At 39.1% G+C, this 1,153,433-nt stretch overlaps 4 protein-coding genes, 1 long non-coding RNA gene and 2 pseudogenes across 12 annotated transcripts; 3 read left to right on the forward strand and 4 right to left on the reverse strand.

Annotated features, from left to right (window-relative positions):
• Positions 1-46,293: 46,293 nt before the first annotated feature.
• IFNB1 (interferon beta 1) lies at positions 46,294-46,868 on the forward strand. The gene has a single exon (XM_062207031.1). The coding sequence runs from the start codon at positions 46,294-46,296 to the stop codon at positions 46,834-46,836; it is 543 nt and encodes a 180-aa protein (XP_062063015.1). The 3' UTR covers positions 46,837-46,868.
• A 34,335-nt stretch (positions 46,869-81,203) lies between these two features.
• Positions 81,204-106,760, reverse strand: LOC133771817 (uncharacterized). Of its 3 annotated transcripts, none has more exons than XR_009867636.1 (5): positions 106,155-106,760; positions 87,030-87,100; positions 86,524-86,623; positions 84,321-84,561; positions 81,204-81,740 (listed from the first exon to the last, which is right to left on the reverse strand). It is a non-coding gene; the product is annotated as an uncharacterized LOC133771817 (long non-coding RNA). The 3 variants fall into 3 exon arrangements; XR_009867634.1 differs by having other exon boundaries at positions 84,305-84,561; XR_009867635.1 differs by lacking the exon at positions 84,321-84,561 and having other exon boundaries at positions 106,155-106,754.
• Positions 106,761-106,855: 95 nt separating this feature from the next.
• HACD4 (3-hydroxyacyl-CoA dehydratase 4) lies at positions 106,856-137,855 on the forward strand. 3 transcript variants are annotated; one of them, XM_062208135.1, is made up of 7 exons: positions 106,856-106,962; positions 109,670-109,773; positions 111,917-112,044; positions 123,773-123,885; positions 131,521-131,627; positions 135,371-135,496; positions 137,680-137,855. In XM_062208135.1, the coding sequence occupies exons 1-7, from the start codon at positions 106,934-106,936 to the stop codon at positions 137,760-137,762; spliced, it is 690 nt and encodes a 229-aa protein (XP_062064119.1). In that variant the 5' UTR covers positions 106,856-106,933; the 3' UTR covers positions 137,763-137,855. The 3 variants fall into 3 exon arrangements, with proteins under 3 accessions (XP_062064119.1, XP_062064120.1, XP_062064122.1); XM_062208136.1 differs by having other exon boundaries at positions 123,773-123,834; XM_062208138.1 differs by lacking the exon at positions 109,670-109,773 and having other exon boundaries at positions 106,879-106,962.
• A 22,096-nt stretch (positions 137,856-159,951) lies between these two features.
• Positions 159,952-520,241, reverse strand: FOCAD (focadhesin). Of its 2 annotated transcripts, XM_062208139.1 has the most exons (44): positions 520,171-520,241; positions 479,247-479,333; positions 476,561-476,635; positions 473,967-474,121; positions 457,369-457,473; positions 440,867-440,968; positions 429,813-430,017; positions 424,164-424,370; positions 412,399-412,486; positions 406,858-407,060; positions 397,398-397,655; positions 345,398-345,502; positions 344,864-344,965; positions 344,231-344,361; positions 340,816-340,942; positions 286,571-286,705; positions 282,470-282,520; positions 281,101-281,184; positions 271,788-271,911; positions 264,354-264,539; positions 261,790-261,911; positions 241,729-241,821; positions 235,036-235,124; positions 231,442-231,486; positions 224,143-224,251; positions 220,598-220,714; positions 217,900-218,138; positions 214,708-214,797; positions 206,660-206,807; positions 204,666-204,785; positions 203,112-203,234; positions 202,579-202,656; positions 201,779-201,850; positions 200,120-200,222; positions 198,231-198,311; positions 182,964-183,092; positions 181,072-181,187; positions 179,130-179,390; positions 177,793-177,882; positions 173,437-173,614; positions 172,159-172,256; positions 164,392-164,643; positions 162,343-162,418; positions 159,952-160,347 (listed from the first exon to the last, which is right to left on the reverse strand). In XM_062208139.1, exons 2-44 carry the CDS (start codon positions 479,301-479,303, stop codon positions 160,274-160,276), a joined length of 5,403 nt encoding a protein of 1,800 aa, XP_062064123.1. In that variant the 5' UTR covers positions 479,304-479,333; positions 520,171-520,241; the 3' UTR covers positions 159,952-160,273. The 2 variants fall into 2 exon arrangements, with proteins under 2 accessions (XP_062064123.1, XP_062064124.1); XM_062208140.1 differs by lacking the exon at positions 282,470-282,520.
• Positions 519,777-918,722, forward strand: MLLT3 (MLLT3 super elongation complex subunit). 3 transcript variants are annotated; one of them, XM_062208143.1, is made up of 12 exons: positions 519,777-519,792; positions 521,247-521,337; positions 588,313-588,493; positions 779,935-780,017; positions 800,753-800,896; positions 848,555-849,274; positions 894,276-894,351; positions 896,154-896,283; positions 898,576-898,675; positions 905,925-905,996; positions 907,487-907,558; positions 914,374-918,722. In XM_062208143.1, the coding sequence occupies exons 3-12, from the start codon at positions 588,397-588,399 to the stop codon at positions 914,503-914,505; spliced, it is 1,626 nt and encodes a 541-aa protein (XP_062064127.1). In that variant the 5' UTR covers positions 519,777-519,792; positions 521,247-521,337; positions 588,313-588,396; the 3' UTR covers positions 914,506-918,722. The 3 variants fall into 3 exon arrangements, with proteins under 3 accessions (XP_062064127.1, XP_062064126.1, XP_062064125.1); XM_062208142.1 differs by lacking the exon at positions 519,777-519,792 and adding an exon at positions 520,401-520,860; XM_062208141.1 differs by lacking the exons at positions 519,777-519,792; positions 521,247-521,337 and adding an exon at positions 586,617-586,891.
• LOC133771005 (large ribosomal subunit protein eL21-like) lies at positions 567,352-584,353 on the reverse strand (annotated as a pseudogene).
• Positions 687,990-688,565, reverse strand: LOC133771862 (double homeobox protein A-like; annotated as a pseudogene).
• Positions 918,723-1,153,433: the final 234,711 nt, after the last annotated feature.

Here is a 1,153,433-nt window from a genome sequence, read left to right on the forward strand (position 1 = left end):
TAATTCTCATTTTAATTTTTTGCTCTCTAATTTTAATGTAATCCATCATCATGAATGTAAATGTCTAAGTATTTGGTTTAAGAATTAAAATATTGATTTTGGACATTGTGATCATGCAACTTATTTTTGCTTGGAGGAATAGTGATTTTAGTAAATAATTTATAAACATTTGAAAAAAGTTATATTTTCTTTCTTTAAAAAGATTTGTTTATTTGAAAGGCAGTTACAGAGATGCAGACAGAGGGGGAGAGAGAGAGAGAGAGAGAGAGAGAGAGAGAGAGAGAGAGAGGTCTTCCATCTGTTGGTTCATGCCGCAGATGAATGGCCGCAACAGCCAGAGCTGGGCTGATCTGAAGCCAGGAGCCAGGAGTTTCTTCCTGGTCTCTCATACAGGTGCAGGGAGCCAAGGACTTGGTTTATCTTTTACTGCTTTCTCAGACCATAGCAGAAAGTTGGATCAGAAGTGGAGTAGCTGAGACTCAAACTCTGGCATCCTGTTTCCTTGCCCACAACAAAATAAACATAGCTATGAAATCCTATCATAATTTAAGGTGTTATTTTTTTGGCTATGTTATTTGGTCTTCTGTGTGGTCAAGCATTATTACAGAAAAAGATTAAGCATCCCTTTTATAAGATCTGGGGATTCAAAATGTACATCTTCTTTGAGAGTCCCTCAGAATAGTCAGTTTTCCATCATGAAATGAGGGAACAAGTCAGGCCAGCCAGATTGCTTTGTCTCAGTAACTTAGCATCATTTTTAGTATTTTTTCTAACATCAAATTTAAAACAACTTATCTAACAGAGATTTATTTAAGATAAGTTATGTCAGCCAAAAAGATATTTTGGGCTAATTTAGCAGTTTAAATTCATATTAGCAATCTTTTAACTATAAGCCAATTAAAATAGAGCTCTTAATAAATTTTTCCATGTAGAAAGATAGTATGTACACATGTATGACAAATAACACACTTAACAGGCTGGAACAATAAAGCAGTTTCAGTCATAGCTTCTTAAATTCTTTAACTGTGTTTTAAAAATTACCATCAATTGATTAGAATTACTTCCTGCTCTTGGTGACTCAAATTAAACGTATTTTTTCTCAGTTGCAAAATGTAGTCCATTGTAAAAATCTAGCTTTATCTGTTTACAAATACTGAATACAATAAAAGTCAGAGAAAAAGCCCTTCAGAACTTGGAAGAAGACACCTTTAACACAGACTGTTTTAATTTCTTTCGTTTTTTTTTTTTCTTTTTTTTTTTTCTTTTTTTTTTTCTTTTTTTTTTTTTTTGACAGGCAGAGTGGATAGTGAGAGAGAGAGAGACAGAGAGAAAGGTCTTCCTTTTTGCTGTTGGTTCACCCTCCAATGGCCCCTGCGGCTGGCGCATCTCGCTGATCCGAAGGCAGGAGCCAGGTGCTTCTCCTGGTCTCCCATGGGGTGCAGGGCCCAAGCACTTGGGCCATCCTCCACTGCACTCCCGGGCCACAGCAGAGAGCTGGCCTGGAAGAGGGGCAACCGGGACAGAATCCGGCACCCTGACCTGGACTAGAACCGGGTGTGCCGGCGCTGCAAGGCAGAGGATTAGCCTGTTAAGCCACAGCACTGGCCAGAATGTTTTAATTTCTATGAGCAGAAAATCTGATTTTAAGTGTTTGGTGGAGAATACAAAATTGTGGATGACAAAAGACTTTAAGTACCACGGTTAGGGTTGGCGCTGAGGCATAGAGGGCTATGCCTCCACCTGTGGCACCACCATCCCATATGTAAATTGGCTCATATCCTAGCTGCTCCTCTTCCAATGTAGCTTTCTGCTATGGCCTGTGAAAGCAGTAGAAGGTGGCCCAAGTACTTGAGCTCCTGCACCCATGTGGGAGTCCTGGAAGAAGCTCCTGGCTCCTGGCTTTGGAATGGCCCAGCTCTGACAGTTGTGACCATTTGAGGAGTGAACCAGCAGATGGAAGCTTTCTCTCTCTCTCTCTCTCTCTCTCTCTCTCTCTCTCTCTGTTGGTAAAGCTCTCAAATAAATAATAAAAATCTTTCTAAAAAATCTTTAAAAAATAATAAAAAGTAGCCATGATTAAAATTATAAAACTCATTAACCAACAAGAATAAGCACTTGCTTACTCTATACAGTATATTTGTAAGCACCTGTCAGATTTTATAAAACATTTATCCCTCTTAGGACTCTGGGACTTTTTCATTACGATAACCATCATGACTGGTAACAACATGACAAGATCATTATACTTTTGTAACTTCTGAACAGTTGTATTTGTAGCATTTTATATTACCATAGCTAAAATTTTAGCATCACTTCACATCTTGACAATACCTTTAATATGGTGTCTCTAAAACATGAGAGATATATCCTTTGACATTTCCAGGGCCCCAGCGGGAAATATCAAAGTCCAGAAAGCTTAGAACTTTAATTTTTCAAAAGCTTGTCAAGGATTCCAAGAATGCTTAAAATACCTAGTTGAAAGAGATTTCTTTAACATCATGGCATAATATAGACCAGATTTTATCATTGTTATAGAGTGATCACTCAAATACTTTAGAATAGGTGTTACTGGTGAATGGCAGGGTTCTTGTCTTCGCACAAGAAAGAATTCAGGCATGAGACAGAGAGTAGTGGAAAATAAGATAGCAAAGTTTATTAGGGAAATCCATAAGAATGGATGGGCACCTCTCCAGACAGAACCTGAGAGAGAGTACCCAGTCGCTCGGACTTGTGGGGGAAGAGTGAGGACATAGATGTCTTCTCTTTAGGCCTTTGTCACACACACATAAGCTCAATCTGACTTCCTACCTAACATAAGTACATATTTAAACAAACCATAACTCTTAAAATTCATCGGCTTTTTTTTGAAAGATTTATTTTACTTATTTGAAAGAGTTACAGAGAAAGGTAGAGACAGAGATAGAGGTCTTCCATCCACCGGTACCCTCCCTAGATAGCTGCAATGGCTGGAGCTGTACCGATCAAGAGCCAGGAGCTTCTTCCAGGTCTCCCATATGGGTCCAAGGGTCCAAGGACTTGGGCCATCTTCTACTGCTTTTCCAGGCCATGTAGAGATCTGGATCTGAAGAGGAGCAGCTGGGACTAGAACTGGTGCCCATATGAGATGTCAGTGCTTCAGGCCAGGGCTTTAACCTGCTGCGCCACAGCGCCAGCCCCAAAAAACTCATCTGCTTTTAAATAATTAGAGCTTTGCAAAGACAATGGAGAATACAACAGAACACAAAATCTGTGTGTCTCTTTGATCACCAAAAAGATCAGAAATAAAACCTTAAATATAAGGCTTAGCACATGGAATCATCTCATAACCTGGAACAGTTTCAACAGAGTCAAAAGTAGGGAAAAGAAGAGAATTTACAGAAGTTAGCTAGAAAACCAACAGAGTCACCAATTAAATAGAAACTATTAAAAAGAGATGCTGAGCCTCAGGTGATCACTGATGTCATACATAAGAGTGTTAATTGTTAAATTAACAACAGGAATCACTGTGCACCAAGGTCCCATGCAGGACTTTTGTCCTCAAATAGTTGGATTATAAGAGTTAACAGTAAACTAGTTCTTAAAGATTTACTTTGCTTTAGTGTATTAAGTGGAGGATATTCTTATATATCATAAACTATATCTATGTCTAAGTGCTCCCAAAAGATGTATCATTCTTGGGTTCTTCTTCAAAGTTAATTAAGTTTCTCAAAAAATGGGATGCTTAAAAGTTAAAAAAAAATAATAAATTAAACATCAGAAAGGTTTACTTTTATTGAATTAAAAAGTATTTTTTCCTTATTGTAAAAATAATCCTTTGGAGGCTGGTGCTGTGACTTAGTGGGTAAAGCTGCCGCCTAGAGTGTCAGCATCCTATATGGGCACTGATTCGAGTCCCAGCTACTCCACTTCCAATCCAGCTATCTGTTATGGCCTGGGAAAGCAGTGGAAGATGGTCCAAGACCCTGGGCCCCGGCACCCATGTGGGAGACCCGGAAGAATCTCCTGGCTCCTGGCTTCGGATCGGCGCAGCTCCAACCATTTTGGTCAACTGGGGAGTGAACCAGCAGATGGAAGACCTCTCTCTCTCTCTGCCTCTCCTCTCTCTGTGTAACTCTTTCAAATAAATAAATCTTTTAAAAAAAATCCTTCTGGGCCTGCTCCGTGGCTCACTTGGCTACTCCTCCACCTGCGGCGCTGGCACCCCAGGTTCTAGTCCCAGTTGGGGTGCCGGGTACTAGTCCTGGCTACTCCTCTTCCAGTCCAGCTCTGCTGTGGCCCAGGAGGGCAGTGGAGGATGGCCCAAGCTTGGGTCTCTGCACCCGCATGGGAGACCAGGAGGAGGCGGCTCCTGGCTTCAGATTGGCACAGTGCCAGTGCCAGCCGTAGTGGCCATTGGGGGAGTGAACCAACGGAGGGAAGACCTTTCTCTCTGTCTCTCTCTCTCTCTCACTGTCTATAGCTCTACCTTTCAAATAAAAAAAAATCTTTCTGGTGTTCTATTGCAAGTAGAGTAACAATAGTTAGCAATAACATATTGCATATTTCTAAATAGCTAGAAGAAAGACTTTTGACTGTTCACACTACAAAGAAATTTTGAATAAATGAAGTTTGGATGATAATTATCCTAATTTGATCATTACAATGTATGTGTGTATCAAATGTATTACATTGTACCCCATAAATAAGCACAATTATTATGTGTCAATAAAAACAAAAACTCTTTAAAAAAAGAAGATACAGCAGTTTTTAAACAGATTTCAAAATTAGAGAGTAAGGCCCTTTCCAAATATTTACTTCTATATATGCATTTCAAAAACCTTGTTGCTTTAATAGATGAACAGATTCAGATTCTATGTAAGTCAAAGAAAAATAAATTGAAAGTTTTTGTATCCAAAAAGTTCTCCCTCTTTCATATCTTTCCTCACCAAGAACAATTTTAATGCTTAAGACCTTTTACCCCATCTGCTGATTTCCTTGATTTACATTTTGAAATAATGCTTTAGGGGCCGGCGCCATGGCTCACTTGGCTAACCCTCTGCCTGCGGCTCCGGCATCCCATATGGGCGCCAGATTCTAGTCCCAGCTGCTCCTCTTCCAGTCCAGCTCTCTGCTGTGGCCTGGGAAGGCAGTGGAGGATGGCCCGAGTGCTTGGGCGCCTGCACCCGCATGGGAGACCAGGAAGAAGCACCTGGCTCCTGGCTTCGGATCAACACAGCGCCGGCCGTGGCAGCCATTTGGGGGGTGAACCAACGGAAAAAGGAAGACCTTTCTGTCTCTCTCACTGGCTAACTCTATCTGTCAAATAAAAAAAAAAGAAAAATAATAATGCTTTAAAAATCTCCAAATTAAGATATTTTCTAAATAAAAGAACATAACCAATCTCAACTTTAGTTACTCTCAAGCAGTTTTTAATCATTTTTTCATATACGGATAATTTATTAAAATTTATTTTTTAACAAACCCAAATAGTTTGTCTCACAGAAGTTAAGACATTAAGAGTACTTAAGTTTGCATTTAGACATTTTTATCTCATTTACCTTTATATAATTTACATTTAGCAGTTAGACCCAGATGACTTAAGATGGTGGTATGATATAATACCTTTATCTGAATTAAGGTCAAACTTACATTTATATGGAATTCTACTCCTTTTTATAAAACTCTAGTTGGAAATCAGTGACATAAGCCAGAATTTGAGAAATCCACCTATGGGGGCTATAACATTGCTATTTCCACCAGATCTCAACCAAGTTACTCTCTAGATGTCCACAATGGCCAGGGCTGGACCAATTTGAAACCAGGAGCAAGGAACTTCGTGCAGGTCTCCCACGTGGGTAGAAGGGGCCTAAATGCTTGGGTGATATCCCACTGCCCTTCCTAGATTTTACTGGATATGTACAACGTGGACCCTAGGTTGTAACTTTTTCAGTCCACCACTAAGGCTGAGAATGGGTGCTAGAATTAATGCAAATTAACCACAATTTTTGCTGTGCTTAATAATATTCAGCTGTTTTTACTAAATAAATGCTTCCAGGTTGCTGCAGTTTTTGGTAATTTCTAACATTCTTAAAAATTCATTGTAATGAGTTTTGATGAGTTTTTTCTTTAACTTTATAGAAGAAAACTTTTTGAAGATTTTTTTACTCTGCCTTTGTTGCTCATGACACCCACCCACATTTTCACTTTTATAGCAACAGTCTGAGGAAACTGACCATCAGAGACAAATTCGGGTATTCCTGGACAATTAATTTTGATATGATGACTGCATTTGACAACTCTGAGGAGCAATTTTTGTTTTAATAAAAACTACGGAACCAGTGCTGTGGCGTAGCAGGTAAAGGCACTGCCTCCAGTGCTGGCATCCCATATGGGCATTGGTCTGAGTCCCAGCTGCTCCACTTCTGATCCAGCTCTCAGCTATGGCCTGGGAAAGCAGTAGAAGATGGCCCAAGTCCTTGGGCACCTGCACGCTTGTGGGAGACCTGGAAGAAGCTCCTGGCTCCTGGCTTCGGATTAGCATAGCTCTGGCAGTTACAGCGAATTTGGAGTGAACCAGCTGATGGAAGAACTCTCTCTCTCTGCCTCTCCTCTCTCTGTGTTAACTCTGACTTTCAAATAAATAAATAAATCTTAAAAAAATAACACAACTTAAATGTGTGTTATTCTGATTAGCTTTTTATGATTAAGAAGTTTCTTCTTTTGAATCATTTAATGAAAATAAGAAATATGATTATCTTTACAGTAAAAAGAAAGATGAAATAAGACTAAAAACAAACTTCAGATTTCTAGGATCACTGTTTTATGAGTTGGTTTTGGGTAGCTTATTTATGCACTTGTTTTTTTTTTTTTTTTAAATGGGGGGGCATCAAAAAGTCCCTTTATTTCTAATGTCCTGCATCTCAGGTGGTCTAATTTTCTGCAGTCTCAGTTAGAGGTCTTAAAAGGGAGATCAAATGACTTGTCTCAACGTGAAGTAGGCAGGCATACAGGTTAAACTTGATCAGATTTGTGAACTGGAAGACCACGCCTTCACCACGCCCCTATGTGACCTCATGCCCCTACCTGATGCCTTTGCCAACCCCTGTGTGGCCTCATGCCCCTACCTGGCCACACCTGGGTGCCCACCAGCCAATCAGGTTAATTAACCACTCCCCTTTGGAAGTGGGTTAAAAGCCGGCCACGGTGTGGCCCGGCCTGCTCTTTTTCCCTGGCCTCTTGTCAGGAGGGGGCTGGCTGTAGCCCCGCGCCTCCAGGGCGCATGTCCTTTGAGCTATGTGCTCTAGGTTTCCTGGCCTAGGTGCTCTTCCATGTGGCTGGCTCCTGGTGCTCGGTATGAACCCCCATTCACTTCTCTCACTTAAATAAAGCTCTCACTCTCCTATATATCTTTCTCACTAAATAAAAGCTTAAAACGTACCATGCTGCCTCATTTATCTGTACCAGTATTTAGAATTCTTCTCTAAATATTAGGCAAGAACCCTCTCAGGCTTATTAATATCAGGGATTTAGTAATAAGCCCGTGGTGAAATCGTAAGGCACCCCAAATTCCGGTAGCGCATGTGGCGCCCTGGACAGCATTTCTAGGGAACTTTAAGGGGCTACATTTCAGTGTGAATTTTAGGGGGTCTTCTCCGATTTCAAATGCAGTATTTGGCTCATCTACAATAGATGGCAGTGTAGCACCAGGTTTACGTATCTTGCTTAAAGGCTGTAACACGAGTCAAATCAGACTCCAAATCTGAAAGCCTATAGAGAAGGAATGTTGCCTGAGCTCTCTATTCTGTCATTGTTTCAGCTTCAGCCCAACAAAGTTTTCATCTGGATCACTGTGGCATGATGAGGTAACCTCTGGTGCTTACGTTCTAAGCCCAAGCCTAATAAGATTCATCTGCCTTCTTGGGTAAGGCTTGGGGTGAAGCCATCATAGATTAGTCTACATAGTGCTCAACTAAAGCTTTCAGCTGTTTCATAACTGTAAATGTAATTTGCTACAGTGTCAAATATGTCTTGAAAAACATGTCAGAAGCTCTAATGACTACTGATGGTAACAGTATTAAATCCATTCAAAAAGGTTTTGAATTTCACAATGAAAACTATCTTCAGAATCAGTTTACAAGCTAGACAGACAACAATATCGAACTCATAGTTCTATAATCATATAGTTAATCTTAAAATTGTTTAATTAAAGTTGAGTTTATCACTGTTCTATGAACCACATGATTCCTGAAAATTTACAGGAATCATGTGGTTCATAGAACAGTGAATTGTATATGTAATAAGTTGAATTGTATATGTAATAAGTTGTACTAATGCAGCACAGGGCATCCAAATTATGCTCCTAAGATTTTCTAAAATCAGAAATCAATCACTATTCACTAACTTCTTGGATCTTGTATATTTATATATGAACCTAAATTAACATGCCTATCAAATCATATATTTCTTATACACATATGTTAGCTAAAAATCAACAATCCTAGTGAGAACTGATAGTGAATAGTAAAGTCAGTTAAGATTAGTAACATACAGTCAAACTAAATCAAAAAGTAAAATAAAATTTAAATTTCTCTTTAAAATATTGCTTTGCATTAACAATAATAAAAGAATAAAAGAGGGTATGAGAAATGTTTAAACAATGTATAAAATCTTTTGTAAGGGGGAGGGTGTGTGGCCTCATAGTTAAGCTACACAGTGCCTGAATTTGAGTCTGGATTCTGCTCCAGTTACAGCTTCCTGATGACCCTGGCAGATAGCAGGTGATGAATCAAGTAGTTGTGTCCCTGCCACCCACATTGGAGACCTGGGTTGGATTCCCAGCTTCACCCTGGTCCAGCACCAGCTGTTGTAGGCATTTGGCAAGTGAACCAGGGGATGGGAGCTCTGTGTGTGTGTGTCTCCATCTCTCTCTCTCTGCCTCTTGAATCAAACAAATAAATAACTTTCTATAACTAATATAAAAAGGAAAGCATAAATGAATAAAGTTCAAGACCAAACACATCATGATTGAGATAATAAATATGAACTGCTTAAACTTCACCATTAAAAGGAAAGATCTTAATTTGCTTAAAACACAAAACACTATTTATTTGCATAATGGAAAAGCCTAAAATTAAGTAAAAATTAAAGCAATAAAAAGATTGACAAAGATAGAGGAAGAAAATATAATGAAGAAAAGTAAGTAAAGGGGCCAGTATTGTGGCATAGTGGGTTAAGCCACCTCATGTGACACTGGCATCCCATATCAGAGCACTATCCAAGTCCAAGTTGCTCTGCTTTAGATCCAGCTCCCTAGTTTTGTACTCAATTATTCAAAATCATACTGTTAAATTATAGTTACATATATGCAGTAGGGATACGTTTTGAGAAATTTTTGACTAGACAGTTTCATCATTGTATGAACATAAGTATACTTACACAAGCTAACATAACTATCTCTAGGGAATAAACTCATATGTTATTATTGTCATACTTGCAATCTCTCACTGACTGGAACATTGTTACATGGCACATGGCTATACAGTCAAGTCAGGGAGAAAAAAACTCAATGAGAAATGTAGTTAACCATCAAAATGAAAGCATTATTCTCAATTTTAACAAAAACAATCGAAGTGACACACTGAAGTAAACTCATAGCTTTATCAAACATATTAAATGAAAATGAACTAGCTTCACTCTTATGTCAATATAAAGGATTCCAAATAGCAGAGATGCAAATAACAAATGTTAATGCTCATTGAATGTTCACTCTGTAACAGAGACTGTGCTGAGCACATTACAAGGAGTATTTTTATCTTCTCAACAATCCTACCAAGCTTCTAAACAATACATTGTTCCCTACACCTGCCAATAATTGAAAACTGTCATTTACTGAGTACCTAGTTTGTACAAGAATAACAAACAGTAGAAAATATTAAGCAGCGGAACTATGATTCAAATCCAAATTATCCATCTCCAAATGTATGTGTTTTTTACTGTGGTAGTATTAAAATCACATTAATGGATTAATTTATCATAATTAAGAAGACTACCCTAGAGCTTCTTAAATGAAACATGTTTAAAAAAATTCAAATGCATCACAGTGAAAAAACATGATGTTTAGTAGCAGCACATTTTGGTGCCACTACTTTGGCTGATAATTAACACACCAGTGGCTTTAAACTCCAGTACAAGTGGTTAATGTGTTAAAAGGGTAAAAAATATATTGGGGCTGTTACAGAAGTAGAATTGACCTCAGGGAATCTCAAAGTGTCTGGGGGACTCCACAGACCATGGATCACATTTTGAGAATGGCCATTCTAACAAAGTTTCCCAGCCCCTGCTCAGATAAGCCACTCTCTAGGCTTCAGACCATAAAGTAACTTTCATTGACTTTTAGGTCCAACTTCTTTAATGTAGTCTGACATTTGGCTCTTTCATTTTTCCAACTTCATTGCATGCCCACTCCCCATGCACTGTTACAATCCACTCTGGCTTTTTTTGCTTTTTTAATTGGACCAGGCCCTTTCATGTAGTAGGATTACACCCTATGTAGTTTTGTTCACCCAAGCAAGTTTTCCCCTCCACACAATATTTAACAAACTTCCACTCATCCTCTCACTCTCATACTTTCCTGGGAAAAGAAAAGGTAACCTAAATGAGCTGTCCACAATTCTCGCAGCTCATCCTATCTTTTATTTCTCCTGTGTAGTCCATGTGCTTAATGTAAACACCTAATTAGATTATAACCACCACCTTAAAAATTTCAGCTTTGCTCTTAAGTTCACTAATGACAGGAATATGGATCTCATTATCAAGGATGTAACCCAAGGCCCAGTGAATGAACATGGAGGAGACAGCTTGAGGGAAAGGTCTCCCAAAGACAGGAATGCACATGTGGAGAAGTTTTAAGGAAGAAAAAGCCTTAAATAAAGTTAAGAAATGTAAAAAGTAGAATGCTTATTAATGAAGAAATAAGAATATATTCTTATATAAACAATGGATGCATAAATGCAAACATCATGAAGAATAAATTAATGCTAATAAACAAATATTTTATAATTGAGGTTCAGTCACAGAGCACCAGTTACATTTCTTCTGATTCTGAAAAAAGAAAGATATGCTCAGTATTACTTATCTAAACATGCCAAATGGAATTCAAGTTATTTTATCATTGATGTAAAAAATAATACTTTTGGAAATGACTGGACAATGAGAGATTGAGCTAGGACACAAGTCACTGAGTTTTTTTTCCCATTTGCTTCCTGATGATCTTGTTTATTAAAGCACTTCCTGGTTTGCACTCTACCAACATTCCAAGTAGGAATTCTCAGTCTATTTCTTCTCTTTCAGGTAGAAACCAAATCCCTGAAAGTTCCTCTGCAAGTCAGTCTTGGGCCCTCAATTGTCAGGACAAACTCTTACTCTTCCATGGCCTTTACAAGGCAGGTCTCCATGTCTTGCAGCTGCTGATTAAGTCCGGGGTGCAGGTTGTTCAGGAGTGCCTTTATCTGAAGCAGCTCCCAAGCAGGAGTTCCTTGTACTAGACATTGAAGATCTGCCAGGGCACATTGTGGAGGACAAAGACAGCCTGAAGTGTTGGAACTGGCTGCCATCTAGCTACTCCTGGGGGTATCTGAGGTAAATTTTTTCCTTCAATCAGTAAAAAAGGGAGATAGATAATTCCTGTTCAACCCAGAGCCATGAAGATCAAGGCTCTGAGGCAGATCAGAGCTGAGTAGCAGATGAAGCTGGAGATCATCACCAATGTCATCAGTGAAGACACACACACACAAAAAAAACCTGAGAATTCCAAGATGAAATTGTTCCAATTGAAGTGGGACATTTCACGCTTGGCTCTACTTTCCCTGGAGACCTTTTCACGTGCTTCGTTAACTACCAAGGACAGGACTTCATTTTCTGAATTTTCTGCCCACCTTTTTATATCAGCATGTTGGGTGTTCCTTTCTCTTCAAAGATTTGAAAGACAACACTCTATTCTTTTTTTTAAAGATTTATTTATTTATTTGAAAGGCAAAGTTACACAGAGAGAGGAGAGGCAGAGAGAAAGAGAGAGGTCTTCCATCTGCTAGTTCACTCCCCAGATGGCCACAATGGCCGGAGCTGCACCCATCCAAAGCCAGGATCCAGGAGCTTCCTTCACATGGGTGCAGGGGCCCAAGGACTTGGGCCATCTTGTACTGCCTTCCCAGGCCATAGCAGAGAGCTGGATCGGAAATGGAGCAGCCAGGTCTTGTACCAGCACCCGTATGGGATGCCAGCCCTTCAGGAGAGGGCTTTAACTAGCCGCGCTATAGCGCCATCCCCAACAACATTCTATTCTTACAGTTGAGTTAAAATGATTCTTGAAATATTAAAAGTCCCCATTCACTAAGATGCTTACCATCTTAACACTGACTTAGAATTAATGCAAGAGTTGTCTTCATCTTTGTTCTTGACACTTGAAACAACTTTTAAGGAAGCTTTACTATGTGTCTTAAAATCTTTCTACTACTCTAGATTTTCCTCTTAGAAATGTCGAGATAGCAGAACAAGGGTTAAGACACATTCTTTATATGCATATAGCTCATCTTACTCTTTGCTGCATCCTCATATTTCAGGCACTTTGAACCTTCCTTACTTAATTCATGTTTCTTAAATGAATGGTTCTTGTGATGCCCTTTAAAACCTGGGAGTTTTAACATGGCTCTGGTTGGTATTAGCTCATCAAAGTTGACAGGGCTCTATCCTGGAATAGAAATTATCCATGTTTATGCCTTTGTAGCCATTATCTTTACCTACACTTTAAACTGACAGTTAAACTACTTAAAGACATACTGAGGGTGTATGTCTATCACATTATGAGTTGATTGGAAGGATAAGTGGTATCAGTTGCTTGAATGACGGCTTCTGGTTTCTAATTCTATAGTGATAATTAAAACCCTATTTATTGATGCTGGCGCCGTGGCTCAAGAGGCTAATCCTCCACCTAGCAGCGCTGGCACACCGGGTTCTAGTCCCAGTCGGGGCGCCGGATTCTGTCCCGGTTGCCCCTCTTCCAGGCCAGCTCTCTGCTGTGGCCCGGGAGTGCAGTGGAGGATGGCCCAAGTGCTTGGGCCCTGCACCCCATGGGAGACCAGGAGAAGCACCTGGCTCCTGCCTTTGGATCAGCGCGGTGCGCCGGCCGTGGCGGCCATTGGAGGGTGAACCAACGGCAAAAGAAAGAACTTTCTCTCTGTCTCTCTCTCTCACTATCCACTCTGCCTGTCAAAAATAAAAAAATAAAGTTAAAAAAAAAAACCTATTTATTCTCTACTGGTCCTAAAACATCTTTTCACCTTACAGGTATTTCTCCTTATATAGCATACCATCTTCACAGAGGCTAGAGCAGAAGTGTTGATTGTCCGTATTTCCACAATTCTAAACCTTTCTGAACTACTCCCTGAAAGTAAGGGATATGGCAATACAGTTTCACCAGAACTTGTTAGGTAACCACGTATACATATAGTGCATAATTGAAAGATATCCAGAGATTGTTGTTTTTATAAGCTTTAATTATTTAATCTTCCAAATGCCCTCAAGTCAAACATCATCTAAACACAGAATGTGTGTGAATGGTCCACCCAGATAGTCAGTAGTGACTTCTCTGTTTATTGGTGGTCAATATTTCTGCTAGCCTCCTCAATTCGTAAGGGGAAAAAAAAAAATTCTCCATCATTGTCAAATTCATACACCTTTAAACAGCTTACTGGTATTTAGTTTGGATTTATTTAGTCTACGTAATTGAGAAAAATCACTAAACATTTGCTACGATGCTGAGCTCAGGCTACACAAAGATGATTAAAATATGGTTTTGCCCTTCAGAAAGAGTGAAGTATGAGCACATCAACCATCCACGACTTCAGGCGACTACATGGCATGCTTGTCCTAGCTCAAGCATCATCAACAGTTGTCGAAGTCATGGCTAAGCCACTCACTGTTTTCTTCAGTTTCTTTACATAATTATTTGCTCTTAATTTGTGTTTTTTTCCACTTTGTTAAAAGTGCTCTAATGCTCTTGCAATCTATTCTATTTCCACTTTGAGTATTTTTATAAACAGCTGAAGAAAAAATGTAAGACAAAATGTAACATATTTCTCTATGATTGATAAGACATCAGATTTTCACCTTTAATTTTCCTAGAAAGTAAAAGTAAGTAGTTTGAAAAGTAATGACCAAAAGCAAATGAAAATAGAAAATAAGGAAATGATATCTTCTTTATTGAAATGAAACACATCATGTAAAAAATGGTAAGAACCAGGGAGTAAGAGCTCTGCTGAGTGACAGGCTCCAATCCAGACAATTGTTGAGAAGTACCTGTAGCTGCAGACTGGTCCACTAGGACAAGAACAAACTATTTAAAGCAGCTTTTGACCTAATGAGACAGTTCAGATTTGCAAAATCAGAGAAGTTGCTTAGCTAGCTAATTAGTTAGAAAGTTGATACTCTTCTGTTCACTTTTTTCTCTATCCTGTGATTATCAGACTCTGGGGATTTAACCACAACTCACATTTAAGGTTATATATTGGGTGGTGGCTTATTAATGTATGAAAAGTCAACTACCTGGGGAGCTAATAAATACTTTGCACTTTAACTGGATACTCCGTCCATGCACATGTTCACATAAAAGGCAAAATTAGAAATTCGGTAACCTGAGAGTTAAAGGAAAGGAAACATCGTTTCAGGGAAGCTTGTATCCAGCTTCCATAGCAAGATGGGTAAATTTTCCTCCTTGTGAGAATGATTAGCGAATTCAGAACGGGGCACACAGACATCTGTGTCAGAGGGCCAATTTGTAGTGTGTATCAGCAGGAGTACTGACAGCACATGGTGGAGATTGGGTGTGTGCAGCACAGCAGGTCCCTGGGCCATCCACTCATTGACCACAGCATTCCAGCTGTGGTGGGTATACTGCAGGACCTTCCAGCTTCATAGGAAGCAAGAGATTGAAAACACATAGGCTTTGGAGTTTCTTAACAGAACTCAAAGAGTACAGTGGTATTTTTGAGCATAGGAAAGGAAAGCAACCTTTGCTTGTTAAGTGTACTTAATTGTAAAATTAAAATGAGCATGGAAGTACTTCATAAAAGCTTACAGAAAAATTAGCATGGTAATTTGTAAGCACACTCAGAATAGTACCTAGCACTTAGTCAGTGCTCTTTACATGTTAGTGAGAGGAGTTAGAATAAGGAAGCTCAGATACACAGAAAGAGCAAAGGGCCCCCACCATTAATGACCTTGGAATGTGAAGAAATGTAAGGATTTGGGTAATTATTCAGGAGAAAAACCAGTCCGGCAACAAAATGACCAGGTAGGCCATTTCTGTCACATGATTATTGGCTAAAACCAGTTTAAGGACTCTGATAAAGATAAGTAACTCCCCAGACAGACCCTAAGATAAGGTGCTCTCTCTGCTCATAGCGTGTCATTTTATCCCTACTACTAAGTTAAAGTGGAACTCTTCCCTCCTGGCTACAGGAGTTCTTCTCTTTGCCCCTTCCAATAAAATTCTTTGATAATCTCCTTATCTGCTCTTTCAATGGCCACGTTATTCATCCTTCATAGAACAAGTTTCCAGGGTTCGGATCAGCAGTAACATCTGAGCTCCTATTTGAAACTAGTTAGGAGATTATTCTCAACGTGCTAGCCTTGTGAACAAAAAGTGGGGCAATTCCAGGAGAAGCACCCAGGGAATTTTTAGCGCCAGCTCAGCTACTCGCAAGGGAAAGGCAGGAATAGCCACTCTGGAAGGCTGAGCCAAGCGTGACACACAAAATACACCAGAGTCGTGGATAGAACCATTGCTTCTTGGCACACACACCAGCTGTCTGCAAGGGCTTATCTCACTTCACAGCTTTCCTCTTTCCCTGGTGCTCCAGGAGCTAACAGCTTTCATCAGAACATAGCCATCTTCCAGCAGCCGGGAAAATCCGCTGCTCTGTGAAGAGAAAGTGCGCTGGCCTCAGGCAAGCTGCCAAGCCAGAGGGGAAGACTCACGTGTTTCAAATCCAGCTGGACAACTTTGCATTTGGTTTCCTTTTCAGTTGTTACATCATCCTCATTGTTGCTCTAGTAGCTCCCCTTCCCACTCAGGATACAGTCCTGATGACGAAATAAAACTAGATGTAGTTGTGAGTTTTAACTCTGTCTGGGGATTTTGCTTTGGGCTGTTTCACTTTAACGGAGAGCTTGAAACCGCTTCAGAGACAGGAAGCTGGCACAGATGACAGGCGGTGTACAGCCCACGTGCTCTTAGAGGGAACAGAGCAGATTCTTACTCAGCAGCTACTTTCTTTTTTATGATTTATTTATTTATTTATTTGAAAGAATTGCAAAGAAAGGGGGAGGGCAAACAGAAAACCTTATCTTCTATATACTTGTTCACTCCCCAAATGGCCACAGCTCCTGGACTGGGCCAGGCTGAAGCCAGGAGCCAGGAACTTCTTTCCAGGTCTCTCATGTGGTTAGCAGGGACGCAATCACTCAGACATCCTACACTGATTTCCCCAGGCCATCAGCAGGGAGCTGGGCCAGAAATGGAGCAGCCAGCACACAAACTGGCACTCATATGCGATGCTGGCATTGCATACCTGTAGCTTTACCTGATGCCACAACACCGGCCTGTAACAGCTGCTTTCAATGTGCTGCTTACATATTCTGTTCTCAGTCCTGGATGATCCACTCTTGTATTTGTCATGGTTTTCCAGAGAGACAAAAATCTCTCTCTCTCTCTCTCTCTCTCTGTGTGTGTGTGTGTGTGTTTATGTGTGTATGTATGTATGTAAGAGAGAGACAGAGTGAGGGAGAGAAGGGAGAAGGAATTTATTAGAGAAATTGCTCATACAATTGTGGAGGCTGAAAAGTCACTGGAAAGGCCTTCTGAAAGCCAGAGATGCCAGGAGTGAGGCTCTGTCCAAGCCTGGAAGCTGCAGAACCAGGGAAGCTGATGTCGTAACGCAGTTAAGGGCCAAGGCCTGAAAGCCCAAGGGGACAGCTGGTGTTCATCTTGCAGTTCTGGTTTCCAAAAGTAAAGAAGACTGTCCCAGCTCCAGGACACAGAGGAAATTTCCGTTTCCCCTGCCAATTTCAGTCTATCAAGCCTCCAACTGAGAAAATGATGCCTGCCTTAGCAGATCTTCCTCACTCAGTCGACCATCTGACATGCCAATTTTCCCTGGAAACACTTTCCTAGACATACCAGAAATAAGGCATTCCTTAATCCACAGAAGCTGACACCCAAAATGTACCATCATAACCCCTAAGAACTGTAGTAACAATGAGATTAAAATGGTTCATAGAACAGCTTGGTACTCAAAAGGAATAGCGAATTCAGAACAGGGCACACAGACATCTGTGTCAGAGGGCCAATTTGTAGTGTGTATCAGCAGGAGTACTGACAGCACATGGTGGAGATTGGGAGTGTGCAGTACAGCAGGTCCCTGGGCCATCAACTCATTGACCAACTGTGGTGGGTATATACTGTAGGACTCTGCAACTGTCTTTGTGTGTAGGAAGAGTTGTCATATACGGGGGAAAATATTGTTTCCTCATTTGTCACAGGTTCAATGCTGAGACCTCTAAGGCAAACGATTAAGAAGAGATAATTAAGGGCCAGTGCTGTGACTCAGTAGGCTAAGCCTATGCCTACATGCCATATGGGCGTGTCCTGGCTGCTCCTTCTCCAATCCAGCTCTCTGCTATGGCCTGGGAAAGCAGTAGAAGATGGCTGAAGTGCTTGGGCCCCTGCACTCATATGGGAGACCTAGAAGAAATCCTAGCTCCTGCGTTCGGAATTGCCCAACTCCAGCCATAGTGGCCATTTGGGGAGTGAACCAGTGGATGGAAGATGTTTCTCTCTGTCTCTCCATCTATCTGTCTATAACTCTACCTTGCAAATAAATAAATAAACATCTTTTATTTAAAAAAAATAGATAAACATAATTTTTTTTATGTTTTGAATCAGGAGTCTCCAGAAATGTAAGTAATTCCTAGGGAAAACTGTATGTATGCTTCAGACATGAATATTATGATGGGGAAAAAAATGGGCTATGACCTGCTAGTCATAAACTGAGAGGCCATCAAAAAGTCTTGTTTGTTCTGATTTTTCATTGTGTCTCTGTCTTCATTCCTTTTCTTGGGGTTTGGAGAATGATCACTTTAATGACTAAGTGTCATTACTTTTAGGGAAGGAAAGTCAGGAATTCTTTAATGATCAGTTCTCATACATAAAGGAGAATGACTTTTTTCCTTCTATGCTTCTATCAAGTTTCAAGTTATCAAATTTTTGAGTAGCTTGTCCTGAAACCCAATATTACTATAATCTAGCAGAGCCCCCAGTTTAGTGGCCACTTACCAGATGGATCCTGCCATGACCACAGGAAAATTGAGAAACAAATCTGGTCAAAGGCATGTGATAAAACATCCACGATGCGGAAAAGAGAACAGAATGGAGAAGTGTCTAAAACCAGTGGCAAACAGATCTTGGATGAATACTCTGACTCTTCATACCAGCTTGGAGGTCTGAGGGTAGATTCTCTACCCCACCAACCTTTGGTTGTGGTTGCAGAGAAACCTTAGCATGGGCACAAGGCGGAGTGATAGTGAGGGTGAGGCAGCAGGTAAAGGGCAGGCAGGCAGACTCTTCTTTCCCTTTACCCTGAACATGGACTTTCCCACCGTTATTCCTAAGTTTTTAACTCTCTAGGTTGCTAAGAAACATTTTTCCAGTGTGATTAGAACGTTTACTGATTTTACCACTCATTTTATTATTCTGAAGGGGGTAGTTTTTGAATCAAGCTTTTATTCCTGCTCCATGTCCTCACTGTCTCCCTGCCTCATTTTTCTCCACGGACTTTACTGCAACTATAAGCTGGGGCTGCACCACACTCATTACCCACGGTCAAGAAAAATATCACATTTTTCCCATGATTTGAGTGGAGCAACTGATAAAGAAAGAGATTATATTATTACAAATCCATGATACTCATTTCAACTATGTACTTGAAAATATCACCAACATCAAGACTTTCTAAATGTTTGGTTTCAAGACACATTGATACATCTCAAAAATTGTACAGATCCCAAAGAGATGGATTTATTTGTTCCTTTCTATTTATTGACATTTGGCATGTTAGAATTAAAATTTAGGTCAATAAATATTAATTTATTCACTTAAAATAACAGAATGCATACATATATGTGAAATATAATGAATACTTAGTATTGTTCAGAATTAGATAATGTAATGAAAGATAATTTCATTCATAATCCCAACAATAAAGAACAGATTTTGTTGCGATAAATCTCAGAAGGAATGCACAAAATGTATTAGGAAGCCAAAAGTAAATGTTTTTTTTGTTGTTGTTTTTTTTTAATTTTTGACAGGCAGAGTGGACAGTGAGAGAGAGACAGAGAGAAAGGTCTTCCTTTTGCCGTTGGTTCACCCTCCAATGGCCGCCGCGGTAGCGCTCTGCGGCCGGCGCACCGCACTGATCTGATGGCAGGAGCCAGGTGCTTATCCTGGTCTCCCATGGGGTACAAGACCCAAGAACTTGGGCCATCCTCCACTGCACTCCCGGGCCACAGCAGAGAGCTGGCCTGGAAGAGGGGCAACCGGGACAGGATCGGTGCCCCGACCGGGACTAGAACCCGGTGTGCCAGCGCCGCAAGGCGGAGGATTAGCCTAGTGAGCTGCGGCGCCGGCCTACCAAAAGTAAATGTTGAATGATATTGGTAGGCCAGCCGAATAAAGTGACAAAATTCACCATTTATCTGTATGAAATGTTTAACATATATTATTAAATATCCAATAAATAAAAATAACTATTTTTCTTTGTAGCCCACATAATAGTTAATTTATTAGTAAGTATTGAATATTTGTTCAGTAAATGAATATATATTTCTTTTTTTTAACTTTAATTTAAGGAATATAAATTTCCAATGTACAGCTTATGGATTACAATGGCTTCCCCCTCCCATAACTTCCCTCCCACCCGCAACCCTCCCCTCTCCCGCTCCCTCTCCCCTTCCATTCACATCAAGATTCATTTTCAATTCTCTTTATATACAGAAGATCAATTTAGTATATATTAAGTAAAGATTTCAACAGTTTGCACCCACATAGAAACACAAAGTGCAACATACTGTTTGAGTACTAGTTATAGCATTAAATCACAATGTACAGCACATTAAGGACAGAGATCCCACATGAGGAGCAAGTGCACAGTGGCTCCTGTTGTTGACCCAACAAATTGACACTCTAGTTTATGGCGCCAGTAACCACCCTAGGCTCTCGTCATGAGTTGCCAAGGCTATGGAAGCCTTCCAAGTTCGCCGACTCTGATCATATTTAGACAAGGTCATAAAAGACAGGGTGAGGATAGTAACCAATGATCTTAAGAGTGGCGTTAACCAGGTCTGAACAATTATACAGCATTAAGTGGGGAAGAGGACCATCAGTACACACAGGGTGGGAGTAGAGCCATTGGTGGTAGAGTAGAGGTTATGATTACAAAGGAATGAGGCCCAAGTGTGCTAGACAGGGTCTAGAACAAAGGACAGAGTCATTATTAGAGGAGCTAAGAAAGGTGCTGTCTAAGCTACAATTAAGTTTTCTGATTGAGAGGTAAATAGAACCTGACAGAGGGGCCTGGTAATAATCTGGTGGGCTTTAGGCCTTGTAAGTTAAGAGGCCCAGACCTACCTATCTCTTCACATGGGGTACATCCTAAGGGAGGTGTGAACCTCCTAGGGGAAGGCACTCTGTTGACTTTCATGACTTGGCTGGCCTGGGAGGAGAGCTGGCCAGGTAAAGGCAGGGGGCATCTCTAACAAGAAATTTACAGTTCTGCCTGCAATGTTGCTGACCCTACTTGGCCATCCCCTTAGCTGCAGTGGTCACTTTGGAAGTTGGGCTGAGTGAAGGGCTTTTCAGCTTAAAGCCAATAAGATCTGTGGCTCTGACCTGGGCATCCTTCGACTCCAGGGCAGGTCCATTTCCAGTGATCCAACTCCTGGCTGGCAGAACTGCCAGGGCTCTTCACAAGCTGACTTCTGCTGAAGCCCAGGCTTACCACATTGAAAGCCACTGCAGTGGACTGGCCTGTTGGGTCTCCTTGAGGGCAGATCACTGTACAGATCAGCCATTAATAGGCCTGCCACCCATTGCTTCTGATGCCTAGCTTTCTTTTCCTCCTGGTTTTTGTTAAAGCAGACCAAAGGATGCAAGTCAAGGGAGTGCCCGTTTCCCATCTCTAATCTTTGGTGGCCTGAACTACAAGTCTATAGTCACAGGCATGTTCTGTAGTAGTTTTTCTAAGGTAGACAATGCCCATGAGGAAAATTATACTCTCACTTTAAAACTTTCTTTGCCTTTGGTCTGAAAGGGAGGTTTTTTCTACTTACTGTTTACTTCACTGATGGCGAAGTAAATCTAGCTATGAGATTATAATTTAAGCTCTTATTTTGGCTATGCTATTACAGAAAAATGTTAGCCATCTCTTTTATAAGGTCTGAAGATTAAATTGTGCATCCTACAGATTCCTTCATAATAGAATTAGTTTCCTACCTTGAAGAGAATAGAGAAATGAAAGAACAAGTTGGGCTTAGAATAAAGAAATGAGGGAGCAAGTCCTAGATCGCTTGCTGACAATAGCAATATCACATGAATACTTAGCAAACCGTTTCAACCATTAGATAACAACTTAAGAAAACATTTACCAGAAGGTCCAATGCCTTCTAGAAATTTTAAGAATCATGTATTTGGAAACACCTCTTAAATATCTAACATGGTGTAGTTTGTTTAACCAGTAAACTTAAGCACAACCATATAAAATGTTTTTAGTTTCTTTCTACCAACAAGTTTAAAACATATGATACACAAATTCAGGTCACACGAATTAAAATGTATCTTTGATTAAATTTAGCAGCTTAAATTTATGGACAATCTTATCTATAAGCCATTTAAAATAAAACTCTTAATAAAATTTCCCTAGGTGGACATACAATATGTACACACATATAACATAGCATAGTAGACCAATATAGCAATTTTAATAATAGCTTTCAAAATCTTTACCTCTTTTTGTAAATTGCCAATTGATTTGAATTGCTTTTTGTTTTTAGTAACCTCAGTTAACCATACTTTCTCTCAGTGGGTACTGTTAATACATTATTGGCTTCATCTGTTTACAGAGCCATCCCAAAGTACTGAATACAATAGAAGTGGCTGGAAAAAGTCCATAGGAACCTATAGGAGGACAGCTAAACAGAAAACCAACAATGCTTTACTTTTATGAGCAGCAAATCATATATAACTGTGGATGACAAAAGACTTTAAGTTGCCATGTTTAAAATTATAAACTCATCAACCAACAAGAGGTACTTGCTTACTTCACAGTATTTTTGAAAGCACCTGTAGGATTTTACAAGTATTTAACCCTTTAGGCCTCTGGGGCTTTCTCATTAAGATAACTATCATGTCTAGTAACACAAGATCATTAGACTTTTTAATTCTCAAACATTTGTATTAATAGCATTTCCCATTATAGAAACTTAAAATTTAGTACCACGTCACATCTTGACAGTACTTCTAATATAATCCAAATACCCTGATTAGTTGGTGTCTCTATAAGATGAGAGACATAGGTCCTTCGATTTTTTATATATATTTCTTAATGGGAAGGAACAACTGCTCTGTCCTGTTCTTGGCAGCCTACTACTGCATTATCTGATTTCCTTTCTTAATGATGTTTCCACCCATGCAGTGCTTGAAGCTCCCTTGCTCAATGAACAAAATAACAAGTGGGAGAAGTTGTTTAAAGCTCAATAGTGATAAAGGTGAAAAATTGTCTCAATTTAATGGAAAATCTATTTATAATGTATATATGGAAAATTATTACCACACTCAAGCTAATTAATATACTGATCACCTCAAGTAGTTAGGACACTTAGAAAATTTTAGTATACAATATATTTTTATTAACTAAAATAACTGTGCTATAGATCTCCAGAGTTAATGTACATCAATATGTGCATTCATACTATAACTGAAAGTGTATACATTTTGCCTATCATTTCTCCCTTTCTGCCACCATCTAGTCCCTCATAACCACCATTTTGTCTGTTACTAGATTTTGACTTTTTAAAAAATATTTCATATGTAAGTGAAAATATGCAATATTTGGCCTTTTGTAACTGGCTTATTTCATTTAATATAATGTCATCCACTTTCATTTATGTTGTCATGAGAATCAGAATTTCCTTATTTAAAAGCCAAATAAGTTAGTGTTTCTCTTAACTCTGTTTCCATTGTTTCACTAAAAGGCATATTAAAATATCAGGAAACCAAATATCATAGATTTATCCAGGGCCCCATACTTCTAAACCTCCTTTAAAGGCAAAATAGGTATCTTACACTGACTGACTGCTTGCAGAAGGTTTTGTCTCCCTTGCTGATAGTATGCAATGCAATTGATTAAGATATTTTCTCCCACAGGTAAAAAAAAAAGAAAGGATATTCTGGAAATACATTATCATTAGGCTTTCAACAACAGTACGAGTTTTGGAATACATCTTAAAACCACCCATCTCTCTCTCTCTCTCTTTTTTTAAAGATTTATTTTATTTATTTGAAAGACAAAGTTACAGAGAGAGGTATATACAGAGAGAGAGGTCTTCCATCCACTGGTTCACTCCCCAGGTGGCCACAATGGCTGGAGCTGCACAGGTCCAAAGCCAGGAGCCAGGAGCTTCTTCCTGGTCTTCCACGTGGGTGCAGGGGCCCAAGGACTTGGAGCATCTTCTACTGCTTTCCCACACCATAGCAGAGAGCTGGATCAGAAGAGGAGCTGCCAGGACTCAAACCAGCACCCATAAGGGATGCCGGCGCTTCAGGCCAGGGCTTTAACCCACTATACCACAGCACCAGCCCCCAAACCACCCATCTCTTGTGATTAAAAAGATTAAGAACATTAGAGCACCTCTCACGATATAGTTAACATACTGTCCTCCAAGCACAGGAGTTGCTCACTATGTTTACTTGTTCTGCATATTCTCTATTGCCCCACTGAGTATATTTGAAGGATTACAAAGGCAGCTTACTTTTTAATCTATGCATCTTTGGGATTTCTGCAGAAGAAATTTTATTCTTTGAAGTAAAAAGGAACTGTTGTAAGAGAAACAGTGTACCTTTGTGAGTATATATATTTATTTTTAGCAACAGAGCTGAGAATGCACTGAAAACACATACATAAAATAAAAGCTGAATAGTATTCCATTGTGTGATACATAAAATGTGTGATATATACACATATATATTAAATGAGTGTATTTATCTGAGAGTACTTCCAAAATTCTGGAAAATAGATTTTTTAAAAGATTTTTATTTATTTATCTGAGAGGTAGAGTTACAGTGAAAGGGAGAGACAAAGAGAAAAGTCTTCCATCTGCTGGTTTACTCTCCAAATGGCCACAGCAGCCAGAGCTGGGATGATCCAAAGCCAGGAGCCAGGGACTTCTTCTAGATCTCCCACATAGGTGCAGGGGCCCAAGTTCTTGGGTCATCTTCCACTGCTTTCCCAGGCCATAAGCAGAGAGCTGGATCAGAAGAGAAGCCAGGACTAGAACCGGTGCTCATATAGGGTTCCAGCACCAGAGGTGGGAGATTAACCTACTGCACCATAGTGCCAGCCCCTGGAAAAAAGAGATTTAAAAGATGTTTATTGTGTTGTAAAAAATGAGGTTATGAAAATAAGCGTATACACATATATATACATTTATGCTGTGTCTGAATCCATGTTCTGTTGCTAATGATGCCATACTACAGATTGGAGCAGTTGTAAAAGTAAAACATTTATTTCTGCTCACAACTCTGTACCAAGGTCAAGGGCTGTATCTATTCTAAATTTAAAACATGGTTTCTATGGAATCTATATTACATCTGAATCATTGTAAAGTTGAAAATCATTAAACTATAGTAAGTAGGCTGATATGTACATAATTTTCCTACAAAATAGTATTTTTAAAAAGAGGAAGATCATTTCCTGTCTCTGAAGTTTATACCAAAGCAGATCCAAATTTAAATGATGATTTCAAGTGACTAGAAATGCTGTTCATGTTTTGCTTTCCAAATGTTACTTTGTTTCTGTGAAACAAAACCTCATTAACCACAAGAAACTGGTTCAGGAACTGGAAGTAGTGTTTATACTACAGAAAGTTGGTAGGACAGCATGCATGCAAAATCAATCTCTACAAGAGGATGAAGTGAAAACCAGTTTGAAGAGTTATAGTATGGTTCAGCAGATGAAGTCACCACTTGTCAGCATTCCACACAGAGCACGTGTTTAAGTGTCAGCTGTTCCGCTTCTGTTCCAGTTCCCTGGGCAGGCAGCAGAAGATGGCCCAAGTATTTGGGCCTCACCACTATTACCCATATGAGAGACCCAGATGGAGTTCATGGTTCCTTGCTTCTGCCTGGCTCAATCTCATCCATTGCAGCTATTTGGAGAGTGAACCAGTGGATGGAAGATATTCTCTCTTTCTCTCTCTCTCTCTCTTTCTCTCTCTCTCTTTCTCTCTCTCTCCCTCTGTGTGTCTGTGTGTGCATGTGTTTGTGTGTTTGTGCCTGACTCTCTTTCTGTCTCTATCACTCACCCTTTCAAATAAATAAAATCTTTTAAAAAACTATCCAAACCATTCCTTTGTAATCATAACCTCTACTCTACCACCAATGGCTCTACTCCCAACCTGTGTGTACTGATGGTCCTCTTCCCCACTTAATGCTGTATAATTGTTCAAACCTGGTAAATGCCACTCTTAGGATCATTGGTTACTATCCTCACCCTGTCTTTTATGACCTTGTCTAAATAGGATCAGAGTCGGTAAACTTGGAAGGCTTCCATAGCCTTGGCAACTCATGACGACAGCCTAGGATGGTTACTGGCGCCATAAACTAGAGTGTCAATTTGTTGGGTCAACAACAGGAGCCACTGTGCACTTGCTCCTCATGTGGGATCTCTGTCCTTAATGTGCTGTACATTGTGATTTAATGCTATAACTAGTACTCAAACAGTATGTTTCACTTTGTGTTTCTATGTGGGTGCAAACTGTTGAAATCTTTATACTAAATTGATCTTCTGTATATAAAGAGAATTGAAAATGAATCTTGATGCAAATGGAGGGGGAGAGGGAGTGGGAGAAGGGAGGGTTGCGGGTGGGAGGGAAGTTATGGGAGGGGGAAGCCATTGTAGTCCATAAGCTGTACACTGGAAATTTATATTCATTAAATAAAAGTTTAAAAAAAAACTATCCAAAAACACAAAACTATTTCTTAAAAAAAGAAAAAAAGGAAAATGGCTTCAGATACAAAGGGGAAGGTCTAGGACATTAGTACCTGCAAAGAAGATATGTATTTAGCTATTCCAAGAAACAGATGTCCCTGGGATCTTTTGGACCATTGTGATACAACTGCAAAACAAAACAAAAACAAGGAAAATAAAGCTAAAGTAAAAAATTGTGTCTTATAAGAAAAATAATTTTTTTAAAAGATTTTATTTATTTGACAGGTAGAGTTACAGACAGTGAGACAGAGAGACAGAGAGAAAAGTCTTCCTTTTGTTGGTTCACTCCCTAAATGGCCACAATGGCCATAGCTGCGCCGATCCAAAGCCAGGAGCCAGGTGCTACTTCCCAGTTTCCCATGCGGGTGCAGGGGTCCAAGCACTTGGGACATCTACTGCTTTCCCAGGCCACAGCAGAGAGCAGGACTGGAAGAGGAGCAGCCAGGACTAGAAATGGTGCCCATATGGGATGCCGATGCTGCAGGCAGAGGATTAACCTGGTGCGCCACAGCATTGTCCCCAAAATAATTTAACCCATTTGTACTATATTCTAAGGGAAAGGGCTAGAGTAGAAACTTCATAAAGGCAACTAAAAGATGGGATATACAATATTGGAAATCACCTCATGACACAAGAACAGGAAGCAGGAAGAAGAGAAGAAATCAGAAGAAAATGAATTCCCTTGCTGATGTTGTTCTTGTTCTCCATCCATCCCCTTCCTTCTATTTCCACAGACAGCTTTTTTTTCTACTCTCCACTTCCATGAAAGCTGCTGGGTGAGGCTCCTCCTTGCCTCCCCAATAAAGTCACCTCCAACATTTCTGCTTCTTGCTCCACACAAACCCTTTCCAATCCCTTCTCTACCTGAGGACATGTTAAATTAAGTGCAAACAGAGCACCATGGCAATCAAGACTCTCCACAACACAGCTCAAACTGATTTTTTCATCCTCAGTTTCTTTGATTCCTAACACAAATTGTGTCCGTAATTTGAAGCTGCTTGAATTTGCTCTTTTCCAACTTGTCCATCCTCCTGATTGTTCATGCTGTAATTGTCCATTACAGTAGCAAATAACTACATGTGGCTGGTGAGCACTTGACATATAACTAGTCGGAATTGAGCTATAGTGTGAATGTAAAAATATGCATCATATTTTGAAGACTTAGTGTAACAAATGTAATTATTACATTAACTATTTTATATGGATTACATGTTGAAATTACGTTTTGTATATGTTATACTAAATTAAATACATAAAATTAACTTCATCTGGGGGTTCTAAGATGGCGAAATAGCAACAGGGCAGTCTGATTAAGGCTGGGAGAAATTAATATAATAAAAGTGGAGAAAGTGCACTTTCAGGATAAAGCTGCAGGGAAAACTGCTGTGGGAAGTCCTGCAAAAGCAATAGAAACAACCCAGACCTGTGCAGAAAGTGTAGACATGCAGCAAGCAACATGCAATGAGGCAACAAAACACCCAGCAGCTTGGATCCAGGGACGAAGGCACCTGCCTTGGAAAACCAGGTGAGACTGGAATGCAAAGGTCCACACCACTGTTGAGACTAGTGAACTGCACCTGTTTGAGTCTGGCCCAGAGCCCCCAGGACAGGGAAGCAACTTCTTACCCAGAGGTGGGGGGAAAAGCAGCACATCTCGCTTTCTACCCTTCTCGCTGCTACAACAGTGACCTTCAGCCTGTGGTGGAAGTGCTGGTGCCATTTTTGGACACAGGCAGGTAGCAGCTGCCCCAGCTCATGTGCACACACCCAGCAATTAATAGGGTCATCCTCTACCCAGTCAGCAGGGGCAACCACTGCCATTCAAGAACAACCAGTGGAGATGGTCTGCACCATGCCAGCTGCACACACCTGGAAATGGGAGATTAGGGGGAGTCATTCCTACAGAAAGGAAGCAATACCTGGGAGACTCTCCTATAAGTCCTGCAAACAGGACTGCAGTAGGTGGGTATTTTGCATGCCTGTGAACCAGAGGTCTTACCAGAGGGAAAAACCTGCATTTCCCCACTGACTGGAACACACACAGAGAGCAGCTCTGGGAACACCCTAGTTTACTTGTGGAGAGGAAGGGCTAGCTGGGCAGAGTGGTCTCACTGACACTCTTTGAAACTGAGAGCCCTGGGAGCTGATACTGTGATAACAATGGGACTGAATGGGAGGAAGAGGGGTATAACTGGGTTCTGGTCAATCGCAGAGTGCTTCTGCACATTCTCAGAGGTTGTTGTTTGCCTAGAGCAGCTCAAAGCAGTGGGAACCATGCTCACAGGAAGGACTATGCAGATTGTATGTGCAGTCCATACAGAGGTAAGGGTGAGTGTGAACACACTGGGGCTAACAAATGGGTATTCCTCAGCTTGGAGGAGAAGGGGTGGTCAACCCAACAGAGGTACCATTCCTGTTTATCCAGTTAACCAGAGGAGAGCTACCATGTCCAACTTGTGTATTACCCTGGATACTCACCACATCTTGGAACACCGAACAAAACTCCCTGGCCACACCCATCACATACATCTTGTTATTCACTGCAGGTATAAAGATACCACTATGCCACAGAGGCATAGCTAAAAGAAAACCATATATGATATGAATGAAAAATTTTCTCATAATTTTGAGATCTTAAAGAGAAATCAATATGAAATACCAGATATGAAGAATTCAATAGATCAAATAAGAAATGCAGTGGAAAGCCATAAAACAGAGTTGGTGAGGCAGAAGAAAGAATATCCAAGTTTTCTAGACAAATCTCTGGAAATTTTATAGTCAGAGTAAAAGCAAGAAGGAATTAGAAAACTTAAAAATAGTGTTGGAGATATATGAGATACTATCATACTACCCAACATATTGGTCTTAGGAATATCTGGTGGCATGGAAAGAGAGAAGGGACTAGAAGGCCTACATTGTGAAATAATTACAGAAAACTTCCCTAATTTGGAGAAAGAAAGAAATATCCAAGTACAGGAAGCACATAGAACTCCTAAAACATATGGCCAGAAAACATCTTCACCATGACATATTGTAGTCAAAGCTTCCACAGTAAAGCATAAAGAAAAGATTCTAAAATGTTCATGAGAGAAACACCAGATTACTTTCAGAGGATCTCCAATTAGACTCATAGCTGACTTTTTATTAGAAACCTTACAGGATAGAAGACAATGGCAAGATATAGTCTAAGACTTAAGAGAAAACAACTGTCAACCCAGAATACTATACCTTGCAAAGCTTTCATTTATATATGAAGATGAAATAAAGACCTTCCATAATAAACAGAAATTGAAATAATTTGTCACTATGTGTCCACCCTTACAAAAGATGCTTAAGGGTATGCTACACACAGAAACACAGAAAGAAAGCCATCCCATGAATGAATGTGAAGACAGAAAATCCCCCAGTAAAAGTAAAGTACAAAAGAAATCCAAAGGAGATAATAAGAATATTTGCAGAAAAATGGCAGGGCCAAGTAGTTACTTATCAATAGTTAACTGGAATATAAATGGCCTCAACTCTCCAGTTAAAAGATACAGACTGGTAGGATGGATTAAAAAACAGAACCATCTATTTGCTGCCTACAGGAAGCAGATCTCACCAACAAATACATACATAGACTGAAAGTGAAAGGATAGAAAAAGATATTCCATACTAACAAAGAAAAAAGAAGGTGTAGCCATCCTAACATCAGAAAAAAATAGGAAAAAATGTTTGTTTTAACACAAAAATTGTTAAAAGAGCCAAAGAAGGACACTATGTAGTGATTAAGGGATCAATACAATAAGAAGATGTAACTATTATAAATATATATGCACTCAATCACAGGGTGTCTGGCTATTTAAGAGAACTATCAATGGATCTAAAGGGAGACACAGACTCAAATACAATAGTAACATAGAACATCAACACCCCACTTGCATTAATGGATAAATCAACCAGAAAGAACAAAGAAACAACAGAGCTATAATACATTATGAACCAAGTGGACCTAACAGATTATCTACAGATCTTTTCATCCCACAGTTTCAGAATACACGTTCTTTTCAGCAGTGCATAAAATTTTATCTAAGATAAACCATATACTGGGCCATAAAGCAAGTCTCAACAAATTAAAAAAAAAGTCATACCATAAACTTTCTCTGATCACAATGGATTGAAGCTTGACAACCAACAACTCAAGAATATTGAGAACATACACAAACACATGGAGACTGAACATGTGGTCATAAAATGAACAGTTGGCCATAAAAGAAATAGAGAAATCAAAAAATTTCTGGAAATTAGGATGGCAATACCTCATATTAAAACTTATGAGATACAGGAAAAACAGTGTTAAGAGGGAACGTTACAGCAATTGATGCCTACATCAAGAAACTGAAAAGTCACCAAATAAATGAGCTGTCAATGCATCTCCAGGATCTAGAAATACAACAACCAACCAAACCACAAATTAGTAGGAGGAAAGAATAATTAAAATGAAGGGAGAAATAAATAAAATTAAAACCTAAAAACCAATACAAAAGAGCAATGAAATGAAGAGCTGGTTTTTTGAGAAAATAAACAAAATAGATACACCATTGTTCCAACTAACCAAAAAAAAGAAGGAAAAGACAAAGCAACAAATTTGGAAATAGAAAAGGAAATGTAACAGATACAGAAATAAAAAGAATCATCAGGAATTACTACAAAGTACTGTATGCCAATAAATTGGGAAACGCAGAAGAAATGAATAGATTCCTGGACACACACAACCTACCTAAATTGAGTCATGAGGACATAGAAAACCTAAACATACCAATAACCAAGATGGAAATTGAATTAGTAATAAAGATGTTCACAACAAAGAAAAGCCCAGGACCAGATGACTTCACTGCTGAACTCTACCAGACATTTAAAGAACTAATTCCAATTCTTCTCAAGCTATTCAAAACAATTGAAAGGGAGGGAATCCTCCCAACCTTCCTCTATAAAGCCAGCATCACCCTAATTCCTAAGCCAGAAAAAGATACAACAGAGAAAGAGAACTTCAGACCAATATCTTTGATTTTCAAAGATACAAAAATCCTCAACAAAATACTATCCAATTGTATCTAACAGCACATTAGAAAGATCATTCACCCAGACCAAGTGAGGTTTATCCCTAGTATTCAGGATGGTTCAACATCTGAAAATCAATAAACGTGATAAAAAAACATAAATAAAGTGAAGACAAAAACCACATGATTATCTCAATACAAGCAGAGAAAGCATTTGACAAAATTCAACACCCTTTTATGATGAAAACATTAAGTAAATTGGGTATAGAATGAGCATTCTTCAACATGATCAAAGCAATTTATAACAAAACCATAGCCAGCATCCTACTGAATGGGGAAGAATTGAAGGCATTCCCATTAAGATCTGGAACCAGACCAGGATTCCCACTCTCAACATGGCTATTCAACATTGTCCTGGAAGTTTTAGCCAGAGCCATTGAGCAAGAAAAATAAATCAAAGGAATACAAATAGGGGAAGAAAAAAATCAAACTCTTCCTATTTGTTGATGACATTGATTCTATGTATAGGGCACCCAAAAGACTCCACAAAGAGACTATTGGAACTCATAAATGAGTTTGGTAAAGTAACAGGATATAAAATCAACATACAAATATCAACAGCCTTTATATACACAGACAATGCCATAGTTCAGAAAGACCTTCTATGATGAATCCATTAACAATAGCTACAAAAAAAGTTTGAATGCCTTGGAATAAATTTAACCAAGGACATCAAATATTCCTGTGATTAAAATTACAAAACATTACAGTAAGAAATAGAAGAAGACATAAAAAGTGGAAAAACCTTCCATGTTTACTAATTGGAAGAATCAATATATTCAAGCCAGCGCCGCAGCTCACTAGGCTAATCCTCTGCCTTGCGGTGCCAGCACACCGGGTTCTAGTCCCGGTCAGGGCACCGATCCTGTCCCGGTTGCCCCTCTTCCAGGCCAGCTCTCTGCTGTGGCCAGGGAGTGAAGTGGAGGATGGCCCAAGTGCTTGGGCCCTGCACCCCATGGGAGACCAGGAGAAGCACCTGGCTCCTGCCATTGGATCAGCGCGGTACGCCAGCCACAGCACGCCTACCGCGGCGGCCATTGGAGGGTGAACCAATGGCAAAGGAAGACCTTTCTCTCTATCTCTCTCTCTCACTGTCCACTCTGCCTGTCAAAAAAAAAAAAAAAGAATCAATATATTCAATATGTCTGTGCTACCAAAAGAAATTTATAGATTAAATAAGATCTCAATCAAAATATCAACAACATTCTTCTCAGACATAGAAAAAATGATGCTAAAATTCATATTTAAAAAAGGGCCCCCTGAATAGCTAAAACAACCTTAAATAGCAAAAACAATGCTGGTGGCATCACAATACCAGCCCTCAAGACATATTACAGAACACTTATAATCAAAACATCCTGGTATTGACAAAAGCCAGATGTGTAGATGAATGGAATAGAATAGAAAGTCCAGAAATTAATATGCATGTCTACAACCAACTTATCTTTGATAAAGGACTCAAAATCAATCCTTGGAGCCAAGACAGTTCCTTCAACAAATGATGCTGGTAAAACTGAATCTCTGCATGCAGAAGTAAAAAACTGGACCCTTACCTCACACTTTACACAAAAATCCACTCAAAATATATCAGAGACCTAATTCTATGATGTGATACCATCAAATTACTAGAGAACATTTAGGAAACCCTACAAGACTTTGGCATTGGGAAAGACTTCTTGGAAAAGATCCCAGAAGCACAGGCAATCAAAACAAAAATTAACAAGTTGAATTACATCAAGCTGAGAAGCATCTGCACTGCAAAAGAAACACTCAGCAAAGTGAAGAGACAAAAGGCAGAATGGGAGAAAATATTTGCATACTATGAAATTGACAAAGGATTAACTTCCAGAATCTATAAACAGTCCAGGAAGCTAAACAACCACAAAATAAACATCCTAGTCAAGAAGGGCAAAAGACCTGAGGTATCTCAGAAAGCTGAATATAGACCTATCATATGACTCAGCCATCCCACTCCTGGGAATTTGTCTCAATAAAATGAAATCAGCATATGAAAGAGTGATGTGTACCCCATGTTCATCTAAGCTCATTTTACAATAGATAAGATACGGAATCAACCCACATGTCCATAGACTGAAGACTAGATAAAGAAATTATGGTATACATACACTATATAATACTACAAAGCAATAAAAAAATGCTGTCAGTTGCAAAAAAATGTATGCAACTGGAAATCATTATATTAGTGAAATAAGCCAGTCACAAAAAGACAAATACAATACGGTCTCTCTGATCTGTGGTAACTAATAGAATGCCTTAAATATAATCTATGGGAGTGGAACTGACACTTTGAGATGTGATGATTTTGAACAGCCCTTGCTTTGACTATAGGAATAATGTTTTTCTTGTTTGGTTTTGTATTTTTCTTCTTTTTTTCTTCATTCTAATTGGTGAACTCTCTTTAGTGTAGGATTAACCTTATGAGTATAAAAATTAACTGAAAATTGATCTCTGTAAAAAATAAGAATAGGAAAGAAAAGAGAGGAGGAAGAAAAGTGGGCATATGGGTGAGATGGAGGTGCAGGGGAAGGACAACCATGTTCCTAAACCTGTACATATTAAATAGATAAAGTTGTTTTCTTAAAAAAATTAAAAATACTTAACTTCATGTGTTTTTCTGTACTCTGTGTGGTATTCAAACATCTCAAATTTTGTATATGGCTCACATTATATTTTTGTTGGACAGCAGTGATCTTGAAAGCCCTCCACAGTGTCTCCTTCACCACAGCCACCTTTACCTATTATAACACACTACTTCTTTTGGCAAATTGTTTTCATTAAGGACAGGGTTGCTGTCTTACTCTCCCCACTTGTTGTAATATCTTTTCTCTTTGAGTTTAATGATCACCACCATGGTGCTAACCATAATGTGCTTTATATCCTAACTGGTTTCTGGTGAAGAGCACAGATTTGAAAATTATGCAACCATATTAGTGTGTGTATATTGGGCACATTACTTACCCTCTTTGGACCTCAATCTTCTTCTCTGTAAAATGGGGATGATAATAACCCATCTCAAATGTCCACTGTGACAACTATTCAATGAATAGCACATAGTAATTGGTCAATAATTGATCAGTAATACTACAGCTACTACTGCTACCACTTTTTTTATTCTGTTAGATTAACTCGGAGGCCACTTCTGCAAGGAGAATGAGATGCCTTTAGATGTTGGCAGGGTAAGGAGGTTCTCTGTTGCTCACACACAGGAAGTAAACCTTATGAGCTTGTAAGTCACCCTGCATGGGTAAGCCCCAATGTTTAGACTCCTTAGACATCCCCCCCCAAGTAAAATGGACAATCTTGAAGTTGACTAACCACAGCATCTCTTTACATTTGCCTTTATAAGCCAGAGATGTTTCCAGGCAAGTCCTAGGATTATTTTCTATTTTTTTTAAAGATTTATTTTATTTATTTGCAAGACAAAGTTACAGAGAGAGGTAGAGACAGAGAGAGGCCTTCCATCTGCTGGTTCACTCCCCAGTTGGCCGCAATGGCTAGAACTGCACCTATCCATAGCCAGGAGTTTCTTCAAGGTCTCCCATGTTGGTGCAAGGGTCCAAGAATGGGCCATCTTCTACTGCTTTCCCAGGCCATAGCAGAGAGCTGGATCAGAAGAGGAGCAGCTGGGACTAGAACCAGAGCCCATATGGGATGCCAGTGCTTCAGGCCAGGGTTTTAACCCATTGCGCCACAGCTCCAGTCCCAAGGATTATTTTCAAAAGGAGGAAACCTGAAAGAATTTGTCAACCCCTGACATAACCAGAAAAGTTCAAGTGGAAGAGGTGAGAAAAAATTTTGCAATTCTTAGTAACTTGTTGTTTCTAAAACCCACGACTGGTCCAAGGTTCTACCAAGAGCTAGCATGCAAAACCCAAAAGATCAGAGAGAATGAAACCCACAGAAGGAAATGTTGAAGCTTGTTGATTTCTATTTTATTGTAGTTTAATATGAAAGAGCACTTGTTCTCTGGTGGAAATTGGAAAACCACACAATGAAAAAAGGAAAATAGCTCATTCTTCAGTTTCAAAAGCCAAACCAACCTGCCTTTAAAATGTTGGTATAATTTCTTTTGTTTTTTTCTCTACAAATTTTTACATAGCTATGTTGCATTCAAAATTTTATGTCTTGCTTTCCAATATAACTGAATGCATTTTAAATTTTCTAATTAAACATCCATACATGTTCATTAGTGGTGATATTTAAATGTAAAAAAAGAATATAGTAACATTTATTTAATTCTGTCAAACAAATAGATTACACTAAATTATAAAGTTGCCTAAAACACTTTTACTCAAAAATCTTTCAATCTTGAGATAAACTCTATATATAAATAGCTGTCAAGGATACAAAGTGAAAAGGTGATGTTTTTTCATGTTGCATCCTTAACCTTGTTCACATTATCCATTAAAGTAATTACTATTAATAGGTGAGTGAGTGTGCTCTGAGAAAAAGATCATAAATGTAATAAAATGTATACCTTTTTACTAATCTATGCAACAAATGAAAATACTACAGCCATTATTATATGTATCACTCTTTTCGGTAAATATGTCATTTACATCAATTTGTTAGTCATATGAATTTCTGCTTTTGAGAGAGTTCTATTTATTTGCCCATTTCTAAATTGGATCCTTTGGGTTTTTTGGGGGGAGTAAGTTTTTTTAGTTATTTATTAAAATTTTATTTAAGTTATACAAGTTTCATGTATTTCATATGTACAGATTTAGGAACATAGTTATACTTCCCAACCTAGCCTTCCTCTGGCTCATGCTTCAACCCTTCTTCCTCCTCCCTCCCCTATTCCTCTCTTAATTTTTAAAAAGATCTAATTTACTTAATGATCATAAAGTAAACCCTACACTAAGTAAAAGAGTTCAATAAATAGTATGAAGAAATCCAATAACAACAACAACAAAACACTGTTCAACTGTCAAGACAAGGGCTGCAAACAATCATGGAATCTCAAAATGTCCATTTCACTCCAATACACTATGTTTTAGGTACTGTATTAATTACCTCAGATCAGGGAAAACATATGATATCTGTCTTTTGGGGACTGGCTTATTTCACTAAGTATAAGGGCTTTAGTTGCATACATTTTGTTGCAAAGGACCGGATTTCATTTTTTTTACAGCTCAGTAGTACTCCATAGTGCATATATGCCATAATTTCTTTATCCAGTCAACAGTTGATGGATATCTTGGTTGATTCCATATCTTAGCTACCATGAATTGTGTTGCAATGAACATGAGGATACAGATAACTATTTCAGATGCTGATTTCTCTTGGTTTGGATAAATTTCCAGGAGTGGGATGGCTGGATCATATGGTTTATATTCAGATTTCTGAGGTATCTCCATACTGTTTCCCACAATGGTTGCCCTAGTTTACATTGCCACCAGTGTGGATTAGGGCATCTTTTCCCCACATTCTTGCCAGCATTTGCTGTTTGTTGATTTCTGCATGAGAGCCATTCTAAAGAGGGTGAGGTGAAACCTCATTCTGGTTGATTTGCATTTCCCTGATGGCTTAGTGATCCTGAGCATTATTTCAAGTGTCTGTTGGCCATTTGAATTTTCTCTCTTGAAAAATGCCTTTTCAAGTCCTTTGCCCATTTCTTAACTGGATTGTTTTGTTGTATTTCTTGAGGTATTTATAGATTCTGGATCTTAACCCTTTATCAGTTGTGTAGTTTGCGAATATTTTCTTCCATTCTGCCATTTGTCTCTTCACTTTGCTGAGTGCTTCTTTTGCAGTGCAGAACCTTCTCAGCATGATGTAATCCCATGTTAATTTTGGCTTTGATTGCCTATGTTTCTGTGGTCTTTTCTAATAACTCTTTGCCTATGCCAATGTCTTGCAGAGTTTCCCCAATGTTCTCTTGTAATTTGTTGGTATTGGGTCATAGACTTAGGTCTTTGATCTATTTTGCATAGATTTTTGTGTAATGTTAAAGTAGTGGTCTAGCTTCATACTTCTGCATGTGGAGATCCAGTTTTCCCAGAACTGTTTGTTGAAGAGACTGTTCTTGTTCCAGGGATTGATTTGGGATCCTTTGTTCAAAGATAAGTGGGATGTGTATGTGTGGATTGATGGAGTTTCTGTTCTGTTCCATTTGTCTCTATGTCTGTTTGTGTGTCAGTACCAGTCTGTTTTGATTATGACTGCCCTGTTGTATGTCTTGAAATCAGGTATTGTGATGCCTCTGGCTTTGTTTTTGTTTTATAAAATTGCTTTAGATACTCAGAGTGTCTTGTGTTTCCACATGAATCTTAGCATCATTTTCTCTAGATCTGTGAAGAATTTCATGGGTATTTTGGTTGGGATCACAATGAATCTGTAGATTGTATTTGGTAGTATGGACATTTTGATGATGTGGATTCTTCCAAACCATGAATTTCAAAGATTTTTCCATTTGTTAATGTCTTTTGCTATTTCTTTCTTTAGTGTTTTGTAATTTTCATTGTAGAGATCTTTCACATCCTTGGTTAAATTTATTCCAAGTTATTTAGTTCTTTTTGGATCTTTTGTGAATGGGAATGATCTTAAAAGTTCCTTCTCAACCATGTCATTGCCTTTGTATACAAAGACTATTGATTTTTCTATGTTGATTTTACCTCCTGCCACTTTACCAAATTTTTTAATAGTTCCAACAGTCTCTCAGTGGAGTCTTTTGGCTGCCCTGTGTATAAGATCATGTCATCTGCAAATAGGGATAGGTTGATTTCCTTCTTTCCAATTTGTATCCCTTTGATTTCTTTTTATTGCCTAATGGCTCTGGCTAGTATTTCATTTTGATTTCTCTTTAAAATCTCAATTTTATGGGAAAATTTTTCATTATTTTCATGTATAGTTTTCTTTAGCTCATGGATTTGCTTCTGAGTAATCCTATGATTAATCTTTTGAATTAAATTTTGGGCATTTAGTGAATCTCTTCATCTTTATGTTATTGAAATGTTGTTATGCTCCTTTGGGTGGGGTCGTGATATCTTCTTTATTCTTATTTCTCAAATTTCCTTGTTTATTTTTAGGCATTTTTAGTTTATTGTTGGTTTTTTCCTCTGATGCCTTTTATCTCTGAGCTTTCCTATGTGGCTTAGTGGAATGTCTTCACTTTCAGTGAATACCAAAAGGTATGTTCTGGGGATGGCCAGGGAGCTCTAGTCATTGCCTCAGGGTGGGGTGAGTATCCAAAGTAACACCCTGTTTGGGGTATATTGCAAGCAGAAAAAGAGACAGGACACAGGAACTTTCCCTCTGAAGCGTGTTGCTGGAATGCTTGTGCCGGCCCAGCATGCTTCTTTTATTGACAAGGATTGAATCAGCCATTTGTGCAGTGCATGCATGTGCTCTCCCATTACTTATAACACTACTTGATAATCTTCAGAACATGATTGTCAAGACATTGGTGGGGCATCTTGTGACTTGGTTTACTAGATAAGTATGTCTGGGAAGGTAGCTGCATGTCATCATGGGAGCTAATATGAGAACTCAATGCTCCTCTTAATAATAGGTCTTTTATTAATTTCTGATCAGTTCCTATGGCCACATCCTATATTCAGTGGTTTGTGTCCTCAACTGAGAATGTTTTGGCAAGAGCTATTCCCATGTTCTGCAGCCACACTATGTGTTAAGAAGTGTGTTCTCAACTGAGAGTGCTTTGGCTGATGCTATGTTCCCTATATTCCCCTTTTCTTATTTTTAGATGACCATTAGTAATATGATTTTTTCAAGCAGGGATTAAAATCTTTGCAAGTATTGATCAAAGATGGAATGCACTGAAAGAAGCAGCAGATTAAGATCAATGAAGCCATGACAATGCAACCATAGAAGAACAACTGTTTTAACCAAGTGAAATTTGGCAGCCATTCTGTGTGCCAGTTGTTGGGGTGTTGATCGTAATACCCTTGAATAGGGATGGGAAAAAGCAACATAAGACAACATAATAACATCAATGAATTCTTTGTCAATTTTGACATTATGGCTATCAAGAGAGTCTCTTGGGTTTCTTTTTGATGTTCTTGTGGAAACAATCACTGAGCTGAAGCAATTCGTGGCTTGAGGTCTGCCCAAGTAACCGGTGGTCTGTTAGGGAGAGGAAATCTCCAATGTCAAGATGTCATCTCTCCTTCCTACAACCTGTGTCAGAACTGAGGGACTGGGTCCTGAAGCCCTTGACACCAACTCATGATGTCATGTAGGGTGAACATAACGAGCAGGAATTCACACAGGTTCTGTGGGAGAGAGAACAGAGGCATACCCTCACCCCCATGTTAGTAGTGGTTCTGGTCCTCCCCAGGTTAGGTCAGGGCTTTTTTATGATACACTAATGGATACAGTGCATCCTCTTAGAGTGGAAATGTTTTCTCACTGGGGCTTCAGCTGCCTCAAACCTGCTCGAAGAGTAAGATAAGTGATTAAGTATAAATAAAAGACAAGACAGGAATTAACCTGTCTCAGGGTGTTTCCCCTTTTCTTTAATTGTTTATGTTAATGTGGGGCTCAAACCCACGACCCTGAGATTGAGTCTCATACTTGGGGCCAGTGCTGTGGCACAGTAGGTTAATCCTCCGCCTGCGGCGTCGGCATCCCACATGGCACGGATTCTAGTCTCCCGGCTGCTCCTTTTCCAATCCAGCTCTCTGTTGTGGCCTGGGAAAGCAGTAGAAGATGGCCTGAGTGCTTGGGCCCCTGCACCCACATTGGAGACCAGGAAGAAGCACCTGGCTCCTGGCTTCAGATCAGCGCAGCTCCAGCTGTTGCGGCCATTTGGGGAGTGAACCAACAGAAGGAAGACCTTTCTCTCTGTCTCTCCCTCTAACTGCCTGTAACTCTACCTCTGAAATAATAATAAAAAAAGAGTCTCACACTCTACTGACTGAGCTAGCTGGGCAGCCAGGTCAAGGGGAGAGCGGTATGTTGCAAGGGTCTACAAGTGGAGGTACTTGTTATAAATATGTATGAATTGTGGCATGAAGTTCTTGTAGAAGATCTTGTCCCCAGATAGGGAAAGGAATAGAAGAGTATAAGCATGATATGAGCAACAAGATGATTATCAGTTGGATTGTAACAAGCTAGCCATTTATGATTCTGTCGGGTTTGGAATTACCACCTATTCCCCACACAGGGTCAGCAGAAAATGAAGGCCAAAAGGCAGGCCACTGTGTTAAAAGAATGACAGAGACATCAGTGCTAGTATCAATTAACCCTGACAACTCCTGACAGTCAATCTGTATAGTTACATAAGGACGATTATTAGAAATTTGAGCAATGGCAGCCACTAGCATAGATCTAAAGTACTCGTTTTCCTGCAAAACTTCTTTACTAGAGGGAGAAGTATATGGAAGGACAAATCGCTGAGAAACATAAGTTTGAGAGGGAAGTTCTTGGGGTAAGTTTGGCCACAACTGAACATAAATAATCCCTGTTAATGAGCATCTATTACTTCAGGAATGATAAAAATGCCTTCTCCTAACTACTGCTCTAAATTAATAGAGACATTGTTATTTAAATTAACTATGGCTTGTATAAAAGCAAAATCCCAATATTCTTGAGCCCAAACAGTGTACTAGGCTGGGAGAACCAAAATTTTTACTAGAGTTTTCCAATTCCATGGCACTATCTCATCTCCTCCCCCAATTCCCTCCAATATGTCCACTGTATAAGAACTCTGCATCTTGTACTCTGTTAACATCATTTTTTAACACTTTATAAACATTATAGGGAAGATGTCCATGACGGGGAGCTACATTTTGAGGTTGAACACAGGACAGTTAACATTGGTAATTCTCCTTGCTCCTTGACTTCCTGAAGCATACCTTGTACCACTGACACAACTGAAGGAGGCTCAGACACCACTGCCCCAACAGCAGCCTCAGAAGGCGCAGAGGTCTCATAGTGAGGTGGTGGGAGATGAGCTCTTGTGCAGTCACAGAGTCGCCCCAGTTTCAGCACACAAGGCTTCCACAGTTGCTGGGTGCAGAGGCTCTGCCCTGCCCTGCCAGCCTGTCCAGTCCACAGAGAGGCAGATGTTCTCAGAGCCAACTCTGCCTAGGCAGCTTGATCCCCAGAACCTGCAGTATACTGGGAGGCTGGGGATGCCTGACAGTCTTGCAGAGAGTCCAGAAATTAATCCTTGTATGTACAGCCAACTGATTTATTACAAAAATGCCCAGATCATGCATAGGAGAAAGGATAGTCTCTTCAATAAATTGTGCTGGTAAAATTGGATGTATATATGAAGAAATTAGATCCCTATCTTTCACTATGTATAGTAATTAACACATGTTTACTTGAAAGTCATAGTTACAGAAAAGGAGTGGCAGAGATTGAGAGAGAGAGAGAGGGAGAAAGAGATTGATTTTCCATCTGTTGGTTCACTCCCCAAATGGCTGCAACAGCCAGAGCTGGGACAGGCTAAGGCCATGAGCCAGGTGATACATCCAGGTCTCTCATGTGAGTATAGCATGCACCTCCTGCCTTCCCAGGTGCATTAGTAGGAGCTGGATCAGAAGTAGAGCAGCCGGCGCCGCAGCTCACTAGGCTAACCCTCCGCCTTGCGGTGCCAGCACACCGGGTTGTAGTCCTGGTCGGGGCACCAGATTCTATCCCAGTTGCCCCTCTTCCAGGCCAGCTCTCTGCTGTGGCCAGGGAGTGCAGTGGAGGATGGCCCAAGTGCTTGGGCCCTGCACCCCATGGGAGACCAGGAGAAGCACCTGGCTCCTGCCATCAGATCAGCGCAGTGCGCCAGCCGCAGTGGCCATTGGAGGGTGAACCAACGGCAAAGGAAGACCTTTCTCTCTGTCTCTCTCTCTCACTGTCCACTCTGCCTGTCAAAAAAAAAAAAAAAAGTAGAGCAGCCAGGACTTGAACCAGAACCAGCACGCATATGAGATGGCAGAACTGTAGATAGTGGCTTAACCCACTACACCACAGCACTAGCTCCCGTGTTGTACTTTTGAGAGTTTGACTATAACATGTAGTGGTGAGGATCTTTTCTGGTCCTGTTTATTTAGAGTCATTAGTCTTGTGCTTGGAGGTCCATTTGTTTCTTCAACTTGGAAAAGCTTTGAGCTGAATCAGCTTCTTATGCCCATACTCCTCTATTCTTAAATTATCTAGCAAAATTTAAGTATTTGTTTAATTAATAATGTCTCAGCAGTCTCAGTGACTGTCTTAATTCTTTATTTTTCTTTCTTTTTTTTTTTTTTTTTTTTGAGTTGTATAGGTCATAGGACCTGTCTTCAAGTTCAGATACTGCTTTTTCTGGTTATCTGTGTTGTTAATGCTTTCAGCTGTACTTTCTGTTTGATTTGTTAGATTTTTTTTTTATATCCAAGATTCCTTTTTAGTTCTTTTTCAAGATCTCCACCTCTATGCCTAATTTCTCATTCATATCACACGTGGTTCTGATTTCATTTGGCTAGCTTCTGAATTATCAAATATCTCTTTGAGTATTCTTATAATCAGTTTTTAAATTCTTTAACAGGTATTTTATCAATCCCTTTTTTATTTAGTCTGTTACTAAAGTGTTATTGTATTCCTTTGTAGGCATATTTTTACCTTACTTTTTCATACTTCTTGTGTCCCTATGTTGATATTTACATTATTTATGCATCAGTTGTCTCTGGCACTTTTACAGGATAGCTTTCATGGTAAGAGCCCCTTTCCTGAAGTTGTGTCTGAATTTTGGTTCAGCTACTAAGTTCCATTTTATTTCTAATTGACTATGTAATGAAGACTCTTTGTAGCTTCTGTTTTAATCAGTGGTGGTGGTGGGATATGATCATTCCTCATTCCCTGTGGAGTTATGTGAGTCCAGAAATGGAATGCCATGATAGTGGTGATGGAGCATGAGATCCAATACTAGGCCGTCTTAGTTCCCAGCAGCCACCTAAAGCAATGGGGATGGATTCAAACCCTTTAATCAGCCCACAAGGGTGAGGTCAGGGTCATGGAAGTGGTACTGGCAATAGTCTAAGATATACAGCCATGGTTGCAATCCACTGGGCTGAGGTGGTGAAAACACCAGCCCATCGTCCTGTGAGGGTGAAGTAGGTCACAGCTGCAACTGATGGTAGTGTGGTTGAGGGCTAGGGTTACAGGAACACCAGCCTGAAGTTCTGAAGGGGGAAGCAGTCTGGCAGTAACCCATGGCAATGATGGTTTACCAACTTGAAGTATCAGTGGGGTGCCATACCAGCAGCCCAAGGAGGTGGGGATGGGACCCCAGATACAGTGGCACTTGTGGGAATGTGATGTGTTTTCAGGAGTTCTACTGACAAGAAACCCAAATGGGGCACACAATTCTAGAAGGTACCTGAGGGTCTGGGGTTGCATACAGTCTTAACCATGACCCCACAGATTGGACAGAAGCCTTTGGGAATAGGGCTGAGGTCATGGGAATCCTGATCAGCTGTCCTAGTAAATGCAAGTCAAGCAGGAGCAAGCAGTGTTCCACGTGGTGGGAGACGGAGAGAAAGTAGGGGAGAACAGTTCCCATGTTTGTGGAGGCAAGTGCCCCTACTTCTAGAGCCCTGAAGGCAGGATAACCGTGCAGTTCTGGACCTCATCCCTTGTAGTTCAGAGGGCTGCATGGGCTGGGGTGCTGGGTCACAGTTGCTCTGAGGGATCTAGCTGGATATGGAAGCTGCAGTATTTCTGCTAAAGTGGTAGAGTGTCTGTGGCTTCCCAAGGATAGGGATATCCAGAGATTTCTGTTCCCTAGGGAAATATGGGTCTCAACAGTGACACTTTTTCCAAGATAGCATAACACTGTCACAGCCTGTGCTGTCAGATATATGGGGTAGATGATGTGAGATCCTTCTCCAAAACAAAGCTACCACATGTACTCCAATTATCTCCCCTAAGTCCCAAGCTTGTGATGATTGTGGATTTCTTCTGTAGCTGGGCTCACCAGCATAATGCACCCATGGAGCTGGGCTCTGCTGAAGTTCTCCTGTTTACCCTTCCCCCTGAAATGGGGATCCCTCCCACCATGGGACCAGAATTACAGTTGCTAGTTAACATTGTTCCTCTTTGTATGCTGTCATCCCAGATCTCCATGTCTGACAGGGTTTCCTTTATTCTCTTGCTAAGTTGTAGTGTTTTCTCTCTGGTACTCACCTCGAAGTGCAGTGGTGTTTATTGGATGTTTCGGTTCTTTGTGGAGGCAGAAGTGAATGTTGGTCACCACTCTTCAGTGATTTTGAACAATTCTGATTTGCATTTCTTAATCAATAATATGAGCAGAATTCATAACTATTGCTCTGTGACATTTATTTTCCTGTATTTAGCCATATATAACCTTCTCTATTAGATTTTTATTAATGTTAGAAGTTTTTCTTAAGTGAAGAAAATTATCTCTCTTTGTGCATTATAATGTTTTTAATATAGCTCTTCATCTTTGCATGATTCTTTCATATTAAAATTTATAATTTTTCTATAGTAACATTTACAAATATTTTCTATTATAGCCTCTGGTTTTATATCTTTCTTAGAAATATATTCCTTACTCCAATATTATTTTTAATATTCTCCAATTTTATTCTAGATTTGTGTCATTTGACTTTGTAATCTGCACCCTATAGTTTTCTATGGACTATATAATATTGAACCATATTCACTTTGCTGGAAATGACTCCTCTTAATCAATATACACTATTTCTTATATACTGTTGGATATGAGTTGCTTATTTCCCAGATTGAAGCTTTTCTCCATCACCAGCTTCCCCTCAAACTTCTCATTTCTTGTGATGATACTTATATCTTAGTAAAATATAGACTTTTTCTTTATTTAGAATTATTTCCTATATATCTTATTTCATTTCTGAGTTTTTCCACTTCCTATTTATGTTGTTTTATATTATTAAAATTTTAAACCCCTTTGTTAATGGTAGGTTACAATTTTGATCTGTTTATATGTATTACTCCTAGAATGTTTGTTATTTTTATAGATATCAATCCACTTCTTTTTCTAATAAAAAGTTTGTATGAGAGTCCCACTGAGTACTTTTCTGTTGTTTTATTTAATAGGAGTTAATTTCTCCCGAGCATCTAGATTCAGAGTGTTTTTTCCTAATTTGACAGAGCTCCCTCTTCTGTTGCTTTTATGAAGTGCTCAAAAACATGGCAGCTCGCTTTCCTAGTTGTGCACTCCCACACTGGCCTGGTGGTCACTTTCCCCCTCTCTTTTGTTTGTCCTCAGCTCAAATGTGATTCCACTTGTAGCAATTTCTCCACAGTGTAGGCCCATATCCCAAAGGGAGCTATGGCTGATTGGCTTTGAAAATTTCTCCTACCTTCCACTATGCCATTGCCTGCAACAATTTACTGCACTTTTCTCATGTACTCACACAATTGCCTGCAGATATGATTCCATTATGAGCTGCTATCTTCTGATTGGCTTTTCAGCTAATTCCTCTCAGCTGTTTTTGAGTTCTTACGTTATCAGATACTTTGCTTTCCTTTTCTTTATTCCAGGTCCTCTTATTTATTTTTCTCTTTGCTTTAGTAATTCATTGAAACTTTATAAAACATTTGAAGTACTCATAGTTTGCACTACCTTTTTCCCTAATATATATATATATATATATATATATAAAATAAAATAGGAGTTTAAATAAAAAGAATTTCAAAGATTCAAGTGACATAGGAAAACTGAAAGGGAGAACTGAAAGTGGGAAATTCCTGTGAAATAGAAAAGACCATCCCATATAAGAGCCCATACTCATGGATAGAGGCCACTCACGCTGCAGACTGTGGACCTTGGCAGTCTTTGCTCCAGCACACGGGTAGTAAGCGACACTGCTCCTGTTTTCATCATGATCAACAGGTGTATCCTTCAAATCGCTCTCCTGTTGTGCTTCTCCACCACAGCTCTATCCATGAGCTACAACTCGCTTCAAAACAAACTACGCAACGGAAGTCTGGAGTGTGCAAAGCTCCTGCTCCAGTTGAATGGAACGACTGACAACTGCATCAATGAGAGGATGAACTTCAAAGTCCCCAAGGAGATTAAGGAACCAGAACAGCTCCAGAAAGAAGACACCACCTTGGTTATCTTTGAAATGCTCCACAACATCCATGACATTTTCAGAAAAAATTTCTCTAGCACTGGCTGGAATGAGACCCTTGTTGAGAACCTTCTTGGTGAAACCCATTTGCAGATTCATCATCTGAAGAGCAAAATAAACAAAAAGGTCACCTTGAAGAGCGTCACAATAAATCTACGCCTGAAGAGCTATTACTGGAGGATCGTGGATTATCTGGAGACCAAGCAGTATAGCAACTGTGCCTGGAAAATAGTCCAGTTGGAAATCTTCAGGAACTTTTCCTTTATCATCATTCTCATAGATTACCTCTAAAACGGATGTCTCTGCCTCTGGAACTGGGCAATGATCAGGAATTTGTCAACCAGCAGAGGTACCTGGAGTGACTGCCAGCTCATAAACTGCATGTGAAAGGACAATACAAGACTTTAAATTTTTTATTAACTTAAGAAGCATGTTTATTCTTTTATTAATTTATGAAGTATTTTATTCCTTATTTAACATTTTATTTTGTAAAATAAACTATTTATAACACAAAAGTCAACATGTTGGTTTTTAATTTCAATTTGTTTTATGTAACCATCCATATTTTAAAAAGCTGAGCATTTATTACATATTGTTTGTAAAATGTGCTGTCTAATAGCATTGTTTCTGGACCATGCCTTGGAGGAGTTCAAAAATCCAAGGGAGCCACATGGACTACACAAGGTAAGACACAATAGGGGGACCTGAACCTTATAGAAGAAAAAATGTGGCATTAACCTTTATGGGACTGAAAAGAAAGAGGCAAGCAGGTGTTCAGGGATTAGAACTTAGAGTACCCACTGTTTGTACTTTGCTCCAGGTTCTCTCTGGCTATAAAGTTAGAATTTGGTTGGCCCTCAGGGCAGCCAGAAGAATACGTCAGCTAAGATGTTTAGTCCAATCTTTCACTGTTATCTGAGAGATGCTCTGGCCCTCTGGCAGGATATTTCAATATTTGTGTGTGCCCAAGGCTAAGGGCAAGATCCTGGACACTTCCATGACCATTAAGTGCATTATATCATTCTTCATGGGACAGCTAAAATATGTGGGTCTCCCAGGATAACTGACAGTCTCTGTTATCAGGGTATAAGCACCAGAATGACAATAATCCTCTTTATATCTAGCCAACTGGATAGTATCCCCACCACCACTAGAGTTTTGTTTTGTTGTAATGAGGTTTTTGGTTTCTTGTTTGATTGTTTATGTCAACAAACTACATCTATTCTGGTCCCCATTGTCTTTGGATAGAATTGTGGAAATATCCTATCTGGTTTTCCTTGTGCACTGCATCTCTGTGGCCACACAGTCACTAATACCAAATCCAAGACAGGGTAACATATTAAGTCCAGTTTTAGGCAAAGTGAATAGCCAGGAGCAAAGGGAAAGAAGGCAAGGCCTAGGAAAAAGGGATTTTCGGATGTGGTAAGGAGGGCACTAGTTTTTTCCATGGGAAAACAAAGCTTTTCTAGGAGCTCTTTGGTCTCCTGGACAATATATGCAACTGGCCAGATTCTTGTCTTAGTATTGAGCCCCTTAGTCACTTGGGGCACTTATTATTTATTCTTTAAAACAGCTGCCATTTGCTGAGGGATTCATTTTTTAGTATTTTATTAATTTATTTGAGAGGTAGAATTTACAGACAATTAGAGGGAGAGACAGATAGAAAGGTCTTCTATCTGCTGGTTCACTTCCCAAATGGCCACAATGGCTGGAACTGTGCTGATCCAAAGCCAGGAGCCAGGAGCTTCTTCCAGGTCTCCCATGCGGATACAGGGGCCCAACTGCTTGGGCCATCTCCTAGTACTTTCTCAGGCCATAGCAGAGAGCTGCATCAGAAGAGGAGCATCCAGGGCTAGAACCAGAGCCCATATCGGATGCTGACACTGCAGACAGAGTATTAACCTACTGTGCCACAGCACTGGCCCCGTTGAGGGATTCTAATGAAACATTTACTGTGCTAAGTACCTTTGTACATAATTTTATTTGATATTCTTAGTAAGCACCTTATAGGTGGGCACATTTACATTATTGCTATTCTACAAGAGAAAAAACTAAGTCTAAAAGAATTATAGGAACTATCCCCAAATCACTCAGCTGGTGAATGCTTTAAAAGTATAAAGGGAACAATCATGAAAGTTTTTATTTCTATCTAGGGATTTTCTCCCAGAAGAGTACAGAAAACTGAATTCATGTTAAACGAGTCAGGCTTCAAGAGAAAAAAAATCTGGCAGAAAGTCCCAATCTTTGCTATTGTGCCGATAATAAACTCAGAGCTCCCCCTGGTGGCACAAGACATTTAACACAATGGCTGTACAACCAAAAAGAGCCATATCTTGGGGGCCAGCACCGGGGCTCACTAGGCTTATCCTCTGCCTGCGGCGCTGGCACCCCATATGGGTGCTGGTTCTAGTCCCAGCTGCTCCTCTTCCAGGCCAGCTCTCTGCTGTGGCCTGGGAAAGCCATGGAGGATGGCCCAGGTGCTTGGGCCCCTGCACCCTCATGGGAGACCAGGAAGAAGCTCCTGGCTCCCATCTGTCCCAGCCATTTGGGGAGTGAACCAACCGAAGGAAGACCTCTCTCACTGCCTGTAATTCTACACTTGTCAAATTAAAAAAAAGAGCCAAACTGGTGTACCTACTGACATTGCTGACCCCCATGGATCCAGTGTCCCATAAAACAGACAACCTCCCCCTTCACTCCTTCCAGCTCTAAAAAAATCTCTTCTGCAGGCAGGATCTTTTTTGTTTGGGAGTCAAAGATAAGATCATTACATAGAAATGCAAAGTCCAAGCTATGTCTAGGGCACCCAAGAGAACACTAACAAAGTCCCTCTGCAAACTTCCTTCTCTGTGTTGAATGGTTAAAGCAACCAAGAAACTAGTTCCTGTAAAGGCCTGCCCTGCTTGTGCTAGATGGGGCCAGAATGACCGGAGAGAGGCTTTTTATGCATAATTACAGAACTGTCACCTGAGCATGCCAGTCTATACAGAATACCAAAAGTATGTCCATTACTTGTAAAGGAAAAATGACAATTGAAATTCAGCCAAAATGGAAGGTAGACTTTCCCCAGAATAGGTAGTGATTATGACAGGCCCTCATGCTTAAGTGAGTTGGCTCTAATCCAAAACAACACACATGCATCATCTGCCTGGAGCTACCAAAAATCCCTAAGGAATGCTGTACTATTTTTATATATAAAAATACTTCAAAAAGTTCATGGAAAATGAGATTTAAATTTGGGGTAAAATTTTTTTTTGAAATCTATGTATAGTCTTTTCATAATACACATTTTTCCATGGAGATTTTTTTTAAGTTTGTTTATTTGTTATTTTCATCTACTTGAAAGGTGGTTTGTCTGCACCTGTCAGAGGACAGAAAGGAAGGAGGAAAGGAGGGAGGGATGGAGGGAGGGGGAGAGAGAGAGAGAGAGAGAGAGAGAGAGAGAGAGAGAGATCTTCTATCTATTGGCTCACTTCCCAATGCCTATAACAGCCAGGACTGGGCCAGGCCAAACTCAGAAGGCTGATAACTAATTCAAGTCTCTCATGTGAATGGCTAGAACCTAATTCAGGGTTCCCAGGCACTTGACATTTCATCTGCTAACTGAAGAAAAACTGTCAATGCAGAGTAATGTACCCTGCAAAGCTTTCATTTATAAATGAAGGTGAAATAAAGACCTTCCATAACAAACAGAAATTGAAAGAATTTGTCACCACTTACCCAGCCTTACAAAAGATGCTTAAGGATGTGCTACCTACAGGAAAACAGAAAGATAGCCATCATTGTGAAAGCAGAAAATCCCCCAGTAAAAGTACAAAAGAAACCCAAAGTAAACAGTATGAATATTTATGGAAAAAATGGCAGGTCCAAGTTGTTATGTATCAATAGTTACCTAAAATGGCCTCAACTCTCCAGCTAAAAGATACAGCCTGGCTGAATGGATTGAAAAAAAAGACTCACCTATTTGCTGCCTATAAGAAACACATCTCACCAGCAAAGATGCATGCAAACTGAAAGCAAAAGGATGAAAAAGATATTCCATGCTAATGGAAAGCAAAAATCGGCAGGTGTACCCACCTTAATATCAGACAAAATAGACTTTAACGCAAAAACTTTTAAAAGAGACAAAGAAGGGCACTATGTAATGATTAAGAGATCAATTCAACAGGAAGAGATGACTAAAACAAATGTATATGCACCCAATTACAGGGTGTTGGCTATTTAGAAGAAACATTAATATGAGTGTAAAGGGAGACATAGACTCTGATACAATAGTAATGGTGGAATCAACAACCCATTTTCATCAATGGACAGATCATTTGACAGCAAATCAACAAAGAAACAACAGAGCTAATTGACACTACGAATCAAATGGACCTAACTGACATCTACAGAACATTTCATCCCACAGTGCAGAATATACATTCTTCTCATGAGTACATGGAATCTCCCTAAGATAGACAATATGCTAGGCCAAAAAGCAAATCAGCAAATTCAAAAAAATTGAAATCATACATTGTGTCTACTCTAACCAATGGAATGAAGTTGGAAATCATCAACTCAAGAATCTCTAGCTAATATGCAAACACATGGAAATGGAACAACATATTCCTGGATGAACAGTGGGTCAAGAAATCAAGAGAAATAAAAAATTCTTGAAGTGAATGAAGGTATCAATACAGCATATCAAAATTTATGGGATACAGCAAAGGCAGTGTGAAGAGTGAAGTTTATAGGGAAGTTTATTGGTGTCTTCTTGAAAAATAATAATAAATGAGCTATCAGTGCATCTCAAGGACATAGGAAACAACAAACCAAACCCCAAATTTATAGGAGGAAAAAATAATTAAAATTAAAGAAGAGATAAACAAAATTGAAACAAAATAATAAGAATAAATGAAATTAAGAACTGGTTTTTTGAAAAAAAAATTAACAAAATTGATACACCATTGGCCCAATTAACCAAAGCAAAAGAGGAAAATACCCAAATCAACAAAATCAGAGATGAAAAAGGAAGTGTAGCAACAGATACCACAAAAATAAAAAAGAATAATAAGGAATTGCTACAAAGAGCTGTATGCCAAAAAAATTAGGAAACCTAGAAGAAATGGAGATTCCTGAACTCATAAAATCTAGCAAAATTGAATCATGAAGACATACAAAACCTAAACAGACCCATAACAAAGATAGAAATTAAATCAGTATTAAAGACCCTCTCCACAAAGAAAAGCCAAGGACTGGATAATTTCACTGCTGAATTCTGTCAGATATTTAAAGAAGAACTAATTCAAAATTTTCTGAAACTACTCAAAACAATTGAAAGGGAGAGAATCCCCCCATACTCCTTCTATGAGGCATGCACCACTTTAATTCTTAAACTACAAAAAGATACAATAGAGAAACAAAACTATAGACTAAAATCCCTGATTTTCATAGAGGCAAAAATCCTCAACAAAATATTAGTTAATTGAATCCAATAACACGTCAGGAAGATCATTCACGTGGACCAAGTGGGATTTATCCCTGGTATGCAGGGATGTTTCAACATTCACAAATATAAGGCAAACTTCCATGATAGATGGAAAGACATATTCCCCCCCACCTAAAGAAACCTATTCATTTCATGAGTACAAATTTCATAAGTACAGCTTTAGGAATACAGTGATTCTTCCCACCATACCCATTCCCAGTCCCATTCTACATTAAGGAAAAAAAAAACTGTTCTTGGATAGTTAAGACAAAGGCTATTCAAGTCATTGCTTCTCAAAGTGTCAATTTCATTTCTGCAGATTTACTTTTAAGAGCTCTATTAGTTCTCACAGATCAGGGAGAACATATGGTATTTGTCTCTTTGGGACTGTCTTATTTCACAAAGTATGATGTGTTCCAGATTCATCCATCTTGTTGCAAATGACTGGATTTAATTTCTTTTACTGCTGTGAATTATCCCATAAAGTACAGATCCCATAATTTCTTTACCCAGTCTTCAGTTGAGAGGCATTTAGGTTGATTCCGTTGTCTTAGCTATCATGAATTGAGCTGCAATAAACATGGAGGTGCAGATAACTCTTTTATTTGCTGATTTTATTTCCCTTGTATAAATTCCCAGAAGTAGGATGGCTGGGTCATATGTTATGTCTAAATTCATATTTCTGATGTATGTCCAACATGATTTCCATAGTGGTTTTACCAGTTCACATTCCCACCAACAGTGGATTAGGGTATTTTTCCCCCACATCCTCACCAGCATTTGTTGTTTGTTGATTTCTGTATGAAAGGCATTCTAACTGGGATGGGGTGAAAACACGTTGTGCATTTAATTTGCATTTCCCTGATGGCTAGTGATCCTGAACATTTTTTCATGTGTCTGCTGGCCATTTGGATTTCCTCTTTTGAAAAATGTCTAAGTCCTTGACCCATTTCTTAACTGGATTGTTTGTGTCATTGCTGTGGAGTTTCTTGATCTGTTTATATATTCTATTTATTAATGCTATCAGTTGCATAGTTTGCAAATAATTTCTCCCATTCTGTCATTTGCCTCTTCACTATCCTGAGTGCTTCTTTTGTATTACAGAAACTTCTCAATGATGTAATCCCATTTTGTTAATTTTGGTTTTAATGGCCTGTGCCTCTAGGGTCTTTTCTAAGAACTTTTTGCTTGTGCCAATGTTTAGCACGGTTTCCCCAATGTTTTCTAATAATTTGATGGTGTTGGGTCATAGATTACGATGTTTAATCCATGTTGAGTGGATTTTTGTGTAAGATGTAAGGTAGGGGTCTTGATTCATAATTTTGCATATGGAAATCCAGTTTTCCCAACACCATTTGTTGAAGAGACTGTCCTTGCTCCAGCAATTGGTTTTAGCTCCTTGGTTGAATATAAGTTGATTGTAGATGCTCAGATTGATTTCTGGCATTTCTATTCTGTTCCATTTGTCTATCCATCTGTTTCTGTATCTACCCATCTGTTTCTGTACCAGTACCAGGCTGTTTTGATTGTAACTGCCTTGTAGCATGTCTTGAAATCTGGTATTGTGATGCCTCTGGCATTGCTTTTGTTATTTAAGATTGCTTTAGGTATTCAGGGACTCCTGTGTTTCCATATGAATTTCAGCATCATTTTATCTATTATCTGAGAAGAATTTCTTAGGTATTTTGACTGGATTCACATTGAATCTGTAATTGCTTTTGGAAGAATGGATATTTTGATGATATTGATTCTACCTATCCATGAACATGGAAGATTTTTCCTTTTTTTGTATCTTCTATTTCTTTCTTTAATATTTTGTAATTCTTATCATAGAGATCTTTGACATCCTTGGTTAAATTTATTCTAAGGTATTTGATTTTTTTATACCTATTGTGAATGGGATTGATCTTAGAAGCTCAATCTAAGCCTTGGCATTGTCTTTGTTTACAAAAGTTGTTGTTTTTTGTGTACTGATTTTATATCCTGCTACATTAGCAAACTCTTCTATGAGTTCCAATAGTCTTTTGGTGGAGTCTTTTGGATCCCCTATATATAGAATCATGTCATCTGCAAATAGGGATAGTTTGACTTCCTCCTTACCAATTGGTATCCCTTCAATTGCTTTTTCTTGCCTAATGGCTCTGGCTAAAACTTCCAGGACTATATTAAATAGAAATGGTGAGAGTAGACATCCTTATTTGGTATCAGATATCTGTGGGAATGCTTCCAGCTTTTCCCCATTCAATAGGTTGCTGGCTGTGGGTTTTTCATATATTGCCTTGATTATATTGAGGAATGTTCCTTCTATACCCAGTTTTGTTAGAGTTTTCATCATGAAAGGGTGTTGCATTTTATCAAATGCTTTCTCTGCATCTATTGAAATAATCATATGGTTGTCGTTTTTCAGTTTGTTAATGTGATGCATCACACTAATTGATTTACGAATGTTGAACCATCCCTGCATACTAGGGATAAATCTCACTTGGTCAGGGTGGATGATCTTTCTGATGTGTTCTTGGATTCAATTGGCTAGAATTTTGTTGAGGATTTTTGTGTCTATGTTCAGGGAAATTGTTCTATAACTCTCTTTCTCTTTTGTATCTTTTTCAGGCTTAGGAATTAAGGTGATGCTGGCTTCATAGAGTTTAGGAAGATTTTCTCTCTTTTAATTGCTTTGAATAGTTTGAGAAGAATTAGAATTACTTCTTCTTTAAGTGTTGTAGAATTCAGCAGTGAAACTCTCTGGTCCTGGGGTTTTTCTTTTTTGGGAAGGTCTTTATTAATGATTCAATTTCTGTCTTGGTTATAGGTTTGTATAGGTTCTCAATGTCTTCATGGCTCAATTTTACTATTGTATTTGCATCTATGTCTCCCTTTAGATCCTTTAACATTTCTTTTAAATAGCCAGGTGCCTTGTAATTAGGTGTATATATGTTTATAACAGTTACATCTTCTTGTTGAATTGATACCTTAGTCATTACATACGGCCCTTATATGTGTCTTTTAATAGTTTTTGTATTAAAATCTATTTTGTCTAATATTAGGATGGCTATACCAGCTCTTTTTTGGCTCTGTTAGCATGGTAGCATGGAATATCTTTTTCCATCCTATCACTTTCAGTCTATGTGCATCTTCATTGGTGAGATGTATAAATTCTAGGCAGCAAATAGATGGGTTTTGTTTTTTTAATCATTCAGCCATTCTGTGTCTTTTAACTGGAAAGTTGAGACCATTTACTTTCAAGGTAACTATTGATAAGTAATGAATTGCCCAACCATTTTTCCACAAATATTCCTATTTTTCTAACTTTTATTTAATGAATATAAATTTCCAAAGTACAGCATAAGAATTACAATGGCTTTTCCCCCCAATAACTTCCCTCCCACCCGCAACCCTCCCCTTTCCTGCTCCCTCTCCTTTCCAGTCACATCAAGATTCATTTTCAATTATCTTTATATACAGAAGATCGAATCAGTATATACTAAGTGAAGATTTCAACAGTTTGTACCCACACAGAAGCACAAAATGAAAAATACTGTTTGAGTACTAGTTATAGCATTAAATCACAATGTACAGCACATTACAGACAGAGATCCTACATGAGGAGTAAGTGCACAGTGACTCCTGTTGTTGACTTAACAATTTGACACTCTTGTTTATGGCATCAGTAATCACCCTAAGCTCTTGTCATGAGCTACCAAGGCTATGGAAGCCTTTTGAGTTCGCTGACTCTGATCATATTTAGACAAGGTCATAGTCAAAGTGGAAGTTCTCTCCTCCCTTCAGAGAAAGGCACCTCCTTCTTTGATGACCTGTTCTCTCCACTGGGATCTCACTTGCAGAGATCTTTCATTTAGGTCACTTTTTTTTTGCCACAGTGTCATGGCTTTCCATGCCTGAAATACTCTCATGGGCTTTTCAGCCAGATCCAAATGCCTTAAGGGCTGATTCTAGGGCAAAGTGCTGTTTAGGACATCTGCCATTCTATGAGTCTGCTGTGTATCCCGCTTCCCATGTTAGGTCGTTCTCTCCCTTTTTTTTATTCTATCAGTTAGTATTTTCAGACACTAGTCTTGTTTTTTTGATCCCTTTGACTCTTAGATCTATCATTATGATCAGTTATGAACTGAAACTGATCACTTGGACTAGTGAGATGGCATTGGTATGTGCCACCTTGATGGGGTTGAATTGGAATCCCCTGGTATGTTTCTAACTCTACCATTTGGGGCAAGTCTGATTGAGCATGCCCCAAATTGTACATCTCTTCCCTCTCTTATTTGCACTCTTATATTTAACAGGGATCACTTTTCAGTTAAGTTTCAACACTTAAGAGTAACTGTGTATTAATTACAGAATTCAACAAATAGCATTAAGTAGAACAAACAAAAAATACTAAAAGGGATAAAGTATTAAGTTGTTCATCAACAGTCAGGATACGGGCTGATCAAGTCACCATTTCTCATAGTGTTCATTTCACTTTAACAGGTTTCCTTTTTGGTGCTCGGTTAGTTGTCACCGATCAGGGAGAACATATGATATTTGTCCCTTTGGGACTGGCTTATTTCACTCAGCATGATATTTTCCAGATTTCTCCATTTTGTTGCAAATGACCAGATTTCATTGTTTTTGTACTGCTCTATAGTATTGTATAGAGTACATGTCCCATAATTTCTTTATCCAGTCTTCTGTTGATGGACATTTAGGTTGATTCCAGGTCTTAGCTATTGTGAATTGAGCTGCAATAAACATTGAGGTGCAGACAACTTTTTTGTTTGCCAATTTAATTTCCTTTGGGTAAATTCCAAGGAGTGGGATGGCTGGTTTGTATGGTAGGGTTATATTCAGGTTTCTGAGGAATCTCCAGACTGACTTCCATAGTTGCATAAATATTCCTATTTTTTACTTTGGATTTCCTTTGCACTTATTGGGAGAGTTTCTGCCTTCACCTTCTTCCATAGTGATGACCTTATTTCTGTGTTTCTTTGTGCAGCACATCCTTAAGCATCTTCTGCAGGTCTGGACGGTGGTGACAAATTCAATTTCTGTTTGTTATGAAAGGTCTTGATTTCACCTTCATTCATAAATGAGAGCTTTTCAGGGTATAGTATATTTATCTGGCCATTTTCTCCTGGCCTGTGGGGTTTCTGATGAGAAGTCTGATGTAGGTCTAATTGGAGATCCTCTGAAAATAATCCGGCATTTCTCTTATGCACATTTTAGAATCTTTTCTTTATGCTTTACTGTAGAAACTTTGACTACAATGTGTCATGGTGAAGCTCTTTTCTGGCCATGTCTGTTAGAAGTTCTATGTGTTTCCTGTATTTGGATGTCTATTTCTGTCTCCTAATTAGGGAAGTTTTCTGTTATTATTTTACTGAAAAGACCTTTTCATCCTTTCTCTCTTTCCACACCTTTGGGAACTCCTAAAACCCATATTTTGGGTCCTTTAATAGTATCCTCTTGCAGTGGAATGAGAAGGCCATGCCAAGATGGCCACTGGCAAGCAAGAGTCAGTTACTCAGGAATGGCTTCGAAACCCACCTGGCAACAGAGCCTGCCTGGCAACAGGCTGTGATTGGATGGCTGCAGATACTGCCTGGCAACAGGCTGTGATTGGTTAGGGCATAAACTGCTCCTTGACCAGATTGGCTGCCTTGGCTATTTAAGCTGCTGTACCAACTGAAATAAGCAAGTCTGCGGGCTGCTCGCCTCTGGCCTGCTTTCACCCGACTCCCAGGGTCTGTGTGGTGACTCTGCACCTCTTGCCCCCACCACGCTCCTCCTCTCAGAACGAATCCACAGCAACATTCTGTAAATTACCAATAGTGTTTTTTAGTTTTCTAATTTCTTCTTGTGTTTGGTCTGACTGTATAATTCCTTGTGCTTTGTCTTCTAGGTTGAATATTCTTTCTCCTGCTTCACTGATTCTGTTCATATGGCTTTACATTGCATTTTTCATTTGTTCTATTTAATTCTTCATTTCCAAGATCTTTAAGTTCTCAATTCCACAGGAGAAATTTTCTTTCATGTCATGTTCAGATTTCAGTAGTTATTGCATTTGTTTCAGGCTACTCCTGTGTAATCTTATGATCAATTTTTTGAATTTCATTTCTAACATTTCTTTAATCTCATCTTCTTCACAATCTAGTATTGAAGTGTTGTGTTCTTTTGGGGGCATCATATTGTCTTCCTTATTCTTGTTTCTTGAATTGGTGCATTTGTAATTCGGCATTTGTGGAGATACTCCTTGGTTTCTTTGCTTTTTCACTGTGGCAGCTTTCATCTTTGTGCTATGCCTCTGTAGATTAGTGGACTTTATGCTTTCTGTGACTCTAGAGTTGTGTAGTGGGTGTGGCCAGAAAGCTCTGTTCAGTTCTCCAGGATGAAGGGTGTGTCTAAGGTGACACACCCTGTTTTGGCATCATAAATCTCCTTTTTTAAATTTTTTAATCAGATGTGAGGTTTATTCTACTCAGCTGAACTCCTCTTCGCAAAGAAGACCAGTGCCTGAGCACTAGCCCTAGTGACTATAATATTTGTATGCATTGCTATAAGGACCACACAGCTGTTACGTACGTCCAAAATTGTTCCTGATCGATGGGCTTATTACAGAACAGTTTCAGGGTGATTAGGGACACAGAAATATGCCCTTCCTTTCTTTTTTTTCTCCTCAGTTTGGCAGGTGCACTATCCCCCAGGGGACTCCAAGTCGGGTTTCCTCTAGGCTCTTTATGTAGCTTTATTGTCAGTGGCTTGGTCTGCTGCAGTCTGGCCTCACCTCATTCTCCAATGCTGCTGGTATGGAAGCTCTCAGCTGCTGGGGTCCAGAGTTGTGGGTGTCCACACCCTCCGTGTAGGTCCACTGTGTCCCTCTAATTTGTGTAGAGTTTCCTCTGCCATTTTCTCCTTAACTCTTCCCTGAGGCTACACTCTCTCCACTTTTTTTTTTAAACTATCTTCTAGACTAGAGTTGTAAGTTCCCTCCCTACTCTAAGATCTCAGAAGCCCATCATGACCATACTTCTAACTACCTGTAAACATTTGTCAGCATCACCCAAAATGTTATTTTAATCCAATTACATAGCACTTATGTTGTTATTTGAAGAAGGAACAAGGGGCTCTATTGCCCAGTGCTCACACAGCAGCACTATAGCTCCTGGCTTTGTTCCCAGCACTGCACTATGGCAGCCTGTGGAGACCTTTGCAGAAGGTATTGCCATTCAATAATTTGTCTCCCCTCCACCCTCATTCAGGATGGAACAGTCTCTCTCTCTCTCTCCCTTTCTCTAGGGAAACTAGCAGGAAATTCCCATCTGTTCCCTCCTAGACTGTACAGAGAAAATTTTCTCTAAAGGTTTGTGGAGGCAGCTATCTGGATCGTGAGTCATTGTTTCCCCTGGAAGCTGCATTTCCTTCTCTCTACCACTATGTTTTCATCCTGACATTGGAGAAGGCCCTGTGTGTAGTTTCCCTTTCAAGTCTGACACAAGCTGCTTTCATTAAATCATAGGAATGTCTAAGAACTAAAATGGGTATGAGATATAATGGAAATACACAGAAAATTTCCCTTTCCTTCACTTTTTAATTTCTTGACTCATTTTCATTTTATAAAAACCCAGAGGTAAAACAATTTTCAAAGCATAAAATGACTTACTAATCAAGAAACACATGAATTGGAAATCTGCAAATTTAAAACCATATATTACAAAGAAAAAGAATGTTTTCTATATTCTCTAGTGGAAAATAATACATGGCATGAAGTTACACAAAAATGATAGTCAATGTGGGTTCTGCTGGTTTAGAACTGTATAAGCTTAGAAGCATGTAGTTTTGTCCTTCGATGCAATTCAACAAACATTACCTAAATGCACACTGAATACCAGACACTGTGCTAAGCACTGGGCTCACATAGACAAACAAGATACGGACTGTCTCTCCAAAAGCTCATTTTCAGGAGAAAAGAAAACAGATAGGTATATGACTAGAAATGATATCATGGTGATAAATGTCATTATAACACAATGAGCAATTTCCTATAGGCACCTAAAGGGGAGAATTATCAGGTCTATCAGACAGGATTTGAGCAGCCCTCACAGAACAGGCACTATTTGAACTTGGGCTTGAAGAGACAATAGCATTTTTAAATGAAAAGAATGGGAGAAAAAGCAGTGTTAGTGGTAGAGTGGTGAGCACAGCTGCCTTCCAAGAATGAGAGAAAAGGCATTTCACAGAGAGGAAAAGCATGAACAGAGTTGTGGAATGACACCGCCTGGTGTGACAGAGGCTGTCACAAAGTACCAAACAAATGGCAGCTGTTGGGTAAAAGTAGGAAGGAAACAAAATTGGAATTAAAGTTGGTATAGTTGCTGAGGGTCTCAAGAACTGGTGTTTAAGCTGAGAAGTGGCATGCTTTCAGATCTCTCTTTTAGATTGGAGCCTCTGATCCCAGCTGCCAGGGGTGAATTGGGGCAGGGTGAAACTGGAGGTAAGAAGGCTGCTGAGGGGCTAAACATGAAGGGACAGTGGCCTGCACTAGGACCGAGGAGGAGTTTATAGACACATAACATCAGCACTCACTTCTTGGTAAATCTATCAGCCTTAATTTGACTTTTTCTCTTCATAGTCACAACCTAATTGAAATGCCATTGCCACAAAGATGAATTTTTGAGGGAACTGAATTACAGTTAACAGTCAGACTGAGAAGCAACAGTGGGTGTTGTTGATAAACCACCCCCATAGGCCTTCCAAATCTGGCTCTCTACATTGACTGACAAATAGGAGTTCACTCTCAAATTGTTTCATTTGAAACCTCTGGCTTTACTTCAGGTTCCTAAAGTGTTAAAAAGTATATGGGGTGGTAGACAATCTTACAAAACATGTACTACCTGTGTAGGACTTTACAGAACAATGCCTGGCATTTAGTAAGGACTAAATCAATAGTAACTTTTTCTATATTTGCAGGCAATCATGATGATAAATATAGTGACCTCTATTACAAAGCATCCCTTCCCTATGCCAAAATATAATTTCACAAAATCTACACAAAATTACAGATAGATCAGACAATTGTTCTTTTCTATGTAGATAAAAACAACAACATGTTGATGTAATTTTCTGATCAACATGATGGAATCCAGAACAGCATCCATAGATAAGTATATAAAATATATTCATAGAAAAAGAAAATGATTTAGACTCCTATCTTGGCATTCTATGTCCATTAAACTTTCTGTCATGTGGTACAATTTCACATTGTTTTCCTAACTCAGCCTCCCACTGGAAATCTCAGCAGGTTTAGTGTCTGACACTCAACATCTAAGCTGATCTCAATAGCTATCCTCTGGTAACCCAGCCAAATAGACAACAAAATGAACAAGGATAACATGGACAATATTCTATCTTTGACACTTTATTATAAGGAGCTGTTACTAGTCCCTAACAAACCCCTACCATCTATTTAATCTTGTTTCTGTATTCAATCTTCATTTGGGTATGAGGAAACATAAGCAATCCATAAATCGACTAATTGAGGACATTCAGATAGGGCCAAAAAGCCTTCTAAAAGTTCTGAGCAAAGATGATGGATCATCAACTCATGATAACTTCCAAGGACTTCATCTCACTGATTGGTAAAAAATTATTCCTCAAGTCTAAAAACTCTCCTGATTCATTCTGTCTCTGAATTGCTAGAAGTTATAAATATCAATACCCCCAAAGAGAAAACAGTGGTGGAGGGAAGAAAAGGGAGATCACTTTATAGTTCTGAATTGTTGACCTTCATGAATTGCTCTCATTGATGAATGGGAGGAAGACCACCCTCTGTAACCTTGCCTGTTACTGTGGTGCTCAGTGGCTGCCTCCAGGAAAGAATGGTCTCATGGAGATCTTGCTCATCATCAACCAAACTGAAAGAGAAGAAAATATATTTTATGTACTTCCTCCTGGCCTTATCAAGCAGCAATAAGATTTGCAGATGCTCCAAAACAATGACTTTTATCTGATTGTAATATTTTTTCCTTCCTGGCCAAACAGCTAACCCAAGATCAAAACATCTTGTCACAAGTTCCAACTACATCAAAATACATTTTCTTATCAAATCACTTGAATTTCAAAAAAAAAATAGATTTGTCAAAATGCAGATTAAAATCCAAGCACTAGGAGCTGGTGTTGGGGCATAGTAGGCAAAACCTCCACCTGAACTGTTGGCATCCCATATAGGAGACGGTTCATGTCCCAGCTGCTCCACTTCTAATCCAGCTTCCTGCTCATGGTCTTGGAAAAGCAGCACAAGATGACCCAAGTGCTTGGATACCTACTACCCACATGGCAGTCCTGGAAGAAGCTCCTGGTTTCTGGCTTCAGCCTGGCCCTGCCCCAGCCGTTGCAGCTGTCTTGGGAGTGGACCAGCCAGTGGAAGGAAGATTCTCTCTCTCCCTCTCTCTCTCTCTCTCTCTAACTCTGACTTTCAGATAAATAAATAAATCATTTCAAAAAATAAAGACATCCAAACACTAAAACGTTAAGTAATTTAACTCAGGTGGTGAGTGAATAGCAGAGGCAATATTAAAAGCTATGAAAAACTAAACTGGGGCCGGCATTGTGGAACAGTAAGTAGAGCTGCCACCTGTGAGGCTGGCATCCCATATAGTTGCCAGTTTGTGTCCCAGCTGCTCTACTTCCAATTCAATTCCTTGCTAATGGTCTGGGAGGTCTGAGAAAAGCAACAGAAGACAGCCTAAGTGTTTGGGCCCCTGTCACCCATATGAGAGACTGGAATGAAACTTCTGGCCCTGTCTTCAGTCTGGGCCAACCCTGGCTGTTGCCACCACCTGGGGAGTGAGCCAGCAGAAGTAATTCTCTCTCTCTCTCTCTCTCTCTCTCTCTCTCTCTCTCTCTCTCTCCCCCCTCCCACCCAATCCTCCTCTCTCCCTCCCTTCCTTCCTCCCTCTCTGTAACTCTAACTTACAATTAAATAAATAAAAGTCTAAAAGAAAAACAATGTTATAATCGGCTTAAACAAGGTAACTATTTAGATACATTCAATAGTGACAGTTGAGAAATCTTTATTCTAAATATGTGAATTGGACAGTCTATCACATGTGAGATATTAGAGATATGGATTCTGCCCTCAGGGAGCTCAATCTTGGGAAGGAAGCTGAGCAATGAGAGGCAAGATCAGTGCAGTCACAAAGTTTAGGAATGGCTGAAGTACAGAGAATGAAGGCACGTCCTTGACACCGTGACTCTGCAGTGCTTGGCTGGTGAGACAGTCATGAAGACCAGTCTGGTCTGACCAGAGTGATTATACTTCCTTCTATTCCCCAGCCTGATCAGGGCTTTGTTATTCCCCTCCCACAATCCACATGTCCACAGATGAAAATTTCAGCAGCCACCCTGAGAATGCTTTCTTTTGAAAGGGACAGAAATTAAATTCCAATCCTAGTGAGCAAAAATGGGATTTATTGGAAGGATGGAATTGTTCATAGCACGAAAACAATTATTTCAGGAAAGGCAGCTTAGGGATCTTGGGGACAGGAACTTGAGACTCAGTTCTATCAGAAATCAGAATTCTTTCTCTCATTATGCTTTTCTCTGAGTGGAGACACCAGTGCTGGGCAACTTGGGAATCATACCCTTCCTGTTCCATGATCAGAGGAAAAGAGATGAATTTACAGGTATTTTTACTAACCCTTGAGTATAGTATAAGAGAGTATAAGTATAGTATTTATACTATATAGTATAAGATAGTATTTTCATTATTTTTGAGAAGATGAAATAAAATAGTAGAGCAGTAAGTAATTTACTTTAAGTGATTGGTAAAGAGCAGAGGAGAATTCAAGAACAAGTTGGTTGTAATTCCAAAGCTACTTCAATGCATCGAACAGCTTATCAACATTTGCTGAACAAATAAATCAGTGAATATATGCCTCATGGATCTGAGTTTATGGTAAGCCTTTTCCAAATGCCGCTTTGTTCCACTGAAGACCATCCTCATCCAACCTACAGACCATCAGCAATTCTATTTTACAACACAAAAATCCATCAGACTTGAGGCAGCTCCAGCCAAGAAGAAAAAATACTCCAAAGATTCTGATTGTTCTGGTTTTGAAGAGTTCTGGATGCTGCTAGACAGAGCACCAAGGGCTGCCCAAGAGGTCTACATGAGATGAAGGAGTCTGGGCTGGAGACTGAATACCACACAAGTGAGTCACAGGCATCTTCAGGGCACTTTGTGTGGCTGATAGTACATCCCTCTCAACCCAGTCACTCTGGCTTTGGGGATATGTTTTGAAGAAAATGAGTAAAAGTTAATAAACATTTAAAAACTTCTGCATTGTGCAGGCAGTCATTTGGTGCAGCAGATTAACTCAGCCATGAAAAACAATGCCATGCTGATATTTGCAGCAAAATGGATGAAACTGAAGATCACTATGCTAAATAAAATAAGACAAACACAGACAAATATCACGTGATTTCTCTTACATAGGGAAGTAAAACTATGTAGAGTCATAAATATTGTCTTCACTGAATTACACAATCTACATGGAAACATAATCTCTCTTTATCTATGGTCATTGTCATGAATCTCACATCTTGTGATATTAATATTCATACTTTAAAGAAAAACATGCATGTGTATGTACATAATGCCTACATATGACACAAATTTGGCAAAATGCCAATGCTGTTAGATCTTAAAATTTGAAAATATATTTAAAAATGGGGCAAAACAGTTGCCATTTGGGACACTTGCATTCAATATCAAAGTGCCTTGCTCAAGACCCAACTCTTCGGCCTCAGATACAGTTTTTTGTTAATGCACATCTGGGAGGTAACAGATAATGGTTCAAGTACTTGGGTCCCTTTCACTCATATTGGAAGACTTTGGCCCAGCACTGGAAGATTTTCTCTCTCTCTCTCTCTCTCTCTCTCTCTTCCTTTCAAATAAAAATAAATTTTTAATTTTTTAGATTTTAATTAAATTTTAATTAAAAATAAAAAATTCCTCCAACATTGGGAATCCAGGTCCATAGTAGCACAAGGTTATGAGATCCAACAAACATATTTATGGTAAAGAGCTATCCTCTTATCCTTATTCCTGACAATCTGTGGTCTAAATTCTGATAAATTTGTGTTAGTCATAGAGTGGTTACTGGCCCAGCCATTTCAGCAGGAATTGTGGTAAACCTAACTTGGCTGTGCTGTTAACTATAATAGTAAAAAGAGAAGCAAGAAATGGGCCCAAGAGAGTGATCATATCCTCCAATTTTCTATATTTATGTACTTGTAAGAAAAACTGACTTTTTGTAGCTTCTGAGCTTTATGACAGCAAGGGAGTACCCCAGCAAAGGAGAGAGATTTCTAGGTTGTGCGAAACTGGTTCCTGGTTCCAGACTGCAGATAATCTCCTTTTTTGCTCCATCTTCTTTCCAGTAAATCTTTGAAATACCAGTAAACAAAGTACTAAAGAGTGGAGTCATAAGATATTGCCTAATAGTAATGAAAGATTGAAGAGTATCTCTTATACTCACATTTATGCTCATAAGTATATGGTATGTTACACTTATAAAGTTGCCAATGTAGAATGAAATAATACAACAATTTGTTAGGAATACACTCGGCTACAAGTAATGAATAGCTTGAATAGCAGTAAAGAGCTTATGCCCTCCACTTACTAAAGACCCAGATCCAGCTGGAGGCAGTCAGGGAAGGCCAGTTTTTCAACAGTACACCTGGGACTTCTGCACTCTCTACTACTATTGTATCTCTGTAACACTTGTTAATACACAGCCTTAATATGGCTGTGGCACCTGCAGGCATAGCTTTCACATTTCAGCAAGAATTAGGAGGCATATCACTTGAATTCTGTTCTCTCAGAATTCCTCATCTTCCAAACGAAGTCTAGACACATTAGTGTTTATAGATGCACAAATAACCTCTATTACTAAGGAAGAATAAGGAATGGTAAATGGGGTAAGAATAAAAAAATTGCAACAATCTCAGAAGAAGCCTGGAAAAAAGAACAGGGTGGACAGTGATATAAACTACAATTTAATACATACAGTACATGAAGGCAAAAATTATAATCTAAGTGGACAGATCAACAGCTAAAGATGGTGGTATAATATTTAGAATTATAAGACATAACAAATGATGAAAAGAAAAGAAAGAAGATAGCAAAGGTTGCCTTTGTAGATTGGAAATGGGGAGGGTGAAGTGGGAGAGTATTTTTTTATTTAATTGCAACGTTTTAACCTCTTTGTACATATGTGCATGTGATACAGTTATGATAATTGGAAAGAGGGAGACAAAAATGTGAGCATATTTTATTCTCCAAGTGAGCGAAACAGGATAGATTTATTGTAAATATATCCTGCATATAGCACAATTTCTAGTACATAGTATATACTCAACAAACATGAGTAAAAAATAAATGTATTTGCAAAATTATTTTTAAACAAAAAGTAAAAAGAAATCACATTTACACACTCAAAAAAGAGAATCATGAAAGATTTCAAAAGTTATAAAATGTACTGCACTTCAATTTTTGGAAAGTTTGGTAGGGCTTTTGTTTGGAGACTAATATATGTTGGTAAGAGCAAAATATTTGACTGTCTACATTTTTGTGAATTGCCAAAAACACTTCCCCATCTACTACCTTGTGCTTAAAATTCTGTAAAATTTTCATTGCTTTGTCTCAAAGGTTTGCAGACCAGTTTAAATGTCCTAGATGACCCAATATTTTAAGGGTGTATATCTCCATGTGAATGCCTTGACTTTGACACCTAACAACAGATTTTGATGAGCCTTATGGAGAGTTACTATGAAGGTATGTAAAGGAGAACATAAAGTATCAAAACCAAAGTGGAGAAAGAGAAGAGTTCAAAACCACTTTCTATGTTTCATCATTTTGCCAGCATCAAAGAAAAGAATCAGGAAATGACATCTCTGGAGCCAGAGAAGCTAGTTCCTTTAACATCTTTTCTTCTCAATGTTCCCATTTGAAAAATGAAAATAGAGAGCGGCAAGATGGCGGAATATGCAGGGAGCACACTATTAGTCCGGGGGGAGAGAAAGTTTAATATAAGTGGAGATACTGCAGGGTCAAGGAAGAGTAGGGGATGAAACAGCAGAGGAAACTCTTCTGGAACTAGTGATTCACAGTGGACCTGCGTGGAGAGCGTGGGAGCCCAAGTTCGGGACACCAGCGGCAGACTCAACACACCAGCGCTGGAACGCGAGGTGAGCCGAACCTCAATAGCCTGGGACACCAGCGGGCAAGCGGAAAGAGGAGGCTAGAGGGAACGAGGCTTGAAACTCCGTGGGGAAAAGTTCACCAGGCTAACTAGAAGAGAGATAGGAATGAAGGACCCTTATGGGGGAGAGGGACAAGAAACTAGGCCTGGGCAGATATCAGGGGCTTCTTAAGAGGTTAGATGTTCCCCAGGGTCCAGCGGGCACGTTCTCTGGGAAGGAAAAGTCTATCCCCTTTAGAGAACCTCTAGGCATGCCCAGAGCAGAGCTGCCACTCCCCTTCGGAGAGTCTCAGTACTCTCCTCAGCATTCTCCTCAGCTGGTTCCCTCAGCACTCTCCTCAGCATTCTCTTCAGCTGGTTCCCTCAGCACTCTCCTCAGCATTCTCCTCAGCTGGTTCCCTCAGCACTCTCCTCAGCACTCTCCGGTATGCTAATTGTCCCTCCGAACCGGCCAATCCCATATGCTAATTTGTTGACTATATAACCTGTGTGAAACTGCCGCTCAGGGCTCCTCACCGCCTTAGGTGGGGGCCCGTTTGCGCAAACGTACAATAAATACCTCATGCTTTTTGCATCAACTGGTCTGGAGTCTGGATTTTTGGGCGTCCTCTCGAGCAAGTGGGCATCTCTACAACTGAGAGGTCCAACATTTTGGCGCCCAACGTGGGGCTCGAGGTCGCCCTCAGACCCATTCTCTGCAGGACCAGTTGGAGGTATAATTAAGTGTTTTCTGTTTGTTGTTCTTCGTCTTGAGTGTTCTGACTGGCCAGTACCCAGTACCTGACTCTGTGAGACCAGTGGGGGAGGCAGGCGTGCCCAGCAACCCCTGGTCCGTTCCCCGGAGGACGCTCCGTTCTGTGAGACCAGTGGGGGAGGCAGGCGTGCCCAGCAACCCCTGGTCCGGACCAGTAGGGGAAACCCTCGGTCCGTTCCCCCGGAAGACGCTCCCGGGGTGGTCTGGAGGTGGGTCGGAGACCAAGTCTCCCTCCTTCCCGGGGAGGGCTGGTCAGGCAGCCGCTCCCAAAACTAGCGCAATAGCGTTCGATTTGTCCTATCTGGTGCCATGTGGCTTGTCTTGTTTGTTTTATGTGTCTGTGCATTGGCTGTTCTTTTTGTTTGGGCTGAAATCCTTGCACACATGGGTCAACAAATAACCACCCCTTTAAGTCTCACTCTAGATCACTGGAAGGACGTTCGAGAACGCGCGCGCCACCTCTCAGTGGAGATTAAAAGGAAACAATGGGCAAAATTCTGTTCCTCAGAGTGGCCGGCCTTCGAGGTCGGCTGGCCAAGGAACGGCACTTTTAACCTCGATATTATTTTACAGATTAAGGCGCGGGTCTTTCAGCCAGGATCCAATGGACACCCTGATCAGGTGCCCTACATTACTACGTGGGAGGATCTTTCACGTAATCCCCCTCCCTGGATAGAACCCTTCTCCTTCCCGACGGAGCCCATACGGACCCCGTTACCCCCTCCTCCTATCCCGGTTGTGCCAACCTCCTCCCTATACCCTCTGAAGGAGATTCGAGATCCAAAACCTGACAAGCCACCGGTTCTTCCGGCTGATCAGGACTTTCTGCTCTTTGACTCTCCCCCACCCTATCTTCCCGGCCAGCCTGCTCCCCCGCAGGAACTCCCACAACAATCAGAGCGGGATGTGCAACCTTCTGCACCATCCCCTGATTCCACGAGGGCAGGGGAAGAAGTCTCAGCGCCTTCCCCGCCCTCCAGCCGCCTGCGCCTCCGTCGGGGGCAGGCGGGGGGCTCGGGAAGTGTCTGGACTTCGCAGGCTTTTCCTCTTCGCTCGGTGGCTGGCCAGATGCAGTACTGGCCATTTTCTGCTTCCGATCTTTACAATTGGAAAACCCATAACCCCTCTTTTTCTCAGGACCCCCAGGCTCTGACTGGGCTGATTGAGTCAATTTTATTGACTCATCAGCCCACCTGGGATGATTGTCAGCAGCTTCTGCAGACCCTCCTCACTACTGAGGAAAAGCAGCGTGTCTACCTTGAGGCACGGAAAAACGTCCCTGGAGCAGATGGCCGACCGACCCTACTGCTAAACGAAATCGAGGAGGCGTTTCCCTCAACCCGTCCTGATTGGGACTACACCACCGTTGCTGGTAGGGAGCGACTTTGTCTTTACCACCAGATTCTCCTTGCGGGTCTCAGAGGGGCTGGAAAGCGCCCCACCAATTTGGCCAAGGTACGTGTAGTAGTGCAGGGGGCTGAGGAAACGCCGGCAGGCTTCCTAGAAAGATTAATGGAAGCCTACCGTATTATACAAGATTTAATGAAGGAGGCAGAAAAGATTTACAACAAAAGGGAGATCCGAGAGGAGAAGGAGGAAAGAATCCGCAAGGAGCAGGAGGAAAGGGAAGACAAAAGAGACAAAAGACGTAATCAAGAGCTTAGTAGAATTTTGGCCACCGTAGTGCAGGATACAGAAAGGAGTAGACCAGGACAGAATAGGGACTTGGGAGACAAACGAAAGCCTCGGGTGGAAAGAGATCAATGTGCCTATTGTAAAGAAAGAGGACACTGGGTCAAAGACTGCCCGAAGAAAACACAGGGACCAAAGAGGAGACCAGTTCCAATCCTGTCCCTGGAAGAAGACGACTAGGTGAGTCAGGGCCAGGAGCCCCCCCCCGAGCCCAGGATAACCCTTGAAGTGGGGGGCAGACCGGTAACCTTCCTGATTGACACGGGAGCCCAGCACTCGGTACTGACTTCAGAAAAAGGGCCTTTAAGCTCCAAGATTTTCCTCAGGCCTGGGCAGAGACTGCGGGAATAGGGCTGGCCGTCAACCGGCCTCCCTTGATCTGAAGCCCACGGCCATTCCCGTGTTAGTTCGTCAATATCCGATGGGCAAGGAAGCTAAGGAAGGTATCCGGCCATATATCCAGAGATTGTTACACCTAGGCATTTTAAAACCTTGTCGTTCACCTTGGAACACCCCCCTACTACCAGTAAAGAAGCCTGGTACGGGTGACTACCGCCCGGTACAGGACTTGCGGGAGGTTAACAGGAGAACGGAGGATATGCATCCCACAGTGCCCAACCCCTACAATCTGCTAAGTACCTTGCCTCCGACCCACGTATGGTACACTGTGTTAGATCTAAAAGATGCATTCTTTTGTTTAAGACTGAGCCCTCAGAGCCAATCCATCTTTGCTTTTGAGTGGAAAGACCCAGAGACCGGGTTTTCAGGACAACTCACCTGGACAAGGTTGCCTCAAGGATTTAAAAACTCGCCTACCTTGTTTGATGAAGCTCTGCACCTAGATTTGGCCGACTTCCGAGTCAACCATCCGGACCTGGTCCTCCTGCAATATGTGGACGACCTCCTCCTTGCCGCTGAAACTGAGCAGAGCTGCCACTCTCCTCAGCATTCTCCTCAGCAATTCATTGCCCCGGGCACCAACGAGGAGACGACCCCGTAGCAAGGGGAAACAGGATGGCAGACGAGGCCGCTAGGGCGGCAGCCCTGAGCCAACAGGTGCTCCCGTTAAAGACAATTGAGCCCACCCAAGTATCGAGGGAACCACCTTTCCTCTATTCGGACCAAGACTTAGATACGATTCAGCGGCTCGGTGCAGAGTATGATGAACAAATAAGGGTTTGGAGGCTCGGAGAGAAAATAGTCTTGCCACACCAATTGGCTAAAGAAATAATTACCAGCCTCCATCAATGGACTCATTTGGGACACAAAAAGCTAAAAGCAGCCTTACAGGAAGATAGGCAGTCTTACTACATCCCCGGACTTGACTCTTTAGCCCAGCAGGTGACTGAATCCTGTGTTCCGTGTGCCAAGGTAAATGCCAGACACCTCAAGCTCCCGGAGGGAGCTAGGGTAAGAGGAGACTGACCAGGAATCAACTGGGAGGTCGATTTCACTGAGATAAGGCCGGGCAGTTATGGGAATAAGTATCTTCTAGTTTTTGTAGACACCTTCTCCGGATGGACTGAGGCATTCCCCACAAAACGGGAAACCGCCCAGGTGGTCGTCAAGAAGATCATAGAGGAGATCTTCCCCCGGTTCGGCTTGCCTAAGGTAATCGGGTCCGACAATGGCCCAGCGTTTGTCTCCCAGGTAAGTCAGTTGGTGGCCAAAGCATTAGGCATAAATTGGAAATTGCACTGTGCCTATAGACCCCAAAGTTCAGGACAGGTAGAAAGAATGAACAGAATAATTAAAGAGACTTTGACCAAATTAGCGTTGGAGACTGGTGTTAAAGACTGGGTCCAACTCCTCCCTATGGTGTTGTTCCAGGTCCGAAACACGCCCTCTCATTGCGGGCTGACACCATACGAAATCCTTTATGGAGGGCCCCCACCAGTAGCAGGCTTGCTTGACCTTGCCAGTGACTCCGTTGCCGATGCCCCTAAGTTACAGGCCCGGTTGAGAGCGCTCCAGATCATCCAGAACCAGGTCTGGAAACCTCTTGCAGCAGCCTACCAACCCAAGACGACAACCATCCCACATCCTTTCCAAATCGGTGATGCTGTGTATGTCCGAAGGCACCAATCTAAGACTCTAGAGCCCCGGTGGAAAGGCCCCTTCACTGTGCTGTTGACAACTCCCACCGCTCTCAAGGTCGACGGAATCGCTGCTTGGGTCCACGCCTCACACGTGAAGCGAGCACCACCTCCCCAGGGCCCCGAGGATCCGGATAGACCAGCCAAATGGAAGCTCCAGCGCACTCAGAACCCACTCAAGCTAAGACTTTCAAAAACTGTTTAATATTTATGATGTTCCTGGCCTTTCCCCATTGTTTTTCCAATCCCCATGCTCCACAATTGTTAACGTGGAACCCAACCCAGTCCAGCAAGAACAGAGTTTCCTCCCTCCAGTGAGGCAGGTTCTCCCCAGGCCGGTCCAATAGATTTTAGGATTAAAATCTTTGCAAAAAGAAAAGGAGGGAATGAAGGACCCTTATGGGGGAGAGGGACAAGAAACTAGGCCTGGGCAGATATCAGGGGCTTCTTAAGAGGTTAGATGTTCCCCAGGGTCCAGCGGGCACGTTCTCTGGGAAGGAAAAGTCTATCCCCTTTAGAGAACCTCTAGGCATGCCCAGAGCAGAGCTGCCACTCCCCTTCGGAGAGTCTCAGTACTCTCCTCAGCATTCTCCTCAGCTGGTTCCCTCAGCACTCTCCTCAGCATTCTCTTCAGCTGGTTCCCTCAGCACTCTCCTCAGCATTCTCCTCAGCTGGTTCCCTCAGCACTCTCCTCAGCACTCTCCGGTATGCTAATTGTCCCTCCGAACCGGCCAATCCCATATGCTAATTTGTTGACTATATAACCTGTGTGAAACTGCCGCTCAGGGCTCCTCACCGCCTTAGGTGGGGGCCCGTTTGCGCAAACGTACAATAAATACCTCATGCTTTTTGCATCAACTGGTCTGGAGTCTGGATTTTTGGGCGTCCTCTCGAGCAAGTGGGCATCTCTACAACTGAGAGGTCCAACAGGAAAAAAATTAAAAAAGGCCCAAGTGCGCTAGACAGGGTCTAGAAACAAGGACAGAGTCATTATTAGAGGAGCTAAGAAAGGTGCTGTCTAAGCTACAATTAAGTTTTCTGATTGAGAGGCAAATAGAACCTGACAGAAGGGGCTTGATAATAATCTGTTGGGCTTTAGGCCTTGTAAGTTAAGAGGCCCAGACCTATCTATCTCTTCACGTGGGGTACTAGATCTCTATATGTTGACTTAGAAATTATTGCATAGGCCGGCGCCGCAGCTCACTAGGCTAATCCTCCACCTTGCGGCGCTGGCACACCGGGTTCTAGTCCCGGTCGGGGCACCGATCCTGTCCTGGTTGCCCCTCTTCCAGGCCAGCTCTCTGCTGTGGCCAGGGAGTGCAGTGGAGGATGGCCCAAGCGCTTGGGCCCTGCACCCCATGGGAGACCAGGAGAAGCTCCTGGCTCCTGCCATCGGATCAGCGCGGTGTGCCGGCCGCAGCGCGACTACCGCAGGCGCCATTGGAGGGTGAACCAACGGCAAAAGGAAGACCTTTCTCTCTGTCTCTCTCTCTCACTGTCCACTCTGCCTGTCAAAAATTTAAAAAAAAAATTAAAAAAAAAAGAAATTATTGCATAGCCAGCATACAGTTAAGTGATGAAGATATAGTTTTAAATGATATGCATACTAAAATAACATTGTTAGTTTTTAAATATTTATAGAGAGGCAGAGAGAGAAGTGGAGGTCTCCCATCGTTGCTTCACTACCCAAATGGTCATAACAGCTGGAGCTGCACCAATCCAAAGCCTGTAGCCAGGAGCTTCCTCCAGGTCTCTTACACGGATGCAGGAGCCCAATGACTTGGGCCATCTTCCACTGCTTCCCCAGGCCATAGCAGGGCGCTGGATCAGAAGTGGAGCAGTCAGGACTCAAACCGGTGCTCATCTAGGATGTCAATGCCACAGGCGGCGGCTTTACCTGCTACACCACAGTGCCAGCCCCACTAAAATATTATTAAAAATATTTTAATTAACTAATTTAACAGATATGGTGAGAGAGAGAAAGAAAAAGAGAGAGAGAGAAAGAGACAATGAGATAGAGAGCTTCCATTCATTGGTTTCTATCCCAAATACCCTCAAGGGGTAGGATTGGGCCAGACCAAAGCCAAGAACTGAGAACTCAATCCAGGTTTCCCAGATTGGCAGAAACCCAGTCACTTGAGCCATCAGTGTTGTCACTAATCCCATTTTTGTGAGAAAATACAGATATGCATATAATAAAGCCTAGAATGAGTATCCTAAAACATTGAAGTATTTCTGTGTGATTTATGAATAAATTTTTTGAAATTTTTCTGTATGGTTAACACACTCAGCAGTATGCAATGACTTTTATAATAATTTAATAAAAGTAGAGCTGTCTCACTTTTGAAGACTAAAATACATTGTCTACAATCTTATCACAGCCCTATAGAGTCCTTTGTCCTGGTTGAATCCTGATGTTCTATTTCCTACATAATGCCCTGCCAACCAAATGAATGAGAACTTAAAACTAAGCACTATATGATAAAGTTATAAGCCCCATGCTAATTTCTAAGAAATATATAGTGGTAGTACTTTATACCATGGTATAATTTAAAAGCATAATTACCCACATATAAGCCTTAATCATTGGTAGAAAATGAAAAATGCATTACATTGGGATTTAGGAAGCTTCAGTTGTTTCCTTCTCAGCCTCTATCTCGTTTGGGTGAATAGCTCTCCAGGACTTCTTAGGGGCCCACTGGAGATTTCACAATCTTGAGCCTACCCGAATTTTATTTTTATCACTCAAAAATTTAATATTTTTTCTTGTTTTTATCATTTTCTGTAAGACTACAATTGAATGGAAATGACTTTCCCTGCTGATTTTTATAGATTTAAAATGGAAGATTTAGATTAAAACATATCTATATCTATATCTATATCAATATCTATATCTATATCTATATCTATATCTATATCTATATCGAATCCTCACTCCAACACTTATAAATTGCATAGTCTTGGACAAATGTATTAACCTTTCTGAGGTTCAACTCCATCATCTTAGAAATGAGCTAATAAAATGATCTACCTCTTAAGATTTAAGGAATAAGAGGCCAATACTGTGGTGTAGTGGGTTAAAGCCCCAGCCTGTAGTGCCAGCATCCCATATGGGTGTGGTTCAAGTCCTGGATGCTCAACTTCAGATCCAAATCCCTGCTAATGCTCCTGGGAAAGCAACAGAGGATGGACCAAGAGCTTGGGCCCCCCCACTCCTGTGGGAAACCCGAAAGAAGCTCTCAGCTCCTGGCTTCAGCCTCATCTAGCCCAGGTCATTGAGGTACTTTTGGGCAGTGAACCAGCAGGTAGAAGCCCCCTCCCTCTGTCTCTCTACCTCTCTCTGTAACTCTGCCTTTCAAATAAATAAAATAAATCTTTAAAAAAGTTTAAGGAATAAAATATTACATCTAAATCCCTAGAAACAATTCCTAATACATGGAAGATCTTGACAAATACTAACTGTTTTGTGTTTGGCTATATTAGTTACCTCTATTCAAAAATTAAGCCCCAGTAATAAAATAATATATAAAATTAGGAAGAGGAAAACCAAAGTTTTGTTAAATACAGCAGACTTTTATGTTGATGATAAGTAGGAATTTACTGAATTGATAGGAAAAAGATGAAATGACTCTTTACCCAGAATTTCCTGGATATTATAAAACAGAGTCCTTAATGCATAAGAACTGGAGTCAACTTTTTTATTAGTAGTAAAACCAATTCTTTTGAAAATACTTAACAGCAACCATATATTAGAATAATTTAATAGAATCAGCTCTTCATAATAGTGGTTATGGTTAAACAATGACTTCATTAAAGTATTTATTTTGGTAAACTCTTGATCAATTTCCACTCAAAAGTCTTCCTCAATAAGTTACATTTCAACATGTTTAATATCCAGGCTTGTACAAAGATTGCCTGTGATCTTAAATAAGCAGTCTTTAAAATGAAAAAAAAAAAAAAAACCACTTGAAAGTGCTCTTGCAATTCAACCCCCAATTTCTGACTTCCACATGGAGAGTAGGGGATTTATCAAATATGTGATGAGGAACCATGTTTTCATGTTTCTTCATTTTGGCAGGTACTCTTGTTTCAATTGAAAACATTTCCTCACCATTACAAAAACCTAGAGGGCATTCATGAGTTAAGATCAGGAAAATAAAACTGAGAAAGAAGACTGGAACAACATGTGGTTGTCATTTTCAGGGCCACAGAGAAGGGAAGTGGTTTTCCACTGCTAGCAAAGCAAAGGCAAGTGCAGGGACCACATTAGCGTAGAGGACAGACAGTGAAAATGTGGAGATGGTGGTTCACCTTTTCATTCATGGTGAAGCAAGCGCTGACTTGCCCTGCAGCCAGGACTGCTTAGTTTAAAATCTTGAGGCCATTTCATATTTGAGATCATCATTTTCTATTTATATTTGTGACCTTTCAAAACTATTCTGAATGATGTGGTCATCTTAGTTCCTCCTCTTCCAAAAAGAAGGGCCTTAGTGGTCTAGGACTTTCCCAAGTCTGCAAGTAGAAGTTTGCTTGAAAATCACTATGCCTGATTTTTCTTTCTTAGCAAACAATTGTCTTATTATGCCTACAAAAAGAATAAGAAACAAGAAAGGAAAAAGTTGCCTTTGTTTTACAACACCACATTATAAAATGAGTGTTAAGCTATGCAGACCATTATGTCATTCTTCCAGCCTCCTTTATAGCTGTGGTCACCTTTGCTTTCTTTCCTATTTAATTTCCCTCTTCCACTCCACACTTAACTCCTGCTTCTCAAGCAGACATGTACCTAAGATAGCTTAGTATTTCCTTGGGGATGGGAGCTCCCCTTCTTCCCATCCCCTGATGGGCATTGCTACCTGATTACAGCACACTTTCCACCCAGCCCAGATAAAATCTCAGAATAATTCTCACTCCAGAAGACTTTGTTTGGGATGAAACTTACCATCTCCAATTTAGAGCACAGACCCTTTAACCTTGTACCTCCTTTACCCAAAAACATCGCCCCTGTCTGTTGTGGGTCCTGAGTGCATTTGTTAACCTTGCTGAAGTTCACCTTCCTCACCTGTAAAATGGAAATGATATCACTAACCCCACATTGAGTCTGGGATAAGGTAATGCATATAGAACACTATAGAATGAGCATTACTGTTTTTAACATTATCTAATGATTTCTTATTCCACTAATTTTAATTGTCCCCATCCTAACTAGCTTTCTCCTTCAGAAAATTCTGGCCCATCTTTGACACAACACAGTGCCAGCACACAATCTGCCTCAAATATAATTACCCATTCCTTACTTGCTCCTGTTGATGTCACTCATTCATCAATAGTTGGTGTTTATAGTATATTCACACTATCACATGCCCCAGTTAGATAAACTGCAAAGCATACATTTCAAAAAAAAAAGTGATTTTAAAGCAATATCTTGACTAGTTTCACTCCTCAGTCACTCACAGGTTTCTGCAACATTATTTCCTTTACAGAGGGAAAACCCTGGTTAGAAGTGTGTCAGCAGCAGCCAGGCCTTCCACTCCCTAACAAGATAATGATGGAGAAGCTGCTGCTGCTGCCTCCGAGAGTGATGGGGGAAGCAGTGGTTACAAACGCTGACCACGAGCTTCCTCTTACCAGTCATTGATAACTAATCTTTATAACAGTAATAGGTGATAATCGTGTTGTCTTCACATTAGAGATCAAGAAATTGATGAATAAATTTTAAACTACTTGCCAAGGTCATGTAACTGCAAAGTAAGGATGTGAACCTACCCAACTCTTGAAACTATACCTTCATCTAAACACATTCCTGCTTCCTCTTTCGCTGCCCCTCTTTAGGAAAGTGTGGGGTTTATGTCAAACACAACTGGGGACCCCTAGAAGGGTGTGCTGATGGAAGCATGGAGGCACAGTCTGCATTTCTTTCTTGAGCCTCTTACCTTCATCTGTAGAACCACACATACACTGACTCAGCACCACTCAATTTCCCTGGCCCACAAAATGTATGCCTTAAAGTATGAGTTGGGTTTTCCAGTTCTGCATAGAAAATTTTTTGGTATCTTGGGTAATATAAAAGTATGTATAAAAATGTGAATATGAATGCAGTGGCCCTAACTTCTTTGTTGCTGTTTTTGTGTCTGTACACTTAACATAGCATCCTATACATGATAAATCTTCAACAAAATTAGAAGGAGCAGGTCCTGTTAACAACGTTTGTTAATTATTAGCATGTGAGAGATCATGGCAGCCAGCTGAGACAAGGCTCTATGATGGTGCTTAATTACCATAAGAGCAACTAACATTTATTGCATAGTGTCAGGGTTCTTGATACTATCTGGAATGAACACTTTACATGATTTGTCAGCTGAACCCCAGAGAATTCAAATAATCTACATCCATTTTGATTTTTGACAGGAAAAAAGAACTAGCAAAAATATCGGTGAAAATTTGACAGAGTGGTTAAAATGCTACTTGGGAGACCCAGATCTCTTATTGGAGTACCTGGGAATGAGTTCCAGCTCTGCTTCTGATTCTAACTTCCTAGGAATGTGCACTCTGAAGGTAGCAGGTGATGGCTTAAGTAGTTATGTTCCTGTCCCCCCTTACCACCTAGGAGACCCAGATGGTAAATTGGGCTCTTGGCTTTGTCCTGGCCCAGCCCTGGCTGTTGTAGGCATTTAGGGAGTGAACAGATGAAAACTCTTCCTCTCCCTTGAATTCTCATTCTGATTCTCTGCTTTTCAAATAAATAAAAACTAAATTTAAAAAAGCTCAATGCATGTAATTGTGTTAGAAGGACATTGAAATACAATTAGCTAAAACAAGTCCTGAAAACCACACCAAATATCTAAGCAAGCATTTCACCCCATCGTCCTTGATTGAGACAAATTCAAGCAGCAGACCAAATAAAGAAAAGCCATTAGAGTTATACATTTTAAACTTCAAATTCAGGCAAGGATGTTCACAGTTTGTTTGTGACTGAAAAGTAAATGAAGGGCTAGTGCCGTGGCATAGTAGATAAAGCCGCTGCCTGCAATGCCGGCATCTCATATGGGTGCTGGTTCCAGTCCCAGTTGCTCCACTTCTGATGCAGCTCTCTGCTGTGGCCTAGGAAAGCAATGAAAGATGGTCCAAGTCCTTGGTCCTCTGCACCCTTTGCAGGAGACGTTGGAAGAAGCTCCTAGCTCCTGGCTTTGGGTCGGCCCAGCTCTGGCCATTGTAGCCATTTGGGGAGTGAACCAGCAGATGGCAGACCTCTCTCTCTCTCTTTATCTCTCTCTCTCTCTTTCTCTTTTCCTTTGCCCCTCTGTTACTCTTTCAAATAAATAAATAAATCTTTAAAAAGAAAAAGTAAATGCAAAACAGAAAAGACTTCAAGAAAGTAAAATGACCCTGAATGTTACGGAAGGACAAAGCTCCTGCAGATACATGACTATGGAGATACGGAATCTGCTATTAGAGGTGATCCACATCCAAGCTCTCTCTTACAGGGTGCAGCAGCAGTGTGAGGGGCTCACCAAGACCAGGCAGAACACGTTGGTTTGGATCTTGGTGCTACTGTTGCCACTCTGACTTTCTCTCTGGACTATATCTTTCTTTCTTTTTTATGATTTATTTATTTATTTTCAAAGTCAGAGTTATTAGAAAGAGAGACCCATCTTCCATCCTCAGGTTCACTCCTCAGATGGCCACAATGGCCAGTGCTGGTTCAGATCGAAGCCAGGAACCAGGAGCTTCATCCAGATCTCCCACATGGGTAGCAGGGTCCCAAACTCTTGGGCCATCCTCTCCTGTTTTTCCCAGGCAGTTAGCAGGGAGATGGATCAGAGGTGGAGCAGCCAGGACTCAAAGCAGCTCCTCTATGGGATGCTAGTGTCACAGGCAGTGGCTTTACCCACTACGCCACAACACCGACCTCTGGACTGTCACTTTCAAAAGAGCAAGGGAAACCGGGAGACTTTATATTTAGAAAACTGAGGAGGAAAATTTCCTCTGTAAGGTCTAAAGAACAGAAGCAACTTGAGATTTCTGCAGGTTTCAAAAACTGACCAGTTTCAAAGGAAAAGTACTCCCCTTGCCAACCAAGAAGGGCTACCACAGATCTCCAATACTCTGAGCCCGAATGTCTCCCAGTGCTGTTTGAATCAAAGCAGCTTAGACTCCTCAGTGGACATGATCGGTCAGTAAATAGAGAAGACAGGGCTGTGCTCGAAGCAGGAAACCAAGGAGGGAGACGTTCACCTTCACAAAAGACTTGAACCCAAAACTATTTCTAAGAGATCCATGACTATTTGTGAGAACACATGCTGCCCTGACCCCCCTCATGGCCAGTGGTGGCCTCATATTAATCATGACATTCTCCCACAGCACTGGGGGCTCCCATACTCCCATAGCAGCCTTTTTGTTTGCTGATTTCTTTCACTACACTGAGAGAGAAGATTCAGCTTCCTGGTATTGTCTTCACGGAGAGAGAAACAAAGTTTCTGAGAAAAAGCCTACTGTGTACCTCTGGGAGTACTCAAATGCTTTTTTGTGATTTCTTCATGCTTCTACCTTCCAGATGCTTTCTTTGCTAAATCAAGAGTCAAAGCTTATCCTGGTACACATCAAAGGCCAATTGCGGCTTCAGAAACATTTCACAAATTTTCCAAAATCTCTGAAAACTTTCGTTTATGTTAGTGAATTTAGCAGAGTGATTATACTGCATGTAGTCTGTAAGGCAGTAGAATTGGACTATACTAAAATGCACTAAAAATGAGTTAGAATAATTTGGTCTTTTAAAAATATTATTTCAGAAGACATTTTCATATCCTACCTACATTGACTTGGGATCTACCCCTCAGAAATTACTTTCCACTGAAATACAAATATATCCATAGCAACAATCAGGAATCCATCCTTGACTATTGGCTAACAAAGAATGTACAGTATTTTTTTAAGTACTGTTTTCTCATAACTAAGAGAGGTAACTAAAAATATAGGAGCAAGTGCCTAAATACACTTAAGTTTCCAAGTTATGAATCCACTAACAGAACTGAAACAAAGTGAGACTGAGTAAAAAGGAATGAGTATACTACTTGGGTCAGAAAAACTGGCTCAGAATAAGGACCAGGTCTTGGCAGCCCTTATACCATGTGGCTCAGCAGTCAATCTCTCTAAGACTCAGTTTTCTTCAGTCAAAAACTATACCAATAACATTTACTCTTCATGTTAATTGGGAAGATTAAATGAGACATGGTATATAAAATCACAAAACAAAATGTTAAATACAACATAACCTTAACTCTCCTACCAAAAAATATGCTTAACTTTCTTTACACTTCAGGATAATATTAGTATGTTATTTGCAACTTAGGTTTTAAAAAAAAAAAACAAAACATAATCAATGACCACATATTTATTTAAGAAACAATTACAGATTTGAGAAAGACAATATCCATCCACCATAACCACTAACAGGATGAAGTGATACTAGTTACATGAATAAAATTAATCCATTTCTATTGCTTAGGAACAAAAATATTAGCACCAAAGTAAATTGCCATACCTATAAATTATGTAGCTTAATAAGCAATTTTTTGAATTTCAACTAAAATAGTGTGCCAGGCACTATCTCTACAGATACATACACATAATGTGATGGTTGGTTTTATAGATCAACTTGACTGAGTTAAGGGTTACTCAGATGGCTGATAAACTATTATTTTTTCTCAATTATTACATTAATTTTTTCAATGTCCCAGTAAATACTCAGCCCATCCCTCTTCTGCTGAAAGGGTAATCCAGGCGGATTTGCACTTGATTCGAATGATTGGGCTGTCCCAGGTGTGTCTGCAAGTGTGTTTCCAAAGAAACTGCCACACGGGTTAGTAGGTGGAATAGTGAAGATCTGTCCTCATTGTGGTTGGTCTCCATCTAGTAGGCTACGGGACCTGGAAACAAAGAGAAAAGGCAAATTCTTTCTCTGCCTTCTGAAACATGAATGTCCTTCTGCTTCTGTCCTGGAACATCTGAACTCCAGATTCTCCAACTCTTGGACACCAAGACCTGCAGTAGTCCCTGTACCTACCTCCTAGCTCTTGGGCGTTTGGTCTCCAATTGAGAGTTACACTAATAGTTTCCTTGGTTCTGAGGCCTTTGGACTTGAACTGGTCCACTCCACTGGCTTCCCTGGATCTCTAGCTTGCAAATGGCCTATCTTCCCAGCCATCTTCCTGGCCTCCATGACCCAGAGAGCCAATGTCCTTAAGAAATCTCTTCTCATGTATCTGTATATCCTATCAGGAATATCTCCCTGGAGGACCCTGATTAGAACATTCACCAAAGTATAATTTATTCTTCACCATAATGGTATGAAGTTGGAACCATTCCTTTACAAATGAAGAAAGAAGCCTTGAAAGGGATGATTAACTAACCAAAATTCCTTAGGTACTAACTCCAACTTGCTCATCACACTCATTATTTTTGAAAAGATATTTAACTACGTTTAACAATACAACATTATGGCTTAATTACCACTTTAAAATGTTTTCAGTTCACCACCCATCAGTGTTATCTTCTTTCCTCATACTCTAACACTTGTGATGATTGCAATTCCCAAACACTGGTGTTGTCTGTATTTTTCCATTCACACATAAAGGGTAGATCCATTTAGCACTACCAAGTCCATTCAGAGCTAAGCATACAAAGCCTGAACCCAGCCTCCCAGAATATATTTATAGCTCATGTTTTCACCTTGGCATCCTCACACAGTGTGAAGACATCTCTCAAATCACCAAAGCCAAAGAGATTAAATACTTAAGCACCAAAGATCTTCAATACAGTGTATCTGGGGGATAACTAACAATTTTTCCATATATCTGATACTGAAGGAAACTGTTGACTGAATGTGTTCTCTTTGAGAGAAGAAATCCTTCAGAAGAGCCAAGGTGAGAATGTGAGGCCAGCTTCCTCCCTACTATACCACTGGAAATAGTTTCCTTCTCCCTTTATTACATAAATCTAATCACCCACTCTCACAGCACTCTTCCCTTGGGTCTTCAAACATTCACAGTCTCCCAAGTGTGCAAAAAAGCCTGTCTTGGTAACAATACCCATGATTTTTCTGGGATGGTATTATTTGCCATCTCCAGGGAGTTGTTATGGGATTATCTGTTGACATTCTCAATGGTAGCTGTTTCAAATGCATTAAACAGTATTTCAGGAGTAGCTGCTCCTCATCTGGCATCATGCCAGATAGGGTGGACATGGAGATGCAAAGATTCCTGCTCTCTGAAAGCCTGAAATGGAATGAAGAGGCAGACATATAAGAAGTATCTACAGGTTATAGTAAGTGGAAAACCTGAACAGGGATGAGAATCCTAGGAGAAGGAGCTAGGATAGAGGCAGAGGACAGCAGTGGGGCACCGAACTGTTAAAGAAGGAGGAAATGGCTTACAACTGGCAGAAAAGCCAAAATATAAAGTCTGCAAAGCATGCCCGGCTTGGCTGTGAGTGGAAGGAGAGATAAGGCAACAGCTGGAGCAAAAGACACAGTCCAGGAGGAGGGCTATTAGTTGCATTTTAACATGCCTTGAGGGTGAGAGATTCAATTGCCTTAATATGATGATTGTCCCCTATGGCTGACAGCTGCCGAGGAAAATGTAATGGTGATGGATGGGTATCTGAACAGCTTCATATGTAATTAAATTACATCTGGAAATTGGAGAGGAAAGCATATCCTCTGAACACCGACTGGAATTTTAGTGTAAAAACTACCTGAAGTTCTGTTTGCTTGATGAATACCATATTCTAGAGTTCTGAAGCAATTTATTTCGGCATTTGTGAAATAATTATGTGTGCAAAGGCACTGTTAAATTTTCAGCGTCACCATGAGTTCAAATCCTAACTTCACTGTTTGCTGGAGGTATTCACCCTGGATAACTTAAACTATCTCTATTCCAGTTTCCTCATCTGTAAAAACAAGATGATAATAAATAGTAATCCCTTTGCAGTTTTGCCGGAGAGCAAATGAATTAATTCACATGAAGTGTTTGGAATAGTGACTAGCAATAGTCAAACCTCAATATAGTTAGCTACCATCAGCAATTGTTCTAATTATTAATACCATTATCTGGTCTTGCCTCTATCATTTTTCACAAACATCAGGTCATCTATTTACCCAATTTTACAAAAGAATCAAATTGTCTACCCATGGTAAATGATTTGCTTTGAACACTAGATCAAGCCAGAATGGCAAGACTTCCAAATTTTCATTCATACAAAACCTCTGTTGAACATGAACAAACCTTTACTCCAAAGGTACCACAATTGCAAAACAGTCTGGAATTATTTTTACAGAAGAACTGAAGCAGTAAAAAAAAAAAAAAATTAGGCTCAGGTTTTTCTGTTTATTACAGTTATACTTAATCACAAGGCTTGCAAAAGTTAAAGAAAATCTCATTGGGGAACAAAAAATAACAATAAAAACAATTAAAATGCCAGTGCTGCGGCTCACTAGGTTAATCCTCCACCTGCTGCGCCGGTACCATGGGTTCTAGTCCCAGTTGCTCCTCTTCCAGTCCAACTCTCTGCTGTGCCCGGGAAGGCAGTGGAGGATGGCCCACATCCTTGGGCCCCTGCACCCGCATGGGAGACCCGGAGGAAGCACCTGGCTCCTGGCTTCGGATTGACGCAATGCTGGCCGTAGCGGCCATTTGAGGAGTGAACCAACAGAAGGAAGACCTTTCTCTCTACCTCTCTCTCTGTCTAACTCTGTCAAATAAAAAAAAAGAAAAAGAAAAATTCATAATCTGTAATTAATGGATATTATTCTAAAGAAATAAAGCTAAATATATTTATATATTTATATATGTTATATATAATATATATTATTTATTAAACATCAGAGTGCACCAAATAATTGCAAATTTAAAGAATAAATTTATTTTCCATGCTGTGCATAAATGAAAGTAAGATACAAACAAATAAACTTTCCACAGGTCATATTGAAAAACAAAATAAAGAGATGGAATGAAGAGAGACAGGGAAGACATTCACTTAGAAAGAAGTCCTAAGCAAAATACAGTCAATAACAGTAATTCATATTAATAAATACTAAGTTCTTCCAACTTCAGAAACTTAAGGTCATCAGTATAAATAGCATAATATAGCAAGTTTTATTTACAACTACGACTAGTTCTTTTTTTTTCTTCTTTTTAAGTCTTATTTATTCATTTGAAAGGCAGAGTTAGAGAGAGACAAAAGCAGAGAGAAAGAGAGAGGGAGGCCTTTCATCCACTGGTTCATTCCCCCAAATGGCCGCAAGGGCCAGACCTGGGCCAATCCAAAGCTGGTAGCCAAAAGCTTCTTCTGGATCTCCCAAACAGGTGCAGAGGCCCAAACATTTGGGCCATCTTCTTCTGCTTTCCCAGGCCATAGAAGAGAGCTGGATCAGAAGTGGAGCAGCCGGGACTTGAATCGGCATCCACATGGGATGCTGGCACTGCAGGCGGCAGCTTTTTCTGCTACACCAGAGCGCCAGACCCAACTGTGACTAGTTCTTGATAGAGGATTTAACTGCATTTGATATTATATTTTATAACAATTTCTAGATATTTGCTTTAAGATTCCTATGATTGCATTTTAACAGTCAATTATGTAGAAAATAAAATTCACCTGTAAAACTAATTTTGATTGCAGACATGATGGGAATAATTAACAACCCACCATAAATAATTCTAAAATTTAATAAAATAGGTGAGTCATCTGTTTTCAGGCACTGGGCAAGAGGTTGATGTTGCTATGATTCCTGAGGAGACTATGTAAGGTAAGCTACACATTTGCACTAGATGAGGGCATTCTCCAAATTGTTGGTCAGGAAAGCAAATCCTAAGCAGAGGGCAACAGTCTTGCCAAAGCAGATTTTTACTTAAAAAATAATAGGAACCTAATCCATAAATATATTTTAAAAAAGAGGGGAGGTTCCAAGGTGGCAAAATAGCATCAGGGAGGTCTGATTTAGGGTTGGCGAAATTAATATTTAAAAAGTGGAGGAAGTTCACTCTCAGGGTAAAGCTGCAGGGGAAACTGCAGTGGGAAATCCTGCAAAAGCAATAGAAACAACCCCGACCTGTGCAGAAAGTGCAAACACGCAGCAAGTTGCAACGAGACAATGAAAGACCCAGTAGCTTGGATCCAGGGAAGAAAGCACCTGCCCTGGCAAACCAGGTGAGGTAGGACTGCACGGGCCCACGACACTGTTGATTCAACAGGACTGAGATCTTAGTGAACTGCACCTTTTTGAGTCTAGCCCAGATCCCTCAAGTCAGCGGGTGACTGCTCACCCAAAGATGGGGGGGGGGGGAGGGAGAAGCGGAGCATCTCTCTCTCTCCCTTTCTCTCTGCTGCAACAGTGACCTGCAACTGATGGTGAGAGGACTGGCACCATTTTTGGACACAAGAAGTAGCAACTGTTCCAGCTCCTGTGTGGGCATCCAGCAATTATTGGGGTCATCCTCCACCCAGTCTGAGAGGGGCAGCCACAACAGTTCAAGAGCAACTGACAGTCTCTACCACACCAGCTACCCCCACCTGGCAAAGGGAGAAGAGGGGGAGCCATCCCTAAAGAAGGAAAGTGCTATCCACGGGACTCTCCTACACACACATGGCACAAATGTGAAGCGAGCCGGCTGCAACTGGCAGATATTCTGCACACCTGTGATCCAGATAGCTTACCAGAGAGAAAAACCCACATTGAAGCTGGTTGGAAGGACTGGACTCGATCCAGCGGGCTGGAGCACACACGGACAGCAACTCTGGGAACACCTCAGTCTCCCTGCAGACAGGATGGGTTAGTGGAGTGGAGTGGCCCCAGCGGTATTCTTTGACCCTGAGAGCGCTGGAAGCTGAGGCTGAGAAAACACTATGACTGTGTGAGAGGATACAGGGTGTAGCTGGATTCTGGGCAATTCCAGAGTGCTGCTGCACACTTTCAGAGCTCTTCAGTTGCCAAGAGCAGCTCATAGCAGCGGGAATTGTGCTCACAGGAAGGACTGGTCATATCATTTGTGTGGTGCATACAATGGTGTGGATGAGTGTTGAATGCACTGAGGGCTAACACCTAGGTATTCCCCAGCTTGGAGGAGAAGGGGTGGTCGACAACAGAGTTGATCATTCTTCTCCATCCAGTTAACCAGAAGATAGCTACCACGCCCAAACTGGATGTTAACCTGAATACTCACCCCATCCTGGAGCACTGACCAGAGCTCAAGACCTTTTGGTATTCACTGAGAGTGTAGACATTCCACTAAGCCTAAGAGGCATAGATCAAAATAAAAGCCATCAGAGGAAAAATGAAACAAAACAAAACAAGGAAACATTTTACAAATACCTAAAACTAAATGCAGAAATTCAAGAAACAAAAATAAGGAAGACACTATGACTCACCAAAAGAACAAAACACATTTCAAAATTAGAATGTGAGGGGCCGGCGCTGTGTCACAGTGGTTTGAAGCCCTGGCCTGAAGTGCCGGCATCCTATATGGGCGCCGGCTCTAGTCCCAGCTGCTCCACTTCCAATCCAGCTCTCTGCTATGGCCTGGGAAAGCAGTAGAAGATGGCCCAAATCCTTGGGCCCCTGCACCCGCATGGGAGACATGGAAGAAGCTCCTAGCTCCTGGCTTTGGATCAGCACAGCTCTGGCTGCTGCTGCCAATTGGGGGATGAACCATCGGATGGAAGATCTCTCTCTCTCTCTCTCTCTCTCTCTCTCTCTGCCTTTCCTCTCTCTGTGTAACTCTGACTTTCAAATAAATAAATAAATCTTTAAAAAAAAGCAAAATTAGAATGTGAGATGAGGAAATTAGGATGATAGATTGAGGAAATGCCAGAAACAGAATTCAAAAAATTAATCATAAGATTACTCAAAAGCAATCAGAATCAAATCCACAAAATAAGAAAACCTCCATATGATATGAATAAAAATTTTTCCCATGAAATTGAGATGTTAAAGAGAAATAAAAAATAAATATTAAAAATGAAAGATTCAATAGATCAAATAAAAATGCAATGGAAAGCCTTAGCAACAGATTTGGGGAGGCAGAAGAAAGAATATCCGAGATAGAAGACAAACCTCCGGAAATTATACAGTCAGACCAAAAACAAGAAGAAATTAGAAAACTTAAAAACAATGTTGGAGATATATTGTATACTATCAAACAACCCAACATATGGGTCTTAGGAGTTCCTGAAGGTGTGGAAAGAAAGAAGAGACTGGAAGGCCTACTTAGTGAAATAATTACAGAAAATATTCCTAGCTTGAAGAAAGGAACATCAAAGTACAGGAAGCACATAGAACTCCTAACAGATATGACCAGAAAAGATCTTTACCACAACACATTGTAGTCAAACTTTCCACAGTAAATCATAAAAAAAAAGATTCTAAAATGTTTAGGAGGAAAATGTCAAATTACTTTCAGAGGATCTCCAATTAAACTCACAGGTGACTTCTCATTAGAAAGCCTACAGGTTAGAAGACAATGGCAAGATATATTCCAAATCTTAAGAGAAAAAAAAGTCAATGAAGAATAATGTACTTGCTGCAAAGCTCTCATTTATGAATAAAGGTGAAATAAAGACCTTCCATAACAAACAAAAATTCAAAGAATTTGTCACCACTCATCCAGCCTTATAGAAGAAGCTAAAGGATATGCTACACAGAGAAACACAGAAAGAAAGTCATCATCATGGAATAATGTGAAGGCAGAAAATCCCCCAGTAAAAATACAAAAGAAATCCAAAATAAATGATAGGAATACTTACAGAAAAATGACAGGGCCAACGAGTTACTTATCAACAGTCATCTTGAGTGTAAATGGCCTCAACTTTCCAGTTAAAAGATAGACTGGTGGGATGGATTAAAAAATAAGACTCATCTATTTGCTACCTACAAGAAACATACCTCACCAACATGGATTGGAAGAATCAACAGCTTCAAAATGTCCATACTACTGAAAGCAATTTATAAATTCAATGTGATCCCAATCAAAATGCCAAAAACATTCTTCTCAGATATAAAAAAAAAAGATGCTAAAATCTATATGGAAAAAAAGAGACTCTGAATAGCTAAAGTAATCTTAAACAATAAAAACAAAGCTGGAGGCATCACAATACCAGATCTCAAGACATACTACAGGGCAGTTATAATCAGAACAGCCTGGTACTGGCACAAAAACAGACATGTAGACCAATGGAACAAAATAGAAACTCTAGAAATTGATCCACACATCCACAGCCAACTTATATTTGACAAAGGAGCAAAAATCAACCCCTGGAGCCAAGGCAGTCTCTTCAACAAATGGTGCTGAGAGAACTAGAACTGAACTCCACATGCAGAAGTGTGAAACAAGACCCCTATCTTACATCTTACATAAAAAACCACTCAAATTGGTCCAGAGATCTAAGTTTATGATATGATACCATCAAATTATTAGACAACATTTGGGAAGTCTACAAGACACTGGCATAGGGAAAGACTTCTTGGAAAAGACCCCAGAAGCACAGGCAATCAAAGCTAAAATTAATAAGTGGAATTACATCAAACTGAAAAGCTTCTGCACTGCAAAAGAAACAATCAGCAAAGTGAAGAGACAACCAACAGAATGGGAGAAAATATTTGCAAACCATGAAACTGACAAAGGATTAACTTCCAGAATGTATAAAAAGCTCAAGAAACTAAACAAGAACAAAACAAAAACCTAGTCAAGAAATGGGCAAAGGATCTGAACAGACATTTTTGAAGAGAGGAAATTGAAATGGCCAATAAACACATGAAAAAATGCTCAGGATTGCTAACCACTGAGGAAATGCAAATCAAAACCACAATGAAGTTTCATCTCACCCCCAGTAGAATGGGTCTTATACAGAAATCAACAAATAGCAAATGCTGGTGAGGATGTAGGGAGAAGGGTACCTTAATCCATTGTTGGGAATGTAAACTGGTACAGCCACTGTGGAAGATATATAGAGATATCTCAGAAAGCTGAATGTAGACCTACCATATTTTTTTACCATTTATGATATATTTATTATTTTTCTGATCAAAGTGCAATGATTTTTAAATTTTCTTAAATAACTATGAAAAAAGTATTCAAGAAAATAAAATACAAATGGGAACTTTAACCATTAAATTACTTCTTCTAATTTACCTATCCCTACATTTAGTATAGATAACAAACAAAAACTTTGAAGTGTTAACTAAAATGAGAACTGAATTGTTTTAGCATAAATCTAACACATGTGTGTCAAGGTTCCACCACTGGGAATTTTATCATGCTCCATACAATCATGAACATCACATCACAGAGCACAAGGAACACAAGCCATTAGAAGCCGTCCTTGCCCCATATCCTCAGATTATATCAGAATAAAGCTGATAGTTCTGCCAGGCTCTGAACCCTCAGGACCCCCAACCCAACTCTTGGAAGCAAAGAGTGTACTCTGTCATACAACTTTGTACAAATTATAATAAAACAAAGCCTAAACTTTATTACCCTTCTATAGCAAATGGTCAGTTATTTGCTAAATACTAAAACATTGGTAGTAATCCATTTTATGAGTTTGTTTACCAAGCACATTGTACAAGGACTGACTACACAAAGAGTTCCTTTGAAATTTGGTCCACAAATTCACTTAACAGATTGGAACTTTAAAACCTGCAAGAAAACAGGAAGTGGGAGTCCCTAACCCTAACATGTTGTAATTACTAAACATGCATATTTTAAAAGTCTTGCTAATAGAAGGCACAGACTATAAAAGGTATTTTTTTAAATTAAAACAAAGGACTAGCTGATACCCTTCTTTGTTTTGTGAGCACCATAACTAAGATTAAGTTAAACCTGAATTCACTGTCTAGTCCTGTGACCAAAATAAATAACCTTTAAAGAATTTAATATGTCTTTAACTAAATACTTTCCAGCCACTATCTGAGATGTAATTTTAAAAGATTAAAATTGCCTTCAAAAGGGTTTGTGATAGCAGCTATCAAAGCAATATTCAAGCATGATGTCAAGGAGGACTTTAAGTTTAGAGTTAGCTTTCTTTGTCAAAAATTTTCACAACTTCATCAAAAACTTCATCAACAGATTTAGAAGTATGTATCTAAAGCCATCCAACTCCTGGGAATTTATCCAAAGAAAATGAAATCAGCAAATGAAAGAGTGTTTTGTACCACAATGTTCATTTCAGCTCAATTTACAACAGCTAAGATACAGAATAAACCCAGCCATCCATCAACTGAAGACTGGAAAAAGAAATTATGGTATATATACATTATGGAATACTACATAGCAGTAAAAAGAAATGAAATCATGTCATTTGCAATGTCATGGATGCAACTGGAAACCATTATACTTAGTGAAATAAGACAGTCACAAAAAGACAAATACCATATGGTCTCTCTTATCTGTGGTTACCTATAGAGTACTTAAAATGTAATCTATAGGAGCAAAACTGACATTTTGGGATGTGATTTTGAACAGCTCTTGCCTTGACTATCGAAGAATCATGCTTTTCTTGTTTATTTATTTGGTTTTGTTCTTTTTTTTCATACTAATTGGTGAACTCTACTTAGTGTAGGGGTAAAAAAAATCTTATGAGTATAAAAATTAACTGAAAATTGATCTCTATAAAAATAAGAAGGGGAAAGGAAGAGGGAGGAGGAAGAAAGGCTGGAATATAGGTGGGAGGGAGGTAGGGAGGAAAGAATCATCATTTTCCCAAATTTGTATGTATTAAATGCATGAAGTTGTATTCCTTAAACAAAATAAAAATTTAAATAAATAAATAAAAAGAAATATAACATGACTTAGCATGGAGTTCATCCCAGTAATGCCAGGTGGGGTCACCACATTAACAAATATGATCTCAACTGATGCAGAAAAGTCTTCTACAAAATTCCACAGATGTTCATGACCAAAAACAAAAAACTACCAGGAAATTTAAGAATAAAAGAATATTTCCTGAATCTGACAGAGTATATGCAAATACCTACTTCTAACTTCATATTCAATGAAAAAAAAAAACTACATGATTTCCTCCCTAAGAACAAAAATAAGGTAAGAATGTCTATTCTTATCATGTCCATTCAACATATGAGAGTATTTTTTAAGGCTATGGATAATGGAATTAAAAGATGTTTATACTAGTGCAAAAATATTTAGAAAGCTCTGCATAATTTTTTCACAAAATATACTTCTGTGAGCTTTTTCAATATCACTCAAATTACCTTGAGGAGGCAAGCATTTCCTTTGCCATTTTTTTAAAAAAGATTTATTTATTTATTTATTTATTTGAAGGGGACAGTGACAGAAAGATATCTTCTATCCACTGGTTTACTCCCCAAATGGCAACAATGGCTGGAGCTTGGTCAAGCCAAAGGCAGGAGGCATCAAGGTCTCCCACATGGATGGCATGGGCCCAAGCAATTGGGCCATCTTCCACTGCTTCCCCAGGTGCATTAACAGGGACCTGGATTGGAAGTAGAGCAGCCTTAATTGAATCTTCCCTGTGATATGGGATGCCGGCATTGGAGGAGCAGTTTAGCTTGCTGCACTGCAATGCCAGCCTCAAGGTAATGAGTTCTTAGAAATTAACACAGAAAATGCTAACCATAAGGAAAAATAATCATAAATTTGACTTTATAAAATTAAAATTTCCTGTAATCAAAGCACACCATTAAGAAAATGAATATTTACAGATTAAAAGAAGATACAAAATTCATATTTGATAATGTCCTTGTATCTACAACATACAGATTTTTACAGTTCAATAATAAAAAGGCAAACAATTCTATAAAAATGGATAAAACACTATACATTACAAAGGAGATGTATAAATGGTTAATAAATATGTGCTTAACCTCCTAAGTCATCCCGCAGAAAATGAAAATTAAAACCAAAATGATATGCCGTTATGCAACCTTGGTATGGCTGAAATTAAAAATGCTGAATACACCAAATATTGACAAATGAACTCTCATTATTTATTGGGTATGTAAAATTATATAATTGTTTGGGAAAACTATCAGGCAGCTTCTTATAATCTGAATACATATTTATTCGATGACCCAACAATTCCATCCCTAGGCATTTACTTTTAAAAAATTGAAAACAAATGTCCACATGTAGAACATATGAAAGTAGATGTATAGTAATGTTAGTTTTCTTCATAACATTCCAAAATTTGAAATAATCCAAAAGCTTATCAACAAGAGAATGGATAAACAAATTGGATTACAGTGATAAAATGAAGTACTATTCAACAATAAAATAAATGAACCATTAATATAAGAAGTAGCTTGGGTGAATCTTCTGAGGAGAAGAAGCCAGATATAAATGAGTGCATGCTTATTTAATGATTCCAACTATAAATTCTGGAACAGACAAAGCAAATCTGTGGCGATAAAAATGAGAAGTTGATGTAACAAAACAAACACTTAAGAGATGGGCCAAGGACCTAAATAGACATTTTTCAAAAGAGGAAATCCAAATAGCTAACAGACACACGAAAAAATGTTCAGGATCACTAGCAATCAGGGAAATGCAAATCAAAACCACAGTGAGGTTTCACCTCACCCCGGTTAGAATGGCTCACATACAGAAATCTACCAACAACAGATACTGGAGAGGATGTGGGGGAAAAGGGACACTAACCCACTGTTGGTGGGAATGCAAACTGGTAAAGCTACTATGGAAGACAGTTTGGAGATTCCTCAGGAACCTGAATATAATCCTACCATACAACCCAGCCATCCCACTCCTTGGAATTTACCCAAAGGAAATTAAATTGGCAAGCAAAAGAGCTGTCTGCACCTCAATGTTTGTTGCAGCTCAATTCACAATAGCTAAGACCTGGAATCAACCTAAATGCCCATAAACAGTAGACTGGATAAAGAAATTATGGGATATGTACTCTATAGAATACTATACAGCAGTAAAAAAAATGAAATCCGGTCATTTGCAACAAAATGGAGGAATCTAGAAAACATCATGCTGAGTGAAATAAGCCAGTCCCAAAGGGACAAATATCATATGTTCTCCATGATCGATGACAAATAACTGAGCACCTAAAAGGAAACTTGTTGAAGTGAAATGGATCATGAGAAACAATGACTTGATCAGCCCGTATCCTGACTGTTGATGAACAACTTACTACTTTATTCCTTTTAGTATTTTTTTATTCTACTTAATACCATTGGTTGAACTCTTTAACAGACAATTATTCTTAGGTGTTTAAATTTAACTGAAAAGTGATCCCCGTTAAATATAAGAGTGGGAGTTTAGATTTTTTTTTTCTCATGTGGGATCTATCCTTAATGTGTTGTCCAATGTGAAGTAATGCTATAACTAGTACTGAAACAGTATTTTACACTTTGTGTTTCTGTGCAGGTGCAAACTGATGAAATCTTTACTTAGTATATACTGAATCGATCTTCTGTATATAAAGATAATTGAAAATGAAATGAAAAAAAAACCTTGGTTTTAAATTGGAAATTGCATAGAAAATTAATCAATTTTTTAAAAATATCATGTAGGATCTCTGTCCTTAATGTGCTGTACATTGTGATTTAATGCTATAACTAGTACTCCAACAGTATTTTTCACTTTGTGTTACTATGTGAGGGCAAACTGTTGAAATCTTTACTTAATATATACTGAACTGATCTTCTGTATATAAGGAGAATTGAAAATGAATCTTGATGTGAATGGAAGGGGAGTGGGAGCAGGAAAGGGGAGGGTGGCGGGTGGGAGGGAAGTTATGCGGGGGGGGGGAGCCATTGTAATCCATAAACTGTACTTTGGAAATTTATATTCATTAAATAAAAGTTTAAAAAATAAATAAATAAAAATAAGAGTGGGAATAAGAGAGGGAAGAGATGTACAGTTTGGGACATGCTCAATGACTTACCCCTAATGGTAATGTTAGAAATGTGCCAGGGAATTGCAATTCAATCCCATCAAGGTGGCAGGTACCAGTGCCACCTCACTAGTCAAAGTGATCAGTTTCAGTTCATAACTGATCATAATGATAGGATTAAGAGTCAAAGGGATCACATAAACAAGACTAGTGTCTGCTAATACTAACTGATAGAATTAAAAAGGAGAGACCATCCAACATGGGAAGCGAAATACATAGCAGACTCATAGAATGGCAGATGTCCTAAACAGCACTCTGGCCTCAGAATCAGCCCTTGAGGCATTCAGATCTGGCTAAAAAGCCCATGTGAGTATTTCAGGCATGGAAAGCCAAGACATTGTGGCAAAAAAAAAAAATGACCTAAATGAAAGAACTCTATGAGTGAGATCCCAGTGGAAAGAACGGGCCATCAAAGAAGGAGGTATCTTTCTCTGAAGGGAGGAGAGAACTTCTCTTTGACTATGGCTTGTCAAAATAAGATAGGAGTTGGCGAACTCAAGAGACTTCCATAGCCTTGGCAGCTCATGACAAGAGCCTCGGGTGATTACTGCTGTCATAAATAAGAGTGTCAATTGTTAAGTCAACAACAGGATCACTGTGCCCTTACTCCCCCTTAATGTGTTGTACTATGTGAAGTAACAGTATAACTAGTACTCAAACAGTACTTTATACTTTGTGTTTCTGTGTGGGTGCAAACTGTTGAAATCTTTACTTAGTATATTCTAAATTGATCTTCTGTATATAAAGATAATTGAAAATGAATCTTGATGTGAATGGGATGGGAGAGGGAGTGGGAGATGGGATGGTTGTGGGTGGGAGGGAGGTTATGGGGGGAAAAGCCACTGTAATCCAAAAGTTGTAGTTTGGAAATTTATATTTGTTAAATAAAAGTTAAAAAAAAAGAGTTGATGTAGTAAGAGAACAAATAAAGGCAGGAATAGATTAACAGGAAAGACATGAGAAAATTTTCTGAGGTCATAGAAATATTCTATATATTCATGACGTGTGGGTTATCTTCACATATAATCTCCAAAATTCATTGAATTTTATACTTAATATTTGTGCATTTTGCTGAATGGAAATGATGCTCAGTTTTAAAAGGAGGAACATATTAACCCATATAGGACATCTTATTCCCTGAAGATGCCCTATGTCTACAGTAAATGAAGTCATAATATTCATTTTGTTACTATTGACCAAGTTACAACTGTTTGTATATATTTCTTGTAGTGTCTGAACCATTGTTTTACAATCATGATATCATACATATACTACTTCATGTATTGCTTTTCTCTTATAAGAACACCTTACAAAAGTTAAATCAAAATAATTTACTTGCCTTTAATTCATTTTATGCTTAGTAGCAGAAAGAGCTAGAGCTTTTTAAATTTTTTCCAACCTAATGGATGTAAAATATATCAGTTAGTATATATTTACCTGACTACTAAATAGCTGAGCATCTTTTCTTATAGGAATATTGAATGCCCATTTAGATCATCTCTTCTGTGAGTTGCCTACTCATCTACTTTGTTCATTTTTCTCTGAAGTTTTTGCTTTTTTGTCATTAATTTGTATTGCAAATAATATTTTATGTATACATTACACACTTTTTCCAATCTATTATTTGTCTACTGGATTTGTTATTATCACTTTTTTTTTTTTTTGACAGGCAGAGTGGACAGTAAGAGAGAGAGAGACAGAGAGAAAGGTGTTCCTTTGCCATTGGTTCACCCTCCAACGGCCGCCGCAGCTGGCGTACTGCGGCCGGCGCACCGCGCTGTTCCGATGGCAGGAGCCAGGTGCTTCTCCTGGTCTCCCATGCAGGTGCAGGGCCCAAGCACTTGGGCCATCCTCCACTGCACTCCCGGGTCATAGCAATGAGCTGGCCTGGAAGAGGGGCAACTGGGACAGAATCCGGCTCCCAGACTGGGACTAGAACCCGGTGTGCCGGTGCCGCTAGGCAGAGGATTAGCCTGTTGAGCCACGGCGCCGGCCTGTTATTATCACTTTTAACATAAGTAAATTTTTGTTATCTTATCGTACTTCAGTAGCCCTGCTGACATTTGGGTTGTCCAAATATTCACCTAAATTTTATAAGTTCTTTAATTGCCTTTTTCATTAACACTTCATTCTTTAAATCACTAGAAATTTACTTTTAATGCAACATGCAATGAGATTCTAACTTTACTTTCCTCTAGATAAATGGTGTATGAGCCAATTCTTAAATGGTCCTTTTCTCATTAAATTGAAATTTCACTTCTGTCAAACATGAATTTCCTATAAATACTAATAAAACTCACTTTCACTACTATCTTTATTGTTTTTCCTATTTAATTTGTTAGTGCTTATTGACTCCATGAGGCTGTAATGCATTGTCTTAAGATACTTTTTAAAGATTTATTTTATTTATGTGAAAGGCAGAGTGACAGGGAGAGACAGAGAGAGAAAGAGACTAAGATACTTTTAACCTAAAACTTTTCTTATATTTAATTAACTGGTAAGTAAAATAATTCCCACTATTCTTCTTTTTATTAATTTCTTTACTGTTCTTTGAAATTTATTTCTCTGATAAACTTTAAGATTATTTTATTAAATTTTTAAAACCTTTTTATGATTCTAATTGGAATTACCTTTCATTTATAAGTCTTTTTGGGAAAAAATTGAGTGACATTAAGGATTCATACAAGAATATGGTATATTTTTCATTTGTTTCAATTTTTATATCCTACAATAAAATTCTTAAACCTCATTTTTAAAGAACCTATATCTTTCTTCTTTATTTCTAGATATCTTACAGTTTTGTTATTGTTGGTGAATGGAACTTGTGTTTTCCTGTTAGCTAGCTACAGGATTTATAAAGAAAGCATTTACCATAAGAATGTTTAATTAAGATCATATCAGGAGTTCTTTCTTGACTTAATTCTATTTGTCTTCCATTCAGCACCACACTTGTCCCTCACACTGAAAGGATGCCTGCTGCCTCTTAGGGACTGTGCCAGCACACCTCTGGTTCAGTCCCATCGCTCAGTGCAACAGAACCCACTAGAGAAATCTTCAGCTATATGAAATAAGACTTTTATACCAGCCATATAACACAACTAACCTTCTCCACAATGGTCTTAAAAGTTATGTGTATGGGGCCAGCGCCATGGCTCACTTGGTTAATCCTCCACCTGCAGCACCAGCATCCCATATGGGCACCAGGTTCTAGTCCCGGCTGCTCCTCTTCCAGTTCAGCTCTCTGCTGTGGCTGGGGAGGGCAGTGGAGGATGGCCCAGGTGCTTGGACCCCTGCACCCGCATGGGAGACCAGGAGGAAGCACTTGGCTCCTGACTTCGGATCGGCACAGCCAATTTGGGGAGTGAATCAACGGAAGGAAGACCTTTCTCTTTGCCTCTCTCTCACTGTCTATAACTCTACTTGTAAAATAAATAAATTAATTAAATAAAATATAGGGGCACTGGCCCCTATATTTATAAAAAAAAAAAAAAAACTTATGTGTATGGAGGCCAGTGTAGTGTTGTAATGGATAAAGCCTATGATTGCCTATGATGTTGGCATTCCATTTGGGCATGGGTTTAAGTCCCAGTTGCTCCATTTCTGATCCAGTTTCTTGCTAATGTGCTTGAGAAAGCAGCAGATGACCCAAGTCCTTGGGCCCCTGCACCTATGTGGGAGACCCAGATGAATCTTCAGGCTCCTGGCTTTGGTCTGGCCTAGCCCCAGCCATTGTGGCCATTTGAGGAGTGAACCAGTAGATGAAAGATTTCTCTCTCTCTCTCTCTTTCTCTCTCTCTCTCTCTCTCTCTCTCTCTCTCTCTCCTCCCTCTCTCTGTAACTGTGCCTTTCAAATCAATAAAAATCAATCTTAAAAAAAAATTCCTTTAAAAAAAATTACATCTATGCAGTAAAGATTACTCCTAATGAGCAAATAAGAAACCGCTAGTGTCAAATGATTTTTAAAAAAACCTTAAACAGACTAAATCTCATTGCGTGGATATCCTATACTGAGCAAGCTAAGTAGCCTACTACTGATGTTAAGCAAGGGGAAACTTTCTGTTCCCTTGACACTGATACCTTATGTGTAAAGATGCAATTTAGCTATCTTATCTTCCATTACTGCTACACCTTTCAGAGATTCAATATCTTCCTATCCCCAATACCTTCAGCTGGAGACAAAGGAATCATACTTTTCTGTTGGCACAACAGGCAAATACAAGCACACTTTGCCCATAACATCTCTGCTCCTGCTTTTGTGTAGCCAAAGCCTGTCTAGAAAACCAACCCAATGTCAAAGTTTAGCCTTGACTTTCTGATCCATTGTAGACCTCTCCATTTTTGAATCCATGTCTCTTCCTTGTTTCATCCTCTCAGCCTGAATTCACTCACTTCCTCTTTGATGACTCCTTCTCAATACAGAAAAAGCATTGGATATTTTCTGACTAGAGGTCTAAGATCTTGAATTTCATTTATGATGATGCTTTCTTTGTATACCATGGCTTAACCTTTCTCTAACCTCACCCTTGAAACCCAGTTCTATCTTAAATGGGCTTCTATACAACTTGACTGGCAGCCTTTAGAGCTCCATTTCAAACTGCTGGAGCATGTTTATTGCTGGGCTTACCAGAAGCTTAGCCCCATTATCATTGGGACCATGACAGTTATCTCAGCTCATCCTCACATGGGAGGTAGATTGGGGGCTGTGACAGCATTACAAATTGAACGTTCCTACTCTGAAAATCTCAAATCCAAAATATTACAAACTCTAAAATTTTGTGACACAGTGCCATGAGTGGAAAATTTCACACTTGACTTCATGTCTAAATACAGGCACACTAAAAAATATTATATTATTACCTTAGGTTATGTGTATAAGGGAGCCTGAAAAAGTTTGTGGAAAGTAGCTACTTTTAATAATATTTTCCACAAGCATTAGAAGCTCCTTCATGTGAGGTATATAAGAAACAAATGAATTTTATGTGTAGACTTGGGTCTTATTTTTAAGATATATCTTTATATGTATATATATATGAAAATATTCTAAAATTTGAAAAAAATGAAATCCAAAACACTTATAGGCCCAAGTATTTCAGATAAGGAATACTCAAACTGTACATTCACTTTAAAACTAATGGAGGCTCAGGGAGGCTTTCATATTTGTCCAAAATCACACACAAGTGAAACCTAGACTTGAACCCGGGACTTCTGACTAAAAATCCTTTTTTTTCTTATAACTGTCTCTGAAAACAAGTAAGATACCAATGTTTGGCCTTTTATGAAACTGTAAACTTCTTGAGGATGGAGACTGTCTTTTTGTCTGTAAATTGATTCTTTCCCAAATATCCAATAAAGAGCCCACCTAGCAAAGGCTTTACACAAAATGAGTATTTTTGATAAACAAGAACTCTGTGGAAAGCAAACATAAACAGCAGAGTGAAAATACAAAACCACAGCTGTGAATGAAGAAGTACAAACAATAACAACACTTACAGTTGATAGACTTTCTAAGAACAGCTTTTCAAGAAAGTATGCATTGAAGTGATTGAAACTGGCCATACCGCAAAGTCTAATGTTTGCTTTCTCACCCAGGAAGTCCAAAGCAGCTATGCCTACAAGTGAGTGCCTGAGGAAGAGCACGGAACGCAATAAGAAAAAAAGTGGGAAAACAGTGAGACACTGATAACAGGCACAGCATCTCAGAGAGAGGAGAAAGAGGAACAAAGCCGAACTGATGGTTTCTGAAGCCCCAGCTCCATGGCCAGGGTTTCCCCTGTTGCAAGGGAAATGATGAGCAGGAGCCCATCTGTTTAACCTCTCACCTGGGCCTTCCTCTCTAGAGAGGAATCCAACTACCATGGATGAGCAGCTCAGTGAGGAGTGCTCCCTGAAACACTTGGGGGCCCTCGACTTCAGAAAGGGAACTTGCCCCATTCCTTCCCCCACTCCTCAAAGCAGGGGTTGTTGCAGGGAGACCCATCTTGAGGGAGAAGTCACTCACAAGAAGTCCTTGCCTAGCCTCTTCCCACAGACATTCCTGCTTCCAGGAATGGGTCTAGCAAGACCATGGTGGCCCCAGAGCCCAAGCCCACACAGCACTGCACTGCGGCAGATGGCAGGGGCAGGGCAGATGTGCTAGAGATGCTCTTAGACTCTAGAAATAAGGAGGTCCCCCCATAAGAATTGGGTACCATCCTATTCCTCACTGCCACCTCTCCCTTGACTACTTGAAAAATTGTGGGTCACAGCTGTTTTCCTGTATACCCACCGAACCTGCCCACTGACCCTAGACAGATCTCACAGTGTGGTTGGAGGACACATTATGGAGTGAATCAGTATGCTCAACAGTGAGTGGGTGAAGTGTGCTGACACTCTTAGCTCACTCCAAGCAGTGAATCAGTTGGTTGACTTTGGCACAGTGAAAGCCTGGGACTCTGAACACACTAATCAGCTCCAACATCCCCTCCCACCATTGACAGCAGCCAGAGGCACTCCACAATGCCATCTTGGATGTCACTCCGGACTCTAGCCTGACAGAGGCTGGCGTATGTGACCTTCTCCCCAGCCAGGTACAGCCATCCTTTAGTCTCGAGAGATTTGGGCTTCTTGTGGTGACAGAGTAAAGGAGTGGGAGTGGGATGAGTTCATTCTCAGTCTTTACCTTTCAAGGTATGTCTTTTCATTCCCTAGTGAAGCAATGATTTTAAGACTTTCTCAGGGGTAAAAGGAATTTCTAGCTTCCCCATGACTCTTTTTATGATAGAAAAACTTGGAGAACTATGCATTGTTTTGCTATAAGCCAGAAGGAAGAAAATTTCAGATATGACAATAAGGTAAGACATACCGGATGGCGCCGCCGTAGCTCAATAGGCTAATCCTCCGCCTGCAGCACCGGCACACAGGGTTCTAGTCCTGGTTGGGGTGCCGGATTCAGTCCCGGTTGCCCCTCTTTCAGTCCAGCTCTGCTGTGACCAGGGAGTGCAGTGGAGGATGGCCCAAGTGAGCTGGCCATAGCACGCCGGCCGCAGCGGCCATTGGGGGGTGAACCAATGGAAAAGGAAGACCTTTCTCTCTGTCTCTCTCTCTCTCTCTCGCTGTCCACACTGCCTGTCAAAAAAGAAAAATTAAAAAAAAAAAGACATACCCACATACAGAATTAGTAGAAAAGATTCTGGGTTGGGAGGAAAAAGATTCTTAAAAAGGAAACACAGAAAGGTATAATGTAGAATGGAAGTGGAAAGGGAGCATATAGAAATGAAAGATTTATAACATAAGCCTCTGTTCTCTCTCTCCCAAACCTCTACACCAAAAGCAAGCCACCAAGCAGAGCTGGTTTCTATAAGGAAAGGTGATACCTGGGTTGCAAATATAAGCAAACATTCCCTCCTAGTACTGTAAGCCTGAAAGGGAGAGCATCTATAGCTTCATGTAGTCTTAGCCCTGCTATAAAAAAATCAGGATTTTGTCACAGAAACTTCCTGAGTGACAAATGAGGATTCATGGGTGTAGTATCCTACTCTCTCTGAAAGATGCAGGAAAACCTGCAGGCTCTTAAAGTAGCACCACATTCAGAACAGTACCACATCCAACACAACATGGAAAAGACTGCATAAATAGCTTGGAATAATGTGACTGATTCCCAAAAGCTTGCTCCAGAAGTTTGCAAAAGATCTTCCAAGAAGATGAAGAGATGCAGAGAGGAAGGGAGAGGCAGTAGAGGCTCAGGGATAGAAAAGAAACTTTCAATTCAAGGAGAAAAGGCAGGAGGTGAGGGGATCTACAATCAGTAGCATGTGGCACCAGTTCCCTATCAACAGATTCAGTGGGGACATATCTGGTGTACACATGGCAAAGCCCCTCAACAAGAAGCTATCATGGTCCTTTGGACTTATGTGTACAGATCTGAGACCCAGTTTTCATCTCCTGCAGGTTATGTAAACTTCCCCATACACCAAGGTGCTCAAAGAAACTGGAGAACTCAAAGAAATTGAAGTAGAAAACACTTAATTCCTCTAAATTGGAAAATTTTGTTTTGTATTGTTTTCTTTTGCTAATCAGTGGGATTAATTAGTGGTTTCTTGGATAAGAATAAATCAATTATTCAAAACAAATAATCAAAAACCTCCTGTCTCTGGCTCTCAACTCTAACTGCTGCCAATGTAGACCCTTGGAGGCAGCAGGATGGCTCAAGTAATTGGGTTTCTACCATCCACATGGAAGACCTGAATTGTGTTCCCAGCTCCCAATTTGGGCCCAGCTTAGTGTCTACTGTTGCCAGCATGTGTTAGAAACATCTACTTGCAGTGAATGGAAGTCTGTTTTAACACTTTTTATGTATGAACATTCAGAGTTTTTTGAACCACATTGGCCCCTGACTTCTTTTGTACAAGCGGATAATTGAAAGTCTATTATACATAGTTTAGCAATCCAAACATCATCGATCACTTTGTTTTATTTGGACTAAAAATTGAGTAGAGGAGGTAGGTATTGGGGTGCAGCCTGGTCCCATTTGGTCCCCCAGCATCTCATATTGGAGTGCCTGGGATTGGTTCCCAGCTTTGCTTTTGATCTTGCCTCCTACTAATGTACACCATGGGTGACGTTAGATGATAGTCCCTGCTACCAACATGGAAGACCTGGATGGGGTTCCTAGCTCTTGGCTTCAGCCTGTCCCATCCCCAGCTGTTGATAGCATTTGGGGAGTGAACCAACAAATGGAAGATCTCTCTCTCTTTCTGTCTCTCTCTCTCTCCCCCCTTTCAAATAAATACAAATAATTAAATAAACAAACAAAAAAAAAAAGGAGAGAGGAAAACCCACACCAGGTTTCACCTATTATTTCAGCACACTTAGCTCCCATGCCAGGTGTGTTCTCAACTATATGTTTTCTTTCTTCCCAACAACTGTGTAATTTTGGCAAGAGAAACTTAATTTGAACAAGCTAAAACTTGTCAACTCTCATTGTTAGTAAGAGGCAGAACTCTCTGGGGATCCACAATTGAGTTGAGTAGGCAAGTATCTTAATAGTGATATCCCAAGGTAAATGTCACCAAAGACATCCATTAACCCAGTGTGGCTTCCAGAGGCATGCTCTGGGAAGGCCTTTAAAGAATGAATAGAATTTTAAAAAAAAAAAGATTTATTTACTTATTTGAAAGAATTACTCAGAGAGAGAATGAGAGGCAGTCAGAGAGCGAGAGTAAGAGCGAGAGAGAGGGAGATATCGATGGCTGCAATGGTCGGAGCTGTGCCAATCTGAAGCCAGAAGCCAGGAGCCAGGAGCTTCTTCCAGATCTCCCACACGAATGCAGGGGCCCAAGGACTTTGGACATCTTCTACTGCTTTCCCAGGCCATAGCAGAGAGCTGGATCAGAAGTGGAGCAGCCAGGACTCGAACTAGCACCCAAAGGGGATGCCGGCACTGCAGGAGGCAGCTTTATCCACCACACCACAGTGCCAGCTCCGAATGAATAGGATTTTAACAGGTAAACATTGGACTGTGAAATGGAAGATGGTAGAAAAGAAATTTAAAGTAGGTGGGGAAAGTTTCACAGAGATATGATGTCAGGAGAATGCCTAGGATGACAATGCAATGATAAATTGTGGAATTTCGGTGGGGGGATGAGGGCAGCAGAGGTTATCATGTGACAGGCTTGAAAGCAAGATGAAATATAATTTTAGCAGGCATCTGGGACCCAAAAAAAGGATTTTAACCAGGGAAAATGGCTGGGACAGGACTGATTCTTTAAAAATTACTTCCTCCGGTCCTTAATCTATGGTAGTCTGCATAGGAGGAGACACTGGAAGCAGGTGGGGTGGTGAAGGGTATGTTGGTAATGCAGATAGAACCTGGGGTCTTCCTACACTAGGGCCCTGCCAAAGGAAAGCGGAGACTTTTACTCCCCATCCAAAGTGTTCTGTTGCAGATTCTTTTTATTTGTTCTTTGGATGATAATGTAGAATTGCTTGCTTGATTGAAAGGGTTTTTTTTTTTTTTTTGTTATTGCTGCTGCTGTTGGTTGATTGATTGGCTTGTTCTTTATCTGACAATTAATTGGAAGTTATTTTTGTGCAGCAGAAAGGGTATAACTCAAGTGATGCTCCAGGAAAATCAGTCTAGTGATGTTGTAAACAATGGATCTGAGAAAGACCAGCTATTCTTCAGCCAGGCCTGACTGGTAAGAAATGGGAGCAGAATTCTAGTGATCAGGAGACTTTGAAAGGATGAAATCAATAGAATTTGATTGGACAGGACACTTAATCATGACCTCCTAAACTTTAAAAGTAGATAGCTAGGAAAATGGGGTGTCTCCCTATGGAAAATAAGACAAGACAATGATTTGGAAAGAAAGATCGCTGCTTTATTTTAAATTGGTTGAATTGGAAGTAACGATAGTACTTTCATGAAGAAATAACAAGAAACTGTTCAAAGGCCAGAGCTGGTGCTCATAAAGGAAGTAAGGGTTGGAGATAATATTGTCAAAAATCGACCACGTGGAAATAGAAGCATGTGTGGTGGATGTCTGTGCTGAGGGATAGCATGGTGACAAATGGAAAAAAATGACCAAGGGTAGACTTTTAAGAGTAGGAGAAGGTGATCCATCCAGAGAAGTAGGAAGAACACGAGGCCAAAGTAGGATGTGCAAAATCGCTAACATAATGGAAGGAGAGAAACTGGTAAAATGCAGCAGAGCTGTTGTGGGGGAGCAGGAGGACACAGACAGGGGCTGTGTATAGTGGTAAGGATCCTTTCCTCTGGGCAGTCTTCCTGCACTCTCCCTCCCTCCCTCCCTACTCCAGGTGTCCAGTACTATCACTCTTGCTGCTTGGCCAAAGCAGAGATGGCCTTGATCATGGGTCAGCCACCGCTGTTTGTGTATGGACTTGCTGTTTACATCAAAGGCTCCCTCATCACAAGGACTGTGGAGGGTCTCGTAGCAGAGTGCTCCAGCATGGGGACTGGCCTTGGGAGGGAATAAAACCCTGCCTGGGAAAGCCGTTTCAATCCTGTTGGGGAAGAGAAGGTGCAATGGAATAGGACTATGCTAAGAAATGAAGCACGAGGTATGGGAGAGGGAAACGGCATGGGGAGTTGTGAGCATATTACATGAAGAACAAACAGAAAGAATAAAATGGCTAACTCTAGGGTAAGAGAGGTTTGAATATGTTGTGAAACTGGAGAAAGCCAGCAGGGAGAAAACAAGGAAGATGCAGGAAGAGGCAGAGGTAACAGCAGGTGGAGCAACTTTGAGAGGGGGCTGTGGTAACAGGAAGGGTCCACTTCTGGCAGAGGGCTGGAGGGGGTGAAGGGCGGGGATAAAGAATGCACAGAGAGAAAAGAAGTTAGGGACAAGGAGGAAAAACCGCCAACCTTGAATTCTAATACAGCCACTTACCTGTCCTGTAAACTGCCGAAAGTGCTTCACCAAAAGCCTGGGTGAAATGGGGACCCTCCAGCTCTGTTAACTGGGTGTTATTGTCTCGCTCACTTGTAAGCCCTTCTTGGCTTTCTCTATTTCACTTCTGGCATTACTCTCGCAGGCCAGAGCCTCCTGCAGATGGTCTCTGTCTTGATAGCAAAGTAGGGAGCGGACTGAGTGTGGAGACAGTGATGTCTCGCCCAAGAGATGGCGAAACGGTGTCCGGGAGTGCTGGGGCTAACGGAGTTGACCACAGCGTGAACAACAGCATCTGCTAGAGTCGGCTACAGGGCAGGGATGCCTGACCCTGCAGGAACCTGAAAAGGCTTGGGGGAGGTCTGTGGATGACCCTCGCTCAGGACCATGCTTCCCGGGGGTCTTTGGGGTCGGCGTCCGCGAGGCCTCTGAAGCCGCCCGGACGCGTTCATTTCTACCGGGTTCGCAACTTCTCAGAGCAGGCTTCCGTAACCAGAGTTTGGTAAATCACCCCGCCCCGCGAGCCCGCCGCGCCTCGGCGAGTCTGTCTCCGTGCCGCAGGAATGAACGGCACTTCTCCTACGTCGCTTGCCCAGCGCTCGACCCCGGCTTTTTATTTCTTTTTTTTTTTTTTTTTTTTTTCCTGTTTGAAAACTGCTGTGTGGAGAGGTCCCGCCCTTCCGCGCCCAGGGCGCCCCGCCCGCCCACCGGCCCAGCCCCTGCTACTTTCCGGACGGCGGTGGAGGCCCTGGCGGCGGCGGCGGCGGCCCACCGTGCCCATGGCGCTGCCAGCCTGGCTGCAGCCCAGGTAGGGCGCTCGACCGAGGCTGGAGGGCCAGGGGCCGGGAGGGAGGGGCCGCGGGGGCGGGGGCTCCCCGCGATCAACAGCTCGGCCTCACCCAGACCTGCGCCCCGCACCCCTGGGAGCTCGCCAACGGGTATTGGCAAGCTGAACTCTCTGGACAGCCCTAGGAAGAAGGTTCTGTTATTTCCCTGTTTGACAGATGAGGAAATGGGAAGGGATGCGGGGCCACCCCCGTGTCCCCCTGCGCTTCCTCCTTCCCCTCACCGAGAGCCCGTCCATGTTTCAGACGCCGTGCTGCAGGCTGATTTATGGATCGGCCTGCTTTAGGAATGCGTGTCACACGTGTAGTGGCCGGGGAAGCAGATTCAGAGGTGTAGGAATCTGGGGATGGGCTTGTTTCAAGGGCGGGCCACGGAATTCCCGTGCGGAATCTCCTCTTCCCCGTGCGTTCAGCAGTTCGCGTCATCTGTGGGATGCCCCCATAAAATTTTCCAGCTGCTTGGCATCGCCTTCCCAGCTTATTTGCTTCTTTTCTCAGAGGCGTCAGAGCTAGAAGAAAACCCTGTCTGCCCTGACGGGGCCACTCCCACCATCCTGCTGAACCTGCAGGGAATACACCCCAAACAATACTCCTCCTAACTCCCTCCAGCTCTGTATCTGCGATCTTCTCTTAGTCATCTTCCCAGCAACCCACAACACGTTTTTAGCCCAGCTTGACTTCCTTTTTCTGGCCTGAGCAACTCAACTGCTTTTTATGTGTGTCTGATAGGAAAGATGGCCCTTGCAGAACGCAAAGACAGGCAAGGGTGGGAAAATCAAGCATGCATTCAAAAGCCAGGTGTGCCCAACTGGGATTTATCCATTTGGTGTTGCCACCCTTCCCTGGCTACTCTTCTCTCCCCTCTTCTAACATAAACTACCTACCTCTGCGTTTCTGACTGAACTACTGGAACACACATTAACATCATCAACCCTACTGAACCGTTTTTTCTTTACAAAGAAATATTCGGAGCTATCCTCTCTGTGATCGGTTTTCTCTCCTGGTGAGAAACAAGTCTAGCACTTTATCAAAGGTGAAAGATTTTGATAAAGAACTGTATTTGGTTCTAAGCAAATTCCATAAATAAGGGTACTTACTTCAAAAAGTTAGTGGGGCCGGCGCCGCGGCTCACTAGGCTATTCCTCCGCCTGCGCCGCCAGCACACGGGGTTCTAGTCCCGGTCGGGGCGCCAGATTCTGTCCCGGTTGCCCCTCTTGCAGGCCAGCTCTCTGCTGTGGCCCGGGAGTGCAGTGGAGGATGGCCCAGGTTCTTGGGCCCTGCACCCCATGGGAGACCAGGAGAAGCACCTGGCTCTTGGCTTTAGATCAGCGCGGTGCGCTGGCCACAGCGGCCATTGGGGGGTGAACCAATGGAAAAAGGAAGACCTTTCTCTCTGTCTCTCTCACTGTCCACTCTGCCTGTCAAAAAAAAAAAAAAAGAAAGAAAGAAAAAAAAAAGAAAAAAGAAAGAAACGAAATATGTAGCCTTGCCTAATATCTACCTGGCTCCTGCCATCGGATCAGCGCGGTGCGCTGGCCGCAGCGGCCATTGTGGGGTGAACCAATGGAAAAGGAAGACCTTTCTCTCTGTCTCTCTCTCTCTCACTGTCCACTTTGCCTGTCCAAAAAAAAAAAAAAAGTTAGTGGACAAGTGGAATTCAGTTTGTTTTGGTGCCATTTTTAAATTTATTTTTTAATTTTAATTTTTAATTCGTTTTTGGCAGATTCAATATGATTTGTGCTTTCAATACAATTCTGAGAACATAATACTATTCTCTCCTGCCCTCTCCCTCTCTCCATTCCACCCTCCTTCTTTCTCCCCTTTTTGTTTTTAGTTTTTGAGATAACATTTTAAATGTGCATTATAGTAGAAAGGCTTAATACTTCACTGAATAAGAAGTTTAACAAGTAAAAAGCAAAAAAGACCTAGTTTAGTGGGAATATAAACAATGGCTATAAACAATAATTGAATGGAAAAATGACCAATTCACTCATACACAGCAAACTTTAAAGTAATCACAGTTCTTTATAGTAGCATAACATTTTTATCCATTGGTTTGACAAAGGTATAAAACAAAGTTTCACAAAACTATATTTGCAGCAATACTGAAACACACAGGCATTTCTTTTCTCTTTGTTTTTTAAATCTTTGCATAATTTTTTCATAGTCCATGAACCTGAAGATCCTGCATCCTCACTCATGGGTATCTTCAAAATATGATGTATTGGAGCTGGATCCGGTGCCATAGTTGACATGCTGCTTGGGATGTCCGGACCCCATATTCCAGTGCCTGGGTTCAAGTCTCAGCTCTGCCCTCCATTTTAGCTTCCTGCTGATGCACCCTGGGAGGCAGAATGTGATGGCTCAAGCAGTTAAATCTCTGCTCCCTTTATGGAAGACTTGGGTTGAGTTCTGGACTCTTCATTTATCCTGGCCCAGCTCTTACTGTTGCAATGTTTGGGGCAAGAACCAGGGGGGTTGAAGATCTTTCTTTCTTTTAAGTAGTAATTTAAAAGAAATCGGATGTATATTTGAGAATCACCAAATAAGACTCTGATATGGAACCATTTTCTTTTGCTTGTTTAGGCTGGCCAGTGCATTAAAGAACATGTTTGGAATAATGAGATGATCATAAAAGAAGTGTTTAATGATATTTTCCTGTAATTATAGGTATAGGAAGGATGCCTATCTTTTCATCTATTACTTAATCCAGTTCTGTGGCCACTCATGGATATTTACAAATATGACAGTCAGATTCTTTTCATTTGGAAAAGGTAAAACATCAGAAGTTTTTGATTTTTAAATTTTAATTCCCGTCTCGCCCAGTCTTATTATATTAATCTTAAAATTCTACAAAGCCTACCTAATATCCTTTACTTCTCTGAAATTTATGCTTTTCAGTAACCATCCTTCTTGCTCATTGCCAAAACTGAAAACCTTTTGGAGAAGGGGGAAAGTGGAATAACTGAGAGGGACTTAGCTTCCACCCAAGTAGGCAGATTACCCTGAAAACAGACATGGGTGGTGGGGTGGTGCCATTTCACCAAACCTTAGAAGATTTGGTATATTTTGAGGAAAATTCCCATATAATATCTCATGCAGAGAAATCAGAGATTAATGAAATTCATCCAATTTGTTTCTTATTCCCTAAGTTTATGGTAACTGGAGACTACCAGTAACTCAGTTGTATTTCCAAGGCCTCTGTTTGGTCTTCTTAAGAAGCAATGTGTAAATGACTCATTTTATAGATGACTAATCATCTGCTTGGGAGTTGGCATCTATGGCTAAGTCATAAGCTTCCTTCAAATTCCCAAAAAGTAGACACTTTTAAAATAGCATTTTAATATGTTAAAAATGAATCACAAAATGATTGGCAAAATAGCATACTCTTCATGTCACGTACCCACATGGGTACACGTCATCACAGTTTACAACTGTTGGGTGACTTGACAATTTAAACAACTGCTGTCTTCAGCTAAAAACAAGCATGTAGAGTATATCTGGGAAAAGCCGTGCTGTGCTCACCAACTGAGACTTGTATCACGAGGAAAGTAATCTACCCATGAGGTACCAAAAACTATTTTATGGTGTTTTTTTCTTATCGAAAGTCTTGTCCAATAAATTCTTTTCCTTATTAAGAACTTCCAAAGATACAACCTGATGCTTGAATTTTGAATTTCAACTAAGCATTGAGGGTCTTTCGGCAGAGGAAAACAGGAGATTAGAAAATTCTTTATATTTTTAGGAAAAAAGTGTAACATTTCCAGGCTAGGAAGGTAGCAGTGGCTGCGTGTGTATATTGCAGGTCATTCATAACATGAGTCCCAAGCATGGACTCTGTTAGACTGCATCACTTTTCCAGTGGGAAAAAAGGTACTTTACTCAGCAGTGTCTTTATTTGTTATAAAAGTTATTATTGAAGAAACACAGTCAATTCCTATGGAAGACAGACTGAAAATGGGAGTTCAATACAATTCCTGAATCATAACTTGAGTAGCTGCTACACAGCAATCTAAAACCCTCCTTCCTTCTCCAGTTGTGTAATTGGTAACATGTTGTTACGACAGGTGTGGGGCAGTGGTGAGAGTGTGTGGACTAGCTGTGCTTCAAGGAGCCGTCTCAGAAGTGGACATGATGCCAATAGTGCCCACTTCATGGAGCTCCCAGGGAGCCTTTACTAAGTCCGTGCTTGATAAATTATCATCATGTGAATGATCAGTAGGCAGTAAAGAGAACAAACCTGTCCTTACACATTTCTAAATGCAGCACGATTTCATCTTCAAACTTACAGCAACAACTTTATCCTATTTAGAGGAACATTAACTTCCTTACACATCTAAGTCTGGTATTTCCTTTGGGGCCTCTGCAGTGAAGACTCCAAAAGTCCTAATCAGAAGCCCAAGTCCAGTGTTTTAATGAAAAATCGAGAAAGCACTAGCCAATATGTGTAGCAAACAAATTCTAGATCCATAGTATTTGATACATGGCATAATGAATGCCTTTTTATAAAACTCTGAAATCTCATTTCTTTTCCTCATTTTCATTTTCTTGTAAAGCTATGAGCACAGCAACTTCTTTAACAAACTTATCTCCATTTTATTTATCCTTGAGGTAGACTAGATTCTATGTGGTCACTTTTAGGTGGGAATTGTTTTATAATCTCAAATATAGGCTATAAATATTGCCTCTTTGGCTATGAAGCTTTCTTGCTCAAGTTTTCTTTTTGGAACTTTATTGCAGTTGTGAAGTGCTTCATTTGATTGGATCATATACTTAGTAATTTTATGGTTTATTAGATATTTTTCACATGTGTAATGAAAAGAAAATAATCTCAATTTTATTTCAAAGTGTTGTATTATTTGAGTCATGATCTCATTTTTACTTGCTATATTTGTATTTTTAATCTTCTGGATACAGATTCAATGGTTGACACTTTTTATGCTATTGGACTTGTGATGCAACTTTGCCAATCCATTTCTGTCCTGGAGTTACTGCACATATATGTTGGCATTGAATCAAGCCATCTTTTCCCAAGGTTTTTGCAGGTAGGTTTTAGTCACATCATCAACATTATCATAGAATCTGTCTCATATTTATGTTTGTCCTGTTTATAGCCTCTCTTGAAAAGCCAGTGATAAGGAGAATTAATCCCATGGGAGGATTACGGTATTCTGAAACACTGCACGGTTAAAATACCCAATTGGAAACATTCAGGGCAGTATGCTTATTGATCTGTGCAGCACTGTATTGATCTTATCCTGAGAGGAGATTTTGTGGCCACATCCACCCTCACTATGTCACTGCCTGGGAGAGTGTAAGGGAAGGGAAAAACACAACTGGAGCCCTTTGTATCTGATGCTTGGTTCTTCTACTTACTATGGGATCGTAGCAACCATAACCTCCGGGCTGTTTTAGGGGAAAGGACCCACAATCCTTGAGAAAGATGTTTTTAAAACAATAAAGAAAAAGGTTCAATTCATCCCTATCTAAAGACTGTAATTTCTTATTCATTCCACTACTCTTACTAAGTACAAGTGGAAAAGGGAGATCATCTATGTTTATTTAGCATTATGTCAAAGTGTTGACTTTGAGATCACACCCACCTGGATTCAAATCCCAGTTCCACCTCTTACTCATTGTGTGATTTTAAGCAAGTCATTTAATCATTCTGAATTTCATTTTCTCATGTGATGTGAAAATAACATGTGACTTACAGAGTAACAGAATTTGAATGGGGTAAATTCTTGGCATTTATCTAGGAATATGACAGTTAGTAGCCATAGCTATCATTTTCGATGTACCATGCGTATAGACCTAGATAGCCAGGTTCTTTTCAATACCAGGTTGAAAGAAGATTGGAAATTTACTGGTAGAGACTCACTGTAGAAAATCAATGCTGGATTAAGGTATGAAAATTCAAAATGTGGTATTTTCCACAAGGAAGGAGAAATAAAGCAAGGTGACAACATGGCATGTGTTTGAAATCTGTAGGAACAGGAATAGTGTCTATATGAGTATAATTTTCAAAATAAATTGAAAAATTGGTGACTAACCTTAACAAATTTGCATTGTAAAAATTATTAAAATGTCATAACCTTACTGCATTGCCAGAACCTAACAAAGATCTTTGAATGTAAATGTATACCTTACATTTTATTGAATAAAGTAATAGCATACATTCCTGAGTTAAAAGTTATTTAAAGTACCATGAAAGTATAAAACTATAGAGAATTATATAATCCTAAAGAGTCTATTAAAAACTCACTACTACAGGTTTATGGGATATTTTTAAATTGTACTTACTAAATGAAAATAAGGAAACAGTATGCATTAAGATAAGGACATTTTATGTGTTGAAATATCAAATGTAAAATAAAAACAAGAACAATAGTATATAATACAGTAATATTATAATATAGTAGTCTGTTGACCAGCTAAAACCTAGATGGAATTCCCTTAAGCAAATTTCCTTACAGGGTAAGAAAGGATACACATCTGACCAAAAGCAGCATAGAATTTGGAAACAAGATTTATTGGTATTTATGATTTGACAGGTCTGCTGAACTTTGAAACAACCAAAATGTATATAGTACAAGCATCCCTTAATGCTAATTTTGGAGAACTGAATTAACAACTCAGGGTAAATAAAGGTGTATTGTATCATATGGAATTATTTTGCTTAGAGTAAGGTCAATTTCATATAAAGTCAAAGTCAATTTTATTTTGTTATACATTTTTAAAAGTTTTTTTTTTTTACTACTAACAGTAAAACACCAGTATTTTCAAAATAAAGAGTAGTATTGTTTTAGTTATTGTCATTGTAGGGAATGTTCCCAGTGAAAATAGGTTACATTGTAAGAAAGGACAGTGAATGAGCACTTGGATATGCCAGGGAAATATGCACACACCTTATGCTTTACAAAATTATCTGGACTTCCTCAATAACAGAAACAATTATATACATTAGAAATCTGGTTTCTTGGAGTTCTGTAAATTCCAAAACTTTTAAGTATTAGTTTCATCACTGCTAATTGAAACTCTACTGGCTATAGAGATATATGTATATGACCTCTGCAATCAAAGAACCAAATCCTGGGTTGGTAATTTAAAAATAATTGTAAATATACATGGCCTTTCTTTATTCAACATTGAGTTTGCAAAGTCTACTATCCAGAGTGCTCAAATAATTTTGAAGTTTTAGTCCTTGGAGGGATAACACATCAGTGATCATTACATTAAGAAAGACAATTACAATTCTCATCCAGGGCTGATTATTAATAATTTTTATTGTGTTTTCTCCTCTTATTTCTTCTTTTCTAAAGATTATTTATTTATTTATTTATTTGAAATTCAGAGTTACAGAGAAAGAGGGAGAGACCGAGAGAGAGCTCTTCCATCTGCAGGTTCATTCCCCAGATGGCCATAAAAGGCCAGGCCGAAGCCAGAAGCCAGGAGCTTCAGCTGAGTCTCTCACATGGATGCAAGGCCCCAAGCATTTCAGCCATTTCCCCCAGCTTTTCTCAGTCTGTTGGCAGGGAGTTGGATTGGAAGTGGAGCAGCTGGGACACTAACCTGTGCCCATGATATATGGGAGTAGCAAGCAACAGATTTACTCGCTATGCCACAATGCCTGCCCATCTTTTAATCTCTTTGAGACTTTGTCTGCTATCTAATTTTTTATTCACTTATCCTTTCCGTGCTTCTCAGAATGGAAATGAAGTTAAAGCTTCAAAGTCATTCCTTATTATCATTCTGCAGACAATTAGAATTCCCTCATTATGAGATGATTCTGAGACTGCTGCTTTAAAATAATGAACTAAAAGTGTCAGATTGTGTAATCATTCATGGATTTACTGTTTCCCCATTTTTTAAATGAAGAAACTATATTTGAGAGCGTGGTTGAGTTACTTCTATGCTAACCACAGCTGAAGGCATACAGAAAAAATGGTGTCTAGCTGCATTCAAAGAGGCCTAAACCATGTGTACGCAATTGTGTGCTATTTTGGTACTGCCTTTGAGAGATTGCTAAGCCACAACTAAATTCTGATTATGGGACTAGTCTTCCAATGTGACAAGAAAAATAATTCTGGGGCTGATGTTCTGGCACAGCAGGTAAAACTGCCGCTTGGGATGTAGTATCCCATATCTGAGCACTGGTTTAAGTCTTGGATCCTGCGCTTCCAAGCCAACTGCCTGCTAATGCACCTGCAAAAGCAGTGGAAGATGGTCCAAGTACTTGAGCCTCTGCCACCCACTTTGGGGATCCAGAGTTCTGGGCTCCTGGTATCAGCCTGGGCCAGCCCCAGCCATTGTGGCTTCTTGGAACATGAACCAGCAGATGGAACATCTCTTTCTGTCTCTGTTTCTCCCTCTCACTCTCTCTGTCACTCTGCCTTTCACATAAATAAATATTTTTTCAAAAACAATAAACAGTTCCAACCAGCAGTCAGCACTAACTCAGCAGTTAACATCAGATATTTCAAGTAGTGTTTGTATGTATAAAGAGGGTATGTCATTTTCCTGTGCTTTGTTCTGAGTGTTTTTTAGATGTGTTCCAAGCATATCTTTGACACTTAGGGAAAAGCTATTATGAATTTCTAAAATTATGCACAACCGCTAAAGGAAAAAAAATCTCATTAACTATGAGGCTGCTTAGAAAACTTCATTGTAAAATAAAATTAAAAGGTAAGTTTACTTTGCCACAAAAATGTTTAAAATCCATGTGTAGTTAATTCATAATATGCATTTTCTGTAAACTTTTTGAAGATCCCCTCATGGAAGACAGTAATCAATTGACATATGTTTGTATGGGAATACATATACTTGTATGGTAAGAGGGCAAAACAATAATATAAATAGCTATTTATAGATTTCTACTTTTGGAAATAATTACATGCCAATTAAAATTATATAGGGAAATATAGTGAACTTTGTTATCTTTAAAATAGGAAAGTAAAAAAAAATACTGCTAACACTGAAGTAGTGATTTTTTTTAAAGATTTTTTAAAATTTACTTGAGAGGCAGAGTTACAGAGAGAGAGGGAGAGACAGAGAAAAAGATCTTCCACCCTCTGGTTCACTCCCCAGATGGCTGTAATGGCCGGAGCTGAGGCAATCTGAAGCCAGGAGCAGGAGCTTCTTTCACGAATGCAGGGGCCCAAGCACTTGGCCATCTTCTACTGCTTTCCCAGGCCATAGCAGAGAGCTGGATCAGAAGAGGAGAAGTTGGGACAAAATGGGATGTTGGTGCTGCAGGCAGAAGCTTAGCCCAATATCCCACAGCACCAGCCCCTGATGTAGTGATTTTGAAGGTTTGTTCAGACTGCTTGCTCAGAAGCCTGAGAGATTGCTATTGATAGAGATGGAGGGTTGGGAGGGAAAATAGCCAATAACTAACATTTGTATAATGATGTAAGAATGATATCCCTGCTAGAAAACTCTCAGAGCACTAACTTTACCACATGTTGGGAAATGCTTTAAATGCAAATACTTCATTCATAACTGAATGAAAATTATTCATTTTCATATCCTCTCCTTTGTATCATAATTAATACTGCCGCATATTTATAAATTTTATCCATTTTTAAATAGTTTTTTAAAATCTGTAAGTCAAAATCCTAATTTTTTTATTGTTGAGATTTTAAAATATTTATTCATTTGGAAGGCAGAGTTACAGAGAGAGGGAGAGAGAAGACAGACACAGAGATCTTCCATCCACTGGTTCACTCCTCAGATGGCCACAATGGCTGGGTCTGGGCCAGGCTGCAGAGATGCTGGGTGGAAGTGAAGTAGACAGAACTCAAAGCAGCACTCATATGGGATGCTGGTCTCACAGGCAGTGGCATAACCTGCTGCATCACAATGCCAGCCCTTATAATCTCCAGATATTTATGTTTACAAAAATTCCATCTATGAGCCAAATTTTCATGAGTCATTTGTACACATATCAAAATCACCAATTTCTGATAAGGGCAAGCAGAGATCTGCTTAACAAAAGTCACTCCAAAGGTGTCACTGTCATAAACTCTCAGAAGAAATATGAAGGAATTCTCAAAGGTAGTGTCTTTTATCCTTTTCAGAAAACAGCCAGGTTTCATTGTAATTTCTTTTTAGCTCTAAAACTGGTTTTGTCTTCATTGCTAGATTACTTTCTGGCTTCCCATTTATCACATAGGTTTTTCTCTCCAGTTTTGAGAATAGGCTTATATTGTCAGAGAAACACTGTACCAAAGATAGTGTTGATCTTCTATTCTCCAAATTTTAAAGCCTTTTCTGAATGTATTACACACACAATTCATTTTGTCAGTAATTTTTAGATTTTTCTTCTGTATTTTGTATTTGATGCATGGAGTTCTTCAATGTATTCAGCACTAAGCCACAGTTCTAGTGTAATTTTATAGTTGCTGAGATTGACTTGTTTTATTCCTTGATTTTATTAACTACATAGGAAAAAAATTTCCTGTCAATATACTAACCACTACATTAATTGCATTTATATATTTCATAAAATGATAGGTTATATTTATTTAGGGCTTTTCATGTGCCACTTTTCTAAATTCTTAACATGCATCAATTTAATCTTTATAACCTAATGTGTATATAATTAGGATGTAATAGTAGATACTAGTTATCTCCAGTGTAATTACTTACATAAAAGTTAATTACTCCAGGTCACAAATTTTTTTAATGCAATAGCAAAAACTTAGGCTATTTGACTCCTGAACTCCACAAACATGACATATGTTTAGTGTCTGTTTCACCAACAAGAATATGAGTACTATGAGGGCAGGGACTTGGTTGTTCATAGCTTATGACCTTTGGAACCCAGAGTAGTGTACTCAATAAAATTTATTGAATGATAAATAAATCTACAAAGGTCTAAGTAGGACTATTAAGTGTTTGTCTCTTACAGAAGAAAGCAATTGATCTTTTTCTTTTAAAAAATTGTTTATTTTGAAAGGCAGAGTTAAGAGACAGAGAGAGGTCTTCCATCCACTGGTTCAGTCCCCAGATGGCAGCAATGGACAGTCCTGGGCCAGGCCAAAACCAGGGGCCAGGAGCTTCTTCTGGGTCTCCCATATGGGTACAGGGACCCAAGGACTCCACTGCTTTTCCCAGGCCATTAGTAGGGAGCTGGACCAGAAGTGGAGCAACTGGGACTCAAACTGGCACCCATATGGCAGGCCAGTGTGGCAGGAGGGGGCTTTATCTGCTATGCCACAATGCCAGCCCCCAGTGGATGGTTTTTGAAAAACGAAGACATGTTTCTGAATGTCTCAAAGAAGTTCACAGTATTGAAATCATTTAGCTTTTCATTTTGGTAAAATAATAGTCCTTGAGGCTAAAACTAATCTATTTTAAGATTCTAGAGATTGGAGCTAGTGTTATGGCGTAGCAAGTAAAGCCAATGCCTGGGATGCTGGCAGCCCATGTGGGGACCAATTCAATTCTGGCTGCTCCATTTCTGACCCAGCTCCCTGCTAAAGGCCTGGGAAAAGTGGTGGAAAATGCACAAGTACTTTGGTCCCTGCCACTCACATGAAAGATCCCGATCAAGCTCTTGGCCCTTGGCTTCCGCCTGACCTAGCAATGGCTGTTGGAGCCATCTGGGGAGTGAACCAGAAAATGTAAGATCTCTCTCACTATGTCTTTCTCTATAACTCTGACTTCCAAATAAATAAATATTTAAAAAATAAAAAAGGCTCTAGAGATTCTACCTACAGTTAAAGTATCATTTCCCCTTTCAATAGTTTATTTAAAAGGTACTACCTGCCATTTATAAAGTGATAACTTACTTTTAGTGGTTGGTTAGTCTGGAGTTTAGGATTCCCAATAGACCATTTAAAAAAAATACAAATAATTGTTATGGTAAGCATGCTTTGAAAGGACCACATTATTGCCATGTTTAATTTGGCCTAAACTCTAGAATTTTTACTGTACTTTTTATTTAATTTCTTTGAGTTATACTAAACATTATAAAATTATTCATTAGTAATTATCATATCGTCACAGAATTTTAAAAAAATGACCAAGTGCTAAGTCTCTCAAGTATATAAAGTTCTAAATAATCTGTCAGATTATCCTATTAAAGACAATTAAACATTTAAAAAGTTTTTTTTCTCTAAATTATTTTGGTATTGATTTAGAAAACCAAGGAAGTTCTTGTTTCAAGGTTTAATATTTAAGAATCTGGTTTTTTTTTTTTAATTTTATTTAATGAACATAAATTTCCAAAGTACAGCTTATGGAGTACAATAGCCCCCCCCCCATAACTTCCCTCCCACCCACAACACTCCCCTCTCCTACCCCCTCTCCTCTTCCATTCACATCAAGATTCATTTTCAATCATCTTTATATACAGAAGATCAATTTAGCATATTTTAAGTAAAGATTTCAACAGTTTGCACCCACACAGAAACAGAAAGTGTAAAATACTATTTGAGTACTAGTTATAGCATTAATTAAACACCTAAGAATAATTGTGTATTAATTACAGAGTTCAACCAATAGTTTTAAGTAGAACATAGAAAATACTAAAAGGGTAAAGTATTAAGTTCTCTTTTTTCTTGTTTTTTTGTTTGTTATATAGTTATTATTTTTTTATTTAATAAATGTGAATTTACAAAGTACAACTTTTGTATTGTTGTGGCTCCCCCCCCCAACCTCCTTCCCTCCCACGGCCCTCCCCTCTCCCACTCCATCTCCCATCCCACCCTTCATCAAGTTTCATTTTCAATTACCTTCATATACTGAATATCAACTTAGTATATACTAAGCAAGGATTTCAACAGGCTGCACTCACACAACCAAACAAGGTATAGGGTATTGTTCGGCTAGTAGTGTTGTCTTTCAGTTTCATAGTAAAACACATTAAGGACAGAGATCCTACGCGGGGAGCATGTGCCTAGTGACTCCCATTGTTGATTTAACAATTGGCACTCTTATTTATGATGTCAGCAATCACCCGAGACTCTTGCAATGAGCTGTCTAGGCTATGGAAGTCCTTTGAGTTCACTGACTCTGAACTTGTTTAGTCAAGGCCGTGTCACAGTGGAGGTTCCTTCCTCCCTTCAGAGAAAGGTGCCTCTCCTTGATGGCCTGTTCCTTCTGCTGGAGTCTTGTTCACCAGGATCTTTCATTTAGATTGTTTTTTGCCACCGTGTCATGGCTTTCCATGCCTGTGAGACTCTCATGGACCTTTTAGCCAGATCCGAATGTCCCAAGGGTTGATTCTGAGGCAGGAGTGCTGTTTTGGGCGTTTGCCATTCTATGAGTCTGCTGTGTGTCCTGCTTCCCCGTCAGGATCATTCTCTCCCTTTTAATTCTATCATTCATTATTTGCTTATACTGGTCTTATTTGTGAAATCTCTTCGACACATACCCTATAAGAATCTGTTTTAAAGAATAAACCATAATCTGGATATTAGGTGCTAGAGGAACCCATAAAGTAACAAAGGTGAGAAGGTCTAAGTGGTTCAGAAGGGATTTGAAATTACATTGTCCAGATCTTGATTTTACACCTGTAGGCAAGTCACTTTCATTTAGTAAAATGCATGTCTTTTGTGAAAAACAGATAAGAATAGCACCGACTTCTTAGAATCATTATAGAGATTAAATGAAATTGTATGTAACCATAAAGTAACCAAAGTAAAGGATACTGGTTTTTATCAACTTAAGAACATCTTCACCTAAATTCCTCCACTGTGTTGCCGTTAGTCAAGCTAGAATTAAATAAGCATCAGATAACTTGTCAGCTAGATTGACATTGTATGTATATGGGGCAGTTTTCACATTCCCACAGTATGTGCAGATGCACTTTGATTTACAATGATGTTGCCCCCAATAAGCCCATTGTAATTGAAAATATCTTAAATATAAGTGCATTTAACACATCTAACCTACAAAACACCAAAAGTTAATGACACAGTGCATGGAGAAGTAGTGATTGTTAACCCTCATGAGCATATGGCTAACTGGGACCTGCAGCTCCTTGCTGCTGCCCAGCATCTCAAGAAGGCACTGTATTGCATGCACCAGTCCAGTGAGGAACAAAAATCAAAATTCAAGGCACACTTTACTGAATGTGTATTGCTTTTACACCACTTTAATATATCACTATCACCCATCAGGGACCATCTGCATGCATATTATGCTCTTTTTTTGACACGTTGATTGCTGATTTCAATGCAACTGGGATTTCACCACTAGCATGCCATAGATCCTCATGTGATGATTTTCAACAGGATGAATTTCATCAAGCAGCTCCTCTGTCTTTCTCTTTTAGGAGATTCCCTGCTCTGTACTCATCAGGTAAGGAGCAGCCTAACATTCATAGCTTGTAACTCTGGAAACCAAGAGGAGACTAAGGATATATGTTTCCAGCTCTGTCATTGGCTTGGGGAAGTCACTTAAATTTTTGAGTTCTCAAATTCTTTAATTCAAATTAAAAAAAAAAATAGTGAGGTTGGACTAGTTTTAGAATGTCTTATCTGGAGGGAACCCTATAGATCATTTTATCAAGAAGTATCTCATTTTTTTCAATAATTAGTCATGTAATCAGAAATCTATGCTGTCTGCATGCTTTGTGTGCATGCAGCCCCTGAGATTTTTTTTCTTTTAGCAAAAACTGGAAGGTTTTCCTAATTACCAGGCATTGATCAGATTTAAGATGCCTAAGTACTTGTTTGCTGCTAAGATCTTGGATCCAAAGGCCATTAGTGTCATGACAACAAGGTTGTATCATTTGGTAGTTATATTGCAGTTCAATATAATTCATCATATATAGGGTGACTATTGTGCATAGCAAGTTAAGCCACTGCTTGGGATGCCATAGTCTTGAGTGCCTGGTTTTAATCCCACCTCTGCTTTCCATCCAGCTTCTTGCTACTTAACCTAGGATCCAGCAGATGATAGCTCACATACTTGAGTCCCTATTCTCTATATGGGAGACTCAGATGGAGTATCTGGTTCCTAGTTTTGGCCTGGCCCAACCCTGGCAGTAGTGGGAACTTGGAGAGTAAACCACTAAATGGAAGCTCACTTTCTTTCTTTGTGTCTGTCTCTGCCTTTAAAATAAAAATAAACATTTAAAAATATATAGGTAATTATATAATTAAATAAAGAACATAGGACATTATATTATAAATTCTGACTACAGAAAAACAGCCCTGTAGGTAAATCTCATAAATTGAGATTTGAATCATATTGAGTCATATGATTTGAATCAAATCATAAGGTTTGAATCGTATCTAATTTCCCTCGGCTACACAGAGACCCTTGTGACTCAGAAACATACTGAAAAGTATATCCATGTGGATTTCTGATCACGGGGCCCACTCTTGCCAAATAATGGATTTCTCTATACTAGATGATTTCTAGGACTAATAGACTATGATTCTAAGTTATAGGTTATCCCAGTCTTTTCTCCTTGATCTACTTTAAAAGTAAAGAGGGCTATTTAAAAATAGCTCTATTCCCCACTAATATGCTCCTTCAATGCCAAGTATATTTTTCTTTGCCTGCTGAGAGCAAAGTAGCCTGTTCTATTAAACACACACAAAAATGCATGATATTTTAATGTAAGAAAACAACATATTGAGGTTGGAAAAAAGGAATATACTTTTTTTTAGACTAATAAGTGAAGCTAAGCCAAAAATGTGTGACTTCTCAATGATTTGTAAATGCCTCCTGACTTAGAATATATGAAGAGTCTGCAAGAATTTCATCGAAAAGCTATATTATGAAAAAACTATGCATGGATTTCAAATGTTTTTGTGCCAAAGTAAACCTATCTTTCAATTCCATTTGTCCCAACTATTTGAAGTACTCTTGTGTATGTGTGTGTTGTGTGTGTATGTGTGCATGCATGTGTGTATATATATTCCAAAAATATATTGAATTCTTTTCATTTTCTTCCAGTGTATGAGGGTTAGGATTATATCCCTCTACGTCCCCACTTCTTCCCTTCAAAAAAAGCTGCAATGACTTCTCTATTGGATGAAATTGAAATTTCTTTGCCTGTCATTCAAAACCCTGCATAACCCAGCCCCAAATATGTCTTCAGTTTCATCTACTGTTACTGCCTTCTCTGCACCCTCCATTCTAGCCCTTCATTTGGTTCTCATCACTCCCTAAGGTACCCTGCATTTTCAAACATCTAACTTCTATTCTGCTGCCTTTGCCTACAATGCCTCTTCTTATATCGAGTCTACTTGACAAACACCTAATTTTCAAGATCCAAGTGAAATGTTGCTTGTCCTCAAAGATCCAAGTGAAATGTTCTTGCCCTCATAGATCTCTCTTCCTTATTTCTCTAGGGAGAAGGTATCTCTCTCTGTCAACTGTGCTCCCATACCTAGTACACACTGTGCTAAAGTAAATTGCTCCATATTCTCCCACTACTGCTGCCTATTCTGCAACAAGAACCATATTTTCATTACAGTATCAGATATATAGTAAATACTCAGTAAAAGATTGCCAAAGAGAATAGAAACATGTGTGCATGTGGCAAGATGAATGGAAATATCCTGATTTAGATAAAATACTTGTTATCTTTTCACTCATTATATATCATTTGGAGAGTAGAAAAAAAATAGAGGAAATGAAATTCATCTATAACCCTAATCTCTCAGAAAAAGTCATGGTTAACACTTTAGTATACATATTTTCAGGTAAGTCATATTTTTACAAAGAGATCTGGTTTTTAAAATTAGAAAATTACCCACATGGCCTAACAGGTTATCCTAATTCTTGACTTTTCTGTTTCTTTCTTAGCTCACAGAGAGAATCATCATTCTTTTTGTTGTGATCACCAGTCAAGAAGAAGTTCAAGAGAAGTATGTGGTGTGTGTTTTGTTCATCTTTTGGAATCTATTGGATATGGTTAGGTAAGAAGGCAAAATAATCTTTTAAAACAAGGCCACATTGCTGTCTGTAGTGAAGCCAGCAATAGCCACTTACATTTGCATACTCTAAATAAGAGAAAAAACATATAACTCCTTTTCAAACAATTTTATCTTGATGCAGAAATGTGTTTTTAGTGCTTTCCATAATGGGCATATCAAAGATAATGAAAACCAATGGTGGTATTACAAGAGCAAATCAGTGCATTCAGGTTTCCACCAGAAGGGTTGGCTTAACATCAACTTGGAATAAACCTCACAGCTGTTTGCTAATGAAAGGCATTCCTTATGCTTGCTCTAGTACATGTGAATTTGATAAGCACAGCAGAACTTCTATTATATGCCAGAATTTACAAAGTTGGTTTCTGTATATTCAAGAACATCACAAATTTAGGGCTTCATCTCTCTGGGAAAACATGCAATTCCACATACATTTTTGTATACAGTTTGTAAGTCCTTAAGCAGTGCCCCTGGAACCCTTGCTCTAGATAGCCTTTAGTTTCCTTCTAATTTTAAAGAATTCAGTGGGATGTGCTTAGTCTTCTATCAGCAGTGATGTAAAACAGCACCCTTTGCTCTGGAAGTCCTTCTCACTCTTTGGGGAAGTGGCCTATCTGCAACTTCAGCATTCACAAGTGAGAACTTCCCCTTCCACTTGAAGGATATGTATATGAATAGAAAACTAGAGTCCTAGTTTTCTGCTTGCAGTTATATACATTCCATATGAATTATATTGTCAATAGCTTAGCTAGATTAAAAATGTCTACATAATATATTGAGTCCCACATCAGAAAGATCATTCACCTGGGCCAAGTGGGATTTATCCACAATATGCAGGGATGGTTTAAAAATTATAAATCAATAAATGTGATACATCATATTAACAAACTGAAGAACAAAAACCATATGGTTATTGCAATAGATGCAGAGAAAGCATTTGACAAAACACAATATCCTTTCATGATAAAAACCTTAAGAAAATTGGGTACAGAACAAACATTCCTCAACACAATCAAGGCAATTTATGACAAACCCATGGCCAGCAACCTATTGAATGGGGAAAAAGCTGGAAGCATTACCCCTAAGATCTGGAACCAGACAAGGATGCCTGCTCTCACCATTGCTATTTAATATAGTCCTGGAACTTTTAGCCAGGGCCATTAGGCAAGAAAAAGAAATCAAAGGAATACAAATTGGAAAGGAGGAAGTCAAACTATCCCTATTTGCAGATGATATGAATCTGTGTATAGGGGATCCCAAATACTCCACTGAGAGACTATTGGCAGGATATAAAATGAACACACAAAAATCAATAGCCTTTGTATACGCAGACAATGCCATGGCATAGAAGGAACTTTTAAGATCAATCCCATTCATAGTAGCTACAAAAGAATTAAATACCTTGAAATAAATTTATCCAAGGATGTCAAAGAGCTCTACAAAGAAAATTACAAAACACTAGGAAAGAAATAGAATAACTAATTAAAAAATGAAAAATCTTCATTGATTGGAAGAATCAATATCATCAAAATGTCCATACTACCAAAAGCACTTTACAGATTCAATGTGATCCAATCAAAATACCAATGACATTTTTTGCAGATCTAGAAAAAATGCTAACATTCATGTGGAACACAAGAGACCCCAAATAGCTAAAGCAATCTTATATAACAAAAACAAGGCTGAAGGCATCACAATACCTGATTTCAAGACAAACTACAGGGCAGTTATAATCAAAATAGCCTGGTACTGGCACAGAAACAGACATATAGACCAACAGAATAGAACAGAAACTGCAGAAATCAATCTATGCATCTACAACCAACTTTCTTTGACATAGGAGTTAAAATCAATCCTTGGAGCAAGGACAGTCTATTCAACAAATGGTGCTGCAAAAACTGAATCTCCACATGCAGAAGTATGAAACTAGACTCCTACCTCACACCTTACACAAAAAATCCACTCAAAATCAGTCAAAGACCTAAATCTATGACCTGCTACCACCAAATTATTAAAGAACATTAGGGAAACCCTGAAAGATACTGGCATAGGCAAAGATTTCATGGAAAAGACCTCAGAAGCACAGGCAATCAAAGACAGAATTGACAAATGGTATTACATCAAGCTGAAGAGCTTCTGCACTGCAGAAGAAATATTCAGCAAAGTGAAAGACAATGGACAGAATGGCAGAAAATATTTGCAAACTACACAACTGATAAATGGTTAACATCTAGAATCTATAAAGAGTTCAAGAAATTCAACAACAGGGGCCTGTGCTGTGGTGCAGTAGGTTAAAGCCCCTGCCTGCAGTGCTGGCATCCCATATGGACACTGGTTCAAGTCCTGCCTGCTCTACTTCTGATCCAGCTCCCTGCTAATATGCCTGGGAAAGCAGCAGAGGATGGCCAAAATCTTTAGGCCCCTGTACCCACATGAGAGACCCAAAAGCAGTTCCTGGTTCCTAGCTTTGGATCAGCTCAGCTCTGGCCATTGTAGCCAACTGGGGAGTGAACTAGGGGATGGGAGACCTCTCTCTCTTTTTTTTTTTTTTTTTTCATTTTTTTTTTTGGACAGGCAGAGTTAGACAGTGAGAGAGAGAGACAGAGAGAGTTATAGACAGTGAGAGACAGAGAGAAAGGTCTTCCTTCCATTGGTTCACTCCCCAAATGGCCGCCACGAAGCCAGGAGCCAGGTGCTTCCTCCCAGTCTCCCATCGGGTGCAGGGACCCAAGCACTTGGGCCTTCCTCCACTGCCTTCCCGGGCCACAGCAGAGAGCTGGACTGGAAGAGGAGCAACTGGGACTAGTACCTGGTGCCCCAACCAAGACTAGAACCCAGGGTGCCAGCACCACAGGCGGAGGATTAGCCAAGTGAGCCATGGCACCGGCCGACCTCTCTCTCTCTAACTCTGTCTTTCAGATAAATAAAGATAAATCTTTTAAAAAAAAACATGAAATTCAACAACAACAAAATAATCCAGTTAAGAAATGGGCAAAAGACTTGAACAGTCATTTTTCATGAGAGGAAATTCAAATGGCCAACAGACAAATGAAAAAATTCTCAGGATCACTAGCCATCAGGGAAATGCAAATCAATATCACAATGAGGTTTCACCTCACTCCAGTTAGAATGGCTCTCATACAGAAATCAACAAACAACAAATGCTGGCAAGGATGTGGGGGAAAAGGTATCCTAATCCACTGTTGGTGGGAATGTAAACTGGTGCAGCCACTGTGGAAGATAGTATGGAGATACCTCAGAAATCTGAATATAGACCTACCATATGATCCAGCATTCCCACTCCTGGGAATTTACCCAAACTAAAAGAAATCAGCATCTGAAATAGTTTTCTGTACCCCCATGTTCATTGCAGCACAATTCACAATATCTAAGATGTGGAATCAACCCAGATGTCCATCAACTGTTGACTGGATAAAGAAATTACGGTATGTATGTATGTGTATATATGTATATACATATACATACTATGGAGTACTACTCAGCCATTAAAAAAAAAGACATGAAATCCTGCCTTTTGCAACAAGATGGACACAACTGGAAACCATTATACCTAATAAAATAAGCCAGTCTCAAAAACACAGATATCATATGTTTTCCCTGATCCGAGGCAACTAATAAAGTACCTAAAGTGTATTGTATTATAGTGAAAAGGACAATTTGAGATTTGATGATTGTTTACAGCCCTTGTCTTTTCCATTGAGGAATGCTATTTTCTTCTTCATACTCTTTGTTGAACTCTTCTACTTAGTATAGGGTTAACTATATGATCATGAAGTAAACTGAAATTTTAAAAAATTGAAAAAAAAATCCTACCAAAAAATTCTTAAGCCCCTCCCAGGAATGGTAAAAAAAAAAAAGATTCTAAATCTTCATATTTTCTGGATTGACTATAATTATAGAATTAAACAAATGAACACAAAAAATATTCTGATTTTGAGAAATATTAAGCAAAAGCAAAAAAATACATTGATTCCAAAGTTAAATAGAATGAAACATTTTGATGAATTAAAATGATTTTTCATATACCTACCTCAGTAGTCATAAGTTATTTCTCATTTTTAAAATAACTATAGCCTTGGGGCAAATTTTGTGAACTTTTCTAGCTCATGACTTGCTATTTATGAGACTTTGGAGCCTCATATGGGACTGTAGCTGTCCATATATTGTTGTTAGGTAGTCCTCATTCTTTTAGTATTGATTCAGTCACAGATACGCTTAATAGAGCCACTAGAAAACAACTTCATCAGTGAACTTGTAGTGTGCTGTCATGGGAAGACTTTTGGACACAGTGGCAGGAGATCACAAGATGAAACCCATGTCCGCTACCTACTTACTAACTGATCTTGGGCAATTACTTAACCTTTTAAAAAAACATGTTTATTGAGATATTACTTATGTGCCATAAAATTCACCCCATTAAAACATAAAATTCATGGTTTTTAGTATAATCAAAGAGATGTGCAAATGCTTTACATAATTTAAGAACATTTTCATCTCCCTCCCCCACAAAGAAACAACATACAATCCTCTCTCCCTCCTTACCCCACCCTTGGAAACCAATCAAAATATCTCTATGGATTTGTCAATCTTGACATTTTCATATCAATTGTATCATCCAGTATGCTGCCCTTTTTTGATTGCTTCTTTACTTAGCATAATGTTTTTACGATCTATCCAATGTAGTATATATGAGAACTATACTGTGTTTTGTGGCTGAAGAACAGGCCATTGTATTGATATACCACTTTCCATGTATCCATTTATCAGTGGATGGACATTTGGGTTGTTTCCACCATTTGGCCATGAACATTCATGTACAAGTTCTTATGTGTGCATGTTTTTGTTTTCTATTCTTAGGAGTGAAATTCCTAGGCACCTACACTTTTGTAACTCTAGTTTTTCTCTCTTGTAAACTGAGGAAGAGTTACCCTCCCAACACACCCTAGAATGACTGTAAAAAGTAAGAATCAAGAGACCTTCCTTTCTGATAAAGGCATTTATGAAAAATCCCTAGCTAACATGATGGTTACTAATGAAAGAATAATGATTTCCCCCTACGTTCAGAAACAAGACAAGGATATCTCTCTTACCAACATGGTTCTATTCAACATAGAACTGAAAAGCCTATGCATGGCAATTAAGAAAAAAATGATATACAAGGCATCCAGATTGGGAAAAAGTAAAACTATCTTCATTGGCAGATGACATGATCTTATATGTTAAAAGTAATAAGGAATCCACTAAAAATGTTGGAATTAATAAAGAAGTTTATTACAGCTGTGGAATATAATACAATATAAATATATCAATATACCAATGTTATTTTAATAAAATGAACTATGCTAAAAAAGAAGAAAATACAATTTGAAATAACATAAAAACAAAAAAAAAACGTATTTAAGAATAAATTCAACAGAAGATGTACAGAACTTGTGGCCAGTGCTGTGATACAGTAGATTAAGCCACTGCCAGCAGCATCAGCATCCCATGTGGATGCCAGTTTGGATTCCAGCTGCTGCACTTCCCACCCAGTTCCCTGCTAGTGTGTCTGCGAGGGCAGCAGAAGATGGCCCAAGTGCTTGAGCCCCGGCACCCATGTGGGAGACCTGGATGAAGCCTCTGGCTTATGACTTAGACCCCTTCCAGCCCTGGCCTTTGTGGCCATTTGGGGAATGAACCAGCAGATGGAAGATTTCTCTCTCATTCTGCCTCTGCCTCTCCCTCTCTTTAACTCTGCCTTTCAAATAAATAAATCTCTTAAAACAATTTGTATTTTTATACTGAAAACTACAAAACATTAAGATCTAAATAAATGTAAATGATATCCCACACTGAAGACATAATTTTTGTGTTTCTTTTAAAGATTTGTTTATTTTGAAAATACACAGACACACACACATGGTGTGGGGAGGTGGGTATTTCCATCCATTGGTTTATTTCCCAGATGGCTACAACAGTCCCAGCAGTGAGCCAGGCCAACACCAGGAGCCAGGAGCTTCATCCAGGCCTCCCATGTGGGTGGCAGTGGCCCAAGCAGTTGGGCCATTTTCTGCTGTTTTCTTCAGGTCATTAGCAGGGAGCTGGATTGGAAGTGGAGCAGCCAGGACTTGAACCTGCACCCATATGGGATGCCAGCATTGCAGGTGGTGACTTTACTTACTATGCCACAATGTCAGCCCCCATAATACTGTTAAGATGCCAGTATTCCTCAAACTGACCTGGAGATTCAGTGAAATTCCTACTGGAACTCAGATGGCTTCTTTGTAAATATTGAGAAATTTATCTTAAAACTCATATAGAGGGGCTGGTGCTGTGGTGCAGCAGGTTAAAGCCCTGGCTTGCAGTGCCAACATCCCATATGGGTGCTGGTTTGAGTCCTGGCTGCTCCACTTCTGATCTAGCTCTGTGCTATGGCCTGGGAAAGCAGTGGAAGATGGCCCAAGTGCTTGGGCCCTTACACCTGCACGGGAGACCTGGCAGAAGTTCCTGGCTCCTGGGCTTCGGATCAGCTCAGCTCCTGCCACTGCAGCCATTTGGGGAGTGAACCAGCAGATGGAAGCGTGCTCGCTCTCTCTCGCTCTCTCTCTCTCTCTCTCTCTCTAGCTTTCTCTGTAATTCTTTCAAATAAATAAATAAATCTTTAAAAAAATCTCACATAGAAAGTCAAGAAACTCAGAATAGTCAAAACAATCTTAAAAATGAACATAGTTGGAGGAATAACACTTCCCAATTTCAAAACTTATAAAGCAAAAACAGTCATTATAGTACTGGCATAAGGATCAATCATGAAATAGAACTGATATTCCAGAAATAAACTCTCACATTTTCAGTCAATTAATTTTCAACAAGGGTGCCTCAATGGGGGAAAAGATAGTCTTTTTGACAAATGCTGTTGGCACACTGGATATCCACATGCAAAAGAATGAAGTTGGACCTCCACCTCATTTTTAAGAACTAAAAGTATAAAACCCTTAGTAGAAAATATGGGAGGTAATTTCTTATGACTTTAAATGTAGCAATGGATTCATAGATATTACATGAAAGCAAAAACCACCTGACCTATACAAAGAAATAGAAAGGTGTAGACTACTTCATCTGTTTTTTCTCAGTGGTAGGTTTAAAGGTATCTACTATTCCCAAAGCCAGCTCTCAGTTATTTTTTTAACAACACATAAGATGGCACAAAAGTAGGAGGAATATAAATAAGGAATTGGAAGTCACATTTTGGTTATTAAATTCATTCCTCAGATATTTACAATTAAGTCTGTCTTAAAACACCTGTTTGCTACATAAAATGGGCTTGGCTTTTAAGTGAAATTGAAGTTACTAATCAAGGACTCTTGTAACTAATTTCTTGAGGGTTAACAGTTATATTTTTGCTGTTCAGCTCTACATTCCTGATTCTCCAGACAAGACTGACATGGTGCCTCCATTTTTTTAACCTATTACCTTGCCTAAATTTAACGAAATAAAGTATGTAATTAGCACATCTTCCAGTTTTGTTCCTGTGTTTATTAGTTAGTAAGGTATTTTCCTTTCCTGTTATTTCTCAGACATCAGCAGCACATGAGACTTATGACTCTCCTTGTCTCCTTTTAGGTACACTTACAGCATGCTATCAGTCATCGGAATGTCATATGCTTTCTTTACATGGCTCAGCCAAACACTATGGATGCCAATTTATCCTCTGTGTGTTCTTGCTGAAGGTAAGACAAGAGTGATTCTGCATTACTTACTGGCAAAAGCTGCCTAGTTTTGATGATAAAGTTTTTGTAATTTCTTTTTGATGGTGAGTTTGTTGGTGATAAAAATGCCATTTTTGCTAGTGCTTAGCTCACTCAGTGTATCTTCCCTAGCATATTACCCTTGAAGCAAAGATATAAAACATTAAGAAGCAAAGTTGGGTAAGGAAGCAGCTCTTCACATAGACAACATAATGGATGAGAACCAAGGCCAACTGGGTTCACGTCCTTAGCCTTAGTGGCTCCCTAGATGAGTTTTGGGTAACTCTTGAATCTCCTTGAGTCTTCTTCCTCATCAAAAAGAGGTTTAACAATTAGAGATCCTCCGAGGTTTTACTTTTAAGGCATGGAAGCAGTTCTCTCTGGCTAGATTACCCTCCTTACTTTCCACCTCCATTCAACCCACCCTCTGCCAACAACTAGTTAAATTGTATCTTGGGGTTAGTCATCTCTTTCTTTTTTTTTTTCATTTAATGAATGCATTTTTACATAGATACAACTTTAGGAATACAGTGGTTCTTTCCCTCATGCCCCTCACCCTGCTCCCTCCCTACCTCCCATTTCCTCTCCCATCTCCTTCTTCATTATGGATCATTTTTAGTATGACTTTATATAGAGAGGACCATCTCTATGTTAATCATAGAGTTCAACAATTTGCCCCCATGCCCACACACAATCTGTAGAGTACAGTTTGAGGAGAGAATTTGCAGTCACTTCTCATATTGCAATTCAATAGGGACAAAGGTCCTACCTGGGGAGCAAGTGCACATTGACTACTGTTGTCCTTTAACAATTAACACTTTTTTATGACGTCAGGGATTAATCAAGGCTCTTGTTGTGAGCTGCCAGGGCTACGGAGGCCTTTTGAGTCATCACTTTCTGAGGGAAGTTGTTCCTGAATTCAGCTAGGTTAATTTAGTCTAGTACAGCATCATGGATATTTTTTGTACTGGTCCTTTCACAGTTGTAATTAGACATGTGTATGATTCTTTGCTTAAATCAATTTCTCTGGTTAGACTCTAAATGCTGTGAGAGTACTGGGTGTCTATCTGGTTTTGCTTCCTCCCTTCCTCTCATGCACCAGTATACATAATAATAAATAAATACTGAATGAACTACTGAATACATATGGACTAGGCTAATTATATAGTCTAAATATAAATCTAAAATTTTAAATCAAATAATTTAAGGAGCTTGAGGATATCTGAGGATCATACGCTTTCTTCTATAATGGATTTGGTGGTTTGGTAGTGAACTCTTGAAAGATAAAAATGTTTGAAAACTAAAGACATAAAATAATTAAGAAAGCATTTTATAGCAACTAAAGGAAAACATAAGGAAACAGATATAACATGAGACGGTGACACTGGCAATACTTGTAAAGTATTTAAAGCCCAGCACTAACAAAAACCACATGTTTTCTGTCTACTGATGGCTAAAGAAAAGGATTTTAACTTATAGTAAATTATATTATATTTTTAAAAGCTTCTTTTCAAAAGGAAGGATTTTTAAAGTTTGAAATAGACTATGTTAAGAGAATATGAAGAACAACCTTGAAAAACACACACACACGAGAGAGAGAGAGAGAGAGAGATTGCCCATTCTTTAAGAATGAAATCCTTTACACATTGGAGTATGTATTAAATGTACTCCTTTGTTATTTAATATGAAAATATTATAAAAATAAATGAAATGGGTGGTATTGAGGAGACATCATACAAAGTATAAGTTAGATAAGGGCAATATATTTTTCCCCAAAGACTTATTTATTTATTTGAAAGTCAGAGTTACACACAGAGAGGAGAGGCAGAGAGAGAGAGAGGGAGAGAAAGAGAGAGAGAGAGGTCTTCCATCCGCTTGTTCACTCCCCAATTGGCCACAACTGCAGGAGCTACACCAATTTGAAGCCAGGAGCCAAGGGCTTTTAAATGAAATTGGTCGGCTGGCGCCACGGCTCACTAGACTAATCCTCCGCCTTGCGGCGCCGTCATCCAGGGTTCTAGTCCTGGTCGGGGCACCGGATTCTGTCCCAGTTGCTGCTCTTCCAGGCCAGCTCTCTGCTGTGGCCCAGGAGTGCAATGGAGGATGGCCCAAGTGCTTGGGCCCTGCACCCCATGGGAGACCAGGAAAAGCACCTGGCTCCTCCTGCCTTCGGATCAGCGCGGTGCGCCGGCTGCAGCACGCCAGCCGTGGCGGCCATTGGAGGGTGAACCAACAGCAAAGGAAGACCTTTCTCTCTGTCTCTCTCTCTCTCTCACTATCCACTCTGCCTGTCCAAAAAAAAAAAAAAAAAAAAAAAATTGGTCCAGGTCTCCCACGTGGGTGCAGGGGCCCAAGGGCTTGGACCATCTTCTACTGCTTTTCCTGGCCATAGCAGTGAGCTGGATTAGAAGTGTTGCAGCTGGGACTTGAACCAGCGCCCATATGGGATGTTGGCACTGCAGGTGGCGGCTTTACCCGCTATGCCACAGCGCTGGTTCCAAGTCTTCTCTTTTCTAGGAAAACCATGTCCTTACATTATTGCCATACAACTTATATTCTTTTACTAGATACATGAAATTATTCTTGTAATTATAAAGTACTTACAGAAAAAAGTCTAGAAACATATGTGACAAAGTGTTAATTAATTCTGAGTGATGGGATATGGATGATTAAGGCTTCATAGGTTTCTATATAATTCCAAAGCCCAAAGTATAAAAAAGTTAAGAAACATACTTAACTTTTGATAACTCTAGTTTTATATGCTTTAGTAAGTATAATTTTCCATCTAAAGGTAAGGTAAGTAATTACACATAAATAGCAAAATTAACTAATTATATTGATCAGGTACATTCTAGAGTCTTAGGCGCAGTTCATGTTAATCTTAGATGGCACATCGGGTATCAATTTTAGGCCCTGTACTGATGCTGCTCATACCCCGGTCCTGTCTGACTCTAACACCTGTGATATAATGACTTTTCTTCATTTCTCTCTTTTTAAAAACTTTGAATAATTTTAGATTCACAGAAACTACAAAAGTTATACTTCATCTAACTTACCCAATTGATAAATCTTATATAACACTAGCATCATATCAATTAATTCCATGAAATGTTATCAAAAATCTATACCTAGGTTACAATTTCATAGAACCTCTTTCTCTTCTATCTGATATCAGCCTTCTCCCTCATAATAAGTAGACCAGCATTTCTCACAGAATTTCTCAGAATTTTTAAATACTGTTGGGGACTGGGGAGGAAGAAGATATTTCTAGGCCAGCTAAGTTGAGGAAATGTTGTAAGAAACTAGTTTTGTTATTGCAGAACTCAGAATCCCTACTAGGCTAATGTATATTGTGAAACTCTAAGAGGAAAGTATATGTAGCATTTTCCAAATTTCTCTGTCACCCCTATTTGTAGCTAAGGGAACAGATATATGTTGAGTTCTATTTCAAGAAACAACTGTGAATTCTTTTTATGTAGGCATGAAAAAGTATACTGTGGACAAAAATTCAACAAGTCATACAGCTGTGACAGCCCTGCCAACTTAATCACTCAGTAAATTTCTATATCAAATTGTAGCTTTAGCAAAAGACTTCAGCCATCACCACAACCTGTCATTATCAAGTTCAAAGCATCTTTCAACTATGGAGACATAGGGTCACAACCCTGTAACAAGTTAAGGAAGGAAACCTTGTGATGTGGTTTTTGTTGTTTTGTTTTAAACAGCATTTGCCATATATCAGTCGCTGCCTTACTTTGAATCACTTGGCACTTATTCCACCAAGCTGCCCTTTGACTTATCCATCTACTTCCCATATGTGCTAAAAATATATCTCATGATGCTCTTTATAGGTAAGTAGCTTTTCTGTTTTATTTTTGCATTCTTCTGGGGCTTTGTGATTTGTGCTACCATCCACCAATAATAGGCAATTTGATAAACATAGAAGAGACCAAGGAGGAAGCCTGACACAATGAACTTGGTCTTGGTAATAAAGTAACTGAAAGTTACAGTGCTTTATACAGGACATCATGAGATCAAATATATCACTGTTTCACTGTATGAATAAGATATAACTGCATTGTATATAAAATACAAAACTTTTGATCATGGCACAGTATCTACTAACAAAACCAGATGTAAAACTAAATAGCATTGTCTGTTTCTGATTTTTACATTTATATCTATTTTGTTTTCTGTTTTTTACTTGCTAATACTTTCTAGCAGGTGAAAGAGACTCAAGAAAAATTTATGGAATAAACCTTAATTTTTAAAAATTTGGCTGGCGCCACGGCTCACTAGGCTGATCCTCCGCCTTGCGGCGCTGGCATCCAGGGTTCTAGTCCTGGTCGGGGCGCTGGATTCTGTCCCGGTTGCGCCTCTTCCAGGCCAGCTCTCTGCTGTGGCCAGGGAGTGCAGTGGAGGATGGCCCAGGTTCTTGGGCCCTGCACCCCATGGGAGACCAGGAGAGGCACCTGGCTCCTGCCTTCGGATCAGCGCGGTGCGCCGGCCGCAGCGCGCCAGCTGCGGCAGCCATTGGAGGGTGAACCAATGGCAAAAAGGAAGACCTTTCTCTCTGTCTCTCTCTCTCACTGACCATTCTGCCTGTCAAAGAAAAAAAAATTTGATAAGTTAGCTCAATTGTTTTCCAGGATGTTGAGAAAAATATTTCCATTTTAAAATTTTACTTTCCCGGCCGGCGCCGTGGCTCAACAGGCTAATCCTCCGCCTTGCAGCGCCGGCACACCGGGTTCTAGTCCCGGTCAGGGCACCGATCCTGTCCGGTTGCCCCTCTTCCAGGCCAGCTCTCTGCTGTGGCCAGGGAGTGCAGTGGAGGATGGCCCAAGTGTTTGGGCTCTGCACCCCATGGGAGACCAGGAGAAGCACCTGGCTCCTGCCATCGGAACAGCGTGGTGCGCCGGCCGCAGCGCGCTACTGCGGCGGCCATTGGAGGGTGAACCAACGGCAAAAGGAAGACCTTTCTCTCTGTCTCTCTTTCACTGTCCACTCTGCCTGTCAAAAATTAAAAAAAAAAAAATTAAAATTTTACTTTCCTTGTCTCTAACTTTTTTAGATTTTAAAAAATTTATTATTTTTTCTAATATTTTTTCATGTTAATAATATATTAATACAAAGAGAACATTTTCAATGTAGTTCATAGATAGAATTCTAAGAATATAATGATATTCCTTTCCTCTCTCCCATTGTTTCCCTTCCTCTCTCTCTCTCTCCCTCCTTCCTTATTCTTCCTTCCTCTCTTATTTTTTTGAGATAACATTTTTTTAAAAAATTGATTTATTTACTTGAAAGGCAGAGTTAGAGAGAGGCAGAAACAGAGAAAAAGATCTTCATCCACTGGTTCACTCCCCAAATGGCTGCAATGGCTGGGACTGGGCTGATCTGAAGCCAGGAGCCAGGAGCTTCTTCTGGATCCCCCTTACTGGTGCAGGGGCCCAAGCACTTCCATCCTCTGCTGCTTTCCCAGGCTATAGCAGAGATCGGGATTGGAAGTGGAGCAGCCAGGATATGAACCGGTGCCCTTAGGAGATGCCGGCACTGCAGGAGGTGGCTTTACCCGCTATGCCACAGTACAGACCCCGAAATAACATATTTTTAATTAACATTACACTCAAGGACTTAATCTTTCACTAAATAAAGGATCAACATGTAAAAGGACCATAGTTTAACAGTAATATAGGCAAGGGATATAAACAATATTCAAATGGAAAGATGATCATTTTACCTAATCTTCACAAATCAACAAAACAAAGATTATATGGCAACATGTATCACAAAAGCAATATGTATAGAAGAAAGACAAATATGAAACTGTAGAAGAGGAAGCGAGAACTACCCAAAATAAAAGGGAAACAAATTCCTTGCAATATAAGCACAAGGAGTTTGTTTTATTTCTCTTGCTGCATAAAATCTGGGCACTTCTTTCAGTATTTCTCCAATTGTATTTGAAAATCAGAGTTATTTCCAGAAAAATGGTTAATTAACCTTACTTACTTTCACATTTCTTTCTCCATATTAGGTATGTATTTTACCTACAGTCATCTTTACTCAGAAAGAAGAGAAGTCCTCAGCGTCTTTCCCATGAAAAAGAAGAAAATGTGAAGAAGAGAATTCTAGTGTGCATGAGAAAAGACAAGCTTGTGGATTCAGCTGCAAGAAATACAACACAGGAAGTATTCTGGTGGAAAAATACCTACTATTGGACAAAAATTCATGACCTGAAATAATTGCATGTATCCCTTAAACTATCTAGACATATCACAGTAATCAATGTTTCTTGCACATTGTATTTTCAAATATACCTTGCATTCCCTATATCACCAAAGCTGTGGATTTGATACAAGTTGCATTTATGTTATATGAAGTATGTTTTCCTGTAAGATTAATGAGAAAAAGGAGATTGACTGAAGTAAATTCAATTACATTGAGAAACGATACCTGATAATCTGAATTATTTCTTTTCAGTTCTGAGTTCCCAAACAGCAGCCAATCTATTGGAAAGCTGTGCAAAATATACTCTAAAGTTTTCTAGAATAACATTTTATATACAGATGTCCTTGTCTGTCCCCAGAGCTACCCACCTTAAACATTACACATACTTAAAATATTAAGCAAACATGCTCTTAGTTCATGCTTATATAAGAAAACACCAAAAATTGGGTGACTTAAATGATAGCAAACCGATTTCTCACAGTTTGGAAGCCCGAGAAGTCCAAGAACAAGATGCCTATCACTTTCGTATCTGGTGAAATCCCTCTTTCTGATGTGAAGATGAATGCTTTTCTTGTTGTAGCCTCACATGAGGGAGGCAGAGAAAGCGAGAGGAGAGAGATCTACTCATAACCTAATTACTTCCCGAAAACAGCTACCTTCAGATACCACATTGAGGATTAGGGATTAGCACAGAAACTTTAGGGAAACACGAATATTGAGTCCATAACACTTTGATAGAATACTTTAGTATCAGTTAAGTTATTCAGTTTTCATACTAGAAGAGAGGACCCTGATGAAAACAAGAGAGATCTGGCAAAGATACAAAAAATGTTTTTTACTGTACCTCATTTTTCTTTTTAACATTAGAACACATACATACCTTACAGGGAAATAAATGTACCCAAATGTGGGTAATTCTTTAAAGGCAGGGAAAAATTAAGAACTAATAGTATTTTCTATTATATATTACTGATTTATTATTATTAACTACTAGAATGTATTTCATCACTTGGATTTGAAAAATGTTCCTTTCTCTGAAGATCTAAAAAAATACTTGGTTAACTAAGAATAATTTCTTTACCATCAGTAAGTTACTTAATTTTTAAAAGGAATTTGAGACCTGTGCTGTGGCATAGTGGGTAAAGCCACTGTCTGCAGTACGAGCACCCCATTTGGGCTAAGTTTCGAGTCCTGGCTGCTCCACTTCCCATCCTCTGCTATGGCCTGGGAAAGCAGGAGAAGACGGCCCAAGTGCTTGGGCCACTACACACGCATGGGAGACCTGAAAAAGCTCCTGGCTCCTGGCTCCTGGCTCCTGGCTCCTGGATCCTGGCTCCTGGCTTTGGACTGGTGCAGCTCCAGCCATTGTGGCCATCCCAGGGAGTGAACCAGCAGATGGAAGATCTCTCTCTCTCTCTCTCTCTCTGCCTCTCTGTAACTCTGCCTTTCTAGCAAATAAATAAATCTTTAAAAAAAGGAGTTGTAGAGATCTTATTATCAAGTAATGATATGATATTAAATGTGTTGAGACATAAGAATGTAATTTGTGAAAAATATGTAATCATTTCTACTAAATAAAATATTTGAAATATTGATTATTTATAATACTTGATATCTTCATAAGTACAATAATTTAGAATTTTTAAATAAAAATTTTAAAGCTACATTTTTATTTTGCTTTTAAAATTGCTTATCTTCTAAAGCAAGAAACATTACCAAAAGTCAACCTTAGTGTGCAGAGAACAGAATCCCTTTGTAGACTTTGGGTGACTTGGTCTACATTGCACCCAGTAGACATGGCTACTTATATTGTTGAATTATACATCTAGATTCACTAAAATGAAGAACAGAATTAGAGAAACTTCATTTTACTGGGATATTAAAGAACTTTAAATTTAATTATTAACTATTACTTGGGGTTTTTTTAAACTAGATTACCTTAGGAAACTGTCTACTTCTTTAAAAAGAAAACCAAAAGAAACATAAGTGAATTTACAGTTATTGTAATTTCAAAGAAGCGATGAGGATGGGCAGTAATATAAGATATCTGCATCGATTATTACAAAATAAGATGTATGATCTCCTTTGATGACAGAGTCACAGTTGTTAATAACCATTGTGGTTGGTTGCCAATGTTCTTGTTGAAGAAATACTAAAATTTCATTAGAGGGTAGTGAAAATAAAAATATGCAGCCAATTTGTCTTCCAACTCAAATTCATGTCTCCCAGGTTAAGAGATCCAGACAAAGAGAAGTTGAAACAGTAAAGAGCAATTGGATTACAAAGTTGAGTTCCTGGATGTCTTAACTATGTGTTCTTCAAATCTCTTTCATTTTGTACAGTGTAGACAAAGGCTAACTTCTCAAATATAAGTAATATAGGAGAAATAGGAGTCATTAGATATTTTAAAAACTTAAGAACACTTTTTTACTCAATTGCTATTCATCATCCCCCCCCCCTTGGGAAAACAGCCTCTCTCTTTCATGTCCTTTCTTTCTTTTTTTTTAACTTTTATTTAATGAATATAAATTTCCAAAGTACAGCTTATGGATTACAATGGCTTTCCCCCCCCATAATATCCCTCCCACCCGCAACCCTCCCCTTTCCCACTCCCTCTCCCTTCCATTCACATCAAGATTCATTTTCAATTCTCTTTATATACAGAAGATCAATTTAGTATATACTAAGTAAAGATTTCAACATTTGCACCCAAATAGAAACACAAAGTGAAAAATACTGTTTCAGTACTAGTTATAGCATTAAATCACAATGTACAGCACATTAAAGACAGAGATCCTACAAGAGGAGTAAGTACACAGTGACTCCTGTTGTTGATTTAACAATTTGACACACTTGTTTATGGCAACAGTAATCTCCCTAGGCTCTTGTCATGAGTTGCCAAGGCTATGGAAGCCTTTTGAGTTCACTGACTCTGATCTTATTTAGACAAGGTCATAGTCAAAGTGGAAGTTCTCTCCTCCCTTCAGAGAAAGGTACCTCCTTCTTTGATGACCTGTTCTCTCCACTGGGATCTCACTTGCAGAGCTCTTTCATTTAGGTCATTTTTTTTTTTTTTTTTTTTTTTTGCCACAGTGTCTTGGCTTTCCATGCCTGAAATACTCACATGGGCTTTTTAGCCAGATCCAAATGCCTTAAGGGCTGATTCTAGGGCAAAGTGCTGTTTAGGACATCTGCCAGTCTATGAGTCTGCTGTGTATCCTGCTTCCCATGTTGGATCGTCTTCTCCTTTTTAATTCTATCAGTTAGTATTAGCAGACACTAGTCTTGTTTGTGTGATCCCTTTGACTCTTACTCCTATCATTATGATCAATTGTGAACAAAAATTGCTCACTTGGACTAGTGAGATGGCGTTGGTACATGTCATCTTGATGGGAATGAATTGGAATCCACTGGTATGTTTCTAACTCTACCGTTTGGGGCAAGTCAGCTTGAACATGTCCCAAATTGTACATCTCTTCCCTCTCTTATTCCCACTCTTATATTTAACAGGGATCACTTTTCAGTTAAGTTTAAACACCTAAGAATAACTGTGTATTAATTACAGAATTCAACCAATAGTATTAAGTAGAACAAACAAAAAAAATACTAAGAGGGATAATGTATTAAGTTCATCAACAGTCAGGGCAAGGGCTGATCAAGTCATTGTTTCTCATAGTATCCATTTCACTTTAACAGGTTTCCTTTTTGGTGCTTGGTTAGTTGTCACCGATCAGGGAGAACATATGATATTTGTCCCTTTGGGACTGGCTTATTTCACTCAGCATGATGTTTTCCAGATTCCTCCATTTTGTTGCAAATGACTGGATTTCATTGTTTTTTTTACTGTTGTATGGTATTCTTAGAGTACATATCCCATAATTTCTTTATCCAGTCTTCTGTTGATGGGCATTTAGGTTGATTCCAGGTCTTAGCTATTGTGAATTGAGCTACAACAAACATTGAGGTGCAGATAGCTCTTTTGCTTGCCAATTTAATTTCCTTTGGGTAAATTCCAAGGAGTGGGATGGCTGGGTTGTATGGTAGGGTTATAGTCAGGTTTCTGAGGACTCTCCAGACTGACTTCCATATGGCTTTACCAGTTTGCATTCCCACCAACAGTGGGTTAGTGTCCCTTTTTCCCCACATCCTCTCCAGCATCTGTTGTTGGTAGATTTCTGAATGTAACCCATTCTCACCGGGGTGAGGTGGCACCTCATTGTGGTTTTGATTTGCATTTCCCTGATTGCTAGTGATCTTGAACATTTTTTCATGTGCCTGTTGGCCATTTGGATTTCCTCTTTTGAAAAATGTCTATTGAGGTCCGTGGCCCATCTCTTAAGTGGGTTGTTTGTTTTGTTGTTGTCTAGTTTCTTGATCTCTTTGTAGATTCTGGATGTTAATCCTTTTTTTGTAGCATAGTTTGCGGCCATTCATCATCTTAATCACTTCTAGGTGTGCAATTCAGTGGCATTAATTATATTCATATTATAGTGCAACCATCACCATCTTCATCTCCATAATTCCTTTCATCTTGTAAAATGGAAACGCTGCCAAAAGGCCGAGAAGTGATGCATCCGTTAACTATCAACTCTTCTCACCTGCCTTGCCCCAGCCCCTGGCAACTACGATTCTACTTTGTGCCGCTATGATTTGTGACTACTCTACCTCATATAAATGGAATTATATAGTATTTGTCTTTTATGAGTGGCTTATTTCACTTAACATACCTTCAGGGTTCATCCATGTTTTAGTGGATGTAGAAATTTCCTTCCTTTCCAAGGCTGCCTACTAACAAAGGAATTACTTCTGTCAGTTTGCTGTTTGTTTTCTATTGGTCTTACAGGTTTTCTGATCCTCTTTGCCTGCATGACAGTTTTCTTTTGTGTTGACTTTTTTTTCTGCAGTGAAATGTTTAAATAACTTTCTCATTTCTTTTGTTATCACAGCTATTTTCTTTGTGGTTACCGTGGGGATTATCTTTAATATCCTAAAGCTAAGTCATTCTAATTTGGATTTATACCAGCTGAACTTCAGTAACTTACAAAATCTCTGCTCCTTTACATCTCCATCAGCTACTCTTTTCAGTTCATGTCAGAAAACCACATTGGATATTGTGTATCCAAAGCCATAAATTAATAATTTTTAAAAATTCATTAGTCTCTTAAATTATGTAGGAAACAGAAAGTGGAGTTACAAACTACTGTAATAATAACACTAGACTTTATTATAACTGCTGGTGTATTTCTTCTACAGCAATTTCATTTCTTCATATGCCTTGTGAGTTACTGTCTCAGGTCTATTTCAAACTGCAGGAATCTTATTAGCATTTCCTGCAGGAGCAAATCTAATGGTATCATATCTAGTGTGTTTTAATTTCTCCCTCACTTTTGAGGACAGTTTCACAAAATGTAAGATTCTTACTTAATAACCTTTGTTTTTTTAATACTTTGAATAAATCAGCCTGCTGCCTTTTGGATGAGAAATCTGTTGATAACCTTATTAAGGATCACTTGAATACAACAAATTACTTTTGTTTTTCCTTGCTTCTAGGATTCTCCTTGCTTTTTTTTTTTTTTTAAAGATTTTATCTGTTTATTTAAGAGGTAGAGTTACAGAGAGAGGGAGAGACAGAAAGAAAGGTCCTCCATCCACTGGTTCACTCCCAAATGGCTGCAATGGCATGGGCTGAGCCGATCTGAAGCCAGGAGCCAGGAGCCTCTTTGGGGTCTCCAAACCGGGTGCAGGGCCCAAGCACTTGGGCTATCCTCCACTGCTTTCCCAGGCCCCAGCAGAAAGCTGGATCAGAAAAGCAGCATGGACCGGTGCCCATATGGGATTTCAGTGCTGTAGGCAAAGGCTTAGCCCACTACACCACACTTGTTGAGTATCATGGATGTTTATATTCATCTGTCTCATCAAATTTGGGAGGTTTCTGGTCGTTTTCTTTCTTTTCCTAGAACCTCCATAATGTGTTTGTGGAATCTTCAAAAAGTATATGCAAAATACGCATTATCTTTTTTTTGACAGGCAGAGTGGACAGTGAGAGAGAGAGACAGAGAAAAAGGTCTTCCTTTTGCCGTTGGTTCACCCTCCAATGGCCGCCGCGGCCGGTGCGCTGCGGCCTGCGCATCGCGCTGATCCAAAGCCAGGAGCCAGGTGCTTCTCCTGGTCTCCCATGGGGTGCAGGGCCCAAGCACTTGGGCCATCCTCCACTGCACTCCCTGGCCTTAGCAGAGAGCTGGCCTGGAAGAGGGGCAACCAGGACAGAAACTGGCGCCCCACTGGGACTAGAACCCAGTGTGCCGGTGCCACAGGTGGAGGATTAGCCTATTGAGCCGTGGCGCTGGCCATGCATTATCTTTTAGTTCTATTTTCCGCTAAGATTTAGAAGCTGCCTGTATGTCGGTCTGCTTTATGTTTCCCTCAGATCCCTTATACTCTGTTTCTATTTTTGCAATCTTTTTTCTTTCTGCTGCTCAGACTTTTTAATGGTTTCCATTGCTCTATCCTCATGTATGCTGATTCTTCTGTATGCTCAAATATGCCTTTGAAGAACTAACGTAGATTTTTTTCATTCTGATTATTTTGTATTTTTTCAGCTCCAGAATATATTTAAGGATTTTTTTTCTTATTTATTTTTATTTATTTGAAAGGCAGACTGAGAGAGAGACGGGGAGACCAAGAAAGATCTTCCATCCACTGGTTCACTTCCCAAAGGCTGAAGCTAAGAACCTGGAACCCTACTTGGGCCTCCCATGTGGGTGGGAGGGACCCAAGTACTTCAGTTATCACCAACTGCCTACCAGGCACATTAGCAGGAAGTTGGATTGTAAGTGGAGGTACGTCTCAAACCTGGGCACTTCAATAGAGGGTGCAATTGTCCCCAGTGGTGGTTTAACCCACTATGCCACAATGCCCACCCCTTATATTTTAACCCAGTTTGCCACAATACTCCTTATATTTTTATTTCTAAAACCATTTTAATAACATGCAATATTTACATATTTTTATGGTGTATACTATTTTAACACAGATATACTGAGTGTAAATCAATCAAACTAAACAACTAACCTTTTTTTTGTTTATTTATTTTTTGACAGGCAGAGTGGACAGTGAGAGAGAGAGAGAGAGACAGAGAGAAAGGTCTTCCTTTTGCCGTTGGTTCACCCTCCAATGGCTGCTGCGGCTGGCGCACTGCAGCTGGCTCACCGTGCTGATCCAAAGCCAGGAGCCAGGTGCTTCTCCTGGTCTCCCATGGGGTGCAGGGCCCAAGCGCTTAGGCCATCCTCCACTGCACTCCCGGTCCACAGCAGAGAGCTGGCCTGGAAGAGGGGCAACCGGGACAGAATCCAGCACCCCGACCAGGACTAGAACCCGGTGTGCCAGCGCCGCAGGCGGAAGATTAGCCTATTGAGCTGCGGCGCCGGCCACAACTAGCCTTTTGATTTTCTTATCTTTTCTTGTGTTTGAAGCCTACACGCTTCTCTCTTCCAGTTCCTAATACAGATTATAATACATGGTTGTAAATAATAGTCATCTCTTTCTAATATGGAATACTAGAACTTGTTAACTCTTTCTGACTTTGTCTGGTACCTATTATCCAACTTCTTTACATCCCCTCTCCACTCACCCTTCCCAACCTCTACCAATCATTATTATTAGTTCAGATAAACTGTTTTTTTCAGCTTCCATATATGAGAAAGAACCTGTGGTATTTGTCTGTATGTGTCTGGTTTACTTAAAATAATGATCTTGGGCTTCATCCATTTTGCTGCAAATGTAAAGATTTTTTTTTTTTTTTTTTGACAGGCAGAGTTAGACAGAGAGACAGACAGACAGAAAGGTCTTCCCTCTGTTGGTTCACACCCTAAATGGCCACTACAGCCAGCGCGCTGTGGCGATCGGAAGCCAGGAGCCAGGTGCTTTCTCCTGGTCTCCCATGTGAGTGCAGGGCCCAAGCACTTGGGCCATCCTCCACTGCACTCCCGGGCCACAGCAGAGAACTGGACTGGAAGAGGAGCAACTGGGACAGAATCTGGCGCCCTGACCGGAACTAGAACCTGAGGTGCTGGCGCCGCAGGTGGAGGATTAGCCTAGTGAGCCACGGCACTGGCCAAGATTTCTTTTTTTTTTTTTTTTTTTTTTTGCTAATAATATTCCACCATGTATAAATACCAAAAAGCTTTTTTTTTTTTTTTAATTTGAGAGACAGTTGTTTTAAATTATTTTTCTAATAGATCCACCATCAAGTCTTTTTCTGGAATAGCTTGTTGATTTATTCTTTTCCTTGGAAAGGACCATACTTTCCTGTTTCTTTTTTTTTTTTTTCTTTTTTTTTTTTTGGACATTTGAATCTAATAAGGTAGTAACTCTGGAAATCAGATTCTCCTCTTTCCCTGGGCATGTAGTTTTTTGATTTTGTTTTTTGACTGTTGTAGGCTGTATCTATGTCAAGGTTCACCCTGAGGCATAAACTTAAGGCTTCTCAGCTCTTTTTTGAGCCTGCACTTTTCCCTGACCTCGAAAGTGACTTTCTGATTTTCCCCAAATATGCAACAGTTTCTGAATGTCCCAGTCTTCAAGGTCAGACTCTCATAAGGTGAAAAGAGAAAATTGCAGATGGGGAAAAGGATGGTGGCCCTTCACAGCCCTCAGGAGTTACTTACTTGGGGGTAAAGTGAGTACAACAATGGGGGAGGGTACGATGAAAATGGGTGCCCACCTCCTTGTCTGAACATCTGTGACAGCAGCAGTAACCAGCAGTCAGAGCGCAGACTCCCAATATTTGAAGGACAATGTTCTTATTGCACACCTCAGCTCCATACATTGTGTGCATGCTGGTCCTAAAATGTATGCACAATTGCCTGCCAAGAATTTGAGATCGCAGGATCAGTAGCTGCTATAGTGTTAAGAGCTGATATTGGTCAAACTCAAACACAATGTATACTTAGTCTTCCTCTGAAAGTTGCAAGCCTCCAATACATTCTAGAATTACAAAACAGTTGTATCATATTCTGCCAGTTCAACTGTTTTCTAGGTATATAGACAGATTCCTGGTATTTCCTACTCTACCATCCCAGAATCCTCCTCTCCAAGATATAACTGTTAGAATGTTTTTTCTCTGGAATTTCAAACGCTAAGTTGAATTGCCTGAACTTAAGTTAATCCCAGCTAATAAATAAACAACATCAGTTCTTCTGGTATTCAGAGGAAAAAAAAACTACTGAATCAAAACTGCTTTGGATTGCATCACTCAATACATCTACCTAAAAATACAAGTGAAACACACACATGAAAGTAGTACCATGAGACCTGGGTTTATTCCTTATCAAAATAGCTGAATGAAAAATAGTAACTAATTTCATCCAAAAATATCCATTGAGTGTTGATGTGTTTTATTTGTACTTTAGTACAAATTTTCTTTTCAAGAAAATACTCTTATCCTGGTCTTGAGTTTCCATTTAATAGGCCAGTGTTAACAGATGAAGCTGATCTCTAGTCTGCTGTATGCACACATCTACATTCATTCCAGAAACACTTGTTTGGTACCTACAATATGCCAGGCATTGCAGAACGTGGTAAAATCTTCACTAGGCTTCTTGCAAACAAATTTGTTACTAATGAAGGTACTGCATCTCACTGAAACCATTCAGATAAGTGAACTATTGTTTAACTATTCCTTATTTTGCCTACTTTGAGCAGTTGACACATGATAGAATTTCTATTTCTTTTAGAAGTGGAAGTAGATATAATGTTCACATCAAAAACATTTCTCTAGGCCAGTGCTGTGGCTCACTAGGCTAATCCTCCGCTTGCGGCACCAGCATCACATATGGGCGCCGGGTTCTAGTCCCAGTTGCTCCTCTTCCAGTCTAGCTCTCTGTTGTGGCCCGGGAGTGCAGTGGAGGATGGCCCAAGTGCTTGGGCCCTGCACCCGCATGGGAGACCAGGAGGAAGCACCTGGCTCCTGGCTTCCGATCGGTGCAGCGCGCCAGCCACAATGCGCCGGCTGTAGCGGCCAACTGGGGGAGTGAACCAATGGAAAAAGGAAGACCTTCCTCTCTGTCACTCTCTCACTGTCTAACACTGCCTGTCAAAACAATACAAAACAAAACAAAACAAAAAAAAAAAACAAAAAAATTTCTCTAAAACAAGAAACTTATACATGTGTTAAAGTTTATTAAAATGTACAATTTGGGACATGCTCAATCGGACTTGCCCCAAATAGTGGAGTTAGAAATGTGCCAGGGGATTCCAATACAATCCCATCAAGGTGGCATGTACCAATGCCATCTCACTAGTCCAAGTGATCAATTTTAGTTCACAATTGATGACTCTGATAGGTCTAAGAGTCAAAGGGATCACACAAACAAGACTAGTGTCTGCTAATACTAACTGATAGAATCAAAAAGGGAGAGAAGGATCCAACATGGGAAGCGGGATACACAGCAGACTCATAGAATGGCAGATGTCCTAAACAACACTCTGGCCTCAGAATCAGCCCTTAAGGCATTTGGATCTGGCTGAAGAGCCCATAAGAGTATTTTAGGCACGGAAAAAAAGTTTTTAGGCATGGAAAGCCAAAACAAAACAAAAAAAAGCCTAAATGAAAGATCTCTGCGAGAGAGATCCTAGTAGAAAGAACAGGCCATCAAAGAAGGAGGTACCTTTCTCTGAAGGGAGGAGAGAACTTCCACTTTGACTATGACCTTGTCTAAATAGAAATCAGCAAACTCAAAAGGCTTCCATAGCCTTGGCAACTCATGACTAGAGCCTAGGGAGATTACTGACACCATAAACAAGAGTGTCAATTGTTAAGTCAACAACAGGAGTCACTGTGCCCTTACTCCTCATGTAGGATCTCTGTCCTTAATGTGTTGTTCAATGTGAATTAATGCTATAACTAGTACTGAAACAGTATTTTACACTTTATGTTCTGTGTGGGTGCAAACTGATGAAATCTTTACTTAATATATACTAAATCGATCTTCTGTATATAAAGATAATTGAAAATGAATCTTGATGTGAATGGAATGGGAGAGGGAGCAGGAGATGGGAGGGGTGTGAGTGGGAGGGAAGTTATGGGGGGAAAAGCCATTGTAATACATAAACTGTACTTTGGAAATTTACATTTACTAAATAAAAGTTTTTTTAAAAAGTTTATTAAAATGTGTCAAAAATTATCTCCCCACTCCCATTATTTTCTACTCCTTTCTTTATTTTGCTTGGTCATTATTATCATGTATCCCTTTATTCAGATAAATTTTTACTTTATTATGGATCTAAATGATATGCTAATTTTAATATGGCCTTGACCCCAGGGTAGTTTTTCAGATTATATTCCAGGGAGAAACACTGATATACAGAAATAAAGACATATGTTTAGAATGCAGATTCCTGGACTCCACTAAAATATATTGAATTATAGGGGCAAGCATTTGGTGCAGCAGTTAAGCTACCATGTGGGACACCTGCATCCTGTATCAGATGGATACTGGATTCAAGTCATGGCTCCACATGGGTGGGAGGGGACCAAACACCAGTGGGCCATCTTCCACTGCTGTCCCAGGCATGTTAGCAGGAGCTGGATTGGAGGTTAGTAGGAGGTGGAGCCGCCAGAACTTGGTGCTCCTATGGGATTGCAGATTTGCAGGCTGTTACTTAACTCACTGCATCACAATGCTGGCCTCTCCAGCTTCCTTCTAACACACAGCAGGTGATGGCTAAAGTAGTTGAATCCCTGCCACCTAGGCTGGGTTTTAGGTTCCTGACTTTAGCCTGGGCAGCTCTGGTTATTGTGGGTATTTGAGGAGTGAACCAGCAGAAGGAAGATCTGTGTCTCTCTACCTTTCAAAAAAATTTTTTTTTCTCCCAATTTCTATTGAATCAAAAACTCTGGGAATGAGCTCAGGAAACTTCATGTTGACAGGCTGCTCAAACAAACCTCATGCACACTAAAGTTTCAGAACCATGCTTTTTACTTGAACACATTCCAGCTTTGGACAGAAAACTGCTAATAGAAATTACTTACATAAAAGCTATATACAATGTTTTCAGAACTGAGATGATGGCGTTTATGCTGATACAGTAATTTAACATGTTTTTAGCATGCTAAATAAAAATAACTAATTTATCTTTGCTAAGTGTAGATGACATTTTAAATTTTATGTAAAAAACTATCATTTCCATGTGAAACCAATCAGCAAAAATATGCCATAATTTATAACATAAATGTAGAGGTCTATTGTGTACTTCCTGGTACAGTTTATGTACTTGATAGTAAATTTGTAACACTTTACTTAGATGCTTTTCTTTATTTCAGGACGGTTTATTGATCTTTTACTGAATGTTAGCTCCATGAGAGCAGGAATACCATGTCTTGTTCACTTTGTGCCAAAATTCTGTGGTCTTTGGATTCCAAGCTTTTGTGTACAGCTTTAAAGACGCCCTGATACAGACCCCATACTGAAAAGGGTAGCTGCAGAAGTTGTTCCAGAGAACTAAGGAGATTCTAAATAAAAGCTCCAGTATTGGGAATTGCTGATGACAGCATTCTATGGAATTTGGTTTCCAAGATTTGGATTCCAAACTTTTGTATATAGCTTTAAAGAGGCCCTGACGCAGACTCCATACTGAAAAAGGTAGCTACAAAAGTTGTTACGGATTCCATGATTTGGATTCTAAGCCTTGTGTTTGCTTAAAAGCCTCTGAAACAGACACTGTGCTGGACAGGGGAGCTACAAAAGGTGTTCCAAGGAATCAAGGAGTTTTTAACAAAAAAAAAAAATCCAACGTTAGAAATTCCTGAGCAAGGATCACTAGCAATCAGGGAAATGCAAATCAAAACCACAGTGAGGTGCCACCTCACCCCAGTGAGAATGGCTCACATACAGAAATCTACCAACAGATGCTGGAGAGGATGTGGGGAAAAAGGGACACTAACCCACTGTTGGTGGGAATGCAAACTGGTAAAGCCATTATGGACATCAGTTTGGAGATTTCTCAGAAACCTGAATATCACCCTACCATACAACCCAGCCATCCCACTCCTTGGAATTTACCCAAAGGAAATTAAATTGGCAAGCAAAAGAGCTGTCCGCACCTCAATGTTTGTTGCAGCTCAATTCACAATAGCTAAGACCTGGAGTCAACCTAAATACCCATCAACAGAAGACTGGATAAAGAAATTATGGGATATGTACTCTATAGAATACTATACAGCAGTAAAAAAAAAACAATGAAATCCAGTCATTTGCAACAAAATGGAGGAATCTGGAAAACATCATGCTGAGTGAAATAAGCCAGTCCCAAAGGGACAAATATCATATGTTCTCCATGATCGGTGACAACTATCTGAGCACCTAAAAGGAAACCTGTTGAAGTGAAATGGATACTATGAGAAACAATGACTTGATCAGCCCTTGTCCTGACTGTCTAGGAACATCTTACTTCTTTATTCCTTTTAGTATTTTGTTGTTGTTGTTGTTCTACTTAATACCATTGGTTGAACTCTTTAATTAACACACAATTATTCTTAGGTGTTTAAATTTAACTGAAAAGTGATCTCTGTTAAATATAAGAGTGGGAATAAGAGAGAGAGAAGATGTACAGTTCAGCACATGCTCAATCGGACTTACCCCTAATGGTAGAGTTAGAAACGTTCCAGGGTATTCCAATTCAATCCTATCAAGGTAGCATGTACCAATGCCATCTCACTAGTCATAAGTGATCAGTTTCAGTTCATAACTGATCTTAATGATAATATTAAGAGTCAAAGAGATCACATAAACAAGACTAGTGTCTGCTAATACTAACTGATAGAATTAAAAAGGAGAAGACGATCCAACATGGGAAGCAGGATACACAGCAGACTCATAGACTGGCAGATGTCCTAAACAGCACTCTGGCCTCAGAATCAGCCCTTGAAGCATTTGGATCTGGCTAAAAAGCCCATGTGAGTATTTCAGGCATGGAAAGCCAAGACACTGTGGCACAAAAAACAAAACAAAACAAAACAAAACAAACAAACAAAAACCCTAAATGAAAGATCTCTGTGAGTGAGATCCCAGCAGAAAGAAAGGGCCATCAAAGAAGGAGGTATCTTTCTCTGAAGGGAGGAGAGAACTGAACTTCCACTTTGATTATGGCCTTGTCTAAATAAGATCGGAGTTGGCAAACTCAAGAGGCTTCCATAGCCTTGGCAGCTCATCACAAGAGCCTCGGGTGATTACTGATATCATAAACAAGAGTATCAATTGTTAAATCAACAACAGGAGTCACTGTGCACTTACTCCCCATGTAGGATCTCTGTCCTTAATGTGTTGTACTACGTGAATTAACGGTATAACTAGTACTCAAACAGTACTCTAAACGTTGTGTTTCTGTGTGGGTGCCGTCTGTTGAAATCTTTACTTAATATATACTAAATTGATCTTCTGTATATAAAGAGAATTGAAAATGAATCTTGATGTGAATGGGATGAGAGAGGGAGTGGGAGATGGGATGGTTGTGGGTGGGAGGGAGGTTATGGGGTGAAAAGCTGCTATAATTCAAAAGTTGTATTTTGGAAATTTATATTTATTAAATAAAAGTTAAAAAAAATTCCTGAACAAGCCATTCATGAGAAGATCCTCTTCAGATCAGTTTCAGTGTAAATGAAAGGGACCTTACCAGGTGCTATTGAGCACGACTTCCTCCGTGAAATTAGGATTAAACTTCTACCTCTTAAGTCTTACAGGTGAATACAAAAGACATGCCTGACTGTTCCTATAAGCCAATCAAAAACCTTAAGTACTTCAAAGCAAAAACGATAAGTAAAGCTTTTGCCTTTGTCTCCTTAAGGCAAACATGCATTCCTTGATCATCTCTGGGAACTGTTATTGATGATAAAGCTACCTAATGATTTCTTCTATTATAATTCTCTATACTCAAGCTAAATGGGTTTATAATCTACATAAAGGCAGACTATCACTACTCACTATCTGGAAATCTGTAAGATACATTGTTTTCATCTAACGGGGCACCCCACCTACAATTGGTTTTGTTCCAGTTTTGCCTATACTGATTAACAATTTATATGTTTCAGAACTGGACTTCTGGGAGCAACTAACCATGCAGGGGACACAGACGTTGGCAATGACCGAGACTGCTCCAGCTTACAAAGCAAATTTGTTAGATAGGATAGGCAGAGACCTCCAGACCCTGGATAGGCAGGGCCTGCCCTACGCCCCTCATAAGCAGGAAGCAGTTACAGAAGAGAAGATTTGATGCCCATCTACTCCCCTTAGGATTAAGGGATGGAGTCTCTGAGGGGGGAATGAAGTAGGCAGGCATACAGGTTAAAATCCATTAGGTTTATGAGCTGGAAGACCACACCTTCACCATGCTCCTGTGTGACCTCACGCCCTACCTGATACCTTCACCATGCCCCTGTGTGCCCTAATGCCCCTACCTGGCCACACCTTGGTGCCTACCAGCCAATCAGGTTAATTAACCACTCCCCTTTGGAAGTGGGTTAAAAGCCTGGGACATGGTGTGTCCCGCCCTTCTCTTCTTCCCTAGCCTTTTGCCAGGAGGGGGCTGGCTGTAGCCCTGTGCCTCCAGAGTGCATGGCCTTCGGGTATGAACCCAGATTTACCTCTCTCTCTCACTCTCCTATGCATCTTTTGCACTAAATAAAAGCTTAAAATGTACCATGCTGCCTTGTTTATGGATGCTGGTATTTAGAATTCTCTAAATATTAGGCAAGAACCCTGTTGGGCTTATTAATATTGGGGATTTATTAATAAGCATATGGTGACATTGTATGGCACCCCCAATTCCAGTAGCATATATGGCACCCCAAATGGCACTTCTGAGGAACTATAAGGGGCCACATTTTTGTATAAATTTTAGAGGGTCATTCCCGATTTCAGTGGCACAAATTAGACTTTCAAAATTTTCTTTGAGACTGATTTTACAGAAAACTATCACTGAATCTAGAAAAAATATTTTATGACTTGTATGATTGATAATGGATTTCAGTTATATTTGATTCATCTCAAAGTGTACTTTATATTAAGAAATTGTGGAAATTTGGGGGTTTATTCTTTTAACTCCTATTAATACCTTTTTTTAAAAAAGATTTATTTATTTATTTGAAAGAGTTATACAGAGAGAAGAGAAGAGACAGAGAGAAAGAGAGAGAGGTCTTCCACCCACTCATTCACTCCCCACTTTGCCGCAACAAACAGAGCTAAGTCGATCTGAAGCCAGGAGCCAGGAACTTCTTCCCAGTCTCCCACACAGGTGCAGGGGCCCAAGGACTTAGGCCATCTTCTACTGTTTTCCCAGGCCATAGCAGAGAGCTGGATTGGAAGTGGAGCAGCCGAGACTTGAACCGGTGCCCATATGGGATGCCAGCACTGCAGGTGGCCGCTTTCCCCATTATGCCACAGCGCCAGACCCTATTAATAGATTTTCTTAACATACTACTTGATTTTAGAATGTCTTAGTTGTTAAAGGAAACAATTTTTTAAACTAGAAACTTTCATTATCTTCTGAAGCCCTCACAAACATGTGGTCATGTGTGTTCAAGTTTTATAGACACTGTTTATTTGCAGTGAAACATACAAAAGAAATAGCATTTCTAAAACATTTTGGAATTTATAAAGCATTTATATGTATTCTTTTTTTTTAATCCTCTCAGCTTTAACCTTTAGTGAGTCAGGTTATTTCATTTATTCTGAAAATAAAAACAAAGCTCAGGAAAACACTATTTTCATTTTTAGTGTTTCATATTTAACAATTTAGGTGCAAATTATTTCACAAGTTCCCACCGATGTCAGTCAGGAATCCAATAATTTTTAATGCTTATGAAGATTCACAAGATCACATGCATACTCACAAGTTCATATACCAAATATTTTAATATATGAGATTTTAGGGTTTTTAGGATCAGAATAAAATATTTCCTGCCATCAAATATAAAAGTATAAGCAGGTACTTGAGGAGCCGGCATTGTTGGGTAGTAAGCTAAGCCTCCACCTGTGGCACTGGCATCCCATATGGATGCCAGTTTGTGTCCAGGCTGCCCCTCTTCTGATCCAGCTCTATGCTTATTGCCTGGGAAAGCAGTGGAAGATGGCTCATGTGTTTGAGCCCCTGCACATGCTTGGGAAACCTGGAAGAAGCTTCTGGCTCCTGGCTTTGGATTGGCTCAGTTCTGGCTATTGCAGCCATTTGGGGAGTGAACCAGCAGATGGAAGACCATTCACTGTCTCTTCCTCTGTGTGTAACTCTTCCTCTCAGATAAACAAACAAAATATTAAAAAACAAAGAGGTTCACAGAAAAATTGAAATAAAAGATTCCTTTTGGTACAAACCATTTTTGAAATTCCTACAGTTTTTTCAAATTCTGCATTTTCTTGAACATTTTGAGGACCCTTCATATGCATGGATTCCAAATTCTTTTGCACAGAACTAAGCTTATCATTTAGATCCACTTTTGAAGTGCCTTTGCATACCCCATCCAGAACCAGAAGAATGATGACACTCATTTATACATGAAGATGATACTGTGGGGTATTGTTCCACAAGAGTAATGAAGGATGTGACCCCTTCCATTTGAAACTGTTCCTATGAATGGGCTGGTGGGAGTGAGAGATACAAATTGGCCAAACAGGGATCCAAAGGACAACTCCAGCTTTAATGAAAGCATGGCCCACTTTACCAAATGATCCGAATTTTTTCTAAGGCAGCAATTTACTAAAAACACTCACACAAACTCTAAAATGGCTGCTTACTTTCAAAATGATGAAGTTATTTCAAGAGTGTAGTTGAATCCATAACTAAGTCTGACTCCTTATATAATTATGGTGTCATTATATTTGGTTAAAATCATTTTGGAGAAATTAATTTCTGGCAATTAACTTTTTAAAAAGGTTATTCCATCTAAAGAATACACTTTTTAAAAAGATGTATTTACTTGAAATTCAGAGTGACAGAGACACAGAGAGACCTTCCATCTACCCATTCATTCCCCAAGTAGCTGCAAAGGCCAAGTCTGGACCGGGTGAAGTCAGAGCCAGGAGCTCCATCCAGGTTTACTACATGGGTGGCAGGGACCCAAACACTTGGACTATGTTCCATTACCTTCCCAGGCACATGAGCAGGGAGCTGGATAGGAAGCAGAGTAGCTGGGATGCAAACTGGCATTCCAATATGGGCTGCTGGCTTTGCAAACAGTGGTTTAATGTGCTGTGCCATAACACTAGCCCCTAAAGAACAGCTTTTGAATTTGAACACTTTACTTAGTATAGGGCTAATCTTATGTGTATAAAGTTAACTGAAAATAGATCTTGGTAAAAAATAAGAATGAGAATATAAAAGGGAAGTGGGAGAAGGGTGGAAGTGTAGGTGGGAGTGTGGGTAGAGTGGGAAGAATCACTGTTTCTAAAGTTGTATTTTTTAAAATTTATTTTTGAAAGACAGAGTTACAGAGAGAGGTAGAGACAGAGAGGTCCTCCATCCACTGGATCCATCCTCCATCCCCAGATGGCCACAACGGCCAGAGCTGTGCCAATCTGAAGCCAGGATCCAGGGGCTTCCTCAGGGTCTCCCACACAGGTGCAGGGGCCCAAGGACTTGGGCCATCCTCCACTGCTTTCCTAGGCCATAGCAGAGAGCTGGGTCGAAAAAGGAGCATCCAGGACTAGAACTGGCACCCATATGGGAGGCCGGCACTTCAGGCCAGGGCTTTAACCTGCTTCGCCACAGCGCTGGCCCCTCTAAAGTTGCATTTATGAAATGCCTGAAGTTTGTATACATTAAATAAAAGGTTTCTGGGGAAAAAAAGAAAAAACATAAAATAAAAAGGTTATTAACAACCAGCTAGTTACCATGGAGCCATTACATTACAAATAAAACACAAAGAAGACTTTAGGTATTTGCATGGGCTCCAACATCTGTTCCAAACATAGACTTTTCAAATCAAGAGTCAGCGTGTTTGGATATTTCTGAGAGACATAACATGACTTTAACCCCACACATTAATTTGTTAGTGTATTGCAGCATGCTATTTGTCTTGGCAGCTTCTGTTTTCAGAAACTAACAGAAGATGAGTTGTAAGGGAACTTTTTCTTTTGTATATAGTTAGGAACATCTGGTCTAAAAAATTAAAGACTTCTGGTTTTGGGAGAACAAATTGAAGGAAATTCAGAAAGAAATAAATTAATTCTTATCTGAGGCAAACATGTGACCAAGTGAGGGGTCTTATTCCAGTGAACTGTTTCTTAGAATGTTTTAGAACCTTTACATTTTAAATTTTGAATCTTGAGATTCCTAGGAATAGGAAAATCCTATCAATCTTAGAGTCAAGGCTGCTCAAAATATAAAGAGGGAGCTTAGAAAGAGAAGATAAAGATATTTCTTATTTCCTCCCTTTTGTACTCCTCTGTTTTCATATAAAATACAGAAGGGACAAGGTTTGAATGAGAAGAAAGTCGTCCCTGAGGCTCTTGTTATGAGCTGCCAAGGCTATGGGAGCCTCTTGAGTTCACAAACTCCAACCTTATTTAGACAAGGCCATAATCAAAGTGGAAATTCTCTCTTCCCTTCAGAGAAAGGTACCTCCTTTTTTGATGGCCCATTCTTTCCACTGGGATCTCACTCACAGAGATCTTTCATTTAGGTCATTTTTTGCCACAGCTTTCCATGCCTGTGAAACTCTCATGGGCTTTTTAGCCGGATCCGAATGCCTTAAGGGCTGATTCTGAGGCCAGAGTTCTGTTTAGGGCATTTGCCATTCTATGAGCCTGCTGTGTATCCTGCTTTCTATGTTGGGTCATTCTCTCCTTTATAATTCTGGTCTTATTTATGTGATCACTTTGACACTTAATCCTATCTTTATGATCAATTATGAACTTAAACTGACCACTTTAATTAGTAAGATGGCATTGGTACGTGCCAACTTAATGGGATTTGGAGTCCCATGGCATGTTTCTAGCTTTACCATTTTGTCACAGTGGGTTAAGCAACCACCTGAGATGCCAGCATCCTATATGAGTACTGGTTTGAGTCCCAGCTGCTCCACTTTCAATCCAGCTCCCTGCTAATGTGCCAGGGAAAGCAGGAGAAATGGCCCAAGTACTTGGGCCTCTACACCCACATGTGAGACCTGGATAGAGTTCCAGGTTCCTGTCTTCAGCCTGGCTCAGCCCTGGCTGTTGCAGCCATTTGGGGAATGAACCTGTAGATGGAAAACCATCTATCCATCTACCTACCTACCTACCTACCCACCCACTATATTTCAAATAAATAAATAAGAAAAAAATGAGAAGAAAGTGAACTGAATTGAAAACAGAAGTCTGAGTTTAGAAGCCTATATTGATTTTTCATCCCTTTACTTGGATGTCAGCCATCTCTGGTTGCTGATTCAGGAGAAAAAAAATGCAGAGTAGTTCTTCAGTGCTCACTTCTTCCTCATATCTCTTTCTCACCATCTCTACTTGTAAGGTAGACCAAGAATCCAAAGTCCTTCAACCAATGAAGATCTAATTGTTTACATGACAACTCCCAATTCTGGAGGCCAATTACTATGAGGCAGAGTTGCTTCTTTCATTAATGTTTCTATCATACATTAGGAGATGATGAGCCTGTTGCAGTAGAAATAGCACTGGATCTGATGTTCTAGGTCCTTGGCTCTAGATGAAGCTCTGCTACCTACTGGTTGTATTTATGCTATTTAACAATAATAATAGTATCACTATTATTGTTAAATAATACAAGTAAGAATCCTAGAATATTTACAGTCTGATACTTTGCAGTAAATATTAAATGAATTTCAAGCTCCAACTGGTCATAAATACAAGAAAATGGATGTGAATGGGAAGGAGAGGGGAGCTGGATTCCAGTGTAAATTTTCTACATTCCTGCTTCTTTTAAATTCATTCTAGTTGTACCTCTAAGAAGTAATATGTTTAGACAACAGAAATAGTATAACTACTTTAACTTAAGTGGCAGGAACATTTGGTGACAACATAAAGGTACAAGACATATCAGAATCCTAAAGTTCCATGGTGCTCGTGAAGCTCCAGGTACCGGGCTATGGCATGGTAGATACAATGGAACCTTATTTCAGTGGTAACATTTTTCTTCCTGATGATCTCATATATGTATGCACCAGTATATTTATATGATTGGCTAATGAAACAGCCCTAATGGCAGGGTGAAGGAGGGATTATTAGTAAACAGATCCAGATTAAATGGCAGTCTCAAGCCATTGGGTCATATATAATCCTTGAAGATACTATCACAAATCTTCAATTATTTTAGGCCACTTGTCACTTTGATTAAAAAAGAGATTTGTGCTTATAAAAAAGATTGATTCTTAGAGGAGATATTTGTCTTTTTAATTATTTTTATTATTTCGCATGCCCAACATTCTATCATATGTCTTCTGAGGGATGAGGAACCTAATTGAGATGATTTGAGAGGGTTTGCCTAACACCCCTCTCTGTCCAGGGACATAGCATGACCCAGGCTTGGTCCAGGGCCCAGATGCTACATGTTCAGAGACTCACATATGTTCAAAACTGACCCAGAGTTCTTCCCATGTTGCTTTTGCCATACCTGTAAGAAAAGACATTTTTTTTCCTTTGAGGTTGCTGGCAGCCAATCTGTCAACTATATGGCATGATTCCAAGATGAATAAAGTCTGATGGCATCCTTTGATTCATTTGGTGCTGCTGTGCCTCATCACATTCACACTTAAACTTGTCTGCTTATGAATGAATATTATTCATTTGAGGTGAAGCCATTTTGAATTGTGTAAATTTCACTTGCTCTCAAGAAAAGAAAGTATAAGGGAATTATAGCCATCATTAATGAATCTGATTTTGCTAATATTCATTGTCATGTTTATTATTTAAATGTGACAGCATATCTAAAATAATGTTTTCTCAACAAGAGAAAACTTGTCTAACTCCTCTGAGTTAGCCAATAAATATCCTCATAGAGAGTTCACAGAAAATAGATCATAATGCTACTATCACCACTATAGTTTTGGTGAGTGTCTTAAAACAAATAAAAGCCACATGCACAAGATTTATCAGATAATTTTACTAGAATTTAGGAAGGAAGAGATGATAACAGTGAAGTTTTCACAAAGAAAACCTGTACACTGAAGTCTACCCAAATGAAATCATGTTTCTATTTCAGTCTCAAATGGCCTGTGTATCAAAGCAAGGCACTCCTCTTCCAACAAGCATCTGTCAAGTTGTCAGTGAAATATCCACCCTTCTATGACCTTTAACTCTTTGCAACACATCTGAGCAATCCCAGACACCAATTCTGAAAAACTTCTTCCGTTTCTATGGTTTTCCTCATCCAGCTGAGAATGCTGCAGGCTACCACAATACTGTTCACCAACCATATGCTCTGGTCCATACAGCTTTCTTCTTAAATTCTGGGAGAACTCTCAAAGACAGCAGGGTGGCTATGGGGATAAAAAAAAAAAAAAATAAGTACACTGTTGCATTTGGTAGGGCTGCATTTGAAAAGATTATTTTGATCAAAGAATATCCAAATAGATCTTGGCTTTTTGTTATTTGGCTAACTGATTTCAATCAAACCTTTGGCAACATTTTAATGGTAGAAAAGCATTTAGGGGAAAGGAATTTTTTTTAATAAGTTACCCAGAAACAGTTAACGGGAAATTTTGCAGAGTTAAAATGAAAACTGACTTCTAGGATGCCAATGATGTTCATTTTCTTGGTGTGAGTGCTGATGACAAGGGTGAGCTCCTTTTGTATAAATGTACTTAGATTTGTACCCTTTTATAAGTGAATAAGGTATTGCCATTAAATGTTTAATTAAAGGTCAAAAAGAAAATTAAATTATCTGACCCTATCATAAAAACCATACTTGAACATGCATCCACAAGTCCACATTTTCTCTAATCTGTCACAGACCCCTTAGGGATCAATTTAAAGTAGGAGACTTGTGTGTAATCCCTGTAGGTAATTTATTATATATTTATTTTAAAAATATAAATATATTGAAATGTTTTATAATATAACAATGTAAACCAGAGTTACACAATCATTGTTCATGACTCTAACAAGTCCATGACTATATAATCAAGTGAAGATGTGCTCCTAGACCCCAAAAGATTCTTTTCCTCATCAGTAGCAGTTGTTTGGGACATAGGGCACTTGGAGCATCCATGGTATTAGGGACTCACAGCCATTAAGAAATGAGTTAAAACCTCCTGGGGCAAATGAACAGAGGAAACCCCAGTAACAAGTCTCTAGGGATGAATTAAATGAAAATACAAGGGAATTTCAAAAAGTTCAGGGAAATGGAATTAGATCCCTTGCATGTAAGGATTTAAAATACTTTTTTGCACCAGAATAAACATCTTTTTATTCAATTTTTCCATAAACTTTTTTAAGTTTTCTCAAAATTCCGACCACAGACTTGATTTTCAATGAGGTTCTATGGTTTATCAGAATCATGTTGGGGCACTGTTCCACCATACACATGCCTCCACTCAATTTGGGGGGAGGGAGAAGGATTAGAATCAGTGAATTTCTCTCATTTGGCAAACAATAAGTTATACCATACTTAATGCAAAATATGGATCATATTATGACTCTAGGCTGGACAAATACTAATCCCAGAGTAGGCCAACAGGTAACTTTCTGGAGCTGAGATTTTTTGGTGTTGTATCTTCAGTCAGCAAATCTGAAGACATAGATGACAAGTAAAAGTTGCATAAGGCCACAAAGCCAATGTCCCAATGACTTCTCAGACTTGAGCAAAGGAATCTACATAATTTTTAAAGAAATATTTCCATGCTTGTGGATCTTATAGTCATTAGTTTAACAAAGTCAGTAGAGAAGTACAAGGGACATGAAAGGCAGCTAAATATCTGAAGCATGGGAAATATCTGCTTTCCTTGGCAAAACACAATGCAGCCATTAAAAATACTTATAAAGCCAGCATAAGAACAACATTTAATGCTTTAAAAATAACATAAAAACTAAAAAGGCAATTTCAAATTTTCTGTGCAAAATATTTCAAGTGGTTATTATTATAAATGAATATGTTAAAGTAATGTTCACCTACAAAAGGAGGCAAAAATTTCTCATGGAAAATATCAAAATTACCTTTGGCCAATTGGACTCTGACTGATTCTTTGCTGCTTTTTTCTTGTCTGAATTCTCCAAATTTTAATTAAAATAATATTTTATGATCGTAATAAAACATTTTAAAACTATTTAAACAAAAATAAATTTAAAGGCCATAGAACTGCTTCTAAATCCATTTTCTTGATAAAATGTCATGCTGATGACAGTTCCTGATTACTTTTTTCACCTAAACCAAGAGAAGCCCTTTCAGAAACCAACATGTACTATAATGCCAAATTGCATCACAGACAACAATGGATGGTTTTTCCCTAATTGGGTACAAAGCATGGAAGAAATACCTTTCAAAAGATTGCTGGAGTTTGCTGAGAGAGCTTCTTTGGGGCTTTCCATGATGCTGAATATCCAGTCGATGAACTAGGATGACAATGAAGAACAGTGTCAGTGAAGAGAACCCCACTATTCCCCTGGTCTATGTTCATGAATATCCGTGCAACAGTCCCTAGGCAATACCTGCCTGGGCTGGGGGAGACAAGATGAAACAAGGATCAAGCACAAGAAATGGTGGAGCTGGGCACAAGTCACATTTAGTCAAATGATCTGGAAAAGTCAAACTTTCTTCCTTTGCTGAAGATCCTGACCTGGCACAAGTTTTAAGAGTGAGGTCACATGAGCCCAGAGATCCCAGGGTTAAGAACCTTGACGAAGACTCTTAATGAATTGTAGAGTCAAGATTTGAACCTATGTACGCCCAGCTTTGAAGTCACAGATGTTTTCTTCCTATTCTGCTGCTTCCTACCTGGCTCCATATGCATTTTGGCCCAGTCTCCTAGGCTAGGCAGTAAATAGGGAACACATTCATATATAAGCTTTTGTTTCTAAAACAAAACATATTTCTTTAGATGAGAGTAGTTTGTGCCCAAGTGGATATGAAACAGAAATTTTAGATGCAAGAAAAAAATGAATAAAATATTTACTATGTAGAGCCAACTATATTAACTGTGAATAATTCTTGCAAATGAGGTAGTATTTATGAGTTTGATGGATCTCCCTGGATGCAACCAAATTGTTTTTGAATTAGATACAGGGTAATTTCATAGAAGACCGAATGTTACTAATCTTGATTCAATAAACACATATACACATTAGTGACAGGTACTAGGCATTTTAACTTCAGACTTGAGAAGCTAGGTTGAAGAAAGGATAAATGAAGAGAAAAAGAAAATATTCATAGTTCTCTGCATTAATTAATGTTTTTCCAAATTTTGTTTTATAGTAATCTGCTGGTAACTAAATAAATCAAGCATTACAAATACATAATTGATGCAAGATGTCTGTACTATAGTCCAAAGTGAACATAGTATTCCATTCCGGAAATAACATGAGAGGAGATGACATTTAAATTTATTTAAATTTAAAATGGAACATAAAACACAAAATTTGGGGCAACAATACTGATGCTTATCAGGCTTAAAGAAAAAAAAAGACATTTTAACTGAGACAGTCTGTACAATTATAAGTACACAGTTCAGAAATGTTTTAAAGATTAATGTTCAGATTTCAATAGTAAGAAAGAGAACATTAGTTTTAAGCTTTCAACTTCATAAAAATCAGTTTGATTAAATGGTATTCAAAAAAGAGTCTCCCCACCAAATATACTAAAGACAGGCCAGAGCCAAATATAGAAAACACAGTATCCACACATGCTCTGCACAACAGCTAGTAGCTAGGGAACTTCAATATTAAAAAACAAAAGGTGTTTGCTCAGTTTGGTTTTCCCTAAGGGCAAGGGTGATATTAGACCTTTTTAAAACTCCTTGTGGCATCTAGCTTAGCTCAGGGACACGGTAGGTGCCTAGAGCATGTCTGTGAATGGAATGAGCTATGGGGAACCTTAAATGTGCCTACAAGAAGGTAGATGCTTCCCACCCATATTTCTCCTCAGATGAGTTCCCTAACCCACCCATGCACTATTGATCATTGTCCTCCCCTACTCATGACCACTCTGTCCAACTTATCACACCATCTTGCCATCTTGAATTTGCCCCTGTCTTCACTGAGATTCAGAACTCTCTGAGATTTACTCATCCTTTCTTCTCCAGGATCAAAAACATATGGGCTTTCATGAAATGAATGACCGTGTGGGTTCTTCTCTCCACCTCACTCCCGACCACAAGCAGGTCGTTGCTGTTGCTACTGTTTTTCATCAGCAGGTGCCCCGAGCCTAGGCCAGTCTCAGTCTCAGACTCTGCAGTGGGCTGAAGTGTGGAGCTGAGTATGCAAGCTTGTGGTGTAATTCACGTTTCACTTAACTCTAATTGAATTCTACAACAGAAGCTGCTGAAGAAAAGAGTAGTCTGTCCCGTCCAGCAGCTGGGTGCCAACCTCACCTTCTGAGTCTGTTCCTTCCATGGCTCTTTCTGCAGCAGAAGAGGCATGCTACTTGGAAGCAGAGTGAGAACCTCCTGCAGAGTAACCTTGTGCATTGGACTCCTGCCAAGGAAGCTTGATGATCGCTCAGACTGGTCACTCTCCTGATGCCATGGCAGCCAACTGGCACTGAGGCCCAGGAGGAGAGGGGCAGCATGGTCTGCCCATGCAACCACTGCGGTTGCAAATATCAGCAACAAGAAGTCCAGAGCCTACAAAGGAAATTGGAATAACATTAGGTCATATGTTTTAACAATGCAAACTAATGTCCTCAAACACTCAGCTCCCATCTTGAGGTGATGTCATCTTTGCATTCACTAAAATGGCTTTTCCTGCCCTATTGCTACCCCAGAGAAACTGCGCTGAATAGCAAACTCAATGTTCAAGATTAATGAAGAGACATTTTAGGACTTTGGAAGGTTTTTGAGGTTCTCTTAAACGCAGATAGAAGATCTAATAGTTATCACCACCAGCTTCACATGGTCCTGATGTACACCCATGTGCAGAGCCAAGTGATTGTGAGACCTAAGTGTGATCCAGTTTCATACAAGTCTGAGCAGAAAAGCAGCTGCCTTCATCACCCCTCTCCTATCCTAAGGCAGACAACAAGGATGCACAGAACTATGTATTGGGACTCAGTATAGGGCTGGTTAAAAAACAAAAACAGAAAACACCTGGGCATATCCCAACAGTCCCTGTCCCTAGGTCTGTGTTTGCAGGCAGAGCCTTCAGATTCTCTCTGCATTGCCACAGATCTGTGCCTTAATGTGTGGATTTGTTTCAGCATGTATCACTGCTGGGCCCTGAAAGTACCCAGGGCCTGGTGACTGTGAGACCCAGGTGTGATCTAGCTTGGTACCAGTCTGGGTAGTAAATGGGCTTCCTTTATCCCTGTTATTTTCCTATTCTTAGAAAAATAGCAGGTCTGTGTCTTGGGACTCAGTGACAGGCTGGGGAAACCAAGCACTGGGCAAATCCTAACAGTCCCCATTCCAAGGTCAGTACCTAATGATGGAGCCCCTGGACCTGCCACAGTGCCAAGTGAATCCTGTAGCCATAGTTGATCAGATCTATATCCCAGCTACCATGATGTTTGGCTGGTTGCAGTGGTCTCAAGTTATGAGTCCACCTCCATAGCAGAGAGACCATAACAGTATAGGCTTTGGTCCTACCTTCATCCTGCATTGACCTCAGCAGGCTCTAGACTCTAGGTATGATCTAGCATTACAGCATTGGTGGCCATAGGACCATGCATCTAGGCCTACCCCAACCCTAAGAAAAGACTTGTGGAGATGGATAACTTCTTTTCTAAACAGTTTACCAGTTTAACAAACACATCTACTGCAGATTTTGGGAAAATTGGAGTTTGGGTCATCCTCTAGCTCTGAAACAGTGACAAGACTCCACTAACACAACTGTGGCAAACCTCACCTCAGGCTGCTCCCTTATGTTAAAATAGCATAAGTGCCCATGGGCTCACAGAAAATAGGCAGACTGCTTAGAATTTCTGGAAAGACAGTCATAAATGAAGCAGGAATATGGAAACTGTATAAATAAACAATCCTTCAATGTGAAGATGACACCAAATGCTAATAAGCATCAAGAACTCTTAGTAGGGGCCTGTGTTGTGGTGCAGAGGTTAAGCTGCCACTCTGACACTGGCATCTCATATGGGCACTAGTTCATATCCTGGCTGCTCCACTTTTGATACAGCTCGCTCCCTGTTAATGTGCCTGGAAAAGCAGCATAAGACAGCCCAAGTGTTTGGGCCCCTGCCACCCACATGGGAGACCTGGATGGAGTGCCAGACTCCTGGCTTTGACTCAACCCAGTCTCAGCTGCTGTGGATATTTGGAGAGTGAACCAGCAGATAAAAGGTCTCCCACTATCCCTCTCTAACTCTGCTTTTCAAATAAATAAAATAAATATTAAAAAAAAACCTCTTAGCAAACTAAGATATAACCAAATAAAAAAAATTAAAATAAATAAAGTGCCAGAAATGTAGAAATCAACATTTCTAAATGCTTGGGTGAAGAATTTAAAATAAATGTTTTTAAAAAACTCAATGAACTTAAAGAGAATACAGAGAAAAGTTTGATGCTGTATCAGAGAGAACTTGACAGAGATGGAAGTAATTAAAAAAAACAACAGAAATCCTTCAAATGAAAAGCATACTTACTGAAATTAAAAATGTGATAGAAGGCATCAACAGCAGAGCTGATCAAATAGATAAAAGAATCAGCAAGCTTCATGACAGGCTACTTAATAATACACAGGTTGAGGAGAAAAATAAAATTAAGAGGCATGAAAAAAACTTACAGGAAATTTGGGACAGCATGAAAACAGTAAATATCTAGGTAAATGGAGCTCAAGAGTAGTGTTAGAATGCCAAAAGGGTAGACAGTGTTTTCAAAGAGATAATTACAGAACACTTCCCAAACTTATAGAAAGATATAACTATCCAGGCATAGGAAGGTCAGAGGTCACCAATTAGATTCAATCCAAGTTTGTCCCAACATATATTATGATCAGGCTCTTCAAGGTTAATGATAAAGTGAGGATTCTCAATGCTTTAAGAGAAAAAATAAAAACGGATAAAAGGGGTCCAAATTTAACTGACTGCAGACTTCTCAGCATCAATCTAATAGGCCAGGAGGGAGTGGCGTAAGATTTTTGCAGTACCAACAGAAAAAAATTGCCAGCCCAGAATACAGTACCAAGCAAAGCTAACCTTCAGAATTGAAGGAGAGATAAAAACATTCCAAGACAAACAAAGGCTGAGAGGATTTATCATCACTAGACCTGTATTATAAGAAATGCTAAGGAGATACCTAAAGAAAGAGATATTAATGACTAAGAATAAAACATTAGAAGGTAAAAAACTAACAAGTAACAGTATTATACAAATTAAAAATATTCTAATATAGTGCACATGGTATATAAACCATTACATCTTTATTAGGACACTAAAAAGCAATAAATAATAATAAATACATTGATGTGTTAACAGACAATAAGAAAGAAAATGGAACATCGAAACTTCAAATTATGGGGAGAAAAAGAATGCAAGTGTAAAGTTCTTTATTTGTACTTCTTATCTCTTGTTTCTAATCCAATTTTTACAGTCATGTCAAGTTAAAATCAATTTCAAAATAGCTTGTTATAACTAAAATACAGTTTTTAAGTCTCATGGTAATCATAAAGCAAAAAATTGATAACAGACAACAAAAATAATAACCAAGCTATCAAAACACCCTACTAGTGAAAATTACTTAGAGAGAAAATCACTAAGATAGAAAAGAACTATAACAAAACAAGATCTTTAGATCTTATCTACCAATAATTACCTTAAATGTAAATGGATGAAACTCATCAATTAAAAGACAAAGAGTAACCAAATGGCTAAAAAAAACCAAAATGAGATCCAACTATATGGTGCTTACAAAAAACTCATCTTACCTCTACAGATACAGGTGAACTGAAAGTAAAAGGATGGAATAGTGCATTCCTTGAAAATGAAAAAAAAACAACAACAACAAAAAACAAAAACAGGTATAGCCATTATTATATCAGATAAAACTTTAAAATCAAAATCAGTAAGAAGAAACAGATATCATTATATAATGATAAAGAGTTCAATTCAGGAGAAGAAAATAATAATTATAAATATATGTGCATGCAAGATTGAAACATCCAAATACATAAGGCAAAATGTTAATAGACCTAAATGGGATGATAGGCTCCAATATAATAATAGTAAACTTTAACAAGATAAAGACAGAGTTTAAAAAAAAAAAGATACAGGCCAACATCCTTGATGAGCACAGATGCAAAAATCCTCAACAAAACAATAGCCAACTGAATCTGATAGTACATTAAAAAGATTATTGATGCTGATCAACTGGGATTCATGCCAGGGAGGTAAGAATAAAAATAACTAAGAAGATTCCACACTGCAAAGGAATAACAGAAATGAAGAGATAAACAACAGAATGGGAGAAAAAATTTGAAAGATACATATTTGATGCGAAATTAATAATCAGACTAACGAACTCAAACATCTCAGAAGCAAAGAACAAATAATTAAATTTTTAAAATGGGCAGTAGATTTAGATAGATATTTCTCAAAAGGAGACACACAATGGTCAATAGTTACTTGAAGAAAAATGTTCAACATCACTAATCAGAGAAATTAGAATCAAAACCACATTGAGAAATCATCTTATTCCAGATAGACTTGCTATTAAAAAGACAAAAGGTAGTAAGCGCTGGCCAGGATGTGGAGAAGAGGCCACCATTGGTGATAATGTCAATTAGCACAACCATTGTGGAAAACAGTATAGAGAGTTCTCAAAACACTAAAAATAGAACTACCATGTGACCCAGCAATCTCACTGTTGAGTAAGCATCCAGAGGAAACCAAATGATTCTGCTGAAGGGACATTTGCACTCCGTGTTTACGGAAGCACTATTCACCATAGCTGAGAAGCTGAAACAGTCAAGTGTCCATCTGCTGATGAATGGATAAAGAAAAGGTGATATATATATACAATGAAATACTATTTGGCCATATAAATGATGAAATTTTGTCATTTGCTGCAACATGGATGTAAGTGGGGTCATTATAGTAAAGGAAATAAACCAAGTACAGAAAGACAAGTACCACATGATCTCTCACTTGTAAGTACAGTCTAAAAAATTGATCTCATAGAAGTTGAGAATAAAATGATAATTAGTGGAGTCTGGTGAGAGTAGGGTGGAGGGAGGGTTAATTCATGGGTACTCAGTTACACTTAGTTGTAATTAAAAAGTCCTGGTGTCCTGTTGCACAGAGTGGTGACATATAAACATAATGTACTATATACTTCTCTAACTAGAAGAAAGGATTTTTGAATGTTTTCACCATAAGGAAATACTAAATATTCGAGAAGAAAGATATATTTACTTTGCTTAGACATTAAACTATACCCATATTGAAAAATCACATGATAACCCATAAATACGTACAATCTTTATGTCAGGTAAAATTAAAAAAAAAATTTTATTTATTTATTTATTTATTTTTTTTGACAGGCAGAGTGGACAGCGAGAGAGACAGAGAGAAAGGTCTTCCTTTTGCCGTTGGTTCACCCTCCAGTGGCTGCCGCGGTTAGCGCCGCTGCAGCCGGCGCACTGAGCTGATTCGATGGCAGGAGCCAGGTGCTTCTCCTGGTCTCCCATGGGGTGCAGGGCCCAAGGACTTGGGCCATCCTCCACTGCACTCCCTGGCCACAGCAGAGAGCTGGCCTGGAAGAGGGGCAACCGGGACAGGATCGGTGCCCCAACCGGGACTAGAACCCGGTGTGCCGGCGCCGCAAGGCGGAGGATTAGCCTAGTGAGCCGCGGTGCCGGCCTAAATTTAAAAAATTTTAAATACTCCTTTATCTTTATGTGTAGTCTGTGTTTTAAGATTTTTGTAAAAAACAGAGAACATTAACAAAAAGTTAGGAAATCAGAAGAAAAAGAGGACAGATCATAAAAACTTTCAAAAGTATCCATTCCTCTGTCTAAAGAATGGACATTGAGTTTTAACTGCTCATTTCCATGCAAGGTGCTCTCTATTTGGGGTAAGAAGGCCTAAAATTTGTCAAGGAGCATTAAAGTTGAATTTTAAATTGGGACACTATCTGTTAAAATTCCTAATTTCACAAATTAAAACCTCAAAAAGCAACTCTTCAGAAAAACTGGGCATAATTTTAAAGAACATCTCATCACATATAAATTTTACTCCCATAGTAAACAAGATAATCATGAAGCATGCCCACAGGAAAAATTCTACTACTAAAAATTGCACAGTAGCCAGCCACATCGAGTAAATGAGGGAAGAAGCAAGGGAATAGCTGTCTTCATCTTATTTATTAATCTTTGTATTTTTAAACTCGCCCGTTATCAGTGGTTCCTACTTTTGGGGAATCCTAGGTCAGACTGCAGGTTTAATGAAATCTCTCTACTGATATGTGCAAACATGTACCTAAGAACTGGTACACACACATTATTCACAAACACTTCAGGAACCTCTACAATCCAGATTTTTTTTTCAACTTTTATTTAATAAATATAAATTTCCAAAATACAACTTTTGAATTATAGCAGCTTTTCCCCCCATAAGCTCCCTCCTACCCACAACCATCCTATCTCCCACTCTCTCTCCCACCCCATTCTTCATCTCTTCATCACGATTCATTTTCTTTTTTTTTTTTTTATATTCTTTTTTTTTTATTTGACAGAGTTAGACAGTGAGAGAGAGAGACAGAGAGAAAGATCTTCCTTCCGTTGGTTCACCCCCATAAATGGCTGCCATGGCTGCAGCTACTCCTATCTGAAGCCAGGAACCAGGTACTTCTTCCTGGTCTCCTACGCGGGTGCAGGCACCCAAGCACTTGGGCCATCCTCCATTGCATTCCTGGGCCATAGCAGAGAGCTGGCCTGGAAGAGGAGCAACTGGGACTAGAACCCGGAGCCCATATGGGATGCTGGCGTCGCAGGTGGAGGATTAACCAAGGGAGCCACGGCGCTGGTCCCACAATTCATTTTCAATTATCTTTATATACAGAATATTAATTTAGAATATACTAAGTAAAGATTTCAACAGACTGCACCCACACAGACACACAAAGTATAGAGTACTGTTTGAGTAGTAGTTTTACCATTAATTCACATAGTACAATACATTAAGGACAGAGGTCCTACATGGCGAGCAGGTGCACAGTGACTCCAGTTGTCGATTTAACAATTGACACTCTTATTTATGAACTCAGTAATCACCTGTGGCTCTTGTGATGAGCTGCCAAGGCTATGGGAGCCTCTTGAGTTCGCCAACTCCGATCTTATTTAGACAAGGCCATAATCAAAGTGGAAATTCTCTCCTCCCTTCAGAGAAAGGTACTGCCTTCTTTGATGGCCTGTTCTTTCTGCTGGGATCTCACTCACAGAGATCTTTCATTTAGGTCATATTTTTTGACACAGTGCCTTGGCTTTCCATGCCTGCAAAACTCTCATGGGCTGATGCCTTAAGGGCTGATTCTGAAGCCAGAGTGCTATTTAGGGCATTTGCCATTCTATGAGTCTGCTGTGTATCCTGCCTCCCATGTAGGATCACTCTCCTTTTTAATTCTATCAATTATTATTTGTAGACACTATTCTTATTTATGTAATCCCTTTGACACATAATCCTATATTTTTGATCAGTTATGAACTTAACTGATCACTTTAACAAGTAAGATGGCATTGGTACATGCCACCTTGATAGGATTGAATTGGAATCCCCTGGCATGTTTCTAGCTCTACCATTAGGGCTAAGTCCGAGTGAGCATGTGTACATCTCTTCCCTTTCTTATTCCCACTCTTATATTTAACAGGGATCACACACTCCAGATTTTTTTTAGACACATGCGGGTCAGAGTAGATGCCAGAGTCCTGGATTCCCACATTAGGGACCAAACATAGGACCTTGATGTCCCTCTCTATCTACCATCGTTTGTGTTCTAATTTCTCAAAGAGCAGTCCCTCCTGGAGCAGTAAGAACAGTTGATTCTTTATGGCATCAAAAGAATCCTTACCAGTGCTTCTCAAAAACAAAAGGAAAAAGAAAAAGAAAAGCTGGGAAAAGCAACATGTTCCTCTATGGAAAAGTAAATACAAGTTCTACATTTTAAGGAATTACTTTTATACTGTCTTTTAGACTGTACCTCATCAAGAGCCACATTCTGAACAGATGTTGACTGGTAAGCAACATTTCTGATATAACCCATCAGTTCCAAAAGCCACTCCATTCTCTTCAACACACCTGAAAAGAAAGATATTTTTCTTAGTAGACCATAGTTTTCCTTTGAAATGTAAAACAGAGAAGTAGTCACCAGAACAATTAACCTGATGAGGATACCATTAAATAATTTTTAAGTCCTCTTGCAATACCTGAGGCCCCAACACTGTTCATATCAGATAACTGGATTTTTAATCTTTAATGTCAAAAGCTAATTTATTCTTCAAACCTCCCTGCCTACAAGTGACAAAATGCTTTTACTGGAATTTTTCTGAACATTAAACACACCAGGAGAAATCTGGCATGCCAAGTAGCCAGGAATGTTAAATCTTGGATAATTAGTTGTTTTTACAGTCCTCCTTTGCTTAAGTATTCCCAATTTATGCCAGAATCACAGAGGAAACCTAATACAAAAATATAAAAAGAGAAATAAAAACCAGCCATTGTAGGGTAACTGGAGAACAAGCATCAGCATAAATATTGATTTCTTCCTTTTTTTAATTGTTTAAAAATGAGAATTCCCATCACTGTAACTACTACTTAGGAATGTTTATCCAAAATTTAGTGAATAAGAGGAAAATGGAAATTACACTTGAGAGCTGGTTAGCTAGAACGAAAGGTAATATCAAACTTATTTTAGTTTATTACATGTATCTTCATGCTTAATTGGAAATGCCTTATAGATTTCTTCCTGGTATACTTTTGGTTTAAAGTAAAAAATTCAGTTTGTCATCACAGGTTATTTTCAATGTAAGTGCAGCTAGAGTTCGGTAATATCACCCCTGAGAAGTTCTTCTATAGTGTAACTATTTAATTTTATTTTTTCTATTTTTGTTCAGTGACTATTCAAAAGCCATTTTCACAAAGTCATCTAACAGAATCTATAGATCTCTTGGGGATTTGGGAAATTGAAGTTCAACAGGCAGAAGCAACCTGGTACACTAGTTTGTATCCCTAAAGGTCCAGTGGGTCAAATTAAAAATAAAATAAATCCTCAAAAAAAAAAAATCCATTCCCTTCTCTAAAATATAGACATTGTGAGCTACAACTACTCATTTCCATTCAAGACACTTAGGGTAAAAAGGCTTATCTTGTGTATTAAGAAGCATGAAGTGAGTTTTTGTTTGAGAAAACAAATACAGCCTAAAAGGGACAGCACGCAGATTGATTTCTATTCTGGGAGTTCACCCCAGCCTGGCCTCACCTGTGTTAGCGTGGCTCACTATCCGTGCCTGGTATAAGCCCTGCAGAATCATCCAGGCCAGCGTTTCTTTCTCACGGTGCTGCACAGCAACACTGATGATATCAGTCAAGCTCATCAAGGGGAATCGTCCTTGAGAGACTAAGTACAGTTTGACAAAGGCACTCTTTTCTATGTTGCTCTGGAAAAAAGTAAATTATTCAGTTGCTATTAAATTAGCTGAAGTAGCTACGGAACCTTAGGGCAGAGGCAAAGCAGAAAGGCTGAGCTTGATGCTATTATTCCAAATGCTAAGCTGTCCAGTTCCAGCAGCATCTGACCTACCTGCCAGTGTGCTATATTAAAATGTACATACAACAGCAGGTTATAATGTCACCTCTTGTTTCTTCATAAAAACTGTAACTGTGTTCAGAGATTAGCAGGTAATGGTATTTAGTAAGTACACACAAATAATAGTGAAATAACTAGTAAGTATGGTACTTATCATGTGCCAGCAATCATTTTAAGCCCTTAACATGTATTAATTCAGTTGCTTTCAAAATACGGTACTTACACATCTTGGGGATCCCCAGGCCTTTCAAGAGGTTCTGTGAGGTCAAAACTCTTCTTATAATGGCACCAAACTATTCTAGTATAAAAACTATTCTAATATAAAAAATTTGTATCTTTCACTGTCATATGTAATTTTTTTTTTTTTACTTTTTTTTTTTTTTTTTGACAGGCAGAGTGGACAGAGAGAGAGACAGAGAGAAAGGTCTTCCTTTTGCCGTTGGTTCACCCTCCAATGGCCGCCGCGGCCAGCGCACCGCGCTGATCCAAAGGCAGGAGCCAGGTGCTTCTCCTGGTCTCCCATGTGGGTGCAGGGCCCAAGGGCTTGGGCCATCCTCCACTGCACACCCGGGCCATAGCAGAGAGCTGGCCTGGAAGAGGGGCAACCGGGACAGAATCTGGCGCCCCGACTGGGACTAGAACCTGGTGTGCCGGCGCTGCTAGGCAGAGGATTAGCCTGTTGAGCCACGGCGCCAGCCAAATTTTTTTAAAGGCTATTCCACTTAAAGTATCTTTGTAAACAATAAAAATTACTAATTTCTTTTTTTTTTTTTAATTTTTGACAGGCAGAGTGGACAGTGAGAGAGAGAGACAGAGAGAAAGGTCTTCCTTTTTGCCGTTGGTTCACCCTCCGATGGCCGCCGCGCTGTTCCTATGGCAGGAGCCAGGTGCTTCTCCTGGTCTCCCATGGGGTGCAGGGCCCAAGGACTTGGGCCATCCTCCACTGCACTCCCTGGCCACAGCAGAGAGCTGGCCTGGAAGAGGGGCAACCGGGACAGGATCGGTGCCCCGACCGGGACTAGAACCCGGTGTGCCGGCGCCGCAAGGCGGAGGATTAGCCTAGTGAGCCGCGGCGCCAGCAAAAATTACTAATTTCATTAGCCCTTGGCCCTTGAGTATACATCTTTTTAATAGGATGTGTGACATACCAGGAAATACGTAAAAGGGACTTGCATCACACACCCAGGTATAATGGTTGTTTTGTCTCAAGGAAAAATACTGTAAGACTGAAATAGCAACTCTTTTCATGAAACACAATTTACTTGAAAGAATATCTGATGTGCAAACTATGGTTATTCAAACTGGACATTTGAAAGATTATTTTCTTAAAATTGAAGGATGCAATCCTGCTACTTTGGGGAAAATACAATACAGTATTTTTGGCCAATGATAAAATCTGAGCCTCAAGGTAAAAATCTGATTTTTGGAAAATGTATTATCTGCTCCTATGAGCTTGGTAGCTTCCTAATATGTAGAAGGCTTTTCTAATCAGATTGATGGTTATATTGATAAATATGATGGTTTGATATTATATAATGAAATGTATCAACATTTGGAGGAGCTCCAAAATTCAGTGATCTAATACTTTCCGAATGACCAACATATGACATTACAAAATTATGCCTGGGTAAAAGACCCAAAGTGCATGACAGATCAATGTTTCTGACATAACAGAGTATGTGAATTTCACTGACACAGTGGAACTAACAGTTTTTGAGGTTTGGTGTAATATCAAAGAAGAATATACATAATTATCTGAGGAGACAACATGCCCTCACCCTTTCCAACTACATGTCTGCGTTAAGGCAAGAATCTCTGCACTTAGTTTATAAAAACATCACAACAGATTGAAAGGAGGAGTAGCCATGAGAATCCAGCTGTTATCAATTAAGGCAGACATTGAAGAGATTTCCAAACATGCTAAACAATGCCACTTTCACTGCTAATTTGTTTGTGTTTTGGAAATTTTTTTTACAATTTATATTAAGATGCAATGCGTTTTTATTATTACTTTAAAGCAAATATTTAAAAATTTTCCTGGCTTGAATTTCTAACAAGGTAAATATCAAAAATATATCATCCGTATTAATAAAAGCACCCTCTCAATAATTTTTAAGAAATTAAAAGAGATCAAAACATTTGAGAACTGCTATACTAACCATTTAATTTGCACACCAACCCTCTGAAGTAGATTACTATTATTATCATCCCTTATTTACAGATGAAGAAACTGAAGCATAGAAGTAAGATAACTTTAAATAATTTTCAACAACTAAATTACATGCTTTATTTCCAACTATACTACATGAATATTAAATAAGATATAACTAGTTATAGGATTGTAATAATTATGGTAATAAATAATTACTAAGTCCTCACCTAGGGCCAGGCACAATGTCCAGTATTTAGCATGAATCAAATCATTTAATTCTTGAAACAACCTCAAGAGTAGGTGCTACTATCTCTCTTATACAAATGGAGAAACTGAGGCAGAGACCGGCCATGAAACTTAACCAGAGTCACATGGATAGTAAATTATAAAGTGAGATTTCAAATAAGAGCAATGAGGCTCCAGAGTTCACCCTCTTAAACTGTTCCTTATACAGCTTCTCCTTCATCAAAATGCTGACATTCCACATATTCTATACAGTAATTCACAAATCATAAGATGTACTAGAATCAAGGGCAATGTTGTGATACAGTGGGTTAAGCTGCCACTGTGACGGTGGCATCCCACGTCAGAATGCTGGTTTGAGTCCTGACTGCAGTACTTCTAACTCAGTTCCTTGCTAATGTGCCTAGGAAAACAGTGGGAGATGGTGCAAGTACTTGGGCCCCTGACACCCACATAGGAGCCCCAGATGGAGTTGCTGCCTCCTGGCTACAACTTGGCCCAGCCCTGACTGTTACAACAATTTGGAGAGTGAACAAGTGGATGGAAGATCTCTTTATCTCTGTCTCTCCCTCTCTGTCACTCTGCCCTTCAAATAAATAAAATAAATCTTTAAAAAAAAAAATTTAAGAGATCCACCAGAATCGCCTGGAGAGACTGCCAAAACACAAGATTCCCAAGCTGCTGATTCAGTAGGCCTCAAGTGGAGAATTCACATCTCTCTCTTTTTTTCCTTTTTTAAAGATTTACTTATTTATTTGAAAGGCAGTGTTAGAGAGAGAGAGAGATCTCCCATCCGCTGGTTCACTCCCCAATGACTGCAATGGCTGGGTCCAAAGTCAGGAACCAGGACCTTTTCCTGGGGGTACCACATGGGTGTAGGGTCCCAAATACTTAGGGGCCATCTTCTGTTGCTTTTCCCAGGCACATTAGCAGGGAGCTGGATCAAAAGTAGTGCAGCTGGGACATGGACTGGAGGCCATATGCGATGCCGGTGCTGCAGGTGGCAGTTTTACCCACTAAGCCACGGCTCTGGTCCTGAGGATTCACATTTCTAACCAGTTCCCAGATGATGCTGATGTTGCTGGTCCAGAAACCACACTCTTGAGACACACAGTTACAGTGATTCAGAAACTGAAGTATCCAGCTGAATAGACAAACCTGCCATAAAGTGAAATAAATGACCAGATGTCCACCAGATATAGGGGAGCTCACAGCTCTCTAGACCTGTGGTATTGGCTGACATGCAAGGTTGCCATTCAAATAAGAACATCAATTAAACACCAAAACATTATTCATTCTTTATCTGCAACTCAAACTTAACAAACCATCTCGTATTTTATTTGTTAAATCTGGCAACTTCACTGATATGCTACATTTTTCTCATTCATCATTTGGGTGGAAGAACAGAAGTTACTTATAAATTATCCCATACCAATCTCCTTTATACATTCCAAAAAGATAGTATCAGGTGAAGGAAAACAAATGATAGAAAGAACTAGTTGTTTATGGCTTCCATGCACCAGAAAGTTCTTTGGTCTTAATATTCCCATTCTTATGGCCACTATATTGCAGAAGCTGCTCTTTAATTGTAATTTCTGCCTCAATAATGAAAAAATGTAGTGATAAGTTATTACCTTAGTGATCTTGGAAACCCGACTGGCTTCATCATCTGTCATTTCTGAGAGGCATTTTGCTATGCTGATATACAGTTCTAGATCAACTCGCTGATAAAGAAAAATCCCAAATATGTCAAATATACTGTATTAACAAGTCTATTATTAATGTTCTGATAAATTAATAGATTTGATTATCCCCAAGAAAGCAGTTAATGACATTTTAATTTTAATCAAACCAAAACATATGGGTAATTTTAATTATTTTAAAGCCATTAAGCCTTTGACTATAATGTATATTAACAACAATTACCTCAAAGCAATTTTAAATTAAAAAAAAAGGAATAAAACAAACAAAAAAGAACAAGAGTTTTGGAGTTCTATTCTCATCTAATTGTTTTAATTTCAATTTTTTGGCAAATTTTAATATAAATCATACTGCTTTTGTGAAAATTTCTATTTAGTGACAAAAAAACGTTCTGGATGTTAAATAATCAAAAAACACATTAAATGTTTAAAAATAAAAATTTCTGGGGCTGGCATTGTGGCACAGCACGTTAAGCTGCCACCTATGACCCCAGCATCCCATATGAGTACTGGTTTGAGTTCCAGCTGCTCCACTATCAATCCAGCTGCCTGCTAACGCACCTGGGAAAGTAGCAGAGGATGGCCCAAGCAGTTGAGCCTCTGCCACCCATGTGGGAGACCCAGATGGAGTTCCAGGCTCCTGGCTTCAGCCTAGCCCAGCCTCAGCTGTTGTGGCTGTGTAGGGAGTGAACCAGCAGATCTTTCTCTGTTTTTCCCTCTCTCTATAATTCTTTCAAACAAATAAGTCTCTAAAATTAAATAAATAAAAAATTCTGAAATAAAAAAAACCTTCCCTGATAATTTATATATTTGTTTGGCTATACATACATTTTTATCCTTATCAGAATTCCACCATTTCAAATGGATTTTTAATTTCCTACATTTCAGAGGTCCATTGGAGAGAAAGGGCAATAATAAGTCATTTTATACAAATAGTATATTAAACAATATGCCAAGGATTCTTTAAGTATAACAATGTAAGGATTTTTGAGCTTGCTCATCTTCTACAGGCATTTGGTAAAAAGTCCTAATAGGAAATTTCTTGGCACAGCACTGGTTACCCTGCTTTAGAGTTTGCTCAAAACTTTAGATCTAAATATTCAACCTCAATTTAGATCTTGGAAGCAAACACGCCTCGTGAAGAATGTGGTTATTTCTTGAGAGCCTTCCCACCCACATTCTTAAAACATACACCTTCCTACTTTGCCAAAAATGCTTTAAAAAAATCCCAAACATAAATTGTCAGGAATGTAAATATTTTTGTTCTTTACCCGAATCTTATTTGGCAGAAGGTCAAAAATTTTCCCAGCAGCTTCGCAGAGCACAGTCCAGAGGTGGTGGGCAGGGCTGGGTATTTTCATGGCCTGGCTGAGACCCTGTAAGGCACTGAAGCATAACTCAGGATTGCAAGGTGGGGAAACAGCTTTAAAAGCTGCCACCATTAAATTTTCAACAAAACCCAGGATCTGCTCGTCGGAGACATGCTTTATCCAGAGAGGGCTAGAGAGCAGGAGGTATTTCTTGATATTCAGCTGGAAAGTAAAACAGAAGAGGTCAGATGTAAACAGAAGGAAAGCCCGGGTTTGCAAGTCTCAAAGCCTCTAGGTCATGTCTATGTTTGAGGGTACACTGAGTAATAAAAAGTCCAGGTGTCTTCTTTCCCCCTCATCTTCTCACAGCTTCGCGGTTCAGTGGACCACCAGTGCACACAATTTTGAGTACTGCAGATCCCGTACTTGTGGTATCTGCCAATCTATCTGTGAACTTCTCAGCCTTAACCTTAGATCTGTGATGGGAATAAAACACTACTTCTGAAAGCAAATGACAGTTGCTCCTCAGTTTTGAAAGGCTGCATTCTCTAGAAAGAAAACTGCTAAAGACTCATTTGTTGCAAATCAGTTAAATAGTATCTGATATTAATTTCTTCTTTTAGGGAAAAATAAGGAAGTCATAAGGAGAACTGGTACGTGGGGACCAATTCTTACCAAAGCAGAACCACCAGCTGAGCATGTGCCACTGACCAAAGGATCTTACAGTTCACAGGAGACAAGAAAGGGCACAGTCAGCATTAGCTTTGCTGTGTAACATAAATGTTAAGAAAGAAGTGTAGTGCTAAAGGAACAGCAAGCCTAAACGATGTTGTTTAAGAAGTAAAGTCTGACAAATCTGAGTGTTAACAGGTCCCAAGTACATAGCAAGAGCCCAGTAAGTGGCAGCTGAATGAGCGCCACTTGGAGTAGATAGGTGGGGATAATGGTGAAGGCTGGCAGAAAGGATACTGACCTCATTAACAAGTAACTCCAACTGAAGAGAACTGGGAGAAGTAGGAAAGTGTCAAAAAAAAAACAGACAAACAAACAAAAACAGAGCAGAGTAGGACCTAAAGTCAAGACACTGAGGAAATAAGAGGACTGCACCATCCTCAAAGCCTTAAGGCCTCCAAGAGCAGAAAACAAATAGGCCAAATCATGGAACTAATTCAGATGAAGATCGTTTAACTTATAATCAACTGATAAACCTCTAAGGAATCATGGAATGTGTTCTCCTGTCTTAGCTTGAAATGTACTCAAAAAAACAAAAACAAAAACCTTTACTAGCTTCATATCTTTAAACACTCTTGTTTTCTTTAACCTTGGTCTTACATGGAAGGTGCTGGCCCCTCCTTCAATGGATCTCTTCTTCAGCACGGAGCTCAAGCTGAACACCTAGGGAAATGTTCCACTCTCTTCCCCTATATCCTCTTGTGCCTGTGACTTGATACCTAGCCAAATCCTGCTGCGCATTCAAGGCTCATCTATTACTGCCTCCTCTGGGAAAGGGAGGAGTAATATGTGGATGACTCCAGTACATGTGGACTGGCGTTTCTCTTAACACCTACTGCAATGATGTTCTGTACCATATAATCAAATAAACCTAGGTTTGAACAACTCCACAACTTTCTAGTTGTATCATCTTGAGAAAGGCACTTTAATACCTCTGATCATCATTTTCCCCTTTTTGTAATAAATGGTAGCTGCATCATGAATGGTAATGGCTATGCTGAGATTCTGTACACATAATTTTCCAATCTGCTGCCCAACTAGTATCAAGCCCTCAATTTTCATAAACTTCTACTTCAGCATTCTTTGCTTTTAGTACACATGCTGAAATGAGAGTAAATATCCCCCAGAGGAAACAAATCTTTGTTGCCCAACACCCTTAATTGCCACATACACTCAGGCCATGTATCAGTGGTGGCATCACCCACAGGCCCAACAGTGCAGCTGCATTCTGGGATGACTGTGCCTGGGTTACCATGATTTCAAGGCACAGTTGCTGTATTTCTTCACCTGAAAAAGAAGAAAGAAAAAAGTTCCTCTGTAATGTTTCTGTTTCTCTGATTCATTTTCAAGCTTTAAAGTCTCAAATCAAAGCATGTGCTTGTGGAACTTTTGCAGGAAGTAGAACTTCAGTAAACTGAAAGATATTTCAAGAGACTTGTTAGCTATTATACTGAGTGCAAAAGTGTCACAGTCCCAAGTCTTGCCACTAGCAAGGGCCTCGATGAGATTAAAATATTCTCTTATGATATCCAGAGAAACCTAAACACTCAAACACTATTTAAAATTTCAGAAAATTCTAGCTAAAAAACCTCTTAGTCTCTGTTTTTCATTGCTTTCCACATAATATTTAGCACACAGGGAAATCTATCTAAATCTGGAGTAGTTTAGAGATGAAGCCACCTTCTCTAGTGACTGAATCTCTTTAGTAGTGTAATTCCAACCAGTCAACTTATTTTCCCAACCAGACCATTTCTTCTTTTTCTAAGGATTTAAGTAAAACATAAACATGTTCAATATATCACGCAAAAGCAGAGGAGAGGTATAGGAACATATTTTTCAAATAAAATCTCTAGATGCCCATATGGTTATATCTAAGCTTTGCACAGGGAATAAGTTCTAATGAAAGCATTTCAGCAAAAAATTGTGTATAGTCAAATAATTTTTAATTGTCTCTTAAACTAAACATAAATGGCAGTACCCAGGCCATTTTGTACATATGTAAATAAGCACTCTATTGTAAGAGCCAAAGCACTGATGATTTTACAGAAACAATTTTACAACACTGTTCAAATTGTGTGCTCTCCCTCTCCACCCCTCTCCCTCCTCTGCCTTCTTTTTTTGGATTTGGAGTGGGGAGCAAGTACATAAAATTCCATTTGCATGTGATAACTCCATTCTGTATATGAGAAGCTGCTGTGGTTGAACTAGATAAAGGTACTGAGATATAAATTTTCTCTGCCTATATGTAAGAGACAGAATAATGGCTTCCAATGATGTTCACATCCCAAAACCTGGAACCTGTGGATGTATTACCCTTCTTTGCAGATGTGATTAAGGTTAAGGACTTTGAGATGAGGAAAGTATATTGGATTATTTAAGCAGGCTCATTAATTACATGAGTCCTTAAATGTAGAAAACCTTTCATGGATGCAGAGAACCAGAAAGTTCATAGTATAAGAAGGTGTCACACCTTCCTTGTTTACTTTGAAGATGGAAGAAGTGGGCCCAGTAGTCAAAAAGTAGGTATGGCCTCTCAAAGGTGGATAAGAGAAGGGAATGAATTCTCTCCTAGAGCCTTTAGAAAGTAATTCTGCTCTGCTGATACCTTGACCTTAGTCTGTTAAGAAGCATGTTGGACTTTGACCTATACAAGTATAAAATTTGTGTTGCTTCAAGCCACTACGTCTGTCATAATCTGTTAGAGCAGCAATAGAAATGTATTACAGTATCCCATAAGGCGCTTCGTTGAAATTTAGGGTTCTGGAAGTACAGTTTGAGAACCACCAAACCAGGCTTTATGAGACCTGTACCACACACACAACAATATGCACACTTCAGTCAGGTACAGCTCTTGAAGAGTATATCTTGGCCTGTGTTTGTAGACCTCTTCCACAACCTTGGTCATGGGGGACACACTCAATGGAAGCAATCCAGCCACTCCACCCAGATGACAAACTTCAAGATCCCCAAAATCTCTCCAGTTGTGACACAAAATCTTTTTTTTTTTCATTTCAGATCAAATTCTAAAAGCAAAGTGTAAAGACCTGAAAACCTGATATTTACCAAAGTTTAGCCTCATAAGTGGAGAGAGGAGTGCAGCCCAGTTCACAGGAGGATATTGGTAGCTTTCTCCAACAACTGCTATGGGTTTCATCACCACTTTGAGAAAGGGAGGAGGCACAGATTCTGGACCTGCCAGAGAAAAGAAAAAATAATAAAAATCTTCATAGTATCATAAAAGTAGAAAATGTCAAATTTCATTCTTTTTTTCTAGTTTCAAAGGATTTGTTATCACATCTTGAACTGTGGTAAACCCTTCAATTTTGTGCTGTTAAATCTCAGCCTCATTTGCTGCAAAACCTTGTTCCCTCTATTCTCTATCTTATTTATCTCTAATCTTTTCCTGTTACCTGGATACACATATTCCACTTTGCTCCACAGTTGTCTTTCACATTTTCTTGCCTTTTTACCCCGTTTTCAAAAGTGAGTAACTGACTGTACATTATGGCCTCATTACTCACTTACTCCTCAATCCACTTCCAGCAGACATAACAAGTGCGGCTCACATAAGGTGCTTTCAAAGTTGGGGTAGCCACTAAGGGCCAGGTATAAGGGAAAGTGAAATTGCAAGGATATTAGAAATACTATATTAGATGTAGATGACCAAGAAGGAGAAGCAAAGGCAGCAGATCAACATCAGCAACATAAGGGGAATGAGTATGAGCAGAAACAAAAGCAAAATCAATATAAGGAAACACATCAGTCAGGAAAGGAGAGCCAGAGGTGACAGCAGAGAATACAGCAATAGAATCACAGCAACTGGGGAAAGAGAGGTGAAACTGTGGGAGGACAGCAGAAGGAAACACCGGGGCAGAAAGCAGAGCACAGACAGAATGAGAAACAGAACAAGAAGGTCAAAGAGAAACAGACTTACCACTTAATGGAAAGAGGGAATCAGAAGTAGAGGCAGAGTCAGCAGAAAAGGCAAAAACCAGCAGAGCAGGGAGGGAACCCACAGATGTTACAGAAGGAAAATCAGCAGCCGAAAGGAGAAGCACAGGAAAAAGGAGAAGCAAAACCAGCAGAGCAGGGAGGGAACCCACAGATGCTAACAAAGGGGAAGCAGACACGGGGCCAAAGTCAGCAGAGGGAAAATCAGCAGCCGAAAGGAGAAGCACAGGAAAAAGGAGAAGCAAAACCAGCAGAGCAGGGAGGGAACCCACAGATGCTAACAAAGGGGAAGCAGACACGGGGCCAAAGTCAGCAGAGGGAAAATCAGCAGCCGAAAGGAGAAGCACAGGAAAAAGGAGAAGCAAAACCAGCAGAGCAGGGAGGGAACCCACAGATGCTAACAAAGGGGAAGCAGACACGGGGCCAAAGTCAGCAGAGGGAAAATCAGCAGCCGAAAGGAGAAGCACAGGAAAAAGGAGAAGCAAAACCAGCAGAGCAGGGAGGGAACCCACAGATGCTAGCAAAGGGGAAGCAGACACGGGGCCAAAGTCAGCAGAGGGAAAAGTAGCAGCTGAAAGGAGAAGCACAAGGAAAAGGAGAAGCAGAGGCAAAACCAGTAGAAAAGGGACGGAAGCTATAAAAAGTGCTATAAAGGGGGAAGAAGAAGTGGGGCAGAGTAGGCAGAAGGAAAACCAGCAGCAGAGAGAATCATAAGAGACAGAAGTAGAAGAAAACCAGAAAAAAAGGGAAGAAAAGGAGAAGCATAGGAAAATGGAGAAGCAAAAGCAAAACCAGCAGAAAAGGGATGGAACACACAGACGCTAAAAAGCAGAAATGGGGGCAGAGCCTGCAGAAGGAAAAGCAGCAGCAGGAAGTAAATGCATAGCAAGAAGGAGAAATAGCGGGAAAAGGTGAAGCAGAGGCAAAGTCAGCAGAAAAAGGAGCAGGATCAGCAGATGCTAAAAATAGGAATCAGGGGTGGAGACAGCAAAAGTCAGAGCAGAAGGAAGCTTCCTCTACACACACAGGGAAAGCAGTGAGTAGAACCTGAAAGAAAGGAAGAGAGAAAGCGAGCAAGCAAGCAAGCAGAAGCAGAGGCAAAATCAAGGGAACTCACAGGGAAAGCAGAGTGTATTTTTCCTTTTTTTTTTTTTTTTTTTTTTTTTTTGTGGCATTCAAGGAAATCACTGTGAAACATGAGCTGATTACAAGTCAAAGGAGAGAGCCATCAGGGACCACACATAACAAAGCACACAGGCTTTACAAATACAGATTTTAAAAGTCACTAGACATATAAACAACTACAGCCCACAGCCAGAAACAGAAACAATTGCTCAAGAGGGAAGAACTGATATTCTAAGTTAATATTCAAAATGTTGTTTTCAAAGTTCTGGAGATGGTTCATGGTGAAAGTTGCACAGCCATGTTAATATACTTATGTCAAAATGTGGCACACTAAAAATGGTTAAATTGATACATTTCCATGGATATTTTACATTAATTTTTTTTGAAAATTCTTGGAATAAAGTTGGATTTTTACACCTTGAAAAAAGTCCAGTTTCAACAGCAAAAATATGGAATATGAAAAGAAACAAGAGGGGCCAGTGCTGTGGTGCAGCAGGTTAAAGCCCTGGCCTGAAGCACTGGCATTTCATATGGGCTCCTCTTCTGATCCAGCTCTCTGCTATAGCCTGGGATAGCAGTAGAAGATGGCCCAAGTCCTTGGGCCTCTGCACTGATGTGCGAGACCCTGAAGAAGCTCCTGGCTCCTGGCTTTGGATCGGAGCAGCTCCAGCAGTTGTGGCCATCTAGGGAGTGAACCAGTGGATGGAAGACCCCTCTCTCTGTCTCTACCTTTCTCTGTAATTCTTTCAAATTGGAAAAAAGAAGAAAAGAAACATGAATGTTTGGTCTATTTACAGAAGAAAGAAATAAATAGAAATTATCCTTTAGGAATCACAGACACGGACTTACTAGCCAAAAACTTGAAAGCAATTGTCTTAAATATGCTCAAATAGGTAGAGGAAACCTTAGAAAAATAACTAAATAAAGGGAATGGCACATGAATGAATAGAAAATATCACTAAAAAGATTTTTCAAAGGAATCAAATTTTGAAGCTAACAAAATACGGTAATTTTAAGGAAAAACTCAGCAGAGGATTTCACTAGCAGAACTGAGAAGGCCAAAAAAAAAAAAAAAAAGAAAAAAAAGAAAGAGAGAATTGGCTCACATAAAAATAGGGCAATTGACTCAGGCCTCAGAATCAACCCTTGGGGCATTCGGATCTGGCTAAAAGGCCCAGGAGAGTCTCACAGGCATGGAAAGCCAAGACACAGTGGCAAAAACAACCTAAATGAAAGATCTTGGTGAACAAGACCCCAGCGGAAGGAAAGGACCATCAAGGAGGGAGGTGCCTTTCTCTGAAGGGAGGATGGAACCTCCACTGTGATATGGCCTTGACTAAACAAGTTCAGAGTTGGTGAACTCAAAGGACTTCCATAGCCTAGACAGCTCATGGCAAGAGCCTCGGGTGATTGCTGACGTCATAAATAAGAGTGTCAATTGTTAAATCAACAACAGGAGTCACTGGGCACATGCTCCCCACGTAGGATCTCTGTCCTTAATGTGTTTTACTATGAAACTGAAAGTCAACACTACTAGTCGAACAATACCCTATACCTTGTGCAATTGTATGAGTGCAGTCTGTTGAAATCTTTGCTTAGTATATACTAAGTTGATCTTTTGTATATAAAGATAATTGAAAATGAAACTCGATGAAGGGTGGGATGGGAGAGGGAGTGGGAGAGGGGAGGGCTGCAGGAGGGAAGGGGGTTGGGGGGGGGAAGCCACAACAATACAAAAGTTGCACTTTGTAAATTCACATTTATTAAATAAAAAACAAAATAAAATAAAAAAAATAGGGCAATTGAAATTATTTCACCTAAGGAGTAGAAATTTAAAAAAGGGAAAATACTGAATGGCACCTAAGGTTACCATCAAGTGTATCAACATTTGGATGATGTGAATTTCAGGAGAGGACAGAGAGAAAAGCAGAAGGAATATCTGAAAAAATAAAAGCAAAAAATATTTTCCAAATTTGATGATAAGACACAGATCTGCTCATTCAAGACACTCAGCAAAATAAAAGAAAAAAATAATGAACAGAGATTCACAAAACACACTGGAGTCAAATTTTCAAAAGACACATAGAATTTTGAAAGCAACAAAGATAATCTTTTTTTTTAATTATTCAGGAATGTTTGACATTGTTTTTAACCTTTTTAAGAAATGATTTCTTATTACCCCTTTTATTTACTTATTTTTGCTGTTTCACTGCTTAAAAACATTTTATTTAAGGTATACAAGTTTCATCTATTTTATATATACAGGTTTAGAAACATAGTGATACTTCCACTCTACCCTCTCGCCCACCCATGATCCTACCCTTTTTCCTCTTCCCTTTCCTATTCCCATGGTTAATTTTTACAAAGATTTATTTTCAATTTACTTTATATTGATAAGATTACCCCTACACTAAGTAAAGAGTTCAGCAAATAGTATGAAGAAAAACAAAACACTTTTTCTCAATATAGAGACAAGGGCTATAATAATCATTGAATCTCAAAATGTCAATTTCACTCCAATACAGTATATTTTAGGTACTCAGTTACCACAGATCAGGGAAAACATATGATATCTGTATTTTTGAGACTGGCTTATTTCACTAAGTATAATGGTTTCCAGTTGCACCCATTTTGTTGAAACAGACAGAATTTCATTTTTAAACAGCTGAGTAATACTCCATAGTGTATATATACCATAATTTCTTTATCCAGTCAACAGTTGATAGACATATGGACTGGTTTCATATCTTAGCTATTGTGAATTGTGCTGCAATGAACATAACTCTTCCATATGCTGATTTCATTTTGTTTGGATAAATTCTCAGGAGTGGGATTGCTTGCTCAAATGGTAGGTCTATTTTCAGATTTCTGAGGTATCTCCACACTCTGTCTTCCACAGTGGCTGCACCAGTTTAGCAGCAAGGGAACCTTAATAAGATTAACAGCCAATTTGTAATAAGAAACTATAGAGTTTATCAAGAAATAGGATAGCATTTTTAAAGTGCTGGGGAAAAAAAAAAACACAAAAAACTCCTGTCATCTAAAAGTAATATATCAAGTAAAACTATCACTCAAAAATCAAGAAGAAATTAATACATCCCCAGATTCACAAAATAGAGGGAATCCACCACTCATAGACATGGTTAGAGGAACTGCTAATTGGATGGCTGGAACTGTGGGTGCGTGGGTTAAGCCACTGCTTGAATAGCATCCCACATCAGAGTGCTGGTTTGAGTCCTGGCTGCTCTGCTTCCCATCCATTTCCTTGCTAATGCACCTGGGAAAGCAGTGGAAGACGGCACAAGTATTTTGGCCCTTGCCACTCACATGGGAGTCCCAGATGGATTTCCTGGTTCCTGGCTCCCACCTAGCTGTTGTGGTCATTTGAGAAGTGAAACAATGAATAATAAAAGCACTCTTTCCCTCTCTCTTTCTCATTCTGTAGGTCTGTGTTTCAAATAAATGAGTCTTCATTATATATATATATATATATATATATATATATATATATATATACACACATACATATGCATATAAATACCTTACATTTCAAATAAGTCTTTAAACATGTATGTGTATATCTATAGGTATACACACATATACAAATGCATATATACATACACAAGTATACATTTTTTAAAAAGAAAAGCAATTATATTTGGAATTCTTCAGGCAAAAATAATCCAGATAGTAATTAGAAGCCATATAATGAAATAAAGAACTCTATATATGTAAATATAAAAACCATATTATTACATTTATTTTGTAACTCACATTTTCATTTACTACATAATTCTTTTTTAAAGTGGCATCTCTTTAAAAAAATATATATTTACTTATTTGAAAGCAGAGTTACAGAGAGAAAGAGGGAGGGACAGTTTGTCCATTCACTGGTTCTCTCTCCAAATGGCCACAGCAGCCACAGCTAGGCCAGGCTGAAGCCAGGGACCTGGAACTCCAACAAGATCTTGCACAAAGGTAGCAGGGACTCCAGTACTCAAGGCATCTCTTGCTGCTTTCCCAGGCTCATTAACAGGGACCCAGATAGGAAGTGGAGCAGCCGGGACTCAAAAACTAGCGTTCAAATGGGATGCTGGCATCACAGGCATCCTCTGTGCCACCACAATGGCCCCATTTACCACATAATTTAAAAGACCAATGCATAGAAAAACAATCATTAATCTATGTTAATAGGCACACAACATATTAAATGTGTAATTCTTGAAAATAATGACATAAAGGGCAAAGGAGGCTATATAAGCAGAGATTTGGGTTTTTTTTTTTTCTCTTTTTTAAAGATTTGTTGTATTTATTTGAAAGGCAGTTATAGAGGGGATTGGGGGAGATCTTCCATCTGCTGCTGGTTCACTCCCCAAAATGGCCACAATGGCTGGTGCTGGGCCAGGCCAACGTCAGAATTTAGGGATCCAGGAAGGGCACTCAATTTGTCCTCTAGTATCAAGACCTACGTGAAATATACCATTTTCCAGAAGGTTTATTGCTCAGATAATAAGCTTCCCTTTGACAGGACAATGGAACTTTCACTAATGACTACACTTTACTATATACTTTTCACGTTGTTTCTCTATTCACTAGAGTTGACCTGATACATAAGCAAGTGTTAGGAACAAGGAGAACTTGTAAAATGGAGAAAATGGGTTGAAAATTATGGCTGTGCTATAACACAATACATTTTCTACAATTCAAAGGGCAGAGAATCAGTACTGAGTAGAATAACTAGAATTACAAAAATTTCCACTATGGTTGCATGGAACTTAATTCTGACAGTAATTGAAATGAAAGGAACTACAGTAACTGTTAAGAATGCAGAAAATATTTGGCAATTCCACCCATGTTGGGGTGGGGTGTGGAAACAGAAGGAGTCCTAAAGCCCAGGGAGAGCAGTCATTGGTTCCTTCCCTCAGAGAACACTTTGGGAAAGAATCCAAATCTAAGCACCAGGAATAACGAGTTTCTTTATTACAGCACTTTGTTTTTCTAGCAACTGTCTTAGATAAGAACTACTAAAATGCTCCATGAACAATGAATTTGGAACACAGAAAGCCTAATGATACTGTTAAAAAGATCCAGATGTTTTAAAATCAGATACAAAGTTGCTTTTAATCTCTCATCCATTTGACAGACTCTAAGAATCCTGATATAAATGCCAAATCCGGACACAATGCTTTATAATGGAGCCCATTTTCATATATTACATGCCTACACAGAGGATCAGATCACAATGCATATGTGTAACCTCTACAGTAATGGTCCATCAACAAGCAGGGTAATGGCCAGTATGTCTGTATTTTCCATCATCAGCACATCGCCTTTTTGGTATGGACATGTCTTTACTTTCTCCATCTTTGGTGTTGCCTGGAGGGCAAGTTAACTTAGAATTATTCAGAATGTGTATATGTGCGTGTATTACATATAATTAAAGATGTAGGCCGGCGCCATGGCTCAATAGGCTAATCCTCCACCTTGCGGCACCAGCACACCGGGTTCTAGTCCTGGTCAGGGCACCGGATTCTGTCCCGGTTGCCCCTCTTCCAGGCCAGCTCTCTGCTGTGGCCCGGGAGTGCAGTGGAGGATGGCCCAAGTGCTTGGGCCCTGTACCCCATGGGAGACCAGGAGAAGCACCTGGCTCCTGGCTTTGGATCAGCACGATGCGCCGGCCGCAGCACGCTGGCTGCGGCGGCCATTGGAGGGTGAACCAACGGCAAAAGGAAGACCTATCTCTCTGTCTCTCTCTCTCACTGTCCACTCTGCCTGACAAAAAATTAAAAAAAATAATAATAATTAAAGATGTAGATCAACAAATGTTTGAAAACTATTACTTGTCAGGTAGTCTATTCTAATCATTTAGAATAAAATACAGATATTCTTCCAGCCATGTTGAGGAAATTAGAATTTAATGAGAAAGATAGAATAAACAAAGAATTATAAATTCTCTATAAATGATAACAAATATGACAAATATGTAAAGTACTTTGAAAGATACATAGGAAAGTATTACATTAGAAATCTAAAGTGATTTGGGAATATAAAGAAAGCTCCTGTCTTCTCTCACTAAGGAAAAGATGAAGATGGAAAGGATGAGTAGGACTTTTCTAGATAAAGTCCATAGAAATCTTAGCCAGAGATAAATATAACACAGCATATTTGTGGGAACTAGGAAAAGCTTTGATCCTTTCAGAAACTACTCTACAGTCAAGATGGTAATTGAAAGCAACCAAGGATTCCGATACATAAATCAGTTACTAAAAGTTAGTAAGATGTTCTATCTTAAAATCACATACTCCGGGGCCAGCACTGTGGCTCACTTGGTTAATCCTCTGCCTGCGGTGCCGGCATCGCATATGGGCACCAGGTTCTAGTCCCGGTTGCTCCTCTTCCAGTCCAGCTCTCTGCTGTGGCCCGGGAAGGCAGTGGAGGATGGCCCAAGTGCTTGGGCTCTACACTGGCATGGGAGACCACGAGGAAGCACCTGGCTCCTGGCTTCGGATCGGCACAGTGTCAGCCATAGCGGCCATTTGAGGAGTGAACCAATGGAGGGAAGACCTTTCTCTCTGTCTCTCTCTCTGTCTATAACTCTACCTGTCAAATAAATAAATTTTTAAAAAATCACATATTACAACATATTCAGAGATATCAGAAACAAAAACATCCTATGCCCCTTGACACCAGGAAGACTGTCAAACAAGGTGGCAGCCAATGGAGACCAGGACCGGAAGGAGGAAGGGTTACCAAGGCTGTGGCCCAGTGGAGACAGAAGATTGGCTACATACAGGAAGATTTGGCAAATGAGCAAATATACTGAGAATAATGACAGCTGCATTTCTTACTGTCTGGGAAGGGAGTTACGAGTATGAAAAAGGGAGAGATAGAACAAACTCTGGTGTTGAATTAGAACTGCAGATACCAGTTTAGATTTGCCTGTATCTGACTTTCACTCTCTGTCTCTGTCTCCTTCTTTTCTATCTATAATCTACCTGATAGAGAGAAAGAGATAGAACATGGATTTCCTAGCTCTCTGTCCACTGTACAAAACTGGAAGCAGTGACTGTCCCAGCAGCAATGGAACACACTGCACCTAGACCTTGCTTTGAAGCACCATCCTCCAGTAAAAGGAGTCTGGGCTAGCTGGCTATTACAAGCCTAACATGGCACAGGATAAGCCTAGAACATCATCTCGTGTCACAAAATAACAAAGTATTCAAGGAGTCATGGAGTTATGTCAAAAGGATGTAAGAGCCAATTTGAAGATCTTTTACTGATAAAATCTAGGAAATCATGAGAATCAAAATAACAACTAACTGGATGATAAATAAAGTATGAAATTAAGAGTACACACTGAAGGAGAAGGGAAGGGAGGGGAGAGGGAGGAAGGAGACCTCCTCCTTAAAGCAGAAAGCCTACCAAAAACGTAGATAGCATAATGAAATTTTTAAAATCACCTTCAGGTCATGTCATAGTAAAAATTAATTCAGGCAAGAAAAATTATGTATCCTAAAACTAATAGGTGAAAACATAATGAGAATAAAACATTCATAAAATTTCAAAAATATCTTTACATAAAATATTTATTTGTGATAAAGGTAAAAGAATAACTTCATAATAGAGAAACCTGGAATATATCTTTCTAGCCAAATGATCACAGTTAACTTCACCAGAGGAAGCAGATGGAAATCAGGCCCTGCCTGACAAGGTGTAGTGAAAAGAACATAATTGCACTTGTGAAATATTCCCGTGGAAAAAGCTATTGACGTGACCCTTATATGAGGAACATCAGGTAAACTCAATTTAAAGAATATTCCATAAAATAACTGACTTCCCAAGTTAAAACACACGAAAGTCATGAAAGCCACAGCAAGGCTGAGGAGCGAGTGCAGATTGAAGGAGGCTGAGGAGACTGGGAAAGAAAGTGCAGAGTAACAGCCACTGCAAGCTCCTTTTTCTGTTAACGATATCATTGGGATTGCTAAGGAAATCTGGGAATTGTTTCCTGCTGTCAGAGAAAGGAGACACACTTTTTCAACTGTTTTTTTGCAACATTTTGTACATTTTTGCAACTTTTCTGTAAGTTTGAAATTGTTTCAAAACAAAAGGTAAAAAAGGGACACATTTTAGGAAGAAACTTGATGACTTAATGTGAAAAATTAATCCCAGGCCAGCCAAGTAACGAAAGTCAACAGAGTGCCTTCCCCTAGGAGGTTCACACCTCCCTTAGGATGTACCCCATGTGAAGAGATAGGTAGGTCTGGGCCTCTTAACTTACAAGGCCTAAAGCCCACCAGATTATTATCAAGCCCCTTCTGTCAGGTTCTACTTGCCTCTCAATCAGAAAACTTAATTGTAGCTTAGACAGCACCTTTCTTAGCACATCTAATAATGACTCTGTCCTTTGTTCTAGACCCTGTCTAGCTCACTTGGGCCTCATTCCTTTGTAATCATAACCTCTACTCTACCACCAATGGCTCTACTCCCAACCTGTGTATACTGATGGTCCTCTTCCCCACTTAATGCTGTATAATTGTTCAAACCTGGTAAATGCCACTCTTAGGATCATTGGTTACTATCCTCACTCTGTCTTTTATGACCTTGTCTAAATATGATCAGAGTCGGCAAACTTGGAAGGCTTCCATAGCCTTGGCAACTCATGACGACAGCCTAGGGTGGTTACTGGCGCCATAAACTAGAGTGTCAATTTGTTGGGTCAACAACAGGAGCCACTGTGCACTTGCTCCTCATGTGGGATCTCTGTCCTTAATGTACTGTACAATTTGATTTAATGCTATAACTAGTACTCAAACAGTATGTTCCACTTTGTGTTCCTAAGAGGGTGCAAACTGTTAAAATCTTTATACTAAATTGATCTTCTATATATAAAGAGAATTGAAAATGAATCTTGATGTGAATGGAAGGGGAGAGGGAGCGGGAGAGGGGAGGGTTGCGGGTGGGAGGGAAGCTATGGGAGGGAGAAGCCATTGTAATCCATAAGCTGTACACTGGAAATTTATATTCATTAAATAAAAGTTAAAAAAAAAAGAAAAAAAGAAAAATAAGCAACACTTTGAACAGTAAATACATACAAAAACATTCATTCCTTCTGGCAATGAAATGCAAATCAAGGTAGTATTAAGGTATCACTTTATACCTGATTAGTTTTTATTGTGGCATTTATTGGTTTGCTTTATAATATGATATTATAACTAGAAGGGGCTTATTCTTTGTTTTACTTCCTAAGTACTGTTACATAAAGTGACTCATAGTTTTTATAAAAACTATGTTTAAAAGATTAAGCCATTTTCTCAATTTCATAGAATCAACTGAAGCCTCAAGACTTAACACAGCTTGCTGAAAGTTACCTAGCAGGAAGAAGTGAAAGTGGGTGACAAAGCCAGGCAATCTCAACTCTAAGCTGCCCATCTCTGTGATACACTGCTTTGTATATCCTCTCAAGATTGACATATTGGAAACTAGTGTAATCCTTTGGAAGAGCAACAAGGGCATGTCAACACTATAAATACCAAATTCACAGATTCTTAAATACTAATGAATAGCTGAGAATATATCCTAAGGAAAGCTTAAGCAGAAAAGAGAGCTAGGGGATTAATGTTGTTCACTATAATGGAAATTTTTTAAATGGCCAATCATGGAATGATTAGATCAATTGATTCAATGACTTGTCAAGATAATCCAGTCAAAATAATACATGGTGGAAATACAACCAAAATAGGAAATGTTTATAACATTAATTAAAAAAATACAAAGTATATGTATATTTGGAAATGTGTAAAAATTGTATGTACATAAAAGTAATATCCAAAAATGGTAATAGTTATAGAAAATCATGGGGTAACTGGTAGCTTTTTTCTAAGCAAATATTTACACTATGCTTACACAAAAAAATAGAAATCAAACCCACCAAAAATATATCCTATTAAGAAATGCTCAGAAAGCAATGCATTAGAATTCTTTTTAAAAGTGTTGAATGGTGATTGTATCCACTTACATGGAGGGTAACTGAATTATTAAGAATCAGAAAAAATATGTTTTTTAATATAATATAACACATAAACACATACATATACATACCCTCCAGAAGGGTATATATTAGAATATCTGTAGTAGCTATCTCTAAGTGGTAATATTATACAGGTTTATTTAACATAGGACAATTTCTCATATCAGTTATTCTATGCTCAGATTTCAGTAATTCTGTTCCTTTGAGTAGCCTCCTTTTCCCCTGTTCTATCTCATGCTACACCCATCTATACCATGTACACAATCCCAGTGCTTATACAAACAGATCACTGACCAAGGAACAAGGAAACCAAGAAGGAAATGTCATTCCTAATCACTCTATTATATGGATTTAAATGTACTTTCCTGTATAATATTGTTTACTATGAGAAATACAACCTTAGAAAATATCAATCACATTCTTCAGCAACAGTATGGTAGCAAAAATAATCTTATTATGTACAAATTATCACTTGTATTAAGCATGTGAAATGCTTTAAATGTTCTATAAAAGAATTAAATATTTTGATGAAATCTGAACATGACATGAGCTTGATAAACCACAAAGAACAGAAACCAGGAAAAAAGAAATGGGCAGAACAGAAACAAGAATAGTTAAGAGACAAAAATAAGAGAAACTTTAAGAGAAAAAATAATTCCATGATGTTAGGAATTAGATTATTAGTATGTATTTTAAGTCTAACATGGTCAAGAAATGTCCATAGAAATACATAACGATGATGACAAAGGCTTAAACAACAATGCATTTGATAGAAGAAGACATCCCTAACAGGAAAAAAGAGAGTGCAGCATATTATAGCAAAGAAACCAAGTTATGTTTAAAACTATGAACTGACTTCTTTAAAAACTAATGTAGGCCTATATAAAGTCAATGGTTGCTACAGACATCTTCTATGTTCTGTCACATGAGTACTAACGTGAGTTTCCAAAGTTTTTAAATCCCTAAGTATCAGAAAGCAAATAGAGTCATCATCCCTAATCTGATTGGGTAAAATTGAGATCACCATGCCCAATCTCTTCCTGGCATAAGTGTGGATCAGAAATACCTATCATATTTTTTCCTCCAGAGAGTTGTTAACATTAAAAGTAACACATAAGGGAGTGAGATCATGCCATCCCTAAAGTTTTCTGTCTTCTGCCTATCACAAGCATGATTTTCATTCTCAAAACCACAAAAGTTCACCAAGGTTGTCATCCTTCCTATCAGCAGCCCCACTGGGCTCTTGTGAGTGACATCCAGACATTTAAACTCAAAAGCTGCTTCAGAAGAGAGTTATTAAAATTCAAATGAGCTGAGCATATTGAAGAAGAAAACACTTGTTTGCATGCACACCTCCGCATTTGGCCATCCCATTTAGCCCCACAGAGCAGGGTCTGGTTTTGTTTTTGTAAATGGGCTTCGGAGGCGGAGGTCAGCCTCCCACGGCCCCCACTCCTCTGGGGTCATCATTAGTAATGGGTAAGGCTGAATAGATTTTCCTCTGCATCTAGTCAGCAAACCTGACAAGAAGGCAGCCCTCTCCCACAACCTGAAAATGCCAAAAATCTGATTGGTGATATGGCATTTTTAATACTTCATCTATTTTACAATAGTTTTCATCAAGAAGCATGTAATTCTGCTTCTGGTTCCACCTGAGTTTTTCAGTCTTCAGGAAAACATTTCCTGTTGTGCCATGACTGTGTAATTATTAAAATGTTACAATTAAGCAAGAATTCTCAAAAGACTCACAGGAAATTAATTTCTGCTGAGAAATATGGATCTGGAAAGACATAATGACATTTTATTTACTAGACAAAGAAAAAAAGTTTATGCTACATTTAACCTTAAGTGTTTTTATTTTTTCATGAAAAATCCCACATTATCATTTAAAATTTTTATAATAATGATGAGCAACCTAGTGAAAAACAGAACAAAATATATATTTCTAGCATTATTATTATAGCCCTGGAAATTTTAAATGCTCATTTAGTAAGAATTCAATTTCTTAAAAATTAAAAAAAAAACCTTGATTATGACACCTAGGTCAAGTAGACGTATTTTTGCCAATATAGACAAACTTTTTAACTGCTTACTACATGTGAAATATGTCTATAAATAAAGCTACAACATTGACATAACTATATATCAGCTTTTACTGAGGATAAGTGATAAGTGAAAGCAAATAATGCTAACTCACAATCCTAGAGTAATGGCACATATTCTAGAAGTCAGCTACAAAAGAAATTTATTTCCAGGTATAAAAGGAGTTCATAATCTGAGAGCTCTAGGGATTACTGTACCCAGTGGGAGAACAGATGACACAACCTTTAACTTCCCTTCCAATGGTAACATTCTTTTCTTCGAGGATCTTCATTAATCAAGTTGCTTCCTTCAGATTTCCTCTAGCTTTTCATTATAATTTGTTTAAATTTTTTTTTCCTAAAATTAGCTAAGTCTTGTTACAACGGAGGCCCCGGTATTGTCCCGACTGACTTCACCAACCAAGGAAAAATAAAATCAGCAAATATCAAGGAAAGAATATTACATGAATGAATCTGGTTCCTGAGTCATGATATGTTCAGTTGTAATCCTTTTTTCCCTCACAACTCTGAAAAGTGTATGTGTATCATGAAAGGGCATTTATTCAATAACTTGCACTGCACTGTTCTGGCTCCAGTTAAAAGCAACAGGCACTCAATCTCTGTCTTCAAATTGCTTGTGTTCTAATGTGGGTAGCAGAAACACAAAGGGACAAATGTGTGCAAAGAAAAGGAACACAAACCAAAAACAGAAACTTGAGACACAGTGATTCCAACAATGCAGAGCGATCATACCACGTGCAGGGAGAGGATCCACTTCCAAGATGGATCCTCGATTACAAACTGCACTCAGGTGTGTTTTCATTTAGATCACACTCCCTTGAAATTGACAGGGAAAGTAATGCGCACTCACACAGCTAAAATGGTCAAACAGAAGAGTAAGGCTTTCATACAGCCATCCAAGATCGAGAGAGTACTTCTAAGAGACTACACAGCGAGTGTTTATGAACCTATAGTTAGCTTCCTGCTCATCTCTATGGAAAGACAGTTGAGCAGAATAAAATGCTCACCTCTTCCAATTTGCTGTTTGTTTGTTTGTTTAATTCTACAGAGTAATGTCTGGGACACAGGAAATTATTTAACATGCAGAAAGAATAAAGAAATTCAAGAAAGGTGTTCACTTGCCTTTTTTTCCTCCTGTAACGAAGAAGCCAATTGCTGCTCTAATAAAACTGCTTTCGGGCAAATAGCTATAGTCCGTAGGAACTGTGGAGATAGAAAACAATCAAATTAACCAGTGAACTTGGCAGGACTAATGAAGGGAAGATAATGATCTCATTCTGCCATATCAACCTAGAGACAAAGCGGAGATGTTTACGCCATTAATCTCAGCACAACACTCGGTGGCTGCAACTAATTCTATTAGATTAAGTGACTGGCCTTGAAGTAATCACTTAAGTAATGCAAGCAAATCTAAAATGGTGGCAAACCTAGTAGAAGCTGAAAAAATCAGAGGATGAATACTTGAGAGAGTAGTTAAGAAAATCCTTTCCACATTGTCACATCAGTGAGTCCCGATCCAGTGACCTCCTCAGGGTCAGTAAGGAGTCTGCTGGGTTTCTAGGCTGAGACCACTGTTCCAGCGGGCACCTCAGGACAAAATGAATCAGATATTTGAACCATGGAAATTCGACAACCAATTTTAATAGCATCAGTCTCTTACCTAAGGCAGAGACCTCTAAGTGACCAACATGTGCTAACAGCCAGATGTGGTTGCTGACCTGGAACGGTGAAGCAGTGACACTTATGCCAGCTGAGTCCTGAGAGTCTCCTAAATCCTTTTTCTCCCAGGCCTCCATAATTGTTTCATGAGATTTTTTTTTAACTGCAATAAATGGCTCAATTGGAAAATTCCATCAGGAACAAATTGTACTTTTCCAGACAAACAGTCATTTTGTTCAGAAGAATCTGGGTGTAAGATGAGTCAGTACTAGCTGATTTAAGTACATGTGGACCAGAGCAAGTACCTCATAATATAAGAATTAAAACCTATTTAGAAGAGAAAAAGCCTGACAGAAATATGATATTTTACCAGGACATCATGAAAGTCTTGCCCTTCAAAGCTAGCATTACCAAGAATTTCCAATGAGTAAGGTTTTTTTTTCTTCTTCGTCACATTTTAAGATGACAACGAGCTGCAGTCTTAAAGTTCACTATGCTGAGAAGGCTATGGGTCAATGCTGTATTTCTATAACTACAGAGTGACGGAAAGCAAGAGGAACACTGATCACAGTGTCCACATTGGTGGTAATGCTGTCAATAGATCTCTGTCAGCAGATATGTGAGGCCAGGCTTTAGAGGAATCTTTGGTACTTGAATCTGTCTGACTTGCACCCAGGATGGCCTGTGGGTCAAAATTCTATAAAGAGCAAGGAGCAGATGCATCATCTACAAGTGATGCTTTCCTCAGAAAATCTGTAAGTACAAATATAAATGAAGTATGTGAGAACTGCAATTTTTAAATTGCTTTTATCAAAAATCTAGAAATAGAAAATGCTTTGCTATATTAAAACCTGGCATTTCAGGTTTAAGGTCAAGGAAGTACATACCTCTAAATTTCTTATCCCATAATTTTTTCAAAATCAGGGACCAGAAAGACTCTAGCCATAAATAAACATTCTGTCATTACATCTAATAAAAAAAAATTCTTTAAAGTCTGTACCAAGCTTTAAGGGCCTCATTCCTAGTTTCTGGATTTGTCATTAAACTAACTCTGTACATAAGTCATGAAATTTTTCTGAGCCTCAGGTTCTTCGTTGTAAAATATGGGGGCTAACCTGAACGTCTAAACTGTTTTCTCAGAGATGCAGAGAAGAGGACTGAATGAACATAGATTTTGGAGGCCAACAGATCTGTGTTTAAGCCACATGTCCACCACCCCATTTCCTTCAGATGTAAAATAGAGATGGTAATATCCAACTCTTGGGGTTATTGTTAATGATCTTAACAAAGTATGGAGCCCTGTGATGGCAATTCCTCCTTCCAGCTCCAGTGTTCAGGGACTTTAATCTTACCAGAGGTTCTACTTTGATTTGATGACAGTGTAGACAGATGAAGGTGTCCTAGAAGCCAAACTGCATTTGACTGAAGACCAATCACCCCAGAGACACTAATGACCTATAGAAGAAAATATAACAGTTCAATGAGGGGCTGTGATCCAAGTTCCATTCAATGAACAAGAAAGTCTCTGGTATTTTATAAAGTAATAAGAAGTTCTATGACAAACTAGTATCATGTGCCTAGTGCATTATACTTGGGTCATATAGGAACTCAACTAGTGTTTTCCAAATGAGTCCACAATCAATCAATCATGGCAGAAATTACTCAGAGTTTTCTCAGGTTTAATGGAATCAGATTTGTCTCCAAGTAATTCTCAAAAAATTGTAAAAGACAGGTATTCGACACAGTGGTTATAAGTGCCTAGGCTGGAGTCCTGCCTCCTGATAATGTGCACCTTGGGAGGGAGCAGGTGATGGTGCAAGTGTTTTAGTCCCTGACACCCACGTGGGAGACCCAGACTGAGTTCCTGGTTCCTGTCTTCAGCTTGGCACAGTTTTGGCTGTTGCAGTGTGGCAGTCATTTGAGGGAGTTAACCAGAGAATGAACTCTTCTCTCTCCATTTGTTTATCTTCCCCCACTTCTACCTCATTCTGTGTGTGTGTGTATGTGTGTGTCTGCCTTTCAAATAAAATAAAAACAAATTTTAAAAAGTGGTAAAAGAAAATTCAAAAATTAAGACTAAGTAACTATCAATATACCTCTTTTCTACTTAAGACTAAGATGTTTCAAAAACAGAAGATTTTTTTTCTCTTTCAATAATGTTCTGTTAATGCTTCATGATTAATAATAAGCACTTTTATTTATTTAGTTGAGAGGCAGAGAGTCTGAGAGAACATGTACCAATCTGCTGGTTCACTTTTCAGATACTCACAAAGGTCAGGGCTGAAGCCAGGAGCTGAAAATTCTATCCAGGTCTCCCACTTGGGTTACAAGAACCCAATTAGTTGAGCCCTCAAGATTGCTTCAGGGTATGCACTAGGAGAATGCTGGGGTAGGGAGCTAGAGCCAGGAATTTAATTCAGGCACTCAGATGTGGAATGCAGATGTCTTGGCCAAAGACTTAAAAGTCAGGCTAAAGATCTACCCCAGGAAAAAATTTTATAAACAATGATTTTTATTTATAGATTTTTTTCCCTCCAAGTTATATCAACTTAAGTTTTAGTAGAATTATTATTTGGAGAATATTCATATGTGTACATGCAAAATAGTTTCTCCTATCCAGTAACTTGTATGCTTTAAAAAGCATAAATTACTAAAATTGTTTCATATTGTATTATAATCTGCTACATTTTATAAGAATGAGAAAAGCATCCTGAGGATTCTACCTGGATATCTGTCTTTCCCCTTGACAGCTTCCACTTCTCCTTGTCCTGAGGGCCTGACATTCCTGGCACAGTCAGGCTTTAATATTTAAGGGAAAAAAACACCACCTCACGTTAATTCAAAAACTCTTTCCTTGTTGCAAGGCAGTGCAGTTTGTCTATGAATACATGAATAGCCAGCGACTTCTGCATTTTCCAGGTAACACACCTTTGTATCATGTAACAGAATGAAATACAACACAGGGGGAATATCTGTGTCCTCACTCAAGGATTTTAAATTCTTCTTCTCACCTGAGTTAAGGTTCTAATGACTTCATTAAGTTTGCCTTGAAAATGAGAGGTCTGTATGGCTTCTGATTTCAGCTGAAACAAGAAGAAAAAATATCATATCACCCACACCACCAAAAGAGTAAACGATTATAATTCCAGTACATGAGATATTCATCTTCTGAGCTTTGGAATTATTCATCATTGGTCCTTACATTTCAAATACAAAGGTTGTGAGCTCCTCAGTGGCAAGGTTCATGCTTTATCTGTTATAGATTCCCTAGCATCTGCTCTGTGTGGTGTGTTATGTAGTAGCCACTCAATAAACTTTTACTGTAGGAACAAAGAAGTTTCTTCAGAATTACTCAAAAACTTACACATTTATTTCCACTGGGAAAGTATTTCGAAGTGCAAAAAATTAAATAGCTATGAGCTTAAACACTACAGATGCAAAATAGAGTTTCTTGGGACTGACTTTTGAAATCTCTTATCATTCAATCACTGTTCTAAGACAGGAAAACTTGTGGAAAGTACTTAGGTCAAAAAGGTTTAATCACTACAAACAAAATAAAATAATGAGTAAATTTCTATATAAAAAATATTGGCTAAGAGCAATTTTTTATTCACCAAAGCATTGAAAAGTACTTTATTACTATGTAACATGTAATATTAATACTCTGTGGTGGTAATTGTGAGTCCATATTTTTCTGTCCTCAGCATATTGACATATTGATTATTCTTCTGCAACAGTGATGAACAGTGATGGGCACGTTTAGATTTCTTCCCCTCAAAGGATAGATACTCCCTCCCCTTTTTTTTTTTACCTGCATCACTTCCCCTTCAGAGCCCACCAAGGCAACCATGCCATGAAGAGCTGCCAGACAAAGCATTGTGGGAGTGCCCTGAAAACAAAGCCAGAAAATGTCAAGAGAGAAACAGCTTTGGGTTTGGATTCTGTAAAACCTATGCCAGCGTAGATAGTTAAATGATCAAAATTGTACTAAATGTATAGGGTCAACATAACCTACACAATTAAACCAAAAGTGGGAGCAGACTGAAATAAAGTAACAAAATAAGGTTGTTAGATCATTAGTGGTTTCTTGTTTTTACTTTTCAAAAAATGAAATGCTATTTTAATGATGCTATATTTAATGATGAAACGACCAGTTTTTAAAAAACTATCATGTTTGACAAATGCCTTATGTGTAAGGGATTAAAATTATGCATCCCTTACATTTGAAATTGCCTGTTCTTTTACTATTAAGCTATATACTTTAGTAGACCCTAGAAATGGTTCACTAAGGTAGTTCTTATCTTACATAAGGATATAAAACATCATATAGGAGGTGACTTTTACCTCTGATAGAACAGTTCTGATCCAGGTAGGGAGCAGTTTGCTGCCCAAGTCTTCAGCTTTTCCATGTCCACAAACGGACAGACCATGAACTATGTTTCCTAACGCCAGGGCAAAACCTGAAGTCTGGTATAAACGAATAAAAACAAGGGGATGAAAAGAAGAAAAAAAGACACAGATTAGGAAATTTTTTTATTTAACAACATAAGCAAATCTAAGGGCTCTTTTTCCTACTGACAATTTCTATTTGTCATCTGAAAATCAGATTTCCAGATTTTTTTTTTTTTAATCTAGACACTGGTTTGCAACAGACTCTGCAGAGGCTAACTTCAAGGAACTCAGCTGCAGTGAGTAGTTTATTTTCAGAAAATCATAATGTACTATACTGAATCTTACTTCAAACGACACAAATTCTCAACACGGTCAGGGTGAAAACACCACAGTTGACCTCAAAAGGTCAATCAACTGCTAAACAAGAAGAGAAAATATCAAAAGGAGCAAAGCATATGAAAACTTGTGTGTTTTGGCTTTGTAAAATTTATTTGGAATATAAGTGAGCAAGCAAATACGTATAAAACAACAATACAATTCTAAGCTTAAAAGTAATGAATCCTGCAATAATCCACTATGACCAATATTAACACTTCGGAGAAACATTTAAAAATATCCCAAAGGAAAAAATTCTATAGCAAATGTAATTAAAGGGCATTTTTTATTCAATTTTTGTTGTAGCAAAAGATACATAAAATTTATCATCTTCATCATGAATACTACTTCAGCAGCATTAAGCACATTCATTTTATCATGTAACTATCACCACTATTCATCTCCAGAACTGTTTTCATTCCTCCAAATTGAAACTTCATACTCACTAAACAGTACCTCCCCATTCTTCCCTCCCCACCAGGTCCTGAAGATCACCCTTCAACTTTCTGTCTCTATGAACCTGACTCCTGTAAGTAATTCATACATGTGGAAATTTTCATATCATTTTTTGGGATTGGCTTATTTCACTTAGCATAGTGCTTTCAATATTCATCTATGTTGTAGCACATTTCAGAACTTCCTTCCTTTTTAAAGCTCAATAATAATCCTGTGGGAGTATTTTAATGGGATTTAATTATAGATATTTAAATTTTTCTATATATATTCAGTTCTGAGCAGAGATATTCAGACTTGAATTTCCTGAAGTTTGAGTTTGATTCTACTATGTGTTCAGATCTTTACAAATTTTTTTGCCAAGTCTTACTTCAACTCTTTCATTTCTTAGCCATATATTTTAAGATTTTATAAACATAGAGCAATATCTGAAAAAACAGGCAAGTCTATCTATGCTCTCAGACAAAGAAAAAGAAATGGTCACAGAAGGAGACAAGGGATAAGGAGAGAATACATCACTGACTTTTGGCTATGGTTGTGAGAGAAGTGAATAGTTAGAAGTTCCACAGCTATAGTAATGAAACATAGCTCAATACAGTCTAATTCAATGAAATGAAAAGCAGGTGTTAGCACCATCATGAGACCCACGAGAGGAATAATCAGGGAATGCATCCCAACCTGCTGGCTGTTCTGTACCAACAGTTGCAGCTTGTTCATAATCTCTTCAGCCTCTTCAGCTTCAATAATTCCTGCACTGAACGCTGATGTGCACACACAGCTAAGGGTGTAGGCAAGGACCTGAGAAAAAAAATATGGCAGAAAAATGCTTCTTCATGGGTCAAAATAAAAGAATGAGGCTTATGTCCCACAAATATTCTGCCTAACTTTTCCCCAGAAAGTGAACTGGACCTGGATAGCTTTCTCACAGTCTGAGTGCTGTTGTGCTGCCTAACTCACATGGTTATATTTCATGACAATGTCATGATGGGAATCACTATCTGTACTTTACAGATAAGGACTCTGAGGCTCAACATCTCACAGCTAGCGAGAGACAGAGTGGCATTCAAACTCTGCTCTGCAGACTCTATTGACCACCTCATGACAGAACACAGCACCTATCAAGCACAGATAGAAGCAGATTTTCATCTCCAGGGCATGCTACTAATTGCCTGACACTCCCATCCAAGGCCAAACAGAAGAGGAAATTCAAAAAGAAGTAGAAGAACATAACTGGAAAAGGCATGTAGCTTTTGGAGTCACATAAATTGTGTAAATTAGGGATACTATTCTTATTTTATGGCACTGGTCTGAGAACTTAATAGATTAATAGAACTTAATGAATAGATTACTGAACAAATTAATCAATCAATAAAATATAAATTAAAAAGAACGTTGGGAGCAGAGACCACTCTCAGGCCTGTGCCCCACGTTGACTTTTTACTGGCTAAGTAACTTTGGACCAATCAATCTACTTGAGTCTCAATTTTTGCAGATCAAGGTCAATCACTCCCTCCCTGCCAATCTCACATTTTCATGCTAAGATCTCTCCTCAAGGATGTTTTTCAGACAAGGTGGAGAATTAAACTCCTAGTGCTGTTGACACAGCATGAAAAATCTAAGTGATTTTTAAGGTTGAAGCTGGATAATAAAACACTGGAGGGAAGAAACTAAACTTCTTGCTTAGGGCCTTATCTGTCAAAACATCAAGGCAGAAGGATGTATCAGTTTAAAAAAAAAAAGTTTGTTTCATTTATTAATCAAATTGCTCCTTGGCTGCAAGATTTTCTCCTATGGCTTCAAAAATATGTTCTTTTACATCATGCTCTATACCACTTTAAAAATGGAAATTTAGTGCATGTCTTAGAACAAAACTTCAACCCTCTGTGCCCTAAAGAAATTCGCCAATTCAATAAGTGCTATTGCTGAAAGCAGAGGAGCAGAGCAGGGAAACACAGTGGCCATTATGTACTCATCAATAGCTCATGGGCAGGCTGGGATAAAACAGAATCTGCTCTAATGAGAAGGAGAATCTGGCCAGGCCAGAAGGTCATGCCCTGCTCTTCCCAAAGAAAATCACAGCACAGAGCAGCTTCACCTGGGTACAGAGACAGGCATGGCACAGCTAACATGGTCTATCCAAACATGGTTGACACACATGGACTGTGTCAGGCAAACTCCAGTTCTGCATATTTTTCTGCTAAAATGGAAAAATCTCTTCACTGAGTATGATAAAGGGAGTTTCCTCAATAATTTTTCATGCTAGCTGACATTTCATAAAATCAAATGCCTTTTGATCTCACAGTTTCTTAAACTTATTCCTGGCCATTTTTAAATGTTACATTTGGTGTGAGCACAATTCTAAAAATCTCCATTTAACCTTCTTCCCACAATCACAGCTCTTCCTAGAAATTGCCTTCTAGGACTTAGGACTTTTTAGTCACTAAAGGCTATTATCTTATACTCCACATTTAAGTCTAAGTTGACTCATATAGCCAAACAATTTGAAAATCTCATGATGTGATAGAGGATGTTTGCCACTCAGATTTTCTCCTTATCGCAGTTGAAACTGAGAAAATTTAATTTACAGGGTTACCAAAATAGGAGAGGCAGAAAATAAGCAGCATTAAGAAATGGCAGCAAGGGGGAAAAAAAATGGAACCTCAATGTCCTACCTCTTGAAATGTTCTACTCTGGCTCCCACTGTCATCCAGGTGTGCAGACAGCTTCCGAAGCGAGGCTGCCACATGCACTCGGGACTCCGTTTGATTGCTGTGGCTCATGAGGGACAGAACCAGTCCAACTCCTAGTATGCAGCCCGTGCTTCGACATCAAAGAAGATGAGGTGTTAGGACCACAAGAAATCCACCTAACTGCTCTTCATTTACAGAGGAAGTTTTCGGGGCTCTGAAACCCGAGATTGAAAGGGCAGGATCTGCCTCAGCACTCATGACAGGTTTACCCAGCTCTCCCCTCCAAAGGAAATCTCTGTATCACACAGGTATCGATAGCCCACACCAGTGCTGTGCACTCAGTGGACAAATGTGAAAATGTGAGATAGTTTGCCTTAAACTTTGTGGTGACAACAGGAGAACACGGAGACCAGCCCTATTTCTGCCCTTACTGAGGGCTCTGTGGAATACACTATGACTAAGGAGAAAAAAGACTAAATTTCAGAATATGAGCTGAGACATCTGACTAATAATGCAAGGCATGACTAGGAAGTACTGCGTTTGCTTCATGTTTCCTGGTCAACTTCACCAAGTGGAATTTCTGTCTTAAAGAAACTGTGTATTCGTCTGTGCACAATGACATTAATCCCCCTCTCCCCTCTGATCCCTCAGAGTAACACTGGGTCAGAAGAGAAAATGGACAAATGACAGGCTTGTCAAAAGTTACCCCATGTGACAATTCAATTGGAATCTGAGGCTTTGTGCCCCAATTCTCCCACAAGAATTTTTTTTAAAAAAGCAATTGTTCCCTTAGAAAACTTTAAGTTAGTATGATTAGATAATGCAGCTTATGGTAATTTTTTTAACTTTTTAAAAACAGTGTTTGTCATCATGGTTGCTCTCAAACTGCAGAAACTCTCGAGGTTTTCACAAATCATCCTCGTTCCAGTTTGGCTCGCCTCTCACCATGATATCTGCTGCTTAAGAACATATTCCAGGGCATATCTCTCACAGCTTATTTCAATGCTTGCATGTTATGTCATTTAGCTCTTAAATAGTATCCACTGCTTGGCTGACATCAAGAACCCTCCCAGCATTTTAAGAACATGTTAGGTGCTTCTGTCAACACCTCTCTGTGAACGAAGCATCCATATCTGCTAAGGGACTTCCAGCAGCGCATGGCCCGGACAAGGAGATTCTGATGCTCAGCCTTCTGTTCCATCTGCCAATCCCAAGGTCCTTCTCAGTACTCTGCATAATGTCATGATGGGAGGCCTCCAAGAAAGCATCATATCAGTTTGGCATTGTGGCACAGCAGGTAAAGCAGCCACCTGTGACACTGGCATCCCATACAGGCACCAATTAACATCCCGCTGCTCCACTTCTGATCCAACTCCCTGTTAATGTGCCTAGGAAAGCAGTGGAAGACAGCCAAGTCCTGTGTACCTGCACCCTTGTGGGAGACCTGGAGGAAGCTCCTGACTCTTGGCTTTGGGCCAGATAGCAGTCCAGTCCTGGCCGTTAAGGCCATTTGGGGAGTCAACCAGCATATGTAAGATCTCTTTCTCTGTAAACTCTGCCTTTCAAATAAATAATTAAAAGAAAGCAAAGTATCTTAGGTTAGGTGTATTTTTATAGTTTTTGTTGCATAAGAATCTGGAACTGGAAAAATATTTTGTAAAGAAACTACTTGCAATAATAATCCATCATTAATTAGGCAAAACTGCTGTTACAACGTAAGCTCAGCTAACATGCAATTCCAACTAGTTAAGTCACCATCTATCACCTGAAAACTGCTTGCTTTTAAGACAAATCACTGATTTGAAAGAGAGAAAGGCCACTCTTGATAAGGATACATTTTTCATTTAGAATATACAGGAATGTTTTCTTAGCTATCTTTCTATATTGCTGCATACAAAAATTTGACAGAATTAGACCAAAGATATAACTAGACAACAGCTGATGACTACTTTGACAAATCTGAGTATTCCCTCTGACTGTTGAACTGCTATATATCCTTTATATATATATATATAAATATAATATATATATATATATATTTGAAAGTCAGAGTTAGAGAGAGAAGGAGAGGCAGAAAGAGAGAGGAGAGAGAGAGAGAGAGAGAGAGAGAAAGGTTTTCCATTCACTGGTTCACTCCCCAGTTGGCTGCTACAGCCAGAGCTGTGCCAATCCGAAGCCAGGAGCCAGGAGCTTCTTCTAGGTCTCCCACATGGGTGCAGAGGCCCAAGGACTTGGGCCATCTTCTACTGCTTTCCCAGGCCATAGCTGAGAGCTGGATTGGAAGTGGAGCAGCTGAGACTTGAACCGGCGCCCATATGGAATACTGGCACTGCAGGCAGTGGCTTAACCTGCTACGCCACAGCGCCGGCCCCGCTATATATCCTTAGGATTCCAAATGTTATTTCCTCAATGACACCTTCCCTGGCCTAGCAGAAAACCTCTCTAATATTCAACTACACTAACTTACTTCATACTATTTTAAAATTCAGATAAGGATTAGCTGAATATTATACTATTTATAAATAGTATAATTATAATAATAGTATTACTATTTATAAATAGTATACTACTTATAAATTCAGATAAGGATTATTTGGGGGTTCATTTCTTTCCTAGCCACAGGCTCCACAAGGGTGGACAGCTTTCTATTTCTTACTCACCATAACATTGTGCCACCTAGCACACTGCTTAATACATAGATAGGCATTCAATCAATATTTATTTATTTCTTAAAGGTTTTTTTATTTATTTGAAAGAGAGAGACAGAGACCGAGAGAGAGAGAGAGAGAGAGAGAGAGAGATCTTCCATCCGCTGGTTCACTCCCCGAATGGCCACAACAGCCGGAGTTGAACCAATCTGAAGCCAGGAGCCAGGAGCTTCTCCCAGGTCTCCCACAGGGTGCAGGGGCCCATGGACTTGGGCCATCCTCTACTGCTTCCCCAGGCCATAGTAGAGAGCTCGATAGGAAGTGAAGCAGCCAGGGCTGGAACTGGTGCCTATATGGGATACAAGGGTTGCAGGTGGGGCTTTAACTCACTGCACCACAGGGCTGGCCCCAATCAATATTTATTGAATGCTGAAAAACTGATCAAATTAATATTTTAAAATTTATTTGAAAGGCAGGGAGAGAGAACACTCCCATCTACTGGTTCACTCCCCATATGCCCACAATGGCACAATGGGCTGGACCAAAGATGAGAGCCAAATGGGAACTCAATCCAGTTCTCCAATATGAGTGACAGGGATCCAAGTATCCAAGCTATCATCTACTGCCTGCCAGTGTATTAGCAGGAAGCTGGAGTTAAGAGCCAGAAATGGAACGTGAACCCAGGCACTCTGACATGGGACTCGGGCATCTTAATTTGTATCTTAATTGCTAAGCTAAAGTACACCCTTACATGACAAGTTTTAAGAAAGTCTAAAGTGGAGAGAAAAATCTGCAGGAGAAGAAAGAAGATTTAACTCGTAGGCTTAGTTAGAGGCAAAATTTATAAGCAGTAAAACTCACTGAATGTATCACTCAAGGATCAATCAAGAAAACTCAATTTCTGGTTTTTGCCAGACTAATTTAAGAATGAGAGATGCTAATAATTAAATGGAAAATGTCATTCACTCATACACAGTAAATTTTACAATAATCACATATCATTAAAACTAAAAGTGACACACATACACACATAAGGGGAGAAAGATAGAGGGAGAGGGAGAGGGAGAGAGAGAGGGAGAGGGAGAGAGAAATGCTGAGTTCACATGGGAAAGGATTCCTTTCAAAGCTCACTCAAGTAAATATTAAGGTTCATCTCTCTCCAGTAGAAAGAGTCCAAGTCTTGGTTTCTAGGCTCTCCTGGGAACAACAACAACAACAAAAGAGCCTATCACCTAGACTGAAGCTCTTCCTTTATCATCACAAGCTATATAAAAAGAGGCTAAAAAAAATATATCTCAGTTTCTAGTTCACACATGTCTAAAAACTATCACTGTTACTATTATTATTATTACTAGGCATGGCTATGATTCACTAATGATTCTATACATCATTATGATGGTAATACTTTGCTTTTGTAATGTTAAGAATACAAAACTGAACTATTTATATACACATACCAATATAAATATGTTAGAATGTATGCATCTACTGTCTTTCTAAGTTTCCTTCTGTTTTGTCTTGATTGTCCAGTATACACCAAGAAGGTATTAAAGCTTTATTCCCGATGACCAATTCTTCTACTGGTCATCAATTCTTTTATCAAATTTATTTTTGTCCAGAGTCTTAAAGATCCCCCAGGTGCTTTGTTCAGCATTGCCACACAGTTCCTTCACTCTAGCGTCTCTTAAGTCTTCCAGCTCTACACCAAGGATAGCTCAGGCAGAGGTAATTTTCAGATCTTTCTATCCATTGAAAACAAAAAGGAATTAAGTGTTGGTGTTTCAGACAGATGGCATAAAAACAATTGATAATATCAGATATACAATTATGCTTTTGAAATTTCATCATAAATTTTCTACTAGAATGCTAACTGAAAATAAAATTTGAATTTTGGAATTTTGTAACTGATCATCAGAGTTCTTATATTAAAACATCACCAGCAAAAAGAAATCCTGAGACTTAAAAACTATGTAATTCTGATGTGTGTTGCTATATCAACTGAGATAGCATGATAATTTTTCCTAAAATTAACCAGAGATGAATCTGAATTCCCTGGCTTATTGTAGGCAATCCTTCAGATTAAGAGCAAGGCCATCTAATAATTAGTTCTAATAACAGTTAACATTTGTATAGCGCATTGCCCTTTACAAAGCACTATACAAATGTTATCATGTTTGGAAAAGCTCAATAGTAATTAAGCAAAGCTCAAATCTGAGATGGATAGCATGACTACAGTTAGGGCTGTGAGGATTGCAATGGCACAATAAAATACCACTAGATGGCAGCAAAACATTAGTTATGTGCCCACAAACACCAGCCCAGCCAGGTGCTCAGTTCTCTCAGTAGGGACAAGTCCATTAAATCAGGGAAATGTGAGGCATCTGCTCTGGTTGAATTCTATCACTTGAGGTAACATACCCCCAGATCTATTAGCCACCTCCTTGTAACACTTCCAGTACTTAAGTGAGGACTTCCCTAGACTCCTGCAGTATCATTAGACTGGGGTATACTTTACACCATGAGCCAGGCATTCTGGCCTCAGCCAAGTTAAAAAAGCAGAAAATAAGGGCCAAAGCTGTGGCATAGTGGGTGATGCCACCATCTGCAGTGCCAGCATGCTATATGGGCACTGGTTTGTGTTCCAGCTGCTCCACTTTCAATCCAGCTCCCTGTTAATGTGCCTCTCTCTGTGTCCTCTCTGTAACTCTGCCTTTCAAATAAATACAGAATCTTTTTAAAATCCTTTTTTTAAAATAGAGGATAATACATGCCAGAAAAAAATGAACAACAAACATCATAGGGCAGGCATTAAATTGCTTCCTTTTTCCTATTGAAATGTGTTCATTATACTGTACCGGACAAAAAAGAAAAGTGGCCTTGCATTGAGATGACCTAGCACTGACACTTATTAAGCCTTTGACCATGAACAAGTCTCCTGAAATTCCCTTTCTTTATCTGTAAACCAAAGTGATGATGATTCCTGTTTTAGTATCATATTTAGGTTATGATTAGAATTTAATTACAAGAGAAACAGATGCAGAAATGTTTAGCTGGGTATGTGGCTACTGGATAATTACTAGTTGAATCTAAAACCACAGACAGAACTACAGTAGTCACCCCTTATAAACACAGGATACATTTTAAATAATTTCGCATCCCCTGCAATGGATGCCTGAACCCAAAGACAATATTCATAAATACTCTGCTTTATCCTGTATATACATATCTGTGATAGTTTAATCGGTATATAAGACTCAGAGGACAATAACTCAAAAACAGATCAATTATAAGATTATACTGTAATAAAATAGCCACTACTGTCATATTTGGGGCCATTATTAAATAAAATAAGAATTATTTGAACACAAGCACTGCAATACCACAACAGTTGATCTGATTATTAGGATGGCTACTAAGTGACAAATGAGGAGATAGAATATATAGTGTGGATACACCGGACAAAGGGATGATTCCTGTCCCAGGTGGGATAGTTCAAGATTGCTTCACACTACTTAGAAAGCTATGCAATTTATACTTTGAGTTATTTCTGGAATTCTCCATTTAATATTTTTTGGACCATGATAAACTATAGGCAACTAAAACTAAGGAAAGTGAAACCACAGGTAAGGGGGGATTACTGTACATAAGGACTGATAACCACAAAACATTAGGAATGACAAAATACTGAATCTCAGTAAACTGTAGAAATAATAGCAGTTGGATGAGGGCAGAGGAAAAGCTTCTTGAAGGACCTAAGCTTTTAACAGGGATCTAATAGACAAGCAAGTTTTCACTAAATGGACAGGAAAGTTCTGAGTGCCCTATTCTACTTTGCTCTGCAGAACTGGTTCCCTTTCCGGGTCTACTCTACCTTTTTCCAAATATAGATATTCATTAAGAGAGACTCAAAAAAGAAGGTAAAATGAATAGAATCTTATTAACAAAGAAAAATGGATTTTAGAATTAATATTCTTAGACATTCAAAGCTTTTGTGTACATAAACTCTCATATGGTGGACAATGCAGTCCTCCCTACATTCAAACACGTTCCTGCAAACTAATGGAGATGATACATGAAAGTCATTCTTGATTATTCAAACTGGCTGAAAGGCTGCAGCATCTTACACTTTTTTTAATCTTTATAACATGCTTAGAAACAGAAGGCAGGAGGAAGAAAAGACAGACAAACATACAGCAGGGGAGAGAAATTTCTTATTTCTTGGTTATAAAAGGCAACAACGTTAAACTCTTTCTTTTGCCGAATTCAAATCAAATTATAATGTCAGTTGTTTAAATTGTTTCTTGATAAAGTAGGCAAGTGTCAATGGCCCTGTCAAATCTTAGCTTGCATCTGAAAGAAGATTCTGTAATTATCACTTACTACATGGACATTTCACTTTGCTTATGATGAAATCCTTTATCCCTGCAGCTACCTCTGCCTTTTAATTTACTCTTTTCTTGGTCTAACAGGCTAGATGATATGGATGTAGCTTTAGATCTTAAGTTCCTAATTGTCATTGATTTAACTCATATTTGAACAGTGACCAAAATAGCAAAAGGTAAATGAGTTAATAAACTAGAGATTAGTGCTTATAATCTGTTGTGTTTCCTGGTAACAATGAACTGCAGAGAATTCAAAGTTGAGGTTCCAAAATATTTGGAAGTCCAAAAAGTTACAATGTAGGTCCTCACTGGTGTCAATATTTCTGAAAGCTTAACAAAAACATAAACATTGACCCACACAGGTCACATAGACTGAAACGTTAAAAGTCTCTTTCAACAAGTATGTTTAACACTCTTTTTTGATATATTATTTCCTATTAGTTCTTTTTCTTTTTGATACCTTTCAATACTAGAGTGAGAAAATAAATTTTGAGATATCTAATTTAATATACAAAATCTTTAAGAAACATCAGTTGTGTAAGGGGACAAAAGATATATTAAGGCTGAGAACCCCTGATATAACAATGTTTGTTTCTATTTTGCTTCCCTAGTTAATGAATTTTACAAGGAAACATAAAACATCATTCAAAAGCTCTCTTAGCCCAATCAAATTCAAATAGTTTCAACAGACCATTAAAAAGGTTAAGTCATGCATCCAGGTCCCCAGATACTTGCCTTAGATGGTAAGTACGAAACAAAACTAAAGTCTTATATAAAAGAAGAAGCCACAATGGGATACTTGTTGCTTTGTATTTAAACAAACTCTTACTGAAACACAGTTTTCAGAACAATGAAGTTTTGGTTTCTTGATTATTATGAAAATCTGGCAAAGGTATTCAAGATCAAGCATTACCAATATCTCACCACAGCATTCAAATTTTCTGGCACAGCAGGAACCAATCTCTAAGTATCTGTTAGAATGGAAATGGAAACAACATACTTGTATTCAAGACTACTGTCAAAGCAGCAATTTTCCAGGGCATCTAAAGACTTCATCAGAAGAAGATTCATCTGTTGGCCAGATACATCACTGGATAAAAATCAAGGTAGAAAATGAATTATTTAAATTCATTTAACTATATGAAATACTTAAAAACAAAATTTTGCTCTCAATATTTTACTTGAAATGCCAGCATCTCTTTTATTTTAAAAAGGAATAATATTGATGATTTCCATATGCTTATTTCACAGAGAGAAAAACTGGGTCAGAGAAATTATTCAATAATTTGGTTTCTGCACAACAACCCTATAGTAACAATAAACTGTACAACTCCTACTTTTGACTTTTCTCAACGTATTTTAATTTTAAATCACTAAAAAATAAAAGCCAAAGTAACAATTCCAAATAAATATTTCTAAGAATGCTAATGATTTTATTCCAAATATTTAATAACTAATTAAGCTGACATCAGCTTAATTATTTATTGATTAATCAGTAATCATCCCAAACCTCTTTCTTGCACTGTCACTTCTGATTTCACATCTCAGTTCAAAGGTCATAAGCCCTTTTCTTTTTTTACATTTTTTTAAAAGCTGTATATTCTACTTTTATGCAGTACTTGATGAGGGTTTTGTAACTGGCTTGGTGAGAAACAGGATGGCAGAGTTGTGAACTTCACTGCTGGCACTTGATTACTAAGGTGCCCTCACATCTCAGCTCCCAGGCTGCTGCATCGGATGGGACCCATTTGGTGGAATGTAGTCCCAAGAATGCCAACCAGGAAGCCAGCTCTTTAAATAATGTCTTCCAAACCATGACTACAGTGACTTCCCCCACGGTGAAGGATTATATTTTGCAATGAGAAAAACACACACGCACATGCACAGGAACACACACACACACAGATTTAATTAAGTCCTAATAAAGTTGTTCTGTGGAAGAAAATACACTCAAATATCTTAAACAAATACTAAAAAGAGCATACTTGCATCCTCTGGAGGTTATGGCATACATGAGAAGCTTTGGAATAATGTACTTTTCAGAAGAGATTTTATTTGGCACTTAAATTCAGGAGACATTTTCATAAATTTTAGCAAAAAAAAAAAAATACATGATTGACTGTCCTAATTCTCCACTACAAGGGAATTTTTTTACTTTCTTAGAATGAATGTCTTGTACCTAAGTGGTCTTTTGGGGCCACTTATTTGATGTCACTATTCATCAAACACCTTAAAATACTTATCTATATCTTAGAAAAAAAAAGAAACTTTTCCTAAAATGCCATTATCTGGTGACATTGTCATTATTTAGTCAAACATTTACGTTTCAGATACCTCTGTTCCAAGAATCTGGGGAGGTAGGAGCCATGACTAAATATACTAGTGACTACAGTACTAATATATGGGTTCTAAGAAGGCAGAAGATGCTATCAAATACAGGAACATTAGGGCAAAGTTAACATTTGCAGTTACTCTAGGGATGCTCAGCTATGGGAAGAGCTCCTTGGTGTTTTTGCCCAGGGATTTCCACGAGTACAAAGTCAAGTATATAAACAGGGGTGAAAGGCAATCTAGAAACCAGTAACAAGTGTTCTGGGGGAATGATCACAAGTTTCTTCAGGTAAAATGATTAAATTAACTGCAAATGCATTCTTGTCAGCCTTAAAACCAGCATCCCATCCTAAGTTAATGAAGAAAGGAGCCAGAGACAGGATAGGGGGAAATGAGTTGCCTAGAATTAAATTGCCACAGCTCATTTTTAGTTGCAAAATATGTTGCTTGAAAAGATACTGACGAAAGAGCATGAACACAGATGGTGAAGAGACTGCCATTTGTGGTATAGTAGCAAAGGGGAAAAATCAATTTCAAGTTGTAAGTCTTTAAAAATATTTTAAGCTCGGTTATATACATACATAAGATATGTAACAGTCAGGTGATATGCAAAGGGCAAGTTTTTGTTCATGTCCAGAATCAGGCTTGTAGGTATTGGTGCTGGAGAATACAGCAAAAAATTAGTATTCTACACATAGTTCAGTGGTGATGGCAGTGACTAAGCCAATCATCCCAACCATCTGACAGATGTGTTCAAGAGCTAAGAATGATCATCTGAAATACAGTATTTCCCCAGATCAATAGCAATTCTCACAAAAGTTTCACATAGTGGTATTTGTGCCAAACTATGCAAGTTACAAATATAAACTTAACCACTGGCTGCAAAATGAAATCTAAATATAGCACATCAGCCAGTTTATCCATACCAATATGAGTTCTTGCCCTTGCACAGCTAATTTCTGAAAACCATGGAAGTTTAAGGACATCTAACATCACAGCAAGATGCCTCTCTCTCCTATCCTATTTCCAGTGCTGGAACACGAGGCTAAGTTCCAAGTCACTGGCATCAAAATATTCATGACAACCAAATATTCATGTTGAATCACTCTGTAATCAATCTGGATATATAAAATTCTAAGATTTCTTATAACATAAAGAATAAATAGTATGAACAACAAAACTAAAATAGATTAATGCTAAGCAAACGTTTTGAATAAGTGGAATTTTCCACCTGGATCTTTGCTATTCCATTACCTCCATTCAAAGGTAAAGCTAGAAGCTCAAAAATAAACAAACAAAAAGAACACAGTATAATATGCAAAGATTAAGACTCTTTAAAGATTATAAAAAATGTAGCTAGGGCACAGGATAAAAACATTATTTAAAACTGAGTACACATAGTTCTCATGTAATTCAGGGTTTCCTAACATTCCTTAGGCACAAGGGATACCCAAATTGTTTCATACGATTTTACATTGATATCGATAAAGATCATCAATTAACTGCATCCCGTATGAGCCATAAAAAAGGTTTTCTTGACTTATAGCACGTAAGATTAGGCTTCTGCTGATGCATACTACACAGACAAACCTGGGGCTTTCATCAGAGCATGAGATGATTTTCAAGTGACTAATAATCACTTTAATACTAACAGACTTTAAAATACATTAATATCTATAAAATGGCATTCAAGAAAGATAAATTCAACCATAAAGGCAAGTAAAGGATCAAACTTCCCACCCCAAAAAGTTTAGCAACCACATACTGTTTAGGTACAGCATTTATGTATGTGTGTATATGAGTTCAAAACCTTTGCTTAAATCACAAAGAAGAAAAGCAGGTATGTTGTAATAAATTGTACCTGAGTTTCTCCTCACACAGGCGAGAGAGAAACATCCCCAAAGCAAGGCCCATATGGATTTGCACGGCTTGAGACTCATCAGCACTTGGTTTCCCAGGTAACCTGGCAGTCAGCATGTTCAGGATTTCCTCAACCTTCTCTTTGCAAGAGATAATGAAAACTGGCACAAGGAGAGACAAAGCCGTGGCGGCAGCAGAACGGGCAATGGCACTAGCTGTGTTTTCACCAGAATAGGATTTCTAGAACAAGCCAAAGAAAGAAAACAGGGGTTAGCTTTTTGTTTAAAACATGAAGGAAGCCTAACTACCAGAAAAGCGTATCATATAATATAAGTTTGTCTTTTATTCACCCATGCCAACCAAAAAATAAAAATAAGCTTTTCAAAATCTAAGTGTGTTTGTCTATAGCTTATTTTCACTCAACAACTTTCTACTAAATAACTAATAATGTCCTTTTAAATTTGGTAGAAAAACAAAATGTTGTTTCCTCTGCTTCAAGGTCATTAATTCTTTCACTATAAATATGGCCTGAAACAATTTCAGTGTTTTTAAAAGCCATATGGATATGTGTGTGTGTGTGTGTGTATGGAAGAACTCAAAAGCAAAGCTATCTGAGCTTAGATAAACCATGAAGCCACATTTTAAATGTTCAGAAAGCTAAGTATTTTCCCCAGGATAAAAAAAAAAATGAGGAGGACAGAGTTTTAAGTTTTCATGTGGAGAAGTAAGTGTAAGTTTAGCATAGGGATCCATTGGCATGTCTCCCAAAGATTTTGGTGGGAACACTTCCCAGTAGTTGGATTATTTCCTACAGAGAGTTAATTCCTTTTAATTAAAAAGGAAGTTGAAATCCTAAAAGCCTCTGGTTACAAAGCAATAACCAGCTATTCAAAATGAAATGGAGAGCGCTATATGCTCCTTCCTATATGTAATTATGTGAAAAGAAATAAGTAACAGCCCTAACAAAGTGACAGAGCAACTGAATACGAAAAGCTTCAACAAGAATCCCATGTTAGAGAGCGCAACTGATATCACATACATTTATAAATATATTTCAAATGTGGAAGATAGCCCATTTATCATTTCTATTCTCTATTTTTGATTTTCAGAGACACCATAGTCAGTACTGCCTCCTTCATCAGAAAACATTAAAATGTATTTTTAATTCTATGCCCATTTACTAAGCTTTAGTACTCTAAGGATAAAAAGCAACCATGTACTAAGTTATACTTTATGTTAATATAGCACTGTTGAACTGAAAATGTTATTGAAATGAGCCAGGTGCTAGGACACAGGAAATAAGGGAAGTGACTTTTGAAACAATTTGAAAAGTATAATAATCACAAAGGTAATGTGCAACACTGAGCTGTCTAGAAGAGAGATTTTTTATTGGTTTGCAAGAACTAAGCAGCATTGTTAAGGATTGCACACAATGTGCTGTTCTGGTGAATAACTAGACTAGATAATTACTGCAAAGACTTTTACATAAGCTTTGAAAGAAGTGTTCATCCATCATTATACAAATAAGAACACTGTTGACAGAAAACAAACCATCATAAACAAATTTCTTCTTTAAGCAAAACTTCCCTTCTAATTTAATTCTACATTATCTAGTAAGTCATTTTTGTCCTCAAGTTAGTTAAAAATCTAGCTCCAGAGCCTAAGCCCCAGGTGAATACATACCAAGTATTCCTAGGGCCAGGAGGATGGAACCACACAAAACATACAGAGAGGACCATAGGCAATGCGTTTCAGGCAAAAGTTGTATTCTTAGCAACAGTTCAGGATCGGGACTATATTTTCATCCAAATCAGCTATAATCCTCTGTGACTCAGCTGATTATCCCATGATCACTATAATTCCCTAAGCAATGGACAGTGAGAGGGCAAAACAAAAATAATTCTACACAAACACAGAAGCAGTCATGCTCTCCAACCAATAAAAGGAAAATTTAACACGAAAGTGTTTTCATTTTGATTCAAATCTTAGGATACAAGCATGAAGATGGAAAATGTGTTCCCAGGATATTTCATCACTTTCAAGACATTTTTAAATAATTTATATAATTTGATTCCAATAATGTTTTACAAGTTGGCAAAGTATAAACTGTTGCTTTTATTTTACAGATTAGAAAAATAAAATGATAAAGATTAAGTGTCAAGTCAAAAGTAATAAAACCTATTAGGGGGACAGTTATATCGACAATCACTACATATGCTACTGTTCAGTCTTCTCATTCTATAAACAAGGAAAAAAAAAAGTCCAAATAAATCAAGGCAACTTCCTAGGCTCACATAACTGGAAATGAAAAAAACATGACTACAAACTTAGGGTCCCCACATTTTAATCAGTATTTGTTTGCCTATAATTGCAGTCCTTATCCCTGACTACACATTAGGATCACCTTGAGAGTCTTCAAAATGCTGATGGCCAGGGCCTATCTCTGAATAATTAAATTAGAAGTGGAGCCTATTCATAAGTATTTCTGTAGGACACACACACACACACAGAGAGAGAGAGAGAGAGAGAGAGAGAGAAAGAGAAAGGGAGAGAGAGAGAGAGAGAGAGACTGACTGATGACTATATTTTACTACCAGGGCTGAGGATCATTATATTGTATTGCAGATTTCATGTGAACAATTGATGTCAGAAGAGTCAATCCTTGAGTTTTCTGATCATTTTTTATTCCCAACACTTACATAATAAAACCATGATAAAAGTTGCCCTCTAGGTTGGTAATGGCTATCCACAATGACCAGAAGAGTATCAAGCACCATGGTAATCCACTCTTTCATTGAAATGAAATGAGGTTGAACCTGTGGAAGAAGAACAACAATGAAATGATAATTGAAAAAAAAGAAAACAAATCTAAACAGTAAATCTAGATGCAGGATACAATCCCCCTTCTGTATTAAATAATGAAGTTTTACTATCAAAAAGTAAGCTTCACCTGCCTTGGCTTCATGAGATAAATAGGTACTTGACAAACATATATCCTTACCTGGTCCTTAACAGGAAAACTATTTTACCTTTTATTCAAGACTTAGCAGAAGTGAGAGAATGGGGGCTGCAAAAGAAAACATATCCAAGAGCCCTTCAGAGCTCACCTATGTTCAGTGAATTATAATGAGATTAAAATGAATAATGTACCAGGAAAAAAAGCAATTTAAGACCTCTCAGTCCTGTGACTTATCATATCATGAAGGAGGCAATAAGCCCACAACACTTTGAGCAATGTATCTAGCACTTTTCTCACCACTATATTATCATTTAGTTATTATTCAAGAATCATAATATTCACCTAGCTAATTGATAAATTAGGTAGGAAAACATAAATGATCTTGAGAGTAGAAAAGAGAATATAAAAAACAAAATAAAGCAAATGCCAACTCATTAAAGGAAAACTCGGCTATGAAAATCATTCATAGCATTTCCACTAAGATCTGGAACCAGACAAGGATGCCCACTTTCACCACTGCTATTCGATACAGTTCTGGAAGTTTTAGTCAGAGCCATTAGGCAAGAAAAAGAAATCAAAAGGATACAAATTGGAAAGAGGGAACTCAAATTACCCTGTTTGCAGATGACATGATTCTATATATAGGGGACCCAAAAAGACTCCACTAAGAGACTACTGAAACTCATGAGACTTTGGTAAAGTTGCAGGATATAAAATCAGCACATAAAAATAGATAGCCTTTGTATACACAAACAATGCCACAGCTAAGAAAGAACTTGCAATACCAATCCCATTCACAATAGCTACAAAAAAAAAAAATTAAATACCCTGGAATAAATTTAACCAAGGATGTAAAAGATCTCTACAATGAAAATTACAAAACATTAAAGAAAGAAATAGAACACATAAAAAATGGAAAAACATTCCATAATCATGGACTGGAGGAGTTAATATCATTAAAATGTCTATAATACTGGAAACAATTTACAGATTCAATGCAATCCCAATCAAAATATCATTGACATTCTCAGATCTAGAAAAAAATGATGCTAAAATATGAAAACACAAGAGACCCCCAAATAGCTAAAGAAATCTTAAACAACGAAAACAAAGCCTGAGGCATAACAATGCAATATTTTAAGACATACTACAGGGCAGTTAAAAGCAAAGGTCTTGGTACTGGCACAAAAAGACATACATATCAATGAAATAGAATAGAAAACCCAGAAACTCAAATAAGCAACTACAACCAACTAATGTTTGATAAACAAACTAAAATCAATCCTTGAAGAAAGGATAGTCTCTTCAGGGGCTGGCATTATGGTGTAGTAGGTAGAGCTGCCACCTGAAATGCTGGCACCCATATGAGCACTGATGAAAGTCCCATTTGCTCCATTTCCCATTCAGCTTCCTGCTAAATGACCTGGAAAAAGTAGCAGAAGCTGGTCCAAGTGCTTGGGCCCTTACCACCCATGTGAGAGACTTGGAAAAAGCTCTGTCTCCTGGCTTTTTGCTTTGGCCTGGCCCAGCCCTGGCCCATTATAGACATCTAGGGAGTGAACCAGCAGATAGAAGATTCTCTCTCTCTCTCTCTCTCTCTCTCTCCCTCTGTGTGTGTGTGTGTGTGTGTGTCTATGTAACTCTGACTTTCAAATAAATAATCTTAAAAAAAAAAGAGAGTCTTTTCAACATATGGTTCTGGGAAAATTGGATCTCTGTGTGCATAAGTATGAAACAAGAATGAAACAAACTCTGAGCTAGATTTCAAGTTATAACTAGGGCAAATTAACTGTAAAAATAATAGTTCAGCACAATTAATAGTTCAGCACAATTAACACCAAAGTGATGGGATCACAGAAAAGGACATTAAAATTTTAGATTGTAGATTTACTTAGAATGCTGCCCTGCTAAAATATTCCATGGGTATTTTAAGAAAATGTAACATTTACCTCTAAATCATTTTCATCTTTCTTTTCATTAAGTTAACCATATGTGTGTCATTAATGCACTAATCCAATGACTGTCTTTTCTACATGTAATAGACACATATAGTATTTGTCACATAGTACCTATCCTTAGATAATAGCAACAGCACCCTTTGGGAATTACCTCTTTCTTCACTATTCAAAGGTTGGCTAAATGCTCAATCAAGCTACCTGTCCCACCTTACCCATTTAAAATTATAAATTTTAAGTGATTGATGCAAGGACAGTAAACAGCTGAAGTGATTACTCTGTTGGGGGTAGCCTGCTGGGATGCTTCCTTTAGTACTTGTTGCCTAAACTTCCCAAGTCACCTCAGTTCCTGTTCTTCCCAAACCCCAGTTTTTAAGCTTTGCCTTCAATTCCATGAGACTCCAGATAACACATTCTCCAGTTCCAAAAATCACCATGAATAAAAGGTACAGATGGGCTATGAGACACTCTTCAAGGACAGACCCAGGTTGAATACCATGGAATAAAGTTTCTACTGCTGTAGCAAAAAATGAAGCAATAGATGCTGATGCCAACTATAATGGTTTATTAAAATTGAGAGCTTAGTGTTTTACAGCAGTCTTGCTTTTAGATAGAGTAATTCACTTAATCTTCACAAGACTGCTATCTGGTAAGCATTGGTGTCCCTATATTATACAGCTAAGAAAACAGTTTCTGAAAGGGAAAATGGACCACAGATCTACTAAGTGGAAGTAATAAAATATAAATATAGGTTTCTCCTATTCCAAAGCCTGTTTTTTAACCCTTGGCTATACTGTCTTCTGATAATGATAGTTGCCAGATAATAGAGCTTAAGACAATAATAAATCCATGGCTTTTTATTTTGACAGATATAAATTATCTGAAAAAGTACACTGAAAATTAGCAGTGGCCAGCTTGCCACATGTTTAATCAAGAAATAAATGCCTTGCAAAAATGAATAGGCACTTTGTCACTGACATCTACAATTAAAATGCAAAATACAATTTTTCTCAATCTGTAAACACTTCTTACTTATCATTTTTTGACAGCATTGTTCACTTTCGGTAAGTCTAGTTAACCTCCTAAGATTTGTTACCACGGATGTAATCACAGAAAGACAACCTCTATTGCATAAAATTGGCACCTTCAAATGGAAATGACCACTTAACTGTGATGGAGAAAGCAAAACAGAAAAGCAGCAGAGACAAGTCAGGGAAGAAACAACTAGTGTTACTTGGTATGGCAAAACCACAGAATCTAAACTTGTGAATCTGGGGCCACGCTTAAAGACATATTCAAACACCAACTGGTTTACATCACCCTCACTCACCTCCAGGACCCCATCAGAATCTGAGGAAAGGCTGGCTTCATGTTTGGAGACGACGACAGCAAGGCTGCTTAAAGCCAACAGCGCATTGCCTTTGACCACTGGACTCTCTCTGTTCCAAAAGAAAAATTTCAAGAGAATTCCATGCTGAATTAACTAAAAGAAGAAAAGGATCTATTATAGGAAGAAAGATGTTAACAAGCACTTCCATTCAATCACAGCCTCATCAACACAAGTCTATTGGTTCCCTGATACCAGCAGTTTATATCCTTCTTAGGCTAGTGCTGATTTTTAACTCTTCTTATCAATGTACAGTCATCATGACTTTTTATAACTTAAAATCCAAGTTCATATCTAAGTTGTTTTCCCTAAAAATTTCTATTTCATCATATCGCATCATGCTTCCTAAACTATATTTTCCCATGTCATTTTTGGCCTATTTAAGTTTATCGATTTGTTCTAAAAACACAACCAAGGACAGCTACGTGAATAATTCCAGCATACAGAATGGCCTCTGATTTTTGCAAAGCAGTAGTGTGTGGAATCAGCTTCTCATGAACTCCTTTTAGCACAGTTTACCTGCAATTTGATACAAGGCAGCTTTCCTCAGTCATTATCATCCTCCCCTTCCTTCTTTTAATATGCCTAAATCATGAACCTGGCATAAAGTTTCTAAAAATAATTTGGAGATCTCAGATAAGACGCAAAATTTAAAAAGACGTATTTTAGAACATTTGGACTGAGAGTTGCCCTTTTACATTATCCAAAGTGTAGTTTTCTAATAGTAACAATTAAAATCTTATCCTTTGATTTCAGAATTCAGCAGGAAGAAAATCAAACCTTTTAAACAAACTAATCACCTGAAAATGTACCTTTACTATTATTGCACAAATCCAAGCTGATACTGTAGAAGAAAATTCCCAATAGAACACGGATAAAAAACTGATGGTTTGTCAACTTTGTCAAAACAGAACTTGGGCAACAGAGCACCCACACCCTCAGAGAGTTCAGTTCTGTCATACAACTGTGGCTTCCAGCAACTATAGTGTTCCCCAAAACCTAATCCTGAGAACAGAATCTGAATTCAGTATATACTTCCAAGAACCACTTCCTGCTTATCCCGTGGAAGGACCAGAACAGATACAAGGAATAAGGAAGTCTTGCTCCCCATGTAGACACAGTAGCTTCAGATCCAATCCATGGTCACAACTGAACAGGTAATCTGGTGGGTGTTACAAAGTTACTGTTCACATGTGGACTTGCATTTTTGCTTTGATTTACTTAGAATGGTATTCAGGGCTTCTCATTATCAAGTCCTTTCATGTGTCTATTTACCCAACCTACCCTTCCCTCCCAACTTCATGTGGTTTACTTAGATCAGTGAAGGCCCACTCTGCACACTGGTCATTTCTTTCACCTCTCCTCATTTCATACTTTTATGAAGCCTGCCAATATTTAGTCAAATATCAACATTTATATTGGCATATGAGAGAGAAGAGTGAAAAGGAAGCCTTGAGATACAAGCAGATGACTCCAACCTAGGCTCTGCAATGATGACTACTGAGCTCACATACAACTACTAATAAAACACTAGGAAACAAGACAGGATTTAGGCATTCCTAGATATGCTAGTAATAAAACCATCTAACAAAAGCAAAATCAGGGGCCAGAGTGTGGTGAAGCAGGTTAAGCCACGACATATGGTACCATATGGGTGCTTGTTCAAGTTCCAGCTACCCCATTTCCAATCCACCTCCCTACTAATGTGCCTGGGAAAGCTGCAGAAGATAGCCCAAGTACTTGGGTCCCTGCCACCCATCTGAGAGACCAGGATAAATTTCCTGGTTCCTGGCTACAGAAGGCCCAGTCCTAGCAGCTGTAGCCATATGTGGAGTGAACTGGTAGATGGAAGATCTCTCTCTCTCACTGTCTTTCTCCTTCTCTCTCTATAACTCAAACATTCAAATAAATAAACCTTAAAAAAAAACTTTATTTTTTTATTTTTTTTTTTTTAGGATAACTTCTCGGGAGACATTTATTGAATAAAGCACAATATGTCTAATGCTCTTATTTTTCTTTTCTTTTCTTTTTTTTTATTTAATGAATATAAATTTCCAAAGTACAGCTTATGGATTACAATGGCTCCCCCCCCCCCATAACTTCCCTCCCCCCCGCAACCCTCCCCTTTCCCACTCGCTCTCCCCTTCCATTCACATCAAGATTCATTTTCAATTCTCTTTATATACTGAAAATCAGTTTAGTATATATAAAGATTTCAACAGTTTGCCCTCACATAGCAACACAAAGTGAAAAAATACTGTTGGAGTACTAGTTATGGCATTAAATAACAGTGTACAGCACATTAATGACAGAGATCCTGCATGATATTTTTTTAAAAAGATTGATTAGTTTTCTATGTAATTTCCAATTTAGCACCAAGGTTTTTTTTTTTTTCACTTTCAATTATCTTTATATACAGAAGATCGATTCAGTATATACTAAGTAAAGATTTCATCAGTTTGCACCCATACATAAACACAAAGTGTAAAAATACTGTTTCAGTACTAGCTATATCATTACTTCACACTGGACAACCCATTAAGGACAGATCCCACATGGGACGTAAGTACACAGTGACTCTTGATGTTGATTTAACAATTTAACACTCTTGTTTATTAAATCAGTAATCTCCCTAGGCTCTAGTCATGAGTTGCCGAGGCTATGGAAGCCTTTAGGGTTCGCCGACTTCGATCTTATTCCAACAAGGTCATAGTCAAAGTGGAAGTTCTCTCCTCCCTTCAGAGAAAGGTACCTCCTACCTTGATGGCCTCGTTCTTTCCACTGGGATCACACTCGCTGAGATCCTTCATTTAGGTCTTCTTCTTCTTCTTCTTCTTCTTTTTTTTTTTTTCCAGAGTGTCTTGGCTTTCCATGCCTAAAATACTCTCATAGGCTCTTCAGCCAGATCCGAATGCCTTAAGGGCTGATTCTGAGGCCAGAGTGCTATTTAGGACATCTGCCATTCTATGAGTCTGCTGTGTCTCCCCCTTCCCATGTTGGATCCTTCTCTCCCTTTTTTGGTTTTATCAGTTAGTATTAGCAGACATTAGTCTTGTTTGTGTGATCCCTTTGACTCTTAGATCTATCAGTGTGATCAATTGTGAACTGAAATTGATCACCTGAACTAGAAACACTTTATTCTTAAAGATTTATTTGAAAGTCAGATTTATAGAAAGAGAGGAAGAGACAGAGAAATTTTCCACCCACTGGTTTATTCCCCAGATGGTGACAACAGAAGGGCTGAGCCAGGCCAAAGCCAGGAGCCAGGAGTTTCATCCTGGTCTCATGCACAGGTAGCAGGGGCCCAAGGAATTGGGCCATCCTCCATTGCTTTTCCCAGGCCATTAGTAGGGAGCTAGGTGGGAAGTGGAGCAGCCAGGACTGGAACTGGTGTTCATATGGGAAGCCAACGTCTCAGGCAGCAGCTTAACCTGCTAAATCACAACACTGGCCCCTAAACATTTTATTTCTAATATTATCTCCTTTGTTTAGAATATCCTGAAGCCTATCCTGCTACAAATGTTCATGAATCCTGAAGTGTGTGTGTGTGTGTGTGTAGTTTTAAATCCTCAGTGATCTGAAAATTAGATCCCTAGCTTTTATCCCCCTACAGAAAACACTTATATGGTCACCAGAAATTGCTCATGAAGTCTTCTAAATCAAGGATATTAGACAAGATAACATCGAAAGTATCTTTTCTGCCCTAGAATCCTGAAAGATAATTCAGCCTCAATTGCAAAATAGAGGCCTAAATTACTTTATTTTAAAAGTTTCACATACTTGAGCATCCACTCTTACTGAAACGTAAAGAGAAATGGATTTAAAACCTCTGGTTATTAGACCTTTGGCTGATGACTAAATGTTTATTTGCACATAAGTCTTCAGAGGAAATTGGTGCAGAATCTACACAAAGCATCCCTAAGTCAAGCTACATATTTCACAAAGTACAATGATTAGCTCTTGATTGTCTTCATATTCTCTAAATGTCCAGCACAATTTCTTACAACTGGAAAGCACTCACTAGATATTTAGTAAAAGAAATTCAAGGAGGAGCTGGCCAGGTGAAAATCTATAAGCTAGTTCAGCAAAAACTCATCACTATGTTACTCAAATGCCTATCCCCTACCAGTAAACAGCAGTGACTAATTTGCATAATAACATGTCAGCATCAGTATAGTATTTATCCTGGCAATACCACTGACATTTTAATTAAATTGTCCTTTACAACAAACTGATGTCATTAACCTAATTAAAAAGTACAAGGAAGGATGAACTACAATGAAGCTTTCTTGGAGACAAAGTACTATATATTAGTAAAGTGACCTAATCCTTTGGGAATTTTTATCTTCTAACTCAAATCTATTTAATTAATAACAATGAAAATAAGTTTCCTTCAATCCTCAGGTTTTATCTATGTCTGATTTGCCCTGAGCCCGGTCCTCAATGCTTGAAAAATGCTTTCAAATGAGCAAATCAGTTTAATCCTGTGACTGGTATTTTACTTCCTGCACTTATGGCTCTGGACAAACAAGATTTACCCTGCCCAAACCAGTCAGTGGCAGCCATGGTTAAAGGAACAGAAAGCTAGCTGGCTGACTCACGTCTCAGCCTCTGGACTTTAAATATCTCCTACCCACTTGCTGCCTACTACTGTCAGGATTGCTTTAAGAAATAAGGTCTACAAAATATTTTAAAATTTTTGATGAAAAGGTCATATCATAAGAACATGCATTATTTTTACTCCATACCATACAGCATGTGAGTATACTCTCTTTGCAAAGTGATCCTTTGCAAATATAAACATGAAAAATATGTAGACATAAAATTTTTGAATAGAAAATGCAAAAGCAACTAAAAAGGAAAATTTATAGTTTTTTTTTTCTCAGTAGAAAGCAGACAGTTTCTTCAGCAGTCAAGCTTTTTGCTGCACATGTCAGAGCACAGTGTTTAATGGGATATAAGTAGATTACATAATAGAACAAATTATGAAAGGTAAAGGTCAAAGGTAAACCTCCACCCTTTCCACCTCTCCCTCCCCTTCAATATACAGCTGAGCCCTCTTCCACTATGTCTGCAATTCACCAAGCTGGAAAAGTAAATAGGAATGAATCCCTATCAAAGCCTCTCTGTACTTTAGTTTTCATTTTATCAGAAGATAGATGTGTGTGTATATATATATATATATATATACACACATACATACACTCACACACACACATACCAGTGCCTCTCACTGAAGAGAATTTCTCTTTCTATTCATGAGATTGTGCACTCAGATTAACTTCACCTGTTTAAGAAATTACTGGTAAAAGTGTGCATTTGGCCTAGCATCAGTCAACACTTGGGACACTCGCATCCCATACTGAAGTGCCTGAGTTCAAGTCCCAGATCTATGTGCTCTTTCATCTTCTGCTAATATGCACCCTGGGAGGCAGCAGGTGCTGGCTCAAGTACTTGGGTCTCTGCCATTCACATGAGAGAACTAGACTGAGCTTCCAATTCCTGGTTTCAGCCTGGCTCATCCCAGCAGCTATGGGCATTTAGAGAATAAACTAGAGGATAGAAAATATCTGTCTCTCATTCAAATAAATGAGAATGAATAATTTTTTAAATAATTAATTCTGGTAGAAGCTAACACTAAGGTAGATTTGCTTTTGGTTTTGAGGCAAAACTTATTTAGCTATAGAATATTCTAGATAAGCTATTCTGTACTAAAATATTTCCAGATGATACAGACTTTCAATATCAATACACCTGAAATCTTCTATGTTAAAGGTTTATCTATAGGGCTAGTATTATGGTCCAGTGGGTTACGCTGCTACTTATGATGCCCACATTCCATATCAGAGTGCCAGTCTGAATCCTGGTTGCTCCATTTCTAATCCAGTTTCCTGATAATGCATCTGGGAAGGCAGTAAAATATGGCTCAAGCACTTGGATCCCTGCCACCAATGTGGGAATCCAGGATGAAGTGCCTGGTTCCTGGCTTCAGTCTGGCCCAGACCTGGCTGTCGTGGCCATTTGGGGCAGTGAACCAGCAAAGGGAAGATCTCTCTCTCTCTTTCTCTTTCTTTCTATGTTTGTGTGTAAGAGAGATGGGGGGGGGGGAATAATGCCTTTCAAATAAAAAAATAAATAAATCTTTTTGAAAAAATAAAATAAAGGTGTATCTGCATTACTTGGAGGCTAAGAAGAAACCAAGTCAATCACAAATGGTAGCAGCAAAATGTAATGGTGTAAGGGAGAAGTGAATATAGCTGACAGGTAACTCACTGATAGGAACAATCAGTCAGCTTGTTAACAAAAGAACCTGAAGAAAGTGTTCAAGCCATTTTGTTAGGGTATAATTTTCTTAATGAGAGTTGGCTTAAGGTAAATAAAAAGCCTCAAGGCAGTAACACTGAAGTAATTTTTTGCTAAAATAGCCTTAAGGATATGACTGATATTGCCTTTCTACTTGGTCTTTGCACTAGCTTTTAGTATTTAAAAGGTCAAGTTTTATTTATTTTTTAAAGATTTGTTGAAAGAGTTACACAGAGAGAGAGCGGTATAGACAGAGAGAGAGAGAGAGATTCCATCCACTGTTAACTCCCAGATTTGCAACAGCCAGAACTGGGCCTGGCCAAACCCAAGAGCCAGGAGTTTCATCTGGGTCTCTCAATTGGCTCTTCTGCTGCTTTTTCCAGGTCATTAGAAGAGAGATGGATAAGAACTGGAGCAGATGGGACTTGAACCAGTGTCCATATGAGATGCTGGCGCAGGCAGAGGCTTTACCCGCTTTGCCACAAATCCAGCCCCTAAAAGTTCGAGTTTTAAATACACTGGAACCATAATACAAAGGACATGAAAAAAAAATACTACTTTGATATACTTGCCACTTTGCAGTTGAGATTTAATAATTTGTAGAACCCACATAACTCACTTTAGCAAGGATTTCTTTCTCTTTTGTTTTCCCTTGAACTAAGTTACAATCTTAAGCAAAGCACAAGAATTCGACCTCAGTGACTATTAATGTGGAAGTCATGTGTGTTTGTCCACTGCTTTTGTCACTTTCACAAAAACTCATGTAGCAAAAAATGAGCATAATGTAAGAAAGGATATAGCGTCATTTTTAAAAAATAATTGAAAAGTACTTGATAATCCTTAACATTATAAAGTTCCCTAAAGGAAGAAACTATACATCTGTCAAGGGGAGAAAAACATTTATGAAAAAATTTTGGTAGAAAAATAAATGGGTCTTACTTTGCAGCCGTCTTGGTGATTTCATCAGTCAGCATGTCTCTAACCCTGCAATAAAGGTAGAAAAAAGATGAGTTTAAAATGAGAACTCAACTTTTTTTCTTATTTGTCAATTAATAAGAACCTCCAGCAATGACTTCACACCTTAATATTATATATATAGCACTTTAATGTAAGGCAAAATGTAAGGGTTTTACTTTTAAGATAATTTCATCTTCCTATTCCATAGGTCACTTAGCAGAAGCTGGAAAGGATGTGAGTTTAACTGAGGAGGAAGGTGCAGGCAGTACATAATGGTATCACCTCAAATAACTGATATATTCAAATTCTAATCCCCTTTGTGATGGTAATGGGAGGTTGGGCCTTTCAGAGGTAAATAGATCATGATGATAGAGCCCTCATAAATGAGGTCATTGCCCTTATAAAGAAGAAATAGAAGAGAGCTTGCTTCCTCTCTCTTTGCTGTCTGCCAACTTGAGAATATAAGATGACCACTTGCAAATCAGGAAGTGGGTCTTCATCAGACACTAGAAATACCAGCTACTTGATCTTGGATCCGCAGGCCCCAGACTGTGGGAAATAAATTTCTGTTATGTGAAGCATTCTGTTTACAGTATTTCTGCTGTAGCAACCCAAACTGAATAAGACATACTCCAGTTTTCTTTTTAACATAGTGCTCACCAAAACATCAGTTTGCGATCTCCAAATCTCATATATGGACTAGTCACTGTGTGTGTATATAAAACAAAATTTCAAACTTTGAATATATAATCACACCAGAGGCAAAAGAAAAATACATCACCAATTTTTTCCTACTCTACTCATATTATGTCCCTTAACAAGTGAAAATACCATTAGCTATCCTCTTGAAAAAAGAAAAAGCTCTCCTGTTGCCACGTGACTCTGCCTGTTATGCAACACAGCTTTAAAAGATTATTACCTATGCTTGATGACTCTAGTTCATGCTCTACTTTCTCTAGCCCCTCCTATAATCTGGTTTTTGTCCCCACACTTATTCCAAAACAGCTTTTATCATGAATACCAATGACTTTAAAGGAACTAAACTTAATTCATTCCTATTCCCTATCCTTTGCAGCCTCGCAGCAGATCCCTCATTTCTTAGCACATTTTCTTTCCTTGGCTTTTTTTTTTTTTTTTTTTGACAGGCAGAGTGGATAGTGAGAGAGAGACAGAGAGAAAGGTCTTCCTTTTTGCTGTTGGTTCCCCCTCCAATGGCCGCTGCAGCCGGCGCATCTCGCTGATCCGAAGCCAGGAGCCAGGTGCTTCTCCTGGTCTCCCATGCAGGTTCTTTCCTTGGCTTTTAAGATCCCAGTCTCGGTTCTCTTCCTACATCACTGATCACTAATTTTCAGCTTTATATGTTTCCTGTTCACCTTCCCCTCTTCTACATGTTGAGGTGCTCCACTGCGCAATACTCTGAAATTTTCTCCATCCTTTCTACATGCTTTCATGCAGCATGATGATTTTAAATGCCAGCGATATACTGATGATTCAGAAATTTTCGCTCTAGCCCTGAGTTGTCCCAATAACTGCAGACTCATATAGTCAACAATCTACTTGCCATCTCCAGCTGGAGGTCTATTTAGGCATGTCAGGCCTAGCAAGTACTAAAATCTGATTCCTACCTTACACAGCTGTGCTTTCCTACAATCTTCCCCATATTAGCAAATGGGAATCCCATACATTTAGTTATTAAGAGTTAAAAATCTTGGAATTATCCTTGACTTCCATCTTTCTCTCATATCCTTCATTTAAATTATTATCCTTTAAAACCTATAGAATCCACCTTCAGAATAGATTAAAAATCTATTTATTTTTAAATATTTCCATTGTTAACCCTGTAATCCAAAACACTATCATCTCTTGTCTGCATTACTGCCAGTGGAATCCTAATTATGTTCCCCAGGGAATATTTTTTAACACCAAAGCTGGAATGATCCTTATAAATTATGAGTCAGAGCCTCTGTTTCAAATCCTCCAATGTTTCTCCATCTCCCTCACAAAGTCCTCTACATGCCTACAAAGTTTCTCCACAATCCAATCTCGACTTCTTTGATCTCTCCATAGCATACCAGTTCCCCTTTCAGCTATTCTCCCAGGGCCTTTCAATTTGCTGTTCCTTCTTCCTGAAATGCTCTTCCCCAGGTATCAACTTCACTCCATTCTTTCAGGTCTCTTTCCAATGCTATGTTATAAAAAGAAGCTCTTCCTGATCATCCTCCCTGCATCAACTACTCTCAATTCCTTAATCCTACTTTATTTTTTATCTACTAATCAAAATCCATTCCATTTATTTGATTATCTATTCCTATTCAGTCAAGTATAAGCTTATGGAGGACAAAACTAGAACTTTACTTACTGCTGCACCTGACACATAACAGAAAATAAATACTTTCTAAAGTAATCAATAAAGGGATATCTTTATTTGGATCTGAAACAGCTGCAATTAAGTGATGATGTTCAAACATTTCCTTGGATATAGTTTATCAGTAGTGCAAGTTAAACTGAATTTTCCAGTTCTGTATTATTCTTAAGTGAATTAGGGACCTAGTTCCTGCACACTCTTATACATGTACATTCCAGAAGTTTCACCCAAGCAAACATCCATAGGTCTCTCTATATATTTTGGAGAGTGTAGAAAATATATCACTTTCATCAAATTATCACTTTCAAAGTATAAAACTGAAATAAGGGGCAAAGATAATGACAAATAGGAAGTAAGACCCAAATTCTTAATCTCTAGTCTTAAATCCAATAATTATAAAATTTTAAACTGTAATGCTATTTTTTAAAGCTTAGAATGTAGTTTGGGGTAGAATTAATTAAACACACATATAAATACAGTTCAGCTTTTCTACATGTGTCCACTGTCAGTAAATAAAAATCTAAAATCAAGTAACCTTTGGACAGATTTTAGGATTAAAGTAACCTAGAGCTGTAGACAAAGTTGTTTAGATTTTGGGTACTTTTACTTACATTTCAGCTGCTGTGACAATAATGTGACTAGATATTCTTCCCAACTCATGTAATCATTTAAGTTGCTTTTAATGTGCCAGCACTAACACGTTTCTAGATAATACAGTGGAAACTCCCTAGAGAGAGGCTGCCATAGAAATTAAAGCCCTGACATGGTAAAGTTGCTCCTAATAATGAAGATGTCTTGGGGAAAGGGAAAGCAAAGGAGGGAGAGAATAATCCTTGACTAAATGTGAGGTCAGAAGGCAGTGAATTGAATGGGAAAACAGAAGTTTTCATTCAAAAAGCACACAAATAATCAGTTACAGGGGTTGGGGCAGGGGGAAGGCAGAGGAAAAACAAACCATTTCCACACTGCTTTGGAAAACCTTCACAACACACAAACACTGAGCTACGTTTGTATATGTGATTGAGAAATAAAACTCTGCTAGTCTACCTAGGGAGTGGGTGGAAAATACACCTTTCACATCTTCCATTGTTTCTTTTCCAGGTTCACACAGAAGTTAAAACAACCCATATAGAATACTATAAAGTGTTTGTCTTTCCCTCCTAGCTCACTTTCCATGACAAATAATGAGCACCAGAATGCCATGCCCATACCAGAGCCAGGCTGTGCTTATCTTGTACTGCACCTCCTCAGCTCCTTCTTTTCCATGTTTCAACTGCAACTCCAGCTCTGCAATTCTCCCCTGCAAAGAACAGAGTACAAATCAGCATGCAAGTCCAATGGCTTATAATTTCTTGGGAAATACACGTGTATTCTTTCTCAATTGGTCTTACATATCCTTGATAGGATTTTATATTCTGATAGTGGATGTATGATGAGAAACAATCACAACAATGCTCAGGTATTTGTATGTTCACCAAAGAGATACAAGTTGGAGAAGCTATATGTTTGGCAAATTTAGTTCAAGAGCTTCTTTTCTGGATTTCAAAGGTACTCCACCTCTGTAAGTTTCAGTTTCCTAATTTGTAAAATATAGCTAATAACTATTTTATGGTATTAGCACTTAACAGCAGGTTAAGGCCACTGCCTGCAACACTGGCCAGCATCCCATATGGAAGCTCAAGTTCAAGTCTTGGCTGCTCTGCTTATGATCCAACTCCTGCTAATGTGGCTAGGAAGGCAGCAGAAAATGGTGCAAGTACTCAGCCCCCTGCTACCCAAACGGGACACCTAGATGGTATAATGGGCTCCTGGCTTTGGCTGGGCCCAGGGCAACTATCGTAGCAATTTGGAGAGTGAACTAATGGATGAAAGATCTATTTCTCACTCTATGTCACTCTGCATTTCAAATAAATAAAATAAATCTTACTGTCTTCTTGTAAAATCATATTTCATGAATATACATAAATCTCTAGTTTTGATATGCATAAACGTATGGAATAAAAGTTTCCCAAAAATGTAATATCCAGACTGTAAAGTTAGATGTCCTTATATTTCTTTTTTTTTTTTAATTTTTTATTTGACAGATAGAGTTAGTGAGAGAGAGTGACAGAGAAAGGTCTTCCTTCCATTGGTTCACCCCCAAATGGCTGCTACGGTCGGAACTGCGCCGATCCTAAGCCAGGAGCCAAGAGCTTCTTTCTGGTCTCATGCGGGTACAGGGGCCCAAGCACTTGGGCCATCCTCCACTGCCTTCCTGGGCCACAGCAGAGAGCTGGACTGGAAGAGGAACAACCGGGACTAGAACCCGGCACCCATATGGGATGCCGGTGCCACAGGCAGAGGATTAACCAAGTGAACCATGGCACCAGCCCTTATATTTCTCTCATATACTTTCAGTCATAAGCCTGTGGGCTCACTGAGGGAAACAACTGTTTTTTTCTGTCTATCTACAAAACCTTCATATGCAATACAACTTCTGGCATGCAGTGAGTGCCCTGGGGCTCATGCATTCAGGTACTTTGAGGTGGGATGGATGCTTTACTTCGATCCTCCATAGTCAGTTTACTTTGCTCAGATCCATTCCCCATCTCCATAGTCGCTAAGAAAGAATCCTGGTCCTGTCATTCTCCCCTTTGTCTTTTACAGCAAGGTATCAGAGATGATTAAATAAGATATCATTATTTAATATTCATGTTGGTATCCTAGGAGGGCAGGCAAAGTAAAATAGAAAACGTTATCTTATTACCTGACTCTGCTAGTTATGCCTTTCACTTATTTGTTTAAAAATAAACCAAAATATAAGAAAGCTAGAATATGTGCTGCTTCTGAAGACTGGCTTTTCTGATCTCCTCTGTAGTCATAAACCAGTATAGTCACTTCTACTGTGACCAAGTAAATTTCGACTTTTTCTTTCTCAAAGTCTCTGTTCCTTTCCACCCCCCTCTTCTATAACATATGCTTAACCCCATGCCAGGCTGTTTGTTCAGATCACTTTGCCTTCTAATTCTTTACCTATTGTTAACAGATCCAGTGGCATTCAACTCAGGAATTTTTCTGGTTAAGGGAAAAAAATACTTTTGGGGTTAGAAAAGGCTAAAATGATCACCAGAAATGATTTTTGGATTGTCTGTATATTCCAATTATTTGTTTCTAAGATTTATTGATTTATTTGAAAGTCAGAGTTACAGAGAGAGAAGGAGAGACAGAGAAAGAATCTTTTATCTACTAGTTCCCTCTCTAGATGGTCACAATGGCCAGTGTTGTACCAGGCCAAAGCTAGGAGTCAGGAGCTTCTTCAAGGTCTCCCATGTTTTCCCAGACCATTAGCAGAATGTTGAATCAGAAATAGAACAGCCAGGATTCCAACTGGTGCCCATATGAGATGCAGGAGTCACAGGCAGTAGCTCTACCTGCTATACCACAGCGCTGGCCATTATGAATCCAATTCTTAATCTGACTGTCCCTCTTAATTTTTATTACTAGCCCACATTACCAAAAACCTGCTGATCATACTGAGTAGTATTAACTACTCAATATATGTTATAAACAAAACGACAAAAACTTTAGAAAAGTTCAGAGTAATTTATCAGAGGCATTGTTTCTAACCCTGGTTTTGATTTCAAATTGTTTTGCAGTTTGCTGAACAAGTCAGGAAACAAGTACTTACAGTCAACCTACTTTCATATCTCTCTCCTGTTTGAGGTCATATTCTTAACACCAAAGAGCCCTTGTCACAAATAATGGAGAACCTAAACTCCTTGTCGTCTCAGGACAGCAGCAAGGGAAAGCAGACTACAAAGGGCTTGTTACCAAATGGTCTCTGTACAAGCAATCAGCTGCTATCTGCATTTTTCCTATCAACGGGAAGAAATCCAACTACCTTCCCATGTCAACCACTTTTTATGCTTATAATTCAAAACTGTAAGTTTTTGTGCAAAAATTAGATAAGGCTGGAAGCAGACTCCTAAGCAGAAGCCACTATACTAGTGTTCAGATTTCACATTTACTCACATACTAATCAGCCTCCAGGAAGTATTGTAGAATATACCTTTTAGCATATCTCCTAGTAAGCTTAACTGAATAAAACATGGCTCTTCCTTATGATCCTCTAGCTTAATGCTACAAAATACGTCTTGCACCAGATGGAAGCAGCTACAATTTCCATACAGAAGAAGTATCTTCCAGGACAGAAATTCTTGACATAGACAAGGAATCTGGCTATTGCTTCGTACTTTCAAGATGCCATAAATTCTATTTAAGTGTGTGTACTCATATTCAAAACTTGTTAACAGTTAAAACACATCAGTGTAGTTTCAAATAACAATTGATAGAGTAGATGGCATTGTTGTAGTTTATACTAAAAATTGCCTTACTACAGTCTAAGATCTCAGTTTCATTTCTTTTGTTACCAACTCTCAATGATACTGAACTTACTAGAAATCCAAAGCAAAAGGCTTTAAACAATAAACAAAGGTACACATCATTACTGAAATAGTAAAGGCAGAATAATCAACCTACATTACTAAAAATAGCAGGCTTTCTATAAATAGATTTGTCTTTTAAAATATTAAACCAATTTATATTATTTAATGATGGTGTTAGGCAAAGCACACTATGCAGTGGAAAAAGCTGCGGCTCTGGAACCAAATAATGGGTTAAGTTCCGGTTCTTCCATTTGCTGGTTGTTAGGTTTTGAGTCATTTGTCTTTTCCTACCTAACTTTGTTTCCAGTCTATAATCCCATTACACACAGGGTTAATAACACCCACTTCAAAGGATTTCTGTACAGATCAATTGAAATAATATATATAAAGTGTTGAATACACACTAGTTATTCAATAAATGGTTGCTCTTATTATGTAAAACAATCACAAGGCTTTTTGTAAAAATCAATTGCAAGTCATCTGCAAGAATTACACCATAATCCTATTCAATTTAGCTTTTCTTAAACTAACAGCTAAATAAAATTATCAGTTCATTCTGCAGAAAGAGGAACTTTCCTTCTCCAGATACACATAGCATTTTGTGCATTCTTTATTAAAGCATCACAGATTTTACATTGAAATCGCTAGTGGACATGTTAGCTTTCCTCCTCCAACTGGTAATTGACTAGGAGGCAGGAATGCTTTACTCCCCTTTATGTCTTACACATTGAGCCCCTGGTCATTAAAAATTTCTCTGGTCAGGCCGGTGCCGCGGCTCACTAGGCTAATCCTCCGCCTTGTGGCACTAGCACACTGGGTTCTAGTCCCGGTCGGGGCGCCGGATTCTGTCCCGGTTGCCCCTCTTCCAGGCCAGCTCTCTGCTGTGGCCAGGGAGTGCAGTGGAGGATGGCCCAAGTGCTTGGGCCCTGCACTCCATGGGAGACCAGGATAAGCACCTGGCTCCTGCCATCGGAACAGCGCGGTGCGCCGGCCGCAGCGCGCTACCGCGGCGGCCATTGGAGGGTGAACCAACGGCAAAAGGAAGACCTTTCTCTCTGTCTCTCTCTCACTGTCCACTCTGCCTGTCAAAAATTAAAAAAAAAAAAAATAATTTCTCTGGTCAGGGAAAAATTGATGTGAGTGCAATATCACTCCTCTTGAACAAAAACAAATTGGCTAAGGATGGCAAAGAAGCATGTAGAGACGTGAGTCATTCATTCGTTCACTGACGCCCCTACTCAAAACATACTGGGTGCCCAGCAGTTGCTGAAGATAAAAAAAAGTGAGTAAGAAACAGTGAGGAAAAGGAAACAAAGGTTCCAAAGGCACATCTTTCAAATCCAGATTCCAGTGCAGTTTGCAAAACCATCTAAAATCGTGTTGCTTTTGTCATATTGGTTAAGATGCTCTTTAGGACAGAGCCTCATCATACATGGGAATTTCGGGATTGACTCCCGACTTGGGCTCCTGATTCAGGCAGGCTTCCTGCGAATGGTTTAAAAGTTAGGTTCCTGCCATCTACTTGGAAGATCTGAATTGACTTCATGACTCTCAGCTTCAGCCTGAAGTAGCCCAGCCACTCATGCTTGAAGAAGAAATCAGTAGATGGGACCTCTCTCTCTCTACCTCTTAAATAAATAAATTTTTTAAGACATAAGAAAAGTTGCTTTTAAAAATAAATTAATAAATAAACTAAATGGTGTTTTTCAAAGTGTGGCCTGTATCAAATTTACTTGGAAGCTTGTTACACAAGATTTCTGTTCGCCCTCTCAGGTCTAATTAATCAGAAGTTCTAAAGATCTATCAGTGCTTTATAAATTGTAGGCTGAATCTTGATGTGAACGGAAGGGGAGAGGGAGCGGGAAACGGGAGGGTTGCGGGTGGGAGGGAAATTATGGGGGGGGGGAAGCCATTGTAATCCATGAGCTGTACTTTGGAAATTTATATTCATTAAATAAAAGTTTAAAATAATAATAATAATAAAAAAGACACAGTGCAGCGAGATTTGAACTTGAGAAGAAAACACCAATGTCCAAATGCTCAGTCATTCCTCCCACCTCATCTTAATCTCAATGTTACTCCTCATCTCATTTTATAACACAGCCTTCTCTTTAACCATAATACTACATTTTCTGAGACAAAATGAATATCTTATTCTGGGCCATGAATTACTTCAATAACATGTGGTTTTTTTGTTTTTTTTTTGGCATCCTTAACAATGAATTTTAAGCTAGGGAAGAGGACTGAGCTAGTCATTTTCTTGTATTGTTAACTATTCATATATTATCTGATTAATTTTTTTTCAATTTTTAAAGTTCAAATTTTCTAACTTAAAAAATTTTAAATCATAAATTATATAATATTATTGGGTTAAATTACATCAAGTTGAGCATATGTCACTTATTTAGTGAGCACCCATCATGTTTTAGACACTCAAGCCACTGGCAGAGAAACAACACAGACAGAAACACAGCTCCTGCCCTTAAGGACCAGAGACTACTGGAGATCCCAAATAACCAACATGATAAGGGCTTTGTAAAGGGAAGTAGATATGAAGGGCATATAATCCAGTGGGGAAAGGAGGAAGGCATATGATGCCTTTCCAGATAAACTGATCTCAACAACATGCTGAAATTAGGTGGGCAAACAGGGATTGGCATGATTGGAAGCAAAAAGAACAGTGTGCACTAAAGCCAAGAAGCAAGGGAAGGTATGTGAAATTTGGGAAATTGAAGAAATTCAGTAATACTGAAACATAAGCACCTGGGAGAAGTGTTAGAAGATAAGGCTGGAGATATAAGTCCAGCTCGAGAGAGCAAAGATATAAAGAAGACAATGAGCTCTCAAGTCCAGGTGCTAGAGATGCCAAGTAAGGACAATGTGAAGGCAGTGGGGCCAAGGGTGTGGGTAATCAGGAGGGAGCTCTGTGTGGAACACATAGGTTTGGAGGTTATAACACCTAAATTTTTAAGGGTAGCTATATATGCAAGCCTCAAACTTATTTTTTAATGGCTTATTTATCTATTTGAAAGGCCAAGTGACAAAGAGAAAGGGAGAGATATATTATCTATCTTTTGATTCATTCTCCAAATGACCACAATAGCCATATGTCAGGTGTGGGCCAGGTAGAAGTCATGGGTCTGGAACTTCACACAGGTCTCCCACACAGGTGGCAGGTGCCCAGGTACTTTGGCCATCTTCCACTGCTATCCCAGTTGCATTACTTGGGAACTAGATTGGAAGCAGAGTAGCTGGGACTCAAACCAGCACTCCAACATGGGATTCTGGTGTTGCAAGCATCAGCTTAACCTGCTGTGCCACAACACCAGCCTCTCTCACACTCTTTTATGAGAAAAAAAATAATAATTTCATTTGATGGTGCTTTTTCCAAGTATTTTTATATTAAATACGCATTTGCAGTAAAATCTCAGATAAGGAAGAAACACTCCCCTGAGGCAAACCCCCCTATGGTTTCCTTACCTGTAAAATGGCATGATAAGCTCGATTCATATATGCAAGCCAGGCCTGTGGAAAGAAAATTGCACGGTGCCACTCTGAAAGCTGGATGTGAACCTGTGGGAAAAATGAGCCACAATATGTTTTAATACAGTATTAAAACAGAATGAAATTACAACTATATCATCAATTCTCTCTCTTCATTTAAAGTAGTTTAGGTTGTAAAACAAAACCAAATCCGTCAGGGATCAGAACCACAAATAATATCTTTTGTATATTTCCAAAGGAAAAGAGTTTAGAGTCTTGTAAGGATAAAATGAAGGAAGCCTGGAATTTTCTAAATTAAAGCAAATAAAATCCTACAATAATAAGTTAAGATGTATGTGCAATACAAATACTTCTTTGAAAATTGAGAGGAGACTCTCTAAAGTCTGCTTCCAATGTCAGGAAACCGTGTATTGTCTAGCAAATCCTCCTAGCCATTTTAAATAAAAATAAATATTGCTCAATCCTGCATTTTCAATGTGACAATTTCTGAAGTAATAATCTAAAACTGCCAACAGAAATATTATGTTGTGTACAAGAGCATGCAAGTGGGCACTGCACACAGCAATTGTGAACACCACTAGTTAAATACCCTTTAATCAGTGCGGGTAAACAAGAGGAAAAATGATATATGCCAACATGGAAACTCTATTTTTGAACACAGGCCCAGACAAAACATCTGGTTCTTATAGCCATTTATGTTTCTACCTATTAGTATAAGGCTACTTTGCAACAAATCATCTCAAAGTCTGCTTCTGCTGAAGAAAGATCACTCAAGAAAAACAATCACAGTGCATCACATTTCATGTTCCTTGTAACTCATATCATCTAAACTCAAACAGCTAAAACTTGAGTCTGTGTCCTACAGACAAGAGAAGTACACGTGTATGTATACATACAGCAGAATTGCAGTAACTAGAATTTAAGGACATTTTGTCAACCCTTATGATACAGAAGATTACAGCCTCTCTGATTATAGTGGATTTCCATGGCCCCTGGTATGTTCTTTAATCTCAGTCCTAGTGAGGGTCTATCTACCACATGCAAGGTACCGTGGGAGAGTGTGAGGATTATCAATCAACCTATGTCTGCAGAGAGCTTTCTAGCTGGCAAGAAATAGGCACAAACAGATTATATGGGAAAATTATGAGGATTCTACAGGAATGAAGAGAATAAAGAGATTAATTCTGACTACAATTAATCACCTCTTGTGCCACCACTTTTTTTTAAAAAACTTAGAGAATAAGCAGTATGAAATAGACACCACAAAGTGAACTTTTAAAAGAGTATAAAGATAGCTCTCTCCTTTCTCTTATTAAGTACTCATTCTGCCAAGTGGGATGAGGGGAGTCTTGTTAGTAGGTCAACAAAAACCAAATCCTTGAAGGAGTAAGCCCTCTAATTCCTGCTTCTTCTCTTGTTATTCAGGAAACAAACTATCATCTGGGCCACATTTAGGCACAGTCAGTTCTTGGACCTGCTCTCTGCTTTCAGAATGTGGGCAATCTTATTTAACCTTTTCTTTTTCTTTTTAACTATCAATTCTGAGCCCTTTTCTTTATGCCTTATTTTGACAACTGGGTTTATCAGACAGAAACAACAGTTTGACACCACAACTAAACTTTCATCTCTCTCATGTTAGAACCTACTGAGAAGATCCACAGCCTCAGCAAAATGGTAAAAAGAGCAATGAATGTTTTGGGGAAGATAATGGTCTTAATTGCTGCTTAAACATGAGTCTAAAAAAATGGAAAAGATTATGATAAAAATCTAACTGAAAAGCATGAGAAAATTAGATGTTGAACTTTTAAAAATGAAGACATTCATGCCAGGAAACCTATTTAAATAGAGGTTATAAGTGAAACTGAAAGCTAATCCTGAAGCTGTTACTCTAGTCACAGCAGGTGGGTGTAGGGAGGCAGTAGAACACTTTAGCCTTGAAGCCAGTCGGGACTCCCAATATGTAATGGGATTATACCCTCATTTTAGTGTTCTATGGAGTTAGCTGTGAATAAAATCTCTTCAAAAAGGCATCTGTTACTCTTTCCCTTAATAAAGAGAGGCTCAGGGAGTCATGTCCTTAATTCCAGTTGTGTCACAGGCAAAAGGGACTCCCTTGACCATTCTTAATAAAAATATATTTTAGAGTGGCATTTCACTTAATATACAGATATCCACATTAATTATATTTTAGGTTAATGTTGTTAGGTTGAAAAATAAACTCAATTAGCATTTTTAAAGTATAAAATATACTCTCAGCAACCTTTGAAAGAAACTCAACCAACAAAGTAATTTCAAATCAAAAGGCTGCATCTCAGCTATTCAGCAGATGATAGAGCAGAGTTCACTGACCAGCATGTCACTAAGTTTAATTAATATGTAAAATTTACTTTTCTCAGAACACATACTCTTGCAATGATAGCTGCCTGGTGGACTGCTAAATCAAGTAGGCCAAATGACTAACGGAAGAAAAACAGTAGAGTTTTGATGTGTAGGAAGCTGTGAATATAAAATAAAATTACACATTGCCTACAGAAGATATTGCATTAGGGAAATATGCCAGAGGGAAAATATGCTAATGAAGTGAGGTGGGAGAGAGGTTTAAAGATTAAATGGATAGTCAGGAGAGATAGGAGCAAGAAGGTCAAGTCTGAGCGAAAACTTGAAGGAGATGAGGATGGAATTGCTGGTGAGAATATAAAATGGTTCAGCCATTATGGAAAAGTTTATTGTTTCCTCAAAAAGTTAAACATAGTGGGGGCAGCACCATGGCATAGTAGGTAAAGTTGCTGCCTGCCATATGGGCACCAGTTAGAGTCCCAGCTGTTCCTCTTCCAATCCAGCTCCCTGCTATGGCCTGGGATATCAGTAGAAGATGGCCCAATTCCTTGGGCCCCTGCAACCACATGGGAAGAAGCTCCAGGCTTCTGGCTTCAGATTGGCCCAGCATCGACCAATGCAGCCATTTGGAGAGTGAACCAGAGGATGAAAAATCCCTCTCTCTCTGCCTCTGTAACTCTGCCTTTCAAATAAATAAATAAATCTTTTAAAAAAAATTAAACATAGAAATACTATATGAGTCAGCATTTTGACTCCTACATGTAATCTTATTTTTTATTTTTATTTTTTTAAGATTTTATTTATTTATTTGAGAGGTAGAGTTACAGACAGTGAGAGGGAGAGACAGAGAGAAAGGTCTTCCGTCCACTGGTTCACTCCCCAGTGGCCACAATGGCTGGAGCTGCGCCGATCCGAAGCCAGGAGCCAGGAGCTTCTTCCTGGTCTCCCACGTGGGTACAGGGGCCAAAGGACTTGGGCCATCTTCTACTGCTTTCCCAGGCCACAGCAGAGAGCTGGATTGGAAGAGGAGCATCTGGGACTAGAACCGGTGCCCATATGGGATGCCAGTGCCACAGGTGGAGGATTAACCTACTGAGCCATGGTGCCGGCCACTCCTACATGTAATCTTAAACAACTGAAAACATGTATACAAACCAATACTTGCATATGAATGTTCATAGCTATATCTTCACAATAGTCAAAAGGTACAAACAACCCAAATGCCCACCAAGGGATGAACAAAAGAGTGTCCACATAAGAAATATCATTCAGTGATGAAAAGAATAATATTACTGATTAAAGTTATATCATAGAGGAACCTTAAGAACATTATGCTAACATGGAAGAAGTCAGACACAAAAGGTCATATAGTATATGTGATTCCACTTACAGACAATATCCATCCAGCATTTGTTGTCATGGATAGAGAATAGGGGAGAGAGGAAGAAGGGAAGGAATAATGGGAAGTGAGCATTTAATGGGTATCTGGTCTCATTTGGAGGTGATGAAAGTTTTCAGAACTAGAAAGAATTCCTAATTCACATTATGAATGTATTAAATGCCACTGAATTGTAATTATTAAGCTTTTACAATGGCAAAATCCATGCTATGTCAATGTCACTTCAATTAACAAAAAAACAACACACACACACACACACACAAGGTAAGGCAAAAAGTGTAAGGCAGGCACAGGGCTGACCTGTGTAAAGAAAGAAGGCCAGTGTAACTAGAGTAGACAGAGTAAGCAAAGGGGAGAGCAGGAAGAGAAAAGTTTGGTGAATTAACAGGGGAACCAGAGAGTTCAGGGTCTTCTGGGTCACTTTTCAAGACTTGTTTTTATTCTTACTCATGGGGGAGCTATTATAAGGTTTTGAGAAGAAGAATAACATGATCTAATTTACAGTGCAAAAGGATCACACTGATGGCTATGTTGAGAACAGACTATAAGAGACAAGGGTCAAAGCAGGCAAACCTACTCAACAGTCCAGCTAAGAGATAATGATGGCTCTGACACAACTACACTGGTGGCACTGTAGAATAATGGCCTTCAAACACTTAGTTATGCAAATGCTAGCCCATATCAAAGACAATGTGAAGAAAAATGTCAATATATAAGACAGAAGATGAAGAAGCAAAACTGTTCATAAAAAAGTGAGGATGAAAGCTGGGAGTTTAGCCCATATTGGGATAGTCTTGGGATTCTTTAAACCAAATTCACAAATGTAGGGAAATGTTGAGAAGATGAAAAAAAAAATCATGTTTCCTCACCAATACAGGTTTTACCTAAGCACTACAAGGCCATTTAATTCGTTAATTTACTCATCAGAATACATTGCCCAGAACTTAAGTATCATGTTCTCTCTCCTGAAAGATCTTAATAAATAGTTAGTCCATCTATAAGGAAGTAACCCATGTTAACAGCCCTTTTTTAAGTACTATAAATCATGTAAGACAAATGTGTGTGAAGGTTGTTTGATTGTCAAATTGGAATAGGATAGGCAGGGCAACATGTTATCACTGACAGGCAAAGTAAGAACTTGCTATTGATTTCAAAATACAATCTCATAAATTAAGGCAGTTTTCATGCTCACCAGGAATATATGTTACTATGAAAAGACTGAAAGAATTTAACTTCAGTAGCTACTTCTATATACAAATGAATACTGAACCACAACTTTTGGCTTTGTGATACATACATTCTTCACACATCAGTAGAAGAAAAACTATTTCCACTTAGTGTCAGATACCCCCAAAGCCACTCAATGTCCCATTGTTTATATATAAGAAATATCAGATTTCAATAATCTGTCAGTTATAATCTTTTTGGAAGAAAATATTTTTTTCTGTACCCTGACAAACAGTGAGAAGGAAGGGCATGCAGAGGACAGCTTTTTAAAGTTAAATGACATAGATCTCTTTGCAGGTATTGTTAAAACACTTAATATTCCTTCCTTCTCTCCCACATTTGCTCTCCTGGCCTCCCTCCTTGCATATCTCCCCCTACACACATACCCCATTAGCTATCCACATAGCATTAACTTGAAAGCTGACAATTCAATCACATCTCAAGCAACCATTTACTCTGTTATTTAATAGAAGGGGGGAAACCCAGTTACCATAACAACTCACATGTACATGGTAATTACAGAGTATCTAAAATATAGCAAACCATACTTTCCACAGTATTTTCTAGAGGAAATGTGTAATAAGCACAGTACCACTTCTCCACATTATTATTCACAATGGACATTCAATTGTGTCATATTTCAAAAAGGCTAACACTACTGCCTGTACTTGATATGAAGTGTGTTTTTTTAAATAAAGAAGGAACCAAAAGAAGCCAAGTACATTTCGTGTAACTTGAGTGACTGGTTATATCATATGTAATTTGTGGCATCTAGGGAAATATTTAAGGGAGGCAGAAAAAAATTAATTTACAAGGCAAAAAGAATCAAATGATGATCACTTAAAAATAAAACAAGAAGAAAATGGAACTAAAAATTTCTCAGTAGAGCTGACAATAAGTCTGCATAAGGTTTCTCTGAAATCAAAAATTTTAAAAAGAGCCCATTACCTAATGCTCAGGCAGAAATACGGCTGGGTGGTAGTGGTAGGATCAGGAAGATGTTCTTGTGCCCAAGAATGGAGAAAATAATGAAGCAGGACTGCCATTCTCTTTCAGAGGCAAATCAGCACCACCCAATTTAGAAAAGAGTGTCATGTCAGAGTTAAAATGCCAAAGGATGACAAGAGTGGCAGCAAATTTTAGAGAAGGAAACTGTCATTCACTTTCAGCTTCCTCCCCAGCAGGAGTCAAGTTAAGTTCAGGATTAGAAGAATATATAAATCAATGGAGAAGAGGACAGTCCCTTGGGTTTGGAGAAGGCCTAGTACACATGAAATAACTACTGGGTGTCCCCTTCCAAGGGAGCAGAGGGCACTTCAGTCCCGGGGAAGTCTTAACACCAGTTATGCAGAAGCGCTCTGGTGTGTCAGGCCACAGCGGAATCAGACTTAGATCTGTGATTCTTCCAAAAGTAACACGGGAGGATTTCACTTGAAGAAAATTCAGAGAGGCAGACATTGTGGCACAGAGGGTTAAGCCACCGCCTACCATACCAGCATCCCATATCCAGGTCCTGGTTTCAGTCCTGGCTTCTGATGACCCAGTCCCCTGCTGATGAGCCTGGGTAAGCAGGAGAGAATGGCCCATGTGCTTAGGCCCCTGCCACCCACATGCGAGACCCAGATGGAGTTCCAGGCTCCTGGCTTTGGTTTGGCAGACCTCCAGACATTGTAGCCATTTGGGGAATGAACCAGCAAATGCAAGATATCTCTTTCTCTCTCTCTCTCTCAGCATGCCTTTCAAATAAATTAAAATAACGTGTTTTTTTTTTTTTTAAAGTCAAAGAAAAAACATTGTTTTCAAAAACAAAAGGACACAACACTTTCCAAAGGAATGAATCACAGATTACATGACATAACTAGTTCTCTGTGGCAGGAGCAGGTAAGGAGCTTAGAAGTCACCATTCTGTCCTAACCACAAGTAAAAAGCTGAAGAAACTAAAAAGTTAGTAACTTCTGAGATCCATAAGGGAGTGAGGGTAGCAAACTGCTGCCCACCTCCTACCCCACAAATTGGAGATTTAGGGACATAGAGAATTGCAACTTACTAGAGCAGAACCCTGTGGGCAGCAATCTCTTTGGAAATCAGTGTAAGGGTAAGAAAGCCTGAACTATAAATGATGAAAGACTAGAGGGTAAGTGTAGACAGATCTGAGAATTTAAAACTCTAGGTGGACCCAATCATTGGAGGGGACCCACACCTTTGCAAGTCTGACTTTCAGGAGCTCTACCAGGTTCTTACAGTGAATAGCACAGGGAAAAATCACCATCACCTCGTACTTCCAGCAAGGGAAATGGAAAAAAAGCTATTTGGACATAGCCTGAAGTATTCTGTTTTTCCAGCAGAAGAAACTATTTAACAGAGCTGACATCTAACAGCAGGGCTTAACTAACCTGGGGGAGGGGAAATACCCAACTCCAACATCTTGTAGCCTTTTGGGAGAAAAGAAGTACACAACTTCCACCCACTCTAGCTATCCTGTCCTACCTAAGGGATTAAGAAAATTAAAATGCAATTGCGAAGGCCACAGGCCTACTAGGCTACTGAAACCCAATAATATGACTACAGAGCACTTCTACTCTTTCCCCCAACCCCCTTCACATGCAATACCACTACATTACTGAGGGTTTATTTACTTCTTTTTTTTTTTTTTTTTGACAGGCAGAGTTAGACAGTGAGAAAGAGAGACAGAGAAAAAGGACTTCCCTCCGTTGATTCACCGCCCCCCAAATGGCCGCTGCGGGTGGTGTGCTTGGCCGATTCGAAGCCAGGTGCTTCTCCTGGTCTCCCATGTGGGTGCAGGGCCCAAGGACATGGGCCATCCTCCAATGCCTTCCCGGGCCACAGCAGAGAGCTGGACGGAAGAGGAGGAACTGGGACAGAACCTGCGCCCTAACCGGGACTAGAATCCAGGGTACCGGTGCCACAGGTGGAGGATTAGCCTAGTGAGCCACGGCACCAGCCTACTTCATTTCTTTTGACTTAGTACATCATTGCCTGGCACTTAAAAAAAAAACAAAAAACAAAAAACTGCAATGTACAATGAACAAAAAAAAAAAATAGCTGAAGAAACAGAGCAAGCTTCAAAACTAGACACACAAATGACAGGTATGTTGGATTTATCAAGCTTAGAATTTAAAACAACCATTAATAATAAATTGAAGGTTTTAATGGATAAAGTAGATAAAAGCAAGAAGAATCAGACAAGGTAAGGTGACAGATGATAATTCTAAGGAAGAGCCAAAAAAGAAATGTTAGAAAGCAAAAACACTGTAACAGAAATGAAAAATGGACATACTAGTGGCTGGGCAAAATGAAAAAAAAGAATTTCAGAGCAAAGAATACATTGATAGAAACTTCTAAAACTAAAAAGCAAAGAGAAAAACATCTCAAGAACAACAACAAAAATGAGAATAAAATGGCCAAGCACTGTGAGACAACTATAAAAGGTTTAACATACACATAACAGGACTACCAGAAGAGAAAGAGAAGAAAATAACAGAAGAAATATTTATAGCAATAATGACTGATAATTTTCCTAGGTCACAGATGTAGGAGAGTCAGAAAACACCAAGCAGAATAAATGCCCCAAAACCTACAGGTAGGCATATAATATTCAAACCATAGAAAATCAAAGATAAAGAAAAAAACAAAACAAACAACAACAACAAAAAAAAGTGTGAACAAAGTCAGAGGAATATATGGCTTACAAATACAAGAGTAAAAATAGAAATTATATCCAACTTCCTTTCAGAAACCCTACAAGCAAGAAGACAGCACAGTGAAATATCTAAAGTATTGAGAGTTCAAACTATTAATCTAGAATTCTGTACCCTGTGAAATAATCCTTCAAAAGTAAAGGAAAAATAAAGCATTTCTCAAATAAACAAAACAGAGCTAATTTGTTGCCACTAAGCCTAACTTTCAGGAAATTTTAAGATTTTTTTTTAATTGTTTTTTTTTTCAGTGCAATTTATTTTTAAAATTTTTTTAACTTTACAATTTTCAGCATTTTGCCACATTTACTTCAAGTGTAGACATTGTATGTTAAAAGAAGTTTTCAAAACAAGAAAAATGATAAACAGAAACTCAGATCTACATGAAGAAAGGAAGATCGGCCGGCGCCGCAGTTCAACAGTCTAATCCTCCGCCTTGCGGCGCCGGCACAACCGGGTTCTAGTCTGGTCGGGGTGCCAGATTCTGTCCCGGTTGCCCCTCTTCCAGGCCAGCTCTCTGCTGTGGCCCAGGAGTGCAGTGGAGGATGGCCCAAGTGCTCGGGCCCTGCACCCACGTGGGAGACCAGGAGACGCACCTGGCTCCCGGCTTCGGATCAGCGCAGTGCGCCAGCCGCAGCGCGCTGGCCACAGCGGCCATTGTGGGGTAAACCAACGGAAAAGGAAGACCTTTCCCTCTGTCTCTCTCACTTTCACTGTCCACTCTGCCTGTCAAAAATAAAAATTAAAAAACAAAAAGGAAGATCATCAGTAAGGAATAAGTAAGAGCAAAATAAAAACATTCAATACTTTGTTCTTAATTAAATAACACTTTGCCTAAAATAACAATTCCAGTTATGTATTTGATTATGTATGCTTATGAATAGGTGAAATTAGAAATTAGTGAAACAACTAAGAAAAATGTACCCTAATACAGTATTTGTGGGAATATAAACTAGTACAACCACCCACTCTAGAAGACAGTATAGAGATTCCTCAAAAAATATGTAAATAAGTCTACCCACTCCTGGGAACTTATCCCACAGGAAATGAAATAAGCATTGGAAAGAGTGATCTCTATCCCCATGTTTCTAGCAGCTCAAATCACAATAGCTAAGCTATAGAATCAAGCCAGATGTCCCCCAACTAATGACTGGATAAAGAAAATGTGGTGTATATATACACAATGGAATATACTCAGCCATAAAAAATGAAATTCTGGGGCCGGTGCTGCGGTGCAGTGGGTTAAAGCCCTGGCCTGAGGCACCCGCATCCCATATGGGCGCCAGTTCTAGTCCTGGCTGCTCCTCTTCCGATCCAGCTCTCTGGTATGGCCTGAGAAAGCAGTAGAAGATGGCCCAAGTCCTTGGGTCCCTGCACCCATGTGGGAGACCCAGAAGCTCCTGGCTCCTAGCTTTGGATCGGTGCAGCTACGGCCATTGTGGCCATCTGGGGAGTGAACCAGTGAATGGAAGACCTCTCTCTCTGTCTCTACCTCTCTCTGTAACTCTGTCTTTTGAATACAATAAAATAAAAATCTTATAAAAAAATGAAATCCTATCTTTTGCAACAAAATGGATGCAAGTAGAGACCAATATGCTTAGTGAAATAAGCCAGACCTAAAAAGACAAGTACCATTTATTTTCTCTGATTTGTGGTGGCTAACATATAGAGTACAAAAACCAAAACCATGAATGATAAGAATGAAATTGATATCTTATGATTGGACTACAATTTAAAGCCCTTGTCTATATTCTTGTGGAACAGTAGACTTTCTACTTTTTAAACACTATGTTTAGAGGAACATTAAGCCTGTGGTTATAACGTGAACTGAAAGTATATTATCACAAAAATTCAAAGGAAAAAAAAAAGGAAGAAGGTGGAGAAGGAAGGAGGGACACATCATCATGTTCTTAGAATTGTATTTATGATTGACATGAAATCTGTTCTATTTATATTAATAAAAAAAGTCTCCATCAAAGTAAAAACACACCCACATTTCAAAAAGATTAAATGATTAACTCAACAACCATTTATTAAGTATTTACTATTGTCAAGAATACTAGACACTGGACCTATATATGAAAATTCCCTGATTTTTGGAATTTATGATTTACTAAAGGAGACAAACTCTGTGATTTGTACAGTGTCACCAAATTCTTCTCCTTTAGATCAGTAGGTTAAGCTAGATAGAGGGTGAAAGAAGCAGAAAGAAAGAATAGTCTCATAGATATTTTTAAAATGAAATTCGGGGGGCTGGCATGGTACAGCAGGTAAAGCTGGTGCCTGAGATGCTGGCATCCCATATGGGTGCCAGTTCATGTCCCCGCTGATCCACTTCCAATTCAGCGCCCTGCTAATGGCCTGGGAAAAGCAACAAAAAGTGATCTAGGTGTTTGGGCCCTTGCTGCTCTTGTGGGAGACCGGATGAATCTCCTGGCTCCTGGGTTGGGCCTGGCCCAGAGCTAGCCATTGCAATCTTCTGGGGAATGAAGTAGGTGATGGAAGATTCTCTCTCTTTCTCTCTCTCTCTGTAACCCTGACTTTCAAAATAAATAAATAAATCTTTAAAATGAAATTCATAATTACAAATATTACTGTAAAGAAAATTCCAGACCCAGATGGTTTCACTGGAAAATTCTACCAAACATGTAAGGAAACAATAATAACAATTCTTGATAAATTCTTCCAGGGAAGGTAGGAGAAGAAGATACTACCCAATTCACTTTATTAGGATAGCATTATCTGAGTAACACAACTAAGCAAGATACTGCAAGAAAATAAGAGAAAAACATTGTTCATGGGCACAGATGGAGAAATTCTTAACAAAACATTAATAAATCAAATATGGCAATACACAAACAGGACAGTATATTATGATCAAGTGGAGTTCATCCCAGGAATGTAGGATTGGTTTGCATCAGAAAATCAATCAAAATAATTCATCATATCAACAAATTTTTAAAATATGTGATCATCTCAACAGATGTGGAAAAAGCATTCGACAAAATTCAATCTATTTGTGACTAAAAAACAAAACAAAACAAAAATTCTCAGCAATTTAGGACTACATAGAAATTTCCTCGGCCTGTATAGAATATTATACAAGTTGCACAATAAATCAAATCAAGTGGTGAAACACTGAATGGTTTTTCCCTCACATCATTGATAAGACAACAATGTCTGTGGTCACCAACACTACTTAGCATTCCGTGGATGCTCTGGACAGTGCAATTAGGCAAGAAGAAGAAATAAAAAGGCATAAATATCAGAAAGAAACAAAGTTGAAACCATCTTTATCACAGTTAACATTACGATGAGAAAAGCAGGATAAAATTGAATTCTTCAAAATTAAAAAATACTATCCAAAAGATAATGCTAAGAAAATGAAAAGACAAGTTACAGATTTGAGGAAAAAATTTGCAAAATCCATTTCAAATAAAGGATTTACATCTAGAATATATAGTGACCTTTTTTTGAAAACAAAAACCACAGTTTTTTTTTTTTTTAAATGAATGGGCAACAGAGGTTTTAGTCAACTGATTAAGATGCCAGTTCAGCATAGTGATTAAGGTGCTAGATAAGATGCAAGTTAAAGCACCCATGTCCCACATCATAGGGGCTGCATTTGATATCTATTAGGAAAAGAGTGCAGGTTGGTGCCTTCTCACATGGGGAATCAAAATGTAAGAAAAAAGGGCACATAACAGAAAGGAGACAGAATATGAACTTGCAGCCAATCCAAATTTATTCAGAGAAAGTAAGCCCACAGAGGTTGACCAACTGCCATCATGCTCACAGATAGGACATATGGCAGAGGCCCAGACCTAAGCAGGCTGGACCCTTTTATATCTTAGGTGGGCTAGGGGTGGGGGTGGGGGGCAGTTGGTAGAGATGTGATTCTCCATACTGGTTAACCTACAAAAACATCTCTTCAAGTTTGCCCCACTGGATTTCAAACCTGGGGAAGAACGTAGTGGGTGGGGTGGAGAACAACACAAGATCTCAGGTTTATGTCCTTGTTCCATCAATGCCCAGCTTTTGCTCCTAATTCTACTAGCTTCCTAGAGGCAACAGTCTTGACACATGTGACTGAGTTCCTGAGACCCACAGGGGAGACATGGAGTGAGGTTTTGGCTTTTAGCTTCCACCTAGCTCAGCTCCAATTGTTAGGGCATTTGGGGAGTGAATTAGTGAATGGAAGTAAGTTTGTGTGTCTGTCTCTCTCAATCTCTCTCTCTTTTATCTCTCATCCTCCCACCATGATTGTGTCTATCTCTCAAATAAATAAATAAAATATTTTTTTTAAATGAGCAAAACATCAAAGGATAAATTTAAGGAGATATCAATAGCAAACGAACATATTAAAACATGCTAGCCATCATTACTCACTGAGGAAAAACATATTAAAATCACAACTGGAAGGTGGCCAGTGCTGTGGCACAGTGGGCTAAGCCTCTGCCTGTGGTGCCAACATCCCATATGAGCGCCAGTTGGTATCCCAGCTGTTCCTCTTCAGATCCAGCTCTCCACTTGTGGCCTGGGAAGGCAGTGAAGGACGGTCCAGGTGCTTGGCCCCTGCACCCATGAGGGAGAACTTGAAGAAACTCCTGCCTATTGGTTTTGGATCAGCCCAGCTCTAGAATGAACCAGCAGATGGAAGACCTCTCTGTCCCTCTCCCTATCTGTAACTCTACCTCTCAAAGAAATAAAATATTTAACAAAAATCAAAATGAGAAATCACCACCCACTACAAGGATGGCTAAATTTTTTAAAGCTGACAATAGCAATTACTGGCAAGGAGGAAGAATAGCTGAAACTCTCACACATGGTAGGTAGGAAATCAAAATGAGACAGTCTAAGAAAACAGTTTAGTAGCTGCTACAGTTATATATGCACTGACCACACAATGTGGTGACATGGTGATCTCCTTCCTAGATATTTACAAAAAGGAAATGAAAACAAATGTGAACACATAGACCTGTATGAGAATGCTCAAAGATCCAACAACTGGTGAATTAATAAACAAACTGCCAACAATGAAAAAATGCTCAGGATCACTAGCTCTCAGGGAAATGCAAATCAAAGCCACAATAAGGTTTCACCTCACCCCAGTTAAAATGGCTTTCATACAGAAATCAACAAATAATAAATACTGGCAAACATACGGGGAAAAGGGTACTCTAATCCACTGTTGGTGGGAATGTAAACTGGTAAAACCACTATGGAAATCAGTTGGAGATACCATAGAAATCTGAATATAGACCTACCATATGACAAAGCCATCCCTCTCCTCGGAATTTACCCAAGGGAAATAAAATCCGCAAATAAAAGAATTATCTGTACCCCCATGTTTATTGCAGCTCAATTCACAATAGCTAAGACATGGAATCAACCTAAATGCCCATCAATAGTAGACTGGATAAAGAAATTATGGGACATGTACTCTACAGAATACTACACAGCAGTAAAAAACAATGAAATCCGGTCATTTGCAACAAAACGGAGGAATCTAGAAAACATCATGCTGGGTGAAATAAGCCAGTCGGGACAAATATCATATGTTCTTGCTGACCAGTGACAGCTTACTGAGCACCTTAAAGGAAAAACTGTTGAAGTGAAATGGACACTATGAGAAACAATGTCTTGTTCAGCCCTTGTCCTGACTGTCGAGGAATAACTTACTATTTTACTCCTTTTAGTATTTTTTTGTTCTACTTAATACCATTGGTTGAACTCTTTAATTAACACACAATTATTCTTAGGCATTTAAAATGAACTGAAATGTGATCCAAGCTAAATATAAGAGTGGGAATAAGAGAGGGAGGAGATGTATAGTTTAGCACATGCTCACTTGGACTTACCCCTAATGGTAGAGTTAGAAACGTGCCAGGGGATTCCAATTCAATCCCATCAAAGTGGCATGTACCAATGCCATCTTACTTGTTAAAGTGATCAGTTTAAATTCATAATTGATCAAAAAGATATAATTAAGTGTCAAAGGGATTACATAAATAAGACCAGTGTCTGCAAATAATAATTGATAGAATTAAAAAGGAGAGAATGATCCTATATGGGAAGCAGGATACATAGCAGACTCATAGAATGGCAAATGCCCTAAACAGCACTCTGGCCTCAGAATCAGCCCTGAAGGCATTTGGATCTGGCTAAAAAGCCCATGAGAGTTTCACAATCATGGAAAGCCTAGACACTACGGCAAAAAAATATGACCTAAATGAAAGATCTCTGTGAGTGAGATCCCAGCAGAAAGAACAGGCCATCAAAGAAGGAAGTACCTTTCTCTCAAGGGAGAACTTCCACTTTGACTATGGCCTTGTCTAAATAAGGTCGGAGTTTGTGAACTCAAGAAGCTTCCAGAGCCTTGCCAGCGCATGACAAGAGGCACAGGTGATTCTGAGTTCATAAATAAGAGTGTCAATTGTTAAATAAACAACAGGAGTAACTGTGCACCTGCTCCCCATGTAGGATCTCTGTCCTTAATGTGTTGTACTATGCAAATTAACGATAAAACCACTACTACTCAAACAGTACTCTATACTTTGTATGTCTGTGTGGGTGCAGTCTGTTGAAATCTTTATTTAGTATATACTAAATTGATCTTCTATATATAAAGATAATTGAAAAAGAATCTTGATAAAGAATGGGATAGGAGAGGGAGTGGGAGATGGGATGGTTGCGAGTGGGAGGGAGGTTATAGGGAGAAAAGCCGCTATAATTCAAAAGTTGTACTTTGGAAATTTATTAAATAAAAGTTGAAAAAAAGAGATAGTATATTAGGAAGCATTAAGAAGTAAACATACTTATGAGTCAGCTTCACAAAGATCATGGAAAATGAATTAAAAGACAAATTTTTTATTCCTCAATACTTTTTAAAGCCATACATACTTTTTCATAATACACAGATTCTGTGAACTTTTTTGAAGATCTCTCTCATATATTCAGATTTCAAAAAAGAAAAATTGCACCCAAATAAACTTAATATAAAAAAAAAGAAAAGAAAATGGAGATGTAAAAACAAATTCTACCTACCATATAACCTAGCAATCCCACTCCTGAAATCAAAAGAATCATTAGGAATTGTTACAAACAGCTATAGGTCAACAAAATTGAAAATCTAGAAGAAATGGGTAGGTAGGACACATACAATCTATCAAAACTGAGTTATGAAGACATAAAAATGAAGGTGGAGATTGAATCAGTAATAAAGACTCTCCCAACAAAGAAAAGCCCAGGACTGCATAGTTTAATTGCTGAATTCTACCAGCCTTTTTTTTTTTTTCTTTTTTTTTGGGGGGGGAGGGGGCAGGCAGAATTAGACAGTGAGAGAGAGAGGCAGAGAGAGAGTTATAGACAGTGAGAGAGAGACAGAGAGAAAGGTCTTCCTTCTGTTGGTTCACTCCCCTAATGGCCACTATGGCCAGCACACTGTGCTGATCCAAAGCCAGGAGCTGGGTACTTCCTCCCGGTCTCCCATGCAGGTACAGGAACCCAAGCACTTGGGCTATCCTCCACTGCCCTCCGGGGCCACAGCAGAGAGCTGGGCTGGAAGAGGAGCAACCAGGACTAGTACCCAGTGCCCCAACCGGGACTAGAACCTAGGGTGCCAGCGCCGCAGGCGGAGGATTAGCCAACTGAGCCACAGTGCCAGCCCAGGAGACTTTTAAAGAAGGACTAATTCCAATTTTTATCAAACTATTTAAAACAATGGAAAAGGAGGGAATCCTCCAAAACTCCTTCTATGAGACCAGCATCACCTTAGTTCCAAAACCAGAAAAAGATACAACAAAGAAAGAGAACTAAGATGAACATTGATGTAAAAACCCTCAACAAAATATTGGCTAATCAAATCCAACAACACATCAGAAAGATTATTCAACCAGAACAAGCGAGATATATGCTTGGTATGAAAGGATGGTTCAAATTATGCAAATCAGACCTCACATTAATAAACTGAAGAACACGAACCATATGATTATCTCAGTGGATGCAGAAAAGAGCATCTGATAAAATACAACATCCTTTAAGAATAAAAACCTTAAGCAAATTGGGTATAGAAAGAACATTCCTCAACACAATCAAGGCAATTTATGACAAACCCACAGCCATAATCCTTTTGAATGGGGAGAAATTGGAAGCATTCCCACTAAGATCTAGAACCAGACAGTGATGCCTCTCTCACCACTGGTATTCAATACAGTCCTGGAAGTTTTATCCACAGCCATAAAGCAAGAAAAAGAAATCAAAGGGATAAATTTGGAAAAGAGAGAGTCAAACTATCCCTATTTGCAGATGACACAATTCTATATATAGGGGATCCAAAAGACTCCACTGAGAGATTATTGCAACTCATAGAAGAGTTTGATAAAGTGGCAGGATATAAAATTAACACACAAAAACTAATAGCCTTTGTATACCAGACAATGCTATGGCTGAGAAAGAACTTCTAAGATCAATCCCATTAACAATAGCTACAAAAAAAAATTAAATGTCTTGGAACAAATTTAACCAAGGATGTCAAAGAGTTCTATGATGAGAATTATAAAACATAAAAGAAAGAAGTAGAAGAAGATACCAAAAATGAAAAAATCTTCTGTGTTCATGAATTAGAAGAATCAATATCATCAACATGTCCATAGTACTAAGAGCAATTTAGGGATTCAATCAAAATACCAACAACCTTCTTAGAACTAGAAACATCAATGCTAAAATTATATGAAAACACAAGAGACCACCAAAGAGCTAAAGCAATCTTAATCAAGGAAAACAGTGCTGCAGGTATTATAATACCAAATTTTAAGACACAGAACAGAACTATAATCAAAACAGCGTGGTGATGGCACAAAAACAGACATGTAGACCAATGGAACAGAATAGAACTTCCAAGAATCAATCCACACATCTGCAACCATCCAATATTTTATAAAGGAACTAAAATCAATCCCTGCAATAAGAACAGTCTGTTCAACAAATGGGCCTGGGAAAATTGGATCACTACATGCAGAAGTATGAAACAAGATCCCTACTTCAAACCTTCTACAATAATCAACTCAAAATGGATCAAGGATATAAATCTATGACCTGATACCATCAAATTACTAGAGAACATTGGGGAAACTCCCCAAGATATTGTCACAGGAAAAAACTTCTTGGAAAAATTCCCAGAAGCACAGGCAATCAAAGGAAAAATAGACAAATGAGATTACATCAAGCTAAGAAGCTTCTGCACTACAAAGGATACACTTAGCAGAGTGAATAGGAAACCAACAGAATGGGAGAAAATATTTGCAAACTGTGATACTGATAAAGGGTTAATATCAAGAATCTATAAAGAGATCAAGAAACACAACAACATCAAACAAAATCCAGTTAATAAATGGGCAACAGATTTGGCACATATTCTCAAAAGAGATAATTTAATGGCAATAGACACATGAAAAAATACTCAGGATCACTAGCCACCAGGGAAATGCAAATCAAAACTATAGTGAGGGCCAGCGCCATGGCTCAACAGGCTAATCCTCCGCCTAGCGGTGCTGGCACACTGGGTTCTAGTCCTGGTCGGGGTGCCGGATTCTGTCCCGGTTGCCCCTCTTCCAGGCCAGCTCTCTGCTATGGCCCAGGAGTGCAGTGGAGGATGGCCCAAGTGCTTGGGCCCTGCGCCCCGTGGGAGACCAGGAGAAGCACCCAGCTCCTGCCTTTGGATCAGTGCAGTGTGCCGGCCGCAGCGCGCCGGCCGCAGCGGCCATTGGAGGGTGAACCAACGGCAAAGGAAGACCTTTCTCTCTGTCTCTCTCTCTCTCACTGTCCACTCTGTCAAAAAAACAAAAACAAAAACAAACAAACAAACAAAAACTATGAGGTTTCACCTCACCCCAGTTAGAATGGCTCTTATACAAAAATCAACAAATAATAAATGCTGGCAAGGATGTGGAGTAAAATTACCTTAATACCCTCTGGTGAGAATGTAAACTAGTACAGCCATTGTGAAGGGCAGCATGAAGATACCTCAGAAATCTCAATAGAGACCTAACATATAACCTAGCAATCCCACTCCTGAAAATTTACCCAAGCCAAATGAAATCAGAATCTTAAGAGTTATCTGTGCTCCTCTGTTCATTGAAGCTCAATTTACAATAGCTAAGATGTGGAATCAACCCAAATGTTCATCAACTGATCAATGGATAAAGCAAATATGGTGTACATACACTATGGAGTACTACTCAGCTATACAAAACAAAGAAAGAAATCCCATCTTTTGCAATAAGATGGACGCAACTGGAAACCATTACACTTAGTGAAATAAGACAATCCCAAAAAAGATGAATACCATGTTTTCCCTGATGTATGGTAACTAATAGAGTATCAAAAAGTGTTATGTATATAAGTGAAAATGACATTGAGATTTGATGATTGCTTACAACCCTTGTCTCTACTGTTGAGAAACAGTGTTTTTTTCTTCTTAATATTTGTTGAATTAATTACTTAGTGTAGGGTTTATGTTTTTAGTATAAAATAAACTGAAAGAAGATTAAATCTGTTCATCTTAAAAAAAAGTAAGCTAAAATAATAAAACACTTTCATTTACTGTTAATTTCAAATACAAGGAAAATATAAATACTGATGCCCAAGACCCTTGCAATGAATTAGAATTAAAAATAGGCAACATTCTTTAAATAATGAATTGATATTTATCCTAGAAAACAGAAGATACACTTTGATGAAAGAAACCAAATTTCTAGGCTACTCTCTTAATTATTCTAGGCAGTAGGGAACCGTGGCAATTTATTTCAGAAATAAATCAATATTTTAGTATATAGGGGCCAGTTTTTGGTACAGCAGGTTATGCTGTCACCTGCAATGCTAGCATCCTATATGAGCACTGGTTCAAGTTGTAGCTGTTCCACTTATAATTCAACACCCTGGTAATGCACCTGAGAAAGCAGCAGAAAATGGTCTAAGTGTTTGGGACTCTGCCATCCATGTGGGAGACCTAGATGGAGTTCCTGGCTCCTGGCTTCAGCCCAGCCCAGCCTATTCCTTCCATTGCAGCCATTTGGAGTGAACTAGTACACAAAAGAACTCATTCTCTCTGTGTGTCTTTCTCTGTCTCTCCTTCTTTCTCTGTAACTCTGCCTTTCAAATAAATAAATAAAATCATTTAAAAAATTGTTATAAAATATTTTAGTAGCTGGTTAGATTTGATATTTTGGTTATCCTTAAAAGAAATATCTTAATTATGATAAAAAGTATTTCCAAAAATATTATTTAATAAACATAAAACAAAGGAAAGATACCTTTAAACACAAGTAAGAGGGCATTGGGGTATAAGAAGGCACTCACCTCATGTACAAGAGCAAGAGATGTCTGCTTGAAACTTCGCCCTCTACTGGCCATCAGTCGATTCAATGGTTTGCCATCTTTACTCTGGTACATTGAAATATCATAGCAAAGCAACATACCACCTTTAAAACAAAGTAAACTTATGCAAACATTTCTTATGACAAAAATTCATCAATTATATTCTTAGTAACCTATAATTAATCCTGATAGATTTACAATGATATTATAATTTGCTAAAGAAATTATAATTTTTGACTACTGGTATTCAGGGAAAGGAAAAAATAGAAGAGAAAAAAATTCACCATTTAAAATATCACTCATTTATATGTTACTTATAAGTAAATAAGTATAATTATAAGAATAGATAAATAAATAAATTAGCAAATTTAAAACTGCTGGCTTAAGTTTTTGTGAATTGCTGATTCTAGACAGGCTTTTTAAAAATAAATTTAAATTACAAAGAAAAGTTTTGCATATGTTAATCTTCATAACACTTCTGAACATCTCTTACTGAAGTATGATACAAGAGAAAAGCACAGCTACCATTAAGTATATAACCTAATGCATTTTCATACACTGAACACACATTTAACTAGCACCCAAGAAACAAAACATTATCAAAATCTCAGAACTTCCTCTTATCTCCTTCCAGTCACACTCACTTTACAGAAAAGGCAGTTTAACTTCTGGCTACCATTTTGCTTATTTTATTACCATAAATTTTTTATTAAAATACATATATACTAAAGTTATGTAGTTCTAAAATATATATAATTTCAGTAAATTTTCTATGGTTAAAAGAAGATGAAGTATCATTGCAAGGTTCAATGTTCTCTATGAAAATGAAGTAGTTTGTTCATGGTATTGTTCATATATTTTATAAAGTTATTGGATTTTTGCCTGGTTACTCTGCCAAATATTGAAAATGATATTCAATAATTCCAACATGATTGTGTATACTTTCTCTTCTATTTCAGATTATTGAAATATATTTTGAAGCTATGTCATTTCATGTACAGCAATTAGAACAATGATGGAAAGACTTCTTTTTTTCTTTTTTTTTTTTTCTTTTGACAGGCAAAGTTAGACAGTGAGAGAGAAAGAGAGACAGAGAGAAAGGTCTTCCTTTTCCATTGGTTCAACCCCAAAATGGCCGCTGCGGCCAGCGCGCCAGGCCGATCCAAAGCCAGGAGCCAGGTGCTTCCTCCTGGTCTCCCATGCGGGTGCAGGGCCCAAGCACCTGGGCCATCCTCCACTGCCTTCCCGGGCCACAGCAGAGAGCTGGACTGAAAGAGGAGCAACCGGGACAGAATCCGGTGCCCCAACCAGGACTAGAACCCGGGGTGCTGGCAACTGCAGGCGGAGGATTAGCCAAGTGAGCTGTGGCACCAGCCAAGACTTCTTTATTTTCATGAAATGTCCCCTTTATTTCTAGTTTTTCCCTTTTTTCCTGTATCTTTCCTATATTTTCATTATGTGTTAGACAGTATATGAAAAAAGTACAGACACTCTAAATAATGTAGCTGTTTATCAGAGAGTAGATTCTTGTCTCTTCTGTAAGGTAGACTGAGTCAAAGACTGATCATCTCAACCAAATTAGAAACTGGTCTGGGTTAAGCTTGACTACAATCTTGGTAAACCTCGGTCTACCTCTGGTTCACTCCTGTTCTTAGGGACAACATCTCCCCATCCTTCTATTAGGTCTTTCATTCCTCAGTCTAGGAACATCATGAGACATTTAAGTCTGTACTCAGAAATTCTCAACTTAGCTCCTTAGCCTCTCATCCAATAAAGCTTCAAATATGACCATTACCTTCAGAGAGAAACAGGCTGTAAATTCAGTGTTTTCTCACTCCAGCACCACATGAATGCCAAGACCTCTGTTGGTTTTTCCACCTCCTACACCAGCTTCTTGCTAAGGTTGAGCCTGAATGTTCACCACGTGGCCAGTATCAGCAAGTGCACCCAGGAGAGAGCAGCTGTAGATCTTCAGCATAAGTTCGCCACTCTCTCTAGGGCTTTATCTCTTATGTGCTTTGTTTCCAAGCTCATTCTAGTCAGTCTGTTTCTGCTAAGCACCACAAGACAGGAGAATTCATTTGCCTTTCAGAAACTTTAATAAGCCTGGATCTTTAGTTTTTGGTATAAATCCAAAATTCAGAAACTGCCCAATGAGGAAAATCTCTAATTTTTCACCCTAGTCCCATTCAACCAGTAAGAATTCCACTTGCTTCTCTTTCCTCCATCAGGCCAGGCTTCTGCCTGGGCTAACCTCCAATCTTCATCTACAAGCAAAAATCAATGAATCTCCTCCAAGCAGAGTAAAAAAAACAGTTCTAAAATATTCTTCCTGCTCTAGACTTGGAGTTCATCTATTTGTCTTTGCTTCTACAGTTACAAAGTATTTTGAAGTATAATTATTCATTTCCATAGTGTGTCCAGCTGTGTCTAAATGAATGACAGCAGCAACAATGCCCTGCCATGACTTACTATGTACTACCTGGAATTGAAAGTTAAGTCATTACATTAAAAACCTGTATCTTGATATTTTGCACTATTCTTACCTGCAAGGCCAGGTTTCAATCCTGGTTGCTTGTTTGTGTCATACATTTTCAATATAAAATTGGGGATTCCTGCTACAGTCTTTCCTTGGTCTGAGCGGACACCTCCTTTTAATGCCGAGTGATAAATGCCGCGGGGCATATTCACCATTTCTTGCTTCACAAGCGATGTAAAAAACTCCTCCAAAGCTGAAAGATGATAAAAGGAGAAAAGATAAAGTATGCCACATGAGAAATTCATATAAAAACATAAAAATAACTTACATAAACTTCACACAATAAAAAGAAAATTCTAGATTCCCATCCCTTTCTTCATTTCCCTAATTAGAACACAGTATGTAGTTGCTCAAATTTAAAACTGTTGGAGTTGGGTACCAGCATTCTGGTATAGCAGGTAAAGCCACCACCTGAGATGCTAGCATCCCATATGGGTGCCAGATCATGTCCCAACTGCTCCACTTCTAATCCAGCTTCCTGCAAATGGCCTAGGAGAAGCAGCAAATGGCTCATGTGTTTGGGCCCCTGCCACCCATGTGGGAGACCCAGATGAAGTTCCTGACTCCTGCCTTCAGCCTGGGCCAGCTGTAGCTGTTGCCACTACCTGGGAGTCAAATGGCAGCTGTAAGGTCTCTCTCTCTGCAACTCTGACTTACAAATAAATAAATATTTGTTTAAAAAAAGTAGGAATAACTATTAATGTTCCTCTTACTTCTTTCATGAAATCCATTAGCAAATCCTTTTGATTTCACCTTCAAAATATATCCTAAACCCATCCATTTTTCTCCATTTTACTGCAACTTGTCTACTTATCAACTTCTCTCTTCTTCATATACACTAATGTAAAACTTGTTTGCTGGTTCCTTTTCCTTACAGAACCAACTCCTAGAAAACTTCATCTATCTCAAAACCTGAATTTTGCCATTCCTTTCCCAAAAAAATCACTGTGGTTTTTTTTGTCTTTGTTTTTGTTTTACTGTACACATAATAACATCAGAATTTCAGGCTATATGGCCACTTTCCATTCCTCCTAAATAGAGTTGATATCCAAGTCAGAACCACTGCACTTGTTCATCCTTCTACATGGAACACATTAGTCTCTGATTTTCATTTGACTGGATCCCTCTTGTCATTTAGGTGTTTTCAGTATCTTTCACAACTATCCATCATTCCCTAACATTAATAGCATAATTATTTAAGTAGGAAATATTTGTTCATTATGTCTTCACTTGTGTCTCTTCTATTTAAGTCAAGGGTGAGGAATGTCTGGCCTGCAGGCCAAATAAGACACACAAAATCATTTGGTCTGGCAACCACAGATGGGGCTCAAAATTCAATAAATCTAGAGCAGGCTAATTTTTAAGCTGATAATTTTGTATGGGCCACAAATGTTGTTACAAATATCCAAATGGCCTTTGGCAGAAAAAAAGGTTCCTCCACCACTGATAAGCCCAAGACCTTTATTGTTGGCATTTTGCTTCTTAAAAAAAACACAGAAATGTGGGAACAGAAGACAAAAGGATGCCCAAATAAAATATATGCTAACTAGGTCTATATTTAAGTGTTATTTTCCTAGGTGCCACTACAGGTTGCCCAATATAGAAACAAAACAAAAACAAACAAAACAAATCAAATTAAATCTAAAAAACTTGAATGAAGCAGAAAACAAGAAGGAAACCACTAAATATGCCTCTTTTATGAACAAAACCAAGTATCTGCCTTATTACTCTGGAATTTCATTCTGAACAAGTTCATCTGAAGCCTCCTTTAAGTAACCATGATTAAATTAAAGGCAGTGAGTGCTCCCTGAAGCATCTCTTATATGCCTACTCTTCCATCCCATATAAAATCGTCCTAGATGCAACCACACTTCTCAGTTCAAGGCCCAGAACACCTGTGTGGAATGTTTCCAGATCCACCCTCTACCCTCAGTGTCCTAGAAGAATAACATTTAATAAATCCATCAACATTTTCTCCGAGCAATTTGACAGTCCTAGCTATTAAAGTTAGGTCTTTGAACCATCTTGAGTTGGTTTTTATATATGTTGAGAAGTATGGATCTAATTTCCACCTTCTACATATATACAACCAGTTTATATATATTGGAGAGATTATCCTTACTCCAATGTATAGTCTGGGAACTACTGTCAAAAATCAGTAGGCTGTATGTATGTGGATTAATTTATGAGATCTCCACCCAGTTCTATTGATCTCTGTGTTAGTTTTTATGCCAGTACCATGCCCCAGAGTACAGGTATCAAAGGCAAAACTAAACAAATGACATTATATCAAACTCAGAAGCTTTTATACAGCAAAGGAATTGATTACTAGAGTGAAGAGACATCCAGCAGAATGGGAAAAAATATTTGTGAAATACCTGATTAAGGATTAATATCCTAAATATATCAACAACTTAAAAAAAACCACATAAAAACAACAAATCCAGTTAAGAAATGGGCAAAGGACCTCAATAAACAGTACTCAAAACAAGAAATACAAACGATCAACAATACATGAAAAAATGCTCAAGATCACTAACAATCAAGTAAATGCAAATCAAAACCACAATGAGATATCATCTCACCCCTGTCAGAATGGGTATTACTCAAAATATAGAGTAAAAAAATGCTACTGAGGATGTGGAGAAAGGGGAAAACATACACAATACTGATGGGAATTCAAATTACTGCAGCCACTGCAGACAACACTATGGAGACTTCTTAAAGAACTACAAATAGACTTGCCATATGATACAGCAATTCCACTATTGCGTATATATTCAAAAGACACCCAATTCTTCTCATGCTATTCAAAACAATTGAAAGGGAGGGAAATACCGCAAATTGTTTCTATGAAGCCAGCATCACCTTATTTCCTAAACCTGAAAAAGATACTAAGACCAATTTCCCTGATGAACATAGATGCAAAAATCCTCAACAAAATTTCAGCCAATCGAATCCAACAACACATCAGAAAGATCATCCACCCTGACCAATTGGGATTTATTCCTGGTATGAGGGATGGCAACATTTCAAATCCATCAATGTGATACATCACATTAATAAGTTGAACCACAAACATCATACGGAAATAGATGCAGAGAAAGCATTTGACAAAATACATCACCCTTTTATGATGAAAACTTTAAGCAAACTAGGTATAGAAGGTTATTTTTCAACAAAATCATGGCAATTTATGAAAAACCCATAGCCAGCATCCTTTTAAACAGGGAAAAGTTGGAAGCAAACCCGATCTGGAACCAGATAAGGATGCCCATTCTTACCACTGCTCTACAATATAGTCCTGGAAGTTTTATCCAGAGCCATAAAGCAAGAAAAAGAAGTCAAAGGGATACAAATCATGAAGGAGGAAGTCAAACCATCCCTATTTGCAGATGACATGATCCTATATATAAGCAACCCAAAAGACTCCACTAAGAGACTATTGGACCTCATAGAAGAGTTTGGAAATGTAGCAGGATATAAAATTAACACACAAAAAATCAACAGCCTTTCTATATACAGACAATGCCACAGCTGAGAAAGAGCTTCTAAAATCAATCCCATTCACAATAGCTACCAAAAAAATCAAATAAACTGGAATAAATTCAATCAAGGATATCAAAGATCTCTATGATGACAATTACAAAACTTTAAGAACAAAATAGAACAGGATACCAAAAAATGGAAAAATCTTTCATGTTCATGGATTGGAAGAATCAATATCATCAAAATGTCCACACTACCAAACGCAATGTACAGATTCAATGCAATACCAATTAAAATACCAAAGACATTCTTCTTAGATCTAGAAAAAAAGATGTTGAAATTCATATGGAAACACAAGAGATCCCAAATAGCCAAGGAAATCTTATACAACAAAAACAAAGCTGGAGGCATCACAATGTCAGATTTCAAGACATACTACAAGGCAGTTATAATAAAAACAGCCTGGTACTGGTATAAAAACAGATGGAGAGACCAATGGAGCAGAATAGAAACACCCCAAATCAACCCAAGCATCTACAACCAACTTATCTTTGACAAAGGAGCTAAAATCTACCTCTGGGGCAAGGACAGTCTCTTTATTAAATGGTGCTGAGAAAACTGGATCACCACATGCAGAACCACGAAGCAAGACCTTTACCTGACACCTTTCATGAAAATCCATTCAAAATGGACTCTTAAGGAATAACTTCTTATTCTATATTTTTGTTTATCTTTTCCTTTATAATATTTCCTTATCTTTCTCTTTCATACGATTCATTGAATGATATACTAAACATAGAGTTAATCATATATATATATATATATATATATATATATAAAGTTAAATATAAATGGATTTTAGTAAAGAATAAGAGTGTGAATAAGAAAGGGATGAGGAAGAGATGTGAGACTGTGGGGGGGATGGTGGGCACAATGGGAAGAATTTTCAAGATCCTAAAGTTGTAATTGTGAAATGTATGAAGTTTGCAACTGCAAAGCAGTATAGTCCTACATACATTTATGGACTTACTTCTAAGGGTACAGTTTAACAACTAGACATAGGACCCTGAAATCCCCTAAGTTGGCTAATAAAACAGCAGATTAAGGGTTATAAAGATCAATTGGAGGAATAAATGTTAAAGTGACCATATAGATAGGATCAACTGTTAAAGTGATAATATAAATAGGACTAAGTGTTTGGAAACAATAATAGACAGAATGAAAAAGGAGTGAGTTAAGGCAGTCCATAAAATGGACTCACAGAATGACAATCACTTTAAGTAGAACTCTGACCTCAGAATCAGCCCTTAAGGCATCCCAGTCTGGCTGGAAAGCCCAGGGTACGCATTTCAGACATGGAAAGCCAAGACACTCTGGGGGAAAAAATGTCCTACATAAAGGATCCCTGTGCATGAGACCCCAGTGAAAATAAAGGATATACTTGCTCATGGCCTTGTGGAGCTAGTGGATCAAAAATGATTCCATAGCCAAGGCAGCTCATGTCAAAAGACTTGGGTAATCACTGATGTCATATATAAAAGAGTTATTTGTTAAATAAACAAGAGTCACTGTGCACTAACTTTCCATGCAGGACTTCTGTCCCCAAAGAGTTGTATCATGAGACTTAATAATAAAACTTGTTCTCGAGAATCACTTCCATTTAGTGTATTAAATGAAGGATATTATTATATCTCATAAGTTATAGTTTTGTGTAAGAGCTCACAAAATATGTATCATCCTTGGGTTCTTCTTTAAAGACAATTAAGTTTATAAAAGGAAATAAGGGGGAGGAAGGAAAGGAAAAGAAGAAGGGGGAAAAAAAGCTAAATCACCTACAAGCAGCAATAACATAGAACAGCCCTTGTATAGACTGCTGAGGAACAGTTCTCTTAGTTTTTTTATTCCATTTTTTTCTTTTTTTTCTGTTTCTTTTTCTTATCAGATTAAACAGGAGAGGGAGGAGGAAGGGGGAGAGTGGGTGAGAGAGCAGGCACAGTAGCAAGAATTACTATGTTCCTAATGTTGCATTTATGAGACACATACAAATAAAAATAATTAAAAAAAACCATTTAGAGTTAGATTTCTAAAATGTCTGCTGACCAACCACCTTAGGCTACTCTTAATCATCATTTTAAAAAGTTCACTGAAATTATCTTAGAAGATTTATCAATGAAGATATTAAAATCAGTTCACATATCAGTTTTTAAACTATAAAATATCAAAAATAAAGTTATTTTCTAAATTAAAAATTTAAATGGCTACATAATTACATAACTTGGTTTGTGTTTAATGTATTTCACTTAATATTTCTGGTGCCATTACAGATAACTTTTCTTTTTTTTTTTTAATAAAGATTTATTTTATTTATTTGAAAGACAGAGTTACAGAGAGAGGTAGAGACAGAGAGAGAGGTCTTCCATCCACTGGTTCACTCCTCAGATGGCTGCAAGAGCCAGGACTGGGCCAGGCCAGAGTGGTGAGCCAGAAATGCTATCCAAGTCCCCTACATGTATGGCATGTACCCAATTACTTTAGCCATCACTGCTGCCTCCAGTGACTGATAATTAGGCAGGGGTCTAGAATCAGGTATCAAAGTCAGGTACCTAATATGATACAACTGTTAGGTTCAATCTCCACCCACCAAAAGGACTTTTAACAATAACATAATTTTAGGATACAGCAGAAGTTTTTTCCTTCTCTGCATCACTTCACTTCAGGGGGATTTTAGACTCCAAAGAGCTACGAGTCAGGGAGTGGAGAAAAACAGAAGAGAGGAATAATGAACAAGTCTTTGAGCCTTGTTCTAAAGATCAGGAGAAAAGAAAAAGTGAATTCTGTGTCCCTTTTATATGCTCAGTTTTCTCTAAAGAAAAGTAGCAAAGATTTTGGTACAGGGGCTTTTGTTAGAAATAAACATATGCATTTAGTTGAATTTCCCAGAAATCTTATGTGGGATTAAACCAAGGGAAAATAATTTCTCTGTGTAGAGTTATACACAGAGAGACAGAGAGAAAGGTCTTCCTTCCATTGGTTCACCCCCCCAAATAGCCACTAAGGCTGGCGCTGCGCGGATCCAAAGCCAGGAACAAGGTGCTTCCTCCTGGTCTCCCATGCGGGTGCAGGGCCCAAGCACTTGGGCCATCTTCCACCGCCTTCCTGGGCCACAGCAGAGAGCTGGACTGGAAGGGGAGCAACCGGGACAGAACCGGTGCCCATTTGGGATGCTGGTGCCGCAGGCGGAGGATTAACCAACCAAGTGAGCCACGGCACTGGCCCTCTGAATGATTTTTGAAAACCTTAAGTTCCTATAAACTTTATTTTAAAACTAAATGACCCTACAAGCTTATTTATTTTTTAAAAGATTTAACTTAGAGTTCTAAAACATCAATAAAAATCCTAAAGAAAGAGGAGGTTATGGTGGGAAGAATCACTATATTCCTAAAGTTGCATTTATGAAATGTGTGAAGTTTGTATTCCTTAAATAAAAGGTTTCTAGGGGGAAAAAAAGAAGTAATCTGACAAAGAATAAATTTATAATGATGGAATTACCCAGTAAATCTCTGACTAGTCTAATGATCTTTTTCACTTGGTTTGTGTAATGAAGAAGCATTAATTAAACTAGTGACCTAGGGAGTCCCACTGCAAATTTGTCTTCCGGAATAAATTTAGCTTTTGAAATGAATTTTAATTATCAGTGAAAATGATTGTTTAAACTAATTTTCCAGCTCAATTTTACTTGAGTTTAACATTTCTATGGTATGTTTTGAACACCGTAAATACCTGAAATAGTTAAAAAAAAAAAAAAAAAAAAAAAGCCTGGTGCATTTAGCATTCAATTACAAAGTAAGTATCCAGGATTAAAGGAAATTATAGTATCTACACATAACAAAAGAATATAGAAAGGTAAAATAACTGAAAAATTCTAGCTTCCCCATCATCAAATAGTAGTCACCTGGCAAAACCAAAGGAGCAGTGAGTGACAACAGTTTAAGATAACAAAAGCCAGGAACTGAAAGATCTACTTCCTCCTCCTCTTCTTCATCTAATTCATCAGGAACAGGGATTTCTGGTCTTATCTGAAATGACAAATTTAAGATTTTAGAGAGGATGATTTTAAAACATTATACAGAACTTTTTCTTTGTGCTTTCATCTCAGAGTTAAAGACTACATTACTCTGTAATGTCACACATATTAAGATTTATTTTAAAATATCTATTCATTTTCCAGTTTAATTAAATGGTAAACTCTGGTCATCTTATTATGTACAATCTTGAATCCATTTAATGAACTACTGGTAATACAATAAGAAAATCATCATAAACCAACATAACCAACGATTATTATAGAAAGCTAATAAAGTTCTACACCATCAAACAATAAAAGGCAAATACTGATAAATTCATTAAATTGAACTTCTATGACTTATAATTAAATATTTCCATTGTATGAATCTTTTTTAAAATTTATGATTCAACCATGTTAATACAAAACTTAAAATCTTCCAATAGAATATAGATATCAGAAAATGAGAGAATTCTTTCATTGACTTTTCTTTGAAACGTGCCAGTTTGTTGCTATAGAATACAAAACACTAAAATCTGTAATTGGTAGCTATACTTTATTGTATCTAATTTACATTTTGAAGATTTTGTGGTTGCTCTGTCATTAGTTAGGTTTGTTAGAAACACAAATAAAAAATGTAAAAGAGTTACCACTATTGTAGTTTCTACAAGATATAATTGGTAAGCAATTAATTAAATTTTGATACTTTCAATGACATAACATCATAATGCCCACATGGAGATAATTAAGCATTGGGGGAGGAAATCAAAATATGTAAAAGTGGTTGCTATAACCATAAAGTGCCAGAACCCAGTCATTACCATTAGCCTGTCTCCAGGAGTTATTTTTAGAAATAATTAACAATTTCTGCAGACTGCCTTCTTCATAGGTCCCCAAAGAACCATTTCATTTAGGAACTGCACTGAGTCAGGATTCTTGCAGGGAGATAAAAGAAAACAGAAAGAAAATGCTTCTCTTAAGTATAATAATCTCAACTCCAGTGAAGCCCTTCAACCATAACTAGTGTTCTCTTCATTACTGAAGGAAGAGTGAAGGCAATGTGATCACCCAAGATTTCCAAGACAAGATTTAATTCAGATTCAGTATTGAGCACCTAAATCTCAGAGAGAATTTTGCTTACAGAAATAACAATCAAATGTGCTGTGGATAGAGCATTGCAGTGTTCTGTTGATAACACTGTATACCAGAGAAACTCTGGCATGTCAGGGTTTTTTGGCTGTGACATAAAGGGTTTTCCAGGTGTCTTCTGTTGGATAAATATCTGAAATTTTCTAGTTGTAGCATCTCACAAGTTGTCTTAGAGATTCTAACCAGCCCTAGAGGCCTCAAAAAGTCCTGAAAAAGGAGAAAATTTTGTGTCCTTCTGCCTTGCTTTCTGACTCTTTACTCATCATAATACCTTTGGAAAACAGTTAAAGGGAACTCTTATATACAGCCCAGTAAATTCCACTTCTAAGCAAGATAAATGAAGATATATGATCAAACAAAAACTTAATCATGAATATTCATAGCAGTATTACTTATCATAATACACAAAAATGGAAGCAAGCTACATGCACATCAACTGATGACTATGTAAATAAAATGTGGTATATTCATATAATGAAATATTATTCAGTCATAAAACAGAATAAAATATATATACATGATATACATGAAAAAATCTTAAATTCACAATGCTAAGTAAAAGAAGACAGTCACAAAAGAGCACATCCTGTATGCTCCCTTTTGTAAAAAAAATTCAGAACAGAAAATAGATTTTTTTATAGACAGAAAGTAAAATTGGTGGTTGCTTAGGGTTGAGATTATGGTGAGTGGTAAAGGGTTTCTTGGGCCGGTGCTGTGGCACAGCCGGTTAAAGTCCTGGCCTGAAGTGCCGGCATCCCATATGGGCACCGCTTTTAGTCCCGGCTGCTCCTCTTCCGATCCAGCTCTTTGGTATGGCCTGGGAAACCATAGCCCAAGTGCTTGGGCCCCAGAACCCACGTGGGAGACCCAGAAGAAGCTCCTGGCTCCTGGCTTCAGATTGGCTCAGCTCCAACCATTGCAGCCATCTGAGGAGTGAACCAGCAGAACCTGTCTCTACCTCTCTCTGTAACTCTGTATTTCAAATAAATAAAATGAATCTTTAAAAAAATAAAAATAAGGAGGCCGACGCTGTGGTGCAGTGGATTAATGCCCTGTCCTGAAGCGCTGGCATCCCATATGGGCACGGGTTCGAGTCCCTGAAACTCCTCTTCCAATCCAGCTCTCTGCTGTGGCCTGGGAAAGCAGTAGAAGATGGCACAAGTCCTTGGGCACCTGCACCCTTGTGGGAGACCTGGAAGAAACTCCTGGTTCCTGGCTTTGGATCGGCACAGCTCTGGCCGTTGCGGCCATCTGGGGAGTGAACCAGCGAATGGAAGACCTCTCTCTCTCTCTCTCTCTCTCTGCCTCTCCTCTCTCTGTGTAACTCTGACTTTCAAATAAATAAATAAATCTTAAAAAGAAGTAAAATAACTAATAAAAAATAAGAATAAGGGGTTGGAACTGTGGCTCACTTGGTTAATCCTCTGCATTGCCAGCATCCCATATGGGCACTGGGTTCTAGTCCCGGTTGCTCCTCTTCCAGTCCAGTTCTCTGCTGTGGCACGGGAAGGCAGTGGAGGATGGCCCAAGTGCTTGGGCGCCTGCACCCAAGTGGGAGACTAGGAAGAAGAACCTGGCTCCTTGCTTCAGATCCGCATAGCTCCGGCCTTAGCGGCCATTTGGGGGTGAACCAATGGAAGGAAGACCTTGTTCTCTGTCTCTCTCTCTTACTGTCTAACTCTATCTGTATAAAAATAAATAAATAAAAATAAAAGGGTTTCTTTCAGGTGAACAAATACTCTAAAATTAAACTGTGGTTGCTCTTAATTAATTGCACAATTCTCTGAATAAACAAAATAACTTAATTATATACTTTAATCGTATAATGTGTGAATCCTATGTCAATAAAGCTATTTTTTAAAAAGGAAGAGCAGAAGAAGGGAGTTTCTGACAGAGTTGCCATGGTTGCCAGAAAGAAGGACTTTAAACTAGTAGGGACGTTATACCAAATGATCAAAAACTTCCCAGAATTATTTACTACAGAAGGGATATGATTATTATTATTATTTTTCTTTTGACAGGCAGAGTGGACAATGAGAGAGAGAGACAGAGAGAAAGGTCTTCCTTTGCCATTGGTTCACCCTCCAATGGCTGCCGCGGCTGGCGCGCTGTGGCCAGCGCACTGCGCTGATCCAAAGCCAGGAGCCAGGTGCTTATCCTGGTCTTTCATGGGGTGCAGGGCCCAAGTACTTGGGCCATCCTCCACTGCACTCCTGGGCCACAGCAGAGAGCTGGCCTGGGAGAGGGGCAACCGGGACAGAATCCGATGCCCCGACCGGGACTAGAACCCGGTGTGCCAGCGCCGCAAGGCAGAGGATTAGCCTATTGAGCCGCGGCGCCAGCGATTTGATCTTTTTTTTTTTTTTTAATTTTTTTTTTTTTTGACACGCAGAGTGGACAGTGAGAGAGAGACAGAGAGAAAGGTCTTCCCCTTGCCGTTGGTTCACCCTCCAATGGCCGCTGCGGTAAGCGCGCTGCAGCCAGCGCACCGCGCTGATCCAATGGCAGGAGCCAGGTGCTTCTCCTGGTCTCCCATGGGGTGCAGGGCCCAAGCACTTGGGCCATCCTCCACTGCACTCCCTGGCCACAGCAGAGAGCTGGCCTGGAAGAGGGGCAACCGGGACAGGATCGGTGCCCCGACCGGGACTAGAACCTGGTATACCGGCGCCACAAGGCGGAGGATTAGCCTATTGAGCCGCGGCGCCGGCGATCTGATCATTTTTATACACAGCTTACCCTGTCCAGACATTCTGCTCAGTTACCATAACTTAATTAAAATGAGTCACAGCACCCATGACATCATTCTATCTAAGAGTCACTAAAGAAAGAGTTGAGGATGAAGAAAATTGACCCACCCATAAATCTCAAATTGTTTTATTTCACATTCTCATTACTAGGTTCCTGTACTAATTTATCTGCTATACAGTGAATAACAAATTTCTAAATCCTGAATAGGCATTAATAGTAAGAAAGAAATTAGAAATGTACTCTAAGCATAAATGATATATTCTATGTATTTACTTATAATGGTAAATCAACTCTTCAATTTTCATTCCTAATGGTGAGCTGGTTCTCCTGGATAAATCAGCATTTACTGCTAGACCTGGGTTCCAATACAACTCCCTCCTCCTCTGCTCACCTCTTAAAGAATTGTTTGTTTCATTTCCCTATGTTAACATCTGTCTTTTCCCTTCATTTGTGTGCAAAAAAAGAATAAGTTCAATGAGAATACTACTAGGAAGAATCAAGAGAAGTCAAATGAAAGAAATAGTTATAAAATTTCAGCAATTATATTACCCACAAACATTTAGGAAAAATTGGATTATATTTAAAGCACATATACACTACAATACCCTTCCAGTCATGGTTAAACATTGTTTAAAAAATTTCTTCAATAGAAAGACAAAGATAAAATGACAAATTACTTTTCAAATCTTCTTCAGATTGAATACTGAAAGTTTAGCCTACAAAATATTTGGCTGTGGATTCTCATCCATATAACCTTTCATCTACCTTTCCATATGTGTAAAATATGAAAATCCAAGGATCTGTGCATAAACAGAGGATTTTTATTTGGAACACATCAAGTATCTGCATAAATTCAGTTAAAAAGAGAAATGACTTCTAATAAATACAGTGACATTCACTTAAATCAAAGCCAAGTGGATTATACCATATTTATACCAACCCTGGGAGCATAATGAGCTTTTCTATATTACTTGTAAAATTAAATCCAGAAATCAACAAAACAATCTATTTTATGATTGCTATAAAAAAGGTTTAATTTTTAAATAGCTGAATATTTTTAATGAACTGAGGTCAGAGAGAAGAATCAATAACCTCTACCTAAAAGTTTATCCATTACTGATTGTTTTACCATAAAAACAATCTGTATCATTTTCTTGTTATCTTTAACAATGCATATCACTTTTTGTTACCTTTTTTTGTGTGTGTGACAAGGGAATAGGGTAAATAGCTAAAACTAACAGATGAAATTCATTCTTCTGTATGTTTCAATATTAGAATCAACAGGTCCTCAAAAGTCCCTCTAAAATTTTGTGTCATCTTTATTTGCATACTTTGTCATTAACAATGACATTGTTATAAACCAAGAAGACATATTCCTTCAATAACAGCTTCAACTCATACAACAGGGCCTAGAACATACTACACATCAAATAAATAATTGTTAAACATATGCAAGCATTTAGTGTCCATCACTTAATCACACAGAAATTCCTCATTTAAAAAAAGTAATAAGAAAGATGAATTAATGAATTTGGTATTCAAATCTCTAACTCACATGGTATCCCATTGAGCTCTACTACCCATAGATATTTTCCATCTTATATTTCAGTTGTGCCATTTCTTGCAATCCTCAATCCTTCTGATGTTTGCCTCTCCTTTTTATTCTTTTTGTTCTACCATTCTGTTAACTTTCAACAAATTGTCACTATAAATTCATGTCCATCAATCAGTGAGAAACATTTAAGTAAATTTGAAGAAGTAGAATGTGTGTCTTAATTTTTGAATTACAACCCACAAAAGTTGTCATACTTATAAGGTGCATTCATATCAAGTTTTTTTTTTTTTTCATTCTATGTGACATGTACAGAGGACTCACAAGTTTATTTCACAAGTTGCTACAAGTAGAAAGAGACATGCAGGATGTACTTTTACTGGAAATGTATATGGATAATCTTAAATTTTGTTAGTAAGCCAATTGCCCTTGGTACAGAGTGAGTAATCTTCCAACAACAAAGAACTACCTTAGTTTGTACATTATAGAAATCCCTGCTTGGCAGGGACTTTGAAAACAGTTGAAAATATGCTATTATAGAAAATGAGTTGGGGCCGGCACTGTGGCACAGCGGGTTAACACCCTGGCCTGAAGTGCCAGCATCCCATATGGGCGCCAGTTCGAGATCTGGCGGCTCCACTTCCAATCCAGCTCTCTACTATGACCTGGGAAAGCAGTATAAGATGGCCCAAGTCCTTGGGCCCCTGCACCCACATGAGAGACCTAGAAGATCTCCTGGCTCCTGGCTTCAGATTGGCGCAACTCCAGCCATTGTGGTCAATTGGGAAGTGAACTGGCAGATGGAAGACCTCTCTGTCTTTCCCTTCCTCCACCCTCCTTCCCTCTCTCTCTCTCTCTCTCTCTCTCTCTGCCTCTCCTCTCTCTGTGTAACTCTGACTTTCAAATAAATACATACATCTTTTAAAAAAAAAGAAAAGAAAATGAGTCTATTTTACCCCACTGCCATCACCCATAAAACAGAGGTGTAGTGCTGACCTGGTTGTATTGTTAGCCTCTTGGAAATAATCTGGGACATGAAAACAGTGACATTTTCTGGACTTGCAGTCTTCTGGTATTCAAACAACCAGAATGAAAACCAGTAATCAACACAAAGAAGTATGCATGGTGTCATCTTGGAAACAATGATTCTCCAAGAAGAGATACGTCCTCTGTTTCAGAAGATGGGCACCCAAGTGGGAGAGACTCTCTCACACCACTTATACCTTCTCAACTTAAACCTCAGTTGAGATTATTCACCATGGAGAATCAGGGTTACTTTTTAGGGTAGACCACATCCCAGAAGGGGTTTAGGGCAGAACAACAACAAAAAAGTAGAAAAGCATAGCCATGAAAGGTATGTGTCATAGCTTTGTTTCTAACTCTTTACTTTCTAACTGTGAATGCCCAAAGAAACCCAGTTCTAAGTATATCACAACTATAGGTGGTAAAATATATAAAAAATTTTATGGCTATTCAGGAATCAGAGGGTATAGAAGAGTTAGATTAAGGGAGTGGCTATCATTTGAGAATAGCATTTAACTGTGTAAAACTCTAACAAACATAATCATAAATAGAATATAGCCCTAAAGTTGGAAAAACATAGACATGTCAATACTGAAAGAGATAAACAGTCAAGAGTATGTGGGAGTTATTTAATAAGAGCTATTACTCCAGTTGCAGTATTTCAGTTCTGCTAAAAATGAAGATTTTTATGATATGATCTAAATAAAAAGCTGCTTTTTAAAAATAATAAAAGCTAAATCATATTAAATCAATCTTCTGTATATAAAGATAATTGAAAATGAACCTTGATGTGAATGGAATGGGAGAGGGAGCGGGAGATGGGAGGGGTGCGAGTGGGAGGGAAATTATGGGGGTGGGGAAGCCATTGTAATCCATAAACTGTACTTTGGAACTTTATATTTACTAAATAAAAAAAAAATAAAAAATAAAAAGCTAAATCCTATAGCAGAGTACCTGGATTTCAGGGCTGGCTCTGGCTCTAGCTAATGAAGATCCTGGGAGGGAGCAGGTGGCAGTTGAAGCAATTGGGATCCTTCTATCCACTTGGGAGTCCTGGTCTGAGTTCCCAGCTCCCAGTTTCCAACCACTGTGGGCATTTAGGGAGCAAACCAACAATTGGAGGACTCTTTAACTCTATCTCTCTGCCTCTCAAATAATAGTATTAATGATCATAACAATGCTAATAAAAGGTATCTCTCCAGAGGCTGTAGCTAATCTATTGGTATGAGTATACACACCAAGTTCACATATAATTTTTTTTCTCTTTGTCTTTTGTTAAGTAACAATGGGCACTTAGTCACCAGAGTACAATCTGAAGTTCCATGATTTTTAAATGTAAGAGTTATAAACATCTTTACTTCAGCCCTTCCATTTGTGATCACTGCATGACAAATCAGCCAATCTGTCATAAGACTCCTCAAAAATATAGTTAATCCTGTCTTACTTAGGATTTAGTTTTTAAAGGACCCTACCTTCAGTCTTTTTTATATGGTGACTTCATTTCAGTAAACAGAAGTTTGTCTGTTTCCTGCTGGCATCTAATCTCTGTATAAACCCAATCCATAAGAAAAAGCCAAATATCTAAGGATTCCACAAAATTCACACCAAATTTCTTCATCAGTTGATCTCTCAGACAAATTCTGGGTAATGTAACACATAACTTGATGTAACACAATGCCTGCCTTACACTGTAAAGGAATTTCATAAATAACTGTATGCATTTGATTAGTAGTGACACTAAATGTAAAACCAGATATTGAACTCCTTAACATGATCAAATAATTTAAAGCTAGTTATGTCAGGTAGATATTAGGCAAGGCTACATGTTTCGTTTCTTTCTTTCTTTTTTTTTTTTTTTTTTTTGACAGGCAGAGTGGACAGTGAGAGAGACAGACAGAGAGAAAGGTCTTCCTTTTTCCATTGGTTCACCCCCCAATGGCCACTGTGGCCAGCGCACCGCACTGATACAAAGCCAAGAGCCAGGTGCTTCTCCTGGTCTCCCATGGGGTGCAGGGCCCAAGAACCTGGGCCATCCTCCACTGCACTCCCGGGCCACAGCAGAGAGTTGGACTGGAAGAGGGGCAACCGGGACAGAATCCGGCGCCCCAACCGGACTAGAACCCGGTGTGCCGGCACCACAGGCGGAGGATTAGCCTAGTGAGCCGTGGCGTCAGCTGCTAAATGTTTCTTAGTTTAGTCTGAAAACTAAGGTAATACTATCCTATGTGCTGCCTTTGAAAGATTGTGATACTTTCCTTGTCCAGCACTCTGGAGCTAATCTATATATCATTTCACACTATACTAATAGAGTATATTTATATGGCATTCATCACAAATAAATATTTTTAGCTGCACAAGTGGTATTAAACCTTATCTACAAAGGTCTGAAACAGTGCGCCAACTTAACTGCAAAGTGGTTCCTCTAAGTGTGGATCTTCTGGACCAAACCATATACCCAATCATCTTACGAAAACTTCATTAGCATTATAGGTGTCCTCCACCTTTTCAAAGTGATTTACATTCACTACCTGTAAATCCTATGATGTCTATTATCTTTTAAAGAGTAAACAAATTATGAACACAAATACTTATTTTGTGTGAACAACATATCTAGAGTTATATAATGATATACAGTCATCAGGCAAAGATCTCCTAGGAGGAAGAAAAAAAAAATAAGTCATGAAAACCATCAAAGTAAGGAGACACCAGTGAAAAAGCAGATATGCTTACCTGTTCAGGCAGATGAAGAATGGTGTGTTCCCCTGCACTAAAGTGGGACAGAGATTTATATGCAGCCTTTGCTACAACTGGGTCCTAGATAGGGTAAAAGAAATGAAAACAAGTAAAAAAAATAACATATGTGAAACACCAAATCTGGAAGAAGAAATCCTTCCCTTACCTATCCCAACATTTACAGTCAGTGCTTTGGAAACGGTTTTCAAGCCACTTTTAGGGCAAAACTGCATTATCTAGAAATTTCATAAGAGAATTCAAGGAACTTTATCCTCATTTCAAAAGAAAATACTGATATAAGAGTGAAAGAGCCTGAGGAGGAGAGTTAGAACCATTGGAAAAAATTATTTGCACCATATATTTTTCCTAAGAATTTGTACCAACTAAAAATATAAAGGGATATAATATGAAAGGCAAAGGGATAGGAAACATTAAATTTTTTCCTAAACATAAAGTAACTCATAATTGTTCAGGTCCCCATGAAGGAATATGGATTATTGGTAGCACTATGAGGGTGTGGAGACTGACAAACCAAGGTTTACTTTCTGATTCTCCACCACCTACTCATATGCAAATTGGCTTTTTGAAGTGAAGTTCCTTCACCCAGGAGTCAATCATAACATCACTCACACCTTCTCTCTAATCCCTGATTGAAAACACCACTGAAAAAATGCACTGGATTTTTTGTGTGTTTGTCATACTTCTTGGTAGGGGAGGAGTAAAGCAGGAAAAGATGAAGGGCCACGTAAAAATATGAGTTAATGTCAACAGTCCCTCTTTACACCTCTCAGATTGAAAAGTATTAAGTATACTTTATGGTGAGGATGCATAAATGGGAAGAAATCAGGAATAATTTTTAAAACCCAAGCTCATCAATAGTAATATCTTTTTTAAAAAATATTAAGCCATCATTTCAAGGGAGTTACATCTTTTATTCTAAAGAGTCTTATTTAGGGGCCGCGCTGTGGTGCAGCGGTTTAACGCCCTGGCCTGAAGTGCCAGGTCCCATATGGGCGCCAGTTCAAGACCCGGCTGCTCCTCTTCCAATCCAGCTCTCTGCTATGGCCTAAGAAAGCAGTAGAAGATGGCCCAAGTCGTTGGGCCCCTGCACCCACGTGGGAGACTTGGAAGAAGCTCCTGGCTCCTGGCTTTGGATCAGCACAGCTCCGGCCGTTGTGGCCAACTGGGGAGTGAACCAGAGGATGGAAGACTTTTCTCTCTCTCTCTCTCTGCTTATCCTCTCCCTGTGTAACTCTTTCAAATAAATAAATAAATCTTTAAAAAAAAAAAGTCTTATTTAAAAAAAAAAAAAAGTCTTCTTTTCCCAGCTTTTGCTCTGAGTTGTTGCTAACCCTTGTGACAATACCTTATTTTGAGTCTGAGTCCAGAGGAAGCTCAGGACTTGAACTTTAAAATTCTGAAAAATCAATTAACACCAGAATAAAATTTTAAGACAAAGTTAAAATTGAGAATAAACAATCATAAATAGCAAATAATAGAATTAAATCACTTTTAAACTTCACCAATAGTAACTGACTTAATCTATTTTTATCCACCATTTATAATTGAAAATGCTCAGAAACAGGCATATCGACTGAACACAAGATATCTAAAACATACTGAGATTTTAAGATTATTAAATTTAGAAATCTGACCATTTCATACTGACCCCTCAAGTCCTAATACAAATATCATTTTCTTATGTCACTGTTCCTGATCCCCTACCTAGAAAAGTGTTCCTTTGTCCAAATGACCATATGGCACATGGCACACTTTAGCATCTGGTATGATTAACTCCCTACTAAGTCGTATACTCCTTGGGGCAGTGACTGTGTCTGTCATTTCAAAGACAGAGCTGATGGAGTCCAGAATAGTTCCCCAATGATGACAAATATTAAATAAATAATAGATTGAGAATAAAAGCAACTTCTTTTCCAACACTTAGTATCTTCTTCATTTCAGTCCCATATAATGGCTTGCCACTGTAAGTCAAATATTCTCCTATATCCCTTCCCCTATGCATATACCATCCACAAAATTTCAATGGGAAGCAGGATTAAATGAATTCTTCAAGACCCATGTCTAATAGCACCAACTATAATAAGGTTTCCTTAGATTTCTCCTATAAATGCTATTTTCTATCACAGATTCATTGTTCTTTGAATAACTGTACTCATCAAATGTTGTTATAATGTCATTTCTCATGTTTTCTCCTTTGCCCACCTTTGAACATCTGGGAGGTAGGAACTGACACCATGGTACAATGGAAAAATATAGGCTATGGGTTCAGATATCAGCTTTTACTTGGTAATTACAATCAGATTATTTACCTTGTACATAACAGATCTCAATAAATATTTGATTAATAAATGGATAGGCCTCTTAAAATCTCAGTTTCATTAACCATGAAATATAAAATACTACTTTCACATCAGATATTATAACTAATTGATATATAATAATTACAAGAGTGCTAGAGAGTTACTAGGTACTCAATAATAGTAATTATTATTATTTATTAGTATCTCTAAGCCCCAGTAGAGCTTTTTTTTTTTTTTTTTTTTTTTTTTTTTGACAGGCAGAGTGGATAGTGAGAGAAAGAGACAGAGAGAAAGGTCTTCCTTTGCCGTTGGTTCACCCTCCAATGGCCGCCGCGGTAGGCGCGCTGCGGCCGGCGCACCCCGCTGTTCCGATGGCAGGAGCCAGGTGCTTCTCCTGGTCTCCCATGGGGTGCAGGGCCCAAGGACTTGGGCCATCCTCCACTGCACTCCCTGGCCACAGCAGAGAGCTGGCCTGGAAGAGGGGCAACCGGGACAGGATCGGTGCCCCAACCGGGACTAGAACCCGGTGTGCCGGCCAATAGAGCTTTTATAAATATATTGTCAATTAATAAATGTACCAAGCACTGTGCTAAGCAATTGAAAAAAAAAAAAAACCACTACAGTTGAATCAATGATTCTATTTTCAACAAATTTGGAATTTAATTGAGAAAATGGTATGTACATATATCTGTTTTACACTATAGAAATAAATGTGCTTAAAACAGATTAAAGAGTGGGGCCGGTGCCATGGTGCAGCGGTTCAGCTCTGGCCATTGCGGCCATCTAGGGAGTGAACCAGCAGATGGAAGACTTCTCTGTCTCTACCTCTCTCTGTAACACTGTCTTTCAAATAAATAAAATAAATCTTTAAAAAAAAATTAAAGAATTTTGGGAGCAACAAACTGCTGCTTACAGACAGAAACTAAAAGGACTGCATTAGTTAAAAATAATTATGTTTCCTAAAATAAATTTTAATATTATACATATATATATATTCAAAAAAGGTAAATCTAGACAGAGGAAAAAACACAAACACAGGAAAAAAAACAGAAATGTTTGGAGATAAATAGGAAAATTACCAATGGTTTAGTTTTTCTGGAGTACAGGATACAGAGCAATGGAGTAAAAGCTGGATTTAGGAAGGCCTTATTGACAGTATAAAGACATTAGACTTCATTTATTTTAGGCAAAAAGAAAGCATAATGGTGAGTAGGGAAAGAAATGACCAAAAAAATGTCTTGGAAAAACTAAATTCAATTCTAGTGGCTCACATCCAAATAAATTCTAAGCAGTTAAAACAAAACAAATTATCTGAATAGACACACATGAAGTGGAATGGAGAGAGGCAAGGATAAAGGGGAAGGAAAAAAAAACTTTCCCTCTGTATTTCTGCATTCCTGCTTCCAAAGGCATGGTAGTCTCTGGATTCCCCTACTCACCAGCAAAGTGACTGGGAGAGAAAATATGGACAGAATGACCCTCAAATAGTTTGTCTGAACAACAGAGGAACCCTAGTATTATATAATATGAATATAAATAAAAAATAAGATAGCAGTGAAAAAGATGTGAAATCTAAAAGAAAAAAAAAAAACCAGAAGACAATTTGATGCCATCGATAAGCAAGCATAAGAAACAAACACACAGAATCTACTTCATACACTGACCTGTAATAGGATCCAAATAACTAAAAGTACATGAAATACAATGGTATATGAGTTCATCACTTGAAGACAGAAAACACATTCACATAATACCCTTACACTGGATTTTAGTCTTAGCTTAGCTCCTTATCAGTAACCCTGCAGACTCTGTGACTATGTAAGAGCAAGTATCTATGAATCACATCCATAAAAAAGACTGATAGGGAACTATATATCTTAGGTCTCACAAAATGATCCTTCAATACTTTAAAACAAAAGCCCACATGTGAAAATTAAATCAAAATACCCTGTACTGTTTAGTCATTCATTCAACAACTACTTACTGAATATACATAATGCACCAGGCACTCAATAAGGACAAATTTATTTATTTTGCAGTCTTTAGAGTGATTAGAAATATTATCCTAATCCTGTTCAATTACTTGATCTAAAACATGTAAGGGTCTATTAATAGATTTTAAGGAATGGTAGTTTATCAAAGTCTATGAAGTAGTAAATCAAACTAAAAGTTCACCAAAATAGCAAGTAAAAATCAACTGCTGCTCTTTGAAGGAAATGGAACAAAAGTTGAATATGGAAGAGATTATGACCCGGCCTACAAAAGTAGAGACATAAATGTCTTCTCCTCTAACTCATTTCATTCAAAGAAAAGGCAATGAGGAAAGCACTAAGCAATAACGCTTGAACCTTATGGCAAAGAATCTTCCACGAAGTGGTTCAGCCATCACAACAACAAACAGTGAAATTCATAAAATTGGAGAAATTTGTCTTGTCTTCATTCAAGTCATTGTAGCTCATTTTTCAGAACATAAAGCAGCCGGCGCCGCGGCTCACTAGGCTAATCCTCCGCCTGTGGCGCCGGCACTCTGGGTTCTAGTCCCGGTTGGGGCGCCAGTTCTGTCCCGGTTGCTCCTCTTCCAGTCCAGCTGTCTGCTATGGCATGGGAAGGCAGTGGAGGATGGCCCAAGTGCTTGGGCCCTGCACCCGCATCAGAGACCAGGAGGAAGCACCTGGCTCCTGGCTTCTATTGGTGCAGCGTGCTGGCCATAGTGACCATTTGGGGGGTGAACCAATGGCAAAGGAAGACCTTTCTCTCTGTCTCTCTCTCTCACTGTCTAACTCTGCCTGTCAAAAAAACAAAAACAAAAAAAATAAAGCATTAACAAAATGATTTCAAAATGGAAGTCTTATACACTCTATTGGTTTAAAAACACTATTTTTAATATACTGACTTTGTGAAATCTTCATCAAACTCTAATAGTAAACACATAGCAGGCCTTATGTAAGTAATTCTTAGAGACACAGAATTAAGAGGGGTAGATATCCTGCTATTTCTAAGGATCCACAAAGATACGAACATGTTATCAGAACAAAAAAAGTTAACGGATTTTTGTGAAACCAAAGGTTATGAAGTTACTTCAAAGGGTAGTAACATACATATTTCCAATAGAGAAATAGGCAATTTGCTGAGCTCTAACTTCATACCTCATATTCAGCTGTATTGACTGTTAAGGAAGGAACCAGAGAAAACAGTTCACTTAGGGTCTTCAAAATGAGAGGTCTTGTATCACAACTCAGCTTTGGGGACAGAGCATTCCAGGTAGAGCGGATGCAAACAACCTGTGAAGCAAAGTTGTATTTATGAAATGCATGCAAATTAAAAAAGAAAAAGTTAATACCCAACAAAACCACCACTCATATAAGGCCATGAGTTCTGAGTACTACCTTTTATAATGAGATAAAACAAGAAATCAACAAGAATATTCAAAGATTTCACAAGGTACTATCCCTCAAAAGAAATCATTTAAGCCAATATCAATTGCTCTTTTACCATATTGTTGGCATCAACACAAAAACCAATCTATCTAAATCTCAATCTCTCTCCATCTCTCTCTCTCTCTCTCACACACACACACACACACACACGTATTCACATGCAAGATTACCATTACAATAGCTATATGTGTTAAAGACATATTCCTTGAAAAAAAAAAAAGATCAGAATACTGTTAGTGCATCTCTTAAATTGAGTATCCATAGTTCTTGTAACAGCTTTTCAATCCCACTAAAGCTACACCTACTAAGAAAATTAGGGCATTATTATTCATAAATCACGCATTCTCAAATCAACCACTTTACAAGCTTTTAAAGGAAGTAGGAAAATAACTATTATTTAAAAAATAATTTAAGATGTTTTAAAATTTATTTCATATTTTTGAAGAGGCAGTTATATAAATATAAACATCAACAGAAATGTTACATCATTTTTAACTTGACCCAGTTTTCTCAAACTAACTGCTCTTGGTTCATTTAAATATCTGCTTCAAATGTCTTCTTAAATCCAATTCCAGCCACAGCAGATTATTTTTTCACTCATAAGATATTTTATTAAAATTTTAAAACAGGCTGGTAAATTGCCAGCATGGATCATTAGATAGAATTTAGCAAGGATTAATCTTCATGAAATACTCATCTCTTCTATAAGCAGCAATTATTACCTACAATTTATCTCTATCTACAAATTTTTTAGAAAACCTACAAGTGGTAGTAAAAGATGTCAAAGATAAATGAATAATATATACTTAAAAGGCACATATTAAGGAGACACTTAAGAAAAGTCAGTAGAAAAATCATATCTCAGAAAACTTGGCTTAGTACTTTGCTTTTATTTCTACCTTCTATGAAACAGCAGAAGAATACATGGTATTTGGTATTTGGAATCCAGTACACAGATCTGGATTCAACTAACATTTACCAAGGGCATTACTACAGGTCAGGCATAATAATAGGCACATTTACATGATGACATAAATCCAATATTATAAATTATCAATATCTGAAACAAAAACAAATCAATTCCTTAAAGGCTACCAATTCACTACCAAGTCCATGATCAGAGTAACACATAGTACTAAAAAGAACAATAAAATATGAAACATAATCTAAGCTTACCAAAAGCTTATCAAATTATTGATAAGAGAAATATATGGGATTCTAAATTATTGTAAGACAAGGTGCATGATTTGATTCTGCACTATTGTGAAATGAAAATAGTTTCAAGAGAAACCACAGGAGAAGGAAATCATCAGATGGGCATTAAGAAATTCACATGAGTCTTGAGAGGGCACTTGAAGTAGGAATGGACAGAAATCATGCAGACATACCACAAGCAAAAGGAAAATACAAGTCAAACACAAAACAACATATTGGGGACACAAAAAGCATGGTGGGGAAAAGACTGGTGGATCACGGAGTACCTGTAATATCAAGGCTGTTCAGATAAAAATCAAAAAGAAAAGAAACCTCTGAAAGGATTCTGAGTTGAGGAACACACTAAATTTTAAAAACTACTATTAAAGATCTATTTGGGGGGGTGAACCAACAGAAAAGAAAGACCTTTCTCTCTGTCTCTCTCTCTCTGTCTAACTCTGCCTGTCCCAAAAAAAAAAAAAAAAAAAAAAAAAAAAAAAAAAAAAATCAGTTGGTGACCTTAAAGCAAAGGAAAGCAATCACCAACACATAAACATCTCCAAAGGTATTCAAAATGTTACACTCAACAAACTCACTAATTGTTCATGTTTTCTCCTCACTTTAAATGTCTATCCAATTCTAATCTATGCTGGTTTAAAACCTAGGGTTTTTTTTAATTTTTAAAAAAACATTTATTTTTATGTGAAACGCAGAGGTACAGAGAAAGGGAGAGGCAGAGAGAAAGAGAGAGAGAGAGACAGAGAAAGTTCACTCCCTAAATGGCTTCGATGACTAGAACTGGGCCAGTCCGAAGCCAGGAGCCAGAAGCTTCCTCTGGGTTTCCCATGTGGGTACAGGGGCGCAAGGACTTGGGCCATCTTCTGCTGCTTTCTGAGGCCATAGCAGAGAGCTGGATCAGAAGTGGAGCAGCCACGTCTCAAACCAGCGCTCATATGGGAGGCTGGCACTGCAGACAGCAGTTTACTCACTATGCCACAGCACTGGCCCCTAAAATCTCATTTAAATCCCACTTCGTAAATTAAAGTTTCTCTTAAAATTCAAGTCCTCATTTTATCCCTATCTTTCCTCCAACTTCTAATACTTAAAACTCTGTGCCACCCAATTTAGCATTTGATTATATACTGTCTGGTATTGTTCACTATTTTAATTATGGAAAGTGTCTCTTCTGCTAAAAGACAGTGACCATGTCTTACTATTCTCATTCCTCAATCTGCTAGCACCGTAATAAGTATGTAACAGATTACCAGTATTTATCAAGTTCTGATGAAAGGGAAACACTGAGGGATGAAACAAAGACTAGAAGCCTAAAAGAACCTGGGAAATGTTGGGAAAGTGAGAAGAGCCTACAGCCTGGGTGAGGCTGGGGTGGGGAGGGGTAAGGGGGTGAGAAAGGAACAACAGGAACCAATAGGAATATATAAAAAGAAAGCAAACTGGAAGGAGGAGCACCTTTGCAGGCGGGTAGATGAGTTCAGTTTAAAATATGCTTCATTTGAATTTATGGGAAAATGGCAGTGAGAAAATACCAGCAGGCAAGAAAAAAAAAGACTACAACTCAGATGTGAGATTAGTCAAGAATAGCTTTGTCATTCAAATATTTCTGTAAATCACTACACCATGAGTTATCATGAGGTAGTATGAGGTAGTATGCTTCCCACCGCCACACTTGATGGATTGACAAAAACAATCTGTGGCTACCAATTACAGAAATACAAAAGGACCGCTGCCCTTTCCATGAGTGGGGAGTGAGGCTACATCCTCCAAATATTTTCAAGGGTTTAGTAAAATGAAAAATAAACTTTTTAGGACTTCATCCTAAAAAATTTGAAAACTGAAATGATATTCTGCCTCTGAATTGTGAGAAAATAGCCCGGAATCCCAGCCGTAAGGCATGCAGGGAGTATTTGTAAACCCAAGTTTGTCTATAGGAGCAGGAAAATCTTTAATTAAAAAAAAAGGATGCTCTGACTCTGACTTCTACAACCCTGGGCTATTCTTGACTAGATCTTAAGAGATCTGGCCCTAAGGCACTTTAGATTATACCCATTACCAACCCCTATGTCAGCCTCCTTGAACTTATAGATCTGACCCACTAGCCTTTTGACCTGTGGACTCAGCTGTAATATTCTAGTCTTACTTTTACTGATTTGTTCTACCCCCACTGTTTATTACCTGTTGACTAACATGCTTTCAAACAACAGATCGACTCTGGTTCTACCAATATGATAGATCACACTTGAAATGATATAAAAGTAGAAAATTCTACATATACACTTGAACTCAAAAGAAAAAAAGAGGGCATTGTTGGTATTTTTGGGTGCCAAAAACAAAAGGGAAATACTTGCAGTGAGGAAGCTGTCGGTTTCTCTGACTTAATAGCTCCTTTCCTGCCCACACAGATATAGGAGATACATATGGACAGCAGCCTATATAAGGCTGGGAGTTAGAACGTAGCCTTAACCCACATTAAAAACCAGCACACTCCCCAAGTGCTTGGGCACCTGCACCCACATGGGAGACTGAGAGGAAGCACCTGGCTCCTGGCTTCAGATCAGTGCAGCTCCGGCCGTTGCGGCCATTTGAGGAGTGAACCAACGGAAGGAAGACCTTTCTCTCTGTCTCTCCCTCTCACTGTCTGTAACTCTATCTCTCAAATAAATAAATAAAATCTTAGAAAAAAAAAAAAACAGCACACTTGAAAGGCTATACCCTTAGCAAAATGGTTGGACTCAAAAACACAGAACTGAGAAATTTACCTTAAAAATGGTAGTAGTGAGGTTGGGGCACCTGGGCTATTCTGGAAGGATACTACCTTAACACATACCCCAAATAATTCACAAAGAAAATAAACTCTTCCAAAAATTATTTTTTTAAAAAAATGCAAACCATAAATGATATAGTTGACATAAGTAAAAGTCAGCAAAAATAAGTCATTTCTTATTCAGTGGCAGAATATATCATGATGGAAAAGAGGAGGAAATCCTGAAAAAGAACCAAATGAAATCTCTAGAAATAAAATTAATGAGGTAAGCATGTAGCCTAGTGATTGGGATGAAAACTGGGAAGCCTGTGTTCCATATGGGAGTGCCTGGGTTTATGGCCTGATTCCAGCATCCAATTCCAGTTTTCTGCCAATGTAGATGCTGGGAAATAATGGGTTTATGTGACTGTCATCCACATGCAGGACCTGGATGGAGTTCCTGGCTCTGGGATATAGATGATATAGATTAGATATAGATATAGATATAGACATAGATATAGATAATGCATAGATATAGGTATAGATGAAAATTATTAATCTAATTGACAGTAAGTTACCGTACATGTAGCCCAGAAAGATAGGAGTTATATTATATTATATATATATATATATATATATATATATATAAAGTTCAGTCATGTAGCATTGAATGAGGTCACTTTTCTTATGTTTACCAAAAGTTTCAAAAGGATGTTAATTTTAGAATGTCTCTCAAAGAAGTGGTTGATTCCAGAGATAAGACAGAGAAAATTTAAAGCTGGAGTAACTTACTGAGCCAAAACATAAGTATTCAAAACAGGATGTGGGTTTGTTGAAAGAGCATAACAACCAGTCTGAAAGAGCTCCCAATGACCAAAGTTAAAATAATTTGAACAACAAAAATAACAACAGTAATTAGATTACAATCTGTAGCATAAAATAAATACACATGAGACATAATTAATATATATAAATAAGGGAGAAGCAACAATTTCTTTTATTGTAATTAATAAGTGTAGAAGCAAGAGAAAATCAGTAAATTAGGTAAATGCAAGAATAACTACGGTAGGTAAGATCTACTGGTGGATGGTAAAATTAGGCAAAAGTTTGAGGACAAACAGGACAACTGCATAGTCTCAAAGTATTTCCCCCAAGACATTTATTAATGCAAAAGAAAAACCAATAACTTTGCAGTAGAGAAAAACAGTACATATTATCTTAAGCAATCTACCAATCAGTGTTATCAACAGCAATGATGCATATAAACATCATATATGCCTGATTTGAATACAACGTCAAAGGCATATTATTTCAGAAATATTCTTGCCAAAAATTTGTAATCTCAATCTAATTATGACAAAACATTGCATATATCCAAACTGAAGGATATTTTACAAAATAACTGATGAGAACTCTTCAAGAGTATCAAGATCATGAAAACCAAGGATATTTAGTAAATAATACAGATTGGAAGACTTTTGGAAATTTGAAAAATAAATGCAGTATGGGACCTGGATTGGATCCTGGAACATAAGTAAGAAAATTAGTTAAATCTGAAAAAAAGTTTGCAGTTTAGTTTAAAGCATTGCACTAATTGTTGAACTCTTTACTTAGTATACAGTTAGTCTTCTGTGTATAAAGTTAACAGGAAATGGATCTTAGTGGAGAATGGGACTGGGAATGGGAGAGGGAGGAGAGGGAGCGGTGGGAGAGTGGGTGGGAGGGCCAATATGGTGGGAAGAATTACTATATTTCTAAAGCTGTACTTATGAAATTCATGAAGTTTATATTCCTTAAGTGAAAGGTTTCTTTGGGGAGAAAATAAAAATTAAAATTAAAAAAGAATCTCAAAATAAATAAAATAAATAAAAGCATTACACTAATGTAAATTTCCTTTGTTTGATAACCACTATAGGTATAAAAAAAAAGACATCAACATTAGGGTAAGCAGAGTTAAATATATACAAGAACATTCTGTATTTCTTTTCTTCTGATAATGATTTTTGAGACATAATTTATATACCATGTAATTCCTCATGTAGAGTACAGTTGAATAGTTTTTAGTATACAAATAAATTACAAAACAATCACAATAAATTTTAGAAAAAGAAAGCCCATAATCATTTATCACTCCTCATTTTCTCCCAGCAACCACAAAACTACTTTTTGTCTCTATAAACTTACCCATTCTGGACATTTCCTGTAAATGGAATTAAACAGTAAGTGACCTTTTGTAACTGGCTTCTTTCACTTAGCATATTTTCAATGTTCATCCATGCTATAGCAGTTAACAGTATATACTTTTAAAGCTTCATCTATTTGAAAAGCAGGAAGACAGAAAGCATCCAGCTAGTGATTCAGTCCTCAAATGCCAACAACAGTGGGGCTTGGTCACGTAGAAGCCAAGAGTCTGGAACTAAATTCTGGTGTCCCAGGTATGTGGCAGGTACCAAAGTTCTCAAACCATCACCCACTGCCTTGCCTGGGAGGTTAACAGGAAGCTGAATCAGAAGTTCAGGCAATGAGCTGGCAATCTGGCTTCCCAAGCAGTATCTTAACTGCTGCACCAAACATCCACCCCAGAACTTTTTCATTGCCAAATAATATTTCATTGTTGTACATACCTTTCTGTATTCTTTTTGAAACTCTTCTGAGAGTTTAAAATTATATCAAAAGGTTTAAAAGGGAATAGAAGAAAAATACAAAAGAAGTTCTGAGAATTTATAGAATCAATAAAAGACATTAATTTCCCAAATTAAGTCCTAAGGAAGACAATTAAAAACAAGTTTGCCTTTAATTCATTATAAATATGACTACTAAGCACTAAAGATGGATATCAGCTTCAGAGCTAAAAGAGAGAAAATACTGATTGACCATCAAAGAGCAGTTTAGAAAAACAAAAGACTTTTCAAAAAAAAAAAAAAAAGACTTTCAAAATTAACAAACACCAAAAAACCATACAATAAGTTCTTAAAAGCAACATGGACCAGCAGGCGCCACGGCTCACTTGGCTAATCCTCTGCCTGCGGCGCCTGCACACCGGGTTCTAGTCCCAGTTGCTCCTCTTCCAGTCCAGCTCTCTGCTGTGGCCCGGGAGTGCAGTGGAGGATGGCCCAAGTGCTTGGGCCTGCACCCACATGGGAGACCAGGAGAAGCACCTGGCTCCTGGCTTCGGGTCGGAGCAGCGCGCCGGTCATTGGTGGCCATTTGAGGGGTGAACCAATGGAAGGAAGACCTTTATCTCTGTCTCTCTCTCTCTCACTACCTAACTCTGCCTGTCGAAAAAAAAATTAAAAAAAAAAAAAAAAAAAAGCATGGAGGGGCAAGCATTATGGTGTAGCAGGTTAAACCGCTGCCTGCCATGCTGGCATCCCAAATGGGCACTGGTTCAAGTCTCAGCTGCGCCAGTTCTGATCCAGCTCCCTGCTAATGTGCTTAGGAAAGTAGCAGAGAATGGCTCAAGTGCTTGGGCCCCTTCACCCATGTGGAATACCTGGAAGAAGCTCCTGGCTCCTGACTTTGAATGGGCCCAGCTCAGGGGAGTGAACCAGCAGATGGATGGAAAATTTCTCCCTCCCTCCCTCCCTCCCTCCCTCTCTCTCTCTTCCTCTCTCTCTCTCTGTAACTCTGCCTTTTCAAATAAAGTAGGAAAAAAAAGTGGTGGAAACTGGGAAGGGCAAAAGAATGAATGAATGAATCATAAGGAACAATACCTAGATACTATGCACCTATGTTAATATTTATGTACAATGACTCAGAATGCCTTGCTCAGTATGAGATTTTGAAAAAAATTTATCTCATTTTCAGTGCTTACATTATGAATTTTTGTTGCAAGGAGAGAATGGTACTTTTCCCAAGCTACTTTTCCACAGAATTTTAGCAGCAGAAAATAGAATGGATGACGAAGACCTGATCCAGTGTGATGTACGGGGAAGAGCACATGACTGAAGTCAGAAACCCCAGGCTCTTCCATTTGGTAGCTGTGTGACCATGGCAAAGTCATTAATCTCCCTCAATCTGTTTTCCCAGCTGCAAAATAGAAATAATACTGGTAACACCTGCTCTATGTATAGCACAAGGTTAACAGGAAAGGCCATACCAAGACAATTGTATGCAAACGTGCTTTATTCCTTGAAAAAGATGGTTATTGCTGTTAGAACCAATGGAAAAAATAATGAATCCCCGAAGAATCAGAGCCTTGCTTCTAATTCTTATGCTGTAAAAATGACTTTGTTCCAGAGAAACAGATAGCTATCTTCTAATTTTACTTTCAAAAGCTATTCCTAGAAATTCCTGAGAACAGCCTGCTTCTGTTGTCCTGATTCTTCGCTCCAACAGAGGGAACGCATTAAAAAGACCTTTAGGCTAGGAAACTGCCTTATTTGCCCTTTTCATAATGAAGGTAAAAGAAACTGCCTTCACAATTAAAGGGCTCAAGTCATCACCATGCAGGGAAGCCCTCTTAAGCTAATTTAACCCACACAATTCATAAAACAGGATGCTTCTGTTACCAAAACACAATAACAGAGGATAAAAAGGAGTTTGAGGAGACACAGTCAATGGAGCAGAAACAATGAGAAAAATAACATTCTTTCTTATCCTAATAATATGGGGTTAAAGGTTATAAGCATAAAAAAATGACTAGCACAGGTTTATTTAAGCAATTTCACAGTCTTTTAATGATTAGTTTATTGTCATGGCAGTGTTGTGGGGAAAAAAAAGAATAAATATTGAGTTGCATTTTTTAAATTCCTACTAATCTAAAAGACAGTACTTCTGATGATTTCCTATTACAGTTAGTTAATTTTTGTACAGCTCATGGCAAAGAATGTAAAGGGGTATATCTAAAATCCCAAACAAGCTTAGTGAATCAAAAATATTTGTCCTTGCTGTGACAAATAACAAGCTCTAACATCATGACATTTTCAAAAGAAGTACAACAGAGACTTTTAACTTACCCCATATTTTTTAAAAACTATTTGGCAATTGGGAGTACACACTTGTAATTCTAATATTTGAATAGAAAAGGTTTAGGATTCTGTGTAAGTGACACAAGTGAAAACAGAGAGGCTTTCATTAAACAGATTGATCTAAACTACCAAGGGACTCACTACTCAGTAGCCAGGATGTTTCCTTTCACTTTTATTCTCCCAAGTGAGAAGTTGCAGGTTCCCTGAGATACCTCCCTAAGAGAAACAATAACTTTCCAATGCAAACTCCATTGATTTCTCTGCAGGAACAGAAAGAATGGCACAAAGAGCTCCCTGCAGGGACATTCATTTTTCAGTTTTGCTAGATTCTGTTTGGATTAATTATCCATTTCATAGTGGACATTCTTCTGGTATGAACTCCCAAATTCATAAAAAGAGTACGCCAAAAATATCTACTGACAAGAAAATAATTACTGCTTTATCTTCCTGCTAAATAATGAGGGAATCTTAAAAAAAAAAAAAAGAAAGAAAGAAAAGAAACAAACAAATGAAAGAAAGAAAGACCCCTCCTGTCCCTTATTTTCTTTTTCCAAAAATGAAGGTTGGACTCCAATGTAATAAAACAAAATAACAGAAATACTGGAAATACATTCAGCAGACACAAAGTTGAAAGCAAGGCAAACTGAGTATCTACTAGCAAGAAGAATAAAATATTAGCAACCTAAATTTTAAAAACAGCTAAAGAGACCACTATGATTGCTCCATTTCATATTGAAAAATTACACAGTCACTTCAGAGACTCCAAAAATATTTTATTAGAGAACAATTTAAAGTTGTCAAGATGAAGTTTTTAAAAAATATTTATTTATTTGAGAGGCAGATTTACAGATAGAGAGAGGTAGAGACAGAGGGGAAGGTCTTCCATCTGCTGATTTACTCCCCAAATGGCCACAACGGTTAGAGCTGGGCCAATCTGAAGCCAGGAGCTTCCTCCAGATCTCCCACATGGGTACAGCAGCCCAAGCACTTGGGCCATCTTCCGCTGTTTTCCCAGGCCATCACCAAGGAGCTGAATCAGAAATGGAGCAGCCAAGACTGGAACCAGTGCCCATATGGGATATGGGTGCCTCAGGTGGAGGCTTAACCTACTATGTCACAGTGCCAGCCCCAAGATGAAACTTTTAACAATACCTGTTGGATTCAGTTCACTTGACAAAACATGGAATTCCAAAAATACATCTCTAAGTAACCAATGTGGATGGTTACTGAAACTTCATCAATTACATGTTCAGGGAAAATGATTCTTTTTTTTGACAGGCAGAGTGGATAGTGAGAGAGAGAGAGAGAGGTCTTCCTTTTTGCCGTTGGTTCACCCTCCAATGGCCGCTGCGGCCGGCCTATCTCGCTGATCCGAAGCCAGGAGCCAGGTGCTTCTCCTGGTCTCCCATGCAGGTGCAGGGCCCAAGGACTTGGGCCATCCTCCACTGCCTTCCCAGGCCATAGCAGAGAGCTGGCCTGAAAGAGGGGCAACCGGGATAGAATCCGGCACCCCAACCAGGACTAGAACCCGGTGTACCGGCACCGCAAGATGGAGGATTAGCCTGTTAAGCCACGGCGCCAGCCAGGAAAATGATTCTTATACCTCTCCCCCCTATCTTATATTCCAACAGATTTGAAGATACTGATGATAATCACTCTTTCAAGCTGAACTGACTTGAATAGATATATCTACAAGTCCCTAATAACAAGGAGGAAACATGGGTAGCCTCTCCCCATAGTATCAAACAATCTCATTCTTAGGAAAACCAAAATTAAGATACAACCTATAAACTTTGTTTTTTAGTTCTAGAAAATCAGTGATTTGGGTATTTCTTTTTTTTTTTTTTTGAAATTATTTGACAGTAGTAATTTTTGAAGTTATTCAAACAGACTAAATATAATGGAAAATTTTTCACTGGAGCCAGATGAGACAAACTCCAAAATATAAAACAACTTGAGGATATCTAATACCTTCATAATAAGACTCAGAATTATCTACTTTTTTCCCATCAACTCAAGAAAATGAACTGAGTAACTGCTATATACCAGGCACTAAGCTAGGTCTTAGAGGTAAAGAAGATTGCTAACACATAGCTTCAAGAAGCTTAATATCAGGTGACAGAATCTGGTAACATAAACATACATTAAGAAATTTTGAGTTAAAAGACATAGCAGAAGTCACATGCTAGATATAGAAGGGAAAATTACCTGGTTAAGGAAGAGAACCATGATCAGAAAGAAGTTAACAGAGGAGATATCACTGAGGAGCCTGCTTTTCCAGGCCACAGAAGAGAGCTGGATCGGAAAAGGAACAGCTGAGACTTGAACTGGCACCCATATGGTATGCTGGCCCCGCAGGCAAAGGATTAACTTACTGAGCCACAGCGCTGGCCCTGAAACTGGGGTTTTATAGGCCTGCATTACAATTATATTGGAGTCTATGTCTCCCTTTAGATCCATCAACATTTCTTTTAAATAGCCAGATGTCCTTGCATTGGGTGCATATACATTTTTTAATAGTCATATTTTCCTGTTGATTTGATTCCTTAACCACTACACAGTGCCCTTATTTGTCTCTCTTAATAGTTTTTGTATTAAAGTCTATTTTGTCCAATATTAGGATGGCATTATGTAAAGGCAGAGAGAATGAGACAGAAAGAGACATCTTCCATCCACTGGTTCTCTTCCTAAAAGGCTCCAATGGCTAGGGCTGGGGCAGACTGAAACCAGAAGCCAGGAGCTTCTCCAAGGTCTCCCATGTGGATATAGGGGGTTTAAGCACTTGGGCCATCCACTGTTGCTTTCCCAGGCACATTATTAGCAGGGCACTGAATTGGAAAAGGAGCACCAGGACACAACCCGGAGCCCATATGGGATGCTAGTGTCCCAGGCAGTGGCTCAATCAGATACACCACAACTCCAGCATAGATAATGTTATTTTTAAAAGTAGAGGGCCCTTTTTGCTTCTTACTATTTGTTAAATTCTTTACTTAGTGGAGGGTTAATCCTGTGATTAGAAAACAAACTACCGGCACCGCGGCTCAATAGGCTAATCCTCCGCCTAGCGGCGCTGGCACACCAGGTTCTAGTCCCGGTCGGGGCGCCGGATTCTATCCCAGTTGCCCCTCTTCCAGGCCAGCAGTCTGCTGTGGCCCGGGAGTGCAGTGGAGGATGGCCCAAGTCCTTGGGCCCTGCACCCCATGGGAGACCAGGAGAAGCACCTGGCTCCTGCTATCGGATCAGCGCGGTGCGCCGGCCGTGGCGGCCACTGGAGGGTGAACCAATGGCAAAAAGGAAGACCTTTCTCTCTGTCTCTCTCTCTCACTGTCCACTCTGCCTGTAAAAAAGAAAAAAAAACAAAAACAAAAACCCAAGTATGTCATTATAAATATTAAAAGACTAAGAAAGGAAGGAGGAAGGAGGGAAGAAGAGTGGGAGCATGGGTGGGAGGGTGAGTAGGGTAGGAAGTATCACTATGCTCCTAAATCTGTATATACGAAATACATGAAACTTGACCTTATATAAATTAAACTTTATTATACGCAAAATAAAAGGAGAGGGCCCTAGACTACAGAAGGAGAAGGATACACTTTGAAGAAAATTTTATATGGCTCTTTTCACTCTGAAAACCAGAAGGAAATATGAGAAAAGTCTATTGGTTTTGCAATTTAAAAATTCCTTTTTCTGTTTTTCATTTAATTTAAAAGCCAAATTTGGTTGCATTGCTTCCTTACTATTAAAATCGAAAGTGTTGAAACACATTGCTTCTTTTTCCACAACTCTTTCAAACTAAATTGTCCATTTGCATCTGAAATGGACATCTGCAAAACAATAAAGTCTTCTGAAAAGATTATGATATACGAACACTTAGGGATTCTAAATCCTCAGAATAGGGAAAGGGTGCACCACTCTAGGCTAGGGGAAAATAATAATATCAGGGCTGGCACAGTGGCTCAATAGGCTAATCCTCCACCTTGCAGCGCCGGCACACCGGGTCTAGTCCTGGTCGGGGTGCTGGATTCTGTCCCAGTTGCCCCTCTTCCAGGCCAGCTCTCTGCTATGGCCCGGGAGTGCAGTGGAGGATGGCCCAAGTCTTTGGGCCCTGCACCCGCATGGGAGACCAGGAGAAGCACCTGGCTCCTGGCTTCAGATCAGCGCGGTGCGCTGGCCGCAGCACACCGGCCGCGGCGGCCATTGGAGGGTGAACCAACGGCAAAAAGAAGACCTTTCTGTCTCTTTCTCTCACTGTCCACTCTGCCTGTCAAAAAAATAAATAAGTAAAAATAAAGATAAAATAATAATATAAAAAAAGTAGATACAATGTATTCTCAGGGTAGAGTTGAAGCAAAAACTGCAGTGGAGATTCTGTGGAAGCAGGAGAGATGCCATGGATTTGTGTGGAAGATACAGTCGCACAGCAAGGAGCACGGACACAACACACAATCCCAGCAGTCCAAAGTGGGAGAAAGAGCCAGCATTGGAGAGCAATGTGAGAAAGCAGTAGAGGCCGGCGCTGTGGCTCACTAGGCTAATCCTCTGCCTTGCGGCGCCAGCACACCAGGTTCTAGTCCCGGTCGGGGCGCCGATCCTGTCCCGGTTGCCCCTCTTCCAGGCCAGCAGTCTGCTGTGGCCAGGGAGTGCAGTGGAGGATGGCCCAAGTGCTTGGGCCCTGCACCCACATGGGAGACCAGGAGAAGCACCTGGCTCCTGCCTTAGGATCAGCGAGATGCGCCGGCCGCAGCGGCCATTGGAGGGCGAACCAACAGCAAAAGGAAGACCTTTCGCTCTGTCTCTCTCACACTATCCACTCTGCCTTTCAAAAAAAAAAAAAACAGGAGAAAGCAGTAGAAGATGGCCCAGACACTTGGGCTCCTGCACAGCATGGGAGACCTGGAAGAAGCTCCTGGTTCCTGATTTTGGATTGGCGCAGCTTTGTCCATTGTGGCCATCTGAGAAGTGAACCAGCCTTTGAAAGACCTTTCTCTCTGTCTCTCCTCACTGTCTGTTACTGTCTGTAACTCTCTCTCTCTCAAATAAAAATAAAAACTTGAAAAAAAACACCCACTTTCAGCAATGGACATATCAAATAGAATGAAAATCAACAAGAAACAACAGAGATAATAGATACTATAGATCAAATGGACCTAATTGATATCTACAGATCTTTTCATCCCATAGTTGCAAAATACACATTCTTCTCATCAGTGTACAGAACTTTCTCTAGAATAGATCATATGCTCGTTCAGAAAGTAATTCTGTAAATTCAAAAAAAATCAAAATCATACCATGCATCTTCTCAGACCACAATGGAATAAAGCTGGAAATCAACAACTCAAGAATCTCTAGAATATATGCAAACACATGGAGACTAAACAACATGTTCCTTTTAGAAGAAAACAAAAGAGACATCAAAACATTTCTGGAAACAAATGAAGATGACAACACAACACATAAAAACACATGGGGTACAGCAAAAAAGTTAAGAAGGAAATTTATAGTAATTGGTGCCTACATCAAGAAATTAGGCACCAAATAAATGAGTTATCAATATATCTCAAGGGCCTAGAAAAACAACAATCCAAACTGAAAACTAGTAGGAGGAAATAAATAAAGATGAAATAAACAAAAATGAAACCAAAAATTACAAAAGACCAGTGAAATGAAGAGCTAGTTTTTTGAACAAACAAAAAAAAAGGGAAAATGTCCAAATCAAATTAATAAAACCAAAGATGTAAAAGGAAATGTAACAACAGATACCACAGAAATAAAAGGAATCATCAGGAATTTCTACAAAGAGCTGTATTTCAACAAATTGGAAAACCTAGAATAAATGGATAGATTCTTAGACACACACAATCTACTAAAAGTGAATCATGAACACACAGAAAACCTAAGCAGACCAATAACCAAGATGGAGAAGAAATCAGTAATAAAGACCCTTCCAACAGAGAAAAGCCCAGGACCAGGTGGCTTCACTGCTGAATTCTACCAGATATTTAATGAAGAACCAATTCCAATTCTTCTCAATCTATCCATAAAATTGAAATGGAGGGAGGGAATCCTCCCAAACTCCTTCTATGAAGAAAGCATCACCTTAATTCCTAAACCAGAAAATGATACATCAGAGATTGAGAACAATAGACCAAAATCCCTGATGAACAATGATACAAAAAATACTCAAGGAAATACCAGGTATTTGAATCTAACAACACATTTGACCCAGGTCAAGTGGGATTTATGCCTGATATGCATGGAAGTCAGTTCAACATTTGTGAATCAATAAATGTGATACATCACATTAGCAAACTGAAGAACAATACCCATATGTTTATTTCAGCAGGTGCAGAGAAAGTACTTGATAAAATGCAACATCTTTTCATGAGGAAAAACTTAAGTGTATTGAGTACAGAAGGAACATTCCTCAACATAATTAAGACATTTCTGACCAACCCACACCAGCATCCTACTGAATGGAGAAAACCTGGAAGCATTTCCACTAAGATCCAAAACCACACACGGCTGCCCACACTCACAATTGCTATTCAATATATTCCTGGGAATTTTAGCCAGAGCCATTAGGCAAGAAAAAGAAATCAAACAAATACAAATTGGAAAGAAGGAAGTCAAACTATCCATATTTGCAAAAGACATGATTCTATATAAAGGGGAACTAAAAGACTCCCAATAAGAAACTACTGGAACTCATAAAAGAGTTTGGTAAAGTGGCATGATATAAAAATAACATATGGGGCCAATGAGGTGACACAGTAGGCTAAGCTTCCACATGTGGCGCTGGCATCCCATATGGGTATTGGTTCGTGTCTTGAGTGATCCTGTTCTAATCCATCTCTCTGCTATGGCCTAGGAATTCAGTAGATGGCCCAAGTGTCTGGGCTCCTGCACCTGCATGGGAGACCTGGAAGAAGCTCTTAGCCTCTGGATTCAGACTGGCATAGATCTGACCCTTGCAGCCATTTGGGCAGTGAACCAGCAGATGGAAGACCTTTCTCTCTGTTTTTCCCTCTCTCTATCTGTATCTTTACCTCTCAAATAAATAGATAGCTAAATAAAGTTTTTTTAAATTAAGACAAAAAAATTCAATAGCCTTTTTATACACAGAAAATGCCATGGCTGAAAAAGAACTTCTAAGATCAATCCCATTCACAATATACACAAGAAAAATCAAATACCTTGGAATATAATCTAACCAAGAAAATCAAAGATCTCTATGATGGAAATTACAAAATGTTAAAGAAAGAAATAGAAAAAGACACAAAAAAATGGAAAAATCTTCTAAGTTCATGGATTTGAAGAATCAATATCATCAAAATGTCCAAACTACCAAAAGCAATTTACAGATTCAATGCAACCCCCATCAAAATACCATGATATTCTTCTCAGATATTGAAGAAATGATTCTAAAATTCATATCAAAACACAAGAGGCCTCAAACAGCTAAAGGAATATTATACAACAAAAACAAAGCTGGAGGCATCACAATTCCACATTTCAAGACATACTATGGGGCCAGCACTGTGGCATAGTGGGTATAGCCACTGCCTACAGTGCCAGCATCCCATATGGGTGCCAGTTCAAGATCTGGCTGCTCCACTTCTGATCCAGCTCTCTGCTATGGCCTGGGAAAGCAGTTGAAGATGGCCCAAGTCCTTGGGCCCCTGCACCTATGTGGGAGACCTGGAAGAAGCTCCTGGCTTCTGCCTTCGTATCAATCCAGCTCCGGCCATTCTGGCCATTTGGGGAGTGAATCAGTGGATGGAAGCCCCTCCCTGACCCCGGTTGCTTCTGCCACTCTGTAATTGCCTTTCAAATAAATAAATAAATATTGTTTAAAGACATCCTACCGGGAAGTTATAATCAAAACAGTCTGGGACTGGCACAAAAAGAGACAATTAGACCAATGGTACAGAAAAGAAACTCCAGAAATCAATCCACACATCTACAACCTGCTTATCTTTGACAAAGGAGTTAAAATCAATCCCTGGACCAAGGACAGTCTTGTCAACAATGATGTTGAGAAAACTGGATCTCTGCTTGAAGAAGTATGAAGCAAGACCTCTACCTTATTTCTTATACAGAAATCCACTCAAAATGGATCAAAGACCTCAATCTACAACCCAATATCATCAAATTGCTTGGGAAAATTCTTCAAGACATTGGCACAGGCAAAGAGTTCTTGGAAAATACTCCAGAAGCACAGGCAAACAAAGCCAAAATTGACAAACAGGATTACATCAAGTTGAGAAGCTTCTACATAGCAAAACAAACAAACAAAAACAAAAAAACCACCTCAGCAAAAAGTAAAGTGGCAGCCAACAGAATCAGAGAAAATATCTGCAAACTATGCCACTGATAAAGGGTTAACATGCAGAATCTAAAAAGAGCTCAAGAAATTCAACAACAATAAAACAAATGATCTAGTTAAGAAATGGGCAAAAAATCTGAACAGGAATTTTTCAAAAGAGGAAATTCAAATGGCAAACAGGCACATGAAAAAAAGCTCAGGATCACCAGCCATCAGGGAAATGCAAATCAAAACCACAATGAAGTTTCACCTCACCCCAGTTAGAATGGCTCTCAGACAGAAATCAGCAAATAACAAATACTGATGAGGATGTGGGAAAAAAGGTACCATAATATACTGTTGGTGGGAATGTAAGCTGGTGCAGCCACTGTGGAAGACAGTATGAAGATACCTCAGAAAGCTGAACCTACAATATGACCCAGGATCCCATGCCTGGGAATTTACCCAAACAAGATGAAATCATCATATAAAAAAGGGATCTGTAACTCCATGTTTATTGCAGCTCAATTCACAATAGCTAATATATGCTTTCAACCCAGATGTCCATCAACTGAAGTTTAGATAAAGAAGTTATGGTATATATACACTATGGAATACTACAAAGCAGTAAAATAAAATGAAATCCTGTTGTTTACAACAAAATGGATGCAACTAGAAGCCATTTTACTTTGTGAAATAAGCCAGTCTCATAAAGACAAATATCATGTTTTCCTTGATCTGTGATAACTTATAGAGTAGCTAAAAGGTAATCTATAGGAGTGAAATTGACATTTTAAGACTCGAGATTGTATATAGTCTTTGTCTCAACTGTTGAGGAACACTGTTTTTCTTCATACTATTTATTGAACTTTTTACTTAGTATACAGTTAATCTTACAAGTATGAAGTTAACTGAAAATAGATCTTTGTGAAAATAAAGAATGGGAATAGGAGAGGGAGGATAAAGAAGAGTGGGATTATGGTCAGGATGGAGGGTGGGAAGTTTAACCATGTCCTGAATCTATATAGAAGAAATACATGAAATTTGTATACCTTAAATAATTTTTTAAAAAAGAATATTTATCAGAATGTGATTTTATTTATTTATTTTTGAGATTTAAAAGTATTTATTAGAACCAAGGACCTCCAGCCAGAGTGGCATGGAGGGGGGGTCAGAATGTGATTTCAGAAAAAATATAAAATAACTTCTGTTTCCTACTATGGGAATTTCATTAAGGTACAGCTATGTCTTCTTTTAATCAGGAGTCAGACGTGAATTATCAACAATGACATGGTATCCCTGATAAACAGCTAGCTTAAAACAACAAGTAATAGAAGAATACTATGACACTTTTTTATTATATTTTCACAGTGATTATCTCTGTATTTTTTTTTTTAGTTATTTCTTTCATTTATTGGCAAAGAGCCTTTATCCACTAGTTCACTCCTCAAAAGCCCTAACCACCAAGACAGAGCCATGCAAAGCGAGGAACTCAATATAGGCCTTCCATGTAGGTAGCAGAGACCCAACCACTTGATCCATTATTTTCTGCCTTTAAAGGTGCCCATTAGTAGGAAAACAGAATATGGAACACAGTTGGGTCTTGAAACCAGACACTCCAATAGGTTATGCGGGCATCCAAACCTGTATCTTAACTGCCAGGCCAAACATCTGCCCTAATTCTGTAGTTGTAGGTATTTTTGAAAATTTATTATTCATTTTATTTGAATGGCATAGAAACAGATAGAGAGAACTTCCATCCATGAATTTACTTCCCAAATGCCCTCAACAACCAGGATTGGACCAGCATGACATCAGGAGCGTAGAACTCAATCTGGTTTTCCCAAGTGAGTGATAGGGACCCAACTAAGTAATTCATCATCTGTCAACTGAAAGGGTGTGCATCAGCAGTAAGGTGGATCAGAACCAGATCCAGGACTTGAACCAGGCACTCTGATATGGGATGCAGGAATTTCAAGCAGCATGCTAACTACTGTGAAAAACAACTCATCCCACAGGTGATTTTTAATTTTCTTTTCCTTCCCCATAACTTCTGACTTCTTACCATAAACGTAGAATACTTGGGTCATATTTTAAAGAAACTATACTCATTTTATGAATATGATCCTTAATCATTTTATACAGTTAAAATTAATTTTATTTTGTTCCCAATTCCTCTTACCTTACATAAAATTTTATTTCTTAAAACAGCTAAAATTACTGTATTTTTTTAAAATGACATTTGGTGCAGTGATCATTCTTTCATAAGAAATAACATTTTACATTTTCTGTTTACCTACTTAAGTTTGTTTTATGCAGAAAATTGGAAATTTACAACCACCATTCATTCCTATTTTATAAAACTGAGCCAAACCTCTTCTACCATACATGGGAATCCCAATATAATTCCAAGGATATTTTTCACACTCTTATTTGCCAAGCATGACCATGGCCACTCTATCCCCAAGAATAAGCCAGGAATTAACAACTAACTATTCGTGTATCACCAACATATGACTGGTACTAACTGAACAACACATAAATACACATCATGAAATAATACTGTACAAAGCTACAGAAAATTCTACACATATGTACTACAGAGTTTGCTGTAGAGTCTCAAAGAAAATAATCTACAGTGGCATCATAACAGTTCAGACTTAACGTGCTACAATATGGATGAATCTTGAAGAGATTTTCTTATAAAATGAGGTCAGGGACAAAAAGCTACATATTGTGTGATTCCATTTACAAAATGTACATAACAGAATGTAGATTATGGACTATGTAGGGCAAAGGTAAGTAGGGGAATGGAGGCATTGGGGGGTAGTAACTAAGAGGTACAGAGTTTCTTTTTGAGAGAATGAAAATGTTCCAGACTTGGTATCATAATTCTTGTACAATTGTACAACAAAAAAAACCATTGAACTGCATACTTTAAATGGGTGAATTATATGTGAATTTTATTTTAGTAATTATCTTTATCAAAAAAGTTTAAACATGGTGCCACTTGATCTCAGAAATTCTAGCATTAAATAAATCTCTGTTTTAGCCTTGCTTATGCCACTTGTTGGGTGACCTTCAATTTCCTAATCTGCAAAATAAAGTGAAATATTAATAATAACCTCACAAAGCAACTGTGAAGATGCTTGTAGAAAAATTAGAATAGTAGCTGGTGATAGGTAAGCACTTAAATGTTTGCTCTTGGCATGAACATTAAAGATTACATTTTTAAAAATTACTTGGGTAATTTCCCCAAGATAGATCAAACATTATTGGTTATCCATATTCAGCATGAGACTGGTTGTGCTTCATCAGAATTTAACTTCTATGACCATCATTCTACTTTACATTAATCAACACCCTTCCTAGAATCTGCTCAGCATTTATATCTATGGTGTTCATTTGTCACCTGAATCATTCAACAGGGTCAATTATACTTGAAATTCCCATAATATTGCCTGGGGTAGGCTACCAGTCCAAGTGGAAGAAGTACAGAGATTTTAAAAGTTCTCATTTCTCCTTTACTCTTTTATCCTCACTCTTACATGATGGGTTTTGGCTTATAAAACAGGTTGGAAATAAAGCTAACAAAGTCCAGTGAAAGGGAAAGAGCAGCACCAGGACATTGGCTCCTTCCTCCTTTGTTGGCTTTGGTTTTATGCTTCACAAAGGAGAAAAGAGAGTGAGATGTGGGAATTTCCTTTGACACCGCACAGCCTAACCTCCAGGGTAGGAAAGAAGCAAGAATGGGCAGAAACTTAACACAGGAATAAGGACTCTGTATTTCACTACAACGACTTCTGTGTATCAACCCCCAGCAAAATGAGTGTAGCTACAAATGAATGGATAGGGCATATGTAGCTAAAGGGAGAGCACTTCAATACAATGACTGAAAACAGAAATATTCTAGCCTGAAATCCCTGAGGGACGTGCAGAAATGTCAACTTGAGTGTAGAAGAGGTCTGATGTCATCTTCTTATAACTTTGCAGTCCAACACTACATGAAGGCAAAAGTAAATTTCTGTTGCAAAATAATAATAATCATAATAAAATTGAGTCTCTCATTTTCTCAATTTTTTCAATGCATCATACAGTTTTTCCTGAGGGGTAACCAAGTAAATAACACCTATGTAGGTAAGCATTTGCAAAGGGATCACAAGTAGTACAAAACTGACAGTTTTAGAAATTTAGTTCAGTGGCTAATCACATTTTCAAAACAAGTATCATGACCTATATGAAAAACTGATGCCCTATGTAAAAGAACATATAGAGAAAGTGCCTTAAAACAAAACAAATAACTTCTCTTTTGATTCTAAAAACAAAAAGTCTGAAAAGAGTTTTAAAAGTCTATTCTAGAAAAGAATCTATTTCCTTGCCTTTTCCAGCCTCTAGAGGCTACCTGCATTCCTTAATTCATGACACTTTCTTCACATGCTTCACCTTTTCTCCCTCTTGATTGCCAAATCACCTTGTTGCTCTTCTGTATTCAAATTCTTTCTGTCCTAGAGGAGCAAATTTTTATTGCATTTAGATACCAGCCAGATCATCCAGAAAAACTTTGGCATGTCAAGATTCTTAACGTAATCATATCTTCAAAATCTCCTTTGCCAAAGAGTCACACTTACAGATTTCTGAATTTACAACCTGGATATCTGTGGGAGGAGTCATTATTCAATCTACTACCGGAATGATGAAAATGTTCCAGAACTGTGTAATTGTGATCAATGTCTAACTTTGTGAACATATTACTAAAATAAAATGACTTCAAAGGAATGACTTTGTGATATATAAGTTATACTCACTAAAACTTTTTTAAAGATACCACTGTCAGAAACAAAAAGTTATTACATGGTTAAAAAGCAAAACCAAGTAATTTGTGTTAGCTATTCTTAGATGTTACATGAAGATATTCCATAAAATCAAGGTTACAGTGCTTCACCTAACTTTTATAAAAAGACAAAACCAGAATTAGTGTGGCTAATAAAATAATGGTAATATATATAAACATGTGTGTATATGTATCTTATAAATTCATTTAACAGATATACATAAAGTGTAATGGATTGCCATGTTCTAACAAAAAGAGGTGGTACTACATTCAGTCTATTGTAGAAATTCTCACTCTGTAGGATACTTGGCCACGGTAGTGGACACATGGTATACTGATATAAGCATAAATAAGAAAAACATCAATCTACATATTAAGTGTTAACAAAGGTAAATTCTCTCCTTTCTATGATAAAAGACAAATAAGGAATATCCTAATATTTTCTTCCCGTATCCCATAGGTAGGCTTACATCCAAACTTCTTTAGAGATGGCCATCTGAGTATCAAAATCACTGGAGGACTTATTAAAACATAGTCTAGGCTCCAGCTCTAGAGATTCTGAAGACCATATCTACACACTAGAAAGCACTGTCATTTATTTTTCTATGAAATCCATAACCTGGAGGGAGTAGCTGAGCCAAACATGTACAAGAGAAGAAAATACACTCCGATTGAAGTTACAAGTGTAACATAAATGAAACAGGGCCAATTACATCTTTTTGTTTGACCTGTAGTTCTACCATTTCGAACAAAGTCATATGATCCTCCCAATTGTTTAAGTATGTAAATTGCACAAGTGACAATTTACATAAGTGGAAGCAATGTGTCATGGCTCTGAAGCAAAATGAATAGTACCCTAGAGAACATCTTTGCTCACTGCTGAATTTAGAACCTAAGGCATAATACATTCCACTATGCTATTGTGATAAGACTAAAGCCCAGCTTTTAATAAAGCCCCAAAACAGAAAACAAAGCCTACATGGTATGAGGTCATCAAAATCACAGAAGATAACTAGTTATACTTAAAACATTAAAAAAGCTTTAGAATGTATCCAGCTAATACACTCTAAGAAATCTTTTTTTGTCAACTAGGAAAGTTTCACACACAACTTTTATTTGAAAATCAGAGTTATATGGAAAGAAGGAGAGGCAGGAAGAGAGAGAGAGAGATGTCTTCCATCTGCTGGATCACTCCCCAGTTGGCTGCAATGGCCGTAACTGTGCTGATCCAAAGCCAGGAGCCAGGAGCTTCTTGAGCTTCTTCCTGGTATCCCACATGGGTGCAGGGGCCTAAGGAATTGGGCCATTTTCTACTGCTTTCCCAGGTCATAGCAGAGAGCTGGATTGGAAGTGCAGCAGCTGGGACTTGAACCGGTACCCATATGGGATGTCGGCACTGCAGGCAGCAGCTTTACCCACTATGCCATAGGGGCAGCCCCCATACACAACTTTTAACAAAAAAAAAAAAAATGCATATATTACCATTCAGTGCTGCTTCTGGATTTGTATGCATGCTAGTGAGATATTCTGAAAAGTTAGGTACCTATGAAAAGACAACAAAGTCTTGCTTTGTGAATTCCAACTATCTCAGAAGCAAGCTAACATCTGTTCACTTAAAACATCAGAATGTGTGATTTTAGTCATCTAATCAAGGATAAATGTAATTTGGAATCAGTAGGGTTTCTAGAAATGAGTCTCTTACTGATTTTTTTTTATTCTAGGTACAAAAAATACGAGAAACTCCTTTCTTATGGACATATTTACATAGCACAGAAATGAGTTTAACCACCACAGAGAACACCACCATTCTTGACAAAAGTGTAATTCTAGGTCACCTAAGGGTATATGCAGAATAATTGTTTTTAAACAGGCCTCTTAATTTCTTGAAAGGCTCCAAAATGCCTTCAATTAGATTCAAAATCTAAAAGCCTTTCAAAACATTAATGCCATTTAGTCTACTTCCCTCCTTCAATGAATCTCCCTCTATACACCATGTCCCCATTCCCCAGCACCAAAGAAAAATTTATCCCTTGTATATACTTAAACCAAAATATTTTATTCACTGGGATGGCAGAATGGCACACAATTAGCATCAATTCTGTCATGTCATTATCTCCAGCTCAGTGGCATTTATTCATATGAGCACAATTTGCAACCACTGAGCTCAGCTCCTCTGATGTTAACTGGCATCATTAAAACCCTCCCAGTGTCCAGCTTGTTTGATCTTCTAAGGAATGCCCTAGGTTAGCGACAGAGCTGGAAATTCACAGTTGGACACACTGAACAGTGTTCATATTTGGTCACAGACTACTCATTTCAACTAATAAACCTCAGAAACTACAATTATGATTCATATTCAAATAAAAAATGGATTCAACAACAGAGTGAGATCCTAAATGTTATAACTTCAAAAGTCAAGACTGTAAACTTTTCAGAGTAGTTTCTTCAAGGATCATAACAATCCAGGAATAATAAAGAGCAGAGAGCAGAGGAAAGAAGGTTAAAAGATAGTATCAAAGGATGAAGTGGTAAAATTTCAAAAACTCAGTCAAAGTTTTTTATTACAAGTTTTGATATAGCACTCAAATTTCTATGCTGCCCTAATGCTTTCTTAAGAAATCAAAAAAACTAAAGCACAGTGGAAAGCTATGTTCTTTTCTATTAAGAAGAAACTATATTTTTATTTACCTACATATTTTATCCATGGTTTATGTTATATACAAACATAAAATAGTAAAATTTCGTTTCAAAAATGAAAAAAAGAATTAAAACACTACTTGCAGGGTGACAAAGTAAATGTTATAATATCCACAAATGTTTTTTAAAAGGCAATTTCCTGCTGTCTTTTTTAAAATAAGACCAAACTATAATTTTGGACTGCAAAGAGTCATTGTGTAGTTTATAAAAAGCTCAGCATGGAAATAGATTCAACCAGTGTATAAAAAGTCCAGGAAGAATTGAAGCCATCAAAAAATGTGCCTCAACTACAAATAATGTCAAGCTCAGTTCAAAAACGACCAACAAATGCAGTCTCCAATGCATACCAAATTAAACTTAATAAACTCGCCTGCAAGATTAGACAGGCAATCCACCTTTAAAAGTCCCCACAAACAAAAGAACAACAAAAGAGGTCAGAGAGTGTAATAAATACTGAATCCACAGTAGTCGACAGAAGCCTTACTGTACACAGCTGAGAAAACCTGCCATCAAACAATGGGTCACATTTCCATACTAAATTATATTTATCACACTAAAAAAAAATGGTTAAACAAAATACAGGATTTCTATTGGCTATTTTTATATCACAGTAACTCCCTAAAACCTTGCATACCTGCTGAGTTCCATTGAAAATCACTCCTACCCCATGGTGCTTATAAAGAGACCCTAGACAAAGGGTTAGGATGATGGGAGAGGGCAGGAACAGCTACTTTTCACCATGATTTCAGAAAATAAATAATTAGAAGCGGATAGAGTGGCCAAAACATAACCTTGGCTCAGGGTATTTCCGGGGGAATCACTACTGTGACAAATAGCCTGAAATGAACTCTTCCAGCGGTCAGGAATCCCCAGGAAAGGCCCCTCCCCCTCCTTATCTATTGCTCAGTTGTACAATACTCTGCTTTGAACATCCAACACTCTTTTGGAGCTGGGCAAGATGAAAGAGCTTTTCTTCATGATCCTACAATGCCTATTAATTTTTGTTACAACAGACTCACAGGTGATTAAGAAAACATGGGGTTTTAGCACTGCCTCACATTCTCATCTTAAGACTTTAAAAGAGAAAAAATGTTAAAAGTGAATGAATCTTCTTTTCAAGTGCAATGATTCATTTCTGCACATGCCCTAAGCTGTTTCTCCTCTGACTCCAGGCAATTTGTTTAGAGCAGAAGTTCTCTTCATCCTTAAAACATCAGAAGCAATGTTACTTGATTCCTACACAGTAACAGGATTATCTTTCAAAAATATTATGACTCATACCCTGCCTTTTAGAGCACAGGATGAGAAATCAATGGCTGAAGCAGCAAAACATAAACTGTTCCCCAAGTACACTCACACTTTCATCACGAATGGTACAGGAGCATAGCAGAGTGGGAAAAGCACAAGAATTATAGGAATATACAAATCTTCCATTCAGATGTGGATGTTAGGCTTTCTAAACTCATCAGTAAATATCACATAGATTATAATATTATCGTGCTGCTTAATTTAAGAGGACATAAGCATAGCAAATGCCAAACACAGTAACTGTCATGAAAAAAACAGCTTTAATATTTTTACTTCATTGAGGTAGAATATACTGTAAAAAGTAAAGAACTTAACTGTATAGTTTGAAAACACACACATAAACTTATTCATCATCCCAATCAAGATAGAGACCAAGGAAATACACTGCAAGCTACATGGGCACTTTTAAATTTTCTGGTGAAATTCTTTTATATATTTTACTTACCTCAATATATCCAAAATATTGTAATTTCAATATGTAATCTTTAAATATTATCACTGATATATTTTACTTTTCTTCATGCTATATGTTACATTTATAACACATTCACAATTTGGATTAGCCACAGTTCAAGTCATCACTTAGCCACATAGGGCTAATGGCTAATAAAAAGTAATCTGCAAATACAACCACATTCCAGAAATATTTCCTGTGTTTCTTTCCAGTCTATCTACTGATTTCTATCTCACTGGATTACTTTGCCTTATTGTTCAATTTCATTTTTATAAAAGATATCAAATGGTACAGATGAGTTATTTTGTGTCTGGGCTTCTTTCACTGAACACGTTTCAGGATTCATCCATATTGTTGCAAGTAGCAAAAGTCCAATTATTTTATTGATAAAAAGAATTTCTTTAGAATGATACATATTTTGTTTACTTATCAGATGATAGATAATTTTGTTTGTGTTTGAATATACTACCATTAATAAAGCTGAAATAAACATATTGTATAAATCTTTGTGTGGTCATGTTTTAATTTATATCAGTAAGTATATAGAAGTAGAATTGCTAGATCATAACATAGGCTTAGGTGCATTTTTATAAGAAACTGTCAAATACTTTTCTATACTAGTTGTACTACTTTACATTCCTGTCAACAATATGACATATCTAACTAATTCATATCTCCTTTATTACTTGGTACTATCAGTCTTTTTAATTTTAGTGATTCCAGTGGTGTATACATTTCCCAGTGACCAATGACATTGACATTTTTTCATGAGTTTCATAGTCATTCATATAATGTCTCTTTTGAAGAACTATGTGGGAAAATAGAAGGAAAATTGTTAGAAAGACAAACTAAGGTCACACATGAAATTATTTGTAATGTTAGAATAAGGGCCACACTTCCAGGTCCTACCTGGGTGAGGCAAATTATGTGTATCTAGAATCCATGAGAACTGTAACAAATTAGTGCACACAGTCACCTTAAGAAGGATACAGGGGCCTGTGCTGTGGCATTGCAGGTAAAGTCGCCTCCTGCAGTGCCCACATCCCCTGGCTGCTCCACTTCCAATCCAGCTCTCTGCTAAGGCCTGGGAAACCAGCAGAAGATGGCTCAAGTCCTTGGGCCCCTGCCTGCACTCATGTGGGAGACTTGGAAGAAGCTCCTGGCTCTTGGCTTCGGATGAGCCCAGATGTCCAGATCCTGTAGCCTTTGCGGCCATTTGGGGAGTAAATCAGCAGATGGAAGACCTCTCTCTCTCCTCTCTCTTTCTCTCTCTAACTCTGCCTTTCAAATAAATAAACAAATCTTTTTTTTTTTTTTTAAAAGGCTTCATACTTCCACTCAGCATCAACCAGTCACTGTCATCAGTCACTGTCATGTGGAAGACCAGGGTGGACCAAAAAAAATTTATTTTTATTTAATGATAGAATTAGTAAAACATTAACCCTATCTGATAAACAAAATGGGTATAAATTATCAAACTTGGACTATATAAATGTTGGTCATTTTTATATAAGGATAAACATATTTATTAAAATAAACATTAAACCAATAAGGAATATTGTTGGTTACTAGTCAAAATTGGCACCTATTAAAGCAGCCAATCAACCAAAGAGATGATGACATTATTTTGAGAAGCAAGGCAACCAATGCCCCAGAGAATGTTAAAAAGAAACAACTGGAGAAGCCTTTGGCACACTTGGGATACGCACATCTTGTATCAGAGTACTTCAGTTCAAGTTGGTTTTGCTTCTTATTCCAGCTCCCTACCAATCAGCACCACGGGAGGCACAAGGTGATAGCTCAAGTAGCTGGATCCCTTACTCTCATATGGGAGTTCCAGGCTCCTATTTTTGGCCTAGTCCAATTATTATGGATATTTGGAGAGTAAACCAACAGATGAAAGATCTGTCTGCCTGACTGTCTTTCAAATAAATAAAGATAAATAATTTGTTTGAAAGAAACAGTTGTCCAGGAAAGCACATCTTCCCTATTTCTTGGCAACTGTTCTTATAAACAAATAATTACTATCATGTTCTTATTCTTAAATGACTTATTCTTAAATCTACACTTACTTTGTAGTAAGAATGAGGCTAACAGCTAATAATAATCCTTCTACTACCTAGGAGTATTTTCAATATTCTGGAAAACTGATTAAAGTTTATGTTGGTAGGAAATTAAAACACTTTGGAAGTATCTCAAACAGTTAAAGATAGTTAAAATTTGATCCAGAAATTCCACCTTTAGATATATATCCAAGAAAAATGAAATATAATGTTAACACAAAAGCTTGTACATACATGTTTATAGCAACAATACTTAAAATAGTCAAAAAAGATGTAAACAACCCAATGTCTACCAACTGACAGTTACATAAATAAAATTTGATACATACATACATTATTATTCAAGCATAAAGGGAATGAAGTATTAATGCATGCTACAACATAAACCCTGAAAACATTATGCTAAGGCAGTACTGAAATTTGATGACTCCATTTATAAGAAATGCTCAAATAGGCAAATCTATATAGACAAATATAGATTAATAGTTCTCTAGTACTTGGAAGTATGGAGAAATTGGGAAGAGGTGTTTAAGGAGTGTGGAGTTTCTTTTCATGTAATGAAAATGTTTCAAAATTGATTATAGTGATATTTTCACAACTCTTTAAAAATTCATAAAATATATACCATAGACACATGAATTCTACAGGACTTGGATTATACCTAATATAGTAATTTACAGGAAGGGAAGAAAGGAAACAAAGAGAAAAAGAGAAGGAGGGAAGGAAGAAGGGAAGGAGGGAAGAAGAGAGGGAGGGAGGGGGGAGAGAGGGAGGGAGGGAGGGAGGGAGGGAGGGAAGGAAGGAAGGAAGGAAGGAAGGAAGGAAAGAGAAAAAAGGTGAACCACTGAGATTCTCTCCGTGTTATATGGGTTGAGTATAACTTGTCTCCCCAAAACTCATGCACGCTTTTAAACTCTAATGTCTTAATGTTATTGATTGATTATAGTGGAGAGTTGATTTAATGATAGCCTCTGAGGGGTGAAACCCATGGGAGGTCTTTGGGTCATTGGAGGTATGCCCTCAGAAGGTGGTTCTTGTGAGAAGCGTTTGTCCTCAAGTTAAGCCTATGTGCTCCTGCTTCTTGGTTCACCATATGATCAGTCCCTCACACTTGCCATGACCAGCTGCCACAGTTGCTGGACTATCAGAGAGCTCTATCCTAAAATGTAACCTCCAACTGAAGCAATATTAAATATTTTCCTTCTCAAGAAACTTCTATTGGGCATTTTAGTTAAAATAATGAAAAGTTGATTAATACACTCCCAAATCTTTCATCCTGCCACCTTGTCATTGCTGTTGAGACTTAAAAGATGTATGTTGGATTTTTTTCTCTTCAGTATTTCTCAATATCAAATATACTGAGTACATTTATTTTTATTTATTCCCCCCCCCCAAGAAATCCTTTATTTAAGAAATCAGACTTCATACATTTCATAAGTACAACTTTAGGAATATAGTGATTCTTCCCAACATACCCTCCCTCCCACCCACTCTCCCACACACTCTCCCACCACTCCTCCTCCTTCTCTACTCTCTTACATTCCTAGTGCTATTCTTCACTAAGATCCATTTTCCATTAACTGTATACACAGAAGATCAACACTATACTAAGTAATGAACACAACAATTTGCACACACACAAAAAATGAAAAACAAAAAAAATAAAACAAAACATAAAACAGTTCCTCAACAGTTGAGACAAGGGCTGTTCAAAGTCATTGCATCTTGAAGTTAACTTCACTAATTTTTTTATTTTTTAGAAACTTAATTAACTTTAACAAAGCACCCAAGAATGATACATCTTTTGGGAGCATTTAGACATAGTTACTGTAGGACCCTAAAATTGGTGTCCCACAGAGAGAGAGACCCCCAGAAGCACGGATTCCACTCCAATCGATGCAAAAGCAGAGGAAAGTTTATTTCATTTGCAAATGGGCCGTCTCTCAGTAACACTACAAAGCAGTGCAGAGAGAACGACCCCAACCATCAATTGCACAGAGTATTTAAGGCTTAAAACCACAACATTAACATATTTCCACAGCATGACAAAAGATCACAAGGTAAAGGGTTTTTCCAGGGTAAAGGAACAAAGTACTTGAGCAAGCACAAATACGGGGTCATCAGGACATAGGTTGGGTACATTTTCGATCAACTTCTGCTTTTATGGTTCCCAAAAACTTAACATAGCTCCTAAAATAATTATCACATGCTACAGGTTCAACTAAAGTTCAATTATCTCATAAAAGCATTTTGCAAGCCCAGCCATTTTGCACAGAAGCAGAACAGTATGCAGTTAGCTTACAAGCAACTCCATTTTAAACCTGCCCAATTTCTTTTACCTTTGTTAACATTATTTTAGGGTCTTACATTACAACTCTTTGAGGTCAGAAGTTCTGCAAGGGAAGTTAGTGCACAGTGGTTCTTATTGTTAATTTAGCAATTAACACTCATATGTTTGATGCCAGAGATCGCCTGAGGCACTTAACATGAGCTGCCTAGGCTATGGAAGCCTTTTGAATCCATGAACTGCATCAATATTTAGACAAGGACTAAGCAAAGTAAAACTTCTCTCCTTCCTTCAAAAAAGGTACCTCCTTCTTTGATGACCATTTTCCATTGGACTCTCACCCACCGAGATCCTTCATGTAAGACATTTTTGCCTCAGTATCTAATTTCCATGCCTGAAATGATCTTGTGGGCTTTTCAGCCAGACCAGAATGCCTTAAGGGCTGATTCTGAGGTCAGAGAGCTATTTAAGAAATAGTCGGGGCCAGCATGGTGGCACAGTAGGTTAACTCTGCCTGCGGCGCCAGCATTCCATATGAGCACCTGTTCTAGTCCCAGCTGTTCCTCTTCCAATCCAGCTCTCTGCTGTGGCCTGGGAAAGCAGTAGAAGATGGCTCAAGTCCTTGGGCCCCTGAACCTGTGTGGGAGACTGGAAGAAGCTCCTGGCTCCTGACTCCTGGCTTCGGATCAGCACAGCTCCGGCCGTTGAAGTCATCTGGGGAGTGAACCAGCGGGTGGAAGACCTTTTTCTCTGTCTCTCCCTCTCACTGTCTGTAACTCTACCTCTCAAATAAATAAAATCTTTTTTAAAAAGTGTCATTCTATGAGTCTGCTGTATGGACTGCTTCCAATGTTGGAGCATTCACTCTATTTTAATTCTATCTATTATTATTACCAGAATATTAATCCTATCCATATGATCCCTTTAACACTTAAGATGGTATTTCTACTTAAGGGGATTTGGGGTCTCATGGCAGGTTTTTTTTTTTTTTTTTTTTTGACAGGCAGAGTTAGACAGTGAGAGAGAGAGAGAGAGACAGAGAGAAAGGTCTTCCTTTTCCGTTGGTTCACCCCCCAAATGGCCGCTACGGCTGGTGCGCTGCGGCTAGCGCGCTGCTCCGATCTGAAACCAGGAGCCAGGTGCTTCCTCCTTGTCTCCCATGCAGGTGCAGGGCCCAAGCATTTGGGCCATCCTCCACTGCCTTCCCGTGCCATAGCAGAGAGCTGGACTGGAAGAGGAGCAACCGGGACAGAATCCGGCGCCCCAACCGGGACTAGAACCCAGGTGCCAGTGCCACAGGCGGAGGATTAGTCAAGTGAGCCGCGGCGCCGGCCCCATGGCAGGTTTTCAAACTGTACTCTTATAAATTAGTCCTTAGGAATGTATGCAGAACTATATAGCTTTACAGTTACAAACTTCATATACTTTATAATTACAAATTTAGGAATATGGTGATTCTTCCATTGTGCCTGTCCTCCCACCCATACTCCCAATCCCACTTGCTCCTCCCTCTCTTATCCCAACTCCTATTTTTAATGAAATCTATTTTCAATTGACTTAATACACATATATTAAACTCTATGTTAATTAAAGTGTTCAACAAAAAGTATAAAAAAATGAAAACTGTTCTTCAACAGTCAAGACGAGCAGTTCAAGAAATTACTTCTGAAAATGTCAATGTCACTTCTATAGACTGACTTTTAGGTGCTCTGTTAGTTATCACAGGTCAGGGAGAACATGTGGTATTTGTCGCTTTGGCACTGGCTTATTACACTATGATGTTATCCAGATTCATCCATTTTGTTCCAAATGCCAGGATTTCATTTTTTTTTTTTTTACTTATGTGTAGTTTTCAATAGTGTTCATATCCCTTAATTTTTTTATCCAGTCTTTAGTTAATGGGAATTTGGGTTGATTCCATGTCTTAGCTATTGTGAATTGGGATTCAATAAACATAGGGGTACAGATAACTTGTTCATATGCTGATTTCATTTCCCTTGGGTAAATTGCCAGGAGTGGAATTGCTGGGTCATATGATGGGTCTATATTCAGATTTCTGAAGTTATCTCCATACATCTTCCATAATGGCTTTAACAGTTTACATTCCCACCCACAGTGGATTAGGGTACCTTTCTCCCCACATCCTCATCGGCATTTTTTGTTTGTTAATTTCTGTATGAAAATCACTCTAACTGGGGTGAGGGGAAACCTCATTGTGGTTTTGATTTCCATTTCTTTGAAAGCTAGTGATCTTTAGCATTTTTTTTTCACTGTGTGAAGGCCATCTGAACTTCCTCTTTTGAAAAATGTCTAAGTCCTTTGCCCATTTCTTAACCTGGTTGTTTGTTTTGTTGTTGTGGAGTCTCTTGATCTCTTTGTATATTTTGGTTATTAATCCTTTATAAATTAAATAGTTTGCAAATATTTTCTCCCATTCTGTCAGTAGCCTCATCAATTTCCTGAGTGCTTGTTTTACAGTCCAGAAGCTTCTCAATTTAATCCCATTTCTAAATTTTGGCTTGGATTGCTTGTGCCTCTGGGGTCTTTTCCAAGAAACCTTTGCATACACCAATGTCTTGCAGGGTTTCCCCAAAGTCCTCTAATAATTTGATGGTATTAGTCATAGATTTAGGTCTTTAGTCATTTTGAGTGGATTTTTGTGTAAGGTGTAAGGTAGGGTCTTGCTTCATACTTCTGCATTTGGAGATCTGGTTTTCCCAGCACCATGTGTTGAAGAGACTGTCCTTGCTCCAGGGATCGACTTTAGCTCTTTTGTCAAAGATAAGTTGGTTGTAGATGCTTGAGTTGATTTCTGGTATTTCTATTCTGTTCCTTTCATCTATCTATTTGTTTTGTACCTATACCAGGCTGTTTTGATTATAACTTTCCTGTAGTATATCTTGAAATCTGGTATTGCGATGCCTCCAGCTTTGTTTTGAAGATTGCTTTAGCTTATTAGGGATCTCATATATTTCCATATGAATTTCAACATCATTTTTATTATATCTGAGAAGAATATCCATGTTATTTTGATTGATATTGCCTTGAATATGTAAATTGCTTTTGGAAGTATGGACATTTTGATGATACTGATTATTCCAATCTGTGAACATGGAAGAATTTTCTAATTCTTTATATCTTCTTTCTTTAATGTTTTATAATGCTTATCATAGAGATCTTTGACATTCTTGGTTAAATTTATTACAAGGTATTTGATTTTTTTATAGCTAGTGTGAATGGGATTGATGTTAGTTCTTTCTCAGCTGTGGCATTGTCTGTATATACAAAGATTATTGATTTTTGTGTATTCATTTTATATCCTGTGACTTTACCAAGCTCTTCTATGAGTTCCAGTACTCTCTTAATGGAGTCTTTTGGATCCCCTATATATACAGAGTCATGTTATCTGCAAATAAGGATAGTTTCACTTCCTCCTTCCCAGTTTGTATCCCTGTGATTTCTTTTTCTTGCCTAATGGCTCTGGCTAAAAATTCAGGATTATATTGAACAGCATTGGTGAGAGTGGGCATCCTTGTCTGGATCCGGATCTCAGTGGGAATGCTTCCAACTTTTCCCCATTAAATAGGACATTGGCCATGGGTTTGTCATAAATTGCCATGATTGTGTTGAGGAATGTTCCTTCTATACCCAATTTGCTTAGAGTCATCATGAAAGGGTGTTGTATTTTATCAAATGCTTTCACAGCACCTATAGAGATAATCAAATGGTTTTGGTTCTCAGTTTCTTTTTTTAATTATTATTATTATTATTATTATTATTTGACAGGCAGAGTGGACAGTGAGAGAGAGAGAGAGACAGAGAGAAAGGTCTTCCTTTGCCGTTGGTTCACCCTCCAATGGCCGCAGCGGCCGGCGCATCGCGCTGATCCGAAGCCAGGAGCCAGGTGCTTCTCCTGGTCTCCTATGCGGGTGCAGGGCCCAAGCACTTGGGCCATCCTCCACTGCACTCCAAGGCCATAGCAGAGAGCTGGCCTGGAAGAGGGGCAATCAGGACAGAATCCGGTGCCCCGACCGGGACTAGAACCCGGTGTGCTGGCACCGCAAGGCAGAGGATTAGCCTATTGAGCCACAGCGCCGGCTGTTCTCAGTTTCTTAATGTGAAGTGTCACATAGATTGATTTGCAAATCTTGAAATATCCCTGCATATCAGGTATAAATCCCACTTGGTCAGGGCAAATTATATTTCTGATGTGTTGTTGGATTCAATTGGCTAGAATTTTGATGAGGATTTTTGTGTCTGTTCTTCAGGGAAATTGGTCTGTAGTTCTCTTTCTCTGTTGTATCTTTTTCAGGTTTAGAAATTAAGATGATGCTGGCTTCATAGAAAGAATCTGGGAGGATTCCTTCCCTTTCAATTGTTTTAAATAGCTTGAGAAGAATTGGAGTTAGTTCTTCTTTAAATGTCTGGTAGAATTCAGCAGTGAAGTCATCCAGTCCTGTGATTTTCTTTGTTGGGAAAGTCTTTATAACTGATTCAGTTTTGTCTTTGTTATGGGTCTGTTTACATTTTCTGTGTTTTCATGGCTTAGTTTATGTGAGTTCTGTGTGTTCAGGAATCTATCAATTTCTATTAGGTTTCCTGGTTTGTTGGCACACAGCTCTTTGTAGTAATTTCTGATGATTCTTTTTATTTCTATGGTGTCCATTGTTACATTTCCTTTTTCATCTCTAATTTTATTCATTTGGGTCAACTCTCTTTTTTTTTTAGTTTGCCAATAGTGTGTCAGTTTTGTTTATTTTTCTAAAAACCAGCTCTTCTTTTTGCTGATCTTTTGTATTGTTTTATTGGTTTTCATTTTGTTGATTTCTTCTCTAATTATTTCTTTTCTCCTACTATTTTTGGGTTTGGTTTGCTGTTTTTTTTTTTTTCTTGGTCTTTGAAATGCATTGATAGCTCATTTACTTTTGCCTTTCCAATTTCTTGATATATTCTCCAGTTACTTTCCTCTTAACACTGCTTTTGCTATATCCTGTAAGTTTTGATAGAAGTTTTTTGATTTCTCTTTTGATTTCTTGAATGACCAACTATTCATTCAGGAGCATGTTGTTCAGTCTCCATGTGTTTGCATATGTTCTGTTATTTTTTCACTAAAAAGGCCTTCTCATCCTTTCTCTTTCCACACCTTCAGGAACTCCTAGAACCCATATGTTGGGTCATTTGTTAGTATCCTGTAGATTCCCACAGTGTTTTTTATTTTTCTAGTTTTTTCTTCTTGTGTTTGGTCTGACTATATAATTTCCTGCAATTTGTCTTCTAAGTTGGATATTCTTTCTTATGCTTAACCAACTTTTTTTTTTTTTGTTAAGGCTTCCCACTGCATTTTTTATCTGTTTTATTGAATTCTTCATTTCCAAGATTTCATTTTGCTTTCTCTTTAAGATCTCAATTTCTTGGGAGAAATTTTCTTTCATGTCATGTATAGATTTCATTAGTTCATTCATTTGCTTTTGATTACTTCTATGTAATCTTATGATCAATTATTTGAACTCCATTTCTTTCATTTCTTCAAACTCTTCATCTTCATAATCTAGTACTGAATTGTTGTATTCTTTCCAGGGCATCATGTTGTGTTCCTTATTCTTGTTTCTTGAATCGGTGCATTTATTATTTGGCATTTGAGGGATACCCATCGGGTTTTTGTATTTTGCTATGGTGGCTTTTATCTTGGGTTATGTCTATGTGGATTAGTAGAGTGTCTGCTTTCAGTAAATACCTAAAGGCATTTGGTAGGTGTAGTCAGGGAGTTCTGTTCAGTGCTCCTGGGTGAAGTGAATGGTAAGGTGACACTCATGTTGGGTGTGGTGAATCTTTTTTTAAAATCATAGTCAAAGATTTTCTTCTGTTGGCAAAAACTAAGCTCATTTCCTCTCCTCAAAGGATACCAGTGCCTAGGTGTTATCCCCAGTGGGTATACTATTTGTCCACACTTCCACAAGGACAACACAAAGTATCTGTGCAGTCCTTGGTGTAAGCAATGTCCCTCATCACGGAACCAGGGAGCTCTGGGCTTGTGGAACCTCCAACAGTGACTGCCCAAAGTCCCAGTCATCCCTGAGCCTTCCCACACAGTGTTTTCACAGTCCTGGCATACAAGTCTCCCACAGTCCTGAGCACCCAGCCCCCTGTCAGTTCTCTCTGCCAGACTCAGGAGTCTCTGCTCAGCAAATTGCCAGGCATGGACAAGAACTGGTGCAGCTGTTATATATGTCCAATTTGGCACATGCTCTGTATTGGCTTGTTACACAATGCTGCTGCAGGGTGATCAGGGAGAGAAAAATATGTGCCCCCCCCCCTTTTTTTCCTCTTCTAATTTGGTAGGTACGCTATCCTACACAGGGAAAGCCAGATTCCCTCCCAGCATTTCCTGCAGCTTTATAGCAAGTGACTTAGGCTGCTGCAGTATGTCTTACCTTTCTCCAAAGATGGTCTAAGGATTTCAGCTACAGGGGTCATGATTTGTTGTGCCCACATCTTCCACATAGGTCTGCTGTGTCCCTCTAATTTGCAGAGTTTCCTCTGTTGTTTTCTCCCTGAACTCTTGTCTCAGACTGCACTCTCCAATTTTTTTTTAAACTATCTTCTCCTAGAGTGGTAAGCTCCCTCCTTACTCCTTCATAAAAAAAAAAAAAAAAAAAAAAAAGCCGTTGAATATATTTCACACAATGTTTTCCCCTACCAGACTGTGACCATCCAGAAGCCCAAATCTATCTCATAAATCTTTATATGCAGGGTCATGAACAACCTAGCTTGAGTTTTCAATATTTCTGTTTCAAGTTTAACATTTTTTGTGTTATATCTAGGGAATCTTTATCTAATATAGACTGATGCAGTGGACAAGGTGTGGAGGAGAAGCTGTTCTGCCTTCTTTTCCCTTATTCCCTTGTCATCATCAGAGAATGGATAAATGATAAGCAGGTAGAATACTTGTAAAAAGCTGCCAACCCTTCTATGTGATTAGCTTCTGGAACAGGCAACAACCTTTATGAGATTATGATACACACAAGATATCTTCACAATTACAACCATAAATTCATTTACCCCAATGAAAACAGGGAAACACTTACATCAAAAAAAAAAAAAAAAGGCACAAAGGGAAAAAAAATGCTGAATATGAGTTTAAATAAAATCTCTAATCAATAGATTTCAAAAATATCTTTTTTAAAAACATTTGTAACAAAACACAAATGACATAAAAATGAAACAAATCAAAAACATTTAAATATTTACAACATTTATTTCAAACTATACCATGGATTAGTTCTTGTATTCATAATTCTCCAAAGACAACATGAAGGCTACACAGGGCAAATTCACTCAGAGGGGAAAACATCCAGTTCAGACTTCACCTCTGTTTAACTCAAGTTGGAAACATCTAGGCAAAAGGCATTCTGGGTTCCTGGTAACAAGCAGAATGACCATAACAAGAAGAAATGATGACCTGGATTCAATATAGTGATGACAGCACTAAAACATTCTCCCTAATAACAACAATATTGCTAAACTTGTATACAGATTTTTATACAGTATGTCTTATTGAAGGTAAACATGGAAAGTTACCAATAAATAATCTAAGTATTCAGTAAAATAATAAAAAAATTTAGTCTAAGAAAATAATTCGAATAAACGAAAAACTTTACATATTTCTTTCTTTCTTACACTTCTAATTTTTAAGTTGCTTACAACTTAAAAAGCCAACCACAGGTGAATTACATAATTACGATATTTTCACTCATAGGAAAGTAATTGTTATTAAAGTTTCTAGGAACATCAAAAATATTTCTAGTAAGATATAAAGAAATTAGAGAAGATAGAAACTTTGTAAAACATATATGTAAATAAAATACAGACATTTGACAAAGCTGTTTGGATGCCAATTGGGACACCAGTATCCTGTATGCACCCCAGGAAGAATATCCCATGTGAGAGACCTGGATTGATTTCTGGGCCATGGGCTTTGACATGATTCAGACCTGGCTGTTGCAAGAGTTTAAAAGGTGACCAACAGATAGAAAATCTATGTTAATCTGTGGCTCTAACTGTGTTTTTGCCTCTGTCTCTTTCTAATTATCAAACAAATTAAATAAATAATGAAATAAAGTTATTCAAAAAGAAAGAAAAAAACAACGAAATATTGTTCGGTTAGATAGGGATATTACTTTCTCTTTTCATCATCCAAAGTAAATAAATGCAATTGGACATTCTGTATGTAGCCTTTAAATACTTCAACACAATTTAAAAACATTAAATATAATACAATCATATAATCAGTAAAATCACTAAAAGTTAATACATTTTAGCTTAAAACATTTTTTCATAGAGGATCTTTAGACAGAGCCTAAAATGCAAATCTTATGCATAAAGTATTCACAGAAAAAATGGGAAAAAGAAGGGTAGGATTGTACAAATACCATACTCACAAAGCGGTTTCTCCAATAATATCATACAGCAAGGTCAAACGAACACAGACACAACTAGCAAACACACATGATGTAATATGTAAATTATGCCGCAATATAGCTATGTTTAAGGATTAAAAAAAAAAAACACAGTGATTAAGATATAGGCTTTAAAACAAAAAAATCCGGATTTGAATTGCTACTACATTTTAACTATATGACCTTAAGCAATTATTCAAACTTTGTCAACTTCTCAGAAGAATACCTATCACATATCAGGGTGGGTTTCTTTTTATAAATATCAAATGGGATAATAAATATAATGTCTGTAGTATATAGTGTTTAATATAAAGGAAGCATCACTAAATCAATAGATGCTTAGTAATACACATATTATTCTAACATCTCTAAGTTTTCCAGCCAAAAGTATATCGCTTATTTCACAGAAAAACAAAAAATGCTATACATGAAAAAAAGTAGCAAAGAAGAGCAAAACATGTATGCTCATCCATCATTCATATGTTGTGACAAACTCTCTTTGTAGTGAAAGGACTATAAATCAAGCTTATGCTTTTCCAGCAACCCTTATTTAGAAGCCTCAGGACAAAACTGCTTTACTCTTCATTCTTACAGGAATCAAATGTAGCTTGGCTACCAAAGAAAGTGAAAGCAATGAATAGGAGAGTAAGAGCAGATAAAGGTGCTCAGTCCATTAGCCATCACAGAAATGCAAATAAAATCCATGAGATACCACTCTGTACTTGCTAGGATTGCAATAATTTTTTAAAATTGCAATAACAGGTATTGGCAAGCATACAGAGATGTTAGAACATTTATATCCTGCTAATATGCATGTAAAATGGCATCCAACTTTGAAAAAGTCTAAAAGTTCTTGAAATGATAAAACAGAGTTATCATCTGACTTAGCGATATCATTCCTAGGGATATACCTCCAAAAATGAAAATGTATGTCTACACAAAAATTTGTATACAAATGTTCATGGGGGCATTATTCATAATAGTCAAGAAAGAAATTTTAATTTTTATTGATTCATGAGCAGATAAATAAAATGTGCTACAGTTATAAAGAATGATATTCAGCAATAAAAAGAAACAAAGTACTGAGGTGGGGTTCCGGCCAACTGCTTAAGCCAGTTAAGATATGTATGTTCCACATCAGAGTATCTGGGCTTGGCTCTGGCTCCTGACTCCAGTTTCCTACTAATGTAGACCATAGGAGGCAGCAGTGATGGCTCAAGTAATTGTGTTCCTACCACCCATGTGGGAGACCTGGATTGAGTTCCCACGGCTGGCTTGAGCCCCAGTCCAGTTCTGGCCATTGTGAGCATTTACCAGTTGATGAGCTAGCACATACTTGCTCACTCTCTCTTTCCCTCTCTCTCACTCTGTCCTCAATTTTTTTAAAAACTGTCTTAACTGAAGTACTAACATCATAATCATGCTTAACATGGATAAACCTTGAAAACATCTTAAGTGAAAGAAGGTAGTCAAGAAAGATAATATTATGTGTTTCTGTTTTTCAGAAATGTCCAGGACAGACAAATACACAGAAACATAAAATAGATTATTGGTTGCAGAGCAAGATGGAATGTAGAATATGGGAACATAGTTTTTTCTGGGGAGTAAAGATGAGATGTTCTAAAATTGTTCGTGGTGGTGACAGCAAAAATCCCTTAATGTAGTAAAAAAATATTGAACTTTAAGCAATAAATGGATGAACTGTATGGTATATGAATTATATATCAAACTTTTCTAAGAGAATATTGCTTCTCAGAGATATTATTTTGTATTAATTCAGAAAGAAGAAAACCGAAGCAAATGGAAGTGGCATGGGGCAAGTGATGATGAGATGAGACTACTAGATGGAAAAGACAAAGAAAAGAGAATGTAGGAATATTAATTATTTTCTTTAAAATGACAACCTCTTGATTTGAAGATAAAGAAAACAACTCTATTTTTTATATATACCCATATTTTTCAGAGGAAGTAAGCCTCAGGGAAATAAAAGAGCATTTATTTAGATTTGATCTGATTTTGTGAGCCATATGACCTTGGGAAAGTTACTTAAATTGTCAGAGCTTTTATTATTTAATAATGTCTTTACTATAAAACACAGTCTTATAATTCCTATACACATAATGTTCAAATTTGCAGTAGGTACCCCAGAATTGTTAGCTGTAATTTTTAAAAACTAGTTCACCCTACAAAAGAAATTTTTAATGTCTTAAACTACATATTGATAGTGCAAATAAGATTCTCCTTTTCATAGGCAAACTGCCAAACTACATCCTCATCTTTGTAGTCAGTCAAGATTTGTACGACCTCTGTCTCTCTCTCTCTTTTTTTTTTTTTTTGTTTAGCAAAACACCACCAAAGAAATCCATATTGAAAACACAATCTTTACATTGAGAAAGTTGGAATTTGACTGAATCCACTCTATTACTGGTAGTCATGATAAATGGTTAAGCAGTAATAATTACAAGCTTATTCTGGTTCAATAAAAAACAAATAAATTCCATGATCACAACTTTCAAACAAGAGGTCACTGCCAACCTTAAAGAGTTTAAAAAAAAAAAAAAGTGCTACTACTATATAATGGCAAGACTGTGAAAGCCCTGCAAAACCTAAATTCAGATGGTCTTCCAAAAGAGGTACTTCCTTGAAGATAGGGCTATTCAATTTATTATATTTTTCTTTATTTATTTGAAAGTCAGAATTACAGAAAGAGGTAGAGACAGAGAGAGAGAGAGAGACAGAGAGACAGAGAGACAGACAGATCTTCCATCCACTCACTCACTCCCCAAATGGCCACAATGGCCAGGGCTGGGCCATGCCAAAGCCAGGAGCATGGAGCTTCTTCCATGTATCCCACATGGGTACAGAGGCCCCAAGCACCTGGGCCATCGTCCTCTGCTTTCCCAGGTTCATTAGCAGGGAGCTGGATCAGAAGCAGAGCAGCTAGGACTCAAACTGGCACCCATTTGGGATGCCAGCACTACAGATGGCGGCTTAGCCCACTACGCTACATCATTGGCCCTCAATTTATTTTCTTACCCTATTGATTTCTTTATTCATTTTTTTAGACTATCTTTCTATACAGCTAATTATGTTTGATAGCTAAAGGTCTAAAGAGAAAAAAACTACCAAATGAACCTGGGAAACCAATTTATAACTATGCTGAATATTTTCATTCTTCAAACTCTTGCATCAACACTTCACGCTTGATATCAATTAGAAGACAGAATAAATGGCCTCACAGATTGCAAGCTAACTTCTGTGGACAGCTTGCTGGGCAAAAAAACAAAAGATTATCCCCAAATTAGCAAATGTGGCCTAGCAAAAGCTGTTGAATTGAGTATATTTTACAGCTTTTACATACAACACACAACAGCAGCAGCTTCACAAATAATGAAAACATACATAAAACTTGGAAAGCCTTAAAGAAAACAAAGACATATTGTTACCATTAAGACCTGTCAAAGAGAAATAGGGTATTTCTAGTTATTTAGATGAACATAAAGCTATTCATGACCAAGCATTTAAAAATAACATCTTTACAATCAAAATTAGTAGTAATGCAGTCAGTTTCAGAAAATTCCACAACTGAGGACATTTATGAGATCTATAAAGAAAACATTTATTCAACTCTAGTAAATGTCACTAAAACAATGTGCTCTTCAGACAAGAAAGACAAATAAAAAATAAGGGATTAGGAAATAAGCATTGTTTATAATAAAACAAAGTTAATTGTGAATAATTAAAGATATTGTCAATATTAATGTCCATCTTGTCAAAAAAAGGATTTAAGGGAGCTACCAGCTATTGTTAGAAAGAAAATACACTGAAGACTTTAATACTTCACTTTCAAAAATGAACAGATCACCCAGACAGAAAATTAACAAAAAATCAGTAAAGATTTTTGTTAGATCGATTAGATCTAACAAACATCTGCAGAACATTCCATCCAACAGCTGTAGAATACATTCTTCTCAATAGCACATGGAACATTTTCCAGAATAGATCATATGGTAGGTCACAAAACAGGTCGCAACAAACTTGAAACAAACAGAAATCATATTTAGTATCTTTTCTAACCATGGTGCAATAATATTAGAAATTCATCACAAGAGAAATATTGGGAACTACAAAAATAAATGGAAATTAACTTACTTGTGAACACCCAATGCAAGGAGGAAACTTAAAAATTAGAGAAGAGAATTGAAGAAGAAATAGAGAGATATAAAGTAATGGTGGGAAATTTTAGTATACTCTGGTAGAAAAAAATGGACAAAAACTCAGATAAAGGGGCCGGAGCTGTAGCATAGAGGATTAAGCTGCAGCTTGTAGTGCCAGCATCCCATTTGGGTGCCAGTAAAAAAAAAAAAAAAAAAAAAAAAAAAAAAAATTAGAGAAGAAATAAACAAAGTGAAAAATTTTTTAAAAAATAAAAAAGATTAGTGAACCTAAGAGTTGGTTATTTGAAAAGATAAACAAAATTGATAAACCATTAAACAGACTAATTGAGAAAAAAAGAGAGAAGACTAACATCAATAAAATCAGAGATGAAAAAGGTGTTATAATGGACAGCTCAGAAATACAAAGAATTTTTAGGAAGTATTATGAAGAACTATATGCCAACAAATTGAAAAACCTCAGAGAAACTAATATATTTCTGAAAAGTATAACTGACTAAAACTGAACCACAAAAACATAGAAAAAAGTGATGAGATCAATAACCAATGATGGAATTAAATCAGTAATAGAAAGTCTCCCAACAAAGACAAGTCCATAACAAGATGGCTTCACTGCTGAATTTTACCAAACTTCCCAGAAGAGCTGACATTTCTTCTCCAACTATTGGAAACAATTCAGAGAGAACACTTCACATCTCATTCTTGAGGGCAGCATTACCTCAATTCCAAAACCAGATAAAAACAGAACATCACCAAAAAGAAAACTATATGCAAGTATCCCTGATGAACAGATATAAAAAATTCTTTAAAAAAGAACAAAAGACTATTAGCAATTAGATCACCCATTCTGACCAAGTAGGATTTATACCAGCAATGCAAAAATGATTCAATATACAGAAATCAAATAGATGTCAAACATCACATCAACAGAATGAAGGATAAAAATTATACAATCATCTCAATAGATGCAAAGAAAGTAATTTGATAAAATACGATATCCAATCATGATTTTTTTAAAATAAAAATGAAAAAAATAGGTCTAGAAGGAACACACTTCAACACAATAAAATCGACAGATAACAAACCCACAGAAAACATCATACTGAATGTGGAAAGTTGGATGCTTTTGTAGCAAAGTACTGGAAGTTTTAACTAAAGCTCTTAAGCAAGAGAAAGAAAGAAGAGGTATACAGAATAGAAAGGGGTGGGTCAAATTACCCCCAATTTCAGATAACATGACTCCATATATAAGGAACCAAAAGACTTAACCAAGAGACTTTTAAAGCTGATAAGTGAAGTCAGCCAAGTTGCAGGATATAGAATCAACAGTTATCAGTCAGTAGCATTATTATATATGAACGATAATCTTGTTGAGAAGGAACTTGTAAGAGCAATTTCATTCACAATAGCTAAAAAAAAAGTAAATACTTGAGAATAAGTTTAACCTACGATGTGAAAGACTTCTACTATGAAAATTACAGAACACTACTTGAAAAAAATTAGAGAAGATGCACAAATATGGAAAGATATCCCTTGGTCATGAATTGGAAGAATTAATATTATGAGCACGTCCAAAATACACAAAGAAATTTACAGATTGAATGCAATTCCTAACAAAATAAAATGGAAGCAGATGAAGCTGTGGCACAGTGAGTTAAGCCACCCTCTATAGTGCCAGCAAACGATATGGGTACTGGTTAAAGTCCTGGCTGCTCCACTTCCGATCCAGCTCCCTGCTTACATACCTGGGACAGCAGCAGAAAATGGCCCAAGGGCTTGGGCCACTATACCTACATGGGAGACCCAAAAGAAATTCCTGGCTCCTGACTTCAGCAAGGCCCATCCCAGGCTACTGTACCCACTAGGGGAGTGAACCAGAGGATGGAAGATCTCTCTCTCTCTCTCTCTCTCTCTCTCTCTCTGAATTTGAATTTATTTCAAATAAATAAATAAATATTTTAAAAAAATAAATTACAGTCTTCACAGAATTAGAAAACACAATCCTATAATTCTTATGGAACACAAAAGATCCTGAACAACCAAAGCAATACTGAGTAAAAAGAACAAAGCAGGAGGATAGAGCAAGGTTAATAAACAGGTACTAAGTTACAAATATATAAGAGTAAGAAGTTCTGGGGTTCTGCTGTACAGAAAGGCAATTATAGATGTTTTTGTTTTTGCTTTGTTTTTTTTTTTTTTAAGATTTTATTTATTTACTTGAAAGTTAGAGTTACAGACAGAGAGAAGGAGAGACAGACAGTAAGTTCTTCCAGCCGGCGCCGTGGCTTAACAGGCTAATCCTCCGCCTAGTGGCACCGGCACACTGGGTTCTAGTCCCGGTCGGGGCACCGGATTCTGTCCCGGTTGCCTCTCTTTCAGGCCAGCTCTCTGCTATGGCCTGGGAGTGCAGTGGAGGATGGCCCAAGCACTTGGGCCATGCACCCCATGGGAGACCAGGAGAAGCACCTGGCTCCTGGCTTCAGATCAGCGTGGTGCGCCGGCCACAGCACGCCAGCCGCAGCGGCCATTGGAGGGTGAACCAACGGCAAAGGAAGACCTTTCTCTCTGTCTCACTGTCCATTCTGCTTGTTAAAAAAAGAAAAAAGAAAAAAAGAAAGGTCTTCCATTCGCTGGTTCACTCTCCACATGGCCCCAGCAGCTGAAGCTGGGCTGACAGAAGCCTGGAGCTTCTTCCTGGTCTCCCAGGTGGGTATGGGGGTCCAAGAACTTGGGACCTCTTTCATTGCTTTTGCAAGCCATTAGCAAGGAGCTGGATTGTAAGAGGAGCAGCTGGGACGTGAACCGGTGCCCATACGGGATGCTGGTGCTGCAGGCAGAGGCTTAGCACACTACACCAGCCCTAGATAATGTTAGCATACTGTATATTTCTATAGAAATGGAAAAATCCTGGAAGATAGGATTTTTGGATATTTTCACTATTAAAAATTTAACATTTTTGAGAAGACAGACATATTTATCACAATCGGACATCACATCATGCAAATGTGTCAAAATATCATGTGGTAGCCCATAAACATGTATAATTCTTATATGTCTGGTAAATTTTTAAAAAATACTAATGAATAATAAAAAAGAAAACACTGAAGTTTAATTTCATTTACACAATATCTGTCGAAGTTTCTTATCAGTGAGTTTTGATAAAAATATGACATTTGGTCGGACTTGAGAGATTCCAAGTTGGCAGAATAGGGAGGGATCTTACTGCTCTAGTCTAAGGCAAGATTTAAAAAAAAAAAAAAAAGGTGGAGAGAGAGCCATCTCAGGGAAGACTTATGGAGAAAACGGCAGAGCAAACTCCAGGCAAGTTAGAGGTACACAGTGGATCTATGTGAAGGGTTTGGATGCACAGCTTCAACATGGATATAGCACAGGACCCCAGCAGCCAAGAGCATCAGCATCAGCCTTGGAGAGTAAGGTGAAATCAGACTGGAGAAGTCCAAGCCTCTGGTGGTAAAGCTGTGAGTAAAGCCTGGTATGAGTCTAGCTTAGAGCCCTGTGGGGGACAGTATACCTGCCAACCTAGAGGGAGTAAAAGAGAGCTTATTTCTATTGCAACGATCACCCGGCACCTGTGTCCAATAAGTAGCTGACAGGGGTAGGCATCATTTTGGACATACATAACAGCTGCGCCACCTTGTGTCCACACCCAGCAACCAGCTAAGAGGAGTTGCCCAAGTCAGGCAGGAGGAACTGACAGGGTGCTGGGTGCTAGTGACCCTGTGAACATTGTGTGCTGGGACTGTGAAAACATTAGCTGTGTAGGAGGGTGCAGGGTGTGGCTGCATTTCTGGGCAGTCACTGTGGCTGGCTCCACATGCTTGGGACTCCCTGATTGCCTGTTGAGGGTCATTTCGGGGTGATTCATGCTTAAACTGCGGACTGCATGGATTCTTTGCATGGTTCTTGTGGCAGCCCGGATGACTATTGCACCCACTGGAGCAAGTGCCTAGGCACTGGTCTCCTTGGAGGAGACTATGCCAACAGACCTGAACAAATCCTCCCCTGATGAAAAAAAAAAGAGATTTACCACGCCCAACTTGGGTGTGACCTTGACATTCCCCTTACCTTAGAGCACTAACAGAGCTTTGTAGCCACACCCAACACATACCTCTGTGTATTCAATGAAAGGGCAGACACACCACTAAGCCACAGAAGCATAGTCCAAGGACAAAAGCCATCAGAGGTTTAAAAAAAAAAAAAAAGCCTACAAATATCTCTACAAATGCCTAAAAATAGCTGCAGCAATTCAAAAAACAAGACTAAGGAAGAAAACATGACACCCACAAAGGAACACAAGAACACTTCAATACTAAAATGTGAAGATGAACAGATTGAAGAAATGCTAGAAATGGAATTTTAAAAAAATCATTATAGGATTACTTAGAAGTAATCAGAAGCAAATGGATGAATTAAAGAAATCCATACAAACCATGAATGAAAATTTTTCCCATGAAATTGATATTTTAAAGATAAATATTAGAAATGAAAAATTCAAAAGATAAAATAAAAATGAGGTAGAGTCTTAATAATAGACTTGGTGAGAAAGAAGAAAGACTATCCGAGTTAGAAGACAAATCTCTGGAAATGTTACAATCAGACCAAAAGAAAGAAGAAAAATAACAGATTAGGGAGCAGCACAATATGCAGGGCTGGCAAGAAAAAAGGGTAGAAAGTACACACTCAATAGAGAAGAGGAAACCACCCAGGAAGCCCCACAGGAGAACAGCTTGAAATTGCATGGTGAGTGCTAACCCACACACCCAGAAAACCGCAGCTGTGGACAGCCTGGGCTGGTGGTATTATTGAGATGGTGGCAGGAGGTTGGTATGCACCAATCCATGGGGATAGAGCCAGAGAGAGCATGGCATGAGTCTGGACTGGAACCAAGGGAACTGGAGGTCACTGGCAGTCACTTAGGGTCCTAGTGGAAATGGAGGGGAACAGCTGAATCAAACCAATCTCTCCAAAACAAAACCCATGACCCAACCAAGAGAGGGGATGGGCACCATTTTAAATCAGTGCTACAGCTCAGAAGCTTGCAGGTATGTACATAACAGATCATAACAGAGACAGGACACCTGAACACAGCGCTGCCAGAAGAGGCAGGCAGGCATTAGAGCAGGGACACTAGTGTACACTCATGATCCAGAGGTTCCCATGGAGGGAATGGTCCACAGCCTCCACTGCCTCAGAGTTCAGCAGGAAGGTGGCCGGGCAACTAGAAGAAACAGAGGAGTAGCGACACCAACAGTAACCCCTGGTCTCGGGGTCTGTGGGAGCCCTATATGCTAAAACTTGGGGCCTCTGTAGCCACACGAATGATATAGGGCATAGCTGGCTTTGGAGTTCTACCACACCCAACATGAGTGTTACCCTGGGAACTAGCCCCACAATACGGCATTAACCAGAGCCCAGGGGCCACACCCAACACACCCTGTCAGGTATTCACTAAAAAGGCAGACATACAATGAAGCCACAGAATCATAACCCCAAAGATAAAAGGCAACTGAAGAAAAAACTAAAAATCAACCCCACAAGTGCCATAAAATATGAGTTGAAATTCAAAAAACAAGAATAAGGAAGTCACCATAATAACCCCCATCCCAAAAAAAGGAACACATTTCAATATTAGAATGCAAAGATGAAGACATTGAGGAAATGCCAGAAACAAAATTTAGAAAATTAATCATAGGATTACTTAAAAAAAAAAATCAGAAGCAAAACCACAAACTAGATATGAATAAAATTGACGTGACAGGAATAAAAATTTTTACAGGAAATTGAGAAAATAAAGAGAAATCAAAATAAAATTTTAGAAATGAAGAATTCAATGGATCAAATAAAAAATGCAGTGGAAATTCTTAACAGACTTTCAGGATCCATTCTAAAATGGGCACAAGAGACATGCCAGAAATGTACCAAATAAATGAGCTATCAATGCATCAACAACCTAGAAAATCAACAACAAACAAAACCCAAAACAAGGAGGAACAAAGAAATAATTAAAATTAGGGAAGAAATAAACAAAATAGAAACAAAAAGATGACAAAAATCAGTGAAATAAAAAGCTGTTTTTTTAAAAAAACAAAATTGATACACCATTGGCACAACTCACCGAAAAAAAAGGGGAAAAGACCTAAATCAATAAATCAGAAATTAAAAAGGAAATATAACAGATACCACAGAAATAAAAAGAAGCATCTGAAGCAGCATTACAAAGAGCTGTGTGGGAACAAACTAGGAAACCTAGAAGAAATGGATAGATTCCTAGAAAGATACAATCTACCAAAATTAAGTCACGAAGATGTAGCAAACCTAAAAAGACCAATAACCAAGACAGAAATTGAATCTGTAGGCCAGTGCCATGGCTCAATAGGCTAATCCTCCACCTGCGGCGCCAGCACACCGGGTTCTAGTCCCGGTCAGGGCGCCAGATTCTGTCCCGGTTACTCCTCTTCCAGTCCAGCTCTCTGCTGTGGCCCGGGAGTGCAATGGAGGATGGCCCAAGTTCTTGGGCCCTGCACCCGCATAGGAGACCAGGAGAAGCACCTGGCTCCTGGCTTCGGATCAGTGCGGTGCACCGGCCGCAGCACGCCAGCCGCGGTGGCCATTGGAGGGTGAATCAACGGTAAAGGAAGACCTTTCTCTCTGTCTCTCTCTCTCACTGTCCACTCTGCCTGTCAAAAAAAAAAGAAGAAGAAGAGGGAGCAAGAAGCAAGGAGGGGGTTTGGGTGGGCATGGTGGGAAGAAGTACTATATTCCTAAAGTTGCTTTGAGTGAATTTTTCAGTAAAGTATAATGCATCTGGTAAGGTATAATGCATCTTCTCTGACAAAATTAAAATAAAGCTGGAAATCAACAACTCAAGAATCTCTAGAACAAATGCAAACACATGGAGACTGAAGAACAAGCTCCTGAATGAACAATGGGTCATAGAAAAATCAAAAGAAAAATAAAAAAATTTCTGGAAATGAAGAAAACAATACAACATATCAAAACTTATGGGATATAGCAAAAACAGTGTCAATAGGGAAGTTTATAGCAATTGTTGCATACATCAAGAAACTGGAAAAGCACCAAATAAATGAGCTTTCAATGCTTACCAGGTATCTAGAAAAACAACAAACCAAACCCAAAATTAGTAGGAGAAAGGAAGTAAGTATAAGGCAAGACTCCTACCTTATATCTTACAGAAAATCCACTCAAAATGGATCAAACACTTAAATCTATAACCCAATACCATCAAATTACTAGAGAACATTGGGAAAACCCTGCAAGACATTGGTATAAACAAAGAATTCTTAGAAAGGACCCCAGAGAAACAGGCAATCAAAGCCAACATTGACAACTAAATTGAGAAGATTCTGCACTGCAACAGAAACACTCAGCAAAGTGATGAAGCAATCAATAGAATTAGAGAAATTATTTGCAAATTATGCAACTGATAAAGGATTATTATCCAGAATCTGAAAGAACTCAACAACAACAAAATAAACAACCCAGTTAAGAAATGGGCCAAGGACTAAAACAGGCATTTTTCAAAGGAGGAAATTCAAATGACCAACAGACATATGAAAAAATGCTCAGGATTACTAGCCATCAAGAAATGCAAATTACAGCTACAATGAGATTTTTCTTGACCCCAGTTAGAAGAGCTTTCATACAGAAATCAATAATCAACAAATGCTGGCAAGGATGTCAGGAAAATGGTACCCTAATCCACTCTTCGTGGGGATGCAAACTGGTACAACCACTGTGGAAAATGGTATGCCGATATCTCAGAAATCTGAATATATATCTACCATATAACATAGCCCACTGCTGGGAATTTACCCAAGGGAAATGAAACCAGCATATGAATGAGTTATCTGTACCCCCGTGTTTATTGCAGCTCAATTCACAATAGCTAATCTATGGAATCAACCCAAGTGTTCATCAAGTGAAGACCGGATAAAGAGATTATAGAATATGTACACCATGGAATACTACACAGTGGTTAAAAAAAAAAAAAAGGAAATCCTGTCATTTGCAACAAAATGTATTCAACTAGAAACCATTATACTTAGTGAAATAAGCCAGTTCCAAAAGGACAAATACTGTATGTTCTCCCTGATCTGTGCTAACTAATAGAGTGCCTAAAAGGTAATCTACAGAAGTGAAATTGATACTTTGAGATGCAATGACTTTGAATAGCCCTTCTCAACTGATGAGAAACAGTTTTTTTGTTGTTCTTGTTGTTTTTCATACTATTTTTTGAACTCTTTACTTAGTATAGGGTTAATCGTATGTGTTTAAAGTTAAATGAAAATAGGTGTTAGTATAAAACAAGAAAGGGAACAGGAGAGGAAGGAGGAAGAAGGGTGGGAGCGCAGGTATGAGGGCAGTAGGGTGGGAAGAATCACTAAGTTCCTAAATTTGTATTTATGAAAGGCATTAATTTTGTATACCTTAAATAAAAGGTTTCTGGAATTTAAAAAAAAGTGACAATTGAATTTCATAATGTTAAAAGAGGGACACAATGGTAAAGACAATTGTGTTTAACCAAGCAAAGAGTTCAGGTATCAAAACAAGAAATAGGCTTTTTTAACATTTTACCTAGACATGATGTCTCAATTTCTCTAGAATACAAAGGAATGTGAGAAGCAAGCTAGTATAGTGTAATAGTGGGTTCAAAATTATCAATGTGCGTAGCAGTTTAGATTGAGGAAATGGATTTAGGGAGAAGTACTCAAAGATCCCAAATTGTCTCCTTTAATTATACAGAGGGTTAACAATAGGTAATGGAGGGATAAGATTCCATTTCAAGGAAAAATTTAAGTCAATATTACATATTATATAAGTTTCAAGGAGGAAATCAAAGAATTTTTAGAATCAGCTTAATGGAATTGCCTAGATCCATTTGGCAACCAAATTGTCTGGAGGAAATTCAATATTTAGAGAGCACCTATATGAGTAGACATAACACTAGGTCTTTTTTTGAGTACAAAATCACTTTATCTTCATTTGAAGAAACAAAGGCCCAGAGAGGACACACAGCTAACATCTGGAATATATCGGGTACTGTTCCATCAGTACATGAAAAGAAACATGCTTTCTACCACATCAGGCAACGTATTTCCTATTTCCAGGACTATCAGTGTTGATGAGGATTCTTAGAGAAACAGAATGAGACAAGCCAATGTCAAACTCAGGGTACTTTTTATGAGTTGATAAGTGAGCACACACAGACCCTAGACCCTTATAAGTAGCAACAGTGGATAGGTGAAGAAATCAATGGAATTATAGAAGCAATAAGACTAAATTATTATTTAAGGGGCAGTGAGTTAATTTCAGAAATAAGCTGATGCGTGTTTGAAAAAAATAATGAATAATCCAACATTATAACAATGATTAACTTTCAGAGGTGAAAGTATAGGAATCTTGTCTCAAAGCTTCTATTTAAAAAAAATTAAAAATAACGTTTAGAATCATTTATTATGAAGACAGTATAATTATTTAAGTGACACTTCTCATCCCATATGACAAATTAAAGCAATGGAAAACAAAAGACATGGGTTATGTATAGTGTTCTCCTGTTGTAATAGTCATGTCATGAAGTTCTAACAACTTTTCCAACTATTGAGTGCATAACTAGAAAGTGATGTCCTTAGCACACATTAGTTTTTGATTAGTTATGATATCAATGGCTACTGAAATAAGTGTTCACCTAAAAGACACAAGCTTATTCTTATACCAAGATCCTGAGTAAATAAATAAATAACTTTCTCTATGAAATCTGATTTCCTCATCTTTAAAATAGTTTTAATGCCTTAATGGCAAAGTTGTTGAAGAACATACATGAAAAGTGTCTAGCACAGGGCCAGGAGCTATGTTCAATATGGTTCTTGCTCATATTATATCAGTATTTCATGATCATCATTATCAACCATAATTACTCATATCCTGAAGAGAATTCTGCTTACTGTCAACCACTAAAAATCTACTATATATATTACTTTTGTCAAAAACTTTGATTAGGTCAATCAATGATCTTGGAAGTCGTTACCATATTTCTCCAAAAACAGTAAAGACTCTCTCTGCTGTGTTGTAATTCTGGAGTAGTCCAAAGTCCAGATAAATAATTTATAAGCTTAGTTCTAACATTGACCCAACCTACCCAATCTAATAACCAGGAAGGAAGGAATCCTTTGCTACTCTTAAAGTCAACAAAAAATTTTTGAAGGCTACAACAGTGCCATCAAATTGGTCCATGCTAATTTCCTCATCTCACCTGCTTGTATGGCTCCCAAATTACAAAATTATCAATACAATAAACAGCTCTTGATTATTAGTCTATTCAATCTTCCCAACAAAAATCTCTGGATATGAATATTCAGATTTTCAATAACTTGAATATAATCTCACATCCTTGTAAAATGTTTTCAAAAACACCTACCTCAGCTTGGCAAAGCGAGTGAAGACCTTGTAACACCAAAGCAGCTGGGGTAGCTTGATCAGGTTTGGTGCATTCATTCAACACCTGAGAAATAGCTGCCAACATATCTGCACCATGCTGATATGGTCTACAAGAAATGACAGTTTAAAAATGAAATTAATCCAAACAGCTTTTACTATTCTCAGATTTTCTACCTAAACAAAAAGAATTAATGCGTATATTAACCCATGTGCCCATTAAATGCCAATTCTCAAATACTAACAGTAAATGGTTTTCTTCAAAATTTTGCATGATGGCCTTTTCTGGCATAACTTAATGCACATTTTTGATGCAGAAAAAGTATCCAACAATGGAAAATACTTTGAAACAATACATCACAAACAAAATGTTCTAAATTCAGAAATACAAATTTATAATAATGGTAAATGGAACAAATCAGCCTTATTTTTTTTTAATGTATTTATTTATTATTTGACAGGTAGAGTTAAAGACAGTGAGAGAGACAGAGAAAGGTCTTCCTTCCATTGGTTTACCCCCCAAATGGCTGCTACGGCTGGCACTGCACCGATCCAAAGCCAGGAGCCAGATGCTTTTTCCTGGTCTCCCATGTGAGTGCAGGGGCCTGAGCACTTGGGCCATTCTCCATTGCATTCCCGAGCCACAGCAGAGAGCTGGACTGGAACAGGAGCAACCGGGACTAGAACCTAGTGCCCATATGGGATGCCGACACCACAGGAGGAGCATTAGCCAAGTGAGCCACAGCATCAGCCCCACCAATTTGCCTTATTAAGATTATCTGTTAAGACAGAGCTTTTCCTGCTTGGTGGTTGCTTCAGTATCAAATATCAACTATGAAAACAGGTATCTGAGGGGCCAGTGTCATGGCATAGGAGGGTAAGCCTCTGCCTGTGATGCTGGCATCCCATATGGGCACTGGTTTGAAACCCAGCTGCTCCACTTCCAATCCAGCTCCCTGCTAATGCACCTGGGAAAGCAGAGGAAGATGAACCAAATGCTTGGGCTCTTGCACACTTGGGAGACACAGAACAAAGTCCAGGCTCCTGGCTTTGACCTGGCCCAGCCCCAGCCATTCCAGTCATTTGGGTACTGAAACAGCAGATGGAAGATGTGCGTACTCTCTCTCTTTCCTCCTCTCTAATTCTGCCTTTCAAATAAATAAAAAATAAATCTTAAAAAAAAAATAGAAAGGAAGTAGGGATTTGAGATCAGAAGTTCACTTATGGTAGGGGTGACATGATACTAAGGTGATTACACCAATCATAGTAATGCTGATGATAAAAGAATAATAATACAAATTAAATCTGCCTGAGCTCCTATCTTGTTTCAGGCACTATGCTAGATTCACTCTTTCACCCTCTCCCCTCCCTCTCCTATCTATACCACATGTACTCTACTAATCCCAGAATACCTTTAACTTCACAGTTATGCAGATCTAATCCCTCAATTCCTTATTATCCTCAATGATAAATGATGCTTTTGCCAAATTAATAAAGCTTGATTTGTGAAACTGCCTGATACGATTCTATTATTTCACGGTCTTAGTAATAGAAATAATTTTCCAAAGCTGGAAAAATTTGCCAGATCTTGAGACAGTAACTGAAAGGAACACTAAATAAGTCATTCATAGACTCTGAGGTAGTCTAATATTCAACTTCTGAGCAAAGCCTTAAGTATTTGAAATAAGAATGTCAGTTAATAATCTGTCATCTCCGAAATATTTTCCCATTTTTTAAGATTTATTTATTTACCTGAGAAGCAGAGTTACAGAAAGAGAGAGGGAGAGGCAAAGAGAGAGGTCTTCCAATCCCATGGTTCATTCCCCAAATGGTCAAAATAGCCAGAGCTGGGCCAATCCAAAGCCAGGAGCCAAGAGCTTCTTTCAGGACTCCTATGTGGGTCCAGGGGCCCAAGCACTTGGACCCTCTTCCCCTCTTTTCTCAGGTCATCACAAGGGAGCTAGCTTGGAAATGGAGCAGCCAGGACTTGAACTGGCACCCATATGGGAATGCCAGCCCTGCAGGAGGATGCTTAACCTACTACACTTCAGCTCTGGCCCCTCCCATTTTTTAACACTTTAATAAAATCTAAACTCTCTTTTCTTGGAGTATATATGTGCAACATTTTATAACTTTTATATTGATGTTATTTTTGTATTACTGAAAGGCAGACGCTTAGAAAAGAGGCAAAACAACTGAGGCTTTGATTTCTTATATATTCTGATCCAAGATTCCATTTGCAACAGGAATCATCCATGTTTACCTGAATCTAGGCCAACCCACTGCATAACTTCAGGAGGCACTATGCACACTGCTGTCATTGACAAAAGTGAGAATGCTGCTTCCAAGAAGTCTACTATGTGATGGCATAATCAACAGACGAAACTGCAGGATTACAATTTATTTTAAGTACATCAAACCTATCGCCTTCATAAACATTTTTATTTTGCTACATGCAAGAAAAGTACTTCTGACAAGGTAGAGTTTTGCTTGGGTTATTTCAACCTTGTCACTTCAAGTTTATTTATTGATCCATAGTGTAGAATAGCAAAGTCATCCCCCTAATACCATCATGCTTCTTTAAATTCATAGAACATCTATGAAGATACCATATCCTCTCTTGCTATAATCCCTAATAATTACATAAAATGAGTCACAATTAAGGCCTTCCCTATTAAAAATACTCAATTAGAGTCAGGCAAAACATAGAAAGGATATAAGAAAAAACAGGGGCTGGTATCATGGCACAGCAGGTTAAACTGCCAATTACAATTGCAGCACCCCAAATTGGAGTGCTAGAAAGCAGCAGATGATGACCCATGTACTTGACCCCTGCTACTACTAGCAAAGTGTTAGCCTGAATGGAGTTCTAGACTCCGTTTTTAAGCCTTGGCCCAATAGCAGTCATGTGGCCACTAGGGGAGTGAACCAGTGGATCAAAATCTCTCTTTCCTTCCCTTCCGCTCCCTCCCCTCCCCTCCCCTCCCCTCTCCTCTCTCCTTTTCTATCTGTCTCTCCCCCTGTCTCTTGCTGTCATTCTACCTTTCAAACAAATATATATTTTTTAAAAAAGGAAGAACAGTTCAATTATAGTCTATTGCTTGGTTTTGAAGGATTTATATACAGAAAACATAGCATCAAGTGTTTTACTGCAAAATGAAATTATTTTTCAGCCAAGGATATAAATATCCTATAAACCTAAACACAAAATTAAAACTGAAAAGACATACATGTTTCTCAAAGATATTTTCCAGAAGTATTACTTATTACAATCAGAAATTGTGAGTTGAAAATTTTTCTTACTGGTATCTATCTTTCATTGCTTCTTGCTTGCAAAAAAAATTAAGTAAGAAATAATATATCACAATGTACATTCTCAAAAGTGAAGCACAACTTACCTTTGCCTGCATATATCTCTGATTGATGCCGCTTTAGCAATCAGCTTCTCCCATTGGACCTCCTTGCCCACAGAAAGAGAAGGTACATCAGACATGGCCATGAAACGCTGTAGTTCAGGATAGACACGATCCTAATAAGGCAATTTAACAAAAAAAAAGATAATTTTTCATTCAGTTGAATAATCATTATCTCCTTTTATGCAGCATTTTCACCTCCAAATCTTACATCTGCATTGCAAATTACAATGTATTTCTTCTAATCAACAGAGAAGAATGCTGTTGTGATTACTGGGGACTTTCTTACAGACATATGTATGGTTCATTTCATAAAACGAGAAGAAAGTGGCTAAATGTCACCCTAATTTTAAAGGTCTTAATCTCTTATGTTCTAATGCAAATTCAAATATAAATTTAGAAAATAAAAAATTTTTATATGCTTAATTTCTCTGAGATTCAATCACTATTGACTGCACTACAGGTCAAATGTACCAGAATGTATCAAAGTTTCTCAATGCAATCATTGATGCCACTAATACCACTAAATCAAAGCACTATCACACATAATGACATAATTATTTTTCTTCAGCAGAAGGAATATATTTGATACTCATACAAGTGTATATCTACACTTACCTGCTTTTCCCACAAAGATGTCAACAAGCGCAAAGTGACAGCTCTTAGCTGTGGGGTGGTTCCAAGCAGTTGGATTACTCGGAGAATTTGTCCTATGCATACCTACAAAAATAGAAAAACTATTATTCCATAAATGTAAATACAGACAATCTCAAGGTTACCAAGAGCATTTTTGAACTCCATATTATAAAATGGATGCTGAAATGGAATTATTATGCAATCTTAGCCATGTTCTCAGGATGGGAGATAACTTTGGGAGGGGCTAATCAGCTATCCTTGGGGCATAAAGACTGAACTATAGAAAAGGACTAGTGTGATGGCTTGGATATTAAGTCACCTGAAACAATTAATTCTTAAATATTGTCATAAATATTTTTTTGTGTTTAGACACTACCTCCTGTAAAACATGACCCAACAAAGGAAACAGTAATCATGAATAAGGGCTCAAAATTTCACAATATCAAAAAGAAATCGATGTATTCTTTATATCTCATTTCCTTTGCTCCCACCAAGTAAATTGAGTAGTATACTAACCTTATGAACACCAAGCATAGGTAAAGTATATAATATATCATTGTATAACACAGGTTCCAGTGGTCTTCCCAATTTGAACATCAAAACTGGTATCAAATTTGGTACCTAAAATGAATTTAAAGAGTATATGTATTAACTAAGCCATGTTCTAAAATAAAAACTACAAAGCAATAGTTAACTCTTTTTCTCTTCAAAAGAATAATGTGAATAAAATAGACCACACCCAACACACACTTATCTATAGAGGATACCTTCCAAGATCCCACTGGATACCCGAAACCACAGACAGTACTAAATCTTATACATATAATATTTTCCATATATATATATATGATATAATATATATCATAAAGTTTACTTTATAAATTAGGCACATAAAAGATTTACAATAATAAATATAAAACAGGACTATTATACTGTAATAAAACTTATGTGAATTCTTTTGCTCACTCTCAAAACACCATATTTTACTTTTCTCTTTTCACCTAAAGGAAGTGCTTCACAGTACTTATATGTCCCAATGAACAGCATCACTAGTCTTATGCCATGGGGCCAATATTAAATAAAATATGGTTTACTTAAACACAAACATTGTGATATCACAATTGATCTGAAAACAGAGATGCCTGCTAAATGACCAATGGGTTGGTAACATATCCTAAATGGATAAAAGGATGATTCATAGACTAGGCAGGTCAATGAGACAGCAAGATATCTCATCATACTACTCAAAATGGTGTGCAATTTAAAGATGAATTATTTATTTTGGGAGTTTTCCATTTAATATTTTTAGACCAAGGTTGTCTGTGCATAACTGAAATCAAAGAAAACAAAATGGTAGATAAGGAAGATTACTGTATGAATGAATTATAAAACTATTTTTGTTAATGATAATTTCATATTTCCTAATATTATACCTTCTTTACAGTCAGCTGCAAAATACCAACGAAAAAGCATTTTTCTTAAACTATAAGATTAATTCTGAGCTGTACAAAAGTAGTTTAAGATATACTGTATACCAAAGAAGCTTATATCTTGAGGGAACAGCCAACGGTTTTAAAAAAAATAAAAAATCCTCATAGTAAAATATTCAATTAGATTACACTAATATATGATAACTAAACCAGAGGACTACAAAGGGGCAAAACTACCCCTCCCTCAAGTCCCTAGTATTCATTTCAATCTCTATGAATAACACAATAAAATGAGAAAAGAATTCATTCACGCATCAGAAAACTTAATATTGTTAACATGAAAATATTACCTGAATTTATATACAAATTGAGCACAATCCCTATCAAGTTTGTTTCTTTGTTAAAACTGACAGCCTGATCCTAAAATTCAAATGTATCAACAAGGGGCCCTGAATAGAAAAAGTACTCTTGAGAAAAAAATTTAAAATTTGAAGACTCAAACTCTCCAATTAGAAATATACTATAAAACTATGGTAATCAAAACTATGGTGCTGACATTAAGGATTAAGGATTGAAATATAGATCAAGGGAATAGAAGTCAGAGTCCAAAAATGAGTACTACACTTACAATCAACTGATTTTTCCATAAAGATGCCAAAAAAAAAAAAAATGAGGAAAGAAGAGTCAGAGAAATAGAGCTAGATTGCAAAAACTGAATATCCATATGCAAAAGAATGATCATCTCACACCACATATGAAAATTAACTTAAAGTAGACCAAATGCAAGAGCTAAAACTATATAAACAAAACAATCCGGTTAAGAAACGGGCAAAGGACTTGAACAGGCATTTTTCAAAAGAGGAAACTCTGGCCGGCACTGCGGCTCACTAGGCTAATCCTCTGCCTTGCGGCACTGGCACACCAGGTTCTAGTCCCAGTCGGGGTGCCGGATTCTGTTCCGGTTGCCCCTCTTCCAGGCCAGCTCTCTGCTATGGCCAGGGAGTGCAGTGGAGGATGGCCCAAGTGCTTGGGCCCTGCACCCATGGGAGACCAGGAGAAGCACCTGGATCCTGGCTTCGGATCAGCGCGGTGCACCAGCCACGGCACACCGGCCGCGGCAGCCATTGGAGGGTGAACCAATGGCAAAGGAAGACCTTTCTCTCTGTCTCTCTCTCTCTCATTGTCCACTCTGCCTGTCAAAAAAAATTAAGGGAAATGCAAATCAAAGCCACAGCGAGGTATCACCTCACCCCAGCTGGAATGGCTCTCAGACAGAAATCAACAAACAACAAATGTTGATGAGGATGTGGGGGAAAAAAATCCACTGTTTGTGGGAATGTAAACCAATGCAGCCACTGTTGAAGACAGTATGGAGATATCTCAGAAAGCTGAATATATACCTATCATATAACCCAGCCATCCTACTCCTGGGAATTTACCCAAACAATGAAATCAGCATGTGAAAGACTGATATGTATCCTGATGTTCACTGCAGCTCAATTCACAGTAACTAACATATGGAATCAACCTAGATGTCCATCAACTGATGACTAGATAAATAAATTATACACACTATGGAATATTACACAGCAATGAAAAAGGAAATCCTGCCATTTGCTACAAAATGGATGCAACTGGAAACCATTATTCTTAGTGAAATAAGCAGGCCCCAAAAGACAAATCCCATATATTTTCCCTGATATCTGGTAACTAACAGAGTACCTAAAAGGTAATCTATAGAAGCAAAATGACATTTTGAGATTTGATGATTGCTTACAACCCTGGTCTCAACTATTGGGGAACAGTGTTTTTATCTTCATGCTATTTGTCTAACTCTTTAATTAGTATATGATTAATCTATGAGTATAAAGTTAACTGAAAATAGATCTTTGAAAAAATTAAGAATGGGAATAGAAGAGGGAGGAGGAAGAAGGCTGGAAGGGTGGATGGGACAGAGAGTTGGGTGGGAAGTATCACTATGTTACTGAATCTGTATATAGGAAATACATGAAATTTCTATACCTTAAATAAAATTTTTTTGACAGGCAGAGTCAGACAGTGAGAGAGAGAGAGACAGAGAAAAAGGTCTTCCTTTTTCCATTGGTTCATCTCCCCAAGTGGTCGCTATGACTGGTGCATTGCAGCCGGTGTGCTGCACCGATCCAAAGCCAGGAGTCAGGTGCTTTCTTCCTGTCTCCCACACGGGTGCAGGGCCCAAGGACCTGGGCCATCCTCTACTGCACTCCTGGGTCACAGCAGAGAGTTGGACTGGAAGAGGAGCAACTGGGACAGAATCTGGTGCCCCAAGTGGGACTAGAACCTGGGGTGCTGGCACCGCAGGTGCAGGATTAGCCCAGTAAATTTTTTAAAAAGAAAATACAGAAATAAATCTTTGTGACTTTCGGTTAGGAAAAGCCTTCTTAGATAGTACATCAAAAGCAAAAGGAATATACAAAGAGTTGATTTCATCAAATTAAAGATTAATTTCTAAAGATAACACAAGGGAAGTAAAATAGCAGAATGGGAGAAAATACGATAAACCATAAATCTAATATGGGACTTGCATGAAGAATATATAAAGAATTCTCAAAATACAATAACAGTAATAAAAAAAAAAACTTAAAAGGGAGAATGGACCTGAACATATACTTCTCCAAGGAAGGTAAAGAAATGGCCAAAAATTATAGGAAAAATGTGATCAACATCATTAGCCAAAACATAATGCAAATAAAGACCCCCTGATTGTACACTCAGCAGGAAGGCTAGAATTAAAGACAGACAATCCCAAATGTCGTAGGGAACCTTCATTCACGGCTGGTAGGAATGGAAAGTCCAACCCTCTCTGGACAACAGTCTGGCAGTTCCTCAAACAGTTAAGCATAGAATTACATCATCTAACAAGTTACTCCTAACCACACACCCATGAGAAAAGAAAACATGTTGACACAGAACTTTTAAGTAAGTCTTCATAGCAGCACTATTTACAATGCCCAAAATGTGGAAACAACACAAATCAACTGATGAGTAGATAAATAAAATGTAGTATAGCTAAGCTACGCAATATTCATTAACAATGATAGTTAGCAGTAAAAATAAATGAAGGGTCCTGAGCTGTGTCATGGCAGGTAAAGCCACCACCTGCAGTGCCAGCATCCCATATGGGCGCTAGTTCGAGTACCAGCTGCTCCACTCCTGATCCAGCTCTCTGCTATGGCCTTGGAAACCAGCAGAGGATGGCCCAAGTCCTTGGGCCCCTACACCTAAGTAGGAGAACTGGAAGAAGCTCCTGGCTCCTGGCTTCAGATCAGAACAACTCTGGCCATTGCAGCCATCTGGGGAATGAACTAGCAGATGGAAGATCTCTCTTTCTCTCTGCCTCTGCCTCTCTCTAACTCTGTCTTTCAAATAAATATACAGCTCTAAAATAAAATAAAAATAAATAAATAAATGAAGTACTGTTACATGTTGCAATATTGGTGGAACTTGAAAATACTAAACCAAGTGGGAAAAAAAAGTCCAATCACCAAAAACAGCACATTATGATAAGAGATTTTATTCCACATATATGAATGAAATGCCCAGAATAGGCAAATTTATAGAGACAGTAGAGTAGTGGCTTGTGTAGGACTAGGGTTACCAAGAGTGAATGCTTGATGGGTATGAGGTTTCTTTTGAGGGTGATGAAAATATTCTCAAATTGATTGTAATGATGTAAATACAGTGAAATCCATTGAATTTTATACTTTAAATGGGTGAACTGTATGGCATATTAACTATTATATAATGCCAATTAAGTCTTGATAAAACTTTTTTAAAATACTTAAAATCACTTAGTGAATGCCTTCTATAAGTAAGATACTAGATTATATAAAATGCAGTGCCAAAAAAATTTATTGTCCATATGCTACATTTCAAAGGCTTGCTATCCAAGATTTTTGTTAATTTCCTCACTGTGTTCTAGTCTAAGAAAGCTTGTTTCTTCTAAGCTTAGAAGACACTGACTTTCAATTTTTTTCCATTTGACAGAGAGGAAGACAAAAAAAGGAAGACAAAGATAGATAGATGCAGACGGAGTGAGTTCCCATCTCCTGGTTCACTCTCCAAAATGTCTACAAGGGCAGGAAACTGGGCCCAACCTAAACCAGGAACCAGGAACTCATTCCGGGTCTCCGATATGGGTGGCAGGAACTCAATTACCTGAGCCATCACTGCTCCCTCCCAGGGTCTACATTAGCAGGAAGCTGGAATCAGGTACCAGACCCAAGTATTGAACACAGGTACTCCGATGTGAGGTGCAAGAATCCCAACCATCATCTTAACCACTAAGCTAAATGCCAGCTCCATAAAACTAGATTCACATACAGCTTGATAATTTGGTACATGGAAACTAATAGCTTAAGAAGAACCACAGATTCAGGTCTCGAATCTCATGCTCACTCCAGGCCATACATTGTAGAGTCACTGTAGAGTAGAATCATCCAAAGCATTTAAAATGCCATGAATATGGTTTGTGGATGATTTAACCAGCATCTTAACCACTAGCCCAGATGGCCACCTCAAGAAGACACCTACTTTAATTCAATTTCAAGAAGGAAAACCGTCCTCTGAACCCTACATAATGATGGTTAAACATTAATCATTAATGATTCTCACCATGATATACTATGGCAGTATGTAGAATTATGCAGGTAGTTTCTGCACTTCACAACCCAGCCGTAATTTATGATGTTTTTAACAAGGCTCATGTTTGATTAGAACAACACTTCTTCCTCACAACTTGCACAAATGAAAAGAGACACATTTTTGAATCAGCTTCTTATTTCTCATTTTAATTAAAAACAAAAGGTTATCTTAGGTTGGTTTGCACTGGTCTCAGTGAATTATCCCTTTCTGGGAAGATTTTTACCAAGACACTCTGACAGACTCTTAGCTCTGAGAAGGGCAATCAGTACACTTAGTGACATTTTACAAAATGGTGTATTTAGTCATGTGACTTTTAAATAAATGTTTTAATTATATTGTCAGGAGAGAGACAAAGTATTGTATTTGTGCTTAAGAGTACAGTTCTTTTATACACCTGGGAAGTAAAGAAATTTGAAGGTATGTGCCTTTTTCTCTGATGATTTCAGAATTACAGAAACAATATGGGAAACTTTTACAGTTCATCTTAAACTTAATATAGTTCTTCAGAAATAATAGCCCAAATTAAGTCCTCAATTAAATAATAAAACCAGAATTATTTCACCAGGAAAATAAAGACATTGATATATAGAGATGTAGATATAGATATAGAAAATATTTTTGCATAAAGTATGAGGTGATATTTTCCAAATTAAAAAAAAAAGACAACCATACATAATTTAATATCATGGATACATTCTGAGAAATCCATCATTACATGATTTCATCTCTGTGTGAACACTTCAAAGTCTATGGGATCATCACCAAACATGCATTCACTGTTGATAAAAATATCATTATGCAGCACATGGTTGTATGTATTTATTTACCTGAGATGTCATTATCTGCTCTTGATCCTCCTGCTCCTGAACCTTCTACCCTGCAGAGGCAGGAGAGGGAATGACTGCTTAGTACCCTATAATTGACTATCTCTAGACCTGGCTTTATAAAATGCAATGTTTCTTCTTCTCTCTTTCAGAGTTTAAATCCTTTAAACAAATTGATTACAGTCATGAGATTGTGACTGGAGCCCCCAGAGACCATCTGCTGGCAGGCCAAAAGAAGAGGGATTATATATTCAAAGGACAGAAAGAAAAAAACTGCCCAAAAATATGTCTGGCAAACCTGTCCTTCAGAAACAAAGAAGAAATAAAGGCATTCCCAGATATAAACAAAAGCTGAGGGAATTCATCATCACTAGACCTGCTTACAAGAAACGCTAAAGAGAGCCCCTCAAGTTGTAATGAAAGGATACAAGAAAGCTACATGGGGCCGGCGCCGTGGCTCAACAGGCTAATCCTCCACCTTGCGGCGCTGGCACACCGGGTTCTAGTCCTGGTCGGGGCACCAGATTCTGTCCCGGTTGCCCCTCTTCCAGGCCAGCTCTCTGCTATGGCCCGGGAGTGCAGTGGAGGATGGCCCAAGTGCTTGGGCCCTGCACCCCATGGGAGACCAGGAGAAGCACCTGGCTCCTGCCATCGGATCAGCGCGGTGCGCCGGCTGCGGCGGCCATTGGAGGGTGAACCAACGGCAAAGGAAGACCTTTCTCTCTATCTCTCTCTCTCACTGTCCACTCTGCCTGTCAAAAAGAAAAAAAAAAAGAAAAAAAAAAAAAAGAAAGCTACATGGAAACAGAAGAAAATATCTTTCCTGTAAAACAAATATATTGACAAATACAATATTTTGTAATATTGTAATAATGACCCATAATTTTCATGCTGATATAGAAGGAAAACGTACAAGTAATTATATCTATAAAAGTATACAAATGGAAACATAAGTAATTTGTGACATTAGTATATTAAAGAGGGGGAGATGTAAACAGTCCATGTATGTGACTGAAGTTATCAGCTAGAATGTTGTGATAGCTAAAAGGTATTTTCTTTAAGCCCAAGAGTAATGATAATGAAAATCCTAATGGAATATATACCAAAATCAATGCACAAATACAAAAAAGAAAACAGCAAGAGAAGAGACAAAAAAAAAAAAGCTCATAGACAAATAAAATAACAAATAATAAAAAATAACTTAGAGGTAGAAAGTTGTTCCTGCCTCTAATTACTTTAAATATAAATGAATTGAACTCATCAATCAAAAAACCTAGAGTGGCTAAATGGGCTTAAAAACCAAGATCCAACTGCAGGCCTTCTATATATACACCTTAGTTTTAAGGACCATATATAGGCTGAATATGAAAAGTGTCAAAGGGATCACATAAACAAGACTAGTGTCTGCTAATACTAACTGATAGAATTAAAAAGGGAGAGACCAATCCACCATGGGGAGTGGGGTACACAGCAGACTCATAGAATGGCAGATGTCCTAAACAGCACTCTGGCCTCAGAGTCAGCCCTTGTGGAACTCAGGTCCAGCTAAAAAGCCCATGAGAGTTTCTCAGGCATGGAAAGCCCAGATACTGTGGCCAAAAAACAAAAACAAAAACCCCTAAATGAAAGATCTCTGTGAGTGAGATCCCAGTGGAAAGAACAGGCCATTAAAGAAGGAGGTACCTTTCTCTGAAGGGAGGAGCGAACTTCCACTTTGATTATGGCCTTGTCTAAGTAAGGTCGCAGTTTGTGAACTCAAGAGACTTCCATAGCCTTGGCAGCTCATGACAAGAGCCTCAGGTGATTACTGACGTCATAAACAATAGTGTCAATTGTAAAATCAACAACGGGAGTCACTGTGCACCTGCTCCCCATGTAGGATCTGTCCTTAATGTGCTGTACTATGTGAATTAACTACTCAAACAGTACTTTATGCTTTGTGTATCTTTGTGGGTGCAGTCTGTTAAAATCTTTACTTAGTATATACTAAGTTGATTTTCTGTATATAAAGATAATTAAAATGAATCTTAATGAAGAATGTGATGGGAGAGGGAGTAGGAGATGGGATGATGGTGGGAGGGAGGTTATGGGGTAACAGCTGCTATCGCTATAATCCAAAAGTTATACTTTGGAAATTTATATTTATTAAATAAAAGTTGAAAAAAAAAAGACTTTCATAGCCTAGGCTGCTCATATCAAGAGCCTCATGTGGTCACTGACATCATACATAAGAGCGTAAATTGTTCAGCTGGCGCTACGGCTCAATAGGCTAATCCTCCGCCTGCAGCGCCAGCACACCGGGTTCTAGTCCCGGTCGGGGCACCAGATTTTGTCCTGGTCACTCCTCTTCCAGTCCAGCTCTCTGCTGTGGCCCGGGAATGCAGTAGAGTATGGTCCAAGTTCTTGGGCCCTGCACCCGCATGGGAGACCAGGAGAAGCACCTGGCTCCTGGCTTTAGATCAGCGCGGTGCGCCAGCCGCAGCACACTGGCTGCAGCGGCCATTGGGGGGTGAACCAACGGAAAATGGAAGACCTTTCTCTCTGTCTCTCTCACTGTCCACTCTGCCTGTCCAAAAAATTGATAAATAAATAAATAGAGTGTTAATTGTTAAATTAACAGCAGGGGTCACTGTGTACTAACCTCCCATACAGCAGCTCTGTCCTCAATGAGTTCTATTATGAGAGTTAATTGTGATACTATTCTCAGTTTGTGTGTGTGTGTGTGCACGCATGCAAACTGTTTAAATCTTTACTTGGTTTAGATTGGCCTTCTGTGTACAAAGTTAATTCAAAATGAATCTTGTGGCCAGCGCCGTGGCTCACTTGGTTAATCCTCTGCCTGTGGCGCCAGCATCCCATATGGGCACCGGGTTCTAGTCCCGGTTGCTCCTCTTCCAGTCCAGCTCTCTGCTGTGGCCCAGGAAAGCAATGGAGGATGGCCCAGGTGCTTGGACCCCTGTACCCGCATGGGAGACCAGGAGGAAGCACCTGGCTCCTGGCTTCGGATCAGTGCAGCACCCCAGCCATAGCAGCCATTTGGGGCGTGAACCAGCGGAAGGAAGACCTTTCTCTCTGTCTGTCTCTCTCACTGTCTAACTCTGCCTGTCAAATAAAAAAAAAAAAAAAAGAAAGAAAGAAAGAAAGAAAATGAATCTTAATGGAGAATGGGCCTGGGAAGGGAAGAAGGAGGAGTAGGAGGGGTGTGATTGCAGGTACAGGGTAGGAGGGCAAGTATGTTGGGAAGAATAACTATATTCCTAAAGTTGTACATATGAAATTTGTATTCTTTAAAAAATATTTTTAATTAATTAGTTTAAAAAAAGAGATAAAGAAAGGTACAAAGTAATTATTAAGGGATCACTTCAGCAGGATGATGTGACTATATTAAATCTATATGCACATAATTACATAGCAACTGGCTATTTAAAAGAAATGTTATTGGATCTAAAGAGAGATATAGGCTCCAATACAATAGCAATAGGAGTAGGGGAGGTGCTTTTTTTCAGCAGGTAAAACTGCCAGCTGCAGTACCAGCATCCCATATGTGCACTGGTTTAAGCCCCAGCTGCTACACTTCCAATCCCGCTCTCCACTATGTCCTGGGAAGCAGTAGAAAATGGCCCTATACTTAGACCCCTGCATCTACATAGGAGACCCAGAAGAAGCTCCTGGCTTCTGGCTTTGGATTGGCACAGCCCTGCCCATTGCATCCATCTGGGCAGCAGATGGAAGACCTCTCTCATTCTCTGTGCCTCAGCCTCTTCCAATTCTGCCTTTCAAATAAGTAAATAAATCTCGTGAAAAATTAGAGATGAAATAAACATGAAATAAAAAAATAAAAAAGATCAGCAAAATGAGCTGGGTTTTTGAAAAAAATAAACAAAATTGACACAGCACTGGGCCAACTGCCAAAGAAAGAAAGAAAGAAAGGGAAAAGAAAAGATAAAAAGGGGGGGGGGGGCAAGACCTAAATCAATAAAATCAGAGATGCAAAAGGAAATGTAATAACAGATACCACAGACATAAAAAGCATCATCAGAAATCAGAAAATCAGGAGTAAGATCCCAGTGGAAAGAACGGGCCATCAAAGAAGGAGGTACCTTTCTCTGAAGGGAGGAGAGAACTTCCACTTTGACTATAACCTTGTCTAAATATGATCAGAGTCGGCGAACTCAAAAGGCCTCCATAGCCTTGGCAACTCATGACAAGAGCCTAGGGTGATTACTGATGCCATAAACAAGAGTGTCAATTTGTTAAGTCAACAACAGGAGTCACTGTGCACTTACTCCTCATGTAGAATCTCTGTCCTTAATGTGCTGTTCAATGTGAATTAATGCTATAACTAGTAGTCAAACAGTATTTTACACTTTGTGTTTCTGTGTGGGTGCAAACTGTTGAAAGCTTTACTTAATATATACTAAATTGATCTTCTGTATATAAAGATAATTGAAAATGAATCTTAATGTGAATGGAAGTGGAGAGGGAGCAGGAGAGGGGAGGGTTGTGTGTGGGAAGGAAGTTATGGGGGGGAAAGCCATTGGTAATCCATAAGCTGTACTTTGGAAATTTATATTCATTGAATACAAGTTTAAAAAATAAATAAATAAATAAATAAACAAATCCAAAAAAAAAAAAAAGAAATCAGAAAATCTAGAAGAAATGGATAGATTCTTGGACACACACAACCTACCAAAATTGAGCCATGAAACACAAAAAACCTAAACAGACCAATAACCAAGACAGAGACTGAATCAGTAATACAGACCCTTCCAACAAGGAAAAACCAGGACCAGATGGCTTTGCTGCTGAATTCTACAACTCATTTAAAGAAAAACCAATTCCAATTCTTCTCAAGCTATGTAAAACAATTGACAGGGAAGGAATCCTCCCAATTTCCTTTTATGATGCCAGCATCACTCCTAAACCAGAAAAAGACACAATAAGAAAGAGAACTATAGGCTAGTTTCCCTGATGAACATTGATGCAAATATACTCAACAAAATGCTAGCCAACGAAATCCAACAACACATCAGCAATATCATTCATCTGGACCAAGTGGGATTTATCCCTGGTATGCAGGGATAGTTCAACATTTGCAAATCCATCAATGTGAAAAATCACATTAACAAATTGAAGAACAAAAACCATATGACTATCTGAAGAGCTGCAGATAAAGCATTTGATAAAATAAAATATCCTTTCATGATGAAAAACTTAAGCAAACTGGGTATAGAAGGAACATTCCTCAACATATTCAAGGCAATCTATGAAAAACCCAGCCCATCTTATTGAATGGGGAAGAGCTTTCTCACTAAGATCTGGAAACAGAAAAAGGATGCTCTCTCTCACCATTACTACTCAATACAGTCCTGGAAGTTTATCCAGAGCCTTAAGGCAAGAAAAGAAATTAAAGGTATACAAATTTGGAAAGAGTAAATCAAACAATCCCTATTCACATGATTCTGTAATACATGGGTTCTAAAAAGACTACCTTAAGAGACTACTGTAACTCATAAAAGTGTTATCTCAGAATAAATTCAACCAAGGACATCAAAGATCTCTATCATGAAACTCACAAACATTAAGGAAAGAAACAGAAGAAAAGAAAACAAAAAAAATGGATAAATCTTCCATATTCAGGGATTAGCAGAATCAATGTCATAAAAGGCCCATATTATTGAAAGCAATTTATATATTCAATGTGATTCCAATCAAAATATGAACAACATTCTTCTCAGATTTAGAAGAAAGGATGCTGAAATTCATATGGAAACAAACGAGACCCTGAACAGTTAAAGCCATCTTACAGAACAAAAATAAAGCCGGAGGCATCACAATACCAGATTTGAAGATATAGTACAGGGCTATTATAATCAAAACAGCCTGGTACTGGCACAAAAACAGATGCGTAGAGCAATCAAACAAAATAGGAACTACAGAAATAAATCCATGAATCTACTAACTTATCTTTGACAAAAGAGCTAAAATCAATACCTGGAGCAAGGACAGTCTCTTCAATAAAAGGTGCTGAGAAAACTGTATCTCCATATGCAGAAGTATGAAGCAAGACCCCTACCTTACACCTTACACAAAATCCACTCAAAATGGATCAAGGATATAAATCTATGACTGCAAAAGATTTAACATAGGCAAAATTTTTGGAAAAGAACCCAGAAGCACAGGCAATCAAAGTTAATATTGACAAATGGGATCATATCAAGCATAATAGCTTCTGGACTACAAAAGAAACGCTCAGCAAATTCAAGAGGCAACTGCCAGAATGGGTGAAAGTATCTGCAATCTATGCAACTGATAAAGGATTAATAACCAGAATCTATAAAGAGCTCAAGAAAATCAACAACAAAATGGACAATCCAGTTAAGAAATGGGCAAAGGACTATTTCAAACAGGCATTTTTTAAAAGAGGAAAAATTCAAATGGCCAAGAAACACATGAAAAAATGCTCAGGATCACCAACCCTCAGGGAAATGCAAATCAAAACCACAATGAGGCTTCACCTCACCCCAATTTGAATGGCTTTCATACAGAAATCAACAAACAAGAAATGCTGGCAAGAATGTGGAGAAAAAGGTACCCTAGTCCACCACAGTGGAAATGTAAACTGGACAGCCACTGTGGAAAACAGTATGGAAATACCTCAGAAATTTGAATATACACCTACCATGTAACCCAGCCATCCCACTCCTGGGAATTTATCTAAAGAAAACAAAATCATCGGGGCCGGCACCGTGGCGAACTAGGTTAATCCTCCGCCTGCGGCGCTGGCATCCCATTTGGGCACCAGCTCTAGTCCCAGTTGCTCTTCTTCCAGTCCAGCTCTCTGCTGCGGCCTGGGATAGCAGTGGAGGATGGCCTGAGTGCTTGGGCCCTGGCACCTACACGGGAGACCAGGAGAGGCACCTGGCTCCTGGCTTTGGATCGGCGCAGCTCCGGCTGTTGTGGCCATTTGGAGAGTGAACCAACGGAAGGAAGACCTCTCTGTCTCTCTCTCTCTCTCTCACTGTCTGTAACTCTACCTGTCAAATAAATAAATAAAAATCTTAAAAAAAGAAACAAAATCATCATATGAAAGAGTTATCTTTTGACTATAACCTTGTCTAAATATGATCAGAGTCGGCGAACTCAAAAGGCCTCCATAGCCTTGGCAACTCATGACAAGAGCCTAGGGTGATTACTGACGCCATAAACAAGAGTGTCAATTGGTAGATCAACAACAGGAGTCGCTGTGCACTTACTCCGCATGTAGGATCTCTGTCCTTAATGTGTTGTACTATGTGAATCAATGGTATAATTAGTACTCAAACAGTATTTTACACTTTGTGTTTCTGTGTGGGTGCAAACTGTTGAAAGCTTTACTTAATATATACTAAATTGATCTTCTGTATATAAAGATAATTGAAAATGAATCTTGATGTGAATGGAAGTGGAGAGGGAGCAGGAGAGGGGAGGATTGAGAGTGGGAGGGAAGTTATGGGGGGGAAAGCCATTGTAATCTATAAGCTGTACTTTGAAAATTTATATTTGTTAAATAAAAGTTAAAAAAAAAAAAAGAAAAAAAGAGAAAAAAAAGAGTTATCTGTACCCCCATGTTTACTTTAGCTCAATTCACAATACTACCATATGGAATTAACCCAGATGTCCATCAATCGAAGACTGGATAAAGAAAGTATGCTATATGTATATCATGAAATACCACACAGCAATTAAAAAAAAAGAAAAGAAATGCTGTCTTTTACAACAAAATGGTTGTTAACTGGAAGCCATTGTTTTTAGTGAAATCGGACAGTCCCCAAAAGACAAATACCATATTTTCTCCCTGATCTCTGGTAACTAAGAGAGTATATAAAAGGTAATCTATTCAAAACAAATTGACACTTTGAGATGGGGTTATTTTGAACAGCCATTGTCTCAACTGTTGAGAAACAATGGCTTTTTGTTTTGCTTTTTCTTGTTTTTCTTCATATTATTTGTTGAACTCTTTACTTAGTATGGGATTAATCTTATGAGTTCAAAGTTAACTTAAAATAAATCTTTGTGAAAAATAGGAATTGTAATAGGAGAGGGAGGAGGAAGAAGGGTAGGAATGCAGGCGGGAGGTAGTGCAGGATGGGAAGAATAACTATTCCTAAATTTATATGTATGAAATACATGACGTTTGTTTACTTTTAATAATAGGTTTCTAGGTGAAAGAAAGAGAAGGAAAAGAAACTAGAAAATATCTTGTGACAAACCAAAACAAACACATCAAAACATAATATGCCTTAAAAGCAGTACTGAGAAAAGTTTTTTGTTGTTGTTGTTGTTGTTGTTTTTTAATTTTGACTTTTTTTTATTTTTAAAGATTTTATTTATAGGGGCAAGCGCCGTGGCACAGTAGGTTAATCCTCCATCTGCGGTGTCGGCATCACATATGGGTGCCGGTTCTAGTCCCAGCTGCTCCTCTTCCAGTCCAGTTTTCTGCTGTGGCCTGGGAAAGCAGTGGAAGATGGCATAAGTCCTTGGGCCCCTGCACCCACATGGAAGACCAGGAGGGGGCACCTGGCTCCTGGCTTTGGATCGGCAGAACTCTGGCCGTTGTGGCCATTTAGGGAGTGAACCAATGGAGGGAAGACCTTTCTCTCTGTCTCTCCCTCTCACCGTGTGTAACTCTGCCTCTCAAATAAAATAAAAATTTTATTTATATATTTATTTATAAATATATAAAATATATAAAAATTTTATTTATATATTTATTTGAGGGGCAGAGTTACACACGGTGAGAGGGAGAGACAGAGAGAAAGGTCTTCCCTCCATTTATTTGAGAGGCAGAGTTACACACGGTGAGAGGGAGAGACAGAGAGAAAGGTCTTCCCTCCATTGGTTCACTCCCCAACTGACTGCAAAGGCCGGAGCTGCGCTGATCCGAAGCCAGGAGCCAGGCACTTCTTCCTGGATTCCTACATGGCAGCAGGGAAACAAGGACTTGGGCCATCCTCCACTGCTTTCCCAGGTCATAGCAAAGAGCTGGACTGGAAGAAGGGCAGCTGGGACTAGAACCAGCGCCCATATAGGATGCCAGTGCCGCATACAGAAGATGCACCACAGCACCATCCCCGAGAGAAAAGGTTTGAGTGATAAATGACTTCATCAAAAGACAAAAACAGAGATCTCAAATAAACAATCCAATTTTTATTTTAAGGAACTATAAAAGAACATTAATAGAACAAAGGAAACTGAGGTCTTTATTTTTTTTTTTGAAGACCAATAAAATTGACAGACCTTTAGCTAGACTAAGAAAAAAGAAGACCCAAATAAATAAAATCAGATGTGAAATAGGATAGGAGATATTCAAAGACTTCAGAATTAAAAGACAGGATGTATTTTCCATGAATTTTTTTGAAGACTTTTGGAATAGATATAAAAATCATTAACAAAATATACCAAACCAAATCTACCAGAATATTGAAAATATTATCACCATAGCCAAATGGGATTCATAATAAGAATGGAAGGGTAGTTCAACATTGGAAACACTATGGAACACACAACATTAATGGAAGAAAGGAAAAATCACATGCCTCTTTCAGTATAAGCAGAAAAGATTTGACAAAATTCAGCAACCTTTTGTAATACAAAAACTCCATAAATTAGTAATGCAAAAATTTAGTTCAACATAATAATGGCCATATATGACACCTGGGTTAAAACCATCTGCATTGGCAAAAAAACTGAATGTTTTTCAGTTAAGTTCAGAAACAAGGCAAGGTTGCTCACTTTCACTGTATCTTTTCAATATAATACTGGAGGCCTTACCAGAGAAATTAAGAAAAACAAATAAAATACATACAATTTGGAAAGGAAGAAGCAAAATAGAAAACCCTAAAGTTTCAAAAAAAAAAAGCTGTTCTTAATAAAGTCAACAATTATGTAGGATACAAAATCAATAGGCAAAAATCAGTTATTTTTATATATTAACAACAAACATTCCAAAAAGGAAATTCTCATTTACAGTAACTCAAAAAGAATGAAATGATTGGGAATAAACTTAATTAAATAGGTGAAATACACGCACACTAAAGATCATGAAACTGAATTCAGCACTGTGGTGGAGCAGGAAAAGCCACCACCTGCAGTTCCGGCATCCCATATGAGTGCTGGTTTGAAACTCAGCTGCTCCACTTCCAATCTAGCTGTATGCTATGACCTGGGAAAGCAGTAGATGTCCCAAGTCCTTGGGCACCTGCACCCACGTGGGATACCTGGAAGAGGTTCCTGGCTCCTGATTTTTGGATCGGCCCAGCTCCAGCAATTGCAGCCATTTGGGGAGTGACCAAGTGGATGGAAGACCTTTCTCCCTTTCTCTTTCTCTCTCTCTCTCTCTCTCTGTCTCTCTCTCCCTCCCTCCCTCCCTTTTTCCCTCACTCCCTTCCTTCCTGCCTCCCTGCTTCCTTCTCTGTCCCTCTGTAACTCCACCTATCAAATAAACAAACAAATCTTTTAAAAAAAAATGATGAAACTCTGAAAGAAACTAAAGACACAAATAATTAGAAATCCAATGTCTGAATTGAAAGTCTTAATATTGCTATGGTATATTCTCCCCAAAATGATCACAAATTCAATGCAAAATATATCAAATTCCCAATGCATTTTTCCCGAAATTTTTTTTAAAATCTCAAACTCATATGAAAGCACATAAGACCACGAGTAGCCAAAATAATCTTCAGAAAAAAGAACAAGGTTGGAGGCTTGACACTTCCTGCCTTCAAATTTATAGTAATAATAAATTTAAAAGTATGGCATTGGCAAAAGGCAGACATATGCAACAATGGAACAGACTTAAGTCCTGCAATAATGTCTTGCATTTGTGGTCAAATGATCTTGGAAAGGGTATCAAATCTTAAAAACTGGGGAAACGATATTCTATTCAACAAATGGATATACACATGTAAAACAATGAAACTGGAGCATTATTTTACATACTCAACAAAAAAGAACTTGATATGATTGAAGGCTTTAAAGAAGGACTTGCAGCTATAAAACTCTGAGATGAAAACATAGGGTGAAAACTTTGTAACATGTCTTGGCAATGACCTCGATACGATGGATACGATGCCAAAAGCACAGGCAATAAAGGAAAACAATCAAGTGGATTACATCACACTGAAAAGTTTCTTTGGAGCAAAGCAAACCATTTACAGGGTAAAGACAACCTATAGAAAAGGAGAAAATATTTACAAGTCATACATCAGATAAGACATTAACACGCAAAATACATAAGCTACTCCTAACAACTCAAAAATAACCAAATTTTTAAAAGAGCAAAGGACTTAAATACACATTTCTCCAGCCTTGGGTGATTACTGACATCATAAATAAGAGTGTCAATTGTTAAATCAACAATGGGAGTCACTGTGCACCTACTCCCCATGTAGGATCTCTGTCCTTAATGTGTTGTACTGTGCGAATTAACAGTAAAACTACTACTCAAACAGTACTCTATACTTTGTGTGTCTCTGTGGGTGCAAACTGTTGAAATGTTTACTTAGTATATACTAAGTTGATCTTCTGTGTATAAAGATAGTTGAAAATGAATCTTGATGTTAATGGGATGAGAGAGGGAGTGGGAGATGGGATGATTGCGGGTGGGAGGGAGGTTATGGGGGGAAAAGCTGCTATAATTCAAAAGTTGTACTTTGGAAATTTATATTTATTAAATAAAAGTTGAAAGAAAAAAAAAGAAAAGAAAAAAATACACATTTCTCCAAAGAAAACATATATGAAAAGTTGTTCAACATTACTAATCACCAAAGAAACACACACAAAACCATGAGATATTACTTCACACCTATAGTTCGGTCATTCTCAAAAAAATAAAAATGAGAAGTACTTTTGAGAGTGTGAAAAAATTGGAGGGGCTGGTGCTGTGGCGCAGCAAGTTAAAGCACTGGCCTGAAGCACCAGCATCCTATATGGGCACTGGTCCTAGTCCCGGCTATTCCTCTTCCAATCCAGCTCTCTGCTGTAGCCTGGGATAGCAGTGGAAGATGGTCCAAGACCCTGGGTCCCTGCACCCATGTGGGAGACCCAGAAGAAACTCCTGGCTCCTGGCTTCAGATCAGTGCAGCTCCGGCCATTGTGGTCAATTGGGGAGTGAACCAGCGGATGGAAGACCTCTCTTTCTGTCTCTACCTCTCTCTGTAAGTCTTTCAAATAAATTTAAAAAAAAAAAAATTGAAATCTGTTTTACACTGTTAATGAGACTGCGAAATGGTGTAGCTACTATGAAAAATGGTATCAAAGTTCCTCAAAAAATTAAAAATAAAAGCACCACACAATTTGGCAATCTCATTTGTGGGTATTTGTCTAAAAGAACTGAAATTAGAATCTGAGGGAAGTTCCTGTACTCCAATCTTCATTGCAGCATTACACACAAAAGTCAAAAGACGGAAAAAACTTAACCTGCATCAGTGGATGAATGTATAAACATAATGCAGTATGTGCATACATTGGAATATTATTCAGCCTTTTAAGAAAAGGAACACCTGTTATATGCTACAACTGAAATGAACCTTGAAGACATTATCCTATGTGAGAAAAGCCAGAAGGCCAAAGTCTACTTGGTTCCACTTATAATTGTATGAAGGATCTAAGTAAGTCCAAGTCTCGAAATAAGAATGTTGCCAGTTGATGGGATGAGGGAAGTAGAGAGTTGCTGTTAATCACTAAAAGATGGTGTTCAATGGTAGAGTCTTAGTTATGCAACATGAAAACATTCTAGAAATCTGTATGACAATGTTCATAAAGTTAATTTTCTACAGTACACTTCAAAATCCATTAAGGTAGGTATCATGTTATGTGTTTTATACCACATATAAATACCATGAATCATGGGATTGTGTTTTAAGAGTCAGAAGAGGTTTTGTCAAGTTCATGTAGTTTAACAACTTTATTTAACAGATGATGAAACTAAGGCTCAAAGAGATCACAATAGTTGTTGGGAAAATGAGGATGAAAATCCATATTTCCATTTGCCCATCTATTCATTTTTGCAGAGTTAGAGCAAAGATTTCAGACTATTATAGAATATAGAGTTATAGGTCTTCTTCCCATAACTGGACAAAACACACAGATAGAAACAAGCAAGAGACACAAACCTGCATCTCCCTGAAGTCAGACCTACAAAAAGAAGATATGAAAATTCAAAGCTGAATTCCAGGAAAAATACACATGTTCGCAACACTTCACGTGGATGAATCCCTCCAAAAATTAGCATAATCTTTCAGACATTTCTATAATGAAAATCACAAGAAGTGAGTGCTATCTAGATGAAAAATTATGAGAAATAAAAGAGCTTTGCTACTATTCATTGTAGTTATCAGATGACAGAATACATAATACATAACTATCCCTATTTTAAAAGTATGAGATGGTGCATACTATACTGCTACTATATCAGTGATATAGTAATAAATTAGCATACGTAAAAAATAAAATTTTCAGTGCAAAATAGTTCAAGACATGATTATTAAACAGATGAGACAAAAATCCAAAATATCTAGTTTAAACTTTTCAGACTTATGTGTAAAAACTAGATCTGAGCTACAAAAGTGCATTCTTAGTTCACATTTTATTCATATCCTTTGATTTGGCAAAAACGGATCCTTCTTTGTATAAGACTTCATGCAGTGTAAAAAATGTATCTAAATTCTATGTACACAAATATGTTAATATTTATAAAAGAGTGATAACTGAATGTGCTGTTAGAAATAGAAAAACAAAACATGAATTTTGATATAACAGAATGAACATGCTCAAATAGCAACTACAAACAGAAGCATAAATGCATTCCTCAATAATTTTAACACTGAAAGAGACTTTTAAAAATTACTCATTCTACCAAAAAAGGATATAATATATTAAGCTTTTCAACATTAATTTCATTTTCCTTAATTACTTAACATGTCTTCTTATGATATCTACTTGTTAAGTAATCTATTGGATAGCAGTCCATAGACAGAAGTGACGAAAAGCTATTTATTTTTTTCACTTTTTTTTTTTTTTTTTTTTTTTTTTTTTACAGGCAGAGTGGACAGTGAGAGAGAGAGACAGAGAGAAAGGTCTTCCTTTTGCCGTTGGTTCCCCTCCAATGGCAGCCACGGCCGGCGTACCGCGCTGATCCCAAGGCAGGAGCCAGGTGCTTATCCTGGTCTCCCATGGGGTGCAGGGCCCAAGCACTTGGGCCATCCTCCACTGCACTTCCAGGCCACAGCAGAGCTGGCCTGGAAGAGGGGCAACCGGGACAGAATCCAGCGCCCCGACGGGGACTAGAACCCGGTGTGCCGACGCCGTAAGGCAGAGGATTAGCCTATTGAGCTGCGGCGCCAGCCTATTTTTTTCACTTCTAAGGAATCTGAATACATGGAATAACAACAAAAGAAAGGTAAATAGGATATGATTTTACTATTCTGAGATTCAAATTATATTTATTGTAACATTACAATTAGGTAAGTATTCTAGAGTTTTGAAGGTTAACGTTTGATCATCAAACAAGGTCAAGGGAAGAAATGCATCTAGAGGAGCAAAGACTTCTAACCAAGCAATCTTCTTCCCATGGTGAAATTACTACTCTAAACTTATTCCAATCCACTTAAGCTCTTGATATGTAATGACTCCCAAATAATAGCACCCAGCATTTGTTTAACTCATACAGTAACATTCTCCTAAACTTTTGGAGAAAATCATGATTATCACCATGTTACAATTGTTGAAACTTAAGTCTGTACTGAAGTTAAGGTTGGATCAAAGCAATCTACCTCCAAATCTCCTGTACTCTCCACTTAGTAATACCACTTTTGTGTCCCTCACTCCTTACATACCAAAAATGCTTTTAGAATGAACAAATTATTATTAATTTCTTCATCTGTTCAAATTCCAGTTAATACAATGGATCTTACATTATATCACAATTTTACTTTATAAGCAAGTGTTAAGAGCCTACCATTGGCGAAGGAAAGTACAGTTGGACATCTATGTCCATAGATTCACAATCATGGATCCAAACAATCAAGGATCAAAAATATTCAGGGAAAAAAAATGCATCTCTACTGAACATGTACAGACATTTGTCTAGTATTTACTAAACAATATAAGCTAACAAATATTTACATAGCATTTACACTGTATTGGGGCTCATGTAATCCAGAGATGACTTAAGAGTATAGAGGAGGATATACAGAGGTTATGTATCTTCAGCATCTACGGATTTTGGTATGTGTGTGGTATGTGTGGAGGAAGGGACTGTCCCCTAGAACCAATCCTCTATAGATACCAAGGAGAAACTGTACTTAAAAATAGTACTGTGATCAAATTAACTTAAAATTCCAAAATTTGTCTTTCAGACAAAGGTTACCAAGATGTCAAAAACGTGAACATTTTCAAAATTTGAGGTAAAAATTTCTTATTAAATAGAAAATCAGGTCAGCAACACAGCAGCTCCAAGTATAGAAAGACAGAGGAAATACTTCAGACTAGAATAAGATAAAATTCAGTGTCACATCATTTAAGAATTTTGACACAGAACAAAATAATCATGACCCTTCCTAGCCTAAACCTGACTTCCAGGTTAGTATCATTAGCCATCTAAATCTTCATTATCTCTCAATGTCAGAAAACATATATTTAGAAAACAGTATAATAGAATTTAAGTCATGAAGTAATGGTTGGTCACACTATTAATATGTAACAACCTATGGAAAAATAAAGAATATAATCAACATCAATTCTCTTGATCATGAACATTTTGATAACTTGCTATAAATGATAACCATAATGACTGAATTCCTATAATCATAAAATCTCCTTCATAGAGAAACTTAGTTTTTACATGTTCACCATATGAGCTCTAACTCTTTGGTGGCTGGACTGGTAGAACAAGAGTTAAAAGCTAATGTCCTGTGAGTATAGCATACATATTTTTCCTTTCAATTTGGTGGAATCAATTTCTCCTACTCTATCACTAATAATATTTTATATTAGAATTGCAGGAAGGTGTTTAAAATCCCTCAAACAATGAGATATAATAAATACAGCTCATCTAACTAAGCAACCATGCAATAAAACTAGAGAGATTCAATGCTTCTCTGCGTAATAAAATAGCAAATTGCTCAGAGTTCAAAGCTATTATAGTCAAATCAATCTATTGGGATACGAAAGACCAGACAAGACTGGCAGGTAAATGTGATGCTAATCCATACTACATTTGAGGGGGGAAAAAAGACTAAACAGACAACACAAGATGTCTGAATATAAAGAATGATCCAAATACTTCACTTTGATTCTTCAATGACAAAAAACTTTGAAATTTAAAAATGTGATACATACCTTATATCATTAATTTTATAAGCTCCTAATTAAGTCTCAAAAATTAACCATTAGATAGTCTATATGAATAGTGGCAAACATGTGACCTAATCAAAATTATGAAGATGAAGTAACATTAATGAAAAAAAAAGTCAGAAACATAAAAAAAGAATTGATCTAAATTTCTTGGACAATGAATAATGATAAAGACTGATTCCACTGCATGGAGTAGACATTTAGTGTATTGATTAAGAAGTGACAGAAAATAGATTTGGTAAATTCTTATTTTGCATAATACTCTGCCTTCAGAAAAACCATGGACCAGAAAGTTTAATAAGTAGACACTGACAGTGACATCCATGATAGGAGTAGATGGTACAAACGAATAGGAGGAGAAAAAAATAAATTAATTCATGAATTATGTTAGAATAACTAGAATAATTAGAATAATTAGCTAATGGGGACAGGTAATCCTACCACCATGCAAGAAAAATAATCTACATGGATCCAAAAATATACAACAGATAGAAATAATTTTTAAATTATATAGAAGAAATTTTGAGTGAAAATTTACATGCTCTGCAGAAAGGAATGAACTCAATACCATTAAAACATCATAGGATTACTAGGAATATGATGAAAAGGGCAGAACAACATCCAGAAAACAAAAAGACATTGAGTATTAAAACATGATAGAAAAACTAAATTTCAATAAAAATTGAAAGATAATGTTGGGGAAATATCCCAAAAATTAGAGGGGAAAAAAGGTAAGAAAAGTAAATAGCAGATGGAAGGATAAGAAAATTAAATCTGCACAGAAGTTCAAAATTCAAATAAAAGAAGTTCCAGAAAGAATGAGGTGAGAGGACAGAAATCAATGACAAAAGAATAAAGAAAATTCTCCAGAATTCATGGACCTGAGTTTTCAGATTAAAAGAGCTACCAATTATTAAGCACAACAGATGAAAACAAATTCATACCAAGGTATATCAACATAAAATTACAGAGTACCAAGGACAATGAAAATACCCTAAAAGCTAAAAACAAAAATTAGTTCATATAAATGCATACTTTGTAATAAGCCTTCAAGTTTAGTGTGTATTTTACTCTTACAGACTTCTCAGTTCACACTGGCCACATTTCAAGTGCTCAACAGCCATTTCAATGCATAGTGGGGCATGGTTATTTACACTAACACACCGGTCTCTGAACTAGCCTATGAATGCCTTACAGGCCATAACCCTATTCCTATTCTTTGTATATTTGTACAGGACCATAAATATAAGTACTCAACAAACATGAGCTGAGCTGAACTCCAGAGCAAGTAAAAACAAGAATGACTACTTCCACCGCCAAAAAACAAACAAACAAAAACTACTGGAGAGTCCATCACCATCTTACTAACTCCCTGAATTACCCATGTAAAGAATTATTGTTCTTGACCAGTTTAGCTTTCTACTCCATTGCAGACTGTGAGGCCAATTCCAGCCAAGTAAAACCAATAAAGGAGAATATTTCAAAATACTTATTTATATTGAAGTAAGCATTGGAAATTTTTAGTACCTTTGTACTTTTCCACACAGTAGCCATTAGCCACATGTGGCTACTGAGCAATTGAAATATGGACAGTCTGAACTGAGAAGTCTGAGAGAGTAAACTACACACTAAATTTGGAAGTTTTATTGCAAATTTATATATAAAACATTCAGTAATAATTTTTACATTGATCTCACACTGAAATAGTATTTCAGATACATTAGGTTAAATAAGAATTATACTAAAACCAAACTTCACGTTTTTTTTAAAAATGTGTCTACCAGAACATTTAAACCCACATATGTAGCTCATATTTCATTTCTAATGAACTACACTAGTGTCTTTCCCTTTCTGCATCTAAATGTAGTCTAAAACAAGCACACAAACATATGTAACAGTTAATGTCTTTTTTTTTTTCATGCACTTAGGGAATAAATGATAGATCTAGATGGGCAAGGAACATGCCCATGTAACAAAATATCCTAGTACTACTGTTGGAACATAGAACAACAGATAAATAAATGTGAAATGAATAAAAAGAGCTGTAAAAATCATCTATAATTTTAGAAACTCAGCACTATACATTGGACTATCTCATTTAATCCAAATGATAAATTCAGTGAAATAGATTCTTATTCTCATTTTTTTAAAGATTTATTTATTTATTTATTTGAAAGTCAGAGTTACACAGAGAGAGAAGCAGACAGAGAAAAAGAGAGAGAGGTCTTCTATCTGATGGCAGCAATGGCTGGAGCTGTGCAGATCTGAAACCAGAAGTCAGGAGCTTCTTCCAGGTCTCCCAAGTGGGTGCGGGAGCCCAAGGACTTGGGCCATCTCCTATTGCTTTCCCAGGCCATAGCAGAGAGCTGGATCGGAAGTGGAGCAGCTGGGACTCGACCTAGTGCCCATATAGGATGCTGGCACTGCAGGTGGCAGCTTTACCCGCTACACCACAGCGCTGGCCCAGTATTCTCATTTTTAAAGATGATAACATAGACATCTATAGAGTTATTTTAATCACTAGTATATTTTAAACATTATTACAAGAAATGAAGTAATTCAATTTAGATAGTTCACAGGGGAAATCAGAGTTACAGATAGAGACGGAGACACAGAGAGAAATCTTTGTCTGCTTGTTTACTCCCCAGATGGCCACAATGGTCAGGGCTGAGCCAAGCTGAAGCCAGGAATCAGGAGCTTCATCCAGGTCTCCCACATGGGTGGCAGGGACCTAAACACGTGGGCCATCTTTTGCTGCTTTTCCCAGACCATTAGCAGGGACCTAGATTGGAAGTGGGGCAGGTAGAACATGAACAGGTGGCACCTTTACCTACTATGCCACAATATCGATCTCTCACATAACTTTTGGGTTTTTTTGGAACTTTTAAAATTTTTTTAAAATTTTATTTCAGCTATACAAGTTTCATGTACTTCATAGACAAAGACTTAGGAACATAGTGATACTTTGCACACTACCCTCCCTCCTGCCCACACTCCAACTTTTCTTTGTCCTCCCTCTTCTATTCCCACTCTTAATTTTTACAAAGATCTATATTTTAAGTTTACCTAATGATCGTAAGGGTAATCCTACACTAAGTAAAGAGTTCAACAAATACTATGAAGAAAAAAACAACAGAAGAAACAAGAACTGTAAACAACCATTAAATCCCATAATGTCCATGTTACTCCAATACATTGCAATTTATGTCCTCTATTAATTACCTCAGATCAGAGTGCAAAGGTTAAAATAAGTGTTATTTAACAACAAGAAATCACAGGTTAACGTAACCAAATATAAATAAATATAGATTAAATTCTGTTACAAATATATACCACTATAGTTACACTGTATCCCACCAAAATATTAACAAACTTGACTAGTGGCCAGCGCCGTGGCTCAACAGGCTAATCCTCCGCCTTGCGGCGCCGGCACACAGGGTTCTAGTCAAGGTCGGGGCACCGATCCTGTCCCGGTTGCCCCTCTTCCAGGCCAGCTCTCTGCTGTGGCCAGGGAGTGCAGTGGAGGATGGCCCAAGTGCTTGGGCCCTGCACCCCATGGGAGACCAGGATAAGCACCTGGCTCCTGCCATCGGATCAGCGCGGTGCGCCGGCCGCAGCGCACTACCGCGGCGGCCATTGGAGGGTGAACCAACGGCAAAAGGAAGACCTTTCTCTCTGTCTCTCTCTCACTGTCCACTCTGCCTGTCAAAAAAAAAAAAAAAAAAAACTTGACTAGGACCTAGCAATTCAGTAAGGCAAAATTCCTGTTGAATTTAGACAATCAGCTGGGAATTCAATGTTTAAAAAACTAGAATTTGTATGGCACTTTACAATGCTCTTTCATGTACAGTATCATTTAACCTCTTAACATCCCTGAGAGGTTATTAGAAGTTGGGTGGAATCTCACAAATATTTAGATTCATTATTTGATCCAGGAATGTCCTTTATCAGGCTTTAATTTGTGTTCTATGGCATGCCTTATGGCTACTATCCAGGATTTTTTTTTTTTAAATTGGAGTTTATTTTTAGACAGACTACACAAAATTAGTTCAGGTTCCAGATTCCTAGCATCTTCAAAAATAATGGCCTTGGGCTTAACAAGGCATACAGATGAAACATTTTAAAATTTTCTAAAATATCTTTGAGGTAGGTTTCAATGATTTACCATTTAAAAAAAAAAGACACTCATATTTAAAATAAGCCATCATATAGAATAATTTAAATAGCATCAATCAAAGCTAAGTCATCCTTATTGAGCTCCTTTACAGAAACATATTTATTAAGGCTCAAATCTTTGCCCACCTTGAAATAATAAAGCAATATCCAGGACACACTAAATGGGCAACTTAATTTTTAATGAGTAAATGACATGGCAAGAAGGGTTCGGATACTTGTAAATGCTAAATGTCTGGGTATGTCTTCATTGGTGTTTGAACAGTTTCAAAGAGCAGACATGAGGATTCATTAGCTCTTAGCACATATGAACCTGCTCCAAAGGCAGCCAAGAGAGTTGCCTAGCAACAGTGCATTTTGCATCTCTCATCATCCCCAAAGATGCTGCAGCAGCAGCAGCTAGGTCAAGCTTCTCATTAGCAACCTGACAAAGGGCTTGTATCTCTCATTTTTACAAAATTATTTTTAATTCCAGGTAAAGTTCAAATTTCTATGTATTATTCCTACTCACTGTATCCCCTTCCCTACATTCCTTTTTCATCCCAACCCCCATTTCACCAAATATGTTTTAATGAACCCATCAAGATACCTGTAACAAAGGCAGGCACTGAGAAATCCAACAGAATTTATATGCCTATTCACATCACTCCAACAGTTCTGTATCTTTGGGGCAATAAAGTAAGGAAGCTTTCTAAGAAAGTATGTGTGGGGGTGTGCTGAAACCAAATAATAGGAAGAGGAAAAAGTCCGTTACTTAAACACAAAATTAACAAAAAAATTATTTTCAATGTTATTACTGACTATTTTACTTCTTACAAAAACTAATCTTAACCATATAGGAAAACAGCAGAATTCCAGAGTGGTCATAAACCATAACAAATAGATTGACAGTATATTATGAATATAATCTATTGAAAAGGAACTCCAGATCCCACTCTAATAACTGTTAATAAAGCATCACCTCAGATCAAGAGCAATTCATTCGCTTCTGAAAATGCAGAATTACAACAAATAATATCATAATTTTCCTCATATTTACTCAAAGACCCTGAAAAGAAAATTTAAAAAATAAGCAGATGGACTTTTTAGTCCCTGTATCTTTTGACATCAACGACGACCACTCTGGTGTCTGAGCTTTCATACCCTCATGAATTTCCCTACAGACACGATTACAGAATGTGCATGGCATATTACAAGAGACAAAGTGTGATCCTAATAGACACAGATTAAGAATGGTGTAATGAGGAACATTTAAAGGCAACTGTTAGCACACCAAATCAAATTAGGCAAATTTTTTAAGTAATTTGACAGGAACGATTTGATTTTTTTCCTCCTATGCCCGTCCCCCCTCCCCCTTTTTGGTTAAGGTACAAACAGCACAGAATGATTCTTCAGGAGGATTTCCCAGAAGGGTGTCATTTACCACTAAAATATTTCATTCCAGCAGTTGAAAGACCATAAAAGGGTGACTGTCCTCCAGAGTCTCCAATAACGGTAATAGATCTTGTGTTACTATTCACAAGTGACCTCTCAGCCAGGCGATTTAATTTTTTTCCCCTGCAGCACGGTTGGTTTCACACACAGTGTAATAACAGTTTTTGCACAACAAGACAATTCATCCGATTAGAAGGACTATATTAAGTCTTTCATGAACAGCATGTGTCACCGCTGCTTCAGCAAGGGTTTGATTTAAGACAACCTAATACATGCACGCATGATTCTTTATTTTCCTACTGTTTTAAGAATGATTTTCTGGACTTTTTTCAGCAATTTTGCAGACCATTGCCTGACCCCTCCCTGGCTTCAAAAAATAACTAAGAACTCATCAAATGCTTGCCAAGTACTTTAAAACAGGCACCAAGAATCCTCCACCAAGCAACAGAAATGTGTATAATGCTCTTCCTTTCTACAGGAGTGAAGTGAAATTCCATTAACATCTCAAAAAGAAAAACAAAACATGAAAGAGGACAGAAGGCGCATACCTGGTTACTGCAATGACTTTCATGCTTCACAACATTTCAGCAGGGCACTATTAATTATAAAGACAATGTGACATCGCTGACAAAACCTTTAGCTAGAGTGAATCTTGAGAACCCCATCAGTAAACCTGAGTAAAATACAAGTTTTTTTAAAAAAGTAGAAACCAAAGATGAGAAATGAACCAATCATCTGGCAATAAATGCGTCAACCATTATTCAATGCCCATAGAAGCTTAAACCTAAGAATATCTACACATTTCTCACTTCCATGTTGATGAGATTAGGAAATGTAAATCCAGAATCTCAGCAGCAAAAGGCTGCACTGACGGTAGGCAGAATTTTCAGGGACTCCCTTAATCTCACAAACTTCCGTTGGTGCAGACAGGTTTGGCTTGCTCCCTCTGTCTCTGAATCTGTGCAAGCTCCCCTGGGAAATCAGTGTCCGCAGTCCTTCACTGCAGAGCTAGATAAGGTGTTTACTTCTGCCTGGCCCCAAAGGGATTCTTCTGCTCCATTACAAGGAGCCCAAGCTTACTAGATTAAGTTCTCTTTAGACTCAATGCAAGTGAGATGCTCTCTTCTGGCTTGCTTTACCCGCAAGCCCTAGGAACACTGCTTTTTTGTAGGCTCTGAGACAATCACATTGTAGTGCCCATGCTGCCCACATTTTGTCATAAGATAGACTAGCACATCTTTGCTCTGACAAATTCTAAGCACATAAGTCAATTCCTATTTTGCAGTACTCTCACCTTCAGTTCTACCAACATAACAGCTAGCCAGCCCAAACCTCCCTTTTCCTTTTTCAAGGAGTTACCAATTCTATGTATCCACCCACCTACTCTAATTTTAAGGGATATACATCAAGGGGGTTTGAGTGAGGCACCGGGGTCGGGATGGGGGTGGGGTGGGGGGGTGGTTTAAACTGAAGTCCCTGTCTCTAGGCATGAGAAAAGGAGCTGGCATGAGAAGGATTTAGAGCTCTCCAACTTTCTCCAAGAATCTTCTCTCTTCTCTTTACCTATCCTCTTACTTTCTAACTAATATATTTTGATAAAAGTAAAGAGGGTAAGAACTATAGCAGTTCTCAGACATCTAAGTTTATTCTTACTTCACTAGAAGTTCTGATAGGTGTTCCAACTCAAAAAACCACTGTGGTACATCAAGGTCTCCACTGAAACTTTAACATCCTGTTAGGTAAGTTTGTCTCCCCTATATTTCATTACCTCAGTACTCTACAGAAATTGTCACTTGCTTGACAGCATGGCTCTTCAGGATGCTTCTTCTAAATACTTGCACAGTACCCATTGAAGGAAAGATTCTCCTCACCCTATACAATATATATTTATATACTCATATTTTCCAGTTGAATATAGAACACTTGCAGTCTTGTTATTCTACTGTAATCTGTCACACTTCTATGCCTTTGCATATGATCTCCATTCTGCCTGGAGTGGCTTCCCTTTCCCACACTTCAGAGAAAATTATGAGCCCCTTCATCTGTGTTCCAAAAGCACTTGCATGTCTCCACAATGGCAATTACCATCAATACTAAAGAGTAATTTTGAATGCCTGCATCAACCCACAAAGCCCTATCATTCCGGAGGAGAAACATTATAACCTTTCATCTCAGAATTACCAGAACTATCATATAGGAGGTTTGTAATAAATATGTTAAAGGATTAAATGAATGACTCAAAAATGCTTGATAAATAAAATGTTACCTAATAAAAACAAGGTGTCTACAATATTTCAAGGTGAATGGTAATGCCATGATAATTCCACTAAATGCAGATCAAGCTACACCTCTACCATTAAAAACTGAATATGATCTGACACTAAATACGCATAACTAGAACGAAATGCCACCAGTATAATTGTCATTAATAATAACTCAGACTACTAGGAATAATGAAGGTAGGAGAGACCAAATTATAGAAAAACGTTTTAAAAAAAAGGAAATTTGATTACTTTCACATGTATACTGTAACAAACTAATTAGCCAAGTGTTGCCAAGTACTAGTCCCTGCTGATATGTCTTAATGAATAGATAATTTGATCATTTTAAATTGGCACATTCATTGTACTAATGCAAATGAGCACATCCAAACTGCCTACAACACTAAGTTTAACACCTGCTTTTGTTTTAACTCCAATTATCATGAACCTTAAATTAATAGGATTTCATTTAATAAGATTTTACTGTCATCCAACCTAACCTAAATCCTGTCCCCAGACTCCATTATTAGTTTGGATAATATATGACAATATTAGAAAATAGTTTATTTGATCTAGGACATTAGGTAGACACATTTAATATATTTGTCTGTTAATTCAATCAGTCAACAAACATGCATCAAAGCCTAGGAACTCTTCAAGGTTACTAGCAGGCAAAAACAAGTAAAATGTGGTTTCCCTTGAGGGATTCATTTCATGAATTCTAAATTTAATTGTACCTATTAAAAATTCTCTTTGAAGACAGCTGACATTCAAGACGACTATAGGACACTTTGAAACACTAATATCTCCTTATTCACCTCATTCAGCTTTAGTTCTGTTTAATTCTGTAATATGATAAATATGGGTTAAATATGTTTTATATGCTGGTTTTCTTTGGAGACAGAGGGGGAGATGTACAAATTATCTTAAATGCATAAGCAATCCATTCCCAAAAGGATAATAAGCAAGGATGACAGGAAACATGGTCTGCAAAAGTCAAATCAATATCACATAAGACTACATTGTAGAAATCATCCCAAATCACTTCTTTATTACATACCTGGTTCCACTTAGTTTGTAACTATGTCTACTTATTTTAAATGTATTAATTTCATTAGGGCCAATATGGAAGTTACATTAATTTTCCTGAAAAATTGTCAGAGTCTGTTATATCATCTATCATGAGAAGCTCAGAAATATCTTTGGTGGGTAGAAGCCCTGTGTGTTCAACAGACAAAAGGATAGTGTAAGTCTCATGATTTTGGTAACAGTTCAACTTTAAGAATTCTGAAGTTAACAACAACAACAACAAAATCAACTCGGGACCCATTGTCTCAATTTCAACCATTAGATAGCAGCCATTAATTGCAAAAACTTGTGTGTACTTTCCATGACTCCCCAACAAGAAAATTCAATGTGAAACACAAGAGAAAAGTACTGCTAGTGAATCTATGGTTTATGAAGAACTACTCTAGGACCTCCTCAGAATTATTTTTTCCACTGTATGCTCAATAATGGCACTTACAAAGGATCATATAAATGCTATATTTAAAATTGAAAATAATACTTCATATGTGATAGGAATAGGCAAAATTCTCTGTTTATTTCCAAAGATGTACTTTTTTTAACTCACATTTGTCCAGCAAGACTTACTTATGAATCACCTACTCTAAGCAGACTTTCCTGCCTCTTATTATGACTTAGCCTCCCCTCTCCGGGCCTGCACAATACCATGTGCTTCCATGCACCATAGCAATTATCACAGGCTATATTGCCATCCTCCCTGTACACTATGAGCTCCTCAAGAACTATCTTTGTGTTTCCAGTTCCAATTAAAACGTGTATGCCAGAAAGGTTCCCCATGGCTATTTACCAAATAACTGATTCTTTCATGCACTTTTAAGACCCCAAAATCACAGTGTATCTGGTCAAACCTTTTAAATGCTTCAGTTCTCACAACTAAGGTGTAATTTTTTCAAGATTTCATAAATGTTATTTTTCAAAATAAAGATAATTCAAATATCCATTTTTACAAAAAAAAAAAAAAAAAACTCTGTGTTTAATTAAATTTCAGAATCTCCCAACTATGATCATTATAAAAGTATTTAAAAGCTTAACAATTGGCCGGCGCCGCGGCTCAATAGGCTAATCCTCCGCCTTGCGGCGCCGGCACACCGGGTTCTAGTCCCGGTCGGGGCACCGATCCTGTCCCGGTTGCCCCTCTTCCAGGCCAGCTCTCTGCTGTGGCCAGGGAGTGCAGTGGAGGATGGCCCAAGTGCTTGGGCTCTGCACCCCATGGGAGACCAGGATAAACACCTGGCTCCTGCCATCGGATCAGCGCGGTGCGCCGGCCGCAGCGCACTACCGCGGCGGCCATTGGAGGGTGAACCAACGGCAAAAGGAAGACCTTTCTCTCTGTCTCTGTCTCTCACTGTCCACTCTGCCTGTCAAAAATAAAAAAATAATAAAAAAAAAAAGCTTAACAATTAAGTGATAATCTCAAGCAAGCATGATTTTGTACATTGATTCACTTAGACTATCTCAATCTCTCTTCCTTTTGAAACATGCTTTCAAGAGTCATAACTGTGAACACGTGTGCTCTGTTTAAATGACACAGGGATCAATGGAAATAAGCAAAATAGAGGCAAAAACAATCATTCAAGATTGAAGATTTGGCCATATTTCATGATGTTCTTTTATCATTTTGACTGAACCAATCTTTCAAATGTAAAGTTACAGAACCTTATTGTGTCTTTCAAAAGCTAACAATTGGTTTAATTAAAATTTTTTAAGGAGCAGAAACTTGGGCTGGATGTAAAGAAGCCAGTTAACATGCGCGTGTCCCACTCTAGAGTACCTGGGTTCAACTCCCAGTTCCAGATCTTTTTTTTTTTTTTTTAACTTTTATTTAACAAATACAAATTTCAAAAGTACAATTTTTGGATAATATCAGCTCCCCCCCCATAACCTCCCTCCCAACCACAAACCATCCCATCTACTACTCCCTCTCCATCGCATTCTTCATTAAGATTCATTTTAATTATCATTATATACAGAAGATCAACTTAGTATATACTAAGATTTCAACAGACTGCACCCACACAGACACACAAAGTATAAAGTACTGTTTGAGTACTAGTTATATCGTTAATTCATATTGTACAACATGTTAAGGACAGAGAACCTACATGGGAAGTAAGTACACAGTGACTCCTGTTGTTGATTTAACAATTGACATTTTTATTTATGACATAAGTAATCACCCGAGGCTCTTGTCATGAGCTGCCAAGGCTATGGAAGTCTCTTGAGTTCACAAACTCCGACCTTACTTAGACAAGGCCATAATAAAAGTGGAAGTTCTCTCCTCTATTCAGAGAAAGATACCTCCTTCTTTGATGGCCCTTTCTTTTCACTGGGATCTCACTCACAGAGATCTTTCATTTAGGTCATTTTTTGCCACGGTGTCATGGCTTTCCATGCCTGAGAAACTCTCATGGGCTTTTTAGCCAGATCAAATGCCTTAAGGGCTGATTCTGAGGCAGTTCCAGATCTTGACTCCAGACTCTTGCTAATGAGGACCCTGTAAGATAGTGGTAATGACTCAAGAAGTTAAGTTCCTGACTCCCAGTTACAGCCCATCAGCCAGTATGAGCATTTCTCTACCTCTCCCTCCCTCTCTCTTACTCCTCCTCTCAAAAAAATTTTTAAGGAATTGTTGAGAGATAGTAAAGCATATTGGGGAAGAGCAAATTTTAGAACCCTATGCCATGGGTTCAAATTTGACTCTACCAATGAATAGCTGTGTGACATTAGGGAAGTTACTCAAACTATATGCCTCAGTAACTATAAAGAAGAGACAATCATCCCTAAAGAGTTATTTACAATTTTGATCTGCATTGCCCTAATGGCTAGTGATGTTCATCATTTTTTCATATTATTCATCAAATTGTTCAGAAAGATATACTACTATAGCTTTAATATTCTGTGACCATTTTAAAATTTACTACATGAGTGAAATAGACATCTTTTCATTTGATTATTGCTTATAGCCCTTGCCCATACTCCTGCTGACCTATTGTCTTTTTTACTTTTCATATGTTAAACTCTTTATTTAGTGCAGCATTATGCCTTTGACTATAATGTAAACTAAAAATGTTTTTAAAAGGATTATGAGTATGTAATAGGTGAGTTAATATGAGAACACACTAAAAAACATATTGTCGATTATAAAAAGAAATTATGCATGGATTTCAAAAGCACTTGCACCAAAATAAACTTATGTTTAAATTCCCTTTTTCTACAAACCTTTTTAATTACTTCAAATATGGAAACAAAATGATTGGAATAACCTCTACTACATAATAAGTGCATGTAAATACTGGCAGTTTTATTAGCTATTACTTTATTCAAGATAGGACAGTTTCTAGCACAGCTTATAGATGAACACACTACCTTTAAACCAATTTGGCACCATATGCTAAGAATAAAAGTTACAATTTATTCCAAAGCATTAAGCAGGACATCAAAAGATCAGGAACTGTTATACTCAACAGAGTTTAGATTAAGTTAACAAACATGACAAGCCTCCACTTTGAGACATGCAGCATTCAAAATCAAATTCATTAATAGGATATCTTTCTACAGTAAACTTATGGTCATGAATCAGAAATTATATAGCAAGTAAAATTAAAAGAAAACCAAAACTAAACCCCATAATTGAATAGCATTAGGATGGAGCATTTGCTGTAACAGTTAAGTTGCTGTTTGAATGCCCACATCCCATATTTAAGTGCCTGGTTTGAGTTCTGGCTACTCTGCTTCTGATCCAGCTTTTTTTTTTTTTTTTTTTATTAGACAGGCAGAGTTAGACAGTGAGAGAGACAGAGAGAAAGGTCTTCCTTTTTGCCGTTGGTTCACCCCCCAAATGGCTGCTACGGCCGGCACACTGCACCAATATGAAGCCAGGAGCCAGGTGCCTCCTCCTGGTCTCTCGTTCAGGTGCAGGCCCAAGCACTTGGGCCATCCTCCATTGCCTTCCCGGGCCACAGCAGAGAACTGGACTGGAAGAGGAGCAACCGGGACTAGAACCTGGCGCCCATCTGATCCAGCTTCTTACTAATATGCAATCTTGAAGTGAACAGATGATGGCTCTAATACCTGGGTCCCTGCCAACCATATGGGAGACCAGGTGGAGTTCCAGGATCCTGGATTCAGTCTAGTCCAGCTTTGTTTGTGGTGAGCATTTGGGGAATGAACTAGCAGATGTAAGACCTCTCTCCATCTCTCTGTCTCTCCCTGCCTTTCAAATAAAATTAAAATAGATAATAAAACAAACAACTTCATGATCTTCTAATATTCTTCCCTCTAAAAAGATTTCACTATATCTCAAATTAATTGACAGTTACTATATCTAAAATCAGTCAATTATAACTATTGATAACATTGATTTTGTATTGTAAGCATCATACTAGGATTCATTATATGCACCTTGCTATAATTTTATAAATTCTATCAAATATTTTTATATACCTCAAGTATTTCAAGTTATAGACCATATGCTTTTTATAAATAAAAATAACTCTCCCACATGCTCCTAAATTATTTAATTTATTGTTTTTGTAAAGGAAATCTAATGGTTTTGTATTGATTTTATATATATATATATATTTTAGAGCAAGGGAGAGACAAAGTGAGAGATCTTCTATTTGCGATGCCAAAATGGTCGCAATGGCCAGAGCTGGGCCAAAGACAGGAGCCAGGAACCTCCTCCAGGTCTCCTACATGGGTACAGGGTACCAAGAACTTGGACCATCCTCCACTGCCCTCCCAGGCACATTAGCAGGCAGCTGGATTGGAAGTGGAGCAGCTAGGGATTGAACTGGTGCCCATATGGGATGCCAGCATTGCAGGCAGCAGCTTTACCAGCTACACCACAACACCAGCCCCTGCACGTCGATCTTATATCTAGCTACCTTATTTAACTCTCACACATTGCAAAAACAAGAATTTTGAATGAAATTTTCTTGTATTTTTTAATTGCTTATAATTGTTAAGTTTCGAGTTTTCCCCTTATTATGTCAGAGTACATCAAAATGTTTGTGATGGAGTGGGCATTATGGCTCATCATGTTGGGCCACTGCTTTGGGATGCCCACATCCCATGTTAGAGTGCTGCTTTAAGACCTGGCTTCTCCACTTGCAATCCAATTCCTGTTAATGCATCCTAGGAGGCAGCAGATGATGGCTTGAGTGCTTGTGCCCCTACCACCTTTTAGAAGACCTAGATGGAGTTCCTGGCTTCTGGCTTAGGGCTGGCCCAGCCCTGACCATTGTTGATGTTTGGGAAGTGAACCAGAAGATGAAAGATCTCTTTCTCTCTCTCTCTCTTTCTTCTCTGCCTTTCAAGTAAATGAACATAAATGACATCAGGGGCCAGCGCTGTGGCACAGTAGGTTAATTCTCCACCTGCAGCGCTGGCATCCCATATGGGAGTCAGTTCTAGTTTCGGCTGCTCCTCTTCCAATCTAGCTCTCTGCTGTGGTCTGGGAAAGCAGAAAAGATGGCCCAAGTCCTTGGGGCCCTGCACCCACACAGGAGACAGGGAAGAAGCACCTGGTTCCTGGCTTCTGATCAGCACAGTTCCGTTGCAGCCACCTCAGAAGTGAACCAATGGATAGAAGACCTTTCTCTCTGTCTCTCCCTCTCACTGTAACTCTCTCTCTCAAATAAAAAAATAAAATCTTTAAAAAAAATGACATTTAAAAGACAACCCACTCAACTAATTATCGAAAAAAATGTGGAAAAATCAAGTCCTAACAATCTGTAGCTTTGTGTTTTTTTCAAGCTCGAGTCAAGAGTTTTCTGCCATGGGCAGCCAGCTCTGAAGCACTGTGGGTTAACCCACCACCTGTGACACTAGCATCCCATATGGGTACCGGTTGGAGTTCTGGCTGTTCCACTTCCAAACCAGTTCCCTACTAATGCTTCTGGTAAAGTAGACGAAGATTATCCAAGTATTTGGACCATTGTCACCCATGTAGGAAAGCAGGATAGAGTTCCAGGCTTCTGGCTTCAGCCTGGCCTGGCATCAGCCATTGCAAGCATTTGGGGAGTGAACCAGCAGATGAAAGATCTCATTCCCTCTGTCTCTCTAACTCTTCATTTCAAACAAATAAATAAATAAATCTTTAAAGAGAGAGAGAGACTTTTCTGTCATGTTTGAAGTTTCTGTCCTTCATTTTGTTGGTTCACTAGAATTCCTACTATAAAAGTTAAAGAACCAAGGTTGACCCCAATATCTTTTCTTTTAATTTTCATTGTTCTTTTCTCTATATTTACTTGGATATTCTTTTTTTAAAGATATATTTATTTATTTGAAATGCAGAGATACAGAGGCGGTGGGGGGGGGGGGAGAGGAAGAGGAAGAGGAAAAGGTAGAGGAAGAGGAAGAAAGAGAGTTAGTTCATTCCCTAAATGGCCACAACAGCTACAACTGGGCCAGGCTGAAGCCAGGAGACAGGAGCTTCCTTGGGGTCTCCCATGTGGGTGCAGGGACCCGAGGATTTGGGCCATCTTCTGTTGCTTTTCCCAGGAGCATCAGCAGGGAACTGGATTGGAAGTGGAGCAGCTGGGACTTGAACCGGAGCTGTATGGGATGCCAGCACTGCAGGTGGAGGCTTAATCATCTAAGTCATAGTACTGGCCTCTTTCTTGGATATTCTACAAATGAAAATCTAGTTTCCATGTAAGTACTATGTTAATCACATCTTTAATTTCTGAAACTCTCATTCTCAAATTTCTTCTCTCTCGGGGCATTAATTCTGTATCCAATGTAAAAATATAAACATAATATCTTTCCAAAATCTCTTAAAGCTTTATATTGCTTTTACATTATCTTTCGTTCCTTGAGTTCTCTGCTTCTGGTGAAAGGTGCTCTGGTTAGTTACAGTGTTAAATTTTTTCATCAGTCTGATGAACTTTGATTATCCATTTATATTTATGAATCAAGGTCAAGTTGGAGCTGCCATGGGTTACTTCTTGTAATAGTCTGATTTTGTACTATAATTGAAATACCTGAGGCCAGATTAGAAACATTAGAAAGAAGAGACTTAGCTCACAGTTTTGGAGGTTCAAGGACAGGGCACAAGCATCAATTAGGCTCTTGTAAAAATCTCATAGATGGCAGGAGCACATGCAAATAGAGACTCCATCATCAGAGAGGAACCCAGAGTTAAACTAAGAAGTCAGGATCAGGATTTTATAACAATACACTCTTGCAAGAACTAACTCAGGGTCCCATGAGAAATACCTTAACACTTCCTGAGAACACACATGCCAATAATCTAAGAATCCCACACTTTTAACATCACAAAACTAGGCAGTAAGCTTCCAACAAATGAAACCTTGGGGAACAAAGCACATCCAAGCTGTGGCACTTTTGTAGATATAACAAAATGTTTCCTTAAATAAGACTCATCTGATTTGAAGGACTAAGTGTGGAAAGGCAGAAGAATGGTGGGTGTGGCATATCCACTGGCAGCTTCCCTGGCGATGGTGCAAGTAGGCAGAGGATCAATCTGCCCTTTCACCCTTCACTCTCCAATGATTGAATAAGAAAATTGCTCTGGCAATGGTTGGTTTCAGTGTATATTCCCCTGCAGCAGAATTCCTCATTCCTATAATGAAATTCAAAGTTACCCTGAAAGAGTTCTGATTCTCTTCTCAGAACCCAAACTGGTACTTGATATTCACATGGAAGCAGATCAACTCCACTGTTCTCATTGCAGTTGTGGATTCTTCCTCATCGAGCTCTATTCCCATCCTTTCTGATGATCAGTGTTCAGCAACATAAAACCAATGAATTTTGTTCCAGTACATTAGTAAGCTAGTGAATGTCACAATGATATGGGTCAAATTGAAAAATCACAATCAGGGGATACCAAGATGGCTAGAAATAAATAGTTAAAAAAAAAAAGTGTACAAAGTACACTCTCAGGGGAGAATTAGAGAGAAAACTGCAGTGGAAATTCTATGTAAGGAAGAGAAATGCCATGGACCAGTGTGGAAGGTACGGAAGCACAGCATGAACACCAACGAAACACACAACTGCAGCAGCTGACAGCCAGAGCAAGTAGCAGCTTGGATGCAGAGGTGAGACCAGACTTCAGACACCTGTGGCGAGATAGTCGGGGGGAGACTATGGCATTGAGTATGGCCTGAAGGCCTAGGGGCTACTGGTTACCTGCGGATCCAATGTAAGCAAAAAGGGCACGTTTTTCTTACTCCATCCTTCCCACAACAGCAGCCACTGCCTGGCTGAGACAGGGCAGGCACCATTTTGGGCTTGGGCAGCAGCTGCTGAAGCCTTTGTACATACACACAGCAAATGGCAGAAACAGGACACAATCTTCTCAACAGTACTAGTGGCAGTGGCAGGGAGAGGATAACATTTGGCTAATGGCTCTTGTGTATGCCTGTGATCCAGAGATTCTAGCAGAGGGAAAAATCCACAGTCCTCACTGACTTTGAGCCTGTCTGGGAGGACTGAGAGGTGGCTGGGCACCCACATAAGACTGTGAGGTGCCTCCAGTCTCTCTCCCAATATACCACAGGCTCTAGGGCTCAAGCCACCTAGGTAGGGATGGCTTGAGGAACATGTGTCTCTCTGTGGACTAGACAGGCTGGCAGGGCAGAGCTGAACCTCTGTACTCAGCGATTATGGGAACCTTAAGTGGTGAAACTGTTGGGAATTCATGGCTGCACAAGAGGATGCAGGGTGTAGCCGGAGTCTCTGAGCAATCACTGGGTATGGTTCAACATACCTGAAGATCTCTGATTGCCTGGGGCAGGTCATAGTAGAGGGAATAGTGCTCAAGTGAGGACTTTGAAAATGGTGTGGTTCATATAGTGGCATGGATGAGTGTTGATCCCAATGGGGGCTAACACCTAGACATTGGTCAGTTTGGAGGAAAAGAGGTAAGGGTGTGGTCATACCAACAGAGGTAACCATTAAACTCCTTCTGTTAAAAAGAGGAAATCCACCACCTCCAATTTGGGTGTTACCTCACAAACTCACCCCAACCTGGATCACTGAAAAGAACCTCCTGGCCAGATCCAGTATACATCTCTTGGTATTCACTGGGAAGTGCAGACATTCCACTAAACCACAGAGGCATAGCTCAAAGACAAAAGCCATCAGAGGAAAAAACCAACAAGTAACTCCACAAATGCCAAAAAATAAACACAGAAATTCAAGAAACAAGAACAAGGGAGACACCATGATCCCTCCAAAGGAATACAACAACATTCATTATTAGAATGTGGAGATGAAGAGATTGATGAAATGCCGGAAACAGATTTTAAAAGATTAGTCACAGTATTACTCAAAAGCAATCAGAAGCAAATCCACAAACTAAATAAAACCATATGTAATATGAATAAAAATTTTTCCCATTGAGATTTTTTAAAGAGAAATAGAAATAAAATATTAAAAATGAAGAATTCAACAGATCAAATAAAAATGCAGTAGAAAACCTTAACAGACTTGCTGTGGCAGAAGAAAGAATATGCAAACTAGATAAGAATTCTTTTTAAATTTTTTTTATTTATTTGACAGATAGAGTTATAGACAGTGAGAGAGACAGACAGAGAGAAAAGTCTTCCTTCCGTTGGTTCACCCCCAAAATGGTCACTATGGCTGGAGTTATGCCGATCCGAAGCCAGGAGCCAGGTGCTTCCTCCTGGTCTCCCTTGCGGGTGCAGGGGCTCAAGCACTTGGGCCATCCTCCACTGCCCTCACAGGCTACAGCAGATAGCTGGACTGGAAGAAGAGCAACCGGGACTAGAACCTGGTGCCCATATGGGATGCCGGCACGACAGGCAGAGGATTAACCAAGTGAGCCACGGTGCTGGCCCCAAGAATTCTTTGGAAATCTTTCAGTAAGACCAAAAAAAAAAAAAAAAAAAAAAGCAAGAAGAAATTAGGAAACTTAAAAACAGTGTTGGAGATTTATAAGATATTATCAAATTCAAATGACCCTGACCCAACATACAGGTCATAAGAATTCCTGAAGGTCTGGAAAGACAGGCTGGACTAGAAGGTCTATTTAGTGAAATAATTACAGAAAACTCCCCCAATTTGGAGAAAAGAACATCCAAGTAGAGAAAGCACATAGAACTTCTAATAGATGTGACCAGAAAAGATCTTCACCATGACACATTGTAGTCAAACTCTCCACAGTAAAACATAAGGAAAAGATTCTAAAATGTACAAAAGACAAACAACATATTACTGTCAGAAGAATTCAAAGCTAACTTCTCATACAGAAGCTATACAGGCTATACAACGAGACATTGTCAAAATCTTAAAAGAAAAAAACTGCCAACGCAGAATACTGTACCCTGCAAAGCTCTCATTTATGAATAAAGGTTAAATAAAGGCCTTCCATAACAAACAGAAATTGAAAGAATTTGTCACCACTTGTCTAGCCTTACAAAAGATACTTAAGGATGTGTTAAATACAGAAAAAAGAGCATCACTTGGAAGAAGGTGAAAGCAGAAAATTTCACAGTAAAAGTACAAAGGAAGGCCGGCGCTGCGGCTCACTAGGCTAATCCTCCGCCTTGCGGCGCCGGCACACCGGGTTCTAGTCCCGGTCGGGGCACCGATCCTGTCCCGGTTGCCCCTCTTCCAGGCCAGCTCTCTGCTGTGGCTAGGGAGTGCAGTGGAGGATGGCCCAAGTCCTTGGGCCCTGCACCCCATGGGAGACCAGGAGAAGCACCTGGCTCCTGCCATTGGAACAGCGTGGTGCGCCGGCCGCAGCGCGCTACCGCGGCGGCCATTGGAGGGTGAACCAACGGCAAAAGGAAGACCTTTCTCTCTGTCTCTCTCTCTCACTATCCACTCTGCCTGTCAAAAAAAAAGTACAAAGGAAATCCAAAGTAAACAATCTTTATGAAAAAAATGACAGGTCCAAGTTGTTACTTATCAATAGTAACATTGAGTGCAAATGGCCTCAACTCTCAATTCAAAGATACAGATTGGCAAAATGAATTTAAAAAAAAAAAAAAAAAGGACCTATCTATTAGCTGCCTACAAGAAACACATCTCACCAACAAAGATATATGCAAAATCAAAGTGAAAGGATGGAAAATGATATTCCATGCTAATGGAATGCCCAAAAGGGCAGATGTAGCCATCCAAACATCAGACAAAATACATTAACATAAATACTGTAAAAAGAGAGGAAGTAGAGCACTATGTAATGATTAGGGGCTCAAATCAACAGGAAAAATGTGACTACAAAAAATGTATATGCACCCAATGCCTAGACTCCTGGCTATTTAAAAGAAATGCTAATGGATCTAAAGGGAGACATACACTCCAATACAATAGCAATGGGGGACTTCTACAGCCTATTCCAGCAATGGACAGATCAACTAGACATAAAATCAACAAAGAAACAAGAGAGCTAATAGACACTATGGCCTAACATATCTACAGAATTTTTCACCCAACAGTTGCAAAATATACATTCTTCTCACCAGTGCATGGAACTTTGTCTAGGATAGACCATATGACAGGCCATAAAGCAAGTCTCAGCAAATTAACAAAAATAGAAATCATACCTTGCATCTTCTCTGACTACAATGGAATGAAGATGGAAATCAACAACTCATGACTGTCTAGATCATATACAAAGATTTGGAGACTGAACAACATGCTCCTGAATGAACAGGGGTCATAGAAGAAATCAAAAAAATGTATAGAAGTGAATGAAGACAATAATACATCTTACCAAAACTTAAGGGATACACCAAAAGCAGTGTTAAGAGGGAAGTTTATAGCAATCATTGCCTATATTAAGAAATTGGAAAGGCACCAAATAAATGAGCAATCATGCATATCAAGGACCTAGAAGAAACAACAAACCAACCCCCAAATTTAGTAGGAAGCTAGAAATATTTAAGATTAAAGAATAAACAAAATTGAAACTAAAAAGATACAAAACATCACTGAAATGGAGCTAACTTTTTGCAAAAATAAACAAAATTATATTGTGCCAACTAACCAAAAAACAGAGGGAGAAGACCCAAGTCAATAAAATCAGACATGAAAAAGGAAATATAGCAACAGATACCACAAAAATAAAAAGAAACATCAGATTCTGGTTATCAACCTTTTATCTGTTGCATAGTTTGCAAATATTTTTTCCCATTCTGTCCGTTGCCTATTCACTTTCCTGTTTCTTTTGAAGTACAGAAACTTCTCAATTCGATGCAATCCCAAATGTTAATTTTGGCTTTGGCTGCCTGTGCTTCTGGGGTCTTTTCCAAGAAGTCTTTGCCAGTACCTATATCTTGCAGGGTTTCTCCAATGTTCTCTAATAATTTGATGGTGTCGGGTTGTAGATTTAAGTCTTTAATCCATGTTGAGTGAATTTTTGTGTAAGGTGAAAGGTAGGGGTCTTGCTTCATGCTTCTGCACATGGAAATCCAATTTTCCCAGCACGATTTATTGAATAGACTGTCCTTCATCAAATATAAGTCGGCTGTAGATGTTTGGATTGATTTCTGGTGTTTCTATTCTGTTCCATTGGTCTATCCATCTGTTTCTGTACCAGTACCATGCTGTTTTGATAACAACTGCTCTATATTATGTCCTGAAATCTGGTATTGTGATGCCTCCAGCTTTGTTTTTGTTGTACAAGATTGCTTTAGCTATTCGAGGTCTCCTGTGTCTCCATATGAATTTCAGCATCATTTTTTCCAGATCTGAGAAGAATGTCTTCAGTATCTTGATTGGTATTGCATTGAATCTATAAGTTGCTTTTGGGAGAATGGACATTTTGATGATATTGATTCTTCCAATCCATGAGCATGGAAGATTTTTCCATTTTTTGGTATCCTCTTCTATTTCTTTCTTTAAGGTTTTGTAATTTTCATCGTAGAGATCTTTTACGTCCTTGGTTAAGTTTATTCCAAGGTACTTGATTGTTTTTGTAGCTATTGTGAATGGGATTGATCTTAGAAGTTCTTCCTCAGCCGTGGCATTGCCTGTGTATACAAAGGCTGTTGATTTTTGTGGATTGATTTTATATCCTGCTACTTTGCCAAAGAAATCAAGAAACTCCACAACATCAAAACAAACAACCCACTTAAGAGATGGGCCAAGGACCTCAATAGTCATTTTTCAAAAGAGGAAATCCAAATGGCCAACAGACACATGAAAAAATGTTCAAGATCACTAGCAATCAGGGAAATGCAAATCAAAACCACAATGAGGTTTCACCTCACCCCGGGTAGAATGGCTCACATTCAGAAATCTACCAACAATAGATGCTGGAGAGGATGTGGGGAAAAAGGGACACTAACTCACTGTTGGTGGGAATGCAAACTGGTTAAGACACTATGGAAGTCAGTCTGGAGAGTCCTCAGAAACCTGAATATAACCCTACCATTCACCCAGCCATCCCACTCCTTGGAATTTACCCAAAGGAAATTAATTTGGCAAACAAAAAAGCAGTCTGCACATTAATGTTTATTGCAGCTCAATTCACAATAGCTACGATCTGGAACCAACCCAAATGCCCATCAACAGTAGATTGGATATAGAAATTATGGGATATATACTCTATAGAATACTATACAGCAGTCACAAACAATGAAACCCGGTCATTTGCAACAAGATGGAGGAATCTGGAAAACATCATGCTGAGTGAATTAAGCCAGTCCCAAAGGGACAAATAACATATGTTCTCCCTGATTGGTGACAACTGAGCACCAAAGGGGAAACCTGTTGAAGTGAAATGGACACTATGAGAAACAGTGACTTGATCAGCTCTTGTCCTGTTGATGTACAATGTAATAATTTATCCATTTTAGTATTTTTTTTGTTCTAGTACTAGTGGTTGAACTCTGTAATTAACACACAATTATTCTTAGAAGTTTAAATTGTAACTGAAAAATGATCCCTGTTAGGAATTTGGAAAACATTATGCTGAGTGAAATAAGCCAGTCCCAAAGGGACAAATATCATATGTTCTCCCTGATCAGTGACAACTAACCGAGCACCAAAAAGGAAACCTGTTAAAGTGAAATGAACACTATGAGAAACAGCGACTTGATCAGCCCTTGCCCTGACAGTTGATGAACAACTTAATACGTTATCCCTCTTAGTATTTTTTGTTTGTTTGTTCTACTTAATACTTTTGGTTGAATACTGTAATCAATACACAGTTATTATTAAGTGTTGAAACTTAAAAAAAAAAAAAAGAAACATCAGGAATTACTACAAAGGGCTATATGCCAACAAATCAGGAAACCTAGAAGAAATGGATATATTCTTGGACACCAACAATCTACCAAAATTGAGTCATGAAGAAACAGAAAACCTAGATAGACCAATAACTAAGACAGAGATTGAATCAGTAACAAAGACCCTCACAACAGAAAAAAAGCCCAGGACCGGATGATTTTACTGCTGAATTCTACCAGATATTTAATAAAAAATTAATTCCAATTCTTCTCAAGCTATTCAAAACAACTGAAATAATTTCTAAGACAAATCCCATTCACAATAGCTACAAAAATAAACACTTCAGAATAAATTTAACCAAGGACATCAAAGATCTATATGATGAGAATTACAAAACACTAAAGAAACAGAAGAATTAATTTAAAAATGGAAAAATCTTCCATGTTCTTGGATTGGAAGAATCAATATCATCAAATGTCCATATTACCAAAAGCAATTTACAGGTTCAATGAAATCTCAATCAAAATACCAACAACATATTTTTCTGACTTAGAAAAAAATTATGCTAAAATTCATATGGAAACTTAAGAGATCTCGACTAGCTAAAGCAATCTTATACAACAAAAACAAAGCTGGAGGCATCACAATACCAGATTTCAAGACATACTACAGGGAAGTTATAATCAAAACAGCCGGTACTGGCATAAAAATAGGAGCAAAAGTCAACCCCTGGAGCCAAGACAGTCTCTTCAATAAATGGTGCTGGGAAAACCAGATCTGCACATGCAGAAGTATGAAACTAAACCCCTATCTTAAACCTACATAAATCCATTCAAAATGGATCAAGTATATAAATCTGTGACTTGATACCAACAAATTACTAGAGAACACTGGTAAAACTCTGTAAGGCATTGGCACAGGCAAGACTTTTGGGGAAAAAACCCAGAAGCAAAGACAATCAAAGCCACAATTAACAAATGGGATTACTTCAAGCTGAGAAGCTTCTGTGCTGCAACAGAAACATTCAGCAACGTGAAGAGGCGACCAACAGCATGGGAAAAAATATTTGCAAACTACACAACTGATAAAAGGTTATCATCCAGAATCTTTAAAAGAGCTCAAGAAATTCAACAACAACAAAACAAACAATCCAGTTAAGAAATTGGCAAAGGACTTGAACACAGGCATTTTTCAAGAGAGGAAATTCAAATGGCAAACAGACACTTGAAAAAATGTTTAAGATCAGGGCTGGCGCCGTGGCTCAATAGGTTAATCCTCCGCCTGCAGCGCTGGCACCCCGGGTTCTAGTCCTGGTCGGGGCGCCAATTCTGTCCCGGTCACTCCTCTTCCAGTCCAGTTCTCTGCTGTGGCCCAGGAGTGCAGTGGAGGATGGCCCAAGTGCTTGGGCCCTGCACCCGCATGGGAGACCAGGAGAAGCACCTGGCTCCTGGCTTCGGATCAACGTGGTGCGCCAGCCACAGCAGCCACTGGGGGGTGAACCAACGGAAAAGGAAGACCTTTCTCTCTGTCTCTCTCTCTGCCTGTCAAAAAAAAATTTTTTTCAGGATCACTAGCCATCAGGGAAATGCAAATCAAAACCACAATGAGGTTTCATATCGCAGTTAGAATGGCTCTCATACAGAAATAAACAAACAACAAATGCTGGTGAGGATGTGGGGGAAAAGGTACCTTAATCCACTGGTGGTGGAAATGTAAACTGGTGCAACCACTGTGAAAGACAGTATGGAGATACCTCAGAAAGCTGAATATAGACCTACCATATGATTCAATTATCGAACTCCTGTGAATTTACCCAAACTAAAAAAAAAAAAAATCAGCATATGAAGAAGTTATCCGTACCCCCATGTTTATTGCAGCTCAATTTACAACATCCAAGATATGGAATCAACCCAGATGTCCATCAACTGTTGACTGGATAAAAAAAGTATGGTATACAAACACTACAGCATACTACTCAGCTATAATAAAAACTAAAATCCTTTCATTTGCAACAAAATGGATACAAGTAGAAACCATTATAATAACTTCATGAAATAAGCTAGTCCTAAAAAGACAAACCCCACATGTTTTCCCTAATCCGAGGTAACTATTAGAGTACCTAAAATGTAATGTATTGTAGTAAAATAGACATTTTGAGATTAGATGATTGTTTACAGTTCTTGTCTCTTCTGTTGAGCAACAGTGGTTTTTTTTTTTTTCCTTCATACTATTTGTTGAACTCTTTTACTTAGTGCAGTGTTAACCTTACAATCATTAAGTAAATTGAATGTAGATCTTTGTAAAAATTAAGTGTGGGAATAGTAGAGGCAGGAAGAAGAAAGGTTAGAGCATGGGCAGGAGGGAAAGTTTCACTATGTTCCTAAACCTGTATATATGAAATATATGAAACTTCTATAACTTAAATAAAATTTTTTAAAAAATCACAAACAATTCATTTATTGAGAAGTAACTTCTATAGACTCAGCATAAATAACTCAGTTCAATATTAATAACCAGGAATAGCAGGAAACTGACGTAGACCTGCTTCCCTTAGTATAAGCTCTTGTCTGTGCACACAGCCAGGAAAACATAAAAAAGTTCAAATGTCTGTTAAAAAACATTTTATTCTCCAGATATCCACGTGGGGTTTATAAAGAAGAAATAAACATATTGTCACAGGAAGGGGTAAATACAATTTGACCCTGTATTTTGGTCTGTGTTTCCTCTGGTCTAATTGCTTCATGCTGACAGGCTTATCCCAATTTTTCTCAAGGTATAATCGATGCTATGGCTACCAGGGAATAGTTGTGCAGCACTTCTTATCTATAAGGCTCTTTATTAAAAGCACTATACATTATGGCTTCTTTTTACTCTTCTGAAGAACACAGGAAGCAAACTGACTTCAGGGGGTAGCAATTCATAGAACTCAGTGACAATAGGACACAGTGCAGGGTCCAAAGACTCTTTGTGCAAGTTCCTTTATAGAATATATTTTCTTCTTTTCTCACAGCAGTAACTTACAGGTCATTAAATTTCACACATTTCCTATTCATTTTCCATGTTAAAATATGTCTTACGACTCTGAGTAGAACTATCACAAGATTCTGCCCTAAACGTCAACTTTTACTATTTGATAATATATGACTTTTAAAAGACCAGCAAGTCACGGGCCATGAACCTAGCCACATAAGTGATTTTGAATGGCTGAAATATGCGAACATTTTTACAAATAAAAAAAAGTAAGCCCTGAAAACAGAAAGGATAAAATAAAATTATCAAAGATTGTGATTCTTCTTACTAAGATCTTCATCCAGGCTTACCCACCAAAATGTAAAAAGCAAATAAAATGTAAGTAAAAACAAAACAAAATAAAGCAAATGAACATGACTGTATCCCCATTACCAAACAGAAACATAAACTAATAGCAAGGTTTTGAAAGAAGTATAGAGTTTCATAAAACTCAATTGGTTAAGTTCATCAAGAGGCAGGAAAAGTTGGAGTTAAATAAAAGGAAGGAACCTGTAATTCTCCAAAGTTAAATGTGTAAGATTTTGCTCGTTAGCATATTCCCTTTTATAAATCAGTTGAGAAGAAACTGATTCACTTTACACATAGTACTGAGAGGTACTCATCAAAGGTGAGATACTAGAATATTATTAACATTTTATTTTCAAATATATCAATCATCTAAAAGTTATAACCATTGTGTTTAATGTTCCTTACCAGTACCCAAATGTTTAATCTTGCCATAAACTCAACCATATAGCCAAAAATAAGAAAATACATTTTCTCAGATTTTAGAACCACTAACAAATAGCCTAGATTTCCAAGACAGAAAAATCTTTTGTCAGGTATTCTCTCTACATATATTTGTAAGACATAATACTAAGCATGTGATAAAACCTATAAAGTTTTTGCAGAATCACCATGCTATATTAAAAATAGCTTCACCCAGCACTTCTATTATTCCATAAGATATAATACCCAATATCAACAACTACTGAAGAGTTCAATAAAGAAGGAAAGGTACAATAGATTTTATAAACAGTTGTTAACAGATGTGAGAGGGGCCAGTGCTGCAGCTCATTAGGCTAATCCTCCACCTGTGGTGCCGGTACTGCGGATTCTAGTCCCGGTTGGGGCGCCAGTTCTGTCCCAGTTGCTCCTCTTCCAATCCAGCTGATGGACAATTAATGTCCTATCATGACTCAAATAAAGTCAATTTGAACATTTTCTACTTCTCTCTTCCTTTTAGATTGTGACTACAAGGCTTTGAGATTTCAGTCAATTCACAGAGGAAAGAAACAAAATGTACTTTAAATACACCATCTACACCATGATTGGGCTGAATACTAGAGTTAATAAAAACTGTTTGAGACAACTTAAGATGAGTTTCTATTACTTATAACCCAAAAGTATCACCCTAGAATTGCAAAAACCAAATTCATTTATTTGGCATGTGTGTGTGAGTGTGTAGAAACAGATGTTTCGCATAGGTGGGTTACACAGATCAAGGTAACCCACTGTATGACTTCAGTGATCCATCTTAAAGTAATCTGTAAGCATTATGGTGAACTCATTATTCTACAATGTATCTATTATGATCAAAAGCATTGGGTGTAAGTAGAATTATATAGAAAGTAAAAGGAGAAATAAAGTAGGAAGCAAGTTCAAATAACCCATATTATGCATATACCATGAAATAAAGTTACTCTGAGTCCATTACTGATCTACTTGCAGAATTAGAATAGAAGTACGACGAGAGTGAAAACTTGTGAGAGCTATAGGCAGTTGTTTGCTTGGCAAAAAGCATGACATATTTATCCTACCTCTAGCAATAAACTTTTTTCCCTAGGAACACATACTTTCTCAATTAAGAGATGAACATTTTTCTTACCATGCTTGAAAAGAAATACAAGCACAGATGCTGATATACCATGGATAACGAAAGTGTCATAGTTACTTAGCAAAAAAACTCTTCCCTTCTAGAGAGTCTATCCAATGGGGGTAAAAAGCATGGATTACTATGCTAAATATGTGGCTGGTTTAATAGGTGGGGGGAAATGTTTCATTAAAGGCCAATTGTTTTTTTATTTCATTCTAAGTCCTGTCAGACAACAAGAAAAATTGTTTGCCCTCATAGCCCAGCATGCAGATCAGTACCATGTACATCAAGGACACAACTTTTTTTAGTTTATTAAATGACTGAATAAAAATAAGATCAAATTAAAAGAACTTAAAACAATATTAATGACTATTGTATTGTCACTTTATTTTGAATTGATTAATCTAAGTCTACCTTCTATGATAAACATTAAAGGGGCCAGCACTGTGGTGTAGAAGGTTAAGCCTCCGCCTACAGTGTCAGTATCCCATATGGGTGCCCTTTCCAGTCCAGGTTGCTCCACTTCCAATCTAGCTCCCTGCTAATGCACCTGGGAAAGCAGCAGAGGATTGCCCAAGCCCTTGAGCCCTTACACCCACATGGGAGATCCAGGAGAAGCTCTTGGCTCCTGGCTTCAGAACAGCCAGGCCTGGCTATTGCAGCCATTTTGCCTTCTCTCTTTGTATCTCGTTCAAATAAATAAATAAATCTTAAAAACTCAACATTAGAACTAAAATGAGGGATCCTCTAAATTTTCATGGAAAATCTCTACTAAGCATGGATTTCAAAATTTTTTGCACCAAAATAAACTTGTCTCTTAAGTTCAATTTTTCACATACTTTCTGAAGGGCCTGCAAACATTTTGGAACAGGTTGCAAGAGTGAGCAAAAGCATTATAAGTTAGCAAATCCACACAAAACTGGAAGACTCAGAATAGCACTCTGTGTACATTTCCTTGAAAAATGTGCTTTCATTAAAGAAATGTCATCCGTAAGTATACATCAATTCAGAGTAAAGAGAAAGAAGAACAAATTGGAAGGATAAAGACAACTATGACAGGAAAAAAAAGGTAAACCCATAATTTAGAAGTTTTGATAAAATAATTCACAAAGTAAGAATAATCTACAATTCCAATCATGAAGCTCTCCTACCATTATTATTCTATTATTTTCTCACCTGCGAGGAGTCTGCTTGGGCTAATTCTGTGGTGACCTTCAGTATTTTGTGAAGATTTTGTCCTTTATCTTCAATAAGGAGGTGAGCCAGCAAAAGAAAAACAGGCACAGGGATCACTGTAGTAATAGGGAGCAATGACCCCACTGAAGCCAACCAGTCATTTGTGGCAGACTCTTCTCTCATTACTTCAAGAATCCTCCAGGTTGTAAATATTGAGCCATACATACTGGTTATAGGGAACACAAGCCTATGGGAAGGCTGAAAATGAATATAAAACAGATATGATTAGATGAGATAAATATATTTATCAGATGTAATTATCATATTTTATTATAAGAAATCCTTCCTTCCAACAAATGGATACTAATCCTGAGATAACAGGATTGCACAAACAGTTGTTAGTAGAACTCTAGAACAGCCTCTGACAACTTTTCTTCATACTTACTATTCACTTCCAGTTAAGGCAGAAAAAGAAATTGGTCAATATAGATGATCCATAGGCAACAGAGTTTAGAAAAATCCATTAACTCAACGAAGTATTCACCAACGATAAGGAATATAGAATAACCACTGTGTTTACCTATCTCCAGGCCCTCATAAGAGGAAGCCCAGGGCAGACGGCAGACTTGGAATAAGAACAATTCATTTTTATAACATTTAGTACATTGATAGGTACAGAGTTGATTCAGCTGTAGCCTGGGATTTCATTAATAACTATGAATAAGTTCCACAATAAGAAATGGTTTGACAGCTCCACACTAAAACAATACCCAGTGAAAATGTTATGCTGAAATCAATCTGAGAAATACCTCCTCACAGAAAGAAAGTAGCAAAGTCAGGGTCAGAGAATGAACAGAGCCCTGCATTATGTTGCATGCATAAATGGCTCAGGAGAGGCCAGAGACACTAAAGAAGCACTAGACATTGCCTGGTAATACAGTCATTCTAATCAGGTAGAGGGGATGAGATGAAATAGAACTCTAGATTGTAACTGTCCAGTTATTGAAGGATGATTTACATGGATGAGAGTAATAACTGAAAGGAAAGGAAATAAAAGTTAAGCTTTACAAAAATTTTTAATAATAGCTTTGAGATACAATTCATATAATATGTAGCTTTTTAAACCTTACAACTCAGTTTAGTAATTCATAGAGTTGAGTAATCATCATCAATATCTAATACTAGAACATTTTCATCACCACAAGGGGAAACCCCATACCCAATAATAGTAACTCCTCACCAGCCTTACCACCACCTGTCATACTCCCAACTGTCTTTGGAAATCATTCATCTATTTTCTCTTCCTATTCTGGCCATTTCACTCAATAGGAACCAAACAATAGTCAACTTTTATGAATGACTTCTTTTACTTGGCCTGTTCCCATGTTGTAGCTAGTATCAATGCTTCACTCTTTCTCCTGCAAGATAACATTCCATTGTATAGATACACCATATGCTGTTTATCCACTTATCAATTGGTGGGCATTTGGGATATCTCTTCTTTGGGGACACTATGAATAACAATTCTGCTATTAAGATCCCTGTAAAAGCTTTGTGAGAAATATAAGACTTCAGTTTTCTTGACTATATGCTTAGGAGTGGATATGAAATTTATTTGAAAATTAAATGCCAGTATAGAAACAATTAAGAAAGCTCTTTGTGTAATAATTACAAGAAAAAAATCTCCTAAGTGGAAATACAAGATCAGATAGTACGTCTAGAATGCTATCATTTTTTTAGAGGGTAGGGATAAAAAAAAAAACAAAAGTTTATATTTGTTCATATAAATGAAGAAAAGTATGTGGACAAATACAGAAGAAACAAGTAAGCACCAAACATCATCTTCTATTTAAGAGGGCCCAAACTGGACAACTGGAATCAAGGGCAAAAAGGAAGCTTCTAAAAGTATACTACTTCTTACTTGCTGAACCATTTCAATGGATGACTATTTCCAAAAAATATATAAATTTAAAAAATTAAATAATCTCTCTCAAGTAACTGGGATCCAGCCACATAAGACACTGGATCCTAGCTTTGGTCTGGTCCAGGCCTGGTTACTGCAGGCATTTGGAGAGTGAGTGAATAGAAGCATTCTCTCTTTCTCTCTCTCTTTTCATTTCAAACTTTTAAAACATGTTTTAATTAAATAATATCCATATTTATATAGCCCTATATATAAAAATACATTTTTCCCCAAGAGGATGAAATTCCTTTTCTTATTTTGGAATTACTTTTTTTAAAAAAAGCTTTATTTCATTCATTTGAAGGGCAGACTTACAGAGAGGTAGAGACAGAGATGTCTTCCATCTGCTAGTTCACTCCGCATATGGCTACAACAACCTGGGCTGGTCCAGACCAAAGCCAGGATCCAGAAGCTTCTACCAGGTCTCCCACATGGGTGTAGGGGCCCAAGCACTTGGGCCATCCTCCGCTCCTTTCCCAGGCGCATGAGCAGGGAGCTGGATCAGAAATGAAGCAGTGGGGACTAGAACCAGTGCCCATGTAGGATGCAAGCCAGGGCTTTAACTCACTGCGCCACAGCGCTGAACCCTGATGAAATTCTTTAAATGCATGGGCTCGGCTGGTGCCGTGGCTCACTAGGCTAATCCTCCGCCTGTGGCGCCGGCACCCCCGGTTCTAGTCCCGGTTGCTCCTCTTCCAGTCCAGCTCTCTGCTGTGGCCCAGGAAGGCAGTGGAGGATGGCCCAAATGCTTGGGCCCTGCACCCACATGGGAGACCAGGAGGAAGCACCTTGCTCCTGGCTTTGGATCGGCACAGCACGCCAGCCGTAGCGGCCATTTGGGGGGTGAACCAATGGAAGGAAGACCTTTCTCTCTGTCTCTCTCTCTCACTGTCTAACTCAGCCTGTCAAAATAAATAAATAAATGCATGGACTAATAAGAAACAGTACTGATCTTAAGATTTAAAATACCAGGAGTTAGCACAGCCATGCCAGTTATTAGCCATAATGCATTCTGTCTATGCATTATTTTCCTAATTTGTAAAACTAAATGACTACTTTCCTGCCAGGGAACTAAGATGGATATCAGAAAATATCTAATGAAGCACCTAGCACAAGGTCTGAAGTTGCAATAAAAAGGAAATACTCATCTGATCACTGTTATCCCAAGGAAAGAAAAGTAAAACTAGTAGGTATGAGTATAAAAGAAAATAATTTGTAAGTCACCATGAAGCAAAATTGAGTGAAAAGCACAAAATTACAGACTCGTATGATTAAACAATGAAAAAAACAATCCCACATAACTTTTAGTATTATGTCCATGTTTAGGTTCTGCTTTTTGTTTATTTGCCTGAGATTATAGCAGCAAAAGAAAGGCCCAACATTGAATAAGATGTCACAAAATGGACCCGATGAGTGACAGCTGCAACTGCTACAATGCCAAGATCAGGATGTAATCAAACATATTCTCTTGGCACCAACTACCAGATCCTGGCACCAGAGACTGAGGAAGGGCCTATGACAACGTTAGCAGACTTTGTCTTTTAGGGGATAAAGTAGGTGTTCAGAAATAAAGATTATATTATATTACTTATATCTGTGTAAAAAAAATAAAGGAATATAAATCACAGAAAAATAACTCTTAGGGGTAGGTGTTTGGACCAGTGGTTAAGCTGACAGTTAAGAAGCCCACCTTTAATATCAGGGTGCCTGGGTTTGATTTTCAGCTCTGCTCCTGACTCAAGTTTCCTGCTAATGAAGACCCTGGGAGCCAGTGATATAGGCTCAAGTGATTAGATTCCTTCCACTCACTCAACTCCAGTTGTTGTAGAAAGAGTGAAACCAGTGGATGGAATCCCCACACACACACACACAAATAAATAAATAAAATCTTTAAAGAAAAAATAACTTTGAAATGATTATTAAATGGCTGTAAAACATCTCTTTTTTATGATTTATTTATTTATTTGAAAGGTACAATTATAGAGAGAGGGAGAGTCAGAGAGAAAGAGAATGAGATCTTCCATCCTCTGGGTTCACTCCCCAAATGACCACAATGGCCAGGGCTGGGCCAGGCTGAAGCCAGGAGCCAGGAGCTTCTTCCAGAATTCCCACATGGGCGCAGGGGGCCCAAGGGCTTGGGCCATCTTCCACTGCTTTCCCAGGCCATAGCAGAGCGCTGGATTGGAGTAGCTTGTACTCAAACCAGAGACCACATGGGATGCAGGTACCACAGGCTTTACCCACTACACCACAGCTCTGGCTCCTGTTAAACATCTTTTACAAATGTAAAAGAGATGAGAATTTATTTTGAAAAGCGTTTTAATAACAATGCTTAGGTATATTAAATATTAACAGTAAAATGAGCATATGATAGTACTAAAGAAGTGAATACAAGTGAATAATATAGATTTTCATTAACTATAAACAATAACATTCATCTATATAGTGACTACAACAGACTTAACCAAAGTGAGCCGAGAAAAAAAAAAATGGAGAAAAAAAAATGGTAACCCTTAAAAGTTCTACTCCTGTGAACAAGCATCCAACAGAAATGAAAATGTAGATCAACACAAAATCTTATACTTGAATATTCATAGCAGAATTATTTATAACAGCCAAAAAGCAGAAATAATTTCAGAAGTTTATGAACAGGTGAATGGAAAAATAAATGTGATATATCCATAGAATGGACATGCGCTCAACACATGCTACAATGTGAATGAGCCTTGGAAATATCATGCCAAGTAAAAATAAGCCAGTCACAGAGAACCACATGTTGAATACTTCATTTATGTGAAATAATGAAAAATAAGGAAATCTACATAGAAAGAAAGTAGTTAGAAGTTGTCTAACTTGGGGAGGTGAGTGGAGCATTGTGCAGTTCTTTGGGAAGTAATAAAAATATTCTAAGGATGGTTGCAATGAGGGATATACAATGCTAAAGAGTTTTTAGTGAATACACCAAAAGCCATTGAATTATACCTTTTAAATGAGAAAAGTGTATTGTGTGAATTACTTTTCAATAAAGCTATCTAAAAAATAATTACGCTCCCAAGCCATGAACCTTAGCAAATTATTTAACTTCTCTATACTTCAGTTACCTCTTAGGCAAAATGAGATCAATATTACCCACCTCAAAGAGTTTGGGATAAAAAAAAAAAAAAACGAGTTAATATTTACTCAGGCACTTAATATAGAGTCTGCACATATCATATCAAGTGCTTAATAAACTTCATAATGCAGGTGCCTTGTTACCCATTTTGCCTAGGGCCAGAGAGGTTCAAACAGTATACTAAGGTCACACAGCTAGAAATCACAAAACAAGATAACAATGACAACCACCTTTTTTTTTTTTTTTGGACAGGCAGAGTGGACGGTGAGAGAGAGAGACAGAGAGAAAGGTCTTCCTTTTACCGTTGGTTCACCCTCCAATGGCCGCCGCAGTAGGCGCGCTGCGGCCGGCGCACCACGCTGATCCGATGGCAGGAGCCAGGTACTTATCCTGGTCTCCCATGGGGTGCAGGGCCCAAACACTTGGGCCATCCTCCACTGCACTCCCTGGCCACAGCAGAGAGCTGGCCTGGAAGAGGGGCCACCGGGACAGGATCGGTGCCCCGACCGGGCCTAGAACCCGGTGTGCCGGCACCACAAGGTGGAGGATTAGCCTAGTGAGCCGCAGCACCGGCTTGACAACTACCTATTTCAGTTATTGTGAGAAATATGAATTGACTCACATAACAACTCCTGCTAAACATGTTAAAACATGTCAACACATGCTAAAATGTTAACTTTGACTACAAATAGTAGAATGAGAATGGCTTGAAAATGTTATGATTTGTAAGAGACAAATATTCAAAATATTTTCTGCTTACTTTTAAGTAACTCTAAATAAAACTTACTTAATATTACTTTATTCTCAGAGACCCAAAAGTACCATGCTTAATGTAAACACACACAGACACATGAATAAACATATAGCAGACCCTTGCTCAGTCAGGCTAATTCTAAATCCTTCCGTTACACTGAAACAACTCCACAGAGGTAGATTTTGCCCTCTCATACCATGGCAGGAATTTGGCTCTACTTTCATAATTCATCTCAAAAACCTACCCTGACTTCCTTCTCAAAAATCTTTTCTGATTTTGTTGTACTAGTTGCACCAGTAGCTCTGTGTGCTTATTCTCAGCTCCACATCCACCTTTCGTTGCCTGGCTTTGTCGTCCTGCAGTTGTATTTTGCTAATGTTTCTCCTTGACCCACTGGTGTGATGTTAGATCCTGTCAATAGAGGGCGCAAAAGAAATGCCTCAAGAAACGGAGAAAGGTTTCTCTTCAGGTTCATGGATGCTTCTTTCATTTCTCCTACCACAGCTGCCCAGGGCATGTGAGAAACTCCAGTAAGCGGCTTCCAGTGGGCCGGCTCTGACCTGCAGTACCCCATCACCCAGCAGGCTGTACTCACATTCTCTCCAGATAGGTACGAATCCCATCTTGACCAGGGATACTGGAAGTTTCTTCCTTAGGGACTCTTCCCTCAAGCTAGAGGTGGAAGCTGCTCCCTATCATTACCACGGCAATATCCCTTTAAGACTCTTTTACATCCTTCAGTAATTTAAACACACTGTACTAGTTAACAATTGTTTGTGCTTAGTTTTCCTTGTTCAAATTACCAGTGTGGTTTCTCTCTCCTGACTAGACCTGACTCACACACTGGTGCTTTCTTTTGTTCCCCATAATTCTTTGGTGGAAGGAGGGGTGGGAGAGAGGATGATTTTTCAAGCCCTTTAGAACTTATGCCTGGTGTTTATACTTTTCCACCTGGAAAAAACACAATAGGTAGTTCTAAATATCATATTTAATAGCCAAAGAGAAAAAGGATGTTTTCCACAAACAATTTTAAGACTGATTGATTGATCTGAAAGGTACAGTGACCAAAAGCAAGAAGGAAAGACAGTTCTACCCACTGGTTCATTCCCTAAATGTCTGGAAAGCCTAAGTTTGGCCAGGACAAAGCCAGGAACTATGGACTCCATTTGGGTCTACCATGTGGGTGGCAGGAAGCCAAGTATCTGGGCCATTACATGCTGCCTTCCAGGTACATTAGCAGAAAGCTGCAATGGAAGTGCAGAGTAGCCAGGACTCAAACCAGGCAATCCAATATGGGATGCAGTCATCTCAAGCAACCACTTAACCTCCTGTACCACAATACCCACCCCCTCCACACACACACTATTTTTAAAAAAAATAAAAACACAAAATGCATATTAAATTATATTAATCTTTGATTGTAAAGAGATGGATTAACAGGTTTGCTATCTTACATGTTCTAATTCTTATAAGCTGGCAAAAGTTAAAATGTCTTTCATGTCATGATTATCAGTACCATACACATGGAGAGTTAATTACTGAATCACAAGCTATAGGATATTTGCACTTGTTTACACACACCAAAAGAATTGCACTTCTGAAGAACTATTTTGGTTCTAAATTGAACATTGTTATTCAGCCATCATTCTAAAAAATAAATAAAAATAACAAAATCTAAAAGGAAAAATAACCAAATCTGTGGGTTTTTATGTAGAATTCTATGCAATCAAGGCAGTAAAAGATCTTCTGGAGGCCGGAAACCATAGCCTGCAGTGCTGGCATCCCATATGGACACAAGTTCAAGCCCTGGTTGCTCTACTTCCAATCCAGCTCCCTACTAACGTGCCTGGAAAAGCAGCACAGGAAGCCCCATGTGCTTGGGCCTCTACATGCATGTGGGAGAACTCAAAGCCTCATAAAAGAGCTCAGTATCATAAGAAGGGTGTTTACAGCCCTAATGCTATTCCTTCCTCCTTCCTCTTTTCTAGCTGCTGATGAGAAAGTTCAACTATTAGTGTTGAATAACATTCACACACACACACCTGAGCAAACAGTAAGCTGAGTATTTCCGCACTAGAGTGTGTGTGTGTTGGGGGGGGGGGGGGGGGTTGATCCTCCATAAATAATGCTTGTGATTTGAAAGAACAGAACTCTAACAGTACATCCTGCGCTGCCCCCATCCAAATTCAAGAACCAGTCATTGTTCATATGAACAAGCCAAGATGACATTTTTAAAAAATTCTTTTTTTAAAAACAGATTTGGCACTGCTTTTAGGGCTGATACAAGAACATCTGCAAATGCAAATAAATTAGCTATTTCATGTTATTAAGTTTTAGTCAAGCAATTAGGATTAGGAAGCTATAATATACATTCAATTTGTCTATAATTATAGACTAGCTTCTACTACATGCTCAAACAAGAAATAACAACAACCATGCTTTTGCTGCTAGAATACGTAACAATAAAATAAAGGCATCTGCTTTTCCAGATGAAGCAATAACCATGGCTTTAGCTTGCATTTATGTAGTTGCTCTCTCCATGGAGACTTAAGATGTGTCACCAGCTTTGTCTTATTTAATCTTATTTCATCCTTATACGGGTAGGACTTAGAAAGTAAGATTACATTTACCAAAGGCTAAACTCAAATACCAAAAGAGAAAAACTCTGGCAGTCTAAGCCGAGAACTTGGCCACTAACCTAACATCGACAATACTTTTACATTATTTTAATGGCAAAAGTGAGATTGGGAAAGCAGAATCAGATAGGTAGGACTAGGAAACATATGTGACAGATCTGATATCTTTCAATTAGAAGTAATAGAGGCATACACCGAAAATTGTATGATCCATTACTCCAGGTAATATGACATAAGTGTCATATTAAAAATGAAAGGGGCAGGTGTTCACTCTTGGCAGTTAGGATGTTGCTTCAGTTCAGTGCCTGGTTATGACTCCAGCCTCCATCTTCCTGCTAATACAAACTCTGGGAGCCATGAGAGACAGCACAAGTGATTACTTTCCTGCCTTCCACATGGGAGAGCTGGATGGGGTTCCTAGTATCAGGCTTTGGTGCATTTAAAGAGTGAGTCAGTAGATGATAGTTTGCTTGCTCTATCTGTTGGAAGGAAGGACAGGAGGGAAAGAGGCCAGTAGGCTGGCAGGCAAGCAAGCAGACAGGGTGGCCTTCTTCTTACTGATCCCAGAACTCTGAAACATTCAAAGAGCATTTCCCGCCTTGCATTGGCCTAGAACTACCAATATCCTACATTTATTAAAAAGTAGCATAAGACAGAAAGAATCCCATGTTCATATATGTTGGAGAATCACTAAGTTAAACTGAGTAAGTTTCTTTTCCATAGGATTCCTCAAGACCTTTGACTACTAATGTGCACTGAAACCTCAACAACAAAGATTATACAGCATTTCCAAAACTTCATTCACTACAGGTTGACCATCCTTTCTCACAGTTCAGAAGAATGTATTAAAATCTCCTATATCATTGCCTGGCAGAACGATAAAGTTCAATGATAGGGTTAAACCCAAAAAGATACGTTATCAGGGGGTAAGATTATCTCCAGAGATAATAAATCTCACCTTGACATTTTAAGAGAAACTAGGATGAACTCATTACCTTTTGGAGGTCATCTCTGTAACACTCCTGCTGTACCATTTCCAAAAGACTCAGAGCCAGCTTCTGCCTGGAGGGACCCTCTTCATCTGGGGATATGCAGTCTTCCAAGGTAGTAGACGATAAAATCTGCAGAATTGGCAACACCAGCACTAGAGATGACTTTGGGATTTTCTGATCCTCAGCAAAAGAGAGGAGCTTCAAAGCTATTAATCAAAATATTTACATTTTTAAAATTAATATCCCAGTCCAACAAAATACAGTTTTGCTTAACAATAATATGCCACAAAGTTTTCTTTCTCCTTTACAAATGGGTCAGACACGTAACTAAATGATAAATCTCACTGAAAAGAGGGATAATAATTACCATCTAAAATAAGTTGTTAATGTATGTAACTGAAAATTTGATGATACTCTTAGAGAAAATGCCTGTCATATATCATGAAGTATAAATCAACTCTGTTTTAGGTCAACATGAATTTTTTTAATACAAGTCAACATTTTTTCTTTATACTCTCTCAGATACTATTATTGCTCATAGCAAACAAAGCCAAGGGACCAAAACTGCCTAATCAGTGTGTAAAAAGGCCAAGGTGCATGCCTTTAAAAACCCAGCTGAATATGGTTGAAGCAGGACTGCCCTTCTGCTGTAATTGCTAAGAAGCTAATCACAAAAGTACCAAAGTCCACATGCAATCAAACCTATTCTAATAACTGATTCTTCTTATAGAGTGGAACCTCAACTTAAGACAACAGGAACATACATACACATGGGCAATAACTTAGTCACAGGTAGAATTTCCCCTAGCCTACTAACTGAATGAGTGAGTTAAAGCAAAAATAAACTTTGTCATGTTGTTTTATCAAGATTATTGAACAAACCCTGACCAGCTGAAGGATGTTATTCATAGATTTCAAAGATAAATTATCAAGTAACCAACTGACTTCTTTTCTTTTTTTTTTAATTTCATAAATGTGAATTTACAAAGTGCAACTTTTGTATTGTTGTGGCTTCCCCCCCAACCTCCCTCCATCCTGTGGCCCTCCCCTCTCCCTCTCCCATCCCGCCCTTTATCAAGTTTCATTTTCAATTACCTTCACATACTGAAGATCAACTTAGTATATACTAAGCAAGAATTTCAACAGGCTGCATTCACACAACCGCACAAGGTATAGGGTATTGTTCGACTAGTAGTGTTTTTAAGTTTCATAGTAAAACACATTAAGGACAGAGATCCTACGTGGGGAGCATGTACCCAGTGACTCCCGTTGTTGATTTAACAATTGGCACTCTTATTTATGACGTCAGCAATCACCCGAGACTCTTGCTATGAGCTGTCTAGGCTATGGAAGCCCCTTGAGTTCACCGACTCTGAACTTGTGTACTCAAGGCCGTATCACAGTGGAGGTTCCTTCCTCCCTTCAGAGAAAGGCGCCTCTCTCCTTGATGGCCTGTTCCTTCTGCTGGGGTCTTGTTCACCAGGGTCTTTGATTTAGATTGTTTTTTGCCACGGTGCAACTGACTTCTTCATTATAAAAAAAAAAAAAATTTCTACAAGCCATAAATCATGTCAATGAGGTGTTCATATTTCATTTTAAATCATTTGGAGGGGCCAGTACTGTGGCATACTAGGTTAAGCCTGAGCCGGCTTCCATATGGGCACCAGTTTGAGTCCTGGATGCTCCACTTTTTCTTTCTTTTTTTTTTTTTTTTTGACAGGCAGAGTGGACAGTGAGAGAGAGAGACAGAGAGAAAGGTCTTCCTTTTACCGTTGGTTCACCCTCCAATGGCCGCCGCGGTAGCGCGCTGCAGCTGGCGCACCGCGCTGTTCCGATGGCAGGAGCCAGGTGCTTCTCCTGGTCTCCCATGGGGTGCAGGGCCCAAGCACTTGGGCCATCCTCCACTGCACTCCCTGGCCACAGCAGAGAGCTGGCCTGGAAGAGGGGCAACCGGGACAGGATCGGTGCCCCGACCGGGACTAGAACCCAGTGTGCCGGCGCCGCAAGGCGGAGGATTAGCCTAGTGAGCCGCTGCGCCGGCCTGGATGCTCCACTTTTGATTTAGCTCCCTGCTAATGATTTGGGAAAGCAGTGGAAGATTTCCTAAGTGCTTGGGCCACTGCACCCATGTGGGAAACCAGTTAGAAACTCTGTCTCCTGGCTTTGGATCGGTCCAGCCTTGGCCATAGCAGCCATTTGGGGACAAACCAGCAGATAGAAGACCTGTCTCTGTCTTTCCCTCTCTCTATAACTCTGCCTTTCAAATAAATAAATAAATATTTTTTAAAAAATCATTTGGAAGTCAAACATTAACATAACATGAAGGCGAAACACCAGTTATGCTAACAATACTAATTTAGTTACTTTTGCTAACATTACTAATTTACTTGTTTTTGCCCTAATATTGACTAACACTACTAATTAATTATTTTTGCTTAAATATTGGTTTTAATCCATAAGTACCTCTGATATACTATAAAAATTCATTATCTTTACTAAAACAGGAAATAAATATAGAACAAATGTTTCAATATCCTATATTATAAATCTCCGAGGAATTTTTATGTTGCTATTTATAATCAAGGCTAGTGCTAATTACAAGGATAATATTATTTTAATCTGCACAATGTTTAAATAATCAATATTCTCTTGGTTATCCTATTTCTTTAAATACTCTTTCCTAATATACTAAATGACAATTCTTCCTTACTTTTCAACATGACTTACTCATTCAATAGTTTGTAACATGGTTTATTCACTCTAAATATGGCTACTTCAAATCAGAGACACTAGCTTATAACAAAAAATAAGGCCGGCGCCGTGGCTCACTAGGCTAATCCTCCGCCTTGCGGCGCCGGCACACCGGGTTCTAGTCCTGGTCGGGGCACCGATCCTGTCCCGGTGGCCCCTCTTCCAGGCCAGCTCTCTGCTGTGGCCAGGGAGTGCAGTGGAGGATGGCCCAAGTCCTTGGGCCCTGCACCCCATGGGAGACCAGGAGAAGCACCTGGCTCCTGCCATTGGAACAGTGCGGTGCGCCGGCTGTAGTGCGCCTACTGCGGCGGCCATTGGAGGGTGAACCAATGGCAAAAAGGAAGACCTTTCTCTCTGTCTCTCTCTCACTGTCCACTCTGCCTGTCAAAAAAAAATAATAATAATAATTTCATAAGAAATGTCCAGAGCCGGGGCCTGTGGTGCTGGCATCCCATACGGTCACCGGTTTGAGTCCTAGCTGCTACATTTCCAATCCAGCATCCCTACTGATGGCCTGGGAAAGCAGTAGAAGATGGCTCAAGTACTTGGGCCCCTGCACCCATGTGGGAGACCCAGAAGCAGCTCTTGGATCCTGGCTTCAGCCTGGTCCAGCCCTGGGTGTTGTGGCCATTTGGGGAGTGAACCCACTGATGGAAGATTTCTCTCTCTGTAACTCTGCCTTTCAAATAAATGAAATATATCTTTAAAAGGAAAAAAATAGAAATGTCCAGAAAAAGTCAGTCTATAGAAAGAGAGCAGATCAGCATTTGTCTGGGACTGTGGATGGAATGAGAGTTAACTACAAATTGGTATAATAAATGTTGGGGGATGATGGAAATGTTCTAAAACTGCATTGTGGTATGGGCTGCACAAATCTATAAATTTACTAAGCCATGCTTTATTGAACACTTTAAAATGGTGAATGTTATGGTATGTAATTATATGTCAATAAAGTTGCTCCAAAGACTAAGAAAACCATGTCTGTCAGAAGTTACAACACTGGTAAATTATAGCCTCATGTACCAGTACAAAGGAAAAAATAGACCAGAAAGGGTTGAGGGGAGGAGTTCAAATGAGCACAAAGTCAAAAGGCAAAAGCAGGGTAGGAACCAAAGTCCAAAGAACAAAGGACCCCTCAATGTGCAAGAGCCATTTCAAAAGCAGATGGCAAGTTAAAGACCAATTCACTCTAAAAACCACGATGGGTGCTAGCACCCATAAGAATGAGACACACAAGCATTCATCTCAAGCACTTAAAAAAAAAAAAAAAAGATTTATTTACTTATTTGAAAGGCAGAGTTGCAGAGAGGCAGAGGCAGAGAGAGAGATCTTCCATTCACTGGTTCACTCCCCAGATGGCCACAACAGCCAGAGCTGAGCCAGGAGCTTCTTCCTGGTCTCTGAAATGGGTGCAGGGGCTCAAGGACTTTGGTCATCTTCTGCTGCTTTCCCAGGCACATTAGCAGGCATGCTGGATTGGAAAAGGAACAGCCGGGACTAACACTGGAGCCCATATGGGATGCCGACACTGCAGGCAGCAGCTTTACCTGCTACTGCCACAGTGTCAGCCCCTCAAGCACTTTTCTAAAATGAGATAGCAGTGTCTCAAATTATGGTAGTACTGTACAACATCATTTAGAATCCTCCATTACTACAAAGTTTATAGTGGATCAAGTAAAGAAAGGTAACATTAATGTAAAAGCTATACTTATTATTATTATTATTATTATTTTTTGACAGGCAGAGTGGACAGTGAGAGAGAGACAGAGAGAAAGGTCTTCCTTTTGCCATTGGTTCACCCTCCAATGGCCGCCGCGGTAGCACGCTGCGGCCGGCGCACCACGCTGATCCGATGGCAGGAGCCAGGTGCTTCTCCTGGTCTCCCATGGGGGGCAGGACCCAAGGACTTGGGCCATCCTCCACTGCACTCCCTGGCCACAGCAGAGAGCTGGCCTGGAAGAGGGGCCACCGGGACAGGATCGGTGCCCCGACCAGGACTAGAACCCGGTGTGCCGGCGCCGCAAGGCGGAGGATTAGCCTAGTGAGCCATGGCGCTGGCTGTAAAAGCTATACTTTAAAGGTGTGTAGTGCAAGGCCAACCAATATGATTCTTTACCACATTATTCTACTTCCCCTTTGCCTCCTCACCCACTTTACCTTTACCCACTTTACCTTAAATCAATACTGGACAATCAAAAGAATATTATCTTTCATGTGTTCTAGCTAGATTGATAGCAGGGTCAAATGTCCATGGAACATGAAATTAAAAGATAAATATACTTTTGATGCAATAAAGAATTTTAAGTCCATGCAGTTTTTTCTTAATACGTACTTTCTATTAACTTTTTGAAGATCTCTCAGATGATATACATAAAATAATTTTATCCAACGTAGCTCTAGTTATGGACAGTAAAGTTATAGAGTTTATAAAACAAATACAACTGCTAATCAGTTTCTTTCAAGAGTTTTATGTTATAATTTCTCATATTGCTGCACAATTGTGAATAAGGTGAGATGCCCTTTAATTTATTTGCAAATATCACTGCTATAGAATTCACATAACCCTCTAACAAGCAGACAAGATACCTGGTAAATTATGGTATCAGGAAGCTTATACAAGGTATGTGTAATGGCTATTTGGACAAGGAAACAAAAATTCTATTTGATAACAATAGCAAAATTTCCAGTACTGAAATTCAAAATATACAGGATGGCATGAAATATTGTTCAAGTACTGTTCCCAATACTTGTGTCATATTTACAATGGATTCTAGTGAGTGTATTTTTATTCACCTAGAGTTAGGATTGGCTTCTGCTGACTTGCTGGAGTCTGTAGAAGAAGTAAAGCTATTCCAATTATGACCAGTTCAACAGGAAAATCCTGAAAAGAATAAAAGGGAAAAAAGATTTGTTGAAAAAGTTATCAGGACTATGGCTTTATAACAAGTATCCAAGAACTGTATATTCCACATCAAAGATTGTAAACTCATTATCCAAAATTATTTATATAACTATATATATGATCTACTGAAGAATGAATGCCACACAGTCAAGAATAAGTTAAAAATGCTATTACTTATAGCCAAAAACCAATAGGCTACAAATCAAAATAATTCAGAGGGAAAATTCCTCAACATAACAAATTGACAAGTCTCCAAAAGAGTTTATCTTTGTAAACCACTGAAAATTATCCAAAACACTGAATTTTTTTTTTAAATGGGGCGGCAAGGAACAGTAGAAACTTTTATTTATTTATTTGACAGGCAGAGTGGACAGTGAGAGAGAAAGGTCTTCCTTTACCGTTGATTCACCCTCCAATGGCCGCTGCAGCCAGCACACCACGCTGATCTGAAGCCAGGGGCCAGGTGCTTCCCCCAGTCTCCCATGCGGGTGCAGGGCCCAAGCACTTGGGCCATCCTCCACTGCACTCCCGAGCCACAGCAGAGAGCTGGACTGGAAGAGGGGCAACCGGGACAGAATCTGGTGCCCCAACCGGGAATAGAACCCGGTGTGCTGGCACCGCAGGCGGAGGATTAGCCTATTGAGCCGCGGCGCCAGCCAAAATACTTAATTTAAGAACATTTCACTTCTGGAAAATAGCTCAGTTTTCTACTTACCTAATACAGACATGATTTATCTTTATAACTTGCATAATCACTTACAGTAAACAAATTTTTAATAAATAATGTTATTATAATAAAAGAAATATTAAGGCCAAGGATGCAGAAATTATTTTGAAATTACAGTAATTCATTAAGCATTTTTAAATGTGGCAAATAACCACAGAAACCTAAAATCATTAAGTTTGCAAAATACATTAATAAAATGGAAAATATATCAACATTATATCCTAATAAATAAAATTCAAGTAACATAAGTTTGTTTGAGGTTTCTAAACAAAGAAAACAATGTACAATGGAATTAAAGGACAAAGATCCATCCAACTAATTCATTCTGAAATGTAAAGATCCATATTAAAGTAACACTTGAGAACAATGTAGTCTGACACACTCAGAAGTTATAATCTTAGAAATGCTATCAACTGTGGCACAAATTAATAATATCCTAAATGTTAGTTTCTCCATTTGAACAGTGAAATTAATCAAACTGCAAAATCTTCTAATGTGTTTATGGAGCTTGATAAAAACAGCAAAGGTGGAAATTAATTTTTGAATTTTAAAAAGTGTTATATAATCCCATTTGTATCTTTGCAGACTCTAAACCAGTATGTTTGCTATTTTGAAACAGTTGAGAACAGTTCTCAAAAACAACTGTTGAAACAGCTCTTAACAATCAAAGGAAAATAAATGCACTTTAAAAACCAATATGCGGCCGGCGCCGCGGCTCACTAGGCTAATCTTCTGCCTTGCGGCGCCGGCACACCGGGTTCTAGTCCCGGTCGGGGCACCGATCCTGTCCCGGTGGTCCCTCTTCCAGGCCAGCTCTCTGCTGTGGCCAGGGAGTGCAGTGGAGGATGGCCCAAGTCCTTGGGTCCTGCCCCCCATGGGAGACCAGGAGAAGCACCTGGCTCCTGCCATTGGATCAGCGCGGTGCGCCGGCCGCAGCGTGCTACCGCGGCGGCCATTGGAGGGTGAACCAATGGCAAAAGGAAGACCTTTCTCTCTGTCTCTCTCTCTTACTGTCCACTCTGCCTGTCAGAAAAAAAAAAAAACAATATGCCAACTATATACCATCACACCATTTTTTGCCATACTTTCCTCAATTTTATTTCAATTTCTGCATTTCCATTTTTAAAAAGCCAGCAAAATAATTTAGATATCAAATTTACTACTTTCCAAGATCAGAAACAAAAGCATTGTTGTATACTAACACTATATTAGAAAGCATTTTCACTCAAGCTATCACTGCAGGGGTCAAAAAGTAGCTTTCTAAAAAAAAAAAAAATAGCTTTCTGGGTTCTGAAATGGAATAGAAGTAATTTAAGTAGCTAGAACTTAAAGGTATGCAGACACAAATGAAAACAGTCTTCTTCAGGAAGGGTAGGACTGGCCTGTTCAGGATAGTGGGAGGAAATGAGTTAGAGATTCAAAACATCAAAATAAGGAAAAGCAAATGGTAGGTGTTTAGATCAGATAAATCTTTAATAGCTTATATTTCTAGAAGTTATAAGTTTTTGTTTGACTAGCTTTTAATGTACGCTAAGGTACAGTACAATTTAATCACATGTGTAATGAAAGCTCATGTTGGACAATGCATGTACCACTGCAAATACTAGAGTTCTACTGTCAAGAATTCTATATTTAGTTGTAGAAAAATGTTTTTTAAGAGAAAACAAGGTGTAGGGAATGTTACATACCAAAGCACACACAACAGTGATGGCAGCCCAACTTATACAATGTCCCAACGCCACAGCTTTGCTGCCTACCTTATCCTCTTGGCAGAGCAGATTGGGCAGGGCAGGGCTTAAATGTTCATTTCTCATAGCAAATCAAAAAAAAACTATGACCCATAGTGAAGAAAAATAATTATAACTGAGTCAGCTAATAGCAAAGCCTTAGAATCAGAGATTCTTGAGCTAAGGCCAGAATGTTTTATTTGTCCTTCACTTTGAGATCTACTCAGTTGCCTCCTAATCAGTATCATTTTTACCTAATGTTGCTGTCCAGAATACCCTTGTTTTGCTTGAGTCGAAAGAAGTTGTGACCATTCAAATCCAGCTAAAAATAACTCAACTAAAACCAAATCCACCCCATGTAATGCAATCTAAGAAATCATCCCATTTTCAATGTACAATGATATATCTCTGATGTAAGAATAGAAAGAGTAGAGAGGTAAAAGAAGAATTACTGAAATGTTTGAATCAATTATCTAACTGAAACTCAGTGACAGAGAAATATAGGTATAGCTTCAAAATATATAATAAGACTGTTTTATTACACTTCATTTTATTTCAAATTACAGAATATATAGTCCCAAAAGATATATACTTGCAATTTGATTTTCTTAAGTTTATATTTTTACCTCAGGAACAATGGGATAAAGGTAGGGGTTAGGAAACTTTGTAACACAAATATCTGAACAGTTCTACTTACTGCTACTTCTACTGAAATTGTTAAATTAGGAAGAAGGGAGACAATATAAAAATGATGTCTCATGGCTGCGCTGCGGCTCATTTGGCTAATCCTCCGCCTGCAGCACCGGTATCCCACGTTCTAGTCCTGATTGGGGCACCAGATTCTGTTCCGGTTGCTCCTCTTCTAGTCCAGCTCTTTGCTGTGGCCCAGGAAGGCAGTGGAGACCAGGAAGAGTCACCTGGCTCCTGGCTTCGAATCGGCACAGCACGCAGAATCGGCACAGCACGCAGGCCGTAGCAGCCATTTGGGGGGTTAACCAACAGAAGGAAGACCTTTCTCTCTTTCTCTCTGTCTCTCTCTCTCACTGTCTAACTCTGCCTGTCTAAAAAAAAAAAAAAAAAAAAAGTCTCACATATAAATTTATTCATTACTCTAAAAGAAATTAGTATTGTGTAATTTCATGCCATAATCAAAAACAATTTTAAAATTTTACACAATGCCAATTCGATGAGATTCTTACCGGCCAAAAATAGTACACATGAAACTTCAGTAAGGACAATGTCTGCAACACACTGAAATGCATCGCATATGTTGAAATCTATGAATTCACAATAATACCTTTAGAAACTGGTACATAGGAGGAAAGGATGAAGACTCATACATCTTTCCCACTTTTCCTATATAAACTCTATCACTGAATAACCAACTATAAGGTGAAAAGGAGTTTCCTTTTATGGAAAATTCCAGGTAATGAATGAAGAAAAAAACTATAGACTTAAAAAGATTATTATTTCCACAATTCCTAATGAATGAATTCAACCAAACATCAACCATCAATAGCTACTGGGATCACTTTTATTTCCATATATATATGGAAATATATATGATATATATATATGATATATATATCATGAGCCGCTTGATGAATTAATACAACAGTCTCTATAGTCTTAAACAATAACAAACAGGTGCCGGTGCCATGGTGCACTATGTTATTCATCCACCTGCAGTGCTGGCATCCCATATGGGTGTCGGTTCTAGTCCTGGTTGCCCCTCTTCCAGTCCACCTCTCAGCTTTGGCCTGGGATAGCAGTAGAAGATGGCCCAAGTCCTTGGGCCCCTGCACCAGCATGGGAGACCGGGAAGAAGCTCCTGGCTCCTGGCTTCGGATCAGCACAGCTCCGGCCATTGCGGCCATTTGGGGAGTGAACCAAAGGAAGGAAGACCTTTCTCTCTATCTCTCTTTCTCTGTCTGTAACTCTACCTGTCAAATAAATAAATAAAATCTTAAAAAAAAAAAAACTCTGAATCTGATTCCTCTACCTTTGAACAAAGAAACATGGTACAGTGCACCATGAGAATGCAATCAGCAAAAACTGGAAGGCAGAAAACTAAAGCTCAGATAAAAACACATTTATCTATTTACATCTATGTATTATCTGAATTATGAAATATGTACTATAAAACATACCCATTATGTATAATAGGTACAATTATATATACTTATACATAAATAGGGGTTTGATATATAATATCATTTCATCCTGCTTAATATATAATCCTATATTATGCTTATAATATAAATTATTTATTATATATGTAACAAACACAATTATGCAACATACAATGTAATTATAATTATGTATAATTACACAATATATGATATCTAGAGCCTCACTATACATGAAACCATTCTTAAGATTGACAAATTGGCAAATGACACACCTGAGTTTTCCTCAGCTCACACATACCACCAAAACATACTCTCACTCAATATTTCTTAACCTGTCATTCACTCCCTAATTCTAATTATTTCTAATATTATCTCTCTGCTGAAACAGCTTCCTCCAATATGACCAATAAACTTGTTTGCTGCTTCCTAAAAGAACTTTCCATTTCTTACCTTACATCCTTTCTCCATACCATATAACACTATCAAATATTCCTTTCCTTGACTTTCATGTCCTCTATCTCTTCCATTCCCATACAATCTCTAGCCATACTTTCTCATTCCCTCTTTATTAGTACACTCCAAATGTCAATGACCTTTGGAGTTCCCTCCCAAGCCAAACCATCCAAACCACCCAAATGCATGTTAAAACTCCCACCTCAAGTAGATGACCACAAATCTGTACTGTTACCATAGGCTTCTAGCCTGAATTTTGAAACCACATATCTGTATAATCCATATACATCTCAAATCAAATTATGCAAAACACTCAAATTTGGTATCTAAGACCAAATTTATCTTCTTCTGAACACTACCTGCCATTTCTCATAGTAAAAGATGCTACCCAGCAGTTCCAAAGAAAAAGTTGAGACTCCACCAAGGTCCCTCACCTTAACCATCCAAGTAACCACAAAGCCCTATCAACTTAACTTCCCATGTCTCTCTTTTCCCACTCGTATTTCTCTGATTAGCACCCTAGTATGGAATGAAATTTATATGTTGAAAGGGTAGAAAAATCCAGGTACATTCCACTTATCTACAGAGTCATAGTAAAAAGATAAAAGCTGCCACGGCAAAAAGAAAAAAAAAAAAAGGAAAAAAAATCAACAACTTGATCAGCCTGTGTACTGACTGTTGATGAACAACTTAATACTTTATCCCTTTTAGTATTCTTTTTTGTTCTACTTAACACTATTGGTTGAACTCTTTAATTAACACACAATTATTCTTAGGTGTTTAAATTTAACTGAAAAGTGATCTCTGTTAAATATAAGAGTGGGAATAAGAGAGGGAGGAGATGTACAATTCGGCACATGCTCAATCGGACTTGCCCCAAATGGTGGAGTTAGAAACGTGCCAGGGGATTCCAATACAATCCCATCAAGGTGGCATGTACCAATGCCATCTCACTAGTCCAAGTGATCAGTTTCAGTTCACAATTGATAATAATGATAGGATTAAGAGTCAAAGGGATCACATAAACAAGACTAGTGTCTGCTAATACTAACTGATACAATTAAAAAGGAGAGGATGATCCAACATGGGAAGTGGGATACACAGCAGACTCAAAGAATGGCAGATGTCCTAAATAGCACTCTGGCCTCAGAATCAACCCTTAAGGCATTCAGATCTGGCTGAAGAGCCCATGAGAGGATTTTAGGCATGGAAAACCAAGACATTCTGGAAAAAAAAAAAAAAAGTACCTAAATGAAAGATCTCTGTGAGTGAGATCCCAGTGGAAAGAATGGGCCATTAAAGGAGGTACCTTCCTCTGAAGGGAGGAGAGAACTTCCACTTTGACTATGACCTTGTCTAAATAAGATCAGAGTTGGTGAACTCAAGATGCTTCCATAGCCTTGGCAACTCATGACAAGAGCCTAGGGAGATTACTGACACCATAAACAAAAGTGTCAAATTGTTAAGTCAACAACAGGAGTCACTGTGCACTTACTCCCCATGTAGGAGCTCTGCCCTTAATGTGTTGTACTATGTTAATTAATGCTATAACTAGTATTCAAACAGTACATTATACTTTGTGTTTCTGTGTGGGTGCAAACTGTTGAAATCTTTACTTAATATGTACTAAATTGGGCCGGCGCCATGGCTCAACAGGCTAATCCTCTGCCTAGCGGCGCTGGCACACTGGGTTCTAGTCCCGGTCAGTGCACTGGATTCTGTCCCGGTTGCCCCTCTTCCAGGCCAGCTCTCTGCTATGGCCCAGGAGTGCAGTGGAGGATGGCCCAAGTGCTTGGGCCCTGCACCCCATGGGAGACCAGGAGAAGCACCTGGCTCCTGGCTTCAGATCAGCACAGTGTGCCGGCCGCGGCGGCCATTGGAGGGTGAACCAACAGCAAAGGAAGACCTTTCTCTCTGTCTCTCTCTCTCTCACTATCCACTCTGCCTGTCAAAATAAATAAATAAATAAATAAATAAATAAATAAATAAATAATAAAAATATGTACTAAATTGATCTTCTGTATATAAAGATAATTGAAAATGAATCTTGATGTGAATGGGACAGGAGAGGGAATGGGAGATGGGAGGGTTGCGGGTGGGAGGGAAGTTATGGAGGTGTGGGGAGCCACTGTGAAAAAAAAAAAAGAAAGAAAAAAATCAACAAATTTCTCCACAAATGCCAAAAAACAAAAGCACCAATTCAAGATGGAAGAGTAGGGAGAGACCTTACTGCTCTACCCCAGGAGAAGACAGTTTAAAGAAAGTGGAGAGAGTGTAGTCTCCAAGAAGAGTTAGGGAGAAAATTGGAGAGGAAACTCTGCTGAAATTAGAAGGGCATGGTGGACCTACATGGAGGGTGTGGGCCCACAGCTCAGGACTCCAGCAGCCCAGAGCCTACACACCAGCATTGGAAAGTGAGGTGAGACCAGACCACAGCAGCCCAAGCCACTGGCAAAAAAGCTGCAGGAAGAGCCTAGAGGGAAGCCGACTTGGAGCCCCGTGGGGGATAGTGTACCAGCCAAACTAGAGGAGAAAATAAATAAATAAATAGAAAAGATGATCACTTTACAACGGCGTCCTGTAACAAGCCAAAAGAGTGGGTGCCATTTTGGACATATGTAACACCTGCACCAGCTCGTGTCTGTGACCAACAACCAGACAAGTGGAGACCCTGACTCTGATGGGGAGAACTAACAGGAAGCTAGGAGCTTGTGACTATATGAGGCCTCTGTACCGGGACTGTAAAAAAAAACTGAGGGTGTGTGAGAGGACTCAGGGTGTGGCTGGGACTTTGGGCAGTCACAGTGGGAGACTCCACAAGTTCAGGGTATCCTGATTTGTTGGTAAGAGACATTGCTGGGGAAACTGAACTTACACTGAGGACTGCAAAGATCCTCTGTTGTGGTCTTTGGGAAAGAGCAGACAAATATTATACCCATTGGGGCTAGCTCTCAGGCACTGGTCTCCATTGAGGATAGGAGCTCAGTTGTGAAGAATATCCTCCCTTATGATTAAAGAGAAAGAGAGAGAGAGAATTTACCAACCCAAAACTGGGTATGTCACCTTAGGCACACCCTTATCCCTGGAGAACTGAACAGAGCTCTCTGGCCACACCCACTACAGGTCTCTAGAGATACACTGAAAGCAGACATTCCATTTATCTACAGAGTCATAGTACAAAGCTAAAAGCTGCCACAGCAGAAAAAAAAAAAAAAAAAGAAGAAGAAATCAACAAATTTCTCCACAAATGCCAAAAAACAAAAGCAACAATTCAAGAAACAAGAATAAGGAAGACAACATGATGCCCCCAAAAGAATACAACACTTCAATACTACATTGTGAAGATGATGAGATGGAAGAAATACAAGAAATGGAATTCAAAATATTGATTATAAGATTACATAGAAAAAATCCGAAGCAAAGGCATGAACTACTAAAATTCGTATAGGACATGAAAGAAAATTTCTCCCATGAAATTGAGATCTTAAAGAGAAATCAAAATGAAATCAAGAATTTAATGACAAATAAAAAATGCACTGAAAGCCTTAAAAACAAAATTGTTGAGGCAGAAGAGAGAATATCGGACTTAGAAGATGAAGCACAGGAAATTATACAGTCAAACCAAAGACAAAATGAGGAAATTAGAAAACCAAAAAACACTGCTGGGAATCTACAGGATACTATAAAAAGACCCAATATACAGGTTCTAGGAGTTCCTAAAGGCACGGTAAGAGAGAAAGGATTAGAAGGCCTTTTTAGTGAAATAATAACAGAAAATTTCCCTAGTTTGGAGAAAGAAAGGGACATACAAGGACAGGAAGCACACGGAACTCCTAATAGACATGACCAGGAAACATCCTCAGCACGACACATTGTAATCAAATTCACCATAGTAAAACATAAAGAGAAGATTCTAAAATGTGCATGAGAGAAACGCCAGATTACTTTCAGAGAATCTTCAATTAGACGCACAGCAGACTCTCATCAGAAACCCTACAGGCTAGGAAGAATTGTCCAAATCATAAGAGAAAAAAAATCATCATCCCAGAATATTGTACCCTGCAAAGCTCTCATTTATTAATGAAGCTGAAATAAAGAACTTCCATATCAAACATAAATTTAAAGAATTTGTCAACACTCATCCAGCCCTACAAAAGATGCTTAAAGATGTGTGGCATACAGAAACACAGAAACATGGTCATCACAATGAAAAAAGCTAAAGGAAGAAAATCTCACGGTAAAAGCTCAAAGGAAATTCCAATTTAAAAATAAGAATTCTTGGCCAGCGCAGTGGCTCACTTGGCTAATCTTCCGCCTGCAGCATTGGCACACGAGGTTCTAGTCCCGGTCAGGGCATCAGATTCTGTCCTGGTTGCTCCTCTTCCAGTCTAGCTCTCTGTTGTGGCCCAAGAAGGCAGTGGAGGACGGCCCAAGTGCTTGGGCCCTGCACCCGCATGGGAGACCAGGAGGAAGCACCTGGCTCCTGGCTTTGGATCAGCGCAGCGCGCTGGCCATAGTAGCCATTTGAGGGGTGAACCAATGGAAGGAAGACCTTTCCCTCTCTCTCTCTCTCTCTCTCTCTCTCTCTCTCTCTCTCTCACTAACTCTGCCTGTCCAAAGAAAATTGTAAAAAAAAAAAAAAAAAAAAAAAAAAAGGAATTCTTTTGAAAAAATGACAAGGCAAACTCATTACTTATCAATAGTCACCTTGAAAGTAAATGGTCTCAAACCCCAGTTAAAAGACACAGACTGGGTGATTGGATTAAAAAACAAAACCCATCTATTTTCTGCCTACAAGAAACACATCTCAAAAACAAAGATGCATGCATGAAAAAAGATATTTCATGCCAACTGAAACCAAAAAAGAGCTGATACAGCTATCTTACTATCAGATACAATAGACTTTAACACAAAAACTGTTAATAGAGACAAAGAAGGGCACTATGTAATGATCAAAGGATCAATTCAACAGGAAGATGTAACTATTATATATGCATATGCACCTAATTACAGTGCACCTGGTTATTTAAAAGAAATGTTAAGGGACTTAAAGGGAGACTTATACTCCAATACAATAGTATTGGGGGACGTCAATACTCCACTTTAAGCAATGGATAGATCAACAAGACAGAAAATCAACAAGCAAACAGCAGATTTAAATGACACTATGGACCAAATGGAACTAACAGAAATCTACAGAACTTTTCATCCTGCAGTTGCAGAATACACATTCTTCTCAGCAGTACATGGAACATTCTCTATGACTGACCACATACTAGGCCATAAAGCAAGTCTCAGCAAATTCAAAAAAATTGAAATCATACCATGCATCTTCTCGGACCACAACAGAATGAAGCTGGAAATGAGTAACTGAGGAACCTCTAGAGCATATGCAAACACATGGAGACTGAACAACATGCTCCTGAATGAACAGTCGGTCATAGGAGAAATCAACAAATTTCGAGAAACAAATTAAGATGACACCACAACATATCAAAACTTATGGGATGCAACAAAAGCAGTGTTAAGAGGAAGGCTTATAGCAATAGGTGCGTGAATTAAGAAATTGGAAAAGCACCAAATATATGAGCTACCAATGCATCTCAAAGATCAAGAAAAACAACAAACCAAACCCAAAACTAGTAGGAGAAAACAAATAATTAAAATTAGAGAAGAAATAAACAAAACTGAATCAAAAAAAAAAAACAATATAAAAGAGCAACAAAATGAAGAGCTGGTTTTTGAAAACATAAACAAAATTGATACAACATTGGCCTAACTAACCAAAAAAAAAAGGAGAGTGAAAACCCAAATCAATAATATCAGAGATGAAAAAGGAAATGTAACAACTGACACCACAGAAATTTTAAAAAATCTGAAATTACTACGAAGAGCTGTATGCCAACAAACTGAAAAACCCAGAAGAAATGGATAGCTTCCTGGACACATACAGCCTACCTATTTTGAGCATGAAGACACTGAAAACCTAAACAGACCCATAACAAAGACAGAAATTGAATCAGTAATAAAAGTCCTCCCAACCAAGAAAAGCCCAGGACCAGATGGCTTCACTGCTGAATTTTACCAGACATTTAAAAAAGAACTACCTCCAATCCCTGGAGCATGGACAGTCTCCAATCCCTGGAGCATGGTCCAGGGAACACTGGATCTCCATATGCAGAAGTATGAAGCAAGACCCTTACCTTACACCTTACACAAGAATCCACTCAACATGCATGAAAGTATTGATCTTATATACTATGATTACTCATTTGCATGTCTATAAGCCTCTTCAGGTCATCAAATGCATCCTTTTCATCTATGTAATCTATAGAACCCTGACACATAGTACTTGTGTTACAAATGGATAAATGAAGAAAAAAAAAAAAGCAGAAGCAGATCCTTAACTGATGCTCCAAAGAATATCTGATGCTTCTTATTTTTGTAGTAGGTTATATTATTAGTAGTATGATATAATGGTGTTAGATCAAATCATCTGTAATATACAATAGTCATATACAGCAATAAATAGTCATATCTAGCAATAAACAGTCCTCCAGTTACCAAAAGACTCATTTAAGTGATAGCTATACATTAAATTTTCTTACTATCCTTACCTCCTTTAAAACTTCAACGCTGTGCTCTAAAAGGTGAATGAAAGAAGAGCATTCCCCAGTTATCTTTAAGCTGACTTCGCAGACACACAGCAATTGAAGGGTCAGCTGAGCAAGATGAACTTTCCAGAAGACAGGATGACGCAAAAGGCTTAAATATAATTCTTCAATAAACAGCATCACTTCAGTTGTCTGTATCAAATCTTTCATCTGTTTAAAAATGTCATTATTCAATATTAAAATAACATGCAAATCAAAGGTAAGCCATACAAGCAGCTTCTAACATAAATTACTTTTTCTCTACACCAAAAAGACTTAAAGGAGATAAAGAAAGTTACCATAACTCAATGAAGGTTAAATCATACAACTCTTCATTTTGTCACTATTTTTGTCACTAATGCCTGGTAAAAATTTTTTTCATTTATTTTTCTAGCTTCTCTACAAGCAGATGTCTTAAGACAAATTACATTGACACCATCAAGATGATGGGTGAAATTAATTAAAGCTGGTTTTGAGTTCTCCAAATAAATTCTCCTTTCTGCAGTTCCAGCAAAGATAGCTGGTAGTTAAGGGTCAGAAGGCTATTCTGACACACTACTAAACCCTTCTCCTGCAGGAGACCTGTTCAGACAGCCTTAAGTAACATCATTTCCACACTTGACCTATTCAAACAATAGGGTGTCTTCTCCACAGGCTGATGTATTAGGAAGGACTTGGGTGCTCTTGAAAAGCTCAATTCAAATCCAGCTATTCTGATCAAAATTCTGGAGTTGGTATAAAGATATGGTCCTGCTAAAAGACACATTGGCATTTTCCAGAGATTACAAACAATGAACCATCTGCTTCAATCAGGAGCCTAAATCCATTAAACTCATCAAGAAGGAAGTCTACAGTTGACCAGCTATACCTTTCTTTCACCAGTAGTTATTACCATAATAACGCAAAACAACTATCAGATATACGTGGAGAGAAAAAATAATTCTTAGCAAACAACAGAAAAAGAGATACTAAAATAACAAGAGAAGAAATGGCAGAAAATATCATTATAAAAATGATATATAAACAGTCTAATAGTTAATTATTTTACTCTCTTACAAATAAAGATACAAGAGTACTTCAAAAAGTTCATGGAAATGGAATTTAAAAGTAAGTTGATTTGGGAACAAAAACCTTTTTTTAAATGGATGCATATTTCATCATAATTTGTATTTTACACTAACCTTCTGAAGATCATTCATATGCTTGGATTTCAAAGTTTTACATCAGGGGTCAGCATTGTGGCAGCAGGCAGGTTAAGCTGCTGCCTGCAAGGTCAGCATCCCATATTGGAGTGCTGGTTCAAGTCCTAGCTGTTCCACTTCCAATCCAGCTCCCTGCTAATGCACATGGGAAGCCAGTAGAAAAAGGCCCAAGCTGGCACTGTGGCATAGTGGGTAAAGCCACTGCCTGCAGTGCCAGCATCCCATAGGGCACCTGTTCGAGTCCCAGTGGCTCCACTGCCAATCCAGCTCTCTGCTATGGCCTGGGAAAGCAGTGGAAGATGGCCCAAGTCCTTGGGCCCCTGCACCCACGTGGGAGACTCAGAAAAAGTTCTGGCTCCTGGCTTTGGATCCACGCAGCTCTGGCCATTGCAGCCAATTGGGGAGTGAACCAGCAGATGGAAGCCCAGCCTCCCAGACTCCCTCCCTCCCTCTCTCTCTGCCTCTCCTTCTCTCTGTGTGTGTAACTCTTTCAAATAAATAAAATAAAACTAAAAAAAAAAAAAAATGGCCCAAGTGCTTGGACCACCTATCTAAGAGACTTGGATAGGGTTCCTAGCTCCTGGTTTCAGCCTGGCCCAGTCCAAACCGTTGCAGCCATTTGATGAGTGAATCAGTGGATGGAAAATATCTCCCTCCCTCCCTATCTCCTCCGCTCCCTCCCTCCCTCCCTCCCTCCCTCTCTCTCTCTCTCCCTCTCTTTCCGGCTTCAAATAAATAAATAAATCTTTTAAAAACATTTGCACAAAACATACTTTTCTTTTAATTTCATTTCCCACAAATTTCTTATATACCCTCATATAGTGGGAAAGTCAAAAGTGCACCAAGAAGAGACATTTAAAACCAAATAAAGGGGCTGGCACTGTAGTGTAGCGGGTAAAGCCACCACCTGCAGTGCCAGCATCCCCTGTGGGCGCTGGTTCGAGTCCAGGCTTCTCAACTTCCAATCCAGCTCTCTGCTATGGCCTGGAAAAGCAGTAGAAGATGGCCCAAGTCCTTGGGCCCCTGCACCCATGTGGCAGACCCGGAAGAAGCTCCTGGCTCCTGGCTTCGGATCAGCACAGCTCCAGCCATTGTGGCCAACTGGGGATTGAACCAGTGGATGGAAAACCTCTTTCTCTCTGTGCCTCTCCTTCTCTTTGTCTAACTCTGACTTTCAAATAAATAAATAAATCTTTAAAGAAAAAATAAGTAAAGTCAAATGTTTATTTGACAATATATTTACTTAAGTGTATTTTGTATATACTTGAAATTTTCCATAATAAAAAAAATATTCAGGCCAGCGCTGTGGCTCACTAGGCTAATCCTCCACCTGTGGCACTAACAACCTGGGTTCTAATCCCGGTTGGGGCGCCAGAGTCTGTCCTGGTTGCTCCTCCTTCCAGTCCAGCTCTCTGCTGTGGCCCAGGAAGGCAGCGGAGGATGGCCCAAGTGCTTGGGCCCTGCACCCTCATGGGAGACCAGGAGGAAGCACCTGGTTCCTGGTTTGGATCGGTGCAGTGTGCCAGTGCGCCGGCTGTAGCAGCCATTGAGGGGGTGAACCAACGAAAGGAAGACCTTTCTCTCTGTCTCTCTCTCTCAATGTCTGACTCTGCCTGTCAAAAGAAAAAAAAAAAAATATATATATATATATATATATATATATATATATTCGAAAGACAATGTCAGAAAGTTTCCATTAAAGGCTTTCTGACCTTTATCATTATAAAAAAAATTTTGTAAGATTTATTCCATTGTTTTGAAAGAGTTACACAGAGAGAGAGAGAGAGGTCTTCTATCCACTGATTCACTCCTCAAATGGCCACAATGGCCCAGGCTGAGCCAATCCAAAACCAGGAGCCAGGAGCTTCTTCCGGATCTTGCTCGCAAGTTCAGGGACCCAAGGCCTGCAATATCCTGCACTGCTTTCGCAGGCCATAGCAGAGAGCTGGGTCAGAAGTGGAGCAGCTGGGACTCGAACCAGTATCCACAAGGGATGCCTGTACAGCAGGCTGGGGCTTTAATCCACTGCACCACAGCACCGGCCCCACATTACATAATTCTTAACAAGACTAATTTTGAAGTAACATTCCATCTTTATGCATAAATAGATGAAGTGCAATGGACAACATGTGAAATGACATGAGTCATAATTAAAATGAAAAAGAGAATTCCACAAACATAAAACAGAAAAGCAATTGGTAAAGAAATCAAAATATGAATTTCACTAACCACACCTTCATAGTAAGTAATAGGTTGGCATGAGTATTTCTAAAACATTTTCTTTTCAATTAAATATGATTCTATCCTGGTGCTCAGTATGAGTCAGTTCTGTATCCAACTCTAAGAATAATATTTCATAGCAGCACATTCTGAGCAGTAATAAACTGGAGGTCCTGGCAAAGGACTAAGAAAAGTCTGGAAACTATTTCACATGGAAACTGAATGACAATGATGGAGAGAGAGAAGAATGGGAAGGAAAGAAGAGAGAAAAACAAGACAAGATAGGATGCAGATGGGCTATTTTTATTTTGTTCTGAGAAGAATAAAAGCTAATGGATAATTAGAAAAAGGAAAGTCAATGAAAAGTACAGGCTGAAAAAATGGTTGCTTTGCAAAATAGTATGATTCCTATCACTAAAATATTCAACGAGTTATACATGGTCATCTTTTATACAGCATTAAAAACATCTGCAATGAGTGGGAAACTGGCTTACATTGCTGCTAAGACCACTTCCAATTCTCAGGTTCTTCATTCTAGTAAAAAAAATTTGTTAAGTAATTGAATGTTTCTATGCCACTAGTTTTGATTAATTTGCCCCTTTTTTTCATATCTCAGTTATATCAAAAAGCCAGATTCCCAGAAATATTCTTCAGATCTCATTTCTAGAAGTATATAGGATTGTCAATAGAGGTCCTTAAAGATGAAAGCATACATTTACCAAAAAGTACAGAACAGGTAATTCAGGCACAGTGTAAAACATGTACCCCAGTTCAAGATGCTCTACCTATATGTTGCTTTATTTCCTATACAAAACAAAACCTTTCGAAAATGCCACAGGAGAATTCATTTTAATTACCTTTTCTCTGCCTTGATTACAGGAAAGCGTATTTGTGAGTCACAAAGGGAAGATTCACTCTAGTCACTCCTTGCTAACACAAAGTCAAAGCAGGTCAACTGTGACCTCAAATGATCACTATGAAATATATTCTCAGATTCCCTCCAAAAGCTAAGCTGCATGATGCTTGGATCCCAGCCAAACAGCTAAACCTAATTATGGGATGTCAAGATAACAGAATCACTACACTAAAATCACAACATACTAACAACAAAAAAATTTTTATTTCAAATTTCTCTCCCAACCCTTACCCTCAAAATGCTTCAGCATTTTATTAACACCTCTGTTACTCACTTTCCATCCATATACTTTAAATTTTAAGATTTAATAAAACTGTCTTAACTCATTTACCATACTGTGGGCTCTCAGGAACAGGCTTCATGGGGACAATGGCATCTGTCCTTAGGGGACATGTACAAACAGGAACCCAGCCAACAATCAGCTGGTCAAGCTTTGCATCCTCACTGCTATATCTGCACACAGACAACTTCTCTTTCTTTTTTTTAAATATCTATTCATGTTTATTTATTAAAAAGGCAAAGAGACAGAGAGATCCCCCATCTGGTAATTCATTCCCCAAATGCCCACAACTGCCAGAATAAGGCCAGGCAGAGCCAGGAGCCAGGAACTTCATCTGGGTCTTCCATGCAGGTGGCAGGGACCCAAATACTTGAGCCATCATCTGCTGCTTACCTGGTGTATGTGTAGAAAGTTGGATCAGAAGGGGAGGCTGAGGCAGCAAACAACTGCAGACAATCCAATATGGAGTGTGGGTGTCCAAGGAGTGGATTAACCTGCTCTGCCATAACACTGATCCAGTATTTTTATTATTATTATTTTAATTTTTAATTAGGTTTTTACAGATTCAATGTGCTTTGTAGGTAGAATTCTAAGAATATAATGATATTCCCTTCCTCTCCCACTCCCTCCCACCCTCCTTCCTTCATTTTTCTTTAAATTGGTACAAAAAGGTCTTTTTGTCTTGTACTCTCCAAGTGTCTAGCACAAAGAGAAGCTTACTTGATAAATCTTTCTTCAACGAAGAAAGTTTTCATTCCTAGTAATCGAAAAATGCACAATGTTGAATCACATTTCTGTGAATTTAGTTAACAGTACTTATACATATTAGTTTTAACTCTTGATTTGGTTCCTTCATCTTCTCTAAAAGGTTACAAGCATTTCTAGAGCCAGGATTGTATCTGTGTTTATCAAATCACGTGGGTTCTAGAACTACTTTGTATAAGACAATAACAATCACTACGCAGATGCTAGTCAAGAAGGAACAAAGATTTTACCTGCAAACATGGAAGCATGTCACAACACAGCTGAAGAATCTGTTGTTCCAATAACGATGGCTGCTCTTTGTCACAAACAACCCGGGGTTGAAGTAAGACTTTTAGCAGGGCTTGTCGGAGTTTAGCATATTCTTCTAGCTGGGATGGTTCACAATATAGATACCACAGAAATGGTGCCATTATTTGCACACATGAAGCTTCTGACCTGCAAGTCATGTAACACATTAGTCAGTCACTGAGTTAAACACACAACCAAGCAAATAAGTATACAAACTTATAGCTCATGTCATATCATATACTACCCTACCAACAGATTCAACTTTTATGATTTTCTATTCCACTCTAACCTACCTAGAAAAATGCTAAACACTTCTTTGTGCACTGGAAAACACGATTCAACACTGGGAGCCCATAAGCAAGATGCTCAGGAGACAAAGGTCTTCAGCTGAGCAACAGAATAGCCTCCACCTCTCTAGGAAGTCTTTGATAAACACCAAAAAAATCTCAAGGCAATTCTGACAGTTAACATATATAATATCTCCTTTATCAGTGGCTTCATTTTCTGTGGTTTCCCATCGCCAACCTTGGTCCAAATATATTCCAGAAATAAACAATTCACAAGTTATAAATCATTCTGCACAGCATGAGGTAATCTCACACTGCCCTGTCCTATCCTGCCCAGATCCACCATCACAGTACAGAGTATCACATTGCTAATTTCCAAGGAACTTACCTTTTATCTAATAATGGCCCCCAAAGTACAAGAGAAATAATGCTGGCAATTCAGAGATGCCAAAGAGAAGCCATAAAGTGCTTGTATTAAGTGAAAAGTTTGGAACTTATAAACTTATTAAAAAAGGAAAAAAAGTATGCTGAGGTTGCTAAAATAGATTGTAAATTACTGTTGTTAATATCTTACTGTTTCTAATTTATAAGTTAAATTTTAATCTAGGTATGCAAATATAAGAAAAAAAATACTACTTCATGGAAGAAATAGCATTTTAATTATGCTTGCCAATATAACTTTCTAATACCATAGATTTCACAGTAATGTGAGTTTAAAACATTCAACAATAATAAAAATTTAAAATATATCAATAAGATTTAACTTTATGCACTCATTTATTCATGAAAAATTCACTGGTCAATTTATTGACCATTTACAGTATAGTAATCACTTGTTTAAATGTTGTAAAGAAAGCTAGAAACAAAAGTATGGTAAGTTCCTATTCTCATGAAGCTCAGTTTAAATGAGTTTTTTTTTTTTTTTACCATAAGTATAAATACCTATACAATCTATAAAATTCAAAAGAAGGACTTCTAAGTTCACAAATATTACTTAAACATATATTTTATCACATCATCCACTTGAGGAAACTAGCTCCATGAATGAAAGAATCAGATAATGCACATATGTATTAGAATATGGAATGAAACTTTTCAGAAAATAAATATAAGAAATATTGTTTCACTGTCTTTCTCTAATAATGTATTCTCCAGAGAATAAATAATATTGTCAACAGCATCCACAAATATATCATGAATAGCTATGTACACTAGAACATCTCAGTGTTCTTTCACTTTGAGATCCTGAAAGTAAAATGCATGGTTCACATAAAGCAATATATTTTTGGAGCTGGCACTGTGGCATAGCAGGTTGGGCCTCTGCCTGCAATGCTGGCATCCCAGCTGAGCAACAGTTCAAGGTCCAGCTGCTCTGCTTCCAATCCAGCTCCCTGCTGGTACAGCAGGGAAGGTAGCAGAAGCTGGCCCCAGTGCTTGGCCCACTGCACCCACATAGGAGACCTGGATGAAGTTCTGCTCGGCTGTATCAGCCATTTGGGAAGTGAACCAGCAGAGGGAAGATCCCTCTCCCTCTCCCTCTCTGTTTCTCCTCCTCTCTGTAAGTTTGCCTTTCAAATAAATAAAAAAAAAAATCTTAAAAGGAAGGAAAGAAAGAAAGAAGGAAGGAAGGAAAAAAAGAAAGAAAAAGAGAAAGAGAAAGAAAAAGAGATGAAGAAAGAGAGGAAGAAAGAAAGAACGCTTAAAAATGTAACCAATTCTCTACATATAAGTCTTTTATATTTACATTCACTCCTAAAGGAAAAGTAATGGAAAAAGACCTAGAATGAGAGTCTAAAAAACGGGCTTTAGGCCCAACTCCACTAGAAACTCACCATGTCACCTTGAGCAGGTAATTTAATGTTGCTGTCAGGTGAAGAAGTACATGTTAGACTAGATAACCTTCATATAGGCAGGCCTGAAGTCCCTAGTAACAACTGTCAGTTCATATAATTCTTAGTCCTTTAAATTAAATGGAGCCCTAACATCACAAGCCTCAAGAAATGAATGCAGAACTTAATTCCCAAAATGTCCAAAAACATCTAGCATGGAGGTATACTGTCATTTCAGGATAACTGATTACTATTAAACATTAATATAAACTAGTGTAATAAACAATTCTTAAGAACTAGAATATAGGTATATGTTGTGGAGAGCGGCAAGATGGCGGAATAGGAAGGGAGCACACTGATAGTTCAGGAAGACATAGGTTAATAAAAGTGGAGATACTGCAGGGTCAAGGAAGAGTAGGGGAAGAAACAGCAGAGGAAACTCTTCTGGAATAGTGATTCACAGTGGACCTGCATGGAGAGCATGGGAGCCCAAGTTCGGGACACCAGCGGCAGATTCAACACACCAGCGCTAGAACGCGAGGTGAGCCGAACCTCAATAGCCTGGGACACCAGCGGGAAAGCAGAAAGAGACTAGAGGGAACGAGGCTTGAAACTCCGTGGGGAAAAGTTCACCAGGCTAACTAGAAGAGAGAGGGGGAAGAAAAAAAAAAAAAGTGACCAATATGGACACAAGTTTCTCTCTGCTCACCCCTCAAAGGCGAGCAAGACAAAGAGCAGGCGCCATTTTGGACATACGTCATAAGCAGGGCGACCTCAGGTCTGCACCGGCCCTGAGCCTAGCAGAAAAACCTGATTCTGGGGGGAGGGGTGAAATAACAGGAGATTAGCATCTAACTTGGCAACCCAGTGGGAGACTGCAGGAGAATTGGAGCCCACACTGAGGGCAGCAGAGATTCCCTGTGTGGTCCTTGGGAAAGAGCTTCCAATCTCTGGCTCCTGTGGGTATATCATTCACCTGCTAACTACCTCCAATTACGTTCAGCTGTGTGGAATTACTTCCCTTTTGAATCAAAAAAAAAAAAAAAAGAAAGAAAGAAAGAAAGAAAGAAAGAAAGAAAGAAAGAAAGAAAGAAAGAAAGAGAGATTTACCACGCCTAACCTGGGAGTGTCATCTTTGACACATCCTCAACCCTGAGGAACCAAACACAGCTCTCAGGCCACACTCATCTCAAGCCTCTAAGGCTCCACTGAAAGCAGACAGTCCACTTAATATAGAGCCATAGTGTAACAAGAAAAAACACCACAGTGAAGAAACCAAATATCTCCAACATGCCAAACAACAAATGCAAAAACCGAGGTAACAAGAACAAGGAAGACACTATGATGCCCCCAAATGAAAAAGACACCCCAACTCAAGATTATGAAGATGATGAGATAGAAGAAATGCAAGAAGCAGATCTCAAAAAATTGATAAGAACATCAAGAAGTTCTCAAAAACAAATTCTTGAACTACAGAAATCCATAATGGACAAGATAGAAAATCTCTCTCGTGAACATGAAATATTAAGGAGGAATCAAAATGAAATGAAACAACTAGTAGAACAAGAAACTGTGATAGTGACGAGAAATCATAATGAAATGAAGAATTCAATAGATCAAATGACAAATACATTAGAGAGCCTTAAAAACAGAATGGGCGAAGCAGAAGAGAGAATATCAGACTTAGAAGACAGAGAACAGGAAAGGAAACAGGCAAACCAAAGAAAAGAAGAAGAAATTAGAAATCTAAAAAATATTGTCGGGAATCTACAGGATACTATTAAAAAACATAACATCCGGGTTCTAGGAGTTCCTGAAGGCATGGAGAAGGAGAAAGGATTAGAAGGCATTTTCAGTGAGATACTAGCAGAAAATTTCCCAGGTTTGGAGAAGGACAGAGGCATCTTAGTACAGGAAGCTTATAGAACCCCTAATAAACATGACCAAAAGAGATCCTCATCATGATACGTCGTAATCAAACTCACCACAGTGAAACATAAAGAAAAGATTCTAAAATGTGCAAGAGAGAAACGTCAGATTACTCTTAGAGGATCTCCAATTAGACTCACAGCAGACTTCTCATCAGAAACCCTACAAGCTAGAAGGGAATGGCGAGACATAGCCCAGGTACTAAGAGAGAAAAACTGCCAGCCCAGAATATTATATCCAGCAAAGCTCTCATTTGTGAATGAAGGTGAAATTAAGACTTTTCATAGCAAACAGAAACTGAAAGAATTTGTTGCCACTCATCCTGCCCTGCAAAAGATGCTTAAAGATGTGTTACACACAGAAACACAGAAACATGGTCACCAATATGAAAGAAGGTAAAGGAAGCAAACCTCACAGCAAAAGATCACAGGAAGCTCAATTTCTCTTTGACATAGAATTAAACTCTGATGCTCTATTAAAGCAATGTGTTAAAGTAATCTATTATGTTCTCTTGATGTCTGTCAAATTCTAATTGTTCAAAAACAGCTGAATTTTTATTAAGAGCTATGGGTTATTTAAATATGTGCTTATTTTCAAAGATTTGAATAATCACCTTGTAACAATGATCAAATTTGGTCTATGTTATGTCATGATTTTAAGGAATCTTATTTCAACCAGATATTTTGGATTTTGAACCTTCTTGGCATTCTTGACAGGCATTCAAAAAATCAAAGTTTCAAAATCAATATGGACTCTAAAATTTCCAGTAAATCAGTTTGGGCCCAACTGAAAAAATCGAAGGACCTATGTCTCTCATTTTATAGAGACACCAACTAATCAGGCTATTTGGATTATATTAGAAGTACTGTCAAGATGTGACGTGGTACCAAATTTTAAGTTTCTATAATGGAAAATGCTATTAATACAAATGTTTGAGAATTAAAAAGTCTAATGATCTTGTGTTACTAGACATGATAGTTATCTTAATGAGAAAGCCCCAGAGGCCTAAAGGGTTAAATACCTGTAAAATCCTACAGGTGCTTTCAAAAATACTGTGAAGTAAGCAAGTGCCTCTTGTTGGTTGATGAGATTATAATTTTAAACATAGCGACTTAAAGTCTTTTGTCATCCACAGTTATATATGATTTGCTGCTCATAAAACTAAAGTGTTGTTGGTTCTGTGTTTAGCTGTCCTCCTATAGGTTCCTATGGACTTTTTCCAGCCACTTCTATTTTATTCAGTACTTTGGGATGGCTCTGTAAACAGATGAAGCCAATAATGCATTAACAGAACCAACTGAGAGAAAATATGGTTAACTGAGGTTACTAAAAACAAAAAGCAATTCAAATCAATTGGCAATCTACAAAAAGAGTTAAATATTTAAAAAGCTATTATTAAAGCTGCTATATTGGTCTACTATGTTATGTTATATGTGTGTACATATTGTATGTCCACATGGGAAAATTTTATTAAAAGTTTTATTTTAATTGGCTTATAGATAAGAATGTCCATAAGTTTAAGCTGCTAAAATCAATCAAAGATACATTTTAATTTGTGTGACCTGAATCTGTGTATCATATGTTTTAAACTTGTTGGTAGAAAGAAACTAAAAACATTTTATATGGTTGTGCTTAAGTTTACTAGTTAAACAAACTACACCATGTTAGATATTTAAGAGGTGTTTCCAAATACATGATTCTTAAAATTTATAGAAAGCATTGGATCTTCTGGTAAATGTTTTCTTAAGTTGTTTTCTAATGGTTGAAACTGTTTACTAAGTATTCATGTAATATTGCTATTGTCAGCAAGTGATCTAGGACTTGCTCCCTCATTTTTCTATTCTAAGCCCATCTTTTTTTTTTTTTTTTTGACAGGCAGAGTGGACAGTGAGAGAGAGAGAGAGACAGAGAGAAAGGTCTTCCTTTTTGCCGTTGGTTCACCCTCCAATGGCTGCCGCGGCTGGCGCACTGCGGCCGGCCCACTGCAGCCGGCCCACTGCGCTAATCCGATGGCAGGAGCCAGGTGCTTCTCCTGGTCTCCCACGGGGTGCAGGGCCCAAGCACTTGGGCCATCCTCCACTGCACTCCCTGGCCACAGCAGAGAACTGGCCTGGAAGAGGGTAACCGGGACAGATTCCGGTGCCCTGACCGGGACTAGAACCCGGTGTGCCGGCGCCGCAAGGCGGAAGATTAGCCTAGTGAGCTGCGGCGCCGGCTTCTTCTTTCATTTCTCTATTCTCCTCAAGGTAGGAAACTAATTCTATTATGAAGGAATCTGTAGGACACACAATTTAATCTTTAGACCTTATAAAAGAGATGGCTAACATTTTTCTGTAATGGCATAGCCAAAATAAGAACTTAAATAACAATCTCATAGCTAAATTTACTTCGCCATCAGCAAAGTACACAGTAAGTAGAAAAAACCTCCCTTTCAGACAAAAGGGAAAGAAAGTTTTAAAGTGAGAATATAATTTTCCTCATGGGCATTGTCTACCTTAGAAAAACTACTACAGAACATGCCTGTGACTATAGACTTGTAGTTCAGGCCACCGAAGATTAGAGATGGGACTTGGGCACTCCCTTGACTTGCATCCTCTGGTCTGCTTTAACAAAAACCAGGAGGAAAAGAAAGCTAGGCATCAGAAGCAATGGGTGGCAGGCCTATTACTGGCTGATCTATACAGTGATCTGCCCTCAAGGAGACCCAACAGGCCAGTCCACTGCAGTGGCTTTCAATGTGGTAAACCTGGGCTTCAGCAGAAGTCAGCTTGTGAAGAGCCCTGGCAGCTCTGCCAAGAATTGGATCACTGGAAATGGACCTGCCCTGGAGTTGAAGGATGCCCAGGTCAGAGCCACAGATCTTATTGGCTCTAAGCTGAAAAGCCCTTCACTCAGCCCAACTTCCAAAGTGACCACTGCAGCTGAGGGGACAGCCAAGTAGGGTCAGCAACATTGCAGGCAGAACTGTAAATTTCTTGTTAGAGATGCCCCCTGCCTTTACCTGGCCAGCTCTCCTCCCAGCAGCCAAGTAATGAAAGTCAATAGAGTGCCTTCCCCTAGGAGGTTCACACCTCCCTTAGGATAAACCCCATGTGAAGAGATAGATAGGTCTGGGCCTTTTAACTTATAAGGCCTAAAGCCCACCAGATTATTATCAAGCCCCTTCTATCAGGTTCTATTTGCCTCTCAATCAGAAAACTTAATTGTAGCTTAGACAGCACCTTTCTTAGCTCCTCTAATAATGACCCTGTCCTTTGTTCTAGACCCTGTCTAGCGCACTTGGGCCTCATTCCTTTGTAATCATAACCTCTACTCTACCACCAATGGCTCTACTCCCAACCTGTGTATACTGATGGTCCTCTACCCCACTCAACGCTGTATAATTGTTCAAACCCGGTAAATGCCACTCTTAGGATCATTGGTTACTATCCTCACCCTGTCTTTTATGACCTTGTCTAAATATGAGCAGAGTCGGCAAACTTGGAAGGCTTCCATATCCTTGGCAACTCATGATGAGAGCCTAGGGTGGTTACTGGCACCATAAACTAGAGTGTCAATTTGTTGGGTCAACAACAGGAGCCACTGTGCACTTGCTCCTCATGTGGGATCTCTGTCCTTAATGTGCTGTACATTGTGATTTAATGCTATAACTAGTACTCAAACAGTATGTTTCACTTTGTGTTTCTATGTGGGTGCAAACTGTTGAAATCTTTATACTAAATTGATCTTCTGTGTATAAAGAGAATTGAAAATGAATCTTGATGTGAATGGAAGGGGAGAGGGAGCAGGAGAGGGGAGGGTTGCGGGTGGGAGGGAAGTTATGGGAGGGGGAAGCCATTGTAATCCATAAGCTGTACACTGGAAATTTATATTCATTAAATAAAAGTTTTAAAAAAAAGAACTAGAATATAGAATATCTTCACAACATTTTGCTTCCTTCCATTGTTGTGAATCACTATTCACATAGTTATTAAAGTACCAATGTGCCTGCATTACCTTCTAAACAACTTCTATGTTAACTAACTATAAAATTAAATCTTAGGAAACAAATAACCCTCTAGAAAACACAACCAGAATTATCAATTTCACCCTGTAAAGAAAAATCCCCCAGTAAAAAAGTAGAAGTAAGGTGTCTAAAATTACTCCTTACAGATAAATACAAAACTTTCAAATGGCTCCAAATAGTATACTCCAATATCTGAAAATATCAGTGAAAAGATTGAGTCAATGGCAGCTTATCAGTAAATAAACCAAAATCAACTAAAACTTTTTTTTAATTTTTTTTATTTTATTTTTTTTTATTTTTGACAGGCAGAGTGGACAGAGAGAGAGAGAGACAGAGAGAAAGGTCTTCCCTTTGCCGTTGGTTCACCCTCCAATGGCCGCCGCGGTAGCGCGCTGCGGCCGGCACACCACGCTGATCCGATGGCAGGAGCCAGGTGCTTCTCCTGGTCTCCCAAGGGGTGCAGGACCCAAGGACTTGGGCCATCCTCCACTGCACTCCCTGGCCACAGCAGAGAGCTGGCCTGGAAGAGGGGCCACCGGGACAGGATCGGTGCCCCGACCGGGACTAGAACCCGGTGTGCCGGCGCCGCAAGGCGGAGGATTAGCCTAGTGAGCCGCGGCGCCGGCCCAACTAAAACTTTTTGTCCTGTGAATATCTGGACAAACTCCATCAGGGTGACTTGTAAGTCCCAACAGAATATTCTACTGAGATGAAAATAAACAATGCATTTGTCACTTGTTGACTAACAAAGTTATTTGAAAGGAGATATATTCTTAAGAATTACCCTGAAAATAAGTTTAATAACATAGTGGCATAGCAGTAGCATCTTTCTGTTTCTCACAGAGGTGAATAGACATGTATTTAGGAAAATGAGCATCTCTGAAAATCTACAAATGTAGATGAGGTTGAAAGGAGGGTGATGTTCACTTTTGGGCTAATGCATCCAAGTGCTCTCACTGGCAACTGAGTACAGGTGCTATTGACTCAGTATTTGTTCCCCCTTGAAATGCATATGGTATTGGAAGTGGGACCTTTGGGACATGACTAAGTCCTTTGGAATGGGATTAATGGGATTATAAAACCGACCCAAGAGAAGTTCCTTGTCCCTTCTACCATACAGGGACACAGTGAAAGAACAGCCCCCTGATAACCATAAAGGGGGCCTTCACCAGACACCAAATCTACCAGTCCCTGGATCACGAACTTCCTAGCCCTCAAATTGTGAGAAACAAATTTCTGTTGCTCACAAGCCACACAATCTTATACAGTCCTTTGTATCTCTTTAGAACTTCCTGCAGCAATACCTCTCACCTAAAAATTCCACAAATTTGAAATTACACGCCTACTCAGAAATGGTGTTCTAAGGAATGGTATTTCTAGGACACTATAAAACCTTCAAGAACAACAAAATATGAACACAGCTGGGGAAGTGCATGTAACTCAAGCAATACCCAAGTCTCAAAAGTTTCACAGTTAATAGAAAAATAATAATCTTAGAAATCACAACCACAAGTTAATAAAGGAGCATGAAAGGAAGATTCCATGTCCATCCTGTAGTAAGCAAAAACTTCCTAGGGGCTGAGAATGCTGAATTAGAGATGTAGAAACACATTACGAAGGTAGTAGGGTAAGTCTCCTTTTTTTTGTTTTAAAGATTTATTTATTTATGTGAAAGTCAGAGTTACACAGAGAGAAGAGGGAGAGAGAGAGAGGTCTTCCATCTGATGGTTCACTCCCCAGTTGGCCGCAACAGCCAGAGCTGCACCGATCTGAAGCCAGGAGCCAGGACTTCTTCCGGTCTCCCACACGGGTGCAGGGGCCCAAAGACTTGGGCCATCCTCCACTGCCCTCCCAGGCCACAGCAGAGAGCGAGATTGGAAGCCAGGCCTCGAACCGGCACCCATATGGGATGCCAGCACTTCAGACAAGGGAGTTAACCCACTGCACCACAGCGCCGGCCCCAGGGTAAGTTTCAATAAAATAGATACCAACACCCAAAAGCATGGAGAAAACAGAACAGCACTGTTTGCTGTGCAGAACCAAAAGCAAATCAGCATTCCACCATGGCATAAACTGTGAGCTGAACATAACAGAATATCAAACTGGTGAGAAAGGTAAGAACAATACCATGGATGAATACTAACATGACATTTTAGATCTTATCTTTTAGTCCAAGAAGTTTCAAAGTGTTTCAGAAACCAAACCTTTTTAAATTCCCAATAGAAAGCTTCCATAAGATATCAAGAAATAAGTTCTATGAAAACAGACCAGAAGTGGGTACATTCCTCATGCTTAGCCCCATTCACTGCAAAAATGGTTTAAAAACGAGTGCTGTAAAGATTTAAGCAAAGGAGTGATACAAGATTTGTTGATATATAACTCTGATGGATGATTAGAGAATGAATTTCAGCAGAACAAGATTGGAGGCAGAAACCAGTCAGGAACAGATGGTACAATCACAGCAAGAAATGATAAGGATCTTAACTAGTGCCATCACAGTAAGAACAGGAGAAAGGGGAGCAGCTTTGAGAACCATCAGTTGGCCTTGATGAAGCTAAAGTGCAATATGATGAATACCTGATCTCAGTAGAGTACTACTTGAGCCCAACTGACTGTAACGGAGGTATTAATTCACTAATCAATTTCTGCAAAGAAAAATGCACCATATATATGTACTATGTAGAAGCATACTGAGTATTGCTGGTCAGCTTTCCTACCACTGATGCTTAACTTCCTTAATAATAGCATTTCTCATACTCAATATTTCAACCACCAATGAATCAGGTTTTTTTCCCTCTTATTATTAAAAAGGGAAAAAGGAAAACTACCACCTACTAGAGGACATTTCTTCATGAGGAAACATTACAAACAAAGCAGTTTGAAAAAAAAGCTTTAAAATTAGCAAAAACCATTCTGTCTCCCTCCATTATTTTATTTTATATTACCTTTCAGGGCATTGCTGGAAAAAAGCTGTCAGTTGCTGCAAAAGGACTGGCCAGCAATCAGGTCTGTGTTCAAGCACAGTGATCAGAGGCTGAGGATGGCTTCTGAAAAACACAGAAAGTCACATTGGAAGCTATCATTTCAGGACCCCACATTCTCAAATATGTACAAATACAGCAAAAGAGCCAACATCATCTAAAGACTTCCCAGGACTCAAAATTGTCACACAACTATCACTTGCTGCATTTGTCACAGAACTGGCTCATTAAAAATAACTCTCCTTACCCCTGACTTGTACCAGTTTTACAGACAGGAAAATGGAGCCTGCATCTTGGGAGAATGGTTTCTGCCATTTAATTGCTCTATGATTCTGGCCAGTCTCCTAAATCCAGTAGCTCTCTCAAATCAATCCCCATTTTAATGCCTTCATTCCCAGAGGGCACAGGCCACCTCCTCCTTCTGCTGCTCTTCTTTCCAAGCTTGGAAGTTTCCACTTATTCTAACATTGCTCTAATAATTAAGCATTATATCTCCCTCTTTGCTCTCACTAGTCCATTCTTTTCAGTGCATGGTTCTTATCATTTATGTGGAGCAGTGATTCTTTGGGTAGTTTTGCCCATCAGGGGACATTTAGTAATGTCTGGAGACATTTTTGATTGTTGTGACTACGGGGAACGCTACTAGCATCTAGTGCGGAGAGGTCAGGGTTGCTGCCAAACTTCCTATAGGACAACCCCTCACAGTAAATAAATATCTGGTACAAAATGTGAACAGTGCAAAGACTGAGAATCTCTGATGCATGAAAATTGTACAATTAAGTTTATTGAATTAGAAAAAGCATCTACTTCATTACTTACATATAGCCTTTGTGAATGAGTATTATTTTATATGTGCATTCACATACCAATTTGATGAATCTTAAGGGACAATCTGGCATTTTGCTTCATTATGCTTAAAAGTATTAAAACAAAATTTTGGTAATTTTAATTGATTTCAGCTTAGTTGCATTCACTTGAAAAAGTGTAATATTTATAATCAAACGCTAATCAATAGGAAGATTCAGTGTTCTTGTTTTGTCTTTCCCCTCTCTAAGGTTTTCAGCTTCTTGGAATCAAATATTGTATATTATTTCCTATGATCTACCTCTTGGATCTGCCAAAATCAGTTATCTGGAAAAGTTAATTATCCATATGTGTGAATCAGTGGTTAACCCAGATAATCTCTATCCTACTATATTTTACTTAATGTCAGTTTTAGGGCTTAGATATTAAATAGAACCTGCTGATTCCCTTAGCTAGCAAGCAGTCCTTTAGTTTCATGCAGTGAAACTAGAGGAGTTCTCTCAAGCTGGATGGACAAGAAGCAAAATTATTATGTTTGCCTTATGTATATCATTTCTAAGTATTCCTTAAAATTACTATTTCTTATTTGTGTTGACTTAATTTGGGCAAAACTATATGGTTTAAAAAGGAGATAAATCTTTAGCAGCTTTTTTTTTTTTTTAAGGGTGGGAGGTGGGAAGCTGAAGGAGATAGTTTGTAAGGAAAGAATATTGAAAACCACTTCAGTGCTTTATAATCACACAAGAACTTTGTGGTAACTTATGGTAGCATATGCAGAGCTTCTTATAGCAGTATGGCTCTTATAGTAGAAAAAACCATTACTGAAATAATTGAAACTGTTCTTTCCTTTTTATTTGGAGGATTTGATTGAAAATGACCTACTGAACTTTCAAGTTAAGAAGTTCCTCTGATGTGACACACTGGAGAGGCTTTTGGGATTTGTAATATTTGTTTGTTAATATCTGTGGCAACAGACTGGAAGCGTATTCTAGATACAGTTTAATTGCCAAAGAATTTGGAATTTGGAAACTAGATTTTGATAGTACTTTTGAGTTTTTGGCATAAAAAGTTGTTTGGAAAGATCCCTTTGCAATGATTGTAATCTGATCAGCCAGAAATAGCCCATGCTTTAAAAAACAGGAGGCTGCCTGTATGTGAGGTTAGTGCATGATATATTAGGCAAGGTTGAGAAGAAAATAAAGAAATAGTAATAGTACCCAGAAGCTGTGTGATAGTGTCAGAGAAGTGTCTAATATGAATGCTTACATGTGGTAGGTCTATTGTATTCTTCTGTTTTTTTTTTTTTTTTTTAATCAGAACATTACCCACTCCATCCCCTTCTGAGTGGATTTTATTTGTAATGGTTCTCAACCCTGGAAATACATTGGAATTTCCTGTAGGGTTTGTAAAATTGCTAGTTCATGAACTCCATTTTTAGCAGTTCCAAGAAAACTAAGGCCTGGGCATTGATACTAGGAGCCCTTCTGATAATGTACCAAGTAGGCAAGCAGGACGTCAGGATTCCCTGCAGGACTGTTTGTTAGGTCTGGGCTAGATCATGAGAATTTTCCATTCCTTTTTTTTTTTTTATAAAGATTTTTTATTTATTTATTTGACAGGTAGAATTACTTACAAACAGTGACAGAGAGAAAGAGAAAGGTCTTCCATCCGTTGGTTCACTCCCCAAGTGGCCGCAAAGGCTGGAGCTGCGCCAATCCGAAACCAGGAGCCAGGAGCCTCCTCCTGGTCTCCCATGTGGATGCAGGGGCCCAAGCACTTGGGCCATCCTCCACTGCCTTCCCGGGCCACAGCAGGGAGCTGGACTGGAAGAGGAGCTACCAGGACTAGTACCGGCGCCCATATGGGATGCCAGCGCTACAGGCGGAAGATTAACCTAGTGTGCCACGGAGCTGGCCCCAGAATTTTGCATTCCTAACAAGTTCCTGTGTGATGCTGATGTTGCAATAAGATGACCAAATCTTGAGAGCCACCAGAAAGGCAGTCTTAGAAAATCATTTGGGTATAACTGATGATCTAACTTTTCTTTTAAGAAGATACAGCTAGCAATTCATTCTCCTTCCTTCCTTTCTTTCTTAAAATTTTATTACTTGAGAGAGGGAGGGAGGGAGAAGGGGTTAAGAAGAGAGAGAGGGAGATAAGGCTACCATCTGCTGCTTGAGTACTGAATCTAGATCTTCCTTATTGGTGGCAGGATCCAGCTACTTGAAGCCTGCTGCTTCCCAGGGTCTGCATTAGCAGGAAAGGTGGAGTCAGGAGCCTGGTTGAGAATCCAACCCAAGTATTCCATTGTGGGAGCACTCTAACTGCTAGGCAAAATCTCCACCCTAATTTTTTAATATTGCTGGAGAGATATAGTTGCTTTAAAATTAAGTTTAAATAATAGCATTATGTGTACAATTCCTTTTATGCTAAAAAGATTGCTATTGCTTTATTGCTGGAATTCTTTCTTACAATGAGGATTTAAAATTTTCTTTAACAATCTTGGAGGAAAAACCCACATCAATAGTAACTAAAAACCTTGGATAGTATTTCATAGTTTAAACAGCTGATGAATTCACAACCATTATTAGGCTTTTGAGCTATTTAAAATAATTACTGTTCTTTTTAAAATTTTATTTTATCTCCATTCTTTGAGAATCTTTCAGATTTTAGATTTTGTATTTTACATAGTTTTTTTTTTTTTTTTAAAGATATCTTAATGTAATTTACCCAAGTAAATTGATCATTCCCATTCAACATAAATTTCAAGCATTTAGTCTGGATGGGTAGGTTTTTTTTGTTTTTGTTTTTGTTTTTTGACAGGCAGAGTGGACAGTGAGAGAGAGAGAGAGACAGAGAGAAAGGTCTTCCTTTTTCCGTTGGTTCACCCTCCCATGGCCGCTGCGGCTGGCACACTGCGATGGGTGCACCACGCTGATCCGAAGCCAGGAGCCAGGTGCTTCTCCTGGTCTCCCATGGGGTGCACGGCCCAAGCACTTGGGCCATCCTCCACAAAACCCAACAAAGCATGGTACCAGTCCTGAGTTATTCAAGAACATTACTCTACTTTCACATTTTCTTATATTTAACGAGAAGTATACAATCAACCATATTCAAAATTAAGTCTCTTATGGAAATGTAGTTATAAAATATTAATGTTGGGTACAAAAGACTAACACACACATTAGAAACTAGAAGACTTAAAATGGAAAGCTAATGTAAAATTGTTCCTTTGCAAAATATGGAATCTTGTTCCAAAATAAATGAAATTAAATAATACACATGCTAATTTGGGTATGAGAAAAAAAATGGAGTTATTTTCCTTTTTAAAAGGTTATAACTAGAGCCAGTAAAATGCCATCAGGCTAACTATAGTTCACTATGTACTCAATGATTGATTATTAAATTTATGGATTATTCAAGATTTTTCTTTTCTTTCTTCCTCTCACTGCTTTTTTAGCCAATCCATCTCTTTGAAGTACCTCCCACTGAAAAAGGTCAAGGTAAATAAAAAGACCCACAATTGAAACAAGGCAAGCTAATAAGTTTAGATTAGAAGTGTTATTGATCAAATGGAGAAATAATGTGGCATAAAAATATTACAACAAAATCTAGGTTACACCTTCAAATTTCAACTACCTCCAAACCTGATATACAAGTAATGAAAAGTAAATTGACTGCAATTCTTTATTTGAATGATAGATGGATTGACCATACAATCAACCTGACCACTTATAAAACTAACAGTGGAAGACAATAAGCTACACACGCTTTGAGAACAAAACAAAACAAAAAAACCCACAAATACAGCATATTGTCACCATTATTCTAACTTATATTAAGTAGTGGTTATACAGCATCATAAGAATCATTTACTGATTTGTAACTATGTCCATCTTTCAGGAAAACACGAGAAGACAGGTGAGATGAAACAGGGTTTCCCATAGAATTCAGAGTCAAGAGTTTCATTCTTGCTCTGCAACAAATCATGTGATCTAAGGCAAGCAAATTAACCTCTCTTGACCATAGTTTTTGCATCTATAAAGTGAGACCAGACTAAGTACATTAACAGAGCAAAGATAATATAAACCAAACTACCCATAAGATCCCTAACCTTATTACTGCCCAGGAGTAGAGGTGGAGCCCAACCCTGTAAAGACAGAAGGCAGTAAGAAAGGCTCTCAAATGGCTCTAAAGTCAATGTCTAATAAAATCTAAAGCCTGGAGAAAGAGGCATCCTATCTTTATCTCAAAGAGATAAGCCAAACACACACACACACACACAGAGAGAGAGAGAGAGAGAGAGAGAGAGAGAGAGAAAATGCTACGTCCAAAAGAACCCACAAAATTTCCTAACTCTTGAGATAGCCAATAGATTCTGCTTTCTTTTTAAAAGAGAAAAAACACTGCATCTAAAGACCAAAATCAATAAAAACCAGGCAACCAGGTCACCTTTCATTGGCCTCTAGTGCTTCTAATCTCTCCTTTACTGTGCAGTGGGTATTTTTTTTTTCTTGCCATAGATGGACCAATTTGTTGTACATTATTTGGCACTTTTCCATTTCAAGATTTGTAAATATTTTAACTGCTACTTTGAGTAAATCATTTAACATAATAGCTGGGAAAGAAAACCACTCTGTAAGTGGATACTATTATGATTATCATGAATGTAGGTTTGCATCTTAAACTAGAGCACAAGCAGCTTGAAACCTAGGTCTATGTCTTCTGAATCTTTTTATTTCCCTTACAGTGCCAAGTACACTGTACAATAAGCATAATTCTCTATTTCTTTCTCTCTCTTTCTCTCTCTCTCTCACACACACACACACACTTTCACCAAAACACCATTTAAATTCTTAAAATGGTTCACTCATGTTTTCCCAAAAGACAGAACATTCAATCATGAAAAACTAGTTTAGCATAGTCCTTCTAACTATAGTCTTCAAGTCAACTGTTCAAAGGAAAAAAAAAAAAAAACAGAGAAGAAACAAGCAGAGTTAGTAACTAATATTTCAGTGCTCGCCTGCATTTAGTAATATTGTCAACAACACAGAGCAGTGAATGCATCTTAACAGGATGGATTGAGGAAAGATGAAAAGATAAATGCATGGTTCCAGTAGACTAGCACAGGGGCAATGATAATATAAGGTACGTAACTAGATTCACCTTTCTAAGTATAAATACATCAATCTTAATAGAAATGAGGGGGTAAAAATAAATTAGTCTCATGGTAGGCAAATCAGAAAGCAAACGTTATTTGTAACCTTTAGGTCACCTCAACCTTTATGCTGTATCTTCTGAATATAGGAAAGCTATGATTTGATTTACATCATAAATTCAGCAACAGACAGATTGCCTTTTCTGTGTGAGGAAACAATGCCTGCAGTCACCATGCATTTTCATGTATGCAGCTGTGACCCCAGTGCTTTCAGAAGCATAGCATAGCACTTACTACATCAAATATGCATTTTAAAAGCATTTCTCTACCTGCTCTGAATTTTGATTTGAAAGTATTGGTTAGAAGCAGAGGATTTTTTTTTTAATCTCTCCAGATTCTAAGTTAAAAGATGCCTAAAAAATTATTACAAAGATTCTACCATGACTGTTACTACAAAAAAAGAATCAAGAAAAATAATTGTGAATTTCTATATAATAGTTCTGAATTGCTATAGCATAATTTTAAGACAAATGTATTTTTATCATTTTTACACACACTCTTAGAAAAACAGCAAAAGCAATTTTAATTTTGACATTGTTAAATAATTACATTTTACCTTTGGGTCTGTAAGAGAGTGAATAAGATTTCTTTGAAAACATGCTTCATATTACAATGATTCTGTCTTCACACTGAACCTTTCGCAGGATCTCTCTTTTGAGAGCCAATGTTTTTAAGGCAAAAGATGTCTACCAATGTCATAAGTCTAAAACTATTTTAGGAACAAGGTAATGGCTAAGGGGAACATATAAATACCTGAGAATCCAAAACCTTTCTTTTATGAAGTTATATGCCATGATCTCTCTCTCTCTCTCTCTAACACACACACACACACACACACTAGAAAGAAGGCAAATGGGCTAATAAGCCAAATCTTTAACATTTTTGTGGTCTTAAGGACACTTACAAGCAAATTGTCATATCAAGAATTAAATTATATCATTTACAATTAGAAGAAATATTGAAGCATTTTCTAGTGGCTGTTGTTAGCTGGAAGACTATACAATATGTGTAGCTTATTCTTCAGGACTGATTATAAATTCAGATGCAAATCCTATGTGATTAGAACCATAAACTGTAAACAAAGTCTTTCCTGGTAGGGAAGAGAAAAGATAAGAGGAAATGAAAACAGAAGTAAAATACACAGCTAGACAAAAAGAATCAAAACTGCAAAGAGACAGATGGCCTTAGAAAGTATTATTGGCCATGTTTCCCAGTGACTGCCCTCGCTTTTGTATCCTTAACTTGGCTGGGCTTTTGCTGGGTTAGATGTGACACTGATACTCCATTCCTTCCCATCTTTTTCCTCTGGATTTTTTGATAAAGAATTCCACAAGCTCTCTGAAATCACATGCAAAATTTTGAGCACACATATGTGTTTAAATCCTAGGAGAAATCGAAAAACTTTTATGAAATTATCAAGTAAGGTCCAGATCACATCCCAAAACAGGTAAGGACCAATAAATTAAAGCCACATATATCTAAGGTAAATTACTATCATTTAGCCTTGCTAAGTTCCTGCTTTCAAAACACCATAAAGATCATTTTCAAATAAAAAAGGGGGAGAAGTTTTATACAAGGGTCTTCAAAAAAATTCATGGAAAGTATATAACTACTTTTTTTTTGTTTTAAGATATTGAGACATAGATATTGACACAGAGAGAGAGACAGACAGACAGACAGACAGACAACAACCAGCAAGAGCATCTATCAACTGGTCACTCTCCAAATGCCTACAACTGCCAGGGCTGGGCCAGGCCCACAAGCCAGGAAATCAATGCAGGTCTCCTATGTGGGTAGCACCACCTGCTACTCCCCTGCAAGTGCATTGGCAGGAAACTGGAATCAAGAGCCTGAGCCTAGACTTAAACCCACATACTCCAACATGGGATGCTGGCATCTTTACTGACGTCTTAATTGCTAAGTCAAGCAGCCACCCATGCATTATAGTTTAATTTTATTTTTCCATGAATGTTTTGAAGTATGCTTGTATGATATGTTATTTGCAGAACTGGTAGTTCCATGAGCATTTAATTTTTATAAATGCAAAAAATATAGCAATATATTCTATGGCTTCCAATCCTTTATAGCAGCTGACTACATAGTACCAATGATTTAATAATTTTGTCATGCTTACTTTATGTTAAGTAAAACTAAACATCTATACCTCAGGAGATTCCTTTAAAATAATATTGAAATAAGCAGACCTCTAAAAAACAAAAAGTTCACTTTGACAATAAAGCCATATGATAAAAGTTTGATGGCTGATTTTTCAAGTGTTAGAGGATTCTTAGCAACCTCATTAAGGAAAACTAAAAAAAGACATACATGTTTTTCCTGATTTGTGGTAAGTAATAAGCAGAGTACAAAAAATGGACTGTATATGAGCAAAATTGACATTTTGAGTTTTGACTATTGTTTATAGCCCTGTTCTATACTCTAGAGGAACACTCGTGTTCCTACTTCCTACTTATTGAATTCTTTATTTAGTGAGGGGTTAAGCTTATGATTATAAAATAAATTGAAAGTATGTCATTGTAAAAATTAAAAGAAAAATAAAAAAAGGTGGTGTGAAGGTGGGAGTGAGGGAAGTAGGGAGGTAACGTGGTACATTATCATTATGCTCTTAAAACTGTATATATGAAATACATGAAATTTGTTCCCTTTATGTACATAAAAAAGTTTAACAAAAAGAAACTAAATGTTATAACAAAATTTATATAGAAATGAAAAGCAATTACTAAAGATTTCTCTCATTAAAGACTAAGTTATTTTCAGTAACAACAAAAATACTTTACTTTCTAAATAAATCTAACAGGCAAAAACACTAAAAATTCATTGTCAGTAACAAAAAATTTCCAGTATAAACGAAATATGGTATATCTGTGCAGCAGACAAAAATGAATGAAGTACTTGCCACAACATAGATAAAACCTTGCAAAACTTCATAAAGTCAAAGAAGCCAGACATAAAAATGTGGTTGTGATGCCAACTATATGAAATAACCAGAAAAAGCAAATAAATAAATACAGCTGGTAGTATTTTTCCAGGTGTTGAGAGTTGAGAGTATTAGGGAATGACTGATAATGGGTTTTTGGCTTCTTTGAGGGGTAATTAAATGTTCCGGAACTAAGTGGTAACAATGATTACATTGTGAATACCACTGACTATACCCTTAAAAAGAGTGAACTATATGTATGCATATTTCAACAAAAAAAGGTATTAATGATATTCCAAACTCATATTAGCCACATACTATTTTAAATTGTCAAACGTTTTTAATTTTAGAAAAATTCATGTATCCTATGAAATAAGTGTTTTGCCAATAAATAAATATATTAATGTGGATTTCCCTAAGAAAATAATTTCCACTCAGAACTTCATTTATCCTCTCAGTATCCCTAAATTGATAGATCAGCTGTCATTTCCACCAACTCGAAAACATAACTCTATCTCTCCACCCAAAAATGTGAAGGGAGCAGTGGAATTAGAAAATCACCATGTTGTAGTCTTCACAGTGAAAACTAAGTGGAGATAATCAGCTTAATAATGAGTAGTACAATAGTTGTGTGGTTTTGGTGTCTTCTCCACAGAATGCTTTTTAGTTACAACATGAAAGTGATAGCTGCACAGTAGCTAAGCCACCTGGACTAGGGATCAAAATTTACAGCTTCAGTGAGGCACCAGAAGTACATTGCTGCCTCTAGACGGACACAGCCTCATATACATAGCATATACAGATGCCAGTGCCTGGAAACACAGGAAAGGAGGAGAAACAATTGCAGATTTTAAAAGACCAAAGACAACATGTGATTCTAAACTAGATTCTATAGATTAAAACTTTTTTAAAAAAGAAAAATTCATGCGAGGACATTACTGAAACAGTTGCCAAAATTGGAATATAACAAAGCAAAGATGGCAGTGTAAAACCACATAAATATAAAGGTAAATGGTATATAGGAATATATTGTACCATTCTTGAAACTGTTGTGGAATTTTAAAAGTATTTCAAGATAAGTTTAAAAGAAAAACCTCAAGTGACTTCCAAAGACTCTAAATCAAACCCAGTCTTTACCATGGCCTTGCATAGTCCATGCCCCCTTTTCCTCTCCCTCCCTTGAACACTGAATTCCAGCCACTGCACTTTCTATTAGTCCACTAGCGCTCTAAGGTATTTCACCCAATAGCACCAGGCACTAGAGGCACTCTTCCTGTGCTCATGTGGCTAGCTAGCTCCATGCCCTCCTCTGAAATGGGTAACAGAAAACGCACAGTTTAGTGCTTAGCAAAAAAGAAAAAAAAAAAATAGCCATTAAAATATAAACTGGAGGTGCATGCTTGATATCCACAATCACAAACTGGCCTTTGATCACTTATATCAGTATAGTTGGTCCTCTGTATTCATGCAGATTCAACCAACTGTGGATCAAAAATAGCTGGGGAAAAAAAGATGTATCTGTACTAAACATGAAAAGGCATTTTTTCTTGTCGTTATTTCCTAAGCAAGGCAACATAACCACTATTTTCAAAGCATTTACATCATATTAGGTATAATAAGGAATCTAGAGAAGATTTATAATACACAGGAAGAGGTATATAGATTCACTTCAAACACTATGCTATTTTCTATAAAGGTCTTAAGCATTCACAAATTTTAGCATCTTGAAGGTCCTGGAATATCATTGTATTTATCTTGGGCTTTCTCTTGCTTTTCTTTATTTGATGGCTCCAAGGGATAAATAAGTTTGCCTTGAGTGATAAGTAAAAGAATCTGTGCAGATTACAAAGCATCTTAGCCTTTGGGACACATATTTTTTAAGTTCTTAAAATTAATTCATTATCCAAATAAATCATACGGCACCACACAAATGGATGAACAAATAGACATTTATAGTGTATAACTTTAACTACTTAGGGTACCACTATCCAAAACTATTGGCCTAATCACCAACATAAGAGCATACCATCTACCAAAAACATTTAATATTCCTTTATTTCAGAAAGTACAGCTTGATGTTGATCAAACCAAACTTTCCTATGAGTAAGATTCTTAACATTTGATATTTGTGCATGTCAGCCACTGTCTGGCACATCAGAATGATGCATGAATTCTGGAACAAGCAGTTACTGCTCATGAATTCACAGCTATTTCCTCACTTTAGCTGAGGAAGAGACATCTTTAAAAGATTGCTATAATATGAATATGCAGAGAAAAAATTAAAAGTACATGATAAAACTTCAAGGGGAAAACTGGCAGTATTACAAAGCCAATGAGAAACTGAACCTCTAATAATTCGCAACTCATAAAAATGTACTTAGTCATCATTGCAACCAAAATATCACCCCAACCTTTAGTCTCTGCCCCAGTTCTTGTATGATCAATATTAGAAAATACTTAAGCAACTTAGTCAGATGTAAGAGTGTTATAGAAAAGTGGGGTTCTAGTTAGCCAAAAAGAAATTCAGAGCCAACAGAAGGGGGATGAATAAAAGGAAGTCTGTACTAAAGATATCTCAGTAGCGCGCTAAAAAGAAAAAAACATTATTAGCATAAAAATTGATCACAAGTAGAAAAGGGCTTCTAAAGTTCTTGAAAATAGTTAATTAAACAAAGATCACAAACTTGTTGCCCATGGATTGCACTCTGTGAGCAGATGTGTTTTGTCTGCCAGCCCTGTATTTGAGAAAATTTGAATTGGTTGCCAGCATTTAGTCAGGAGATTTCAAATAACAATATTATTTATATTGAAAGACCTGAAGTCTGGCAACAGTGGCGCCACCTTGCTTCACTGCAACATTTGGGTTGCAGTCCTCCACCCTACCTACACACTGAAGATTACACAGGGAAGTTTGGGGGAAAAAAAAAAAAAACAGTGCCTGAGGTTGAAGCTCCTGTCATTCTGAGTAGAACCCAGGCACCTGTCTATTTAAACGTGTCTCTGAGCATTCTAACAAGGATCCAGAGTTGAGATTCATAGGCCTACAGTTTTACATTTGGCATACACTCTTCAGTTAATCAGAGCAGCCAAATATACTGCATTTTTCTTCCAGTCATCCCCATCCTCAAAGGTACTGGGAGTTGCAGACCCATTTAATATCCCCCATTTAATCTTATTTAAACCACAGAGCTAGACAAAATACTGCCTAGGAAAGAGGGTCCAGTTCAGCAATACGAAATTTATTAGCTATAAAAACTATAAACCAACTTTTCTCAAAGTGTGGTCCATAAATTATCTGCACACAAATCCTTGCTAAAACACAGATTTGCAAATCATGTTCCAGTCATACACATCAAAATCTCTAAGGATGAGCTCCTTAAACACAGTATACAATGAAAACCAGTGTCAGTTTCTAAGGGGATATTCAGGACTCTCTTCTCTACCTCTGACAACCATCCACCCACCACCTGACCATGAAGAACACTAACATGGACCACACAATTGTTTCAGTGAGGTTTAAGTCTCTTACATTCTCTCTCTTACATTCACATTTGGCTACTCTCTTTGGATCAATTCTCCCTTAGAATTGCTCTTAGCCTCTCTATTATCCATGATAGACATATATACACACTTGGTACCTTCATGTCTAGGAACATATAGACTTCTTGCTTCCCAAATAGGGAACAGAGGGAAGGAAGCATAATTAAAACACTAAAGATGCCTTTTTTTCAGCTCCAGAAGAATCATTACAGCTCATCTATGGTGCCCATATATTGCTCTCAAGGACTGAAACAATATTTTTCAAGTATGACCCATAAATTATCTATATCCATATCACCAAGCAACTGGATAAACCTGCCTGCTGTATCCTGAGTCTCACCACCCGCCCCCCAAAAATAAAAAGAAAGAAAAAAAAAAGCTTGTTGAATGAATAAGAGTCTCTTTCAAGTGGAACTCTAAGAAACTGTATTCTTAACAAGCTCCCCAGGTAGTTTTTATGCATGAAAAGTTTGAGAACCAGTAAGCTATAGGTATAACAAAAAGAATGCTCCCCTCTAGAGCTCCTTCAGGAAATTCACAAGGGCATAGAGAAGCCACTGGCTAATGCTCCTGGTGTTCACAACTGTCTCTACTCCCATAATAGCACTTAAGCAATTCAGTACAGCTCCATGTAAAACAACCACATATTCTTTTTTAGTGTAATTCAAATTAACCAAAAAGAAGAAAAACAAGTGAGAAATACTTAAATCCCACTGTACACTAGCAGAGTCTAATCCCATAAAAATACAGATTAGCTTCAAGTCCAGAAAGCTTACAATTATTTGTCATACTACTTCCATTTTAAATTAATCCTACAGGATACCCAGCAAATACCTCTCAATGGAGTTCCAAGACTCTCCTATCCCTTTTATGCTTTCATACACAGCCTTTCCAAGGCTGCATGATATTGCTAACCAACATGTGGCAAAGAAGGCTCTAAAACAGTATGACAATTTTATGCTTGACTCAGGTAATCATAGCCCTCTTGAGGGGAATCTGCTCTTCAGGCTCACCTCTCCACTATTTCTGCCATCCACAATCCCCCCTGGAGGAACTGATGGCTCTTACACACTCGATTACACTCTACTGATTTATAGTGCCAAACAGCCATTCACATAAGGGCTCTCCATAAACATTACCGGATTATGCCAACTCAGGTGATTGATTCTGGACCTCTTAATGTGCCACCTATCTCAAGAGAAACCTTATGTATCCAATTCTTTTCAGCTCCTCAGATGAGGCACACTATCACACCTCACACCTACTGCCTTTTCAAAACAAGACTGAAGTTAGGAGACAATGAACTATAAAAAGGAAAACAGGTGAAAGCATTAGCAATGACTGAGGACAACGAATATGAAAATTAAAGTAAACCTAATTCTTCTGCATGACCAAATACCTTCCTCTTATCATCACTGAAGCCACTGTTTCTTAAACTTTAAGGTGCCTGTGAATTATCTCAAAAATTATTCTAAATGCACACTCTCATTCAGGCAGTGAGATGCAGTTCATGATGCTGCATTCCTAACAAGCTCCCAAACACTGGTGACATAGTTGTTCTACCACTCAAGGTGGTGGTTGCAACAGTATCAGTGTCACCTGGCAGCTTGTTAGGGCTCTTAAGCCCACCCCAGGCCCAAGAAGAGCAAATCTACAGTTCAGCAAGATCAGTTCAGTTGATGAGTTCACACATTAGACAGCAGCTGCCACGATCTTGTATTGGTTGTGAATCAAATTCACCTGGGACCTTTAAAAAAATACCAGACCTCACAGCAAAGATTCTGATTCAATTGGTCTGGGATACTTAATTGTTCCCATGTTTGTTTGTTTCTAAGCATACCCGGGTGGTTCTAATAAGCAGCTAGTGTTGAGACCCAATGATTAAAAATACCCCACTGGGTAGGAGGAAATATAGAGTGACTGTTAATGGGTGAGGAATTTCTTTAGGGAATAATGAAAATGTTCTAAGATTGATTATGGTGATGGTTGCATAACTCTGTAAATGTACCAAAAACCATTAAATTGTACACTTTAACTGAATCAATCATACAGTATGTGAATTATATCTCAATAAAACTATTACATAAAAATTAAATTAAAATTTCAATAGCTTCCTATTTAAAAATAAAAAATAGCCTCCTTTGAACAATAATATGGAATTTGTTTCTATCCTGGAACCTGGCCCAAGAGTTTGAACTTCTTTTTAAAAAGGGGGAAAAAGTATTAGGAGCTGCTCATCTACTATGCAGGTACAATTTTGGCCAAAGCAATAGATGAAGAAGAAATCTGAAAGTAAAACCTTGAATCTCAAAGAACACCAAAGCATTAAAAAGAAAACCATACTTAACAATTTAGAACACTTTGCACATCCCAAGTTCCCATATTATTTTCAAATAAATAATTCTCCTTTTATTTACCCTATTTAAAAGTAAAGCAGTGGGTGCAATCTATTACATTCTTCAAGGAAAACAATTTCCTAGGGCTAGCACTATGGCACAGTAAGTTAAGCTGCCAACTGTAACACCAGCATCCCATACGACCTGATGGTTCAAGTCTCTGCTGCTCGGCTTCTGATCCAGTTCCTTGTTAATGTACCTGAGAAAGCAGCAAAAGGTGGCCCACGGGCTTCGGCCCATGCCACCCACATAGACCTGGATGTTGTTCCTGCTCCTGACTTCAGTCTGGACCAACCCTAGCAACTGTAGCCATTTGAGGAGTCAACCAACAGATGGAAAATTCTCTCTCTCTCTCTCTCACTCTGTAACTCAAGCAAATAAATGTAAAAAAATTTCCTGTGTTTGAAGACATTTGCAAAGCATGCTAAAATATACAAAATGTATACCTGACCTTGTTTAAAAATACACCTTAAATAAATCTAAAAATATATACATAGCCCAAGAAACTCTCAATAATGTACTAAAGAAAATAAGAGATCATAAACAGCACTAAAATTACAGTAAAGATCATGGTACTATATGAGATACTATTAACATTATCAAAAGGAAAGCACTACAAATATAGATAGTAGGTACCACTCTGTATTTTGGATGCTCACAGCTTCCCACGGGTGTAGAGTAAAATGGCTGAAATTACAGGTGTAATAGGCTCAAGTCAATGATGGATCACAAGCAACCTGAATTATTCTCTCCATTGGATCATAACAGCCCATGTAAGCCACCCCCCATGAAACAATGCCCTGTTTTGGATTCCATGGTCTCATTCTTTCAAAGCAGATACATCACCTAACAGAGTTTCTAAAACAAAATAAACTGGTTGCCTGCATCTTCCAGGTCTTCTGCTAAACTAAGGACTTCCCTCTCAAGAAATGACTCCCAGGATCTTTAAGACAATGAGTAAGTATATTTTCACAAGGGAGTATGATGCCTTCCCTTGTGCATCACTCCACCATAAAACCCAATGTATTTTACTATTATTTCTGCTATCTGTGTTTTTTCTAAATAATTCTACCTTATTACATTCTACAGATGACAAAGAAAAGGCAAATCAACACTCCTAACAAGTTAGTATGGGTAGTAATGCTTGCAAACAGTGCCCTATTATTTTTTATAGAAAGGAAGCTAACCTCCAAAATAAGTACATTTGCTCAATGGACTCTACAATTTCCATAGTACTGAGACTATGGCTACATATTCTAGAGAAAAAAGAAAGACTTAGACTTTGCATAACAAATTTCAATTCCAAGGAAGTCATCCTAAAACCCAAACTGACAATATTTAGCATGTTGTTGACTTTATCTCATTCCTCTGAGTTTTTAAAATACTAAATTCCTTTTGCAGTGAACTTGCCACTAAGAGAAAGTGGGTCAGGGGCCAGTTAGACTAAAGATACCAACCATGATGTGCATATCCTCCTGAATTTAAAAACAAATTCTTAACAGATTATCATGTCTCAGTTCATAACTTAGTTATCCATCCATTCTTTCCTTAGAAAGACACAAAAAAGGCTTACCTAATAGTATAGACACCCTGAATATTCTTCTCACCACCTTCTCCTTCCTTAACAGCTTGCATTTGTAATAATTTCATAATAGCTTTTATCAAGCCATGTGTATTCCTATAAAAAAAAAACACATTAAATGTTAAAGACATGAAGTGAAAAATCCTTTTGTTAAAAAAAATTTATTTATTTATTTGAAAGTCAGCGTTACACAGAGGAGAGGCAGAGAGAGAGACATAGAGGTCTTCCATCCAATGGTTCACTCCCCAGATGGCCGCAATGGCTGGAGCTGTGCCGTCCGACGCCAGGAGCCAGGAGCTTCTTCCTGGTCTCCCATGTGGATGCAGGGGCCCAAAGACTTGGGCCATCTTCTACTGCTTTCCCAGACCATAGCAGAGAGCTGCACAGGAAGTGGAACAGCCGGGTCTCGAATCAGTGCCCATATGGGATGCCGGCACTTCAGGCCAGGGCGTTAACCCACTGCGCCACAGCGCCAGCCCCATGAAGTGAAAATTCTAACCAGGTGCTTAATGCTACTGCTCTTAAGTAACTGAACATTTGCCACCCACATTGAACAGTAGCCACCCAAAGGCACTCGACTCATTCCACAGCACACATCCAACACATAAAAAGGAGGAGAAATGGAGCTGAAGAATCAAACCTCCAACCCATCAATCATCTCCCTACATCCTACTGGGGGAAAATCACCCAGAAAAAAAACACAAACATTAGCCCACATAATTTTAGGCAGTGACCACATCAGTTAATCCTACTGAATGATCAAGTCTTTCATTTATAAATATTAGCAGACCATGAAAAATAACCAGACATATGAAATAGATCAGTGATTCCAAAAAAAAAATGAGCCAGGGGACCAGTCAGAGTAAATTATCTCCATGAAAACAGAATTAATGGAAGAGGAAACGGCACTTTAAATTTTTCTCTTATTTTCTGTAAGTGGTAGGAGGATAATATATCAAAAAGAAAATCAGCCTACACTTTTTAAACAAGAATCTCCCTAGGAGCTGGAAAGAAATATTAGAAATAAAACAAAAAAATTTGTTCAACAAAAAATTATTTTTGAATTATGGTTAATATTTATTGAGCATCTACTGTGAACTAAGCAATCTCCTAAATGCTTAATACATATTGTCATTTATCATTCAAAACATACTTGATTATAAATAATTGTTAACTTTTAGTTAAGACAAGACATGAGTTTAGAATCACTTCCGGTTTTTAGGTGAAATGTTACTGAGTGTATCTTTCTAATAGCATTTCAAGTTTTCCAGCTGACAACCAGCAGGTATATCTGCACTTTCCAACACAATAGCCAATAGCCACACATGGCTACTGAGCATCAGTAACAGGGCCAGTCCAAATAGAGAGGTGCTATAAGCAAAAAACACATGCTGGTTTTAAAAGACTTTAAGACATAAGAAAGAATGTAAAATATCACATGTAATTTTGTGTATTGGTTATATGTTAAAATAATATTTTTTGATATATTGGGCTACATAAACACATTATTAAAATTAGCACCATCTGTTTCTTTTTACTCTTTTAATGTGGCTACTAGAAAATTCTGGTTAACATATGTGGCTTGCATTGGGGCTCATGTTGTACTTCCATTTCATTGCACTGCTGCAGACACTCATATGGTTTAGTTCCTAAGTGGATTCCCTGGGAAATATGGAGGTTTTTCTTGCAGTCTAAACATTTTCCAGTTTTATGTTTTCTCTTTCATATGGATTCTCTTATGACCATGTAGTATAGATTCACAGATGAGTCTTTTGTGACAGATTTCACACATGTATGGTTTCTCTCCTGTGTGGATCCTCTGGGGAACACAGAGATCTCAATCCTGACAGAAGCCTTTCCCTTAAAGAGTCTCTCCTGTGTGTGTTCTCTGATGGACGACAAAGATCAGCTTTACTCACATCCCCCTACATTGGGACTGTGTTGAATCTATGGCACTTTACTTTTACCAGCAAAATATAACCAGTTAATCTCATTTTGTAACTCAACAATTTTAAAAGGAAAAAAAATTAAGTAGAATGAACTGCAATTGTCTTCAGAAGGCCTGACTGCATGGCATCTCCTCGAGGCCTCCCCAAGTACAGAGGTGTTGCCTTGTTTTCCTTTTTTGGGACTGCCTGAATTCTTCTGAAAACCTTTCCCATTGACATTCTGAGTTTCTAGGCTCCTCTGATTCAAAGGCACAGAAGATTATATCTCAGGGCCGGTGCTATGGCGCAGTGTGTTAAAGCTCTGGCCTACAGCACTGGCATCACATATGGGCGCCAGTTTGAGTCCCTGCTGCTCCACTTCTGATCCAGCTCTCTGCTATGGCCTGGGAAAGCAGTGGAGGATGGCCCAAGTCCTTGGGTCCCTGCACCCAAGTGGGAGACCCAGAAGAAGCTCCTGGCTTCTCTGGATCCAACTCAGCTCTGACGGTTGTGGCCATCTGGGGAGTGAACCAGAAGATGCCTCTGCCTCTCTGTAACTCTGTCATTCAAATAAATAAGTTTAAAAAAAAGAAGACTATATCTAAACATCCAAAAATTTTTTTAAAGATTTATTTATTTATTTTAAAGTCAGAGAGAGAGAGAGAGAGAGAAGTCTTCTATGTGCTGGTTCACTCCCCAGATGGCCACAATGGCCGGAGCTAAACCCATCCGAAGCCAGGAACCAGGAGCTTCTTCTGGGTATCCCATGTGGGTGCAGGGGCCCAAGGACTTGGACCATCTTCTACTGCTTTCCCAGGCAATAGCAGAGAGCTTGACAGGAAGTGGAACAGCTGGGTCTCGAACCAGCACCCATATGGGATGCCAGCGCTTCAGGCCAGGGCGTTAACCCACTACGCCATAGCGCCGGCCCCAACACCCAAATTTTTAAAATAAATTTATTCTTTACAATTCTTCACATCATTCACTTTTTTTTTTTTTTTAATTTTTTGACAGGCAGAGTGGACAGTGAGAGAGAGACAGAGAGGAAGGTCTTCCTTTTGCCGTTGGTTCACCCCCCAATGGCCGCCGCAGTAGGTGTGCTGCGGCCAGTGCACCGCGCTGATCCGATGGCAGGAACCAGGTGCTTATCCTGGTCTCCCATGGGGTGCAGGGCCCAAGGACTTGGGCCATCCTCCACTGCACTCCCTGGCCACAGCAGAGAGCTGGCCTGGAAGAGGGGCAACCGGGCACATCATTCACTTTTACAAAATCTAAACCCTTCCACATCTGAGGAGCCTGGACTATTAAAGAATAGTATCATTCAGTATATTCTCCATTTCTTTATAATGCTTCACAACAGTTTCCTTCACAAAGACTAGAAGTTCTTCAAAATCAATATCACAAATGCTCTAACACCAATTTATCAGCTGTTCCTAGATATAATGGCCTCAGTCATAGAGGCAAAGCTTCAGTGGGATATGACCCCTCCAAATACATAAATTCTCTAAAGCTAAGTCACCAGGACTAAGGGTTACAGTCTTGTCCTTTGAAAGTTTCTTGGGATGATACAAACCCCTGTAGCTCTGACCCAGGCCTAGGCAACAAGTAATATATGAGATCATGAAATGTCGGGCCTGTTGCTATATTTTAGCAGATAACTTATCATCACTGAGTGAGCAGTTTGGGGGATCCTACGTCTCATAGAAAATTACCACAGAGCATTGACTTTACCCTAATGAAAGAGACATTACATGTTTAGAAGCCTTCTTGTCTTGTAGCCTTCAACATCAAGTGACAGGAAATTAGCTCTGAAGTCTGATTGAAGTTAATATGACTTCTTTTATAAGGTAGAAAGAGTCCAGGTCTCACTGGTAACTGCATAAGGCCACTTCCTTGGCCTAATGATACTCATTTTATTTGATCGTGGCTGGCTGCTGGCTGAATTTATCATTAAATTTCTTCCAAGAAGTATGTATTCATTAAATAAAACTTCCTTGAACATAAAACTATATTGGTTTTCCTTATCTAAGATTTATTTGTCATATTACTGGACTTTTAGAGAGAACAGATAGCTGATCTATGACATTTAAACAAATTGGGCCTTCTACACCTTTGTGAAAGCAGTTGAATCCTGGAAAAAAGTACATATATAACATTTGCATTTAATTCCAAGGAGTTCATGAAATCAATGAGACAGATAAATGGACTCCAGTTTTTTAATCTTTAAGTTAGACCTCACTCAGTTTACTAGTTAAATATGTGAAGTGGGCTAAGAGGGATGATTTTGGATTAATTTTTACTTAAACCCCTGATTTAACTCCAATTAGTTATAGAACCTTGGGCAAATCACTTAATGCCTAGGAAAGAATATCAACATTCTGATCTGCACAATCTTGTTTTCAAGCCTTTATCAGTCTACCTGAACGCTATTCTTGAAAAACTAAAAGGTAGTTATCAAATTCTGTGTGATTGCAGAGAGATGATAGTAGTTTGAATAATGCCAAAAATAAAAGTCTTGAATTATAAGAATACATAATCATTGGAGAAACAAGTATAAGACAGGATAGCAGAAAATTAAACTGTACTAAAATCTTCAAACTTAAAAAGCCACCAAGATCTAGGCAACATTTCTAAAGAAAATAATTTCTGACACTTCTCAAATCCAAAAATAAGTGGAAAATTCTATGAACCCTTAGATTTTTTAAACACAAAACCTGTAAAATAAAGAAATTAGACTGACATCAATTCTAATTTGGTGCCAGAATCCTCACCTGAAAAACTGAAAAAAGAATGTATATGGACTGACCGGCACTGTGGCACAGTAGGCTAAGCCTCTGCCTGCAGGGCTGGCATCCCATAAGGCAGAGTTACAGACAGGGGAAGAGAGAGAGAGAGAAAACAGAGCCCTTCCATCTGCCAGCTTACTCCCCAAATGGATGCAACAGCTGAGCAGGGTTGATCCAAAGCCAGGAAACAAGAGCTTCTTCTGGGTCTCCCACATGGGTTCATAGGCCCAAGCACTTGGCCCATCTTCCACTGCTTTCCCAAGCCATTAGCAGGGAGCTGAATCAGAAGTGGAACAGCCAGGTACTCAAACTACGTCCATATGGGATTCCACACTGCAGGCTGAGGCTTAACCTACTACTCTACAGTGCCAGCCCCAAGAAATATTTTCATATATAATAGTTTAAAAATTTTTTGTGAAGATCTCCAGTTAAAAGATAATGTATGGGCTGGCGCCATGGCTCAATAGGCTAATCCTCCACCTGCAGTGCCGGCACCCCAGGTTCTAGTCCCGGTCAGGGTGTCGGACTTTGTCCCAGTTGCTCCTCTTCCAGGCCAGCTCTCTGCTGTGGCCCAGGAGGGCAGTGGAGGATGGCCCAAGTGCTTGGGCCCTGCACCCGCATGGGAGACCAGGAGAAGCACCTGGCTCCTGGCTTCAGATCAGTGCAGTGCGCCAGCCACAGCGCGCCAGCCGCAGCAACCATTGAGGGGTGAACCAACGGAAAAAGGAAGACCTTTCTCTCTCTCTCTCTCTCACTGTCCACTCTGCCTGTCAAAAATATATATATATACAATGTATGAAAAATCTGAGGGGCCGGTGCTGTGGTGCAGCAGGTTAAAGCCCTGGCCTGAAGTGCCAGCATCCCACATGGGCACTGATTCTAGTCCCAGCTACTCTTCTTCCGATCCAGTCAGTAAATAAAAGAGCTAGGCTGAAGCCAGGAGCCGGAAACTTCATCCAGGTCTCCCACATGGGTGGCAGGGGGCCCAAGTACTTGGGCCATATTCTGCTTGCTTCTCAGGCGCATAAGCAAGGAGTTTGATTAGAAGTGGGGTAACCAGGACTTGAACTGGTACTCTGATATGGGATATTGGCATCACAAGTGGCAACACAGCCTGCTGTGCTACAATGCTGGCCACTCATCCTTTCTTAAAATGAATTATCTACTTGTAAACTGATGATTTCCATGGGACATCTCCCCATAAACTTAAATAAAATTAAAATTTCACCATTCTTCCACCCAGATTTCACCACAAGTTGAAGTTTTTTTTGCTTCCATATTAGCACAATTCATGTTGCCATGAAAGGACATCTTTTCAAACTGATGTCCTATCCCTCTTAGTGCCTCAAACCAGATCCTGTTCAGACATATTGTAAGTTAGTATGAGTTTATTTTGGTGACCAAAAAAAAAAAAAAAAAGAAATCCATGCATTTTTTTCAAAAAACACATTTCCATGAACTTTTTGAAGACCCTTCAAGCATGATAAATGAAGAAGAAACAAGAAAACAACAAAATAAAAATAATCTCAGGAGAGAAAAATGAGAGAATATAGATATGCAAATCACAGAAGAATAAAAATTCACAATATCCAGATTTGATGAGAGAATGGGGAAATTAGGCACTTCCATGTTGACAATACATTGGTTCAGCCTTGATGGAGAACAATTTAGAACTATCTATGAAAATTTTAAGTGAACATACACTTTTTCCTATAAATTCCACTTCTAGTAATGCATCCTATACAATTATGCTTACATATACTGCAGACGCTATTACACCACATTTTGTTATCTTAAAAAAATGGAAGAGAGAAAATACATGTTTGCCAATAGAAAAATGATTAAAATATAACACAACTGTATTACAGAACACTTTGCAGTTGTTAACAAGGATGGAAACAGATGTGTCTACACAATGATATAGAAGGATTCCATCACACATTAAATTGGAAAACAGTTGGAGTGTTATGTGCATACAAATGCTTTTTTAAAGGTCTACAAATGGGATTGCAATTTCACTCAAGTTCCTTGGTCTCTAATTCCATGTGCCTGGATCTGACTTTAGATTACTCTAACATTCCTCTAAATCTTGGGGGAAACCAAAACCATGATTTAGAGCAACCTGTGAGACACTTCTTATCCTGGAAGCTTCCTAATCCCACAATGTCCTGTTCATCAGGACCCAATTTAAAAAAAAAAAAAAAAAAGATTTGTTTTTATTAAAAAAAAAAAAAGAAAAATATTTTTAGAAGAAGTTTCACCCCTTATTAATTCCACTATCTTAAAGTGCTACTTTCCACGAGTAGGCACACCATTTTTAAAAATTAGTTTAAAAAAATGAAAGGTTTATAATTTCAAGGTGAAGAAAGACTCTCTGAACACAAACAGAATTTTCAGCCTGGCCTTCTGGATAGATGGTATGAGCTGAAATTTAAATACCCATAAATAATGAAATAACAAGTTATCTTTTATTTAGGACCTGTCTTCAACCACAGTTTAGCATGGGCACAAAAATAAGTTGTTTAATTTGAGAAAGTGGGCTTCTGAGGAATATTTTCAGCAACTGGAATTAACCTTTAGACAAGCAGTCTTCATGAGTGTGAGGTACACAGGTATACAGAAGAGTTAATTAGCAAATCAAAGTAAGGACTTTAATCAGGGCAAAAAAGAGCTGATTAGATATTATGCCTATTTTATTCATAGTATAATGTGTTCAGGGGAATATCATTAACCAAAAAAAAGCATATCTAGCTGCCTACTAGATATTCCCACTGCAATATGTGAATTGTGCCTGATATTCAACTTCTCCAAAATGGAAGACATGCTGTACTCACACACCTGGACTTCTAATGTTTCTTATTTATCAGTAGGGCAGGCATCTTCACATTCCATCCACCTCAAACACTCCACCCCTAAAATATCTCACAAATCTATTTACCCATTTCTTTTTTTTTTCTTTTTCTTTTTTTTTTTTTTATTTTTGACAGGCAGAGTGGACAGTGAGAGAGAGAGAGAGACAGAGAGAAAGGTCTTCCTTTTGCCATTGGTTCACCCTCTAATGGCCGCCGCGGTAGCGCGCTGCGGCCGGCGCACCACGCTGTTCCGATGGCAGGAGCCAGGTGCTTCTCCTGGTCTCCCATGGGGTGCAGAGCCCAAACACTTGGGCCATCCTCCACTGCATTCCCTGGTCACAGCAGAGAGCTGGCCTGGAAGAGGGGCAACCGGGACAGGATCGGTGCCCCGACCGGGACTAGAACCCGGTGTGCCGGCGCCGCAAGGCGGAGGATTAGCCTGTTGAGCCACGGCGCCGGCCTATTTCCCCATTTCTACTGCAAGCAAACACCATCTCTCACCTGAACTAAGCAATACCCACCAAAATTAAACTAATCTCCTTCCTTTATCCACTCTATCTGCCTACCTCAAAAACCAATATTTTTAGTTTTATCTTCATACTTCATACTACAGCAAAATCTATCTTTTTGGAGCCATGGATACCTACTAGATAAAACATTTTAGGAATGTGTGTTTTGCACAACAATTAGGGCATCACTTGGGATGGCCCATATCCCATATGGGATGCCACTCCCATATGGGATTTCAAGTTCAAGTCCCATCTCTGCTCCGGATCCAGCTTTCTGCTAATATACACCCTAGGAAAGCAGCAGATGATGGATCCAGTATTTGGGTCCCTGTTACCCACATGGGAGATCCAGATGGAGTTCCTGGATGCTGTAGCATCCAGCACATAGAAGACCTCTCTCTGTCTCCATCTCTCTCTCTTTCAAATAAAATGAAAACAAATTAGAAAAAAATGTTTTTTAAATGTTTCAATAGATACCCTCTGCACCTAAGATAAAAATCAAAATCCTCTGAGGCCAACATTCTGGCATAGAGGCAAAAGCCACCACCTGCAACACCAGCATCCCATATGGGTGCTGGTTCTGTGTTCCGGCTGCTCCACTTCTGAGCCGGATCTCAGCTCATGGCCTGGGAAAAGCAGGGAAAGATGGCCCAAGTATCTGGGCCCCTGACACCCACATGGAAAATGTGGAAGAAGCTCCTGGCTCCTGGCTCAGCCTGGCCCAGCCCTGGCCATTGCGGCCATCTGGGAAGTGATCTAGCGGATGGAAGATCTCTCTCTCTCTCTTTCTCTCTTCTTCTCTGTCTCTCTCCTTCTCTGTCTCTCTGTAACCGACTTTCAAATAAATCTTTAGGGGAAAAAAAAAGGCCCAAATCCTCAATATTACCCATCATGGCCTGCATTATATGATGCCTACCTACCACCCAGCTTCATGTCAAATGACTCTTCCCCTAGCTCTGAACATTCCTTCAATCTTCCTAGCAGCCATGTTCCTTCCTATGACAGGGACTTGGGATATGCTATTTCCTGTAACTGGAAAGTTCTGCCCTCTCATGTTTGCCTAGATAACTTCCATTCATTCTTAGTCTGATCCCAGGTGTTACTTTCTCAGGAAGGCTTTTCTTCACTGCCATGACTAAGTCAAGCCCTGATACTAAAGGCACTCCCAGTACAATATGCTTTGTCTGAATATAGTTTAATAGGTGACTACAGAACTCTGTAACTATGGTAATCTCTCTCTCTAAACCAAATGCCCCATGAGAGTATTAACTGTGTCTGCTTTGTGCACCATGATTTCACAGTACTTAGTATAGGATTATAGGAGATAATAAATATACTCAATCAATATGCTTAAGTCAGTCAGACATTAATGGATACAGCTAAGGTACTGTATTGCTGAGCTCCAGAGGTGATTGCTAGTTCTATAATAACATGATTTTGCATATGCACATTGAAATTTGACTATCTGATCTCTTTAATATTAAAATTCATCATCTGGTTTTTTACTAAGTAAATACAAATGGTATTACTGGTAATAAAATACCTCTCTTTCATTTCAGGGATCACACATTTAACAAATGAGGGGATTATAAATACTTAGAAGATAAAATTAATACAATATATTTATATTATCAAGCAATAAAACAGCACTATTGGGGAAAGTGAAGCAGTGGGTTTCTTTTGTTAGATTTTGTTGTTGTTGTTGGGTTTTCTTCATCTAACTCATCTCAATCCATATACTTAGACCATAAGATTCCTGGTAGAATAAGAAAAGTAAGATAGAAATAATCAAGTGAGATATAGATTTTTAACTGCCATGTTAACAATTACCCACCATGTAGCTAAATCCATCAGTCTACAAATTAACTCCAAGATTGTCTCAAAAAAGAGCCTTTAAAACAGAGGGAAGATAATTAAGTCTCAAAAAAGTGGTTTAAGAAAAATAAAGAGGGAGAAAAGGACTAAAATACATCAAGTATGGTGTTTTTTTCTTTTTTTTTAAGATTTTTTTTTTTGTATTTATTTGAAAGAGTTATAGAAAGAGGTACAGACAGAGACACACACACAGAGAGAGAGAGAGAGAAAGAGAGAGAGGTCTTCCATCTGCTGGTTCACTTCATACTTCATACTACAGCAAAATGGCTGCAACGGCCAGAGCTGACCCAATCCGAAGTCAGGAGCCAGGAGCTTCCTCTGGGTCTCCCACATGTGTGCAGAGGCCTAAGGATTTGGGCTCTCCTCTACTGCTTTCCCAAACTACAGCTGAGAGCTGGATCGGAAAAGAAGCAGCAGAGACTCGAACTGGCTCCCATATGGGACGCTAGCATTGCAGTTAGTTGCTTAACCTGTTATGGTACAACACTGGCCATCTCTATCTCCTTTTGAAGGGCTAAAAATAATGCTTCTTTGCTTTCAAGCTGACCCAAAATGAGGTACAATTAAATACCATATTTATCTGGATAAAATAAAAAAGTTTGAGTTGAAGTGAATAACATGAGCATACCAAAAGGGAGCCAACCCTGGGTATCATGGGAACAACTGGTATAATTACATCCCCGTTTCTTTTTAACTAGAAATTATTTCAGATCCCTATAAAGGATAATTGGTCGGCCGGCGCCGTGGCTTAACAGGCTAATCCTCCACCTTGCGGCGCCGGCACACCGGGTTCTAGTCCCGGTCGGGGCACCAGATTCTGTCCCGGTTGCCCCTCTTCCAGGCCAGCTCTCTGCTATGGCCCAGGAGTGCAGTGGAGGATGGCCCACATGCTTGGGCCCTGCACCCCATGGGAGACCAGGAGAAGCACCTGGCTCCTGGCTTCGGATCAGCGCGGTGCGCCGGCCGCAGCGGCCATTGGAGGATGAACCAACGGCAAAAAGGAAGACCTTTCTCTCTGTCTCTCTCTCTCACTATCCACTCTGCCTGTCCAAAAAAAAAAAAAAAAAGGATAATTGGTCAACCTTAACTATATTATATCACCAGCAAATAAGAATTATTAAAAAACCAGATAAATGATCAAACTTATATAACTTCAATATAAAATTGATTGAGAAAAGACAGAGACAAAGAGATAAGAGAGGGAGAAAGCAGAAAAGCTCTGAGAAACCCATGATTAAATAAACTGCAAAAAAACCAATGCTTCCTTTTTAAAGATTTGTTTATTTATTTGAAAGGCAGAATTACAAAGAGGCAGAGGCAGAGAGAGAGAAAAAAAAAGAGAGAGAAAGTCTTTCCATCTACTGGCTCACACCCCAGATGGCAACAATGGCTGGAGCTGCCCCAGTCTGAAGCCAGGAGCCAGGAGCTTCCTCCAGGTCTCCCACGCGGGTGCAGGGGCCCAAGGACTTGGGCCATTCTCTACTGCTTTCCCAGGCCACAACAGAGAGCTGGACTGGAAGTGGAGCAGCCAGGACTTGAACAGGTGCCCATATGGGATGTTGGCACTGCAGGCAGCGGCTCTACCCACCACGCCCCAGTGCCAGCTCCAACCAATGCTTCTTAAGAGATGAAATGCTATTGCGCCTGCGCTAAAGAAATTTCTATATACTTATTTATCTTGTTAAGTACCAAAAAACAGCCAAAATTCTTCTGAAGCATTTTCCCATTACTGTGTTCAGTAACCACTGTTCTCAAGTCATCTAGAAACATCTTAGCATGAACATATGACTCTTAAAATGGAAGACTTTGTGACAAAACAATACCTTCAACCAGATCAACAAACTTAAAAAGAAACAGGACAGAATGTCTTAGATGAGAAAAGTGGCTGGAATCACTTTTTTGGTTATGAGCTGTAAATTAAGAGACTGGCATTTTAGAGAAAGAAAAAGGACTGAGGAGAAAACAAGGATACAGAACATTTGGAAACAGATGTTCTAAAGGGAAAATTTAAAAGGATGAGATGGGGAAACAGGCATGACCTAGAAATTCTGTCAATTATTTCAATACAGGTGATTTCAGAGAGTTGATGGAGAATGCATATTATGAAAAAACTATGCATGGATTTAAAAATTCTTTGCACTAAAGTAATATCTTTTAATTCCATTTTTCCACTTACTTTTCTAAATACCCTCCTATATATATAGACACAGACCCAGAAACCATCTCCAATTTCATGAAGTAATATTCTTAACACCCCAGCTGCAGATTAAAGCATGCTATTTCCCCTAAGCCTTGGAATAAAGCTCACAGAGGCATCCTTCCTTGATTCTTCTCCTGCCAAATAAAATAAAGAGTAAGAAGCTAAACAGCACAAAGCAGCTTCAATAATACAACAAAATATGAATAGATGTCTCCTCAGTTGGTAGCCATTTCCTGCAAGATAAACAAAGCAATTAAGTTTCCCAAAGAACAAGACAATCAGTGAAAGAGAAGAGCCTTAGATAAGAGTCTTCTCAGTAAATTATCCTAAATCTTAACTCCAAATAATTCTCAGAAACACTTTTTTAGCCATTGGACCTTCATCAATCCATAATCAAAGACTTTCTGAATTCAACAGCTTTAGTCAAGATCTACTACTGGAATGTTAATACCCTATGCAAGGTTTCACTAAACAGTAGACTTTAGGAATCTCAGAAAATGCATGTCGATTATCCACATTCAGAATACTTTATATTCCAAAAATACAACGATTGCAGAGCCCTTCCCTGTTAAGAAGCATAAAAGTCACACAAATCAAGTGCTAGCACAGTTTATCTACAGCATAACCTTCCTACCAAACACATTTTTTAAAAGAAGGGGGTTAGGGAAAGCAGTTGAGCTGAAATTACAGGCTGTCATGACACCTCAATATTGCACACTGAACACCTGGTTCTACCGGAGAGTAAGATTTTTATTCATGATCCCGTTACTAAGCAACTGTAACAATGGCTGTGTGCACTTTCCATGCACTTTCTAGAAGCTAGGGCAGTTAAAGAGGATAAAAAACCTAAAGAAAGGAAAAATAAGAAATTCATTGCTCTGGGAATCTTTTACCTCACAATGAATTCAATGTAAAAACAAAGCAATCCAAACCAAAACAATCTAAACTCAAAAAAGACAATTACTCAAAGGACAAGAAAAGTATATGCTACTATAGATCATTCATTTTAATTTCAGATTTGGTTAGTTTCAAAATTCACATTTAACTAGTGATAATGATTTCCTTACTGTTTCCTTTGTGGTCCCTTTCTTGCCTTCAACCTCCCTAAAGAAAAAGTTGTGTTGTTTGTTTTTTGTTTTTTTGGTTTTTTTTTTTTTTTCAAATTTCTTTTACTGATTAAAAGAACATTTTAGAGGCCTTAAATCCATTTCTTTGTTTACAGAAGCTATAAAAACTAGTTTGCAATTGTTTCATGTTGCCTCAGCTTTGAACCAAGAACACTCTAGGACATCAAACTATGCCTTTGAAGAGACCAGTCACTCAAACAGAGCCAGACACTTTCCCAGCCACTCCCCGCAGTTTAGACAACCAGAACACTACAAATGTCAAGAGTTTTTCAAAGTTAGACTATACAATGTAGCAGGCTCTAAACCAACTCAGTTAAATTGTGGGCTGGGTTTCAGGTGGAAAGAATGCTTCTATGCTTATTCAAGGCAAGTTTATAGACCAGACCTGCAATGGGCCAGAGCCCAGGTGATATGACTAGAAGAAAAGGCCTCTCCTACTTTCCACTTTGTCTTTCTTTGAAGTGTTCAAAATCTGCAATGCTGAGGGAGTTCCACAAGCTACATTCTCTCTAAATATCTATTCTATAGAAGTCTAGGCTGCTTTTTCACTGTTGGACTTTTCTCCCCACTCACCTCCCCCACCAGTTCCCTCCTAAATTCCTAAAGGATATGCAGCTAGAAGATAAACATAATGGAAAGTTAAAAAGTTTTACAATTATTTTTCTAAATCAAAGGTAAGCAGTCATGGTATGGCTCTGTTCCCCAGATACTCCTAGACACCAATAAGCTTCTCTTTTAAGATGTCCAGAGACACATAGAAACTTAAATACTGGAAAAAGGAGACCCAAAGTGCCTCAAACTAAGTCATTCTTGCCAAGATAGAGATGGTTTTCTGTCTAAGATAATTCTCTAAGCAGCAGTTGGAAGAGGAGGCTGCTTGGATCTTCTGGTTTTAATTAGCTTGTTTCTTAAATTTGATTCTCATTTTGCTTTTTTGAAAAACAGTACAAAGTATAATCTTTGTAATTGCTAAAAACCACAAAGCTCTGCTACTTGAAATAAAGCAAATGAAAAAAAATATTTTCTGACATACAAATAATTATTCCCTTTACTGGCAACAATAAATACAATTTAGCACTTATATAACACATTTTATGATAAAACGGATTCAAAAATTAAAATGAGAGTTGGTGTTGGTGCAAGTCACTGTTTAGGAAGCACACATTCCATACAGCAGTGTCTAGGTTTGAGGCCCCATTTCATTTCCATTCCAGTTTTCTCTAATATTCACTCTGGGTGGCTCAAATACTTGGGTACCTGCTGCCCATGTGAGAGACCCAGATGGAGTTCCTGCTGCCTAGCTTTGGCTTGGCTCAGCCATGGCTGGTGGGAGCGTTTGGGGACAAACCAGCAAAAGGAAGATTCTGTGTTTGTGTGTGTGTGTGTCATCTTTTCAAATGAATTTTTTAAATTTAGTTAAATTTAAATGGTTAAGCTCTCTCCTGTGGCCGGGAAGGCAGTGGAGGATGGCCCAAGTGCTTGGCCCCTGAACCCGCATGGGAGACCAGGAAGAAGCACCTGGCTCCTGGCTTCGGATCGGCACAGCGCTGGCTGCAGAGGTCATTTGGGGGGTGAACCAACGCAAGGAAGACCTTTCTCTCTGTTTCTCTCTCATTATCTAACTCTATCTGTCAAATAAATTAAAAAAAAAAAATTAAATGGTTAGCTATGCTGTCTTCATCCTCCAGTAGCTACTAGTTGAGACAACATGAAATTTCTATAAGAAGATTTTTAAAATATTTCCAGTATCCACAGTAAAATTCCTATATTTGCTTAAAATCAAGGCATTCTTCTGTATCATGGCCATATGTTTAAAAAACATAGAAAATGAATGGTTCCCCATATGAATATTTATTATTACTGCAAAAGATGAGAAACAATAAAGAACTGGTAATTAAAGCTCAATCATATAAAAAAATTATGCAGACATAGTTGTAAGTTTTTTTTTTTAAAGGAATGAGTTTTAAGATAATTTTTTTTAGGACAGTTGCTCCGCTTCCTATACAGCTCCCCGCTAACACACCTGGGGAAAACAGCAGAGGATGGCCCAAGTCTTTGGGTCCTTGCCATCCACGTGGGAGACCCAGAAGAAGCTCCTGGCCCCTGGAATTGGCCTGTCCCAGCCCTGGCCATTGTGGCCATTATAGATGTGAACCAGCAGATGGAAGGCCTGCCTCTCTCTTTCTCTCTCCCTCACTCCCTCCTTCTCTAGCTGGAACTCTGCCTTTCAATTTTTTTAAAAGATTTATTTATTTATTTGAGAGTCAGAGTTACACAGAGAAGAGAAGCAGAGAAGAGAGGTCTTCCATCTGATGGTTCACTGCCCAGATGGCTGCAATGGCTGGAACTGGGCCGATACAAAGCCAGGAGCCAGGAGCTTCGTCTAGGTCTCCCACATGGGTGCCAGGGCCCAAGGACTTGGGCCATTTTCTACTGCTTTCCCAGGCCATAGCAGAGAGCTGGACAGGAAGTGGAGCAGCTGGCACTGCAGGCAGCGGCTTTAACTGCTACGCCACATCGCCAGCCCTCAAATAAATTTTTAAAAATAAAATAAAATAAAATCTCGGGAGAAGAACACCACAGAAGAGGAGAGAGACTAGATGAAAGGTGGGGTTTGGAGTACAGGCCAAATTATTTAAACTTGGCAAAAATGAGGACACATAGGTCAAGAACATTTGTTGAAACAAAGAGTATCTCATTCTCAGGGAGTACTTTTCAACAGTTGTTAACTGGTTCAAATAGCATCCTGTTTGAGCATCTTGGAATGAATAGGTCCATTTGATTCCTTGTGATTATATTACCCTCAGTCTGTGAACAAACTAAATATGGCCATACCAAAAAAATTTTAAAAATAAAAGATTATTAACTTGGAATAACCAGGGAGAAGACATTGGTAAATCACAAACCACTGTTTAAAAAAGGAGTGCAATTATTGTCTCATATACACACTAATGACAAGGGCTAGGTACCGCTATTCTAGTGCACAAATTATATCACTTTGGAAGTAGTCGTGCTTATAGACAACCTTCCTAAAATAAGACAAAAATTTACTTGCAAATTTGAATTGTAAACTACTAAGATATTTTCTTCATTTAAAAATGACAAATTTAAATGGAGCTCCTAAGTACAGCAAATGATCAAAAATTCCAAAAATTAAATTAGCAGGATTTTGCCACAACATTTTAAGGGAAAGAAAAACAACTACCAATTGAGGTGAATGTTGACCTTAATAGAGAACCAGTGAAGTTTAGGGAATCAATGTTTTTCATAAAGCCTTAATTGCTAACTGATCAAACATGAAAGCAAGAGTACCTGGTCGATGGAATCAGGTTGAGTATCCCATTGAGAACATAGCTGAACTCTGCATGATCCTGAGCGACAAGCGCTACCAGACCTTCACAGCAGGCTGTTCGAACCACTACATTCTCACTGCAACACTTCTCCCACAGTAAGTTCAAGGCAGGAGTCTGAAATCAAACCAGTAATTAAAAGACACTTCTGAGAAGCAGTAAATACACACACACACCCTTAGCAATTCATCAATGTGTATTTGTTCACAGTAGGCTGGCTTTCCTTTACAAAGATGATGCTGTTGTCGCTCTGTTCTTGGAATAAACTGAAGTCAATTTTCCAAGAGAGGGAAGGAATGTGTTTTCATACAGCAACTTTTTCTCACAGGGCATGTTGGCTACAAAATAAGGCTGACTGCAGGCAGAGATATGAGTTCAGGTGACACAACAAAATTATAGTTGGTTCTCGTACAGTGTTGTAACCAAGTAATTTAACCAGGCACCAATAATATCAGAATATCAGTTAGTCTAGATTGAACTCCAAATAGCATCTCTGCTTAAACCTTTTAAATGGCAATAACATTTTCAGAAAATCTTCCTGCTTTCCTATCACCACCTGCAATGTGTCTACCACAACATGTTAAATTCCAATGTGGGCCCAGATAGAAGACAAAGAGTAGGACAAACCAACAGCAAGGCACTCATTCCATGACTATCAAGAAAAGTTTAGAAAAAATGTTATGCCCAAGAAAGAGGCATGACTTTTTTTCTGCTCATACTGTGAATCTATTTTTTTCAATGAAAAAGCACTGGAAAGGAATACAAATTCTTATTTTGTAAAACACTTAAGAACCAGGGATTCTAGACTTTAAAGCTTTCTCAAGAACTCATAACCCCAAAAAAGCAGGTTCACTGAGAAAAATAAACCTATATTTTAATGTACTGTGGGTTAAGTCCATTTAGATTTACACACCACGGTCATTTTTTATTTTAAAAAAGAAAATATAATGAAGCTATTTTTCCTTCATCCTGACATAATTTACTAGGGAAAAGTTTGGTGGGGTGGGGAGAGAAGTGGTTAAGCTCCCCAGCTCCCAAATAACAATAACAGAATGGAAATCAACATCATATTGTCCCCTCTTCCCTTGGTAGCTGGTTGAGGGTTTTTGAGATCTGAATATTAAAATAACAATACAGTTAATAGCCACTGCAGGAGGGAAACAGTTATGTTACATTTCTCCTTTTATTCAGAAGACAGTACTCACCTATACAGACAATAGCAAAGGGCTCTACATGAATAAACAAAATGTTGCCTCAGGTAATACTGCATCTTCACAGAGGCAAGCATTAATTTATTAGAAGAGGATGAAACATTTATAGAGATTTTACATTCAATAAATTCTGGCAGTTTATAAGTAAAACCACCACATCTTCCCAAAGTACATAATATGATTGATTATAGGCAGGATTAGGATTAAGGTTCTCAGAAAATCCAATTTAATATGACTATATACAAACACCAGATAAATGCCTATTAATGAAGTATTCCCCTATACTTACTTCTACTTGCCAGCAGAAACTATGAAGAGTACAACACAGAGCAGTTAATCACAAAGAATATAAGAAAAAATAAAATCAATCCATTTTTTGTAGCGGGGGGGAGAGTGGGGAATCTTCTTTCCATCACATGTTCTTTATGGATTGCACTTACAACACCTCTCTTAAGCAGTTACCCAACGAGTGAGTCAAAACACACAACAGTGATCAACCAAAACCTAAGTGGTACATTTCATCTGGAATTGCTTCAGTTCTGAGCTCTCACCCACCCTGTGCTCAAGATGGAATCATTCCTCCAATTCTGTCAATGCATGACCTTTCCAACTGAGAATTCATAACAGGAGCTGATCTGAATCATGAGAAATCTATAACCAAATAGAGCTACTATGTTCATTTGCTCTCCTAACCAAAAATATTCCCTGATAGGTAACCCTATCAACCATCTTTAAACCATGACTTTCCTCATTCCACTCATGTTATTTTTCATTAATAGTCCTAAAAATACTCTTCTTCACCCTTCCATGTCTCATTCCTATAGTCTGCTATAATAAATTTTTTATTTATTTAATGTATTTAACAAGCAGCAAAACATACACAGAGAGACAGACACTGAGAGAGTGCCCACCCATTTGCCTACAACAGCCAGGTCTGGGCTAGAGCCAAAGTCAGAAATGGGGAACTCAACCTTTGTCTCCCACATGAGTGTCAGAAACCTGATTGCTAGAGTCATCACTGCTGTGTCCTATCCCAGGATCCTGCATCACAAGGAAGCTAAATCAGGATCCAGAGCCAGGAATTGAACCCAGATACTCCTATTATAGGATGGGAGCAACTAGGCTAAACACCCACCATGTGTTGCAGTAAATTTTAAAACTTAGAATAACACTATAAAATAAAAACATAGCAAGCCCAAAAATAAAATAAATAAAAAGGGCAGTGAATTTCCCCTTCAAAGTCATTTCAGTGGTGACCTGAATAAGGAGGGAAACAAGACAAGTAGATAGGTAATTCAATGAGTAGTAATAGCTGAATAGAATTAAAGCATGGTTAAATACAGACCTGGTTTGTGGATTGGTGGATCTTTCCAGTAAAACCATTTTCCTTTAGGACTGCAGCAATAAGATGACCCACAGCCTACAAAAACAAGTGAAATTAATAAACATATCCCCTTAGATGTTCTTTCCAAATAGTGAATTTGAAAATAACTTTTGTCAATTCTAGTTTACATGAGTATGTCAAACAACAATAAAATAAAATTTCCATTCATTGAATGTGTACTATATAGAAGACAACACCATAGGTATTCCACTTATAATTTCCAATATTCAAATAACCCTCACGGTAGATTGCTTTATCCCAGGTAGCCAATAAGTAAACTACAGTTCATAAATGCTAAAGAAACTGCCGATTTTCAGTTCAAATTGCTGTCACTTAGTAGTAAAAGATAATTGGAGACTGCTTAATTCATTAAACCATGGGAATAATGACAAAAAGTTTCTAAAATCATCTTTGCAACTAAATGAAATCATGCTTAATCATACTCTTAATGAAATGAAAGAAACGCATTGCAGTTTTTATGACTAAAGCCCATACAGATCAGAGCCAACAGATTTCCTCTCTATCAACACTGTCCTCACTCCTCTACGTCCTGTGATTTTCATTTTTCACTTTCTCATTGGTTGCAAACCTTTAATAAGCTTTCAGTCTCATAAATCTCTAAAATTTTCTCCACATCATGTTTTAGTCAAATGCCCAAAATTAAAGGCTCCTGCAAGAGTGTTGATTGCATAAATACTATGCCTTATCCCTATCTTTAGCACCGCCAACACTACTGTCTATGAGTTTAATAGGCCAGCAATAGTCAGAGCCATTCTGTGTACAGGCTAGAGAAAACTTCACTACTGTGCTTCCTACACTTTAGACTGGTATATGAAAATATTGTGAATAGCTGTCAGTCTTGCAAAGTCTCCAGAAAAACTCAAATAAAACACAGCAGCCACTCTATTCTTGGTAAAACTGATCTAAGACCTCAGCACTTGATGGTATCAGTTTTTCAATAAAAATCACTCATTTACATGAATATTTTTACTTCTATTTATTGCCTTACCTCCTAGTAAAAGGAGAAATTAGGGCCAATGAATAGGTTAGAGCCATGTTTTCAAAATACACCATATTTCATTGCAAGTAACTGGGCATCTTATGAAGTACCATTTTCTTATATGCAACTAGAAAATACAAAAGGCTGCCAACTAGTGATATACAATGCTTCTATTAATTTAGAATTTTGATTCCATGTTAATGAAACAGCTCTTTTAGACTCATTTTGACAATCATGGCCAAGTTCACAAATGTACAGGCAAAACCAACTGTATCTAGATTGCTGCCATCAATTACTAGATACAATCAAATTTCGAAGATGTTAAGATGTGAAAAAATGTGTGTGAATCAATGAAATATGGTTCTAACACTGAGCAGTGGTTACAATAGAACAATAAGTATCCACAGGAGACAGGCACAATCACAAGATCCTAATAAAACCAATATGAAACACAATGAAGATGAAAAAAAGCTACAGTTACTATTTAGGAAAGGAATTGAACAAAATAAGCTTAATGCCATACATCCCTCCACTCCCCCAAGATTCAATTAATCTAATTTATTTTTTAATTCATATTCTATCAAATCAGCTCTTAACCTAAAATGACTCAAAATTACAAATCCTAAGGATAAATCAGCTTATTTGGCAACTTAAGTTTTCCATAACAGAATTTAAATAGGCGATACTAAACAATACATGTACAAGTTTCACTTAATTTAACAGTTACATATATGCATTTATTAATTATCTATGCTAATGAAGGGACTCTAAGGCACAGAAAAATAAAAATAAAAATAAAAATGTGGACAGTAGCCTCCAAGCTTTCATCTTCTTCTTCACGGTAAGGACCTGTGCCGCACAGAGTAGGATATGACTCCAACCCAGTCAGGTAGAAGGGAATCTTGCACAAGGAGTGTTCTACTCCTCATGGAAGGGTTCCCCACTACCCAGCTAAGTCAGTTCCCACAGCAGGCATCTCCGAAGCTAACTGCTGAAAGTATCCCAGACGTTCGTCATTTGTCTTCAGGCTGTCATCTGCTAGTTCCTTCATTTTATTTTCACAAGAAAAGACAACAAGTTGTAGTACCTTGATTAACCAGAGTGCAACTAGTTAGCTAAAGGTTAACCACAATCCATCTTTTTTCAACCATTTGTTTTAATTATGGAACAGTTCTCTAAAATAGAATATCACAATCTTCTACTTTAGTAGACAGAGAAATTTTTTTAAAATCCAGTTTTCTTTACTTATTAAACATCACTATAAAAAAATCTAAGGGGTAGAATATATCTTTTTAAATGCTAATCCCTCATACTCTGAATGTATAACCATTTTCCCCTGCTCCCAATAACTAATTACCAGGCAAAAACAAAGAAAGAAAGATACATTCAGGGCCTACTAGTTAATCAAGGTTTTATTACCTCTAGGAAGAAAGGTATGATATAAGTAGAAGCTGAGACTGGTACATTTCAAATATTTATTTTCCTTTATCAAATATACATTGCCAAATTAAAAATATGTAAGTTCTTTAATAAAACAATATAAATCTCCATATCCAGAATAAAATATTTAGTGTTAAAAATGTAGTTTAATTTATAAGCCAAAGAGACTCATGTTACCATGAAGCAAAAATAATTTTAAAAAATTACCTGTGATTGGATAAGAGAATTTGGAAATTCAAACCTTTTCCTGATATCATCTGACATTTCTGCTTCTCTTATATATGTACACAGCTTCTGTAACCAAAGTAAAAGAATATCTGTTAGTCCTCCAGTTGGTCTGAATTGGAGTTCAAACCAATTATTCTTCAAGAATACCAATGTAAATTCATCCAAAGACAGCAATGGGAATAAAAGCATAGGGCTCTGCAGAGTAATCCTTGGCACAGCCTTCACTGTTAACCACTTTAGCATTCAGATGTCATGATTAATAAGTAAACTAGGTGCCTAACAGCTCTTGGTTTTTCCCTTGAGAGCCAATCCTGAAACAGATGAATTCACACTATAGAAACTAAAAATAAACCAAAAATTCAAACACACATTCAAAAGAGAAATTAATCCTCCTATGGAATAAAACTTTGCAAGGGAAAAGAGTCAAACTGTCAAAAAATTGTTCAAATTATGTCTCACTTTACTACAAAAATTCTTGAAGCACTAATCCAAGTACTAGTGACAAGTACAAAGCCTAGGTAAACTTTCTTCAGGAGGCATAGAAATGACCAGAAACTCACACATGAAAACAGACTGCTTGTCCTAAAGCAGGAACAAGCAAGCAATTTTTACTGTTTACATCACACCTCTCATCCCTAATGAGCTCTCAAAAACAAAAAAAAAAAACAAAAAAGAAAGAAAAATTGCAGAAAGCAAGGGAGAGAGCAGGTGGTAAAGTGAAGGCACAAAACTAATAAAAGGATTCTCTAAGTGTCCTAACTCTTCCAATGTCCATGTAGCACTGAACTTACCAAATTATACAACTTTTAAAAGTAGGGTGCATTAGATTGCCAATTTATTACCACATAATTTAAAAATAAAATTTATGTCAATCTAGTACCCTAGGTATTATGGTTTGCATGTGGTTTGAACATGTCCCCCCAGTAGTCATGTATTGAAATTTAATCCTCTTTGTAAGGTATTAATCTGAATATGGCATCTAAAACTAGAGCCTTTGGAAAGTGGTTAAGATTAGATAAGGTTAGCAAGGTGGAAACCTCATGATTAAATACCAGTGACTTTCTAAGAAGAGGGAGGGAAAGCAACATAGACATCATGTGCATTACTGGTCTCTTGACATATAATGCTTTGCAAAATGTAGGACTATTTCAGCAGGGGGTCTTTGGACTAAATAAATGTTTTTCTTCATGGTGACTCAGCCTCAGGTATTTTACTATGCAGATACAAAACTAATACACTAATATTTTTACCTTATAAAAGTAACACAGCAAAACCAAATGTTCTTGATCTCAAAAAAATGAAGAACGTTGTATTGAGCCTGCAACCTCCTTCTACTTATTTTACTTTTCCTCCAAAATTAAACTCCTTAAATAGGTAATTTATTCTGGTTTTTTGTTTTCAACATCTATGTCCAACTTTTTTTTTTTTTTTTTTGACAGGCAGAGTGGACAGTGAGAGAGAGACAGAGAGAAAGGTCTTCCTTTTGCCATTGGTTCACCCTCCAATGGCCGCCGCGGTAGCGCGCTGCGGCTGGCGCACCGCGCTGATCCAGTGGCAGGAGCCAGGTGCTTATCCTGGTCTCCCATGGGGTGCAGGACCCAAGCACTTGGGCCATCCTCCACTGCACTCCCTGGCCACAGCAGAGAGCTGGCCTGGAAGAGGGGCAACCGGGACAGGATCGGTGCCCCGACCGGGACTAGAACCCGGTGTGCTGGCGCCGCAAGGCAGAGGATTAGCCTAGTGAGCTGGGGCGTCGGCCGTATGTCCAACTTTAATCTCTTGAATTTGACATCCCACAGAACCTGAACAACTTGCTCTAAGACAGTAAAGTATTCTATCAAAATTTATTCATTATTTTAAGCAAATCAGAAATCTGTAACTTCCCAACTGTGCCAATCACAACTTTCTTAGAATTTTCTTCTTTCAGTTCTATAATATAACAGAATTTCCCAAAGTGTGTGCCTGAAAAATCCAGGAAAAGGAGACCTCCACGTGGGGAAAAAAAGGATACCTGGGAACATATTTTTCCATCTTGAAGATTCATTTATTCCTTTAACAAATATGTATCGGGTGCCTATTTTTTAATAGAAAACTTTTATTTAATAAATATAAATTCAAAATTACAACTTTTGGATTATAGTGGCTTTCCCCCTCCACCACCACCCTCCCACCCGCAAACCATCCCATCTCCTACTCCCATCCCATTTATCATTAAGATTCACTTTTTTCTTCTTTTTTTTCTTGACAGGCAGAGTGGACAGTGAGAGAGAAAGAGACAGAGAGAAAGGTCTTCCTTTGCCGTTGGTTCACCCTCCAATGGCTGCCACGGCCAGCGCGCTGCAGCCGGTGCACCGCGCTGATCCGAAGCCAGGAGCCAGGTGCTTCTCCTGGTCTCCCATGTGGGTGCAGGGCCCAAGCACTTGGGCCATCCTCCACTGCATTCCCGGGCCACAGCAGAGAGCTGGACTGGAAGAGGGGCAACCCCGGGACAGAATCCGGGGCACCGACCGGGACTAGAACCTGGTGTGCTGGCGCCACGGGTGGAGGATTAGCCTATTGAGCCACGGCGCCGGCCAAGATTCACTTTTAATTATCTTTATATACAGAAGATCAACTTAGTATATAGTAAGTAAAGATTTCAAGATTGCACCCACACAGACACACAAAGTATAAAGTACTGTTTGAGTACTAGACATTAATTTGCATAGTACAACACATTAAGGACAGAGGTCCTATATGAGGAGCAAGTGCACGGTGACTCCTGTTGTTGATTTAACAATTGACACTCTTATTTATGACGTCAGTAATCACCTGAGGCTCTTGTCATGAGCTGCCAAAGCTATGAAAGCCTCGAGTTCACAAACTCCGACCTTATTTAGACAAGGCCATAATAAAAGTGGAAGTTCTCTCTTTGCTTCAGAGAAAGGTACCTCCTTCTTTGATGGCTCCCTCTTTCCCAGGTGCCTATTGTATATCTAGGCACTGCTGTATGTGCTTGGGTTACCTGAGTGAACAAAACAGAAAAAAATCTCTATACTTGTGGAACTTACTGTCTAGTAGGAAGAGGCAGAAAATAAATTTTAAAAACTAAGTGATACATAAAATACAATAAATTAGAAAGTGATAAGTATTGTGGAATTAAGAAATTAAGGCAGAATAAAGGAGATGAGAAATTGAAGGAAGGGCACATTTTCTGTTTTAAATATGGTGCTCAGGGTCAGACTCTTTTAGAGAGGCTGGCATTTGAACAAAGACTTAAGGGAGGAAATGGACTCAGCCATATAGTTATCTGGGGGAAGAATGTCACAGGCCCAGGAAATAGTAAGTGCAAAGCACTAAGCTAATAAAGTACTGAAGATCTGTCTTAGGAACAAAGATGTGAAGCATAAAGCAAAGAAGGAAAAGAGTAAATTTGGTCAGAGAATCAATGAAAAGCCAGACCATAAAAGACCTCATAGTCTCCCTGGGAAGACCGATGCATTTGTCCTAGGTGAAATGGGAAGCTACAGAAAATAAAAGATTTATCTTTTTTAATTGACAGAGACAGAGGCACTCCCCAAATGCCTGGGTTTGGGCCAGGTCTTTAGCCAAAAGCTAAGAACCAATATAGGTCACCTACATGGGCGGAAGGAACCCAATTACTGTGCTACTGCCACTGCTAACCAGAGTCTGCATTACCAGGAAGCTGGAATCAGGACCTGGAACCAGGAAATGAACACAGGTACTCTGATGTAAGATGAAAGCATCTTAACCCCAGACTACATGCTCACCCCAGAAGTGGTAAGATTTTAGTAGAAACACTAGAGGCAAGAAGTGGTCATATTCTGTATATCTTTGAAGGGAGAATCAATGGATTTAGATGGGAGCATATGAGAGAGAAATGAGTCAAGTTCAACTCCAAGGTTTTTGATCTGGGCGAATTTATTTTTAATCTCAATTCTTTGAGGCATTTTATGCACTAAATGCAACTTTGTATTTATTCTTACCATGGCATTTCTTTACTAAAATGAAAAGATGGATTTGCCATAAACTGAAATGAGGAAACAAGTTTTGTATGGAAGACCAGAAATTTCATTTTGAATAGTTAATTTAGACACCTAATAGATATCCAAGTTCAGATGTCATATAGAAAATTGGACACAGGAATCTAAAGTTGGAGACAGAGAATTTAACTGTAGATATAAATAACAGAGTACTTATTAAAGAACCTGAGAAGGGCTAAAGCAAGAAGCATATTTAACTTTGTTTAAGTCGGAGTTTTCCAGCTTTATGCAGATATGCAATCATAGAAATGCCAGTTAAACAGTCTATCCAACCAGTCTTTCCTGGGATACACATTGGAAAACATGGTTCTCCTGACTCCTCCCAAGCCTCTGCCTACCTTGCTTCTTGAATTCCATCTCCCTTCCTGAAAGCACTTACAAGCCTCTTTGCCCTGAGCTCTTCTCCTATCATAAAAGTTATGCCATAGCCATAGGCCTTCCTCTAGTTAGATCTCTAAACTACCAGTCTCTTTTAAGAGATTCTAAAACCCCAGAAACACCAGAGGATATAAAAAACAAAACACATATTTCCTCTCATAAAAACTGTTTGCATTTCAGTTCATCTTTTCCCTCTTCTCTCACAGTTCCTTTCTGCACATGCTCTTAATTCAAACAGCCATAAAGTCTCCTTCATTCTTTGTAGCATCTCAAAGTCTATGTTTCTTCTATACATTCCTATACTCATCATCATATTTCAACAGCTGCTCAGTTTTGGGGTTCATACATTGATGTCACATTAATTGTCAAAAGATGCTATTTTCATCACATCGTTTCCCTGGGAAGAATTCATAGTGGGTTTTCAATCGCCTGTCAGATTAAATGCAAATTCTGATGCCTAGCTTTTAAGCCCTCTATCAACAGTCTCACTCATTCAACTTCATTTTCACTGCTATAATTCCAATCTAGCTAAAACAGTTTTCAAAACGGTCCCACATGCTCAAAAATCTGCTCATTCCTAAAGAAATGTATTCATACTCCTCTTCCATGTAAAATGTCTTTCTCTACATGCTCCCACTACTTAAATTCCTTTTATAACACTTCCCTGTTAAGCTTTGTCAAACAGCCACAACTAATAGTATTCACTTGCTTTATTTATATTCCTTCAGTGTTACTGCATTTGGTCCGACACCTACCATCATTCGACCATCATTTACACTAGGATTAGAAACCTTTTTCTGTAAATGATCAGAAAGTGACTACTGTTTACTCAAGTCTCACTTTGTAACACTGAAGCAGTCACAGACAATACATAAACAACCAACCACATCTCTGTTTTAATAAAACTTTATTTGTAAAATCATATGATGGGAGTTTAGGGCTTGCTAGCTAATGCTTTGTGTGATGACTCCATTTTGAATTAATTTATAAAAAAAATTCTAAGTAACTGTTACAAAAAACATTTAAATTTTCTCTGTGCTTTCAGGCAGTTAAGGTAAATAAATAAATAAATTATACCTCTTATTACCTAAAAGATAGAAAAGTATTCTTTATCAAAAAGGAAATAAGCTTTTTAATGCCCTTAAACACTATAGGATATTTCTCATACTGCACTTAACATATAGAATATAGTCATATAATAGGCTTAGTTTTCAATAATATAAGCAAAGGGAAATTTTATATTACTTTTTTAAGCAAACCATGTATAAAGCCACATGTATAATATAACACATAATTCACAAGAGTTTCAGCAAATTGGGTCTAAATGCAGAGTTCTCTGATGATTTAATCTAACACAATAGAAGATAGACTTCAGAGTATTAATGTGTCACAGAATAGACATCCTCAAATGTCAATAGTATTAGAAAAACAGAAGAAAAGTATGAGACTATACTCTCTGACCCAGGCCCAGAATGCCACAATTCCAATATGGCTTTCGGGGATCAGAAGAGCAGCTGGTTAGGCCAATATCTTATAGTGGCGAAGAAGCTGAACCACTTAAAATGTAACCTTGTCTCCAAGAGGTGGCCACCGTGGTAAAAGGCTGTTTTTTATCAAAATTACCTAAATATAAATGTCAAATACCTAAGCTTACAAAAGACAGCCCTAATTTCAGTGTGATACCTTAACATTCTGTAAATCCATAATAACTTTATCTTTCCTAACAAATGGCCATTAAGTATTCTTAAAATATCTACACAAGTTGCAATACAATGTGGTACACACTCTATTTTCTCTCCTTGGGCAACGAATTACAAGTGTCACTCATCTGATAGAGACTTATATATCAAGGTTAATCATAACCATTTGGTCTTTCAAGGTATAAAAGCAGCATATTCTCTTAGGGAATTTCAAAAAAGAACATACATGCTTGCTTTAGCATTATCAGTGTCACATGTGTCCTACTTCATTTTTAATCTCAACTTCCTTTGGGCATTTTATACACTAAAGAAAAACTGTTTATATATTACTTTTTGTCATGGCACTCATACTAAAAGGAATACAGTCACAGTATGATCCATAAACCACATGCTACAGATATGAGTGTTTGATTTTAGACGATTTATGTCACTTTACCTTTTCTGGACTGTCTAAATCCAAATGGAAAAGATAATTTTTTAATGATGTCTTTAAATTTCCAGTGAATCCAGGCATTTTTTTCTGCCAAGGTGTTTCAGCCCCATAAGAATACTGCCAAGAAATTAAATCTAACAGCAACACTCTAGAAGTGATAAAAGAGCAACAGATAAATAAAGCACTAGTTGGATTTTCAACTTTCTCAATAGTTTCTCTAAGATACAAAAACATACACCATACATCACATAAAACTATTTAAAATCAAAATCAAATGAGGGGCACAATCTGAAAAACGAGAGAAAATCTATCAAATTATATTCACAGGTTTGATGGAAACCCAGCAGAAGGAGTAATTGATTATAAGGGTACTTGGAAGGGTCCTGCAGTTCCAGGAAAATGTCTGACTTAGAGCCCTTTTCATTACGAATTTCTATATGATAAAGGGCTCAAAGGCAGCAATCTGGGTTGAAATCAGGATGATTTATAGAGTACATCCTTTTTGTTTTTTTAATTTACTTGAGAGAGAGAGAGATAGAGAGAGAGAGAGAGAGAGAGAGAGAGAGAAACTGCCATCTACTAGTTCACTCCCCAAATGCCTGCAATGGCCGATCTGAAACCAGAAGCCAGAAAGTCAATCCAGGTTTCCCACATGAATGGCAGAATCCGATTACTTGAGTTATCATCATCTCTCAGGGTCTATATTGGTGGTAAGCTGGAATCAAGAGCTGACTGGGGGAGGTGGAGAGGAGGCACCCACATACTCCAATGTAAAACTCAGGCATCTTAAACACTAGGCTAAAACCTATACCGAGGGACAGTGTTGTGGTGCAGTGGGTTAAGCCACTGCTTCCCACACCAGCATCCCATATAGGAGCCCCGGTTGGAGTCCCAGTTGCTCAACTTCCAATCCAGCTCTCTCTAAATTGCCTGGGAAGCAACCAACATGGCCCAAGTGTTCGTGCTTCTACCAATCATGTGGAATCATGGCTAGAATTTCAGGCTCCTGCCTTTGACCTGGCCCAGCCCTGGCTGTTACAGCCATCTGGGGGAGTAAACCAGCAGATGGAATCAATCAATCAATCAATCTCTCTCTCTCCCTCCCCACCCCTGTGTTTGTGTGTATCTGTGTGTGTGTCTTTCTGTCCCTGCCTCTCTGTGTGTCATGCTACTTTTCAAATAAATATATAAATATTTAAAAATAATACAGCCTACACTCAGTCTTAAAGCTGGTTTACTTGTACATAAGCAATGTTATCATCAGACTAATAAAATGGGACTCCGTTTTAGAGACACAAAATCTCAGACTTATTTTCTTTCTAATGTTTTAATCACCTATTAAACTTATGAGTATGGAATTTATTGAATCTCTTCTTCCTACAAAAAAAACACTATAGAATCACCACTTTCAAGTTTTTCTATATATGTATATGTAGAAAAAAATTTATTGTTTTTTTTTGGACGGCTTACAACACTATCAATAAACTTGAGCTAATTTTATAAATTTATCAAGACTATGGCTTAGGGGTATATTTCAGATTCTCCGAGTTGTTTGGCTCTGCCTCTCCAAAAAAGGGGAAATCTGCCTATACTTTTCCAAAACTCACCTTGCTCTGTGGTACAATATTTGCATCTTTATTAATTTTCCACCTGTTTATCTTCTCCCTGACTGCTGCCTAGTCCCTATGTATTTCTATACATCCTCTCTAGGATTTGGGAGCTGAGTTTCCATTTCATCACCCAGTATTAAATATTGCCAACTGCTAAATAGCCTCAGCTTTTGCTTCAAAAGTTTCAAAATCCAGTAAAGGTACCAAGATGGCAGAATAGGGAGGGAGCTTACTGCTCTAGTCTAAGGGAAGATGGTTAAAAAAAAAAAAAAAATGAAAAAAATGTGGAGAGAGTGCAGTCTCAGGGAAGAGTTAGGCAGAAAACAGTAGAGGTAAATCCAAGCAAATTGGAGGGAAATTGTGAATCTATGTGGAGGGTGCAGACATGCACAATTCAGGATCTCAGACTGAAGAGCCTCAACAATAGCTTGGAGAGTGAGGTGAGACCAGACTACAGCAAACCAAGCCACTGAACATAAAGCTGCAGGAAGAGCCTGGCATGAGTCTGGCTTGCAGCACTGTGGGAGACAGTATACATGCTAACCTAGCGGGAAAAAAGGGGGGCACATTTCTCTCTCCCCAACCACCCAGCACCAGTGTCCTATAACTAGCCAAGATTGGGTGGGACCATTATGGACATTTGTAACAGCCACTTTGTGCCTGAGCATGCCCAGCAAACAGCCAAGAAGAGACAACTGAGTCTGGCTGGGGGAACTGACAGAGGGCTGAGTGCTTGACTGTGGGAGCCTTGTATGCTAGGACTGTGAAAACACTGTGTCTGTAAGGGCATTGAGTGTGGTTGAGTCTTTGGGCAGTCACTGTGGACAGTGCCTCATGCTCCGGGCTCCCTGATTTCCTGGTTAGGGTCATTGCTGCAGGATCTGTGCTCACACTGAGGACTGCATGGATCCTTTGTGTGGTTCTTGTGGCAGCGTGCATGACTACTGTACCCACTGGGGCTAGCACGCAGGTGTTGGTCTCAGAAAAATGGAGGTGAGCATGAAACTATGCCATCAGAGCTAGACAATCCTCCCTTCTGATTAAAAAAAAAAAAGAGAGAGAGAGGAGGTTTACCACACCCAATTTGGACGTCACCTGTACTCCTCTCACACCGGAACATTGAACAGAGCTCCCTGGCCACATCCAGCACACGCCTCGGGGTATTCACTGAAAGAGCAGACACTCCACTAAGCCACACAGAGCCATAATCCAAAGAGAAAAGCCATCAAAGAGAAAAATAAACCAAGTATCTCCACAAACGCATAAAAATAAATGCAGCAATTTAAGAAGCAAGAATAAGGAAAACAACATGACACCAGCAAATGAACACAATACTTCAATACTAGAATGTAAAGATGAAGAAATTGAAGAAATGCCAAATATGGAATTCAAAAAATTGATCGTAGGATTACTTAAAAGTAATTAGAAGCAAATCCACAAACTAAAGAAATCCATACATGACATGAAAGAAACGTTTTCTCATAAAATTGAGATTTTAGGAGATGACACTGAGGCTTAATGGGTAAAGCCGCAGCCTCCAGTGCTACCATCTCATATGGGCACCAGTTCAAGTCCCGGCTATTCCACTTCTGATCTAGCTCTCTGCTACGACCTAGGAGGGCAGTGGAAGATTTCCCAAGTCCTTGGGCCCCTGAACCCACAGGGGAGACCTGGAGGAAGCTCCTGGTTCCTGGCTTTGGACTGGCCCAGCTCCAGCTATTGTGGCCACTTGGGGATTGAACCAGAAGATAGTGTACCTCCCTCCCTCCCTCTCTCACTCTCTCTCTCTCTCTCTCTCTCTCTGCTTCAGCCTCTCTGTAACTCTGCCTTTCAAATAAATTAATCTTTTTAAAAATTGAATTTTTAAAGAGAAATCAAAACAAAATATTGGAAATGAAGAATTCAATAGAACAAATTTAAAAAGAATTCAAGGAAAGCTTTGACAAGAGACTCAGTGAGGCAGAAGAAAAAATATCCAATTTTAGAAGACAAATCTCTGGAAATTTTATAGTAAGACCCCCCCCCCCAAAAAAAAGAAGAAATTAGAAAACAAAAAAACAAATAAACAACCCAACATACAAGTCTCAGGAGCTCCTGAGGGTGTGGAAAGAGAGAATGGATTAGAAGGCCTTTCTAGTGAAAGAACTACAAAAAACTTCCATAATTTGGAGATAGAAAGAGATGCCCAAGTACAGAAAACACATAGAACTACCAATAGACATGAACAGAAAAGATCTTCACCATGACACAATGTAGTCAAACTCTCCACAGTAACACATAAAGAAGATTCTAAAATGTGCATGAGAGAAACGCCAGATTACTTTCAGAGGCTCTCCAATTAGATGCACAGCTGACTTCTCATCAGAAACGCTACAGGCTAGGAGAGAATGGCAAGAAATATTTCAAGTATTAAGAGAAAAAAAATTTCAACCTAGGATACTATACCCTGCAAAGTTCTCATTTATGAATAAAGGTGAAATAAAAACCTTGCATAGCAAAGAGGAATTGAAAGAATTTGTCTAGCCTTTAAAAAGATGCTTAAGGATGTGCTACACACAGAAACATGGTCATCGCTATGATAAAAGGTGAAGGCAGAAAATCTACCAGTAAAAGTACAAAGTAAATCCAAAATAAACAATAGGAATGTTTTTGGAAAAATGGTAGGGTCAACTCATTACTTATCAGTAGTCACCTTGAATGTAAATGGTCTCGACTTTCCAATTTAAAGATACAGATTGGCTAAATGAAAAAAAAAATCTATTTGCTGCCTACAAGAAACACATCTCACCAACAAAGATACACACAGACTGAAAGTGAAAGGATGGAAAAAGATACTCCATGCTAACAGAAACCAAAAAAGAGCTGGTATGATTATCCTAATATCAGACAAAATAGACTTTAAACAAAAACTGTTAAAAGAGACAAAGAAGGGCACTGTGCAATGATTAAGGGATCAATTCAACAGGAAAATCTGACTATAATAAATGTGTGCACAGCTAATTACAGGGCACTTGGCTATTTAAAAAAATGTTAATAGATCTAAGGGGAGACATAGACTCCCATACAAAAGTAATGGGGGACTTTCAACAATGGACAGATCAACCAGACAGAAAATCAGCAAGGAAACAATAGTTAATTGATATTATAGACCAAATGGACCTAATGAATATTTACAGAACTTTTCATCTACAGTTGCAGAACACACATTCTTCTCACCAGTGCATGGAACTTTCTCTAAGATAGAACACAGACCAGGCCATAAAACAAGTCAAAGCAAATTCAAAAAAATCAAAATCATACCATGCATCTTCTCTGACCACAATGGATTGAAACTGGAGATCAATAACTTCAATAACTCAAGAATCTCTAAAATATATACAAACACATGAAGACTGAAAAACATGCTCCTAAATGAACAGTAGGTCATAGAAGAAATCAAAAGTGAAATAAAAAAACTGTTCCTCAACAGTTTTTTTTATACTATTTGTTGAACTCTTTACTAATACAGAGTTAATCTTATGTGTATAAAGTTAACTGAAAATAGATCTTAGTAAAAAATAAGGAGAATAGGAGAGGGAGGAGGAACACTGGTGAGAGTGGAGGTGGGAGGGTGGGTACGGTGGGAAGAATCACTATCACTATGTTCTTAAAGTTGTATTTATGAAATACATAAAGTTTGTATACCTGAAATAAAAGGTTTCTAGGGAAAAAACAAAATTTTAAAATCCAACTACTGTGGTGGAATGAAAAGGTGAAAAGGTCATGCCAAGATGGCCACTGAGGTGAGAAGATCATGCCAAGATGGCTGCTGACAACAGAAACTGCCTGGCAACAGGTCATGATTGGATGGCTTCGGAAACCACGTGACAACAGAGCCTGACTGACAGCAGGCCGTGATTGGATGGTTTCAGAAACTGCCTGGCAACAATAGCCTGACTGGCAACAGGCTGTGATTGGATGGATTTGGAAACTGCCTGGCAACAGGCTGTGATTGGTTAGGGCATAGACCGCCCCTTGACCGGATTGGCTGCCTTGGCTATATAAGCAGCTGTGGCAACTGAAATAAATGAGTCTGCGGGCTGCTCGCCTCAAGCCTGCTTTCACCCAACTCCCGGGGTCTGTGTGGTGACTCCGTGCCTCTTGCCCCCACCATGCTCCTCCTCTCAGGAACGAATCCTCTAGGAAATCAACCTCAACAAACTACCACCTGTATTCCCAAATTAAGAGGACAACACAATTAGAACTCTCCTAACTATTTAATTCACAAAAACAGAAAGATCATGGAGAAATCACAATGGAATGTTTTTCATATTAAAGAGCAAGTGTAGGAAAACAGTAATTTTTAACTGAGAGTCAGCAAATACTTTCATGTTAGCCCGTAATTTCAAAACCAAGATGAGACAGAGGGCAACTAAGTGATGTGTCAGAGCCACTTGATCAATATCATAATCTCAGGGAGCAGGAACAACATGATATGAAAGAAACTGGTGGCTATCCTCCAATATCCTCCCCTTTTTCTACACTAGATTAAAAAAAAAAAAGGGAATCTGAGAAGCTTCATTACTTTTCCAAGTCTCAAATATGGTTAGGTAGTACCACACGATCATGTTGCTTCCTAGAATCTGAGTAGAAGTGAGGAGTTATTTCTAGGTTGCAGACTGCTTCCTCCACTCTCTTCCCACCCAAAACCAGGTCTTGGCAACGACCAAGATTCAATCATGCACAATAAGACCATTCACAGAGAACCCATTGAACAGGTAATATGGAAGGAACATAAAGTCCTAAATGAAGCTTTGTCCAGATGCACATATCTGATGCCTCCAACTACTACATGAGAAGGGAAGAGACTACTAACAAGTTTGAACCATTGCATTTGTGATCCCCTTGTTATAGTGGCTAGCACTTCCTTTAGTAATACAAGGGACCATTAAAATGTTCATTTAAAATTCAGGTTTTGAAAAAACTATGCATAGATTTTTAAAAATTTGGGGCACCAAAATAAACCTTTCTTTTCATTCTATTTTCCTATGCAATTTTTTTAATTTTTCCAAAGAAACTTTCATTTAAGGAGTATAAACGTCATGCATTTCATAAATACAACTTTAGTAACAGTGATTCTTCCCACTGTACCTACCCTCTCACTCATATTCCCACCCCTCTTCCTCCTCCCTCTCCTATTCCCAGTCTTATTTTTTTAAAGATTTATTTCTGTTCATCAACAATTGAAATAAGGGCTGTTCAAAGTCATTGCATCTTGAAATTAATTTCCCTTTTTTAAGCATTTTTTGAGAAATTTTAAAGAACCCAAGAATGATACATCTTTTATGAGCACTTAGACATAACTATAACTTATGAGACATAAGAATATCTTCCACTTAATACACTAAAACGAAGTAAATCTTTGAGAACAAGTTTTACTATTAACTCTCATAACTCTTTGAGGACAGAGGTCCTTCAGGGGAAGTTACTGCGCAGTAACTCCTGTTGTTAATTTAACAATTAACACTCTTACGTATGATGTCAGTGATCACCCAAGGCTCTTGACATGAGCTGCCTTGGATTTTGAATCCATAAACTCCATCAGTATTTCCACAAGGCCATAAGCAAAGTGGAAGTTCTCTTCTCCCTTCAGAGAAAAGTATATCCTTCTTTGATGACCACTTCTTTCCACTGGGGTCTAACCCATAAAGGTCCTTTTTGCCACAGTGCCTTGGCTTTCCATGCCTGAAATGCTCTCATGGGCTTTTCAGCCAGAGCAGAATGCCTTAAGGACTGATTCTGAGGTCAGAGTGCTATTTAAAGCAATTATCATTCTATGAGTCTGCTATATGGACTGCTTCCCATGTTGAACCATTTACCCCTTTTTAATTCTATCTATTATTATTACTAAACACTTAGTCCTATTTATATGATCACTTTTACACTTTCTCCTATCCATATGATCACTTTAACATTTAATCTTATCCCCTGTGCACTTTTTGATTATGCTTGTATAATCGACCTGACATCATCTCCCTTCAACACTCTTTTTCACTGGATATCAAAGATATTAAAGAAACTTGCTGAACAGGGAAACACCCGTGGTAGAGCTCAGGTGAAAGGAGAGGTTTCTTGATTTCCAACCCAGTATTCTTTCCACAGGGCCATCAGTAACATGAGGCATGCCCACAATGTTCCACATCACTGCATCACATACCAGGAATTTTAAGAGTTATAATTAAAGTACTGAGCAAATTTAGGTGACTATGAGTCCTGATGATCTCACCAGTTGCAATTTACTAAAAGTATATCAAATTGCAATCAAGTTCCTGCCTTTAAATTTAGTTCCTTCTCAGTTAATATCACATGCTCCTTACTCACAAATTTTGAAATGGGAGTCTAAAACAAGATCAAAGGCAGGAAATTCCAAGTTAGAATTGATTGCTGTCCAGCAGAACAAAGCATTAAAATAAAAACATAAAACCACCAACATAAATAACCTCTGAATTATAATATTTTCTCTAATTATTGTTGAAAATTATTTTTAAAAATGTCATATATGAGAATGTTCATGTATTTTTATGCTGAATATATAAGAAGATATAGCTGGAAAAGTTATTTATTAAAATTCAAGAATTCATTTGTCTCTAGAATTTTTATGGTATCCAATCTAAGTCCACAAGAAATTTTCAACATTAGCTCCTTTTTAATTTTTTCTAATATTACAACCTTTTAATATTTTTACTCCACAAAAAGAATGATTCCTCAAATTGCTCAGTAAAACAAAAATATTTTTAAATATTCTATGTTCATACAAATAGTTATATTTCCAATAAAATACCCAATCATTTTAAAGATCTCAAGGGCTAATAAATTTCGAATATGAACAGCAAAATTTCCATATTCACAATCTTATTTAAAATACCATTCAGGGGCTGGCACTGTGGCACAGTGGATTAAAGCCTTGGCCTGAAGCGTTGGCATCCCATATGGGCGCCGGTTCTATTCCCAGCTGCTCCTCTTCCAATCTAGTTCTCTGCTATGGCCTGGGATAGCAGTGGAAGATGGCCCAAATCCTTGGGCCCCTGCACCCATGCAGGAGACCCAGAAGAGGCTCCTGGATCCTGGCTTTGGATCAGTGCAGCTCCAGCCATTGCAGCTATCTGGGGAGTGAACCAACGGATAGAAGACCTCTCTCTCTCTCTCTCTCTCTCTCTGGGGAGTGAACCAACGGATAGAAGACCTCTCTCTCTCTCTCTCTCTCTCTCTTTCTTCTCCTTAAGCTACTACCTCCAATATTGGCATCCTATATTGGTGGCAGTTTGATTTCCAGCAGCTCCACTTCCAATCCAGCTCCCTGTTAATGCACCTGGGAAAAGATGGCCCAATGCTTGGGCCCCTACACTCAGGCGGGAAACCCAGATGAAGCTCCTGGCTCCTGGTTTTGGTCTAACCCAGCCCTGGTCGTTGCAGCCATAAGGGGAATGAACTAGTGGATGGAAGATCTCTCTCTGTCTCTCCCTCACTTGCTGAAAGTCTGCCTTTCAAATAAAATAAATAAACTTTAAAAAAAAAAAAAGACAGTTATCTAAAATTTAGTAAAAATCACAAAATATGTATTATAGATATCTTACCTTTTTTCCTCTCCTCAAAAATGCCTCAAATATTATTCATTGATTCTCTAAAACTAATTTACTTAATTCTAAGCAACTAATTTATAGGGTATTTATGGTATAGTGATGTGACATTTGAGGGTCTCTATAAAATACTTCAAAAGAAAAAAGAAATAGTAAATGACATATAAACAAGAATGTCAAATTTTTTTAAGTAGGGGCCGGCATTGTGGCTTTGTAGGTAAAGCCACTGTCTGAAGTGCCGGCATCCCATTTGGGAGCCAGTTCAAGTCCTGGCTGCTCCACTTTTGACCAGCTTTCTGCCATGGCCTGGGAAAGCAGTAGAGGATGACCCAAGTCCTTGGGCCTCTGTACCTGCATGGGAGACCCAGAAGAAGCTTCTGGCTCTTAGCTTCAGATCGGCCCAGCTCTCGCCATTCTGGCCATTTGGGAGTGAACTAGCAGATGAAAGACCTCTCTCTCTGCCTCTCTGTAACTCTACCTTTCAAATAAATAAGTCTTAAAATTTTCATTTTAAAATATCTAAATGTTGATAATAGAAGGGTACACTGGAGTTCATATTACTAATTTATTTTTATATGCTTGAAATTTTCCATATTTAAATATTTTTAATACTCCATGTACGTAGCTCTTACTAGGGAGTAGGCAATATTTTTTTTTAAAGATGTATTTATTTGCTTGAAAGGCAGAGTTACAGAGAGGCAGAGGCACAGTGAAAGAGAGGGGTCTTCCATCAGCCAGAGCTGAGCCGACCCAAAGCCAGGAGCCAGAAACTTCCTCCAGGTCTCCCACATAGGTGCAGGGGTCCATGGACCTGGGCCATCTTCTACTGCTTTCCCAGGCCATAGCAGAGAGCTGGATCAGAAGTAGAGCAGCCAGGACTTGAACCAGTGCCCATATGGGATGCTAACACCGCAGGAGGCAGCTTTACCTGCTACACCACAGTGCGGGCTGCGGGAGCAGGCAATATTCAAGGACATTATGAGAGTACTTCAAAATAAAATGATATAATGCGTATTTTCCATGAACTCTGGAACACCATTCATATATGTATCGATTCATTTAACATCTACAATAACCTGAGACAGGTACTGATTTTACACATTGAGGCACAGAAAAGTTAAATAACCTTCCCAAGGTCATAAATAAGCAAAGCAGAGATAGAATTTCAACATAAGAAGTCTGGTTCCAGAGTACACATGCACATAGAAAAGCCTGGAAAATGTGAATTGTGGATGATTTTTATTCTTATTCAATCCTATTATCTAATTTTTCCATGGGAACATATTGATCATTTTAATAAAGTTACCAAAATATGAAAATATTTATTCAGATTCTAAAACATTCTTGGTAAATAGAGGATACAACTTTCCAACATACAAATTACTGCAAAAATTCATCATTAAAGAGTGTCATAATATGAGTAGTGACAAAATAGGAAACTCTTTAAAATGATAAGAGTAATATGTTAGCCATTTTTACTGTTGCTTTATGGAAATATGAATATTAAATAAGACTCAATGCAATTTAACTAGATTAATTCAATTAACTTAGTTCTTCCATTTTCAAGGAGAAATATAACCACTATAGTTTTCTGTTACGCTCCTGGGAAATTTTGCACCAAAATAAAAATTCTAAATTTTTTTTTAAAAAAAAGATCTATCCGGGGCCAGGGATGTGGTGCAGTGGGTTAAAGCCCTAGCCTGAAGTGCCGGCATCTCCTATGGGTGCCGAGTTCCCGCTGCTCCTCTTCCGATCCAGCTCTCTGCTTTGGCCTGGGAAAGCAGTAGAAGATGGCCCAAGTCCTTGGGCCCCTGCACCCACGTGGGAGACCTAGAAGAAGCTCCTGGCTCCTGGCTTCAGCTCCGACTGTTGCAGCCATCTGGGGAGTGAACCAGCGGATGGAAGACCTCTCTCTGTTTCTACCTCTCTCTGTGGCTCTTTCAAATAAACAAATCTTTAAAAAAAAAAAAAAAAGATTTATTCATTTATTTATTTAAAAGTCAGAGTTACGGCCGGCGCCGTGGCTCAACAGGCTAATCCTCCGCCTTGCAGCGCCAGCACAACGGGTTCTAGTCCTGGTCGGGGCGCCGAATTCTGTCCTGGTTGCCCCTCTTCCAGTCCAGCTCTCTGCTGTGGCCCAGGAGTGCAGTGGAGGATGGCCCAAGTGCTTGGGCCCTGCACCCCATGGGAGACCAGGATAAGCACCTGGCTCCTGCCATTGGATCAGCGCGGTGCGCCGGCCGCAGCACGCCTACCGCAGCGGCCATTGGAGGGTGAACCAACGGCAAAGGAAGACTTTTCTCTCTCTCTCTCTCTCACTGTCCACTCTGCCTGTCAAAAATAAATAAATTAATTAATTAAAAAAAAAAAAGTCAGAGTTACAGAGAGAGGGGGAGAAGCAGAGAGATCTTCCATCTGCTGATTCACTCCTCAGATGACTGCAAAGGCCAAGGCTAGGTCAGGCCAAAGCCAGGAGCCAGGAGCTTCATCTGGGTCTCCCACATGGGTTACAGTGGCCCAAACACTTGGGTCACGCTCTGCAGGTTCTCCCAGGCCATTAATGGGGAGCTGGATCAGAAACAGGACAGCTGGGACTCAAATCAGCACCCATATGAGATGCCAGCATGGCAGGTGGCAGCTTTACCAGTTATGCCACAATGCTGACCCCAAAATTCTAATATCTATGTTTTGTTTTGTTTTGTTTTGTTTTTTGACAGGCAGAGTCAGACAGTGAGAGAGAGAGACAGACAGACAGAAAGGTCTTCCTTTCATTGGTTCACCCCCCTAATGGCTGCTACAGCTGGCACGCTGTGGCTCGCGTACTGCGCCAATCCGAGGCCAGGAGCCAGGTGCTTCATCCTGGTCTCCCATGCGGGTGCAGGGCCCAAGCACTTGGGCCACAGAAGAGAGAGCTGGACTGGAAGAGGAGCAACCGGCAAAGAATCTAGCGCCCCAACTGGGACTAGAACCCAGGGTGCCGGCGCTGCAGGTGGAGGATTAGCCTAGTCAGCCACGGGGCCGGCCAGCTGACCCCAAAATTCTAACTCTTGAAAATAATTATATAGATTGATTTTAAGTTTAATGACATTTAACATTTCTCTTGATTATTACAAAGTGACCAATCAACCTCAGTTACTATTTTTAATGAAAGCTAAATTAACAAATTCATGTAGAATGGAATAATTAATAGTTTGGTTATTTTAATTTGCATACTTAGTACTAATGAAAGCCAAAGATGAGATGAACATAGGAATTTTACAGGAAGATAGTAAATTAATCTATTGCCAACTGAATCAATGTAGCCCACAATGGACACGGAAGTAACTCTACTTACTGAATACAACCCTTACTGAATATAATCAGAAAAGAAAGGATTCACTGCACTGATGGAAAAAAAAATCCTGAAGATGAATAAGATGAATAGATGTACAGTATACTATGAAGCAAAGACATATACTGCAAACCCTAACACAGTTCATAAAAAAGATAAGAAAATACCTTTAATCTGATTAAGCCTACAGTCTTACATACCTTTAACATCATGATGACAGAACAACATGACTCAGAAAGCAAAGGCCATGGGCTGAGGGTGGGTGGAAATACACAGCTGTGTGCAAATCCTGGCTCCAGCACTATCTATTATTAGAGTTTAGCTCTGCCTTTCAAATAAATTAATTAATCTTAAAAAAAAAAAATGGGGCCGGCGCTGTGGCATAGCAGATAAAGCCACCGCCTGCAGTGCTGGCATCCCATATGTGTGCCAGTTCGAATCCCGGCTGCTCACTTCCAATTCAGTTCTCTGTTATGGCCTGGGGAAGCAGTAGAAGACAGCCCAAGTCACTGGGCCTCTGCACCTGCATGGAAGACTAGGAAGAAGTTCCCAGCTCCTGGCTTTGGATCAGCACAGCTCCAGCCATTGGGCCACCTGGGGAATAAACCAGCGGATGGAAGACCTCTCTTTCTGCCTCTGCCTCTCTAACTCTGCCTTTCAAATAAATAAATAAATCTTTTAAAAAAAAAAAGTTTAAGTAAATTACTTTTTACCTCAGAGCCTTTTTCCTCATTGATTAAACAAGGTTATGTGAATAGTAATAAAAGTATGTCTGAAGACCAGAGTGCTTTCTACACAGTATTCTAAATATATGTGTTCCTCCCTACATACCCCTTTATTCCATAGGGATAGTCTTATCTTTTTGCAACAAAATTGATGCAACTGGAATCAACCATACTTAGTGAAATAAGCCAGTCCTAAAAAGACAAATACCACATTTCTCCCCATCTGTGGTAACTAACAGAGTACCAAAAATGTAATATATTGGAGTGTAATGGACATTTTGAACTTTGATGATTGTTTACAGCCCTTGTCTCTACTGTTGAGAAACAGTGTTTTTTTCTTCTTACTATTTGTTGAACACTTTACTTAGTGTAGGGTTAATCTATGATGATGAAGTAAACTGAAAGTAGATCATTGTAAAAATTAAGAGCGGGAATAGGAGAGGAAGGAAGAGGAAGGATGAGAGGGCAGGGTAGGATGTATCACTATGTTCCTAAATCGGCATACATGAAATACATAAAATTTGTATACCTTAACTAAGATTTAAAAAAAAAGAAGATGAATGATGGAAAATTTGAATTTCAGTGGTTTGTTAGTGGTAAGTAGAGCATTTCTCGTCAAAAACTAGGGAAAGATCTTGTATCTTGTAGGTAAGAAACTACATAGAGAAATACGACACCAGCCCCAATGTTAGAAAATGACTAAGATACTCATTCAAAAGATAGTTGTCTTTTAACTCATCTACTCAAAAGCTTTCAATAGCTTCTCACTACCCTTGGTAATAAAACCTAAACTCCTTACCATGGTCAAAAGGTCCTACAGCCTCTGGTCTTACCACTCTCCCTTCAGGCATATTAACCTTCAGTTTGTTCCTTGAACCTCTCAAGCTCTTTCCATGCCCAGGTCTAGAAATCTAAAGACCCTCAGCCTTAAAGCATTCTTGTCCTTGTTCTTCAAATTGCTGACTCCTCTCACACTTTACAACTTCCTTGAGCCTTCCCTTTCTGCACCACCACACTCTCAACCTCAGGTAGTTAACTACTACCACAGTGACCCATCATGGCTTTCCTCCATCTTAAATAATTATCATTACTTATTTCTGCTTCCCCACGCTATCCTCTGTCCTCTAGCCCCAGTGAAATGCAGACTCTCAGAGACAAGAACCTGATCTTTCTTTTTGACTCTGATATCCCTGGCACTGAACAAGTACTTGTTCAATAAAGACGCTGAATAATCACAAAGCATAACACAGGCTCTAGAATATCAGGTTGGATGAAACAGTTTCCACGTGCCAAGCAATCCACAAAATACTTTAAGTAACTAATCCCATGAGATCTTCACATAACTCTGAGGCATATATTACTAATTCCATTTCCTAAATGAGGCAATAGGAGCTCAGGGAAGAAGTGACTTGCCTAAGGTTATACAATGGTATTCATAGCCCAGGTTTACTGAGAATTTTATCAGGTGACAGGTGGGTAAGTCAAAGCTCTTTATATGCATTCTCTCACCCAGTGTGAAAAATAACCTTAGGAAGTAAGTACTACATTAGCCATATTTTCAAATGAAAAACCAAGTAATGCAAAGATAGGCCAAAATTAATTGCCTAATTAAGGAAGAAGCATAGATATGAACAGTCTGTCTCCAAATCTCACATGCTTACCCACTCCTCTACAAGGTACAATTGACACAAAGTTTATGTAAAATTCAGATAATCCATTAAAACATTTCATTCAGAGGCAGGCACATAGAAAGCATTTTTAAAATGCTGGTTATTATTATCCTTGTCTGATTTCAACACTTCTCTTTTTCTATTATCTCTTGTTGTCTCTCAGGAAATTAAGAAAAAACTTTAAAGAATACCTGGATTTGGTCTATAGTTTCAAATCAAATTTCCAAAGCAACTCTTCAGCATATGCAAACAACTCTGTATCTTTGTATATGTCATAAGTCTAAAAACATATATCAAGTCTAATGTGAAAAAGTTACATATTAATGGACTGTTCCATGCCCAGAGCACAAAACACAAAAATGATCAATTTGAACTTAGCCCTCATCCTTGTGGCATATCACCAGTAGCATATCTCCCACACTTATATCTTCTTTGATTTCATGTTTTGTTTTCATCACTGACTATTTAGTTTACATTCAATGAGCATCTGAAAAAGGATAAAGATTGGCCATTTTCATAATGGCAATTAGCATCAATCTATAGTAAGTCTATGCTTCTTGCCATTGATATCAACACTTTCATACTTACGTTATTTACTTATTTTTTAAATAAGTGAATAATAATTGAAAATAGATGAAAGCAAGTATTTGCCCAAATGATTTCTCAATAGCCACACACAGATAGCTATCCTTCTACAAATTAATTCTTCAATGTGACACTTCAAATCACAGTTCACTGAGACAAGGAAATCTGTCTGTGGATGAGTTCATTTGTAGAAATAAAGGGTTTGAAATAACTGTGGAATGCTCCAGAATAAATGACAATAAGCAGAAAGATCAAGAGGAAGTCACCATATATTCTCTTAGTTCCTGTATCTACCTTAGAAAACAGAGTTTGACCTGGTACTGGGCACAACACCCCAGGCAAAGAGAATACCAGTGTATGGTGTAGACGAAACAAACTTTGAGAGGTAGGAGCAGATGTTCTCCACAGTCCCTTCCAGTTATAAGAAGGTTGTAATCACCTCTCAGGACATAGAACACCTTCTCATCTCATTCTGAAGAGGCAAGTTTCCATCTATGTAGTAGCTACACCTGCCCTGATGTCAGTGAAGAAGACTTTAAAGCATGAAAGTTTCCTCACTGACCAAGACTGTTGCATTATTATCCTGAACTTTTGAGAACCTTGACGGATGGGCTGTTTTGTTCATCCACTGCAGAGCCTGGCATTTAATAACCAATTAATGAATAAAACATTTATTGAATCACTGTGTTTAGAAAGTATTCACTATACAATAGAATCAAAGAAAAATTTAGAATCAAGATTCTACTATTTGTTTTAGGATCAACTTTCCAGAACAGAAAGAAACACAGAAGAATCTGTATCTTTCTCATAAATTAAACTCATGAAACAAAGACGAAAGTAGATTAATAAGAACCAGAGTAGAGAAATTAATTTTAAACTTTCTTTCCAAATTAATACAATAACTTGAATTCAATCACCAACACATGAATGATTTGCAAATAATTCATTCTTTTTAGATACATCTCTTATTGCCGGCATTTTTTTTTTTTTTTTAGCTGAGCAAATAACTTTTGTATTTGGTACAATAGACGTGAACTTCAGTCAAGTCCAATTCAAAATCAGCAGAAAACACATTAGTGAGATTTTATTCACTTTGGTACATTTTCTTTTTTAAAAAAAAAAAAAAAAAAAGGAGAACACATAGAAAAGCTCAGAAGACTTACCTCACTATTTCCATCTGAAACTAATAGAGATGGAAAATGGGTCTTTGTGACTTGAATGCATCATAAGTTTTACGTGAATGCTTCAGTTGACAGCTACTATTTATCATAACTGTGCTATTAATCTGCTATGTATTATAACCCTTTAAAGACTCACAGCATCACCTCTGTGTATTTCCCATTGGAGTAAAAGGCATTTTAAATATATAATTATCCAAAGAAATAACACTTACTAATCTTCTACTAATCTGCTAGCATTACTCATGGCTCTTTTTGATTTGTAGGGTGCTTGATAATCAGGTATTAGCCAGCCTTCATAATGCTTCTAGGCATGAGCTCATTAGTAAATCATTTCATATTAGCACAGAGATACCAAGCAGCATATTCAAGAGTTAAAAGAGGATTCTAGAATGAAATGCTGACATCTAGTTGACAGAATACAGTACGTGGATTCTATTTCAGATAAAGTTAATTTACAAATACTATTTAAACAAAGATGCTGTGAAGTAATATATGACTCCTCAGGAGAATACTTTTAATTTCCCAACTGTTAAAACCAATACATACAATTTTCATAGATACAGGCCTAATGGAACTTTTCATTGTTCATTTAGAAGTAAATGAGTGATAAAATGATTAGCAGTAGCCACTACATAAGGCAACAAGTCACACTGAAGCCAATGTTCAAAGAATTTCATTTCCCCATTAAAGACTCCTTCCATCTCTCAGCCTAAATTCAAGCACAATCTATGAAATTGCTCTCAGTCTGGCTAACCTCCAAACTGATAGAAAAGTCCTCAAAATGTCAGATTGGCCCAGGAATAGAGCTACAAAAATAAAGCAAAACCAGTGCAACTCCCAGGACCACAGCTCAGAGCTTCTCCACATCTCACCCACCAAACAGGATTTTATACGGAGTCCCAGCTCAGCTCAGCTACAAGTCTGGGGTAGATAAAAAAATAAATAAATAAACCACTCTACAGGGAGTCAACAGTCCAAGCACTACTCGCTGAGTATTGATCTTATTATCTGGCACTTCTTAGCCATATCCAAAGAAGTGGCATACATTCTTCAAATTGCATTCATCTGCCATTTCAGAAGCTGAAGACTACAAAAGGCTTAAAAGCAAGTATACTTCATGAAAAAGTATTCCTTTAATAATCTGAAAGGTAAACTAAGGGATATGCAAATAAAATACTGATCTATAATTTAGAACATTTTTAAAGGGTTTTTAGTAATGTAAAGAAGTCTTTAAGGGGCTGGCATTGTAGCACAGTGGATTAAGCCACTGCCTGCAATGCTGGCATCCCATATGGGCACTGGTTACAGTCCAGGCTGCTCCACTTCTGATGCAGCTCCCTGCTAATGTGCCTGGGAAAGCAACAAAAGATAATCAAAGTGCTTGGGCCCCTGCCACCCACATGGGAGACCTGGATAGAACTACCATTTGGGGAGTGAATTAGTAGATGCAAGATTGATCAATCTCTATCTCTTCTCTGTAACTCTGATTTTCAAATAAATAAATGAATCTTCAAAGAAAATTTGAGGGTCTGGTACTGTGGAGTAGCAGGTAAAGTTGCCACCTGCAGGCCGGCACCATGGCTCACTTGGCTAATCCTCCACCTGCGGCGCCAGCACCCTGGGTTCTAGTTCCGGTTGGGGCGCCAGATTCTGTCCCGGTTGCTCCTCTTCCAGTCCAGCTCTCTGCTGTGGCCCAGGAGGGCAGTGGAGGATGGCCCAAGTGCTTGGGCCCTGCACCCACATGGGAGACCAGGAAGAAGCACCTGGCTCCTGGCTTCAGATCAGCGCAGCGCCGGCCGTAGCGGTCATTTGGGGAGTGAACCAACGGAAGCAAGACTTTTCTCTCTGCCTCTCTCTCTCTCACTATACACTCTGCCTGTCAAAAAAAAAAAAAAAAAAAAGTTGCCCCCTGCAGGGCCGGCATCCTATATGGGCACCAGTTCGAGTCCTCCTCCTCTACCTCCTCCTCTTTCCACATGACAGACCCAAAAGAAGCTCTAGGTTCCTGGCTTCAGATTGGCCCAGTTCAAGCCATTGCAACCATTTAGAAAATGAACCAGTGGATGGAAGACCTCTCTCTCTCTGCCTCTCTGTTACTCTGCCTTTCAAATAAATAAGTAAATCTTTAAAAAAAGAAAATCTTAATTTAAAAATGCTTAATACAGAATAACAAGACTGAAAGAAATGTTGTATCCAATCATGAATATATCCAAATATAAATGACATATAAATATGACATAAATATACAATACAAAGACATAAAATTAAGAGAAAAAGATGAAGTAAATATGCAAAAACATTAACAAGGTAATTTCTGAATAACAGGATAATGAATGATTATATCCTACTACATTATCCTTTATATTTGCTACTTTTAATTTTTTCCTACAATGGGTACCACATTACTTTCTATATTAAAATGGATTAATTATATTGAAATAAAAATATAATTTTTTTTCTCAATAAAAAACTGACTAATCTTATTTACTCACTTGAACCATGCTCCTTTATCATTATCTAAGGAGGCAGTTTCACCAGAGAACCAAGATAAAAAGAAAGTCTCACTTGGTCCAATTACACTAGTGATTACTAAATACTTAATAAGAAAGTCACACCTTTGAGTTATTAGAAGCTATAATGGTTCTGCAGAGTTCCAAACAAAATAAGCTAACAGAATTACCTTTGATTCTAAATTGTCTGCCAGGAGGTTAATTCTTCTGTCCTTGAAAAAAACTAAGTGCTCCTCCACTTTCTTCAACTTTCTCCAATATCATTTGAACCAAATACATTAGCTTCATTCAGTCTAGTAGGTATTTTTAACTTGTTAAACTGAAGTATAAAGAACTTATTTTATAACGTATATACAACATACCAGCTAGGAAGCTGAAATTTTAGTAGTCAGTGGGTAAATTTTAGGTATGCATTTATATGTCTTAGTGTTTGCCAAAGAATAAAGAAAGCCCTTTCTCGTAAGATGACATTTGGACAGACACTTGAAGGAAGTAATGAGTATTCAGAGCCAAATGAACAATCAGGCAATGACCATGAGGTGGAAGGATGCTTGGTAAGCTTAGGCAAGACCAAGGACATCAGGATGCTGGGTGCAGATGAGCAAGCTAGGCAGTGAGAAGAGTGAAGCAGGGACACAGACCACATTAAGCCCTTACAGGACACTGTGAGCTTCTGGATATTCCTGAGTGGGACAAGAAGTGCTAGAGGGATTTGGACACAAGGATGGCATATTTGACTATCATCTTGAGAAGTTCATTGTGGCTTTCTTGGAGAACAGAGCAAAAGAGGGCAAAAATATTTGAGATCTACTCCCTGAGTGAATTCCAAATATACAATTTATTATTAACTACAGTCTCCATTTATATGTCAGACCGGTGTTGTGGGGCAGTGGGTTAAGCCACCATTTACAACACTGCTACCCCATATTGAAGCACCAATTTGTATTTTGGCTCCTCAACTTCTGATCTTGCTCCTGGGAAGGCAGCAGAAAACGATCCAAGTACTTGGACCCCTGCCACCCATGGGAGACCCAGATGGAGTTCCTGGCTCCTAGCTTCAGCATGACTCAGCCCTAACCATCATGGTCATATGGGGAGTCTCTCTCCATCTCTCTGCCACAGACACACACAAGAAAAGGATGGTGCTGTGGAATAGCAGGTTAGCCACTGTCTGCAGTGCCGGCATCCCATGTTGATGTAGGTTCAACTCCGGGCTGCTCCACTTTTGATCCAGCTCCCTGCTAATGGCCGGAGAAAGCAGAGGAAAATGGCCCAGGTGCTTGGGCCCCTGCAGGTGGTTTCCCCACATGGGAGACCTGGAAGAAGCTCCTGGAGGCTTGTCTAGCCCATCTCAGGCCATGGTGGCTATTTAAGGGATGAACCAGGGGATGGAAGATATCTCTCTATATATATCTCCCTCTCTATCTGTAACTCTGCCTTTCAAATAAAATAAATCTTTAAAAAACAAACAAAAGCAAAAGTGTATGCTTTGCTGAAGCCTGGATTTGCTTTCAATTCATACCCAATGCAAATGATGCTATCAACATCTGCCCATCTCACCCACTTTTCCAATTCCAGTAAGGTCTCAGTGGCCCTCTAAGTCCCAGCTACCCCACACAGCTTGAAACATAAACTAAAAACAGAAAGGCAACTACAGGAAAACAGGGAGAGGTGACAAGTGAATTTGAAAGGAGGTGCATAAATAATCCTCACTTTCCCACCTCCCATTCCTCTCATATCTCCTTCCAAGTTTTACATAAATGTTCTCAAGGCTCTGGGTATGTTTGTAAATGAAGGACTGGGAGAGGTCAGGGGAAAATCGGCTTTATTGATTATGACAAGAAATGTGAGAAAATAAAGAAAATTAAATACATTTATTTTTTTAAAAAAACTTTAAAGATATCAATTCACTTCATTAATATATAATTTGATTTGTGACTAAATCATCACTTGTTGCTGAAATGGTTAAGGGATGATGGAGAATTTTATATTTTGAGGGATCAGAATGACACCACCTGAACCCATTGATTCATCAGTAAAAGTTAAGAAAACCAGTCACTGTTCCCATAAGGTGATGGAATAGCCCTTGTCTAAAAAACTCAAACATGCATCTGTGAGGCCTGCGCTGTGGCATGGGGGTAAAGCCGCTGCCTGCAGTGTCGATATCCCATATGGGCGCCAGTTCGAGTCCCGGCTCCTCCATTTCCCATCCAGCTCTCTGCTTTGGCCTGGGATACCAGTAGAAGATGGCCCAAGTCCTTGGGCCCCTGCACCCACATGGGAGACCTGGAAGAAGCTCCTGGCTCCTGGCTTCGGATCAGCATAGCTCCAGCCATTGCAGCCAACAAGTGAACCAGTAGATGGAAGACCCCTCTCTCTCTCTCTGCCTCTGCTTCTCTCTCTGTGTAACTCAGACTTTCAAGTAAATAAATCTATCTTTTAAAACAAATGCATCTGCATAGGTCTCTAAACTTAAGTACTAGGGTAGAAAAGATACATGAGATAGAGGGCAGACCTTCAGCCTACTGTTTAAAACACTGCTTGGGATGCCCACATCCCATATCAGAATACTTGGATTGGAGTTCTGGCTCTGCTCCCAATTCCAACTTCTGCTAATGAGCACACTGGAAAGCAGCAAGTGATGCTCCAGCAGTTGGATCCCTGCCACTCACATGGGAGACCCAAAGTAAGTTTTCAGATTCTGGGTTCAGCCTGGCCTAACCCTGGCTGTTGCAGGCATTTGGGGAATGAACCAGTGGACAGGGATATCTTGTGCTTGCACACTCTTCCCCCCCCCCCCCGTGTGTGTGTGTGTGTGTGTGTGTCTCAAGTAAATAATTTTAACTTTTAAAAAAATACATGAAATAAATAATCAATACCATTTGCACAGCTATAGGTCAAAAAAGAATGTGGGATATTTTAATAGGACAAATGTCTGCTTCTCCAACAAATCAATGATATGGATAAAAAAAAGGGTGGAGGAACCATTAAAGAATAAGTGAGTTCAGAGAAGTAGTAATCAAATACCTAGAATTTGGGAACTTACCTTGAATTATGATGTTACAACTCAAATACACTAAAATACTCTGAGCATAACACAGACATTTTGAACTATGGACTAAATATTAGATAATATTAAGGAATTGATATTAATTTTTTGAGGTGATAATGATGCAGTAATTTTTTTTTTTTGACAGGCAGAGTTAGACAGTGAGAGAGAGAGAGAGACAGAGAGAAAGGTCTTCCTTCCGTTGGTTCACCCCCCAAATGGCCGCTACAGCCGGCGCACTGTGCCAAACCGAAGCCCGAGCCAGGTGCTTCCTCCTGGTCTCCCATAGAGGTGCAGGACCCAAGCATTTGGGACATTCTCCAATGCCTTCCCGGGCCACAGTGGAGAGCTGGACTGGAAGAGGAACAACCGGGACAGAATCTGGCACCCCAACCAGGACTAGAACCCAGGGTGCTGGCACCGCAGGTGGAGGATTAGCCAAGTGAGCCGCAGCGCCGGCCATCAGTAATTATATTTTTAAAAATCCGGGGCCGGAGCTATGGCATAGCAGGTAAAGCCACCGCCTCCAGTGCCGGCATCCGATATTGGCACCAGTTCAGGTCCTAGCTGCTCCACTTCCAATCCAGCTCTCTGCTATGGTGTGGGAAAGCAGTAGAAACTGGCCCAAGTCCAGAGACCTGGAAGAAGCTCCTGGCTCCTGGCTTCAGATCAGCGCAGTTTCGACCATTGCAGTCAATTGGGGAGTGAACCAGTGGATGGAAGACTCTCTCTCTCTCTGCCTCTCCTCTCTCTATGTGTAATTCTGACTCTAAATAAATAAATAAAGTTTTTTAAAAATCCTTATTAGTTAAAGATAATTACTTTAGAAAAAGAAGCTAAAGGAGGAAAAATAGACAAAGATTGAAAAAATGTTGATTTTGTTGAAACAAAGTTCATTTACTCTACTCATTTATGCATTTGAAATTTTTTCCACAGAATATTTAAGAATAAAGAAAAATGGAAAAAAAGTTGAGATTGCAAAATTGCATGTGAAGTGTTAAATGAATTTATTACCATTTGCCACTGTTAATCTGTATGAACGAAGATTTCCTCCGTTTGAAATAAAACCAAAATACAAAAATAAATTGAAGGCTCAGGCACTCAAGATATTATCATTTTTATTCACAATTGCTAATTTTGAATGTTGTATTTATTATAATAGCCTCATGGTTCAGGCTGATTTTATAAGATTATGCTGTAAATTAGAATTTAAAATAGCTTATTTTGAATAACAAAACATTTCTCTTTTCTGAAGTTCTCAATGAGATATTTTTGGGGAAAAAAGGTCCAATGGTTAAGAAATATTTGAAAATTTTCTGCCTTAGACTATTCCTTTTACATAATGATTGTTCCAGCTTTTCCTTGAACAAAAATGTTATGATTCGCAATTTAAAGTGAAAGAGGTTGTTATTAAGAAGCCAGAGCGAGTATTCTATGCAGTTGAACAGAGACGAGAATACTCTCCTTACAGAGAATAAAAGATCATACAGGAGGAAGAACACTTTGTCTAGATGATGCAAAGAGGAAGCCTGGAAATTCCTCAGATAAAAGATCAAAATCCATTTAAGAGCTTTTCCATAAAGTATGAAAGACATAAGTGTGCTTCAAAAAGTTCATGGGGTTGGGCGCTGTAGGGTAAGCCTTTGCCTGCAGCACCAGCATCCCATACAGGTGCCGGATAAGTCCCGGCTGTTCCACTTCTGATCCAGCTCCCTGCTAATGGCCTGGGAAAGCAGTGGAAGATGGCCCAAGTGCTTGGGCCCCTGCACCCATGTGGGAGACCCAGAAGAAGCTCCTGGCTCCCAGCTTAGGATTAGCCCAGCTCCAGCCACTGTGGCCATTTGGGGAGTGAACCAGCAGATGGAAGACCCCTATCTCTCTCTTATCTCTCCCTCTTTCTGTAACTCTGCCTCTCAAATAAATAAATAATCTTTTTTTAAAAAAAAGTTCATGGAAAATTGAATTAAAAGGTCTTTTTTTGGAACAGAAAAGTTTAAATCCATGTATAGTTTTTAATAATAGTATTGCCCATGAACTTTTTGAAGACCTCTGGTACCGAGGCATGAAAAATTTCACAATACGAAAAGCCTATCTTTCATTCATTCAATTTAAAAAATATTTATTTGGGACAGGCTTTTGACACAGTGATTAAGTCACTGTTGGGACACCTGCATCCCATATCAGAATGCATTGTTGATGTCCCAGCTCCTCCACTTCCATTACAGCTTCCTGTTAATGGATACCCTGGTAGGTACCAGGTGTTGATGGCTCCAATACTTTCATCCCTGCCACCCCAATGGGAAATTCGGAATGAGTTCTGTGCTTCTGGCATAAGCCTGGCCCAGCTGTGGCTGTTATGGGCTGGGGAGTGAACATCTGGTCCACAGGCCATATAAGGTCTACAGAATCATTTGGTCTGGCCCAGCAAAGGCAACCACAGGTGGACTCAAAATTCAATAATGTACAGCAAGCTAAATTTTAAGTTGATAATTTTGTATGGTCTGTGAATAATATTATAAATATCCAAATAGCCCTTGGTAGAAAATAAGTTCTCCACCCCTGGACTAGCTTGAGAGAAGTAGGGAGAAGTACTGGAATTCTAGGTATATTTTGACACTTCAACCAACAGACTTTACTAATAGTTTGTATGTGGGTGCTTCAAAAGGTTGATGGAAAATGGAATTCAAAGTTCATTTTGGTGCAAAAATAATTTTTCTGAAATACATGCATAGTTCTCCATTAAAGACATTTCCTATGAACTTTACAGATTTTCAGAGAAAGAATCTAGCATGACACCAGTTTTTTAGGCCCTGATCATCAAAAGCATGCATTTTCCATTAATTGAGATGGGGAAAACTCTGGAAGAAGTTAAGGAAGGGGATCAGTAGTTGAGTTTGAAATATATATTAGTCACACAAATAGAAAGTGCTAAGTAGCTACTGTATATACAAAGTTTAAGGTTCAAAAGCAGAAGTCCAGACAGCAAATATAAATTTGAAAGCTAACAGGGTATACCTAGTATTTAAAGTTAATATTTGAAGACTCAATGAAATGACTGAAGAGTATACAGTCATTGGTCTTGGTATCCCAGAGCACCCCAATGTTAAGAGGTGTCCAGAGGGGCCAGCATTGTGATACAGTAGGTTAAGGCACAGATATCTAAGCACCAATTCCAGTCCTGGCTACTCTATTTCCAATCCAGCTCCCTGCTAATGCTGATGAGAAGGCAATGGAAGATTGCCCAAGTATTTGGATCCCTGCCATCCATTTGGAAGGTCGGAATAGAGTTCCTGGCTCCTGGCTTCAGCCTGGCCCAGCCTTAACCTTTGTTGTCATTTGGGGAGTGAAGTAGCAGATGGAAGCTTTCACTCCTTTTCTCTCTCTCTCTCCCTCCCTCCCTCCCTTCCTCCATCTCTCTCTTTCACTCTCTCCCCTTCTCTGTTACTCTCTCAGAAAAATAAATCTTTAAAATAAAGATCATGGAGATAAGAAAGAACCAGTAAAGGATTTTTAAAAGGAGCACTAAAGTAGAAAGGAAACCAAGAATTACAGCATCTTTAATAATAAGGAAAGAAAGTATTATATTTTAAGAAATAATGATTAATTCTATCAAAAAATTACTGATATATCAACCAAGAGATGAGGATTAGAAACAGATCTTTGGGGACAGGTAACTGGACTAACAGTTAAGATGCTCTTTGGAAACACACATCCCATATTAAGTGCCTGGGATTGAGTTTCCACCCTGTTTCTGCTTACAGCTTCTTGCTAAATCACACCCTGGGAGGTAGCAGGTGATGGCTCAAGTATTTGGGTCCCTTCTACCCACAAAGGAGATCTGGACTGAGACTGGTTCCTAGAGTCTGGCTCCTACTTTGCCCAGCTCCAGCTACTGTGAGATTTTTAGGAAGTCAATCACTGGATGGGAGCTCTCAGTGTTCTCTCAAATAAATAAAATATATAATTTTTATATTTTAAAAAAGAATCGTTTTTGAACTTAGCTAAGTGAAAGTCATTTGTTCCTTTAAGAACAAGTGTTTTAGAGTAGTGAGGAAAAAAGCCAGATTAAAGAAATAGGAGGCAAGTAAGTGATTACCTGAATATAATCTTGCTATAAAGGAGAACAAAGAAATTGTACAGTAGCTTAAGGTACACATGATGTCAAGAAAGTTACTGTTTTAAGATAGGAAAAAGAACATCATGTTTATGTGCAGAAAGAACTATCCAGAAATAAGGAAAAATGCAATATGGTAAGAAAGACAAATCCTTTGGTAGGTGAAAAATGAGACCTAGTATATAAGTGAGGAGCTGTACTTATGAACACAGACTGCTCACTGCAATTATGGGTCCAAAAATCACAGGAGGCAAATCAGTGGTATGCCCACTTCCCACAGCCATGGTAACTGCCATTCATATTAAAGAAGTTCTTACATTTCTGTGCCCAGAACTAACCTAAAAGTATTCAACACAATCTTCCAGGCATCCTACCAATAGATGACGTTGTCCCATGTGATAAAAAGTATTTGCCAAAGTATTTTGGAGTTCAAAGAAGAGGTACATAAAAGTGAAAAAGCCACAGCCTCCCCCTCCTCTGGCAAACATAAATATTCACTGGAGACTGTTCTTTTAACTTAGAAATAGTACAACTCCAGCTGTCTTAATATAACAGAAACTGTAACAGTTTGATGGTTAAACACTGACAACAGGAAGCTCCATCAAAATTTGAAATCCAGGGGCTGGCATTTTGGTGTAGCAGGTAAAGCCACCACCTGCAATGCCAGAATCACATAAGGGTGCCAGTTCAAGTCCCAGCTGCTCCATTTCCGATCCAGCTCCTTGCTAAGGTGCCTGGGAGGGTAGCAGAAGATGGTCCAAGGGCTTGGGCTCCTGTACCCACATGGGAGACCTGGATGAAGCTCCTGACTCCTGGCTTCAATCTGGCCTAGCCCCAGCTGTTGCAGCCATTTGGAGAGTGAACTAGCAGATAGTAGATCTACTTGCCTCTCTAAAACAAACCAACCAACCAACCTTGAAATCCAAACTAATAGAAACTTGAAAGTTATCAGTATACTTCCAAAAAGCCATGATAACCTTGCACCAAAATCTAACCTCTTTTTCATTTGCCTTCCTCTCCACTAGTTTTTCCCTCCTGCACAACCTTTTCGACTCTAATATTATAGTCAGCAAACTTTTATCTCCTTAGTCTCTTCATTGGATGTTCTCCCTACCTCCTAGGCATAATGAAAAGTAAACTCTCCCTTTCTTGGTGGCCCACATTAGTGAAAGCTAATCATCCTTCCAAACTCCAAGGCCTAGAAGAAATGCTTCCATATTGTTCATCCTCCTACCCTAGGAACTTTGAGGACATGACATCCAGGAATCTTTATCTCTTGTATTTACAGACCACTACAACAGGCAATCTAAAACCTCAGAAGCCAACCTCATAATTTACCTGTCCAGCCTGAGTACCAAAGTCATTTGGGATAATGTCTAGGTGAGTGATCCACCCAATACAACAACCCCACTGTTCCTGAACATGTCTATTTCAGCCATCCACAGCCACAACAAAACCCTTCACTCCAAAGCATCCTAAAATCTTAAATTACAATAGATGTTCCTCAACTTGCAATGGGTATACATATCCATAATCCATCATAAATTAAAAATATTCTAAGTCCAAAATGTATTTAGCATATCTAACCTTTCAAACATAACAACTGAGCAATACAGTACACTGTGGGTGATCAGTTGTTTACCCTTAGGATTATGAGGGTGACTGACAGTCATGGCTGTCACCCAAGACTGCAAGATAGAATTGCAAGGCATATCACTAGCCTGGGAAAAGACAAGAAATTCAAAATATGGTTTCTAATGTGTATCATTTGCACACAGTCCTAAAGTCAAAACCTCATTAAGTCAAACCATCATAAGTTGGGGGCTATTCTACTCTTAACCACAAAGTACTTCTAATCATTTAGCTATCTCTCTCTCACCTACAAATATTTGTATATTTACTTCATCCAGGCATTTAATCCTTGAGTCAATTACTTTCTCTCAGTTTAAACCTCACATTCCATTACTTCAACCACTTTTCACCTAATATTTTTAACACCCCTGTATTCCTATCTTGCAAATATGTCACAACAAAATCCAAATTCAGGCTTATTCCAACTATTTCATCATCTCTGGCTCTACTAAGTTTTGCTGCAGAAAGTTACACAGTTATATGAACTAGTACTTTTATAAATTAATGATCCTCAGGGCCGCTGCCTGCAATGCCAGCATCCCATATGAGCACCAGTTCAAGACTTGGCTGCTCCACTTCCGATTCAGCTCTCTGCTATGGCCAGAGAAAGTAATGGAAGATGGCCCAAGTCCTGGGCCCCTGCACTCGCTTGGGAGACCCGTAAGAAGTTCCTGGCTCTTGGCCTCGGATCGGTGCAGCTCCTGCCATTGCGGCCAATTGGAGAGTGAACCAGAGGATGGAAGACCGACCTCTCTCTCTGTGTGTAACTCTGACTTTCAAATAAATAAATTTTTTTAAAAATTATTGATCCTCACCTATCTGGCAAACCTTCTTAAAATCTCTAGTCGGTTCTCTTCCCCAGTCCCTATGACAATTGACAGTTGATCATTCTCTCCCTCTCACATTCCCTCCCTTTTTTTTTTTTTTTTTTTGGACAGGCAGAGTTAGTGAGAGAGACAGAGAAAGGTCTTCCTTTTCTGTTGGTTCACCCCCAAATGGCCGCCACAGCCAGTGCACTGCACCAATCCGAACCCAGGTGCTTCCTCCTGGTCTCCCATGTGGGTACAGGGCCCAAGTACTTGGGCCATCCTCCACTGCCTTCCCGGGCCACAGCAGAGAGCTGGACTAGAAGAGGAGCAACTGGAACAGAACTGGCACCCCAACCGGGACTAGAACCCAGGGTGCTGGCACCGCAGGCAGAGGATTAGCCAAGTGAGCCACGGCGCCGGCCCCCTCCCTTGTCTCCTAGAGCTCCCCAGTAAGCTGTTCAACTGTCTTTTATTGGATCATTTTCCTTATATGGTGGTTCCCTAGAGTTTTTCTTCTGTTTTTCTTCTTTGTTATTCCACAAGCTCTCTCTTTGGTATTACATACATTCCCACAGTGTTTAACTATTCATAGCCAGTAATATCCTAATCTCTATCTTCTGCCCAGAATCCTCCCATCTTCAGATGAAGTAACCGGCTAATTGCCCACTGAACAGCACCAACTGTGAGACAGAAAGGCATGTCCACAACTGGCCTCGTCCTCCCTCCACATCTGATACTCCTCATGACATTTCTGTATTGAGGAGTCATAAATCTAGGAGACACCCCTGACCTCCATGCTTAGCTCCCACATCTAACAGGATACTACTAACTCAATCATCTTCATATATCAGAAACCCTGTGGTATTCGCTGAAGTCCCATCGCATTTCAGGAGTCTTATCATATCTTGCCTTCACATATGAACAGCTCCCTGGTGAGCATTTCTGCTTTAGTCCAATAGACTTATTCCTCACATGGCCTCAGGAAACTCATCTTAACTTTCCTCCCTAAAGCCTTCCCTGAATCTCCACAAACCTCTTCTTACTCTCACTGAACTCTGTGTGTGCACTCTGTTATATCATCTCATGGTATTTTCCCTTGTTTATGATGTCTGCACAATACCATAACTTTCTTGAAAAAAAAGTTAGTGACCTGGAACAAGAGAAATTGCTGTCTTTGTTGAATGGAAGAATGAACCCCGAATCTCTAAAATCTTTGAGTCTTTGGGTCAGCATTGTAATGTTGAGGGTAAAGCTGTTGTCTGTGATGCCAGCATCCCATATAAAAGCAAACTCATTGGCCAGCGCCGGTGCTGCAGCTCACTAGGCTAATCCTCCACCTGCGGCTCCGGTACTCTGGGTTCTAGTCCCGGTTGGGGCGCCAGTTCTGTTCCGGTTGCTCCTCTTCCAGCCCAGCTCTCTGCTATGGCATGGGAAGGCAGTGGAGGATGGCCCAAGTGCTTGGGCCCTGCACCCGTATGGGAGACCAGGAGAAGCACCTGGCTCCTGCCTTCGGATCCACGCGGTGCGCCAGCCACAGCGGCCATTGGAGGATGAACCAACGGCAAAGGAAGACCTTTCTCTCTGTCTCTCTCTAAAGAAAAAGAAAAAGAAAAAAGAAAAAAAAAAAAAGAAAGAAAGCAAACTCATGTCCCAGCTGCGCCACTTTTGATGGCCTAGGAAAAGTAGCAGAAGATGGTCCAAGTGTTTGGACCCCTGCTGCCCATGTGGGAAACCAGGAAGAAGCTCTTGGCTCCTGGCTTCGGCCTAGCTCAGCACTGGATATTGTAGTCAGCTGGGGAGTGAACCCGCAGATAGATGTTTGTTTGTCTGTCTGTCTCTCCCTCTCTCTTTCAGAATAAGTAAATCTTAAAAAAATAAATACATAAATAAAATCTGAGTCTTCTAAAATCCCACTTACTTAAATATTTCCATGGGGCTAGTGCTGTGGCATAGCGGGTAGAGCCACCACCTGCAATGTTTGTATCCCATATGGGCACCAATTCAAGTCCCAGCTGCTCCACTTCCAATCTAGCTCTCTGCTATGGCCAGGGAAAGCAGTAGAAGATGGCCCAAGTGCTTGAGTCCCCACACCCTCATGGGAGACCAGGAAGAAGTTCCTGGCTCCTGGCTTCGCATCAGTACAGCTCTGGCCGTTGTGGCCATTTGGGGAGTGAATCAGTGGGTGTAAGACCTTTCTTTCTGTCTCTCCCTCTCTGTCTGTAACTCTACCTCTCAAACAAATAAAATCTTTAAAAAGTTTTGAGATATATTCAGAATTCAGATGGTCACTGACTTACAATGGGTGGACTTAAAATTTTTCAAGTTTACAATGCCCAAAAGACATACACATTCAGAAGAAACTGCACTTCAAAATTTGAATTTTGATATTTTTGTGAGCTAGCAAAATATGGTATGATACTCTCAAAAAGGCTGGCTCAATGGGCAGCAGCAGTGACAGCCAGCTACTCCAGGATAAGCAGACCTCTACAGCACAAGATGTTGTCAATACATTTTTAACTATGATATTTTCCATTTACAATAGATTTATCAGGATAGTAACCTCACTATTAAGTCGAGGAGTGTCTGTAAGAAAAACTAATGAAAAGTTAAAAAAAAAACAAAAAACTGTATGAAAAGTAAATCAGGCTAATTGGATAAAAAAAATAAAAATTAATAAAACTTTTACACCTTAAATACAATTTTATTGCTTCCAATGTGAATTGAAGTAGGCTAAAAACCTATGAAACCAGAAGTATAATATATAAAAATGCTTCAGTCTAATATGGTATCTTCCACACTGCTTAAAAAGTTTGTTGTTTCAAAGCACTGAACTGACAAACATCTCTGTCTTATTAGCTTAGAAAATCTTATTGCCTGTAATAGAAATAGTATACTTACCTCCATCCACTTTATTGCTGTTAATATAATTTATATCCTACTTATATCTGCTGTTGTTTTTTTTTTTTTATTTGACAGATGGACAGTGAGAGAGAGAGAGAGAGAGAGAGAGAAAGAGAAAGAAAGAAAGGTCTTCCTTCCTGGGGCACCGGTCCTGTCCCGGATGCCCCTCTTCCAGGCCAGCTCTCTGCTGTGGCCCGGGAGTGCAGTGGAGGATGGCCCAAGTACTTGGGCCCTGCACCCCATGGGAGACCAGGATAAGCACCTGGCTCCTGCCATCGGATCAGCGCGGTGCGCCGGCCGCAGCGCGCCAACCGCGGCGGCCATTGGAGGGTGAACCAACGGCAAAGGAAGACATTTCTCTCTCTCTCTCTCTCTCACTGTCCACTCTGCCTGTCAAAAAATAAATTAAAAAAAAAAAAAAAAAAAGAAAGGTCTTCCTTCCGCTAGTTCACTCCCCAAATGGCCGCCAGCGCTGCGCTGATCCAAAGCCAGGAGCCAGGTGCTTCTCCTAGTCTCCCATGAGCGTGCAGGGCCTAAGGACTTGGGCCATCCTCCACTGCCCTCCCGGGCCACAGCAGAGAGCTGGACTGGAAGAGGAGCAGCCGGGACTAGAACCCAGAGCCCATATGGGATGCCAGCACCGCAGGTGGAGGATTAACCAAGTGAGTCACGGCGCCAGCCCCTGTTGATTTTTAAAATGTACTATATTTACAGATTCAGCATTTCCCAAACCCCTGATAGTGACAATTTAATAAAACTGATAGTTTTTGGACACTATCCAAAATACATCAGGAGGCTATGACTATTATGTCTCAAAAGAACTATTTCAAAGATCATTTTACACCTGGAGAACAGCCACCAATCTATCTGTAAGTACCATTAATCTATCAACAAATGAAGAACTGTCATTACATCTCTGAGGGCATTTTTATCTCAAATTTACTATTTATTTACCTGTTTTTGCTATTTGTTTTATTTTCATTTCTTTACGTTATGATTATCAAGCCTCAACTGAAGCAATAATCAATTAAAATCCAGTAAATGTTATGTTGATAAAAATAAAAGTTAAAATACACATGACTGATAGCCATTAGTCAAGCAACATTAACTGCTTAACACTAACCAAGTAAGCAAATAATCAAGGCAAAGGTTTCAGCTACCACTAATCTACCAAAGCAAGTCAAAATGTTAGAAAAACTGCATTCGTATCGAATTGCTTCTATATATGACACTTAAAAGCTCATGATAATTACATTTCAAAATTTAGATGAGTCACAGTGTTTTCTATGTAGGAACGGGATGTGAATCAAAATTGTAAACATGCACTTCCTTGTTAGTCAAAAGGTGAAAATGGACAGATCTAACGTCCACTGAAACAGTAAAACATATAATCATAAAACACATCCTATTTTTAAAATGGCCAACCCTCAATTGCCAGCACAGCTTGGTAAATATGCCACCTGCCCAACCTCCCCTTGAATATCTCAAAATAATGGAATACTTCTAGTTCCATCCCCTCATCTTAGAGAATATGCAACTGACACCTGAGGTCTTTATGCAGGCAGCATGATTGCCCTCATCAGGGCTACCACCGTTTAAGGCTTACAATTGGTAAAAGCAAGGAAAACGGAATTCCAAAGGGCACCTAAGATTTTATATAAATCTAGAGCCTGAAACTGAAATATGGACAAAAATTTCATCTTAAGATTGGCAGTGAAGACAGTAAAACTGGCAGATAAGCTGGGAATGATGGTTGTAGTATCTGGCTAAAGACTCTGACCATAAAGAAATCCATCCCAAAAAAGTTTGTAATCAATGATTGAATGCAGAGTAACTGACAGCATGACTCCATTGATCCCAAAAGCTCCGAAATCAGCAACTCAACCACTGTATCAGGACGCCACAGATAAAACTGAAACTCAGGGGGAGTAGATGCAACACAGCTGCGAGTCTCGGCAAGTCTGCTGTATAGCTGCTGCGGACATTTCAAAACAAACACGATCTACTCTTTCTTCAGGTGATTCCTGGAAGTCAGGTCAGAGCCAAAGAACCGGGAGGGCAGAAACCGGCCCTGATCACCCATAAGGCTTTGCATCAAAGTGGACCTGATCTGAGTGAGTCACGGGGAATGAGGAGACAGTCACCAAAGGCCAGGCAGGCCGTGGTCTGACTCCCCTGCGCTGCTCCGGACTAGGGAGCCTGTCAAGGGAGGGGGGGCATGACTGCAACCTGCTGCAGGTAAGTGCACAAGGATCGCGCCGACAGGTTTCCAAGACAGAGTCCTGCGGAGTCCCTCTACAGGCACCACGGCCAGCCCTGCCCAGGCATCCCGGAGCTGTCTGTCCACTGAAGGCCCAGTCCTCAAGGGGTGCAGAGCCCCGAGATGACAGGACGAGGGCAAGCGGCAGGTCCTACCCTCTTCCCAGACGCCCCACGCCGCAACGCGGCCCTGCCGCCACATGCTCCACTAGCCCACTCCTAGCACAAACCCAGGCCCACTGGTCCCCAGCCGCCCTTCGCACAAGCAGACGCGGGCCGCAGACGGACGTGACCCGGCGGCTCCTGATCTGAGGGCAGCAACCCGCGGCCGGCCACCCGCCACCCCGCAAGGCTTACCTCCCTTCTGCCCCAAGCTCAGCCCCGCGCCGGCTGCCAGACGTGGTCCCCCCCGCCGCCACGAACGCCCGGGGGCGGGGACTCCAAGAAGAGCCAATTGGATGTGGATCCCGGGGACCCGCCCCGCCTCCTCCGGCTTTGGCACGCCCGCCTCCCCGCGCGCGCACGCGCGCTCCGGGCCTAGGCCGCGCACTGCGGCTGGAAGATGGCATAGGCGAAGCGTGGCGGGGCGATTACCTGAGGGCCGGGTGGGCTGCGCACGCTGCTGCTGGCGCCAGAGCAGCACCGCAGTGAGGAGATAACGCAAGAGAAAGCAGCTGAAAGGAAGCTGCCCAGAGATGCGGCTGCAGCGTACGCGGGTAGTCCTGCTGGCAGTCTGCCCTTATTTGCAGCTTTGAGCTAGTGCAAAGCAACTCCCTGGCACTTGGAAATTTTTGTTTGTTGCCTGACGCGAGGGGAAGGGAGAATAGTACCTTAGAATAAGTATTCATAAAATTTAAAGTTAACGGCCGACTGGGCGCGCAGACTTCGTTTTTCCTACACTCAGCTACTGCTGGGTGTATTTACTTCATCTGGCCAACACAAAACTGCAGCTCTTGATGCCGCGCTGGCTGTATCCACTGGTTGGGTAGTGGTAAGGGAGTTCTAGCCCGGGCATTTCTACGGACAATCTGGAGCGAACTAGTGCAAGTAATTGTCATTATTATTTGTAGTTCTTATTTTTGTATGATAAATCCTATCTGGGGCATAAATATACATTTTCTCCTGGGGGACTGGGTGGGTGCTCTCACATAGGAAAGCCATGACAGACACCTGACACAAGGGAATTGGAGCCAAGAGATAGCAGAAAAAAATGAGAGGCGATTATGAAAAAGTGGAATTCTGGTTGCATATGATGGAAGTGAAAATTAACTACAAGATCAAAGCACCTTTGGATGCTTTTAGAAGAAAATACTAGTGCCTGGACCCCATGTCTAGACATTCTTGTTTATAGCTCTGCTGTGGGACCTTGACATTTGTATTTTTTAAGTTTCCAAGGTCATTTTAATGTGCTAATAAGTTGTTCTCATTTGTAGGGATTTGATTGCCTATACTTCACCTTAGAAAAGTAATTATACATCACAGCCTACCTTCAGTTCTCCAGATAACCTAAGATGCATTCATTCTGTAAGTATTTAAATGAACTTTGAACTTGCCTAAATGTTCAATCTCTTTGAAAGAAAGGAATTTTATAAAGTTTATAATTGCCTTTTTGATTTTATGGAATTTCATTATATTCACCTTCACACTTCGGAATGCACCAGTATTTCTTCTTGGACAATTTTAATGTTTTTCCTTCATCTTTATTTATTTGAAAGGCAGAGTTACAGAGAGACTGGTTCACTCCCCAAATGGCCACAATGGCTAGGGCTGAGTCAGGCCAAAACCAGGAGCCTGGAACTCCATTTTGGGTGTCCCATATAGGTGTCAGGAGCCCAAGAACTTGTGTCAACCTTTGCTGCCTTCCAAGATTCTTTAGCAGGAAGCTGGAGCAGAAGCAGAACATCCAGGAATCAAACCAGTACTCATGGGATGACAGTCACAGGTGGTAGCCTAGCACACTGCACCCCAACACCAGCTCCTATTCACTTATTTCTTGAAGCACATTATTCAAAATTATAATTGAACATAGAGCTCTATAATCAACACTGTTCTAACTGTATTAACTTGTTTAGTCCACAGAACAACCTTCTGACACAGGAACAGTTTCTATTATTACCCATATTTTATAAGTAAAGAACCTGAGGCACGATGATGAAGTATCTTGACTAAGATCATGCTGCTAATTAAAGCCAAAATTTGACTTCAGATATCGGTGGCTCCACATAAATACACTGTATCTGTTACAGAAAGGCTGTTTGAGGAGGAATGAGGGAAATCTCCATGTAAAAGAATGGTGATCTGCCTACTTTTGTCACTGTCTTAATCCAGGCCACTGTAACAAAATAACTTAGACTGAGTAATTTATAGACAACAGAAACTTGTTGCTCTTAGTTCTGAACCGGGGAGTCCAGGCAAGATGCCAGCAGATTTAGTGTCTGGTGAGGATCTGTTCCTCAGACAGTACCTTCCTTGTGTACTCACATGGCAGAAGGCACAAACAGATTCCTTTGGGCCTTTTTTTTTTTGACAGGTAGAGTTAGTGAGAGAGACAGAGAGAAAGGTCTTCCTTCCGTTGGTTCACCCCAAAATGGCCGCCACGGCCGGCACTGCACAGATCCTAAGCCAGGAGCCAGGTGCTTCTCCTGGTCTCCCATGGGGTGCAGGGCCCAAGGACTTAAGCCATCCTCCACTGCACTCCCTGGGCCACAGCAGAGGGCAGGACTGGAAAAGGAACAACCACGACAGAATCAGGCACCCCAACCTGGACTAGAACCCCGGGTACCGGCGCCGCAGGCGGAGGATTAACCAAGTGAGCCACGGCACAGGCCCTGGGCCTTTTTTTATGAGCACTAATGAGGGCAGAATCCTAAAACCTCCCAAGGGCCCCACCTCTTAATACCATTGTGTTAGAGATTAGATTTCAATATATGACATTTAGGAGGACATAGGGAAAGATTCTAAAAGGATAAAAGTTCATCTTCAAGATCACATGGCTGATAGGTGTCAGAAGAAGGATTAAAACACTGGTTTCCTACAGGTAACCTAACTAAACACCATTATATTTGATACTAAGTGATACATCTTTCAATAAAGTTACTGAAATGCAAAAAAAAAAAAAAAAAAAAAAATGGTTTCCTGACTCCCAGATCAGTCCTGTCTCTACTGTATGCCCAGTGAAAAAACCACTTGGTGTCCAGGACAGTGGCAAATTCTTTTTATAATAATAATAATAATAATGTTTTAAAAGGTCTATTTATTTATTTATTTATTTATTTGAAAAGCAGAGTTAGAGAGGGAGAGACAGAGTAAGAGAGAGATCTCCCATCTGCTGGTTCAGTCCCTAAATGGCTGCAGTGGCCAGGGCTGGGCCTGACTCTGGAGCTTCAGTGGTTTCACAGACTCAACAGTTTCCACGTGGTTTCAGGGACCCAATCACTTGAACCATAGTTCTCTGCTTTCCCAGGTGTATTAGCCAGGAGCTGGATTGGAAGCGGAGCAGCCAGGACTTGAACAGGTGCCCATGTGGAATGCTGGTATTATGGTGGATGGCTTTACCTACTACACCCAACACCGGCCCCAATATAATAAATTTTAAAAGAAGTTAAGGTGAAAGCTAGACATCAAACATTACAATAGGCTCTAATTGGCCACCTGTGTTGCTAACCTTGAGAAAAATGGTTCTGCATGCTTAAGTAATCATAACAGCTAAATCACTTTCTTGCTTTCTGAGCTGAAAGCCAAGAAGGGCCCTGAGGGGGCCAGTACCCTGGCTCACTAGGCTAATCCTCCACCTGCGGCACTGGCACCCAGGGTTCTAGTCCAGGTTGGGGCGCCGGATTCTGTCCCAGTTGCTCCTCTTCCAGTCCAGCTCTCTGCTGTGGCCCGGGAGGGCAGTGGAGAATGGCCCAAGTGCTTGGGCCCTGCACCCGCATGGGAGACCAGGAGAAAGTACCTGGCTCCTGGCTTCGGATCGGTGCAGTGCACTGGCCATAGTGGCCACTTTGGGGGTGTACCTTTCTCTGAAGGGAAGAGAGAACTTCCACTTTGACCATGGCATTGTCTAAATAAGATCAGAGTTTGTGAACTCAAAAGGCTTCCATAGCCTTGGAAGCTCATGACAAGTGCCTCAGGTGATTACTAATCTCATAAATAAGAGTGTCAATTGTTAAATCAACAATGGGAGTCACTGTGCACTTACTCCCCATGCAGGATCTCTGTCCTTAATGTGTTGTACTATGCGAATTAATGGTAAAACTACTACTCAAATGGTACTTAATACTTTGTGTATCTGTGTGGGTACAAACTGTTGAATCTTTACTTAGTATATACTAAGTTGATCTTCTGTATATAAAGATAATTGAAAATGAATCTTGATGAAGAATGGGATGGGAGTGGGAGATGGGATGGTTACGAGTGGGAGGGAGGTTATGGGGGGAAAGCTACTATAATCCAAAAGCTGTACTTTGGAAATTTATATTTATTAAATAAAAGTTGAAAAAAAAGTCAAAAAAAGGTGATCTAGACTTAATATCTGAAGACTCAGCTCAAATGGGAATTTCAATTGAAGGATTAAAGCATACTTTGAATCTGTATATTATTTCCTGGATACTTGCAGATTTTTTTCATGCAAATGAACTCTTTGCTTTTTAAATATTCAAGATAGATCACCCACCCTCTTTAAGGAGAAGGCAGACAGAAGGTATTTCTCTGTTGAATCCTTGTATTTTTTTCCACTGGAATAGTTAAGCAGTTAGTTCTCCATTGTACAAGACCCTTTAGGTAAGTACACTTTTTGAAGTCAGTATAGAAGGGCCTATTGACTTTAACAACAACAAAAAGAAAGCGAGTAAGAAAAATGTGTTCACTCCCAAATCATTAACAGAACTGAAAAGAATATGCTAACAACAAAAGACACTGTAGTGTGAATCCTGTACTGTGAGGGAAGGTCATGTCACCCGCAGCATCAGGAGCAACACAAAGCCTTGAACTCAGGCCCAAGCATGCTGGGCTGGCTGAACATGCCCACGCATTCATCAGCAGGCACATAACTAGGAGCAGAAATTCATCCTGAATCACAGAGCTCGACTGTAGACACATAACAGAAAGTAGTATTATGAGAGCTAATTAGATGTGAGTGTGGTGCTCCAGTGGCTCCCCACTTCATTTAAAGTCAAAGTCAAAGCCTTCACAAAGACCAAAAAGGCCACACATGCTCCATCTCCCCCAACACCATGCACCTCCAGTCCCAGCACACACACACATACACACACATATACACACACACAGTGTGTGACTTTACCTTCTTAGACACTCCTCTCCAGGGTTACTCCAGTGCAGTCACACTGCCTCTTCACAGCTACCTGATCTTGGCACTTCCCACAGGATATCTTCATCATTGCAGAAGGTTATTAAGCCTTTGCTACCTTATATATAAGGCCTACTCTACTGCTCAATGTCTCAGCAGAAAACAGATGGTACAATTAAATTAGGAAGGTTAGATGAGAGTTTAATAAATAGATGTGGGCAGGGGTTTAAAAGATCACAAGGCAGGGAGCAGTGTTGTGGCGCTGCAGGTTAAGCTGCCTCTTGCAACATTGGCATCCCTTAGCGGAGTACGGGTTCAAGTCCTGGCTGCTTTGCTCACCATCTGGCTTCCTGCTTGTGTACTTCAGAAGGCAGATGATGGCCCAAGTGCCTTGGCCCTGGCACACTGTGAGAGACCTGGATGGGTTCCTAGCTCCTGGATTCAGCCTGGCCTAGACCAGACCTATAGTGGGTATTTGGGGAGTGAATCAGCAAATAGAAGATCTCTCTGTCCCACTCCTCCTCTCCCTCTCCCTCTCCCTCTCTCCCTCTTTCTTCCCCTCCCCCTCCCATCTCCCTCTTTCTCCCCCTCCCCCTCTGCTTCTCTCTCTGCCTCTCCCTCTGCCTCTCCTTCTTCCTCCTCCTCTGCCTCCCCCTCTCCCCCTCCCCCTCTCTCCCTCCCTCCTCCTCCTCTCCCCCTTTTTCTCCCCCTCCCCTCTCCCTCTTTCTCCTCCTCCCCCTCTGCCTCTCCCTCTGCCTCTCCCTCTCCCCTCTCCCTCTTCCTCTCCCTCTCCTTCTCTCTCTAATGCTGTGCCTTTAAAAATAAACATTGGAACTCCAAATCCCCCTGAATTGAAGGGGATAAAGGGAAAATTACAGAACACAGAAACTGCTACATGGAACTACCTGACAGGAATTGGGACATTTATTCAAGAAACATAGCCAGTCCCAGTGACACAACAGAGAAGGAGCCCAGGGAATTAATATCTTGATCTCCCTCATTCTCCTTGTTCCCTCTCGTTTTCCAAAGCAAGGGAAGTCTATGATGCAAGCTATGCAAGTCAGCCCCCCGGAACACAGTGAAGGGACAATAAGAAGAAATCTGGCTCATTTACCTTGTTCACTTATAGTAGCTTTTACTGTATAACTACCACTCCAGAACTAAGTGACTTAAAATCTTAAAGATTTATAAATTCTCAGGATCCTGTAGGTTAATAAGCAGTTCTTTTCTAGAGTGGCTTTGTTGATCTTTCCCAGGTTCATTTATTTCTGTAGTCAGCTCAAAGCGTGGCTCATCTAGGATGGCTTCATTCACATGGGTGGTGGTTTGCTCAGTAGGAAATTGGGCATTAGGGACCATGTAGCCATATATATCAACTAACCATAACAAGTCACTTCCCAGTAATGTGGCAAAATCAGATCCTTGCTCATATCAAGATACATTATTTCAATGGAAATCCCATGTTAAAATATTCCTAGCTTTCATTGTACTCTGCAGTGTTAGCAGCCAAAGGAGATGGAGCATGATTGACCCAAGCCATGGCTTAACACATTTTTTCTTAAATAGGCCAGACAGCAAGTTTACCGTAAGTCTCTCTTTTTTCTTTCCTATATAATAATTTTCAATTATCAGAGGCATTGAGAGGATTTAATAAAGCAAAGGATATATAAACAACTTGTATACCCCCACATACATGTACACAGACATGTGATGGGCAATTAGATTGCTTCCATATCTTGGATGTTGAAAATAATATTGCAATGAACATGGGAATTCAGGAAACTCTATGAGATACTGATTTCACTGCCTTTGGATAGATACTCCAAGTGATAGTGTAGGATCATAAGGTAATTTAATTTTTTATTTTTTGAGGCACCTCCATACTCTTTTCCATAAAGGCTCTACTAGTTTACATTCCCACCAAGAATGCACAAGGGCTCCCTTTTGTCAATTTCCTTGATGCTTGTTATCTTTTCTAACACATGTAAGACTGAATCTCATAGTGGTTTTGAACTTTTCTAGAGATTAGTGATGTTGAGCATTTTTCCATTTATCTATTTACCATTTGTATGTCTACCTGAAGAAATATTGGCTTAAATCTTTTGCCCACCTTTTAACATGGTAACTTATTTTTAATATAAAGTAGTTCAAATTGCTTATGTGCTTTGAATATTAACCTTTTATCAGATACATCCTTTGGAAATATTTTGTTCCATTCCATAGATTGTCTCTTCACTCCATTGATGGTTAACTTTGCTGGGAAGGAGCTTTTTGATTTGTTACAATCCCACTTGTCTACTTTTACTTTTGTTGCCTGTGCTTTTAGGGTCATGTCCATACAGCCCAGACCAATATCAATAACCCTTTTCCTTATATTTTCTTCTAGTCTTTAATTGGTTTTTTTAATTTTATGCATGGGATGAGTCTAATTTCATTCTTGTTCATGTGGTTTTCCAGTTTTACCAACACAATTTGTTGAAGAGCCTGTCTTATCCTTGCTGAAGATCAGTTGAACTTAGATTTGTACATTTATTTCTCAGCTGTTTATTCTGTTCTATTGCCTGTTTTTATGCCAGTACTGTTGTGACTAATGGAGCTGGGAAATATATTTGGTATTTGAAAACACAAAGGGTTTTCAAAAAAGTTCTTTGAAACTATATACTATGAAAAAAGTATGAGTGGATTTCAAAAATTGGGCGGGGGTGGGGGCTATTTGTGGTGTACCAAGTAAAGGCACCACCTGCGACACCATCATCTGATATGGGCACTCAGGTGTCTCAGGTGCTCTACTTCCAATCCAGCTCCCTGCCAATGCCCTGGGAAAAGCAGCAGAAGATGTCCCTAGTGTTTTGTTTCTTGAAATCTGTGTAGGAGACCCTGATGAAGGTCTTGGCTCTTAGCTTCATTCAGCCTAGCCCAACGTTGGCTGTTACGGTCATCCAGGGAGTGAACCAGCAGATGAACAATCTCTCTCTCTCTCTCTCTCTCTCTTCCCCTCTTTCAGTGTTTCTGCCTTTCAATTAAATTTAAAAAATCAATTTTTAAAATGGGGGCCCAATGTAAACTTCTCTTTCAATTCCATTTTTCCACCAACTTTTTGAAAAATTTTGTTTTATTTTTTATTTTGGAAAAGAGAGAGAGCAAGATAGAGATATTCCTGAAGCCAGGAGCCCACAAAATCCATCCAGGTCCCCGATATGTGGAAGGAACTTAAGTATTTGAGTCATAGTATACTGCTTCCTCTGCATATAAGCAGAGAGCTGGGTGGGAAGCTAAGTAGCCAGAGATCAAACCCACACTCGGATATGGGATGCAGGCTTCCCAAGCAGCAGCTTAATCTGCTGCACCACAATGCTGGCCCCTCCAACATCTTTTTGAAGTACCTTCATATGATGCTTCTAGCTTTGCTTTCTTGTTCAAAATTACTTTGACTATTGGGTATCTTTCGTAATTTTATGTAACGTTAGGGTTATTATTTCTATTTCTGTAAAGAATGCTATTGGGATTTTGATAAGTATTGCATTGAATCTGGAGATCACAATAACAATTTTAATTCTTCCAATCTATGAGCACAAGATGCCTGTCCATTTGTCTGTGTCTTCTGTAATAAACAGATTTTGGTGCGTGGAAATAACCTTTACACTTTTCACTGAAATTTGAAAAATTTGAGCATGAAAAAATGTATCTTCTGTAAATTTCTGTAGGAATTGAAATCTTACTTCTTTTTAAATTTTAAGAACATGGGATGTACATTAAGCATCTTGACATTATTTGTGTTTGGAACAGAATTAGTTGTTAATAAAATTTTACCAGGGTCAGCATATGGCATAGTTTGTTAAGCTGCCTCTTTGCTATGCAAACATTTCATGGCTGATCTGCTTCTCATCCAGATCCCTGCTAACATGTCTGGGAAATTAGCAGAAAAGGTTCCAAGTACTTGAGCCATTGCCACCCATGTGAGACACCTGGACAGAGTTCCAGGCTCCTGGCTTTATCCTGAAGCCATTTGAAGCCATTAGGGAATGAACCAGCAGGCAGAAGATCTTTTCTCTCTCTGTCTCTCCCTCTCTTTCTGTGTCACTCTGCCTTTCAAATAAATAAAATAAATCTTTTTTAAAACAATACCTTTACCAGCATTCTGGTGCAGTGGGTTGGGTTGCTGCCTGTAACACCAGGGTCCCATATGCGTGCGTGCTGGTTCAAGTTCCAGCTGCTTCATTTCCTATCCAGCTCCCTACTAGTGTGCCTGTACATCAGCCACCCATGTGGAAGACCTGGATGGGATTTCTGGCTCCTGGCTTTGATTTGATTCAGCCCCCACCATCATGGCCATTCAGGAAGTGAGCCAGTTGATGAAAGGTATTACTCTCCTGCCACCTCTCTCTCTTGCCTCCCTCTGTAACTTCAGATAAATAAGCCTTTAAAAAATGACTTTGCTGATGTCTAGGTTTTGCACATAAGCACTATCCTCCTGATTTTATTTTGAGAAACATGATCAAGTACACAACCAAAGTTAATTTTCAAAGCCATACAATTCTAAAATAATACTTGATGAAGGCCGGCGCTGTGGCTCAACAGGCTAATCCTCTGCCTTGTGGCGCTGGCACACCAGGTTCTAGTCCCGGTCGGGGCACCAGATTGTGTCCCGGTTGCCCCCCTGCCAGGCCAGCTCTCTGCTATGGCCCGGGAGAGTAGTGGAGGATAGCCTAAGTGCTTGGGCCCTGCACCCCATGGGAGACCAGGATAAGCACCTGGCTCCTGCCTTAGGATCAGCGCGATGCGCCGGACACAGTGCACCAGTCCCGGCGGCCATTAGAAGGTGAACCAATGGCAAAGGAAGACCTTTCTCTCTGTCTCTCTCTCTCTCTCACTGTCCACTCTGCCTGTCAAAAATAATAAAAAAAAAAATAAAAACCTTGATGAAGGTTGTTCTTTTTCCAAAAAATTCAGTCTCAGACCTGAGTTTAAAAATATCAATTAAATTCTACAATTCAACAGCCTTTGTATACACAGGCAATGCCACAGCTGAGAAAGAACTTCTAAGATCAGTCCCATTCACAATAGCCACAAAAACAATCAAATACCTTGGAATAAACTTAACCAAGGATTTTAAAGATCTCTCTGATGAGAATTACAAAATCTTAAAGAAAGAAATAGAAGAGGATACCAAAAAATGGAAAAATCTTCCATGCTCATGGATTGGAAGAATCAATATCATCAAAATGTCCATTCTCCCAAAAGCAACTTATAGATTCAATGCGATACCAATCAAAATACCAAAACCATTCTTCTCAGATCTGGAAAAAATGATGCTGAAATTCATATGGAGACACAGGAGACCTCGAATAGCTAAAGCAATCTTGTACAACAGAAACAAAGCCAGAGGCATCACAATACCAGATTTCAGGACATACTACAGGGCAGTTGTTATCAAAACAGCATAGTACTGGCACAGAAACAGATGGATAGACCAATGGAACAGAATAGAAACACTAGAAATTAATCCAAACATCCACAGCCAACTTATATGTGATCAAGGATCCAAAACCAATCCCTGGAGTAAGGACAGTCTATTCAATAAATGGTGCTGGGAAACCTGGATTTCCACGTACAGAAGCATGAAGCAATGCCCCTACCTTTCACCTTACACAAAAATCCACTCAACATGGATTAAAGACCTAAATCTATGGCCCGACACCATCAAATTATTAGAGAACATTGGAGAAATCCTGCAAGACATTGACACAGGCAAAGACTTCTTGGAAAAGACCTCGGAAGCACAAGCAGTCAAAGCCAAAATTAACATTTGGGATTGCATCAAATTGAGAAGTTTCTGTACTGCAAAAGAAACAGTCAGGAAAGTGAATAGGCAACAGACAGAATGGGAAAAAAATATTTGCAAACTATGCAACAGATAAAGGGTTAATAACCAGACTCTACAAACAGATCAAGAAACTCCACAACATCAAAACAAACAACCCACTTAAGAAATGGGCCAAGGAACTCAATAGACATTTTTCAAAAGAGGAAATCCAAATGGCCAACAGACACATGAAAAAATGCTCAGGATCACTAGCAATCAGGGAAATGCAAATCAAAACCACAATGAGGTTTCACCTCACCACCCCTGTTAGAATGGCTCACATACAGAAATCTACCAACAACAGATGCTTAAAAGGATGTGGGAAAAAAGGGACACTATCCACTGTTGGTGGGAATGCAAACTGGTAAAGCCACTGTGGAAGTCAGTCTGGAGAGTCCTCAGAAACCTGAATATAACCCTACCATACAACCCAGCCATCCCACTCCTTGGAATTTACCCAAAGGAAATTAAATTGGCAAACAAAAAAGCCATCTGCACATTACTGTTTATTGCAGCTCAATTCACAATAGCTAAGACCTGGAATCAACCCAAATGCCCATCAACAGTAGACTGGATAAAGAAATTATGGAACATGTACTCTATAGAATACCGTACAACAGTAAAAAACAATGAAATCCGGTCATTTGCAACAAAGTTGAGGAATCTGGAAAACATCATGCTGAGTGAAATAAGCCAGTCTTAAGGGGACAAATATCATATGTTCTCCCTGATTGGTGACAACTAACTGAGCACCTAAAAGGAAACCTGTTGAAGTGAAATGGACACTATGAGAAACAGTGACTTGGTCAGCCCTTGTCCAGACTGTTGATGTACAACTTAATACTTTATCCCTTTTAGTATTTTTTTGTTCTACTTAATACTATTGGTTGAACTCTGTAATTAACACACAAATATTCTTAAGTGTTTATATTTAACTGAAAAGTGATCTCTGTTAAAAATAAGAGTGGGAATAAGAGAGGGAAGAGATGTGCAATTTAGGACATGCTCAAGCTGACTTGCCCCAAGTGGTAGAGTTAGAAACGTGCCAGGGGATTCCAATTCAACCCCATCAAAGTGGCATGTACCAATGCCATCTCACTAGTAGAAGTGATAGATTTCAGTTCACAATTGACCATAATGATAGGTCTAAGAGTCAAAGGGATCACATAAACAAGACTAGTGTCTGCTAATACTAACTGATAAAATTAAAAAGGGAGAGAAGGATCCAACATGGGAAGCAGGATACACAGCAGACTCATGGAATGGCAGATGTCCTAAACAGCACTCTGGCTCAGAATCAGCCCTTAAAGCTTTCAGATCTTGCTGAGGAGCCCATGAGAGGATTTTAGGCATGGAAAGCCAAGACACTCTTCAAAAAAGAAAAGAAAAAAAAATAAGTACATAAACGAAAGATCTCTGTGAGTGAGATCCCAGTGGAAAGAACGGGCCATCAAAGAAGGAGGTACCTTTCTCTGAAGGGAGGAGAGAACTTCCACTTTGACTATGACCTTGTCTAAAATAGATCATATTTGGTGAACTCAAAAGGCTTCCATAGCCTTGGCAACTCATGACAAGAGCCTAAGGAGATTACTGACGCCATAAACAAGAGTGTCAATTGTTAAATCAACAACAGGAGTCACTATGCACTTACTCCTCATGTAGGATCTCTGTCCTTAATATGTTGTCCAATGTGAATTAATGCTATAACTAGTACTCAAACAGTATTTTACACTTTATGTTCTGTGTGGGTGCAAACTGTTGAAATCTTTACTTAATAAATACTAAATTGATCTTCTGTATATAAAGATAATTGAAAATGAATCTCGATGTGAATGGAATGGGAGAGGGAGCGGGAAATGGGATGGTTGTGGGTGGTAGGGAAGTTATGGAGGGGGAAAGCCATATTATTCCTAAGCTATACTTTGAAAATTTATATTTATTAAATAAAAATTTAAAAAAGTTCTACCACTACTATGCCATCCAGCTGTTGTTTGATAGGGCAAATCAGGATGTTGGCTTCTAGTTTTGAGAAAAGTTCACAGACTTATAATTGTTTTTTTAGAAAGCTTTTGTTTAATAAATATAAATTTCATAAGTATAACTTTTGTATTATAGCTGTTCTTCCCCCCATACCTGCCCTCCTGCCCCTAAACCATCCCACCTCCTACTCGCTCTCCCATCCCATTCTTCATTAAGATTCATTTTTAATTATCTTTATATACAGAAGATTAACTCTATACTAAGTAAAGATTTCAAAAGTTTGCACCCACACAGACACACAATGTATTAAGTACTGTTTGAAGACTAGTTTTACCATTAATTCTCATAGTACAACACATTAAGGACAGAGGTCCTACATGGGGAATAAGTGTACAGTGACTCCTGATGTTGATTTAGCAATTGACACTCTTGTTTATGATGTCTGTAATCACCAGAGGCTCTTGTCCTGAGCTGCCAAGGCTATGGAAGCCTCTTGAGTTCACAAACTCCAACATTATTTAAACAGTGCCGTATCAAAGTAGAAGTTCTCTTCTCCCTTCAGAGAAAGATGCCTACTTCTTTGATGGCTCCTTCTTTCCACCGGGATCTCACTCAGAGATTTTTCATTTCGGTCATTTTTTTGCCACAGTGTCTTGGCTTTCCATGCCTGAAATGCTCTCTTGGGCTTTTTAGCCAGATCCAAAGGCCTTAAGGGCTGATTCTGAGGCTAGAGTGCTGTTTAGGGCATTTGTCATTCAATGAGTTTGCTGTGGGCCTGCTTCCCATGTTAGATTGTTCTCTCCTTTTTAATTCTACCTATTATTATTATACACTTGGTCTTATTTATGTGATCCCTTTGACACTTAATCCTATCTTTAAGATCAGTTACAAACTTAAACTGATCACTTTAACTAGTAAGATGGCATTTGTGCTTGCCAACTTAATGGGATTTGGAGTCTCATGGCAAGTTTTTAGCTTTTTCCTTAGGGGTAAGTCTGAGGGAAAGTGTGCCAAACTGTACATCTCCTTTCTCTCTTATTCCCACTCTTATTTTTAACAGAGATCAATTTTCAATTGGATTTAAACACCTAAGAATAATTATGTGTTAAGTAAAGAGTTCAACCAATGGTATTACATAGGAAAAGAAAATACTAAAAAGAATAAAATAGTAAGCTGTGCCTCGACAGTCAGGAAAAAGGCTGATCAAGTCATTGCTTTTCTTAGTGTCATTTTTACTTCTACAGGTTTCCTTTTAGGTGCTCAGTTAGTTGTCAGCAATCAGGGAGAACATATGATATTTGTCCCTTTGGCACTGGCTTATTTCACTCAGCATGATGTTTTCCAGATTCCTCCATTTTGTTGCAAATGACTGGATTTCATTTTTTTAAACTACTGTGTAGTATCCATAATTTCTTTATCCATTCTTCTGTTGATTGGCATTTAGGTTGATTCCATGTCTCAGCTATTGTGCATTGAGCTGCAGTAAACATTGAGGTGCAGACAGCTCTTTTATTTTCCAATTTAATTTCCCTTGGGTAAATTCCGAGGAGTTGGATGGCTGGGTCATATGGTAGGGCTATATTCAGATTTCTGAGGTATCTCCAACTGTCTTCTATGGTGGCTTTACCAGTTTGCATTCCCACCAACAGTGGATTTGTGTGCTTTTTCCCTCCATCCTTGCCAGCATCTGTTGTTGGTAGATTTCTGTATGTGAGCCATTCTAACAGGGGTGGTGAGGTGAAACCTCATTGTGGTTTTGATTTGCATTTCCCTGATTGCTAGTGATCCTGAGCATTTTTTCATGTGTCTGTTGACCATTTGGATTTCCCCTTTTGAAAAAGGTCTGTTGGCCGGCGCCGCGGCTCAATAGGCTAATCCTCCGCCTTGCGGCGCCGGCACACCGGGTTCTAGTCCCGGTCGGGGCACCGATCCTATCCCGGTTGCCCCTCTTCCAGGCCAGCTCTCTGCTGTGGCCAGGGAGTGCAGTGGAGGATGGCCCAAGTGCTTGGGCCCTGCACCCCATGGGAGACCAGGAGAAGCACCTGGCTCCTGCCATCGGACCGGCGCGGTACGCCGGCCGCAGCGCGCCTACCGCGGCGGCCATTGGAGGGTGAACCAACGGCAAAAGGAAGACCTTTCTCTCTCTCTGTCTCTCTCTCTCTCACTGTCCACTCTGCCTGTCAAAAATTAAAAAAAAAAAAAAAAAAAAAAAAAGGTCTGTTTAAGTCCTAGGCCCATTTCTTTTTTTTTTTAACTTTTATTTAATAAATATAATTTTCCAAAGTACAGCTTTTGGATTACAGTGACTTTTTCCAAAACCCCATAACCTCCCTCCCACCCACAACCATCCCATCTCCCGCTCCCTCTCCCATCCCATTCACATCAAGATTCATTTTCAATTATCTTTATATACAGAAGATCAACTTAGTATATACTAAGTAAAGATTTCATCAGTTTGCACCCACACAGAAACACAAAATGTAAAGTACTGTTTGAGTACTAGTTATATCACATAGTACAACACATTAAGGACAGAGATCCTACATGAGGAGTAATGCACAATGACTCCTGTTGTTGATTTAACAATTGACACTCTTGTTTATGGCATCAGTAATCACCCTAGGCTCTTGTCATGAGTTGCCAAGGCTATGGAAGCCTTTTGAGTTCTCCTTGGCCTATTTCTTAATTGGGTTTTTTGTTTTGTTGTTGTTGAGTTTCTAGATCTCCACAGACTGATAATTGTTAGGTCCACTAGAGTAAATGAAATTCACCATTGAGCCTCTAATTCAAAAGCACACAATGTACTAAAACACTTTCTGCAACTTACCTGCTGAACAGTATGATAATCTTACATTTTTACAGGATCTATAAATTTGCCCACTAACCTTTTCTGCCCCATATATTTTATCACCATCCGTTCCAATGCATTTTAGCAGATTCCACTTCAGATTATACTGAATTAAGCTTTTCTCAGTATTTTGAATATGCTCTCACCCACAATTCTTCTACACAGTCAGTTTAAAGAGGCAGATTTTTCAGTCACTTAAAAGTCAGCATTGACTCCTGGATTCAACAACACCTGAACTGTAATATCTGTCCACTCATCAGGAGCCAATGAAAACCACTCAAAATCATTTACTACCTCTCCTTTTAATGTCTATTGATGTTGTGCCCAATGCTCTCATATTTTCAGGTACCAGTTCTCACTGCAATACTAATACTCTGAAACTAGTTCATGTCTCTGAAAACAATTATTTAGCTCCTACAATCAAACATAGGTGATTTAACTAACTTGCCATAAGTTTAAGTGACACACTTACTTCAGTTTCAACTCTTTAATTTTTCAAATTGTTGTAAAGAAATTCTGCTGTGGTAAAATATTTCATCATAAATTTTCATATTTTAGCCTCACTATGAATTGAGAATATTGTGTTGAATCTTGGAATGTTGAAGTGTATTATAATCTTTTAGTATAGTTGTGGTGTCACCACACAATAAGCACATACTTTGCCATATAATTTAAAAACAAAATATTCCACATTCCAATCTGTTTTAAAAGCATGACATAAGGGGCTGGCATTGTGGCACAGTTGGCTAAGCCACTTCCTGCCACACTGGCATCCCATATGGGCACTGGTTCACTTGTGATCTAGCTCCCTTCTAACGTCCCTGAGAAGGCAGTGAAGGATGGCCCAATTGCTTGGGCCCCTGAACCCATGTGGAAGATTTGGATGAAGCTCCTGGCTTCTGGCTTCCCTCTGGCCTAGCACCTGCCATTGTGGCCATTTGAAGAGTGAACCAGTGTACATAAGATCTCTCTCTCTCTCTCTCTTTCTCTCTCTCTCTCTCTTTCTCTCTCTCTCTCTCTCTCTGACTCTGCCTCTCTCTTCTGTAACTCTGCCTTTCAAATAAATAATAAATAAATCTTTTTTTTTAATTTTTGAAAAAATTCCCTTTTTTTTTTTGTCATGATAGTTATGCAATGGTATTCCTAAATATAGACATTCTTAAGGGTGGGTATTTTGCCTGATGGTTAAGACAGTGTTTGAGATGCCTGTTCTATATCCGAGTATTTGCATTTGATTCCTGGCTCTGACTCCAGACTCCAGTTTCCTGCTAATACAGACCCTGGGAGGCAATGGTGATGGCTCAAGTAGTTGGATGCCTACTAACACTTGGGAGACTTGAATTGAATTCCTGGTTTACAGCTTCAGCCAGGCCCATATCCAGGCTTTGTGGACATCTATGGTATGAACCCACAACTGGGTTTATTTTATTTTAAAAAACATTCTTAGCTTACAAGCCTTATAAAACCAGGTGGTGATCAAGATTTGGCCCACAGACTATAGCTTACCTTCCCCCAGACTAAGCCAGTAGTGGCTCTCTTATTTTTCTTTTTCAGATGCTTTCTCAGACTCTCTTACAGCAAGATGTGGCCATGGGATTCAGTGCTGGCCTATGAGACTAATAGTACATGAAGATTCCTAGAATTTTTTTTTTCATTTTTGACCAAAAAAAGTAGTCATACAAGGAAAAAGGAAATTGCCCTTGATCCTAGCTTTTGCATTTTTGCACTGCTTCCCTAGTTATGATTCTGCCCCCATCACAAACCTACCCTGCCCCAGATTCTGACACCATAACCTTTTACCCCAGACATTCATTTAAGTAGGCATTGAAGGAAAGTTCAGTAGGAAAGGAACCTATTGGGTCAAGCTTCTCAAATGTCAGTCCTTATAAGGAACAGAATCCCCTTGTCACCAGTTTAAATGAAGAAAAGGTAAGTGTATGGAATTAACAATAAAAATCTGAGATCCTCCCTGTTGGGGACCAGCCCTACCTTTGCACAACCTTGAAAGTGACACTTCCTTAAAGTATGTATCCTAGGTGCCTCAATTCCTTCCCTCCGGTAAAGCCCTGCTGGTTCTTGGTGGTAGACAGGCCCAAGAAGAATAAATCAGGGAATTAAATAAATAAGAACAAGGAAATAAAAATCTCATTGCTATCCTCCAGTCGCCAACACGATTTGACATTGGTTGTGTCCTCATGGAGGTCAGAGGACAAAAAATCCTTTTTGATGTAATCCACAGAGCTGGCTGGAAAGGCTAAGAATGAACAGAGAGAGGCAAGGGAGAATCCCCTGCACAGGCTGCGAATAGAATAGGCAACAAGGTTTTGTCTCATGTGATTGCTGCTCCTTATGCCATGCATTTTATTTCTGTCTAGAACACCATTACAATTTCCTTCCCATTAAGCCTTTTTTTTTTAAAGATTTGTCCAGATGAGTCAGGATTCAATCTCCTGACAAGGCTAATACAAGGCATAGGCCAGCTCATATGTGGAAGGTGACCTCCTCAGAAACAGCCATTTAACCGGCTCCTGACAGCTTCAATTACGACTAATGGATCTATTCGGTAGCCATCATGCCCTGTAATCACACCATTTAGGTTTGTACAACCTTTATAGCCTATCCTAATTTCTCTCTGTTTCCTTGCCCTGTAATTTTTTTATATAGATGTTGTTTTATGTCATCACATAAGAAAATAGAAATATGAAAACAATAGTTACTTGTTAGTAACTGCTTCTTATCATCAGGAATATTCTATTACATAGCATAATAATGCTGGCAGATAAAGTGATTTTGTTTATCTCAATAAACATTTATAAAATGACTCCACTTAATTCACATTTCCATCAGAGTAGATTAAGAGGATGTCCTTCCTCTTGTTCTCTTATTGTATCTAGCTGTTAAAATGAAGTCATGAAAGATCAGATCATTTGGGGGTCATTTTTCCCCTTATGATTAAATGTTACAAGTATTCAGTAATGAACTCTCATGTAGAGGAAAACAAAGGGTACTGTGTCATTATAATTTAGCACTTCATTCTAAAAAATACTAAATGGGAAGCAAATAAAACCAATTTCTTATCCAGTGTATTTAACAAAGACATGTACTTATTTATAGGAAGTTATAGAATGAAATTGTATTTCACTCAGAATTCATTGGCACTCCCAGGAATAAAAACAAAAAAAAGTGCAATTCCTCTTTCCTATCTGAACATACTTGAACTTTTCTAGTAGCATCCATAAGCTATTGGAAAAAAAATTAAAGCTTTACCTCCTGTGCTGTTACCTACACCAGAATGATCTCTTTGACAAATTCAATGAAGAAAGAATTCCTTCCTTAATATGAAGGTATTTATTTATTCATTTTTTAATCTGGTTTTAATTTGGTTGCATTTTTTTGTTGTTTGTTTATTCTTTGGAAGTCCAAGGTTTTACATACCTAAACCCACCACAGCCTGAACTGAAGCAATATACCTTATCAAAACATCAACCACGTCCAAGAGATCTTCAATTTCAGTTGTAAAGCACCTAAAAGATACTTGTTATTTATACACAATGTTTCTGGATGATCCCTTTCTGTCCTCACTGGGAAGTTCCTGGACCCTAGGCTAATATTACAGGATTGGAATAAAAGACTTTGTAGGGATGTGGCCAAGATGGTGGGATTAATTTTGCATGGGATCAAAATACAGGAGATGAACCATTATTGAGAACTTTTTCTTTTCCCATTTAAGTTTTCAGTTGTAAAATACTTGGCATACTTTTGATCTCTTTCCTCTGGGTTACTGAGTAAGTAGACCTCTGACTAGCCTTAAGAGCCTGCTGTTGAGAATTATGTGAGACAGTTTTGATCAAATTTTTATCTATTTTGGCAAAAATATAAAGGGATCTCAAATGTTGATCAATGCCTTGCTTTCCTAATGAAAAGATGGAAAAATGTTTTTTGTTTTATTTCATTGTTTTTCAAACTAGAATATATAGTATTTTAGGAACATTAAGGAAATAGTAAAACATGTAACTTACTTACATGTACATATTTATGATTTAGTGTTATCTAGTATTGTTTTGTGTAGAATTATTTCTGGACTTATATATATTGTACAATTTCATTCAAATTCTTTACAGGTATCTCCAGCATCAGTATTTTTTTTTTACTTCTAGAATCTATTTTAAACCATCATAATTTTTCTTTTTTAAAGATTTATTTATTTAGTATTTGAAAGGCAGAGATACAGAGAGAGAAGCGGGGAGGGGAGGGAGAAGCAGAGAGAGAGAGATATCTTCCATCTACTGGTTCACTCCCCAAATGGCTACAGTGGCCAGGGTTGGGCCAGGAGGGAGCCAGGAGCCAGAAGCCTCTTCCAGGTCTCCCACATGGGTGCAGGGTATGGGCTATCTTCTGTTGCTTTCCCCGGGGCACTAGCATGGAGCTGGCTTAGCAGTGGAGCAGGACTCATACCAGGGCTCGAGCCAGTGCCCTTATGAGATGCCAACACTACAAGCAGAGGCTTAACCTTCCATGTCACAGCACCGGCCCCACCATAATAATTTTCTAGAACACATCTTCACTTCCATCTAAATTACCATAAACAGTATTTACTGAAAGTATATATGGAGACTATGGGATCCATGCTCTGCCATCATAATGGAGGGGCAGAGAGGGCCAGCAGCTGGAAGGACACTCGTGGAGCCATAGGTAGATGAGACATGCTTTACTTAGCCAGCACCTCAACAACTCATGTGGTGGCTTGGACAGGCTAAAGAACAAACTCAGAGCCTTTATTCTCACAGCAGTGGATGAGAATACACAGGAAACATATCTGCTTGTTGGCTGCTTGTGGTGGCCAACAAGCTACAGGTAAGAGGTATGCACTAAGCTCTGTCTTCAGTTCCTTATACCTGTTTTGCAGACAACAGTGGCAGGCACCCAAGGAGTTACAGAACAGAACTATATCAGTTTCTAGGCCCACTGATTAGTAGAAAATATATCAGCTACCATGTCTGCTCAGTTGCCATTGCACCAGTCACCATAGAGGCACAGACAAGGGAGCACAACAACATGGAAATTTGATATCTTCCATGGCCCTGCAAAAGCAGAAATGACATGCTCTTGGCTGAAGCAGCCTTTCCTTGATGTCCTCACAGAGCCCCAGTTGGAACTTTTATTCTATATTATTAGTATGTACTTTAGTGAGATTGTGGCAATTATTTTCATTCATATGTATGTAATATTTATGTTCTTCACCAGATAATCACTTACTAAAATGTTTGCTAATATGGGTCAATAGTTAAAAACAATCAGAGAGTACTATGGAACTTTTGATAATCAGTTGTGGGTAATCCTGTGCCTGGCTGGAAGACTGCCTGCCTAGCCTGTGTAGGAGGTTAAGAGGGCATGGCACACCATGTCCCCAGGAGGAAACCCTGGTTGAGGACTCAGCACACTGAGACCCACCCATGACCTGACTAACTTGGGAAGGAGCAAGTCAAACTATCCTTATTTGCAAATGATGTGATTCTATATATAGGGGATCCAAAATATTCCACTGTTGGAACTCATAGAAGAGTTTGGTAAAGTAGAAGGATATAAAATCAATACACAAAAATCAATGGCCTTTGTATACACAGACAACGCCACAGCTGAAAAAGAACTTCTAAGATGGATCCCATTCATAATAGCTACAAAAAAAATCAAATACCTTGGAATAAATTTAACCGAGGATGTCAAAGACCTCTATGATGAGAATTGCAAAACATTAAAGAAAGAAATAGAAGATATAAAAAAAAAGAAAAAATCTTCCATGTTCATGGATTGGAAGAATCAATATCATCAAAATATCCATTCTTCCAAGAGCAATTTACAGATTCAATGTGATACCAATCAAAATATCAAAGACATTCTTCTCAGATATAGAAAAATGATGCTGAAATTCATATGGAAACACTGGAGACCTCAAATGGCTAAAACAATCTTATACAACAAAAACAAAGCTGGAGTCATCACAATACCAAATTTCAAGACATACTACAAAGCAGTTATAACGAAAACAGCCTGGTACTGGTACAAAAACAGATGGATAGACCAATGGAACAGAATAGAAATGGCAGAAATCAATCCAAGCATCCACAACCAACTTATATTTGATCAAGGAGCTAAAACCAATCCCTGAAGCAAGGACAGTCTCTTCAACAAATGGTGCTGGGAAAACTGGATTTCTACATGCAGGAGCATGAAGCAGGACCCCTACCTTATACCTTACACAAAAAAATCCATCCAAAATGGATTAAATACCTAAATCTATGACTTGGTACATCACATTACCAAGAGAACATTGGGGAAATCCTGCAAGACATTGACACAGGCAAAGAGTTCTTAGAAAAGACCCCAGAGGCACAGGCAGTCAAAGCCAAAATCAACAAATGGGATTACATCAAATTGAGAAACTTCTGTACTACAAAAGAAATACTCAGGAGAGTAAAGAGGCAACCGACAGAATGGGAGAAATCATTTGCAAACAATGCAACTGATAAAGGATTAATAACCAGAATATATAAAGAGATCAAGAAACTCTACAAAACAAAACAAACAAACTAGTTAAGAAATGGGCCAAGGACTTAAAACAGACATTTTTCCAAAGAGGAAATCCAAATGGCCAACAGACACATGAAAAAATGCTCAGGATCAGTAGCCATCAGGAATATGAAAATCAAAACCACAGTGAGGTTTTTACCTCACCCCAGTTAGAATGGCTTTCATGCAGAAATCAACAGCAACAAATGCTGGCGGAGATGTGGGGAAAAGGGGACCCTAAACCACTGTTGGTGGGAATGTAACTGGTAAAACTACTATGGAAATCATGTTGGAGATACCTCAGAAATCTGAATATAGACATAACATATGGCCCAGCCATCTACTCCTGGGAATTTACCCAAGGGAAATGAAATCAGCAAATAAAAGAGTTATATGCACCCCCATGTTTATTGCAGTTCGATTCACAATGGCTAAGACAATGGAATCAACCTAAATGCCTCTCAACTGAAGACTAGGTAAAGAAATTATGGGATATGTACTTTATGGGATACTTCACAGCAGTAAAAAAAAAAAAATAATAAATCCAGTCATTTGCAACAAAATGGAGGAATCTGGAAAACATCATACTTAGTGAAATAAGCCAATCCCAAAGGGACAAATACCATATGTTCTCCCTGATCTGTGAGAACTAATAGAGTTCCTGAAAGGAAATCTGCAGAAGTGAAATTGACACTTTGTGAAGCAATGACTTGAACAGCCCTTGTCTTGACTGTCCAAGAACAGTTTTTTCTTTTTTTTTTCTTCATGTAGAACAGGACTGGGAATAGGAGAGGGAAGAGGAGGAGGGATGGGAGTGGGGATGGGAGAACAGATATGTTGGGAAGAATTACTATATTCCTAAAGCTGTACTTATGAAGTTTGTACTCATTAAATGTATAGGTTTCTTTGGAGGAAAAAAAGGCATTTCTGTCCATCAATCATGGAAGTTTGCCTTGTATTCATTCTTTGATAATTTTTTGCTTCCATTTCTCTGTTTTATATTTTGTGGAACTCCTATTAGTCATTTTTCACAAATAGTTTTGGAAGCCGGCACCACAGCTCACTTGGCTAATCCTCTGCCTGCAGTGCCGGCACCCTGGGTTCTTGTCCTGGTTGGTGCGCCAGATTCTGTCCTGGTTGCCCCAGTTGGGGCATTGAAAAATGTCTCTTCCAGTCCAGCTCTCTGCTGTGGCCTGGGAAGGCAGTGGAGGATGGCCCAGGTGCTAGGGCCCTGCACCCACATGGGAGACCAGGAGGAATCTCCTGGCTTCGGATCAGCACAGCACCGGCTGCAGCGTGCCGGCCGTAGCAGCCATTTGGGGGTTAACCAACGGAAAAGGAAGACCTTTCTCTCTCTCTCTCTCTCTCTCTCTCTCTCACTGTCTACTCTTCCTGTCAAAAAAAAAAAAAAAAAAAAAAACAACGAATAGTTTTGAAGATGTTGTGGGTGATGAAAGTTTGGAAACTAGGAAAAATAAGGTTTGCACAACATCATAATGCACCAAATACCACTGAATTGAATATCTTAAAATGGTACATGTATGTTTTATGAATTCCATTCCTATTAAATATGTATATTTAATATATAATATTATTTCTTTATTTTCTACCTCTTGGGCTTTTTAAAAAGATTTTTTAAAAGATTTAGTTATTTATTTGAAAGTCAGAGTTACACAGAGAGAGAAGGAGAGGCAGAGAGAGAGAGGTCTTCCATCTGCTGGTTCACTCCTCAATTGGCTGTAACAGCCAGAGCTGTGCTGATCCGAAGGCAGGAGCTAGGAGTTTCTTTCAGGTCTCCCACACGGGTGCAGGGGCCCAAGGACTTGGGCCATCCTCTACTGCTTTCCCAGGCCATAGCAGAGAGGTGGATCAGAAGTGGGCAGCCAGGACACAAATTGGTGCCCATATGGGATGCCGGCATTGCTGGCAACGGCTTTGCCCGCTATGCCATAGCACTGGCTCCAGGAGGCTTTTCCTGCTATGCCACATCACGGGCCCCAAGATTTATTTTAAAAGTCAGAATTAAAGAAAGAGAGGGAGGGGCGGAAATAGATATCTTCCATCTGCCAGTTCACTCTCCAGGTGGCCACAATGTCCAGGGCTGGTCCAGGCTGAAGTCAGGAGCCAGGAGCTTCATCCAGGTTTCCCATGTAGGTGACTGAGGCCCAGACAGTTGGGCCATCTTCCCGTGCTTTTCCCAGGCCACTAGCAGGGAGCTGGATGGGAAGTGGAGTAGCCAGGACAGGAACCAGCAACCATATGGTATGCTGGCATCTCAGGTAGCTTGACCAGATATGCCACAATGCCAGCCAACTCTATGGCTTTTTTATTCTACTTCCTATGCCATATATGCTTCTGTATTTTTACCGTATTAGTGTTTTTATTCTCTAAACATTTTTATTAAACTACATTAGCGGCCGGCGCCATGGCTCACTAGGCTAATCCTCCGCCTGTGGCACCAGCATCCCAGGTTCTAGTCCCGGCTGGAGTGCCAGATTCTGTCCCGGTTGCTCCTCTTCCAGTCCAGCTCTCTGCTGTGGCCCGGGAAGGCAGTGGAGGATGGTCCAAGTGCTTGGGTCCTGCACCCGTATGGGAGACCAGGGAAGCACTTGGCTCCTAGCTTCAGATCGGCGCAGCGCGCCAGCCGTAGCGGCCATTAGGGGGGTGAACCAATGGAAAAAGGAAGACTTTTCTCTCTGTCTCTCCCTCTCTCACTGTCTAACTCTGCCTCTCAAAAAAAAAAAAAAAAAACACATTAGCATTTTGTGAATATAATATTTCATCTCTGAAAGTCTTCTTTGTTGGTAATAGTTTGTATTTTATCGTTCTCCTTGAGTCATCTGTTTTGTTTTGTTTGCTAATTCTTGAATAATTCTAGAATTTTTTGTTTTCAAGTTTTTACTTTTTTTTTTCTTCCTTCCTGGCTTTCCTTCTTAAGGATAAACTATCTCAGATATAATAAGTCAGATGCCATGTGTTTATTTTTCAGTTTTAGAACTATTATTATTATCTAGAACTGTTGTAAGCACTTCTTCTGTTCCTTGGCATTGTGATCATGTATATTTTAATTTCCTTCCTGCCATTTCATTAGTGTTTTCTGGAGATAGCTGAGGGAAAGTCATGCCTTTGTTCCACCATGTTTGATTGGAAGTCTGTTTTCTTCTTATGGGGACCATACTAAAAATTTTGATTTAAATGACAAATAATGCTTTCAGTTTGGAGGTCATATCCTACATGAGGAATAATATTTATGAAGAATATGGTGAAATTTCATGGTATGCTTTAAAAATGTTTTTATATTTATCTATTTGTGAGGCAGAGAGAGAGAGAGAGAGCGAGCTCTCATTGGGTTTACTCCCAAAATACCCCCCAGCAATTAGAATTGAGCTGTGGACAAAGCCAGGAACAGGACAATAAGCAGATAAAGAGAGATGATTCCCATAAAGAAAGAATCATACTCATATGGTACAGAGCTTCAAATGCCAGGGTGATATCTTAATTTTGGAGATGATTTCAAGAGTGTATAAATATGTTAAACTTATTAAATTATATGTTTTTTATGTAGTTTATTGTATATAAAATATGCCTCAAGGCCGGCGCCGCGGCTCACTAGGCTAATCCTCCGCCTTGCGGTGCCGGCACACTGGGTTCTAGTCCAGGTCGGGGCACCGGATTCTGTCCCGGTTGCCCCTCTTCCAGGCCAGCTCTCTGCTGTGGCCAGGGAGTGCAGTGGAGGATGGCCCAAGTGCTTGGGCCCTGCACCCCATGGGAGACCAGGATAAGCACCTGGCTCCTGCCATCGGAACAGCGCGGTGCGCTGGCCGCAGCGCGCTACCGCGGCGGCCATTGGAGGGTGAACCAACGGCAAAGGAAGACCTTTCTCTCTATCTCTCTCTCTCACTGTCCACTCTGCCTGTCAAAAAAAAAATATATATATATGCCTCAATAAAGTTTTTATTATTATTTTGTTTTGGAGACAGAGACGGATAGACAAAGTTCCCATCTACCCAGTTCACACCCCAAGTGCATACAGCAATAGCTGAGGATAGGCTGGAGCTGGAATCAGGAGCTGGGAACCCAATACAGAGTTCCCTCATGGGTGGCAGCAACCCAGTTCTTTGAGTCGTCATCAATGCCTTTGTGGTATAACTTGCTGGGAAGTTGGAACTAGAACTAGAAATCAAATCCAGGTACTCTAATGTAGGACATGAGCATCTTGACCACTAGGTTAATGCCCAATCCAATAAAGCCAGGTTTTTACAATATTATGTTGAGAAGTTTTTATACAATTTTATTCTTAGTGGGAAATATTGCAGGTTTTATATAGAGAAATGATATACAAGTAGTATTCTGCTGCATGAGGAGTAAACTAGTAGCAATGTTATTTGAATCTAAAAAGGAAGTGATAAGGCAGGGCACAGTACCTCATTATGGAGTATTTAGTTAGCGTAAGCATGCGTTTTCAATGTTAAATTCCTAATAGAGCTACGATTTCTGGCTTAGAGACTGTTAAGCAAAAAAAAAAAAAAAAAAAAAGAAGAAAAAGAAAAACTTCAAAGTTTTATAAAGACTACGAATGAATCCCAAGAGGTCTAAAGACCTGAAGTAATTACATAGTTAAGTCTTGTGGAAGAACATGGTGGTGAAAAAATATAAACACCTAAGTTTTACATGCTTTCCTAAGAGGTTGTGAATAATATTGCTCTTTTCCTAAGAGGTTGTGAATAATACCAGCCTACATCAGTACAGCCCAATTCTGTCTTTTGTCCATACAAAATCAACTAATTCATCTGTTTATCTCATTAGATAATGTAAGATGGGTGGTTTCAGTCCCGACACTGCCTCAGAGTTATGCTCTGTTCTGTGTCAGAAGATCAAAAAAAGATTGTGTGTGCTTTTAATACATGCATATAATTACTTGATTCCAAAAATATGAGAGCAAAAGAAACTAAGTATTTTAGTAAAACATGAAAGCACAAGCCCAAGCAGGAGAATGGAATAAAAAGTTCTTAAAGGAAAGAAAGGCTCTCTGGATGTTTGCTTTTCCCAGGTTTTAATCTCTTGTTATCCAGAGTATAATTGCAATATGTTACTTTAAAATATAATATGTACTCCAATAAGGTGAAGCTCTCTCCTTACATTCTCTCTTGACTAAAAGTAATTTCCATGTATTTACATTTTTATAGTTTCTTGTATTGCACAAATAATTTCTCAATCAACTTACTTGAATTATAAAATGTATTTGGAGATTAGCTTGAAGTGACCACAGTCATTGCTAGTTTTAGATGCTGAACAAAGTCGAGTAAGGAATCACCTTTAAAAAAAAAATACAAAACAAAAATATGGGAGTAGACATTTAGCCTAGCAGTTAAAATGCCTGCATTCCACATCAGGAGTTCCTGGATTTGCTCTGTGGCCCTGGATCCTGACTCCAGCTTCCTGCTAATGTATACGCTTTGAGATAGCAATGGTGGCCCAAGTAATTGGGTTGCTGCCACTCGTGTCTTTTTCCTCTTGAATATAGTTTATCTTTTTTTTTTTTTTTTGACAAGCAGAGTGGACAGTGAGAGAGAGAGAGACAGAGAGAAAGGTCTTCCTTCCGTTGGTTTACCCCCCAATGGCCACTACGGCCGGTGCGCTGTGGCCAGCACACCGCGCTGATCTGAAGACAGGAGCCAGGTGCTTCTCCTGGTCTCCCATGCAGGTGCAGGACCCAAGCACTTGGGCCATCCTCCACTGCCTTCCCGGGCCACAGCAGAGAGCTGGACTGGAAGAGGAGCAACTGGGACAGAATCCGGCGCCCCAACCAGGACTAGAACCCGGGGTGCCGGCACTGCAGGCAGAGGATTAGCCTAGTGAGCCGCAGCGCCAGCCAAATATATTTTAAACTCTTTGGAAAAAACAGAGTAAGTCCTGCCCATCTTTGGAACCCTAAAGGTACCTCATAACTAATGTGCAGTCAAAAATAAAAAGCTGTTTTTATTATTTGAAATCTGATCTTCTGAACCTTTAAATAGAATGGTAGTAATTGAACAATTATCTTTTACCTTCTTTTATTAAGGAAGGTAAAGATTACTTCTATGGTCATACTATATATAAAGAGTCAATACCATACCATAAATAGATATGAATTTAATACTACATATTATTTTTATTTATGTGTAAACCTATAAATATAGAGCTTTAGAAAGTAAAACATAACTAAATAGTATTTAAATTGCATTTTCTACAGAATCTTGTGGGGAAAGACAGACTTAATACCTTTATTTCATTAATAATTAATAATAAAAACAATAAAGTTGATATGTTTACTTCATTGTTTGAAAGTGCTTTGAAATTTATTGTCTCATTTGATCTCATTAAGATGAAAAAAAAACCATAAAATAAGTAACCAGGAGCATTTATTTTAAAGACATCATCCGCTTGTGATTTACTTAGTGACATTAATGAATATTAGAAAGATATATAGTTCCTATATGCTTGCTTTTTTATTATGAAGATCAGGGAACCAATATCATATGAAATAAACTTTTAAAGAATACTTGAGATAATTTTTAGCATAAAATATGTTATAGGAGAATGAGAACTACAGATGCTCAAACGGGAAAATTTATCAGAAAATGTGGTGATACTACAAGTTTGCAAGTTACATATTGCTTGCCTCAAACCTCAGTTTTATTTATTTTTTAAACATGTATTTATTTACTTGAAAGAGAGTGACAGAGACAGAGGGAGAGATAGAGAAAGAAATCTTCCATCTGCTGGTTCATTCCTACAATGGTCTGGGTTACACCAGGCTGAAGCCAGGAGAAAAGAACTCCATCTGGGACTCCCAGGTGGGTGGCAATATCCCAAGCACTTGGGCCATCTTCCGATGCTTCACCAGGCACATTAACAGAAAACTGGACCAGAAGCAGAGCAGCCAGGACTCAAAGCAGCACTTGGATAGAGGATGTCAGCATCATAAGCAATGGCTTAATCTTCTACAGCACAATGTTGCCCCCTTCAACTTTATTTTTTTGTTGTTGTTTTTTATTTATTTTCATTTTTCTTTTAAAGACAGAGAGAGAGCAGGAGAAAGGGAGAGAGAGAGAACCCAATCCAAGTCTCTCTTGGGTAGCAGGGTCCCAAGCACCTGAGCCATCATCTGCTGCTTCCCTGGGTGTGTGTTAGCAGGAAGCTGGATGTGGATGTCCCAAGTGGTGTCAACCACTGCACCAAACACCCACCCTTCAAATGCAGTTTTAAACTCATTCTGATAATATTATTCAAGTGCCAACTAGATTGTGAGTTTCTTGAAAATAAAGCCTGATGGAAAGCCAAGAGATTGTGGAAAAAAAAAATTACCTAAATGAAATATCTCTGTGAGATCCCAGCGGAAAGAACGGGCCATCAAAGAAGGAGGTGCCTTTCTCTGAAGGGAGAAGAGAGCTTCCACTTTGACTATGGCCTTGTCTAAATAAGGTCGGAGTTGGCGAACTCAAGAGGCTTCAATAGCCTTGGCAGCTTATGACAAGAGCCTTGGGTGATTACTGATGCCATAAACAAGAGTGTCAATTGTTAAATCAACAACAGGAGTCACTGTGCACCTACTCCTCATGTAGGATCTCTGTCCTTAATGTGTTGTACTATGTGATATAACTAGTACTCAAACAGTATTTTATACTTTGTGTTTCTGTGTGGGTGCAAACTGTTGAAATCTTTACTTAGTATATGTTAAATTGATCTGTATATAAAGATAATTGAAAATGAATCTCGATGTGAATGGAATGGGAAAGGGAGCAGGAGATGGGATGGTTGCGGGTGGAAGGGTGGTTGGGGGGGAAAAACCGCTGTAATCCAAAGCTGTACTTTGGAAATTTATATTTATTAAATAAAAGTTAAAAAAGAAAATAGAGCCTGTTTCTTGGAATGGTTTCTGATGCAAAATGCTTAATAAAATACTCAATGAATGATTAAGGATAAATGATAGAAGGGAGGATTACAAATCTAGAGGTCAATTTAGTGTGTGACTATGAATGTGTGTATAAGTGAGTATGTATGGTAGGAAATGTAGACCACTAGTAAAATAATCTTTTAAAGAAAATAGTATCCAAAAAAAGAAAAGGATTAAAGAATGAAATGAAGGAAGGAAGGAAGGAAGGGAGGGAGGGAGGGAGGAAGGGAGGAAGGAAGGAAGGAAGGAAGGAAAGAAGAGGAAGGATATGGAGGGAAATAGGGAAGGAGGGAGGGAGGAAGGAAATATTAATATTCTTAGAATTGTATCTATGAACTATATTAAACCTGTTCTGTTTGTATTAATATCACATTGACATGAAGCAAAGTATCAGAAAAAAAGTACTTTATCAACTTAAAAAAAAAAAGAGTATCTTGGGAGTTTGGAGATTCTAACAGGGAAGCACAACTACTTATATACCCATGTGTGAATATTGGTCCTCCTCTAGCTAGGAAGGTCGTCTTCTTCAAGCATTTGACCAAGTGCGGGGCTTCAGGAGAGACACACATGGAGCAGTGAGGGAGGAACACCCACCCAACCAACCAGATCAGCGGAATCAATGCTGGCGATCCATGTGCTAACAGATGTTACAACCAGATTGTCCTCACACCCAGGAAAAGAGTGTCTCTTAATTTACTTTCTTTTGTAGACAGACACCATTCCCACCTTGACATTATCAGAACAGGAAACTATGTTAAACATAGTTATTTTCTGTGTTAAGAATAAGATACACTTTAAATTCTATTACAATTATTACTTTAAAAGGTTACATTGAAATACATTAGATTCACGGCCGGCGCCGTGGCTCAACAGGCTAATCCTCCGCCTTGCGGCGCCGGCACACCGGGTTCTAGTCCCGGTCGGGGCACCGATCCTGTCCCGGTTGCCCCTCTTCCAGGCCAGCTCTCTGCTGTGGCCAGGGAGTGCAGTGGAGGATAGCCCAAGTGTTTGGGCTCTGCACCCCATGGGAGACCAGGATAAGCCCCTGGCTCCTGCCATCGGAACAGCGCGGTGCGCCGGCCGCAGCGCGCTACCGCGGCGGCCATTGGAGGGTGAACCAACGGCAAAAGGAAGACCTTTCTCTCTGTCTCTCTCTCTCACTGTCCACTCTGCCTGTCAAAAAAAAAAAAAAAAAAAAAAAAGAAATACATTAGATTCAAAATTACCAGGTACTAGGAATTTTCTGAAGTTAAAGTATTCCTTTAAATACGTCTCAAATTTCCTATTAAATAAAATATATATTAAAAACTAAATCTTTACAATGTTACCAAGTTTATATATAACATATATAACAAATATATTTTCCCATTTTTATACACAAAAGGCACATTTGTACTCATACTACATCCCTGTTTTGTGTTTGCTTTTTTCATGGGGTACATCTTGGTGACTTTCCATATTAATAAATAAAGAATTTCCTCATTCTTTCTTTTATAGCAGTATCATATTCTACTTTAAGGAAATATTTTTGATGATCACTGGAAAGTTACCAAGCTTTTGCTAATAACAGTGTTGCCTTTTCCCACATCATTTCATTTGTGCCTTAATATATCCATAGGATAAAATGAAATCGAATTTCTTTTTTAAAAGAAGATTTATTTATTTACTTGAAAAGCAGAGTACAGAGAGGGGAGGGGAGACACACACAGAGATATTCCATCTGCTGGTTCACTATCCAAATGGTCACAATGGCCAGGCCAAGGCCAGGAGCCAGGAGCTTCATTCTGGGTCTCCCACATGAATGCAGGCTCCTAAGCACTTGGATTACTTTCCACTGCTTTCCCAGGTGCATTAGCAGGGAGCTGGATCAAAAGAGCAGCGGCTGGGACACGAACCGGCACCCATATGGGATACCGGTGCTGCAGGTGGCTTTACCAGCTATACCACAATGCCAGCCCCTGAAATAGAATTTCTGAATCCACATGTAAATGCATTTATAATCTGGTAAATCTTGCAAAATTAATCTCCAAAGGATTTGTACCAATATGTACTCAATGTGTCCCAAGTATATTTATTTAATAGTTTGAGCGATGGACACCGTGGATCATTTTTGAAATATATTTACTTCCTTTTCCCAGTGTGACAAAATTTAAAATCACAGGAAGAGAGAATAAGAAAAAGAAAGATGTTGAGAATTTATCAGCTTAATAGAACCCTCTTGGATTTCCTTAATCGCCTGCCCACTCTGGCCTTCTTAATCTATCAAGTGGACAACTACCTCCCAACCATTTACATTTGCTCACTATAACACCTCCCCTTTCCGATCCATCACATCCAATTCAGATTATTCTATCAAAACCTGTTGCAAAAGCCAATCTTTAGACAGTCTTATAATGCACACAGTCTGCTCTTTTTCCTACATAGCTCATTGCACTGGAAACTGTCACACATTTTTGGGTGCTGCTGACATTACAATTTCAGTATCTCCTATCTCTGTTGGGCTTTCCATTGCTACTTCTCAATCCTTTGCTGGTCTTTGGTTGCCTCCCACCCTGCTCTTCGTTACACCTCATTTATCAAATGTCTCTTCCTCCCTGCTTCTCAAAGAAAACATAGAGGCTCTGGGTAAACTCCATCAACTTCAGCTGCCTTTGCAAATGTCTGCAAATGCTCCACCACTCTCTGCACTTCCCAGCTGTGCTCTTAGTTCTACTTCTCTCATCTCTCAGGGACATCCATTTTGTCAGTTTTCCTTATGCGAATTAAAACTCTCACTTATTGCTAACTCCTCTGCCATAGTCTCCAGACATGTTCAGCCACTCCATTCTAACTACAGCCTCTCGTCATGTAGTGTTCCTCTGGTTTTTGCCTACCTCTCCCTTTTCCATCCCTCTCAGGCATGATTCTTATCTTTTAGCTCTACTTGCTTTTTTTCTAGCTTTTTCAAACCACTCTGATCTAACTTTGGACCCTTCTCCCCCAAATCCTGCTGAAATAACCCTTGCTGAGATTATTAGCAATCTATTTTTTATAACCAGTGAACACTTTTCTATATGTATTACCTGACATCTCTGTAACATTGGCACTGTTTACCACTTGCTCTCATCTTGCTTTTCTTTCTTTTATTCTGACCAGACTGTTGCTGTCTCCTTGGATCTTCTTAATTCTGCTAACCTCTACCTATTAGTATGGAGATGCCTTCAGGTTTTACCCCTGTTACTTTTTGTATTTCTCTCCCAAAGGGATCACAATATTTCCCATAATTTTAGCTGATAAGTACATCAAGTACATTGACAAGTAATAGGCAAGTGGCCTAGTCATCAAGATACATGCTCTAAAGCAGAATGTATGGGTTCTTATCCCAGCTCTATCACTGTCTGGCTGATTGGGCAGCTTTCCTTGCCTCTGTTTCTTCAGCTTTAAAATGGGAATAACAATAGTATTCACACCATAGGTCATTAAAAGGAATTAATATACCCCGAGTGTTTAGAACACTGCTTGGCACAGAAGAGGCCCTGGTTAAGTGTTCATCATAATTACTAATATGACTGTTATTATTACTGATGACTCACAAATTATCCCTATGTATCTCTTCAACTCTGCAATTGGACATTGGACTGCCACTGGGCTTGTCCACAGGTATATTCTACAGCCACCTCAATAAAACATTTTCAAACCTGAATGCATCTTTTGAGTAAAAGTTTATTTGCTCCCTATATTCTTTTACTCCATGCCTTAAAGGTGTATTATTCATCAAGTCACTCAAGTAAGAAACCTAGAAGCTTCTGTGAAATGTTCCTCTCCCTTTGATCAATTTTCATCTCTGAAGTTGCTCACCAATCTTATGTACTATTCATGGTCGCTGTTTTAGTCAAGTCTTTATCAGCTGGTCAAGACTCTAGCTTAAGATCAGGTAGCCTAATTGATCTAACCATCTCCATCTCTCTGCTTTCCAGTGCCTCTAAATGAACATGAAAATGACTATTTCTCTGCAAGAACTCCTGCAATGACACTTTATCACTGTGTTTATTTGATAAAATGGCCATAACAAAATATCACAGACTGGTGGCTTAAAGAACAGAAGCTGCTGGCAGGCCTGGTTTCTTCTCATGTCTCTTATCTTGTCTTGCAGGTGACTACCTTCTCCCTGGGTCCCCGCCTGGTCTTTCTTCTAGGTGCATACATACTGGTGTCTCTGTGTGTCTAAATGTTCGCACATAATTTCATCACCTCTTTAAAAGCCCTGTTTCCAAGTGCAGTCATGTTCTAAGGGCTTCAACTTAGAAATTTGGGGGAAATGTGATTCAGACAATAACAATATAACAATCCCCTTCAAATTAAGGATGAAGTTAGTTATATCACATAAATTCACTTGTAACATGCTCCTTTCCAACTCTCCAATTACTTCTATTTCTCTCTGTCACTTTAAACTCTATGGACACCAAATTCTATTCAAAGATCCAATCTGTTTGGTGCTTCTGTGCTACCCATTCTCTTTGACTAGAATACCCACTGTACCCCCATTCTTGTTACTGGTAAGCAGCCACTATTCACCCTTCACACTTTATTCTGAGACTTTTCTGAAATGTGCAAACCTATAAACCAGCAAGTGATATTTATTTTGGTTTGATGAAATTCCATTACTCTTTCTAAGTGCCCTAGTTTCTCAATATAGAACTAGAAGCATATATTTCCCCCCAGATGAGTAGGCCTATATATAGAGGAAACCAAGTCAGAAAGTATGATCTATTTCACAGGACCTACAGAGAGAGAGGAAGACTTAATGGGCTGGGTGTGGGGAGGACTATATCTTTCTCCACTCCAGGCAGGGTACCATGAAGAAGCGAGAGTAACCCTTGTCCCAGCAGACCTTGCCTTCTAGCATTAAGTGGGTCTTGTGCTGTTCATTTAAGACAGTCACACCCTCTAAAGGATATCAGACTACTTGTATATGAGGGACCCATGTATCCAGTTGCCAGAGGCTGCCTGTTAATCCAGCTGAATGAGAAGCCAAACTTCCATCAATAGTAATTAGGCATTCAGGAACTAGGCGACCCAGCCATGAGAAGCCCATTCATACTTTCAAAATGTGTGGCTTAAAGCCAGCTGCATCTTCAGGTTTGTTTTTAAATACCATATATTTTTTTGTCTTTTTATTTATTTGTTTGAGAGGCAGAGTAACGGAAAGAGATGGAGAGACAGAGAGAAATGTCTTTCATCCTCTAGTTCACTCCCCAAATGTCAGCAACGGCCAAAGTGGGACCAGGCCGAAGCCAGGAGCCAGGAGCTTCTTCTAGGTCTCCCACATGAATGCAGGGACCCAAGGACCTACAACATCTTCCATTACTTTCCTAAGCACATTAGCAGGGAGCTGGATCAGAATAGAACGATGGGACTTGAACTGGTGCCCATATGGGATGCTGCTATTGCAGGTGGCAGCTTAACCCTGTAGGCTAAAATACCAGGCCCTGATTCTTTCTTTTTAAATACAGACATTCAAGGCAGGCATTCTGGCAAAGTGAGAGCAGGCCTGGAGGAATGAATTTGAGAATAGCCTGTGTAAAGGTGGTAATTGAAACTACAGAATTAGATGAGGCAAGCAAGAATAATGAACTCTAGAAGGAGAAGACAAATAAATCAAAGATGAACATTGAAGGCCTGGAGAAAACCTGAAGAAGGGTATGTAGAAGAAGGTTCCAATAAAGACAAAGAAGGGAAGAGTAAGATTTTTAAAAGATGAAAATCATAGGAAAAATTTATTATTGTAACAAAGGGAAGGGGGAAATGTGAGACATGGTCAATATCATCAAAGTCTTCAGAAACTAAAATAGATACTAGAATTGAAAAGTGTGTACTGGAATTAGCAATGAGGTGATCACAGGCAACTTTGGCAAGAGTAATGTTGGTGGATGAGGCAGCTATTGTCTACCTAGCATGACTTTCTCCTTTCATTTGGCAACAACTCCTGCTTCCCTGTGCCAAAGGGTAGGCAATGAGTCAAGTTATGCCATAACATCACATCCCCTAGCTATAGAGATAAGTAATGTTCAATAATGGGCATTTGGTCCAATCTAGGTCAATCTGGAACCAGTGAGGAATATACCCTCTTTTTTTTGGATAATAGAAATATCAGAATGAAGTGAAAATCTGAAGATATGTACAAATGAGAAATGAGCAATGGAGAGAAATTGAAAGAGAAAGAGAGAGCCTGTGTAGCTCAACTGTATTTCAGCCCATGGATCAAGTCATCACTGACACCAGCCCTTCCCTTTTCCCAAAACCTTTGAGCTTCCTCAATACCTTTCCAATAATTTCCACGCTTCTTACCCCTCCTTTTTTTTAGTAACAAAAGAATATATATTAATGGGTAGAAGTCAGATTGTAATTCACTTAAAATGAATGGTATAAAATATTTCAGAGTAACCATAATGAGAAATAGACAGGAACAGTATAAATAAAACTACAAAATTTTACTGAAGACTATAAAAGAAAACTTAAATAAATGGGAAATCCTACCACATGCCTAGGTAAAAATGACTATTATAAAGATGTCAGTTCCTCTTAAATAAATTTATAGATTTAAGGCAACTGTAATAAAAATCCAAATAGCTTTTAGAGCTTCAAACAGTTTTCTAAAGTTGATGAGCTAGGAAAATAAAGGAGAGTCACAAAATGCTTCAAAAAAAGAAAATTGATGGAATGAACTTTTGATGCAGTGCTTAGGATGTCAATTGGGATGCCCACATCCTATATATGTTTGTGGCTGGGTTCAAGTCTCAGCTCTGCTTCTGATTCAGCTTCTTGCTAAAGTGCAACATGGGTGGCAGCATGTGATGACTAAATACTTGGATTCTTGCCACCCAACTGGGAGACTTGGATTGCATTCCAGGCTCTTAGCTTTTGCCTGGCCCCAGCTCTGGTTTTTGTGGGCATCTGAGGAGTAAACCAGCTGAGCCATCAGAGGAACATGGAAGCTCTTTCTCTCTCTGCTTTGGTCTCTCTGCATTTCAAATACATTCCACTGAGATCTGATACCAGACAGGGATGCCCACTCTCACCACTGCTATTCAATATAGTTCTGGAAGTTTTAGCCAGAGCCATTAGGCAAGAAAAAGAAATTAAAGGGATACAAAATGGGAAAGAAGAAGTCAAACTATCCCACTTTATAGATAATATGATTCTTTATTTAGGGGATCCAAAGAACTCTACTGAGAGACTATTGGAACTCATAGAAGAGTTTGGAAAAGTAGCAGGATATAAAATCAATGCACAAAAATCAATAGCTTTTGTATACACAGACAATGCCACAGCTGAGAAAGAACTTCTAAGATCAGTCCCATTCACAATAGCCACAAAAACAAATACCTTGGAATAAACTTAACCAAGGATTTTAAAGATCTCTATGATGAGAATTACAAAATCTTAAAGAAAGAAATAAAAGAGGATACCAAAAAATGGAAAAATCTTCCATGCTCATGGATTGGAAGAATCAATATCATCAAAATGTCCATTCTCCCAAAAGCAACTTATAGATTCAATGTGATACCAATCAAAATACCAAAACCATTCTTCTCAGATCTGGAAAAAATGATGCTGAAATTCATATGGAGACACAGGAGACCTTGAATAGCTAAAGCAATCTTGTACAACAGAAACAAAAGCCAGAGGCATCACAACCAGATTTCAGGACATACTACAGGGCAGTTGTTATCAAAACAGCATAGTACTGGCACAGAAACAGATGGATAGACCAATGGAACAGAATAGAAACACTAGAAATCAATCCAAACATCCACAGCCAACTTATATGTGATCAAGGATCCAAAACCAATCCCTGGAGTAAGGACAGTCTATTCAATAAATGGTGCTGGGAAACCTGGATTTCCACGTACAGAAGCATGAAGCAAGACCCCTACCTTTCACCTTACACAAAAATCCACTCAACATGGATTAAAGACCTAAATCTGTGGCCTGACACCATCAAATTATTAGAGAACATTGGAGAAATCCTGCAAGACATTGACACAGGCAAAGACTTCTTGGAAAAGACCCGGGAAGCACAAGCAGTCAAAACCAAAATTAACATTTGGGATTGCATCAAATTGGGAAGTTTCTGTACGCAAAATAAATAGTCAGGAAAATGAATAGGCAACCGACAGAATGGGAAAAAATATTTGCAAACTATGCAACAGATAAAGGGTTAACAACCAGACTCTACACACAGATCAAGAAACTCCACAACATCAAAACAAACAACCCACTTAAGAAATGGGCCAGGGAACTCAATAGACATTTTTCAAAAGAGGAAATCCAAATGGCCAACAGACACATGAAAAAATGCTCAGGATCACTAGCAATCAGGGAAATGCAAATCAAAACCACAATGAGGTTTCACCTCACCACCCCTGTTAGAATGGCTCACATACAGAAATCTACCAACAACAGATGCTTGAAAGGATGTGGGAAAAAAGGGACACTATCCACTGTTGGTGGGAATGCAAACTGGTAAAGCCACTGTGGAAGTCAGTCTGGAGAGTCCTCAGAAACCTGAATATAACCCTACCATACAACCCAGCCATCCCACTCCTTGGAATTTACCTAAAGGAAATTAAATTGGCAAACAAAAAAGCAGTTTGCACCTTAATGTTTATTGTAGCTCAATTCACAATAGCTAAGACCTGGAATCAACCCAAATGCCCATCAACAATAGACTGGATAAAGAAATTATGGGACATGTACTCTATAGAAAACTATACAGCAGTAAAAAAAAACAATGAAATCCAGTCATTTGCAACAAAATGGAGGAATCTGGAAAACATCATGCTGAGTGAAATAAGTCAGTCCCGGAGGGACAAATATCATATGTTCTCCCTGATTGGTGACAACTAACTGAGCACCAAAAAGGAAACCTGTTGAAGTGAAATGGATACTATGAGAAACAGTGACTTGATCAGTCCTTGTCCTGTTGATGTACAATTCAATACTTTGTCCCTTTTAGTATTTTTTTTTTGTTCTACTTAATACTATTGGTTGAACTCTGTAATTAACACACAATTATTCTTAGGTATTTAAATTTAACTGAAAAGTGATCTCTGTTAAATATAAGAGTGGGAATAAGAGAGGGAGGAGATGTACAATTTGGGACATGCTCAATCGGACTTGCCCCAAATGGTAGAGTTAGAAATGTGCCAGGGTTTCTAATTTAATCCCATCAAGATGACATGTACCAATGCTATCTCACTAGTCAAAATGATCAATTTCTGTTTACAATTGATCATACTGATAGGTCTAAGAGTCAAAGGGATCACATAAACAAGACTAGTGTCTGCTAATACTAACTGATAGAATCAAAAAGGGAGAGAAGGATCCAACATGGGAAGCAGGATACACAGCAGACTCATAGAATGGCAGATGTCCCAAACAGCACTCTGGCCTCAGAATCAGCCCTTAAGGCTTTCAGATCTGGCTGAAGAGCCCATGAGAGGATTTTAGGCATGGAAAGCCAAGACACTCTGGCAAAAAAAAAAAGAAAAAAAGTACCTAAATGAAAGATCTCTGTGAGTGAGATCCCAGTGGAAAGAACAGGCCATCAATGAAGGAGGTACCTTTCTCTGAAGGGAGGAAAGAACTTCTACCTTGACTATGACCTTGTCTAAAATAGATCATATTTGGTGAACTCAAAAGGCTTCCATAGCCTTGGCAACTCATGACAAGAGCCTAGGGAGATTACTGACGCCATAAACAAGAGTGTCAATTGTTAAATCAACAACAGGAGTCACTGTGCACTTACTCCTCATGTAGGATCTCTGTCCTTAATGTGTTGTCCAATGTGAATTAATGCTATAACTAGTACTCAAACAGTATTTTACACTTTATGTTCTGTGTGGGTGCAAACTGTTGAAATCTTTACTTAATAAATACTAAATTGATCTTCTGTGTATAAAGATAATTGAAAATGAATCTTGATGTGAATGGAATGGGAGAGGGAGAGGGAGTTGGGAGGGTTTCGGGTGGGAGGGAAGTTATGGGGGGGGGTGGAAGGCATTATAATCCATAAGCTATACTTTGGAAATTTATATTTGCTAAATAAAAGTTAAAAAAAAACACAAATTTTTAAAAATATGTGAAACAATTGACTTTCACTTTTTAAAAGTGACAAAATAAAACATCAATGACATTTTATTCTACATAAAAACAAATATACTAGCATTCATAAAATGTAAGGCTGCTGAAGTTGTTCCAAAAATAAGCAAGATTAGGGCCAGCATTGTGGTGCAGTGGGTTAAGTCACATCTGCAATGCCAGCATCCCATGTGAGCACAGGTGTAAGTCCTGGGCATTCCACTTCCTAAGATGCCACCCTTGTGGGAGACCTGGATGAAGTTCCTGTCTCACCCCTGTCGCTGCAACCATTTGGGGAGTGAACCAGCAGATACAAGATTCTCTCTCTCTCTCTCTCTCTCTCTCTCTCTCTTTCAAATAAATAAATCTTTTTTAAAAATAAGCATAATTATGTACTCCTATTGAGAATCTAAATTGAATGTTTTTTGAGGAAACAGTTGGCCATTATGTATCAATCCCTCTTCTAGAACCTAACATAGTATAATTATGAAAAGCACAAATTGTAGCTCTTTTTCTCAAAATCTTAAGTATGCATGAAAACCAAGTTGAAAGATTGGAACTGGACATGGGAGACCTGGAAAAAGCTCCTGGCTCCTGGCTTCAGATTGGCTGCTCCGGCCGTTGTGGCCATTTGGGGAGTGAACCAGCAGATGGAAGATCTCTCTCTCTCTCTGCCTCTGCCTCTTTGTAACTCTGCCTCTCAAATAAAATAAATAAATCTTTAAAAATCTATATACATATCTTAGTATATAGTTCAATGAACTTTGATGATTGTATACATCTGGGTAACTAATATCCCAGTTGAGAGATAGAACTTTTCCAGCACCCAAAATACTTCCAGTGTGCCCTTTTAGTCAATCCCTCCAAGAAGCAGCTTCTGTTCTGATTTCTATCACAATCCACTGTTGGTGCATACTCTTGGATGCCATATAAATAGAATTGTATAGCACATACTATTATGTGTTCGGTTTCTTTTACTCAACATAATATTTTGGTGACCCATCTATGTAGTTGCATATATGAGTAGATCTTTTTATTATAAGTACATATATAATAATTTATCCACTTTTATCAACCTCAGATTGGTGGATTTATGGATTGTTTTCTGTTCCGGACTATTATGACTAAAGCTACTATGAACATTATTATTTAGGTTTTCTGTGACCATACAACTATGTTCTCACACTTCATTTTAAGTAAAACCTAGAAGATACGGATCTAAACATAGGATAGGTACATATATATATATATATATATGTATATATGTATTATAATTTGCTAAATACTTTCCCAAAGTGTTAGTAGCATTTTACTCTCCAACTAGAAATGTATGTAAATTCTAGTTGCTCCACATCCACACCGAAATCTGGTGTTGTCAGTCTTTGTAATGTTTGCCCTTTTGGAAGTGTGAAATGGCATCTCATTATAGTTTTATTTGCATTGCCCTGATGATTAAAAATGTTGAACATCTTTTCTGGGTTTCTGTCCTGGAATCCTTAGAGTGTGGTGCACATTCTCATTCTTACAAAATGGCTGATGGAGCACCAGCTGTCACTCTCTGGATTAAGAGCAAAAAGTAAAAACAAAGAATCAAGTGCTGAAGCCAAGCATCTGCTGAGACTTTCTCAGAAACCTCATCTCACAACCTTCTGCTTATTTTTTATTGGTCAGTGGTATGTCACATGGTTGCTCCAATTTGGCAGGAAGGTTAGGAAATGTAGTATTGAAATTTGATCTGCCAGGAATCTATTGCTGTGTATCAAATCAACTCAAACTTAGTGACTTAGAATGAATGTGTTTTTCTTACAAATGTACCACTCAGGCAAAACTCAGCAGGGACATCGTGTCTCTGCTCCACTTGGCATAGCATAGCATAGCAGCAGTCGATGCTGGCCTCTGGGCAGGAAGACTCACACAGTTGGATCTGCCTTTAGAACACCTATGTGTGGCCTTTCCATGTGGTTTCTGGTTTCTCACACCATAATAGCTAAGTCTCAAGGGTAAGGGTCCCCAGAGAGTCCCAAGTGGAAACCATATTGGCTTTTATGACCTAGGCCTGGAAGCTATACAGCATCACTTCTGCTGTACTCTGTTTCCTGTGACAATTGCAAAATTATGCCCAGGTTCTAGGACAGAGGAAACAAATTTTCACCTCTTGATATGGAGGTGGAAATTTCAGAGATAAAAGTGGGACTAAAATATTGCTATGGCCATTTGGGGGAAATCTAATATGCTGCAATTGAGTATGTTGCTTGTCTCCAAACTTGGATTCTCTTCCCAGGAAGAATGTGGTAATTCGATACTGGATAGGCAGGTTGAGTTTCTATCATGTTCTTTACACATATCACATTATAGTTGTTTGTTTCCCTTGTAGAATATAATCTCTATGGAGGCAGAAGCTGGATTTGTCTATCTTGTTAATTATTGGTTCCTCAGAGTCTAACAGAAAAAATAGGCATTCAAGAGATATTTATCAATGAATGAGTATGAAATCTAATATAACTATGTGTTGAATATCAGTTTTAGAAAAATAAACAGTAGGGGCTGGTACTGTGGCATAGCAAATAAGGCCGCTGCCTGCAGTGCCAGCATTCCATATAGGCCCCAGTTCAGGTACTGGCTGCCCCACTTCTGATCCAACTCTCTGCTATGGCCTGAAAAAGCAGTAGAAGATGGCCCAAGTCCTTGAGCCCCTGTACCCATGTGGGAGAACCGGAAGAAGCGCCTGGCTCCTGGCTTCAGATTGGCAAAGCTCCAGCCTTTGTGGCAAACTGGGGAATGAACCAGCAGATGGAAGATCTCTCTCTCTCTCTCTCTCTCTCTCTCTCTCTCTCTCTCCCTCTCCTTCTCCCTCTGTGCAACTCTGACTTTCAAATAAATGAATAAATCTTTAAAAAAAAGAGAAAAGAAACGGTAATGTAGATGATTGAAATTTTCAGTCAATAATCTACAAAAAACATAACAGATGTACACTGTGTAGAAGATTAAAACAAATTTCTTTCTACCTTTTCAAATCAAAATGCCTTCTTTAGAAATTGATATACAGATAAAGGATATCTTATTATTATTTAGAAATCAGGATTTCTCAGAAAGAATAGAACATCCTTTTCTGGAAACATCACACACTGCAAGCCAGTCCCCATGGTCTTTCTATGCACTTTTTCATATTGGTATAGAATATCCAACCGTTGATTAATCTTTGCTTTTGCTGGCTGCAGTTTGGAAACCACAGCTTCCTAAACCTTCCTGGATCAGTATTGAGGTCAAGAACTTGCTCACTCAGTAAGCTATCTTTTCTTTTTTCTAAATACATAATTGGCTTACATAGTTTGAAATCCTTCCTGACTTATTTTCTTTTATATATTTAAACCTTTTTATTGTTTCCATTTGTTTTGTATTCTTTTTCAAAGAGTTCTTCAGAGCTCTTATTTCTTTCTGGTCCCCTTAGTCACTAGTTTACCATTAACCATATCTGCATGGCACATTCCTTAGAACCATGTGTGACATTCTCATACATGCAAATCTGGTCATGTTACTCCTCTGCTTAAGCCATTTCACTGGCTTCCCATCAGCACAGAAAAATCTAAACTTCAGAGCATGACATCAAGGCCCTTCATGAGCTGGCTCCCCATGTCCCACCAGTCTTCTGTCAGACCAAAGAGAAACTTCTTTTAAGTGGTTGTTCTCAATTTCCCCCCCTTCATCCATGTGACAAACTCTTTCTTGCCCTTCAGTGTCATCTCAAGTGGGAAACAGTTAATGATTCCTAATTCCTTCCCTGAGCTCCCCTTTCAGATAGAATGTTTTCCTTATCTTTGATTTGAATATCTAAAATTGAGTTAAGACTTCTGGTTTTTTTTTTTTTAACTTTTCTTCTCTACAAGTAGTATTATACAAAATCTATGTGAAAGAAGCCAAGCACAATAATTTTTTTTGACAGGCAGCACAATAATTTTTTAAAATAGCATTCACTGTAGTAGGAAGATATGAGAAAGGCATGGCTGTTTTTATACTTACTATTGGCCAAAGAAAGATCAGACAGTGGAGAGTAGAGGTGTCCTGATGGAATGTCAAAGAGGAAGAGGCCACTCTAAGATCTTATTCTCTCATGTGGGTGCAGAAGGTGATAGTAGAAGCTCAGACTTGAAGCCCATGCCAACAAACATCCTATCTTTTACCTACTTCCTTAGTCAGGTAAAGGATGTCCTTGGGTGTTTCCCCCATCTGTCCATGGGACAACCTACCCATGTTCTCTGTCCCCTGGGCCCCCTTCCTTGACAGAGAATTCTACTTAGTGTAGTGCTACCACAAGAATGTTATGATGTCTGAAGGGAAAATGCCAAGAGACACAGGCAACAGAGAATTTCTTTAATGGCCATAGATATATAAATAGACAAAGTAGAAAACAATGAAGTGATCCCAGTTGGATTTGCTTTTCAAGTTCCCCATTTTCTCCCCACTTGCAAAGAGTGGGATGTCTCCTTTGCCTTTTAGAGAATTTCCAATCCTCTCTGCTCTTCCCTCTGCCTAGCTGAATTACCTCTCCAGCTGCAAGCAATTGATTAAGGTTAACCCTAGCACATCCCAAAGTGTTTACTGGGACTCTATGTAAGTTAAAGATGATTTCTCAAATAGAGCATCATCTTGTAGCAGGTCCAGATTCCCGAATTGCTTTAGTATGGTCCATTTCTGCACGTGGCAGTTCTACTTTGTTGAGGTCATTCCCACATTATTGTAAGACTGGTAGCATTAGTCTAGGGGCAGATTGCTAGAGTTTGAATGTTAGGGTAGCCAACTATACTTGGTTTCCTGGGTCTAAGGAGTTCCACAGAGATACAGAACTTATTAATACCAAAACTAGGACAGTGGTCACCTCAGAACTTTGCTCCTTACTATCTGTATGAACTTCCATAAGGTGGTTAGCCTCTCAGTGCCTCAGGTTACTTAGGCCTAAAATGGAGAATAGGCCAGCACTATGGAAGTATTGTGTCTTTAAAAAGTTAATAATTAGAGTTGACATTAGCTGCTTGGAATGCCCACATCAAACATGGAAATGCCTGAGATCAAACTCTGCCTCCACTTGCAATCCAGCTTCCTGCTAAAGTGCACCCTGGGAGGCACCAAATGATAGTTCAAATACTTGCATACATAGGATGCACGTACTGTTGCCATACACAGAGGAGACCAGATAGAGTGTTTGGCTCCTAGCTTCAGCCTGGCCCAGCCATGTCTATTGCAAACATTTGGGGAGTGAACCAATGGAGAGGAGATTCTTTCTCTCTCTCTCTCTCTCTCTCTCTCTCTCTGTCACTTTGCCTTTCAAATAAATTGAAACAAATAAACATTTTTAAAAAGTTAAATTTTTCACATTTAAAAGAACTAAAGTTTGCAGAGAACTCACAACAGAGTCTGGCATGCACTAGTATATATTTACTGAATAAAAAGATTAAGATAATAATAATCTTAGTATGATCTTAGTATCCAAGCAAGCTTTTAGTTTCTGCTATTATCTTAGGGGTTTACAAAGTAAGTTTCTCATTTACCTATACCTTTGTATCTACACATATATAATTTCTGAAAATGGAGTTTTTACTATCTCATTTTCACATGGAACAAGCTATACATATTCAAAAATAACATTTCCATAGTAATGTTGAACTTCAGATGTCATGAGGGAATAATACAGTAAAGGAGCATCCTCGGTTATGAAGAATATCCTCCAAACCCCTGACCCATTTGCCTGTCTGCGCTTACGCTGCCTTGAACAAAGCTCAGTTGTAGTCCTAAGTATAATATTGGAATTGAATGTCTATTACCACACAAGACAGGATGTGGAGAGCCTGTTCTTCAGCTGACAGTATGAAGGGGAGAGGGTGAAGAGTGGCGAATAATGACAATTAACATCTGAATCCTTCTATCAGAAATGAGAACCTTGGTGTCAGGGCCCTTACCCATCAAATGGACTATCCCTCCTCTGATCGAGGGAAATGGGTACTTCTAGAGAAGGCAGTGAGAAGTATTCACTACCACGTTCTATGGAAATGAAAAACAGGTATGAATTACAGATTTGTCTCCCCACCTACACTTTTTTGATAAAACATTCCTTGTTATATTTTTTAGAGGTGAATATTTGTCCTGTCAGTTAAGACACGGGTGAAGAGGGTGAAGACGCCTGCGTCCCATGTTGGAGTACCTTGTTTGGATATAGGATGCCAGCTCTTGACTCCAGCTTTCTGTCTAATGCAGATCCTGGGAAGTGATGGCTCAAGTGTTTGGATCCCTGCAAATCACATGGGAGACCTAGACTGAATTATAGGCTCCCATCTTTGGCCTGGCGAAACCAGGACTGTTGCAGGTATTTGGTAACTTAATAGTGCATAGGAACTCTTTTTTCTGTCGCTTGCTCTACATCTCTAATAATAAAAAAATAAAATTTGTAATGTTTTTGAAGCTTTTTAAAACAAGGTTTTTGAACCCCTTAGGATTCAAATTTAGAGCAGTGCCCTTGACAAAGAATGAAGTCCATGTGACCTTAAGTATTTTAAAATAACAATGCCTTTAGGTTTTTCTTGAGCATCTGGAAAAGAACCCATAGAACTCCCTCCAATACTTAAAATTCTCCTTTGTGCAGCTCTATTCAGCCAGGGAGACTTCTCTCCTTACAGTCCACTTTTTCCTCCACCCTAGCCCTCTTTCCCTCTCAAGCCTAGAGGCATTTGTTCCTACTTCACTTTTCCTACTCTTCTGAGATCTTTATTATGTAAATTGACCTAATTTCTTTGTTAAGTCATTGTCTTCTCCTAAAATTCTTTTTTTTTAATTTAAATATTTCTTTGGGAAATAAGACACCATACTTCAACTCAGTTAATAAACATCTTTGCAGTCTAGAGGTCTTTTATTTATTTATTTTATACCTATTATGCCATGAATTCATAGGGAATAGGTTCTAGCAGCTCAGGCTCCTTTCCATTGGTTCTGACAAAGTGGGCTTCTCTGGGTGGAGCAGGTTGGTGCTTTACATGAACCCAGGTACCTTTCTCTTTGGCTTCCTTCTTTTTCTGATCTCTTTCCTTCACACGTTTCAGGAAGCTATCTCAACTATTAGAGTGTTTAATATACTCAATATGCACATTTATTCTCTTGGCAAGAATCTTGTCCTTCACTTGTTTGTCTACAAAATGCCAACAGCATGCTGGGTAACACTGTAGACTCTTCCAGTTTTGCCACGATAACATTTATGGGGCATTCCTTTTTGAACAGTACTCATTCCCTTGATGTCTACAATGTCACCTTTCTTGTAAATGCACGTGTATATGGCCAAAGCAACAACTCCATGTTTTCTGAAAGACCTGGAGAACATGTATTGGGTACCTTTCCTCTTTCCCTTTGTGTTCGTTATCTTGGCGAATTACTGGAAGATGGCAGTTCCAGCTGAAAGGGCCTAATATTCTTTTTTTTAACCTTTATTTAATGAATATAAATTTCCAAAGTACAGCTTATGGATTACAATGCCCTCCCCCCCCACCCCCCGTAAATTCCCTCCCACCCGCAAGCCTCCCCTCTCCCACTCCTTCTCCCTTTCCAGGGCCTAATATTCTTAAATTCTAAATCTGTGCTCTCCTTCCAATACTCTAACATCATTGTGGCTCGTGAACTCTTGAAATGTGGCTAAATCTATTTGAGATATACTCAAGCATAGGTACACTGCATTTCAAAGGCAGTATGAAAAATAACATAAAATATCTGATTAATAATTTCTATATCAAAATGACAATATTTTCAAGTGAAATAGATTTCTAAATCTAATTTCATCATTTTCTGTTTGAAAAATGTGGCTATTACATTTAAAATTACATGTGTGACTTATGTTACATTTCTGTTGGACAATACTGTTCTAGATTGGGGTTGGCAAGCTTTTTTCTATAAAGGACTATAAGATAGCAAATATTTATTGCTTGCCTGAACTTCAGTCAGGCTTCTGAATCTACTGTTAGGTACATCTGTGTATCTCTCTATAATACTTAGTTTTAGCAAAAATGTCCCATCCTCAATATCTGATCAGGTTCCTCATCTTCTACCACTCTCAGGTAATGTCTGACCACCCTGGCTTATCTTTAGCAAGAATCTTGCTTGGTCAGTTTAGCCAGAATGTACCTTACTCTTGATGTTTCCTCTTAATAATTTTCCAGACCCTACCCGCAACTCTACGACTTAGCTTAGGTTCTCATGTGTACATGCTGTACTTGGAGTTGAGCCCATCACTTTGCTTCACTGTAAGAATCCATTGCATGGTCCCTGTGCTCTCTTGATGGCTCTGAATAAAATCTCCCTTCCTGTGCTTCAACAAGCATCACTGAATACTTTTTCTTTAGCAATAGTGAGCATTTTAAGCTTTATAGGCTGTATGATTTTTGTTGTAATTCTTCCTTTCTTCTCTTGCAGCACAAAAGCAGCCATGAGATAATATGCAAACTAATGAGCTTTGCTGTGTTCTAACAAAATTTTATTTATAGACACTGAAATTTGAATTTCAAATAGTTTCCCCATGTCATGAAATATGCTTTTTAAACTTTCATTTAACTATCTAAACTATTCAACTATTTAAAGCTTTTCTTAACTCAAATAGACTTAGAAACTGATTTGACCTCCTAGCCATAATTTGCCTGCCATAGATTACCTGCATTTGTTCTCTATCAGCACTAGGATCCTTGAGATGAGATTATCTTCAGTGCTATAAAAAGGGCTTCAAGGGTAAGGCTGGGTGACTGAATGACTGGAGCTGGGTGACTGAATGACTGGAATGGTGGAGAAGGCTATAGGTAACTGAGGCATGCCCAATCTAGTGGGACAACCTGAACTCAGCTCCAGCTGTCTTATTCATACAGATGAACCCTGAGTGGCCAGATCTTCTGATATTTTTTCCCCAGTATAAGAAGGGAATTTCAATTTTTTATGTAAAAATATCAAAATTGCATATATTGTCCATTGTGTTATATTAAGCAAACAAATAAACCAAAATTTTTGTTCAGGGCAAACAAAATATGTCTTTGGGCTTAGTTTAGCTCTCTGACCATGCCTTTATATCCTTGGCTTCAGCCATGGAACTTTTTTTATGAGAAACCATGGAATTTTTTTATGAACATATTTTTCTTTTTAATTTATTTGAGAGGTAGAGAGACAGATAGATAAACTGATGTAAATAGAGCTCCCATCTGCTGGTTCACTCCCTAAATGCCTGCAATAGCCAGGGGTAGGCCAGGCAGGAGCCAGGAGCCAGGAGCCAGAAATTCCATCTAAATCTCTCATGTGGGTGGCCAGGACCCAACTACTTGAGCCATCCCTGCCACTTCTATGAGTATGCATTAGCAGAGAGTGGGAATTGGAGGCAGAGTCAGGATTGGAACCCAGATACTCTGATATGGGATGATGGGTATCTTAACCATAAGGCTAAATGTCTGCCCTGCATTTTCCTTAAACCTTACAGATAAAAGTTACTAGTATTTCTAATTTTTATGTGTCTTCCCCAAATAATTATAGTGTGGCATAATTTTATTACTTCAAGTTCTCAAGGATGATTGCTTTTTAAAAATATTTTTTCTTAATAAACAATCATAATTACTATATGAGCATTTTTCCTCCAATTTCATATAGGTTCCTCATTTCATAGTTTTATTCCTTGTGAAAATGCATCATTTCCTGAAAATGGCTTTTAACTGAGTAGTGGTTGAAAACTGCCATGACTCAAAGAGGCCAGACTTTTATTTTAGCTTTACTTTTTGAAAGTGAATGCACACTTAGAAAATTATGTGTATTCACTGAAAGAAAGAAGCTAACAAGCATAAAAGCTGATTTTGTGGCAGTATGGTTTGGAAGTGGCTTTTGCCCCCATGGTTCACATGCTGGAAGCTTGATGCCCTGTGTGGTGATGTTAAGAGGTGGTGGGACCTTCAAGAGGAGGGGCCAACTAGAAGGAGATTTATCTGGGAGGCAGACCTTGGAAGGAATTACTGTAGCCTATTTGGGAACCTAGTTAGTCTTGGGAGAGAGTTATGATAAAAGAGCAAGACTAGCCCCTCCCACATCTCCTTGGCTTCTTTCTCACCATGTGATCTCTCTCTCTCAAACATGTTTCCACCATGATGCCATCTCCTGTGATGTGATGTGGTTAAGGAGGCCATGGCCAGAACCAGAACCAGAACTGTGAGCTAAATAAACTCTTCTTTATAAAGTACCCAGCCTCAGGTATTTTGTTATAGCATAGAAAACAGACTAACACATGGATTTTGAAAAATATTGCTTCTACTTTTAATTTAAAAGTTAGTTTTAGGCCAGCTTTATTCCTTTAAATACAGTTTGTACTATTAGCTTAATGAAAAACTTCTGCAAAGCTTCCCCACCACCACTATTTGTACGAGAAAATAAGATGTCTCAAGTTTGTTATTTTGGGAATGTCTGCTGTTCTTGAACTCTGCCAATTGGAAACAACCTCTGATGTCAAAGAACTTCCTTTTTGAAAAATGTGGTTGGCGCAGAATTACTTCTGCTCTTCAGTTTTGCCAAGTGGGTTTGCTTATACCCAAGAGTTAAATCATTTTCTCTTTGACATTAAGGAATAGGTTAGCCAATTTATTTTTAGGTCAATACTTTTAAAAGGGAAAAAAACTGCTAAGATTGATTTAATACTCTTTTGTAGCATATTTTTGTAAATCTACATATGAGTTCAATGAACTCTTGACTCCAAATATGTAAAATTAAATAATGAAGCCTTAGCAATTACCTTCAGACCTAATTTTTCAGGTTTTCTACCCATGAAACACTAAGCAGCTTTTCAAAGCAAGCAATATGATAAAACACTGAAATAAAGGAGAAACTAAGGAAGTTGTGGATCACGGCTGCTATAGTAAACACCAAGTTCAGGAGGGTTCTAAGTTATCCCAACTGTAAAAACGAGGGTCAGTGCATTTTACCCTTGACAGCACTAGTTAATAATCCACTGTAATGATAAATAACCTCACTTATTCATTTATAAATTTTTATGAAATTCTGAATGTGCCCACATTATCTTATCCATATTATTTCTTGTCTTTAACAAGTAGATGTATCCCAGTAAGTACATTACCTTCAAGAACACAAAAACAAACTTGCAAATTTTTGAGTATTGTCTTTTAATAAATTTTCTTGTTTCTCTACATAATTCATGTATTTCTTTCCTGTGCCTTCTCTTTTACCTTACATTTCTCTTTGTTCTTTAACTAACATCACCCCACTCATATTATCTTTCCATTGAATTCTGTTAAAAGTTGCAAAATTGGCCGGCGCCGCGGCTCAATAGGCTAATCCTCCGTCTTGCGGAGCCAGCACACTGGGTTCTAGTCCCGGTCAGGGCGCCGGATTCTGTCCCAGTTGTCCCTCTTCCAGGCCAGCTCTCTGCTATGGCCCGGGAGTGCAGTGGAGGATGGCCCAAGAAGCACCTGGCTCCTGGCTTCGGATCAGCGCGCCGGCCGCAGCGGCCATTGGAGGGTGAACCAACAGCAAAAAGGAAGACCTTTCTCTCTGTCTCTCTAACTATCCACTCTGACTGTTTAAAAAAAAAAAGTTGCAAAATTTATTTCTGTGTGCTTTACATATAAGTGTAGTACAATAACTTTGTTATATAAATCTAATATATAAATATATTAGATATATAAATATAATATGTTAATATACTATATAATGTTATATAAATATAATATTAGGAAAACTGGTTGTTCTTTCTTATTTTGTATTTTTCCAACATATTCTGTCAATAGGTTTGCAGATTGGTGAACTAAAAAGAGACAAAATGTCATCAACTAATATAGTAATGCCATTTTACTTCCCCCCCAAAAAAACTTTTACCTAAGGTATACAAACTTCACAAATTTCATAAATACAATTTTAGAAACATAGTGATAGTGATTCTTCCCACTGTACTCACCCTCCCACCCCCACTCCCACCCTTCTTCCTCCTCTCTCTCCTCTTCCCATTCTTATTTTTTACTAAGACTTATTTTCAATTAACTTTATACATAGCAGATTAACTCTATACTAAGTAAAGAGTTCAACAAAGAGTATGAAAAAAATTGTTCCTCAACAGTTTTTTGATTTCTCTTTGATTTCTTTTATGACCCACTGTTCATTCAGGAGCATGTTGTTCATCCTCCATGTGTTTGCATATGTTCTAGATAGTCTTGAGTTACTGATTTCCAGCTTCATTGCTTTGTGGTCCAATAAGATGCAGGTTTGATTTTGATTTTTTTTAATTTGCTGAGACTTGTTTTATGGCCTATTATGTGGTCAATCCTAGGGAAAGTTCCATGCATTGCTGAGAAGCATGTGTGTTCTGCAACTGTAAGATGAAAAGTTCTGTAGATATCTGTTAAGTCCATTTGGTCGATTAATTGTTGTTTCCTTGCTGATTTTCTGTTGGTCGATCTGTCCATTGCTGAAAGTGGAGTATTAAAGTCCCCCATTACTATTGTATGGGAGTCTTTGTCTCCCTTTAGATCCATTAACATTTCTTTTAAATAACCAGGTGCCCTGTATTGAGGTGTGCATACATTTATTATAGTCACATCTTCCTGTTGAATTGATCCCTTAATCATTGTACAGTGCCCTTCTTTGTCTCTTTTAACAGTTTTTGTGTTAAAGTCTTTTTTTTTTTTCTGATATTAAGATGGCTACATCAGCTCTTGTTTTGGTTTCTGTTAGCATGGAGTATCTTTTTCCATCCTTTCACTTTCAGTCTGTGTGTATCTTTGTTGGTGAGATGTGTTTCTTTTTTTTTTTTAACTTTTATTTAATGAATATAAATTTCCAGTGTACAGCTTATGGATTACAATGGCTTCCCCCTCCCATAACTTCCCTCCCACCCGCAACCCTCCCCTTTCCCGCTCCCTCTCCCCTTCCATTCACATCAAGATTCATTTTCAAGTCTCTTTATATACAGAAGATCAGTTGAGTATAAAGATTTCAACAGTTTGCACCCACATAGAAACACAAAGTGAAACATACTGTTTGAGTACTAGTTATAGCATTAAATCAAAATGTACAGCACATTAAGGACAGAGATCCCACATGAGGAGCAAGTGCACAGTGGCTCCTGTTGTTGACCCAACAAATTGACACTCTAGTTTATGGCGCCAGTAACCACCCTAGGCTGTTGTCATGAGTTGCCAAGGCTATGGAAGCCTTCCAAGTTTGCCGACTCTGCTCATATTTAGACAAGGTCATAAAAGACAGAGTGAGGATAGTAACCAATGATCCTAAGAATGGCATTTACCAGGTTTGAACAATTATACAGCATTAAGTGGGGAAGAGGACCATCAGTACACACAGGTAGAGCCATTGTGTAGAGTAGAGGTTATGATTACAAAGGAATGAGGCCCAACAGCAAATAGATGTGTTTTTTTTTTTTTCGTTTATCCAGTCTGTATCTTTTAATTAAAGAGTTGACAACATTTACATTCAAGGTGACTACTGATAAAGAAATGACATGGCCCTGCCATTTTTCCTTAAATATTCCTATTGTTTACTTTGGGTTTCCTTTGTATTTTTACTGGGAGATTTTCTGCCTTCACCTTCTCTCATAGTGATGACCATGTTTTTGTGTTTCTGTGTACAGCACCTCTTTAAACATCTTTTTAAAGGCTGGATGCATGGTGACAAATTTTTTCATTTTCTGTTTGTTATGGAACGTCTTTATTTCATCTTCATTCACAAATGAGAGCTTTGCAGGGCACAGTATTCTGGGTTGACTTTTTTTTCCTCTTAAGACTTGGAATATATCTTATCATTCTCTCCTAGCCTGTAGGGTTTCTGATGAGAAGTCAGCTATGAGTCTAATTGGAGATCCTCTGAAAGTAATCTGGCATTTCTCCCATGCACATTTTAGAATCTTTTCTTTATGTTTTACTGTGGAGAGTTTGATTAGGATGCACTGTGGTGAAGATCTTTTCTGGTCATGTCTATTAGGAGTTCTATGTGCTTCCTGTACTTGGATGTCCCTTTCTTCAAGTTGGGAAAGTTTTATGTTATTATTTCTCTAAAAAGGCTTCTTTTTTTTTTTTTTTTTTTTTGACAGGCAGAGTGGACAGTGAGAGAGAGAGACAGAGAGAAAGGTCTTCCTTTGCCGTTGGTTCACCCTCCAATGGCCACCGCGGCCGGCGCACTGCAGCCGGCGCACCACGCTGATCCGATGGCAGGAGCCAGGTGCTTCTCCTGGTCTCCCATGGGGTGCAGGGCCCAAGCACTTGGGCCATCCTCCACTGCCTTCCAGGGCTACAGCAGAGAGCTGGCCTGGAAGAGGGGCAACCGGGACAGAATCCGGCACCCCAACTGGGGCTAGAACCCGGTGTTCCGGTGCCGCAGGCAGAGGATTAGCCTGTTGAGCCACGGCGCTGGCTCTAAAAAGGCTTCTAAACCAACTCTCTTCCCACATTTTCAGGAACTCCTAAGACTCATATTTTGGGTCATGTGATAATATCCTATAGATCTCAACACTGTTTTTTAGTTTTCTAATTTCTTCTTTTTCTTTTGTTCTAAAATTTCCAGAGATTTATATTCTAACTTAGATATTCTTTCTTCTGCCTCACTGAGTCTGTTGTTAAGGCTTTCCGCCACTTTTTAAATTTGTTCTATTGAATTCTTCATTCCTAATATTTTAATTTCTCTTTAAAATATCAATTTCATGAGAAAAATTTTCTTTCATGCCATGTATGGATTTATTTAGCTCATGGATTTGCATCGTATTACTTCTAAGTAATCCTATGATCAATTTTTTGAATTCCATTTCTGACATTTCTTCAATTTCACATTTTAGTATTGAAGTGTCATTGTGTTCCTTTGTGGGCTCATGTTGTTTTCCTTATTCTTGTTTCTTGAATTGCTGCATTTATTTTTAGGCATTTTTGGAGATACTTGTTGGTTTATTTTTTTTCCCCTCTGTGATGGCTTTTATCTTTGGACTATGCCTCTGTGGATTAGTGGAATGTCTGCTCTTTCAGTTAATACCCTGAGGCGTGTGCTGGGTGTTGCCAGGGAGCTCTGTCCAGTGCTCCAGAGTGAGGAGAGTGTCCAAGGTGACTCCCAAATTGGGTGTGGTAAATCTCACTCTGTGTGTGAGTGTGTGTGTGTGTATGTGTCTCTCTCTTCCTCTCTCTCTCTCTTTTTAATCAGAGGGGAGGTTGGTTCAGCTCTGTTGGCATAGTCTCACACTCCCCTACTCTCCTCCAAGGAGATCAATGCCTTGGCGCTAGCCCCAGTGGGTACAATATTCATTCCAGGGTGCCACAAGAACACTACAAAGGATCTGTGCAGTCCTCAGTTTGAGCACAGATCCCACAGCAATGATCCTCACCATGGAATCAGTAAGCCTTGAGCATGTGGAGCAGCCCACAGTGACTGCCCAAAGACCTAGTCATACCCTGTGCTCTTACACACAGCCACAGTGTTTTCATAGTTCCAGTATACAATGCTCCCACAGTCACGAGCACCCAGCCCCCTGTGAGTTCCCCCAGCCAGATTCAACAAGTGTCCTCTAGGTTGGTTTCTGGGCATGCGGACATGAGCTGGTGCAGCTGTTACGTATGTCTAAAATGGTGTCCACCTTCTCTCTACCAGTTACAGGACGCCAGTGCCAGGTGGTCAGGGAGAAAGAAACGTGTCCCCTTTTTTTTTCCCTCTAAGTATTCAGGTACACTATCCCACACAGGGCTCCAAGCTGGACTCCTGCCAGGCTCTTCCCGCAGCTTTATCACCCATGGCTGGGGCTGCTGCAGTCTGGTCTCACCTCACTCCCCAGAGCTGGTGCTGGGGTCCAGAGTTGTGAGCATCCACACCCTCCATGTCGATCCACAGTGTCCCTCTAATTTGCGTGGAGTTTCTTCTGCAGTTTTCTCCCTAAATTATATCTGAGATTGCACTCTCTCCATTTTTTTTTTTTTTAATATCTTCCCCTAGACTACAGCAGTAAGCTCCCTCCCTATTCCTCCATCTTGGTGCCTCTGTGCCATTTTAGTTTTAATTTTGGTTAGAAGAATACAACTTCTTCCCATTTCCCTCAAAATAAAAGAACAAAATATCATTGTCATGAATGTCTACCTGAATCCTTTGTCCCAAATTGTTAAGACAAAGTGACTTGGAATGTTTGTTTATGTCTTTTCCTGCCATGTCTGTATATATGATTACCACCTTAAGGCTTGACTTCACTTTTGGCTTGAAGTCAGACCATTGGATTAGCTCTCTTGTCAAAATGTCTGGCACACAGCGAGACCAATACATGGTTTTTAATATAGGGTTGTATAAGAGAATTAAAGGTCTTGACTGAAGGAAAGCTGAAGACATCTGACATCTCTGAAAGGCACTTCTGTGTGTTTTGTTTGCAAAGTAACCACAGTGTGGGTAAGAACCACAATATAACAAGTAATTAATTGGAAAACTATATGGACTATGTTATATGAAATTATACCTTCCACATTGGGGTTATGGAATAAAAATCAAAACCAGTCTCTAAATGTTTTATCCTTAAAGTAAAAGGAATTTTTCTACAATACGATTATCATATTTATAATTCCCATATATCTTGTTTTGTGGTCTAGTTGGAATTTTTTTTTCATCTTAACATGGTTTGGATTTATCCTATTTATTTAGAGCCCGATTTAAAAAAAAAAGATTTATTTATTTATTTGAAAGTCAAAGTTACACACAGAGAGAAGGAGCGGCAGAGAGAGAGAGAGAGGTCTTCCATCCGCTGGTTTACTCCCCAGTTGGCCGCAATGGTCGGATCTGCACTGAACCAAAGCCAGCAGCCAAGACCTTCTTCCGGGTCTCCCATATGGGTGCAGGGGCCCAAGGACTTGGGCCATCCTCTACTGCTTTCCCAGGCCATAGCAAAGAGCTGGATTGGAAGAGGAACAGCCGGGACCAGAACTGATGCCCATATGGGATGCCTGTACTGCAGGTGACAGCTTTACCTGCTATGCCACAGTGCAGGCCCCAGGAGCCTGATTTTTAATCCATGTTCTTTTAATTTTTTTTTTTTTTGATAGGCAGAGTTAGACAGTGAGAGAGAGACAGACAGAGAGAAAGGTCTAGGTCTTCCTTTTCTGTTGGTTCACCCTCGAAATGGCTGCTAATATCCAAAGCCAGGAGCCAGGTGCTTCCTCCTGGTCTCACATGTGGGTGCAGGGCCCAAGCACTTGGGCCATCCTCCATGCCTTCCTGGGCCACAGCAGAGAGCTGGACTGGAAGAGGAGGAACCGGGACAGAATCCGGCGCCCTGACCGGGACTAGAACCCCGGGGTGCCGGCGCCGCAGGTGGAGGATTAGCTAAGTGAGCCCTGGCGCCGGCCTAATCCATGTTCTTATTAGATGACTTTCTCTACCCACGACAGAGATTTCTAGGGTTGAGTGGTATCTTTGTGTATTCCCTCCTCAGTTTGGGAAGTCAAAACAGAACTCTACCTTGGTCCTATTTTGTCTGTCCTTTCTACATTACTCTCTCTGGTACCTGCTTGGCAAGAAGTCCTTTTAAGGATCATGGGCTTAAAGTTAGAGCCTTAAAAGCAATATGTTAATCTGCTATTTATTCAAAAGTGCCAGCCACTCTTTAGACATTCTACTGGCTCTTCTTGATTAAGAAAAGGTCCTGTTCCTGATTCTGAGAAGTGCTACCTGACAGGTGTCAGAAGTAGGTGACCCTTAAAGAAAATGTTAACTGAGAACAAAAGCATTAGATGGCTTCTAAATGAGCCAGGGCTACTCATCCAGCTGCCCTTGAGCAATAAAAAAGGAAAGTCACAGCATTATACAGCAGGTCAGTGATAAAAGCCATAAAAAAAAAAATCTAACTTAGACAATGCTGATATTGGCAGTCCTTGAATGCTATTACACATGCACGCACACACACACAAACACACACACTTATGTTTGAAAAATGCCTAATGGGGCACAATTAAGCAGTTTGTAGAATTGAATGACCTTTAAATTGCCATAATCTCATGAGGGAAACCTTTCATATACATTTGTGAGAACATTCTATAAAATATTGTTACTAATTCAGCAGGGCATGCCAAACGCAGGTCTTGTGCCTTGCTCCACCTTGGATCCTTTCATTGCAGAGAAAAGCTGAAATCACTAAAGATACTGACCTCACACAGGTCAGTTATCCAAATCATCACACAAATATAATTCAAAAACAGTTGGTGATAGGAAAAAAAGACAAAATATAAAATAAAGCCTGTAAATGAGAAGAAAGGAGAAAGAAAAATTCTAACCCTTTAGTTTTTCCTTAAAAATAAAACTGTTCTAGATTATAATCAATTCACTTCTCATTTTCTCTACTTTTGTTATTATTAAGCATATGGTTTTAAGAAGCAAAAAGTATACACTATTGAGGAAACTGTTACTTTTGAAATTAGCTCTGAATCTTGACAGATTATTTTTTCCCTTAAAATTTGTATTCTTAAAAATGAAAAATTTATAGAAGTTGTATAATAATCATTTGCTTTATCTGTCATTTTTATCTCAATTTATATCTATGGCTTTCTTTTTTATTATCTTTTTAAAAAGATTTATTTATTTATTTATTTGAAAGACAGAGTTTACACACAGAGAGAGGCAGAGACAGAGAGAGAATCTTCCATTTGCTGGTTCACTCTCCAAATGGCTACAACAGCCAGGATTGGGCCCGATGAAAGACAGGAGCCAGGAGCTTCATCTGGGTCTCCCACAAGGGCATTAGGGACCCAAGGACTTGGGCCATCTTCCACTGCTTTCCTGATGTATTAGCAGAGAGCTGGATCGGAAGTGGGACAGTTGCAATTGAAGGGGTGCCCATATGGGATGCTGGTGCTGCAGACAGTGGCTTAACTCATTATGCCACCTTGCCAAGCCCCTAGTTAAGTATTAAGCACTGCATAGTGTTGTCATGTTTCTCCAGTTAACTTTATTTCTGTATTTTAAGATTTTACATATTTATTTGAAATGCAGAGTGATATACAGAGAGAGGATGATTTTCCATCTACTGGTTCATTTTCCAATACCTGCTTACAGTCAGGGCTGGATCAGGCCAAAGCCAGGAGTCAGGGGCTCAGTCTAGGTCTCCCACATGGGTAGAAGAAACCCAACTACTTGTACCATCATCTGCTGCCTCCCAAGTGCATCACCAGGAAGCTGGATTGGAAGCCAGGAGTCGCCAGGACTGGAACTGGTGCTCCAACATGGGATATGGGCATCCCAAGCCACCACAGATGGGGCTGGTCCAGGCTGAAGCCAGGAGCCCAGAGCTCCATCTGGGTCTCTCACATGGGTGTCAGGGGCCCAAAGACTTAGCTTATCCTCTGCTGCCTTCTCAGACATTTCAGCAGGGAGCTGGATTGAAGCCGCCACAGCCAGTGCTCACATTGGTACTCTGATGTGAGATGCCAGCACTGCAGGTGACAGCTTAGCACTCTGGGCCACAACACCAGCCCCTGCTGTAGGCTTTTTATAGCATTACACCAAAAGACACACGGTCTCAGGTATGCCTGTTATCAGTGATGTTAAGTTTAATCACTTGGTTATGTCCCTCAGATTTCTGCGCTGCAAAGGCTCCTTTCTCCCTTCATAATTAATACATGATCTGTGGAGTGATACAATGAGATCTTGTGAATAATGTATTCTTCAAAAATTTTTCACTCAATACTTTCAGTATATATTGATGAGCCTTATCTAAATCTATTACTGCATTGGAGGTCATAACATGAAGGTTTTTACATGCTTGAGTACCAGTGAGCATTTCTATAAGGAGAAGCTTTATTTCTAATTTTCTTGTTATTTTTCTAAAGTATCATTATGGAATCACAAATCACAAATTGTCCCAAATTTGGCCAGTTGAGGCCTTTGGAAGTAAAATTTTAATTTGGAAGTGTTCTCAGTACTTTCTTGTGACCTCAGTAAATAACTTCATCTTTTTCTTTTTCTTAATAGGGATATTTCCAAAATGATGGCTGAAATCCAAAGTCATGGCTAAATATTTTTTTTTCTTTCTCAGAGATACAAGGGAATAACTAGGGCTTATTGTTATGTGCTTAATAACAACTTTCATTTGTTTTAACAACCTATCTTCTTTAAGTCAATAATTATGAAATGCCTTGAAATAAATGACAGTTAGGGGCACCCTATTGTAGGCTGATTACCAAGGACATAGAACAGTAGCTGCCCTTCAATGGACAGCAAATAACAGCTAACTGAATGTGTTGAATTAATAATAAACCCAAATGTCAAATTCCTGAAACATAATATGAATGATTGAAATAATATATATTAAGGGTCTAATTGTATAGAAATAAGTAAAGTTTTTTCATTAGTGATTTTTTATCTCCTTCTTATCTTGAAATTTTCCCCCAAAACTGCTGTCAGTACAGTTACAAAGATAGTTTATTCACTAATTTTCTTTATTTGCATTCATAGATGAATTATTTGTTTATTTGAAAGTCAGAGTTACACACAGAGAGAAGGAGAGGCAGAGAGAGAGAGAGGTCTTCCATCCCCTGGTTCATTCCCCAGTTGGCCACAACAGCCGGAGCTGCGCCAATCCAAAGGCAGGAGCCAGGAGCTTCTTCCAGGTCTCCCACATGTGTGCATTGGCCCAAGGACTTGGCCAATCTTCTACTGCTTTTCCCAGGCCAGATCAGAGAGCTGGGTTGGAAGTGGAGCAGCCAGGGCTGGAACCAGCGCCCATATGGGATGTCTGCACTGCAGGCAGTGGCTTTACCCACTACAACACAGTGCCGGCCCCCAGAGTTATAGTTAGTAAAGACCTTTAGGATTTCTTTTGCTTCAGCACACTGGTAAATTAATATATCTTCTTTCTTGTCAATTGGCATTGCTTCCTAGATCAATAGTATTTTGCCAAAGCACTCCGTATCTGGGATGACAAGTTGCTTAATAAAATTTCAAAATTTTTACTGGTAAGTTTTCCTTAATAAAATTTAAAAAGCACTCCAAAAGAGATAGGATCAACTAATATATAGATCTCTGTGTTAGAAAAGCTATGGCTGGGAACTAACAAACAGATGCAATCCTATGCATTTTCTATAGTTTAAAAAAGCTGCTTTGAACATAGATTTACATTTTAAGAATCCCACACACATAAATCGTGTCATTGTGGATTATCTACAAAGTGGGAAATACACTCATGGATTATTCAGGGCTGACTGTAAATAGCTTAATCCAACCAGGATACTTGATCCTACCATAAGGTAGTAAATCACTCACTTCTTATAGGCTTAGTATTATGTTCAAACCACTGTCACACCATTTAGTACAGCGAAGGGAAAGATTTCTTTTTCCTAAGCTTCTTTTGCAGTTTTAATTGAAGTTTGAGTTGTCTGTATTAGTTACTAGGCCTGATACGTTATTTTTCTATTTTTACCAATAAGATAAGATGTAGTTTTCATCTTAGGATGAAATGATTCTTTTAGCTCCTGGTTCATAACATGTGAATGGGAAAGGTGAATTCATATACAAAAACAAACTGAATTTCTCCTAGAAATTAGAGATCAAATCATTATATATATATATATATATATATATATATATATATATATATATATATATAAAGTAAGATGGAAAATTGTTGGGCTGGTTTGATTCCTGGCTGCTCCACTTCTCATCCAGCTCCCTGCTAATGTGCCTGGGAAAGCAATGGAAAATGGCTCAAGTGCTTGGGTCCCTGCACCCACGTGGGAGACCTGGAAGAAGTTCCTGGCTCCTGGCTTCTGTCTGGCCCAGTTCTGGCCATTGTTGCCATTTGGCGAGTGAATCAGTGGGTGGAAGATCTTTCTTTTTGTAACTCTGCCTTTCAAATAAAATAAATAAATATTAAAAAAATTATACAGTAGACTTTGAAGAGCTAGCTGTAGTCACATAAAGGTATAAATGGTTTAGAGATCATTTTGCAGCAAGCAGTATTAACTTAATATGTGTTCTACCTACAATTATTTCACTGGGGTTCCTGCATGTATGAGGGAGACATTTTCAATTACACCAAATCAACTGACCCCCCAAACTTATCTTGCTTCATATTTATGGCCTTACATAACATCCTTGATGAATTTTCAGGCCTTGAGGTGCTATTTATTAAATTAGGAATACAGCCCACTAAATTAATAAATCATTACTGTGGAGGCACTCTTGTCTTCTGAATGTATAAATACATTGCTTAAATTACTCTCAGGGAATAATTTATACATGAAGAGGCTCTGGTGGTTAAAAAAAAAAAAAAACCTGTGTATTTCTTATCTCTGGAAATAGTCCTGGACTAGGTACTTAAGTGGATATCAAAGCAATTGTTTTATTTTTTTCTTTTTCCACAGTAGTAATAGTTCTTACTATCCTGGTGTTTCTAACACAGTTTTCTGGAATCATGAATTAAATCTAATGTTCATCATATAACATTTTGAACCAAAACATTTCCATACAAAACATGAGGACTGTCTCACACTGAGAGCATATACTTAGGGATCCTCAAAGGCTTCGCTTTCCTTCACTGTAGGATTCTGCCGCCTCCCACCCCCCAAAGATCTCCAATAAAGTGAACACTGAAAATACTTCATTCAGATCAAGGGAAAGGAAATTAGGAATTGGCTACTATTGCAAGAAGGGTACCCCCTCCCCTTTTAAGTATTAAAAGGTGAAATTGAGGGCAATGACTCCTGGCTTCTAATCTTGTGAAGCTGTTTTTCTTGTCCTTGGGTTGTTCCTGTCAGATTTTTATGCTGTTTGCTAATGTGTGACACACATCTGTATCTCAAGTTTAGGTAATATGACACTAAAAACATAAAAAGAAATGGTTTTGGTGAAACTTCCCTCCTGTGTTATAACTTCAGTGACAGCAGGAAGCCTGTCATTCTTACGTTCTTAGAGCATAGCTCTGTGCCTGATACCTGGGACAGTTTTGATGAATAAACACATGAATGAAGTACATAAAAAAAGTCCACCGTTATAGGAGAAAATCCTTAATTTTTCTGCTTAGTATTTCAATGTCAGTTTAGTATCTGTCCCACTGTCTAGGTTTTTTTCTACATGCCTTCTCACACAACCCCAATTTACATAGCAAATAATGGACCATGGTCAATTTTATTGATTTAGTTATTTGAGTTTGTGCCTCAATAATCTACCACAACAAATAGGTAAAATGTATTTTAGGTTGCACATTAACACCTTACTTACACATTGAAGACCCTCGTTTGGTTCTGACTGAAGCATCCAAATTGGCATCAACACAACCTAAACAAAAGAATTGAGAATAAAAGGCAGAGTCAAATAGGCAGTGGTCAGGCTATGGCGATGCCCCGTGGTATGCTTGGGAATTAAGAACTGTCACAGACATGGTCCCCTTTCATTCTCGATCACGGGCTTTATTTGATAGGATGTCAATTGCTTTTTCCTTCTGCTCCTCAAAGGAGCTTTATTGTGCTTCCTGCTGTGCTATGAATTTGGGAAAGATAATTATCCTTTGACTAAGTCCATGGTTTGTTCCTTCATTTCTTCCATTCCGATTTTATTGTTTTTTCTTAGTATTTAGTACTGAGGTTTGTCTTCAAAGTTGCTGGTAATACGTTGTCTATAATTATATTGTCAGGTACACAAGAGGTTGCTTTTCACATTTGTACCTCAAAGTGTGAAGATCTACAGATACGCTGGAAGGAAAGGAATGTTATTCGTTTTAATTTCTTTCAATACTCAAATGTTTAAAATAGGTAACGCATACTAAACTGGAAGACTGGCATAAGTTCCTCCGTCCAAAGTTGATGCTGGAGTATTCAGGACTGTGTTTTCTTTCTTTTCTCCGGGTCCTGGTCTTTTTGTTGTACAGGGGTCACATAAGGACGTCCGTGGAAGGGCTCCGTGCGCCATCTACTGACGGAATCCAAACTTGCAGAGTCTGGAGAGGGAATTACCGTTGGTTCTAGAGTGAAAGCATTCTTTGAGAAAGAAGAGTTCGGGGGAAAGACCCTCTCAGGCTCTGTGGCTTATTTGTGAGTGCCAGAATAAACCTGAATTCAGCAAATACACAATCCCAAAAGGAGACATCAGTGCGTCGTGCGACTATGGGCTCTTGGAAAGCAGCCAAGGGAGCCCAGCTGGCACTGGAAGAAGCTGGCCGAACCCCGAAATCCACGCAAACTGGGAATCCGGTGGTTGTTTCCAACCTGCGTGTTGCTACACTCGCCGCTTACGGTTACCGTTTAGGGAATGGCTTTATTCGCGACGCATCCAGATACCCTTCGGTTCCCAGTCTCAGTTCCAAAAGACTTCTCTCAAGTTTGATTTTTTTAAATCAAAAATTTAGTAAAGCGTAACAAGGAGGTCCACGCGATGCTTTCCTCTAAACACACAGAAACACCTACAGAATGACAGGCGCCGCTGTGCATGTGGGTGATCTGAGAAAGCTAAGCCCTTGGACCGTGATTTAAAATGTTTCTCCGCACAACAATGTGCTCCATTCTGTGCTAGATAGTGAAACGACGGGTGGGAAGAATTCGGGTCTTCAACCCAAGGGGGTTTCTCAGTTATTCCTGGGGGACAGCAGAGGATCAGTTTGCCGGGATCCAACTACTCAGGTTGGAAGCTGGCTGGGTTGGAAATTAAAAGTTGCCTCGAAGCGGTCCTGTGACCGCCAGCTTCTGGTGAGCAGCTGGGGGAACTGAGAACTGTACACAGCGAGGGCCCCAGAGGTCCCAGGTAACTTTCCCGCTACTTTGCCGCCCTCCATCCAAGGGCTGAGACAATTTGCTTTCATGGTTTGAAGTAACACCGAAAAGGGAAAGGGAGGGAGGGGAAAAAAAAAAAAAAAAGGAGGGAAAGAAAAAGAGGAAAGCAAGAAAGTTGAGTCCGAAAGAAGAGGAGGGCAAGGGGGAAGGTGAGGAAGGGAGCGAAGCCAGGGTGCAAGGACAGAAAAGCTAAGGTGAAGACGGCCGCGAGGGAATCCGGCTGCGAAGATGCAAGTGTGCCTTCCACAAGCCGGAGTCACACCCATCTTTCACTTTCCACTCGGTCGTCGAGATCTTATCCGCTTCCTTTCTCGAGACTGTCAGCGCTGGTAAAGGAAGCGGGTCAGGGCTCCCCCCGCGCCGCTCGGTGCGGGGCGGTGCGGGCGGCGGGACGCGAGCCGAGCCTGCGAGAGCGCGGCGCCCGCAACTCCGCCGCGACTCGCGGTCACCCGGGAGCCTAACCGGATTTCTAACCCCGAGATGGATTACGTCGGCTGTCAGCACCGCGCCTCAAGATCCTAATCCCGCGTAGGCACGTTGCAGTCGGCATGCACTGTGTCTGCTATTTCAGGACTCGCGGAGGCTCGGCGCGCCCTCGGAGGACCGTGCCGGGCTGTCAGGCGGGGCGGCCTCGCCGAGCAAACAGCCCGCAGCCGAGTCCCCGGGCGCCGCGCCCGCACTCCCAGGTGTCCCGCCGTCACCTGGGCGCTGCGCGGTGCAGCTGCCCCGCCGTCCCGTTTTACAGTCCCAGCGTTCGGTGGCTGCGGCAGACGGGCAGCGAGCGAAGGTGGTCGGCGGGCGGCCGCCTGGTGAGGAGGTGGGGAAGGGGCCCGCGTTTGGCTGCGGCTTCTCAGCCTCCGCGGCTGCTGCCTGGATGCTGGCTTTTGTAGGTGGCACTGCTCTGGCTCTCTCTTTAAGTAAGTTTGTTTGGGTGTGAGTTCTTGCCTTCTCAGCACAAAAACCACAAAGATGCGCTGTGGAAAGTGGAAAAAAAAAAAAAGCAAGCCCACCCCCACCCCCTCCCCGAGCGTCAAAGCCTTGATTGAACGCCCCCTCTCCGGCTGCTCGGGGCTCCGGGCAGTGGCGACATTCCAGCAGTTTTAATCCGTTTTTTATTGTAGGGCGATCGGAGTTTACACAGGGGCTGGGTGGCTCCCCAGCTGGCCGCTCTCGCCGCCCCAGCGCCCCCTCCCCGCCCCTCCTCCCCGCCGCCCCAGCAGGAACCTGTTACTTTAAGCGCCGCGTTCCAGTGTGGCGCTGCGGGCCGCCCGGGGGTTCGGAGGCGGCCGCTGATTGGCTCTTTCGAGCTCCCCCTGGCTCGCCCGCGCGGCCTCCCCGCGCGCTCCGCCCCGCCCGCGCGCCCTCCCTCCGCCCCGCGAGGCGAGGAGCCCGAGTGTCAGGCGCCACGGCGCATGCTCCGGAGTCATCCTCCGGCCCTGGAGCTGCTGCTGCTGCTGCTGCTGCTGCTTTTGCTTTTGGGGCTGAGTTTAATAAGCGAGCGAGCGAGCGAGCGAGCGCTGGGGGAAAAAAGGCAGAGAATGTCCGCCATCTACCCTCCGCTCCCGGGCGCGCTCTCATTCATAGCAGCCTCTTCATGAATTACAGCTGAGGGGGGGGCGGGGGAGGGGGGTACCACACAACACCCCAGCAAACCTCCGGGCCCCCAGGCATGGCTAGCTCGGTAAGTACATGCAAAAATAATAATAAAAGACCCCCCCTCCCTCTCCCTGCGCCGCCGCCGCAGCCCAGACAGCGCCAGCGCTCCGCGGTTCCAATTAGAGAAAGGTTGGTACGGCTTGCAGGGAGCTGCTGCCTCTCCCCAGCCTCCGCTCCCCTCCTCCCCCAGCCCGGCGCGCGCGCACACTCACACTCACACACTCGCACACACACACACACACACTCGCCGCCACCCCCCGCGCCTCCCTCCCTCCGCGCCTCTTTGCAATCGCAAGAAGCGCACTCACACCCTCGCTCTCGCTCACACGCGCGCACTCACACACACACTCGCACACGGTGGAAGGAGGCGAATAATAACTCAGCCATATTTCAGCCGCCGCCGCCGGGAGCTGCGGGCACGGTCGGGGGACGCGGCGAGCAGCCTCGGCGGCCGCACCTCCGCAGAGCGCCGCGGCCGCGACCATGGTGCGTTCTCCGCGGCGCGCGAGTGTGAGCCCCGGTGTGCGGGCTGACAGCGGCGGGCTGCACGCAACTTTGCCCCAGCGCCGGGCGCTGCGCAAGCCCAGGCTCGGCGGCCGTCGGTCCGCCGCCCAGCTTTTCTGAATTTCATTTTTTTTTTTTTTTTTGGAAGGCGGGGGTTGGGGGGGGAGGTGGGAGGTACTTTGGGGCCACTTTGGCTCTTGGAAGTATGTTGTGGGGGCTCCGTTCGGCTGGCCTCGCCGATCGCGTGGGGCTTTTCTCCGAGGGGTGCGGGGTGCTTTAAGTTATGGATGCCTCGGCGTGTTTTCCTGCGGCGTGTGCGTGTGTGTGTGTGCGCGTGTGGAGACGACGTCTCATTTTTGTTGTGAACGAACCCCGTGGTAAGAGCACGGGAGTTTGTGCCCATCAGCAGAGGCTGCCTGTAGTTTCCATTCCGCCTGGCACGGCGCTCCACACGCACGCACACACACACGTACACAAAGACTTCCTCGGCGTGTGCCCGTCGCCGCGGTACTTTCGAGGAAGGGGCCCGCCAGGAGCCCCCCGCCCCGACCCCCGTGGGCCCAGCCACCTCCCCTCCCACGCCGGGAAATCGCCCGGGTATCGCATCCTAATTGTCTTCTAATTTGTTTCCGATGCATTTGTTGTGCCTGTCGGGCTGAGTGTGCTCTCCCTCTCCCCCGACCCCCTTGCGGGCTGGGGGTAAACATTCCGTTACAATCCGGGCCCGTTGCGGGACCCGGGCGCCTGGGCCGGGCCGGCCGGGCGCGGCGGGTTTGGGGGGCGTGGGTGCACGCGCCCACGAGCGTGGATGTAGAGGGCACCGCCGTTTCCTTTTATGTGGGTTTCAAGAAGGAGGAAAAAAAAAAATGTCAGGCGCAATGTTCAATGCTGAACGGCCGCCTTCCTGTTGTTCACGGCTGTCTCTCCTCCCCCTGCCCGCAGTGTGCCGTGCAGGTGAAGCTGGAGCTGGGGCACCGCGCCCAGGTGAGGAAAAAACCCACCGTGGAGGGCTTCACCCACGACTGGATGGTGTTCGTGCGCGGCCCGGAGCACAGTAACATACAGCACTTTGTGGAGAAAGTCGTCTTCCACTTGCACGAAAGCTTTCCTAGGCCAAAAAGAGGTAGGGCTCGGATACAAAAGGGGCTTGATTAAAAAAAAAAAAAAAATGTCTTGGCTCGGCCGGGAAACAATCGCTTGGCCCGGCCGGTCCCCTGCCCCGCTCGCTCCCCGCCCCCCTCGCCACGCTCACGGAGCAGCCTCGGGACCTGGGTGCTCGGCGCTGTGCTGGCCGGGTCCCCGCTTCCACCCCTGCGCGCGCGGGGCTTCTGCATCGTGAAAGTGGCCCTGGAGAAAGGGCCGTCAGGTGTCGAGGGCTTGTTCATCGCCAGTCAGCCCTCCCCGGTCCTCTGGGGGTTGGCGGCGGGATCTGTGGGGAAGGTGCAATTAGTTATTGGGTTTGGCAGCGGGCAGAATGGGGGTTGGAAGAATAAACAGTTTGCGCCTGTTTGTCCTCGAGAAACCGGGATTTACCTGTGTTGTTAGCGAAGAAGGCGTTGGATGTAGTTATTGTTCTGGCCCGAGAAGTACATCTGAGTCTCTCTGCTGTCTTCTCTGCCTCCGTCTCTGTGTGAGGCACTGGGTACCAGTTGCCATCGACTTTTCTTTTTGTGGGTTTAGCTACCGCCACACCCCAGCCCAGTCTGGATTTTATGTTTAGTTGGGGGCTCACCACCGCCCGCTGCCCCCACTCGATTTTGAGCAAAACTCCCAAGTGTCTGCGGGCTGTGGGCTGCAGGGAGCGGGAGGGTTCCTGCAAAGGTCGAAGCTAAGTTTTCCCGGGAATGGTGTTGTGTTGTCTTTTTCCTTCAGTCCTTCCCCACCTTGGTTCTTAGCCTTGGAGTCTAGTTTGCATAATCCTGCTGGGTCTCTGCCCTCCCAAACGTTCTCCATAAAGGGCAGGGCAGTTTTGGAAAAAAAAAAAAAAGAAGAAGAAGAAGAAAGAAAAAGGAAAGGAGTGTCATTTTAAAAGAAATTTAAAGGGGAATGAGAAATCCCGGTTGCTATTCCCTTCAGACTATGGAAAGCTACTGTCTGGTTGTTTTAGTTGGATTACTGGAGGTAACAGTACAAATACAATAAGGTGCTTTGTTTGTGAGCAGGTTTATTTATCTAAGTCGACACAATGGTTAGTAGTTATCTTCCATTTGATCTGTAATCTTTATTGGCATCTAGAACTCCTGCAGTTTCTTAGAGTAACATCATAATCCATTCTGCTTGGAGCTTCGTGGAAATTATTGAACATTTGGGAGTTGAATAAAGAAAGGAGAGATGCTGTGTGCTTTAGAGGTGACAGAGGTTTGCGTTCATGCTTATTTTTATTTCTAGAGCTCATGGACTGGGAAGTAAGATCGTATTTTTTGCCTTTAGTGGTTTGGTTTCTAGCTCCTCTTGAAAACTTGAGCAGTTGAATTTGATGGGCTTTGTTGGATGGTTAATGAATGCATTCAGTTTCTAAGAGAAAGCTAGAAACATGCATGATCTGTAGAAAATAAGATTTAGAATCTTAATACTTTACATCAAAATATAATCAGAAGTATTGTACTTTGTAATTCCTCAAAACTGTGACAAAGATGAGCATTGTCAAGTTTCTGTCACTATATGAGGTTGGGTATGATGCGTCTTGGAATCTTTCTCTCCTTTTCCATGTGTCTGAAGAGCCATTGCAGAGGAGTTTAAACAAAAGAAACCACCTTCTGAGATCGGTGGTACACATGATCACTACCACTTGGCTGTTACTCTCTTCCAGGTGAAACATACTTAACAAAGAAACAATATTGACTGTATTAGGACAATCAACTCAGTTGCAGAAGATGTAGCTCTCAAGGTAACTTTGTTTAGGCACCTTGATAATCAGCAAATTGACCTCATGAAATCAAAGATGATAACCCCCTTCTGTATAATACTGCTGTTCCTCTGCTTCACTGGGTGTGTGTGGCAACTTTGCTCTGTATTTCCTATACTTAATGATTTTCTGTCCAGCCTGAGGGAACATGAGGGTGCTGCCCACATACCCAACACCTGGGAGGCTGTTGCTAGGCGTGGTAATCCTCTCCATAACTGATGTCTTCTCAGATCTCTGTAGGGAGCGATGTCTGCTTGTTGGTTGTGCTGTTAAATTTTAATTTTCAGTGGTGGAGTTTCTCTGTGCATACTATAGCCATTGTTTCAAAATGTTTATTTTCGGATTTTTATTTGTATGTGTGGTTCCCATGATTTGACAAGTCCTGGGAAAAATGCCAGCTTACATCACCCAGGAGAGACCTTGTCATACTATAATTACACATGATTCAGATTGCAAGAGAAGGTTTCTCTGTTCATTGGGAATAGTTAGTTGTAAGTTCAAGCAACACCGAACATGCCACTTAATCCTGGGACTTATTTTTTGGCTTCTAATGTCTTTCAAAGTGATAGGAATAAATACTGAATAAGGATGACAGGCATTGCTAAGTCTACTTCTAGTACTTTTCAAGGTGCTATGTTTGCTGTATTGTAGATCTGTAAGCAATAGTGTAAAATTTTACCCACTGGAATTGAGAGAAACTGCAACAATGAATTTAATAAAAATTTGAGTTACAAAATATTGAAAAGAAATGCTCATACTCTAAGCTTTAAATGGCTATTAATAGTGACAAGTTAAGTCGCTTTCACTCTATACAGTAGCTGATAAACAGATGAACCTTAGAACTGAGGATGAACTGCTCAACCAGTAAGATGGATGAGTCCTTAGTTTCATAAATCTTTGGTTTGGAAAAGCGAATTGATTTTCAGGTTGATTTCCTTTACTTCACAGTAATATTATGAGAACTTGTAGAGGAAGAAATTATGGTATTTTCAACTTGTTGCCTAATGAGAATTACATATACCATTTCAGAATTGAGCTAATTGGATTTGAATTAATGAGGTTTTACTCTGTCACAAAGATGTGTGGGAGACCTTCAATTTAAAACTACTGGCACGGAGTCTTGGGAAAGAGATTTTGATGAAAGAGTGGAGCCTGGAATATCCATTAGCCATTACAGAATAAGCAGGTCAGAGTGTGATACATTTCAAAACTATCTACTTGCAAGGAAAAGCCATATCTTATTTATTATTGCCAGAGATTTATATTAGTCTGATATGACCAAAATGAATAGTCACATTCAAAACATTTCATTTAAAATATTAATGTTTTCATTTTCAGTATGATGTGAATTTGAGTGAACTTTCTTTGCAATTACAGCCATCCTTGCTATTGCAATCTGTTCCACTGACATTTATGATATGAAATCTGTTGCTTATTATTTTATGTAAGCTAATTTGGCCACTGGTATGATTTGATAGCTTTTTATTTGTAGCCCTTATTCCTTCGAGTGGGCAGATAAAGCATAATAAATCCACCCTTACAATTTTCCTTTGATTTAAGTGTTCGAGTGCAGCTTTATTGCATAGTTCTGATTTGTGTTATGTAGTCTTCTGAAATAATTTGGATAACTTTTTATCAAGGTATCTAATGTTTGGGGATTTACTAGTTGAAGGTATTGTGTGCACCTGGTGTATTTTTTCCTCTGAGGCATTTAAAAAGTCTAAGAAAAAAAATGAAGATGAGTGTTTTTTTTTTTTCTTTTTTTGGGGTGTGTGTGTGTGTGTGTGTGGTTCTTTATAGAATTAAGATAACTAGTGAGAACAGTTTTACTACTGGGCATTTTGAAGCAACACAAGCATAAATTGCCAAAGCACTTAAAAACCGAATTGTTAGAGGAAATCACATATGTTTTTGGTGAGAATTTAAACTGGGCATGGATATTCTGGAGAGCATTTGGCAAACTCCATCAAGATTTTTAGTGTTTATACCTTTTAGCCCAGAAAATTTATTTCGAGGAATTTTCTGGCAGATATAACTTTATAAGTACTCCAAGATACAGCATATTTTATGTGACTGTTTTATAGCAGCAAAAATTTGGTAAACAGCCATAAAGGGGACCTTAGTTGGGTCTAGTTAAGTGATGATAATCTATAAAAAGAGATAAATCTATTTGTAGATGCAGGAAGATCTTCAAGAAGTATCAAGCAAAATAAGGCAAATTACTAAATCAACATGATCCCTCTTAAGAAATGTACTTATATGAATAAAAAGTACATGTGTGTATAAATACCCTCTGGAGGAATGGGTACTGAAATCTTACGAGTAATATTCTTTGGTGGCTGCTTGTGGTGTTGGTAGTAATAGGAGGTTATTTTTGTAGTGTTTGATCTAAGAAATAAAAAAAATCTATATATTTAAAGCAAATACACATTACTTTGTGAAATTGAAAGATGAATCCAGAACCAATCTAGAATATTGCCTTTTAAACAGGGGTTATCAGGTAGCTATCTAAAAGTGAACTTTAATTAACTTGGGTAGATAGTGAAGACAAGTTAGGGTCAGGAATTACAGACTTTACCAAAGGCTGGTTTAAGAGGCTCCTTGTGTGATCCTGGGCAAGTTACTTTTGGGTCTGTTTTTTAATTTGCGTTATGGGAATAATGATAGAAAAACTATTACCTCATAAATTGAGGATTAAATGTGAATCAGCTGTTCTCAAACTTGTTGAACTTAAGATCCTTGGTACTCTTAGAAGTTGAGGACCCCAAAGAGCTCTTCTGTATTATGTATATTAATTGTACTCTATTAGAAATGAAAACTGAGGCATTTAAAACAAATTACTAATTTGCTTGAAGGTAAAATAATAAATCTGTTAGTATATATACAATTTTAATGAAAACATATTTTAAAATAAATTAGCAAAAGAGCGGCACTTTTTTACACAACTCTCTCTCTCTCTTTTTTTTTTTTTAGAGATTTATTTATTTATTTGAAAGGCAGAGTCACAGAGAGGCAGAGGCAGAGAGAGTGAAGTCTTCCATCTGCTGGTTCACTCCCCAGTTGGCTGCAAAGGCCAGAGCCACGCCAATCCGAAGCCAGGAGCTTCTTCCAGGTCTCCCATGTGGGTGTAGGGGCCCAAGAACTTGGGCCATCCTCCACTGCTTTCCCAGGCCATAGCAGAGAGCTGGATTGGAATTGCAGCAGCCTGGACTTAATGGGATGCCATCATTGCAGGCAGCGGTTTTATCCACTACGCCACAGTGCCGGCTCCTGCACATCTCTTTAATGGTTGCTTTAGTAGAAGGCAACTAGATGCTGTTAACCACTTCTATATTCAATCTGTTTGTTCACATATCATGTAACCTCTGGAAAGAGAGAATAGAATGAAAATGGCAAGTGACATCTTGAAAGAAAAGTGGTTTTAACTTTGTGATTCACATACAAAGGTCTTCGGGGCGGTGAGGTCCCCAGGCCAGACTCTGAGAGCCACTTATATATTCAGCATATAATCTAGCACAGATAAATTTCCTAGGATGTACATAGAAGCTGATTTTTCAAAGCCATTACTATTAATTGCTAATTAACACACCCATTTAACAGAAATAAGAAAAGTAAATCTTGCAAGGTATTTGCCTTTTTAGATTCCAGCTTAACAATTATCTAAATTTTTTTTTCAGAAAAGACTAATCTAAATTTGGGTTTTATTGGATGTATGTCATAGTTATTATTGCTGTCTGTTCCATGGTATATTATCTGTACTATGCAGAGACCTTTTATATTCATTATTTTATGTGAACTTCTGTAGAACTACCTTCTTTGAAGTTCCTTCAATCGGTCTTCTGTGGGCTGACCTTGGTCCCTTTTCTGATCATCTGTTACAGAAGATCTTCACTACTTAACATAGCTTTTATATCTCTAAGATGTAGAATTTTTCTTGTTTTTTATCTCTGAGTTGTTGAATCTTTGAAAGAGGTGTAATAGAACTGAGAAATTTCGTGGCAGAGTTATACAGTATAGTGTTTATGCAGAATTCACTTATTTAGTTTTTAACATACAAATCCAAGTTGTATTTTTTCCTGACTTATGGATATGCATGCATTGTAGACAAACCATAGAAACCTAGAGAAAGAAGCTACCTGGCATTTTCAAAACCATAGCTAGTATTTTAGTAGTCATCTGTTTATGACTATATATACATACATAAATATTAACTGTTAGTTAATTTCAGTTCATTCAACAAGTGTTTATTGGAGCTTCTACTATGTAAATTCCTTGGAGCTGGGGATAAAACTCAGATGAACAGCCTTACCCTCATGGAATATCATCTTCTGAAATTGCTGTATTTCATGGTATTACATTCAGTTGATATATAGTTGCTTAAGGATGGGAACACATTCTAGGAAATGCCTCATTCTGCTAACACCTTGGAGTGCAGTGGGCTTACATGGACTAAGATGGCTATGATGTCACTAGGTGATACAATCTCATGGGACCACTGTTACGTATATATTCCCTGCTTGACTGAAATGTGGTTTTGTGGAGAATGACTTGACTTCTTTTGGATCTTTAGGTTGTTCCTAGTTTTGATTTGCTATGAAAAATGCTATAAAAGCCATGTTTGACGTTGATTTTTTTTTTACTGTTTTTTTTTTCCCCCAGTAGTTTCCTATTAAATTTCCACAAAGAGTAGTAGTTGAATCAAATGTGTAAAGGTTTTAAAATTTGGTGTGCATTGGCAAACATTCCTCCAAAAAGATTATACCAGTTAATGCTTACTTGTGGGTTCAAAAACAGCACATTACCTACAGGGTTGCCAATATTGGAAATTAATGGTTTTAAAAAAGGTTATATTTGTGATAAAAAAAAACCCACCTCTTTATTTTAATTTGCAGTTATTTGATAAGTAATGCCACATATCTTTTTGTGTGTATGTGCTTGCAATTATTTACTGTTTGTCTTTTGGGATGTGCCTAATCTGTGCCCTTTGCAGTTCTTGGCTGCTTGTTTTAGTCCCCCTTACCCCAAAGAGTACAGGAAAATACAAAGAACCATATCACCAACATTCAAAGCTCCATTATCAAGATTGGACAGATGTTTGCATTTTATCATATTTGATTTTGGAGAAGTATTTTAGATGTAGTTGAAGTTTATGGATGCTTCCCAGCCTTTTCTTTCAAGTTTTTGGTGTTTCTTCCATTGTATTTATCTATATTTGCACATTTATATCACTTATAAATAATAGTCTTTTATCTTAAGATCAACATGAATGGTATCATATGAGGCAAATCATTTTTCTTCAGTTGAGAGATAATTCATATACCATAAAATTTACCTTTTAAAAGTATTCTGTCAAGTAGTTTCTAGTATATTCACAAGGTTGTGTAATCATTATTTAATACCAGAATGTTTTCATGAGTGAATAATTTTGCATCTTTTTTATTCACTCAATATGTTTTTGAACCTATCCATATTTCATCTATAGAGAGCCAATTTATTCCCTTTAATTTCCTCTGCTTAGTATTTCATTTTAGGAATATATTCTGTACTTTTGTGTTCCCTTGTTAAGAAAGATATAGGTAATTTTCTGTTCTGTACAGTGATTGTTTTTGTACCTGTTACCTTGTTCAAGTGAACATGTTTGGAAAAAGGCCTAGAATTCGAGTTGTTGGGGGTAAAGCATGTGTGTTTTCATTTGTACTAGGCATTGTCAGATTGTTCCATGAAGTAGCTGTGACAGTTTATACTCTGTCAGGGAATGAGTACCATTTTTCTCTGCATCTTTGCCAATGTTGACAATTTCAGTATTTCTCATTTTTGATAGTTGAAATATAATATCTTTGTTTGCATTTTTATAGTTCCTATTGGGGTTAGGCATATAATGTATGTTTATTTACCATTTTAATTTCTTCTTTATTGACTTATTTTTATGTCCTTTTAAAAATTATTGAGATGTTTGTCTTTTTCTTGCTTGTGCAGCGTTAATCCTCTGGTGTTAATGTTGGAAATGCCTTGCTCCGTTATTTTTTAACTTATGGTATTTTTTTACCACATGCAAATTTTTAATTTTGTCAAATTGATATGTTTGTTTAGTTTTTCTCTCTGGTTTTATGGTCTTGAAGAATATGGTTTGTGGGCATCATAATGTCTTTTAACCAAGTATTATATTTGCAGGTTACCATGAAGATTGAGAGAGATGTAAATAAGAGAAAGAGGAATTCTCTGCCTTCAATGTGCTTGTGTCTTTTACAGCTGGAAAGGACACTTGACATTCTTCATCTTTGTTTACCCTCTCATTTTACTTTTAATCAGAAGCCTAGAAATGTGGAGTGATCTTGCATGTAGACACAATGAGTCACAAGTGTGCCCATGCAAAGATAACTAGTAATAAATGGTGGTCAGTGTTTACTTTTAAAACATTGAGTAATTATTCATTTATATTAGCAGACAAATGTTCAGCAATAACTGCTTTTGTAGACATGATCTAGGGTTTAATTAAGTGGGGGTAACCATGGTAGATGCTATTTAAAAGGAAAAAGTTCAGCTATGTTCAGGCAAAAATCAAATTCATTTTACAGATATTTAAGGTTTTTCTTTGAGATTAAATCATTGGAAAAATTATTGCTGAATCGTAATTCAGACTTGATATTTTTCTGACCTCACCCCATGGTAGGATTGCAATTATGTATATGATGGATGTAAAACAGATCAGTTGTTTTAAGAAATAATGTCCATGAATTTAATCATTTTTGTTTAACAGTGATAAGTTTGCAGAGTTGTAGTCTGAAGAAGGTTATTACTATTGAATTTCTAAAAAAGATAAGGCTAGCATGTGGGTGTGACTTAGTTGATATTTTGCAGTTAATGATTAACTTTTTGGATAAAAATCAGTGCAGCATCATTTCTTATTAATGAAAATTATGGATTATCTGTAACTTCTGATTCCAAGGCCAATATGTTTGAAATAATGTTCATTAGTGATTTTGGAGATTAGTTAACTTTAACTAGAGTTATTGCCCATAGATGATTGCTATTCTTGGAGTTGAATAAATTTTTTCTACTTTCAAATATTTGATTTTGTCAAAACTAAATCTTTTTCCTTGTTGCTATCCACTGGAACTCATCAGTGATTTCCCATCAGTAGCAGGCCAAATGCTGTGTGCACATATATTAATTTTAAAAAGTAAAATGTGAATATTAACGATTCCCTAAAATATTAATTATGATAGTGGTGATCTAGTGAGTAGGGAAATTATTTATCTCTTAATGTTACCTCATATAAATTTAGTTTGTAAATCACCTTCTAATTTTTGGAGGTGGTTTTTATATTCTACTTCCTCTTTCCAAGGGTAGTTTTGGGAGGAGACTACTGTCTGATTATGCTAGGTATCTATTCATTTTATTTTATTTATTTTTTAAAAATTTATTTTATTTATTTGAAGGAGTTACAGAAAGAGGGAGAAACAGAGAGAGAGAGGTCTTCTATCCATTGGTTCTCTCCCCAAATGGCTGCAACAACTGGAGCTGGTGATCAGAAGCCAGGAGCCAGGAGCCAGGAGCCAGGCACCAGGAGCTTCCTCCAGGTCTCCCAAGTGAGTGCAGGAGCTCAAGGGCTTGGGCCATCTTCTACTGCTTTCCCAGGCATAGCAGAGAGCAGGATTGCAAGTGGAGCAGCTGGAACTCAATCCAACACCCATATGGGATGTAGGCACTGTAGGCTGGGGCTTTAACCCACTGTGTCACAGCGCAGACCCCAAGTATCCTTTTTTTTTTTTTTAATTATTTGACAGAGTTATAGACAGTGAGAGAGACAGACAGAGAAAGAAAGATCTTCCTTCTGTTGGTTCACCCCCCAAAATGGCCGCCTTTCCGAAGCCAGGAGCCAGTTGCCTCCTCCTGGTCTCCCACGTGGGTGCAGGCACCCAAGCACTTGTGCCATCCTCCACTGCCCTCCCGGGCCACAGCAGAGAGCTGGACTGAAAGAGGAGCAACCGGGCTAGAACCTGGTGCTCATATGGGATGCCGGTGCTGCAGGCGGAGGATTAACCAAGTGAACCACAGCGCTGGCCCCAAGTATCTATTCATTTTAATAAACATTTAAAATTTCTCAAATGCTTAAAACAAATTTCATTACAGACTTTGCATCATACATACATTTCACTCAGAGTACTTCATTAATGCTGAATAATGAGTTTTCATTGTATTGAAGAAACATTCTTTTATTATAAAAATATTTCCCTTTGATTTCTTTTCCTATACCTATATCTTTTTTTTTTTTTTTTTGACAGGCAGAGTGGACAGTGAGAGAGAGAGAGACAGAGAGAAAGGTCTTCCTTTGCCGTTGGTTTACCCTCCAATGGCCACCGCGGCTGGCGCACTGCGGCCGGCGCACCGTGCCGATCCGATGGCAGGAGCCAGGTGCTTATCCTGGTCTCCCATGGGGTGCAGGGCCCAAGCACTTGGGCCATCCTCTGCTGCACTCCCTGGCCACAGCAGAGAGCTGGCCTGGAAGAGGAGCAACCGGGACAGAATCGGTGCCCCGACCGGGCCTAGAACCCGGTGTGCCGGCGCCGCTAGGCGGAGGATTAGCCTATTGAGCCGCGGCGCCGGCTACCTATACCTATATCTTAAGCAACTATTTTGTGGTGACTCTTAGTGGAAAATGGAGATTTCAAATAAAAAATGTCAGGATTTGATTATTTTTTGTGAGGTAGGTTATTTACAAATGCTGGCATGTTTCAAGATTGTCTTATCACGCTTGTTGTGTAACTTTTTCTGTGTATGCACAAAAGTGTCACTAGCAGGCAGGAAGCTACTTTCCTTATGATTTGAATTGTAGGGCAACCCATATTAGGATGCGATCCTTGTGTATGTATCTATTGTTTCTCCTATGTGGCATTAGGGTTTATATCAGATGAGATGGGACCTCTATTATTACTACTGACACCTTTATTAATGTAATGTCTAGAGACTATAAGTTTTTTACAACAGTGTAATATAAAGGCAAATCTTGCAAGTCCAAAAAGGGGTTTTAAAACTTATGACTTGGGCTTTCACTCTCCTAAATTGTATATTATTACTCATTGTTCTGAAACCCATTTATTCGGTACCTCCAGTAATTGACTGTGTAAACAGAACATTCACTTGAATTTAGCTGGACACATTGTGTCTGCTATAAGTCACCTTTTCTAAAATGTGTTCTAATGTTTTTAAAAAGCAAAAGTGAATTTCCCCCTTTTCTGTTGTACTGCCTTATTCTTTCTTCACCTACTTTGGATTCCTTTTTAAAAAGCTAGACAGATTTGAAGGACTTGACCAGCTCTCTCATTTTTTACTACCCAATCCAGGAAAACTAGCCTTTTAGCTTTAAAAGTAAGAGCCAGATATATTCCAGTAACTGCTGGGAGCAGTATTTAGCAGTGTGGCAGGAAAGGTCCTGTTCAGAGGTGGAGAAGATGTGTTTGGATTGAATAAGCTCTGTGGGCCTTTTTTTAAAAAGCCCTATGAGACTGTTTTTCTTTAATTTAGAAAAAAGGATAAATTCAGGGGCCCCCGTAATAGGTTAAGCTTCTGCCTGTGACACTGGCATCCCATATGGGCAACCAGTTTGTGTCCCTGCTGCTCCACTTCCAGTACAGCTCCCTGTTGATGGCCTGAGAGAGCAGTGGATGATGGCCCAAATGCTTGTGGCCCTGCACCTGTTTGAGAGACCTGGAAGAAGCTCCTGGCTCCTGGCTTCAGATTGGCCAGGCTCCAGCTATTGTGGCCATTTGGGAAGTGAAACAGCTGATGGAAAACCTCTCTCTCTGCTTCTCCCTCTCTCTATCTGTAACTCTGCCTCTCAAATAACTAAATAACTCTTTTTTTAAAAAAAGGCTAAATTCTGCATTTGTCATCAATCTACTATTTTTACAACAATGAGATAATAACTACTATTCATTAAGTATCAACTATATATTAGTTGTCATGCTAGGCAATGGAAGATGTGGTACTGCATTTAATTTCTCTCTTCTCCTGAATATAGTAATTTGGATAATTTTTTAAATGGAAAATATTAATGTGTGAACCTCATTGTACTGGAATTTTGTCTTATGGATCAACAGTGAAATGGATAAAGGAGTTGGAATAATAGGGAACTAGAAGATAATGTGGGTAGTTCACCAAATACATAGTTAAGTTTTGGCTATGAAAAAATAATTTTTGATCCTATTGGTGCCATTGACATCAGTTATCAACTACTAGTTATAGGTTGGTGCATTCCAAGAACTCAAAAGATCCTGTGCTCATTTGAAGACTTGTTCCTCAAACATGGCTCTTGGCCATGTTATTAGATCATTTCTTTCTTTCTTTCTTTTTTTTTTAAAGATTTATTTATTTATTTGAAAGTCAGAGTTACACAGAGAGAGGAGAGGCAGAGAGAGAGAGGTCTTCCATTTTCTGATTCACTTCCCAGATGGCCAGAACTGCACCGATCCGAAGCCAGGAGCCAGGAGCTTCTTCCTGGTCTCCCACGTGGGTGCAGGGGCCCAACAATTTGGGCCATCTTCTACTGCTTTTCCAGGCCATAGCAGAGAACTGGATTGGAAGTGGTGCAGCCAGGATTAGAACTGGCGCCCATATGGGATGCTGACACTTCAGGCCAGGGCGTTAACCCACTGTGCCACAGTGCCGGCCCCTAGATCATTAAGTTTCTAGACTGATTTTTTTTTTCTTTGTATTTTATATAATAGGCTAGACTTTGAAATTTTGTCATTTTCTTAAGTTTCACTTGTCAGATAATTACTTGTGTTTCTAGTATTTTTTTTTTTTTAAAGATTTATTTATTTACCCGAAAGGCAGGGTTACAGAGAGGCAGGGGCAGAGAGGGAGAAGTCTTCCATCCGCTGGTTTACTCCCCAAATGGCCAAATGGCCAGATGGCCAGAGCTGGATGATCAGAATCTAGGAGCCAGGAGCTTCCTCTAGGTTTCACATGCAGGTGAAGGGGCCCAAGGATTTGGGCCATCTTGTACTGCTTCCCCAGGCCATAGCAGAGAGCTGGATTGGGAAGTGGAGCAGCCAAGACTCAACCAGTGCCCATGTGGGATGCCAGCACTGCAGGAGATGGCTTTACCGGCTATGCCACAGTGCCGGCCCCAGTGTGTTTCTATTATTACAAGCAGGGAGGATGTGGACATGTAGCATGTAACAGGTTAGAAGAAAGCATACCAAATCTTTGATCATTCAGTACACTTAGAGTTTTCTATTTGATAATCCAAATGCTTAATTTGATTTGAGAAGCAAATACTCTTTAGTTGCATCGTATTATGTAACTTTTATGTCAAAGAAAAGGTAATTCTAGTTAGCACTCCAGCTTGATAAAGGAAATAGTCAAATGACTGACTAGAGCTAAGGATTTTATTGATACAAAGCTACACAAATGCAGACATTTTAAATGATAAGCAAATAGATAAGAATTTTCTTAGGCTGGAAAGGTACATGGTAACAATGTCACTCCACATGGCATTTTTCTGTGGTGATTTTTGGGCTTATCATGTCATTGATTTTAATACTTGATCCAGTTCATTTTCCTTCTATTAGAATGGCCAGGATTGTTCATTTTTACACCCATATGGAAAACCATATGACAGATCAAAACACACCAATGAGAAGATGGGAAGAAAATATAGCAAAAATATTAGTAGAAGTTGTCTCTGGGATGCAGGGTTTCAGGAGCTTATTGTTAGTAAAACTTGTTGGATATTTCAGGTTTTCTTGAATTACATGTATTATATGAAAATAAAATTAGATATTTAAATGTATGTATGGATATATTCACAGTAGGCTTTTTAGTTTTTCTAAAAAATAATCTCATTTGGAACATGAAGAGGACTGCCTCTCCCAAGGAATGTTTTCATATTTTGTTCTTTGAGATTTTTGCCACTTTTTCATTTTGAATCTTTTCTTTTAATGTTACTTCGGATATAGGCACAGATTTTTTCATAAGTTGATTGTAAGCTTCAAAGGGAAACATGTAGATGATGTTCTTGCCTTTATTAGTAATTGATGCTCTGTTGAGGTTGTAAAAGGAGTGAGGTTAGCCTAATTTAATACATTCTTTGTAATAGAAAGACAGCCATGTTAATATTTTATTACACTCATCCCTCATATTCATGGGGGATTCATTCCCATGTCTCTGTGCTCCTCCTCTCCCAATATCCAAAACTTGGAGATGCTTACGTCCCTTACATAAAAAGATGATTTGCATATAGCCTACACAATCCTCCTGTGTACTTTAATATGTCTCAATCTTACAGTACCTAATACGATGTGAATGATAGGTAAATAGATGTCTTGTTTAGGGAATAATGATAAGAAAGCATTTGTACGTGTTCAGTACAGGTGCAGTTGTTTTTGAGTATTTTCAGTGTGTGGTTGAATGGATATGGAGAGCCAACTGTGTACCTTTTTGAAGTACTTAGACATTTTTTGAAAAGCTTTGACCTTTTCTTCTGTGGAGTTTTGGTAAATATAACTTTGTTAGTTAATGTGTTTTTCTTGATGTGTAGTGTTGAAAATTTTGCCAGAGCTTTAAGAATCGACTACAATAAAGAACACTTATCATGCTGTTTAGGTATATGACGATAGTGTTAGGAATAAGTAGGATATATAATTGTAAATAAAAGACCCATTTCCAGTTTGTGGATTTTGTATATAATTTGAAAACTAAGCATGAAATTATAAGAAGCAAACAGCATCAAAACAGTACCAAAAATAAGATAAAAATAATGTGTTTGGGGCAGGGAGAACAAGGTCTTTCTGGATGGAAAATTGATACATAACTGCATAAATACAAAATTTTAGTACTAAAATTGTTTTATAAGGTTTTATACGTGTGTAGAAAAATAGAAGTTTTTAAAAATGAGAATTAAAATGTAAATTTATACTTTATACACAATACAGGTAAACTGATATAAATATTCCTGAAACATAGCTAAAAGAAATAACTTCTGAAAAAAAGGGGCTAATTGTCCTCAAAAGTTTCTCTGCAATCTAGAATTTGTATGACTAAGTTTATGTTGTTAGGATTTATGAGAAAATATCTTTACCTTTTTAATTTAAAAAACATAAAAGTGTATTGTGCATCACTGCATGGCAAAGCAATATGAAAAAATAAGGGTTTTTCCCCTTAGTATTATTCTTTGAAATTAGTATTGTTAGAAATTATTAGAAATTAGAAATTGTTCTTAGTATTAGATACTTTCAAAAAATCACAAATTATGTTTAGATTAACTCTACCTTAGGATGTTTGTAAAATATAAACATTGATGCTTGTGATCTGGGCATTTTTAATGAGCTACTTGAATAAAACTGTCACTTCAAGTTCTGTTTGCTATAAGTTGGAATAATATTTTCCACGGATTTAATTTAATTCTTATAAATTTCTGCTTACCTATTTTTATTCCTTTTGAGAGAATTCTAAATGAATTCATAATGGCCAGGATTCCTTTTTTCAGGATTAAGGTATGTTCCAGAAAGAGGAAAATACACTCTTTGGCACTGTGACTACACCTCACCATATTTACTTGTGATTTTTATTAGTAAATTAATTTATATGGGTGTCTTAACTGCAAACATAAAAATAAAGTGATTCTTTTTACCTAAAAGTAAATCTTAAAACTGAGACTAACTGAATACTCAAAAAACAAATGGAAGACTTGAGAGTTTGAGCAACATGAAGAGACTTGGTATAAATATTGTAGATTGGGAGAGATACCAAATTTAGTGCTAAATAAAATAAGCATAGAATTTGGTTACAGGATAGACAAAGCTGCGATGCACCCAAATAGTGTATAAATGGCCCTTATCTGGAGCATGTAGAGGGGAGCATATTTTGCAGTGAAAAGGGGAACCAAAGGACAAGGTGCTCTCTACTTGTGGACTTGTAAAGACCTCAGAGTTTTCTTTATGTTATTGTAGAAAGACATTATTTTTGCTTTGGCGTGCTTAAAACTAAAGGGCAAATGATCCAAAAGAATAATCTTGAAATTCAATAGCAAGAAAACTACTTGACATTGTGGGCTGGAGGCCAGCAAACGTGGGGCTTTCATTGAATGCGTGGGAAATGGGGCAGGCCTGGAATTTAAAGAGACAGGGTGCAGTACCCTAGAAAAGAAAAGCCCTCCTGTATGATTTGCTTACTTGGAGAAAAAAAATAGACTTAAAGTTTTCTCTAAAGAATCTTTATTGGATCAACTGTTTAAGACATTGAAAGACACTGAGTGAATTTTTCCAAACTCCACCTCCCACACTCCCTAGCCATCTTCTCTTGTCTGAAATTGGTTCAGAGTAAAATTGTTTATAACAGAAGAGAAGCAGCTTTTCAAATAAAAGTACTTTGTAGCCTGTTCAAATGGAGTATAATGTAATTCTCTCTGAAATTGAGCACTTATTTCTTTGTTTATATAGCTGTTTAAAAAAAAAGAGAAGGGGTTTAAGGAATGGGGGGTACTACAGGAACTTCAACTTTAGAAATTACTGTTTTTTTTTTTTTTCTGTCTGAATTTTCCTCCCCCCATCCACTCAGGAATCCCCCTACTCCCCCTCTTCCACCGCCTACAATCCCTCAATAAAATAGTATTTAAAAGACTTGAATAATCAGTCCTATGTACCAGCTTCTTGCTTGAGGCAATAATGTTGTACTATTTTCAATGGGTGGTCTTGCATCTCCATGGGAGATTTTACAGGCAATGGCTCCAAGACCCACTAAGTATTATATTGAACATAACCAGTTAAATTCCTGAGCCATGGAGAATATACAGAGATAGTTTTACTTTACTGAATTCTGATCATTAATTACTTTCAAACCAATTTGTGTAATTTTATTTGAAGAATTTATGGTTTTAATTCCTAAAAGGGAAGCATATTAATTCAGTATTTGAGATTTACTTTCTAAAACAAGTAGGCCATTCATCAGTATGTCATTTCAGGAATATCCATTTTTGTGTGTACTTTAACTCATAGTTTTTAAATTATTTTCACTCCTTTAGGAAACCAACATGTAATAGTCATTTTCACATGGTAAACAGTGGAAGCTGCATTTCCCCATTTTGAGGTAGTATAACATGATAGGCTCTACTTATAATCAGAAAGTGTATCAGATATGTTTATAATCAATATATCTCACTATGGCATATAATATAGATGTATACTGACCTGAAATTTAACTGAAATTGCTCTGGTCCAAACCTTAGTGGAAGTAAACAGGATTAGTATTATAAATTAAATACTGGATTAAAAGTGGCCTTTTGAAAAAAATGTTTTTTAAGACAAATTTACTTGAGTGAAACAATGTGTTTACATATTCAGCATAAATATTGAGATGAGGAATGTTGTAGTCATGCCTATTTCCATCTAATTTAGTTGAAAATTGTTTTGGAGGCTCTTTGTAGTATAAACCTATGGTTATTAACCAGAGTGATAACAAAATTCTGTTGAGCCATTGATTTTGATTACTTTGTTTCCCTTATTCACATTCCTCAGAAACTTGATTTCTGTTTGAAGATTCTTGGATTTCCTTTTAAAGAAAATCTATAAATCCTGACTAGTTATGTGTCTGAAATACCTGTTTTCCACAGGCTAAGTAGAAAAAAATTTAAGAGTAGATCTGAGATGTATGTGGTATGTAAGTAGATGATGATATATAATGAGAGACTTTTTTTTGGTTTGTTTTCCACAATGTAAATAATTTTCAGTGGAAAATTGTAGTCCTTGAGGAACTGAGTTTGTTTCTTTCATAAAAATTATTATACAGTTGTTTTAGGTTACATACCATCATAAAATGTTATGACTTCTGCAGGTTTCTGCACTGATAGAATCAAAGATCTGTGGCTCAACAGTTTATAGCAATGACTAAATGTTGCCTTTTCTTTTTAGCTCAGTACTATTCTAGAACAGCTAAGGAGTTTTCCAGTAGTTTTTATAAGTGGTTTAAAGAAGTGATAGCCATCTGAAGTTTATCTTGCAGAGCCAGTATTTTAAAAGTTATTAAGGTTGTCTACACACACAAAAGACACAGCTCTTATGGCAATACATGTGAATAAAAGTTAAAGGTTGGTAAAAATTAGCTTGTCAAGTAAGCTTACTGATTGAGGAATAATTTTGTTTTCATTATCCTTTCCCTTGGCTGAAAATGAAATACAAACGGTCTAGTTAGTAAAGACCAGTGCTGTATTGGATCACTTCCTTGAGCTTTTGCTATGATTGTTAAAGGCAAAGTTAGACAGCTGCTGTAGATTTTGCCAGTGGCCTCACAAAAGAAATTGTTTAACCCTATTAGTTTCAGACACTATCATTTCTCCATTGTAGATATACTTGCTGTATTCCATGTGAATGTTTTACTTGTTATGTTAGATATGAATCTCTATGATTATGATTGGAACTTCTGATTTACAGGAATGTGGTGTAGCAGAAAATGAGTAATTTTAATACTCTACTGTACTTTCATGTCTGGGAATACGATAAATTTCAGCATTTTTGCTTATTGTCAAACAGATTAAAAAACTTTTCTAAATTAGATTTTGCTTTTTTAAATCTGAAGCCTTTCAGGGAATTGTGAAAATTGAGTTTAATTTATAATCCTTGATCAGTATGTATTTAAGTATCCATTTTTATGCTTGAAGTTTAGAGGAAATACTAAGTCATTGACTTTAAATCTTATTTTGGATAAGTGTAAATTAGAACAGTGCCATCTGCTCTTGCAATTGATGTCATAATGTTAAAAATTCCGACAAAATCCTAGCAATGTCGGGTGTTTTTGTATAATGTGTTTGGATTATTGCTACAGATTTAAAGGGCAGGGAAATACTTTATTGTTAAAGCTGAAGAGGGCAAGATTTTGAAGCCCACTGCTCTGTGATTAAATCAACATGTTTGCCCTGAGGCTTCGGCCATTCCATCTGAATTCATAGTCTGAAATTTTGGATTCCTTCTCTGTTTGAAAATAATACTTTAACATTTTTAAGACTGCCTTTGCCTACTCACATGAAAACTATTGAGGCAAATTACTGGAATTAAGATTTTTCATGCAATCAAGACTCCGAAGATACGTTTCCGTATTTTAAAGAGAAAGTTCATAATCATTTTACATCAAGTTTTACTGGGCTTTTCGCTAATCTAAAATAACTGGTCTATAAGTACTTTATCAGTGAAAACTGCTCAGCATGGAAAAAACGAGGAGGAGAAGAGCACAAAGGCTTCCTGCAAATTAGGGGCACAATGAGTACTAACGGACTTTCCAGCCATCTCCAGCTGTGAGATGATTATAGTTTTTGCAAACCCTTTTCTCTCAAAACTAAATCAAGAATGGTAGAGTCCTGATAAAAAGAAGTGTAGAAAAGCCTAACTAATCCTTAGATGAGTTACTTCAAACGTGCCAAAATAGAATAAAATCAGTTAATAGCACAGATTAAAGGTTACTTTTAATGCATTTTTATCACTCATGTTGAGAATTTTGTTGTGTGTTAATGCATTTGGCCTTGGTTAGGAAAAAAATTCAGGGGAAAATATAATTAAATTTGAGAGATTACATAATCACATTGTTATTAGGAAATTTAGTACCAACTTTGGATGCCAGATTTGACCTGAGAGATAAAAGCTGTGTTCTTGAGATCAGCGCTGTAAACAGGTGGCTCCGATTTTGAGTAGTATGCTTTCAGGTTATAATGAGAAGGCTCATCTATGTACTTCTAAGAGTTGACTTAATATGCATGAGTTTCAAAAATGTATTCACCAAAATAAACATCTTTCAATTAAATTTTCCATGAACCTTTTGTACCTTTATATTACACAAATTTTTAAAACAATGTGGCCATGTATGTCCTCATATGAATATATATGTGGCTCCTTGCATAAGATCATAGAGTACCTAAATAAGACTGACTTAATGTTTTAAACATGCTTGATTCTTGCTATTGATATAGAAAGAACAGAAGGAGAAAATTAATGCCGATTTTTGGATGCAAAGATAGTTTTTACTTTTTATATATATATCTAAAAATTTTTAATATACAGAGAGACAATATTATCTGTACTCTTAGTTCAGATTGATGTTTGCCAACTAAATTTTTGCTTTTTTTTGACAGGCAGAGTGGACAGTGAGAGAGAGAGACAGAGAGAAAGGTCTTCCCCTTGCCATTGGTTTACCCTCCAACGGCCACTGCAGCTTGCGCGCTGCGGCCGGCGCACCTGCACTGCGCTGATCCGCTGATCCGATGGCAGGAGCCAGGTGCTTCTCCTGGTCTCCCATGGGGTGCAGGGCCCAAGCACTTGGGCCATCCTCCACTGCACTCCCTGGCCACAGCAGAGAGCTGGCCTGGAAGAGGGGCAACCGGGACAGAATCCGGTGCCCCGACTTGGACTAGAACCCAGTGTGCCGGCACCGCAAGGTGGAGGATTAGCCTGTTGAGCCACGGCGCCGGCCTTGCCAACTAAATTTTTGAAACTCTGGCATATTATGAGAAAACTGCGCAAAGTAATGGGAATACTGATTTGGCATGAAGCCATTCGTAGGAGAAATTTTAAAAAGCAGTGAGGTGACATGTCTCACTTTTTAGGCACAGAAAAAGATAGATGCATGCATGTGTATATCTGTGTGTGCATCTATGTACCAACCTTATCAAATCCTGGGAAGTGGGAGATTGTATAATCAAATTACATTTGCTACCCCTCCATAATGCCTAATTGTAAGTGCCTGTAACTGCATTTCTTTCCTTGTAATAGATGTTTTGTTTTTGCTGTGGCTTAACAGGAAATAGCCTGTTACTCCAAGGACATGTGTGTGCTATATATGTTAGGTATTTGTGTCTATATGCCATCCCACATACAATGTGGTGATTTTTCATAAGCTGTGTGGGAATAAAGTTCCATGAGTTTATAATCAAAACATACAGTCGCCCATACATAAATTTCCTCTGTTGATATTCTGACCAAATTTAACTGTATTCAAAGCTTTCTAACTTGAATGAGTTTTGCTACATTGAATACATACTAAGCTGTATAGTTATTTATATGCTCAAGGAACTGAACTTTTCTTCCATCTCAGGAAGTTCCCATGGGATGAGTTATTTAAGTAAACCAGAAAATTTCTCTGAAGGCAGAGTAATTCTTAAATTTGGGGGGCTTAAAAATGGGTGAACATACCCAGAAGTTCTAGTTGATCCACATTTGCTCAAAACCAATTTGAAATGCTTGAATGTCTTAAACTCTCCTGGGGGGAAATCCTTACCCCAATGCTGTGGAATTGTTTAACTTCTGTAGTTATGTCTGTGTGTGTTTATAGGAGTGGGAACATTTTATCTTCTGTGTTTCTGTTGAGGTTGTTTTTCAGCAGTGCCCCAAGAAAAGTCCTGGCGACTAGCTTTGAAGCCCTGTGGACGAGCTGGATATCAAAGAGCCAGAGGAATTCGGCAGTAATTGTTTTATGGCTGGCCAGAAATCAGACCTATTTGTATAGGTAGCACACAAAATAGCTGTGATTTGACAATTTGGTGCTATTTCTACCTACCATAAAAAGAGAAAAGAAAAAGTTAAAGGGGGTATTTTGGAAACAGGAACTAAGCTGTAAATGCAAATTGCTTCACCATTTTCTCAAAGGAACAAAAAGGGAAAGGGTTGGGAAGTTTTTATTGAAGCTATGTTGTCTGCTTCAGGACATTTCATATTACTCACAGTGAGACTACACTTCTTTCTGTTAGCAGGTATTTTTTTCTAACTAAAATTTTTCTGACTAAAATTATTTTTGTGGAGGTAAAGAAACTCTGGAGGATGAAGGATGGTGAAATCACAAAGTCTCCATCTATCTCTCTATCTAATCTCTGTTTATCCATATCATGGCAGACATTTGCAGTTGCATCTTGTGGTTGTTTTGTATCTGTGGATAAGCACCACTTGCTGTTGCTAGAGCTACTTTTTCTCTTGTAATTAAAGATTAGATTTTTCAACAACAATTGCAGGTGGTTTAGTATGGATAAGGATTACGGTTTGCCAGGTAAATTTGCATGGCTTTTGGGAAACATACAGAAGAAAATTTTTATTATTGTTCTCTGTTTGTCAGAGAAGTCTTTCTGAACTTCAGAATCCCTAAATTGTTTGCTCCTCTTACCTGTATTCTGAGCTCAAGGTGGCAATGTATCATGCTAGGTCTGTACTTCAACAAGTAGACCAAAGTAAACTTTCACTGTTTCTAGAATGTCATTCAGACCTTTTGAGATTGTCAAATGCTTCATTGTTTTCCCTTGAAACCCCCAGCCCCTAGAGCAGTCTGAGTCTGGGGGCAATGGTGCAGAGAAAACACAAACACGTCTGTGATTGACTATACTTTTTCTCTTCTTTTCTTTTCTTTTCTTTTCTTTTCTTTTCTTTTCTTTTCTTTTCTTTTCTTTTCTTTTCTTTTCTTTTCTTTTCCTTTCCTTTCTTTCTTTCTTTCTTTCTTTCTTTCTTTCTTTCTTTCTTTCTTTCTTTCTTTCTTTCTTTCTTTCTTTCTTTTTTTAAAGAAACTCTAGAAATGTTGTAGGAACTCCTGGAGCTTTGTCAAAATTTAAAACTATTTTACCTTTGGAGGCATTTCAGTACTGTTGAATTTGTACTAATTTGCTTTGCTTTTAATTTTCTTCCCATTGGACTCTGATCCCTCCATAATATGTAAAATGGTCTTTGTCAAGTACACCTTAGTTTCTGAAGGGGAGGCTCTGTAGTTTTGACTGAGTGAAGAGATTTCGCTGAGGATAGGAGAAAAGAAGAGGAATCTGGTGGAGATAATCAAGTGTTGGGATAGTCAGTCCTGGCTTCTTTCTGTGAACAAAGAGTAATACATGAAGTATCAGAAACTTCTGACTGAGATTTAACATGGGAATCTCCCCAAAGACTAAAACCGTGTCAGATTTCAAGATGAATGTGTTCCCATTAGGAAAATAGGTGAATCACTATGGAGAACAAACATGCCAGATTGTTGCTGTCAAATATGAATGCTCTCTTGGAAAAAGACGAGGATGCATGTAATTGCAGGCCATTTTTGCATGTTGAGAATGTTATACCAGAGTAATGGCTAGCTCATAAAGGTTGTACTTTTCAAGTATTGATCCTTTAGTCAACCAGCATTGAGCACCAATTTTGTGCCAGGTACTGCACTAAGCAGTGAGGATAGCATCAGGAACAGGAGCCATTTTTGCTACTTTTAGCAGTGCTTTTTCTGGCATCATACATGTTCAAGACATCACAAAACAACAAGAGGAGTGCTTCTGTGGCAAATGAAGCTGTGGGGACAGGGTTCTGCGAGGTTGGCTCTGTCCAGGCATCAGAATGTGAAATAAGTGTTTTAGAAAATTGCAAGTGAAATGTCTGATAAAAAGAACAATTTGTATGAATTCAAAACAATGATCTTGAATCTATTAAGGAAGGATTTTTTGTGTGATGTTTATAATGCTTCTGGTGTTTGTGGGGTTTCTGAATTCACTGGAGCAGTATCACAGAATATAGTATTATCTAGCTGAAAAGAGATAGGAAATAAATAGATTAATAAAGATTTTAATTCTGCACCTTATTGTTTACATTTTACAGATGTAGCAGCCAAGACTAAAGATAAAGTAAATTACCCAGGGCCATGTGACTTGTGCTGAGAACAGTCCCAATTTATACCTGTTGTCTCATGTTACTGTCAAAATGACCACCGTTGGATGAAAGATTATGTAGTCACCTTGTTTTTGAGAGGCAAAAGTAAGATTTAGACTTGGATCTTTTGACTCCCAAGTGTTAAGTTCAGTGCCATTTTAGTTTGTTTATACTGTGCTTCTAAGACTTGTCTCTACTTTCACGTTGGTCTACTGAGAAGGAACCCTGGGGCTAAGCTTGGCTTATCACAGTACTCAGTACTTGGTGAGTTTTCAGCTGGACGATGCAGAGAAATGAATAACTGTTATGCTTTTTTTTATGTTCTGTGATTAATCTGTTTTAGAAAACAATTTAGTTTTCTCTCAAATTTTGAAGGCATTTGAGAAACTTTATGTATTAATATCATAGCTTATAAATTCAGTCGTAATCACCTGGCACTGATCAAGAAAATTCTGGTGGGTGTGGGCATTGTGGCATGGTAGGTTAGTCTGTCTCTTAAGGTACCTGCATCCCATATTGGAGTGCTTGGGATGGATCCTCACCTCTGCTTCTGATCCACCTTCTTACTGGGAGGCAGCAGGTGATGACTCAAGTGCTTAGGTTCTTGCCATCCATGTGGGAGACCTGGATGGAGTTCCTGGCTTGGTCCTGGCCCAGTCCTGGTTGCTATAGATATTTGACAAGTGAGCCAGTAGTAGGTGGATGATTTTTCTCTCTCTCTTTCTCTCTCTCTCTCTCCTTACTCTGTGACTGTGCCTTTCAAATAGATACGTAAACTTAAAAAAGAAGAAAATTCTAGTGATTTTAGTTTTGGATAAATGGAAATTTGATATATCTCTGAACCATAAACATCATGCTTTTTCTTTAAATATTAGTGTCCTTTTCCCCACCTTTTCAGAAATCTGCAGTAGCAGAATAGTGTTTGAGGAAAGTAATTCTAATTTGAAAAAGAAAATTGGAAACTTATGTTGTGATGTATTTAAATTGGTTAGCTTTTCTACGTGATTCACTGGATAACACTGAGTACATCACTTTTGTTTGGTCCCATTTACATGGCTCAACACTTCAGAAAGGTATAGTTCTAGAGGTGTTCTATCAGTATAGTTCTGTCAGTATAGTTCTAGAGGTGTACTATCAGGTAGATTAGTTGAGACCTAAAGGTTTGACTTGCTGATAATCACCTAAGTAAGTGGAGATCTCACTTTGCTCCATGCCATTTGTCTTACACGCTGTGTAGCCTTTCTTCAGAAGAAAGGGGATCTGATTGATGTTCCATGCAAAGCTACAGTCTTCATTACTTAAAGAAAAACAGTAGAGGAGCCAGCACTGTAGCTTAGCAAGTAAAACCATGACCTGCAGTGCTGACATCCCATACAGGCGCTGGTTGATCCAGCTCTCTGCCATGGCCTGGGAGAGCAGTAGAAGATGGCCCAAATGCTTGGGCCCCTGCATCCACATGGGAGACCTGGAAGAAGCTCCTGGCTTATGTCTTAGGATCAGCCCAGCTCTGGCAGTTGTAGCCATTTGGAGAATGAACCAGCAGATGAAAGATCTCTTTCTCTTTCTCCCTCCTCTCTCTCTCTGCCTCTGCCTCTCTGTAACTCTAACTTTCAAATAAATAAATAAATAAATTAAAAAAAAACAGTAGAAACTTCCTGTGAATTTTTGAATTAAAAGAAGAAAAACTTAATCTATTTTAAAGAATTTCTGGGTTAGATTATACGGGGGTAAGATAGAAATGCCTCATCTTGTGCCATCAATATTTCTTCCAAATTCACCTATCTGTTCAGTAGTATAATTTCTTCTCTGCCCTTTTGAATCTCGGAGACTTATATGTTGAGGGGAATGTGAGAAAGATTTACCAGCAGATAAATTAAGAACAATTTAATGAAGAGTTAGTAGTTGAAGTGAGTGGAGTTTTGTGGAAACATGGTGAGCTAAGATTGAAGATGAGCACTGTTGTGTTGCTATTTACATAGCAGATGTTTGAACCTGAGTCTCTTTTCCTATCTTGTACCATTTTTAGGTTATACACATTTTATGTTGTTTTGATTTTCTTTTCAGAAACTATTTATGATCCAACTTGAATAATGCAATGAAATTCTTAGCTCAAGCTATTATGAAGCCAAAAATAGATGTGGGTTAAGATTGGACTTTGTGGCACAAATTATGGTTTGTACATTGTGGCTGTTATTCTTCCAACAAATAACTATAATTTTAAAATTATTTAGAAGTAAAGAAAATGTTGCTAAAACAAAAGAGGATCTGGTGATTTTTTAAATGTTGCTTTGGAATACTAAGCAGATGTATAAGTTTAAAGGAATGTGGAATGAAATTGTTTTAGTAAGAATTTACATGTATTTCAGAGTCTATAGAATAGTAGAATTTGTGACTTTACCTACTGTATTACCATTGTAATACTTTCTACTCCTGTCTCTCCATTTCTAGTTGTTTCCTTTCTCTGGACATTCAAAAGAATGAAATAGGCTCCAGAAAAAGAAAAACTAAAGCTGGTAATTAGGAGACACTAAATGTTTCCTGTCATATTGGTTGAGTGCAGCATAGCAATATCACTCTGCAACTATACCTATGTTCAGAAGAGTTATTAAAGAGTATAATACACATTGAAAGCATATAAAGAGGGTTCCGTCTTATTTGCATGACTGAAAAGTAGATGACTTTTTGAGACTTTTAATTAAATAGCACATGAAGGTAAATTTATTAGAAAAGAAAGCTTATTCAGACTTGTAATCTGATATTTATACAAATCACTTGAGAGACAAGAAGGCTGTTTCTGCACTATGATTGCTACTTCCTTATGAACAGATAATTTTTTGTCTTGTTTTGTTTTTGGAATCACTGTATCACTCATATTTTCCCACATAGGAGGTGTTGAATAAATATTTTGTAGCAAGATACATTTGTAAAACACTTGATATATAAAAATACTTTAGTGCACTTATCAGTGTACCAGATTGAGTACTCTGCAAGAATCACCTCATTAGTCTGAGGGCCCTTGTGAATCGAGTTACTACCAATACTTCCCCCATAATAAATGAATTTGCCAGAGTTGCAGTATACCAGATCATCATACAAAACTCAGCAGTATGTATTAATGTACACTTAAAATAAAAAAATTAAAGAAGGAAATTAAGAAAGCAATTCCTTTTATAATCCTATAAAAACCAAAGAATATATTTAACAAAACATATAAAATTTTTGTTCTAAAACAAAACAGTTTTAAAAGAAATGAAAGAATATTAAGAAAAAGGGAAAATGTACCATGTTCATGGATTGAGAGACTTACTATTGTTAACATGGTAATAAACCACAATTGCCTGTTAAAAACCCAGTTGATTTCTTTGTAAAAATGTACAAGCTGGGGCTGGTATTGTGGTTTAGCAGGTAAAGCCACTGACATCAATACTGGCATCCGATATGAGTGCTGGTTCAAGTCCTGGCTGCTCCACTTCCAAGCCAGTTTTCTGCTAATGCACTTGAGAAAGCAGTAGAAGGTTGCTCAGGTGCTTGGGTCTCTGTACTCACATAGGAGACCCAGAAGAATCTCCTGGATCCTGGCTTCAGCCTGACCCAGCTCTGACCATTGCAGCCATCTGGGGAGTGAACCAGTAGATAGAAGATCCCTTGCTCTTGCTCTATTTCTGTCTCTCTCCATCTCTCTCTGTATCTTTGCCTTCAAATGAATAAAATAAATCTTAAGGGACCGATGCTGTGGCACAGAATGTTAAGCTTCTGCCTGTAATGCTGGTATTCCATATGGGTGCTGGTTTATGTCCTGGCTGTTCCACTTCTGATCCAGCTCTCTGCTATGTGCTGGGAGAGCAGTAGAAGATGGCCCAAGTGCTTGGGCTTCTAAACCCACATGGGAGACCTGGAAGAAGCTCCTGGCTCCTAGCTGCAGGTGAGCCCAGCTTCAGCTATTGCAGCCATTGAGGGAATGAACCAGCAGATGAAGATACCTCTTTCTCTGTCTCTCCCTCTCTCTGTGACTCTGCCTCTCAAATAAATAAATAAATCTTAAAATAAATTTACAAGTTGACTTAGAATTCATATGTAATCATAAGGGATCCAGAATACCACAGTCTTGGAAAAGAAAACGAAGTTGAAGGTCTCACATTTCTAAATTTTTAAAAAGATTTATTTATTTATTTTGAAAGGCAAAGATACAGAGAAAGGGAAGGAGACAGAGAGGGATCTTTCATCCACTGCTTCATTCCCCAAATGGCTACAGCAGCCATGGCTGGACCAGGCAGAAGTCAGGAACCAAGAGTTTCTTCTAGGTCTCCCACATGGGTGGCAGGGGCCCAAGGACTTGGGTCATCCTCCACTGCTTTCCCAGCACATTAGCAGGGAGCTGGATTGGAAGTGGAGCAGCCAAAACTCAAACTGGCACCCATGTGGATTGCCAGCATTGCAGATGGCAGCTTAACGTTCTATGCCACAGGGCTGACCCCTCACACTTCTAAATTTTAAAACTTACTACAAAATAACAGTAATTAAGACTCTGGTACTGAAATAATGATGGACAAATAGATTGCTGGGCTAGAAGGGAGAGTCTAGAAATAATTACACATGTCTCTGTATAACAAGAGTGCCAAGATTCTTCAACAGGGAAATAATAGTCTTCCCAACAAATTGTATTAGAATTGGATAGTAACGTGTAAAAGTATGAAGCTGAACTTTTTCATCATATATAGAAAACTAAAAATGTGCAAGAGACCTAAGGATAAAAGCTATGACTATAAAAGTATTAGAAGAAAACAAGGATAATCTTCATGACCTGCAATTTGGTATTTTATTATTAGATATGACACCACAAACACAAGTGACAAAAGCTGTGTAAAGCTGGCGCCGTGGCTCAACAGGCTAATCCTCCACCTTGCGGCGCCAGCACACCGGGTTCTAGTCCTGGTTGGGGCGCCGGATTCTGTCCCAGTTGCCCTTCTTCCAGGCCAGCTCTCTGCTGTGGCCTGGGAGTGCAGTGGAGGATGGCCCAAGTGCTTGGGCCCTGCACCCCATGGGAGACCAGGAGAAGCACCTGGCTCCTGCCATCGGATCAGCGTGGTGCGCCGGCCACAGTGCGCCAGCCACGACAGCCATTGGAGGGTGAACCAACGACAAAGGAAGACCTTTCTCTCTGTCTCTCTCTCTCACTGTCCACTCTGCCTGTCAAAAAAAAAAAATACTGTGTAAAGCTGATTTTATTAAAATTAAATTTTTGTGCCTCAAATTATACTCTCAAGAAACTGAAAATAAAACCCACATAGTGGGAGAGCATATTTTTAAATCATGTAGCTAATAACAGTTTTGTCTCTAGAATATATAAGGGTACTTCAAAAAGTTTGTAGAAAAATGCTTATAAGTTTATTAATACATATGTATCTCCATGAACTTTTTGAAAATTTCCTTATGCATGAATTTCAAAATTTTTTGCATCAATATATACTTAAATTTCAATTCCACATTCTAATATTTATTTTATTCATTCATTCATTCATTTACTCATTCATTTCAAAGGAAGAAAGAGATTGAGATCTTAGGATCTTCCATCTGCTGGTTCATTCCCCAGATGCCCACAACATCCAGGGTTGGGCCATACCAAAGCCAGGAGCCAGAAACTTCATCTGGTTTCCTATGTGGGTGGCAGGACTCAAGTATTTGAACCATCGCCTGCTGCCTCCCAAAGTACACATTAGTAGGAAGCTGGAATGGAAGTAGACTTGGGACCTCTGCCCAGGTACCTCTGCCCAGCCATTCCCAGTGGCTCTACCAAATGACTACCCCTCCACAAACTTTTTGAAGTACTCAGTATATTAAAAGCTCTTTGCAATTCAATAATATGATTGATAATCCAAGAAATGGGCACAGAAACTGAATAGCCACTTTCTTAAACAAGATAAACAGTTGATAAATATATGTGAAGATTCTGAGGATCACTAGGCATCAGGGAAATGCAAATCAATGCCCCAGTTAGATATCACATCATACCTACTGGGATGCTTTAATTAAAAATCAGGTACCAAGTATTAGCTAAGACATGGAGAAATCAGAAAACTTACATACTGCAGGTAGGAATATGAAATGGTATATCCACTTTGCAAAACAGTCTGGCAGTTCCTCAGATGGTTAAACATAGAGTTACTGTATGGCCAAGCAATTCTACTCCTTGGTGTCTACTCCAGAGAAATGATAATGTAAGTCAACATGAAAACTTGTACATTACTGTTTATAGTAGCCAAAAGTTGGAAGCAACTCATATGCCTGTCAACTGATGAATGGATTAACACAGTATTTATCTACAAATATCTGACTGTAAAAAGGAATGAAGTATTGATGCGTATTATGATATCAGTGAACCTTGAAATCATAATGCTAAGTGAAAAAAAAAGTCACAGAAGACCACATATTATATCATTTCCTTTATATTAGTGTCTAGACTAGGGAAGTCTGTATAGGTAAAAAGTAGATTAATGGTTGCCTAAGGGCTGGGTGAGGAAAGGGGAAATAACTACAGGGGCATAGGGTATGTTTTTGCAATAAATAAATATGTCTGGGGCCGGTACTGTGGTGCAGAGGGTTAAAGCCCCAGCCTAAAGTGCTGGCTTCCCGTATGGGCACTGGATCGAGTCCTGGCTGCTTCATTTCCATTCCATCTCTCTGCTGTGGCCTGTGAAAGCAGTAGAAGATGGCCCAAGTCCTTGGGCCCCTGCACGCATGTGGGAGACCCAGAGGAAGCTCCTGGCTTCTGACTTCGGATCGGCTCAGTTCCAGCTGTTATGGCCATTTAGGGGAGTGAACCAGTGGATGGAAAAAATCTCTCTCTCCGGCTGCCAGGGCTGGTGTAAATGTATTTCCCATTCAGAAGAGAAGTTAGATCCTCCAGGGAACTGCAGTGTCATGGCGTCTGACTTGTATGTTACGTTGGTGTACAATGGTATATTCTTTACGATAGTGTTGATAACTGGAATATTGTATGTATGCTCGGAGATACTTCGTGTGAACCTAAGACTATCACTCAACAGATGTTGGATTGGGGAAAATCCAAAGCACAACTTCAAAATAAAATACATTTTTAGGTTTAAAAAAAAAAAAGAAAAAAAAAGAAAGAAAAATCTCTCTCTCTCTACTTCTCTCTGTAGCTCTATTTCAAATAAATAAAAATAAATCTTTAAAAAAATAAATATGTTCTAAAATTGACTGTGGTGATGGTTGCACCTACCTGTGAATATAATAAAATAGTCACAAATTGAATCACTTAGGTGAAATGTATGTTGAATTATATAATAAAGTTTTAAAAATTTGCATAACTTTCATTGATAAAAACCTTGATGCATAAATAGTTCTGTTATATATGATAGCTCACCTTGTTTTTCTGATATAAGATACATGTCAATATCCCAGGGGTATTGATTGCCCCAATATGACTCATTAAGGAAGCTTTGTTTCATAGATTGAGCAAGCCTAATTAAAAATATATATGCAGCTGCTTTGATGATTTTACTCTTTGTTTTGTTTTGTTTCTACTCATCAAAAATATAACCTCTAGGTTGATAGGGAATAGTAACAAGTAGTATTTCTTGCTCTTGTAGACACTGTTCTGATTTTCACATGTTATTCAGTAAATCACAGTAATTCTATAGAGTAGGTACAGTTATCTTTGAGACATAAAGTCTGACAGAATATGGCACTAGATAGCAGCAGTGTTTAGTACTAGTCTTGGGTAGGCATTTCTTATACAATGGGGATCTCTGGCAGTATGTGTTTAAAATAGTTTTTTTTGGAAAGTGAAGCTATATTTTCAATGTTCTAAAGGACCATATTACTTAAAAATTTATTTATTTAAAAGCTAGACCCACATTTCCCACACAAAAATCTCCCATTAGGTGGTTTACTCCTTAGATGCCAGCAACAACTGGGGCTTGGCCAGTCTGAAACCAGGAGCTGGGAGCGCAATCCAAGTCTCCCACATAGGTGTCAGGGACCCACTTGGTGGGCCCAGGGTGCACATTAGCAGGAAGCTGGAGTTGGAAGCAGAGCTAGAACACCAAACAAGGCATTCTGATATGGGATGCACGCATCCTGACTGCTGCACCAAATGCCTGTCCTAGGAATTGTTTATTGTAAATGAAAACTGCAAGTAAATCAATTCCTTTTTATCATTCTGGACAATTGTGATGTCTTAAATCTGGACATTCCTGTATATTTGATTAAATGTAATTTTTCTGGTAATTCTGTTGATTTGGGGTAAGTCTAAAGCTGAATTAATTCCATTCTACAATCTTTTATTGAGAACTTTTTTTCTTTTCTTTTTTTTTGGGTGAAAAAAAAAAGTTCTCTAAGAAAAACCAAAGGAAACAATTCCTGGTCCAGGAAAAAAAAAAAAAAAACCTTACAAATATTTTTCCTTTAAGCCTTCCATTTATTTAAGGTTCTAAGTTATATTGTCTTCCATGTCTTGGTTTGTATATATTCTATAGCTGTACTATACAAAATGTGAGATAATTGACACACATATTCTTTTTAAATTTAAATGTAAATTAATTAAAATGAAATGAGATTTAAAAAAATTTCAGTTCCTTAATCATTAGCCACATTTCCAGAACTTTTTTTTTTTAAGATTTTATTTATTTGAAAGGCAGAGTTACAGAGAGAGAGAGAGAGGGGAAGAGACAAAGAGAGAGAGAGAAAGAGAAAGATCTTCCAATTGCTGGTTCAATCCTCAAATGACACCAGTGGCCAGGGCTGGGCCAGACCAAAACTGGGAGCCAGGAGTTTCTTCTGTGTTCCCATGTGGGTTCAGGGGCTCAGGCAGTTGGGCCATCTGCTGTTGTTTTCCAGGTGCATTGACAGGGAACTGGGTCAGAAGTAGAGCAGCCAGGACTCAACATCTGTATAGGATGCTGGCCCTGTAGGCAGAAGCTTAATCCACTATGCCATAATGCCAGACCCTCAAAGACCGAATAGTCATGTGTAGTCAGTGTTTGCCATATTGAACAGAGCTGAACTAAACAAAGTAACTTATCCTCATGACGTTATTTCTAGTGGATTAATGAAGTTCTTTTGAGAGGGAAGGAACATAGAGGAAAATAACTTGATTTGAATTTTATGTAAAATTATCATTTCAATATGACCATTAAGAATACCTAGAAATACATGTTTAGAGAATATTGTAGGAAATCCTCATATGCCCACTATTCATTAACATATAACTATATGTGGATGCATATGTGTCTTATTTAAAAGTGTGTTGCAAAGGCCTCTGTTGTGACACCAGTATTCCATGTGGGTGCCAGTTTGAGTCCCAGCTGCTCCACTTCTGATCCAGCTCCCTGCTAATGGCCTGGGAAGGCAGTGGATATTGGTCCAAGTGGTTGGGCCCCTGCTGCCTATGTGGGAGGCCTGGAAGAAGCTCCTAGCTCCTGAAATCAGCCTGGTCCAGCCCTGGCCATTGGAGTCCTTTGGGGAGGGAACCAGCAGATGGAAGATCTCTTTCTCTCTGTCTCTCCTTCTCTCTCTCTGTAATTCTGCCTATAAAAGAATAGAAAAAAATAAAAAGAGTTGCAGTCACCATCCTAGGCTCCTTAATACTTAGGCATCATTCCCTGAGAATCAAGATAGTGGTTTATAAAACAGTGTTATCATTATCATACAAAGAAGGCAAGATCAGTTTGTCCCTAACCTCCTGTAGTCATGACAAGCCTATTTAAAAATCTTGCTGTCCTCAGACATCTTTTTTGGTTCTTCTTTTTCAAACCAGGATCCCATAAAATCTCATACAAGTCTTTAATTTTCACCAGTCTGTTCATCTTTTGTTTTTTAATTCTATGACATGACAACTCTATCAACTTTCTTTTGAAGGATCTCAAACCTACAGTAAAGTTGAAAAAAGATAGTACAATGGATGTCACTATGAGAAACAGTGACTTGATCAGCCCTTGTCCTGACTGTTGATGTACAATGTAATACTTTATCCCTTTTAGTATTTTTTTTTTTGTTCTAGCTAATACTATTGGTTGAACTCTGTAATTAATACACAATTATTCTTAGGTGTATAAATTTAACTGAAAAGTGATCCCTCTTAAATATAAGAGTGGGAATAAGAGAGGGAGGAGATGTACAATTTGGGACATGCTCAATCAGACTTGCCCCAAATGGTGGAATTCCCAGGTCTTTAAAAAAAAAATTTTTTTTTTAAATTTATTTGAAAGAGTTACAGAGAGATATAGAGACAGAGACAGAGAGGTCTTGCATCGCTTTTCACTCCCCAGTTGGCTGCAATGGCCGGAGCTGCGCTGATCCAAAGCCAGGAGCCACGAGCTTCTTCTGGGTCTCCCATGTGGGTGCAGGGTCCCATGGACCTGAGCCATCTTCCACTGCTTTCCCAGGAGCATTAGTGGGGAGCTGGATCGGAAGTGGAGCTGCTCCTGTATGGGATGCTGGCACTACAGGCCAGCACTTTAACCCACTGCACCACAGTGCTGGTCCCAATTCCCAAGTCTTAATGCTTTGCTTGCTTCATGTGCTTTATCTCTTTGTTTATCCTACTCCCCAATTCTTTGAAAGTAATTGCTGATATCATGACATCTTATCCCTAAACACTCACAGTATATGTCCTAAGAACAATAATATTTCCCTACAAAGCTATGATCACATCCAAGGTTTAACATTAGCCTTTAGGTTTCACATGTCTTTAATAGCCTTTCATCTAGAACATTCCCCACATCTCTACCCTGTTTGGTCTGGTCTGGTCTTGACTTTGAGACTAGGCTAGTTGTTTTATGGATACTCTTTCAATCTGAATTTGTGTTATCATTTCCTTATAGAGACATTTAAATTCAATGAATTCTCTATCCTTGCTACTGTTTGTTTTCTTTTTCTTCCTCTTTCTCTTCCTGTTCTTATTCTTATTCTTCTTCCTATTCTTATTCTTCTTCCTATTCTTATTCTTATTACAGGCAGAGTTAGACAGTGAGAGAGAGAGACAGAGAGAAAGGTCTTTCTTCTCTTGGTTCACCCTCCAAATGGCCGCTATGGCCGGCGTGCTGTGCCGATCAGGAGCCAGGTGCTTCCTCCTGGTCTCCCATACGGGTGCAGGGCCCAAGCACTTGGGCCATCCTCCACTGCCTTCCTGGGTCACAGCAGAGAGCTGGACTGGAAGAGGAGCAACCGGGACAGAACTGGTGTCCCAACTGGGACTAGAACCTGGGGTGCCGGCGCCGCAGGCGGAGGATTAGCCAAGTGAGCTGCGGCGCCGGCCTGTTTTATCCTTCTTCAAAAACCATCCTTTACCTTGTTGCATATAATTGTAAAACAATTTAAAAATTTTAAGTTTTATTTGAAGAGAAAGAGGGAGAAGGAGAGAAGATGGGAGGTACCTTCCATCTAGTAGTTCATTCTCTGCAACAACCAGGGTTGGATTAGGCCAAAGCCAGGAGCCTGGAACTCCATCCTGGTCTTCGTTGTAGGTGGCAGGTGCCCAAGTACTTGAAGACATCACTGTTGCCAAGCAGGAAGCTGCATGGGAAGCATAGCTGGGACTCAAACCAGGTATCTTGATGTGGGATGCAGATGTTCCAAGTGACACTTAATCACTGTCACATGCCCACCCCTATAATTAAAGTACATATATAATCATTTAAAAGTAATATTTAATCATTTAAAGTACATATCTAATCATTTACTCCCCTGCTTTTCAGTTTAACATTTGTATGACTCTTATTTATTTATTTAAAATTTATTAAGGTGAAGAAATTTCATGTATTTCATATATACAGATGTAGGAACATAGTGATACTTCCCACCCTATACTCTTTCCTGCCCACTCTCACACCCTTCCTCCTCCTTCTTATTCTTTCTTTTAATTTTTACAGTTTACTAAAATAAACTTTTTGTCTACTTTATCTCATAAGATTAAGTAAAGAGTTCAACAAGTAGTAAGAAAAAAAAGACACTGTTTCTCAGCAGTAGAGACAAGGGCAATAAATGATCATCAAATCTCAAAATTTTAGTTTCACTCCTATACATTACATTTTTGGTACTCTATTAGTTACCACAGATCAGGGTGAACACATGGTATATGTCTTTTGGGGACTGGCTTATCTCACTTATAAGTATAATGGTTTTCAGTTGCATCCATTTTGTTGCAAGAGACAGGATTTCTTTCTTTCTTTCTTTTTTTTTTATGGTTGAGCAGTATTCCATAGTGTATTTAAACCACAATTTCTTTATTCAGTTGTAGGTTGATGGATTGATTCCAAATCTTAGCTATTGTGAACTGAGTTGCAGAAACTTAGGGGTACAGATAACTCTTTCATATGCTGATTTCATTTGTTTGGGTAAATTCCCAAGGGTGGGATGGCTGGGTCCTGTGGTAGATCTATTTTTGGCTATAGCTGTTTGAGACACTGCCTGTTGGTAGCAGAGGTCCAAGTACTTGGGCCCACTTTTGCTGCTTTCCCGGGTGCGTTGACAGGGAGGTGGATTTGAAGTGGCGCACCTGGGACTCGAATCATACCTCATTTGGAATACTTATGGCATAGGTGATGGTTTAACCAATGGTGCCACAACACTGGCCCCTCCCTGATGCATCTAAATTGGAACACTGGGTAAAGTGTTTGATGCAGTGGTTAAGACAGTACTTGGGCCACGCACGTTATATATTGGAGTGCCTGAGTCATGTCCTAGCTCCACTGCTGATTTCAGCTTCCTGCTAATGCATACCCTAGCAGGCAGCAGGTACTGGCTCAAGTACTTAGGTCTCTTCCACTGACATGGGAGACCCACTCAGATCTTTCCTCCTGACTTTGGCCTGATCCAGCCCTAGCAGTTGTGGCCATTTGGGGAGTAATCCAGTGGGTGGAAGATCTCTCTTGCTCTGTGTGTCTCTCTCCCCTCCACCTTTCAAATAAAGTGAAAATAAATAAAAAATGAATTGGAGTACCTCTGCTGCAGTGTTGAGGCATCTACAGATCTTCCTCTTCCCTAGTATCAGGCCCTAGTAAGTTAGAAAAAAACTAATGAATAAATTAGGGAGAATAATAAGCTATATTAGAGAGAGAGAGAGAGAGAGAAAGAAAGAAAGAGATGCAGTAAGTTGAAAATGGCACCAAGCTTACTAAAATGTCAACATTTTTTGATAGTTATATGTTTTTGAAAATCAAGATTTTTAAAGCTTTCTGAAACACGAGTCTTCAAAATGTTGGTCATCTATTATTACTGTGAAATTTATTTTTGGGGGGTTATTGTGCTTGCTTATCCTTTGTATCCTTTTTAAAAAGTGTCAAGGTGGCAATAAACACAGGGGCTGTCTTTATTGAACATTAATGGAAGAGAGGACTCATGAATCCTAGGAAGATGTAAATGTCTTGGGTGTTTGGAAGCTGGAGAGAGTTGGTGCCCATTGAAATGGGTGTAGCTGAAGCTGTGGAAGCTTATGAAGTCAAGAGTCATTGGTGAGGGCAAAGGTAGAGAATGGTTTTCCAGCCCTGAGAACTGACAAAGATGACTTTGTAAATGGGCCATGCACTACCTATAGAGTGGCTTCTCCTTACCTACTGGTAACTGTGACTATTACCATCAGAGAAGGAATTCAAGAGATCAAAAGCCTATGAACTCTTCACTTCTCAAATTCTTTTTTAAAAATAGTTTCCTCGGCCGGCGCCGTGGCTTAACAGGCTAATCCTCTGCCTTACGGCTCCGGCACACTGGGTTCTAGTCCCAGTTTGGGCACCATATTCTATCCCAGTTGCCCCTCTTCCAGGCCAGCTCTCTGCTATGGCCTGGGAAGGCAGTGGAGGATGGCCCAAGTCCTTGGGCCCTGTGCCCGCATGGGAGACCAGGAGAAGCACCTGGCTCCTGGCTTCGGATCAGCGCGATGCGCAGGCCGCAGCGGCCATTGGAGGGTGAACCAATGGCAAAAAGGAAGACCTTTCTCTCTGTCTCTCTCTCACTATCCACTCTGCCTGTCAAAAAAAAAGAAAAGAAAAAAAAAGTTTCCTAGTGTGCTCTAAAGCCACATTACATTTTTTTTTTTCCTTTTCATGGTTTAAATGAAGATTTTTTTCTTTATGTCTTACAATTTAGGCATTATTGTGAAGAGGAAAGAGTAAGAGAGTCCTGCTTTTTCTTAGAGGTGGGATCCTTAGATTTGAATTCTGGCTCTTCCTATATATTAAAGACCACACAGTGAAAAAGTTTCCCTAACCTTCATGAGAGACTGCTTTCTTGTCTGTGAAATGAGGAGAGACAGATTGGCTTCCCCCATTTAACTCACAAAGTAGTGATAATAGGAGTGAATAAAAAAGACATTAAATGATGTATTGAAAATGATAAAATGTTAATAAGTCAGTGGTTTAAAAAATTTTATTACTATCTGCCATTACTAAAATAATTAAGTTTTGACTAAATAGTCTGACTTAAAGTTGATTATAGCTTAACATTTTAACCATGAAGGAAAATCATTTTTATCTCCTTTATGTCTTATTGGATTTTTGAAAATTCCTTTTGCAGATATGAGACTATTGGGAAATAATTTCTCCATTTGCCTGTCTTTCGGAAATAAGCAATAATCGAAATATCAATTTAAAAAAATCTAAAGGAAATTAGTGTTTTAACATTTTAAACTGCAGAATCATGCCTTTGATTTTGTTTGTGCTTGATGTTTCATCAAAGAATTGGCTAGTTACTTTGTGAAAGTTTGAATAAAATTCATCAGATCTTCCTCCACTGAAGAAACAATCTTGCTTGTGATGTAAGGATAGACTGGAGATTTTATTTCAAGCTTTATTTTTTTCCTTCTTGTTTTGTTTAGGGTATATAAGATGAACAAGAAAGAAGATTATTATAATGTAATTTTTCTCCTAATCTGTTATTTTTATTCTTTTCTTCTACTCTTGTCCATACCTGCCCCACTTGCTCACTTGCCTCATTAGAGAAGTGGTAAACCATTGTCCCCCTACCTTTACCAGCAAGTCCCACTGTTTCTCTACCTCTTCTTTTTTCCTTCATCTCATCCTGGAGAGAAAGAAGTGAAAACCCTCTCTGAGCCTTATTAGGGGCTTTAAATTTGCTTTTGATTTGTGACCTGTCATAGTTTGAATAATTTGCTTCCATGGTATTTTGCTTATCTCAGCTTCCCAGCTGCATACTTAACTTCTGCCTCTTCTCTTTCCTGGCAGGTTAGTTTAGCTTTTTTTAAAGGAGTGGAACAGGTCCCTATCCCCAATAATTTTTAGGGGTTCTATGGGAAGCCAGTGATATCACATTTGGGATAAAGATCAAACATCTAAATTCCCATTCTCTTTTTTTTTTCATTCACTAATTGAGCAAGACTTCTTGATTATAACAATATTCATCCGTATTATATTTATACTTTGAAAAAACTTTGTGTTTGAAATGTCAGCATCCGTTGACTAAGGCATAATAGTTGTAGTTCTTTAACGAATCAATCCAGATAGAATGAGACTGATCATTGGTGTTTTTCAGTGTCCCTCCCTAGATGTCCACTTAATGCTCCACAATCTTCAGCACATTAAGTAGATCTAATTCATTAATATTGGATGGGGCCCAGTCTTAGCATCTGGAACAGGCAACCCAGGCAGTTCCATATTTAACCATGAGAATACTTCACCTAAGAGAAAATACAGAGGGATTTAAACATTAAAAAATGCTCAATATCATATTAAGAATTGCATTTTTAAAAAAGATACCACTGCATACCTATTTTTTAACCTAGAAACCTTTTATTTAAGGTATACAAACTTCCTGCATTTCATATATACAAATTTAAAAACATAGTGATGCTTCCCACCTTTTCCTACCCTCCTTCCTGCTCCCACTCCCACCCTTCTTCCTTCTCCCTCTCCTGTTCGCATTCTTATTCTTTACAAAGATCTATTTTCAGTTAACTTTATACTCATGAGATTAACCCTATACTAATTAAGTAAAGAGTTCAACAACTAGTATGAAGAAAAAAAACTGTTCCTCCACAGTCAAGGCAGGGGCTGTTCAAAATCATATCCCAATGTGTCAATTTCACTTCTATAGATTATTTTTTTAGCTACTCTATTAGTTACAACAGATCAGGGAGAACATATGGTATTTGTCTTTTTGGGACACTGCATACCTATTAGAATGGCTAAGTTCTAAAACACTGACAACCCCAAATGCTTGGGCACTTGTGAAACAACAACTCTCATTCATTCCTGGAAATGCAGAATGGTACAGCCAGTTTTGAAGACTGTTTGACAGTTTTTAACCAAACTAAACATATTCTCATAATATGTTATGGATTGAGTGTTTTCATTTCCTCTTCCCCTCATTTGTTGAGTACCCCAACCCATGGTACTCATATGACAGTTATTGTAGATACTACTTTGAAAGGCAGTATTACAGAACGGGAGAGGCAAAGGCAGAGGCAGAGGCAGAGAGAGAAATCTTCCATCTGTTGGTTTACTCCCCAAATGGCCACAAGGGCCAGGGCTGTGCCAGACTGAAGCCAGGAGCAAGGAGTTTTATCCGGGTCTCCCACGTTAGTGAGGGGCCCAAGCACTTGGGCCATCTTCCACTGCTTTCCCAGGCATATTAGCAGGGAGCTGGATTATAAGTGGAGCAGTGGGGACTCAACCAGTGCCCAGATAGGATGCCAGCTGGGGAGGCGGAGGCTTAACCTGCTCTGCCACAGCACCGCCCCCTGTAGATAGTATTAATGGAGGTAATTAAGGTTAAATGAACTCCTAACAGTGGCACTCAGATCTGACAGGATTAGTGTCTTTGTAAAAAGAGACAGGATATTGGACAGCATAAATATTCAATCTTCCCTTGTCTGTTGGGGATTGGTTCCAGAGCTCCCTCAGGTACCAAAATCCATGAGTGCTCAGGTGCCGTATGTAAAATGGCACAATATTTGCATATGAGTTATGTACATGTTCCTAAATACTTTAAATCATCTCTAGGTTTTTCTTATGATACCTAATAAAATATAAATGCTGTATAAATAGTGTTATACAAGTACTATATTGTTAAAGGAATAACAGGAAAAACGTGTACATGTTCAGTACAGATATCATTTTTTTTTTAGTATTTTCCATCCTAGGTGATTGAATCTACAGATATGGAACTGTATATTAATGGAGAGCTAACTACATACAATGATTACTTCTCAATTAAAAATAAAGTGGAGACAATAAAACACAAAAGGAGGAGACAGGGAAAAGCCTTCCTCCCCCTAGCCATTTGAGGACACAATCAGAAGATGGCCATCTGCAAGCACACAAGACAGCTTTCACCAGAAAACGAATTGGCTGGCACCTTGATCTTATACTTCCCAGTGTCTGAGATGTTGAAAAATAAATTTCTTGTGGTTAAACCTCTCAATTTATGATATTTTGTTACAACAGCCTGAGCATATGATCCAGACATTATGCTTCCAAGTATTTATTTAAATGAGTAGAAAATGTGCATCCACATAAAAATATGCACGTGAATGTTTACAATAGTTTTATTCATTGTTGCCCTGAATTGGAAGCAACTAAGATGTCCTTCAGTAGGTGAATGAGTAAATAAACTGAAAGGTACACATAATAGAAGATTATTCTCAATAAAAAGGAATGAAAAGACTTGAGGAACCTGAAATGCATATTGCTAAGTGCAAGAAGCCAATCTGAAAAGCAGGGGTATTTATGATTCCAACTGCATGCCATTCTGGGAAAGGCCAAACTCTGAAGACAGTAAGATCAGTGGTTGCCAGGAGTTTGGTGGGGGGAATGGAGGGAGGAATGAGTGCAGTATATGGGATTTTTAGGCCAATGGAACTGTTCTATATGACACTGTAATGGTAGATATCTGATGTATGTTTGTCAGAATCCATATACAACAAGGAGAGGGAGCTGTAATGAAAATAATGGAATTTAGTTAATGTATCAGTAATGTTTATCACTTGTAGCAAATGTACACCACCAATGCAAGATGTTAAAATAGAGAAAATTACAGCTGGGGTAAAGAGATTATTTGGGAACTCTATGCTTTCTGTTCAATTTTTCTGAAACCTAAAACTGTATAAAATATTTGTTTTAACAAGCATATTTTAGATTCACCCTTTTTTTGTGTGCAAGGAAGAGTTGGAGTTAAGATACAACATATGTTCCTAACCATGTTTTGGTCAGTGAAAGACTGCACAATGGGTTACATATGATGACAATCATTTCATGTTATGATGGAAGTGAAACAATTCCCATGGCTTTGTGGTTTTGCCATGCCTTTTCTGTGTTTATGTATTTTTACATACACAGATACTTACCATTGAGTTACAGTTGCTCAAGGTTTTCAGTAACATGCTATACAGGATTATAGTCTAGGAACACTAGCTATGCCATATTGCCTAGGTGAGTAATAGGCTATACCTTCTAGGCTTATGTAAGTGCATTTATGTTTACACAATGAAATCACCTAAGGACATGTTTTTCTCAGAACATATCCCTGTTATGTGACACATGGCTATAATTAAAAAGAAATATTTGTGTCAGATTGAGGGTCACATACAGAACTTAGTTTCTGCTGTTTTAAAAATAGAAAAATTGAGGCACTTTTTGGCCGGCGCCGTGGCTCAACAGGCTAATCCTCCGCCTTGCGGCGCCGGCACACCGGGTTCTAGTCCCGGTCGGGGCACCGATCCTGTCCCGGTTGCCCCTCTTCCAGGCCAGCTCTCTGCTGTGGCCAGGGAGTGCAGTGGAGGATGGCCCAAGTGCTTGGGCCCTGCACCCCATGGGAGACCAGGAGAAGCACCTGGCTCCTGCCATCGGATCAGCGCGGTGCGCCGGCCGCAGCGCGCTACCGCGGCGGCCATTGGAGGGTGAACAGCGGCAAAAGGAAGACCTTTCTCTCTGTCTCTCTCTCTCTCACTGTCCACTCTGCCTGTCAAAAAAAAAAAAAAAAAAAGAAAGAAAAATTGAGGCACTTTTAAACTGGAGTGAGAATTACTCCCCCCCACCTTTTTAAAAATTTTTTTGGTAGGCAGAGTGGACAGTGAGAGAGAGAGACAGAGAAAGGTCTTCCTTTTTCCGTTGGTTCACCCCCCAATGGTCGCTGCGGCCGGTGCACTGCGCTAATCCGAAGCCAGGAGCCAGGTGCTTCTCCGGGTCTCCCATGCAGGTGCAGGGCCCAAGGACTTGGGCCATCCTCCACTGCCTTCCCGGGCCACAGCAGAGAGCTGGCCTGGAAGAGGAGCAACCAGGACAGAATCCGGCGCCCCGACCAGGAGAATTACTCTCAAATATTGCTGTACACTCAAAACTGTCTTTTTGTTGTTTATCAGTTTGAGAAACAGCCACAGGTAATTGTATTTCTGCCACCAAATTGAAGAACTGGATCTATGAAGAATTGTTGGATGACAATGAGTTCCTGGTACCTGATAGAGTGGAATAGAGCCTCCTGCGTAGTGCATGGCAGATAAGTTTAAGGTGTCTGTGTTTGGCTGACAGTCCTAACTGAGCATTTTAATCAACTGTCCCTGTTTGAGACCTGCCTCTTAGATTGTGTTCAAACTAGGAACCAACCACTCTGAGAGTTAAAGAATTGCTTCGTTTAGTTAAAAAAAAAAAAAATCAAGTACTTTCTAGTGTGAATTAGGGGAAACTTAGACTGCTCTTTTAATCATTAAAGTAGCCTCTTAGAACTCCTGATTTAATGAAAAGATAAAACTATTTTATAATTAGCAGATCAAAGCACTACTGTGGTTGCTGTTTACTTTGTCAGTATGTAAATGGAACTTCTTAAGAGAATAAAAAGAATTTGTTTAACACCTCTTTAATTTTGTTTATGTAGTTCCTTTGCTTAAAAATCTCTCTCCACTCTCACTCCACATTGATAATGCTAAGGTAAACATTAACTTACCCCTCTTACTTTTATATAACTGTACCAAGAAACTTGAGAAGCAGTGCTGTCTGAATTGTTGAGGTTTACTATATTTAAGTCAGATCCAGTTCATCCATCCTCAGAAACAAAACCAAACCAAAAAAGTTTCATTTATCAACCCTAAACAATCAATGAGTCCCATGATAAACTGGATTACACATGGGTGTATCCATGGTAATCCTGAATTGGAATTGGTAGTATTCCTCTGTATAAACTATAATGTCACTTGTGTTGCTTCTTAGTTTGGAATGTAAGGTATATTTAAAAACAGATACATTGGGGCCGGCGCTGTAGTGCAGCTTGATAATACCCTGGCCTGAAGCACCGGCATCCCACATGGGTGCCGGTTCGAGACCCAGCTACTCCACTTCCGATCCAGCTTTCTGCTATAGCCTGGGAAAGCAGTAGAAGATGGTCCAAGTCCTTGGGCCCCTGCTCCCTTGTGGGAGACCTGGAAGAAGCTCCTGGCTTCTGGCTTGGGATCGGCGCAGTTCCAGCCGTTTGCGGCCAATTGGGGAGTGAACCATTGGATGGAAGACCTCTCTCTCTCTCTGCCTTTCCTCTCTCTGTGTAACTCTGACTTTTGAATAAGTAAATAAATCTTAAAAAAAGAAATACAGTGACAGAAGCTTTCTGTTTAGGTGATTAGTCAGGTTAGCCCTGTATAAATTGCAGTTCCAATTCATTCTCACAAACTGGAGGGAAGGATACTTTCTTTAGATAGTCTATGATACAACTACAATGCTGTGTTTAATACAGCAAATAGTTTAAGTGCAAAAGAATGTTGACTGCCTTATTTCAAAGCTCTACCTCTTGTCATGTTTGGGAAGGAAACACTGGTAAGCCTTGCCTAGCTGGAAGGAACACTACATCATATTTTAAGTCATTACACCCTTGGTTACTTTTTGTTAGCAGTCTTTTTCTTCTCCAGGAATTGCCATCCGATATGGAGTGTGCAAGATCTCATAAAACTGCTCAAAGCGAATATGTGGAAAAGCTGTCCATTTGAGGGGCCGGCACTATGGCATAGTGTGTAAAGCCGCCTTCTGTAGTTCTGGAATCCCATATGGGCACCGGTTCAAGTCCCAGCTGCTCCACTTGTGATCCAGCTCCCTGCTAATGTGCCTGGGAAAGCAGTAGAAGATGTCCTAAGTTCTTGGGCCCCTGCACCACATGGGAAACCCGGAAGATGCCCCTGGCTCCTGGCTCCTGGCTATGATGGGTGCAGCTCTGGCCATTGCGGCCATCTAGGGAGTAAACCAGCGGATGGAAGATCTCTCTCTCTCACTCTCTTTCTCTCTCTCTCCAACTCTGCCTTTCAAGTAAAATAAAGAAATCTTTAAAAAAAAAAAAAAAGCTGTCCAATTGAGCCCAAGAATTTGTTTTTATGAAGAATCTTAGCTCTTCAGTGCTGGGTCTCAATTTGAATTTATTCAGAAAAAAAGGGGGAGTTGGATCATGTCCATGGAAGGGCACTTTTCTTTTTTAAAAAGATTTATTGTTTATTTTTTATTTATTTGAAAGGCAGAGTTACAGAGAGGCAGAGGCAGAGAGAGAGAGAGAAAGGTCTTCCATTTGCTGTTTGTTTTTTTTTTTTTTTTTTGTCAGGCAGAGTGGACAGTGAGAGAGAAAGAGAGAAAGGTCTTCCTTTTCCCTTGGTTCATGCCCCAGTGGCTGCTGTAGCCGATGCGCTGCGGCCGGCGCACCACGCTGATCTGAAGCCAGGAGCCAGGTGCTTCTCCTGGTCTCCCATGTGGGTTTAGGGCCCAAGCACTTGGGCCATCCTCCACTGCACTCCCGGGCCACAGCAGAGAGCTGGCCTGGAAGAGGAGCAACCGGGACAGAATCCGGCGCCCCGACTGGGACTAGAACCTGGTGTTCCAGCGCCGCAAGGCGGAGGATTAGCCTATTGAGCCGTGGCGCTGGCCCCATTTGCTGTTTCACTCCCTAAATGTTTGCAATGGCTGGGGCTGGGCTGATTTGAAGCCAGGAACCAGGAGCCTCTTCCAGGTCTCCCACACGGGTACAGCGGCCCAAAGACTTAGACTATCTTCTACAGCTTTTCCAGGCCATAGCAGAGAGCTGGATTGGACGTGGAGCAGCCGGGACTCGAATTGGCCCCCGTATGGGATCCCAGCATGCAGGCAGCAGCTTTACCCACTGTGCCATAGCGCCAGCCCTTGGGCATTTTTAAAAAGATTTTTTTTTCTGGCCGGCGCCGTGGCTCAACAGGCTAATCCTCCGCCTTGCGGCGCCGGCACACCGGGTTCTAGTCCCGGTCGGGGCACCGATCCTGTCCCGGTTGCCCCTCTTCCAGGCCAGCTCTCTGCTGTGGCCAGGGAGTGCAGTGGAGGATGGCCCAAGTGTTTGGGCTCTGCACCCCATGGGAGACCAGGATAAGCACCTGGCTCCTGCCATCGGAACAGCGCGGTGCGCCGGCCGCAGCGCGCTACCGCGGCGGCCATTAGAGGGTGAACCAACGGCAAAGGAAGACCTTTCTCTCTGTCTCTCTCTCTCTCTCACTGTCCACTCTGCCTGTCCAAAAAAAAAAAAAAAAAAAAAGAGATTTTTTTTTCTAAGGTACCAATTGAGCTTAAAATAAAGAGAAAAGTTCATGTTGACTAACATATAAGGTGTTAGATATAACTTGTCACTGTCTAGTTACAACATTGGAATTATAGTTCATTTCAATAAAGGGAGAAGGGATTTGACCTTTTTGGCTGTTGTAAGGAGTGTATACTTATTAAAGGCTCAGGAAAGAGAGAAAAGTAAGTGCTGCACATTTGTGTTTAAGGTCATTAGCAGAGCTGGGTTTGTACCCATGTGGATGAATAAGATGGGTAAGGCATTTTATGCTGTGAGGCTGCGGCAGCTAAGCTAGATCTCTCAGTTGTGCAAGACGGTAAGAAGTTAGGGTTTTCTCTATTGAATGGACCTCATTAGGATAACTAGCGTAGGACCTCATTTTTCCCAGTTTATTTCACACAAGTCTAGTCTAGTGAGATTTAATTAGTTATACTAATAAAAAAGCTGCCTGAGGCAGCATTTGTGGTCTGAATGTGCCCAGTACCTATGCTGCACACCCAGACCTCTCCCCATCACACCCCCCCCCCCCCCCCCCCCAGGAAAGAAGCAGGAGGTAGCAGCTTTGTCAGGCTTACCTGGGCATTCAGTCCTGATTTCTGTGGGTCACCATTTCTGTTGTTGCCATATCCTGTCTCATCTCTTCCATGTATCTCTTACTTGATTTTGGACTTTGTAGTGAGTGAAAAGTGTAGAGTTAGAGGAAAGTGGCCGGCGCTGTGGCTTAACAGGCTAATTCTCCATGTTGCGGCGCCGGCACACCGGGTTCTAGTCCCGGTTGGGGCGCTGGATTCTATCCCGGTTGCCCCTCTTCCAGGCCAGCTCTCTGCTGTGGCCCGGGAAGGCAGTGGAGGATGGCCCAAGTGCTTGGGCCCTGCACCCGCATGGGAGAGCAGGAGAAGCACCTGGCTCCTGGCTTCGGATCAGCGAGATGCGCCGGCCGCAGCAGCCATTGGAGGGTGAACCAAGGGAAAAGGAAGACCTTTCTCTCTGTCTCTCTCTCTCACTGTCCACTCTGCCTGTCAATAAAAAAAAGAAAAAAAGAAAAGAAAAAAGAAAAAAAGAGTTAGAGGAAAGTGTTCTTTTGCTGTAACCACAAGACTGTTTCCTCATACTTTTGATATTATTTCATAGGAATTAATTTTGTGTGTCTTTGTAATCTCTCTCCTCAGGCTCCTGCTATATTCCTTCCTTTTTAAAAAAGATTTACTTATGTTCTTTCATTGGTGAGGATTACTGTGAGTACATTATTTGAGTGCCTGGAAGTCTTATTTGTAGAAATACTTTTTAAGTCTTCTTGTGTACCTTTTGGAGAAGCACGTTTCCTCCTGTTTATGATGCAAATTTGATTTATTCTTACTCTTAAACCTGCTTTCAAAAACTGTTAAATGTTTCATATTCCTTAAGGTAACTGTCTGATAGAAATATAATGGAAGCCATTGTTGTAATTTTAAGCTTTCTAGTACCTATACTTCAAAAATAAAAATTAACAGGTAAAATTAATTTAACAATATGACTCATTTGGTATTACATACCTAAAATATTATTTCTACATATAATCCAAATAAATGATATCTTACTTTTATTATTCTTATTTTCTTAGAGATTTATTTTATTTATTTGAAAATCAGAGTTACACAGAGAGAGAGAGAGAGAGAGAGAGAGGTCTTCCATCTGATGGTTCACTCCTCAATTGGCCGCAGACGGCTGGAACTGCGCCGATCCGAAGCCAGGAGCCAGGAGCTTCTTCTGAGTCTCCCCTGCAGGTGCAGGGGCCCAAGGACTTGGGCCATCTTCCACTGCTATCCCAGGCCATATTAGAGAGCTGGATCGAAGAGGAGCAGCTGTGACTCAAACTGACACCCATATAGGATGCCGGTGCTTCAAGCCAGGGCGTTAACCCGCTGAGCCACAGCGCCGGCCCTACTTTTATTATTCTAAGTCATAGAAATCTGATGCATATTTAATTTCATAAAATATAGAGTTGAAAAATATAGATTTTTTTTTTTTAAATTTTAAGAGCTTTCAGGCCTTCCCCTTTAAAAAAAATTTTTTTTTTTTAAGAATTTTTTACTGGGGCTGGCGCTATGGCATAGCGGGTAAAGCCACTGCCTGCAGTGCTGGTATCCCATGTGGGCACCGGTTCAAGTCCCAGCTACTCCAGTTCCGATCCAGCTCTCTGCTATGGCCTGGGAAAGCAGTAGAAGATGGCCCAAGTCCCTGAGCCCCTGCACCCTCATGGAAGACCTGGAAGAAGCTCCTGACCTGGCTTTGGATCGGCACAGCTCCAGCCATTGTGGCCATCTGGGGAGTGAACCCAGCAGATGAAAGACCTTTCTAGCTCTCCTTTTCTCTCTGTGTAGCTCTTTTTTTTTTTTTTTCAAGATTTATTTATTCATTTGAAAGTCATAGTTACACAGAGAGAGGAGAGCCAGAGAGAGAGAGAGAGAGAGAGAGAGAGAGTGAGAGAGTGAGTCTTTCATCCACTGGTTCACTCCTGCAATGGCCGGAGCTGTGCTGGTCTTAAGACAGGAGTCAGGAGCTTCTTCCAGGTATCCCATTCCAGTGCAGGGGCCCAAGGACTTGGGCCATCTTCTACTGCATTCCCAGGCCATAACAGAGCTGGATCAGAAGTGGAGCAGCTGGGACTCGAACCAGCACCCATGTGGGATGCCGGCACTGCTAGGCAGCGGCTTTACCTGCTAAGTCACAATGCTGGCCCCAGCAGCTGCCTTTAAAAATAAAATAAATCTTTTCTTAAAGATTTATGAAACGATTTATTTATTTGAAAAGCAGAGTTAAAAGAGAGAGAGGGAGAGACAGAGATAGGAATAGCAAACAGAAGTTTTCTATCCACTGGTTTACTTCCCAGTGGCTGCACCAACCAGGGCTGAGCCAGGCTGAAGCCAGGAGCTTCATCTGTGTTTCCTATGTGTATGGCAGGGGCCCAGGTACCAGGGACATCTTCTGCTGCCTTGAAGTGGAGCCACTGGGACAGGAACTGGCACCCACGTGGTATGTGGTATTGCAGAAAGCTTTACCCACTAACCTGAAACATGAGCCAGAAAATGCAGATTGTTACACTTCAGTTCCAAATATATTCAAGGGTTTTCTAGTAATTGAACTTTTTTTTTTCCTAGTAATTGAATTGTTTTTGTGTATTTGTATGTGTATAGATCCTGGATTTTCATCCAGGTTTCCCACATGGGTGGCAGAAACTCAAGTACCTGAACCTTGATTTGTTGCTTCCGAAGAGCATTAGCAGGGAGCTGGATGGGAAGTAGAGTAGCTAGAACTCAAACTGGCACTCTGATAGTGGGTATGAGTCTCTCAAGGGTGGCTTAGCCTGCTGTACAATGTCCACCCCAAATTGGTTATATATTTTACATTCACAGCTAAGTTAGTTAAAGTAAAATATGTAGTTTTTCAGTTCCATAGGGCACTTTTCAAGTGCTTATAGTCATGTGGGGCTGGTGGCTGCTGTGTTGGATAGCATAGTGTTCTTTATTTGTCAGTATTTCTTTGATAGGTTTTTCATTATGCTTTTGTCATATTTAGAGCAGGTCTTAATTCAGAAAGACCAAAAATTTTGAGCATATCTTATGTACCAGGTATGATCAGGGAGTGGATGACTTAGCTGGATTTGTTTTTAATTCATCCAGTGGTTCTTACTTTCTTGGTTAAGGTCGGTGGAAGACTCTAGAGTAGAATACAGACCTTCCCAGTTGTCTGTTCCTTCTATTACAGTAGACTCTAATAATTCCTTTTGCTTGGGATTGGAGATTTGGCACAGTGGGCTAACCCTCCTCTTGCGGCACCGGCATCCCCTGTAGGTGCCGATTCTAGTCCCTGCCGCTTCTCTTCCAATCCAGCTCTCTGCTATGGCCTGGGAAAGCAGTGGAAGATGGCCCAAGTACTTGGGTGCCTGCACCCACATGGGAGACCTGGAAGAAGCTCCTGGCTCCTGGCTTCTGGCTTCTGGCTTCTGGCTTTGGATTGGCCCAGCTTTGGCTATTTAGCTAGTTGGGGAGTAAACCAGCAAATAGAAAACCTTTCTCTGTCTCTCTCTGTCTCTGTCTGTAACTCTGCCTCTCAAGTAAATAATAAAAATCTTAAAAAAAAAAAAAAAGCCTCACAATTAAAAAAAAACTATTAAAAAGTAATTCTTTTTGCTGTGGAATACCTATCAGAAATGGTAAGAACTTAACCATCCTATAATCCTATATACTCTGGTGGTATGTAAGTCTGGATTCACCTTTGGATAACAGAGAGAAGGACAGATCTTACATAGGAAATGAAGAGTGTGATTTGTTTTGAAGGAGCTGGACCGGTGGGCCCTAGGTTGACTTTCTAGGAATGACTCTCAGAATTACAGTGTAGAACCTGCCAGCCAATGAGTGCTACCTCAAGTGCAGTCAGGCAGTTGAACAGTCAAATAGCCTCGCATTATCACAAGAGCAGGTTTCAAGACACCACACAATAGCTGATAAAATAGCATGAGTGTTGTTTCTTCCTTCTTGAAGCTGAGGACTGAATATTAGAACTTCAGCATCAGAAACACAATTCCACCCCAATGAATATTTCTACCTTTCAAATATGTTGTGGCTGTGTTTTGCAGAAACTCTATCCTGTAGTTAACAATATGGGACCTAAAATGTATTTGAATGAACAAGTCTGTGACAGTTGCCCAAGTGGTTAGCAAATTGGTGTGAAAGTCAGTTGGCCAAGGTAAATCTCTGTCTTGCTGGGGGAATTTCAGAGATGTTGAGAAAGTACATAAGCTGACAGAACCGGTGCTATGGATGCAAAATCTGAGGATATTTAAGTCCTTTAGATAAAATGGCACAGTATTTATGTATAATTTATGAATATCCTCTGTATACCTTAAGTCATCTATATATTACTACCAATGTAAATGTTATATAAATAGTTCTTGGGATATATTGTTTAGAAAATAATGGGGAATAGGGCCGGCGCTGTGGCTCAACAGGCTAATCCTCCGCCTAGTGGCGCCGGCACACCGGGTTCTAGTCCCGGTCAGGGCACCGATCCTGTCCCGGTTGCCCCTCTTCCAGTCCAGCTCTCTGCTGTGGCCAGGGAGTGCAGTGGAGGATGGCCCAAGTGCTTGGGTCCTGCACGCCATGGGAGACCAGGATAAGCACCTGGCTCCTGCCTTCGGAACAGCGTGGTGTGCCGGCCGCAGCGCGCCAGCTGCGGCGGCCATTGGAGGGTGAACCAATGGCAAAAGGAAGACCTTTCTCTCTGTCTCTCTCTCTCTCTCACTGTCCACTCTGCCTGTCAAAAAGTTAAAAAAAAAAAAGGGGGTGGGGGTGGGTCTGTATGTGTTCAGTAGGGATGCATTTTATTTTATTTTATTTTATTTATTTATTTGTGTTGGTTTTACTCTGAGCTAGTTTTCAAATTTAATAGATATGAAAGGATCAATAGGTGGACAGACCAAGTGATTTTGAAATCTTAGGTGTCCTTTGGGCAGTAGGTTGGAGGTATTTAATTTTTGAAGGAAAGACTGAGTCTAGGGATGGAGAAAACATTTCTACTTTTAATTTTCCTTTAAATAATTGAAACATTCTGAAATTTTCTTTGGTCCTAAAACTAGTCAAATATAATGAGACATCTGAGAGTTATTAATTAATATTTAGTTGACAAATAAAAATTAGATGTATTTATGGGATATAGTGTGAAGTTTTGATGTATGCATACATTCTGGAATGATTTAGTCAAACTGATTAACATATCGATCACCTCAAATACTTATTTGAGGTGATAAAAAATACTTTTTTTTTGGTAATGAGCAATTTTCAAATATTCAGTTCAGTTTTAACTATGGTCACCTTGCCATCCACTAGAGAGTAGATCTCTAGAACTTATTCTTCCTATCTAACTGAAACTATGTCTTTTTTCTTTTTTTAAAAAAAGATTGATTTATTTATTTGAAAGGCAGAGTTACAGAAGCAGAGGCAGAGAGACAGAAAGAGATTCTTCCATCCGCTGGTTCAATCTCCAAATAGTTGAATTGATTCAAAGCCAGGAGCTTGGAGTTTCTTCCAGGTCTCTCATGTGGGTGCAGGGGCCCAAGGACTTGGGCCATCTTCTACTGCTTTCCCAGGCCATAGCTGAGAGCTGAATGGGAAGAGCAGTGGCTGGGACTTGAACTGGCACCCATATGGGATGCCAGCACTGCAGGCGGCGGCTTTACCTGCTATGCCACGTCTTTTGACCAACATCTCCACTCTCTTTCCAATCCATCCCAACTTCTGGTAACCACCATTCCACTCTATATTTTTAGGTGTTTGACTTTTTTAGAGGCCACATTTAAGTGAGATCATGCATCATCTGTCTTTCTGTGTCTGGATCATTTTACTTAGCATAAAGTCTTCTAAGTTAATCAATATTGTCACAAAGGACAGAATTTCCTTGGTTTCAAAGGCTGATTAGTATTCCATTGTGTATACACACCACACTTTCTTCATCTGTTCAATTGATGGACACATAGGTTGTTTTCATAACTTGACAGTTGTGAAGGATGCTTCATGAACACCGGAATGCAGATATCTCTGACATGCTGATTGTATTTTCTTTGGCTATATATCCAGAAGTGGAGTTTCTGATCATGTGGCAATTCTATTTTTGATTTTTTGAGGAACTTGCCATTACTGTTTTCCAAAATGGCTGAACTAATTTATACACACAGTACACAGACTTTCTCATTTCTCCTCAAAAACACTTCTTATCTTGTCTTTTTGATAAAAATCATTCTAATAGGTATTACATGATTTCTTACTGTGTTTTTAATTTGCATTTCCTGATTGTTATTGATAATGAGCATTTTTTCCATGTATGTGTTGGCCATTGTATGTCTTTTGGGAATATCTATTCAAGTTTATTGTCCATTTTTAAATTGGATTATTTGTTTTCCTGCTATTGAGTTGTTTGACTTCATTATGTATTTTGTATATTAGTCTCTTATTAGATGTATGGTTTGGAAATATTTTCTCCTATTCTGTAGATGATCTTGGCTCTGGTGATGGTTTCCTTTGCTGTGGAGAAGCTTTTTAATTTGTTGCAATCTCCTTTGTCCATTTTTACCTTTGTTGCAAAGATACAAGGTTTTGTTGGAAAGTTAAAAGCTTATATTGGGAGTCCTAAGCTCACCTGTATTCGTAAGTCTTATTTAAAGCAATAATTTTTTTACAAAGTTAAGGGGTAGTGTGTATGCACATGGGTACATGTGGTGGTCCTACTTTTGTTTTGTTTGTGTGACTAAAAGACTGTTTCTTCCTATACTTACAAGGACAGATCTATTTTCAGTGAGTAGTAAAGCAGGGAGTTTTACTCATAGCTTAACTTTGTATGAAATACAGTCTAGCAATTGTGTAGTTAGTTTACAAAGTCTATGTATGACTCATCTTCAGGCTATGGCGTTTTCAAGTTACACTTAAAGGTCAGAGTCTGTTTAGTTCTTAACCCTGCCTTTTCCAAGTGGGAAGTGAAAATCAAAAGGAGTAAAAAAAAAAAAATACAGAATATGTTGGGACTTGATCCAGACCAATTTTTTTTTTTTTTTTTTAAGGGATTGCTTTTTAATAGAGAACAATCAGTATTGCCAGGAATTCCCAGAACTGTCAACTGGTTTAAAACTTGATCTTTTTAAGTGTTGTTCCTGAATTGGGCACTTGCATTTTAAATTTGTTTAAATGTTTGATTTCTGTATCACACTGACAAAAACAAAATGTAGAATTCTTAAGGGTTCAGAATCCCTTTTCCCACTCATGTCATAAATATACATATGAGCGTATTTTTAAAAAGTCTGTGGAAAGTGGAATTAAAAGATTTTATGTTGGTGCAAAAAATTGAAATCCATGTACAGATTTCTTTCATCATATGCAGTTGCATGAACTTTTGGAAGATACTCATATACCTGGATTTCAAAATTTTTTGTACCAAAATAAACTTATGTTTTAAATTCCTTTTTTTAATCACAAAAAAATTTTGAAGTGCCCTCATAGTCCAAATCTGTTTTGTTGTTATGGACACCAGAAATCTTGTTTAAATGAAAACACTTTGAAATAATAAGCTTGAAAAATTGTTAAAGTTACCATAGGTATAGAATAGTTTTTATATCTGTTTGAAAATGTAGTCTTTATATTTAGTCTTGCTAATTTTAATATCATTTATATGGAGCATTGGTGAAAAACAGTGAAAAAATTACCTTGAATCTTTAGTTGCTTTTTATTACTACAAGGCTAGTAAGATTGATGGAAGAAAATTTAGATTCTATGACTTGATTCTTTGGAATCCTGACTGTTGTCATTGTATAAACAAAACAATCTCTGGCTGCTCACAGAGTTTTTGTCCCTTGGACAGATATAATGTCCTGGCATTTTTCGTATTATATTATCAAAGCCAAGGTCTAGAATTTTAAGTGGGAAGTTGGCTCTGAAATAATCAAATGCCAAACAAAGCCCATCTGAAAGTCCAATAAAGTAAAATTATAGTATTGCAAAATAAGAGAGTTACTGAACTGAAATCCCCACAATTTGAGGATTTTTACTATAAAGATGTTATTGTGTTAGAAAAGGGGTGGGGAGGTAGTTTAGGCCAGCTGGGGGCATTACTTTGATCCACACATGGGAGAAGTGGGTTCATTTTCCTGTTGGGGTTGCTGAAGGAGGACGAATGCTTGCCAGTACAGACCCCAGAGTATTATGTAGGGAAGAAGCCTTAACTGCTTCTGCTAGGTATTGAGTGCCAAGCACTGAGCTAGGTGCTTTACATATAAATAGATATTGTTAGCTCCACTTACTAGGGACTGAAAGTGAGATTGGAGGTTGCTAAATGATAACATGCCTAAAGGCATGGAACTTGTAAGTGGAGAAGCTGGGATTTGAAATAGTCTCTTCACTGGGTGTTTTGAATACTGAGGATGCCACTGAGTTTTCCATAGCACTTGTTTGCTGAAGTTTTATTTTAGATTGTCATCTTTGGCTTTTGTCCTTTTTCTATTATCAAACCCAATTTTATGGAATCTTCCTAACAGTTCTCAGCGTCTCAGTGACTGTTTTGTTTGGATGTGAGTAATTTGGGAGAGTAGATAGATGATTGCTATTCAGAGTGGGTAGATTTATCACTGTTTTTAAAGATGGAATGGGCCTAGTTTTCAAGGAGCGGCATTGTGTAGTGGTGTGTGCAGTAGCCCGTGGAAGCCTTCTGGGTCTAGTAAACTTTTGCTTATTGGCAGATACTGCAAGAGGAGCATAAATGTTGCTCTCACATAAGATTAGATTTGAATCTAAGCCAATAGATTGTTTTACTTTGTAATTATGCAAGTAGATTTTTTTTTTTCTATCTGAGAATTTTCTCTTCCAATTTTCTCCAAGGAATCTGAAGACAAGAATGTGATTTTTATTTCTTATTTGGGCTCCCTCCTATTCCAACCTCACTGTGTTTAAACTCTCCGAAGCACAATTTGTTGCCTGAAATGAAGATAATACATATACTTCCTCTCAGGACTGTTGAGAGGATTAGATGAAAAGACAGTCAAGCTAATTTGTACATAGCGAGGGCTCAATCAACTTTAGCTAAAAGGGAAATAAACCTTTGCAAACAGATGCTGTTTCCCTTCAGGAGAAGGAATTTATTTGTTTTACTTTTCTATTGGGATGTTTTTTTGTCAGATTCTTTTCATTCTATACTTGTTACATCCTCATGCAAAACCCTGTTTATGTGGGTTTCTGGGTGTGTGTGCCTCGGGGCACAGTAGTTTTCTCTTAAGTTTGAATCTTGCTGCAGCCTGATGTGCTGAGACTCGAATGGCTTCTGAAGGCATCCAGATAAGCACATCTATTCTCGCCAGAAATGTTTTGTAGCCATCACTAGGCTAATAGTAAATATTTATCTTCTGAAGACCAAAGTAATATAACTTTTATTGAAAGGCTCAGAGAAGAAAATCAAATTATTCAGAATTCCTTTACCAAGAAGTTGTTAGTGTTAGCATTTATAGTGTATACTTTCAGCCCCCACCTCCAGCTTTTTATTATGGAAATTTAAAAACATTTAGAACAGTAGAAAAGGCAGTATAATAAACACTCAAATATTCATTACTCAGCTTCAGTAGTTATTAACTTGCAATCTTATGTCATCAATACCAACACCCAAACCTCTCTCCCTGTCTGAAGCTAAATTTATTTTGAAGTCAGTCCTAGATATCTTATCATGTACTCCATAAATATCTCAGTGGCATCTGCTTTTAAAATGTTCTTTGTCACAATTTCTAGTGCACACACACACAAACATGTACACAAACACCCCTCTTTTACTTCAGGGCATATTCCAGTGTTTAATTCTGGTGACTGTATTTAACTCTTAGCTATGGTTCCTTCATTTGGAATTGTTGAATAACTACTGTCCCTGGAGGCAGATTTTGGTGGGGGATAGAGGTATTTTGGAGGGTGGGACTGGGGAGTGGATGGAAGGTGGGACTTCTTCCTTTTTCTTTTTTTTTCCTCAACAGAGTGAAGAGCTGTTAGCTTTCAGGGCTAGAAGCCAAGTGTTAGTCTATGTAGCCATTCTTGACTCTGTTGAAGACTTGCTCAGTTAACATATCTGCCAATTTGTTCCTTTCAAAATATATGTTACTATTGGACATGTACCCACTGTCTTAGTCACTGGACCCATTCTATAAATACAGGTAATGATGATAATGTGGTCAGGGCGATTTTATTGACTAAGTTGTGGAATGTTTTTTGAGCCAAATCTTGAAGTTATGCTTTCTTGGAACACTGGCAAGGAAACAGCAAACTGGTAAAGACGAACTGAATTAACTATTAACTCCTAACTTCCGTTCTTATACCTGAAGACTTACTGAAACAAAATTTGATGTACAACAGTTTCCTGTGCCATTTTATGTTTAGGTCCATTATTTCTTAGGGGTGGCTTTCAGTTGGTGACTTCAGTAATTTGCAATTGCAAGTAGCAAGGCTGATTATCCTTATAAAAAGTTTAAAAAGTTTATTGGCTGGCGTGGTGGCGTAGTGGTAAAGCCGCCACCTGCAGTTCTGGCATCCCATATGGGTGCTGGTTCAAGACCTGGTTGCTCCACTTCCAATCCAGCTCTCTGCTATGGCCTGGGAAAGCAGTAGTAGATGGCCCAAAGCCTTGGGCCCCTGCACATACTATGGGAGACCCGGAAGAAGCTCCTGGCTCCTGGCTTTGGATCAGCACAGCTCCGGCTGTTGTGGCCAATTGGGGAGTGAACCAGCAAATAGAAGACCTCTCTCTCTCTCTCCCTCCTCCCTCTCTCTGCCTCTCCTTCTCTCTTTCTACCTCTCCTTCTCTCTGTGTAACTCTGACTTTCAAATAAATATTTTTTTAAAAGTTAGAGTTTGTATTTCTAAGTTGCACCATATATTAATTTGTTAAATAGTTTATGTTAAAAACATTTTACTTAGGTGCCAGAATTGTGGTGTAGTGAGCAAAGCTGCCACCTGCATCAGTGGCATCCCATGTTGGGTTCTGGTTTGTGTCCCTGCCACTCCACTTCTGATCCAGCTCCCTAGTGCTAATGGTCTAGGGAAAGTGTTGGAAGATGGCCCAAGTGTTTACTCCATTGCCACCCATGTGGAAGACCCAGATGTAGCTCCTGGTTCCGGCTTTTGCCTGGTCCAGCCTTGGATGTTGCAGACATTTGGGGGATGACCAGTGGATGAAAGATCTCTCTCTCTCTCTCTCTCTTTCTCTCTCTCTCTGTAATTCTGACTTTCAGGTAAATAAATAAATTTTTAACAAATAAACATTGTACCAAGTTATGAAAACCTGTTTAGTTTAGATGTTTAAAGAAAAGAGATACAGTAAAATTTTAATTTTTTCATCCCTGCATTTTAACATCTAAATAGCTTTTCCTTTGAGTGATAATATTTCTTCTTTTGGGTGCATCCTGAAATTCCTGCGCACATTTTCAAACACTGGGCATGATTTATTCTGAGGACAGGTTGATGCTGGAGGGTCCTGTAGGTAGTGGCTGGGTGGTACCTTTAAGACAGTTAATACTACTGTCCTTGTGATAAGGGACACAGCAGCCTTCCAGAATCTTGAAGAGTTCTCCCTCTTTGCTCAACTGCTCTGGGTGATTTTTAGAACAAATGAAAGAGATGCCGTGTCTTGGTGTCACTGTGTTGTCTAACCACTTACCATTGAATTTGTTTCCTCTTGTGTCTGGAGTCACCACGAGGACTCCTGTAGACATCTGCTTCTCTCTGGTTTCAACCTGTTGGTCATTGATGGAATAAATTTTTATTGAGCAACTAGTTGTATCAGCAGTGTGTCAGGCACAGTATACATAGGTAAGCAAAGCAGTTCTTGCTCTCAAGGAGGGCATAATGTGTTAGATGTGATAGATCTGTAAACTTAACCTGTACATGTTTGTATAAACTGAGTTGAAAGACTACATACTGAATGTTAACAGGGGTTGGAGGGAGAAGAGCACACTCTGTTTTTACTGTGTGTGCCTAAGTATTGTTTAAACTTGTTACAACCAAGTATTTTTCATACAATTCAAATAAAGAGAAGTAGCATTGTGATAGGCACAAGAAGTATATAAAAATACAGTGGGAAAGTGATTGATTCTGTGGGAAACAGGAACCAAGGACCACTTTTTGAAATATTTTTTCTTTGGGTTGGAGGAGGAAGCTGAAGAATACAGAGAGGACTTTTCATGCAGAGGAAATAGAATGTGCCCAAGACTGATGAATCAGCTTTTTTATTCAGGATTTTGATAGTGACAAACTTACACTGGATCTGTGGGCATCACAACTTTTCTTTCTTGGGGAGTGAGGGATAACATGTAATCTTATTTTCTTTTGGAACTTGGAATATCTTTTCTTGACTATATTTGAGAAATGTTTAATATTTTTGAAAAGGTGTCATAACTGATGCTTAGATTTCCAGTGAATCTGGCAAGTTTTTGAAGCTCTGACACCATCCTAGGCTCTAGCCCCCACTGCCATTGCTGGAAGCCAGGTGGCCCCATGGCCCAACCACTGGTGTCAGCCCCACCACCATCCTAATGGGATTCACTGTTCCTACTTCCCTGCTGACCCCCCTGGCAAATTTTTTTTAACTTTTATTTAATAAATATAAGCTTCCAAAGTACAACTTTTGGATTATAGCGGTTTTTCCCCCATAACCACCCTCCTACCCACAAAGCATCCCATCCCCTGCTCCCTTCTCACATCCCATTCCTCATTAAGATTCATTTTTAATTTTATACAGAAGATCAACTTAGTATATACTAAGTAAAGATTTCAGCAGTTTGCACCCACACAGACACACAAAGTATAAAGTACTGTTTGAATACTAGTTTTACCATTAATTCTCATAGTACAGCACATTAAGGACAGAGATCCTACATGGGGAGTAAGTGCACAGTGAGTCCCATTGTTGATTTAACAATCGACACTCTTATTTATGATGTCAGTAATCACCCGAGGCCTAGCAAAGTTTTAAGAGGACATGTTCCTGAACATGTGGCCCTCTTTCTCTCTGTCTCCTGATCTCTCTCTTTCTCTCTCTCTCTATCTCTCTGTCCCTTTTCCTTCTTCACCCCTTCCCTCTGGTCTATCATGTTTCCTCCAATAAACCCTTTCCCTTACTCTGGTGTTTGGTGTGTTTTGTGGTGGCCTTATACTTGGTATAGGTAAACTGTAGGTGTGGACTATGGTTAACTTTGTTTCAGTACAAATAATACCTCAAGTAACAGACTGTCTAACAGTGTGTATTTTATTGTGGGGGTGATGGTGGTATTTATGGCACTGATCCTGAAAAGAAAGTGAATAATTAGGTTCTTGGTCCAGATTTCCTTTTGGGCAAGGAATTGATAAGTTAGTTCTCAGCATGTGTGTCCCACCAAGGGTTCAGTCACATCAGCTCACTGTTTTCCTCATCCGTTCTAACTCCGGAGCCTTTGGTTTTCTAATTGTAGCTGATAACATAAGTGGAACCTAAGCTTGACAGTTGAATTGTTTGATTAGCAATACATTTACAGAAGGTAATCTTGTCAATTAGAAATAAATACTTACTGGGAAGAATCTTTCATTCCTTTAATTCAGGGGTGGAGAACCCTTTTTCTGCCAAGGGTCATTTGTGTATTTTTAACATCATTCATTGGCTTTGCAAAATTACCAGCCTAAAAATTAGTGTGCTATAGATTTATTGAATTTTGAGTCCTGCCTGTGGTTGCTTTGGCAAGGCCAGACCAAATTATTTTGCAGGTCTTGGACTGCCTGCAGGCTGGATGTTCCCCACCCCTGCTTGATGGGAGAAGATAAAAATAACCAAGAAAAAAAAAAAACCAACCAGGCAATAAACTGGAGATTTTAATTTATGTGGAATTAAGCACTTAATTCTTTAGCTCTCTGTTCATGTCTATACTGTAGTGATACAATTTCTGAATGTTTTCAGAGCGTTTTCATTCTCTAACCTTTCATAGATGAATAGTAGGCATGTAAGTTGAGTTCAGGCTAGAAAGCAGTCATATTAAGTGCTCCCCATACTGTGTGGTATTTCTCCCCCTGCCTACAAAACATTTGTCTTTTAGAAGAATGGATGGCTCAAGGGATTAGTGATGGGGAAGTGGAGGTTTTCACATTGGTTCAGATTTGACCTTGGTCAGTGATGCTTGAAAATCAGCACTATTTAATAGGCATTAAGAGAGCCCACTTTTTGATCCACTTCCAGTGGATAAATATCCATAGTTCTTTAATGCCATAGTTGCGGAACTAATTGGCAGAATTAAATGATTTAAGAACTTTACTCCCCCTTTGCCCTCAGAAAATGGTTGGTTGTTGTTTAAATCTGAATTTTTGGAGATTTGCATGAGTCAAAGCTAGCTGTGGCTAGCTTTGCAGTGCTCTTACTGTATTCAGAATCTTATGTATTTTGCTATGCTGTTTGTAGGTAAGACTGGGGGAAGAGCTGATTTTTCTTCTTACAGCTTGGAATTGTCTCCAACTCGGGGATTTCTCATCTGACCCTAGACACGCTTAAAAAGCATCTGAGTTATTCATTGCCCAAGATTCATTCCTCTTTTCTCCATGATCAAATAAAGGGAGTGTAGGGGCAATCTATTTTCTGTCTCCTCGTTTTCCCTCCCCTAAAAGAATTTCAGCTCGTAAAGCTTTTTCTGACATCCTACTTCTGATTGATATAAGGGTGTGCAGTGTGGCTCCAGTGAAGTTAGTAGTGTTTCACGTTTTACGTTCAGTAACTGCCAGTCTTGATCACTCTGTATTTATAGAGCTTCCAGGGGAGGGTGTACGCTCCGGGATGATATATTACCTGCTAATTTGTTTGCTGAAAGATGGGCCCGTATATTTAGAATGATGACAGATCAGAATATTTGGCTAAGTGTATCAGTCAGTGTCTCATTTTTCAAAACATGAAAATCCAACATGCTGTTGTAAAAATGCTGTGCTCTCGATGAATTTTACATGTGACATGAATTTCTGTCTGGGTTAGATTCGTTCACTTATATATTTATTTTAAAAACTCATCTTTTGTTACATCCTAACTTGGGTAATGAAAACTTTTGGCTGATACTTTTTCTTCGTTTGCAGGTTCTATGAGTCATTCCTGCAACTCACATTTCTTTTTCTTACTACAGCACTGGACACCAACATCTTTACCACATAAAGAAGGTCAAGTACAGAAATCTATAGGTCTGGCTACCCTTTGTTCTCTCTGTCTGTAGCCAAGAAGGGTAGACAAGGCCTTCACTGAAGGGGAAAGAGGTGGGGGTGGGAGGAACAATGGACTTCCTAACCCAGCTGAGAAGCCTTAGGTTGTAACTGGAATGAAAAGCTCCATCCTGGAAGGCAGAAAAGCAGTGGTTACTCTTAGCAGGTAAAGATGATGCTTGTTGCAGATATCCTGCTGATCATTATTGAGCTGTTTCTTTTCTTGCATACATAGGAATTCAGAAATGTATTTAGCCTGGCTTATCTGAATAAACTGTCAATCAAAAGAAAAAGAAAAGGCTGTCAAATTTGTGACACCATTTCTCTTTTATGACGTGGCTTAGGCACAGCCAGATTACTCAGAATTTATTACTGAATAAAATTTACTCTCTATTATAGTTCATCTCTATATAGCAAATGATCTTTTTCTCCCTCATCATCATCTTCTTCTTCCTCTCCTTCTTCTTTTTTTTTTTTTTTAAGTATAAATACTTTTAGAATTTAGCAGATCAGGAGCAGGCATTGTGGAGTAGCTGGTGAACCCACTGCTGACAATACCAGCATCCAATTTGGGTGCCAGTTTTATCCCAGCACCTCCATTTCTAATCCAGGCTCTGCTAATAGCCTGGGAAAAGCAGCAGCAGATGATCCAGGTGTTTGGGCCCCTGCCACCAATTTCATGGGAGACCTAGATGAAGCTCCTGGTTTCATGTTTCGGCTTGGTCCAGTCCTTGCTTGCGGCCACCTGGGGAGTGAACCAGCAGATGGAAGATTTCTCTCTCTCTGCCTCTCTCTCTCTCTCTCTGTGTCTCTGCCCTTCAAATAAATAAATAAATAAATAAATCTTTCAAAATTAAAAAAAGAAAGAAATTAGCAGATCAGATTCCTGGTAGATCCATCAATGCTGTTCCTCGGTAACATGCCACTGATTTTCCCAGGACTGAACTTGTAATCTGTATGTTTTAAAGGTATTGGAATTCGGAGGTGATCATAGCTGAAGGGATGGTTTCTCCCCTGGATTCTGCCTAGGTTGCTTCTTGGAAACTTTCCCTAGCCTGTCTGACAGCCCTGTTGGGCTGCTATGCCTCTGAGCCCTCGGTTCCTGGGTGGAGTATTGCTGGAAAGTGTTGGGTTGGGCACATTATAAGCAAAATAAAGACAAAATGCCAGGAATGCTTCTGCGACCCAGTGTTTATGAGATGCCACAGACTTCATTAGTTATGATTTGAAGCCAGGCCTTCAGAGGCGGAAGCTACTATATCACCTGGTCTGCAGTATGAAATATTAGAGAAGTGCTTTCATTTTCCTAGTCCCACCAACTGGAACAATAGGGAGGCCCACTGAGTCTATATTACTTGTAGAATAGTGTTCTCCTTTAGGAAATCAAAATGATAAATTTTTTGGACCCTATCACTGCCTAAATGCCCTTGATAAATCAAATTGTGTATGTACTGGGAAGTGATCCTTCTGTTGTTAATATAATTATTCCTTTTTTTTCTTGTTACTCTCCATTTGCATTTGTTACATTCCTTGTCTGTTTAACCAAATATTTCCTGAAATTTTCTTTGTTGGCAATAAAGAGTTCATTGTTTTAAAGTAGTTTCTTACATCCTTTTAATGTCATAGATAAACTTTAAGTTCCTTGACTTACTACTCTAGAGATATGATGCTTTACCTTTTGATTTGGGAAGTCTAAATTATCATTAAACTTTTTTTGGTGAAGGTGTTATGAATGGTGGTGGTAATGGAGATAGTATCAGGATGGAAACACAGGAAACAGGATTCAACCACATTTTAAATTGCTTAATTTCCTTTGCCACGCCATATTTTTGATATTGGTTCTAGGTAGCCAATGACTGGAAAATTATACACTGATTTTGAAACTGGTTTTATTCTGAAACTATAGAGTCATTTAGCCTAAGGACTTAGTCCTTTTCATAAACATACCTCTCTTCTCTGTGTTGTGAATATTGACATTCATGGCTGTATATATATATGTGTGTGTGTGTGTGTGTGTATCTTCTACAGTAAATGTGATTAAATGAAGTATGAAAATGTTGCATATAAAATATTTATAGAAAAAGGTTATTGAAATTCCTGTCTGAGGTTATGCTTAGGATTTTCCTTCTCTCAGTGGTTATCCTTTTTACTTCTTGTTTTTAATCTCTCCCCTCCCACAAACAAACCAAAACCAAGTCAAAAAACAAAATTCTACATTCTTCAAAAGGATCTGAGAGAGTTAATTACAGTGATATACAGCAAGTAGGACAATCTTAGCTGTTGGTCTGTCCCAGAGCCTACAGAAGGTTCTTATTTCATAAGCAGAGATAATTTGTTTTTCTCTGTGTGCCATATGGTTTTGCAACTGCAAAGATCAAACAGATTTGTGGATATAAACTTCAGTTCTGTATTTTAAAAAATTTGAGTTGTGTGGAGATTTTCATAAAGTGCTTGAATCATTGATGCCAACCAGGTCTGTTAGAGTCAAGGATTCCTTGTCAGTTCTGTAAGCAACTGTGTATAGTGGTTTTTATTTGCCTTGGATTTTAAAGAGGACATTGAAAAGGAAACTTTGAAAACAAATTGTCAACTGGAATGCAGTGATTATTTGTTTTTTTGTAGAGGATGATTAAAACCAGCAATCATTAGCATAGAAGAATAGTACTTCTGAGGCTGCCCAGGTGGTCTCTGGAAAAGTCTGGAGTTTTCTCTTCATCAGAGAAGTTTTAATTGCACTAATTTATTTTGGGATTAATTATTATGGGGATAGTATTGAGAATTAAGAGTGTGAGTTTCTTGATCGCTGTTTTTCAAAGAGGAAAAATAATATAAAAGATAAAAGTACTAGCGATTTCCCTCTTGTTTTTAAGTGTCTGTATGAGCTCTGTCCTGATCACAGTGTGTATAATTTTACTACAGTGCTCAGTTTATCTAAAGTAGTTACATATTCTCTGGTTTCTTTGTTTTCCAATTATAAAATTTAACAGGATATCTAAGTTATTGAAACTGCCTTCATTTACAAAGGTAAAAAATTTGAGGGAGCCTAAGGCTGTCCTCTTTGCTTGGAATGCTCTCTCCAGTGAGCATGCAGTACATCTACTTCACAATCCTTAAAATCTTAGGTAAAACAGTGTTCTTTGAAGAAAGCCTCCAGGATCTTCAAGTCCAGCTTCTTCCACCACTGTTAGGTCTTCTGGGCAAACCTAGAATAGTTCTTCTGTGCAGCAGTAACCACATTTGTAATAATTAATTCTTTAATTTTGGTTTACCTGGCCCTTCTGCTGTTTATCTGGCACCAAAAAGCAGGAACTGTTTGTCTTGTGTTCTGCTCTATTCCCAGTGCTTGGCTCAGAATGAGTGCTCAGTAAATATTTGTCGAATAAGTGACAGTATAGTTGGTGTAAATCATGCCTGCTTACTATGTATAAATAGAACTTTTTTCCTTTTGCTGATTTTCATATAGGGCATCTTCCAAAATAGCAACTGTGGCTTTCCTCTCCCTTTTGAAATGACTACATACCTTCTGCTTGCATGTATTCAAAGGATCTGGTGCCTGGATATCCAGATGTTGTTCTCGATTTTTTTTTTTTTTCACTTCAGCTTGTGCATGGCAGATATTTGTTGTTTTCCAGGCTTATAATTTCAGAATCCACAGCAGGAACAAGCAGACAGTAATGAATTCCAATGTAAACCTTGCCATATGCTTCATCATTGTTGGTCCAGAGAACAAGATCTGAGACTGCTTGGAATGTACAGGATCATAGTATGAGCTCTTAGAAAGCATTTGCACCAATCTCCCTCAATTTATATCTGATGTAGCCACAGTGAATTTACCTGGTTTTGCCCAAAGGAAATGCCTGGGTTGATTAGCGTTTGAATAGAGTTTAGAGCCTGGTCACCTGGTTCCTTGGTAAGTACTCTTCCTGCTACAAAACCTTTGTTTGGCAGAATGTCCATTTTCTGTTGACCTAAACTTTGTTGTATGTATCAAACGTTCATGACAGATTTTTTAAAAAAATGTTTACTTATTCATCTGAGTTACACAGAGAGAGAATGAGAGGTAGAGAGGGAGAGAGAGGTCTTCTATCCACTGGTTCACTCCCCAGCTGGAGGCAGCAGTCGGAGCTGAGCTGATCTGAAGCCGGGAGCCAGGAGCCTCTTCCAGGTCTCCCATGTGGGTGCAGGGGCCCAAGGACTTGGACCATCTTCTACTGCTTTCCCAGGCCATAGCAGAGAGCTGGATCAGAAGTGGGCAGCCAGGACTCGAACCGGTGCCCACATGGGATGCCGGCACTGCAGGGAGAGGCCTCAACCACTGCGCCACAGCATGGGCCCCTCATGACAGACTTTCTATAAGTATGTATTTTTCACTCCCCCAGGCAGTGGTGATAACAGATACTCAGTATTTGAAAGCACAAAGTACTTTATTTTACCTAACTCAGGTGGAAGAGGCACTCAAATTAAAGGATATAGTTTGATGCATTTCCAAGGAGCAAAGTAGTTTGACCAAAGTCTCTGCAGTGGTAAGGTCTGTCACTGCTCTCTTCCTACTCCTGTAAAAGACCCTGGCCTATGAAACATAAACCCCCATCTAATAAACCTAACAATTCACTTGTTGAGAGGGAGGCAGATTGAATTGGGTAAATGGGAAGTAAGATAAGTTAAGGTGCAATGCCAAAATGAGAAATTTCACTTTACCAGAATGCTTTCCTTTTTTAAAAAACATGCATTCATTTTAAATTGATATATTGTAATTGTGTGTATTACTGGGGTAGAATATGCTTTTCTTACTCCCAGCTATGATGTAAAACCCCCCTCTTAGTCATCATTTCATAAAACAGATTGGAGGAGTGGGTTAGAGTGCTGGTTGGAGTGCTGGCTGCTCTGCTTCTTGTCTAGCTCCCTGCTAATACAGCTGGGAAAGCAGACCCGTACCACCCAAGTGGGAAACCTGAATTACAGACTCCTGGCTTTGGCCTGGCCCATTGGTGGCCATTGTCACTGTCTCGGGAGTGATGATCCCTTTCTGTCTCTCCCTGTCTCTGTCACTTTGTCTTTCAAATACATAAAATATATCTTTAAAAAGAAACAGCTTGAAAATGGAATGTCAACTTGAATGCCACTCAATTCAATTAGTAAACCAGAGCTTTGTTATGGTGCCTTTTAATCACAGAAAAGTGTCTCATGTTTTAAAAATCCTTAAATGTCTGATTTCCAAAGGAGTATCCTTTACTTTCTTGCCTTAGGAATATAAATATTTTTAAAAAGTTATATTTATGACAATTAAAAAAAATGTATCTGAAAGAATTAGAGAGAGAGAGGGAGAGGATCTTCCATGTACCAGCTCACTCCCCAAATGGCTGCAATGGCCAGGGCTGGGTCAGGATAAAGCCAAGAGCCAGGAGCTTCATCCTGGGCTCCAACATGGGTGCAGGTGCTCAAGTACTTGGGCCATCCTCCACTGCTTTCCCAGGCGCATTAGCAGGGAGCTGGATCAGAAGTGGACCAGCTGAGACTTGAAGCAGCCCCTTATGGGATGCCAGCATCGCAGGTGGCAGCTTTACCTTCTATACCATAATGCCAGCCCTCATGTCAATATTTTAAGATGGAACAATATTATAAAGTATAAGAACTTTTTATTTTTATGCAAAACTACAATGAACAGAAATTAGGGAAACTGCCCATTGAAGAATGATTCCACATTGTATGAAGCCCTATTATTTTTCCTACAGGTTCCATTGCCACAATGGTGGGCCTAGGACAGAATAAACCAGCTATAGTATCTTAGTCCACTCGCACCCTTTAGCCTTTCAGAGAAAAAAACAAGGAGTCATAATTTCCAAGTTAGGGCAATGGGAACTTTGTGGGTGCTGTGAGAAAGAACCTCTCCCCTTACTCTGTTTGTAATATTGGCAAGTTTCAAGTGCAAAACAGCTTGCAATCATGATTCCAGCCTTGTGGAGACAGAGCTTGCCAACTAAAGTGATGCCAACAAGTTTCTTAGAGTGGGTAAAGTGAATTTTCTAAGTGATATTCCAGGGATGTCCTTCAGGCAGTGGTTGTAAAACTACAGCTTTCTTAAGAATTCCCTGGGAGTTTGTTTAAAAATAAAGATTCTTGATTCCTTCCCCAGACAGTCCTCAGTTCCAGGAATCTGTATATTTTGCACAGATATTTTAGATGATTCTAATGTCCTCGTTGAGTTGATAGGAGTCTGTTCTTCAGTCTGGCAGCTGAGTGATGTTGGTTTGCATGTACAGGCAAATTAAACTTAGGTTTATTACAATTAAAATTTTAGAAAGGTACTAAGATATTATTTGCAAACTATGCAACTGATAAAGAATTAATAACTGGAATGTATAAAGAGTTCAAGAAACTCAACAACAATAAAACAAACAACCCAATTAAGAAATGGGCAAAGGATTTAAACAGGCATTTTTCAAAAGAGGAAATCCAGATGGCCATCAGACACATGAAAAAATACTCAGGATCACCAGCCATCAGGGAAATGCAAATCAAAACCACAATGATGTTTCACCTCAACCCAGTTAGAATGTCTTTCATACAGAAATCAACAAATAACAAATGCCAACGAGGATGTGGGGAAAAAGGTACCCTAATCCACTGTTGGTGGGAATGTAAACTGGAACAACCACTATGGAAGATGGTGTGGAGATACCTTAGAAATCTGAATATAGACCTACCATAGGACCCAGCCATCCCACTCCTGGGAATTTATCCAAGGGAAATGAAATCAGCATATCAAACAGTAATCTGTACTCCCATGTTTATTGCAGCTCAATTTACAATAGCTAATATATGAGATCAACCCAAATGCCTGTCAACTGAAGACTGGATAAAGACATTATGGGATATGTACACCATGGAATACTACACAACTGTAAAAAAAAAAAAAGTCCTCTCATTTACAACAAAATGGATGAAACTGGAGAACATCACACTTAGTGAAATAGGCCAGTCCCAAAAAGACAAATACCATATGTTGTCACTGATCTGTGTTAACTAATAGAGCACCTAAAAGGTAATCTAAAGTAAGAATGGAAATAGGAGAGGGAGGAGGAAGAAGGGTGGGAGGGCGGGTAGGGTAGGAAGAATCACTCTGTTCCTAAAGTTATGTTTATGAAACGCATGAGGTTTGTGTACCTTAAATGAAAGATTTCTGTGGAGGAAAAAAAAAAAAAATGAAAACAAAAGGTGCTCCCTGAAGGAGCAAACTATGAACAAATTATAATGACAAATTATTTGTTAAGAGGAAATCTTGCTTCTTCCTAAGGATGTGATTTTTGGGAGTAACTGGGAGTCGTCGTAATGGCTACTGAAAGAAACACTTCCATAGCCGTGTTCTGCCTGCTTGTGTTCTCCAGGGCTCTCTTGCAGTCTTGTCTTTGGCTTCTCTCCCTGATTGGAGAGAGGTAGACAATGTCTGCAATAATCTCTTTATTTAAGTAAAGACGGTCTAGTTATTTTTTGGCTTTCCTTGGTTACCAATGCAGATTGTCCTTCTTCCCAGTTATTTTCTATATATCGTCTTTTGGTTCAAGGTTAGGAATGAAGAGAAGCTTTGAGGGATAGAAAGTGTCTCCATTTCCTAGGTGTTTATTCTCAGGACTTTCTGCTTGTATTTGCTGCTACTAAATCCTACTGTCTTTGAAACACATTGGCTGAGGCCGAAGAAAAGTCCATGGTAGAATTTTTTGCAAATTAAAATCCCATTGCTGATGTTTCTCTCCCTTAACACTAGTTGGTATGGATCCTGTTGTGTTTTCACTAGCCATCTTTCTCTAGGTAGGAACACATGTGGTACATAGATGTTCTTGTCTGTTCCTTCCAACTAAGTACTAACCAGAACTAGGTAAAGAGAAGTTGCTAGTTATAAATATGTGGACTAGAGCCTATACAATAAAAATCTGGACCAGGGTGTGATTATAGTAGCTGTAGTGGTTTTTGTGGTGGTGCTAATAATGATGACAATGTAGCAAAAGTATGTGTCCAGTAATGTTTTAATAGTTTTAAATATATTTACTCATTCAGTTTTTACAAAACCTCAATAAGGGAACTTTGATGTAATCTCAAGTCAAAAGTAATTGTTTAAACATCAGTTGTTAGCAGAACTGTATTGAGCAAAATAACATGATTATATTACAAATTCTGAGAGATTAATAAAAATCAAAAGTAGAGATATATCTCTTTAAACATTTACCTCTTACAAACATATAGAATTTTTTTTCTTCCCATATTCATTTGTTACTAAATGATACAAGATTTGGAATCACTTCTCTTTTCTACTTTTTTAAAAAAACAGATACAGGTATTGAAAAAATTTCTTCTCAAAAATGAAAAAGGAAGGAATGTTATAACAAGTTAGATATTTGAACTCTCCTGAGGTTTTCTGTTGAAACTCATACAGTGATCTGTCATCAGAAATTACTTTTAGTGATCAGTTGTCTGATGGCTCAAAGATTGGATCCCCCTGTAATTTTGTTTGAGGTAGTGTGACTTGATTATTGGTGTCTTCTTCATTTCTTGGGCCAAGACCAGTTTATTTACAGTGCCTCTCCTTGTTAGTGCCTTGGAGGTCTTATACCCTGACTATGCACCCTGTGAGGTAGGGGAAAGGATGGCTGAGAGGCATTCTTGCTTGAGTTAGGAAAGAGCAGGTGACATTTTCAGACATACTGTTTTGTTTTCTATTGGGAAGAAGCTACAGGGAAGCCAAAGGTGGAAAAATAGCTTTCTTTCCTTTAGAGGTTTAATATGCCCTAAAGGTTGTACATTGCCCAGTTTAAAGACTGCTGCTGTAAAATGTGGTGTACCCCTGTGATTTTATGTTGTATATTTTCCTAGCTTTTTGTGTTCAAGAACTGTTATAGCTTCTAAAAATGTAGCTTGGGGACTAATACACATCCAAATTTAAACAGGAGACTGAGTCTTAGACCAAAATGCCATTTTCAGCATGAAAATAAGCCATAGAACCCAGCTTAAAAAGATGGTTTGGGGCTGGTGCTGTGGCATAGCGGGTGAAGCCGCCGCCTAAAGTGCCAGCATCCCATGTGGGTGCCGGTTTGAGTCCTGGCTGCGCCACTTCAGATTCAGCTCTCTGCTGTGGCCTGGGAAAGCAGTACAAGATGGCCCAAGACCCTGGGCCCCTGCATCCACGTTGGGGCCAGGAGGAAGCTCCTGGCTTCAGATTGGCACAGCTCCAGCCGTTGCGGCCAATTGGGGAGTGAACAGCGGATGGAAGACCTCTCTCTCTCTCTTCCTCTCTCTGTCTCTGTCTCTCCTTCTCTCTCTGTGTAACTCTGACCTTCAAATAAATAAATCTTAAAAAAAAAAAAAAAAAAGAAGATGGTTGTGGGATCAGTTTGATGACCAGGAGGAGAACTGGCTACCACTTGTCTGGCAGCATGGAGAGGAGATTGATGCAAGTGGCCACCACCCTGTGGACCTCAGCATTGTTGTTGAGTTAGGCAAAACCATTCTTAGTTCTGCCTGAGCTTATTGCATGCATAGTTCTAGCACGTTAATTAGTTAGAAAGGAATAATTAAAATTATCGTTTCTTTTCAATTTTAAATTCTCTTTCCATAGTTCATTGAGCAGATATTAATTTAGCTCTTCCCTTTGCTGAGTTTTTGTAAAGTGCTTAATTCAGTTTGTCAAAAGTAATCGTTTTCTGCTGTCACTTCATGTGCTTAAACAGCAGTAGATCACATATTGATAAGACCAAATAACCAAAAAACCAAAAGACAAACAAACAAAAAAAGCAGGTTTAGAAACAAAGATAGCTTGTAGTGAGTATTATGGGAGAGGTAGAAGGTATTTGGAAGGCATCACCCATGTATTTTGCAGAAGAAAAGTAGGTATCCTTGTCAGAGTAAGGTAAATGAAGTCAGGAGTATAAAATATGTGTAAGTACATGTGTTTTGCTAAACTTGTTTTTTGCAGTTTTGTCTGATAAATATGCACCTTAGTCTCACTTCTCACTGGTTTTCTTTGCTCTTGCACATAATATTGATGATTATAACATTCTGTGACTATTTTATTTATGTCATCAATTTTACTGTTCTGTAGTTTTGAAAATGAGTTTTAAGTAGGGACAAGAGCTTGAATGTGGAACTTGGTTTTTGTGACTGTGCTGGAAGCTTTCCTCTGTCAGAAAGTGCATAGCAGAACTTGTAACAACCTGTACTGGCTTAGATTCTGCCAGGTTATGAATTTTCTTAAGTAATAGGGAGCAGAGGTCTTTAAAAAATTGTGAACTGAGATTTTTTTTTCAAAGGTGAAATGAAACCAATACTGTACAGGAAATTAAGTTTTTGGGTAAGGAAGTGGAATCAATCTGATTTAAATCATTAATGTCCCTTTAATGAAGGGTTATATGAAAAATGTTAAGCAGAAAGTGTGATGCCAGTTAAAAATCATAAAGGTGAAATTTATTCATTTTGAACAAACAGTATTTGAACCTGAACAGAGAGGAAAAGGAAAATTCTTATGTGGAAGGAATTATTTGTCATTCTCAAGGGTATGGAAAGCTGCTGGTTCATTTGCTTTTTTCTAAGCAGAAATACCTGACTCTGAGGTTTGTGATTTTAGTTTGTGAAATTTTCCTCAAGTTAGTATTTAGTGTTCTGGGAACATTGTCTTTTGCCAGGATGGTTGAATATGTCTGTGTATTATAAATAAAAAAACAGCAGTTTGTTTATTGACTACTAGAAGCTAGGAAAGTTTCAGATGTAGTTATAAAAACTTAGTCACATATTCGAGTTTTTGTTTGTGTCCTGTCATCTAGATCTCTAAGATAAGACTCTTTAAAAGGTCAAGTAAGTTGGCCAGATTCATTGAGGAATTCCCATGTACAGTAGCATTAGAATCTGGAGATGAGTTTTCTGACATACTCATGGGATCAGCACCACTTCAGTGGGGAGGCAAGAAAATGAACAGGATCTTAGCTGGACAAAAAATTCCAAATGTATTGGCTGGATCTGAGAAAGCTCAATAAATGCTGTTCAATGAATGTTATAGAAGAATTGAGGTAAGATAGAATTGGTGAGGGATTTTCTCTCTTTCTCTCCCTTTGTTTACTGGATACCTGACACCATACCTGATATATTGGTTGGGCTCTCCTTCATCAAGTCTGTGAATGAATTCATGTTCACGTATAAGGAGTACTACTGCCTTGTGGATGTTCATATAAGCTCTTTTGGTGTATTTTTTTTTTTTTTTTTTTTGCCAGGCAGAGTGGATAGAGAGAGAGACAGAGAGGTTTTCCTTTTTGCCGTTGGTTCACCCTCCAATGGCCGCTGTGGCCAGCGCATCTCGCTGATCCAAAGCCAGGAGCCAGGTGCTTCTCCTGGAGTCCCATCCTCCACTGCCTTCCCGGGCCATAGCAGAGAGCTGGCCTGGAAGAGGGGCAACCGGGATAGAATCCGGCGCCCCAACCGGGACTAGAACTCGGTGTGCCGGCGCCGTAAGGCAGAGGATTAGCCTGTTAAGCCATGGCGCCGGCCGTGTATTCTTTTTTTTTTTTTTTGACAGGCAGAGTGGATAGTGAGAGAGAGAGACAGAGAGAAAGGTCTTCCTTTTTGCCGTTGGTTCACCCTCCAATGGCCGCTGCGGTCGGCGCACTGTGCCAATCCGAAGCCAGGAGCCAGGTGCTTCTCCTGGTCTCCCATGCGGGTGCAGGGCCCAAACACTTGGGCCATCCTCCACTGCCTTCCTGGGCCATAGCAGAGAGCTGGCCTGGAAGAGGGGCAACCGGGATAGAATCCGGCGCCCCAACCGGGACTAGAACCCGGTGTGTCGGCGCTGCAAGGCGGAGGATTAGCCTAGTGAGCTGCGGCGCCGGCTCTTTTGGTGTATTTGAGAGAAAGAAATAACTAAACTGACAGTCTCCATTTCTTTTTCCTTTGTGAAACCATTCTACAAAGTTAAACTTAGTATTGAGGACTTCCTAAAAATTTTATTTAAAGGGGCCAGTGCTGTGGTGTAGCGGGTAAAGCTGCTGTCTGCAGTGCTGGCATCCCATATGGGCATCGGTTCGAGTCCCGGCTACTCCACTTCTGATTCAGGTCTGTGCTATGGCCTGGGGAAGCAGTACAAGATGGCCCAAGGCCTGGGGCCCCTGTATCTGTGTGGGAGACCTGGAAGAAGCTCCTGGCTCCTGGCTTCGGATCGGCACAGCTCCGGCTGTTGAGGCCAATTCAGGAGTGAACCAACAGATGGAAGACTCTCTCTCTCTCTCTCTCTCTCTCTCTCTCTCTCTCTCTCTCTCGTTCTCTCGTTCTCTCTCCTTTTTATGTAACTCTGACTTTCAAATAAATAAATGAATCTTAAAAAAAATTTATTTAAGGTATACAGATTTCATGTATACAGATTTAGGAACATAGTTATATCTTCCTACCCTCCCTCCCACCCACACTCTCACTTTTCTTTTTCCTCCTTTTTCTATTCCCATTCTTTATTTTTAAATAAAGATCTATTTTCAGTTTACTTTATACTGATAAGATTTAAAGTGGCATTTAAAGTTACTCTTGGATTCAAGTGGTTAAAATCATAAAACTATGACCATAAAACAAGGACTTACTTCTGGATTCTGACCTCTGGTGGTGAAGCAGCAGCAGCATCCATTACTCATAATATTAGGTCAGATTCTTAGGTGTTGTTTGGTAATTTCTAGATATCCAATGCAGAGAGGGTCTTTATTAGAAAAATACTTTTATATGTGTGTTTGAACTTTTGTATAACAATTTTTATTCTTTATCTTGCAACTTTCTTTAAAAATATTTATTTATTAATCTGAAAATCGGAGACACAGGAGAGAGAACACTCTTCCATTCACTGGCTCACTCCCTAAATGACCACAATGGTCAGGGATGGGTTAGGCTGAAGCCAGGAGCTTCTTCCAGGACTCTGAATTGGGTACAGGGGGCCAAGGACTTGAGCCACCTTCTGCTGCTTTCCCAGGTGCATTAGCAGGGTGCTGGATTGGAAGTAAAGCATCTGGGACTCATACTGGCTCCCATATGGAATGCTGGCACTGCAGGCGTAGGCTTAACCTTCTACACTACGGTGCTGGCCCCATCTTGTAGCTTCTTAAATAAACCTACAGTAATGTTTAGGATCTACTTTTTTAAGGCTCATACTGAAGCTGGTCTTGTTTTGGGACCTTGCCAGGAGAGAAAATGTAGAGTCTATGTGGGATTTTTATGTGCTAAATATTAGTCTCGAATTTGACTTTTTAACTTTCTACTAAAATGACTTTGTTGGGTAAATCTCAGTTTTGTTTGGATAATAATTTTATTGTTATCAAGAAAAACATGAATATACTACTTATGAAGAGTGCCAAGTGAATTGTTTCGAGTCTGTAAAAACATCAATTTATTAGCAACTCAAAGTTTATCCTCAGTGTTGCACCAGCCACTGGGCCCATTGATTTTCTTCTCCTCCTTCTAATGCCTGAATAAACTTGGCCCTGACATAATCCAGCAGTTGGAGTGTACAGCTAGTGAAGCTGCAGGTAATGAGGTGGTAACAATGCAAAGGTTACTCAGCTTCACGTGAGTGATGTCAGCCTTAATTAAAAAGAAATTGGAGTTTGGTAGCTCAGGAAATTAAAAGGAATGATGGAGTACTTGCTTCCTTGTATCTGAACTCTACTTTATGTCTCCTGGGTGGTCTTCTGCAACTGGCTTAACCTTATTTTTTTCTGGGTTAAGTAGGATTATGAATGCTTTCTTTTATTGAGAATCTTCTAAGAAGGCTCTGATATGGCTGTAAAGTTTTTTTTTGCAAATAAGACTCCAAGTAATAAAAAAAAAATCTTATAACATCTTTGCTACTGTTGATGGCTCTCCTCCCCCAACTTGCTTTTGAGAATTGATCAGAACTCTATAAAAGGAAAGTGGTTAGAGTGTGTTAGGAAAAAATCCATGAGAAATAAGTAATCCATAAACTTTACAATTGTAAGGGGATCCAGGTGGGTGGATCTGAGGACTTGGCAACTGAGTGAGGGAAGCAGGTGTAATTGTTGATTTTATCAGAGCAGGTTTATGTTTTTGTGTGTGCACGTAGAGGGATGGGGATCTCATATAGATTTAACGATTAACATGAATTTCATGTGGTTACAAAAGTCTATTGTTACATAAATCCTAGGTAATCTTTCTATGCCTATACTATATGGCATTAATGTTTAATAAAAATATGCCAAAATCTGTGAAGATAGGGATTTTAGTATTAAACAAATATATGATTTACTTTCTTTTGTTGGGTTTGTGTTTCAGGGCCTCCAGGTAAATAGTTTGTATCGTTACCAGGAATTTATGAAAGTTGATTTTACTATAATTGTCACTCTATTGAAGGCTGAAATTAGGAACTGTGTCATTGCTCACTAAGCAAATTTTTCTGTCTGGTTCTGGAATTTCAGCACTTTTAAACTTTGAAGTTTGTTTGGGATGGGATCTGTTTTTGAACTGAAAATATCGTGGAAAGGCTGGTTGTTAAATTCATAACCAACTAGGGGAATTTATATGACTCAAAATGATTGGTAGATTCCTTTAATTAGAAGATACTTCTTCTGGGGCTTCTCCTTAGGCAATGAAGTTTCTTCTAATTATTTACCAAAAAGGAATTGGGAATATGAAATATCACCTTTGGTGGGGAGGAGGTTGGAGTGGTGCTTTGGGCTTTAAAATGGTCTTTGCCTTGTAGAATATATTGATTTAAAGAGTGTGGGGACCTGCGCTGTGGCACAGCAGGTGAAGCCATGGCTTGCAGTGTTGGCATCTCATATGAGCACTGGTTGGAGTCCGGGCTGTTCCACTTCCAATCCAGCTCACTACTAATGCTCCTGGGAAAGTAGCAGAAGATGGCCCAAGTTCCTGGGCCCCTACACCCATGTGGGAGACCTGGAAGAAGCTCCTGGCTTCTAGCTTTGGACTGGCCCAGCCCCGGCTGTTGCAGCCATCTGCAGAGTGAACCTGTGGATGGAAAATCTCTGTCACTCCTCTCTCTATAACTCTACCTTTCAAATAAGTTAATACATCTTTATTAAAAAAAAAAGAGTTGTGTTCCATATGCCCCTCTCATCAACTGTGGTCAGTTACCAAATATAGGAGTACCTAAGAAATTAGATCAGATGTATTAGTTTTTCTTGGGGAACCTAAACCTAAACTCAAGGATTAGGGTCATTTCTTTTTACTCTTATGTGTGCTAGCTGCTAAAGCCATTTGGAAATTTTAGCTAAGATCTTGACCTTTAAAATTTTTATAATGAGTATTTTTTTCCCTCAACAGAATTGGTTGTTTAGAGACGACTTTGTAACATATTGAACAAGTTTTAACATATTAAAATACACACACTAAGCAAATGACACCAACGAGGAAATGTAAGTGGAGAAAAAGAGGGAGTTGGGGGATAAGGATAATAAGTAGGATGGAAGGCCATGGTTAAACATACATCTTTGGTTTGGAAATGGCTGCATATTTAAGTCCTTTTCTACTATTTGGGTGCCTCTTTTCTATTACTTATTAGCCACTTCTCTCATGAGGTGCTTTGAGCTAAGCAAGTAACAGTAGGAAAGCTTGAAATAGTCAGTTGTTAATTCATTATCAACCTGATATGGTATTGGAACTGTTGTCTAAAATGGAATTGTGAGTTTTGAATTGTAGATGAGATGTCAGTGCATACTTCCATACCCCAGTCGCTAAAAGTGGCTTGAGTTAGTAATAGTGGGAGCAGTTCATTGCTTACTATTTTTTGTAGGGTACTGGCAAGCCATGACATTTTTCTTAGTTTCAACATTTAATTGAATGAAGTCTCTGGGATGGGGAGGGCAGTAGAGGAGAAATTCCTTAATTCCCATGACTTCATTCTGGGACCTGACTTCTGACATGCATGTGTTAGAAAGAGCTAGTGCTCTTTCTAATAGTGGATAGGTTGCTGACTGTCTTCAGTAGGCAAACTCATTTACTTGTATTTGTCAGGGTGAGATTGAAAGTCTGAGTAGTTAGTGGTCCTATAATTCTTAAACTAGCCAAGGTGAATTTGACAGTCTTGGCTGTATAGAGTACTGATGAAAAGTATATTATCTGAAACCAGACTGTTTAGGTTCAGGTCTCAGGTCTTTTGCCAATCATGTGTGTGACCTTTGTTCATTAACTGCCCTTTCCTTACTGTCTTCATCTTCAAAATGGAAATCATAAAGTGACTACTGTATAGTTATTGTGCAGATTAGACAAGTCAATACATGCAAAAACTTGGGGACAATTCCTGGCACAGACTAAGTGGTACACACGTTAACTCATTGTTATTGTTACTATTATTGTTAGGAACTATTTTCAAAAAAGATTTAGTTATTTATTTGAAAAGTTACACAGAGAAAGGGAGAGACAGAGATCTTCCATCTGCTGGTTCATTCCCTGAATGGCTACAACAGCTGTGGTGGAGATAGGCCGAAGCCAGCAGCCAAGAGCTTCTTTTGCATCTCCCACAAAGGTGCAAGGGCCAAAGGACTTGGGCCATCCTCCCCTGCTTTCCCAGGCACATTAGCAGGGAGTTGGATTGGAAGTAGCGCAGCTGGGACATGAATTGGCACCCATATAGGATGGTGGTAGAATTGCAAGTGGTGGCCTTACCCACTATGGCACAATACCAGACCCTAGGAACTCTTTTTTTAAAGACTTATTTATGTACTTGAAAGTCACAGTTACAGAGAGGGAAAAACAGAGATATCTTGTATCCACTGGTTCACTCCTCAAATAGCTCCAACAGCCAGGCCTGGGGCAGGCTGAAGCCAGGAGTGCAGGAGCTCCTTTCTGTGGCAAGGGCACAAACACTTGTACCGTCTTTGGATGCTTTTACCAGGCAAGGAGCTAGATCAGAAACAGAGCAGCTGGGATACAAACCAACACACATATGGGATGCTGGTGATGCAGGTAGCAGCTTCGCTGATACGCCTGATTGCCAGTCTGAACTAGGAGCTATTTAAGAGTTAATAAGGCATTCGGATCTGGCTCAAGAGCCCATGAGAGTATTTTAGACATGGAAAGCCAAGACACTCTGTCAAAAAAAAAAAAAAGAAAGAAAGAAAGAAAGAAAAAAAGACCTAAATGAAAGATCTCTGTGAGTGAGATCCCAGTGGAAAGAATGGGGCCATCAAAGAAGGAGGTACCTTTCTCTGAAGGGAGGAGAGAACTTCCACTTTGACTATGACCCTGTCGGAATAAGATCGAAGTCGGTGAACCCTAAAGGCTTCCATAGCCTTGGCAACTCATGACTAGAGCCTAGGGAGATTACTGACGCCATAAACAAGAGTGTCAAATTGTTAAGTCAACAACAGGAGTCACTGTGTACTTTCATCTCATGTGGGATCTGTCCTTAATGTGTTGTCCAATGTGAATTAATGCTATAACTAGTACTGAAACAGTATTTTAAACTTTGTGTTTCTGTGTGGGTGCAAACTGATGAAATCTTTGCTTAGTATATACTGAATCGATCTTCTGTATATAAAGATAATTGAAAATGAAAGAAAACTTGGTTTTAAATTGGAAATTGCATAGAAAATTAATCAATTTTTAAAAAATATCATGTAGGATCTCTGTCCTTAATGTGCTGTACATTGTGATTTAATGCTATAACTAGTACTCCAACAGTATTTTTCACTTTGTGTTACTATGTGGGGGCAAACTGTTGAAATCTTTACTTAATATATACTAAACTGATCTTCTGTATATAAAGAGAATCGAAAATGAATCTTGATGTGAATGGAGGGGGAGAGGGAGCGGGAAAGGGGAGGGTTGCGGGTGGGAGGAAAATTTGGTAGGGGAAAGCCATTGTAATCCATAAGCTGTATTTTGGAAATTTATATTCATTAAATAAAAGTTAAAAAAAAGAGTTAATAATCATTGTTGTCTTGTTTTTAAAATGATTTCTTTGTTTGAATGTCAGAGTTACAGAGAGATAGGGAGAGACAGAAAGAGAGAGATCTTCCATCCTCTGGGTTACTACCCCAAATGGATGCAGTAGCCAGGGCTTGGCCAGGCAAAGCAGGGGCCAAGAAATTCATCTGGATCTCCCACGTGGGTGGCAGAGGCCTAAGCACTTGGACCATCTTCTGCTTTTCCCTGGCCATTAGCAGGGAGCGGGATTAGAAGTGGAGTGGCTGTCTTTATAAACCATGTGGGGTTGGTAATAGAGATGGGGCTCTTTGTAGAGAAAGCAAAGCCTGATGTCTTTTTTATCTTTGCATCCAATATTTTGGTCTACACATGTTACAACCATTTGCCTTTTTATCCATTCTGATCTTTCCAAGGAATCCCATATGGATGAGCCAGCTTTTTGTTACTATAATGAAATACTTGAAGTGGGCTAACCTTACAAAGAAAAGAGACTTACTTTGGCTCATGGTTGTGGAGGTGTATAGTCTGGAGGCCTCATCTGTTGATGACTTCTGGTTTGCAGAGTCTTGAGGCATCACATATCATCGTATGGCAAGAGACAGGGAGCAAAAGTTACTGTCTTATCTTTAGTCTGTATCCCTCTTTTTTTTTATGTTTTATTTTTTGACAGGCAGAGTGGATAGTGAGAGAGAGAGAGACAGAGAGAAAGGTCTTCCTTTTGCCATTGGTTCACCCTCCAATGGCCGCCGTGGTAGGCGCGCTGTGGTTAGCGCACCGCGCTGATCCAGTGGCAGGAGCCAGGTGCTTCTCCTGGTCTCCCATGGGGTGCAGGGCCCAAGCACTTGGGCCATCCTCCACTGCACTCCCGGGCCACAGCAGAGAGCTGGCCTGGAAGAGGGGCAACCGGGACAGGATCGGTGCCCCGACCGGGATTAGAACGCGGTGTGCCGGCGCCGCAAGGTGGAGGATTAGCCTAGTGAGCCACGGCACCGGCGTATCCCTCTTTTTTTAAGATTTATTTATTTATTTGAAAGGCAGAGCTACAGAGAGGCATAGGCAGAGAGAGAGGTCTTACACCTGCTGGTTCACTCCCCAGATGGCCGCAACGGCCAGAGTTGGGCCAATCCTAAGCCAGGAGCCAGGAGCTTCTTCTGGGTCTCCTACATGAGTGCAGGGGCCCAAGCACTTGGGCCATCTTCCATTGCTTTCCCAGGCCACAGCAGAGAACTGGATTGGAAGTGGAGAAGCTGGATCTTGATCAGTGCCCATGTAGGATGCTGGCACTGCAGGCGGCAGCTTTACCTGCTACGCCGCAGCACCGGCCCCTGTATCCCTCTTTTTATGGAGCCACTAGGATTCAATCGCCGTGGCTCTACCCTAATGATCAATATAAAAAACATCATTTTCTAATGGCTTCACCTGTAAACAGCATAGTTGGATTAAGTTTCTACTCTGTTAATACCATTAAGATGTGATTTGGGGATTAAACTCCTGAGTTGGGAGTGAGGGCATGTAGTCATATTCAGACCATAGCACTGTAATTTTGAGGATTTCAGTGATTTGTATCTTGTCAAAGTAGTCATAATACCATGCTTAATTTTGTTCTTATTCTTTTTTTTTTTTTTTGACAGGCAGAGTGGATAGTGAGAGAGAGAGACAGAGAGAAAGGTCTTCCTTTTTGCCGTTGGTTCACCCTCCAATGGCCGCCGCGGTCGGAGCATCGTGCTGATCCGAAGCCAAGAGCCAGGTGCTTCTCCTGGTCTCCCATGCAGGTGCAGGGCCCAAGGACTTGGGCCATCCTCCACTGCCTTCCTGGGCCATAGCAGAGAGCTGGCCTGGAAGAGGGGCAACCGGGATAGAATCCGGCGCCCCAACTGGGACTAGAACCCGGTGTGCCGGCACCGCAAGGCACAGGATTAGCCTGTTAAGCCACAGCGCTGGCCATCCATGCTTAATTTTGTCATTTAGTTTTTTGTTAATATCTTTCAGCAAAATGTATGGGTTGCTAAATTTGAGCACATTGAAGTTCTCAACAATGACACCTTTGCCCATGGATAACTTTTTTTTTTTTTTTTTTAAGATTTATTTATTTTGGCTGGCGCCTGTGGCTCAACAGGCTAATCTCCGCCTAGCAGCGCCAGCACACCAGGTTCTAGTCCCAGTCAGGGTGCCGGATTCTGTCCCGGTTGCTCCTCTTCCAGGCCAGCTCTCTGCTGTGGCCCAAGTGTTTGGGCCCTGCACCTGCATGGGAGACCAGGAGAAGCACCTGGCTCCTGGCTTCAGATCAGCACAGTGAGCTGGCCGCAGCGGCCATTGGAGGGTGAACCAATGGCAAAGGAAGACCTTTCTCTCTCTCTCTCTCTCTCTCTCACTGTCCACTCTGCCTGTCAAAAAAAAAAAAAGATTTATTTATTTTATTTGAAACTCAGAGTTAGCACACAGAGAGGAGGAGAGGCAGAGACACACAGAGAGAGGTCTTCCATCCATTGGTTCACTCCCCAGTTGGCCACAATGACTGGAGCCACTCTGATCCAAAGCCTGGAGCCAGGAGCCTCCTCTGGGTGTCTCACATGGGTGCAGGGACCCAAGGACTTGGGCCATCTTGCACTGCTTTCCCAGGTAATAGCAGAGAGCGAGATCAGAAACAGAGCGGCCAGGACTCGAACTGGTAGCTCACATGGGATGCCGACACTGCAGGCGGCAGCTTTACCCGCTATGCCACGGTACCGGCCCCATGGATAACTTTCAAAGGCATTTAGGAGGATAGTTTGCTTCCTTTTCAACTCTTTGCTGCCCTCTGATCAGCCTGCTAAGGGGATGATTTCTCTTGAAATTTACTCTACTGAGGGCCCTTCCAAATGGATGATGGGACAACTTCACATTATCAGGGCAAGCAAGTTTTACCAGTAGTTCATTATTCCAACTAAAACCCAGGTACTGTATGTACTCCAATGGAATGCCAAATCTGTTCTCTATGTAGCCTCTCCCTGGGTGACTTAGTATGTTTTCATTTACCATTCCTCAAACTTTAAATGCTGACTGCTCTTAAGAAAACAAAAACGCCTTCCTTGGGGAGAAGGCTTACCAAGCTCAGGTAATGACAATTAAATGCCATGGGAACAATCATAATTGAAATGTTGTAGAATTAGAGAAGGAATAGAACACTGATAAGATGGGTGCCTTTTCATGCTGGCCAGGATGGTAGTCACTGGCCACATGTCATTACTGAGCACTTGACTTGTGGCTATAATGAAGACCTGAATTCTAGGTTTTCTTCAATTTTATTGAATTTACATCACAGACTTGATTCAGTTATCAGAAAATTAAGTATAAGGATGCTTCAAGTGGCTGGTACTGTGGTGTAGCAGGTAAAGCTGCCGCCTGAAGTGCCGACATCCCATATGGGTGCTGCCTGCTCCACTTTCAATCCAGGTCTCTGCTATAGCCTGGGGAAGCAGTAGAAGATGGCCCAAGTTCCTGGGTCCCCGCACCTGCGTGGGATACCCGGAAGAAGCTCCTGGCTCTTGGGTTTGGATTGGCACAGCTCTGGCTGCTCCGGCCAGTTGGGGAGTGAACCAGCAGATGGAAGACCTCTCTGTCTCTCTGCCACTCCTTCTTTGTCTGTGTAACTCTGCCTTTCAAATAAATAAATAAAAATTAAAAAAAAAAGGATACTTCAAAAATGTTGCAGAAAAGTGCAATTAAAAAACAGATTTGTTTTGCAATCCACACATGGCTTTTATCATAATATGTATTTTCCATGAACTTTATGAAGACCTGTTATATGCATGGATTTCAGTTGTTTTTGTACTAAAATAAACTTATCTTTAATTTTATTTTCCATCAACTTTTTGAAGTCCTGCTTTATATTTTTAATTTTTCCAGTTGTGATTTTTTTGAATTCTAGATACTGATCTAGTAGTTCTAGTGGAAATCTAGCATCTAAATTGAGATGTGCTGAATGTGTAAAATATATACCCAGTTATAACTAAAATATGAAATGTATTGGTAATTTTTATATTGATTGCATATTGAAGTATTTTGAATATATTAGGTTAAGTTAATATAATGATTTTATCAGTATCTTCACTTTTTTAAAAAGGTGGCTATTGGAAAACTTTACAAGTGTAGTTTATGTCATGCTTCTATTGGGCAGCACTGTATTCATCACTCAATACCTTTGTCTTGGAAACATTCTGACAAGCCCTCTTCTGACATGTTCCTGTGTGTTGGGAGATGATGTTCTAAAAGAGTTCAGGGTAATAAAATTAATCTGGAAATTATGATCAGCTTAATATGTATTATGAATATGAAAATTAGTCCTGTTCTTTTCATAATGCCAAATGATTGTTTTACAAGTAGATTTGTTGCCCAAGTTATTTTAAATCTAATAGGGTTAAAAGTCGACAGTAATGTGAGATTGTTAAATAATACTTTATGTAATAGGTAGTACATTCCTGTGTACTAATTTTCTTATGACAAAATCCTCCTCATATAACATTAAATTCTCCTTCTCCATGATTTCCTCTATGTAGTATGTATTGTCAACGGTGTGCATGTTTTTTTTGCAGCAGGTCCCTAGAGTTCCCACCTCACCCTATCTTGCATGCCTAAAACTCCACACCTACCTAACAATAGAACCTTCCTCCCTCTCATCCTCCTTGCTAGATAGCCACCATTGTACTTTATATTTCTGCGCATGACTACTTTAGATACCTTGTGTAATGGAAATCATACAGTACTTGCCTTTTTGTGACTGCTTATTTCACCTAGCATAATGTCCTCAGGGTTCACTCATGTTACAGCCTATGAGAAAATTTTCTTCTTTAAAGCTGAATAATGGGTCCAGCACTGTGGCATAGTGCGTAAAGCCACTACCTGCAGCACCAGTGTGCCATAAAGGCGCTGGTTCATATCCCTGGTGCTCCACTTGTGATCCAGCTCCCTGCTAATGTACCTGGGAAAGCAGTGGAAGATGGCACAAGTGCTTGGGCCCCTGCACCCATATGGGAGACTCACGTAGGGCCTGGCACAGCTCTGGCCGTTGCAACCATTTGGGGAGTGAACCAAAGGATAGATGATCTTTCTCTTTCTGCCTCTGCTTCTGCCTTTCTCTAACTCTGTCTTTCAAATAAATATATCTTTTAAAAAAGCTGAATTTCTTTTATCTATTCATCCATTGATGTGCATTCAGGTTGCTTCCATCTGATAGCTACTGTGAACATGAATACATAAATCTCTTCAAGATTCTGTTTTTAAGAGCCAGTGTTGTGAATTAGCAGGTTAAGCTTATGCACGAAACCCCTCTTAGATCCCCTCACCCCCTGCTCCTGTTCCACTTCTCATCCAACTCACTGCTAATGTGCCTAGGAAAGCAGCAGCATGTGGCTCAAGTACTTGGGCCTATGCACTCAGTTGGGAGACCTGGATAGAGTTCCAGGCTCCTCACTTCAGCCTGGCCCAGCCCTAGCTGTTGTGGGCATTTGGGGAGTGATGGTTGGAAGGTGCCTCTCTCTGTATCTTCCTCCCTCCCCCGTAACTCTGCCTTTCAAGTAAATGAATAAATCTTTGAAAAAATTATATTTTCAATTCATTTGGAGATATACCCAGAAGCAAGACTGCTGGATCATATGATTATTCTGGTTTCTTTTTAAGATTTACTTATTTGTTTGAAAGTCAGAGTTGCACAAAGAGAGGAGAAGCAGAGAGAGAGAGAGAGAGAGAGAGAGAGGTCTTCCATCTGATGGTTCACTCTCCAATTGGCCGCAACGGCTGGAGCTGTGCTGATCTGAAGCCCCAAGCCAGGAGTTCTTCTGGGTCTCCCATGTGGATGCAGGGGCCCAAGGATTTGGGCCATTTTCTACTGCTTTCTTAGGCCATAGCAGAGAGCTGGACGGGAAGTGGGGCAGTTGGGTCTTGAACTGGTGCCCATATGGTATGCCAGCACTTCAGGCCAGGGCGTTAACCCACTGCCCCACAGAGCCAGCCCCATGGTTGTTCTATCCCATATGGCTCTGTGTAACTCTGACTTTCAAATAAATAAATAAGTCTTTAATTTTTTTTTTTTTTTTACAAATGTTTATCTGTTTTTTACATTTATTTGAGAGCGAGAGCAAGAGAGAGAGTGCTCCCTCTTCCACTCCCCAAATGCCTGCACAAATGCCAGGCAGTGGCTGACTGGTACCAGTGCTGGGAGTTGGGAACCCAATCCACATCTCCTACATGAGGGTCAGGGACTCAGTGAATTTGTACCATCAGTGTTGCCTTCCCAGGCTCCCCATTAGCAAGATGATGGATTCAGGAGCCAGAACCTAGGCCTTACTCCAATGTGGGACAGAGGTATCTTATCTGCTAAGCTAAATGCTCATCCCTTTATTCTGAAAAACAATGTTCTGAATATTCTGAAAACTCTAGAGTTCATGTCTTCTTTAATTCTTTATAGTTTGTCTTTTTGCATTTTTTTTTATCTATTGTGTCTTTCTCAGATTTCTTTTTTTTTTTTTTTCCTTTAATCTCAAACTTGTTTGGAACAACTTTAGTTCGTGGTTGTGCTCTTTCAAAGGGTTTGTCAGATGGTGTAAATTTAGTTAGGAATATTTGTCATCTCAAGTATTCTTGATCTTTGTGTGGAGCGGGGAGTCAAGGAAGAGATTGGGATTGTATATTATAGTATACTCTGGACATGCAGTAATGGGGTTGAAACTTTGGAGCTGCATTGCCTGGGTTTGAATCTCAGGAATGCTACTTTTCTTGTCATTTTGGGCAAATAATTTGACTCTGTTGTTTCAGTTTCCTGCTCCATCAAATGAAGTTAATGTTAAGACCTATATCGCAGGAATGTTCTGAGGGTTAAAGAAATTAAACACAATGCCTGTATTAAGTGCCATATACCTATGGTGAGTATATTTTATTAACTTTGAATATCACAAATAAAAATGAAAACACTGGCTACATTCTTAGATTTTGCAATGGCTAACCTTTATAATTCCAACAGAAATAATAAATGGGGTACACACAGTTTCTGCCCATAAGAACTCTTTTTTAAAAGATTTATTTATTTATTTGAAATTAGCACCCAGATGGCATAACAGGAGATTATAAATTCTTAACATCAGTGGAAGTTTTCATATATTTTAATGACTATATGAACATTGAGTTTATATTAAGGAATCTTACAACTGCTCCCATGTAGTTTATCATTTGTCTTCTGGTTTGTAATCAGTTTTTAAAATGTATGTATAAAACCTAGAGTAAGATGAAGATTAATGTATTTGAAAAGCATAAACTGTGATGATGCTTTGATATTGAAGTGCTTATATTATTGCCATGTCTGTCAAATAAATTTTGCAAGTTAGATTTTATTTTTACATTGCAATAAATCATCTGAAGGATGTGAAGTTTATAAATTTAATGGCAGTGCTTTAAAATTTCTTTCTTGGTTTTTAATTACATTTAACTTTTATAGTTTGTGTTGCTTTGTATTTGAATTATTGCAAATATTTGAAAAATAAACACATGGAAGTTCACATTGGAACCAAGTAATTGATGTGTGTGTGTTTGTGTGTGTGTATCAAGTTGCAAGGCTCTCTCTTTAGAAGTGTAAATGAATTAAAAAATCTCAAGTGTTCTATTAGAAAAATCATGCATTTGAGTTCAAGATTCAAGATGTAAGTGGGGAGATGATCATCTTTTTTAAGGAAAGTAAAAACATTCTTCAGATAAGAGAGTGTGTCTAACATGTCTTGGACAAAAGAAATATATTTTTCTCTAAATTGTACTTTTCTGTAACCAGTTAAAAATTAGGCCTGTGCCCCTACTTCAGACAAATGGAATAGTCTCATTTTATAGAAGACACCCCTGACATTAAGGAAGACACACCTGTGTATGGCGCCCATCCTCTGGTACTGTACGTTGATTTGGCCTTGGCAGTTTCTTGTTCAGCTGCAGTAACACTTGAATGCTTGTTTACTTTCTCCAACCTATTTTAGAATGTGTAATGTTTTTCATATCTGCAATTAAGTGAAAGGTAAGTGTACGTGAATGCATATATTGAAACAGGTTATGTATACCTTAAATAGACTTGGGCCTTAAATAAGGCGACTTAGGACTTCCCATCTATAGTTTTACAGCTGGCAACTCAGGGCACCTATGTTCCTGGGTGTTTGTGTGGCTGAAACCTGCCTATAAGTGAAGAAGCAGATGGTTGTTCTTCATTCAGGCTGCTGATCTTAGAAGTGCTACAAAGCTGTGCCTGTCTATAAATGTAGCACTTATATTTTCCGCACAGTATGCGCCTGTTGGCAGTGTTTTTGTTTTGCTAGTTAAACAACCACTACCTGCAGGAGAAGTCACATATTGAAGCAGGGAAGAAATCATCTTGGCTGGGTAGTTGCCATGATTTTGTAATTAAAAAAAATATGCACACAGTAGGTTTTGTTAAAGCAAAACAAAACTGTCATTCTACAAAAGATGACTCCTCAGGAAGACTTAGTGAACATTCATGAGCAAATTTCAATTGATTAAAAAGAAAAGTGTTGTACAAACAGGAAGTAGCGTCTCTGTCTTGTCATGGTATGATTCTCCCCTTCATTCAACTTTTTCTTCAAAGCTAGCTATGATGCCAGATGGCTCATTAGACTGATTGCAAAGAATCATAGGAATATAGCATTTTAAATTTACAACCTAGCAATGCATAGTGGTTTTATTATGTGCTCACTGTTAAAGAGGTTTGGAGAAAGGGTTGAATAACCCTTTTGTATTCTTTTTGGCTAAATGAGAATCATCGAACTTAGAGTCAGAAATGCCTTTTCATGATGTTGTCTTCTTTTATCGCTGCTTGTGCTGCCAAAGCCAGAAATACTTGCTTACTCCCAGGGACATGGAATGAACTAGGAGTATGAACTCTGCCCCAGTTGTAAGATATATACAACCACAATGGCATTTTCTTATTTGTATTCTGCTATATGTTTATCCCCTGCTGTCCAGTTAAAAAAGATGCTAGTAGTAATGTTCTTTGCATGGTTGAGTTAATGACAAAGCATAGATTTCTGGCTCCTTGATTTTTCTAATGGATTGATTGGCTCTTTGCCTGCTGGACTACATTAAGAAAAAAAATCATCCTTTAAACATTACAGTTAGAAATATACCTGTGATGGGCTTTTAAAAGCTGTTTTATATTTAATAAGTGCAGAAGTTCCTTGTAAGTTTGGAGTATTCTCCCTTAATGCCACAGCTCCCTGTTTAGTAATAGCATCACATAGCTATGTCTGCCTTTTGACGATTACAAGGCAGCTTCACTGGGCCTAGTTTATGCCTTTGTTTGGATATTTCTAGCCGAAGGGTAGATGGGCATCTTCCCATTTCTCCTGTTTGTTTTTAACATTGTCAATATCAAATTGTTTTTGTGGTAACATCGTTGAGGATGTGGTACTAATAGGAATTGCGGTGATCAGCTAATCAGGTCTTCTGGACTGTAAACACAGCACCTCTACTCCATCAAGACCCTGCTGCTTCAGCACCCATCGGTACCTATTGTAATTGAAACTGTGCTCTTTGCCCAGTGTCTTTTGGCCCAGGGAATGCACTTTTCTTTCAGTGACCATTTTACCTCTCATTACTCAATTATTTTGTGATTGATTTTTTTGAATATGCATCTCCTTCCTCCCTTCCTCTTGGATTTTATTAAAATAAACTCTGTCTAAAGAACCTTGAGGGCTCTGGCCTCTTTGGCAATATAGTTTAATGGGGTAGACCTGATTACACTGTGCTTTTGCCATACTAATTTTTTTCTTATGCTTATGTATCTGTGAACAACTTAGTATATGTGGTTTAGAATGCTCACTCTTGCTTATATAGACCAAAACTAGTGTCTTTGGTTCCTCAACTTCTTAAAAAGTAATTTTCTAAGTGCTTACATGATTAGTGTGCTTAATGAAAAAGAACTTTAGAAAACAACATCTTTTTAATTCAGAATCTCATGTTTTATTCATTCAGGTTGGACAAGACAAAGAAAAAATTAAGGGAAATGCAACCAAAACTTGGAACCAGCTATATGTAAACTTTAAGTTACTTGAAATTATCTGTTTGGTAGCTTAAAAATAAGACTGAAGTAGAAACACAGGATTACTACTATTTAATTTAATTAGACTATTCCCTAACCTTTTCAGAACTAGAAAATTCTAAAGATGGATCTGTAATGAAAATTCTTTTCCCATCACTGCCACTGCTGTGTAACTTGCTTTTAAAGAATTAGGTCAGTTCTCCCATGGTGGCAACTTTCCAAAGATATGTGTTAAAAATTTTTTACAAATAGATTTCCTAATACTTACCTGGCAGGGGAGATGCCATGATCACAATAGATATCCTAAATATTTCTTTAAAAACCTACCTTGTGTAGTAACTGTTGAATTTTCTGGTGACAAATTATTTTTAAGGTATGACAAATTTTATTTAAAATATTTAGTTAACAAAAAGATTGAAATTTTCATTGTATACAGAATGATTTGATATATCTTATGTTGAACGCTGATTACCACAATCAATTTAATTAATGCCTCTGTTGCCAATTATGATATACATTAGGTCCTCAGAACTTATTTATATTTTTTAAAAAAAAGATAAATTTATTTATTTGAAAGGTAGAAAAATAGAGAGAGAAAGAGAGAGATCTTTCATTTGCTGGTTCACTCCTCAAATGACTGCAATGGCTGAGGCTGGGCCAGGCTTAGCCAAGAGCCAGGAGCTTCATTTGAGTCTCCCACATAGGTAGTAGGGACCCAAGTACTTGGACCATCTTTTGTTCCCTTCCCAGGCACATTAGCAGGGAGCTGGATCTCAGAAGTAGAGCTTCAGGACTTTTTTTTTTTTTTTAAGATTTATTTATTCATTTGAAAGAGTTGAGAGAGAGAGAGAGAGAGAGAGAGAGAGAGAGAGAGAGAGAAAGAGAAAGATCTTCCATTTGCTGCTTCACTCCCCAAATGGCCACAATGACTGGAGCTGGGTTGGTCTGAAGCCAAGAACCAGGAGCTTCTTCCTAGTCTCCCATGGGGTGCAGGAGCTCAAGCACCTGGGCCATCCTCCGGTGCTTTCCCAGGCATACTACTAGAGAGCTGGAAGTGGAGCAGCTGGTACTTGAACTGACGGCCACATGGGATGCCGGCATCACAGGTGGCGCCTTCATGTGCTATGCCACTATACCCGCCCAAAGCTTCAGGACTGAACTGGTGCTCATTTGGGATGCTAACATCATAGGCAGAGGTTTAATCTGAAGTGCCACAACACTGACCTGAGAACTTGCTTATCCTTTAACTGAATGTTTGCACCCTTTGGCCAACTGCTTCCCCATTTTCATACCCTTCAGCCCTTGGCAGCCATCATTCTACTCTCCTCTGAGTTCAGCTTTTGTGGATTTCACATGTGGTATCATGGTACTTGTCTCTGTCCAGCTTATTTTCCTTAGCATAATGTCTTCCAGGTTCATCCATGTTACAAATGGCAGGGTTTCTTTCTTTTTCGTATGGTTAGATGATTTCCCCCTGTATAAATGTACAACACTTTGATTATCTGTTCTTGCATTAATGGACATCTAGGTTATTCCTGTATCTTGACTACTGTATTTTTAAATTTTTTTTCAAAGATTTATTTATTTTTTACTTGAGAGAGTTACACAGAGAGAGGAAAGGCAGAGAGAGAGAGAGAGAGAGAGAGAGAGACAGACAGACAGGTCTTCCATCTGATGGCCCACTTCCCAGTTGGCCACAATGGCTGGAACTGCACCGATCTGAAGCCAGGAGCCAGGAGCTTCCTCCAGGTCTCCCATGCAGGTGCAGGGGCCCAAGGACCTGGGCCATCCTCCACTGCTCTCCCAGGCCATAGCAGAGAGCTGGATTGGAAGTGGAGCAGCCAGGACTAGAACCGGTGCCCACATGGGATGCCAGGGCATCAACTTGCTGCGCCACAGCACTGGCCCTGGCTACTGTATATTGAATAATGCAGTAATGAACATAGGAGTGAATATATCTCTTTGGCATACTGATTTAATTTCATTGGGCTATATACATAGTATTGGGATTGCTGGATTACATATTCTATTATTAATTTTTTGAGTAAATTCCATATTTTTCCCACAATTTACATTCTTGTGGTACAATTTTTTTTCCACAGTCTTCAAGATTCTATTTTTCTTTTTTACTTGTAGGGTACACTATTATGATTTGATATGTGTATACAGTGTATAATGATTAAGTGAGGATAATTAGCATTTCTGTGTCCTCAAATATCATTCCTATTTGTTGGGAACTCTTAAATTCTCCTCTAGTTATTCTGAAATCTGTAATTAAGTGTTGTGGACTACAGTTACCTTATTGTGCAATGGAACACTAAGATTACCTCCTCTCAACTCTATTTTGGTACTCATTATCTCCCTTCTATACCTTCTCCCTCCTCCCTTTCTTCACCTCTAGTGACCTCTATATTACTGTCTACATCTATACAATCCTCTTTTTTAGTTTCCACAAATGAGGGAGAATGTGTGATATTTGTCTTTCTCTGCCTGGCTTATTTCACTTAACACACTGTCCTCTATTTCCATCCATCTTGGCACAAATGACAAGTTTACATTTTTTTAAAAAATCATATTCCATTGTATATGAATATGTATATTTTCATTAACCATTCATCTGTTAAAATACACTTCAGTTGATTCTGTATCTTGGCTGTTGTGAACAATGCGGGAGTATACATGGGGGTGAAGATATTTCTTTGATATAATGATTTTATTTCCTTTGGGACAATACCCAGTAGTGGGATTTCTAGATCATATGATAATTTTGTTTTCAGCGATTTTGAGGAACCTCTATACAATTTTCCACAATGGCTATACTGATTTACATTCATACCAGCTATGTATGAAAGTTCCTCTCTCTATATATCCTTGATAACATTTTTTTGTCCATTTGATAATAGCCATTCTAGCTGGGGTGAGATGATATCTTGTTGTGGTTTGGATTTGCATTTCACTGATTAGTGATTAGTTGAGCATTTTTTCCATACATTTGTTTGCCATTCATTTATCATCCTTTGGTTTTTAAAATTGGGTTATTTGAATTTTATTCTTTTTTTTTTTTTTGCTGTTGAGTGTTTTGATTCCTTACTTATTCAGGATATTAGCATCTTGTCAGGTGAGTAATTTACAAATATTTTTTCTATTCTGCAGATTCTCTTGGTTGCTTGTTTCCTTTGCTGTGTAGATAATGTTTTCTTAAATGTTATAATAACATAGGACAGTGTTCATCATACAAGTTAAAAAGTAGATGTTAATTATATACCATATGACTGCAACTATGTTAATTTTTCACACGTTTGGAAATAAAACATTGATGTCTTTTTCTATTCTGTAAATTTTAATAGTAATCGGTGAGTTTGAGTGACTTCAATAAATATACACACATATATATTCACACTATGTTTTCTGTTCTGTACTTCTAACAAAATTTTCAAATGTTGGTGAGTCTGCAGGGGTCACATTGGCTAAGCAGTGTTTCTTAGATTGTTGCAAAGACTTGATCATATAGTTGAATATCTTTATTTCACAGATTTAATGATGGCTTGTAAGGTTTGATGTTTTGCTGGAAATCATGACATTAGGGGGCTAGTACCAAATCTATAATTGATCACAGCTGTGAAAACAACTTTGGGATTCATTTGATAATTTTTTGTGGGTTTTGAATAGTGATGCTTATTATTATACTAACAAAGATTGAACATTTTGTAAATATTTGATTAGTTATTTACAGCAACCTAAAATTAGTTTTTTTTTTTTTAAGCTTTCCTATGAATTGGTAGTTTATACAAATATTACGGAGAGGTCTTATTGGGAATAAGAAAGGAATCTTTGAATTCTTCTTTCCTTTAAAGAGTTTTAAAATGTTTTAAATACTGTCTTGAAGATTTCATATCTCAAAAACGACAAAGGATAAGCAGTTTCTTAGTTTGATGTGAAGGGCAGTTATACATTCAGTGACATAATTCTTGTCTTATGATTTAGTTGAAATGAAAAATGAAAAGAGTTTAGGAGAAGGTAAATGAGAAGTGAAACTTGCTTCTCAATGAAGAGGCTACAGAATCAGAGTGGTTGCCAGAATGAAATCCCAATTAAGTACTTGACAAAGAATTAAAATAAAGACAAGCAGTGTTTTCAAAAAGTTGAAAAGAGGCCGGTGCCATGGCTCAACAGGCTAATCCTCGGCCTAGCGGCGCCAGCACACCGGGTTCTAGTCCTGGTCGGGGCACTGGATTCTGTCCCGGTTGCCCCTCTTCCAGGCCAGCTCTCTGCTGTGGCCAGGGAGTGCAGTGGAGGATGGCCCAAGTCCTTGGGCCCTGCACCCCATGGGAGACTAGGAGAAGCACCTGGCTCCTGCCATCGGATCAGCGTGGTGTGCTGGCCGCAGCGTGCGGCCGCGGCGGCCATTGGAGAGTGAACCAAAGGCAAAGGAAGACCTTTCTCTCTGTCTCTCTCTCTCACTGTCCACTCTGCCTGTCAAAGAAAAAAAAAAAAAGTTGAAATGAATACCAAGTTGAAATAAAAATGAATTTTTTAAAAACTTTTATTTAATGAATATAAATTTCCAAAATACAGCTTATGGAGTACAAGGGCTTCCCCCCCCCCACCATAACTTCCCTCCCACCCGCAACCCTCCCCTTTCCTGCTCCCTCTCCCCTTCCATTCACATCAAGATTCATTTTCAATTCTCTTTATATACAGAAGATCCATTTAGTATATATTAAGTAAAGATTTCAACAGTTTGCCCTCACATAGCAACACCAAGTGAAAAATACTGTTGGAGTACTAGTTATAGCATTGAATCAAAATGTACAGCACATTAAGTTCAGAGATTCTACATGATTTTTTTTAAAGAATTGATTAATTTTCTATGCAATTTCCAATTTAAAACCAAGTTTTTTTTTTTTTGGCATTTTCAATTATCTTTATATACAGAAGATCAATTCAGTATATACTAAGCAAAGATTTCATCAGTTTGCACCCACACAGAAACACAAAGTGTAAAAATACTGTTTCAGTACTAGTTATAGCATTATTTCACATTGGACAACCCATTAAGGACAGATCCCACATGAGATGAAAGTATACAAGTGACTCCTGTTGTTGATTTAACAATTTGACATTCTTGTTTATGGCGTCAGTAATCTCCCTAGGCTCTAGTCATGAGTTGCCAAGGCTATGGAAGCCTTTAGGGTTCACCGACTTCGATCTTATTCCGACAGGGTCATAGTCAAAGTGGAAGTTCTCTCCTCCCTTCAGAGAAAGGTACCTCCTTCTTTGATGGCCCCATTCTTTCCACTGGGATCTCACTCACAGAGATCTTTAGATCTTTCATTTAGGTCTTCTTCTTCTTCTTCTTTTTTTTTTTTAAAGAGTGTCTTGGCTTTCCATGCCTAAAATACTCTCATGGGCTCTTGAGCCAGATCCGAATGCCTTAAGGGCTGATTCTGTGGCCAGAGTGCTGTTTAGGACATCTGCCATTCTACAAGTCTGCTGTGTCTCCCACTTCCCATGTTGGATGGTTCTCTCCCTTTTTGATTCTATCAGTTAGTACTAGCAGACACTAGTCATGTTTGTGTGATCCCTTTGACTCTTAGACCTATCAGTGTGATCAGTTGTGAACTGAAGATGATCACTTGGACTAGTGAGATGGCATTGGTACATGCCACCTTGATGGGATTGTATTGGAATCCCCTGGCACGTTTCTAACTCCATCATTTGGGGCAAGTCCGATTGAGCATGCCCCAAATTGTACATCTCCTCCCTCTTTTTTTCCCACTCTTATATTTAACATGGATCACTTTTCAGTTAAAATTTAAACACCTAAGAATAATTGTGTGTTAATTACAGAGTTCAACCACTAGTAGTAGAACAAAAAAAAATACTAAAAAGGATAAAGAGTTACATTGTACATCAACAGTCTGGACAAGAGCTGATCAAGTCCTGTTTCTCATAGTGCCCATTTCCCCTTTTGTGCTCAGTTAGTTGTCGCCAATCAGGGAAAACAAGTGATATTTGTCCCTTTGGGACTGGCTTAATTCACTCAGCATGATGTTTTCCAGATTCCTCCATGTTGTTGCAAATGACCGGATTTCATTGTTTTTGACTGTTGTATAGTATTCTATGGAGTACATGTCCCATAATGTCTTTATCCAGTCTACTGTTGATGGGCATTTGAGTTGGTTCCAGGTCTTAGCTATTGTGAATTGAGCTGCAATAAACATTAATGTGCAGACGGCTTTTTTGTTTGCCAATTTAATTTCCTTTGGGTAAATTCCAAGGAGTGGGATGGCTGGGTTGTATGGTAGGGTTATATTCAGGTTTCTGAGGAATCTCCAGTGGCTTTACCAGTTTGCATTCCCACCAACAGTGGGTTAGTGTCCCTTTTTCCCCACGTCCTCTCCAGCATCTATTGTTGGTAGATTTCTGAATGTGAGCCATTCTAACCAGGGTGAATTTGAAAAAGCAACTGAATAATGGATAGAGGGGATAAAACGAAGGCTAATGTGTCATTAAAGGAAATTAAAGGGAAAACTAGATTATTCTGGGAATTTTCTTTTTGGGGAGAAAACCAAGAGGTATCTTAAGAATAAAAAAAATATATATATATGATATTTAGGTAAAAGAAGTATGATATAAATGAAAGTTGTAAGTTGTAATTTATTCAAAACATACACGCAAGGACTTTTTGATTGTGATTTACTGAATATTTGTTTAGGTAATTATTTATTGAAGAAGTATAGTAAAGAATAGGACACATAGCATAGATGTGAATTTCTGGAAACATTTTTCAGATGTTGTTGGAAAAATTTAACTTTATGTTATTTAGGAACTAATAACCTCTATATTTTTACAGATTTTAGCTCTGAAAAATTTGTTAGGTAACTTTTCAGAAATACTCTCTATGGAGTTTTGAAGTCCTTTTTCTAATGGCCATAGACTACTTTGTCTTTCATTGTGTACAAATAAAATTCAAAAGTCAGCAATTTGGTATCTCTTATTTAATAGTTTTCACATTGAAACATGGGTGTGTTCTATTCTTGGTAGTTATTATTATTATTTTTTATTTGAAAGAGACAGAGTAAACTTTTTTTCTACTGATTCACTCTCCAGATGCTCGCAATGTAGGCATAAGCTGGGAGTCAGAAGCAGGGAACTAAATCCAGGTCTGTAGCAGCAGGGATCCAAGTGCTTGAGCCATAATCTGCTGCCTCCCAGGATTCAAAACAGCAGGAAGCTAGAATCAAGAATGGAGCCTGGACTTGAACTCAGGCACTCTGAAACCACTGGGCCAAATGCCCACTACTAGCATTAGTAATTTTTTTTATTTAGGTAGTAGAAGTAAAGGTGGCAATGAAGAGCTGAATTTTATATGACTTCCTTCATTTGTGAAATCAGTTTATTGATGTATTGTTTCTGCCAACTTTGCACTTATTCATCATACTAATCAACAAAATAAAGCATAATATTTCTAAGCAAAATGAACAAACCAACATTTTTGCCCAACTGATGAATTAGGCTTACCTTTGAAATGAGAAGCATTTCAAAAAGTATACATTTAGAAATAGAATCAGCTGATTTTTGAGTTTTGTTTTTGTTGTTTTCTGATTATGGGGTAAACAACTCTAGGTAAATTGATAAAAGTGCAGCTCCAGGGGCCAGCGTTGTGGCTCAGCAGGTTAACGTCGTGGCCTCAAGTGTCAGCATCCCATATGGGTGCCGGTTTGAGACCCAGCTGCTCCACTTCCAATCCAGCTCTCTACTGTGGCCTGGGGAGGCAGTAGAAGATGGCCCAAGACTTTGGGCCCTTGCACCTGCTTGGGAGACCCCGAAGAAGCTCCTGGCTCCTGGCTTCAGATGGGCACAGCTCCAGCCATTGTGGCCAACCGGAGAGTGAACCATCTGATGGAAGACCTCTCTCTCTCTGCCTCTCCTCTCTCTATGTAACTCTGACTTTCAAATAAATACATATTTAAAATAAATATATATATGATATATGTTTAGCTATGCTTGCTATCTTAAAAAAAAAGTGCAGCTCCAGAAAACAGAAAGAGGAAGCAGAGATATGAATTTATCCCCCCAGTTGGGGTACTTAGCCTAAATGATAATGAATTGGAAAGATTTATTTTATGTATTTCAAACCCAGAGTAAGTGAGTGAGAGAGAGTGAGTGTGAGAGAGATCTTCCATCCACCAGTTACTTCCTAAATGGCTACAACAGCCTGGTCTGGGCTAGGTTGAAGTCGGGAACCAGGAACTTCATTCCAGTCTCCCACATGGATGGCAGGGTCGCAATTACTTGGACCATCTTCCTCTGCCTTCTCAGGTGTATTAGCAGGAAGCTGCATTAGTGGCAGGGTCCTAGATGCTTGAGTCATCTTCCATTGCCTTCCCAGGTCCATTAGCTGGAAGCTGGACTGGTAGCAGAGCAGCTGGGACTTGAACCAGCACTCCTATATGAGATACTGATGTCATGAGTGGTGACTTAATTCTCTGTAATAAAATGCTGGCCCCTTCCCAATCTTTAGATCTTGACTGTTATTTTCTTTTTCTTTTTTTGACAGGTAGAGTTAGACAGTGAGAGAGAGAGACAGAGAGAAAGGTCTTTCTTCTGTTGGTTCACTCCCCAAATGGCCGATATGGCCTGCGCGCTGTGCTGATCTGAAGCCAGGAGCCAGGTGCTTCCTCCTGGTCTCCCTTGCAGGTGCAGGGCCCAAGCACTTGGGCCAACCTCCACTGCCTTCCCAGGCCACAGCAGAGAGCTGGCCTGGAAGAGGAGCAACTGGGACAGAATCCGGAGCCCCGACTGGGACTAGAACCCGGTGTGCTGGCGCCGCAGGCGGAGGATTAGCCTAGTGAGCCGCGGCGCCGGCCTTGACTGTTATTTTCAATGCTTTACATGAGAATAAGATTGTGAAACAGCAAGCCTAATTCTAAAGTGATCATGATAATAATATAAATATTTTCACGAGCTGATAGTTTTTTTTTTTTAAAGATTTTTATTTATTTATTTGAGAGATAGTTACAGACAGAAGGAGACAGAAAGGTCTTCCATCCACTGGTTCACTCCCCAAATCACTACAGTGGCCAGAGCTGTGCCAATCCAAAGCCAGGAGCCAGAAGCTTCTGGGTCTTCCACATGATTGCAGGGGCCCAAGGACTTGGGCCATCTTCTACTGCTTTCCCAGGCATGGCAGAGAGCTGGATCTGAAGAGGAGCAGCTGAGACACGAACTGGAGCCTATTTGGGATGCTGGTGCCACAGGCAGAGGCTTAGCCTATCGGTTTATGCTTTTTGCCTGCATCAATAATTATTGTGATGATTGAAAAATTATTAGTAGATTTATTTTCATTTTTAAGATTTATTTATTAGAGTTAGAGAGGTAGAGACACAGAGAAAAAAAAGAGATCCTACATCTGCTTTTTTACTCTCCAAATGACTGCAATGGCCAGAACTGGGCCAGGCTGAAGCCAGGAGCCTGAAACTGTATCCAGATCTTGCATATGGAAAGCAAGGGCCCAAGCCCTTGGGCCATCCTCTGCTGCTTTCTCAGGAACATTAGCAGCGAGCTGGATCTGAAGAGGAGAGGCTGGGACTTGAACCGGTGGGCTTATGGAATGCTGACATAGCAGTGTGGCTTTACTCCGGCATCACAACACTAGCTCCTATTAGATTCATTTGCATTGTCTCGATGTCTGGTGAATTTTGAAACCAGGATGGGTCAGTCAGACTGTATAGTTTCTCTTGTATTTGCCTCCTGAAGTCCTGTTTACTGTTTCTTGAAGGTTTATCTTGAACTCTCGGTGAATAGGTAGATTTCTTGAAAGACTTGAAGTAGTCTCAATGTTCTTCCCCCGGGTCTTGTTCTAAGAGCTCATTAGATTTCCTTTTTCTCTGGATATTGAATCTATTTCTCCGGTTTTGAAACCAAATTTGGATTCTTGACTCAGGAACCCCAATTTCTTTGGCAAGTTGTTCTCTGGAATCAATTCCTGGGCAAGGGTTGCTCATAAATGCCTTGATGAGGGTGTGCAGTTGAGAGGAGCTGTAGTTGGTACGACAACGTCTGGATTCTCTTTGTACAGTAGAAAGATCTAGAGGGGATGGGTTTTGAATCTCTTCTTGAGGACAGTCTTCTCCATGGCCTCAGCTTGATTCTAAAGCTTCCTTAAGCTCTGGTGTTTTCTGGAATCGATGTCGTGCTCTTCAATTCTGAAATCAAGCCTGGATTCTTGACTCTTCAGTGTTGATTTCAGAAGCAAGTTTTTGTTTGGTAGCATAGCCGGGGTATGGTTTTTGGTCGAAGGCATTGATGAGGATTTTCAGTTGCTCTTCTGTGAATCTTGTGCGGCTGTGCCTATAATTTTTTGATAGCTTCTCTGTGGAAAGAACATCTGAAGAGTTGTCTTCGGCCATGTTGGAAGATGATCGCAGTGTCTAAGTGTCTGTTTCACGAGCTGATAGTTTTAAGCAAGCATTGCTTGATACTTCTAGAGCAAAATAAATTAAATGAACTAACTCAGAGTTCTTAGGTATTTATCTTTGCACTGTATCATCACTGGCCACTTGGCTAATGTTTTGATTTGGCTAGGAGAGTTATACAGGTCAATTTTTAGAACTTTCTAATCTCCACAAATACTTGTAAATTAAAGCATGATTTTTTTTTAAAAATTCGTCTTCCTAAGAAGACAAAGTGGTTGCATTAGATCAGTTAAGCAAGCAAACAATCAAAAAACTCTTTCCTCACATTATTAATCTCTCCCATCCCATTTTGTGTTTTCAGCTTAATGGATGGTTTTTCAGAAACCCTGGTTGCACATTTGGATCACCTGAGTTTAACAACCCTCTTCCCCCAAAAAACTCAGACAGACCTTGGCTGCATACCCAGATTCTAATTTTAGTGGTCTTTGGTGGAGCCCTAGTGTCAGTACTTGTAAAATGTTGCAAGATAATTTTAATATTCAGCCAAGGTTGATGACCCTATGCCAGGCTAATAGACTTCTATTGTCTGACATTGGCAGTCTTCGATTTTTCCAGACGTTGGACTTAGAGCACCCTGAACTTCCATATAGTACATATTGAAATTCCTTACACTACTTTTCCTATGCTTGGAGCAGTTCTGTATTTTTGTTGTTGTTGTTGTTAAGATGTATTTATTTCTTTGAAAGTAAGAGTTACACAGAAAGATGAGAGGCAGAGAGAGAGAGAGAGAGGGAGGGAGAGAGAAAGTCTTCCATCTTCTGGTTCACTCCCCAAAATGGCCACAATGGCTGGAGCTGCACTGATCTGAAGCCAGGAGCTTCTTCCAGGTCTCCCATGTGGGTTAAGGGGCCCAAGGACTTGGGCCATTTTCTACTGCTTTTCCAGGCCATAGCAGAGAGCTGGATTGGAAGTGGAGCAGCTGGGTCTCGAATCAGCACCCATGTGGGATGCTGGTGCTTCAGGCCAGGGCTTTAACCTTCTGTACCGCAGCGCCAGCCCCTAGTGATGTCTTAATTGATGAATAACTTTGAATAGTCTCACAGTATGCAGGTTTCGGGGCCTGAATGGTGGCCCAAAGATATGTCAGTGTCCTAATCTTTGGGACCTGCCAATGTTACCTTATTTGGAAAGAGTCCTTGCAGGTATGATATATTTCCCGAGTATTATAAGTATTTCCAGATGAGGAGACCATCTTGGATTGTCCCTCTTCCCCAAGTTTGTAAGTATCTTTAAAAAAAAAAAGATTTATTTATTTATTTGAAAGTCAGCATTACACAGAGAGAGGAGAGGCAGAGAGAGAGAGTTATTCCGTCCTATGGTTCACTCCCCAGTTGGCCGCAATGGCTGGAGCTAGGCCCATCCGAAGCCAGGAGCTTGTTCTGGGTCTCCCATGCGGGTTCAGGGGCCCAAGGTCTTGGGCCATCTTCTACTGCTTTTCCAGGCCACAGCAGAGAGCTGGATTGGAAGTGGAGCAGCCGGGTCTCGAACCGGCACCCATATGCTGGCACTTCAGGCCAGGGTGTTAACCCACTGTGCCACAGTACTGGCCCCTGTAAGTATCTTTAACAGAGAAAGGAGAGAGAGATTTGGTAGGCACAAAGAGGAGAAGACAGGATGAAGATGGAGACATAGTGGAGTGGTGGGGCCACAAGTCAAGGAATGGTCACCAAAACTAGAAGAAGCAAGCAGCAGATTCTCCCCTAGAGCTTTTGGGAGGTGTATAGCCCTGATGGTAACCTCCATTTCATCTCAATAAAACTGATTTTGGACATTTGACCACCAGAGCCATGAGAGAATAAATTCCTGTTGTTTTAAACTGTGTTGTAGTTTGTTAAAGTGGTCATAGGAAATGAATGCAGGCTTTCCAGCTGACAGCTGGGCTCTGGTAGCATGGTTTCCTTGAGTGCACAGCACTAAGTTTTTGTGTAACAGATTAAATATTTTATTGCATTTTCTGTTTTGTAAAAGGAAGTTGAAGTCAGAAAGGTTTTATGCATGTATGTGAACACACATGTATATGTTTATATACACACAGCATAGCTGTAATCTTAATGTGATTGAGATAAAGATGGAAATCATTAGGATAGGTCTTTAACCTCAATTAGATGCTCATTAGATTTAAGCTGTGTTTAATGATGAAGCAAAAGAACACAATTAATGAACATGTATTGAATGGTGAAACTATTTTGTTGAATATTGTTTCTAAAAACGTGAGAGATAATTAGGGACTTTAATAAACTTCTATTGCACTGGGAATAGATCATCTCTTGTAACATTTACTTCCTTAGTTCTGAGGTGTACCACTTCCCTTATTTCTGAAATCATGATATCTTACAATAAATGTGGTCACTTAATGTCTTTTCCTTCACCCCTAGATATTACAGAATTAATAGCATCATTTTGAAATAAAGGTGTTCTAGAACCAAGACACTTCTTTTGTTTGCAGATTTGACTCTGAGCGCATTTTCTGAGCTGTATTAAATGTAAGAAGACAAACTGTACCTACATGACATTCTGAAGCTTCTAATGTTCTAATTTAATTTAATTATTGTTTTCTACTTCAGTTCCCAGGAGCTACTACAGTGAAAGTAAGGTGTAATAGTAATGCTGCTTGTTGAGATGCACAATGTTTAGTGCATGGACCTGAGAAAGAGGCAGAGCTCAGTTCTTAGGCTAATTTCACTGCTGATTATCTATGAAATCAAGCAAGTCATTACTTAGTTTCTTTGGTAAATGAGGAATAATATTTCAAGCTCAAGGTGATAAAATGAGTATTTAAAGTGCTAAACAAGGTCTGTTCCAAACTCCATAGCCTGTTTCCTGCCTTCATTTTGAACCAGCCTGGTTGATACCCCGTAAAGATTTGAGCCTTAGGAAGAAAATTAATGCCACCTAGGAATGAGACTCATTATGAATTGGATTTTTATGTCTCTTTATACATGCCCCTGCTATGATTCCTCCCTATTGTTCTACTTAGGAAAGTTTTCTAATTTCTTGATGGTCTACCTCAAAATTTTCTTTCTCTATATATCTTTCTCTGTATATTAATCACCCCTTTTATTAATCACTCCTTACTCCTGTGTTCCTAGAACACTTGTAGACTGATGACATAACTCAACCTTTGATCTTGTACTGTTCTCTGTCTTTTCCTTCTGTATACATCATGTTCGAACCAATAGATTAAAAGCCTCTGCGCAAGCACTTATTGCCATAATATACAAAGGGCTTTGGCAATTCAGTGCAGAAAAGACAGCTAATCTAGTAGAAAATGAACGACTTCAACGGACACTTCATGAGAATGTCCAACATGTACAATAAGCATATGAAAGGTGCCTAACCTCATTAGTCATTAGGGAAATTCAAATTAAACCACAATGTGATTTTACTACACACCCACTGAAATGGCTAAAAATAAGAAAGACGATAAAGTATTGGCAGGAATGTGAAACAATTGAAACTCTGACATTCTGCCAGTAAATAGGTGCAAGCACTTTGGAATACTGCCAATAAAGTTAAACATAGACATACCCAGTGATTTAGCTATTCTACTCCTAGGAATATGCATGCATATGTGTATGTGTGAGTACATGTACAAGACTTATACAAGACTATTCATATGCAGCACTATTCATAATATATTAAAGCTGTCCATCATTGTAGAATGATCCCATAATGGAGAGATATAATTATGCATCAGTGGGAATGAATCAACCACTGATGTACTTAACAATGTAAATAAATCTCACAAACATAGTGCTAGCTTAAGAAGGCAGACATAAAAAAGATATGTATTCTAAGCTTCTATTAGCAAAGGGTCAAAAACAGGATGTAGCTTTTCCTTTGGGCTTCTACTGCATAATACTGGTAGGGGGCTTTGGAACAAGTTTCTGAGAAACTTGTCATGATCTTTTTCTTGAACTTCATGGTGGTTTCTTGGCTTTGTTGGTTTAGTGAAAGTTCATCAAATTGCATACTTGTGATGAATTTTTCTGTACCAGTCCTTTAAAGAATTTGTGGGAACTGAATATGAAATATGTATAGCTTTCAAATTTATCTTTTAGATTTTTATCTAGTTTATCTTTTAGATTTTTCATGAACTTTTTGAAGTACCAGTGTATGTGTGTATACTAAGGCTTTAATAAGCTTGCTTAAAATTATTTGAGAGGCAGAGAAACAAAGAGAAAGAAACAGAGTTGGTTATGCCTAGGATGGCTTTGTCTGGGCCAGGTGGAAGCTGGGAGCTAGGAACTTTAAGTGTTTTTTTTTTTTTTAAAGATTTATTTTATTTTATTTGAAAGAGTTATAGAGAGAGGTAGAGAGAGAGAGAGTGGTCTTCCATCTGCTGGTTCAGTCCCCAAATGGCACAAGGATTGGTGCTGAGCTGATCCGAAGCCAGGAGCCTGGAGCTTTTTCTGGGTCTCCCACGTGGGTGCAGGGGCCCAAGGACTTAGGGTATCTTCTGCTTTTCCATGAAATAGCAGAGATCTGAATTGGAAGAGGAGCAGCTGGGACTTGAACTGGCGCCCATAAGGGATGCCAGTGCTGCAGGCCGGACCTTTAACCTGCTGTGCCATAGTACCAGTTCTGGGAGCAAGGAACTTAATTGATGTTTCCCATGTGGGCAACAGGGACCCATCACCTGATGCCTCCCAAGTCTACAATGGCAAGAAACTGGAATTAGAAGTCAGAGCTGGTACATAAGGCACTTTGGTAAGGGATCTGAGCATCTTAAACATTAGAACAAATGCCTTCCCCAGCTTACTTTCTAAAGAGGTTCATCTTTGTGGCCTACACTGAGGTGTAGAAAGTAAGCCTCTGCCTCCAGTGCCAGCATTACGTACGGACACTTGTTTGAATCCTGGCTGCTCCACTTCTGACCCAACTCTCTGCTAATGCACCTGGGAGAAGCAGCAGAAGATGGCCCAAGTGCTTGGGTCCCTGCCACTCACGTGGGAGATTTGGAAGAAATTCCTGGCTCCTGGCTTAGGCCTTGCATAGCCCCTGCCATTGCAGCCATTTGGGGAGTGACCCAGCAGATGAAAGATTTCTTCTTTCTCTCTCTCGCCATCTTCCCCCTTCTTTCTCTGTATCTCTGCCTTTCAAATAAATAAAAATAAAATTAAAAAATCTTGAAAAAAGTTCATGTTTGTCATCTGGCAGAGTGCTTGGCAGCTAGTGTGTGCCTGATAGACATTGGTTTTACTTGAATTTTAGACTGTTAGTATTTTATCATATTTTCCATGAAATTTTATTTTGTGATCTTGAACATACTTGTCTTCTCCAATGCATTGTTGCTGAGTACCCCCCACTCCCTTGCCAGTCTCTTTCTATCTGTTGCCAAAATTATAAAAGATACTGCTTGTTTGGTCTCAGTACAAATGTCCTTGCTATGATTTTTCAATAATTGCTTTTAGAGAATGTTGCAACATGTAAATTTAGAGGGTCGGGCTTCAAGCTAAATGACTACGGGCCTTGTGAGGCCAGTTATGAGTAATAGTTTGATGAAAGGTATTAAAAGCCTGGAATGACACATTAAAGGACTGAAAAATTCTCATAGCAATGAGGTTGTATCCCAAACCTATTAAATGGAGAAGCATGTGTGCCCAGTGACCTTGGGACTGACTAGACCTGCATTTGAGGGTTGACAGGAATGGTTTACAGATGAATGAAATAAGAAGCATGTGTAGTGGGGATACTGTTACATTTGATAGGAGGAATGAAAACAAGGGCTTTAAATTTCACTTAAAACCTCAGTACTTAAAAAAAAAAACCAGAATTGAACTTGTCTTTCTGTTAGAACTTACTAATGTAAAGGAATTAGGTACTATTTTTTTTTTTTAACTGATCTTTTTCTTTTAGTCTTCTTTCTTTAGTTCTACTTGCTTGGTCATGTCCTTGACCTATTTCTCTTCTTGTTCCCTCATACCTAACTCTCTTCCTTCACTTGGCCTTCTGGTCCAAGTCTGGTGAGTTTCCTGAATGATAAGGAATGCCTTCATCCCCTCTGTAGCCTGAAGGGGTTCTTATCTCCTGGATCTATTATTTGTTTATTCCTTTTGGGATGATACATTTTGATTGATTGTCTGCCTTTGGGAATATATTTAAGAAAATGAGCAGGAGTAGAGGGTGTGGAGTTGCAGAACCTACAGAGTGCTCAGCAGAAGCCTCATTCAGAGATTTGCTGGGCTAGTATGAATGGCATGGGAAACAAGTATGAGTATGAATGGTAATCGAACTTGAGACCACTGGTAAAAGTTTGGGGTAGGTCTTTCATAGCAGTTACAAATGTCATTTCTAGTTCATCACAGTTTTTTCTTTCCTCTGCATTATTTTGTTTTAAAGATTTATTTTATTTATTTGAAAAAGTTACAGAGAGAGAGATAGAGATAGAGATACAGATCTTCCATCCATTGGTTCACTCCACAAATGGCTGTAATGACCAGGGCTGGGCCAGGCCAAAGCCAGGAGCCAGGAGCTTCTTCTGGGTGTCCCACGTGGGTGCTTGGGCCCAGGGACTTGGGCCATCCTCTGCTGCTTTTCCAGGTGTATTAGCAGGGAGTTGGATCAAGCAGGTGCTCATATGGGATGCTGGCCATTGCAGGCAATGGCTTAACCCTTTATGCCACAACACTGGCCCCTCCTCTGCATGAAAAGCATGGAAGATAGTTTTATATAGAACATTTCATCTTGCAGAAATATTTTTGCTATTCCTTTCTACTATAGAGTAGTTTTACAGACATTTTTGTAGTGATTGTTACACCAGAACTGGGATGAGGGTATTTATTTTGTATCTTGGGGCTGGCATTGCAGCACAAGGGGTTAAGCTGCTAGCATTTCAAATGGGCACTGATTCAGGCTCCACTTCTGATTCAGATCCCTGCTAAGGTGCCTGGGAAAGAAGCGGAAGATGGCCCAAGTATGGGAGACCTGGATGAAGTTCCTGACTCCTGGCTTTGGCCTGACCCAGCCCTGGCTGTTGTGACCATTTGGGGGAGTGAACCAGTGGATGGAAGAGTGCTCTCTCTCTCTCTATGACTTTCAAATAAATAACTAAATCTTTTTTTTTTTTTTTTGACAGGCAGAGTTAGAGACAGAGAGAAAGGTCTTCCTTTGCCGTTGGTTCACCCCCAAAAGTGGCTGCTACGGCTGGTGTGTTGCAGCCGGTGCGCTGTGCCAATCCGAAGCCAGGAGCCAGGTGCTTCCTCCTGGTCTCCCTTGTGGGTGCAGGGCCCAAGGACCTGGGCCATCCTCCACTGCACTCCCGGGCCACAGCAGAGAGCTAGACGGGAAGAGGAACAACTGGGACAGAATCCGGCGCCCCGACCGGGACTAGAACCCAGGGTGCTGACGCTGCAGGCGGAGGATTAACCTAGTGAGCTGCAGCGCTGGCCTAAATAACTAAATCTTAAAAAATTGTACTTTGTTGCAAATAGCATTTTCAGAGACCAAGCAATTATATTTTTGAAGTTTTTAAAGAGTAGTTTAGGTGTGTAGCAAAATTGAGAGGAAGGTAGAGAAATATCCCATGTCCCTATATGTCTAATCTGCAACATTATTGACATCCCCCCCAGGCACACGTGTTACAATTGATTAACCTATATTGATACATCATCACCACCCAAACTTTACAGTTTACATCAGGGTTCAAGCTAGGTGTTGTGCATTCTATAGGTCTGAACAAATTTATAATGTGTCTACATTTATACTGTGATCCAGAGAAGTTTCATTGTCTTAAAAATCCTTTGTGCTCTGCCTGTTCTTTTTGTACTCTTCCCTAACCACTGAAAGTCACTGATTGTTTTATTGTCCCTATAACTTTACCTTTTCAAGAATTTCACATAGCTGAAATCATGTAAGCCTTTTTACACACTTAGTAATATGCATTGAAATTTTCTCATGCCTCTTGGTGGCTTGATAGCTCATTTCTTTTTATTACTGAATAGTCTTTTATTTTCTGGTTTTACCACAGGTATTTATCCACTCACCTAATGAAGGATACCTTGGTTGCTTCCAAGTTTTGATAGTTATGAATAAAACTGCTATTAACATCTGTCCACAGGTTTTTGTGTGGATATAAGTTTTCAATTCCTTTGAGTAAATACCACAGAGTGCAATTGCTGGATAACATGGTAAGAGTATTTTTTTTAAAGAATTTTTTTATTTATCTGAGAGGTAGAGTTACAGACAGAGGGAGAATTATAGCGAAAGGTCTTCCATCTGTTGCAAAATGAATTTCAAATGGCTGCAACGGCCAGAGCTGGACCATTCTGAAGTCAGGAGCCAGGAGCTTCTGGGCCTCCCAAGCGGGTGCAGGGGCCCAAGGACTTGGGCCATCCTCTGCTGTTTTCCCAGGCCATAGCAGAGAGCTGGATTGGAAGAGGAGCAGCCGGGACACAAACAGGCACCCACGTGGGATGCGTGGCACCACAGCTGGAGACTTAGCGCACTATGCCACAGCGCCAGCCCCGAGAGTGTGTTTTAATCTTGTAAGAGACTGTCAAACTGTCTTTCAGTGTGGCTGTGCTATCTTGCCTTCTCATATGCAGTAAATGAAAGTTCCTTTTGCTCAACATCCCTCACCAGCATTTGGTGTTATCAGTGTTCTGGATTTTGACCAGTCTAATAGGTATGTAGTGACATCTCATGTTTTAATTTGTGTTTCTCTGATGACATCTGATGTAGAGCATCTTTTCATGTACTTAGTTGCCTTCCATATATCTTCTTTGGTGAGGTATCTTTTAAGGTCTTTGGCCCATTATTTATTTATTTTTTGAAGATTTATTTATTTATTTGAAGGCAGAGAGAGAGCGAGAGAGAGACCCAGACAGACAGACAGACATGGTGGGAGATACTGAGCTTCCATCTGCTGGTCTGATGCCCAAATGACTGCATTAGCCAAGGTTGGGTCAGGCTGAAGCCAGGAGCCTGGAACTCCATCCAGGTCTCCCACGTGGGTAAAGGGGCCCAAGGACTTGGACCATCTTCTACTGCTTTCTCAGATACACCTGCAGGGAGCCAGGTTGAAAGTGGAGCAGCTGGGACTTGAATCTGTGCTCATGTGGAATGCTGGTGTCTCAAGCGGTGGCTTAACCCGCTGTGCTACAATGCAGGCCTCTGGTTCATTTTTAAATTAGATTGTTAGTTTTCTAATTGAATTTAGAGTTCTTCCCACATTATTTTATCAATGTGTCTTTTAAAATACTTTCTTTTAATCTGTGGCTTCCTTTTTTATTCTCTTAAGAGTATCTTTCATACAGTAAGAAAAAGCCACTTATTTTTATTTAGATTCGTTTTTCCCCTATTCCAGATTGTATTGAATATTTTGTCCCCCCGTGCTCCCATGCTGGGGAGTGAGTTTCCTTAGGTATTTAAAACATGAGGCAATCAGTGTCACATCTGACCTTAAAATTCAATAGCAGGAAAAGAGAGCCACCTTAGAGCATTAAAAAATTAGTAGGCAATAATTATATCTTCTTGGAGGTATTGCCTTTATTGTTGTATTCCAGAATGATTTTCCTACCTTCTCTATACATTTTTCTACCTTTTCTTCCAGTAAAGCCTTGGAAGAGCACCTACAACTAACATTTTTGTCAGTTTATACCTTATCATGGAGTTACTATAATGTGGTATTGCATCAAAGGTCTTGATAGAGACTTTGATTTGAGTTAAAATTTGTATTGGCCAGTTGTTCACTACTTTAACATATCTGCAAGGGGTATTTGGGAAGGAAGAGGTTTATTGTGGCTTATAGTTTGGAGGTTCACAGTCCAAGAGCATGTGATCTCATTGGTTCAGGCATTTGGGGAGGCTAGAGGATGGTGAGAGGTAATCATATCATGAGATGGGAATTAGAATGGTGAGCCAAACTGGGCTTATAAAACCAGTCCTCTCTTGAGAACTATTTTCTGAGCAAGCCCCAGGGGCCTGAAGACCCCCTGCTATGCCCTCTTCTCAGATGCCATAATTAAATCAAGTAACCGCCCTGAATCTATCAATCTTTAACATTAATCCATTAACTGTTCACATGAGACTTTGAGGTTTAAATGCTTGCTTATGTGAATCTGGGGAACAAAAATCTTGTTCAAACTGTAACACAATGAAATGGTTCCTTGTTATGTTGTCTTGAGGATTTTACACTCAGTTCATGTCCATAATTTCTCATCTACATACACAAACATGCATCAGGAAGCTTATTGTTTGGAAGAAACACATTCTGATTTGGTTTAAAGACCATAAGTAGTTCAGCTATGTAACTTGTTTACACTTTCTAAAAACCATTTTAAAAGTTCTCTGAATTCTTCCATATCCTCCACCTGTTTACAACTCTTTTTTTTATTTATTTTTTATTTTTTTGACAGGCAGAGTGGACAGTGAGAGAGAGAGAGAGAGAAAGGTCTTCCTTTGCCGTTGGTTCACCCTCCAATGGCCGCCGCGGTTGGCGCGCTGCGGCCGGCGTACCGCGCTGATCCGATGGCAGGAGCCAGGTGCTTATCCTGGTCTCCCATGGGGTGCAGGGCCCAAGGACTTGGGCCATCCTCCACTGCACTCCCTGGCCACAGCAGAGAGCTGGCCTGGAAGAGGGGCAACAGGGACAGGATCGGTGCCCCGACCGGGACTAGAACCCGGTGTGCCGGCGCCGCAAGGCGGAGGATTAGCCTGTTGAGCCACGGCGCCGGCCTGTTTACAACTCTTTAAGAGAAATCTTGTCTTTCCTTTATATTCTTCTTTCAGTTTTACTTTGTCCTTGTTTGCTTGACCTCAGGACAGTTGTAGCAACTCTGACATTTTGTGTAGCTGTTGTGTGAGGGGCTGTGGCCATTCACAGTGTCCCTTGGCTTCTTCTGTTCTGGTGCCTTCCAGATATTGTCCCTCTTCTCAGAATATACTGTCTTTATTAGAGTTGGCTAACTCAACTTCCTTCAAGACTTGGTTTAACCATTCACCTCTCTATGCAAATCCATGTTGTCTTCCAAGTAGAAACTCATCCCATTTTTCTGTATGTCTAGCACCCATCCCACCTTTTAAAAATTTCAGTATTGTCATATTAGTCAGCATTTATTTTCCTCAGATATTTTTCTACTTATATGCATTCCTACATTTTTTTTTAAAGATTTATTTATTTGAAACAAAAGGAAGAGGGAGACAGAGGCATACTGAGGGAGGGAGGGAGAGAGAGAATACTTCTATACATTGGTTCATTCTCCAAATGCCTGCAATAGCCAGAGCTGGGCATAGCTAAATCCAGGAACCGGGAACTCTACCTGGATCTCCCACATGGGCGGTAGAGGCCTAAGTACTTGAGCCTTCGCCTGCTGCCTCCTGGGATGTGTATTAGCAATAATGCTGGATCAGAAGTGGAGCAAGGACTTGAACCAGCACTCTGGTGTGAGAGTCATTTGTCTTAAGTGGCGGCTTAACCTGCTGTGCCACAGTGCCCATACCAGTAATTCTACTTAAAGCCATGGTCTGGATATGTTTTGTGATCCTTGATGCTGGTGTGCTAATACTTCTTATTCTTCCCATGGACAGAGCTTTTAGAGAATTGCTTCTTTTTTTGTGTATAGGTTAGTTTCAAATTTCTCTTCAGTAAGCAGTTAAATATTGTCCTATAGTTAAAAAAAAATCTTAGTATTGATTTCCCCTCATTTTCCTTTTGTTTGTTACTAAAGAAATCTGTCCAAAATTCTAATGACATTGTAGTACTCAATAAGTATTATATAACACTAGGCTGTAAACTTCTTTAATGTCTGGAACAACCTCTGCTAGCACAGGGACAGTAAATCAATGTTTATTGAACACAATAGAATTACACTAGTTTAAAAAATACACAGTGCTGTATAACTATTTCCTATAGCTAATTAATGAAGTGGAACATTTATCCTTAAACTGGATAGTAGTTTCCTGCATATCACTGAAAATTTAGTAGATACTTAAAATGTGTTTGTTGAGTTTATTACAATACTTTTTCAATTCCCCGCTCTTGCTATTTAAAAGTAACAATCTTCTTAGGACAGATTTTGCCTGGTAAGGTACCTATTGAACTTACTAAAAATATATTTGGAAACTGTTCTGGTAAAATCTGTTACCAATTCAGGATTCCCACATAATCTTTCTACATTATTGCAACTACTTGGTACCTTATTAGTGGAAACCCAGATTGTTTTTTGGTTCAAGAATATCTGGAAATGATTCTGTATACTCTGTAGGCAATAGGGTGTTGTAATAGGCTTGGATTAAAAAAAAAATTGGTGTTTCTGCTCAGCCTAGCAAGTAAACTTTTATAGTGGTATGTGCCTTTTGGCATGACAATTATTTAATATAATAACATTCCTGAGACACAGAAAGTGAGGAATAGCAGGTGGGCCTGACAGGTAATGAAAAGCTTTGGAGGTAGGCCAAGGAAGGAGAGCAGTTAAGACTGTTGAAGCTCTTTGATGAACTGTAATTTAAGTATTTGGGTGTGTGTACATGTAGAGTTTTGTGCTATTCTATGTATTTATGTGAGGCTACCTATTAGATTGAACTTCCTGTGATGTTTTAAAAAGTTGCTGTGTCTTTTGCAGTGATTGTGACCACAAAAGCTATTTAGTATTAACATTTGTTCCTAAGCTTCTGTGATGTAGCTACTTTGTCCTTCATATGGATCACAGGTGGAGTAGTAAAGCTTTGGTAGAGTCAGAAAATGATATCTGGGTTGGTCTGGTGTTCACAGTTGCAAAGGCCTGGGGCTGGGTGAGGCTTTATAGCTTGCATCTCCTGGATACCATTTAGGGTATCTCTGACTTTTGGGCCATTGCCTAAAAGTTGTTCTGTTCTGGGAAAGAAATTGCAAATCAAGAGATTGCTTCACAGACATTTTTGGTAGTAACCAAGACACACATTTTGCTCCTTCTAACATACACCCCTGGGCTCTTTCAAGAGGCATTCAATACAACTTTCACAACCCTGATAGATCCCAGATAATTAATTGAGAAGCATAATGGTCAAACAACTCCTTTTCAAATTCCACTCCATCAAATAAACCCTTAAATCTCTATCTTGCCCCAAGTCTTAACCTATGTTTGTAACTTTTCTATCTTATTACCATGCCATAAGGACTTGCAGTTAGATCAAGGGCACACACTGTTGTGGGACCCATTAACCACAGATTGCCTTATGTATGGGTCAGGCAGTTGCTCATTTGACATAGGACCTCTTTAAACCTAAGTTTTTCTCTCTCTCATACACAAACACCCAAAAACCCACAAAAGCAAAGCAACGTCCCCCTCATAACCTGTCAGTTACAGCTATGTACAATTCTGTTAATGACTGGTCTTATATCTAGTTGTTTGCATGATTTATTGTTTTACAGTCTGGAGGCCTACATCAGCTTGAGTGGATCTCAACTTAAGGAAGATACTCTGGTCCCAAATCCCATATCACGTTATGCAACTCAAAACTCTGGTGGAGGTGACTTTGTCCCCTGTGTTGGAAACTAAAGCCTCTACCCAATGATGCCCATGTTCTGCCTCTCCAGATACACAAATTGGACACAGCATTTTCTGATTTTCTTCCTGAACTCACTATCTGCTTAACCCGTGATCCTGGTGTTAGTATACTCCTTGCTGTAGGCCAAAATGCACACCCCTAAATTTCAATACCTGAAGGAAAATCTGGTACAGGTTATCAAAACTAATGGAAATTATTGTTTTTCCCAGAAGGCACCTGCTTCATATTGGTTAACCCCTTGTCCTGGGCAAGGGGGAGAGAGCCACTCATTCCCAGTGTCCTTTTTTACTTTGTCCCTCCAGTTTTCTACCACAGTCTCTGTGTCTCCAAATATGATTTCCACAGTTTCTTTTCCCTCACATGCAGCATCTTTGCTACTCAGACTTACATTCATCTAACATGTAAAGAGTGAGGCCTAGCCGGTGCCGTGGCTTAATAGGCTAATCCTCTGCCTTGCGGCGCCGGCACACCGGGTCTAGTCCCTGTTGGGGCGCCGGATTCTATCCCGGTTGCCCCTCTTCCAGGCCAACTCTCTGCTATGGCCCGGGAAGGCAGTGGAGGATGGCCCAAGTCCTTGGGCCCTGTACCTGCATGGGAGACCAGGAGAAGCACCTGGCTCCTGGCTTCGGATCAGTGAGATGCGTCGTCCACAGCGGCCATTGGTGGATGAACCAATGGCAAAAAGGAAGACCTTTCTCTCTGTCTCTCTCTCTCTCACTATCCACTCTGCCTGTCAAAAAAAAAAAAAAAAAAAAAAAAAAAAGAGTGAGGCCTATACACCAAGGGTTGAATTGTAGAGAATTACCATTGTTTTATGTTGCCTTGATCCATTCTGAATCTAAGTTTAACTTTTTCATTACCACAAGCCACACTTAACCCTGACATAATTTCCCATCTGCATCTTCTCCAAGTTCCTCAGTGTGGTCAATAAAGATATTTGCCTTATACAGGTGCCTCGGACTACCTCACTCTTGCATATACAGTTAGAGCCTACTTAAGTTACTCCTACACCCTGGTGAACTGTACATCTCTGATGCAAGAACCAGTCTCAGTCCAAGTGGGATCCCATGGATCTAGCTCTTGCTTGTTCTAAATCTGGCAGTTAGAACCACTTGTACTAAAACTGTTTGGGTAATGCCTTGGATCACAATTCCTTGGACTGTAATACAGTCCTCTGTTCATAGGTGTACCTCTGATAGACTTCCCATCTGTAGGTTGAGCACATTGCCACCTGGACCCTTCCAGTGATCTCAACAGTTCTGTTCTCTTGTGGACCTCTGAGTAATGGATGGCTTCTGCATTTCATGTGTTTTATTGTGTGCTGCCTCTGTGTCTCATCCAGCTGACACGTCCAGATCTAACTTTGTTCCCAGTCAAAGCTCTCCTAGACGTTGGCCACCATGGCAGGAGTAAACTGGTTGCAGGTCAGATAAGAGCCACAGGAAAGTCTGGGATTATAAGCCAGTTTCCTGTGAGAGGGACAGCTGGTCACAGATCAGACACTTACATAGTGGGCTGTTCATCAGCATAAAGAAGTAGCCCATGAAAAACATATTGTAAAGATACATACTGTGGAGTACCATAAGGGCAGGACTAGAGTATATAGGCACATATTAGAGAGAAACCTCAAGACAAAATTATAGAGAAATACAATAGGGCCTCACTTGGTGTTTATAGAGTCTTATGTGCAATAGATATTGATTTCCGGACGGCGCCGCGGCTCACTAGGCTAATCCTCCGCCTTGCGGCGCCGGCACACCGGGTTCTAGTCCCGGTCGGGGCACCGATCCTGTCCCGGTGGCCCCTCTTCCAGGCCAGCTCTCTGCTGTGGCCAGGGAGTGCAGTGGAGGATGGCCCAAGTCCTTGGGCCCTGCACCCCATGGGAGACCAGGATAAGCCCCTGGCTCCTGCCATCGGATCAGTGCGGTGCGCCGGCCGCAGCGCGCCTACCACGGCGGCCATTGGAGGGTGAACCAACGGCAAAAAGGAAGACCTTTCTCTCTCTCTCTCTCTCTCACTGTCCACTCTGCCTGCCAAAAAAAAAAAAAAAAAGAAAAGAAAAAAAATAGATATTGATTTCCATGTTTATTTAATTGTTCTATGTGTATATAGTGAAATATGTATAAATTCATTTAGGTAGTTATTTTAGAGCTAATGATGCAATAAGGTAAATGCCACAGACTGCAGGAGTTCTAACTGAAAGACAAGCTCTACCAGCGGCATGCTTTGTAGCTATGGGTCTGGTTATTTATTGTGCTTTGTGGTAGAACAGTTAGAAGCAATTATGGTGATGGTCATAGCTATTTTGGTAAACTCAGTCACTGAATTCAGGGAACAAAATATGTTGAGACCAAAATCGGCTGCATTGAGAAATAGAAACACTGGAATTGGTGTTCAGTCTAGTGGGTAAGATGCCCACATCCCAACCTGAAGTACCTGGGTTTGATTCCCAGCTGCAGCTCCTGACTCAAGTTCCTTGCTAATGCAGATAGACCCTCGGATAACTCTGGGAGATCTCAGTGATGGCTCAAATATTTGGGTTCTTGGCATCCACACAGGAGACAGGTATTTGAGTTCTGGGCTCCTGGCTTTAGCCTGGCCCAGCTCGGGCTGTTGCATGCATTTGGGGAATGAACCAGAGGATGGGAGATCTTTGTTTCTCTCTCAAAACAAAAACAAACCAAAACATAAATAAATTTGACTTAATGGTGTTACATGTTATGCTGTTGAAACAATATTGTTACTACTGAACTTTGCAGGTGTGCAGGATAAAAATACTTTTATGAATGTTGTTTATAAACAGGTAGTGGGAGGCAGTATTTTTGAAACTTTAGTGGATATCAGGATGAGAACAAGCTTTAAAGCTTGCTAAAAACAAAAACCAAAAAACAGCTGCAGGTAGAGGTTCTCACTTGGTCTGCAGAAGTTAAATCACTGGCTGGGATGGTAGTTTGGGCACTAGCTCTGATCCTGATACCAACTTCCTGCTAATGTGCACCCTGGGAGTCAGCAGGTGAAAGTTCAAGTGATTGATTTCCTGCTGCCCTTGTGGTTGACGATTTTGTTCCCAGGCCCCTGGCTTGACACTGGTTCTGCCCCCACTGTTGTAGGCATTTGGGGTATGAAACCTTCTCTGCCTCTCAAAAGGGAAAGGAAAAAAAAAGCTACGGTGCTCCTCAGTGGCTGTTGATTAGTTTTGGGGTGGGGACTGAGACTTCGTACTTCCAAAAGTTTCCAGGTAGTGCTGATGCTAAAAACCTTGGGTCACAGTTTGTGAACCTCTGGTTTGAGGTAGAGAACATACCAACTTATCAAAATGGGCAAATAACTGATATTGACAGTTCTTCCTGCTATACTATTGCTGTATTAAACTACTGCTATATTAAAATCTGTGTGGAATGAAAACATGTTTGTTAATGGAATTTCAGACCAGGAGCCAGATAGGGAGACATCTATTGTTTCACAATCCCTAAAACAACACTGTTGCAGTCTTTCTTGGAGGCAAATCAAGAATGAGTAATTTAGGTTAGTATTTTTTGAAGAAACATGTTTGAAAGCTTTTTATTAAAGTGCAAGGGTAAGAAAAGGTGGCTATAGACATGTGTATCACCTTCTGCTCAGTCTTAAGAGGCTTTTTCCTTCCAGTTAGGTCTGTTGGGTTTCTGTTTCAAGCCAGGGTGACAGGAAGGTTTTTCTTGTTTTAAAACTCTAAAGTGGTAGTGGAATTTGGAAGCTACCATTAATTCCACTGAAAAGAGAGCAGTGATTGATTATTAATGTCTGTTGTGGCTGCGCTTTCCTCCCTGCCTTCACCCTGAGTACTTACAGGTGCTGCTGTGCTAAGTGTTGCAGTTCCTTCTTCACTAGGTAGAGGGTGTGTGTGTGTGTGTGTGTGTGTATCTGTGATGTGTATGTGTGTGTCAAAATATCTGTGATGTCTGTGTGTGCGTGTGTGTGTGTGTCAGAGTATCTATGATGTCTGAATCCAATGCATTTAATAATGTTTCAGAGCTTAGCCCTTTTTCTACCATCGTACAATTTAGTGTGCTGTTGCTTTTACTTCTGGTAATATTTTGGGACAAGGGATTGTGAGGTAGTGTCTTGTAAAGCATACAACATAGAACTCATTGTATTGTACTTAAAATTACACTGGGAAGATTGATCAATGTGTGCTAAGTTGTAGTGAAATAGAAATAAATTCTGATGTTCAGTTTCACAGTAGGCCAAATATAGATAACAATAAAATGTGTTTTTCAGAAAAACTAGAAGGATTTTGAATGTATTCACCACAAAGAAATGATAAGTAGTTAAGGAGATAGGAACGTTTATCTGCATTTGAACATTAAACAATGTATAAATGTACTAAAACATCACATAACACCCCATAAATACATACAATTTTTATGTGCTCATTGAAAAGTCTCTCTCTGGGGCAGGCATTGTAGAGCAGTGAGTTTAGGATGCCTGCATCCTGTATTGGAATGTCTATTTCAAGTCTAGGCTACTCTGTTTGAATCCAACTTCATTTTTACATATCAAGGAGGTAGTAGACAATGGCTCAAGTGCTTGAGTCCCTGCCTGTCAGACCTGGATGTAGTTCCTGGCTCCTGGCTTCTGTTTGGCTCAGCCCAGAATGCTTTAGTATGTGGGCATTCAGGGAGTGAACCAGTGGGTGAAGAACTCTCTCTCTCTCTTTGTCCCTCTTTCTGTCACTTTGCCTTTCAAATAATCAATATTTTTAAAATAAAAATTATCTCAAAAATAAATTTCTTGTTAGATTATTTTTTTGTATTTGAAAATAGGTGTTGCAAAAGTACTTCAATGTTTATTATATATTTGTACTTTTTTTTCCAACACTGTGTCTAATCAGTTTCATTTGGCATTGATCACTTACTTTTTTTAAGTTTTGTTTAAATTATAAGGGTAGTTCATTTAATTTTTACAAGTCAGTTACCTCTCATTAATGAATACCCCTCTAATTAATAAATATCCCGCTATACACACTTGAATACACACGCACCCTCTAATATTAACCTCTTATGGTGATCAGTGTAACATTATGATATGTTTCTTCCATATCTTTCTTATATTGTCAAGATTGTATGCAGGTTTGAAAAACTCTTAAGTGGACTTTTCTGTGTTCCAAAAATTTAGATAATACCATTCATATGATTCTCCGACTTCAATTATCACTTAAATATACCTTTAAAGTAAGCAGGCATATAGGTTAAAATTGACTAGGTTTGTGAGCTGGAAGACCACGCCTTCACCACGCCCCTGTGTGACCTCATGCCTTACCTGACACCTCTGCCACGCCCCTGTGTGACCTCATCCCCCTACCTGGCCACACCTGGGTGCCCACCAACCAATCAGGTTAATTAACCACTCCCCTTTGGAGGTGGGTTAAAAGGCAGGACACAGTGTGGCCTGGTCCTGCTCTTCTTCCCTGGCCTCTTATCAGGAGGGGGCTTGCTGTAGCCCTGCGCCTCCAGGGCACATGGCCTTCGGGCCCAGATACAGGCCTAGATGCTCTTCCACATGGCTGGTTCCTGGTGCTTGGTATGAACCCCTATTCACCTCTCTCTTAAATAAAGCTCTCATTCTCCTATGCATCTTTCTCACTAAATAAAATCTTAAAACATACCATGCTGCCTCGTTTATCTGTGCTGGTATTTAGAATTCTTCTCTAAATATTAGGCAAGAACCCTCTTGGGCTTATTAATATCGGGGATTTAGTAATAAGCTCATGGTGAAATCGTAAGGCACCCCAAATTCTGGTAGCACATGTGGCACCCCGGATAGCATTCCTAGGGAACTTTAAGGGGCCACATTTCAGTGTAAACTTTAGGGGGTCTTTTCCGATTTCACCTTGAGCTTATTTTGAGATCAGTTGATGTAAGTAGATAAAACTCATTATTTTTTAATGGTTGCATATTGTTCTATAGAGAGAAATAGCTGTGTTTTATTCAGTATTTCTGGTATTCATGGCAACCACATTTCTAGTTTTTGTTATAATGGGAAAGTATGTATCTTTAAATACTGTTGCTTTTAGTTCAGTTGAATAGGCATGGTAAGTGGTATTTTTTAAATAAAAAATACATAATTTCTAAATTTACACATATAATTCTATAAGTATATTTAGAAAATTGTGTACACATACATATATATCTATATAACTTTCAACCTCTTCCCCCAAGTAGTGTGTGAGAACATATATTTTGTTACAGCACTGCCAACTTTGACTATTAACAATCACTAATTTTTGGCAAAATTTTTCTTTTATTTGCACATCTCTGCCTGTGGTAAGGTTGAGTACCTTTTCATGTTTTCCATTTATTTGCATTTCTCCTATGCTTTGCTTATTTTTTCTCTTGGGTTTGTCAAATTGTTTGACTTCTTTAAAGATGTTAATGCTCTGTCAGATATGTTATATGTATTTTCCTCTGATTTATCATTTGATAGTGCCTTTGTCTTTGCTGTACAGAAATATTGAATTACATATAATCTTCCAATCCTTTCCCTCATGCTTATGTCTAGAACTGTAGGGCCTATGGAACATTTTTATGTTTGACCCTCATAATTCACCTGAGATAGGGCAACAGTGTTGATATTCTCTTCTTCAGTTGAGAATCATGGGCTTCAAGGAGGCCAGCTGGCCTGCCCAAATTTATAAGTGGTGGTATCAGATTTAAACTAAGTCTGTATTTACAAAAATTCTCTACTCTGATCATTGTTCTTTTCATAATAAAATTACTTTTTATAGTAAAAGTTACAGTAAATACCTGTAGCATTAATGAAACTGATCTGTTTTCAAGGATATATGTGCACAAACTATACTGTTAGTGAAAAATGCATTGCTATGTTTATAGCAAGTGATTTGAGCTGAGGTACAATTACAGTTCTTTTTAAAAGATTTATTTATTTGAAAGGCAGAGATACAGAGAGAGAAGGAGAAAGAGAGCAGTATCCCATTTGCTGGTTCTCTCCCCAAGTGGCTGTAATGAGCTGTGTTGGACCAGGCTGAAGCCAGGAGCCCAAAGCTTCATAGAGGTCTCCCACATGTGTACGGCCCCAGGACTTGGGCCATCTTCTGCTGCTTTCCCAGGGGCAGTAGCAAGGATCTGGATAGGAAGTGTAGTAGCTAGGACTCGAACTAGTGCCCATATGGGATGCTGATGCTGTAGGCAGAGGCTTAAACTAAGCCATAATGCCAGCCCCAAGTACAATTACAATCTCACAATGACAGGCTGTTTTCTTTACATGGTTTCACTAATTATTTCAGTTACTTATGCTTAAAAATAACCAAAATCCTCAACTGTAGATATTAATGAATACTTAGGAGAAAGAGCAATATAGAAGACACAGGTCTCCAGCTGATTCTAAAGGGGCCTTCCCTGTCTTGAAATCTGGGTGTTTCAAGAGCTACAGCAGGCATGACCAGAGAGTAAGAACCACTTTTATCAGGAGACAAAAAAATTACAAAGACACAGTAAACACTTTCTCCCACTGTATCTCACATGAACTTTGAACAGAATAAACACACCTTTCAGTGTGCATGTTAATGAGCATACTGCCCATATTGAACATGCTCAAGAGAAAGCTCGCTAGCTTAGGTAGACTTTAGTGATTTGTGCACCCTGATATGAAGGGAGTTCAGGTGGGATTCTGAATGGAGTGTGTTTGAAGAGTCCAGGCAGAACTGTATTCATTTCGATTTTCATGGAAAGCAAACTGTTGTGGGCCTGGTGCATGCTGGGAAAGACATGGGGCCTAATCCAGAAATACATTTTCTTACATGAAAAGAACAGAGCCCTCCGTCTAAAGCCTACTGGCTTATTTTGTATTGTGCAGGTGATTCCTTGCTCTGTCTTCACCATCTATCTCCAAAGTCAATGAACTTTTAAAATAAAATGATTTAAAATAAAATCATGTACGATGCTCTTTTGGTTATGAGTTCCGGCAGGCTGAAGAGATGACAGCCACATGAATTAGTGATTCTGTAAATAGAAATGGGTTGAGAAGAATAAAATTGAGATCTTTATAGCCATATTTTCTTTGCTGGGCCTATGGGATCAATATAAATTTATTTCATACTTATTTTAATGAACACACCAAATACAATTTGCATCTGGGTTTAAAATATTATTTGGGGAGATTCTTTACTTTTTTTTTTATAGTTCAAGATGCTAGTGTAAATAAACTTGACTTGTATGGAGTCTGACTTTGTAAAGCAGTCTTTTGTGCTTACCTAATTCTTTCTTGTAGTCTGAATCTTTTGTCTTCTTCATTCTTTACCTCAAAGATTTACTTTCAATTCCTCTTCAAAGCTATGACTGGGGTTTTGTGAACTAGAATTTCTTCTCTTTAGGTCTCTAGATGCTGGGATGATTGTGTTGGCACTGGGGTAGTGTCCTCTCCTATCTCTCTCTACCATCTGTAAACACTTTCATTCTGCCTTTAGTGGATGGGCCTCTTGAGGATACATGATTCAGAGTGTTTGTGAAAGGAACCTGATAAGACTGAAGACATTTTCCTTTATTAAGGAGGAAGGGTGGAATGTGGGGAATAGGGAACGGAATAGCTCTGTTGTCATTTGTGTGTATCAAGTGTCCTGTGGGTTTTTCATTTACCTGTGGTTTTGTGAGTTCAGTAAGTATGAACTTTATGATGGGAAAGTCGCAAATATTTTAAATTTAGAGCATTCTCAAAAGCCGGTACTGTGATTCTGGTCAATAGTAGACCATAAACTATTTCATTGTGAAATAGAACCTCTCATTTTGTATTAACCAGCAGGGATGTATAGTTGACTATCTTAATGTTTAATTTCTAGATTTAGGGTATCTACTCTCCCCCATGTAAACTGCTTGCTTTTATTCTCATATTAAGTGTTATATTTTTATGCCTACTCTTGATTTTAGACATATTTCATTTGGATTGATGGAATATTCTTATTGTAAAGTGTATTGTGTTAATTTTATTATGATTTTAATGTTTAAAATGTTGAGTCAGTTGGAATCTATTTTCTTGATTTTTTTGTTTCAATTTTTTTTTTCATTTTTGATGTAGCTTGTGTAAAATTATGTGATCGGTTGATTCTCCTCCAATACTGCCACTCTTTGAGGGAGACAATGAACTTGTTATAGTTAGTAAGCAAAATTGTGCATGCACAGGCAGGAGGAAATTGGGTAAGACTGAGAAATCATTGCTAGCTTTGAACATGAGGTCAATTTTGGTTTTGATTACTATGTTATGCCAGACATTTTTGAAGGAAAGAAGAGGCTCGTAAGGGTTCATCTATTTACAGCAAGCTTTAAGAAAAATCATAGAAACATTTGTCTTACTGTAAATATATTTTTATTGTGGTACTCTTATCATTTTTTTAAAAAATGACAGTTTTAAGCATAGGACCTGGTCACTCACACACGATTTTAGGTTTTAAAATATTCCTTTAGCTTTTCATCAAACATTAACATTCTTTTGATGTCTTATAAGACAAGAAGTAGATTGCTGAAGGTGCTGAACTAACAGATTATATGAATTTGTAGATTGTTCTTAAGCACTAGGCCTGAAGAGTTAGTTATTGATGGAACACTTGATCTAGACACAGCTGGGTGCCCCTTCCCCTTAAAGATCAATGAACTGCTATAGTAATGTTTCAGGGAACAGAATTTTTTGCCAAATGTGGATAATTGTCTATAAAATTTACTACTCATTTTAGAATAAGCCCAAAGACTACCTACTGTAAGTTTTAGGAGTGTCTGGCACTCTTGCTACAACAAACTGAATACATTGTTAAACGTTGACTAGGAACAGAGAGAATTTTATGTGTGTGAGAAGGATTCATTTTTTAAGTGCTATCTCTCTCCTACCTTAAATAGCAAATAATTAATCACTACTTTAATTTTCAATTAATCAAATTAGATTTCTAGTGGTAGATTTTGATTACATGGAGTTCTAACAGCTTCCAGATACACTTCTCTTTCCCATATGCTTACCATATGCTGAGAAAAGCCCATGTAGAATAAATTAGTATAAAAGTAAGAACACTTAGTTCTTTTGTAGAGTTCATCTTGAATGACAGAGACAGCTCAGAATCATTTTAGCTATGAGGCACCTTTTGAAAAGTGATATGGAAAAATAACCCATTTATGAGTGCCAAGGTCTGTTTTCATAAATGTAAATTTGAAAGTTCATTAAAATTTTGGCATGTGATTTGGAATGCATAATGACTGGAAATGAGTCAAAGCCAGAAATCTGTATCCTTATACCAACAACATGTTTTACTGAAGACTGGCTTTGTATGCTTGTTTAATATTTAAAAGGTAAAAAAAAAAAAAAAAAGCATTTACTTGATGGTTGTGGCTCTGGAAGCTATTCAGGGTGGAGACTCTGCAGAGGAAAGGGAGAGCTCATAGTCTTCACCAGTGGCCTCCAGTGTTCTCCCGTCTCCCCTCTTGCACATGCAGGCCTAGTGATGTTTGAAAATTGACCAGTGTTGCTCATTTTTTAAAGCAAGACATAAATGTATGTGTGTGTGTGTGTGTCTTTGAGAGTGAAGATGGCCCATGAAGGGTATTTCGGCTCACATAAGAACAGCTGAAAATGACCAAGCCACTGTCAAACTGAGGTGGTACCTGATGTTAATAGCTGCTTTGAACAGTTAATGCTTAAGAGATACTCTAATGTTACATGCCAGGCTTACTGTTAACAAGTAACATAAGCCTTCCAAGGTGGAGATATAAAAGGGAGAGGAAAGAGAAAAAAGCCCACCAACTATTGGTGTAATCATCAAGTCCACATCTTACGTGTAGTAAGATAAGTGCCTGTCACCAGGGTCCTTTCAGACATCTTTCATTGAGGCATAGGAAACACTGCTACAGTTGAAGTAAGAATAAATGAAGCAATATTCTAATAGGAAAGTTTTTATTTTGGAACTTGCAGGCTAACCTCTTCAAATTCTTATCCTCTGCCAGCTGTTATTTTTGCTGTTATAGATGTGTACTTTGTACAGATTCCATTTTTATTCTGTTATTCTTCTTTATGACTTTGTTTTCAAAGTTTCCTGTTCCCTGTACATTTCAGGCCCTCAGGTTTCTACATTTCAATTTTGTTGGAGGGGGAGAAAAGTTTGTAATATAGCAAAGAAGATGGCCACTGTGATGAAAAGTCATACCCCTTGAGTTTATGATTATGTGTTTAGCTCATACTCTGTTACTTAGTGTGCCATTTATGGATGATCTATAATTAACCAAGCTTCTTGCAGAAAGTAAGTTTAAAATCACTGTCGTCTTGGTTTATTTCCTCTCTTAGCCTTTGATCTATGTGACTCTGACACATACTTCTCACAACTTCTGTAGATTCTCATTCTGACAGGTTGCTTTGATTACCAGCCTCATTCTCCCCCCATCCCTGATCCTCCCAATAACCAATCTTCCTCCCCACCCTAGCCCTGGTTCAAGCTGTCAGTCAACAAACTGGATGCTCTTCCATCTGTTTTGTTCAATGTATTCCCAGCGTCCTGTTATGGGCCCTCTTTTCCTCTCACTTGAATTGAGTATTTTTTTTTTCTCACTTCCATAGTCCCTTCCTGCAAACCACATTCTGAATTGCGGCCAGCTACTATTCTGCAAACATGAATCTTACCAAGTTTTCCTACTTATTTTTAATTACTTTCTTAAATTAACAAAATAAAATTGTGTATATTGCTGTTGTAAAAAATGATGTATTGAAGTGTATATGTTCATTGTGAAATGGCTAAATTAAACTAATATATACATTATTTCACATGCTTATTTTTTTGTGGTCAAAATACTTGAAAATCTACATTCCTAGAAATTGAAGATACATTGCATTGTTATTAATTACAGTCACTGTGTTCTACAGTGAGTATCTTGCACTTATTCCTTCTGTTTAACTGAATGTTGTATTCTTTGAAAACTATCTCCCCAGTCCCCTCCTCCATTTCCCAGCCCTTGGTAACTACCATTCTACTCTATATCCATGAATTTACCTTTTTCAGATTCTAGATGTTAAGTGTAATTATGTGGTATTTGCCTTTCTGTTTCTGGCATATTTCACTTCATACAATGTCTTCCAGGTTCATCCAGGTTGTCATGAATGACAGGATTTCCTACCTTTGAAGGCTGAATAGTATTCCATTGTATATATTTACCACTTTTTCTTTAACCTTCATATCTTGATGGATGCTTAGGTTGATTGTGAATAATGCTGCAATGAACCTGGGAGTTTACTTCTCAAATACTTACAATAGCCAGGGCTGGTGGAGGCCAAAGCCAGGAGTTAGGAACATAATCTTTGTCTACCACATGGGTGGGTGGCAGGGACACAAGTCCTTAAGCCATCACCTGTTGCCTCCCAGGGCCTGCGTTAGCAGGAAGTTGTGTTGTTTTAACTGATGTACCAAATGCCTGCCCCCATTTATTCCAACAGCTTTTTGATGGAGCCTTTAGGGTCTTATATTTAAAATACCATGTTGTCTACAAATTTTTCTGTCTCTTAAAAGTGTTTGATTGCTTTATATTACCTACAGAATTCATCTCCTTACAATATTTTATAAGGAAAATCACAGACTGGCGTTTTTCTAACTTTCTAGCCTCATCGTCAGCCACAAGTAGCTGGAATTATACATAGTCAGTTTCACTTGTGGTTTTCTATCAAGCCATACATTCTGTAAATCCTGGATTTTTTTTCTTTTCTTTCTTTCTTTTCTTTTTTCTTTTTAGCACTTTTCCTTTGTCTGCAATGACTGCCCTTCATTTTCTTCTTGGCAAACACTTTCCTACTTTTTCTTAAAAGTGTTCGCTTTGTGTGTGTGGGTTTAACTGAGTCTGTTAGGCCTTAATAAGGGCTCCGTTGCCTGTGGTAAATATATTGTGGTTGTTGGTAAATCTGCCTTTATGATTAGATACTTAGTTGTGTGAGCAGAAGGAGACTCTGTCTTACTTGCCTTTGTGACCTAGCATATAGCAGAAGATCTAGAATATATTCTGTGTCCTATCAGTATTTACAGTGTAGAATTTAGTTTATTTTCCATTACATTTTATAGAGAGCAAGAGAACATTACAGTAAAAGATGCACATAAAAATGATTTATTTGAATGAAGACCTGTAGGTTATGGAAGTATAAAAGGAAATATCGTAATTCCTTGGCATTTAAACAAATGAATAGAGGCTATGAACCGTAATTGGTGAATATCCAAAAAAATCATTCACATTTGGCTAAGTGGTGTGTGTGTGTGTGTGTGTGTTTTATAATAGGAAATTTAAACCAATGAAAAAATGATTTGTAACTTTGAATTCTAAACAGTTGTTAATAGTTACTGGGAGAGGTAGCGTGAACCGTTTTGTGAGCCTTGATCGTAAGAAGGATGTTGGAGTAGAGGATTTTGAAAATGATGTAGCTGAGACTGAAGTGATTGCCAGCAGTTTTTTCTGAATCCACATTTTGTAACCCAGGACACCTGGAAGGCCTAAGTCAACAGTTTAGGCTAGACGGTAGTAGGCAAGTTAGAACATAGTTTTGTCAGAAAGAAGAATGGGGAAAACACTGAGCTCCAGGTATTTCATTATATAGCTTCTCCTTGGCTTTTAATTTGAACCAACTGACCAACTGTTCTGGAAGCCCCAGGGAGACCTAGGATATATTCTGTTGCAAAGTGTTTTTTCCAAAGAGCTCCACATTGTGTTTCACCCACATGCTCTTTTTACAATTTGACTTTTCATCTTCCTGTCATTTGAGGGATGAGGTCTGCCTTTCTTTCTTTTATGACTGGGTTTTTGTGGCTATTTCCCCAATAGATTGCTGCGGAAGTGGCATTGATTTCTGAAGCGAGATCATAAAAGTATTGCAGCTTTCTCTCTGTTGAATGCAGTCCTGCATGGCTGCCATATGAACAGTCCTGCTGTCCAGAGGCCATCCTGTTGTGAGCACAGACCAGGTGGAAAGCCCATGAGAAGACCACCTCCATTAACAAAGATTCCCAGATGTCCCTTAGGCACCCTGGGCCCCTACCTGCTGCTCAAGCTCCAGGCATCATCAGACTGCAGATGAATAAAAAACTTTTGAGCTAGAACTGTGCAGTCAAACCTTTCTGAATTCCTGACACAGAAACCACAAGAGATAGAAAGATGGTTATTGTCTTTTTTTTTTTTTTCGTATTTTTTTACAAAAATTTTTTAAGGTATACAATTGTCATGTATTTCAAATATACAGATTTAGGAACATAGTGATACTTTCCACCTTATCCTCCCTCCTGGTTATTGTATTAAACTAAGTTTGGGAGTGATTTTTTATGCAGCAATTGGCAATTGGAACCTATTTCTTTGGAGAAGCATTTTCTATTTTCTCCTCAGTGATATTGAATGAAGATAAAGCTGGAATTAACGGACTCTGTGTACAAATTTAAATTTGTTACTGCATTAACTTTAACATGCTTACACCCTAGCTTGGGGTGGATCAAGAATCTTAAAAGAGATAATCATGCAACAAATTTGTTTCCTTTCATGTACTTTTACCTAATAGTTAGTAATAAGGGGATAGCTAAGGGTGGATCCTTGAACTAAACTGATTGTATTGCAAGGAATGGACAGATTCTGGAAGTGATTTTGGGATATCTCTGAGAACTGTAAATGAGTCAAAAACAGAGTGCTTCAAGAAGGCCGGAATGATGTGGAATTATTTTTCATAATTTATTATGTTTTTTAAAAAAACTATTTTTAGAGAAATTTCTGTGTCAATAAAATTGGAAGATACAGAAATATCTTAAAGCCACCAACACCCTTCCTCCACACATGCATTACCTCTCATTATCAACAGTGTGCTGTTTTCTTGAGCAATACAGTTTGACTACCTATTGTAGGTTGAATTGTGTCCCCCAAATATATCTGTAGATATATTGTGTATAAACCCAGTTACCTGTGAATACAACCTTATTTGATGTTTATAGGGTCTTTGCAGATTTAACCAAGTTTTAATGAGGTTCTCATGTATTAGTTTGGACCCTGAATCTCATGACTAGTGCCATTGATACAGAGACACAAAGTTACAAAGGGAAGAAGGCCATGAGAGGATGGAAGCAGAGACTAGAATTACACTGCCACAGCTAAGGAATACCCAAGATTGTTAGCCACTACCAGAAATTCAAAAAAGTCAAGAAAAGATTCATCCCGGCAGCTTTCAGAGAAAGCATGACCCTATTGACACTTTATGAATGGCCACATTTCTGTTGTGTAAAACCCTCTAATTTGTGTAATTTGCTATGGCAGCCCGAAGGAACTATACAGTGCCTAGAGTCAGATGGCAAAATGAAAAAAAAAAATTTTGCTCTTCACAGGTAAGAAAATGGAAAGATAATGGGGCTGGAATGTGGTGCAGTGTGTTAAACTGCTGCCACTTGGGATGCTGGCATCCTGTTTCAGAGTGCTGATTCAAGTCCCAGCTGCTCTGCTTCTGATTCTGCTAATGCACCTAGGAAAGCAGTGGAAGATGGCTCAAGGACTTGGGCTCCTGCCACTCATGTGGGAGACCTAGATAGAGTTCCTGGCTCCTGGCTCCTGGCTTCTGTCTGGCCCAGATGAAGCCGTTGTAGCCGTTTATGGAGTGAACCACCAGCTGGAAGACTTCTCTCTGTCTCTCTCTCTCTTTGTGTCACTCTGCCTTTCAACAAATAAAATCTAAAAAGAAAAAAAGGGAACCCACCACACAGTAATAAGAAGGCAATTCCATTTTAAATATGGGCAAAAAGTTTAAATAGATTTTGTCAAAGTTTATATACAGATGTCAAATAAGTGCAATACTCAGTATCATTAATCTTTAGGAGAGTACAAATTAAAGCTACTAGGAGATAATATTACATGGTCTCTAGAATGCCTAAAATGTAAATGACTAAGCATATCAAATATTGGTATGGTTGTAGAACATCTGTGGCTTTCATACATTGCTGATAGACATTTAAAATTATGTAATTACATTGGAAATCAGTTTTTCAGTTTCTTAAAACATGAAGCATACACTCTCCTGGTCATTCTACTTGTAGGTATTAATCCAAGAAAGTTGAAAATTCTTTTATATGCCTGCACCGTGGCTCAATAGGCTAATCCTCCACCTTGCAGCGCCAGCACGCCAGGTTCTAGTCCCAGTTGGGGCGCCGGATTCTGTCCCGGTTGGCCAGCTCTCTGCTGTGGCCTGGGAGTGCAGTGGAGGATGGCCTAAGTGCTTGGGCCCTGCACCCCATGGGAGACCAGGAGAAGCACCTGGCTCCTGGCTTTGGATCAGCACGGTGCGCCAGCCGCGGCGGCCATTGGAGAGTGAACCAACGGCGAAGGAAGACCTTTCTCTCCGTCTGTCTCTCTCACTGTCCACTCTGCCTGTAAAAAAAGAAAAAAAGAAAATTCTTTTATATCCATAGAAAGACCTATGTAAGTTTGTAAGGGCTCTATTTGTAATTGTCCCAAAGTGGAGGAAACTTCGATATCTACCAACAGGGCAGTGGTTAAACGAATTAAAATTTATCCATATGATCAAGTAATACCTAGAAATAAAAAAAAATGACCTATTGATACATGTCATAGAATAGATGATTCTCAAAATTATTAAATAATTACACTAAAAAGAAAAACCTCCCTTCTCAAAACTACATATTGTATGATTCCAAAAATGAACGTTTCTGTGTATGTGTGTGTGTTCATATATGTATGTATATTCCTAGAAAATGCAAAGTAACTATATTGACATTATGAATAAGTGCTCATCTGAAGATGGAAGGAGGGCAGAGCAGAGAGGGGAAAGGATTACCAAGGGACATGAGGAAACTTCTCAGGTTGATGGATATGTTCATTATCTTGACTTTGATTATGGTTTCCTCCACGTGTATTTATGTCAAAATGTATCAAATTGTGTCATTTTAAATGAGTGATTTTTAAATGTCAATTACGTCTCAATAAACCTAGAATAAAAAAAAGGAAATTTAAAAAGTTATATGGAAAAAACACAAGGTTAAGTTGGGGGTGGGGTGGTGTGCAGCAGGAGAGGACTTAAATGCCATGCTCATCAGCTGAGCATGAGAAGGAAGATTTGCCTTCCCATTAATCATACTATTGGATGCATTATTTTTTTAATGGCAAGAAAGCATTTAAACATAGAACCGGGGCTGGCACTGTGGTGTAGCAGGTAAAGCTGCCGTTTTCAGTGCCGGCATCCCATATGTGAGCCTGTTCCTGTTCCAGCTGCTCTATTTCTGTTCCAGTTCCCTGCTAATGTGCCGGGGAAGGCAGTAGAGAATGGCCCAAGTGCTTGGACCCGGTACCTATGTGGGAGACCTGGAAAAAGCTCTTGGCTCCTGGCTTTGACCTGCCCAGTCCTGACTGGTACAGCTGTTTGTGGAGTGGATGGAAGATTCTCTCTCTCTCTCTCTCTCTCTCTCTCTCTCTGTAATTCAGCCTTTCAAATAAATAAAATAAATCTTAAAAAAAAGAGCTTAGAACCAACAAGTATGTTAAGTCTTGAGAATCAGTTAGACTTTAATCATGGAAGAATTATAATGAGTTGTGGAGAAATGGATTTATTATGGAGACTAAATCTTTATCATTGATGCTAGGAGCTTTGGAAGTAAAGCTCCAGAAGAGAAGTTGGAGGATCAGTGGAGTCCTCAATTAGTATGAGAAGCCAAGCATGAGACAAAGCATGTGACAGTAGTTCTATGGAATCTGGGCTTCAATGTACCCAGCACTTCAGTGTGTCTGTTGGGCCTGGAGTCCCTTCCCTGTTAACCATAGGGCAGCTTGGGAAGATGAATGGAGATCTGAGAGGATAAAATGTAAGTTCAAACCCAACAGCATAGCCTAGTCTGTCACTGTACTAACCAGGAAGATTTTTGGCTTTCAAATTTGCACAAATTTTTGGTCAACTTTAATGTGGAATCATACTGGGAAGTAGATTCCAGGAAATGTAATTCCAGCTTAACTAAGTTGACAGAGCACAAACCACCCCACACCTTGCTAATTAATGAACTTGGTAATTGTAGTACTTATTATGAACCTAAGCTCTGGTGTTCTCATGTGAGGAGTTCATTGTGTTAAGTAGGTACAGAATGTCATTCTGAGCAATCTAATTGGTATAGAATGGAGTAAAGTTAGTTCAAGCATGAGGAATATAGTGGATCCAGAATCAGGGCTGATTACAGTATAAACAATGGGGAGACTCTGTTTCCCCTCTTACAAAGAAGGTGTTTATAGCAACATAAACACCTTTTCAACCCAGTAACATAAACAGTTTCTCAAGGAAACATTCCCTGGCATTCAGGAAATGTTTCTTTCTTTACAAAAAAGTGTGTTTTTCTTAAGACTTAATTTACTTAAGGGCTCTGTTTAGAACAAGGCTATGATTGTACAGGGATAATGTTATTCCCAGAGCACTTTTGTGGTAGGCTATACTTGAAGTCCTTATAGAAATAGCATCTTGTTTAAAAACCTGTAGACTAACAGAGCACAGGCCAATACAGGTGTACCATGCTACATATTGGATATAGCTCTAGAAAGTTGTATAAATTATGCTTTTGTGAGTCAAATTGTATTACAAATTCCCACAAGCATGCTGTTTGATATTTTCTTAGGAAAATCCTTCTTGAAAATCAGGACTCCTTGTTACAGGTATTGACTATCTACTAAGAGCCCAAAGACTGTGATAGGAGCCATGTACGAGTATTTGCCTCAAAGAAGCATACTTTAACTCACTTACAATGCAAATATACACTTTATGTAGTTGGTCAGTTAGGATTCTTGTATGAAGATTCTTTAGAATATTTTTAGTTTGGAACAATTAAAAATAGATTGTATCCACAAGACCCATTTTAGGGTTTTAAGGAGAAGAAAATTTTTTAGAAGAATGCTTCCTTAATGGAGAAAGGATAACATATATACCTTTATTCATCATGTTATTAAAAACATATCTAATTTGGTAGTGAAGTGAAAATGCTGTTAATAGCCACCTAGCATCAGCCACATGCCTATTTTTTAATCTTTGTGTAGAGGATTTATTTAATTAAAAGACTTACCAGCAATCTCTAGGAATGATTTCTTCATTCCCAACTGTAGGTTTTCTGCAGCTTTTTAAAAAATATTTATTTTATTTAAAAATCGGAATTACAGAGAGTGGATGAGACACACACACAAAGAAAGAGAGGTCTTCATCCACTGGTTCACTCCCCAAATGGCCACAACAACCAGAGCTGAGCCAATCTGAAGCCAGGAGCCAGAAGCTTATTCTGGGTCCCCACACTTATGTGTGGACTATCCTCTGGTGCTTTCTTAGGCACATTAGCAGGAGCTGGATTGAAAGTACAGCAACCTGGACTGGAACCAGCATCCAAATGGGATGCTGGTGCTGCAGGCGGGGGCTTTAACCTGCCGCTCCACAGCGCTACACCAAGGTTTTCTGCAGCTTTTTACAGCTTAGAATGCACAAGCAGGAGAATGTGTTTCATGGTACCTCCTATCTTTTCTTACCTCTAGCCCAATACTGCTTAAACTTTAATGTGCAGACAGATGACCTGAGCATCTTGTTAAAGGCAGACTATGATTCAGTAGTTCTTGGATGGGGCCTGAGATAGTGTATCTCCAATAGGCTTTCCAGGGATGCTGGTGTCATTGACTTGCAGAGCATTATCTGAAAAGCAAGGAAAGACTTGTCTGAGTGTAATTTGTTGGTGTGTTGCCCATTGTATTCAACATTTTACAGTAAGTGTGGTAGACACAGAAAGAAATGATTATATTATCAGTTTTTATCCTGAGGGCAAAAAGATAGTGGTAGATTCCTATTATGTGGCTTGCCTAATAGTTTGATAGGAAGGAAGTAGATGCATTTTCTATTCAACTGGCTGTAAATATACTATGTTAGTTTAATTTTAAGTGTGGCATAATTTAAAAGTGGATCTCTTATCCAGATGCAAATTATCTTAGGAGGCAAAAAATTTTCATGGAGTATTTCTATGGAGTATAACTATGGGCTTACTTCTTCTGGAAGGATCTAGTTGGTTTCTGTAAAATTAATAAAATATTTTTTAGTGTCATATGTATGTGTGTTAAACTTAATTGAGATTTTTGGAAGTATTAAAACAAACTCAAGGCCAACTTGGGATTTTTGAATAATATTCCAATATTGAAGAAAGGTCCACTGTGGGGAAATTTATTTGTTTCAAGGTTGAAAATGGAGAACTAATTTGAAAATGCGTTTTTACTGTCACTATGTGTGTTTTTGACCTTGTAAAGTGGATAGCTTCAAAATTTAACCAAGTGCTGCTTTAATAGATTGGTTCTGGATATTTTCAAAGGAAAAATATAATTGGATTCTATCTGGGAAGTATTGTTGCAATATGAATTTGAGGTTAGGAAAAATGTTTAGGAGGAGAAAATCAAAATACTTCAAAAATAATTTCTTTTTTTTAAAAGATTTATTTTATTTATTTGAAAGTCAGAGTTACAGAGAGAAGTAGAGACAGAGAGAGGGGTCTTCCATCTGCTGGTTCACTCCCCAGATGGCCGCAACGGGCAGAGCTGTGCCGATCTGAAACCAGGAGCCAAGAGCCTCTTCCAGATCTCCCATGAGGATACAGGGGCCCAAGGACTTGGGCCATCCTCTGTTGCTTTCCCAGGCCATTGTAGAAAACTATGGATCAGAAGAGGAGCAGCTGGGACTAGAATCAGCAACCATATGGGATGTAGACGCTTCAAGCCAGGGCTTTAACCCACTGTGCCACAGCACTGACCTCCAAAAATAATTTCTTAAAACAACTCAGTAATTATTAAATTGAACCTTTATAGTATAACTGAAGATCACAGTTTCTGGATTAATGCATAAATCTAACCTTCCCTGAAAAAGGCAACAAGTGTAACCAAATCAATATATCTCTGTAGAGTGATACAGTGAGCTATAGAAATCATTCAACAAATATGAAGGTTCCTTGGGATCCTGATACAGGAGTGGAAAAGAATTTCTGGAGATACTGGAAGCCAAATTAATCTGCTGTAGTAATTGATGGTCAAATGTAGCCTTGCTATGGTATGACTTTTTCATTCAGGTGATAAATGTAAACTTGGGAAATAAATGCATCCTCTACAAGCCAAGGCTATTAGTTTTTATTTGAGAGTTTTTCATCTGTGATTCAGATGTTTGACATGTTGGAATATACACTCTAAAAAAGTGGGAAAGGAGGCAGGAACTTCATGGGGACTAGATGTTAAAATGATAACATATTTTGCTGGCGCCTCGGCTCACTTGGCTAATCCTCCGCCTGCGGTGCTGGCACCCTGAGTTCTAGTCCTGGTTGGGGTGCTGGATGCTGTCCCTGTTGCTCCTCTTCCAGTCCAGCTCTCTGCTGTGGCTCAGGAAGGCAGTGGAGGATGGCCTAAGTGCTTGGGCCCTGCACCCGCATGGGAGAACAGGAGGAAGCACCTGGCTCCTGGCTTCAGATCGGTGCAGTGCACCGGCCCTAGCGGCCATTTGGGGGGTGAACCAACAGAAAAGGAAGACCTTTCTCTCTGTCTCTCTCTAACTCTGCCTGTCACAAAAAATGATAACATATTTTAAAGTATGGACAGTAGAAAAATAACTGTATTACAGATAAAAAATTGTACATGTGCATTGTATGCTGCTTGGGAAAAGACAATAATATTTTTCAAACTGGTTACTTTCTAATGTTTGCACAGTTTTTTTTTTTTTTTTTTTTTTTTTTGGACAGGCAGAGTGGACAGTGAGAGAGAGAGACAGAGAGAAAGATCTTCCTTTGCCGTTGGTTCACTCTCTAATGGCCGCCGCGGCCAGCACGCTGCGGCCAGCACACCACGTTGATCCGAAGCCGGGAGCCAGGTGCTTCTCCTGGTCTCCCATGGGGTGCAGGGCCCAAGGACTTGGGCCATCCTCCACTGCCTTCCCAGGCCATAGCAGAGAGCTGGCCTGGAAGAGGGGCAACCGGGACAGAATCTGGCGCCCCGACTGGGACTAGAACCTGGTGTGCCGGCGCCGCTAGGCCGAGGATTAGCCTATTGAGCCGCAGCGCCGGCCTGCAAAGTGTTTTTTAGATTTGTATTTATCTTGTTCTTCATATTTTCTGTAACATAAGCTATTTTTCATGTAATGCACATTTTTCTTGGGGGATGAGGGGTAAATATTATTTTTTATGGCTGCATAATACTCCATTTATAAAAGGAATAACATTTGGGATCCTTAACATTCTTATAGATCCTTATGTCTTTCTGTGATTAATACTTATAATGAACTGTCTATAATACTTTTTTTTTGATCAAAATTTTGTTGTTAGGTCACATTGTTAGAACTAAAGTTCATATTCTATAGTAAACCTTTCCTTAAAAGCAATTCTGTGAATTTGAAGGTGTGTTCACAAGGAAATATTAACCTTTCCTGAATGTTAAGAGATAAAGAATGTTATGACAAAGTGTTAAAAAGCTAAGCTGGACTTGAACAAGTTAAAATGAATTGTATTCTATTAGCATAATTTTTAACACCTGTTAAAAAAGGAAAAATAAGGTGGGAAACTTGTTCTTTAATAATTTTTCATAGATAAAATGCTTTCCGAAGAAATGAGATGTTTTCTGTTAAATGCCTCTAAACAATACTTTCCTAATAAAAAGAGTAGCAGGGCATTTGAAGATAAAGTTTCTAATAAGAAGACTAAGTTTATAACATTCAACTCCTCATCCTATGAAAATCAGAGCAAAATATTAAGCAGACATAGAAAAATTTGAAAATGAGAATTATACCTTTAGTAGAAAAAAATAGAAACTAGCACACAATTCAGGCTATAGATTGATTCATAATATTCATTTATGGGGGTCAGTTTTTAGAGAAGACAATTAGTTGTGTATGTCATGAATCTATGCAATATACTCCATTATTCCATAAAGTTAGAAATAACCTTAAACTTTTAATTAGCCTGAGGCATTATTTATATTCTTCTAGTAACACATTTGAAACTAGGGGATAAAAAAAGTTTTCAGGACCAAATATTTAAGCTATCTTTAGTGAAGTTTAGATTTTAATTTTAAATGAATACTAATTTCTCTTTTTTTATTTATTTTATTAAACTTTTATTTAATGAATATAAATTTCCAAAGTACAGCTTATGGATTACAATGGCTTTCCCCACCCTCAAACTTCCCTCCCACCTGCAACCCTCCCCTTTCCCGCTCCCTCTTCCCTTCCATTCACATCAAGATTCATTTTCAATTCTCTTATATACAGAAGATCAGTTTAGTATATATTAAGTAAAGATTTCAACAGTTTGCCCCCACATAGGAACGCAAAGTGAAAAATACTGTTGGAGTACTAGTTATAGCATTAAATCACAATGTACAGCACATTAAGGACAGAGATCCTACATGATATTTTTAAAAAATTGATTAATTTTCTATGCAATTTCCAATTTAAAACCAAGTTGTTTTTCATTTCCAATTATCTTTATATACGGAAGATCAATTTAGTATATACTAAGTAAGGATTTCATCAGTTTGTACCCACACAGAAACACAAAGTTTAAAATACTGTTTCAGTACTAGTTATAGCATTAATTCACATTGGACAACACATTAAGGACAGATCCCACATGAGATGAAAGTACACAGTGACTCCTGTTGTTGACTTAACAATTTGACACTCTTGTTTATGGCGTCAGTAATCTCCCTAGGGTAGTCATGAGTTGCCAAGGCTATGGAAGCCTTTAGGGTTCACCGACTTCGATCTTATTCCGACAGGGTCATAGTCAAAGTGGAAGTTCTCTCCTCCCTTCAGAGAAAGGTACCTACTTCTTTGATGGCCCCGTTCTTTCCACTGGGATCTCACTTGCAGAGATCTTTCATTTAGGTGTTTTTTTTTTTTTTTTTTTTTTTTTTGACAGAGCGTCTTGGCTTTCCATGCCTAAAATACTCTCATGGGCTCTTGAGCCAGATCCGAATGCCTTAAGGGCTGATTCTGAGGCCAGAGTGCTATTTAAGACACCTGTTATTCTATGGGTCTGCTGTGTCTCCCACTTCCCATGTTGGATCGTTCTCTCCCTTTTTGATTCTATCAGTTAGTATTAGCAGACACTAGTTTTGTTTGTGTGATTCCTTTGACTCTTAGACCTATCAGTGTGATCAATTGTGAACTGAAGATGATCACTTGGACTAGTGAGATGGCATTGGTACATGCCACCTTGATGGGATTATATTGGAATCCCCTGGCACGTTTTGTGCTCTTTTTTTTTTTTAAACAGTTCTCTCTCTCTCTCTCTCTCTCTCTCTCTCTTTGACAGGCAGAGTAGATAGTGAGAGAGAGAGAGAGAGAGAGAGAGAGAGAGAGAGAGAGAGAAAGGTCTTCCTTTTTGCCGTTGGTTCACCCTCCAATGGCCGCTGCGGCCAGTGCATTGTGCTGATCTGAAGCCAGGAGCCAGGTGCTTCTCCTGGTCTCCCATGCAGGTGCAGGGCCCAAGCACTTGGGCCATCCTCCACTGCCTTCCCAGCCCATAGCAGAGAGCTGGCCTGGAAGAGGGACAACTGGGATAGAATCCGGCGCCCCAACCGAGACTAGAACCCGGTGTGCCGGCGCCGCAAGGCAGAGGATTAGCCTGTTAAGCCATGGCGCCGGCCTGTGCTCTTCTTTATATTTAAGATGCTCATAAAGAATATTTTCTAGTAAACCCATGGCATTAGTGTATGTATTAATAAATGTGGGAAATGCAGTGAAGTGGAATTAATGTGTGTGTGTGAAGTAATGAAATGCTATTTTTTATTCTATTTTTATGTTTATAACTATATTATGAAGAAATTACTTACTTGAATCATTTGTTACCTTTATCACCTTACCTATTTAAAATTACATTACACTTGAGTAATATAGAATAATATGTCGTGTTTAAGCTATAAAGTAGAGTAGTTCAGCTAAAGAACTAGAATATGATTGGGGCAGGCATTGTGGCACAGTGGGTTCAGCCACCATGGGTTCAGCTGCTGCTTACAATGCCAGCATCTCATATAGGTGCCTGTTCAAGTCCTGGTTCCTCCACTTTTTGTCCAGCTCTCTGCTAATATACCTGGGAAAGCAGCAGAAGATGGCCCAATTCCTAGGATCCCTGCCACACACATGGGAGATGCAAATGGAGTTCCTGGCTCCTAATTTCAGCCTGGCCTACCCTCTGCTATTGTGGCCATTTGGAGAGTGAACCAGTGAATGGAAGATCTCTCTCTGTCTCCTTCCTCCCGCCCTAACTCTGCCTTTCAAATAAATAAATGAATCTTAAGAAAAGAAAAAAGAATATGATCAATCTGTGAGCTCCTTTCCTACCACATTCAGTTTTGCAGAGTTTGCTGGTTAAAAAAGGTCTTATAGCCTACATATTCTGAATTATAATTAGTATGCTACTAGCCGTTGGGAAAAATCTAAATAAGCTTATGAAATTTATGTTAGGAACACCTGCAAATTAATGATTGATGTTAATACATATGAATAATTCATAATGAAATAGATTATAGGTTTTAAAAACCTTGTTTTCTACTGTTAGTGTTGAAAATGTCAACTATGCCTAGATTTAATCTTTTCTTTGAAATTTCTTAGGCTAGAAGTAGTTTTTTTTTTTTAAATAAATAGTTCATTTTTAAAATATTTTTTTATTGAAACTGAAAATAGCACAAGTTACATTAATCATACCTGAAACCCCAAGTGGATGTTCACCTCTATTCCTGTTTCCTCATCTGTGGAGGGTGATAACTTTTCAGGATTATTATGAGAATTAAGTGGGTTACTATGTGCAAACACTTTCATATAGTAAATGCTTGCATTAAGTTTAGATTGCTGCCATAGCTAATTAGCACAAATCTGATGGCTTCTCTCTTGGTTCTGTGGATTAGAAGCTGAGATTGGTTCAACTGGTTTCTTTGCTCTGGGTTTCAGGAGGCTGAACTCTGAGTTTTGACCAGCTCCACTCTTATCAGGAGGCGCAAAGAAAGATCCTCTCCCAGTCTGCCTCAGGTTGTTGGCAGAATCTGGTTCTTTTTGGCAAGCTGAGGTCTCTTTTTCTTTTTGACTGCCAGTTGGTCAACTCTTAGTAAGTAGGGGCCTCTCTGTTCCTTGCATGCAAGCCCGTACTTTTCAAAGCCTGCAGTGGCATCACAACTTCTTCTCACACTGGTAGCTAGACATCTTTCCTCTTGTACCACCACTCTCCCATTGTGACTGGAGAAAGTTCTCTGCTTTTAAAAGTCTCATGTGTTTAGATTGAAATCATCTGGATAACCTAGGACAGGTCCATGTTCTATGATCACTTGATTAGTAGCCTTAATCACATTTGTGAAATCCCGTCAGGTGGCACCTTAGAATAGTGTTTGAATACCAGAGGACAGGAATCATGGTCATAGCTTTGGAATTCTGCCTACCATGGTGATCAATCCATGATGGCTAGGAGTAGTCATGGAGGAAAGTGATGAAAAACTATTTTTACCTTAGGGACCACAAAGTAAATTATACATTTGATGAAGACAGGCATTGTTTCCTCCTTTTTCATATCATGAGGACTTTATAGTTTGCCATATATTTGGATACCTGCCATTGGTTGATAGCTTGAATGTAATTTCTCTTTTGAATTTATTCATTTTCTTTCTGTGAATCAGTAAAAGTCATGTAGAAGTTTCAGTTAACATCACTTGCACCTGTTTGGAAAGATCGATTACAACATTAGTTTCCCCTTAACTTGTTTTCTACTGTTGATTTTCCTCGAATTACAAAGATAAAATAGCTTGCCCTTTGTGTAGGGAGCTGCCATGGCAGACTTTGGAGCACAGACTTTGAATTGCTTGGCCTTATGCTTTTCCAGAATTTCTTGGACATTTATGTTCTCATAGCCATTTCTCTTCCAACTTGTATTGGAAGATAGAGTGCAAGTTCAGCATATGTTTACAGTTGATTGTAAAGCTTGCCAGCTGAAGCAGTAGGGGACTGTGTCTGTTACCATTTTCAGAGTGATGTCCTTAAATACTGGACCTGTTGGCCACAGATAGCAAGGTGATCATAAGCCATAGTTCTTCTGATGATTTGGGGATATTTTCCTGATCAAAAAAATCTAATTCATTATTTAATGATTTCATTAAATGTTTTAAGGACCTGTCAAGAAAGGGAAAATTACTCTTCACATTTAAAATGCCATGATCTTTTAGTGACAGTGTTGACAGGATATTTGTATAGGTCTACTTCTGAAGAAATGAAACTCTATATGACTCTAGGGACCCTTCTCAATGAAAGAATTTTATAAAATTTATTTTCCCTGAACTCTTTCCATCAAATTGGTTTGCTCATCTATCTGCCTCTCTACTTTCGCGCCACCCCCCCCCCCCCCACCTCCCGGCTCCATCCTGTGTTAGACCAGGAGAAATGGAGAGTTCATTTAGTATATTTTGTGGAATAATGTTCACTTTGTTACTTTCTTTCTTTCATTCATGGTATGTTGGAATACATATTGATTTTCCTAATATTTAAATATTTCCCCCTTAAAAAGATAGCATAAAATAAAATAACACTTTTGGCTAAGCTAAACTTTTGTTTTCAAAGTGCTTTTCTTGTCCTGCTGCCTTTGATGGGCATTCACATGGTTAGTCCTTGCAAGAATGCCTTTTTAAATATGACCAATTTAGTATTTTCAGTCTAAATCTAGGGTCCACAGTGTTGTCCACTTATCATTTATTTGGTCTTTCTGTAAGTTTTACAGACTCATCTGACAGCACAATTTTTATCATGGAAAGCTGGGCATTTATTCCTTTATGTCAATCCCTTTTAAACTGAATTCAAACTTTCTTTACCAAATTTCATGTCAAGAGAAATCGTTTGAAGCTCTTTGAAAGAATCAGATTATGTGTATTGCTTTTTCTTAGTTATTTTTGAAGACATACTGTCATAATTTGCTGAGGAAGTTGACATTCTTGCTGACATCACTAGACTGTAATCAGAGAAATGATTAACACTCTTTAAAGTCTTCTAAATTGATAAATTTTTAGTCTTTTTCTGCATCATTTAATTTGTCATTCAATTTGGACCCTTAGTCTGTTAATTTTTTTTGGGGGGGGGCAGGTAGAGTTATAGGCAGTGAGAGAGACAGAGAGAAAGGTCTTCCTTCCATTGGTTCACTCCCCAAATGGCCACTATGGCCAGAACTGCGCTGATCCAAAGCCAGGAGCCAGATGCCTTTTCCTGGTCTCCCATGTGGGTGCAGGAGCCCAAGCACTTGGGGCATCCTCCACTGTCCTCCCGGGCCACAGCAGAGAGCAGGATTGGAAGAGGAGCAACTGGGACTAGAACCCGGCGCCCATATGGGATGCCGGCTCTGCAGGCGGAGGATTAACCAAGTGAGCCACAGAGCCGGCCCCAGTCTGTTAATTTTAAAAAAATTTATTTTTTATTGCAGTAAAAATACATAATATTTACTCTTTTCATATTTGAGAGGCAGAGAGAGAATGTGTATGTTCAGACAGACTGGCAGACACACAGAGAGATAGGTGGAAAGAGAGAACAAGTTTGCATCCCATTCATTCCTTGATTGCCTGCAATGACTAGAATTTGACCAGACTGAATGTAGGAGCTGGGCACTCAGTCCATGTTTCCTGTGTCTGATAGGAATCCAAATCCTTGTGCCATCATCTACTGTCTCCCAGGGCCTGCAAGAAGCTGGAGTCAGGAGGCATACATGGGAATTGAATCCAGGTACTTTGATGTGGAATTTGGGCATCTTGACTGCTAGACTAAAAACTGATTCCTACTTTACCATTTAAAACCATACAGTTAAGTGGTGATGAGCTCATTCACATTGTTGTACAACCATCATCACTATCCATTTCCAGAATTTAAAATCCCATGTTGAGGGGCCAGCGCTGTGATGTAATGGGTTAAGGCCCCGGCCTGCAATGCTGGCATCTCATTTGGTTGCTGGTTCGAGTGCTGACTGCTCCACTTCTGATCCAGCTATCTGCTAATGTGCCTGGGAAAGCAGCAGAGGATGGCTCAAGTCCTTGGGAGACCCAGAAGCTACTGGCTCCTGGCTTTGGATCAGCTCAGCACTGGCTATTGCTGCCATCTGGGGAGTGAACCAGTGGATAAAAGACTCTCTGTCTCTACCTCTCTCTAACTCTGTCTTTCAAATAAATAAAATAGATCTTTAAAAAAAATCCCATATTGATAAAGTCTATACCCGTTAAACTATAATTCTCCATTCCACTCTCCTCCTGATTAGCCCCTGGCAAACCACCAATGTATTTTACATTTTCTATTAATTTGAATGAATTGATTTTCTTTTATAATCTTTACCAAAAAAAAGTACTTATCAGGCTGGCACTGTGGCGTAGTGAGTAAAGCCGCTGCCTGCAGTGCCAATATCTGACGTGGGCTCTAATTTGAATCTTGGCTGCTCCACTTCCAATCCAGCTCTCTGCTATGGCCTGGGAAAGTAGTGGAAGATGGTCCAAAGTGCTTGGGCCCCTGCACCCATGTGGGAGGCCCAGAAGAAGCTCCTGGCTCTTGGCTTTGGCCCAGCTCCCACCATATGGCCTGTTGGGGAGTGAACCAGCAAATGGAAGACCTCTCTCTTTCTCCCTCTCTCCTTCTCTCCCTTTCTCCCTCTCTCCCTCTCTCCCTCTCTCCCTTTCTCCCTCTCTCCCTCTCTCCCTCTCTCCCTCTCTCCTTCTTCCTCTCCCTCCTTCTTCCTGTCCCTCCCCCCCTTCCTCTCCTCTCCTCTCTGTATAACTCTGACTTTCAAATAAATAAATAAACCTTAAAAGAAAAAACACTTATCCTCAAGGGACATGGGCCCTAATGTTATGGAGGAAGACTTTCAGTTGCAAGTATCAGATTTAATTTACTTAGCAAGTAAACTTTATCTGCCATAGGTAATTTGATTACTTTTTATCTACAAGATTTGAACATCAGGAATATATGAATGTATCTTTTTTTTTAAACTTTTATTTAATGAATATAAATTTCCAGTGTACAGCTTATGGATTACAATGGCTTCCCCCTCCCATAACTTCCCTCCCACCCGCAACCCTCCCCTCTCCCGCTCCCTCTCCCCTTCCATTTGCATCAAGATTCATTTTCAATTCTCTTTAAATACAGAAGATCAATTTAGTATAAAGATTTCAACAGTTTGCACCCATATAGAAACACAAAGTGAAACATACTGTTTGAGTACTAGTTATAGCATTAAATCACAATGTACAGCACATTAAGGACAGAGATCCCACATGAGGAGCAAGTGCACAGTGGCTCCTGTTGTTGACCCAACAAATTAACACTCTAGTTTATGGCGCCAGTAACCATCCTAGGCTGTCGTCATGAGCTGCCAAGGCTGTGGAAGCCTTCCAAGTTTGCCGACTCTGATCATATTTAGACAAGGTCATAAAAGACAGAGTGAGGATAGTAACCAATGATCCTAAGAGTGGCATTTACCAGGTTTGAACAATTATACAGCATTAAGTGGGGAAGAGGACCATCAGTACACACAGGTTGGGAGTAGAGCCATTGGTGGTAGAGTAGAGGTTATGATTACAAAGGAATGAGGCCCAAGTGCACTAGACAGGGTCTAGAACAAAGGACAGAGTCATTATTAGAGGAGCTAAGAAAGGTGCTATCTAAGCTACAAGTAATTTTTCTGATTGAGAGGCAAATAGAACCTGATAGAAGGGGCTTGATAATAATCTGTTGGGCTTTAGGCCTTGTAAGTTAAGAGGCCCAGACCTATCTATCTCTTCACATGGGGTATATCCTAAGGGAGGTATGAACCTCCTAGGGGAAGGCACTCTGTTGACTTTCATTACTTGGCTGGCCTGGGAGGAGAGCTGGCCAGGTAAAGGCAGGTGGTATCTCTAACAAGAAATTTACAGTTCTGCCTGCAATGTTGCTGACCCTACTTGACCATACCCTCAGCTGCAGTGGTCACTTTGGAAGTTGGGCTGAGTGAAGGGCTTTTCAGCTTAGAGCCAATAAGATCTGTGGCTCTGACCTGGGCATCCTTCGACTCCAGGGCAGGTCCATTTCCAGTGATCCAACTCTTGGCAGAGCTGCCAGGGCTCTTCACAAGCTGACTTCTGCTGAAGCCCAGGCTTACCACATTGAAAGCCACAGCAGTGGACTGGCCTGTTGGGTCTCCTTGAGGGCAGATCACTGTACAGATCAGCCAGTAATAGGCCTGCCACCCATTGCTTCTGATGCCTAGCTTTCTTTTCCTCCTGGTTTGTGTTAAAGCAGACCAGAGGATGCAAGTCAAGGGAGTGCCCAAGTCCCATCTCTAATCTTCGGTGGCCTGAACTACAAGTCTATAGTCACAGGCACGTTCTGTAGTACTTTTTCTAAGGTAGACAATGCCCATGAGGAAAATTATATTCTCAGTTTAAAACTTTCCCTTTTTTCTGAAAGGGAGGTTTTTTTCTACTTACTGCTTACTTCTCTGATGGCGAAGGAAATCTAGCTATGAGATTATTTAAGTTCTTAGTTTGGCTATGCTATTACAGAAAAATGTTAGCCATCTCTTTTATAAGGTCTAAAGATTAAATTGTGCGTCCTACAGATTCCTTCATAATAGAATTAGTTTCCTACCTTGAAGAGAATAGAGAAATGAAAGAACAAGTTGGGCTTAGAATAGAGAAATGAGGGAGCAAGTCCTAGATCGCTTGCTGACAATAGCAATATTACATGAATACTTAGCAAACCGTTTCAACCATTAGATAGCAACTTAAGAAAACATTTACCAGAAGGTCCAATGCCTTCTATAAATTTTAAGAATCATGTATTTGAAAACACCTCTTAAATATCTAACATGGTGTAGTTTGTTTAGCCAGTAAACTTAAGCACAACCATATAAAATGTTTTTAGTTTCTTTCTACCAACATGTTTAAAACATATGATACACAGATTCAGGTCACACAAATTAAAATGTATCTTTGATTGGTTTTAGCAGCTTAAATTTATGGACAATCTTATCTATAAGCCATTTAAAATAAAACTCTTAATAAAATTTCCCAATGTGGACATACAATATGTACACACATATAACATAGCATAATAGACCAATATAGCAATTTTAATAATAGGTTTTAAAATCTTTAACTCTTTTTGTAGATTGCCAATTGATTTGAATTGCTTTTTGTTTTTAGTAACCTCAGTTAACCATACTTTCTCTCAGTTGGTACTGTTAATACATTATTGGCTTCATCTGTTTACAGAGCCATCCCAAAGTACTGAATACAATAAAAGTGGCTGGAAAAAGTCCATAGGAACCTATAGGAGGACAGCTAAACACAGAACCAACAACGCTTTAGTTTTATGAGCAGCACATCATATATAACTATGGATGACAAAAGACTTTAAGTCACCATGTTTAAAATTATAAACTCATCAACCAACAAGAGGCACTTGCTTACTTCACAGTATTTTTGAAAGCACCTGTAGGATTTTACAAGTATTGAACCCTTTAGGCCTCTGGGGCTTTCTCATTAAGATAACTATCATGTCTAGTAACATAAGATCATTAGACTTTTTAATTCTCAAACATTTGTATTAATAGCATTTTGCATTATAGAAACTTAAAGTCTGGTACCACATCACATCTTGACAGTCCTTCTAATATAATTCAAATAGACTGATTAGTTGCTGTCTCTATAAGATGAGAGACATAGGTCCTTCGATTTTTCAGTTGGGCCCAAACTGGAAAAACCAAAGTCCAGGATTTACTGGAAATTTTAGAGACCAGATTGTTTGAAACTTTGATTTTTTGAATGCCTGTCAAGAATGCCAAGAAGGCTCAAAATCCAAAATATCTGGTTGAAATAAGATTCCTTAAAATCATGACATAACATAGACCAAATTTGATCATTGTTACAAGGTGATTATTCAAATCTTTGAAAATAAGCACATATTTAAATAACCCATAGCTCTTAATAAAAATTCAGCTGTTTTTGAACAATTAGAATTTAACAGACACCAAGAGAACATAATAGATTACTTTAACACATTGCTTTAACAGAGCATCAGAGTTTAATTCTATGTCAAAGAGAAATTGAGCTTCCTGTGATCTTTTGCTGTGAGGTTTTCTTCCTTTACCTTCTTTCATATTGGTGACCATGTTTCTGTGTTTCTGTGTGTAAGACATCTTTAAGCATCTTTTGCAGGGCAGGATGAGTGGCAACAAATTCGTTCAGTTTCTGTTTGCTATGAAAAGTCTTAATTTCACCTTCATTCACAAATGAGAGCTTTGCCGGATATAATATTCTGGGCTGGCAGTTTTTCTCTCTTAGTACCTGGGCTATGTCTCGCCATTCCCTTCTAGCTTGTAGGGTTTCTGATGAGAAGTCTGCTGTGAGTCTAATTGGAGATCCTCTAAGAGTAATCTGACGTTTCTCTCTTGCACATTTTAGGATCTTTTCTTTATGTTTCACTGTGGTGAGTCTGATTACAACATGTCGTGGTGAGGATCTCTTTTGGTCATGTTTATTAGGGGTTCTATAAGCTTCCTGTACTAAGATGCCTCTGTCCTTCTCCAAACCTGGGAAATTTTCTGCTAGTATCTCACTGAAAATGCCTTCTAATCCTTTCTCCCTCTCCATGCCTTCAGGAACTCCTAGAACCCGAATGTTGGGTTTTTTAATAGTATCCTGTAGATTCCCAACAATATTTTTTAGATTTCTAATTTCTTCTTCTTTTCTTTGGTTTGCCTGTATACTTTCCTGTTTTCTGTCTTTTAAGTCTGATATTCTCTCTTCTGCTTCGCCCATTCTGTTTTTAAGGCTCTCTAATGTGTTTGTCATTTGATCTATTGAATTCTTCATTTCATTATGATTTCTCGTCACTATCAGAGTTTTTTGTTCCACTAGTTGTTTCATTTCACTTTGATTCCTCCTTAATATTTCACTTTCACGAGAGAGATTTTCTATCTTGTCCATTAAGGATTTCTGTAGTTCAAGAATTTGTTTTTGAGAACTTCTTAATGTTCTTATCAATTTTTTGAGATCCGCTTCTTGCATTTCTTCGATCTCATCATCTTCATAATCTTGAATTGGGGTGTCTTTTTCATTTGGGGGCGTCATAGTGTCTTCCTTGTTCTTGTTAGCTTGGTTTTTGCGTTTGTTGTTTGGCATGTTGGAGATATTTGGTTTCTTCACTGTGGTGTTTTTTCTTGTTACACTATGGCTCTATATTAAGTGGACTGTCTACTTTCAGTGGAGCCTTAGAGGCTTGAGATGAGTGTGGCCTGAGAGCTGTGTTTGGTTCCTCAGGGTTGAGGGTGTGTCAAAGATGACACTCCCAGGTTAGGTGTGGTAAATCTCTTTCTTTTTTTGATTCAAAAGGGAAGTAATTCCGTACAGCTGAATGTAATTGGAGGTAGTTAGCAGGCAAATGATATACCCACAGGAGCCAGAGATTGGAAGCTCTTTCCCAAGGACCACACAGGGAATCTCTGCTGCCCTCCGTCTGGGCTCCAATTCTCCTGCAGTCTCCCACTTGGTTGCCAAGTTAATTGCTAGTCTCCTGTTATTTCACCCCTCCCCCCAGAGTCAGGTTTTTCTGCTAGGCTCAGGGCTGGTGCAGACCTGAGGTCGCCCTGCTTATGACGTATGTTCAAAATGGCGCCTGCTCTGTCTTCCTCGCCTTTGAGAGGTGAGCAGAGAGAGAGAAACTTGTGTCTGTATCGGTCACTTTTTTTATTTTTTTCCTCTCTCTCTTCTAGTTAGCCTGGTGAATTTTTCCCCACGGAGTTTCAAGCCTCGTTCCCTCTAGCCTCCTCTTTCCGCTTGCCCGCTGGTATCTCGGGCTCTTGAGGTTCGGCTCACCTCGCATTCCAGCGCTGGTGTGTTGAGTCTGCCACTGGTGTCCCGAACTTGGGCTCCCACGCTCTCCACGCAGGTACACTGTGAATCACTAGTTCCGGAAGAGTTTCCTCTGCTGGCTGTTTCATCCCCTACTCTTCCTTGACCCTGCAGTATCTCCACTTATATTAAACTGTCTCTCCTCCGGACTAATAGTGTGCTCCCTGCCTATTCCGCCATCTTTCCGTTCTCAGGAATATATGAATGTATCTTGTTTTTAAAATATACTGCTAGCCATTGAAGAAAAAAATTGAAGCTTTGAACTTTGTGTTAAGAGTTTTACTGGTAGTCATCTTTCTCAAATATGCATGTCTGTGAATTGGCATTTTCAATATGGTTTTTCTTCACATCTTTTTACTTCACATCTTGAGTGTTTAGTCTGTACCTATCAGAATTCAACAGAAAGAATTTGTGGCTTTCATTGACAATTAATGCTTTGATTTTTGACTCACATACCTACAAGATGGCTTTGAAATTAGTTAGATATGAGTGAATTGTTTATAAATTATACCATTTCAATTGTGGATACTTTGCCTGGTATCTGAATTATTATAGATCAACTGTTCTCCTGGAATTGGTGGTGGTGGGGAATGATCCTCTTTCTTGTTTTAGGGAAGTGGTACTGGTTAGAGAATAAAAAATTTTCTGGCTTTTTGCATGGGAAAGTATAGTTTGAGTAACTGCAAATTAGGTTGTCTTAGGAATGACCACAAGAGTCTGTAAGGACAGGTTTGTCCAATATTTGTTCATTCTTTTCATAAAAAGTGAGAAATATGTTGGTTATAAACATAATTTCATTTCTTTTTTTAAAGATGTATTTTTATTTACTTTAAAGTCAGAGTTACACAGAGAGAGACGGAGAGGCCAAGAGAGGGAAAGAGAGGTCTTCTATCTGCTGGTTTACTCCCCAGTTGGCTGCAATGGCTGGAGCTGCGCCGATCCAAAGCCAGGAGCCAGGAGCTTCTTCCAGGTCTCCCACATGAGTACAGGGGCCCAAGGACTTGAGCCATCCTCCACTGCTTTCCCAGACATAAAAGAGAGCTGGATTGAAAGTAGAGCAGCTCGGACATGAACTGGTGCCTATATGGGATGCTGGCCCTGCAGGCGGTGGCTTTACCTGCTACGCCACAGTGCTGGCCCAACATAATTTCATTTCAGTAATTAGAATCCTATGCTTTGCTAGACAGCATCAAGATTTTGGCCTTGTATAGTTAGACTTAAAGGTGAACAGTGAGCATGACATCACAAGGAGCACTTTTACTTGTTTATCCTCCTTAACCATTGCAAACAGGAGAAGGAATGAAAGATGAGGTGAGGAATCTTTCAGCTTTAACCCGCTCTGCTTGGTGACATATATGTACCAATCTCAGGATCCTTTTAGTAATTGTTCTTCCTGCCATGATTTTAGGTAATAAACATAAACCAATATCTGTCTAAATAATTTGCTTTTTCATAGCCCTATTAAATAATTTCATTTTGTTATCTAGGCATACAACATTTGATAATGATGAATACATTTCTATTATGCTTAAGTGGAGGTGTTTTTTTTTTTAAAGATTTATTTATTTATTTGAAAGTCAGAGTTACACAGAGAGAGAAGGAGAGGTAGAGAGAAAGAGAGAGAGAGAAAGGTCTTCCATCTGCTGATTCACTCCCCAGTTGGTCACAATGGTCAGAGCTGTGCTGATCCGGAGCCAGGAGCCACAAGCTTCTTCTGGGTCTTCCATGTGGCTGTAGGAGCCCAAGGATTTGGGCCATCTTCCACTGCTTTCCCAGCACATAGTAGAGAGCTAGATTGGAAGTGGAGCAGCCAGGACTCGAATTGGTGCCCATATGGGATGCTGGCATTGCAGACGGCAGCTTTACCCACTATGCCACAGTGCCGGCCTCCGCGGTTTTGTTTTATAAAATGTCATGGGTAGTTTGGTGAGCTTTTATTTCCTTCCAGAGTTCTTATCTATTACAATTTTCTATTAATTAACAAGTGCAGTTGCAAAAAAATAAATTTTATGTCCATTCCCTTTGAGGAATATACAAGCTGGTCGAGGCTTAGACATCAACTAAGAAGTGAACGATGAGATTCTACTGCAGTAAGGAAATGATACTGTGGGGAACAGCGCTGCCTGACAGTTTAAAGAGGTGAACCAGGAGCTAGCCCTTGGAAAAGAAGTAGGAAGATCTCTTGTATGTTTTCCAAAGAGTTGATACATTTTTTCATTGTGTAAGTGAGACCTTATTTTAACATCATTTGGAAAATTGTGGGGTGAAATATCATTTGATAGATTTATTAGCTGATCTTTTCTTTGGAGGATTGCCAGTTAGTGTGCCTTCACTATTTAATTGTCAAGACCACCTTTTATTAATGTTGTCCTGTAAGGGACAGAATATTTGTTGGAAATGTGTCAAAGGTATGAGAATTGATTTGTGGAAAATTAACCTTTTTATGATATTGCATTGTCTCAATCTTAGCATGTATTACATCTTTAATTTTACTCAAGTTTTTTATATCTCTCAGTAAAGTTATATAATTTTATAGGTAAACAGTGTTTCTTGAGTTCATTGAGCTTTTGTTGGTTTTATAAATGTGTCCCTTTGTTCTTTTAGTTTTTCTTTGGAGGTAGTTATATCAGAAAGTTAGTTATTGCTACCATGTAGGAGAGAACTAAGTACTTTTGTATATTACCTAATTCTTGATATCTTTCAGGTTTTACTACTTTTTCACTGGATTTTCTTTGTGTTTGCTGTTGGATATTACTGATGACAGACAAAAAAACATTTCAGGAAATATTTGATTTGACTATGACTTGTGTGTGAGTAAAGTGTTATTTCATGGCTTAAAATAATATGATGTATGCATGTGTGTGTAGACATCCATTGTTATTATTGTATCATTGTTTTGACAATGGGTCAGTAAGTGCTTTGCATATATGGTGCAAGTTTTATACCAAGTGATGTCTGTTTCATCAACCATGTTACAATTCATGATACTGATTTATTTTTTAAAAATGAAAAGCTTCTCTTTGCTTTCCCAATCTCTCTTTCAGTGTGTGAAATCACTATGAAGTTTGTTTTGTAGCCTTCCACTCATGTCTCTATTTTATTATTCTGTAGACACACATATCCCCTCCCCCACGTTTAGCTACATTCTTGTTTATAAAAGGGGGTTACTTAAAAGAAGAAGGTATATAAACTTTTAAAAATTAACAATATATTGTTCATCTTTTCTTGTGTTATGATTTTAAATGTCTTGGCTTAATGTTCTGCACTATATTATTATAGTGGTGACCTTTCATGGGTTTTTATGTTTGAAGCATATGATAAATAAACATGGGGAAATATAGCATGCAAATAAGTAGTTTGGAAATAACACGTTGTTTAGGTTTCCTTACATATATACATATCAATTATTCTAGGAGTCAGCTATCTAAAAATTATCTTAAAATCACATGTAGGATTTAGTTTCCTAAGAGAATTTCACCAATTAAAAAAATTTAAATACAACAGATATTTCATATGTAAAACCAAACCATTAGCTAAGTACTGAACATGTTTTTGCTTTAAAATATGAGTAAGAAATATAATTATAGATTTTTCAACAGGGGACTTATGTAAGTTTGGTTCATCTTTTCAAAGATCTTTGCCATATTATCTTCTAGAAATATTTAACTGCATTTAAGATGTGGGTATGATTATCTGATTGTTCTCTGAGTCATTTTGTTCTTATAGTTAACAGTTTATTTTCAGTATTTCATCAAAAGCTAGGAGTACTTGGGATTAAGTACCATATACTAGGTACTGGTAACGCCAAGTGAAATTTTTCAAAAAAGTAATCAGTTTACAAATTTTACAGGTTATTGACTAGTATGTATATGTTTAGGAGGGTAGGAAAGGGCAGCAATTTGGGGGTTGAGTTTTGAAAATGAGTAGGTTTTTCCCTGTGGGGTGGATAGTAGGAGAGTATTACAGTGTTGAGGGACTACAAAATGATAGAAACCTTCTTGGTTCTAGAATTGAGTGTGGCAATTAAGGGAAAAGTGCCAGTGGAGAAATGCCTGCAGTGTAGCAGCATAGGGTAAAGATGGCTGTTATGACAGCATAGTATATGACTATTCTCTTATAAATAGAAGCAGATCAAAGAGTCAAAAATACCTGGAGTACAGTAAAATGTGTATTAGAGTTCTCCCATGATAATTTTTTTCATGAAAATTTTGGATAGACCTCAAAGGAAAATGAACACCGATAGGAAAACAAGATTTCTCTCTAACAAGAGAGACATATTACTGAAGAAATATACACTCATTGGAATTCTGGGATTAAACAAAATGAAAACAATCTTCTAATGTCTCATCTACTAATTATCTTAACATGCATTCTCTACTTTAGGGCTTACTGGAGCTCTCTATTTTTATGAAAGTCCATTACCTTCTGACGGGTAATAGAAAAAAAATCTGATAGCATATGTTTGTGTGTGTGTGTGTGTGTGTAGTTTATCACCCTTTAAATTTGGAAGTGATTTAGAGATAATGTCTAAGCATGTGTTCTGTCTCTTAGGAATGGTTAAAATGGACAGGGTGGGAAAGGTTGTTTTTAAGATTTATTTTTTATTGATTTGAAAGAGTTACAAAGCAAGAGGGAGAGACAGGTAAAGGGAGAGAGATCTTCCCTCTGCTGGTTCACTGCCCAAATGCCTATAATGGCCAGCATTGGGCCAGGCTGAAGCCAGGAGTCCAGGACTCTAACTGGGTCTCCTAGATGGGAGGTAGGTCCCAAATACTTGGACGACCTTCCACTGCCTTCCTAGGCTCATTAGCAGGAAGCTGAATCAGAAGTGGAACAATTGGTACTTGAACTGGCACCATATGGGATGCCAGAATTGCTAATGTTGGCTTAACCCACTGAGCCACAATGCCAGCCCTAGAAAAAACTTTTCAATTTGGAGTACATTGTCTCAATATGTATAGGTTGGAGGTTTTGGATGCCAGTTGGAGTATGTATCGAGACTGCAGACTTATTGAGCAAGAAGATAGAGATCAAGGTATCTGTTGGTGTCAGAGGCTTTCAATTCAGGAGAAATGGTGAGCGATCCACTCTTGTAACATGGTGAAGGGCTGGGAGACGCCCATGGGACTTGGCATGGTACAGATTATGAGAAGAAATTTCAAAAGACAGTGTTTATAAATATGTTCTCACTTAATAGTGCTTTCTCTGTATGTCTGGATTAAAAGGTTAGTTTCTTATGTTTACAACAAAATGATGAGTACTAGTATTTGGAACTTACCTAATTCAAAATTAATGATTAAGTTTCTGAGGAAAAAAACTGAAAAAATAACAAGTTGTGTATTGCTAAAACTTAGGAAAATTTAAAATATAACTCCTCAATTTAGAGGTGAAAAATACAAGAAATATGTGAAGTACTAGAGGCTGAGACTAAGAAGGTGGCTGAGTAAGATACTTTGGCAATCATCACCCACAGGGAAACCAGTGTGAACAGCCAACTAGTTCACCCTCATAAGAGCCACTGAGGCCAGGTGAGAGACCACAGTACTACATCTTTTGACAACCATAATAAAAACAGCATTGAAGAAAGCAAGACACAATGAGTTGCTGGCATCACCCCTCTTCCAGCTCCAGGGGGCCTGACTTGGAGAGGTACCTCCCACTTTGGAGAGGGAAAGCAAACTGAATCCCAATGCCAGACCCATTGTGAAAAATTTCAGTCAAGCTGAGCCCACAGGCCCTTCCCTTACCCAAGCAGTAAATTTTTGGAGTTTTCACAGCCTATTGGCCTTCACTACCCCTCCCTTAACTGCCTGCTGAAAGCAAACTCCAGGCATGCAGAGAGAAGCCAGGAGAGAGAGCTTAGGAGCACACCTTGGATCTCAAAGCCAGGCCTGTGGCACTGAGTCTCAGTCATTGACTATCACCAAGTCTGTTCTTATAGATTGAGCCTCTAGATTTCCTGGCATCTGGTGAACAATTTTGTGGGTTGGACTTAATCACAGAACTGTTTTGGAACCAGCACTGAGTAGATGTAAACAATCCCTGTCCCAAGGCCATTGGTTATAGATAGAGCATCTAGTTCTGCTTCAATGCGCAGCAGATTTCTGTGGTCCTATTTGGATGGTTTTATGTAACAGCCAGCATCACCAGTGGCTGATAGTTGCAGCATCAAGCAGTTATCCCACTGTAGCAACAGAACAGACCGTTTAGAATTTCTAGAAGGATGGCTACAAATGAAGCCAGATTACTAAAATAAATTCTTCAATTCCCAGATGATAGCCTACTCCAACACGCAACAGTAACATCCAGGGAATCATGACTTCACCTAAAGAACAAAGTAAGGTGCCAGAGATCAACCATTTAGGAGTCAAAATTTCCAAATGATTATATGAAGATTTCAAAATAGCTGGTTTAAGGAAAATCAATGAAATTCAAGAATACATAGAATGATTCAATATTCTATCTGAAAGATTTGACAGAGATGGAAACAAACTAAACAGGAATCTTTCAATTAAAAATACATTAAGTGAAATTGAAAGTATAATTGATGGCATCAATAGCAGACTAAATCACAGAAGAAAGGACCAATGAGCTTAAAGAAGAGGTATTTGAAAAATACACAGTTGGAGGAGAAAAAGAAAAAAAATCAAAAGTAAGATGGCAAGAAAAAAGCAAATATTTGAGTTATTGGGATTCAAAAAGGACTTGCAAATGCGAAAGGGATAAAAAGCTTATTCAATGAGGTAATGACAGAAAACTTGTAGAGTTTTTCTCAGAAAACCTGGAGAAAGATACAACTCTCTTTAAGTACTGGAATATCAAAGCTGACCACTCAGATCCAACCCTACTAGATTTATGCCAGGGAATTACAATTAGGTTCTTCAAGGTTAAAGAGGATTCTCAAAGCTGCTGGAGTAAGGAGAGTAATACTTAAAGGGATCTTAATTTTTTTAACTTAAGACAATCTCAACAGAAACCTTATAAGACATAAGGGAGTTGGATGAGATTTTTATAGTACTGAGGAAAAAAAAGCCAGTGAAGACTATGTACTCAGCAAAACTATCCTTCAGACTTGGGAGATAAAGGCATTCCCAGGCAAACAAATGCTGGGAGAATTGACCACCACCAGATCTCTGTTACAAGAAATGCTGAAAGGGGTTCTTCAAACTGGCAGAGGTGCTAACAAGCAAGCAGAAAATATCAGAAGGTAGAAAACTCACTGGTGAGAGTAACTATTATTAACAAATCCAGAATGCTCTAATATAAAGATGGTGTGTAAATTATATCTTAAAATGAAGACAAGAAAGTTATAACTACCCTAAGTGTTAAGAAGCCAATAATATAGAAAGAGGTCAAATGTAACATCAAAAATTCAAAATGTGGGAAGGAATTGAGTACAACTATAGAATGCCTTATTAGAATTTCTTATCTTGTTTCTGTTTGCCTTTTCCCACTTTTATAATTAATGTTGTTATCATTCCAAGATAGTTTATTAAAACCAAAGGAATTTTTTGTAAGCCTCAAGGTAACCACAAAGCAAAACCTATAGATAGTCTTATCAGAAATAATAAGCAAGAAATCAAAGCTCACTACTAGAGAGAATCACTTAACTGCAATAGATTGTAATTTAGGGACAAAGAAAGAAAAAACTAAAATAAAAATACAAAGCAAATACTTTAATGACAGTAATAATACTTTACCTATCAACAATTACCTTAAATGTCGATAGACTGAATTCTTCAATTAAAAGACACTGTGTGAACAAATGGATTAAAAACCAGGACCCAGCTGTTTACAAGAAACTCACTTCACACACTTCACATCTACATATATAAACTGAAAGTGAAAGGATAGAACAAGATATCCCATGCAAATGGATCCCAAAACAAAGCAGGAAAGCTATAGTTCTATTAGAAACATGTATTTTAGAGACTGGCATTGTGGCACTGGCATCCAGTATATGTGCAGGTTTGAGTTCCAGCTGTTCCACTGTTCTAATTCCAATCAAGCTCCTTGCTAAGATTCCTGAGGAAGCAGCAGAATACGGTTCAAGTTCTTGGGCCCCCACCACCCATGCGGGAGACCCAGATGGTGTTCCGGGCTCCTGGCTTTGGCCTGGCCTACCACTGGTTGTTGCAGCAATTTGTGGAGTGAACCAGCAGATGAAAGATCTCTGTCTCTCCTTCTTTCTCTGTAATCCTGCCTTTCAAATAAATAAATAAATCTTTTTAAAACACTCATATATTTTAAGTAAAAAACAGTTTAAAAAGACCAGGAAGGTAATTATATAATGTTAAATGGTTTGATCCAGCAAGAGGAAATAACTTTGTTTTTTTAAAGATTTATTTATTTGAAAGGCAGAGTTATAGAGAGGCAGATGCAGAGAGAGAGGGAGAAGTCTTCCCTCTGCTAGTTCACTCCACAAATGGCTGTAACGGCCAGAGCTTGGCTGATCGGAAGCCAGGAGCCAGGAGCTTCTTCCAGGTCTCCACGTGGATGCAGGGACCCAAGGACTTGGGCCATCTTCCACAGCTTTCCCAGGCCATAGCAGAAGCTGGATCAGAAGAGGAGCAGCCAGGATTTGAACTGGCGCTCACATGGGATGCCAGCACTGCAGGCGGCAGCTTTACCTGCTACACCACAGCACTGGACCCCAGCTATCTTTATTTCACCTCAAGGAACTAGCAAAATGAGAACAAATGAAAGCTAAAATTTATAGAAGAAAAGACATAATAAAATTCGGAGCACAAATAAAGGACCTAGAGACTAAAACAAAAATCAATGAAACAGATTTGTTCTCTTTGAAAAGATAAACAAAATTGATAAACCATTAGCCAGACTAACCAATAAAAAAATCTCAAATACATAGAATTAGTGATGAAAATGGGGACTTTATTACTGACTGAAATACAAAGGGTTGTTAGAGATTACTATGAACAACTACATGGCAACAAATTTGATAACCTGGAAGAAATGCAAAAATCCCAGACATATATACTTTTCCCAGATTGAGTTAGGAGGAAATAGAATACTTCAACAGACCAATTACAAGTAGCAAGATTGAGTCTATAATAAAAAAATTTCCCATCAAAGAAAAGCCCAATAGCAAATGGCTTCACTCCTGAATTATACCAACTAATTAAAGAATTAACACCAGTTATTTTAAAATTATTTCAAAAAATAGAAGAGGAAGGAATACTTACAGATTCATTCTATGAGGCCTGTAATACTTTGATACCAAAACCAGAGAAGGACACAACAATGAAAAAGAAAGCTCCACACCAATATCCTTGAGGAACATGGATATAAAACTCCTCAACAAAATACTAGCAAATTGAACCCAGTAGTACATAAAAAAGATCATTCATCATGATCAAGTGGAGTTCATCCAAAGGATGAAAAAAATGGATCAACATATGCAAAGTAATAAATGTTGACAGGGGTGGGGACCTTTTTACTGCCAAGTGCCATTTGGATATTAATAACACCATTTGAGGATTATACAAAATTATTAACTTAAAAATTAGCCTGCTCTGGACTTACTGAATTTTGAGTCCCTCCTGTGGTTGCCTTGGCAGGGCCAGACCAAATGATTTCATGGGCCTTATGCAGCCTGTCGGCTGGATATTCCCCACCCATGCTACATCAACAGAATGAATGACAAAAGTCATCATGATCTCAGTAGGTGCATAAGAGAATTTAGTAAAATTTAACATCCATTCCTGATTTTAAAATTCTCTGACTGAATCAGTTATAGAAGGAGTGTACGTGTCACGCTAAAAGGCATATATTACAGTCCAACAGCTATCGTCATATTGAGTGAGGAAAAGTAAAGGCTTTAAGATCTGGAACAAGAAAAGGATGCAGATTTTCACCGCATTTATCCAACATAGTCCTGGAGGTCTTAGCTTGAGTTATTAGGCAAAGAAGTAAAGGGCACCCAGGGGCTGGTGCTGTGGCACAGTGGGTTAATGCCCTGGCCTGAAGCGCCGGCATCCCATGTGGGCGTCAGTTCGAGACCCAGCTGCTTCACTTCGATCCAGCTCTCTGCTATGGCCTGGGAAAGCAGTAGAAGATGGTCCAAGTCCTTGGGTCCCTGTACCTGCATGGGAGACCTGGAAGAAGATCCTGGCTCCTGGCTTTGGATTGGCACGGCTGCAGCCATTGCGGCCTTCTGGGGAGTGAACCAGCAGTTGTAAGACCTCTCTCTGTCTGCCTTTCCTCTTTCTGTGTAACTGTGACTTTCAAATAAACAAATAAATTGTTAAAAAAAAAAAAGTAAAGGTCATCCAAATTGTAAAGGAGGAAGTCATAATGTTGCTGTTTGCCGATGACCTGATCTTATATATAGAAAACCCCAAAGACACCACCGAAAAACTATTACAGTCGATAACTTTAGCAAATTGCAGGATATAAAGTCAACATACAAAAATTAGTTTCTTTGTTATATACCAATAGTGAATCATGAAAAAGAAATCAAGACAGCAATATGATTTCGAATGTCTACAAAAATAAAATAAAAACACCTGGGAATAAATTTAAGAGGTGACAAATTTCTACAGTATTAACCATAAATCATTGATAAAAGGATTGATGAGGACACCCACTTATCAAATGTTCATCTATTGGGACAATCAGTATTGTTAAAATGTGTATACTACCCAAAGTGATTGACAGATTCAGTGCAATCCCTGTAAAAATCTCACTGACACTTCCACAGAACTAGAAAGACACCTTTCTGAAATTTGTAGGGAACTGCAAAGACTCCAAATAGCCAACATGATCTTAAGCAAAAAGAACATAGCAGGACATCCTACACAATCTAACTTTAAAGTATTTTAGAAAGCTATACAAGTTAAAGCAGTATGGTATTGGTATAAAAACAGATTCATAGACCTGTGGAGTAGAGTAGAGGCCCTAGCAGTAAACTGACAGATCTGATCTTTGACAGAGGTGCTAAATAATGCATTGCAAAAAGATGTGTTTTTAAACAAATGATGCCGGGAAAACTGAATATACACATATGGAAGTATGTAACGATATCCCTATCTCTCAACCATTTACAAAAATCAACTCAAAGTGGATTAAAGAACTTAATGTGATGGGCTGGCGCCATGGCTCACTTGGTTAATCCTCCGCCTGCAGCACTGACATCCCATATGGGCGCCGGTTCTAGTCCTGGTTGCTTCCCTTCCAGACCAGCTCTCTGCTGTGGCCCAGGAGGGCACCCGCATGGGAGACCAGGAAGAAGCACCTGGCTCCTGGCTTCAGATCGGTGCAGTGCTGACTGTAGGGGCCATTTGGGGAGTGAACCAACGGAAGGAAGACCTTTCTCTTTGTCTCTCTCTCTCACTGTCTGTAACTCTGTCAAAAAAAAAAAAAAAAAAGAACTAAATATGAGATTTAGTGTCATAACTTCAGTAATTAAAATATCATTTAAAGTGACAGTTCACCAGTGTGATTGTAGTAGTGGAGAGTTAGCTTGATAAGGCTGTGATTGAAATAATAAATATTAAGGAATTGGCCTGCCACAATTACGCCCTTTAAATAATTTAGTTTTTCATTTGTGTTATGGCTGAATAAAAGAAAACTACCACCCTTACAAGTGCAGGGAGAAGACCTAGCTTTCTAAAGTTGGCACTCTGGGTGACCACTGGTGTGATCTTAGCCAAAGTTAGTTTCATTGCTTTTTTTTTTTTTTTTTTTAATGTCAGGGAAGTATTTTCTCTCTCTCTCTCTCTCTCTCTCTCTCTCTCTCTGTTCTTTTCTTTCCTACCTTTAAAAAAATGCTGTGGATAAGCATTTGGAGTAGATACTAAATTGCCTCCTGGGATGCCTGCATCCCATTTTGCTGTCCTGATATCTCTGCTTCCAATCCAACTTCTTGTTAATGTGTGTCATGAGAGGTAGCAGATGATGGTTCAAGTGTTTGAATTTCTGCCTTCCATATCGGAGACCTGAATGATATTTTTGCTCCTTTTAAAAACAGCTTTATGACAAATAATCTGTACCTTCTTCCAGGTATATGTGAAGTAATTGAATTTTGTCCAATGTTCCATGCCTGGGAAGTAAAAGGAAGTGTTGTCAGGTGAAATATAGTTCCTTCTGACTTATCTTTGGGGGATTTGCTCCAAGACTCCCGGTAGATGCTTGAAACCCTTAATAGTTATGGAACCTTATACATAGTACATTTTTTCCTATATATACATACCTGTGATAAAATTTATTTTATGTTAGGTACAGTAAGTGATTAACAACAATAATGACACAATGGAATAATTTCCAACAATATGCTGTATATGAAAGTTATGTAAATGTGATCTCTTTTTCTCAAAATATTCTTTCACTTTTATACTTAAAGGCAATACTTTATAGCTTCTCTTTGTTATTTACAAAATGCCAGCATTCTCTACTGTTGTGCTTTGGGGTTGTTATTAAATGAAGTAGACTTACTTGAACAAAAGCACTCTGATACTGTGACAATGAATCTAGATGACTGCTAAGTGACTAATGAGTAAGTAGTGTATACAGTATAGATATGCTGGATAAAAGATGATTCATGTTCCTGGATAAAGTGGAATGGTGTGAGATGTCATCACACTACTAGAAATGGTGTGCAATTTAAACCTTATAAATTGTTAATTTCTGGAATTTTCCATTTAGTATTTTTGGATTTTGATTTTGACCATAGATAACTGAAACTGTGGAAATTGAAACCATGGTAAGGGGGTCTACTATATTATTGAGAGAAGGGTCTACGAGGTAGAGGGAGAGTAGCAGAGAGAGGGGCAATAAGAGTTAAGTAGAGGAGTAGGAGGAGGAGAAACAGTTTGATTCCTCACTCATGTTGGTATCAGATAATTGTAGAACTTGAGGCCATCCCTATAGATGTCTCCTGAATGAATGTCTCCTGGTCTGAGGTCCTTAAGATTTCTGAGGAAAATTGGAAAATGTTAGCTCCTCTGACATAGATTGGAGAATTAAATGAAGACTTAGCCAAAAATCTTAATAGGCAATTAAATATCTCTGATATGTCTGAAATATGTGATTTCACCATTAGGAAAACATATATTAACATCCAGTTCTCCAAAGCAACTCTTGGAGAAATCATCAGAGAAAACTTGGTTTTGATAGGACTGGCAATGGTTTTGTTTGTTTTCAATTTCTTCTTTTCTCATTTCAGATTCCTGAATCATAAGTAAGTTTTTACGAATAATTTGTATTTTGAATAGCTTAGTTTTAGGAATAAATACCCCCTAAATGCCTCCTGTGAAATGGACCCAGTCTCATTTCTTTGTGATATCCCTGTACTTTGCCAGTACTTCTAACATTGCAGTTTTCACATTATCATGATTCATGTACACTTTGTGTTTGCTTTTTTTTTCTCTTTTCAACAGGGTTCTTGTACTCTAGATATCTTTGTATTTGTAGTGCCCAGCATTTTATAGGAGGAGAATGAGGAACTGAGTATTTACTATATACCCATCATTACACAAGGCATGCCAAGGTCTTCAAATACATGAGTTCTTAGTGGATGGCTTTTTCTTACTTCCAGAAGAGTACAAAATCTTGTCCAGGGCATCCATGCACCCATGTTCTATGAATATTATTTGATTGTCTTCCTGATTCCATTGGGGGTGTTCAAAAATATGCTTGTGCCTTGAAGAGTGAAATTGCTCTGAAGTGGCTAGCTCTCCAACATGTGGAGGAAAAGGAATCCTGACACCTCTTCGCAGGTGCAGTTTTGAAATATGCCAGCAGCAAACTGGCTTCTTCTGAAACTGTCAGTCATCACTTGTTGAGTTTCCATTTGGAAATTGCCTTTGCTCAAGTCAGCCTAGGAATTACTCAAGTGGATATGTTTGCGTGAGGGAAACTTCAAGAACTGGAAGTCTGCATAAGAGAGGCAAGGAGCCAGGAGTAAAGCATTGGAAGCCTTGCCCCAGGGTTCCTGGAGGAGCAAGTCTCATGCTTATTTCCAGGCTCCCTTCCTTTGACAGAGCAGAGGATTGAAATAGAAAGGCTCAGGAATTCCCCAACAGATTTGTGACTTCCAAGTCTGGCTGTCAAAGAGACAGCAACAATTGTTTTCTCCAACTTGTAATTTTATTTCAGTCTTCATGTTTTGCCTCTACATCGTACCTACTTTGTTGCCTTAAACCTCCTTTCTAGAAACTGAAAACTTGGGAGGAAGGCTGGGGTTTGGCAAAGGAAGAGAGCAGATAAAATACCTGTGTTTGCAGTGAGGATTGCACCTTTTTATTTTATAAAATTCATTTATTTGTGAGACATTGACAGAGAGGGAAAGCCGTAATCCTCTAGTTCACTCCTAAATACATGCAAAGGCCGCTGATTGGGACCCAAGTCAGTAGCTGGAACTCAGTTCAGGTCTCCAAAGTGGGTGGCCTAATCACTTGAGCCATAACCTCTGCATCCCAGGGTCTGCATCAATAGGAAGCTGGAATAAGGAGCTGAATCAGGTATTAAACCCAGTCAGTCTGATATGGGGCATAGGAGTCTTAACTGTTAGTCCAAGCACCTGCTCCTATATCATATCACAGGTTGTGATATCTTCACATTTTTACATTGTAGAAATACCAGGAGCATAACCTGCATTATAAAAGCCCTGTGCCACAATGGCTAAGTGCATGGGTATTAAGTAATTTCTACTAATACTGGCACATAAGTCAGCCTATTGTATTATACAAGAATACTTCAGAAAGCTTGTAGAAAAGTTGAATGAAAAGACAAGTTTATTTTGGTGCAAAAATTTTTGAAATCCATGCATAGAGAAATGTTTAGAAAGTTCATGAAAAACACATAGTACGAAAAAAAAAGCCACATGGATTTCAAGTCTTTGTACCAAAGTGAACTTATCTTTTAATTCAATTTTCTACAGCCTTTTTGAAGTTCCCTGATATGTACTGCAACATTGTTATAAGTTAGGGAAATTGCACCATTGTTGTACATTATTTCCCTGCAAAATATTTCATATTCTTCACCTAAATTTGGTTGTATGCAAATGAATATTATTTGTGTAGTTTTAAGTATTCTAGAATGCTTTTATTTTTTATTTATTTTTTAAAAGATTTATTTTATTTATTTGAAAGAGAGAGGTAGAGACAGAGAGAGAGGTCTTCCATCCACTGGTTCACTCCCCAGATGGCCGCAAGTGCCAGAGCTGTGCCAATCTGAAGCCAGAAGCCAGGAGCTTCTTCCAGGTCTCCCACATGTGTGCAGGGACCCAAGGACTTGGACGTCTTCCACTGCTTTCCCAGGTCATAGCAGAGAGCAGGATCTGAAGAGGAGCAGCCAGGACTAGAACCGGCACCCATTTGATATGCTGGTGCTTCAGGCCAGGGCTTTAACCCACTGCACCACAGCACTGGCCCTGTTTTTTTATTTTTTAAGAAATTATTGTCCACAGCATCCCAGGCGAGAGAGCTAGGAGAGATACTACTACCACCCATGTCTGATTAAAAAAACTGAGTCCCAGGGAGATGGTGACTCATCTGAAATCCCATAGCCAGGCAGTTAGTGGCAAATCAGAACCCTAGATTTATTCTTTTCTCTTGGAACTACTTGCCTGAGTCAAACAGGTTAGCTCTTTCCAGGGAGAGACCTATGTTTTGACATGGTCACTAATTTGGAAAACCTTTAGCTTCTGTTTCAGGAGTAGTTTGGGGTGCATAGAGGGAATCACCTGTTTTCCCTCTTGTAAAACACACACATACACAAATACACACGTACTTTAAGAAAAAAAGACAAATAGTTTGATCTAGATGTGAAGGGAGGCCAACGGCAATAACAACATAAAAACCAAATTAATTAGAGAAATAGTTCTAGTGTTTAAAAGGCACCCTTCAGAGTAATTGCCTGGGGCAAAAGTACAAAGTTAAAAACTTTCATAAGAAACCTGAAAGTATTAACAGAGCCAGCAAATCCCCTATCCCAAAGCAAAAGTCTGGCCAGCAGGATTAAGTCATATTAGAAACACTAAACTTGAAAAGGAAACCATGTTAAGCTGTTTCTTCCAAATTACCCACTCCTCTCTAATTAAAAGAGATTCATCATGTTAGGAATAACATAACAGAATGGATTCAGGCCCTGCCAGATGAGGGCAGGCCAGGATCTCTTTAATTGAAGGCCTTCAAATCCAAGCTGTCATCAGATCCCGTCAGTCGCTTTCTTCCTGAGAAGTCTCTCAACGACATTCCCACAGCTGCTGTTCTACGCCAAGACCTTTGTGGAAAATTCCATTTGGAGTTCCTAGAGGTGGAACTTCACCTCTGCTTCAGCCAGTGCCTCCCTCTCTGTCCTCTGCCTTCTCTCCTTTTCTGCCTCCCTCCAGGTGATTTCATATGCATGGCCTCGTTTCTAAATACAACTAGACAGTGAAGTAAGTAGTATTCCCTTGTTACACATGAGGAGAGCTGAGAGGTGAAAATGACTTACCCCAGGTCAGAGCTATTAAGTGGTGGATTTAGAATTTGAAACCAGGTCATCTTATTCTCAGGCCTGTGTTGTTTACACCTTGCCATAGCTCTAACTTCCATTGTACCTGCAGTGATCTTTTGTGGAGGAAGAGATGTTGAGGCTCTTTTAGCATAGATTTTTAGGACTTCATGATATTATTCATTGTTTGAGTTGTCCCTTGAAAGCATATAGTGTCCCACTATGCAGATCTCCAGCTATATTCTGTGCTACAATTCTGGCTTACTTTCAAAAGGCAGAACCTATTCTGTACAGGTTTTTTTTTTTTTTTTTTTTTTTGCTAGGCACTGGGGTACAGTGCTAAACAGACAGAACATTTTGTTTTTTGCAGAACCTATATTCACTCTCTTTATACCTCCTCAGAGAACCAGCAAGATTTTTTGTTTTTTTGAAGGTTTTTATTGATTTATTTGAAAGAGCTACAGAGAGAGAGGGTGAGACCAGGAGGAGGGCGGGGGGGGGGGACTTGATCTCCCATCTGCTGGTTCATTCCCCAAATGGCCAGGACTGGGCCAGGCCAAAGCAAAGAGACTCAGCCAGGTCTCCCATGAGAGTAGCAGGGACCCAAACACTTGGGCCATCTTCTGATGCTTTTTCTAAGCCATTAGCGGGGAGCTGGATAGGAAGTAGGGCAGTTGGGACATGAACTGGAGCCCATAAGTGATCCCGGTGTCACAGGCTGCAGCTATGCCAGCACTCTGGCTCCAGGAGCCAGCAATGCTTATAATGCCCTTGGTAAATGCTAAGAATGCGGTATTAAAATCAGTTTCTCATGCAAGGGAGGATACTGCAGAATTAGAGCAATGAGATGTTGTTCCTTGTTGCAACTACTACTAGTATCCTAGGAATCTTACATTCCCAGTCAAAAGTCTTTGAAAGCAGAATCCAAAATGTTAAACCAAATTCTAGTATCCTAAGAATCCTAGATCATGAAGTAGTTGCTAAGGATCTACTCATCTCTCCTCATCCTGGAAACACTTCTACATTCAGCTCTAGGTTAGGAGATGCAGTTTTCGAACAAGACTAAGTTCTTCCTGATTTACCCAGATGATAATTGTACTGTCTACTTTGGCAGTTGCAAACAAGGGATAAAGATGACAAAGGCTACAACAGCTCTTCCTCTGTAACTCAATTTAAAAATATGCTAAATATTTACATAAAAATCATAGAAAAATATTCCTTTCCCTTTAGGATTCCATTTGTTGCTTTTATGCCATAGTGATTAGTTATTCCATTTTTGTGTAACAGTGAACTTGCTAACTCAACTCATCCTGTTAGGATTAGGTGTGTACTTGACACTCCTGTGTAACCTCTTTCTGTCTCATTGGAACAGAAGAACTATTGAACATGAGAGGATACTAGCTCTGCCCTTCTTTTTATAAAAGAAATTGAGTCCCAGGGAAAAGTTATGTGACTTTACCTGAGCCAAAATCCAGGCCTCCTGGGCTGCAGCACAGATAGGAGAGGGCATGTCGTTTATCCTTTTTCCTGTCCAGTGTTCATCATCCTTCTGTCGTTAGAAAAATGTTTACATAAACGTGAAAAAGTTGATAGTTTCATTTTGGGGGGACAGAATTTGTTTTCACATATCGGATTCTGCTTTCAAAGATTTTTTGATTGGGAATGTAAGAGAGATGTCATCAGAGTTTGTTAGCCAAATGCCATAGTAAATGGAGAGCTCCTTCTGGGTAAACTGCTTTCACTCTTCTCTACTCCTGCTTTGAAAAACAAAGGACATAAGCAAGTTTATGGAGCCGTTGCCTTAAAAAGAAAAATTAAAGATAGTCGTGAAGTTTTCTATCATGAAAGATACAGACTTTTTCATTTTTGTTCCAGTTTTTTGGCCAGCTTTTTTCCTGGAAAACAGAGGAATTTAATAAGAAAGGAACCCATGGTTTCAAAACAAATAGAGTCTAAGTCCAAGACATCTAAAGCTTGTGTGGAATCCCTCCGGCATTCATCCCACTGGGCCCCAGAAAAGGGAGGAGACAAAAGTCTGTATTCCTGTTCTAGTCAGAGTTGGTTCAATTAAAGGTGAAACTGTCCGTCAAACTATTTATAGCATGTTTGTAGTATGATGGTAAAAACAAAAGACTATAGGTTTTAAAGTCTAGAGAAGACTATTTTGTTTTGTTTTGCTTTAAAGGTTAGATGGAAAACACTTTTATTTTGTTTTAGAGGATAGATTCCTCATTCACTTGAACATTTGAATATTTATTGACATAAATTAAACTATGGCATTTTAGTCATTATCATTAATAATTTGTGTTTATGATCTCATTGACATCAATGAAAAATGTTAGTTCTTAGGATGAAGGATGTCACTTATTTTGAATTTTTATATTTTTAAATATAGAATATATTTTGATTACTTTTAAAAAAATTGTTTGAAAGGGAAGGTGACAGAGGGAGAGGGAGAGGGAGAGGGAGAGGGAGAGAGAGAGAGAGAGATCTCCCATCCACTGGTTTACTCTTGAAATGCCTGCAATAGCTAAGGATAGGCCAGGCCAAAGCCAGGTCCCAAGAACTCCATCTAGGTCTCCTAAATGGGTGGTAGGAACCCAAGCACTTAGGCCACCATCCTCTGTCTCACAGGCAGATTAGCAGGAAGCTGGAATAAAAGCAGAGGCAGGCCATGATCCCAAATTTTAGCTTAATCACCTGTGTCACAAAGCCCACTCCTATTTTTAATTTAAAACAAAATTATTTGAGAGTCAGAAAAAATGGGTGGGATAGAGAGCAAGTGAGAGCACTCCCCTATCTGCTAGTTTCTCCCTGTGTGCCCACATTGGCTGAGTCTTGAACCCAGGCACTCTGATATGGGGTGTGGGAGTGTCCTAAAGGGACTTCACATATCATCAGCCAACTTCTCAAGTGTATTGACAAGGAGCTGGCTGGGAAGCAGAGCAGCCAGGATTCAACTGGTGTTGCAATATAGGTTGCCGGCATTGTAGGTGGCAGCTTAAAACACTGTGCCACAACACTGGTCCTACTTTATGTTTTAAGGATCTAAATTCTTTTTTATTTTGGTACTTTTTTGTAAGTGACTACTATAATTTATATAATTTATATTTATATACCACAATAAAGGAAGAACATGTGGGTGAGGCATGCTGAAGTCTAGGAGAAACCTTTGTTACACAGTGTATTTAATTCTGGGATGTAGCCATTAAAATGGAGTTTCTGTCTCAGAAACTGTTTAAAAGTATTTGTTTGAGTCTCTAACTCGTTTGAAAAAAAAAAAAAAAAACAAAACCTGCTGACTTGTCTGCCTCAAAACTTGCAGACAAAATGGTATAAAGTCACAAGAGTGTATGCATTGCTCAAGCACCATTCCTTAACACCCATTTTATTAGCCAGGTTTATCATTTGTTATTTTATCCAGAAGCATCTTTACCTAACCAAAACATTTATGTTCAGGCAGTACTTTTCTGTTTTTGGATCAAATAAATTTTGGACAAATGGGAAAATTTTTAGGTAGCACTCACATATTTTGCTGTTTATGAAAATATATGTAATATTAGTGAAATGTGTAGTTTGCTACAATAGGAAAATTTTGTTTCTAACTGAAATATCAGCCCAGCTGATAACTTTAAGATAGGCTGCCTTTAACAAACTGAAATAAAATATACGTATTGTGGAGAAGGCTTCAAGGTTGGTAGGTGAGTAACCCTCATATTTAAAATATGCCAAATCCCAGAAAAAGTAGATAATATAAGTCAACATAATGGAAATCAAATGCTGTATAAAAATGAGGGGTACCATTACCAACCCAAGGTCCTTGGACCAGGCTTTGTTTTTAAACAAATGAGCCAAGCACCATCAGTCATAAATGGTATTTTTTTCTGATCCTGTTGGATTGTGTTTAATATGAAGGTATTTGAAAAACTTTGTGAGAAAATAAAATTAAAATTAAAAAGGTTTATTTTGGTGAAAAAAATTGGGAATCCATTCATAGGAGAACTTCAAAAAATTCATGGAAAATGCATATTATGAAAAACTATGCATAGTTTTCAACTCTTTTTTACTTCTAATCAAATTTATCTTAATTTCATTTTCCCACAAACCTTTTAAAGTATCCTTGTATATATACAACTCATTTCAGCATAGTAGTAGCAACGTGTATGAAATTTTAATATATGTTAACATATGACATATTATTCAACTAAAAGTTATTTGTGTTTTATTTTTAACACAACAAGTAAGAATTCAAAATTACAGTATTCAGTTAATAAAATGAAAGAGGACTTCTAGGAGGGGAGATTTGATGGGTATCTGTGAAAAGTTGTACAGACTTCGTGATATGTGGTGTGCCTTTTAGGTAAATTGTTGAGGGATATCAATTTGGCTGCCCTCTTTTACACTTTAAAAATTTACTGCAGAAAGTATAGCCATTAACAATCAAGTGGTTGGCATTTCTGCTGTGTTTGAGTTTCTTTCTGAAGCTGCCATTCCATCAGCACAGATACTTCACCTTGACCCTTTACAGTTGTATAAATGCATGAATCAACGATTAAGACAATGATTTTCTAACTCTTTTTTTTTTCTTTTTTTCATTTCCTCTTGCTATTGCTTCACAGTGTCAAGTAGGCTAAAAGCTTTGGCTTGATGGGTGACTGTTCTCGGCTTATAGTGCTTTGGTGAATTCATAACATAATGTTACTCTTGTAAAGCTATGAGTCTTTTATATTAAGTTATGGTAATTGAATCCTTCCATCATTTTGACACAACTCTCTTGCATCTATCAACCATTTAGAAATATTCAACAAGTGCTGACAAGATGCAGGGTAGACATCTTGCAGCATATTCTTACAAACGAGGTGCTTTCTGTGGATGTTGCCTTCAGAATCAGCTTATTCTCTGTGGTAGACAATTGTTCTCACTAAATTATAGATAAAGGACAGTCTGGTTTGGTTTTCACCTCTTCCATCAGATTACTTGTAAGGCACTATTCTCCTGAGAGACACACAAGAGAGAGGGGGATGTATATAGAATGGAATCAAATCAGGATGAAATAGAAGGTAAGATGTAGTATTTAAGGTTTCTGCCGAATGAAGGCAGAGACTTTTTAGAGTAGATTTAGGCACATGTATAACAGCAAACTGACAAGATAGGATAGGCCCATTTATAGCATTAACTTGAGAGTAATTACTTTCCATATAATTTTTAAAAAGATTTATTTATTTGAAAGAGTTGCATGGAGAGAGGGAGTGGGGGAGAGAGAGAGAATGAGAATGAGAATAAGAATCTTCCATCCACTGGAAGTTGGCCACAACAACTGGTTCTGGGTCAGGCTGAAGCCGGTAGCCAGGAACTTCTGAGACTCCTGTATAGATGGCAGGAGCCCAAGCACTTGGGTCATCTTCTGCTGCTTTTCCAGGCCACTAATAGGGGGCTGAATGGGAAGTAGAGCAGCCGGTACTCAAACTGGCAACCATATGAGATGCTGGCACTGCAGACAGCAGCTTAACCTGCTGTGCCACAGTGCCAGCCCCTCCATATAAATATTAATTGTGAGCCAGCTAGTCATTGAGAATGAAAAGTATACACAGTTGCACTGGACACCAATATATCTATCCAAACTCAATTTACCAGCTACTCTAGTCTTTTAAATTTATTTAGGCTTTAGATTGTAATAGGTATGAATTCTTTACCACCACCTCAAATCCTCTCCTCCATCTCACTCAACTCATTGATTTAAGCAGGTTATTGTAAAAACTTCTGTGTGGTCTTTGGCTGAAGCTAATGAAGGACCTTTTGTTTAAAATCTGTCCAGCAATTAAAGATATATAGAAGTGATGTTGAGGTCACCCGAAATGATATATTGCAAGTTTAGGAGACAAGAGACAGAAAAAGATGCTCCCAGATGACCACTGGAAATCAGAAGCAGCTGAAGCAAGGTCAAAGTCCCCATGTGTCAAGGGACTGGTTAAAGGATCATCATTAAGTGAGTCGGCTTTATTCCAAACCTCTAGGCATTTGACACTTCTCTAGCGTTCTAGGAATAGACATCAAGCGAGAGCATGGTACAATAAATTCTATTTGTGCAATGACTAGAAAGTACAGTAGTAATTTGCAAGTTGCACAATAATTATTTGTGTATTGTACTTCATTGTTGTACATGTGCCAGCCATTCAGTTCATTGTTGTGAAGCAGCCTGCAGCTACTTTTTCTTTGAGTTTATTAGCACAACTGGGTTTTTGTTGTCTTTTGCTTTTTATGTTTATAGTTTTCATAGCAGTGACATTATAGGATTACTCTGTTCTTAACATTTCTTATGGGAAAAATTTGAGTATTATCTGGTGAATTAAACTTGAATTTTGGACCCATTCCTGCTCCTTACCAACCAATGAAAAGTAACTTCTGATGTTAGGAAGCTTGTTCCGTGACCGGCGGCGTGTCTTCCTGGCAAGGACTGCCTGAGGAGTAAACAGACTTATTCTTTGTGTTATTATCACATTAACAAACATAAGCTTACTCTTGCACATTTGATTATGTTGTTGTTCATTTTTTAAAGAAAAATTACAGTGAGTGAAATTCAGTGCTATAGCAATTGTAATATTAAAAGAGTGCTAAATAGGAAAGGAAATTTTAGGGAATAATGAAATAACAATGCTCTGCTCATTAACAAAAATGAATGTTTTACAAAGTGATGTAATTTTATGGGATAAAGAAATAATGTTACCCAGTTGGTAGAGGGAAAAATAGCAGTGTGACTGAAGCAACAAGGAAATGTGATTCAGGGGGCCGGCATTGTGACTTAGTGGGTTAAGCTGCCACTTGTGTTACCTGCATTCCGTATGGGTGGCAGTTGCACCACTTCTGATCCAGCTCCCAGCTAATGTGCCTGGGAAAGCAGAGGAAGATGGCTCAAGTCTTTGGTCCTTGCGCTCATGTGGGAGACTCCTGGCTTCAGCCTGGTGCATTCCTGGCTGTTGCAGCTATTTGGATAGTAAACCAGCTGATGGACGATCCATTGCTCTCTGTAATCCTGCCTTTCAAATAAATAAATAAATCTTAAAAAAAAAAAAAGATGACTGGAGAGAGGGAGGGGTGAGGGAGAGAAAGGGAGAGAGAATGTACATCTGCTCTGACTAGGGTGAGTGTATGACAGATCCTTCAGTGGAGAGGTTCTCAAACTTGAGCAGGCATCAGGATCACCAGGAAGAATTGGGAGAACAGATTTCTGGACTTACCCTAGAGTTTATGATTTAAGTAATCTGAGGTAGGAACCAAGAATTGTCATGCCTCATAAATCTCCCATGTGATGCTGACATTCCTGATACAGAGACCACTGCTTTAGGCGTCATTAATCTAACAGAGTCTTAGCTATGAGACTGACTCAAAACATTCATAGAGAAATAGATTCAAAAGATAATTTTATTTTGGCATCAAAATTTTTTGAAGTCCATTCATACAGGCAGTTATCAAGAAGTTTATGGAAAATCCCATGGATTTCAACAATTTTTTTACCAAAATGCATTTATTTAATTTCATTTTCCATGAACTTTGAGAAGTAACTACATATAATGCTAGTAATACTGCAGAAATGAAAAGAATGGAAGTCGAGCTTTTATAGGGAGAGTGGCCAATTTTTTATTGGAAGAAGGCTGAATTATAGTAACATTGTTGAACTCAAGTGATTAAGGAAATGATATGGTTTAAAATTCAAGATATTTCTAAATTTGGTTTATTTGGTATTTGCATTAGTGCTTTATAGCTTATGAAAAGCTTTTGTTTTAATTGCTAACAAGAACCATTGCTTTAAAAAATGTGTTAGGCCTATGTAGATTTTGTATATGATTGGTTTAGATCCATCAGATGTTCAATCTAGAATGATCATCTAGTGCTATTAAATGATTTGGCACCTTCATTTAATGCCATGACTGTTGGAGTGGAGGGCAATTAAAATTCTTAATTGAGATCTAAAATGCTTATTTAGAAAATAACTATGACCTATTTGTGGTTGTCTTTATTTTGTTCATGCTGGCATTCCTGATCCTGGTATATATTAAAGGTATGGTATTTGTGAAAGAACAAAGTAAATGGCCAGCAACACATTGGTTAAAATTAATTAGGTACTCGTGGTGATGGTGGGAACTTTCCAGAAAATTATTCCAAGAAATGCATTTGTAACTTGGAAATTTGCATAGTAGTTTATTAATGTAGTTTCTGTTTTCTCAATAAATCTAAGGCAAATAAAAATCCCAGTAGAATTAAATAATATAAGCTTTTAATTTTTAAAAATCCCTTGAAACATAGACAACTATTTTCATAGACATAACACATTAATCAAGGGTAGTGGGTGGGCAGTGCGGTGCAGTGATTTAAGCTGCTACTTGGGACATGTATATACCATTTCAGGGTGCTGGTTCCTGTCCTGGCTACACTGCTTCTGACCCAGCTTCTTACTAATGCAACTAGAAGACAGCAAATGATTTCCCAGGTACTTGGGTGTCTATCACCCATGTTTGGGACCTGGATAAGTTCCAAGTCCTGGCTTCAGCCTGGCCCACCTCTGACTGTTGCAGCTATTTTTGGTTTGAACCACTACATGAAAGATTTTTCCGTCTTTCCCTCTCTGGCTTTCACATAAATATATAGATAATTCTTTAAAAATGAAGCTAAGATTAAAACCAGGGAGAAATAATAAAACATAAAAAGAATGAAATTCCTGTAAACCATATTTATAAAATAAGAACTTGAAAACTTACTTATTCAATCTTAATAGTTTAGCAGTATTATGTTATCTAATCACATATTTTGAATGCATTTAGTTTACATGGTATAGTGATGGTGGAATATCCATATTAAACTGGAATTTTATATCTATAAAATTATGGATGACATCCTAAAGGCAGGTATTGTTTAAGTATCTCTTATCTATCTCTTGATTAGTCAGAAGTTTTGGCTAAATGGGACCTTCTCTTTGCCCCTGTTTATTTGAAAGTATGCATAAATGTTTGCAAAATGTTCATGATTAAGACTAATATTTGGTAGGGATTTAGCACTTACGAAATAATTTTCTTATAAAGTACACAGTGTGTTACAGTGAATTTGCATGGCTTTGCTTTTTTTGTTGCTCTCCTCTTTTTTGACTATTTAATTTTATTTATTTATTAATTTAACTTTTATTTAATAAATTTAAATTTCCAAAGTACAACTTTTTTTTTTTTTTTTGACAGGCAGGGTGGACAGTGAGAGAGAGAGACAGAGAGAAAGGTCTTCCTTTTGCCGTTGGTTCACCCTCCAATGGCCGCTGCGGTAGCGCGCTGCGGCCGGCGCACCGCACTGTTCCGATGGCAGGAGCCAGGTGCTTATCCTGGTCTCCCATTGGGTGCAGGACCCAAGGACTTGGGCCATCCTCCACTGCACTCCCTAGCCACAGCAGAGAGCTGGCCTGGAAGAGGGGCAACCAGGACAGGATCGGTGCCCCAACCGGGACTAGAACCCGGTGTGCCGGCGCCGCAAGGCGGAGGATTAGCCTGTTGAGCCATGGCGCCGGCCAAAGTACAACTTTTGAATTATAGTGGCACCCCCCATAACCTCCCTTCCACCCACAACCATCCCATCTCCCACTCCCTCTCCCATCCCATTCTTCATCATGATTCATTTTCAATTATCTTTATATACAGAAGATAAAATTACTATATACTAAGTAAAGATTTCAACAGACTACACCCACAAAGACACAAAGTATAGAATACTGTTTAGGTAGTAGTTTTACCGTTAATTCGCATAGTACAACACATTAAGGACAGAGGTCCTACATGGGGAGCAGATGCTTCTTATTTTTTATGGCTAGAAGACTGACATAGAGAGATATTAAGTAACCTAAGTTAGCTGGCTCTATAATTAGGACAGGGTAGAGGAGCAGAGAACACAGATTAGCTACCTCTAAATCCAGTTTTCTACAAAATGGAACTTTTAATTAATGTCTTGTGTGTTTTTTTCCTCCATAGGAAAGATGTAGAGTGGAAGGGTCACACAGGAGGGGGACCTAGATCTTGGTCATCTTTGGCTTTCCAAATAGTTCAAATTCCAGAGACCTCATTCTTCTCTAAATTCCTCTTGAGTTCACTCAGCATCACTTTAGTATTTTAAAGATTTTTCTTTTATTATGCAAGCAAGAATTTTTATTTGTAGAAAAATGAGAACGTATAAATAGGAAAAAAGATGAAAATATTTTTCACATAAGCATCCAGCACAGAATGCTAGATGTAAGAGTCATTAATAAATAGCTATTGATTGAATGCCAGGAATTAGTTCCCTGACCTCTCAGTAAATTGCTTAAGTTGTCATATTCCATCTGTAGAAAGGAATGGCTGGCAGGGCTCTTGTGCTACTTATTTCCTTATACATGATGGGATCCATCACTGATCTTTCAGGGACTTGGTGAAATGTATTAAATAAATCATGCCTTTATTATTATCTCCAAGGAAGAAATTATTTGAAATTTGCTGTCTTTAAATTCCTTACTACTGTTTGTCATATGTATGGAAAAAATGACTTATTTGCAGTGTTTGATATGTGTTTATTTAGGAAGGATTGTGAAAGCAAATTCATTTATTTGTAATAAATCATAATATTTATTAAAATATCTTTATGATGTCAAATTTTGTTTAGTTTCTACCTTTCCCAAACCCAAACTATAGTCAGATGGATTTAGAGCTTACCTACCAGCATTTGTTATGAAAACAGAGTAACAAAGAAAAAGAATGAATAAAGTAGGAAAAGCTTATTTAGTTTATTGGTAGTCTTTCTGTATGATTGTATGTATTCCACAGACATGATATTGGAACATGTGTACTAATTCACATGATTTGTTTCTTAAGTGATGGCAGTGTCATTGCCGAAAAATGTGGTTATCTGGGCAAGAAACAAAGTTAGATAGTGAATTCTCAACATAGGAAATGACAGTACACAAAGAGAAAAATTTTTATAAAGCACAGATGTGCCTGTTGTCCCACGATAAATGTAATAAACTAGGATTTTTCTCAAGATGGGATTAGAAGGCCTCTAAAATATTATCTGATAGTATAAATAATTTTTCTTTTGGTTATTCTTTTAGCCCTTTTATAGTCTCACATCTTCTTGTAAATAAGTTTGTATTTCTGTTTTATAAGTTACATTTGAACACATACAGAGAGAGAGAGAGAGAGAGAGAGAGAGAGACAGACAGACAGACAAAGAGAGACATTCATCCAGTTAGTTATACCCATGTTAGAATGGTTTGGAATGGGTGGTTGGACATTAAGTCAACAAAAATACTTTGGGAACCGAAATTGCTGGTTTATTCTTTGTAAATTTCTATTTCCTTTTAAATAAATGGATTGGACCATAGTAGACTTAAGAATTACCTGGAAAGCTATTAGGAAAATTCATATTTCTATGAATATTTGATATTTTATTAGTATAGAATTTAAAGTATGATACAATACTAGGAATTTAATGTTTCATTTTGTACTTAAGACCCAATGGTTTTCTGATAGGAATGCTTCCCTGTAAAAGTGATGCTGGAACTTAGCTTGCTTTCACTCAGTTTTATAATTTATCTTTTGGAACTGATTCAACAAAAGTTATTACAGTCATACTTAAGAAGAAGATTTTTTTCCTTCTGATTTATGCTGAATGAGCAAACATTAGCTAGCTCTTCAAGTTAGGATCTTAATTATTCTGTTGTTTGACCTTTGCCTGTAACATTTGGTTTGAGTTGTTTTCTTCTCTTTAAGATTCAATTACTAGCAGGAGCCTTATTTAATCTTTCTATTGAGCTGTTTCATCTTCTTGAATAGGCATAAACCTATTCATCAACCTATCTTTCATATGGGCACGCTGTTCTGGAATACTATTAAGATTGACTGCATTGTGGCAGGGTGCATTCTATTTAAGAAGCAATGTAATACTTCAATGTAATACTTCAATGTGATTAAGAGCAACAGTGGTACAAGTGCAATATTATAAGATAATAACATTCTACAGCCTTTTACATAATATCTTATGTCTAATGTGCAAACAGTTGATTTAATTTTCTATTTTACCTTCTTTAAAATATGGTATTTCTTATAAATGCTACCAGTATGTTCTGTTGTTTCATTCTTTAACACTATAGTTGATATACTTCTAAAGCTAAATTATATCAAGTTTCAGATAAACCTAATTCTAGCTTGATGTATGCATGTAAAACAGCTTCTTCCTCAGAATATTTAATCTGAATTTGTATTAAGCATGGAAACAAGAAAATTAAAGTATAATTTGTAGAAGTTTTTTGTATGTTAAAAAAATCTGTATTCTTTCGTTTAATCGTCTAAAGAAAATAACATTCTTCTGTAAGAAAAAGCCTTTACCACAACACAATCAAAACAATTCTGAATCTTTTGTTCTTGCTGTTTGTTTGCTTATTTTGTTTCGGTTTCCTGGTTATGTTATGGCAGATGTGGTGTTATCTTCATGCTGAAACCAAAATACTAAAAACAAAATACATCTGCCTTTAAGTTAAAATAGAAGTAGCACGTATGACTTGTCTTAAGAGTAATAGCGTTTTAGATTTAGAAGCCTCCTAAATGGAAGCTGGATTCTTATGTGACAGAGGAGGACCATGGTCAGTGGTTAAAGGGACTCTCCAAAGGTCAGATGGCCAGTGTGTGGTAGAAATGGAGCCAGAATTATGTCTCTTGATTCCTTACTAATTCCTCTTTCACTAGACCACAGGACTGAAACAGATTACATTTCATTGTCTACTCATCTGTTTTATTGCAGTAGTTCAGTATTTTTTATTTATTTATTTTGACAGGCAGAGTGGACAGTGAGAGAGAGAGGGAGACAGAGAGAAAGGTCTTCCTTTGCCGTTGGTTCACCCTCCAGTGGCCGCCGCAGCCGGCGCACCACGCTGATCTGAAGGCAGGAGCCAGGTGCTTCTCCTGGTCTCCCATGGGGTGCAGGGCCCAAGCACTTGGGCCATCCTCCACTGCACTCCCTGGCCACAGCAGAGAGCTGGCCTGGAAGAGGGGCAACCGGGACAGAATCCAGCACCCCGACAGGGACTAGAATCTGGTGTACCGGCACCGCAAGGCGGAGGATTAGCCTATTGAGCCGCGGCCGGCCTTTAATAGTTCAGTATTGCCAGCGCCATGGCTTAACAGGCTAATCCTCTGTCTTGCGGTGCTGGCACACCAGGTTCTAGTCCCGGTTGGGGCGCCGGATTCTGTCCCGGTTGCCCCTCTTCCAGGTCAGCTCTCTGCTATGGCCCGGGAAGGCAATGGAGGATGGCCCAAGTCCTTGGGCCCTGCACCCGCATGGGAGACCAGGAGAAGTACCTGGCTCCTGGCTTCGGATCAGCGAGATGCGCCGGCCGCATCGGTCATTGGAGGGTGAACCAACGGCAAAAAGGAAGACCTTTCTCTCTGTCTCTCTCTCTCTCACTATCCACTCTGCCTGTCAAAAAAAAAAAAGTTCAGTATTACTGGTTTATAATACATAACCTTGGAAGCTTTATTTAGTGCCTTTTCACAGAATGTGCTTACATGGAGCTTGAAGGTGGGCTGATTACTGTGAACTAATTGCTAATACTGTGAGTGAGTGGTGGATTGAGCTGAAAGAATTCCTAGTGTAAAATATTTTCTTTTTCTATGTATCCTTCTCCAGGAGCTACGAAGTAAAAACTAAAAACAGATATGAGAAGGTTTAAATTGATTACAAGTATATATATTTAAATTGGCCTTTTTTGAGAAGGTTTTTTGAAAGTTTAAAATAAGTTCCTGGATGCTTATGATTGGCATTAGACTACTATTAGATAACTGCACCTTTTACATGTTCTCAAGGTTAATAGGGACTAACGCATTTGTACTTTTAGCGTGGATGATCTCTTGAAGTGTACAGGAGCTATATGAAGTAGGCAATAGCATTAGCTCCATTTTATAAATGAGGAAATAGAGTATATTAAGGGAGTGTCCAAGATGTGATCTGAACACAGGACTCCTCCAGAGCTCTGGCACTTGACTGCTAAGTTCTCTCTCCATATTGCACTTACTTTATTATGACATAAAATGCTTTCTGTTTCTAGTTGTTGATGGGCTCTTGATTTAAGTGAACAAAACACTTTTAACAGTTCTTGTATCAAGTTTCAGCAGTATACTTGAGAATTGTTGGCCTTTCATTTGGGGTGCAGTAGTAATTTCTGGTAGCATCTTTACCTTCAGCCTCCTTTTGGTCTCTATTCATATTCTGTCTCTGTTTTCTGCATTTCTCATTCTCCTTGGTTTATTTGGGAGCAATATTCAAGGTGCTTTGTGCATTATTGGGATACCTTTGTATCTATTCTCAGTGAGGTAATTTTTCTATTATTCCTAAATAACATTAAAGCTCTTGTTCACGGGTTTCTAAATCCTATTTTTTTTAATCCTTCCTCTTAGCTTATTTACTTGGCGTATCAATATGAAAAATGTTAAGGGATACCCAATTCAGTTACTGTTCATTGGAATGTTTCTCATACACTACAGTTTTGGATCCCTTCAGTTTATCGTACAATCTTTTATTCAATATTTTCTAAAATTATTACTACTCATTAAAATCTCCTCCTCTCCCCTATCTTTTGGCAATATCACACCTGTTCCTTTAAAATAAATGAAAATTCAGCTCACTGACTGATGTCTGTTGCTGCTCAATTTGTTCCTAGGTGTTTTAGTTTGTGAGTTCCCACCTATAACCTTGACCATTATTTCTGTGTTTTTTCAACTTTTTTTCAATTACATTTGCATTCTTTCCTCTTACTTTGTCTATTTAGCTCAAAGACATACCAGAATAAAAAAACCTAACCAAGAGATACAGGTATCTCATTTTGATAGGTTAGAGAGAAAACAGTAGGTTGCTACTGTGGTAGGAGTAAGCAAGCAAGCAAGTAAATAAAATTTCATACTCTCAAAAATATTACTTTAATGATATAGATTTTTATAATGTAAAAGTTTTTCAACAAACATTCTTTATTTTGTTTTTGTGGCAATTGACTTTTTCTCACATAATCTTAAGGAACTATAATATTGTATCTAAAATTTAGGATTGATCCTTGGACTATTTAAAATTTCATTATTTGAGTCAAGTGCCTTCTTGGTTTTGTAGAACTGCTTTAAAACACATTATAGGGAATGTAAGGTTTCCTGGTATGTAATTTTAAAACTCTTATTTAGAATGGTGGATTAGATTTTCCCTGATTTTTTTTGGTGGGGGAAGATTGAAAGATTGTCAGGCTAAACAGAAACCATATTTCTAAAAGGCTATGGTATGGTCAGTTGTCATATTAGATCACCCTCATTCTGTCTTCTTTTAAAATGCCTGATGGAGCTTACATTAGATGGAAGTTACAATAGGCTTTCTCTCTTCAAATACCAACAAAGAGAAAAAGAAAGGTGCTGAAAAGAAATCTTGTTCTTAACCACTCCTGTAAAGTTATGATGATTTTGGATCCTTCCCTGGAAGCATTTGTTTTTCCTACTGAAAAGAGAATAAAGCAAACGTTAATCAAGAAACATAAAAATTGGATCATCTTTTGGTGTTTCTTTGAAGTTAGTGTTTACTTTCTAACAGAAAATGGGTTCTAATTCTTGTTTATTATATTTGATTATTTTATAACACATTGCCATTTCTATGACCCTAGTGCAATGGATAGTTCTCTTGTGAATTACACATCACTATCCTCAATTGGAAAATAATTAAAGATAAAAAATAAAAAATGGATTGCATGCTATGTAAGAGAAAATGGTGTAGTAAATTTAAAAATGACCCTTAGAGCTTGAGCATTTATTGAAAGAAAAAAACTGAGCACCTAAAAGGAAACCTGTTGAAGTGAAATGGACACTATGAGAAACAATGTCTTGATCACCCTTTGTCCTGACTGTGGAGGAAAAACTTACTATTTTATTCCTTTTAGTATTTTTTTGTTCTACTCATTGGTTGATTATTCTTAGTCATTTAAATTTAACTGAAAAGTGATCCTTGTTAAGTATAAGAGTGGGAACAAGAGAGGGAAGAGATGTACAGTTCGGCACAGCTTACTTGGACTTACCCCTAATGGTAGAGCTAGAAATGTGCCAGATGATTCCAATTCAATCCCATCAAGGTGGCATGTACCAATGCCATCTTACTTGTTAAAGTGATCAATTTAACTACATAATTGATCAAAAAGATAGGATTAAGTGTCAAAGGGATTACATAAATAAAACCAGTGTCCGCAAATAATTTATATAATTAAAAAGGAGAGAATGATACTGCATAGGAAGCAGCAGACTCATAGAATGGCAAATGCCCTAAACAGCACTCTGGCCTCAGAATCAGCCCTTAAGGCATTCGGATCTGGCTAATAAGCGCATGAGAGTTTCACAAGCATGGAAAGCCAAGACACTGGCAAAAAAAAAAAAAAAAAAAAAAAAAAAAACAACCTAAATGAAAGATCTCTGTGAGCGAGATCCCAGTGGGAAGAATGGACCATCAAAGAGGCAATACCTTTCTCTGAAGGGATAGAGAACTTCCACTTTGCATATGGCCTTGTCTAAACAAGATCAGAGTTGGTGAACTCAAGAGGCTTCCATAGCCTTGGCAGCTCATGACAAGAGCCTTGGGTGATTACTGACATGATAAATAAGAGTGTCAATTGTTACATCACATGTGGGATCTGTCCTTAATGTGTTGTCCAATGTGAAGTGATGCTATAACTAGTACTAAAATAGTATTTTTACATTTTGTGTTTCTGTGTGGGTGCAAACTGATGAAATCTTTACTTAGTATATACTGAATCGATCTTCTGTTTATAAAGATAATTGAAAGTGAAAAAAAAAACCTGGTGTTAAATTGGAAATTGCATAGAAAATTAATTAATTTTCAAAAAATATATCATGTGGGATCTCTGTCTTTAATGTGCTGTACACTGTTATTTAATGCTATAACTAGTACTCCAATGGTGGTTTTTCACTTTGTGTTGCTATGTGGGGGCAAACTGTTGAAATCTTTGCTTGATATGCGCTAAACTGATCTTCTGTATATAAAGAGAATTGAAAATGAAAAAATAAATAAATAAAAGTTTAAAAAACATAAACAAATTATACTTTTTCTTCCTTCTGCCTTGACTACTAACTTATTTATCAAAAAGAATGATTAGATCTCAATTACCGAAGCAATACTTCAAAGACAAAAATATATGTTCTTTTTTTCTGAATTTCTTCTCTTTCTCTAAGCCTTCTTACATTCTCAAAAACCAAACAAAAAAGTTTTATTGTTAATAAAACACTGGTCAATAAATTTTTCTCCCTCACTTAATCCTCTTTGCCTTACTGTAGAGACATAATCTTAATTACTTTTGATAAGAGAAAGCAAAAGCTTGCTACTACTTAAAAATGTAATTTCATTTTATTACAAATAGACATGATATTGGAAGAAGAATCAGTATGATTCCAATGAAATATATGCTACATTTTGTTCTGTGTAATTCAGAATGCATTGTCACAAAGAGTTTTTTCCCCTAATGAATGAAAACAGATTGACATGTACAAACTTATCAAGAGTCTGTGGAGCATTCAAATAAATTATACTTCTCCACACTGGAAACATTACAAGCAGGATGACTAAATTTGTTGACTCTTTTTCAGTTTAGACACTAACAAAGCTCTCTATAAAATCTAAAAATATTTCCAGTTTAGCTTTCAAGACACTGAGTTTCCCTTTTTATTTTTCAATATTGATGAATGATTATATTCTTGACCCAAACACATCAATTGCAGGTACATTATAAGTGCATCTTTTATTTTAAACACAACTATTCTGTTATCTTAAATTTACATATATATATTTGTAAAAACTAATTTGCATTTGGTTAAATATAATCTTAAATACAAAAAAAATAGTCTTTCTATAGGTTGTTTATACATCTTCCTTTATAATCAATTTAAATACTGTTTGTCTCCTGCCATACCAATATGCATCTGCTCCTTTTCCTCCCATCCCAAGTTTCAGCCTAACTGTTATCTCCTAGAGAGGAACAATGATTCTAAAATAAAAAAGATGGAGCTGGCGCTGTGGCATAGCAGGTAAAGCCGCTGCCTGCAATGCCGGCATTGCATATGGGCAGTGTTTCGAATCCTGGCTATTCCACTTCTGATCCAGTTCTGCTATGGCCTGGGAAAGCAGTATAGGATGGCCCAAGTGCTTGGACCCCTGCAACTGTGTAGGAGACCCGGAATAAGTTCCTGATTCCTTACTTCCGGTTGGGGCAACTCTTGTGTTGCAGCCATCTGGGGGGTGAACCAGTGGATAGAAGACCTCTCTTGCTCTCTCTTCCTCTGCCTCTTAAATAAATAAATAAGTCTTTTAAAAAATAAATAAAATGAAATAAAATAAAAAGGGGTTCCCATTCTCTTTGTCATATCATCCTGCTTTAATTTTACCCTAGTTTTTCTTACTATTTAATGTTTTATCTTCATGCAGTACTTAACTCAGTACTTTCTCAATATTTTCTTAAGGGCATATTCTTTTCTTTGCTCCTCCTTGCCTCCCAACAGTGAATATAAGTTTAATAAGTGCAGGAATCATGGCAGTTGCATTTATTGCTCCTCCCTCCCTCCAGTCTCTAGAATGGGACTTGCACTTTAGCAGGTGACAGTCTTTGACTAGATTGATAGCAAGATTTCACCTTAGCTTTATAGCCCTAAGATTACAGAGTGCTTGTTAAATTGAATTAATTAGGCTAATATTGAGAATAAATGGGTCTATATTAATAAGAAAATGGAATGATTTTGTTAACAAAGACATTAAGTTTCTTGTTTTACCCTAATAAAAAACAGCATCAGTCTTAATAATGGTGCCAAGTCTAGTATGTGGGTGTCTGTGCAAATTGTGATACCAGAAGATTGTTTACTTCTGCTACATGCAAGAATCATAAGGTGATCATTTTGGGAAATGTGACTCTTTAGTAGCCTTGTATATATTTGTATATATTTGAACTTGTATATATTTGAGTAAAAAATAAAAAAGCCACAGAGAGCTGTGCCTCAGATGACCAGCTTCTCAGATGTAGTAGCCCATACTGAAATGAAGTTGTCTCTGTCAAATATAGAGAGTATTTCTTAGTTACTCCTATAGCAAATCATTTCCCATGTAGCCAATGCTGGCTTTCCAATGTGACCTTCTGAAATTTGACTATTTTATCCAAGCTTTAATTTCTTTTTTTAATTTTTTAACTTTTATTTAATAAATATAAATTTCCAAAGTACAGCTTTTGGATTACAGTGGCTTTTCCCCCCCATAACTTCCCTCCTACCTGCAACCCTCCCATCTCTCACTCCTTCTCCCGTTCCATTCACATCAAGATTCATTTTCAATTATTTTTATATAAAGAAGATCAATTTAGTATATATTAAGTAAAGATTTCAACAGTTTGCACCCACACAAAAATAAAAAGTGTAAATACTGTTTGAGTACTAGTTATAGCATTAATTTACATTGTACAACACATTAAGGACAGAGATCCTAACATGGGGAGTAAGTGCACAGTGACTCCTGATGTTGACTTAACAAATTGACAATCTTGTTTAAGGCGTCAGTAACCACCAGAGGCTCTTGTCATGAGCTGCCAAGGCTATGGAAGCCTCTTGAGTTCGCTGACTTCGATCTTATTCCAACAGGGTCACAAAGTGGAAGTTCTCTCCTCCCTTCAGAGAAAGGTACCTCCTTCTTTGATGGCCCGTTCTTTCCACTGGGATCTCACTTGCAAAGATCTTTCGTTTAGGGTTTTATTTTTGTTTTTGTTTTTTTTAATGCCAGAGTGTCTTGGCTTTTCATGCCTGAAATACTCTCATGGTTTTTGTTTTGTTTTGTTTCTTGACAGGCAGAGTGGACAGTGAGAGAGAGAGAGAGAGAGAAAGGTCTTCCTTTTCCGTTGGTTCACCCCCAATAAGAAAAGTGGAAATTCTCTCCTCCTTTCAGAGAAAAGTACTTCCTTTTTTTGATGACCACTTCTTTCCACTGGGGTCTCATACACCAAGATCCTTCATGTAGGACATTTTTTTTTGCCACAGTGTCTTGGCTTTCCATAGCATAAACTTCATATTATCTTTTGTCTTACCATTTTCTTGTTGTTTCTGTTGATACTGATGATCTTACTATACTGAGTCTTACTTTCTTAATGCCTTTGCGTATACTTTTTGCACTATGCAAGCTTTGCATGCTTTCTTCTCAACTGACAGACTCACTCCATCCTTTCCTTTGAAATTCATGATCAAGTTATGTTTCATTAATTCAACTCAACTTGACACATGGTGGTCTGATGAGAGGAAGCCTAAGGCAAAACCTTTGGAGAGCTCTGAATTAAGTAGGGGAGAGGATGTGACTTGGTAGCATATCTATTAGAATTATTTAATATGACACAATGAGCAAAAAGGTGGAAAGCAGAATCGAGAGGCTACCGTTTTTGTTTTAGAGTACTGATAGAGACTGTGTAGCTAGGCAGGGTTCTTTTTTTTTTTCTTTTTTTTTTAAAGATTTATTTACTTATTTGAAAGTCAGTTAGCTGGCGAACTCAAGAGGCTTCCATAGTCTTGGCAGCTCATGACAAGAGCCTCAGGTGGTTACTGATGCCTTAAACAAGATTGTCAATTTGTTAAGTCAACATCAGGAGTCACTGTGCACTTACTCCCCATGGAGGACCTCTGTCCTTAATGTGTTGTACAATGTAAATTAATGCTATAACAGTACTCAAACAGTATTTACACTTTTTATTTCTGTGTGGGTGCAAACTGTTGAAATCTTTACTTAATATATACTAAACTGATCTTCTGTATATAAAAATAATTGAAAATGTGAATGGAATGGGAGAGGGAGCGGGAGATGGGAGGGTTGCGGGTAGGAGGGAAGTTATGGGGGGGGGGGAAAGCCACTGTAATCCAAAAGCTGTACTTTGGAAATTTATATTTATTAAATAAAAGTTAAAAAAAAAAACAAGTTAGAGAATTCTTCATTCCACTGGTTTACTCCCCAATTGGCCACAACGCCTGGAGCTGTGCTGATCCGAAGCCAGGAGCCAGGAGCTTCTTCCATGTCTTCCACATGGGTGCAAGGACCCAAGGACTTGGGCCTTCCTCTGCTGCTTTCCCAGGCCATAGCAGAGAGCTGAATCAGAAGTAGAGCAGCCAGGACTCGAACCGGCCCCCATATTGGATGTTGGCACTGCAGGCGGCAGCTTTACTAGCTACACAACAGCGCTGGCCCCAGCAGGGTTCTTTTTGACTGGGTCATCTTGTAGTGAATTCTAAGAAGGTAGACAGGTGGTCTAGTTCTACTCTGTTAGCTAACTGATCTAGTTTCTGGCATTAAAAGTTTATGAAAGTTGGCCAGCGCCGCGGCTCACTAGGCTAATCCTCCGCCTTGCGGCGCCGGCACACTGGGTTCTAGTCCCGGTCGGGGCGCCGGATTCTGTCCCGGTTGCCCCTCTTTCAGGCCAGCTCTCTGCTGTGGCCAGGGAGTGCAGTGGAGGATGGCCCAAGTTTTTGGGCCCTGCACCCGCAAGGGAGATCAGGATAAGCACCTGGCTCCTGCCATCGGATCAGCGCGGTGCACCGGCCGCGGCAGCCATTGGAGGGTGAACCAACAGCAAAGGAAGACCTTTCTCTCTGTCTCTCTCTCTCTCTTTCACTATCCACTCTGCCTGTCAAAGAAAAAAAAAAAGTTTATGAAAGTTAAGGGACCGGCGCAGTGGCTCACTTGGTTAATTCTCCACTTGCAGTACCGGCATCCCACATGGGCGCCGGGTTGTAGTCCCGGTTGCTCCTCTTCTAGTCCAGCTCTGTGCTGTGGCCCGGGAGTGCAGTGAAGGATGGCCCAGGTGCTTGGACCCCTGCACCCGCATGGGAGACCAGGAAGAAGCACTTGGTTCCTGGCTTCGGATTGGCGCAGCTCCGGCCATAGCGGCCATTTGGGGGGTGAACCAACGGAAGGAAGACCTTTCTCTCTGTCTCTCTCTTTCACGGTCTAACTCTATCTGTCTAATTAAAAAATAAATAAAGTTTATGAAAGTTATTTAATTATGTCACATAATTACTAATTCAGTAGGAAACATAAGTATTAGAATTGTATTTTAATTTTAAAACAATAAACAATGTAAAAACAACTCAACATAACTCCAGATTTACTCAATGATATCTTTAGTCCTTTTTCAGTGAAGTGGGGCAGTACAATGCAAAGGGGGAAAATATATCTTGTTTTTGTTTAGAAATTGATTAAAAGGGGCTGAACACATGCTTATAAAATTAAAAGCAAAACCCAACTGTTGGTTTTTTCAAGATGCCAGGTATGTAATAACTCAGGCCATGTGTAGTGGCAGTGTGGTGGGCTGCCCCTTGGTGCTCAGGCTTCTAGAGTCTGGCCCTGGAATTCCAGATGCTCCATAGAACTGCTGGAACAGCAAGATGGGCCGTGCAGGACGCTGATTTTCCCATTCCTGGGGGCTCTGATGTGGTGACACGGAAGCAGGAAGGGAAGAAGTCCAAAATGCTCAAGCTGGAAGGGACATTTGGCACAAAAACAGTGGCAATAGCAGTCTTTATATAGACAGAATTTGGTGTTTCCTCTCAGAAGGGCTCTTCTAAAATGAAAACCAATAATTATCAATGGGTGACCGGGCCATGTCCTTAACAAATGTATTCAGATCACTGTGAATGATAGGGTCTAAGCAAACAAACCAGAGCAATGCTGTGGAGAGGACTCCACCAGCTGTTTTCCTGAGAATTAGTGAAAAAAAAAAATACTACTGCCTATTGATATCTCTAAAGCTTAAATGAAGGTCTTATGGATTTAGCAGGGGTGATTTTTATGCCTGTGAGTGGTGTTTTTTTTTTTTTTTTTTTTGGTGGGAGGGAGTTGCTAAAATTGAGTCCTAGTAATCAAATTTATTTATTATATATAATTTATTATATAAATGAGAATTCATTTATTCATGTAAAGATCATTTATTTCTGTGTATCAAACTCTTTTCTCCTAAAGGAGAATATTAAATATTTCAATAAATAAGTAAGGATTTACTTATTAATAAGAATTACTTATTTTGGGTTTTCCAAATTGTGATCTGTTTTTTTTTCTTTTTTGTGTTTTCCTTTCTGTGAATCTGTTTTTCAACTTACAAATTAAACAGGTTAATGATCACTATGTGTCATAGCATTATACTACATGTTGGGAATCTGTAGTATACTTGTTATTTTGAAAAACTATTTTAGTGGAAAAGAAAGTCCATATACTCATTGTTTTAAACAGACTTTTGTCTGTTCCTATCAGGCATGAATTTTGGGTGTTGTATCTTGATAAGACTTATGTGATAAATGTGATTACTTTGACAAAGAGAATTTTGAAATGTCTTCTGGGTAGAACCTTAGAGTATTTGGATAGTAATGTGTGGAAGGAGAGGAAAGAGAACCTGTTATTTATGTCTATAGAATGTTAGTTTCAAAATGACCTTGAAATCTTCTAAGTTAACCTAATTGGTTAACTCAGTTGCTTAAAATGTGGTACTATCAGAACTGGATCCAGCTCTGTATTGGGTACACAGGAAGATTCTTCCCAAGCATGATTCTACTGATTTAAAAATAATTGCTCGTGTCTGGTGTACTATCCCTACTGGGTGAAGTGTTTTTAGTTTTAACTCCTGTTTCTTTTTTAGAACTTACTTAAAACCATGTTAATGATTATAAGATACCCAAATAAATAAACAACCTCCTCTAACTTGACTTTCTTCAGATTAGAACTGTCAATTTATATTTACATTGCTACTGATTTTGCATCATGTGTTTGTATGTAAAAAGTTTCCATTGTTTGTGTCTAATTAAGAACTCAGTGTGCTTTATGGACATTGTTCATTGTTATCGATGAAAATGTTGCATTTAAAATAGTTGAGGTATGAGTTAGTAAACAGTTTCGTATAAAACCAGACTTCCATAGAATATTAATACATAGCAGATCATTTCCTTTAGGAGTGGGAAAAAATCCAAGGCCTTCAACTATAAGATGTGTGCTCACTAACAGCTGTTTCCTATAATAGGAGCAATTTGCATGCAAAATGGAGAAAATGAATTATACAAAAGGGTATATAGAGGAACAGCTATAACTTCTCTGGCATGTGAAGCAGCCCACAAAATAAACTTCCTTCAGATGACATTGGCATGATTAATCCCAAGCAACCTGGACACTGAAACTGCTGTTCTGTAAAGGGAATCTGCAGTCTGGAAATGTCGTGGGTGTGACATTAACCTTCTTGCTGGAGTGAGGTGGAGGCTGCTCAGTGCATTTAGTTGCATCTGCCTCTCTGCTACCTTCTGGGGTATTTGAATATTCATGACTGGTTAGCAGGTGGTCAGTAGATGCAAGACTGAAGCCAATCTGAGTTCTTTTCCTTTTCTTTATTCATTTTTTTTCTTTAAATTAGAAAAACTTACAAGGTCAAGTGAGATAACTTATGCTTATTATACTTCTTTTGGTGTCAGTTTAGGGAAATTTTTCGAAGGTGGGGTAAAATAGATTTGTCAAATGTTAAAATTTTGCCTTAAGTATACGTCTTTATACCAACATTTGTACTTGTGGAATGTCTAACCAAGAGAATTCTGTATATCCTCCCTTATAAGGGTGCTAATCCCATTCATTCGATCCTGCATGACCTAATCACCACCCAAAGGCGCAGCTCTGGATACCATTACTGTTAAGGGTTAGGACTTCAACATATGAATTTTGGGGGGAACCCAACATTGTATGTTTTAGTTGCCCTGTTTAATGTTAACACTGTCTAGAAGAGGAATCCATGGTTCAGAATGGTAAAATAACTTTGTACAGGTAGCCTGTCTGGTCTGAGGTGGATCACAGGTTGGTACATAGGTACACTGGCTGTGTGGTTTGAACCCTTGACATTCTGTATCTCCCTAAAGGGAGTATTTTTTCTGTCCTCGAGGAGTGAAAGTAAATTAGAATATGATTTTTTTTTTGACAGGCAGAGTTAGACAATGAGAGAGAGAGAGAGACAAAGAGAAAGGTCTTCCTTCCTTTGGTTCACCCCCAAAATGGCCGCCACAGCAGGGGCTACGCCAATCCGAAGCCAGGAGCCAGGTGCTTCCTCCTGGTCTCCCATGCAGGTGCAGGGCCCAAGCACTTGGGCCATTCTCCACTGCACTCCCAGGCCACAGCAGAATCCAGCACCTCAACTGGGACTAGAACCCGGGGTGCCGGTGCTGCAGGCAGAGGATTAGCCAAGTGAGCCGCGGCGCCTGCCATGATTCTTGAATTATATGATTATGAGGCCCTCATCTGAGTGTCAAAACAGTGATTCAGACAGTGAATGCTTGAAGAGGGTAGAAGGGGAAATGATGATACTGCTCTGTGGTCTCGAAGGGCCTTGCGAAGAAGTTGGGATTTGGATTAGCAGAGGATGCTAAGAATAGCTTCATGATGTGATGCAAGGACACCGAGGGGACTGGGCCTAGGTGGGAAATCTGGGAATAATTGGGGTAACCAATGCATCTGAATGAAGCACAGGGGTTTGGTAGTTGACAACAGGAGGCAGGATCAGAAAGTAAACTGGAACAGCTGAAGGAGTCAGGTTTCTAGGACACGTGGCCTTGATATTCAACACAGATATTTTATTCTGCGATTTTGCCAAATACAATCTTAACCAAAATAATTTCAGTCGGTGTATGATTGATTTGTTTAATGGACGTTTTAGCGTGATGAAATCCTGTTTAGCATCCTAGAGTCTCTCATTTCCTCCCAAGAACTTGCCTAGCATTCTTGCTTCCTTCTAACTCCATAAGAAATACAAAAACCTTTAAAAAAAGAACAGTCTTAAGATGTAATTATATTTTACGTGCTTGTATGTAGACCAGTATTTCAATAAGCATTTCCTTTTTGGAAAGAAGAGTGGTAATGAGTATTCATGGGCATCAGTCACATAGAAGGACTCTGGGCTTGGGATTTTCTAAAGGACAATGACATGGAAATCAGGGTGTCTCAACCAAGAGAGTTCAGATGGGGACGTTATTTACATGAAATACTGGACTTAGATAGCACATTTGTTAGGAAACCTAGAGTTCTTTTTGGCTCTTTAGGAGCTAACCTCAATTTTCCTAAAGATTTAAAGTGGGTGTTAACAACTGAAGGCCACTCACTAATAACCATGGCTTATCCACCAATATTTGAATAAAGAACTTCCATATTCACTTAATGTTGAAAAATGTTCTAGATTGTGGAGAAGAAATGAAGACTGATGAGAGACTAGTCTGGGGGGCTGGTAACAAGCTGTGAAAATTTGGGGTGATCTAGGTGGTAGAATGTTTTCTCTTTTTTTTAAAAAAAAGAAAAATGTATTTTCATTTATTATTCTCATCTTACCTAGTCTCTTTTTTTTAATGTTACAGTGTGCAAAGATCCACCTTACAAAGTAGAAGAATCTGGGTATGCTGGTTTCATTTTGCCAATTGAGGTTTATTTTAAAAACAAGGTATGTAATCTTCACCCATTAGTATTTCAATAGAAGATCCACCATTAACCAAATGATGTTTAAAATAATTTTGACTCAGAAACGCTTCTATCACTAGATGATTGAAAATAAAAGAAAATAAAAGTTAAATTTGTCTTCTAGGAATTTTTGCTATTTTTACTCTTAATTACAATTGAAATGGCCAGAAAAAATAATTTCAATGATATTAAGTTATGAAATTTATTAACTGTTCTTTATAAGAGAAAAGTGGTTACCAGTTTGAAAAAGATTAGCATATATTTATAATTTGAAAAGAAGGATTCTAGTTTTTCAGTGAAATGTTCCTTTTCTCATTTTCATACTTCTAGAATTTCTGAGACTGAAAAAAAGTCTATTTTTATCTTTATCTGATATATACATGACACATATACATAGTTATTTCAACTTGAGATATTATGACCTCAAACTTATTTTAAAAGTTTCCAGCAGTACCTTTGTGGTAGAACGCCTACACTGTATAATATTGGAGAAATTGTTCAATCTCTGTGGAGCTACTCTATTTGTAAACTGGACAGTAAGACTATTTAACTCTAAGGTGGTTAGGAAGCTTGGGTAAAGTACACCTGTGTAAAACTTTTAGAACAGTATGTTATATGTAGACATTGAGTAAATGCTAGGCATTATTTGTAATCATGACATGCTTTCCTTTTCCTCTGAAGGTAACAGTTCATAAAATTTGCCTGAGTGAGATAAATCACTTTTTTTTAAAAGTAACTGAGCAAATACAATATCATATTGTTCAAGCCAGGGCCCCATAAATTATGGTGTTGGTTAAGCAGCCTCATTCAGCATCACCCAAGAGCAGGTTAGAAATGAGATTCTCAGAATCCACTAGGATCTACTGAATTAGAATCCCTAGGGTAAGGCCTAGGAATATGCAAACTTACTAGTCTATTGAGTGATTCCTTTGATCAGTAAAGTATGATAAGCCATTTCTCCTAGAGAAGTGTCCCACTGGCTGGCTTGCTCTTTCCTTCCTTTTTGTTCCTTCTTTCTTCCCTCCCTCCCCCCCGCCCCCTCCCTTCCTTGTTTCCTTCCTTGCCTAAATTTATTTATTGATTTATTTGACAGGGAGGGAGGAAGGAGAGAGAGGGAGGGGGAGGAGGGAGGAGAAGGGGCAGAGAGAGAGAGAGAGAGGGAGAGATATCTTCCATCCACTGGTTCACTCTCCAATTGCAACAGCTAGGGCTAGGCTAGGCTGAAGCCAGGACCTATGAACTCCATTCTGGCCTCCCACATGCGTGGCAGGTGCCCAAGTACTTGGGCCATAGTCAGCTGCTTTCTTTGCGTTAGCAGGAAATTGAAGTGGCTTACCTTACCTCTCCACAGTGCTGTCTGCCACCTCTCCCTCTGGCTCTTTCAAGTTATAGAAGGAACCGCTTTCAATTCAGTGAAGAACTCTTTATGATTAAGAGATAGCTTACTTTTTAATTAATTCTTTTTATTTATTTGAAAGACAGAGGAAGAGAGAGAGAGAGAGAGAGAGAGAGAGAGAGAGAGAGAGAGAAATGTATCTTCCATTTGCTGGTTCACTCCCCAAATGGCTGCAATAGCTGGGGCTGTGCCAGGGCAAAGCTAGGGATACAGAGCTTCTTCTTGGTCTCCAGCATGGGTGTAGGGGCCCAAGCACTTGGACCATCTTCCACTGCCTTCCCAATTACATTAGCAGGGAGCTAGATTGGAAGTAGAGCAGCAGGGTCTCGAACTAGCACCTATATGGGATGCTGGTATAGCAGGCAATGGCTTAACCTGCTATGCCATAATGCTGGGACCAGATAGTTACTTTTTATTGTTATAATAAAACCATTATATAAAGTAGGGATGTGTGGATGATCAGATGGATTTTATTTTCCATGTTCTTTTTGTTCTTTCTGAGCCTATAACCTCATGTACCAGATTCCTGCTATTGCAAATTTTCAGAGACCTGCTGCCCTATGAATTTAGCTTTCTCAGATTTGACAGTAAATCATTTCTATATTAAATATTTTAATGTTTACTTTGTCCTTAACTGTATCCCAAGCCTTTGAAACATGCTATTTCATTTAGTTAATAGGATTATAAGAACTTTGAAGAAGGGAGTACCATTGTTCTGGCTTTACAGGAAAGGAAAGTGAATCATGTAAAAATTGAGTTCTTTGTCTAAGATGTCAAACAGAAAATGCGAGAACTAGGTTCTTGATCTAGATCTTTTTCTTCATTGGCCATCCTCTTATATCTGTGCCATAAAAGCAATAACTGTTAGAATAATTGCTGTCTTTCTTAGTGGTAATACCACTGAATCATTCACATGTTTCTGATCACATCAAAATTTTCAGATGCATTTATATCTGCTCATGACAGATGCCTTGATATTGATACATTGATTTTTTCTTTTCATTTGAAGCTGGATTTCAGTTAGGCAAATCATTTTCACTTTCTTTTTTTTCTTCTTTAGAAAATTTAGATTTAATTCACATATATAACATTCACCCTTTGAAAGTCTACAACATAGAGGTTTTTAGTATATTCATAGAGTTATGTGACTATCAACACTGTCTAATTTCACATTTTCACACTCATAAAGAAACACTATGTCTATTAACAGTCACTCCTCATTGTATCCCCCAGTGCCTGGGAACCATTAATCTACTTTCTTCCTTCGTAGATTTTCCTATTCTGCACATTTCCTTTAAGTGGAACATTATGATATATAATCTTTTGTTTCTAATGTCTTTCACTTAGTATAATGTTTTCAAGGTATGTATTATAGGATACTTTAATATTTTTATAGCTGAATAATATTCCATTGTATAGCTGTACCACCATTTGTTTATTCATTTTTAAGTTGATGGACATTTGACTTGGTTTCACTTTTTAACCATTATGAATAATGCTGCTGTGTACATTAATTCATAAATTTTTGTGTAGATGTATGTTTTCAAATCTCCCAAGTACATACCTAGATGGAATTGTTTGCTCATATTGTAATTTTGTGATTAACTTTTGAGAAACTACTGAACTGTTTTCCAAAATGACTACTATTTTCCATTTTCACTAGAAATTTATGAAGCTTCTAACTTCTCCAATACTTGTTATTTTCCTTTAAAAATATATTTAAGTCATCCTATTGGGTGTGAAGTTTTCATTTCATTTTCAAAATTTCATTTTGGTTATTATTTGTCTTTTTGTGATGACTTATGATGTTGAACACCTTTTCACATGGCTACTGTCCATTTAATTTGGATAAACGGATCTTCAAATCCTTTTTTATTTTTTAATTTTCTTTGACAGGCAGAGTTAGAGAGAGAGAGACAGAGAGAAAGGTCTTCCTTTTTCCGTTGGTTCACCTCCCAAATGGCTGCTACGGCCGGCGCGCTGCACCGATCCAAAGCCAGGAGCCAGGTGCTTCCTCCTGGTCTCCCATGCGGGTGCAGGGCCTAAGCACTTGGGCCATCCTCCACTGCTTTCCCAGGCCACAGCAGAGAGCTGGACTGGAAGAGGGGCAACCGTGACAGAATCCAGCGCCCCAAATGGGACTAGAACCCAGGGTGCCCGCACCCCAGGCGGAGGATTAGCCAAATGAGCCGTGGTGCAGGCCTCTTCAAATCTTTTGCTTATTTTTGGACACATTTTTATTTAAGTCATGTTTATGAGAAGGAGTTTTGAGTTTTTCTCCCTTTCTACTTCTCTTTTAATATCTCAGGAGTTTAATTAATAAAGATCATATAGTACTTTCCCCCCCCTCTTGCCATGGCCTCACATCCATTGTTTTAATTTCATCTACAGATTGAGCAGTACTGTAGGAAGAATCTAGTCCTTCAAAGCAGAACAGGTTTTATCTCAGAAATCAGGGGATAATGGGCAATTATGGTTTCTTGTGGGAGGAGCATAATGGTTATGGTTCTAGATCTCTCTTCTCATCACTTGATACTGAATTGACATCTATTTGGAAATAACACAGTGAAATATCTTCTCCTTTTTGTTCTTAACTTTTCTGGTCATTTTATAAGATCTCAGTTTGAGCAGAAAAATCTGTTTTCTCAATTTTCTGGTTTCCCACTTCATAGAAATAACTGGAATCTACCCATACAACAGATTTAAAGAGAACAAATGAAGGATGAAAATATCGCAACCACTCCTCAACCCCATAGACCAACAGATAGACAGACAGACATACACACACATACACACACACAGTCCTCTTGAAATATATGTAGGGTTTAGCACTGTTGTGCAGCATGTAAAGCTGCCACTTGGGTTGCTGGTATTCCATATCAAAGTCCCAGTTGCTCTGCTTCCAAATGCCTGGGAAAGCAGTGGGTGATGGCCCAAGTGCTAAGGTCTCTGCCACCCATGTGGATGGAGTTACTGGTTTCTTGCTTCAGCCTGGCCCAGCTTAAGCCATCGTGGCCATTTGGAGAGTGAACCAACAGGTGGAATATCTCCCTCTTTTCCTCCTTACTGTTGCTCTGCCTTTCACATAAATAAGCCTTTTTTAAAAGAAATACATACAACAGTGTAAATAGGAAGATATGAAGATAGTGGCTATTGTGACTCTAATACCTAACACTCACTTGCGAGGAATCTTAGTTTCTTAAAAGATGAATGAACAATAATATAAATGAGGTCTGGGTGTCTAGCATGATTAAGATGATTTTAAATGCTAGTAGACTACATCAAAGAATCTGGGTTGAATGCCTACCTGTGGCTCCTAATTCCAGCTTCTTGCTAATGCAAACTCTGGGAGGCGGTGGTCATGGATCAAATAATCGGGTTCCTACCATACATGTGGGAGGCTTGGATTGAAGTCCCTGTTCCTAGCATTGTGGTCCAACTGTAGACATTTTGAAGAGTGAATCAGCATATTGGAGCACCCCACATCCACCCCTCCCACTCTCTTCTGTGTGTGTGTGTGTGTGTGTATCTTTTTCTCTCTGTGTGTGTCTCTGCCTGTCAAATGAATAAAGAAAAAGAAATGGAAAAAGGCCCATGAGATGGAAAGCAGTTCTTTTGGGACCATTATAAAATACATATTTAGGCTGACACTGTTAAGTGTTTCTGCTTAATATCCAATTTGCTTATTATTTTTTCTAGTTTTTAGTTTTTTTTTTTAAAAAAAGATTTATTTATGGGGTTGGCGCTGTGGTGTAGTGGGTAAAGCTGCTGCCTGTAGTGCCTGCATCCTGTATGGGCACTGGTTGGAGACCCAGATGCTCCACTTCCAATCCATATCTCTGCTATGGCCTGGGAATATAGTAGAAGATGGCCCAAGTCCTTGGGCCCCTGCACCTGCTTGGGAGACCCCGAAGAAGCTCCTGGCTCCAGGCTTCAGATCAGCACAGCTCCAGGCATTGTGGCCATCTGGGGAGTGAACCATCGGATGGAAGACCTCTCTCTCTCTGCCTCTCCTTCTCTCTCTGTGTAACTCTGACTTTCAAATAAATAATTTTTTTTTTTAAAGAAAGGCAGAATTACAGAGAGGCAGAGAGAGAGGTCTTCCCTCTGCTAGTTCACTCCCCAGATGGCCACAATGGCGGGAGCTATGCTGTCAGAAGCCAGGAGACAGAAGCTTCTTTGGGGTCCCCCACACCAGTGCAGGGGTCCAAGGACTTGGGCCATCTTCTACTGCTTTCCCAGGCCATAGCAGAGAGTTGAATCAGAAGTGGAGCAGCCGGGACTCTAACTGATGTCCAAATTGATTGTCAGCACTGCAGGCAGAGGCTTTACTCACTAAACCACAGTACTGGCCCCTGGTTTTCTTTAAATTTTGTACTTTATAACAGCTACTGTTTTCAGAAGTGCATCATAAGACATAAGTTTCAGTGTTGGTAATATGAAAAAGAATATTCTTAATTAGCCCTATATGAGTATGTAGGTCAATAATATTTAATGCCTATATATAGCCTAATATAGCAGCATAAGTGAATCTCAATAAATGATTTAAAAGTTGCATAAGCATATGAGGATACTTCAAAAAGTCATAGGCAGTGCTTATTATGAGAGAACTATGCATAGATTTCATTTTTTTCACCAAAATGAACTTATCCTTTAGTTCCGTTTTCTATGAACTTTTAAAGAACCCTCATATATATATAGTTATGACATCATGTGTGTGTTTTTATAAACAACTGAAATGAGAAAATGAGTTAGGTAAAAGCACGTATGTAGCATAAGAGTATATGTTGGAATGGCGGTACAGGAACTTAAGGGCACTGGTTAATGGGAGGAAATCCTTATACTCACATGCTTGGATTTCAAAATTTTTTACACCAAATAAATGTATCTTTCTATTTCATTTTCCATGAATTTTTTGGTGTTTCCTTGTATGTCTAAAATTTTATTTCTTTAAAGGAAAAAAGGGAAAGTGAAATGGTTTTAAGTGTTAACATCTGTTTAATTTTAATGAAGGGTACATGGATGTATAAGTACTTGCCTATGTGTATTATTATTGTTCTAGTGAGAAAAATACTGTTTTTTTTCACTTTTAAAAATATATCCTCTTACTATGTCTTAAAAACCATTTTTAATATTCCAATATGAATCTCTGAGCTTGATGTATTTTTAAAGTTTAGATTTTAATATTTTGATGGTAATAACAGTTAATGATATCATCCCCTTTTTAAGAAAAGATTTATTTATTTTTTGGAGAGGTAAAGTTAGGGAGAAACAGAGAGAGAGAGAAAGAGAGAGAGAGAGAGATTGATCTTTCATCCACTGGTTCACTCTCTAAATGGTCGCAATGGCCAGAGCTGGGCCATATGAACCCTGAGATACTTCTGGGTCTCTCATGTGGATGCAGGGGCCCAAGTGCTTGGGCCATCTTCTACTGCTTTCCCAGGCACATTAGCAGGGAGCTGGATTAGAAGTGGAGTAGCTGGGACTGAAACTGGTGCCCCTGTAGGATGCTGGCAGTGCAGGCAGAGACTCAGCCTACAATGCCATAGAATTGGCCCAAAGAGATTCATCCTCTTAACACATGTCTAAGTGTGCAATTTATTGTTGTCTGTGGGTACAATACTATACACAGATCTCTAGAGTTTATTCATCTTACTAAATTAAAACTTAATGTCTGTTGATTAATAACTGCCTCCAGCCTCTGGTAACCACTATTCTTGCCTTTGATTTTTATGAAATTGATAGTTTTAGATATCTTATAAATGGAATGATGCATGCTCATCTTTTCTGTGTCTAGCTTATTTCACTTAGCATAATGACCTCAAGGTGCAAATGAATGTATTCTTGTTTCTCTTCCTACTGAAATGATCCATTTGTAAAAATTTAATAGCTTTAGGCTGTTCCAGAATGTTCATTTATCAGTTTCTTTCAATTCTTTCTTGAGGAGTGACCATCCATTATAGTGATGCTTTACCAAAAAGTGTTGATCAGAGTTTTCCAGGAGAATAAAAGAAAGTGGCCAAATGATTTCCAGCTGATGTTGGCAGAATCCCAATGCTACTTCTTAAGAATATCATCCACCCTTGCTCCAATTTGCATCCTAGTGATTTTCCTGCTTCTCTAATGAGATTCTCTTCAGTTTTGCTTAATTGAACTGTCAGAGTCAGAAGGGGTGGTGAATGTCAGTAGTTTCCTTGAGTTCATGTGTATTTATTCTGTCTTATTTTGTATCTGTGCTTAACAGAGCAATGCTATCTGTTACAGTCATGTGTGTTTTAGAAGCTTTAAACCAATAGGCACCCTGAAGCATTATCAATTGTAGCACTCTAGGTTTGAAAGGGTCCCATGCTTCTCTCTTTCAACCTGTTTTCAGAAAAAGTATATGAGTAAATGTCAAATTTTAAGGCTTCATAGAGTGAGAAAGCTATTTTGATGTTGCCAGAAGCAGATTTCCACCCCTAGGAAATGTATTAGTTTTATATATAGAATACTATCTTGTTTGAATTTTGAAGAATTATCTTTTCTGAGAGGAATAGATCAACATAATGTTGATGCCATTTAAGAGATGATATTCAGTTGATCAGAACATAAATTTGTCAGTACTTTTTCCTTCCTAAAAATAAAAACCTACTATCAAACAAAATTATACTCAGGATTCATTGAGAGTCACCTTCTACTCTCCTTATTCTTAGTTTTGTTGAAAAATGATTTTAAAATGTTGTTTATTTTAAACTGTTGTGATCAATAAGGTGATGTTATTGCTGCATTCTTTTTTATGTTGATAATTAATTCTATTCATCAATATGTTTTCTGTCTTTAAAAAATATTCAGGAATATATATTCTGGTAAAAGTTGTATTCCTCTATGGAATACAACTTGGGAGTTTTATTTTCTTGACTCCATTTAATGATTGTTAGCTATTTGGTATAGTCTTTCCATATCTATCCAGTGTATTTGCATAGATAAAATTTATGTAAGCATAGAGATTGGCAGGAGCATGGCATATAATAATTTAATACTTTTCTGGAACTCACTTTTAATTCACTTGCAATATGCCTTTCCAAGTCAGCAATTTTAAGTACCTGAATGGTATTCCATGGCAATGATGCAGGTCATTCTTAATTTTTGCTATCATAAAAGATTCTGCCTTGAAAATTTTATAAAATATATTTTGGTACCCGTATTTGTATATATTTCTAAAGAAGAAATTCTTAGAAATAGAATTACAAATTCATATATTGGATATGACAAATATTGCTAAAATATCTGTCAAAAGGCCTTACTAATTTACATTCTCAATTACAAGGCAGAAGACCACCCTCCTTTTTAATTAATTCTAGGGTTTCATTGATTGTTTTACAATTTAGAGGAGAAATGAGTAAGCAAAAAGTGATCATAATTCATTGTGGTAATCACATTAGTAGAGGGATTGTATAAGAGGGATGTCTGGTTTGGCTTCTATTGTGGGAATTAGGAAGACTTTCCAGAGGAGTTGATGCTTTGGCTGTGTCTTGAACAGTGCATTACCAGGCATACAGGAGTATACGCTGGGAGGAAGATATTTTATTCATAGGGGGTGCTATCTCAGGGAGGCAAAACAAATGAGATAACATGGAAATTTGGGGAATTTCTTCAAAATTGTGGGAAGAGTATAGTAAGAGAACAAAAGAAATGCAGTAAGGTCGTAGAATACTATGGTCGTTGTGTTAGCTTTTCATTATGGAAGGAGTAAAATTTATTTAAGATTTTACTTTTGGAGGTTCAGAATGCAAAATCAGGTGACCCCATTGATCTGGTGTCTGATGACTGGTGGAACACTTGTGAAGGGAAGATAAAGCAGAGAGAAACATGGAGCAGTCTTTTTCTTCATATCAATGTTTGTCTGTTTATGTGGCCACAATGATTGATCATGGAGTTCCATCCAACAGCTTAATCCAGTCTAACCACTTTCTAAGGGCCTCATAATTTGGTTACGTTCATCCTTAATTCATTAACATAAGATTTTGGGAAAGAGAGAGAGAGAAGTAGAGGGAAAGGGAGAGAGATCAATGGATTGATCAAGCTTCAGTCTGCTGGTTCCCTCCCCAAATGCCTGCTACAGTTAAGCCTGGAACAGGCCAAAGCCAGGAGCCAGAGACTCCATCTGGATCTCTTAAGTAGGTGGTAGGAACCCAGGCATTTCAGCCATCATCTGCTGCCTCAGGATGCATTGACAGGAAGCTGGATCAGAAGTGGCATATCTGGAACTGGAACAGACACTCCAATATGGGATGCAGGTGTCCCAAGTGTCAGCTCAATTTGCTGTCACAATACTACTCCCGTGCAAATAATTTTTCCATTTATATCAACTTATTCCAATGAAATTAGATTATGTTATAGAAGATAATGTCTTTAAAGCTTTCTTTTTTTCCCATAGAAACCTTTTCTTTAAGAAATACAAACTTCATGCATTTCATAAGTACAACTTTAGGAATATAGTGATTCTTCCCACCATACCCATCATCCCACCTACACTTCCACCCCTCCTCCTCCTCCCTCCCCCCTTCCCAGTCCCATTCCCCACTAAGATCCATTTTCAATTAACTTTATACACAGAAGACCAACTCTATACTAAGTAAAGAGTTCAACAAGTTTCAAGGGAAAAAAAAAAAAAAAAAACCTGTTCCTCAACAGTCCAGACAAGGGCTGTTTAAAGTCATTGCATATGGTTCTCTAACATAAACTTTTTTTTAAAATTTATTTTCCCCCAAAAGAAATCTTTATTTAAAGAATACAGACTTCATGCATTTCATGAGTACAATTTTAGGAATATAGTGATTCTTCCCACCATACCTGCCCTCCTACCCACACTTCTACCCCTCCACTTCCTCCTTCTCCCCTTCCCAGTCCCATTCTCCAATAAGATCCATTTTTGATTAACTTTATACACAGAAGACCAACTCTACTAACTAAAGAGTTCAACAAGTTTCAAGGAAAAAAAAACAAAACTGTTCCTCAACAGTCCAGACAAGGGCTGTTTAAAGTCATTGCATCTTGAAGTTAATTTCACTTCTTTTTTTTAGAAGCTTAATTAACTTTAAAGAAGCACCCAAGAATGATACATTGTTTGTGATCACTTAGACATATTTATAATACAATTCTTTGACGACAGAGGTCCTGCTTGGGAAGTTAGTACACAATGACTCCTGTTAATTTAAAAATTAACATTCTAATGTATGCCATCAGTGATCACCCAAAGCTCTTGGCATAAGCTGCCTAGATTAGGGAAGCCTTTGGAATCCACAAACTCCACCAGTACTTAGAGAAGGCCATAAACAAAGTGGAAGTTCTCTCCTCCCTTCAGAGAAAAGTACCTCCTTTGATGACCACTTCTTTCCACTGGGGTCTCATACAACAAGATCCTTCATGTAGGACATTTTCTTGCCACAATGTCTTGGCTTTCCATGCCTAGATGCTCTTATAGGCTTTATAGGCACACCAGAATGCCTTAAGGGCTGATTCTGAGGTCAGAGTACTACTTAAAGTGATTGTCATTCTAGGCCTGCTGTGTGGACTGCTTCCCATGTTGGAGCATTCACTCCTTTTTAATTCTATTATTTTTACCAGACACTTAGTCCTATCCATATGATCCATTTAACACTTAAGATGTTATTTTTACCACCCAACTTAAGGGGATTTGGGGACCCATAGCAAGTTTTTAAACTGTACTTTTAGAAGTAAGTCATAGGGATGTATGCAGAACTATACAGCTTTACAGTTACGCACTTCGTATACTTCATAATTACAGCTGTAAAACGTGGTGATTCTTCTTACTGTGTCCATCCTCCCACCAATACTCCCATCTCTCTTCCTCTTCTCTCTCTTATTCCCATTATTATATATTTTGTTGACAGGCACAGTGGACAGTGAGAGAGAGAGAGACAGAGAGAAAGGTCTTCCTTTTCCGTTGGTTCACCCCCCAATGGCCACTGTGGCTGGTGCGCTATGGCCGGCACACCGCTCTGATCCAAAGCCAGGAGCCAGGTGCTTCTCCTGGTCTCCATGCAGGTTTAGGGCCCAAGCACTGGGGCCATCCTCTACTGCACTCCCGGGCCATAGCAGAGAGCTGCACTGGAAAAGGAGCAACCAGGACAGAATCCAGTGCCCCAACCGGGACTAGAACCTGGTGTGCTGGCGCTGCAGGTGGAAGATTAGTCTATTGAGCTACGGCGGCGCCGGCCCCATTCTTATTTTTTATTGAGATCTATTTTCGATTGACTTTATACACATATGTTTAACTCTATGTTAAGTAAAGAGTTCAACAAATAATATGAAAAAAAAAAAAACTATTCCACAACAGTCAAAACAAGGGCTGTTCAACTTATTGCTTCTCAAAGTGGCAATTTCACTTCTTCAGATTTCCTTTTTGGTGCTCTATTAGTTATGCCAGGTAAGGGAAAACATATGGTATTTGTCTCCTTGGGACTGGCTTCTTTCACTAAATATGCTGTTTTCCAGATTCATCCATTTTGTTGCAAATGACAGATTTCATTGTATTTTTTACTACTGAGTGATATTCCATGGTGTATGTATCCTATAATTTCTTTATCCAGTCTTTAGTTGATGGACATTTGGATTGATGTCTTAGCTATTGTGAATTGAATTGCAATAAACATGGAAGTACGGATAATTCTTTCATATACTGATTTCATTTCCCTTGCATACATTCTCAGGAGTGCGATGGCTGGATCATATGGGAATCTATATTCAGATTTCTGAGATATCTCCATACTGTCTTCCATAGTGGCTTTACCAATTTGCAATACCACCAGCAGTGGATTAGGGTACATTTTTCCCCACATCCTTGCCACTATTTGTTTGTTGATTTCTTCCCCTCCGAAATAAACCTTTTATTTAATGAGTACAAATTTCATAATTACAACTTTAGGAATATAGTGGTTCTTCCCACCATACCCACCTACGCACCCAGCCTTCTTCTCCCTCTCCCATTCTGCGGAAAGGAAAGGAAAGGAGAGGAGAGGAGAGGAGAGGAGAGGAGAGGAGAGGGGAGGGGGGAGGGGGGAGGAGGGAGGGGGGAGGGAAGGAAAGGAAAAAGGAAAAAAAGAAAAAAAACTTTCTTATTAGTGAAGACAAGGGCTATTAAGTCATTGCTTCTCAAAGTATCAATTTCACTTCTACAGATTTCCTTTTAAATGCTTTATTAGTTATCACAGACAAGGGAGAACATATGGTATTTGTCACTTTGGGACTGGCTTATTTCACTAAGTATGATGTTTTCCAGTTTCATCCATTTTGTTGCAAATGACCAGATTTCATTTTTTTTTAACCACTATGTAGTATTCCAGAGTACATTTTCCATAATTTCTTTATTCGGTCTTCAGTTGGTGGACATTTAGCTTTTGTGAATTGAGCTGAAGTAAACATGAGGGTGCAGATAACACTTTTATTTGCTGATTTCATTTCTCTTGGGTAAATTCCCAGGAGTGGCGTGGCTGGGTCATATGGTTGATTTGCAAATGTTGAACCATCCCTCAATACCAGGGATAAATCCCATTTGGTTCAGGTGAATAATATTTCTAATGTGTAGTTAGATTCAATTGGCTAGAATTTTGTTGAGGATTGTTGCATATATGTTCATCAGGGAAACTGGTCTGGAGTTCTCTTTCTTGGTTGAATCTTTTTGAGGTTTAGCAATTAAGGTGATGCTGGCTTTATAGAATTTAGAAGGATTCTCTTTTTTTAAATTTATTTTTATTTTTTCATTTTTTTATTTTTTATTTTTGACAGGCAGAGTGGACAGTAGAGAGAGAGACAGAGAGAAAGGTCTTCCTTTTTGCCGTTGGTTCACCCTCCAATGGCCACTGCGGTAGGCGCGCTGCGTCCAGCGCACCACGCTGTTCCGATGGCAGGAGCCAGGTGCTTCTCCTGGTCTCCCATGGGGTGCAGGGCCCAAGCACTTGGGCCATCCTCCACTGCACTCCCGGGCCACAACAGAGAGCTGGCCTGGAAGAGGGGCAACCGGGACAGGATCGGTGCCCCGATCAGGACTAGAACCCGGTGTGCCGGCGCCGCAAGGCGGAGGATTAGCCTAGTGAGCCGTGGCGCCGGCCAAGAAGGATTCTCTTTCTTTCAATTGTTTTGAACATCTTGAGAATAATTGGAATTAGTTCTTTAAATGTCTGGCAGAATTCAGCAGTGAAGCCATCCAATCCAGGGCTTTTCTTTGTTCTGAGGGCCTCTATTACTGATTCAATTTTTGTCTTGGTTATTGGTCTGTTTAGGTTTTCTATGTCTTCATGTCTCAACTTAGGTAGATTGTATGTGTCCAGGAATCTATCCACTTCATCTTGGTTTCTTGGTCTGTTGGGACATAGCTCTTTGTAATTTCTGATGATTCTTTTCATTTTTGTGATATCTGTTTTTACATTCCCTTTTTCATCTCTGATTTTATCTATTTGGGTCTTATCCTTTTTTTTTTTTATTAGTTGGGCCAATGGTGTGTCAATTTTGTTTATTTTTTTCAAAAAGCAGCTCTTTGCTGATCTTTTGTATAGGTTTTTTTGTTTCAATTTTGTTGATTTCTTCTCTAATTTTTAGTTATTCCCTTTCTCCTAGTAGTTTTCGGTTTGGTTAGCTGTTGTTTTTCTAGATCCTTGGCTTGCATTGATAGCTCATTTATTTGGTACGTTTCCAATTTCTTGATGTAGGCACAATTGTTATAAACTTCCCTTTTAGCACTGCTTTTGCTGTTCCCATAAGTTTTGATATGTTGTGTTGTCATCTCCACTTGTTTCCAGAAATTTTCTGATTTCTCTTTTGATTTCTTCTATGACCCACGGTTCATTCAGGAGCATGTTGTTCAGTCTACATGTGCTTGCAGATGTGCTAGATTCCTGAGTTGCTGATTTCTATATTCATTCCATTGTGACTCAAGAAGATGCATGGTATGAATTCAGTTTTTTGGTATTTGCTGACACTTGCTTTATGGCCTAGCATGTGGTCAATCCTAGAGAAAGTTCCAGGCACTGTTGAGATGAATGTGTATTCGTCAGCTATAGGATGGAAAGTTGTGTAGATATCTGTTAGGTCCATTTGGTCTATAGTATTGATTAACTGCTGTTTCCTTGCTGATTTTCTATCTGGTTGATCTGTCCATTCCTGAAAGTGGGGTATTGAAGTCTCCCATTACTATTGTATTTGAGTCTATGTCTCCCTTTAGATGCCGTAACATTTCTTTTAAATACCCAGGTGCCATGTAATTAGGCACATGTACATTTATAATAGTCACATCTTCCTGTTGAATTGATCACTTAATAATTATGTAGTGCCATTCTTTGTCTCTTTTAACAGTTTTTGTGTTAAAGTGTGTTTTGTCTGATATTGGGTTGGCTACACTAGCTTTTTTGGGGGGTTTCTGTTAGCATGGAAAATCCTTCTCCATCTTTTCCCTTTCAGTCTGCATGCATCTTTGTTGCTGGGTTTTGTTTTTTAATCCATTCATCTGGTATGTTTCTTTCAAATGGAGTGTTGAGGCCATTTACATTCAAGGTGATTATTGACAGGTAATGACTTTGCCCTGCCATTTTCCATAAATATTCCCATTTTTAACTTTGGATTTCCTTTGTACTTTTACTAGGAGATTTTTCTGCCTTTACCTTCTTTGTAGTTATGACCATGTTTCTATATTTCTGTGTTTAGCACATCCTTAAGCATCTTTTGTAAGGCTGGACTGGTGGTCACAAATTCTTTTAATTTCTCTTGGTCACAGAAGGTCTTTATTTCACCTTCATTCATAAATGAGAGCTTTGCAGTATTCTGGGTTTGCAGTTTTTTTTTTTTTTTCTCTTAAGACTTGGAATACATCTTAAAAAAAAAAAGGGCCTGTTCCTAGAGGGAGTGGGAAAGGGGAGGGTTGTGGGTGGGAAGGAAGTTATGGGGGGAAGCCATTGTAATCCATAAGCTGTACTTTGGAAATTTATATTCATTAAATAAAAGTTAAAAAAAAAAAGGAATACATATTGCCATTCTCTCCTAGAGAGTTTCTGATGAGAAGTCTGTTGTGAGTCTCATTGGAGGTCCTTTGAAAATAATCTGGCATTTCTCTCTATGCATGTTTTAGAATTTTTTTTTTATGTTTTACTGTGGGGAGTTTGATTACAATGTGTTGTGGAGAAGATCTTTTCTGGTCGTGTCTATTAGGAGTTCTGTGTGCTTCCTGTACTGAATGTTCTTTTCTTTCTCCAAATTCGGGAAGTTTTCTGTAATTATTTCACTAAAAAGGCTTTCTAATTGTTTCTCTCTTTCTACATCTTCAAGAACTCCCCAAACCCATATGATGGGTCATTTGTTTATATCCTGTAGATACTCAGAAGTGTTTTTTTAGTTTTTTAATTTCTTCTTGTTTTTTGGTCTGACTGTATAATTTCCTGCAATTTGACTTCTACTATGGATATTTTTTCTTCTGCTTCACCAATTCTGTATTTAAGGCTTTCCACTGCATTTTAAATTTGTTCTATTGAATTCTTCATTTCCAAGATTTCATTTTGCTTTCTCTTTAAGCTCTCAATTTTGTGGTAGAAATTTTTTTTCATGTCATGTATGGATTTCATTAGTTCATGCATTTGCTTTTGATTACTTCTAAGTAATCCTATGATCAATGTTTTGAATCTCATTTTTGGCATTTCTTCAATCTCATCTTCATAATCTGGCACTGAAGTGTTATATTCTTTTGGGGTCATCCTGTTTTATTCCTTATTCTTGTTTCTTGAATTGGTGCATTTATTATTTGGCATTTGTGGAGATACTCCTTGGTTTCTTCTTTGTTTTTTTTCACTGTGGCAGCTTTTATCTTTGGACTATGCATCTGGATTAGTGGAGTGTCTCCTTTTTCAGTGACTACCCCAAAACATGTGGTGGGTGTGTCCAGGGAGTTCTGTTCAGTGTTCCAGGGTGAAGGCAGCATCTAAGGTGACATCCAGGTTGGACGTGGTAAATCTCTGTTATTTCTTTTCTTTTCTTTTTTATTTTTTGACAGGCAGAATTAGACAGTGAGAGACAGAGAGTTATAGACAGAGAGAAACAGAAAGAAAGGTCTTCCTTCCATTGGTTCACTGCCCTAATGACCACTACATCCGGCACTGTGCCAATCCGAAGCCAGGAGCCAGGTGCTTCCTCCTGGTCTCCCATGCGGGTGCAGGGACCCAAGCACTTGGGCCATCCTCTGCTGCCCTCCCTGGCCACAGCAGAGAGCTGGACTGGATGAGGAGCAACCAGGACTAGTACCTGGCACCCCAACCTGGACTAGAACCTGGAGTCCCGGTGCCACAGGCGGAGGATTAGCCAAGTGAGCCATGGCGCCGGCCCTGTTTTTTGTTTTCTTATCAGAGGGGACGTTTGTTCTGCTCTGTTTCATAGACTCAACTTATCTCCTCTCCTCAAAGGAGACCAGTGCCTGGGTGCTAGCCCCAGTGGGTATAATATTCATCCACACTGCCCCAAGGACCACACAAAGGATCTGTGCAATCCTCAGTGTAAGCTCAGATTCCCCAGTAATGTCCCTTACCAGGGAACCAGGGAGCCCTGGGAATGTGGAGCCTCCCACAGACTGGCCAAAGTCCCAGCCACACCCTGAGTCCTCCCACATAGCCTGAGTGTTTTCACAGTCCCAGCATACAAACCTCCCACTGCACAAGCACTTAGCCCTCTGTGAATTCTCCCCGCCAGACTCAGGAGTTTCCACTTAGTTGGTTGCTGGATGCAGACTTGAGCTGGCGCAGCTGTTACATATGTCCAAAATGGTGTCCACCATCTCTTGTCTTGTTACAGGATGCCATTACAGGGTGAATAGGGAAAGAGAAGTGTGCCCCTCCCCTCTTTTCTCCTCTAGTTGGGCAGGTACATTCTCACTCACAGGGCTCTCTCTAGGCTCTTCCTTCAGCTTTAATGCCAGTGGGTTGGGCTGCTGCAATCTGTTCTCACCTCACTCTCCAAAGCAGATATGGAGGCTCTCGGCGGCTGGGGTCCTGACTTGTGCACGTCCATGCCTCCCATGCAGGTCCACCATGTCCCTCTAATTTGCGTGGAGTTTCCTCTGCCATTTTCAGTTTAACTCTTCCCTGAGACTGCACTCTATCCACTTTTTTAAAACTATCTTTTCCTAAACTAGAGCAGTAAGTTCCTCCCTTCTCCCCCATCTTTATCCTTCCCCTACAACTACATTTCATTCCCAAGACAGATGCCTCCCTTTTTCTTCTTCTAACCTTGGGAAGGCCTCTACCATAACTTTAATTGCATCAGTTCGGAACAATTTTAACTAAAAAACAAAGGCCTCTACCACAGCTTAAGCTGACATCCCGTATGAGTGCCAGTTTGAGACCCGGTCACTCCACTTCCAATCTAGCTCCCTGCTAATGGCCTAAAACTTTTATATCAATGGAAAGATACTACCAGATCTTTGTGTTTGAAAGCTCGCCCTCTTGTCATTTTAAGAAGTAGAATATTTCGTGTTCACAAACAGGAGGAGACCAGGTGAGGAATGATGAAGGTCTAAGCTAAGACAGTGGTCATGGTGGCTGGAGAAGACGGGCTAGATTTGCAAGGGTTCCAAAGGAGAATTAGTAAACAAAACTGGGGGAAAATTTGGCTGGTGAGCGAGGAAAAAGGAAAAGTTGGAGGTGATTTTTCTGTATCTTAATCTTGGAAAGCCGTTAGGACTTGTTTGCCAGGATATAAGAGTAGAATATAGAGGAAAAGAGAGATGAAGATAACTTTAGTTTAAAATAATGTGTGTGCTTTGGTGTTATTGTGGGTCAACAACACATGCGTGTGACAGTTCAGTGAGAGCTGGGTTAGAGATGCACATAGAAGAATCACAATCCAGTAGGTGGAACTGACTTCCTATGAATGAATGGCATCTCCCTGGGAAACTTTACAGAAAGATAAATGGCATCTGTGGGACAATGGAAAAAGAGAAGAGGGCTGCGAGGAAGACTCAGAAGGAAGACCTAGTAAAATATGAGGAAAACCAGAAGAGAATGGCAGGCATCCTGATGGGAGGTGGAACTGGGCACGGGGGAACAGGTGTCATGTGAGGTGGTAGTAGAAGAGAAGAAGTAGTTAGGAAGTGAGGGAAGACTATGATTTATGGAAGTGTGAGTAAGGAGGTGGAAAAAATGAATTTGTAGTAGGTAAAGCTACATTCTGACAGTTGCAGGTGCCAAGACTTTTGAATAAAAAGAATTAGATTCAGATCACTTTGTTTCATCTAGCAGAGCTGGTAACTGTCTAAGCCACAGGAGAGCTGTGAGAGTTAAGTGAGATGAATATTAAAATACACAGTAGTTTCTGTTATGACCCTCAGTCTTGATTTCATTTTGGATAATTAAAAAATAGTGTGTAGAGAAGGATAAATGTTCACCCAACTATAGTGATAGCTTGAGAGTTGAACCTGGGTATCAAGAAATTTTTTTTTAAATTTTATTTGAAGGGCAAAGTTAGAAAGAGAGAGAGAGGGAGGGAGGGAGAGAAAGAAATATTTTCCAAATACTGGTTCTTTCCCCAAATGGCTACAGTGGCTGGGACTGGGCCAGGCTGAAGCCAGGGGCCAGGAGCTTCTTCCAGGTCTCCTACATGGATTCAGGGGCCCAAGCACTTTGACCATCCTCTGCTGCTTTCTCAGGCTGTTAGCAGGTAGCTGGATCGGAAGTGAAGCAGCCAGGACTTGAACTGGTACCCATATGGGATGCCAACATCACATTCAATGGCTTAACCCACTATGTCACAACGCCAGCCCCTTGTGAAATTCTACTCACTGTGTTCTTTGAATAAGATGTCATTTTGTCTTCTTTCTTCAGGAAAATACAATTCGTTATTCATCTCATAAATCTTAATCATATTTTTATGTTCAAGAACTAAACCAGTTGTTGAGGATGCAATGGAGATTCAAACATTGCTCCTACTTTTAGTAGTCCTATGATCTAGCCGGGTAAATGGAGATAAGACAGTTATTCTAAGATAAGGTAGGGGTAAGAAGGAGATATATGCAGAGCAGAGGAGGCAGGGAGGAGTTAGGAGTGGCTTCAAGGAAGCCCTCCCACTCATGAACCCAAAGTGGAAAAGGATGAAAAATTATACAGAGAGAACAGGAGGTGGAGGAAAGAGGTGGAGGTGATAAAGAGAAAGCAAGGGGGCTGGCACTATGGTGTAGTGGGTAAAGTTGCCACCTGCAGTGCCAGCATCCCATATGGGTGCAAGTTTGAGTCCTGGCTGCTCCACTTCTAATCCAGCTCCCTGCTATGATCTGGGAAATCAGTAGAAGATGGCTCAAGTGCTTGGGCTCCTGCACCCATGAGGGATCAGCTCAGCTCTGTCTGTTGAAGTGAACCAGTGGATGGAAGACCTCTCTTTCTCTCTCCCCCTAACCTCGTCCCACCTCTGCCTCTTTGTAACTCTGCCTTTCAAATAAATAAATAAATATTTAAAAAAAAAGTTAAAGCAAGAGCAAAACCCAGAAGTAACTAAGGACATAGTAGGTACTGAGAGGCACAAGCAACAACATACTATAGAACAACAGATAGGTGGAGGAAGCATGGTGAGTTTAGAAGCCGGATGGAAGACCTCTTTCTCTCTGCCTCTCCTTCTCTCTCTGTGTAACTCTGACTTTCAAATAAATAAATAAATCTTTTTTTAAAAAAAGAGATTAGAAGCCAAGAGCTAGTTTATGAAGGCTTTGTGTTGACATTTAAGTGACATTAGATGTTTGTCCTAATGGCCATTAGAGGGTGTCAAATTTTAACTAGGATGCAAATGTCTGTAATTTTATTTCATAGAGATAATTTTGAGGCCTGAATAAAAGAGACATGAAAGAGAATGTATCATGAAGTAGAAAGACCTACTAGGGGAGGGAGTTTGTTAGCTTGGCAGTAAGAACATGACAGTAGGCATTAGATGGCTTGTTCAAGAAATATTTAGGAGAGGACATTGGCAGCCTTTGTTGATATGTGTAGAGGGTAAGGTGGTAAGAGGAAGGGATTTCTTAGATTTCTAGTTGGGTAGCTATGTTTGTTGGTGTCACACCACTTGAGAGATTGCAGGGAGCATGATGAGATTATTCTATTTGGTTTTTTCCTAACACAAGAAAGCCTACTATATCAGACATTTTCATTTTGTTCTGTGAATAATTCCATGGCAATTTTTTTCCAGTACTATGACACTATAGCTGTTTCATGTCTGAGTTGTTTCTGTAGCTTAAGAGGAGTGAACTTTTGCTCTTAAAATTTCATTTTTTGCCTAAGTCTTTTCTGTCTTCCTTTTTTAACCACCAGGAAGAACCTAAGAAAGTCCGCTTTGATTATGACTTATTCTTGCATCTTGAAGGCCATCCACCAGTGAATCACCTCCGCTGTGAAAAGCTAACTTTCAACAACCCCACAGAGGATTTTAGAAGAAAGTTGCTGAAGGCAGGAGGGGTAAGTGGCACCCTCTTGTGAAAAGCCTCCTACGGAAAAGCTAGTTACTGGAGTGTTAAGAAGTATAAGTAATGTTTTTGGAGAGGTAAAAGAGATAAAGTACCATAATGGTTTAGCAACAGACTCATGGTTTGAGATGGTGAAAGAGGCAAACAGTAATATTTTTTAAAGGTATGGATCTGCATACATTGTTGGTTAGAATGGGCTTAAGGTAGGTTTACTTTGACAAAAGCCAAAACAAATAAGCAAAAAATTATCTTCAATTAAAAAAAGAATCATGTATGAAGTTTCTTTTTTTTTTTTTTTTGAAGTGGTAAGTGAGGTAGAAAATTTAATTTTTTTTGAAGATTTATTTTATTTATTTGAAAGAGTTACAGAGAGAGGTATTCAATTTTTAACACATTCAATATAATTTAAAGATATAATTTTAAGAATATAATGATATTCCCTTCCTCCCTCTCATTCATTCATTCATTTTTGAGGTAACATTTTTATTTTTAATCTTGAAACTTTTTGATTAAAAAATTTTAAAAGACATGTAAAAGTTAGACATTTTTATGTGTTATGATGTGATGTTTCATTACACATATACATTGCAAAGTCCAATCATGGTAAATATATTTACCCTTTCAAACATTTAACATTTCTTTATAGTGAAAATATCCAAACATCTCATCTTTTAGTTTTTTAAATAGAGAAATATGTAGTAAATGATCTATCTTCATCCTTTTGTGCAACAGAACCTCAGTACTTTTTATTCCTATCTAGTTATAATCCAGTACTTGTCAGTCAGCCTTTCCAAATCCATTCCTCCCCACTTCCTTTCCCACCCCCTAGAAACCACTATTATATTTTTAACTTCTATAAGATACCTATTTTATTAGACTTCACATATGAGTGAGACCATGTGATATTTGTCTTTCTTTGCTTGGTTCATTTCACTCAACATAATGACCTCCAGCAAATGACATGATTCAACCCTTGTTTATGACTGAGTAATATACCATTACATATGTATAATATAAACATTCTTTATCCATTATTCAGTTGATGGATAATTAGGTTGTTTACATTTCTTGTTATTGTAAATAGTGTTGTAATAAACATGAGAGTGCAGATGACTCCTCAACAGATGGATTTTTTTCTCTAGATATATCCTTAGTCATGGGATAGCTGGATCATAAAGTAGTTTTATTTTTAATTTTTTGAGGAACCTCCATACTGTTTTCCACATTGACTTCACTGAGTACATTCTCATCAACAGTATGCAAAGGTTACCTTTTTTCTACATCTTAGCATGTATTCTCTTAACCAATCTAACTGGACTGAGGTGATATGCGATAACATTTTTAATTTACATTAAAGCCAAGAATTTAATGCGCCATCAAATAAAAAGCTTAACAAGTAGCAAATTTTAATGAAGACAAATGTACCTGATATTTCAGATGGGCATCTCAGGAAAGAACTGAGAATCCAGTCTTCATTCAGACTGGAGTTTTTATGGAGGTGGGAATGGGTCCCTTCCCCAGTGTCTCCTTTCCCCTCACTATCCTACATATTATTGGGAAGAGGGTTTTCTGAATGTGAGATTCCTAAAATTCCTCTCAGACCTTCATAACGGATCTAATAGCCCCCTTGGTGTAGGGTGGGGAACATTCTCCTAAGCTGATCCTGGGAGAGGGCTGGGATCCATCTAACAAGGTTATTGAACAAGAGCAAGACTTTTAATGTGTAAATGCTGATCTCCCAAGGCTTGCCTCCTTATTCCAGTGCACAAAAGCTCCTATTTTCTTTGGACCTTCTCACACAAACAGGCTATGTCTATTTACCTACCTACCTAACCATAACATTCCCCTCTCAAGAGAATTAACCCATATGGGTGAATATCTGTCTTCTGTGTTTTCTTAATCTGACATATGGGTGTTTAGCTGCTTATGGTTATTCGTTTCTTGCTGTCTGTCCTATGGTGTTCAGAGATGCCCTGGAAAAGATTGTCTTGTATGGTTCAAAGGTCCTAACAAGTAAACCAGAAGTCCTGCATCATGACCATCTAGAGCTGGGTAGCTTGTATTCTGTTAGAGACAAAATGAATGAGTCTATTACAGATACATGGTCCAAAGAGAACCAGTAAGAATATGGGAACTACAGGGCCAAGGAGGGACAATGCCAGGATTTCCATGACATTGTATTGGGCCCAAAATTTCAGTCTTGTTCAGCCTGGTCTTGGAGTATTCTGGCCCTATACAGGAAATGGTGAATATGGTTTTGTGCCTGTCTAGTTTGATTGACTCAAAAATATTCTTGGAGTATGGCATAGATGCTGCCTTAGGTGGTGGTCAGTACAATGAAGTCTTGCCAATTTTGAAAGACTGAGTTTAGCAACCCTAGAGCAAGGTCCTTAATCATGGAAGTCTTTAACAGGGAGAAGGCTGTATTTTGCACTCTATCAAGGAAGAGAACCCTGTTCTAGTTTACACTTGAGAGCCTGCTATAGAGGCTTTTCTATTTCCTTGCACATGGGGATGCATAACCTGTTAGAAAAATGCTATAGGTGTCTTAAAGTTGTAGGAACAGGAATTGGCTATGTGGCCTGTATCCTCTCTGGAACCAGTCTCTGTTCTCAGAGGTGAGCATGAGTACTAAATAGTTAACTTTATGACAGACCTAAATAGTTTTCCCTTGGACACCTGGTAGCCACATTCTGTTAGGAAATTAAGGGTGCTAATCAAATGCCCCAAACTGGTGCCTAACATTGGGGATAGACTAGCAAATCATCTTCATTTTAGATTATCTCTCCACTCCCCTCAAGAGATTGGTCCTTTAAGTTCTCCAAGAGAGCCTGCCCAAATAGGTGCAGAACTGTCCAAGTTACTTGTTACTTTATACCCAGTTTGCTAACCCATTTAAAGGCAAGTATGAACTGACAGGAGGGGCTCTTAGGCTTAGTAATAATCAGGTGGGCTTTAAGACCTGGCCAAGTATGTGTGATGCTGAGACCTACCTATCTCTTCACATAGAAAAGTGGAAGAAACATTACAAGGGAAGTGCAAAACTCCCTAGGTAAGATACTTCATTGACTCCCATTACCTAGTTGGCCTGGGAGGAGAGCTGGCCTGAACAGGAAGCTGCAGAGTAGGCATAGGCAGCTACTATATCTAAAACAAGATTCATGGTCCTGCCTTCTATATCATGACCTCAGACCCTGTTCCCTCAGTGGTCGGCTGGGAACCAGGCAGAGTGAAGAGCTTCCTCAGTTCAGTGCTAACAGGAGCTCTGGTTCTGACCTAGGAGCCCTTCAACCCTTGGGGCAGCACCATTTCCAGTGACCCAGTTTTTGGCAGAATGGGCAGCTTCACAACAGCTATTTTCCCAATGCCCTGCTTTTCACATTGATTTCAGGTGCTTTCTGGGGGTGGACTGGTCTTGTTAGGCTATTTTGACTAACAGATCACTATGTAAAATAGCTATCAGCAGGGCCTGCCCCCTATCCTCATGTTGTTCCTACTGCCTAACTTGCTCCTCTTCCTCCTGGTTTCTGTTAAAGAAGACCATGAGGCAACCTTTAGGAGTACTCAGGCCCATCCCAAATTTTTGAAGCTTTCTTCGGACATCAGGGGTGGCCTAAACTAGAAGTCTATACTCACAGGCATGTTCAGATATTGCTTTCCCTGTGTGTTAAGACAGTGCCCATGAGTACTGTGTCCTTCCAGGTAAGATCAAATGTGATGACCACCTTACACAATCTGTCTATAAATTTGAGGTCATCACTAAAACTTCCTATCTCCCCTTTAATTTTGTTTGAAAGGGGGAGTTCATCCCATTTACTGCACCCACAGGAGAATAGAGCTAGCTGTAAAATCATACTGAAATTGAAGCTCTCATTTTCTGGTCATTTATATTGTAGCCAAGAATTGTTACAGAAAAATAATAGTTGTACCCTCTTTTAAGGTATGGGGATCAAACTCTATGTCCTAGTGGAGAGTCACCTGATATAGTCAGTTTCCCATATGGAAGAGAATAGAGGAGAAATGAGGCAACAAGTAAGGCCTCCTTGATTGTTGTACCATGAGTTAGGACAGTGTTTAAAAGGAAAACCGTGTTCTTTTAAGAGTTCAAAGACACTAGTCACCTTTAATATCCCTATAACCATTTATTAGGGTCTTCAGTGAAGCTTCCCATATCACCCCCTTTTTTTGACAGGCAGAGTTAGAGAGAGAGCGACAGAGAGAATCCCATATCCCTTTTTATCTGATTTCAATCCTGCATTGTAAAGGGAGCTCATCCTTAACAGTATATTCCAATGGCTTCTGTAGTCATGGCTGAGAACTGATTCTTCAAGCAAGGAAAGGCAGTTCCCTTGTCAGGAAACAGAGGGTACAGGGACTTTCAGTTGTTTACAGGGGTGCTGTTCCATGATGGCCATTCTCTTGGCTTTGCCTCCTAGTGGGCTCTTGGTGGTGGAGTGAGTCCAGCTTGCAATTTTTACAGAATTCATGATTGTCTCTTAGTTCTGTCAAGACCTGTACATAGGGGACTTCTGTCTGTTTACTGTGCCCAGGGCAGAATAGATCTAGCTGCAAATTGGTATTATATTTTAAAGTCTCATTTTCTGGAGGCTTTCTGGTCACCTAATTTATATTGTAGCCAGGTAGAATTACAAAGGGAAAGTGGCTGTTTCTTTTTTAAAGTCAAAGGGTCAAACTGTGACCAGTTTTTGAGAACACATCCTGTCTGCCCTCTATCTGAGAATAGTGAATAGAGAAAGAGAATAGAGGAGAGCAGGCACCCCTGTTCCTACCTCCCTGCTTGTGAAGAATTTCCTTGAGTTCTTCCTTGGGCTTCTCTGAACTTTCACAGTGTAGCCTGTGGGTTATGGACCATGGGTTTCTAGGCTGAACTGGTATTACTATATTACCTGTAAATTTTCCTGGGATTCTGGACTTTCACCATGTAGCTTGCGAATATCCACTGCATAGCCCAGCAATGGTGTTTGTATCTACCACATAACTTGACTCTTTTTGGAACCTTCCTTTTTTTCTAGCTGGGCCTCTTTTTTTGACCCATATTTTGACCTTGAAATGTCTGGCTATGTAATGTTTAGCTTGCCTGAGCCTTTGCCAGTTCCCCTTTAAAGACCTGGCCTGCTTACTGAGACTGCCAGCTTGAGCGCCTGTCTACCCTTTTTCCTTTCTCTCTAGCCAGCTGCGGCCAGAAAAACATGCGCACGTGCCTCTTGCATATCTGCCTGGCATCTGTCCCTGATGTGGGTGTTTTGTCCATGGGTGGAGCTTCCCCAAGGGTGCATTGCCCCAACTCTTATGCAGATGGTGATATTCCCCCCAGAGGGAGCTGGTTTGACCCTTGGTGCCAGGACATGTTAGGTACTAGAAGGGATGGGGGAGGGAGTGCAGTGGGGGAAGGCAGCAAGCTCCCGGTCTCAGAGCCAACCCAGCATGGTCAGACACTGCTAACAAGAGAGAAAACATATAACCCTGTTACCCTCACCATCATGCAACCAACATAACATGGAAGACAAACTGTCTAAGGCTGTGGGGAATGGGCCTGCTCTGAAATCATGTCTCATCAGCAGAGACTGATCCCAGTTCATAAAAAGTCAGACCTTTATATAAGCCCAATACAGGTTTGGTATCATTTTATAAGTTGATGATGTATTTTACACAATGTAAATTAACTCAGATAACTGTTATCTCTCCAAATTGAGAGTCTCAGCCTCGGAGTCAAAAGACTATTTAGAACTTTAAAGACTTGTCAGAAGTTTAAACTGTTGGTCAAAATAGAAGCAATAATCCATTTACCCTGAGCATTTTAACAAAAGTTATGAGCTAGAACTAATCAGAGTTAAGGTGATCGTTTAAACATTAAAAAGAGACAGATAACATTAACTCCTGTAAGATTCAGTTCTTGCAGATAATCAAGGCTCAGTATAAGACAACAGAAAACACTAGACACTTTTCCCAAAGAAGGTAAAAATTCTCTTTTCCAATGTCAGTTACAGAAACACTTAAAAAAGCCTGAATCAAAAGGGTCAGCACAGGCTGGCGCCGCGGCTCACTTGGTTAATCCTCCGCCTGCAGTGCCAGCATCCCATTTGGGCACCGGGTTTTAGTCCCAGTTGCTCTTCTTCCAGTCCAGCTCTCTGCTGTGGCCCGGGAAGGCAGTGGAGGATGGCCCAAGTGCTTGGGCCCTGCACCCGCATGGGAGACCAGGAGGAAGCACCTGGCTCCTGGCTTCGGATCGGCGTAGCTCCGGCTGTGGTGGCCATTTGGGGGGTGAACCAATGGAAGGAAAACCTTTCTCTTTCTCTCTCTCTCTCTCACTAACTCTATCTTAAATAAATTTAAAAAAAAGGGAGGGAGGGTCAGCACATGCCATCAGCATTTGAACCCATTACTTAGGGCAGTTAAATGCATCATAGAACAAAGAGGTAGAGAATCAGGTAGTCCTGCTATCTGGACTTTTAAGATAGAGGAGCTAACTTTAAAATGACTTCTTTGTAATGTTATCCATTCTCATCTCACACAGCATTCAACTTCCACAAGCCTTCTACAACATATTTATTCCTTCACTTCCTCTTTCTATCAAAAGAGTTTTCTTTCTTAAACTTCATTGCCAAGAATACATTTTCATGCTTAAAGCTTCCTCTACATCTTTCTTTTCTGTTTACTGGTTTGTTCAGTTAACATCCTGAAATGATCTTCAGCACTTCTAAGAAAAGAGAATCTTAAACAGGTGGACAGATAAACTTACATAATTTAGCATGAGTGAAAAAACAGGAACCCTTTGGGTTAGAGGGACCATGAGACCCACTCTTACCACTTGAGAAGAAAAAACTTGAGAATTGGAAGACACAGGCCATGGTCAGTGGTAAAAATATCAGTTTTAGAGAAATCATCTTAAGACAAGTTCTTGCCAGTGCTTTTTCAAAATAGTAGCAAAGGGTATGGGGGAAATGAAGCACATGGCATCCTTCAGCAGGGAGCACTGACTGAGACCAGGTGCTGGGTTTGGCTGCTCAACAGATGCAACATCCCCCTATTTCCTGACATTTGAGGTGAAGAGGAAGGTAGTGAGCAGACACTGGGCAGGTCGGTCAAGACAAGGAGGGCCAACAGGGTCTGATAGAGACTGAAAGAGAGTAAGTTGGTCTCAGTCTCTTGTAGGATACTCCTCCCTCATGAGTGCAACAAATGGACTTTGGTTGAAAGAGAAACAGGGCAGGAAAAGGCCAAAATGTCGAGTTTAGAAGAATATGGGCAGGCCTCTGTCTCCATGAAATAGTTGCAGAGACCTTGGATGCCACTAGACAGTGCAGGGGAAAGCTTAGCAGTCAGATCAGCACGGTGCGCCGGCCGTAGCGTGCCGACCGCGGCGGCCATTGGAGGGTGAACCAACGGCAAAAAGGAAGACCTTTCTCTCTCTCTCACTGTCCACTCTGCCTGTCAAAAAGAAAAAAAAAAAAAAAAAAAGAAGTAAGCTAAACAGGGAGCATTCCTCCAGTGAAGTTTAGTACCTACTGATGCTCTCATTCTCTCCTGGCTGGCTCTGCCAAATATGTTACCAAAGACTGCTGCTTGGAAGTACTTGTCATCATACAAGAAAAGATTCAGATGTGAGACAGAGAGTAGGGTTAAGTGAAGTAGCCAAGTCGCATAAGAAAAATACAGCTGATAGAGCAGGTAGATGTCTCAGGAAAGAACTGAGCACCCAAAATGGGAATGTTGTTACATCAGTTTACACAGACTTTGGGCAAAAGTTGAAAGTCATAAAAGTACATAAACTTATTATCCAAATTTTCTTGATCAGGATTAATAGAAAAGGTACATTTGTTTGTATTATGTGTTTAGATTTTTAAAATACATATTATGTTTGTATGTTTTAATTGTGTGTAGGGAAAAGATGGATTTTCCTTTTCAAGATGATAAAAATGGTGTAGTGAATTTTTGCCATTGTGATGTGGCTAGAATGGAGGAAGGCTTTAAGTGGGATTTCTTATAAACATAAACATAGAAAAATTTGGTTGTATAGACAAAGACACTAATTTTTGGTCAAAATCTGCTTTAAAATGGGTGTCATTGAGCTCATCAGCTCTTACTGCAGAAAAATTTTGTGTAGCAACTTGTATGGGCAGTTTAGAGCCAATCTATTTTGAAATGTGTTTGTTGTTATAGGATCTTCTTTTCTTAGTTCTTCTGAGAGGTTTTCAGGTAGTTCTATATCCAAGAAGTTATCTTCTTTAATTATATGTAGACTATAATCTATCAAAATGCTTCATTTTACTGATAAACTCTTCCTGAGGGCTTTATAGGTAATTGCTGGGTGTTATGTGGCACAGAAGTCTTTTCTCTTTATGACCATAGACAACCACTATGAGAATCTCTGAAAAATTACAGACCTTCTTATGAGAAAATTGCCTATTTTTGTAATTCTGATAACATTTTATGGTATATAGACCCACTTTTTTGGGTCCTGTTTTGCCAGGCTCCTCTCCTTTGAACTCAGCTACTAATACATGTTTAAAGCAATGCATGTCCTTTTACCATATTTAATTCCTAATACATTGTATGTCAGTAAATTATTGGTTGAATATATATTGGGGGACAGCTTTGAAAATGAACCACCACTTAGAGTATTCTATGAGGAAACGTATCCTCATGAAAAATTGGACTTTTGTAACAACTAATTTTAAAATAATATACTTAGTATGTATTTATTAAGGAAGCTGTTTAAAAATATTGCCCTAATTTGTTAATTTTACTGTTATCAAGAACACAGTGTTGATTCCATCTATTTATCTTTTGACTATGTTTTTAACAATCAACTGATCTATTTCAAGTCCTAACCATCCTCATTATTTTTCTCTTTATGAGGGTGTGCTTTACACTTATTGTCTCTCATGAGTATGTAGTTGAGTAGGCAATTAGAGCATGTGAATTATGGAACCTGAGAACATCAGGTCTCTGATAAGGGTCATAGGCAAAAGTAAATTTGACACAAGAACATTTTAAAACAACCACTTAGTACCAAAGTACTCTAGGGTTGCTTGTGAGCTGGAGGGGAGGTTATAGGTCAGTGATAATGTAGCGTGGTACACCACTGCAAACTGATAACGTCTTCATTCAATTTCTTGTCTTTTTGCTCCACTTAGCTGTTATCTTGGAATGATCCTCCTTGACTTCTAATTTTCCTTCTTTTTGTTTATTTAAGTGCTATTGGAAGCTCACCGATATTTTTCAATCAAACTCAGACTGTATGTTAACAACACTGAATAATAACTTTGAAATGTAAGATATTCCAAACACATCTTATTTGATCTATTACAAGATCTTTAAGGGACTTCATTGCAGTGAATTTTCAGTAAAATAAAATGTTTTTAATTATTTGAAATTATAGACATTATAGATTTTATCTCTTTCTCCTGGAACATTAAGGGAAAGTATAGAAATGTAAAAAAAGATCAATAGACTAATAAACATTTTTTGGCTTAACATAGGTGTATAATTACATTACTTTTACCTGTTATATAAAAAATATACTGCTGTCTTAGTGTTAATGCAACCTATCCTGGGGTTATTCAATTATGAGCCATTTTTTTGTTTCATTAGAAATCCTGTTCATGACTATGTTTCTCCCGATGAAGTATTCTTTGGGAAGGAGGTGTAGAGGAAGGGTTGGGCATTGGGTTTGGAGGAAGGAGGTGCTCTGTTCCATATTGCTAAAGATTATAAAGTCACATACTGTAGATGTGTATGTTCTATCTTAAGGAAAAATAAATTGTGCTCATCTTCATTTGTGCTGTGTATAATCATAGTGTATAGCTTGAGGCATGAATGGAGAAAACTTAATGCTTGGCTATGGTTCCTTCTCTTTCACTTTTTCTCTTGTAAACTAAAAGTATATTGTAGCTATTAAAAGTTGAACTTGGCTTTTCAATAGATCAGAAAGATTGTTTTTAGAGCTGGCAGCATCTTTAAAAAAATGCTTTGCTGCTCTTAGGGGGAAATGATTCCAAAGATCTTTTTGCCAGAAGAATCTTTAAAAATTCATATTTTTTTCTGCTTCAGAATCTATAAACCTAGAGCTATGTGGTGTTCTTTTTTTTTTTGGGGGGGGGGTCCAATAGCATTCTATTTTCTGACTGGATTTCCTGTTTTGATGTCACAACTATTTTCTAAATAGTGTCAAAGAAATCTTGCTGTACTTTTCCCTAGGAAGAAATGTACCCTGTGCTTTTCTGTTGAATAGCTTCCTAACAGTAAGGATATCTTTATTTCAAGAAGCAGGGAACATTTGGATTTAAGCATTCTTTTCTGAGACTATTGAAATGCAGAATGAATTCTTTTATGAGATCCTGAAGGTAAATTACAGACCTCATTGGAGGTTGCTGGGGAAACTAGGGTTTGGTAAAGGATCTAATCTCTGTCAGGCCTTAAATAAGACAAAGACAAGGTAGGGATCAGAACATAGAAAGAACAACTTGCAAGCTGCTACTGCCTCTTTTTAAAAAAATTTTATTTATTTGTTTGAAAGTCACAGAGAAAGATAGATGAGTAGGGGGAGAGATCTCCCATTGACTGGTTCACTCCTCAGCTGCCTGTGACAGCCAGGGCTGGGTCAGGTCAAAGCTAGGAGCAAGGAACTCAATCCATATCTCCACATGGGTGGCCAGGACCTAACTACTTAAGCCATTAGCGGCTTCCTCCCAGGGTGTGCATCAGTAGGAATCTGGAATTGGGAGCAGAGCTTGGGCTTGAACCTAGGCACTCTGATATGGGATGTCATCATCCCAAGCAAGGTCTTAACTAGTAGGCCAAATGCCCACCCAAGAGTGTCTTTTAAAAACTTTATATTTGGGGGCCAGCACTGTTGCATAAAAGATTAAGCCTCCACCCATAGTGCTGGCATCCCTTATGGGCACCAATTGGAGTGTCTGCTGCTCCACTTCTGATCCAACTCCCTGCCAATATGTCTGGGAAAGCAATGAAAGATGGCCCAAGTACTTGGGCCCCTGCACCTCTGTATGAGACCCAGAAGAAGCCCCTGGCCCCTGGCTTTAGCCCGGCCCAGCCCTGGCTATAGCAGCCATTTGGGGAGTGAACCAGCAGATGGAAGACTTGTCTCTCTCTCTCTCTCTCTCTCTCTCTCTCTCTCTCTCTTTCTGTTTCTTTCTCTCTCTCTCTCTCTGCCTTTCAAATAAATAAATCTTTTAAAAACATTTATTATTATATGCCTTTATTATTTATATTTTGTAACTGTTTACTATTTATAATATTATTAAGGAAGAATGTTTTCTTTATTTTGAGACCTTGTATTATTCTTTGATTCCTACAGAAAAGGAAGACAATGCCCAATAAAGGTTTTGGGCAAAGTTTTGATATAATTTTCCTTTGAATTTTAGGCAAAAACCAAGCATACCCCTTGAGTAGCATCTTTCTATCTCACTGTGATATTTCTATCTGTTTCTCACTCTAAAAAAATGAGCTGTTGGTTCCCTTTTGGATCACTGATTCTCAAATTGTGCTCATTACATTGTTAGGATTAAAGAATTTTTCATCATTTTAGATGATTTCTCTCTTTGTTCCCATATCACTTTCTTAGTAACTGGAATCCAGTTTTATTGAGAAACAGTGCATAAGGGTTTTATATCCATTACTTTAAGACTTTGGATTGAAATATATGATTTTCTTTTGAGTATCAGCAAAGCAAAGACACACACATGTTGATATTGCATATCATATTCTGTAACTAAAATTTAATTAATCATTCTACTTGTTTCTCTGGATTTGTGGTTGGGAGGAAGTCAGATACAATTGGAAAAGTTTTGAAGTCAGGCAGATTGAGGTAAAATCTTCATCTCTATCATCACCTAGCTGAGTAAAGTTATTGTATTTTTTTTTAAATCTCAGTTTACCAGCTGTGGAATGGGAATGAAAGTATTTTCTATAGAGGGAATGCGTAACCACAGTGTGTGGCACAATGCAGTTAGTTACCCAGTGCCTGGGCTTTTTCCCCTCCATTACTGGTTTAGAACATCAACAGATGCTTAACTTATATCAAGCACCAAAAGTTACAGTGAAAAAGAGTTGTTACTTAGTGTAAATTTTTCTATGTTTATTCACAGGAAAACCTGTGTAGCTCCAGTGAGTTGACGTCCATCACGACATTAAAGGACCTATATTGTGTTTTAAAGATTAGCCCGTGGTATCTTTCTTTCTTCATAGGGATTATACTCTGACTAGTTGTATTTTGCTTGTGTAAATTGTCACTTTAGTTCTGTTTGGAATAGTTTTTTAAGATCTAAGTTTTCATTTGAAAAGGTGTTGATTATTACTATCATTCTTGACTTTAAATTTCTAGGAGATTAAAACATTCTCAAAGCCATGTCCCCTTAGAAGATTTTACAGGTAGTGTGTCCAGCAAGGTGGTTGCATCCCCATGCTTCTAAAAAGAAAGTACAAAAATGGCAAAATGGCAAAATGGCAAGCATCTTAGAAAAACTGAGTTTACAACTGCTTCCATTTATTGCCTGAAAACCAAGTGATCTGCATTTGTTCTGTTTATCTTCATGGGATGGTTGTAGAGTATCCATCTCCCCTCCCCTCCCCTCCCCTCCCCTCCCCTCCCGTCTGCCCCTTCTTTCTCTTTTCACTCTTTTCATTCCTTCTTTTTTCCTTTCTTCAATTAAACAGGGCAAAGTCTAAATATACTGTTCAGACTATTTGTGAATCACTGGCAAGCAGTTAATTTTGAGGACAGAAAATTAAAACTAACCACAGCAGTTGTTAAAACTAGGGTTTCTATAGGCAGAAATCCAATTCTGTTCAGACACCACCTGTTTCAATAGGACATTTCAGACGCCCATTTGGCAAGATTTGCTGGAAAAGACATGGGGAACATGCTTTCAGGCTGTATGAAGTCTGCAGCATAATGCAGTCCTATTTCTCAGAGTGACAGTTACATTTATATATGATCTGTTTTTGCAAGAAATAAATTGGAATTTTTCTAAAATATTGCCTACTGCAAGGTGGAACTCGGGGCCACAGTGGACCTCCAGCAAGGAGTTTTCTTTATTGAAAGAAAAAAAGGACCTTATGATAAGGAACTTTTACTAAGGTAGCTGTGTCAAGCTGTCTTAATACAGTATTATATTGCAAGGATCTGGAATTAACCTTGTATATGGTGGCATAGTATTTCCTTTGTAGCAAAGCTTGGAACACTTCTGTTTTCTTAACTGTGTGGGTTACTTTCTCTTCTCAATTTTTTAAAAAAGATTTATTTATTTACTTATTTATTTGAGAGGTTGAGTTACAGGCAGAGAGGGAGAGACAGAAAGGAAGGTCTTCCATCCATTGGTTCATTCCCCAAACAGCTGCAACGGCCAGAGCTGGGCCGATCTGAAGCCAGGTGTCAGTAGCTTCTTCCAGGTCTCCCATGTGGGTGCAGGAGCCCAAGCACGTGGGCCAATTTGTTTTGCTTTCCCAGGCCATAGCAGAGAGCTGGATGGGAAGAAGAATGGTGGGGACTACAACCGGCTCCCATATGGGATGCTGGTACCACAGGCTGTGGCTTTACCTGTTAGCCACAGCACCTGTGCCTCTCATCAAATAAGTAAATGCATAGTACACACTAACATGTAGTAGATTTTTCTCAAGGCATTCAATAATATTGTAATGAATAAACTTGTGCCTAGTTTTTTGTGTTCATGGGTAAGACTGTAGGATAAATTCCTAAAAGTTGAATTGTGGCTCCAAGATAAGTGGAGTTTGAATTTTGGTACACATTGACAAGTTTCCCACTCAGGAGGTGATACTATTTAATGCTTGCACCATCAATGGCTAAGGCTGTGTATTTCTTCAATGATTTATTAGTCTCCACCACCCTCTATCTATGGAGTGAAAATGATATCTCATTTTTAATTTGCATTCCTCTTGTGAGTGATGATGAGCAACTTTTCATATGCTTAAAGAGCCATTTTCATTTCCTTTCAAAGACCACATTTTAATGTATTTTAAATTGGAAATATTCTAAGTGTTTTGGTTTTGACTTTAATTTATGGGTACTCTTCCCACATACTTACATTTGGAAAGGTTACAAAAAGATACGGAAGCCTCTTTAACCAAGGTCTGTGTTTTCAGGCTTTCTTCAATGTGTAACAAATTATGTTCTAGGAACTGATTTGTCAAGACTTTGGCTTTTAAAACTATGAGTGGCTTTTGTGGCAAACTCATCTCGACAGTACCCATAGATGGATAGCTGGCAGCTTATTTTTAAAATGACTCAAAGAAAATAATACGGAGAAGATTATTTTAGTGGCTGTCACTGGACAGTTTCATTGGATTTTTGGATATTTGTTTTGGAGTCAGTGTACTTTTTCTGTTATTTTCTGATATATATCATCCTGTAATTGTCTGTTTCAAAAGATAAAAGAATGCTGCTGTTTTTCACCAGCACTGATAGAAGGTGATTTATTTAAATAAATGTAAGATCAAGCAGGTTGCCTCATTTATCTGTATTTCTCAGAAGTTAATTTGCTGTCATATTTGGTGTTTTCTCTCCTCTATTCTGTATTCCCTGCCCCCTCATCCTGACACCAACTCTAAAGAACTAAATCATGAAAGTGAAACATGTGTATAAATGGTAAATAGAAAGCAAAAGTTGTGAGCCTCAGTTTCAAATGCCACGTTAGTGTCTTAAATTCTTAGAAAGTGTGGTCATGATGGTAGAAAGTAATTAATTCACCTAATATATTCTATTTAGTAGTTTTAAGGTTTAATGTTTTCTCAAAGTCGTACAAGCTGATTGCAGGATGATTTTCCAGATTTTGAAAATAGACTCCAAAAGCATCAGCTTTTCTTTGACTCCTTCCTTCTCAACGCCCCACTCTAAGCAGGGAGTGAAGAACAGGGACTGTACAAGCCTTAAATACTTTTACTGTATAAACTGAGCAAAGGTTAAAAGACAAATGTGACAAGAAGACGTTCCTAGACTGTGTACTAAGAAAAGTTCTGTTGAATGTTTAGCTGTCAAGAAGGTGTGCCACATTTCTTTCATCAGACCTCCCAAGAGTAGCAGTTTAGCTGACTGTATGTAGGAAGTGGTTAGTTTAGTAGCCTTAATTTAGTCTTGAAAGGAAGCGCGGTGATATCTGAAAGAAAGCCAACACTTAACCCTGCCCTTAGCTCCTGCGCCTGATGCAGAAAGAGAAAGAGGGAGAGAGAGAAAGGGAGGGAGGGAGGGAGGCAGGAAGGAAGGAATGAAGAAAGGAAGAGAAAATGGAAAAGAAATAAAGAATGTGAATCTTGGAGAATTTTTAATTAAAAAAAGAAATCCTTTTTTTTTTTTTTTTAAATACAGAACTATTATGATTGAAAACTGCTGGTGCAATTTCTGTCTCCTTTCTTGGCGCAGGTAGTTCTTCATGCATTTGTTTCAAAGCTGCATACAAAGTTTTAATATCTATGTCTGTTCACTTATTTTTAAGATGGTAAGAGAGTTGTTTTTGAGAGCAGCTGCCTTTTCTGGTTTTCGCTACTGGATATTTTTTGGGTTCATACTCTATAATACTGGGTAAAAACATTTTTGAGGGTTGAGGGTTGGAAAGAAGGGGAATGAAGGCTATGATTAACATTTTATTTTCTGAATTTTTCTTGTTCCATAAATTGAAAGAACACCTGACAGTGATTGTGATCTGAAGATAATAATTTCAAAAATAAATGTTTGAGACTCTTGAAATAGACATCGTGGTTCATTGTCAGGGAGTGAGGATAGATGGTAGGTGGTTTAATAAAATAATCTTTATTATCCCAAGGGACACAGCCTTGGTGTAATAGAAAGAATGTTTGATTTGATATCTGAGGGCACAAATTCAATTCTTGGGTTTGCTGTTAATTTACTTTGGGCTTTAGGTTGGTGTAAATCTAAAATAAGTATAATATCCCCTTTCTCCCACTTGAGATTATTAAATGAAATGTGGTACATAGTTAAGCAGCCAGCAAGTAATTGTTTTATTTATTGAAATATCTTCTTTCCTTCTGCAGGTTATATTAGTTTTTGTTGCTTGGAAAAATGAAAATAAAAGGTTTCCATTTGAAGACTTTCACATAATAATAATGTTTTGCTAGAAACATCATACTTTATTGTTAAAAATGAATCTATTTTCCCAACTTTGAAATAAATATGTGCAAACTTTAGTAAATATAGACTTCTAGAAAAGCAAAAAAGAAGAAAATGCATCATTATAATCTCTCCAGGGGCTGTGGCCTGTGGCAATGTTTTATATTGTACTTATTATGTAGATAAGATCTCATTGAATACTAGTATTTCATACTTAATGTTTTAAGCATAAATTGCATAGCTTTTAAACTGTATGCTTTTATTTTTATTTTTTAAAAACATGTCCTTACACTTCAGAGAATTGCTATAAAAAGATTGTTGTTAAGAACGGTGACTTGATCAGCCCTTGCCCTGACTGTTGATGAACAACTTAATACGTTATCCCTTTTAGTATTTTTTTTGTTCTACTTAACACTATTCGTTGAACTCTATAATTAACACACAATTATTCTTAGGTGTTTAAATTTAACTGAAAAGTGATCTCTGTTAAATATGAGAGTGGGAATAAGAGAGGGAAGAGATGTACAGTTAGGGACATGCTCAATCGGACTTGCCCCAAATGGTAGAGTTAGAAACGTGCCAGGGGATTCCAACTCAATCCCACCAAGGTGGCATGTACCAATGCCATCTCACTAGTCCATTTGATCAATTTCTGTTCACAATTGATCATAATGATAGGACTAAGAGTCAAAGGGATCACATAAACAGTAGACTCATAGAATGGCAGATGTCCTAAACAGCACTCTGGCCTCAGAATCAGCCCTTAAGGCATTCGAATCTGGCTGAAAAGCCCATGAGAGTATTTTAGGCATGGAAAGCCAAGACACTCTGGCAAAAAAAACCAAAAAACAAAAAACAAAACAAAACACAACAACAACAAAACAAACCTAAATGAAAGATCTCTGTGAGTGAGATCCCAGTGGAAAGAACGCGCCATCAAAGAAGGTGGTACCTTTCTCTGAAGGGAGGAGAGAACTTCCACTTTGACTATGACCTTGTCTAAATATGATCAGAGTCCGTGAACTCAAAAGGCTTCCATAGCTTTGGCAACTCATGACAAGAGCCTAGGGTGATTACTGATGCCATAAACAAGAGTGTCAATTTGTTAAGTCAACAACAGGAGTCACTGTGCACTTACTCCTCATGTAGGATCTCTGTCCTTAATGTGCTGTACATTGTAATTTAACACTATAACTAGTACTCAAGCAGTATTTTTCACTTCGTGTTTCTATGTGGGTGCAAACTGTTGAAAGCTTTACTTAATATATGCTAAGTTGATCTTCTGTATATAAAGAGAATTGAAAATGAATCGATGTGAATGGAAGGGGAGGGGAGCAGGAAAGGGGAGGGTTGCAGGCAGGAGGGAAGTTATGGGGGGAAAGCCATTGTAATCCACAGCTGTACTTTGGAAATTTATATGGATTAAATAAAAGTTAAAAAAAAGAACTTATAGGTAATATGTTCTATGGGTTTTGTTTTTCTTTTTGTTTTCTTCTTTTTGGCTCTCTGCTTTTCTAAAGTTATTGGCTTAAGATCTAAAGACTACAACAACATTAAGAATAAAAACTGTTTTACACAAACCTGAAATTTTTTTTCTTAATGGTGCCCACAATAAGTAGTGTGTGTGTGTGTGTGTGTATGTGAAAGAGAGAGAGAGAGAGAGAGAGAGAGCGCACACACAAGTAGGTGAGCCTAGATGAGCCATAATAGATCAATTGTTTGGAAAGATTTATATTTCAGTATAGATTATGGCAGGTACATATTTTGTATCTTTCTTTGTCAATCTTATTTCCTCCCTTTTCCTTACAGAGTACATTGAGGCCTGTGGTTAGTGTGAAATGGTCAAATATGAAAATAACACATTAATAGAAAGATTGAATAGTGTAAGGATTCCCCATCCATGAAACAAGCTAGACCATTTGGCTAGAGTTACAGTAAACTGGAAATATAATTTAGTTGAACTTATAAATTTCAGTCTTAACATTAACTCTTAGTAACTGAAAATAGAGATTTGTTTGAGTATAGACGGAAGTCTGCCCATGTGGTGTCCGTGCTGTCTTTGGGCAGATTAAAAATAAGTTCTTCCACTTCTCACCACTCTATGAAGCCCTAGCCCAAGGAACGTGGTGTGTCTACATAACACAGATGAATTTCAGCCAAACTTTCATCCCATTGGCTGAGAATCCCTGTGCAGATCACCATGTAGATACCATTCTCAGTGACACTATTTATAGGTCCAGAAAAGTGATTTTGATGTTGAAGCTGTCTTGTCTGAGATAGTCTGGACAGGAGTTATCTGGGGAAATAATAATAAATAAAGCTTTCTTGAAAATTTGTTCTCAGAGTATCCCAGCTTTGAGTGGCCATGTCCTTTCAAAGGTTTAGCCTGGTCTCTTCTGCCATGCTTCATTCTTTTAGTTTATGACTGCATTATGCAGCAGTCATAGATAGCTATAAAGCTCTAGTTTTAAGCAGAAGGAGCAAGGGGACTTTTGATAAGACCATTGTGCTAACCCAGGAGTTTCAAAAGCCAGTGACTAGGAGATGAAGCTAACCCTTTGAAAGAGCATGCTGCAAAGACTGACAGCAGTTGAATAATGTGGCCTTTGCTATGGGGAATTTATTAAAGTAAAAAGTGAAATTTTTCTTTCTGATGATTCAAAACTCTGAAGACCTTAGGGAAGAGAGTAGCAGTGAACTCCAAGTCAGGAATATTCTAGGTCACCATTAATATACTTTGTACTGTGTTCCAGGTTTAACATGTATTTATCTGATCTGACTATTCACATGGGTCCCAGGGTTAGGCTGGAACTTGTTCATGTTGGGTCTTATTTCCTTTTTGTCCCTTTGAGGATTTTTCTTCCTAGATTTCTGTTAAATCTTGATAAAGAAAGAATTGGTTTCTTTTGTCCATTCACCCCTCTTCCAGGATCAAGTTTCCTGAGTTTTTGTCCCTTTCCATCCACAGTATCATCTTATCTGAATCTTTTCTTGCTTCCTTTTTATTTTTCTACTGAAGAATGTTTTTTAAAGACTTATTTATTGGAGAGGGACACACACACATACACACACACGCACGAGAGAGAGAGACAGAGACAGAGAGAGACAGAGACACACAGAGAGAAAGAATCTTTTATCTGCTACTTTACTCCCCCAGAATGCTGCAATGGCCAAGCCTGGGCCAGGCTGAAGCCAGGAATCAGGAGCTTCATCCAGATCTCTCACATGAGTGGCAGAGGCCCAAACACTTGGGCCGTCTTCTGCTGCTTTTCCCAGGCCATTAGCCGGAAGCTGCATCAGAAGTGGAGTCTCCATCAAAGAAGGAGGTACCTTTCTCCGAAGGGAGGAGAGAACTTCCACTTTGACTATGACCCTGTTGGAATAAGATCAAAGTCGGCAAACTCTAAAGGCTTCCATAGCCTTGGCAACTCATGACTAGAGCCTAGGGAGATTACTGATGCCATAATCAAGAGTGTCAAATTGTTAAGTCAACAACAGGAGTCACTGTGTACTTACATCTCATGTGGGATCTGTCCTTAATGTGTTGTCTAATGTGAAGTGATGCTATAACTAGTACTGAAACAGTATTTTTACACTCTGTGTTTCTGTGTGGGTGCAAACTGATGAAATCTTTGCTAATTATATACAGAATCGATCTTCTGTATATAAAGATAATTGGAAATGAAAAAAAAAAAACAACCTGGTGTTAAATTGGAAATGGCATAGAAAATTAATTTTTAAAAAATATCATGTAGGATCTCTGTCTTTAAGGTGCTGTACATTGTGATTTAATGTTATAACTAATACTCCAACAGTATTTTTTCACTTTGTGTTGCTATATGGGGACAAACTGTTGAAATCTTTGCTTAATATATACTAAACTGATCTGTATATAAAGAGAATTGAAAATGAATCTTGATGTGAATAAGGGGAGAGGGAGCGTGAAAGGGGAGGGTTGCAGGTGGGAGGGAAGTTATGGGAGGGGGGAAGCCATTGTAACCCATAAGCTGTACTTTGGAAATTTATATTCATTAAATAAAAGTTAAAAAAAAAAAAGAAGTGGTGCCTCCAGGATACAAAGTGGAGCCCATATGGGATGCTGGCATTGCAGTCTATGGCTTTACCTGCTACACCACAATTCCAGTCCCATCTGAAGACATTTTTGTACTTAGTGTACATATACCCAATTTTAACCTCAGTTTTTTAATTAAAAATTCTATTAATAAATCTTTATTCTCATTTATGCTTCTGTGCTACAGAGCAACACAGGCTGTGCATGTCTCCTAGATACTAAATGAAATGCTATACTCAACTCATCCGTCTTGAAGGCAATAATAAAACCCATTTGTTGTAGCATTTAGAAACTTTCTTACTGCCTAATTTTCTGTACATGTATTCTAATTTCTTTTGGTGCAGTGAATGTGCCACAGCAACTAAATGTCAGACTCATAAAAACAGATGTGTTTTTTTTCAAATGCTAGTATTATCACTTAACTGTCACCTTGGACACATAATTGACTTCTATCTGTAAATTGGGAGAGCATGGCCTCTTCTTCAGGATAGAGCTAGTGTGAGGATGAGTTGAGATAATGTATTGGAAGTGACTAGCATAGTCACTGCTATAAAGGAAAAATCCATCAACGTTACACTTTTATTCTTAATATATTTAGAATTGGGGCATGTGGGTCAGTGCTTATTTTCATGGTTATGAAATTAGTAAGTCATGTAGTTTTATAGCTGAAGAGATCTTTGTTATAGTAGATCAAGCTCCCTGTTTTACAGATGAGTAAAACTAAGCCATCAAATGCTGAAATCATTGATCTAGCAAGAAATAGCTGAATCAGGGTTTTTGTTCACCATTCTTGCATTTTTTTCCATAGTAATATACAGTAATTAATGCTGTTAGAAATGCAATTGGCCGGCGCCGTGGCTTAACAGGCTAATCCTCCGCCTTGCGGCGCTGGCACAATGGGTTCTAGTCCCGGTTGGGGCCCTGGATTCTATCCCGGTTGCCCCTCTTCCAGGCCAGCTCTCTGCTATGGCCCGGGAAGGCAGTGGAGGATGGCCCAAGTCCTTGGGCCCTGCACCCGCATGGGAGACCAGGAGAAGCACCTGGCTCCTGGCTTTGGATCAGCGCGATCTGCCGTCCGCAGTGGCCATTGGAGGGTGAACCAACGGCAAAAAGGAAGACCTTTCTCTCTGTCTCTCTCTCTCTCTCACTATCCACTCTGCCTGTCAAAAAAAAAAAAAAAAAAAAAAAGCAATTTACAGAAGACAAAGAATTAAAAACAAATTCCCAGATTCACTCCTCATAGTTTCTGTAGGGCCAACAGAGCAATCTTGCAAGAGTCCCTTCCTGAAGATAATGTGGGTCAGGTGTTGCAGCAGAGCAGCTCACTTATTGTTGCCAGCAGAAGACTTTATCCTGTGTTTCTTGCTTTGTAGACTAAAGTTCCCTGTGTTTCTCTTACTTATGAAGTACAGCTTGTGTAGGGAAAAAGATAATTAGAAAGCTCCCTTTCTCCTAAATTTCTTAACCCAGCATCAGCTAATCTGTTGGAATTGGTTACGTTTTCATTTTTTGTAAATTAGAGGCAAGCATAATGTTTGGAGTCTTCTGGAATCATGCAATGGTATGCGTGACTTTAGAAGTGGTTTTCCTTGGAATTAACCAACATATGACAATAAAGTCAACAAATAATTTTGTATTCTACCAGGTTTTTAAAAGTACAGATGCAAGCAAGTAAGTCCTGGGGTGGCAGTGATATTTTGAATGCCTAGATATTCAGTTGTTTTCCCTCAGGGTAGGAACATAGAATGGTAGTGAATGCACTCCATTAGAATCAGCTTACTGTGGCTGACTTGCCACCTCTTTGGGGAAACTTCTTTGGCCTCCTGATGGTCATCCCTCCCCCTTCCCCACATATACACACACACAAACCAAACTCGGGAAACATGAATTGAAAACAAATGAGAGCAGTTGGGTTTGGGACAGGTAGCACAGGCTCAGAAGATCTAAGATGCTTTCCAAGTGCTGGAAGACAAATGGTTTTTATTGTTTTTTTTTTTTTTCTTCATAGATTGAAGTTCCCTGAATGAAACATTTTTTTCTTGCTTATGAAATTCAAGTTAAAACCCTTCTGTCTTGACCCCACTTTCTTGTTTTTAGATGCCATCCTTCATTCCTCCTTACCTCCTGCCTGCATAGTTCTAAGCAAAAAGTGCTTCCAAGAAGAGGGCCTGCCTGCCTGCTTTCCTTCCTTCTTTTTTCTCTCTCTCTCCTCTTCCCTTTCTCTTCTACTGTCCTTTCTCTTTCCTTTTTTCTTTTTAGTTCAGTGCTTGTCTTAAGGATATTTAAGTACTTTTAAAATACTTAAAAATACTTGAGTGTCTTTTAAGGGCCTTATTAGTGGCAAATTTTGGGCATACAATGAATGAATATTGAGTTGTTTTCCATTACACAGTAACCCTTTGTCAATCTGAAAAACATGTTTATTTGTATTTGAAAGAGAGAGAGAGAGAGAGAGAGAGAGAGGTTGATTGATTGATTACTGGTTCACAGTTCACTCCCCAAATACCCACAACAGCAGGGTCTGGGCCAGGCTGAAGTCAGGAGCCAGAAACTCCATTCAGGTCTCCCATTTGATTGGCTGAGACTCAAGCTGTTGGACCATTCTTTGCTTCCTAGACACATTAGAGGGAAGCTGGATAAGAAGTGGAGTAGTCAGGACTCCATCCCAGACATTCCAATATGGGATGCAGGTCCCCAGTGGCAGTTTAATTTTTCACCCTTGGTCAGTTTTCAGGGATTCATAAATTCTCGTCTTAGAGAACTAAAATAATCTATCTCAGTTTCTTTAAAAAAGAAAGAAAAGAAAAGAAGGAGAAATTCCTCATTGTTGTCCAGGTTGCCAAGGTGTGCTTTTAGAAGAAAAAGCTCTAACACAGGGAGGTATCTGAATCTTAGTGGAGTGCCAGCAACTCAAAAAAAAAATTAATTAATTTGAAATGCAGAGTGGCAGAAAGAGAAGGGCAGACTGAGAGAAAGAGATCTTCCATCCTCTGATTCAGTCCTCAAGTGGCCTTAATGGCCCAGGCTGGACCAGACCTCAGCCAGGAGCCAGGAACTCCAACTGGACCCTACAAGGGTAGCCAGGGGCCCAACCACTTAGGCCATCCTCTACTGCTTTCTAGGTGGCATTAGCATGGAACTTGATTAGTAGCAGAGCAACTAGGACTCAACCTAGATGCTGATATAGGATTTCGGCCTCCCAAGCCGTGGTGTAACTTGCTATGCCCCAATACCCACCCTGCAAGTAACCATTTTATTGGACTGCTCCTGCCTTTGCAGGCTCTGAGAACCACTACAGACCAGAGATGGCCAAAACAACAATGCTTTCTGTTTGAGAAAACTGATCTTTTGTGTAAATCTGTTAGATGGTCAGAATAAATATGTGTAAAATTGTCTTGTTTCTACAACAAATCCTTCCAAGTGAAGATGATTTTCCCAAATAAGCCACAGAAAGCTTATTCCCAAATACACTTTCGAGTCTATATTACAAGTTTGCAGTCTTTTTCTGCAACAGGCACAATATACTGTAGTCAAGGAGATGAATGCATACCTCAGATCATGTCTGAATTTTGTACTTTTATTCTGATTTTGTGCATGATGTAGAAGGGCAACCTCATTCAGCATCAAACCACTGCCTTTTCTAATATTGCAGAAGCCTTGATTTAGCTGACAGATTTATTTCTTTCTGAGATGATATTTTGATAACTCATGGAAGAACGCAGTTCAATATAGGTCTGCTCCGTATGCCGTGGATCCTTGGAGAGAGAGGGCATCAAATGGAGTGAACTAAAATAGACCAAGGACTTTCTTGGACACCCCTTGATTGAGATGGGCTTCTCATGGTCCCTTAGTTCACTGTGTATAGAGTCAATCAGAGGACTCTTCCAAGTACTGTTACTTATTTACTTCACAATTAAAAATTTTTGAAATAATCTCTAATTTTAAAAAACTTGCAAACATAGTACTAAGAACTTTTTCTGAATCACTTGAGGTGGTTCAACATGATGCTTCATTATCCCTGAATGATTTAGTGTTTATTTTTTACAAACAAGGATATTCTCTTACATAACCACAGTACAACTACCAAAGCCAGGAATTAGCACTAATGTATTTCTAGCCCTTTAAACTCAAATTCCATTCAATTTTTGCAGATTTTTCCAGTAACATTCTTTCTTTCTTATTAAAGCCAAAGGAGCTAGTCTAGAATCACAGGTAGCATTTAGTTGTTATGTCTTAGGCTCTTTCAGCTGGGAATAGTTCCTTGACCTTCCTTTGACCTGCAGGAACTATTCAGTAAATGGCCCTTCATTTGAATTTGCATGACATTTCCTAACTAGATTCCAGTTATACATCTGTGGCAGGAATATCACAGAATATCTTCTTTGCCCCACATTATGTGAATATGCATTCATTGTTCTATGAATGCTGACAGTAACTTACTCATTTGATTTAGATAGTGTCTGCTTTATTTCTCCATCATAAAATTATTTTTTTCTTTGTAATTAATAAGTATTTTTTGAGAGATACATTGAGAAAATGTAAATATCTTATTCTCCCTCAAGCTGAAGTTTTATATTTATTATGCCATCATGTTCTTGTGAGTATAAATTTAACCATTACCACTGTTATGAATTTTCTTAATTGAATTGTCCTGATTTGGCTTGTTAGAGCCCCTTCAGGCTGGTGTCTGTATCCATTTGACATGCTCTGATCAATTTGCATTGTTTCTTACTTTTTCCTCTGAAAAGCTGTTCCAGGTTCATCTTGTCCTTTTCTTGTCTCAGCCTTGGATTCAAGCATTTCTTCAAGGAGCAGCCCCTTTTAGTGATTTTCAGCCCTTGACTGCAATGAGGTCCCTTCCCCTTTATCCCCTCTCTCCTCTCATTCCTTAATTTGTTTAGCTCTACCTGATAATAGCTTTTAACTGACTTGTTTAGGAAGAAAGAGGGCATGATTTGTTTTGATATAATAAGTTACATTAGCTTTGGGAGAAAGAGGATACAGCATATTTGATTTGGCATCCCTCAGTGCCTGCTATATAGTAAGTGCTCAGTGAGTTCACTCAAATATACATACTTAACTTTGCACTTATTACAGGTCAGTCATTGTTCTAGGTGCTGCTGGGAGGATACTAGAGTGAATCAAATTAAAAACAAAACAAAGCAAAAGCATTCATTTGTAGAAGCCCTGTGAAGGGAAATACTTCTTTTTGAAGGATGGAATAATTTTGTAAGGCAGCCATTTCCCAGGTGTGGCTCTTCATATCAACATGTATTCAGTGAAAGCAGGTCTTGGCTTTGCACTTCTAAAACTATTAGAGTGCTCAGGCCAAATTTTTGTTGTTTATCCTTGGTAATTTCTTTTCTTATATTAGGATGGTCTGCTTTCTCCTCTTCTTGAAGAATATGATGCCTTACATATGTTTAGCTAACTCGACTGTCAAGGGCAAAATGGAAACTCTAGTAATACAGAAATGTTGTATTAACCAACTCTGCTCTATGGTTTGTTAGTTTCTACATCTTTGACCTAAGCTACGACAAGAGAGAAAAAGTGACTTAACTTGAATATATTTCTCATTATGTTTTTTCTATTAAGTAATAGAATATAGAAAAGATAAGAATAGATCAGTACTTCTTTACTATTAAGATTTAACATTCTATTTTAATTTCATATAACTGTTGAAACCAAAAATACAAGATGTATAATCAAACTCTCATTTAGTATATGAATTTGTTCAAGCTTATATTCACTCAGCACATACTTGATTTTGTATTCTTTGCTGAGTATTTAGATCACAGGACTATTAAGAAGATTAAATGAGACAGTATGTGTTCTTTGCTCACAGCAGTTACTAAGTATCTGCTGAACCTGAATGTGAGTTTCTCTTACTAGGCTATAGGATTCAGACATCAGGAATTTTGAGTTTTTCGTAAGGTAAAAATGCTCTGTTATAATTAATTCAGATGAGTATGATATGTATTTTCGTGTAATTTATAAGCCCCACAAACCTACCATCCAACTTAAGAATGAGAATTAGAATATAACTACCACCACAATGTCTGTGTGTACCTTCTCTGTCGTCCTCTTTGCCTCCTCCAGATGTAATTACTCTCTCCAAGTTTCTTGAGCTGTTAAACATGTTCTTTCCACAAGTGTGTGTGTTCTTGTTTGTTCAGCTTTGCTTATTTTGGATCTTTATGAAGATGGTGCAATACCATGTCATTCTCTGTGACTGTTTACTCAGCACTATGAACACCTTGTCTCTGTTACTGATATCTTTCTTGTATACATCCCATAGAGTGACTGTATCATGACTTGTGCATTTATTGGTATCTACATATCTACATTTCCAGATTGCCCCTTTTATTTATTATTTTTTACATTGATGAAGCTTCTTATGTGTGTATGTAGTTCACTTGTACAAGAGTTTTTGAGGGGAGTAGATTTCAGGATTTTATGATTGTTACCTATAGTAAGAAAAACATTTTCCACAATGACCAAGTACCTACATACATAAGTATATGTAGGCAAATGAGATAAGTTCCACAAACAATGCTCACCTTTACTACATGGGACTTGATCTGTTTTGTTTTACGCTGGTTGATTTACAAACAGCGATGTGATCCACTGTATCACATTTTAGTCTCACTAACTTGTTCTATTTGAGTAACACTGCTCCAAGTTTGAAGTTATTATCAATCTCAAGAGCATGTGAAAATCACCTAGAGAGCAAAGAATAAGAGGATTCCTGAGCCCTGCCACAGAGATTCTTATTAATTAGGGCTGAGGTGGAGTTTACAGGATCTGAATTTATTTATTTATTTATTTTTATTTCACAGGTAGAGTTATAGACAGTGAGAGAGAGACAGAGAGAAAGGTCTTCCTTCCATTGGTTCACCCCCCCTAATGGCTGCCGCAGCTGGTGCACTGCGCTGATCTGAAGCCAGGAGCCAGGTGCTTCCTCCTGGTCTCCCGTGTGGGTGCAGGGCCGAAGCACTTGGGCCATCCTCCACTGCACTCCCGGGCCACAGCAGAGAGCTGGCCTGGAAGAGGAGCAACCGAGACTAGAACCCGGTGCCCAAATGGAATGCCAGCACCGCAGGCAGAGGATTAGCCAAGTGAGCCACAGCGCCGGCCCCCGGATCTGAATTTCTAATAAGCATTCCAGTAGTGCTAACGTTATTAGACTGCAGAGCACATTTGGAGAATAGCTCGTCAGCTTGTATACCTATGAATGCAATTGCTGGGCTATCGGACGGACATTCATGTATTTAGTTTTATGTTATAACAATTAAGGATGCAGTTTCAGCGTGTGTAAAGAGATCTCATTGTTCTGCTTTCTGGTCAGACTTGTTCACCTGTGCACACTTAATAGGCGTATAAATTGTATCTTATCAGTATTTTACATTTCAGTTATTAGTAATAATGCTAAACCCATAGTTCAGAGGCCATTCATATTTTTTTCTCTGTGAAGAGCTTGCTCATGTCTTCTGTGTGTTTTTCTGTTAGAGTTCATTTTACATTCTGGAGATAAGAGCTCATTGTTGATTGCATTTACTGTTGATACCTTATTCTAATTTTGCTAGTTATTATTTCTTTTACTTTATGATATTTTTAATAGAAATTCTTAATTTTTGAGATGGATATTTTTTCTGCAGCTTATTGCTTTTGTGTCCCATTTAGTATGTTCTCCTATACTCCAAAGTCACATAAAAATCCTAGCTTTTTTTCCTTGTAACATGTTTTAGAAATGTTGTCTAACACTGAAATATTTTCTCACATCTGGAACTGTTTTTTTGGATGGTATGAGGTAAGGGTCTAATTTAAATTTTTTCCTATATAGAAACCTAATTCCAGCACATTTTATTCAGTTGTCTGTGCTTCAATGATCTATCCTGTCAAACATCAGATTTTCATAAGTTTGTGAGTCTCTTGGGAAAGAGGTAAAATTCTGTCTCGTTTGTCAGTTTGTTGATTTCTGCCATGATGCTACTATGTTATAATTACTATTTTATAAGAAAATATGCTATAAAGAAATGCTATATATGATGTGACTTTTTTTAACTTTTATTTAGTTAATATAAATTTCCAAAGTACAGCTTATGCATTACGATGGCTTTTTCCCCCCATAACTTCCCTCCATCTGAAACCCTCCCCTCTCCCGCTCACTCTCCCCTTCCATTCACATCGATTCATTTTCAATTCTCTTTATATACAGAAGATCAACTTAGCATATATTAAGTAAAGCTTTCAACAGTTTGCACCCACATAGAAACACAAAGTGAAAAATACTGCTTGAGTACTAGTTATAGCATTAAATCACAATGTACAGCGCATTAAAGACAGAGATCCTACATGAGGAGTAAGTGCACAGTGACTCCTGTTGTTGACTTAACAAATTGACACTCTTGTTTATGGCATCAGTAATCACCCTAGGCTCTTGTCATGAGTTGCCAAAGCTATGGAGGCCTTTTGAGTCTGATCATATTTAGACAAGGTCATAGTCAAAGTGGAAGTTCTCTCCTCCCTTCAGAGAAAGGTACCACCTTCTTTGATGGCCCGTTCTTTCCACTGGGATCTCACTCACAGAGATCTTTCATTTAGGTCATTTTTTTTTTGCCAGAGTGTCTTGGCTTTCCATGCCTGAAATACTCTCATGGGCTTTTCAGCCAGATTCGAATGCCTTAAGGGCTGATTCTGAAGCCAGAGTGCTGTTTAGGACATCTGCCATTCTATGAGTCTGCTGTATATCTAGCTTCCCATGTATGATCGTTCTCTCCCTTTTTGATTCTATCAGTTAGTATTAGCAGACACTAGTCTTGTTTGTGTGGTCCCTTTTGATTCTTAGTCCTATCATTATTATCAATTGTTTACAGAAATTGATCAAATGGACTAGTGAGATGGCATTGGTACATGCCACCTTGATGGGATTGAGTTGGAATCCCCTGGCACGTTTCTAACTCTACCATTTGGGGCAAGTCCGATTGAGCATGTCCCTAACTGTACATCTCTTCCCTCTCTTATTCCCACTCTCATATTTAACAGAGATCACTTTTCAGTTAAATTTAAACACCTAAGAATAATTGTGTGTTAATTACAGAGTTCAACCAATAGTACTAAGTAGAACAAAAAAAATACTAAAAGGGATAACGTATTAAGTTGTTCATCAACAGTCAGGGCAAGGGCTGATCAAGTCACTGTTTCTCATAGTGTCCATTTCACTTTAACAGGTTTCCTTTTTGGTGCTCGGTTAGTTGGATGTGACAAATTTTATTACACTATTATTTTTCCTCCATATAAATTTTAGGATCAGTTTACATTTTTTGAGAAAATTCCAGAGATTTATATTGAAATTACATTGAATCTGTGGATTATGAATATTCTTATCCATGAACCTGGTCTGTCCATTTATATAAGCTTTCTTTAATGTCCTTAAAGTGCTATACACTTTTGATAAACATCTGCCTAGATTTGTGTTTTGCTTATTCCTAGGTTCTTCATAATTTAATTGCTATTGTAATCAGAAATTAAGTCTATTCATTATATTTACTGATAAGTTTACTCATAAATATTAATTTACTCATTGATGAGTAAAAGTGTAATTGGTTTTACTTCTAACCATCTTACTATTATTAATTAAAATTTTTCTGTTAAGCCCTTTTGTATTTCTATGTGGACAGTCATGCCATACATGAATAATAACATGTATCTTTCTTATCTCCAGTTTCCTCCTTCTCCCCTACCTTTTATGGTTCTGTGTCGCTAGGAACAACAATGAAAAAGTAATGTTGTTCCTGATTATAAAGCAATTAAATTTTTAAAGATTTACTTATTTATTTATTTGAAAGTCAGTGTTACACAGAGAGAGAAGGAGAGGCAGAAAGAGACTTCAATAAATGTCTTTTTTTTTTTTTTTTGGAGGGGTGAATTTTGGTAAGGTGAAATTTTCTGAGAGCTTACTTTCAATTTATAAAACTATTTCATTGTTTTTTACTGCTGTATAGTATTCTATAGAATACATGTCCCATAACTTCTTTATCCAGTCTACTATTGATGGGCATTTAGGTTGATCCAGGTCTTAGCTATAGTGAATTGAGCTGCAATAAACATTAATGTGCAGACAGCTTTTTTGTTTGCCAATTTAATTTCCTTTGGGTAAATTCCAAGGAGTAGGATTGCTGGGTTGAATGGTAGGGTTATATTCAGGTTTCTGAGGAATCTCCAGACTGACTTCCATAGTGGCTTTACCAGTTTGCATTCCCACCAACAGTGGGTTAGTGTCCCTTTTTCCCCACATCCTCGCCAGCATCTGTTGTTGGTTATAAAACTATTTACAATATTTTCTATCTTATTTGTGATATACTAGGTGTATTAGTGTATTTTCCTTTCTTTAGTTTATTTCTACTTTCCTTTGTCTTAATCAGTTTTTCATAAAGTATTGAGAATTTTATTCTTTTTAGACCTTTCTGTGTGGTTTGCTATTCATTGGCCTTTTAAAAAAGTTTTTACAGTTTTGTTTTTGTTTAATTTTATTATTCCATATTTACCCCCAGATTGTTAATTGTTATTTTTTAAGATTTATTTTATTTATTTGAAAGGCAGAATTACAGAAAGAGAGGGAGAGACGGGGCGAAAGGAGGAGATATTTTCCAAATGCTGGTTTACTCCACAAATGGCCACAATGACCAGGGCTGGGCCAGAACGAAACCAGGAGCCAGGAGCTTCTTCGCAGTCTCCCCTGTGGATATAGAGGCCCAAGGACTTGGGCTGTCCCCTGTTGCTTTCCCAGGCACATTCGTAGGGAGCTGGATTGGAAGTGGAGTAGCTGCACTTGAACCAGTGCCCATATGCGATGCCAGCGTTACGGGCCGCAGCTTTACTGGCTACGCCACAATGCTAGCCCCTACTTAAAAATAAAAAAAAGTTTATTCTTTAAAAGGCAGAGTTACAGAGACATGGAAAGACAGAGGGAGACAGAGATCCACCATCCTCTGCTTCATTCCCTAATGCCTGCAACAGCTGGGGCTAGAACTCTGTCCCTGTTTTCCACAGGGATAGCAGAGGCCCACGTACTTGGGCAATCTTCTGCTGCTTTCCCAGGCATATTAGCAGGGATCTGGATAGGAAACAGAGCAGCTGGGGCTAGAACCAGTACTTACAGTGGATGCCAGAGTCATAGGTGACAGCTTAACCTGCTGTGCCCACAATGCCAGCCCCTATATTTGCTCTTTAATAAGTGCTATTATTTTGAAAGGCAGTTATTCATACACACACATAGAGTGAGGCCAAGAGAGATCTCCCTTCCCTGATTCAATCCCCAGATGCCCTCAATATCTTGGGTTGGGCCAGGCTGAAGCCAAGATCCTGGAACTCAATCCCAGTCTCCAACAACGTGGGTCAAGACCCAAGTGCTTTAGCGATCACTTACCATCTCCCAGAGTGCACCTCAGCAGGAAGCTGGAATCAGAACCCAAGCTGGGAGTCAACATTATGGAATGTGGCAAACTAAGCAGCATCTTTAAAAAAAAAAAAGATTTATTTATTTATTTGAGACGGAGAGACAGAGGTTTTCTATCTGCTGGTTCACTCCCCATATGGCTGCAATTGTCAGAGCTGGGCCGATCCAAAGCCAGGAGCCAGAAGCTTCTTACACATGAGTGTAAGGAGCCTAAACACCTGGGCCATCATCTGTTTTTTTTCCCCAGGCAATAGCAGAGAGCTGGATCAGAAGAGGAGCAGCCATAACATGAACTGGTGCCCATATGGGATGCAAGTGCCAGCTCCCCAAATTTCCATTTTATTTCTTCTTTTACCTGTAAATTATCTAGACATTATATCTTTACAATTCCAAATATGTGGAGTGTTTTTAAATACAAAAGTTTCAAAACTTTACTTTACTTATATTATCATAGTTTCTTCTTGAACTCATTTTTTTTTTCTTCCTGTGGTAAATCCTGTAGAAGTTTTTACTGAAACTCTCCTAATCTTAAACTTTCTGAATTTTTGTTAATCAATAGAAGTGTCTTTGCTGGTTATACAATTCAAGGTTCTCACTTATTTTCATTTCAGTGCTTTGAAAGTGTTTTTGTGTTGTGGAGTCTGGTGTCAGTCTGAGTTATGTTAGGGTGTGGATAGCAACTGCCTCTTTAGGGGTGACAATCATGATTTTTAGCATTTGCTTCTTTGCATGATATACATACTTTCACCATGTAATTGCAGGAAGTGCAGAGTTGGGAACAGCACAAAATTATGAAATATTTTCACCATCTTGATATAATAGAGATGATTACTTCAAGAGTGTAGATAATACATAGTAAAATAACTAGAAAGTGATGATTTTTATCCATTTCCTCTGCTTTTAATGTTTCTCTACATGTAATATTATGTAGTTTCTAATAACGGTCTTATTTATATGATACATCTTTATTTATACAATGTGTTTATTATGTAAAACTGGCTGACAAAAAATCCTGAAAGTTTCAGAGTTGGCTCCTGTGAAATCTGTCAGCCAGCTCTAGTGCATCACGAGTTACTTGCTCTTTTTTGCTTGTTTGAGAAGGAGAGAGACAGATACAGGAAAGGATAGAGCTCCCATTTAATGGTTCATTCTATAAATTCCTGTATTGGCTACAGAAGACCAGGATGACTTGAAGCTAGAATTAGAGAATCCAATCCAGGAATCCCTTGTGGGTTGCAGGAACCAAACTGCTTGAGCCATCGCCACTTCTTCTAAGGGTTCTCGGCAGGAAGCTGGAGTCAGGAGCTGGATCTGGGAGCTGAACCCAGGTCCACTAATATGGGATGCAGTTATCCTAACTGGCAATTTAACTTCTAAGCTGAATGCCCACCCTATTTGTTCTTTTTTGAGGCCTCTTATTTCTTACCGCTTTTGTAATCTTTCTATCTTAGTTTTCTTCATTTTAGTACAATGCATCTAGAAATAAATTAATTGAATTTATATCATTTTAATATATTTTAAAAATATTTCTTTATTTATTTGAAAGGCAGATCAACAGAGAGAAGGAGAGATAGAAAGAGATTTTCAACCCGCTGGTTCATTCCCCAGATGGCTGCAATGAGCAGGGCTGGGTCAGGCTGAAGCCAGGAACTAGAACTCTATCCTGGTCTGCTACATGGGTGGCAGGGGCACAGGTACTTGGGGAATTATCTGCTGCCTTCCTAGGCACATTAACAGGGAGCTGGATTGGAAGTGGGACTTCCAGCTGGAACTGGAACCAACACCCTGTATGGGATGTCAGCATCACAAGCAGAGGATTAACCCATTGTGCCACAATGCCAACCCCATCATTTTTTTATATTGTACTTATACTTTCTATGTATTCATGGGTATTAGCATGTTTGGAAAATTCTCATCTATTATGTCCCTTTGTTCTTTCTGGGGCTCTGATTAGATATTTATTGTTTTTATTCTGTTCTCCCAGTCTCTTAATATCTTGTATGTTTTCCATTTTCTATGTCTTTATGCATGTTTTGGTGGTTTATACCTCTCTTCCAGTTCACTATTTATTTTCATTTGTGGTCAGTCTGCTGTTTAATTAATTATGGTTTTTAAAAATTCATGAAGTTTTATTTCTTTTCAATGGCTTTGTCATTCTTATTTATTTTTAAAATTTATTTGAGGGGCTAGCATTGTGTTCAGTGGGTTAAGCCACCACTTGTCTCACCGGCATCCCATATGAGCACTGGTTTGAGTTGTGGCCATTAGGGGAGTAAACCAGTAGATGAAAGATTTCTCTGTCTCTCCCTTTCTCTTTGTAACTTTGCCTTTCAGATAAATAAATAAGTCATTAAAATGTATTTGAGAGGCAAATATGTACACAGAGCAGAGAATGAGAGAGAGAGAGAGAGACAGAGAGAGAGACAGAGAAAGAAAGGGAGGGAGAGAGAAATCTTCTATGAAGTATGCAAGTTCACATAATAAATACCTGCAATGGCCTGGATCAAATGGGCTGAAATCAGGAGCTAGGAACTTGACCGTTTGTCCCATGTGGATGGCAGAAACCCAACTATCATTTTTTTTTAAAGATTTATTTTATTTATTTGAAAGGCAGAGCTACAAAGAAAGAGAAGGAGAGAGAGAAACAGAGAGATTATCCATCCGCTGTCTCACTCCCCCAAATGGCCATAATAGCCAGGGCTGCACCAGCCAAAGCCAGGATCCATCTAGGAGCTTCATCCGTGTCTTCCACATGGGTGCAGTGGCCCAAGGAGCTGGGCCACCTTCCGCTGCTTTCCAGGTGCGTTAGCAGTTGGATCAGAAGTGGAGCAGCCAGAACTCAAGTTGGGATCCATATGGAATCCTAACGCTACAGGCTGCAGGCTGTGACTTAACCAATTGCACCACAACAGTGGCCCCAGGAACCCAATTATTTGAACCATTTTCACTGCCTCCCAGGGCCTACAGAAGCAGGAAGCTAGGGTGAAGAGTCAGAGCTGGGTATGAACTCCAGGTACTCTGATGTAGGATAGGTCTCTTTTTAAAAATATTTATTTTCATTTCATTTGAAAGGCAGAGAGAGACAGCAGGTGAGTGCACAATCTTCCGTCTGCTGGTTCATTATCCAAAAAGCTCCAAACAGCCAGGGCTAGGCCAGGTTGAAGTCAGGAACCTGGAACTCCATCCAGGTCTCCCATTTGAGTGTCAGGGACCCGATTACTTGAGCCTTCATCTGCTGCCTTCCAGGGCATGGATTAGCAGAAGGCTGGTTTGGAAGCAGAATAGCAGGATTCTCATATGGAATGTGGGGTCCCAAGCGATGATTTAACCGATTTATTAACACTGACCCTGGTATATAGGCAGCTTAACAGACCTCGTAACTACTGTGCTAAACATCTACCCCATAGTATTCTTATTAATTTATTGGTTACTGTTTTAGATTCCAGTGTTCATTGTTTTATACTTCACAGTTATTTTATCTTCTGTATCTGGTGATTTATATATCTGAGATGCTTTAAGGCCCATTTACCCCAGATCATGATAGCTTCTTTTTTTGTGCTCAGTGATAGAAATACTTTCAACTTCCAAATTTCTATTTGATTTAGATTAGTTTTGGGAATTTTGAAGCTTAGATTCAGAGTAAATTTTTCAAAGAGTAGATTTTTAAAGAATTCTCCTTTGTTTCTGTGAGGCTCTGAGATTTAGGTCTCTAAATATGCTATAGGCTCCAGTCTTTAAAAACCCACAAGAAACTAGATGTATTTGTTCTTCTCGGGTAACCTCATCTCTCATGCCTGATTATAGTTCACAGTTCACATTTTAACTTCTTCCTTTTCTCTTTGTGTTTCTCTTTCATGTACTCTTTAATTTGTATTTTTTTTAAAAAAAAATATTTGAAAGACAGTTACAGAGAGAGAGGCAGAGGCAGAGAGAGAAGTCTTCTATCTGCTGGTTCCCTCCCCAGATGTCTGCAATGGCTGGAGCTGCGCTGATCTGAAGCCAGGAGCCAGGGGCTTCTTCCAGGCCTCCCATATGAGGGCAGGGGGCTAAGGACTTCAACTATCTTCTACTGCTTTCCCAGGCCATAACAGAGAGCTGGATTGGGAAGTGGAGCAGCTGGTACTAGATCCAGCGCCTATAAGGGATGCCGGCACTGCAGGTGGCAGCTTTATCTGATATGCCACAGCTCGGGCCCCTTTCATGTACTCTTGATTCTTGAAGATTTCCCTTAATTTTTTAAAATTATCTCAGCAATTAAGAATTTTGTTGTAATTGTCTAATATCTAGTTTAATCCTGGCAGGAGCTCCCAAAAAGTCCATCATGTTGCCCGAATTTAGAAGGATTATTGTTTAAGTCAATTTCCCATCACTACAGCAAAATACCTAAGAAAAGCTAATTATAAAGAGAAAAGGTTTATTTTGATTCATGGTTCCAGAGGTTCTCAGTCCAAGATGGAGTGGCCCCATTTACTGGGCATCTTGTGAGGGCATCTTGCTGGCAGAGTCCAGAGGTAGCTCAGAGCATTACATGGCAGGGGAGGAGCATGTGCGTCTGTGCCTGCCCTTGTAAAGCTCCATGCTGATAACCTAATCCAAAGGCTCCACCTCTAAGTACCATAATTAGATTCAGTTTTTACCATTAGGCATATTAAAATAAAGCTTTGGAGACCAGATTCTTAACATGTGAGCCTTTGGGGTATATTCAGCATACAGACAAAATATCCAGGCATATCAATTATTTCTCCTGAAACCATAGTGTATCTAACAGTTTTAGCATAGTTATTTACATAGGCTAGAGACCCAATAATTAAGTGCTGAGAGAAGGTGACAAGATAGCATAACCTTGACTTTATTTCCCCTTTGTGCAATTGTGTCTCTGGGCTTCTCATGTATGTAATACATTTGTTAAATTTTGTGTGATTTTTCATCTTATACTTCCAGCTACTCAATTGTGATTAGTGACATACATTGAAGATTGACTATTCTCTGTAGCAATTATTTATAAAGTCTCATAGTCAAAAATCAAGTTTGTACTAAAATTGAAATTGTAGTGATGATCTATCAGTATGATTTTAAGCTTGTTTAAGAGAACAGAAATCTTACAAAATCAAATACGCCTAAACCGAGTAAGAGAAGTGAAATAATTACTCTGAGTTTCAAGTTTCAAACCACAAAGATAAACAGAAATTGCCTGAAACTACAGTCTTCTAAATATAACTTGCTGTTAATAGTACTTAATGAACATTTAGAATTTGAACCATATGGGTAGGTGTTTATCCTAGCAGTGAAGATGACAGGACAATCCTGTCCCACATGGGATTATCTGGGTTTGATTCCCCGCTCTGGATCCTGAGTCCAGCTTTCTGTTAATGAAGACTCTGGAAGGCAGCAATGAGAGCTCAAGCAATTGATTTCTTGCCACCCACATGGGGGATGTGGGCTGAAGTCCAGGCTTGGGATTCAGCCCAGCCCTGGCCATTACAGAGGCATTTGAGGAGTGAACCAGTGGATTGGAATTCTCTCTGCCTATCTGTCTCCCTGTCTCTTTGCTTTTCAATTTAAATAAATAAATGAAACATAGAAAGCCATAGAATAGTATTTAAATAGGAACATTCTGGGGCTGGTGCTATGGTGTAGTAGATTAAGCCTCCACCTGCAGTGCCAGCATTCTAATTGGGTGCCAGTTCAAGTCTCAGCTGCTCCACTTCTGATCCAGCTCTCTGCTAAGGGCCTGGGAAAGCAGCAGAGGATGGCCCAAGTGCTTGGGCCTGGTTCCTGGCATCAGATTGGCCCAGCTCTAGCCATTGTGGCCATTTGGGGAGTGAACCAGCAGATGGAAGACCTCTTTCTCGGTCTCTCTCTCTCTCGTTTGTAACTCTGCCTCTCAAATAAATAAATAAATCTTAGAAGAAAAACAAAGAAGCATAGTGATGAGGGCTATGGGCTTGGAGTTAGGCCACCTGGGCTTGATTTTTAGTTCTGTCTTCTAACTATATAGATCGTTGGCCACATTGTTAACGGTGCCTCAGTCTCCTCACTTACAAAATTGCACCAATAGCGACTATAAGATTGCTGAGTTCATAATTTTCCGACTTCTACTTCAGAGTCTGAACTAGTAAGCATTCAGTAAGCTATTACCATTTCCACTGCCACCATCACCCCCCAGTACCATTGTCTTGTGAATGGAGTTTCTTCTCCCTCTGTCTTCTCCAGCTTCTACCACATTGCCTCCAGATGACCTTCCTAAAGTGAGAAATTCATTCTGAATGCTTCTTTAAAATCTAAGTGGGTCTCCTTTGCATCTCAGATGTAACTGCTCCTTGTAGCTGTTGCTAGATGCCAGTCCTAATAAAGAACTTATAAAACCATAGCTGAGAATGGCCGAGAGGCATCTGTTCCTGCTGTCCAAACTCTCCTTGATGGCCAGCATCGTCTTTTGACTCTCTTTTTTGTTAACATGGTGTTTCATGCTTTGCTTCTCTTGTCATTTGTACCAACCCAGCCATCTGTATTTCTATACATGGGGTTATAAATGTATTGGTTGACTGATGTCAAGCAAGTGACAGTATTTAAGAATGTGTTTCTTCAATTCTGTAAAATTTCCTGTTGCTCTTCTCTGATCAGGTGTAGAAATAGCTTTATTCACTTGTTTATCCTGAGCTGTTTATTGGGGGGTTTATTGTAGAACTTCCTCTAACTTCCTCTTGAATCTCACCTTAAAAATTGGGGCAAACAGTGGGTGTTGTGGTGCAGCAGGTTAAACCACTGCTTGGGATGCCTGCATCCATATCAGAGTGCCTGTAGAATCCCAGCTACTCTGCTTCTGATCCAGCTCTCTGCTAATGCACTTGGGAAGCAGAAAATAAGTCTCTTTTTCTAAAACAGGCACAACATTATTAAAAAGTCCAAAGAAGTAACATCCTCCAAAGCATTGTGTCCATAGCAGAGACCTTTTCTTTTTCTTGATCGCGTGTGTATAAGTATTTCATGCTCTTTTCTGTGCACTGACCACTTAGATTGTTATTGAATGAAAGAGTCCCATTGCTGTTCTCAAGTGTCATGCCCCTTGTTCCTGTGCCCTGTTCTTTCAGTCCGCTACTTAATGACTGATCAGTGTTAAATTTTGGCTCTCAGTGATTCTGCTTATTTAGGCTTGATGTTGAAATACATTTTTATTTTTTATTAACTCCACCAGTTGTTGAAATATATTCTGCTTCACAACCTTATTGTCTTACTAGTTTTTAATAAAACATATATGGTATCAAGTTAAATAGTGATAAACAGCCCACAGAAATTATCAATAGTACATTTTGCTCTATGCTTCTTTCTTGGCTCAATTTCTGTCTCTCTCTCTACTGCTTTGAGCTGTTTGGTTGTTTCTTTTGGTATATAGTTACCTATTTTGAAATATTTATGCATAACTATTTTCTCATTAATTGCATTCTTCTTTTTTTTATTTAGTAAATATAAATTTCCAAAGTACAGTTTATGGATTACAATGGCTTCCCTGCCCCCATAATTTCCCTCCCACTCGCACCCCTCCCATCTCCTGCTCCCTCTCCCATTCCATTCACATCAAGATTCATTTTCAATTATCTTTATATACAGAAGATTGATTTAGTATATATTAAGTAAAGATTTCATCAGTTTGCACCCACACAGAAACACAAAGTTTAAAATACTGTTTCAGTACTAGTTATAACATTACTTCACATTGGACAACACATTGAGGACAGATCCCACATGAGAAGTAAGTACACAGTGACTCCTGTTGCTGACTTAACAATTTGACACTCTTGTTTATGGCGTCAGTAAACTCCCTAGGCTCTAGTCATGAGTTGCCAAGGCTATGGAAGCCTTTAGGGTTCGCCGACTTTGATCTTATTCCAACAGGGTCATAGTCAAAGTGGAAGTTCTCTCCTCCCTTCAGAGAAAGGTACTTCCTTCTTTGATGGCCCTGTTCTTTCCACTGGGATCTCACTCGCAGAGATCTTTCATTTAGGTCTTCTTCTTCTTCTTCTTCTTCTTTTTTTTTTTTTTCCAGAGTGACTTGGCTTTCCATGCCTAAAATACTCTCATGGACTTTTCAGCCAGATCTGAATGCCTTAAGGGCTGATTCTGAGGCCAGAGTGTTATTTAGGACATCTGCCATTCTATGAGTCTGCTGTGTATCCCACTTCCCATGTTGGATCGTTCTCTCCCTTTTTGGTTCTATCAGTTAGTATTAGCAGACACTAGTCTTATTTGTGTGATCCCTTTCACTCTTAGACCTATCAGTGTGATCAATTGAGAACTGAAATTGATCACTTGGACTGGTGAGATGGCATTGGTACATGCCTAATTGCATTCTTCTTATGGCAGAGCAGGACTAGCATTCAATGAATGTTGAATTCAAGAGACTTCACCTCTTTTAGTGGATATAGGAAAGTAGATTGTAGATCCCCTGTAAGTCAGAATTAACTTGATAAATATACATTTAAGGGTATTAAACAATTAAAGCATTGATGTTAGTGAATTTTTCTTTTACTTTCTTCATTGTAGTTAGTATTACATTGTTTGTGTATTTTGTGGATATTTTCCTAATTTCTCAAAGTAATTACTATGTAGTATCTTTGTGATCTTTGGGCTTTGTTTCTCTTTCTCTGTGCTGCCACTTAAAAGAAAAATCAATGCAGGGGCCGGTGCTGTGGGGCAGTGGGTTAATCCTATACCCGTGGTGCCAGCATCCCATATGGGCGCCGGTTCTAGTCCCGACTGCTCCTCTTCCGAGCCAGCTCTCTGCTGTGGCCTGGTAAAGCAGTAGAAGATGGCCCAGGTCCTTGGGCCCCTGCACCTGTGTGGGAGACCCTGAATAAGCTCCTGGCTCCTGTCTTCGGATTAGCTCAGCTCCAGCCATTACAGCTAGTTGTGGCCAATTGGAGAGTGAACCAGCAGATGGAAGACCTCTCCTTCTCTCTCTCTCCCTCTCTCCTCTCTGTGTGTAATTCTTTCAAATAAATAAATAAATGTTTAAAAATTATTTATTTGAAAGGCAGAGACAGAGAGAGAGATACTGAGAAGGGAAGGAGAGAGAGAGGGAGAAAAAGTGGGAGGGAGAGAGGTTGATGGATTTCTGGTTCACTCCTAAATGACCACAGTGGCTGGGTTTGAGCTGAGCTGAAGCGAGGAACCAGGAGCTCCATCTTGGTCTTCCACATGGGATGCAGAGACCCAAGTATTTGTGCCATCATCTACTGCCTTCCCAGGTACTTTAGCAAGAATTGGACCAGAACGGTCGCTAGGAGCAGGTTAGCTTGCTGTGCCACAGTGCTAACCCTATCACTTTATTTTAAGCTTTTCTTTTTAAGTTCATGCAAAATTTGTATTATATAATTTTATTTTTTACCCTAATGCCAATCCAGACAGAGAAATCACGAGGAAAGAAAATTGCAGGTCAATATAATTAATAAATATAGATAGAAAAAATTCCTTAACAAAATATTGGCCATCTGTATCTAGCAACATATAAAATGAGTAATACATCATGACAATGTGGGGTTAATACCAGAAATGTATGCTTTTGTCTTAACATTTCAAAGTAAATAAATGGAATATACCAGATTTGTAGAATAGGGGCTACAACTACATCCTCTCAACAGAAATAGGAAAACTATTTGACAAAAATCAACCACCTAGTCATGTTAAAATTTCTCAATAAATCATAAAGGAAATGTAATTAAGCTTTTCTTAATTGTTGGACTTTAAGTGCTCCTTCAAACAAAGTGACCTTTGTTTTTAAAAGCTGGCAGTCTATCTTTTAGTGGGAGAATTCAGCTCTTTCATTTTTATTTTGACTGATACTTGCTTTTGTTACTTTCTTTTTACTTTATTTGTATTTGTGACTTTTTTCATTTTTCTTAATTTCCTTATATTTGCAAGTTAATATTCATTTCCCATTCCTTCTTTATTTATGGAGCAGTTTTTATGCACTTTTCCATTTCATAACTGTCCACCTTTCCTTTCAGTTGCTCATAATTCAGTCTTCTACTTTAACAGGAAAATTGATACCAATATTCTTTTTCACCTTCACCGTTGAGTCCTTTCCTTTTCTGTTCTAAATTTCTATAGAGATGATTGGGTGTTTAGGGCCAGGTTTTTGTTTAACCTTTTGTGTCAGGAATCCATACTGAGCACTATGTTGCTTCTTTATATGGCTCATTGTCCATTTAGATTTACTTCTGCATGGAGTGCAAAGTGCATCACACTCCTATTTCTTCCCCCTTTCCAACTTCCCACTAGAAAAACCCCATCTTCTGACTCAGTTATTGTTGTTAGAGTTTCCTCTTGAGTACTTTCCTTAGAGAGGGTCATGGGCAATGTGCCCTATGGAATCCTTAGATTTTTGGCAAACACTTCTCTTATACTTACTATACGTAGGGCGTTTGGGTTGTAACCACCCCCTAAAGATTATTTATTTACTTATGTAATAGAGAGGAGAGACAAATCTTACAGATGCCCGCAACATCCAAGGCTGGCCAGGATAAAGCCAAGGATCAGAAACTCCTAACTGGTTTTCTACATGGGTATCAGGAACCCAAGTACTTGGGATATAATTTACCACTTCCTAGGCACATTAGCAGAAAGCTGGATTGGAACTGTGACTTAACCTAGACTTGTACCAGGTACTCTGATATGGAATGTGGGCATCCCAAGTGGCAGCTTAACCCACTGCACTGCAACACCTATCTTGGCAGTCCCCCTTTATCCTCAGTTTTGCTGGCCACGGTTTTAGTTATCAGTGATCCACCTCAGCCCAGAAATAGTAAATGGAAAATTCTAGAAAACTATTTATAAGTGTTTTAATAACCTATTATAGTATATTGTTACATTTGTTTTATTATCATTGTTAATCTGTGCTAGTTTATAAATTAAGCTTTATTATAAGTAAGAAAAAACACAGTATATACAGGCTTTACTACTATCTGCAGTCATCCAGTGAACGATTTGGAATGTGCCCCTCTAGGATAAACGGGCACTGCTGTGCCCTCTTTTCTCCCAACTGTCTACATGTTACTGTTGTTTCACGTATATTCCAGTGTTACAAATGAGAAGTTCAATATTAATTTGATTCTTTTTTCAGTTTTTTAGTAGTTACTGTTTCTGACAAATTGACTGTGATCTTTCTCCTTAAAATTTAGAAATTTTAGTGCCTAAGTTCCTGAGTTTATGTCTTTTCTTATTAATCTTGCCTGGATCTTAGAGAAACTTGTGAGATTACATTTCAATCCTTTCTTTAGATTGAAATTTTCTTGCCACTTAATTGCTAGTTTTTTGTTAGCTCCTTCTGTAGAGTCTCCTCAAAGTCTTCCTATGGCTGTGTATGTTAAGTTGCCTCCATCTGTTCGTCAAGTCTTTTTCCTATTATGATATTCATCTCTGAATTTTTACTTTCTGCTTTAAGATTTCTCCTAGCTGATCTTTTGTAATGCATTAGAATTTACCCTGGTATCTACTGAATCCTTCAACTTGACAATCGAAAGTATTAAAATTTTCTGTCATTAAAGATGTTTTTCTAGAGATTATATTTTATGTATTATGTTCCCCTTCAGTGGTCATACTGGTTTTTCTCTTTCATTTTTATTGATTTTAATTTTATTAAAAGGCAAAGCAGAGAGATGGAGAGATAAAAAAATCTTCCATCTGCTGCTTCACTCCTTTTTTTGCCCACAACAGCTAAGGCTGGGCCAGGTTGAAGCCAGGAGCACAGAACTCAATCTAAAATTTCCACTTGAGAGGCAAGGACCCAAGTACTTGTGCCATGGCCTGGTGGGTGTGCATCAGCAGGAAGATGGAATCAGAAGTGGAGCTGGGACTACAACCCAGGCATTCAGTATCCTAAGCAGCATCTTAACCACTGTGTCAAATGCCTGTCCCAGTTATACTGTTTTTGACCTCAATATTTTGTTTTTTTCTCTTCCAGAAGATCTATTAGGCCTGCTTCCTCCCATTCCTTCCCATCTTTAGGTGTTTTATTGTTATGTGAATCAGGGTTCAGGTTGAGCTCTTAAGGGACTTCCACCTGTTGTAATTTTATAAGTGATGAAAAATACAGGCGTCTCACTGTGCACTAGAGTGCACTGTTATCTTTCCTTCTGAGTCTGGAGGACTCTGTGCCTTCCTTCTTGGTCTCCTTACATTGCCCATCTCCAGGAGCAGAGTGGGTTCTCCCTCCTACTGAGTGCCACTGGGGTCAGCAAGGCTGGCTGTCCTTGTACGGTAATCTAAACATTAAGCCCTCTGGGTCTAGTTGGAGCCCAGAGTAGAGAAAGTCCTGTCCAGCCCTTTCTCTCAAGATTGCCGTGAGCTAGAGGCTACATTTGTTAAACCCCACTGTGTACTGGCCCCAAAGCTGACTGGTTCTAGAGAGATAAATGGGGTTGGATTTGGGATTGAATGGGAGAAGGTAAATCAAATTCAAGACTCTCTCCCACTCCCCAGAATCTTGAGTTTGGTATTTTATTCATAACTTTACATGTATCTCATCCTTCTGCGTCATTTGTCATGTGTTTAATGATATTATCAAAGAGACTTTATTTTGGATGCCTATCTTTGACTAACATGGTTTGCTCAACCCTCTGACATATAACCTCTTAGACTATCATGCAATTTTTAGCTAAATATCCTTGTAAAATACAGTTTGAACTAGTAAGCTATTTTGGGAGAGTTTATTGGTTTTGACAAAATTCTTCCGGGAGAATTTATTTGTCATATGCAAATTTCATTGAATAAAATATGACTGATCTGAAATCTTGCTCAAAAATTAAAATAGACACAGGAAGAGAGCTAAATGGAAGAAACAGGAGCCAAAGATTCAGCTTCGAGTTGTTATCAATGGTACTGGGGAGAAAATGTGGAGATAAGACAGAAATGGAAAGCCACATGTAATTAGAAAACTTTATTCAGGTCCATAGTTACTGCCACTTCTTTTCCTAAGTGGTCTACTAAAGTTGCTGACAAGTAGTATTAGAAGAGATTATACATTAAAGAGAGCCATTCTTTTCTAGAAAATGCAAACAAGGAAGAACTCCATAGAATCTGAATAGATGAAAGGAAATACTATACCTATATTCGCAGGTTGTAAAGTTATTGCACATGTATGTATATTTATATTTCAGTGGTCATTTGCCTTAAATATTTGAAATTTGAATTATGTATACACGTTTACTCTGGTTGGGTTGCTTGATATGCAGTTTGCCCTAATCTGCCTCAGGCAAAGAGAATTTGAATTCTACAACGTGTAAACTTCACATTGCACGGTAATTAGTCTTCACTGCTCAGTGGCACTTAATATTGAGGTTAATGGCTCAGCAGAAATGTTAAAGATCCACTGAATAGATCCCCTGTATATATGCGCAATGGATAGGCTGAAAATCAGTGAAAGCTTTTATTCTGTGTCAGTGACAATTTAATGCTTGACTGTGTACTTAAGTCACTGTTTTGCATTTATTATATATATGAATATAGGGTCTGGTGACACACATTTGAACTTCGCCATTTATCACAGGTCCAAGCTGAAGAAAATGCTTCCCTATAAAATAGAAATTTTCTCTTTTTGTTGTGCTCTAAATTTCATTTGTCTAGAACCTTGTTATGAAATGTGCCCTCTCTCAGTTCTTTTAGCTTAAAGAAAGCTTTTTAGATGGTAATTACAAAAGGGGAAGGAACAAGATGGTCAGTTCACTTGCTTGTATCAGGATCTGTTGAGTGAAAAGGCAATAGTCCACATTAAATATCTAGGTCAACACAATTATATAAGGTTATATTTCAGAATTTTGTACCTAGTGATTTATCTGTATAATTATGACAAGAACTTAAAACTTTTTTATGACACAGTGTCATAAGTACCACCGTGTACATTATGTTAAAAATTCAAGTTTGTTCTATAACAAGTTTTGAAAATGAATCATAGAAGGACCCCTATAAACTTCTTCCTTGTCCCCTTACCCTGACACTGAAATATCACTGTTTTTAATATTACAGTCAGAAACATGTAGGTAGGTTAAAAGTTACATACTTTAAATATCTCATTTATAAAAATATGTATAATATTCCATATAGGCTGAATATTAAACAGCAATTCCTGGGTATGCTAGAGCCATAATTAGGATACTGTTTGCAAATTATCAAATTTCAGTGAGTCAACAAGCCAATTTAAAAAAGCTCAAGAATATTAGATTTCAAAATGCCCTCCCTTAATTTACTTTGTCCCTTATACTTTATTTTAATTATTCATAGTATTGTTTAACATGCCAGGAGATGTCTTATAATATAATTTGTAAAATAATGAAATTTCAATAGTATGAATCCCATTTTTAGCATTCTGCTTGTAAATCTCAAATTAAGATATTTTGTGAGGAATCATCTAGTTTGATGTATTAAAGAATATCTTTGTTTAGTAATTTTACACATTTTAGAATTTTAAAACCAAATGCTCCCTTGAGAGAAATAATTGTGATAATTTGATATATGTCATTTTGTTGTTGAGTAAATAAGAAAAATTGGTAAGAGCCAAAAGTGCATATTCCCAATAATATAGAGCAGTAATTTTCTCTTTGAGGTACAAGGATCCTTTCTGATGCTTATCCAGAGAGAGAATGTGTGTGTGTATTTATAGATCTAGTAAGTAGATTCCTCATTTTAGTGAAAAAGATAGCCCCTTAGCCCCTGCCTATTGTCTTTCTTGCATCACTCTAAATATTTAAGAAAGACAGCAATGGTTTATGTATCATTGGCCTCAAGTGGATAACTTAGAGGTGAAAGATAATAAACAACCCTGAAAATGTAAATTCTAGTTGAAAATTTGGAATTTATTTGTCTTTTGTTCCATTAGGAAGTGGAAGTAAGAAAGAAAGAGCTCTTCTTTTAGTATCAATGTCGATTTTTACATGTCCAGAATCTATTTCTGGTTCTTATTCTTAATCTTATTAATGGTAGACGTTCACGAACATGGTAAGTATAGACTTAGATTTCAGTCCCACATAGAAAGATTGCATGTTTAAATATGTGAAAAAAATACTTTAAATAGGCAATAATTGCTCCCTTTCTTATGATTACACAATAGTATTTGTGACACTTTTTAGCTCATTTGATGGTCAGGTAAAACCTTTGTTCTGTTAGATTCCTTTTTGCCCCTCTAGCAGGTAAAAGACATATTCTTTAAGGATAAAATTTTAGCCAGCATAAAATGTAATTTCTTTTTATCTCAAATTGAGAATATTTTCTTTCTTCTTTGGGGGATCTTGTGATTCTTAATGTTACAAAATCACTTAAAATTTAGTATAACCTGGGCTCACAATGGGACTATGTGATATTCTTCTGCCTTTTCTCATTCTTGTGGTATAGGCTGCTGCTCCCCAATTTATAATTTGTGCTTTATTACCATACTTTTTTTATTTTATCCTGGTCTGTGACTCTTAAGTTCCTTTTCGTTCTTCTGTGTCTAGTAATTACCTGCGTATCTGGCAGGACCTAATTCAGGTATTGTTTCTTGTCCCAAACAAAATCAAATAGTACCTTTTTCCTGGTTGTTATGGCATATATATAAGTATGTATGCCATATAATACATATTATACAGTTGACAACCATCAATTGTGGATATGTCATAGTTATTAAGTGTAGAGGCTGTGTATGTTCCATCTTTGTATTTGCTAGGACAAGTGTTGAGTTAAAATTTGTTGATTTGGGATGTTTAAGACTGCATACTTTGCATGGTCATGAAAATAGCTTACCTCATTAAACTCTCTGATCATAGTAACCCTTCCTCCCTACACTTCTCATATACCGTATTCCCACCTATCTGACTGTAGTTTCTGGTAAAATGTTTTTTCTGTTTTAAAGATAGCTTGAGAGCAGTCAAAGAAGGATCATTTTATATAGATTGGACTCAAGGAAATTGGCTTTTGACTCTTCATTGCTATTTAGTTTTGAGAGTTTCCTTTACTTCTCCCCTTTTTACAGGACCCTAATAGGAGCATTCATACCAGCAGCAGCAGCAGCAGCAGCAGTAGTAGCAGCAGCAGCAGTAGCAGCAGCAGCAGTAGCAGCAGCAGCAGCAGCAGCAGTAGCAGCAGCAGCAGCAGCAGCAGTAGCAGCAGCAGTAGCAGCAGCAGCAGCAGCAGTACCAGTTTTTCAAAGCCTCACAAATTAATGAAGGAGCACAAGGAAAAACCTTCTAAAGACTCCAGAGAACATAAAAGTGCCTTCAAAGAACCTTCCAGGGATCACAACAAATCTTCCAAAGAATCCTCTAAGAAACCCAAAGAAAATAAACCACTGAAAGAAGAGAAAATAGTTCCTAAGATGGCCTTCAAGGAACCTAAACCCATGTCAAAAGAACCAAAACCAGACAGTAACTTACTCACCATCACCAGTGGACAGCAAGACAAGAAGGCTCCTAGTAAAAGGCCTCCCATTTCAGATGCAGAAGAACTCTCAGCCAAAAAAAGGAAAAAGAGTAGCTCAGAGGCTTTATTTAAAAGTTTTTCTAGCGCACCACCACTGATACTCACTTGTTCTGCTGACAAAAAACAGATAAAAGATAAATCTCATGTCAAGATGGGAAAGGTCAAAATTGAAAGTGAGGCATCAGAGAAGAAGAAATCAACTTTACCACCATTTGATGACATTGTGGATCCCAATGATTCAGACGTGGAGGAGAATATGTCCTCTAAATCTGATGTGAGTAGTCCTATTGGCTTTCCTCACCTTCATTAGTAGTTTTCAAGTTTCGAATCAGGTAGCTTCACAGTAAAGAACAAAGGATGAAAATGAATGCTGAGCCATAGAATGATAGGATGGCAGTGGGAGTGGTCTAGAAACAAATTTCCTTAACTGGTGAAGAGCAGGATATGAACACATTAAGGAATCTGCAGATTATTTTTGGTTGCAATTTAAGGAAAGATACATAATATCTTTATATAGAATAATACATGACTATTGCGTAATAATAGGTCATTTGAACAGCAGCAGAAAATTTTGGTGCTCATTCAAGCTTTGTTACTATGCTTTTCAATGATGATATAGGAAAATGAGAATACAATAGTACTTGAATATGCGAGACAATACGTTTAAAAGAGAAACTTAGAAAATATGCAGGACGGCTATGAGGTTGACCTTTTGATCATTGGAATGAAATCAATTTTTTACATATCTGGAAATTGGTTATAATATTTAACAGCTTTATTGAGTCAAAATTGGTATAACAATATACATTAAATGTATAATTTGATACATTTTGTATTTATATGTACCTGTATTTTACAAATGAAATATTTAATTTTTTTCCTTCATTGTGCAGCCACTGATTTGGAAAGGGTGAGATGTTTGATCCTCAACTACAAGTTTTTGCTAATGGGTAGGGATTTTCTTGTCGATATCCAAAGGAGCATCTGACCCATCTAATACCCCAAAGAATGCTATTTAATGTTGAGATTTTAACTTATGATTACTGATTAACTGGAAGGGATTTCTGGTTATCTATTTTAACCTACTACCAATGTAAGGAATCTTATACTTCTAGTGACAGGACTGTTAGAAGATATTCAATTCAATTTAAAGAAATAATCATTATTTACTATAAAGCATCACATGCTCTTCCTTTTTTCTGATTTTGGCCTTCTTCAGTTATTTATCAGTGATGATCAGTCACAGTTGGCTTGTCAGTAATTTTAGAAAGTGTTTAAAGAAGATGTCTTGATAAAAATTGTTGACAGTTTGCCCCTCTCCTTCTCCTCTACTCTCTGTAAGTAATCTAAAAATTTAATAGAAGTTCAGGTTATGTGCAGAGTAGCATATAAAGAATTGGATATTAGATAATTTATTTTAGTATTTGGAATAGGCTATACATCATAGTCTGTGAAATGGAGATGAGAGTTGAACGGGTGTATTCTAATGTCTCATGTAATCTATTTTTCCTTCTTTGCTTACCTCTGCACTTAATTTGAAAGTTATTTGGCCGGCGCCGCGGCTCAATAGGCTAATCCTCTGCCTCTGGCACCGGCACAGTGGGTTCTAGTCCCGGTCGGGGCGCCAGGTTCTGTCCCGGTTGCCCCTCTTCCAGGCCAGCTCTCTGCTATGGCCCGGGAGTGCAGAGGAGGATGGCCCAAGTCCTTGGGCCCTGCACCCCATGGGAGATCAGGAGAAGCACCTGCCTCCTGGCTTCGGATCAGCGCAGTGCGCCGGCCGCACTGCGCCAGCCATTGGAGGGTGAACCAACAGCAAAAAGGAAGACCTTTCTCTCTGTCTCTCTCTCTCTCTCACTGTCCACTCTGCCTGTCAAAAAAAAAAAAAAAGTTATTTTTAATGCAGATATCATTCGGAACTTTTTTGGGAAATTTGACTTTTGTTTCTAATCACCCTGAAATGCTCTTGGGATGTGAATAGTTTATCTAAATTGTCAAGTTTAGCAACTTTGTCTTTCTGTATTTTGACATGTTGTGATTCTTCTGGAACAGAAATTTTAAAGTGTGAGTTGTGATTCACTGGTGTGCTATGAAATCAATGTGGCATGTCATCAGCAACATTAAAAAAATCAGAATACATTGTAATAGCATGAGTAAGTAATGGTGTGTGAAAATTTTATTTAGGGAGTATATCTTTCATAAATTATAAAGATTGAAAATTTGAAAGATGCCTTTTTACAATGTTGGTTTGTGAGGGTACCAAAGACTTTTGTGAAGCACCCAGTGCTTTTTCTACTCCAGATTATCACAGATTGCCTTCCTCTTTAGGTAATTCTGTTTGTTCTCCTTTTGTTTGCCTCTTGCTCCCTCCCTTTTATATATGACTTAGAATATATTCTTCAACTTGCTATATTTATCCAAAGCAGTACCTTTAAAAATCTTCTGGAACAAAGAGTTAAAACCATATTTCTTTACAGTAGGTAATAAATTTTCAAGTGGTATATGACACATTACAGCTGCAAATCCAGTAATTACAACAGGAATTTTTTTTTTTTATGTGTTCCTTATTAGTACATAGCATTGCAGGAAAATCCTCAAAAGGCTGTTGGGTTTTCTTTGGGCATAAAACCCAATAATTTTAATTTCCTTATTAGTCTTCTGATAATAGTAATTCTTTTATTGTAACTGCTGTTGATTATATTCTGTAACAGAAGAGAATTGATAAAAGTGGTGCTGTAAGCCATATGCCCAAAAGACCTTTCTACGAGCAAAGGAGGATAAGAGAGGCCTGAAATTCTGTGTATTCAGTAGTAAAGGTAGCCTTTATTTGGACTGTCTCCTATCCAGCATCTCTCCTTTGGGCAGGACAGAAGAACCAGGAGGCAATTATAATGGAGAACACTGAGCACCCAGAGCCTCCCTTGGCCAGGAACTGATTTGGTGGCTTGTGGCAAGCCAGCTTCAGGGGCCACTGTTCTCATTCTGCTGGGTGTGAATCCATGAATAAGTGTGGTCAATTAGCCAGATCTTTCTGAGGTCCTTTCTGATTACTTATTTGAATATGAGCCAGATTTATGTTCATTTCTGAGAGATGGGTGGTGAATAATTTTAAACATAGTGGACAGAGATCATAGACTTGAAAACAGAAAGAAATCATGATTTTGAAAAATTAGGAACTGGCATTGTGGCGTGACCAGTTAAACTGTCACCTGCAATGCTGGAATCCTGTATGGCCACCAGTTCGAGTCCAGCTATTCCACTTTCCATCCAGCTCCCTGATGATGCATCTAGGGGAAGCAGCGGAAGATGGCCCCTGCACCCAAGTGGGAGACTGGATGATGTTCCTGGCTTCTGGCCCAGCTCCAGCCATTGCAGCCATTTGGGGAATGACCTGGCGGATGGAAGATCTCTCTGTCTCTCCTACTCTGCCTCTCTATCTCTGACTTTCAAATAAATAAAATCTTTATAAAAAATAGTTTGAAGACTTAGGAAGACTGGGAAAATGATTATTTTCCTGTGGTGTCTATAAAGATATCTCATCTCGGTACAACCCCTTATAATTAAAAGGAAAAATGGCTTAAAGATGTTTTTCCATAATCAAGTTAGATGCAGGTTTAATGTAAAATTAAAAATCAGTACTATTAATGTGGATTGGGAAGCTTAGATTTTTTTTTCCTATTTATCTGGTTCTTGGGTAGATTTTTGTATAAGAGAAGGCTATGTTTCAAATCCAAATATCACCAGTGATCCTGGACAAGTGATTTAACCCTCTATTTCTTAATTTTTCTTTTGTAAAGTAGAGATCATAATAGTATCTTTTGTAGGATTGTTGTGAAAATTAAAAAAGTCAATCTGGGGAAAGCAGTTAATCAAAAAATGTTAGCTAGCTAATGGGAAACTTTGTAACTTGTAGTTTTGAAAGTGATGTTTTGATATTAAAAAAATATTACAGAACTTGTGTCCTTTTTCTCAAGAGTGTTGGTTTTTATGCCTTAAGGGGAGGAGATATACTTGGAGTATGTCACTTTGCTCTGATTTTTGTCTTAGGGAGGCATCTAGCCTTGATATTCATTTACTCATTTCATAGTCTTTGGAAAAATGCAAGACAAATATTGTAAATTTTAAAGCAAAAGTTAAGCCAAATTTTCCCAGAATCTTTTAGCTTTCTAATTAACTGAGCTGAAGGACAAGAACACATCTAGTGTTACACTGGGTAGGTATATGGTAGTTTTTAAAATTGCTGTTACAGTTACAACATCTTAATAAACAATTTACTATTTTTTAAAAAAACATATATTTGTGCCGGCGCTGCAGCTCAATAGGTTAATCCTCCGCCTTGTGGCGCCGGCACACCAGGTTCTAGTCCCGGTCGGGGCGCCAGATTCTGTCCTGGGGTTGCCCCTCTTCCAGGCCAGCTCTCTGCTGTGGCCCGGGAGTGCAGTGAAGGATTGCCCAAGTCCTTGGGCCCTGCACCCGCATGGGAGACCAGGAGAAGCACCTGGCTCCTAGCTTCAGATCAGTGCAGTGCGCCGGCCGCAGCACGCCAGCCACAGCGGCCATTGGAGGGTGAACCAATGGCAAAGGAAGACCTTTCTCTCTGTCTCTCTCTCACTGTTCACTCTGCCTGTCAAAACAAACAAACAAACAAACAAAACCCCCATATATTTGTTTATTTGAAAATGTTCAGAGAGAGAGAGAGAGAGAGATCTGTTTTCCAGCTGCCAGTTTACTCCCCAAATGCCCTCAAAAGCCAGGGCGAGGCTGTACAAAGACAGAAGCTAGGAGCGCCAAATCTGCCAGGTAGGCCATTATCTGCTGCCTCCCAAGCATGTTAGCAGGAAGTTGGATTGGAAGCAGAGCAGCTGAGACTTGAACTGAGCACTTTGACATGGGATGTGGGTATCTTACGTGGCAGCTTCACCTACTGCGCCACAGCACCTGCCCCCAAATGGTTTATCTGAGTTAATAAAACCAAAAGATTAATTTTTAAAGCAGTTCTCATAAAAAAATCTAATATTGTCACGTGAAAGTCTATCAATAATTTTCCCACACAAAAGAAATAGAAGTGGGGGGAAGAGAACAGGGTAAGAAGATAGACAGTTTTATGGAGAGTGAACATTCAGCCAGTACAAAAAAGGCAAGAGACAAGGGAATGTTTTTGTTACAAATATTTTACATTTAAGAACCTAGTTAATTGTGAAAGCAGTTCTGGTTTTAGGAATTCATCACTGGGGGTGAAATAGTCCACTTTATTTACTGTTTAGTACATATGTGACCATTACTACTGGTGACTGACACTAACTGGCAGCTGGGAAGGATGAGTGAGTGTATCAGTATGTGCTAAAATTTTATAATTGTGGTTTGTGTTAATCTATGTAAACTTTAAATGATAATAAAAAGAACCCAAATGTCTTTCACCCCTTCTATAATCCTGCAGCTTTTGTTTTTCATATAACTCAGCTTCTAAAGGGAAGCCTATGAAATTTATCTTTTTTGTAATACAAAGATGTTTATATTTATAGCAAAGAAGGAGGTAAAAACCAAGAAATAAAAATTGAAGTAACAATTGATCAGGTTCAGTTATGGTAATAATTTCCTTATCTTTGCCTTCATATTTTTGGCCTTGCTTTGTAAAGATTTAATCATAATTTACAAGTACAGATGTTAAAAGTTCTAATTATCTGCCTGTGAAAACGGGCAAATTACACTTGGTAAAATGTTCAGTACTTCAACTTGTAGTGTAAGAGATGAGATTTCAATCATATCTTTTGATCGTTTTGCCTTACCAATGTGTTTTTCTTGGATAAAATCTTGAGGGAGAAAAAAAGGAAATCTCATTAGATGGTAGCATTTTTGCTGGGAGTGAATGGCAGTTCAGATACAGAATAAATACTTCAAACCCTTAGCAGAAATTGCTTTGGAAAAGAAAAAAAGCAAGAAGGAAAAAGAAACTTCCCTTCTTTTGTTGTGCCTCATTTCCTCCAGCCCCACCCTGTTCATTGCCCTGCTTAAACTGTCTGGAGCTGGCAGTAAATGTCCTGCTGCTGAAGCATTGGCCTTAGGTTTTTCTGTGATGGGAGGCTGTGGCAGTCAGAGAAGAAGGTCTTTATTGTGTTTTCAAAGTGGCTTTTTAATGGCTTGTAATTCCAGCACATGCAAGGGTTGTAAAGTCTGTAAGGATGGGGGAGCGAGCAGCTGGAGAGGCCATTCATTACAGGGCTGCCCTGGCTCCCCAGGGGGGCTCTCATTCAGAGCTCCTGTTTTCTCTGTTTTATAACTGGAGGTAAAAATACCTGAAGGGTTGCAATTCTTCCTCTGGTAGATCCAACACAGTGTGGAACATCAATTAAAACAATTGGAGGAAAGTTACTTTGCTGGGTGTGTGCAGCCATCTCACCTGTCCCTGTGTGCGAATACTTGATCTGTTTCCTGTGTTGGGTGTGATCAGATTGAGGATGATACTCTTGAGCCAGCCAGCTGTTCCTTTATTCATCCATATCCCTGGCTTATTGGACAAGAGGATTTGAAGCAGTTAAAAGGGAGATTATTTTAAAAATTAACTGTTAGTGTTCTGTTTTCTTCCTTGTTTCTATGCATACTAAGCTAAGTGTGGATATCTCACTTTTTAAATTAAATATTTGATTAGAAGCTCTTGGGTAGCAGAGGGTTGTGGACAGGGGCTCTATCATTGCAGTTTGTTATCAACAATGGCCCAAACTCAGGTTTTTCACTCATGTCTATTGAGCCATATCTCTCTCCCAATAAACCCCGTGAACATTCTTCAAGAGCACTGCATTGCCTAAATTGATACATTATTCTTTTGCACTTATTGCTTATGTAATTGTCCCATCTGTCACCTTTAAACACAAAGCTAACGATCCAAAGATGTGAGTTAACATGATCTAGGAAAGACCAGCTTCACCATAGAAGAGCAGTGCCTTATACTTATGGCTAGACTAACTATGGACCAGTCATGTTTCTAAGCACTTGATGGTGTTTTAATTCATTTTACCCTCCAAATAACTCCATGAAATAGGTATTATTAACATCATTTTCTAGATGAGGAACCGCAGGCTCACTAGCAAATTTGCTTAAAGTTGCCATGCTTAAAATTGATGGCACCAGAATTTGAACCCAACTGGTATGGAGCAAATTTAAGATGTTGAAGAGACATAAATTTACTTTTCCATGGATTCAGATGAAACTTGCAGAGATGTACTTCGTAAAGATGGATATCCTTGATATCTCTTATTCTTGCGTCACTTATGAATCACATTTCTTGGACCTTTTGGTTTAGGCTTTGTAAATAGCGCTTCAGAAGGTGACGGGTTGTCTTCAGAAGCGGATTTGGTATGTATAGCCAGAATGGAAATGTGAACTAGGAAACACCCAGGAACTTCTTCTGACTTCTCATACACACCCATTTAAAAGTAAATAGATCATGGCTCTAAACTGCACATTATTCTATCATCAAGACTATCTCCCTGCTCCTAGAATGTTTCCCACTTGCTTTTGCAAGGGAATTTATGTTTAACAGAGCTGAGCTGCAATATCAAGCTTTCCCAGAAGGTGCCACCAAATAACAAATGGTGTCCTCCAGCTTGGCGACTCCTGTTTTTTAATCATCTGGTTACATTTTGTAAATTCATTTGATAATCTCTCTAAGTTTTTCAAAATGCAGACTGCGCTTTCTTTGAGGAGACAAGATAGTGCCATGGTGTAGGTGGAGTGTGGTTTTCTTTTGGTGTCTATGTAATTATTTAAGCAAGTTTGAGAAATTGTTCTCAGTGGGTAACAATTTATGACTATAAACTTTCAAGGCAGTGTCAAGGCCCACAAAGAAAAATTACCCCTAAGAGACTTCTGTGGGTCACTAAAGGTGACTGCACAGTGAGACGTTCCCAGATAAAGTCAAAGATCCTTCTATTAGGCAGGAGAAAATGGAAAAGCATTTACCAAAGTGGAGACAATACTTTTTGCCTTTGAATTCTGAAGACACAGAGAATGGGGACAAGGGATTCTGGGGTAGGGAGCTATATTCAAAATATCTGGCACAGAGAAGAAATTTCCTTGCCTTTTTCCATCATGGAAAGGAACTACATGCATGGGACCCTCAAATGTGACTTAACTAATTGAATATATAAATTAGTAGAGAGCCTCTGGTTTGGGTATCAGTGCTTACATTCATAGTATTATTTTTTAAATTAAATTGTAGACCCTTGTTTTGTTTATGTGGCTCTTCTATTTTTTTAAAAGTATGACAAAGCATCCTGTCACTTTTAGTTTCTTTTCAACATGTTTGATTATTTATAGTATTATTTGATTACTTTAATGATATTCAGTTCCACTTAGCAACAGTTATGTGGTAAGTACTACCTGTGTCGAAGCTCTAAAATAGGTGGTACAGATGGCTTTGAAAGAAAGAGGACATGAGTTAGTGGAAGTGAGGGTGTGGGATTGTTAGGAGTAGGTGTTCTTTATAGCAGGAAACAACCTGAGAAAAAAACTGATGGCAAATGTAAAAAAACCCATGTTGTTATCATTGAAAATGAAGAGAGGTCTTGTAAATAAGACCCTGTGCCTCGTTTAACAAACTGGTTTATTGGAAATGAAAGAAACCTTAATTGACTCTCCTTCTTGCTAGGCATGTGCTAGACTAAACCTTTTTGAGAAAAAAAAATCAAATTAGTAGTGCTGACTTTCCCACCATCTGGCTTCCTCTGACCCTCTGGTCATGGGACACAGTCCAGTGAAAAGGGAAGAATAAGAAATAAGATGTAGTTACAATGTTTGGATACTTGGCTTATGAATAATGAATGCAAAGAGACTCAGGCATGATTCTAAAATGCTGATAGATTCCTCCTTCACACACCTCCATATCGTTCTTTGAGAAGCAGAATTGCAGAAAGTATTAAAAAGCTGTAATACCTTAGAGTCCACTTAAGGGAACTTGTTCACCAATGACTGCTTTATTTGACTTTGTCATTCTAAGAGAAAGGGTATAGCCAGTGTTACTGTGAAGACTCACGTCTATTGTATGACATGATCTAAAGCTGTACTCATGAACCATCTGAAGGAGGAGAGTGGGGCTCCCTTGTCGTGGAACAGAGCCATACCTGGCTAATAAATTAACTTTTTCTCTGTGGGCTCAGGAGGGGTGTTTCAGGAAATATAGTCCAAGAACATGTACGTGGAATTAAAAAGACTGGACAAGTTTAGCTTATTAGTATTGAGCTATAAAATGTGGACATTCATGATAATACACATCTCATAACTAAAAATTCAAACTACATTCAGTTATTAATTCAAGCAAAAAGGAAGTATGTAATGGAGAAAGACTTACCATTTTGTTTGGTAATTTTATGAGTTATACTCTGTGAAGACCTGATATTGGTTGGTCATTCTGTAAAGACAGAAAGGAAGACATAGAACTTAGTGATTTTTAATTCCTAGCAACAATATATTTTTATTCCTGCATATATTTCTAAAATGCCATTGCCCATTTTGCCTAACCCTAGAATGTATAGAGAATCAAAGCATGGTCTTTTTGAAAGTGTGTCCTAGTTTAAAATGTTTAGAATCTGACCAATTCCACTGAGTTTCCCTTCCCTTCTCTGTATTTCCTAGCATTGTTTCAATTATATGTGAACCTCAGATTTGTTACTGATCTTGTGATATCAGATGTTTTAAGGTTGCCAATTATCTGATAATCTTCCTGAGAATCAGGCAGGGTTAGCATGGTAACCATTGCTCACCAAGGCTGTCATGGTGGTCCAGGAACTTTCAGAACCTTAGAACAATTCTTCCCCACTTTTAAAGAGAAATCTTGCGTAGTCCTCCCTGTCTTGTGTAATAAAACCTGTGAGTTCATAGTTTACTCCCTAAAAAGGCAGGATTGGAGAAGGGAGGTAGTGTGTTCTGTGCTACCCATCCTCTTTATTTTCAATTGGTCTGTTCATTTACTAGCTCTGAGGACTTTCTTTAGAAAGCTGTACAAGGTATAATAAGTATTATGTTTGAAGGTTTAAACCAAATTTAACCCTCTGAAGCACAGCACTAGCCCCTGTTTATTTTGAAAGAGTTACAGAGAGGAGGGGGGGAAAGACAGAGAGATCGTCCATCCATTGATTCACTCCCCAAATAGCCGCTATGGCCAATGCTGGGCCAGGCTGAAGCCAGGAGCTTCATCCAGGTCCCCCACGTGGATGGCAAGGACTCAAACACTTGGGCCACCCTCTGCTGCATTTCCCAGGCCCTCAGCAGCGATGCTGGATCTGATGTGGAGCAGCAGGGACATGAACAGGTGCCCATGTGGGATGTAGGCATCACAGGCAGTGGCTTTACCTGCTATGCCACAGTGCCTACCCCGAATCACAGAAGCAGGAAGAAGACCTTAGAAATCTTTAAGAACTTGAATTTTGTGGTCTGGCTTTCTTGACCTTGAAACTAATCTGAAAAGTACTACCAGAAAGTTCACCTGTGCCTTCAAGATCTTAATGTACAAACGATCTTTTAAGCATTGAATTTGACCTTTCTGTTATCTTTAACTTGCTTGTCTGCTCTGATCCTTGGGTGTATTATACTACCCTGATCTCTTTGACCGCCCTCTCTGAGTCCCTTTCTGCTGATCTTCCTCTAACGCACGTAAGTTAGTCCTTCCTAATCTCCTTTATTTTTCTACTGTATAATCTTACCTTGGATAACCACCTGTTAACCAGCACATATTTTTTTACATCTTCTTTTTCAACCCCTACCTTTTCTCAAAAGCTTTCAGCTGGACAACTATGACCAGCAGGTACCAGCAACACACCAGCTACCTGTGGCACAACATACCCTTCACTTAGGTGTCTGTTGTGGATGCTGCTAGTTGTCTGTTTAATATCTGTTATCCTCTACTGCTTACTAACAGAATTTCAGTTTCGTTGGAGCAGTAATGTGCCTACTAAAAATTTTTGCCACAGCCTTCCTTCGAGGTAGATATAGTTAAGTCTAGCTAATGAGATGTAAATAGAAGTTATTAGGAGGAAATTACAGGGAAACTCCTTAATAAGGTACTGACTCAGCTAGCATGTACTATTTTGTCTATTATTCCTTCTTACCTGGAATCTGGATGTGAGGGCTGGTGTCCTGGCTGCCATAATGTGAGAAGCATATGCTAAGAATGGAGGAGCACAAAAGATCAGAAGAAACTGGATTCCTGATTCCTGGCATTGTGGAGTTCTCAATCAATGAAAGAAAACTAAACCCCAATGTTAGTTAAATTTTTCAGATGTCAATTACTAGTAACTGAACATACTGCCTAGCTGGTTTAGCTTTACCCATTATCCCAAAATGCCTGCCCATGTTTCTGAATTAGGCTAACATGTATTCCATCTATTTATTGACCCCAGTTAGAAATATTGGTTACTACTGGATATATATTTTTTTCAGCAGATACTTAGGAGAGCCTATTATATGTTGTTGGCACTGGAGATAAAAGAATGGAAAAGATAAGTGCAGAGCTTACCTTTTAGTGAAAGGAAATACATAATTTTAGGCAATTATTGCTGCTATGAAAATTATTTTTTCTCATCATTTTAATTGGTTATGATGTCTTACGGAGCTTCTCCAAAAGTGTCTGAATCTCTCCCCTTTCTTCTCTTGCTTCCCCTCAGCTTTTGAAGTGGTTTCTCATCACTCAGCTCAACTGAGGTTGAATATTTTGAAATGTTTTTCATGTCTCTTCCTTTCCTGGGTCCTTTTATCAACCAGCAAATTATAGAAGGAAATATACAAAAGGCTATAAATTAACTAAATAATTGTGTTATGATTCATTTTCAAAATAATATCTTTAAAGTTGCCATTTTTATAAAGCACTTCATTGTTTCAAAACTTCAGCTCCCATATGAGCTAAGTACCAACTTCTCTCCTTAATAGTACTGTTTCTCTTTCAGTAATCTTTCATTATGGGGAATTTCTAATCTACGTGAAAAAGTATAATGATCCCCTTTGCTCACTCTTATCATCACTCAACTTCAACTGATGATTACTCTTAACATGTGTAGCACCATATAGTCCTTCCCCAATGTATTTTTTTTATAAAAGAATTATATATTTATTTGAATGGCACAGAGAGAGAGAGAGCGAGCAAGCGCGCATCCATCTACCGGTTCACTCCCCAAATTACCACAACAGCCAGGGCTAGTCCAGGCTGAAGCCTGGAGCTAGGAACTCCATCTGGATCTCTCTTGTGGATAGCAGGGGCCCAAGCAATTGGGCCATCCTTTGCTGCCTTCCCAAACACATTAACAGCAAGTTGGACTGAAAGTGTAATATCCAGCAGGTGCCATGGCTCACTTGGCTAATCCTCCGCCTGCAGCGCTGGCACCCCAGGTTCTAGTCCCTGTTGGGGCACCGGCTTCTGTCCCGGTTGCCCCTCTTCCAGTCCAGCTCTCTGCTGTGGCCTGGGAAGGCAATGGAGGATGGCCCAAGTGCTTGGGCCCTGCACCCGCATGGGAGACCAGGAGGAAGCACCTGGCTCCTGGCTTCAGATCCGCGCAGCGCGCCAGCTGTAGCAGCCATTTGGAGGGTAAACCAACGGAAAAAGGAAGACCTTTCTCTCTGTCTTTCTCTCACTTTCTAACTCTGCCTGTCAAAAAAAAAAAAAAAAAAAAAGGAATATTCAGGACTTAAATTGGCACTCTAATTTGTATGCTAGTGTTGCAAGTGGTAGCTTAACCACCAGACCACAACACTTGCCCCCCACTGCCACATAATTTTAATAGGATCTAAAACATACTACTTTATTCCTAGACATTTCAATCTGTATTTCCTAAAAGATAAGAACATTTTAAAAACAGTAGTAAACGGCCGGCGCCGTGGCTTAACAGGCTAATCCTCCGCCTTGCGGCGCTAGCACACCGGGTTCTAGTCCCGGTCAGGGCGCCAGATTCTATCCTGGTTGCCCCTCTTCCAGGCCAGCTCTCTGCTATGGCCCGGGAAGGCAGTGGAGGATGGCCCAAGTGCTTGGGCCCTGCACCCGCATGGGAGACCAGGAGAAGTACCTGGCTCCTGGCTTCGGATCAGCGAGATGCGCCGGCCGCAGCGGCCATTGGAGGGTGAACCAATGGCAAAAAGGAAGACCTTTCTCTCTGTCTCTCTCTCTCTCACTATCCACTATGCCTGTCAAAAAAAAAAAATAGTAAAATATTTCACTTAAACAAATTAATAGATTTTAATATCATCAAATAATCTAGCCACTGGGCAAATTTCCAATAGAATAAAAATGTCATAAATTTTTTAACTTTTTAAAATTCTATTAGAGAGAGAGAGAGAGAGAAAGAGAGAAACATTCCCCCATCTGCAGCTTTACTCATCAAATGCCTGCAGTGGCCTGGGCTGTGCTGGACAGAAGTTGAAAGCAGGGAGCAAAATCTAGGTTTCCCACCTGGGTGGCTGGCACTCAATTACTTGTGCTGACTCTGCTACCTCCCAGGATCTCCATCATCAGGAAACTGGAGTCAGGAGCTGGATGCAGGGGAGCTCACCCAGATAGATCTAACCCATGCATTTTAAGCACCAAACACCTCTAGTTCTTTTTGTTTTGATAGTTTGAGGATCCACATAAGGTCCACAACCTACAATTTGTAAAAATATTTTTCAGTCTCTTTTAATCTATAGGTTCTCCTATCTGTCTCTCTGTCTCCACATAAAGTGCAAGAGAGAAAAAAATCTAGGTGGTTTGTCACAGAATTTCTTAGTTTGAATTTTGTCGACAGTATCTTTGTGGTGTATTTTCGGTGGAAAGTCAGATTCAGGTTAAATTTGTGGTTTTTGTTTTGTTTTTTGAGTATGATTACTTTATCGGTATGGTTGTGTTCTTTCATCAGGAAGTCTGTAAGGTAAGGATTTCTCTTTTGTGTGTGTGTGTATATTTGCAACCATTGATTTAGTGTCTAAAAGCATTAATTCATTTGGGGTTGTGAATTGGTGATATTTTTATTAACCAGAGTTCATCTGCAAACAGAAATTCTCCTTCTTCTATGCTATTTGTACAGTTTTTATGAGAAATGTACAACATAGTGCTTGACTTTGTCTCTTTATCAATTTTCAAAATAGTGTTTGGTTTCCTAGAATTGTTCAATAACTTCATTTGCTTCCATTTTTAAATGATAATGTGAAGTCTTTTTCAGTCTTATTTTGGCATCCTCTTCTTTGTGTGCTTTCTTGTATGTTTTAGTCATCCTAAAATGTTAGCAACCCTTGGTTGCTTGACTATTCCATGCTGTTTTCTGTTCAGTGAAGTACCCGTGGACCTTTATGACCTGTTTAACTTTCAACTTTTCTTTGAAGCTTTCCTAAATAATCTTACCCACCCACAATTAATCCCTCCCTCCTTTGGGCTTCTTCCCTAAACATTTCATGCATACAGAAATGCATCATTTAACAATGGGATGCTTCTGAGAAATACGTTGCTAGGCAATTTTGTCATTATATGGACATCATTGAGTATACTTACATAAACCTAGGTGGTATAACCTACTACAGGCCTAGGCGATATGATATATTCTGTCATATATATAGTCTGTTGCCCAAAATGTCATGTGGTTCATGACACATTACTGTAATTTCACATAGTCATTATTTTATCATATTACAGTGTTTCTGCTGATTTTGAGTGAAAGAATTTGAGGGCAAACATTGTTTCTTAATAATCTGGATTTTTCAGCTCTTTGCATTGTGTCTAACACTTGACACTTGAAAAATGTTCAATATTGCAAAGATTGTGTTTGTGTTCACATGTATATGTATATTTATCATGAAGATTCCTTTTAACTAACTGATGTATTTGTAGTTGAGCAGTCTTCACTGTGAATACATCTGAGCAATCTGGAGATGTGATTTTTGATTCAGCCCCTTTGTGGAAGTAGAGTACATAAGACACAAAAAATGGTAGAGCTCTCTGTATCAATAAGACAAGTTCTGGTCCTCTCAGAAGTGCAGAGTGAGGCTGGAAGCCACCCCTGTGCAAATCAGTTCTTACAACAAAATCCTGGGATAGAAAGTATGCCAAAGTAAGCAAGGGGTATATCTTAGACTGCACTATACCTGCCTTTGCGGATCTTGCCAGTGCCTTTGTTTTGGGTACATACATAAGCTAGCCAGGGAGTATGAAGCTCTTGAAAACTCCCACAGAAAGTCCAGAAATTTTCTTTTAACTGATTGTACTGCGATAAGTATTAAACCACAAAAATAACACAGGGAGGCAAGGACCACAAATTAATCTTTTATTGAGACAGCAGAGGGATTTCAGGGCCTAAACACCCAAAACATTTACTTCTGTATTTTAAAAAAGCAAATAGTTTTCAAAGAAATTTCAATAACAGGATGTTGAAGTGAAAGAAATTTCTGCCTCCCTGTTTCCTATGGGGACTGTGCAGAGGCATGATAACATGAAAGTTATACGACCACCTTGTTTTTGCTGTCTTTGTGATCATGAAATATTATTATATTCCCACCAATGTTTGTAAGAACTCTAAAAATGATTGGAACTGCTAAAATGCTACTTGCATACTTTTTAAAAGGGGCTTTTCCCCTTTCTGGTTATTTGTGTTGCATAATGGTGAAGACATTAGTTTTAAATTAACCTTAATTTGGTTGGTAAATATTTATCAACCATCATGTTTGATATCCTACTACTATACAATTAAATATTTAGTGTTTATATAGAAGAATGGATGAAAAATAAAAAAGATGTAAGTTCATAACCACAAGGGACAAGTGATGTGAAAAAGAGTTATACTGAACAATGACACTGAACACTGAATGAAACAAGTTGTGGGGGATCCAGTTAGTCCCCCTAAAATGTTAGCCTCTTACTGAGTTGTGCCTGTGTTAGCACTTCTGTTCGCGAATGTATATTTAATTACACTCATGGGAGACAGTTGCATTTCTAAGAGCAGTTGTGAAAGAATCATAATTGCAGATAAAGTTTATCACTGTGGGAGGTTGAGCCTATTAAGAGGGGAAAAATTCATCATTTTGGAGAAGAAAATGTTAGCACAGCCATCTCTCTTTCCTTAAGGAAAAGCATAGCCTTAGCACATGTACTTTGAAACTTTACTAAAATATCCTAAATCTTACACAAATATAAGTTGATTGTCTCCCTCTTGTTTTCACTGCCAGAGCACCCCTATGTTGGAATTTGCATTGTGATGGGCCCTGTGTAACTGCCCCTCCAGTCAGCACCCAAAGGCCTTACATGTACTGCAACATAAGCATTCTCCTGCAAAATAGACTCACCATTGCCCATTGTTGCCAGGGGCTCTTATGTCATGTGATTCTGCTCCCAGAGGTTGAATCATACACTTACCCAGAAGCCAATGTATTTATTCCCAAACATATCTGTCAGTTCTATTTGTAAATTATGTTAGTTAATTATGAACCAATAATATAAAAAAAAGTGATTGTTTCAATAAGAAACTAAATTGAAACCCAAAACCTGAAAATTTTCCTCCCAAATTAGGTATAAAGCAGGAGGAGGGACAAATCATGAGACTCTAGGCCTTTTGCATTCTAACAGCTGTGCAAGTCTCTGGCTTCCTGCTCATTGGTGGTGATGGTGGATAATGCCTTACGAATGTGATTTATATATGAAAGACTTTTAGACTCCACTGAAAATTCTTTGATCCTACATTAAAGGATGGGTTAATTAGTGTGTATTCATAAACCTTAAAGTAAAATATTTAAGATGTGAATGTGTTTAACTAGTTTTACCATCTTTCACCTGATAGATCTCCATTAACCAAACCTCTTGACTTCTCCTTATCTATGCTTCTTTTTCCTTTGAACCTTGAGTTGTAATAAGCCTTACAACAGTCTCTTGCCTCTCCTCTCACCCAGTATTCCATTTGATCAATGACTATCTCATTTATATCTCACCTCTTGCATGCAGTGCCTTCTATGTGAGTTTCTAAGTTCTGTCAGCTTTGGCAGCATCCACACCCACCAACATTTCTGTGAAGCGTTAGTACGCCTCTGCAGATATGTGTGAACACAGGAATTGGCTTGTAACTGTAGTGCTTTGTGCCCAGGAAGGCAGATTGTCCATATTTTGGTGAGGAACACCGATCATAAATTTGGATAAACCAAGTGAAAACCTAGTGTCCCAGAAAGAGTCTTGAAACCTGGGAAAGGGTTCCAGGTCTGATAGTTGAATTAGCTTTGTAATCTAGGGCAAAATAACTATCAATATCATTGAATATGAATTTTATAGTCTCCAAAATGTAAACACTGTCTCACAGAGTTACTCTGTGAATCCCATGGGAGCAAACAGTACCTGACACACATTTGCTATTGTGTACTTGCTAGTTAAGTCTGCGTCTTTCCAAGCTATTTTCTTTTTTTTAAGTGAAGTGTGGGTCCTGGTAATGCCTAACCTCACAGATAGTTCGGTATACTCTGCTCAAAAATGTTGAAGAGGTAACTTTATCTTTACAAAGTGCAAACATGGTCTACAGTAAGCATTCAGCTGATAGTTTTTGTTCTACATCAACGTGACATTGTCATTATGGATATTGTGATCACACAGGAGACAACTTTTGCCAATTGGTTTTATCTTGTCTCCTGATTAGAACTGTGACTTTGGAAAGTGTCGTCTCAGACATCCCTAAATCTGTGTCACAGTGCCCTGCAGTAGAGTTGTTTACTATTGGTTTTCCTTTACCTTGCTTACCTGAAATTTAGCTGTCAGTGTATTTGTTGGCTCTTTGACGGTGTAAAGTCTATGAAAATGCAGACTTGGCTAGCATGTTATAATCCATCTGAGGGTACATAACATGCCACCCATGGAAGATCTATTTTGCTTTCATTATGCCTGGTTGTGAACTATGTCAGTAAGTCAAAGGAAACTTTTAATTGTTACAGAAAAGATAGTCAGAAGATATTTAACCTAAATTTCTTTCCTGAATGCCAAGTATCTTTTTAGGGAAGAAAGTTGCCAAGTTTTCTGATTTGTTCATTATAGAATTGAGAACACATAGCCAAGATGAAAAGGCAACATAGTTCTGTGTTAGATTCATAGCTGCGTGTTTTAAAGTAGCTTTAAAAGTTACCCCACTAGTACCTTTTAAAGCTACCCATAAAATGCCACTTTACATCTGGCATCAGATCTTTAATTTGACTATTATGAATATGAAGGAATATTTTTGAAAACTCCCATGGTCTTGTAAAGCCTTATTAGCTGAAAAACCTTGCCTTCTGCCAGGGCATGGAGCCAAGGTAAGATCCTTAAGTAGATAACATTTAGCATTTGAAATAATAATAATGAAAGAAAAGTCCACATGGAGCTTTCAAGTTGTCATCCATTTGAAATACCCAGTATGTATTTGGAGACTGAGGGAGAAGATGAAGCAGATGTCAGGTTTGTTTCAGCATGATGCACTGCTTAACCACTGTTGTGTGCCCAGCATCCTGGGAAGGACAGTGACTAATTCATTTGATCCATCTGTTGCCTTGGGAGGCACTAGAGGTTGGTTCCTCCAATTATTAGCTTCACAGGTGGTAGCCAATGAGCTTAGGGAAGATTATGGCCTTTCTTACTCTTATGGGGCCTTTCTTTAATCTTTCTCTCACATGGCTCACCTTGGATGCAAACCTTCTCTTTTAAGTGCGCCCCCCCACCCCCTTCAGAAAAGGAAAATAAATAAATTAAGGCACAACTTTTTGAATGAACCCATTTTTTTTTTTTTAAGAATTAAACAGTGGAGGACTTTTTATCTACTGACCATTCATTCTTTTCAGGAAGCCTTAATTCTCTAAACTTTTTCCTTAACATTTTGTTCCATGTTTCCCTGTCTTTTCTGAAGAAGAGTTTAAAAACAATTTTTGATGTTTGTTACAGTATGTCTTACAGTTTTTGTCTAACACTTTTGACTGAAGACAACCCCTGGCCCATGTGACATTTCTTACTGGTGGAAGGAATTTATAACTAGTTCCATATTCCAAATAGGGCAGTTCTTTCCTCCAGGTGGTCAAGTTGTACACCTGGACATGGAGCTGACTTCTCTTTTGTGGACTGCAAATTTGCCTGTAAGGGATATTGAGTTGAATTACCATCATCTGTTAATTCTTCTTCTCAGAAACTTCTTCTTTAAAGCAATGTGTTAGCCTTAAACTGCTCACACTTGGGACTAGGACAGCAGTAGGCTTAGTTAGGGGGAACCATAGCTGCCTTCTCTAAAACTGTCCCCTGTCCTCTGTTTTGCACAGCTGGTATCTTGTTTTGTGTTCAGATCAGGAAGAACTTTTCTGCAAATCTGCCTCCACAGGTGGCAAATACTTGAAGCCTGGATTCTGATTCTGGAGGAAGTACCTGTTCCCCTTGTCCTCCAGCACTTCTTTTACCGTTTTCTTTGGTTCCCTGTGGTTGGTCTCTGCTTACGTCCAGAAGCTTTGTTGTACAGGTGAAAATTCAATGAACTGCATATGAGTCATCTTCATTATCTGGAAAGATGCAGGGATGGAGACATTGAGTGATTTTGATAGAGTTGGGAAGCATAATTAAAATGACTGTAAAGCTGTTTTAAGATGTGAACCATTTCAGGGTCCTCAAGAAAACTGTCAAATAACCATACACAACTTATTATATATGTTTAGAAATTAGTGTCCGTTATATTTTAAGATTTTCCCTTTTTTTTTTTTTTTTTTGACAGGCAGAGTGGACAGTGAGAGAGACAGAGAGAAAGGTCTTCCTTTGCCACTGGTTCTCCCTCCAATGGCTGCCGCAGCTGGCGCGCTGTGGCCTGCGCACCGAGCTGATCCGAAGCCAGGTGCTTCTCCTGGTCTCCCATGGGGTGCAGGGCCCAAGCACTTGGGCCATCCTCCACTGCACTCCCTGGCCACAGCAGAGAGCTGGCCTGGAAGAGGGGCAACCGGGACATAATCCAGCGCCCTGACCGGGACTAGAACCCGGTGTGCTAGCGCCGCAAGGCGGAGGATTAGCCTAGTGAGCCACGGCGCCGGCCAGATTTTCCCTTTTTCTTGTAACTCTAATTTCCTTTTGTCTTAAAGTGTATTTACTTAAGTGATTGGTGCTTCAAAAAGAAAAGCAGGACTATTTATTGTATCAGGCCAACAATGACTTTTTTCTTTCTTAACTAGCATTGCTTCTAACAACCAGTTAAAAGCAGCTATGTCAGGCACAGCTGTTGGAACAAGAAAGAAGAGAGGCACGGCATGTATTTATAGTTTCCAGTCATTGGCCTTTTCATAGCACATAAACTAAAATATTCAGACCGGTATGTAATTTTGTCATTGAGTAATTTTGAAATTGAAATGAAATCTTGGTAGCAGAGTCCACTGAAGACAATATAATATTACCATTAAAGACAGTATTACAAGTGGCTAATATGATCATTGAGCCTAATTTAAAATTATTTATTTTACTATTTATTTTACTATTTATTTACTTTATTTTACTTTATTTGAGAGAGATAGAAAAGGAGGTAGAGAGAAAGAGAAATCACCCACCTGCTGATTCACTCCCTAGCGCCTTCTGGGGCTGAGCCAGGATAAAGCCAGGAACTGGGAACTCAAGTCCAGGTTTCTCATGTCTGTGGCAGGGATCCAAGTAACTGAGCCATCAGCAGTTGCCTTTCAGGGTATGCATTGCTGGGACTTGAATCTAGCCTTTTTAATATGGGATGCAGTTATCCCAAGCATCTTAACTATTGCACCAAATGCATACTGCAGACATTTAGCCTTAAATGAAATAGTCAATATCCAGTGATAGAAAAAATTTTCTATGAGAAGTCCTCACATATCCTCAGATTCCAAAAACTGCTAGTCAGTAATGTTTCCCAATAAAACTCTAGGATTGAATTTGAAATATGAAGTGAAGGAGCATTTGAAAAAGACTGGTTATTACTAGGCTCCAGTGTGTTATCATACCTAACTAATTTCCTCATTTATGGTAAGGTTGACTAGAGAATGTCATGGTCTGTCAGGTTTTATTTTTTTAAAGATTTATTTATTTACTAATTTGTTTACTTGAAAGGCAGAATGAAAGAGAGGGAAAGACAAAGAGAGATTTTCTATCTGCTGGTTTACAAACTTCTAGGGCTGGGCCAGAGTGAACTCTGGAGCCATGAACTCCATCCTGGTCTCCCACGTGGGTGGCAGGGGCCCAACTACTTGAGCCATCTCCTCTGCCTTCCCAGGCACAGAGTTGGATCAGAAGCAGTACAAGCATGGCTTGAACTGGCATTCAGATATGGTGGCTTAACCTTCTGTGCCACAATGCCGTCCACACCTGTCAGTCTATTAATGATACCTTAGGTTAGGGTGATGGAGACACACAGACCGGGTGATTTTAGAGATGGAAGGATATTTCACAAGCTGACTCCACAAACATATTTAGAGAGGTCTCTTAGAGAGGAATACAGAGCTTTGTATTGTATCCTGTTATTTTCAGTTATTGTATATTGTTATTTTTACAGTGAGTTTCACAAAGATATAGAAGGCATGTTCATTAGTGACCCAAAGCTGGAGGGAATAATACATTCCACTTATCCCAAAATTATGATAAAAATTCTTAGCAAGTAGAAATCCTAGGCTAAACCTAAGAAAGTAAAATTCAACAAAGGTTTAATATAAATTGCTTCATGTACAATCAAGTTATTTTGCTTAGTAAAGGATAAGGGAGGCTCAACTTTAGAGGAAGTTTATGTAGGGAAAAATGATTTAGGGAATTTTAGTAGATTGTTAGCTTTATAGGGGCTAGCTTGAGAATGATTCAATTGGAAAATTATACATTATTCATGAAAAATTGCAGCTTTGTTACTTTGTTCTGTCTCTTTATATCTGCATCTTATGTTTGGTGATACATTTTAAAGATTCGGGAGAAGCAGAAATGTAGCTCCCTGGATCTGAAGGATGTAGGAACTACCAGATATGGTTTAAGGAAATGAGATTGGGAAGATATGTAGTAATTATCTTTATTTTTGAAATAGTTCTTGGAAGTTTCTCAGAATGTCCTGACTATAGTAGATTTGGCTTCTTGGCAACTAAGGGAGTTCAGGCAGGATAAAACAGCTTAGACGAGGCCTCAAGTGAGCAGATTGAAAAATGTTCATCCTGTGAGGTTCCCTCTTAGGTGTAAGGTGCTCCGATTCTTTTGGTAGGCTCATGTGACCCTTTTTAGGCTGCCTGCTAACTTCCTTATATTTTTGTCTTTTTCTTCAATTGTTCTCTTTCTTTAACCTTTATGGCACCTTGGTTTTGGATATCAAAATGGTAAAATAATATGAGAGAAATATAACTACAGATACATGCTAAACTCTTTCAGAAATGTGCACACTTTCTAGTTGTTCTTTGGATGTCTGTCACATGCATGTCTTCTACTAACTTCTACTTTAGAAAACCATAGTTGCTAGCGACAACGAATTCTGTATATTTTTACCCTGCATTTTAGGAAACATATGGTAGCTAGTAGAAATATATATACTACAATGTAAGACTAGACTTCAAAGAGGTAGATGTGGAAAATGGGCCACAGATAGATAAACATAGGGTCTGTTTCATAGGTTGCTATATTTTCTCATGACAATGTTAAGTAAATAAATAGATAATAGAGATGAGATGGAACACGGCTTCCTTGTGTGTTGGGCTGCAATTTGATCCTCCTAGGCTTACTATGCTGCTCCTTAGATCCAGCTTGAGATCTTTTGGCTCCATGCCTCATGGCAATAATCCCTTCCTACCATCTGAAATAAATATGGGGAAAATCAACATAATCCCTCTCAGGTTATTAACTTTATCTGTATTATTTACCACCATCTATATGATCCTGTTCTTCCTTTTCTTCTTTTTCCTTTTCCTAGAAATTAGCCTGGATTTTCCATGTACCAGTGATCAATCATGTAGGTATGATTTTATTCCTACAAAATTATTGATAAAAATTTTCTCCCCAATTCCTTTGGAGTGTTGAAAGGACCAAGCAAGAAATTCAGCATTGTTGCCTAGCAAAGCATTGTCCAAAATTGTCATTTTTGTTGAGTTGTTCTCAATCTTGGTCTGGCAGTAGTTATATGAGTGTTTATATATAGAAATATTAATTAATCTATACATTTAGATTCATGCACTAGACTTCATGTATGTTACACCTCAATTTAACCTATGCAATACCTGATATGCCTTACAACTATAGAAAGGAAATTATTTCGCCAGTTGTTAATTCATACTTAAGTTTTTCAAACAGAAACTTTAATTACTCCCTCTTAGCTAAGTAATTTAGAGAGATTTTGTTTGCATGTTTGAGTGACAGCCAATTTGCCAGAATTTATGGTATTTGTGAAAAAATTGAAGCAAAAAGCAGTTAAATTTTAAAGCATAAACTAGTCTATAAATCCCATGTACTCAGGGGTCCTGTCTGTATGGTCCAGCACTGCTTGCCCATGTGCTAACACATTTCCAGACATATAGTAAGCATGTAAGTACAAGTCAGTAAGAGACACATATGGTTTTTGTACATATAAAATTTGATACATTTTCACAAAAGAACTAATTTATGATTATTTGGGGATCAATTCTCTAATCTTTGTATAATTATATCTCCATTTTCACTTCACATTAATGCTACTTTTTCAATAATTAGACCTAAGTAATTGGATCCCTGCTACCCAGATGGGAGACTTGAACTGCATTCTTGGCTCTTGGCTTTGGCCTGGCCCAGCCCTGGCTCTTGAGGGCATTTGGAGAGTGAACCATGGATGTGAATTCTCTCTCTCTCATCCCTCATACCTCCTAAAGTAAATAAATTTTATAAATTAGATCTTAGTCTGTGTAATAAGGTTTTAGGTTTTGCTTCCAAAGTCATATTTGTGTTTACAACCTTTGAGAAAAATTAATATCCTTACTTTCTAGCTTACCATTTAAATGTACTTCCTTTTACCTCCAAATATTTCAATATATTTTTCTAACTTATTTCCTTCTTAATATAACACTATCAAATCTATCACCATCAAATAGAACACTATCAAATCTACTACTTCCTCTGGCTAATATTTCACATTTTTTTCTATATAGTTCATTGGAAAGGTTGATGCTAAACTCACCATCATTTTCTCTTGGTTGTTTCTTATAATATTCCTACTTTAAGAACTTCTAATAATATCAGTTGTATTACACAATACCTCAAAGTATACATAACTCAATTACCCTTTAATATTTTAAAATATGGGAACTGAACCAAAGTGCCTCACTGGACAAAAATAATTGGATGGGCACTTGTCAGTATAAGTTCAGTGTAGTTTTTTAAATATTTATTTATTGGGACCAGCTCTACTCAAATACCCATACAACTACTTGCCAGGAACCTGAAACTCACTCTGGGTTTCCAACTACTAGAACTATCATCTGCTGACTCCCAGAGTATGCATAGCAGGAAGCTGGAGCTGGATGAGAATTAGTGCTAGTACTCAAACCCGGGCACTCCCATCTAGAATACAGGCATCCTGACTGGCATCTTAACCACTGTACCAAATGCCTACCCCTGAAATATTACCTTCTGATCCTATAGCAGCAATCCATGTTCTTGAAATTCTTGTTGGCACAAATTTCCTATTTTTAACTCTGAGCAACTGAGAAATCTTGGTGAATTTTGGTAGTTCTTGAGAGAGATGGGTTATTACTGATATTCTCACTACAATAACAGAGGGTCAACTAGATAGTCTTACCTACATCTTTGTTATTGTTGGGGACAACTCTTTACTCAGTTTTTTTGTGAGAAATTGTCCTGAGGAACAATTACTTGTTTTCCTTCTTTTCCTGTGTACTTTTTGTTGGTGATGATTACCTTATTATTCTTGTTCTTTAATGGGAGATTCTTTGTGGGAGGGAGGCTTTGTTTTTAGGAAAGACAAATTCTAGCATTCTTTTTCTAAACCTTTGATTTTTTTTTAACTATCCATTTTTGCTTATTAGAATAAATGTTCAGAAAAGTAATCAAAGACAATTTTCTAATTTATCCAGTCCTTGATCTATCTTTTTTGTTTTGAGGTCTGCATAATTTGATTATATACATACGTAATCTAGTATGGGGAATTTCTTCTAGGTGAGAATCAAAGCAATAATTTTCATAAATGTCAATTAGAACTTAAATCACACGTGTTTAATTTATGTAGCCTATTATTTTTCAGATGTTACATCCCCTCCTCCCCACTGCCCAGTGAGCCAGTCATTGTATTTCTGCTTACAAAACTTGAACTTCCAAATATCTAGAATTTACCTATTTTAAGTAGTTGAACTTTTGAGACAGCTAATGAATTATACCTACTAAATGAGTGACCTTTGGATAGCCTTTTGTAAGAGTTTACAGTGGCTTAGGATTTCTAAGTTTATAACTTTTCTAACAGCTTTTTCTAAGATGCTACATCAGACTAACTAGCTGCTTATCTGGTAGAAGTAATTCATTTTATTAATGAGACTTTTATTTGTACACATTCAAAACTATAATTGGCATGAAAATCCACTCTTTACTCTGAAAAACCTGAAGTATAAGGTCAGAACTTTGCTGTAACTCGGAATAGAATTGTTTGGTTGCCATAGGACAGAGTGTCTTTAAAAAGCTAAAAATTACTTCATAAATGAGGTCATTGAATTTTTGTAAAAAAATTGTTGTTTTTATAAACAAAAATGGACCATAGGAAATAACATGGCAAAACAAATCTGAGAAATCTGGTTTAACACAGTTTCCCAAGTCCCTAACCACTGTAAGCATGTTACTGCTGTGCAAAATATCCATAGAAAATGGATGATTAAATGATAGCCTGCTTTATTGAGCATAGCTTTGCCCATTTGTTACATTATTGTCTATGACTACTTTTATACCACAAGGTCAGTATTGAGTAGGTCTGACAGAGACTGTACAGTTTGTAAAGACTAAAGTAGTACTACAGGGCTTTTTACAGGTGAAGGCTGTCGTCCCTTGCTATAGAGGATGCAGAGTGAGACAGACTACTTTGTAAACTCATCCTTAGCTAGTGCAATCATGGGGGAAGTGAGTAATATAAATATTTAGAAAACTATACACAATGTAAAATACAGCATGGTAGAATTACCAATGATAAGAAGGACTTGAAAGACCATCTTAATACAATAAGAAGTAGAATTTCTGTGTTGGAGAGTAATGTTTGTCAGGATGAAATAGCATTAGTGAGTGCTTAATTAATGATACAGGTTCATTTAGTAAAATTCTGGAATTTTATATAAATGCTTTCACCATAGGAGTAGCATGGCCAATACTAATAGCCATAAAAGGCAGTTGACATTTCTTATTGGGAATTCTCTTGAGTCTGGAACATCCGATGTAGTCAGATATTCATGTGGCTGTATCATTCCAGCACATCTTTAGAATAGAAGCTTAGGGCATCTATGGAATGGGGTCTGTCACCTCTAGTGATGTCCGTGGCAGCTGAAAGGTTCTATAAATAGGCTTTGTCCACTCTTACAAGGTTCATTACAAATCTTGATGACAGGAACCAGACCAACTCCTTGTTGGTCTTTCTTTAGCAAAGCTATAGCCAAGAAGAAAAAACACACACACAAATTTCAGAGGCTAACTTGTCAGGCTTTATGTTTATTGGCTTCTAAGGGAATAGGCTGACCATAGAGGTATTTGAATGACCTTTCTCCCTATTCTTTGACATTCTGTGCCTTAGAAACTCTTCTCCAAACATTATTTTGTGTCACTTCGAGCACAGAACAGACTTTCCCTTAACAGAAACTGACAACACTACTCTTGTATTCACGAATTCACAAACTCATTTTCATTTCAGATAACATTATGTAGAGCGTGTGCCTTCCCATAGTGCTTTTAGAACCCTGTTAACCAATAGCATGCATCTGTTCTTGTTCTGTATATGAAAGACAGAAGTGGCAATGCCAACTGGAAATAGGAATTAGATTTCAACCTAAGGGACTGTAGTATTCTCCCACCAGAACTGGAGTGGAGAGTGATAGGCCAGATCACCCACGGAAGAGATGGGGTGCAATCATCTCGGAAGTTAGAGACACTAGCATCTTAGCATCAATGCCAGAGAAACCATTGATATGGGTCTCATCAGGCCAAAAGCATCATTTTATAGTAGTTTCAAATTAGCTGTGATTTCAGCATTATGGAACAAATTACTAAACTTTTCTGAAATTCTTTTGTCCATGAAAAGAGTATTTCATAATGCTTTAGGATGTTGTCCTAAAAATCAAGAAAATATTTTGTTAATTTTCATTTATATATTATTATAAATGATATTTGAAAACTTCAGGATAGTTTCATGAGGCAGAAAATAAAAACGCCATGGTCCCACCATACATTTACTTCAAATTGAAAGTATCATGGAATAAAATAGTTTATCAGAATAGTTCCCTTAAAGAAATCAACTTAAAGATAGTGAAATTTTTCTTGAGCTTCTATTGTCTTATTAATTACCTGCTTCCATTATCTTTTCCTAGTCCCTTCTGTTACAAATGATGCTGCCATGACACAGAGTTTAAGGTTAGCTTATCACAAGTGATTAATTGGACTGTAAATACTTGACTAGTTTTCCCAGTATCAGAATTCTTATGATATTTAAGTATTGTAGAATTCTGTATTATTTTCAGTATGTATGTTAATTTTTAGTGTTTTTTATTAAATACCTTTATTCATGGTAGTTTTCATTAATAGCAAAGTATTTTGTAACTTTCCTCTCTGAATCTAGAGGTAACTTTTTACTTTCTGAATGAATTTTTAGTTGATTATGAGCTCTAATAAAAGACGAGAGGGGAAGGCCGGATAATTTAGATCCCCATATAATGGTATCCCTGAACATCAAAAGCCTCAGGAGGGTGCAGCTGGGGAGTACTATATTTTCTGTACTCATAGTGAGTTAAATTTGGTTTGGCAGAGAATTTTTAGGAGTAGATAAGGCTCTGTAAGTAAAACTTTGCAGTTTTGGCCAAGGAAAACAGACTGTAGATTTGATGACTCTATTTGATTTATTAGTGCCATATGCGGGGCCTTTTGATCTCCAGGATTCAGTAAACCAATGAGTTGATATTTATCAGAACTCCATCACATGGGAAAAATCTTAATTTGCCTGTAGTGTTGATACTAATATAATTATCCAACACCTGCATCCCATTGATGATAATTGTGTTTGGTTATATCAAATTTTATGAATAGATAGAGACTAAGCATTAAAAGCAAGTTTTGGGTAACATTAACATCGGAAATACTCTTATTTCTTAAGTATATTAAAATTCTGTGTATAACAAAATCTCTTACTAGGAGTGCACAAACTGCATGTATGGTGGTTTTTAAAGGAAAAAAGAGAAATGGGTTGAAATTGTTGATACCGTATGGGCAGGTGATGTATAATAAAGACTACTCACAATCTTAATAAGACAACATAAAGGACTTCCAGGTAACTTTGCAGTTTCACTCCCATCTCTAAATTCCTCTGTAATATTTTTATAAAGTAGCAAATATTACAGGGCAAATATTGCTGCCATTAGGTAATCAGTATCCATCTTTTTTTTTTTTTTTTACTGCTAAGTTAACATATGACAGACGTAGCTCTGTAAAATTGAGATGAACTGTCAAGAATAGCGTCATGTTAGTATTTTCTTTAATGGATCTTTTTCTTGAGACTCTTGGTATTCACATTTTTCTGTAAGAGGGAAAGCTTTTTGATCTGAAGCAATGGGATACCCTGAATGAACTTCACCTCCCTTTTTTTCTCTGAATTCTGTCATTACTTTCACAGGCAGTTCTGGACTGTAGATGATTGTACTTAGATCAGCTATTGCTTTTTTTTTTTAATTGACTATTTATTTGAAAGAGTTAAAGAGAGAGAAAGAGAGAGAGAGTTCTTCCATCTGCTGATCCACTCCCCAAATGGCTGCAATGGGTGAAACTGAGCTGGACCCAGGCTAGGAGCCAGAAGCTTCCTCCAGGTCTCCCATGTGGGTGTAGGGTCCCAAGGACCGGGGCCATTTTCTGCTTCCCTCCCAGGTGCATTAGCAGGAAACTACATCAGAAGTGGAATAGCCAGGACTTGAACCAACACCCATATGGGAGGCTGGCGCTGCAGACTGAGGCTTTAACCCACTGTTCCACAGCACAGACCCCAACTATTGCTTTTTAATTCTTTGTTTATTCTGTTTGGATAGGAGTCCTTTCTAGAATATTTTATATATGTCACTGAACTAGACATTTCATGAGCTTCCCACTTCAGGAGAGGTTTGGAAGATAATAAATTTTGGATCAGTATGAAGGAAGTCACCTTATTTCTTGAAGTGTCAAATGATTTCATTGAAGGTTGTGATGGGGGAGAGAGTGAAGAAGCCAAATGGACCCAGGCACGACTGTAATTATTCAGTAACTTCACAGTTACTGACAAGAAAGAATAGTAACAGTAGCTAATATTTAGCTATGATTTATGAATTTTTTAGCTGCTTTGTATTCTCATTTTCATAAAATGGTATCATTATTAATTCCATTTCCCTATTTTAGAGGTGAAGGAACTGACAACTGGAGAGATTGTGTTACTTGGCTAAGTACACACTAGAATGTGGTGGAATTAGGATTCAAATCAAGTCTGATATTTCTAGAACCTGAGCCATTCCTTCTGTCCTCACATTAATCTTGAGTTTTCAAAGAATTTGACATGCAAAATTTATGTCAAAAGTGAAATATAAGTATTTTAATGTTGCTTGTCATCTTTTTGTTACCTACCCCCATATCTTAGAGTTGATGGCTACATTTACTTTCTGCTTCTCACCAAAATATCTCAACATATATGGATCTTACTGTGTATGCTATATATATTCATATATATATATATATATATATATATATATATAAACACAACAGTGTTGCAGGTGTAGTTGAAAGGTGCCAACAAATAGTACCCTCTGTGTTTTTTCTTACTGAAAAATATTACTGAAGCTCAAGTTGTGAATAGAAGCTTAAAGTACAGACTCAGTATCTCTACCTTTCAACTCTACTACCCTTTATTTGCACAAGAAAATGTGATCCTCTGTAGTGACTTTGCCCTGTTTACTAAATAGGAGTGTGTGCTATTACTGATAGGATGAGATAGGTCCTATGGTTAAAATATCCATAAGACAAATAGATTCTGGAACCTTTACATAGTCATTTCTTTACATTGTGATTCATAAGACTGTACAGGCTTACTCAAGTTCATGTAGAAAAATGCCCTGGAATACTAAAAAATGTGATTCAAGACCAAGTATCTGAGGAGAGAGAGTTAAATGTTGGCCATGTGATCTCTCCCACAGAATGTCTGCTTACCACACGTCCTGCAGTATCAGATGGAAGACGCTGGTTTCTAAAACGGTTCGGGGTGGATGTTTGCTCCTGATTAGCCTGTGTGTTGTGTGTTGGATGAATGAGCAATTGGGAAGTCATGACCATGTGTTTGCTGTCATTTAAACTGCCAATCTAATCTAAATATACATGTGGGTGCCCAAGGAGACTTCTTTCTTTCCAAGAGACTCATTCTTAACAGCTCTCAATTCCTCACATGTGAACTTTGGGTTACTTCTGTATTCCTGAGGGTCATTCTGTTTTCTTTTCAAAGAGGTAAGGGTTATTTCTTTGCTTGCTATATTTCTGATTTTCAAAGACTACTGGTAAGTAAAGTTTATCATGAGCAATAACTTCATAGGAAAGATAGCTTCTAGGCTGTTATATGAGGTAATGAAAAGGGAGGTGTGAATGGTGGAAAAGTAAAAGCAACAGAGTGTTCAATTTATAGATTCAGAAAAAAAAACTGACCAACTTTAGATCACTAACTTGCATGTAGCATGTGTTTAATCTAATTAACAAAAAATTAGAGACAGTTTATAAATAGGATGTATGATTTTAATGATACTTGATTTTATAGTGCGATGTGCATTTCTTGCCTGGAATAATTTAAGGTAAGAGAAACAGTATTGTTTTCCTGACTTTAGAGCATATCCACATAGTTTATCTAATGTTTAATTATTAAAATACTTATTAAAGAAACAGAAGTTTTTCTATTCATAATTATATTAAACAATTCCTTTTATTTTCCTAAAGAATCTATAGATTAAAATTCTAAGTATCTTATTAATCTGAAATGAATCTTTTCATTGAGAAAAAAATAATGCTGTACCTCTACTTCAGAAAGTAGTGGGAAAATGGAATTAAAAGATAAATTTATTTTGGTGCAAAAACTTTTGTAATCCATACAAATGACAGGTCTTCAGAAAGTTCACAGAAAATATGTATTATAGAAAATTATGCATGGATTAAAAATTTTTACACCAAAATAAACATCTCAATTCCATTTTTCTGCAAACATTTTGAAGTATTTTTGTTATTTTTTATAATTGTATAGCTTACACATTTTTATGGTTATGTAATTTATCATATTCTGAATAGCCAACCATCAAAAATGTTTTCCTCATTCATGTATTTTTAGATGTAAGAGACAACATTGTAAAATGTGTCTTTGCAAAAGAAAGAGCAGTTCCTTGTTTTCTAAGCACAAGAGTACTTGATTCAAATTAGTGATCATTTAATTGTGCACTAAAAAGTTTCATTAGTTTTTGTAAAGTCTTAGATAAATACATATATTTAATATTTATTTTATAGTTATATACATATTATGTGACAAATATAACTTAAGCAATCACAAAATTTAAAGAACATAGTATTTATTAGGAATTACTCAATTTTTACACATGGACAATAAGGTCTGCCATTTTTTTCTTGGAGAAATGTGACAGTTGTAGAGTTTTCTATTTGGAATACCAGAAAGAAAGTATATTCATAAGAAGACATACATTTTCCTGAAACTATATTCAAGGAGAATTTGTCACGTGGATCTCAACATTTGTGTGTGTGTGTATGAAATGCAATTACATGTTATCCAAAGAGTTAATATTATATATAAACGGGTGAGGTAATTGCATGTGAATGTTAATCTTGATAAACTAAAATTGTTTCTCTGATGCAGTACACATATTGTTTTTACTCAGACATGGAAACATCTAAAGGCTGTATGCCTTTTTTCAAAACATTTTCTTTGGAAATATTTTCATCCCCAGCACAGTTTCAGAGAAAAGAGAAGCTGGTAATAAATCCTTTTATTCCAGGAAGAGTCATATTTAGCAAATTATATTTAGGAGCTCAGTGGAGCCTTAGTTCTCCTTCAAAGCTAGTCTTCTCTCCCCCTCCTCTCCCTATTGCTCAGCCTACATTCAGAAGATTCTGCAAGTTGCTTGGTTTGTTCTTCAAGAAAATCCTGAGAGTAATAACACTAATGTGTCTAGTTTTCATTTAGATTTTAGTTTATAACAAAACACTACTTCCCAGGGTAATTAGACTTTCACATTTTGGCAGACAGCTGAGAAAGAGGACATGGTCTTTTACACAGTTCACATTGTTCATAAGATAAAACCAGCCAGTCTCAGAAGATGTTCAAGTCAAATGTAATTTAGTGGAAAGAAAGATCTATGTTTTCTACTTGCTTTTCAGGCCTTGGCCTTTTAAATGTAGTGTATTAAAATGTGATAAATAGCATTTGCTGTGAAAGAAGAAATTTGAATGGCACGTTATAAACCAAATATGTTGAAATTTAAAAATATACATATTTGAAATCTCAAAGTATATGTGTATATAGTAGGCTTTGTAGAATTGACCTTTACCTGAATAGTGATTCTATGAATAGGAGGTGCTCTTGTTTATAAGGATTAAAAACAAGTTTAGGCCTTTAAATCATTCTTGAGATATTGAAATTGGATGGGTTTCTGAGGATCAATTCAGAAATGGTTCCAAGCTCTAGTCTAAGACTGCCATAAATCATTTGTGCTGTTGCTCTCATTGAACAGCCTCGATCTGGACCCTCATTAACTTGTCTGTAGGGATGAGAAAATTGAGGAGAGTGAGGAAAAGGCCCAGGAGAAGACCTTTAGCCGGTGCTGTCCTGAGCTGCCATTGTTGAAGGACATCCTTTCAGCTAATTTCAGTCCCATAAAAAAAATCTATTTAGTGATTAGGAACAAATGGGTAAGAGCAGAAAGCTCGAGTGAATAAAGACTATAAATACTGAAGTCTTTGGGATAACAGCCTGTAAAACTGTCAAAAAGCATTGCTTAAGTGACAAAAGATAGCCCAAAGTAACAAGAAGTGTTAGCTCACTAGGCAGTACTCCATATTCATGGACAGAAGATGTAATTTAGTTTTCTTCAAAAATAGAGATTCTTCCCGAATCTGGTACCTGCCCCACTTCATTTGTTTTAGATGGTGTCTGTTTGTTTTAAATTTATGGTTGACTTTATTTGCAAGTAGAAATCATGATGCCTATTTAAAGATATCTATGTTTCCAAAAGGAGAGTTATGATCGCTGAAACTTCTGTTTGGATCCATCAAGATCTATTTACTTGCTAAGAATGTTAAGCCTAACAGGATGAGTGTGTGTGCATGTGTGTATGTGTGTATGTGTGTGTATTTTCAAAAGACAGATGGTTAGGAATTAGATGCTGACAAGTGCCTTTCTCTTGTTTTTAAATTAAAGTCTAAAGTTCATCATTCTTAAATATTTCTCCCCAAGGGAAAAATAGCTAAGTAAATAAAAACAGAAGAATCTAAGTCTATACCACAAGTTACTTTGTTATTACTGCACAATATTGAAATTCAAATGATTAAAGTCATATCAGCCAGTACTTTAGATGTGTTTTTAGAGCTATAGAAAATTCAAGATGATGAATCCAAGGTCTAATAAACTTCTCTTGTTCTGACTAAGATGATGATTTTGTGGCACTTGAGTGACAATGTTAGCAATCTGAATTCTGTTTTATATTTTACAGAATAATGTTCAGATTCTAAATATCTGCTTTGGAGATTTGACTTCATTGTATGTGCTTTAGAGAACTTATCAACTTAGGATATTTGCTTTTCAACGTCCAGGCTGTGAGAACTCGAGGTGTCATTCATTGGAAGGGAGCAGATGTTAAAGGTTCTTGCCCCTGCCTGCCTAATCCCAAACACCCTTGAAGAAGAGAAACGTTCTATTACCCAAATAGGCATCTTTCTGATGGTGAGAAAAGGCGGCAAAAGGCAGTAAATCTGCCTTCTCATTATGAAGTGCAACAATAGATTGATTTATGAAGAAGAGCAACTGTTAGGTTTACATAAGATGTGTGTTTGGAAATAGAGGTTCCTTTGGAGCCTTATAAACTGTAACATTCTTCCCATTCTTGACAGGAACCTGATATTATTAATAGAAGAATATGTGATTCTGAACACTGCATTTTTAAAGATGCTACACTGAGAACAAAAGAATCCATCCCTAATGTGTTCATGGAACAGTCAAATGTGCCACACTTTTGCTTTCTTAGTTAATTTTCCTTCATAGATGGAACCTCTTTAAGAATAGTTTTTTTTAATGAACTTTTTGTAAGAACTTGGTATTTTAAATAGAATAAGTATAGCATGTTTAGATGTTAAGCCATTTACAAACAATTTCACTTAATATTGGATAACTTTTGGTAGACACAGTAGCCATGGAGTCTCAAGTAGGGTCACAATGAAGATAATTTCACATTTCTAGGAGGATTGTGGATATTGTGTTTGCTTTTTGTTTTTCAGAAAATGACTTTGTGTATTCAGTAAGAAGCTTGGTTATAATATTTCTATTTAACATTAAAATTAAACTTTAAGCTATAAATTGATTTGAGCATGAAAAACTGTAAAAAGCAAAATTTTGTATGGTTTCTGGATAAACTAAAATGATACTGTCCTTGTATTTAGCATTTATCACTACAGTATTTGAAATCTCTGTGACATAATAAAGATTTGGGCAGATAAATTTCAGAACTTATAGTTATATAGTTGCCATTAAAACTCATCTTTCTTAGTAAACATGCATCCCAGTGTATGTACATTTTCAAATTGTAGCAATAGTTGCTGTACCAACATTTATATCCAAGAAAGCACATACAAAAAATTGAAAACTTGAAAAGGCAAAATAAAACAGAGGTTCTTTTATTTTCTTTTACTCCTGTGAGCTATCTTACATACATGTTTGTGCACACATAATACAGTGGTTCTTCAAAACTTTGTAGAAAAAGGGAATTAATTATAAGTTTATTTTGGTGCAAAACAATTTGGAAACTTGTGTAGTTTTTTCATAATGTACATCTTCCCTGAACTTTTTGAAGACTGGTTTGTGTGCACACCTTTAAGAGTTCCCTGACGTAGACAGAGGAGAGGACTACAGTGTGTTACCTGAAAAATATACTTTTTTTTCTAATTAGAAAGATACAGGGTTTATAAGGAAACAACCCTTTCAGCAATCAATAATTTTGGTTGCATAAACTGATCATAAGAAAATATTGCATTTTCTTCATCTGATGATGGAGCAGTTTTAAATCAGCTCTTTTCCCAGTGTTTTTTGCTTATTTTGGAAAGCAGAGTGCCATGGAAATAAGATCTTGGTAGACAAAATGACCTCTTAATGCCACTGCCATGGTAATCAATCTGAGCTTCATATTTATGAGGACAATTCTGTAAGATAGCCCAAGGATTAAAATTAATAGAGCTTATTGACATTTCTGCAAGTCTGTAAAGATTCTATTGGTGTCAATCAAGTGCTATGTGAACATTTTTAAGTAATTTTGTAAAAAGTCTAAAGTTCTTAAGGAAATGCAATTAAATGTCTTGTTGAGGTGATCTCCTCAGATACATCTGTATTTTAGTTAGTTCATTTCAATTAAGTGCCACCTTTATTGCTCCCCAAATTCATTTAATTTATTTTAAATTTTTGATTTTATAATCGAAAATGGAGACCTGTGACCACATACACTGTACATTTTAAGACTTTGTTCAGTTCAACACTGCTCTCATAAATGTAGGGATTAAAACAGTAATTTTCCATTGTTTCCAGTTTCTTGTGCTCTGCACAGGGTAATTATTTTACAAGTAACTGAGTCGTGCTCTGACAATAGTTTCAGAATCTTGCTATAGACTGATGAGAAGTTGTGTTTTGATGTCCATTGCTGAGCTCCAGTAACAGTTAATAATGGGGCAAGCCCGTCAGGAAATGTGTTTTCCTTCCTATGTCTCTTTTCAGAGGCATTCTAGCTCTAAACCCTTGTACTTGTAACTTTTTATTCTCTACCCACCACCATCATAATACATAAAATGGAGAGGGAAAAAAAAAAAAAAGACCAGTTCAGAGATAAGTCTCTGGCATTACAATTCTGGTATATTTAATGGCCAGTTATGGAACTCAACTTCTGTGCACATAATCTTATTCAGGGAATACTAACATGCTTATAGGTGATATAACTATAAGTGGTCTCTTTCCAGATGATTTCTCATTCTGAAAGTCCCTAACAGATAAGAATTCTTCAGCCAGTAATCTCTCAGAACACATCTGGCACATATACCATCTTACAGCAACTCGGTTTTTTTTAAAGAGCAAATGTTCTGGCTACAATAGTCAGTAGCAGCCTTCAAAGTACAACTGGTGATGAGAGATAAAAGACTTTGAGGCTCATCTGCTTAAAAGAGAAGAAGCTAAAGGAAAATTATAGCTATCCCTAAGTGTGGAAAAGGGTCGTATGGAGATTTATAGACCTGTGTTCCCCAAGGCTATTTCGTTTCCTAATGAGATTTTTGTGTTCTCAGACAAGGAATGCTAAGTCCAAAAGATGACAACATTTAATAATAATAGTGAAGATAGAGATAATAATAAAGAAAACAAATGCAGTTGTAAAAATAGGCATCGATATAGGGCCAGTTATCTTGGTATCTAAAATGACAATGTTTGTAAGTTGCAAATATAACAGAAATAAGATCTTTTCTATTAGTTGGTAGGGAAATTCTTACAATATTGTTTTATTACCATAAAACTATGGGTATAACAATAGCTTTTGTTCATGTAAGAGCCCAAAAGGCTAAATACGATTCTAATTTAACATCAAGTTCATTCAAGTTGTCATAATACAAACGGAGTCTGCCAAGAAGAGATGTGAATCTTCCCCACTGTCACAGACTTGAGTAACTTTCCATTAATGAAGGTTGCAGCTTTGTAGCCTAGTGTTATTTTCCTAGCTTCACCTTGTTTTGAAATAAAGAGCTGTTAACAGCATGCAACTTGTATATATGTTTTTGATATTACAGGCTTTTGTATTTAACAATTAGAAAGAGAGGGCAGATCATCCTTGAAGGCAAGTAAAATAATGGTTGTAGTGTGTTGCCTGATGTGCTCATCAGTCTTCTTAATCGGTGCCAGTGTGTCAAGAAGATCAGGAAAATTCAGGGGAGAAACTTCCCCGCCTTCCTTTACAAAACTTATTGACCTAGTGAGGTTCCAGCCAGGATCTGTTATATTGACTGGACAGTGTTAGAAACCATTGATTCAGGCATGTCAAGTCTCTGGGATGAAGTGTTTTGTTTTGCCTCTGGTTTGCTTTGGGTGCAGATCACAAGTTGTCCCTTATGGAAAGAATATTCAATACATCTTTCACAGTGGCATAGGAAACTTTGTTCCCTGATATTAGTGTTATAAAAGAGCATTAATGTGCTCATAACACTCTTTAAATTATACTTTTTTAAGAGTTAATAGGTATAGTAGAAAGAGCAATGGATCAGAAACCAGAAAACCACATTTAAATCCACCTAAATATTGTCTATTGCTTCCTTAATCTTATTGTGCTCCAGTTCCTTCATCAAGAAAATGATGATAGAAAAACATATCCTACTGTCTTAGTCTGCTTCGGCTTCCATGACAAAATATCAGACTACATGGCTTGGCCAACAGAAATGTGTTTCTGACAGTTTGAAGGCTAACATCCAAGATCAAGAAGTCTGGTAAAGATTCTCTTGTAGGCTTACATAAAGCCACCTTCTTGCTGTGTATTCATATATGGAGAGAGAGCTCTTTCTCTGGTAGTGGTTCTTTTTTTTTTAATATTTATTTATTTGAAAGGCAGACTTAGAGATAGATCTCCCAATTGCTGCCCCCCCCCCCCCCACATGGCTGCAACAGGGTGGGTCAGACCAAAGCCAGGAGCCAGGAACTACTTCCTGTCCCCCCATGTGGTTACAGGAGCCCAAGCATTTGGGCCATCTTCGGCTGCTTTCTCAAGTGCGTTAGCAGGGAGCTGGATCAGAAGTGGAGCAGCTGGGACTTGAACTGGAGCCCATATTGGATGCTGCCATCACAGACAGTGACTTTACCTGATACACCACAACACTAGCCCCTGGTTGTTGTTCTTATGAGGGTGCAAATCTCATCCTGAAGGCTGCACATCCATGACTCCTTTTAAACCTAATTACCTCCTAAAGGTCCCCCATTCCAAATATCATATTGAGAGTCAGCACTTCAACATACCAATTTTAGGGATGGAAGTACAATTTAGCCGATGGCACCTTCATAGTCAAGTAAGTGCAATAAAGAATAGTATAGCGCTACACAAAGATACCCTGAGAGGTTAGAGTTACTGATGCTTATCCAATCTCATTTTTATGTACTTTTGTGAGGTTTTGTTCTTTTAGCACATTTTTAAAGCAGATATTGTACAATCAAGTATAAGTTCTCATTTCTGACTTTTTAGCAGTTCATTCATGCATTAATCTTGTTAGGTTTACCTAAGTGTTACTACTATTTAATACTTACTTCTATGCTTAACTGAGACCTTGCCTTTTATTGGCATTACTATCTCAAAATATTACCCATTAATGGGAATTGGTAAGATAGATTTCACTCATGGTAGAAAACATTTCCCATGATTTTTTACCTCATTTTCTTTAAAATTAAATATATTTTCAAAAATCGAGTGGATTATTTTCAGTAACTTATAGAGGAGAAAGTTAGTGAGGTAATCTTTAATTAAAGCTACATATTGTGTAGGATGGTTATTTAATGAAAGAACAAGTAAACCAGCAATATTCAGTCAGTCGTGATGATAATTTAACAGGGAAATAATGTGTATTACACTTGTATTTTCTTCTTTGATCATCGCTCATCTCTCAACAGTTTTTTGGCCTTTTTAAATGTTTGTTCAAAGGAGATCATCTTTAGGGGCAATAGGTTTGCTTTTCTAGGTGAAGTAGATATTTGGTAGTAAAAAAGAGCAATATGTCTGAAATAATTTCCATTCAACTAGTCATATTGTATTATTTCCACTTTCACTAAAGAATGGTGCATCATTCTGCCTTCCTTTTTCTTAATTTTGATTCCTCCAAAGACCGAGTCATTGAAATTTTGTTCATTTGTATAGTTGCCTGTTAGAAAAGGCAGAACTACTTCTCACTTCTATTATCTAAGGAGGAAGTTCTCTGCCTGTATAAGGAACAATGCCAGATTTTACAAGCTTCTGGTCTGATCTACCTTGACAGGTGTTCTCCTTGAAAGACAACCTCTAATAGTTGTAAACATGTGGGTTTTTTTTTACTTGTCTTGGAAAACTTAATCCTGTATAGAAAATCCGTTACAAAATGATTTTGCATAGCCATTTAATGTTGAAGATTGCATTGTTAGAGATAGATTTTGTTTTATGCAATAGAGGAGTTTGTGACCTATTATAAATAATGATAGCAACTGAATGCTGATTAGATACCATTGTAATGGTAGCAGGCTAGGAATTTTTATATTATATCAAGTTAACATATTGGCTTCTGAATAAATTTCAGTGCTGTTTATGACAAAACTTGCAGGTAAGCAATCTTTTCTAAAACATACTTGCAAGCAATGAATTAAGATTTTGAAGCATATACATTTATCACCATGGAGCATACCATTTAAAGAAACTTAATGACTGGTGTTTGATTACCCAGGAGACAACAAGAAAGGGCAAAATATTTTTAAGGGGGGAATTTTGATATTTCAAAAGCAAGTGTCAAATTAGTCAGCAAGGGGAAAAATGAGAACTTCCTTCGACCACCTTAGTCTTAATTTTTGCCTTAGCATTTACATACACACCTGTACATGTACAGTCACAAACACCTTTTTTAATTGTTCTTTAGGGAATAGGATGAAGAAGGGAGGATGCTGTATTTTTTCAAGCATTGTGGCCTATAAGGATCTTAATATAGTCTTGTTTTATGGTGAATTGTTTTTGTAAAGCAAATAATGTTCTATAAATTTCATAATCATCTGTGATTTGTGTTTTTGTAGGATAAAGGTGATTTTTTTCAAAAAAATAAAGAACACTGAGCTGTCATTTAGCCTAGCAGTTAAGATGACTGCATCCCACAATGGGTTAAATTCTCAGGTCTGACTCCTGTCTCCAGCTTCCTGTTAATGTGGACCTTGGGAAGCAGGGGTGATGGCTCAAGTACTTGGCTTCCTGCCACCCATGTTGAGAGACCTGGATTGAGTTCCAGCTCCCATGTTCGGCACCTGCCCAGCCACTGACTCTTCCAGGTAGACAAGTAGATAGTGAGCTCTCACTCTTGCTCGCTTGCTCTATCTCTCTGTCTCTCTCTGAAATTAAAAAAAAAAAAAAAAAGAACTTTTGAAATGAAAAGTGAACTACCGAACTACCGTTCTGATGGTTGAACTTGATGAAATGTAAGATGATATCACCTGCTCTGGTGGCAGAACTGCTTTTTGAGCTGTTAACATTTAGTTAAATTCTGTACTAGCTGGTTCAAGATTAAGGGCCATCCACCATAGTCTTCTTGTACTGCTTCATAAGTATTTTATTAAAGAGTAACCATGTCCTGTCAGGATGCTTTCTTTCAAAACACTTTGAAGACTATGTACGGGTGCTCCCTGTGAATAAAATTATATGTTTCTTATTTTTCATCTGACATAAACTTTTTTTTTTTAAAAAAAGTTTTTATTTGAAAGGCAAGATTAGAGAGCGAGAGAGAGGTAAAGAGAGCAAGCACTTTTGTATGCTTGTTCATTCCCCAAATGGCCACAATGGATGGGATTGGGCCAGACTGAAGCCAGGAGCCTGGAATACTATCCAGGTCTCCCATGTGGATGTAGGGAGCCAAATACTTGGGCCATCTTCTGCTGTTTTCTCAGGTACATTAATAGGGAGCTGGATCAGAAGTGGAGCAGCTGGGACTTGAACCAGTGCCTATATGGGATACTGGTGATGCAAATGGAGGTTTAACCTGCTGTGACACAATGCTGGCCCTCATGTGACATATACTCTTATGCTTCCTTTTCTTTTTTTTTTTTTTTCTTTTTAAAGATTTATTTATTTATTTGAAAGGCAATTACACAGAGAGAGAGAGACAGAGAAAGAGAGAGAGAGAAAATCTTCCATCCAATGGATCACTCCCCAAATGGCTGAAATGGTCAGTTCCAAAGCCAGGAGCCAGGAGCTTCCTCTTGGTCTTCCACATGGGTGCAGGACTGACGCACTTAGCCATCTTCTACTGCTTTTCCAGGCCATAGCAGAAAGCTGAATCAGGAAGTGGAGCAGCTCGGACTCTACCTGGCGCCCATATGGGATGCTGGCACTGCAGGCGGTGGCTTTACCCACTACACCACAGCACTGGTACCTCTTATGCTTTCTTAAATTTAAAAGTCTTTCAGCGGCCGGCACTGTGACTCAGTGGGTTAACGCCCTGACCTGAAGCACCAGCATCCCATATGGGTACCAGTTCTAGTCCCGGCTGCTCCTCTTCCAATCCAGCTCTCTGCTATGGCCTGGGAAAGCAGTAGAAGATGGCCCAAGTCCTTGGGCCCCTGCACCCATATGGGAGACCTGGAAGAAGCTCCTGGCTCCTGGCTTCGGATCAGCACAACTCCAGCCATTGTGGCCAATTGGGGAGTGAACCAGCAGATGGAAGACCTCTCTCTCTCTGCCTCTACTCTCTCTGTGTAACTCAGACTTTCAAATAAGTAAATAAATTAAAAAAAAAAAGTCTTTCAAACACGTTTCTTTGCTTTTAACACAAATTTAGAATCATTGGTCTCAACTTGGAAGTTTTGTTAATATCATTAATTGAGCTTCTTATCAACATGCCTGGATCTCCTCTCCAAACCTATTAAATCAGAATCTCCTCATGTGTAGACTTCTGCTGGCTGATTCTGATGAGCATGGATGGCTGTCAATTTCTGGGGTCCTTGATGGTGTCCCATGACACCCCCCTAAACTACTGAATCAGGAACTCTGGAGTGGGACAACAGTATGTGTTTTGATATGTCCTCCAGTGATGCCAGTGTTCACAAAAGTGAGATTTGCTGCCCTAAAATTCCACAAAATGCTTGCCCTGACTGCGAAAGCTTCCAGGAGTTTGCTTTGCTGCCCAACATTTATCCTTTTTTGGTAACTTTAAATTTCCTATTTGAATATTCTTATAGAACTAATATGTCTTCTGTTGTAAACTCTCAGATGTCTTGTGGAAGAGGCAGGGTGTTAATCAAAAGTGTTAAGTAAAAGTTTTTTTTTCCCCCCATTGCATTATGTTCTTTACAACGTGTCAGCTTTCAGGTGATTAGCAACTATGCAATTATTAACCTTGTTTATGGGGGAAAAAAAGCTAAAAGAAGGCTGCTCCAGGTTTGGTTCTTGCATTAACCTGATGCTTGAGGGACTGGCGCAGTGGGTTAAAGCCCTGGCCTGAAGCAACTAGCATCCCATATGGACGCTGGTTCTAGTCCTGGCTGCTCCTTTTCCAATCCAGCTCTCTGCTATGGCCTGGGAAAGCAGTAGAAGATGGCCCAAGTCCTTGGGCCCCTCCACCCACATGGGAGACCCGGAAGAAGCTCCTGGCTTCAGATAGGCACAGCTCTGGCCATTGCAGCCATTTGGGGAGTGAACCAGCAGATGGAAGACCTCTCTCTCTCTGTCTCTACCTCTCTGTAACTCTGTCTTTCAAATAGATAAAATAAATCTTAAAAAAATGCTTGAGAGAGAGGGACCACGTTTAGTGTAGGGTGTGTGGAAAGGTGGCCACTGTCCTCTTGTTGTCCTGGTTAATGTCACTCCCAGCAAATAGCTCTGGGAGACAGCTCCTTTAAATCCAGTGCATCGTGTGCTGGTCAGGAAGCTTGGGGAATTCTAGCACTCTCTGCTAGCTGTAAGGAAACCTCCTTTTTGGCTCCCAGATGGTTTCCAGAGCTATCAAAATAATACCATTTGCAGGCACTTTTCATAGCTGAAAAGAGCAACTTGCAGAGGAAAAGGAGTACCCTGCAGGCCTGGGAGAACTGTTTTACAGCTGGGCATTGCTCACAAATGCTAGCTGAATGCGCTTTCAGTTGTGTAACTCACCACTGGGGCTCAACAGTGGAAGAGCCACTCAACAGAAATGAAGAGTACCTCACACAGGCATTTGTGCTTGTAAACCAGCTCTTTGTGGACCACAAGCAGCAATGTGTAGGACATTGTACTACAATTCTCAAGTAAATCTTGCAATGGTGAAGGGTTGGTGGGCCGCCTGCTGCTCATTAGAGATCCTGTCTGGCTCTTTTCCTGCAGAATGAGTGGTAGATTGCTGACACCTGTTTTCCCATCCAGCCTGAGGATGTGAAGTGTGCATTAGGAATGCCTAAAAGTGCTTCCTTGTGTCTGAGTTGGAGGAGGGTGGGTGGAATTTGGTGCTGCTTAAGGAGACAGGGTGGGAGTTCAGCACTAGGAGGGGGATGGAGATGAAAAATATTAGTAGTGAAAAAGTGCCGTAAAAACTGAACTGAGATTCTTGCCTTCAGTTACTGGCTTCAAACTGTGCTCTTAGTTTGTCCTCCAACTTGATCACTCAGAGAAGTAGAAAGGAGATGTATCTTATAAATGGGAAGACGTCAAATATTTTCCAGATGACATGGGTATGTAGTTGAGATCATGAGGACACAAGAAATGGGGTAGAAACAGCCCACTATTACAATCAAACTTATCAACAGTAATTGGTTATTTTATTTTTAAATGCTGGAAAGACAGAGATATCCCATCTGCTGTTTCACTCCACCTGGCCAGATTGAAGCCAGGAGGCCGGAGCTCAATCCAGGTCTGCTATATGGGTCTCAGGGACCCAACTACTTGAGCCATCAATTGCTGCTTCCCAGGGTATACAGTAGCAGGAAGCTGAAATGTAGAGCAGGTCCAGAAACTTAAACCCAGACACTCCAGTATGGGACAAGGGTGTCGTCTATGGCAGCTTAACTGCTACACCAAATGCCTGCCTCTAAGTTATTTTAAAATAAATTTAGCCCTAAATATGCAAAAAGTACAAGTGTGTTGGTGGTATGATCAGTTTCTCTGCACATTTCTGTGTGTACATGTGCTTTACCGTCTTTACCTACTATCAAGTCTCATAAAACTGACACATAGTGGAGTAGAGGGCACAATGAAGTGCCTTTAGTCCCAGGTGCAGAGTGCTTGCTGCATGCAGTTCATTTTGCTAACTATGAGAGGATAACAAGAAGCACGTGGCAAGTAGAGTGCTGCTTTTTCAAGTGCTGGCAGTCTACTGTCTATCTGGGGAAGAAAATACACATAAGAGGCTGCACAATACTGCAGCATGTCTAATAAACAAGCAGGTGATCTATCTAGTACATTTTCAGTAGATTTGGAGTTAGAAGAAAACTGAGTTGGATGGGTCAAGGAGGATATAGAACTTGTTCTGGGGATTAAAGGATGAAGAAAATTAATTGATATTAAGAAATTGGGGTATGTGTGTGGCATTGTTTCTCTGCCATTAATAGGCTGTGGATTTCAAGGATAATTTTTATTTTGAAATAGTGACATTTTCCCTTGACTCATTTGTGGGACTTGGCTGAGTCTTGTTGTGAGCATTGGTCTCCATTTGTGAACTGTGTATAAATGGGGTTAGGGTTGGGTCATGGCCTTGGACCAGAGCGAAATTAACTGGCTCATAATGTGATTGAACTAATGACCTTGGCCTCATTACCTCTATGTTTTAACCAGTTGAGTCAATCAAACATTGCAGAAAGGGTAATCAAGGTATCTCTTTTCTGAGATCTGAATGAAGTAAACATAGGAGTGAAATCAAAGCCAGGTCCTCCTTCCTCATGTAACACCCAGTTTATCCCTTCATCCTATGGTTTATTCACTTGTTTCCGCATGCAATAAAAATATGGTAAGCAATAACAACAACAAAGCATGACATGACTCTCCTGTTTTATAGTATGTTGACGTAATGAAATTTGTAGTCATCTTTCTTGTGCACTACCAGACTGTTTTTGTAAAGCATGCTTTGAACAACAACATTGTCTTCAATGTCAGATGTGTAGTGTCTCATAAGTTTATTGATTATGCCTTTCTCTTCTTCTTTAAAGTCCGAACAACCCAGTCCTGCCAGTTCCAGCTCCAGCTCCAGCTCTAGCTTCACTCCATCCCAGACCAGGCAACAAGGTATCCACATCTCCCAGGCAAACTAGGAGACATTTTTCTCATAAAACATCTTAATGAGTTGATTTATGACCTATATTCTACTGTTTTACTATTTGAATGACAACGTAGCTTTTATGCAGTTGCATTTATTTCCCCTAGGAATGCACTTGAGTATTGTTCTGATGTATGAGGCCAGGCTCTAGAAATTCCCCTTTTTCTATTCCCTGTCATCAGATTCCCATTTTACAAAAGGATTATAGACACAGCCTGTTTCAGGAGGTTCCCAAAGGAAATGCAATAGCAAAAGCTGAATTCAAGAGGCTTTCCATAGAGAAATATGTTTTTACTCTTCCTCCTAGGCATATCTCATTGTACTTACTTTTCTACAGATTAGTAGACTTTTTTTAAGTGAATGTTAATTTGATGAGTTAAATATATTTTTACCTCTACTCAAGAATGAACTCAAATTACAAATAAAGAAATTTGAACTAGAATATTTAATTATATTTTCCATTTGGGTGTGTTTATGTAAAAATCTTCAAATATAGCTCTTTTTTACATGAAAAAAGTATTATTGTCAATTAATTATTTTTAACATATTAAATGTCATTTTTTTCCTTGATTACACTGAAATTGTAGTGGTCTTACAATTTGTATGTTTTAAAAAGGATTAAATTGTTGTGTGTGTTTGGACTAAGGCTTAGACTTCCTAAATAAAAGACAGTGATCATTTTGGCTATTCAGAGATCCTTTTCTGCTGGCTTCCAAAGAAATAAGCCTACTACAAAAGCAGACAAACTTGGGTTTTATAGACTGAGAGATTGCAAGAGTCAATACTTATTTTAGAACTGAGTTGGTATTATATGTCTCTAGCATAGATTAGATTTTAGGAATTACCTAATCCAGAATCAAAGTACCTCTCTCACTTATTCCCTTTACAATTTCTTTGATTAAAATTTTTTTAAAAACTACCTTGTTTCCTCACATTTAGAAAAGTAAAAATAAGCCACACTAATGAGTGTTGTGTGTGCGTGTGTGTGTTTTCAGTTCTGTCCTCTCCTATCCTAGAATAAAATTAGTCACAGCTTGATTTTTAATTTTATTGTTACCTCCATGTACAACTGGATACTATCTTGAAGTTTCTGGGCACCTGATTTATTACATGGTCTTATTTATGTTAATAAATGCTGATATTTTGCCAGGAATTTCTTAAAAGTAAAATGAAAATTGGCTGCATGAAATTATTGCAATAAGACCTTGTGCCCAAGATCAATATGAAGATCAGAGATAGGACATTGCACCATGGAATTGAAATACTTTATAATCTGAACTTGACTGAAATAGTTGCATGACCTGAAATTGACCTTGAAATAAAAGGAACAGCTAAACCTTAATAGATCAAAAAGTACCACACAAAGGCTGCATTGCCAAGAACAAGTTACGACCACAGTGATTTATTAATCTCAACTTTTCAATACATGGATTAACCTAACAAAACATTCAATTTACTAATAGACCTTTATATTTCTTTTTAGATATATTTTTTCTTAGTGAAGAAAAATCTACAGGGAAAAAAATCGCTAGAAAATAGATAATCTTTAATGAGAATTTTGGGGAATCTGTTATGAAAACAATAATGTTTTCACAGAGGCTGAATTCCAGAAACTATCAAATTTAATCTTGTAGATTGTGTAAATATATAGAAGAACAATTATTTTAAACCAGTGTTCAGCACTGGTGGCATTCTCTTGTTTCTGATATGGCTAAGTGTGTTTGAAAGAGTACTAATGTTTGACAGTCTGTGATTCACTCTCATTGCTCAGGTCCTTTAAGGTCTATAATGAAAGATTTGCATTCTGATGACAATGAGGAAGAATCAGATGAAGCAGAGGATAATGACAATGACTCGGAAATGGAGAGACCTGTAAATAGAGGAGGCAGCCGAAGTCGCAGGTAAGTATTTTGAGAAGAGGTTTTTTGCATTGGAATCAGACCTTTTCACTAGACTTACAGCTATAATCACAACAAAGGTGTGAAACACCAAAACCAAGGCAGTAAATGGTCACATTTATTGAAAGCTTAGGTTCCTTAGGATTTCTGTCATCTCTATAGGGAACTGTTTTTCCCTTTGCTCAGACAGAAGAGCTTTTTCCTCTAAAATTAATACAAAACAAGTCATTTCAGAAGTCCTTGTTAGTGAAAGTATTTACCAAGTGTGAGGACTGACTGTTTAAATGAAGTCTGTTTTCATTTGAAGAATCTGTGTAGGTTCGTTGCTGGAGGTAGGCTGAGAATTGAAGAAATGTGTTTGCTGTTTGTAGTTAGAAATACATAATTGGCTCCAGTGAATTATGTGTGACCTAATTAAAACTAGGATCACCTGTGTGTGTTTTCCAGCAAATAAATTCCTTTTAAGTGTGCTGACAATTAGGTTCCTTAAGTAGCTTTAATGCTGTGAGGCGTAATTCCACATTATAAGATGGTAATTCATGTCACTTATAATTAATAGTCAACTTGAAATTGCCTTGAGGATTTTTTCTTTATCATGAAGAAAACAAATAGGTGTGCTTACTCTAATGTGTTTTGAGTAGAAAAATATGAATCTACATAAACTTAAAATCCAATTACATTTATGATATATTACATTATAGCTTTCCCCATTATCCATGACTGTGTAGAAGGCCCTAACATTCCTAAAAAGAGTGCAATCCTAACCCAGTCTGGACAGATCATGTGCTCTTCTGAATTGTCAATTCCCTCAGTGTCTGTGAGAAGAGCCTCTGTAGGGTATGTGCCCTATCAGAGCTCTCAGTGACTCTTCCGTACAGCTGCATACAATATTTGTTTCTCCACCGTTTTTCCCAAACTCACCTGTCCATATTCCTTTTGAATGAGAGAAAAAGAACCATATGTCCTTGATCTTCTAACATTTTCCTTTAGAAGTCATTTATCTGAGAAGAGGGGAACCAGTAGTGGGGAAAAAAAAATCCTAAAAAATGGACTGAAACTTGGGGTTAAGGAACTTAACACCAAACAAAATCCTGAACACCGGCTGTTGTCCAGTTTAGCTCATAAAAAAAAAAAAATGCATGACCTGTTTAGACAATTTCCCAAATTGTTATTTATAAGATCTGGATATTCTGTGATTAGCTGTCACCCACCCACTTACCACTGCTCCAAGTCAGTGTGGGTAAATTCATACATGTTTGTGAGTTGTCTACTGTAGATACACATTGTTGGGGTGCTATGCTTTTTCCTGGCCTGACATTTGCTGTTAACACAGCAGCACCAGTGTAACATTTGATCTTCAATGCACTTGTGAAATCTCAACTGTTTAATCAGTTTAAATACTCAGCCTTCCACTTCAGTCAAGAAGCATTTTACAGTAGCGCTTCAACTGAACACTTCATTAATGTAATTTAGTTAAGAAAAACAAGTTCCATCAGTTTTTGCTGAACGGATGTCCCAGTGTATCCTTTTCATTTCCTATCTTGTATCTTGTCTATCTGAATATATAATAGAGCTTGAATGTGATTACCTATTCAGAGTGAAAGAAAAGCTTTCCTGATTTCTAAAGCATTTTCTGTTTCTGGGAATATTATATTAGGTTACTATTAAACCAAAGAGAGGGAGCAAACACTGAAGGATGTTTCTGAAGGAGTACATACGTTCAGCAGTGTAGAATAAAGAAGTAACTCCTCTCAGGCTAAAAGGAAAAATTGTAGTCTGAAAGAGAAAAAGTAGAGGAGGAGCTATTGTTATTATTGTCTTCAATGATTTAAAGATGCTGTATTTTCTAAAGCAGTTATCCCAAACAGACTATTTCTTATGCTGTTTTAGTATATTTCCAATGATTTGCTGTATCAGTGTTCAGGACTAGAGAGCCTTGAATTGTGACATAGTTAGAATGGTGGTTCTAACATGCTGGACCTCACATGTTGGTGTAGTAACTGAGCACTAACTTCGGGTGACCTTGCTTGGGCTTGAATTCTAGATAGAGCCACTGCTAATACCTCCGTGACCCCAGGTTAGTGATCTAGCCTAAGTCTATTTCTTAGAAAAGTAGCAGACAAAGTACTTTACACAGTTCCAGATACAAAGTAAATGCTGAACCTGGTAGAATTTGTGAGTTAAAAATGAACTTTCCAGTGGTGACTGTTTGGAGGCCTTGCCTTCAGCATCCATTTCCATGGATATTTCAAGGATAATTATAGTGATATGTGTGACTTCTCTCTCTCTTTTCAGAGTTAGCTTAAGTGATGGCAGCGATAGTGAAAGCAGTTCTGCTTCTTCACCCCTACATCACGAACCTCCACCACCCTTATTAAAAACCAACAACAACCAGGTAAATTGCGGGATTTACATTTTTTCCAGACTCTGTAGAACTAGATGTAATAATTTTTACAGAGCAAACAAATTTTTACACCTTCATTTTAAACCAAGTCCCTCTTGATGGCAAATAAATGGGAATCCACAATCTTAGGAATTAACACATACTTGGAATAACAGAACTCCTCTGAGTTTTTGAGAGGATGAGTGTCCTCCGTTAGATGTAGGCATAAGGAGAGGGTGACAAAATGTGTTGATCATTGACTCCTGATTACTGTATGTTTTACTCCTCAATATTAAGTAGGTGGCTTACTTAGAAAGAGTTATGACTTTGGGGACCAACTTTGCTATTTCTAATTTTTATTTATTTTACCTAGAAACATTTTATTTAAGGTATACAAATTTCATACATTTACTACTTTTGATTCACCTTCAACTTCTGACACTAGGTTTCCTCATCTGCAAATGACATTAGCCTTTAAGGTTATTGGGAAATTGACAGATAAAATAGAAAAAGAATGTTAGGCAGTGCACCGTACTTGTTTGGTGCTCAGTTGATGGTAGATGCCTAATATAGGTGCTCTGCCTCAGTTTTCTTGTCCAAAAAACAAAGGATCATCACTCAGGACTTGTAAGGAATAATTAACAAAATGTTGAGAAAATAGTATTCATTATTACTTTTACAAATTGAGCTAAAGCAAAGCTTATTCATTTGATAAGCATTTCAGAGTGTAGTTATTTGGACAAGGTCTGGGCAGAAATTTAAAGGCTGTGATGAAGAGCTTTTGTGCAAATTAAGATAAGATTGGGGTATTTTTATCACTTATTAAACTGTTCAGGGGCGGCTTTGTGGCACAGTGGGTTAAAACCCTGGCCTGAAGTGCTGGCATCCCATATGGGCACCAGTTCTAGCCCGGCTGCTCCTCTTCTGATCCCACTCTCTGCAATGGCCTGGGAAAGCAGTAGAAGATGGCCCAAGTGCTTGGGCCCCTGCACCCACATGGGAGACCAGGAAGAAGCTCTTGGCTCCTAGCTTCAGATTGGCGCTGTTCCGGCCATTGAAGCCATCTGGGGAGTGAACCAGTGGGTGGAAGACCTCTCTCTCTGTCTCTACCTCTCTCTGTAACTCTGTCTTTCAAATAAATAAAAATAAATCTTTAAAAAAATTTTTAAAAAACTGTTCATTGCACATTAAATTGGTACTCTAATTATATAAATTATTCTTTTTTCTTAAAGATTTATTTATTTTGAGAGTCAGAGGTACAGGAAAAGAGAGAGACAGAGACAAAGACAGAGGTCTTCCATCCGCTGGTTCACTCCCCAGATGGTCGCAATGGCCGGAACTGCGCCAATCTGAAGCCAGGAGCCAGGAGCCAGGAGCTTCTTCTGGATCTCTCACATTGTTGGAAGGGGTCTGAGCACTTGGGTCATCTTCTGCTGCTTTTTCCAGGTGCATTAGCAGGTAGCTAGATCAGAAGTGGAGCACCCTATGGGATGCCAGTGTCATAGCTGACAGCTATACCCACTACACCACAATGCCAGGCCCAATTATTTTTGTTTAGACAGATTTCCTGTAGTGCTACAATAATTGCTTAACTCAAATTACCACATGAATATTACTTTGCAAATTAAAGGACTGCATTTTTCTAAAATTATTCTGTTTAAGTATCCTACAGTTTTAGTTTTGCCCTTGCCTTTGTGATCTCTCTTTCATTTGGAAAGTATTGTATTCTAGCTGAAGACTTTTTCTTTTTGCATGTTGTATAAAGCGTAAGATCTCTTAACATTTAAAATTCTTCATTTATAAAGTTTGTCTACAACTTAAATCCTTTATTGTTAAGTAGGCATTGTGCCATTGCTCTTTACACCAGTTACAGTTCAGCTGCAGTTTCTTTGTGTCCTACTTGTGAAAGAAAGCCCAACTTTGTCAACTGTTGCAGGCAGGGTATTCAACAAGTTAGTAAGTTCTTATTCCCCAACCTGGCTCCCTGCTGTCCCTGCTTCTCTCCATCTCCAGGCCCAGCCATACCCATGCCGTCTTTCATCACCACAAGTCAAGCATTTCAGGGAAAGTAAAAAGAGGAAGGATATAAACACTGTGGCTAATCAGTTGAGAAGAACACTGAGCTAGCTAACCAGATAACTTGGGATCCTTTTTTAAATCTGTGCTTCAGTAACAGCTGGCAAAGAATAGAATTTGGACCCTTCCTACATTTTTATATCCAATTGAAACCAATTTAGGCTTCATTTCTGCTTCCAGTGGATGGTGTATGACAATTAGGATACATCAGCGTAGCAACGTGGCAATGTCAGGAGTTCAGGGTCCTTTTATGCCCCACTAGTTTCCATCACCATCTCTCCTGACCAAGGCTGAACCTGGACTCTCTTGCTAAGTGCAGCTCCGATAAGCTCCTTTCCTGCCCTTCAAACCTAGTGGCTGCCCTAAACCCTTCCTGAAGAGAGTCTTGAGCTGGCCCTTGCATTAGAGAAAAGTTTCCTTTTTTTCTTTTGTCAAACTGTTTTTTTAAACCTGTCTTGCAAAACAAGTGCAAAAGGAAATGGTATCATCCATCTGGAGTTAGTAGAAATTATTTTATCTGATTAAATAGCATACCAGTAGTTCCTTGGCATGTTTGAAAATGCAGCTTCACACATGTGAATCATCTATCTGCCAGTAATACTCAGTTATATGTCACTTTCCCCGTGTACTTATAAGCATAATAAGAAATCCATATGCTTTCACTTTTAGCCAGTCTGGGGTAGGATACGTGTACCAAAGGAATGTTTACCTCCTTAGAGCTGAGAATCCATAAAAGGGTTTTTAAGACTTTGCTTAGCACTGGTATCCTAACCCCTCAAATCATCTGCATGGGGTCAAATTTGATGCTCTTCCTTTAAGTCAGTGTTCTGGAACTTAAAAAAATAAACCAAACAACAACAACAACAAAAACATTGTTATGTCTTAGCTCTCTGTGCTGATAGAGTGAAATAGTAATAATTTCTTAGAAACCTAAAAATTCATTTAAGTTTCACTCTGGAAAGTGTTTTAGTTCTATATATGAATGAGAGACAGACATCTGAAACTTCATATCAAGTAAAGTAGATAAAAACATGCCAAGAAGGCCTAACCATGACCTACAGCCCCACCCCGCCTCTCAAGCTGCAGATTGATAATCGTCTCTCAAGTTTCGGTAAAGAACCAGACAGAGCAGAATTGCCTATTGCCTTTTTTGAAATCTTCCAGAGATTAAAAAAGAGGGAACGTGCTAGTTAATTTAGACATTTTCTAACTACTTGGAGGAAAAAAAGTGAACAAAGTCCACTGTCAACAAAGCAAGTAATTAACCTGAGCATTATTAGGCGCTAATAATGATTATCAGCAAAGACCCAACAGTAGAGAAGCCATAACTGACGACAACTGAGTAAATTGTTTTTCACAAAGGGATTCTGAAAAGAATAAAATCTTGAAAATTTTATTCTCAAGTCTTATCCTCAAGCTAAGGACAACAGTGCTACTAATCATGATATTCTATTTTCAGGGAATGGGAGATCTATACATGGTGCATCTAAGTAGCCTGCTGGTTCTGTTTCCCTCCGTACAGTTTAATGAGATTAATATAAAGCATTGCACCCTTGTAACCAGAAGGGATTTTTTTTTTCACTCCCAACCTCCCTTATGTGAATTTGCAAACAAACAAAGCACCACATCTTTCCTAGCCAGAAGTGTTGTGTGGAGAGGGGGGGGAGAGACAGGATTTGAAGGAAGGAAGTGATCCACTGGACCTAAGTTAATATTCAGAATATCATAAATCACCTGGTGGGCTGCAAGGCATTTTGAATGAAATTAAAAAGAATCTATCCAGTTAAACTGGTTTGAAATACGCCCGTGGAAGACAAGGTGTTGTACTTTTATATTCTGGAATCGTTTCCCTAAAGATAAGAAATGGTCATAAATAAAATAATTGTCTTCAGAATAGCTCAGTTCTCTCAGAATGAGGTTTTGACAAAGCTGTTTATTTTGGAGCGGAGAGAGATCAAAGACGGAAGATTAGCTGAGCCCTCTCTGGGCAGCCACTCAGTAACTTGAGGCGGGTCACTGACACCCGGAGCTTTTGTTCCTGCCACTGCAGCTTCAAAAGAAAGAAACTAGGATTTCAATGTATTTTAGCCTTCTTTGCTGTAGCATTTACGGAATGTGTGGGGTGGGACTTAAGCGCCCAAATGGTCTGTCTGCTTTGTGCTTTGAAGAGAAGGTGTCAGGACTCTAATGCTAGTTAGTGAAGTTCCATTGCAATAGGATGTCCTCAGTCACTTTGGCACCTGGAGTACAGTGAGTTGTGGAGCAGGACCCTGAAGGGGATGGGATGTGGATATTCTGGGAACACAATTCAGTTCTCAAAGGCATAAGGCAAGCAGGCAGGCACTGTTCTGTTGTTCCTTTCCCCTGAAATCTCAGTGGGTCCTCTGCATTGCCCAATAGTATCTGAGTTGTCGAGGAGTGCCATCTACTGACCTACTTACTCCTAGGTCTCTAAGCACTGATTTTTCCCTTGAGGTCTCATTTCCAACAACAATAGAGAGGAGGAAATTCTGCATGTAGTGCAGTGTTTGGTTTCCTTTTACAACAGAGCATGTTAAAAATGATTGCCTTGCCTCTGCTATTAAGTAATTTCCTTGGGTTGCCAAAAGTATTGTATTTTAAGTTAGCCTGGTCAGATAAGTCCCTTGGTTATCTTAATGTTCAAAATGAAGAAATTAAGTGTGATTCCCAGGAAAGACTGTTAGAAACACGCCTCTTACCCACGTATTGTTCTCAAGTCAAAGAAAAATATATCCTTGTAGAAATATCTGGGCTTTTCCAGAATGTCATGGGCTGATCTAAAGAAGAAAAAAAAAATTTTAAAAGATTTATTTAAAAGGCAGAGAGAGAGAGAGGGTGATCTTCTATTTGCTGCTCCACTCCCCAAAAGGTCACAATGGCTAAGGCCTGGACCAGGCAGAAAACCAGGAGCCTGTATCCTCATCCTGTTCTCCCCCGTAAATGGTAGGGTCCTAAGTACTTAGACTATCTTCCACCACCTTCCCAGCTCATTAGCAGAGAGCAGAGTTGCCGGGAGTCAAACTTACACTCAAATTTGGGATACTGGTGTTGCAAATGGCAGCTTAACCCACTGAGCCACAGTGTCAGCCCTAGCAGGTAGAATGTTGACCTCTGTAGCATAACATTTTAAGGCTGAATGGGAATCAGCTTGTTCATATCTCATTTCATTTTTGGAGCCCCAAAAACATTAACAATAGGCTAGGACCTGAACTTAGGCTTCTGAGCCCAATCAATTATCTTGCCATTATCGATTCATAGTGGACTTACTCTTACAGTCTTCATGTGATGGAATGTGGGAGATCTGTGAATAAAACTGTGACTGAGTTAAGACAAGGATACGAAAAGAGAAGAGTAGGAATGTAAAATTTCTTAAAATAAATCCTTTATTTGGCATTTTCCTTTTTAATGTGTGTTTCCAATTATAGCAGCTAACTTCGTAATAAGTTTATAATGAAAAAGACAAATTATTTTGCTTTTTATGTATATATACTTTTGTAAACTCATCATTAATTTAGTGGTTCTTAGATTTTTCAAGCAAGGACCATCTAAAAATATTTCCTGCCTAGTCCTTACATTTGAGGATCCTGTCTAATAAATGTGTTACGTTTATTACATAATAATTTGATTTTCCTTTTTATCATTTAGATACATAGGTCCCCACCAAAGCTTTCATTATTCTTCATCACTTTAGTTGTCGTTGTTCCAGATAAAAGAAAATGTGATTAGCTAACACATCTTTTCTTGAAGCCCGTAAATATTTCTTGGGTTGGTGCATCCCGAGTTGGGAGCAACCAGAGGAGCTGACAGCATCTTCATTTCCAGTGCTACAACAATTCACTGGATATGAGTAACTTTTCTTTTCTTTCTTTTTTTTTTTTTTGCAACCATTCCAAATTTATTCAGAGCAAATAAACTCACAGAGATCAACCAACTGCCAGGATGTACATAGACTGAACACGTGGCAGAGGGCCCAGACCCCCACAGGCTGGACCTATCTATATTTTAGGTGGGCTGAAGTAGAGGTGGGGGGCAGGAGGCAGAGATGAATTTCTCCACACTGGTTCTTCAAGTTTGGCCCACTGGCTTCCAAACCTGGGGAAGAATGCAGGGGTTGGGGTGGGAAACAGCCCAGGGTGTGAGACTGAACTGACCTCTTGAAAGAAGACAGGAACAAGAACATAAATGGCTGAGGCTATGTCTTTGTTCCATCAATCCTGACTCTGAGTATAGATAAAGAGATGGGGGGCCAGTTTCTTTCTGGCTGCTTCCTCTTGATGTGGGGTGTAGACACAGGGTGAGGATCTAAACTTGGGATCAGATTGATTGAAGAAGAGCAGTTTTGTGTTGCTCCTGCGAGGTGGCTTGAGATACACCAGTCATTCATCCCTGCAAGAACCTTTGGGATAAATTAGTTATGCATGGTGGAAAAGAGAGTACTATGATTATGAAGACAAAAGGAGTTATTAAAGACATTGCCCATAGAGGAAAAGATGGCCAAAATGAGGCAGAGTTACCTTTAAATTAGTGCTTCTTTTATGCTTTCAATCCCTTCTCTTACCACACCTGATTTATTGGTGTAAAAGCAACATTCTTCACCGAAAAAGAGGCAAAGTCCTCCTCTGTGGGCTGTGAGGAGGTTTAGTCCCTGGCAGTTCTGGAGAACTGCTGCTGCCAATGAATCCACCTGATCCTGGAGATGAGACAGTTGCTGGGCATGAGTAACTTTTAAACCTGAAAGTCAGGTAATAAGAAGGGCATCTGGGTGTTCTTTTTTATCATTCCTGGTGTCCTGAGTACTGGTAGTCATGCTGAAACAGCAGAATGAGTAGGAAGAACTCTTGCCCAGGGGTACTATACTGTCAGTGTAACTCAGCTGTTTTACATGTGTGAGAGTTTTGTGGTGAAAGAGAGGCGGGCCTGGAAGCTTGGATCAATTTCCTGATCATCAACTTTTTTTTTAAGTACTATTGCCCTGAGTCAGCATTTCAACAAAAGTAATTTATTTTCCACAAAAGTAAGATTAACAAAATGTGTAGAGGAGAAATGCCATTTGAAAAGCAATGTTATTGTATGACATTTCACTCAGTGTATACCTTTGTTTATGTGTCTAGTTAGGAAAGATGTACTTGAAATAAAATTTAACGTTGTTCCCTTTGATCCTTAGATTCTTGAAGTGAAAAGTCCAATAAAGCAAAACAAATCAGATAAGCAAATAAAGAATGGTGAATGTGATAAGGTAGGTTTCTAGTCCATTAATATGTGTGCTGCCAAACCAACAAGTTTTGGTTTTCTTTGTGTTTCTCTTGTTCATCTTTGCTGGTCCTACTTTCATTTTCCTCATCAGAAGTGCCCAAGATTCCCAAATAATGAGTTCTTCATCCTGGTGCTTTGTGTTTATTATTTTTTTTTTCCGTATCTTGCTTGTATCTCTGGTACTAAGCTCAGCCTTATGCCATCACTTTCTAGTTTCTAGTTTCACCGTTGCTAGCCAAGGGATTTTAGGCACATTAACTTGGAAGGTAAGAGAATCGTGATAGAGATGGTTGGGTTAAGGACTCTTAGATATATGTGAGCAAGATGTCAGATTTCAGTCGGCACTGTGGCTCACTTGGTTAATCCTCCACCTGCAACGCCGGCATCCCAAATGGGTGCCGGGTTCTAGTCCCAGTTGCTCTTCTTCCAGTCCAACTCTCTGCTGTAGTCCGGGAGGGCAGTGGAGGATGGCCCAAGTGCTTGGGCCCCTGCACCTGCATGAGAGACCAGGAAGAAGCCCCTGGCTCCTGGCTTCAGATCAGCGCAGCACCGGCCGTGGAGGCCATTTGGGGAGTGAACCAACGGAAGGAAGACCTTTCTCTCTGTCTCTCTCACTGTCTATAACTACCTGTCAAAAAAAAAAAAAAAGTCAGTTCTCGTGTGGTGTGCATGATACACTCTGTGAGATTGAAATCTGACTGCAGGTCTTGGTTGGGGTTAAGTCACCTGGGGTGGCAGGACCCTATCATGCTTTGCAAGGTCAATGTGGATCTCTTATGCTTCACAAATCTTTTCAATGTATATAGTGCTTGAGATACCCATGCAGTTAAACTAACAGAGACTCACGAATCTGAGCATATGCAGAGTGGTACCCCTCTATGCTTTCATGGGAGCTCTTCACAAACCAGATGCTTTGCATAGTGGTCTCTATTTCTCATAAAATATTCTTCTAGCCATCTGTCTCTTGCATGCGTTGTTTGGTAGCAATACTTGATATGACCAGGAAGCCTTTCTTTTTTTTTTTTTTTAAATAATTTGCCCTGACATAATTTACAGTGAGCTTTGATACTTCCTTGTTCAAACTCAAATTTTTTCCTTTTATCAAAAGCCTTTTGGGATGGAAGGAAAAGAGTAGACAGTGATATTATGTTTCAACTCACAATTTGGCATTGAATTTCTCCAACTCTATGGAGAGGCATTGTTGGAGGAAGGTGCTTCTATTGACGTGAATTTTGTTGAAAACAAATAAATGCAAGAACTGACCCAACAAGGGTTTTCAAAGAGGGCATGATAAAGGTAATGGTTGGGCCAATGGAGACTCAATCAGCAGAGGCCTTTGGGTACTGAGTCCACACAGTCTGGCAGAATGGTAGAATGAGCAACCTCAAACTGCTGCTTGTATGTTCTTCTTGTCTGGCATTGAACTGCTTCTGACCATGCTTGTACTTTGTGGGGATTCCCTTGTTTTTTCAGGCATACCTAGATGAACTGGTAGAGCTTCACAGAAGGCTGATGACATTGAGGGAAAGACACATTCTGCAGCAGGTGAGAAGTGCAACCCTTTCCAGAAACTGCAAAACCTAGTGTGTCCTGGGGTGGTGTGACAGCACTTGAGGCCAAGGCAGCCCCCACCAGTCCACCTGGGTAATGCCACATGTACAAGTATTTATGGAGGTCACCTGGAAATCTGGCTTGTAGCTCTGTGGTGGTCACCTCCCTCCTCTGGTGCTGTGGGTGCTGAAAATTGAGCAGTTTTGGAGGTGATATTGGGATGTAGCAATCCCTCAGTTGGCTGTTGTTGTAATGGGGGCTGAGATAGGGGAGAGTAGAAATGCAGAAACCTTTGGGGCCTGGCTTCTGCTTCCATGGGAAAACAGTGATAAGAATTTCAGTCAAGTGTTCTAAACATTTGTGATTCAATTTAGTGACCTTTTGTCAATGCTATTCTAAGGAAAATAAATATTTTCTTCATTTCCCTTATCTTGTACAGCGTACATTCTATTATAAACTCAACTGCAGGGTATTTGTGAAGTAGGGAAACTTCTGTTAGTACATTTGATGTTTTGAGAAGATAGCATAGTTTTTAGTTTTCAGACAGTTACAGTATATACCTTTGTTGCATTAACAGTGGCTATTGATAAAATAATTTTTAACACCCAAGCTGAAGGCTTTGTGTTCTAAATTCCAGAGCCCATTTGTGGATTGTTTCACTGTTTGCATTTTTTTTTTTTTTACTACTTTCAAATGACTTGAAGTTAGTACTTAATCTACCCCAGCTGTGTGTGGGTTTTTTTCCTTTTAACATTGAATGGCTGATGGTCACATTTATATTCTGTGTACTTTTTTGCTTAAATCTATAAATATCCACTTTCATACTTGCTGGTTTTCCTGGTTGGTCTGATAAGATTTTAACCATTTTAGTTTTCGATTTGAACAAAAGACTGCAGACTTCAGATTCTTAATTGTGGATAAGTTACATTTTTTTGCATTTCCTTTTAATTGAGTATGGGTAGGAGAGCAGGAGTGAGCCGCATACCTCAGTTATAGTCTAGTAAGAAGGAGATTCAAAAAGTTCGTGGAAAATGGAATTGGAAGCTCAGTTGGTGTTTAAAAATGATTTTTAAATGCATGCATACTTTTCATAATATTTTTCATACTATGCATTTCCCTCATATGTATGTACTTCAAAACTTTTTGTGTCAAAACAAAATATCTCTTAATTCCATTTTCTATAGACTTTTTGAAATACCCTTGTACCTTGCACTAATCTTTCCTTCCACTTTATTAGATGTCTTTTATAGAACTGGAAATTGTTCTGCTGCCATTTACCAATTATTTGGGGCTACTTGACTGAATGTTCCTGGGAAATCTATTAGCTGATCTTTCCATCCCTTCCCAACACCAAGTCAGAACCACTGTGGAACACTTGTATATTAAAGGGATTAATCCCCAAATAGTGAGCCTCTGAGGAGGGTGAGGCAGATGTTTGGTCAGGGTTGGGATACCTTTACAAGGGAAGTCCAGGCAACAAGTCAGGGGTAATAGGTGCTTGGGCAGGGTCTTACCTTGGGGTGTCATTGCCATTCCCAATTTAATATTGTCCTCTAGTGTGACCTTTGAAAGAATCATGAACGAAAAGTAGCTTACTTGAGAATTCTATTCAAGTTGATTATTTTAGTATTCTAGAGGGAGAGAGTAATATCTATGAATTTTTAACCTGGCATAAAGGCACTCCAGGGCACACAGCATTTCACCCTAATTGCATTCCCAGGCTGGTTGAAAGCTCTCAGTGTTTGGCCTTTTGCCTTGTAATGCAGCTGAGGCTTGTGATTATGATACCATGATGCATGTCCTGTCACGGTTTACTGCTTAATTAATTCCTATTGTAAAACATAACACTATTGAGGACTAACGTTACTCCACCTTGAGGGCTGCTCATCTCGTGGAATGCATTCCATAAAGACTATGTGTTCTCTGGCATGTGGACTGGAACACCTGAAGCAGGGTGCACCCAGGATCATATCCTAGGACCACGTCTGTTAAATGCATCCTATCCAAAAATCTGATATGACAATTTTATTTGGCTCACAAAAAGTGGTTAACAGCTTTGTTTTACTCTGAGAGCATGTAGTCCTGACACTCTGTGTCCAGTTTAATGAACAGAAAGCACTGGGTCAAGAGAACCTGTGTTCCTAAGCCACCTTTCCATAGTGTGAAAATGTGTTAGCGTGGAGACCATCAGACCAGGAGAACTGAGTACCCTGGACTCATAGCCAATTTGATTCTGTCTTAAACCACATGTTCCACATTTATTTGCAAAGTGAGTTTGAGCACTTCTAACCTCCCTAGAGATTGAACTCTAAAATCTAGATTTGCATCCTAGTTAAGAGCAAAAAAAAATTCTGAGGAAAACCCAGACTTCCTTAGAGGAAAGCTTATCAATTTAGATACTAGCTATTATTCTATAGAATTACCTTCAAGGAAAGGGGAGTGAGTGTGTTTTGGAGTATTGTTTCTCACAGCACAGAGAATCCTCCCTGAGAATGATTTCCTCCATCCTGGAAAGTTATCTGTCATGTCTAGCACCCCTTGCAGATGGGATCCTGATGGCCTTTCTCTTGGCCCAGAGTACAGTACATGTTTTCATGTGTACACAGCATTTCCTGGTCCATACCCAAGGCCATTCTGCAGAAAGACCAACGTTATCTCAGACCAAATCTACTCCAGACAGAAGTAGTTTCAGAAAAGGTTGTTCTTTACTTCCCACTCAGTGAAGAGGCTGCTTGGATGGAAAGAACCCTGGTTTAAAAAAAAAACATGATCAGACTAAAAATAACACATCCATGTTTTTATAATTAAAATCCAAGGAGAGGGAGGGAGCCACAGATTTAACATTGGATCTTACCCTATTTAAAACAGCTAACTGGCTGCGTGGTACTCCCTGAAAGGCTGACTGGTATAGCAGGAAATCATCCATCACAAACATTTGCACAACAAGCAGCATCTAAAGAATGATCTAAGCAGTTTCCACATTCTTCCTTTTCAACTGCTATACATACCTTGAACCCTTGCCTGCTTTCTTTACCTGCAGATTTTATCTTCTATTATTATTTTTGATGGGGATTATTTATTGCAGTATGATACAGGGTAATGACACTAAAGTAAAGCAATTCTATATCAGCAGAGAGGGCGTTTCTCTAATAAGGCAGAGTAGAATCTTTCAGGGACCAGTTGAATGTTTTCAGGCTTTGTGGCTTGTGTCATTGGAATAAAGTATGCTAATGTTGTGTTTCTGATTTTCTAACTATCAGGATTCCTGGAAAGGAATGTGCACTTATTTTTCTTTATGGAGTCTTTACTTAATTGAGTACATGGGTACATGCTCTAATAATTCAAATCATTAATGCTGTTCCCTTTGGCAAGCAGTCCCCAACCCCCTACTGCTGCCACTATGGCTGTATTTAGACTATGTCTGCATTTTCCTTGATGTGTTCTTACAGGCTCCCATGGAACCACAGGGCTCATTGAGTCAGAGTTATCTGATCTCCTTTCTGTTTTTGTGTGCATGTGACTGCAGGCAGGGTAGGTCCCGCTGGTTGCAAGAGCAGAAGACTGGTGATAGAAGCACTGGACAGGATATTACAGTGCATATTAGATGACTGGGTTGAGTTTCCTAGTGGGCAAGGGTGTTTATTTGCTTTAAAATTAAATGACTTTTTTTTTTCTAGAAGAACTTTTATTGCCCAGTTTTCTATTTACTGGCAAGTAATTACTGAGCAGCTATATTGAATCATAGAAAGCTATTTTCTTAAAAGGGTGCATTACTTGTCAAATTAAAGGGAAAATGCCCCTACTTCTATTACCGCCCACCCTAACAGTTTTTAGCTCTTCACTTCAACTACTTGTCTTCATCTTTTCATCTTCCTTCTTTCCTTCCCCATGTACATTTTTATTAGATTTCTTTAAGAAAAAAATTAAGAAAAAGTCTTTTCTGAGTTCTAGTTTCTGACATTTTTCATGCTCTGTTTTTGTGCTAGTAGAAGAACTAAACAGTCAATGGAGAAAGGAAGAAAAAGTACCAGGTCTGACAATTTAGGTGTTGTTTAGTTACCTCCCAAACAGTTAAGGGATATGCTTATATTTTTATAGTTTTCATAATCATATAGCACTTTAGAGTTTGAGGAACCCTTACTTATCATCTCTTATTTGATCCTCTATACAACCTGATATTGTTAAGTAGAACAGGTAGCATTATCCCATTTTACAGATGAGGAAATTGAAGCTTGGGGTTATAACGTTCCATCCAGTGCCATTCAAACGGTAAGCAGAGTCAGAAGTTCATATGCCAAATTCAAGACTGTTCTGAATGCTTTGTTGCTTACCTACTAGCCAGCTAGTTGGGGAGAGGTATCAGACTCTGTTGTACTTGTTGTTTGTTCGCATTGCATAAATTTGAAATGAAAAAAGCTCTGAAGAGATTATTTATTTCAGTTCTGAATTTTGCACGTTTTCTTCAGTTCCATAGTGTTTCTATGCAGAGTCACAAATAAAATAATTTTCTATGTAAAATACATTAGTTCAACTGACATTAAGAATATAGTAAGTATATAATTGACATAGTAAGTTTGTATGTGTAGATACAGCTGGGTGTTTGTCTTTCTGTTTGTATATAGATGTATGTAGGTGACTTATGCAAAATTCTATTAGCTATTAACAAAACAAATGAGTATCTATTTTTAGGTCTTTTAGTTCTAATAGTAAGATCTTGTGTTATAAATTCCTACATGAATGATGTATGTTAACCATAACTGGACAAATCTCCAATAATCTTTTGATGCATGTAAGGGAACCCTAGCTTCACTGGTTAGACAAGTAGAGTTCTCCTCTAGCCACCACCATGTACATAAAGCAGTAGGCCCAGAGGTTAGTAATACATGGTTGATGTGGTGACTTAAAAGATGACACTGAGAACAGACTGTCTTCTTGTTCTACCATCTTTCATACATTACTAATATTCACTCTCTTGATGGGAAGATAGTTATTGCACTTTCAAGCATTGCATCTTTATTGCAGACAAGAGAAAGGGCAGAAAACAAAAGAACACATGCCCATTGTCCACATCCTTTTCAAGAACTTTCCTGAAGCCTGGTGACTTTTTACAAATCAGCTGTAAAGAGTGGTGTCTACCAAGCACTGAAACTGGGTCTGGGGAGGTGACATTTTAGCTGAACTTGTTGCCACTCTTAAAATATTTTGCTTCTGTTAATAAAGAAAAATGGATAAATGGATATTGGAGAGTTAGTTTGCAGTATCCAGGGGTCATGGTTCCACAGTGAAAGTAACTTGTTTTATTCTTGAAACCATAGATCCAGGTCTAAAAACTAGTCCCAGAGATTGCATGAAACAAAAACAGCTCAATCTGGAGTTGCACATTTAATTGTATTGAGGCTTAATAGTCTTTTGTGCTTCTATAGAAGTAAAAAAAAATTACATCAAGAGTGGGGTGTACATTTTATATTAAGAGCCACTGATCCACAGGGAGTAGTTCACAAAATTTTTCAAGAAAGCTAATTATAAGAAGAGAAGGTTAAAAGTTTCAGTTCTGCTATTTTTGAACCTGGCATTTGGTAATTTAGGCTAAATAATTAAAATGATTCTCTTTTTAAAGATGATTGAACTACAAAGAATAAGAAGCAACTGATAGAAAGTTAGTAACAGAATTAAAAATAAGTGGAAGTTTGCCAAGCATCCACTCTGTGAAAATGTTTTTTCTATCGTCCTGATGCTGATTTTCTCTCTCTGTCACAAGGCTTGCTAAAACCAATCCCTATTCCTCTTACATACTCACACCAAACCTCCTTAAAGTCTGTACTTTCTAGGCACTGCATCCAATTCTGACAAAATTACTAATGAAGTAAGAGCAGAAAGACACTTTACATGATGAAAGACTCTCCCAAACCATTAACCAACATCATTTTAACATTGAAACTTCAGAAGTGTCCTCCTGACCTAGACGAGAGAACAGTATGCTGTCACCATGTCATTTCATGATTTTTTTGGAAAGTTGGAGTGAACAAAATAAGAAATGAGGTGTAACCATCCCAAGTGGAGAAACAAGGATATCTTTTTTTTTCCCTAGATAATATTTATTGCCCCCAGATTCTCAGTCAACAAAGATATAATAAATATATGCTTTATTCATGTGTGTGGAAGCATAGCAAAGCATACAACTAAATGAATTTTTACAAAGTGAATGCGTCTAATAACCAGCACCCAAATCAAATAACCAAATGGGTCCTGTACCCCAGCAGGCTCCCTTGAGCCCTTTTTAATCACTGCCCATTGTCTTCAGGGGGTGAGAGTGTGAATGGTTTCTATTTTCTTCTTTGTGAATTCCTGTATTTTATAAATTTTCAAAAATCATATAATCAGAAAAAATGATCATTATGGATATGTACATATATATTGATGTGTATTTAGTTTTGCTAAAAAGAATTTTTCTCGTGTTAATTAAGTATAGTCACTTTCTATTGAATCAGTAACTAATTGTTACAAGTGTCTTGAGATTTTGTCTCACCTTAACCACCTAGCCATAGTAAAATATTCTGTTGATGACTTGAGAGCAGGCATCACTTTAAAGGATATGAAAAGTGAGAACAGGTAATCTGTTCTTATTGAAGTTTTGGCTTGACTTACCAAATTGGCTGTGAGATATTTTGGTGCTATTTTTGGTGTAGGACTTTCTTGTCATAAGGAAGAACCTTTGACTCTTGGTTCTGTATTTGACCCCCTCCATCTCTCTCTTTGCTTTTGGATGTCTGCTGCCTGTTGCCCACGCTTTCTCTTCTTTATTCCTCTAGATTGTGAACCTCATAGAAGAAACTGGACACTTTCATATCACAAACACAACATTTGATTTTGATCTTTGTTCGCTGGACAAAACCACAGTCCGTAAACTACAGAGTTACCTGGAAACATCTGGAACATCCTGAGGATACAACAACTGGACGCATCAAAAACTCTTATTTTTGGGTTTTTTTTTTTTTTGGTTGTGATTTTTTTTGTTGTTGTTGTTTATATGAAAACACTCAGAATGATGCAACCAAAAGGGAAACAATAAAAATCAAACAACCTTCAGCTTTATTTTTCTTTAAAAGCCAGTCATCATCTCTTGATAAAGGAGAGGTTAAGCAAACCAGCCTCAGCGGACCACTCTTCTCTCCAAGGAAATCCCCGGGGAAGAGTTAGCCTGGATAGCCTTGAAAACAAACAAATCAAACACAACACAAGAAAACTTAAAGAATGTGTATGGTATCATGTATCTCTCTCTGTGGTGGTTCATTCCACAGGACGAATGCATATTCAACACACTGCCTTATTACATAACTGATCTATTTATTATCGCATACAGATATTCTAAAGTCGTTGAGGGAATGACACCACCAGACATTAAAAGTACTTGGTCCCGTGGATGCTCTTTCAATGCAGCACCCTTGCCATCCCAAGCCCAGTGACCTTACTCGTGTACCGTGCCACTTTCCACCAACTTCTTCCAAGTCTTTAATTTGTTGCAGCCTCTAATTTCCACCTTTTGTTTTTCCAGTTCCAGGACACAAATTATCAACTGGGGGTGGGGGTAGGGTGATGGGGGAGGGACCAAATAGCCACCTTGGTTTTCTTCTCTGTGGTCTTTTTCCTGAAAGTTGGGACCGAGTCCTTGGCTGTATCCATGTAATGATTCCGGACAATGGTAGAAAATGCACCAAATAGGATCATATGAATTGCTGTCTAGCCTTAGTCAATAAGCCTGTAGGACTTTTAAATGAAAATGTACCTGTAAACGTCCTGAATCCAGCATTATTGAGCTGTCATCAACATTCTTGTGTCTGTTTTCCTATCATAAGATTAGATAAATGTGGAAGTATAGGCATTCTGCAGGATCATCATTTTTAAAAAGAAGAGAATTCTGGTTCTGTTTTCTAAACAAATGTTGTAGAAATTCTTGATTTGGATCTATTTATTAGTAAGAGATTCAACTTTCTTTAGCTGCCAGTGTGTTACTCATCTTTACCATAAAACTTGGAATAAGTGATTTTTGTTTGTTCATATATGATCCTCTTAGACTCTTTTATATTTGAAAAATTGAAATCTTTTTTTTTGGGGGGGGGGTAATCTTGGCTATTCTACCAGAACAGATTATGTATTAACTTGTAGATTCATGGTTCAATATCTGTTTAGTTACTCACTAATGTTCCAGAAGAATCCCCTGTGTGGTGAAAGTAAAGATGGTTGGGGAGGGGGAGTATTTTTTGCTCTTGTTGTACCCTTGTTTTGAAACTAAAAATCTGTCCTGTGGCATGCAAAAGAAAGCAAATTATTTTTAAAAGAAAAAAAAAAAAAGCCAAAGTGCTTTTGGTGTCATTATTCTGTCATCTCCGTAAATGGAGAAATGAAAAGGGAGAACAGCTTCCAACTTTTTACTCAAAACTCAGCCGAAAAGAAAAGAAATGAAGAAATACTTCTGGATCCAAAAGTTCATCACTGGCTCAGCCTTAAGAAAGTCTCTCTGTGTGTTCACAGCCCAATGTCTCCCTTGCTTGTTCTCATGCCATATGCTGTCTTGTCATACAGAGATTAACTAATGTCTGTACAGAATATGGGCTTTCTGGACCCATTCTTTTGGGCAGTAATGTAAATGCAGATTGATAATGGAGTTATTTCTGCATTTTAAAAAGGGGATTTTTCTAACATTGTTTCTGTCTATCCAAAGAAACTATTTTTTCCTTTAAAACAATTCTAATAACAGCCATTCTTGTAAATTGGTTTTCTGAAGCGTCCTCTCAGAGGACAAGTGTACTTTTTCAAGAATGTTAGGGTTCTTAATGATGATTGACATGAACTGTACTTGAAGCATTTGTTGTGTCATCCACTTCTCAATGTATAATCACAGAGATACTTTCTGAGTCATTTTGGACTTTAGTTAACTATCCAAATGACTGATGAATTGTATGGTTTGGTTGTATTTTGTTTTTAACTTTAGGGGAAAAGGGAGGGCAATACTTATATGGAAATATTTGCAAAATTCAAAAATCTTTTTAAATTTCTTACTGCTTACCCACATATTTTAATTAAACCAGAAATTTATGTGGTTTAACTAATGTATCTGTGTAGTTTAAACTAAGAACTTACACATGTAGTTTGAGTCATTTTTATTTTTATAACTAAATTTTTTGGCAAAAATTATAATTTTTTCATCAGTTACTAACAAGGAACTAAGGTCAGATAAGAAATGACCAAAAGTTGGGGGGTGGGAGAAAATATTAATGGCAGCTATTTTAGTGAAAAACTTTAGGTCTGAAAACTAAGTAGGAAAGCAGATATCTTCAGAAAATCATAAAATGTTAGTTTGTAAATTGATAACAAAATTCAGAAGAATTTTCCAATTTACTACTCATTGAGACAATTTTCACAAAATTCTGATCAAGTAACAATCATGTCATTGATTTTTTTCTGAAGTGGTACTCTTACTCTCATCATCTAATTTTTTTTTAAATACAGAAATAGTAAATCCCCTTTCAATTGATCTCAATGATTTGTAATACCTCTCTTAAAGTAACACATTCAACTATGCCACATCTATGTACACTAAGGAATACCTTGACACACACATAACCTAACAGTGGCTTTGATTTTTTTTAAGCACAAGGGGAAAGTGGCAGGGCTTAATTTCCTTTGTGTGTGTGTGTGTGTGTATAAATGTTTCAAATAAAATTGGGTGAATGTGAATATTATTTGAACCGGAGTATGATAAACTTTCTTAAATTTTTCCCCAGTAATTTGGGGACGGAGGGGATTGTATGTACAGAACTTCTTTCCCTCCTTGTAAATTAGCTTCTGCCTCTGGTTTGCAGCGGGAGGTATATGAGAAGGGGTCCTTCGATCTAAGAATATGACAGATGTGTTAGCAAAAAAAGGTTCACAGTTATTTCATCTCTGCAATGCAGTCCTCCCCTCTATCATTTCATTGATAAATAGGTGTGTCTAGATGTGCTTGCTCATTGTGTCACGGTAAGGAAGAACATAAAAACCTACAGATCGGGAGAAAAAGCTTTAGAGAAAAAATCTTGTCAGAGTATCCTGAACATTTTTAAGTTGATAAGCAAATCTCTTTCATCTGAATAATCATCCTTCTGTAGAAAGAGCCAATGAAATTGGTTTTCTTGCAGTAAAATGTTTCTTCCACCAAAAAAAAGGTTTTTGCTGATACCATTTATATACCTATCTAATCTTAAAAAAAAAAAAGACCCACTTAACCATTTCATGCCCCACAAATGTACTTAACATAACTGTTTAAGGAAGACTTTACTCTTAAAATGTTTTTACTCTACCTGCTTAATGGAATTGGATGTTCAGTGTTGGGAATGGTCAGTGTCTGTGTTTGGTGGCTTGTGTTCATTTTTCTCACTGTGGAAGTGATCAGCTCTGGAGTGATTTGCCATGCGCTTGTTACTTCCAACCTTTAGCATTGTGTGTACTAATGCTGTGTTTGCTCCTCTATATATATGCATATGTGTGCATATATATTTATATATATATATATATTATCAGAGTGATCTTGGTGTGGACTGTTACTCTAAAGCCATGACTATGATATAGAGACTACTACAGCTGCAGTGAATGTTAAGAAGTTGATTTTCACCATTGAGTTCAGTCTTGGGCCGGATGTCTACATTTGTGATCTCTTTTGTTTTATATGATGATTTTCATTATGTAGGTTCTGCCATCCCTGAATATTCCTTGTAAAGATGCATCGAAGAAGAAGTAAATTTAAAAGGAAGACAAAGGCACCACTGTCTGTAAACTGTAAATATGTATTTTGGCACTTGTGCTCCAGTACTCTGAAAATAGAGTTATGATGGAAATGCTGACAGATCCTTAACGGTGGCCAGAGCTACCATGCAGTGCAAAAATAAATTAAGTAAAAATGTATTCTTGAGATTAACAGTGCAAGGCCAATACGTTTTATAAATCTGTCAATATCTTTTCAATGGAGTGTGTATGTGTAGTTATGTTGAAAGATAACTGTGTATGTGTGTGTACATGCTTTCATGTGAATTACAAGGCATACATAAGATGTATTTCCAATCTCTACAACGTATGTTGAAATGTAACTACAGATCAACAGAAATAGGTGTTTTACTTAAATTCATTTCTAATCTGTTGTGGCTCTGTTTTCTTTACAGTGTATATTACTGATTTAAGAGTTGTTTAAACAAAGTTTGGCTTTACTTCACATACAGGAGAAATGAACCTCTAGGCTTTTCCTTAAGAGTTGATGGTGTTTTGGCCGGCGCCACGGCTCAATAGGCTAATCCTCCGCCTGCGGTGCTGGCACATCGGGTTCTAGTCCTGGTTGGGACGCCGGATTCTGTCCCAGTTGCCCCTCTTCCAGGCCAGCTCTCTGCTGTGGCCCGGGAGTGCAGTGGAGGATGGCCCAAGTGCTTGGGCCCTGCACCCGCATGGGAGACCAGGAGAAGCACCTGGCTCCTGGCTTTGGATCAGCGCGGTGTGCTGGCCACAGCGCGCCGGCTGCAGCGGCCATTGGAGGGTGAACCAACAGCAAAAGGAAGACCTTTCTCTCTCTCTCTCTCTCACTGTCCACTCTGCCTGTCAAAAATAATAATAAAAAAGAGTTGATGGTGTTTCTAACGAAGATTGAATAGAAAGACAACAGTGCACCCCAGAGCAGCTGGGGATAGAGTCCATGCCTCATCTTTGAATTCCCAGTGTCTAGCACCATTTGCTATGTCCTGCAACCAACATGTTATTTGAGCTGTATAGACTAGACACAAAATGGTGAGGTACATTCTTGGAATAAAGGGGGTCATTGATGCATGATTTCTTTTTTTTTTCCCCTGTTCCTTTGGAAGATTTGTTCATGAACTAAATAATCTGTCATAGTCAGACAGGGTCAGTCTTACACAACCTTGCATTTACTTTAACATCAAGAAATTGTACCTTGATTAGACAGGAAGGAGCAAAACCACAGTGAAGAGAATAAAATACATTCAATTTGGCCATTAACCAGAGAATTGGGTGTGATGTTCTCCTGAATAGTGAAAAAGACATATCAGATTTGAGAAACTGAGCTTCTCTGCCTTCAAGGTGACAAGCCATTTAGTGGATTATCATGAACATCCTTGTCTCTTACCAACTAGAAACCGATTTTAGGTGTGGAAGCATCAGTCCTAGACAGGCTAGGTTACAGTAAAATTTTCTAATGGCCACATTTGAATTAGATGAATCTGTTGCCTTGTGTCAGCATAGACATTCACTTGTTTATTTGAGATAGTGGCCTTGCATCTACTGCAGCCTGGGGAGTGTGAACAGACCAGCGTTGCAGTTTCTGAAAACAACTTGGGATGCTGTCCCCAAGCACACTGTCCGAGGAGTGGCCCACACCATATAGTTTTCCTGAAAACATTTTCTCTACGTCTTTTAGAGTTTTTGTCTCCACCTCGAGAGGAATGACAAATCAACCAAGGCCTGATGCCCAGACTGCTCTGGTTGGTGATCCTGGGACATAGTGTCCAAAACTGGTGGCCTTGTTTTGTTTTTGTTTTTGTTCTGATCAATGGAGCAACTAAGCGTATTTTATTGGTTTCCTTGCCTAGGATACCACCCAAATAGAAAATACAGAGCACATTTCCATGCTTCTGCTTCCTCTGCCAGGTAATAGTATCCACACCCTTCTGTTTATGTGGTCCTCTTCAGAGGCATTTCTAGCCTTTTCCAGAGGTTGTTAAAATTCCCCTTGGCTCTCAGCTTGTACTCTTGCTCCTAATTTCCCCTTAATTAAAGTAGGGTAACCAACATGGTCCCCTGGATCTAGTGAGAGAAATACATGTCACAAGCTGGAAGACACTCCAGTACTTGTAACTGGACTAGATGGCTGTTGAATAACAGCAAAAATAATCTCCCACCTGAATGGGAAGGCTCCTGACCCTGCTGCATAGTAACTCTGGTGCTATTGTGGCCCTGGGGCATTCTGCGCAGAATAGGTCACCATGAGGAGTAGGGAGATAGTTGGTGAGTAAAGGGAAAGCTATTTGCTCATTTTCCCCTCATAATCATGTCTCCAAGCACATGCAGCCCCCACCACAGAGTTCTGAAGTTTCAAAAGAGTAGAAAAGGATAAATCCAAGCCATTAAAAGAAAATAATCAAAGCTATTGAAAAGATAAAACAAATGAGTCGCACTAAAAGAGCCGTCTGTGCAAGTAATAAGGTTGAGATACGGATACTGATTTCCTAGCTGAACAGCATTCCTCACACATGTGGTTTGTGTCTCCGCGTCTGAGTGGGTGGTCTGCTGAGCAGTGCTAAACACAGCAAGATGGCTTTGCTTTTGAGCAGTGGAGGGAAGCTTTGGGACAAGCTCAGCCCGTGGCATCTATAGTCCTTGCAAAATAAAGAGGCTTTCCTTTTGCTTTGTTCAGGGAGGGAATGTTTTAACTTTCCTTACTCATTTAAATGGGAATCTCTATTCTGCAAGGATCAATCAAAGGGCAGGAGTGTGTGTGTGTGTGTAAGTACTTCCTTGTCCCTCATTCCACCCTAGGGTGCAGATGTGTGGCATAGGATGTCAAAAAATCTCTATTTGTTCTAATGTATTCCCTGGGCGCTGGCACCCATAAACATCCCTTTTGAGTGTAATGGGGTTGCCAAGAACACCTCCATCTTAGATAGGACAGGAAATCGTCTTAAAGGCATGTGATGAATGCTCTCCACAAAAGCCAAAGGAAGAGAGACTCCCCCAACACTCCATCCGTAATAATGCCATATGAAGCACACTCAGATGGGAGAGATAGAAGAGATCCTTCAGGAAACAAAACTCTGCACTGGCTTTTGGCAGACATGAATCTTTGCCAGCTCATGTCTGAAGACAGGTTGCTTCATGAATAGCTTTCCAAATCGCTAGATGTGTTTTTTGTTTTGACAATCCCTCACTTGGCCCCGGGGGTGTATAGCTCATTGTTTTCCAGACTATAACATTTATTTGTTTACAGGTTTATTATTTGTCTTTCGCTCTGGTCTGGAAGCTGCTTGAAGGCAAAGATTTTGTTTCATTCACTGCAGACTCTCCAGGTCCTGGAACAGTTCCAAGACATATGAGGCACCTGTGTCTGTTGGAGGAAAGGGTGGGAGCCTTTTGTGATGTTTTATGAAACATGATGGTTTTTGATGTTTTATGAAAAAAAAAGTTTTGTGTTCAATTAAGCCTGAAAAAATTGCTAGTATATGACCCTCTTGGAAATTCATGGCATAGTAATATATTGTCTCTGCAAGGCCAGATGTTTTAGTCACCCAACTTGTCTAACTCCAATATGCTATTACCTAGATTGTAGATGGCACAATAATAGTTACACAAAATAATAGACGTTTTGCTAGAAAATTCTTTGGTCAAAATGGCTTTTATACTTCATTCTTTAAGGTTTTCAGTGTAGTTTGGGGGTAGTTTAGAGGTTCAGTGAAGAACAGCATAGCTACTAGTAGCTCAGAAGCAGTTTTTTGGGGTTAGGTGGTCATTTAACATATTCTCTAAACTGGAACATTTTTGATAATAAAAGTGAAGAACACCATTAATCATCCAAGGACAGCACGAGTAAACTGGTGCTTTCTTTGACAAATCAAGACACATTATCACCCTAGTTCCAAGGAACACCCTTTGGGCCATACTGAACTGAAGCTATAGTCTCATTTGTCTGTCACTTTGGCATGTATAGGATAAAAGGTGTTTGGTTGGGCTGCTGTAAGAAAGAAAAGGTATCTTCCTTGCCCATGGCAAGGCTCATGGCTGACATCCCTATAACAAAAACAGATTAGCAAGAGAGAAGCATAATACACTTGTTTAACCAAAGTTTTACATGACATGGGAAGCTTCAGAAATAAAGGCCTGAATACCTGGGGGTGGTTGTATTTTTATGTTTGTATTAAGAATGGCTGGTCATGTAGAAGTAAATTTGGATAAACAAGGTGTCTGACCTAGATGGGAAACTTAGCAAGGGCTGTTTGTTCAGACTCTTCTTGGCCTCCAGCTGTATGGTAGCACATCTCTGGAAGCAGGATCTTGATCTCTACTTCCTGGAAATGTAGATCAGAGAAATTTTCTTTAATGATCTTGCTTCGGGGAGAAAGGCTAAGAAAAGTCGTGAGTGCTCTTTCTGCTTCTGCAGCATTCTCAATTCCATTCAGTTTAAAATACAAGGTGCCTTATTTTGGGTATTGTGTTCTGAGCCCCACAATTGAACATCTTCACAGTAAGGGTGGACCTCAGAATCTAGAGTATAAAGGTTTTTTCAGTTTTGGTGGAGAGCTTTGGTGGTGGACGTTAGTCTCTGGGCCATCTCTAACCTTCCTACCTCTGCACCTTTGGTCACCTGTCATTTCAATATAGAAATAAGCCCGTGCTAAAAATGAGTCCTATATGCAAGGAGGTCCCTGTTCCTTAACTTACTGCGTGTTGAGGTTGTGGTGTTTTTCTTCACATCTGGCACCTTTGAGCTGCTGCTTCTAAATTGTCACCTTCTGAGTCACTCTGCTGCTACTGTTTCCTGGTGGTTGACAGGTTCTTGTTGCTAGAGAATGTTCTTTAATTTGCTGCTCTGCTATCTGATATCCTTTCATATTTTAGTGGTTCCCAGTTGCATGAGCACAATTCGTGGCATAGAACAAATACTCAAAAACACGTTGACCAGTGAGTTCATGGCTGTAAATAAATCTCTTCCTTGGCTTTCAAGTGAGTTGCTACATCAGTGCTATTCTCTGCTGCCTCTTTTCTCGATATTATATCCCTTATTCTATATTAAGGGTAATATAGTGACAAAAAGCCACAAGCATTGTGGAGTTACAAAGGTTTGCTTCTGAATGCCAGGCCTGCCATTCCTAGCAGTAAACTTGGACAGTATACTTTCCTGGACAAGTATTCTCTTATCTGTGAGATGAGATTAACAAAGGATCTCTGTTTCAATGTGATTGTAAAGATTAGGTGTTTGTAATACACTTAGCACATTGTGCCTGGCCCGTAGTAAAGTGCTCCATAAATGGTAGTTATTTTTATTATGCTCTTAGAGTCTTATGAGAGCATTCCACTCTCTTTTGCTGGGGGAGAATACAGATAGGATTACCCTACCCTGGTGTAGTTTGTCATTGAGCCCCAAGTTGTGTTTAGTCTAATTGCCAGCTTGTTGTGATGTGACCCACTACACTAACAGCCATGATCACTATCCTTCCTCGCATGCATGTGCTGGTGCAGTCATTGGCTATGTAACTGACTGTGGCTCCGTTAAAGGTATTTTCATCTGAGGGGAAGGAAAGAGAGCCAAGAGTAAAACACCACACTTTTCCCAAACCCTTTCTGGACTCAGAGTTAGGTCTCATAAAACAGAGTTGAACGTATTTCCACTTCATGGAGCTCAGTTGCTGGAGGTCACATTGTTGAAGCTTGTGCCATAGGCTGGATCTCCTTGTGAGCACATTGGTTTGCCCCATTGCTCGGCAACAGACGTCCCAATACCATACAGCTGTGTCGTGAATGATTGCCATGGGTCACAGGGAGGACAGCATGAGAGCATGGTCTTGAACAAGACTTCATTCATTCTCTGGAGAGGGGCGGGGGATGGAGCTTATTATCCCTCGTCACTGTCTTCTCTGCATGACTGTGACTTACTGCTTTGGTGAGCGATATTTGGGTAGGAAGTATCCTCTCAAAAATGGTGGCCTTTTCACCTGAAGGAAGCCCAGGCAGTGATCTTGGTCAGCCAGAAAGTCCACTCATTTACCACACAGTAGGCCTTAGAATGATAACACTTTTTTTTTAAAGGCAGACTTGCACCACATAGAAATGACTGTTGTGGTCTTTTGATTTTTATAACAAGCATCTCAGTTAACTCTTATTTCAGCATTGTACTCTTAAAAGCCACAGCAGAGTTTGAAGGAAGGCTCTCAGCAACATTACTTTGTAGAAGATGCAAATGTAGTCCTTTGCTACTTTGAAATGCAAAGATATGCTGCCTTAATCATTGTAATTCTTTGTGTTCTTTTTCTCTTAAATATTGTGTGATGTATTAGTTTCCCATTGCCGTTATAACAAGTTACCACAAACTCAATGGCTTAATACGGCATAAATTTATCATCCCACAGCTCTGGAGACCGCAAGTCTGAAATGAGTCTCACTGGACTAAAATCAAAGTGTCAGCAGGGCTGCATGCTTTCAGAGGCTCTAGGAGAGAATTCATTTCCCTATATTTTCCAGCTTTTAGAGTTTACTTGTATTCTTTAACTTATGGCCCCTTCCTCTATCCCCAAAGCCACCAACAGAGTGTCTTCTATTCTCTGACTCTGACCTACCTCATCCTTCCATCATTTTGTTTAAAAAAAGATTTATTTTAATTATTTGAAAGGCAGAGTTATGGGGTGGTGGGGGGGGGAGAGAGAGAGAGATCTCTGAGCCACTGGTTCACTCCCCAATGGCTGCAATGGCGAAAGCCAGGAGCCAGGAGCTTCTTCCTGGTTCTCGCATGGGTGCAGGGGTCCAAGTATGTGGGCCGTCCTTTGCTGCCTTCACAGGCATGTTAGCAGGGAGCTGGATAGGAAGTGGAGTAGTCAGGACTCAAACCAGCCCATATTTGATGCCAGCATTGTAGGTGACAGCTTAACCTACTGCACCACAACACCGGTCCCCTCCTTCCATCTTTTAATGAAATCTAAATTACCTTGGGAACACTCAGTTGATCTACAAAAATTTCCCCATCTCAAGATCATTAATCACATCTGCCACATTGCTATGTAAGAAAATAGATTCCCAAGTTCTAGGGACTAGGATGTGGGCATCTTTGGGCATAATTGTGCCCTACATATAAGAAGGTGGCAGTGTTGAAATCCCATCCTTTTGAAAGTTTAAGTAAAGTCTAATTAACTATCCAAGTAGAAGTAATTTGTCCCTAACTAGATGCAATTTGCTACTTGTTTCAGTTGTTTGTGAAATTTTTCATTGTGATGATGTGTATGGAAGTGATTTCTTCATAAATTGGAGAAAAATTCACAGACATCTTCAAAGATCATTTATGATGTTAGCCATGGTTATAGAAATTCAGTCATTGAACAGATATTTATTGAGTGCCTATCATGTGCCAACCACAATGCAGAGAAGCTTGTGAAAATGAAGCTGCTGTGTCTAGAATGTTTCCTTTCGTTTTTGCTGAGGATGGAGTCTCTTCACTCCTGTGCAACAATATCAGCATGTGGTTAACTTCTTTGAAGCTGTATGGAAATCCTTAACTGGTAGACAGACAGAATAGCTGTTCTGGGCTCCCAGCCTTTTGATTCCCATTACTGATGGGAAACTTCTTAATTTGACCTGAGTTTTACAAGATTTTTAAAGGATAGGCCTTAATAAATAGTTCATAGTTAAAAGTTTGCACAGGAAGCAGTGTGGGGTGTGGACTGAACAAAGACAAAGCCCAGCAGTGCCTGCCACAAAGTTGGTACCCAGTTGCTCCTTACTGCTCTGGCTTGTTGAATAAAGATTAAAAACTGATGACCGCAGCTTCATCTTAAATCACCTAACTCAGAGGTTTCTTATAGGCTGAGCTGTGGGCCAGTTTCATCAGAATCATCTAAGGAGTTTTTACAAGCTACTATTCTAGAAGTCCTGCTTCAGTTGTTATGCATGGGGTCTTGGATACTGGTATTTTTAAATGCTCCCTAGATTATTCTAGTGTGCAAACAGAATGGGAGTGTGAAAAATAAAGTCCAGGTTCCTACTGCCAAGTATCTTTACTCAATCCCTATTGCTGAATTTCCTCCAGTTATTCTATTATGCAGCCATGTTTGGGGGTGACTGTCCTAGCAGCAATCTTCTGACATGTTTCACTGTCAGAGTTCTGTTTCTCTCATCATGAATATAGATTCCAGACTCCCAGTACTGTGCCTAGAAAGCTACAGAGTTAACATGTGCTCAGGCAATTATTTTTTTTTTAAAGATTGATAGATTTATCTGAAAGGTAGACTTGCAGAGAGAGGGAGAGAAAGAGATCTTGTATCCAGTGATTCACTCCCCAAATGGCTACAATGGCTGGAGCTGGGCCAATCCAAAGCTAGGAGCCAGGAGTTTCTTCCAGGTCTCAAACATGGGTGCAGGGGCCTGAGCACTAGGGCTATCCTCTTCTGCTTTGCAGGCTATTAGCAGGGAGTTGGATTGGAAGTGGAACAGCTGGGTCTTGAATCAGCACCAATATGGGATGCCTGCAGGGCAGACGGTGGCTTTCCCCATTACACCACTGTGCTGGCCCCTTCAGTCAATTCTTGTGATGAATTATAGGAAACTCTGTAGAGTTTTCCACAGATTCTGAGGCAAAGAACTTAAAGTTGTGCTTTTCCTTGCATTGGCCCATCTAAACCCACACATCATCTTCAACCCTGACATTTGGCTGATCTGCCCTTGTGGCCAGTATTTCCAAGGCTGGATGGTGTGCAAAGGACTAAGAACACAGAATGCATTGTTTCCCGAGTGATTCTCCTCAGACTTTCTGTGTTGATATTGATATCTGGGAAGTGAGGTGTGGTTCCCTATTGGATTATATGAGAGGTTATCAATAGAAAAGAGTAGAGGGTGTTCTAAAGCTCTGTGCTTTGGAAATATGCAAATAAAGTGCAAATCTCTCTAGATAAAAACTAAGAAGAAGCACTCATGAACTCAATCAAATTTGCTTTGATGAAGACAACTTGTTGGCACTGAAACCTGTCTTCTGATTCCACAAACCCACACCAAATATAAATTTGTAGTTTCTTTTACATAATCAAGTTTGTGAAAAATTCTTGTATAAGAAGGAAACTGTTTATTCTTCCTGCTTCAGCTTTGCATTCAATGAATGCATTATTTCCTCATGTACTTAGTAGTCAAGTCCAAAAAGTATTTCCCTGAGATTATGGGATTCTCCTATGGTGGTATGGAGAGCTTTGTTAGTCTCAAAATAATTCACAGGTTGAATTACAGATTGAAGAATTCTGTTTTTTAAGATTTATATATTTTAAAGGCAGAGTTACAAGGGGGGAGAGAGAGAGCAAGAGCTTCTATCCACTGGTTCACTCCCCAAATGGCTGCAATAGCCAGAGCTGGGCCAATCTGAAGCTAGGAGCCTGGAGCTTCTTCCTGGTCTCCTGTGTGGGTACAGGGGCCCAAGGACTTCGCCCATCTTCAGCTGCTTTCCCAGAATTATTGGCAGGAAGCTGGATGAGAAGTGAAACAGCCAGGGCTTGAACTGGAGCTCATATGAGATGCTGGCACTACAGGCCGTGGCTTTACCTGCTATGTCACAACACCAGCTCTAAAGAATTCTCATACGTTCATGCATGTACCCCTTATGGAAGTCTTTCAAGTGCATTTTAATGGTTGAATCATCAGTGCATTGATCGTGTCCCCACGCTTGACCAATTTATAAAACTCGAAGCCATCTGCTCTGCAGGGAGTCCCCATAGTCTTGGCTACAGTGTTCACCTATGACGTAAAGGAAAAGAGATTTCAACTTAGGTTCTAGGACTGTTAATTAATTTTTTTTTAAATATTTATTTGAAAGGAACACACACACATACACACAGTCTTCCTATCCACTGGTTCACTCCTCAAATGAGCATTAGGAACTCCAATATTGGATGCAGGTATCCCAAGCAACAGCTTGCTGCTCCCCAGTGCCTGCCCTCTAATTGTTTTCTTTTTGTAAAGTCATTCCAGTTTCACAAGATGTAAGGCATTTTCTCCTAGACTGATCATTGATCTTGCTTTGAAATTCTTCTCAAGAATGAACCTATTGTATGGAAACATTTTTTTGATGAACTACATCATCACTTATTTTCTTCTTCAAAATGGAAGACGTTCATACTCATCTATCTTTGACTTAAAGGTATTTAAAAAGAGTCATCAAATCTCTCCACTTGCATGCTGTGCCTTGTCAGAGAGCCATCTTCTTCCTGAGCATTCCTTCACGAGGAAGGTGATTGGTTTAAAGCTTGAGTGATTAATTTGTTGATTTAACTCTCTCTCAGCCTGTCAATTTCAGTTAGCAACAAATGGGGAGGAAGGCAAATCTCTTAAATGGCATAAAAATTAGGTATTGATTTTTTGAGTGTCCTCCCCTTTCTCTTCCAGTTGATTTGATTATTGATGAATAGAACTGATATATAGAATAGAAACCCGAATAACTGTGACAAACCTTGTAAGAACCATTCTCTCCTCTTCGTACAAAAATTCTCAAGATGACCAAAGTCCAGAGTGTAAGAAAACTAATAATGCTTGCAATTTTCTTGCTTTTCTGTCAGTAAACTTAGGGTAAAATGTAATATTTTCCATTGTGACAAATATACTTTGTGTTTGGAGGATTTCCTTTTTCACCCTTCTATGTGGCTTTTAATTTTGTGTGCCATTAACATTCCTGAATACCAGCCTTCTGTTGTAACTGCTTTTTATTTCAGTGGTGTGGCGTAAATTATTGTTAAACCAGTAAGTCATTATTCTCCTGTCCAGTCCATTCCCTAGTTATTCTTTCATCAGTTGTTAACTGAAAGATTTGCCAAACTGTGAACTAGCTCTGAAGACGCAAAGCTGAAGAGGCTCAATACAGAGCTCAGAGCTAGACTGGGTATCAGACAAGAAAACCCAAGGTTACAGGACAGGGATTTGCCAGTGTGGGGGAGTGACTGAAGGGATAGGTAGACGGATTTGCCTGGAACTCTGCAGAACAACAAGGAGGCATGTAATTGAGGTTCTTCAGAAAGGTGTTATAGGCAGAGGAACTAGCATGGACAAAGGGGAAAGTAGAGAGAATTTTGGGCAACTACAATATAGTATAGGGTATGAATAGGGAAAAAACAAGAGATTAAATGGGAGAAATAGACTGAGCCAGATAATGGCAGGCAGGAACCTAGGCTTGATCTAGCAGACAAATGGGCAGCTGTGGTGAGTGACTAGGGGCAGGACTAACATGGACAGCTTTGCAGTCCCTAACTGCCTGCTATAGCTAGGGTTAGGCCAGGCTGAATCCAGGAACTGGTGCTTCTCCTGGTCTCCCATGGGGTGCAGGGCCCAAGCACTTGGGCCATCCTCCCAAGTTTGCCCATTTGTCCCTCTCCCTCTCTCCCTCTCTCCCTCTCTTCCTCTCCCTGTCTCCCTCTCTCCCTCTCATCACTCTCTCTCCCCCTCTCTCCCTCTCCCCCTCTCTCCCTCTCATCACTCCCTCACTCCCTCTCTCCCTCTTCCCCCTCTCTCCCTCTCTCCCTCTCCCCCTCTTCCCCCTCTCTCCCTCTCCCTCTCTCTATCTCTCTCTCTCTCTCTCCCTCTCTCCCTCTCCCCCTCTTCCCCTCTCCCCCTCTCCCTCTCTGCTTCTCTCTCTTTCCCTCTCTCCTCTCTCTTTCCATCTCTCTCTCTTCCTCACTCCCTCTCTCCCTCTCTCCTCCTCTCCCTTTCCCTCTCTCCCTGTCTCCCTCTCCACACACACACACGACCATTTCAAAGCAATTAAACAATTTTTAAAAATGCTTGAGATTGCATAATAGCACAAGTTAAGCTACTGTTTTTGATAGCATACCATATCAGAGTCCTGGGTCAAGTCTCATCTGCTCTGTTTCCAATCCAGCTTCCAGCTAATGCACCTGAGAAGGCAATGGATGATAATCTAAATACATTGGTCCACGCCACCCATGTGGGAGACCAGGTTGGAGTTTCCAGCTTCTGGCTTCAGACTGGCTCAGACTTGGCTGTTGTGGCCACTTGAGAAGTGACCCAGCAGATGGAAGATACCTCTCTTTCTCTCTTTGACACTCTAAAGCCTTTCAAATAAGTGAACAAATAAATATTTTAAAATGTTAAAGAAGGCGCTGGCGGCACAGCACAGTAGGTTAATCCTCTGCCTGCAGTGCCAGCATCCCATATGGGCACCGGTTCTAGCCCTGGCTGCTCCTCTTCTGATCCAGCTCTCTGCCATGGCCTGGGAAAGCAGAAGAAGATGGCCCAAGTCCTTGGGCCCCTGCACCCACGTGGGAGACCAGGAAGAGGCACCTGGCTCCTGGCTTCAGACTGGCACAGCTCCGGCTGTTGTGACCATTTGGGGAAACAGATAGAAGACCTTTCTCTCTGTCTCTCCCTCTCATTGTCTGTAACTCTACCTCAAATAAATAAATAAATTTTTAAAAAAATGTTAAAGAAGTTCATATAAACCATTTTTAAAAGTTCATGGAAAATAGGCTGGCACCGTGGCTCAACAGGCTAATCCTCCGCCTTGTGGCGCCGGCACACCAGGTTCTAGTCCCGGTTGGGGCGCTGGATTCTATCCTGGTTGCCCCTCTTCCGGGCCAGCTCTCTGCTATGGCCTGGGAGTGCAGTGGAGGATGGCCCAAGTGCTTGGGCCCTGCACCCCATGGGAGACCAGGAGAAGCACCTGGCTACTGCCTTCAGATCAGCACGGTGCGCAGGCCGCAGCGCACCGGCCGCAGCAGCCATTGGAGGGTGAACCAATGGCAAAGGAAGACCTTTCTTTCTGTCTCTCTCTCTCTCTCTCTCTCTCTCTCTCACTGTCCACTCTGCCTGTCAAAAAAAAAAAAAAGTTCATGGAAAATGGAAATTAAAGGGTAATTTTGTTGGAAATCTTTGAATCCAAACATGGTTTTATTTATAATACACATTTTCTATGAACTTTTTGAAGAACCCCCATCACACACATGAATTTCAAAAAAATTTTTTTAAAGATTAATTACTTATTTGAAAGAGTTACAGAGAAGCAGAGGCATGGGGTCAGGGGTCTTCCATCTGCTGGTTCACTCCCCAAATGGCTGCAATGGCCGGAGCTGGGCTGATTTGAAGCAAGGAGCCAGGAGATTCCTCCGGGTCTCCCATGGAGGTTCAGGGACCCAGGTGCTTGGGCCATCTTCTACTGTTTCCACAGGCCATAGTAGAGAGCTGGATTGGAAAAGGAGCAGCTGGGACTAGAACTGTTGCCCATATGGGATGCTGGTACTGCAGGCAGAAGATTAACCTACTGTACCACAGCACCAGCCCCTCAAAATTTTTGTAACAAAATAAACTTATCTTTATCTTTTAACTGCCCTCTTACAAATATGTGTGTAAACACACACACACACACATTCTTAGTGTGTTTTCCATTTCTACAACAAAATGTTTTTGAGTAATTTGTAAGCCTGGAAGTTGACGTTGATGAGTACTCAATTCACAGTTCTGAAGACTGGGAAGTCTATGAGCCTGTGCCTAGCATAAGCCCAGCTTCTGGGGAGGCTCTTTTTGTTGTGCCATCCCACGGTGGAAGGCATGGTCAGATACAGCAAGTGTGTGTCAACTCAGGTCTCTCATCATGGGGGTTCCACCAAGATAACCTCAGCCAATCCTAGTTACCTTCCAAAGGTCCCCCCATCCAAACACTATCAATATATGAATTTGAAGATTAAATTTCCAACTCAAGAAAGTTGGGAAACACATTCACATTGTAGTGCACACACACATACACATATACATGTCAGCTTGGGATTCTTAAAGATGCCTATTGATGGCTTTATGGTTTCACTAATTCAACTTTCTGGTCTGTAAATTATGGCCATTTTGGCTTCCTTCTCGGATGTTTTTAATGGTTAGAAAGCAAGCCGACTTGGCTGTTTGGGGTACACATCTGAATAGTGTGTATTCTGGCACAGCAATAAGGTGACAGATTCTGCCCTGGGCTTACCTCTTGGAGTTGAGGACATTCCATTCTACGAGTTATATTTTTAAAACTTTCCACTGGTTTACAACATTCTCTCTCATGTGACTGAGCCCCTCCCTCTTTGCAGAGAGGTGTATTTGTTTCATAGAGGTGTATATAATTGTGTGACCTCAGGAAGGTGACCATTATCCAAATCTGCTCTTAGAGGCAAAATGGAAATTTATTTTCTAAACAGAGGATTCATTCATTCAATAAACCTTTATCTAATACTTACTATGGGCTTGTCTTGGCAAAAACTAGTAAGGGAGAATAAAGCCCAGAATCATCCCTCTAGGCAGTTACAGTTTAATACTCTCTGAGGTTGCTTTGTTTCATTTTATATAGTCTTCCCTTTTCCACAAAAGTTCTATCTGCAAATGGTTTCAAAATTTAAGCATTAAAAATGACAGCAATAGCAAAAAATTTTCCTCAAAGTCTTAGTGATCTTATCTGCCCTGCTTTTCCGTGTTACATTTCTGTGCATTTCCATGAATGCGTCAACGTCAAGAGCAAGGAGAGGAAGCCCTACAAGGTAAGTAGTTGGAAATAGTATGAGTATGGGTAGCTCATCCTGTGTCTGTCATCCACACTCATTTTGATTCATCATCTTCCATTTCTGCTCCCCAATTTGGGAAAATCACCCCCAATTCATGAACATGAATTCATGAACATGCTAAGAATATTTCCCATAAAGGAATTTGGATCTCAGGGCTGAGGTTTGATAATCTCACTATTTGTGTAACTCTGTCATGTATTGATTGAAATTATAACCTTAGCTATTATCCTCTCTAAAACTATTTCTCAATGGTGAAATGGAGGTGAAAATATCTTCACTCATTTATTAAAATATATTTTGAGATAGACTTTGTAACAGCAGATTAAGCCATCATTTGGGATACCAGTTCAAGTATTGGCATCTCTGCTTCTGATCCAGCTTCCTGCTAATGCATCATGGGAGGCAGAAGATGATGTCTCAAGTGCTTTGGTTCCTGTCACCCATCTGGGAGACCCAGATAGAGTTCCGAGCTTCTGACTTTAGCCTGGCCTGGGCCCTGGCTGTCGTGGGCATTTGGAGAGTGAGCCAGTGGATGGAAAATCACCCCCTTCTCTCATTCACTCTTCTCTGTCTTTTTTTTTTTCTTCAGGGAAGCAGCTTTTATTGATCTTGTTATTTTTTCTCTCTTAAATTTTTTAAAATTTTATTTAAGGTATATAAATTTCACGTATTTCCTATGTACAGATTCAGGAACATAGTAATACTTTCTACCCTACCCTTCCTCCCACCCATTCTCCCACCCTTATTCCTCCTCTCTCTCCTATTCCCATCCTTATTTTTTACAAAGATCTATTTTCAGTTCAATTCATACTCATAATATTAACCCAACCTTAGGTAAAGAGTTCAACAAATGGTATGAAGAAAAAACTGCTGTTCCTCAATAGTGGAGACTAGGGCTGTAAACAGTCATAGGATCTCAAAATGTCAATTTAACTCATATTTTACCTTTGAGGTACACTATCAGTTATCACAGATCAGGTAAAACATATGGTATTTGTCTTTGGGATTGGCTTATTTCACTAAGTATAATGGTTTCCAATTGCATCAATTTTGTTGCAAAAGACAGGATTTCATTTTTTACCACTGTGTAGTATTTCATAGTGTATATATACCATAAATTCATTATCCAGTGATCAGTTGATGGACATCTGGGCTGATTCTATATCTTTGCTATTGTGAATTGAGCTGTAATAAACACGGGTGTACAGATCACTCTTTCATCTGCTGATTTAATTTCCCTTGAGTAAATTCTGAGGAGTGGGATGGCTGAATCATGTGGTAGGTCTATATTCAGATTTTCGAGGTATCTCCACACTGTCTTCCACAGTGGTAGTACCAGTTTACATTCCCACCAACAGTGGATTAGGGTACCTTCTTCCCCACATCCTCGCTGGCATTATTTGTTGATTTTTGTATGAAAGCCATTCTAACTGGGATGAAATGAAATCTTATTGTGGTTTTGATTTGCATTTCCCTGATGGTTAGTGATCCTGAGCATTTTCTCAAGTGTTAGCTGGCCATTTGAATTTCCTTTCTTGAAAAATGCCTGATTAAGTCCTTTGGCCATTTCTTAACTGGGTTGTTTGTTTTGCTGTTGTTGAATTTCTTGACCTCTTTATATATTCTGGTTATTAATCCATTATCAGTTACATAGTTTGCAAATATTTTCTCCCATTCTGTCAATGGCCTCTTCACTTTGCAGTGAAGAAGCTTCTCAGCTTGAAGTAATCCCATTTGACAATTTTGGCTTTGATTGCCTGTGCTTCTGGGGCCTTTTCCAAAAAGTTTTCGGCTATGCCAATGTCTTCCAGAGTTTCCCAAATGTTGTCTAGTAATCTGATGGAAATAAATAAACATTTTGAAATATGTTTTTCTTTGAGAATATTGTTCTTCTAGGTCCTGGGGATTCAAAAGCAAACAAAACCAAGTCCCATCCTTGAGTCTGATTTGGAGAAAAAATCAACACTATGGTCAGGGGCATGGAGGGAGTATGTATAGAGTGTAGGGGGAGGTAGTGGTGAAGTGCAACGTAGAGCAGATGACTGAGAGAGCACCCGGTTGAGAAGATGACACTGGAGCAGGGGACCAAGGAGAGCAAAAAGGGCAAGTGTTGTGACCCTCTGGGGAAGGAGGTTGGTTCACAGTGGCAGAGATGGTAAGAGGACCAGCTGGGAAGGAGCTATCTAGAAATTATGTCTGGAGATGAGTCATGGTAAAGACTTGACTTTTCTTCCAGTGAGAAGGTAGCCATAAGAGAGTTCCATGAAGAAAAGTATGAACCTTTAATGTGGAGGCTGGGATGCAGAAAATGAGATAAAGCATGAAAACAGTGCAATGGTGGTACCCTGGTACACAGAGACGTTATTTCTAGGGAAGAAAGGAGTGCAATCACCAAGCAGTAAGCTTTTGCAAACACGTTTGTGAAGTTCTTTGTCTTCAGAAGTCTGCTTTGGAGCCTAAGAAATGGAGCTGTTTTTCTAAAGGTTGTTCACTCCATACCAGTGGATTTTATTGCCTTACATGTGGGGCGTAAGTGATACAGAAGACTTGGTTGTTCAGTCTCAGGGCTCAAAATGATCGCTGCATTTTGGGAGGCCTTGGGAACAGCTCAGAGCAGGCTCACAGGTCACCCTTCGTGCATTTTTGCTTGCAGCTCTGTATGCACTCAATTTATTAAATGCCACCCCAACTGCTAAGCCTCATCGGAATCTGGAAAAGCCAGGCTGATTTGGATGGCATGGAAGCATGAGAAAGCACGAGATTGATGTGTAGAAAGGCAGGAAGGGCAGGGATGAGTGAGGGTGCTGGAGTTTCTGTGCCTAATTTAGTGTCAACACTGAACCAGAATGTAAAAATGAGCTTATACTGAGAAACAGCAAATTAGAGCTCGCTCAAGAGGTTTGCTGAGAGTAAGTGCTTCTTAATGGATTAGAGTGTGACTGGAAATTGAAAATGAATACATAGAAAGAATGGAGCTCAGAGAAGGGCAAACTGGCTGCTCTCCTCTGACTGGAGAGGCAGCCTGTGAGGTCTGGGGTGGAGGGGATTCCAGTTTGTGAATTCAAGGGGATTTTCAGAGTGGAGTGTGAAATGCCTTGGAAGCACAATCCTTCTCGAATGAACATCCAAGGTGCTGGGTAACATGCACCCTGGAGTACATCTGGTCCATGTGTGCCAGGCGGTTTCTCTGGAATCTGGGCAGTCAGGTAATGGGATAGAATAGAAAGGATCCATGGGGCATGGGGGGCGGGGCGGGGAGCTGGTGTTGATCCCAGGCTACTCTGCCTCTTCTAGCTGCATTTACTTCTGCAGCAGCGGGATGATTTGATGGACTTGGGTGTTTTAGCAAATGCGCACTGTCTTAAAGTCAGAGAAAGTAGGCCAGGGTGCTGTTTTCCCATTGTTCCTGTTCCCTTCTTGTCCTCATTTCTGTCCTCTGAGGTTTCACTCAGGTCCCTTCGTGCTCCTCCCTTTTTTCCTGTTGTTTATTGTTCCCTTTCACTTGCTTTCTTCCCCTGCCATTCCTTTATGCTGCATTTCTCTTCTTTAATCACCTCTATTAAGTGTCTGAAGCAGTGAGTGATGTGTGTATTCGGCAGCACTCGTTCCAAATGCTGGTCGTTGCCATAGTGTTACTTGAGCATGAGGGCAGGAAGTGTCGAAGGCTTTTGTGTCTGCCCTGGGGAAGGAGCACAGCCTCCCGATGGGGTCTGAGTGTGCAGCCAGGGCTTGAGAGTCATTTAGAAAGCAGGAATTTGCCTTCAAAGCTTGGGGAATGTTTCGAAGAGGCTATTTATAATCCATCAAGGGATTAAAAAGAAAATAGGCAGGTTCTGGGATATTGCTATAGATCACCTAGACAAGATGAAAAGATAGAGCAGCTCAGGAAATGTGTTTACAGATAAGAGACAAGTTTCAAAAGCTGGGCCATGAGCAGGGGGACTTTGACTGATTGCCCCTACTAAATAATGTATAAATGAATGTGATTCAACAACTACAGATATTGACTGACAAAACAACAGCAGACAGATGGAGGCCAAAGCCTAAGTCTTAGCAATAAATCTGTGCAGCCAGCCTCTGCTCATGGCACTCATTTGTGGTCCTGACCTTTCCCTCTTGTTCTGCAATGAGGCTACTTGCAGCTAGCTATGGGGAGAATTGATTCTTCATTTTTTTTCATTATTGCCACATATTTGAGTACCTACTCTGGTAGATTGGGTACATCTAGAAGAAAAGCCTCAGACAACATGGAAGGGAGACAGGAAAGAAATTAGATATAAAAATAAGATAATGAAATATGGTGAGATACAGACAAAATGTGGAAACCCTATGAGGAACACTTCAGTGTGGGCAGTGTCTCAGAACACGGACCTGGGGTTTTTATGGCAGGGGAAAGTCTTGAGATACTCCAGTGGTCCCTGACATCCCCCTTTCTCAGTCAGGATTTTTTATTTGAAAGACTGAGTTACAATGAAAGAGGGAGAGATAGAGATCTTCCATCTGCAGGTTCACTCCCCAAATGACCACAACTGCCAGTGCTGGGTCAGGCCAAAGCTAAGAGCCAGGAGCTTCACCTGTGTTTATCACATGAGTGGCAGGAACCCAAGCACTTGGGTCATCTTATGCTGCTTTCCCAGGTGCGTGAGTGGAGAACTGGATCAGAAGTGGAGCAGCCAGGACTCACGGAAAATGGCACCCATATGGGATGCTGGTGTTGCAAGAGGCAGCTTAACCCACTGCCCCACAGTGCCAGCCTGAGGTTTAAATGTAGGTATCAAGAAATGGCATGTAGTCAGAGTTCATTGAGAAACTAGAATTAACCTGAAATGAAGCCAGTGCTCACTATTTCTTCCCCTACCTCATAACATGAGCATTAAAAATTTCTTTGTATTCCTTGAGATAAGAAGATCTCTACTGATCATAGTATGGAGAATTTGTTTCTTTTTGTTTGATGGAAAGAATGAGAATGTGGCACATTTGGGGAGCAGATTTTTCTGAACTTGAAAAATTATTCTTGGGCCAGTGCTGTGGCTCACTTGGCTAATCCTCTGCCTGCGGCACTGGCACCCCGGGTTCTAGTCCTGGTTGGGGCACCGGGCGCTCTAGTCCCGGTTACTCCTCTTCCAGTCCAGCTCTCTGCTGTGGCCCAGGAGGGCAGAGGAGGATGGCCCAAGTACTTGGGTCCTTGCACCCGCAGGAGGAAGCACCTGGCTCCTGGCTTCGGATCGGGGGATGTAGCAATCCTTAGGGAAGTGAACCAACGGAAGGAAGACCTTTCTCTCTGTCTCTCTCTCACTGACTATAACTCTCTCTCTCTGTCTCTCTCTCTCACTGTCTAACTCTGCCTGGAAAAAAAAATATTCTTTATGAGCAATACTTTTAGATTTAAATTGGGTTTATATATTGCTCCTGTGAGTCAATATTTCTAGGGTCATTGAATACAAAGATAGTGGGTAACATTTGGAAGATAGCAAATGCCACAGTCAAACACACCCTGCCCTATTGTGGTCAATAATTCAAAGCCACTAGCCTTCAAGGTTGTGGGAAATTCTTAGAAATTTCTCAAAATAGGTTCACAACAAGCAGCTGATACATTTCATTTTATTAAAGAGGCGAGGCTTCCAGTTGGCAAAGAAGGCCTCTCTAATCTTCCAATTCCTATATAGGAATTTAGATATATCCAATAATCAAAGGTGGATGGCTAATTGCTAACTGCTGTCAAGGAGGAAATATAGGAGCTGATATTAACCAGGCTGTGGGATATGTCATAAGCCTTTACTCTTTTTTTTAACTTTTATTTAATGAATATAAATTTCCAATGCATAGCTTATAGATTACAATGGCTTTCCCCTCCCATAACTTCCCTCCCACCCACAACCCTCCCCTCTCCTGCTCCCTCTCCCCTTCCATTTGCATCAAGATTCATTTTCAATTCTCTTTATATACAGAAGATCAATTTAGTATATATTAAATAAAGATTTCAACAGTTTGCACCCACATAGAAACACAAAGTGAAACATACTGTTTGAGTACTAGTTATAGCATTAAGTCACAATGAATAGCACATTAAGGACAGAGATCCCACATGAGAAGCAAGTGCACAGTGACTCCTGTTGTTGACCCAACAAATTGACACTCTAGTTTATGGCGCCAGTAACCACTCTAGGCTGTCGTCATGAGTTGCCAAGGCTATGGAAGCCTTCCAAGTTCGCCGACTCTGATCATATTTAGACAAGGTCATAAAAGACAGGGTGAGGATAGTAACCAATGATCCTAAGAGTGGCATTAACCAGGTCTGAACAATTATACAGCATTAAGTGGGGAAGAGGACCATCAGTACACACAGGTTGGGAGTAGAGCCATTGGAGGTAGAGTAGAGGTTATGATTACGAAGGAATGAGGCCCAAGTGCACTAGACAGGGCCTAGAACAAAGGACAGAGTCATTATTAGAGGAGCTAAGAAAGGTGCCGTCTAAGCTACAATTAAGTTTTCTGATTGAGAGGCAAATAGAACCTGACAGAAGGGGCTTGATAATAATCTGTTGGGCTTTAGGCCTTGTAAGTTAAGAGGCCCAGACCTATCTATCTCTTCACATGGGGTATATCCTAAGGGAGGTGTGAACCTCCTAGGGGAAGGCACTCTGTTGACTTTCATTACTTGGCTGGCCTGGGAGGAGAGCTGGCTAGGTAAAGGCAGGTGGCATCTCTAACAAGAAATTTACAGTTCTGCCTGCAATGTTGCTGACCCTACATGGCCGTCCCCTCAGCTGCAGTGGTCACTTTAGAAGCTGAAGCCTTTACTCTTTAAAAACAATTAGCAGTGATAATAAGAAGACTACACAGACTTAAAAAACATGATGCTCTATCCAAGAACAATTAGAATCTCTGGTGGTGGGACCCCAGGCTTCACACCAAGCAGCTTTTCAAGCTTTCTTAGGTGATTCCTGTGTGCAACTAGCACTAAGCCCCACAATTCTTAGGAGCTGCTACACTTGGACTTATGTGGCCTAGAACTGAAATCCAATCTGATTTGTTAAGGTGATAATTGTAGATGTTGCTCAGTGTAGGAAAAAAATGAGGTTGGGTTGCTCTAAATTGGGTAGAACAAGGTCCCCAAATATCATTGGTCATCCTTTTGCCAGAAGTGTGATTGGATTTCAGCAAACAGGTTGGCATGGGAAAGAATCCACATGAAGTGTTAAGAGCACAGGACGTGATCATAACACTGTGGCTCACTAGGCCTTTCTTAGTTTCTATTTTGAAAATCCAAAATTATTCTTTACTGGGAAAGGCATTTGAAAGGAGTAGAGAGAAAATTTGCATAGGAAGCTCTGTTGAGATAGATATTTACCAAGTTGAAGCCAAGTATCAAGTCTCGTGTGTGAAAACCTAATACAGGTAAATCTGCAACATATGGCAGTGCTGTTTTCTGAGAAAGGTCATGAGTGAGCAGCATAAACATGAACAGAGGCTTCAAGCCCAAAGTCGATTCTGCAAAATACTTCTCTGTGGCATTTAAGTACAGTTACCACCCTGGGTTTTTCAAGCAGGTTTAGATTTTGGTCCTTTTTCAGTGCACTGCATCAACAGTCAGTTTTTTGAAACCCCAGTACCTGATGCCTAGTGAATGTTTACTCATGCTTGTTGAACTTAACTAAAGACCAGCATCTCCTTCAAGTTGCCTCTCATACAGAAACCAAATTATATCCCCTAAAGACCATGACCATACAGTGTGCTGAGAAGAGGAACACCCAGGAATGAAAGTTGGTTGTGGCCATCCTGTTCGGTGTGCAACATGGAAAATGGGCTTCCTTCTGGAACATCAGCCATGTCCATGCTTCCCTTCTGAAAGCCTAGCCCTATGTCCACCTTGTCCACTCCCAGGCCTTCCTTTTGGGGCCTCATTCCTTATAAAAAGGATATAGCTTTGACTCCCCCATTCCCATTCACTTCAGGTGTTGACACCTGGATCTAGGTAGTACTACATCTGTATTCCACAGCCATCATTCCCTAGGTATCCTCATCATCTTTGGGGAACACAAAAAACACTTTTATAGAGCACATGTTTGCATTATTCTTCCAGAATGCAGGTACATTATTCAGTCATACAATTTGGTGAAGAAAGACAGCTGGAATTTTTTTTTTTGAGATTTTTATTTATTTGAGAGGTAGAGCTACAGACAGAGATAGGGAGAGACAGAAAGGTCTTCCACCTGCTGGTTCACTCCCCAAATGGCCGCAACGGCCAGAGCTGAGCAGATCTGAAACCAGGAGCTAGGAACTTCTTCTGGGTCTCCCACGCAGTGCAGGGGCCCAAGGACTTGGGCCATCTTCTACTTCTTCCCCAGGCCATAGCAGAGAGCTGGATTGGAAGAGGAGCATCCAGGGCTAGAAGCAGGCACCCATATAGGATGCTGGCACTGCAAGTGGAGGCTTAGGCCACTGTGCCACAGTCTGGGCCCAGGCAGCTGTTTTAAGCTAAACCAGTTTCTGAGCCTTGGCTGCCCACATGCTCAGATCCTACTTCTAGAAATGTAATTGGAGCCGGCGCCATGGCTCAACAGGCTAATCCTCCGCCTAGCGGCGCCGGCACACCAGGTTCTAGTCCCGGTCGGGGTGCCGGATTCTGTCCCAGTTGCTCCTCTTCCAGGCCAGCTCTCTGCTGTGGCCAGGGAGTGCAGTGGAGGATGGCCCAAGTGCTTGGGCCCTGCACCCACATGGGAGACCAGGAGAAGCACCTGGCTCCTGGCTTGGGATCAGCGCGGTGCGCCAGCCACCGCGCGCTGGCCGCAGTGGCCATTGGAGGGTGAACCAACGGCAAAGGAAGACCTTTCTCTCTGTCTCTCTCTCACTGTCCACTCTGCCTGTCAAAAAAAAAAAAAAAAAAAAAAAGAAATGTAATTGGATCTTTCTAAACCCTTTGTGGCAGCCTCAGCTTAAGCTTTTGTCTCTGCCTTGCAATCACATGTCTAGCATTTGTATGCTTCTGGTGGGATCGTCAACTCCTACAAATGTCATCAGGACTGGAGGTACTCCCATCTCTTCCTGCAGAGTAAGGAAGAGTTACTGTCCCCAAAAGCTGAGGTACAGTGGCAGCACAGGCCTCTTGTGGCAGCTTCAGACACGCAGACCCACAGGGAACTGGTTTAAGCATCCCCCTTTCAAATGTTCTGCTCTGTTTGCATAGGTATTTACCCTGAACTTTAGGATCCTCTGTTGGTAGCTTAGCCTCTCTGTTAAGGCAGAGAATTGGCTCCAGCCAAAAACAGCCAATTGCTGGTGGAAAAGAAAGATTATCGACAAAAAGGCAGCTGTTGTTGATCTTTATTTTCTATAAAAAGTGTGAGATGGGGCTGGTGCTGTGGCACAGGGGGTTAAGCTGCTGCCTGCAGTACTGGTATTCCATATGAGCAGTGGTTTATGTCCCCACTGCTACACTTCTGATCCAGCTCCCTGCTAATGTACCTGGGAAAGCAGTGGAAGATGGTCCAAATACTTGGGCTCTTGTACCCACATGGGAGAACTGGATGAAGCTCTTGGCTCCTGACTTCAGCCTTGTCTGGCCCTGGCAATTGTCATTTGGGGAGTGAAGCAGCAGATGGAAGACTTCTCTCTCTCTGACCCTGCCTCTCCCTCTTAGTAACTCTGCCTTTCAAATAAATAAATAAATCTTTTTTTAAAAAAATGGGACAGTTAAAAATCTCCAGCCATTTGATTTGTTTCCATCTATTTCATTTCACAAAAGGTTCAAGGTAACTAAACTCTAAGTAACTTTATATCTTATATGATCAGGTTCAAAACACATCATCACACAGGGAGAAAAGTTTCCAAATCATGATGCAGGCATGATTCATTCCATCAGACTTACAGTTCTCTAGGGTTTTGGTGTCTTAGCATGGCTCCAACCTGTGGGTCTTCTTCCACACAGAACATGTTTGCTGCTGAAAGTATGAACTGAAATTACACCAGCATCTGTTAAGACAGTCCTATTAAGCTGTTCTTACTTGTTGCTTACATTGTTTCTGGCTTTGGAAATCCAACTGAAAGAGATACACTAAAAACTCCATTAGGAGTAACCAGTGTGGGTTTTTCTAAGCATGGGTAGGGAATCTGCCTACAGCAGGTAACACCAGTGCTGGCATGCCCAGAGAATTCCACCTGGAGGTGGGAGTGAGTGCCACCGGCAAAGTTGTCCTCTTGTCCTGACTGCTTAGATTTGATGTAAAAATGAGGTGTGTGTGTGTGTGTGTGTGTGTGTTTATTCAGGGAGATGTGATGATAAGTCTTTCAAAGACAATTTCCCCTGAGACCATGCCTCTTCAGCTTGGCTTCCTCATGAGCGGTGCTGACAGAGGCATGGTTGGTGGCAGAAGACTTCAGCCTCTGGAGCAGTCTGCTGCCCTTTCACCCCGAAATCACCTGAAACTTGGCCAGAGTCCAGTCAATGTCCTTTGTCTTTCTGTGTGTTCTAATGTGAGGTAAGAACTAGAAACTGATGTGTGTGTGCAGACTTTCTCCTACTGGGCAGTGAGATGGGAATTTCATTCCATGGAAAAAAAATATATCCTCTTTCCTTTTATTATGAAGGATTAAAAAGGAGTCCAGACATAAATTTATAACTTTCTAATTAAGAGAGATTTGACATTGTTTTTTAGCATCTGCTATTTAACATCCCCATAGACTACTAGCTTGCTGAGGGCAGCTAACACACAAGCCTGTGTGCTGTTGTGTTCAGTTCTTGGCACATACTAGGGGGTCAATAACTTGCTGAATTACTAATTGATCTCCGTATTAAATTTCTTCTTTGTCCACAGTTGTTAAATTCATAAATGTTCTAAGAAGTTTAAGAGTGCTAAATGAATAGAGCTTGCACCATAGCCAATGAACAAAAATAGCATGTCTTTGAAAGGTCCCATTTAGCACCTTAGTTACCACAAGAGCTCATTAGAGTTTCCTTTTTTTCTTGAAGGTGTCCATTTGGCTGAGGGTGTGTAAGTGGGTTATGAGCCTAGCCAAATGCCTTCTCTCTTCTGTACTTGAAACCCTATTCTCCCAAGCTGAAGGGTAGATGACTACAGGGAAAATGTGACTCATAGCAAGTGTTGTTATTAAATCACCTTGAAGTGTCTCTTGTAAAAGATAACTCCCCGCATTGTAGAAATGTCTTTGACAAGAGAGGATTAGGGTGAAATTGCAATTACCTTGACATAAAGGAATGAATTAACTTTCCAACTTGCATTTTTGCAAGGCACAGGTTCAAGCTGTTCAGAATATAAACACAGAACACATTCACAACAGCTTGGGGCACTTGAAAATTCAAAGGATGGGCAATGAGCCCTGAGATGCTAGGCAACTTCAGAGGTATTCCTCACCACAGAGGGTACGCTTGCCTGGACAGAATCCGCCAGTGCAAAGCTACAGTGTCTGTTCATGTGTCAGCAGGGTGAAGGGGACAATCAGGACCAATAGCTCCTGGAGCTGAGGCATGCAGGGACGGCTTCAGGAAACAGACAAATGCTCTTCCAAGATTTGACTTCCAAATCTGCTCATCCACTCACCACAACAAATATTGACTGAGCACTTAGTGTGCTTTGGGCCCTGAGTTCAGGCGGGCAATTTTGGCTGTCAGTGACTTGGAAAAGTCCAGACATTAAACAAATCAAATGGGCATGCACCTCACTCCATAATTCATGTGCAAAAATATGCACTTTTGTTTGTTTTATTTAAATCGAAACTGACTGTAAGCTCTTATCCTGCTAGAACAGTGGGAAATTCCAACTCCTAGGTTTGTATCAGAAGCCCCAGGCTTTCCTGAGGATTCTGAAAATATAGGAAGAGCCACTAGTTACTGGTCCATCATAGCTGTTGCTGGCATCCCTATTTTGCGTAGTTAGATGGGCAATGAGGCCCATGATGCCAGACAGCTCAGAGCCATTCCTCTGCTTCAATGCCACCTGAGGACATTTGAGTCCTTATCTGAGATGAGAAGTCCATAGCAATGCAATGGCTTCCATGGGAATGCCATGAGGCCATCTGTCTGAGCTCATTCATAGCCTCCTGTTGTCCTCAGAGCCCTGGTCTTTTCCAATACTGCCACTCCTTTCATCCCTCCAATTTAAGCATGGTAGGGTCTTTCTGCCCTTGTTAATTTTGGGTTGTTCATGTTCTCTTACCTCCTGTGGACTTCTCAGCCTCTTCTTTGATCTTTCATACTGGCTCCCTGAACTAAATTCCCTATTTTAAACCCCAAGTTGTTTCTGTTTTCTTGCATGAACCATACCTGATACAATGAGTGGCATTAGTTCTCATCCCTCTGACAACTGGTATGGGTTGAAATTCTGTCCCCCAAAAGATATGTTGTCCTAACCCCTGGTGCCTGTGAATGTGATGTTGCTGGAAATTAGATCTTTGAAATGTAACCACTTGAAGATAATATATATACAGAAGATCAATTTAGCATATATTAAGTAAAGATTTCAACAGTTTACACCCACACAGAAACACAAAGTGAAAAATACTGTTTGAGTACTAGTTATAGCATTAAATCACAATGTACAGCATATAAAGGACAGAGATCCTACATGAGGAGTAAGTGCACAGTGACTCCTGTTGTTGACTTAACAAATTGACACTCTTGTTTGTGGCGTCAGTAATCACCCTAGGCTCTTGTCATGTACATTTTAATATATGCACTCAATTATACAGTCACTGAGGCTGCATCAAATTATAATCCTAGTAACAATACAAGTGTGTGGCTGTTTCCAGTCACTCCAACAGTGCATCATTAAAGGGGCTGATATTTGTTAAATTAAAATGTTTATTTTCTTTCCCTTAAATATCTTCTAAGTGTTCAAAATTTTTAAAATTTCTTAAGGGTGTGTGTGTGTGTGTGTTTGTGTAACTGTTTCTTCAGGTCCTTTGCCCAATTTTTTATTATTTTTGGCCTTTCTCTAGTTGACTCATGGTGTTTGAATATATTTAGAGAATTAGTTCTTTGTTACATGTGTTACAAATGGTTTCCTCTGTGGGTTATTTTCCATCATTTGGTTTTGTTGTGTATGTTCTTGTATAAAAATTCTAACTTTTATGCAGTTGAGTATACTGATCTTATTCTCTATGTCTTCTAAGATTATGAAAGAATTCCTCCAATTTTTTCCTAGTGACTTGCATCCACCTGGAATGTGCTTTGGTGTGACGGGTAAATTTAGTGATCCAGCTTTATATTTTTTTCTATACGTCTACCTCGTTGTCTCAATACCATTTGCTGTTTTCTGTATTTTTCCACACTGATATTAAATGCCACCTTTCTCATATTGCACATTCTCATATGTTTAAAAAATCTACTTCTGGATTTTATTTTTTAAATCATAGTACCATGATGTTTTAGTTACTTTAGTTTTATGTCATACCAGCTCGTACAACCAGTCTGCCTTTCCTACTTTTTTTCCATAATTTTTCTAGATATCCTTATTACTATGAGATAGTTCAAAAATTTTGTAAAATGAATTAAAAATAAATTCATTTGGGTGCAAAATTGTTGAAATTCATGCATATGAGAGGTTTTCAAAATGTGATGGAAATGCATATTATGAAAAAACTATGCATGGGCCGGCGCCCTGGCTCAACAGGCGAATCCTCTGCCTAGCGGCGCTGGCACACCAGGTTCTAGTCCTGGTGGGGGTGCCGGATTCTGTCCCGTTTGCCCCTCTTCCAGGCCAGCTCTCTGCCATGGCCTGGGAGTGCAGTGGAGGATGGCCCAAGTCTTTGGGCCCTGCACCCGCATGGGAGACCAGGATAAGCACCTGGCTCCTGCCTTCGGATCAGCGCGGTGCACCGGCTGCAGTGCACTCTGCCTGTCAAAATAAAAAAGTTATGGGGCCAACAAGAAAGTATAGATGGACATAAGTCCACTGGTGTAATAGTGTTTCTTATCAGACCAGAGTTCCCAGAAACTGCTTGGCTGGCCCACCCCTGATCGAGCTCTGAACAAGGTACCTGCTCTAGAGAAAGCTTGGCCCAAAGAAAGATAGGCTGATGGTTACAAGACAGTGTATTGCATGCTAAATATAATAAGAAGACGAGGACAGTGTCCTGACCTGTCTACTGACAGAGTACATACAACCACCAACTAAATGTATACAAATTCAAGACATACCATAGTATGTGTCATGTGTAAACAGAACATTTGACTCCCTGTGCCTCCCCCCACTCTCATCCCTCTCCCAGCCAGGGGTAATGAAATTGTTCTTGACCACACTCTTTTTTAAAAATATTTATTTATTTAGGGGCATGCACCGTGGCTCACTTGGTTAATCATCTGCCTGCAGCACTGGCGTGTCATATGGGCGCCGGGTTCTAGTCCCGGCTGCACCTCTTCCACTCCAGCTCTCTGCTGTGGCCCGGGAAGGCAGTGGAGGATGGCCCAAGTGCTTGGACACCTGCACCCACATGGGAGACCAGGAGGAGGCACCTGGCTCCTGGCTTCGGATTGGCACAGCGCCGGTCATAGCAGCCATTTAGGGGGTTAACCAACGGAAGGAAGACCTTCCTCTCTGTCTCTCTCTCTCATTAACTCTATCTATCAAATAAATTTTAAAAAAGGATTTATTTATTTATTTGAAGGCAGAATTACAGAGAGGCAGAGGCAGAGAGAGAGAGAGAGAAGTCTTCCATCCAGTGGTTCACTCCCCAAGTGGCCTCAATGGTTGTAGCTGGGCAGATCCAAAGCCAGGAGCCAGGAGCCAGGAGCTTCTTCCAGGTCTTCCATGTGGGTGCAATGGCCCAAGTATCTGGGCCATGTTCTGTTGCTTTCCCAGGTCATAGTAGGGAGCTGGATGGGAAGTGGAACAGCTGGAACTCGAACTGGCACCCAGATGGGACACCAGCACTGCAGGCAGCGGCTTTATCTGCTATGCTACAGTGATGGCCCCCTTTGACCACAGCCTTGCCCACACCTTACACCACACCACAACAAGTCCTGGAGGCTCTGCCTCCAAAACATATCCTGGTTCTGATATTTTCTTACCACCTCCACTGCCCAGTTGTAATCATAGTTCAAGTCACACATGTTTTTTGTTTGGATTCCTACCATACATCTGAATTGTATATCCAATTTCTATTTTTTCTTTTCTCCATGCAGTAGCTATGATCTTTTAAGAGAGTAAATCAGATAATATCACTCATTTAGAATAGAATCTAACCTTCTTACCATATCTTGTGAAATATGTGTCTCTTCGCTACCATTTCATTTCCCATCCACTTACTTTGGGTTTACTCTGTGCAGCCCCACTACCTTCTGTCTCTTCCTTGATGCTGTGAGCTCACACAGACTTTTCTATTTGCTGTTGCCTCTACCTGTCCTGCTTTTCCCCCCAAGTCTTTGTGTGGACAGCTCCTTCTCACCAACAGATCTCAGTTCAACTACAAATCAAAATCTAAATCAGCTCCCTATTCCACAGTCACAAGACAGCATATTTATTTAGCTCTTGAATACCTGGCACTCTTTATTGCATCATCCTCTCTTCAACATCCTCCTTGAACCTGTTACTACCTAAAATTGATCTGTAGATTTACTTGTTTAATGTTTATTATTCTACCCCCCTCCCCACTAAGATGTAGGCTCCATATGTACAGGGACATTATCTGGTGTGCTGTTTGGGACAGGCTTAGTAGCTGGAAGAGTTCTGGAACATTCATTTGTTGAATGAATGAAAATTTTAAATAGTGTCAATTAATTCAAGTTCATTATATGATTCAAGTTCATTATATGATTCCTTTCATAAATGGCAAATAGGAATGAGCTTTCCTCTTGCTATTGAAAATTGAATCCTAGAATGTAAATACAAAGAATTTGTTTCTAGGACACACCAAACACTGCTGAGAGTTTTTATGACAAGTGTGTGCAGGCTGTCAGTAACAATTCTGAATCCACACAATCCTGTTGGAATATAGTGTTTTGGTAACTAGTGAACTCCTTCCTTCCTCCCTTCCTTCCTCCCTCCCTTCCTTCCTTCCTTCCTTCCTTCCTTCCTTCCTTCCTTCCTTCCTCCCTCCCTCCCTCCCTCCCTCTCTCCCTCCCTCCCTCCCTCTCTCCCTCCCTCTCTCCCTCCCTCTCTCCCTCCCTTTCTCCCTCCCTTTCTCCCTCCCTTCCTCCTTTTGATTAAATTCAAAATTCTGTAACATGTCCTTCTGCCTAAGAAGTAGACCAACTTTACAACAAATAATTTAAAATGGAGGAGAAAAAAGAACTCTAGAAAACAGAGAAACACATTTTGACCACTTTATTTTAACCAGTGGAAGTGAAAGTATGTGAAATTACTTCTGCATATGATGATTAGTAAATTGCTTTCTCCCCATCTCCACTGAATAAATATCAAACAATAGCTAAACAACACGCGTTTAAAGTGCCACGAACTAGGCTACTAAAAGGCTGTTATGTGCTAGCTTGTCCCATTCATCTTTGTTTTGCCAGGGTCATCTCCCAAAACTCTGGATAAAGGCTGATGCTCAGTTTACGAAATAAAATGTTCAGGTGAGAGTCTTAACATTTTACGAAGCATAGGAAGAGCTGAGGTATTTTTGTGCTCTCAGCACAGAATTTGCTAAAGGGAGCCGTCTAATGCGGAAAGCACACTCCGTTCCCTCTGGCCCCTTGAAGAGTTTACAGCAGGAAGAATCAGATACACAGAGCCCTGCCTTGTGTTTACATTACCCCAGACCAACAGAACAATGTGGCCAGACTCCATTTCAGTCTATTTTCCAAGGCTTGAAATCTTTAAAACATCTCTCTGGGTGTACTGGAAATCTCCGTGTAGTTGCATTTAGTGTAATTAGATTCAGCCAGTCTTGGTAACTCTGGTATGTGTGATGTAATTAGTAAAGCAACTCTGAAGGCTTTGTGCAGCTTCTTGGCCCCATTTGGGAGGAGGTGTGATGCTGACGCACCGTGCAGAGAAAGAGAGTGCATCTATCAACATTGTCCATGTGGATTGTCAAAGGAAGGCATGTTCTAATTAGGGCTGAAACGGCTCGCCTTGCTCCAGCAGAGATGATCTCTGTACATTTTTCCTCTGGAACCAAACTTTTCAGGTTTGGACTCCACCCAAAGCAGAATTTAACTTTCTCTAAGTTTCCACATTGTGGAATGGGATAGGGGTGGGTGTGTGGGGCTCTTTCTTTCAATGTGGGAGGGTTTAAGGATATATACATATATATATATCTTTATATATATCTTTGAGTGAATAGAGCTTGCAAAATTAAATAAAGATTCTTATGGATTAAATCACCTAAAAAGTAGAAACACCTGGCCATGTGTTTGGGGCTTGTGAAGGTGGTGATGATAGTGGTGATTTAACAAGTGTGGCAGTAAATCTCCCATAATGTAAAGTGGTTGCCAAGAAATGGTTGCTCAGGGAGAGACTGCATGTGGTAGGCAGAATAATAGCCCACCACCACAGATGTCTACACTCCAATTCCCAGAATCTGAGAACATCTTAGCTTACCTGGCAAAGGAGAATTTATGTTGTAGATGGAATCAAGGTGCTAATCAGCTGACCTTCAATTAGGGAGATCATGTTGGATTATGCTTTGGGATAAAATGAAGATATCAGGGAAGGAAGAAGCAAAAGTTTGCAGCCCCAAACTTCCTTGAACTCTGACTTACATAGATGAGGGTAACCTTGGAGCCACTGTGTCTGACTCATAGCTAATACCACCTGACCTTTTGGTGAAAACCCCAAATCTGATCTTGCCAGCTGCCTTGGGCAGGCTTCCCCATTGGATTTGGCATGGTTGACTTATTTGTGAAATCAGCAGAAAATCCATCCCAGCTGGGAGACATCAACCCCCTCTAGCCAGAACACACCAGCTCTCTGCACCGGGAGAGTACTCTTCAAAGGACTTAGGTCTGAAGGGCCTCCTTCCCTGGTAGAAGGTGAACCACTGTGAAGCTGGACCCTGGAACAAGGGCTACCCTGTCTCTAAGCTTCTCTGCAACTGCTTATGAGAGAATATGATGACTTTCTGACCACAGCCACTGGATGGATATGGATTGGAGAGCTGAGGGAGAGATAATAACGGTGATAAAAGTGAAACCACCTGTTTCTGCAGCTTCATCATCTATACTCAAGCCAGCCTGATCTTCATTTCTTTTCCTCTTCTGTACCAAGCTTGTTCCAAATCAGGGCTTATGTAACTCTACCTGGTGTACCATCTGTCCAGGGTGCTCTGCCTCCAGATCTTCAGTGGGTGCCTCTTTCCTGGATGGCAATCTTGGCTTGAAGGTCATCTCCTCAGCTCTCTGGCCATGCTGATAATGGTGCCTGCTGCCATGCCTGTTACTCTCATATACCGTTTATTTTCTTCAGCATTCAAATAACTACTGAAATTCTGAATTTTCTGCGTCCAACATTGTCTATCCTGTTCAATTCTGTAGCCCCAGAGCCTGGATCAGAGGCTGGACTTTGTAGCTGCTCAATGCACTTTCACTGAACACTGCTAAGTGAATGCCTTGACTGAGTGTGCAGCAGGTTTCTGACCGTAATTCTCATGGACTACTCCACATGACCCTAGGAAGTATATTCTGCTTTCCTTGAGTTACAGAGGTACCAACAGAAGCCCAGATTGGGCAGAAAGACGCGCTCAAGATACCACAATTGGTAAGTAGAGAGCCCTGGATTAGAACCGGTGCTCCAACTGGTTACAACATTCAGAGTAGAGCTTCCAGCTCTGCGTGTAAGGACCGCACAACTCAAGGATGCATAGTTTAAAGTCCAGGGTGACCTTCATGACTACAGTCTTCTAAAGTAGTGCTTCACAAACTTTAATGTGTATTTGTGTCACCTGGAGACTGTTAAACTGTAGATTCTGATTCAGTTGATCTGTGGGGTATGTATTGGGGGGCTGGGGGGCTGAGATGTTGCAATTCTAAGCTCTCTGTTGCTGTGGTGGCCATGTTTCAAGAGCTAGGGTATAGAGAGTCCTCTGATTTGAGAATTGGGTCAGCTAGTTGCAAAACAAAGGCAAAACAGGAGGGAACCAGTAAATCTTGTGGTCAAATCAATTGCTGCAGCTGAGCAAAGAGAGTGTAGTCTCTCCTTCTCTGGGAGAAGCGGATGTTATCCTAGCACCCTCTGCAACCTGGTCAGAGACTGATTCCGGAAACTTGGGTCTAGCATTTGTTTCTGAACCTAGATTTGGTTTCCAGTTGTGTAGCACTTGGCTCAAGACCAGTGAAGTGGCTGAGCCAACTATAGAAAGTCTTCTCTTTAGCAGTGAGTGTTTCCTGCCCTCCCCTCATCTCCCTGTTCGGATTCCATTCCTCGACCCCAAGTGCACTTGTCCAACTCTAAACCCCAAATAAGAGGCTTGCCTGGGGTTTAGGAGTTTCTAAGAACGCTATATATTTTGCAGGAATATAATTTGCTGGAATTTTCTCCACTTAGAAAACAAGTGTAAAATATCTGTTCTGCCTATATTAGAGGATTGTTACAGAGCTTCACAAAGTAGAAAGTAGAATTTCCTAAATGTAATTGGAATTCATGTTGGGTACAATGAAGTCCTAGCATTAGAAATCATTGATTGCAGGGAGAGAAAGTTATTCACTCTTGAAGTTTGTTTTAACCTTCCAATTAATTTAGAATAAATTCACACTTAGCACTAGTAAGTATTAAGCACTCTTACTTTTTTAATCTTTTTTTTAAAAGCAGATAGGCAGTAGACAATTGTACAAGGGAACCTCAAAAAGTTCATATAAAAAAATTAAAAGAACAGTGTGTTTTGGTTCAAAAAATTGAAATCTATCCATCCATACATGCATACATGCAAATCCATGGACTTCTGAAGACCCCTCTTTTGTATCTATAATTTAATAGTTTATAATTTATACCTTTTTTTGGCAGTTCCTTTCTATCTGTGGTAGATGATACAGGCTTTCCATTTAAGACAATTGATTGTGTCTCTTCCCTTTAAAGATGAATTTAAGTAAAATATGTAAGACAATTTAAAAAGTAGTAAGAAAAATTACAGGTTGAATGCAGGTACTGCAGAGATTGCGAAGGTGATATGCAAATGAGTCCATCTGAGACAAGAACATGTTAAGGACTATAAAGGGGTTATGGCTGGGATATTATTCAGGAGAGGAAACAGAGACACCAGTTCCAGCCATCTGGCCACATGCTGCCCAATCAGTACATGTTCTGCATGGCTGGCAGGACATGGCAATGAGTATTAATCCCAGGCAAGAATGTGCAACTAAATCCCAGCCATGGAGTTATTCGAAGTCTTTGAGTCCTTCTCTACTTGTGGAGGCTTTGGAGGAAAAATAAACAATATGGCTATGGAGAGACTCATCATCTTGGATTTGACTGCAGAAGAGAAAAGTCAATGGATGTATTTTAGGCCTTGGGGCTTTTTTTTCCACTATGGTTAAAAGAGTTCTAGTGATCATAAATAGATGTTGTTAAGTTTGTGGTTATTTCCTGAATCACACTGGAACAAACCAAAGGAGGTCCCGAATCTCTCTGAATTTAAGGCAACATTATTAGCATTATTGGCACAAATAATGCTAGTTTTCAACATTACATATTTAAATGAGAATTCCAGCTTAGCCGCTCTTAGGGTCTGAATTATGTCCCTCTTCCACACACACACACACACACACACACACCCCGCCTAACCTCCATTTATATTTTGAAGTCTTAACCCTCAGTACCTCAGATCTTTCTGTTTTTAGAGATTGAATCTTTAAGGAGATAATTAATGGCTAACAAAGTCATTAGGAGTAGGCCTCATCCAGTGTGACTCCTGTCTTTTACAATAAGATGAGATTAGAATCATAGTTCTAATTTATCATGACCTGGCATATGATATGCAAATGAGGCTACTCATTCATATATTGTGATGTTTCATTTTTGAATAAGTGAATCTATCCCACCATGAAAAAAAAAGAACCCAGTCACATAGACAAAGCCCATGCAAAAGCACAGGGAGAAGGAGCGGTCTGTAAATCAAGCACAGGGGAAACCAACCATGCCTGTAGCTCGATCTCAGACTTCCAGCCTGTTGGATTGGAAGATAATAGACTTCTGCTGGTTAAGATGCCCAGTCTGTGGTAATGACAGCCCCAGCAGACTATTCAGCCACTTTCCATTGGCTGATCTTGGGCAATTTCTGGATATCTGTGAGCTTCAGTGTCTTCATTCATGTATTGGAACAACAGTGTCTACTTCATGGTTATGTGCTATAGATGCTGATGCATATAAAACTCTCAGCACAATCCCTGCTATGCATGATACACGTGGAATCCTTGACAAGTGTTTGATTTTCATCTACTTATTCAGCAGAATTCCCTCCCCACTTCAACAAATTTAAGGAAAAAAGTAGCAGCACAGCTATTATTGCCATCTTTTGACCTAGATCTTGTGAAGGTGGTGGTTGCAGAAATTATCACACAGCCCTTAACAGAGACAAGTAGTCACCACACAGACTCTCTGGCACTGTTCAAATGATATCACCCTGCTTGATGAGTCCATTTCCTGTTAAATGTGTGTCTCTAAGTAACTTTGTGCTAAACAGTATTTTCCATATCAAAAGTGCTCCACAGTCATTATGCATGAAGTGGAAAGTCATTTAAGATATTTGAGTAGTGGCATGGCATAATCATAAGATGCTTGTGGGGTGGGGAGGTGGATGCTGAGATTGGCAGCCTGGATATTGGCCTGTTACCATAATGTCCCAGGTGAGCTGGTGTATATGGCTGAGTGATTGTGGATCTCAGCTGGGACATGTCCTTCTTTTCCTGATTATTGCCAAGACTTTAGGCAACTTTGTTTCCTTCTCTGTAAAGAAAAATGTCTAATTTTATGGAAGAATTCTGTTCGTGTAGACTAACATGAATACAAAATGCACATAATTAAGTCAAGAATAATTTATCTATAAGAACAGAAATACATAGTAGGCTTTGTATTTATTCTAACCAATAAAGTAGGTTTTGCATTATTTTCACACTTATAGCTTCATCATGATTTTTCTGAATGATTTAAGAGTTCCAGAGTTACACATGTATTTTTGTAAAATACCAGAGAGGATTATTTGCCTGAGAATATGCATTTTAAAGTTCTTCTTTGTATGTCTTTATTTTTAAAAATTTTATAACAATTGAAAAATGTGTTTATTATAGTGAACTCTATCAAAAAAACCCTTTTTTTCTCTTCACAAAAGATCTCTAGGGTCAATGTTCCGTTTTCCTCTTTGCTTTATGAGCCCTTTATCAGGAGCATCATGTAGGATGCATCCCCAGGGCTGAGTATGGGAGTTGGAGTGGAGTAGGGAGGGGAAGCTAGGTAGGTGGTGACGAATAGAGGTGGCAGCCAGCAGTGAAATAGTTAACATGCCTGCCACTTAAGTGGAAGGACCAAGCTTGAGGCAATCCTGTGTGAGGCAGCAATAAATCCAAGACAGGCTTTCACAGTAGAACCTGAAGCTAGCCTTTTTAATCAGATATTTTAGCATCATTCAGCATAAAACCCAAGACTAACAAATTGAATTCATACTTGGGACTATCCTATAGTTATATCATAAAATGTAGCAGAGATTTTTAGAGGACTTGGATACATCTTGTGTGGTCATTGTCAATTGGAGACCATATATGGTTGAAGGTACTCCCAAGTTTACCCCATCCAAACCCCCAAAGCATAAGATGTAAAACACACTGTGGGAGTCCCAACTCCTAACCCCCACATTAGTTCCAGGTAGGATGAAAAGACTAGAAACATTGAGGTTATGCCAATAAGCTCTCTCTACTTGACAAAATCATTGCCTATGTCCCTATTAAGGAGAAAATTGATCCTTCTGATAACAAAACTCAACTGAATTTTAAGACATGGCTACAGTCAGGTAGAAGGAAGACTTAACTCTTAAAGGAGAGAAAAATTAGACAGTTAAGTGTTGGAAGTTCTCCAAAGTTGTGGTGCAAACATCTTTCGCTTAATTGGTTTAGCAAATCTCCAGCTATTTGAACCAACCCTGGTTTTCTGGACTGGGGCTCTCATGATTTGTAGCCCCCAAATCATGCTCTCAGAACGTGGGAACTAGATTACTTCATTCTGCTCCTGGGAAAGGGAGAAGACTTGTGGGATTTTAAATGAATGCATTAAATTTGTTGATCATCAAAGGGAAAAGTAGAGAAAAATAAACAAGCTCTTTATAAGATCTTGGCTGACATACAGGGGCCAAAGTTGAAATCCTTGCTCTCAACCCTGTAGATTTTGCAAAAGGCCTTCTGTGTTTCCTCCCAGTTTGCTTAGGTTGGAAGGAGAGATGTATCCTTCTTTTAGGGGACTTCTGCACCCTCCCTCCCTTTCTACTCTGCATTATTTTTCTATGTGAACGACGGTAAGAAGAGGGGTAGTAAATGTGCTCCCTGAAGCATGAAGGATGGCAGCCTCATGGTGGTACTTTGCTTTTAAACAAAATAGAAATAGATATATCTATACATCTTGGTGAAAATGAAATAAAAGTATGATGAAGTAGATATTCTCACATGCAGCTGTAAAGATAAGATGGTATACCCTTTTGAGAGATAAACTTACCAAAATATATCAAATGCCTTAAAAATATTCATAGCCTTTGATTTAATCATTCCCCATTGGGATTCTATCCAAAGGAAATAATCTAAAATGTGGACAAAGACTAATGTATCAAGATGCTATCATAGCATTGTTTATAATAGTGAAAAACTCAAAGAACTTCAATGTTTACTATATGGGAAATAATTGATTATATTGATGTTGGTCCAAAGCCTATAATGGTATCTTCATTGGCAATTAAAAATAAATGACAACAATACCAAAGGCACAATCCATGAAAGAAATAATTGCAAAGCTAGGCTTTATTAAAATTAAAAACTTCTCTTTAGAAGACAAAGTCAAGAGGATGAGAAGACCAGCCATAGACTAAAATATTTGCCACAGACACATCCAATAAAGAACTCTTATCCAAAAACCTACAAAATTCTTTTAATACTCAAAAATATGAAACAACCCAATTAAAAAATGAGCCAAAGATTTTAACAGATGCCTCACCAAATAAAATGTTCAGATGGCAAAAAAGCATATGTAGAGACATCCCATAGCATGTCATCAGGAAAATGCACATTAAAACAATAAGATACCACTGCCTATCTATTAGAATGCCCAAATTCTGGAACACTAATGATAACAAATGCTAGGGAGGATGTGGAGCAATAAGGACTCTCCTTTTTTACTGGTGGAAATGCTGCTTTTGAAGACATTTTGGCAGTTTTCCTTGAAACTGAAAATAGTTAGCATATGATCCTGGGGTTGAACTTCTGGCTACTCCTTTGCACCAAAAGGAATGGAAAACTTATGTCCACACAAAAACCTACACATACTAATAGCAGCTTTATTCTTAACTGTTCAAACTTGGAAACAATCAGGATTGCAAAGGGGTCGGGTGGGACTGTGAATAGAAAACCAGGCTGAGTTTCAAGACAAAAGGGGCTGAAATCAAGTAGAGGACATGGTGAGAGGAAGGGGATGTACACTGATCCTGGAGAAGGGTTTGGATGTGAATTGCACGTGAAGCTAGGGTATTAGGGCTCACTGTGATAGGTCATTGATCATGTTTGTTGACCTGTCAGAAATAGAAGCAGGTCTAGACAGACCAAAAATTTTGGAAAAATTCTCTATTGACCTGACAGGTAATTGGTACCTCTTTGGCACATTTCTAGCTAAGGAAGCAGACTCACCCAAGAATGAGCAGTGGCAAACCCCATCCAGGACTACTGACCCCAGCCTGTGACAGTTCTCAGACACAACACAGGGAGCTTCCTGGGCACTTCCTTGGGGAGGCTGAACATAGTCCAAACAATGCAGAACAGACTTTGATGGCCCTCCCAACCAAGCCTTTTTAGGTTACAAATGGTGCTGTGTTTATACTCTCAGGGATGGAACATCCTTAGCTTACAGCCCCACACCCCACCCCACTCCTCGTCTCTTCCACTTTGGCAAATGCCTAGACTCTCAGCCATCTGCACAGACATGTTGTGAATCACTGTCAGTTAAAAGTACACAATATTCCTGCACTTCAGTCCTCATCTGCTTGCCTTGCACATCTCCCACTGCAAGCACTGGTGAAGGCAAACTGTACAAGTACAAGTAGCAGCCCTCAATGCTATGGAATATTTAGCAATAGCTGGCAAAACAACCTCACAATGAGATGACTAATTTCCAAGAGGGTTGGTTTGTGCCAGGCAGAGAACCAGAGACTTTACATCCTCACAGCTGTGCAAATAAGTGATTATTATATCCATTATAAGGAGGAGAAAAATGAGGTTCAAAGATTTTAATTTGTACACCAATAAAGTGAGAGAGCTGAGATCCAAAACTAGATATGTTCTTTCTAATACACAATGTTCTTTGTCAATCATTATGTCTCCAGCTATTTTTATTAAATACGATTGTAGCAGCAGCAGCGTGTGAGCTAGACACTATGCTAAGTGTTTTGCTTCCAAGGAGCACTGAGGAAGATGCAGTCATTACCTTCATTTTAGAGGTGCCAGTCTGAGGCACAAAAAATTTAGCTAGGCTTTAGAGCAGTGAAGAAGTGAGCTCTCTGTTGGTTCCCTCATTGTCTTTGCCCTTCTCCTTGCCAGAAGCCACTCAGCTGGTCAGGGCAGACCCAAACCCATATGACTATAAGTTCAATATAGCTAATTAAAAAACCCCAGCCAAAGCAAAAGTATCCGAGAGATGCTTTGGATACAAAATACCATGAAGTTGATCTCCAAGGAAAGTGGAGGAAGAAAGCTGAGGGTCTCAAGCTAAAGATTCAAGAATGGCTAGGTGGGAAAGCTTGGAGATTTCCAAAGATGGGCAGGAGAAGAAAGGGCAGACCAATCAAATGGACAATAAAAATGAGCCCTTCCATGTTGGCAGTCCTAGGTCTCGAGACCTAGAGGACATGAGTGTTATTTTATCCAGGGATTCAAAGGTTCTGTGTATAAGACAGCATGACACATGGGAAAGGAACTTGGGGCCATGGGAAAGTAAGCAGGTGAGAGTATACTGATGGTATCAAAAGAGTTGTGAATTGGTGGGCTCTAGAATGAGTTAAGTAAATTGAAGAAGCTACACCAACTTTAGTCACATCCTGCCATGCTGCTGGTACTCACTAAATCACGTTTACTCCCTCGAGAGTGCTCTGAAAGCTCATTGGGGAACAACTCCCCTTCAGTTGGTCTCCTTGATTACCATTAACTGAGAAGGGAGGGTTCCTTATGAATCCACAAAACTGCTTATTCCTGAAGACCTACAGTGATCCTTTAGGGACTTCAGGACAATCTGCCTACTCATCCCTATTACTAGGAACAAAGTCAACTTTGACTCTCCTTCACTGAGCAACTTCTGGGCTCAGTGCTAGGCACAATTCCTTTTTTTTTTTTTTTTTTTTTTTTTTTTTGACAGGCAGAGTGGACAGTGAGAGAGAGTGACAGAGAGAAAGGTCTTCCTTTGTCCGTTGGTTCACTCCCCAATGGCCGCGGCAGCCAGCGAGCTGTGGCCGGCGCACTGCGCTGATCCGAAGCGAGGAGCCAGGTGCTTCTCCTGGTCTCCCTTGAGGGTGCAGGGACCAAGGACCTGGGCCATCCTCCACTGCACTCCCGGGCCACAGCAGAGAGCTGGCCTGGAAGAGGATCGACCAGGACAGAATCCGGCACCCCGACCGGGACTAGAACCTGGTGTGCCGGTGCCGCAGGTGGAGGATTAACCTATTGAGCCACCGCGCTGGCCATAGGCACAATTCTAAATTTGGAGACTAGGAAACTTGCCTCTGGAGGTGCTTGCTCCATGTCGCACAAATCAGTAAGTGGAAGAGGTAGGATCCAAACACTGATCCTTTACTCCAAGTACATTGCTCTTTTCACCACATCATGCTGCCATCCAGAAAAATTATCTAACTCTGTGCTTCTAAAGTAAACATAGTGTGCAGTAACTCTGATTACACTGAATTCAGAAAATGCCCATCAAATAGACCAGGATCTGCTCTTTAAACTTATCTTTGTTTCCAGCACTTTCTGAGAAAGACTTAAGTATTCTGAAATATGAGTAGATACAGGATGGGTAGATAGACAAGCAAATGACTAGACAGATTTTAAATTGTGTTTTGGTCTCAGCTCCTCCATCAGATTTTGTGATCTTTGAAAAGAATCAGTTTTTGTTTCTGTAAAATGGCCTCATCAAAGCCTCTTTCAGTGGACTATTGTGAGGAAACTACGATTCTCCTCTTTGTGTTAAAACCACCCTGTAAACTTGTGTTCAAATTTCACAGCAACGACCCAACCCAAACATAGTTTAAAACCTTCAAAAATGTCTGTTTTTGACATCAAATTGGCCTGGAGGTTTGACGGCCTGGTACCCATAGAGTCCCACCCAAGAACATTTCCTTTAAAACAGGTTCCTGTTACAGAAACAGCCCTGGTTTTAAATATACTCCCTCCCCTCATAAAAATGCCCTAGCAAGCTAAGGCCATTCTGTTTAAAATATTTAATTAATACCTTCATAGGGGTCTGGTACTTATTAAAGACTCTTGGGGACCATGTCTTAGGGGCAATGCTTTGTTCTAAGCAGCTCTATGTGTTGCAGATAAAATAAAGTGTTGGAATGTGCTTTCTATTAAAAGCAGGGAAGCTGGCCTGCCTGCTGCAGCGGACCCCTTTGTCATCATGGTGACACATTAAGGCATAATCCAAGTACAACACACAAACACAAACAGTGCAAATCCACCCACTTAGTAAAAAGAGTCCCAGTAAAACCACAAGACAGATCTAGCAATTAGCCAAGAGGATTAAAAACTGGAAGAGCACTTCCTTTACCTCTTCTCCCAACTGAAGAGGCTGCAAAGAACAAAATCACAAAGGCACTCTCTCTGTTGTGCCTTCTGCATCTTCTGGACTTCTGAGCCTTGGGCACATAAGAGGAGTCTTAGCTGAAAGTCCTGACTTCAAGTAAGTAAACACACTCACAGACCCCTTTGTCTCATAGGCTGACCACTGACAAATGCTTTGCATCTTGTTGTTGATGGGTTAATTTTTTCTGATTATAAAGACAGTGTAGGCTCAATTTTGAAAACTTTGTAAAAGTATAAGAAAATATGAAAAGGAAAATAAAGAATGAACTATAACTCTAGTACCTAGAGTGATTTTGATGCATTTGTCTCCTTCTGTGTGTATAATAAAGCCTGTCATTACCATACACTTACCCTTGTATTTCCTGCTGCCTTTCTCTGGTTATGATACCCTGAGCACTTGTGCCTATGTCATTTATTATTAAAGCCTTTTTTTGTAGAGCAGTTTTAGGTTCACAGAAAAACTGAGAGGAAGGGACAGAGATTTCCTACATGTATACTTTCTGAACCCCTATATGTGTAACCTGAACCAATATCAACATTACCCACTGAAGAGGGACCTTTGTTGTGTTAGATCCAACAGCACTGGTACATCATAATCATAATCACCTACAGTCCATTGTTTACCTTAGGATTCACTCTGGGTGTTGTGCATTCTCTGGGTTTGGACTAATGTATTCACCACTGTGGTATCACATGGAGCTTTTTCACTGTTCTAAAAATCCTCTGTGCTCTACCTACTCCCCCTCTGCTACCATCAACTCTTGACAACCACTGATCTTTTTACCATCTTCACAGTGTTGTCTTTTCCAGGATGTCATCTAGTTAGTTTTCAGACTGGCTTTTTTCCCACTTGATCATGTGCGTCTAAGGTTCCACGGTGTCTTTTCGTTGCTTGATAGCCCACCCCTTTTTAGCACTGAATAATATCCCATTGTTGATATAGCATAGTATATTTATCCAATCACCTGAAAGACATCTTGATTGTTTCCAAGTTTGAACAGTTATGAGTAAAGCCACTATTCATGTCTGTGTGCAGGTTCTTTACTCTGTATACTAGCTCAGGTCTCTCTTTTCTTATAAAGCCACAAAAGGCATTATGGGAACCCTATCCTCATGACTTCTTCTAATCCTAATGATTGCCCAAAGGCCCACCTCCAAAAACCATCAACATATGACTTTTGTCATTAAATTTCCAACACATGAACTTTTGGGGTACACATTCAAACCATAGAAATTGTCTTTTGAGAAGAGAGTGGTTGTAGGCTGGTTGATATTATTTCAGATGCTCACTTGACATACCATATAAGTGTCCATGTGTGGGTGCATGCATATGTGTGTATATATTTATATACATACAAATACATGTGTATTGTATGTATATGCACATATATACATAGATATAGTCTGTGTTTTTATTTGATCTAAAATTGGTACATTTGGTAAGCAACAATTATAATTTTGTAGATATCTGAGCAGAGTGGTACAAATATGATCTGAGGACTTGAGGAAGGGAGAGCTCAGGTTTAAAGAAATGTGACCTCTGACATTGAACTCCAGTGTCCAGTGGCCGTGTGTGTTGTGCTCTTGTTACCAAAACGCATTGCTGAGATTGAGGATGGCACCTTATTTTCTTTATTCCCTCATACCTGAAACCTAATATTTGTCCAGCAAATGTGTTTTGAATTAAATCACAACTCTTGTATAATGACCACCTTATTTTTCAATACATGTTTTTTTGTTAAGAAAATAGATGATTTCTGATGTCTTTAATGAACTCAAGGGACTCTATTCAGGTTTTTATGTTAATACAGAATTGTTTACAACATTCATCTTAAGAAAACATGGAGTCAGTAGACCAGTAGAGCTCGGGCTTTGAGGAGAGCATTTGCATCGTTTCAGAGATGAGCAACAGGACCAGGTTTTTCCAAGAATCCAACAGCATCAGCTCTGCCCAGGCTGGTCAGCTGGGTGGTGCAGGTTAAAATACTTCACTTCATGGAGTGATGTGATAAAACAGTCCCTGAGAAAGAACTCCTTCACAGGGTAGGTGCTATCCCAATTTATTAACGTTGTCACATTCATGAGAAGTCACAGAGAGAAATGCGGTTGGATTGTGACTGGTTCATTCTCACAGCCTCTCTGATTCAGAGAAAGGGAGACTCTGGGGAGATTGGAGAAGATGGGAGCCTCCATTGCTGGGGTAGCAGGCTGCAGACTTACCACTGCAGGAGGGGGAGGGGTTCTTCAAAGCCCAGGAAACAAAGTCAGAAAGGTCTGAGAGAAAAGATGGCATGGTGGAAGCCACAATGAGAAAGATGCACAAGCAGTGGCAGCATTGTCAGGGTGAAGATGGGCTATCCAGAAATGCACAGTGAGTCCTGAACAGTTTGGGGGCAAGTCAAGACCTCATTCTCTAAGCATGGGTGTCTATTTTGACATCCTTCTGGTACAGAACTTGAGAGTCCAGTGACCTCACTATGTGGTGTTAAAGAGACAGATCTCTGCTGGAAAAAGGCCAAAGGGGAAGGGAGTGGTCATCTTAAATATCTTCAGCTATCTCCAGGAGGGCCACTGCAGCAAAACAAATTGGCTACCACAACAAAGTAGGGCTGGGGAGAGGAAAGTATTCTTGACAACCTCTAGAAGTCCTTAGTGAGTGTCCTCGGTCATGGGAAATGGGCAAAGGTTAATTCTGATATCTTTGTGTAAGGACCCCAGTCCATGATGAGTATGTTCACACATGAGCCAGGACACTAAGGAGGCTCTATCATCCTCTGAGAATGCAGTGAAGGTGATAATAATGTTTCCTTATTAATACCTTAAGGGAGGAAGGGAGGTGAGGGTCCAGGATGAGTCCCTAGATCACTGGACCCGTTGGCTTCCCTCTGAGTTGACCAATATATATTTTAAAGATTTAATAGATTTAATATATTTATTTGAAATAATGACAGAGAGAGAGAGAGGGAGAGACAGAGGTAGACAGATCTTCTAATCTGCTGGTCCATTCCCCAAATGGCTGTAATGGTCAGAGCTGGTCCAGGCTGAAGCCAGGAGCCAGGAGCCAGGAGCTTCCTCCAGGTCTCCAAATGTAGGTGCACCTGGGATGTCCTCCACTGTCTTCCCAGGTGCATCATCAGGGAGCTGAATCTGCAGGAGAGCAGGCAGAACTCGAATCAGCACCCATATGAGATTCCGATGACACTGGTGCAGCCTAATCTGCAAAGCCACAGTGCTGGTGACATTGGCTAATCTTGCAGTCAGACTTTGAACTGGGATCTGTCAATGTAAGGCATTTTGACACCAAACCTACTGTCTCCCTGAGAAACTCCAAGAGCAGAAATGGAGGTGCAAAGAGACAAGAGTGGTTTGGGAAGGAATCTCTTAGATTAGGCTCTTTTTGGGAGTGAAACCTATCTCAGGGGGAGCAGTAGAAGGAAAATGTGGGACTGTTATGAACTGAATTGTGTCCCCTCAAAAAAGATATGTTGACGTGCCAAACCCCAGTACCTCAAAAATGTAACTTGATTTAAAAATAGCATTGTTGCAGATGTAATTAATCAGGAAGATGTCATACTGGAGTAACATGGGCTATGAATTCTGCATGACCAGCTTCCTTATAAAAAGAGTGGAAGGAGATGCAGAGGGATAATGCCCTGGGATAACCAAGGCAGAGACTGGTGTTTGTTACACATCTGTAAGCCATGGGAAGTCAAAGAGTGGCAGCAAACCTCCAGAAGCCAGGAAAAGGCAGGTAGTGTTCCTTTACAGCTCTCAGAGGGAGCATGGCCCTGGTGACATCTTGATTTTTGACTTGAAGTCTCCAGACTGTGAGACAACACATTTCGGTTGTTTTAAACCACCCAGTATGTGGGTGCTTGGTTAAATGAGCCCTCGCAAACAAGCAGCCTTTTAAGAACCAACACATTTATGCTGCTCAGATCCTGAACTGTTAAGATTGTATTTCAAGTTCTTCTTAAATGAATCATGGACTAAAGAAAACTTATATGTGATTGCCTCCCTCCCCCCTCCCCTCACCCCTCTCTGTTTCTTCTTTCTCTTGATTTTCCCCACATTTCTTTCTAAACAGATAAAATCTTGAACTTCAAACGAGAGACTATTAGTAGACTAAAAACTTCCATCAAAGTGATTGATTCTGTAATAACATTCTAGTCTGATGACTTAATTTCTGGTGTTCCCATTGTATCATTTCCCAGGAAGATATCGTCCATCTGAGGGTTGATGCATTGCAGTCAGCTTCCCCTCCACGAGCAGTGCGTGTGCTGTGTGTCTGGCTGCAGTGGGACATCAGCACCATCTGCTGAGCTGAGGTTGGGTTGGCAGAAACACAGCATCCTAGCCTTTGCCTCCGGGAGCCCAGTTTAGGATGGCAGAACTTCTGTCCGACATAATTCAAGGACTTGACCCAATTTTCCACCAGCCACCCTTCCTTAAGGGTCTCCATATTGTCATTTCCATCAGTTCTAATTTTTCTTCATTCAACTCTTGCCCTGTCACCTCCCCTCCCCCCACTTTTCCCACCTAGATCATAGCATTTACCTTGTTCCTCTCCAGTCAGTCTTTCATGGCATGATTTTCCTAGGCACAATTTGATAAGGAATCATATCAAAAATGGCTGACAGCTCTGCTTGGCCACTAGATCAACTGTAGAGTCCTCAGGTTTGTACTCAGGATACTCCACATTGTATCCCCAGATTGCTTCTGCTTCATCCCTGGCATCCACTTTAAGCTCCAGACAAATTGGATCATGAACTGTGTCTCTAACCTTCCCCTTGCATCTCTTTGTTCACACTCCTCTATCTGTGTCCAAATGTCTCTGTGTCCCTTCCTGTCTTCCTCTCACATATCATCTCTCTGTAAGCCTTTCTTGATTCCCTACCAACAGAAGCACTGTCTCCTCTTTGGATCACTTGATGTCCTGTTGCTGCCTGTCTCTCCTGTCCCTGCTGTTATGCTCCCCTATGTTTTCTTTCTTTTCTTTTTCTTTCTTTCTTTTTTTTTTTTTTGACAGGCAAAGTGGACAGTGAGAGAGAGAGACAGAGAGAAAGGTCTTCCTTTTTGCCATTGGTTCACCCTCCAATGGCCGCCGCGGTAGGCGTGCTGCAGCTGGCGCACCGCGCTGATCCGATGGCAGGAGCCAGGTGCTTCTCCTGGTCTCCCATGCGGGTGCAGGGCCCAAGGACTTGGGCCATCCTCCACTGCACTCCCTGGCCACAGCAGAGAGCTGGTCTGGAAGAGGGGCAACCGGGACAGAATCCGGTGCCCCGGCCGGGACTAGAACCCGGTGTGCCGGCACCGCAAGGCAGAGGATTAGCCTAGTGAGCCGCGGCGCCGGCTTCCCCTATGTTTTCTACAAGCATATGTGGGCCTTGCTTTCTCGGTTTCTTCAGGGGAGACATTTTTCACTCATTTTGTCTCCCTGCTTCTGATGGTGATCTCCCTGCACTACCTTTGAATTCTTCCTTTTTCAGAGCTGATGTGTATGGTTGTACAGACTGTTCATGTGCACAAGGATCCCTGGTCCAAGGAGTAACTGAGGCAGAGATTCAATCCATGCTATGCTTGCCAGGCTGTGTACCCAGGTGCAGGATACAGCTCCGTAGGGATTGCTTTTTTTTTTTAACTTTTATTTAATGAATATAGATTTCCAAAGTACAGCTTATGGGTTACAATGGCTTCCCCCCTCCCATAACTTCCCTCCTACCCGCAACCCTCCCCCCTCCCACTCCCTTTCCCCTTCCATTCACATAAAGATTCATTTTCAATTCTCTTTGTATACAGAAGATCAGTTTAGTACATATTAGGTAAAGATTTCAACAGTTTGCCCATATAGCAACACAAAGTGAAAAAACTACCATTGGAGTACTAATTATAGCATTAAATAACAATGTACAGCACATTAAAGACAGAGATACTACATAATAGTTTCGGGATCCTAGCGAGCGCGTAGGGATTGCTTTTTAAAAATTCTCATGAAGATGCTGTGTGACCCAGTGCTGGCTGGTCCAGTTCTTGTTCTGAAATCAGCTATCATGTGCTTTACCTGTGTCCTCTGGCCTCAAGGTGGCAATGGCCTCTGAAGACTCTTACCCAACAGAGCTCCATCTCATCCTGCCTCTGCCTTTCCCCCAGAACCCTGGCTGCAATGGCCTTCCAGAGTTTCAAAATATATCTCTATGCTAGCTCTTTCTATAGTAGCTGGTGGATATCTTGGGGATGGCTCTATGCAGCATCAAGCATGTTTGTCCCCAGTCTTTCTCCTCACCCCATAGAGAAAGCCTGCAGCAGCCGCAGGTGGTGGCGTCATGACAGCTTAGGATCCAAGAGATTCATTCCAGCCTCTAAAGCGCTAAGCTTTCCCTGTGATCACACATTTTTGCACAAGCCAGAGCTCACACATGCCGCTACAGACCTATGGCCAGAGGCATGTGGATATCAGTGACTGCTCAGAGAAGCCGGCCAAGCCTGGCCGGCAAGGGATGGGGGAGGCAGGGCCCAGGTTACGTGCAAGATGAGATGCATTTGAAACCACTGACAAGAAACCGTACGTCGGAAATCAGAACAGCTGTGGGCTTCTCAACGCAGCAGATGGGTATGCGGGGAATGCTATGCAGCTTTAATCACATTTAACACGCCTGTCAGAGAATTGGGTCCATCTCAGTATTAATTCGGGTTTTAGACATTGTTTGTTTGACAGGGTTCGGTCTTACCCTGCTTGCTGTGCTCAGCATGGCTAGACAGAAAATGATTTCTGTCCCTTGTTTTCAGTGAGAGCAGCTAGCGCAGCTCTGCTGGGCTGGGAAAGGGACATGGTTCATGTTGGGGTTTGGAGCAGGGGCGTGAGCTTGGCTTAGAGGGTCAGGGCTCTGCTGAGGCTGGAGTGATAGTCTTCAAGGAGTGGGCATCCCAGTCCGGATTTATGATCACTGTGTGGTGGCACCAGTGTGTATGTGTATGTATTTGGTTGTGTGTTTAAATTCTGAGCTTTTGAGTGTTTCTATGAATGGGAGATTCATAGAAACACAGGAAAAAAATTCCAATTTTTCCATTCTGGGCCAAGGCAGCACACAGTTTCCATTTAGCATTTGCCAAGGAAATCAGCCCTGCTAACTGCAAGCCCTAAAGAGGCAGCATGGGGTAACAGGAGGAATGATTTGGGAGTTGAGAGATGGGAGTTCAATTCATTTGTTTCTTCATTCATCCAGGGAGTGTTCATGGAGTCTCAAGTCTTTCAAAGGCACTGTGCTGCTGGAACTACAAGACAAAAGAACCAGCATTTATTGAGGTTGACTGCCCAGCTTTGTCCTAACTGATGTATGTGTAGGAAGGCATTTGTTAAAAATTCTACAAAAATGATACTATTTAATGTGCATTTCATAAATGAGAGCTGAGCCACAGAGAGGTTAGTAACCTGTCTGAGGACAGGCAGCTAGAGAGAGGCCAGCATTTGGAGTGTGCCTCATGTAACCCTCCTTCAGATCTCATCTTGCCCTCAAGGAGATTTGTGTGACTTTGGTCAAGTCACTTTGCCTTTCTGTGCCTCAATTTTTTCACCTGTAAAGTGGAGGTGACCCCAGTTATTTCTTGGTGAAATGAAAGGGTGACAAAGGGAGCATTTTAGAAACTCTAAAGGAAGGCATGTAACATAGTTGTTATCATTTTTCTACAGTTATTGTTAGGAATGAAGAAGCAAGCCTTCACATGATGTTTCAGTTACTATGGTTATAGGAATTGCTCTTAAATAGAGTGGCTTGAAATAATGACAACATATGTTTTGCTCACAAATCTACAAATTGGGCAAGGTTCTGAAGGATAGTTTACCAGCTCCACTTGGTGTCAACTGGGACAAGTTGAAGCCTTGTAGCCAGAATTATCCCAAGTCTCGCTTGCTCACATGTCTGACAACTGATGATGGCTATCAATCTAGATGTTTCCTGGTGCTGTCAGTTGGAATACCATCCATATATGACTCTCCATGTGATCTGAGTTTCCTCCCAACATGGTGACTGAGCTGTAGCACGGAGGAGCAGAGTAAGGTGTGGGAGGAGGGTGAGTGAGCAGGCGCATTAGGCAGAGATATAACGTAGCTTGGAAGTTGCATGATTGGGAGCAGTTATCCCTTCCTTACTCATCCAAATTCAAGAAGGGACCCTGCTTCATGGTAGGGTAAGCATTGTGGTTTCATTATAAGAACATGTAGAATTAGAGCATTTGGAAAGCAGAGAGTGCCACATGAGTCCTCACACTACACCAATCGAAACCTTCCTAGCATAGAGGTTCCTATAGGTCAGTGCTGACAATACTCACAGTGGTGATTGAGGCATGCTGCCCCTTACACAGTGTTTGGCAGATTATTGTGATAGGTTAATAAGTACTGCATTTCCTTATTTCTAAAACCAATTTCCTTTTGCATTTTCAAGCTTTTCAACCTTCGGTGGGTGTACCTTACAGTCTATGAATTTTAATGCATTGTTTCTTTTCTAACTCCTTCTCTCACCAATAAAATAAACATGCTATCAAATTTCTTGTACATCTGTTATGAATACAGCAGGACTTGTCTCCCCAAAACTCATGCAGATGTTGAATCTCTGAAGTCTTTATGTTAAGAGTTGATGGATTAAGGGTGGAGACTTAATCTAATTATGACATCTGAGAGTCGGCCCAGCAGGAGGTCTTTAGGTCATTGGAGGCGTGCTCTCACAGGCTGATTCTTGCAATAGGTTTGATTATTTGAATTCTGGTTGCTCTCTGCTTCCTGGCTCACTATGTGATCATCCCTCTGCACTTACCATAACCACCCTCCATTAGACACTGGGCCATTGGGCTGCTCAATCCTGAACTGTAACCTCCAAATTGTGAGCTGAACTAAACCTTCCCTTCCCAACAAGCTCCTCTTGGTACTTTAGTTAACATAATGAAAATCAGACTAGTACAACATTCTACAAACAATATATATAAAATTGAGAAGCTCTGGGAAAACATGTACTTAAACCTTTGTTCCTTCATATGTGCATTTTGCAGATGTTTTGGTACTATCAGTTATCAAGGAACTTGACCTAGACCAGGGGGATGACACATGAACTGAGATTGAAAGAATTAACTGGAGTGGGGAGCTAGCTTTGGCCTTCTATAAGGGCTTGGGACTCAGTGGGCTTTCTTCAAATTGGCAGAGGCAGTGGGTAATTATGCACTGACCAGTGTGGTTTCTTGAATTAGAATTTTCTTCCTTACTGGATTGCAAGCTCTATGAGGGCAATTACCTAGAATATTTTCTCATCAGTATATCCCCAGCATTAGATGACTGACTGCCATAGGGTAGGCATTAAAAAAGTAGGCTTTTCTCCCTCTTGTTCTGATATTTCTTTTAGAGGCTACAAACCTTTCCTGTTTTCTGATTATTAAAGTAGAGAAAATTTCCTGCAACTCACTGCAGCTCAGCTTGGCCCAGCATGTAAAAGCCTGCCAAAAAAGAGTGAAGAGAGGTGGAACCTCTGGATTCTGGGCTGCCATGACCATTTCAGAGTCTCCCATGAGTCTGTCTACCTTTGCTCTCTTCAATAATCCAGACATCCTGTTTGCCCATCCCTAGCTTCCACAGGCAACGGTGGCATGGCCCACCAAGAGAACTAAGGATTGCATGATGTTCTGTTGCCCTTTGAAACTACTGAGTCACAAGTTAAGTAAAGCCATTTTCACTCCAGCTGCAACAAAGGTGAGGATTTTGTTTGTTTACATATACCTGTTTGTTATCTTAAAGCAATGTTTCCTCAACGATCACTCACCTGTATCAGACCAGCACTGGCATAATTTTTGAGAAAGAAGACCTCTGGACTCTGCTCTAGGCCTAGTTAATCCCAATCCCTGAAGTATAGTCAGGAAATCAATATTTTTACTGAGCACCTTAGTGGTTCTGAAGTGAATAGTCCTCTATCTATATTTGTATGATGGTAATATTTTAGTGTAATTGTTAAGGAGCAGAGATTTTGGAGTTAGAGTGAGCTGGTTTTGAGTTTTTGCTTTATGACTTTGGACAAATTAATTGCCCTTTCTGAACCTCATCAGAAGGATATCCAACAACTGTATTCAGAAGAGCCCTATTTGATGCCTGTTGTCCTGGCATTACTAGCAATAGCAACCCCTCTCCAGGTCTCATGATTTAAATAGTAGCTGAAGTGTACAATTTACCCATACTTACCTAGAAAATGAGAACAGTGGAAAATACTGCTAGTTTCCTGCCAATAATCATTCTTTCCTTCTCCCTCAATTCTATTCTGATAAAATGACAAATCCTAACCAGTCTGGCAGCATAACATAGGGCAACCTAAAGAGTTGTAAGCAGGAGTTCTACTTTTTCCGTAAAAACTCTTTAAAACAGAACCTGAGGCTGGTGCTGCGGCTCAATAGGCTAATCCTCCGCCTTGCGGCGCCAGCACACTGGGTTCTAGTCCCGGTTGGGGCACCAGATTCTGTCCCGGTTGCCCCTCTTCCAGTCCAGCTCTCTGCTGTGGCCCGGGAATGCAGTGGAGGATGGCCCAAGTGCTTGGGCCCCCGCACCCGCATGGGAGACCAGGAGAAGCACCTGGCTCCTGGCTTCGGATCAGCGTGGCACGCCTACCGCGGCGGCCATTGGAGGGTGAACCAACAGCAAAGGAAGACCTTTCTCTCTCTCTCTCTCTCACTGTCCACTCTGCCTGTCAAAAAACAAACAAACAAACAAACAAACAAAAAAACCTCAGAACTTGAGTGGCCTTGTGCCTTTTGTCCATCATCTTCCTAGCTAAGTACTAGAGAGAGAGAGAGAGAGAGAGAGAGAGAGAGAGAGAGAGACCCATTTTCTCAATAGCACAAGGCAACAGGCACAAAACAAAACCTGCATCTAAATGGAAGCCAAAAGATCCTGTAGCTGACAGCTGCTCATAGTCCTGATCTGTTTCCCTCCGTACTTATTGTTTGTGGGGGGGGGGGGGGGGCTTCATTTGGTCAAGCCATGGTATCTTGGGTTTACTGTTCTTACCTGATAAAACGACGTGCACATTCACCTCCAGATAGCATCATGAGGGTAGATTGGGTATAGTACATGAAAAGCACAGAACATAGTGCAGTCATAAGGTGCTTAATAAATGAGGTTCAGTGGTGATTAAGCTGATTTCTTTTTCTTCCTAGGGAGGAGATTGTATTAGTCTCTGCTCAGGTTACCATAACAAAATATCACATATTATTTTCTCACAGTTTGGGAGCCTAGAAGTCCAACATCAAGGAATCAGCAAGTTTGGTTTCTCCTCAGTTTGTCACAGTCCAACTGTCCTCATATGGCCTTCCTTGCATGTATGTGTATCCCTGGTGTTTCTTGGTGTGTCCTAATCTCCTCTTTCTGTAAAGCTACCAGTCATATTGGATTAGGGACCCACCTTTAAACCCTTTTAAAAATTGACTCTTCTTTATACAGTTTTGTGACTGGGCCATGGGGTGCACATAATTGGTCAAACATCATTCTGAGTATGTACAATGTGGTGTATGGGGGTGAAATTTGCTTTTAATTTGTTAAATTGAATACACCGACTTGCCCTCCCTAATGTGAGTGGCCCTTATTCAATCAGGTAAAGTGTGAAATACAACAAAAATCCTTACCCTCCCCAACCTGCCCAATTGTCTTAGAACTTGGACACTGGCTTTATTCATATAGGCAGATTGAACAACAACATCAGCTTTTCATGACTCTGTGCCTTGAGGCATGGACTGGAACCATCAGTGTTGCAGGGTCTCCAGCTTCCCCACTCACTCTGCAAATCTTGCAGCAGCCTCCATAATCAAACCAGCCAATTCTGCATAGCAGGTCTCTTTCTGTATTTATGTATACAACCTTTTGGTTCTGGTTCTCTGGAGAACCCTAAGACAAGGCCATATTTTCAAATATAGTCACAATGGGGGTTAGAACTTTTGAATTTTGGAGTGACACAATTCAGTTCCTAACAAGGACGTTCCTACCTGTTTCCTTGGGAAGAGTTTCCCAGATGTTGTGGTATGCCATCTTCTGCCTGCTCTACTATCTCTGGCCTATTGTTTGTGTCATTTTTTTTTTTAAAACTCTTAAGTACTTCTAAGTACTCCTTCTATTGTATGGTTTTGAAAGTGCCGATGGAATTAAGTCTTGTATGAATTGCAAAAGCATAAATAATAAAAAAAAAAGCTTGTTTCCAAATTAAATTGCTATAGTTTTTTATGTCCCTAAAACGTCCTGTAAGGGATCTGAAGCAGAAACGAAGTGCCTGGAAACATGCACATGCTATTCTCAGGAAACAATCTTTTTGCTTCTGTTTGATCCCAAATCAGGGGAGGGATGTAAGATAGGAGAGGCTGAGGCCCCCACCCTATTGTCCTTTTCATCTGGCTTCTCAAGATCCAGCCCTTGATGTAACGTTATTTTGCTTGGTTCTCTAATTGAAGACTTAGTTCATAGCTCTTGCAGAATTTTCCAAACTATTCAAATGAAAAATCTCTTCTTGGGGCTGGTGTTGCAGTGCAGTGAGCTAAGTTGCCACTTGTGATGTCAACATCCTACATTGGGATGCCAGTTCAAGTCCTGGCTGCTGCTGCACTTCCAATCCAGCTCCCTGCTAATGTGCCTGGAAAGGCAGCAGAAGATGGCCCAAGTACTCGGGCCCCTGCCATTCAAGTAGGAGATCTGAATGGAGCGCCAGACTCGTGGATTCAGCCTGGACTAGCCCCAGTCATTTGGGGAAGTGAACTAGTAGGTGGAAGATACCTCTCACTCTCCCTTTCCCTCTTTCAAACAAATAAATAAATATTTCAAAAAATTTCCTCTTTTGTCAGGTAGTTAGTACCTTGTGAGGCATAGATGCTGAATCTGCAGTCACTGGTTTGACTATGCCACTAACAATGTGTTTTGAGATTATTGACATGGCCAGGTTTATATCATCACATCTCAACAGGTTTCACAGAAATTATTAAAATAGTGTACCTGAAGGCACATTTGGAATTATAGAGACAAAATAGAGCTTTGGGTGAGAATCATCACTGATGTTGACTTGTACAAGAATTAAGTGCTTGGCGTTTTAAACTTGTTTGCTATTTCTAAGTATGGAATGGTCAGAAGCTGGCTGGATGAGAAGTGCAATGTTTAGAGTGCTTAGGAATTGCCAAATTGCTTACAGAGCTCTAGCAAAATTGGATTTCCCCTTGTCAAGCTTCCACCATGGGATCTGATTAAGTAGTCTGGGTTGGAACTCAAAAATCTGCCTATTTAATGTGCACCCAGGTGAACCAGAGATCATTCTTTGAGAAACTTAACATCCAAAAGGAGAAAAACACCTGACCAATAAATAGATATTTATTGGTATTTAAAGAGGAATCTCCAGACTGATTTCCATAGTGGCTTAACCAGTTTGCATTCCCTTTTTCCCCACATCCTCTCCAGCATCTGTTGTTGGTGGATTTCTGAATGTGAGCCATTCTAACCAGGGTGAGGTGAAACCTCATTGTGGTTTTGATTTGCATTTCCCTGATTGCTAGTGATCTTGAACATTTTTTCATGTGTCTGTTGGCCATTTGGATTTCCTCTTTTGAAAAATGTCTATTGAGGTCCTTGGCCCATCTCTTAAATGGGTTGTTTGTTTTGATGTTGTGGATTTTCTTGATTTCTTTGTAGATTCTGGTTATCAACCCTTTATCTGTTGCATAGTTTGCAAATATTTTTTCCCATTCTGTTGGTTGCCTCTTCACTTTCCTGACTGTTTCTTTTGAAGTACAGAAACTTCTCAATTTGATGCAATCCCAAATGTTAATTTTTGCTTTGACTGCCTGTGCTTCTGGGGTCTTTTCCAAGAAGTCTTTGCCTGTACCTATATCTTCCAGGGTTTCTCCAATGCTATCTAATAATTTGATGGTGTCGGGTCATAGATTTAAGTCTTTAATCCATGTTGAGTGAATTTTTGTGTAAGGTGAAAGGTAGGGGTCTTGCGTCATGATTCTGCATGTGGAAATCCAATTTTCCCAGCACCATTTATTGAATAGACTGTCCTTACTCCAGGGATTGGTTTTGGATCCTTGATCAAATATAAGTTGGCTGTAGATGTTTGGATTGATTTCTGGTGTTTCTATTCTGTTCCATTGGTCTATCCATCTGTTTCTGTACCAGTACCATGCTGTTTTGATAACAACTGCCCTGTAGTATGTCCTGAAATCTGGTATTGTGATGCCTCCGGCTTTGTTTTTGTTGTACAAGATTGCTTTGGCTATTCGAGGTCTTCTGTGTCTCCATATGAATTTCAGCATCATTTTTTCCAGATCTGAGAAGAATGGTTTTGGTATTTTGATTGGTATTGCATTGAATGTATAAATTGCTTTTGGGAGAATGGACATTTTGATGATGTTGATTCTTCCAATCCATGAGCATGGAAGATTTTTCCATTTTTTGGTATCCTCTTCTATTTTTTTCTTTAAGGTTTTGTAATTTTCATCGTAGAGATCTTTAACGTCCTTGGTGTAAATGAAAATAATATTCTTAAAAGTCTGTCCAACTGACAAATATTTTTCTAAGTGATGACACCCAGCAGAGGTAAATATACAGCAGATGTCCACTCTCTTGTGAAGGCACGGACTTATCTGGAGGGTGAGGGGTCAGTATTTGACCATGAGCTTGCATATGTTTCTAACCCTTTAAGCCAGAAGAATACACGGAGGAATTTATCATAAAGGTGTAATCAGAGGTATGTAACAATTTGTTCATTGCAAAGTCATTTTTATATGAAAAAATAATTAGTATAAGTGTTCAATTTTTGGTTAAAAATTATGGTAGATTTAACTGACAAAATATTATACAAACATTAGAATAATGTTGTAGAAGAATACATAGTCATCAGGAAATTATCAGGAAGTAATGGTAAGTGAGAACTAAATATATATCTAGAAAAGTCATTCATTCATACTTTTTTATGTTTTCAAAATCTCCTTACTGATTACTTGTAATAGTTGGAAAAATAATAATTAATGTTACCTTTAGGAAGTGGGGAGGCTTGAGTATTACCTTTGGCATCTGTCAGGCCTGAGTTTGCATTTATATCACTGATGGAGTATGATTTGGGACATTAATCTCTTCCCGTTTCAGATTCCTCAACTGTAAAATTGAGTAAATGCTAACAGCATATGGGTTTGTCATGAGAATTAGAAGAGATAATTATGTAGACGTGCTTGACACATACCAAGAGTATATAAATGTTGGATTTTGTCTCCTTTCCTTTTCTAATTTTTGGAATCAAAAAAGTACTAAATTCTCTGGCCAAAGATCAATGAAAAGGAATTCATTTCTTTTACACACACCATGGAATTTCAAGTTGTTTCTTTTGGATCCTTTTCTGGGAAAGGATTTCTTATGGCATATTAGATACTGTTAGAAGTGAAAACTGGAATTTGTAGTTGGCACCATAATTGGCTAATTGCAGCCTCTGGTATTGTTTATTTTCCCTTTTGTCAATTTTAACAGTTTGGGATATTTAAATACTTTTCCCCCTCCTACAATTTTAATAAAAAATCGTATGCTTGTCTAGAGAGGCAATAAAACTCAGGCTAATAAAATTTTCCATCTCCTTAAAATCCCATAGAATCCTAATACCATATGCATTTGCATCAAACTATAAAACACCTAGGAATAACTCTAACAAAAAATGTGCCAGACTTCAGTAGAGTAGTTTACTACAAGACATTATTGAGAGAAATTTTACCCATAACTTAATAATGGAGGGAAGTACCATGTTCATGATTTGCAAGATTTACTGGTATAAAGATGTGAGCTTTCCCCCAGATTAATCTGTATGTATATGTGTGATAAATATGTGTCTCTAAACTAGAATGTTTACAGCAGCAATATTTGTAATAGCCAAATATTGTCAACAACCCAAATGTCCATCATTATTAGAATAAATCAACTGTGATATATTCCAAAATCCAATGCCATATGCTAATGATAATGAGCAATCTACCATAATGTGAAATAATCTGGATAAACCTCATCAACATTATGTGGCATGAAAGAAGACACACATAAAATAATATGTATTGTATCATTCCATTTGTACAAATTTCAAAAGTAGACAAGAATGAATCTATGTGATCAGAAGTTAGCCTCATGATTTTTCTTATAGGGGAGTAGTAACTAGGAAGAAGTATAAGGAAAGTATCTGGGATGCTGGTCATGTTCTGTTGTGTGGTTTTTTTTTTTTTTTAAGATTTATTCATTTATTTGAACAGCAGAGTTACAGAGTGGCAGAGAGAGAAAGAGAAAGTCTTCCATCCACTGGTTCACACCCCAAATAGTCGCAACTGCCAGAGTTAAGCCGATCCAAAGCCAAGAGTCAGGAGCTTCTTGGTCTCCCATGTGGGTGCAGGGGCCCAAGGCTTTGGACCATCTTCTACTGCTTTCCTAGGCCACAGCAGAGAGCTGGATCAGAAGTGGAGTAGCCAGGACACCAACTAGCACCCATATGGGATACCAGCACCACAGGTGGCAGCCTTTCCAGCTATGCCACAGTGCTGGCCCCCATGTTCTTGATCTGGCTACTGGTTACATGGTTGCGTCCAGTTTGTGAGAATCAGCAAGTTCTAAAATCATGATCTGTATATATTTGACTATTTTTGATACGTCAATAAAAAGTATCAAAAACTTATAGTTTCCTTAAGAAAGATAAATAAATTCATTTTTACTAAAAACTTCATGTTTGGCCTATTGTCATCTTTGATGAAAAAACCTCACTGTCTGTTTAGAAAGGAAATAATTTTAACAATGGTACTGCCATCATTGATTGGCACAATGGAAAGGTAGAGTAAGAACCTACTTCATAAAACTTTCCTGGAACCAAGTTGTGGGGAAGCAGGTTAAATTAGCATCTTATAGGGTACTGGTTCAAGTCCCTGCTGCTCTACATCTGAACCAGCTCCTGGCTAGTACACCTGGGAAGGCAGTGGAGGATGACACAGTACTTGGGCCCCTGCCTGGCCTGGCCCTAGCTATTTAATGCATTTAGGGAATGAACCAGCAGATGGAAAATCTCTCTCCCTCTCTTTCTCTCTTCTTGTCTCCCTGTAACTCTGCTTTTCAAATAAATAAATAAATAGATCTTTTTAAAATACATTATTAGACCTACTACACAAAAAGAATTCAAGATAGTAATATTTACTTAACAACTGTTATGTGTCAATTCCTAAATGTCTCATGTGCTTTTTTCCTCATATCTTAATTTACAAAACTGTGAGATCATTTTTACATATTAGAAGACTGAAACTCAGTAGTTCCTTGTCTTGTTCAAGACCAAACAAACAGGAGATTTGTATTAGTTTTCTCTGGCTGCCATAACAAATTACGACAAACTATGTGGCTTGACAAGTGGAAATTTATTTTCTCATAGTTCTAGAGGCTGAAAGTTCAAAATCAAGAGATAGATAGGGCCACACTCCATCCAAATGTTCTAGGGAGGATTTCACTCCTTCCCTCTTCCTCCTACTGGTAGCTCAAAGCTTTTCTTTGTTTCTATCTTTGCATGACCTTTTATGTATCTGTGTCTTGTCTTCTGACTGTGACCAGGACAGTTGTCATTGGAATTAGTGCCCAATCAATTATATCAGGATGATCTCGTCTCTAGATTATTAATTTAATCACAATTGCCAAGTACTGTTTTCTAAATAAGGTTACATGCACAGCTTTTGGTATTTAAGATGTCAACATAATTTTTGGGAGACCAAAATTCAACCCACTACTGGGTCCCAACAAAGACAAAATAAAATATAAATCCCAAATCTGATGCTAGCTTCAGTACTAGCAATTTTTTTTTCTCTTAGGTAACCGTGTTCACCATTGATTCTCGTATAACCATTCAGGGCAACATCTAAGATGCCCTAGAGCATCTCCTTGGAGGTGTCCAAGTCTAGTGAAGACTGAGAATGCCCCAGGAATGTAATGTCGTCTTTCTTGCTGTTTGTAGAAGACGCCTAGACTTCTTTTATCAAGCTAGTGCCTCCTGTGATCCTCAGCACCCCTTCTCCAGAGATATGCTTTTGTCACATAAACCTGCCTCAATTTTGAGACTAGGCACCACCTACCTTCTACCAGAAGCCAGTGACTGATAAGAGGTACAAAACCTGGCACCTTGCCAGAAGACAGGAAAAACTATGTGAAGCAACTTGTACCTAGAGCTCCCTGTGGGGCCACACTAAACCTACCAGAGCCACATCCTATTTAACTTTCTTCCCTGTATTATTCTGCTTTCTTGCTCCCCTTTTCTTGAGCCCTCTCCCCTAATAAACTACTGAGCTGTGCTTCTTGGAAAGTCCAACTAAGACGATGCTTCTGCCATTGACAACAGCTTACCCTTCCTGCCAGATCTTATTGCTTAGAGCTCTTTGTTTGGTAGGTGAATATATATAAAAATGTCTATGAGGGACCATTCAGTAAGCTGAATCCCAGAAGTCCTGACCCTCAATAGTTTTACTGAAAAATTTTATAAAGACTCAGCTTCAAAGATCAATACTATTAATGTCAATGACAGTGAGTCTCTTAGATTGGGAACTCTGCCTATGACCAGCCACACCAGCTGTTGGAAAGAACAATTATTTTAATGGTGGGGATGAAATGATAAATTCATAATCCAAAGGTAGATTTTTCTACCCCTTAAAGTGTGATCTTATGTTCCAAATTATATTTTACACACAAAAATGAGAATACAGAACTTCTTGGCATTTGGTTCTATGAATCAAGTGAGCTATTATTCTGGCAGGAGTGTTGTTCAAACAACTTAGTTAGGAAAGATCAATGGGTTTGCCAGGCAGGGTAGGTGGTCACCAGCAGGTACCATGCTGCCCACCTGGGGCAAGTATGCTGGCATGGAAGGGTCTAAAACACCATCTCTGCAAGCAGCCAAGTCCAGCCCTTCCAAAAGCCACAGGGACTGGCTGAATCAAGAGCTGAACAAACTCACCAACTTGCTGCCTTTCCCCAAGTATATGTGCACCTGGCTGTACAAGCTCTCCAATCTCAGGCTTTCTGGCCTACCTGAAGGTGAAAGGCTACCTTACAGAATAATGGGTGTTTAGTGCTGAAATCTCAGGCTATGCAAAGATGCAACAAGCCCATAAAAACACCTAGAACCCAGATACCAAGAGGTAATGGTGATAATTTGTTCTATCTGGCTCCAATTGTACACACACATGCATTTTACAGGATTACCCAGGAATAAAGCTCAGAGTCTGAAAGCTGGAGGCTCTGCAGGGCTGCTAGGAACTAGGTGAGTGATGACAGTGGCTTCTTACACCAAAACCCACTGCCTGTTGCAGGAGATTGGCTCTCTCATGGGCTTCTATGATGAGACAGAAGATTTTAAACCTTCACTTTTTTTTTTTACAGGCAGAGTTAGACAGTGAGAGAGAGAGACAGAGAGAAAGGTCTTCCTTCCATTGATTCACCCCCCAAATGGTCGCTACGGCCAGCACGCTGCGCCAATCTGAAGCCAGGAGCCAGGTGCTTCCTCCTGGTCTCCCATGCGGGTGCAGGGACCCAAGCACTTGGGCCATCCTCCACTGCCTTCCCGGGCCACAGCAGAGAGCTGGACTGGAAGAGGAGCAACCGGGACAGAATCCAGTGCCCCAACCGGGACTAGAACCCGGGGTGCCGGTGCCACTGGTGGAGAATTAGCCTAGTGAGCCGCAGCACAGGCTAAAACCTTCACTTCTGACACTGACATTGTCAGTGATGCTGGCAGCAGCAGTGCAGCTTCTCTTTCAAAGTTGCAAGATTGAAGCTGACAATCAGGAGTTCTTAAGTCTGAATACAGACAACCAACCTGGCCAACAGATATTTTTTCCCTCATTTTTGATGATTGACTTTCTTCAGTTATGAAATAAAAAACAGAAAATTAGTATTGACCCTATTCTGCCAACCACACCTAAACATCATGAGAGGACAAGAAGAAAGTCTGCTGACTCACAGGGAACCATGAGTGGTCTAGGGACCCATGGATCCCCAACTTCTTCCAGAAACATTTTATTTAAGGTACACAAACTTCATACATTTCATAATTACAACTTGAGGAACATGGTGATTCTATCCACTATACCCATCCTCCCACCTGCTCTACCACCCCCTTCCTTCTCCCTCTCCTATTCCCATTCTTATTTTTTACTAAGATCTATTTTCAATTAACATTATACACATGATTAACTCTATGTTAAGTAAAGAGTTCAACAAATAGTATGGGAAAAAAACTTCCTCAACAGACGAGACAAGGGCTGTTCAAAGTCATTGCTTCTCAAAGTCTCAATTTCACTTCTATAGATTACCTTTTAAGTGCTCTAGTAGTTATCACAGATCAGGGAAAACATACAGTATTTTGTCCCTTTGGAACTGGCTTATTTCACTAAGTATGATGTTTTCCAGTTTCATCCATTTTGTTGCAAATGATAGGATTTCATTTTTTACAGCTGTGTAATATTCCATGGTGTACATATCCCATAATTTCTTTACCCAGTCTTCAGTTGATGGGCATCTGAGTTGATTCCATATTGTAGCTGTTGTGAATTGAGCTGCAATAAACATGGTGGTAATATAACTCTTTCATATGCTGATTTCATTTATCTTGGGTAAATTCTCAGGTGTGGGATGGCTGGGTCCTATGGTAGGTATATATTCAGATTTCTGAGATATCTCCATACTGTCTTCTATAGTGGCTTTACCAGTTTACATTCCCACCAACAGTGGATTAGGGTATCTTTTTTTCCTCACATCCTCACAGGCATTTGTTGTTTGTTGATTTCTGTATGAAAGCCATTCTAACTGGTGTGAGGTAAAACCTCATTGTGGTTTTGATTTGCATTTCCCTGACTTCTAGAGATTATGAGCATTTTCTCATGTGTCTGTTGGCCATTTGGATTTTCTCTTTTGAAAAATGCCTGTTTAAGTCCTTTGCCAATTTCCGAACTGGGTTGTTTGTTTTGTTGTTGAGTTTTTTTTTTATCTCTTCATATATTCTGGTTATTAATTCTTTATCAGTTACATAGTTTGCAAATAATTTCTCCCATTCTCTCATTTGTCTCTTCTTTACTTTCCTGAGGTTTGTTTTTTTTTTTTTTTCAGTACAGAAGCTTCTCAATTTGATGCAATCACATTTGTCAGTTTTGGCTTTCATTGTGCCTCTAGGGTCTTTTCCAAGAAATCTATGCTTATGTCAATGTCTTACAGGGTTTCCCCAATGTTCTCTAATAATTTGATGATATTAGGTTGTAGACTTAGGTCTTTAATCCATTTTGAAGGGATTCTTGTTTAATGTATAACATAGGCATCTTATCTCATACTTCTGCATGTGGAAATCCAGTTTTCCCAGTAGTATTCGTTGAAGAGAATGTCCTGGCTCCAGGGATTCATTTTAGCTCCTTTGTCAAATATGAGTTGGTTATAGATGCATGGATTAATTTATGGCATTTCTATTCTGTTCCATTGATCAATCCATCTGTTTCTGTACTATTACCCAGCTCTGCTATGGCCTGGGAAAGCAGTGGAGGATGGCCCAAGTGCTTGGGCCCCTGCACCCGTGTGGGAGAACCAGAAGAGGCTTCTGGCTCCTGGCTTCAGATCAGCGCAGCTCCGGCCGTTGTGGCCATCTGGGGAGTGAACCATCGGACAGAAGACTTGTCTCTCTCTGCTTCTCCTCTCTCTGTGTAACTCTGACTTTCAAATGGATGGATAAATCTTTAAAAAAAATCTGGTATTGTGATACCTCCTGCTTAGTTTTTGTTTTATAAATTTGCTTTAGCTATTCATGGTCTCCTTTGTTTCCATATGAAGTTCAGCATAATTTTTTCTATATCTGAGAAGAATGTCCTTGATATTTTGATTGGCATTGTATTGAATGTGTGATTGCTCTTGGTAATATGGACATTTTGATGATATTGATTCTTCCAATCCAATAACATGGATGATTTTTCCATTTTTTTGTATCTTCTATTTCTTTCTTTAGTGTTTTGTAATTTTCATCGTAGAGATCTTTGACATCCTTAGCTAAATTCATTCCAAGGTATTTGATTTTTTGTGTTGGTATTGTGAATGAGATTGATTTTAAAAGTTCTTTCTCAGCCGTGGCATTATCTCTATACAAAGACTGTTGATTTTGATATGTTTATTTTTAAATCCTGCCACTTTGCCAAACTCTCCTATGAGTTTCAATAGTCTCAGTGGAATATTTTGGATCCCTGATATGTCATCTGCAAATAGGGATAGTTTGACTTCCTCCTTCCCAGTTTGTATACCTTTTATTTCTTTTTCTTTCTTCATGGACTTGGATAAATCTTCCAGGAGAGTGGTGATAATGTGCATCCTTGTCTGGTTGTAGATCTCAGTGGGAATGCTTCCAACTTTTCTCCATTCAATAGGACACTGGCTGTGGGTTTGTAATAGGTTGTCTTGATTATATTAAGGAATATTCCTTCTATACCCAATTTGCTTAGAGTGTTTATCATGAAAGGGTATTGTATTTTATCAAATGCTTTCTCTGCATCTATTGAGATAATCATATGGTTTTTGTTATTCAGCTTGTTAATGTGATGTATCACATTGATTTGTGAATGTTGAACCATCCCTGCATACCAGGGATAAATCCTGCTTGTCCAGGTGAATGGTCTTTCTGGGGTATTGTTGAATTTGATTGGCTAGTATTTTGTTGAGGATTTTTGCATCTATGTTCATCAGGGAAATTGGTCTGTAGTTCTCTTTCTCTGTTGTATCTTTTTCAGATTTAGGAATTAAGGTGATGTTGGCTTCACAGAAAGAATTTGGGAGGATTCCCTCCCTTTCAATTGTTTTGAATAGCTTGACAAGAATTGGAGTTTATTTTCTTTTTTTAAAATTTATTTATTTATTTGCAAGTCAGAGTTACACAGGGAGGGAAGGAGAGGCACAGAGAGAGAGCAGTCTTCCATCTGCTGGTTCACTCTCCAATTGGCTGCAATGGCTGGAGCTGAGCCGATCTGAAGCCAGGAGCCAGGAGCTTCTTCTGGGTCTCCCAAATGGGTGCAGGGGCCTAAGCACTGGAGCCATCATCCACTACTTTCCCAGGCCATAGCAGAGAGGTGGATTGGAAGTAGAACAGCAGGGACTGGAACTGGTGCCCATAGGGGATGCCAGTACTGCAGGTGGTGGCTTTACTCGGTATGCCGCAGCACCGGCCCCCAGTTAGTTCTTCTTTAAACGTCTGGTAAAATTCAGCAGTGCAGCCATCCAGTCCTGGGCTTTTCTTTTTTGGAGGGTCTTTATTACTGATTCAATTTCTGCCTTAGTTGTTGGTGTGTTTAGATTTTCTGTGTCTTCATGGCTCAATTTATGTAGGTTGTATGTGTCCAGGAATCTGTCCATATCTTCTAGGTTTACAGATTTGTTGGCATACAGCCCTTTGTAGTAATTTCTGATGATTCTTTTTATTTCTGTGGTGTCTGTTGTTACATTTTCTTTTTCATCTCTAATTATATTGATTTGGGTCTTCTCTCTTCTTTTTTTGGTTAGTGGGGCCAATGGTATGTCAATGTTTTTTTCAAAATACCAGTTCTTTTTGCTGATCTTTTCTATAGTTTTTTGTTGTAGTTGTTTAGATGTTGTTGATTTCTTCTCTAATTTTTGACTATTTCTTTTCTCCTACTAGTTTTGGGTTTGCTTTGCTGTTGTTTCTCTAGCTCCTTGAGATGCATTGATAGTTCATTTATTTGGTGCCTTTCCAATTTCTTGAGTAAGCTCCAACTGCTATAAACTTTCTTCCTAACACTGCTTTTGTTGTATCCCATAGGGTTTGATATGTTGTATTCATCTTCATTTGTTTCCAGAAATTTTTTGATTTCTTTTCATTTCTTCTATGATTCACTGTTTGTTCAGGATCATGTTGTTCAGTCTCCATGTGTTTACATATGTTCTAGAGATTCCGGAGTTGTTGATTTCCAGCTTCATTCCATTGTGGTCAAAGAAGATGCGTGGTATGATTTCAATTTTTTAGAATATGCTGAGATTTGTTTTATGGCCTAGCATGTGGTCAACGCTAGAGAAGCTTTCATGCATTGATGAGAAGAATCTGTATTCTACAACTGTAGGGCAGAAAGTTCTGTAGATATCTGTTAGGTCCACTTGGTCTATAGTGTCGATTAAATTTGTTGTGTCCTTGCTGATTTTCTATCTGGTTGATTTGTCCATTGCTGAAAGTGGTGTATTGAGGTGCCTCATTACTATTGTATTTGAGTCTATGTCTCACTTTAGATCCCTTAACATTTATTTTAAATAACCAGGTGCCCTGTAATTAGGTGCATATATGTTTATAATAGCCACATCTTCCTGTTGAATTGATCCCTTAATCATTACATAGTGCCTTTATTTGTCTCTTTTAACAGTGTTTGTGTTAAAGTCTATTTTTTTCTGATATTAGGATGGGTACACGTGCTCATTTTGGTTTCTATTTGCATAGATTCTCTTTTTCCATCCTTTCACTTTCAGTCTGCGAGCATCTTTGTTGGTGAGATGTGTTTATTGTAGGCAGCAAATAGATGGGTTTTGTTTTTGAATCCATTCAGGCAGTCTGTGTCTTTTAACTGGAGAGTTGGGGCCATTTACATTCAAGCCAACTATTGATAAGTAGGCCCTGCCATTTTTCCCATAAACATTCATATTGTTTACTTTGGATTTCCTTTGTATTTTTACTGGGAGAATTTCTGCCTTCACCTTCTTTTGTAGTTTTGACCATGTTTCTGTTTCTGTATGTAGCATATCCTTAAATATCTTTTGTAAGGCAGGATGGGTGATGACAAATTCTTCTAGTTTCTGTTTGTTATGGAAGGTCTTTATTTCACTTTCATTCATAAATGATAATTTTGCAGGGTACAGTATTCTGGGTTGACAGTTTTATCTCTAAAAACTTGGAATTTATCTCAGCATTCTCTCCTAGCCTGTAGGGTTTCTGATGAGAAGTCCACTGTGAGTCTAATTGGAGATCCTCTGAAAAATAATATGGTATTTCTCTCATGTACATTTTGAAATCTTTTCTTTATGTTTTACTGTGGAGAGTTTGACTACAATGTTTGACTGTGGAGAGTTCTTTTGGGGGGTGGCTTGTTGTCTTCTTTATTCTTGTTTCTTGAATATTTTTTCTGGTCATTTGTATTAGATGTTCTATGTGCTTCCTGTATTTGGATGTCTCTTTCTTTCTCCAAATTAGGAAAGTTTTCTATAATTATTTCATAAAATGGCTTTCTAATCCATTCTCTCTTTCTATGCCTTCAGGAACTCCTAAGACCCATATGTTGGTTTGTTTGATAGTATCCTGTAAATCCCCAACTGTGGTTTTTAGTTTTCTAATTTATTCTTATTATTTTTGGTCTGACTATAAAATATCTAGAGATTTGGCTTCTAACTCAGATACTCTTTCTTCAGCTTTACAGAATATTTTTTTAAGGCTTTCCACTACATTCTTTTTTGTTCTATTGAATTCTTCATTTCCAAGATTTCATTTTGATTTCTCTTTAAGATCTCAATTTCATTATAGAAATTTTCTTTCACTTCATATACAGATTTTATTAGTTCATGGATTTGCTTCTGGTTACTTCTAAGTAATCCTGTGGTCAACTTTTTGAGTTCCATCATCTTCACATTCTAGAATTGAAGTGTTGCGTTCTTTTGGGGGGTGGCTTGTTGTCTTCTTTATTCTTGTTTCTTGAATTGATGCATTTATTATTTGGCATTTGTAGATACTTGTTGGGTTATATTTTTGTCTGTTTGTTTTGTTTTTCCCTGTGATGGCTTTTATCTTTGGACTATGTTTCTGTGGCTTAGAGGAGTTCAGCTTTTTCAGTGAATACCCAGAGGTATGTGGTGGGTGTGACCAGGGAGCTTTGTTCAGTGCTCCAGGGTGAAGAGTGTCTAAGGTGATACCCAGCTTTGTCATGGTATATATTCTCTCTCTCTTTTTTTTAATCAGAGGGGAGGTTTTTTCTGCTTGTTAGCATTGTCTCACACTCACCTCCTCTCTTCAAAGGAGACCAGTGCCTGGGTGCTAGCCCTAGTAGGTACAATATTCATCCGTGTTGCCCCAAGAACCACACAAAGGATCTGTGCAGTCCTTAGTGTAAGCATGGATCCCATAGCAATGATGCTCACCAGGGAATCAGGGAGCCTGAGCGTGTGGAGCCATCCATGGTGACTGCCCAAAGACCCAGCCATACTCTGTGCACTCCCATGTAGCCATAGTGTTTTCACAGTCCTGGCACACAAGGCTCCCACAGTCACAAGCACCAAGCCTCCTGTCAGTTCTCCCAGCCATATTCAGCATCTCCACTCGGCTGGTTGATGGGTGCATGGACATAAGCTGGCACTGCTGTTACTTATGTCCAAACTGGCACCTGCCCGCTTTTGGCTTGCTATAGGACACCAGTGCAGGGTGGTCCAGGAGAGAGAAATGTGCCCCTTTTTTGTCCTCTAGTTTGGCTGGTGCACTGTGCCCCACAGGGCTCTAAGCCAGATTCCCTCTAGGCCCTTCCTGTAGCTTTATTGCCTGTGGCTTGAGCTGCTGTACATTGGTCTCACCTCACTCTCTAAGGCTATTGCTGAGGTTCTGGGCTGCAGGGGTCCTGAGTTGTGCATGTCCACACCCTCCAAATAGGTCTACATTGTCCCTCTAATTTGCATGAAGTTTCCTCTGCCATTTTCTCCCTAACTCTTCCCTGAGTCTGCACTATCTCCACTTTTTTTTTAAACTATCTTCCCTTAGACTAGAGCAGTAAGCTCCTTCCCTATTCTACCATCTTGGATCTCCTGAGATTTCTAAAGTAAATAAAAATGAAGAGCAAGGAAACTGGATAATTGCCACCATGGTAAAAGCTTGAAAACAACATGATTCTTTCATTTTTATAAAGTTCTGAATTTTAAACAGAGAAAAAGAAATGGTTCAATGAGTTGCTGGTGGACCTTCAAAATCATCAGTATCAGCTTTTTTAAGGATAGCCTCCATTATAAAAAAATATATACAGAATTTTAAATATTTTTATCACCATGGCTATATCTCAATCAACCTATCCTTGGAGCTAAACAAGATTGAGTATAAACTTCACCTGGATATAGAGGCATTAGGAAAAGGCTTTGAGGACCTGAACTCAGGTCTGAGAAGTGAGTGTGCATTCTCAGAAGGAGAATGTGTGGTGCTGTCTTAGGCGTGGTCTGTGGGTGGCCTGGAGTCCAATCTGATTGAACAGAGGTGGATACTTCTAAGGCCTGAACTTTTAGGAGCACTTGCTACTTCTATATGTATTTTCATAAGAAGAACCACCAGGCCTTGGAGTGAGGTGGATCTGGGAATTTGAGCAGAAAGAGAGTATGATTCTCTTTGCTAGTGCTGTGGCATCAGTGTGACCTAGCCCCTTCTTGCTTTTCTCATGGGTATCCTTATACTCATGGCCTCTTTGCTTTTCTCTGTAGATCTGCTTCCTCATCACTTGTTTGCTATAACCCCTAACTCAACTGTATGTCTCTGTTCACTTTTAGCTTTTTGTTGATGTTCCTTAGTTTACATTCCATAAATGGAATCCTATTGGTTGTACTCATTAGTTAGTGTCAGTTTGCATCATCAAAGCTCCCTGACCAGCCTTCATATTCATTGTCTTGGATCAGGCATCCTCCCCTGATCCTATCCTCTAGGGCCAGGCTGAAATGGAGGTAAAGGGATAAAGTCATGAGTCACAAAACACAGCTAGTTAAAAGCTGCCTCTTTGCATGGATGATGGCTAAGGTAGACACAGTGACTGCCAGGTAGCTTCATCCAACCTTCTGCACTGTGGGCTGCTCACCACAGAGTACAAGAGAAGGGCCTGAGAAAGACAGAGTTCCTTCAACCCCAAGAAATCTTGAAGGATGAGGAAGACATGGTCTTCCATCCTCTGGAGATAAGGATGGATGAAGCCTTTTCTGTCATCATTGTTGTGGATTAGTGAAAATGGTGTAGGCCCAAGTCAGGAGGCCTGGTTCACAACTCAGCTTTCCCAGTAAAATGCAGTGGGTCCTCCTCATCCCTGAGCTTTATCATGACTCCCTTCACCTGTATAGTCTTTGGCTCCACAACTATAGTATTGTAGTCAGCAGAGAGACCTGACTGTGAAAATAGACTCTGCTTTTCCTCCTTGTCTCTCAAAATTTGTTGTCAACCTGGCAGCCAGAATGACTCTACTAGAACATGAGTTTATAAAGCCACTCTTTCGATGAAAACTCTCTGAGTGTCTTACTTATTGGGGGTTAAAGTTGAAGTCCTTCATGCAGCCTAGAATGCCTTCCATGAACTTATCCCTTCACCTCTTTCCTCAGATAGCCATATGATTGACCCTCAAACACTCCTATCACAGAAGATCAGTCCCTCAACACTCATTTCTCTATTTTAGTTGTGTCTACACTCCTTGAAGTTACCACAGCTTGCATCTTAAACTTATTTGTTCCCTGACTACCCCTTATGCAGCCATGCACTAGAATATGAGCTTCAGGAAAGAAGGACTTCAGCTTATTTTCAATCTTATATCCTCAGTGTTTAGAACAGTTTATAGCACACATATGTTAATTAATAAATGGAGATGTAAATCAGTAGGTGCTGGGAATGTAGGAGAGAAAAAAGTAGTATCTTTTCCTCACCCATTACAAGATTCATGGCTGACACCCTACAATAAAAGATAGCAAAAATTATTCAATATAAGGTTTGTGTGACATAGTAGCCTACAGAAATGAAGACCTAAAGAAATGGGGAAAGCTGTATATTTTTAATGCTTGTGTTTATAACAGTGGACAGTCATGTAGAAGTATGATCAGGCAAAAAGGGGTTCATATTCATATTCATGTTCTCCCTGCTCATCTGCTGTGAGGCTTGATATTGTGTGCTACAGCACTGTGTCCCTGTGAGATTTCGGAGTATATTTCTAATCTCATTGCCAGTGCTTTTTCCTTGATTTTTGGACTACGTGAATTATGCAAGTCAGTTGCTCTCATAGGTGTGTAGTTAAGCATTTTGAGCAGAACTATTCCCAACCACACAATGAAAGAAGCAATTCCAAGTCATTATGAAGAAAGGAATGTGTCTGAATAGCTCCACCTTCCACCCCTCTAGATGGGTTCATCCAAAGTGACTATATTTTCCTCTTTACTTTGGCCTTTAGGAAGCTCAGAGTCAAATCTGATTAAGTGCCTTCAAGAAATACAGAGGATCTCACAGAAGGCAAATTTTGTGCTTTCCTTACAAAAAGATATTTTAATTTTTTTCAGTTGAATTTCTTTATCATTCTCTATTCCTCTTTACATATTATATATATTTTATAAGCTACTTTAAGTCTTTTTTAAACAAAATGCAGTCCAATAAATAAATAACTAAGCATAAAATTAATTGGATAGTGTATGTTGTTTGCTGATGCCTTTTTTTAGACATCTGTGCCAGTCTTGCTTGAGCTTTTCTTTCCTAAGATGCTTTGGAAATAAAATCTCTTGTAGAAACACTCAATCGTCTGTTGTGCCTGATAGCGCTGTGAGAGCAATTTGCATGCTACAACCCCAGCCAGTTGTAAAGTGCCTCTTCAAAGATAATCTGTTGGATATGGACAAGAGAAATAAAGAAGGAAATCCTATAAAAGAACACAGCAGTAGCAGTATATGTGTATATATACTGTGAAATACATATATGTGTATATATACTGTGAAACCCACTTGCCCAGGAGGAGAGGAAGAAGAAAGCCATATACCCTTACTCCTGAAACTGCAGGAGACTATATTCTGGGTAGGTGTAACTCTCCAGACATCTGTTGGTGACATCTATAGTCAGACATGCATCGTTGAAGGGATCTGTAAATTACATGGGGGACAGTTTAATGATCTACAGAGCAGCATATCCAGCCAGCACAGATAACATCTTTGAAATAGAGAAAGAGGATTACTTTAGGTGGGCGTTGAGACTGGTGAAGTGAGTAAGTGGGGAAAGGGCTCTACAGGAAGGACCTGTTGGAGATAACAACCTTGAACTCAGGGGTGGGATGAAGTGAAAGGGGTAGTGCTGCTTTGTGTATTTCAGGGAGGATTAGGCAGGTGACAGGAGGAGCCTAGCACAGCCTAGGGAGTAGAGGAAGAAATGGTCCTTTCACAAAGGACAACAAAAAAGGAAACTGAATTCCAAAGAACAGAAGCTTGTTCTTCCCCTGATCCGCCATTCATTTAAGAGGAATAGGCAGGAGCCGTAGCAACCCATTATGGTTCACTGTAAATGCTTTTTTAAAAATATTCTAAGACATCAGCTTTCAAATTTTTATTGTGTTGAAGTGTTCTTATTTCCCAAATGAAGTTAATGCACACTTCGGCAAGAATGTGAGCCCAACAATGGCCGGGATTTTTGGCCTATTGTTCATGAACAACAGAGTCTGTCCCATAGTAGGTTTGATGAATGGAAAAATGAATGAATGAGAAGAAATGTAGTTGGGCTTTGAAAGATCATTTCCTTTCTAGTGGATACCAGAGTTCCTTAGAGAAACAAATTTATTTTAGTTAACTACTTTGATAAGCCACCTCTGGAGAGAAATCAATGGAGAGATTGCTTAGATAATTCATGTACATTACAAACTTGAACTTGATGGTGAGGGTGGGGATAAGCAGCAAAGAGCAGGGAGGCAGAGAGCTTGCTATGAAGAACAGTGACTAATATACTCTTAAATTACAGGCTGTGGGGTTCTGTGTGGAAATTCCGTATCATTATCCCCAATTCACCCATAAAAATACAGTCCAGACATCTCATGTTTGAGACTGGGAAGGGTACCAAGAGGAAAGGGCTCAAGCCCTTCATTTGGGTCAGGACTAAGAAGAGGCTAAAAACAACAGCATGACATAGCTCTATGCTCAGTGCTACAAATTCAGTAAAAATGTGAGACAGGCAGCTAGAAAATGTAAGCCTCTAAGAAGTCTAAGAAATCTTGGAGGGAGCTTGTGCCAGTTGTAGACTGCAGGACCGGGTTGTTCTTATATGGAAATTAAAGGACAGCTGATATTGAGGATATATAGACAACAAATAAGCCAGAGCTGCTGGAAATGAAAAGAGACAGCAGGCTTCTGCTTCCTTCATGCTGCTTGTGCCACCCACCTCTCCCCACATTGTACCCTGTCTCCCTTTGTAACTTTTAAGAGCTGTGAACAGAGATGACAAGGAAGTTTGGGAGGAGTAAGAGTAGGAGATGCATTTAGGAATGGGAAACTGGGAATTTGGACCCAAGACCACAGTGTAGGGGGAATATTTCTGACATAGTCCATAAATCTAGTTCTGAAAATCACAAATGCTTTTAATTTCCTTATCTGTACAACAGAAATAAAAAAAAATCTACCCACCAGTGAGGTTAAAAGGCTCACAATATAAGGGGATTTAAAAAGATTCATGGAAAAATGCATGTTACAGAAAAACAATGCATTCATTTCAAATTTTTTTTGCACAAAAATAAACTTATTTTTGGTTCCATTTTCCCATGACATTTTTGAAAGGCCTTTGTATTTTGTATTAGTGGAAAGTCACAAAACTGTTGAGATTTCAGTAATATCTAAACTACTCCCTGGCTAAGACTCCCTCCTGCACCCCAGCCAAGATTTATGGGGCATTGAGATTCATGTGTCAGGCAAAAACCAACTGACTCCCCTTTTCCAATTAAGGCCACCTGCTAACTGTCAGAGCTGCAAATATGAAATCTAATTTTTTCTTTAAAAAAGTTTAGCAGCAATGACAAGCTTCCTAGTTACCAAGGATCTGAGTTCTACTCTTGTCTGCTGGTTGTTGAAAATAATGTCCTGGAATGTCAGAACCTGGATGTCCTACAATGCTACTCTCCTAAGAGTGCCCTTTTTAATCTTCCCCATGCATTGAACACTATTTTGGGTCAGAGATTATCTGGGGTAAATGGGGAAATATTTTAACTGAATGTTTGCAAATAGGTCTGAGAAGGATTCCTGAATCCTTTATAGGAGAGAAGAACCTCAGGTGGCAGGACTTGAGACTTTATCTAGCAGAAGAAGGCCACTGAGCTGTCTATTGACTGCTGGGCAGCACCTTCTCTTGCTCCTTCTTGTTCAGCTAAATTATGGCCTCTGAAAAAAAATGCAGTGTATGCAATTCTCACCTGAGTGTGAGAAGTAGCTATTCCTCAAGCCTTGATTCCCACATCAATGTTAATCTTCAAAAGCAAAGTGTGGCTAATGTAGTTGGCTTGCACCTCAGGGTAGTCATTTCCCATTTATTGTTCTGATAGCAAAACTGAATAGCAGAGAATCTGGTGAGAGGAAAGAGGGAAGGGAGGTTGGTTCTGGCTCAACCAGTAAGATCAAGAGCTAAGGCATCATAGAGAGAAGGTTGGTACCGTACTTCCATTTCTTGGCACCCAAGAGGAAAGACTAATGAGAAAGTACTCATTACTTGACTCTCTCATTCACCTACTCATTTGTTAAGTCCAGGAACAAACCTTGTCTGGGAACACAAAGTTAAAATAAATTTTTGACAATTGAGAGGCAAAGATTCTCCTGTAAGTGGAATGTTGTCTTGCAGTGTGCCAAATGCCATTAATCCATTTACTGAACCCTGGTGGTAGACATAGCACTAGGCTTGAGGAATGTGTATTCAAAGGACAATTTGGGAGCTCATGAGAGGGTAGGGCATCTAACAGCTCACCTCAGAGTCTATTCTTACTGATACTCTAAGCCCCATTAAAGGCTGGGACCTCCTTGTTTGTCAGAATGTTGTTCTGCCCATACTACCCACAAACCCACAGTGAAGTACAGCTGAGAGATAGAGGGGACACGGAAGGACCTGGCTAGCAGTGGGTCACAGGGGCCATCCTTCCAGGCACACTTGTAAGGAAAGAGGTGCAGAACAGAGAGAAGACAGGATATGAATTCACAGCCAAAATGAACTTATTTGCAGAGGTAGCCAACTGCCAGTGTGCACACAGACTGAGCACATGGCAGAGGGCCCTGTCCTCAGTGAGCTGGGCCTTTTTATATCTTAGAGTGACTAGGTGTCCAGAGGGGAGGAGGTGGGCAATAGACAGAGGTGAGTTTCTCCATACAGATTTTTCCAGTATGGTACCAGCTTTCAAATCTGAAAAAGAATGCAGGGAGTGGCTGGGGAACAACACTGGGTGTGAGACTGCATTGGTCTCTTGAAAGGATGAAAGGGGTAAATTCTGGATTTCAAAGGATGCAGGGCTAAGGGGTACACTCTGATTTTCTCTAATTTTTGGACAATGAGCTAGAATGGCTAAGGTTTATGTCTTTGCTCCATGAGAATTCACCTGATGATGAGTCCTCAGTGAGACATGGACAAGCAGTTGCCATGTTTTTTTCCCAAACTGGACAAGTTTGAGGTGGACACGGATAGTGGTAATGGTGCAATATAATATAAACATATTTGTGGTTAAAGAAGCCATTTCATTTAATTCTCACTTAAAACTACTATAGGTCAGGGAGTGTATATTTGGCTCAGTGGTTAATATGTCTCTTGGAAAGCCTGCATTCTGTTTCTAGAATGTCTTGGCTTGAATCCCTGTCACTGCTCTGATTCTAGTTTCTTGTTAATGTGCACCCTGGGAGGCAGCAGGTGATGCTCAATTAGTCTCTGCTAACCAGGTGTGAGGTGAAGATTGAGTTCCAGGTTCCTGGCTTTGGCTTGATCCAACCTGGGTTCTTAGTGGATCTGGGTTCTCTTTCTCTTCACCTTTCAAATAACTAGGAAATAAATATTTTTAAAAATATTAAAACCTACAGGTTAGCATTTTCCAAATGTGATCTAGAGAATTATTAATTACACAGGGATTATTTTTGAAAAAAAATGTTCTTTGTTAATTTTCAAAAAAAGATTTTTATTTATTTGAAAGGTAGAGTGACACAAAGGGAGAGAAACAGAGAGAGATATTCCACCTGGTGTTTCATTCATCAAATTCCCGCCACAGTCAGAACTACAGCAGGCTGAAGCCAAGAGTCAGGAAATCTATCTGGTTCTCCCACATGAGTGGTAGGAAGTCAATTACTTGACCCATCCTCCAAGTGCATTAACAGGAAGCTGGACAGAAAGCATGGAATAGCTTGGACTTCAATCAAGTATTCTGATATGGGTTGCAAGTGTTTCAAATGATGGCTTGACTCCATGCCACAGTCCCTGTATTTATGTTAATTTTTTTATCTGTTAGTTAAAAAAACCCTCAAACTAGCTTTCTTTTAATTGCAGGGCCACCCAGTGACTTGGCTTCACTAAAGTAACACTATGGATCTCAGGATGCAGATTTTCAAGTGCACTGTGTAGGACCTATTGAATTAGGTGAGACTCCTGTTCAGAAGGCTGTCGTGGAGAAGTCTAGCTCTGACATTTCAACAGGTTTTGGATTCCTGCTGTTTATAATAGTATATGTCTTCTGAATTGTCCTGGGAAGAAGCATGTGTTAGGTACTTAGCAGATGTGCAAAACAAGATGACCTGGATCTTTGTGGAAAATAGAAAAGTAGAATTGCTTCCTGTGTACAGAGACTAGATGACTTTTTTCCAGTTCGCTTTAATGATACTCAGTCATCAAGGGTAGTTGATTCCCTGTCTTTGCTAGGAATTCACACAGTGGGTGGTAGTGCTGGTCCGTGTCACTGCCAGCTGCTTTGCCAAAAGTCATATGTCCTTTCTCCCCAGATCCTTGTGTGACAGGAAACATCTCAGCGGCTCAGGCAGGAGCAGGGATGTGTCCCAGACGTGGGGCCTGATGCTGCTTCTACAGCTGGCCTGCATGGTGAGAGCCTCGTGCTAATGGACCAGGTTGGGAGTATGAGCAGATGAGATGAACTGAGTTACTGAGAAAAGGGGCTTACTTTGTGCAAAGTAGTTGAGAAGTAGGAATTCATTTAATTCTCTCAACGATCCTGTGAAGTAGGGCTTACTTTCCCAATTTTGTATGTGTGGAAACTGAGGCTCAGAGTGGTTTATGGGATCTGCTTGTATTGCTCAGCTTGTGTCGGAGCTGAGACCTGAACAAAGGCATCATCACTTCCAGACCCCTGCTCTGAACTGCCTTTGTTACACCTTAGCTTCTCCGGAACTCTTGCATTATTTATTGAACCCTGACAGTTTGCCTTGTGTTGCTGGAGATGGGGACCCTCAGGGCTGACTGTGATAGAGGTGAGATTGGCAGGAGGAAGTGGCATCCAGGCCTCTCTTGTCAAGAGCTAGTCAATCCGGACACCTGGGCCAGCTCAGAGGTGCAAAGGAAGAACAAGGCCATCAAAAGCCTGGGGCAAGAGGAGAGGAGATCTGTATCTCCCAGCCAGATGTGAAGTTTTCTGAGTCTTCATTGTGTTAGAGCCTTGAAGGGGGACATTCAGCAGGGCGCAAGGGGAGAAGAGAAGCAGGTTTACTTCTGACAGCAATGGAAGCATTGGCTTTGTCCCCGCCTCCCCAAGGAGTGCTGCAAAAGTCTTCCTAAAGGGTCATTTGTTATAAGGTAAAACTAGTGCAGGGCCATGGACTGCTCTAGAGGGTGTAATTTGTATTAAAAAAATGTAGGGCATGATGGTTTATAGGCTGCCATTCACAAGGAGTACAGTGGCAGGGTTGTCCCTGGAACTTTAAAAGCTTCCTAGTTTCTGACTGGAATTAGAAGACTCCTTGTCCATTAGTATCCCTGACCCAGTCTCGGTTGATCTTCCGGCTGAACAGAGGCTCACATTGTTACTTTGCTTCATTGTACTTTGCATCATATAATGCTTTTTGTTTTTTAGCAAATTGAAGGTTTGTGGCAACCTTGTATGAAACACGTCAATTGGAATCATTTTTCCAATAGCTCAGATGATTCTTAGTGTTTTTTAGCAGTATAGAAATTTTAAATTATACACATTTTCAGACATGCTATTACACACTTAATAGGCCACAGTATAACATAAGCTTTAAAAAAATTTTATTTACCTATTTGAAAGACAGAGTGACAGGGAGAAGAAATGTAAGAAGGAGAGACAAGAGGGGAAGAGAGAGAGAGAGAGCACAAACACTACTGATTCAAATAGAGCTGGGAAAGGTTGCAGCCAGGAGACAGGAACTCTATCTGGATCTCCCATGTTGGTGGCAGGGTTAAATTACTTGAGTTATCAGCTTCTTCCTAGGCACATTAGCAGGGAGCTAGGTTGAAAGCAGAATAGCTGGGACTTGAACTGGCACTCCAATAGGAGATGTGGACATCTCAAGCTGCAGCTTAGCCCATTGGGCCACAATGCCTGTCCATAAACATAGATTTACTGGGAAACCAAAAAACTTGTGTGACTAGTTTTGTTGCAATATTTGCTTTATTGCAGTGATCTGAAACTAAACCTGAGATATCTCTCAGGCCTGCCTGAACCTCCTAAGCTTAACCTCAGAATAAGCCAGTGAGGAAGAGACAAATGTACTTGTGAATGTGGAATTGCTCATGAGCTGGAACATGAGTTAGTCCTTGGGCTGTGGGGAACCCTGATGATTACACAGGTGCAGATTCCGATTGTAGGAGGGCAATTCATGAATCTACCCATTCTATTTATCTACTCATTTATTTAACCCTGATTCATTTGTTCCCTTAGTGAACATTTACTGAGTGTATTAAAATCAAACTTTTGCTATTTTTCTTTAATTCTGGCTTAAAAACTTTAACCCTTTCAGTTGGCAGTGAGATTAAAAAGAATTTTTAAAAACTGTGGTTATTTTGGGGCCGGCGCTGTGGCACAGTGGGTTAATGCCCTTGCCTGAAGCACCAGCATCCCATAAAGGTGCCGGTTCAAGTCCCAGCTGCTCCACTTCTGATCCAGCTCTCTGCTATGGCCTGGGAAAGCAGTGGAAGATGGCCCAGGTCCTTGGGCCCCTGCACCTGCGTGGGAGACAAGGAGGAAGCTTCTGGCTCCTGGCTTCAGATCGGCACAGCTCCGGCCATTGCAGCCACCTAGAGGGTGAACCATCGGATGGAAGACCTCTCTCTCTTTCTCTCTGCCTCTCCTCTCTCTCTGTAATTCTGGCTTTCACATAAATAAATACATCTTTTAAAAAAACTTCTATGAAGTTAAGAGTAGAGGGACAGTCACTATGTTGTAGCAGATTAAATCACTACCCAGGGTGCCAGCATCTCACACGGGTGCCAGTTCAAGTCCCAGCTGATCTACTTCTGATCCAGTTCCCTGCTAATGCACCTGGGAAAACAATGGAAGATGGCTCAAGTGCTTGGACCCCTGCACCTGTGGAAGACACTCCTGGCTCTTATCTTTGGCCTGGCCCAGCCCCTGCCATTGTGACCATTTAAGGAGTGAACCGAGGGATGGAAGATCTGATGTATCTCTCTTTGCTGCACCCCCTCCCCCTTGGTAACTCTGCCTTTCAAGTAAATAAACGTCTATTATTTTTCCCTCACTAGTTTGAAAAAAAAAATCAAGTCTTGACCTATAATATATTGAAATTAAAAGATGTTAAATGAAAAAAGCAAGTTGAAAAATCTATAAATAAGCCTACTAAATATATGATTATGAATGCAAGCTTTAAAATTCTGGAGAAATGTATATCAAACTTCAAACAGTTACCTAAAATGGGAGGCAGGTGACAAACATGGAGTAGCATGGAAAATGGAAGAACGTCCTTACTACTATTGTTCCTCCTGCTTTAATAGTAGTGATATTTATTAATATTTAGAATGTATTAGACCCTCTTTGAGACTACTTTAGATGTACTAATGCCATGGGTTTACTAGAAAATATTCTTTATGAGCATCTTAAATATAAAGAAGAGCACAGGCCAGCGCCGTGGCTTAACAGGCTAATCCTCCGCCTTGCGGCGCTGGCACACCGGGTTCTAGTCCCGGTTGGGGCGCCGGATTCTATCCCGGTTGCCCCTCTTCCAGGCCAGCTCTCTGCTATGGCCCAAGTCCTTGGGCCCTGCACCCGCATGGGAGACCAGGAGAAGCACCTGGCTCCTGGCTTCGGATCAGCGTGATGCGCCGGCCGCGGCGGCCATTGGAGGGTGAACCAACGGCAAAAGGAAGACCTTTCTCTCTCTCTCTCTCTCTCTCTCTCTCTCTCACTCTCTCACTGTCCACTCTGCCTGTCAAAAAAAAAAAGTATGGTTAGGTGAAAAAAAGTTCTGGTATTCTATTGCACCGTAGGGTGACTATAAGATAATAACATGCAGTGTACTTTTCTGTGTGTGGGTGTGTGTGTATATACATATATACATTTAAAAAATGTGTTTTATTTATTTGAAAGAGTTACAGAGAGAGGGAGAAATACAGAGAGAGAGGATCCTCCATTTGGTGGTTTACTCTCCAAATGGCCTCAATGGCTGGGGCTGGGCCGGGCCGAACCCAGGAGCCAGGAGCTTCATCTAGGTTTCCCATGTAAGTGGCAGGGGCCCAAGTACTTGGACCATTTTCCATTGCTTTCCCAGGATCATCAGCTGAGAGCTGGATTGGAAGTGGAGCACCTGGGACTTTAACTAGTGCCCATATGGTTATGCCAGTGCCTCAGGCAGCTGTTTAACCCACTACAGCACAGCTCCAGCCCCGAAGTATACTTTTCTAAAAAAATTGAAAAACTAGAAGAAAAGATTTTGAATGTTCTTATCATAAAGAGACGATAAGTGTTTAAGGAGATAGACATGTTCATCTTGATATGAGCATTATGCAATATATGCATATATTGAACATTAAACTAAACATTAAATTATTCATAAATGTGTATAATTTTATGTATCACTTAATAAGACAAAAAAGAATGTATTTTATCCTGACAATGTATTTACCACTAATTTCTTTCTTTCTTTTTTTTACCAGGCAGAGTTAGACAGTGAGAGAGAGACAGAGAGAAAGGTCTTCTTTCCGTTGGTTCACTCCCCTAAGGGCTGCTACGGCCGGTGCTGTGCCAATCTGAAGCCAGGAGCCGGGTGCTTCCTCCCGGTCTTCCATGCGGGTGTAGGGACCCAAGCACTTGGGCCATCCTCCTCTGCCCTCCGGGCCACATCAGAGAGCTGGACTGGAAGAGGAGCAACCAGGACTAGTACCCGGTGCCCCAACTGGGACTAGAACCCGGGGTGCTGGTGCCGCGGGCAGAGGATTAGCCAAGTGAGCCATGGCACCGGCCACCACTAATTTCAAGGTGAATCAAATCAGTATGGCTGTGTCTACCACAAACCAAAACACTTGCAGAGTTTCTAGACATTGTGTAGAAGCTGGAATAATCTACCTCAGAGAACAACTAATGAATTTAAAAATACGTTAATACTGTCTCCAATGTATACTAACTGAAATCTTTGATTTTCTGAAATGATTGATCTTCTGGTAAACCAAGGCACATAGAAAAACTTCTTATTTTAAAAAGGGAAAAGCAATACTCATCAGGTACACTCATCCACCTTAGGGGATTCCATGTGTGCTATGGTTTTCTCATTTTCTTTTTTTCTTTTCAGTTTCCTTTATGTCTTCCCTTTGGGTTCTGTGTCATGCTCAACAGACATAGAAGGAGCAAATACAAATAGAAATAGCCACAAGTTTATTTAGTAGTCAATAGCTCCTGAGGTTGCTTCTACTACCTAGCTAAGACTCGAATTATCCCAGGGTCATCAGAACACCTTCACGAAATGCACCTCTCTAGAAAATCTGAGCCCAAAATTTCTTCCCTGCACAGGTGGACTTGGAAAACCATAGCATTTGTAAAGCTTTGATTGCAGAGCCTGTCAGGGTGGGAAAGCTAGAGATCAGAACCTTTGGACAAGCCCTCCAAGAGATAGAGTATAGACCATGACTCAATAAGGAGAGGTAAGGCCCCAGTGGTAACTGAGAGAGAAAGAGGCAAAAAGTCTGAAGTATAGGCCTTGATATCCCACTTTCTAAAATGATTGGGAAAGGTTTAGTAGGACTCTGCCTTCATTGTGCTGCCTTTGGAAGTGTTGAGTATAGTCAGGAGAGCAGAGTCAAAGCAGGAAGGACAAGTCAGAGTAGTGCTGATGGCAATCCTCACATTTTCCCCTAGCTGTTAGCCTTTAGCTTGCTCTGACCCCCAACAATGGACTGTTACTGCTTCAAAAGATAGGCAATAATGTGGCACAGTAAAGGTGGCCGCAAATACTTTCTACTCCTTTTAAACTGACCTTATTTCCACTCCTTTTAACCTGAATGGGTTCTGTGACTGTTTTGATCAACAGAATATGACAAAATGATATTGAGCTACTTTCTATGTCTTTAGGATACTAGCACCTTCTACTCGTTTTCTTTTGGGATCCAGAAACCATGCTGTGGGCAAGCCCAAGCAGCCCCTAAAGAAGGTTCACAGGGAGAGGATCTGAGGTTGCTGACTGATAACTGCAACTGAACTCCCAGAGGAATTGAGTGAGTCATCTTGGAATGCATCCTACAGCTCAAAAGAACTGCACCACATGATACTATGGGCAACATATATAAGCTATCTACTCCAAACTTTGCCCAAATTGCAGATTAATGAGGAAACTACAGGATTTTTTTTGTTTTTATTAGATTATTTAATTACAATTGTTTTGATGAATCTATAATATTTGTGCATTTTTATAGGGTACAATGCAATATTTCAACACATACACACAGCATAAATTGATCAAACCAGGCAATTAACCTTTCAATTTCTTTGTCTTTCTTTGTGTTTGGAGCTTCCTCGCTCCTCTCTTCCAGTTGTTTACACAGTATATTAAGGTGTTAAATTGGTGGTATTTTATTTTGTGGCAATAGATAACTAGAACAAAGGAAATTGGACTAAGTAAAAGATGAACACTGTATGTTAATACCACTCCATGGCAGGCATTAATAATCTATTGCCAAACTTTTTTGCTTCACAAAGCTCATACTTTATATCAACAACACTCCAGGCAGTCATTACCAATAGATTAGAGATGATGTATAAAATGAAATCATCTGTCATTTCTAGGCCAAGTAGTGAATGGTTGAGGAGGATGGTATAGGTATTAGAATGTGAAACCCTAAAGTAGGGAGTTCTGTTGGTTACATTTTATTCTAGAGAGGCAGGGTAACAGCCCCCATCCAGGAACCTGCTTAAAAACTGCTTTCATAGGAGCGGCAAGATGGCGGAATAGGAAGGGAGCACATTGATAGTTCGGCAAGACACAGGTTAATAAAAGTGGAGATACTGCAGGATCAAGGAAGAGTAGGGGAAGAAACAGCAGAGGAAACTCTTCCAGAACTAGTGATTCACAGTGGACCTGCGTGGAGAGCGTGGGAGCCCAAGTTCAGGACACCAGCGGCACACTCAACACACCAGTGCTGGAACGCGAGGTGAGCCGAACCTCCATAGCCCGAGACACCAGCAGGCAAGCGGAAAGAGGAGGCTAGAGGGAACGAGGCTTGAAACTCCGTGGGGAAAAGTTCACCAGGCTAACTAGAAGAGAGAGAGGAAAAAAAAAAGTGACCGATACGGACACGAGTTTCTCTCTCTCCGCTCACCCCTCAAAGGCAAGCAAGATAAAGAGCAGGCGCCATTTTGGACATACGTCATAAGCAGGGCGACCTCAGGTCTGCACCAGCCCTGAGCCTAGCAGAAAAACCTGACTCTGGGGGGAGGGGTGAAATAACAGGAGATTAGGATCTAACTTGGCAACCCAGTGGGAGACTGCAGGAGAATTGGAGCCCACACCGAGGGCAGCAGAGATTCCCTGTGTGGTCCTTGGGAAAGAGCTTCCAATCTCTGGCTCCTGTGGGTATATCATTTGCCTGCTAACTACCTCCAATTACGTTCAGCTGTGTGGAATTACTTCCCTTTTGAATCAAAAAAAAAAAAAAAGAAAGAAAGAAAGAGAGATTTACCACGCCTAACCTGGGAGTGTCACTTTTGACACACCCTCAACCCTGAGGAACCAAACACAGCTCTCAGTCTACACTCATCTCAAGCCTCTAAGGCTCCACCGAAAGCAGACAGTCCACTTAATATAGAGCCATAGTATAACAAGAAAAAACACCACAGTGAAGAAACCAAATATCTCCAACATGCCAAACAACAAACGCAAAAACCGAGGTAACAAGAACAAGGAAGACACTATGACGCACCCAAATGAAAAAGACACCCCAATTCAAGATTATGAAGACGATGAGATCAAAGAAATGCAAGAAGCAGATCTCAAAAAATTGATAAGAACATTAAGAAGTTCTCAAAAACAAATTCTTGAACTACAGAAATCCTTAATGGACAAGATAGAAAATCTCTCTCGTGAAAATGAAATATTAAGGAGGAATCAAAATGAAATGAAACAACTAGTAGAACAAGAAACTGTGATAGTGATGAGAAATCATAATGAAATGAAGAATTCAATAGATCAAATGACAAACACATTAGAGAGCCTTACAAACAGAATGGGCGAAGCAGAAGAGAGAATATCAGACTTAGAAGACAGAGAACAGGAAAGGAAACAGGCAAACCAAAGAAAAGAAGAAGAAATTAGAAATCTAAAAAATATTGTTGAGACTCTACAGGATACTATTAAAAAACCCAACATTCGGGTTCTAGGAGTTCCTGAAGGCATGGAGAGGGAGAAAGGATTAGAAGGCATTTTCAGTGAGATACTAGCAGAAAATTTCCCAGGTTTGGAGAAGGACAGAGGCATCTTAGTACAGGAAGCTTATAGAACCCCTAATAAACATGACCAAAAGAGATCCTCACCACGACACGTTGTAATCAAACTCACCACAGTGAAACATAAAGAAAAGATTCTAAAATGTGCAAGAGAGAAACGTCAGATTACTCTTAGAGGATCTCCAATTAGACTCACAGCAGGCTTCTCATCAGAAACCCTACAAGCTAGAAGGGAATGGCGAGACATAGCCCAGGTACTAAGAGAGAAAAACTGCCAGCCCAAAATATTATATCCTTCAAAGCTTTCATTTGTGAATGAAGGTGAAATTAAGACTTTTCATAGCAAACAGAAACTGAAAGAATTTGTTGCCACTCGTCCTGCCCTGCAAAAGATGCTTAAAGATGTGTTACACACAGAAACACAGAAACATGGTCATCAATATGAAAGAAGGTAAAGGAAGGAAACCTCACAGCAAAAGATCACAGGAAGCTCAATTTCTCTTTGACATAGAATTAAACTCTGATGCTCTGTTAAAGCAATGTATTAAAGTAATCTATTATGTTCTCTTGATGTCTGTTCAATTCTAATTGTTCAAAAACAGCTGAATTTTTATTAAGAGCTATGGGTTATTTAACTATCTGCTTATTTTCAAAGATTTGAATAATCACCTTGTAACAATGATCAAAGTTGGTCTATGTTATGTCATGATTTTAAGGAATCTTATTTCAACCAGATATTTTGGATTTTGAGCCTTCTTGGCATTCTTGACAGGCATTCAAAAAATCAAAGTTTCAAACAATCTGGACTCTAAAATTTCCAGTAAATCCTGGACTTTGGTTTTTCCAGTTTGGGCCCCACTGAAAAAATCAAAGGACCTATGTCTCTCATCTTATAGAGACACCAACTAATCAGGCTATTAGGATTATATTAGAAGTACTGTCAAGATGTGATGGGGTACCAAACTTTAAGTTTCTATAATGGAAAATGCTATTAATACAAATGTTTGAGAATTAAAAAGTCTAATGATCTTGTGTTACTAGACATGATAGTTATCTTAATGAGAAAGCCCCAGAAGCCTAAAGGGTTAAATACTTGTAAAATCCTGCAGGTGCTTTCAAAAATACTGTGAAGTAAGCAAGTGCCTCTTGTTGGTTGATGAGTTTATAATTTTATTTTTTTTAAACTTTTATTTAATGAATATAAATTTCCAGTGTACAGCTTATGGATTACAATGGCTTCCCCCTCCCATAACTTCCCTCCCACCCACAACCCTCCCCTCTCCCACTCCCTCTCCCCTTCCATTCACATCAAGATTCATTTTCAATTCTCTTTATATACAGAAGATTTCAACAGTTTGCACCCACATAGAAACACAAAGTGAAACATACTGTTTGAGTACTAGTTATAGCATTAAAGCACAATCTACAGCACATTAAGGACAGAGATCCCACATGAGGAGCAAGTGCACAGTGGCTCCTGTTGTTGACCCAACAAATTGACACTCTAGTTTATGGTGCCAGTAACCACCCTAGGCTGTCGTCATGAGTTGCTAAGGCTATGGAAGCCTTCCAAGTTTGCCGACTCTGATCATATTTAGACAAGGTCATAAAAGACAGAGTGAGGATAGTAACCAATGATCCTAAGAGTGGCATTTACCAGGTTTGAACAATTATACAGCATTAAGTGGGGAAGAGGACCATCAGGACACACAGGTTGGGAGTAGAGCCATTGGTGGTAGAGTAGAGGTTATGATTACAAAGGAATGAGGCTTAAGTGTGCTAGACAGGGTCTAGAACAAAGGACAGAGTCATTATTAGAGGAGCTAAGAAAGGTGCTGTCTAAGCTACAATTAAGTTTTCTGATTGAGAGGCAAATAGAACCTGATAGAAGGGGCTTGATAATAATCTGTTGGGCTTTAGGCCTTGTAAGTTAAGAGGCCCAGAGTTTATAATTTTAAACATGGCGACTTAAAGTCTTTTGTCATCCATAGTTATATATGATTTGCTGCTCATAAAACTAAAGTGTTGTTGGTTCTGTGTTTAGCTGTCCTCCTATAGGTTCCTATGGACTTTTTCCAGCCACTTCTATTGTATTCAGTACTTTGGGATGGCTCTGTAAACAGACGAAGCCAATAATGTATTAACAGTACCAACTGAGAGAAAGTATGGTTAACTGAGGTTACTAAAAAGAAAAAGCAATTCAAATCAATTGGCAATCTACAAAAAGAGTTAAAGATTTTAAAAGCTATTATTAAAATTGCTATATTGGTCTATTATGCTATGTTATATGTGTGTACATATTGTATGTCCACATGGGGAAATTTTATTAAGAGTTTTATTTTAAATGGCTTATGGATAAGATTGTCCATAAATTTAAGCTGCTAAAATTAATCAAAGATACATTGTAATTTGTGTGACCTGAATCTGTGTATCATATGTTTTAAACTTGTTGGTAGAAAGAAACTAAAAACATTTTATATGGTTGTGCTTAAGTTTACTGGTTAAACAAACTACACCATGTTAGATATTTAAGAAGTGTTTCCAAATACATGATTCTTAAAATTTATAGAAGGCATTGGACCTTCTGGTAAATGTTTTCTTAAGTTGTTATCTAATGGTTGAAACGGTTTGCTAAGTATTCATGTAATATTGCTATTGTCAGCAAGCGATCTAGGACTTGCTCCCTCATTTCTCTATTCTAAGCCCAACTTGTTCTTTCATTTCTCTATTCTCCTCAAGGTAGGAAACTAATTGTATTATAAAGGAATCTGTAGGATGCACAATTTAATCTTTAGACCTTATAAAAGAGATGGCTAACATTTTTCTGTAATAGCATAGCCAAAATAAGAACTTAAATAATAATCTCATAGCTAGATTCACTTCGCCATCAGCAAAGTATACAGTAAGTAGAAAAAACCTCCCTTTCAGACCAAAGGGAAAGAAAGTTTTCAAGTGAGAATATAATTTTCCTCATGGGCATTGTCTACCTTAGAAAAACTACTACAGAACATGCCCGTGACTATAGACTTGTAGTTCAGGCCACCGAAGATTAGAGATGGGACTTGGGTACTCCCTTGACTTGCATCCTCTGGTCTGCTTGAACACAAACCAGGAGGAAAAGAAAGCTCGGCATCAGAAGCAATGGGTGGCAGGCCTAGTAATGGCTGATCTGTACAGTGATCTGCCCTCAAGGAGACCCAACAGGCCAGTCCACTGCAGTGGCTTTCAATGTGGTAAGCCTGGGCTTCAGCAGAAGTCAGCTTGTGAAGAGCCCTGGCAGCTCTGCCAAGAGTTGGATCACTGGAAATGGACCTGCCCTGGAGTCGAAGGATGCCCAGGTCAGAGCCACAGATCTTATTGGCTCTAAGCTGAAAAGCCCTTCACTCAGCCCAACTTCCAAAGTGACCACTGCAGCTGAGGGTGTGGTCAAGTAGGGTCAGCAACATTGCAGGCAGAACTGTAAATTTCTTGTTAGAGATGCCCCCTGCCTTTACCTGGCCAGCTCTCCTCCCAGGCCAGCCAAGTAATGAAAGTCAACAGAGTGCCTTCCCCTAGGCGGTTCACACCTCCCTTAGGATATACCCCATGTGAAGAGATAGATAGGTCTGGGCCTCTTAACTTACAAGGCCTAAAGCCCAACAGATTATTATCAAGCCCCTTCTATTAGGTTCTATTTGCCTCTCAATCAGAAAACTTAATTGTAGCTTAGACAGCACCTTTCTTAGCTCCTCTAATAATGACTCTGTCCTTTGTTCTAGACCCTGTCTAGCGCACTTGGGCCTCATTCCTTTGTAATCATAACCTCTACTCTACCTCCAATGGCTCTACTCCCAACCTGTGTGTCCTGATGGTCCTCTTTCCCACTTAATGCTGTATAATTGTTCAAACCTGGTAAATGCCACTCTTAGGATCATTGGTTACTATCCTCACTCTGTCTTTTATGACCTTGTCTAAATATGATCAGAGTCGGTGAACTTGGAAGGCTTCCATAGCCTTGGCAACTCATGACGACAGCCTAGGGTGGTTACTGGCACCATAAACTAGAGTGTCAATTTGTTGGGTCAACAACAGGAGCCACTGTGCACTTGCTCCTCATGTGGGATCTCTGTCCTTAGTGTGCTGTAGATTGTGCTTTAATGCTATAACTAGTACTCAAACAGTATGTTTCACTTTGTGTTTCTATGTGGGTGCAAACTGTTGAAATCTTCTGTATATAAAGAGAATTGAAAATGAATCCTGATGCAAATGGAAGGGGAGAGGGAGCAGGAGAGGGGAGGGTTGTGGGTGGGAGGGAAGTTATGGGAGGGGGAAGCCATTGTAATCCATAAGCTGTACACTGGAAATTTATATTCATTAAATAAAAGTTAAAAAAAAAACCTGCTTTCATAATCAAACTGTGAGTGGTTGCCTCTCCTTCATTCATGGTTTGCTCGGTGGTGGTCACTACTGGTTTAGTATATGTACTCCTAGAGTCAAGGATAATGCACTTATCAGTCACCTTCCTTTACCACCTAAAACAGGCTAACAGATATACAACTAATTATACCCAAGCACCCCCTACTTCATGCAGTTGCCTGTGTTCCTGTCAGTCTGCTAGGGATAGCTTGTACCTGTAGCAGCCCACACGCTGCCTGGCAAGTCTTGCTGGTGAACACCTTCTTTGAGTGGATATGACCATGGAGTGTAGTTAGTTCTTGTTCTTTTCATCTACTACCAGCTCCTAGCACAGAACCTGGCACACAGTGAGTGCTAAACAAATGCTCATTAAATTTATTTTGATGGCATTATTTCCAAAATAGTGGCTTGATGAACAAGTGGAGTTTCCACCTCCCTTAAAAATATCAACTCCAAATAGAAGCACAATGGAGAACTCAAAGCAAGAATCATTCCCCAAATCCAAGTGCCTCAATGCATGGTTTTAATGAAAGTCATTCTACAGTTGAGAATGTTGTAGTAATTACAGGCAAGCTAATATCTCTGCCATATGGTTTGAAAGTAGGTCTGAATTCTGAAAACCACTATCAGCAGTTTTATTTTCTCCTGCTGCGTCTCTGCATCCCACCCCCTGCCTGTGTTTGTCTCTCTTTCAGCTTTTATCTCTTTCTTTCAACCTCATATTCCCTCTCTCCAGCACTATTCTCCTTAGTTGATCCTCCTCCTCTTCCAGCTCTGAGTCACATTTTTCAAAACCTTTTGTATGAAACATCCGGTAGTTCTGAGAAGTAATTGCAGTACCCAGAATGGGTCATGACATATCATCACCTAACCCAGTGCCAGCAAAGAGAACCAAGGATGTTCTGACCCTGTGTGAATTGGTCATGTTGCCCTGGCCTCCAAGTGTGGTTGCATGATTGAAAGAAAAAGAATCTAATTAATCTCTGTACTACTTGGTCATCCTAGTGTAGCAGTGCTCGACTGTTGCTATGCAGAAAATCACCCAGGGAGTACTGGTGTCTTGGCCCTACTTCTTCCTCAGAGATTAGATTCTGGAGTAATTGATTTTAGGTAGATTCTGAACATCATATTCTATAAAAGTCCCTAGATGTTCCTAATATGAAATCAGGGTTCAGAACCCTGCCCCTGAACTTTGCCTTGAATAAATCACAGTGAGATGTAGCCTTTCTTCTTTTCTCTGCGTTTTGTACTTAGAAGTGATATACCGCAAATGGTGGAGTTAGAAATGTGCCAGGGGATTCCAACACAATCCCATCAAGATGGCATGTACCAATGCCATCGCACTAGTCCAAGTGATCAATTTCAGCTCACAATTGATAGCTCTGATAGCTCTAAGAGTCAAAGAGATCACACAAACAAGACAAGTATCTGCTAATACTAACTGATAGAATCAAAAAGGGAGAGAAAGATCCAACATGGGAAGTGGGATACACAGCAGACTCATAGGATGGGAGATGTCCTAAACAACACTCTGGCCTCAGAATCAGCCCTCAAGGCATTCAGATCTGGCTGAAGAGCCCATGAGAGTATAGCAGGCATGGAAAGCCAAGATATCATGGAAAAAAAAAAAAAAGACCTAAATGAATGATCTCTGTGAGTGAGATCCCAGTGGAAAGAACGGGGCCATCAAAGAAGGAGGTACCCTTCTCCGAAGGGAGGAGAGAACTTCCACTTTGACTATGACCCTATCGGAATAAGATCAAAGTCAGCGAACTCTAAAGGCTTCCATAGCCCTGGCAACTCATGACTAGAGCCTAGGGAGATTACTGACGCCATGAACAGGAGTGTCAAATTGTTAAATCAGCAACAGGAGTCACTGTGTACTTACACCCCATGTGGGATCTGTCCCTAATGTGTCGTCTAAAGCCAAGTGATGCTATAACTAGTACTGAAACAGTATTTTTATACTTTGCGTTTCTGTGTGGGCACAAACTGATGAGGTCTTTACTAATGATATACTGAAGTGATCTTCTGTATATAAAGAGAATTGGAAATGAAAAAAAAAAAACAACCTGGTGTTAAAATGGAAATGGCATAGAAAATTAATTAATTTGAAAAAAAATTATGTAGGATCTCTGTCTTTAATGTGCTGTACATTGCTATTTAATGCTATAATTAGTAATCCAATGGTAGTTTTTTCACTTTATGTTGCTATATGGGCAAAATGTTGAAATCTTTACCTAATATATACTAAACTGATCTTCTGTATACAAAGAGAATTGAAAATGAATCTTTACATGAATGGAAGGGGAAAGGGAGCGGGAAAGGGGAGGGTTGCGGGCGGGAGGGAAGTTATGGGAGGGGGGAAGCCATTGTAACCCATAAGCTATACTTTGGAAATTTATATTCATTAAATAAAAGTTTAATAAAAAAAAAAGAAGTGATATAACACAAGTGAATGTTACCAAATTAATGTGAAATTACAAGACATCCACTCACATAGATGGCAATATTTAGTAAAGGAACTACATACCCAGTAAGCTTAAAATGCATTCATGAATGGTCTGGTAAGGTCATTTCTCAACTCTGGGAAGTGAGCTGAATTGGAGTTATTTTTAATTTGTAAATGGGAGTTTGGATGCTTATATCATAGAGCAGCCATATCTTTTCTCAAGTCATGGCTTTTTAAATGGCATCACACTCTGCCCTGTTTTAGGATAATTAGAAGAGGCTCCTACCCACTTAGGCCCAACAGTAAAGACTTCCCTGTAGCCTGCCCTAAAATTCCCATTACAGAGATAATTGCCTTGGGATAGACAACAAGAGTGGGTGCCTTGTCTCCAGTATGCCATTGTTATTCTTCCCTAGAGGGGAAGAGCCTGGAGTCTTTCCTTAGCAAATTAGTTGATGAGATTAACTAATGATCACTTTGGAAGGTCAGAGAGCCCTGAGGCAACAGTGAAAGGGGAGATGTCATGAGCTTGTAGGGAAGCACCAGCTGCTCAGTCAGGCGTGACAGACGGCTGATGGGGCCTGGAGCCAGAAGGGGCCCTACAGTGTGGAGCTGGGAGGGGAACATGGTTTTTGGAGAGGTGTTTGCTGATTTAGGACCAGGTATTAAGAACTAGCTAGGGGTATATAAGAAGGAAATAAAAAACAAAGCAAATACAACTGGTTTGATCACCTGAACCTGCATTTTTGCCATCAACCAGCAGAATCTCTGTATTTGTAAAATGAAGAGAATTCCAACTTTATTGGATGTCTTGTAATGTTCTTGGACTCAAATGAGATTACTTGTGTGTGTGTGTGTGTGCATTTTGGAAAAGTCAGGATTCTTTGCCCTGGTTAGGCATTTTTATAGAGGTTACACCATGGTATATTGGAAATGCCAGTTTACTCAGGGTCAAAAGGCCAGGCATCCTATTCACCTCTATCTCCTACTAGCTATAAGATACCAGAAGAAATGCTCAACTACTTCCTTTTTTGTAAAATGGGATGATAGTTGCAGGCTATCTCTGGAGATTTGAAACACCAATGGGGAAAGCTGTGGAAAAGCACAGTATCAGCTAGGCTTTTCCAGACACACCTTTTTGGTTGAATTGTAAAGGAGTATGAATCCTTCACAATGCCCTTTATAATGACACTTCCCGTTGCTCATGGCTGTCTACTTTTATTCACAATGGGAACACATTGTCTTTTAGTCTTTGTGCTTGGCTTCCCTATACCTGTGCCAAATTCTCCTAAGTTACTGATGAAAATCTCATTCATTTTGCCAGCGATTTGTTAGGCATGTTCAGGTGACCTAAAGTCTGGCCAGTGGAGCAGGTGGTGAAGTCTGCTAGGGGCTCCCAGGGACTATGTCTTTGTTCTCAGTGAGATGACAGAGACAGGATAATCCCTTTGCATCTCTGGACATTGTGATGCTTGGACCTGCGGCAGCATCTGGAGTCCACAAGGGAAAGAGCCTTATAGTACAACAGATACGCTGTGAGTGGCAGAAGGAAGACTTGAGAAAAGTACAAGGTGGTGAGAACCATTGAGCTATTGAATCAACTAACCCTAGAGCCACCCTACCTCTAAACTTCTTTTTTTCCTTTAAAAATGTTTAATTTGAGCCAATTTGAGGTTTTTAAAATGGCTGCCGCCAAAAGTATTTTAATTGAGAAGACCCTGTAATTTGACCAATTCACTGCATAATTCTTGATACTTTATTTTACTTACTAATATTTTTTCCTTGTGAAAAATGGCTCCCAGCTTCCTTGTTATAGCAGTTATTTTTAATGATAGGAGATTTGGAAAAATGGAAAAGTTTAAGGAAGAAAATGCAAGGTGTACATAGCTTCTCTATCTCAAATTTTCCTTGGTGTTGAGTTTAATGTGATTTTACTTGTTTGGAATGTTTGGAGAGAGTAGGAGGAAGCTCACAATGGAATTTGCTGGAATCATGTCTGTCTTCTGGTAGGGATGCTGAAAAAGGCATAAAGACGGAAGTGGGAGAAAACAATAAAAAGTGTAAGAGGTTTGGGAGAAGAGAGGAGTATAGAGGAAATCTTCAGAGACAAATGTACCCTTCAGGGTTTTCCCAACTTGGTTATAGCTCTTTTGCTGGCTTTTCTTACCATGCAAAGAAAGATAGACCTTTCCTTTTCCACTGTCTTCCTTTCTGTGGGCTGAGCCCAACAGAGGCTAAACCTGACCCCTCTGTCTGGAAGAGATGAATACTGGAGCCAGCTGGCGCCTTGAATATTTTGAGCAGCTCTTCCAGATGCATCTCAGTGATCTAATTAATTGAGGTGAGAGCTGCGCTTCCAGGAATCAGGCCGTGAGGATTATGCAGATGCTCAGAATTCAGAGAAAGGCAAGTATTTCAAGATTTTTTTTATGGTCGAGATTGCAAATTGTATGACCCATACAAGCAATTTGTTTAGGTGGCATGGTATTTAAAAATGGGGAGATTTTAGACACACATCTTGATTTCAGATTTCTCTTTCTTTCAAAAATATTTTTATTTACTTATTGCTACATGTATTTGAAAGGCAGAGTGACAGAGAGAAAAGATATACAGTTTCTATTTGCTGGTTCACTCTCTGAGTGCCCACAACAGCCAGGTTTGGGTCAAGCCAAAGTCAAGACCAGGACTGGCTGGCAGGAACATCTGGTCATCATCTGCTGTCTCCCAGTTATATTAGCAGGAAGCTGGATTGGAAGTGGAGGGGGTCTCAGTCACAGATATTCTGATGTAGGATGCAGGTGTCCCAAGTAGTGGCTTAATACCTTGTGCTACCACACCTGCCCTGCTTGCTTGCTTTTAAAATGTAAGATATGGCAACATTGAGCTTACATTTCCATGAAGATGTTAGCTGGAGGGGAATTGCCTGTGCCTTCATCCAGGACATTTGCTCTTGTATTCAGCAGCCTCACATGAGGTATGCGTGGGTGGTATTGGCATTCCCATTGTTTTACTAATTTCTATAGCCAGCCTGGCCTCTGCAGTAGGGATTTGAGTTTTCATTCTTTAAGGTCTAGTACCTGGGTGACAGAGAGGTTATTCATGTGCCAGATCTAAGAGGTAATGACTCCCAAAGGCTATTGAAAAGATTCTGGGGTTCATTAGGAACAAGCTACTATTGATTGGTTATATCTGCCATGGTTACTAGGTAGAGACTCATTGACATCTGTAGTTTAAAGGCAAACCACTAAGCAATTTGAGGATAAGTCCATTCTGTAGTACTTACAGAATGGTGTTGGAGAAATAGTAAACCAGACCACCTGAATTCTAGTTCTGATTTAACCACTACATAGCATGGCTCGTTGTTCTAGTCCCAAGTTTCCTCAGCTGCAAAATGGGTTTAGTGATCCTTTCCCTGGCTACATCTCAGGGTTGCTATGGAAATTAAGTATGAGGTTGATAAATAGAAGCACTGAGATAACTGGAATCGATGTATTGCTATTGTTCTGTATGATTTGAGCTGTGATTATTATTTAGCAAAATTTATAAATTGGTCCCTTTTAAGACAACTTATAGAGGCTGGCGCTGTGGCTCACTAGGCTAATCCTTCACCTGTGGAGCCGGTACACCGGGTTCTAGGCCCAGTCGGGGCGCCGGATTCTGTCTCGGTTGCTCCTCTTCCAGTCCAGCTCTCTGCTGTGGCCCAGGAAGGCAGTGGAGGATGGCCCAAGTGCTTGGGCCCTGCACCTGCATGGGAGATTAGGAGGAAGCACCTGGCTTCAGATCAGCGCAGCGCACCAGCCCTAGTGGCCATTTCGGGGGTGAACCAACGGAAGGAAGACCTTTCTCTTTCTCTCTCTCTCTCTCACTGTCTAACTCTGCCTGTCAAAAAAAAAAAAAAAAAAAAAGACAACTTATAGAAGTAACTTTTTTTGTCTTGTGTTGATGAATTGCTTAAGAAGCTATATGCGTTTTTATTTCAGTATGGAACTAGGAAGAACATCTATGTAGATAATTCTGTCTGTGTGTAGCTTATTTCCTATTTCCAAGAGATTGGTCTTTGGAGTCATCTCAGTGATTGCAACCACTCCTTCCTCACTTCCAATTGTATTTAATCATCATCAGAGTCATAATTAAAATAATAGCAGTATTGTTTACTCAGTGCTTACTATACTACTACAGTTCAGATGGATGATCTCATTTAATCCGTATAATAAACTCATTAGATAAGTATTACTTTCCCCACCCCAAATATAGATGACAAAACTGAGGCTTAGGGAATTTAGTAACCTGTCCCTAGCTCACAGTTACACAATGGTAGAACTGTGATAATTACAATCATAGCTAACATTTATTGAGCACTCACCATGTGCCAGGTATTATACTAAGTGTTGACATGGCTCATCTCATTTGATATTTGAGGCAACTTGGTTAGGTGGATTATTAAATTTTTATTTATTTTACTTATCTGTCAGGCAATAAGACAGACACATAGTACTTCTATTCACTGGTTTACTTGCCAAATACCTGCAATAGTTAGGACCAGGCCAGTTTGAAGCCAGGAGCAGAGAACTTAATCCAAGTCTCCCACATGGTTGACAAGGACAAGGACCCAGCTACTTGAGCCATCACGTACTGCCTCCCAGGACACACATTAGCAAGAATCTGAATTGGGAGCAGAGCAGGGATCTAAATCCAGGCATTCTTATATGTGATGGGGGTGTCCTCAGCAGCACCTTAATTGCACCAGATTCTGCCCCACATGGATACTTTGTTTTTAATCCATGAGAGAACAGGCTCAGAGAGGATAATCAACTTGCCCAAGGCCACACAGTCCATGTGACTCTTGGGCAAGCAAGCTGAATCCAGGGCCCACTTTGTTGCTTTTGCCTTGAGCACAAAGCTACTAGGCTATGTGCTCCCTGGCCTGTGCAGGCTGTGGTCCTACATTGAATAGTTTCCCAGAGGAAGAAGAAATCTCTGAAGGAAATGACCATTTAGAAGACCCCTTACTGTCCATAGGGCCCTAATGGCATCTGTCGTGTGGTTGCTTCAGAGAAATAAATGCCAGTAATATGGTTGTATATAGTCAGGAGTTGTGAATCGATAATTATTTTATTCCTGATAAGACAGAAGATGAGTTCTCAAATTCTATTTGAGAGGGAGAGCAGACTTGCTCTGTTATGGATGTTTGTGTGCACCTAACTTTTCATACTGGGAAGCCTAAATCCCCAGTGTGATGGTATTTGGAGGTGGGTGGTGATTAGAACATGAACACGGAAGCCTTGTTAATAGGATTAGTGCCCTTGTAGGAAAAGACACTAGGTATCTTGCCTCCTCTCCCTCTACTCTGCGCCCCCTGAGGATATAGCAGGAAGTGGGCCTTCACCAGATAGTAGATCTGCCAGCATCTTGATTTTAGGCTTGCCTGCCTCCAGAACTGTGAGAAATCAATTTCTACTGCTAAGCCATCCACCCACTTTGCATTGTGTAATGGCAGCCCAGACTGACCAAGAATTGCTGTTTCTGCCCTGAGTGAGGCACAAACATTCCTGATCTTTAAGACCCACCTTTGTGGATCTGGTGGAAGCTCCTCCAAGGGTTTCTTTCATTCACCACCAGTGCAGCTTCACTCACCTCTGGAAAAGCACCTGCTTAGAATATTCCACTCCAACTCAGGAGTCAGAGTTTCGGGGAGGTTGAGTTTATCAACAGCACACAGCTAGTTGGTATGAGAACTGGGACTAGAATCCAGATTTTTGGGGCTGGTTTTCTGTTGCAACAGGTTAAGTTGCTGCCTGTAACACCAGTATCCCATCTGGGTGCTGGTTCAAGTTCCGGCTACTCCACTTCTGATACCTGCTTAATGTGCCTGGGAAAGCTGCTGAAGATGGCCCAAGTTCTTGGGGCCCTGCAACCCACATGAGATGAGAGGCCTAGGAGTTCCAGGCTCTTGGCTTTGGCCTGGCCAGATGTGGCTTTTGGGGTCATTTAGGGGAGAGAGAACCAGTGGGATGGAAGATTCCTCTGTTTCTTCTCTCTGTAACTCTACCTTTCAAATAAATAAATAGATCTTAAAAAATCCAGATTTTTAATTTTAAGAATCTTTATTTTCTGACAGCTATTTTGTGCTCTTTGCTTTGTGTACATGTGGACAGACAGATGGATCCAAGCAAGAAACATTGAGGGCTTACCATGTTCTCTCCAAACCCTTTGTAATAACTCAATTTTCATAAGTGTATTAGGAAGGCACCATTATTATTCTCATTTTCTTGGTGAGAAAGTAAGATTTACAGAGGCCAGAAAACTTGCTTAGGTTCTCAACAGCATACGAGTTTGACTTTAAGACCATACTCTGCATCATTATGCTACGTGGCCTGTTGGTTCTTTGTGATGGTTGATTGAAAGGGCTCTGTCTTGGGAAAATAGTTGGAGGTGAGACGTCTGAGTGCAGGGGGTGCCTTAGTCCACTTGGGTTGCTGTAACAGAACACCAGAAAGTGGGTTGCTTATGAACAACAGAATTTATTCCTCCCAGTTCTGAAGGCTGTGAAATCCAGGATCTGGCAGGGCTGGCAGATTCCCTGTCTAGTGAGGACCTGCTTCCTCAGAAACAGCCATCTCCTTCCTCTACCCTTTCAGGGCTGAGCAGATGAGGGGTCTTTCTCAAGCCTCTTTTCTAAGAGCATTAATCTCATTCATGAAGGTTCTGCCCCATGATCTAATGGTCTCCAAAATTCCCTACTTTCTAATATCATCACCTTGGTGATGAGAACTTCAACTTATGAACACATATGATCCTTCACTTGGAATGCTGTTGTGTCTCATTTGACCCATTGTAAGTTAAAAATTTGCTAAGTAAAAAATGCACTCAGTACACCTAATCCACTGGACATCAGGTTGTTTTTCTGTGTGATTGTGGGGCTGACTGGGAGTAGGACTCCTTGCAGCTGCCTATATTACTAGAGAGGATTGTGCTGTACTGAGTTGGACTAGGAAAAGAGCAAACCTTGATTTGATGTAAGGTTCCTTTCTTCTTCTGCTTCTTCTTCCTTTTTAAAAAGATTTATTTTATTTATTTGAAAGGCATAGTGAGAAGGAGAGAGAGACAGAAACAGAGAGATGGGGAGAGGTCTTTCATCCACTGGTTCACTCTGCAAATGGCTGCAACAGTTGAGGTCAGGCCACATTGAAGCCAGGAGCTTCATCTGTGTCTCCTATGTGAATGTCAGGATTCCAAGGACTTAGGATGTCTTCCCACTGCTTTTCCCAGACATATTAAAAGGGAGCTGGATTGGAATGGAGCAGCTTGGACTTGAACCAGTGCCAGTATGGAATACCACCATTGAGGATGACAGCTTTACTCTCTATGCCACAATACTGGCCCCTGTACAGTTTTTTTTTTAATGTTTAAAAGTTTATTTTATTGGGGGGAGAGAGAGAGAGAAGAAGAAGAAGGAGGAGGAGGAGGAGGAGGAGGAGGAGAGGGGAGGGTAGGGGAGGGGAAGTGGGAGGAGAAGAGAGGAGAGGAGAGGAGAGGAGAGGGCAGGAGAGGAGAGGAGAGGATGCTCCCATTTATTTGCTGGTGTGCCGTTCAAATGCCCACAACAGGCACCCTAAATCTGGAAGCTAGAAACTCAATCCAGATCTTCCACATGGGTAGTAGGGATGCAACACTTGAGGCATCACCTGCTATATCCCAGCATGTGCATTAGCAGGAAGCTGGAATGAAGAACACACCTGGGACTTGATATGGAATATGGGCATCTTGAGTGGCATCTTAAAGTTAGGCCAAATGCCCTCCCTGAATTATAGTTTCTACTTAATGTGTAGCACTCTCACACCATTATAAAGGTAGGAAATCATTAATCAAACCGTGATAAAGTGAGGGCCATCCATATTGGGGGTATAAACATTCATAGCCATAGGGGAGGCAAGGCTGGGCCAGATGGGCCTGAGTTCCTCATGAGGGTCTGCTGATGTTGAGGCATGAATATCACCATGAGCCACTCAGAAAGAAGACAATCTGTTGATTCTCCAGTGGGCAGAGATATCAGCAAATATTCTCCACACGGGCATATATTCATAGAAATGCAGTGATTTTTCTGTCACTGCTGAAAGATATTTTCAATATCCAAATTGATGAGATTTAAAGGAGTTAGTATTGCAAAATCAGTTGAGTACCTAGCAGAAGGTGCTATTTAAGTTCAAGATATAAATGGTCTCAAATGTTGTCTTCTATGAAAGATATCTCATTTGATAATAATACAGCATACTGCAAAATGATCATTTGGCACAGAAACAGAGTAAAAGAACCGCATTTTCCAGAAGTAGATAAGGATTCTGGTGCTGCTATCCTCTTCACACAGTTGAGCTGCAATGGATATTTGGAGCTCTGCTGAGAGTATGTGTGTGTAACAGCTTCAGAGGGGATTGGTGTGAAGGCAGGGAACACACAAGTGCCCTCTGGCCAGGCCACAAAGTCTAGGGTATGTTAGTGAATGGTGTGCCTGGTTGTGCAGAAAGACAGTGCAACCAAGATCCAGAGGTTGCTGAAGCATAGTCATGGCGTATAGATGGGCCAGAAGTTGGATTCTGCTCCCTTCCTCCCAGTATTCTCGAACATGGTAACTGAATTTTCCCTTCTTTTCTTGAGGGAGATCTGAATTTTGTTTATCTGTGAGTAACCCTACTTCAGTCTTCTTGTTAAATTCTATCAACACAACTGACTGAGGTATATTTATTTATTATTTCCCAAGTCCATCACATGTACCAAGTGGTTCATAAAACTAAAATGAACTCCTCCTTCCTGACTGAATGTTTATACACTTATAGGGTGCTTTGCCCTAAGAAAAGCCAATTTGGGTAATTCTGAAATTGCAAAAATAGGTGCTTGAGAGATGAATTATTTGTTTTACAGAAGGTGCTATCTTTGAGTTATTTTAAAGAGATTGCATTCAGCTATGTGATAAAACTCATTTGCTTTGCTAACATTAGATGTACATACACTTCACAGTGTGGTTGAGCAGTAAATATTCTGATGATATCATAACTCTATTTCTGGCACTGTCAGGACATCATAACTGCTCAAGAGATAATGTTTGTTGAGTGAATGAACAATTTTTCCAGTACCGCATCTATTTTTCAAGCTATTTATTTGCCATCTCTACCTTGATGCCAAGGAGCACCCTCCAAACTTAGGTCCATATGGTCTTATTTCTTCCCATGAAATATCATGTCTCCTTCTCTGAACAGCACACACAGTGAGTACCCAGGAAGATTGGACAGTCTGTGTTGGAATCTTGGCTCCCTATATACTCTTCTGTGAACTGACCTGAGGGTGTTCATTCAAATTCTCTGCCTCATTTTTCACTTATAAAATGAGTATGATAATAATCTCTACTTTGTGAATTGTTGTTATGATTAAATAAGAATAGCTAGCATGGGTCTAGCACATAGCAACACATAGTAAATATTAGTTATTATTATTTCCTATTTTAGCCAAGCATCCTGTTGAGTAGATTAGGAACATTTTTGTAAAAGAATTATTTATTTGAAAGGCAGAGTATTAGAGTAAAAGAGAAAGTGAGACAAACACACACAATGTGTGTGTGTGTATGTGTGTCTTCTATCCATTGGTATACTCTGTAAACAGCTGCAACAACTGTGGCTGGGGCAGGATAAAGCTGGAAGCCAGAAGCTCCATCTAGGTCTCCCATGTGGGTAAGAAGAACCACTTGGGCCGCCATCTTCTGCCTCCAAGGTACATTACCATGAAGATGGATTAGAGGTGGAATAAAGACTCATCTTAGGCACTCTGGTATAGGGTGTGGGCATCCCAAGTGGGTGCTGTGCCACAATGGCTACCCCTAAGTTAGGAGTTTTATTGTTGAGTTTACTTCCCCCATTTCCTCCCCAGATCCTCTTTGACTTCATCTCTCTCTTTATCTTTTTGTTCTTCCTAATACAGACATAGTCCAAAATCTTTGTTCCCTTTTACTTCCAGCACAACCTCCAAAGACCAGAGTGTTCTTTCTAAACTCTGATTACCCTCCCCATTTGCTTGGGATTTCATCTTCCTTGGAACAAAACTCTAAGCCTTTGGTGAACTGCTCTGGCTCCAAACCCAGCTGTTTTTCTATTCTACCTATAAGGGCTCCTTGTTAGTCCTATAAAATATCAGGAACTTCTACTGCTTTTTGGCCTTACTACCTTTGTTGTCTCCCTAATATCTTTTAGATCTAGTTTCCTTGAATCAGTCCTACAAAAATAATTGCTCCAGCATGTGAACCCCATGGAATTTGATACCTAACTATGTTATCCCATCTGTCACTTGATATTCATTATAGTTATTTGTTTATATGCCCATTTTTACCCTCTATACTTCCCCCATTTGATATGAGCTCCTTGAGAGCAGGAAAATAGGTCTTTGACTATTTTTTCTGATACTAGGGGATAATGCATAATCACAATTTAGTAAATTATTTTTTATACATTGCCTATTATAAATTAAAATATTCTCATGACCAAAAAAATAAGTCTCTATAAGAATACATGGTTTCAGATGTGAAAGTGTCCTGTGAGCTCAGCATCTAGCACCACCTCCTCTCACGTTTTATGTTCATCATTTCAGACATTTGCCATGCAGTTATTTACACAAATGTTTTAAAATAGAATGGGGGTAAATAAAGATGATACTCTTCCAAAAGATTTTTAATAAGAGAAGTAAACTTGTGTTGAGTAAACATAAAAGCAAATCTTATTTCTATTTAAAAAAAAAAACACAGAATGACTTGCTTCTATCTTGTTATGGTGTAATATCTTCTGTTTTTATAGGATGCTTCCTCATCATAATTTGTTCCTTTCATTTGTAGAGGAGAACACAAATGCACAAATAGATGGTGAGGATATTAATTTCTCTTTTGAACCTAAGGGGAAAGCACATGCTTCTACCAAATTTCCCTTTAGCTTTGAAAGCAGAGTGATTTTTCACTCTGAATCCAAGCAGAATTTCAAAGGTGTTCAGCACTGGTGGCCGCTCTCTGAGGCTTGTCAAGGAGGGGTATAAATCTGGCAGGATCTGAGGGCTGCATGTGTGCATTTCAGAGGGAGCAAGGTGGAGGGGCTGGGCAGGTCCTCTGCCTGGCCTAGGGGTGAAGGCCATTTGGTCCCCTTCATCCCTTGCTGCTGGCCTAAGGACTCCCTTTTTGATAAAGCTCCCCCCTTTCTGCTGTACCCAACACTGAAATGATCATCTGAATTTTTCACTTGTTCCCACTTCCCTCAACTGTCTCCTTGGAAGCCCATGAAGACATTATGGTGTCTGGCCCATAGCTATTTCAAGGCACATGTTTTAACCCAATAGTTTATTTTTCCTTTCCTCCCTCTCACCCCCCTTTTACCCCCAATGAGTTCATTGTTCTTCTGAACTACCTTGGCTGGGCTGCCAGAATCATGTATGCTCTGTGGAGGCTTGGAACCTCTCAAAGGAATCAGTCCAAAGCAGCCCAGACTCCCTGGGATTAACTGAAGCTGGGCTGAATGGCTGCCTGGCCACTGCCAGCAGGCTTCAAGGCCGGCACAACAGCAGGACATCCTGTTTTAGTTTAGAAATCCCTGCCTGGGCCCCTCCTCCTTACTCCCTTCTTCTCACTGTTCTTCCTCTCGTCCACCAATAAAACAAAGAAACCTGAGAAATAATCTCCAAAAGAAGAGACTTCTTGAGCCTTGGTTGTCACACTGGCCTGGAGCCAGGCTTGAACCTGCCTCAGAAATGGACCCTGGAAGGCAAAGATGCCCAAAAAGTGAGGACATTAATCACCTCTCCCTCATTGACAAATGCCTTGCTAACTAAGATGCCTTGCTCATATATAGGACCAAATTGAAAGAGAATATGTGTGCTTGTCAAAATGTATGTGTTATATCTCTGCGTGTAAGCGTGTTTATGACCTGGCTAAGAAAATTATCCCAGGTGGAAGGTCTCCTCAGTTGCTGAAGGTGACGTTTACCATTTCCAAGGGTGTGTGAATATTTTTACTGCTCCTGTGTGTATATATCCACAAATAACATTCTACACTGTTTAGCATGCTATGAAAGTTTATAAATAGTATCTCATTTCATGCAGCAAATAGTTCATAAATATAATCACAAGAATAGATGGAAGGAGCCAGTAAGTCAGAATTCTGCTTGTGTGCTGTGCTGTTCTGATTATGAGAGTCTCATGAGAAAGGGATTTTAATACATTTGTGCTAGAAATGCAACAGATGCCAGCTATGAGGGAATGAAGGTGCTAATTTATAATTTAAAAAAAAAATTTAAAAAGAATGTTTCAAGTGCAAGTTTAGCAATAAAAGGAGTAGTAAAAAACCCCACAGTGTGAGGGGTGGGAGTGGAGTCCTCTCACCCATAACCAAGGAGGTCTGTAAGAAACAACGGAAGTTTCTACTAATTTGAAATTCCACCAGCTGAGAAATAAAACACTGCGGGTTATTGAAGAAAAGTCCTGGCACCTTATGCACGGGAAATGAAACTTTTCATTTTGCAAGTGGCTTGTAGATCAGTTATCCTTCCCGCTTCCATATCTTTCAAAGGCTGAAGAACAGGTTGGAGTTAGAGATGTAGTGTGCATATATTGCCTAGTTGACAGTAGCAGATCAATGATGAAAGACTAATTAACCAAATAAAGGCAGCAAAGATGCAAAGTTTTAGCAAATGACAGAACCATTCATTGAGCAATGTTTCCTTCTACTTGAGCAAAGTTCTCTGTTTTTAATTAGCATCAGGATGCAGCCATTTAGGAAGAAGCTATTTGCCTTTTCAGATGTTGCATCCTGGAGTCAGATCTGGTGAGAAGAGGGAAACCCCAACACCTGCACCCCAACCGGGAATTCAGAAGTATTTCTCCCACTGCCCCTTCCCTCTCTACTTTTATAATCTTAGAGGTGGGACCCTGTTGTGGGAACAGCTGGCATTTCCTGCTGGACCAGCTACAGGGAGTTGTATTGGAGGATAATTGTGAACATATGAAGCATATTGCTAGAGCCCAAGCTCTAGATTTCCCTGCTTCTAGTTGATGGATAGGATCATTTCAACTTTGGATGTGATCAAACCAACCCACCAACCCAGTAACATATTGAGTAACATTCCTCTTTTGCTGCACATTTTAAATAGTATTTAGCTCTATTTCTCAGGATTCCATAGGCTTTTGTAGTTTGTAAGTCTCCTTTCATCTAAATGGCAAAAATGCAAGCTTCTATTTTATGGATGGGAAGACTGAGGCAAAGAAGTGTGTTAGTGAAACTAATATTGGGGATTGTGGAAGGCAGAACAAAGAATGAAATCTCCTGAGGTTTTGCCAGTAGCTGTCAGAGTAGTGGGCCAGACTCTGCTGAGTGCTTTGTTCTAGAGAATAGACAGAGTAGAGGGGATACTCAAAACAGATGTTTTTGGTGGATGAGGCTGGGAAATTATTAGAATTTAGATAAGAATCTAGAGGAGAAAAATGGAGTAAATCAGGAGTGGTGGCAACTGGATTTGATATAGAGAGGAACAGGCATCGGTGAAATGAGACAGGGCAGCAGCAGATGCAGTGACCATGCTTTTTAGAAGCCTTAATGTTCTCTCACATCTCTACTGCGGTTCTTCCAGGCTGGCCAAGCCCCAAGTTAAGGATCTCCCAAGGCTTCACTTGACCCCCTAATCTTCTCCTACTTTTCTCCATCTGACCCTAAGTTGAATTTAGTGGCTTGTGACCCCTTTTGCATCAAGGCATCTCTGTCCTAGGACAGATGGAACTTTGTAAGCTTCCTTAGGACAGAAATCATGTGCTCATCCTGTATCCTCTGACCAATTTGTTGAACAATTATTCCATGCCAGGCATTATGATAAATGTTCAACATATGTTATTTCAAGTAATCCTCATCACAACCTAATAAAGTAATAACCTTGCAGTCTGATTAAGAGGGAGCTGGCTTCACAGGGATCAAAATCATTTTTGCAAGGTCATATAACTAGTAGATCCTGGGGTCAGGGTCAGAGGCAATGTGTTCAGAGCCTGAGTGCTTAATCATCATGCTACCTGCTCCTTAATAAGCATTTTCTGAATTGGATGGGTAATTTGTATCATGCTTATTTTATTATACGTAGTAGGTGATTAAATATTTGACTTCAAAATTCATTCAACTTGAAAAGCTTTATAATTGTCTATAAGAGTTATTTTTCACAGGTCTTAATAAGGGTGGATACAAGAACATCAGTGTTACCACCAGGTGAGCAGAATGGTTGGGCATCTCTGTAGATGATGGTAGACTTTGATGACACATGGTGTTTATTGGCTAAGATGTCTACATTCTATCATTTCACACCATTTCTTTATTATAATTTAAAGCTGGGTGAAGGAGGGTAAATCTGAAGCGAGAAGAAATGGAAGGGTGGAGAAAGCCTCATTTTTCTTTGAGGGTACGACTCCTGAATCTCTGCTTCCACTTACCCATGTGTGGCACAGAACAAGTCAGTACAGCAGCTTTTGAAGGGAAGAAGCTAGAACTTTGTAATAAGAGACCCTCACCAGTGCAGAAGGGGCTGGCGGAAGCCTTATGTTCACCTCAGCCAACAGATTTCCACCTGCATACCAGCTGCACTAGGCAGACCTCTTCTTCCTGGGATTTCCCTCATACCTACTCTAAATGGGACCTCTATTGCCCTCAGGGCAACTTAAGCTCTTCCTTTCAGGGTTTCAGTTCCTTCCAATTTTAAAATTCAAAGGAATCTGAATGCCAAATTTAGAGTTAAACATTTCTACTCCCATTAAATCACCTTAGTTAAAAAGGAAGCAGCTCAGTTTGGCCCCAAGCCAGTTTGCCTTCACCACCACTGCTCTCACTGTGGACTTCTCTGAGTTGAATCTCATGGAGAGGTTGGGAATATGATGCAACTTTCATGGGTTCTGAATTTATTTATATTTTGCCTCAAAGTGAGCACCATTGTGTGCATCCTCACTGCTCTCAGTTACAATCACTGGAATTAAATTCTTATCCTGGCAAGCTCCTCACAAGATTAAAGAAGTTTGTGAATCTACCTTAGAGTACCTCCCAGCCATGTGGGATGGCTGCTCTGCTCTCTCATTCTGCTTTTCCTTTCATTACTTCCCTGAAAAAGACATAGCCTCATCAACTCATGAGGCTCCAGAAACAAGTATCAGAAAGTACTAGAAAGAAGGAGAAATCAATTCCTTGGCCAGACAGGATCAAGTCCGTGTCTCTCCTGGAATGCTTGTCCCAATCTTTCTCTCTAAGCATCCCTAGAGGCCATCACAGAACAAGATGACCCTTTCATAACCCTGTGTGGGCAACTGAAACATCCAACATCCTCTGGTGAGGTTCAGCTGAGGTGAAGCAACTCAGCAACAACAAAAAACCTCCAGAAAGTAGGGAAACTCGTTTTCATGGGACAGACCTCTTTTTTTAAGGTGTCAATAAAAGCTCTAATGTTTAGACTGGCTCAGTGATATGCATGGAGCTAGGTTTCTTACAAGTATTAATCCATGGAATCCTCCATTTTATGTATGGTTTACTTATCTGAGGCTCAGAGATTAAGTGATTTGCTAAAAGGCACCCGATGAAAGCCAATCCAAATGTTCCAGCTCTCTTGTTCTTATGTACCCTTTTCCAAACCACCTGCTAGCAGTGCTGCCCTTAGCCTGGGCAAGTGGGTCCCTTGCCTTGGGCTTCAAGGTTTAGAGGACCATATCCCACGAGGTGAGGAGTCTGATGGGCTAAAGGGTGATGCCTACCCACCCCTTATATTTTAGACTATCTTCTGAGTGCACCTGCCCTTGTTGTTCCCCGACCAGTGGGTCCCAGTTGGGCCAGAGTTAATAAATAAAAATACAGGCTATCCAGTTAAATTTGATATTCAGATAAATGAAAGCTTTTAAAGTCTGACCCATGCAATATTTAGGGTATACTTAATAATTTAAAAAAATGTTCATCATTTACAGGAAATTCAAATTTAACTGGAATGTCTATATATTTCCCAGAAACCCTAGTCATAGCCCACTTTGAGTGTTATCTCCATGGCTATTGGTTTGGCTGTTGTCTTAATCCAAGCTACCATAACATAATACCAGACACTGGGTGGCTTCAACAGCAAAATTTTATGTTCCTACAGTTCTGGAAGATAGAAGTCCAAGATCAAAGTTGAGGCGGATTTGATTTCTGGTGACAACTCTCTTTCTGGCTTGTGGATGATTGCCTTCTTGTTATGTCCTTACATAGCCTTTTCTTTGGGTATTCTCTGAAGGAGTACTGGGGACAGGGGTAAAGAAGAGAGGTAAAAGGGCTAGGGGAGAGAGAAGTCCCTCTTTTCCTCTACTTATAAGGCTGCCAGTTCTATCAGATCAGAGTCCCATCCTATGACATTACTTAATCTTACTTACGTCCTAAAATTCTTACCCCCAAATTTAGTCATAGTAGGTTTAGGATTTCAATATATGAATGGGGCTGGGAGGAAGGAGCACAAACATTCCACCTTTAATAGATGTTCATGAAGAGCAGATATGGACACTTGGGTGTCTGAAAACATAACACATGTCACAGAACTAGAATGAGCACAGGAAGGGAAAAAAAGGATGGACTGGGAACCTCCATTTATACCCTTGTTGGGGTACATCTGCTCCACAGTCTCTGTTTAAAACATGGTCAGCTTTATGTTCTAAGTAACATGAATTTCATTTGTCGTTTCTAAAAACAACATAGGTCATACAGCATGAGCTCCTATGTTTTCTTCATCTCCAAATCAATATGGGGTGTACTAGAAGAAGCTATTCTGAGTCTCAGCCTAAGATAAATTTAAATGGCGGTGCCAATATCTTAATACTTCCTTAGTCTATGAAATAGAAAAAATGGCTAGAAATTTTGGCTTCAGCTTGTAAATGGTACAGAACCATGCATATGATGCTTCACCCTTCTGAGGGCCTTTTTCATTCATAACATGAAAAATACCCTGACCTCCCAGAGTGAGTATGATGGTGAAATCAAGTAACATGTGGAAGTATCAACACACTTGGGGTCAGGTCTTGTAAAGGTAGTTGAGTCTGAATAGGCAGAAACAGACTCCAAAATTGTTTTGCTCAGACTCAGCTGAACCCCCCCCCCCCCATGTCTGTTTCTAGTCTGGGGGTCTTCTGTGATACTGAGATTGTTTCAGGACAGGACTCCAAACTAGGAACTTTGAGCCAGGGCATAAGATGGCTGCCCCCATCCAAGGTCTCTGGAACATTCTGTAAAAGAATCCAGGGGCACGATCTTCCAGAGCCATCTGATGTTAGATCTCCAAACTTGGAACTGCTCTACAGCCTGGAAAAAATCAAAGTGTTTCTATCTATGGGGCAAAGAGGACCCTGCCTACCAAGAGGGGGTTAAAACACTCCCCAGAACAGAAATCTAATGATCTTCCCACACTTTATTAAGTTGGTAAGATCAAGGCTAACTAACAGTCCACTAAAAACAAACAAAAGCTGCACACTTTTCCACAGCAAGGCGTATGCCAATTGTTGAGCATAAATAGCAAAATATGAAAAGAGTTGGAGATAATTTTCAAGTTTCAGCTGACACAACAGAATGCTTTGGGCTTCTCTAACCTACTCTAGTCTGTGTCCACAACACTCTTTTGAATTCCAACCTCCTTCTCCCCTTCTTCCCTCCATCTTCCCAACAATTTCATTTGCTAACAATCCCAGGAACAGCTTCAAGGGGAGCTGGCATATTATAATTCAGGGAGCATGGACATTGGTGTTGGAAAAATGTGTCTCAACACCAGCTCTGCTATCTCCTGGCTATGTATCCATGGGTAAGCTGCTAAACCTTTTTGAGCTTCAATTTCTGTTGTGATGGTGAATGTTATGACCTACCTTCACTTAGCACAGTGCCTGCCTCCTAGAAGGTGCTCACTAAATGCTGGTCATTATTATTGAAGACGATGCTTTGCATATCTTTGATTGTGTTTTATGTCCAGTAAAACATAAATTGACATGTGTTTAGTAATGCACAAAGGGACTGCTGTATGAAAGATGACTTCTGCAAATTTTTCAGTTTTACAAAAGCATAAGACAGCCAAAGGAGTGACCTGGGGTTCATCTTGCCAGAGGGCAACTCTGAGTCTGGTGTTTGTGATCTAATCTCCAGCTTGGTCTGACACTGGGAGACACACCTGACTTATATTGTTCCTGATGCTTTTATGTCCCACTTCCTCCATCCTTCATTGGTTAAGGTCACGTTTAACTGTAACCATTCCTCATTACCCGCAAGACCAAACAAGTAGGCAGCAATAATTAAAAAATCACAGGCACATACCTTTAGGATGGCATAATCCCCCTGGCGTCTGGTGCCAGTGCCCTGACAAGCGTGCTGCAGTGGTGTGCTTTGCAAACTATGCCACTCACTGCAGGTGAAAGCAATTCTACTATTCCGGGTGGTAAAAGGTTGATTTTTGTGCAGCAGAAGCCTTTTTAATTATTCATTATGCTTGTGTCTTTTCTTTAATTCCATTATTCAGGGGTTTTGAGTACATGATTGTAAATTCATTTGCCATTCAAATTGCATTTGCCAGTCCTAAAGCTTGGGCTTGATTGGTTTAGATTCAACAGATTAAGTAATGTGTCTCTCTAAAGTAGCGGTGACTATGAACAAGATAAATGGACATCCTTTTGGCTGAAAATCAAGAGGAAAATTTGTCTTTGCAAATTTTTGATTCACAGTTCCCAGCCAATACAAATAGAGTGCTTACTTTTGTGACGACCTTTCCTTCTTCAAAACAACATTCTCAGAAAGATTTCTGGAAATCGGTAAACAACAGCTTGTGTATAATGAAAGGCACATTTATTTTAGACAGATTCCCCTATTTATTCCTCACTTAGACTGTGTGTGTGTTTGTGTTTGCGTGTATGTGTGTATGTGTATTTCCTTCTTGAATATTTAGAATTGATGGTAAGCTATAGTCAGGGTGCCGTGTTTCCTGTCCCAGATGAGAAAAAAATGAAGGCTGAAGTACCAGGGATTCCTTGTTCTCTTTTGGAAAAATGACTTATTTAGCACAGAGGAACATGTGGTTTACCCTAAGAAAGCATATCTTGACTGCCGGTGATAGATATTTATTTAACATTTACCACTTGTTGCCTTTGTTGTTCTGGGTTCTGATCAGAACTTCCGGAAGGCAATACCTAGTTGTTTCTCTTGGATCACTCATTCGAAAAATGTTCATTGAGCATTTAATATGTGATACTAGGTTTGACAGTGGTAATAAACAGTGTAGAGATTCCAGTTAAGACAAACATTAATTTACAAAAAGAGAAAGAAATGGAAAAACAATCATACAAACTGTAAATTAATACTCTGTAATACAAGGTTTGATATAAAAATAAGAGTAAAGTGAAGGTGCATGATAAGGGACCCAAGACTGTGAGCAGCTAAAAGAGGATGTTGACAAAGGCATGGACCTGGAACTACAGTTATTTTGTATCCTCTGACCAGTGCATAGTGCCTGACATGTTGTCCATCTATTGTGTGAATGAAATAATTTCTCATGAGGCCATTTTTTAATAAGCAAAAGCTTGCACACACTGGCATGTGCTGACTGTGGAACAAGCACTGCTCTATGGTCTCCATGTGTCTTAATAGGTTTTAGTGTTATTCTTTTATTATACACATAATAGTCAAGTTGCAAGGAGATTGAGGCACTCAGTCAAGATCATTCAGTAATTACGTGGTAAGGTATGGATTTGAACCTGGGCCATCAGACTTCAGAACATCTGTCCTTACCTATTGAGCTACACTCTAGGCTTCTGGTCAGCATAGAGGCAAGTGATGAGCTGTGTTGAATGGAAGAAACAAATGGAAATAGAAAGCAAATAGCATATTTTCTGACGGGGAATGGCACTCTGGGAGTTACAAGAAAGCCAAGGTGTAACAACACAGGTATATCACAACTTTCTGCCATGTCCCTAAATCCCCTTCTTCCTCTATGAACCTGCAGAAGTCCCTGTTGCCAAGGATGACTGACCCTGGTAGGTGGCCTATGATGCTTCTGGGAGAGTCTTTATGCTGCCAGCACTCACTTCACTTTTACACTGTCCGTGCCCCTTCTCCAGAGTCAGCAGCCTTAGCATCACCCACACTTCCTTCTCAGATGGGGTCTCTGGTCTCTCTTGTCCACATAATCTGAGCCACACCTGGTATACAGGGGTGACATAGCTTGAGTCCTGTGTGCCATACTTCATTGTACCCATTTTGGGGTTATCACAATCTTTGTATTTTCTTCTATGCCTCAGTGTCTTCCTGGGTGTGATGATAGTATGGAGCTTCTGAGGAGGTTCTCACTGTCAATGTCCACCAATCATCAAACCAGTCCACTCCCTTCACTACGAGTCACTTTAACTTCTTTGTTCTCCACCCTCATATTTGTTCCCCTTGGAATTTTTATTTTAAAGTTTTGGGTCCCAATTTGATTTTCCTTCTCTAGGTAAAAAAGTAGGTACAAGTGGGTTCAGTGTAGAAGGAACTGGTAGCTCTGTGACTCATCTCTCAAAGCCAGTGTTCTATATCACAGAGTGAGAGGTGGAGAAGAGTTTATGTCTTTCAGAAAGAAGAAAAATAAGACAAAGGACTTTGACCTTAAGCCCCAAGACTTGCTCGTTAGAAAACACTGTCTAGAATCTCTTCTAGTCAAGGGGTAGCAGGTCAAAACAATACCAGATTCCAATTGTTCTCGAGTCCTGTGACAAAGAGACTATTTTAAAATAATGTTGCAAAATAAGTAAGCTGAGAATATGCCAGTGAAAGATTTTGGTCATTTCAAAGTTGCTAGTATATATTTTTTGACAGGCAGAGTTAGACAGTGAGAGAAAGAGACAGAGAGAAAGGTCTTCCTTTTCCGCTGGTTCACCCCCCAAATGGCTGCTACAGCTGGCACGCTGCACCGATCCAAAGGCAGGAGACAGATGCTTCCTCCTGGTCTCCCATGCGTGTTCAGGGCCCAAGCAATTGGGCCATCCTCCACTGCCTTCCCGGGCCACAGCGGAGAGCTGGACTGGAAGCGGAGCAACTAGGACTAGAACTTGGGGTGCCTGCACCGCAGGCGGAGGATTAGTCAAGTGAGCTGCGGCGCCGTAATGTTATGAGATATGAAAATCCTGTTCTGGAGGAAAGAGGGTCCAGATTGGATCTTCAATGAGCTAAGCCAGAATACATGTGTTTTCATTGTTAGTGCAATGGGGTTTCTAAGACTACACCTCATCTGGGCAAAAATATATATTTCACTTCACATAGCCTTGGATTATTATTGTTAGTTGCTAGTTGTGTGTATAAGCTTGATGGAACTGTAATCATTATAGATATGGGAAAAATTTTAGGCATCAACATTAAGAGATCAAGTCTTTAAGCCTGATCTCAGATGATTATTAAACATAGCTGGTTGCCTACCTAGACTGTTCTGAAATACCCCCAGGCTGTGCCAATAGCAGGGTGTGGAAGGGTGGAGTAGACTATTTTTGTTACAGTGCATTACAGAAATGAGGTTGCTTCCTAGCACCAGTCATCTTCAATTCATTCTGCTGAGGCTTTTCTTAAGAAATTTGTAAGCTTATATAAGTTTATGCTTTTAGTTCTCAGGGAGACCTTCAACTGAAGTGGTTGAGTTGTCATTACATACTCTTGAGGCTGACAGGTATTAAAACACCAGGAATATCATGAAAATAGGTATGGACCACTTACCTGGACCACTTGCCAGGTTAATACTACATCATAGCCCTGAAGAAAAGTGAGGTTACACACCATCACATACCGAAGAAACTATAAACAAGCCAAAGGTTTTCATTGGCAAAGCACAGCTAAAATATTTAATTGAATCCAGCAGCAAAATCAACATATCTTATTTATATTTTAAAACAATTGACTCAGTGTGTCATGGCATGTAGGAAAATCTGAGCATTTGCAAAAAAGGGCAACATTTCAAGGCTGTTCAGAATCAACTACAGTATAAATAAACTAAAAAGGACTTAATAATGCTGAGATTAAGTTACCACTGGTGTTTGGATTTGTAGAATGATCAAGGTAATTAATCTGTTAGAATGGATTTGGGAAATTTGCTTTGATATAAGGTCAAGGCAGACAGCGATTCAAGGAGGACCTTACCATTGGGTTTCTCCCCATTACCTCATATCAGAACAAATTCTTTAGTGCTAAATGATTTCCCTGATAATAATCACAGCCCACCTTGTTGGCTGCATGTACATTTTTCGCAAATGACCAGATTTCCCCATAGGGGCTGTAAGACACACACATGGTTGATAGAGATTATAAAAATTGCAGAGCCCCATGCAATATATAAACATGTATCCATGATGTATTTAAAATAAAGACATATGGAAGAATGTGCCCACGAGATGACCAGACAGGAATATGGATGTGTGTTGTTCTGGGTCCTCATCAGGTATTTCTCCAGCTCCATGTCAGGTATGAATTCTGACTGACAGAATATGTGAGCACATACACCCAAGGGAGCCCCAAAGAAAGGAAATTGCAGTAGGCACACAATTCATCTCTAGCCGCCCACCTGCCAAATGTTGGCAGACTACTCAGGGTCACAACCCACATGTTGTGAACCACAATTTTGCCTTCCTGGGAAGCATGTGGTTTTGAAGGCAAAAGCTGTGAGTTTACATTCCCAGATGCCATATGTATGCAGTTAGTGGACAACTATGGTCTCTTTATATGTACATGGCCACAAATCATTACAGATTGATGCCTGACTGATGGACTCGATCCCCTGCAAATTCCCCCATATGCTTCACCTTATTCCAAAATGAGCTGTAAGCAAATATTCAGTCTTGGGAGATTATTACAGAAGAATTGGATGTCCCCACCTATAGAGTAATGGTATGTGAAGCTACAATGGGCAGTGGAGGGAGAGTTCTCTTTTTCTTAATTTCTTCACACATTCAAAGAGAAAACAGAAAAAAAGAAACAACTTGCAGTCAAAATAAAATTGGTCAATGGGACTTTCTACAGTGTGGTTAGTTCTGACTTGTATTTAGGAACAGAAAGAAAATGAACATATCCATGGTTTAGGGATTTTCACTGAAAAATCATATGATCCCTTTCCCTCTTTTCTTCACTTTCACTTTTGTTTTGTCCTTATTCCCTCCTCTTAATTCCTCCCGTCTTTCCTCCTTCCTATGCATATAAGTACATATATATTATTTTTCTCCTTTCATGAAGTATTTCAGACAGTAAATGAGGGAAATGAATGCCATGAAACTAATCTCAGCACAATGGCAATTGAGAGCACAGACTGACCAAAAAGATAAATTGTGCTTATTATTATTGAACTACCATATAATATATTGTCTATCCTTAGAGTTAAGATCAAGGAAGGGAAATATAACTTACATAATTTTTGTTATTACAAAGGCAAAAAGAAATTACTTCCTCACATACAAGAAGGATCTTCCAAATGATTATGGAGGGACAGGTGTTTCGTGAAGGGTTGAGATGCTGCTTGGGATGAATACATCCCATATTAGAGTGCCAGAGCTGGAGTCCTGGCTCAGATGCAGCTTCCTCCTAATGTGCACCCTGGGAGGCAGAAGGCAAGTAGTTGGGTCTCTGCCACTCACATGGCTGACACAGAGTGAGTTCCTGGTTCCTGGTTTCCACCTGATCCAAACCTAGCTTTTGCAGTCATTTGGTAAGTGAACTAGTCTGTATCTCTTTGCCTTTCAAACAAATAAATAATTTTAAAAGCCAAAAGTTCTTAGAAAAAATGTATTATGAAAAAGCCGTGTATATTTTTATTTTTTGCAATAAAATAAACATTTTAATTCCATTTTTCCATGTACTGTTTTATTTTATGGAAGTGTATAAGAGAAGAGTAAGAAGGGTTTGAGTGAGGATTTAGACTCCATGTCTTCCTTTTTTTTCCCATGTGATATTTCACACACAGATAAGCACAGAGAGTATCAAAAACACCCAAAGTACCCATCTCTTAACTTTAGCAGAGGCTAATGTTTTTGCTTTATTTCTTCAAAAATTAAAAAGATGACTTTTCAGATATAAATGAAAATTTTGCATACCCCTCTTTCATTCCCTCCCTCCTCCTCTCTGAAGATAATTATTTACATAGGATCTATTATTTCTATATCATTTTATCCATGCTTCCATTAATAGATGTTTAGTTTCTGAGTTTTCACACATAATGTGCATGTTTTCTTATGTACATTTGCAAGGTTCACTCCTAGAACAGAAATGCTCAGACTTCTGAAAGTGTACTTTTCTTTATAATCTGGTACACTTACACAAACACTTAAAAATAAGTATCCTTCTTTCTTAGATCAATCATATTTCCTAGCAGCAAAGCCTGAGATTGTCCTTCTTGTGCAAGGGAATGCCTGTTCTGAACTATGAATGAATGGCATCACAGGTTTGTCTCACTTGAGGCAAAGGAACCTCCTACTTTCATATTCTTTATCTGTCAGTTATTGACTGCAGATCTCTTGGCAGGAGTTGGGAGGTGAGTCTAAACTCCCAGGCATTTCTAATTGAAGTGGTTCCCATATGTCCATGCAGATCTCTGGAAAACAACATCTGTGAGCAGTTAGCAGTTGGTACAGAAGTTGGGATAGAGTGCTGTAGCCTCACGGAGGAGATCTGGGCAGGGCATCAATAGCATGGCCTACATCTTCCAACCTGTGATACATTGTGATATTTTCACCATCCCCTCCTTCTCTCCCCTTCCCTCCCCTTCATTTCCCCTCACTTCACCATTAAATTGATTTTATTATCTCTTAGTGTGTCCAAACCTTTTGTTTTATAAGCACTGGTCCAGTATATGCCTAGGAGGGAAATTGCTGGAGTATGAATATCTTTTACATTAGTAGGTACTACCGAATGGTTCTCAAATCTATTTATTTTTCTGCCAGCAGCATATGAAAGGTCTAGTTTGATCATTTCCATGTTGATACTTGCCAGTGTTTTCAGAGTTTATTTTTTCACCAAATTTTTATTGTTATGAATGGATATATCATCACTATTGTAAATTGAATTTCTTACATTATTACTCCAATTGAGCAACTCCTTGTGTTTATGCCCCAATGAGGTTTCCCTTTTGTAATTTCAGCATTCATACTCCTCTACTTTTTAAAAAATTTAAAGAAGTTCTTTATGTATTCTGGAAAGTATTTTTGGCGGGACAGGGTGTGTATAAAATTGTCACACAGGGTGGGTGTTGTGGTACAGCAGGTTAAGCTGCTGCTCGGGACACCTGCATCCCACACTGGAGTGCCAGTTTGCATCCTGGCAACTCTGTTTTGGTCCAGCTTCCTGATGCTGCACCTTGGAAAGCAACAGAGGATGGCTCAAGTACTTGAGTTCCTGCCACACATGTGGGAGACCTGTATGGACTTCTTGGTTCCTGGCACTGGCATGGCCCAGCCCTGACTTTTGTGGGCATTTGCGATGGGAGCCAGTGGTGGAAGATCTTACTCTTTCTTTCCCTTCTCTGCCTCTTTGTCACTCTGCCTTTCACATAAATAGATAAATCTTTTAAAAAATTGTCACAAATACTTTCTTCCTGTGTTTGACATTTTATTTTATGGTGTCTTCTGAAGAAATTTTTATAAAGTCAAACTTATCTATATTTTCATTTTTTGGTATGATTATTAAGAAATTCTTTCCAGCTTGGAGGCATAATGACATTCAATTTTTTTCTAAGCATATTAAACTTTTATCTTTCATATTCAGGCATATACTCACCTGTGGATTTATTTTTTATACAGAAAAATTTATTTTTCATCTAGGTAGCCAATCATTCTAGCATCATTTATTGAGTAATGCATTCTATCCTCACCAATTATAACTACCTCCATCATGCATCCTTCTTTTCTATATAACTGGTTCAATTGCATTGATCTATTTGTTTATTCACTTATACCAATAAGTGCTCTTTTTAAAAAAGATTTATTTATTTATTTGAAAGGCAGAGTTATGCAAAGGCAGAGGTTGGGGGGGTGGAGAGAGAGAGAGAGAGAGAGGTCTCCCATCTGCTGGTTCACTCCCCAGATGGCCACAATGATCAGAGCTGCACTGATCCGATGGCAGGAGCCAGGAGTTTCCTCTGGCTCTCCCACATGGGTGCAAGGGCCCAAGGACTTGGGCCATTTTCTACTTAAGCAATCTCTTATACTTTCTATCCCTTTGTGGTAGATCATAATATTTGATAGGCCAAGCTAGTCATTTTGTTCTTGAAAATTTTACCCTATGTTCTCCTTTATATATTTTAGATTTGAGATTTTTATTGGATTTAAATCTGTATATCAGTTTGAGAAGATGATCTTTATGACATTGAATCTCTCCATTAATGAACATGATATTTATGTACATTTACATAAATTAAGGTCTTCTATGTTTTTTAACGTTTTTTAAGCTTTTCCCATAAAGTATATCTTCCATAAATTATATCTTTTATTTTATTTATTTATTTATTTGAAAGTCAGAGTTATACAGAGAGAAGGAAAGGCAGAGAGAGAGGTCTTCCACCCCCTGGTTCATTCCCCAATTGGGCCCAAGGGCCAGAGCTGTGCCAATCCAAAGCCAGGAGCCAGGAGCTTGTTCCAGGTCTCCCATGCAGATGCAGGGGCCAAAGGACTTGGGCCATCTTCTACTGCTTCCCCAGGCCATAGCAGAGAGTTGGATTGAAAGTGAAGCAGCCGAGACTCGAACCGGCACCCATACGGGAGGCTGGCACTACAGACGGCAGCTTTACCCACTATGCCACAGCACCAGCCCCCTAGTGTATCTTTTCTTAGATTTCGTTCTAGCTAACTTTAATTTTGCTAATATTTTGAATCACATCTTTTTTTTTAATTTTTTTATTTATTTTATTTATTTTAATTTTTTTTGACAGGCAGAGTGGACAGTGAGAGAGACAGAGAGAAAGGTCTTCCTTTTGCCGTTGGTTCACCCTCCAATGGCCGCCGCGGTTGGCACGCTGCGGCCAGCGCACCGCACTAATCCGATGGCAGGAGCCAGGTGCTTATCCTGGTCTCCCATGGGGTGCAGGACCCAAGCACTTGGGGCATCCTCCACTGCACTCCCTGGCCACAGCAGAGAGCTGGCCTGGAAGAGGGGCAACCGGGACAGAATCCGGTGCCCTGACCGGGACTAGAACCCGGTGTGCTGGTGCTGCAAGGCGGAGGATTAGCCTAGTGAGCCGCTGCGCCTGCCTGAATCACATCTTTTTTTCCCTATTCTGTGTTCTATGTGGTAGTTGCTAGCCCATATGAATAGGAATGCCACTGATGTTTGTACACAAATCTTACTGAATTCTCTTGAATTCTAATTTTGTGCAAATTTTCTGTTCTTTTTCTCAATCATATCATTGGCAAATAAGGAGAGGTTCACTTGTTCCTTTCCAATTTTTATGCTTGTTATTTCTTTCTTTTATTTTGTCAGTTAGGACTTTCACTATGTTACACAATGAACAGTCACTGTGGGTTAAATGTTTTATTAAGGTAAAGCTGTATGGGGGTGAGTGTTTAGACTATTGGTTAAGATGTTCCTTTTTCACATTGAAATGCCTCACTTTGATTTCCAACTCCTGCTTCTTATTCCAGCTTTCTCCAAATGCAGACCCTAGTAGGCAGCAGTGATGGCTCAAGTAATTGGGTTTTGGAAACCTGGGTGGGAAACCTGGGTTGAGTTCTGAGATCCTGGCTTCCGCCTCGCCCAGTTCCAGCCATTGTAAGCATTTAGAGAGTGAACCAGCAGTTGAGAGATCTCTGTTTGGCTCTTAAAACATCTTAAAAAATTGAAGCTTAGCAAAAGATAAAGCTGTAGATTTATGGCTTTAAGGATGTTCCTTATAATTTATAATTTGTTTGAAGAGATTTTTAAAAAAATCCTCATGAATGTTATATTTTCACCCAGTGACTTTTCTGCATCTACCAAGATAATTGTGTACTTATGTCTTTTAATTGGTATTTGAGGTGTATGACATAAATTTTCTTATGTTAAACCATCATTACATTCCTGAGATAGACCCCATTTGGATTTTGTACTGACAAATAAGTTGCTAGTTTTTTATATTTAGGATTTTGCAAATATGCCCCTTTACAGTGTTTGTTTGGGTTTGAATTGATGTTATACACAGGCATAAAATGAGTTGTAAGTGTTGCTTTTTCTTTATTCTCTGAAACAGAGATTACTAGATGGGATGCAAAAACAAAATCTAGTTTTAAATTGCTTGCAAAGGGCTCTCAAAACCAAGCTTTGTTTTTTATTAGGTAAGGTTAAATGCTTACATTGATTGACTTTTCTGATATAGCTGAGTTAATTTCTATCCTTTTTGCCCCTTCAGGTTTTCAGTGTGCCTCTTTATTCTTGCTTATTTTCATTGATATCCTTTCTTCTAATGGGCTAATGTGGTTTCTACATTTCTGCTATTTTCTAAGCTAGCTTGTTTTCCTACCTTTCAGTCATCACTTTCAAGGTTTAACAAAATGTTTAACCATATATTTTTCTGCTAACAGTTACTATTTAGTATTTCTATCTTCCTGCCAAACATAATAAGATCTTAGCTTGTTTTTACTAACTACAATGCCCCCACTCCCAGCTTTTTATAATTACTATTTTTTAAAATTTATTTAGTTTTTGTTTGAGGGTGGTGTGACAGTGAGTGATCTCTCTCTGGTTTCACTAGTTTACTTCCCAAATTCATTAATTCACTCCCCAAGTACCTGCAACAGGTGGGATTGGGTCAGGATAAAGCTAAGAGCCAGGAACTCCATCTGAGTTTCCCATATGAGTGGCAGTGACTAAGTATTTGAGCCATTATTTGCTACCTCCCAGGGTATGCATTAACAGGAAGTTAGAATCAGAAGTGAAGCTGGGACTAGAGCATACACACTCCAATATGGGTTATGGGCATTCCAAGCAGTGGTAGTCTTAACTACTGTAACAAACACCTGTTCCCCTCACCTTTTAATTTTGTTCAGAGTATTCATTGTTTCTCTAAAAGTTCAAAATACTAATTCTTATTTCATTTCTGCTGCTCACTGTTTCATTTCTTTCTTCTGAGTTTATATTTCTGCTGATTGAGGTAATTTATTTAATAGTTCTCTGTGTGAGGGTATCTAAGTCTTTATGGTGCAAAAAAACTTTACTTTGTACAACTGAAAGATAATTTAGGCATACAGTTGCAGATGGAAAGTTATTTCTTGTCAGTACTGAAGATATTGTGTTATTTTTTTCATCAATTGCAGCTAAGAAAAAGTGTGCTGTCTGAAAGTTTTAAAAATCTTCCATTTTCTTTGATGATCTGAAAATTCCTTAGGATGTGTCCAGATGTGAATTTATTTCCAGATATTATTTTCAGGTCTTAAGAATCTTCCAATCTTTGGACTTAAGTCTTTTTCAATTTCAGAAAGTTACCATTTATTGTTCTTTTCTCCTTCCTTTTGTTCCTTCCTAACTTACTATTTCATACTTCCTTTTTCTTTAAACATACAACACCTCTTCATCATTCCAAACAAATCTTGTAATCTTCTACTACAAATTAACTTCTCTCAAACCAACTTTTTCCTCCTTTCTCTCAAATTCAACCCATCAACAATCATCTTGATTCTAATTTAAAAATAAACTAAGAAAGTGACCATTTCTCACCATCACCACTGCCATCACTATATTCTAAACTATAACTATCTTTTTGCTTCTATCCTGTGTCCCATGGCCTATTTTTAGCACTTAAGTTTTAAAGTATACTCCCATTTCTGATACTCCCTGTCATTCTTCTCTTCTCCATTTCTCACTGTGGTATTTACCACATAGTATTTTCTTTAAAAATTCATTTTCTGCTGATTTTGACACTGATTATATTCATGATCTCTCTCACCAGTTACAGTGAGATAAGTATGCTTAGAATAAGATTTTTGTCTTGTGAACTCTGTGTGCTCAGCACCTAGAGCAGTGTCAAACATAGTAATAATTCTGTATATATATATATATATATATATATATATATATATTGAAGGAAGAGGGGAGTATTTCTTATAGATTTATTGAGTCTTGAGCATTTCCTTTTGAGCTGAAAATTGTTCAGATTAGATATTTTCCATGTAGGTAGGGAACTCAAATAAATTATCTCAAATAATTAAGAACATACCAGCAATTCAGGGAGTCAGCTTTCCTTCCTGGATCTTAGTATTTGAATGGTTTTTAAAGCAAGGGCATCTTGAATGGCATTCTAAGGAGAAGATGAAGCATGCGGAAGAGAAATAGTAGACTTTGTAACCAACTGTTCCAGTGAAAGCTAAATAAACTAACCAACTAAATAACCAAACATCTTTCAGGGTTTATGATAGAGGTACTGGAAATCACGGGAGACTTTCCTGGGACATGTGTTGTGTAACAAATCCTGACAAATACATGGATCATCAAAGAGATTTCTATTTTATATACTGAGAAGCTTTATGATCCAGGAAGTGGTCAGGCCATCTGGGATCTCCTGCCTATCCATATGGAGCTCTGATTGAATATGTGAGAATCAGAGGAAAGCTCAATTTTAGTGAACATGAGCTGTGTCAAGTCCGCATGGGGGTGCATCAAAGGTGGTGGTGAAACAAAGGGATTACTTTTCCACCAAACTCTTTATAACGGAACATGAGTCTTGCAGGGTAGACAGACTCTGGAAATAAAATGATAACAAAAGAAGGACATCCATTTCTTCAGATGACAATGTTATAGGATGCTGTCACTGACATAAAGAGTCAGGCATTTGGGGGTGAAGTGGGATTAGTGAGAAATAATGGAATCATCATCTTGTAAGGAAAGAATTATTTTTAACTCTAGGAACCAGAATATTTTTGTTTATAAAAGGAATAATAAATTGCATTTATATAACATGTTATGCTTTTTCAAATTACATAAACTACCTTGTTTGATATTTTAAACCCTTTGAGATTAGGCAGGATAGACACTTTGAAAAAAAGAATTGAACCCCAATTTCTTAATCAATCCCCTCAACCTTACAATACCAGGGTCCAGTATATTGCTGGATGACAAAGAGCACTTAATCACTATTTTGTTATATGAATTCAAATCTTACAATTGAGGTAGAGAAAAATTATTTACTCATTAGTTGTCAAACACCACATGGCCATTGTGGCACAGCTAGACCAAAGAACAAACCTAGTAACTTTTAAATGTTATACACTCATTATTTCGTCATCTAGGCTGCCAGTGCCAAATATGCCAATATCCAAAGACAATACAGATACAAGAACAGGAGATACAATTGTATTTGGCAATTATCCTATGCCAAGGGTCATTGATCTTCCTGATGAAGAGCTACTGTTGGTTTAGTAGGAGTTTAATGATCTACCAAGGAGGCACTATAAAGATTTGCTTAATATAATTACAGCTTGCCAGTTAAGGGGAGCTTGGCAGTGCCAATGTATTGGCTAGAATTCCCAAGTCCATCTAACTCAGGAATTTTTATGAAAATCTCCAAGATTGGCATAATATCAAGGAAACAATGCCAAGGAGACTTGAGAAAAACAAAGAATATTTCTTCCAACTCTAGGTGATTTATTCAAAAGGCCTCATTCTTTTTTCTCTTAAGGTCAGTGTCCAGCCCAACACTGCATATGTAATAGACCTCCTTGCAGAAGGCTTCCATGTGTACTTTCCACGTTTAAATGGAAACCCATTCCATACAGTGGGCATCCTCTGTCTGCTAGTTACAAGTCTTCTCCCTCTGTTCACTTCACTACCACCTATAGACAATCTTCTCTGCACCCCCTGCCACATGCATTAACAGAGTCTTTCTCTGAAATCACCACCTAGTGAGTGCGCTGGGGCCCACCCAACCCCATTGAACAACTCATAGATTTACAGTTCCCCATCTTTCTGACCCTCATATACAATGTCAGAGGTAATATCTTTATTAACACTTTTCCCTTCTCAGTTACATAATTTTCTTATTTTGTTAAAGTGAATTAAGCCATCTGCACTTAATTATTGGGATATCTTTGTAAGTAAAATTATTCTCCTTGGTTTCCAAATGCTTTTGAGCCTCTGATGAAACTGAACCATTGACTGACATCTGATTTGCAGCCTGTTGAGACTGAGAAGAGGAGAACCCAAATAATTTGTGTCTTGTCTTCTGACCTGCAGAAACTAGTAAAAGTGCATGTTGGCTGAAGCGGCTGAATTTGTGATAATTTGTTATACAGTGTAAAAGCTAATATAGTTGACATTAAAGGTCCCTTTCTTGAACCAATCCTATGTGAACTTGAATAAAGTTACTTTACCATATCCAGAATCCAAACTAGAACTTCATAGGATATTAGACTACCAGAGAACAATCATATGACTCCTGCTCTATTTTTCTGCTAATCCATAAAAGCTAAGTCTGGGAATCTCTAGTTTGAGGAAATCCTTGATATGGTACAGGTTTTTCTGGAGTGGTTTCATGCTATCAATGCAAGGGTGCATACCTGTTTGTATGTTGGTTGTGATTGTGGTGAAACAATGTATTTAATGGAGCCAGAATAGTTGAATTAGACATTAGAAATCCAGGATAGTGTAGGTTTGAATAGCAAAGTCTTAATTGCAGGCCAGTGACACAGCAAGGATTCTTTTAATCTTTTATTTGAGAGACAAAATTCATGGATATTTGGATGTGACAACCAACTGGAGTAGATGAGTGAATGGATATGGAGATCTAAATTCTAATTATGATGACTTTCAATGTTTTCCTGATTTAGAACTAATTTCCTCCTGTATATCTTTTGGAAGCTTTATGTTTTGTGCATGCCTTCACCCTCTTGCAGCTAGTCTTTTGTGATAGCTAAGGAAACCATAACCCACAGATCATACCCAGTGAAGCAAATACCTTGCCTAAAGCCACAAAGGAAATGCATCTGGGACTTCTGATGTCTGGCTGACTGTTTTCTTCAAAATCATTGAAAAATGGATATAATTGATTTAACAAAATGCTTGAGGATGCAAAAGTGCGAGGTGTTGAAAATTCCAGTAAAGATAGAAAAGCAATACAAAAGCAAACTGAGATCAGGAATATAGGCAGGAAATAGCCAGATGTGATTCAAATTGGAGAAAGGAAAGCCAAAACATCTGGGGAACAATAATTTGAAACAGATACTCTCCAGGAGAAAGCAATCTGGAAAGCGGTAATGCGGTGAAAGACCTGGGTAGTGTTGTTAAGACAGATGGGATCTCTAATGCTTGCACAGCAGCCAAAACTGGCCATGTTGGGTTTGGAAGCTACAGCTGGAGAGGATCAGGAATACAGGGCAAAAATGTAATTCTGTGAGTCTATGTGTCTGAAACTATGCTCTTCTAGTCTTTTCTAATTGTATTCTCAGGTTCCTTTGATTAGAAGGGAAGAGCATAGATGGTATTTTGCTAATGAAGAGAAAGGAGGTTCTTGGGAAATTGACCCTCTCAGCTCTCAGATACCCTGGCTCAGTTTCAAGGGACCCATCATTTTGTTTACCTCAAATGCATTCAAAGAGTACCATGGCCCGTGTGTTTCATAAAATAGTAAACACTGGGACCTATGGACCTACAAGACCCCTATCCCTAGCACCAAACTTGCTCTTCTTCTTAAATACTCCTATAGATTAGCAAATTTATAGTACAGATAGGAGGCTTCCAGCTTGATGAATTATACAAAGTGAGCACATCTGTGTAAACAGTACCTGATTAAGATGCTGAGCATAACCAGGACCCCAGAAACACTGCCTGTCTCTTTGTAACCTGTTTTTGAGTACTATTCATCCACTGAAAGGGTAGCGCTCTGCTGAATTCTGACAGTATGAATCAGCTTATATGATTCCACATTATACAAGTGGAATTATACAATTGGCAGTAGCTACGCCTGGCTTCTTTTACTCAACATTATGTTTATGAGGTTAATGCATGTTGTGTGTAAGTTCAGATTTTCCTTTCTTGTTGTTCTGTGGTATTCTGTTGTGTGAGTAGATCACAAACCACTTATTCTATTTGTTATGAACATCAGGTTATTTCATTTGGGACTATTATGAACATTTTTGCTCTTGACTTTTGGTAAAGATATGCACACATTTCTTTTAGTCTCAACTGACTTTTAAGAGTCTTTGGAATTAGCCTTCTCCAAATTTCCCTTAATAGACCTCAAGCCTCCGTGAGTTTAAGACACTTTTAATTTTGTTTTTCCTCTCTTTTCATTGAGAAAAAGTTAGAAACAACTAATTATGAATATTAGCTATGAATCTCAATGAAGGCATACCAAGATCTGTTATACCTTTTCCAGAAGCATTATAATAATCATGGAGCACATGATGTGTAAGAGCATCCTGTTAGAAACCTTGGTTCACAAATGAGACAACTTTTCTGTTCAGTGTTACTAGTAAAAGATGGAGAGAGAAGGGCAAGCCCATTTAACCTACTACAAATGAGGCATTGGATGCCATTGTTGCCCAAGAAAAGATAATGAAAGAGGGGAAGAACCAAGAGTTGCTACCAAGTTGTTTTTTGGGAATTTCCAAATGAGCTGGCATATTGCTTTTGTTGTTGTTGTTGTTGACACTTGAACAGAAAACCCTGATAATTCTCCCCTCTCTGATAAAGACAATAGAGCTTTATGAGTATTAATTAATGGGGTCGTAGAGTCAGTCATATGATACCAATTTGCCTATTTTCTGGCTCCCCTCAACAATTCCTTCCTTAGGAGAAATTTTCTAAGGAAGACTAAATATGTCCTACAGTTTCTATATGTAGGAGGAGGCAAGCAGAAATCAAGTTTAATTTCTGAACAAGCCAACCCATTTTTCTAGTGCCAGCATTTCTCTTATAGCATACATTTTCCTGAGGCAACACAGATACAACATGATGACTTATTTAGGAAACATATTTTGCATTAGACTAACTGTCCAAGGCACCATTGATATCAGGAGCTAACACTGCAGTGAAAAATAACCAACAAACCTTTTTTTTTTTTTAGTGTCTTTGTGGTTTATCATTAAGAAATAAATGTATCAATTAAGGTTTTTCCTCCACCGCAAGTTGTAGATTCAGGCTAACTTAATAATAAAAAAATTATTAGGAGGATATTTGACACATTATAGACTTGAAGTAATGGGCAATCAGTAAGACCTCAGAACCAAGATCAAGTGTGAGGAAGTTCCCATGTTTTGTCTCCATGGCAATGTACTATTTTTGGTACATTTTGGATAAATTTTCACTAACTCCTTGGATCAATCACTGTGGCTGGGGCCAAGGGTGGGTTGAGGTAGTCTCACAGGCACAGCCTGAAAGTGTGTTACCAAGAAAAGGTCAAAGGAGGTGCTGGCAGACAAAAGCAATAACCTGGTACTACAAGGGTGACAGTTGAAGTCGTCAGCTTACTGATGGAAATAGTACAGGAAAAAAGGAAAAGTGGTCTGATAAAGGTGATAACATTGGTAAGTGTGTACAAGAAGTCCTAGACTAATGACAGCATGGGAAGATAGAGGAAAAGGCTTTATTTATTTCAGCACATACCATAATCAAAGGCTAGTTTTTCTCAGGGTATTTGTTTACTATAGCTACACATTCCTTTTTCCACTAATTTTTTTAAACTTCCTTCAGGTAGCTCCTTTGTCCTTGTAGTCTTCTAATTCTTCCCATCAAAAGAACTGCTTTTTATAATAGGTGTCAATAATATGAGATTTCTCAAGGCTGTGGTCCGAATGTATCCCCCACTACATTTGTATGTTGCAATCCTAATCCCCGAAGTGATGGTATTTGGAGATAGGGTCTTTGGGAGGTGATTCAGTCATGAGAGTCGAGCCTTCACGATTGGGATTGGGGTCCTTAAAAGGGACCCTTAAAACCCAGTTTGTGCCTCCCACCATGTAATGACACAGCAAGAAGGCATCAGCTATAAACCAGAAAAATGGGTCCTCATGGGACACTGAATTAGAGCCTTGCTTTTGGACTTCTTAACTTCTAGAACTGTGAGAACTAAATTTCCATTATTTACAAACCACCCAGTTATGAATTTTGTTACAGTGATCTGAAAGACACTTAGGAGTGCAACCATTACATTATAGTTGAACAGATATATGTGTTGGGTGGGAATTTTGCATCCATATACATCAGTAAGGCTAGATTGTGATTTTCCTGTAGTATATTATACTAATCTTTCAAAGATTGTCTATTGAGTTATCCTGATGTGATAGGATTCATGCAAATTTAAGTGCAAGGGATATGAAGATGTTTGTCTTTACGTTGCTTAGAACTTTGTCTTTATGGAACTTAGAATTTAGTAGGCAAGGTAGATGATTACAACAATTAAAAAAATTTATTGTGCTAAGAATACATGAGATCCACCATTTTACCAATTTTTTAATGTACAATCCAGTACTGCCTATACGTATAATATACAACAGATCTTTAGAGCTTATTCATATTGTTTGGCTGAAACATTATGCCCATTGACTATAACTCCTCAATTCCCCCTCTCCTTCAACCCCTGGTAAGCACCATTCACTCTTTGATACTACCAGTTTGACTGTTCATTGCAGTATAATTAGTAATAGCCAAGATGTGGAATCAACCTAAATGTCCGTTGAAAGATGAGTGGATTAAGAAATTGCAGTATATATAAAAAATGGAATACTATTCACTGAAAGGAAATTCTGCCATTGGCAACAACACAGATTTAGTTCTAAAATATTACATTAAGTGGAATAACTCAGTTTCAGAAAAACAAATTCTAAATGATCTCACTTGCATGAAGTATATAATAAAGTTTTTGATAAGAAAAATACAGAAAGATGTGGACACAAAGCAATGTAGACAATAATACTTCCCACTCAGGGCTGCTATGCTCAACTAATGAACAAAGTACCTAGTACAAGGCAGAGCACCTATTAGGCACTCAAAATATTATGTTTGACAACTTTTTGTAATTTATCTTATAGTTATACAGGTGGCCACATGGTCCAACCACCAGTGTCAAGCTCTACTCCCATCCTAATGGGATTCACTGCTCCTACCTCTCTGCCCACCCTCCTCCCCCCTACCCCGGGCAAAGTTTTAAAAGGACCTGTTCCTGAACACTTGGCTCTCTCTCTCTCTCATCCTCTCTGTCTCCTGACCTCTGTCTCTTTCTCTCTTTCTCTCTCTCTTAGACTCTCCTTCTCCCTCTTTTCCTTCTTTGCCCCTTCCCTCCAGTCTGTCGAGTTTCCCCCAATAAACTTTTTCCCTTAAAAATTTTTTTTTTAAAAATTAAGAAAAAATCTTATAGCTATGGGTTATATGCATTTTTAAGTTCCTGAGAAAATACTGGTAATATCTATTTTAAAAAATATTGCCTGCTTCCACCTTAACAAAAAAATTTAGAGTATTATAATTTAAAAAGTTCCATATCTGTGGTTATCTGCATCTTTTTAAACTTATGTTCTTTCATTTTTAGATTAAAGAGTAGAGGTTTATAAATTATATTAAATTTTTCTAGTATTTTATTCTTCAGCGTATTTATAGATTTTACTTTTCTACATTTTAAGTCAATTATTTGTTATCTTCCTTAATCCCTTCTATCCATTCTTCTTACAATATTTTTGTTCTTTTTAGGGCTTCTTTAAATTTCATGCTAAGTTTACTGTATTTTGTACTTCTTGCTTAATAGTGAAAACATTTAACTATATATATTTGATATAATTTTGACTTCATCATATAGGTTATGATGTTTATTTTCTAAATCATGTGTAATTCTAGTTTTTATTTTTTGTTTAAAGTGCTAATTAAAGGAATATTTTAAATCCCTAACTGGCTGCCGTTGGTTTTCTTTTGACTTTTTCAACCGAAAAAATTATGTTGTTCTCAATTAGATTGATAAAGTTTATTTTTTATTAGCATGTCTCCTTTTTAAAGATAAATTTATATTTATAAATACATTTTTATGCAAATTCCACACACAATTTTGTGAATGTTCAGGCTATGATATATTTTATTTTCTGTGTTAGAGATATATGTGTGTATAAATATGTAGTTAGTAAATCACTCATTAATTGTTATTTTTTTTGTTTTGTTTTGTTTTTTATTTATTTATTTTTATTTTTGACAGGCAGAGTGGACAGTGAGAGAGAGACAGAGAGAAAGGTCTTCCTTTTGCCATTGGTTCACCCTCCAATGGCCGCCGCGGTAGGCGCGCTGCGGCCAGCGCACCGCGCTGATCCGATGGCAGGAGCCAGGTGCTTATCCTGGTCTCCCATGGGGTGCAGGGCCCAAGCACTTGGGCCATCCTCCACTGCACTCCCGGGCCACAGCAGAGAGCTGGCCTGGAAGAGGGGCAACCGGGACAGGATCGGTGCCCCGACCGGGACTAGAACCTGGTGTGCCGGCGCCGCAAGGCGGAGGATTAGCCTAGTGAGCCGCGGCGCCGGCCCATTAATTGTTATTTTTAAGAGCCCTCAAGTCCTCATTTTTCTTTGGCATTATTGATCTGTTTATAATTGAGAGGATTTATCAATTATGTTTTATATTTATCAATTATGTTTTATATTTGTCTCTTTCCTATCATAATTCAAATATTTTCCCTTCGTATGTATAGAAACTGTGTTTTGGCATTTGCTGGGTCATATCTTTGTTATGAATTGAATTGCTTATTAATCTGAAATCAAACTTTTGACTCTGTTATTTCCTTGATTTTTCCTTTTTTATTGATAGAAATATTGTGACTCATCTTTTGAGGGAGGTATATTTAATATCTTTGTGTATTTATTTAGTTTTATCATTTATAATAGTCATTGAATTTTTAAATTTTATTTTTTTGCACTTACTAGAGTAAGTAATTCTGAAATCTTATTTTAACTATTTTCTCATGGCTTTCTTGTTATTTCCTGTCCCCTTTCCCCATCTTGCATATAAACTACAATTTGTTTTTATTCTAATAGTGTTCTGCAATGTTTACTTCCTATTTTTTTGTTTAAAGACTTATTTATTTGAAAGGCAGAGTTACAGAGAAGCAGAGGCAGAGAGAGAAGTCTTCTATCTGCTAGTTCACTCCTCAGATGGCTCCAATGGCCAGGCTGCACTGGTCCGAAGCCAGGAGCCAAGAGCTTCTTCTGGCTCTCCCATGTGAGTGTAGAAGCCCAAGGACTTGGGCCATCTTCCACTGCCCTCCCAGGCCATAGCAGAGAGTTGGATCCAGAGTGGAGTAGTAGGGACTTGAACCGGTGCCCATGTGGGATGCCAGCACTACAGGCAGCAGTTTTACACGCTATGCCACAGCACCATCTCCCTTTTTTTTAAACCATAGAAAGGACTAGTGTCAATACCAATCAGGCTAGTAAATACTTGTAAAAATTTTACATTTTTTTCCTTGTCTTTAATGATAGAGAATGTCCTAGAATCTAATGTGTAAGGGTTTTTGTTTTTTTCTTGTGTTTTTTAAAATCATTTATTAGCAGATTGATAAAGCAGATCTATTCTAAAAGTGTTCCACAAAATCTTATTTCATTCTTTTTTGCTTGGTGAATAATATTTCATTGTTTGTCCAATTGCTATGCATCTATCTTTCTAATCTATCATCCATTTATCACATTTTCTCTATCCATTCATCTATTGGTAAGCACTTAGGTTGGTTTCATATCTTGGCTATTGTGAATAGTGTTATAATACATATGTGAGTACAGAAATATTTCTGACATATTGATTTGAAACCTTTTGGATATGGATCAGGTAGTAGAATCAGCAGGTCAAATGGCACTTCTAGTTTTCATTTTTTAGGGAACCTTTATACTGTTTCCTATGTACATTACAACTGCAACAGAGTTGTTTCTTCACATTCTTGTCAGAATTTATCTTTTGTCTTTTTTAAAATAAGCATAATAAATAGAGTGATATGATATATTGCTGTGATTTTGATTTCTATCTACATGACAATTAAATATGTTGAGTATTTTTTCATATACCTGTTGGTCATTCATATTTTTTTAAAATATTTATTTTATTTATTTGAAAGAGTTACAGAGAGAGGTAGAGACAGACAGAGAGGTCTTCCAACTGCTGGTTCACTCCCCAGATGGCTGCCATGGCCAAAGCTGCACTGATACGAAGCCAGGAGCCAGGAGCTTTTTCCGGGTCTCCCATGTGGGTGCAGGGGCCCAAGGACCTAGGCCATCTTCCACTGCAATCCCAGGCCATAGCAGAGAGCTGGATTGGAAGAGGAGCAGCTGAACCAGTGCCCATATGGGATGCTGGCGCTTCAGGCCAGGGTGTTAACCCACTGCGCCACAGCGCCGGCCCCAGAATTTTTTTCTTGTATATTCTTGATGTTAACTCCTTCTCAAATGGATAGTTGGTGAGGATTTTCTCCATTTATGTAAGTGTCTCTTTACTCCTTTGACTATTTACTAGGCTGTGCAGAAGATTTTCAGGTGAAAATAATCTCATTTGTCAATTTTTACCTTTGTTTCCTATGCATTTGTGAGTATTTGTCAAGCTCAATATCTGTTCTGTTAGAGTTAATATATGCATGCTGTGAAGTTGCAGGATACAAAATCAACATTTAAATGTCAATAGCATTTCTGTAAGTCAATGGTGAACTGTCTGAAGGGGAAACTGAGAACATAATCCCATTTACAATAGCTACAAAAAATATAAACCTAGGAAAAGGTTTATCCAAAGACATGAAAGATCTTTATGATAAAAATGATAAAACTTTGACGGAAGAAAAAAGGCATAAATAAATATAAAGACATCCTGTATTTGTGAATTTGAAGAATTAATATTATTAAAATGTCCATACAACCCCAAAGGATTCTACACATTTAAGGAAATCTCTATCAAAATACCAATGTTATGCTTCATCAAAATGGGAAAAATGTCCTAAAATTCCTATGGAACAACAAACCTGGGATAGCCAAAGTAATGTTGAGAAAAAAGGAAGAAATCCAGAAGTATCATATATATGACTTCAAAACAAACCACAGGGCTTTACTCACCCAAAGCAGCATAGTACTGGCATAAAAATAGGAACAGAATAGACAGCTCAGAAATAAGTCTGTGCTCTTCAGGCAAATGATTTTTGATAAAGGTGGCAAGAACACTCTGGAATAAATTGTGCTGTGAAACCTGGATGTCCACATATAGAAAAATGAGACCAGGGGCCAGTACTGTGGCATAGCAGGTAAAGCTACTGCTGACAGGCCAGCGCCTCGGCTCAATAGGCTAATCCTCCGCCTGCGGCGGCACACGGGGTTCTAGTCCCTGTCAGGGCACCAGATTCTGTCCCAGTTGCCCCTCTTCCAGGCCAGCTCTCTGCTGTGGCCCGGGAGTGCAGTATGGGAGACCAGGAGAAGCACCTGGCTCCTGCCTTCAGATCAGTGCGGTGCGCTGGCCGCGGCGGCCATTGGAGGGTGAACCAACGGCAAGGGGAAGACCTTTCTCTCTGTCTCTCTCCCACTGTTCACTATGCCTGTCAAAAAAAAAAAAAAAAAAAAGCTGCTGACAGTGCCGGCATCCCATATGGGTGTGTGTTCAAGTCCCGGCTGCTCCACTTTCAATCTAGCTCTCTGCTATGGCCTGGGAAAGCACTGGAACATGGCCCAAGTGCTTGGGCCATCTGGGAGACCTGGAAGAAGCTACTGGCTTTGGATTCGTGCAGCTCTGGCCATGTGGCCATCGGGGGAGTGAACCAGCAGATAGAAGACTTCTCTCTCTCTTTATATCTCCTCTCTCTGTGTAACTCTGATTTTTAAATAAATAAACACACCTTAAAAAAAAAAAAGAAAAATGAGACCAAATGTTTTTCTCTCATCATATACAAAAGTAAACTGCATTAAAGATTTAAACCTAAATATCAAATCCATAAAACTAGGAGAAGAAAACAAGAAAAATTATTTTTTCAAAATTGAGAAACATTTATTGAGGTCATACCAGGTTCAGAATTTTCTACTGAGTAGCAGTAAGACTCAGCAGAATGGCTGAGGAATAAAAACCCCAAGTATTTGCGGTCATAGGGAATAACGAGAACTCTAATATATTGGTAATGGGAGGTCAAGGGCCAGCATTTGGAATAGCAGTTAAAATACCACTTGGAACACTTGCATGTTATATAAGAGTGCTTGTGTTTGAGTACCACCTCTGCTCTCAGTTTCAGCTTCCTGCTAGCATGCACCATGGGAGGCATCAGGTGATGGCTTGAGTACTTGAGTCCCTGCCACCCACATGGGAGATCCAGATGGATTTCCAGGATCCTGGCTTCAGCCTGGCCCAGCCCTGACTGTTGTGAGCTTTTGAGATGTGAAACAGTAAATGGATGATCTCTCTCTCCCTCTCTGCCTTCCAAATAAATAAAAATAAATAAATTTTTACATGGGAGATTATAATGGTGTAAACACTTTTTTTTTTCAAAATTAACCAGATGATTTATTGATAATATGTTTTAATACAGAGGAATCACCAAGCTATCAACTACCCTTCCTTGCCCAATGGTTTGTGATTTTTGTACAAGTACATATGCAATTTTTATTTATATTTAGCTGGCACACAATTGTACATTTATGGGGTATAGGGTGATATTTCAGTACATGTGTATAATATATAACAAGTAGATAAGGATAATTGGTATATTCAATGATAGATATTTCATGGCTATAATACCATGATTTTTCCTCCCCTCAATTTTCTAAAGCTGCAGGCAGGCTTCTTCTCATAAAAGGTAGAGTTCTACCTATACCATGACACAGTCTAGACCTGAAGGATTTATGTTGACTCTCTAAGGGACAAGTAAAGAATCCAGCAACCACAATGTGATTGTGATGATAACCTCATCTCGAATTTCTCTTCTCTTGTTGCTTTTATGTCCTGTGCCTTGGCACCCTCCATGTGCACAAGAACCTTGAAATGATGATGTTTTCCATCTTTTCTTCTCCTCCTTAAATGCCATTAGTGAAATGTTTGTCTTTTTTTTTTTTTTTTAGATTTCTTTAGTATTTGAAAGGCAGAATTCCAGAGAGAAAAACAGAGACAGAGAGATCATCCATATGCTGGTTCATTCCCCAAATGTTTGCAACAGCTGGGACCGCACCAGGCTGAAGCCAGGAGCTCCATCTGGATCTCCCACATGGGTCCAGGAACCCAAATACTTCAGTCAACTTTCACTGCTTCCCCAGGCCATTTGCAGGTAGCTGGATCAGAAGTGGGGTATCTGGGGCACCAATATGGGACCCAATATGGGACTCCACCATCACATGCAGTAACCTTACCCAATCAGCCACAAAGCCAGCCCTGAAATGTTCGTCTCTTTTTTAAGATTTTATTTATTTATTTGAGAGGTAGAGCTACAGACAAAGAGAAGGAGAGACAGAAAATTCTTCCTTTGGCCTGTTCACCCTCCACATGGCTGTAAAGGCTAGAGCCGGACTGATCAGAAGCCAGGTGCCAGGAGATCCTTCTGGGTCTCCCATTTGGGTGCAGGGGCCCAAGCACTTGGGCCATCTTCCACTGCTTTCCCAGGCCATTAGCAGAGACCTGGATTGGAAGAGGAGCAGCTGGGACATAAACTGGCACCCATATGGGATGCTGGCGCGGCAGATGGAGGCCTAGCCTACTACGCCACAGCACCGTATGTTTGTTTTTTCTTGCTGCTTTATCTCATCTGACAAATTTTAAGGGCCACTTGTTTACTATCATAAATTACTTCTCTCATTGTCAGTGCTTGCTTTAAATTGTGTGATGTGAGTACAAGCTCTAACTACAGGAGGCCACCTGCCTCTCAACCATACTGCCAGGTGCTGAGACTGGGTGTGTGTGTATTGGCGTTAAACCTGTCCCTCAAAGAAAACCACATCAGATATCTTATTCCTTTTTATGCTGTGGTGGTTTGTTCATCCTGGGTAAATGTAAACTTCAGAACCTTGCTCCTTGGAATTCAGGAAGAAATAACACTTGGTAGAAACCCTTACCAATGAACTGTTCACAAGACCCTTTCAATTAAGCTGTCTTCAGGTTTTAAAAAGTGTCTCAAAGTTTTAAGCACTTTCTTTCATTTCAAGTATTGAGGTAGTCCTATCCAAGTCCCTGTGTGAAGGCCAAGGTCAAGGTTGTTATTTCAGTTATTTCATATTCCAGGCATGCTTGAACCAAATGTATATTTTTGAAAGACTGTTATTTCTTACTGAGTACAATCTTAACGTGGTTTCTATTGATCCGTATTCCACTGTGGATTAGGTAAGAAAAGAGTCACTTTTCTTTCACAGACTTGTTTGACTTTGAGGGGCTTGTGGTTGGAAAAATATCAAAGTCAGTGACTACTTCATGCTTTGCCCAGTCTTAGGTTAAGCCTGCCTGGTGTTTGGTTTCAAGGTGTTGCTGGATGTTCAAGGGGGACTTGTGAGCGCTCTCTGCTCTGAATGGGGATTCAGGATCCTCCAGTTTAGGCTGCTGGTGAATGACAGGATGAGGGAACAGCTATTCTCAAAACTGCAGTGTCTTTTCACAGTAGTAAAGGAAGCAGTTGGTGAATTCTGTGAAGAGAGTTCTTTTAGAACCATGTCTTAGACTTTTAATAGAGAGGGCTTTCTTAGAATATTTGCACAGGATATAGCGGTTATGTGCAATAAGGGAAGGAAAAAATAAGTAGCTTTCTTACTTGGAAGTTTGGCTACGATTTCATGAGATGAAGATGAAAACATGGTGATTCATCACAAAAACTGTGTCTATAATGTGCCAAGCAAGTGGTTATATTTAGATGGAGGTGGAACATCCAGTTAAGCTGGTCGTGGGGCCTGGCCTAGAGACTTGGAAATGATATAGGCTGATTGATAGGTTGTAGGCAATAATGATAATCATAGGTGAAATCTAACATATTTCTTGCCAAATCTTGACTTACATTAACTCATTTAGTGCTTGCAACAGTATATGAAATAGGTGTTAATGTGTATCCATTTTACAGAGTAAGATATCAGTGGCAGATTAAAGAATCTAACCAAGGCCTCAGAATTCATCCATGATTGAGTTGGGATGTGAAACTGGTCCTGCACTTACTTACCCAACAGGGCCTGTGTTGCCTATTGGGCAGCCCTCAATTCCTTGCTTAATGAGTCTAACTAAGAAGCTTGAGAAATCCATAGAGTGTGGCCAGCATTGATATTACTTGAAGGGCCAAGTCTTACATGAGAGTTGCTTCAGCCCCCAAATAGGTATTTCTAAAAACATGGCCACAGTTCTCCTGACTTATTTCAGCTTCTGGGCTGTAGCCTGAGCAGGACTTTATCTACTGCTGGAAACAACCATTGCTGGGCTAGTTTTACCTTTATTTATGGATTGTGATCACTGCCAGCAAATTTCTCAGAGGAGTGCATTTAAATATGCCACATGTGTATTACTGTATGTGTATGCTGGGTGAAACATTTATGATAAATCAGGTTTTTAGGTGCCCTGTGGGGAAAGTGCTGATGGAGAAATACATCTGAAGAGAACTTTTCTCTTAACGGTGGTTACTTGAGGAAACAGGCTCCATTTATCTTCCCAGGGCTTATGTGAGATGAATACAGACCACCCAGAATCACAGTTCTGCATACCCAGAGAGAAGAATGAAGTACCTCAGCTTAGCCCTGGGCTGCTTCTAGCTGCTGTGCTATATGCTACTAGTCCCTCTAGCCCTCAGCCAGTGGAGACACTTCCCAAGCCTGGCAAATGCCTACTTCCATGGCAAACTTCCTACTCTAGCCAAATTAATCACCATTTGCATAGCTTGGAATGCTTGCCTCAGAACTCCACCTGTGGCTAACACCTACATATCTCTGTACTCCTTTTCCCCTCCTGTTTCTAGAGCTGCAGGCAGGCTTCTCATAAAGGAAGTCCCTTCCTCAGAAACACCTTCCCTCATCGTTTTTTTCCCTCCCCAGACTGAAGTAGTCCTGATCATGGCATCTTCTCATTGTTTTTCCTTCCTGAGCCTGCTCACCACTTATAACTATGTACTTATTTGTGTGACATCTGTTTAATGCCTGTCTCCTTCCTAAGACTTTCAGTTCACTGAAGGAACATGGTTCCATTATTGTCTTGAACAAGCGTCTTACTACACAGAAGACATTCTAAATGTTTCTTGAGGGAAGGTGCTTCTCTTGGACTCGATTGAAACTTCTGTCTGTAACTTGCTTATTATCTTGTGCAGTTTATAGATCTCTCTCCCTTTCTCTCTCCCATTAGACCCTAAATCCACTGATATAAATATTTGTAATCTCTAGTGCCCAGCACAGTGGCTGACACATGTAAGTATTTAATAAAAGTTAATAAAGTTGAATGGTCCTTGTATGACTTACACCTAAGCTTTAATGTTAAGGGTGGAAAGCATTTCAGTTCTGTCAAATTAATATTTAAAGCATTCACTAAGTGTGAAACTCCATGCATAGTAGCTGAGGTCACAAAAAATATACGAACTGAGAGACTAGAAAGGAAGACAGATACACAAAGAACAAGTTATAGGCAAAGTGTTGCATATGAATGAAAAATAGATGCATAGAGTATTATGGTAGCAAGAAGGCTAGAGAGATGCCCCCTCCCCAGTCCCATCTGAATTTGAAAGTTCAGACTTAGAGCTGTAAAGAGTTTTTGTATATGAGTGGATTCTAGGTGCTAAGGACAATGACAAAGGGTGCGATTTAGCAGCATACATCATGAAGCATACATCAGCTACATCATGAAGCATGAGGTGGGAGAGTGATGGAAGTGAGGCTAGAGGGAAAGTCATGGATGATCTTAGAAGATATGAAAGAATTGTGGTCTTTCCTTTATGTTTCTCCACATAACCTGATCATTGTAATCACTGGAGTTTTTCTTGGCCAGGAGACTAATGCCTACAGGACAGAATATAGAAACATTTTAGTTACTAAAGTTGAGTAATTTATTCATTCATTCCTTTAGTAAGTGTTTATTTTGTGTCTATTAAATACTAGGCATCAAGGATAGTTACAAATTCAAGTAAGATTCAGTTGAACAAACAATGAGTAAAGCACAATGGAGTAAATACAATAATATAAATTAACAGTTCTCAAATGTTGTGGACTTAGGACTCTTAGTCTTCTAAATAATATTGAAGATCCTCAAACTTTTGTTTATAAGGGTCAGTTATACTAATATTTATTGTATTAGAGATTAAAATTGAAACTTCTGAAAGATTTCTTAATTGAAAACATAAATCAATTATACATTAGTAGCACATTTTTATAAAAAAACAAATCTTGTCTCTTTTTTCTTCATAAAAATCTTTGTGAGAAGTGAGTGAGTGTGTGCTGTTTTCATAAGTATCTAGGTCTGCATGAATATATGTTGGATTCCCTGGAATATCTGCTTGTGTATGCAGTCTGTTGAAACATGTTGTTCTGGCAGAAGTACATTGAGACAATCTAGACTTACACAGCTATAAAGTTGGAAAAGTATTCTAACAGGCTTTTTAGATAATTGTGGATATTTTTCTCTGACACTACACCAAATCTTGACAAGTGGTAGTTTCTTGAAAGTTGCCATGTTCAATCTGAAACCAATCAACAAACTTTTTGTATTCTGTAACATCAAAATTTATTGGTCTATTTTATACTTTGAATGGATTTTTAACCAGGCATGATTTCATAACATCAGATATTAGTCATTTGGAAAATACTGGTTAACTTAGTCAAGCACAGATGCATTTCATTATAAAACATCAAATCATAATATAAACATAATAGCATAATGGAACATAATAAATAAATATCACAAAACATGAAAATATTCATTAATATTCATACTGACCTCATCAGAAAGGTCTTGAAATATTGGAAAGCTGTCAAGTTCATGGTGACAAGTTCTCCAAAATTCTAATTTTTGCTTGAATATTTAAATTTTATCACTGACAACAGATAGTGTCAATTACCTCTTTAAAGTGACAGGCTAATTTAATTAATTTTCTAGAAAATATCTGCCAAATACCCAAGTCTGAATAATCACAGTTTATGTATAAATCATTCTTTCAACTAAAAGAGGAATTTTGAGAAAAAAGTAAGTAGTTTATCTGGCAATCCAATCCTGTAGTTACTTTCCTTTTCTCTTTTTAAATAACGAGAGAGAGAGAGAGAGAAAGAGAGAGACAGAGATAATAATAATATTAATATTATTAATAATAATACTGGGAGGGGAATGGGAGGAGGAAAGGAACAAGAGGAAGAGAAAGAAAGAGGAAGAGGAGAGAGGGAAGGAGGAGGAAGAAGTGGATGGGGAGGAGGAGGAGAACACATAGGAAGGGAGAGGAAGGGAATGAAGGGGAGTGAAAGGTAGAGAAAGCTCCCATCTATTGGTTCACTCCTCAGATGCCTTCAAGGGCCAAGAAGGGAGATGGACAGTGGGCAGGAGTCCAAGTACTTGGGTAATAATCACGGCCCTCCAGAGTCTGTAATGTCAGAAAGCAGGAATCAGGAGCTGGAGTTAGAGCCAGGGATCAAACCCAGATCCTCTGATGTGGGTCATGAGCATCCTAACCAATAGCTTGACCATTACACGAAATATCCACCCAAGAAGCTTTGCTTTAGATACCCATTGAGGAAAGGCATAGTATATGAAGAACATTTTTGTGTACTGCCCATTTTGTCACATAGTTTGAAAAATGTGTACAAAAACGTTAAGTTTAGCAAAGCATATTTTTAAGTGGAATTAGTTTTTGTTTCTTGTTTTTTTTTTTTAAATATGTAATTGTATGATGGTAAAGAAGATAATAATTACCATAATTACCAATAGTTTGGTGTTATTATCATCATTCATACCAAGGTGACAGCTTTTTACCCACCATAGCTTTTTTTTTTTTTTGACAGGCAGAGTGGACAGTGAGAGAGAGAGAGAGAGAGACAGAGAGAAAGGTCTTTCTTTACCATTGGTTCACCCTCCAATGGCTGCCGTGGCTGGCACGCTGCGGCCGGCGCACCGCACTGATCTGAAGCCAGGAGCCAGGTGCTTCTCCTGGTCTCCCATGCGGGTGCAGGGCCTAAGCACTTGGGCCATCCTCCACTGCCTTCCCCGGGCCACAGCAGAGAGCTGGCCTGGAAGAGGGGCAACTGGGACAGAATCTGGTGCCCCGACCGGGACTAGAACCCGGTGTGCCTGTGCCTCAGGTGGAGGATTAGCCTATTGAGCTGCAGCGCTGGCCCCCAACCATAGCTTTTTCAATATTAGTGCTACATCAATGGAGTTGATCTAGAATAAATTAAAAGACTGAATAAAAGTTATTCTGGATGGGTGTTGCGGTACAGCAGATTAACACCCTGATTACAATGCTTGAATCCCATTTCAGGGCACTGGTTCAAGTCCCAACTGCTATAGTTCTGTCTGACCAAGCTTCAGGCTAGTGCATCCTGGGAGGCAGCAGAAGATAGCCTAAGTGATTGGGACCCTGCCATCAATGTGGGAGACCTGGATGCAGTCCCTGGACCCTTATTTTGTCCTGGCCCAGCCCTAGCTACTTTAGGCATTTGGGGAGTGAACCAGCAGATCGAAGATCACTTTGCCTCTGTCTATGTTTCTATCACTCTGCCTTTCAAGTAGATTAAAAATAAAAAAAAAAACTTTAAAAAAAATAAAGTTATTCAATAATATAATAAAATAAAGTTATTAAAAAATAAAGTTATTCAATACTGCGAATATTTCAGCACCACTTATGTTTGTTGTCAAGCAGACTCAAAAAAGAATATCTTCTTTGATAATTCATTGGTGCTGATATTGAACAAATACAAGCAAAATGGCCACACTTTTGGGTTCTTCCATTCATAAAGCAAAAGTACAATTTTGCAGAAAACATAACAACTCAGTCTTTATGTTTCCAGCTGAATCTTTAGTTCAGTGTTACTAGGCTGTTGAAAAGTAGCAGTGCTGTGAATCCTTTTACTGATTCTTCTTCCAGCAGGAAGTTAGCAGTCCAACTCTTCAAGGTTCACTTGTCTCCTAGAAGCTGTCTGTGTAGTTCTAGCCATTGCAATTTAATCACTTACTTTGTAACTTGCCTCTGAGGAGTCTTCATTTCTAGCTCAAAAAAATGTAAGCAATAATTTTTGGTTTTTCGGAACTTATTGCACCTATGTTTAAAAATATTTAAATCCTTTATATTTAAACTGTGAATCTGCTCCCAATATAATTTGTTGAGTTTTCCTTTGTGTAGAATCTAATTCAGCCAAGAAGGGTAAATAAGTAATATGAATCTGTTTCTGAGCACATTTTTTGTGACTAGGAGAAGATTTACTGTTGAACATTTTGCTACAAACAACAAGTGGTGTTGAATATTCAAAGTATTGAATGGCTCCTATTTATTATATTAATTTATCCTGTATCAACTGTGTTGATACTGCACTGCTATTGCACAAGCAATAGTGGGTAAATTTGCTGGCATTTTGACACTAAAATATATGTTGAAAAAGAATTTGAAGAAAAATATTGTTTTGAAAGGTTACCACCTTATGAGTCTGTTGATGTATGTGTATCATATGTAACAGGTGTGAACAATGAAGGTATGATTGCCCCAGAGTTTAAGTTGGGATATATTCTTTCATTCTGGTTAATGACAATGTATATGCACATTTTTACTTGGTACTCACTAGACCCTGAATCCAGGATTGCAGGTGTCCAAAAGGGTGAGAGGAGCAGCTCTGACTCTAGAATGAAGCTGAAATGGCTATCTAATATGTTGATGAACTCCCCCTACTCCAGTGTTCCTACCACTGACCCAAAATAGAGTATACAGTTAAAGCCCTGTGTGATGATGTATGCCTGAAGATGAGGTGTTAACTGTAGTAACATGGATTGTTAGAGCTGGAGGTGATTTAGAAGTTATCTATCCATAGATGGGAGTACATGGAAGTCCTGAGTCCTTAAGTTACTTGGCTTAGTTCTTTTGCTAAGGGCAAAAGTTCTTTTGCTAAGGACAATAAATTAATGTTTTACAGTGGAGCTGAATTAAGAGCAAATTTTTAAAGATTTATTTATTTATTTGAAAGTCAGAGTTACACAGAGAGAGAAGGAGAAGCAGAGAGAGAAAGAGAGGTCTTCCACCCGCTGGTTTACTCCCCAATTGGCTGCAACAGCCAGAGCTGTGTGGACCCGAAGCCAGGAGCCAGGAGCCTCCTCCTGGTCTCCCATGCCAGTGCAGAGACCCAAGAACTTGGGCCATCTTCTATTGTGTTACTGGGCCATAGCAGAGAGCTGTATCGCAAGTGGAGTAGTCAGGACTGGAACCAGTGCCCATATGGGATTCTGGCACTGCAAGGGGCAGCATTACCCACTATGCCACAGCTCTGTCCCCAAAAGCAAATTTACATACTACCTTTCAGAGCAACTCTCTGTTCTAAGAAATACACAATCTAGTTTCATTGCTCCCAGAATTAAAAAATCACGACACAACTGAAGGTAATAGGGACTCCAGGTTGAAAGGGAGGGGAGGAAACCTCATAATCACACAGAAGCAATACATATTCTGCTCCTGCCCTGTCTGCTGTTGAGATTTGATAGTGTTCGCTCTAGAAGGGAATTCAAAATGCTAACTCAGGCATCCTTTTTTTGTTTCTCCTTTTAGTCTATGTTTCACTAACTTTAGTGTATATAAGAATTATTATCCAGGGATGTGTATAATTAATGGGGGATTTTAAGATATTCAAACCAATTTTGCTAATAGGCAATATTTGCCAACTTTGAAACGTAACTCTGGAAAAAGTAGAAATCTACTTTATTCCAGAACATTAAAAATTTAGTACTTAATACATTTATATGTTTTCTAAATTAACATTTTAAATACAAGTGAAATTGGAGTGTTTTGGGGGGACCCTGGAAACTACTGCTTCCTATGTTAATACTTACTAAGTCATTCCTGGTCTCGATGCTAGTTATTGAGGAGTTCTATTTTAATTGTATTTTATAAGACTCCACCTTTCTCTCCTTTTTCTTTTTCTGTAATCTATCAACAAATCCAACTTCTCTTTCACTGTCCCTGATACCCTTTTTGGAATATTTAAATCCCAAAGGAGAACTGTGAACCCGAACCCACCAATCCAAGCCAATTTAAATGTCTTATTTCTTATTTTTCATATGTAGGCAACTGATCCCCATCTCTCCCTTGCCCTAAACCTGCAGCTGTCCCCTCTGGCCCCACCATAACTGCTTTTCCCACCTGGCAAACCCTCACTGCATCCTGGGTGGCAGGCATTGACCAGACTTCAATACAAATGCTCCTGTTAGAAATGGCACCAAGTTAGGTACAGAACAAAGACACTCTGGCTTCAAAGCAAACCTGCAGTTTCTGCACAGAAGGGGTTTCACACAACCTCGGTTAACAACAACAACCACCTCAGGGGAAGAAAGGGCCCTGACTACAAAGAAATGCCAAACAAGTCATCAGCCCTTGCTTTCTTTCTCTGGTGTGTTTAGCACAAAACCTGATCAGGAGAGCAGTTCTTTGATAATCGTTTGGACCATGACCGCTGCTAGTAGCACTTCTTCTGCCTCATATATTCCAGCATTCATGAAGATCTGAGCACTCTGTGCTCACCCAGGCTTAGAGATGTGTTGTGCATGAAATCTCTGTTTCCCCCCTCGCACCCCGCCCCCATCTCTCCAAGGAATGGAATTGATTGGCTAGATTCTGGCTTGTTCCCAGAAATTACAGTCCAAGTCACGCTTTTCCTTTCTTTCTTTCTTCCTTCTCTTTCTTCCTTTTCTTTCTTTCTCCCTTTTTTTCTTTCTTTTTTTTCCTTTTTCCTTTCTCTTTTATGATTTCCTATTTCTCTTTTACTACAGTCAATTCAATTGCCAATGTGTGGCTGAAGGGCAATGGTAAATGCATACTTGCCCTAGTTGTCATGATTGAGGAAAAGAAATTAAGAATAGTGTGGACATGGCAGCTGACTACATAGAGAAAAAAAAATTTTAAATAATGAGCACTTTCCAAATGTTACTTTCTTCTTCTTTAGGAAAAAAATATTGTTTTTACCTTGATGTGGCCCTAATTCAAAATACAAGTGGCACATGGTCCTTTGTGGAATGAGGCAAGCATTGAGTAAATACACAAACCAGATCGTTTCAATATGCTTAAAATTCCCATTGTTTTTCTGTTAATCTACTCCCAGTTTATAACATGATAGCCCTGGTTTCTCCCTCAGTCTCTCATTTTCTTCCTTTTCCCTCCTCTACCCCAAACTATCAGGCCCTTTCTGGCTCTTCTTCTTTCCTCTTGGGCTCCATTATCCCAGAAGTGGACAGGAGCCAGGCTTAGCTATGGTTCTTTGCCATGTCAGTAGCCACTCGGGTTATTGATGAAAACCTGGCACTGGGAGAGGAGGCCATCTGTGGTGAAGTTTAAACCTATTTACCTCTCTGGCAAGCTGGTTGAAACCTCTCTTTCTCTGTATTCAGTGAGGCTGAAGATGACAAATGCAGTGGGATTAAAGCCATTGGATGAAGCTTGGGGCAAAACAAAACCCTTCCCCAAAGACAGAGCTCATGATAGCTACGCACTGTAGGATAAGCAAATCCTGTCTCTGGAGCACACAGTCAAGGGACACAAGCTCTGGGTCCTGCTCTCTGCTCACTTGAAGGAAACAGACAACTGGCTGAGTTGCAGTCTGGACTGTGAATATGAGGACAGGCAAACTGGACTGTGCCATTTGTTAAATGCTCTTGGAATAATTCTGGGCTGTAATTTGCAGTTTGCAGGGTAAACACCCTGTTTCAGAGAATTGTTCACAGATATAGCTAATGAGTTGCAGAAGAAAACCACCACACTTCTGACCTCCAAATAGCACTCCACGGGCTGACCAATTACCTGAACCACAGCACTTGGGTCCAAAAGACTCTGGTTGTTTCCAAAAATCCAATCAACCCTTAAAGCTACTAGTGAGACTATTCAGATAAGTAGAAGCATGAATTAAGCTCTGAAGTCAATGCCAAATGCTTTGGACAAGAGCAGCATCCCTGGGCAAAGGCCAATTTACTACAAAGCCAAGAAAACTTAAGCTTCTGGGACTCTTTGAGGCCACAAGAGGAATCCTAGTGATGTGTTCACATGTTTGTATTTTTATTGAAAAATTGATAAAAGTAAGGTATTTAAAACTCAGTGATTCGACCACTGTCTCCATTTCAACTTCTCCTCTGTTAGATTTCCTCTCCTGTTGCATGAAGTTGGAGTGATCCAAAGCAGTGGAGTTAAATCTATGTTTGGTTTGGGTCTAATGAGATAGATTTTTTTTTAAAGATTTATTTATTTATTTGAAAGAATTACACAGAGAGAGAAGGAGAGGCAGAGAGAGAGACATATAGAGATACAGAGAGATACACAGAGATAAGGAGATAGAGAGAGAGAGAGAGAAAGAGAGGTCTTCCAACCTCTGATTCACTCCACAGTTGGCTGCAACAGCCAGAGCTGAGCCTATCTGAAGCCAGGAGCCAGGAGCTTCCTCCGGGTCTTTCCACATGGGTGCTGGGGCCCAAAGACTTGGGCCATCCTCCACTGCTTTCTTGGGCCACAGCAGAGAACTGGATTGGAAGCAGAGCAGCCAGGACTTGAACTGGTGCCAGGTATGGAATGCTGGCATTGCAGGTGAAGGCTTCACTCTATATGCCACAGCGCTAGCCCCCATTGAGAATCAAAGTTGTTTCCATGTATGTATCTCTGTATTTCTGGCCATTTTTTGTATAGGAACAGCTTCTAGTTACATGCTTAAGGCCTGATGTATCAACCCACTTGCCAGTGGAACACCAAAAGCAAGTCTAGAAGTTGAATGTCAATAAAAAGTATCTCAAGGTGCTTGACACTGGAGGTAGGTGGGCAGTGGAGAAGAAACAGGGTGTAAGATGCGTGGAGTCAGAGACTAGACCATGGAATGGGGATGATGTCTGTCTTTTAGGGTTATTTTGAAAACAAAACACTGTGGCTATGTTGGCCAGGGCTTAGTATAAGAGATTGGTAGAGAAGGCGCTTGTCTTTCTGACTTGAAGGTCTCTGCATCATCTCTATGAAAACCACATATCAGAATGCTTGGGAGACTGCCCTTGGAATATATGTATTTTCAAAAATCTGATGTTAACTTTTTTTTCTGACTGTTTCCCTCAAAGTGAATTGACAAATGTTGATAATCTTTATGTTTGAATTCCAATAGTTGTTCTGTCGTTTTAAATCATTCAAAAATATCATCAAGATGCTTCATACTGACATTAATAATAAGCAAGACCTGGCCAGCCCCGCGGCTCACTTGGCTAATCCTCCACCAGTGGCGCAGGCACACTGAGTTCTAGTCCTGGTTGGGGCACCGGATTCTGTCCTGGTTGCTCCTCTTCCAGTCCAGCTCTCTGCTGTGGCCCGGGAGTGCAGTGGAGGATGGCCCAAGTGCTTGGGCCCTGCACCCACATGGGAGACCAGGAGGAAGCACCTGGCTCCTGGCTGTGGATCAGTGCAGCGTCAGCCTTAGTGGCCATTTGGGGGGGTGAACCAATGGAAAAGGAAGACCTTTCTCTTTCTCTCTCTCTCTCTCTCTCTCACTGTCTAACCCTGCCTGTCAAAAAAATAAAAAAAAAGATAATAAGCAAGACCCTCTCACTGGTAGGAAGCAAAATCCATTCAGTATTATGAAGCACCTCTCTCTTACTGATTGCTAGGATATCTGAGCACAGGAAGAACATCTTTGGGCTTAATAACGTATGGTGCCTGTTTCAGGTCAGAAGTGTTCAACAGTGACTAATATATCTCTCTGATTGTTCTTTTTGTTGGTTTCGGGTGCAAGGCCTCTATCCAATCTGAGTTTTAAAGATGAAGTTGAAATAGACCACTTACTCCCCATTTAGTATCATTTCTAAAGTAATGGCTGAAATTGTCTCTAACTGGAGAGCTAAAAAAAATCAAATGATACCTGAAACATCCTTGTCACTTCACAAACAATATGCTGCGGAGAATCAAGCTTTGCTCTGTGGGGAAAGGGCCCTGCATCCCTGTCCCCTAACTGGCCTACCTTCTGCTTCATTCTTTTCTGCTTTCTTTTTCCTGCACTGCGCTCCCCCCCCCCGCCCCCCCAAAAAAGAGAGATCCCTCATTTAACTGAAAACAAATTTCCCCACATTGGACAGACAGCCAGATCTTCTCCGTCCCTTTTAGCCCCGGCATCACCTTGGTGAAACTTCAAGAATGTGCCCGTACACAAAGGGGAATTTGCTCCTCCTTCTGGGAAACTGCTCTCTCAGGGCCCCATCAGGTTTCCAGAGCCAGTTGAAAGTTCAGCAGTCTGAGCAGTGTTTCAGGAGGTCAGAGTCAGCCAAGATCCAGGCTATTAGGTATTAGCACCTAGGAGAGCATGGGAGGAGCAAGACAGACAGATGGAAGGAGAGGGAAACGAGAGAGGGAGAGCGAGAGAGAGGGAGAAAGAGGGAGAGACAGACTGACCATGTGTTCCATAAATTGCCTCTCTCCCAAACCCACCCCACAAGAGTGTATGAAATAATTCCTCCTTTGTCCGCCAGCTGGCTTTCAAAGCTATGGGGATGAGCCTGCTGGACCTGTCTGGGAAGCTTGTTAAACTGCCTGGAGTAAGTCAGGGAGAGGGAGGGGTGGGGAAAAGATTAAGGGCGAATACAATCTGTGTGAGGCAGTGGCCCTGACTCTAAAGAAGCAGATGATCTAAGGAAAGGAAGAGCTTCCCTCTAAAACCAGAGACTGCATGCAATGCAAATGACCCCGCATGCAGCTGCCTCTGGCAGGCAGCCACCCGCCTCCCAAAGAATAAGTCAGAGCAACAATTCCCTCCTGAACCCTGAAGCTTAGTGACTTCAAACAAGAAAAAAGAAAAGTGACATGCTTTTTTCCCTTTCCCCAGTGAACTCATCCATTCCTCAAATCGTGCTGATGACCTCATCATCTGCAGCTGTGTGCTCCAAATTCACCAGCCCTCAGTCCCAACGGGTCACATCTGGGGTGGAACCTGGGTACCTGGGGCTGAAACATCTGGAGGCCACTGTCATTCTGAGTGCAGTGTTTGGTAACCCTTCTGCTTCAGTGGATGCAGCCAAGGGGCAGAGCGGTCCTGAGCTGTTTTCTTGGGAGATAGCCCTTGGGTCTCCTTGCAGTAAGGACTTGCTGGGGAGCACAGCAATGTCTGGGTTAGTGTTTCACGTCTCTTTTCGTGGTTCACCTTCACATTCATGAGAAATTCCAAGTCTGAGCTTGGAACCCATGCTGCCTGTATTTGTTTTATGGTCTGGCAGGCCTTCTTTGACAAAGGCAATGTTAGCGTTAATAATGTTAGTATTGATAAGGACCCCAATCACTAGAATCAAATTGACTTTAGAAATTGACATAGCAAAAGTGACCCAAAGAATCTCTATTTGGAGAGAACATACAAACTTAGGAAGGGCCCTTCCCCTATTGTGAGAATATAACATAAGTTGATCCAATCAACTTAAGAAAACAATCTGGAAATTTACTATATATCAAGGGCCTGACAACTGCTCATATACTTTGACCCAGAAATGCAATTTTTGGAAATCTCTGATACAGATAATATAGAAATATGTTAAACCAGAGTAAAATGCTTTCACTATTGGGGTGGGCTTTTGGTATAGTAGTTTAAATCACCAGTTGGTATACCTATATTTTGTATCAGACTGCATGATTTGAATCCTGGTTACTCTGCTTTTGATCTAGTTACCTGATAATGCACATCCAATTTGCAGCATGTAAAGTCTCAAGTAGTTGGGTCCCTGACACCTGCATGAGAGACCTGGATGGAGGTTCTGGTTCCTAGCTTTGTTTGGCCTGCTCCAGTTCTGGCTACTGGGGATATTTGCTAAATGAATGGATAGAAGACCTCTCTCTCTCTCACTGTCTGTCCTTCTCTCTCGTTCTTTCTTTCAAATAAAATGAAAATGATTAAGTAAAACATTTTAAAGGTCTTTACTGTAGCAGTATTTATTAGAGGAAAAACAAAAACACTCCCCATTATGACACAAAACATAAAATACTTGATTAAATATCCAACATTAGGAGATCTGTGTAAACTGTGGTATTCATTACATGATATAATATGCAATCATTAAAAATGCATATGTGTAATATTGCAATATACCAGAACACAAAATATGACTTCAACTTTATTTGTATGCATGGACAAATGAATTAGGAAAATGTATACATAAATTCTGCAATAGTTATTTTTAGGAGAGATTATTATTGATACTCATTTTTTTAAGCATTGCTGTGCTTTTAATATTTTTATAGTGATGATGCATTACTTTTGTAATTAGTAAAAAAAAAAGTTATTTTAAAAGTGAATCAATTCCTTGGCAGGTTTGAAAGTCTGTGTCCTTGGCAGGCTGTAATGAACTGTTAGCCTTGGGGCTGCAAACTAACATGGTGCAGGTATTGGACAGGTAACATAAAGAGTGAGCCCACCCTATTATAAGAAAATGGCAAACTGTGGGGGAGCTGGCATTCAATTCCAGCTGATTGTTATCATGAGAAAATAGAGGTGACTCAAATTTGCTGAATCTGATTTTTCGAAAGAAGTGCTATATCATGATTTTTACGTGAACTCTACTTATTTTTAAAGGAAAAGAATAAAGTTACATTAAAAAAATCTATTACATGCATTGGACAAGTAAAATAAGTGATTTGCTGGCCATCCTTGTGAAACCCAGTCCTTAAATGATGAGAACAGAGCCCTCTGGATCCAATCTCCAGCCTGGGGCTTATCAGACATTTCTCTTATTTTCATACTATTATTAATGCTGCCATGCATCTGTCTTTGCACACCTAGGCAGTTATTCTAAAGCTGGATTTTAAAAAGATTTCACACTCCAACGTTGTAGACACTGCATTAATTTTCTTTTTAAGATTGATTTACTTATGTAAAAATCAGAGTTTATTTGCAAAGGCACAGAGAGAGATAAAGAAAGAGAGAGAGATAGAGGTATCTTCCATCCACACATTTTATGTCCCAAATGGCAGCAACGGCTGGAGCTCAGCCAATCAGGATCCAGGAGCTTCTACATGGGTCTCTACATGGGTACAGAGGCCCAAGCACTTGGGCCATCTCCCACTGCTTTCTTAGGTGTATTAGCAGGGAGCTGGCTCCCATATGGGATGCTGGCACCACATGCAGTAGCTTTACCCACTGTGCCATGACACTGGCCCCTGCATTGATTTTTTTTAATAATTTTTTTTTATTTGACAGGTAGAGTTATAGACAGTGAGAGAGAGAGACAGAGAGAAAGGTCTTCCTTCCCTTGGTTCACTCCCCAAATGGCCGCCATGACTGGCGCTGCGCCGATCCAAAGCCAGGAGCCAGGTGCTTCCTCCTGGTCTCTCATGTGGGTGCAGGGCCCAAGCACTTGGGCCATCCTCCACTGCCTTCCCGGGCCACAACAGAGAGCTGGACTGGAAGAGGAGCAACCGGGACTAGAACCCAGCACCCATACAGATGCCAGTGCTGCAGGTGGAGGATTAACCAAGTGAGCCACGGCACCGGCCCCAGCCCCTGCATTAATTTTTGATACATATGTACATATATAAGCAAGTTCATACACATTTATATTGCCATTAACTATTTATGAGAGCTCCTATTTCCCATACTCATACTAACACAGGGTTTGATTAAATTTTTCATATTATCTTTAAGACCAATGTTTATATCAAATCATATTTACTTACATTTATTTAATTAATAGCATTTAGCAGATATCATATATTTATTGGCCTTTGGTATTGTCTCTCTTATGTATTGCCTGTTCATGCTTTTGCCCATTTTAAAAGTGTCTGATTTTCCTTATCATGTTATATAAGCTTATTTTTGGATGTTAATTGTCTTTCATATGAATTAAATTTGAAAACAATTGTCTGAGTCAATATTGTGGTACAACACATTAAGCTGCTGCCTGAGATGTCAGCGTACCATGTGGCAATGGTTCAAGTACCTGCTGTTCCACTTCTGATCCAGCTCCTTCTTAATATGCCTGGGGGAACAGCAGTGGATGGCCCAAGTAATTGGGCCCCTGCCACCCATGTGGGAAACCCAGATGAAGTTTCAGGCTCCTGGCTGGTGTGGCCATTTGGGGAGTTAATCCACAGATGAAAGTTTCCTTCTCTCTCTCTCTCTCTCTCTCTCTCTCTGTGTGTGTGTATGTGTGTGTGTGTGTCTGTAACTCTGCCTTTCAAATAAAGATATCTTCTTTTAAGAAAAGAAAAGAATTGCCATTTGTATTTGTATTTTAATCTTATATTATGGAATAATGTCTTTTTGTGGTTTAAAGAATGCCTGCCATGAGAGTACGTTAAGTGGAAATTTGTTTTACTTAGAATACCTTAAGAGTCACTTAACTTATAAACAGTGAAGGCAAAATTTGTAAGAAAACACTGAAACAAAGGGATAAAACAATTAACAAAGGCTACTTGTTGGAGTGCTGATAATTGTTTAATGAAAAACATAACAAGAGAGAAAAGTAGAAGATGTTGGCAACACATACAACTTATAAAAGATTAGTATAGGCCGGCGCTGTGGCTCAATAGGCTAATCCTCCGCCTTGCGGCGCCGGCACACCGGGTTCTAGTCCTGGTCGGGGCACCGATCCTGTCCTGGTTGCCCCTCTTCCAGGCCAGCTCTCTGCTGTGGCCAGGGAGTGCAGTGGAGGATGGCCCAAGTCCTTGGGCCCTGCACCCCATGGGAGACCAGGATAAGCACCTGGCTCCTGGCTTCGGAACAGCACGGTGCGCCGGCTGCAGCACGCTTACCGCGGCGGCCATTGGAGGGTGAACCAACAGCAAAAAGGAAGACCTTTCTCTCTGTCTCTCTCTACTGTCCACTCTGCTTGTCAAAAAAAAAAAAAAAAAAGATTAGTATCAAGTATATATAAAAGACTCTTAAAAGCTGAGAAAAAAGATAAAAAGATTTGAGCAGATAAAAGAAGAAATACAAATAAGCATTAAACATGAAAATTATTTCAAACTAATTAGTAATCAGATAAATATAAACTAAGATATCAGTAAAAACACCTATCAGATGCCAAATGCTTTTAAGGGTGTGGAGTATGAAGAATTCTCATAAACCAGAAGTGAGACTATGCAATCTCTTTTGAGAAAATGCCTTTTATAGACATGTATCCTACAGCCCGGCCATATATTGATAAGTTCATTTTGGTACAAAAATTTTGAAATTTTACAGTATTCATTGAAGCATTGTTTAAAATTTCCTAAACTGGAAAGAACTACCTGTCAACAGCAGAATAGGCAAAATAAACTGTGATACAGAAATGTGTATAGCAGTGGACATGAACTTATTTAAATTACATGCTGTAGGATGGATAAATCTAATCAATGTGTATTGAGCAAGAAAAGTGAGACACAAAGAGCATATCCAGTACTACTTCATGAATAAAATGTTTAAAAAGAAATGAAATTATATGGTTTAAGGATTTGCTTAGGCGGTAAAACTATAAAGAAAAATAAGGTTGTGATTCTAACAATATTATAACATTGCTTATTTCTGGTAGACGGAGTAGTGATTGTATGGAAAAGTTGTGTGTATTACGGGGCTGGGGGCTGGGAGAGAGCCCTAAAATACCAATGATGTTACTTTTCTTAATCTAGATGTTTTCTACTTAAATTTTGTGCATTTTGCTGATGCATGTGGTATTTAATAATAAGGTAGAAATCTGGAGAGTTAGAAAAACAGAAAAGTAAGACTATTGGAGGTAAAAAGAAATACCACAAGAGAAGGGGCTGAACAACACAGCAAGGAGCTGAAGACTGCAAAAAAAAATAACAATGGTTAAATATTCCAAGTGATGTAGTAAACAAAGGAGTTCTTAGGATACAGCTACTCAACATTCAGTTTAATATTGTTGCTATATATCTCCTTGTTATAAACCTTCAATAAGTCCTGTGAATAAATGTTTTGAATGAGATTTTAGGGAAATCAAAGAAAAGTAACTGAGTTGGCATGAAAAAGGGAAGGAGATTCAGATGGATTTAGATCAAGGATCTTTTTAACAAGGGTGAAGAGTGGCCCTGAGAATGTACGCTTCTCTGTGTGTACAGGAATCTTAGGAAACAGACTGTTCCAAATGATCTGGAATGTGACTTAAGCCAAATGGATTTAAGTCTCTAAAGAGTGATGCTCATAGATCATGGCTATGGCAGACTTTCTTTCCTTCTTTCTCCTTCTTTATATTGTACAGAAATTGAAAACTTAAAGGTAATCATGCTTATCAGTCTTTTTAAAATAATGTCTTAAAATTTTTAACTGACACATAAGAGCTACATATTGTGATATTTTGATGCATGTATTCAATGGGTTATCTCTATTTGGGGTAAATATATCCATCTCATCAGATATTTATCAATGTTTAAAACAATTTCTTTTAGCTTTTTTTAAAGATAAATATATTGCTCACTATCATCATCTAGTCACCCTACTGTATAATAGAACACAAAAGTTTCTTACTTCTATTTAACTATAACTAATTATCCATTAAGTAACTTATCCCATCTCTCTCTTTCCCATAACCTCCCCTAGCTTCTGGTAACCACCATTATACTCTCAATTTCTGTGAGATCAACTTTGTTAATTAGATTACATGTATGAATGAGATCTTGTGATGCTTTTCTTTCTGTGCTTGATTGATTTCAGTTAACATAATAATCTGTATTGTCACAAATGGCAAGATTTTATCCATTTTTATGGCTGAAGAGTATTCTATTGTGTTGATATACCATATTCTCTTTACTCATTCATCACTTGATGGACACTTAGGTTGTTTCAATTTCTTGGCATGTTGTGATTTGTGCTGCAATAAACCTACAGTTCAGGTCTCTTTGACAGACTGATTTCCTTTTGATATACCAGGTAGAGATTAGCTAGATCGTATGGTAGTTCCACATTAATCTTTATTTTTTGATATCTGATTTTAATGACATGCTTAAAATGCTTTAATCATTTCTAAGTGTTTAAATTCTTTTTTTTAACATTTTAAATAACAGCTAATATTCATTTAATGCTTATGTGCCAGCCATTGTTCTCAGCACTTGCATGGAGTCATTTTTTAATCTGGATAATAGCTCGATGAGGTTAGTCTCTTTATTACTTTTTTTTTAACTTTTATTTAATGAATATAAATTTCCAGTGTACAGCTCATGGATTACAATGGCTTCTCCCTCCCATAGCTTCCCTCCCACCCGCAAACCTCCCCTCTCCCACTCCCTCTCCCCTTGCATTTGCATCAAGATTCATTTTCAATTCTCTTTATATACAGAAGATCAATTTAGTATAAAGATTTCAACAGTTTGCACCCACATAGAAACACAAAGTGAAACATACTGTTTGAGTACTAGTTATAGCATTAAATCAAAATGTACAGCACACTAAGGACAGAGATCCCACATGAGGAGCAAGTGCACAGTGGCTCCTGTTGTTGACCCAACAAATTGACACTCTAGTTTATGGCGCCAGTAACCATCCTAGGCTGTCGTCATGAGTTGCCAAGGCTATGGAAGCCTTCCAAGTTTGCCGACTCTGATCATATTTAGACAAGGTCATAAAAGACAGAGTGAGGATAGTAACCAATGATCCTAAGAGTGGCATTTACCAGGTTTGAACAATTATACAGCATTAAGTGGGGAAGAGGACCATCAGTACACACAGGTTGGGAGTAGAGCCATTGGAGGTAGAGTAGAGGTTATGATTACAAAGGAATGAGGCCCAAGTGCACTAGACAGGGCCTAGAACAAAGGACAGAGTCATTATTAGAGGAGCTAAGAAAGGTGTTGTCTAAGCTACAAGTAATTTTTCTGATTGAGAGGCAAATAGAACCTGATAGAAGGGGCTTGATAATAATCTGGAGGGCTTTAGGCCTTGTAAATTCAGAGGCCCAGACCTATCTATCTCTTCACATGGGGTATATCCTAAGGGAGGTGTGAACCTCCTAGGGGAAGGCACTCTGTTGACTTTCATTACTTGGCTGGCCTGGGAGGAGAGCTGGCCAGGTAAAGGCAGGGGGCATCTCTAACAAGAAATTTACAGTTATGCCTGCAATGTTGCTGACCCTACTTGACCATCCCCTCAGCTGCAGTGGTCCCTTTGGAAGTTGGGCTGAGTGAAGGGCTTTTCAGCTTAGAGCCAATAAGATCTGTGGCTCTGACCTGGGCATCCTTCGACTCCAGGGCAGGTCCATTTCCAGTGATCCAACTCTTGGCAGAGCTGCCAGGGCTCTTCACAAGCTGACTTCTGCTGAAGCCCAGGCTTACCACATTGAAAGCCACTGCAGTGGACTGGCCTGTTGGGTCTCCTTGAGGGCAGATCACTGTACAGATCAGCCATTAATAGGCCTGCCACCCATTGCTTCTGATGCCGAGCTTTCTTTTCCTCCTGGTTTGTGTTAAAGCAGACCAGAGGATGCAAGTCAAGGGAGTGCCCGTGTCCCATCTCTAATCTTCGGTGGCCTGAACTACAAGTCTATAGTCATAGGCATGTTCTGTAGTAGTTTTTCTAAGGTAGACAATGCCCATGAGGAAAATTATATTCTCACTTTAAAACTTTCTTTCCCTTTGGTCTGAAAGGGAGGTTTTTTTCTACTTACTGTATACTTCGCTGATGGCGAAGTGAATCTAGCTATGAGATTATTATTTAAGTTCTTATTTTGGCTATGCTATTACAGAAAAATGTTAGCCATCTCTTTTATAAGGTCTAAAGATTAAATTGTGCATCCTACAGATTCCTTCATTATAGAATTAGTTTCCTACCTTGAAGAGAATAGAGAAATGAAAGAACAAGTTGGGCTTAGAATAGAGAAATGAGGGAGCAAGTCCTAGATCGCTTGCTGACAATAGCAATATTACATGAATACTTAGCAAACTGTTTCAACCATTAGATAACAACTTAAGAAAACATTTACCAGAAGGTCCAATGCCTTCTATAAATTTTAAGAATCATGTGTTTGAAAACACCTCTTAAATATCTAACATGGTGTAGTTTGTTTAGCCAGTAAACTTAAGCACAACCATCTAAAATGTTTTTAGTTTCTTTCTACCAACAAGTTTAAAACATATGATACACAGATTCAGGTCACACAAATTACAATGTATCTTTGATTGATTTTAGCAGCTTAAATTTATGGACAATCTTATCTATAAGCCATTTAAAATAATAAGTGTTTAAATTCTTGACTAAAGTTTTACTTAGTGTATGGTTAGAGGGAGTGCTCTTTTTTTGTTTTCCCAGAAAATCAACTTAATCTTTTGCTCTGATAATTTGAAATGCCTCATTTAATTATGTATTAATTTTTCATAATTATATACTCTATCATATTCCATTGATTCTATTCCTGTGCAATTATTATCTTTTTCTTAAAGATATATTTATTTATTGGAAAGGCAGAGTTACAGAGAGGCAGACGCAGAGAGAAAGAGAGGTCTTCCATCTAGTGGTTCACTCCCCAATTGGCCGCAATGGCCAGAGCTAGGCTGTTCCAAAGCCAGGAGCCAGGAGCTTCTTCCGGGTTTCCCACATGGGTGCAGGGGCCCAAGAACTTAAGTCATTTTCTATTGCTTTCCCAGGCTATAGCAGAGAGCAAGATCTGAAGTGGAGCAGCTGGGACTTGAACTGGCACCCATATGGGATGCTGGCACTGTAGGCAGCAGCTTTACCCACCACGCCACAGCACTGGCCCCCAGTTATTAGTTTTTTGATTACTGTATTTCTCTGATAAATTTAAAAATCTAATAGAAAAAGTCTTCTTTGTTAATATTTTCTTTTTTCCCCCAGAAACCTTTTATTTAAGATATGCAAGCTTCATGCATTTCATAAATACAATTTTAGGAACATAATGATTCTTCTTACTGTATCCACCCTCCCGCCCACCTTTTTTCTCCTCTCTCTCCTATTCCCATTCTTAGTTTTTACTAAGATCTATTTTCCATTAACTTTATACACATAACATTAACTCTATAGTAAGTAAAGAGTTCAACAAATAGTATGAAAAAAGCTATTTCTCAACAGTGGAGACAAGGACTGTTCAAAGTCATCGCATCTCAAAATGTCAATTTCACTTCTATAGATTACATTTTAGATGCTCTATTGATTACCCCAGATCAGGGAGAACATATGGTATTTGTCCTTTTGGGACTGGCTTATTTCACTAAGTATGATGTTTTCCACTTTTCATCCATTTTGTTGCAAGCGACAGGATTTAATTTTTTTTACCACTGTATAATATTCCATGGAGAACATATCACATAATTTTTTCACCCAGCCTTCAATTCACGGACATTTGGGTTGATTCCATATGTTAGCTATTATGAATTGAGCTGCAGTAAACATAGGGCACAGATAACTCTTTCATATGCTGATTTTATTTAGTTAGGGTAAAATCTCATTTGATATGTCTATATTCAAATGTCTGGAGTATCTCCATATTGTCTTCCACAGTAGCTACACCAGTTTATATTCCTAGCAATAGTGGATTAGGATACCTTTTCCCCCATATCCTCGCCAGCATTTGTTGTTTGTTGATTTCTATATGAGAGCCATTCTAACTGGGGTGAGGTGAAACCTCATTGTGGTTTTGATTTGCATTACCCTGATGGCTAGTGATACTGAACAAGTTTTCATGTGTCTATGGGCCATTTGGATTTCTTCTTTTGAAAAAGGCCTATTTAAGTCCTTTGCCAATTTCTTAACTGGGTCAATATTTTCTTGGCACTTCCCCTTTTATAATTCTTTCTATTACCTTAGAACTATTTTTGCCATGTTCCAAAATAAAATAAGACAAAATAAAACCCTATTGTAACTTTGACAGGGAAGTCACTGAATTTACAGATTGCTTCCAGTCATGATAAAGGATATTCTTATTCAAGATATTAGTGTCTCTGCTAAGTTATTGTTAGAACCCAGTTAATGTTAGAACCCAGTTTGATAGACATTCACTTATTTATTTATTTATTTTTGACAGGCAGAGTGGACAGTGAAAGAGAGAGAGACAGAGAGAAAGGTCTTCCTTTTTGCCATTGGTTCACCCTCCAATGGCCGCCATGGCCAGCGCGCTGCGGCAGGTGCACCACGCTGATCCAAAGGCAGAAGCCAGGTGCTTATCCTGGTCTCCCATGGGGTGCAGGGCCCAAGCACTTGGGCCATCCTCCACTGCACTCCTGGGCCACAGCAGAGAGCTGGCCTGGAAGAGGGGCAACCGGGGCAGAATCCGGCACCCCGACCGGGGCTAGAACCTGGTGTGCAGGCGCCGCAGGCGGAGGATTAGCCTATTGAGCCGCGGCGCTGGCCTAGACATTCACTTATACATTAAAAGATTAGCTGCTTTTCATTTAGGAAGGTCAGTTGGGTTTTAAAGTATATTTTATTTTATTTAATGGAAAATTTTCCTCTATTCTAACACTGTTTTGACAGTCTTTTTTATTTTTTTATTTTTCTTTAAAAAATTTGTTTCTTTAAGAGGTAGAGTGACTGACAAAGAGAGGGAGATATAGGTCTTCCATCTACTGGTTCACTTCCAAATGGCTGCAATGGCCCAGCAGTGCTGATCTGAAACCAGGCACCAGTGGCTTCTTCCGGGTTCCCACATGGGTGAAGGGGCCCAAGCACTTGGGCCATCTTCCACTGCTTTCCTAGACCATAAACAGAGAGCTTGATTGGAAGAGGAGCAGCTGGGACATGAACTGGCACCCATATGGCATGCCTGTGCTGCAAGCAGAGGTTTAACCTACTTTGCCATGACAGTCTTTGTTTTAAATACTATGAATTTTCAGGTTTCCTTGTTTTTCTGTCACTCCATAGATATTTTAGTGAGTAGCTGGTGGGATTACACCAGGGACTATGGTCAGTCATCGTTTTAAAGCAGAGATCTGATACTGACCAATGAATAATAGAATTTCAAGGTGTAATTTGTATGTCTTAGTGTTGCTCAGGTTACAAATCCAGCCAATTTCTTTATTTCAAACTTCTTTCTGTCGCCTTGATTGATATACGCATCTATATTTATTCATATTTGATTTTTGAATGTATATGATTTCTAAATGTGCTGAATATACAATGTATGTGACACCTGTCATTGTTGCTTTTCAACAGACTAACCTATGGCAGGGATTTTGCTACTTTTATTTGATTCCAACTTTAGCCCTTTTATGATAATCAAATGTCAATTGCCCAAGTCCACGATGGAAAAGCACTATACTGTGTGCCTTGGGGTTCTCGAAATAAAAGGTTAGGTAATTTATATTTTTAATATAAGTGATTTAGAGCCTGAGGCTTTGATCCAATTAAGTAGAGAATCAAATTAGCTGGAGATGAAATGAAGATGGAATGAGGGGAAGTCTTGCTGGCTCTTGAGTTTTGTAAAGAAGGCTCATTGGAGTGCAGTGGTTCTCAAACTTGACTGCACACTGGAATTACTCAAGGAGCTTTAAGAACTACTGATACCCAGGCTCCCAACCCTAGAGATTCAATTTAATTGGTCTGATGAGCAGACTGTATAAGAAATTTTAAAATTTGATTGTACTATGCAGCCATGATATTAAAATGTTATATTTCTTACTTCTCAATGAGTTAGATGTCATCTGATGGGGGCTAGTTTGAAAGTGTACAGTCAGGGCTCTACTTCTATAGCTTCTGATACAATGGATGAGAGTAGATTCCTAAATAATGTCTTTGTGATTCTGATGTAAATGACTCCTGCTCTACACAAAGATGTGACCTTCAGAATATCTGTTCTCTTCCTATCTACCTATAAATCAACTCTCAGAATATATTTCTTTTTTTAAAGATTTATATTTATTTGAAAGGCAGAGTTAACAGAGAGGCAGAGGCAGAGAGAGAGAGAGAGATCAATCTTCCATCTGATGGTTTACTCCCCAGATGGCCACGATGACCAGAGCTTTGCCGATCTGGAGCCAGGAGCTTATTATTTTTATCTGCCAAGGGCAGTCCCCCTCTAATATGTTTGAAGAGCATCCATAAATATGAGGGAACTTCAAAAAGTTTGTGGAAAAATGGAATTAAAATATAAATTTATTTTTGTGCAAAAAATTTTCAAATCCATGCCTACTTTTTTTTCATAATACATGTTTTCTGTGAAACTTGTATAGGACCTGCATGGACTTTGTTGTCTATAGATACTTTTATTTATTTACTTGTTTATTTAAATTTTTAATTAGTTTTTAACATATTCAATTTTTGTAGATACAATTCTAAGAGCATAATGATAAGCCCTTCCTTTCTCACTCCTTTCCTCCCCTCTCACCTCTCTCCCTCCAACCCTCCTTCCTTCTTTCTTTTTTTTAGTTTTTGAGGTAACATTTTAAATTTACATTAGTAAAAAAGATTAATATTTCACTGAATAAGAATTTAACAAGTAAAAAACAAAAAGACCCTAGGTTAGTGGGTATACAGAAATGACTGTAAATAATAATTGAATGGAAAAATGATCATTTCACCTACATAGAGTAAATTTCAAAATAATCACGGATCATTAAAGTATAGTAGTATAACATTCTTAACCAATCGTTTTGCAAAGCTTTATTTGCAGCAACACTGATACACATTGATCTCTCTCTCTCTCTCTCTCTCTTTCTTTTTAATTTTAGCTCCCACATAGAAGGGAGAACATGCAGTGTTCATCTTTCTGGGTCTAGCTTATTTCACTCAATATGATATCTTCCAGTTGTGTCCATTTTGCTGCAAATGGTAGAATTTCATTTTTAAAATAGCTGAATAATATCCATTGTGTATATATACCACATTTTCTTTATCCATTCACCTGGTGGTGGACATTTTGGTGGTTGATTCCAAATTTTGGCTATTCTGAGCAGTACTGCTATGAACATGGTGATGCACGTATCTCTTTGATATGTTGGAAGTCTTTTGGGTATATGCCCAGTAGTGGAATTGCTAGATCATATAACAAGTCTATTTCTAGTTTTTTAAAAACTCTCCACACTGTTTTCCATAGTGGCTGTACAAATTTACATTTCCACAAACAGTGTATAACTGTTCCCCTTTCTCCACATCCTCCTTAGCATATATTACTTTCTGTGTTTTGGATTTTAGCCATTCTGTCAAGGGTAAGATGATATCTCATTGAGGTTTTGATTTGCATTTTCCTGATGGCTAGTGATTTTGAGCATTTTTTCATATACTTGTTGGCCATTTGTATTTCTTCATCCTAGAACTGTCCTTTAAAGTCTTCTGGCACAGGTTAAATTTTGTATCTTTATTGAATAAACAATAGGAGATTAAAAAGTTTCACTGGGTATCTGAAGATCCACCTGGATTAATTTGGTAAGGCAGAGATATGAGAGGTTGACTGTAAGAGGAGGGGCCCTAAGTAGACTGCCCTGACAAGCCAGAGAAAAACCTCATCTATGTTGCTGTTTCCTTGAAGACTTCCCTGGCTGCTGCCCCTTCTAAGCTCAGTGAATGAGTTACCAGACTTATATTCAGGATGGAGAAATAAAGATACCAGTGGAGCAATCAGATACAAGCTCATTTTGCCTCCTTCACCAGGCTTCATGCAGGGAGTGTTGTGGGTTCACACAGCTATGAACCAATGCAAACTCTCCCAGGGAACTGCTGGAGAGGAAATTAATTAACCCCTGCCATGGCTTCCCAGTGGGGGGCCAGGAATTAAGTTGTCATTTCTCCTGCATGTTTGGATCAGCCCCACTCTGGCTGGCTTAGATTCTGAATGAACAGCCCAGTGCCTATCCCCTCCCAGCTGCCCTCATATTGAGCATGCTGCTCCAAGCAGGTAAAATGGGCATTCTGTTTCAGAGGCAGAATTGTGCTGTCCCTATCGCTTGTTTTTAGTGTTGCAAGCTCAGGAGAAAACTCTTCCAGGGGCTCAGAATCAGCTGTCGGTAGCTGAAGTAATGGGATTTGCAGAGACCTTGAGAAAGTAGCTTTAGCTGTGGACACCAAGGAAACTGTTCAGCATTTGAGATTATCTGGCATCTAGACCATTGTTAGCTCTCCAGAGGGAGGCTCATGCCATATGAAATTCAAAGCTGCTGAGAGCTCTACTTTTAATGAGAGCTTTCAAAAGGGACAGCTCAAATGGTCCATAAGAATCATAATGTCAGGTGGATTTCATGGTCTAGACAGATCTGACATTGCCCCCTCCCCTTTTTTTCTTTAAGTTTTTGCCATAAAACAACAGTAATAATATTCTTTAAAAATAAAAGTTCTGGAAAGGTATCAATTTATTAATAGGAACCACTAGTTTTCTGCACTGATGGCCCCAGAGACTTTCACTATATTGTTATGATGACTGCATTTCCCCACCAAACTTTCAGATCTCCCAGCAGTTGATTCTTCAACACAAGATAACAACTTCATTGTTCTTTGGAAGCTTTGACTCTCAAGAGCTACTTGGGATTTTAGGCTGTGATGATGCCTTTGAGAGAGCATTCTTGTATGGGGCAGCAAATCTGCTTGAAATATGCTGGATCTTTTGAAAATTGAGATAGAACCAATTCTTTACTTTTCCTCTCCTTCCTATTGCTAAAGAAATATGTTTATTTCTGGAGTTTAAAAAAATAAAATGAAATAAAGAAATAAAAAAATCTGGCAATCCAGGACTGTGAGAATTCCATTTGGTAACCTAGATGTTATCATTTTCCCTAGTTTGTGTAGAAAAATTCATATTAATATTAATAACTCAGATTTTCTTCTTGTATTATTTTTCCAAAGCTCCTGTCACAAATCACCACAAATTAAGTGACTTGAACCAATACAAATCTCTTCTCTTGTGGATCTGGAGGCTAGACACCCACATCAGACACAGGGCTAAAATCATGGGACCAGCAGGGCTGGCTCCTTCAGTAGCTCTGGAGTACAGTGTTTACAAACGTTTTTTAGTTTCTAGAAGCTGTCATTCTTTGGCTCATGGACCCTTCTCTCATCATTCCAACTTCTGCTTCCAATGCCCTATCTCCTACCCCTGACTTAGACCCTGCTAACTTCCTCTTACAAGAATCAATGTAATTGCATCTAACCCACCTAATAATCCAGGATAATCTTCCCATTTTAAGATCCTTAGTAACATTTGAGAAGTCCCTTTTGCCCTAAAAAGTAACATTTGCAGATTTGGAGGACTAGGGATGGGGACATGACTGGGGGTGGGTGAGTATTCTATCACATACTCTTGCTCCTGTTTGCTCATGTAGGACCTTTGATTCCTGCAATTATCCCTAAAGTGTTATTTAGAGTTCCTAATGAGTGTCCCCTGTCCCCTTACTCCCATATGCTCACAACAGACCACTGTTATTCAGACCATGCCATTTCCCAGAAAGTGGCATCCACATGAGACCTCCAAGGCTCCCAGTGCCCACCATCCTGCAGTTGTGAGGCAAAGTGGATAGTGTCCTCTTTGATTGCATCTTGTCACTGGGTCCCACAAACAATTGTTCATAATAGGAGTTCTATAGGACATCCCTTGAAGCAGCTTCTGGTCCCAGCTCTTTCTTAACAGGGACAAAAAACCAAGCCAAGTGGTAAGGTGGGGATCTAGCACAGATGCAGTGCCAAACTCAGCCTCTATGACAAACCAGAGATCATGTTATTGCAAGGGAAAAATTTACTTATTAAGGCAGCTTTCTACCATACTAAGGTTTACTTATTAAGGCAGCTTTCTCCCATATTAAGGAGAAAAGGAATAACCTGGGATCTTGTTAAAAATGAAACTCTGATTCGGTGGTTCTGAGGTGAGCCTGCATTTCTAACACGTGGAGTAGCAAAGGTCTAAGGGGGGCCGATCATCAACAGATAATTAATTATGATACATTCATTCTATATTTTTTGGCCACAAAATGTACAAAATACCACAGAATGCAAAAGGAATTCAGATAGCCAAGGCTGAAATGATTGAGAGGGGATGATTTCTAGAGAAAATGATGTCTGGACAGAGCCTTCAAGTTTCAATAGAAGTTTGTCAGATGAAGAATTTGGTTGGGGGAGGGTATGGGGGAAGGGAAGAATACATCCAAAGGGATGCATACAGCAGCATTCTAATACTGCAAGAATGGAAGATTGACTGTGTCAGGGAGTTTGGATGGGAGAGCAACACAAGGTGACATTGTTGAGGCAAGCAGCGTAGTCTGGTCAGGTAGACCTTGCATTCTGGTCTAAGAAGTTTGGACTTCATCCAGCAATGGAGGATGAAGAGAAGGAGAACATGGAGGCATAGAATGATCTCCATTACTATTTGTTCTGGGAAGTGTTCACGTGATGTTGATAGGGTAATTACATGAATGGCGGGAAATTTTTTTATTTTAAAAAGCAGATCTTATGTACAGCCCATGGGGATGTCAAGGCAATAACATATTTGAGGTTAGCCAAGATCTGTTCCACTACAAAATAGTTGCAGGGGTTGACCCAAGTTCTGATGCCTTTGGGAATAAGTCTGGGTGTATGAAAGGGGTGGGGAATTGGGGAAAACAAGACCTGCTGTGCAGACCCATGAGGGAGCAATACTGTCTCCGAACATTTCGTATTGCTTCTTCACATGTCTTTTCATCTTAGTACTGGCAATATTCCTCTCAGCACATCACTCTTAAGAAGTTGCACAAGTGCCACTTTTTGGGAGTATGCCTGGAACTAGCACTCAGAACTTGACCCCCATACTCTGTGCCCCCACCCCCACTTCTGGCTATGCCCAGAGATCAGAATGGAAATTGTAGAAACAGGCCTGAATGTAGGTGCTAAAAGAAAATTAAACTAGTGGTAAAGATGCAGAAGTTAAATATGATGCTTCTGTTTTATTAAATTTCTACTAAGTGCCAGGCTTTGCACTAGGATGTTTTCTTTTCTTTTTTTTTTTTTTTTAATTTGACAGATAGAGTTAGACAGTGAGAGAGAGAGACAGAGAGAAAGGTCTTCCTTAAGTTGGTTCACCCCCCAAATGGCCGCTAAGGACAGAACTATACCGATCCGAAGCCAGAAGCCAGGTGCTTCTTCCTGGTTTCCCATGCGGGTGCAGGGGCCCAAGCACTTGGGCCATCCTCCACTGCCCTCCCGGGCCACAGCAGAGAGCTGGCCTGGAAGAGGGGCAACTGGGACAGAATCCGGCACCCATAGGGTGATTGACACAGTCAATCTTCCATTCTTGCAGTACTAGAATGCTGCTGTATGCATCCCTTTGGATGTATTCTTCCCTTCCCCCATACCCTCCCCCAACCAAATTCTTCATCTGACAAACTTCTATTGAAACTTGAAGGCTCTGTCCAGACATCATCCGCAGGTAGAGGATTAGCTAAGTGAGCCATGGCGCCGGCCCCTCTTTTCTTTTTTGAGATGAGAAAACTAAGGTACAGAGAGAGAATTCTATTTTCTAAGGTCATATGACTGGAAATTGTATGAACTAGGATTTGAACTCACTGATTACAAAGCTGACTCTACCAAACACTTGTGTATGCTCAACTCAACTTCTCTGAACCCCTCTCTTGTATTTATGATTAATAATACAAAATTAACCACTTATATTATGGTCAATTTTATCTTCTCTGCTGTTCTAAATGCCTCCATGAGGTCAGGAATCAAATATTTTACTCAATCTTCATTCACTCTTCCCACTTGTCTTTGGACTAATTACATAACAACTCATTAGATGCTCCAGGGAAGATAAAATTTCTTTCTCAAGCCCAGCCTGGAGGCACTAAATTTCATTTGCATTTTAAGTTCAATATAACATAGTCTTTTCCCAAGAGATCATTTCTTCTAAGGAACTTTTTAAAACATGGGTATCAAGAAAATTCTTCCCTCACCTTCACATAGAATTGAACTATTTATTTATGAACTCTTTTCATAAAACAATTTAAAAAGAAATGCTTGCGTCTTAAAGAAGTCTAGAACTTTCAGGCAAATAGAAAGATGGAAGATTGTGGCTCCAATGTACTGGCTATTAAAATTTGGGTTATTACCATTACATTTTGTTTCTGCCTTTATTCTTACACACTAGCATGAATTCATTTTTCTACCAACCGTTTTCATGTGCTCCTTAGGCAGGGTAAATTAGTGCTGTTGGAAGCTCTTCTGGATGCACCTACCTTGTCAACCACTGGTAGTGAGGTTTGCTGCTTGATCTCCCCATCAGTCTCTATCCCTCACAATCTGGGCTCCAGTTTGGGATCTGGAGCTCTCTCCCCCTCTCAAGTGCCAAGAATTTTTCTGCATGGACTCTCTCTGAAGATAATTTCCACTTGACATGAACACATGCAGAAAGTGGCAAGAGAGGCTCAGGATCAAAGACAGCTGCCAAAGAAAAGTAAAACCCTCAAGAAGAATATCAGTGTCAAAAAGGCAAGAGCCCAACACAAGCTGGAGCTAGTTCAGGGCAAGAAAGAGAAATTAGAAGGAAAGAACTCACTCAGCGCAGTTATACTGTTAAGGGAAAGTGGAGCTCTTAACATTTCCAGTGCCTCTTCTGTTAAGGAATATTTCATCAAACTGGAGAGGAACAAATCAACATGGCTGAGAGCTTCATGTGCTTCACTCTATGTAGGAAAACAGCAGTTAGTCAGGAGTGAATAGGGTGATGATAATTAATTCCAAGTCTTTACTTTCTGGTTATTAATGTCTCAGGAAACTTAAAAAGAGCAGTGAGAGTGATAATTGAGCCATATCAATAATCTCCAAGGAATTGTGGATAACTGGAGTGAGGCCAAAAGAGTCCTTGTTTCTTTACAATATAGGAAAGACAAAGGATTTCTGAAATTGCCCCTGGCAAAATTTTTGGATGGATTTAAAATTAAGTGACTTATAAGTATTGGAAATTCAAATGGAGATCACCGGGAATCAACGTGAGTGTAGCATAAAGACATTCCAAATCACCTACTTCTCTTTAAAATAAAAAGATTTCAATAAAACTCACCCATACATCAAGAGATAATAACTAATATTGGCTTAGGGATTAATGTTTACACATTTTTGCTATATGTAACCCTTACTGATTACTCATATCTTCATAACAAATCTTTGGTTCAGTTATTTTCAATGAATTTTACCCTCATTTTATAAATGAGAAAATTTTTAAAAAATGACACCTTAAGTAATTTATACAATCTTCCTAGCATCTTGTGGAATTCCAAGATAAATACTGATTTCTTATATTATACTCTATATAGGTATTGTGTATGTTGATTTTACCTTAAAATGGTCAACATCTTTATTTAAACCTTCATGGCAGAGCACAACAGATAGCTGCAGGTATACTGTGTTGTTATTGGTTTGAAGCAATGTAACCAATGAATATTGATTTATGATGCAATGTCATCTTCAGAAGAATTCTTCAGTCATGTGTGTGTTAAGCTCACCATCTCTTCCATTTTTGCCTAATAATTGTTAGCAATATTTAGGAATAAATATGAGCAACATATTTATCAGGTAACATGAGCACACTCTAATTCAGATGTACCAAAATATAACTTTATTTCTGTTTGTGACTTTGGTTTTGCTCTTAACCCTCAGTCTATTCTAGTTTACATGATCTATCCTATCCCATTTCATCATGTTGATTTTTTTCTAGCCAATATAAATGTTATCTCTGTTTCAACCCATTCACTTTTGGATTAAGTGTGATCTTTTTAGACCTCTACACCTTACCTCTCTCTTTCCTTTCTTCATCAAGACACCTGTGCACAGAGGGAGCTTTTGTAAATAACATTGTGACCCCAGGAGGACTCTCTACTCTCCATGCCCTTGTTCAATCTCTGTTGGAGATGAAAACGGTTCCACGTGGCTACTAGGCATGGGCCAGGATCTGCTGATATTTGAAAACCTTTTTTTTTTTTTTTGATAGGCAGGCAGAGTTAGATTGCAGGCAGTGCGCTGTGCTGATCCGAAGCCAGGAGCCAGGTGCTTCCTCCTGGTCTCCCATGCAGCTGCAGGGCCCAAGCACTGGGCCATCCTCCACTGCACTCCCGGGCCACAGCAGAGGGCTGGCCTGGAAAAGGAGCAACCGGGACAGAATTTGGCACCCCCGACGGGGACTAGAACCCGGGGTGCCGGCACCGCAGGCGGAGGATTAGCCTAGTGAGCTATGGCGCCAGCTCGATATTTGAAAACCTTACCACAGCTTTCAGTAATGATATTCTCTTGTTCTAGGCATCCTGTCTGAGAATAAGGTCCTTTGTGCTTATACTGGAACATGTGAGGACCCTTGTTGATCTCTTTTGTGCTGTACTCAAGCTGTAAGGAATGCAGTAAGCTATGATCTGTATGCTGTCACCAAAACCCAAGTTGAGATTTAGTCCCCAGGGTAAGATATTGATAGGTGGAACTAGATAGGACCATTAAGAAGTAATTGAATAGAGGGCTCTCCCATTATGAATGGATTAATGGATTAGTAGATTAATGAGTAGTTTAGGGACTGATATGAAAGTGGGCTCTCTGGCTTGCTGGCTCTATCTTGCCACGTGATGCCCTCACTATGTTATGGCCCAGAAAGAAGGCTCTCAACAAATACCAAGCAGATGCTAGTGCTTTGCTCTTGAACTTCTAGAACCATGAGCTACACAAATCTTTTTCCTTTATAAATTAACCAGTTTCTGATACTCAATTAGCAACAGAAAACTGACTTAGGCAGGGCTCATTACCCTAGAACCATTGTCCTGAAGACAGCCCATGGCTCTGTACCACAAGGAAATCTGTGAGTGAGTGTTTTCTAGGCCAGCAAGACACAGAGCTCCTGGGTCCTGAGTTCTCTTCCACCTGCTCAGGATTTATATGATCGCTTCTTCTAGCTGCCTCTTAATTTTGAGCTCTCCATCAAGATTAGTAGAAAACTTTATGGGAAAAGAAAGGATAGAGATGACCATCATCATTGTCTGCATTTGTTTGAAGCATTTGTTGTGAAAGAAATTTTTCAAACTTTTTGAAGGAAATCCTCCAGGTGATAGAAATGTCATTTCTGGATGTAGGTCTGTCTGACCTCAAGCTGGTCTTTTATTGTCATAGTCGCGTGGTGCTCAATAAAGGCGATTACTCCAACATATTTGGGTTAGACTATACCTGTTGATTCACTTGAGCTTCCTTGAGAAACTCTAATGTATCCACTTGCTGGAGAACTTAGTCATACTGACACATCTCCTAGCACTTATCAGAGTCCTGATAACATCAGCTATTTTTCCTTTATGAGTGATTTGATGCTCCTGTTTTGAGTGTCAAGTGCATGCCTGGTCACCAGCACTGAAATGGTAGAGGCAATTTCAGACAGGCTGTGAAAGCTCTGCTAAGTCTGCACTCTGGGCAAAGGTCTATCCTTCTTCTTCTTCTTTTAACAGTTAGAGTTATAGACAGTGAGAGAGAGAGAGAGAGAGAGAGAGAAAGGTCTTCCTTCCATTGGTTCACTCCCCAAATGGCCACCGGGGCCGGTGCTGTGCTGATCCGAAGCCAGGAGCCAGGCGCCTCCTCCTGGTCTCCCATGCGGGTGCAGGTGCCCAAGCAATTGGGTCATCCTCTACTGCCCTCCTGGGCCACAGTAGAGAGCTGGAGTGTAAGAGGAGTACGCGCCAGCACGGTAGGCAGAGGATTAACCAAGTGAGCCATGGCGCTGGCCCGGTCTAATTCTTCTTTTTCAGCAATTTTTCATATTGAGTTTGCTATTTTGCAAGTGACTTCCTAAGAGGTGAGGCAGAGGAAGACAGAAAAAGGATACCCACAGCTAGCATTTGTCTCTTTAAAATCTGTCAACGTCAGAGGAACAGAAGGCAGCAAAAAGCTAAAATCAGATGTCACTAGCTTTCAGAATATGTTGACATGTGGAGGGGCAAACTGTAGTGACAACATGCCCTTCGGCTGCCTTGGCTCTCAGCTGGGAATAATAAAGCCCTTTGCAGGCTGCACTGGGGAGGTAGACAGCAGTCTAGCACCCAAGGACAGGAGGTGCAAAGGACAGTTACAGCTGGTGGGCTATAGGAACCTTCTGATGTTTGTCTTTTAAGAAACACTTTTGCTTGCCAAAAGTGCCAGTGCAATTGTGTCTGTAAGAAGTGCTAAGGAGCTGGGATCACTATGAGTAGTTCAATCATCAACCTTTTTACCACCTGTTTGTAAGGATGGGAATATTACACTATGGTAAAGGAATAAACAGAATTTTATCAGTCTAGGCAGTACAGTTAATACTGGATTGAGTGAATGATAGAGTTATTTACTTAGAATGGATGAAGTAGAATATTGACTGTGTAACGGTAATGTGGTATAGAATTGGTGTGGACACTGGAGAAAGACTGATAGGTGCCAAATCTTAGCTCTCCACTTACTAAATGCATTTTCTTTTACAATTTGTATAGTTTCTCAGTGACTCAGTTTCCTTCATCCTCAAAAGAAAGTTGTTTATTTCTTGATTTCATGGTTATTGTGAACATTTAAAAATTCTGTCAATCACATAATAGTATAAACTACATATGGTATAATAGACAATAAATGCTAGTTATTTTGTAGTGCATATTTTTATATTATAGAATCTATTGGATGGTTTTATAATTTACTTAATATATTCAATTTGTTACTCACCTGTAGCTTAAAGGATCAACTTAGGACTTTGAGCTACAAGACAGAATTTGTTTTCCCTGTCTTATATCTTACTTTGTAGGTCCCAAATATGTCATTTGCTTCCTCTCATATCTTGATCATATAACTGACATTGAGTGTTCTTCCTAAACTCCAATTCCTCAGGAAAAAAAGGGACATTTGTATTTCTTTGGCTATTGTGATCTGAGCCTTTAGAGTAGGTATTTTTCTGTTCCTACAGGAAGACAAAGTAGCGCCAAGGGGAGGAATAACTTAGAGAAAGGAAATGAAGATATCCTTCCTGGGATGGTGAGCAGGGAAATGTTGTAGTAAATAGAGTACCAAAAATCTTTTGGTGACTGTTAAAAAGACTCAGAAGTCAGAAAATCTGGTATGAGGAGGTCTTTTTAAAAATTCTTTTTGAGGCCGGCGCCGTGGCTCAACAGGCTAATCCTCCGCCTTGCGGTGCCGGCATACCAGGTTCTAGTCCCGGTCGGGGCGCCGGATTCTGTCCCAGTTGCCCCTCTTCCAGGCCAGCTCTCTGCTGTGGCCAGGGAGTGCAGTGGAGGATGGCCCAGGTCCTTGGGCCCTGCACCCCATGGGAGACCAGGATAGGCATCTGGCTCCTGCCATTGGATCGGCGTGGTGCACCGGCCACAGCGTGCCAGCCACGGCGGCCATTGGAGGGTGAACCAACGGCAAAGGAAGACCTTTCTCTCTGTCTCTCTCTCTCTCACTGTCCACTCTGCCTGTCAAAAAAAAAAAATTCTTTTTGAAAGTTAATGTCATGAAAATACAAAACAAATTCACACACATGTATATATAATATACATATATATATTTCAACAAGTAGACTATATTTTGAAGAATAATAGTAAAACAAAAAGGGAAAACACTTCACAGAAAGGAGTAACAATAAATATCTGTTAAACTAATATTTGTCATGAGACATATGGTCAAAATAACTATGCTGATGGTCAAATAGATAGTTCTGCAAATCAGTGACTCTCTTTAAATAGTAGGTTTAGTTCCTTGAACATTTTCTTTGTTCTTTGAACATATGGTATTAAACCTATTTAGCAACAGAAGTTGAAATTCTGGGCCCTCAAGCAAAATATCAAGGTGGTTCTCTTTTCCCTTAATTAACATGAGTTGCTTTTAAGTGCAGTAACCAAGTAAAACTGGCAGACACTAAATAAACAAACAAGTTAAAACTCAAGCCAAAATGGCATAAGCAAGTAAAAGTTTATGTTGGAGGAACAATGGAGTGTCTCTTATGAGAGATGGAACAGTGGGACAAGCAAGTTGAAGGACTATCTTGTAGCTGGGCATGGGGAACAAGTACAGCTAAAGAGAAGCAGGAGTACTACCCAAGTTCTTCCTCTCCCACTCTTTCCTCTCAGCTTGCTGAGTTGTTTGTCACTCAATGTATGCCCTCCATGAATTGGAACACTTGGCTACTATGGCACTTCATGAACCTCACAGTCCAGGCTTCTACCACCTTGTGGAGGCTAGCACTATCTTCCAGGTCTAGCTAAAGAAATACAGAAAGATAATTCTTATTGTACTGTTTGGGTCAGGTGCAGTGCTTCCCAAACCCTGCCAGATCTACCCCACCCTGGCCTTGGCCCAGTCAACCATGATCAGGGTCAGAAAAGAAACATAACCGCAGCTCCAGATGAAAAGTAGTGATTAGGTGCAGGAAGATTAAAAAGTGAATGTTCCAGGTAGTAATGGTTCTTTAAAAGGATGCCATCCTCCTTTCATGAGTTACAATTTTGCCTGTTTTTTTGAGTACCAGATTGTCAGTGCAGAGGGTGAGGCCATTATAGCTGGGTTTAAATACTGGCTCTTTGACCACCAATGAGTGGTGGAACCTTGGGCAAGTTGCCCAGCTCTTCTGGGCTTTATTCCTCCTCTTTTTCCTTTGGGTTTTAGATTCCTTACTAATCTCATGAGGCTTAGATAAAGATTACATGACTTAATACATCTAAAGTAGTCTCAAAGAGGGTCTAATACATTCTAAATATTAATAAATATCACTACTATTAAAGCAGGAGGAACAATAGTAGTAAGGACGTTCTTCCATTTTCCATGCTACTCCATGTTTGTCACCTGCCTCCCAGTTTAGGTAACTGTTTGAAGTTTGATATACATTTCTCCAGAATTTTAAAGCTTGTATTCATAATCATATATTTAGTAGGCTTATTTATAGATTTTTCAACTTGCTTTTTTCATTTAACATCTTTTAATTTCAATATATTATAGGTCAAGACTTGATTTTTTTTTTCAAACTAGTGAGGGAAAAATAATAGACGTTTATAAACAAAGTATACCCAAGACACTTAGTCATCAAAGTCTGCTATCTTCCTTTTTTATACCCACAAATAAAGTTGGGTCTTGGAAAGGAAATTTATGTATGTTCATCAGTATCAATGACTGGCACTTCTCATCTGCAAGATAGTACACTATTCCTGAGCCATTGCTCTTTCCAGACACACTCTTAATTTACTTCTAATAGGGGAGATTACAGTAAGTTATTTTTTTTTTTTTGACAGGCAGAGTGGACAGTGAGAGAGAGAGACAGAGAGAAAGGTCTTCCTTTTGCCGTTGGTTCACCCTCCAAGGGCTGCCGCGGCCCGCGCACTGCAGCTGGTGCATCGCGCTGATCCGAAGCCAGGAGCCAAGTCCTTTTCCTGGTCTCCCATGTGGGTACAGGGCCCAAGGACTTGGGCCATCCTCCACTGCCTTCCCGGGCCATAGCAGAGGGCTGGCCTGGAAGAGAGGCAACCAGGACAGAATCCGGTGTCCCGACCGGGACTAGAACCCGGTGTGCCAGCACTGCAAGGCGGAGGATTAGCCTATTGAGCCGTGGTGCCAGACTACAGTAAGTTATTTTAATGACCACATTCCTCAAAGAGGTTTTGTATAACTCTCTAAAACCTTTATTGACTTCGCTTTTCTTACTTGAAATTTCAGTTAGAATATCCTCTGATCCACAGGCTGCTGATTCTTTCTCTGTGGTTATGATTCACCATTTGATTCATCTAATTAAATCACAGGTATAATTTTATAAATCATAAATTATTTGATCTTTTCCAGTAAAATTAGCTAAATCAAAGAAATTGCTTGTCTGGGATAGAATGAAAGAAAAGGCCCACCATTCAATTTTGTTACTTATTTGATCATCTGACAAATAGCTTCATTGGATCTCTCCCCAAGAAGAACAACCAAAAATCTGAAAAATCTAGCATTTACATAGTGCCTTTAAGGCAGTAATGGAAAAGCCCAAGTTCTGTTAACTTGGTAGTTTCATGCTAGAACAAACTGTCTCTAAAAAGCCTGCAAAGCATTCAGGAGAAACACCTACTGAGATTTGTCTGAGGAGCATTTGGACAGAGCTATTAATCTTACCCAACAGGTTAATTTGACTTGGGTGATGTGCACATAGGATCTGTTTTGTCTTAGCCACATGAAGCAAGCTAGTGCAATCATTTGTTATTTGGACATTCCTTATCAATTCCCAGAAATATCCTTCCTAAAATTACTCAGCAGCCTTCTTTTCAGAAATAATACTCTGTCACTGAAGATATTTGTAAACAATCATGTTCTAAAGAAAGTAATCTCCAACCTGTGGGAAATTCATCCCTGCTCGTCAAAGCCCACCTTTCCCCTTTTTGGGATAAGATAAAGTGTGTTCACTGTGTAATCATAAATGAACCTTATTGTCATGGAATACATAAATTCTGACAAGATTTGAGCATTTTGAAACATTAAATACTAAAATTAAATTTGACTCATTAAAAGTCACTGGGCTTGTGACTCCTGGGTTTAGGCCACCCATATTCTACCCTGAACAAGCATTATGTTAACCATTTTTGCAGAATCTCTGCACTTCCATCGACACTTGAAAGCATGTGATTTAGCAATGCTTCCCATTTCACCCCAACTGGTCCTCATTTTATCCTTCTGCCCTTTCAAATCCTCCAAGACCTTCCTAGCTCAGGTCATGCCCTCTCCATAAACAATTATTTCCTGACTCAGAATTTAGTTTCTCTTTAGTTCATAAAAGCTCTTTAAATCCAAGTTCCAGTTATTTCATTCCTCCATTCCTCCATCATGTAGTTATTTATCCAATAACAGATTTTGGAGTATAAAGGTAAGTAAATAAAGATTTCAGCCTCAAGGAACTTACAGTTTAGTTATATTACCAATAAAAAGTAACAACATATGAGAAGTGCTGTGATTATTTTTTATAACTGAGAATTTCCTCTCTCCTAAAATAGGCTTTAGTGTCTTTTTTAAAAAATTACGTTTGCTTTAAGGAAGTATGTAAGACTTTTGAATTCAAGATATAGAAATCACTTTGAGGATTTCTAATGTATGTTGCATTGTATTTAAAAGTATATAATATGGCCGGCGCCGCGGCTCACTTGGCTAATTGTCTGCCTACGGCGCTGGCACCCCAGGTTCTAGTCCCGGTCGGGACGCCGGATTCTGTCCCGGTTGCTCCTTTTCCAGTCCAGCTCTCTGCTGTGGCCCGGGAGTGCAGTGGAGGATGGCCCAAGTGCTTGGGCCCTGGACCCACATGGGAGATCAGGAGGAAGCACCTGGCTCCTGGCTTCGGATTGGCGCAGTGCGCTGGCCATAGCGGCCATTTGGGTGGTGAACCAAAGGAAAAAAGAAGACCTTTCTTTCTGTCTCTCTCACTGTCTAACTCTGCCTGTCAAAATAAATAAATAGATAGATAGATAGATAGTATATAATAGTGGCAGGTGTTTAGCCTACCTGTTAAGATGCTGGTTTGGATGCTTGAATGTCATATTGGAGTGCCTGTATGAAATTCCTTATTCCTTTCCCAATTGCAGCTGATAATGTATATTCTGGGAGGCAGCAGGTAATAGATCAAGTAATTGGCTCTTGCCACCCATATGTGATTTAGGCAGGGATGTAGTATTAAGAAGGAGGAATTGAGGTTTGTCATCCCTGGGTAACCCACACAGCAGTGTGAGCCATGTAACAGCCCAGTCCTTGAGCAGGTTAAAACAACCCTTTCCTGTGTGCTACCAAAAGCCAACCCCTTCTGTGTACCACCCAAACCCTCTTTCCATACACTGGCAAAGGTCCCTTTCTGTGTACCACTCAAACCTTCCTTCCAAGCATCACATAAACCTGTACCTCCTTCTGTGTAGCAGAAAGCTATAATTTTCATAAATTTGCAACTTAGAAACAGTGCCAGCTATAGATATCCAACATGGCTGCAGAATGCCTCCCTGCAATGACTCTCTGTCATTGTAATGTCATTGTTATAAAATCACTATGGCTGACACTCCCATCATGTACCCGATGCCATGACACTTCCAAGATTTCCAAGAAAATGGGTGGTACTCAAGCCTTGCCTCAAACTACGCCTGTTTTGATTATTCAGTTCAGTCCTGCCCCAGACACTAACCACTATGACTCCAGATCACGTGAATGACAGCCCTGAATTGTGTTGATGGCACCTCTCTCTCTAGAGTTTGCTTGGACTCATAGTGCATATTTTTGTTTTAAATAAATTTTGCTGTTCTGTGTACCTGTATCTATACCTCTTCCTTGAATTCCTTTTTGTGTTGAGATGTGAACCTAGACCAAGCCTAGCCACAGGCCACCCCACAACATGTGGGAGACCTGGATTGAATTCTTGTCTCCTGGCTTCAATTTGGCCCAGCCCTGGCTACAGGCATTTGGGATCATCTCTCTCTCTCTCTCTCTCTCTCTCTCTCTCTCTCCCTCTCTCTCTCTTTCTCTTCCTCTCTCTCTCTCTCTCTTCCTCTCTCTCCCTCTACTTCTCAAATAAATAAATAAAATATAAAGATAAATAATAGGGGCCATTGTTGTGGCGAAGTGGGTTAGGCCCCTGCCTGCAGTCCCAGCATCCCACATGCACGCCAGTTCGAGACCCGGCTGCTCAACTTCTGAACCAGCTCTCTCCTGTGGCCTGGGAAAGCAGTGGAGGATGGCCCAGGTATAGGAAACCTGGAAGAGGCTCCTGGCTCCTGGCTTTGTATTGGGATAGCTCCGGCTGTTGCAGCCAATTGGGGAGTGAACCAGCAGATAGAAGACCTCTCTCTCTGCCTCTCCTTCTCTCTATGTGTAACTCTTTCAAATAAACAGATGAATCTTTAAAAAATATATAATAATTTTCCTACCTATATAAGAGTACTTTAGGGTCAGATGTTGTGGCACAGTGGGGTAAGCTGCCACTGGGGGTGCCAACATACCATCTCAGAGTCCCTGGTTCGAGTCCTGGCTACCTCCAATCCAGCTTCCTGCTTATGTGCATCTTGGGAGACAGGGTGATGTCTCAAGTACACGAATCCCTGTCATCCATGTAGGAGACATTGATTGAGTTCCAAGCTCCTGGATTTAGCCTAGCCCAGCCCCAATTGGTGGAGCATTTGGTGAGTGATCTCTGTTTGAGATGGGAGATCTCTGTCTGTCTTTGCATTTCAAATACACAATTTTTTCTTTAAAAATGGAGAAATAATAGGTAAAAATGTTGAGAAACATTATGGTATAGGCTTTTCAGGAATGGCTCATATATACAATATTCTTTAAGTTAACATATGTTGAAAACTATTTTTGTATAAACTTGACAGATGACAGAACTTGCTTGAGTATAAAATTCTTGACTTGTACTTCTTCCCCTTGAATATTGTTCTTGAGCACTCTGTTGTCAGCCTTCTTTGAACGGGGGACAGGAAATTGATCCTGACTTTCTCTCCTTTAGGATATTTTTTCTTTGTCTTTCAAATATAACAATTTTACTAGGTGTTGATAAGTTCTAGTTCAATTTCTCTAGATAGGTGAAGAGCTCTTTCAGTATATAGAGGTTCAAATATTCTTTTATTTCTGGAAAGTTTTACTTGATTATAGTTTAAGTATCCACTTCTGCTCAATAGTTTTGTTTTTCTCTCCTCTGAGACTCTAATTTCATGCATATTGCATATTTTTCCTTATTTTCTCTCTGATAACTTGTATTTCATTCTTTTCTCACTTCTATTCTTTTAATTGTTTACCTACTTTTCTTCAACACGTCTTCCGCAGTCTATTCAGGCTGTTATAAATCACAAAATATATTTCTCATATTTCTGGGACTTGAGAAGTCTAAGGTGAAAACAGAGAGGTTTGGTGTCTGGTGAAACATCTCCCCCAACTGCATTCTTCATAGCACCTTCTATGTTTCTTCCCACACAGAAGGGGGGAAGGGGTAAATAGGCTCCCTCAAGTCAGTTTCTGATGGCATTAATCCCATTCACGAGGGCGGAGCACTTGTGACCTAATCAACTACAAGGCATCTCACCTCTTAATATCTTCATTTTGGGCAATGGGTTTCAATATATGTATTTTAGATTGACACAAATATTCAGACCAGAGAAATCTCTCTATTATATTTTAATTTTTATCTATTCTACCTTTTATAACATAATTTATTTTTTATTTCATAGATGGCTTCTTCTTTTTCTTCAATTTCTTTCCTGAGTTCAGCAATTCTTACAGCATTTCTTCCTAGTTTTTTTTTTTCTAGTCTGTTTTTAGTTCTTAAGTTTCTGATCTTCTGTTTTACAAAGTCTTTCTGAATACTTGTTTAAGAATATTTAATTTACTTTGGAGATTAATGGGTTCTCCTAATTATGGTTTATTGGGGGAGAATTTCCAACTGTAATTCATTTCTTTATTTGCTTATATTCTTTTTATAGAATCTTTTTGTGGAGCTGGATTGCTGTTTTAGATTTTATTCCTAAGCATTCTGTGGACAAATTTCCTACTTTTCAAGAGCACCTTCTTCCTTAGTATCACGAAATGTAGTTTCTCTGCTGGGAAATACTGACAGTGGTTGGATAGTAAAAGGGTTGTTGTATCTTATTTTTCAGATTTCCATAGGATTAATAATCTTGTATTTGTCCTTTTTATTTCTCTTTTTCTTCAATACCAGATCTTGAAGTATTACCATATTTTCTGTATCTGATTCTCCACCAGAATCAATGCTTTTCTGAGGTTGCCACCATCATTATTTTTCTTTCAAAGATCTTTCTTTCTTTCTTTTCTCTCTCTCTCTCTCTCTCTCTCTCTCTCTCTCTCTCTCTTTCTTAAGATTTACTTTATTTATTTGAAGGGCAGAGTTACAGGGGAAGGGAGAAGGGGAGAAGAGGAAAAGGGGAGAGGGAAAGGAAGAGAGAGAGAGAGAGACAAAGTCTTCCATCTATGGGTTCATTCCCCATATGGTTGCAATGCCCCAGGCTGGATCAGGCTGAAGGTAGGAGCCAGGTACACATCTGAGTCTCCCACATTGGTGCAGGGGCCCAAGCAGTTGGCCCATCTTCCACTACTTTCCCAGACACATCAGCAGGGAGCTGGGTTCAAAGTGGGACAGTGCCCACATGGAATGCTGGCATTGCAGATGGTGACTTAACCTGTTACATGACAATGCTGGCTCTTACTTGTCACTTTCAAGCCCCTTCCCTATAGACATGGTTATAAAATATCAAGTCCCAGTTCTATTTTCAGTATTTTAGTAATTAATGTTATATTTATCTTTTTAAAGGTTATTGGCCCTCATCCCTGTGTTTCATCCAAGTACTCTCCTTATTTTTTATGTAGTCTTTCAACCTACATCATTCAATTTTTTTACTCATGAAAAGTAATGGCAGTGAAGATGTGTAGAAATTTGAACTTGGTATTTTGTACGGATAATTTTTAATTATATGGCTTACTTCCTTTTTTGATCTTACAGTTTGTATGATAGTTTGATTCATCCTTAACAGAAAACACTTTCAGTTTAACAAAATTAATTGGGTTTTGAATTTCTTCTTTAGCTTTTTCACTTATTTACCCAAATTTCTTAATTAGCAATTGTGCAATAAATGAATTGTTCTAAGCAAACAAATTTTTTGTAAAGATTATTTTTCCTTATCTTATTGCTCTGGATATGAGTAATAATAGCTTTGGTAAACATATTAGGCTTAGAACTCATTATTTCTCATGACAGCCACTTTCAATTGAAAAATCCGGTTATAATTTTGAGTCTACTAATTAAAAATGTTTCCTTCATTTACCTTAGTGTTGGATCTTTGTAATGTTCATTGGGGGAACTGTTCATTAATATGCTCCAGTAGTGTCCCAATAGTTACCTTTAGGTAGAAATAACTTTCTCATTGGTGCTGAGAGAACAGGGTGCAATACTAATACATAGCTAAACCCTAGATGTCAGTGGTACATTTTGATAAGTAAAAAAAAAAAAAACTTATAGATTATAGCATGAACAGAAGAGGAAAGGGGAAGGAAATCATATGATGTTACTATAAGAGGAAATTAAGTTCCCTTCCTTCTGAATTATTGAAAAGAGTTAAGGAACATATGTGCCTTAAGGGAAGAGTTGATGAATGAAAGAGCTAGTTGACCCATGTCTTCCCAGAAGGCAAGTAAGGAAGATTTTGCAAATAGCAGGTGGCAGGGTAGTTAAGCTGGTTCCATTGGGCAAGAGAGATTAGAAGTTCCCTGAAATGGAACTGAAAGGAATTATCCTGGGTTATTTCATAGATTCACTCTATGATATGAAGTATTGGGAAACTATGAAGTATAACACAGAATCAGATGCTTCACAAAGCCTTGAATATTGGTTCTAGGGAAGGAATATGGTGTCAAGATTTGTGAAATAAATTTATTTTGCTTAATTAGGTCATCTAGGAATACTTAGCGTCTATATGTGTTTTGCCCAAGAAGAATTTGACATGAATACCATACAATATTTTCTGTTAATTACATATCTCAATATAACATTGTGGCAGGAGTGCTTGTATTTTCTAAAATCTCAGGAGTAATGATGAAGGAGAACATGCCATCCCACAGTATTTTATGTAACTAATTACCTAAGGGAATTCAGGAAAATTTGTGCAGATGGATGCACTCCATAGGTAATAAGCTTTTATAAAAGATGAAGTGTTCTAATTACAAAGCAATTACTGTAATGCATGACAATCTTAAACCACTCTGTTTATTTTGTGTGACATTTAGTTTTTATTGAGAAGCAAAACAAAATGTAAGAATTTGTCATCTATTTTTAGTTCCACTTTTTAATTATTCTTAAGTCATCAAGGATGGCTGGCTCTTTATTTAAAATACTACTCATAAAATTATTTTTGTTTAAAAATTAAACTATGATGAATGCATATTCACCTTTGGTTTCTAAAATAACTGATGGTATCTCAGTGAATCAATAGAAGCTGCTTTAACTATGCCTTGTGTATTTGTGTAACTTCTATTTTTCTCTGCAAGCCTAAGAATACATAATGTTCATCATTTTGTATGATTTTAAAAGTGTTTATTAAATATTTTTTCAAACATTTCAGGAAAATGTAAACATTCACAGAAACCACATACTCTTGGCTTCTGTTGTTTTATGTTGTTACAATTCCTTTAGTTCCATCTAAAACAAAAGGAAAGTCCACAAAAATCTAAAAGACAAAAAATAAATGCTATCTTCTGTAATTTTAAGATGATCTTATTCTGTAAATTCAGCTAACAGACAAAGATTGTAGGAAGAGTAAAGAGAAAAAGTAAAATCAGAAGCCAATATTAAAAGTGCTGGCTCTGTGTAAGTGTATGTATGTGTGGAGGAGAGGAGTGGTGTGAGGAGCACAGGTATTTTAATTTTAAGCAATATCTCTCTATCAGATAAAAGCTTTAATGCCCACTCTTGATTCTACACAGCAGCTCATTGCTACCCCATGCTTCTCAGGTGGGCAGTTCCCACAGCCTACGGTAAGAAGGAAAAAAGAGGACCTTTGCTTTCCATATAGTTATTTGATCCAATTGTGATTATTTACACATAAGAAAGAGTTTGTTGGGGAACTCACAGGGGAATATCTTCCTACATGATAGAGAGACACTTGGGAAGAAGTCTCCTCTGCTCTGACTTTCCAGCCCCATCCCTACCACCACCCTTTCCTTTCTTCCTCGAGGTTGCATGAGAACATGAGGCCTAGAATGGTGGCAGGGAGTTGTGACCCAGAGGATGGTGGAGAAAATGCACTTGGCAAGTCTGCATCCTTGATGTTTTTGAGTCAGTGAATCAAACTGGAGAACACCAACCTCTTGGCTTCTACTTTTCAAGTCACATTGAGCTACCCTTTCTATGACCTGCCCAACACATTTGAATTAACTAGAATATCCAATACACTGAATTGACAAACTAGCACGATTATAGCCACACCATTAGTAGTTTTGTTGTCTGACTTCTGTAGAGTCATAACTTCACTTTTGTAAGTCTAAGACCCATGCATGCTCTACAATTAATGTAGTTCCAGAACTCTATTCTTAATTTCTCTTCACTGCATCTCTTTCACCCCTAGTGAAGAACCTCTAGCCTTTTCTATTTTGCATTTTACCTTCCTCAGATTATCTGCTCCGTTGTCATCTTGCCCACCAGTCAATATGAAGGACTCTGTGGGATCCTGAGGAGTTCTTTTTTTAAACACACTCTGCTGCCATACCCGGTGTAATTCCCCATTTAACCTCCCTTAGTATTTGCTTGCTTTCTTCTCAGCATCACACGGTTTGATTTTATTATTAGTTGAAAGTATTCATATGAATGTTTCATGATCTAAGTTCCCAGAAAGGTGGTATCATGTGTGTTTTCACTCATTTCATATTCTGTCTCGTTTATAAAGTAACCATATCCACCAGACTAAATAGCACAATGGGTATAACAGTAGAGCAAAACCATATACATCAGACTAAAACAAATGGAAAAGAACCATATTTAGAAATGCCCCCATGAAATCTGGGCCATGTAATTGCACGATGCATGTGTAGCAATCCTCAAAGAGCTGAATGAGAATCACTGTATTTGTTGAATAGTCACTCTTTTTTTTCCCCAGAAACTTCAAAGAGGAACAAACAAAAATAATTGAAGTCTCCATATCCCAAAATAATGTTGTTAATATTTTAGTGTTTTACTTTCCAATATTTTTTTCTCTACTTAGGTTTCAGAGGGAATCTTTTTTACTTTATTTGCAGTTGTTGGCTAGGCTGAACTGAGGCCATAGGAGAAACTAAAGGAATGTTGTGTTAGAAAAGCTCCCTCGATTGCTGACGCCTTAAACAAGAGTGTCAATTTGTTAAGTTAACAACAGGAGTCACTGTGCACTTACTCCCCATGTAGGATCTCTGTGCTTAATGTGTAGTTCAATGTGAATTAATGATATGACTACTGCTCAAACAGTATTTTACACTTTGTGTTCTGTGTGGGGGCAAACTGATGAAATCTTTACTTAATATATACTAAATTGATCTTCTGTATATAAAGATAATTGAAAATGAATCTTGATGTGAATGGAATGGGAGAGGGAGCGGGAGATGTGAGGGTTGTGGATGGGAGGGAAATTATGGGGGGGGAGTCATTGTAATCCATAAACTGTACTTTGGAAATTTATATCTACTAAATAAAAGTTAAAAAAAAAAGAAAAGCTCCCTCAAAACTCCTCCTGATCCCCTATTAATCATGGAATAATAATTATAATTATGATTGCTTATTATATTCATGATAATGTCCTTTAGTTCTCAAATGATTGTGATCATGAAGTAATATTATTATTCCTATTTTAAGTATGAGATGTAGATATCAAAGAAATTAATGAATTTGCCCAAGGTAAAACAGGTGGTAAATTCTAAAGATGGAAATGAAGTCCACATCTGACTTGACTTCAAAGCAAATATTTTTTTTCTTCAGATGCTTGTACCCAATTACCAAACAACAGAATGAGAAGTTGGCATTTGGTTTCAGTTACTTTATTTTATAAATGAAGAGACTATCAAGAAGAATGCTTTGGGAATTAGTCCTACAGTTTGCTCTTTTTAGCTTCTTATTGAGATCTATTGGTCTGTCTTAGGCTTCCTTTTGTGTTTTACTTCCATGCAATCCATAGCATTAGGCACCAGACAAATCACTTCAATTGATGAAATCAACAATCCCCAAGATTCTAAACTCTAAGCATTTTGAGATGCTCTTTGACAAAAGATAAAGTCTGACACAACGTAATCTGACTCAGGTCCCATCTCTGAACACAAGGCCACATTCTGCACCCACCCACCTGTTAAACAGGGTGAATCTCTGCAGGCAGAGAAAAGAGGACAGATTCTGGAGTCTAAAATGGACAGAGGCAGCCAAAATCAATTTATTTGGTGTGTGTTTGCTTTCTTAAATCTGAATCGTAGTCAAAACTGGACACAGCTGTCCTTTCTCAAGGAGATTTCACTCCCAGACCCAGTGTTTGGATTTCAGCTCATTGTTTAATAGTTCTAGAATTCAAACAGTCACCTTGAGGCAGGAAGGTTAGCACTCCATTAAGATGGATGGGGGAAGTTCACACCTCTCACTTTTACTTTATTTCTTTGCTTTTCTTTCCATTTGCCTGCAAACTCAGCAAGCTCAAGCACATTCACAACACAGTCTGTTTTTATGCCCACGGGGCTGAAAAGTTGATTTACTGAAGAACTTGGATTTTCCAGGAACAGGAAAAACCCACAGAGAGTTTTAAAATCTGGAAAATACTACAGGATTATCAGAGGAATAAGAAATTCTGTGCTAGATCCTTTGGTTCTTAAGTCAATCCCCAAAGAGGTTTTAAAGCTCATATGCTTATTGGATGGTTCTTCTGAACTTTCTTATAAATGTTCTTCATTTAATATCTGTTAAGTGGGAGAGCTAAGACCAGCAGCATTTATGTGTAACACAAACCCAGTGCATTTTTCTTCTGTTAGATTTCACAGAGATTGATTGAAAGTGGTGGAAGGGAGTTAACATTTTCTGCATGCCTACTATGTGAAGGCACAATGCTGGATACCATGGGAGATCATGGTTCTGTTCCTTCCATCTGGGGAAGCAAAGCACATGTGATTCCCTCTGATAAAAGGTAGGCTCTGAGAAGAGTTAGGACAAAGATTCATGCAACAGGACCATGGGGAGAGGAATAAATGCGTTCTCTTGCGGTTGCTTAGAAAATCTTCTTGGATGTGAAATTCAAAACTGATTTTGTAGATCTGGCAAAAGAAAGATTAAATGAGTAGGGAGTTCTTTTAGCAAAGGGATTCAGGTAAACCAGAATATGCAGTTCTGAGAGTTAAGAGCTGATAGCTGTTCTGTTACCTGTAGTGGCTATAGCAGAGAACAGTGAATCCCAGCCACAACTCCCCTTCCTGAGCATGTAGGCATGCTTCAAAATGTTCCTGGGAAAGTGGAATTAAAAGTATGAGTTTATTTTTATGTGAAAGTTTTTTTTTCCAAAATATGTGGAAAATGCACATAAAAATGAGCTTTCAAAATTTTTCTGTACCAAAATGAACTCATCCTTTAATTTCATGTTTCCAGGAGCTTTTTAAGGTACCCTTGGATGAAAAGACTATATTCCCTAGCCTCCTGGGTAGTTAAGTGAAGTTATGTGAATGTCTTTTGGCAAAGGGAATGAAAGTAGGATGATGTATGCCTTTTTCCCTAACTTTCTCTGCTAGCTTGTTGGACTAATTGATGGCAGAGGCTCCAACAGAGGCCTCTGGGGAAGCCTTCATAGATGGTAGCCCCATAAAGTGGAAGGAGTCAAGATGCTGGAATCATCAGACGAACGCTTCTGACCAAATCCCTGATCAGACTGTGAAGTGAATAAGAGTTATCATGTTAAGTCACTTAGATTTGTTTTTGTTATTGTGAGATGGAAGGCTTAACAGGTCTACATATCAATGAAATTCTCCTAAAGCAAATATTTTTTCAAGAATTAAGGTAATAATTAAAATAGTAATGAGGTTTGAAATAAAATATGCTGGCATTGGGAAGAAGGCATGGCCCATTCTTTCTGATCTGGACGACTGTGAATCATTTGTTTGGGCTGATCTCATGCTGATGATTTAATTTGGGGTTCCAAATAAAAACTAACAAATGGGATTTCTTCCTGAGGAGGTTACTTGGGCGTTTTGTAGCTGATGGAAAGAGGAAATGGACTTGGTGTCCTCTGAGAGTAGGTACTGTTGCTGGATCAGGACTACTGAAAAAAATCTTCTATAGCATTTTTAATTGTAAGAGTAATACATGTTCCTTCTAGAATAATGAGGAAATAAAAAATGCCAACAAAATAAAATAACCCTTTGTAATACTATCACTTATTGAAGTGTGTCATTCCAGTCCTGTCTATCTTTGCCCCTCTACATACATTCTATCATCCTATGTAATGTACATATTTATCATTGAATTATTTGTCATTGAATTTCTTTATAAATTTGATTTTAAATAGATGTGTACTTTTTCCCTTGTATGAATATACCTTAATTTTTAGCATTTCCCATAATGTTTAATACAATTATTTCCACAATTTTTGTTATTTTGAGAAGAATGGATATCATTATTCATACATATTTTGTATGGATTCTTTATTATATGTTTAGACTAGATCCTGGAAGCAGAATTTGCAGTCAAAGAGTTTGAAAATTTTCAAAATATCTTGATAGCCATAGGGAAATAGTTTTCTAGAAACGTTATAGTGATTTGCTTTCTCACCAGCAGAATATCAGACCACTAGTTTTGTAGCACTGTCATCTGCGTTGAGTAGTAGCATTTAAAAAATTTACTTTTTTAAAACAGTTTTCTCTATAAGTCAGAGACTCAAGGACAATGAATCTATGATGTATTTGGCAACTCACTTTCAGGTGGCAAAGTAGCTATCTCCTGCTGAAGTGGATATAAATATTTCATTGTAAGAAAGCATGGGTGTCTTCTGATTATAGTATATAATAAGTTGGTTGCCCTTAGAATAGGATGGACTAACCTGTGAATAAACCACCAGAAAACCTCAGTGGCTTGATGCAACAGAACTTCTCAGGCTCTTGCTCAGGCTACCTGTATTGCAGGTCAGTTGTGGCCGGTTTGCCTATTCATAATTGCTATAATTTTGAGAAGAGTCTATTGTAAATCATGTATTTATTCTCTAATTTTTCACCTGGAGGAGACACATTATCTCTACTCACATCTCCTTGGCCAAAGCAATTCCCAAACAACACACTGGACTCTAGGGATGTGGGAAAGGACAGTGCTGCCATGTGCCTAGCAAGAGATCAGGGAATATTCAGTGGAGAGCACTGAGGACATCACACATGACTGGAAGGGGATTTGCCCATAGTTAACCTTCTCCGTAGTGACTACTAGAGGTGTCCCTTGGCACTCTTTTTCCTTCTGAACCTCTAGGAAAGGGGTCAGCAAATGTTGACCTACAGCTAACTATGTCCTGTGCCTATTTTTGGTCTGCTAGCTAGGAACAGTGTTTTCCTTTTAGAAGGATTGGGACACACCAAAATAAAAATAATATTGTGTGACATATGAGAATTATATAAAATTCAAATATATGTCCATAAATAAAGTTTTATTGGAACGCAGTCATGTTTGCTTGCTTATGTGTTGTCTGTAACTGGTTGCATATTACAGTGGCAAAGTTGAAGGATTGTGACAGAGACTTTGAAGCCTGCAGAACCAAAATACTTTTGGCTCTTTACAGAAAAAAATTTGCCAATCCCTGATTTTAGATGTGGGCCTAAGGAAAATGATGGCCATTTCATGGCTGTTGGGAGAACAAATCAGCCTTTGGGAAGTGATTGTTATTTACTAAATATTTCAAATTTGGCTCACTGGATTCGAAAAAAAAAAAGATTTTAAAAATCTCCTCATGGTTGGTGTGCATAGCTACAGTGGTTGTGATTGAATCTTGGGCAAAAGAGTGATGAGAATGAATTGGGACTCAATAGCAAACTTGGACTGAGTTTAGAGAGGAAAGCTATTGGCATTACCAGGAGATGTCCTGGATTAGATATTGCAGTCATGAGCTGGACACCAGTATTTTTTTTTAGCTGCTTAGGGATTTGTTATATAAATCTGCTCAATATTTTAGGTACAACCTGGATAACAACATAAGCCCTCACTGCCTCCTGTTAACATGCATCCCTGCATGCATGCATACATACATATGTATATGTGTATATGCAGATCTGTAAAAGTAAGGAAAAATTAGCTTCTGCAGTAGAGGAAGAAACCTTGAGTTTTGCTATCTACTTTCCCAGCTTGTTGCCATTGGAAATACTTCCATTTCAACTGTGATTTAAAAAAAAATGTTTTGGATTTCTCCTTAGAGGTTTCATAAGCATTTAAGTAGAATTGGTTGTCTGAGTGAGTTGGTTTACTGACTGCAGTGTTTGGGAATTTTTCAAGGAGTATGTATTCCACCCATTGTCTACATTATTACTTGTGTTAAGACTAGGGCTTCTAAAGTAACATGTTGATCCAGTGACGGAATGCTATTCCTCTTCATTTAGTATTCAAATAATAATGTGCCAGTTAGTAATGCTTAGAGATGGAGTGGGAGGCATATCACATGTGTATTCCAACTGAGGTCAAAATCTATTATTTTTAAATGTCAAAAATGACATTCCCTAATGTCCACGTATAAATATTCCATTTATTTGTGCACTTGAATTAACTCCTTTCTATAGCTGCCAGACTTCCCCTGACAGGCATTTTCTTCTAAGTAGTCATAATTTACATTTGGTTCTGATTGGAGGTGTGTCTTTCTTGATTGTGCAATACTCAAAACACAGGAGCAGTTTTATCTAATTTCAAGAGTAAGTTTTTCTAGATTCAGAGAGACACTTTTGGTAGCTCTTTACTGCTTTCTTCCCTTGTGATAGTTCCATGTTGCATTTTCTTTCTTTTTGCACTTAGTCCATTTTTAAATAAAAGACTTTTTAAAGTATTGAACATTCTATGTCATTCAGAAGATTATTTGTGTGCAACCTTCTAATTATGTATTTACACATATTATTTAAAATTAAGAGGCTTCACTTTTCAATCCAAGAAACATGCTTTGAAGACTACTTATGTGAGGAGTGGAAGAGAACCATTGAAATCCAGGATACACAGTTGTCTTGCTTCTATAGCATCATCTGATCCTAGAAAGCAGTAGAAATTTTTAGGCTGACAATATAAAGTGAAATTGTTTTAATAACAATAGTGTGTCATAGTTGCAAAGCACTTTCACAAACCTTAATTCATTTAATCTTTTCATTCTCCTCTGAGACAGAGAAGGCAAATGTTATTTCACCAAATAAGAAATTGAAACTCAAAAAGGCTAAGTGATTTGCCTGAGGAAGTCATCAATGGGTAGAAATAAGGTCTAGTTCTCTTGTCCCTGGTAACTGAGCTGCTTTGTGATGCTGTCTCCCCCAACTTGGAAGAAAAGGTGATGATCCTAGGCCATCCTCTGAAATTTGTAGGTGGATTTTACTTTCAGAGAGAAAGTAAATGATTTTATTTTCATGTAGTCAAAAAAAAAAAACCCTCTTCTGAAAGTAGAATTCAAATTAAGGGTTGCATCTTATAAGCTGGGTTCTTTTTGATCAAGAATTTGCTTCACTTCTATATAGGGCAACGGTCAAACTCAGAAAGAGCTCTTTTCCCTAGCTTGGACCTAATATTTATTTCTTCTAGAATAAGCTATGAAGAGAATATATCTAAACATCAAGACCTAAAAATGAGCCAAGTAGTTATTATGTCACCCATTTAGTCTTGTTTCAAAACATTATTGCATAATATTCATACATGACCACATGATTTTCAGTCTTCTGTGAAATTTTTACATTTTTCTTATGTTTAACAGATCCAAGGGTCTTAACTTTGAAGGTAGGGTAATCTCAGAGGATTAGACTCATTCAAGGGAGAGAAATACTCTGGATCTTTTTACAACCTTTCCTGGGGCAGGACTGACTGGCAGGAAAGGTATCCAAGCAAAAGACTGCATATCACTGGAGGTGAATTCATGATTAGATATTTCTTTGTTCTTAAACAACAATGGTAAACAGTGAGCCAGTACAACTTTAGGCAAATATTTATCTTTGGAACTTGGAAAGCAGTACATGTTCTATGTATTAAAAAAGAAAAGATAAGACTCCTTCTGGGATAGGTTAAAGAAATTATGTTATATTTATTTATTGACATACTACACAACCATTAGAAAGAATGCATAGAGGAATATATACTGACTGAAAAAATATTCATAGAAAATGCAACTATGAAAACAAGTTATATATCAATAGTTATAGCATGATCCCACCTTTGTGTCAAATTTGTATATTTGTGACTATTTAAGTATGATAAAGACATGAATGCATACATATACATGTATATGCTTATAGAACTAAGTAAAAACTGCTCTTAAATGCTAACAGTGGTTAACCCTGGCAAAGGAGCAGGATTATATGTCATGAGTGATTTGAGACTTTTGCCTCTTTCTTTATATGCACACATGCGTGTATGTTTGTGCAAGTATACACACACATACATGCTGTGGAATTATGGGAGAAATGACTTAAAATATTTTTTGAAATTTATTTGAGAAGGAGAGAGAGAAAGAGAGGACACTGCTATCTACTGGTTTACTGCTCAAATGCTTGCAAAGGCTGGTCCTGGGCCAAGGCCTAGAGTCAGGAACAATCCAGTTCTCCCATGTGGGTGGCAGGAACCCAATTACTTGAGTCATCACAGCTGCCTTCCACAGTCTGCATTAGCAGGAAGCTCAAGTCAAGAGGTTGACCTAGTAATCAAACTTGAGCACTCCTATATGGGATGCAGGCATCTTAACTGCTAGGCCAAATGCTCACTTCTACTTTTCCTTCTTCAAAATTTATTCATTTATCTGAAAGACAGAGTGACAGAGAGAGAGAGAAAAAGAGAGAGAAAGAGAGAGAGAGAGAATCTTCTACCCCATAGATCACTCCCCAGATGGCCACAACAGCTGGGGTTAGACCAGTCTAAACCAGTAGCTAGGAACTCTAACTGGTCTCCCATGTGAGTGGCAGGGATCCAAGAACCTGTACTATCATCTTCTACTTTCTAGGTACATTAGCAAGAAACTAGATGGAAAAAAATTGAAGCCAGGACTCAAACTGGAATTCTAATACGGGATGCCAATGTACCAAGCAGTGGCTTATACCAATGAGTCACAACACCTATGCCTTTATTTTTTTTAATAACTCATTTTTTTCCTTTCCTTACCCACCAACTATTCAAAATCTTACAATCCTAAGGAAATCACTATATTCCAAGATAAGTTATTATTCACTTTTGAAATTGATGAATATTATAAAAGAAGTATACATTGATTCTGTGGGCTCCTAGGAAACTGGGAGATTGTGTCCAAGTGCACGGAGGTGAGAGTAGTAGAGAAACAATAAAGGGATGGAAATATTAGAAATCCCCCTTAACAATAACCCTTACTTTTTCAGAGTGAAAATCCCATTTTTAGTCTTTAATACTATTCTCCCTGCCTTGCCTTTAGGTCTTAAAAATGGCTATAATTCCAGGATCTATATTTGGGCATCTACACCCCATCCTTCTAGCTATCTCTTGAGTTGGAACCTGCCAATTATATCATGTGAGACCCTGAGTTCCAATTTTTAGTTCACAAAATATGTCTGCTGTACCCATAGATCCAAGTATAGCATTTTGCATATAACCATTATGTGACAAATAGTTGCAGATTCATGGATTATCAGGCACAATAAAGGAAAATAACACTCTATGATGATAAGCTTAGAATTCGAAAGTCTACTGGACAGCATTATTGCTTGAGGCCTTTTCAAGCCATCTAATCAAGAAAAGGACACTTTCAGAATGAGTACACTGCCACGAAGGATTTTTTTTTTTTTGCCAAAATTTCCAAAGTACATTTAGAGTGTTTTATGGGTGGATGCAGAATATAATATTGAATGAGATTAAACCTTACCTATAAGGACAGCAGTCTACAAAACCCAAGCAAGACTGAATGACCCCAATGACAACCCACGCACTCAAACAAATGGGACGAGGAATGTGGTCCTTGCACGGTGCACTGGGGGATGCTGGCACCCATCACCCCACCCCCCTACGCCATCCATCTCCTCCTGCCCTGATTTGTGTGTGTTTTTGTTAAACAGTGGATCTTGCTGTGCTTTTCAGAAAACTGACAAGAAACAAGCTGAAAATTAAAAATGGGTGCCAAGAGGCTTTACGGGAGTCTAAATAAACAGCCCGACAGGAAAGACGTGTGGCTGGCTAAGGTTTCAGGCCAGTGGTCGGAGTGAGTTAACAGACATCCGTATAACAGAAGGCTGTGTTTGTTTTCCCTGTCCCTGCTCTAGCAAATTTATTGGGTTATCTGTCTTATTTTGACACGTGGGTGTTTAAGGTTTCTGTTCTAGGTGTCTAACGACATAAAAAAATTATTGTACAGTTTACATTCCTGGCAGAAGCTTTGACATGTGCTAGCTGAAAAGTTCCTATCTGCCAGTAATTTCACTGACAAAAGACTTGCAGCATTGGGGTTTCACGGAGGGTCCAAGAATCCTTGGTGGAAATCACCCAAAACAAAGGGTTTCTTCTTTATTTCTGCACATAACATCTTGACACCTAGTAAAGCACTGGCACTAAGCTGTTTTCTTCCTTTTACATTATTTTCTCTTACCATGTAACATAGAAACAGGATGACCAATATCTTGTAGAGAAAGAAGTTATTTCTATCAGTGGAGCTTGCACTCAACATAGATTGACAACACACAGTTGGGTTTGTTGTAGAGGTCAGGAAAGCGTGATAGTGTTGAGTGAACACTAGATGTTATAGTAACACACCATCAAATATTAAAGTCATATGTGTGGAAATATTGACATTTTGATGACTGATGTACTAAGCCTCCTACAAGCTATGTTGATGTACCTCTTCAAAATATCAATTTTGGAATAATTTTACTCATAAATCCATAGCCTGCCTCATTCATTAAAAGTTGTAAGCCTACTATAACTAACTAAAGGGTGGTCAGGAGTGTAAATAGTTCTCTGACATAAACATTTTTATTTATCCATTCACTCATTCAAATGACATTCAATAAATCCTCATGTATTTAAGTATTAAGAAGTGGGAAACACACATGGAGGAAAAATACAAAACACAGTCAGTGGCTCTAATGAAAGCTTTTGGCTTCTCCGTTCTTTATCTCCTGCAGTATACAACCTGTCTAGCACAGAGTGGTCAAATTTTCATGACACCAGGTGACCAGTACAAAGTTAAGGCAAGAAGAAGAGTTTAATAGTTTTGCAGCAGGTTGATGCAATTTCAATGAGCTAGTATTACTGTTTCTTTCTTTGTCCAGCCTACTTTATTTTTGCTGTCTCTTTATCTTCTTTTCTCCATAGCTCAACACTGGGACTTGGCAGCTGGTAGCGATAGTTCCTTCTCCTCCAAAGGCTTGTCATCCTGCCACTGGAAGAATGTTTTCCTTTCCTTGGACTCCCTCCCTTCTCATTGTCTACATTTACACATCACTTCTGCACATCTCACTATTAATAACGATGGCCATTTTGTGCAAAAAGTAAAGACTTAAAGTCAGCAGACCTGAATTTGAATATGGACCCTGTCACGTAATCAGTGGGTACCACTGAGGCTCAGCTTATAATCAGATGAAATGTGTATAATCATGTCTGTTTCATAGGGCTATGAATATTATCCATGATCAGTTAGGATGGAGTCTGCCTGGCTGCTGGCTCCTGGCCCCAGTGAGTGGTTTAAAAACACTCTCCTCCCTGCTTCTTCGAGTAAAATAGGATATGGAAACATGAGGCAGTCAACAGAGCTAAATAAAGTTTTTGTGTCACAGAGATTTTAATCATTCATTGTTTCCTGTTCATTTCAGACAAATGTGATATAAATCAACTTTAAAAAAATTCTTGCTTGTAATAGTAATGGAAAACAACCAAACAGTCCAGCTTACATTGGGCACACAATGTTCAAGTCCTGGAACCTACCACAGGAAGGGATACAAATACATAATACAAAACCTAACCACTAGTAACATAAGAGCAACTTGCAGAGCCAAGATTTGTACAGCGAAAAGTCAACTAGTAAAAAGATTTTAAGAATTTCATGGGTACTATTTAGCATTAGTTTATTATCTAGGAAGCAAATTTTCTTTCACACAGAACTCCTCCAGAGCCTTTACTACCTTAATATACAGTTGGAATCTTAAAGAAGAAAAAGAATAGTAAGCAAACTTTTCTGTACTTTTTGAGCATGAAACTCTTTAAATTATTTTAATTTTATCCTTATAGTTTATTAGGTATAGAAAGATTAGTATGGGTCATGTAAAGGCCTGAATATTAAAGTGAAGAATCAAGACTTCACTTTGAAAGCACTGACATTTCTAGAGAGGGAAACATTGTGATTCAAGTATTGAAGTCATATTTTTAGAGAATTGTATCCCTTGTGGGGAAAAAGGCACAGTAATCTACTGTTGGTGGGAATGCAAATTGGTAAAGCCACTATGGAAGACAGTTTGGAGATACCTCAGAAATCTAAACATAGCCCTACCATATGAACCAACCATCCCACTGGGTCATATGTGGAGGAAAATTAAATTGGCAAATAAAAGAGCTATCTGTACCTCAATGTTTATTGCAGCTCAATTCACAACAGCTAAGACATAGAATCCACCTAAATTCCCATCAACAGAAGACTGGATAAAGAAATTATGGGATTTGTACTCTATAGAATACTACACAGCAGTAAAAAAACAATGAAATCCGGTCATTTGCAACAAAATGGAGAAATCTGGAAAATATCATGCTGAGTGAAATCAGCCAGTCCAAAAGGGACAAATATCATATGTTTGTGACAACTAACTGATCACCTAAAAGGAAACCTGTAGAAGTGAAACTGACACTATGAGAAGCAATAACTTGATCAGCCCTTGTCCCGACTGTCAAGGAACAGCTTTATTCTGTTTAGTATTTTCTTTCTCTACTTAATACCATTGATTGAATTCTTTATTTAACACAGCATTATTCTTAGGTGTTTTAATCCAATTGAAAATTGATCCCTGTTAAAAATAAGAGTGGGAATAAGAGAGGGAGGAGATATAGAGTTCGGTACACATTCCCTTGGACTTATCCCTAAAGGTAAAGCTAAAAACTCGCCATGGGACTCCAAATCCCATTAAGTTGGCAAGTACCAATGCCATCTTACTAGTTAAAGTGATCAGTTTAAGTTCACAATTGATCATAAAAGTAGGATTAAGTGTTAAAGGGATCACATAAATAAGACCAAGTGTCTGCTAATAATAATTGATAGAATTGAAAAGGAGCGAATGATCCAGCATGGGAAGCAGGCCACACAGCAGACTCAGAATGACAAATGCCCTAAACAGTACTCTGGTCTCAGAATTAGCCCTTAAGGCAATCAGATCTGGCTAAAAACCTCATGAGAGCATTTCAGGTATGGAAAGCCAAGACATTGTTGCAAAAAATGACCTACGTGAAAGATCTCTGTGAGTGAGATCCTGGTGGAAAGAAGGAGCCATCAAAGGAGGTACCTTTCTCTGAAGGGAGGAGAGAACTTCCACTTTGATTATGGCCTGGTCAAAATAATGTCAGAGTTTGTGGACTCAAGAGGCTTCCATAGGCTTGGCTTGTGACAAGAGCCCTGGGTGATCACTGACATCATGAATAAGAGTGTCAATTATTATATCAACAACAGGAGTCACTGTGCACTTGCTCCCCATGTAGGACCTCTGTCCTTAATGTGTTGTACTATGAGAATTAATGGTAAAACTAATCTTCATACAGTACTTTATACTTTGTGTGTATGTGTGGGTGCAAACTGTTGAAATCTATACTTAGTACAGAGTTGGTCTTTTGTATATAAAGATAATTAAAAATGAATCCTAATGAAGAATGGGATGGGAGAGGGAGTGGGAAGTGGAGTGGTTTGGGGGTGGGAGGGCAGGTATGGAGGGATGAACCAATATAATACAAAAGTTGTACTTATGAAAGTTATATTTAGGCCGGCGCCGTGGCTCACTAGGCTAATCCTCCGCCTAGCGGCGCCGGCACACTGGGTTCTAGTCCTGGTCGGGGTGCCGGGTTCTGTCCCAGTTGCTCCTCTTCCAGGCCAGCTCTCTGCTGTGGCCCAGGAGTGCAGTGGAGGATGGCCCAAGTGCTTGGGCTCTGCACCCGCATGGGAGACCAGGATAAGCACCTGGATCCTGCCTTTGGATCAGCGCGGTGCACCAGCCGCAGCGCGCTGGCTGTGGTGGCCATTGGAGGGTGAACCAACGACAAAGGAAGACCTTTCTCTCTGTCTCCTCTCTCACTGTCCACTCTGCCTGTAAAAAAAAAAAAAAAAAAAAGGCCGGCGCCGTGGCTCAACAGGCTAATCCTCCGCCTTGCGGCACCGGCACACCGGGTTCTAGTCCCGGTCGGGGCACCGATCCTGTCCCGGTTGCCCCTCTTCCAGGCCAGCTCTCTGCTGTGGCTAGGGAGTGCAGTGGAGGATGGCCCAAGTCCTTGGGTCCTGCACCCCATGGGAGACCAGGAGAAGCACCTGGCTCCTGCCATCGGATCAGCGCGCTGCGCTGGCCGCAGCGTGCTACCGCGGCGGCCATTGGAGGGTGAACCAACGGCAAAAGGAAGACCTTCCTCTCTGTCTCTCTCTCTCACTGTCCACTCTGCCTGTCAAAAAAAAAAAAAAAAAAAAGAAGGAAAGTTATATTTATTAAAGAAAAGTGTATCCCTGGTGAAAACTAGGAATCCATTCACATGAGGCGCCTTCAAACTTTGATGAAAATGTGTATTACGGAAAAACCATGCATGAGTTTTAAAATTATTTTTGCACCAATATAAACACCTTTTAATTCCAATTTCCATGAATTTTTGAAGTATTATCATGCTAAATTATTGGTGAATATAAGGAGAAAGGGCAGAAGATTGCTCTAGTTCACTTCACCATTTGCATTGAGGGCTTTCTGCAAGCCACCTGCTGGAGCATGGAGAATTTTTCGACTTCTTGCATGCTTAGAGAGCAAAAGGAGGCTCTCTTTCTGGGCAGTCCCATGAGGCCACCCTACTATACCCTTGCAAGGTTACTCTAGTTTGGATTTATAACTGTAGGAACATTATAGTAACTAATATATATCCTAGAAATAAGAATTTCTCCTTCTTCACCCTCCTTCCCGATTTATGTAAATTTCATAAGTCTGTATTGACCTTCCCCTAAACTAGTTGAATTCTGGGGGAATGTGTATCCTCAGAGCTCTGATTTCCTTCCTCTTATTCTCTTTGAATTCCTCCTACCCTTACCAAAGGGCTGCTATTCCCTATTATTGTTAGGTAAGAATTTTTCTGAATATTAGCTTCCTTTTTTGTCCCAGCCAAAGGTATTGAGAATTTCTCATTACAAAGATAATGTATAAAAGCATTGTTTTATGAATACCTAATGTATGAAGGTAGAAAATTACCAGTACTGCCAAGTGACAATTTGATTGATCAGTCCAAATAATTAATTCAAGAAACATACACAATAAGGCAAAAAATGCAAAAGAATAGACTTGAGATGAATAAAACATGAATAAAATGTAATTCCTGCATTTAGAGAGTCATAATTGTCCACAATCACTTCACATGTAGATTTATATACATCCACATGCATACTATTTTTTCCTGAGAACAGACATTATTAGTATCACATAATGTGAGCTATCATGACAATAGTCATAAAATGAAGAAAGGAGGGTATATTATGATATTGATGATATGATTCAGTGAAGACAATATTTACAACTATCTACATACTGCTTAATATGACATCCACATATTTTTATATTCTCTCTACATATTTTAAATTTTACACATGAGAGAAAACATGTGGTATTTGTCTTTCTGTGTCTGGCTTACTTCACGTAGCATAATTATCTCAAATTCCATCTATTTTGCTGGAAAGGTAATGATTTCATTCTTTTTATGGCTGAGTAATATTCCATCAGGTCTCTATACATTTTTTTAAATCTAGTCATCAATAAAAGTACATCTACATTCATTCCATTCTTTGCTATTGTGAATTGGGCAGCTATAAATATGGGAGTGTAGGTATCCTTTTCATATACTAACTTCATTTTCTTGGGATAAATCCCCAAAGGTGGAAAAACTGGGTTATATGATAGATCTATTTTTGGTTTTCTGAGGTTTGCTAATTTCCATAATGGTTGTACTAATGTGCATTCCTACCAACAGTGCATTAGGATACTGTTGTACACTAATTTGCCAACATGTATTTTTTTGACTTTTGCATAGTGGTCATTCTAACAGGAGATGAAATCTCATTGTGGTTTTTATTCGCATTCTTTGAGTGCTTTCAATATAACAGAAGCAAATGGAAGTGAATGCCTTCTACTCTCTTTGCTTACAACTCAAGAAAAAAAAAAAAGACAAACTCAGGAATAGCTGAGTCAGCTTCAGTAGCAGTTTAACACCAAATAAAGGCCTGTTCAATGGCTGGTGAACCAAATTAAATTCTGAATAAACAACTCGCTAGCCGCATCTCAGTCAGCTTTAGAGTCGATGCAGGTGATTTACGGTTCCTTAGGGTTGTATTCTCTTTCGAATGTGCTGGGATTTCCACATTTACAGCTAATGAGCTGCACGCATCAGTCCCTGGGCCCCTGGAAGGGAACACACCACTTCGCTTCATTCAGCAGCATGGGCTCTTTCCTTGCAAAAGGAGCTCCTTAGCTGGGTCAGGAGCCTGGGCTTCCCCAGTGAAAATTGTTAATGGAAAGTGCTGAGCGCCTTCAATCTTTTTTGTTCCAGAATCATCAGTGCTTTTTAATTTAATGGTTCTCTGGTGTATGAGAACCCTTTGGGACAAATTTGGCTCTCTGGCCTCCAAATGCTGATTCAGACAGGATTTGGAGAGGGGCAGAGGAGAGCATTTTGGTTCCTATACTGTTTCATCTATTACTATTTGATAAAAGTAAATCCTGGGTCGGTGTGTTTATGGCAACAAAATAATACCCTAGTGCTTAGCACAGCACCTGGCACATAGCAATAAATGGCAGGTGGAGGCAGACATAAAAGCTAGGCCTCTTAGAATAAGTGTTGGAAACTCTGAAAAGTATCTGCCAGCTTGGTGGGAAGCCATTCAGAGGGGAGAAATCCTAGAAATCCTGCTAAAACTGTGGCTTTCCAAGCACTTTTCAGGATTCCAGGCCCTGTTTTAGGTCCTTAATTTCATGCATTTCTCACAATCATCTTTTTAGGTGAGTCTTAATGTCCTATTTGTTTTACAGGTGAGGCACAGAGGGACAATAGCAAGTTGCGTGAGGTCACACAGCTAGCAAGTGGTGGCCCTGGGGTTTAACAGAGGTGGTCTACCTCCAGAGGCTCTGTGTTTCTCTCAGGCATCTTTCATTTGATTAGTAGAGGTCCCTCCCCCGCCCCCACTATCACCAAGCTTTTTTGAGAGCCAGAGAGAGCTCCCACTTGCTGGTTTCATGGCATGCCCACAATGGTAGGAAATGAGCTGGGCTGAAGCCGGGTACCAGGATGCAATCCAGGTCTCCTATGTGCGTGGCAAGAACACAACCACTTGAGCAATGCCTGCTGCCTCCCAGGCTATGCCTTAGCAAGAAATAGAGTGTGGAGTCAGAATTAGAAATGGGACCCAGGCACCCTAGTGTGAGATGCAGGAGTCTTAGCTGGCATCTTAACTGCCTGGGCCTTCCTCAAGGCTTTTAAAAGACTAGCTCTACTTTAAAAATGACAAGGAAGACAAAGATGTATTTGAAACCTGTAGGTTCTCAGCTTCCGTAACAGGTAGCAATGTAGAAGTGGATTCATTTACACAGTTGGTTTCAGACAAAAGAAAGGTGGAAGGTGACCATGAGGTGGGAAGACATAGGGGTGAGAACAGATTTCTGTGCTGTTCTTGAGGCAGATTCTATCGTTTTGAAGATAACATGGAAAAAGAAAGAAAGGAAGAGTCTCTGAATTGGCATTGGCATTGGAGGCCTTGGCTGGGCATAAAATGACTTCTAGGAGGTTGAGTACTTGAGTCTCATCCATGGGGGAGAATGACAGTTGTCTTATCTCTGTGTGAGGTGAGTTAAACTTCTAGGGAAATAAAATAACAGGAATCTTGAAAAAGTAATTCTCTAAATGAAACTGAGTGTCCCCAAGAAAATCCAGCTATTGGAGAAAGTAGATTTAGAATCTTCACATAAGCTCCTGGGATCAAGGGTATATGGCTTGCTTCTAAAAATGCTCATTGTGTGGCAGGATCCACCTCACGTTGTTTGCACTCTAGCAAACTTGAAGTTCCATACGAAGCTGAGATAAAGCACCTGCAAAAATGGACCTCCAAATATGATAGGTAACACACTTCAGACCAGTTTTCAAACCCAGCCTAAAACTTCAGGATCCAATAAGGAAAAGATGAGCTGCCTGTTTTGAAATTTGATTTAAAACTAGCTCTTAGGAAAGTATTAAGTAAGCCCCAGAACCTCTTGGGAAAACAAGTGGCTCTTAAAAATCCTAAACTATATGGTAGAGATTTTTATGAATGAGCAACATATGGATTAAATTACCCATATATGAAAAAAATCAAATAACAAAGCACACTTGACAGTTTTATTGAGCCTGAACTATTTGGAAAACAGTCCCATGATACTTTAGAAATCCCAAAAGGAGCCTAGCTTACTAACCATCTCTGAAAAATCAAATTTAGCCATTCATGTAAAAAGAGCTGTCTCTGTTGGAGTTTGGATGTTACAAAAAACAAAACAAAACAAAACAAAAACCCTGATTTTTCCAGGTTCTGAGGGGTTGCACAGATGAGTGGACTTGAGAAATGATGGCACCTAACTTCCTGTGATTCTTGTGGTCAGAGTCAGAGGGACCAGGTTCATTCCAAGTTCCTCTGTCTCCAAGTTTCCTCCATTTCTTTTAAAATTTATTTAATTCTATTCGTTCAAGAGGCAGAGAGAGAGAGAGAGAGAGAGAGAGAGAGAGAGAAATATCTTCTATCTATTGGTTTGTTACCCAAATGCCTGCAACAGTCAGAGCCGGGCTAGGCTTAAGCCTGGAGTTAGGAACTCAATCCAGGTCTCCTGTGTGATTGGCAGGCCCTCTCCTGCTGCCTCTTAGGGTTTGCATTAGTGAGAAGCTGGACTCAGCAGTAGTGCTGGGTAGCACTCAATCCCAGGCACTCTGATATTGGGTATAGGTGTCACAAAAAGCATCTTACCTGCTTCACCAGACACCTGCCCCATTTCCCCATGTCTTGCTTCCTCCTAGTACCAATTTTGACGGACAAATTAAAGGTTTGGCTATTAACTCTGTTCCCCTCCTTTTAAACTCAGTTATTGTCAATGCTGAATGAGACCTTTTTTCAGGGAAATAGTCTGTGGTCAATTGATTGTATATATTATGATTCCCATAGCTATTTTTCCTTCAATATGTGAGTCTAAGGAGGATCCCCTTTAATTTGGTTTAAACATCTTGTTACTATTTAAAAATAGTCTAAACATGTGTTTGTCAATGAGGGAAGGAATGAGTTAAGGTACAGAAAGGAAAGAATGAGATGTTATTTTTAATGATTTCTATTATTAAGCACTGAAAGTCATAGAAGCCACAGGTTTCTGACTGAGCAGCCCAGGGGCTTTTATTCTCATATAGGGTACATGGTGGTAACACATCAAATGCCAAACATTGACATGCATATTTTCCAAGACTATCCTGGCATTATGGACCAACTATAAAGCACAAATATTATAAAATCAGATGAGACAAAACCCTAAGCCCTGTTTATCAATAAAGGACAATGGCAGCATTTGAACTGAACTCTTCTGATTCCATATCCAGTGCTGTCTTTATCAGAACATTTTCCTTAGGCCTCAGAAAATTCTAGGCTCCTCTATTGGTGTCAAATTTTACATTGGAATTTACAAGTGGAGACACAGCACATGTTTAAGTTTTAAATTCAACTATGCAAGTTCTCATTTAAATTATTTACACAAGTGTCTTAAATTTTATTTTGTATATGCACCATTTGTTGTATTTGTTTATACATACATTGCTGAATACATTTGTCAACATAAAGCACGTATGTTAGTCTTCATGTGTGGCTGATGAAGTGTCCAGGAGTACTTTTCACCACACTTGTTTTGTCCTTACATTCTAACAAGATATAAATCCTGTATTAGATGTGAGTCCATTTACCATCATGTCTCCGGATCTGGGAGTATCTCTTATTTTGCATTAAATATGCCTTTTTTTCTTGCCAGGCTTACTAGTCATACTCAAATTATCCATCTTTACTGCTTATCCTTTATGCAGTGAAAAATGCCCATGCTAGGAGGTGAAAAGGTGGTAAGAGAAAGTGTGCAGACACATTTTTGGCAAAAGTGCGGCTGCTGAATGCTCCAAAGAAGCCCATCTTCTGTCAGAGTAAAAGAGCCACACAAACGAACGTTGAAGGTGGTGCTGTCTCATTGCATTTCTGAATCATTGCTCTTGCTTTTCATGCCTTGGAGAGAGGCCACGATCCATGGTGAATATTTTGGGGTAATTTCAGAGTTAAAGCTTCCTTTGTTCTCATGTGAGAAAAATTGGTAATTGAGAAAAGTGGTTCAAATTAATCTCAAGAGCAATTTCGGAAAATGTAATGCAAATGTGATGTGGGGAATATTTTTTTTAAGCTACCCATGATCGCTCATGCTGTTTCTTTGCCTTTGCATGTGCTTTTCTTTCCTCTTGGCATAAACTCTCTGTTTTGTATCTGGCTGCTCCTTCTCATCCTTTAAAACTCAGTGTAAGCACTACATCCTGCAGGAAGTGCTAAGTAACTTAATAAGTCTAATTTAGATGCCTCTTTTTCTGGCTCCCATAGTAACCCTGGGCATAACACTGTGGTAAGATAGACTTACTCTGTAATAACAGATTTATTTGTTTGTAAATACCAGAAATAAGCCCTTTGAATGCCAAGATATTTCATTTCATCCCAAATGCCCAGCCCCCAGTTCAGATCTCTGATACGTGTTTATTGAATTACTAACAAATGACTATCCAAGTTGTGCTACTTCATGAAAACTTAATTCCAATTATGAATAGAAATCAAGAAGTGTTCCTCTTTCCTTATTCTGTTTCAAAAATGCATTTTGTCTTTGGAAAAAAAAAACACATTCCCCAACACAATAAAATATATGAATATATTTCAAAATCTAGAACCTGAAGTTTCATTCCTAGGAAATCATCCTGGGAAATTAAAAAGTTTAAAATACATAAAATCATGTTATGATCATGTCACCTTAGTGAAACTGTTTCGTTTTGAGCACATCACTTTTCAGCCTCAGGCATGTGTTTATGGATTTTGGTACAATTGTATCCCTTCTGTGGATATCACTTACAGAGAGACATAATTATTTATTAGGCATCTTCCATATCCCAGGCACAGAGATAAATTCTATGCCTGTTATCACAGTTGTTACTTGAAATGACCTTGTGTCCTAGGATTGTTATCTTCATGTTACAGCTAGCACATCCCAAGATAAACTAATAGTCTAATAAGTGTCATAAACATGATTTGAACTGACATCTGGCTGACTAAATTAATTTGAATTACTTTAAGATTAAATAAAAAATATTTCATTAGGTAAAATTAATTGGAATGGATTTACTGGATTAAGATTTAAATTTGCATTATTTTTAATAGCTTTAATTTCCAAAAGAATTGGAAGAATAAATTTACAGATTTCCTCTCCCCTACCTCTTCCTCAAGGCTACAAATGTCTTGAAGGAAGGGTTTTTAATCTTAACTACATGATTTCATAGCCTAGAACAGTTCGGAGCATACAGAGACTTCTAAATAGATGGCTGAGGAGTGCTTTACGGAGTAAATGGGCACCACCACCAGCCTTATATGTTTTCCTTGGAATCCCACATGGTGTAATACCTGCTTTCTTATGTCTAAATATAAGAAAAGAGGACTTTTTTTATTTAATGAATATAAATTTCCAAAGTACAGCTTATGGATTACAATGCCCCCCCCCACACACACACACAACTTCCCTCCCACCCACAACCCTCCCCCCTCCCACTTGCTCTCCCCTTCCATTCACATCAAGATTCATTTTCAATTCGAAAAGAAGACATTTTGGAAAGGAGATTGGTTCTGCTTGGATAAGTGTCTTGATATAGGTACAAAGGTGCTTCAAAAAGCTTGTGGAAAAGTGAAATTAAAAGGTAAGTTTATTGTGGTGCAAAAAAGTTTTGAAATTTATAGGTAGTTTTTTTTTCATAATACCCATTTTTCATGAACTTTGAAACAACTCTTTGTATATAAAATTTCAAAACTTTTGTACTTTTGCAAACAACAAAAGTATTCCTCTCCACTTCTGCATATAAAGAATTCAGTGAATCACTTTTCAAAATATGTTATCTGAATAAACCCCAGACTGCCTGGTGGTCCAGACTCAGCATGTTGATGCAGTTAAACACCCAGGCTAACAGTAAGCAAAAGCAGTTAAAATGTGATTCTAGGCTTTATACAAATTTACAAAGAAAAATTACAGTTTTTGAAATTTCTCCTTTTTCTCTCCTCCAATTTTCTTTCATCTTCAGCGGCTCTTATCCCTATCAATCTCTAAATCCCCATGCCGCAAACTATGAAGAGTTCAACTAGACACTAATCTGAGAGCTCTTTTGGTTTCCCTTTTTAGAGTCCCAGTGGCGTAACTTTCTTTGAAGTGGTTGGGACACCTTCAGACTCCAGTTCCCCTTCTGGGCTTCGTGACCCCAGAAACTTGCCCTCAGAAATGCATTTCTTCTGTTTTCTTCTTAGGGATATTCTCCCAGAGAAGTTTTGTTTTATATATATATATGCATATATATATATATATTATATATATAAAGTTTCTTAACATTATTATATATACTTCTAATGTTGAGTTATAGGCAGTATTGAGAATCAATTCATCAATTGGAAGTGTTACTTCTTAAATTATATTAGAGTTTTCCTTTGGCCTCATCACATTCAACTAGTTTGTGTAGGAAGCTTTCTTGAATATCCTTCTAGCTCTCCATTTCCATAGTTTTATCTCACACCGGTATTCTAGTTTTCATGAAAGCTGTGAATATATTTGTCCATCATTGGGTCAATTTCCTAAGCCTCAGCCTCCATATTCTGCTCATGTTTCTTTTCACTAATATCCATTTCTTTTCACTTCAGTTACCCCAGCTTTTTGGCAGTTTCCACTCTGTCAAAACAGAAAAGAGTCAAATAGAATTTACCTTATGAAGTTAAGTTGAAATTCACATTCACGCACTTCTCATAAGCATTTATCCAAAAGAACCCTATCTGGTCTAGTTGTAAAGTAAAATCTATTTTTTAACTAGGCTGAGATTTTTGTACTGTTGTCTGTACCATTTGTCTAAGATACAAAGTACTTTATCCTGACTCAAATTCAGTTTTGCTTTTTTTAAAAGAGTTATTTATTTATTTGAAATTCAGAGTTTTACACAGAACAAGAAGGAGAGGCAGAGAGCAAGAGCAAGAGCGAGAGCGAGAGAGAGAGAGAGAGAGAGAGGTCTTTTATCCACTGGTTCACTACCCAATTGGCCACAATGGCCAGCCAGAGCTGTACCAATCCAAAGCCAGGAGCCAAGAGCTTCTTCCGGATCTCCCATGTGGGTGCAGGGGCCCAAGGACTTGGTTCATTTTCCAATGCTTTCCCAGGCCATAGCAGAGAGCAGGATTGAAAGTGAAGAAGTTGGGTCTTGAACTGGTGCCTGTATGGGATGCCAGCACAGCAGACCGGGGATTTAACCGCTATGCCACAGTGCCAGCTCCCAGTTTTGCTTTTATGACTTCAAATTATAGGTATGTTACATCAGAACTATGGAAAGGTATACAAATCAATAGAGAAACAATGAAGCAAATTACATTTACGATTTTGTTTTTAAGGGAAAAATTAAAATAAATCTATTTTTGTCACTTATATCAGGAATTTGAGACACTAAGAAAGACAATTTAGAGAAATGGCATATTAGATTTGTGTTTGTAATTTGCAATGTTTATCATTAGACTTATGATTTTTACTTTGAAAAAAACATTAGTTTTATAAACAGTGTTGCAGGCCGGTGCCACAGCTCATAGGCTAATCCTCCGCCTGCGGTGCAGGTATTCCGGGTTCTAGTCCCAGTTGGGGCGCCGGATTCTGTCCCGGTTGCTCCTCTTCCAGTCCAGCTCTCTGCTGTGGCCCAGGGAAGGCAGTGGAGGATGGCCCAAGTGCTTGGGCTGTACACCTGCATGGAAGACCAGGAGGAAGCATCTGGCTCCTGGCTTCAGATTGGTGTAGTGCGCCAGCCATAGCAGCCATTTGGGGGGTGAACCAATGGAAGGAAGATCTTTCTCTCTGTCTCTCTCTCTCCCACTGTCTAACTCTGCCTGTCAATAAATAAATAAACAAACAGTGTTGCATATTAAGGCAGTATGTTAATGTGTACCAGTTAATATTCAATGGAAAGCAGAATCAGTAGTGGGGTATGTGTGTGTGTGTGTGTATGATTTATCAAAGTCATGATTTTGCAAAATCAAAGGATTGCTTTAAGTTGGCTATGCAAGTCCAAAGGATATAAGACAGGCCACTCAAGTGGGAAGATTTTGATTAGGCTGGACTCCAACGATATGAACCAAAAATATTGTACACAGGAGGAATTTCTATTTTTTCCCCCCAGTGAAAGCTTGAGCGTGTTCATAAGACCTTTCAAATGATAAATTAGGGCTCATTCAAAATAATTTCCTTACTTAAATGAATGGAATACAGGCTCTGATTCACAGTAGCAGCTAGACTCATGTGTGGTTGATTGACAGGGGAACTGAAACGTAGCCAAATTGACAAGTCAAAAAAATCATCACAAAGCATTTCAGATATTTTAATTAATTAATAAATTATACTTTCTAATAAGATATTACTTGTTAAATTTTAATTAAATGTAATATGAGCTGAAAGTACAACATATTTTTCTTTTGAGATAAAATTGTGATCTAAAGACTTAGGACTAGGCAGAAGGTAGACAGTATGGACATTCATACTCTAATGGTTCTCACTTAAAGTGAGACATGAAAAAACTAAAATGTGTCCAGATATGTAAAAGTCATAGAAATCTCACCTAATTGTGTAAACTGTACACTATTTATATCTATTGCTCCAAAGCACAGTCACAATCATGGGCCCACTTTGCTTTTTTATCTCAGGTCAACCTGGCTGTAAATTCTATTCTGTCAAGATACAAACACTGCATGTTAGTTCTCTTAGATGACTTCTCCTATTGGTTAGTGGCCTGCACATGCTGTCCAGTCACTATATAGATTTAAAAACATTTATAGATTCTCTTGTCTGTTCTCTGAGCTGCCACCTCTGCAAAGTTTGGTGATAGTCCATTGTAGCTCTTCAGTTTTCAGCCTCTTCTTGACAATTTATTGTACTCAATGGAATTAGAATATTCCAAATTCTCCTGATGCTCATAGCTTTTCCCTTGTCACATGAAAGCTCCTGAATTTTACTTCTCAGGCCACTGATTTCTTTGCTATACCAAAGTGAAATTTTGCTTTAAGTGAGAAATCTGTGTGAGGAATCATCCTTTAAGCTCTTGGGACTTGCCTAAGAAAGTTCAATGTGAAGGAGCTTTGTTTCCCAGGGCGTATCTTGACAGACATCATTTTCTGTTTATTCAAAAATCTTTGTCTAATTGGAGTTTCACGTCTATTTTTCCCCTCTGATTCAGGCCTCAGCTAGTCTTCAAGGATAAGAGTGAGAAGTAGAAAAAAGTACCCAGGCTAACCACTGATAGTGTGATAAATGGGATGGCAATGTAGCCTTGAGGGCCACCTTCCACGGGTTAAAGATAAGGTGAGAGCTTTCCTCCCGTTGTGTGTGGAGGGCCACATCTTGCCTCCCTTGAAAGCAAGAGTTGTTTCTATAAACAAGACGTACCTTGGTCAGTGCATTTGGAATAGATACCACATTCTGGAAAATAGAAAATTACTGTCCTTTGTTATTGCTAGCATTATTGTTATTTTTTTCATGGGTACTATAGCTCCCACCAGAGAAAACGATGGGTAGACCCTGGTAAGATGCTGACAGGAAAGTCATTCTGGGGTGGGCATCCTATGTGATGTCCAAAAGGAAGGCATGGACTAAAACTGGAAGGGAGGTGACCTGGGGTGGTCTCCCACCTCCAATGTTCCTACCCAACTCTGAGCCACCATCGCCTTTCATCTGGAATCTATCACAACACTCTCCTAACTGGCCTCCCTTCTCTGCCTCCCACAAAGCATCCCCACATGCTAGCCAGAGGGATGTGTGCAAAGAACTAATGAGGATCATGTTTTCCCTGGCCCAGCACCCTCCCATGGCTCCACACCACGATTTAGGCCTTACAGGATCTGATTCATCCTCTATTTCCCAGCTCACCAATTCCTTCCTTTCCCTTCCTGAGGTGCTACTTCCACTCTAGCCTTCGCTGAAGCTTTCTTTCAGCAATCCAAAGTCTCTTCTGCCTTAGGCCCTTGCATGTGTACACCCCTTGGCCTGGCAGGCGCTTTCTCTTTTTGAATTCAGGATCTCATTGCACCTCCCACCTCAGGGAAGCTGTCCTTGACAACCTGTCATTTCCCATCATGCCAGCCTGCTTTAATTTCCTCATAACACTGGGAACTTGTGAAAATATCTGTTTTATTTTTTATTTCCTGCCTGTTTTCTAGAATTCAAGTTTCTTGAGAGTAGATACTTCATTTGTCTTGTTCACCATGTTATCTCCAGTGTCTAACACAGTGATTGCTATGTAGTAGGCATTTTGTGTTTAAGAAATAAATATTTCTTGCACACAACTGTAAGCTAGGCTCAGACTTACACACAGAGGAACCGAGTTGCCATAACATCAACAGGGGTTATGTGGCTGAGAATTAAATTTTAGATTTGAAGAGAAAGAATCTCTCCATAGCAACTTTAGGTCAGAAGAAACAAACAAACCAACAAACCCAAAAAACATTGCTAAGAAATCTTAACTGTTGCATAGGCGTGTTAAAATATTCATCTTGTAAAATTTACCATTAGTGACATTTAGTATACCCACCATGTTGTACAACCATCTGGTTCTGGAACATTTTCACCACCTCAAAGGAAACCCACACTCATTCCCCTCTCTTCCTACAGTTCCTAGTAATCACTAACCCACTATCTCTATGGATTTGCCTATTTTATTTTATGGAATCATAAAACATGTGGTCTTTTGTATCTGACTTTGACTTCACACAATGTTTTCAAGGTTCATCTATGCTGTAGCATGACACGGTATTCTTTTGATGAGTGAATAATAATCAAATGTATGATATATCACACTTTGTTTATCAATCCAACAGCTGGTACACAATTGAGTTGTTACCAACTTTTGGCTATTGTGGAAAGTGCTGTACAAATATTTGCATACAGTTTTTATTTGAATATCTGTTGTCAATTTGGTGGGGATAGGTGGCAAATATCAGAATTGGAATCGCTGGTTCATATAGTAATTCCGTTTAACTTACGGAGGAATTACCGAAGAGTTTCAGCAATAGCTGTAGCATTTCCACTAGCAATGTACACAGATTCTAATTTTTCCATATCTTCCACACTCATTACTTTTAAAAAATCATAATATCCTGGTGGGTATGAAGTAATATCTCATTATAGTTTTGATTTGCAGTTGCCTAATGACAAAAGATGTTGAGCATCTTTTCTTGTGTATGTTGGCCATTAATATAGGAATTTCTCTCAGAAGTGTCTACTCAGTCCTTTACTCATTTTTAAAGTGGGTTGTTTTCCATTTTGTTGTTGAGCTATATGTTTCTTGGTGGTATAGAGGCTAAATCCTTATCAGACACATGGTTTGAAAACATTTTCTCCATTTTGTGGATTGTCTTTTTACTCTCCTGATAATGTCCTTTGAAGCACAGAAATATTAAACCTTGTTGAAATTCACTTTATTTATTTTTAATTTTGTTTTTCATGATCTTATTGTCATATGTAAAAGGCCTTTGGCAAATCCAAAGTCATGAAGATTTACCACTATGATTTCTCCCAAGAAGAATTTTTTTTTATATATGTCGTGAAGTAAAGGTCAACTTCATTCCTAGCATATAGATGTCTATTGCTTGATACTGTTTACTGAAGACATAATTCTTGTTTCTTTTTAAAAAGATTTATTTATTTATTTTGAAAGAGTTACAGAGCGAAAGAGAGAGAGAGAGACAGATAGATCTTCTATCTGCTGGTTCACTCCCCAGATAGCCACAATGGCCAGATCTAGGCCAGATGGAAGCCAAGAGCCAGGAATTTCATCCAGGTCTCCTATGTGGGTGACAGGGGCTCAAACACTTGAGCCATCATCCACTGCCTTTCCCAGGCCACCAGCATGGAGCTGGCTCAGAAGTGGAGCAGCTGGGACACAAACCAGTATCTATATGGGATGCCAGCATTGCAGGTGGTGGCTTTATGCGCTATGCCACAAGGCTGGTCCCTGAAGAGGTAACTCTCCATTGAGTAATCTAAGCATCCTTGTTGAAAATCAATTGACTACAGAAATGTGAATTTGTTCCAAGACTCTCAATTCTATAGGAAATTTTACTTTATATTTATTTTGAGATCCTTGAGAAAAAGTCCTTTGAAAATTCTAGGCTAACTTTTGAATATAATTCTGATTCATCTGATTTTAACACATTAGATTGATGTAGTCCAATAGTTAACTAAATTATAATTACTCTAGTTTCAGTGTCATACTCACCTGCTGAGATATTGACATTATTCTTAGCAGTAACAGGAATAAGAATTCTAGACAGTCCCTATTTATATGAACCTTGACAGTCTTTTAAGACTCATAATTCAATAATAATTTGATGCTTTTCTCAGAATGTGAGTCTCTCACCTGGTAAAAATTGAAGCTTTCATTTCTCCTCCCACCAGTCCTTCCACAGTCCTAAGGAATGAATGATGACAGAGAGAAGGTGAAAATTTGTGTGGAATATAGTGTGTAATTATTTCTAAAATTTACAAATCACCTGCTTTTCTTAGTCTTTCTTTTACTGCACACTCTTAAAGAGTTGACCTAAACCTGGATAAATGAGTCCTGCTAAAAATCTATCTGAAATCACAGTCTTCCATTTTACATGGCTTAGGTTACATTTCTGCAAGACATTACTTTTTAAAGTTTCAAGCCTTGGGGTGGACTCTAGAATTATTGGAATCTAAGAGATAGTCCTTGTTCTTGATATATTCACTATCTAATGAGAGACATAGATGCATAGGCATAGATGTATAATGCAACAAAGACCTCACCAAAGTCATGTTTGAAATATTTGGACAGTCTGGGAAAGAGTTATTAATTCTGCCCAGGGCTTCACAATTCCCCCATTAAGCAGAGTTTCTTGAGGCTAAGAACTCTCTTGTGCACTATTTATCTTTGTACACTGAGAATAATTTCTGAGCACTTATGTGCTTAACAAATGTTTGTTGAATAAACGGATGAGTCAAAACTGGAATGGTGAATAATAATGTTTTCATATAGGAAATGAGAGCACAAGAATTTTAGGCTAATGGAGCAACACATACAAGATCATAGAGGCTTAACAGTATGGTTAATCCTTTAAAGTACAGTAGTGGGAAGAGTCTGAGTGTGCATGGGTAGCAGGGGGTAAGGATGGAAAGCAGCCAAGGGTCAAATTGTGGGGAGTCTCAATTGCAATGCTGAGTTTGGAGACTACCCTGCAGGATATGAGGAGCTGTGCACCATATAGAAATCTGATTGGTGACAGAGGTAGGGGAAAAGTTATTGGTATTTAAGAAAAACACCCAAGGAGCACACTAGAAAATGTATCTGTGATGGGAGACATAGGTGGGGGACCATTTAGGAGACAATTATATTATAGTTTGAAGAAGGGTTGAGGAAAGCTTGAAGTAGGGCCGTATCAGTGTGAATACAGAGAAATGATAGGTCCCAAGGACATATTTAAGGTGGAATTGACAGAATTGTTTGCTGGGGTTGAAGCTGGGTATGTTGAGAAATGAGGCCATATTTCTAATTGGAGAAGATGGGTGGACATGAAGAATAAAGGACATAAGTTTGGGTTATATGGATGAGGAGAGTGGTAAGAAAGGTAATAGATCAGTGAAGAAATTTATAACCTGATTGAAAAACTTAAACCTCAGGACTCTTTCTGTTTTTGTTAAGGGCAAGTCCATAAAGGAGAACCATTCAGACAATCTGAAAAAGAATTTTTGTAATCTTTAGGTTTAATTTCCCTACCATAGGGTATTTGAATAGTATTGATAGTCACCTGAGGCTTATGAAATGATCTTGCCCATTGGAGAATAATGTTGAATTGTCATATTTGGGCTTGTTTCTCCTTTTCTCTTCATTTTACAGCCCTCTATTTTTTGTTTCCAATTCTACTGGTCATTAAACTAGTTAATAAGTCTTCAATATAAATACCATGCTATGCTCTTGTCACTGTTATATCTATCATTTCACAGTCATTAATGGAGAGGAAATGGTTTATTTTATGGTTTATTATGATTTCTGTTTGACAAAACCTGAGTCTCAGAGAGATACAGTGACTTGCTAAAGGCAACACATCTGAGTGACAGAGCCAAGTCTTGAATCTGGTTCCTCTAAATCCATAATCCACATTCACTATCAGACCAGTCTTTTCAAACTATTTGCCACAACTTACTAGTTGATTGTGAAACCAATTGACTATCAATTAGAATTTAAAAATATAATAAAAACTTAAAATTTAAACATGCATTATGCATTAATGCTAATTATTTCTTTGTAGTCTCTCTCTCTTTCTCTCTCACCTACACCATATGTTAGGTAGGAAGTCAGTTATGAGCTTATGTGTGTGTGACAGGCCTAAACAGAAGACATCTATATGCATCTGCATCTCAAAGTCATCCTAACAATGTTTCAGGGGAAGCCCAGATTTCGCATCCTGCCTGCCCTGCCCCCTTCTACCTGATAACCTGCCAGGTGGAGGCCCTCACCCCTCCTGCTTCCTGCCTGATAAATCTTCCACAATCTCCCAGGTGCAGCCCAGCATCTGCATCTCAAACACCCTGCTCCCTTCCTCAGGTCTGATAACATTTGCATCCATAAAGTCCTTTGTTTCAGACCTTCCACAGGAAGAAGCTTCTTAACATTTACATCCATTAAGTCTTTCTTTCCAGGTGGAAGCATGTGAAGACAAAGACCTACTTCTTTAAAAACCCCAGCCTAAATGCAGGCTGGGCACTCTCTCTCAGGTCCTGTCTGGAGAGGTGCCCATCCGTTTTTACGGATGTCCCTACCCTAATAAACTTTGCTACTTTTACCTTCCACTACTCTCTGTCTCACGCCTGAATTCTTTCTTGCACGAAGACAAGAACCCTGCAATTTCTCCGGTAACACATACATGCATAAGTCCAGAGTTGTAGCATGTGTTTGTCCAATATTGGGACTGTGGACTGAAGGTGTTCTCAGAGAAGAAAGCCTATCAATGTGAGATAGTAGATAAGCATTTCATAAAAGATGTATTTTTATTTATCTTGAACGAAAAGAAAATTTGGGTGGACAGAGAAGAACAGGGTCATTCTGGTTGGGTGACTATAATATTTCCCACCAAGTGAGTGTATCTCTTGATCTTTCCAAGGATATTTTAGGATTTCAAGTAAAACCAAATGTTCAACGGATGGAATTAGCAATGAGTTCCTATTAGTACTCATTGGTTGATTACTGGTATGGTGTATCCATTGCTTAAAAGGATTTCCATTTTTCTTTGGAAATTAGCTATCTGGTTGGGGGGAGATTTGAGAGTTGATAGAGATACTGTTTCTCCTGCAGTTAAGTAACTACCATGGAACTAAAACTAGTTTGATTTTATTCAGTCCCATGCCTGCTCTCTGGGGTTGTTCCAGTTGCTGCTTCCTTGCCTTCCAGGGCTGTGTGGTTAGTATTCCTGGCCATGTTCTTCCTAACCTTGCAGTGCACCTCTTATCTTTCTAATAATTGTCCTTGATCTTCAGTTAGAATCCTAACTGCAGGGATGAAGTAAGTATTTTCCAATGTTAACTTCTTGAAAACCTTCACAACACATTTGCACATTTAATGATTTTTGCAGAAGGAAACTGAGCCTCAAAGAAAAGCCCTGCTCCATAGAAGAAATAAAACTGGCCTTTGAGCCCCTATCTCATTGAGAACAGTGTTCTTTATTTTTATCCATCACTACCTCTCAAGAACTGGATAAGCTTTTGTGCTTCTAAGTTTTTATGACTTTAAGGAATCCTGTCTTATTGTTGTTAAAATAACTTAAAATGTAAATGATTGTCTTAATACAAAAAGGATGTTTTCCTAAAAGAAAAAGTTAGGCTTAAACTAAAGTTTCCTGGTTCAAAAAAAAAAAAAAAATCAAAACCACTCAATCAACAAAACTGAGCCCTTTCCCTCTTTCAGAATATTTACTAAGGATTCTGGGCAGGGCTTCAGATAATTGAAAGGATTAGACTGCAGGAATGAAGGAGAGAGAAAATATTCCCTGGGGCTGAAAGGGAATCAGGGCAATGGGAAAATGTTCCCTGAGAAAGCAGAAAATGTATACAAAGCAAAATTATTTTAAAGACATTAAGGAGAGAGGAGTTAGGGTGGGGTAAGGAGGAGGAGAAGGCAAGAAAAATCTAGGCAAGGACAAAGGAGAGATGGAATGAAGTCTGGTTTTAATTTATGTCAATTGACAAATCCATGAAAGCTGTTCTAAGCATGGATATCCCTTCTGTAATGTAACTAAAACCAGTTCCCAATGCATCCCTCCCCCCAACCCCCAATTCCTAAAAACACGATACACCCTATAGACAGAAGGAGCACCAATAGAGTTCCTTGCCCCTGGGTCTGTATTCTCCCTGCTTCTCTATACTCCAATGCCTTCTGTTACCACCTACAGTTCAGAACTGGTATTAAGGGGATTAAGGATATATATAAGCATAAAATAAGTGTGTGTTTAATTGTGTTGTCAAACCAAAAAGATGAAGACAAGTGTTATTTGAGAAGAATTCCTACATTAAGATGTTGCTGAAAACTTTTGATCCTTAAAGACTCCTCTATTTCTGGCACTTTTCTAAATTTGGGGTGAAGATGAAAGAATGTATATTCAATTATACCTAAATGTATTTTAAAATTCTTACTTACAGAATTCTGAAAAGAATTTAGGAGCAATTATGGAGGCATGTGTGGTGACTGTTTCTACAGAAATTAACCCTGTTGACTGATTGTCATGGATAAACTGGTGGAAATGGAAAGCTTAAGAGTAATTTTCTGCCAAAAGTTTAATATCTGGAAAAGAATTATAAATTTATAAGATGAGCAACCTAGTGGAAAAAATAGACAAAAGGTATGATTGGGTTTTCACAAAAGAAAATAGAGAATTGTTTTCATAAACATATGAAGAGATACTGAACCTAATAAATGGGAACCAAAGAAAAATGGTTTTTTTCTCAAAGAAACCTTCTATTTAATGAGTACATAGTTCATAAGTACAACTTTAGGAATATAGTGATTCTTCCCACCATACCTGCCCTCCCACCCCCACTCCACCCACTAGCTTGGCAAAAATAAAAAAAATCAGCGATATTTGAGCAACTGAATTACTTTACAGCTTTGTAGGCTAGTGGGTATAGATGACTCACTTTGGGAAGGAGACTAACACGTTTCAGTGACATTAACATGTAATTAATATAGGGTCCCCAAATTTCAGAAAATTGTGTGTGTATAATACCAGATATATAAAAAGGATCATAGACGCTTTATTTGTAGTGTCAAAAAATAGGAAACAACCTATGGGTCCAACAATTGAAGAATGTTTCCACAAATTGTGGTATATTATATGATAGTGAAAAGATTAATAAGGTATGGTACTTGCATCAACATGGAAGAATATAAACAAATGTAACCTTGGGACCAGCGCTGTGGCATAGCAGGTAAAGCTGCTGCCTGCAGTGCCGGCATCCCATAGGGGCGCTGGTTCAAGTCTCGACTGCTCCACTTCCAATCCACCTCTCTGCTATGGCCTGGGAAAGCAGTAGAAGATGGCCCAAGTCCTTGGGCCCCTGCACCCACACGGGAGACCCAGAAGAGTCTCCTGGCTTCGGATCAGCACAGCTCCAGCTGTTGCGGCCATCTGGGGAGTGAACCAGTGGATGGAAGACCTCTCTCTCTCTCTCTCTCTGTCTTTCTGCCTCTCCTTCTCTCTCTGTGTAACTCTGACTTTCAAGTAAATAAATAAATCTTTTAAAAAAATGTAATCTGGAGCAAAAAACATCACTGGAGAAATGTCCAATGTGATTTCATTTACATAAAGCTTAATACCAGATAAAATTAAGAAATAAATTATGAAGGATACATATAGTTAATATTATAAAGAGAATCAAGGTAACAATTAACACTTTAATCTCTGTAAAGTAGGCAAGATGGATGCAAGAGATGAACACATTTTTTTAGATATTTACTATATTTTATTATTAAATTGTGTAATGAACATAGAGTTTTTTGTCTTACTGCCATTATTATTATATGTTCTCTTTTATATGTCTAAAAATTTTGCAATCTTTTATAAAAGAATGGTTTAAGTCAATGGTGCATGGATGATCTGACACTTAAAGTGAGTTTGTCAGAGTTTTCAGACTCGTGTTGGTAGATTGTACTTAGGAAGACGCTGTGGTTTACTTGTCCTGGAGACTTAGCAGCCTTTATGAAGCAACCCATGACCAACCCAGGAACAGGAGCTCTTGTTGATCCATGACCACTCATTGGAGGCTGCAATTGTGTTTTAGTAGAAATTTCCGAGGTCCACAAGTCTCTTTTCCTTTTTTGTAATTTGCATTGCTGTTGTTAAGAAAGTGCATAGGCTTTATTAAAGGATTAAGGCCTTGCCTAGGTGAATGGTGTGACTTCTTTTCTACCTGTATTTTGATGAAAATCAGAGGATTGGTAAAGAGTTATACCTTTTCCACTCTTTGAAGTTCTCAGATCAGAATAAAATAGTGAAGTGATAAAATACAGTTGTGATATGTTTAAAATATTTTATTCAAACAAATTATCATCTTTAACATTGGAAACTGCAATATAATTATATTGACATAATTATGAGATTTATAAAACATGTCAGTACTGAGTATGTTTTCACTCTTGACTGTATGAATCAGTGATGGGACTAGTTTTAAGTCACAGCATGTTCCTGAACCTGTATGATCAGCCTCATTTGAACAGGTCAAAAATCTAAATTGAGGCTCTAGATCTCTTGCCCCAACACCAGCTAATTCCTGTGATAGGTCAAGGTCTAAATTTTGGGCAAAATTTCAAAATGAGATCTATGATTCAACTTCAGGAAGGTGATGTTTGCTGGAATCCAGAGTTAGACCTATAAATAGTTTAGGTACAGGGGCCTATGATTTGTAAATGCACTCTGCAATTGGGCAGACAAGAATGGAATTCTGGCTTTGTAGTGTCCAATTCATGTGACTTTGGTCAAGTCACTTGCCTTTGTTAAGCCTCATTTTCATCATCTGTACCCAAGTCCTCTAAGTGTTTAAAGTACTTTGCACTATGGTTACCTTTATGTATGTCTTATTTATTTTCAAAGAGGACAAGAATCATATATTGCTCATGTTTAAAAAAAATCTCATAGCACTTTGTACTACTGCTTTTAAAATATCTCTCATAACAGGGCATTTTATACTTGTTATTCATTAAATTCTCCTGGCAAGCTTAGGAAATTGGCCCTTTACTGAGGTTCAGATAGGTTAAGAATTGTCTGGTAGTGGTGGCTGGATTTATATTCAGATCTATTTTTCTGGGCTCTTTATATCATGCCATGATGCTACCTCCAGCTCAAGTTTCTGAAAAAACAAAAGATGTTTATTTTGGTGCAAAAATATCTTTAAGTCCATGCATAGGTTTTTCATAATATACATCATTCATGAACTGTTTGAAGACCCTCACATATTTGTTTAATGCATTTAATGGTCTTACTTTCATTAAATGTGTCTTCCCGTGGGCTACCTGAAACTCCTTCTGCCTGAGTTCTCTTCTGAAAGTGGCCAGGTCTCTGTGGAGTGCAGTTTCCAACCATAAGCAGATACAATATCAGATTAGCTTTGGCAGAGAATTACAGCCCTAAGAAAGGGAGCCCAGGGAACACACTTTTGCAATGAGTAGATTATGAAAGCTGTAGTATATAGTGTACTTCTGGGAAGTCAGGTTGTTCATGGTGGTAGTTGAGGGTGCAAAATGCTTGCTTTCCTCAAAAGTTATCTTTAGCAAGGTCAAAAGTGCACCAACCTGACTGCCTATTAATTTGTCTGACTCCTCACATTCCCTCCCCCAGAAGAATGGACCCTAACTTCTATTAGGGGATATAGGATATGGCTTCTTCAAGCTGAGTTGGGATGGAGTAGGGAACAGCAGTCAAGTCAGGGTTCCAGCAGGAGGTGGACTCTCGAGGGGGATGCAGTACCAGCTTGCAGAAACTGCTTCCCTTTGAGGTTTCATGTTCATGGCCATCTAGAATTTCATTGTTTCAAGTCTGGAGAAAATGAATAACAAGCAAATTAAACTCACAGGATCTAAACAAGAGACAGAGTCATTTTTAGAGGACCTAAGAAAGGTGCTGACTAAACCACGAGGAAGTTTTCCCATTGAGAGGGAAATAGAAACTGATAGGAGAGGCTTCATAATAATCAGGTGGGCATTAAGGCCTGGCCAGGTCTGAAGCCCAGATTACCTATCTCTTCACATGGGGTGCTGGAAGAGGTGTCACAAGGGAGGTGTGAACCTCCTTAGGGAAGGCACTCTGTTGACTTCTATTACCCAGCTGGCTGGGAGGAAAGCTGTCCTGAATAGCAGGTAGGTGGCATCTCTAAAAGGACATTTGCAGTTCTTCCTGCAATGTTACTGACCCTACCTGGCCATCCCCGCAATAGCGGTGTCTTCTTTGGAAGCTGGGCAGAGTGAATGGCTTTTTTATCTTTGAGCCAACAGGGTCTGCGGCTCTGACCTGAGAGTCCTTCAACCCCAGGGCAGCTCCGTTTCCACTGACCCGATTATTGGCTGGCAGATCTGCCTACTACAATTAAAACTCTTTGACAAATGCAAATTACATAAGCAGGGACAATATATAACCAATGTACTGGAAAAAATATAATAGCAATTGTGTTTATGCCAGGTGTCCACTAATGTGTCAGAATGGATAAAAATAATTGGAAGGCTGCTAACTCACTTGAGTGCATCTGGAAGGCAAGTCTTCATACTATTGTATAAGTTACAGATACCTGTTGTAAATTAAGTCTAATAATCAGGAATATGGAAGAAAGCCATATTTTGAATAGTTAGATGTGGTATTTGAATAGTTAGATGTGGTATTTTCAAAATGTTACTCAGTACTACTTATCTTCAATATTTGCATTACTAGTTTCTTAGTCTCAAGTTCAGCTGGAAGGTAACTGATACTCATTACATTATCTTTTTAATCTTTATGTTTTTATTTGAAAGTGGCAGTGGTAGGGGGGTGTGGGTAGTGGAGAGAAAAGCAGCCAGAGATCTTCCATCCACTAGTTTACTCACCAAAGCACCACAACAGCCAGGAGTCAGCCAGGTTGAAGCCAGGAGACAGACACTCAATCAAGATCTCCCATCTGTGTGATAGAAATCCAAGTACTTGAGTCATCGCCTGCTGCTTCCCAGGGTGCTGCTTCCCATTGGCATGAAGTTGGAATTAACAGTGGTGCCAAGATGTGAACACAGGCATTCTGGTGTGGGATGTGGGCATCCCAAGAGGCATCCTGACCACTGTCAAATACTTGCCCTTCATTAATTTTTCTTAAGGATTATCTAGAATGAGAGGGTGGAAAATTGACTCATGACACCTTTATAGAAGAGTTCAAGCCTCCATTTGTACTACATGCATGACTATAATAATAATAATTATTATCACTATTTACTGTGTTTTATCTTGTACTATGTAGTTTACTTGTGTCATCTAGTCCATATGACAATCCTCTGAGGTAGGTATTATTTTTCCCATGTGCAATTAGAGAAACTATAATGCATAGCAGTTTAGTAATTTTTTCCAAAATCTCATAAAGTACAAATACAATATTTGAATCTGTTTCCCTTTTTTGCACTTGGATTGGCAAATTTCATAGCCATTTCTGCTTGGAACCTTTGATTCCCCAAAGCTCACTTCACTGAAATGGCCTCAGATAGATTCCCAGGAGATTCCTTGGAATGTTCCATTAGAATATTTCCCTTTCCCTTTGTTTTTATTAGCAACCAATCTCCCATCCATGCTTTAAACTTATGTATAATGCACACTATGTATGAAGATCTGGGTAGGGATCAAAGTAAAAAGTGAAAAGCAGCCTGCATTTTTTTAAGAAGGAGAAATAACAGTATCATGCTCAAAATGAATGTTTTTAGAATCATATTTCAGAAAGACTTTTTTAGAAGGCAGTGTTAAGTCTCAACCAGTGAGTAACTATTGGTAGGCTCTGAATATCTGCATTTTCTGAAAACACTCAGGTCTTTCTAATGTGCAAACATGGTTGAGACCACTGAGTTGTAAAGTTCCTGAAAGATGAATAATCCTGGTAAGCACTTTTATGATATCTCAAAAACAATCCTCTAGAGTGTTTTATGAGATTAAGTTTGTATTCTTGGGTATAACTAGAGCATTGCGTATAATAAGTGCTCAACCAAATTTTACTGACAAAGATTAAATATGACTTCAATTCCGCTATTAAAGGACATCGTACACTAAATCAACACCTAAGCTTTTTGTCCTTTTTATAAAAAATGGTAATCCACAGCCTAGACAAATAATTTTAAAGTGGAATCTTTTAAAATCCCATTTATAGTAGCATTACATAGATATATCAAAATCTTATAATATTTCTAACCTGAAAACTATTTTTGGGAAACATTAAAGAAAGCCCAACTAAATTAGGGCTATGCAGTGTTTATGAATTAAAAAATTTGGTATTGCTAACATGTCAACTGTTCTCAAATTGACCTCTAAATTTTATGTAATTCCAACTGGAAACTCAGTAGGCTCTTCTGTAGAAATTAACAAAATGATGCTAAATTCAAAGCATCTAGTGAAGGCAAAATAATTTTAAGAAAAGTTGAGGGAAAAAGAACACTACTTAACTGAAAGACTTACAATAAAACTTCAAAAATTAAGAAAATGCTATGTTAGTTAAAAGATAGCTATGGGGCCAGCACTGTGGCGTAGCAGATAAAGCCACCGCCTCCAATGCCGGCATCCTATATGGGTGCCAGTTGGAGAGCCGGCTGCTCCACTACCCATCCAGCTCTCTGCTGTGGCCTGGAAAGGCAGTAGAGGATAAGCCAAGTCCTTGGGCTCCTGTACCCGTGTCAGAGACCTGGAAGAAGCTCCTGTCTCCTGGCTTGGGATCAGTGCAGCTCTGGCCATTGGGGCCATCTGGGAGAGAGCCAGCAGATGGAAGACTCTCTCTCTCTCTCTCTCTCTCTCTCTCTGCATCTGACTCTCTGTAACTCTGCCTTTCAAATAAATAAATAAACCTTTTAAAAAAAAGGTAGTTAAAAGTTGGTTAAAAGACGAATAAATAAGAAGAATAGAATAGAGTTTGCAAACAGACCCAGAGACACACATGAATTGATTTGCAATAAAGACACCAAGATAATCCAATGGGAAAGGACAATCTTTTCCACAAATGGATCTGGATCAACTTGATAACCAGCCTTGATCCCTGACATACACCATACCAAATATTAATTTGAAATAGATCTCAAAATGATCATAAACCTACACATAAAAGCTAACATGATAAAATCTAGAAGATTCTTAGTTAAATCATACAAAAATTCCTTAACTGTACACAGGAAAGTGCTGATCATAAAAGTAAAACATGACAAATTTACCTCACCAAAATTTAAAACTTCCATTCTTCCAAAGACTACAAAAAAACCACAGGTAGGCCAGAGACCAAAAGAAAAATCTTTGTGTATGAAAAATGGTCTGAGGGTTGCAGTATTGGTGGTGTTGAAGATGGAGAAACTGGGTAATAATCCAAGGAATGTGAGTTGTCTCTAAAAATTAGAATAGGCAAGGGAACTGATACTTTCTTAACCTCCAGAAACACACACAGCCCTGCCAGCACTCTTGATATCAGCCCAGGGAGACTGAACTTCAGTGTCTGCATTTCTGCAACAAGGAACACAATAGGTTCTTTCTAGGACTGTTGTCTAGCACAGTGCCTGTTGTATAGTAAGCACTTTAACAAGGTGAATTTTGTTCTTCCTCTTTTCTCTTGTGCCCTTTTAGAGGTTTTGTCATATTACCTGAAGGACACGTGTACTAAAGATCTAGGCCAGTCTTCTGTAACAATAAACCTTGAAATTATAGATTTTTTTTTTAAAAAAGATCTTTTCAGGTAAGGGGCTAATACGTAAAAGGAAGTCAAGAATGCAGTACCTTTCTCTGTTGGTGCTCTGTCCTGCTCCATGTTACAGTCTAAGATAGGAAATAAAGGAAGAAGAGGATACGTATTTCTTTTTGAGATATTTTCCAGAAGTTGAATGGATGCCTTGCTTCTGTTCACACTCTGATTTTCAAAACTTAGCTGCAAGAAAAGAAGGTATTATCTCTGCCTGTGTTTGATGATGGGGTGGTAGATGACACTCATTCTCTGACAAAATACATTTCTACCCTAATCCTACAAGACAAAATGAAGGTAAGAGAAGATACGATTTCCCTCCATAGTGGTAGAGTTATGTTTCCTGGGGTATGAGAGTAGAAAAATGACTGTGTTCAATCATTCAAAAGTTAGAGACTAGTATGCAAAACTGATCTTACGTTTTGGCACTCAGCCAGGCTTAACTGTGACTGCTTTTGTTCTTCAGTTCTTCATTTCTCTCTTTTATTCCAACTCTTTTTTTTTTTTTTTTTTTTTTGACAGGCAGAGTGGATAGTGAGAGAGAGAGAGACAGAGAGAAAGGTCTTCCTTTTTGCCGTTGGTTCACCCTCCAATGGCCGCTGCGGCCGGCGCATCTCGCTGATCCGAAACCAGGAGCCAGGTGCTTCTCCTGGTCTCCCATGGGGTGCAGGGCCCAAGGACTTGGGCCATCCTCCACTGCCTTCCCGGGCCATAGCAGAGAGCTGGCCTGGAAGAGGGGCAACCGGGATAGAATCTGGCGCCCCAACCAGGACTAGAACCCGGTGTGCCGGTGCCTATTCCAACTCTTTCTTGCTTCCTAAGGATGTTCTAAATTTCCTATTATCTTCAACTTCAGAAGAAAACTGAGTTTCTAGAATTTACATTTATCCATGCATTCATTTGTTTATTCTCTCTTGTTAAACGTATTCCGTAAATATCTATTCAGCTTTTACTTTGACCTATGTTCTAGGAATATAAATGCATTTTAGTCATTAAGGAATTCTTGTTTACTGGCTGAAAGAGATAATCATTGAAAAGAGCACAAGGTAGTGTGGTAGGTGCTGAGAAAGAATTAAGCACAGGTGGGCTGGCGCTGTGACGCAATATGTTAATCCTCTGCCTGTGGTGCCAGCATCCCATATGGTCACTGGCTCTAGTCCCGGCAGCTCCTCTTCCAATCCAGCTCTCTGTTATGGCCTGGGAAAGTAGTGAAGAATAACTCAAGTGCTTGGGCCCCTGCACCCATGTGGGAGACCCAGAAGAAGCTCCTGGCTCCTGGCTTTGGATTGGTACAGCTCCGGCGTTGGCGCCATTTGGGGAGTGAACCAGCAGAATGAAGACTTTTCTCTCTGTCTCTCCCTCTCGCTCTCTGTAACTCTACCTCCCAAATAAATAAATAAAATCTTAAAAAAAAGAATTAAGCCAAGTGCTATGAGAGACCATTGTAAAACTAAACAGAGAAGGGGTAGCCCCTGAAAAAAATCTACTGCTCTAAAAGATAATGTGGTGACTTGTAGAGAAACACAAGATCTGTTCTTCCTCTCACCAAATACTACACCTCACCAAATATTGATGTGTTAAAATCAACAAGCATCCAGAAAAGAGGGAGATTCTTGAGGGCTAGGGTAGAGAGCAAAGGCTTTTGGAAAAATGAAATCTAAAGATGGGTTTAGATAGTTTTAGAAGATAGATGAGAATGATATCCAAGTATGGGAGCAGCTTGAACAAAAGCATACAGCATGCTAGATTCATGAAATATTAACTAGACATTATCAATGTTTCCTCCCTAGCACAAATATCTTATTCCTTTATCACAGAGCAACTTCAGAATAAACTCTAACAACTTCTTCCTTGTTTTATGTGATTTTCAGCCAACCATAGACCATAGGCACAGGCAGGGTTCAATGCTGTAGCACAGTGAGTTAAGCCACTGCTTGTGACACTGGCATCCCATGTCTGAGTGCCAGTAGTAATACCTGCAAACTCTGCTTCTAATCCACTTACTGCTAATGTGCTTGGGAGGGTAGTATGATGGCCCAAATACTTAGGCCCCTACCACCCAAGTGGGAGATCTACATAGAGTTCCTGGCTCCTGGCTTTGGTCCAGACCTTCTGTTGAGTACGGATGGAATCTCTCTCTCTTTCTCATTTTCTCTCCCTCTCCTCTATGTTGGTCTTCCATTCAAATAAATAAATCTTAATCAAAGGATTAGGCAATGGTGAGGTTTTGTTTAATGCTACTAAGCTTTCTATTCTTAGTTGGCAACCACTGTATATAATTTTCTCAGAAAATCACTTGGCTTGGGATTTTGTCAGAAATTACTTTCTTCCAATTAGATTCTAGTTTTATACAATTATAGCTCGAAAATTACCTAAAATTGAAACTGTCTAATAATTATGTTAGAATGAAGAATATGGGAGGAATTCAACATGCCACAGAGAATCCTTTCATTAAGTGAATTCTCCAAGAACAGGAGAAAAGTAGAACTGTTGATGTGTTCTGTCTCAGACATTTAATGTCAGCGAGTCTCTTTATGGGGAATTCTTCATCAATAGATCCTTTTCTTGGCTTAGCACAAATCAAGTCAATTCTTTTTTCGTTTTTATTTATCTGACAGATAGAATTACAGACAGTGAGAGAGAGAGACAGAGAGAAAGGTCTTCCTTCCATTAGTTCACTCCCCAAATGGCTATGACAGACAGAGCTGCACCGACTTGAAGCCAGGAGCCAGGTACTTCTTCCTGGCCTTCCACGCGGGTACAGGGGCCCAAGCACTTGGGCCATCCTCCACTGGCCTCCTGGGCCACAGCAGAGACTAGACTGGAAGAGGAACAACCGGGACTAGAATCGGCGCCCATGTAGGATGCCAGCACCACAGGCAGAGGATTAACCTAGTGAGCCATGGCGCCGGCCCCTCGAGTCAGTTCTTAAGAGGAAACATAATTTAGCTGTACCTTAAGAAAGTGAGTTTGATATGTTCATTACTATTTCTCTTTTGCCTTTATTAATTTCCAGAGAGCAGCTCAAAGGGTGATTTAGAATTGGGTCATATCTTGGCTCCCCAAACAGTGGCTGTGCATTAGTTCTGGGAATAGAATGTGGAAAAGGGGAATGATACTACCAGTTGGCACTAAAATGCATGGCTCCTCATTGCTATGGTAGTTGCTCATTATACATTTGGATGAATGAACATTACTGAACCAAAATATCCCCTCCTCTATGACAGGATGGTCTTTCCTTCTTCCAAACATTTTGTCCTTAGGTTCAGTGTGGAAATTTTGTGATGATATATTGCAGTCTTTTAGGATTTGCTTTTACTGATTTCACCTATAATAGCAGCAGGTCAGGTAGGTAAGTTTCTTCAAACAATTTGTCCCTTCAGATCTTGCTTTTAGGCTCCGTTGGCTGCAACCAGAGCAGCACTTCCCCTAGGGATAATTTTGTCCCACCATTGTACTCTTAGTACTCTTCTTGATACTCCAGGTAGTCTGAGGTTTTTCTATATGGCAAGAACGAACACATACCTTTCCTAGCCCAGAACCAGCTACATGAATGATTTTATCTGCTCCTTTGAGGAAGTTCCTTCCTTCATTTAAGGTATTTCCTCACACACACATGCTTTTGAGGGTTTGAGGTGGATTCTTGGGCAGGTCTCTGGAGCACTCTTTCTGTTCAGCCCTCTCCTTTCTGACACTGTGCCCTGCACACTCCAGGAAACTCAGCCACTCTGAATTCTCATGCCCATTTCTTCAATCCAGGAAAACCTCGGGCCTCTGCCTGGATTCTCTGCGTGGGTGTGGCCTGAAATCTCTTTCCAGGCAGAAGCTGGAGCATTCATGGGGTTCATCTGATCTTTCCCCATATAGGGTTCAATGTCCTAAGCTATTATCCAGTGTGTCAAAGTATTCATATTTCTTTTCTGCTTGTGTTAGTTGTTTGACAGGGGTTGTAAATTTGGTTGGATTACTCCATCTTGAGAAAGAGGAAGTCAGGGGATAAAACTTAATGGAAAGATTGTTCACTAAAACATTGTTCATGAAGAGTAATTTGAAATAGAAAAAAAACAGGAAAGAGGAGATAGTATAATAAATACATTGTCACATCCATAAAATATGATAGTGTGCAGCCAATAAAAGTCATGTTTTCAAGGATATGTATTGGCCTGGGATATATACTGACATAAGATATATTATATCATGTTAAATAAACAACAGTGTATCTATGAGGTGGACATTGGCATAGCTGTTAAAATGCCACTTGGGACACTGGCATCTCATATCAGAGATTCTGGTTTCAACTCCTTGCTCTGCGCCAAATTCTAGCTTCCTATTAATCTACATCTTGAAAGGCAGATAGTGATAGCTTAACTAATTTGGTCTTTGCTACCCTCATGAGAGGGCAGGCTTGGGTTCTCAGCTCCTGGCTTTGGCCTGGCTCAGTTCTGGCTGTTGTACACATTTTAGAAAGTGAACCAGCAGATGGGAGATCTCTGTCTCTCTCTGTCTTTCAACCATATAGAAAAGGTGAGGTCAAACTGCACTGGCCTGTGCAACTGTTGATACTAGAAGGAGAGCCCAGCAGACTGCACTGTTTTTGAGTCTAGCCTGGATCCCTCAGCATAGCAGGGCGAATGCTCACCCCAGGCAGGGGGTGGGGGTGTGGGTGTAGGTGAGGAAGCAACATTTCTCTCCTCTGAGCTTCTCCTCGCTATAACAGCTACATGTGGCCAGCTGTGGGAAGGCTGGTGCCATTTTTGGACACAAGCATGTAGCAGCTGTTCCAGCTCTTGTGCACACACCCAGCAGCTATTGGGGATACTCTCCACCTAGTCAGCAGGGGCAACCACACCAATTCAAGAGCAACTGGCTGGGACGGTCTCCACCTCGCCAGCTGTACCAACCTGGCAATGGGTGGAGAAGGGGAGCCATCTCTATAGAAGGGAAGTGCCACCTGCAGGGACTCGTGTAAGCTCCCGATACAATTGTGAAGTGAGTGGGGCTGCAGCCAGTGGGTATTGTGTGCACTTGTGATCCAGAGATTTTATCAGAGAGAAAATCCCTCATTCCTCACTGACCTTTGAATCTGGCTGGGAGGATCAGGATTGACCAAGAGGGCAGAACACACATGGGCAGCGGCTCTGGGAATACCTTAGTCTCCCTGTGGGTGAGACAGGCTAGTAAGGTGGAGTGTTCCCTCTTGTGCTCCTTGACCATGAGAGACCTGGGTGCTGAGACTGAGAAAATACTGTGACAGCATGAGAGGAGGCAGGGTATAGCTGGGTTTCTGGGCAATCACTGAGTGCTGCTGCACATTCTCAAGTTTCTTGGTTGCATAGAGCAGCCCATAGCAGAGGGAATCATGCTCAAAGGAAGGACTGCACTAACCATATGTGTGGTTCATATGGTGGTGCAGATGAATATTGAACACACTGGGCACTAACAGCTGGGCATTCCTCAGCTTGGAAGAGAGGATGTGAGGGGGTAATCACACCAATGGAAGTGACCATTTCTCTACATTCTGTTAACCAGAGGAGAGCTACCATCCCCAACTTGGGTGTTACCCTGAACAACCGTCCCACCCTGGAGCACTGACCAGAGCTCCCTGGCCACACACACAACACACTTCTTGGTATTCACTGAAAGTGCAGACATTCCACTAAGCCACAGAGGGATAACTCAAAGATAAAAGCCTAAAAGGGAAAAATAATTAATTCTAAACTGGCTAAAATTAAAAGCAGAAATTCAAGAAACAAGAATATGGAAGACACCATGACTCTCCTAAAGATATTTGAATATAAGAATGTGAAGATGAAGAGATTGAAGAAATGCCAGAAATGGAATTCAAAAAAATAATCATAGGATTACTCCAAAGCAATCAGAAGCGAACCCACAAGCTAAAAAAAAAACATACTTGATATGATTGAAAATTTTTCCAATGAAATTGAAATTTTAAAGAAAAATAAAATGAAGTATTAGAAATGAAAAAGTCAATAGATCAAATAAAAATGCAATGGAAAGCCTGAACAACAGATATGATGAGGCAGAAGAAAGAATATTCAAGCTAGAAGACAAATCTGTAGAAATCATTCAGTCAGACCAAAAAATCGAAGAAGAAATTACAAAACTTACACAGTTTTGGAGATCTGTGGGATACTATCAAATGACCCATTTTTGAGTATTAGGAGTTCCTGCAGATTTGGAAAGGGAGAATGGACTAGAAGGCCTATTTAGTAAAATATTTACAGAAAACTTCCCTATTTCAGAGAAAAAAAGGAACATACAAGTATGGGAAGCACATAGAACTCCTAACAGATTTGATCAAAAAAGATCTTCACTATGACACATTGTAGTCAAACTTTCCACAATAAAGCATAAAGATTCTAAAATGTGCATGAGGGAAATGCCAGATTTCTTTCAGAGGATCTCAAATTAGACTCACAGCTGAGTTCTCATGAGAAACTCTACAGGCTGGAAGACAATGGCAAAATATAGTCCAAGTCTTAAGAGAAAAAAGCTTTCAACTCAGAATACTGTACCCTGCAAAGCTCTCATTTATGAGTAAAGGTGAAACAAAGAGCTTCTATAACAAACAGAAATTGAAAAAATTTGTTGCAATTTGCCCAGCCTTACAAAAGATGCTAAAGGATGTGCTATACACAGAAACACAGAAAGAAAGACATAATCATGAAAAAAAAAGTGAACGCAGAAAATCCCCTGGTAAGAATTCAAAAGAAATCCAAAGTAAATGATAGGAAGAATATTCGTGGAAAAATAGCAGGATCAAGTAATTACTTATTAATAGTTACCTTGAATGTAAATAACCTCAACTCTCCAGTTAGAAGATGTAGACTAGCCAAGTAGATTAAAAAACAAGATCCATCTATTGCTGCCTATGAGAAACATCTCACCAATAAAGGTACATGTAGACTGAAAGTGAAAGAATGGAAAAAAGATATTTCATGCTAATGGAAAGCAAAAAGGGCAGGTGTAGCCATCCTAATAATCAAACAAATAAGACTTTAACACAAAAACAGTTGAAAGAGATAGAGAAGAGTATTACATAATGATTATGGGATCAATCCAACAGGAACATGTAATAAATGTCTACTCACCCAATTACAGGGTGCAAGGCTATTTAAAAGAAATGTTAATGGATCTAAAGGAAGACATAGACTTCAGTAAAATAGTAATAGAAGACTTCAACACCACACTTTCATCAATGGATGGATCAATCAGACAGAAAATCAACAAAGAAACAACAGAACTAAACGACACCATGGACCAAATGGACCTAACTGATATCTACAGAACTTTTCACCCCACAGTTGCAGAATACATATTCTTCTCAGCAGTGCACAGATTTTTTTTCTGGGATAGACTATATACTAGGTCATAAAGCAAGTCTCATCAAATTAAAAAAAAAATCAGAATCATACCACACATCTTCTCTGATCACAATGGATTGAAACTCAAAATCAACAACTCAAAAATCTCTAGAGCATATGCAAATACATGGAGACTGAACAACATAAACAGTGAATCATGGAAGAAATCAAAAGAAGTATTTTTTTTGACAGACAGAGTGGACAGTGAGAGAGAGAGACAGAGAGAAAGGTCTTCCTTTACCGTTGGTTCACCCTCTAATGGCCGCTGCGGCCGGCGCGCTGTGGCCCGCGCACCACACTGATCCAAAGCCAGGAGCCAGGTGCTTCTCCTGGTCTCCCATGCAGGTGCAGGACCCAAGCACTTGGGGCATCCTCTACTGCACTCCCGGGCCACAGCAGAGAGCTGGCCTGGAAGAGGGGCAACTGGGACAGAATCCGGCCCCCAAACAGACTAAAACCCAGTGTGCCAGCGCTTCAGGTGGAGGATTAGCCTATTGAGCTGCAGCACTGGCCAAAAGAAGTATTTTTTTTTTAATTTTTTTTTAACTTTTATTTAATGAATATAAATTTCCAGTGTACACCTTATGGATTACAATGGCTTCCCCCTCCCATAACTTCCCTCCCACCCTCAACCCTCCCCTCTCCCGCTCCCTCTCCCTTCCATTTGCATCAAGATTCATTTTCAATTCTCTTTATATACAGAAGATCAATTTAGTATAAAGATTTCAACAGTTTGCACCCACATAGAAACACAAAGTGAAACATACTGTTTGAGTACTAGTTATAGCATTAAATCACAATGTACAGCACATTAAGGACAGAGATCCCACATGAGGAACAAGTGCACAGTGGCTCCTGTTGTTGACCCAACAAATTGACACTCTAGTTTATGGTGCCAGTAACCACCCTAGGCTCTTGTCATGAGTTGCCAAGGCTATGGAAGCCTTCCAAGTTCCCCGACTCTGATCATATTTAGACAAGGTCATAAAAGAGAGAGTGAGGATAGTAACCAATGATCCTAAGAGTGGCATTTACCAGGTTTGAACAATTATACAGCATTAAGTGGGGAAGAGGACCATCAGTACACACAGGTTGGGAGTAGAGCCATTGGTGGTAGAGTAGAGGTTATGATTACAAAGGAATGAGGCCCAAGTGCGCTAGACAGGGTCTAGAACAAAGGACAGAGTCATTATTAGAGGAGCTAAGAAAGGTGCTGTCTAAGCTACAAGTAAGTTTTCTGATTGAGAGGCAAATAGAACCTGACAGAAGGGGCTTGATAATAATCTGGAGGGCTTTAGGCCTTGTAAGTTAAGAGGCCCAGAAAAATCTATCTCTTCACATGGGGTATATCCTAAGGGAGGTGTGAACCTCCTAGGGGAAGGCACTCTGTTGACTTTCACTACTTGGCTGGCCTGGGAGGAGAGCTGGCCAGGTAAAGGCAGGGGGCATCTCTAACAAGAAATTTACAGTTCTGCCTGCAATGCAGCTGACCCTACTTGGCCATACCCTCAGCTGCAGTGGTCACTTTGCTTAAAAATTCCTGGAAATGAATGAAGATTACAATATGTCATATTGAAACTTATGGGATACAGCAAAAACAGTGTTAATAGGGAAGTTTATAGCAATTGGTGCCTATATCAAGAAACTGGAAAGTCACCAAATAAATGAGCTATTAATGCATCTCAAGGATCTAGAAAAAAAGCAACAAACCAAACCCCAAATTAATAGGAGGAAAGAAATAATTAGATTTAGAGAAGAAATAAACAAAATTAAAATTAAAAATAGAAAAGATTAATGGAAATGAAGAGCTGGTTTTTTGAAAAAAATAAACAAAATTGACACAGCATTGGCCAAACTAACCAAAAAAGAGGGAGAAGACTCAATTCAATAGAATCAGAAGTGAAAAAAGATATGTAACAACTGTGCAGAACAACATTCAGAAGTATGAAACAAGACCCCTACCATATGCCTTACACAAAAATCTACTCAAAATTGTTCAGAGACATAATCTGTGATGTGACACCATGAATTTACTAGAGTACATTAGGGAAAACCAAGACATTGGGATAGGGAAAGACTTCTTGTAAAAGACCCCATAAGCACAGGCAATCAAAGACAAAATTAATGAATGGGATTACATCAAACTGAGAAAACTTCTGCATTGCAAAAGAAACACTCAGCAAAGTGAAGAGGCCACTGTCAGAATGGGAGAAAATATTTGGAAACTATGCAATTGTTAGAGGATTAATTTCCAGAATCCATAAAAAGCTCAAGGAACCCATGAACTATAAAAGAAAAAACCCAGTTAAGAAAGGGGCAAAGGACCTGAACAGACATTTTTCTAAAGGTGAAATTCAAATGCCCAACAGACACATGAAGAAATGCTCAGGATTGCTAGCCATCAGGGAAATGCAAATCAAAATCACAATAAGGTTTCACCTCACCCTTTTTAGGACAGCTCTCATACAGAAATCAATAAACAACAATGCTGGTGAGGATGTGGGGAAAAGGATATCCTAATCCACTGTTGATAGGAATATAAAATGGTACAGCCACTGTGAAAGACAATATGGAGATAACTCAGAAAGCTGAATACATACCTACCATATGATTCAGCCATCCCACTCACAGGAATTTATCCAAAGGAAATGAAATCAGCATATGAAAGAGTGATCTATATCCCCATGTTCATTTCAGCTCAATTTACAATAGCTAAGATATGGAATCAACCAAGATGTCCATCAACTGCAGGCTGCATAAAGAAATTATGGTATATATACACTATGGAGTACTACACAGTGGGAAAAAAAATGAAATCCTGCCATTTGCAGCAAAAAGAATGCAACCATTATACTTAGTGAAATAAGCTAGTCACAAAAAGACAAATACCGTGTGGTCTTTCTGACCTGTGGTAAATAATAGAGTACCTAAAAGGTAATCTCTCAGAGTGAAACTGATACCGTGAAATATGATGAATCTGAATAGCCCTTATCTTGACTGTTGAGTAACCATGTTTTTCTTTTTTGTTTTTATACTTTTTTCTTCATTACATTCAGCGAGCTCTCTACATATTGTAGGGCTAATTCTATGAGTATCAAATTAACTGAAAATAGATCTTTGCATAAAAGAAGAATGAGAGGCTGGTGCTGTGGCTCACTAGACTAATCCTCCGCCTGCGGTGCCGGCACCCCGGGTTCTAGTCCCAGTAGGGGCGCCGGATTCTGTCCCGGTTGCTTCTCTTCCAGTCCAGCTCTCTGTTGTGGCCTAGAAGTGCAGTGGAGGATGGCTCAGGTCCTTGGGCCCTGCACCTGCATGGGAGCCCAGGAGGAAGCACCTGGCTCCTGGCTTAGGATCGGTGCAGTGTGCTGGCCACAATGCACTGGCTGAAGCGGCCATTTGAGGGGTGAACCAATGGAAAAAGAAAGACCTTTCTGTCTCTCTTGCTGTCTGACTCTGCCTATCAAAATAATAATAATAAAAAAAAGAATGAGAAAGGGAGAGGGAGGAGGACGAAGGGTGGGAATATGGGTGGGAGGGAAGGGGGAAGGAAGAATCACCATGTTCCCAAATTTGTATATATTAAATGCATGAATTTTGTATTCCTTAAATAAAAGTTAATTCAAAAAGGCTTTCAAAAAGAAAATACACTAAGATATCAGTGTTACACTTTATGCACATTTTACAACTGATATACTGTAATTTCTTACAGACATGATAATCAAAATTTATAAAGAATTTTAGTAAGGAATGAAACAAGCTAAATTTTAGTATGTCAAGATATTTATAAGCAATCTATTTTCTGTTGTTAATTTGAAAGGCAGAGTTTCAGAGAGGGAGAGAGAGAGAGTGTGTGCATAAATTCCCATTTGCTGGTTTACTCTCTGATTGCCTACAATAGCTGTGTCTGGGTTAAACCAAAGTAGGGAACTGGAAATTCAATCCAGGGCTCCCATATGGATTGGCAGGGACACAATTACCTAAGCTATCACCTGCTGCCTTCCAGAGTACACATTATCAAGAAGCTGTAATTGGGTGTGGAGTCTGGACTTGAACTGACTCTCAAACTTGGATTTTATTTTTATTTGAGATAAAATATTTTAAATTTACATTATAATCAAAGGTTTGATAGCTCTACTAAATAAAGGATTCAACAAATAAAAAGTAAACAGGCCTTACTCCAGCAGCAAAATAGACAAGGGCTATAAACAATGATCAAATGAAAAAAATGTTCAATTTTGCTTATATAAATTTTGAAAGTCACAAAATCATTAACATTATGGTATATGCTCCCTATCAATTTATTTGATAAATATCTAAAGCAAAAATTTGAAGAAACACTGTACTATGGCCGGTGCCGTGGCTCAATAGGTTAATCTTCTGCCTGTGGCGCCGGCACCCCAGGTTCTAGTCCCAGTAGGGGCGTCGGATTCTGTCCCGGTTGCTTCTCTTCCATTCCAGCTCTCTGCTATGGCCCGGGAGTGCAGTAGAGGATGGCCCAAGTGCTTGAGCCCTGCACCTGCATGGGAGACCAGGAGAAGCACCTGGCTCCTGGCTTCGGATCAGCATGGCGCACCTGCTGCAGCATGCCTTCCGCAGCGGCCACTGGAGGGTGAACCGACAGAAAAGGAAGACCTTTCTCTCTGTCTCTCTCTCTCACTGTCCACTCTGCCTGTCCAAAAAAAAAAAAAAAAACAAAAAACAA

This window comes from Lepus europaeus, chromosome 12 (assembly GCF_033115175.1).
Source record: "Lepus europaeus isolate LE1 chromosome 12, mLepTim1.pri, whole genome shotgun sequence".
In the NCBI taxonomy this organism is placed as follows: domain Eukaryota; kingdom Metazoa; phylum Chordata; class Mammalia; order Lagomorpha; family Leporidae; genus Lepus; species Lepus europaeus.

Excerpts from the sequence above, each read along its gene's own strand:
- IFNB1 (XM_062207031.1), top strand. The coding sequence starts at position 46,294 with ATGATCAACAGGTGTATCCTTCAAATCGCTCTCCTGTTGTGCTTCTCC.
- HACD4 (XM_062208135.1), top strand. The coding sequence starts at position 106,934 with ATGGCGCTGCCAGCCTGGCTGCAGCCCAG. Across the intron at positions 106,963-109,669 it reads CCAGCCTGGCTGCAGCCCAG|GTATAGGAAGGATGCCTATC; the intron begins GTAGGGCGCTCG and ends CTGTAATTATAG. Across the intron at positions 112,045-123,772 it reads TTTTCCCAAGGTTTTTGCAG|CTCACAGAGAGAATCATCAT; the intron begins GTAGGTTTTAGT and ends TTTCTTTCTTAG.
- FOCAD (XM_062208139.1), bottom strand. The coding sequence starts at position 479,303 with ATGTCAGATGATATCAGGAAAAGGTTTGAATTTCCAAATTCTCTTATC. Across the intron at positions 397,656-406,857 it reads ACAGAGATGACCTCCAAAAG|CCTTCCCATAGGCTTGTGTT; the intron begins GTAATGAGTTCA and ends ATTCATTTTCAG. Across the intron at positions 172,257-173,436 it reads AGTGAGCCACGCTAACACAG|GTGTGTTGAAGAGAATGGAG; the intron begins GTGAGGCCAGGC and ends CTTTCTTTTCAG.
- MLLT3 (XM_062208141.1), top strand. Across the intron at positions 849,275-894,275 it reads ATATGTCCTCTAAATCTGAT|TCCGAACAACCCAGTCCTGC; the intron begins GTGAGTAGTCCT and ends TCTTCTTTAAAG. Across the intron at positions 907,559-914,373 it reads AAAGACACATTCTGCAGCAG|ATTGTGAACCTCATAGAAGA; the intron begins GTGAGAAGTGCA and ends TTATTCCTCTAG.